The sequence below is a fragment of the Pituophis catenifer genome, unplaced genomic scaffold, assembly GCF_029215685.1.
Source record: "Pituophis catenifer annectens isolate HBS135680 unplaced genomic scaffold, rPitCat1.0.hap2 SCAF_7, whole genome shotgun sequence".
Lineage (NCBI taxonomy): Eukaryota > Metazoa > Chordata > Lepidosauria > Squamata > Colubridae > Pituophis > Pituophis catenifer.
This window is the reverse complement of record NW_027256887.1, coordinates 31,257,266-32,352,198: the sequence shown is the minus strand read 5'-3', so window position 1 is coordinate 32,352,198 and position 1,094,933 is coordinate 31,257,266. Positions and strand designations below refer to the sequence as shown.

Genomic DNA, 1,094,933 nt, shown 5'->3' with positions numbered 1-1,094,933 from the left:
TATATTTTTGGCCCATGCTAACATCGGTTCTTTAACTACTTCCTCTGCCATATCGTTCTCCAATAAGTAATTATATAATTTAGCTAGAATTTCGTCATCCGTACCCATCCATATCTTGTCAAATCCATTTATGCTCGTCTCAATGCCAAATTCCTCCTTATCTTTTTTATATCTGGATTTAATTTGGTTATATGGCCACCAGTCTATAGAAGTACCTTGTTCCATCAATTCTTCCCTTGTTTTAAGATTCCCTTCCCCATCTAATAATTCATTGTATCTGACCGTTTTACCCATTTCTAATACATTTGGATATATTATAGCCTCCATGGTGGAAAGCCATCTCGGAATTTTCTTATAGTGCTTCTGTCTCATCTCTCCCCATATTTGTATCAAGATCTCCCTTATTTTATGCCTATGAAAATAAGTTTTCGTTTTCTTCCCAGTATCCCAGAGATATGCATGCCAGCCCTTCTGGAGATCATGCCCTTCTAAAGTTAACAATCTTTTATTTCTCAGGGTTGCCCAATCTTTCAGCCATACTAGGTTTGCAGCTTTTTGATATAACTCCCATTTAGGTAATCCGAAACCACCTCTTTCCTTCTTGTCCTGTAAATTCCTAATTGCTATTCTTGGTTTCTTTTCCTCCCAAATAAATTTTCTAATGATGCTATTGAGCTCCAAAAAAAATTTTTTATCTAATTTAACAGGGACCATTTGGAATAGATACAATAACTTGGGTAATATGCTCATTTTTATTGCCGCAATTCTACCTAATAATGATATCTGTAGTCTTCCCCACTTTTCTAGATCCTGTTTAATATTTCTAATCAATGGTAAATAATTATCCTCTCTGAGGGCCGAGCACCTTGATGAGATCCACACCCCCAGGTATTTTACCTTCTTGGCGGTTTGGATCTCCATTGATTCTTCCAGTGCTTTTTTTCTTACTCCATCATATTTTTTGTTAATAATTTAGTTTTGGATTTATTAATTTAAGTCCTGTTACCTCTCCATAATTGCCCAATTCTTCCAAAATTTTAGTGCCTGATTCTAATGGTTCTTCCATAATTAATACCACATCATCTGCGAATGCCTGTGTCTTATATATCTCTTTTCTGATTGTTAAACCCTTTATTTCATTATTGTTCCTAATCTTTTTCAAAAGTACTTCTAGTGCTAAAATAAATAAAAGTGGGGATAGAGGGCACCCTTGTCGGACCCCTTTTCTAATTTGAAAAGCCTTAGTTAATTCTCCATTCAGTAATATGTTAGCCTTTTGTTTTTGATAGATTGTGGATATCATATTGACAAAATTTGATCCGAATTCCATTTGGATAATTTGTTGTTTCATAAATTGCCAATTAAGATTGTCGAATGCCTTTTGGGCGTCAACAAAGACCAATGCCATTTCTTTGTTCGGGTGTTCCTCATAGTATTCCAATATGTCTATTATCATCCTTGTATTATTCCTGATTTGCCTTCCAGGGAGGAATCCATTTTGATCACTGTGTATTAATTTATTCAGAATTATTTTTAGCCTTTCTGCTAATATGCCCATATAAATTTTGTAGTCCGTATTCAGGAGAGAGATCGGTCTATAATTTTTAATTAATTTTGGATCCTCTCCTTCTTTTTGGAGGAGAGTAATATACGCCTCTCTCCATGATTCTGGAATTTTGGATTCTGTTAGGGCCTCATTATAAATTTCTAACAGCTTTGGTAATAAAATTTCCTCCAAATCCGAATTTTTATAGAATTCCCCTGGAAATTCATCTGGGCCTGGGGATTTATTCTTTTTAAGTTTTGATATTACCATCCTTAATTCTGTCATCGTTATTTCTTTATTAAGTATTTCTTTATCCTCTTCCCCAATCTTTGAGAGACTTTCTTTTGACAAGTATTGGACCACCTTTTCGTTGGGAATTTGTTCTTCCGCATACAGAGCCGCATAATACTCTTGGGCAATCTCCAATTTATCTTCCTGTTTATTGTTAAGTTGGCCTTCCGGGTCTTCCAATTGATGAATTATGCCTTTCTCTTTTTCCTTTTTTAACCTGTAGGACAGCCACCTGCCCGGTTTGTTTGCATTTTCAAAATAATATTGTTTGGTTCGTTTCATTTTGTACGCCAATTCCTCTTGATCGATAATATTTAATTTGTGCTGTATAACCATCCAATTTTCTTTAACAACCTTATTATCTGGTTTTTGTTGTAGTTTCCTCTCAGCTTTCCCTAATTCTAGCAGTGCCTTCTGCCTCTCTCTTCTTTCCTTATTTCTATGTGCACTATACGATATTGCTAGTCCTCTTATGTACGCTTTCATTGTATCCCATATGATACCTCGAGATGTTACTTCCTTTTCATTTACTTCAAAAAATAGATTTAATTCTTTTTTTACTTTCTCAACATTTTGCTTGTCCTTTAGAAATTGATTATTTAATCTCCATCTTGTATTTCTTCTCTTGTGCGTACATTCCCATTTAACCTCTAATGGATTATGGTCTGCCCAAATGTTGGGCATAATTTCTGTTGACTTGATATCTAACCCTATATCTCTGCTTACCCACATCATATCAATCCTGGACCAAGATTTTTTAGGATTAGAATAATATGTATACTGCCTCTTATGTGGGTGCAGAACCCGCCAAATATCCACTAGATTACGTTCTTCTACCATATCAAAGAATGGTTTTGGTAAATTTTTCCTCTTTTTCTTTTTACCTTTGGTCCCCTTATAGTCTCTATTCGAATCTATTACCCCATTAAAATCCCCAATTATGCAAATCTTGCTCTTATCCATCATGCTTAATCTCTCTCCTAATTTTTTATAGAAGTCTCCTAAGTTTTCATTCAGAGCATAAATTGCTGTTAATAAAATTGGATAATTGCCTCTCTTAACTTCCACCATTAATATCCTTCCCTTTGGGTCTGCGTATTTTAGTTCGGCTTTTATTTCCTTCTTGATGTACAATGCTACTCCCCTCTTCTTTTTGTCAGTTAGAGATGTATAAAGATTCCCCAATTTTTTATATTCCAAATATTTTTGATTTTCCTTTTTAATATGAACCTCTTGAAGACACACTATATCCATATTTTGTTTAGCTAATTTTGTAAAAAAAAAAAATTACTCTTTTTGTTATCATTCAGGCCATTTACGTTGATCGATATCAATTTCCAATCATCCATCTCTTAATTCTTGTATACTAACCTAATACTTCTTGACGCGTGTAACTCTGTGGTCTTCGGTCTTTCTTTGTCTCTTTACTATCCTTATCTTCCTCCTCCTTCTCCTTTGATGTCTCTTCTTTCTCTCTTTTCTGCTGGGTTGCTTCTTCTTCAGATGTTATCACCTCTAACTCCTCTTTACTGCTTTGGTCCTCTTCAGACGCTCGTAATTGATCCAAGAACTCTTGAGCTGCTACTAAGCTATCTATCTTAACTTTATTCCCTTGCCACGTGATCCACATGCCTTCCGGTAAAATCCACCTAAAGAGGATATTCCTTTTGTTTAATTGAGTAGCCAAAAACCTATAATCTCTCCTTATCTCCCTTACCCGCCTTGGAATTTGTTTCAATATAATCACCTCCTTTCCCGTGTACATGACTGGTTCATCTCTTGCCATACTATAGAAGATATCCTTTACCTTCTTCCTTGCGAATCTTATATGCACCTCCCTTGGCAATTTATTTCTTCGTGCATAATTTGTCTGGACCCTATATGCCTCATCAATTTCCTTTATAATATCCAATTTATCTTGTTGCAGCACCTCAGCAATTAATTCCGCCATCACCTGGCCCAGATCTTCTTCCTTATCTTCCGCAATGTTTTGGAAACGGAGATAGAAGGAGGCTCGATCCATTTCCAATTGGGTAATTGAGTCTGCCAATTCCCTATTCTGTGCCATCAGTTTTTGGTCAACCGTATCTAAACTTTTTTCCTGTTGTTCCATTTTAACTTCCATCTTTTTAATCTTCTGTGTATTGGTTTGTATCGATTCCTGTATACCAATCATTTTTTGATCTAATGCCCTAATACCTGTCTTCAATTCAGTATGGTTACTAGACATTTTTTCTTGCATCATAATCATCGTGTCCTGTATTGCTGTCAGTGTTGATTGCATTGCTTGCATTGTGGGTATCATTCCTGATTTCTCCATTTTAGAGAGACCTTCAGTCGATTTCTGTATAGCAGGTGATACAATAATTCAGATTTTTATCCGTTGCACAAATCTATCTTGTAATGTCACTTATTAATCAATTAATATTTAAACTAATTTGAACTAAGATAACCTTCTCACCTGCTATCACTACTTAAGCAAATGAGCTTTACCTATCCTTATTTAACACTTAGGCACTGATGACTTTCTAATATATCTTAAGCAATCTAAGTACACATATAAATAGTTAATTAATTAATTATGCAATCTCAATATTCAATATTTCAAGTTATAAAAAGCTAATCAAAATTAAGAATCAATAATTGAAAGAAGAAGAAAGGAGGAGAAGAAAAGAAAAAATCCAATTATAGAACATATAAGATTATAGAGTGTATAAATTCAATAAAAAAAATCTAAAAAGTACTTAATAAATTCTAAATAAGTTCACAATTAATTTAAATTATCTGAAATGGAATATGTAATATATATAATATTGATATAGATATATAATTGTAAATATATAAATTTTCTAATGTTTTTTTTTGTTGTTATTTGCCCAACTCATTAATTAATTGATTGCTCAATAACTTCTCTCAATCATAAAAGAGCAAAAGGGAGAAGCAACCAAAAATATAAAAAAGTTCTTTTACAGTGGTGCAGTAGGCACGCTTTGCTGTATAATCTGCTTCGTGTTGCTCTTAAGTTCAATCACTCTCCATTTGCATTGTCATTCAGATTTCATCAGCCACGTTGTCTTCCCCAAGGGCTCCTTCTCACTCTCTCAGCTCAAGACAGTCTTATTGTTAGTCCTGACAATTGCTGCACTTCCGAAGTCCAGTTTCCTTTATTCAAATAGTCTATTCCACACTTTCAGCTTTCGAAGTTTATTTGCTCAAAACAAAATATCAATCCAATCCCCTGGAAGCGCCGTCTCCCATTCTAAAAGTATCCTCAGTCTCACCGGCTCATCTGCGATCTCGCCTCCCACCGATCTCCTCCAGCCTCACAATCTCCGCCAATTCCTTCCAGGATCCTTCTTATCCGACGCAGCCAGCACAATCTGATTAAACTCACTCCAAGCGTGTTCAGGGGAGAGTAGGTACGAATGATAATAGGCACCAACTTCACCGAAATCTTCTTGCTTCCTGTCTTTTGTTGGCTATCACAGCTTCAAGTCTGCCATTTAAGGCAGACGTGCCGCGTTAGTTTGACAGCCGCAGTCAGTCCAGCAGAGAGTACTTGCTCCTCACCGCTCTGCCTGCTGACACCCCGCTATCGTCCGCGGAGCTCTCCAAGCTCCCACGCCTCGAAGAGACCCCAAAACACGATGAAAAAGTGGCGCTGCAAGCAGCAATCGCTGTCACAGCGCCATATCTCTGGGATTCACCAACCGGAAGTCAAAAAACAGCAAGAATTTCATTATTATGTAAAAATGGAAGAAAGAGAGTCAAGATTTGAACCCCAACATGGATTGCTAGGTTCTGCAATAGCTGATTATCTTTCTACTAAGAGTGTCTAGTGTTAGTAATAAAAGACACTTTCTATCCAAGCCTTAACTTTGACTCCTCTACTACTAGCTCTAGAGTGCTGCTTGAGTTTCTAGAGAACAATTTATTGTTGTGCCCTGAGTGTCCTATGAGCTTGACTCATAGGAGATTACCCAATTACTTGTGACTCTTAGTAAGTTGCCATTCTTGCAACAATGGAGAGAAAGACAAACACTAGCAATTTTCTCTCTTCATTCCTTCATTTAAACTAAGCATTTTTCTGGGTAAAGGATTAAGTTTAAAGAACTGTGCCTTTTAGCCTTAAAGTTTCACAGAAACTTTATGCTTGAAGAGCATAAAAATATTCTACATTTGAAGAACTAAAATACAGATATATATTTTTCAGGCGTATACACCAACCAACCAGGATTAATGATAAAAAATCTGAATTAATGGTTAACATTACAGATAGGTCTGCTGCCATCCATCAAAGCCTTTGTAAGAATGGCACCTACAACATAATGCTGTATTTGTATTTTTTTTAAAGTTTTTTATTTTTTATTTTATAACATAAAAATTCCAATTTCAATTGAACAGTGTGTTGTCTGGGTACAAGTAGTTGTAGGAAATAATAGTCAAAGTGTATAGTCAATACAAATTCATTACATTAATATCAATAATAATAATAAGAACAACAACAACAGTGAAATTTGTTTAACCAATTTAACATATCATGTTTCCCCAAAAATAAGACCCTGTCTTATATTTTTTTGAACCCTGAAATAAGCGCTTGACCTTATTGCCATGCGCTCAAAAGCCAGATTGTGCTTATTATCAGGGGATGTCTTATTTTAGGGGAAACAGGGTACTTTCCTTATATCACTGATACTTCCATATATTTCCCTGTTTCTAGCTCCTGTTTTTGTCAGCTAACCATTGATAAAATAAGTCCCAAGTCAAAAAATATTCAGTTTCTTTCTTTTCCTTAATTATAATTAATTATAAGTGTTAGTCTATCCATTTCTTCACATTCTAGTATTTTTTAAACACATTTTCATCTGTTGGGATCTTTTCACCTTTCCATTGTTGTGCAAATGCAATTCTAGGTGCAGTCAGTACGTGTAAAATCAAATATATTCCCTTTATTGTACTTACCTGGTAAAATGCCCAATAAAAATGTCTTTGGTTTCAAATCAGTATGCTATTTTATCATTTTTCAATCCATGTATGTATTTTTATCCAATATTTTTCGCTTTTTGACATGTCCACCACTTATGATAGTACGAACCAGATGTCTGATGGCATTTTCAACATTTTGCAGACTTATCCTTAAATATCTTTGCTAACCTTGAGGGTGGAAAATGCCATCTATAAAACATTTTATAAAGATTTTCTTTATATGCAGTAGACATTGTTAATTTATAATTTCTATCCTATAGTTTCTGCCATTTATCTAACTCAATCACATAACCAAAAATTTTAGTCCATACTATCATTGTCTCTTTTATTTGTTCATCTTCCATCTTAATACTTAACAAATAGCTATATGTTTTATTTATTAACATTTCATCTGTCCCTGTTAATATCGGATTAATTCTGTTAATTCTTTATAGAAATCATACATTTTAACATCCTTCTCATATCTAGATTGTATCTGCACATATGACCACCATGTTATCTCAATCCCTTGATCACTCAATTCCTGCTTAGTTTTAAGTTCCGCCTTTTATTTAAAATATCTTTATATCTGGTAACATTCTCTATATCAATAACATTTGGATAAATCATGCTTCCATTGTGGAGAGCCAGACCGGTATTTTCAAATAGTGTTGTTCTTTAATTTTCTCCCATACTAATAATAATGCATTCCTAATACAATGTCTTTGGAAATAGCTATGTATTTTGTTTTTTCCACATCATAAAAAAGCATGCCAACCTACTTGGAGATCATGTCCCTCCAAGGTAAATAGTCTTTTATTCCTCAAACCAATCCATTCTTTCACCCAAGTAAGTATCAAAGCCTGGTAGTACAATCTGGTAGCCCAAAACCACCTCCATTTTAAAATCTTGCAACATTTTCAAACTTATCCTTGCTTTTTTCTTTTTTTATATATTGCCAAATATATTTTAATATTGTTTTATTTAATGCTTCAAAGTATTTTTTTCCCCAATTTTATCAGTATTGTTTAAAATAAATATAGTAATCTTGGCAAAATATTCATTTTTATAGTGGCTATTTTTCCCATCAATGACAATTGTAGATTTTTCCACTTCTCCAGGTCTGTTTTAATTTGTTACACCAATTTATAATAATTATCTTCTTTAATCATTACACACCTTGCCATTACCGTATTTTCCGGTGTATAAGACGACTGGGCGTATAAGACGACCCCCTACTTTTCCTGTTAAAATATAGGGTTTGGGCTATACTCGCCGTATAAAACTACCCCTCTTCCAACGCACACCAAATAAAAATTAAAAAATATCAGATTTGATTTCAATATGGTATTTCGTACCAGGTTTTTTCCCTGTCACCCTGTCCTGTCACCCATGCAGCCTTGATGAGATCGGCACAGCTTCCCCTCAATGTTGTTGGCACTCCCGTAGCATCATCGGTCAGCGCCGGCAACTCAGATTTGGGAAGCTGTGCCGATCTCGTCAAGGCTGCATGCCGCTGAATGCTGGGCCCATCTGGTTGCTGAGCGGAGCTTCCCCCAGGCATCCAGGTAGATATTACCGACGCTCTGACTTCCCCAGCTGACCCCCAGTGATGGCGAGTCCCAGCTGTCTGGGGAAATGTCCACCTTTGAGTGATTTTTTAAAAAACTTGTTTCCCCCTAGCTTTAAATTAGGATACTAGATGGACCGGCTTTGGGTTGGAAATTATGTCCATTTTTTGGTAGTATGTTTACATATTGTTGGTCTTTTATCTTGTGAAGAGACCCAACATTCTGGTCTAGGGTACATATAATAGATTTTTGCAATTGAGTTCCCTATAAATGAGAGGATCAGTGGAAATAAGGTTAGTTTTATTTAATAGGTAACAAAGGCTAATAAAGAGCATTCTAAATATAGTTTATTATTATCTAAACTAGGTTGTTTTATTTCACTGCAATGAAGAAGGTGAAACTAGTTTGCTGGGTTGAACATGTACTGTTTAATGTTGTGCTGGCTGGGGATTGTATGAATTGAAATCAAAACACACCTGGAGGATTCAAGTTTGGAACATGCAATTGTAGAAAGTTACTCTCAGTGAAGGTCATCCCTAACTCTAGAAATGTGCATTTGAACGGCTTGTTTTGGAGCTACAATGCCTTTTTTCTCTTGCGAGATGGGCAAAGTTTTACCGAGTGCCTTATTTGGCGATGTGCTATATGAGCAATTGGATAATGTTCTCCATACGGTCCTTTTTTTAAAGTACAGCGAGGTAGGCTGGAAGAGCCGAGGAGGACTTGCATGCATGATCGCCTCCCCAAAGTGCCCCACAGCAAGAAGGTCGAAACTGAAGCGAGGCATTTATCTGCTTTCGGTGAAGGCGCTTAGAACCGCTTCTGATGTGGAAGTTTGGAAGCTGGTTCCTTCAACCGATTTTGTTCCCCAATGTATTTCCCCAAGAAATTCTCAGCCTCCAGCCGAAGGGGGGGGGGAATTGACTTTGAAACTGGATCCTCTCCCGTGTCTTCGCTTCTGCATTGGCCGATGCTGTGGCGAACTTAAAAGAGGCTTAATGAACTATGGCCAAGTCATGGCCTTCCCTTTTGACAGGGGATTTTTTTCGGGGGGGGGGAGAGTGGGAAGAAGCAGCTCCCTGAATAAAACAGATCTGCAGCGTCGACAAGCCTGCAGAGAAGTTTGCACCAGAGTGGCAGAGCACCGGGTTAGTTGCCCTTTGCCGAAAGGGAATTGTGCCAGAATGTGACCAAAGAAGAGGCCCTGCAACCGATGAAAAACCCAGGCAAGCCCCCGTGGGAGAATAACTTTTCCCTTGCCGCTGGGCTAGTTGGCGGGCAGACGCCGGTCCGGCTCCTTTGCACATCCAACCCTGCAGGTTTCAGTAGAGGCTGCGAATAGGCGCGCGAGGGGCTAGGCAGGAAGCTCATCCTCCCTTCCCCCCTCCCTCCCACAGCCCCGCTCCTTTCTTCCCGCGGCTCCGGGTCTGCTGCCTGCTGTCACGAAGAGCCAGACTAGCTGCAGCCGGGCAGCCAGGCAGCCAGGCAAGCCCCCGCGGGAGAATAACTTTTCTTCCCTCGCCGCTGGGCCAGTTGGTGGGCAGAGGCCGGTCCGGCTCCTTTGCACATCCGACCCTGCAGGTTTCAGTAGAGGCTGCGAATAGGCGCGCGAGGGGCTGGGCAGGAAGCTCATCCTCCCTTCCCCCCTCCCTCCCGTGGCCCTGCTCCTTTCTTCCCGTGGCTCTGGGTCTGCTGCCTGCTGTCACGAAGAGCCAGACTAGCTGCAGCCGGGCAGCAGCCGGGGAGGGACGGGAGGGGGCAGAGGAACCGGGAGCAGCAGACGCAGCCTCCGCGCACAGGAGACAGACTGAAGGGAGGAGGAGGCGGAGGCAGCTGCTCTGCGAAAGGCAGCCCTCCGCCCTGGGGCGGGTGAGATGGAGGGGCTTTCGGAGGGAAGGTGAGTGCGGACAGCCTGGCAGGCTTTTTCCTTCTCCAGCCTTTGCCTGGCAGCGGGATGCGGCTGTCGCTCCCCGCCAAGGCAGACAGGAGTTGCTACTCCAGGACGACGACCTAGACAGCTAGCAACTAAGTGTCGGGCAAACCGATGACACTATGGGAATGCCAACAACATTAAGGGGAAGCTGTGCCGATTTCGTCAAGGCTGCATGCAGCTGAATGCTGGACCCAGCTGGTTGCTGCGCGGAGCTTCCCCCACCGTCCCAGGCATCCTGGGATATTACCGACGCTCTGGCTTCCCCAGCTGACCCCCAGTGATGGCAAGCCCCAGCTGTGTGGGGAAGTCGGAGCGCCGGTAATATCCACCTGGATGCCTGGGGGAAGCTCCACTCAGCAACCAGCTGGGTCAAGCATTCAGTGGCATGCAGCCTTGACGAGATCGGCACAGCTTCCCCTCAAAGTTGTTGGCGCTCCCGTAGCGTCATCGGTCAGCGACGGCAACTCAGATTCGGGTTAGAAATCTCTAGCAATGACTAGAGATGGTAGTAGCTGCTCTTACCGCTTCCATCAGTCTGTCAAGGTAGATATCGTAGGCTTATACCCGGTGTATAAGACGACCCCCGACTTTTAAGAAGATTTTCCTGTGTTAAAAAGTCGTCTTATACGCTGGAAAATACAGTAGTTGAATTCCTAAATATTTAACTTTATTGACTATCTGTATCCCTATTTTCCTCATTATTTCTTTTTTCTGTTCGTCTGTAACATTTTTAACTTATTATTTTGAATGAATGAATGAATAAAAACTTTATTACGGTCATCGACCAGCAATAGACATACAATAAATTAAAAATAATACTGACATTAATCATGAATAATAACATCCCTGTTATGAAAATACATAATCTCAAACCGTTAGGGTCACTCCCTAATTTACATGAGTGGAGAGCCAATAAGTATGTGAGTAAATGTATTTTTCCAATAATTGTTATAGATATCTCCAAAAAAATGGCACCAGTTGACATATATAATTCTGTAACCAGTTTTTTTCTTGTGGACATTGCAGTGACACAGAATTTTGCCAGTGCCCGCATAGTAGCCAGTTTGAGTCTTGGAGGAGAAAGCCTACATAAAAGTCATCTGTACTCCCTGGCAATCTCTCTAGTAAGGGGAGAATATACACTGCTCAAAAAAATAAAGGGAACACAAGCAGAAGACATCCGAGATCTGAATGAATGAAATAGCTTTATTAAATTCTTTGTTCATTACATACAACAAACAAGTTACAGTATTTAATAAGGCTATTTCATTCATTCAGATCTCGGATGTCTTCTGCTTGTGTTCCCTTTATTTTTTTGAGCAGTATATATTGACCTACATACTCTGTATAACTCACAGTACAATAAAACATGTGAGATATCTTCGACTTCTCCTTTTCCACATATGCATACCACTTCTGCTATTGGTGTTCTCTTGTACCTACCCTGGAGAAGTGCTGAGGGGAGAATATTAAATCTGGCTCTGAAGAAAGCTATTCTTTGTTTTGGGAAGATCAGATCATTTAGATATCTTGCTGATTCCCATGCACCCTGCTTGATTCTGTCCCTACTGTGGAGAGCAACCTATTTAGTTCTTCTTGGAACTCCATGTCCTTCATTCTATCAACTACCACTTGCTTTACTTTGTCAAAGCCGAGGGACATTAAGAATACCGATAACAGCCCATAAGAGCCCAGCTTGTGAACTATTGCCTGTTTCCAGGGGGAGGGGAAGTTGTCATTCCGCACTAGCGGGGACAGTCCCTCTGGAAAGAAATTTTTAGCCAATAAATGATCATCATCTTCCAGGCTCTTACCTGAATTTGAGGCATACTTGTCTCATTTCTTAGCTGGGCATTTGGAGTTCCTTTGGGTGCAGCTAAGATGACTTGCAGGAATTTGGTTTGTATAGTTTCTAGCAAGTTTTTCTTTGCAAGGATTCTGGTTTGTGCCCCATAAAGATTTTATGCCAATGTTTTGGCCTCAAAAAGTTTTAAGGCAGCAGGTACTAATTGACCTCTGCTTGTATAAAAGAAGTGTTTAATTGCATTTGAGGACCTATTGGCTGCTTGCAATGCCTGCTCCAGGTGTGCCTTCCGTGTCCCTTGCAAGTGGAAGACCACCCCAAGATATCTAAATGTCCTAATCCGTTCCAATTTGTGCCCTTCAATTTTCCAGGAGTATTGTCTGGGTCTTTTAGCAAAAACTAAAATTTTTGATTTATCAAAGTTAAGGACCAACTTGTTCTGTCTACAGAAGCCAAGTGTTGTCCTAATTGCTCTCTTCAGTCCTATGGGAGTTTGTGAAATAATAGCAGCATCGTTGGTATATAGGAGAATCGGGATTTTGCATTGTGCTATGTTAGGAGGATGTAGATCAGGTTTCTGTAAGAAATCAATCAGGGGGTTAATATAGAAGTTAAAAAGGGAGGGGGACAGGATGCAGCCCTCCGGTACCCCTTTTTGAATCCTTACTGGGCCGGTTAAAGTCCCTTGAGGATTACACCTCACTTTCAAGGTGGAATTGGCATACAATTTTTGTATGAGGAAAAGGAGGCGTTTATCGATTGTCGTGCATTTTAATTTCTCCCATAGGGTATTCCTGGATATTGAATCAAAGGCCTGCTTAAAATCAAGGAAGGCCACGTAGAGAGAGGATTTTTTTTTGTACGTATATTTTTGCACCAGATGGTGAAATATCAGGATATGATCCACCGTAGATCTTCCTTCTCTAAAGGCAGCTTGTTCATCTCTGATTATCCCCCCTGAAATTAGCCAGTCCTGGAGTTTATAGTTTAGCATACAATTTACTAATAACACTCAGAAGACTAATGGGTCTATAATTTCCTGGATCATTTCTATTACTCTCTTTATAGATTGGTATAATAATTTCTAATCCCCATTCTCTTGGCATACGGCCCGTTTTATCTATAAATGTAAACAGCGATGCTAAAAGTGGGGCCCACTAACTGGTGTTCTTTTTGATTATTTCTGGGAGGACATTATCAGCACCAGGTGCCTTATTAGCCTTGAGGGCTCCGATCAAACGGGATATCTCTTCTGGTGTAACGGGGTCAGTAAGCAGTTTGGTCCAAATTAATTTGGCTCTCCTTATTTACATAGTCAGGGTCTGTATATAACTCTCTAAAATATTCTTCCCAGGCCTGAATCGGTACCTGATTAGTTGGGGGTAGGGGGATTTCCCCAATCCTCTGGTGATGTACCAAAAAAGGGATGTATTTTTTGTCCTGATTGATGTAATTAATCTCTGCCAAGATTCTTTCAAAGCCACACTTTTCTTTTCTTTTAGGAGAGTCTTATACCGTGCCTTCAACTGTTTTAAGAAGTGAGTGTGATCCTCAGAAGGTCATTTTTACTTCTTCTGTACTCCTTATTATATATCCTGTTAAGTTGGGTGAATGAGGACACAGCAAGCCAGGCAGTGAGTGACAACAGCTCTTTATTGTAGGGTGAGAACCCAGTGACTGACTAGGGGAAACAGTTCCCTTTATATACCTTGCAGCTGTGGTGGTCAGCCAATCAGCTGACGGTCAGTTAATTCAAACTGCCTGCCCAAAATCTACATACATAAACACTCCTCCCCTCCCAGAAGTCACTTGGGGTGAACATTAACATACATAGTCTCTCAGGTGACCAGGGTGTGTCCGCACCCTAGTTGACCTGCGCAGTTCAGTCAGAGGTGTGGCGTCGAGCAGGTCAGAGGAACTCCCTGTTTCTCCCTGCTCTGCCAATGGAACCTCCGAGAATTCATTGTGGGCAGCGACTTCTTTGGCTGGTTGATCTTCCACGATGGGGTGGCGCTGGATCTCGGGGCCGACAGCTAAGTCCTCCGCTTCACTTGGGCTTGAGTTAGGTCTAGAGTTCGGTTGGTAGTTAGGGAGCAGTTCATCGAAACTGTCTTTTGTGTTGGCGGCTAAATGCTTTCGTAGTTGATCAATGTGCCACCGCCAAATCCTCCCATCTCCCATGTCTACCCTATAAGACTTGGGCCCAGTGACCTCCGTGATTGTCCCGGTTTCCCAGAGGGGCCCGTTCCTGTAATTTCTAGCGAACACTGGCGTCCCTATTGTGAACTCCCTAAGCTTTTTCTCTGCTCCTCTGAAATTGTCAGGGGAATAACTGGGGTGTAGCCTGTCTAGGACTCCTCTGAGCTTTCTCTCCATTAGAAGTTCCGCCGGGCTGCTGCCTATGGCGGTGCATGGCGTGGCGTGTTGGGCCATTAAGAATTTGTCTATCCGTTCTTGCCAGTCCCCGGGGCCCAGGCATGAGATGGCTTCCTTAGCCGTTCTCACAAATTTCTCCGCCAATCCATTGCTAGCCGGATGAAACGGAGCGGAGAGTACGTGTCTGATCCCCAACTCTGCTAGGTACCCCTCAAACTGTGTGGCTGTGAACTGGGGCCCGTTGTCTGAGACTAAGGTGTCCGGTAGGCCATGGGTGGCGAACAACTGCCTTAGCTCCCTAATGACGGCATTGGTGGTAGTGGTTTTCATGAGTCTGATCTCCAACCACTTGGAGAAAGCGTCCACGACGATCATGAATACCTGCCCATGGAATGGGCCCGTGAAATCTATGTGTATCCTGGACCAGGGACCCTGGGGCCATTCCCATTCCCTGACTGATGCTGTGGGGGGGTCTGGCCTAGACTCCTGGAAGGGCTGGCATTTCCCCACCCACTCAGTGATGTCCTTATCCATTAAGGGCCACCAAACGTAACTCCTAGCTAACCCCTTCATCCTTACGATCCCGGGGTGCCCCTCATGCAACAGATTCAAAACTTTTTCCCTTAGGCACAAGGGAACAATGACCCGATCGCCCCACAATAGACAACCCCCTTGCATAGTCAGTTCGCCCTTTTTGTTAGCGAAATGTTTGAATTCCCCGCCCTCAGTCTTTTCCGGCCACCCCCTCGTGACCCAACTCGTGACTGTCCTAATCACGTGGTCTCTGGTTGACGCCCTCACCACCTCTGCTGAAGTGATGGGTCCCGAGTCCAAGATGTCAATCAGCAGGACTAAAACTCCGGGTGTGGGGTCCTCTATCTTGTCCAGTAACGGGAAACGGCTGAGGGCGTTGGCATTGCCCATGCTCACTCCTGGTCGATGTACCAGGCGATAGGAGTATGCTGCCAGGAAGATGGCTCAGTGTGTCATCCTGGGAGATAGGGCTGCCGGGGTGGGTTGGTCCCCTGCTATGAGACCCAGGAGGGGGCGATGGTCTGTGATGAGTTCGAAGTCTCTGCCGAACAGGTATTCATGGAACTTCTTGACTCCTGAGACAGCTGCTTGACTCCTTGTCAAGTTGACTGTAGTTCCATTCGGCACTCAAAAGAGTCAGGGAGTAGTAGGGTGTCTCTAGACCGTTTTGTAGTCTATGGCTCAGGAAGGCCCACACGCCGAAGGGGGATGCGTCACAGACTAGCACTAGGGGAAGCGTAGAGTTGTACTGAATTAGAAAACTCTCGGCCGACAGGAGTTTCTTTATGGCAGCAAACACGGTAGCCTCAGCCTTCCCCCAAATCCATTTGGACTTCTTGGCCAACAGTCTGTGCAGGGACTCCGCTACTGTTGCCTTGTCCCTTAGAAAAATTGTGTAAAAGTTCAATAGTCCCAGGAACGCTTGTAGTTCTGCCTTATCTTTGGGGGGAGCCCTCTTGGATCACCCTAATCTTGCTCTCGGTAGGGTGCATGCTGGTCCCGTCTACCCGATACCCCAAGAACTCCACAGAAGGGACTGTGATCATGCACTTGTTGCATTTGACCCTGAGTCCTGCACTTCTGAACTTCTCTAGTATGTGTCTCAGCCTCTCCCCTTGTTGCTGTTCATCTTCTGCGGTGACGAGCACATCATCAAAATACGGGACTACCCTGGGGATCCCCTGTAACAGTCACTCCATGGTGCTCTGGAACAGTCCTGGAGCTATGCTGACTCCGAATTGGAGTCTGGTACACTTGAAGGCACCTCTATGTGTTACTATAGTCTGTGCCTCTGCGGTAGCGCCATCTACCGGCAACTGCTGATACGCCTGTGCAAGATCGAGTTTAGCAAAGATCTTGCCTGGCCCTAGGGAATGCAGCAGATGGTGTACGATCGGAACCAGGTAAGCGCTCTGTTGCAGGGCCTTATTGATTGTACACTTATAGTCTGCGCAGATGTGCACAGACCCGTCTGGTTTAACGGGGTCACAATTGGGGTCTCCCATTGGGCATGATCAACTGGCACTAACACCCCCTGCTTGATTAATTTATCCAGTTCCACATCGATCTTGGGCTTTAGGGCGAAAGGTACCCTCCTGGGTTTCAGCTGGATGGGGGCAAGATTGGGGTCGAGGTTGAATGAAATAGGGGTCCCCACATACTTGCTGAGCCGCTCGTCAAACACGTCCTGTAACTCCTGCATCAGGTCGTCCTTCAGGGTGCTTCACACGTTGTGGACTCCGGTGAATCTATGGCTCTGAACCAGTCCATGCCCAGGAGGCTTGGGAGCTTTCCACTGACCATGGTGAGGGGAAGCTTCTCCCGGAATTCCCCGTAATCCACCTGGGACTCACCAATTCCTTCCACGGGGATACGGTTCCCTTGGTAGTCGCACAGTCCCAGCCGCTGGAACCATAGTTACTGTCTCTGGATGCTGGGGACGGCCTTCTTTAGCTTGTCCCAGGACATGATGGTAATTGGGGATCTGGTGTCGATCTCCATTACGCACTCATGCCCCTCAATGTCGACCATCGTGTAGGTCTTCTCCCCAGGGGATGTGCAGGTCCGGCCAATTCAAATGGTGCAGGCCTCGAGATTCTCGGATTTCGCACTCTTCCTGTAGCCGCCTTTCGGATTGGTTCTCGTCCACTGCGCCGTCTCTGATTGGCTAGCGTTGCTCTGCGGCTTGTAATGGGGGTTCTGCTTGGCTCTGCAGACCCTCGCGATATGCCCCTTCCGCTCGCATTGCCTGCAAATAGCATCTCGGAACTTGCAGGTCTGGCATGGATGGGGTCCCCCACAACTCACACAGGGATCTCGGTGGCCTCGCCGGTCCTGCCGGTCCTGTTCGGTCGGGCAGACTTCCTCGTCCGACTCTTCCTCGCTCCCCGTGCCTATGGTTTCCTGGTGAACCGGGGCTGGCTTCTGTGTCGTTCTGCTCTGCGTCGTTCCCTGTAGTCTCTTGGCTGCCTTGGAGGAGGATTCGTGAGCCCTCGCCTCGTCCAGTGCGATGTGTAGCATGAGATTTGTCTTCGCAAGCAACCTTCTCTGCAAGCGAATATCTCTCACTCCGCAGATTAGTTGCTCTAGCAGCATCTCATCGAGGTCTCAGTACTCGCACTGGTTTGCGGCCTTGCGCAGGGCAGCAACGTACTCGTTGATCGATTCTCCCTCATGCTGCAGGCATTGCCGGAAGTCGAACTGCTGCACGTACTTCGATGGCATTGGGGCATACTGGTCCTTCAGCAGTGTCTGAAGCGTTTGCCATGAGATGGTGTGGACCGAGTTCGGTTCCGACAGGGCCTCGGCCATATCAAACACCTTGGGTCCACAACGGCTCAGGAACAGGGCTTTCTTCCGTACGTCGGGTAGCCCCTGTAGGTCGCTGGCCACCAGGAAGCACCTTCGAAGCAGGACATGTAGGATCCCCACTTCTCCTCCGTTGGGTTGAAAGGCGCTGGCGGTACGTAGGCAGACATCATTGGTAGATTCTCCAAGTACTCCGCTCGCTCGCCTGGCTGGATTCGGGTTTTCAGGTCTCTTGTCGGCTCATGGCTTCAGCTCTTTCCGTGGCTTCTGGCCTCAAAATCCCATCCTCGTCGCCAATGTTAAATTGGGTGAATGAGGACGCAGCAAGCCAGGCAGTGAGTGACAACAGCTCTTTATTGTAGGGTGAGAACCCAGCGACTGACCAGGGGAAACAGCTCCCTTTATATACCTTGCAGCTGTGGTGGTCAGCCAATCAGCTGACGGTCAGTTAATTCAAACTGCCCGCCCAAAATCTACATACATAACATACCCTTTTTAATTGCACGTAATCTCTATCAAACCATTTTTTGTTCTTTAAAACCACCTTTTTGGAGTGAGCTAGTATTCTGTTAGATAATTAACGTTTCAAACTCCTCTAAGTATGGTCCTTCAAACTTATTTCTTAGTAGAGATGTATGTAATTCTATGGTTTCTGGAACTAACATCCATTTAGTAACTTCCTTTGCATTTTTCTTGGTCCATTTAATTTTTATCTGGGTATTTTGGCTCTCTAATCTGGGTAGATAGATTGAGCCAACCCTTAGTAATTTCTGGTGTAATGTAAGAGTAAGGATAAGTGAATCGTGATCGCTTTCCACATGCGAGTCTACCTCCATCTTTTGCAAGAACTTCAGGAGGTTGTATGATATTATCCAGTAATCAACTGTGGATTTTCTTCCTGTTCCCCGATAAGTATAGTCTGCTGGGTAGTCACCCCAAGTGTAACCATTCAGGGTACAAAGGTCCAAGAGTGCAGTCATCTGTCTTACACACAGTCCTGTCCGATTTGCCTTAGTGTCTTTAAATTGTCTGGGATGCAGGGGTTCTCCTGGTACCTTCTCATCATAATGGATCTTAAATTGATTAAATAATGCTTGATCATTTGGGCCCATCCTAGCATTTAAGTCCCCCCCCAATAATTATTGCTCCTGTAGGGTATTTATTTAAGCAGCCCAGGATAAAATCTTCTATGCCGTCCCAAATCTTATTGATCAAATTATTCTTATTGAGTGGGGGAATGTAGATTTATTTATTTTATTTTATTATTTATTTTGTTGCATTTCTATGCCACTCAACTCCCAAGTGACTCTGGGCGGCTTACAACAAAGAATAAAACAATGCGAACAATCCCATAAAAAATGTTAAAAAGAAAAACATTAAAACATTAAAAACTTTAAAAACGTTAAAACACATGCACTCCAATTTGTGGCCAGGTCTCGCAAGATCATTATAACGAGATCAACGGCCCCAGGCCTGCCGGAAGGTCTTCACCACTTTGTGGAAGGCCAATAGGGTGGGGGCAGTCCGGACCTTGGGAGGTAATTGGATCCAGAGAGCCGGGGCAGCCATAGAGAAGGCCCTCCCCCACGGGCCTGCCAGCCGACATTGTTTAGCTGATGGGACCCGGAGGAGACCAACTCTGTGGGATCTTACCAGTCGCTGGGAGCTATGTGGTAGAAGGCGGTCTCAAAGATAGCCTGGCCCTGAGCCATATAGGGCTTTAAAGGTAATGACCAACAACTTGAATTGCACCCAGAGACCAATAGGGAGCCAGTGCAGCTCGCGGAGAATTGGTGTAATGTGGGTGTATCTAGGCACACCCACTATAACTCGCGCGGCTGCACTCTGGACCAACTGTAGTCTCTGAACACTTTTCAAGGGTAGCCCCATGTAGAGCATGTTGCAATAATCCAACCGTGAGGTGACAAGGGAATGAGTGACTGTGAGGAGAGCAAAAAAGCAAAATCTCCACTTGTTTAAATAAGAGTAAGGTAGTCACAACCCATGGCTGCAAAGGTGGCAGTGATACACATTTAATTTGCAAAGATGTATTCACTAATGTCACAATACCCCCTTTAGCTCTCCCCCCCACCCTACTTGGGACAGTTGGGATAGAGTTAACCCAATAATCATCTAATTGTATCTCTGCGGAGGCCCAGGTTTCCTGTAAGAAGAGAATGTCAAATTCTGATATATAGTCAAAAAAAAGTTGGTCTTTTGATGGAACAGTCCAACCCGCTATATTCCAGGTTATGATGGAGAGGGGATTCTCTTTTGCAGCTCATCAGGAAATTTGATTTATACAAAGGGAAGTTGTATGATTGTTGCAATGGCTTGAGGTGTCGTCACGCATGAAATTGGTCTTTTCTCTAAAAGGAGGGATGCCCCATCTAAATTCTGTGTCAAAATTGTTCAGGGTAAGAGGATTTAGCACCAGCTAACAAGGCTTGCCATTCCGGTGCCTCTTTTCTAGGTGTAGAGCAGGGGGTTATTCAGTTGTGCTCCATTTGGCTTTGAGTTGATGGCACTGACATGGGTCCTCTCTCGATTTCTTGATGTGGTGCTAAAGGTATCATAGGATAATCACATAAGGATGCTAACATCTCCTCTACTGGGGCCTCTAATGGCCCCTGTGTGTCTTGGCTTCTATTTTCCATGCTCTCATATTCATTCAAATTCTTGCCCCCTGGGGGAGAAGTAAGAGGCTCAATTATAGGGGAAACCAGATCAATAAGCGGTTCAGCTGTGTCGATTATGTCCAATAAGGATTTCTTTAAATTTTCTAACTTGAATAGTATATTATCTTGTTCTTTCATTGGGAGAGTGCCAAAAGCATTAATGAGACCAGTTTCTGTACTGTTAAGTATATCTTTGCTGGACAAGGCTTGCTTACTCCCACTTTCTTCCTCTCTCTTTTCCAAGGTTGAGAATGCAGAAGAGACAGCAACTTTGGGAGCTCGCATGTTAACAATTAAGGGTTTAACCCTTTCCTCATAGAAAACTCTGACGGGAAAGATTTGAAAGGAAGCTAGATGTGTCTTCATCTTGAATAGCATCAGTGGTATGGTCAGCTGTTTGAAAGACAGAAGTATCTGCTTCCAATTTGGGGCCTCAGGAAGCTACTCCGCAGCATGGAGATCAATCTGGCAGTGAAGAAGCTGGCTTAGGAAATTTAGTATAGCGCTCTTGGTAATCCAGCATCCATGATTAATTCTGTTCATATGGATTCATACAAACCTGATGTGTTTGTAGTGAGCGATGTGATTGCTGTAATTGTAGGGGAGATGCTTTACTGTCTTCCAATGAAACTTCTCTATTAATACTTCTATTAATACCTCATCCTCTTGATGCCTTGTGTGGAGAAGGACTGTTTTTCCGAGTGGGCTGCCACTTTTTGGCAGGCTCCTTAACTATTTCCCTGGGTCTTTGCTCTTTTTCCTTTTCCTTATCCTGAGTATGGGATTTACCCAAGTTTGCTGTACGGACTTTAGTGGGGGTGCCTGTAGCCTGATGTTGTGCTTGCAGAAAAACAGCTATATCTTTTTTCAGTGTCTCTACTTCATGTTAAATGGTTATTAGTTGCTCAAATATTGAAACAACCATTTGTGCTGTAAGAAGGCATTGCTTTGCCATAAATTCTGTTGTACGGTAACTCTCCACACTCTGTATTAGTTTGTTGTTAAACTTTTTAGACTTTATCTTGGTCTCCATACAGGCTGTAGCTGGACTCGTTAGTGAAAACAGCTGGCTGCCATTTTGCTTCCCTCCCCCCAAATCGGGAAAGTCTAGTATCTGTTGTTTTGTCAAATCTCTTTGCCGGTCCCATTCTAACCTCTCCAGATTGTTGGAAATGAAGCGGGGGGGGGGGGTATTTTTACTTACAAATCTCTTGTCAGCAAAGTGCTTGTCAATTTTTGGTTGTTTTGCATTCTTCATTGGTGGGAGAGATCCCGGGCTGGTGCCATGGCGCTTCTTTCTTTTCCCGATGCCTTATTAGTCCTTATAAACCAAAATTTTGTCTGTGTTGTGGTCTACTCTGTTATCGTCTCCGAAAAATATTATTTAAATAAAAAGGCTCCAATGGGTATACTAAAAATTGATAAAATAAAATAAAACCAAGAGGAGCTGCTGCAAACACGCTCCGGCAGCAGCAGCAGCCCTGCCTTAACTATTATTTTGGTTTTTTCTTTATTTATTTTCAGTCCTGCAACTTCATCATGTTTTTCTATTTTTCTAATTAATTTAAGTCTATTTTCTTGTGGGTCTTCCAAAATAAAAACCAAATCATCTGCGAATGCCTGTATCTTGTATTGTTCCTTTTTTATTTTCATATCTTTAATTTCTATATCTTGTCTAATATTTCTATTTAACACTTCCAATGTCAATATAAATAGTAAAGGAGATAGTGGACATCCTTGTCTTGTGCCTTTTTTTATATTAAAATTCTCTGTCGTATCTCCATTTACCATCACCTTTGCCGTTTGTTATAGTATGTTGCCTTTATCATGTTAATAAATCTCTCACCAAAGTCCATAGTTTCTCCTGAAAGCTCCCAGGAGGGTCCACGAATGGGTTAATTTATCTGTTCCTGTTGAGACTGAGCTGTCAATTTCTTTTGGGCCACACCCCCGTCCAATTCCTCTCTGCCCCAGTTTCGGCTTGGTCTTAACCTGAAGAGACGTTTCAATGCATTCCTTGGACATTGCTAGGACTTCAGCATCAGATCGTGAGTTGGAGCATTATTTCAAGCGGTGGCTCGCTTTACAGCAGCAGCTTGCCACCACGTGTTTTGGCGATTGGGATTGCCATTTTAAATCGGGGCAACTGCGGGCTCACAGTTACCACGGCTGATTGCAGCATGCTCTGGGAACCGACAGGATCATCGGCCTTCTCTCCCTTGCAGCTTTGAGCCTCAATTTAGTGGTGGCACATTGCAGCACCTGCCATGGAGCCAGTGGGATCGTTGGCTCCTCATTCTTGCTCAGCTGGGTCACGCGAGTCATTCATGGCTCCAACTAGCCATTTGCCCAAAGCAAGAAAGAATCCCTGCCTAGTTTCAGCTAGGCATACTCAGTGCAGGAGGCCTCTGGAGAGGCGTGGTGTCCCTGCCTAGTTGCGGCTAGGTATACCCGCTAGCCACTGCCTCAGTGGAGGCCAGGATTTAAATGGAGTCCCTGGCTAGTTTCGGCTAGGCTTACCCATATTTCGCCCCTGATAGCCTGGGAAGGCTTAAAGTCCCTGCCCAGTCTCGGCTAGGTTTACTGATATTGCAGGCAGGCACCAGAAGGCAGTTGCAGCAATGATGGTTTTCCGGAGAACATGGCCGCCACGCTGGGGTGAGCTCCATTTCGGGCTGTAGCATCCTGCGAGGAATATGGGGGATTTAGGGTTTTTTTCTACCTTGACCCCGCCGGGACTGCTGTAGGAGGTACCAATGAGTCTAGGGGCACTGGGTAGACCTCCAAAGGTTTGCAAGGGATGAAGTTCGGCAACATAGACTGGCGCCATAGACCGGCACGTGAGGCAGCATCCTTCGGTACGCTGAGCATTTTCGCCATGGTTTTGGCCGCTAGGCTGTTGAATGAGCCAGGAAGAGAGCTGGAGGTGTGGTCGAGTGGACATGGCAGTGGAAGACGACTCTGTGGCTGCAACGGCTGCAACGACAAGGGGGGCTGTGGACGGCGGTTCGTCTGAATTATTGACGAGCGGCCAGGAGACTATGGGCAGCGTGGTGACCCAGGGTCCACCTTTGGGGCAGCTTAGCTTGGTGTGAGAGATGCCAAGCCGGGAGGACCAGGGGGAGCTGCATTTCTGCGTTTTCACAGTTGCTTCCCTTTCCCCTCTTAGACTATTGCCCCCCCCCCTCCAGCCTGCAGTGAACGTGGCTGCTGGACTGGCCGTGGAGTGGGGAGGAAGCCTGGTGCTGGGCCTTTCATTTTGGGCTGTTGCGGCTGGCTTTCCTCTGTCCCCCCCCATGCAATTAACTTCTGGTGGGATTCCAGAGACCCCTATTAACTGAGCTGAATGCGCAGGCTGGAGGAGGACCTGGGCGATTCTGGGCCTGACGTGGCCCTGGATTTGGAGATCAATACCCATGTGTTCTGGGATTGTTTGCTACACCTGCACAGTCTGGATCTGTCATCTAATGCCTTGGATTCCTACTGGCAGTCCCAGATTGGTCGATCCTGAGGTTGTTGCCCGCCGCCGTGAGAGGGCGGCTGTGGACCTTTTTTTCCCCATCAGGACCGGGCCATGTGGCGGTGAGAGGGTCACATTGGCTGATGGTTCTATCTTGGGAGAGCGCCCTCTGGACTCAGGAACCTTGCTGCGGTGAGAGGGCGGCAAGGACCAGCACCTGCCTTTATTCCCTTCATCATGGGAGGACGCTTGGGCTTGGAGGCTCCTGTTCCAGGGGTGGACCATCCGTTTCCCCATTTACTTTTGGACGTACCCCTTCCATCTTTGAGGATGCTTATTACATACTCCAGCACGGACTTAGTGGCTTTGAGGAATGCCCCCATTCCTGGGAGTGGCCTGTTGGCCTAGCAAAGGCCTACCTTAATGACGGGTCTTGGGACCCCAAGAGGTGGCATACAGGCTTTAAGGGTTTTTTAAGGGGACACTGTATTTTTTTTAACTAATTTTTTAAGGGGACTGGGGAGAGGGGAGGGATATTGCCGGCAGGTGACTGCGGGGGCTCCGTCAGGCCAGTGGCAGTCCAGGCTTTGGGGGGAGAATGGTGGAGGGGGGGTGGGATGGGGGCCTCTGGGTGCCCTAAGGGAAAGGGTGGGAGCTCATATTCCGATTGGGAATATGGGAATGGAGATTGGGAATGGAGGCAGGTGGATGAACGGAGGGCCGTATCAAAACTCGGGAGCTCACCTCCGCTGTCTTCGAGCAGTGGCATGCTCCGACCCTCCTGGTTCTATCCGACTTCCTGGGGGTTTGAGAGATGAGGACACTGGGCTCCAGTTGGTCTATTTTAATGCCAGGTCTGTGGTTCACAAAGCTCCCCTCATTCGGGATTTGAGGAGGAAAACGCAGACCTGGCTTGCATTACGGAAACCTGGTTGGGTTCAGAGGGAGGTGTCCCTCTGACTGAACTTTGCCCACCAGGTTTCCGGGTGCTGCACCAACCGAGGGCCCAGGGAAGGGGAGGTGGGGTGGTGGTTGTTATCAGGGAAGCCCTTAGTCTGCGGGAGGTCACTGTTCTGCAGATAGACGGATGTGAAACCCTCCTCATGAGATGGGGTCCACAGGGTCAGTTGGGCCTGCTGATCACGTACCTATCTCCCAGCTGCATGACAGCGGCCCTGCCTGGCCTACTCGACGCCCTGTCGGGGTTGGTGGTGGAGCTCCCCAGACTTATGGTGCTGGGGGACTTCAACCTGCCTTCCCTGGGCGGGGGGGGCGGGGGTGGCTCGGGAGTTCATGGCATCCATGGACCTGACTCAGATTATTCAGGGACCAACTCATGAGGGAGGGCACACACCGGATCTTGTTTTTATCTCGGAGCAGTGGCGTGTTATGCTCGGTGAGGGAGTATTTGTCGTTTCCCCCTGTCATGGACCAACCATCATCTCCTCTGGTTGGACTTCCAGAATGCCGCCCCACCTTGCTGGGATGCGGAACCGACCATCTGGTTCTGCCCCAGGTGCCTGATGGACCCGGAGAGGTTCCAGACGGAGCTTGGGATGATCCCTCTCTCTCTCTCCCACGCCCCGGTCGAGACCATGGTGGAGGTCTGGGATAGGGGCTCTCGACCGTGTCATGCCTTTGAGGCCTCTGACCCAGCGCAGACCCTGGCTTGCTCCTTGGTATACTGAGGAGCTCCGGGGGATGAAGCTCAGGAGGAGAGGCCCAGAGAGCTGTTGGAGGACTAGTCATTCCGAATCTGACTGAGCCCAGCTAAGATCGTTCACACAGTCTTACCTGGAGGCAATGGCGGCGGCGAAGCATACATACTTCTCTGTCCTCATTGTGTCCGCAGATAATCACCCGGCTGCCCTGTTTAGGGTATCCTGCTCCCTCCTGTATCAGAGGGCAAGGGAGGACCCTTTGTGGGGGCAAGCCAAGGAGTTTAGCCAACATCTGCGGGACAAGATCGCTCAGATTCGGGACAGCTTGGACTCTTGACTGGGCAGGGTCGGATGGTGGGGAGGCGGCAGGTCTTGTTGTCTGGGAAGAGTTCGATCCTGTTACCCTGGAGGAAGTGGACAGGATCATGAGGAAACTGAGTGCGACCACTTGCATACTGGACCCGTGTCCCTCCTGGCTGGTTTATGCAGCTTCGAGGTGACACAAAGTTGGATCCAGACAGTGATAACAGCATCCTTGGATGGAGGGAGTTTTCCCGCCGCCTTGAAGGAGGGGGTGGTTAGACCCCTCCTTAAGAAACCTGCCTTAGGAGGCTTCCGGTTCTGGTCGCTGTCATCGCCAGACGGTCTTTTATGACCGCCAGCCCTGCTGCCCGTAAAGAGCCACCTCCACAGCTGAGAGGCAGCTCAAAAAAACTCCGCTTCTTTGAAGAAGCATGAGGAGAGCCGGCGAGAGCAGGTAGAGCCCCTGCGAAGTCCCCAGAGTGTCTTTTTTGCCTCTGGGGAGGAAGCAGGATGAGGCTCCCTATCCAGCTCGCCGAGGCTCCAGACGATGGGGGAACTCTGCTTATTGCAGAGCCAGACGGCGCGACCAACGTAATTAGTAAAAGTTAAAGGATTAAAATAAACAGAGTGAAATCCGGATTTGGAATCTAAAACTGCACTTATATATATTACCCTGTGATTGGATTTAAGATTGAAGAAAGAATGAAGGTTTAAAATGGCGCCCGGCTTTAGCTGCTTGAAAGAAAAAAAAAAAGCTGAAAGCGAAAGTGGACTTGCCTGATTGTTCCAGTATGCTATAAAGTATCTAAAATAACAGCGCTGATTAGAAGAGAAGGAAAAAGTTTTTTTTTCCAAACTGTTTTTATGTTCTATCTCCCTTAGAGACTTGATTAATTCTGAGAGGATTTTGTGCTGGTGAGAAGGGAGAGAAGATTTCCTTCTTAAAAAAGAGTCTGTCTGCGTGGCAGAATGGCTTTAAAGACAGATAACAAAACTGTATGGGGGGGGTTCCCCTACTCATAAGTTACAAGAGCAGTTTTTAAGCACTGATTTTAAAGACTTGAAGGAATTTATTATTGTGCTTATGGACCAGAAGTTTGAGAAATTTCAACAGGAAACTAAGAAACTGGTGCAAGAAAGGTATGATAAAATGAAGCGAGATTTTTTGACAGTTCTGACTGGCTTCTCAGAAATAATTCTTCAGATTGATAAAAAAATCGAAGAAACCAACTTAGAAGTAGAGTCTAAAATGAAGGAAGCTGATTATAAGATCTATAATGTGGATAATAAAATGCAAAGGATTGAAAATGAAGTGACAATGATGCAATTTAAATTTATGGAATTTGCTGTAAGACTGAGGGGGATTAAAGGAAAATAATAGAGATTTTAGAAGGATCTGTGCTGATGCTTTGGCTGTGATGTTAAAGGTTAGCCCTGAAGAGGTTCTCCTATAGTCGGGCACGGCAGTCACGATGCAGTCAGGATGGGAGGAGACTTGGTTGAGTATTGATTGGACCGGGTCTGCAGAGTCAAAGAAGTCCCTCCTCCTGGCTGTAGCTGTCAGTTTTTCGACTCGGTCGAGTCAGGACCAGTCATGTCTAGAGACAGCTCTTCGAATCTCTCTCTCAAAAAAAAAAAAAAGGAGCCCCTTTGAATTGCAGTTTGAATTACAGCCCGTTCCAGCAAGGGAAGCTTTTTAACTCCGCTGAAGACCGCTCGGAGGTGGGATTGCCGGCTGGCAATCACTTCGGCCACGCGCACGAGTTCGCTCCGTCGCCTTCGGCCTCGGGAGCTCTGGCAGCGGCATGAGGCGAGCGGACGGCGAATCTGTTGACGGCGGCTTCTACGCGCCTCGATCGAGCGGGCGGCGAATTTACTGATGGCGGCTTCTACGCGCCTCGACCGCGCCGCTTCCTCTTCAGTGTCCACGCCGGCTGGTTGGCACTTCGCCGGAGAGCCCCTCGGCGATCGTATTGGCCTCCATATTGCCACGTGGCCCAGCTCCATCGATTGGCTGCTTCTCAGCGCGTTGAGGATTCAGCGCTTTTTTTCTGTAGTGCTTTGACCAGCTGGCAAGCACTCGCTGGGATCATTCCAGCCCGTTTCAAGTGTTTCCTCATAAACAGTGAGTTACCGCCCTCGCGGGCCAACAGTGGGCCTCTTCTTGATCGGGAAGTTTAGCAGCCATTTTATAGCCCTCTCAAAATGGCGGACACCAGGGCTCATAGTACTTCCACCAAAGGCAAACGTTCCCACAAGCAGCGGGGCCTAGAAGGGGAATCCTTCTCGAGCAGTCATAGTAAAAATCCTAGGATTCAGACCTCCCATAAGGCCCCAATGTCTAGAGATGAGGAGAGGCGGCACAAGGCCATAGAAAAGGCCTGTAACAAAGCTGCATCCTCATCCAAAGTTCATGCTGGCCCTTCAACTGACCAGCGCCTATAGTGGACCCTATTCCTGAGGAGGCCGAGCCTTCATCTATCCTGGCTCCTAATCTATCACCTGATATTTCGGTCACAGAGGAGTCTATTACTCCTGATAGAGCGGCTGTATTCTCATCTGGGGTTTCTCCAGCCAACCTTCCACAACCGGTCCAGCAATCAGGAACGGTTCCCAGACTTCCAGGGATATCGTGAACCAGGCCTCTCAAGGCCACAATTTAAAATTACTCCAGCCTTAGCCCAATTAATTGCAGAGTCCATTAAACAGGGCATTGCACAGGGATTACAGGAGAAGGCATCCTCCAAGGTGTCGGACTATTTGAGTCGCCATACCCCTTCAGTCAACTCTCAGCCCTTACAGGCCTCCACCCAGAACCCAGAGCGAGCAGTTTCTCCCTCTAGAGACAATCAGGGATCCCTTTCAGGTGACGAGGAACAGGCTATTATTGATCAGGATTTGTCTAAGGATGAGGGCCTGGAACCCAATCAACCCTCATTCGTGGGCTTGTTCCGCCCGCAAATGTTTCGCTCATTATTGCATAAAGCGCAAATCACAACTGGGTTGGGCCTTCCAGCGGCTAAATCCCAACCTCAGTCTGAGGCACCTGTTACTTCTTCTTCCCTATTTGAGGAACCTACAGTCCAAGTTGAAATAGTTCCGGCCCCGAAACTGTTTGCAGATGTGTTACAGAGGCAATGGAAAAATCCCAGTACGGGCCCAATTCTGAATAGTTTGGATAGACGCTTATATAATTTAGCGGCGGAGTATGTTTCTCTCTTACAGATCCCAGTAATGGATGCCCCGGTGGCTGCTCTCTCCTCGCCCTCTCCCTCTTCAGGACCGGCGGAGGAATCGCTTCGCCCAGAGGAACGTAAGACCGAGCGGACCCTCATCAAGGGCCACCAGGCTGCGGCCTGGTCAGTCCAGGCGGCGTCAGCAGCTTCCTTTTTTAACCACGCTTCAATTCTTTGGTTAAAACAATTACAAGGTCGCATTCCTCCTTCTGATGTGCGAGCGCATCAGGATATAAATAAGATATTAGCAGCGGTGGAATTTTCAGCTGACGCCACCTTGAATGCCGCTAGATTTTCCGCTAAGGCCATTGGTTCCGCAGTTACAGCTCGTCGGTTGCTTTGGCTAAAATCTTGGCAGGCTGACGTTCGCAATAAGTGGCACCTGGCTTCATCACCATTTGTGGGGGACAAGCTGTTTGGGGCATCCCTGGAACCCCTTCTTATCGAGACCAGAGACCATCAGAAGATTTTACCTGCAATGTCTCGTCGATCGGACAACCAATCATCTGGTTCCTTTCGGCCTCAGTCCTTTCAAGGTTCCGACTCAGGCTATTATCCGCAGAGATCGCAACGTTCCTACCAGCACAGGGGACCTTTCCATCAAGACAACCAGGTCAGAGAGGCCTCTAGATTCCCCCCCAGGAGGGCTCCCCACGGGGGTAGGGGGCGCCCCTTCTGGAGGGCCTGCTAGGGGTCAGGTTCCCTCATGGCTCGGGGGCCGTTTGGCGCTTTTCTGCCCTACATGGGAGGCCACGGTGACTGATGCTTGGGTAAAGAATACTATTAGATATGGTCTTTCACTAGAATTTGTTTCCACCCCTCCTTGTAGATTTTTATGTTGTCCAGTCTCCCTTAACAGACTTAAGCGGGCCCAGGTGGAAGCGGCCATCCACCACTTATTATCTATTCGGGCCATTCAGCCAGTACCTTCTAACGAACTGGGCCAGGGGTTTTATTCTCGCCTTTTTCTTGTACCAAAAGCTTCTGGAGGCTGGCGCCCGATCCTTGATTTGAAATCCTTGAACCGGTACATAACATACCGCCGGTTCAAGATGCATTCCCTGCAAACTATTTTACTTTGTATTTGAGAAGGGGATTTTTTGTCATCTGTGGACTTAACAGAAGTTTACCTCCATGTCCCCATCCTTCCCGAACATCGTAGGTTTCTCCGCTTCTGTTATAATAATAAACATTATCAGTACAGGGCCCTTCCCTTTGGCTTGTCCTCGGCCCCTAGAGTCTTTACTAAAATAATGGCGGCCCTTATGGGCTATATCTCCTCCATTCCAGTCAGGATTTCCTTCTATTTAAATGATGTTCTCATATTATCCCAATCACTACAGCAGGCACAGTCAGATATAGCTACTACCCTACAGGTCCTCCAGGAGCATGGGTTCTCAATTAATTGGAATAAAAGCCACTTAACCCCTACTACCCGCATTCATCACCTCGGGACGGTAATTGATACTCTGTAATCAGAGGTTTTCCTATCTCCTGACCGAATTGACAACCTGAGGAACCTAACGACCCGTTTACGTGGGCAGAGGTCATCTTCTCTCTTTTCATTGTCTCGCCTTCTTGGCAAAATGGTTTCGACCTTTGGTGTAGTCCCTTGGGCGCGTTTACACTGCCGGGACTTACAATGGCTACTACTTCCTTTTCAACGCTCGCATAGGGACACGTCGGCCACAAGATTGGTTCTTCCTCGTCCAGTGCTCCAATCTCTCTCCTGGTGAACATCGGCGGCACTTCTCAAGGGCACCAGGTTTCGGGAACCTCAGCCCCTCCTCCTCACGACAGATGCCAGTTTGTCGGGCTGGGGAGCTCATCTGGGCCCGCACCTAGCGCAGGGTCTTTGGTCCCCCCAGGAACAACAGGTGAATATCAATGTGCTAGAACTACGAGCTATCTTCCTTGCTCTGAAGGCCTTCAGAGCTCACGTCCTCCACTGAGATGTCCTTGTGCTAACCGACAATGTAACTGCCAAAGCGCATGTAAACAGGCTCGGGGGCACCCGTTCCAGGGTTCTGATGCGGGAAGCACAACGCCTAGGTTACTGGGCAGAGAGGCATTTGGCAACAGTAGACCTTTTCGCCAGCACTTCCAACCACCAACTCCCACGCTTCTTTACCAGGTTCCCGTGTCCGGGAGCAGAGGCAGTGAATGCTCTGCGGACTCCTTGGCTGTCCAATCAGCTTCTGTACACCTTCCCTCCAGTCAACCTCATACCCAAGGTATTGCAGAAGCTGCTACAGGAATGAGCAGAAGTGATACTAATTGCTCCTTCCTGGAATCGACATCCTTGGTTTGCCGACCTCAAGTCTCTCTCGGTGCAGGCCCCGTGGCGAATACCAGACGATCAAATTGTTCTTCTTCAGGGACAGCTAGAACACCCGGACCCGCACTGGTTCCAGCTCGCCGCGTGGAGGTTGAGCGGGGCCTCTTGACCATTCTTCCCCTCTCCATGGGAGCCATTTCCATGATTCAGGCATCTAGGCGGGCTTCAACTACCCGTATTTATGAGGCTACCTGGCGGGCTTTTTCGTTGTGGTGTGGAAGGCGTCACCAATCTCCTACATCTGCCTCTGTCATGCTGGTTATCGAATTCCTTCAGGACGGATTTGTCTCTGGTCTATCGCCCAATACGTTACAGCGTCAGGTGGCGTCTCTTTCCACCATCTTATCTGGCTCTTCGACGGACCCGATCTCCAGGAATCCACTCATTCGCCAGTTTCTACTTGGAGCCGCCAACATCCGACCTCCTACCATTCACAGATACCCTTCGTGGGACCTGCCAATGGTACTGACGGCACTCACCGGTCCTCCTTTCGAGCCACTACGTGAGGTTTCCCTGAGGCATCTTTCCTTTAAGGTGGCCTTCCTAGTAGCGGTTACGTCCGTCCGACGAATTTCGGAAATGGCTGCTCTCTCCATTCGTAAAGAACTCTGCCTATTCCACCAAGATAGAGTGGTGTTGAGACTGGACCCCTCCTTCATCCCGAAGGTTAATTCGATTTTCCACCGAGCCCAAGAAGTGGTGCTTCCAAATTTCTGCCCTTCCCCCCGCCACCCCCTTGAAAGACGTTGGCATACCCTCGATGTCCAACGGGCCATTAAAGTGTATATCTCCCGCACAACATCCTTCAGATGTTCTGATGCACTGTTCGTGTCTTTCCTGCCGGTGTCTTTGGGATCAAAGATTTTGTCGCCCACTTTGGGACGGTGGATTAGAGCCTGCATTTCGACGGCCTACGAGACTCACTCTCTTCCAGTCCCACGCAACGTCACCGCCCACTCCACACAGAGCGCGGCCACATCGACGGCTTGGTCCATCCGGGCATCCATTGACGAGATCTGCAGGGCTGCGACCTGGGCTTCTCCGACGCCCTTTATCCGCCACTACCACTTGGACAAATTCGCGTCGGCGGATGCAGCGTTTGGACGACGGGTCCTACAACAGGTCCAAGCTGCCTCCTAATCCCGGGGCTGGCCTGCTCCCTCCCGACTGGACACCTGGCTTTGGTATGTCCCATCCTGACTGCCGTGCCCGACTATAGGAGAATGGGCATTGGTACTTACCTGATACGCCTCTTCTCTGACTGTCGGGCACGGCAGTCAGCCCCACCCTACATGGGGCCGGCCTTGGCGTAGTTGATTCCAGGGAGGGGCAGGAGTTCTAATGTTCTTTCTTTATCGTCCTAGACACGTCTTCTGCAGCTACTCCCTCATCTCAAAACTGACAGCTACAGCCAGGAGGAGGGACTTCTTTGACTCTGCAGACCCGGTCCAATCAATACTCAACCAAGTCTCCTCCCATCCTGACTGCATCCTGACTGCCGTGCCCGACAGTCAGAGAAGAGGCGTATCAGGTAAGTACCAACGCCCATTTCGTCCAAAATTGATAAGATTTACAGAGTGAATTCTTGGGTAGCAAGACAAAGGCAATTGCCCAGAGATGTAGTGATATATTTTACAGATAAAAGAATAAAAAATGACATCTTGCAAAAGTCTTTTGTTTCTACCCTACAAGTGGATGGAAGGCAGATTGGGATTTACAAAGAGTTGCCGCCTAAGATGTTAAAAGACAGAAAAGATTTTGGATTTTTGGTGATTGAACTAAAGAAACAACAGATTCCATACAGATGGGATGTCCCAGTTGGCATAAGATTGACGTATCAAGGAGAAAGATATCAATTAAATACTGTTGAAAAAGCGGAAGAATTTTATCACAATGTTTTTAAAATTGGCCCAACATCTCCACGTATATTGTCAGCGTCAGGAATACAGGAGGGAGATAAAGAAAAGCAAATTGAACAAAAGACTAAAGTCCAGTGGAAGCAGATGGAGGTGGAGCCAATGGAAATACAAGGAACTACAGGGGGCTCTTTGGATGACTCACGCTTGGATTATCCTTTAAAGGTTTTAGATGGACCACTTAAAAAAACAAGAGAAGCGGCTATGGATCTTGATCTAATGTCCTCCACAGTTAAAGATCAGCATACAACTCAAATAGCATATAAACAAATTCCAGAAAAGCAACAACAGCAGAGCTTCAAGCCACCACAAGGCAAGAAAAAAAGCAGGTTCCACAAAACTAGAAAGTTTTAGACCAATATTTCTTTTGACTATGGATTATAAATTTTTGTAAAACTATTATCCAACATATCAATGCCAGTTATTTAAGAATCGATTTATGTTTATGTAGGACTTATAGAAGGCAGATATATGAAAGATAATGTGAGGCAAATTATAGGCTTATTGGACTATCTTGAGAAGAATAAACAGATCCCTGCAGTGCTGGTGTTTAAGCATGTGGAGAAGGCCTATAATTGAGTGAATTGGAACTTTCTATTATAGAGTTTAAGAAAGATGGATTATGTGTACGTTGAAGGGAATAATTATGAGGCAAGAGGACTATGGAACAAGGGCATTTGCAGTTGATCTGGTTGTTACCCTAACACGATTGATGGAATTAATAATCTAGATGGAAGACTTTGCAGAAGATATTATATGGAATATAAATATAAAGTCACTCGGGGTTTTTTATACATAAAAGTATTTCTTAACGATGTGGGCAGATGGCAACTAAAGACACTAAATACTCTGTTGGAAGAAGGATCTGATGTGATTGTTTAGATTTTATAAATAATTATATATGGCGGACCTGCGGGAAAGTGGGTGAAACAAAACTGATAGGGTATATGGTGATAGACTAGATTATACTGGAAAAGGGATGTTATTGAAGAATGGACTCTGAAGCTGGCTAGTCTTGTAGAAATGGTGAAGTTATCAGCATATATAAAAGACCGGACACAAGAGATTTATGTAAGGGAGTGTAGAATAAATACTAAACTAAGAAGTATTAGATAATTTTTAGATGAATGTTGTCTAGAAATGAATAGTTTACAGGGGATAGTATACTAGAATGTCAGGAAGAAATGTATAATTGGATTTCATTCTGGGGAAGCCATGGGGGGAGGGTAGGGTAAGGGAGGGTTAGGGAGGGAAAGGGGGGGAAAGGGGGAAAAATTGTATTTGTAAAACTTTTTCAATAAAAAAAAGAAACCTGCCTTAGATCCAACCATTTTGGGCAACTTTCGTCTGGTCTCCAACCTTCGCTTTTTGGCGAAGGTTGTTGAGACCGTGGTGGCATGTCAGTTTCCGGTGGCCCTGGATGAAGCAGATTACCTAGATCCATGCCAATTGGGTTACAGGCCCAGTTACAGCATGGAGACGGCATTGGTCGCGCTGGTGGATGCTCTCTGGAAGGCTCGGGACAGGGGTCATTCCTCGGTCCTGGTCCTATTAGATCTCTCGGCGGCTTTTGATACCATCAACCAAGGTATCATGCTGCGATGCCACAAGGGGTTGGGATTCGGTGGCACCATTTTACGGTGGTTCGCCTCCTACCCCTCAGGTCATATGCAAGCGGTGTTGGCAGGGGGGCAGAGGTCAGCCATGAGGCCCCTCACTTGGGTGCCCCAGAGGTCGGTCCTCTTGCCCCTTCTGTTCAACATTTACATGAAGCCACTGGGAGAGATCATCCGTGGTTTTGGGGTGGGGTATCATTAGTGCGCTGATGATACCCAGCTTTTTATATTCACCTCGAACCAGTCCAGTGATGCCCTCGACGTGATGTCCCGGAGCCTGGAAGTGGTATGGATCTGGATAGGGAGTAACAAGCTTCGACTCAACCCAGCCAAGACCAAGTGGCTGTGGATACCGGCATCTTGGGCCAAGCAAGAAGTTCCAATGCTGTCTATTGGGGGTGAGGTGTTGCCCCCCCTGTAGACAGGGCGCGCAACTTGGGCGTCCTCTTGGATTCACGGCTGAGTTTGGAGGGTCATATCACGGCCGTGACCAGGGGGGCGTTTGCCCAGGTTCGTCTGGTGCGCCAGTTGTGCCTATACTTGGACTGAGATGCCCTACACACAGTCACTCATGCGCTAGTCATCTCCCGGATTGACTACTGCAATGCTCTCTACCTGGGGCTGCCCGTGAAGACCACCCGGAGGCTTCAGCTGGTACAGAATGCGGCCATGCGGGTTGTTGTGGGAGGGACCCGATACTCCCATATTGCACCACTCCTGCACAGCTTGCATTGGTTGCCAGTTGCCCTCCAGGTGAGATTCAAGATGCTGGTGTTAACCTATAAAGCCCTTCATGGCTTAGGCCCAGGCTATTTGTCGGACCACCTGCAACCAGCGTCAACTTCCCATCGCCCGGTGCACTCTCACAGAGAGGGCCTACTCAGGGTGCCGTCGGCTAGACAATGTCGGCTGGCAACCCCCAGGGGTAGAGCTTTCTCTGTGAGTGCCCCCACCCTCTGGAATCAACTTCCCTTGGGGCTCCGGTTGGCTCCTGACCCTCGCACCTTCCGCCATGAATTGAAAACCTGGCTATTTATGTCCCCCAGCCTGGACTGATGGGGTAGTATTTTTTAATTTTTTAAAAAACTTTTTTATTCTTTTGTGCATATTTGTTCTTTTTAACAGTCTCTTGGTCAATTGTTGTTGTGAGCCACCCTGAGTCCTCGGAGATAGGGCAGCATACAAATTTTATAAATAAATAAATAAATAATAAATAAATAAATAAATAAATAAATAAATAAATAAATAAATGTCAATGAAGTTTGAAAAACAAAATGGCGGGAAGAGCTGCTGGGCATAGATCGATGAAGCAGTTCTCAAGCAGTTCTCCCCTGGAAGGGGAAGCTGCTCTCAGAAAGAAGGCCACATCTAAATCTGGGTCCAGGGTAAGCAGAAGCATTCTAAGGCTTCTGAAAAAGATGCCAACAGAAGGCACAAAGATCTAGAGAAGCAAATTCACAGAGCTGAGAAGGAACAGTCACAGCAAGCCTTTAATCGGGCTGCTGCAGAAAGTTCCCGCCCTTTTCTATCTGAGACGTTGCTGCCTCCAGAGCCTGCAATTACACAGGCCTGGTAACCAGAGGGAGCAAGAGGGCATTCCTTTAATTTGTCTCCTCATGCTGATATTGCAATTGAAATAGATTCCCCTTTCTGCCCAGCAACAACTGCTGCATCACAGCATTTCACCACCAGAAAGGAAATTTCTGAAACATTTACACCTACAGCCACAGGTTTGTGGCAAGGTGAAAACCATACCTCTGATTTGCCTGCTGATCTTAAATCACTGATAGCACAGGCCATCGCTCAGGACATTGTAGATAGATTGCAGAGCATCCCTGCCCGAGCAGCCCTGCCCGCAAAACCTTCTACCAGTCTTCCACAGGGCATACAATCAGCAAGGGACCAGTCCTACTGGCAGGAGTCCCAATCACCCGATGGCTCCTCTGATGGAGAGGACTCACTAATGCAGGAGGGGAGTCAAGGAGAAGCAGAATTGTCGGAGGATGAGGGTTTAACACCCGATGTGCTGGCCTTCACCGGCCTTTTCCCTCCTGCCATCTTTAAATCAATTTTGCACAAGGAATGGGTGACATCAGGGATGGGATTAGATCCCAACCCAGGATCCGTGGGACCCACTACCCCCAGTGACCATCTGTTTTCTAAGCCAGCCATGGTACAGGAGGACTTACCTGCCCCTCAGTTATGTATAAATGTGGTGCAGCAACAATGGGTGCAGCCAGGGTCATTCCCAACTCCAAGCGGGCTTGACCACCAGTTTTACAATCTGGCACCGAAGTTGGAAGAACCACTGCAATTGTCAAAGGTAGATGGCCCAGTGGCTTCTCTGGTCTCACCCTCATTTGTCTCAGGCGACATAGTGGAAGGGCTGAAACCAGACAATAAAAAGGTTGAATTGCAACTTTATCCGCGGCCAAATATGCTTCCAGATCCCTTGCCTCCTCCATCACATCGAGGAGGATGCTTTGGCTCCGAAATAGGCAAGCAGATGCCAAATCCAAATGGAGGCTCACCTTTGATTCTTATACAGAGGGCAACCTCTTTGGGGAGGCTCTGGAATCAGTCCTTATCGAAAAAAAGGAGAAGCGAAAGGTCCTTCATCATCCTTTAAACGGGCTGATCGATGTACCACACCATACTACCGCAGGTCTTCATTTAGACCTGACTCGAGTCCTTCTCAACAACAACAATAACACTTCTTACCTCAGAGGGCAGAGCGACAACCGGTGGGGTTTCGCAACCAGCCTAGGCAAAACCTCCAGAACAAATGGCCCTTTCGAGGGGCAGGAGGGGCATGGCCTTTCATAGACCATGATGACTACCCAACCAACCCTCCTATTGGCGGCAGATTGGCACTTTTTGCATCCCGATGGGAGATGATCACAAGGGACCTCTGGTTCCTCAATACAGTGAGGCTCGGCCTCAGCCTAGACTTTCTCTCCACTCCCCTGAACTACTTTATTTGTTGCCCTGTCCCGAAGAACAACGAAAAGGAAGGCCTCATGGAGACTGTCATCCAGCATCTGCTTAAGATTCAAGCCATCGAGGCGGTCCTGGAGAGCCAAAAAGGATGGGGGTTTTACTCCAGGCTTTTCATTGTTCCAAAGTCTTTGGGGGGAGGGGGCGGAGAGCAATTCTAAATCTAAAAAAATTAAATTTGTATCTGGTCTACAAAAGGTTCAAAATGAACTCCCTCACATCCATCCTAGAGGGAGTTCAGGAGGGTGAGTTCCTGGCACCTATCGACCTTACGGAGGCTTACCTCCATGTGCCAATCCTCCCGGCACATTGTCAGTATCTACGCTTCTGCTACAAACAGACCCACTATCAATACAGGGCATTGCCCTTCGGCCTGGTGTCGGCGCCCCAAGCCTTCACCAAGGTTCTGGCAGCGCTGGTGGCTTACCTCCAGTCAATACCAATCTGCCTACAATGCTATTTAGATGACATCCTTGTGGAAGTGTCTTCATTCGACGAGGCAACAGAGGCATTACAGACTATGATCACAGTTTTACAAGATCACAGCTTCTCCGTCAATTTCCCAAAGAGTCATCTGGTTCCAGCCACGAGGCTCTTGCATCTGGGGACGGAAATAGACACCAGGCTGAGATAGGTCTTCCTATCCCAAGACCTCAAGGACAACCTGATTTCCCTGATCTGGCAGGTAAAATCAGAACGCATGGTTCCAATTGCCCTGCTAGCTCGACTATTAGGGATGTTCGTGTCGTGCATTTCAATAGTGCCCTGGGCAAGACTGCATGCCAGGACCCTTCACTGGTCTTCCTCCCATATCAACGGACAGGCAGCAGTAACTAATGCACCAGAGAATGAGTTCCCCTGGATGTGTTAAAGCCCCTCCACTGGTAGATGTCCCCAGCTTTAGACAAGGGCTGTATCTTCAAGGAGCCCAGCTGCATCATGATTACATTGGATGCCAGCCTCTTTGGCTGGGGGGCCCATCTATAGGCCCACATGGCTAAGGGCTGTTGGACTCCAGCGGATCTGACCCACAACATAAATTGACTGGAGCTTCGGGTGGCACACTTAGCCCTTCACCAATTCAGGGACATGATCCAGGGACAACATGTCCTAATTCTCACTGACAACCAAGGCTCACATAAACCGTCACTACCGGGGCCTCATGATGGAAGCAGAGCGCTTGGGAAGGTGGGCAGAGAAGCACTTGCTGAGAGTGGAGCACATCATGAGGACAGCAAACACAGAGGCAGACTGCCTCAGCAGGTTCACAATAGACAATATGGAATGGAGGTTGCATCCCAATCTCTTTCAGGAACTGACTGAGAGGTCCGGTCATCCAGTGGTGGACCTGTTTGCCTCCCCACTGAATGCTCAACTACCAAGGTATTTCACCAGGTTTCCGTTGCTGGGGGCAGAGGGGACCAACACCCTCCGCAGCCCTTGGCCCAGGGGACTGCTTTATGCCTTTCCGCCTCTTCCCCTCATTCCAGGGGTCATCCGGAAGATTTATTAGTTCGATTTATATACCGCCCTTTTCCGGAGACTCAGGGTGGCTTACAATGCGTTAAGCAATAGCCTTCATACTTTTGTATATACTTGCTTAGTAGGGCTTTCGGGGGGCCCCTAAGCAGTGTTCTTTTTTATACAAAGTCAGCTTATTACCCCCACAAACCGGATCCTCATTTTACCTACCTCAAAAGGATGGAAGGCTGAGTCAATCTTGAGCCTGGTGAGATTTGAACTTGCAGTAATTGTAGGCAGCTGGTGTTACTTAACAGTGCTTTAGTCTGCTGCGCCACTAAGGCTCGTAAGATATTACTGGAGCAGGTGGAAGTCCTCCTCATAGCCCCCCACTGGCCTAGGCGCCCTTGGTTTGCGAACCTGCTAGGACTTTCAATTTTTCGGTCCTGGAAGATCCCTCAGGAGAGGATCTCCCTCAGCCAGGGGGTCTTGAACCATCAGGAGCCACAGTGGCTCCACTTGATCATCTGGCACTTGAAAGGAGACCCCTGAGGAGGGACAAGTCCTCCTCCAGGGTCATTCAGACTATTCAGGCTTCACGACGATCATCTACGAATCACATTTACAATTCAACATGGACAGCCTTTACCAACTGGTGTATGGTCAGGAACATTGAACCCACCTCAGCATCGGTGCCCCAAGTCCTGGACTTTTTACAGGACGGTCTGGACAGGGGTCTGTCACACAACAACCTCCTTTGACAGGTCCACTCTCCATGGTATTGAGGTGTGGGAAAAGAACATCCCTGTTTCATCATCCAGACTTTCGGAGATTTCTCAAGGGGGCAACCCATAGGTACCCAACTTAGGACTTGGGACTTGTCTAAAGTACTCCAGGCCCTGACATCAGCACCCTTCGAGCCCTTGCAGACTGTGAGCTTACGCTTTCTGACCTTTAAGGTCATGTTTTTGGTGGCTATCACCTCAGCCAGAAGCATTTTGGAACTGGCAGCTCTTTCACTCTGAAAGGATTTATGTGTATTCCATCCTAACAGGGTGGTCCTCTGAATGGACCCCTCCTTCATTCCCAAGGTGAACTCCTCGTTCCATAGGGCCCAGGAGGTCATTTTGCCGGATTTCTAGCCAGGGCCTACCCTTGCCCTGGAAAGGAAATGGCATACCTTGGATGTAAGGATGGCTCTCCGGATTTACATCAAAAGGACATCCCCTATTAGGAGGATGGAGGCACTATTCATGTCATTCCATCCCTCCTTGAGAGGTACCAAGGTGACCTCTTCAACCATAGGCCGTTGGCTGCAGGCTTGTAAAGCAATGGTTTACCAAATTCAGGCCTTACTAACCCCTCCGGGGGGGTGACGGCCTATTCTACATGCAGTGCTGTCACCACCGCAGCATGGGCGACGCAGGCATCCATTGAGGATATCTGCAGAGCCGCCACTTGGGCCTCCCCTTCACCCTTCATATGTCATTATAAAGTTGACGTTTACGCTTCTGCAGAGGCGTCCTTTGGTCGGAGGGTATTACAAAGAGTACATATGGATGCCGAGGATTCTGGCGAAGTGGTTACCCACCCGTAGATGGTGTAAGGATCGCCTCTCCTTCTAATTTAAGAAAGTGAGAACTCTTGAAACGTGGTTGTTCAAAAAGTTTTCTTTTATTAAGCAGACAGCCATCCAGTTAAAGCAAGATCTGAATACCCTTAGGCAAGGCAGTAGGATTAAAGTGGTAGAGACTCCTCCCTTTAAGTCAGAATACAGATTTTAGCCAATACACAAGTGTGAAGATGTTTTCTTTACTAGTTTCTCTGAGAACCCAAACACACATGCATTCCCACCATTATCCTTTAAAGTGAAACAACCCACATGGCTATCATAAAAATTTCTGCAGGTAAAGGGGATCTCAGGGCTCTTTGGTGCCAGGATATAGGTTGTAAAATATCTGTTGACACAGGCAATGCTAGTGAATCGAATCCAAGTGTCCCCCCTCCTCCGATTGAATGGCAGTATCACTTTTAGGGATCTGACAGATGGGTTGGCTTTGGTAAGTCCCATTCTTGGACACTCCTGGGAGCTTTCAGGAGAATGGGCGTTGGTCCTACCTGACATGCCCCTTCTCTGAGTAGTCCCAAGAGTGTCCAAGCCCCACCCTAGCAACTGCTTGGTCTGTGGTCCGGGATCTACTGCTTACCTTTCCTGAGCTTGTCTTCACAGTTATGTCCTCCCTGAAACTGGGGCAGAGAGGAATAGGATGGGGCCGTAGCCCAAAAGAAATTGACAGCTTGGTCTCAACAGGAACAGACAAATTAACCCATTCTTGGACACTCCTAGGACTACTCAAAAAAGGGGCTTGTCAGGTAGGAGCAACGCCCATTTTAATTGTAACAACATAAATTTCCAGTTTACGTTGTCAAATGCTTTCTGTGCATCTAAGAAGATCAACACCATTTGTTTTCCAGGATGTGCTTCATAATATTCCAATGTGTTTAAAATCATTCTCATATTGTTTTTAATCTCTCTCTTAGCCAGGAAGCCATTTTGGTCAGGATGTATGAATTCATTTAAACCTTTTTTAGCCTCTGTGGTATTATTTATTGAAAAAGTTTTACAAACATCAATTCCCCCCCCTTTTCCCCCCCCCATCCCTCCCCACTCCCCATGACTTCCCCAAGGTGAAATCCATCCACATTATATTATATCACATTTTACCAGCCCTCCATTCTCCCCCCTGTGTAGTGTACAATTCTACATAACAATAAGCTATTTTGCCCCCTATAAACTATACTTTTTTCCATGGCGATGCTACACAATTCATCAATGGGATTCTATCATTCTTCAGATATAGGGACTGAGGGAGTACTGTGCCTTTAAATTCCTCTTGTGGCCACTCCCCTCTAGTTCTGTTGCCTCCTCAGTTATTTCTCTCAGTCTTCGTGTAGGGACATGAGTTTAGCTTTCTCTCGTTGTGAGGGTTTTCTCTTTTCAATTCTTGTGCCTTAGCGTTTGTTTGTAGGTAGTGTAGATAGTTTTGTATATAGTGTAAATTTTTTGTATAGGTAAAGGGAGCGTTTATAAATTACAAAAAAAAAAAAAAAAGTAAGTTCCAAACGGTGTGCGGCTGCCGCGGAGGTGGCTAGCCATTGGCTGCTGGTGTGGACGTCGCTGGGTAAGCTATCTTGACTGTCCATTGCCCCCTTTTAGCAGCGAGTGGCCTTTCCTTGAATCGGAGAGTCCATACAGCCTGAAGGCTGTAATTCCAGGCCGCTGGCGAGCGGAGTGGAGTGGCTGGTCCGCTGGCTATTCCCCCACCGCCATTTCGCTCCCTGGTTAGTGGCGGCTGCAGAGTACCTGCTCGGGGACCTGAGTTCAAACTCTGCATTTACTGTCTTTGCCTCACGGCGCTCTAGGGATCGTCCATTGTCCTGCGCCTTCTCTGCCACCTCATTCCAGGCCGTTACTTTGAAGGAGAGCCGTTTGGATTTTCGCGCGCTTTTCGCCGCCATTTTCTTACTCCTTCTAGCGAGGTGGCGCTTTAGGGGACGCTCAGTCTCTAGCGCTTGTACAGCTGGGCCATCTTTGGTGACTGCCTACTTGTGAGTAGGGAGATCCAACGCTGTCTTCTGGTTTGTGAGTATTGCCAATTATTCGTGGACCTTTGGCCATTTGGGTGCAATTGGGAGCTGGCAGCCATTTTAAGGGCATTTTCGTTCATTGTGGGCCTGATTTACTGACAGTGGGTTCCCTTTTCTTTCCTCTAGTATTTCTGCTACCACCTGGTCTCTGATAACACTATGGCTGACCAGGAATTTTCCTCAGATCCTGAACAGGCTCCAATTATTCCAAGACCAAAAAAGGTCTCCAAGAAGAGGTCCAGGGCCCATTCAGGTAGCAATACTTCTCATTCAGCCCAGTCTTCGACTGCCTCATCTACCAGAGGCAGGGAAGAGCAGAGGAGGCATAAAGCCCTTGAGAGGCAATTTACAAAAGCCCAAAAGCAAGCTCAAGTCAGGGGTGAAGTGATTTATTTATTTATTTATTTATTTGTTTAAATTTCTATACCGCCCTTCTCCAATATAGGACTCAGGGCGGTGAACAGCCAAAGTAAAAACAAGACATACATACAAAACATACAAAATCTAAAAAACTGATTAAAATAATTAAATATCTTGGCCATAATTAAAACTGTTCCAATTTAAAATTACTTTAAAATTTGACTCAAGCCAGCCCAGCTAGTTGAAATAAATGGGTTTTCAGGGCCCGACGAAAAATCCGGAGATCTGTTATTGTACGTAACTCTGGGGGGAGGTTGTTCCAGAGGGTGGGCACCACCACAGAGAAGGCTCTCCCCCTGGGGGTCGCCAGCCGACATTGTCTGGCGGACGGCACCCTGAGGAGGCCTGCTCTGTGTGAGCGTACTGGCCGGTGGGAGGCTATTGGTGGCAGAAGGCGGTCTCGTAAGTACCCCGGCCCTAAGCCATGGAGCGCTTTAAAGGTGGTCACCAACACCTTGAAGCGCACCCGGAAGACCACCGGGAGCCAGTGCAGCTTGCGCAGGAGAGGTGTCACATGGGAGCGCCTCGTCGCCCCCATAATCCCCCGCGCGGCCGCATTCTGGACCAGCTGGAGCCTCCGGGTGCACCCCAGGGGGAGCCCCATGTAGAGAGTGTTGCAGTAGTCCAGGCGGGAAGTGACGAGTGCCTGAGTGACTGTGCGTAGGGAGTCCCGATCTAGAAAGGGACGCAACTGGCGTATCAGGCGAACCTGATAGAAAGCCCCCCTGGCCACGGCCGCCAAATGATCTTCTAAAGACAGCCGTGCGTCCAGGAGGACGCCCAAGTTACGAGCCCTCTCCGTGGGGGTGAGTAATTCACCCCCAATAGCCAGCGATGGCATCAGCTGGCTATATCGGGACGCCGGAAGCCACAGCCACTCGGTCTTGGAGGGGTTGAGTCGGAGCCTGTTTCTCCCCATCCAGGCCCGCATGGCCTCCAGGCACTGGGACATCACTTCAAGGGCATCATTGGGGTGGCCTGGGGTGGAGATGTACAGCTGGGTGTCATCAGCTTACTGATGGAACTCCACCCCGAAGCCACGGATGATCTCACCCAGCGGCTTTACATAAATGTTGAACAGAAGGGGCGAGAGGACCGACCCTTGTGGCACCCCACAAACAAGGTGCCTCGGGGTCGACCGCTGCCCCCCTGTCAACACAGATTGCGACCGGTCAGAGAGGTAGGAGGAGAACCACCGCAAAACGGTGCCTCCCACCCCCAACCCAGCCAACCGGTGCAACATGATACCATGGTCGATGGTATCAAAAGCCGCTGAGAGGTCTAACAGGACCAGGATAGAGGAGCAACCCCTATTCCGGGCCCTCCAGAGATCATCCACCAATGCGACCAATGCCATTTCCGTGCTGTACCCAGGCCGGAAGCCGGACTGGAGCGGGTCTAGATAGACAGCTTCATCCAGGTACCGGGGAAGCTGTTGCGCCACCACACTCTCAACAACCTTCGCAACAAAGCGAAGGTTGGAGACTGGACGATAGTTAGCCAAAACAGCCAGATCCAGAGAGGGCTTCTTGAGGAGGGGATTGAGGAGATCCCTTCTACTCAGCAGCCTGGGAGCAATCATGACTCTGATATTCATCCTCATACTGTTCCTGTTGCAGATCCGGTTCAAGGGGGGGACAGTCCTGCTGCCCCTCAAGAAACCATTTCCCCTGGTAGACCGGGGCCTTTGGTGACCTTTACGCCCACGGCAGCTGGCCTACACCCGCAGGAGGGGATGGGTTGGCCTCCTCATCTTGACTTTCAGTCTCTCTTTACAGATGCCCTAGCCAAGGCTATCACCTCAGGCCTACAACAAGGGATTCCGCCTTGGCAGATGTCTTTGCCCCAGACTGTGGTTCAGCCTCCTGTACCACCTCAATTGCAACCACCTACTGTCATTCCAGCCCCGTTACCTCAGGCGCCCTTGGAGACTGCACCTAGTAAGGAGGCAGAGTCAGGTGAAGGGGATCAGCTAGACCCTGAGTTCTCTGATGATGATGAGGTGATTCCTGATAGGCCAGCCTTTACCACGCTTTTTAGACCGGCTGTATTCAAAACCTTATTTAGAAAGGCAAAGGCTGCTACGAATATGGGCACGATTGTTAACCCAAATGCTCCAGGTGCATCTGTTGCCCAGCCACATGGCGAACTGTTCGCTGTGCTGGCTCCAGACCAAGATTTCATTCCGTGTCCTGAGCTTTTCCAGGATGTCATTAAGAGACAATGGGAGGCCCCAGGTGTTCTGTTGGCCCCAAGTGGCCATGACAAAAAACTCTATTGTGCTGACCCGGTCTTGGAAAATTTGCTTGGTTTGCCATCTGTAGATCCTCCAGTTGTGTCTCTCTCGTCCTCTGCGGTGTTGTCCACGGACACTGTGGAAGTCTTAAAATCTGACGAACGTAAAGCGGAGGTTTCTTTCAGGAAGACGTATCAAGCAGCTGCCTGGGCTGTGAAAGCTGCAACATCTGCATCCTTCTTTAATAGGGCTACGTTAATTTGGCTTCGCCAGTTGCAAGACCGGTTACCCCCAGAGGACACCAGACTTAATCAGGACATTAATAAATTGGTGGCTGCAACAGAGGACTCTGCTGACGCCTCCCTAGATGCAGCTAGGTTTGCTGCCAGAGCAATGGCGTCCTCTGTCACATCACGCAGGCTCCTTTGGCTCAAACCCTGGAAGGCTGATTCCAAATCAAAGTGGAAGCTAGCTTCCGCCCCTTACCAGGGTTCTTCACTTTTTGGAGCGGCTCTAGATCCTATTTTGGTGGAGGGGAAAGATAAGCAAAAGGTTTTGCCGATCACATACAATAGGCAGGAGCGTAGATATGCTCCTTATGCCCAGCGGCAGCCCTTTCGGACTGAGCCGGGACCCAGGGGGTCCTACTACAACAGGTCCTTTTCCCAGGGATACGACCGTTTCCCAAGCAGACAGGGCAACAGTGACAGGGGGCGTTTCCAACCATCTTCCAGGTGCCCCTATAGGGGTTCGGCCTCCCGCTCAGCTAGACAGGGCAAATGACTCTCTTCCCCCTGTTCCCATAGGGGGGCGGCTTCTTCACTTCGTGCCCCAGTGGGAGACCACCATGTCCGACCCCTGGATCCATCGCACGGTGGGTCTGGGCCTGTCGTTGGAATTTCAAACTCTACCCAAAAATTTTTTCATTCAATCTCCAGTATCCACCAACAAGGTCAGGAGGGACAACCTCTGTGCAGAGATTCAACATCTATTGACCATAGGAGCTATAGAACCGATACCACCTTCTCATCAAGGGAAAGGGGTATATTCAATTTTGTTTCTGGTTCCCAAGTCCTCTGGGGCCTGGAGAGCCATCTTGAATCTCAAGCACCTCAACAGATTTATCAGGTACAAGAGATTCAAGATGCAATCTCTCAAAACCATCTTGAGTTGTGTTCGGAAAGGGGACGTGATGACGTCAATCGACCTTCAGGAGGCCTACCTCCATGTCCCGATCCACCCCCAACATCGCAAGTTTCTTCGCTTTGTTTTCGCCGGACGGCATTACCAGTACCGTGCGATGCCGTTCGGCCTCTCGTCTGCCCCGAGGGTCTTCACCAAACTGTTGGCGGCCGTGGCGGCCTCCATTCGTCTAATTCCTATCTGCATTTTGTGTTACCTAGACGACATTTTGATTTTGTCCAGTTCCCACACCCAAGCGCAGCAGGACATGTTGACAGTGTGTCGGGTCATGGAGCTCCACGGCTTCTCTATCAATCGTCGGAAGAGCCATCTTCTCCCTTCCACATCCATCATCCACCTGGGAGCTCGAATCAACTCGGTGAAGTTGCAGGTCTTCCTTTCGGAGGAGCGTCATCAGAACATCAAAGACCTGGTTCTGCATGTCCTGCCCTTAAGGCGAGTGTCTCTCATAACTTTGTCTCGATTGCTTGGCAAATTTATCTCATGTTTAGGAATCGTTCCGTGGGCACGGCGCCACTCAAGACCACTCCAGTGGTTTCTCCTGCCGTTTCAGAGACTGGGCCAGGGGTCATCCAGGACCACAGTGTCGCTTCCACTGCAGGTACGTGTATCCCTCCGGTGGTGGGTGTCGGGGACCCTGGCACAGGGTTGCCATTTTCACGAACCATCCAGGATAGTCCTCACCACAGACGCGAGCCTCTCCGGTTGGGGGGGTCACCTGGAGACTCAGGTAATCCAGGGACTTTGGACTCAGTTGGACTCTCGGGACAATATCAATGTACTGGAATTGAGAGCGGTGCGTCTTGCCCTAGTCCATTTTCAGCAGTGGGTGCATCACTGCCATGTCCTGGTCCTCACAGACAACATGTCGGCGAAAGCTCACATAAATCGGGAAGGGGGCACCCAATCTCAGGCTCTCATGCGGGAGTCGGAGACATTGTTGGACTGGGTGGAACTTCATCTTTTGTCCCTGAGGGCGGAACATATCTCCGGGTCTGCAAATGTAACAGCGGACTGGCTCAGCAGAAAACATCTGGATCCGTCAGAGTCGAAATTGAACCCGGATCTGTTTCGGGAGCTGACTCGACGGTTCGGCCAACCGCTGGTAGACCTGTTCGCCCATCGGGACAGCGCACAGCTTCCCAGGTTTGTGACTCATTTTCCTTGTCCGGGAGCCGAGAACGTCAATGCCCTACGGTGTCCGTGGCCCCCGGGGCTACTTTATGCTTTTCCCCCCATCCCTCTGATCCCGGGGGTGATCCGCAAGCTGCTATGGGAACGCGCAGAGATCCTTCTGGTGGCACCACACTGGCCCCGACGCACCTGGTTCGCGGACCTCGTGACCCTCTCCATTCAACCCCCATGGCGCATTCCTCAGGACAAAATATCGCTCAGCCAGGGGACCGTACTCCATCCAAATCCCCAGTGGCTGCAATTAGCCGTGTGGCGCTTGAGCGGGTCCGCCTGAGGAAAGACAATATATCAGGGGAAGCCATCCGCATCATCCAGGCTGCTAGGCGGCTGTCAACCGTAAGGATTTACGATGCCTCTTGGAAAGCATTCTGTCAGTGGTGTGCCACTCGTCACGTTGATCCTACTTCTGCATCAGTGCCGGAGGTTATAGACTTTCTTCAAGCAGGGTTTGCTAAAGGGCTAGCCCCCTCCACTCTTAGGCATCAGGTAGTTGCCTTAGCAACAGTCCTGGGATCTGGTGACGCTAGGTCCCTGACCCTCGAACCACGCATTAGAAGTTTTTTGCGAGGGGCTACTAATCTCCGTCCTCCTCCCATTCATAGATATCCCTCGTGGGACTTGTCCCTAGTTTTGAGGGCTCTCACGGCCGCTCCTTTCGAGCCTCTGGCTTCTGTCAGCCTTAGATTTTTGACCCTGAAAGTGGCATTCCTTCTTGCCATTACATCGGCACAGAGGGTTTCTGAACTTGCTGCCCTTTCAATCCGTGGTGACCTTTGTATTTTTAAGCCCAACGTAGTTGTTCTCAGACTTGACCCTTCCTTTGTGCCCAAAGTTAATTCCGTTTTTCACAGACAACAAGAGATTATTTTACCTGATTTTTGCCCCCTACCTCATCATCCTCTAGAGACTCAGTGGCACACACTAGATGTCAGACAGGCCTTGCGCCGCTACATTGCCAGAACTTCATGCTTTCGCAAAACTGAGGCACTTTTAGTTTCATTCCATCCGGCATCCATGGGCCAGAAGGTTTCTTTGCAAACTGTAGCTAGATGGATTAAGGCCTGCATCGCCTCTGCTTATAGCTCTCAGGGCAGATCTTCTCCCGGGAGGATCTTGGCTCACTCAACCCGCAGCGCTGCCACGTCGGCTGCTTGGTTAACTCAAGCATCCATCCTGGACGTTTGTCGCGCTGCTACGTGGATGTTGTTTTCTCCATTCGTCCGCCATTACAAGATCGACTCCATGGCTTCAGCAGAAGCTTCCTTTGGCCGACGGGTGCTGCAGTCTGTCCACTCCCCTGGGATCCATGAGCCCAGCCAGCCTCCCTCCCAGTAGTTGGGTGCTTGGGCATATCCCACTGATGAATTGCGTAGCATCGCCATGGAAAAAGAACGTTGACTTACCTGAACATTCATTTTCGTGGCGATGCGGAGCAATTCATCCCACCTCTCAGGCTGTCTGGGATGGGGAGGTGGTTTCTGGTGTTTTCCTCTCTTTTCAGGTTACGTCTCACGTGGAATTCCTTCGAGAAATAACTGAGGAGGCAACAGAACTAGAGGGGAGTGGCCACAAGAGGAATTTAAAGGCACAGTACTCCCTCAGTCCCTATATCTGAAGAATGATAGAATCCCATTGATGAATTGTTCCACATTGCCATGAAAATGAACGTTCAGGTAAGCAACGTTCTTTCTACACAACATTTAGCTAAAAGCTATCTGATACTTCCTAGTTTGATATGTATTCTGCACATAATCTTTCCATTTCTTCCACTCCCACGCATAAGTCTCTTGAGTCCGGTCCTTTAAGTATGCTGATATCTTCGCCATCTCTGCAAAACTGGCCATCTTCAAAGTCCATTCTTGAATTGTAGGCATGTCATCCCTTTTCCAATATTGACCAATCAATAACTTAGCTGCTGTCACCATATACAATATCAATTTTGTTTCACCCACTGAAAAACCATTAACTATACCCAATAAAAACAATTGAGGAGAAAATTGAATTTTTTTCTTCAAAACATTTTGCATAACCCACCAAATTTTTCTTGCATGTCCACCATATATGATAATATGTAGCATCTAAACAATCACATCTCCAACATTTCGGTTGAGCATTAGGATACATACATGATAATTTCTTAGGATCTAAATGCCACCTATAAAACATTTTATAAAAATTTTCCCTCAAATTCTGCGACTGTGTGAATTTAACATTCTGAACCCATATTTTTTTCCCAAGTTTCCATCATAACTGGTTCTCCAAAATTTCGCACCCATTTTATCATACAATCTTTAACCAATTCATTTTCTGAGTCTCTTTCTAACAAAACATTATAAACCCTCTTAATATGCATTGGGCCTTTCTCTTTTATCTGTCTAACCAATTCTTCTTCATGCAACATTAGGCCAGTTTTTTGATCTTCTCTCCATCTCAGTTGAAGTTGATTATACTGTAACCAAGTTAAGTTAATCCCTTCTTCCAACAATGTATTCAATGTCTTTAATTGCCATCTGCCCCCATCATTAAAAAGTACTTCTTTGTATAAACCCCCCCCCGAGTTACTTTATATTTATATTCTGAATAATGTGACCAAGATCCAACCACAACGGTATTTTATAATCCCACTTGAGTCGGTGCTTCTTCCATACTCTCATCAAGGAGCTTCTAAGTATATGGCTGTTAAATACTTTATCCGCCTTGTTTTCATAAAATAAATATGCATGCCAACCAAATTCAAGATCATAACTCTCAATATTCAATATTCCAGTCTTTGTCCTGCCAAACCAATCACTTGTTTGTGTAAACACTGCTGCTTCATAATACAATCTCAGGTTTGGAAGTTTAAGACCACCCCTTTCACGAACATCTTGCATAATTTTCAATTTAACTCTTGGCTTTTTCTCATTCCAAACAAACTTATTCACTCCTTTTTGCCATTCCGTCAACTGTTTATCACTTTTAAGCACCGGAATCATTTGAAACAAGAATAAAAATCTAGGTAGAACATTCATTTTAACTGCTGCTATTCTTCCAAGTATAGACAGCTGCAGTTTTTTCCAGGTTTCCATATCCTTTTGTACCTTTCGCCACAACACCTCATAATTATTTTGAAACAGTTTTATATTTGAGTCTGCAACTTGAACTCCTAGATATCTCACCTTTGATACTATTTCAAAGCCTGCCTTCCTTTCCAGTTCCTTCTTTTAATCAACTGTCATATTTTTAACTATCATCTTGGTTTTTTTCTGGTTCAGTCTAAATCCTGATATCATACCATATTCTTCTATAATGTCTTTCATCTGAATTGTTGATTCCATCGGCTGTGTTAGGGTAACAACCAGATCATCTGCAAATGCCCTTGTTCTGTAATCCTCTTGCCTTGTCACTATTCCCTTCAAAGTGCTCGAATCCTGTATTGTATTCAACAAGACTTCTAAAGTTAGAATAAACAACAACGGGGATAACGGACAACCTTGTCTTGTGCCTTTTTCTATACTAAAATTAGTAGTTAAACTTCCATTAATAATAATTTGTGCTGTTTGCTCTTGATAAATTGCTGAGACCGCCTGTACAAACTGATCCCCAAAGTCCATCTTTTTTAAAGTCTTTAATAGAAAATTAAATAGAAAATAGAAAAGGCTATTGCTTAACGCATTGTAAGCCGCCCTGAGTCTCCAGAGAAGGGCAGCATATAAATCAAATTAAAAAAAAAAATTCCAATTCACTCGATCAAAGGCCTTCTCCGCATCCAAGAATACCAGCACTGCAGAGATCTGTTTATTCTTCTCAAGATATTCCAATAAGTCTATAATTTGCCTAACATTATCCTTCATATATCTGCCTTCTATAAATCTTGCTTGATCATGATGAATCACCTCTTGAATAACTGGCATTAATCTGTTGGCTAATACTTTCGCAAAAATTTTATAATCCGTATTCAGGAGAGATATTGGTCTGAAGTTTTCCGGTTTTGTAGAACCTGCCTCCTCTTTCGGTATCAAAGAAACAAAAGCTGCTTTCCATGAAGGGGGTATTTTTCCCCCTTGTTGTATGCTACAAAATAAATCTTTAAGATGTTCAATCATTTCTGCTTGTAAAGCTTTATAATACACCGCAGTTAAGCCATCCGTTCCTGGAGCTTTAGCTGTTTTCAGTTGTTTAATAGCAACTGTAATCTCCTCGGCTGTTATTGGTAAACTCGTTCTTTCCTTTTGATCATTAGAAATTTTTATAACTCTTTTCTTCTAGGTATTTATTTATAAGTTCATTCTGTATATCATCTTTGGCATATAATTTAGTATAATAATCTAAAAAGGCTTCTTTGATTAGTCTTTGTTGAAATACTTCCTTCCCTCTATACTCAATGCTACCAATAGTCCGAGTACACTGCTGTTTCCTCAATGTGTAAGCCAACCATCTGCCCGGTTCATTAGCATTGCAAAATGTATTGTGTTTCGCAAATTGTAAATTAGTTGCTGCTTGTTCCGCTGTAAGCATGTGGAATTGATCTTTCAAAAGTTTTATAATTCCTTGTAATTTTTCATCCGTTGGATTTTTTATAAGCAACTGCTCTTTTTTCTTTATCTCCCCTTCCAATTCTAAGCTTTTTCTTTGTCGATTTGATTTATGTTTAGAGTTCATATAAATCAGTACCCCCCGCATATAGGGGTACCCTTATTCAAGTTCATTTCAAAAAAGTCCTTCATTTTTTTTAAGTTCATTTACATTTTTTTCATATCTAAACAAATTTTCATTTACTCTCCAAGATCTTCTCTCTTTCTTTCCATTTCTATTTCTATCCATACTGGGCTGTGGTCAGATAAAGTCCTCGGAAATATCTTTGTTTTCTTTGTTTTTAAAAGCAAGTCAGCTGTAAGTAAAATAAAATCAATCCTAGAGAAGGATCTGTGTCTATCTGAAAAAAAAGTAAAGTCCAATTCTTTTGGGTTATGCACTCTCCATATATCTTTCAGTTCCAAGTCTTCTTTCAAATAAAAAAAAAACTGTGGTAGTTTGACACATGATTTTGCCAAGCTCTTCTTATCTATTTTAGGATCTATTACTCCATTCCAATCTCCCATAAGTAGGATAGATCTATAGTCCCATTGTAGTATTTTAGAATGCAGTAATTTATAAAAGTTTTCTTGTTGCTAACTAGGTGCATAAATTCCAATCACCAAAATTGGACCGTTATCTGTAAGAAGTTCTATTGCTATATATCTTCCACAATCATCTGCTTCTATAATTTTTGTTGGCAGTCTTTTGTTTATATAAATCACTACACCATTCTTTTTCTCCAAATTTGAAGCTATAAACTGTGTTCCTAATCTAGAATTTATCAAATATTTTTGATCTTGTGTTCTAATATGAGTTTCCTGTAAACAAATAACATCGTTGTTAAATTGTCTCAAATAATGAAATATCTTCCTCCTTTTCTGTGGTGAGTTCAATCCGTTCACATTCCAAGATAAAAACTTAATTGTCATTTGTAGTCTCCTGAAGCGATAAGAACATTTGCTGAAGTTGCTGTTCCAGACTAGTAGTCTTTGGCTTAGCTCCCCCCATGGCTTCAGATTTTTGTGCTTTACCATTGACTCCCTGTTTATCTTGTGGTAGCTTAGAGCTCTGGTGTTGTTGTTTCTCTAGAAGTTGTTTGTAAACTGCTCGAGTTATACGCTGATCTTTAGCACTGTGCAACATCAAATCAAGATCCACTGCCACTTCTCTTGTATTTTTAGGTGGATCAGCTAAGGACTCTAAGGGAAGATCCAGCAAAGGTTTATCTAAAAAACCTCCTGTCGCTCCTTGAGTCTCCAATGCCTCCATCTCAGTCTGTTTCCTCTGCTCTTCAAGCTCTTGTTCAAATTGCTTCTCTTTCTCACCTTCCACTACGGCTAACACCGAGGAAGTATGTGGAGATGCTGCACCAGGTTTAAAAACACTGAAATAAAATTCTTCCGCTTTTTCAACAGTATTTAATCGATATCTCTCTCCTTGATACCTCAATATTATGCCAACTGGAGTGTCCCATCTAAATGGAATTTGTTGTTTCTTTAATTCAGTCACCAAAAATCCAAAATCTTTTCTATCTTTCAGCATCTTAGGTGGGTAAATCCCAATCTCTCTTCCATCCACTTGAATAGTAGAAACAAAAGACTTTTGTAAGTTATCATTTCTTATTCTTCTATCTGTAAAATAGATCACCACATCTCTGGGCAGTTGCCTTTGTCTTGCCACCCAGGAATTCACTCTATAAACCTTATCAATTTTGCAAAAAATCTCCTCAGGGTCAACCTTTAGCATTACAGCCAGAGCATCAGCACAAACCCTTCTCAAGTCTTCTCTATTGTTCTCTTTTATGCCTCTGAGTCTTACAGCAAACTCCATAAATCTAAATTGCATCATTGTCACTTCATTTTCAAGCCTTTGCGTTTTATTATCAACATTAGAAATTTTTTGATCAGCTTCCTTCATTTTAGATTCTACTTCTGAGCTAAGATGTTCCACTTTCTTATCAATCTGGACCACTACTTCTGATAAACCAGTCATGACTGTCAATATGTCCCGTTTCATTTTGTCATACTTTTCTTGAATCACCTCCTTAAATTCCTGCTGTGATTTTTCAAATTTCTGGTCTAAAGCTTCATTTTGATTCCTCAAAGCCCCAGCAATAAATTCCTTCAAATCATTAAATCCAGATTCTTGTGTTTGAGTCTGTGTTTGCAAGCTCAAAGGCTGCTCTTGTGGTTTATGAGTGGGGGAGCCCCCCCCCGCAGCTTTAGCTGGCTTTGTTTGCTTTGAAGCCATTCTTCCACGCAGCCTGACTCTTTCTTAAAAAGATGACCTCTCTCCCTTTCCACCACAAAAACCTTTCAGAAATTTCCCCAGCTTTAGTCAAGTCCCAAAGAAGAGGAAACAAATCAAGTCAGTTTAAAAAGAACTCTTCCTTTTTCTTCTGGCCAGCGCTGTTACTTTTCGTTACTTTGTAGCGCAATGAGCTCAAACAATTCCACTTTCACTTTCAGCATTCCTTATTGCTAAAGCCGGGCGCCATTTTAAAAGAACTTTTACTTCTTCTCAATTACTGAATTCATTCACAGGGCTAATGAAAATACTTGCGGTTTGAATTTCAAGTCCAGATTCCACCCTGCTTATTTTTAAAAATTTTCTTAGCTTTCACTCGTTTCGTTGGACGCGTCGCCTGGCTCTGCTAATTGCAGAGTTGTCCCCGGAGTCCGGAGCTTCAGCGCGCTGTAAAGGGAGCCTCACCCTGCTTCCTCCCCAGAAGCCAAAAAACACTCTGGGGACTTTGAAGGGGGCTCTACCTCATCGCGCTGGCTCTTCTCCCGAATCCTACGGATCGAAGAGTTTTTCAAGCCGCCTCTCAGCTGTAGAGGTGGCTCTTTACGGGCAGTGGGGCTGGCGGTCTTAAAAAGACCATCTAACGACGACAACGGCTCCAACTGGAAGTGTGGTATTATTGATGTGTATATTTTAGTAAGGATATGGGCCTATATTTTATATCTGCATTAAATCTGAGTCTTCTTGCAGAATAAGGGCAACATTTTCTTCCATCCACGAATTTGGTACCTTCGCATCAATCAATACTTCATTAAAACTTTGATGAACATTGATGGGCCTAAAACAGGGGTGTCAAACTTGATTTCATTGAGGGCCGCATCAGGGTTGAAACTGAAATCAATGAAACTTGATTTTATAGAGGGCCGCATCTTGGGGGCCAGAGTGGGGATGCCCTGGGTGTGCCCCGCTTGACATCACTTGTGTTGGAAGCGTCTGTGGTGGCCTGAGTGCTCTGCCAGCAAAAACAGGCTTCCAAGCTCCATTTTCAGCCGTGACAGCCTCCTGCCGCCCTCTGCCAGTAAAAATGGAGCTCAAGCTCCATTTTCACTGGCAAAGGACAGCAGGAGGCCAGTCCTTTGCTGTTTCTAGGGTGGCCCCACGGGCCAGATCTAAGCATCCCACAGGCCAGATCTGGCCCATGGGCCTTGAGTTTGACACCCCTGGCTTAGAGTATCTTGTAAATATAAAATTCTGCCAGTAGCCCGTTTTATTGCTTTTTTGTCTCTTAATCACTTCTGACAATTCCATCATTGATATTCATTCATTTAACATAGCTATCACTGTTTCTGGTACTTTAAGTAATTCCGCTTTTTCCAAATATTGTTTAATTTTCTCTTCTGAAACTTTCTCTTCCTCATACAGCTTTTCATAATAGTTTTGAATTATTATTATTTTTGTTCTCATTTTGGCAATGTAGAGCTCCTTTCTCTCTTTGTTTAAAATCTTTTTTATTGAACGGTTTTCTTCATTTTATACCACATTTTCAATCTTTACCGTGCTCCAGTACCAGTATCACTCATAAGTACATATCAGTTATTTTCATTGTTCTTCCTTACCATTTAAATACATATCTATTCTATATATTGTGTCATTATTTGTAACTATATATATTTTATCTTAAAAATACCTCTTAAATTATATTTATGTTCTTATTCTTTACTTCTATTCTCTAACCAATTATACCATGTGTCCCAAATCAAATAATATTCCTTTTCTCCTCTTTCTTTTATTTCCATTGTTAGCCAGTCCATCTCCACACATTCTAGCACCTTTTTTATCACCATTCCATCAGAAGGAGTGCTCTTGTTTTTCCAATTTTGCGCATAGATGATTCTGGCCACAGTTATTATGTGCAGTATAATATATTGAATTTTCTTACAATAATTTCCTCTTACTAAACCTAATAAAAATAATTCTGGTTTTAACTCAATTTGTTGTTTTGTAATTTCCTCTAGCCATCTTCTTATTTTAGCCCAATATTTCCTGGCTTCTGGACATGTCCACCAGATATGAAAAAATGTACCTTGCTTATGCTTGCATTTCCAGCATTCCACTGATCTATTTGGGAACATTTTCACCAATCTTGCTGGGGGGTAAATGCCAATGATAAAACATTTTATATAAATTTTCTTTATATGTTGCCGACATTGTTAGATTATAATTTTTTCCCCACAATTTTTCCCAATATTCTAATTCAATAGTATACCCAAAATTCTTTGCCCAAATTATCAGTTTCTTTGACCGTTTCTTCTTCCATTTGGAATCTCAAGAAATAGTTGTACACTTTCATAATCATTTTTCCTCCATCTCCTGTACTATTTTATAGAACTCTTATTGTTCCTTATAAAAGCCGTACTTTTCTAGATCTTTTTTATATCTTGCCTGAATTTGCAAATACGGCCACCAATCTATGTCTATTCCTTGATGTCTTAATTCTTGATTTATTTTTAATTTCCCTTGATCATCCAATAGATCTTTAGATACAAATAAATCTTTGTATCTTACTATTTTATCTAAATCCAGAGTATATCCATTGATAGAGTATATCAATGCCTCCATGGTTAATAGCCAAATTGGTATTTTAGTATATTGATTTTTCTTTATTTTCCCCCATACATATAGCAGGACTTCTCTAACTTGGTGTCTCTGAAAATAAGTATGTGTTTTATTTTTTCCCTCCCAAATAAATGCATGCCAGCCTAACTGTAAATCATCAATATTGACGATTGTCAATATCCTTTTATTTTTTAGATTTATCCAATCCTTTATCCACATCACTGCCACTGCTTGATGATATAGTTCCCAATCAGGGAGTCCAAAACTGCCCTTGTTTCTGCTGTCTTGTAATAGTTTTAGTTTTATTTGGGGGGTTTTCCCTAGCCAAATAAATTTTGTTGTTACTTTAACTCTTGAAAAAATTTCTTTCCTAATTTTATTAGTATTGTTTGAAATAGAAATAAATTTTTTGGTAATATATTCATTTTGATTGTGGCTATTTTTCCAATTAATAATAATTGTACTTTTCCTCAATTATCCAAATCTTTTTTTACTTGTTGGAGTAGTTTATTGTAATTGTCCTCTTTAATTGATCAACGTTTTGCTGTCAGCCAGATTCCCAGATATTTAAATTTCTTGGTTGTCTGTATTTCCAGTTTCCTCTCTAGTTCCCTTTTCTGGCTATTGATAAGATTTTTGGTTACCACCATTTGATTCCATTGAGGACCTCATGATAAGTCAGAGTGGGGGGCCCATGACCATCCTAGTGGAACTAAAGGTACCATCTACTGGAGCCCAAGGGAAGATGCTAGCCCTTCTAGATTCAGGGTTCACAAGGTGTGTCATCAGCCCTGAGGTCGTGGAAAAGATGGGTCTAAAACTAAGAACGATGAAAAGGCCCATCACATTCTGTCAGTTACACAGATGGGTAGCTGAGGGGGCCCAGCCCATTTTGTAACCGAACCAGTTGAGATGTGGATGGGGATCACCAAGAAACTCTGAGCTTTATTGTGGCCCTTGGCATGGAACGACCCCTTCTACCTGGCTCCAAAGATGGAACCCGCGTGTAAATTGGAGGACTGGTATGTTGCGCATCCGCTCTAGCCAGCAAGGGAAGAGCGGGGGGAGCCCCTATTGCGTGGCCAAAATGGTGAGTGAGTTGGCAGCAGCTGCAAAAGAATGCCTTGTGGGGGAGGAAAAGATCCCAAAAGAGTACTGGGACCTCCGGGAGGTATTTAGTGAGATGGCATCAGATGTGCTGCCCCCCCCATTGGCCTACAGACTGTAGTATAGAAATCCTCCCAGGGGTGAAACTCCCTAAACCAAAAATCTACCTCATGACCCTGCGGGAGCTGGGGAAGCTACGAGACTTTATTGATAAAAACCTAAAACACGGCTTCATCCAATCAGCTAGGCCACGAGTAGTCGCCCCGGTGCTATTCTGGGAGAAGGATGAGTCTCTTCACCTTTGTGTTGACTATAAGAACCTCAATGCCATTTGTGTGGAAAATGTTTACCCACTGCCCCTCATAAAAGACATGCTAGCCCACTTGGCCAAGAGGAAGATTTTTACTAAGCTGGACTTATGGGAGGCTTATTACAGAGTTTGGATTAAGGAAGGTGATGAATGGAAAACTGCTTTCAATTGCCCGCTGGGTTGTTTCCAGGATGTTTAGGGTGTTCCCTTTCGGATTACAAGGGGCCCCAGCAGTATTCATGCAACTGATCAATGAGGTACTATATGAGCACCTCTACAAGAGGGTCCTGGTCTACCTGGATGATATTCTTATTTACACTGAGACCATGGGACCCGCAAGCAACTACAAAGCTTCCTGGGCTTTGCTAACTTCTATCGACAGTTCATCCCCTCGTTCGCAAATATTGCCTTACTGATTACTAACCTCCTGTAAACAAAGGAGGAGGCGAAGCCAAAATCTTCCTGGCCTCTCGAGTGGACTATGGAAGGCCAGGCGACTTTTGAAAAACTGAAACGACTGTTTGCCGCCGAACTGGTCCTTAAACACCCTGACATGGATGCTCCGTTTGTCATCTAGGCTGACGCCAGTGATGTGGCTGTCAGGGCAGTGTTACTTCAAGCCAATGCTGAGGGAAATTTGCATGTGCCTATACCTCTCGGAAATTATTTGAAACCAAGAGGAGATGGGCTATCTGAGAGAAGGAGGCTTTTGCTGTTCGCTGGGCGCTGCTAACATGGAGGCACTTCCTGGAAGGGGTGAAGCACCCTTTTGAGGTGTGGACTGATCACAAAAACTTAGAGGCCCTAAAAACGCCCTGGAAGTTGTCACCTAAGCAAATCCGCTGGGCCCAACATTTTAACCGATCTAATTTCTCTCTGCGCTACCTTCCTGGGGAAAAGAACTTTATGGCGGATGCTCTCTCGAGACTACCTCAATACAATAGTGCTCGGGCGGAAGTGATTCACCCGGTTATCCCCTCGAAACAGCTGGCTGCTCCAGTAGTTAGTTCACCAGCTCAAATGTCTAAATTGCAGTCTCTCTCTGCCCCAACAGAACCACAAATATTAACATTTGAAATGTTGCAGGAAGCCCTTAAAACACAAGCCTCTGTTACAGAGAAAAAATTACTTCTGTTTTTGAAGATAAAATTCGAGATGTCGCTGATGAGATGGCTGAAATTAAAGAGTTTATTCAAATTCGAAATCAGGAAATTAGAGAAGATACTGTCATGGTAGTTCAAGATCCGGCAAGCCATATTGAATTATTAGATGAAAAAGTGGAAGAAATTAAGCAGTCTAATGTGAATTTGGAAAATAAAATGGGAGAGGTTCAGAATAAGATGGAAAGAGCAGAGGCTGATGTAACAATGATACAATATAGAGGCATGGAATTTGCTTTGAAAATAAGAGGTCTGAAGGAAAATAAGCAAGAGAATTTGAGAGAGATTTTTGCAGAAGCATTTGCACAGAACAAAAAGCAAATTCTGAATGGCAAATTGATAAAATCTATCATGTCAATTCATGGGTTGCCAGACAGAAATATTTACCAAGAGACATTGTATCCTACAAGGAGGATACGCAATGAAATTTTACAAGCCACTTTTAAAAATAAACTTCAAGTGGAGGGGCAGGAGGTTTTAATATTGAAAGAAATCCCCTCCCAAAATGTTGAGAGCCAGAAGGGATTATGCTTTTCTGGTGGAAGAACTGAGAAACCGTCAGATACAGCACAGATGGAAGGTTCCAGCTGGACTAGTGGTGAACTATTCAGGAGAAAGATATCGTCTTAATTCAGTGTGGAAGTGTTAGGGAATGGGGTTGAGGGGTACCCCGGACCATGAACCAGCTCATGAGTAAACACACTGAGACTGAAATAATTCTGACAGAGGCGTCTTGTGTAAAAATATAATTTACTTTAAAACATTTAAAAAGCACTATGTCTTTAAGAAAGCACATTAAAAACAAAGTCTTATCTGGGTATGTGAAGCAAGGCTATCTCCCTAGATCCCTCTCCACAATACCGAAACAGTTCACAAGAGAATAAAGCTAGCATGAAGGTAAGCAGCTTCGGCGTCGATACATCATCAAGGCAATCCAAGTGGGGGCAGCACAAACTTCACAGCTGAAAGTCACCTGAAGTAAAAACAGTTCAAACAGCAAACATTGCTTGAAGCTTGTGGGAGGAAAAAGGTCCAGCAGCAGTCCCGATGATAGCTTGCGTGCTTCAAAACAGCAAAAGGCAAGCATCCATGGGAGTTTCTCTGCAACGGCGTCTGGAGTCCTTATCTGCATTCTTCTCCCATCTGCGGCGTTGCATTGAGCTTCCTGCAGGAGCTGTGCATTTAGGCCTAAACCAGGAGTCTAGGCCCAAGTAGCAAGCAAAAGGTCCTTGCTTATATGGGGAGTTAACCTGCAATTAACTAGGGCGGTGAAGGCTTGTAGGTAATTACAAACAGGAGATGGCTTGATTGAAACCATACTGTTTGTGAGTAGGCAAATAGCCACAGCAATCCTGGAAACACTCGTGACAAGAAGGCAAGAGATCTTTACACCAATGTACTAAAGGCTGGATGCCCACAGTTCCCAGAAGCTAGAAGGAAGACGGAAGCAGAGGGGACAAGAAAGGGGGAGAAGGAAGAATCGTTGGCACAGGCCCAAAGGGAAGCTTTGATTATTCAAGAAGATTTAATACAACTTTTGACTACTGCTCAAGCTTTGGATGTATCTGAAAAAAATAGAAGAACCTAAGGATCAAAGACAGACCCGAGCAGCAGCCAAGCGTAAAGAAGAATTAAGAGTGCAGCAACTCCAGATGATAACACAAGAAACTACAAAAACAGAAGCAGTGGGAGGAGCAAGGCCAAAAAGCAAAATGCATGAAGATTTCCAGCAGATGCTCCAGAAGCTTCAGGGCGCCAAGAATGGCAACTAGATTTCTGACTTGGAATGTTAATGGCCTAAATTCACCACAAAAGAGGAGGAAAATATTTCATTATCTGAAACAGTTTAAAAATGAAGTAATCTGTCTACAAGAGACTCATATTAGAAGGGAAGATCAAAAATATTTAATAAATGCAAGGCTAGGTACACATTTTGTTGCATCTGCTCCAGAGAAGAAGAATAGTATAGTTATATGCCTAAAAAAAGACTTAATTGCTAAACTAATTGAAGCAGATGATCAAGGAAGATTCATAGCAATTGAACTTTTAATAAAAGGGGAAAAATAATTTTAATTGGAATATATGCACCGAATCAACAACAGGAAAAATTTTACAAGCTTTTACATTCCAAGTTACTACAATGGGATTATAAATCATGCATTTTATTGGGTGATTGGAATGGAGTTTTGGACACCTAAAAAGATAAGAAGGGGCTCTTGGAAAATATCTCAACACGTGCCAGATTGCCAAAATCGTTTTTTGAAATGATGGATGACATGGAGTTGAGAGACATCTGGCGAGAGAAGAACGCTGAAGAAAAAGATTTTACCTTTTTTTCTGATAGACACCAATCTTTTTCTAGGATTGATTCATATTAATTACCAATGATCTTTTTTCTAGGGTGAAGAAGACGAAGATATGTCCAAGAGTTTTAATGGATCATAGTCCAGTTTGGATGGAATTGGAGTATGGCAAGGGATTTAAGAGGTCTTGGAGGTTAAATGAAAATCTGATTAGATATGAGGGAAATGTAAAAGAATGTAAAAATTTTATGAAAGAATTTTTCATTATGAATATGCATAAGGGTACATCTTTGGAAATGGTCTGGGACACAAGTAAAACATATATGAGAGGTATTTTGATATATCTGAATAATAAACATAGACATAAGCAGGAAAAAAAAGGAAGGATTTAGAAGAAGAAATTAAAAAAAAGAACAAGCTTTGATATTGAATCCAGCAGACAAGAAAACAAAAGAGGCAATTAACTTACTGCGAGGGCAATTTAATATGTTAATGGCAGATCTGGTTGCAACTAACTTGCACTATACTAAACACAATACTTTTTGCAATGCTAACAAACCAGGCAGATGGTTAGCATATCTGTTAAGGAAAAAACAAAAGTTACGGACTATAGAGAAAATAGAATATAAAGGTAAAGAGGTTTATCAGCAAAATATGATTAAAAAAGCATTTTTAGAATTTTATACGAGGTTGTATGCTAGTGATAAAATTCAAAGTATAGATATAGATAGATATTTACAGAAAGAGAATATCTCTATAATTACAAAAGAGCAAAGGGAGGGTTTAAATCAACCGATAACTTCTGAGGAAATTATGTTTGCAATTAAGCAGTTGAAAGTGGGTAAAGCCGCTGGGACGGATGGTTTGACAGCCGCTTATTACAAATACTTGCAGTTAGAAATGGTGGGACCACTTAAGGAATTATTTACTAATATACAATCTGGAGGAGATGTTTCCCCATTCTGGAGGACAGCTTTTATTTCTCTGATTCCAAAGGAGGACCAAGACCACACCCAGCCAAAAAATTACAGGCCTATATCACTTTTAAATACAGATTATAAGATTTTTGCTAAAATACTAGCAAATAGGTTAATGACAGTCATCTAACAAATGATTCATAATGATCAAACTGGCATTTGATCGATTGAACTGGCATTTCTTATTGAAAATAATAGACAAGATGCAGTTTGGAGAACATTTTACACAATCTATTAAGGCAATATATCAGAAACAAATGGCAAATAATAATTAATGGTAGTTTAACAGATACTTTTAATATAGAAAAAGGAACAAGACAAGGATGTCCCTTGTCTCCATTATTGTTTATTTTGACCTTGGAATTTTTATTGAGTAAAATACGTGGGTCGGATAAAATAAAGGGAATTAAAATTAGGCAGTATGATTACAGATTATGAGCATTTGCAGACGACTTGGTTGTTACTTTAACCCAATCATTACAGTCTGTTATAGGTTTAATGGATATAATTAATCAATATGGACAAGTATCTGGATTTAAAATAAATGCAGGGAAAATGAAGATAATAACTAAAAACATGACTACAAATAAAAAAGAATTAGAAAGACTAACAGGATTTGAAATAGTAAAAAAAGTTAAGTATTTAGGGGTTTATATTATGACATCAAATGTGAAATTATTTAAGCAGAATTATGATCCGTTGTGGCAAAAAATACAGAGAGAGATGGAAAATTGGAAAAAATTACAATTGTCTTTGTTGGGTAGAATAGCAGCAGTAAAAATGAATGTTTTGCCTAAGTTTTTATTTCTTTTTCAAATGATACCAATACTTAAAAAAGATGAAAATTTGAAGATATGGCAGAAGGGTATTAATAATTTTGTCTGGGCAGGAAAGAGACTGAGAATAAAGCAAAAAATAATGCAGGATATACGTGAAAGAGGAGGTCTCAAAATGCCCAATCAATTGCATGAACACAGCAGGGGCTCCCTGTAGTCCAAACGGGAGCACTCTAAACTGGAAACATCCAAGTGGGCAATTAAATGCTGTCTTCCATTCATTCACTCTTTAATTCTCACTCGGTAGTATGCCTCCCGTAAGTCAAGTTTGGTGAAGACTTTTCCCTTACCTAAGTGAGACAGCATGTCCTTCATGAGTGATAGGGGTAAACATTTTCCACGCAAATAGTGTTAAGATTTCTATAATCAACTACCAAGCGAAAGGAGCCATCCTTCTTTTCTTGGAACAATACCAGTGCCGCCACCCTTGGTCTGGCTGGTTGGATAAAACCCCGTTCTAGATTTTTATCAATGAAGTTTCACAATTCCCCTAGTTCACGAGGGGTCATGGGGTAGATTTTTGGCTTAGGGAGCTTCACCCTAGGGTGTCAGGTTTCGATGTCATCTCAAATAAATAGCACTCCCAAACAATCTTTGCTGAAATATTCCATTTATTGAGTATGACAGATCTGGCCCCGACTTCGTCGTAGCCGATACTAACCCTCTGACCCCCAAACTCTTCCCTTTCCGTTCCCCAATTCTCATCTTCTCATTGGCCATCTTCCAAGTCAGTCTCCCCAGCTTCTGACCTCAGCCCACAGGAATGTCCCCCCTCACATCCCATCTCCTAGGGGATATTATTTACAGAGAAAATAAGTAGGTGAAAAGTCAAGCCTCATCTCCTCCTTTTTATGGCAGCATCAGAATGTTGACATCCGGCCCCTCTCCCTTCATTTTTCCAGGGAGGCCTGTTTCAAGAAAAAAAAAAACAAATTAAGTACCATTACCCCATCCGAGGGTGTGTCCCACCCCCTCCCGCCTTGCCCGGGTGATCTGCATGGAATTTGGCTATAAGGCGATCAGCTTGGATATTTGTGCTCTTCACCCAGGAAGCCTCCGACAAGGGGTAGCCCTTCCACTTAATTAAGTATTGGAGGCGGCCCCTGTGCCATCTTGAATCAAGAATTCGCTGTACTTCATAATGAGTGTGGCCCCCAACAACCAGGGGCTCGGGGGGGTCATGTGGCACCGGCCTTAAAGTTGACCCCACCACAGGCTTCAGGAGGCTGCTGTGGAAAATGGGGTGTATCTTCCCTAGTAGCCGGGGCAATCGCAGTTGTACTGTAACTGGGTTGATTATCTTTTCTATAGGGAAAGGTCCTATAAATTTCGGGCCCAATTTCTTGCTCGGGAGTCTAAGTCTCAAATACTTGGTGGAGAGATAAACCTTCTCCCCCACTCGAAATGGTCTTTGGGGAGTTCGGTGCTTGTCTGCTTGTTTCTTATAGGATTGTGCCGCCTTGGCCAATGCCCTCTTAATGTTCTCCCAGGTTTCCCTCAACATATCCATCCAATCAGTCAAGCATGGGGACGAAATCCATACCACTCACTATTTTAAACGGGGTTAATCCCGTGCTACTGTGGACAGCGTTATTATACGCCACCTCCGCAAACGATAGGAGATCTGCCCAATTGGACTGTTGGTAGTTGACATAGCATCTTAAATACTGCTCTGTCATGGCATTCAGTCTCTCCACCCCCCCATTGGTGCTCAGGTGAAACGCTGAGCTGAGGCCTTGGGATGAACCTATGGATCGTAGGAATTCCCTCCAGAACTTTGCTGTGAACTGGACCCCTCGGTCGGAGATGATTCTCCTGGGGACTCCATGCAGGCGGTAGATGTGTTTCAGGAACAGTTTGGATAACTGACGGGCTGAGGGCAGTCCGCTACAAGGAATGAAGTGTGCCTGTTTGGAGAATAAGTCTATTACAGTCCAGATCACTGTATTTCCACTGCTCCTCAGTAGGTCTACTATGAAGTCCATCGCAATGTCCTCCCTTGGTCTTGTCGGCTCAGCTACTGGTTGCAACAGTCCAGGCGGGCACCCTGGTCTTGTCTTCATCATGGCACAAATGGTGCAGCTTTTTAGATAACTGTCTACGTCCTTTCTCATGTGGGGCCACCAGAACTGCCTTCGTACTAGGTGCAGAGTCTTTAGGAACCCGAAGTGTCCCGCTGGTTTAACATCGTGGCTCCTCTTGAGAATCAGGGTGTGTAAAGTCTGTGGGACATAGAGCTTTGTCCCCTTCCATGCTAGGTCATCTCTTTTTGTCAAGAGATGTTGATTGTCTCGGAACCAGGGGTCTGTCAGTGTTTCATTTTTTAATTTTGCAGTTAAGTTACTTGCAAGTTGGCCCTGCTGGTCACGTTGTTGCTGTTTTTGGCTGTTCTTTTGGAGTAACACGGCTCCTACTGCCACATCACTTGCATCTGCTTGGATGACAAAAGGCTGTTCAGGATCAGGGTGTTTTAAGACAGGTTCTTTCGCAAACATTCCTTTTAGCGTCTCGAATGCCTGTTGGCAGGTCAGGTCCCACCCTGTCCCGGGCAGGGTTTCGTCGCTGGGCTTCCTATCTTTAGGAGGTCCGTCAAAGGTTTGGCAATTTTCGCCAGCGAGGGGATGAATTGTCTGTAAAAGTTCGCGAAGCCTAGGAAGCTTTGCAGTTGTCTATGGGTGCGAGGGAGCTGCCATTGTAGAACTGATTGGACCTTGTCTGGGTCCATTTCTATCCCCTCATTTGATACTCGGTAGCCTAGGTAGTCTAGCCGTGATTGGTGGAAATCGCATTTTGACAGTTTGACATACAGATTTGCCCTCAGCAATTTTTTCAGTACTTGGCGGACGAGGGGTATATGTTCGTCTATGGTCTCCGTGTAGATGAGAATATCATCTAGGTAGACGAGGACCCCACTGCTGGGGCTCCTTGCAATCCAAAGGGCATTACCTTGAACTGGAAACTACCCAGGGGGCAGTTGAATGCTGTTTTCCATTCATCTCCTGCCTTGATGCGTACTCGGTAATAAGCTAGTTTGGTGAAAACTTTTCCTTTAGCTAGGTGGGCTAGCATGTCCTTCATGGGGGGGGTATAAATTGTGTATGCAAACGGCGTTGATACTTCGAAAATCGACCACCAGTCTCATAGAGCCGTCCTTTTTCTCTTTAAACAGGACCGGCGCCACTACCCTTGGTTTTACTGGCTCAATAAATCCCCTTCGTAAGTTCTTGTCTATGTAGTCCCGCATTTCCTGCATTTCACGGGGCGTCATGGCATACATTTTAGGTTTGGGTAGTTTCACCCCCAGGATAATCTCGATGGCACAATCGGTCTCGCGGTGGGGGGGGTAGAATGTCACACTCGGCCTCGCTGAATACTTCTGCAAGGTCTTGGTACTCCCCTGGGATCTGATCTGCATTACAAGCGCTGGCGGGTGCGGCTGCCAATTGCTTCGGTGTACCTTCTGGGAGGGACCCTTGTGTTGGTGGTGTTTCCTTCTGCAGTGGCGGGCGGCTTTAGGGTCTCAGCGTGGGAGGGAATTCTTCTGGTCGGGGCGGCAGGGGTTGGGGGCCCTTTGCTATCCTCAGCCTGCGGGTCCCCTCTTGCCACCAAATGATTGGGCCCCATTTGTCCAACCACGAGAGTCCCAATATGACTGGGTCTGTCATCTTGGGGGCTATTATGAAGCGGATCGTTTCCCAGTGATTTGCTAGTTCCAGTCTCACGGGTTCAGTCAAGTGTGTTGCGTACGCTCCCCCTACTAGGGACCCATCAACTTGCTCAAAGCGAATTGGTTGTTTGAGCTTTTTAGCTCGGATCCCCAATTTTAGAACTGTGGGTAGGTTAATTAGGCACCTTGTGCTACCAGAGTCTATTAGGGCTTGGAAAGTCCCTTGGGCCCCTGTTTTGGGAGCTGTTAGGCGTATGGGGAAAAGAAAAGGATGGACGGGTCCACTCACCATCAGATCGTCCTTGCCTTCGTCCTCCATGTCATAGGGTTCGGGGGACTGATCTCCCTCATCTGGGATTCCTCTGGTTTCGGTCAGATGAGCGGAAAACTCCGGGATTTGGGGAGCTTTCTGTGGTACGTGGGTGACGCGCTTGGGCCCTCGTTCCGGTCGTGCTTTGGGCAGTGGAACTGGTCCCGGTCTAGGGGTTCCACATCTTGCTGCTATGTGGCCACTCGCCCCACATCTGTAGCATTTCAGTGGGTTCTGTGGGGCAGTTGGCCTCTGGGTGGGCTGTGATGTTGGGGTTTCTCATCTGTTGAGTGGCCCCTGGTCCGGTCGGCCTCTCTCCTTTCCATCTGGTGGTTTCGACATGACGTTCTCCCGCAGCCCTCTGTCGACTTTTATCGCTACCCGGAACTATTCGGAGAGTCGGTTTGGGATGTCCCGATAGGCAGTCACTTGGGAAATTCTCTTATCTAGGCTTGTTCTAAAAAAATACACCAGCAATCGCTCTGGTAGGGGAGGCAGTGTCCCAATGACTCTCCTGAATTCACGGATATGCTCTCTGATAGGCTTCCCCTTCTGCATTAGGTTTCTTAGCTCGTCTTCCACATAGGGGTCCTCCTCCTCCTCATAATGGGCTCTCAATAGTTGCAAGAACCCATCCACATCTTGCAGCTGGGGGGCCCTGTTTTTGTAGAGGGATGCTTACCACCTCTTTGCTTCTCCCTCCAGCCCTTCCGAGATAGCATTCACTAGGGCTCTGGGGAAAGGGTAGAGGTGTCCAAAACGCTCTATGTATATCTCAGCTGAATCGAGGAATTGGGCGAGATTGTCTGGGTCACCATCGAACTTCCCTCTGAACTGGGGTGGTTCCTCTCTCTCTGCCCTCTCCTCTCTGTGCTGAGCTCTGTAGGGCCAGCCTTGGTGTTGATAGTCCTCTGCCTCGTCTCTCATCCTGGGGTAGGGAGGTGATGCCTCATCTAGGCTTCGCTGCTTGCTGGGAGAGGGGGACCCATGGATGCGTCGTTGGGCTTCTCCTCCTCCTGCTGTGGAGGGGGGAAGGGCAGCGCTTTGGCCTACGGCCTCTTGGATCAGCAGCCCAGACTGGTTCTCTCTTTTCTTTGGGTCTGCAAGATGACCCCTCCCCCTGAAGGGTGGCACGGTCAAATTTCTCTTTCAACTCATCTATGGGGCTTTCGAGTGGCTTCCTTAGAATTTCTTGGTGCTTAGTTTGTTTTCTAGCTTGCTCCCATTCCCATAGCCAGTTCTCCCTTCCCAATTCACTTTAGGGTTTCCCTTTATCTTTCACGTTTGGAAAGGGAAATTCAGCCTCGGAGGCTTTTGGCACAGTCCCCGGGTACTTATCTGGCTCACGTTTCTTGGCTTGAAGTTCTGCCGAGTGGGAAGGCGGGGAGAGTTGAGCCTTCGTACTTTCCAAGCTGGCTGGGATCATGGCCGGTTCTCCTCCTCCCGTTGCTTGAAGCAGGCTTTCCTCTGAGAGCTTGGCTTCAGACATAGTGTCTGGAGATAACCTCCAGTCCGACCACACATCTGGGAGGGAGCGGGATGATTTAAAATCAGGCAGCCTGGCTTTGGAGGAGTTTTGGCTGTCTGTCACGTTTCGTTGCTATCTTAAATAAACTTCATTCTCAAATGTAAGGTCTCTAATGAATCTTTTTTTTTATTTAAAAATAGGAGAACGACATCCCTGAACTCTTTGTGCAGCCAAAACTGGCCCCTCCTTTCAAACCCCTCCCTTTCTGTTCTTCAACCCCAATGTCTCATTAGCCATCGTGCAGATCCATCTCTTCGTCCCAAGCACTTTCTTTTCACAGGAATTTCCCCCCTCCCTCTGTCACCCAGGTAACGCTATCTACTAAGGAGCAGGGAACTAGGTAAAAGTACATCTCAGCATTAAAGCAAAGCTTCTCCCTCTTTCATTCATGTCAGCGCTGGAGGAGAACATAATTTGGAACGTTGACAGTGTGCCTGTTTGGAGAATAAGTCTATTACAGTCCAGATCACTGTGTTGCCACCACTTCTTGGCAGTTCTACTATGAAATCCATCGCAAACTCCTCCCATGGTCTCGTTGGTTCAGCTACTGGTTGCAGCAGCCCGGGAGGGCATCCTGGTCGTCTCTTTATCGTGGCGCACATGGTACAACTTTTTACGTAACTGTATACGTCCTTTCTCATGTGGGCCACCAGAACTGTCTCCGTGCTAAGTGCAGAGTCTTTAGGAAGCCAAAATGTCCCGCTGGTTTAACATCGTGGCTCCTCTTGAGGATCAGGGTGCATAGAGTATGTGGGACATAGAGTTTTGTCCCCTTACATGCTAGGTCATCCCTTTTTGTCAAGAGGTGTTGATTGTCTCGAGACCAGGGGTCCACTGCTGCTTCAATTTTTAGTCTTGTTGTTAAGTCACTTGCAGGTTGGCCCTGCTGGTCACGTTGTTGCCATCTGGTGACCACCTGACCCACTGCTTGGGTGGAGGGGATGATGGCATTCACTACCTGCTCCCGCTCACTGTTGTATTGGAGCATCCGAGAGAGGGCATCAGCCAGAAAGTTCTTCCCCCCTGGGATGTGCTTGAGCTCGAAGTTGAAGCGATTGAAGTATTGAGCCCACCGGACCTGCCTGGGCGACAATTTCCGTGGGGTTCTGAGGGCCTTCAGATTCTTATGATCAGTCCAAACTTCGAACGGTTTCTGGCCTCCCTCTAGTAGGTGCCGCCAGGTCAACAACGCCCATCTCACCGCGAATGCTTCTTTTTCCCACGCCGCCCATCGCCTCTCTGTGTCGGTGAACTTGCGGGAGGTGTAGGCGCAGGGTTGTAGATTACCTTGGCTGTTCTTTTGTAGCAGCACGGCCCCCACTGCCACATCGCTTGCATCTGTTTGGATGACAAAGGGCTGTTCAGGGTCAGGATGCTTTAAGACAGGTTCTTTTGCGGACATCTCTTTTAGTGTCTCGAATGCCCATTGGAAGGTCAGGTCCCACTGTAGGGGTTGTCCCGGGCGGGGTTTTGTCGCCGGGCTCCCTGTCTTTAGGAGGTCCATCAGAGGTTTGGCAATTCCTGCGAATGAGGGGATGAATTGTCTGTAGAAGTTCGTGACCCCTAGGAAGCTTTGCAGTTGTCTGCGGGTGCGAGGGGGCTGCCACTGTAGAACTGATTGGACTTTGGCTGGGTCCATCTCTATTCCTTCGGTTGATACTCGGTAGCCTAGGTAGTCTAGTGTGATTGGTGGAACTCGCATTTTGACAGTTTGACATACAGGTTCACCCTCAGCAGTTTTTCCAGCACTTGGCGGACGAGGTGTATGTGTTCGTCTATGGTCTCCGTGTAAATGAGAATATTGTCCAGGTAGATGAGGACCCCTTTGTAAAGGTGCTCATGTAGGACTTCATTTATCAGCTGCATAAACACCGCCGGGGCTCCTTGCAGTCCAAAGGGCATTACCTTGAACTGGAAACTCCCCAGGGGGCAGTTGAATGCCATTTTCCACTCATCTCCTTCCCTGATGCATATTCGGTAGTAAGCTTCCCGAAAGTCTAGTTTGGTGAAAACTTTCCCTTTGGCCCGGTGGGCTAGCATGTTGTTCATGAGGGGAAGGGGATATAAGTTGTGTATGCAGACAGCATTGATAGTGTGAAAATCAACCACCAGGCGCATAGAGCCATCTTTCTTCTCTTTGAAAAGGACCGGTGCCGCGACCCGTGGTTTAGCTGGCTCAATGAATCCTCTTTGTAAGTTCTTGTCTATGTAGTTCCACATTTCCTGCATTTCACGGGGCGTCATGGCATGCAGTTTAGGTTTAGGCAGTTTTGCTCCAGGGATGATCTCGATAGCACAATCGTTTTCGCGGTGGGGGGGGTTGAACGTCACACTCGGCCTCGCTGAATACCTCTGCAAGGTTTTGGTACTCCCTGGGATCTGATCTGTGTCATAAGAGCTGTCAGATGCGGCTTACAGTTGCTCCGCTGTACCCTCAGGGAGGGGCCCTTGTGTTGGCAGTGTCTTCTTTTGCTGAGGTGGGAGGGATTGGGGTCCCTGCGTGGGGGGCATCTCCCCTGGTTGGGGCGGCAGGGGTTGGAGGTCCTTTGATATCCTCAACCTGTGGGTCCCCTCTTGCCACCAGATGATTGGACCCCATTTGTCCAGCCACGAGAGTCCCAGTATGACTGGGTCTGTCATCTTAGGGGCTATTATGAACCAAATCATTTCCCAGTGATCTGCTAGCTCCAGCCTCACTGGCTCAGTCAAGTGTGTGGCATAAGTGCCCCCTACTAAGGATCCATCAACTTGCTCAAATTGAATTGGGTGTTTGAGCTTTTTAGCTCGGATCCCCAATTTTAGGACTCTGGGTAGGTTGATCAGGCACCTCATGCTGCCAGAGTCTATTAGGGATTGGAATGTCCCTTGGGTCCCTTTTTTCGGGGCTGTTAGGCGTATGGGGAAAAGAAAAGGATGGACGGGTCCACTTACCATCGGGTCATTTTCACCCTCATCCTCGCTGTCATAAGATTCGGGGAATTGATCTCCCTCATCTGGGATTTCTCTTGTTTCAGTCAGGTGAGCAAAGACCTCCTGGGGAGCTTTCCGTGGCACGTGGGTGGCGCGTTTGGGCCCTCGTTCCAGTTGTGCCTTGGGCGGTGTAGGGGTCTGGTCTCGGTCTAGGGGTTCCACACATTGCTGCCAGGTGACCAATCCTCCCGCATCTGTAGCACCTCAGCGGGCTCCATGGGACGACTGGCCAATGAGTGGGCTGTGGTACTGCAGCTCCTTGTCTACTGGGTGGACCCTGGTCTGGTTGGCCTCTCTCCTTGCTCTCCGGAACCATTCGGAGAGTCAGTTTGGGATGTCTCGATAAGCGGTCACTTGGGCAATTCTCTTATCTAGGCTTGTCCTAAAGAAGTACACCAGCAGTCACTCTGGTAGAGGAGGCAGGGTCCCAATGACTCTCCTGAATTCATGGATATGCTCTCTGATGGGCTTCCCCTTCTGCATTAGGTTTCTGAGCTCGTCCTCCACATAGGGGTCCTCCTTTGCATCCTCGAACTGGGCTCGTAGTAGTTGTAAGAACCCATCTGCCTCTTGCAGTTGGGGGGCCCTGTTCTTGTAGAGGGCTGCTGACCGCCTCCTTGCTTCTCCCTCCATCCCTTCTGAAATGGCACTCACTAGGGCTCTGGGGAATGGGTAGAGATGTCCATAACGCTCTATGTAGATCTCAGCGGTATCAAGGAATTGGGCTAGGTGGTCTGGGTCACCATTGAACTTCCCTCTGAACGGGGTGGCTCCTCCCTTGCTGCCCTCTCCTCCCAGTGCGGGCTCTGTAAGTCTGGCCTCAGTGCTGATGGTCCTCTTCCTCATCTCTCATTCTAGGGTAGGGAGGTGCTGTCCCATCTAGGCTGCTCTGCTTTCTGGGCCAGGGGGGAACCCATGGATGCATTTTTGGGCTCCTTCTCCTTCTGCTAAGGAGAGGGGAAGGGCTGTGGATCAGCCTACGGCCTCTCGGTTCAGCAACCCAAACTGGTTCTCTCGTTTCCTTTGGTCTGCATGATGGCCCCTCCTCCCGAAGGATGGCACGGTCAAATTTCTCCTTCAATTCATCTATAGGGCTATCGAGTGGCTTCCTTGAAATTTCTTGGTGCCTGGCTTGCTGCCAGTCCCATAGCCAGTCTGCCCTCCCCAATTCACTTAGGGGTTTCCCTTTCTCCTGCACGTTCAGGAAGGGAAACTCAACCTCTGTGGCTTTTGGCAAAACCCCCGAGTACTTATCTGCCTTCTTCTTGGCTTGCAGCATGATCGTCTGACCTTGGCTATCTTGCAACTTTGCCAGGGGAGACGGGCAGGGTTGAGAGCTGGCTGGAATCAAGCTGGCTGGAATCAAGGCTGGTTCTTTTCCAGTTGCCTGAATTAAACTTTCTTCATCCATGGCATCAGTTGAATATCTCCATTCACTCTGTATGTCTGGGAGGGAACTGGTGGATTGGAGGTCAGCCAGCTTGGCTTGGAAAGGAGTATCGGCTATCTGTCAGGTTTCGATGTCATCTCAAATAAATTGCACTCCCAAACAATTAATCTTTGCTGAAATATTCCATTTATTGAGTACGATAGATCTGGCCCTGACTTCGTCGTAGCCGATACTAACCCTCTGACCCCCAAACCCTTCCCTTTCCGTTCCCCAATTCTCATCTTCTCATTGGCCTTCTTCCAAGTCAGTCTCCCCAGCTTCTGACCTCAGCCCACAGGAATGTACCCCTCCCATCCCATCTCCTAGGGGATATTATCTACAGAGAAAATAAATAGGTGAAAAGTCAAGCCTTGTCTCCTCCTTTTTATGGCAGCATCAGAATGCTGACACAGGGAGTATTTCAATGGTACAGTCCGTAGCTCTGTGGGGAGGCAGCACATCCGAGGCCCTTTCACTAAAAACTTCACGGAGATCCCAATACTCTTTTGGAATCTTCTCCTCTCCTTCAGTGTGGCCTACTGCCATTTCCGCTCTTTCGGGCTCTTTACCTTCCTCAAGGGGGGTTTCTTCCCTTTCTAGTGTCGGTTTTCCGGTACGAATACGCAGGACCCCCATGGGTTCCATCTACAGAGCCAGGGCAGTCCAGGTATTAGGGGTCGTTCCATGCCAGGGGCCACAATAAATCTGAGGCTCTCTACGTGATCTCCTAATTGCATTTCAATAGGTTCGGTCACAAAGCTGGCCGGCCCCCCTCCTGCAATCGATCCGTCCAACTGACAGAACGCAATGGGCCTTTTTAACGTTTTTAGTCTCAGGCTCAGTTTCTCCACCACTTTCGGGCTGACTATGCACCTGGTGCACCCAGAGTCCAACAGGGCTAACATCTGCGCATGTTTCCCTGTGGATGGCACCCTTATTTCTATGGGGACGAGCATGGGGTCTTCTGTGTGACTCACCAGATCATCGGAGTTGGAGTTGGAGTCTGTCCCGCTGTCATCTGCGGTGGTCGGAGTTCCCAACTCACCCTGGTTTCGGGGAGCAAACTCAACAACTTCTCCTTTCAGGGCAGTGTCGCGGCCTTTTGCAGGCGCTTTGTCAGCCTTCTTGGGCCCCGAGACGTTAGATTTTGGCACTGGCTTGGAGAAACATTCTGCAGCCCGATGGCCTTCCTTTCCACATTTGTAGCAGGTGAAGGGCTTCGATTTGGGTTTGAATTCCGCTCTCCCCACGGCCGCCCTTGGCGCTCCTTTGTGGTAGAAGGAGGATGACGGATCTCCTGCACGGCCTCCTCGGAGTCGGCTTCAGGCCAGCTCGATCTCCACATCCTCAGCTACTATGTACCAACTCTGCAAGTCTTCGGGGGCCCCCCGCCCTCTACAGTCCTTGTATATTTCTTCATTCAGCCCATCTTTGAAACTCTCCAGTAGAGCCACTTCTGACCACCCTGTCATGTAGTGTGCCAGCTCGCGAAATTCTTGGGTGTATTTTGCCACTGATCTCCGGCCCTGCTGGATGCCCTTCATTCTAAGTCTCGCCTTCCGTTCAGCTAGGTGGTCTTCAAACTGCCTCCTAAGAGTCCCCATGAACTGGTGGTAGTTCCTCAGCAAGGGGGAGTTATAATTGTGGAGGACCACCATCCATTCAGTGGCTACTCCCTCTAGGACGTTCGTGACGCATCTCACTCGAGCTGCATCTGATAAGTAGTCCTCCCTCCAGTCCTGCATGTGATTCCACACTTGGGTCAAGAAAAGCCCCAATGTCTTCAGATTCCCATCATATTTTCCGGTTAGGGGGGGAATTTTTGGTTTTTTACGCCTGTGGGGTGGGGCCTGCAAGGCTGGGGGTCCCTGAGCTGCTGCATCCCCCACTTGAGCTCCAGAAGCCTGAGATGTTCCTTCCCCAGCTTCCTCTTCTTCTCCCCCACAGGCTGTCTCTTCTGGATCCCCCCTGGGGCAGTCTCCTCCCTTCTCCACAGGGAACCCATAAGACTCACAGCTTTTTCAGCTTTCTTTGATATCACGGAGGAGTTGCAACGCTTGCTCCATCATGAGGTTTTCCTTTTGCTCTTGCAGCCACACTGCCTCTCTCTTACGGGGTCTGGAGCTGGTTACTCCCTGGGGGGTCCTCCGCAGGTCCGGCAGCCTTCCTACTCCTCTCGGCCATCTAGCTTCTTCAGGCTCCTCTCTCAGCCAAAGTTTTTCCATCCATTCTGCAGCCTCTTTCTCTGCTTGAAATGACGTTATCGTAGAACCAGATGCTCCCGTCTGGTCTTCTTCACCCTCCTGGTCTGACATAATTTTTTATCAGCCCCCTCGGTGGTTATCCGGGATGGCTGGAGATGAATTTCAGCTTAATGTCAGGTGTGCTTCCTTCAAAGTCCAGGAAAGAATGACCCAAACTCCATGATTTATAGAGAAAGATACTTTTACTAGAAGATGAAGTGAACGCAACCAAAGGAAAGCTGAAATTAAAGCAATAGGCGCGAAAAGTGCATTTAGAAAGCATCCCCTCCTACTGTCCATCATAAATCATCCAATCCAAAGGTCTTCCAGGGTCAGGTGGAAGCACGTCTGGCAGCGTAATCAATCAGGAATGCCACGACGGTTGACCCGATAGCAACTTCAAGGATTCAGTTTCGTTTCTCCAGCACGCTTCCCCTCCCAGGCCCCCTAGCTCTCCCCCTCCCCAGTTTCTATGGCAGCCAAAGCAGTAAAAGCGGAGGCTGACATTAAGATTATATTATGAGGCAGCTGCCCTATCAGCAATTAGTGACTGGATGAATTCAACAGAAGAAAGAATACTGAATATTGAGGGATATGATTTGGTTTACAGTTGGCAAATTTATTTATTATATGACAAGAAAGTAGATAAGACTTTTAAGACTTTTAAAAGTCACATACTAAGGAATGCTTTATTGCGTTTCTGGAAAAAGTATAAGTATAAATTAAACGATAAGTTACCAATGTGGACAATACCCAGACACGTGATAGAGAATATAAGTGTAGAGCAAAAACAAGATGTGATTACTTATAAAGAGCTTCTTAATAAGGAAAGAGGTATACTACAATTAAAATCTTTGAATCAATTAAGAGAAGAAAGGATAATTCAAACATGGTTTCAGTATGGACAGCTGCAAGCTAGATGGAGAGAAGATCAGAAAATTGGTATCTCATAAAATTAGGAGAACTTGGTAAAACAAATTAGAGACCAAAGTCAAATGCATATAAAAAGGTTGTATAATGCATTGGTAGAAATAGATTCAGAAACGGAGCTAGTTAAGGACTGTATGATAAAATGGGCACAAATATTGAAGAACTAATAATGATGGAAACGTGGAAAAAAATATGGGTTAGAAATGTAAAGTTTATGCAAGCCCAAAATTTAAGAGAGAACTTTTATAAAATGTTTTATAGATGGCATCTAGATCCTAAAAAGTTAGCCTGTATGTATCCAAGTTTGCAACCTAAGTGTTGGAGATGTGAATGTGATGATGCCACGTATTATCATATATGGTGGACATGTAAAAAAATTAAGACATTTTAGATAAAAATATGGTGGATTATTCAAAATATTCTCAAGAAGAAGATAAAATTTACTCCACAGTTCTTTTTGTTGGGTATAATTACAGATTGTACGGTTATAGAAACCAAATTGATTTTAAATTTAATAACAGCAGCCAGACTTTTAGTGGCGCAGTATTGGAAGAAGGAAGACTTACCTACTATTGAAGAATGGACATTAAAAGTAGTGAATTTAGCAGAGATGGCAAAAATTTCAGCATACTTGAAGGACCATTCAAATGAAAGATATATATCAGAATGGAGAAGATGGATTGACTATATTCAAAACAAGTATCGGATAAAAAAGTTTCAAATAGTTTATGAATGAAAAAAAACAGAATTATTTTTTCTTTTTGAATTATGTTTTGTTAGTTGAAAGGGGAGTTAAAGAGCAAGAGGGAGTTTGGAGTCTATAGAAAGTTAGCATATTTTAGTTTATGTTTGTTAAATGCTATACCCTGTATTTGCTCTGGGAAGTCCGGGGTGGCAGGAGGGGGGTTGGGGGGAGGGGGGAGGAGGGAGGGGGGCGGGCAGAGGAGGGATGGGGGGGAGGAGAGATGGGAAAAATGGTTGTAATATTTGATAAAACTTTTTAATAAAAAAAAGGAAATAGTAAAGAAAACATCTTCACACTTGTGTATTGGCTAAAATCTGGGGTCTCTACCACTTTAATCCTACTGCTTTGCCTAAGGGCATTCAGATTGTGCTTTAGCTGGATGGCTGTCACTTCTGCTTAATAAAAGAATCCTTTTGAAAATTATTACAGAAAGCACAATCTGCAAAATGGTCAACCCAGAGAAGCAATCTTCGCTCTACTGAGGGGACCTTGCAAACCATGTCTGAACGAAGCAGAGAGCTGGGAGAAACCGATTGCTGGGGAGAGACAGCAACTGCCACCCAGTCGGATGCCTGTTTCGTGCACCCCATCGGAGAGGATGAGGTAACCCTGGAGAATCCTGAAAAGCCCCGCTGGTCAATTGGCATCGGGAAGAAACATAGCTGGGATGAGAGAACCAGGGGAGTCACCCTAAACCGTGGCAACCAAAAACCGGGGTGGAAACTGGAACTAGAAGCCCTTGTTGACCAAGGGGGACTGACCAAAGCACCACTGAGGGAGGATTATCTGAAGAGGCATATAACCCAATTGGTGATGGAGACTTTGGAAAATCTCAACATCCGAAGGGAGCCAGGACAACAACCAAAGGGCGCAGAAGGGGCAACCATTGCAGAGGATGCCGCAGGAGGCACCCTCCTTATGGAGCCTGCCTATCGAGCAGATGGTGCAGCAGCAGTGGGAGAAGATCCAGCAAACCCTCCCCCCCCAGGCAGCACGCACACCGGCACCCATTCTCAACCAGCCCTGGGTCCCGCAACTGGAAAGAGAAACTCCCCCCCTTGGGGTGAAGTTTGATGGGAATCCGCAACAATTAGGATTCTTTGTGGCACATGTGCTAACCTACATGCAAGAATATGGGCGTGATTTCCAAACTCAAGAATCCGGAGTGTGAGTTGTGACCCTAGCCCTCGAGTGTGCCGCAGCCAGATGGATGGTGACCCTACATAACGCCAACGCACCAGAACTGTGGAATTTCAACTGTTTCATGATGGCCCTGTGACGTCGGTTCGAGGACCCACTGGCAGATCGCAAAGCACGCGACCACATTAAGGTGGTGAAGCAGGGGCGACGGCCAGTAGCAGAGTATACTGAAGAATTCCGGGACCTCGCATGTCATGTGCACTGGCCGGAAGATATTTTGGTGAGCTGTTTCAAGGACAGGCTGAGTGATGATCTATACAATGCCTGTATGGCCCGAGGGGCACCGAATGACCTACATGAATAGTATGTCACCGCCGAAGAAGCTGAGATCGATATGGCCAGAAACCAGTATCGAGCGGGGTGAGCATGGAAAAAATCCCCCCCCCAATGGAAGCAAGAGCCCATCAAATCTCAAACTGCATTCTCCCCGAGATCTTCAGCCTGTTTCAAGTGTGGAAAAGAGGGGCACCGAGCTGCAGAGTGTTGCTTGCAAACAGCTGGCCGGAACCACCCACCGGGGGAGAACCCGACAAAACCAGTTCGGCGTGGGAAGGAGACTGCCCTGAGGAGCAGGCAGACCACAGAGATTCCATCCCCTCCCCCCTTTGGGGAGGAAACCCTGGCATCTGAACATGAGGAATCACACTCATTCGGAAGCGATCCAGATGATGAGCCACCGGTAAGCAAATTAAGAATATTTATCCCAAAGCAGGACAGGGAGATAAATATCTCCACTCTAGTGGATTCAGGGTGCACCCGTTGTTTGATCAGCCCAACCATAGTAGGGAAGTTAGGGATTAACATAAGAAAACTGAAAACCCCCATTGCTTTCTGCCAACTAGATGGGTCAATAGCAGGAGGGGAGCCAGCTTCTTTTGCCACTGAGCCTCTACATATAGGCATCGGAAGCCACGAGGAAAGGCTTACCTTTATAGTGGCACCTGGCATGAAATGGCCGTTAGTTCTGGGCCTTGCATGGCTGAAAAAATGGAACCCAAAAATCAATTGGAAACAAGGCATCATAAATTTCCAGAGGAATGTGACTTTTGCTATGAATCCACATAAAGGCACTTTATCTGGAGGCCGTGCAGGCCTGGATGGGGAGAAACAGGCTCCGACTCAACCCTTCCAAGACTGAGTGGCTGTGGCTTCCGGCGTCCCAATATAGCCAGCTGGTGCCATCGCTGGCTATTGGGGGCGAATCACTGGCCCCCACAGAGAGGGCTCACAACTTAGGTGTCCTCCTGGATGCATGGCTGTCTTTAGAAGAGCACATGACGGCCATGGCCAGGGGGACTTTTTATCAGGTTCGCCTGATACGCCAGTTGCGCCCCTTTCTGGATCGGGACTCGCTACGCATGGTCACTCAAGCACTCGTCACTTCCCGCCTGGACTACTGCAATGCTCTCTACATGGGGCTCTCCTTGGGGTGCACCTGGAGGCTGCAGTTAGTCCAGAATGCGGCCGCGCGGGGGATTATGGGAATGACAGGCGCTCACATATGACACCTCTCCTGCGCGAGCTGCACTTGCTTCCTGTGGTCTTCCGGGTGCGCTTCAAGGTGTTGGTGACCACCTTTAAAGCGCTCCATGGCTTAGGGCTGGGGTATCTGCGAGACTGCCTTCTGCTGCCAATAACCTCCCACCGACCGGTTCGCTCGCACAGAGAGGGCATCCTCAGGGTGCCATCAGCCAGACAGTGCCGGCTGGCAACCCCCAGGGCAAGAGCCTTCTCTGTGGCAGCACCTGCCCTCTGGAATGACCTACCCCTTGAGATACACACGATATCAGACCTCCGGACTTTTTGTCGGGCCCTGAAAACACACTTATTCCATCTAGCCGGGCTGGCTTGATCCCATCCTCTCAGTTTTAATTGAATTCGGTTTTAATTGGGTTGTTTTAAATTTTGGGCCGAAATTATTTAATTGTTTTTTAAACTGTTTTTAAATTTTCTATGCAATGTTTTATCTTGGCTGTACACCGCTCTGAGTCCCGCAGGAGAAGGGCAGTATAGAAATAAAATAAATAAATAAATAAATGAATAAATAAATAAATAAATAAAGGAATGGAGGGGGCAGAGAATTGAGAAATAGCTATGTCTGGTCACACCGTACCAACTGAGGGCATACCCATAGAATACAAGGATTTAGCTGAGGTTTTTAGCGAAAAAGCCTCAGATGAGCTCCCCCCCACCGCACCACTTACTGTGCAATAGAAATCTTACCTGATGCGAAACTCCCTAAACCCAAGATGTACAGCATGTCACCAAGAGAGTTGGAAGAGCTGAGAACATTTATTGAGAAAAACCTAGCAAGGGTTTTTCCCTAGCATCGAGCCAGCACGACCAAAAATCGCAGCTCCAGTGCTATTTAGAGAGAAAAAAGATGGCTCCAAACGTCTCTGTGTTGATTTTCGTAATTTGAATACTATCAGTGTGGAGAACATGTATCCCCTCCCCCTTATGAAAGATATGTTAGCACACCTTGCCAAAGGGAAAATTTTTTCAAAGCTGGACTTAAGGTAGGCTTACTACCGTGTCAGAATTAAGGAAGGGGATGAATGGAAAACGGCATTTAACACCCCCCTCGGCTGCTACCAATTCAAGGTGCTCCCCTTTGGGTTGCAAGTGTTTATGCAGTTAATAAATGAAGTGCTGCATCAGCATTTATATAAGGGGGTCCTGGTCTACTTGGATGACATTTTAATCTATATCGAGACCAAAGCAGAACATGTAAAACTAGTCAGGGCAGTTTTAAGCAAACTCCACTCTGCCAAACTTTACGCCAAACTTTCCAAATGTGAATTCCACCAGGAGAAGATTAACTATTTGGGATACCGCATTTCACACCAGGGAGTTGAGATGGATCCTCTAAAAGTGCAGGCTGTACTTGATTGGGACCCTCCACGCACACGTAAACAATTACAGAGCTTCCTAGGGTTTGCCAACTTTTACTGCCAGTTTATCCCTGCTTTCGCTCAGATTGCCCTCCCCATCACCAAGCTCTTAAAAACAAAGGGGGAGGACAATCCTAAAGCAAAGCAGCCGTTGAACTGGACTATGGAATGCCAGGCGGCATTTGAAAAACTTAAATGACTTTTCTCAGCAGAACCAATTCTAAAACACCCAGAAATGGAGAAACCATTTGTCATACAAGCAGATGCCAGTGACGTGGCAATAGGAGTGGTCCTGCTTCAGAAGAATGAGCAAGACCAACTACAACCCTGCGCTTACACATCCAAAAAGTTGAATGAGACTGAGCAAAGGTGGGCATTTGGGAGAAAGAGGCTTATGCAGTTCGTTGGGCATTGTTAACCTGGAGGCACTTCCTAGAAGGTAGTAAGACTCGTTTTGAAGTCTGGACTGATCATAAAAATCTAGAAGCCCTAAAGACCCCAAGGAAACTCTCCCCAAAACAAGTACGATGGGCTCAGTATTTTAAATGGTTTGATTTTACTCTAAAATATCTCCCGGGGAGAAAAAACTTTCTGGCAGATGCGCTATCCAGAAAACCGCAACACCATAGTGCAAAGTCAGATGTAATCAAAGTACATAGTACAAAACAATCAACTAGCCACTAAAGTAGTCACCAGATCCCAGGCAATACAAGAGACATTGACGGGCAATGACACCACCCAAAATTTTAAACAAGCATTGGCCACTGATGAATGGTTTTTGTCAAGTATTTGCAAGCCATTGGCACATATATCATACAGACACTAGTGGAGGCAGAAAGTGCCCCCACCCCTATGTGGAGAGGAGGGGCTTACACTGAGTATAAAACCCCCTCTAATCTTTCCACCATGCTCTCTTTTACGTTTGTTCTCCATGAGACATGATCTTTGATAGGGGTAGTCACACACGCTGTGTGCCCCCTATCCTAATGGATATTAAGACAGCCTTTGTATATTAGTTAATATGTTTTGTTATATGAATAAATACATTTATCACATTTATTCATGCATCTGCCTTTGGACTCTTCTATGCTCCTGGGTGTTTCTACGATCCCAATTTCCACAGAATGGTAGCAGAGGGAATGGTAGCAGAACTCCACTCCAGGAGCTGCTGAAAAGGCAAGATGCCCTCCAAAATAACCTGTGAGAGAAGCTCTCCTGTTGTGACCAGAGGCCTTCAACGGAGGAGAACTTCACAGCAGCCCCAGTCTGAATCAACGATGGAAAACATTGAAGGGGGTTTCCATCCAGCTACACCCTGGCAGCCAGAGGCCACCCAGATGCAGCAAGAGATCCCAGGGGCTGAGCCAAGCGATGCTGGAGAAGGCTTCTTCAGCACTGACGAAGAGGGGGCAGAAGGACCAGATGAAAGCCTGGACAGGCAAGTGGCTGAGATGTCAGAAGAGGAGTGCCGAGCAGCACTCGCCTCCCTCCTGAAGACAAGGGCAGCAGCCAGAAAGAGGCCTGAGGAGGCAGCACCAGAGATGCCTGCCATCCCGGTAAGGACTCCCCTGCCTGATCTCTCCAAGATGGCGCCTGCCGCCAGAGAGACTGCCCCCCCACCCAGTTTCCCGCCAAACAAAATGGCTGCCAGGCCACTTCCGGAGGCAACTTCCTCCAAGATGGCTGCTCCCCTGGGCACTTTGCCAGAACCACGAGCCAGGCCATCCCCAGCTCCACAGCCCAGGCCTACAACGCCAGCCAGTCAGTTCAGCCTTCCAGCGGCCCAAAGGACCACTCCGAACCCACAAGCCCCTTGCCAGGCCCCGCCTGCCAAGGCAAACATCGAAGAGGCCATAGAGGCCCTGGTCGCTGCCCTGGAACTTAGGGAGCAACCACCCACCGGCCGCCCCGAGGCCCCAGACCCAGCTGCCCACTCAAGGAGGGCCCCAAATCCAACCTCCCACCCCCGGAGGAACCCAGATGGACCTGCAGCCTCCCACCCCCCACTGCAGAGGTGCTCACCATTCCCTGAATGCTTCACGGAGGCCCAGGCTGAGGCCTCCGCACCTTTCCGGTCCTGCTGGGATGATCCGGAGCTGCAATCCTGCTCCTCTGATGGAGAAGAGGAGATCCAGAGACATTTCCAGGCCTACCCAGCCCATGGACCTCATCTGATGGGCCTCTAGTCTCCAGAAAGATCTCCAGGCCTTCTTCCCACTCCTCCAAGTTTTCCCCGCCACATCGCTGATGTCCGGGCCTATACTGAGGCTCCAGCCAGACCTGACTTCAGAGCTCAGAGAGGGAGATCGGAGCTCCAACAAGAAAAGGCTTTGGAGCATGCTCCATTTCCTGCACGTGCCCAGTTGCTTCAAACTACAGAAGGACTACAAAAAGGAGCCAGACCTAAGCAATCGATCCCAGGCTTAGGGATCCCAATGCCATTCACAACAGGCTCTTTTCAGCCATTTGAACAACTCCCCATGCAGTTTAATGGCAATAATTTTGTAACTTTGCCAAATAATTTTGAAAAATTACATTTAAGTGGTCAGAATTTTAAAAAATGGTGTAAAGAGATTCAGATAATTCTCTTAAGAGAAAATACTCTGGACATAATCAAAAGACCACCCCCTTTACCTTGGAGCCCTGAAATTGAGTTCCTGCATAAAAGAGCTTACACAACCCTGTTAAGTTCTATAGACACAGCTCTGTATGCCAGTCTTTCAGATGGCCTCACAGCTCAGGAAGTTTGGACTGTCCTATATAATTTGTTCCATAGTGACAATATGGCTGCAACCAGCAGATTGTCAAGAATTTTCCACAACTATAAACTCAAACCTGGTGTCAAAATGGGGGAACATTTGGCAACGCTTAAAGCCATGAGGGATGAGCTTATACAGAGGGGGGAGCCTGTTTCTGAATCCACTTTAATTAGTGTGATGTTGAACTCCCTAGACAAATCCTGGAGTCCCTTTATTATTTCTCTAGAAGGGGTTTCTAGGGAACAAAGAAATATAGAATACTTTTCTGGCCGCTTTATTGAGGAAGATTTAAGATGCAGAGATGAGGAACAACAAGAAATGAAGGAGGCATGTCACAGACCTAGGCCTCAGAGGAGGCGCCAGGACACAAGTGAAAGGATTAATACCCTTCCCACCTGCTTTGACTGTGGCATACAAGGTCACTTTAAAAGGGAGTGCCCTCGCTCTAGGGCCAACACGGCTGGACTTAAGTACAATAAAAATAAAAGAGGCCGTGGAAGAGGGGGAGGTGGTCATAAAGGATACCAATTCTGTAGTGTCACTAGTGACAATCACACCTCCCAGGTAAAGGATGCTGAGGGGCTGTGGCTTCTTGATTCAGTTGCATCAACGCATATAGCCAACACAAAGCAACGATTTAAGGTTTTACACCCACTCAAGTCCTCAGTAAAAGTTGCCACTGGGGACAAGGCAGAGGTAACTGGGGAAGGTGTGATCAATGTGCCTGGTATAGGAGATGTCACAGGGGCACTGTATGTTCCCTCAATCAAGAACAACCTTTTAAGCATCTTAAAATTGACTGAGGATAAAAATGTAAAACTGGTTTTTGAGAAGGGTGGAGGTTATGTTTTCGAAAATGGGGGTGTTGTTGGCGATATTGTAAAAATCAACAATTTGTCTTATTTTCCCCCCAAAAGCACAGGTCAAAAGGCACAAGAAACCTAACAAGAGGGCTCAGGGAGCTAACGCCCAGATAGAGCAGAAAGCTTCTATGCCAGCCCCCAGGTTGTCCAAACTCAAGGACCCTGGACCTAAAACCAATGAAGCTTTTAAACCAGCTCCTAGGACATCCAAAGCCATTAAGGCTGAGCCCATTAAGGTCACAACTCCTCAGCCAACCCTGAGGAACTCTAAGGTGACCATTAATCCAGTGCCTACTCTCATTACTGAACAGACCAAGGCTTGTAATAGTAAGATACATAAGGTTGACAAAGTATGCATGGGTAAACCTTTACATTTGGATTGTGCTCATATATTACACCGCAGGCTCGGCCATGCCAGCTTCCCGGTTATTAAGAAAATGCAAGATTTTTCTGATGGGCTTAAGATAAAGAATTGTAATACCTATTTGGAATGTGCCATCTGTAAGGCAGCAAAATCTAAAACTGCTGCTATACCTAAGGTCTCTTCCCGTCGTGCAAGGTACCCTTATCAGCTGGTACACATGGATTTGGTTGGTCCTTTTAGACCCTCGCTTGGTAGGGGGCGTTATTTTTTAACGGTAGTAGATGATTACTCTCGTTATGGCCATGTATTTATTTTAAAGGACAAAACTGAAGTCTTTACCAACTTCAAATATCTTTACAACCAGATCCAAACGCAACACAAGGTGTGCATCGCTCAGGTGCAGAGTGATAGGGGGACTGAGTTTACATCCAAGATTTTTGAAAAGTGGATGAAGGAGAGAGGTATCCTCCATTTTAAATCATCCCCTCGAACTCCGTCCGAGAATGGCATTGTAGAAAGGAGAAATGGAGTGCTGCAGAATGTCATGAACTGCCTACTTGCAGATGCTGACATGAGCCAAGTTTTTTGGGCAGAAGCGGTCAAAATGGCTAATTATCTAGTCAACAGGACGTGGAGTAGTGCCATTAACCAAACCCCATACTTCCTGGTCCATGGAAGGAAACCTAGCCTCTCACACCTGAGAATTTTTGGTTCCTATGCCTGGGTCCATATTCCCAAGCACCTCAGAAGAAAGGGGGGGCAAGGCATCAAGGAGGCTCAGATTTATAGGTTATGCAACCGGCAGCAAGGCCTCTAGGTTTGTAGACAAAAATAACCTTGTCATTGTCTCTAGATCAGCTTCCTTTGAGGAGGGGTCAAATTGGTCAAAAATTCATTCCAATGAACCCGGTTATCCCCCTATTAGAAGCGACACTGAACAAGCAGCACCACCTGAAGAGGATGAACCAACAAACTCCAAGCAACTGACCAGCGAAGATCCAGATGGTGATGAATCCCTACCTGACTCTGACGATTCACACAAGGAATCCCTGGGTGACTTCACACCTCCTGCCTCACCTAAACGACCATATCTTCGCAGTACCTGGGACAGAGGCCCGCCCCATTTTGATTGGAAAGATACCTCCGGCAGCTCCAATTCTGACACCGATGCTCCGGATGACAATGATGATGGTGAGTGGCAATTTCCCAGACGATCAAAACGCTCCAATAAAGGGGTGCCACCCAAAAGGTTGGACATTGGCTGTGTTGCCTCGGTCAACAGCGTTACCATGGCCCCTAAAACGTACTCAGATGTCCTTCAGCTTCCCGAGGAAGAACAGCGCAGGTGGAGGGTGGCAATGGAGCGGGAAATGGACAGTCTCAAAAAATTGAAAGTCTTCATCCCCATGGAAGTCCCCAAAAAGAGGAAAGCAAGTGGCACCCGTTGGGTCTACAAGGTCAAGCCAATGCCCAACAACAAACTCCTCTATAAGGCCCGGCTGGTAGCACAAGGCTACGCACAGCGCTACTTGCAGGACTTTGATGAAACATACTTCCCCACCGTGAGAGCGGAAAGTGTGAGGGCTGCTTTGGTCACTGCAGCAGCACATGGGGAACACATTTTTCAATTTGATGTGCAAACTGCTTATTTACACGCACATCTAAAACAAGAAATTTACGTCAGAGGTGCCCCTGGATTTCAACGGCAGGAAGGCCACACCTGGCTTCTGAAGAAAAGTTTGTATGGCCTCAAACAATCAGGCAGACTGTGGTACAAATGCCTGACTAAAACTCTCAAATCACTGGGTTTCCATCCATCTCCAGCTGATAAATGTACCTTCACAAGGGATACAAAAGGGGGGCTGGAGAAAGTCCTAGTGTATGTCGATGACCTTTTATATATAGGGCCTGACAAGGGGGGATGTATTATATTTGCCAGGACCAAAAAAAGTTCACTCTAAAGTCTTTAGGATATGTGGACAAGTACCTAGGCGTACAAATCATCACTACACCAAAAGGTTTTGCTCTCTCCCAAAAGGAAAAGATAGAGGAACTCTTGGTGAAATGTAAAATGGAAGATAGCAAGCCAACGGCTATCCCAATGCAGACCAACTATTATGGATTGGCACACAAGGATAGCCCAGAGTTCCAAAATAATACTCTATTTAGGTCAGTGATCGGCTCATTACTATATATAAGTAACTGGAGCCGTCCAGATATTGCCCTGGCCGTAAACCTGCTATCTAGACAAGTGGAACATCCTACCCAGTTCCACTGGTTGGCCATTAAAAAGCTATTAAGGTATCTCAAGACCACAGCAGATTACGTGCTTCGCTTGGAACCTGAGAATAGAGACAAGGCCCAATTAAAATGCTTCGCGGATGCGGACTGGGCCGGAGATACCAAGACACGCAGGAGTACTTCGGGCTTCTTGGTACTATTAAATGAGGCACCCATCCATTGGCATGTGGGGCAACATAAATTTTTTTCGTGCTCCACCACTGAGGCCGAATATGCATGCTTATCAGAGGCAGGGAACGATCTGATATGGTTTGATGCCTTAATTTCTAGCATCTGGACACCACCGACTTTGCCCATCCAAATTATAGAAGACAACACCGGGGCCATAGGCATTGCCAAAGCCTATGCGGTGGGAAAAAGGTCCAGACATATTGATATCCGCTATCAAAATGTTAGGCAACTAGTAGAGATGGGGTTTATATCTTTATCACATTGTCAGACCAAATATCAAACAGCTGATATTTTCACAAAACCTCTACCAGCAGATAGGCACAAAGATCTGTGTAAAAAGTTATGTCTCACAGGGTAAAATTTGTTGTGCATTGCATTTGTATGTTTGCATGCCATTGGCTCGCAAGGAGGGGAACTGTCAAGTATTTGCAAGCCATTGGCACATATATCATACAGACACTAGTGGAGGCAGAAAGTGCCCCCACCCCTATGTGGAGAGGAGGGGCTTACACTGAGTATAAAACCCCCTCTAACCTTTCCACCATGCTCTCTTTTACGTTTGTTCTCCATGAGACATGATCTTTGATAGGGGTAGTCACACACGCTGTGTGCCCCCTATCCTAATGGATATTAAGACAGCCTTTGTATATAGTTAATATGTTTTGTTATATGAATAAATACATTTATCACATTTATTCATGCATCTTTGGACTCTTCTATGCTCCTGGGTGTTTCTACGATCCCAATTTCCACAGTTTTTGAACAACAAATCCAGCTGTCTGATGAAAGAAAACTTGGCTTGGGTGGGGGAGAAGTTGTATGTTCCTGCCAGCCAAAGACTATGCTTAATGGTAAGGTGCCACAACTCCAAATTAGCTGGACATTTTGGGTTTGTGAAAACTTTACACTTGATTAAAAAACAATTTTGGTGGCCATCACTAAAAAAGGACATAGAAAGCTATGTAGCTAGCTGCCCCATTTGTGCAGCAGCAAAAAGACGCCAGGGAAAATCCCTCGGTCTATTGCAGAAGGTAGCTGAACTTTCAGCGCCTTGGAGAGAGATTGCTATGGATTTCATTGTGGAATTGCCAAACAGTGAGGGAAATACTGTTATTTGGGTTGTGACAGACCTATTTTCAAAACAGGCACATTTTATACCCTGCCAAAAGATCCCAACTGCTAAAAGTTTAGCCAAGCACTGGTTTTACCCCCTTTAGAGTAGCAACAGGCCAGGATTTCAGTCCCATGCCTGAACTACCCACGGAAGAACCCACCATCCCCTCACTTAAGGAGTGGATGGATAATTTGCAAAACACGTGGCCAGTGGTTAGATTAGCCTTACAGGAAGCTAGAGAAGCTTTTAAGATTCAAGCTGACAAGAAAAGGATGGAACCCAAATCTTTTTGTGTTGGAGACAGAGTATACTTATCTACAAAATTCCTGAAATCATTACAGCCATCGAAAAAACTAGGGCCAAAGTTCATTGGACCTTTCTCCATCACTAGAATCATCAATCCAGTAGCAGTTGAACTACTCCTTCCAAAGACACTCAGGCAAGTCCACCCAGTATTCCATATCAGTTTACTCAAGCGAGAAGTAATCTCATCCCTCAGACCAGCTGCATCTACACCACCTGTTCCCATCATGATTGAAGGTGAACAACACTTTGAAATCAAGGAAATCCTTGACTCTAGGATCCACAGAGGGAAAATCCAATACTTAGTTGCTTGGAAACATTTACCATCAGCACACAATGAATGGGTCGCTAAACACCATGTTAGGGCTCCAATCTTACTGAGAAAATTTCACTCCCAATACCCTAACAAACCTTGTTGATATACTATCATGAAATCTTGAAATCTTGTGTATATTGGTTTTTTTTATAGGTGGACCCTTTTGTTTTCTAAGGAGGGTAGCATGTCAGATCCCTAAAAGTGATACTGCCATTCAAGTGGAGGAAGGGGGAGACTTGGATTTGAGTTACTAGCATGGCCTGTGTCATCAGATATTTTACAACCTATATCCTGGCGCCAAGGAGGCCTGAGATTCCCTTTACCTGCAGGAATTTATATGATAGCCATGTGGGTTGTCTCACTTTAAAGGGTAGTGTGGGAATGCATGTTTGTTCGGATTCTCAAAGGAAATAGTAAAGAAAACATCTTCACACTTGTGTATTGGCTAAAATCTGCATTCTGACTTAAAGGGAGGGGTCTCTACCACTTTAATCCTACTGCTTTGCCTAAGGGCATTCAGATTGTGCTTTAGCTGGATGGCTGTCACTTCTGCTTAATAAAAGAATCCTTTTGAACAACCACATTTCAAGAGTTCGTACTTTCTTAAATTGGAAGGAGAGGCGATCCTTACAGACGGGACGCCAAGCAAGTTAGCTTATTTCCTCAGCAGGGTCTGGGCTCATGTGGATCAGTATGAAGACCAATACGAATCAAAACAGGACTTAGTGTCGGCAATTTCAGATGGGATGAATGAGGAGGAGGCTTCTGAATGGATAGCCCAGCTGCATAATGAGGGCGCTGCAGAACTGGATGATGACAATGGGTTTATCGCACTGCTCCAATCCCGATTTGAGGACCCTGACCACATAAATGAAAGTGAAGCCACGCTAAAAGTCATGAAGCAAGGTAATCGACCTATAAAAGACTTTGTATGGGACTTTAGACGAGTCGCAGGAAATCTAGGCCATTGGCCTGACCGCATACTCCTACACTACTTTAAAGAAGCTATTGATCCAGAAGTCAAAAAAGCCTGTGGGATCCGGGGAGTGCCTGAGCATCTCCATGACTGGTATACCATGTCCATTGCTCTAGCAGAGAAGTCCACCCCCATGGCCAAACCCAGCAGAGCAGCCACCTTGGAGAGCGTTATCTAGAAGGCCCATTTCAAAGGCTACAAATTTCACCCCCTCCCCTCAACCAGGGGGAGGCAATTAATTGCTATCAGTGTGGACAAACAGGACATCGAGCTTCTGAGTGCCTGGCCCCTGCCCCAGTTCCACAACAACGCCCCGCCCCAGCTGCACGAAGCAGGAGGGCTCCAAGGAACGCCCCGGACACCAGCTGATTTTCCAGACAAGCCATGTGTCAGCTGTGCTTCCTTCAAAGTCCAGGAAAGAATGAGCCAAACTCCATATTTTATAGAGTAATGTACTTTTACTGGAAGATGAAATGAACGCAAGCAAGGAAAGCTGAAACTAAATCAATAGGCGCGAAAGTTGCATATAGAAAGCATCCCCTCCCACTGTCCATCATCAATCACCCAATCCAAAGGTCTCTCAGAGGTCAGGTGGACACACGTCTGGCATCATTATCAATCAGGAACACGATGACAGTTGACCCGATAGCCACTTCGGTGCTTAGGTTTCGTTTCTTCAAAAATCCACCAGCTTGCTTCCCTCCCCCCATGCTCTTCCCTCCCCCCCTCCGTTTCTTATGGCAGCCAAAGCAGAAAGTCGGAGGCTGACATTCGGCCCCTTCAGAGAAAAGGCGTTAGTCCTAAATAGGGAATAAGAAGGAAAGGGAGAAAAAAAAATTGCAATATAGACATTAAGGCTTATCAGGATATTTGTTATGAAACAACTGTACTTTCTTTGGTGCTCGGACATCATGTTTGTTCACCCACTCAGTTTGAGACAACGGGAAATGTTTCCAAACCACCAAATATTGCACCCTACCATGGTGTTTCCTAGAGTCTAGAATTTCTTTGACGTCGAAATGTTGCTCCCCTTCTATCAGTATGGGAACAGGAGGGGAATCTTGTTCCGATCGTAAAGGTGACAAGTGTTCTGGTTTCAACAAACTAACATGAAACACAGGGTGTATCCGTCTCAACGTTTTTGGCAATTCTAATTCAACTGTGACTGGATTAATAAGTCTACTGACCAGGAAAAGACCCACATACTTGGGTCCAAGCTTTTTGGATTTCTGTGAAGTTTGTAAGTATTTGGTGGAAAGATAAACCCTGTCACCCACTTTATACACATGTGCTGGGGACCGTTTTTTGTCTGCTTGTGTCTTATGCGCTTGATGTGCATCATCTAAGGCTTTTCGAGTTACAGTCCAAGTGCTCCTTAACTGTTCGATCCACTCAGCTAATGATGGGTTTTGTGGGGTGTCTTGTGGTAACTCGGGAATTGGCACAAAATCCTGACCAGACGCTACCTTAAACGGAGTGAACCCGGTGCTGCTATGGATAGAATTGTTGTATGCCACCTCCGCAAATGGCAATAAGTCCACCCAGTTGTCTTGCTGGTAATTTACATAATATCTCAGGTACTGTTCTAACACAGCATTGGTTCTCTCACAGGCCCCATTAGTCTGGGGGTGGTGGGCGGAGCTTAGTCCTTGGGCGGAGCCTATTAACTCCTTCCAAAATTTGGAAGTAAATTGTACACCCCTGTCTGAAATTATACGTTTTGGAGCTCCATGTAATCTGTAAATATGACGAATAAATAGTTTTGCAAGAGTTTTTGCTGAAGGGATTTTAGAGCAGGGGATGAAATGCACTTGTTTGGAAAACAAATCCGTTACTGCCCAAATGACTGTGCACCCTTCACTTTCTGGTAAGTCCACAATAAAATCCATGGATATTTCTTTCCAAGGGGAATCCGGTCTTGCCACACTCTGCAGCAACCCAGGTGGCTTCCCGGAGGTTTTTTAGCCGAGGCACACACCGGACAACTAGCCACGTATGCTTCTATGTCCTTTTTGAGGGCAGGCCACCAAAACTGTCTTTTAACAAGATGTAGAGTTTTAACAAATCCAAAGTGTCCGTCTGCCTTGGCATCATGAGCGTATTGTAATACTGTTAGTCTTAAACTTTTGGGGACATACAATTTAGCCCCTATCCAAGCCAGACCATCACGGAGAGTACATTCATTTGAATGGGTTTTAAACCATTCATCGGTTTTTAAGGCTTCTTGTAATTTCTGTAGCAGGTTGTCCGACAAGGCTGGATCAGCCCTCACCTGAGCTCTGGTAGTCATGGGCGCTGCCAGTTGTGTGGAAGGGATGATGGGTTGAACCACTTCTTTCTTGATACTGTTGTATTGAGGCATTCTGGAGAGTGCATCCGCCATGAAATTCTTTCCACCAGGAATGTAGCATAGGGTGAAATTAAAACGGTTGAAATGCTGGGCCCAATGAGCTTGCTTTGGTGATAGTTTACGTGGTGTTTTCAATGCCTCCAGATTTTTGTGATCAGTCCAAACTTCAAATGGGTGCTTTGCTCCTTCCAGAAATTGTCTCCACGTTAACAATGCCCATCGCACCGCAAAAGCCTCTTTTTCCCATATGGCCCATCTCCTCTCGGTTTCTGATAATTTATGGGACGTTTAAGCACAGGGTTGTAATTCCCCTTCTGCATTCCTTTGCAAAAGTACTGCTTCCACAGCCACGTTGCTCACGTCTGCTTGTACTACAAAAGGCTCTTCCATGTCTGGATGTTTGAGGACCGGCTCAGCAGCAAACAGTCGTTTCAACTTTTCAAAAGCTGCTTGACAGTCCATAGTCCATTCAAGAGGTCATGAGGGCCTTGGTTTTGCCTCACCCTTAGTTTTCAGAAGATTTGTTATAGGCAGAGCTATTTTTGCAAATGAGGGGATAAACTGTCTATAGAAATTCGCAAAACCCAGGAAACTTTGTAACTGTTTGCGGGTGTGTGGGGCGGCCCATTCCAATACCGCCTGAACCTTCCCAGGGTCCATCTCTATCCCCTCATGTGATATGCGATATCCAAGATAGTCAATTTTGCTTTGATGGAACTCACACTTAGAAAGTTTGGCATATAGTTCAGCGGCCCTGAGTTTTTTCAGGACTGTTTGCACTAATTTCACATGGTCGTCCATGTTCTCTGAGTAGATAAGAATGTTGTCCAAGTAGACCAGAACCCCCTTAAACAGGTGCTCATGCAGCACTTCGTTAATCAATTGCATGAACACAGCAGGGGCTCCCTGTATTCCAAACGGGAGTACTTTAAACTGGAAACATCCAAGTGGGCAGCTAAATGCTGTTTTCCATTCATCTCCCTTCTTAATTCTCACTCGGTAGTAAGCTTCCCGTACGTCAAGTTTGGTGAAAATTTTCCCCTTTCCTAAGTGAGATAGCATGTCCTTCATCAGTGGTAGGGGGTAAACGATCTCCACACAAATTGCATTTAGGTTCCTATAATCAACTACCAAGCGAAAGGAACCATCCTTCTTTTCTCAGAAGAATACTGGTGCCGCCACCTTTGGTTTGGCAGGTTTAATAAACCCCCGTTCTAGATTTTTATCAATAAAGTTTCGCAGTTCCCCTAATTCTTGAGGGGTCATGGGGTAGATTTTCGGCTTAGGGAGTTTAACACCTGGGAGTATTTCAATGGTACAGTCTGTAGACCTGTGGGGAGGCAGTACATCCAAGGCCTTTTCACTAAAAACTTCATGGAGATCCCAATACTCTTTTGGAATCTTCTCCTCCCCTTCAATATGGCCTACTGCCATTTCCACAGTTTCGGGTCCTGACCTGTCGTCTGGGGGGGGGGTTCCCTCTCTAATCTCGGTTTTCCGGTGCGAATGCGCAAAACCCCAGTTTTCCAATTAACTCGTGGGTTCCATCTACGAAGCCAGGGCAGTCCAAGTATGAGGGGTCGTTCCATGCCAGGGGCCACAATGAATCTGAGACTTTCTACGTGGTCCCCCAGCTGCATTTCAATGAGTTCAGTCACAAAACTAGCTGGGCCCCCTCCTGCAATAGATCCGTCCAACTGACAGAACGCAATAGGTCTTTTTAGCGTTTTTAATCTCAGGCCCATCTTTTCCACTACTTTCGGGCTGATTATGCATCTGGTGCACCCAGAGTCTAGTAGGGCTAATAACTGCGCTTGTGTCCCTGTGGATGGCACCCTTATTTCTACAGGGATGAGCATGGGGTCCTCTGTGTGACTCACCAGATCGTTGGAGTCCGTCCCGCTGTCGTTGTCGGTCGGAGTTCCCAACTCATCCTGGTTTCGGGGAGCAAACTCAACGACTTCTCCTTTCAGGGTGGTGCCGTGGGTTTTTGCGGGTGTTTTGTCAGCCTTCTTTGGTTCCAAACCGGTGGTCTTAGGTACTGGTTTGGAGAAACATTCGGCAGCGCAATGTCCTTCCTTTCCACATTTGAAACAGGTGAAAGGCTTTGACCTTGGTTTGAATTCCGCCTTCTTTTCAGCCATCTTAGGTGCTCCTTTACGGTAGAAAGAGGAGGATGGGTCTCCAGCACGTCCCCCTCGGAGTCAGTTTTGGGCCAGCTCGATCTCCACATCCTCAGCTGCTATATACCAACTCTGCAAATCTTCGGGGACCCCCCGCCCTCTACAATCCTTGTATATCTCTTCCTTCAGCCCATCTTTGAAACTCTCCAGGAGAGCCGCTTCTGACTACCCTGTCATATAGGGTGCCAGCTCGCAGAATTCTTGGGTGTATTCTGCCACTGATCTCCGGCCTTGCTGAATGCTTTTCATTCTAAGTCTTGCTTTCCGTTCAGCTAGGTGGTCTTCAAAACGTCTCCTAAGAGCTCCCATGAATTGGTTGTAGTTTCTTAGCAAAGGGGAGTCATTATTGTGGAGGACCACCATCCATTCAGCTGCGGCTCCCTCCAATACGCTCGTGACACATCTCACTCGAGCAGCATCTGACAAATAGTCTTCCCCCCAATCTTGCATGTGGTTCCATATTTGAGTCAAAAAATAACCCAAGGTCTTCAGATTCCCATCATATTTCCCGGTTAGGGGGGGGGATTTTTGGTTTTTTACGTCTGTGGGGAGGGGCCTGCAAGGCTGGGGGTCTCTGACCTGTTGCATCCCTCACTCGAGCCTCCGAAGTCTGAGATGTTCTTTCTTCAGTTTCCTCATCTTCTCCCACACAAGCTGTTTCTTCCGACTTCCCCCTGGGGCTGTCTCCTCCCTTCTCCACAGGGAACCCATAAAACTCACGGTTTTTCTGGCTTTCTTCAACATCACGGAGGAGTTGCGCTGCTTGTGCCAGCATGAGTTTTTCCTTTTCTTCTTGCAGCCACACTGCCTCCCCCTTACATGGTCTGGAGCTGGTCACACCCTGGGGGGGTCCCTCCCCAGTCCGGCAGCCTTCCTACTCCTTTCGACCATCTGGTTTCCTCAGTCTCCTCTGAGAGCCAGAGTTTTCTCAACCATTCGGCAGTTTCTTCCTCTGTTTGAAATGGAGGCATCGCTGAGCCTGATGCTCCCATTTGTGCCTCTTCAGTTCCCTGATCTGACATGATCTGGATCACAGTCCCCTCGGTGGTTATCCGGGATGACTGAAGTGAGTTTCAGCTTAATGTCAGCTGTGCTTCCTTCAAAGTCCAGGAAAGAATGAGCCAAACTCCATATTTTATAGAGTAATGTACTTTTACTGGAAGATGAAATGAACGCAAGCAAGGAAAGCTGAAACTAAATCAATAGGCGCGAAAGTTGCATATAGAAAGCATCCCCTCCCACTGTCCATCATCAATCACCCAATCCAAAGGTCTCTCAGAGGTCAGGTGGACACACACCTGGCATCGTCATCAATCAGGAACGCGATGACGGTTGACCCGATAGCCACTTCGGTGCTTAGGTTTCGTTTCTTCAAAAATCCACCAGCTTGCTTCCCTCCCCCCATGCTCTCCCCCCCCCCGTTTCTTATGGCAGCCAAAGCAGAAAGTCGGAGGCTGACACCATGGAAATTCCCCTCCCCACTGAAGAGAGGGATGACCCTCTGGTTAAAGAAGCCTCTCCCAGCATGGCTAATGGGGATGAAGACCGATGGTGAGTGCACCCATCCCCCCCTTCTCAATTAAAGTAAAACTGGTGCTGCCAGACACAGGAAAACAAGCAGAACTGCCAGCAATAATAGATACTGGCTGCACCAGATGTTTAATCGGGCTTAAAGTGGTGGAACAATTGGGGATAAATACAACACCCTTAAAACACCCAATTAAATTTCACCAGGTGGATGAAACGTTAATTGGGGGAGTCCCTGCCACCCATATTACTGAACTGATTAAATTAGAGATGGGGAAACATCATAAACTTATACAATTTATAGTAACCTCAAAAATGTCTATCTATCATACTGGGCCTGACGGCTGGACAAATGGGACCCTACCATCACATGGGATGATGGATACCGAAAAATCAGAATAGCGATTGACCCATCACCCCCTATCCCTCCTCCTAAACAGCAACCTACCCATAATGGCCAGTGGCCAGAGACAGCAGCAGCTTGTTCAGACAGGCCTCCAGGCAAACACCAGATCCCTAAAGTGTATGCAGACTTAGCCGAAGTGAGGAAGAATGTAACCTCCTCCCCCCTCATTGGCCCACAGACTGTGCCATTGAATTACAACCAGGGCCCAAATTGCCAAAACCTAGAATGTACTCCATGACACCTGCTGAGATGAACGAGTTGAGGAAATACATTGACACCAACCTAGCCAGAGGGTTCATCGAGCCTGCAAAATCCAGTATGGCCACCCCAGTACTGTTTAAAGAAAAAAAAGATGGTACCCTAGGATTATGCATTGATTTTAGGTCCATGAACACCATTTGCATACAAAATACCTACCCCCTCCCACTGATGAAGGACTTGCTGAACCACCTATCAAAAGGAAAAATTTTCACCAAGCTAGATCTAAGAGAAGCCTACTACCAAGTTCGCATAAAGGAGGGAGATGAATGGAAGACTGCTTTTAACTGCCCCTTGGGCAGCTTCCAATTCTGGGTCATGCCTTTTGGACTCCAGGGGCCCCCCGTGGTCATCATGCAACTGATCAACAAAATTTTGCATGAGCATTTATTTCAGAGGGTTCTTATTTATCTCGATGACATTCTTATATTCAGCGAAAATATGGAAGACCACGTCAGATTGGTCAGGCAAGTGCTGAAAAAGCTCCTAGCAGCCAAACTTTATGTAAAGTTGTCCAAATGCGAGTTCCATAAGGAGGCCTTGGACTACCTGGGATACAGGGTGTCGAGTCAGGGGATCAAAATGGACCAAGGGAAGGTGAGGGCAGTGCTGGACTGGCAGCCCCCACGCGCCCGTAAGCAACTCCAGAGCTCCAAACTTTTACAGACAATTCATCCCTTCCTTTGCTGAGGTCGCACTCCCTTTGACAGAATTGCTAAAAACCGGCCCATCTCCCACCAAGCCAAAACCTAAGCAGCCCTTAGCTTGAACAATGGACTGACAAAAATCCTTTGAACGGTTAAAATGCCTATTTGCGGTGGAGCCAATCCTACAGCATCCTGACCCTAATAAGCCCTTGGTGGTTCAGGCAGATGCAAGTGACATGGCAGTGGCTGCTGTTCTACTGCAAAGGGACTCCCGAAACAATCTAATGCCGTGTGCTTATGTATCAAGAAAGTTAACGGACACTGGGTCTTCCGGTTTCCTTGTCTTCGGCGACGGCGGTGCCTTTTGAAGCTCCGCCAGCCCCGCCGCCTGTAGAGCCGCTTCGCGACCCAGAAGCGGCTCGAAAACTTCAAAATCCTCAGGATTGTTGAAGCAGAGATCGTAGGGCACAGGTCGAGCCCCTGTAACCCCCCAGGGAATTGTTTCTGGGGAGAGAACAGGTGCGGCTCCCTCCCAACCTGCTGAAACTCCGGGCGACGTGGGACGATTCTGCCTTTGCAGAACAAGCCGGCTGCAGGAAACTCAAAGCGAAAAGAACCAGCCTTAATAAACAGCGAAATTACCTGAACCCTGAAACTTGGAAACGCAAGTATCAGCGCTTTGTTGACTTTTTAATCTGAGAAAAATGTGAATGAGTGAAAGTGCTTTGAAAAAACATGGCGCTCAGCCTTAGAGTTAACGAGCCAGCGAGTGTGGATTGGTGAAGTTATCTTGCTTTGTTACAAAGTTTCCAAGTTGCTACAAAGTTGCCTTGTTTGTAATAAGAGAAACAAGCGAAAAATTTCTCCTTTTTCAATACTTGACTTTGCTTTACTTCAGCTTTTATCTGATCAAATCTGGGGGACTTTTTTAGAAGTCTTTGTGCAGGAGGGAAAGGAAAAGGAACTTCCCTCTTTAGAAAAACTAGATTATGTGGCAGGATGGCTTCAAAGAAGCAGGAAGGGAAGGCAACAGGGGGGGGATCCCCCACACACAAACATGAAACGCAGCTTCCCCCTGCTCAACAGCTACAGACTCAGAAAAAAGAATTTGATGTGGGAGATTTAAAAGAATTTATTTCTAAAACTTTGGATGATAAATTTCAAAAATCTCAACAGGAGATAGATGATAAACTTCAAAAATCACATCAGGAATTTATGCAGGAAATTAATGAAGTTAAAGATATGGTGAAACAGAACCAAAACAAGGTGACCAAAAAAATATCAGAAGTGGCATCTGGCCTGGCAGAATTTATTGGGAAAGTTGATTTTAAAGTTGAAGAACTTAAATCAGAAGTTAATGTTAAGATGAAAGACAATGATTATAAAATTGCTGATGTTGACAATAAAATGCAAAGAGTTGAAAACGAGATTGTCATGATACAATTCAGGGCAATGGAGTTTGCTATACGGCTTCGAGGAATTCGAGAGGAGGAAAGACAGGATTTGAGACAAGTTTGTTCTGAGGCCCTGGCCAAGATTATACAAGTCAATCCTGATGTGGTTTTTCACAAAATAGACAAAATTTACAGAGTGAATTCCTGGGTGGCCAGACAAAGACAATTACCTAGAGATGTGGTCATATATTTTACAGATAGAGAAATAAGAAACGATATCCTGCAAAAATCCTTTTACACTTCTGTGCAAGTGGGGGGCTCACGAATTGGAATTTATAAAGAATTACCTCCTAAAATGCTGAAAGCTAGAAAAGAATTTGGCTTTCTTGTTAAGGAATTGCAAAATTTACAGATACCTTTCCGGTGGGACGCACCAGTTGGTATAATTTTCAGATATAAGGGAGAAAGATATCGTTTGAATACCGTGGAGAAGGCACAGCACTTTTACACTACTATTCTCAAGGAAAGAACACCATCTCCACGTACATCTACAGTTTTGGAGATTAAAGAGAGTGAAGAGAAGCAACCTCAACGAGAATTGCAAGAACAGTCTAAGCAGGAATTAGAGGAAATGCAAGGCGCAGAAGGAGGTTTTCTAGATGAGCCTTTGCTGGAATCTTCTCCAATCTTGGACCCGGTTCGGATGATTGAAGTTAAGGATCAACGTATAACTCGAGCTCAATCTAAGTTACTTAAACAAAAGCAACAACAACAACAGGAAAGACAAGACAAGGAGGCAGTTAAGAGTACTGCACAAGAGACTGGAGCCATGGGGGGAGCGAGATCGAAGCTTTCGGATGACCTTCAATTATTCTGCTCTTTGCTCCAAAAAGAGGGAGATGATGTTTAAGTGTTTATCTTGGAATGTTAATGGGTTGAATTCAGCACAGAAAAGGAAGAAATTATTTACATATTTGAAACAATTTAATAACGATATAATTTGTTTACAAGAAACGCATATCACAACTCAAGATCAAAAATATTTGATAAACTCCAAACTAGGAACACATTTTATATTTTCAACTTTGCAAAAAAAGAATGGTGTGGTTATTTATGTAAATAAAAAGTTAACAGCTAAAGTTATAGAAGCAGATGAAGATGGTAGGTTTGTAGCAATTGAATTGCTTACAGCAAATGGCCAAATTCTTTTGATTGGAATTTATGCTCCCAATCAACAACAGGACCATTTCTATAAGATGTTACATACTAAAATACTGCAATGGGATTACAGATCTATTTTAATTATGAGAGACTGGAATGGAGTAATTGATTCTAAATTAGATAAAAAGAGTTTGGCAAAGTCTAGGATCAGATTACCACAGACCTTTTTTGACATGAAAGAAGATATGGAACTAAAAGATGTTTGGAGAATACATAATTCAAAAGAATTGGACTATACTTTTTTTTCTGACAGACACAGATCCTTCTCTAGGATTGACTTCATTTTGTTGACAGACGACTTACTTGTTAAGACAAAAAGAACAAAGATTTTTCCAAGAACTTTGACTGACCATAGCCCAGTATGGATAGAAATTGAGATGGATAAGGTTGAGAGACGTTCTTGGAGATTAAATGAGAATTTGTTTAGATATGAAAAAAATACAACAGAACTTAAAAAGCATTTGAAAGAATTTTTTGAAATAAATTTGAATAAAGGTACCCCAATTGAAATTGTGTGGGACGCAAGTAAAGCTTATATGAGAGGGGTACTTATCTACATGAACTCTAAACATAGACTGTTCCGACAAAAGAAAAGATCTGAACTGGAAATAGAAATAAAGAATAAAGAGCAGTTACTTATTAAAAATCCAACAGATGAAAGAATACGTAGTGCTATAAAACTTTTGAAAGACCAATTCCAAATGCTTATGGCGGAACAAGTTGCAACAAACTTACAATATGCGAAGCATAACACATTTTGTAACGCTAATAAACCGGGCAGATGGTTGGCTTACACATTGAGGAAAAAACAAAGTATACGGACTATTGATAGTATTGATATTGGAGGGAAAGAAATTTTTCAACAAAAATTAATTAAAGAACCTTTGTGGACTATTATACCAAACTATATGCCAAAGAGGAGGTGCAGAATGGACTTATAGAAAAATATTTAAATGATAAAAGAGTTACAAAAATTACTGATCAACAAAAGGAAAGAATGAATTATCCTATAACAGAGGAGGAGATAATAGTAGCAATTAAACAGTTAAAAAAAGCCAAAGCTCCTGGCACGGATGGTTTGACTGCAGTGTATTATAAAACTTTGCAAGCTGAAATGGTGGGACAACTCAGAGATTTATTTTGTAATATTCAACAAGGGGGTAAAATACCCCCATCATGGACAACTGCTTATATATCCTTGATACCAAAAGAACAAGTCGGTCCTAAAAAACCAGAGAATTATAGACCAATATCTCTTTTGAATACAGATTATAAAATCTACGCGAAAGTATTAGCCAACAGGTTGATGCCAGTAATCCAAAAGGTGATTCATGATGATCAAGCGGGATTTATCGAGGGCAGACATATGAAGGATAATGTAAGGCAAGTAATAGATTTATTGGAATATCTTGAGAAGAATAAACAGATTCCTGCAGTGCTGGTCTTTCTGGATGCAGAGAAGGCCTTTGATAGAGCGGATTGGAATTTTCTATTAAAGACTTTAAAAAGGTGGATTTTGGGGATCAATTTATACAGGCGATTTCAGCAATTTACCAAGAGCAAAAGGCACAGATCATCATTAATGGAAGTTTGACAACAGAGTTCAAAATTGAAAAAGGAACAAGACAGGGATGTCCGTTGTCCCCACTTTTATTTATTCTAACACTAGAAGTCTTGCTAAACACAATACGGGACTCTAATATCTTGAAAGGTATAATGATTAGGCAAGAGGATTACAGAATAAAGGCATTTGCAGATGATCTGGTTGTTACCCTATCACAACCAATGGAATCAATAATCCTGATGAAGGACATTATACAAGACTATGGTAAAGTTTCAGGTTTTAGACTGAATCCAAAAAAGACTAAAATGATAGCTAAAAACATGACACAAGATCGTAAACATGAGCTTGAAAGGAGGGCAGGTTTTGAGACTGTACCTAAGGTAAAATATCTAGGAGTTCAGGTTGCAGAATCAAACATGAAATTGTTTCAAAATAACTATGAGGTGTTGTGGCGAGAGGTGTAGAAAGACATGGAGACTTGGAAAAAACTGCAGCTGTCTCTACTTGGAAGAATAGCAGCAGTTAAGATGAACATTTTGCCAAGATTTCTTTTTTTGTTTCAAATGATTCCGGTGCTTAAAAGTGATAAACAATTGAAAGTCTGGCAAACTGGACTCAATAAGTTTGTCTGGAACGAGAAAAAGCCGAGAGTGAAATTGAAAATTATGCAAGATGTTCCAGAAAGAGGAGGTCTTAAACTTCCAAACCTACAGTTATATTATGATGCAGCAGCTTTAACTTTAACAAGTGATTGGTTTCGAAGTAAAAAGGCTGGAATATTGAATGCAGAAAGTTTTGATCTTGAATTTGGATGGCATGCTTACTTATTTTATGATGACAAAGTTGATAAAGTATTTAAAAGTCATATACTTAGAGACTCTTTGATGAGAGTTTGGAAGAAGCACCGACTCAAATGGGATTATAAAATACCGCTATGCCTGGATCTTGGTCATACTTTGAGGAATACAAATATAATGTCACTCGGGGGGGTTTTATATAAAGAGGTTCTTTTTACAGATGCGGGCAGATGGCAGCTGAAGACATTGCAGACACTGTTGGACGAAGGGATTAATCTAACATGGTTACAATATAATCAATTACAATTGAGATGGAAAGAGGACCAAAAAACTGGTATTATGTTGCATGAGGAAGAATTGGTTAGACATATAAAAGAGAAAGGTCCAATGCATATCAAAAGGCTTTATAATGTTTTGCTAGAAAGGGACTCAGAAACTGAATTAGTTAAAGACTGTATGATTAAGTGGGCACAAAATTTTGAAGAACCAGTGATGTTGGAAACATGGGAAAAAATTTGGGTTCAGAATGTTAAATTTACACAGTCGCAGAACCTGAGGGAAAATTTCTATAAAATGTTTTATAGATGGCATTTAGATCCCAAAAAGTTGTCATGTATGTACCCTAATGTTCAGCCAAAATGTTGGAGATGTGAATGTTTGGATGCTACGTATTATCATGTTTGGTGGACCTGTAGGAAAGTTAAGGCTTTTTGGATAAAAATTTGGTGGGTCATGCAGAATGTTTTGAAGAAAAAAATTCAATTTTCTCCACAACTGTTTTTATTGGGTATAGTTAAGGGTTTTACATTGGGTGAAACAAAATTGATATTGTATATGATAACAGCAGCAAGATTGTTGATAGGTAAATACTGGAAGAATGAAGTTTTGCCCACTATTGAGGAATGGACTTTGAAGATGGCCAGTTTTGCAGAGATGGCGAAGATTTCAGCATATTTAAAAGATTGTTCACAAGAGACTTATGAATGGGAATGGAAAAGGTGGATAGAATATGTTCAGAACAAATATCAAACTAGAAAGTATCAAATAGCTTTTATTTGAAAATAATGTATTAGAAATATTTTAATGTAATGAGGTAAAGAGAAAAAATTATACAGGGGAGGGAGGGGTTCAAGTCTACATATAAGTGTTATATTAAGGGTTCTTTATGAGTATGAGTATATTATAGGGAAGTCTGGGGGGAGGGGAGGGTTAGGGAGGGTTAGGGAGGTTGGGAAGTTTGGGGGGGAGGTGGGGGGGGAAAAAGGGGTGAAAATGTAATTGTAAAATTTTTGCATTAAAAAAAAAAAGAAAGTTAACGGACACTGAACGCAGATGGGCAGTATGGGAAAAAGAGGCGTTTTGCGATGCGATGGGCTCTCCTGTCCTGGAGACACTTTCTGGAGAGGGTGGATGAGCCTTTTGAGGTTTGGACTGACCACAATAATCTTGAGGCGCTGAAGACCCCGAGGAAACTTTCTCCCAAGCAGGTTCATTGGGCTCAATATTTCAAACGCTTTAACTTTAACCTGAAATACATCTCGGGGTAAAAACCTTCTGGCTGACGCTCTCTCCCATAAGCCCCAGTTTGACAGCTGACAGGAAGAGATAATTCATGCCATGATCTCAGAGACTCAGCCAGCCGCCCAAGCCTGCACCAGAGTGCAAATGCGCCAGGGTTCCAATCTCCCCAAAGACAAGTTGACAGTGGAGCTAAAAGCGGCGCTCTCCACTGGTTCAAAGAAAACCAGGCGGACCTAACCCTAAGGGATGGGTTAGCATGGAAAGGGAGTAAACTTTACATGCCCCACAGCCTGCGGCTCCTGTTGCTAAAGAGAAGTCATGATTCTCAACTAGGGGGCCACTTTGGGTTTTTAAAAACCCTCCATTTGACTAAGAGACAATTCTGGTGGCCAAAGATGAAAGCTGATGTGGAAGACTATGTGAGGAGTTGTGCCACCATGAAATCCCGACCAGGGAAGCCCCCTGGATTTCTCCAGGCTGTGGCCGAACCCACCAAAGCTCTTGGAGGAGATTGCAATGGACTTCATAGTTGAGCTCCCTGACAGTGGGGGTAACCGGGTTATTTGGACGGTCATTGATTTATTCTCCAAGCAAGCACACTTTACTGCCTGCAGCGGACTACCATCGGCCAAGCTGGTGAAGCTGTTTGTGAAACACATCTACAGGCTACATGGAGTCCCTAAGAGAATAATATCGGACTACAGAGTCCAGTTTACCGCTAAGTTCTGGAGGGAGTTTCTGTCATGCATTGGGTTGTCCCAGGGACTTAGCTCAGCTTTTCACCGGTCGACTAACGGATTGGCTGAAAAATTGAACTCAATGGTGGAGCAATGGTGGAGGTGTTATGTAAATTATCATCAGGAGAACTGGGCGGACTTGCTACCATTCACAGAAGTGGCTTATAATAATGCAGTACACACCAGTACTGGGTTGACTCCTTTTCAGATAACTACGGGCATGGATTTTGTGCCGATGCCTGAGTTGCCTAGAGAGCCGCCTACTTCTATGTCCCTAACGGAGTGGATGACCTCATTGAGAAAGGGTTGGGAGAATACAAAAAAAGTTTTGGCAGAGTCACCATTTCGAATAGGCGATAAGTTGTATTTGTCAACCAAGTACCTGAGATTGAGGGTACCCAGCAAGAAGTTTGGACCCAAATTCATAGGTCCCTTCCCTATAGTAAAAGTTATTAACCCAGTGACTGTCCAACTTAGACTCCCTCGCATCTTAGGGAAAGTACACCCTGTTTTCCACAGTAGCTTTTTGAGACCAGTCAGAGAATCTACCCTAAGACCCTTGCCAGCTGCTCCACCCCCTCCTTTGCTAGTGGAAGAAGAGACTCATTATGAGGTGAAGAAAATCCTGGACTCTAGACTCTACAGAGGTCACTTACAATATTTGGTGCATTGGAAAGGCTACCCTTTAGCTGAAGCTACTTGGGTTAAGAGTTGGGATGTAAATGCTGATGCGCTCGTGAAACATTTTCATGACAAATTTCCTGACAAACCAAAAGGTCCTCCTTGGGGGGGGGGTTAAAGGGATTGGTGCTAGGCGTTAACCCTTTCTTTTGTGTTTTGTCTGGAGGAGATGGTTCTTTTTGCAGGGGGGGACACCAACTTTGGAAGCCATATTAGGCCCGAAGCTCCAATGCTGCCACCTTCTCATGTGTGGGAAAGTAGGAGATGGGGTTGGTAAACATAATAGCATTTTTCCTGTCAGTCAAGGTCAGGGCGATCCCGCATCTGGAGAAGGAGTGGTCAGGGGGCTGGATCGGGATGGAACAGACATTGATGTGACCGACTGGGTGGAAAAGGGGATGGTTTGGGGAGCTTTGACTTACTGAAGGAAAACCCGGGCTTTTCAGATTCGGGTTTCCCCAGATGTGCCAGTTTGCCTATTCTTGTAAAGAGGACTTTGGAAAATGCTTGCTTCCACATCTTTACTTGGAGTGGGGGGTTTTCTGGAACGCTGACAATATGTTTCTGATTTGTTGATATTTCGATCAGTAATATTCTTCCATCCTTGTCTACATAGATTTGCTTAGGTTTTAGTTAATATACACCGCTATTCCTCTCTTCTTTTGCTGTGCAAGAGATAAATACAATTTCCCCATTTTGGGACGTTCTAGTATACTACCATATTGCTTTTTGATATGTACTTCCTGTAGGCAAACAAACTGTTTGCCTGTTTTTGTAATCTTACTAGTGTTTGTTTCTTTTTTGCTGGTGAGTTCATTCCATTGATGTTGATTGAAATCATCTTGATTTCCTCCTCCATCTTATTGTTTGTATATGGGTCTCAGTCCTCTATTTGTCCTTGTTCCTCTCTGCACTCTTGTTCTCACACCTTCTCTTTCGAGTTGTTCCATTTCCATCCATCTCCTTTTGTCTTGGTCTGCCTCTTTCTCTATTATTTGCTGTTCTTCTTGACTCTTGCTCTCTATCTCTTTCCTACCATCTTGCTCTTCATTGTAGCCAAATAATGATCATAAAATTCCTACACTTTATCCAAGATGTCAATTTTGAATTTCTTATCCTGCCACAAAATCAGCATTCCTTCTGGGATGAGCCATCTGAACATCACCTTATATTTGATCAATTGTGAAGTTAAGAATTGGTGGTGTCTTCTCTGTTCCCTGACCCTTCTTGGAATTTGTTTTAGGGTTTGAATTTCTTTTCCTTTATAGATCAATGGTTCATCTCTTGTCCTCTTGTATATTTCGTCTCTCGTTTTCCTAGAGCAGTGATGGCTAACCTTTTTGCCATTGAGTGCCAAAAGTGGGAGGAGCGTGGGGGGGTTGTGTGTGAGTGTGCCCATACCCATAATTCAATACACCCTGCCCCCCCCGGGCATGCATGAGCGACCCCCCTGCGCTCCCCCCACTTTTGGCAAGTGATGGCACGGTGGGCCCAGTAGGCCCATTTTTCGCCCTCCCCAGGCTTAAAGAAAGCCTCTGGAGGCCAGAAATGGCCCATTTGCCGATTTCTGGTGGGACCGGAAGTTCCATTTTTTGCCCTCCCCGGGCTCCAGAGGCTTTCTAGGAGCCTGGGGAGGGCAAAAACGGGCCTTCCCCACCCACCCAGAGGCCGGAAATGGCCTGTTTGCCAACTTCCAGTGGGCCCGGAAAGTTTGAAAATCAGATGCATGTGGCAGAGCTGAGCTAGGACAACGCTCGCGTGCCCACTGATATGGCTCTGTGTGCCATCTGTGGCACACGTGCCATAGGTTAACCATCACGGTGCTAGAGAATGTCACATGGACCTCCCTTGGTAATTTATATCCTCATGCACAGTTGGTTTGTATTCTATACATCTCGTCTATATCACTCTGGATCTCCTGTTTATTTTTCTGTAAGGTATCTGCTAATAATTCTGTCATAATCTTTAGTATTTCTTCTTCCTTATTTTCCACTACATTTTGAAATCTCAAGAAGGCGGCTACTTTTTCCATTTCTAGATGGACAATTGCCTCTTCCAGATCTCTGTTTGCTGAAGTCAGTTTCTGTTCCATTGTTTCTAATTTATTTTCTGTTTGTTCTGCTTTTGTTTCCACCATTTATATTTTCTATTCATTCTTAGATATTGCCAGTTATATTGTCCATATTTTATAATCCCATTTACGAATATCTCCCTTCACCTCTCCCATCTTGGTTTTTATTTCCTCATGATTTCTGACTATTGATTGTTGTGTTTTTGTCATCGTTACCTGGATCATAAGAAGGGTCATCTGCATGGTCTGCATATTCAATGTAGAACCTGTTGTGTCACCACTCAACATACTCTCGATTGAGCATTGACCCAATGGGGATGATACCGTGGATGTTGGGTTTGACGTCGTTTTCTTCCCTATTTTTGTAATAGTCATTTTGCTTGTCATTTTCACAACCCTGAAGAAATTCTTCCACAATAACATATATCGACTACTATCCACCTATAAAGTTTCCCACCTTTCCTGTATAAAATTCTTCAAGTTTGTATACAAATTGCTATTCAGTATTAAATACTTTTATAGTTATATAATCCTATAATATATATTCCTATTAATGGGTCAATAAAAATAGCAATAATAACAATAATATAATATAGATAATAATATAGATAGATGTCTGGATCAGACTATATACACAAGTATATACACAAGTCTTTTAAATCGAAATTTTAATCTGTTTTAAATTATTGGGATTTTTTAATTGTCTCGGGCTAAATTATTTAATCTGGTTTTAATTATGTCTTTTAACTTTTGTATCTATGTATTTTATTTTGTGCCTATTCACCGCCTTGAGTCCTTCGGGAGTAGGGCGGTATATAAATCTAATAAAACATAAAACATAAAACAAGTAAGTAAAAGGTTAAATATAAGTTATTTGATCTAATATAAATATATATGCACTATTGTATTCTATTTATGAAATAGATAAATATATAAATGTATAAGTATATATAAAGTGCTATGAACTAGTCTCTTCTAGGTTTAATATTTATAAACAGTAGATTCCACAGTTATTTGTAACCACTTCTCTGTCCAATATTCTGGCTGTTGCATCAGACGCTGTTCATCTACTTGCCTCTAGATGGCCCTCTCCATCTATTTAGCACAGTCTTTAATCCACACGTTGTTGCAATCTTCTTATAGAGCTCTATAAATTTCAAGGTTCTATAAGTTCTATATTCCAGCACAGTCCCTGATCCAAATGTCTACTATATCTTTAAAAGCTTTGTTAAAAACCAATATAAGGCTTCTCCTCACTCTTTTTCTCTCAGTCCTGGTAGCCACCATTCCCACCACCAAATTGCTGCTATGTCCTAGGGGCCATTTCTTCCCTCGCCTTGGAGACTCACTTTTATCACTGACCATATTCACAGGCCACACTTTTATTGGGCACTAAATCCACCGAATCCTCACCTATACCTTCACGCTGCTTTTTCCTTCTTTCTTCCTAATCCAGGTCTGGCAGTCGTGGCTCTGGATCCGCCATTTCTTTCTTGTAAGATTTGAGGGGGTTCCTCTGTCGTAACGGGAGATCGCTCCTCTCCTCATTACCCCCTGAGCTTCCCCTCTATTTTGTTCATCCCTCCAGGATTAACTCGCCTTTGCAGGTCTCTGGACAGGAAAAATTCAAGCGAAGGGAACGGAGACCCATTCCTTTGCTCCCCACTCCGCCATGACGTCACCACCGGAAGTTCCTGTCCTTTCTCATCTACCAGTCTATGTATCAATTTCTTCTCTTTCTCTGTTTTCAATTTATATGCCAACCATCTTCCTGGTTTATTTACATTTTTAAGGAAATTATGTTTAGCATTTTTATTTTTTTGTGCCAGTTCTTCTTTATCTAGTAGATTTATTTTATGTTTTATTAGTTCCATTTGATTTTTAAAAATCTTTTTGTTTGGTTCTTTCTGTAATTCTAATTCCAGTCTCTTGTGTTCTTCTACTAATGTCTTTTGATTTTATTTCTTTTTCTTGTTTTTCCCCCTGTATACGGTATAGCTAATTCCCAAATATATGCCTTAGCAGTGTCCCATACATTTTGAAATGAGGTTTCTTCTTTCCTATTCTCTTTGAAAAAAAAGTCCATTTCTTTTTCCATATTTTGTATAAATTCCTTATCTTTTAACATTGATTAATTCAATGTCCATCTTCATTTTCTCTTTTGTCCTTTCCACTTAACTCTAACTGGGTTATGATCTGCCCAAGCACTTGCTTGTATTTCTTTATCTTGCACATTTGACTTTAACTCCAGTGACATCCATATCATATGTATTCTTTACCAAGACATATGTCTATTTGAATAAAATTAGTATTGATTTCTTTTAGCATTTATATCTCTCCATACATCTTGAATACCTATTTCTTCCACCATTTTTAAAAAAAGTTTTTGGAAGCATTTTTCTAGCTTTTTTACTTGCTTTACTGCTTTTATAATAAAATTCTGTGTCTACAATTGCGTTAAAATCTCCTACCACACAAATACTTTCATATTCCAATTCTCTAATTTTCTTATGTAATTTTTCATTAAAAAATTATTGTTTATTATTTGGTGCATATATTGCTACCAAAAGTATTTGCTTATAGTTCATTGTTACCTCCACCATCAAAATTCTCCCCTCTTCATCTGCAAAAAATTATCTTGCTTTTATTGTTTCTTTAATATATAAGGCCACACCTCTTTTCTTTTGCTGTGCTAATGAGTATAATTTCCCAATTTTAGGATATTCCAAAAATTTATTATGTTGTTGCTTGATGTGGAGCTCTTGGAGACAAATTAAATCTAATTTTAGCTTTCGTAGTATATTAAAAGTCCTTTTCCTTTTCATAGGAGAATTCAGTCCATTTATATTGATTGACAGCAGTTTTATTTCCTCTTCCATAGTTTTACTTGTAAATAGGTCTTGTTGTTTTTCTAGTCGCTCTTATTTGTCTCTGTTCTTTTATCTTTGCACCTTCTTGTTCTGCTTTCCTTTAATTCTGTTTCATCTTCTTTTTGTTATGCGTTTCCTCCTCCTGATGCTTCTTGTTTTTTTGTCATCCATTTCCTCTCTTTTTCTTTTTTTTCCTCATATGATCCAAATTGTCATAAAATTGTTCTGTTTCTCTATAGTATCCAATCTATGTCTTTGATATATCCAGGTCACCAGTATTCCCTCAGCCATCTGAAATTTACTTCATACTTAATTAATTGGTATTGTTTTCTCATCTCGCTTACTCTTCTAGGGATCTATTTCAGAACTGTTATTTCTCTTCCTTTGTATTTCATTGGGTCATCTCTTCTTTTTGAAGTATCTCCGTTCTTATTGCCTGTTTAGTAGATCTCACACTTCCTCTCTAGGAAGTTTATTTCTTGACGCATAGCTTGTATATCCTCTAAATATTTCATCCATCCCAGCAAGCATCTCCTGCTTGTCTACCTCCAAGGACCCGCCATCAATTCTGCCATTATCTCTGCTAGGTTTTCCCCTTTTTCTTCCTCAATATTTTGGAACCTCAAGAAATATTCAGCTTTATCCATCTCCAGCGTGATTACTGTTCTGTCAAGATTTTTGTCTGCCTGTGTAAATCTATTATCCATCTCTTCCACTTTCTTCTCTGTTTGTTCTGATTTCTCTTCTATTTTCTGAATCCGTTGTCCATTTTTAGTTATTATTTGTTGAATGTTCTTTATTTTATCATCCACCTTTTCCATTCTTTCCTCCATGTCTTCAAAAATTTTTGTTGTGGCTTCTTGAAGTGTTTGGAGCATTAATTTCAATTTTGCTTGCATTGTATTCATTGTACTATTTTTTCCTGCTGCAACATGCTATCCAGAGATCTTTGACTTGGTGGACTGGATGCTGCTGCTGCATCCAGCAGATGTATTTTTCCTCCTAATTTACTTAAATTTGAAACACTAGTCATTTTGGATATTCTTAAAATCTTCAAGAAATTTGAAAAAGATAATCAGTAATAACACAAATATTATTCTAGTAATTCCTCAATCCCCCACTAATTTCCCACTTAGAAAATATTTTCACAAATTAAACCACCACCAGATTCTCCAAATAGTTTCACACTTTCTATTGTTGTAATCCAAAAAGAGAGAAAAAGAAAAATAGGTTGCTTTTTGTTCTTCAGGTTCTTCAAACACTAATCTTTTTCTCTCTTAATATATTTGTAATCCACCTAGGCCCACCAAGCCCCAAAGTTCAACCTCACAGACTCATAAGTCACCAAAAGGAAAGTTCAAAAAGGAAGGAAAAATAAAATAGTTCCTTGCTGTTTCCCAGCTTCTATTTACTTTATCTGTTTAGTTTTCATATAAATTCAAAGGTTACACTGTTTACAGTGTTTCACTCTCTGTCTCTGCTACCCCGTATAAACAATTTGCTAGAGCAGGTATTATTGTAAGCTTATCTTCAATAGACATTCAAGGTCATGCTTTCACTACTTTCACTTCTCTGCAGTTTAGTCCAGTAGAGTGTAGTAATAGAGTGTTGCTCTATTACTCTCCTTTCTCTCTCATTATCTTAAATATACCATCTGATCCAAAGCTTTGAATTGGCAGAGCATTGCCTATCTAACACCTATTTCATTTACAAAGGACAAAGATATAAACAAATGCAAGGGGCACCAATGGGATCACCGCTCTCCCCAGTTATTGCCAATCTGTTCATGGAGGGATTAGAAATTAAGGCGTTGGAACAAACTACTTATAAAATTATGGCTCAGATATGTAGATGATACGTTTGTGATCTGGCCCCATGGAAAAGACAAGCTAGACAATTTTCTAGCACATTTGAATAACATGCATCCGAAGATACAGTTCACTATGGAAATGGAGATTGAAAATCAACTCCCATTTTTAGATGTATTAATATATAAGAGAACTGATGGCACCCTAGGACATAGTGTCTACCAAAAGAAGACACACACAAATAGATACCTAAACGCACACTCACACCATCATCCCTCACAAATAAATTCAGTAGCAAAAACTTTAATCACTAGAACTAAACATCTAGCAGATGAGGCACATGTACAAACAGAGCTTCAGATTCTCATAGAGGTATTAATAGCAAATGGGTTCCACGAAAATAAAATTAAAAGTATAATTCGACAAGGGACATCAGGACAGAGAGAAACCCAAGAAACTCAGTGAGTCGGGCTGGCTTACGTTTTAATTGATTAATTTTATGGGTAAGGGGTTTTAAAACTGGAAAGCCAAATTGGATTTAATTATTTTTTAAATTATTTTAAGTTTCATACTGTATGTATTTTAACCCTGGCTGTTCACCGCCCTAAGTCCTTCGGGAGAAGGGCGGTATAAAAATTTAATAAATAAAACAAAATAAAAAGGATAAAATTGAGCTGGAAAATTAAGGAATATATGAAATATCATGTACCTCCTGTCAGTCATCTTATATTGGACAGACGAATAGACGAATAAGTGTGCGTTTAGAAGAACATAAAAATTCAGTGAAAAAGGAAGAGCAAACTTCTTCTTTGGTACAATACATGAAGGCCACGGGACATAATATAGATTTCAACAAGGCTAGAACAGTAGTAAAAGAGGAACATCTTAATAAGAGAATAATTAGGGAGGCTATCAAAATTGAAAAGAGGCCACACAATATGAATAGACTAGATGACGCCTCTAGGTTATCAAGTATTTGGAAACCTGCACTGAGGGAAACTCGAATTTTAAAATCAGAGGATAGGCAGAGATCAGTGGTGTTGTAATGCATACAAGAACCCTTTCCTCTTTGCAGTTGATAGCTAGCAATAGGGAGAGAGAGAGAACCAAGCCAGAAGATATGCTAAGATCTCAACAGGCAACCAGTGGTGCTGTGATGCCTACTAGAATTCTTACCTCTTTGCAGTTGACAGTTGGTAATAGGGAGCCAGAGAAAACTGGACCGTTAACACGCATTCAGGCTGCAGCTAATATAATAAAGCATGACCCTCAGCTTCTAAACTGATAATAAAGGCCCGAAGATGACAAGGTAGAGAGCTTGTCGAAACGTTGCCTAACCTTTAGTTTAGTTTAGTTTAGTTTAGTTTAGTTTAGTTTAGTTTAGTTTAGTTTAGTTTAGTTTAGTTTAGTTTTTATTATATTTGTATAATAAAAGGAGGAAGGACTCAGGCGGTGAACAGCCATGATAAAACAACATACAAGACAAAATTTTAAAAACATATTAAAACAATTCAATCTTTGGCCAAAATTAAAACTTCCAATTAAAACCGTATTAAACCACTTTAAAACCCAATTTAAAATCATTTATCCCATCAGAAAAATGCCATCAGTTAAATAATCATTTAATCCCCTGGCCACGGCTGTCATATGATCGTCTAAAGACAGTCGTGAATCCAGGAGGATGCCCAAGTTGCGAGATCTCTCTGAGGGGGGTAAGATCTCATCCCCAATAGCCAACGATGGTGTTAGCTGGCTATATCGGGACGTCAGTAACCACAGCCACTCAGTCTTGGAGGGGTTGAGTCTGAGCCTGTTCCTCCCCATCCAGATCTGCATGGCCTCCAGGCAACGGGACATCACGTCAAGGGCCTCATTGGCCTGGGGTTGAAATATACAACTGCATGTTATCGGCATACAGTTGACACTTCACTCCAAAGCCACGGATGATCTCACCCAGCAGCTTCACATAAATGTTAAACAGGAGGGGCGAGAGGACTGACCCTTGTGGCACCCCACAAGTGAGGAACCTCGGGGTCGACCTCTGCCGCCCGCCAACACAGACTGCGTACGGTCAGAGAGGAAGGAGGAGAACCACCGTAACACAGTGCCCCCCACTCCCACCCCCTCTAGCTGACGCAGCATGATACCATGATCCATGGTATCAAAAGCCACTGAGAGATCTAGGAAGACCAGGACAGAGGAACAACTCCTGTATGCGATCAATGCCATTTCCATGCTGTAACCCGTTCTGAAGCCTGACTGGCACGGATCTAGATAGACAGCTTCATCCAGGAACTGAGGAAGCTGTCTCGCCATCACACTCTCAACAACCTTCGCCGCGAAGAGGAGGTTGGAGACAGGATGATAATTAGCTAATACAGCCGGGTCCAGGAAAGGCTTCTTGAGGAGGGGCCTCACCACCGCCTCTTTCAGGGTGGATGGGAAGACACCCTCACTCAAGGAAGCGTTGATAATCTCCTGAAACCAGCCTTGTGTAACCTCCCGGGAGGCCAGCACCAGCCAGGAGGGACACGGGTCCAATAAACATGTGGTAGCGTTAAGCCTCCCCAGAATCCTGTCCACGTCCTCAGGAGTCACAGGGTCAAACTCCTCCGAGATAACATTTTCAAGACTCACCTCCATCATCCCGTCCGAGGCTACCCAGTTGGAGTCCAGGCCGCCCCGAATCTGAGCGCTTTTATCATGCAGATATTGCACAAAATCCTCAGCTCTACCCTGCTGTGTTGGTTAGGATTTCAGCCAAAGTTTTTGAAAGACCTTTAAAAGGTTTTTGTTTGGGAATTTAGAGGTTCTGAGCTGGGATCTTAGCCAGGATTTTAAACATTTTAACTAACAAACTTATAAACACCCGAGATTTTAACTTTGTTAAGGATATTGTTGTTGTGTTACCAACCAGCAGAGTGTAGACCACAGAGAAACGTTGCTGAGAGCAATGAATAAGAGATGTGAAAACTGGTTTATCAAAAGTTTACTTTATAGTGAAAAAAACAATCTCATAGTCTTTAAACAAATCCAAGTCTTTGCCAGTTAAATCAGTCCAGTAATACAAAGATCTTCTTACCACACAAACAGTAGTTGGTTAGAATAACAAACTCACTCTGGTAATAAACCACGATGGTAGCAGATCCATCCAACAATGATAGCACAATGATTGCAACTCCACACACTATGGTAGCTTATCATCAACTGGATACGTTACAGTACCTTTCTTAAATATGTTCACAACCCAGTGATTATCTAATTACAGCATGACTCAGCATTACAATGAATCAGCAGTAAAACTTTAAAGCCACACAATACATATTCATATTAAAGTCACAGAACACATATATTGCCTGGACAACTTGTTAGGCTCAAACCATATCCTAACATTCTCCCCTTTGGACAGGTCAATTTATACAGTTTAGATTCTTAATCCATAGCTTTCACAACACATTTTATGTTTGATAGCATCTTGCGCTTTGGTAAAATTATCAGCAATATTGTCTTCCGACATACAATATTCCAACTTAACCATGTTGCTTTGGATACACTGACGAACATTCAGATAACTTAGATCTAGTTTTAACTGCTAAATTTGTTGCCATTTTTATAGCAGCTTGGTTGTCCTCATGTATTACAATTGAATAATCCATCTTTAAATCAATATCCATCATTAATTGTTTGTAATAAATTAGATCAGTACAAACCAGTGACAAACATGAGAATTCTGCCTCCATAGTAGATAGATTAATATGTTTTTGACGAATTGATTTCCAGCCAATCAAACAATTGTCTAACATGATAGGTATACCCGATGTGGACTTTCTGGTGGTCAAATCAGTAGCAAAACTGGCATCAGCATATGCGCTCAATACTAAATCATTGTTAGGTTCTAGATACAATGCATAATGCATCGTCATTTTCAGATATCTTAATATACGCTTTGCAGCCTGCCAATGCCTATCAGTTGGCTCTGCATTATATCTCGCTAATTGGTTTATTCCAAATGAAATATCAGGTCTAGACCAATTGCTTATATAAGATAGACTACCTATAAGAGACTGGTAGATCTCCTTACTAAATTTAGGACTTTGGATTTCTCCTTGTTGAAAATCCTGTGCCATAGGCGTTTTAGCTGACTTACATAGTTCCATGCCGTAACGTTTCAACATTTGGCTTATTTTGCTACATTGAGATATTTTATAACCTCTAGCTGTTTGATTGATATCTAGACCCAAATAATGCCTAATATTTCCTAAATTTCTGATTTTAAATTTGGTTTGTAACTGTTTAACAATATCTATGGCTTCCTTGTCAGTTTTAGTTATTATGGCTATATCATCTGTAAACAATAACAAAAATGATACTACACCATTATTCTCTCTTTTAAAGAGACACTTATCCACTATTTCTTCATGAAAACCGATCTTATTTAGCTCTTTAACTATACATTGGTTCCACTCAAACCCTGATTGTCTCAAACCATAAAGGCTTTTATTTAACTTCCAACAATCAGTGTGGTTTTGTGTTTCAACTCCTAAAGGCTTCCTCATATAGATGGTGTGTCTCAATGGAGCATGCAAGTATGCTGTCTCTACATCTATATGGTTAATACTATATTTATACTTAGCCGCCCACACTAGCATTGTTCTTAAAGTACTAGCACGTAAACTAGGAGCAAAAACCTCATCGAAATCTTTTTCGGTCTGAGAAAAACCTTGAGCTACAAGGCGAGCTTTATGGGTTACTGTCCCATCTATGCTTTTCTTAATTTTGTAAACCCATCTACAACCTATTAATTTTTTACTAGGTGGCAATTTCACAGTTTCGTAAACACCTAACTGAGTTAAAGAATTAATTTCCTTACTCATTGCCTCCTTCCAAGCATTCTGCTCCTTTTCAGGATAAAGCCTGATATCCTCATAACTTGAAGGTTCAATGTTAACCTGGCAAACTACGGTTGCTTTATATCAATCAGGTGGATGCCTTTCCCTAGTAGATCTCCTAGGTAATACAGGACTTACTGCAGATGGTTCATCTGACTCCTCCCCTAAAACTACCTCCTTTAAACCTACTTCCTGTTCTTCATCCTTGATAGAGGATTCTACATCATCTAAATCCTCAGGAATATCATCAGAAATATGATGCTCTATACTAACAGTATTATTATCATGTCTATAATCTGCATGCTCTAGTTCAGTGATGGCAAACCTTTTTGGCATTGCGTGCCAAAAATCTGAGCTGGCGAGTGCTGTTGTGCTCCCGCGTGCCGGAACCCATAATGCAATGCACGCTCCCATTTACGCATGCGTGCACGACACCCTCCACACTCCCTCTACACATGCGCCCACACTGAGCATGCGTGCCCCCCCATGTCCCCCCCCCCACTTTTTCCAAGTGGGCTGGCATACCTCTTACCAGAGGACAACTAGGTACCGGCCCCATTCCCTGGTGAGACAGCTGTTCCCCACCTGGTGCATGGCGCTGCCAAGATGGCTGGGCCGAGACTGCCCCCCGAGGAAGCTCCAAACGCGAGGCTTGCCTGGGCTCCTTCCCACTGGGAGCTGCAGGTCGAGCAGGTGGTGGACGGGGGACAGGCTGCACCTATCGCCACCTACGTGGAAAGCCCAAAGATGCATATGCTGCCCTCAGCGCTTCCCCGACACCTACCCCAACACCTACCTGCCGCCACAGCCACCACGCCTTGCCTGTTTCCCCAGCTCCTTTTCTCTAAATGAGCACTTGACAGCTGGGAAAAACAGGAGCCGCCACATTCGCTCTGCCCCACAATTCTGCTCAGCTCAAGTTCATGGAAATCATGTGGTGGCCCTTGAAACTTTAGGAGGGAACTGGCTCTGAGATTAGGAGGCAGCCTTTGGCGGAGCCAGCCCGATGGGAAACTGAAAAGAGAGGGACTTTTCCCTTCTTCCGCCTCGCTCATGGGCTGTGGGGTTTGGGATGGCTCTAGAGCCGAAATTCTGATGAGCTTGGCTGATGATCAGGCAATACCAGAGCTTCCTGCTACACGTGTTCATTTTCTTGCCTGTCTTCTTTCCCTGTTTAAAAGAGCCGCACATGTAGGGGGGAGAGATCTGACTCAAGAGCTGTGCTTTAGCTGTGCTAAAGAGCTGCCTCCTGCCTTCCACGATCTCCAAAGTTCCTCCCCCATCGAATCCTACTTTTCTCCTGCCTTCCAGATCTCCAAAGTTCCTCCCCCATCGAATCCTACTTTTCTCCTGCCTTCCACGATCTCCAAAGTTCCTCCCCCATCGAATCCTACTTTTCTCCTGCCTTGATGATCTCCAAAGTTCCTCCCCATCGAATCCTACTTTTCTCCTGCCTTCCACGATCTCCAAAGTTCCTCCCCCATCGAATCCTACTTTTCTCCTGCCTTCCACGATCTCCAAAGTTCCTCCCCCATTGAGTGTCTCCTGCCTTCCAGTGCTCCTCAGATCTTTGCAGTTTCTCCCCCCATCGCGTGTTAGCTTTCTCCTGCTTTCCTGCAGAGGCATCTGCAGAGGGTAGAACCTGCAGAGATCAAGGAACGCTCTGCTTCCGTGCATGCGCGGCAGAGAACAGAAGACCAGCTGGCTGATGGGAGGTGCGCACATGTGCGGTGGACCTGGGCTGGGGCGACAGCTGGCGTGCCGGCAGAAAGGGCTCTGCGTGCCACCTGTGGCACACGTGCCATAGGTTCACCATCACGGCTCTAGTTTATCCCATCCTTCGTGCTCTAGAAATGTAGCACTTGCACTACAGTAAACACTAGTAGTTCCCTGTGCCCAAAATCTAAAAGACCTATGATTTGATTCATAGCCAACGAAAAACATTTTTCTGGCTCTCTGTTGATCCTTTCTCCAAAACGCAGCCAGTTGTTAATATGCTGGAATGTTTCAATTTTTGTTTTCATAAGATAACAGAAGCCGTATCTTAAATAATGGTCTACTATGCTCAGAATATAGCAGGCACCTCCTATGCTGGGTTTTTTGGGTCCAATTAGGTCTACAAACACTACCTCTAATGGCTTTTTGGTTTTAAAACCATTAACATGGTTTGCTGGTGTTACCCTACTTTTTTGCTGATTACAGGCATTGCAATTCAGATATTTACTACATGCTTGTAGTTTTATCCCTTCAGATAACTGAACTGTTTTCTTTAACGTCCTGAAATTTAAATGCCCAAGTCTCCGGTGTAACAGATGAATACAAACTGGTTTATCAAAAGTTTACTTTATAGTGAAAAAAAACAATCTCATAGTCTTTAAACAAATCCAAGTCTTTGCCAGTTAAATCAGTCCAGTAATACAAAGATCTTCTTACCACACAAACAGTAGTTGGTTAGAATAACAAACTCACTCTGGTAATAAACCACGATGGTAGCAGATCCATCCAACAATGATAGCACAATGATTGCAACTCTACACACTATGGTAGCTTATCATCAACTGAATATGTTACAGTACCTTTCTTAAATACGTTCACAACCCAGTGATTATCTAATTACAGCATGACTCAGCATTACAATGAATCAGCAGTAAAACTTTAAAGCCACACAATACATATTCATATTTTTTTTAATTGAAAAGTTTTATGAAAAATACAAACATTTTCACCCCCCCACCCTTCCCCCCTCAGCCCCCCCTCCCCTTCCCACCCTCCCTTCCCCTCCCTCCCCCCACCCCCCTCCCTAGACTTCCCAGAACGAGCACAGGGTATAGCATTCACAAACCAAGAGCTAAAATGTGCTAACAAATTATTACATTTCATATTCTCCCTAGGTCCTTAACTCCTTATAACTCAGAAAAAACAAACATAAACTACTTAATATTATTTCATTCATAAGCTATATGAATCTTCTTATTCGGATACTTCTTCTGTATGTAATCAATCCATTTTCTCCATTCCGATATATATCTCTCATTTGAATGGTCTTTAAGGTATGATGAAATTTTTGCCATTTCCGCCAAATGCACAACTTTTAATGTCCATTCCTCAATAGTAGGTGGATCTTCCTTCTTCCAGTACTGTGCCACCAGTAACCTGGCAGCTGTTATTAAGTTCAAAACCAGCTTAGTCTCTATTACAGTACAATCCGTAACTATTCCCAACAGAAAAAACTGTGGTGTAAATTTAATTTTTTTCTTCAAAATATTTTGAATAATCCACCATATTTTTATCCAAAAAGCCTTAATCTTTTTACATGTCCACCATATATGAAAATATGTAGCATCTTCACACTCACATCGCCAACACTTGGGTTGTAAATTTGGATACATACAAGCTAGTTTTTTTGGGTCTAAATGCCATCTATAAAACATTTTGTAAAAATTCTCCCTTAAATTTTGTGCTTGTGTAAATCTTACATTTCTAACCCATATCTTTTCCCATGTTTCCATCATTATTGGTTCACCTACATTTTGTGCCCATTTTATCATACAATCCTTGACTAAGTCTGTTTCTGAATCTATTTCCAATAATGCATTGTACAACCTTTTTATGTGCATTTGACCTTCATCTCTTATTTGCTTTATCAGATTCTCATCCTGCTGCAAAATACCAATTTTTTGATCTTCTCTCCATCTGGCCAGCAGCTGTCCATATTGAAACCAAGTCTTAATAATCCCTTCTTCTTTTAATTGTTCCATGGATTTTAACTGTAGTCTGACTCCTTCCTTATAAAGGAGTTCCTTATATGTAATCTTATCTTGCTTTTGCTCTAAATTTATGTTCTCTATCGCGTGTCTGGGTACTGTCCATATTGGTAACCTATCATTTAGTTTATATTTATACTTTTTCCAGACACGCAATAGAGCATTTCTTAATATATGACTTTTAAAAGTCTTATCTACTTTCTTATCATACACTAAGTAAGCATGCCAGCCATAAACCATATCCTTCAATATTCAATATCTTTTCCTCCGTTAAGTTTATCCAATCTGTGATTGCTGAGAGGGCAGCAGCTTCATAATACAATCTTAAATTGGGCATCTTAAGACCACCTCTTTCTCTAGTATCTTGCAATATCTTTTGTTTGACTTGTGGTTTCTTCCCTGCCCACACAAATTTATTTATGCCCTTCTGCCATTCCTTTAAGTTCTCATCTTTTTTAAGTATAGGTATCATTTGAAAAAGAAATAGAAATTTTGGTAAAATATTCAGTTTTACAGCAGCTATCCTTCCCAGCAAAGACAGTTGTAGTTTTTTCCAGTTGTCCAACTCTTTCTGTATTTTATGCCATAATGGTTCATAGTTATACTGATATAATTTCGTATTTGCAGTCATAATATAGACCCCCAGATATTTAACCTTCTTAACTACTTCAAATCCTGTTAACCTTTCTATCTCTTCTTTTTGGCTCCTAACCATATTTTTAGCTATTATTTTTGTTTTAGCTGCATTTATTTTAAAACCAGATACTTGTCCATATAAGCAGGTTATATCCATCAAGGCTGTAATCGATTGTACCGGTTGGGTTAAGGTAACAACCAGGTCATCCGCAAACTATGGCCCCTACCAGGCTAGCGGAGGCTATTGCCAACCTTTTGGGAGCTTTTTAGCTCTCCGGAGTGCTTCCTGGCCAGAGGGAGTCGGGTGTTGCAGAGGAGGCGTTTGGGGGCGTTGTCGGCCCGGATGGCTGTGGCGGCGGCCTTTGCGATCAGCTGGCGGTCGCCTGAGCAGCGGGGAGACGGCGGCAGCGCAGCGCTCCCGGCGGACCCCTCGTCGGAGCCTCGTCGGAGTCCTGGGTGCCCAGGAGGTGTTGGCGGGGCTTGGGGAAGACGAGGAGGATGGCGGAGAGGCTGGCAGCTGTTGTGGCGTCAGCCAGGGAGGAGGCTGTGATGGCGGCTGCTGGCTGGCGGTGGAGGCGGCAGCGGCAGCCTGAAGGCTGCGAGGGAGATGGCAGGAACTAATTCCGGCGTGACCATCTTGGACTGACCTGGGCGGCTGTGAGGTGTGTGGCCGTTTGTGACCAGCTCACTGACGCCCAGAGGCCCCACAGTGAACTGATGGAGGCTGAACTGGGTGAGCGTTGTGACCGGGAAAGACCTAGGGGGCGATGTGGAGGACCGGAAGAGGACTATGGGGGTGTTCCCCCCCCTAAACGCTTTGTATTGCTCCCCCCCCCTTTTCTGCCGGGTTTAGCCCGTATGATGGTCCCACGCTATCCAGGCCATTTTCAGTCTCAGCTGGATACCACCATCATTTTCCATCTACTCTCCATTGGATCATCTCCTGATATGCCCACTGCACTAACTCTGTAAACCGACTTATACTTCTGGACCTATGGATTGGCATTGCTCTATCTGTCCTCCCTAACTGAAAGGAGAAGTTTACCTTAGGTATGAGTATTGAGGGAGTCAGCCTTGGCTATTATTTCCATCGTTTCTGGACTATTCTTGGACTCCTCCCACTGCCATGAAGGCAGTGGCGTTTTCCAATGTATACTACCTAAGACTTATATACTTTTCCGTTGGACTCTTAAATCATCATGGTTGATCCCCTGGTTATAAGCCATAACTACTCCCAGTAACAAATGTATTCGGTGTCGGAACTCCTCGCCCTGCGAGATTCTCCCCACTCGCAGGTTTGGCCCTCCACATTATCGAGGGCCTATCTCGATGACGGACTTTGGAGTCCAGAGAGATGGCATGGAGCAAGGAAGAATTTGTGGGGTTTTTTAGGGAATTTTTTTAAGATTTTAAGGGGTTCTGGGAGGGGGGTTTGTAATGATCTTTCTAGAGAAATTGGGAAGAAGACTCTGGGGGATGGGGGGGGAAATCCACCAGGGTCAGAGCCGAGCCCGGCACAGGGTAACGATTTGGGAGGTGTTGGTCGAGGGACTGGGAAAGGGATGGGGGACGATACCTATGAGGTTTGTACCATCAGCACGGTAGATGGGAGGGGCAGATATGGCGGGAGCAGGGGACCATATCATGTGTTGGGGGCTCGCACTCGCTGTTTGAGAGCAATTGCTTGCCCCGGTCCCCATGGCTCCTCTTGGAGACTAGGTGGCTTAGATACTCAGGATCTGGGCCTTCGGCTGATGTTATGCAATGCCAGGTCCATGGTTAATAAGGCCCCCCTCATTCACGATCTTATACAAGAGGGAGGAGCGGACCTGGCGGGTATTACGGAGACCTGGTTGGGCCCGGAGGGTGGCGTCCCTCTGGTTGAAATGTGCCCACCAGGCTTCAGAGCATTCCATCAGCCGAGGGCCCAGGGGAGGGGCGGGGGGGTGGCGGTTATTATTAACGAGGATCTGGATCCGAGGGAGACCACTGTGCCTCAGATAGCCGGATGTGAGTCCCTCCTTGTGAGGTGGGGCCGTGGGGTTCAGATGGGCTTGTTGCTTACGTACCTGGCTCCCTGCCGCGTGGCAACAGCCCTTCCTGAGCTACTCGACGTGATAGCCACGGTGGCAGTAGATACACCCAGGCTTTTAGTCATGGGTGATTTCAACTTGCCATCTGTCGGTGAAACGTCTGAGGTGGCTCGGGAGTTCATGGCTTCCATGACGGCCATGGACCTGACCCAGTTAGTTCATGGCCCTACTCACAGGGGAGGTCACACTCTGGATCTGATTTTTGTCTCTGGCCAGTGGTTGAGTGGTCTTGTTATAGGGGATATAGACATGGAACCCTTGTCATGGACTGACCACTCACTCCTTCGCCTAGATCTTCGAACCGTGACCCCTCGCCGCAGGGAGGCGGACCCAATTAGATGGATCCGCCCCAGGCGCCTGATGGATCCTGATAGGTTCCAGACGGAGCTTGGGCCATTTCCTGAGGATCTAGCACATGACTCGGCCGAGGACCTGGTAGCCGCCTGGGATCGGGCGGCTGGTGGGGCCTTGGACCGAGTTGTGCCTTTGCGGCCTCTGACCCGATGCCGATCCCGGGTGGCTCCTTGGTTTACTGAGGAGCTGAGGGAAATGAAGCGCCGGAAAAGACGCCTGGAGAGCGGTTGGAGGGCCAGTCTCGCTGAATCTGATCGAACACTGGTAAGGTCGCATATTAAGGCCTACCTAGTGGCGATAGAGACGGCAAAGTCTAACTACTTTTCCGCCTCTATTGCGTCATCAGGGAATCGTCCGGCCGCCCTGTTTAGGGTGACCCGCGCCCTGCTCCATCTGGGAGTGCGGGAGGATCCCTTAGAAGGCAGGGCGGAGGATTTCGGACAATACCTGTATGACAAAATCGCTCAGATCCGGGGGGATTTGGACTCTGACTGGGTAGATCAGGGCAGGGTGACGAGGAACAGTCTTGAGAATGTTATCTGGGAGGAGTTTGATGCTGTGACTCCCGATGATGTGGACAGGATTTTGGGGAGACTTAGTGCGGCCACATGTTTACTGGACCCGTGTCCCTCCTGGTTGGTACTGGCTTCCCGGGAGGTTACACGAGGCTGGCTCCAGGGCGTTATTAATGCTTCCTTGAGTGAGGGTCACTTCCCCGCTGCCCTGAAAGAGGCGGTGGTGAGGCCTCTCCTCAAGAAGCCGTCCCTGGATCCAGCAATATTGGCTAACTATCGTCCTGTCTCCAACCTTCGCTTCATTGCGAAGGTTGTTGAGAGTGTGGTCGCGCAACAGTTTCCACAATTCCTGGAGGAAACATCCTATCTGGATCCGTTCCAGTCAGGTTTCAGGTCTGGGCACAGCACGGAAACGGCATTGGTCGCGTTGGTCGATGATCTCTGGAGGGCTCGGGACAGGGGTTATTCCTCTGTTCTGGTCCTATTAGATCTCTCAGCGGCTTTTGATACCATCGACCATGGTATCATGCTGCACCGGCTGGAAGAGTTGGGGGTGGGAGGCACCGTGTTACGGTGGTTCTCCTCCTTTCTCTCCGACCGGTCGCAGTTTGTGTTGGCAGGGGGGCAGAGGTCGACCTCGAGGCCTCTCATTTGTGGAGTGCCGCAGGGATCGGTCCTCTCGCCCCTTCTGTTCAACATTTATGTGAAGCCACTGGGCGAGATCATCCGTGGCTTTGGGGTGAGATACCACCAGTACGCTGATGACACCCAGCTGTACATCTCCACCCCAGGCCACCCCAACGATGCCCTTGAAGTGATGTCCCAGTGCCTGGAGGCTGTGCGGATCTGGATGGGGAGGAACAGGCTCAGGCTCAACCCTTCCAAGACTGAGTGGCTGTGGCTCCCGGCATCCTGATATAGTCAGTTGACTCCATCACTGACTATTGGGGGCGAGTCTTTGGCCCCCACTGAAAGGGCTCGCAATCTGGGAGTCCTCCTGGATAGGCAGCTGTCTTTGGAGGAACATCTGACGGCTGTTACCAGGGGGACCTTTTATCAGGTTCGCCTGATTCGCCAGTTGCGGCCCTTTCTTGATCGGGATTACCTGTGCACAGTCACTCACGCCCTCGTCACCTCTCGCCTTGACTACTGTAACGCTCTCTACATGGGGCTCCCCTTAAAGAGCACCCGGAGGCTCCAGCTGGTCCAGAATGCAGCAGCGCGGGTAGTGATGGGAGCAACATGGCGCTCCCATGTAACACCACTCCTGCGCGAGCTGCACTGGCTCCCGGTGGTCTTCCGGGTGCGCTTCAAGGTGTTGGTTATCACCTTTAAAGCGCTCCATGGCATAGGGCCTAGCTATCTCCGAGACCGCCTGCTGCTACCGATGACCTCCCATCGACCCGTGCGCTCCCACAGAGAGGGCCTCCTCAGGGTGCCATCAGCCAAACAATGTAGGCTGGTGGCCCCCAGGGGGAGGGCTTTCTCTGTGGGGGCTCCCACCCTCTGGAATCAGTTGCCCACGGAGATAAGAAGAATCCAGGACCTCAATGCCTTCCGTCGTTCCCTGAAAACCTATCTTTTTCAGCAAGCCGGGTTGGCTTAAGAAGAAATTTTTAAAATTTTTAAATCCTTTTAATTAGTCTGCGATTTTAATTTTTTGGGCCAAATTTTATATATATTTTTAAATGTTTTAATATTTGTATTCTATGTTTTTTATCTTGGCTGTACACCGCCCTGAGTCCTCAGGGAGAAGGGCGGTATATAAATTCGAAATTAAATTAAATTAAATTAAATTAAATTAAATGCTCGTACCTTGTATTCATGCTGTCTAATTTTAATTCCCTTAATTGTATTCATCTCGCGTATCTTGTTTAATAAAATTTCCAGCGTCAAAATAAACAATAACTGGGACAAGGGACAGCCTTGCCTTGTTCCTTTTTCTATGTTAAAAACATCTGTTAAACCACCATTAACTATTATTTGCGCTGTTTGTTTTTGATATATTGCCTTAATAGATTATACAAAGTGTTCTCCAAATTGTATCCTTTCTATTAGTTTTAATAAAAATTGCCAATTCAATCTATCAAAGGCTTTCTCAGCATCCAAGAACACAAGCACTGCGGGGACCTGGTTGTTCCTTCCCAAATACTTTAATAAGTTAACAATTTGCCTTACATTACCCTTCATTTGTCTACCATTTATAAAACCAGTTTGATCATGGTGAATCATTTGCTGCATGACTGTCATTAATCTATTTGCCAAAATTTTTGCAAATATCTTATAGTCTGTATTTAATAATGAAATTGGCCTATAATTTTTAGGATCTGTATCGTCATGCCCTTCTTTTGGGATCAATGAAATAAATGCTGTCTTCCAAGTTGGAGGTACCTCTCCTCCCTGTTGTATATTGTTAAATAATTCTTTCAGCGGTTCTATCATTTCCTCCTGTAAGGTTTTATAGTAAATAGCCATCAAACCGTCCGTCCCAGGAGCTTTACCCACTTTCAACTGCTTAATTGCTAACGCAATTTCCTCAGAAGTTATTGATTGATTTAAACTATCCCTCTGCTCATTTGAAATTGTATAAATATTCTCTTTCTGCAAATATCTATCTATATCTATATCTTTAATTTTATCACCAGTATACAGCCTCGAATAAAACTCTAAAAAAGATTTTTTAATCAATTGTTGCTCATAAACCTCTTTACCCTTATATTTTATTCTCTCTATTGTCCTTGATTTTTGCTTTTTCCTTAACAAATATGCTAACCACCTGCCTGGTTTATTGGCATTGTAAAAAGTATTATGTTTTGCATATCTTAAATTAGTTGCCACTTGATCTGCTATTAACATATTAAATTGACCTTTCAATAAATTGATTGCCTCTTTAATTTTCTTATCTGTTGGATTAGCTACTAAAGCCCGTTCCTGTTTACTAATCTCATCTTCTAATTCTTTTCTTTTTGTCCCCTGTTTCTTTCTATATTTATTATTCAAATATATCAAAATTCCTCACATATATGCCTTACTTGCATCCCATACCATTTCCATCGATGTGCCCTTTTGCATATTCATAACAAAAAATTCTTTCATAAATTTTTTACACTCTTTTACATTTTCTTCGTACCTAAACAAATTATCATTTAACGTCCAGGACCTCCTAGGCCATTTCTCATACTCCAATTCCAGCCAAACTGGACTATGGTCTGTCAATGTTCTTGAGCAAATCTTCGTATTTTTCACCCTAGATAAAAGATTGTTAGTAATTAATATAAAATCAATCCTTGAAAAGGATTGATGTCTATCTGAAAAAAAAGTAAAATCTTTTTCTTCCAGGTTTCTTTCACGCCAGATATCTCTCAACTCCCAGTCATCCATCATTTCCCAAAACGCTTTGGGCAATTTTGCTCTTGTTGACACATTTTATTTAGGTCCCATCTTGTCTTTTTTAACATCCAAAACACCATTCCAATCGCCTAACAGGATACAAGTTTTATATGCCCAGTGTGTCAATTTTGAGTGTAGTAAATTATAAAAGTTTTCTTGTTGTTGATTCGGGGCATAAACTCCGATTACAAGTATTTTTTCTCCTTTTACTAAAAGTTCTATCACTAAAAATCTTCCTTGATCGTCTGCTTCAATTAATTTAGCAACTAAGTCTCTTTTCAAATATATAACTATACCATTTTTCTTTTCTGGTGCTGCTGCTACGTAAGATGTACCAAGTCTTGCATTAATCAGATATTTTTGATCTTGTATTCTTATATGAGTCTCTTGTAAGCAAATTACTTCATTCTTAAATTGCTTAAGATAGTGAAATATTTTTCTTCTTTTCTGTGGAGAATTCAAGCCATTAACGTTCCAAGTCAAAAATCTAGTTCCCATCTCTGGGCCTTTGGAGCCTCTGAAGCAAGTCCTGATGCTCTGATCTCATTTGAGTTTTAGGTCTTGCTCCCCCCACTGCTCCTGTTCTAGTAGTATCTTGAATCATTTCTTGAGTTGCCATCTGGGATTGTTGCTGTCTTAATTCTTCCTTGAGTCTAGCTGTCACCGATCTGGTCTGTCTTTGATCCTTTGGTAACTGCGAGAAATCAATCAGCGCCAACTCTTGAGTAGCTATTTGAATTTGAATTTCTTCTTGATCAGCCAAAGCTCCCCCCTGAACTACTGTCAAGAGCTCTTCTGTCTCAGCTTCCATTACTTCTTTCTTTCTTTTGCCTTCTGGTGATTTAGTTGATTTGGGTGTGCCAGCCTTTAATACATTAGTATGAAAATCTCTTGCTTTCCAAATTGTGTTAAGCCGATATCTCTCTCCTGAGTAAGTCACCACTAGTCCAGTTGGCACCTCCCATCTGTACTGTATCTAACGTTTTCTCAGTTCATCCACCAGAAAGGCATACTCCCTTCTAGCTCTCAGGATCTTAGGGGGGATTTCTTTCATTGTCATTACTTCCTGGCCTTCCACCCGAAGCTTGTTTTTAAAAGTAGCCTGTAAAATTTCGTTGCATACTCTCCTTGTAGTAAAATATATCACAATGTCTCTTGGTAGATGTTTCTGTCTAGCAATCCAGGAATTAACACGGTACAGCTTGTCCATCTGCCAGCCCAGATCATTTTTGGACTCCCCCACCAGCGGTGCCAATGCCTCAGACATCATTTCTCTCAAATTCTCTTGTTTATTCTCCTTCACCCCTCTGAATCTTAAAGCAAATTCCATATCTCTGTATTGTACCATTATTACATCGTCTTCAGCCCTTTGAATTCTGTTTTGAGCTTCTCCTATTTTACTATCCAAAATTTCAGAAGATTGTTTAATTTCCTCAACTCTGTCATCCACCATCTCAATATTGCCTGCCAGACACTTAAATGCCATTAATATATCATCCCTAATCCCCTGATTGCGAATTGCAATCTCATCTGACACAGCCTGTATCTTTTCATTAGTTTCCTTAATTTTTTCATTAGTTTCCTTAATTTTTTCATCAATTACATCAACAATTTTATTTTGGGTGATTTGGAGAGCTTGTTGCAACATTTCCAACGTTAAAGTCTGTGGATCCGCTGGAGGAGCAGAAACTTGCGATCTAGGAATATGAGCTGGGGAGCTACCAGCACTCCCAGTTCCTTTAGTAGAAACAGTTTTTACAGACTTTGAGGCCATTTCCAGTTTGAAATTAGTCTTTATATTTAATCAGAGTCAAAAAGAGGAGTTCCTCAAAAGATTTCCCAATGTTAATTAACGTTTAAAATCCTCCTTCTATCAGCACAAAAGCTTTTTTTTTTCCCAAGCGAAGGGCTGCCAGCAAAACGAAACTTTTCCTGTAACTTTCCATTTCCCCCGCCCTTTCAAGCTTCAATCGCCATATTGTTGCAAAGTACTAAGTGATTACTTCCGAAGGAGGCTCTAAGCATTGGAGTTAGGTAAAAAATACTTGCAGTCTGATTTCTCCTTGCTCGTTCCGCCTGCTGTTAGTTCAAGATGTTAATTCCCTCATTTCCATTCAGCAAGATTGGTCGCGGCTTCTAATTCTGCTAATTAGCTAATTAGCGGAGACGTCCCTGGTCTGGAGCGGCTTGACAGGCTTTTAGGGAGCGCGCACCCTTCGCGTCCCAGGATTTTTCCTAGGGCGTTCGGGGGGGTTCTACCTCCACCTGCCTGCTCTTCTCTCTCCCCTTTGCCCGGGGAGAGAATTTCAAGCCTCCAGACAGCGTTTGTCGGCTGCTCTGGGGCTTTAACGGAGCCAGGGAGCAGATGCTCTCAAAAGAACGTCTTTCGAGGCTCGCGGAGCCAGCGGAAGTCCAATACATATTCATATTAAAGTCACAGAACACATATATTGCCTGGACAACTTGTTAGGCTCAAACCATATCCTAACAAACTTTTTACATACACTCACCTGCAAAAACTTAAGAAGACATATATAATATATATATATATATATATATATATATATATGTGTGTGTGTGTGTGTGTGTGTGTGTGTGTGTGTGTGTGTGTGCATGTATGTATGTATGTATGTATGTATATATATATATATGTTTATGTAAGTTTTCACGGGTATGTATGTGTGTATAGTTAATATTTCGGGTTTCTTCCCGTGTAATTGTGGATATATCCCTAAAAGGGTAGAAGCGACGTTTCGGCAGAATCCCATCTGCCATCATCAGGCTTATGCCAGTAGTCATTTTGCACTAACTGACGTTGGAATTTCAAATCTGGTGTTGGTATTCTGGGATGGCTCCACCTTTTCATTCTAATTGGTTGGGAGTCCCAGTATGTGTTTATGGAGGAGCCATCCCAGAATACCAACACCAGATTTGAAATTCCAACGTCAGTTAGTGCAAAATGACTACTGGCATAAGCCTGATGATGGCAGATGGGATTCTGCCGAAACGTCGCTTCTACCCTTTTAGGGATATATCCACAATTACACGGGAAGAAACCTGAAATATTAACTATACACACACACACACACACACACACACACACACACACACACACACACACACACACACATATATATATATATATATATATATATATATATATATATATATATATATATATATATGCATATTCTTTCTAGCCAGGTTTTACCTACGTAAACTTAGTTGTTCTACAGCCCTAGGTTCTGTGAAATCTCATTCACAAGTTTCTGGGCCTTTTTTCTGCTGACAAACTGCAACTCTGTGTTGCTCTCTGGGAGACTCAGATAGCTATTTCTGCCTCTTAAGGCGTCATCAGTGAGCCACACCCACTTCTCAAATATCCTCCCTGTAAAGGTACAATGTATCTTTTTCTTTTTCGTAGGCTTTTATGTGCATATTCTTTCTAGCCAGGTTTTACCTATGTAAGCTAAGATGTTCCACAGCCCTAGTTCTGTGAAATCTCATTCACAAGTTTCTGGGCTTTTTGTATCTTGCTGACAAACAGCAACTCTGTGCTGCAATTTGGGAGACTCAAATAGCTATTTCTGCCTTGTAAGGCGTCATCAGTGAGCCACACCCTCTTCTCAAGTATCCTCCCTGTAAAGGTACAATTTTTCTTTTTCGTAGGCTTTTATGTGCATATTCTTTCTAGCCAGGTTTTACCTACATAAGCTAAGATGTTCCACAGCCCTAGTTCTGTGAAATCTCATTCATAAGCTATTTGAGTCTCCCAAATTGGTAAAACCTGGCCAGAAACTTGTGAATGAGATTCCACAGAACTAGGGCTGTGGAACATCTTAGCTTACATAGGTAAAACCTGGCTAGAAAGAATATGCACATAAAAGCCTAGGAAAAAGAAAAAGAAACATTGTACCTTTACAGGGAGGATACTTGAGAAGAGGGTGTGGCTCACTGATGACGCCTTACAAGGCAGAAATAGCTATTTGAGTCTCCCAAATTGCAGCACAGAGTTGCTGTTTGTCAGCAAGATACAAAAAGCCCAGAAACTTGTGCATGAGATTTCACAGAACTAGGGCTGTGGAACATCTTAGCTTACATAGGTAAAACCTGGCTAGAAAGAATATGCATATATATATATATATATAGTAAAGTAAGAAAAAATATTAATTTTATAAATAATTACTGTATAGTTAAATCACTGAGTTTGAAAGAGAGGAATGTTATAGAGTATAATGAATGAAGGAATAAGACATTAAGTGAATTATAGTAATATATAGAGGGGGGGGTGAAAGAGAAGAAGAAGAAAAACAAATTAAATAAATTGTACTGATTAAATATACAAGCTTCATTAGTTTTCCTTGATGCCCAAAAGGCATTCGATAATTTGAATTGGAAATTTTTAAGGGGGCAACTAAAATTTATGCAATTTGGGACAACATTTGAAAAAATGATAAGGGAGATCTATACAAAACAAACGGCAAGAGTTATTATGAATGATGACACCACAGAACAATTTGGCATAACAAAAGGGGTAAGGAAGGGATGTCTACTCTCCACTTTTGTATATATTAATGTTGGAGATCCTTTTGAAAAAGATCAGAGAAGATCAAGAAATTAAAGGTTTGAAGATAAAGAAAGAAGAATACAAGTTTCAGGCCTTTGCCAACGTCTTGGTGTTTATAGTAGAAGAACTGCTAGAATCAGGATCAAAATTACTTAAGAAATTAGAACAATTCAGATAAGTGGTGGGACTCAAGATTAATAAAAACAAATCAAAATTAATAGCTAAAAATCTTACAAAGGAACAGGAAAAAGATTTGGAAAATACACAAATTCAAGCAACTAAGAAAATAAAATATCTAGGGATTTGGCTAACGGCAAGGGGCTCATCAATCAAAGAAGACAATTATGACAAAATAGTAAAACAGATAAAGATTTGGACAATTGGAGAAATTTACAGATATCATTATTGGGAAGGATCACCACCATCAAAATGAATATTTTGCCAAAACTCTTTTTCCTATTTCAGGTCATACCAATAAAATTGGAAAAAAAAAGTTTTTTGAAACATTAAATAAAATAACATCCAAATTTAGCCAAGTTATGCTGGCATAACTTGGCTAAAAGAATGGATAGAACTAAAGGATAAAAGAATACTAACAATTGAAGGGCATGAGTTACAAGTGGGTTGGCATGCATTCCTTTGGGGTGGAAAATATAAAATAGTTACTTCAAAAGACATATATTAAGGAATGCACTATTACAAATTTGGTTGAAAATGTAAGGATCGCCTCTCCTTCCAACTTAAGAAAGTACGAACTCTTGAAACGTAGTTGTTCAAAAGGATTCTTTTATTAAGCAGAAGTGAAAACCATCCAGTTAAAGCACAATCTGAATGCCCTTAGGCAAAGCAGTAAGATTAAAGTGGTAGAGACCCCTCCCTTTAGGTCAGAATGCGGATTTCAGCCAATACACAAGTGTGAAGATGTTTTCTTTACTATTTCCTTTGAGAACCCGAACACACATGCATTCCCACCACTTCCCTTTAAAGTGAGACAACCCACATGGCTATCATATAAATTCCTGCAGGTAAAGGGAATCTCAGGCTTCCTTGGCGCCAGGATATAGGTTGTAAAATATCTGATGACACAGGCCATCCAAGTCCCCCCTTCCTTCACTTGAATGGCAGTATCACTTAGGGATCTGACATGCTACCCTCCTTAGAAAACAAAAGGGTCCACCTGTAAAAAAAAAAAACAAATATACACAAGATTTCAAGATTTCATGATAGTAGATCAACAAGGTTTGTTAGGGTATTGGGAGTGAAATTTTCTCAGTAAGATTGGAGCCCTAACGTGGTGTTTAGCGACCCATTCATTGTGTGCTGATGGTAAATGTTTCCAAGCAACTAAGTATTGGACTTTCCCTCTGTGGATCCTAGAATCAAGGATTTCCTTGATTTCAAAGTGTTGTTCACCTTCAATCATGATGGGAACAGATGGTGTAGATGCAGGTGGTCTGAGGGATGAGGTTACTTCTCGTTTGAGTAAACTGATATGGAATACTGGGTGGATCTGCCTGAGTGTCTTTGGAAGAAGTAGTTCAACTGCTACTGGATTTATGATTCTAGTGATGGGGAAAGGTCCAATGAACTTTGGTCCTAGTTTCTTTGATGGTTGTAATGATTTCAAGAATTTTGTAGATAAGTATACTCTGTCTCCAATATGAAAAGTTTTGGGTTCCATCCTGGCCTGTTGCTACTCTAAAAGGAGTAAAACCAGTGCTTGAATGTACAGCATTATTAAACGCAACTTCAGCAAAAGGCAAAAGTTCGGTCCAGTTATCCTGTTGAAAATTAATGAAACATCTTAAATATTGTTCTAGTACCGAGTTCAAAATTTCAGAATTGCCATTAGTACATGGATGAAAAGAGGTGCTCAACCCCTGGCCAGTACCAAGTAAGCCCAAAAACGCCCTCCAAAAGTTGGAGGTGAATTGAGCCCCTCTGTCGGATATGATCCTTTGTGGAGCACCATGAAGTCGATAAATGTGTATTAGGAATAATTTGGCTAAACTTTTAGCAGTTGGGATCTTTTGGCAGGGTATAAAATGTGCCTGTTTTGAAAATAGGTCTGTCGCAACCCAAATAACAGTATTTCCCTCACTGTTTGGCAATTCCACGATGAAATCCATAGCAATCTCTCTCCAAGGCGCTGCAGGTTCAGCTACCTTCTGCAATAGACCTGGGGATTTCCCCTGGCATCTTTTTGCTGCTGCACAAATGGGGCAGCTAGCTACATAGCTTTCTATGTCCTTTTTTAGTGATGGCCACCAAAATTGTCTTTTAATCAGGTGTAAAGTTTTCACAAACCCAAAATGTCCAGCTAATTGGAGTCATGGCACCGTACCATTAAGCATAGTCTTTGGCTTGCAGGGACATACAACTTCCCCCCCACCCAAGCCAAGTCTTCTTTCATCAGACAGCTGGATTTGTGGTTCAAAAACCATTCATCAGTGGCCAATGCTTGTTTAAAATTTTGGGTGATGTCATTGTCTGTCACTGTTTCTTGTTTTTTCTGGGATCTGGTGACTACTTTAGCGGCTAGTTGACTGTTTTGTACTATAGGTTTGATTACGTCTGACCTTGCACGAATGTATTGCGGTTTTCTGGATAGCGCATCCGCCAGAAAGTTTTTCCCCCCCGGGAGGTATTTTAGAGTAAAATCAAACCGTTTAAAGTACTGAGCCCATCGTACTTGTTTTGGGGAGAGTTTCCTTGGGGTCTTTAGGGCTTCTAGATTTTTATGATCAGTCCAGACTTCAAAAGGGGTCTTACTGCCTTCTAGGAAGTGCCGCCAGGTTAACAATGCCCAACGAACTGCATATGCCTCTTTCTCCCAAATAGCTCACCTTTGCTCAGTCTCATTCAACTTTTTGGATGTGTAAGCGCAGGGTTGTAGTTGGTCTTGCTCATTCTTCTGAAGCAGGACCGCTCCTATTGCCACATCGCTGGCATCTGCTTGTATGACAAATGGTTTCTCCGTGTCCGGGTGTTTTAGAATTGGTTCTGCTGAGAACAGCCGTTTAAGTTTTTCAAATGCTGCCTGGCATTCCATAGTCCAGTTCAATGGTTGCTTTGGTTTAGGGTTGTCCTCCCCCTTTGTTTATAAGAGCTTGGTGATGGGGAGAGCAATCTGAGCGAATGCAGGGATAAACTGGCGGTAAAAGTTAGCAAACCCCAGGAAGCTCTGTAACTGTTTACGTGTGCGTGGAGGGTCCCAATCAAGTACAGCCTGCACTTTTAGAGGATCCATCTCAACCCCCTGGTGTGAAATGCGGTATCCCAAATAGTCAATTTTCTCTTGATGGAATTCACATTTGGAAAGTTTGGCATAAAGTTTGGCAGCACGGGGTTTGTTTAAAACTGCCCTGACTAGTTTTACATGTTCTGCTTTGGTCTCGGTATAGATTAAAATGTCGTCCAAATAGACCAGAACCCCCTTATATAAATGCTGATGCAGCACTTCATTTATTAACTGCATAAACACTGCAGGGGCTCCTTGTAACCCAAAGGGGAGCACCTTGAATTGGTAGCAGCCGAGGGGGGTGTTAAATGCCGTTTTCCACTCATCCTCTTCCTTAATTCTGACACGGTAGTAAGCCTCCCTTAAGTCCAGCTTTGAAAAAATTTTCCCTTTAGCAAGGTGTGCTAACATATCTTTCATAAGGGGGAGAGGATACACGTTCTGCACACTGATAGTATTAATGTTCCGGTAGTCAACGCATAAGCGTTTTGAACCATCTTTTTTCTCTCTAAACAACACTGGGGCTGCAATTTTTGGTCGGGCTGGCTCGATGAAACCCCTCGCTAGGTTTTTCTCAATAAATGTTCTCAGCTCTTCCAACTCCCTCGATGACATGCTGTACATCTTGGGTTTAGGGAGTTTCGTGCCGGGTAAGATTTCTATTGCACAGTCAGTGGCACGGTGGCGGGGGAGCTCATCTGAGGCTTTTTCGCTAAAAACCTCAGCTAAATCCTTGTATTCTATGGGTATGCCCTCAGTTGGTGTGGCATGACCAGGCATGGCTGTTTCTCGATTCTCTGCCCCCTCAAGTCCTTTATGTGGATACTCACCTTCCTCTGAAATTTTATGATGCCTTGTTTCCAATTGATTTGTGGGTTCCATCTTTTTAGCCACGCAAGGCCCAGAACCAATGGCCATTCCATGCCAGGTGCCACTATAAAGGTAAGCCTTTCCTTGTGGCTTCCAATGCCTATATGTAGAGGCACGGTGGCCAGAGAAGCTGGCTCCCCTCCTGCTATTGACCCATCTAGTTGGCAGAAAGCAATGGGGGTTTTCAGCTTTCTTACGTTAATCCCTAACTTCCCTACTAAGGTTGGGCTGATCAAACAATGGGTGCACCCCGAATCCACTAGGGTGGGGATACTTATCTCCCTGTCCTGGTTTGGGATAAATAGTCTTAAGGGGAGGGTAAGCGGTTTAATTGGTTTGCTTACCAGTGGCTCATCATCTGGATCGCTTCCGAACGAGTGTGATTCCCCCTGTTCAGATGCCAGGGTTTCTTCCCCAAAGAGGGGAGAGGATGGGACTTCTATGGTCTCCCTGCTCCTCAGGGCAGTCTCCTTCCCACGCTGACCCGGTTTTCCAGGACCCTCCCCCGGTGGGTGGTTCCGGGCGGGTGTTTGCGAACGACACTCTGCAGCTCGGTGCCCTTCTTTTCCACACTTGAAACAGGCTGAAGATCTCGGGGAGAATGCGGTTTGTGGTTTGTGGGGCTCTTGCTTCCATTGGGGTGAGGATTTCTTCCATGCTCGCCCCGCTTGATACTGGTTTCTGGCCATATCGATCTCAGCTTCTTCGGCGGTGACATACCATTCATGTAGGTCATTCGGTGCCCCTCGGGCCACGCAGGCATTGTATAGATCATCACTCAGTCCATCCTTGAAACAGCTCACCAAAATATCTTCTGGCCAGTGCACACAACACGCGAGGTCCCAGAATTTTTCAGTATACTCTGCTACTGGCCGTCGCCCCTGCCTCACCACCTTAATGCGGTCACGTGCTTTGCGATCTGCCAGTGGGTCCTCGAACCGACGTCTCAGGGCCATCATGAAATGGTCGAAATTCCGCAGTTCTGGTTCGTTGGCATTATGTAGGGTCACCATCCATCTGGCTGCGGCACCCTCTAGGGCTAGGGTCACAACTCGCACTCGGGAGCCTTGGGTTTGGAAATCATGCCCATACTCTTGCATGTAGGTGAGCACATGTGCCACAAAGAATCCTAATTGTTGCGGATTTCCATCAAACTTCACCCCAAGAGGGGGAGTTTCTCTTTCCAGCTGAGGAGCCCAGGGTTGGTTGGGAATGGGCGCCCGTGTGCGTGCTGCCTGGGGGGGAGGGTTTGCTGGGTCTTCTCCCGTAGCTGCTGCACCATCTGCTGGCATCATCCATGACTGCTGCCCTTTCAGTGCTCTTTGGTTGTTGTCCTGGCTCCCTTCGGATGTTAAGATTTTCCAAAGTCTCCATCACCAATTGGGTTATATGCCTCTTCAGATAGTCCTCCCTCAGGGGTGCTTCGGTCAGCCCCCCCTGGTCAGTAAGGGCTTCTAGTTCCAGTTTCCACCCCGGTTTTCGGTTGCCACGGTTGAGGGTGACTCCTCTGGATCTCTCATCCCAGCCATCTTTCTTCCCAATGCCAATTGACCAGTGGGGCTTTTCAGGATTCTCCAGGGTTACCTCATCCTCTCCGATGGGTCGCACGAGGCAGGCATCTGACTGGGTGGCGGTTGCTGTCTCTCCCCAGCAATCGGTTTCTCCCAGCTCTCTGCTTTGTTCAGACATGGTTTGCAAGGTCCCCTCAGTAGAGCAAAGATTGCTTCTCTGGGTTGACCGTTTTGCAGATTGTGCTTTCTGTAAGGATCGCCTCTCCTTCCAACTTAAGAAAGTACGAACTCTTGAAACGTAGTTGTTCAAAAGGATTCTTTTATTAAGCAGAAGTGAAAACCATCCAGTTAAAGCACAATCTGAATGCCCTTAGGCAAAGCAGTAGGATTAAAGTGGTAGAGACCCCTCCCTTTAGGTCAGAATGCGGATTTCAGCCAATACACAAGTGTGAAGATGTTTTCTTTACTATTTCCTTTGAGAACCTGAACACACATGCATTCCCACCACTTCCCTTTAAAGTGAGACAACCCACATGGCTATCATATAAATTCCTGCAGGTAAAGGGAATCTCAGGCTTCCTTGGCGCCAGGATATAGGTTGTAAAATATCTGATGACACAGGCCATCCCAGTCCCCCCTTCCTTCACTTGAATGGCAGTATCACTTTTAGGGATCTGACAGAAAATTTTAAAAAAGCACTTGTCAGGTGTGCTTCCTTCAAAGTCCATGAAAGAATGACCCCAACTCCATGGTTTATAGAGAAAGGTACTTTCAATGAAAATTGAAGTGATTGCAACCAAAGAAAAGCAGAATCTGAGGCAAAAGCACGAAAATTAGAGATAGAAAGCATTCCTTCCCACTGTCCATCATAAATCATCCAATCCAAAGGTCTTCCGGAGGTCAGATGGGAGCACACTTCTGGCAATGTCATCAATCAGGAATGCCACGACCGTTGACCCGATAGCAGCTTCAAAGATGCAGCACAGTAGCTTAAGTCTCACTTTTGTTTCTTCTCTCCAGCACGCTCCTGCCCCCCATGCTAGCTCCCCCTCCCCCCCGTTACCATGGCAGCCAAAGCAGTAAAGGCAGAGGCTGACATTCGGCTCCCCTTCAGAAGAGATATTAGTCCTAAAGGGAAAAGAAAAGGGGAAAGGAGATAACAACACAACACATAAATTAAGGTTTACCAGGATATTTAGTATGAAACAACTGCACTTTCTTTGGCACCCGAACATCACGTTTATTTACCCATTCAGCTTTAGATAATGGAAAATATTTCCAGGCCACCAAATATTGCACCCTACCATGATGCTTTCGGGAATCTAAAATTTCCTTAACTTCAAAATGTTGCTCACCCTCAATCAGAATGGGGACGGGGGAGTGGTTCTTGGTCCGGACGTAAGGGGATGAATGTTCCGGTTTCCATAAGCTGACATGATGTGCTTCATCAAGAGCTTTTCGAGTTACTGCCCAAGTTCCTCGTACCTGTTCAATCCAATCAATCAGAGAGGGATTTTGTGGGTTGTCTTGAGGTAGCTCGGGAATTGGCACAAACTCTTGGCCTGAAGCCACCTTGAACGGAGTGAAACCTGTGCTGCTATGTATGGAGTTATTATACGCAACCTCTGCAAATGGCAATAGGTCCACCCAGTTATCTTGTTGATAATTTATGTAACATCTCAGATACTGTTCTAACACGGAATTGGTTCTCTCACAAGCCCCATTTGTCTGGGGATGGTGGGCGGAGCTTAACCCCTGAGCGGAGCCTATCAACATCAGGAACTCTTTCCAAAATTTGGAGGTAAATTGCACACCCCTGTCCAAAATTATACGTTTTGGAGCACCATGTAGCCTATATACATGTTGTATAAACATTTTTGCAAGTGTTTTTGCTAAAGGGATTTTTGAACATGGGATGAAATGCACTTGTTTGGAAAACAAATCCATGACAGCCCATATAACTGTGTTCCCCCCACTATCTGGCAGGTCTACAATAAAATCCATGGATATCTCTTTCCAAGGGGCATTAGGTCTGGCCACACTCTGAAGTAGACCAGATGGCTTTCCCGGAAGTCTCTTAGACGAGGCACACACTGGACAGCTGGCTAGGTATGCCTCTCATAAATCAAGCTTGGTGAAAATTTTCCCCTTGCCTAGGTGGGCTAGCATGTCTTTCATGAGTGGCAGGAGGTAGACATTTTCTATGCAAATGGCGTTTAAATTCCTATAATCAACTACCAAACGAAAGGAGCCATCATTCTTCTCCCGGAACAGCACTGGCGCTGCCACTCTTGGCCTGGCTGGTTGAATAAACCCCCATTCTAGGTTCTTGTAAATAAAGTTCCATAGTTCCCCCAGCTCCCAAGGGGTCATGGGGTAGATTTTTGGTTTAGGGAGTTTTACTCCAGGCAATATTTCAATGGTACAGTCTGTTGGTCTGTGGGAGGTAGCACATCTGAGGTCTTTTCGCTGAAGTGGCTGTGGTTTCCAATGTCCCGATATAGTCAGCTGGCGCCATCGCTGACTATTGGGGGCGAATCATTGGCCCCCACGGAAAGGGCTCGCAACTTGGGCGTCCTCCTGGATTCACGGCTGTCTTTAGAAGCGCATTTGACAGCCGTGACCAGGAGGATTTTTCATCAGGTCCGCCTGATCCGCCAGTTGCGTCCCTTTCTAGATCGGGACTCCCTACACACAGTCACTCATGCCCTCGTCACCTCTCGTCTGGACTATTGTAACGCTCTCTACATGGGGCTCCCCTTGAGGTGCACTTGGAGGCTCCAACTGGCGCAGAGTGCGGCCGCACGGGTGGTTATGGGAGCAACGTGGAGCTCCCATGTAACACCTCTCCTGCGCGAGCTGCACTGGCTCCCGGTGGTCTTCCGAGTGCGCTTCAAGGTTCTGGTTATCACCTTTAAAATGCTCCATGGCTTAGGACCTGGTTATCTATGGGACCGCCTGCTACCACCAATAGTCTCCCACCGGCCAGTACACTCCCATAGAGAGGGGCTCCTCCAGGTGCCGTCGGCCAAACAATGTCAACTGGCGGCCCCTAGGGGGAGAGCCTTCTCTGTGGGGGCACCTACAATCTGGAACGAGCTCCCCCTGGAGATACGGAGGATCCCGGATCTGCGCACCTTCCATCGCGTGCTTAAAACTTTTTTATTTCATCAAGCTGGCCTGGCCTAAATCTTCTCCCCTTTTAAATATAAATTTTAAATACAAATTTTAATCTGTTTTAAATTACGGGGTATTTTAAATTCAGCCAAATTATTTAATTCATTTTTAATCTATTTTAAATTTTTGTAGTTCTGTGTTTTATCTTGTGGCTGTTCACCGCCCTGAGTCCTTCGGGAGAAGGGCGGTATAGAAATTTAATAAAATAAATAAAAAAATAAATAAATAAGACCTCCCAAAGATCCCAATACTCTTTAGGAATCTTCTCCTCCCCCTCAATGTGTTCTACTGCCATTTCTGCTCCCTCGTTTTCTACACCGTCCTCCAGTGGGGGTTTCTTCCCTCTGTAGCCCTGGCTTCTCAGTGCGGATGCGCAAAACCCCGGTCCTCCAGTTAACCCGTGGATTTCATTTTCGGAGCCAAGGGAGTCCAAGTATGAGGGGTCGCTCCATGCCAGGGGCCACAATAAAACTGAGAGTCTCTAAATGATCCCCCAATTGCATCTCAATGGGTTCGGTCACAAAACTGGCTGGGCCCCCTCCTGCCATCGATCCATCTAACTGACAGAAGGCCATGGGCCTCTTTAAAGTTTTTAGCCTCAGGCCCATCTTTTCCACCACTTTTGGGCTGATTATGCATCTAGTGCACCCAGAGTTTAGAAGGGCTGGCATCTGCACGTGGGCCCCAGTGGCCGGCACTCTTAGTTCTATGGGGATGAGCATGGGTCCCCCTGTGTGACTCACCAGGTTGTCGTCATCAGAGTCGGTGTCAGTCTCGCTGTCGTCTGCGATGGTCGGAGTTCCCAACTCACCCTGGTTTCGGGGAGTGAACTCAATGACTTCTCCTTTCAGGGCGGCCTCGCGGGGTTTTGCAAGCGCTTTGTTGGTCCTCTTGGCTCCCAAGCCAGTGGCTTTCGGCACTGGCTTGGAGAAATGCTCCGCGGCCCGGTGCCCTTCCTTTCCACATTTGAAGCATGTGAAGGACTTTGGCTTGAGCTTGAACTCCGTCCTCCCCCCGGCTGTCTTTGGCACCTCTTTGCGGTAGTGGGAGGATGATGGATTTCCTGCGTGGGCCCCACGGAATCGGCTTCGGGCCAGATCGATCTCCACGTCTTCAGCTACTAAGTATCAGCTCTGCAGATCTTCGGGGACCCCCCGTGCTCTACAATCTTTGCAGATGTCTTCATTTAACCCAGTAGGGCCACCTCTGACCACCCTGCATTGAAAGGTGCCAGCTCACGAAACTCTTGTTTGTACTCTGCCACCGATCTCCGGCCCTGCTGAATCACCTTCATTTTGAGTCTCGCCTTCCATTTGGCTAGGTGGTCCTCAAACCGTCTTCTAAGAGCCCCCATGAATAGGTTGTAATTTCTCAGCAAGGGGGAGTTGTTATTGTGGAGGACCACCATCCATTCATCTGCCACTCCCTCTAGGGCATTCGTGATGCATCTCACTCGCGCCACATCCAACAAGTAGTCCTCCCCCCAGTCCTGCATGTGGTTCCACACCTGGTTCAGGAAAAGCCCCAGGGTTTTCGGATTTCCTCCATACTTGTCGGTTGGGGGGGGATTTTTGGTTTTTTGTGTCTTCGGGGTGGAGCCTGCAATGCTGGGGGCCCCTGGGCTGCTGCATCCCTCGCTTGGGTGCCAGAGGCTTGAGAGGTTTCTTCCCCAACTTCTTCTTCCTCTCCCCCACAAGCAGCCTCCTTTGAATCCACCCCGGGGTTGTCTCCTCCCTTCCCCACAGAGAATAAATACGATTCATGGCTTTTACGGTTTTCTTCGGCATCACGGAGGAGTTGCATAGCCTGAGCAATCATGAGGCTCTCCTTTTGCTCTTGTATCCACGCAGCCTCTCCCTTACGTGGTCTGGAGCTGGTTACTCCTTGGGGGGGTCCTCTCCAGGTCCGGCAACCTTCCTACTCCACTCGACCATCTGGCTTCCTCTGGCTCCTCTCTCAACCAATTTTTTTCCACCCACTCTGCAGCTTCTTTTTCTGCTTGAAGTGAAGTCATCGTAGAGCCAGAAGCACCCATCTGATCTCCATCACTCTCTTGATCAGACATTCTTTGGGTTCAGCCCCCTCAGTAGTTATCCAGGATGGCTGGAGAAATGAGATTCTGCTTAATGTCAGGTGTACTTCCTTCAAAGTCCAAGAAAGAATGACCCCAACTCCATGGTTTATAGAGAAAGGTACTTTTACTGAAAATTGAAGTGATTGCAACCAAAGAAAAGCAGAATCTGAGGCAAAAGCACGAAAATTAGAGATAGAAAGCATTCCTTCCCACTGTCCATCATAAATCATCCAATCCAAAAGTATCCCAGAGGTCAGGTGGGAGCACACGTCTGGCAGTGTCATCAATCAGGAATGCCACGACCGTTGACCCGATAGCAGCTTCAAAGATGCAGCACAGTAGCTTAAGTCTCACTTTTGTTTCTTCTCTCCAGCACACTCCCCCCCATGCTAGCTCCCCCTCCCCCCCATTACCATGGCAGCCAAAGCAGTAAAGGCGGGGGCTGACAGCACTATACAAAAATACCAATTTGGCTTTCACCGATAGAAGTAGTAAAACGCCCAAACTTAATAGAACTAAATAAAATAATAAGGTATAAAGATGTAATAGAACAAGGAAAATTGAAATCAAAACAAGAATTGGAATTGGACCTAAACAGAGATATTGATTGGTGGACGTACACACAAATCCAATCTAAATATAAGGAAGACATAAAACCATATGAAATACAAAGAGATCAACACGAACTATATTAGGGTCATATTAGAATCATATTAGGGTCCGATGAGAAGCTAATAAGTAAGATTTATAAATTTCTATTATGATATAAAATGGAGGAGGAGATAGTGAAAGACTCAGTGATCAAATGGGCACAAAACTTTAATTATACAATAGATTTGGAGAGATGGAAAACAATGTGGCAAGTAAATTCAAAATTAACATCTACAGCATATGCAGCATAAACCAGCTGAAGAAGTTTTATAGATGGCATCTTCCACTGACAAGACTTGCAAAGATGTTCCCAAATAATACCTCAACGTGTTGGAAGTGTAAGAAAACTCAAGGAACATATTACCATCTATGGTGGATGTGCCCAGCAGCAAAACAATTTTGGACAAATATAAAGAAGTAGATAGAAAAAATAATAGATCAACCAATTGAAAGAAAACTGGAAATAATAATAATAATAATAATATAATAATAATAATAATAATAATAATAATAATAATAATAATAATAATAATAATAATAATTTTATTTCTATACCGCCCTTCTCCCGAAGGACTCAGGGCGGTGTACAGCCTATTAAAAACACAAAACAACATCAGTTAAAATAGTTTAAAATTATTAAATAAATTCAGCTGAATTTTAAAACCCCAGAATTTTAAAACCCAATTTAAAATTGTTATGTTGATAGCCCGGCCTGGCGGAACAACAGGGTCTTGAGTGCACAATGAAATACCCAGAGGTTGGAGATCTTACGTATTTCCGGGGGCAGGGGCTCCCACAGAGAAGGCCCTCCCCCGGGTGTCGCCAGCCGACATAATTTGGCTGATGGAAACATTCTTGTTAGGAATACTCACGAGAACATACACCAAAGAAATAAAATATTTGATGTTACATATTATAACAGCTGCACGAATAACGTATGCAAAAAATTGGAAACAGGAAAGGACTCCAACAGACGAAGACGTGATAGAAAAAGTTTTAGAATGTGCTGAGATGGACAAATTAACAAAAGAAATTAAAGAAAAAGAAGAGATAGATTATTATATAATATGGAATAAATGGTATGAATGGCTTGAGTTGAGAAATAAAGACTAATAATCACAGGGAAGAAGTTAGAAGTATAATATATACCAAATATATATACCAAAAATATAGAAATGTATAAAATTAAGCTTATAATTAAAAGTATAAAAAATATATATAATAAGCGTATAGAAATGTATAAAATTAAGTTTATTAATGTAACCAAAGAAAAGGGGACAATGGAAAAAAAATGAAGCAATATGGGAGGAAAGATATAATGGAAAGAAGACCACAAAGAAACAATGTTTAAAAAAGAGGAGATATTGAGACTTCCGGCGGCGACCTCAGCGTGTTAGGGACGAAAGGGGCGAAGCTCCGTTCCTGGGTCCCTAACAATCCTGCATCTGGAGCCGAAACAGGTGCTATTGATCTCGTAGTGATCAATAGTTTAAAGGGGAACATCTTAGAACCTCAGAGGAGATCACAACTTCTCCGAAGGTACAAGATAAAGCCCTTAATCCAGAGTGAAGAAAAACCAGCCTTACGGGGCTGGCCGGAGGCACTGATAACTGTATAAGAGGGAAGCGAAGATCGAAAACTAAAAGAGGTCATCAACAGAAGACCATTATTTAGAAAAACCCAAAAAACTACCTGATAGTAAGAAGTAGCGCTGGTGGAAGAGAAATCCGAAAAAAGAAAGAGGATAAGCGGCGACGGAAGATTGATCGGAATGGAGCCATCTTGAAAGTAAAGTGACAGTGCAAAAATCTGAACAGCTGAGTGTACAGTGAGAGCGGAAGAGCGGAAGAAGGTAATTCTTATGAATACTGCAACAAGAATAGTGAATAATTTAAAAAGACTTGGATATTATTACTAGATCTTATAAGTGTGGACTGGATTGAGTGGAGAGAATTGGATAAAAAACAAAACAAGAACGGACCGTGCAACATCGGAGTGAGCGGAGAGAGTGTGTGCAGCGTGGAGTGCTGGAGATCGGAGGAGAGGAGAGGAACCTGGACGGACCTTTACAAACCGATCGTATTGGATTTTACTGACGTGGAGTTGCCAGAGTGGATTGAACTAGATAATTTGAGAAAGAAACAGCTTGTGGGAGAGTGCGGAGAGAGTTGGGACAAACTCCGGTAAAACCGATTGGAGTGGATTTATACAAACTACCTTTTAGTGATACTTCTTGTGAAGATCAGGATACAAAACTGATACAAAGTGTGAGAGATTTTGACTACTGGACTATTTGACTACTAGAGACTGAACTGTTTAGATTGAACAATTCAAATATTGACTAATAGCTGATTAACCAGACGATAAGGACTTAAATAGAGGATATAAGATATTGAACATTACACCCTTGGGGCCGGATGTGGATTCTACTAATAGGAACACAGAGGACTATAGATTAAATTGGATGGCAGAATAATCAAGGTGAACAGGGTGATCCAGACTTTTGGAACTGTATTTGGTTGAAAGAAGGATAAGTTTACATAATAACAAAAAAGATAAAAGACTATAGAGTCAAACTACAACAGAGAGTTAGTGGACAATATATATATGCTTGGTTCGATTTAAGCTTATTATACTATATATCATAAGATACTAGACCCGGAAAATAACCTCTAATAACTTATTAGTTTTTCTCTTAAGTAGTTTCTCTAATTTGTCTATTTGAAGTTAATTAAACAATTATAGCATATTATATTTAATTATATTTAATCAATTTATCCATATACAGCTAATTAATTTAAATAATCAGATAGAGCTATAATAATTAAACTGATATTGATTTTATTTTAGAACTATTATAATAAAATACATTTTATTATGTAAGTAATTGAAGAATAAGGTAATTAATGAATTGTTAGAAGTCTACATTTTCCCCGTTGTTTCCCCCTTTTCTTGCTCCCCCCCTGCTTTCCTTTTTGCTCCTTTCCAATATCGTATTATTGATTAGAAATATTCTGAAAAAAATTTGTAAAAATAATCCTACATCCAAGTTATAAACATTATACAGGTGAGAATTTTATGAAATTGTGGGCAAAAATAACAAGCATAATAGATATGGCAACCTCAAGCACATCAACTACTGTTAAATTAACCAAGAAAATATCTCCAACTCAAACACTATTGGTGGCTTCCCCGGCTCAGCAGAAGACAGGGGAAACAACAAATAAAGAAAAGACTAACATAGGTATGCAAAACATCCAAGCTGCCCTTGCAATGATCCAGGAGGGAATGAAAAGGATGGAAGATAAGATGACCCTCAATCATGATGAAACTAAAAGGAATCATGAACAAATGCGATTGGATGTAGGGGAAATCAAAGATGAGATTAGAAATATAGATGAGAAAATAGAGAAAATTCAACAAAATATTACCGAAAATGAATAGAGAATCCATAAAGTTGAGGAAAAGGTGGAAGCCACAGCTACCAGGTTGGAACAGATGGAGAATCAACAAGTGATAAGGAGTCAAGATACCGAAGATGCATTGACATTTCTTGAAATGGAAAAGGCATCTTTCTACTTAAGATTCCAAAATATAGAAGAACAGAGAGACGAAGACTTGGGCGAAATCATGGTTGGAATTTTGGCAGAGGCGACACACAAAGATAAAGATGAAATAAGAGGTGGTATCGATGAAATTTACAGGGCCTTCACAAATTATGCAAGAAGAAACAAACTCCCTAAAGAAGTACACATCAGATTTACGAAAAAAACAATGAAAGAAGAAATATACTGAAAGATGAGAGAGGAGACAATTATGTACAAAGGGAGGGAAGTTCTAACACTAAAACAAGTACCGAGAAGGGCCAGGGATAGGAGAAGAGAATATAACTTCTTAACCCGACAGTTAAATAAGCTCAAGATAAAATTTAGATGGCTTATACCAGAAGGAGTACTTATTTCATGGGAAGGAAGAAAATTTCAAATTGACACCATAGAAAAAGCCCAGGATTTCGCCGATCAACACTTAGGATATGAAGGAGAACAGGAGAGCAGAGGAGGCAGAGAAGATTCAAACCCCAGTGACCAAGAGGAGCAACCAACAAACAAGGAGGACAAGGAACAGAAGAGGGGAAAGTTGGGGAAGGAGGAAATGACGGGGATTACACAAAGAGTTACAAGAAACACAACAAAACTTAAAATAACAGACAAATAAACAACAGCAGGAATGGAAGAACTAAAACTCATCTCTATAAATATAAACGGTCTAAACTCACCAAGCAAAAGACATCAGACATTCACTAAACTGCAAAAATTAGGAGCAGATATAATCACAAGAGGTACACATAAAAAAACAACAGAAAAAATTACTCGAAAATAAAAAACTAGGAGTAATATACACATCCTTAGGCGACTGTAAAAAAAAGGGGAGTGGTAATATATGTTAGAGACCATAGAAAAAGAGTATCTACAAATGATAGAAAAGGAGATTAAGATATTTTTTCAAATTAACACAAAGGACCAAACGTCGTTACAAAATTTATGGGACACGACGAAAGCTTATATTAGGGGCTTAACCATTGCATATGTGGCAAAAAGAAAAAAAGAGAAATAAAGAATTAGGAACGACTTATTGGAAGAAATCAGGATAGAGGAAACTAAATTACAACATTACCCTAATAACAAGATAGCACAGCAAAAACTTAATTTGGCTAAACACAAATTGAATTTGACTACAAAAGTTGAATTGGCACAAAAAATAAAAATGGCAAAACAGACCAACTTTGAACATGCAAACAAAACTGGATGCTGGTTAGCTTACAAATTAAAAAAACAAACAGACAAAAGAATTATTCACCAACTCCAGGACGAATCAGGAACTTTAGTCCACACACACCTAGATAAGAAAAACATAGTCAAAACATTCTTTCAAAATCTCTATCGACAGGAAGATGTCCCGGAAGACCAAATTCAAAAATATCTTAGTAAAGTGAATATTACACAATTCGAAGAAGAGCATAGAGAGACCCTGAACCGCCCCATAACAATGACCGAACTGACCAAAGCTCGCAAAAAACAAAAGAACAATAAAACCCCAGGACCAGATGGAATTCCTACTGAATTTTATAAACACTCCCAACAAGAAATAGATGAAATATTGCTACAAGTCTTCAACGCAGCATTATTGACAGCTGAAATTCCAAAATCATGGACAGAAACCATTATTACGTTAATACACAAAGAAGACTTAGATCCGACCCAAGTTAGAAATTACAGACCCATTTCATTACTCAATGTGGACTACAAACTATTTATGTCAATACTAGCGCAGAGACTCAAAACAATAATTCATAAATATATACACGCAGACCAAAACAGCTTTATACCCAGGAGGCAGATTAAAAATAATTTGAGAACGATTATAGATATTCTGGAATATTACGATAAGAAGATAGACAAGGAAATAGCCTTCATATCTCTCGACGCCCAGAAGGCCTTTGACAACTTAAATTGGTCCTTTCTTACAATACAACTCGAGTCGATGAATTGCGGAGAGAAATTCCTTAAATTGATAAGAAAAATCTACTCCTGTCAAACAGCCAAAATTACAATAAATGGTGACATGACACAAACTTTTGACATTCAGAAAGGAGTACGACAAGGTTGCCCCATGTCACCTCTATTATTTATAATCGCATTGGAAGTTTTATTAATGGAAATCAGGAAGGAGGAAGACATTAAAGGCCTTAAGATCCGGGGAGAGGAGTATAAACTACTTGCCTTCACAGACGATGTGATTTTCATATTGGAAAACCCAATACTATCTGGAACCAGGTTGATGACAATGATAGAGGAATACAGGGAAGTTGCGGGTCTCAAAATAAATAAGCAGAAGACGAAAGTACTGACGAAAAATATGACCCAAACACAGAAGTTGAAATTAGAAGAAGAATTAGGAATTCAAATAGTAAAGAAAATAAAATACCTAGGTATTTGGTTGACAGCAAAAGCAACTACAATCAAAGAAGATAATTATACTAAACTGCTAAAACAAATAAAAAAAGACTTGGAAATTTGGAGTAGATTACAACTGTCATTGATGGGCAGAATTGCCTCAATAAAAATGAATATATTACCAAGATTATTATATCTATACCAAGTGATACCAATACACCCCGGAAGAGATTTATTTAAGAACCTCAACAAAACAACAATGAACTACATATGGCAGGGAAAGAAGGCCAGAATTAAAATCAAAGCTCTACAGGATTCACGAGACAAAGGAGGCCTAGCAATACCAGATTGGGAACTCTACTACAAGGCATCAGGACTGACCTGGATCAAAGAATGGATGAAACTGGACAACAAAAGAACTCTATATTTAGAAGGCTTTGACTTAATAAGAGGATGGCACGCTTTCCTATGGGACGGATCGGACAAACGACACATGTACTTCCAACGTCATATAATTCGAGCTTCACTATTCAAGATCTGGCAGGATATTAAGAGAACTCACTATACTAGAATACCAAAATGGTGGTCCCCGATCAAAGCATTGATATACCTGAATACTCTCGAAATAGGAAAGATGATGCGGTATCAAGACTTATTGAATCAGGAAGGCAAACTCATCTCAAGACAGCAACTCCAAAACTCTGGCATAAATATCGATTGGTGGCCCTATACTCAAATACACTCAAGACACACAGCAGACAAAAAGCAATATGGAATCTCGAATAATTTGAACGAATTGGACAAGATTTTACAAGGGCCAGGACAGAAGATGATAACCAAAATATATAACTATCTTCTTAGATATAAATTATTGGAAGAAACAGTAAAAGAAAACATGATAAGGTGGGCCAGGGACATAGGGCACAACATTCAATTGGCAAACTGGGAGAAATTGTGGAAACAGAACATCAAAATGACAAGAGCCATATCCTATAAAGAAAATCTCATAAAAATGTTTTACAGATGGTACTTAGCACCAGCCAGATTAGCCAAAATATACCCGAACACCTCCCCACACTGTTGGAAGTGCAAAACAAAAAAGGGGACGTACTACCATGCCTGGTGGAAATGTACAAAGGCCCAACAATATTGGAAGGACATAAAGGAAATTATTGAAGAAATAATAAATCAACAAGTAGAAAACACTCCAGAATTCTTTTTATTTGGAATGATAATAACACAGTACAACAAAGAGACAAACTATCTCATCATACACATTCTGACAGCAGCATGGCTACTGTTTGCGCAAAATTGGAAATCAGATCAACTCCCAACCAAAGACAAATTAATCTCAAAGATAACAGAGTGTGCCGAAATGGATAGATTGACGCTGGAACTCCAGGATAAAGAAGAAAGTGAATACTATCTTGTGTGGCACCAGTGGTATCAATCGCTGGAAAAGAAAATCAGTACAAATATAGATGACAGAAAATAGGGTAGAAAATTAAAAATTGGAAATGAATAAAGAGGAGATGCAAGATTATTTTTAATTTAAAACACTTGAATCGAGAATATATCATTCATTCATTAACTTACAAAGCAATATATATTCTGAGGATGACCAAAACATATATGTAAAATGTGGTGTGGGTATGTAGGTGGTGGGAACCTGTTTGTCTTTGTAATGTCTTTATATTTTTTGTATTGTCTTTATATCTTTGTTTAAAATCCAAAAAAAATAAAAATAAAAAAATAAAAAAGAGATATTTATGTTTTTTTTAATTTTTTTTAATTTTTATAGAAACATACATAAATAAAACCATCTTCAATTGCAAACAGTGTGTCGGTTAGTTACCAGTCTTTTGTGCATTTTCACCAAATTCATAGCTTACAATTTACAGTTTCCCTGAATTCTCATATAATTGACTTAATATATATCTATTATTATCCTCATTAATCATTTATTTAATTATGAATATTTCTTCCCTCATTATTATTCAAAATATTCTTAAATTTGAGTTAATTTTTATTATAACATTCATTTCATCCTCCTAAATCTATAAAGTACATCTTTTTATTTTATTTCACATAATTCTACAATTCTTGTATTGTGAAGATCTCTACCATATTTCATTTCCATATTTTTTTGTCTAACCATTGATAAAATAGGTCCCATATCTTATAGTATTGTTTATCTTCTTGTTCTCTAATTTCAAATGTCAATTTACTCATTTCAGCACATTCCATTATTTTCTTAATAACTTCATCCTGCGTTGGTATTTTCTCATTTTTCCAATTTTTAGCAAACACAATTCTAGCCGCTGTTAATACATTAACAATCAAATATCTCAAAAGTCTATTATATATTTCAGGTACAATCCCCAATAAAAAAAATATCTGGTTTAAAGTCTATGTGTTTTTTTGTCATTTTTTTCCAACTATGTGTGGATTCTAGTCCAGTATCTTTTAGCTTCTACACATATCCACCACATATGGTAATATGAACCTGGTATCTGATGGCATTTCCAATATTTTTCGGATTCATTCTTGAACATTCTGGCTATCCTCGTCAGGGGTAGATGCCACCTGTAAAGTATCTTATACAAATTTTCTTTTATGCAGTTGACATTGTCATTTTATAATTTTGCGACCATAATTTTTGCCATTTTTCTAAGTCAATTCCATGTCCAAAGTTTTTCCCCCAAGCAATCATTGTTTCTTTAACTTGTACTTCTTCCAGCTTGACCTCTAATAAATGTCCATATAGTTTTTTAATTATGTTTTCATCAGAACCTGTTAAAATTTTATCTAAATTAGTCAAATTATTATAAAAACCTTCTGTCTTAAATTCTTTATCATATCTTGACTCTATTTGCAAATATGAAAACCAATTCATCTTTATATCTTGTTCTTCTAATTCTTGCATAGATTTAAGTTCACCTTTTTCATTCAATAATTCACTATATCTAACAATTTGTTCCTTTCTAAACATTATTGAATATGAGAATGCTTCAATAGTTGATAACCAGACTGGAATTTTTAAATAATATTGTCTTTTGATCTTCTCCCAGTTTAGTAGCAAAGCCTCATGTATAAAATGTCGTCTAAAATACCCCTGTGTTTTTGTTCCCTTGTACCATAAAAAAGCATGCCATCCCAACAACAAATCATGTCCTTCTAAAGTCAATAATCTAGTATTTCTTAACATTATCCATTCCTTAATCCACATCAGACTTGTTGCTTGATAGTATAATTCCCAATTAGACAGGCCAAATCCACCTTGTATTCTAGTATCTTGCAACAGTTTTAGTTTTATCCTTGCTTTTTTGCCCTGCCAAATATATTTCAACACTATTTTGTTTAGATCTTCAAAATACTCTTTCCCCAATCTAACTGGAATTGTCTGGAACAAATTTAGAATCCTAGGTAATATATTCGTCTTAATCGTTGATATTCTCCCTATTAGTGATAGCTGTAAATTGTAGAGAGACATCTTCAGGAGAAACAAGATCATTACAACACTGAATTTTTGCCTTGGATAAAATTCTGAACTTTGAAAGGAATAACAGCAGTGAGAAAAAAACCTTGAACTTTGAAAGTGATAACAGCTGAACTAAGGAGGGTTTGTTTGTCTGCAAGCGGCTTGACTGATGATTAAAAAAGGAGGATTACAACGCAACTTTAAATTGGAATAATATTAACTCAGAAAGAACAAAATGGTGCAGGAACTTAAGGAAATGATGAAAATGATGTACTTATCACTGAAAATGGAAATAAGGGAAATGACTACAATGTTGCATGGAAAACAGAAATCTGATGATTCAAAAATTGAGTTAGAGCACAGTCAAATTGACAAGGAAATAACCAATGAGAAGCAAGAAAGAGAGACTGACAATAAAGAAGAAGACAAAGAGATTGACTATGGAAAATCAAATGATTATGTGGGTAGCAATAATAAAAAGGAGAACTTCAAAGATTACAATGGGATTAACAATGAAAAAAATAGAAAAGGGGGAAAGAGACAAAGAAGGAAAAGAGGGTGGAATAGAAAGAATATAAAAAACTTAAATGATTACATTGGGATTAACAGTGGGAATACAAGAAAGAGGGAAAAGGAATGGAAAATAACGGGAAATATAGGGCAAAATAGAAGAGTTTATGATTTTAAAATACAAAATGATTACATTGGGACTAACAATGGAAAGATAAGAAAAAGGGAAAAGAGATGGGAAATAATGGGAAATATAGGGCAAAATAGGAGAGTTCAGGATTTTAAAGCACAAAAGAAAAGAAGGGGAAAGAAAAAGAAAAGAAAAATAGAAAGGGAGAAAGGGAGAAAGAAATGAAAGAGGAATATGTTGTATACATTTTGAATTGAAATATAAATTGAAGTAAGATTTATAGATGAAATGAATGTTAGAAAAAAGATGAAATTGTGATACCAATTAAGTAATTTAAAGTAATGGAAAATTATATGGATGTATGAATGAAATGAAATAAGATTTAGAAATATGTTATACCTAAAATTAGAGAAATTGTAACAATTGGAATATTTTTAATTGTATTGTTGGAGTTTATAAAATGACAAGTTCTAAAAATATGAATAAATTTAATCAGGGAAATTGTAACAATTCGAATATTTTTAATTGCATATTTGAAATCTAATTAAAAAAAGAAAAGAAGGTATTATGAATTAATTAGACTGTGGTGAAAATAGAAACGAGATGTGGTTTGAAGAGTAAATATATATCTTTGACAAAGTATTTGAAAATTAGAGATAAAATTTAAGGAAGCAGCTTGGTTTATTATTATTATTATTATTATTATTATTATTATTATTATTATTATTATATAAAGAGAACTAAAACTGCTATATAATTAACTGGTTTTTATTAAGATGTTGGAGTGTATTATCTGGAATAAGACCTAAGGAAATGTATGGTATAAAATGTTTTGGTTTATTATTTTGATATGAAATGAATGATTGTAATATTAGGAATTATGTTAAATGAGATTTCAAATTTAAGCGGTTTAATATAGAGAGGAAGGGAAAAATGGAATTTGGTTAAGATTAGATATAGGATGAATGGGTAATATTGATTTTTTTTAAAAAAAGGAAAAAAAAGAAAATAGAGAGAATAAATATTGTGGCAAAAAGGGAATATATAAACTGTGTTGAAATGACTAAAATTTGTGAACCGGCCAATACTCTGTTCAGAAAAAATATATTGTATGTGTGTCTGTGTCTAAAAAAATAAAAAAAAACTTTTTTAAAAAATGTGGCGCACCTTTCAGGAGGCCCCCCCTTGAGGGGTGAGCAGAGGCAATCAGGGCTGCTCCCCCTCCTCCTCAGCAAGCCGAGCATGGAGGAGCGCAGAGAGTTGTGGGCCGAGTGCTGTTAGATCAGAAGGTGCACTCTGACATCGCCCCAACATGTGTTTCCAGCACGCGCTCCTCTGTCCCAAAGTGAGATTGAGTGGGGGGAAGGGGGAAGGGAGCAGGGGGAAGGGTAGGGGGCTTGGAGGAGAAGCCCGGCTGGCTTTCCTTTTGACATGGGGTGGGGGAAAGACCCAATAAAAATCCAATTTCTCCCAGTAAGTGGGGAAAATAAAGGCCTGGCGATCCAGAGTCCCAAAAGGGGGGGTGGGGTCTGGTCATTGGAGGATCTGAGAGGAAATCAGTCAAAATCTGGGCGGGAGCCTATTCAGAGAGGGATCTGCCTGGGTCTCTTCTTCCCTCCCCCTTAGATTTCCCCCCTCCTGGCTTTTTTCCCTAGCCTGGTTTTAAGGGGAGGGGGAAGCAAGGTGGGACAATAGTTGCTAAAAGGCTGCAGGGGGGGAGTGGATAGAGAACCCCCTCTGTGATATTGACTAGCTCTTTGCCTCCCCACCTGCTTTGGAGCATTTTCCTTTTTTTTTTTTTTTTTTTTTTTATGAAATTTTATTGAGTAAAGAATATATTACATTTCAAATTCTACGATTCGGCAACGTGTAGTCATCTTGTATATTTACATATATGGAATCTAATCAATTATCTAGGTATTATACAGTTTATACGTAAACCTTGTAAAATTGAACACATAATACAACAATAATTTATAGATTAATTAAAAATTATACATTGTCCTAATGAGAGTTAACTTTTGCATTTATTTTTCAACCACCTATACCACAGATCCCAGATCGTATAGAATTCTGAGTCTTCCTTTCCATTTAAAACATACGTTAATCTGCACATTTCTGCACAGTCCAATACTTTATTGACTATCTGTTCCTCAGTCGGGCATCCTTTCTCTTTCCAGCAACTGGCATAGGAGAGTCTGGCAGCTGTGACAATATGAATAATCAAATATTTCTTTTCCTTAACAAATTTCCGTTTTAGCACTCCCAGGAGATAGATTTCAGGTAGAAAATTAATATCCTCGTTTAATATTTCTTGGACCCATTTTTGTATTTTTTTCCAGAATTTCTTCGCTTCCGGACACGTCCACCACATATGGTAGAAGGTACCTTGATGGTGGCCGCATTTCCAGCATTTGGGGCTTGCATTCAGATAGATCTTTGCAATTCTAGATGGTGCTAAATGCCATCTATACAGCATTTTGTACTGATTCTCCTTATAGCTTATTGCTCTTGTCAATTTAAGATTGCTGTTCCATATTTCTTCCCAATCTTCTAAATTTATCTTTGAATCAATATTTTTTCCCCAAGCGATCATTTGGTCTTTGAGTATTTCTCCTTCTCTATCATATTCGAGCAGGTAGGAGTATAATTTAGCTAATAGTTTGTTCTCATTGCCCAGCCATATCTTATCAAAGCTATTTGTTCCCGCTTCTATTCCCTCTTCCTGTTTATCTTTCCTGTATCGGGATTTTATCTGTAAATAGGGCCACCAATCTATATGGATCCCTTGCTCTTTCAATGTCTCATTAGATTTGAGGTTGCCGCTGTTATCTAAAATGTCTTGGTACGTAAACATTTTCTCTCTGCTTATTGTGTTTGGGTGGATCATTGCCTCCATTGTAGAGATCCATTTTGGGATTTTAAAGTAATGTTTATGCCTAATTTCTTTCCATGTCTTCATTAATGTATCTCTAATTTTGTGTCGGTGGAAACATATCCCTGCCCCCTTTCCTTTATCCCAAAGGTAGGCATGCCAGCCTCATAGCAGATCATGCCCTTCCAATTGTAGAATTCTTTTGTTTCTTAATGTGGCCCACTCTCATAGCCATACTAAATTGGCAGCTCTGTGATATATCTCCCAAACTGGGAGCCCAAATCCACCTTTACTTCTTTTTTCTTGCAAAGAACGTAATGCAATTCTCGGTTTTTTCCCTCCCCAAATGAATTTCCTTACTGTCATGTTTAGATCCGAAAAGAATTTTTTGTCAATGCTAATTGGAGTGGTTTGGAACAAATATATTAATTTGGGGAGAATGCTCATCTTAATGGTGGCTATCCTACCTAGAAACGATATTTGTAGCTTCCCCCAACGATCCAAATCTTGCTTGATTTTTGTCAGTAGTGGTGTATAATTGTCCTCCTTCAAGGTCGAGCATCTAGCGGTAATCCATATCCCTAAATACTTTATCCTTTTAACTATTTGGATGCCCAATTTTTCTATTAATATTTCCTGTTCTCTTTTCAGGATATTTTTTGTTAACATTTTAGTTTTTGTCATATTTAATTTAAATCCAGATAACTTCCCGTACTCGTCTATCTCTTTCAATACCTTTGGCCCAGTCATTAACAGGTCCTCCATAATCAACGCTACATCGTCAGCGAAAGCTTGAATTTTGAAGGTTTCATTCCTAATTACCAGTCCGCGTATTTCGTTGTTTTGCCTAATATTCCTTAACAGTATCTCCAGAGCTAATATAAATAAGAGTGGAGAAAGTGGACAACCTTGCCTAACCCCTTTACTGATCCGAAAAGTTTTGGTCATATCTCCATTCAGTACAATATTTGCACTCTGCTTGTCATAAATTGTTTTTATCGCATTCTCAAAGCATTCCCCAAAATTCATTCTTTTAATCTGCTGGATCATAAATCCCCAATTTAGGTTATCGAACGCCTTCTGGGTGTCGAGAAAGACCAAGGCCAACTGTTTCTCGGAGTGTATTTCATAATACTCCAACACATCCATAACCACTCTCATATTAGTTCTGATCTGTCTTCCGGGAAGGAACCCGTTTTGGTCGGGGTGGATCCAATTATTTAGTATTATCTTCATCCTATCTGCTAATATTCCCATAAATATTTTATAGTCGGTGTTGAGTAAGGAAATCGGCCTGTAGTTCTTTATTTGTTTGGGGTCGGTACCTTCTTTTTCTACCAATGTGATGAACGCCTCCTTCCACGATTCTGGAATCCTGGAGCCTCTCAGGGCCTCGTTGCATATTGCCAGAAGTTTCGGTACAAGTATTTCTTCCAATTCCTGGTTTTTATACAATTCTCCTGGGAGGCCGTCAGGGCCAGGGGTTTTATTGCTCTTTAATTTGGATATTGCCCCCTTCAATTCCTCTATTGTAATTTCTCTATTTAACATTTCCCTTTCCTCCTCCTTTATCTGTGGTAGTTCCCCTTTGGCGAGATATTGATTAATAGTATCAATTGAGGTTTCCTCCTCTCTATATAATGTCTCATAATATTGTCTGACGAACTTGAGTTTCTCGTCCTCTTCCTCTAATATTTTGCCTTCCTAATTCTCCAAGCAATCTATAATCCCCTTCTCCTTCTCTTTTTTTAACTTATACGATAACCATCTCCCTGGCTTGTTTGCATTATCAAAATAATATTGTTTAGATTGTTTGCTTTTTTTTGCCAATTCTTCCTGTTCCAATAAGTTTAATTTATGTCTTATTGTCATCCATTGTTCTTTTTTTTCAGTATCACTGGGATCTCGTTGTAGTCTCTTCTCTGCTTCTTCCAGCTGGATTAGCAGATCCTTCTGAGCCTTTCTTTTTTCTTTATTGTTATATATATTATATGATATTACTAATCCCCTCAAATAAGCCTTCATTGTATCCCAAACGCATGTTGAGGGCGTTTCCTGGTTCTCATTCTCCTCAAAAAACAACTGTAAATCTCTCTGGAGCTTTTTAGTAAACCCTACATCTCTAAGAATATGGGTATTTAATCTCCATCTCCTTCGTTTACCCTGTTTGGGCTCTTCCACTTTATCTCTAATGGCTTGTGATCAGCCCACACATTTGGGGCGATTTCAACCGAGTTGATTTCTAACCCCAAGCTTCTACTGACCCATACCATGTCAATCCTTGAACAGGACTTCTGAGGGCTTGAGTAGTAGGTAAATTGCTTATCCTTCGGATGTAATACTCGCCAGAGATCTACTAGATTGTGCTCATCGACTAAGTCAAAAAAGGTTTTGGGGAGACTTTCCCTTTTGTTCTTTTTCGTTATCCCACTCTTATAATCCATTTCTGGGTTTACTACCCCATTAAAATCGCCAATAATGCAAATGTTTCTATGTCCCAATTCACCTATTTTGTGGCATAATTTCCTATAAAATTCTCCTAAATTCCTATTTGGAGCATAAATAGCTAATACGAAAATTGGAATACTGCCCCTCTTGATTCAATTGCCAATATCCTCCCTTTATCATCCGAATATTTAAATTCAGCAATAATTCCTTTCTTTACATATAACGCTACTCCCCCTTTTTTTTTCTCTGCTAGAGAGGTAAAGGTTTTGCCAAATTTCAAAAATTCCAAATATTTCCTCTCCTCTCTCCTTATATGGACTTCTTGGAGACATATTATTTCCGAATTGGATTTAACTAGTTTTGAGAATATTTGCTTCCGCTTCCCTCCATTGTTTAGACCGTTAACATTGACAGACAGCAATTTCCAACCTTCCATTTGTCCGACTAACTACCTAGTTCTTATTTGCCCTTACTGCTCTTTGTGGTCTTTGTCTCTTTCCTTTGGTTTCTTTGATTTCCTTCTCCTCTAGCTCCTTTTCCTCTGGTGTTCCTTCTTTGGATTTACTTAACTGTACGTTGATTTCTTCCTGGGAGGCTATATCTAATTCCTCCTTACTACCTTGGTCTTCCTCTGCACCCCTCAGCTGGTCCAAAAGTTTTTGTGTGGAGACAAGGCTATCGATCTTGATTCTTTTCCCTTGCCAGGTGATGAGCATCCCCTCCGGTAAGATCCATCTGAAGGGGATACTTCTCTTGTTTAGCTGAATCGCCAGGAACCTATAATCTCTTCTCATGTCTCGAACCCTCTTTGGAACTTCTTTCAATACTATTACCTCTTTACCTTTGAAACTTACAGGTTCTTCTCTTACTATGTTATATAACACATCTTTCACTTTCTTCCGGGCGAATCTGACATGGACTTCTCGAGGGAGCTTGTTCCTCCTGGCATAGTTGGTTTGGACCCTGTAAATTTCATCCAGCTCTTTTATAATATCGTCTTTGTCCTGTTGTAATATTCCAGCTATTAAGTCCACCATAACATTCCCCAAATCTTCATCCTTGTCCTATACCACATTTTGAAAACGAAGGTAAAAGGCTGCCCGGTCCATCTCAAGCTGGATAATAGAGTCCTCCAACTCCCTATTCTGGGCCATTAATTTCTGATCCATCGAGTCAAGGTTCCTTTCATTCTGCTCCACCCTTGTCTCAACCTTCTTTATCTTTTCCTCGTTGTGAATGGACTCCTGAATCTCACTCATTTTCTGATCGATGGAATGGATATCAGTTTTTAATTCTACATGGTTATTAGTCATCTTTTCTTGTAGCAAAAGCTAGTTTCTTGAATTGTTGATTGGGTCACCTGTATCGCTTGGATGGTTGGTAAAATTGCTGATTTGTCCGCTTTAGTTAGCGCTTCAGTGGATTTTTGTGGGGCCAGAGAGGACATTGTTAGTGCAGGATTAGATGATGTTTTCTTTCCGGCTTTGAATACTGCCGATGAAATGCTTGTCATTTCTTTTAAAATTATCTTCTGATTTGTCAGGATTGCCTCAATGTTCTTCCAAATTGTCATGCACTATTCTCACTCTAATAATAAGATTGACCTGATTCATCCAACTGTGGGTTTACTCAACTTCCCACTCAGCTCAGAGCTCAACTCACAACAGTTCATTCGGTTGTTATTAGTTAAGGTTATATATAAATATTAGCTAGATATTATACAGTAACAACTATCAATGAAATACAGTTATCCAATCCAGACCAGTATGTATTAATAAATTCTTAAACTCTTCAATAATCAATTTTCAATATTCACCCAATCGTGCTATTGCACACTTATTAAGTTCATTAAATCTAATCAATAATTTAATTTTATATATGTAAATATATTCTATATATTTTAATTCTATATAATCTAAGATAAATGTAAATATAGGTATCAATTTAATAGCAACAGGGAGCTATAGATAAAGATATAAATAAAGGGGTGATTATGGAATTATAGACTAATAAATAAGGTAATATTAGTAGTTATTAGTAATTAATATCAAGGCCTATCAATAATATTTCAATAATCAGTAATATATTTTTTTAAAAAATTGATTACTCTTATTATTTAATTGAGTACTACCACAATCAAAAAAATTCTTCCATGTGACAAAATAGTTCAGTTAATTAATTGCAAGGAAGTCTCCAACAGATCCAAGGGACAGTTAAATCTTAATAAACAGAATACTGTTCGAAGAAAAGCACCGCAGCTCAGAGCAACTCAAAATCGTTCCTGCTGTCAAGCTTCAAATGTGCGTTGTCATTTATGGCTGCACTTCCGGTTTCTCCCTTCGGGAGAGCCTGGGTAACAAAGAGTTAACAGCTGCAAAAATTTTGTTTTGATGTTTCCTCACGATGTTATATTCAACGTCCAGTCTGAGCTATTCTATCCACCTTCGCTGCAAAGTTAAGAAGAAAAATAAATACCAACAGCTTCTAAATTTGCCTTTCCCCGCCTCGGCAAGTTCTCCTTTCTCCTCGCAGTTTGTATCACTCTGTGATGTTGACTAGCTCTTTGCCTCCCCACCCGCTTTGGAGCATTTTCCATGAGGAAGCAAAGGGCCTTGGTTGGAGGCAACAGGCATAAAACGCAGCAGCTGCAGAACTCACCAAGTTCTCAGACCGGTAGCCCCCCCCCCACCCACCCCCTCTCTCTCCACTCCCCCAAGTCCAGAGGGGAGTCCCTCCCTGGGTTTCCTGGTTCACGTTTCTGAATCCTGTTTTTTTCTGGGTGGGGGAAGGAGACACACACACACACACACGTGTGTGTGTGTGTGTGTGTGTGTGTGTGTGTGTGTGTGTGTGCTCATGCGCACTAGCATTCCATGGACCAGTGTTGGTCCACAGATCGGAGGTCGGGGAACCTCTACCCTGATAGAGTATCATCAGACTCTTTTTTCCCAAGTTGCCTGGGTAAACATAAGCATCCCAAACATATATTCCAACAATTCCAGTAATATATCTTCTGTTGTTTTATCAAACTTTATCCAACAACACTTTGAAGTGTTGACTCATGCTTCTCCACTGCTTGGCTTACACTTTTCCTATTTTTTCACCACATTCACCACAGCCTATCCCAGTTAGGTGTTCTCCATATATCTTCAAAGCAATGTTCCCAGATAAAGCCTTTATGTCACTTTTAACTGAGACTATTTTTCCCTATAGGACACTTAATTCCTAAAGAAAGCGTTTCTTTTTTGGGTTTCTCCAAATATGTAATGTAGATAAAAGAAATAATGTGAATAAAATAGGAATCATACAGAGTCAGATATATGGGCTCTGGAGGACCCTCTCTATTCACATTGTTATAGGGGGAAGATGTGCTTGGATACATGAACTCTGAGAGAACCTCTCTATTCACATTATTATAAGAGAGGAAAGTGCTTGTTGGAGATTACATTAACAAACAATTAAACCTCATTAAGTGGTAATATATCTTCTGATGAAACCTAGATGTCATGAAAAGACAGCCATATAGAAAACATCTGAGTGACCTCACTGTGAATGACACAAAGACCTATATGTTACAAAGAGTTACTTAATCCAATAAATTTACCCAAGGACAGCAGTAACTCTCCCATTAACAACTACAAGCACTTAGGAAAAGTTGTGTGGCTAAGATAATTTTATAAACTAAAATTAATGGTTTAAGTAATTAGATGAATATATTATCCAATGTATGTAACCATATAGGGAAAATCGGATGTATGATCTCATGTTAACCATATATGGAAAATGTATGATCTCACTGAATCCTTTGTCTTAGAAATGTATAAAAACCGTTGTATCAGAGTTCTCTCCTGGTTCAAAGCTTCAGGTACAAAACTGGCTCTGAACCCTGCGCAATAAAACTGTCTCTGGCTGACCCGGGAATGTTGCTTGGTCCTTTCATTCCACAACATATGGACTGTAGTTTCTTCTTTACAGAAAGGAATAATAATATTTTCACAATTTTCTTCCAAGTTATTTTCAATGAAAAATCACCACCTACCCATTCTTCTTTCAGAAGGGGTAACCATGTTTATTTGTTTTTAAAAAATAAAGGTACCTTGGTTTCTGATCAAGTTGATTGAAATCTATGAAATTTTATGCTGTGATAAACATATTGACTAAGATGTCAGAAGAATCTTTGTGAGGTATTTTGCTATTTTTCTGGACATTCAGATGAACATATGCATTAATTATATTACAGGAGGGCTCCAGCAGAAATCAAAAAGCTCAGAAGACTAAATCTCTGGTCCCAGTGATTGACCCTGATTGGATCCTGCAACATTATCCTCAGACACATATGTCTTTACCTTCACTCGTTAATTATATTAATAATTAAGTATATTGAAAACCTGAATATTATTGTTATAAATGTTACATTTTCTTCCTTCGGGAATATGAATGAATATATATATATATGTTTCCTTGAAGGAAGAAAATAATCTGCACTATTATATCTATTGCATTATGTCAAACCAGCATGAGTCCACTTCCAAAAGTTTTTAAAGGTGAACTGAGGACTGGGAAACTGAGCCAGAATTATAGACAGGAGAAAGAGAGAAAATAAGGCATGAAGTTCTTATAAATGGAAATATAAAATGTTCTATTATCTAGAAAGTGCAAAGCAGGAGGAAATTAATAAGAGGTATAGTATAGTAGGTATACACACTTTAATCAGCATGTGGGTGAAATTCTGAAAGGACAAATGGCAATAAATGTACATCCCAACACACCCAGAAAAATTATGCTGTATCATTATAGAACATTGTAATTAAACTAATGTGGAATTATTGGATGGACATTTGTCCCCCAAGAACAGTCTATTGTAGACGAGCAGGAGGGCATTTTTTGTTCTCCACCTTCACTGCAGTCTCTCCAGGCAGCCATGACATATGCAGCCTTATTGTAATCTGTAGTCATAAAATGATTGCTTTTCACTCTTTAGGACAGGGGTGTCAAACTCACATCATCACAGCAGGGTCTTGTGATGTATTGGGACTTTTCCCCCCTTTGCTAAACTGGGTGTGGGTGTGGCCAGTGCATGATGCATCCGGCCCAAAAGCCAGGAGTTTGACAGCCCTGCTTTAGGACAATAATACAGTGCTGATTAGTCACAACTTTTGCACAGCAAACAGCACTGAGGAGACAAATATAATTAATTCATATTCCACGGTGAGAATCTGAGTGCAGCTGCTAGCATCATTAAAATGGGCTGAAGGATTGTTTTCCTTTACTTATTGTATACTATTGGGCCCCATTGTTTAGTCTGGAATTGCAGAGGCTTTGATTAATTAAGATACCCTGTTTTCCACAAAATAAGACATCCCCTGATAATAAGCCCAATTGGGCTTTTGAGCGCATGGCAATAAGGCCAAGCACTTATTTCAGGATTCAAAAAAATATAAGACAGGGTCTTATTATTGGGGTAACACAGTACTATATATGATATATTGGACAAGGCTCATCCACTGCCATTCAGTGAAAAGGCACCATTTGAAAATTTTGAAATCAATAATTCCTTCTCTGGAGTGTAGCTGAAATTTCTAGGCCCTGATCAGTGGTGAAATTCAAATTTTTTCCCTACTGATTCTGTGGCCGTGGCTTGGTGAGGGTATCCTGTGACTGAGTGGGTATGGCAAGCTCGACGTCACTCATAGCCACACCCATTCAGTCACATGACCCCCCCCCCAAGTAATGCCCACAGAACCCGGTAGGGAAAAAAAACAATTTCTATTCTACCTATTTTCCTTTTCTCATGAGATGCCTGCAGCCACCGTCTCTTTTTTTCAGTGCACCTGGAGGCGCTTCTTGCACCGAAAGATGCGGTGGCTGCAGGTTTCTTGCGGCAAAAATTACTGAAGCCACTCCACTTCTTGAACGTGCTGCCACCATCGCCGCCCTGTTCCATGCACCGGCCACACACATGCACACTGTTGCCTGCTGCTGCTGCTGAATGACAAATGAATAAATAAATGGTGTGTGCATGTGCGGCCGGCGCATGGAACAGGGTGGTGATGGCAGTGGCGCATTCAAGAAGCGGAGCAGCTCTGGTAATTTTTGCTGCAAGAAGCCTGCAGCCACTGCATCTTTTGGCACAAGAAGCGCCTTCTGGCGCACCAAAAAAAAGAGGTGGCGGCTGCAGGCATCTTGCGACAAGGGTGAGATGTGGGCTGGCAGGGAGCCCAGTGGTGACGGCTCAGCCCTGGCTTGCCTTCCCTGGCAGCCAGCAACGGGAGGAAGGTAAGGATACATTGCATGATGAAGGGAGAGCAGGCAGCAGGCGGTGAGCGAGTGGCGGCTCCAGAGCAAGGCCGGAGCTGGGGAATGGCTGGTGGAGGGAGGCAGCAGCTCTGGGGCCTTGGGAATCCCTGGGCTACAGCCCCCAACCCAAGGCAAAGGGTGAGCGGATGCCATTTGCTTACCTTTGGTGAGCTGAGCAGGCGAGGCGACTGGCGAGGTGATTAGCTGGGCCACATGGCAAAGGCAACATATATAGGGTGGGGGTGGATGGGTGGGGTGAATGGCCAGAAGAGGCAAGTGGCCAGAAGGGGTGAGCACATTTGGGTGACCGGGCAGGCGTAGGAGGGGCCAACCAGGGGTGATTTTTACCGGTTTGATGAACCAATTCAAATTGTCTCTACTGGTTTTCCTGATCCGGTCCAATCTGGTCAAATTTCACCCCTCATCCTGATTTAAGAAAAATACCAGATTTCTGACATTTTGATCATGGTAGTGGGCTGAACTATATTCCGTAATCACTTCCTTCTGCTGGGCTTTTTGATGCTCTAGTGGCAAGTAGTTATCAGGTAATTGAACTTTTCCCCATGTATCTCAAAGTTCTTAATAGCAATATTTATTGAAATGAAAGTAGGTGTCAGGCATGCCTCCTTTCAACACTCAAAAAAGAAAAACCCCGACTCCATTTTCATAGAGAAAGGTACTTTTACTGAGTGAGAACTGAATGCAACCAAAGAAAAGCAAGGTCTGAAGCATAGGCATGAAAATCACATATAGAAAGCATCCCCCCCAACTGTCCAGCGTAAATCATCTAATCCACAGGTTCTCCAGGGGTCATGTGGGTGCAAACGTCTGCAGTGTCATCCTCTTGCTATGCCACAACTGTTGACCTTGAGACGTTATCAGTTTCAAAGAAAACACTGCAGCAAAGGTTTTCTTTCCTTCTCCTCTAGCTCATTTCCCCCCTCCCAAGAATTCCAATAGCTCCCCCCTCCCCCTGTTTCATGGCAGCCGAGCAAGTAAGCAATGAAAGAGCGGAGGCTGACATTCGGCCCTCCTGCAGAAGAGGCATTATTTCTACAAGAAATCAAAATGACATAAAACAGATGATCACAGAAATAAAGCATGACATAAAAACAGATTAAGGTTTATCAGGATATTTGGAGTGAAACAAGTGTACTTTCCTTGGAGCTCGAACATCTCGTTTATTTACCCATTCAGCCTTAGATAATGAGAAATGTTTCCAGGCCACCAAATACTGCACCTTACCACAATGCTTTCTAGAGTCTAAGATTTCCTTGACCTCAAAATGCTGTTCCCCCTCAATTAGTATGGGGACAGGAAGAGGTTCTTGGTCTGGACGTAAAGGGGACAAATGCTCCGGTTTCAGCAAACTGACATGAAACACCGGATGAATTCGCTGCAAATTTTTTGGTAACTCCAATTGTGCTGTGACTGGGTTAATGATCCGAACTATCAGAAAAGGACCCACATACTTGGGACCAAGCTTTTTAGACTTTTGGGTAGTTTGCAAGTATTTGGTGGAAAGGTAAACCATATCACCAACTTTATAAGTCTGTCCTTGAACCCTCTTCTTATTGGCCTGGGCTTTATGAGCCCGATGTGCTTCATCCAGTGCCTTACGTGTTACTGACTAAGTGCCACGTAACTGTTTGATCCAATCAACCAAGGAGGGGATTTGTGGGTTTTCCTAAGGCAACTCTGGAATGGGCACAAAATCTTGGCCAGAGGCCACCTTGAAAGGGTTAAACCCCGTGCTGCTATGTATGGATTTATTATAGGCCACCTCTGCAAAGGCAGTAAATCTGCCCAGTTATCTTGCTGATAATTTATGTAACATCTCAGATATTGTTCTAACATGGAATTGGTTCTCTCACAAGCCCCATTAGCAGGGGTGAAATGCTCCCAGTTCGGACCGGCTCAGGCGAGTAGGTAGCGATGGCGGCTGGCAGTTCGGAGAACCGGTAGCAAAAATCCCTTCCCCCCGCCCAGCCTCCAGCTTGCTTACCTTCACACCACCTGCCTTGCTTTGCTTGCTGTAATCCCTGCAATCCATTGCATCAGCAAGCAACTGAATCTCCCTGCCTGCAATCAAGCTCATCGGTGAGCAGCTCTTTCTGCCTGCCTGCCTGCCTGCCTGCCTGCCTGTAAGTTTTTTTCCCCTTTGGGAGCTTTAAAAAAAATAGTTAATTGGTTTTTTTTTAGTTCTTTTTTTAGACCTAGCCATTTAAAGTTTAGGAAGTTTTAAATTTAGCTGCTTTTATATAAAAATAAAAATAAAAAAAAATAATATTTGTGCAGCTTTCTGAGATTTAGTGTGTTTCTGTAGTGTTTCACTCTAACTACACAAACACCCAAAATTTCACAAAGCTCTATGTGGAATTTTGTGTGTGTAAAGTATGAAAGTTGGTTTTTTTGACTTTTTGTGGCTGTGTGAGGTTCCTGCTTGTTGCAGGGGCCATTTTGGGTCTAGAACAGCTGCTTTTACATTGTGGGTGAACCAGTTGTGTTGTGTTGTGTTGTGTTGTGTTGTGTTGTGTTGTGTTGTGTTGTGTTGTGTTGTGTGTGTGTAAAGTGTGAAAGTTGGTTTTTTGGGCTTTTTTTTGCCTGTGTGAGGTTCTTGCTTGTTGCAGGGGCCATTTTGGGTCTAGCACAGCTGCTTTTACATTGTGGGTGAGCCAGTTGTGTTGTGTTGTGTTTAAAAAAGGTTAAAAAAGGGCAAAGAAGTGACATCAACTTGGCCACACCCACCTGACCGACAAGCCATACCCACCCAGTCACCTGACCACTAAGCCACACCCATTAATGCCCACAGAACCAGTAGCAAAAAATTTTAGATTTCACCCCTGCCCATTAGTCTGGGGGTGGTGGGCAGAGCTTAACCCTTGGGCAGAGCCTAACAACCCTAGGAACTCTTTCCAAAAATGGGAGGTAAATTGAACTTCTCTATCCGAAATTATCCACTCTGGAGCTCCATGTAACCTGTATGCATGTTGGACAAACATTTTTGCAAGTGTTTTTGCAGAAGGGAACTTGGGACATGGGATGAAATGCACTTGTTTAGAAAAACAAATCAGTAACCACCCAAATAATTGTGTTCCCCCCACTTTCGGGCAATTCTACAATAAAATCCATGGATATTTCCTTCCATGGGGCACCCGATCTGGCAACACTCTGAAGCAATCCAGGTGGCTTCCCAGGAGGTCTCTTGGCCAAAGCACACACGGGACAGCTGGCCACATATGCCTCTATGTCCTTTTCTAGTGTGGGCCATCAGAACTGCTGCTTAACTAGATATAATGTCTTCACGAACCCAAAATGCCCGGCAACTTTGTCATCATGGGTGTGCTGTAAAACTGTTGCTCTCAGACTGGCAGGAACATACAGCTTGGCTCCCACTCAAGCAAGTCCTTCCCGAAGTGTACACTCATTTGAATGGGCCATAAATCACTCGTCGGTCTTTAGAGCTTCTTGTAGCTGCTTAGTCAAGTCATCCGACAAAGTTGGATCTGTTTTTGCCTGGGCTCTAGTAACTACTGGTGCCGCCAGTTGTATTGAGGGGATAATTGGCTGAATCACCTCCTCTCTAACACTATTGTATTGTGGCAGTCTTGAAAGGGTATCTGCCATGAAGTTCTTCCCTCCAGGAAGGTAGCGCAGGGAGAAATTAAATCGTTTGAAGTGTTGAGCCCAGTGGATTTGTTTTGGGGACAGTTTTCGTGGCATTTTCAAAGCTTCTAAGTTTTTGTGGTCAGTCCACATCTCAAACGGGTGCTTAGCTCCTTCAAGGAATTGTCTCCATGTTAGCAGTGCCCAAGGAACTGCAAAAGCCTCCTTCTCCCATATGGCCCATCTCCTCTCAGTCTCTGATAGTTTACGAGAGGTATAGGCACAGGGTTGCAGCTTTCTTTCTGCATTCGCTTGTAGTAACACTGTTCCGATGGCTACGTCGCTGGCGTCAGCTTCCATGTCAGGATGTTTAAGGACCGGTTCAGCAGCAAACAGCCATTTTAGTTTCACAAATGCCGCCTGATAGTCCATAGTCCATTCGAGTGGCCAGGAGGGCTTTGGTCTCACTTCTCCTTTTGTTTTCAAAAGATTTGTAATTGGTAATGCGATTTTGGCGAACGAGGGGATGAACTGTCTATAGAAGTTAGCAAATCTCAGGAAGCTCTGTAGTTGTTTGCGGGTGCGGGGTGGGGCCCATTCCAAAACTGCCCGGACCTTTTCCAGATCCATCTCTATTCCCTCATGTGAGATGCAGTACCCCAGATAATCAATTGTGTTTGGTGAAATTCGCACTTCGATAGTTTGGCATACAGTTCAGCCCTAAGTTTTTTCAGGATGGTCCTCACCAACTTTACATGGTCGTCTATATTCTCGGTGTAGATAAGAATGTCATCCAAGTAGACCAGAACCCATTTGTGTTCATGCAGCACTTCGTTAATTAATTGCATGAACACAGCAGGGGCTCCTTGCAGTCCGAAAGGGAGCACCTGAAACTGGAAACATCCTAGCAGGCAGTTAAAAGCTATTTTCCATTCATCCCCTTCCTTAATCCGAACTCTATAATAGGCCTCCCGTAAGTCCAGTTTGGTGAAAATTTTCCCCTTGCCTAGGTAGGCTAGCATGTCCTTCATGAGCGGCAGGGGGTAGACATTTTCTATGCAAATGGCATTAAGGTTTTTGTAGTCAACCACCAAGTGAAACAACCCATCCTTCTTCTCCGGGAAAAGTACCGGCGCTGCCACCCACGGCCTAGCTGGTTGGATAAAACCCCATTTTAGGTTTTTGTCAATAAAGTCTTGTAGTTCCCCCAGCTCCGGGGGGGTCATGGGGTAGATTTTTGGCTTAGGGAGTTTTATTCCAGGAAGTATTTCAATGGTACAGTCAGTTGGCCGGTGGGGGGGCAGCACATCTGATGCCTTCTCGTTGAAAACCTCCCGGAGGTCCCAATACTCCTTTGGGATATTTTCCTTCCCTGTAATGTGGTCAGTTGCCATTGCCGCCCCCTCGTTTCTCACTCCGTCCATGAAGTGGGTTTCCTCCCCTTCCTTCCCTGCTTTTTTAGAGTGGATGTGCAAAACTCCCATTCTCCAGTTTATGTGCAGGTTCTATTTATGGAGCCAAGGCAGTCCAAGTATGAGGGGCCGTTCCACGCCCGGGGCCACAATAAAATTTTAATGTCATCTATCATATATTTTTAGATTGCTATTTTTGTAACTGTTTTATCTTTTTCCCTTTTTCTTTCCTGTTTTGTTTGAAAAGGCCTTCGGGCTATTCAATAAACTATACTATACATACTATTTATGAAGCCAAGGCAGTCCAAGTATGAGGGGCCGTTCCATGCCCGGGGCCACAATAAAACTAAGAGTCTCCAGGTGATCCCCCATTTGCATCTCGATTGGCTCAGTCATAAAATGGGCTGGGCCCCCTCCTGCCACCGATCTGTCTAGCTGACAGAATGCGATGGGCCTTTTCATCGCTTTTAGTCTTAGACCCATATGTTCAACCATGTCTGGGCTGATTACGCACCTGGTGCATCCAGAATCTAGGAGGGCTGGCATCTGGCCATGGGCCCCGGTGGATGGTACTCTTAGTTCTACTGGGATGGTCATGGGGCCCCCTTTCTGACTCATCAGGTTGTCGTCATTGGAATCGGTGTCGGTCTGTCGGAGTTCCCAACTCATCTTGTTTCAGGGGAGCGAACTCAACAACTTCTCCTTTCAGGGCCGTCTCGCGGGCTTTCGCGGGTGTTTTATCAGCCTTCTTTCCTTTGGTAGCAGTTGCCTTGGGCGCTGGCTTGGAGAAGCACTCAGCGACTTGGTGCCTCTCCTTCCCACATTTGAAACACATGGAGGATTTTGGCTTGGGCCCTGCCTTCCCCACTGCTGCCTTTGGTGCCCCCTTGTGGAATGAGGAGGGTGGCTGATCTCAAGTGCACCCACCATGGAGATGGCTTTGGGCCAGGTTGATCTCCACATCCACTGCCAACACGTACCAGTTCTGCAGGTCGTCAGGTGCCCCCCGTAAATGGCAATCTTTGTAGACGTCCTCATTCAACTCATCTTTGTAATTCTCTAGTAGGGCCACTTCTGACCACCTTCTCATGTAGGGTGCCAATTCGCGGAACTCCTGGGTGTACTCCACCACCAATCTCCGGCCCTGGTGAATGCCCTTCATTCTGATTCTCGCTTTTCACTCGGCTAAGAGGTCCTCAAACCACATTCTGAGGGCGTTATAAATTGATCATAATTTCCCAGCAAGAGGAAGTTATTATTGTGGAGCCCCACCATCCATTCAGCTGCTACCCCCTCTAGGGCCTTTGGTAATGCACCTCACGTGTGTGGCATCTGAGAGGTCCTCTCCCCAGTCCTGCATATGGGTCCACACTTGGGTCAGGAAAAATCCCAATTTCTTCAGGTCTCCTCCGAACTTTTCTGATATCGGGGGAAATTTTGCCTTTCTTTGCCTCTGGCAAAGTGCCTGTCTTGCCGGGGGCCCCTGGGCTGCTGCATCACCCACCTGAGTTCCAGAAGCTTGAGCTGTTCCTTCCCCAGCTTGCTCTCTCTCTCCCCCACAAGCAGCAGCCTCCGGTTCATCGCTGAGGCGTTCCCCCTCCTTCTCAGCAGGATAGGCATACTCCCACTCCCAGCGACCATCTGGCTTGCTCCGATTCTTCTTCCAGCCATAAATTAGCCAGTCTTCCAGTCTGAGGCTCCCCCCCCCCCAGGTGGTGTGACGAAGCTGCTGAGTTGACAGCTCCCATCTGGTCCTGGTCGCTGTCTTGATCAGACATTATTTGTTCAGCCCCCTTGGTAGTTTTCCGGGATGGCTGTTAAAACAAGACCTTGCTTATTGTCAGGCATAGTTATAAGTTGCAGAATACAAAGTTGATGGTACAGTATTTTCTCAGAGAGCCTTCTTTCATCTGATTCTCAGGCTTCATCTTAGCTATATTTCTGTTTGCATTATTCAAATATCTGTGTCAACTGTCCAACTAGTGAACCCAAAACAAGGAAACACTCTCAGGAGATTTGAATTCCCAAAAATAAAACTTTATTGGATGCACCATATTGGTACTAAAGAAACAAAACCAGCTCTGGTTTTTCTGCACAAATGCTTGCCAAGTTAAACAATAGCTTTCCTTTCTCCCCATCCCTGGGTGATCATATTGTCCAATCATGAGACGTACTTTTGTTATGGGAACACTTCATCTCTTTCTCAAGCACCTGCAGCAGTGACCTTGATAGTTTCCGTGTTCTCACCTTCTCTGCATTTCATTTCCCCCTTCCCTCCCCACAGTTCATTGGCAAGGTTGAAAGGTTAAGGTTTGAAAGAAGCAAAGCGATTCAATCTTGACAATGTTGTTGCTATAGTATAATTGGAGTTTTAATTGTCAGCAATAGGATATCCCAATAATAAACATATTGCATTATACTTTTATTCTTATACTTAGGTTTGCTTCAATTCAACTCATTCTTAATATATACCAATATATCCATACAATTTATTAATGGGACATTTCTCAAATTTCCTCCTGTTCCTAGCAACAATTATTGCTAACATTCTTACAGTATATTCTGCATGTGTGTGCAGATTAGATAGACAGATGGATGATATAGATATAAAGATGGAGATACAGATACAGATATATAAATATATAGATACATACATAGATATAGACTACAAGCACAGATAGGCTAAAATGGCTTTAGATGTTCTATTCTCAAATTAGTGTTTTCCTTTCATCCCACCTCAGGACCTTCCACTTGGACACTCTTAAGTGTGTGGAGAAAAAGGCTTGAAGAGACATGATCAGTGTGCAGCATCAGCAGCCAAAAAAGCCAGTGCAATCCTAAATTGCATTATCAGAGGGATACAATCAAGATAAGTGAGATACTAATTCCATTCTATAAAGCCATAGTAAGACCACACCTAGAGTATTGCATCCAGTTTTGATCACCACACTATAAAAAAGATGTTGAGACTCTAGAAAGAGTGCAGAGAAGAGCAACCAAGATTAGGGGACTGGAGGCTGAAACATACAATGAACGGTTGCAGGAACTGGGCATGACTAGTCTAGCGAAGAGAAGAACCAGGGGAGACATGATAGCAGTGTTCCAATATTTGAGGGGCTGCCACAGAGAGGAGGAGGTCAAACTATTTCCCAAAGTGCCTGAAGGCCAGACAAGGAATAATGGATGAAAACTGAACAAGAAGAGATTCAACCTAGAAATGAGGAGAAATTTTCTGACAGTGAAACAGCTTGCCTTCAGAAGTTGTGGGAGCTTCATCATTGGAAGCTTTCAAGAAGAGACTGGACTGCCACCTGTTAGAAATAGTGTAGGGTCTGCTTGGGTGGGGGTTTGGACTAGATGACCCTTCCAACTCTGTTAATCTGTTAAACTGTCCCACTCACAGTTTTTGAGCCAGATGTCACCTAATCTGTACTTGTACCTTAGGTGGTGGTGATGCTATCTATCCCAACTTTCCTAGCTTCCCAATAAGTGGGTTGTGTGGTCTACTTTGTCAAATGCCTTGCTAAAGTCTTAGTATACTATGTCCACAACATTTTGCTGATCTACTAATTTAGTCACTTTGTCAAAGAGTGAAATAAGATTGGTTTGGCATGATCTGTTCTTAACAAATCTGTGCTGGCTACTAGTTATAATTTTGTTTCTAGATGTTCACAAATCTGTTTTTAAATTATTTTTTCAGTATATTCCCAGGTATTGGTTTTAGGCTGATTGTTCTGTAGTTTCCTGGGTCTGTTTTCCCTCCTCCTCTCCCCATTTTCTTGCTCATTTTAATTTTTATTTCTAGTCTGTTTTTTACAGATATGTTTTTGGTAGGTTAGGCTATAGTTTCTTTTTGTGTGAAGACTGATGCAAAGAATGAGTTAAGTGGCTCTGCTTTCTCTCTACTGCCTGTTACTTGCCATCTTCTCTCTTTAGTGGACTGTTTCCTTGACATTTTTTCTTGTTATTTATATAGTATTGTGTTGCTTTTATGATCTTATTTTTCAGTGTTGTCCACACTTCTTGAGTTGTTTTCCCCTTTAAGAGTTTTATCCATGAAATTTTGTTTAAGCTGTCTCTGAGTTTGTTAAAATCAGCTGTTTTAAAGTTTAAGACACTGGTTGGATAATATTCTATTGCATCGGTTTCAGGGGTGAAATGCTCCCGGTTCGGCTCGGCTCGGGCGAGAACCGGTAGCAAAAATCCCTGTCCCCGCCCCCCCATGCCCAGCTGAGGCTTTTTTTCTTTTAAATGCCTCTGACGAGCCAAGCTCTGACGATCCCAGCTGAGTTGCCTGCCGATCAGGCAACTCAGCTGGGATTGTCAGAGCCATTTAAAAGAAAAAAAGTTTTTTTCTTTTAAATGGCTCTGACGATTCAAGCTCTGACGATCCAGCTGAGTTGCCTGATTGGCAGAGGGTTTTTTATAAACCCTCTGACAATCAGACAACTCAGCTGGGATCGTCAGAGCCTTTTGAAAGCATTTTTTTACATGGTTTTACATGTAAAAAATGGTTTTAAAAGTAAAAAAAAATGGCCACGCCCACCCAGTCACATTACCCCCACACACCAAGCCACGCCCACAGAACCGGTAGTAACAAATTTTAGATTTCACCACTGATTGGTTTCCATTATATTGAATTTCAATATTATATGGAACTCTCCCACAAGTTCAACTCCCTCTATCATTTCTTCTCTATTAGTAAGAATTAGGTCCAGTATAGTAGTGATCTTTATATTATATAAAGAATATATATAATGAAACTCTACCCCTTCTTTTGTTAAGTCTGTTTCTTTTGAACAGTTTGTATTGTTCCATCAGTACCTTCCAGTTTCATCCCACCAAGTTTCAGTAATGGCAACTATATCATATCTGCCTTCATGTACTAATACTTCAGGTTCACCCTGTTTTTTCCATAAATTTGAATGTTAGTGTATAGGCATTTGAGTCCTTTATGGGCCTTGAGTATGTTTCTTGTATCTCCTATTTTGTAACTGGGATTTCCATCCTTTCCATCACTCTCTACTTCATTATGTTTTTCTTTTTTATTTCTTCTTTCTCTTTACCTCCTCTTTATGTGATTATGGATACCTCCTCCTTATGGTTTTTTCTTGGAATTAGATTCTAAAGGTCGTGAAGATTCCCCCCCCCCCTCCCTCTGCAATTTTAGTTTAAAGCCTTTCTGATAAGATGAGCCAGTCATTTTCTGAATATATTTTTTCCAGTTCTTGTGAGGTGCGGTCCATCCCTTGCCAGTAGTCCTTCATCTAAGTAATGCAGACCATGGTCTAGGAAGCCGAAGTTTTGTGGATGACACCAGTTTTTAAGCCAGTGGTTCATTTCTAAATGAGTTGCTATGCTGGCTAGGGGCCTTAAATGGGCAGGGCAGCACAAGAGCTGGGCATTTTGTAGGTAGCCTGTCTTCTCTCACAAACCAACAGCAATTCTTGCCTCTTCTAATAGGAACTGGAATGCAAATTGTGTGTATAGAGTAGGGATCCCCAAACGTGGCAGCTTTGGGACTTGTGGACTTCAAATCGCAGAATTCTCCAGCCAGCATAACATAGCATAGCTGGCTGGAGAATTCTAGGAGTTGAGGTCCACAAGTCTTGAAACTGCCAAGTTTGAAGACCTCTGGTATAGAGTCTTAAATCCTTCTATCATCCTTACAATAACCAATAGATAATATATTTATTATTAAATAACAAATAAATAATACAATAACCAGGAAATAATAAGTTTTGGCCTTTGGGCATGATTGTGTTTGGGAACTCATTTCCCACTTACATGAACTCAATCTGATCAACCAAAGACTTCAAAGAGAGTCTAAAGGAGTCTAAAGGAGAACAAGACCCCCTGCTTCACTGTGCTTGCCACCTTTTTATCTTTACATTTGGAGAGAAGGGAGGAGAAGGCAAACGAAGGCAAACGAAGGAAGCAGTCAAAGCAACAACAATAACTAAGAGGAAATAACAAGCCAACCGAGCTATGGAGAGGAATTTGCAGTCTGGCTCCCTGAGCTTGGCTGCCCATGTTCCCCTGGGTCCTAGAGCCCTTTTCACCACCCAAGGTTGTTTGTTACCTCAGCTCCACCAGGCGGGCTGGCTGGCTGGGGCAGCTCAGGGAGGAAAGAAACCAACGGCCGGAACAACCGTAAGCCTGTAAATCCATAGATTAAGACCCTTAATCTATGGACAAGCTCAGTTATGGTTTATTTGAAGAATGAGTCAGCAACTTCAGGATTTGAAACATTACTAATCAAGCTGAAAGCTGAAAGCAGACGCAGAGAAACCCACTAAGTTAATTAGCATTCTTTGCAGTCGTTGAGCCCTTTCTGGGAAAACTTTCAGCCAAACTGACTTTAATTTTCACTTTCCATGTCGCTGGTAAAACAGACATCCAGGGCTAGAGACTCTCTTCGGAGAGAACCAGGATTTATTCCCTGTGCAATGTTCTTAAATAGAGCCAAGTCGTGGCTCCTTAGACTGTACTGGTGGAGAGAAAAGCAGGACTTCAACCAGGAGGAGCATTTGAAAGACAAATAACTGGGATACCTCAATACGTGGCTCCTCACAAACCATCTGCGGAGTCTCCAGAGCAGTTTTAGAGTTGTTTTAATTTTTTGTTTGAACTTACTTGACACCTTTCTGCTTGAGATATTAATTTTATTAATTTTACCTTGGGGAGGGTGCATGTGTGTGTATGTGTGAGTGTGTCGGGATGGATTGGATGGAAGGAGTGGGTTTGGAGTGGATGAATTTGGGGAGAATGAGGGAGCCAGGGGCAAGAATGGAGCCCCCTCTGCTAAGTGTGCAAACAGAAGCAGATGGGGGCTCAGATACGACCCCCGGCTCAGTGTGAGTGGGGTGCGTTGCCTGTCAGAGAGGAGGGGGGCCGTTGAGGTGGGGGAGGGGAGCTCTAGGGTATTAGAGAGCTGGAGCATTGCGGTTATGACAGGGAGAGGTAGATATGGTGGGAGCAGAGGGGTAGGCCACTCTCGGGGAACTAGGACTCGCTGTCTCAAAGCGATTACTTGTTCCGGCCCCTCTGGTTCTGGTTCACCAGGCTCGCCTCGTATACCTGGTGACTCTGGATGTCAGGGCCCTGGCCTCAGGCTGTTGCTGTTTAATGCCAGGTCTGTTGTCAACAAGCCCCCCCTCGTTGGAGACTTAATCCTGGAGGAGGGGACTGACCTGGCATGCATAACTGAGACCTGGCTGGGCCAGGAGGGAGGTGTGCCCCTCTCAGAGATGTGCCCAGACGGGTTCCAGATATTGCATCAGCCGCGACTAAAGGGAAGGGGTGGAGGAGTGGCAGCTATTGTCCGGAAAAGTCTTTACCCTCGCAGGATCCCTGCCCCTGAGATTGTTGGGTGTGAGTCTCTTCTCTTGAGGTTGGACTCAGGGGTTCAGTTGGGCTTGTTGCTGACGTACCTGCCTCCCAGCTGCATTACAACAGCCCTGCCTGTGCTGCTAGAGGCGGTAGCTGGGCTGGCGGTGGAGTTCTCCAGGCTTATGGTACTGGGGGACTTTAATTTGCCGTCACTTGGCGAATCCTCAGATGCGGCTCAGGAGTTCATGGCTTCCATGACAACCATGGACCTGACCCAAGTAATTCAGGATCCGACTCATAGGGGGGGACACACACTTGACCTGGTGTTTCTCTCGGGGCAGTGGAGATATGATCTGGAATTAAGGAGATGCTTCTCCCTTGTCGTGGTCAAATCATTTCCTGCTGAGGTTAAACTTCAGGACACTACTCCTCCATCGCAGGGAGGCGGAGCTGATTAAGTGGTTCTGCCCCAGGCACCTAATGGACCCTGAAGGTTCCAGAAGGAGCTTGGGGAGATACCTGACTCATTTGTCCACAGTCCGACTGAGTCTCTGGTTGCTGCCTGGAATAGGGCGGCATCTGGGGCACTGGACCGGATGGCGCCTTTGCGGCCTCTCCATGGCGGTGGATCCAGGAAAGCTCCCTGGTTTACTGAGGAGCTCCAGGAGATGAAGCGCCAGAAGAAACATCTAGAGCGACGCTGGAGGACCAGTAACTCCGAATTTGACTGAACACTCTTAAGAGCCTTTATTAGGACTTATTTAGTGGCGATATGGGCGGCAAAATGTTTGCATTGTTCCGCACTTATTGCATCCGCTGATTTGTGCCCAGCCACCCTATTTAGGATGACTCGCTCCCTCCTTAATGCAGGGGGAGTGGAGGAGCCCTTGCAGGGTAGAGCTGAGGAATTTGTGCAGTTTCTGTTGGATAAAGTCGCTCAGATTAGGATGGACCTGGACTCTGATTGGGCAATTATGACCGAGATGACGGGAGCAGGTCTTAGTCCTATTGTGTGGGATGAATTTGAGCCTGTGACTCCTGAGTCAAGGCTGTAGGAGCGATGAGTTCCTCCACTTGTTTGTTGGACCTGTGCCCCTCCTGGCTGGTTTTGGCCAGCAGGGAGGTGACATGAGGCTGGCTCCAGGCTTTAGTTAACGCGTCCTTGAGGGAAGGGGCCTTCCTGCAACCATTAAAGGAAGCGGTTGTAAGGCCCCTCCTCAAGAAGCCTTCTCTGGATCCAGCAGAATTAAAGAACTTTCTTTAATTCTGCTGGAGTCTCTTTCTCTACAACCTTTTTGGGAAAGGTTGTAGAGAAAGTGGTGGCACTTCATCTCCTGTGGTCATTGGAGGAAACGGATTATCTAGACTCTTTTCAGTCTGGCTTCAGGCCTGGCTACAGCACAAAAACTGCCTTGGTCACACTGATGGATGATCTCTGGTGAGGCCGAGATGGAGGTCATTGTTCCATCTTGGTGCTACTTGACCTCTCAGTGGCTTTCGATACCATTGACCATGGTATCCTTCTGGGACAACTAAGGGAGTTGGGAGTGGGAGGCACCGTGTTATGGTGGTTCTTCTCCTATCTCTCTGATCGGTCACAGTCGGTGTTGGTAGGAGGACAGAGGTCGACCCCTAGGCCCCTTGTTTGCAGGTGCCTCAGGGCTCGGTCCTCTCTCCCCTCCTATTTAACATCTACATGAAGCCGCTGGGTGAGATCATCCGACAATACGGGGTGAGGTATCAGCAATACGCTGATGATACCCAGCTGTATATCTCTACCCTGCGTCAATTCAGTGAGGCGGTGGATGTGATGTGCCGGTGCCTGGAGGCCATGAGGGTCTGGATGAGAGTCAACAGGTTCAGACTTAACCCAGACAAGACTGAGCGGCTCTGGGTATTGCCTCCTAAAGACTATGTTGATTGTCCATCCTTGGTTCGGGGGGGGGAGAAATTGTCCCCCTCAGAACGGGCTCACAATTTGGGTGTCCTCCTAGACTCACAGCTAAGATTAGAGCAACATCTGTCAGCTGTGGCTAGGAGGATCTTTGCACAGGTTCGCCTGGTGTACCAATTGCGACCCTACTTGGCTCAGGAGGCTCTCCTCACAGTCACTCATGCCCTTGTCACCTCACGGTTAGATTGTTGCAACGCGCTCTACATGGAGCTACCCTTGAAAAGTGTTTGGAGACTACAGTTGGTCCAGAACGCAACTGCACAAGCTGTTGTGGGTGCACCTAGGTACACCCACATTACACCAATTCTCCATGAGCTGCACTGGCTCCCTATTGGTCTCCGGTCTCCGGTCACAATTCAAGGTGTTGGTTATTACCTTTAAAGTCCTACATGGCTCAGGGCCAAGTTATCTTCGAGACTGCCTTCTACCGCATAGCTCCGAGTGACTGGTAAGATCCCACAGAGTTGGTCTCCTCGGGGTCCCGTCAGCTAAACAGTGCCGGCTGGCGGGCCCACGGGGGAGGGCCTTCTCTGGGGCAGAGAGCCAGCCGCCACAGCTCTCTGGAACCAGTTACCTCCTGAGATCCGGACCATCCCCACCTTATTGGCCTTCCAAAAAGCGGTGAAGACCTGGCTTTTCCGGCAGGCCTGGGGCCGTTGATCTCACTGTTGCAATCTGGCGAGATCCAGCCATGAATGGTGTGAATGGGTTTTAATTGTTTTTAATTTTTAATGTTTTTATATATGGTTTTTAAATGTACTGTAAGCCACCTTGAGTCTTCGGAGAAAGGCGGCATATAAGTTGAACAAATAAATAAATAAATAAATAAATAAATAAATAAATAAATAAATAAATAAATAAATAAAATCCTTTGCTCCCTTGTTGGATGTTGGCCTCTTGTTGAAAGTATAGATGAAACACCACTTGCGCTCCTAATTCTTTAACTTTCTTCCCTAGCTGTTCGTAATCTCTTATTGTTTTCAGATTCATTGTTAGGTACTCAGCTACTTCTTTGATTTTTGCTGCGATACTATGCAGAACAAGAAAAGAAAAGCATCATAGAATAAATCAACTCAGAATTTTCCATTGAGACACAAATGTACAGACTCAAAATATTCTATTCTGCACCCATTATGTGAACACCCAGCTCCCAGAAGAAGTCCATAGAGAATTGGAACTGCCAGCAGCAAGGTGAAGGGACTGAATTACAATGATGCTAGGTGAACTGTTGGATGACCTAAGTGCAAAATTGGGCACAAATCATCCTGGAGAAGAGTTATATGATAGCTAAGAAGCAATACAAACTTGATGGCACATAACCAATTACAGCTCCTATATTGATTGTCACAACAATCATGTTTTAAATTCATTTAATTGATATCGTTCAAGAAGCACCAGCAACGAATTAGCTTTATTTATAAGTTGGCTGCCATTGATCATCCATATGTGCCCCCAAGACATTTACTACAGGGTAAATGTTATTCAAAAGCTGTATTTTGAATTTTTTTTTAAAGCTTTGGATAACTGAAGTATTTTGAAAGCCATTTCTTTTTATACTATTACAAGTCTAATACAGGTAGTCCTCAACATACCACCATAAGTGAGCCCAAAATGTATTAAGTGAGTTTTGCCTCATTTTACAACTTTTCTTCCCACATTTGTTAAGTGAATCACTGCAGTTGTTAAATTAGTAACATGGTTGTTACTAACCATGGTTTGCCAGCCAGCTACAAATCCATCTGGTGGTGATTCCACATTTTTCTAGCTTACCAAGAAGTAGATTATGGTCTACTTTGTCAAGTAGACAAAAGGTTACAAAAGGTGATCACATGACCCCAGGACAATGCAAGCGTCATAAATGTGAGTCAGTTGTCAAGCATCCAAATGTAAATCACATGACCATGGGAATGCTGCAAAGGTCATAAGTGTGAAAAATGGTCATAACTCACTTTTTTCAGTGCTGTTGTAACTTTGAATGGTCACTAAGCGAACTGTTGTAATTCGAGGACTACCTGTATTTACTTAGTTACTATGTTTTCTGTTGTTTACCAAATTTTATGAATATATAACTCAAGATAACATTTCTTTCATATCATAAAATATATTTTTTAAAATTATTTACTGTTTAAATTATTAATTTAAGAAGTAATAATTAATTTAAGACGAAAGAGAAAAGGAAAGGGAATGATTTTAACATTCTTCATGTTATGATTTTTTCCTTGTTCCAAGTTCCTTGGTAAGTTCCTTCGGCAAGTGTAGATGGTTGCAGATGGGTCGACACGCACGCTTCCCAAAACTCAACTATATATTGTATGGAGATATGTGTCCTGCATGTTGATTGGTTGATCCAACTTCCTGCTTTATTGTTTGAGTGTCCCCTAAACATTATCATTTGCAGAAGTATAGGTGCAACAACTTTGCAACCATTTCCGAATGACACATATTGTATGTTCGCTCATGTGCAGTGACACAGAAGTCTAACACAGCCTTCAGCTGTCAATTTCTTCTTCCCAGGATTATTGTCATTTCATTGTTCTATATAACCAAATGATATTATGTTTGAAATATTCTCATCCAAATTGAATTATGCAGGTAATACTTCCTCATTCACAGAATGTCAGAAAGAGGAACTTTAAGAGATGAAATCATTTTTGCTGGTATTATTTCCGGTATCTATTACCAATAGATTTCTGATATCAATTCAAAGTGCCAGACATACATATAAATTTCTAAATACCATGGTAACCAATCATACCAAATGATACAGCCCCTGCTTAAGATTCCAGCCTGACATAAAGTGCATTTGAGGAAGCAGACCTTCTCAGTTGTACCCCGATGATATAGCATCCTGGTCCTCAGATGCTATATACATATATAGGTAGATTTTCAATTATTTCACTTAGTGACAATAGAAACTGACTACTTGATTTTATATGGTTTTCTTGTTGTTATTTATTACACTCTGAGTTTATTACCCAGAGTAATTTGACTAGGATATCATGAAAATGTTAATAAATAAGATAAATTTTGAATTGAACTGTGTTGGAGAGAGGGAACAAAAAAAGATATTAGGTTTTATCTTTGTTTCTTAAAATCATATATGAAGCCTAATCAAAAATAAGAGTCTATTTTAATTTCCTCACAAATTGATTTTAATGCACCACTTAGCAGAAAATAAAACTGGTCAATGAATTTCAATCAAATTTATTTTGTATTTATGGTTTCTCAACAACCAATATAATTATCTGTAAACAAACTACATTAAAATGTTTTGCTGCTAAGCAGATGTCAGTAATACGTGCACACGAGTAAAAATTTTGCTTCCTCTCAAGTATATTTTAAAAATGGACAAGCAGCAAATAATACTGATTCTATCTGAAGCACCAGGCAAACACAGATTTAATTCTAAATACAATATAGGAAGGGATCAAAGTAGATCTATTATCCAGTTTGTGACAGTTTATTTAAATTACAATATATTTTAAAAGCATAAAAATGTAGCTTATGATTCCAAAAATGTAGTTATGCAGACACAAAAAAATGTTATGATCAAGCAAATTCAGAAATCTCGGGCCTCAAAATCAGCAACCTACAAACCTAAATTTTATGCCCTTTTTCCAGTTGTAAACATTTTTGCTAAACATAGGTATTTCAACATATATTAATATATTTTTGACATTCAAAGTTGTAGAATCAATATGGCAGAATTATTGTTAAAAACACATATGTACAAATATTATTCCCTGTGTTCCTGTTCCCCCAATTACATAAAGTATTTGGCATAATTATAACAATCTTACTGCATAAACAACCATTTGCTTTCCTCCCCCATTGTACTTCTTATTAAAATTAACTAGTTATGTACAAAAATACTTGAACATTTATTATATAAAACTTCTATAGCTACCATTAATAGCATAAACCTGCTGAGAGTTTCTCATTGAGATAAAAAGGGGTCAATAATGTTCCAGTTAAACTATCAATAAGATAAACTGATAAAATCAATACAAGTTTCCCAACCAAACAGGGAGGTAACTTTAATGGTACAATTGAAAAGTACAGACTTCATGATATCAAACAAATACTACAAATAGTAAGTTTTTTTGGGGGAGGGGGAGAAATAAGAAATGGAAAAATTGCCTGTACACTTGTTTTTGTTTATACAATTATAGAACTAAATGTAAGCTTTCAAAAACACAGGAGTTTTCTAGCAAAATACCAGTTAGGGCTCCATCTGGGATGAGTAAGAGCACTTTTAGAGAAAACATTTTGCAGGATTGGGGCTGAAATCTGGATTACATTTAGTTGCCAAAAAGTTTTCAGTCTGTGCCCTAAAATCCTCTCACTTTCCACGATCTAAACCACTATCCCTTAAATTATTTTATCTACATTTTTGCAGTGGAATATAGAACAACAGAATGGAAGAACTTTCATTCAGAAACTTTATATATAACAATAAAAAGGCTGAATCTTGTCTTTAAAAATTTGCTGCTTCAATTAATTCTTCTTGTAAATAGCATTCTCGTGAACATTTGCTTGCACCCAATTGCTTTCAGCATTTTCATCTTAAGAGTCCGAGTGGTTTTTTTCTTGATTCACATTTAAAATGACTTATTCATTTTGGCTATTAAAATAATCTGAGAAGTTAGTTTCTGTATCTGAAATCAATGATCTTTTTTAAAAAATAACTGTACATATTGGCTATATTTTCTATAATACAACAATGATTAACGTTTATTATCTTTATGGAGCTGTAAATTGCACCTATCTAAAATAAAATAAAATAAAATGGGAGGGGGAAAATTCTACAAGCATGTAAACTAACCACTATTAGAATGCTAGAAAAAAGATATCTAAGAGACAAGTTCAAACAACATACAAATATTGAATAAAACGCAATAGCATGTCAATAGACATTTTGCTTTCTTCCTTCTCCTGCCGCAAAATGAAAGTGAACGGCAGCAGGGTTGCTTAGGGCAGGCGGACGTCTGCACTCTGCAGCCAGGCTGGATGGGAGGGTGGCGAGAGCGGCAGCGACGGCCCCTTCCACACGCAGTGCATGGAAGTGACGAAGGTGGGCGAGGTGGTCCCAGCGCACCTGTTGCTGCGGAGATGCGGCAATCGCCCAGCCAGGGAGGCCTCGGCTGGGACTGCATCCTGCTGCCCAGGCTGAAGGGAAAGCACCGTGGGCTCCGTGGTGGCACGGCCGGGCCTGGCGAAGGCAGGCAGCAGTGGCGGCGGTGGGGGCAGAGCTTGCTTGGGCTCTCCTGCCATCCTGGAACTGTGCCATGCCGGAGAGTTCTCTTGTGCGGCCACGTGTGACAGGGGCATGTGTGTATGTGTGTGAGAAAAAGAGGCGGTGGCGAACCCGGGAGAGGACCGTGGAGGGACACGTCACATGTCCGTTGCCCTTGCTGCTGCTACTTTTGCTGTCAGCTTCTCGGTGCTCTTAAAGTCGACAGCTCTTAAAGAGCTGAAAGATGTTTCCTTAGATCGCTGATGCTGCCAACAATGAGTTTGGCGGCGATCTAAGGAAACATGTTCCAGGCTCTTCAAGATCAACTTTAAGAGTGCCGTGAAGCCAACAGCAAAAGTAGTGGCAGCGGGAGCGACAGGAGCGTGTGTATATGTGTCCCTCCGCAAGGACTTGGAGGCAGACACCGCCCCTCTGAGGAAAAGAGGAGCTGGTGAAGCCCTGGCTGTCACCAGGGAGAGGAGGATCGTGGAGGGACGGACACATACATATACATGTCCCTGTCGCCCCCGCTGTCGCTACTTTTGCTGTCGGATTCTCGGCGCTCTTAAAGTCGATCTTGAAGAACTGGAACACGTTTCCTTAGATCGCTGACACTCCCAACAATGAGTTTAGCAGCATGGAAGGCAGGCAAGCATGGCAGGGCTGCGGGGAAGGGAGTTGTCTGCTAGCTTCCCTGAAGCCCTGCCATGCTTGCCTGCCTTCCACGTGGCCTTCAGCTTGCCTGCCTTTGCAAGCTGGCCACGGGAAGGCCGCATGGAAGGCAGGGAAGCATGGCAGGGCTGCGGGCCGTGGACCGGTTTGGGGGTGTGGCCAGCCAGCGATTGCCACTGGTTCAGCAAACCAGCCCCAATCTCCATTACCGGTCCTCCCGAACCGGTCTGTACCAGTAGCATTTCACCTCTGCTTCAAATCAAATTTTATTCTGTCAGAAAGTACACTGTTGCACTAATATAAGGCTTTCAAGGGAAAGTATGCTTTGATGTTGTTTGAACAGCTAGACTTCTAGTTCAAATTTATATGCAGAATCACATTTGCTGTATGCTATGCTAAAGATAGAATTTCAGTCTCATTGCCTCTAGGTTCTGGCTTTTTAAGCTAGCACTTAATTAAGTACTTAAAGTTAAGCAGTTTTTAAAAATCACCAGGAAGATTTGTGAAAAACATTAAAGTGCCTATATTAGATATGTTTTTCATTTAAGTCATTCAAAAAATGACTTTTTGACTTATATTTATAACTGAGAGACTTTTCGTGGAAGAGGCCTGGGTTGAGGCACCTGTTCTGTTCTCTTGCTGCTGTGCTCCAAATTGCTTGGTCTGGCCAACAAAGGTTTTGGGGGTAATGCTGGTGGATCTGTAGAAATGGGAATGGAAAGGCTGTGAAGTAGTGGGACAGAACGCCTCAGAGTTCGCTCATAAACACTATAAGGTGGAGGAATCTTGCTATCTTTTCTTATTGGCTCTTCGGAAATGTTGCAATTAGAAAGAGGAACTGGATGTTCATTGATATGAGTTTCAAAACCAAATGTTTCAGATGTGCTACATCGACTAAGTGAAGAAATGCCACTGCTGTAACTTCCAGACAAGACTGGAGAGTTGGAAATGAGCCCGGAAGAATGGTAGTCCATAGGAGATGATGAAAATGATTGCACAGAACCCTGAGTTTAGAAAAGAAAAAATTAGTCTGGAAATAGAAAGAAGAGTCTAGGAGGGTAAAAGAAGTAGAGGAACATGCCTTTATATTAGTTCTGAATCCCTGTTATTATTCATGTTATAACAATACTTATTGTTATAATGTAACAGTTTTGTAATCTGAGCATCAAAAACTGAATGGTGCTTATTCATTGATACTATAAAATCTTGAATTACTGTGGTTTGTATCTACTTTTAAATTACAATCACCCAATCTATATTTGTGTTATTTAGTATATCAGATCACAGAAAGTTAATATAGTAGATATGTGAACTAAGCAATACTGGTGGTACCTTCAAGCTAAATCAAATTCAACAACCTATGAATGTTGGGAGAAATCATAACCCAAATAACTTGAGTCTCCATTGCTCAACAAGGAGGATTTAATGTATCTTGAACATAATGTATCAGCAGTCATACATTGTGAATGCTCCTGGAATTGCATGGATATGTTATGTTATGTTATGTTATGTTATGTTATGTTATGTTATGTTATGTTATGTTATGTTATGTTATGTTATGTTATGTTATGTTATGTTATGTTATGTTATGTCATGTCATGTCATGTCATGTTATGTCATGTCATGTCATGTCATGTTATGTTATGTTGTACAGTGAGAGAAATTAAGATAAAGAAATTAATCTCTTTATATTCATTCCAATGTGTGACCACTATCTCCTGAATGTATTCAGCCTATTGTCTTTTATGGAACCTTACATGATTTGTTCATTTATCAGAACAGAAATGACTAAAAAGCTTAGTTCTTTATTCCCATCACACTACACAAATTGGGAAGGCATAAATACATATTTATGTTTTGAAGGTGAAAAGTCAGCCACAATTAATGTAAATTATGAGAAATAAATAATGTAGTTCTGCTTCTAAATGTATTGAAGAAAGAACAGTACCTTCATTGGAGATCTTCCAGCAGAAGGGGAAACTGAGGTTATGTGTCGAACTGGTGATGCTGTGGAGAAAATCATTTTCACATGAATTTAACATAGTTTAGAGTAAGTGAGGACTGTGATGGCTTGATAGAAACAAACAGCTTAGCCAAAATGAAGAAAAATGTATGTGAGAGAGGAGAGGGGAAGGAAAAAATGCACATGCAGTTTACACTCAGATTTATAAAACACATATCATATAATATGTTGATAAAGACGCAGATTGTAAAATTGCAACAGGATTAAAAACAGAGTCAGACATACAGACCTCAGATAGAAAACATAGAGCTTCCCATTAAACCAGTGACAGATAGCCAGAAGAAAATCTCCTGGACAAAATAAGCATGAAGCACTGAAACTGAAAATACTTTATATCAATAGAAATTTTATAAGAAGATAAACATGAACTGAGAGTATGCAGTAGAGGGAATATCACTATTGGGGGATCTTGGTTAACCACATGTTCGCTCCATTCACTTCTCTCTCATATAACTCTCAAGTAAGAAATAGTATAAAGTAATAAAATGAATTATCCGACTAGGCCAGGATCGGTTTGTATTAACCCCACAGTTAAAAAAAATATACCTGTGGAAACTACTGCAATATTTTAGAAGGTTGAAAAATAGTAATCGGGGGTTATATTTCCATCATATCATAAAGCCCAAAATACATATACCGTATTTTTCAGAGGATAAGATGCATCGGAGTATAAGACACATCTTAGTTTTTGGGGAGGAAAATAGGAAAAAAAAATTCTGCCTACCAGGTATTCATCTGGCTAGCGTCCTTAGTCTGGTCAACTTCAGCACATTAGTTTGCTGGTTTTGAGTGTGTGTGCACGCTTTTTATCCCCTCCTTGGGGATAAAAAACAGTTTCTAAAACACAGCTGAGAGGGAGCAGCAATGGGAAAAGCAGGCAAAGCACAGAGATCGCTTCACTCGCTAGCACCTTGTTAGGGCTGAAAAAAAGCTTCTAAAGCACAGCTGAGAGTTGGAGGGAGCAGGCAAAGTTCGGAAGATCACTTTACTCACAAGCGCCTCATTAGGACTGAAAAAAAGCTTCGAAAAAGCTACATTCAGAGTATAAGACGCACCCAAATTTTCAGCCTCTTAGGGGGGAAAAGTGTGTCTTATACTCCGAAAAATATGGTATTTGGTAACCACCAAAATGTCTTTCCTGCAGATGAGAAGCTGGTAACAGAACTAAAATTAAAAGGATCATTGGAAAATTAATCATTATAAGGTCTTCTCATTTCTCTAAAGAAGCTTGGACCATCAGGCCTATTAAAAATTAAATTGTACTGGCTTTCCCACCCACTTGCTCAGATTCACAGCAAAATAATAACATCTCAAAGCAGTCTTCTCAATCTCTTCTTCAGTTTACTCTTCATGACAGGCAAAGCCAAAAGTATAGCAAAAACAATATTTATTAGGAATGCCAAATCAACTATGTGGATGACATGGCAGTGGTGGGGCTTGTCCAGGATGACAATGAAGATTCTTTTGGGAAGAGATGAAGGCTCTGGTGGAGTGTTGCAATAAAAATAACCTGGTTTTTAACGTTAACAAAACAAAGGAGATCACTGTTGATTTTAGAAAGAGCCAGCATAATCATACTCCACTTGTTATCAAGGCTATAGCCGTGGAGATGGTTAATAGTATTAAGTATCGGGCAGTGGTGAAATCTAAATTTCTTTCCTACCGGTTCTGTGGGTGTGGCTTGGTGGGTGTGGCTTGGTGGGGGGGGTCATGTGACTGGGTGGGCGTGGCTATGTAAACATGTGACTGGAGATCAAAAGACAGAAACTCACTAACAATGTCCTGCTGGAGCAGGGTTTGATTAGATGACCTCCAGGTCCCTTTCAGCCCTGGATTATCCTCTGAAGCTGAATCTAGTGCCAGGTTTGTAGTCCTTCTTTCCTCTCCTTTTTCCCTCCCTCCCTCCCTGCATCCTTTCTCTCTCTCTCTCCGTCTTTCTCTCTCTCTCTCTTTCAAAAATGGACCCTCCCACCCGTTTTTTGCCTACACCCCCCATTTTTGGCCTAGCAGGCTTCAGGGAAGCCTGCTGGGAGCAAAAACAGACCCCCACCCCCCTGTTTTTGGCCTAGCAGGCTTCAGGGAGATCACTGTTGATTTTAGAAAGGGCCAGCATAGTCATGCTCCACTTTGTATCAAGGCTGTAGGCTTCAGGAAAGCCTGCTGGGAGCAAAAACGGAACCCCCCCCCACCCCCGTAAAAAAAAAGTTCTGACGATCGCACGCCACAGCTGTGATCATTGGAGCCTTTTTTAAACCTTTTAAAAGCATTATTTTACAACCTATTATAGGTTGTAAAAAAATGCTTTAAAAAGGTAAAAAAAAGGCTCTGATGATCACAGCTATGGTGTGCGATCGTCAGAGCCATTTTTTTACCTTTTAAAAGCAGGAAGTAACAACACCTGGACAGGTCGGCGGAGCCTCATGCCGCCATCGCTACCGGTTCTCCGAACCACCTGTAACAATCGCTACCAGATCGCCCAATCCAGTCCGAACCGGGAGCATTTCACCCCTGATCTAGGGGGTGCATATAATTAACAATCCTACTTGGACTCTTCATATGTTATCTTTAGTGAAACAGCAAACCAGCATTTGCATTTCCTGTGTCAGATGAGGAGAGCACATCTTTCTCTTTCTGTCCTGGCCACTTTTTACAGAGGCACAATTGAGAGCATTTTAACAAACTGCATCACTATTTGGTTTGGTAGCAGCAGGCCCCAGATAGAAGGTCCATACAGAGAATGGTAAGGGCAGCTGAGAAGATTATAATGGGAAGTAAGTAAACTTACTTCCCATTATTCAGAATACTGCATATAAACGCTATGTGCTTAGAGCTTGAAGCATTGTTAGAGACTCCACACACCCACTTCACGGTCTATTCTATAGTCTTGTAAACTCGTATTCTTTTTTCCCCCCATGTATATGTATACATTTGAATTAGACTGTGATGTTTCTCTGTGTCATATATGTGTATTTTTGTGGGTATATGCATAATGGTTATCCTTTGAGAGCTGAATGCAACAAAATTTCATTTTAATGTATGCTGATTAGTGATAAATTGGCAATAAAGATTATGTTCTGTTCTATTCTATTCTATTCCAAATAAAATTGTACAATCTAGGGTTCCCAAATCCTTTCAAAACCTCTTCCAGAGGTTATCACAAAACTATAATTTTTAAATGTGGCAGAAAAGAAAGATACTAAAAATCTGAAAAATAATTAAATTCATTGCACTTAATTACGTTTTGAATTTTGTTGTGATTGTTTCTATTCACTGTTCACTGTTTGATTGCAAGTCCCTCCAGTTTTGTTGACAAGTTTCTGGAAGTGGCTTGACATTGCCTGCTTCCTAGGGCTAAGATAAAGTGACTGGACCAACGTCTCCCAGCTGGCTTTGTGGTTAAGGCAAGACTAGAACTCAGTCTCCCAATTTCTAGCCTGGTATCTTAACCATTACACCAAACTATTAGGTTGCTCATAGGCATGCAGAAATGTGAACTAAGGACCATTACAGATAAAGCTTCACACCAAAAGCTGTGCCTTCTCTTTATTCCAGAATTTAGGAATGTAACTTTTCATGCAATGTTAGTTGCCCTCCTCAATGTTTGTTCCACTTGCGGCATTTTCTCCAAAATTAATTTTTCTTTTCTATGGTCCCTTCACCCTCCTGGCTGATTTACTGTTCCTGTTCTAAAATCATCTGGCTAAAATCACATCCAGGCAGGATCCAGCTTTAGGTACAACATGTGTAGAGTTAGTTGTATTAAAAAAGAAGACTAATGAAGTACAGACTTACCAGTGGGACGAGGTGGCACAGGAGGAGACATGAGCTTTCTACTCTCTGACATGTTTTTGGCTTCTTTCCCATTATCCAGGCTCCAACTGCTGGGAGCACTAGTTACAGCTGTTAAGCCATGGCAACACAAATATTAATTGTTAAAACTTTTGAGAATTAAAATAAATATCAGAAATATATCCAGCATATTTGACATCAGTTACATATGTTTGGTATTTGAGATACAATATCAACAAATACTGCTTTACATTTGTTTATTAACTGTCTTTTGTACTTTACAAAAATATATAGTAGAATATTAAAATAATGCTTACTTTTCTCAGGGGCAGACAAACTAGGGTCACTTCGAGGCAAAGCACCATCACCATTATGATTGAACACAATTCTCTAAAATTTCAAAATAGTGTGTTTTTATGATAGTGAATTTCAGTTACAGCTTTAGAAACAAGAAAAGATTAGCTATTTCAGCAGAAATGTCAGAAGCAAAAATATGAGAGGGTCCCATTAGACGTAGGAAATGAAATGCTTTAAGAGGACTGATATTCATTCAAGTTCAACCACAAGAATACAGAGACTTTAAGGTGGTACTGCTGGAAAAAATATCCTTTTTCTCTTTCTTCAAGAGGACTGAATCTGGATATATCCTGATTTACAAGCCATACATGATTCAAAATAAAATGAATGAAAACCTGATGTTTCCTTTGACAGTTTACAGCAAGACTCATACTGCAGTTAATTAATCTTACTACCTTCTTTTAAAATTGTTTCATAGACATATCTGAAAAACAAATTTAAGCCAATTACCAATTTAAGACAAGTGTATTAAGGAAACAAAAAATTTGGATGTGTTAAAAAATAAAATTTAGCAGAAAGAAGGAAGGAAGAACACTTAGAGTATTCAATACATTAATTGGTTGCATATGCTAAGCTACCCGCCTAGTACACTAACTATCAATGCAATTACTCAAGAGTTGCCAAATTATATGCAACATTCATAAGAATAAAATGTAACAGCTTTTCAGTGAGAAAATATATAAGACTCAGCCAAGGAACTGAAGTCACTGATAAAATGGTAGAAGCAAACCAACATGTAAAATTGTGAGCTATCTGAAGCAAGCAATATATTTAGAATAGAATAGAGCTGAGAGGATCTTGAAGGTCTTCTAGTCCAGCCCACTCCTCTGGCAGGAGACTATACCATTTCAGACAAGTGGCTGTCCAGTCTCTTCTTAAAAACCTCCAGTGATGAAGTGCCCACGATTTCTGAAAGCAATCTGTTTCACTGGTTAATTGTCCTCACTGTTAGAAAGTTTCTCCTTAATTCCAGGTTGCTTTTCTCTTTGATTATTTTCCAACCATTGTTTCTTATCCTGCCCTCTGGTGCTTTGGAGAACAATTTGACCCCTCTTCTTTATGGCAGTCCCTCAAATATTGGAATATTGCTATCATGTCACCCCTAGTTCTTATTTTCTTTAGACTTGCCAATCCCAAATCCTGCAACAATTCTTCATATATCCAGGGCCTTTAATCATGTTACATATTCTTCTATGAACTTTTTCCAAAGTCTCAACATCTTTTTTGTAGTGTGGTGATGAAAATTAGTCCCAGTATTCCAGGTGTGGACTTACTTGTACTTATAAATCAGTACAAATACTTCATGTGCTTTTGATTCTATGCCTCTGTTTATACAACCCAGGATTGTATTAACTTTTTTGGCTGCTGGCTCATATTCAAGTGATCATCCACTGGGACCCCAAGTCCCTCTCACAACTACTGTTTTTCAGCTAGGTCTCACTTAATTTTACTTATACCTTTGATTTTTCCTTCCAAAATGTAAAATTTTGGGGGGTTTTCCACACTAAAATTCATAACTGATCTAGGGCATTGATCCTGCCAGTTTAGTATCATCTGCAAATTTAGTAAGTTCCCTTTCTATTCCCTCATCTAAGTCATTTATTAAGATATTGAAGAGTACTAGGCCTAAGATGGAACCTTACTTACTTCCCTTCATCTAGATGTAGTACCATTAAGGACTACTCATTGAATATCCAGCTACAAATCCATCGGGTGGTGGTGATCTCTATTTCACATTTTTCTAATTTACAATGAAGTAGGTTGTGGTCTACTTTGTCAAATGCCTTATTGAAATCTAAGTATACAATGTCCATAGCATTTTGCTGGCCTACTAATTTAATTACTTTTATCAAAGAATGAAATAAAATTGGTTTGGCATGACTTGTTTTTGAGAAACTCGTGCTGGCTAGTAGTTATAACTTCATTTGTTTCTAGTTGTTTGCAGATCTATTTATGAGAAAGCAACATTTTTATATATTTATGAACACATGCTGTACTAAGGAGAGAGAAAAAGATGTGACAACTACACCAAAATGCATAATTTCACCACAAGAAGACATGCAGGGTTTCAGCATAGAGAATAAGTATAAGACAGATCTTGATGATTTAAATATCTTACTGTTTTAAAAAGTGTTAATTATGGTTGGTCACACAGTTAACCAGCTATTTAGACTGGATTTGGCATTTTTGTCTACCTATCCAGGCCTTCCCAAGGACATGTTATTGTTTGATAATATTAAAATATTGTCACAGGATGTAAGCTGTTTCAAGTGAAGTTTTTGCAACTGACTGATGGTAATGCTAATTCTGTTCAAGTAGTGTTCCAGATGTTTTGGAAGCAACTAATATTATTGGTACTACTTTTGCTTTCTTTTGCTACAGCTGTTCTACTTGCAGGTCTTTATATGTTGTGGGTTTTTTTTTTTTTCTACTTCTTTCTCTTCTGCCATCTCAAGATATTGCAATGTCCACTACCAAGACTTTTTTGTCTTTCTTATCAACGCTTTCCTTTCTATTCCCCCTTTTATCCTACATTTCCCCCCTTACCTTTTCCTACTTTCATTTTCTTTTGTATTTTATATCCTGATAAACTTTATAAAAATTTGCAAAAAAACCCTAAACTGTTGTTGTATGTTAATTTGAAACCTAAAGATCCACAGAACTTTAGCTCCTTCATTTTCTATTATTTTTCCTGTTTTGTGGGCCCACTAGTTCCTGTTTGCCAGAAAGACATATTTCTTGCAAATATTTCAGGACTCCATTGTTGCTACTTTGTCATGCTGTGGTTTGTAGTCAGTGATCTTTTACTAATTTGATGGTCCACTGTTCTTTCAGCTTGTTTGGGGAGATGACATTTGCTGTCTGGTGCTGTCTTCTCAGTTTTGGCTTTCTGTGTATTTCTTTTGTCTTTTGCAGCCAGAATTAGCCCTTCTCTTTTTCTTCAATTTTACTGTTCTTAGCCATTGCCAGATCTTGTTGTTCTCTCTGCTTGCTAATGTTTTTAATGTACTGGCCGTGCCTCTTTCCTATTCTTCATTTGGTGTTTCTTATATGCCAAAGTATTATTATTATGGTTGGTCACACCATCAGCCAACAATATCTGCCTATCCCAAGTCCTTTGGAAGGACTAAGTAGGTGCATATAAATGCCAAATCCAGTCTAAATATCTGGTTGACTGTGTGTGATGAACCATAATAAGAATAATAGTTTTCCTGATTAGCCATACTCAATAGAAACTAAATATAACATCCCAGTACATGAATTCAGAGCATAATTAAGTCACACAATATAATATATGGCATCTTGGCACTAAAGCCTATGCCATGATAGCCCACTTTAAATATTTACCCTTAACAAAAGCTGCGATGTGATTTGATCCTTTTTTTTGTGACATGGAAAGTACAACAATAAAAGATTAGTATGGAAAAGAATGAACAGAGTTTGATGGATATATTCCTGATCCAAACATAAAAAAGCTGACAGGACAGATCTGTGGCCAAGTCTTGCTCACCATTTTAACATTCTGGTAGGAATGATTTATCTATTTTTTTTTTCCTGCAGTGATGTAACCAATTGATCTAGTGCCAGAACTCTAAGAAAACTATATTTCCAACCAATATCTATGCCACCCCTGACAAAGATATATGCAATTTCAACAGTGTCCATACTGTATGATAACCCATTCAAGTGCTGTTTTTCAAGAAAGGGACTTCATCTAAATCATCCTCATCTCTTAGATTTATTTTAAGATAGTAAGGGAAAAATGAACCATTCAAGGCTTAATTCATAATGCTTGCATGAGAAAAATATTTTTTACTATTTATCCTGTGGGGGCTACTGGGGGTGATGACACATTGGGACATTTTTCCTGCTGAATGAGCCTGTGGAAGAGCAGTTTCTGGACCTACCTGCTCCTCAGGCTCTCTTGTTGAATCTCTGATGCATTGTAGAATGGAACCTTCATTCCACTTGGCAAAGAATTTGTAGGCTAGGAACAAAAATGGCACATACTTTGTGTGGCATGTCTTATAAGCCACCATATAGAAATTTTTCTGTGCTGTTTCCTGTTCTAGCTGAGGATGGTAGAAAAATTCAGAAAGAATTTGGAATTAGTATTTGCCAAGACATAACTGTTACTGAGCATTACTGTGACATGTCAAGACTTAAGTAATGATGTAATAAAGCCACAAAGCCAATTATAAACCAGTATTTTCTGTCTTGAAAAATGAATTGCCAATATTTAAATAGATATAAGAACAGTACATATTTTTTTTTAATTAAGATCCTCTGAAAGAGCAGTTTTATGTAAACTGACCTAGGAATCCAGTGATCAAGAGGAAATAGATCATATCTGATCCAAGTCTCAGCATCACAAATACATTGCTAATTATCTGATAAAATGTAAAGAACTGCATAGGTTTTAAACATGTATTAAATAAAAATAATTTATTTATTAAGTACTAAGTAATAATTTACTTAGAGATGAGATATATAAATGAAAAATGTCCATTCATGCCTTTACTTCATTCAGACTTTGCCTACTTTAAAATAAGAGGTGATTTTATTAACAAAAGGAACATCATTTTTATCTGACATTCTTAAAGAAATAGCTCAAAAGGTTGGTGTAGGTAAGCCAGAAGTAGACAACCTGGAGTTTTTCACTTTTTCTGAATAGCAATCAACAATCAGGGCATCTAAACCAAGTTTCCTGAAATTGTCACTTACTCTATCTGTAAATTCAAAAAGATTTTGAATGGATGTATGCATGTAGGGTTTTGGCAACAGTATGGAAATGGTTTGTCACTTCATTCTTCTGGAACGGTTTGTTTTTGTTGTTTTTGTTTTAAGTTCCCGCTGTAACCTGATACAGCCCCAGAAGTCTCCCAACCAAGCACTAATCAGGCCAGCCCCTCCTTATAAATTGAGATTATAGAAACTTTAAAATAACAAGAATCAATAAGGTGAACTAAAACATTTGTCTACCATGACAGTTCATTTTCAGGAATGTAGCTCTTTAACTGCACCCTGAGTAATGCCTACCTGTGAAGGTTCAGCAGGATTAGGGTAAATGGCACTACAGGGCCTCTCCCTTGGAGATAGGCAAGAGTTTTCTCTGGAATATTTAAGCTTGTCTGATAACAGAGGTGAGCCTAGAATACAAGACAAACCTAGAGAATCAATGCAATTCTTCAATCTGCAATATGGTGGATTATTTGGGTGGGGGGACACATATTGATAAAAAAATTTACAGAGGCCTATATCCCATGTAGAATTTCCATGTAATGTGATTTAGATCTAATAGTATAGTTTTGATCCATAAAGATTCCATAAGGATTGTTGTGTAATAAAACACTAACCTCTGGCACTGGATGGAGCAGAGCTGGTCACATTAGGGGAAGCAGAATGAGTAGAACTCAGACTTGAGGTAGATGGGCTTGGCTGGAAATACATAAAAGCCACAAACTCTCAGTATCATGCAACTTGGTGAAAAAAACAGCAGCAACATGTACTGACAGCAGCTCATTACAAAACCTCTTAGGCTTATGGAAAATGTAATATTTGAAGCAAAAATATGGTTGGATGATACATAAATGATTGAAGATGTAACCTGATGCTTGTCTACTGCCTACAAGAAAAATGGCACAGAGGAACTTGTTTATATGACTGCAACCTAAATCCAATTCAGATTATTCTATAATGACCAGCTCAGATTTTGTCTAATTTATTTCCTTTAGTAACCATTGATTGATTGTGCCAACATTTATAAAATAATTGTAGATTTTATAAAATAACAAGGTCTTTTCCTCTTGTTCTAGGATTCTTTAGCAATGTTCCTTCTTTGTAAGTCTTTCAGAAGAGAATTTTGTCTTCTATTTTCAATTACATTCTATCCCTAGCTATTAAAAATCTAGGGTAAAAAATAAAAATGTTTTATTTTGGAGGAATTGTAAGACAGAAGTACTCATGAGAAAGAATTCAAGAGAAACTAAAGATGCATTAATATTAATTCCAAAAATAAAACAATATATTTGAGTACTTGCAGATATTTGAATTTTGTTTCTTTCAAGAATAATTTTTGTCTTTGCTTGTTGTATGCATAACTAGAGCCAGTTAAATATCCTTTTTCTTAGATGCATACCCCAAATAATGCCTAATCAGATTTTTATTGAAAGAATTAAAAACTGAGAAGTACCAGCTTAGATAAAAAATAACTAAATGTTTACATTTGTCTTCTTATTCAAAATCCATGTGGTTGTCACAGTGGCTCTGGATTAATTATTCCAGTAAAGCAGGGGTTCCCAACCACCGGGCCATGATCCACTACCAGGCCATGGCCTATTCGCAACCAACCCGTAGGCTGGTAGACAAGTGCATGCAGCTTACCCTGTGCAAATGGCGGGCTGCCACGCGTACACATGCATGTGCAACTCCACTTGCAGTTCAGTTGCGTGTGCATGTGCGTGCACAGCAACCCTGCACTCAAGTGAGTCAAGCTGTGTGCACGGACATGTGCATTGCCCAGTTCCCCTCTCTTCCCCTCTCCTCCCCCCTATCAGTCTGGCCAAGCCAGAAAGGCTGGGGAACACTGCATTAGAGAAGCAAGCGTGAATCTCACAAACCACAGACTACAGTAGGAAAATGATTTTTTAATGTAATCCTATAATGAGGAATCCCAGGGTTAATATATTAAAACTTAGCACTTTATTGTGTTTGACTGATAATCTTATGTGTGATATATATACTTATCTGGACTTGGTTTTTCTCTTGTTAATACATCATTGAAGAATCCTGGCATCTTACTCATTTTAAAATTATTTCAAAAGATGCATATTTGTACATAAACAGGAATTTAAGCCTGGCAACTCAGGGCAAAATTCTACACTAGGTCTCCAGAGAAGCAGTCACATTCCAAAGGATTCTTGCCTTACATATCAACAAAATCTAAGTCTCATGTGGAAACTGGTCTATTTTACAATTCTTAGCAGTATAAAAATAAATAAGGCTTAACCATTTTCTTCTACCTTCATGGACATTTACCCATATCAAGAAATAATTATATAATAATTATACTGGTACAGAACCATATCACTTTTCACACAAGACTATGACTACATGTCAGGTTTCGTACAATAAAAACTGTATTTAAACTGGCATTAATAGTATTATGGCATCATATTTTAAAGTTTATAACTGTGAGTTTACTTAATACTCTAGGGAGAGTTAGGGCCAAGTCTCTCACCCATATCTGTGGAAACAGTTTTGTTCTAGTTTTTTTGGTGGCAAACATATTTGGTAGATGAGTTTTTGCCCTTTTTTAAAACTTATATTTTTGTTTGTTAGAGTTTTTGAAATTTTTGGTGGCAGAGTCACTGAATGTCACATATCAGTATACGTATATGATATACCATATTTTTCAGAGTATAAGACACACTCCCCCCACAAAAGAGACTGAAAATCTGGGTGCATCTTATACTCCGAATGTAGCTTTTTCAAAGCTTTTTTCCAGCCCTAATGAGGCACTAGTGAGTAAAGCGATCTCCGTGCTTTGCCTGCTTTTCTCATTGCTGCTCCCTCTCAGCTGTGCTTTAGAAGCTGTTTTTTATCCCCAAGGAGGGGATAAAAAGCATGCACGCACGCTCAAACCCAGCAAAATAATGTGCTGAAGTTGACCAGACTAAGGACGCTAGCCAGATGAATACCTGGTAGGCAGATTTTTTTTTTCCTATTTTTGTCCCCAAAAACTAAGCTGTGTCTTATACTCCGGTGCATCTTATACTCCAAAAAATACGGTAAGTATCAGTATATGAGCCGTGGTGGCACACTGGTGGCACTAATTCTGCTCACTGCCAGGCGTTCAATCCTTACCGGCTCAAGATTGACTCAGCCGTCTATCCTTTCGAGTTTGGTAAAATGAGGACCCAGATTGCTGGGGCAATATGCTGACTCTGTCTCTGTTAGAGAGTGTTGTAAAGCACTATGATGCAGTATATAAGTGCTATTGCTATAAGATATCACTGCTTCCTTTGTGGATATTTAAGAATAAGTATATAGCAAGTGCCTACAAGCCTACATGTTAAAAGTCAGGTTATTTAATAAAGCAACCATACACTAGATATGCTTGATAAAGATACATATTGTATCTTTGGGACTTTACCATAAAAAAGAAACCACTTTCCTCTGGGCTTAATGAAATCAAAATTAACTTCCCCCCTGATGTATTCATTAATAGCTTTTGGTTACTAGTACTATATTTGAAAGATGCATTGTTTTAAACAGAATGCTATTATATAATGACTTACAAGTTAATGGACACTTTACATTGTTTCAACTATCAGTAAATTCAAATCTTCACAGTCCTTTTTGGATTTGCTGCTTTCTCTCACAATTTCCCATCCTATAACAAGCCTTAGAAGGTGTACGTTTATCCATCTCAGATAAAGTATTATTTGGTACCTGCATGTTGAAAATTTCATCTGAGCTCTCGGATTGTCCAGTTATATTGCTGACCTCTGCAGATGCTTGAGAGGACAATGATGAGGAAGAGTATCTGTTGATAGCTGGGTAACTTAATGGACTATTGCAAGCAAAGAACAGAATAAATTTCATTAATCCTGGCTCTATTTTCAGTTTATCATGTCCTACTTTTAACAGCTTAATTCCACAGGATCCATGTATAAAATATACATCCACATACAGGTAGCCCTCAACTTACAACAGTTCATTTAGTGACCATTTGAAGTTAGAACGGCAGTGAAAGAAGTGAAATATGACTACTTTTCATACTTATGACTATTGCAGCATCTCCATGGTCATGTGATAAACATTCAGACACTTGGAAACTGACTTGTATTTATGACAACTGCAGTATCGCAGGGCCATGTGATCACCCTTTGCATCCTTCTGACAAGCAAAGTCAGTGGGGAAGCCAGATTCACTTAACAATTAATTTAAGAGCTGGAGTGATTCATTTAACAACTGTGGCAAGAAAGATCATAAAGGAGCAAAATTCACTTACAATTGTCTTGGTTACCAACAGAAATTTTGAGTTCAATAGTGGTTGAAAGTCAAGGGCTACCTGTATTGATATTTTTAAACTGATTGTGAAAGATTATGTATGAACGGGTAGTATTGATTCATTTCAGAATGTTTTCTGTCATGTCAAATTAACAGATTAACAGAGTTGGAAGGGACCATCTAGTCCAACCCCCTGCCCAAGCAGACCCTACACCATTTTTGACAGATGGCAGTCCAGTCTCTTCTTGAAAGTTTCCAGTGATGAAACTCCCACAGCTTCTGAAGGCAAGCTTTTTTATTGGTTGATTACTCTCACTGTCAGAAAATTTGTCCTTATCTCTAGGTTGAATCTCTCCTTGTTCAGTTTTCATCTATTATTCCTTGTCTGGCCTTCAGGTGCTTTGGGAAATAGATTGACCTCCTCCTCTCTGTGGAAGCCACTCAAATATTGGAACACTGCTATCATGTCTCCCCTGATCCTTCTCTTTGCTAGACTAGCCATGTCCAGTTCCTGCAACCATTCATTGTATGTTTTAGCCTCCAGTCCCCTAATCATCTTGGTTGCTCTTCTCTGCACGCTTTCTAGAGTCTCAACGTCTTTTTTATAGTGTGGTGACCAAAATTGGATGCAGTACTCTAGGTGTGGTTTTACTAAGGCATAAGAGTGGTATTAGTACCTCACTTGATCTTGATTGTATCCCTCTATTAATGCAATTTAGAATTGCATCAGCTTTTCTGGCAGCCGCCGCACACTATTAGCTCATATTTAATTGGTTGTTCACTAAGACTCCAATATCCCTCTCACAGTTACTGCTATTATGAGCTAAGGTGGCGCAGTGGTTAGAGTGCAGTACTGACTACTAGTTCAGCAGATCAGCGGATCAAATCTCACCAGCTCAAGGTTGACTCAGTCTTCCATCCTTCTGAGGTGGATAAAATGCCCCTGACTCAGATTGTCGGGGGCAATATGCTATTTAGTATACTGTCTTTGGTGTAAGCCGCCCAGAGTCCTCAGAGAGTGGGCGGCATAAAAATATGATTAATAAAAAAATAAAATAAATTAATAAAATAAATAAATAAATATTAAGCCTGGTGTCAGGTTTCGATGCTATCTCAAAATAAATGAATTTCCAAACTGCCAATCTTTGAGGAAATTTTCTCTTTATTGAGCATAGTGATCTGTCCCTGGCTCTTTCGCGGTTAGCACTGACCTTTGCCCCCCAAGCCCTCCCTTTCTGATCCCCAATTCTCTGCATCTCATTGGCTATCTTCCAAGCCACTCTCCTCATCCCATCTCCGTCAGATTACAGGAATGTCCCCCCTCCTCTCATCTCCGAGGAAACAGAATCTTCAAAGGAATTAAGTAGGCAAAAGTTCAAGCTTCTCCTCTCCTTTGATATGTCAGCGCTGGAACGCTGACATCTGGTTTCACCCAGTCTATATGTATACTTGTGGTTTTTCTTGCTTAAGTGTAAGACTTTACTTTTTTCTACATTGAATTTCATTTTGTTAGATCGGGCCCAGTGTTCAAGTCTGTCAAGATCCATCTGGATCTTGAGCCTATCATCTAGGGCCATGTGGTGAACCTATGGCACGCATGCCATCTGTGGCACGCGGAGCCATCTCTGTAAGCACATGAGCCAATGCTCAGGTCAGCTCCACCATGCATACCCACGCACCTCCTGGTAGCCAGCTGATTTTTGGGTCTCTGCCGGGAGACCCTGTGCCGTTTTTGATTCCAGGCGGCTTCAGGGAGGCCTGCTAGCACAAAAATGTGCACCCGCGGTGGGCGGGGGGAGTACGGAGGAGTCACGTGTGCATACACAGGGGCAGGGGGAGTGCAGGGGGGCGCACGCATGCACGGGGGGGGGCTGCCCTGTGGGAGGCATTGCATTATGGATGTTGCCATGTGCGTGCTTTCAGCACCCAAGGGAAAAAAGGTTCGCCATCACTGATCTAGGATGTTGGCTATTCCTGCCAGTTTAGTATCATCTACAAATTTGGTAAGTTCCCCTTCTATACCGTCATCTAAGTCATTTATGAAGATATTGAAGAGTACTGGGCCTAAGACGGAACCTTGTGGTACCCCACTGCTTACTTCCCTCCATGTAGATATAGTTCCATTAAGGACTACTCGTTGAGTACGGTTTGTCAGCCAATTACAAATCCATTTGATTTGACATCCATCTGATGTCAAAATAAAATAGTCTATTTCCAAATTCTGCAATACAATTTCTCTCCTACATTATCCCTTCCATCACAGTGATCTATCCAATCCTTTTGTGAATATTTCATAACTCTCTTAGCAGCTAAATACAATTATTTTAGAAGATCAGAACTGTCTTAATGTTTTGAATGCTACCCCATCCCTGTTATACACCTTATAAAAGATGTCCCTAAATTAGAAACACAGGAAGCTTTTTTAATTTATTTGTTTGTAGCTTTAACTTACCTGTGTCTAGAAATTCTGCCCACCTCTGGACTCATGGATATAGGGACTGAATTTCTAGAGACACGTGGGCTTCCATTTGGAAAGTAACCTGGACTAGCCTGGATGCATGCAGCAAATTCCTAAATTCAAATTTGACAATAAGAATTACTATTTTAAAGATATGTTTACATCTTAAATGAATATCTTATGGGAAAAGTGAAATATAGTAAACTAAAATTAGATGGTGTTTCTTAATTTTTAAAAAAATCTATTTCTCAGCTGAAGTCATAAACTTTTAAGAAAATCAATGCAGCCATGCAGCCATGCAGCCATAAGATGTCACTGTTTATTGCTTAATAAAAATGTTATTTCAGATGCAGACATTTCTATATTTGGTTTCAAATGTACCGTCTTTGGAAGACCACATACCTGTATGGAATGTGGAATATCACATACCTGTATTCCTAAACTAGATTTCATCATGAAAAACTGATCCACCAGTTTTTTATGTAAAGGTCTCATATCCTGGGGGACAAACTTCTCATGGACTGCTAAGCCGAATTCAAGAATCTGGGCCTTAGAACAAAATCCAAAACAAAATATTTGAACACACACAGAGAGAGGGGGGGAAAGTTCAATACTATAGTAATACAATTCAGGAATTTGTACTATTAATGCTATATACTCAGTTCATACTGAGACAATATGGGTGACTCATGATTTAGTGATGGGATTAAAAACCAATTAATGTCAGACATTCATTCATTAAATATTAGTACTTCATCTGACCCTTAATTATATTTTTCCTTCAAGAAGGGAGTACAAGGTTTTGATGAAACAAGCTAGCTTCCAATGCCAATTGCTAATCAAATCTTACTTCAAATATATGACAATTAAAATTAACAATAAAGCTTGCTTGATTTGGGCAAGACAATAAAATACAAATTAAACTGGATTCAGATTAGATTAACAGAGTTGGAAAGGACCCTCTAGGTCATCTAGTCCATCACCACCCTGCCCAAACAGGAGACCCTACACCATTTCTGACAGATGGCAGTCCACTCTCTTCTTGAAAGCTCCCAGTGATGAAGTTCCAACAACTTCTGAAGGTAAGATGTTCCATTGGTTGATTGTTCTTGCTGTCAGAAAATTTCTCCTTATGTCTAGGTTGAATCTCTCCTTGTTCAGTTTCCATCCATTATTCCTTGTCTGGCCTTTGGATGCCTTGGAAAATAGCTTGACCCCTTCCACTCTGTGGCAGCCCCTCAAATATTGAAACACTGCTATCATGTCTCCCCTGGTCCTTCTCTTCACTAGATTATCCATGCCCGGTTCCTGGAAACTTCCAATATCAGACTTTTTAATACATTAACTCTAATATAGGTAGGCCTCATTTAACAACAATCCGTTCAGTGATGGTTTAAAGTTACAATGATGCTGAATGAGTGATAGTTATGAACAGTCCTCAAAGTTATGGCCACTACATTGCCTCCCACAATCACATGATTAATATTTAGGCTCTTGACTGCCCACCTGCATTTACAACAGCTGCAGGCACTTCTACCCCACTTGCCTATCTTTCCCATCTCTGCTCTTTTGGTCTTCCTGCCCTCCCTGCCCTTGCACTCTGCTTACCTTAACTGCTTTCTTCCTCCTGCTGCTGAGAAAGTGTACCTGGCCTAGGCAGTTGCTGGCCTTCATTATGCCTCAGGGTGGTCTTGCACAGTGTCCTTGAAGCCGTCCAAGGCCACAGGAAGGACTAGGTGTGCTTCAGCAGCAGCAGGAACAAGACAACAAAAGTCAGCTGGAGTGGTGGGGAGTAGCAGGTGTAGATGGCAGTGGAGTACAGGGTAGCCAAAAGGGCAGGGGGTGGAAATAGCTGGGGGCGGGGGAGTTGAAACCAAAGTAAGCACTACAAGGAAACATGAGTTCCTTGTCTAATGATGAGATGGAATAGGACCTTTAGGCTCCCACTCTTGGCTGCACTTCTGTCGCCTTCAGCTACCCGCCTCAGCCCATTCACAGCCAGCTTTCCTCCTCTGCTGGCCCTCCCCCAGCGATTCTCCCTGGCCAATGGGCCTCTGGCCGTTTGCCCCTTGCCCTTCAGCTGGGCCCATTCGCCAAGACACTGTTTGTACCAGGAGTTTCACTTCACAGGACAAAAAGCCACCTGCCAATCGGGTGACAGGTGGCAAAGATAGGGATGGGAAGGGTGACTGAGGGGTCTGGAAGGGGGATGCAATTGGTGACAGGTTACCAAAGAGAGCAATGGGGGGCAGGCAGGCAAACGCTGCCTGCACGCCGCTCGTGCTGGTCCTCGGAGAGGGAAGCAGGGAAACACTGCCTGCGTATGGCTGGCGTTGGTGTTGGGAGGGAGGAGTAGGCAAATGCTGCCCGCGTGTGGCTCATGCTGGTGCTGGGAGGAGAAAGCAGGCAAAAACTGTGGCGTGTGTGTTGAAAGGTGGTGGCACATGGTGGGGGGGAAGCCAAACTGCCTATTCGGCAACAGGCAGGCAGGATCGGGGGCAGGGGGAGACTAGGTGCAGAGGCAATGGCGGGGGTGAAAGTGGTGCCACCGCAGGCAACAGGCAGGCAGCAGTGGGAGGGGGCTTCCCAATTTGAACTCTCACATCTGTTGCCTCTACACCTAGACTCTGGCTTAACACTGAACAGGCAATTCAGTTGCCGCCCTCCCCATTACACGCCATGCCATTTGACACCCCTCACACCGCCAGCAGCTGTGTTTACCACTAATACCTTGCTGCCACCATCCAGCGCCCCAGGAGCAGTGCGCAAGCAGCATTTGCTTGCGCCAGCACCAACACGAGCCGCACACAGGCAGCATTTGCCTGCGCCCTCCCACTCCCACCCCTTAGGAGCAGTGTGCAGGCAGTGTTTGCCTGTTTCCTCCTCCCAGCACCAGCACCAACTATATGCAGGCAGCATTTGCCTGTGCCCTTCCCAGCCCCCCAGGAGCAGTGCGCAAGCAGCATTTGCTTGCTTCCCCCTTCTAGCACCAGCATGAACCACGCACAGGAAGCATTTGCCTGCTTGCCTTGCTCTCTTCAGTAACCTGTCACCAATCACATCCACATTCCAGACCCCTCGGTCAGCCTTCCCAGTCCCATTGCTGCCTGCCACCTGATAGGCTGGTGGCTTTTTGTCCCATGGTGCGAAACTCCCAGGACAAACAGTGTCTTGGCGAATGGGCCAAGCCGAAGGGCAAGGGGCAAAGGACCAGAGGCCCATTGGCCAGGCAGAATCGCCGGGGAAGGGCCAGGGGAGGAGGAAAGCTGGCTGTGAGTGGGCTGAGGCAGGTGGCTTGAGGTGAAGGAGGCGTGCCCAAGGCTATTTCCTTGGGCTATCACGCACACGTGCTCACACCCATAATGCAATGCCCCCCCATGCACGCCCCGCCCCTCTGCGCATGCATGCACAATCTCTGTGCTGCCCCGCCCCCCTGCGCAGGTGGGGGGCCCCCCCGATGCCCCATTTTGGACCTAGCAGGCCTCCCTGAAGCCTCTGGAGGCCAGAAACGGCTCGTTTCTGGACTTCTGGTAGGCCTGTTTTTCACCCTCCCGGAGCCTCACACGAGCCCTGTACTTATCTGGCATCCAAAACAGGCCATGTGGGGACTCCTGGGAGGGGCATGGTGGCATGGGCATGCATGTGCAATTCCCGCATGTGTGGCAGAGTACCAAAAATCAGCAGGCTGGTGGGAGGCGCATGCGCATGCGCAGTGAAGTTGATCTAGGGTGACAGATCACGTGCCTGCAGAAATGGCTCCACGTGTCACCTGTGGCAGGCATGCCATAGGTTCACCATCACGGTCCTAGACCCTGATGAGAGGGTCCTGACCTAACAACCACAACTAGGAATACCAGAACTGCTGTTGCTAAGTAATGCAATCACATGTTTTTTCACCTAATGACCGCTTCACTTAGTGATGGAAATTCTTGTCCCAATTAGGGTCATTAAACAAGGACTAATTGTATTATGAGTGTTATCTATTTAGTTGCCTCTCTTTTGATAACAGTGTTCAAGGAGTTCTACTGGCTATTCTGAGCTCCATACAAAGAAAATGACCATGTGTGAAACCCAGCACAAATTAGCACATACAATAATAAATTCCAACAATTTTCTAGTTTAAATATTTTATTATCAATTTTAAAAGAAGAAAGAATTAAAATTGTAGGATAATATTGGGAATTACTTAAAATCACAACTTTATTTCTTCTTTCCTACCTGCACTAAGGCAGGTGGAATTTATTTGCTGTTTATTCATATTTCCTTACAATACATTTAGATTATTATTGCAGTAAGGCACATACAGTTATGGAGAGTAAAATCCTATCTGTTTAACCACCTCTTCTTAACATCAAAGAGATAGCCTTTTAAAATCATCTTATCAGTAACTCTTAGTTTGCTTCCCTGTCTAGTCCTTCTAAATACTTGAAAAATCCTCAATAGAATCTGAATGGAAAATTGCTATAATGTACAATTTTTTTCCCTAGGTATATGACAGTTCTGTTAAAATTGATTGAAAGCAGCTTGCTTGAATTTTCTTTTACCTGCTCAAGCATCAGTTCTCTTAAGCCTGTGATCTTTTCTCCATCCTCTGGATGGTTCAGAACATATTCCTTCACAAAGAATGCCTGAGAAGAACACAATCATTGCACAAAGTCATCCATGTTATTTCAAAGTTATGCATATAATATGTGTATTATAGAAAAATCCTATTTCTCTAACATTATCTTGATTACTATTTAAACCATCTATGGATGCACTAAATTCTATCAGGATCTGTTTAAATTACTTGATTTATACAAAAATCTGCAAAATTCTTATTAAATTACATGGAATCATGTTTTATTATCTATTTTGAAATCTAGGAAATATAGCTACAGGTCTCTTACATCAGTTATATGTCATGAATGTATACATTGATAAAATAGTAAACAAATATGGTAACCTGCATCAAAGGGGAAGACTTTCACATTTTGGAATTATCAAAATTAATGCACTTTTAAAATAACAGAATAACAGCGTTGGAAGGGATCTTGTAGGTCTACTAGTCCAACCTCATGCTAAAGCAAGAAACCCTATACATTTCGGTTGTCCAATCTCTTCTTAAAAACCTCTAGTGCTGAAGTACCTACAACTTCTGGAGGCAAATCATTCCACTGATTAATTGTTTTGTCAGGAAATTTCTCCTTAGTTCTAGGTTGGTTCTCTTTTGAATTAGTTTCCATGCATTGCTTATTGTCTTTAGGTTGATTCTCCCTTCTTTATGACAGCCCCTTAAATATTGGAACACCGCTATCATGTCATCCCTAGTCGTTGTTTTCATTAGACACACCCAGTTCATGCAATCGTTCTTCGTATGTTTTAACTTCCAGTCCTGAATCATCTTTGTTGCTCTTCTCTGCACTCTTTCATTCAATAGTATGGGAACTGCAAATTCATGGGCCCATATCCATAGCAGAAATTAATATTTATCTACCAGAAGATGAGAGCTCTACTTTGTCCTCCAGTTTATCTTCCCTCACCCTGACATTTGATTTTGTCCTAAGCAGCATGGTTAATAAAAATTAAAGACAGTTGGGTGACTTTGGGCCAGTATTGTCTCTCAACCCAACCCACCTCACAGGGTTGTTGTTGTGCGGAAAATGGGAGGTGTTTAATATGGTCATTACATTGATTCAACTTCTGGTTGATGTTGCAGTGGTATCAGACACAGGGAACGAGACTCTGCGTTCCCTGTGCTGAAATCTCCCTGTTTGTGGGTTCCAAGAGGAGCCATTGCAGGGGCAGTGAAGCAAAGAGGGGCACCCTATGAGGTCGTGGAGAGTCGCAGCTATCCTGTCTGACCCAAGATTTATTTTCCCTCTCAGCCACGACTAAAGATGGCTGCCACAAAGCTGGGACAACCGAAGAACAACTAAGACTGGTGCTGGAGCGAAGTAGGTGAACTGTGACTGGAACTGGGGGAGAGGATTTCATTTAGCCTTAAACTTAACCCCAAGGAATAATTTAGAACTATTGGTTCAGAACTATTTGTTAAAGCGGCATCTAAGCATTCTGAGAAAATACCAGACCAGAAGTGAAAGGCGTTAGAGAGAAAAATAATAATTTTTGAAATATACAGAAAAATAGACTCTTAAACTGGGAAGACGTGGTACTGGGAAGGCATTTTAAAATGCTGGAATAATTTATTTACAAAACTTATTCTGCTTTTATAATGGATTTGTAAATAAAATGATAATTGACTATTGGCAATACTGAAATTTAAGTTGAGAGTGCCACCTGCTGACAAAAGGAAAAATTACAAGTTTGGAAATACCTACATGAAGGACTGTGAAAATATTTACTGGATTATCCTTAACTCTATCCCATGACTACTGGAGACTCAAATACAAAAATAAGGAAGCTATCTAATTAAAGGGACCACTGAATGTTATGCTAGAAGATTGAACCTGTAAAAGGGATGTAAAGAGGCTTTGGATAAACTCTGGGATTATTTAAATGGAATTGATTGCATACCTAAGGGATATAAAGAGCTGTAATTAGTACACTCCTTGAAGGGCAATTTAAGGACTGAATAAATAGTTCTTGGACTGCTGGACAAAAGTTGAATTGTTTAAAACAAAATAAATTTCTTCCTTTATAAGGAAGAAATGAGTGGAACTTTGAAGGAGATGGCGTTACTTTTTCAAAACACAAAGGAAAATGGAGAAAGGATTTAAGGAAATTACGGAAAAAATGGAAAATACTATACAAGGGATGATGAGTAAAGACCAAAATGCCCAGGAAAGGGAGGACCCAGCAGAAGAAATGGCGGAAAATATTGAGCTGAAGAATCAAAGAATAAAAGAAGATGACAAAGAGGGGATAACAATGAAAATAACAGTGACTGATGAATTAAATGAGGGGGGAAACATATTAAGAGAGCTGAAAAGAGAATTGGAGATACAGGAAGATACTCTTGAAAGGGAAATGGGGCCTGGGTAGAAATTTTGGAAGCTAGGCAGTGGAAGAGGGTAGAGGTGGGAGAAATATCTAGATTGAACAGCCAAGAAGTAGATGTAGATAGGGATAAAGATCCAAGAGAGGAATATGGGAGGCAAGTCAAAAAAAGCATAGCAATTAAAATATTGAAGCGGGCAAGAGACGATGGATAGATTATTTCTCCTTTTTGTTGTTGTTCTGACTTGCTTTTCTTTTTCTCTCTCTTTCTTTGCTTTTTTTAATAAAATAAAAGCAATAACAAGAAAACAAGGAATAATTGGATAATGACAGACTGCAACGTAATATAAATGTGTATTATTAATAGAAATATATACTGTTGATTGAAGGTAATAACTATGATTAATTCTTGTTTTAGTTCTATTAGAATGTATGACACCCAGGTGCCACACTGTTCACGCATTGATATATTTGTAAAAAAAAAAAAAAACATATTTAAAAAATATGTTCATTACATTGAGTAATTTGTAAAAATAATAAATATGCAACATACTACATTGCATGATAACATAGCAAAAATGTATTCTCACAATGTTATTTTACACACAGAAAAAACTAAAACAATAGTAACAAAAGAATAGTGTAATAATCAGAATACTATACTAGATAGAAAAATATTCAAATCTGAGTATATATAGAAATTCATAACTTCCTCAGTCTAATGCTCTCAGAGTTGTTTTGATAATAATCATGGGGAAACAAAAGCATAATATAGTGTACTTGTTTTGAGCCTCTTAAAGAAAGAATTTAAAAGCATAAAGGTAATTCTCATTTAATGATGAGTCAAATTAACAACAACTTTGAAAAGTGTGCTCTGTGGCCTATAAAGCACTTCTAAGCATTGCAAAACATTGCACCCCCCCCCAAGTGTAGACCAATTGCCGGGTGCTCGGCGATTGGTCTACACTTACAATATTGCCAAGCCTTCACCAAGCCTCCCCCACAATGATCTGTGATCACCATTTGCAATGTTCTCTGCTGACTTCCTCAAAAAGTCAATGGGGAAGTCAGCAGGAATGTTGCAGCAGAGGGTATGGAACAGGGGTGAAATGCTCCCTGTTTGGACCGGATCGCCCAATCCGGTAGCGATGGTGGTGCGTGGTTCGGAGAACCGGTAGCAAAAATCCCTGCTTTTAAAAGTAAAAAAAAAGTTGGCCACACCCACCCAGTCACATTCCCCCACCACCACCAACCCATGCCCACAGAACTGGTAGTAACAAATTTTACATTTCACCACTGGTATGGAAGTGAGTTGAAATCTTTTGAAGGGTTACAGGAATGGAACTAAAATCTTCAGAATTTCAGCTCTGTTCTGACTGTCCCACAAAAGATTTCCATGCATAGGCAGGGGGGGAAATACTTTGGTGGGCTGCAGGAATGTTTGAGAGCAAAAGGCTATTTCCTAGGAACTGAAATCCCCAGCAGGCAGACCTTTCACTCTCAGAGCTGTGTCCAAAGAGGATTTCAGCTTTGTGTATAGTTGAAATGTTTTAGCAGGCAGCACTTTCCTGACCAAGAAGATCACTTAATAACTTCAATCAGGAGTGCCAGGATTGCAATCATTGAGCAAAGCAGTCACATGGACACAGTGGTGAAATCCAATTTTTTTTACTACCGGTTCTGTGGGTGTGGCTTGGTGGGCATAGTGTGGCTTGGTGGGCGTGGCAGGGGGAAAATACTGCAAAATCTCCATTCCCACCCCACTCCAGGAGAAGGATACTGCAAAATCCCCTTTCCCTCCCCACTTCTGGGGGAAGGATATTGCAAAATCTCCATTTCCACCCCACTCTGGGGCCAGCCAGAGGTGGTATTTGCCAGTTCTCCAAACTACTCAAAATTTCCGCTACTGAACTGCTCAAAATTTCTGTTACTGGTTCTCCAGAACCTGTCAGAACCTGCTGGATTTCACCCCTACATGGACATCTCACTTAATGACTGCTTCACTCAATGAATGAGATTCCAACCTCTGTTAGGATTGTTAAACAAAGGCTACCTGTATAATAAATATTGCAGATTTGAAAATCAATTGAAATATTAGCCATTCAGATTTTAATTATTTGTAGTTAATATAACAATAAATGTAAATAAAACATTAGCATTTATCTAAATTAGGTTTAGTGAATTGGGAGAATAGAGAATTACAAGAAATATTGGCAAGGATGAAGACACATATAATACTTAATAATATAGTGTTCTGTAGAATCTAATGGACAACTGAAAGCTCAAGCTATAAAGCTACAACAGTTTTCTACTATTGCTCCTTAGCAACTAGTATTTGGGATACTGAAAAAAGAATGCAATCTAACCCCAACACATACGGAATGACACTTACTTCTTGATACCTGGCAATTCCCCCATTAACTGCTGCATCAATTACACCATTCAAACACATTGTAAGTGGATTGATATTCTGCATCTGTCGAGTCTGACACTGACTGATCAATGTCCTTAACTGCTGGTTTTTATTTTCCAATACTTCAATAGCATTCTCCAATGGGCTCATTTCCACCTAGACATCGTTAACAAAAATGGCAAAAATAAAACAAGGAAGGCTGATTTGCACCTGAAAGTCACAACAATATATGCTGATTTTCACACTATTTCATAGTCTGTCATTCTGAGATTTTCATGTTGAATGAAAATCTCTAAATTCTGGCATTCTTTATGGTTTTTATAATTACGGATGTAATTTATGATTACCAATTGGTAAGTTCTTAAAACAATATTTGGAGGGATTACAATGTTTTTTTCCTTTTCTGAATAAATTGTTCACAAGTCAGTTCCAATGATATCAATAAATTTTAAGTGGTAGCATATAAATCCAATTTTGGAAAACTTGGCACTTTAGCTTCTACTGTATGTGTAAGCAGATGAAAGTTACAGAGAACTAGAAATGGGAAGATAGTTTTGAAATCCTAACTGCATAACTGATAACTATATCACAGGAAGCACACAGTTCATTTTAATCTCATTTGATGAACAAGTCATTTATTAATTTGTATTTTTATTTATAACATTTGGCTGATTTATTTATTTACTGTACTTACTTACTAGATTTATAAAACCATCCAACTCAAACAAGCGACTCTGGGCAACATACCGTATCAAAAAAATAAATAATAAATTAAATCCCATTCCACCCCACATTTAACATACACAAAATATAAATGTGAAGTGCAGAATATCAAATGGTGACCAAACACCATCATAAAAACAACCAAAAGGGAATTCCATTCAATCAGCTCCAAATACTTAAGGGAAAAGTAAAATCTAAACTCTCAAACAAGGTTGAGGCTGTTTAGGTCTGGTGGCACATATGAACCCCTAACCACAAACTAAAGAATTGTTAGAGAAACCTTTCTCCAAATAAGTTATTCACAACTCTCATCATTATAACCATATGGCCATGTTAAAATACAGAAGTGTCTACTGTTGAACATTTAACTGTAGCCAAAATTTATAAAATAACTCTGACATTTTAATTATATAGAACCTCCAGATGTTATGAATATATTTTGTTATTTATTCACATAATTTGTTTCAATAGCTTCTCATAACCATTCAATGAGCCATACTAAAAAAATATAATTATATCAGTCCTAATTACATAGGTACAATTCAAGTACCAATTCATCACACTTTTAAATGAGTGATTATTATTAAATGTTGTTGTTGTTAGTTGAGAAGTCATGTCCAACCTATCGCGACCCCATGGACAACATTCCTCCAGGCCTTCCTGTCCTCTACCATCCTCTGGAGTCCATTTAAGCTCACGCCTACTGCTTCAGTGACTCCATCCAGCCACCTCATTCTCTGACGTCCCATTCTTCTTTTGCCCTCAATCTTTCCCAGTATTAGGCTCTTCTCCAGTGAGTCCTTCCTTCTCATTAGGTGGCCAAAGTATTTGAGTTTCATCTTCAGGATCTGGCCTTCTAAAGAGCAGTGAGGGTTTATCTCCTCTAGGATTGACCGGTTTGATCACCTTGCAGTCCAAGGGACTCACAGAAGTCTTCTCCAGCACCATAGTTCAAAGGCCTCAATTCTTTGGCGCTCAGCCTTTCTTATGTTCCAACTTTCACAGCCATACATTGCAACTGTGAAAACCATAGCCTTGACTATACCGGGGGTGAAAATTTGACCGATTCGGACTGGATCACACAGTAGCGACAATTGTAAATGGTTTGCCGAACCAGTAAAAACTGGTAAAAACCACCCTGGTTGGCCCCACGCACCCCGCGTGCTCACTGTCCATTCTCCCTTCGCCACGCGATGTGTCCTTATGTTGGCGAAACAGCCGGAAACTGGAGGAAAGGTGCATGAAGAGTGAGCACACTTCCAGGAGACTGAAAGGGAAACCTACCCCCAACAGTATCTCCTTTCAGAGGATTTGAAGTTAGGACTCGGAGGTGAAGAATTTGCTGACGTTCCAAATAGGGTCTGTCCAACTTCCTATGCTCTCAAGTAAAGTCAAACAAAGCGGGAGGTGGGGGGGGGCTACCAAAAATCCCCAGAAAGAGCCAAACTGGAACCCACCCCTGCTTCTCTGGAGTAGCCACTGGGAACCGGACTGCTTTTATGTAGACGAGGAAAGAGGAAGGAGAAAACCACATATCCTCAGCACTTTGGAGCGTAGGGCTTGCGCTGAAAAAGAGACAGCAGCTGCAGGCTTCTTGCAGTGAAAATAACTGGAGCTGCTCCATGGCACCACCTTGAACCATGCGCCGGCCATGCAAGTGCACACCGTTGCCTGATGCGCCGTTCTGCTTGGACTTGCCCAGGCAAGTCCCTCCGATGCAGCAGGAGCAGTCAACAATATGCATGTGCGCTATGAAGGGCGATATGCAGGGCGGCAGCAGTGCATTCAAGAAGCGGAGCAGCTCCGGTAATTTTCACTGCAATGTGACTGAGTGGGCATGGCCATGAGTGATGTGGAGTTGGCCACACCCACTCAGTCACAGGACACCCACCCCGCAAGCATGCCCACAGAACTGGTAGGAAAAAATTTTGAATTTCACCCCTGGACTATACACACTTTTGTTGGCAGGGTGATGTCTCTGCTTTTTAGTATGTTGTCTAGATTTGCCATAGCTTTCCTCCCCAGGAGCAAGTGTCTTTTAATTTCTTGGCTGCAAGATCATCTGCGGTGATCTTGGAGCCCAGTCAAATAAAATATGTCACTACCTCCATTTCTTCCCCATCTATTTCCCAAGAATTGAGAGGGCCGGATGCCATTATCTTAGTTTTCGTAATGTTGAGATTCAAGCCAACTTTTGCACTCTCCTTCTTCACCCACATCAAGAGGCTCTTTAGTTCCTTTTTGCTTTCTGCCATTAGAGTGGTATCATCTGCACATCTGAGGTTGTTGATATTTCTCCTGGCAATCTTAATTCCAACTTTTGATTCATCTAGCCTCGCCTTTCTCATGATGTGCTCTGCATATAAGTTAAATAGGCAGGGTGACAGTATACAGCCTTGCCGGACTCCTTTCCCAATTTTGAACCAATCAGTGCTTCCGTGTCCAGTTCTCACTGTTGTTTCTTGACCCGCATATAGGTTTCTCAAGAGACAAATAAGATAGTCTGGTACTCCCATCTATTTAAGAACTTGCCACAATTTGTTGTGATCCACACAATCAAAGGCTTTAACATAGTCAATGAAGCAGAAGTAGATGTTTTTCTGGAATTCCCTAGCTTTCTCCATGATCCAGTGTATGTTGGCAATTTGATCTCTAGTTTTTCTGCCTCTTTGAAATCCTGCCTGTACTTCTGGTAGTTCTCGATCCACATACTGCTGGAGCCTAGCTTGTACGATTTTGAGCATTTATTTTATTATTTATTAATCAAATTTCTATACCGCCCTACTCCCGAAGGACTCAGGGCGGTGAACAGCCAAGATAAAATACAGATAATACAAATATTAAAAAATCCCTTAAAATTATTAACTATTTCGGCCGAAACACAGATTAAAACACCCAATTTATAAAATCACAAATTAAAAAATTTAAAAAATTTAAAAGATGGGATAACTTTAAAAGATGGCATAACTTTACTAGCATGTGAAATGAGTGCAATGATGCGATAGTTTGAATGTTCTTTGGCATTGCCTTTCTTTGGAATTGGATTGTAAACTGACCTTTTCCAATCCTGTGGCCACTATTGAGTTTTCCAAATTTGCTGGCAAATTGTGTGTAGCACTTTTACTGTATCGTCTTTTAAGATTTTGAATAGCTCAGCTGGAATACTGTCTCCTCCACTAGCTTTGTTGTTGCTCAGATTTCCTAAGGCCCATTTGATTTCACATTCTAGGATGTCTGGCTCGAGGTCAGTGACCACCCCATCATGGTTATCAGGGACGTTAAGCTCATTCTTGTATAGTTCTTCTGTGTAATTTTGCCACCTCTTCTTAATCTCTTCTGCCTCTGTTAGGTCCCTGCCATTTTGGTCCTTTATCATGCCCATCTTTGCATGAAATGTTCCCTTCATATCTCCAATTTTCTTGAAGAGATCTCTGGTCCTCTCTCTTCTATTGTTTTCTTCTATTTCTTTGCACTGTTCATTTAAGAGAGCATTTTATCTCTTCTAGCTATTCTCTGGAATTCTGCATTCAATTGGCTCTTTCTCCCTTGCCTTTCCCTTCCCTTCTTTCCTCGTCTATTTGCAAAGCTTCCTCAGACAACCATTTTGCTTTCTTGCCTTTCTTTTTCTTTGAGATGGTTTTAGTTGCTACTTCTTGTACAATGTTGTGAACTTCCATCCATAGTTCTTCAGGCACTCTGTCTATCGGATCTAATTCCTTAAATCTATTTGTCACTTCTACTGTATATTCATCAGGGATATGATTTAGTTCATACCTGAGTGGCCTGATGCTTTTCCCTACTTTCTTCAATTTAAGCCTAAATTTTACAATGAGAAGCTCATGATCTGAGCGACAATCACTCCTGGTCTTGTTTTTATTGACTACATAGAGCTTCTCCATCTTTGGCTGCAGAGCACACAGTCAATCTGATTTCTGTGTTGACCATCTGGTGATGTCCATGTGTAGAGTCATCTCTTGGGTTGTTGGAAAAGAGTGTTTGCTATGATCATCGTATTCTCTTGACAAAATTCTATCAGTCTGTGCCCTGCTTCATTTTCAAGGCCAAACTTGCCTGTTATTCCGGTTATCTTTTGGCTTCCTACTTTAGCATTCCAATCCCCCATGATGATGATAAGGACATCATTTTTTTGTGTTAATTCTATAAGGTGCTTCATAGAACCAGTCAATTTCATCGTCTTCAGCACCAGTAGTTGGGGCATAGACTTGGACTACTGTGATATTGAATGGTTTGCCTTGGATTTGACGTGAGATCATTCTATCATTTTGAGGATTGTATCCCAGTATTGCTTTTTCTACTCTTTTATTGACTATGAAGACTACTCCATTTCTTCTGAGGGAATCTTGCCCGCAGTAGTATACCTGATGGTCATCTGAATTAAATTCACCCATTCCTGTCTATTTTAGTTCGCTGATTCCTAAGTTGTTGATGTTCAGTCTTGTCATCTCCTGTTTGACCACGTCCAGCTTGCATTCCAGGTTTCTATGGAGTATAGCTCTTTACAGCATCGGACTTTCCTTTCACCACCAGATACATCCACGGCTGAGAATCCTTTTGGCTTTTGCCTAGTTGCTTCACTCTTTCTGGTGCTACTAGTACTAGCCCTCTGCTCTCCCCCAGTAGCATATTGGACACCTTCCGACCTGAGGGGCTCATCTTCCGGTGTCATATCTTTTTTCCTTTTGGTACTGTCCATGGGGTTTTCATGGCAAAGATACTGGAGTGGGTTGCTATTTCCTTCTCCAATGGATCACATTTTGTCAGAGCTCTCTGCTTTGTCCGTCTTGGGTGGCCCTGCACGGCATAGCTCAAAGCTTCATTGAGCTATGCAAGCCCCTTCGCCACGACAAGGCAGTAGCTTCTCATAACCATTCAATGAGCCATACTAAAAAAATATAATTATATCAGTTCTAATTATATAGTTACAACTCAAGTACCAATTCATCATACTTCTAAATGAGTGATTTTTATCAAATAAATGCCTTAAATAGGAATTCCAAAGACCAGAAAATTCTGTAAGAATAATGTACTTATTCTATGATTAAGGATGAGTCTGAAAAAAGTTACTGGACAACATTAGCACTGGAGCTAGTATGAGAATATTTTGGTATTCAGATATTAGAGCAACATATTCAATATACCATCTCATATTGTATTATTTATTAAGCAACATAATAAAGGAGTTCAATATCATATTGTACTATAGAACATCACATATTTAAATTTATTTCTCTTAGCCATAGCTCTTCATATTCAAGTAATAAAACTGTAATTATCAATTCATCAATTTATCAAGTTTTAAAGCACTAATAATTCTATAAACAAATTTCTTCCTTTCCTTTTCTCTCTGACTTCTTAGAACAGATTCCAAATCAGACTTGAGCTTTATTGTTATTTGCTATTTTTTATTCTAATATAAGCAATTTAAAGCATGGATGCAAAATATATTTGACATCTAATATTCTATGGTAATAATGGAGGGTCATCTATTTTTCCCAGCTTGTACTCACAATTTCACGTTTCTCCACTTCAAACCATCGGGAAATTCCTGGCAAACTCTGCACCAAGATCAGTGTTGTTCTCTCTACCCACAAACTCTGAAATAAAAAATAAAATGCCAATTACATAATCTATTTTTGGAGTGAGGCATCATAAAGTTGAGTCCTGGAACATGTATCTACAATAATTTATGTATTTAATTTTGAATGATAAAAAGGTAGAGGGAATATTTATCAGTTTATTTAAATAAAATGGGATAGTAACTTTCTTGGCAGTAACTCAAAAGTGATTTGGCACAGCTTTTTTCTGAATTTTTTTTTCAACATCTCAATATAACCTACAGTATTAGCAAATGAACCCCCAGCCAAGTACTAACCAGCCCAAACACTGCTTAAATTCCAAGCCCATTCAAAGTTCTTCAAGTGCTGCCTTCTAACATAGACAATAGAAATAGAAATTTAAAAGATCTTGATAAGTTAAAAAAAACATCTAAAATAACAGAATTCAAAGAATGGCAAAGATGTTGGAGACTCATTCTTTGATGAAAGCTTGAAGGAACTGGAAGTGCTTAGCATAATAAAGACTCAACAAGTGATGAAAATTCTTGATCTCAGAAAACTCATAATCTACTTTCTTCTAACCGTGGCAAAGTTCATTTGCTTAAGTTTTAGACAACACGTACTCAGGTCTCTAGATCAGAGGTCCCCAATCCCCGGTCCATGGACTGGCACCAGTCCTGTGGCATGCCAGAAATTGGGCTGTGCAAACAAGAGAAGCCCCATCCATGAGATGAAAGCAGCACATGAAACCACATCCCCTCCAGTCTGTGGAAAATCCTCTCTCCACAGAACCGGTCCCTGGTGCAAAAAGGATGGGGGCCATTGCTCTAAATGATTCTGCCGCTAGTCAGTTTGACAGAACTGTGTCCCTCTGGCCTCTGTTTGATAATTTAGCTTTAAGCTTTTCATCTTTGCTGGGTACCTAGGTTCCTTTTTTTTTCCTAATCAGTACTATCAGTCCTCATCACTATCTCTTGTTTCCATATAAGTTTCAGTAGAAAAATAGGGATTGGGAAGATAAGCAGATTGGGAAAAGAGGCATTTTTGGCTAAAGAACTGCAAATCAGAGTTTGGAGTTTTGAAGCTGGGGGTTTATTTTTTCTTTAAGACTATTTTGGATTGCAGAGGAAATTAAAGAGATAAATTGGACAAAGGAAAAGACGAGAAGGGAGTGACTTTGGGATGTTTTGGAAACTGGCAAGTGGATTTTGATAAGAAGTGGTCTAGTGACTTTGTAATAGAAGGGGGAAGATATATAAGAAAAAAAGAAGAAGAAGAAGGAAAGCTGTTTGTTGTTTCCTTTCGTTTGATGAGGCTATAAATTTTGGAAGATTTTGGAATAGTGGTACTTTGGAATATTATTTTTTCTTTCTGGTTTTTCTCTTTTTGTGCCTTTTCCTCTTTCTTTTTTCTTGTAGAAATTCCCTCTTCCTGGATTTAAAAGAGTTCATTGGCAGGGTTTTTGTTTTTGTTTTTTTTAAAAGTTTTTTGGGGGGAGATATATACATTTTTTTTCATCTTTTTATCGCCTAGTTGGATATTTTGGGCAAATACCTGAGTTTTGGACTAGTGAATTTTTATTTCTTTTTTTGCGCTGATCTGGTTCTGTCTTCTCTCCCCCCCCATCTTTTTAATTTTTTTTCTCTTCATTTTTGCCCTTTTGGGCTGTTTGATTGTTCTTGGCTTTTTGTATAGTTTATGGATTAAATCTATGTGGATTAGGGTATCAGGAACCTGAAGAATCTGATTGGGCATTTTGAATTTAAAGAAATTGAATATTTGGATTATAAAACTGGGTAGTAAAATTTGAAAAATATTTTTTCTCTTTTGCTTTTCTTTTTCCTTCTTTTTTCTTTCTTTCTTTCTTTCTTTCTTTCTTTCTTTCTTTCTTTCTTTCTTTCTTTCTTTCTTTCTTTTTGCCTTTTTGGGGCATCTTGGCTGTTTTTGATTTTTCATTGTTTTTGGTGTTGTTTTTTCAGTTACAGTCTTTCTACCTTTTTTTTTTATCCTATATGGATTAAATCTATGTGGATTAGGGTAGCAAGAACCTGAAGAGTCTGAGTGGGCAGTTTGAATTTGTAGAAATCAAATATTTGCATTATAAATTGGGCAGTAAGATTTGAAAAACAACAACAACAACAAGATGAAGAAAACAACACAACATTCATCATCACCATCAATATCTGCAGCATCTGGTACTATTGGGCAAAAAAACAACAGAACCCATGCCACAGCAAGAGAAAATAAACATAGAATTAAAAAATATGCTACAGACTACATATGAAGATCTTAAGATTAGACAAGGTAGATGGGAGAATGAAAAAAATGGAAGGAGAATTGAAAGAAGTTAAAGAAATGATAGGGAAAAATGAACAACGATTGCAGCAAATGGAAGGAAAAGCAAAAGCAATGGAGAAAAAAGTTGAAGAGATGGACTGTAGACTTACAATTACTGATAAAAATCAGGAAAAAACAATTATAACCCTAGAAATGGATAAAGCTGATTTTTATCTAAAATAAAACATTGAAGAAGAAAAGGGAGATACTAGCAGAAGCAATGGAAGAAAGTAAGGAAGGGATATTAAGTGGAATCGATGAGATATAGAGAGTGCACACAAGATATGCAATATAATCTACTTAGAGAAATTCATGTCAGATTCACCAAGAAAACACTGAGAACAGTGATATTGCAATTGATGAGAAACACAACGATAAAACATAAAAGGAGAGAAGTACTGGCACTGAAACAAATTCCAAGAAGAGATTTGAGAAAAGAATATCAATTTCTCACGAAATGTTTGATAAAGAGAGGAATAAATTTTAGATGGTTGATTCCAGAAGGAATATTGGTGAACTGGGAAGAACAAAGATACAGACTAGATTCAGTAGAGAAAGCAGAGTTATTTTATAAACAATACATAGATGTCCAAGAGGAAGGAAGGTTGAGGGAAGAAAAAGGGGATGAACAACAGGAGGAGAAGAAAGAACAGCCAAGAGAGACAACAAAAGAACAAGAAGAGAGAGTGTTAAGAGAAGGAGCAAGGGCGAAAGAAGTTAAGGAACTAAGGGAGATAAGAATGACTAGATCAACAAAGCAAATAAATAAGAAATGGAAGAAGAAATTAAAATAATATCATTGAATATAAATGGATTAAACTCAGCGATAAAGAGAAGAAAAATATTTAATAAATTAGAGAAGTTAAAATTAGAAATTATATGTTTACAAGAAGTGCATATTAGAAAGCAACATAATTTTTTTTTGGAGCAAATAAAACTAGGGACATTGTATACAACTTTGGCTGGTCAAAGCAAAAGAGGAGTAGCATTTTACATCAAACAGACAATACAATCCAAACAAATATATGAGGATGAGGAAGGAAGAGTATTAATGGTAGAAATTGTAATGAACTATAAAAAAATATTAATTGTGGGTATATATGCTCCAAATGAAAATCAAGAAGAATTTTATGCAAAATTACACCAGAAAATATTAGAATATGAATATGAAGATATTTGCATAATTGGAGATTTTAATGCGATTGTTGATAATGAGTTAGATTATAAATCTACAAAAATGAATAAAAAACCAAGAAAGACACTCCCGAAAACATTCTATACAATGGTAGATGAATTAAGTTTACAGGATGCTTGGAGGGAAAGAAATTTAAAGGAAAAACAATATACATTCTATTCAAACAGACATATGTCATGGTCAAGAATAGATATGGTGTGGATGTCCATAGACTTAATATCCAAGATAGAAATGATTGATATAGAAGCAAATATATGGGCATCCAATAATGATGATATGGAAAGGACAAAAAAAAAGAATGAGATGGACATTAAATCAAAGCCTATTAAATGAGAAAGATTTTACACAATATATGGAAAAAGAATTGACTTTTTTCTTCAAAGAAAATAGAAAAGAAGATACATCACTGCAAAATGTATGGGACACTAGCAAAGCATATATAAGGGGTTTGGCAATGACATATGCAGGAAAAACAAACAAACAGGACAAACTCAAAAGAAGTTGGAGCAGGAATATAAGAAGTTAGAGAAGGAATTGCAAAAAAATCCACAAGACAAAAAAAAACTAAAAACCTAATGGAATTGGGGAGACATAATTGGATTTAATAGAAAATGAAGAATTGGCAAGGAAAATAAAAGCATCAAAGCAAAACTTTTTTGAAAATGCAAATAAACTAGGAAGGTGGCTGGCATACAAGATGAAGAAGGAAAAAGAAAGGAAACTGATAACTCAATTATTAGATCAAGGGGGAAAGATATGTTACCGAAATGAGGAAAAGAAAAAGATAATTGAGAAATATTATAAGAAATTATATCAACAAAAGCAGATACCAGAAGAAAGGATAGAACAATATTTGGAAAAGGTAATGACCCCTAAAATACCAGAACAATTTAAAAAAGCATTAGAAGAAAGAATAACAATGATGGAATTGATGGAGGGAATTAAAAGGCAGAAGAATGGAAAAACCCCAGGACCAGATGGGCTACCAGCAGAAGTATATAAAAAGTTGCAAGATGTACTAAGTAATATATTGTTACAAGTATGTAATGATTTGTTAATAGAAGCCAAGGCACCGAACTCATGGATGGAGGCATATATAACTCTTATACCAAAAGAAGAAACAGATTTACAACAAATAAAGAATTATAGACCAATTTCACTATTAAATACAGATTATAAAATATTTGCATCAATTATGGCAGAAAGATTGAAGAGGCTTTTAAATGAATTTATACACCCAGACCAAAATGGTTTTTTGCCTAAAAGACAAATTAGGGACCATATAAGAATTATTTTGGATACATTGGAAGGCATGAGGCACATTCAGAGAAACAAATGGCATTGTTATTTTTAGATGCGCAGAAAGCATTTGATAATGTGAATTGGCAATTTATGATTTTACAATTACAAAAGATGGATTTTGGGGACAGATTTATCAATATGGTTAAGACCATATATAAAGACCAATCGGCTAAAGTAATAATAAACAGTTAAATAACAGAAAAAGTAGATATAAGAAAAGGAACCAGACAAGGATGTCCATTATCTCCACTATTATTTATTCTGACCCTAGAAATTTTAAACAGGAAAATAAGACAAGACAAAGAAATAAAAGGGATGAGAATTAAAAAAGAAGAGTATAAACTACAAGCATTTGCGGATGATTTAGTATTCATTATGGAAGAACCAATAAAAATGGGTCCAAAGTTAATTGAGCAAATAGAGGAATATGGAAAAGTAGCTGGATTGAAAATAAATAAAGATAAAACAAAAATTATAGTTAAAAATATGAGAGAAAAACAAAAGAAGCAATTAATGGAGAAGTTAGATATTCAAATAGTGAAGAAAGTGAAATATTTGGGTATCCAATTAACCTCAAGATGTATTACAGTGAAGGAAGATAACTATCATAAATTAAGAAATCAAATTGAAACAGATTTGGAAAAATGGAAAAATTTACAATTATCTTTAATGGGGAGAATAGTGTTAATCAAAATGAATGTATTGCCAAGATTGTTGTTTCTTTTTCAAACAATTCCGATAAAGTTGGAGAAAAAATACTTTGAAAGTTTGAATAAAATGATGTGGAAATACATATGGCAAGGGAAAAAGCGAAAATTAACCTTAAATTGCTTCAACACTCCAGGTTTAGAGGAGGATTTGGTCTACCAAATTGGGAATTGTATCATCAAGTGGCGATGTTAACTTGGATTAAAGAATGGATCTTATTGAGAAATATAAGACTATTGACTTTGGAAGGACATGACCTACAACTAGAATGGCATGCTTTCTTATGGTATGGAAAAAATCAGATTCACGGATATTTCCAGAGACATTGTGTAAGGAATGGCTTGTTGGTAGTATGGAAAAGAGTGAAAGAAAAACATAATATGGAAGTACCAATGTAGTTTTCAACAATAGAAGCGTTAACACATCCAAATATGATTAACATGGACAAGATTGTAAGATATAAAGACATTTTAACAGATAAGGGAGAATTAAAACAGAAACAAGACTTAGAAAAACAAGGGATTGAGACTGATTGGTATACAGGGCTGCAGATACAATCAAGATATGATAAAGACAAGTATTTGTACTAGCCCTGTGATTGAATCTAAGGAATGGAGAAAGAGTGAAAGTTTGTTAAAATGGCGTCCGGCTTCAGCGGTAGGAAAAGCTGAAAGCGAAAGTGGATTTGCATGATTGTTTCAATATGCTACAAAGTACTTAAAGTAACAGCGCTGGCTAGAAGAAAACGGAAAAGTCTTTTTTAAAGAGATCTTGATCTATTCCTTCTCCCTTAATTGATTAAAGTTGGGGAAATTTTTGAGAGGACTTTGTGGTGGTGAAAAGGGAGGGAAGACTTCCTTTTTTAGAAAAAGTTAGACTACGTGGCAGAATGGCTTCAAAGCAAACAAAGCCAGACACTAAAGCTGTGGGGGGGGGAGCTCCCTCACTTATAAGTCACAAGAGCAGCCTTCCAGCTTGCAGACACAGAGCCAGATAAAGGAGACTGGTTTTGAAGATTTGAAGGAATTTATTGTTGCGGCTCTGATGAAACAAGATGAAATTATGGATCAGAAGTTTAAAAAATCTCAACAGGAAATTAAGGAGGTGGTTCAAGAAAAGTATGACAAGGTGAAGCAAGATATACTGACAGTTTTGACTGGCTTCTCAGAAGCAGTTGTCCAGATTGATAAAAAAGTGGAAGAACTTAGTTCAGAAGTAGAATCCAAAATGAAGGAAGTTGATTATAAAATTTCTAATGTGGACAATAAAATGCAAAGGATTGAAAATGAAGTGACAATGATGTAATTTAGATTTATGGAGTTTGCTGTAAGATTGAGAGGCATAAAGGAAAATAACAGAGAGGATTTGAGAAGGGTCTGTGCTGATGCCTTGGCTGTGATGCTAAAGGTTAGCCCTGAAGAGATTTTGTGCAAGATTGACAAGGTTTACAGAGTGAATTCATGGGTGGCAAGGGAAAGGCAATTGCCTAGAGATGTGGTGATCTACTTTATAGATAGAAGAATAAGAAATGACATCTTGCAAAAGTCTTTTGTCTCTACCTTACAAGTGGATGGAAGGCAGATTGGGATTTATAAAGAGCTTCCGCCTAAGATGTTAAGAGACAGAAAGGATTTTGGATTTTTGGTGACTGAATTAAAGAAACGACAAATTCCATTTAGATGGGATGCTCCAGTTGGCATAATATTGAGGTATCAAGGAGAGAGATATCGACTAAATACTGTGGAAAAAGCAGAAGAATTTTACCTCAATGTTTTAAAAATTGGCCTAACATCTCCACGTACATCTTCAGTGTTAGGAATACAGAAGGGTGATAAAGAAAAGCAATTTGAACAAGAGATTGAACTGCAGTGGAAGCAGTTGGAGATGGAGGCAATGGAAACACAAGGAGCCACAGGGGGCTATAAAGCTAAAGATCAGCGTATAACTCTTTCAGCCTACAAACAACAACAACAGCAGAGGTCTAAGCCACTATACAAGAAGGGAGTCAAGGGTAAAACACAAAAACTCGAAGCCATGGGAGGAGCCAAGCCGAATATAACAAGGGGGTAAAATACCCCCTTAAGAGGAAGCAGGTTCTACAAAATCAGAAAATTTTAGACCAGTATCTCTCTGGAATACGGATCATAAAATTTTGCAAAAGTATTAGCCAACAGATTAATGCCAGTTATCTAAGAGGTGATTCATTATGATTAAGCAGGACTTATAGAAGGCAGATATATGAAAGATAATGTGAGGCAAATTACAGATTTATTGGACTATTTTGAGAGGAATAAACGGATCCCTGCAATGCTGGTGTTTTTGGATGCGGAGAAGGCCTGTGATTGAGTGAATTGAAACTTTCTATTACAAACTTTGAGAAAGATGGATTATGAGTGCGTTGAAGGGAATAGCTATAAGGCAAGAGGAATACAGAACAAGGGCATTTGCAGACGATCTGGTTGTTACCCTAACACGATTGATGGAATTAACAATTCAGATGTAAGACATTATAGAAGAAAAAACAAAGACGACCGTTGTGGTTGGATTTTGGTTATATCATATGGAATATAAATATAAAGTCACTTGGGGGGGGGGTTTATATATAGAAGTATTCTTCAATGATGGGGGCAGATGGTAATTAAAGACATTAAATATACTGTTGGAAGAAGGGATTAATCTGAGGTGATTGTTTGGATGTTACATATTATCATATATACCTGCAAGAAAGTGACGGCTTTTTGGATAAAAATTTGGTGGGTTATGTAAAATGTTTTGAGGAAAAAACTCCAATTTTCTCCTCAATTGTTTTTATTGGGTATAGTTAAGGATTTTTCACTGGGTGAAATAAAATTGATATTTTATATGGTGATAGCAGCTAGGTTATTGATTGGTTAATATTGGGAAAGGGATGTTATGTTTACTATCGAAGAATGGGCTCTGAAGGTGGCCAGTTTTTTGGCGAAGATTTCAGCATATTTAAAAGACCGGACCCAAGAGATCTATGTACGGGAGTGGAGAAATGGATGGATTATGCAGAATAAATATTAAATCAGGAAGTATCAGATAACTTTTAGCTGAACGTTGTGTAGAAATGTATAGTATATATGAGGTAGAATAGTTGTATGTTAGGAAGAAATGTATAGTACACAGGGGGTAGAGTAGATGGGCGGTAAAGTATTATATAATGTGATTTGGATTTGGATTTCACCCTGGGGAAGTCATGGGGGTAGGGGAGGGTAAGGGAGGGTTAGGGAGGGAAAGAGGGGGGAAAGGGGGAAAAATCTGTATTTGTAAAACTTTTTCAATAAAAAAAAAAGGTATGATAAAGACTTGAAACAATACGGTTTTAATTTGGGGGAAACAGAGTTGGATCAGATAATGATTGGAAAAGATGAAAAAATGATTAAAAGACTGTATAATTATTTGTTGCAAATTAGATTGGAAGATGAGCAGGGGTGAAATGCTCCCGGTTTGGACCGGATTGCCCGATCCAGTGGTGATGGCGGCGGGTGGTTCAGAGAACCGGTAGCAAAAATTCCTGCACTCCCACCCCCCATCATGCCCAGCTGGGCCGCACGATCATCAGAGGCTTTTTTTTTTTACTTTTAAAAGCATTTTTTCTACATATTTGAAAGACCAATCACAAGAAAGATATATTGTGGACTGGAGAAGATGGATTGATTATATTCAAAACAAATATGGGACTAAAAAGTTTCAAATAGTATATGAATGAATATTTGGATTTAAAAAGATATGTTATTGCTTAGCTATGTAAATAGAGAGTTAAAGTGAAAAAGGGATGAAAAGAGTTTATAGATAGTTAGCATATGTTAGATTAAGATTGCTAAATGAAATACCCTGTATTTCGCTCTGGGAAGCCAGGGGGGGAGAAGGGGGAGGGGAGGGAGGGATAATGAGGAGGGAGGTGGGGCTCAAAATTTGGTTAAAATGTTTGTAAAAACTTTTCAATAAAAAAAAAGTTAAAAAAAAAGCCTCTGATGATCACACGGCTCAGCTGGGATCATCAGAGGCTTTTCAAAGCATTTTTTTCTGCAACCTCTTGGACGAAGAGGTGGTAAAAAAAAATGCTTTGAAAAGTCTCTGGCAACTCCCAGCTGAGTTGTCTGATCGGCAGAGTGGTATTTTTTAAAATGCCTCTCTGATGATCCCAGCTGAGTTCCCTGATCGGCAGAGAGGTATTTTTTAAAATGCCTCTCTGACAATCCCAGCTGAGTTGCCTGATTGGCAGAGGCATTTCAAAGCATTAGAAAAAATGCTTTGAAAAGTTAAAAAAAAAAAAGTTGGCCACGCCTACCCATTAAACCCCCCCAAGCCACACCCACAGAACCGGTAGCAACAAATTTTACATTTCACCCCTGATGAAGCGGTAAAAGAGACAATGATAACATGGGCGAAAAATTTTGGATATGCAATAGAATTAGAGAAATGGCAACAACTATGGGAAAGGAATTATAAATTGACAATGGCAACTGCATATAAAGAAAATCTATATAAAATGTTTTATAGGTGGCATATGCCACCAGAAAGATTAGCAAAGATGTTTAAGAATAAATCAGCCAAATGTTGGAAATGTTTGCATTTGCCGGGATTATACTATCATATCTGGTGGTCATGTTTAGAAGCAAAAATTATTGGTCTAGAATACAGAAATGGTTGAAGAAATATTACATAAATCTATAGAATTAAAACCAGAGGTTTTTTTATTGGGTATTCTCCCAGAGAGATATAGTAAATAAGATGTGTATTTAACTATACATATAACAGCAGCAAGAATTGTGTTTGCACAAAATTGGAAGACAGAAAAAATTCCATCAGAAGGTGAAGTAATAAAAAAGATTTTAGACTCTGCGGAAATGTATAGATTAACTTTAAGAATAAGAGATAAAGAGGAATCAGTGTATTTCAAGACATGGGAAAGATTTTATATATGGTTAGAAAAGAAATATGAAGATAAGAGGATAGATAAATAATTTAGATAATAGAAAGTTAAACAAGGGAGAGGATACCTTTCAAAGGTAGGTGAAATGAGGACCCAGATTGTGGGGGCAATAAGATGACTTTGTATAAATATACAAAAGTATGAAGGCTATTGCTTAACGCATTGTAAGCCGCCCTGAGTCTTTGAAGGGCGGAATATAAATTAAAGCAAAAAAAAAAAAAAGAAAAGAAAAGAAAGAAATAGAAACCCAGATGACACCACAGTAAATGAAAAAGGGGGATGGGAGGAGAGGAAAAAAAAGAAGAATAAGAATAAGTGTACAATTATGATGATAATACTGAGAATAAATCTGAAAAGAAATTGAAAGAAAGTATATACTATTAGAATACAGGAGTTGTTCGGATACCAAACAAGGAGAATATTCCACAGCAAAGAAGATAGAAAGGAGAGAGGAATAGAGGGTAGGAAGAGGAGAGGGAGGGAGAGGAATGGAAGAAAGGGAAAAGGAGAGGAAGGAAGGGTAGAAGTAGGAGAGAAGATGAGTAGGGGGAAAAGAAGAGGGGAGTGGGGGAAAGGAAGGGGAAGTAAGATGAGGTAGGAGAGGAGGGAAGAGAAAGTAGGAGAAAGGAGGGAGGGAAGGGAAAGAGGAGGAGAAGAAGAAGGGTTGTTGCGAAATGAGGGAAGAAAGGGTAGAAGAGCAACTCCGAATGTAATTAAAATGCCTTATTTTAATGCTTTCTTTAAGGAAAACATGTATATGTAGGATTAATTATGAATAAGAAAATATACATTTTATATTATGTGTATAAGAAATAAAACTGAAAAACTTTTTTTTTTTAAAAAAGGAAACTAAAAATATGTATTTAACATATAACAAACCCCGGTGAGTCATTTAGTTTTACTTTTCATTTCTATGAATTCTTCTAGGAAACCATGAAATGAATCAAATATTTGCTAATGAGAATTGGAATGATAATATACCTTGAATTCATTATCTTTGTCTTTGGTCCCTTTGTGAAATGGCCTGTCATATCGGAATCGCCAAATATGATTTACTTTATAAAAACTTTTGATATTATCTGGAATGCCTTCTCTTCGCAATACATCCTGGCTTTCAGGAATTGGTGTCACAGCATAGATTTGCAGATCTATATATAAAATGTTAAGTACTAAGTAAACAGAAGGGGATGCATTTGCTAGATGAAAGAAAGCAAGGTAAAACGCATAACAGTTAAAAAAGCAATACTTCTTTTCTGATTTGGAATTTGCCAGAGCAGAGTATCTGGAAAACAAAAATATGAGTTTGCCTAATATTTTAGTCCCACTGTTCTCTTGTACCGTGAAAGAAAGAACTACTATTACTAAACCCCCGACCACAAACTAAGATCTTGAGAAGGGAACCTGCCAGACACATTATCCTATGTCGCTCCTTCATCTTAAGAGTTCTATGCAAACTGTTTTCTTTCTGTTTTAGAATATCCATTAGGACAATATTCAATCATTAGACAAACATTTAAAGTTCAATGATATGATTACTTTTTTGTATATACTCCATTTTTTTATTTTGTAAAGTGTAAGCTACCTTGAGTTTTCATTTTAATCAAAAGGAAACATGTAATTCAACTAAATCTTTTTGTTGCTATTATTTTCTCTCTTTTCTTTTAGTCCATTTTTCTGTTAGCATGATCGTGCTGATCAATGATTATGTCCCATCAAGTAATTTTCATCTCCTAGATACCACATAGATACTCTGCATGACAATCTATCCCTAACCTGCTCTTTTAGGTTTGGTCATCCACTATTGCATCCATTGCTTCTGTAAGTCTAGTCACCTTGCTGCTAGTCATTCTCTTCTTCTCTTTCTTTCCTTGCATTATAGCCCTTTTCTGAAAAACCATGCTGATACTATATCACTATTCATGTATCTCCATTTTTTAAAAAAATATTTTTAATTCAATATTTTTCACCTTTAAAATCACAATTACACTTTTACAGCTTTCCATTATCGGAATGTTTCCTTAATTTCAACTTATATTTTGGCTTATTATATACATGTACATTCTTATTTCTTAAGTACTTATTTATATAATATATACAACATATACATATCTACTACATACTAAATATATATTTTTTCATTATATTATCATCTCTTAACATTCACTATACGTTGATTTTAGACTTCTTTTCCAGTCAATTATACCACCCATTCCATGTCTCATAGTATACTGTTTCCTCTCTGTCCCTTAATTCCATTGTTAATTTGTCCATTTCTGCGCATTCTAGCACCTTTTTTATAATCATTGTGTTTGATGGAGTATGTTGTTGTTTCCAATTTTGGGCAAATGTAATTCTGGCTGTGGTGAGTTTATGGAGCATGAGGTATTGAATTTCTTTACTCATGCCCAATTTCTTTTATTATGCCCCAAAGGAATAGCTCTGGTTTTATGTCAATTTTTTGTTCAATAATTTCCTCCAACCACTTTTTAATTTTTAACCAATAATCTCTGGCTTTGGGACATATCCACCACATGTGGTAGTATGTCCCTTGTTGGTGGTTTCATTTCCAGCAGTTTGGTGGGCTATTAGAAAACATTTTGGCCAATCTCGCCAGGGGTAAATGCCATCTATAAAACATGTATCTCCATTTTCTTTGTAACATCATGACACAGCTTTTGCAACTGCTATCAGTATATTTAATTTCCTTTTTCCATTACTACTTTTAAAGTAAATCCAGATCTGTACAGTGGATTTTAAATGTGGATTTTACACACACTGCTCCATTTAAAGTTAAACTAGTAGACATTAACATGCATGGCTTTAAAACAATAATAGGGATACACTGTGCCTCTGCTTGAAAGATGGTTTCATCCGGTTGATTGGCATGTTGCATAGCAATGGCATGTGGAAACTCATTTAACATCCGCTGTTGAAAAGCCTCCAAACGTTCATAATCATGTCCTCTGCAAACAAATTCTTTGTTCTGCATAATGAAAGAAAATAAAGCTCTTTCTATAAATAAATGTGGACAGTTTCCTCTTGTTCTAAGATTCTTTAGCAATATTCCTCCTTTGTAAATCTTTCAGAGAAGAATTTTGTCTTCTATTTTCAATTACACTCCATCCCTAGCTATTAAAAATGCAGGGTAAAAAATGCCCCACCCTTTTATTTTGGAGGAGTTCTAAGAAGTACTCTTGAAAACGAATTCAGGAGAAACTAAAGATGCATTAATATTAATTCCAAAAATAAAACAATATATTAGAGTACTTGCAGTTATTTGAATTTTGTTTCTTTCAAGAATAATTTTGATCTTTGTTTGTTGTATGCATAACTAGAGCCAGTTAAATATCCTTTTTGTTAGATGCATACCCCAAACAATATTTAATCAGATTTTTATTGAAAAAATTAAAAACCGAAAAGTACCAGTTTAGATGGAAAAGAACTAAATGTTTACATTTGTCTTCATATTCAAAATCCATGTGGTTGCCACAATGGCTCCCAATTAGTCATTCCATAAGAGAAGCAAACATGAATCTCACAAAACACAGACTACAATAGCAAAATGATTTTTAAGTGTAATCCTATAATGAGGAATCCCAGGTTAATATATAAACTTTGCACTTTTTTGTGTTTGACTGATAAAATCAGTGGGAAAAATAGAACACACACAGATAGTTTTTGCTTTCTGATCAAGAATGGGACTTCTGTCACTAAGCAACACAGTAGTTAAGTGGGATGCATCCAATTTTATGATATTTTTCACCCTGGTCTTTAAGGGAATCCCACTTCCCCCATAGATTTTGCTTGTCAAAAGCCCCTGAGAAGGCAATCAGGAAATTCCAGGCTGCTATAACCATCATAAATACATGCCAGTTATCAAATGCCCCAATTCTGATACATGACTGCTAGGATGCTGCAATTGTTATGAATCACTCTTTTCACACTGACATAACTTTGAATAGTCATTAAATGAATGGTTATAAATCGAGGCAACCTGTAGTCTGTTTTCAGCTGTTTTCACACCAGCTCATATGAAAAAACATAACTATGATCTGAAAGAGATATTTTATTTACATTAAAATTGAGAAAGTAAATCGATTAGTAAAGCATAATTAATCATATAAAGAAATTACTCTCAAGTGATTTTTACTTATGGCCATTTACAAGAATATTCTGATGTTGCTAAATCCCACTTTTATTCCAATGCCCATTTATGAGTTCTTTTTTTTAAAAAAAATCCAATAATATATGCTTCACTTGAAGTGTGATTTTTTATTTACCTTTTCTGCTACTGTAGGAACATAAAGTTGTGCAGTTATAAATAAGATTTCCACATCTTTGATGTATTGTATTTATTAAATTGTCACTGTCTGGTTATCAACCATCATGAAATCATAAAGAAAAATACTATACTTGCATGAGGAGAGTAGTTGTGATGGAAGAAAGTGTGCAAGGAAATACCAATAGCACATATTATTTAGATACACTGAACATAAAAAGAAAATATTATATATATAGAAATTATAAAGTGTTTGTGTAAATCTTTATTGAACACAGAATGAAAATAAGTTTCTTAGCATATAGAGGTATGCTAGTCCTTAGCAACTGCCTTGGATAGTGACTGTTCATAGTTAAAACGATAATGAAAAAGTAACTTTACAAGCAATCCTGGTATTGACAACACTGTCTGTAAAGCAAAGGAAAACTGAAGTAAGATATTAGCAGAAACAGTTTCACTTAGCTACTGCTTCACTTAATGATTGAATTGCCAGTCCCAATTGCAGTTATTAAACAAAGACTACCTGTCAAGTTTCCGAAAGATGCCCTAATTAATTCATGAGCCATGATCCAAACTTCAAAGGAAATATAGTGATTTATTTGGAGCACCATTCCGGCAATACTCGGATGCAGTCAGGACTGACCCCACATAGATTTACGTTCCCCTATGACCCTGTCTCTCCCCTCCCCCCTGGCCATGTCATAAATCACATTCTCCAATTAACCACTTTGGCTGGCTGTGAAACCTAACACCCTCCTTCTGATTGCGATCAGAAAAATGTATGGAATTCACTTCAGGTCTCCCTCCCTCCTGCTCATGGCAACTTGAAAGCTTTGCAAGTTGACATTCGGCTCCCCTCACTTCCCGAGGGCAACCTGCACAAAGCGAAACAATTTGAGTACAGATGTAGACTTTAGGGATGTGACCCCCCACCAGGCTTGTTTGGATTTTCTGCATGAAATTTGGCTATAAGGCGATCAGCCTGGATGTTTCGACTCTTTACCCAAGATGCCTCTGATAAGGGGTAACCCTTCCACTTGATTAAATATTGGAATTGCCTCCTGTGCCACCTCGAATTGAGGATTTGCTGCACCTCATAATGGGCCTGGCCCCCTATGACCCCGGGGCCTGGGGGCTCATGGGCTAGTGGCCTCAGGGTCGATCCGATCACGGGTTTTAAGAGGCTACTATGGAATACCGGGTGTATCTTCCCTAGCAATCAGGGCAACTTCAATTGCACTCTGACTGGGTTGATTATCTTTACTATGGGGAATGGTCCTATAAATTTTGGTCCCAATTTCTTGCTAGGAAGTTTTAACCTCAAATATTTTGTGGAGAGGTAAACTTTCTCCCCCAATTGAAAAGGCCTTTGGGGAGCTCGGTATTTGTCTGCCTGTTTCTTATAGGTTTGTGCTGCCTTAGCTAGCACTTTTTTGACATTCTCCCAGGTTGCTTTCAGTGTCGCCATCCAATCAGTCAAGCTGACTGAGGAGGGATGCTCCCTTGGGTACTCAGGCACTGGGACAAAGTCCATGCCGCTCACTATCTTAAACGGGGTTAGCCCCGTGCTACTGTGAACAGCATTATTATACGCAATCTCAGCGAAAGACAGGAGATCTGCCCAATTGGACTGCTGATAGTTCACGTAGCACCTCAGGTACTGCTCTATCATGGCATTCAGTCTCTCCATCCCCCCCCCATTGGTGCTAGGGTGAAATGCTGAGCTGAGGCCTTGGGATGACCCTATGGACCGTAGGAATTCTCTCCAGAATTTTGCTGTGAACTGGACACCTCAATCGGAGATGATTCTTCTGGGTACTCCATGCAGGCGGTAGATGTGTTTTAGGAACAGTTTGGACAACTGGCGGGCTGAGGGTAGCCTGCTGCAGGGTATGAAATGTGCCTGTTTGGAGAATAAGTCTATTACAGTCCAGATCACTGTGTTTCCACCACTCCTCGGTAGTTCTACTATAAAGTCCATTGCAATCTCCTCCCATGGCCTTGTCAGTTCAGCTACTGGCTGCAGCAGCCCGGGAGGTCTTCCCGGTTGTTTTTTCGTCATGGCACAGATGGTACAACTTTTCACATAACTGTCTACGTCTTTTCTCATGTGGGGCCACCAAAACTTTCTTCATACTAAGTGCAGAGTCTTTAGGAAGCCAAAATGTCCCACTGGTTTAATGTCGTGGCTTCTCTTGAGGATCAGGGTGCTTAGAGTCTCTGGGACATAGAGTTTTGTTCCCTTCCATGCTAGGTCATCCCTTTTTGTTAAGAGATGTTGGTTGTCTCGGAACCAGGGGTCCGCCGATGTTTCAGTTTTGAGTCTTGTCGTTAAGTCATTTGCAGGTTGGCCTTGCTGGTCACAACGTTGCTGTCTGGTGATTACTTGACCTACTCCATGGGCAGAGGGGATGATGGCATTCACTCACTGCTCCTGCTCACTGTTGTATTGAGGCATTCAGGAGAGGGCATCAGCCAGAAAGTTTCCCCCCCCCCCCAGGATGTGTTTCAGCTCGAAGTTGAAACGATTGAAGTATTGGGCCCACAGTACTTGCCTGGGCGACAACTTCCATGGGGTCCTGAGGGCCTCCAGGTTCTTATGGTCAGTCCAAACTTCGAACGGTTTCTGGCCTCCTTCTAGCAGGTGTCGCCAGGTCAACAGTGCCCATCTCAATGCGAATGCTTCCTTTTCCCACGCCGCCCATCGTCTTTCTGTGTCGGTGAGTTTGCGGGATGTGTAGGCACAAGGTTGTAGATTCCCTTGGCTATTCTTTTGGAGTAGTACGGCCCCCACTGCCACATCACTGGCATCTGCTTGGATGACGAAGGGTTGTTCGGGGTCAGGATGCTTTAAGACCGGTTCTTTTGCAAACATTTCTTTTAGTGTTTCGAATGCTTGTTGGCAGGTCAGGTCCCACTGTAGAGGTTGTCCTAGGCGGGGTTTTGTTGCTGGACTCCCTGTTTTTAGGAGGTCTGTCAGAGGTTTAGCAATTCTTGCAAAAGAGGGAATGAATTGTCTGTAGAAGTTCGCGAACCCCAGGAAGCTTTGCAGTTGTCTGCGGGTGCGAGGGGGTTGCCAGTTTAGGAGTGATTGTACTTTGGCTGGGTCCATTTCTATCCCCTCGTTTGACACTCGGTAGCCTAAGTAGTCTAGCCATGACTGGTGGAACTCGCATTTTTATAGCTTGACATATACGTTCGCCCCCAGTAGTTTTTCCAGCACTTGGCGGACGAGGGGTATGTGTTCGTCTATGGTTTCCATGTAAATGAGAATGTCATCTAGGTAGACGAGGACCCCCTTATAGAGGTGCTCATGCAGAACCTCATTTATCAATTGGATGAACACCGCCGGGGCTCCCTGCAGTCCAAATGGCATCACTTTAAATTGGAAACTCCCTTGGGGGCAGTTGAATGCTGTTTTCCACTCATCTCCTTTCCTGATGTGTATCCGGTAGTAGGCTTTGCGGAGGTCTAGTTTGGTGAAAACTTTCCCTTTGGCCAGGTGGGCTAGCATGTCTTTCATGAGGGGAAGGGGATATAAGTTGTGTATGCAGAGAGCATTAAAATCTCTAAAATCAACCACCAGACGCATAGAGCCATCTTTCTTCTCTTTGAAGAGGACCAGTGCTGCGACCCGTGGTTTGGCTGGCTCAATGAAACCCCTTTGTAGGTTCTTGTCTATGTAGTTCCGCATTTCTTGCATTTCACGAGGCGTCATGGCATACAATTTGGGTTTAGGTAGTTTCGCCCCAGGGATGATTTCGATGGCGCAATCTGCCTCGCGGTGGGGAGGCAGGACGTTGCACTCGGCCTCGCTGAATACTTCTGCATATTCCTTTGGGATCTGTTCGGTCTCTGGGGTTTTGTCGGATGTGGCTGCCAGTTGTTCTGGTGTGCTCTTTTGGAGGGTTTCCTGCATGGGCGGTATTTCTGCTTGCTGGTGTAGGAGGGGTTGGGGCCCCTTTGCTATTCTCAGTCTGTGGGTACCCCCTTGCCACCAGATGGTCGGTCCCCACTTGTCTAGCCACGAGAGTCCCAGTATGACTGGATCTGTCATTTTGGGGGCTATTACGAATCGAATTACTTCCCAGTGATCCACTAGCTCTAGCCTCACTGGTTCAGTCAGGTGAGTGGCATAGGCTCCCCCCATCAGGGACCCATCAACCTGTTCGAACCGGATTGAGTGGGTCAGTCTTTTTGCTCTGATCCCCAGTTTCAGGACTGTGGTTAAGTTGATCAAGCATCTAGTGCAGCCTGAGTCTATCAGGGCTTGAAAGGCCCCCTGGGTCCCTGTTTTTGGGGCTGTGAGGCATATTGGGAAAACGAAAGGGTGGACTGGTTCCCTCACCATTGGGTCGTTTTCACCCTCGTTCTCGCTATCATAGGATTCTGGCAACTGGTCATTGTTGCCTGGTGTTCCCTCCCCTTCGGCTGGGTGGGAAGGGACCTCTTCAGCCCGGAGGGCTCTCCGGGACCTGTTGGTGGCTCATTTGGAGCCTTGTTCCAGCTGTGCCCTGGGTGGTGGCTCTGGTCTAGGCCTTGGGGCTGGGGTCATGCACACAGATACCATGCGGCCCTTCCCCCCACATCTGTAGCACTTCAGCAGGCTTCGAGGGAGGGCTGGTTTCAGGTCGGGTTGCTCCCTGTCTTTCGTGTCTGGTTGCTCTTTCATGTTGTTGGCGCGCAATCCACTGTCGACTTCTATTGCTACTCGGAACCACTCAGAGAGCTGGTTTGGGATGTCCAAGTAAGCGGTTACCTGGGCAATTTGATTGTTCAGGCTTGTTCTGAAAAAGTGCACTAGCAACCGCTCTGGCAAAGGGGGTAGCCTCCCAACAACTCTCCTAAATCCGTGGATGTGTTCTTTAATGGGGCAGCCCCTCTGCTTTAGATAGCTGAGCTCATCCTCTGCATACAGGTCTTCCTCTGCCTCCTCGAATCTGGCCTCTAGCAGTCGTAGGAAGTCATCTACATCTTGCAGTTGGGGGGCTCTCTTCTTATGGAGGGCTGCTAGTCATTCCCTTGCTTCCCCCTCTAGCCCCTCTGCGATGGTATTGCTCTGGGGGATGGGTAGAAGTGTCCATAACATTCTAGGTGGATCTCAGCTGAGTCAAGGAATAGAGCTAGCTGGTCTGAGTCCCCATCGAACTTTCCTCTGAACTGGGGCAGTTCACTCAGCACTGCTCCTCTCTCCCCCTGTTGGCCTCTGTATGCTTGCATTTGATGTAACTGGCCCTCTTCCTCAGTTCTAGTTTGGAGGGAGAGAGGGGTTTGTCTGCCCTGGGCAGCCTGCCTGCTGCGTGGGAAAGACACTGGTTGCGGCTTCTTTCTGATGGGTGGAGAAGGGGGGCTGTGCTCCTGTCTGCTTCTCCTCACTTCAAAGGGATCCACTGCTCCTCCCCTCTCCTTTGGCCTGCATGACGGCCCCTCATCGGGAAGGGTGGCTTGGTCAAATTCCTTCCTTGGCTGCTCTCTGGAACTCCCCAGGGGCTTGGCTTGTTTCCAGTCCAACCTCCATTCCACTCTTTCCAGCACGCTCAAGGACTTCCCCTTTTTCAGGGCATTGGGGTGGGGAAACTCAAATTCAGCTGCCTTAGAGATTAACTCCCCCCCAATACTCATCTTTTCTTGCTTCCGTCGCTGAAGCAGGCATCTCAGCTTTGATGTCCGAGGGAGGCTGCATTCCAGCTGCAATTAGGCTCTCTCCAGATAGCTCGTCTCCGGCCATGGTTGCCTGATTTTCCCTCCCAGCACCCGAGACATCGGGGAGCTGTTGGAGAGTCCAGGATTCAGGAAACCTGGTAATCTTTACAGATTTTTAAAAGGAGTCCTGACTGTCTGTCAAGTTTCCGAAAGATGCCCTAATTAATTCATGAGCCATGATCCAAACTTCAAAGGAAATATAGTGATTTATTTGGAGCACCATTCCGGCAATACTCGGATGCAGTCAGGACTAACCCCTCGTAGATTTACGTTCCCCTATGACCCTGTCTCTCCCCTCCCCCCTGGCCATGTCATAAATCACATTCTCCAATTAACCACTTTGGCTGGCTGTGAAACCTAACACCCTCCTTCTGATTGCGATCAGAAAAATGTATGGAATTCACTTCAGGTCTCCCTCCCTCCTGCTCATGGCAACTTGAAAGCTTTGCAAGTTGACATTACCATTGTAGATGCCAACATAGCTATAGTTTTCAAATCTGCCATAGTAGGAATGTCACAAGTAAAAGGCAGATGGACTGAAACTCCATGAATCAGTTTATCATCAGTTTAATTATAGGTAGTCCTTGACATACAACCACAATTGAGTATAAAACATTTGTTGCTAAGTGAAACAGTTGTAGAGTGAATTTTATCTTATTTTGTAACCTTTCTTGCCACAGTTGTTAAGTGAATCATTGCAGTTGTTAGTAACACCATTGTTCAATGATTCTGGTTTCCACATTGACTGCTTTGCCTGAAGGTGGCAAAAAGTGATCATATGACCCCAAGACACTGCAACCGTCATGACTATGAGTTACTTGCCAGATGTCTGAATTTTGATCATGTGACCATGAAGTTACTGCAACGGTTGTAAGCATGAAAAATGGTGATAAGTCACTTTCTTCAGTGCTGTTGTAACTTTGAATAGTCATTTTGAACAGGAAAATTCCTTGCCCGTGTTGTTCAGTTCTGCAGACACTTTTGTGTGGTCTACAAGGTCAAAACTGTTTTCATAATATTTTAACTCATTTGCCTTTTTCATTCTCATTTTCTAATAAATATACGTTGAAGTTTCCAGAGGCTACATGATATGTGAAATATTTTCTAAGTTTTACAATGTTATTTAAAACATTTTACAATTTAATATTAAATGTTATTATATTAAGTTGTTGTATTGCATGAGCCATGGTGGTGCAGTGGTAGAATGCAATACTGCAAGTTCTGCTGACTGCTGGCTGCCTGCAATTTGGCAGTTCGAATCTCACCTGCTTCAAGGTTGACTCAGCTTTCCATCCTCCCGAGGTCAGTAAAATGAGGACCCAGATTATTGGGGGCAATATGCTGACTCTGTAAATCGCTTAGAGAGGGCTGTAAAGCACTGCGAAGCAGTATATAAGTCTACATGCTATTGCTATTTGTTGGAGAAGTACACACAAAAGCTGCACAATTCATATGGATGAAAAGATTATAAAAGAAATTATGGCAGAACTATTTGGAACGATTCAGTAACTCAGTGAATTAAAAATTTAGCTGCAAACATGGAGACAGATCAGTGGTGGGATTCAATTTTTTTAACAACTGGTTCTGTGGGCGTGGCTTAGTTGGGGGTGTGGCTTGGTGATCATGTGACTGGGTGGGCGTGGCTATCTGGTCATGTGACTGGGCAGGTGTGGCTAGCTAGTCATGTGATCGGTGGGCGTGGCTATCTGCATAGGGACTATAGAGGGCTGAAAAAAGTCATTTCTGACTGGGCCTCGCACTTTTGACCGGTCCTCGCACTTATGACCATCCTCACATTTATGCCCATTGTAGCATTCTTAACAACTGTGTCACTCATTTCACAACTGCTTCTCTTCACCATGGTGACAAAATACGGCAAAAACATAAAATGTGAGGACAGTCGTAAGTTTGAGGACTGGTCAAAAGTGTGAGGACCAGTCAAAAATAACTTTTTCAGCCCTCTGAGTAGTCCATATGCACAAAAGGACTACCCAGAGGGCTGGAAAAAGTAATTTCTGACAGGTCCTCGCACTTTTGACCTGTCTTCGTACTTATGACTGGTCATCATTTATGCCCATTGTAGCATTCTTAACAACCGTGTCACTCATTTCACAACTGCTTCTCTTCACCCTGGTGACAAGATAGGGCAAAAACGTAAAATGTGAGGACAGACGTAAGTTCGAGGACTGGTCAAAAGTGCTGGTCTGAGGACCAGTCAGAAATAACTTTTTCAGTCCTCTGAGTAGTTCATATGCATAAAAGGATACAGCAATAGAGAGGGATGAAGGAAGAGAAGGGAAATTAGAGTAGGAGTGAGGGTAAGAGAGGGAGGAAGAGAGGAGGAGAAGGAGAAAGGAAGAGGAAGTAGGGAGGAGAAGAAGAGGGGGAGGAAGAGAAAGTAAGAAGGAAAGAAAAGAGAGAGGTGGTAGGTTTGAGGAGAAAGATTGCTGTACAATTTTTTTTTTTTTTTAATTTGATTTATATGCCGCCCTTCTCCGAAGACTCAGGGCGGCTTACAACGTGCTCAGCAATAGCCTTCATCCTTTTGTATATTTATACAAAGTCAGCTTATTGCCCCCACAACTGGGTCCTCATTTCACCTACCTTAGAAAGGATGGAAGGCTGAGTCAACCTTGAGCCTTGGCGAGATTTGAACCCTGCAGTAATTGCAGGCAGCTGGTTTTAATAACCAGCTTAATAACAGGGTGCCTTAAACCCCTGTACTACCAAGGCCCTGTACAATAAAAAAGATGAAAGGGAAGAAAGCCAACCCCAAACAAATATAAAGATATTAAGATAAAGAATGAATTGTTAAACTTTAAAGAATAAAAGAGAATATGAATAAATAACAATAATTAGAAACACACATACAAACATACAATTTATTTTCTTTGAACAGAGTATTTGGCCAGTTCACAAATTTAAACAGTGTTTAGTCATTTCAATTAAATTTACAATTTCTATATTTCCTTTTTGCCATATTTATTCCTCATCTATTTTTGTAAGAAAACCAATATTACCCTTCATCCTCATCTCTAATCTTAATCAGATTCAATTTTTTCCTTCTATTCTATATTATACCCCTTCCCATTGTCATCTATTTTTATATCCATCCTCACATTGGTTAATTATGTAATATTACAGTTGTTTAATATAAATTCAACATTTTAATATAAATCAATTAGTTATATAACTACCTTTTTTGTATATTAATCAATATGAACATGAATATTCCAATTATTTCCATGCAATCCAATTTCTTACAAATCAATTAATTATATTTACCAATAATAATAAACCAAATAATTTCCCCCATATATTCCTCCAAACTACAACTTAACCATTTCTGCTTTTAACACAATATATAATTAATAGTATCTCAATTATTACAATTCCCTAGTTAAATAGAGCTTTTTTTCTTTTGTGTTTTAAAATCTTGAACTCTCCTCTTTTTCCCTAAATTTCCCATTGTTTGCACCTACCTTTTTTGGTGAGGAAAAAGAAAAGAAATCTGCCTGCCTAATTTTCCAACGTTGCAGCAACAGCAAAGCCAACAGCCTGCTTTACTTTGTTTCGTTTTTCAGCATAGCTAGGGGGGAAAAAAATCTGCTCCAGCAAGCAGCAGAGCCCTGAGCAAAACAGCTGAGAGCAAATCAGCTGAGAGTCAGGAGCCGATCTAAACAAGGGCTAATTAGCCTATGCTGAAGCTCCGCGGGCCAATAAAATTACAAAAAAACACCGAACCATTTGTTAAATTGCTGGCTCGCCCACCCCTCGCCCACCACTATTTATTGGCAATAAATAGTGGTGCGGAGGGGCGGGGCAAGGGGTGGGGCGAGCCAGCAATTTAACAAATGGTTCGGCCGAACTCCCTAGAACCGGCAGAATCCCACCACTGAGACAGATTGAATATCTTGTCTGCAGAGTTATATTTGTGCCTTACAACTAAATGAATCTATAGATTTTGATGGACTTGCTGTTTTGCTCATATTCATCTGGTATCAGCAGCAACTAATCATAGATGATCTTATTTTATTGCATGGCAACAAAAACAACTGGTTTTGAAGTATACAAAGTGTTGAATAGCTTTTTTGAACCTCATGGTTCATCTGGAACAATTGTGTTGACATTTGCACTAATAGTGCAAAACTAACTATGGATAAAAGTTCTGGCACATTAGCACAAGTCAAGACAATAGCACCAAACAGTACTAGTAGTTATTGCATTTCTCCATAGTGGGTGGAGACAGCAGCCAGGATGGGTGGTGCCCAGTTGCTCATGATTGGTGGACTGAGTCTGCCATAGTTGTTAAGTCCCGCCTATGTTGCCTAGGATACCCAGCTTTTGACTCAGTCAGTCAAGGTGGTTAGGCGTGTGGATAGTCTTCTCTCCCTGTTATTTCCCTTTCTGCTTGAAATTCTGGTTTTTGATTCTGACTGTCTTTGAGTTCTCTTTTGCCTCTGGTCCACGAAGGTATTGGTTTTTTGAATTTAAGGGGGGGCGGATTGCCTTCCTTCCCCTTTCTTTTAATTTGACAAGCCTCTCTTTCTCGTGGTGGCTGCGTCCGCTTCTCCTTCCCTTTGATCAGTTCACGCGACTAACAGCTGTTGTGGGCGGCGTGTCATCTGCCGATTACCTCCTCGCCATTGTGGCTGGGGAGGTTTTTTGCTTTCAGCCGTCATTCTCCTGGCTTCTTCTTTTGGACTGCATGTCGGTGGCCATCTTGGTTACCGCGCATGTGTCTTTTTGAGTGGCGTGTTGGCCGCTGTCTTTTATTACTTGAGTGACGGGCTTTTTTGCAGCTTGCCAATGCCTATCAGTAGGCTCTGAACTATATCGTCCTAGTTGATTAACACTAAAAGCTATATCAGACCGTGTCCAGTTGCTCAAATACGAGAAACTGCCTATTAATGATTGATACAGTTCTTTACTAAACTGTGGACTCTGCAAACTATCCTGCTGGAATTCTTGTGTCATAGGAGTCTTGGCAGGTTTACATAATTCCATCCCATATTTTTTCAACAATTTGCAGATTTTATTAGATTGTGAAATTTTAAATCCTCTAGATGTTTTCAGGATGTCCAGCCCTAGATAATGCCGTATATGTCCTAGATTTCTAAGTTTAAATTTTGTTTGCAACTGACCGATAATCTCTCTGGCCTCAGCGTCAGTTCTGGTAATTATGGCAATGTCGTCTGTAAAGAGTAACAAGAATGAAACACATCCATCCTGTTCTTTTTTAAACAGACATTTATCTGCTACGCCCTCATAGAACCCAATGTTATGTAATTCCTGCACTATACATTGGTTCCACTCATAACCTGATTGCCTTAAACCATATAGGCTTTTTTGTAGCCTCCAACACTCAGTGCTATCCTGTGTATCATAACCAGGAGGTTTCTTCATATATATTGTATGCCTCAACGGAGCGTTCAAGTAAGCTGTCTCGACATCTATATGAGTAATAGAGCATTTATTTTAGCTGCCCAAACCAGCATCGTTCTCAAAGTGCTCGCTCGTAAACTTGGAGCAAAAACCTCATCATAGTCTCTATCTGTCTGTGAGAACCCTTGTGCAACAAGCCGAGCTTTATGGGTTACTACCCCATCTACACTTTTCTTTACCTTGTAGACCCACCTACAGCCTATAAGTTTCTCATTTGGTGGTATTCTTACAACTTCATAGACACCAAGCCTCTTCAATGAATCAATTTCTCTATCCATTGCCTCTTGCCAGGCTTTTTGCTCCTTTTCTGGATATAATTTTATATCATGATAACTGGATGGTTTGATATCTACTTGGCAAACCACTGTGGCTTTATAGCGATCTGGTGGATGCCGGTCCCTGGAAGATCGTCTAGGCATAACAGGACTAACATCAGGTATATTGGGTTCATCCTCCCCTAACCCTGATTCCTGTTCCTGTTCTTCAACCTTAATAGATGGTTTATCATCCATCTCAGATGAACTATTATCAGGAATATGGTCTACCTTAACATCCACATCTGTAAAACCATAGTCTGCTTTTTCTAACCTGTCCCAGCCTTCATGTTCTAGGAATTTAGCACTAGCGCTACACAAAACTTTTGTTGTTCCTTTTTCCCAGAACCTATAGGACCTATGGTTAGCCTCATAGCCAACAAATATCATTTTCTTTGCTCTCTGTTGGTCCTTCCTTCTCTGACTAACCGGTATATGCAGCCAGGCTGGTGCACCAAAAGTATGTATATAATTTAAATCAGGCTTCCTCCCGTGCCATAAAGTAAAAGGAATTTTTCCTGTAGAGGAATGCACCACATTATTTAAAATATGATTGGCACATAGTATTGCTTCTCCCCACAATTTATCAGGTAAACAAGCATCAGCCAGCATAGTCCTAGTCATAGCTTGTAGGGTCTGGCCTCTTCGTTCTATATATGCATTATGTTCCGGCCGAAAAGGGGCAGAACGTTTATGCTGTATCCCAGCATCCTTCAAAAACTTAGCCAACTGATGGTTAGTAAACTCAGTTCCATTGTCAGTAACAATGCATTTCACCTTAAACCTCTGCTTCCTTTCTACAAAACGAAGCCAGTTTGTGATACATTGGAACGTATCACTTTTGGACTTCATAAGGTAGCAAAAACCATATCTGGTAAAGTGATCAACTATACTCAAAATATAGCATGCTCCCCCTAAACTGGGTTTCTTTGGCCCTATTAAGTCTAAAAAGACTACCTCCAAAGGTTTAGTTGTTTTAAACCCATTGCAGCGGTTTGCAGGTGTAACTTTACTTTTATGCTGGTTACAAGTATTACAGTTCAGGTATTTGCTGCAAGCCCTTAACTTAATGCCTTTAGACTGCTTAACAGTCGAATGCAACAACCTGAAATTCAGATGACCAAGCCTTCTATGTAGTAAATGTACGCATTCATCATGCGGCTTTACATTTCCAAATTTAGCTTTTGACTGAACTAACAGTAATGACTTATCCCTAATGACAAATAAGTCGTTTTCTAATTCTGCAGTAACTACAGTGCCTTCACATTCCAGCAAACATTTGTTGTTTTTAAAAGTTACTGTAAACCCAGAATGTAGTAATGACTTTACAGATAAAAGGTTATATTTCAAACTAGGGATATAAAGCATGGGTAAAGGGTGCTTACTAATAGAACATTGAACAAGTCCCTCCCCAGCTACAGTCACATTCCAGCCATTAGCTAATTTGACCTTTTTAGTACTTTTCTTCATGTTTAGAAACAGTTTTCTGTTTTTTGTTATGGATTGAGAGGCACCGCTATCAATCACCCACCAATCATCTCTTATATTATTAGATGAACTGGTTGCTAAATTACACCCTTTCCTGGGTTTAGCAGAGTTTCTAGCAGACACTTTATTTTTACAATATTTTGCAATGTGCCCCTGAGCCCCACATGCATGACAGCGTTTAACAATATTGACATTCTCATATACAGCTTCCACTTTTGGTTGCTGTTGCATCCTTAACTGGTCTCGTTCTTGCCTACGTTTGGCCTCATCCAGTAACCTACCAGTTATACTGGCCAATGTTAGTTCATCTCTAGACAATACTTCTAATGATGAAACAAAAGAGTCATAACTGTCATCCAACGATGAAAGAATAATATAAACTTGCTGCAGTTCAGTAAACACAAGGTCTTTCTCATGTAGCTCCTGGAAAAGCCCTGTCATGGAGTCCAGGTGAGCCATCATGTCTCCTCCTTTCTGAAGATGTAAGCGAAATAATTTCCATGTCAGATAGATATGGACACCCACAGAGTCACGAACGTAGAGCTTCTTTAGCTTTGTCCAACACCTCGCAGCAGACTCTTCGCCCCGGAAATGGACAAGTTGCTGGTCTCCCAATGTCAGGCCAATGATGCATAAAGCACGCTCGTTGTCCCTGTGAAACTTCGCTATCTTTTTGGCATCTTCTTCGTCAGCAGCATTCAATGCAGTTATGTCCGGTGGATTATTAACCATGTCCCACAGTCCTTCTTTTCGCAAAAGTAGACAGCATTTTGTGGCCCAGGTAACATAGTTTGTACCATCCAACCGGGTTATGGTAGAATAACTTGTACCTTGCTCAAAAGCCATCATCTTGACTACTACACCCACTGCCTGCACTTCTCACTTCCGCAAAAACAAATTAAAGAGCCCTGGAACGTTCTGGGCCCATAACCAATGTTAGGGTGTGTGTAAAAAGTATTTGTTGCTTGTGCAACGAGCAGAGCAGAAACACACAGGGAAGGAGATAAACGTGCGGCTCATGTGAGAAAAATACTTTATATACAAGATAATAAGCAGTCTCGGTGTAGGTAAAACAGTCCAAGGTCATAAACGGTAATATCAGTCCAGTAAGTATCTTCCCTTACCAAAGCAAACAGACTTTAGTAACTCTCGGTATACAGTACCATATAACAATCCAGTCTAACACCAATCAGCAGAAAGACGCAGGAAGCAACAGGAACAGGAACAATCAGGAACAAAGAACGCTTCTCTGCACTGCTTATTTATGCACTGTAGCCTAATTACAGGGTTCAGCAAACCCTGATTACGTGGCTCATCTGTTAAAGAAACAGATATATTGCCTGACCAACAAGTTAGGAGTAAGCTACAAGCTGAACCTAACAAGTTTGTTGCTACAATTTGGAGCCAGTGAGCGATTCTTCGGGCGGAGTATCAGCCGCCAGTTTGTCCTTCATCGCTGAGGCAGTTCGAGCGGACTATCGGCCGCCATTTTGTTTGAGGTTCGGGCGGCGAGTCGGCCGCCATTTTTGTAGACACCGAGAATGTATTTCACCTCTGCAGCCTAAGCACTGCCCAGACACGCCCTTTAGCTGTCAGTTTTGAGTGTGGGGTCTCGCGCCCCACCCAACCTTCATAAATAAAATAAAATAAAATAAGTGGGATCTTGCGCCCCCCCTTCCCCCATTAGTCCCGATAGAGGGGCTGGGGTGCCCTATTTGAGGGGTTCTTATGCCCCCAAGATCGGCTCTCTGGCTTCTGGTTTTTGAAACCACTCGTCTTAACGGTCCCTTCTGGGTTCCGGATGTCAAGGTGATGCAGGAAGGGGTTCTGGTGGGGTCTTGCGCCCCCTTCTTTGACGTGAATGGCTCTACGCCTCGACGGCTGCCCCTTTCTCACCATTGTTCTTGCTAGGTGGGCACTGAGCAGGCGTGTCGCGCCCCCCTCTCTCACTGGTTTTTGGCCGCGGCCCAACCTTTGCTCTAGACTTCGCCTGGACTGTCCCTGTGGCCTCCAGACTTTGGTCTGCACCCCTCACCATATTTGACAGTTAGCAGAGTTAAAGAGAACATCCCTTTTTTCCGGCAACGGCACCATGCCTAAGGCCGTAAGTCCAAGCATGGGTGGAGAATCAGTTTGGCCGTGGGCAGCACGTCCTGATCGGTCACTGTGGAGGGAACTCATCCTCCCTCGGATCTCACTACTGGTGACCAACCTTTGGAGCTCCGTCGTGGGCCTTCCAAGCACTTTGCTTCCATGCGGGCCAAGATGCCCAGGGACAGGACCCTTAAGAAGCTTTGTGAGCGGGCTGCCAAACCCTCGCAAGTAGCACCAGTAGCCTTAGCGGTTCCATCTTCTGAGAGCCCAGGCCCCCAAGGTCGGCGCATCCTTCGGACCACTTGTCCTTGTTGGATGGTCAGTTGATCATACAGCCGGACAGCTTGATGCAACCGGTTCCGACTGGTCCTCCCCGGTCTTCCTCTCCTCACCAGCTCACAGTGGTACCTCCATGATCAGGGCCAGCACTTCCGGACGCTCCAATCCTCCTCTCTCCATACCAACTGCAGACTATCATTGCATCGGCCTTACAACAGTCTTTGGCCCAGCTTCGACCTCCTCATAATGAGCATTCGGTGCATTCTGACTGTTCTGCCATCTCACATGAGGCAGACTGTGATGATGCTCTCTCCATAGCCACTCCTGACTTGCCTATTTCTTCGGCAGATAGTCATATTTCTTCTCGAGGCGGCATTGACCCGCTGAAGCGTGAGCTCTCGGAGGATGAGGGACTGCCTCCAGAACAGCCAGCTTTCACCAGCCTGTTTCCCCAAACATGGTTCAAGTCCCTGCTCTTTAAAGCCATCAATACAGTGGGGCTTGCTTCCTCCCTGCCTGCGCCGGTGCCATCTTCCTCCACACCTCCAGGGGACCTGGATCCCCTCTTCACGGAGCTTCCAAAGACTGTGGACCGATCCCCACTCCACCTCTGTTTTTGGAGGTCGTCAGAAAGCAGTGGGTTTCGCCTGGCACGACGGTTACCCCTTCAACTACAGAACGGAGAAATTTCAACGTGTCCTCCGATCTAGCTACTCTACTTCAAATTCCATCGGTGGACGCACCAGTGGCAGCATTGCCCCCCAATGCGACCATGCTAGGAGATCGGCCGAGGGTCTCCGCCCTGAGGAGAGGAGAGCAGACCAGGTTTTACAGCACGCCTTCCAGGGGGCATCTTGGGCCATCTGCTCTGCTTCCATGGTGTCTTTCTTTAATAGGACCACTCTCCTCTGGTTACGCCAACTTCAGGAGTCCTTGGCCTCTGACGATAGCCGCGTACGGCAGGATTTAAACAAGATCATTGCGGCCGTACAATTCTCAGCGGATGCCACATTGAACGCGGCTTGTTTTGCGGCAAAATCCCTGGCTTCTGTGGTAGCTGCCCGTCGGCTGGTCTGGCTTCGTCACTGGCAGGCGGATGCCAGGCACAAATGGCGGTTGGCGTCTATTCCGTTTGCGGGTTCCAAGCTGTTTGGGAACGGTTTGGACGCATTTCTTATGGAGACTAAAGACAAATGGAGGGTTCTTCCGACTGTTTACCATAGGGGCGAACCTTGCTTTCATCCTTATCCTTGTTTCCTTGTCGGTCGCCTCTCCTTGGCGCATCCCTCAGGCGGAGGACATCCTGACACAAGGGACCCTGCGGCACCCGGACACTCTGTGGCTCAATTTGACCGCCTGGAGATTGAGCGGCGCTCTCTGAGGAGCGTCAACCTTCCAGCGGAAGTTATCCAGACGATTCAGGCTTCCCGGCGGCCTTCCACCGACCGGATCTATTCGGTGACCTGGCAGTCTTTCTTCATGTGGTGTACTCAGCACGGAGTTCAACCTCTTCATGCCTCCATTGTCAACATCCTCATCTTTCTCCAGGAGGGTCTTGCCAAGGGTCTGTCTCCTAATACACTGCACCGACAAGTGGCGGCCATCTCCTCAGTCCTTGCCTGTGGATCTCTGGACTCCTTGGCTTAACATCTGCTGCTCCGCCGTTTCCTGCAGGGAGCCTCTAATTTGTGTCTACCCACCTTGCATAGGTACCCTACCTGGGACCTATCGCTGGTCTTGAGCTCACTTACGGGTCCCCCATACGAGCCTTTGTGGACTGCAAGCCTCAGGTTGCTGTCTTGTAAGGTCACCTTTTTGGTGGCCATCACCTCAGCTCGCCACATTTCCGAGCTGGCCACTCTCTCCACTCGGAGTGACCTTTGTATTTTCCATGCGGACAGTGTTGTCCTCCGGCTGGATCCTACTTTCGTGCCCAAGGTGAACAAACGTTTTCATTGCATGCAAGAACTTACCTTGCCCAATTTCTGCCCGCGAACTACACATCCTACGTTGGCGTACCTTGGACGTCCGTAGAGCATTGAAGATCTACATTGCGCGGACAGCCTCTTTCCACAGGTCTGAATCTCTCTTCATGTCATTTCTGCTGGGGTTGCTTGGTTCCAAGGTCTCATCTTCTACCATCAGGCGTTGGATACATCACACTATCGCTACTGCCTACGATCTGCGTTCCCTGCCGCGTCCTCCTCAGTTAACGGCACACTCCACCCGCAGTGCAGCGACGTCAGCGGCCTGGGCTACTCAGGCCTCCTTGTTGGAGATCTGCTGGGCAGCTACGTGGACTTCTCCGTCACTGTTCATTCGCCACTACAAGATTGACAAATTCGCTTCGGCGGACGCCGCCTTTGGACATCGGGTGCTGCAGGGGGTTCTTTCGGGGGAGGGTCCCTCGGTCCAGCCTGGCCCCGCCCGTTAATTGGGGCTGTGAACTTGGGTATGTCCCATCCTGGCTGCTGTCTCCACCCACTATGGAGAAGGGGCGTTGGTCCTACCTGAGACGCTCCTTCTCGTAGGGTGGAGACAGCAGCCAGACCCTCCCTGCGCCAGTCTGGTCTCTGTCCTTTCTCTCCTTACCTTTCCTTGGTCTTCCACACGCCGAGTCTGTTGTTTCCTGCCTTCACCAAAAGCTGGGTATCCTAGGCAATATAGGCGGGACTTAACAACTATGGCAGACTCAGTCCACCAATCATGAGCAACTGAGCACCACCCATCCTGGCTGCTGTCTCCACCCTACTAGAAGGAGCATCTCAGGTAGGACCAACGCCCCATTTCATTGACATACTTTTTCAGTAAAAGAAAAATGCCAGATTCACTTAACAATGTTCTTGATGAAATAAAAATATGAATTTTACTAAATCTTATTAAACCTTTGATTTCATGTATTTTTATTATTTTGCATGATGGAGAAGGAAGAACTCATAAAACACTACTGCTACATATCAAAGTGCAACAATTATCCTGAGAGACGGCACTTGTGTCTTACTGCTTGAATTGTGAACTGAGCAAGCTGCTTTCTCTATAGGACACCATTTTATTTGAAATAATACACAAACAATTATGGTTATTTAGAGTTGGGAACTTTCAAGTAAAAACTAGAAGTTTGGAAAAACTGTATCTACTGCCATGAGCTGGACTGCTTCCCAATACTTAAATACTTTTTCTTTATTACAGTCACAGACCAGCACAAAGGTTAAATATTAAAACAAATACATTATCTAAAAATGATTGGAAAATAACAAAGCAAAGTAGTAATATGAATAAGGTGTTTTTTCTTATTACCATTGCAGCAGCACAACATTTTGTTACTGCACGAGTGATGGCTGGATTTGAATCTTGAAGGAGATGGATGATTCATGTAAAAATCATCTGATCTCCCTAGAAATCACTCTAATAGAGGGAGAATATACATTAATCTGATGTCCCTGTAGAACTTGCAGCGCAGTAGGACATATGAGATATCTTCTCTTTCCCCATTGCCACATGTACACATTCAATCAGCTATTGGGGTTTTATCATACCTGACCTGCAGGAGTGCTGAAGAGTGGTTCTAAAAAAGTCAAGTCTTTCAGATACTTTGTTGATTCTCACACATTCCAGTTAATCCAGTTTCTACTGTGGAGGGATATCCTGTTAAGTTCTAGTTGGAACTCCATGTCTCTTATTCTGTTTGTAACCACTTGCTTGGGATATTAAAAACAGTGGGGGAAGTCCATAGAAGGCAGGGGTGAAATCCTACCGGTTCGGACCAGTTCGGCCGAACCAGTAGCGATGGCGGTGGGTGGTTTGGAGAACCGGTAGCGACGGCAGCGTGAGGCTCCGCCCACCCACCCGGTCGTCAAACAGGAAGTAACCTTTTTTACCCTCTGACCATGCACAGAAGGATTTGCGCATGCACAGAGGGTCCATGTGTGTGCATGTCACATGCACTTTCGAACCAGTAGGGAAGGTAAGTAGATTTCACCCCTGATAGAAGGCCAGCTTATGCTTTCCAGGGAGAGGAAAAGTTGTCTATCAGGACTAAAGGAGTCAAGCCCTCTGAGAAGAATTGAATTTTCAACCAGTAAATTATTATCATCTTCCAAGCTCTTACCTGAATTTGAGGCATTCCTGTCTCAATTCTCAACTTGATGTCCTTCTAGGTGCAGCTAAAATGGATTTCAGGAATTTTGTTTGCATGGTTTCTAAAGACATTTTTTTTAAAAAAAATTCTGTTTGTGTCCTGTAGAGAATTTGTGTCAGTGTTTTAGCCTCAAAGAGTTTTAAGGCTGTGGGGACTAATTGTCACAGACTTTGCCTGTGTAATTGATGATCTAAGGATTGATTGCATCATGTGATTCAGGTGTGCCTTCCAAAACCATCCTAAGGTATTTGAATGTTCTAGACCTGTTCTAGATTGTGTCCTTCTATTCTCCAAGAGTATGTTATGACTCCGACCCCTGAGCCCGTCTTATCGGAGGGAGAAGACTCTAAAAGTGAAGGAGAGGAGTTGGCAAGGCCTCCCTCTCCAGGACCCTCCTCTCTAGCTATGCCTCAGGTGTCTTCCGCAGGAGAAGAGATAGGCCAGGAGCCAGGCATTTCCGAGCAGCCACAGTTAGACAGCGATGGAGGTAAGTCTTGGCTGGATCCTCGACAGTATCAGCGCATGCAGCAGAGAAGGAGGCGTGCCAGAGATTAAGCTGAGTCACTGGACCACACCCCACAGGGGATAAAAGGGGGTGTGGTGGCCATTCAGGCTTTGTGACAGACAAAACTGAAAGCTAGCAAGTCATTCTGTATTTCTGGAACTCTGTTATATGCTCTGCTTGGACTGATTTTTTGGACTGGACTTGACTATTCTTTGGCTTTTGTGGACTTTGATGTTTTCAGTCGAAAGAGATAAACCTCCCTTTGTAAGTAAAAACTATTGGCAAACAGCCACTGGGTTGCTGCCAATTCTGTTATCAAAGGAAATTCTTGTCTGTTGGTTTATTTTAACTCTTGGTCAACTGCTGGTGTGTGTGTGTGAGATGGGGACAGAACAGAGTATTGAATAGCTCTTTTAGGAAAAACTAGGATTTTTGATTTATTGAAATTGAGGATTATATTATTTTGTCTACAGTATTTTAATGTTGCTGAAATAGCTCTCTTGAGTCCAATAGGGGTTTGTGAAATAATAGCGGTATTGTCAGCATAAAGAAGTATCAGTATTTTGTGTTATACTAAATTGGGAGGATGGAAGTCTAGGTTATGCAGAAGATCAATCAGGGAATTAATATACAGATTGAAAAGGGAATGGACCAAGATACATCCCTGGCATACTCCTCTTTATATACTTACTGAGCCAGATAAAGTCTCTTGTGGGTTACACCATACTTATGGTGGGGTTAGAATATAGTTTTTGTTTGAGATAGAGGAGGCTTTATCAATATTAGTACTTTTTAGTTTATCTCAGAGGGTATGTCTGGATATCGAATCAAACATCTGTTTAAAGTCAAGGAAGGCCACAAAAAGAGAGGATTTCTTTTTATATGTATATTTTTATACACTGTGGTGAATTATCAAAATATAGTCAACTGTTGATCTCCCTTCCCTTAATCCAGTTTGTTTGTCTTTAATTATGCCCTCTGAGATTATCCAATCTTTATCGTTTAGGCACTTAGCATACAACTCGCTAACAATGCTCAGTAGACTAATGAACCTGTAGTTACAGTACATAGACCATTTTTATTGCCCTTTTTATAGATTGGTACAATAATTAACATTCCCCAATCTCTTGGCATACATCCAGTCAGATCTATAAATGTAAAGAGAGATGCTAAAAGGGGTGTCCATCAGCTAAGGTTCTTTTTAATTATTTCTGGGAGAATACAATCAGACTGGGAGTCTTATTAACTTTAAGGGATCTGATCAACTGGTATAACTCTTGTGGTGTAACTGGAGGTCAGTAAGGGGCTGGATCCAAATTAATCTGGCTCTCATTCATTTCATGGGCAGGGTCCATATACAACTCTCTAAAGCAGGGGTGTCAAACTCAAGGCCCGGGTGCCAGATCCGGCCTGCAATGTGGTTGGAACTGGGCTGCGGGGCTGTCCTGGTCTATCCAATGGGAAGAGGAAAGATCTGACCAGCATGGCTTTGGCCCAGTCTACCCAATGCAAAAAGGAAACATGCCAGTAGTTTGGGGAATGGCATCAAGCTGCCCACGCCCACCCAGTCGGCCACACCCACCCAGTCAGCCATGACCACCCAGTTCCTCAAGGTCAACCACAGCCCTGATGTGGCCCTCAATGAAATTGAGTTTGACACCCCTGCTCTAAAGTATTCTTCCCAGGAATGAGTTGGTACTTAGTTACCAAGTGGGGAAGGGAGTGATTTTCCTAGTTCTCTAGTGATACCCCAAACTGATTTGATTAATTTACGCCAGGATTCCTTCAATGCCTTCTCTTTTCCTTAAAAAGGCCTTATATTGAGCCTTCAAATATCTTAGGTAGTGAGTTTGATTCTCAGAAGAGTTTTTACTTTTTCTGTACTCCTTATTATATGTCCTCTTTAATTGTACACAATTCTGATCAAACCATTTTCTATTCTTTATAACCCACTTTCTGGAATGAGGCAGTGTTCCATTGATGAGAACTGATTTTAGATTAAGGTTTCAAACCTATCTAAATATGATCCTTGAAATTTACTTCCTAGCAGATGTGCATACAATTCTAGAGTTTCTGAGGCTTGCATCCATTTGATGATTTCAATTGCATTTTTCTCAGTCCATTTAATTCTCACCTGGGTATTATAGTTATCAAGCCTTAGTGGATAGATTGACTTAGCTCTTAGAAATTTCCAGTGGGGAGATAAAGAAGAAAGAGAAAGTACTTATTTTGAACCCAACTGATAAGAAAGTGAAAGATACAATAAACCTCTTGAAAGGGCAGTTTAATATGTTGATGGCAGACCAGGTGGCAATTAATTTACGATATGCCAAACTTAATACTTTTTATAATAATAATAAACCAGATAGATGGTTATCTTATATGTTAAAGAAAAAACAAAAATCACGTACTATAGAGAAAATGGAGCATAAAGGAAAAGAGGTGTATCAGCAAGATATTATTAAAAAGGTATTCGCAGAATTTTATTCAAAGTTATATGCTAGTGATACAATTCAAGGTTTAGATATACTGTAGATAGATACTTACAAGAAGCGAATATTCCTATACTTACACAGGAACAAAGGGATGGAATGAATTATCCAATAACTTCTGAGGAAATTATCTTAGCAATTAAACAATTAAAAGTGGGTAAAGCACTAGGTACAGATGGTTTGACAGCTACTTATTATAATAGCCTACAGGTTGAAATGTTGGAACCGTTAAAGGAGTTATTTAGAATAATTCAGATGGGAGGAGAAGTGCCTCCATCATGGAGGACAGCCTTTATATCACTGATTCCAAAGGAAGATCAAGATCTTCAACCAAAAAATTATAGATCAATCTCTCTTTTAAATATTGATTATAAGATATTTGCCAAAATATTAGCAAATAGATTAATGCAGGTTATGCAACAAATAATTCATAACGACCAATCAGGATTCATAAGCGGAAGACAAATGAAATATAATGTAAGACAGATTGTAAATTTACTGGAGTATTTGGAAAGAAATAACCAAGTTCCTGCAGCGCTGATATTTTTGGATCCTGAGAAAGCATTTGACCAACTGAATTGGCAATTTTTATTAAAAGTATTAGAGAAGATGGAATTCAGGGATCATTTTTTACGATCTATTAGGGCAATATATCAGGAACAAACAGCCCAAATAATAATTAATGGTAGTTTAAAGGAAATTTGTAAAATTGAAAAGGGAACAAGACAGGGTTGTCCCCTGTCACCATTATTGTTCGTTTTAACATTGGAAATATTACTGATTAAAATATGTGATTCAAGCAAAATTAAGGGGATTAAAATAAGACATCAAGATTATAAATTAAGAGTGTTTGCAGATGACTTGGTTATTACATTGAGCCAACCAACCAAATCGGTTTTAGAGTTAACGGATATAATAATACAGTATGGGCGAGTGTTAAGATAAACAAGCAGAAAACTAAAATAATAGTAAAAAATATGACTACAAGACAAAAAGAAGTGCTAGAAAGATTAACGGGATTTGAAATAGTTAAAAAGGTTAAATATTTGGGAGTATGTATTACAGCTTCAAATGTGAAATTATATTAAAATAATTATGAATTGTTGGGGTAAAAGGTACAAAAAGAGATTGAAAGATGGAATAAATTACAGTTGTCCCTGCTGGGAAGAATTGCAGCGGTGAAAATGAACATCCTGCCAAAATTTTTATTCTTGTTTCAAATGATACCAATACTTAAGAAAGATGTGAACTTGAACGAATGGCAGAAAGGTATTAATAAATTTATTTGGGCAGGGAAAAGACCAAGAGTAAAGCTTAAGATAATGCAAGATGTACGTGAAAGAGGAGGTTTTAAAATGCCTAATTTGAGATTATATTATGATGCAGCTGTTTTATCAACAATTAGTGACTGGTTTAATTTAACGGAAGATAGAATATTGAATATTGAGGGATATGATTTATAATATGGATGGCATGCGTATCTGTTGTATGATAAAAAGGCGGATTATGTTTTTAAGACTCACATATTAAGGAATGCTCTCTTGCGTGTCTGGAGAAAATAACAATATAAATTAAATCACAAGATACCTATATGGGCAATACCCAGACATGCGATAGAAAATATAAGTGTGGAACAGAAACAAGACAGGACCACATATTTATTTATTTATTTATTTATTTATTTATTATATTTCTATACCGCCTTTCTCCCGTAGGACTCAAGGCGGTGTACAGTCAAGAAAAATATAGACACACAAACATCATAAAATTGCTAATTTAATATAAGGAACTTCTTATAATGGAAGGGAATACATTGTAATTAAAGTCTTTAAATATATTAAGAGAAAAACTTGGTTTCAGTTTGGACAGTTACATGCGAGATGGAAAGGAGATCAGAAAATTGATATCATAATAACTGATGAAAATTTGGTAAAACAAATTAGAGATCAAGGTCAATCACACATAAAAAGGTTATATAATGCATTGATAGAAATAGATTCAGAAACTGAACTAGTTAAAGATTGTATGATAAAATGGGCACAGGATATCCAGGAACCAATAATGATGGAAACTTGGGAAAAAATTTGGGTTAGAAATGTGAAATTTACACAAGCACAAAATTTAAGAGAATTTTTTTATAAAATGCTTTACAGATGGCATCTAGATCCTAAAAAATTAGCATGTATGTATCCGAACCAACAACCTAAATGTTGGAGATGTGATTGTGATGATGCAACTTATTATCATATATGGTGGACGTGTAAAAAAGTTAAAGCTTTCTGGATAAACATATGGTGGATTATCCAGAAAATTTTTAAGAAAAAGATAAGTTTCACCCTACAGTTATTTTTGCTGGGTATTATCTCAGACTGTACTGTTATTGAAACTAATTTGATGTTAAATTTAATAACGGTAGCAAGACTGTTAGTGGCACAATATTGGAAGAAAGAAGATCTACCTACTATTTATTTATTTATTTATTTATTTATTTGTTTAAATTTCTATACCGCCCTTCTCCAATATAGGACTCAGGGCGGTGAACAGCCAAAGTAAAAACAAGACATACAAAATCTAAAAACTGTTTAAAATAATTAAATATTTTGGCCGTAATTAAAACAATTCCAATTTAAAATCAGTTTAAAATTTGACTCAAGCCAGCCCAGCTAGTTGAAATAAATAGGTTTTCAGGGCCCGACGAAAAATCTGGAGGCCTGTTATTGTACGTATCTCTGGGGGGAGGTTGTTCCAGATGGTGGGCGCCGCCACAGAGAAGGCTCTCCCCCTGGGGGTCGCCAGCCGACATTGTCTGGCGGACGGCACCCTGAGGAGGCCCACTCTGTGTGAGCATACTGGCCGGTGGGAGGCTATTGGTGGCAGAAGGCGGTCTCGTAAATACCCCGGCCCTGAGCCATGGAGCGCTTTAAAGGTGGTCACCAACACCTTGAAGCGCACCCGGAAGACCACCGGGAGCCAGTGCAGCTCATGCAGGAGAGGTGTCACATGGGAGCGCCTCGTCGCCCCCATAATCCCCCGCGCGGCCGCGTTCTGGACCAGCTGGAGCCTCCAAGTGCACCCCTGGCCACGGCCGTCAAATGATCTTCTAAAGATAGCTGTGCGTCCAGGAGGACGCCCAAGTTACGAGCCCTCTCCGTGGGGGCGAGTGATTCACCCCCAATAGCCAGCAATGGCATCAGCTGGCTATATCGGGACGCCGGAAGCCACAGCCACTCGGTCTTGGAGGGGTTGAGTCGGAGCCTGTTTCTCCCCATCCAGGCCCGCACGGCCTCCAGGCACTGGGACATCACTTCAAGAGCATCATTGGGGTGGCCTGGGGTGGAGATGTACAGCTGGGTGTCATCAGCGTACTGGTGGAACTCCACCCCGAAGCCACGGATGATCTCACCCAGCGGCTTTACATAAATGTTGAATAGAAGGGGCGAGAGGACCGACCCTTGTGGCACCCCACAAACAAGGTGCCTCGGGGTCGACCGCTGCCCCCCTGTCAACACAGATTGCGACCGGTCAGAGAGGTAGGAGGAGAACCACCGCACAACGGTCCCTCCCACCCCCAACCCCGCCAACCGGTGCAACATGATACCATGGTCGATGGTATCAAAAGCCGCTGAGAGGTCTAACAGGACCAGGATACAGGAGCAACCCCTATCCCGGGGCCTCCAGAGATCATCCACCAATGCGACCAATGCCATTTCTGTGCTGTGCCCAGGCCGGAAGCCGGACTGGAGCGGGTCTAGATAGACAGCTTCATCCAGGAACCGGGGAAGCTGTTGTGCCACCACACTCTCAACAACCTTCGCAACGAAGCGAAGGTTGGAGACTGGACGATAGTTAGCCAAAACAGCCGGATCCAGAGAGGGCTTCTTGAGGAGGGGCCTCACAACCGCTTCTTTCAAAGCGGCCGGCAGGACCCTCTCACTCAAAGAAGCGTTAACAATCTTCTGGAGCCAGCCTCGTGTCACCTCCCGGGAAGCCAGTACCAACCAGGAGGGACACGGGTCCAATAAACATGTGGTCGCGTTCAGCCGTCCCAGGACCCTGTCCATGTCCTCGGGAGCCACAGGATTGAACTCCCCCCAGATAACACTCTCAAGACCTGCCTCAGTCATCCCGTCCGGACATACCCAGTCAGAGGCCAGCCCTTCCCGAATCTGAGCGATTTTGTCATACAGATACTGCACAAAATCCTCAGCTCGGCCCTGCAAGGGGTCATCCCGCACTTCCAGATGGAGGAGGGAGCGGGTCACCCTAAACAGGGCGGCCGGGCGATTATCTGATGACGCGATAAGAGTGGCAAAATAGCTAGTTTTCGCCGCTTTTTTTTTTTTTTTTTTTTAATTTGATTTATATGCCGCCCTTCTCCGGAGACTCAGGGCGGCTTACAGTGCGTTAAGCAATAGCCTTCATACTTTTGTATATTTATACAAAGTCAGCTTATTGCCCCCACAAACTGGGTCCTCATTTAACCTACCTTAGAAAGGATGGAAGGCTGAGTCAACCTTGAGCCTTGGAGAGATTCGAACCAGCAGTAAATTGCAGGCAGCTGTGTTAATAACAGGGTGCTTTAAACCACTGTAGTACCAAGGCTCTTCTTTTATCGCCACTAGGTAGGTCTTAATATGAGACCTCACCAGTGTTCGGTCAGATTCGGAGCGGCTGGTCCTCCAACTACTCTCCAGGCGTCTTTTCCAGCGCTTCATCTCCCTAAGCTCCTCGGAGAAGCAAGGAGCTAGGTGAGTTCGGTGCCGGGTCAGAGGCCGCAAAGGCACGACTCGGTCCAAGGCCCCGGCAGCCACACTATCCCAGGCGGCCACCAGGTCTTCAGCCGAGTCATGAGCCAGAATCTCAGGAAATGGCCCAAGCTCCATCTGGAACCTATCAGGGTCCATTAGGCGCCTGGGGCGGAACCACCTGGTCAGTCCTGCCTCTCTGCGGCAGGATGCAGCGGTTAGAAAGTCCAGTCGAAGGAGCGAGTGGTCAGACCATGACAAGGGTTCGATGGCTATATCCCCTATATCAAGGCCACTCAACCACTGACCAGAGACAAAAACTAAGTCCAGAGTGTGTCCCCCTGTGTGAGTGGGGTCGTGAATTAACTGAGTAAGGTCCATGGCCGTCATGGAAGCCATGAACTCTCGAGCCACTTCAGACATTTCACCGATAGATGGCTATACTATAGAAGAATGGACACTAAAAGTATTGAACTTAGCAGAAATGACGAAAATCTCAGCATATTTGAAAGACCAATCACAAGAAAGATATATTGTGGATTGGAGAAGATGGATTGATTATATTCAAAACAAATATGGGACTAAAAAGTTTCAAATAGTATATGAATGAATATTTGGATTTAAGAAGATATACTTAGCTATGTAAATAGGGAGTTAAAGTGAAAAAGGGATGAAAAGAGTTTATAGATAGTTAGCATATGTTAGATTAAGATTGCTAAATGAAATACCCTGTATTTCGCTCTGGGAAGTCGGGGGGGGAGAAGAGGAAGGGGAGGGAGGGGTAATAGGTAGGGAGGTGGGGTTCAAAACTTGGTTAAAATGTTTGTAAAAACTTTTCAATAAAAAAAAAAGAAAAAAAAAGAAATTTCCAGTGAGATATCAGAATTAGAAGTACTTGATAGTACTTTCCAGTCATGAGTCTACTTCCATCTTCTGTACAAAATTCAAAAGGTCACACGATAAAAGGTCACACGATAAAAGGTCACTTGCGAACCAGTCTGAACCAGGGGCAACCCACCACTGGTGTACAGATAGTCCTCGATTTATGACCACAATTGAGCCCAACATTTATGTTGCTAAGTGAGACAATTAAGTGAGTTTTGTCCCATTTTAGACCTTTCTTGCCACAATTAAGTGAGTCATTGCAGTTAAGTTAGTAACACAATTGTTAAGTGAATCTGGTTTATCCATTGACTATGCTTGTTAGAAGGTCACAAAAGGTGATCACATGATCCTGGGACACTGCAATTATCATAAATGTGAGACAGTTGCCAAAAGTCTGAAATTTGATTGCGAGACCATGGGGATACTGCAATGGTCGTAAGTTTGAAAAATGGTCATAAGTCACATTTTTCAGTGCTGTTGTAACTTTGAACAATCACTAAACGAACTGTTGTAAGTCGAGGACTACCTGTATTCTGGTGGGTGATCCCACTTATGGAACCGTTAAGGATACAAAGGTCTAGATATGCAATTATCTGCCTTCCACATAGACCTGCCCTGTTAACTTTTAGGTCTTTAAATTCTCTAGAACCGTGATGGTGAACCTATGGCATGTGTGCCACAGGGGGCACATGTAGCCATATCAGTGGGCACGCCAGCTCAGCTCTGGGGCACATGTGCGCGCCGGCCAGCTGATTTTCGGGCCTTCTGGGCCCACCAGAAGTGGGGAAACAGGCTGTTTCCTGCTTCTGGAGGGGCAGGGGTGGAGAAGGCCCGTTTTTCTTTCTTACCTGGCTCCAGATCCTCTCTATGCATCTGCGGAGGGAGAAAACAGCCTTTCCTACTCCCTCGGAGGCCCTCCAAAGGCCTGAAAGGACCCATTTCCCAACTCCCGGTGGGACAGGAAGTGACGTTTTTTGCTGTCCCCAGCCTCCAGAGACTCCTAGAGAGGCTCTGGAGGCTGGGGACAGCAAAAAACGTCACTTCCTGTCCCACCGGGAGTTGGGAAATGGGCCCTTTCAGGTTTCTGAGGGAGTGGGAAAGGCTGTTTTCGCCCTTCCCAAATGCATAGAGAGGATCTGGAGCCAGGTAAGAAAGAAAAATGGGCCTACCAGGCCATCGCATGCCAGGAGCGGGGTCGGGGGCGTGGGTGTTGCATGCGCATGTGCAGGGCAGGACACATAGAATTATGGGTGTGGCCACGCATGCGTGTGAACCTCCCCCACCTCCCCCCTTTCTTGGCATGCGATGGCAAAAAGGTTAGCCATCACTGCTCTAGAATATAAGGATTTCTCTATAAAGGTTTCTCCTCATAATGAATCTTAAATTGGTTAAATAGTGTATGATCATTTGGTCCCATCCTAGCATTTAAATCCCCACCTATAATTATTGCAGCTGTGGGATATTTGTCTAAACAACTAGAGATAACATTTTCTATGTGCTCCCAAATATTGTTGACCAGATTGTTCTTATTAGGAGGGGGAATATAAATATTTAAAAGCAAAATCTCCCCCTGTTTGGCTCCACCTGCAAGGTAGTCACAAAAAAGTAGTCACAAAAAATGGTTGTAAAGAGGACAGTGAGACACATTTAAATTGCAGAACTGTGCTAACTAGGGTCACTATACCACCTTTAGATCTCCCACCTGCCTTGCTCGGGGCACCTGGGATAGAGTTAACCCAGTAGACATTTAACCCCACCTCTGAAGAGACTCAGGTTTCCTGTAGGAGGAAGACATCAAATTGTGATATATATAGTCAAAAAAGTTGGTCTTTTGATGGGACTGACCAGGCAACTATATTCCAAGTTAAAAGTGGGGAAAGATAGCCATTTGAGGCCCATCAGGAGATATGGTTTTGACAAGAAGCTGTGAGGTTATCATATTAGCCTGGGAGGTCATCAGCAGCCATTATGGCCTCCTCCAAGGGATGACTTGACTCATATACATCCTGCATCAGCTCTTGGAAGTGTTTTTTTGGAGTGGATGACATTGGCAGCATTTAACAACACTTGCCTTGTGAGGGACTTGTGAAGAGGTGTCGGGCAAAGAAATGTTAAATCATGCTGCCTCTGGCTCTATGTCATGGAAGTTGGCAAGGATACTGCCCATTCCCTGATGGAGTTCCCATGGAATTTCCCAATGAAAGTAATGACTGCTCCTCAACTGCAGGACCCTCTTTTAGCCCAAGAGGATTCAGACTTCTATTTTTTATAGGGCCATTTTTAGGTAATTTGCTGAGGGGAAAGTGAGAGTTCAAAGTTTGGAGATACAAAGTCTGTAAGTGGCTCAGCTGTGGTGATTGTGACCAACAAGATTTTCTTCAGATTTTCTAGTTTAAACAGTATATTGTCTTGTTCTTTTCATGGTAGGAACCAAAAACATTAATAACTCCAGCTTCTGTGCTGAGAACATCTTCATCAAGTAAGGCTGACTGACTCTATTCTTGCTCTCTCAAGGTTGAGAGTGAAGAAGCAGCGACTTTGGGAGATAGCATATTAGCTATTAAAGACTAATCACATAAGACTCTGGTAGGAAAAAGTTGAAAGGAAGCTAAATGACTTAGATGAGGGAATAGAAGGGGAACTCATCAAATTTGCAAATGATATTAAACTGGCAGGAATAGCCAATACCCCAGAAGACAAACTCAGGATCCAAAAAGATCTTGACAAACTTGAACAATGGGCACTAGCCAACAAAATGAATTTTAATGTGGAGAAAAGCAAAGCTTTACATTTAAGGCAGGAAAAATCAAAGGTATAAGTACAGTTTAGGCGAGACCTGGCTCAAAAACAGTAACTGTGAAAAGGACCTTGGAGTTCTAGTGGATGATCATTTGAATATGAGCCAGCAATGTGCAGCAGCAGCCAAAAAAAGCTAATACAATCCTGGGTTGTATAAACAGAGGCATAGAATCAAGTGTCAGCCCTGGAACCATTTCCCCCCTTGGCACTTCAGGGTTGCCACAGCGAAGAAAGTCGTGCTGTGGGAACGGGAGGGGGAAGGAAGAGATAACTGAGGGATTGTAGCCATAATAAAATTCTTTCTCCTGAGAACCAAGAGTTTCCCCACCAGGTGCAAGGAGGTGGGGTCTGAGACTGAGTGACCATTGGACTGTGATCTGATTGGACTATGTGATGAACTGCATGGCAGGGGGGTGGGGACTTTACTTTTCATTAGGGGGAAACCCAAAGGGAGCTCAGAGTTGGGTTTCCCCAGATGTGCCAATATGACGTGCCTAATAAATCTATACTTTGAGGAACGTGTCTGCCTTGGAGTTTTGATTCCATTGGGTCCATTACTTGGAACCCTGACATCAAGATCACATGAAGTATTAGTGCTGCTTTACAGAACCCTTAGTACCATAATACAAAAAAGATGTTGAGACTTTGGTAAAAGTTCAGAGAAGAGCAACTAAGATGATCAAAGGCCTGGAGACTAAACCATATGAAGAACGGCTGCAGATTTTGGGTCTGACTAGTCTAAAGAAAAGAAAAATTAGGGGTGACATGATAGCAGTATTTCAGTATTTGAGGGGCTGCCACAAAGAAGAGGGGGTCAAATTATTCTCCAAAGCACCAGAGGTTGGAAACTGATCAAAGAGAGATGCAACCTGGAATTAAGGAGAAACTTCCTAACATTGAGGACAATTAATCAGTGGAACAGCTTGCCTTCAGAAATCGTGGGTGCTCCATCACTGGATGTTTTTAAGAAGAGACTGGACAGTCACTCGTTTGAGATTGTATAGGTTCTCCTGCTTGAGCAGGAGACTAGAAGGTCCTTTCCAGCTCTATTCTATTCTAATTCTAGATACGCTCTCATCTTGAATAGCATCAAAGGGATGGTAGGCTGTTTAAAGGACAGGCATATCTGCTTCCAATTTGGGACATCTGGGAGCCAATCGACAGCACACAGATCAATCTACACACCTTGGTAGTGAAGAAGCCGACCTAAGGAAGCTAGGATTGCTTTCCTGGTATTCCAATGTCCCACATTAAGTCCCTTCATGCAAATTCTGAGAGAGATCTGTTGTGTTTGCAATGAACAATTTAATTTGGTGGAGGAGACTTTTCTGGCTTCCAAGGAATCTTTAATGTTTGTAAGTTCCCCTCTCTTTGCTTTATCAGAAGATAGTGTGTTACTCTTAGAAAGTTGTGGCTTTTTGACAAGTTCTTTAGCGATTACTTTTGCTCTTGCTTCTTATTAGCATACTTGCCCAGAGTGGGAGATTTGACTATGTCTGTTACAAAGGCTTTTGTAGGAGTAGAGGGTCCTTGCTTTTGAAGAAAAACAGCTAGATTCAATGTCTTCAATTCATGTTTTACGGCTGTAAGCTGCTCAAATATTTGCACTATGAGGAGGCATTGTTTTGCCATAAACTCAGTTGAATTTTCCCATGATAGCCTCTCTATGTTCTGATCTTTCTTATTATTTTTGGGCTTCATTTCAACTCTCCTGGAACAAATACCTGGGTTGGTTTCTTGTAATGGTGACTGGCTACCATTTTGCTCTTCCACAAGAAACGAGGAATATCTAATAGTTTGCCCCCTGTTTGGTAGTCCCATTCTAGTGCTTCAAATTTGTTAGAGATGGGTGGAGAATTTATTTTACTTACAGTTCTCTTTCATGAGAAGTGCTCCTCAATTCTTGGTTGTTTTGCAGAGTTCAAAGGAGGGAGATGTCCCAGGCTAGCACCATGGCGTTTCTTTCTTTTCCCCATAACTATCAGTTCCAGGCAAAATCCGTTATCTGTGTATTTGTCTTCACTATCATTTCATCCAAACAAATTTAGTTAAGTAAAAAAATGTCCAGTAAAACTATTAAAAAGTTAATTATATAATAAAATAATAAAACTGGGCAGAGCTGCTGTAAATGTGTGTTACTGGGCTGACAGCTCTTTCTGATAAGTGATATAAACAAACATGATTTTTGGATGCTGAATAGTGAAAAATCAACCTTTTGAAGTCCTTCATAACCAATATTTTCCAAATGACTAACACAGGATGTTAAAAAATCATGCATAGGTAAAAAAAAAAAAAACATTCAAAGTGTACAATAGACGGATGGATTTTAATTTGATGGAGTGTTAAAGTTCATTTATTTCAGGCTTTGCATTGCATTTAAGAAACTATCACTTGCTGAATTTTCAAAGCCTATCCACAATTGACTGAAAAGGCTATTAAAATGCTCTTCCTTTTCCAACCATATAATGAGGTAAGGCTGGTCAGAATCTGCTGAATATCACCTCTGCTGTAGTTCATATATTAGAGTTTGCCTGCTGAGGCTGGCTAGACCTAAAAGGCCTAGTATGAATTGAAGGGAAACAATAAAAAGAATATAATAAATAATACTAGGATATGATATACTGGTATACTAGATCCTGTAACCATTAGGTTCTTGTAATACACATATGCCTTTGTATTTGTATCACATATATTATGCCTTTATATTTGTATCTCCTGTAACAAACATATTCTGTTATTAGGCATGGCATGTATCTGGTATTTGTCAAACATATGTTCCTGCCATTTGACCTGAACCCATATCAATCTTCTCCCTGTTTTTTTCTTGTACCATCTAAGAGAATGGTACGTATCTCAGTCTTAATTTATGTTGATCTGGATAGACTCCTACTTTCCAGGGCCAGGGTATTTTGTTTTTGGCCATAAATAAAATCTGTTTTTTTTTTGCAAGCCTCGTCTTGAGTCTCTCTCTTTGGCATTCTGGTGACTCAAGTGTATTTTGGGACCTTACCTTTCTGGCACCCGAACAGGGACTTGAAGGCAAAGTTTCTTCAAGGTGGCTGCATTCAGCTTCCCACAAACTGAGCCGCTCTGAGGCTTGGTGGCCTTCATTAAAGGCAGACGGAAGAAACCAGCTTGGACCAGTACCGAAGTCAAGAGCGCTCCTGGAAAAATTTATCCAGTGACTTTGATCTGGTCATTTGCTGGCAGGCTCCGATCCTGCCTGTCCTGAACGCCTAACAAAGAGGCTTGCACTGTGGGGGGTTATGGAACTGAACTCTTCTGGGTGAGTATAATTTTTTTTTCTCTTGGGAAGGGGAGTGTTGCTTTGTGAGTGTGTGAATGAGACGAGGGAAATTCCTCAGAGGTTTGCCCTCGAAGCGATGTGCGGAGATCCAATCTGCGTTTCTGATTATCCGAGAGGAGATCAGCCAGAGACGATCGCTTTGAAAGGAGTGTGACTGTTGGAATAAGAATCTGTAGTGCAGCAAATTATCATTAATGGAAGCTTAACTACAAACTTCAGTATAGAAAAAGGCACAAGACAAGGTTGTCCGTTATCCCCGCTGTTGTTTATTCTAACTCTAGAAGTCTTGTTGAATACAATAAGGGACTCGAGTACTTTGAATGGAATAGTTATAAGGCAAGAGGACTACAGAACAAGGGCATTTGCAGATGATTTGGTTGTTACCCTAACACGGCCGATGGAATCAATAATTCAGATGAAAGACATTATAGAAGAATATGGTATGGTATCAGGATTTAGACTGAATCAGAAAAAAACCAAGATGATAGTTAAAAACATGACAGTTGATCAAAAGAAAGAACTTGAAAGGAAGGCAGGCTTTGAAATAGTATCAAAGGTGAGATATCTAGGAGTTCAAGTTGCAGATTCAAATATAAAACTGTTCCAAAACAATTATGAGGTGTTGTGGCAAAAGGTACAAAAGGATATGGACACTTGGAAAAAACTGCATCTGTCTTTACTTGGAAGAATAGCAGCAGTTAAAATGAATGTTCTACCTAGATTTCTATTTTTGTTTCAAATGATTCCGGTGCTTAAAAGTGATAAACAGTTGATGGAATGGCAAAAAGGAGTGAATAAGTTTGTTTGGAATGAGAAAAAGCCAAGAGTGAAATTGAAAATTATGCAAGATGTTTGTGAAAGGGGTGGTCTTAAACTTCCAAACCTGCGACTGTACTATGAAGCAGCAGCGTTAACACAAGTAAGCGATTGGTTTGGAAGGACAAAGACTGGAATATTGAATATAGAGAGTTATGATCTTGAATTTGGTTGGCATGCATATTTATTCCACGAAAATAAAGTGGATAAAGTATTCAACAGCCATATGCTTAGAAACTCCTTGATGAGAGTATGGAAGAAGCACCAGTTCAAATGGGATTACAAAATACCGTTGTGGTTGGATCTTGGTCATATCATACGGAATATAAATATAAAGTCACTCAGGGGGTTTTTATACAAAGAAGCACTTTTTAATGATGGGGGCAGATGGCAACTAAAGACATTGAATACACTGTTGGAAGAAGGGATTAATTTAACTTGGTTACAGTATAATCAACTTCAACTGAGATGGAGAGAAGATCAAAAAACTGGTTTAATGTTGCATGAAGAAGAATTGGTTAGACAGATAAAAGAGAAAGGCCCAATGCATATCAAGAGGGTTTATAATGTTTTGTTAGAAAGAGACTCAGAAAATGAACTGGTTAAAGATTGTATGATAAAATGGGCACAAAATTTTGCAGAACCAGTTATGATGGAAACGTGGGAAAAAATATGGGTTCAGAATGTTAAATTTACGCAGTCACAGAACTTGAGGGAAAATTTTTATAAAATGTTTTATAGGTGGCATTTAGATCCTAAGAAATTGTCATGCATGTATCCTAATGTTCAACCAAAATGTTGGAGATGTGATTGTTTGGATGCTACATATTATCATATATGGTGGACTTGCAAGAAAGTGAAGGCTTTCTGGATAAAAATTTGGTGGGTTATGCAAAATGTTCTGAAGAAAAAACTCCAATTTTCTCCTCAATTGTTTTTATTGGGTATAGTTAAGGGTTTTTCAATGGGTGAAACAAAATTGATATTGTACATGGTGACAGCAGCTAGGTTACTGATTGGTCAATATTGGAAAAGGGATGTTTTGCCTACTATTGAAGAATGGACTTTGAAGGTGGCCAGTTTTGCAGAAATGGCGAAGATATCAGCATACTTAAAAGACCAGACTCAAGAGACTTATGCATGGGAGTGGAAGAAATGGGTAGATTATGTGCAGAATAAATACCAAACTAGGAAGTATCAGATAGCTTTTAGTTGAATGTTGTGTAGAAATGTATAGTATATAGGGGGTAGAATAGTTCAATGTCATGTAGAAATGTATAGTACACAGGGGGGAGATAGAAGGGTGGTAAAGTATAATATAATATGATGTGGATTTGGATTCCACCTTGGGGAAGTCATGGGAGGAGGGGAGGGCTAGGGAGGGTTAGGGAGGGAAAGGGGGGGGGAAATGGGAAAATTTGTACTTGTAAAACTTTTTCAATTAAAAAAAAAAGAATCTGTAGTGCAGGAGAGGGCTCTGACCAAACTTCGGACCCGCAGGGGAGGTCTGGGAAATCTCTTAGGGAAAAAGAGAGGGTTTGGTTAGACTTCGCACCGACGGAAAGGTGTGGGAAATCTCCTCAGGAAGAAAGAGAGTCTAGTCAGGCTTCGAGCTGACAGAAAGGAATCCCCTGGGAAAAATGGGCAACCATGCTGGTAGCCTGTTTGGAACAAATAACTAGTAACAAGAATTGGGCCGTGTTCTCCATTTGGCTATGTTAGCCCACTGGAACACATTACAAACAAGTTGTGAAAAAACAAAACAAAAAAAGCGTATAAAAAAAATGAATGAAAAATGTTGATTGCCGTACAAATGTGAATGTGTGTGTGAGAGAGATGTCCAGAAGCTCATAAGGAGTGATAAAGTGAAGTGATCCTGAGACCTGTGAATGCCTGTGTGTTGAGGTTAGAGAGAAATGCAGAGGGTTGTTTTGTTGAAAGGATGCTGAGAGGTGAAAGGAGGTGAGAATTCTATGTAATTTAAACATTTTTTCTCCCTGTATTTCCTTTCCCCCCCCTCCCTTGGAGGAGAGAAGCAGGAAAAAGGGGGGCTGTGGGCTGGTTCTCTGCTGAAACAGCCTGAGAAAGGCGGGGTAAAGGGTGATATCTGACACCTACCTTACAGTTTCACTGTTTTTGGCTCGGAATGCAATTTTGACAAGGTGCTCTATCCTATCCGTTTGTTTATTTGTTTGTTTGTTTGCTTGCTTGCTTGCTTGTTAGCAACACAAGTTGCTGCCTTTTTAGGAATTGTTACAGAGATGAGTTATGTTTAATGTTAGGTGAGAAGTACTAGTTAAAGAAAATGTGAGCAGTAGAAAGAGAAGGGAGAGCTACTTTAGTGTGAGACCATTTAAATGCATTTGAGTTGATTTCATTAGACTAATTTAAGTGGGGAGACTTAGATATTTATTGGTGATAGTGGGTCACTTGACTGGATGGGTTGAGGCTTATCCAGCCATGAGAGCCACTCAGCAGTAGTCACCAAAATTAACAGATAATACCTAAATATGGGATAGTAGAAGCTATAGACAGTAACCAAGAGACTCATTTTATTGCAAAAGTGCTTCAATTAATAATGGAGGCAGTGGGAATGTCATGTTCCATGGAATGCAAAATCATCTCTGCTGTGAACCAAATCTTTACCCTTGCCTTGCCAAATGATGTTTGGATTACCATGTTTGGACAGAATAGGGGAAATTCCACAAATGAAACTAAAGACATGTTTGTAAAGAACTGTATACGTGGCCTCTATTCTTCTTTATTTTACCTCAGAATCAAAGGACTCCTAGCTCAAACCCTACCTCTTGATTTTGCTGTTCATAAGTTCCAGCCTGGTGATTGGGTCCTGATAAAACCTGATGTGAGGACAAACTTAGCCAAGCCTGGGACAGGTCCTACCAAGTCCTGCTGACTACTGAAACAGCAGTCCAACCTAAAGACAAAGGGTGGACCACTACACCCATGTAAAAGGACCAGTGGAAGAACTTAAAGAGTGGCAAGTGATTCCTGAAGAAGACCTGCTGAGAATAAACTTTTCCAAAAACTGGTGTGGTCATTGTGGTATGAATGGGTTTTGTTTGTGATTTTTCTTGTTGCAGGAGTAGCAACTTTTTGGACTTTCCAGCCTGAGTGGTGGCCTCTCTTATTCCATCTGAAGATCCCAACAGCAGCTGTGCAACTTCACACTCTCCAGATTGTGTTGGTCCCGTGATTGTAACTGTATCACTGAATGTTATTGTTATTCTTGTTGTAATTGTGAATTTATATACACCTGTGGGGAATAATGGGACACTGTGCTTGTGTAAATGTGCAAGGGATTGCTCCCCATAGAAACTCTATTCCTATGTATATATCTGTCCTACACTGGAGAATTGAGACATTGAATCAGGTCAATCTGACTTGAACACAGTAGTCCTAGGAGATAGTGATATCATGATCCCTGAAGATATAGAATGGTTCAATTCTATATTTGATTTAATGCAATGGTTCAATATTTGGGACTAATTTTCTTATGCATAGGACTAATATGAGGAGAATATAATGCAATGATCAGTGTGAAAAATCATTTTACACGTAAGGGTGTTTTCTTTGCTTATTGTTACTTTTTAGTCTGGAATTAACCTGACACAACCTAGTAACCTATTTGAAAATATACCTAGACTGAGTGGGTTATGGATGGATGTGGTAACTCTTAATTGGCATGCTCCAGATGGCTTATATTGGATAAATGGAAAATTTGCCTATGTGCAATTGCCTAGCCGATGGTATGAAGCATGTGTATTAGGAACTGTGAAATCTATTTTTCTTCCTTTTTCTACTGACAATACAACAAGATGAAAAACTGGGTATACCTATTTATGTGGATGTAGGCCATAGAAAGATGAGTGGCCTCCAGAAATAATAGTTCAGGTATATGGACCAGCCACCTGGGCAGAAGATGGTACAGAACTCCCTTTATATGCTGAATAGAATTGTAAGGTTACATCCAATGATTGCAATGATACCTAATACAACTGCTAGTGCTCTAAATTTCTTAGTTAAACAGCACTCTCTGTTTAAAACAGCACTCTCTGTTAAAAACAGCAATATCCCAGAATAGACTTGCTGTACACTATTTGTTAGCAAAAGTAGGTGTGTATAGAAAAATTATTTCCACAAATTTTGTTTGCAAAATTGATGATTGTTAACCCTTGGAGGTTTCCTTCTTCTCCCTTGTCTCATTCCTTTAATCCAAAGAATAGTTACATGATTCCCGTGACGGAAAGCATTTGACTCCTACTTTCCAGGGCCAGGGGGCCTAAGTGGCCAATTGAGTAAACAAAGAAATGCTCAAGATGACTAATTGGGAAGTTTCTATTCCCCCTTGCAGGGCAACAAGGAATGCACGGACCTGGAGTGGGAGGCCAGAGTTGGGTACTAAGCTGACGTCTCTGAGGGTATAAAAGGATGCCATACCTTCCCCAAGGTGTGGCTATCTCCTCGCATGCATTGTATCTGTATGTTCTGGATATAGTTCCACCCAGTATTTTGTTTTTGGCCATAAATAAAATCTGTTTTTTTTGCAAGCCTCGTCTTGAGTCTCTCTCTTTGGCATTCTGGTGACTCAAGTGTATTTTGGGACCTTACAGAATTGTATAGTGGAAATTTTTCCTAATGGGAATAACTACCTCATCCCGTGTACTACTAGGTGTTCTTTACTATCCAACCTCTTCAAATCACAGAACTGTGGAATTAGAAGAGACCACAAGGATTATCTACTTCTATCCTCATCAATGTACAGGAAAATAGATTAAACTGAATATGTGCCATCAAATCATTTTCAGCTCTTAGGGAGCACATAGATAGCTTTTCTCCAAGATGATTTGACCCTAACTTGTTTTTTCAAGCCCCTTAGCAATGCACATAAGAGATCCACCTTGCTACTAGTCATCCTCTTCTCTTTTTTCTTTTCTTTCAACTTTCCCAGAAAGTTGGGAATTTGAGCCTGGCTATTTGTACCTTAAGTGGGAATTCTGGGTTGATTTGTTTGATGACCCATTGGCTTGTTTTCTGATCCATGGTATCTGCAGGAATCTTCTCCAACACCAATGAACTCAAGATGTCAATACAGTGTACAGGAAAATCAATTAAACTAACTTCTTTTCTGGAAATGGGAGAACAACAACCTACCTAGGCAGACTTTTCCATGATTTTACAGATGTTACCATCAGCATGTTTTTCATTATTATCTCACCAGCAACTTTTTCTCAATGGGGGGCGGGGGGGGGCTAGTCTCTGTGACAATGGAAAATAGTTCCTAGCCATCTTTTTGTCATTCATGAAAAGACTGCATGAAACAGAATTAATCTTGATAAGGAGCAACATAAAGCAGAATACTATAAGCAACAGAATACCAGAAGACAGATGAAAATTTCTAAGTATGTTTAAATGTTTATTTATTTATTTATTTATTTATTTATTAATAATATTTGTATACCGCCCTACTCCCGAAGGACTCAGGGCGGTGAACAGCCAAGATAAAATACAAAGACATACAAAAGTTAAAAAACTATTAAAAACAGATTAAATAATTTAGGCTCAAAAAACAAATGTAAGACATCCAATTTATCTAAAAAACATTTTAAAACCCAATTTAAAAGGGAGAGTTAGGCCAGACCAGCCTGTTGGAATAAGAACGTTTTTAGGGCGCGGCGGAAGATGCGTAAGTCTTGAATCCTCCGTATCTCCGGGGGGAGCTCGTTCCAGATGGCAGGTGCCCCCACAGAGAAGGCTCTCCCCCTGGGGGCCACCAATCGACATTGTTTGGCCGACGGCACCCTGAGGAGCCCCTCTCTATGGGAGCGAACTGGTCGGTGAGAGGCTACTGGTGGCAGAAGGCAGTCTCGTAAGTACCCTCGTCCTGAGCCATGGAGCGCTCTAAAGGTGGTAACCAAAACCTTGAAGCGCACCCGGAAGACCACTGGGAGCCAGTGCAGCTCACGCAGGAGGGGGGTCACATGGGAGTGCCACATCGCTCCCATCACCACCCGCGCGGCCGCATTCTGGACCAGTTGGAGCCTCCGGGTGCTCCTCAAGGGGAGCCCCATGTAGAGAGCATTGCAATAGTCCAGGCGTGAGGTGACAAGGGCGTGAGTGACCGTGTGTAATGAGTCCCGATCCAGAAAGGGACGCAACTGACGAATCAGGCGAACCTGATAAAAAGTCCTCCTGGCCACGGCTGCCATATGTTCTTCTAAAGACAGCCGTGAGTCCAGGAGGATGCCCAAGTTGCGAACCCCATCTGTGGGGGCCAACGACTCGCCCCCAATAGTCAGAGATGGCGCCAACTGACTATATCAGGACATCGGAAACCACAGCCACTCGGTCTTGGATGGGTTGAGCCTGAGTCTGTTCCTCCCCATCCAGATCCGTACGGCCTCCAGGCACCGGGACATCACCTCGAGGGCATCATTGGGGTGGTCTGGGATGGAGATTACAGCTGGGTGTCATCAGCGTACTGATGGTACTTCACCCCAAAACCACGGATGATCTCACCCAGCGGCTTCACATAAATGTTGAACAGGAGAGGCGAGAGGACCGAACCTTGCATACCAAGGAGCCAGGTGAGACTGGCGCCGGGTCAGAGGCCGCAAAGGCACGACTCGGTCCAAAGCCCCAGCAGCCGCCCTATCCCAGGCGGCTACTAAGTCCTCAGCCGAGTCGTGTGCCAGAACCTCAGGAAATGGCCCAAGCTCCATCTGGAACCTATCAGGATCCATCAGGCGCCTGGGGCGGAACCACCTGGTCAGTTCCGCCTCCCTGCGGCGGGGAGTGTCGGTTCGAAGGTCCAGGCGAAGGAGGGAGTGATCTGACCATGACAAGGGTTCAATCGCTATATCCCCTATCTCAAGATCACTCACCCACTGTCCAGAGACAAAAACCAGGTCCAGTGTGTGTCTCCCCATGTGAGTAGGGCCATAAATTAACTGGGTCAGGTCCATGGCTGTCATGGAAGCCATGAACTCCCGAGCCGCCTCAGACGTCTCGCCAACTGATGGCAGGTTAAAATCCCCCATGACCATAAGCCTGGGGGTGTCAACCACCATCGCGGCTATAACGTCGAGCAGCTCGGGCAGGGCTGCTGCCACATGGCAGGGAGCCAGGTACGTGACTAGCAAGCCCAACTGCACCCTATGACCCCACTTCACAAGGAGGGACTCACATCCAGCTGTCTGAGGAACAGTGGCCTCCCTCGGTCCAAGACCCTTGTTAATGATACCCGCCACACCTCCACCCCTCCCCTGTGACCTTGGCTGATGGAATGCACGGAAACCGGGTGGGCACATATCAACAAGGGGGGCTCCCCCCTCCTGGCCCAACCAGGTCTCCGTGATACCCGCCAGGTCCGCACCCCCCTCCTGAATAAGGTCACAAATGAGGGGGGCTTTATTTACCACGGACCTGACATTGCACAGCATCAGTCGAAGGTCTGGGGCCCAAGGTTCCGTACAACCTGGGGAACGAGAAGAGCTTTGGGGGCCGGAGTGTGCCACCGCTTGCAACCAGCGAGGACACACTCCCACAAAATGATGTGGCCCCCTGCTCCCGCCATATCTGCCCCTCCCACCTACAGTATCGATGTCATGGCCATCTGCATCATAAGCTCTAACCCCCTCCTTGACCTCTGAGTCTGCACCTCCCATGCCGTGCCCCTCAGCTGGCTCAGATACCCTCCCCCACGGGTTTTCCCCCAAACCCACGTAACCTACCCCCCTCCCAGAATCCCTTAAAATGTTATTAAAAAATTTCCCTAAAAAACCCCATAACCCTCTTTTTGCTGTATGCCATCTCTCCGGACTCCAAATTCCATCATCGAGATAGGGCCTCGGTAAAGCAGAGGGCCAGACCTGCGAGAGGGGGGAATCTCACAGTTTGAGGAGTTCTTCCAACGAGTACATTTTGTAGCTAGATAGTCCATAGCTGGTGGGGATGTCCTAGCTATCCAGGGTCCCGTGGAGAGAGTATCAATCAGAGGTACAAGTCATTTTAGTCCCACTGACCTCTCACATCAGTGGTAGAAAACTTAAGCCATTTTGAACTCAGATGTAAACATCGGCCACCCTCTCACGGCAACCAGATATAGAGGAGAGAAACAGCAGCTTTAGTCCGGTTCTTTCAATGTTGTATCTAGGCACAGATGGAATAGCCAATCCTTGAGTTCAGAGACACGGATAGTCTGTGGGAAATATGTAGTAGGCGAATCCAGGGAGACTCAGATGACATAAAAGTAGGGAAACTCTCATCCTGACACACAGGAAACAACAAACCTGGATAGCAAATGATCACAAAAGGCCGAATATCCGGCCACAAAAGGGGCACGTGAGATGAAAAATACAGGAGGGGGGGAGGTGGAGTAAGGCAGTGACATACCAGAGCAAAGCCCCCATGGTAGACACCACAGTCCCCTTCCCATCTCCTTAGCCACCTTCAGATCTTCCATGCATAAAGTACCTCTGGTTTAACCCCCCCCCACATAGAAAAAAGAGGGGGGAGGCCTCTGGGAGATGGTCCAGGGCTGGCCTGACAATGAATGGGTCAGCTTCCCTCCGTCGCCCAGGAGTTTCCGCTGAAAATAATCAGGCAGGTCCCTGCTCTCCCGCTTGTGGCCTCTTTGGTCTCTGCCGCTCCCACTACCGCCGCCGGTAACCGCCATTTCGGGCGCCGTTGTCACTGCCGCCATCACCATCGGCCTCCTCCGCGCCGACTCCGCCCGTCGCTGGCCTCCGCAGGCAGCTCCTGCCGTCACCAGGGTCCAGCGGAGTCTCGCCAAGGGTGCCAAATGGCCACCACCGCCGTGCACCGCCATCCCTCCGGCAGCCTCCGACGGATGCAGGGTCAGCTGTCACGGAGCTCCAGGCCTATCTCGCCATCTTACACCCCACCAGCACCGCCCGTCTCACTTCAAGCTGTTCCGGAGAGCCAAGCCATAAACTGCTCTCCCAAAGGATCTTCCGGAGCCAAAATGCTCCCAACAAATCGGCGAATCAGCCCTCTCACCACGCCATGGGCCATAGATGGACAATCTGCCCCTAAGGACCCCCTAACCGCCAGGGCATCACCCCCGCAAAACCGGAGCTTCCCTCAGGAGTCGCCATCTTGGGCATGCGCAATTCAGAATTATGTTACACATAATTTTATTAAAGTGCTGTACATACTGTAGTTTTTAATCTGTAAATGTTCTAATAGTATTAGCCTAACATTGTCATGCATGTTAACATTTGTATTTAAAAAATCCAAACTCACCCGTAAGAAAAATGGAAACTTCTTCCCATAAAATCCAACTCTGAAAAACTCAGGCTCCAAACGTTGCTGATCCATAATTTTATCGTATAAAGAAGCTTCCATCAACTGTGTGGATTTAGATAAATAAACAAATGAGAAAGAAGGACATTTTGTGTACTTTTTGTGTACTAAACAAAAAAGAAAAACAAGAAATATCATTCAACTGTGATCTATAGATATCAAAAAATGATTTCAATCCAATGGTTATATAAAATGGTACTAGACAGAGTTTTGGATTTATCAAAAGAAATAGCACTTGTTTGGCTCCTCCTTCATTCTTATCTATTTTGATTTGTATTCTTTTTCAATCGTACACTTACTATGGTCTTGTGGGGATTCAAAAGTTCAACTGAAGTACTCCTTCAAAGCTATTTCACAAAGTACTATGGTATAGCACTTCATGATGCAAAATGTTACATCATGTTACTTCAATTTTGTTCTGCTTTGCACAGCTACAGGAAAAAAAGGAGGGGCTGCTGATCTACTCCAGACTGTTTGCCAAAAGGTTTAGTGAATCGCCTAGAAGCAAATGAGTGTTGCAATGGTGCCATCAGTGAAATTTTTGGCAAGTGTTACAGAGCTCCAGGCTGTTTATGCAGAAACTTTCAACAAGTATTGCAGAAGATGTGCCATTTACCTTTTCCAAATCATTAACTGAAATTAAATTACTTTGGCGAGCATTATAGAAGACATAGCGCACACCTCCTCCTACATAGTTTGCATTAATATTTAGGAAGCTGTACCAGAAAACACATTAGTCTGCCTTTTCTGGCTTGTGTTTTGCAATGCCTGCAAAAAAAAAACCTGTCTTCTATTTTTGGCAAATGACAGATAGGATGTGATGAGCAACTTTTTAATCAAAGTAAACTGATTTTGTGACTGTGGTCTAGAGTTCAGATTTCCTGGCTCTACAGCTATCAGATCACTTGTGTATAAAGACAGGAGCCCAGTCAGTCGCTGCTCAATTGCCTGTAGATTGTATAGCAAACCATCTTGCTCTGAAGATGCCAGCCATATTTGTTGGTGAAACATCAGAAACTCTGTTATCTAGACCACGGTTGCTAAATCCTGAAGCCCAACATTGCCCAACAGATATCAGCCATGAAAGCCTACACTCATGTGACCCTAGATTCACTTGCACAATCCTAGTTTGTTTATTCATTACATTTTAAAAACTACCCAATAGCTGAAACTCATACAATAAATAGTCATTGATACTATACCTTAAAACAAAAGTCACTATTACACTTACATTCTTAGTTTCACCCACAGAAGATGAATAAATTTTGTATCTCTGTTTGATTATCAAGTATCTGATTCAGCTGGAACTGACAACCCAAAATTAATAAGGGCATCATTAGGCATCACACAATGTTTGTCTTTTTTAGGTTATTAGGTTATTTATTTATTTTTGTTTTTATCTACTTTTGCTTCAAGGGATGATCTTAAATTCAGGGCTGTCCTCACTGTGGATAAAAATGGTAGTCTAATTGTGAAAGACTGTACTGTACTGTGTGAATAATATTTATATTTAAAAAATTCAATCTTATTACCCGCATCTTGCTGAGATTTCTGTAGTCATAATAGCTTTCATATTGCTCAGCAATCTTCCTGCATAAAATAATACCATTTTCCCAGCACTGTAGACAAATAAGAAAGAGAAATTTTCACCAGAGAGAAGAATCTGAAGGTTTTTATCTGTTCCCAACAAATTTTCAAGTATCTCCTGTTAGCAGTTCAATCTCTCCCTTAACAATTACTAATATTATTGAAAAGGAAGAGAACAGCTGCTTATGAAAATTGTCAATACATTAAATATAATTAAATTTCATTCACAGATGTTCAGAATAACTGACTTGCCAGGTTCCTAGACTGGCATTCATATACTACTGAATACCATTGGCAAAACTGTATGCATAACCTTATTCAAATATTTGGTATATGTAGCATAGAGGAGAGTCAGAAGGTACCCCTAATGCTGGTTTAAATCACTTTGCTTCTTGAAACAGAGCTTATATATTGGCTTTCCTCCCTACTAGGGTCAAAATTGTAATACACTTTGCTTGATTAGTGTTTGCAACATGCTGTGTCAACAATTCTGTCTACATTAGGTTGATTAAAATATACACATTTAAGCAGGGGAGCATAGGCTAGGTCCATATGATCAATATTTCTCACAAGACATAATTCACTGCAAGGGCATAGAGTAGTTCAATTCTCCTCCACATATAGTTTTTTTTAAGATATTCATTTTAAAGCACCCCAAATAGAGTTTAATGTAAAAAAAAAGTTTTATTTTTCTAAAGAGCATACCACCATTAAAGAGGAACCACTTCTAAAGTACAAAGATTCTCAAGATCCATCTCATTCTCTATGCATCACTGTGACTGTTAGGGAAGCATTTACATAAAACTGCACAATGATCCATAAACTAGGAACTGCTGAAACAGAAGACTGAGTTTTAGCAGGAAATGGGCAGGGAAAAGGGCATATGACATTTCATGCATAATGACATAATTATATACTTGAGCAGGGGTGTCAAACTGATGGCCCACAGGCCAGATGCATCACACGCAGGCCACGCCCACCCCAGCTCCGCAGTCAAAAAAGTGACAATATGTCATGATACGTCACGTGATGTAATCGAGTTTGACACCCATATACTTGAGTCATGTGATGCAAGTCTGTAACTCATTTATCTGCAAAATGGTTTCATGTGGATATCATTGAGGTTTCTACCAGATCCCTATGCATGGAAAACTATATATGAAACTGGTATTCATTTATCAAGATATTTTAATAAAGGCTCTACTTCTCTACATCTTCCAGGTGAAGAGGGAGGAAGGAAAACAAAGTCAAAGATATGGTCCCACAGTTCTTTCTTATCCTTTACACTGAAAGAGGCCACTGCATAAATTTTATAAAACAAAACTAGACCCCAAGAAGAGTTACAAAAGGGGTAGGAATACCCACAGGGCTTTTCAAACAATCTTACTGTCAGATCCCTAAAAGTAATACTGCCATTCAATTGGGAGAAGGGGAGGGGGGGCTGGATTCGATTTATTAGCATTGCCTGTGTCAACGGATATTTTACAACCTATATCCTGGCGCCAAAGCGCCCTGAGATCTCCTTACCTTTGGGAAATGTTTATGATGGCCATGTTGGTTGTTTCACTTTAAAGGATAACGGAGGATAGCAATGGGAATGCATGCTTATCGGGTTCTCAGGGCAGCTGGTAAAGAAAAAATCTTCACATTTGTGTATTGGCTAAAATCTGCATTCTGGCTAATGGGAGGGGTCTCTACTGCTTTAATTCTACTTGTCTTGCCTAAGGGTATTCAGACTTGCTTTGAATCCATTGCTGTCATTTCTGCTTAATAAAAGGTCCCTTTTGAAATACTCTGTTTCAAGAGTTTTCACTTTCTTAAGCTAGAGGGAGTGGCAATCCTTACAGAAAGCAACATCTGCAAAAAGGTCAACCCAGAGAAGCAATATTCGCTCTATTGAGGGGATCCTGCAAACCATGTCCAAACAAAACAGGGAACAGGGAGAAGCCGAATGCTGGGGGGAGATATCAACCTAGCCCGATGCCTGCTTCTTGCACCCCATCGGAGAGGATGAGGTAACCCAAGAGGATTCCGAAAAGCCCTGCTGGTCAATTGGCATCAGGAAGAAAGACAGCTGGGATGGGAGAACCAGAAGAGTCACCCTCAGCCATGGTAACCGAAACCCGGGTGGAAACTGGAGCTAGAAGCCCTCTCTGACTAGGGGGAACTAACCGAAGCACTGCTGAGAGAGGATCGTCTGAAGAGGCATATAACTCAATTGGTGATGGAAACTTTGGAAAATCTCAACATCCGAGGGGAGCCAGGACAACAGCCAAGGAGCACTGAAAGGGCAGCAGCTGCGGATAATGCCGGGGGGGGGCACCATCCCTCTGGAGCCCATCAATCGAGCAGATGGCGCAACAGCGGTGCCAGAGGACCTAGCAAACCCTCCCCCCTGGGCAGCATGTGCACTGGCGCCCATTCCCAACCAGCCCCAAGCCCCGCAGCTGGAAAGAAAAACTCCCTCCCTTGGGATGATGTTTGATGGGGATCCACAACAATTAGGATTCTTTGTGGCACACATGCTCACCTATATGCAAGAGCACGGGTGTGATATCCAAACCCAAGGATCCCGAGTAAAAGCTGTTACCCTAGCCCTGGAGGGAGCCGCTGCCAGATGGATGGTGACCCTGCATAATGCCGACGCACCAGAACTGCGGGACTTCAATCATTCCATGATGGCCCTGCGACAACGTTTCGAGGACCCCCTCACAGATCGGAAAGCACGCGACCGCATTAAGGTGGTGAAGCAGGGGCGACAGCCAGTGGCAGAGTATACTGAAGAATTCTGTGACCTCACATGTTGTGTGAACTGGCCACAACACACCAGTTGTGGCGTGTTGAGGACATTTTGATAAGCTGTTTCAAGGATGGGCTGAGTGATGATCTATACAATGCCTGTGTGGGCTGAGGCACACCAAATCACCTACAGGAGTGGTACCTCACCACTGAAGAAGCCAAGATTGATATGGCCAGAAACTAGTACCGAGCGGGGTGAGCATGGTAGAAATCCCCACCCCAATGGAAGCAAGAGCCCTTCAAACCGTAAACCACATTTTCTCCAAAATCCTCAGCCTGTTTCAAGCGTGGAAAGGAGGGGCACTGAGCTGCAGAGTATTGTTCTCAAACGCCCACCCAGAAACCAGAATGCCCACCAGGGGGGAAACTTGCAAAACCTGGCCAGTGCAGGAAGGAGACTGCCTGAGGAGCAGGGAGATCGTAGAGTTTCCATCCCCCTCCCACCTCTTTGGGGAGGAAACTCCAGCATCTCAGCAGGAGGAATCGCACTCATTCGGAAGCAATCCAGAGGATGCAAACCAATTAAACCATTTAACCTCCCCTTAAGACTATTTATCCCAAACCGGGACAGGGAGATAAATATCTCTGCTTTAGTGGACTCAGGGTGCACCCACTGCTTGATCAGCCCAACCTTAGTAGGGAATTTGAGGATTAATGTAAGAAAGCTGAGAGGACGAACTTGGTGCTAGAACAATATCTAAGATGTTTTATTAATTTTCAACAGGATAATTGGACTGAACTTTTACCTTTTGCTGGTTGCATTTAATAACTCTGTACACTCAAGTACTGGTTTTACCCCTTTTAGAGTAGCAATAGGCCAGAATTTCAGCCCCATGCCTGAATTACCCACAGAAGAACCCACTATCCCCTCACTTAAGGAGTGAATGGCTACTTTACAAAACACATGACCAGTAGTTAGATTAGCTTTAAAGAAGCTAGAGAGGCTTTTAAAATGCAAGCTGACAAGAAAAGAATGGAACCTAAACCTTTCCATGTTGGAGATAGAGTATACTTATCTACAAAATTCCTGAAATTATTATAGCCATCAAAGAAACTAGGGCCAAATTTCATTGGACCTTTCCCTATCATTAGGGTCATCAATCCAGTAACAGTTGAACTACTCCTTCCAAAGACATTCAGGCAAGTCCACCCAGTATTTCACATTAGTTTACTCAAACGAGAGTTAATCTCATCACTCAGGCCACCTGCATCTACACCACCTGTTCCCATCATGATAGAAGGTGAACAATACTTTGAAATCAAGGAAATCCTTGACTCTAGGATCCACAGAGGAAAAATCCTATACTTAATTGCTTGGAAACATTTACTCTCATCCCAAAATGAATGGGTCACTAAACACCATGTTAGGGCTCCTATCTTACTGAGAAAATTTCACTCCCAAAACCCTAACAAACCTTGTTAATATATTATAAAGGATTTTTTTTGTTTATATCTTTTTACAGGTGGAGCCTTTCTTTTTCTAAGGAAGGCAGCATGTCAGATCCCTAAAAGTGATACTGCCATTCAATTGGGAGAAGGGGGAGGGCTGGATTCGATTTATAGCATTGCCTGTGTCAACGGATATTTTACAACCTAGATCCTGGCGTGTCAGGACACAAAGTGTCCTGAGACCTCCTTACCATTGGGGAATGTTTATGACAGCCATGTTGTGGTCCGCCAGTGGCCTTTGGAGCTGGCAACAGAGTCAAACAGTGAGGAGGCTGGGGAGGAACATGGGTCAGTCCTGGAGTCTGGGGCAGGCTTGGACAAGGGCTCTGCATCAGAGGCAGAGATGGGGCCAGGGCCATTTGGGACTTATGTGTGGACTCCGGAGCCTCCAGAGTCGGACATCAGTGAGGCAGAGGAATAGGGGGAGCCTGTTCCCAGTGTGCATATGCCCAGAGCTGCCAGAAAACAAGAACAGTTAAAAAAAAAATGACGACTTGGGAGTAGGTTTTGGAGATGATTGGCCCCTCCCATAAGACATAAAGAAGGAGCAAAGGCACATGGGCCTTTGCAGGAAGCAGCGTTGTTTGTGCTGACCGGTTTTACTTCTGCAGCTCCATTTTAACTCTGTGTTCCGTGTGGCCTTGCAAACTTAATTGCCAATTAGGTCTTGGCAGTGTGTCAAGGGAGATAAAGGTGGGTGCTTATCAGCCTTATCCTGAAGGACTATGGCAGACTTCTGTCGGACTCTTTACAATTGAGTCCATCTGTGAATGAACAGAATTCACAGCCGTTGAAATAAAAAGAGGGTTTTTGGGACTCATTGTGTACTTTTACTGTATCAGGAAACCTAGGTCAGAACAGGCCATGTAGGTTGTTTCACTTTAAAGGATAATGGAGGATAGCAATGGGAATGCATGCTTATCTGGTTCTCAGGGCAGCTGGTAAAGAAAACATCTTCACACTTGTGTATTGGCTAAAATCTGCATTCTGGCTAATGGGAGGGGTCTCTACTCCTTTAATTCTATTTGTCTTGCCTAAGGGTATTGCTTTGAATCCATTGTTGTCACTTCTACTTAATAAAAGATTCCTTTCGAAATACTCCATTTCAAGAGTTTTCACTTTCTTAAGATAGGGGGAGAGACAATCCTTACACTTATTATGAATTGCTTCTATAAGACTGTTTAATTTCCAAAGTAATTCCAAATAAAATTGCACATACTGGCATCAGTTTTGCTCATCAAGAAACAAAAAGCCCAAACCCCTTGCAGAAATAATGTGTGATTCCTTCTATCCCAAATCATCAGGAGCTTAGAATACATCAGAAATTAAACAACCAATAGAAATATATTAAATCCATAATCAAAACTTCATATTTTAGCATTACAATTGAGTCCATAATTTTTTTAGCTAAAATAATCAAATCTGAAATATACTTGGTTTTTATTGATGTAGACCCTGTCATTTTAAGAACATCATAGAATTTAAAAATACACAATACAGCTCATAATCATCAATACAACAGGGCACAGTAGGTATAAATGTTGGATCAAAGATGAATCATCCTTGTTTTAAAAAAACATTATCACAATTTGAACTACTTGAACCTATCTGAAAGATATATATTAAATGAAATATGGGTATGGGGTACAGGTTGAAATTTTCCCTAAACAGCCAACTTCAGAATTCATATGAGTATGTGCAATTTGCATATCAATTATGCTGTATCTCAAATAATAGATGGCAAGCAATATTAATAATTAATTGTTCAAAAGAAGGCAGTAGCAAATAAGAAAAATAGCAGCCAAAACTTTCTTACTTTTCCTCTGTCAAAATTCTGGATTATCGTGAGATGAAGACATTCTTTACGCTGCCATTCTGTCTGCATAGGATAGCTTAGGAATTCCCGCAATGGTCTGTCTGACCATTCCAACAGTTCATCATACAGCAAAAGTGTATAGGCAGCTTCTATCAAGTTTTACAAATAAACATGAAACAATTTTAATGTATCCACAGTCACAGAAAAAATGCATTCCATAAATAATTGATACGTTACTAGATAATTTGCTCCTTGATGTTAAGACTGCAACAGCATTAGATGTTAGGATAAAGTAAAGAGAATGAAACAAGTTTTGCCTATTCAGGTTTCTCTCCTTTTCTTCTTTTCTGCAGGAGACCAGATGCTTTTGCTTCTGATTTTATTTAACTGTTATTTAGTTAAATAAAAAACAAACACCAAACTATCATTAAACTTGACACTGGATTATAGAAGGAGAACAGTTTCATTAACTGTTTTAAGACAGCTTGTTTCAGATAGACTACAGTTAAGCTTAGCCATATTTTGCAGAGCTTGGGTCAATCAAAAATAGATACAAACATTTCTGAACTACTCAAAATAGGGATAACAGGAAGAGAGAAGAAATGGGTGAGGGAGATGGGCAGTTAAAAAGTTTGATATATAAATAAATAAAAAAAATGTAACATGTTAAATGCAGATGGAGGATAGTATAATGGAATATAGGCCAGCAAGCAAAGAGACAAATGTAGAAAGGTGAACTCTTCCTAACATTACACAAGGTATATCTGGTAGTTATGCATATAGATGCTTTAGTTTGGCAAGGTTTCTTTCTATAGGCAAGCAACAATAAGGAAACTACTCAGAAGCAACTCCTTATGTCATTCTTGGTTCCATGGGCCTAACAGGTAGGCGAATCCCCCCCCCCAAAATTATTCTTTTCTGAGATAATTGAATGCAACATTCATATTTACATATTTATTTGCAGTAAGGATTCTTAAAAGTAATGTTATAGCCATCTTTTACACAACATTTATGCTTCTGGGATGGCACTACATGGCCTCCACAGTATAGGTAGGTCAAGGAGCACAGCAAAGAACCAGAGATCACGTTTGGGAAGGAGAACTGGCCACTTTGGCACCATCCAAGAAGTGGATGTTATTTCTGAACAGCCACAATTCATTGCAACTGCTTCCAAAATTGGCACTCACTTCAGAATAGTGCCACATGGCCTCTGTGTAAGAAGGCCTTGCAGTAGAAAGGTTGCTTCTCGAAAGAGATCTATTGAAAAGGTAAGTGATCAGGTGAGCTGGGGAGGTGCTACAAGTGCAGGCCTGAGCCAGAACAAGGCCTTCTAAGGTTTCCCCCTCTCTGTTGCACCCATGCTCTGCTTAACAACCACAATGTGGAGAAGAGGGATTGGGGTTATTAAGCAAGGCTATCACTATCATAAGTTGCAACCATAATGGGCAGGCTACATTACAGTCATAAGTCAACCTGTATCATAATGATCAACAGCAGGGATGTCAAACTGGTGGCCTGTGGGCCAGATGCATCACATGCAGGCCACATCCACCCCAGCTCTGTGAAGGGACAAAACATCACAAAATGTCATGTGACGGCAAATGATGCTGCAAGTTTGACATCCGTGATCTACAGTATCCATTGGTTGGTCTTATCTAACCAAGTTATTTTGGTACCTGAAGAATAAAATGTGCTTCTCCCATTTCCTGAGATTAATAATAGAATAATACATTATCACCCAATTTTTCTAATAACAGAGAAGATCTAGGTTCCCCCCAAAATAAGACCAGATCTTATATTAATTTTTGCTCCAAAAGATGCATTAGAGCTTATTTTCTGGTTAGGTCTTATTTTGGGGAAAATATGGTACTAAATGCATCCATCTGGCTGACAATCTTAACTGGGGCTTATTTTGGGGATAGGGCTTATATTACAAGCATCCTGAAAAATCATGCTAGGACTTATTTTCCAGTTGGGTCTTATTTTTGGGGAAACAGGGTATACAGTTAGAATATTTCCAAAAATATTTTGTCCAGGTTATGTGAAAAAAATATTTACCTGTAAAGTTTTGTGCTTTTAGGTGCAGATCATATAGTTTATGTATGTACCTAATGTACATCTCTTCTTTATTCAGTTCTGTTTTATAGAAATTCTGGAACCAAAGCAAATTACAAAATATCATTACAACAGATAATATAACTATATTCTACAAATCACTCAGCTTAATTTTGCTGCTCTCTGTCCTGAAAAGGATGTGAATGTTTTGTTCACAAATCTTAAGCAATTATTTTATATTTTAAAAATATAAGCCTGGTGGCTCAGCAGACTGATAGCATTGTGATTAACACCAGCTGTCTGCAATTACTGTAAGTTCGAATCTCACCAGGCTCAAGGTTGACTCAGCCTTCCATCCTTTCTAAGGTAGGTAAATTGAGGACCCAGTTTGTGGGGGCAATAAGCTTTGTATAAATATACAAAAGTATGAAGGCTATTGCTTAACACATTGTAAACTGCCCTGAGTCTCCGGAGAAGGGTGGCATATAAATCAAATTAAAAGAAGAAGAAGAAGAAGAAGAAGAAGAAGAAGAAGAAGAAGAAGAAGAAGAAGAAGAAGAAGAAGAAGAAGAAGAAGAAGAAGAAGAAGAAGAAGAAGAAGAAGAAGAAGAAGAAGAAGAAGAAGAAGAAGAAGAAGAAGAAGAAGAGCAAAGAACCAGAGATCACATTTGGGAAGGAGAGCTGGCCACTCCACCCCCTCAGGTTCTCTATATAACAGCAGCCCTTTGGCACCATCCAAGAAGTGGATTCTATTTCTGAACAGCCACAATTCATTGCAATTGCTTCCAAAACTGGCACTCACTTCCAGAATAGTGCCACATGGCCTCTGTGTAAGAAAGGAATACATTGTATGACTGACATATGTACATAACATATATTAAACTCAGAAAGTGAATAAAAATACATGTTTAAAAATTTCAGAAGTTTTATCCAAATCCTAATTGATAGGCTACTTTCCTAAACTTAGGCATTACAACCTCACAACATACTCCCACAAATTAGAATCACGCTAATGATATTATCAGAGGTAGTGGAGTTTTTTGTTGGTTTTTCTTCCTTGCTTTTCAGCATTTTTAAAGTGTAGAAATGGGAACAGAATAGCCTAAGGAAGGAAGGAAAGAAAAAAAAACCCTCTCTTTCAAAATCATGCCACCTAAATTCAGGAGCAGAATGGCTATTTGAATGAGAGGCGGACAGATTGTCAGATGCCTACCACTCCCTTGACCATCTTTTTAAAAGCAAAAATGTGCCAAATGTGATATTCATGATTGAGAATTCAGGGGACAATGCTTTGTCCTTTGTGACAATTTTACTGCAGTTCTGGACTAAAGCTAATGTTCCAGCTTTAAGCAAATTGAATGCTCTTGCAATAGACAACCTATATAGATTTTTTGGAAATTTATGTTAATTATTTGAATAACGAAGCATATGTTACATGTATGCGACATAGAAAGTTCAGATAATGACTATACCTACCAAAAGAATTTCTCCATTGTGGCGGGGAAGATCATCCAGGAATGGAAGATCATCCAGGAATGGGTAGAACTCTGTTTCTCTGCTTGGAGACCGACTAATTTTTTTTTTTTTTGTCCACGCCTCCCCTGCCAACCCAGGCAGGGTTCGACTTGTCCCCAGTTCGACTCGGTCTTCTACGAGATGAGACTGAGAAAATGAGGCTCACCCATTCCTAATTACTTCAATGATGACATGGAATTTCTTATCGAGCAAGGCTCGGAGATCACTGGGCAGCGATCCAGGAGATTTGCCGGTCCACTGGTAAAGCTCCCTACCAGCCTGACAAGCGGCTGAGGTCCCTGCCAATCCCGCGTTCAGCGGAGGGGTTTTTGCCTTGGTAAGGGCTACCCCTGGCTATGTTCTGCATCTGCAGAGAGGGACTCAGTCCCTGCCCGGCTTCGTCCAGGCATACTGATAGCGGCAAGTGCGTTTGACGCCTCAAGAGCCGTGGCAGGAGTGCTCATGATGAGCCAGTCTGCCAGATTTGTACTTGGAAAGCGGCTGGCGCCTTCGGCGCCCCATAGCCGTGGCAGGAGTGCTCTTCGCCAGCTGGTCTGCCCGTTTCTAGACAAAGTGGAGGCCTTCCTTACAGCTCGTTGAGCATGGGAGCAACCAGCGCACTCACAGCCTCAGCAGGAACACTTGGTTCAGGCCAGCCTGCTTTTCCTGCCTAGAATGGCAATGTCAGCGCTCAGCGCTATTGCGGCCGCAGCAGGAGAGTTCTGGCGAGACGAGCTGCCTATATTGCAAGGTAACAGGTCGGCAGCATCAGCTGCATCGCCCCAGAGGCAGGAGTGCTCGCTTCGAGCCAGACTGCCTTCTACTATGAGGTAACATCACCGGCGTCGAGCACCATGAGAGCGGTGGCTGGAGTGCTCCCTCAGAGCTGGTCTGCCTAGTCTCGGGAGCTATTCCCAGAGACGCCAACCACAACGCAGCCGCTAATGGAGAGCTCTTTTCGGGCCTGTCTCCTTGAATTTATGTTCAATTGTGAATGTCAGACGCTGCGGCAGCTGAGGCAGGAATGCACCTACGAGCCAGCCTGCATTGTGTGAGAGATCATGTGAGCGGGAACGCCAGAAGCTAAGGTTGTTTCGGCAGCAGAGCTCTCTTCGAGCCAGTCTGCCCCCCCCATTTTATCTCGAGATCTAATTGGTGGCGGAGTCAACTGAGGCGGCCGCAGTGGGGGGCCTCATTCAGTCAACATCGGCTTTACAGCCTGAGGTGAAGGGGTGATCGGCTTCACGCCATAACAATTGCAGCCGGGGAAGTTCCCCCGAGCTAGCCCGCCCGCTCCCACATGTATTAAGCGAGGAAGGTGCCTTGCACGACAGGAGTCAAGAGTGACAAACTCAGGCACCCTGCAGATAAACGGTGGGTGTTATTTTTGGCGCCCTTTTTCACCACTTCGGTGCCGGCACCAAGCTAGCTGTTTCACCAAGGGATCCATATGGGGGGCGGATGTCCCACCAAATTGGCTTAGGAGGCAGTGGCTCATCATGAGCTGATTTGCCTGGCAACAGCTGGAGAGGGCAAGAGCCGCCACCTTGTGCAGTGGGTTGCCGGAATAGGAGCAACAATCGCTCAGGGTAGGAAGTAATCCCTGGCACTGCCTAGCCTACCTGGGTCTCGGAGGCCAGTGGGCGGCAACTTCTGCCAACAGTCAGCGCTCCCTTATTATGTCAGGAGCTCGTAGGGGCAGCTATCAGCTCTCAAATTTCTCAAACACCAGTGTTTCGCCACCAGCTGGCACCAAGTAGGTCGTTATCTTCAGAACGCAATATTTGACAGCTCTGGTCTTCCTTCTCTACAGGTCTCAGTTTGTTCATGCCTGAAGCAGAAGCCCTGCTCCCTTCAGGGAGACCTGGTGCCACCTGCCGTAAGCCGATGGGTCTGTTCCAGGGACGGAGCACCACTGGGATGGATCAGGCATGCTAGCCTGTTGATTCTGCCGGCTACCGCCCATGGCTCTTTTATAAGGCTGCAGCACACTACCACCACCACCACCAACAACAACAACAACAATAATAATAATAGAAAGAAAAAAAACACCCTCCGAGGGTTAGGAGAAATTACATGAGCTGATCTGGCTAGCCACATGGCTTCCTATACTTGGTTTCAAGTTGGCGAGCTGTCTAATATGACAACGCCCACGTTCTCATGTTATTCAAGGTGACAACAAGGCCTTGGCACCACCGCCAGGTCTGGGCCATGGCCAGCCTGGGTTCGGATCCAGTCTCCCAGTCCCCTTTCCGGGGTTCCATGGCCTCTGCAGTTATGCAGATCGGCATAGATGGCTCACAGGGGTTTCCTGGGTCATGTGCCTTCGTTCGAAACCTAGGGAACAATCCAGGGATGACCTCCCATCCCCTGGTACTGGGGGCAGCCCACATGCTGTACCCTCTGATCTCACGGTGGTACAATACCGGCGCTGTTACCTATTGAGTTGACTGTTAACGCAATATGAGGTGGTATTTCAGTCTGACCTGGAGATAGACACCAAGACAACAAGGGGTTGTCTTGTACTCAACCCCTTTTTGTGGCCAGACACCAGGGACAATTCCCCCATGGACCTTAGCAGGGCAGCGGTACCTCTCAGTGTCGCAGGGGCCAGAAGGACACATTGCATGCTGCCTAGGCCCGTTGTCGGACGTTCAACCCGACGGGGCTCATTATAGACCCAGCTTCAGTTCTTCAGGGTCTGTCAAAGTAGAACCCCAATGGTTGAGGGTACTATACTGACTCTGTACAATGTTTACAGATACCAGTCAAGCATGTGTTATTCCCATTGTGGGACTTCAGCCGAGGTCGCTTTCGAGAAAGCACACCTGACGGCCTTATCAATCGTCCCCTCAGTGGCGACAGTCCTCTGCACTGGCTGCATCAAAAGCTGGCATTGGTGGAGGTAATTTGATGTCAACCAGGCACCCTGCTTGGGGTTACCATCACCTCAGGGTATGCTTCACCCAGTCCTCAATGACAGGCTGTGATGAGGCCCCGCCTGAATAGTACAGATGGCACTGTTGGTGCTTCCCTCTCTCTTCTCATAAGGCTCCTTCGGAGTCAGGTACCTTCTTGTCTGGTGAAATTCAGACCGCCGGTAGGCTGGGCCCACCACAGGGGAGGATGTCAGTTCTGGGCGGGGCACGCGCTCCAACCTCTTCGCACAATGGGGTGGGGCCACAGCCATAGCCCTTGGGGCCACTGATAGTACTTACATCATTCCTCCTTCTCCCAGTTCTCAGACTCTGGGGAGGCGCTTGCACTGGTCTGGACTCCACAAACTCGCCTTCACTCAGCTTGCCCCTGTGGTTTCCCGCAAGTGGACCTTGTCCCTTTCTCTGACACCCATTCGTCCTATGGAGTCCGCCAATTTCATATGATGGCAGGATAGTGACCTCTCATCGTTAGCCCGGCTGTTCGTGTGCAGGGTTGTAACCTCCCTTACTTACCTTGGAGGTAGCCACTAAGGCGTCGGTACTATGAGGGTCAGTTTATTCCAGCTGTTCTCTGTCCTCCGGCCTAGACAGGGTTTGTAATCACCATTACCGGTGTTCCATGCCCAGACCCTCTCACACTGCATGGAGGCTTGCCAGTATTCTCCCATGCGGTGGCTTACTTCGGGGTACTGGGGAACCCGCACGGGGGGTGGTATAGCTATGTTCCATGGATGGACCCTGGACTCCTGCATTGCGGCACTCTTTAGTCTGGTCCGCTGCATGGGCCCTCCTGATAGGCCTTAGTCGGGCTCGGCGGGTCTCCCCCCCTGGTTGGGATCCCACCACGGGGGGACTCTGGTCCTGCGCATGCGGTTCCCGGCCTTTTTTCAGGAAGTGGGTCATCACTAGAGGCCATTGGGCCCGACGTTCCCTTTGGGTTGCCATCTGCTGCCCTACCAGGAAAGGGCAGTAGTCTTATGACATGGAACCAACTCGCTGGGAAGGAGCTATGTGCCGGCCTCTTCTGACTGCAGGGAATCCGGGACAATGTGTAGCCCAGGACATCCTTGTTTGTCCCAGGTTGTCTATCTGCAACCCGTATGAACCACATAGCATGTTTCACACTAGGCCCCTCAGGATGGGAACCCCCCCAGGACCTTGGGGTAGTGGGGCCTTCTCAGCCTTCCGGGATGGACTGGTCGGGTGAGAGCTCCTCTCACTGCCACCGTGGAGTGGTGACTGACCACCTTTCTGGCTACAACACCTGGTGCCTAATTCGCTGATGCCGAAAGAAAGGGTATCACATAGGCGGGACACACCTAGGTGAGGCAAGCACATTCCACCATTCATGGCCTGGCCGGGGAAGGGGCATCCTTCCCATCTTGCCCAACTCATCCTGGTCCACCTGGGACCACAATCTAGGTCCACTTGCTTGCAGTTACCAGAGTCCCTTGCCGGGTTTAAACACCCTTGGGGTACTTTCCCTTGTCACGGGCCCTGGCAAGCCATCACTCGGCCGGGCACCAACGGGAAGTTAGGGCGGTCTTCACCTGGGAGTACGATGTGGGCATTGGGCTTCACACTGTTTCTGCCCTTTACCATTTTAGTGGTTCTCCAGGCTCTGGGTTTTGACCAGGCACCTGGTGGGCCGACCTAGGTGGACAGAGGTCACCTATCCTCTATACGGCCAGCTTGGCTTGGACTCACCTTCCCAGCATTGTTGTGTTTGGCTCCCCGGGGTTGAAGCTGCCATGCGGTCTCAGGGGGCCTGCAGCTGCATGGCGGGTTCCCGACGGGGATCAGATGATTCTGGTCCTCGTGTTGACCACAGGCTCTTGTTCTGGTGACCCCTCCGGAGGGCCGATACCATGGGCTGTCCCATACGCCTACATCTGGCCACATGGGCAATTGCCTTATGTTTGAGGTGCTTTCCAGGGACAGCTGTACCGCTTACTCGGTTCTCTCCGCGGCTTCAGCTGCGACCCAGCCCGGACCTGCAGCTGGCTTTGGCTGCCTTGGCCGCTCAGAGCTTCGACTCATTGGCTTCTCGGGGTCTTTCCCCATTGGGGGGGGGGAATGGAGTTTCTTTGTTCCTTCCAGTTTTCCTCTCGCTGCATCTCGGTCAACCCATCACTTATGGGACGGGGAGCCGGGCTGGCATGGTCCGATGGAGAGCTTCCGGAATGTCCACTACTTCAAATGCCATGGCATCTCTTCCGGGGAGGTCACGCCGGTGGCGTGGGTCACACATTTGGGAAATCGTTCCAGTCTCTTGTTATGCCCATTTGGTTGGCGCTGCAAGGGGCAGGTGAGTTCTACAGGGGATCGTGCGGAGCGGGGGACTTGGAACCAGACTGCTTCCCTCCCTTATGATTAACCGGTTTTGGTAAGTCCCATTCCTGGATGATCTTCCCCATCACACTGGAGAAGGGGCGTTGGTCCTACCTGATATGCGCTCCTTCTCAGGGTGCGGGGAAGATCATCCAGCCCCACCCTGGCGACCGTCTGGTCCATAGTCCGGGAGGGTTACTGTTTTCACAGGTTGCGAGCCTCATCATCATTGCTGTGCCTTCGTCAAACTGGGGAGGACCCAGGCAGGGGAGGCATGGCCAAAAAAAAATTACTTGGTCTCCAAGCAGAGAAGCAGAGTTCCACCCATTCCTGAATGATCTTCCATTCCTGGATGATCTTCCCCGCACCCTGAGAAAGAGCATATCAGGTAGGACCAACGCCCCTTTTGTTGATCTTAGAAACAGGTATGTGTTATGAAATGGGGTTGAGGGGTACCCCGGACCGTGAACCAGCTCATGAGTAAACACACTGAGACTGAAATAATTCTGACAGAGGCGTCTTGTGTAAAAATATAATTTACTTTAAAACATTTAAAAAGCACTATGTCTTTAAGAAAGCACATTAAAAACAAAGTCTTATCTGGGTATGTGAAGCAAGGCTATCTCCCTAGATTCCTCTCCACAATACCGAAACAGTTCACAAGAGAATAAAGCTAGCATGAAGGTAAGCAGCTTCGGCGTCGATACATCATCAAGGCAATCAAAATGGGGGCAGCACAAACATCACAGCTAAAAGTCACCTGAAGTAAAAACAGTTCAAACACCAAACATTGCTTGAAGCTTGTGGGAGGAAAAAGGTCCAGCAACAGCAGTCCCGATGATAGCTTGCGTGCTACAAAACAGCAAAAGGCAAGCATCCGTGGGAGTTTCTCTGCAACGGCGTCTGGAGTCCTTATCTGCATTCTTCTCCCATCTGCAGCATTGCACTAAGCTTCCTGCAGGAGCTGTGCATTTAGGCCTAAACCTGAAGTCTAGGCCCGAGTAGCAAGCAAAAGGTCCTTGCTTATATGGGGAGTTAACCTGCAATTAACTAGGGTGGGGAAGGCTTGCAGGTAATTGCAAACGGGAGATGGCTTGATTGAAACCATACTGTTTGTGAGTAGGCAGGTAGCCACAGCAATCCTGGAAACACTCGTGACAATCCCCTTCTCTGCGGCTATTTGACTCGTTAACAAACATACATTCTACATTGGGTACATATATACATCAATGGTAAGTACATTCACATAGCCATCGACATTTTACCCAGAAGATAGAGGTGTTGGTCATGGGGCAGCGGTTTGGTAAACACATCCGCTACCTGTTCCTTAGTTTCACAATACATAGTCTTAATGAAACCTGTTTTCACCAATTGCCTGACATGTTTGTTTTGTATATCAATATGGCGCGATCTCTGGCCTGCAGCATCGGCTTCCGATATGTTAATGGCAGCCATGTTGTCCTCATAGACTTTTATAGGTTGCATGGGCTGCCTCCATAAGCTTACCAGAAGATCGTCAAACCAAACTAGGTTATTGGAAGCTTTGGACAAACTCACATATTCAGCTTCTGCTGTGGAAGTTGCAATTAACTTCTGCTTCCCAGAGTACCAATACACGGGGCTACTATTTAGGTATACAATGTACCCCGAGGTACTTTTTCTAGATCTAACATCCCCTGCCCAATCGGCATCCGAAAAACAACTCAATCTTAATTCTCTAGTTGCTTCTGGTTCCAATAACAATGAATAGTTCACAGTACCTTTTAAATATTTCAGGAGTCGTTTGATTCCGCTCCAATGGTACTGTGTGGGATGTTCCGAATGTCTAGATAACACATTTACACTTAGACTGATGTCCGGTCTAGTCCAATTTGCAATGTACAACAACGACCCAATCACGGACTTGTAAAGGGTCTTATCCTCAAACTCCGTGCTCTCAGTGCTTTCCAATCCTGGAAACACTCGTGACAGTATGCCATCACCATACCACATGATGATGGATTTATTTCCATCTCTCTGCTAGGTATAACTTTTATTTTTGTCCTAGTAAGGAGATGGATTTTTCAAATAAGAGTCATATTGTAACTAGGATGATGTCAGATCCATGTATCTGCCATTCTTCAGTGGAAGAAGGGGAGGGGGATTTGGATTTGTCACATTTAGTTCTCTTTCCTATGTATCCTAAGTATCCTATTTCTTGTATAACCTTTAACCAGATTTATAACCATTGCCTGGCACCTATAATGCCTGGAGAATTCTCACCTCTTGGGGAATGAGAGGGGAGGGAGGGCCATGTGGATTGCAATGCTGGAAGATGGCCCTGAGAAACTCTCCTTATCTGTTTCTCAGAGAGGCTAGTACAGTAACATCTTCACACCTGCGGATTGGTGGGAATCCACATCGGATGGTGGGGAGGGGTTCCTACTTTCCTTTATCATGGATTGTATACCTTGAGGGACCTCATAGTCTGCTTTGAATTTTAACTTGCTTTCATCCCTTTTCAATAAAAGGTTCCTTTTGAAATACAAAGTTTTCAAGAGTCTATACTTTCTTTTTTTTTTTTTTTAATTTGATTTATATGCCACCCTTCTCCGGAGACTCAGGGCGGCTTACAATGTGCTCAGCAATAGCCTTCATACTTTTGTATATTTTTATACAAAGTCAGCTTATTGCCCCCACAAACTGGGTCCTCATTTAACCTACCTTAGAAAGGATGGAAGGCTGAGTCAACCTTGAGCCTTGGAGAGATTCGAACCAGCAGTAAATTGCAGGCAGCTGTGTTAATAACAGGGTGCTTTAAACCACTGTAGTACCAAGGCTCTTGAAGGGGAGGAGAGGCTGGTCCTTACAGATGAACTCTCCTGCTTGTGGATTTTTCTACTACTATTTCCTTTGTTTGTTTTGCATTCTGGATTAGAAGTGCATTTATAACTAATTCACATATGCATGAATACCAGCTAACAACTGAAATCTATGTTTGTTCTATCCTCACTTAATGACTGCCTAACAATGATTTGCATATATTAATGAGGCATCACAGAAAAACATATTTCTAAACAAAGTGCTACCCATAACTAAATTAAAACTTTGAGCATTATAGCCTTGACTCAATTTCTGTCTATTACAAATAGCTGTTTTAAATAATAATGCTATTTTTAGATATGGAATTGTGCTAAAATTATATTTAAAAAACTCTTGAAACAAAACTTTGTCTTTTTGAACTAAGCTATATAAAGAAGGAAATGTAAAAATGTAATTATAAAAGTGGACCATAAGATTTAAAGTCAAATAGAATTGTGCATTGATATGTTATTTGTCCCTGTGATCATTCCAAAGATATTATTCTGATTTTCCCATCTCTTCAGCCTGTAATATTTACAGAAAATCCACTTTCATGCAGGATCTGTGGGCGTTGCTGCAATGTATCAAATATATTCTTGCTGATAGTCAGAAAAGAGTACATTACATATTGTTAAGTAAAATAGAATTGCAGAACAATATTGCAAGCTAAAGCTAGCACTTTTTCCTTTTAATCTCATGAGCTGAAATACTGGAATTGTCTTGCAAGGGGATAAACAGGATTGTAAGTCGTGCCTATGTTCTTCTACATCAGAAAAATCTAATCAAAGGTATCTGAGATTGAAGGTAAAGTATTTACCAAACGCTGAAAAGAATAATGAAAGAAAACGGCAGTTGGAGTCCATGCCTTAGATGAAAAAATACCCTACAATTAAAATGTCACCAAGGATTGAGACTCTGGCAAGCTCTTGCTGTTGACAACTATTTGGCTCTTGAAATAAATGGCACAAATTTGGATGTTTCTAGCCTCTTCTTGCTTTTTTATTTTTTATGAACAAAGGCATTCCAGTTTAGCCACAGCATTTATGGGCCTCCAGCAATCGAATAGCTCTTAGCATAGGTTGTTCACATTGGTGAACATTGGTAGAACAATGGATGTTTTATATGTTTAGATGAGGTTTGGCTAATAGAATAATCTCTGTTCTCATTTTCATCCTTTAGAAACGTCTAGTAGAATATGCTAAGCTCTCACATATCCCTTTATTCCTGGATTTGCACTTTTTGCCCCGCATACTTCCAAAAACATTGACTAGGTAACTAGCAATATATATTCAATGTAGCATAAATATTTTATTCTTTTAAAATAGGCTTTGAATTCACTGCTGTACATTACTTATGCAATAGAATTTGTACTTTTAATCTGTCTGGAAAGCAGGCTGTTAAAAAATATTCTTCTCAACTAAGCTTTGATATTTTAAATATGAAATAGCAAGATATCCAGAATCAAAGAGATACACACCAACAAGCTGACAGTACATCCAATCTTTTTGCCATCCACTTCTCCCATTTTCATGCAGTCCCTGGACAAGGGAAAAAACTTTTGAATGAAATATTATGCAGAAAATATATTTATGCACATCAGATTAAATAATCTATCAAAATAATTTTTTATTAAGAGATTCATACACACTACAGATTTAAGTATATGTTAATACCATAAAATACAAAATGAATTTAAAAACTAAAGGAATATGTAGCTACATTCTTTCATCATGCATTCTTTCCTTATATATTCCAACTTTCATTCTCTCCCTTTCTTTTGCTATTTTCTTGTCCATTTGTACACTGTACATTGTACATCAAAGCAGTAATATGCTATTTTATATAAAGCAATATAAAGCAAATAAGGTGAACATTCATCATCCTCTAAATTCAGAGAACTGTTGGCCACAAAGTAATAAACATATTAAAATATTTTAATATAAAGCAATCAAGATAGGTCCCTTCATCGACTTCCGGTTTTTCTGGCTCCGGTGAAGACGGTGCCTTTTTTAAGGTCCGCCAGCCCCGCCGTTTGTAGAGCCGCTTCGATCGTGAGAAGCGGCTTGAAAACTCCAGAATCTGTAGGATTTGAAGGAGAGAGTTGGCAAAGCGCAGGTTGAGCCCCTGTGAGCCCCCAGAAGTCTACTACTGGGGAGGAAACAGGCGCGGCTCCCTTTCAACTTGCGAAGACTCCGGACGGCGTGGGACGACTCTGCTTTCTGCAGAGCAAGCCGGCAGCAGCAAACAAATCGATTGAATTTAACCCTACCAACTAACGGGGAAAAAAAGCCTGAACCCTGAAACCAAGGAATTGCAAGTATTTTCCTTTCTTCGTGACTTCTTGATCTGATTAAAAATTTAAGTGAGTGGAAGCGGCTTGAAAAAATGGCGCCGCTCCAGCGCTAACAAGTTAACAAGCTGAAAGGGAAAGGGAAAGTGACTTTCTAAAGCCATTCTAATAACTTACATTGTAGCGCTGTTTGTTACGAGCACAGGAGAAGAGGGGTGAAAAAATCCCTTTCTAAAATAAGCTGACTTCATACAAGTTTACTTCTAATTTGACTAAAGCTGAGGGATTTTTTTAGAGGACTTTGTGGTGCTGGAAGAAGAAAAAGGATTTCTCTTTTTAGAAAATCTAACTCACGTGGCAAAATGGCTTCTAAAAAGCAGGAAGGCAAGGCAACAGGGGGGGGATCTCCCACACATAAGCCTGAAGAGCAGTTAGATTTTGAAAGTTTAAAAAAATTTATCACGCAGGCTTTGGATGATAAATTTCAAAAATATCAACAGGAAATTAAGCAGGAAATTACTGAAATGAAAAATTTGGTGAAAGAGAATTATGACAAGGTGACTGATAAATTATCAAACGCAGTTTCTGGCCTGTCAGAAATTATTATCAAAGTGGATTCCAAATTGGAAGAATTTAAATCAGAAGTGAATGTCAAAATAAAGGATACTGATTTTAAAATTTCTGATGTGGATAATAAAATGCAGAGAGTTGAAGACGAAATCACGATGATGAAATTCCGGTCTATGGAATTTGCCATAAGAATTAGAGGGATTAAAGAGAGTGACCAGCAAGATTTGAGACAGGTTTGCGCTGATGCCTTGGCTGTGTTGTTAAAAATTAATCCTGATGAGATCTTTTACAAAATAGATAAAATTTACAGAGTGAACTCATGGGTGGCCAGACAAAGACAACTACCAAGAGATGTGGTGATATATTTCACAGATAGAAGAATGAGAAATGATATTCTGCAAAAATCTTTCCTTTCCTCTGTGCAAGTTGAGGGAACTCAGGTTGGAATTTATAAAGAACTACCACCAAAGATGCTGAAAGATAGAAAAGATTTTGGTTTTTTAGTAAAGGAATTAAACAAATTAGAGATTCCATTCAGGTGGGATGCTCCAACGGGCATAATTTTGAAGTATCAGGGGGAAAGACATCGACTGAATACTGTTGAAAAAGCGGTATATTTTTATTATAATGTTTTCAAGGAGAGATCACCATCTCCACGTTCATCTACTGTATTGGAGATAAAGGAGAGTGAGAAGGAGAAGCAACCCCAGCAAGAGTTGGAAGTGCAGCTTAAGCAGATTGAATTAGACCCAACAGAAGCACAGGGTGCTGTAGGAGGTTTTCTGGAGGAGCCCCTGTTAGAATCTTCTCCAATTCTGACTACAAGAGATGTGGCATTGGACCTAGAGCGTATGGCTGAAGCTAAAGACCAGCGAATAACTCGTGCAGTTTCAAAACAACTTAAAGAAAAACAATTGCAAGAAAGAGCTACGGCACAACAATATAAAAAAGGAGCTAAGAGTACTACAGAACAAAGGGAAGCCATGGGGAGAGCAAAGTCGGCGGCCTCGGAAGACATCCAGCAATCTTGCTCGTTGCTTCAAAAAGGTATGCATGATGGTTAAGTTTTTGTCTTGGAACGTGAATGGACTGAACTCACCACAGAAAAGGAAGAAAATATTTACATATTTACAACAATTTAATAATGATATAATTTGTTTACAAGAAACTCATATTAGAACGCAAGATCAAAAATATTTGATAAACTTAAAGTTAGGAATACATTTCATAGCCTCAAATTTGGAAAAAAAGAATGGCGTGGTTATTTATATAAATAAAAGTTTATCAGCTAAAATTATAGAAGCAGATGAAGGTGGTAGGTTTGTAGCAATTGAACTGTGTACTGCATATGGCCAAATTCTTGTGATTGGGATTTATGCTCCTAACCAACAGCAGGATCACTTTTATAAAATTTTGCATACTAAAATATTGCAATGGGACTATAGATCAATTTTGATTATGGGAGATTGGAATGGAGTAATTGATTCCAAACTAGACAAAAAAAGTCTGGCGAAGTCAAAGATTAGACTACCACAAACTTTTTTTGAAATGAAAGAAGATTTGGAACTAAAGGATGTTTGGAGAATACATAACTTAAAAGACTTGGACTATACTTTCTTTTCTGATAGATACAGATCTTTTTCAAGGATTGATTTTATTTTAGTATCAAATGATTTACTTGTTAAAACAAAAAGGACTAAAATCTTTCCAAGAACTTTATCTGATCATAGTCCAGTATGGATAGAAATCGAGACTGCAAAAATTGAGAGAAGATCATGGAGATTAAATGAAAATCTGTTTAGATATGAAAAAAATATAACAGAACTTAAGAAGCAGATGAAAGAATTTTTTGATATTAATTTGAACAAGGGTACCCCTATTGAAATTGTGTGGGACGCGAGTAAAGCATATATGAGAGGGGTACTCATTCATATGAACTCTAAACATAAACTGAATAGACAAAAGAAAAGATCTGAAATTGAAGTAGAAATAAAGAAAAAAGAACAGTTACTTATTAAAAATCCAACAGATGAAAGAACACGTAGTGCTATAAAACTTTTGAAAGACCAATTCCAAATGCTTATGGCGGACCAAGTTATAACAAATTTACAATATGCAAAGCATAATACATTTTGTAATGCTAATAAACCGGGCAGATGGCTGGCTTACATTTTAAGGAAGAAGCAGAGTATGCGGACCATCGACTGTATTGATATTGGAGGGACAGAAATTTATCAACAAAAATTAATTAAAGAAGTTTTTGTAGACTACTATACTAAACTATATGCTAAAGAAGACATACAGAATGGACTTATAGAAAAATATCTAGAAAATAAAAGAGTTACAAAAGCTACTAATCAACAAAAGGAAAGACTGAATCATCCTATAACAGCTGAGGAGATAATTGCAGCAATAAAACAACTGAAAACTGCCAAAGCTCCGGGAACAGATGGCTTGACTGCAGTGTATTATAAAACTTTGCAAGCAGAAATGGTGGAACAACTTAGAGACTTATTTTGTAATATACAACAAGGGGGTAAAATACCCCCATCATGGAAAACAGCTTATATCTCTTTGATACCAAAAGAGCAAGCAGGTCCTAAAAAACCGGAAAATTATAGGCCAATATCTCTTCTGAATAATGATTACAAAATTTATGCAAAAGTATTAGCCAACAGGTTGATGCCAGTAATTAAAGAGGTGATTCATGATGATCAAGTGGGATTTATAGAGGGTAGATATATGAAGGACAATGTAAAGCAAGTGATAGATTTATTGGAATATCTTGAGAAGAATAAACAGATCCCTTCAGTGCTGGCTTTTTTGGATGCGGAGAAAGCCTTTGATAGAGTGGATTGGAATTTTCTATTAAAGACTTTGGAAAAAATGGACTTTGGGGATCAATTTATATTGGCGGTTTCAGCAATTTACCAAGAGCAAAAGGCACAGATTATTATTAATGGAAGTTTGACAACAGACTTTAAAATTGAAAAAGGTACAAGACAAGGCTGTCCGTTATCCCCTTTGCTATTTATTTTAACATTAGAAGTCTTGTTGAATATAATAAGGGATTCGACTAGCTTGAAAGGTATAGTGATAAGGCAAGAAGACTACAGAATAAGGGCATTTGCAGATGATCTGGTTGTTACCCTAACACAGCCGGTGGAATCAATAATCCTGATGAAAGACATTATAAAAGATTATGGTACAGTATCAGGATTTAGACTGAACCAGAAAAAAACTAAGATGATAGTCAAAAATATGACACAAGATCGACAACATGAACTTGAAAAGAGGGCAGGTTTTGAGATTGTTTCAAAGGTTAAATATTTAGGAGTTCAGGTTGCAGAATCTAATATGAAACTGATTCAAAATAATTATGAGGTGTTGTGGCGAGAGGTACAAAAGGACATGGAGACATGGAAAAAACTGCAGCTTTCTTTACTTGGAAGAATAGCAGCAGTGAAGATGAACATTTTGCCAAGATTTCTTTTTTTGTTCCAAATGATTCCGGTGCTTAAAAGTGATAAACAATTGAAAGAGTGGCAAACTGGAGTGAATAAGTTTGTCTGGAACGAGAAAAAACCGAGAGTGAAATTGAAAATTATGCAAGATGTTCCGGAAAGGGGAGGTCTTAAACTTCCAAACCTACAGTTATATTATGAAGCAGCAGCTTTGACTCAAGCAAGCGATTGGTTTGAAAGGAAAAAGATTGGAATATTGAATATAGAAAGTTTTGATCTCGAATTTGGTTGGCACGCTTACTTGTTTTATGAAAACAAAGTGGATAAAGTATTTAAAAGTCATATATTTAGAGATTCTCTGATGAGAGTATGGAAGAAGCACCGATTCAAATGGGATTATAAAATACCGCTATGGCTGGATCTTGGTCATATTATGTGGAATACAAATATAATGTCACTCAGGGGGGTTTTATACAAAGAGGTTCTTTTTACAGATGCGGGCAGATGGCAGTTGAAGACATTACAGACACTGTTGGATGAAGGGATTAACTTAACTTGGTTTCAATACAATCAACTACAATTGAGATGGAAAGAGGACCAAAAAACTGGTATTATGTTGCATGAGGAAGAATTGGTTAGACATATAAAAGAGAAAGGTCCAATGCATATCAAAAGGCTATATAATGTTTTGTTAGAAAGGGACTCAGAAACTGAATTGGTTAAAGATTGCATGATTAAATGGGCACAGAATTTTGAAGAACCAGTAATGTTGGAAACATGGGAGAAAATATGGGTTCAGAATGTTAAATTTACGTAATCGCAAAATTTGAGGGAAAATTTTTATAAGATGTTTTACAGATGGCATTTAGATCCCAAGAAATTATCCTGTATGTATCCTAATGTTCAGCCAAAATGTTGGAGATGTGATTGTTTAGATGCTACATATTATCATGTTTGGTGGAATTGTAAGAAAGTTAAGGCTTTTTGGATAAAAATATGGTGGGTTATGCAGAATGTTTTGAGGAAAAAAATTCCATTTTCTCCACAATTGTTTTTATTGGGTATAGTAAAGGGTTTTACACTGGATGAAATCAAGTTGATATTGTACATGATAACTGCAGCGAGATTATTGATAGGTAAATATTGGAAAAATGAAGCTTTACCCACTATCAAAGAATGGACTTTGAAGATGGCCAGTTTTGCGGAGATGGCGAAGATCTCAGCATATTTAAAAGATCGCTCACAAGAGACTTATGAATGGGAATGGAAAAAATGGATAGATTATGTGCAGAACAAATATCAAGTTAGAAAGTACCAAGTAGTTTTTCATTGAAAGTATTATATAAAAATAGAAATGTATGAAAACTGTGAAGATAAAAAATTTTTTAAGGGGGTCTGAGGGGTTCAAGTTTTATAAAAAGGGGATTTTGATGGGATTATATTTTGTGGAAGTCAGGGGTTAGGGGGGGTTAGGGTGGGGTGTGGGGGGTGGGATAGGGGGGAAAATGGGGTGAAAATGTAATTGTAAAACTTTTGCAATAAAAAAAAAAAGATAGGTCCCTTCATCTATGCGTTGACTATTGCAGGCTAAACACTGTTTGTGTTGAAAATATCTACCCACTGCTGATGAAGGATATTGTAAGATCTGTGTATCTGCCATTCTTCGTGGAAAAAGGGGGAGATTTGGATTTGTCACATTTAGTTCTCTTTTCTATGTATCCTAAGTATCCTATTTCCTGCCTGGTCCTCTTTGTATAAACTTTAACATAAGCTAGTTCTTAGGACGGCTGTTGCAACAACATCTTCACACCTGTGGATTGGCTGAATCCACATCTGACTGGAGGAGGGGTTTCTAATGCCTTATTTCTAACTGTATTGCCTGAGGGGATTTAGAGTCTTTTACTTTACTTTACTTTATTTTGGATTTATATACCGCCCTACTCCCGAAGGACTCAGGGCGGTGAACAGCCAAAGGATAAAACACACATAATCCAAAATTTAAAAAAACAATATGAAAACACATTAAATAATTTGTCCCACACAGATTAAAACATCTCCATTTTTTTAAAACAAATTTAAAATTAACAATTAAAAGGAAGTTAGGCCAGGCCAGCCTGTTGAAATAAAAAGATCTTGAGGGAGTCTGCTTTGCCTTTGTTCTGCTATCACTTTCTACTCAATAAAAATCCTTTTGAAATACACTGTTTCAAGAGTTCTACTTTATTGAGCGGGAAAGAGAGGTAGGACCTTACAGGCGTATTATTGAGTTAGAGTCAAGGAAGGCAATGAGTGAAAAACAGCTTTTAATTAGCCCTTCGGTAATGTTTCCAATTCCCTTTAGACTGCAGGATGCCCCTTGTATATTTATGCAGCTGATAAATGAAGTGCTGCATGAGCACCTGTACAAAGAGGTTCTGGTCTAAATCAGGTTCTGGTCTAACTCAAGGCTTGAGGCCAGATCCAGCCCATAGGGTGCTTAGATCTGGCCCATGGGGCTGTTCTGGAAACAGCAAAAGACTGGCCTGCAATGGCTCTGCCAGCAAAAATGGAGCTTGGGAGGGCTGCGAGCTGGCCATGGCCACCTTGGCCATGGCCACCTGCCCCCCCCGCCCAAACACAATCCTGATGTGGCCCTCAATGAAATTGAGTTTGATACCCCTGGTCTAAATGGATGATATTTTAATCCATATCGAATCTATGGCAGAACATGTAAAATTAGTCAGGGCTGTGCTCAAAAAGCTCAGAGAAGCCCAATTGTATGCTAAACTGTCTAAATGAGAATTCCACCAAAATAGAATTGACTATCTGGGGTATCACATTTCCCATGAAGGAATAGAAATCGACCCTCAGCAACTACAAACGTTCCTTTATTGTCAATTCACCCCATCATTTTCCCAGATAGCCCTCCCCATCACCAACCTAGTAAAGACAAAAGGGAAAGGGAACCCCAAGTCTAACCAGCCGCTGAAATGGACAATGGAATGCCAAGCAGCATTTGAAAACCTCAAGTGCCTGTTCACAGCAGAACCGGTGCTGAAACACCCAGACACCAATGATACCTTTGTCATTCAAGCAGATGCTAGTGATATGGCAGTGGGAGCAATGCTTCTGGAGAAAAATAAGTAGGGGTCCTGCAGTCCTTTGCCTGTATCTCCCAAAAGCTTATCAAAACTGAACATAGGTCAGGGGTTTCTGAAAAGGAAGTGTATGTAGTGCGCTGGGTGCTTTTAACCTGGAGACACTCCTTGGAAAGGGGAAAAACCTCTTTTGAGATATAGACTGACAAAAAAACTTAGAAGCCTTAAAGACTACCGCAAATTATCATCCAAGCAAGTATGCTGGGCTCAGTACTTTAACTGATTCAATGTCATACTGTGATATCTCCCAGCGGGGAGGGGAGAACTTCCTAGCAGATGCCCTATTCAAAGCTGGAGGTAATTAGACCAGTTATCCCATTCCGGCAATTAGCTGTTCCAGTCACAGCCAGAGGGCAAGCTAAGCTAAAAGTCCAGGTAGCTGAGGACCTAAGGGATACCCCAAAAAGGGCATTAGAGAAGGACAAGTGGTTCCAAACCCATAAGGGTGAATGTACGATGCAGGATGTCTTAGCTTGGGTGGGAATAAATTATACATTCCTGAAAGTCAATGATTAATGGTTTAACAGAAAAGTCATGATTCAAAAGTAGTGGGACATTTAGGCTTTGTCAAAATCTTGCACTTCGTCAAGCGCCAGTTTTGGTAGCTGTCACTAAAGAAGGACATAGAAAATTATGTTGCCAGCTACCCTATTTGTATCTCTGCCAAAAGGCGGCAAGGAAAAATGCCAGGACTTCTCCAGCTTGTGGCAGAGCCACCTGGGAGGGCTGGGAATGAGGGGGGAAATCTGTAACTTTTTTGTGCAGGAAATTTAGTTCTAGCCTGACTTTATTGCAGCCAGCAGCTTTTAGTAAAAGAGCCTATCACTTCAATCAAATGGAGTCTAGGGTCTTTCTTTCCTAAGAGACCTGACTGAGGCAGTCAGAATCTCTATGCTTAGAACTCTAACAGAGCCAGAGTATGGCATGTACATTGTTGCCAAATAACATAGCCTAGCAATAAAGATACTGAATTAGTAAATTTCAGCTTTGGATCTTGCCTCTGCCATGAAGTTGATCATCAGGAAATCATCTATTCAGTATCACCACCCACATTTACAATAGGAATATTTTTGTGACATATTACATGGTTTTTTAAATCATAGCCCATTATAATATTAACACCACTGGTAATGCAAATTAAATTCATTATCTGTTGTTAAATGTGGACCTTTCAGTGATGCCCAATAACAATTTGGAATCTCTTTTAAAAGATTATTGGTAGCAATGAAGCACAGTTCACAACAGAAAGTTGTAAGAACATAAAAATATTCCTGTTCTTAAGATTCAGATTCATTCCTATTAGTTGCATGAAGAGATAAAATTCAGCGCCCTTGCAAGAACAAATGGAAGCCAATAGCTTTTAGAGGTCAGTGAAGATCTTCTGCTATGCCCAGAATTTAGAGCAATCTTCTCCTTACAGGGTGTCTTTATATATGTGGTACAATGGCTTGTCCTGTTACTCATTTTAGAAAGCATAGTTCAGGGTAACTGGAGAGCATCAGGCAGGTATAGAGTCTAAGATGATTCATTCTCTATTTATAGTTCTGCCAGTTGTAGAACCTCATACAGCAAAAATAAAGACAACATTGAATGCTTTCTTTATGTGATAAAGAAGCTATCTGACACTGAATTCATTCTTGACATAGTATAGCAAGGACAATCAAGGACGGGGGAAACCATTTTCTTGTATAAGGTAGAAGAGAAAATATCACCTCATTCCCACTCCCTGCCAATTTCATGTTAATATCTAATGCCAATCAACTTATTTTGTCATCATCGGCAGAACATTGCACAGACATTCTTCCCCTAACACTAAAATATAATAATAATATATTAAATCACTATTTTTCTGGCCTTTCATGAGATCCCAAATTTTACCCATGATTTTAATGGTACTAAAAGCAAGTCTAGCTTTGATTGAAATGCAACCGGTATCAAACTCATCTACAGATTTTTCATTACTATAAAGCTTCTAATTAAAACTGGTTATATATTATGAATAATTAGATTCCATAAATATTTCCTGATTATGCCACCCCAAAATTGGAGGGAAGGGAAGAACTTCCTGGGCACAGAAAGATTGCATGTCATTCTGATTCTGTTATAAGTTTTCTCTGTGACATGCAAAGTTTCAACAGATAAGGAGTCTAAGATGTGGGGCACTGTTGAAATATAAGTTCATCTTTTGCGTATTACATGCAGGACGACCTATTTTGTAATGTACAAGATCTAGTATTTGTAATGTACAATCTGACAACTTGATGACTGATATGTGTCTGTTTATATTATTCCCAAAATGATTCATTTCGGAAGAATGCAGACAATACAATATTTCTTGCTGAAAAGCATGCATCCATTGCTCACCTGTAGTCCAGCAGCCTCTCCATAAGACGGGTTACAGTGGCGATTAATGAAACACCACTTTCTCTCCATGTTTCACGTTCAATTTTCTTCAGCAGGCTAGAAGGAATGAACCCAGGGCAAAATATCAGCATTTATTTTTACCAGTCTCCATAACAACCAATTTATACTCAAAGGTACCTAAAATGTCTTAGCAATATCTGTTCATTTTAATATTTGTTATTTTATACAAAACACAACTGCAAATATTGTCTTACCTGGGATAAGGACCAAAAAGTGGAATTCTACTCCAGGAAGCATTGACAAGGCAAATTGATTTTTTAAGGTTAGCCAACTCCAACTCAACATAGACAGAAATATGTTTATATATATGTGTGTGCCTTTGTGTGCGTTTGCATGCAAATGTGCATATACAGACTCACACATACAGAAAAAACCACAAATATCATCTATCTACCTATCATCTGTCTATCTATCTATCTATCTATCTATCTATCTATCTATCTATCTATCATCTGCAGAGAAAGAGAGAGGAAGAGATTATATTCAAAAGAGCCAGGATTTTATTATATACCAATCTACTGTACTTCATTAAACTTGCATTTTGACATCAAGGGAAAAATGAAAATTTTGTTACCTAGAAGACAGCATTTCCCATCTCACTGCTCCTGTTCGATGAGATTTCAAATCTTCTCAATGTAAGATCCCCCCCACCCATATTTCAACCAACAGTAGTTCTGCACCCACTCAATTTACTGCATTGTAACTGCCACAGGAAAAGGCTTTTCCTGGGATTTTTAAAAATATACTTCCTTGGTGTTATTTCTGCATGTTAATTTCATTTATTTAACCATTAAATAAATGATAAATTCCAGAACAAAGAATGAATACAAAAGTCAGTAGAGCCATAACCAATACACACACCTTTATTCAATAATTAAATAATAGATATCAGAATACTCTTTCCCCAAATGCTTATTCCCAAATCCATATGCATGCATGTTTACCTACTGTACAGCTTGAGATAAGTACCTTCTGCATATATCTTCTTGATTATTGCTTTCCATATTACATGATAGAGCTCTACATTTTTAAATTATCAGATAAAACATGTTTTTAAGCATGAAACAGGGTCATTGACTCAATCAACTACACTTTTTGAAGAAGTTGTGTGAAAAAGCTTTAAAATATTATACTAATAGGTGTATGTTTTGTACAAAAAAAAACCTAGTATACTAGATCAGGGAGAAATGTTCATTGTCATGCTCATCTCAAGTTATATAGGTAATAAAAAAAATCATCCAACTTTCAGTTCAATTATTATAAGGCTTATATTTATCCAGTAGGTTCCTTTTAAGTAGTGATAATGGTAAAAGGAGGCAAAAATTCCAGACTCAATTGCAGGGTATAGTAGGAAAAAAATCACCAAGGAAACAACAAAGCATAGGTAGCAATGGATAAATGTCTATAGCAAAGTAGCATGGCATGGCAAACTAGTAGAAATAAAGTATTCTTTTCTTCAGGTCAAAATGGTAATAGATGACAAAAGACATATGGAACTAACACCACATAAGTGCTACTCATGCAAACGAAATGATTGCAAGTGGAATCATACAAAGTTCACCAATGCATGAAAAGTCAGCTATACATAACAATTGCTACTTGTGTATTATAACTTCCATCACTATATGCTAATATACTGTAATATATTACAGTATATATTATCCAGAAGCTGCCAAATAGCTTTCAGATGATCCAAGGCTATCTTGGGTTTTGTTGTACCCTGAAGTACCAACAACCAGAAACCTAACTTAATTCTAATCTAGTAAAACCAAAAGTCTGCTCCTGTGAATGAATTTCACAGTTATATGCTAAATAAAAGAGTGAAAATATTTAGGTGCTGAGCAGTAGATTTACTGTTTCCCTTCCTGTAGCTAAACAAGTCTGTTTCCTGTAAGAGAGGAATTAAAGACTGCACAGTTGACTGAATTCCAGGATTGTTTAAAGAATGAAGTAGGACTATTGGAAGTTGTTTCACATTTTATATTTCAGATTATTTTCCAGGTCCCTGTTTCTTTGAAGCTTGAGCTATTGAGTAATTTCTTAGGCCCAGGAGCACATTTAGACTATTGAGATTATGTCATAGGTGCTCCCATGAGATTGTTATGGAGCATATCTTAAATATGAAAGAAAGCTGTAAATTTGTTCTTTTTGTAATATTATATACATCATCCTCTGGTCTCAGAATTGACAAGCCCTAATTATCTTTTTTTTCTTTATCTTAACAAGTTGACACTATAATCATCCATTATCTTTATTTTCAAAAAAATGCCTGAGATCATCTTCAATAGGAATAGTAATAACACTTAGATTTATATACTACTTCATAGTGCTTGTTGTGACTCCGATCCCCGAGCCTGTCTTATCGGAGGGAGAAGACTCCGAAAATGAAGGAGAGGAGTTGGCAAGGCCTCCCTCTCCAGGACCCTCCTCTCTGCAATGCCTCAGGTGTCTTCCGAAGGCCAAGAGATAGGCCAGGAGCCAGGCACTTCTGAGCAGCCGCAGTTAGACAGCGACGGAGATAAGTCTTGGCTGGATCCCCGACAGTGTCGGAAAGACAAGTGTGCGCAGCAGAGAAGGAGGCATGCCAGAGATTAAGCTGAGTCACTGGACCACACCTCACAGGGGATAAAAGGGGGTGTGGTGGCCATTCAGGCTTTGTGATAGACAAAACTGAAAGCTAGCAAGTCATTCTGCATTTCTGGAACTTTGTTATATGCTCTGCTTGGATTGATTTTTGGACTGGATTTGACTATTCTTTGGCTTTTGTGGACTTACTTTGATGTTTCGGTCGAAGGAGATAAACCTCCCTTTGTAAGTAAAAACTTTTGGCAAGCAGCCACTGGGTTGCTGCCAATTCTGTTATCAAAAGAAATTCTTGTCTGCTGGTTTATTTTAACTCTTGGTTGACTGCTGGTGTGCGTGTGTGAGACGGGAACAGAACAGTGCTTTACAACACTCTCTAACCAGTTTACAGTGTCATCATATTATCCCAACAATCTGATCCTCGTTTTACTGACCTTGGAAGGATGGAAGGCTAAGTCAACCTTGAGCTGTCAAGATCAAACTCCTGACAGCGGGCAGGCGCCTGCAATACTGCATTCTAACCACTGTACCACTACAGCTGTAGATCTTATGGCTTGTTTTGTAGTATGCCTTCTTTTCTTTAAAGATTATTTTTTTAAAAAAACTGGGGAAAGGAAAGCCAAGAGTTCTATGCAAATACTATTGCTCTTGGGTACTGTTTATTTGCATCTGGTTCAGCCTAATTCCGTTGTACCATGTGCAATGACAATAAAGTAAAGTAAACTAAACTAAAAATATTTGAAGGCCTATAGATTAGGAAAAATCATGAAATAAATCCCAGGAAATTTATTCTCTGGTATTTATAAATCTGCCTGGGGAACTTCAGAAAATACATATGGGCCACAAAACATGGATATAAGGCACTTCACTTTTTGTGGAAATGATAAGGAATTAGGAAATTACCATAAAAATATTTTCAGATCTGAAAATTTCTCTATGACCAAACATTAAAAATTGCTCAAAGTGAGAGAGCATCTTGAAAGAGGTGGTTATAATCATATTAATTATAGCCTTACCTCATGAGGAAGGGAGGGAGAGAGAGAAAGAGAGAGAGAGAGAGAGAAAGAAAAGAAAAGAGAGAGAGAGAGAGAGAGAAAGAAAAAGAAAGAAAAAGAAAGAAAGATAGATGGATAGATAGATGGTAGATAGATAGATAGATAGATAGATAGATAGATAGATAGATAGATAGATAGATAGATAGATAGATAGATTTGGTGGATGAGTGAGTACATTTCCAAGAATTCATTCAAGGCATTGGCATTCATACAGCAACCTTTCAAAGATAATACTTAAAGTAAATATTCATAACAAAAGATCTTCTCAAACACAAGACTTAGTTACCTCAGGAAATAGCTAGACAGGTCAGAGAATGGCATATTTCAGCTTTTTTAGCATTCTGCCATGCATATCATGAGGGAAAAACTCCATCACATGTTTCATTATAATATGGGTTATTCTATATTCCTCTAAACCTGTTTCTGAAAATAGTTTGCTTTCTAAATACCATTCCTTGCCTTTAGCACTAATCCTTAGCATTCACAGAGCACACACACAGCATATTGTACAAAAAACCTAGTTTGAACAATTGTGTTTATTATCATGTTGGTTAGAGAAACCAAAGGATGGTTGAGTGCATGACTTTTTATTTCCCTGCTTTTAAATACATACAAATAGTAAAAAGGATGAATATTTAAGCCCTTTGTATTTTAACAAGAAAATTGATATCTAATTGTACCACTATTTGCTTGGATGTAAGTTTCTGATGCTGGGTTTTGTCTTTTTCTTCTTAAACTCTGTCTTCTTTGATAGTACTTTGGGGTTCACCTATGGGGTACTGTACTTGCTAAGGCCTTTATGTGAGCATATAATTTTGAGTCTTTTCATGCTGCTTCTCAAACAAAAAAGAGCTTCATTTGAACAATTTACCAGAAGTCAACAATTCAACACCAATATATATTTAACATTTTTACTCAGAAAATATTACCTATCAAAGCCTGTATTTAGTACCAATTGAAGGACACATTGTTTGATACTTCATCAGATGTATCTGATGACTTTCCAGGCTTGTTGACAATTATTCAGCACTTTATGAAACTATCATTTTAGAGCACATAATTTGACCATTACCTTAATTTACAACACAGTATTATAGATGTTTATCTAAATAAATTCCAAGTTGGCTATTCACAAAGATAGTGTGATAGCAGGTATTATGGGGTATGTTCCAACAGAAGAACATATCAGTGGATTCAGGGACAAACTGTGGAGTTCTTGGTGCCCTTGGTTATTTACTTACAGGTGTTTCATTAACCAACTAGGTAATGTAGGAAATAAACCCATCCCTCTCCTAGAAAATGAAATATTTTAGGAAATATTAAAAAGACAGAATATTACATTTCCCTGGATGAGAAATGGAGAAACATGTTTTAAAGACAAAGGAGTTCCCTGCAGCTCCCTGTCCCACACCTTTGTCAATGGGCCATTATCTGCAACACAAAAAACATAATAGGACCCATCTAGCAACAAAAACTCACCACATGGCAAGGAAGCAAGCCTGGGAGACAACCTACAAAGTTAGCTAAGATCTCCGCCCCCTGGGAGTTTGACAACCAATCAGGATGCATTTCTTACACAGGAACTGGAAACACTAAGGTGGGGCCGAATAGAGGGCATAAAACCAAGGCACTCCCAGCATCTCCTCCCCTTTTCTACTCAGGAACTCAACTCATGTGATTCTGTCCACCATTAAACCACCTTTCCAAGCAGTCTCCATGCTTCCAGTGTCTTTTTCCCCACTTGGAACTGAACCAAGAAGGATATTTCTTCCAACAATTTGGCACTCCAGAGATGGGATTCCAAGCTAACCTAAACAATGGACCTTGCCCAAGTAAGCTTCCCTTGCTAGCAGCATATCCATTGAATCTGTGGGTAAGTTTTCTTGGGCCTTGGCCATTTGGGACTAGGTTTTAAAGGGGTTTTGAGTGTTGAGCTCAAAGGCTGCTTGGAAAGAAGGTGAGTACTTCTAAATTTTAATTTTAAAGCATGGAAAAGCATGGGAAACGTGTGTATGTTTGCATGTGTGTGAGTAAGAGGACCCTTCTCCCAAATTGACCCACACTCTGTCAAGGACCTAGGAGTACTCATTTCAAAAGATCTAAGCCCCAGAGCTCACTGTAACATCATTGCAAAAAAGGCATTAAGAGTTGTCAATCTTATTTTACAGAGTTTTCTCTCTGGTAACACTATACTTCAAACTAGGGCATACAAAACTTTTGCCAGACCTATACTTGAATACTGCTCACCTGCCTCGAACCCTCACTATATTTCAGACATCAATACATTAGAGTCCAGAGATATTTTACTAGAAGAATACTCGAATCCTCTGCTCGAAATAAAATTCCCTATACCACCAGGCTTGAAATTTTAGGCCTCGATAGCCTCGAACTATGCCGTCTATGTTCCGACCTAAGCTTGGTTCATAAAATTATTTACCAAAATGTCCTACCTATAAATGAGAACTTTAATTTCAACCGCAATAACACAAGGGCTATCAGTAGATTCAAACTCAATGTAATTCGCTCTAATCTTGTAGGAAGTATGACTTCTGCAATAGAGTAGTAAATGTCTGGAACACTCTACCTGGTCCTGTTGTTATTTATTTATTTATATTTATTTATTTTAGCATGTGTTTATGGCTATGTTTTGCTTATTTCCTTTTATATGTGTCCATCTCTATGTCTATACTGTTACTTGTTTCCTTGGACTTGTTGACTAACAAACAAACAAACAAACAAATAAATAAATTGTAGCTTGATCTTACTTCCTCTATGCATTTCCTAACCACAGAAAGACTAACAAGTCTGGAGAGCATGGGGGTTTTGCCAGAGCACAAGATCTTTTGTTAGGGAAGGAGGAAGAGTGTGTGTGCATGTGTGAGTGACTTCACCCTTGGACAGCAGCTGGATCTCATTTCTCTGTTTGGCCTCTAGCTGCACCCCTGCCTATTGCTAGCTCCTCCGAGCCATGACCGACAGAACAGGGAAAGCAGGGGGGCCCATCAAAGTGTGGGACCTTCTGTATATAAGAGGGAAAGCCGAGCGGGCTGTAATTGAAGGGTGGGAAGGGGGTTAATGTATTCTTAATAGGCGCCTTGGATTAGTTGTAACCCTGGAGGACCTATCCAATGAGACCAAAGGGGAGGGAATGAGGCATCACATTAGGGTGTATAAAATGCCTTGCTTTTGAATTCAGGGGTGTGGCTTAGAACTTTCTGTTGAAGTTTCCCGCCAAGACCCACTGCACTTTGCAAACTGCCTTTTTTATTTTATTTTGGGTAAATAAACTTCTTTTCTTACCGATCCAAGTTTTTTGTGGGGAATCATTTCCAACAGTAATATCATCAATTTCATTACCCAACTTGCACTGATGATGTTATCTAGTTAGGTAATGAAATGCTTGATGGCAAACAACCAAGAGCTCCACACTATTATATGTGCTTCTTGTTTTTGCTTGATTAATCTGTATATAATATACATTCTAATAAACCTGTTAGTTTTGTTTGCTGAGGCTTTTCAAATGTTCCTTAATTCCACCCATCTTAAAATTTTGAAAACACATTATTACAAGTTTGCTTTTTGTTCCAAATATTAGAGGTTTAAAATCCAGACGTTTGTTGCATGACAATCATTGTGGGAATTACTACAATGCAGAGATTGTAAACCTACAAATATGACACCCTTTCAATCAAAAATTAAAATGATATATTAATATATTTTATTAATATTTCTGTAAATTCTATTCCGATTATTTTACTATTAAAGATGAGTTCTGTTAATCTAAACCATCACAAATGAGCAGATAAATGTACATGCTTAACTCCCATGAAATCAATTTTGAATTGAATTTTTACCTGTTTTAGTTTTTAGGCAGATTGAATACACATATTGCCCTATAAGTGTCCAACAGAAATAAATGAATTTAATTTGATCTCATTGGCTGATTTAATTTTGTATAGCATTTGTTTTGCATTGGCATGCTAATACTTTTTAAATGTAAGTAACAAAAAAATCCATAAAAACTGATAGTGTTTGTAACTATTCCACTGAGAAAACTTATAAAAAATGCTGTCTAGAAAATAGGCATTTCACTTTAAAATATTAGTAATTATTTAGGATCTTAAAAAGTACTGTATATTCTAGTTCTAACAACTAAATAAATACCAGAATTACTGATTTAAATAGAAAGAAATTCCTTTCTCTCCCACAACGTAAACATTATATACAGAGGGAGTATATTTCTTTACCCATTTAGACAAATATTATTTGATAAAAGAAACTAAATCAAAGAATTTTTAAAATACATTTATTACTCACATACTGTTGAAGAGCTCTCTGTAAGTTTCATCACCTTTTCCTTCTGACATCAAGCTATCCAATTTGTCAATCAGTTTTGCTTCCACCTGTAATAAACAACAACAACAACAAAAAAATTAGAGGTTTTAAACCAAACTCAAGATAAAATCTACAGAGGAACAAGTATTTTCTAGAACTATCTTCCTTTCATAATGGTTAGATTAAGAGTTTTAAAGAGTCTCGCAGGCCTGGCCCTTCACGTTATCGAGGGCCTACCTTGATGACGGGTCTTGGAACCCAGAGAGGTGGCATGCTGCGAAGAGGTGGTTGAGGGGTTTTTTTACACAAATTTTTAGCCAAACTTTTAAGGGGTTCCGGGGGGGAGGGTCAGATTAGAATTCGGGCTGTGGATATGGCGGATAATCCACTAAGGGGAGGGTCAGGTCTGGCTGTGAAGCGCAGCATGGTGGGTGGGGGACCCGGGGTCGAGGGGGGGTTAGAGCTTATCCAGATGGTGTTTCTAACATCAATACTGTGGGTGGGAGGGGCAGATACGGCGGGAGCAGGGGGCCATATCGTGTCAGGGGAGCGCGCGCTCGCTGTTTACGAGCGATGGCGCACTCCGGCCCCCAAGGCTGCACTCGTTCCCCAGGTTGCACAGACCCTCAGGGCCCGGGCCTTCGGCTGATGTTGTGCAATGCCAGGTCTGTAGTAAATAAAGCCCCCCTCATTTGTGATCTTGTTTAGGAGGGGGGAGCGGACCTGGAAGGTATTACAGAGACCTGGTTGGGCCAGGAGGGGGAGTTCCCCTTATTGAAATGTGCCCACCAGGTTTCCACGCATTCCATCAGCCGAGGTCACAAGGGAGGGCGGGGGGGTAGTGGTTATTATTAAAGAAGGTCTTAGACCGAGGGAGGCCACTATTCCTCAGACGGCCGACTGTGAGTCCCTCCTTGTGAAGTGGGGTCATGGGGTACAGATGGGTTTGCTGATCACGTACCTGGCTCCCTGCCACATGGCAGCAGCCCTGCCCAAGCTCCTCAACGTTATCGCAGCAATGGCGGTTGACACCCCTAGACTTATGGTCATGGGGGATTTCAACCTGCCGTCCGTGGGTGAGATGTCTGAGATGGCTCGGGAGTTCATGGCTTCCATGACAGCTATGGACCTGACCCAGCTAATTCATGGCCCTACCCACATGGGGGGAAACACGCTGGACAGTGGTTGAGTGATCTTGAGATATGGGATATAGTCACCAAGCCCTTGTCATGGTCGGATCACTCTCTCCTTCGTCTTGACCTTCAAACCGCTGCACCTCACCACAGGGAGGCAGAGCCAGTAAGATGGTTCCGCCCCAGGCTCCTGATGGAGCCTGATAGGTTCCAGATGGAGCTTGGGCCATTCCCTGAGGCTCTGGCTCACGCCTCGACTGGAGACCTAGTGGCCGCCTGGGATAGGGCGGCTGCTGGAGCTCTGGATCAGGTCATGCCTTTGCGGCCTCTGACCCGGCGCCGATCTCATCTGGCTCCTTGGTTTACTGAGGAGCTAAGGGAGATGAAGCGCCGGAAAAGACACCTAGAGAGCAGTTGGAGGGCCAGCCTTTCTGAATCTGACCAGACACTGGTAAGATCTCATATTAAGAATTACATAGTGGCAAAGTGTAATTATTTTGCTGCTCTGATTGCGTCATCAGATAACCACCCGGCCGCCCTGTTTAGGGTGACCCGCTCCTTGCTCCACCAGGGAGTGCGGGAGGACCCCTTGGAGGGTAGAGCTGAGGACATTGTACAGTATCTGCATGACAAAATCACTCAGATTTGGGAAGACCTGGACTCCGACTGGGTAGTTTCAGGGGGGATGACTGAGGCAGGTCTTGAGAATGTTATCTGGGATGAGTTTGATCCTGTGGCTCCTGATGATGTGGACAGGATTCCACAGGTAGACTGAATGCGACCACATGTTTGTTGGACCCCTGTCCCTCCTGGTTAGTGCTGGCTTCCCGGGAGGTGACGCGAGGCTGGCTCCAGGAGATTATAAATGCTTCATTGGGTGAGGGTGACTTCCTCGCCGCCTTGAAAGAGGCAGTGGTGAGGCCTCTCCTCAAGAAGCCTTCCCTGGACCCGGCAGTGTTGTCAAATTATCATCCGGTCTCCGACCTTCGCTTTGTGGCGAAGGTTGTTGAGAGTGTGGTTGCGCGACAGCTCCCCCAGCACCTGGATGAAACGATGTATCTGGATCCATTCCAGTCAGGCTTCAGGCCTGGGTACAGCACGGAAACAGCATTGGTCGCATTGGTGGATGATCTCTGGAGGGCTCGGGACAAAGGTTGCTCCTCTGTCCTGGTCCTATTAGATCTCTCAATGGCTTTTGATACCATCGACCATGGTATCATGCTGCACCGGTTGGAAGAGTTAGGGGTGGGGGGCACTGTGTTGCGGTGATTCTCCTCCTTTCTCTCTGACCGGTTGCAGTCTGTGTTGGCAGGGGGGCAGAGGTCGACCCCGAGGCGCCTCATATGTGGGGTGCCACAAGGGTCGGTCCTCTCGCCCCTTCTGTTCAACATTTATGTAAAGCCGTTGGGCGAGATCATCGTGATTTCGGGGTGGAGTACCATCAGTACGCTGATGACACTCAGCTGTACATCTCCACCCCGGACCACCCCAATAATGCCCTTGAAATGATGTCCCGGTGCCTGGAGGCCGTGCGGATCTGGATGGGGAGAAACAGGCTCAGGCTCAACCCATCCAAGACCGAGTGGCTGTGGTTTCCGACGTCCCGATATAGACAGTTGGTGCCATCACTAACTCTTGGGGGTGAATCGCGGGCCCCCACGGAGAGGGCTCGCAACTTGGGCGTCCTCCTGGATTCACGGCTGTCTTTAGAAGAGCACTTGACGTCCATGACCGGGAGGATTTTTCATCAGGTTCGCCTGATTTGCCAGTTGCGTCCCTTTCTGGATCAGGACACCTTACGCACGATCACTCATGCCCTCGTCACTTCCCGCCTGGACTACTGTAATGCTCTCTACATGGGGCTCCCCTTGAGGAGCACCCAGAGGCTCCAACTGGCGCAGAGTGCGGCCGCGTGGGTGATTATGGGAGCGACATGGCGTTCGCATGTAACACCTCTCCTGCGCGAGCTGCACTGGTTCTTCCATGTGCACTTCAAGGTTTTGGTTACCACCTTTAGAGCGCTCCATGGCTTAGGACCTGGTTACGGGACCGCCTGCTACCACCAGTAGCCTCACACCAGCCGGTACGTTCTCATAGAGAGGGGCTCCTCCGGGTGCCGTCAGCCAAACAATGTCAATTGGTGGCCCCCAGGGGGAGAGCCTTCTCTGTGAGGGCACCTACCATCTGGAATGAGCTCCCCCCGGAGATACGGAGGATCCCGGATCTGTGCACCTTCCGCCGTGCTCTCAAGACCTTTTTATTCCATCAGGCTGGCCTGGCCTAATTTTCCCTTTTTTCCCTTTTAAAATGTAAATTTTAATCTGTTCTTAATTATTGGGGTGTTTTAAATCTGTCTTGGGCCAAATTGTTTAATTCGGTTTTATTTTGCTTTTAAATTTTGTATTTATGTGTTTTATCTTGTGGCTGTTCACCGCCCTGAGTCCTTCGGGAGTAGGGCGGTATATAAATCAAATAAAACCTAAAAGCTAAAAGCTAAAAGCTAAGGGAATACATTACAACATTATTTTGTCTCTTTGTAGAATTGAAATAATTTCATAGTAATAATCATATATTTAATACATATAATATAAATAATATAAGCTGGCTGTAAAATGTTGGCATTTCCAATTCTTGAGATAGCTATTCATGCAAACAAACAAACAAACAAACAAACACTACCTAAGCTCCCTGCTTGGAATCCTCCCCACTACTAATAAAAAGACTCATTGTATATGCCTCAGCATAAAAACTTTTTCAATCGCTCCGATCATTCTTTCGCATTATTATAACCTGTATTTCTTTCTATACTATTTAACAGTCTGATACTATAATCTAACCCTATTCTCCAAAAAGCTTGGTGAGAATAATAAAACAACAGAATAACAGAGTTGAAGGAACCTTGGAGGACTTCTAGTTCAACCCCCTGCTCAGGCAGGAAACCCTATATATTGTTTTAGTTGTCCAATCTCTTCTTAAAAACCTCCAGTGTCGGACGGAATGGGACCTTCAGGTTCCCACCCTTGGCCACGCTTCCTTCACCTCCAGTCTCCTGCCTCAGCCCATTTATAGCCAGCTTTCTTCCTCCACTGGCCCTCCACCTTGCTCCCTTTGGCCTGGCCCATTCACTGAGACACTATTTGTTCCGGGCCTTTGGCCACATGGAACAATTAGCTGCCACCCAATCGGAAGCCTACTGCCTGCCAGCGTGTGATGGGCTGTGGGGCTATGGGAGAGATGCAGCAGTCAAATGGCAGAGTGTCAGGGTAATGATGATTTAAAGCTGACCAGCCACTGTAAGGCTGTGGATCAGGATGAGTCAGCAGGGTTATTGCCGCTTTAAGAAGCTGTCTATATAAGGGAGGCCATTAGAGGGCGTCTTTCTCTCTCCTCGTGTATCTCTCTCCTCGTCATGGTCTATCTGCATTGTAGCTCTCCGTGTAGAATTGAAGATTGATTGATTGCCTGGTATGTGCCTACCATGTGTATGTCTGTATATAGAAGTCTTGTATATACTGTTTGTAATGACAAAACTTCTGTGTCCTGTATTTTGCTCCTGGGTTGTCTAAGAATAGTAGTCATGCTGTAAACACTCTGACAGGTTATGGGTCCAGTCCAGAGAGAAGGCCAGAGTGACTAGAGAGACCAGAGAGAAGAGAAACCCAGTGAGAGCTTGCACCAGAGCCAGAGGGATTGTGCAACATGGTCTGATAGTGATTAGTGAAAGGAAGCAGGCAGCATGGCCTCCGTCGGTATAATGGTTTCATGGTGTCTCGGCTGAATGAGACAAACTACCTGTCCTGGAATGTAAAGATGGAGATTGAAATGTTGTGCATGAGAACACAGACAAGGAGCCAGACTTCCAGCAGCAACGTTTATTTAAGATAAGGATTCATTATAAACCAACATGCAGTTCCCTGCTGACAGCCCCTTTTTATAGGAAATTGTCAGCTTTTAACTAATAACTTTAAAATATGTCCCGCATTTGCACTGCCGAAGGAAAAGCCTCTGCTCGCGCCTGCGTGGACATAACAGAGATGTACCCGTGGAGAGAGGAGTTGTGGATGATTGTTTCTAATCCACCAGCAGTCCTGGATGATGGGGACCAGAGAAGAAATGAAAAGGCATTAGCCAGCATAATTCTGGCTTTAGAGGACAGTCAGCTGATACACATGAGGGATAGCCAGTCTGTGAAAGAGTGCTGGGAGGCTTTGAGCAGTGTGTATGTTAGAGAGACTGTGGGCAGTAAAGTGTTGCTGACAAGGAGACTGTATAAAGCATAACTGAAGCTGGGGGACAACATGTCCACACATCTGCAGGCTATGAGAAAGACATTCCTTGAGTTAGAGAAAAGAGGAAGGACATTTACTGAGGCACACAAGGTGTATGTGGTGCTCAGTTCCTTAGACAGTTCATGGGACGTTCTTGTGACTAGTATAGAGTCCATGCAAGAACGGGGTTTAACCATGGCATATTTGACTGGTCGATTGTTGGAGGAGGAGCAAAAATGGCTGGAGAGGTGACCAGGAAAGGGAGGAGAGAACGCTCAGCACAGATCAGCATCTGCAACAGTCCAGGATGCTGGCACAGGAGCTAAGACAGTTTATGCAGTGAAGAGATGCTACACGTGTGGTTCTACAGACTATCTCCAGAGACCCTGCCTTGAGAGGAGAAACAGAGGAGCAGCGAGACACATGAGGAATGGTTCTCCAGCATCGTTTTCCCTGGCAGCAACAGTGTCTGAAAACACCAAGAACACTTGGTAATTGGACAGTGGGGTGAGCCAGCATATTGCTAATAATCCACAAGCTTTTTCTGGTTTGAAACCAGCTATGCAAACATGGGTTAGTCTGGCCAATGGTCAAAGAGTTGCTGTAAAAGGGGAAGGTTAACGTTTATGTATTGGAGATAGGAGAAACTTTGTACAATGTCCTATATGTACCTGTATTAGAACATAATCTGTTAAGTGCATCCAAGTTAGACAGGCAGGGTTATGAAATACTATTTGCAGGAGGGCAATATTCCATGAGGAAAGATAGAAGGATACATGCACGAGGGTTTAAGAAGGATGGCCTGTACGTTCTAGGAAGGCAGTAGAATAGTTGTGCACGTGCACTTACGAATGCTCCTACATATGACACTCGTGTACATTTTTTGCGTAGGGGAGTGGAGCATGTGAGTTTCAGAGAGCCGCAGAAGATGCCAGACCTAATTAGGGGGCATAAGCCACAGAAAAAGCCAAAGCAGTGCAAGATGTATGTAGAGTGCCCTGCTTGTAAGGAGGAAAAATACAGGCTGTATCCTGTGAGAAAAACCCAAGGCAAACTGAGGCAAACAAAGAGGTATATCTAGGAGACCTGAAGGGTATAATAAAGGTTTACTTCCAGAGAGGTTCAAAGCTAGTGGGGTTAGAATAGGTGGTATTCTTAATGAACCCTGTACGTACCAAGAGATATGGTCATGGTCATTGCCTAAGGAACAATGAGATAAATGGAGGAAGCCAGAGTTAAAGAGAATGACAGGCAGGTAGATAAACCAAAGTGAGGAAACCAAGCTAGTGAAAAGAGAAAGTAACAGTAACAGCCAAGGAATGGTAAACAGGATGTAATGGAGAATAATGAGAATAATGTACAGAGTCAGTAGATTCTGACTGTAGGAGTAGTTCTAGCAGCTATAGTAGTAATGGTACTAGTAGCATGTGTAGGAATGAGAGCAGGAACTGAAGCAGGAGGCAAGGACATAATAGAAATAGAAAGCATCATGAATATGTTAAAGCATTCAGCTGTTCAGCTTTAAATGGGAGGAGTATCAGGGTAATGATGATTTAAAACTGACCAGCCACTGTAAGGCTGTGGACCAGGATGAGTCAGCAGGGTTATTGCTGCTTTAAGAAGCTGTCTATATAGGATTCTACCAGAAGTGTGCGACAAGACAGACAGGGAATAGCGGGCTCTGATGAGCCTTGCGAAACCCCGGGCTGACAAACCGCTGTCAAGGAGTCTTCAGACCAGATCTGTCCTGTAGGGACGGAGAAGAAGGAGAGGCACCTCGGACGACCAAGAGGAACAGGCAAGTTCCTCGGAGGTCGGAGGAAACTCTTCGACTTGGAGCGGGGGCGGTGGCCATTTTGGCCGTCTATCTCTATCTCTCCCCAGTGTTCTTGGTGCTCGCCCGCCTCCCATCCATCCATCCATCCATCCATCCATCCCCCTTGCCTGCAAACTCCTGCCCCACTTGCAAGAGAGCAGCTGCCCAGCACCTCTTGCCACGTAGTGCCCACCCAGTTGACAACGCCCCCTCCAGCTGGGCAGAGCGCCACTCACTGAACGGTAAGAGGCCACTCGGGCCAGCTGCCTGCTGCTGAGTCTTCCAGGAGCCGGGGCAGAGAGTCTTCTGGCAGCAGCCACTCTGGAAGTGTGCTTCCCGCTCTATGGTTCCACCTCCATGTGGGGCTGCACCTCCCTTCGCCTTTCACTGCCTCTCTGCCCTGGCTGCCAGAAGACACGGCAACAAGCAGACGGCCCGACCGGCCTCTTCTCCACTTCCAATGGCTTCCAGCTGGGGTTTATGTCTTGCGGCCTGCCCCTCCCCATTCCCCCAAATTGCACCTCACCACGAGACATGCATCTTACCAGACACTGACTGCTCCGTTGCTTCTCTTGGCCAGTCTGTGCAGGGAAACACCTTGCACAGAAAAGAAAAACTTCTCATGAGTGCAAGCAATTAATAACTTCTCAAACTCATGAGAATTTTTTCTTTACCGTGCAAGGTGTTTCCCTGCACAGACTGGCTGAGAGATGCGACGGACCTGCCAGTCTCCAGCAAAATGCGTGTCTCGTGGACCGCCCTGCCCCACCTGCCACCCCCTAATTGCATCCCACTGCGAGATTCGCGTCTTACCGGAGACTGGCAGCTCTGTCGCATTCCTTGCTGTTGTGTCCAGGGAAACACATTGTAAAAAAAAAATCTTCTCGCGAGTTCGAGAAGTTTGATTGAACTTACGAGAAGGTTTTTTTTACAACGTGTTTCCCTGGACAGAACGGCAAGGAATGTGACGGAGCTGGAAAGATAAGATGCACATCTTCCTTCTTGCCCACCCCACCTGCCAGAAATGAGTCTTTGTGAGACTCATGGAGCAGGACTCTACAAGGCTTGTTGTGCCATTGCATGGAAAAATGGCAGCACTGTCATGAGGTTCGACATACTGGTGCAGCCGTGAGCAGGATGCCAGCTGTGCCGGTATGATGAACTCACAGCGGTGCTGCCATTCATGCGTGCAATGGCACAACAAGCCTTGCAGAGTCCTGCTTTACGAGGTGGCGGTGGGATATGCCAGGGCAGCGCTGGCCAGCTGCTTGGATGGTGTGAAGAACAGGGAGGGGAGGCGATGGCGGCGACAGGACATCCAGTCCCAAACTCGCCGCCTCCTGCACCTCCAAAATAATAAGACACCCCCCAAACCTGATAATAAGGCCACACCCTTATTTTGGGGGGGGGTCAAATTTCTGGGAAACATGGTATTTAAGTGATTGTCCACTAGGACTCCAAGATCCCTTTTGCAGTTACAACTATTGAGCCAGGTGCCACCTATTCTATACCTGTGGTTTTGGTTTTTCTTGTCTAAATGTAGAATCTTACTTTTTTTTCTCCATTGAATCTCATTGAATTGAATTGGAGACCATTATCTTGAGATCTCCTTGTGAAAAGCAACTGTCTGGAAAACTTTTTAGTGATCTCCAATTCTTTCCTTCTCTGGAGAGGAATCCAACGAGCCAGTCCATTCACCACCTCTATCTACACTCACCAGCTTCCGACCACAGCAGAGCTACCTCCAGTTTGCTATCAAACTGAAGATAACAAACTGAGATAACTATGACCTGAATGACTGAGAATCTCCATAAAGACTTCAGTTTGCTATTTCTTCCCCAGAAGTACTTTTCTAATCACTTTTGAGAATTGCTTCTTAATTGCTTTTCAGTTAATATGAACCTTTGGAATGACAGATTTTACAGCACTAGCTAAGTCTCTTTCCATCCTACACAAAAGAAAATTTAAATACACTTTTAAGGATTTTAAAAAAAAAAATAAACAGAAAAGAGTAATTATCATTGATTTTGGAAAATTACAAAATGCCCAGGTTAATTTGAAATAGGATTTTGAAATTATAACTAATTAATTGTAGAACTCTTCCTATAGAAAAATGCTGTTGTTTTGAATTCTTAAAAAACTGATAGAATGGGACTTTGAAGATTGGACACTAGAGGCAATCTAAACAAAATAAAGATTGCAGTTAAAGGAAAAGAACACTTAAATTTGACTTACTAATGCAGAAAGGAGCAAAATGCATTAATATTGGCCATATTGAAGAATATTTATGAACCATGGGAAGTTAATTTTAAGAGTGTCTGTCATGTATTTTAAAAATGTTGTAGAAGAGGGAACATCTTTTACCAGACAAGAGTGAGACTGATGTGAAAGTAGACTTAAAAATGACAGGTTACATGTCTTATGTGGAATAAGATGTTAAACTGGATATTTAAATGAAACTAACTGATATATTAATAATGACAAGGAATATACAAATAACAAACCAAAAGAGCAACATAGGTAACTTTTTTTATTGGGTTATAAAATAGACTTGCTAAAGTTTTGAAGAATTTTGTGAGAAGGAACAAGATATTTGTTGTGATGAAGAGGAGAGTAATTTATATATTTCTTTTCTTTTCCTTTGCTATAGTCTTATTTTTCTTTTCTATTTTTCTTTTTCTTTTATATTCTTCAGTTTATCAGTTTACTTTATTGATTAGCCCTTTGATTACTTTATTTATTTATTTATTTGATTTACTTTATTGATTAGCTACTAGTACCATTACTACTATAGCTGCTAGAACTACTCCTACAGTCAGAATCTACTGACTCTGTACATTATTCTCATTATTCTCCATTACATCCTGTATCAAAGTATCAAAGTGCAGAGTTCCAGACACAAATTATTACTAAAATCTGATAAAAACAATTTAAAATGGAATTGGATAAAATACAATTTAAAATGAAATTGGAATAAAATACAATTTAAAATGAAATTGGAATAAAATACAGTAATTTAATATATATATATAAATAAACTACCATAAAATTATATTTCTGTATCACTTTTATATTATTGTCCTGCACTTTCTATTATTTCTTTTTAATCTTTTATTTTTCTTAGTTTGTATTAGTTTTTATCTTTCTGATTATAATGTTTAATAAAATTACTATAAAAAAGGAAAATAAATGATAGCCGAAACCTTTAAATGGTAATTTATGCAGAGAGAAATCAGAAAGTATGAATACTACATATACGTAAAATAATCCATATAAAATAACTCTGAATCTACTTGTACTTACTGCTGTATATACTTAGCCCTATTAAAATAACAATGAATCTACAGAATCTACTAATATTGCATATTCGTATGGATATGAACCCTTTCTCCTCCCCCCCCCCAGGTATTTTTGCAAATTCAACTCCTTTAATTCTGCTATTTCACTTCAATAATTAAGTGCTTTTGCTTTGTTACATTTGAAACAGCAGGAAAGGGAACATGCAGAATACCTTCATGCTACACCAAGAAATAGACTACAAATTGCAATAGCAGATGGCACATTTAGTACTTCCTTGCTTGGCATCTCAAAGAGAGCTTAAGTAGGAAAAATGAATTAGATTATGGTACAATTTGGCAAACTATAAGGAAAGATTTCAGATTTGGAATTATGAATATTGTAGCATATTATGATAGATTCATACCAAAACACTATATTTCAAACAATACGTTACTCAAGGAGTATTTCTTATATCCCAAGTAATCCTGAAATAGAATATTTCTTTATATATATGTGTGTGTGTGTATAATTTTTTTAAAAAAACAAACATACACACAAACATTACATTTTTTTCTGAATAGAGTATTGACCGAGTCAAAATTTATACAGCTTATTTCCCCCAAATTTAATTTATATATTTCAATTTCTGCCATATTATTCCTTTTCTACTTTTTGTTTTTATCTCTATTTAATATTTAGTATATAATCAATATTGCCATCCGCCCTAACCCCCTAATATTAATCTTAATTCATTTCGTTCTTTTATTTCTCCCTTTATCACATATATTTCTCAATGTTCCTTTTTTCTATTGAAACCCTTTAATTTAAACACAATCATGTTTTAATTAAGCTATTTTCCAGCCAATCTTGCTGCGATGCTTCTGGTTCTCTCTGAAATAAGATATTTCTGTACAATTATTTTCTTTAATCAAAACAGTATTTATTCAATAAGAGTCAAATATTTATCTCAGGTTAACTCTTTAGTTGCAGATATAATTCCTTGGTATTTACTGCTATTTGAAAGTCATTATATGCTGTGAGCATATTTTCAGGAAGGAAGGGAAGAAGGAACTTCCAACCAATAATGTGAGAAAAGGTTTTGAGACCAGACAAGACCATTGTCAGAGGACTATATAGTATCCAGGGCTTAAAAAGCAAGTAGCAGAAGGTTTATCCAGTTGTAAAATTCAACTGTTTTGTATAGATCTGTCTTGAAAAGAAGGAGCAAAGAAGGTTGCACTTGTGGAAAAGGGGGTTATTTAGCAATGAGATGTCCATTATGTGGAAATTATAATTTCAAAGGATACAATGAAAGAAATCCAATAAATTAACTGTAAGTGACCAAGGAAATGATCATGAAAAAGGCATCCAGTAGTCATTTATTTATTTTATTTATTTATTTGTTTCCATTTCTATACCGCCCTTCTCCAAATAGGACTCAGGGCAGTGAACAGCGAAAGTAAAAAACAGAGCATACAAAATTTAAAAAACAGTATTAAAATAATTAAATATTTTGGCCGTAAATTAAAACAACCCAATTTAAAATCAATTTAAAATTTAACTCAAGCCAGCCCAGCTAGTTGAAATAAATAGGTTTTCAGGGCCCGAGAAAAATCCGGAGGTCTATTATTGTACGTAACTCTGGGGGGAGGTTGTTCCAGAGGGTGGGCGCCATCACAGAGAAGGCTCTCCCCCTGGGGGTCGCCAGCTGACATTGTCTGGCGGACGGCACCCTGAGGAGGCCCACTCTGTGCGAACGTACTGGCCGGTGGAAGGCTATTGGTGGCAGAAGGCAGTCTCGTAAGTACCCCGGCCCTAAGCCATGGAGTGCTTTAAAGGTGGTCATCAACACCTTGAAGCGCACCCGGAAGACCACCGGGAGCCAGTGCAGCTCGCGCAGGAGAGGTGTCACATGGGAGCGTCTCGCCGCCCCCATAATCCCCCGCGCGGCCGCGTTCTGGACCAGCTGGAGCCTCCAAGTGCACCCCAGGGGGAGCCCCATGTAGAGAGCGTTGCAGTAGTCCAGGCAGGAAGTGACTAGTGTCTGAGTGACTGTGCGTAGAGAGTCCCGATCTAGAAAGGGGCGCAGCTGGCGTATCAGGCGAACCTGATAAAAAGCCCCCCTGGCCACGGCCGTCAAATGATCTTCTAAAGACAGCTGTGCATCCAGGAGGACGCCCAAGTTACGAGCCCTCTCCGTGGGGGCGAGTGATTCACCCCCAATAGCCAGCGATGGCGTCAGCTGGCTATATCGGGACGCTGGAAGCCACAGCCACTCGGTCTTGGAGGGGTTGAGTCGGAGTCTGTTTCTCCCCATCCAGGCCCGCACGGCCTCCAGGCACTGGGACATCACTTCAAGGGCATCGTTGGGGTGGCCTGGGGTGGAGATGTACAGCTGGGTGTCATCAGCGTACTGATGGAACTCCACCCCGAAGCCACGGATGATCTCACCCAGCGGCTTTACATAAATGTTGAACAGAAGGGGCGAGAGGACCGACCCTTGTGGCACCCCATAAGCAAGGTGCCTCGGGGTCGACCGCTGCCCCCCTGCCAACACAGATTGCGACCGGTCAGAGAGGTAGGAGGAGAACCACCGCAGAACAGTGCCCCCCAACCCCAACCCCGCCAACCGGTGCAACATGATACCATGGTCAATGGTATCAAAAGCCGCTGAGAGATCTAACAGGACCAAGACAGAGGAGCAACCCCTATCCCGAGCCCTCCAGAGATCATCCACCAACGCGACCAATGCCGTTTCCGTGCTGTGCCCAGGCCGGAAGCCAGACTGGAGCGGGTCTAGATAGACAGCTTCATCCAGGTATCGGGGAAGCTGTTGCGCTACCACACTCTCAACCATCTTTGCAACGAAGCGAAGGTTGGAGACTGGACGATAGTTAGCCAATACAGCCGGATCCAGAGAGGGCTTCTTGAGGAGGGGCCTCACAACCGTTTCTTTCAAAGCAGCCGACAGGACCCCCTCACTCAAAGAAGCATTAACAATCTTCTGGAGCCAGCCTCGTGTCACCTCCCGGGAAGCCAGTACCAACCAGGAGGGACACGGGTCCAATAAACATGCGGTCGCGTTCAGCCGTCCCAGGACCCTGTCCATGTCCTCGGGAGCCACAGGATCAAACTCCCCCCAGATAACACTCTCAAGACCTGCCTCAGTCATCCCGTCCAGACATACCCAGTCAGAGGCCAGCCCTTCCCGAATCTGAGCGATTTTGTCATACAGATACTGCACAAAGTCCTCAGCTCGGCCCTGCAAGGGGTCATCCCGCACTTCCAGATGGAGGAGGGAGCGGGTCACCCTAAACAGGGCGGCCGGACGATTATCTGGTGACGCGATAAGAGCGGCAAAATAGCTAGATTTTGCCGCTTTTATCGCCACTAGGTAGGTCTTAATATGAGACCTCACCAGTGTTCGGTCGGATTCGGAGCGGCTGGTCCTCCAACTACTCTCCAGGCATCTTTTCCGGCGCTTCATCTCCCTAAGCTCCTCGGAGAAGCAAGGAGCTAGGTGAGTTCAGTGCCGGGTCAGAGGCCGCAAAGGCACAACACGGTCCAAGGCCCTGGCAGCCGCACTATCCCAGGCGGCCACCAGGTCCTCAGCCGAGTCATGAGCCAGAGTCTCAGGAAATGGCCCAAGCTCCATCTGGAACCTATCAGGGTCCATCAGGCGCCTAGGGCGGAACCACCTGGTCAGTCCCGCCTCCCTGTGGCAGGGTGCAGCGGTTAGAAAGTCCAGTCGAAGGAGTCATTAGGACAGACCTGGGCATTTTACAGTCATAGGCCACATCTGGCCCTTTAGCTGTCCCTGTCCAGCCCGCATGATGTCAATTGGAAATAAGAAGTCAAATGTAAATAAGATGAAGTCAAGCTGGGTCTACTCTGTGAGTACTATGTACTCCTTCAGTCAGCTGGTGGCCATGGGAGGGTGATGAGAGAAAGTACTTTTCTGCATCTATGCAGCACTTGTCCCTTTCCTGGAGTACCCTGGGAGCAGTGTTGGGATTCAGCCAGTTCACACCGGTTCCATATCCCCTTTGTGAGTGGAAGACCCCCCCCCCTTCACCTGCTTCTCTGATAGGGAGACCTACTTTCCCCAGAGACGGGCACTACCCCCGGGGCTCAACGGGTCATATCCCATGAGGGCCAGGGGGGAAGGCCTCTGGCTCTGACCACCTCTGCCTCCCACTCAACACCCCAGGATTGGGAGCGGAAACGAGACCGCCCTCCTGGTGCCCAAGGAACAGCACTGCTGATGCGGCGGCTCTACTCCATAGCTGACTTCTCCACACAGGGCTGGTGTAAGGATGCTGCCGAGGGACAAATGGCCAACAAACGGATCACCCAGCCTTCACTCAAAGGGAACTTTTCCCTCCGAGCTGATTCTAATGAAGGGTAATCCCCACAGACCAGGGGTGAAATGTTCCCGGTTCGAACCGGGTTGGGCAAGTAGGTAGCGATGGTGGCGGGCAGTTCGGAGAACCGGTAGCAAAAATCCCTGCCCCCGCCCCCCATGCCCAGCTGAGCCACGCGATCATCAGAGCCTTTTTTTTCTTTTAAATGGCTCTGACCAGCCAAGCTCTGACAATCCCAGCTGAGTTGCTTGCTAATCAGGCAACTCAGCTTGGCTCACCAGAGCCATGTAAAAGAAAAAAACTTTTTTCCTTTTAAATGGCTCATAGCAAAAATCCCTCCCCCTCCCCTCAGTTTGCTTACCTTAGCTGCTGATCGCAACACCTTGCTGTAATCCCATTGCAAATCCATTGCATCAGCAAGCAACTGAATCTCCCTGCCTGCAATCAAGCAGGCAGGGAGTTGTGGACTTCAACTCCCAGAATTCCTCAGCCAGCAAAGCAAAGCTGGCTGAGGAATTCTGGGAGTTGAAGTCCACAAGTCTTAAAGTTGCCAAGGTTGGAGACCCCTGTTCTATTGGGTAAGTTTTTTTCTCCTTTGGGAGCTTTAAAAATAGTTAATTGGGTGGTTTTTTTTGTTGTTCTTTTTTTAGACCTAGCCATTTAAAGTTTAGGAAGTTTTAAATTTAGTTGCTTTTATATAAAAATAAAAATAAATTAAAATAAAATAATATTTGTGCAGCTTTCTGAGATTTAGTGTGTTTCTGTAGTGTTTCACTCTAACTACACAAACACACAAAATCTCACAAAGCTGTATGTGGAATTTTGTGTGTGTAAAGTGTGAAAGTTGGTTTTTTGGGTTTTTTGTGGCTGTGTGAGGTTCTTACTTGTTGCAGGGGCCATTTTGGGTCTAGCACAGCTGCTTTTACATTGTGGGTGAGCCAGTTGTGTTGTGTTGTGTGTGTGTAAAGTGTGAAAGTTGGTTTTGGGGGCTTTTTGTGGCTGTGTGAGGTTCCTACTTGTTGCAGGGGTCATTTTGGGTCTAGCACAGCTGCTTTTATATTGTGGGTGAGCCAGTTGTGTTGTGTTGTGTTTTGTAGGTAAAAAAAGGGCAAAGAAGTGACATTGACTTGGCCACGCCCACCTGACCAACAAGCCACGTCCTCCCAGTCACCTTACCACCAAGCCCTGCCCACTAATTAAGCCACGCCCACAGAACCGGTAGCAAAAATATTTAGATTTCACCCCGTCACAGACACATTATTTTATCCGCTCAGGGGTCTGCCAAAGGCCATCCTGCAAATAAAATGACCTTTTACTACACTTCCCCTTTGAGCAGAGAAGCTCAGTGAGAGCAAAAAACCACTATCTCCAGTTCTTCTCAAGCAAGCTGGCTACATCATGCATTGCATCGGCAGAAAGCTCTATTCCGATTGGAGATCGGGGCTGGGAAGAAAAAGATGCTGTTGCAACTGAACTGCACTATTCTCTCAAAAGCCGCCTTATAACTTGCAAAGTCACTGATCCACCTATCTGGCGGCTGCCTAATTTATACTGGTCTCCAGTATATTCTGGGACCTTATGGTTGTGAAAGATGTGTGCTATCTACCAGCCAACAACATGATCTCTGTAACCCTGGCGCAGCATACCATTCGTAAAACACCACCAATACCATCCCCAAAGTAGTATAATTGTTCAAATTTCTGTTATAAAGAAAAAATGCATGTGGAAGTCGGCTTCTTTTAAAAGCGCTACCCGATCTACTCTATAACGCAGGAGTTCCAATGAATTTAATGGAGTGGGTTTAGAAATGTGTAATGTGTGTGCATCTTCAGGTTCCTTTGTATGTGTGTGGAATAAGAATATTTACCTTTGTAAAACTGGGAAAGCATCCTGTGCACTGATAAAGATATAAGAATGATAATCGAGATTTAAAGAGAATCTGGACACTTATTAGAGATGGTAGAAGTATTGCACTGCCTTGTTGAAGAACTCAAGAGTTGAAGAATTATAAACCCACTAGGAGCATCTTATTGGACCAAATGGGTGCATAGTTAAATTTGCATATATCTCACAATGCTATGCCAATCAAATTATAGTACTCTGTGTTTCAATTCCAAAATATGACAACTCCATGCATATTATAAGAGGTAACCTACCAAGTACTAGATGTACAAAGCTGGTATGTTAATTAAGCCTTTATTAGGAAGATGACCTATTATGGTCTATTAAATAATAGCAGTGCAATTTTCACTGTGCAAGTTATTCAGTACTCCTAATTTTCCACCAGTACAGCTAATTTTAATCCTAAATTTATTAGTTTTATAGAGTCAAGTTATTTTAATTGGGAAGCCTACTTTGTAAGTAAAAGTTCACTTCCTCCATTCCACAATCCCAAATTTCCCAGTTGTGCTATACTGAACATTTCCCTTCCTAAGGTGATAGGAATATTAGGAAGAAAGCAGGATAAGTTTTTATATCTCACTTTATATCAATTTTTCAACCTCAGAAACTATAAAATGTTTGAACTTCAACTCCCAGAATTCTCCACTGGCATTTCCTGGTTTGGATCTGTTAGATCGTGGGCGATTGAAGGAAGACTCGACACAATGTAACTGGAAACTCTTTATTTAACTCCGGAAACAGCAATGGCTATTCTAGCCCGGGCAGCCCTTTATATAGGCTGGAGCTGTCCGCGGCTACAGCCACTGACGTGCCTCCAAATTTCCCGCTCTCAGGACTGATTCCTGATAGGCTTATTTAAACTGTTACTTGATATCCAACAATCCTCCCCCCTAGTTCAGCGTCCGCCAGTTCGGTGTCTCCTAGGCTACGTAGTCGCGTAAGTAGGCGAGTCGTTTGGAGGTTCGACCGGACCTGCGCAGTTCAGTCGTCCCGGTGCCTTCGGGTTGAGAGATTGAGGTCCGGTGCTCTCTCTGTGTGGGCTCCGGAACTCTCTCGAACTCGGTTTCCGGCCTGGATTCGCCTCCTTCTCCTGCTTCACTTGGCTGTCCCCTCCAGCTCCTTCCGGCACTTGTCACCTCCTCCGTGGCCTCAGGTACATGTTCGCTGTTATCTTCTTCTGGGCTGGTGTTTGGCATGTCCAGTCCTGGCGTTTGTGGACTGGCCCGCTCTGCTGCTGTTTGTTTGTCTTTTCCTTCCCCCTGGTTGTTGTGTTGGAGTTCACTCTCGGCCCTCATTAATCTTCCTCTGATCTGGTCGATGTGCCTTTTCCAGTGCTGGCCGTCTGTTGTTTGGACCTGGTAGGACAGGGGACCCATCACCTGAGTTATTGTCGCCGGTACCCAGAGTGGGTTTCCGCTCAGGTTTTTTGCGTATATGCTGTCCCCTGGCTGGAACTCCCGGATCCTGCTCGTGGAGTCGTACAGCTTCTCTGTGCTGTACTGCAGGTGCAGTCTGTCCAGAGAGGATCTCAGTTTACGGCCCATTAATAATTCCGCTGGGCTTCAGTGGGTCGTGGCGCTTGGTGTAATGTTCTGGATGGCCAATAGTTTATCTAATTTGGCCTGAATGTCCCCTGGGCCTAGTCTCATCAGCGTCTCCTTTGTAGATCACACCATCCGTTCCGCAAGACCGTTCGTCGGTGGCTTTTTCGGGGCGGACAACGCGTGCCTTATTCCTTGGTCAGCGAGGAACATCTCGAACGCATTTGATGTGAATGGTGGTCCGTTGTCGGAGACTATGAGATCGGGAATTCCATGTGTGGCGAACAGGCGTCTCAAAACTTTAATCACTGCGTCTGCCGTGGTTGTTGTCATGAGCACTACTTCGAGCCACTTCGAGTACGCGTCCCCAATGACTAGGAACGTATTCCCTTTGCATGGCCCTGCAAAATCGATGTGTAATCTGGCCCATGGTGTTCCCGGGTTTTCCCAATCGTGGACGGGGCTGAGTTTGGAGCTGTCCTAGACTCTTGGCAGTTCGCGCAGGAGGACACCCACGTCTCAATTTCTTTGTCCATCCCTGGCCACCACACGTAGCTTCTGGCCAGAGCTTTCATCCTCACGATCCCCGGGTGCCCGTCGTGGAGTAATCTGAGTGTCTGTTGTCTTAATGTGTTTGGAACAACGACTCTATCTCCCCACAACATGCACCCCCTTAGTCCTGACAGTTCATTTTGCCTCCGTCTATATGGCAGGAAATCTGGGCTTATGTCCTTTTCTTCCAGCCACCCCTTCCAAATCCAATTTAAAACTCGCGCCAGTATCTTGTCCTTCGAGATGGCCCTTGCGATGTCGGCTGCAGATATTCGGGCTTCCTCCATTGTCTCTATTAGCAGCGTGGTCATCGCTAGCACTGGATCCTCCCCCGTTTCTGGAAGTGGGCACCTACTGAGGGCGTCTGCATGGTCGATTGATTTCCCAGGGTGATGGAGCAGTGTGTAATTGTAGGCCGCCAGGAATTCCACCCATCTTAGCATTCTGGGCGACAAAACGGGGGGTGTTGGTTTGTCCCCTGCTATGATGCCTAAAAGCTGCTTGTGGTCGGTTATCAGTTCGAAGCTCCGACCGTAGAGATACTCATGGAACCTTTTTATTCCGGCTACTGCGGCTAGCACTTCTTTGTTCAATTGGCTATAGTTCCGTTCGGGTTTTGACAGAGTCCGGGAGAAAAATGCGATGGGGGCTTCTGTTCCGTTTGGCATCTTGTGGCTCAATACAGCTCCGATGCCGAAGGGGGATGCATCGCAAGTTAGCCTTATTGGTAATGTCCCGCTGTATTGCACCAAAATTCTGTCTGAAGTTAAGAGGTTCTTTATGTCTTTGAACGCTTTCCTCTCTCGCTCCCCCCATCTCCATTCTGCCTTCTTGTCCAGCAGCCGGTGAAGTGGTTCAACAGTGGTGGCTTTCTGCGGCAGGAAGATATTATAAAAGTTAAGCAACCCCAAAAATGCCTGCAGTTCGGTTTTATTTTTTGGGGTGGGTGCTTCTTTGATCGCTCTCAGCTTTCCGGGGGTGGGTCTAATTCCTGACTCGTCTATCAAGTATCCCAGGAACTTGACCTGGGTCTCTGCTAGTTGGCACTTGTCCCTTTTTACTTTGAGCCCCACTTCCTGGAACCTTGTCAACACCTCCCTCAGTCGCTGCTCCAATTGGGTCGTGTCCCTTGCTGATATTAAAACATTGTCGAAATAAGGGACGACCCCTTCGATTCCCTGTAGGAGCCATTCCATCAGGCTTTGGAATAGTCCGGGCGCTACGCTCACCCTGAATTGCAGTCTCTTACATTTGAACGCGCCCCTGTGTGTAACGATGGTTTGTGCTTCCACGGTGGCTTCATCTATGGGTAGCTGTTGGTACGCTTGTGCTAGGTCCAATTTTGCGAAGATTCTTCCCCTCCCCAGGGAATGCAAAAGGTGCTGGACTACTGGCACGGGATATGCGCTTTGTTGAAGTGCCTTATTTAATGTACTTTTATAGTCTCCGCACAAGCGTACTGACCCGTCAGGTTTAATCGGTGTCACAATGGGGGTTTCCCATCTTGCGTAGTCTATTGGCTCTAAGACTCCCTGCGCGACCAGTTTATCTATTTGTTCATCTATTTTTGGCCGTAGTGCAAAGGGGACTCTCCGGGGTTGATTCGGATTGGGGCTACCTGGGGGTCTAAATTGAATGAGATTGGGGACCCTTTGTACTTGCCTAGCTTGTTGTTAAATACTTCCGCGAACTTCCTCATCAGGTCCTCCTCCCAGGTGTCGTTTCTGATGTGATCGATGGCGGTGATGGCTAGCCCCAGTGGCTCGAACCACTCCATGCCCAGCAGGCTGGGCCTGTCTCTGTCCACAATTGTGAGGGGTAGTGTGGCTTTGAATGTCTTGTAGGCGACGTTGAATCTGCCAATGCCTACCACAGGAATCCGGTTCCCTTGGTAGTCGATGAGCGTGAGGCGCTGTCGTTTGAGGTCACGGGCTGTGATGTGTGGCAGCAGCTTCTTGATTGTTGTCCAGGATACCATCGATAGGCTGGATCCTGAGTCCACCTCCATTTTGCCGGGTCTCCCCTCGATCAAGACTGTCGCCGCCATCTTGTTCGCTCTCCCCACGCTGGTGTGGCCGATCACGATGGTTTGATGGGTTTCACCTTGATCCGCCAGGTGGTCATCGTTTCTTTGTCCTCGCCCAAACGGTTGTCTCTTTCCACTTGTTTGGAACTTTCTTGTTTGGATTGTTGGCAATCGGGGGGGTCTGGTCCTTCTGGAGGCTGGCTGGGATGCCCTGCAAACCCTTGCTATGTGCCCTTTCTTTTCGCATCTTTGGCAAATAGCGTCCCGGAATCTGCATTCGGCTCTTGGGTGGTTTCCTTCGCATCCCAAGCACCAGGCCTCTCTCTTCCCCTGTTGTCTCTCCTTACGATCAGCTCGAAGGTGATGGACTTCATCCTCCTCGTACTCTTCCTCCGAACCCGATTCCACTCTTTCATAGTGCACGGCCACCTCCTCCTTTAAGGGTGGCCTGCTTTTCATCTTCTTCATAGCCGCCGCCGATTTCTGGGATGCTTCGGTTGTGGATGCTTCTTCCAAGGCCTCCTTGAATGTGATTTGAGGCCGGGCCAGCAACCTACTCTGTAACGTGAGGTCTCTCAGTCTCAGTACTAGACAGTCCCTCATAGCCTCTTCCAGGTTTAGGAAATCGCATGCGGCAGCTATTTCTCGCAAGGTCGCCACAAACGCACTGATCGTCTCTCCCTCTCTTTGGTCCCTCCGGTAAAACTCATGCCGTCTTACCAGGGATGATGCTTGTGGTGTGTAGTGTGCCTTGAGTAGCTCCTGCAACGTTGTCCAGGTCATGGTCTTCAGATCGGCTGGGGTGGCGAGTTACTTGATATCCAACAGGATCCAGACTCTGCATGTTTTATTGTGAGTGATTAAAAAGGTAGGAATACAGTACCATAGTTGCCTACTACAGTAAATAATTACTTTCTTTCAAATTATTCCTTGACTGAAAAGAACAGATTTGAGCCATACCATAATCATGATGCAGATAAATATCAATTTCTTTAAGAAAAGGGATGCCCCCAGCTGGTTGACCAAGATTATTACCTGTTTTTAAATTATAAAGGATATTAAGTAACACTTCTGTGATGAGCTGATGCTCCCTAGAGTTCCCCAAGACCTTTTATAGCTGCTGCAGCATTGGCTACTTCTTGTTTCTTCCTGGGGGGGAAAAGGTACAGGATGAGATAATGATGCAGCTTGATCATACAGGCCCTGAATTTAATGCATGTGTGGTCCAACCAGCTATATTGCTTTTGTTGTGAAGCACCCAATTTAGAACATAGAAACATAGAATAATAGAGTTGGAAGGGACCTCAGAGGTATTTTAGTCCAACTCCCTGCTCGAGCAGGAGACCCTATGTCTGTGATGGTGAACCTTTTCGGCACTGAGTGCTGAAAAGGTCATGCGGAAACGTCGCACACGCTCTCTTGTCAGGGCCATGCTCTGGAAAAGCCGAACTTCCAGGTTCTAGCACACATGCACGTCCGATGATCAGCTGGCCAGCGTGCATTCGCAGGCCAGTTTTTGGCACTGCCGCGTGTGCAAAGGGATCATGTGCCAGAAAAGCTGAACTTCTGGGTTCTGACGTGCATGTGCAACTGACAATGAGCTGGCTGCTGCGCATGCACTCACCAATTTTTGACACTGCCGCACGCACGAAGGACAGTTGATTGTGGTGCGCACATGCATGCCAGAAACCTGAGAAACAAACAGGCAAGGCCATGCGTGTCAGGCGACATGGCCATGTGTGCCAGTTTGGGCACATGTGCCATAGGTTCGCCATCACGGCCCTATGTCATTTCAGAAAAATAGTTGTCCCATCTCTTTTTGAAAGCCTCTAGTGTTGGAGCACCCACAACTTCTGAAGGCAAGCTATTCCATTGGTTGATTGCTCTCACACTTAGGAAATTTCTCCTTAGTCCTAGGTTGCTCCTCTCTTTGGTTAGTTTCCATCCATTGTTTCTTGTCTTGCCTTTTGGTGTTTTGGAAAATAGATTGATCCCTTCATTTTTGTAGGAGCCCCTCAAATATTGGAACATTATTTTATTGTGCCATTTTATTGTGAGTTGTGAGTGCTATTTTATTGTGAGTTGGGGAGATGTTTGGCAAAATTGATTAAATGGAAAAAAGGGCATGGTGGAATTTGCTTTTTAAATCCTGTCGGTACTTCTCTAGATAAAAAGTGAAAGATCATTAAAAAGATCACCAGTATTGTAGAGCTGAGGCAATCTTTGTGCTGTCAGTTTGAAACAATCTCAAAATTTCCAATGGAAAAAGCATATAAAAGAGGCATGGATGACTTTCCTACCTTTCTGTAATTGACTAGGTTGTGCCAGTTTAATGAAAGGTGGATGTCTCAGCTCTCTTCTCCCTGAGATCCTCTGCTTTTTGCACTCTGGTGCTTCCACTTTTCTGTCTTAATGTAGCTGCTTAGTGATTTTTGCTGCCATTGCCTATCAGTCACATGGATGGGTTTACCTGAAGCTTTCCCACATAAGCCTGGCATGTGAGACAGGTAAGAATTTCACAGGCTATGCCATCATTGATGAATAAACAAAAAGTAGAAAAAAATAAAGTGGATAAAAATGAAATAAATGCAGTAATGTAAGGCATGTAACAAGGCAGTCCTTCTTCTTTAGAAGGACATCATTCTCACAAATGATTTATTTATTTTGTTTGATGTTTATCCTGTCTTTATCTATAAATATAGATCTATATATATATAAAAGTGAAAACCACTCACGCATTAATCATGAAATTTCCAGAACCGTAAAGCCTACAAACTTGAGATTTGCCATGTTCCTCTTGGCTTCTAGGTGCTCACTAAGAAAGGATTTTTTGAAATGACAATCAGAGCATTAGTATTTCCTATATTATTATAACACACTCTGATGCTAATTAGTTGGATGTTCTATTCTCCCTCCCAACCTGAAAATAACTCTGGAGATCTATGGGGCCAGCCTGAGGGAGAGAAGGGGATAGAGAGGAGAGGTTTCTGTGGGGCAAGCCTGAGGGAGAGGAGAGGAGAGGCTTCTCTGGGGCCAGCCTGAGGAAGAGAAGGAGAGAAGAGACCAATCCTAACTACTCATTAATTTTCAAACTCTAAGTGTCGATTTATCAAGCCTGATCATATAGTTTCGTAGCGGAGCACAGGTATTCAGCTAGTTACTTTATAAGGAACTCAAGATGGAGAACTTATTTAATATTCTTTCCTCCTCTTAGTTTCCCCACAACCACAATCTAAGAAGTGGTTTGGGCTGGGAGAGAGTGACTGGTCACTGAGTCATTTTTTCAAGTCTAAAATGGGCCTAGAACTCAGAGTCTCTTGGTTTCTAGGCCAGCACTTTAACCACTACTTTGTTTAAAAGGATGAAGGAATGTCAAAATAACTTGTAAGAATTGCATGTGAAAACAGCGTTGGAGGAAACAAACTTGTAAAGCTACAAACATCAAAGATAACATTTCAGAATAATCTCCCATAGAATGATGCAAAAGACAAGAGAGGTTGTAGCAAATTACAATCTGAGATGGGCCTGCTAGTAGGAAAGGAGACTAGAGTGAGCAGTAATACTTTCCAAGATGCATCAAACCTGAAGTCAAGATGTTTGTCATTTATTTGCACAAGGCAAGCATTTTTTTATTTGAAAACTACTCATTCCAGCTAGGCGAGCAGCCGGGTGTGACAAGGAGTGGCTGGGAGGGGAGGGGTGAGGCATGGCTGGGTTTGGTGAGGAGAGGCCAGGCAAGGTGAGGTGCCCCTCAATGTGAATGAAGTTGAGTTGGCCACACCCACCCAGTCACATGACCACCCAGCCGTACCTATCCAGTTGGTCATTAGGGCAGAGAACCGGTTGCTAAATTATTTGAATCCCACCACTGTCTGGGAGGCAGCAGCAACCCAGGCTCAGCCAGCCACCACTGCCTCTGCTGAAACACAGCCTTGCAGGTGAGTGGGCAGAGGGCAGCCAGGAGTTACTGAGTAAGCAGATGCACTGTGGTGGCAGCAGAGCTGTACTAGGCCAAGCCAGTCTGAAGCGAGGTAAAGCAAGGCTCTGCACTCCCTCCTCTCTCAACACTGACAACCATGTCACCAAGAAGGAGCTCAACTCCAACCACAATGGGGCCAATGAAATCTCTGACAAAGTGCAACAGGAAGCAATTAACTTATTGATGAAGTACAGTATGAAATAGACAGACTGAATGAACAAGCCATTGAGGAAATTTTGAAAGTAGAACTGAAACACAACAAACTCCTCCAACCATTCTTCTAGAATAAGTCAGAACTGATCATCAAAATTCCCAACTTTTAGATAACAGCACTTGTCATACACTCACAAGTATCTGTACTGCTGAGAGAGGAAGATGAAGAAGCATTGCATTATTTGATCAGAAATGGGGTAATGGAGTTTGAGGACATCAACTCAGGTTATTGAGAACTTCTGGTTGGCGCCGCGGGGTTACAGACAGGGAAATGGCGAGCTCCATGGAGCTCTGCCAAAATCCGTCTGCCAAGCTGCCGCCGACAGGTCTTCGGACCTCCCCTGTCTTGAAGGGACAGGGGGACAAGAAGGGACCTCTTGGGTGGCTGAGAGGAACGGGCAGGTTCCCCGGGGCCGGAGGCTTCCCCTTCACGCTGGCGGCAGTGAAACGACAGCTATGGCGGCTGTCCCAAAACTGCGGCATCCGGGAACAAAGATCATGCTGGAGGAGAGGAGGAGAAGTGGAGAAGAACAGGGAGCTTGTATGCCAGGTGAGTTTAACAATTGCCCAGGCGGGAGCTGCCCTCAGATGTGGATTGCAACAAGTGAGCCCCTGTTTTAATAGTGGCTAACAACTACAGGGGCTAAAAGATAAAGGACCTGTTTGATGGAAAGCACTTATTATGACTGTGTGGAAATGGCTTAGTTACAATTTTTTAAACTATTTTTATTTATTTTTTTTTCGTGTGAATAAATGAGGCTAGACTGATTTTGTAGAGTGAGACTGGATTATATCTGGGAGAAAGGAAGGAGAAGAGGAAACAACTATGTTTTAAAATGATAGAGATTTAGAATGGTGTTTATAGTTTAGAATGTTGGGCAAAATAATTGAATGATAAATGTTTAGAATAAGATTTTTTTTTCTTTTTTTAAAAAAAGATGTAATTGGATAAAAATGGGAACAAAATTGATTGTGGGAATCTTAATAATTGTACTTACTATATGACGGAACAAGCACCTGCTCTAAAAAGATGTATTTTATGTTTTGTGTTTTGAAAAATAACAAAAAATTTTGGAAAAAAAATCAGGTTATTGTACCATACATTGTACGTTATACTGTACATTTCAAGGATTCAGCCCTCAAAATCACTCCCAGTTTCTCATGTGGCCTCTTCGGAAGATGAATTGATCACCTCTGAATTAGGAAAACAGGTACAGGAGAAACTTTTGCTAAACCAAGGGAACCAACTGCAAGCCTTATTAGACTCTAGCGATACTGGCAGCTTCACTACACACAAATATGCCTTGCCTACTCAATCATTTAATTTCAATGAAGGCACTTAAGCTTTAAGCTTATTTCAAAACATATAGATTTCCTCCTACTTACCATCTGCAAACATCAAGAATCACTGTAACTGACATGGGAATGGACTGGTTTCAAATTCATAACTAATCTCAGTGTGCATAAAATTTCCAGCCATGCAAAATTCATTGTCTGCAAGACATCAATCTTTCTACCTTCGCTCTCACATCATAGCATTGCAGCAACTACCCACATCTTATGGAACAAGTATTACACACATTCATTTGAGAAAGAGAGAAATAAACCACTGCAATCATGGTTCTGAGGCTTATATACGTTCATTTCAGGTCTGGATAGAACTTGTCTACCTAAATGAGTTTATTGATGACAACCTGCAAAATTCTATCTGCTCCCACATTTTTTTGCCCAAAAGGATAATTCATAATCACAGATTTTTGCACTCTATAACCATTAGTAGATTACTACCCTCAACTCTTCATTCCAAATGCTTAGAACATGCATCTGTACATCTGCTGTTAATTGTTCTATTCTAGTCAGGGACCATAATAAATTAAAAATCTGCATTTTTACTTAACTGGATAGTGAATATTTAATAGCCTCTAAAGTCTATTATGGGTGGTCTGAATAAGATAATGCTGTATATCATTCTACCTTTGCCCCTAATTCTGGGGGAGATATATTAATTTCTAGACTGCTGATTTTTAAAATGGTAAACAATTTAACAGATTAACAGAGTTGGAAGGGACCTTGTAGGTCATCTAGTCCAAGCAGGAGACCCTACACCTGTGATGGTGAACCTGTGGTATGTGTGCCATAGGTGGCACACAGAGCCCTCTCTGTGGGCATGTGAGCCGTCGCCCCAGCTCAGCTCCGCTATGCATGCACACGTGCCTCCTGCCAGGCAGCTGGTTTTGGGACTCTGCCGTGCATGTGCAGGGGGCATGTGGGAGATGTGTGCGCATGCGTGGGGACGGGGCACATATGGGGGGTCACACGCATGCATTATGGGTGTGCGTGCACGCACACACGATTTCACATGCACATGCTTTTGGCACTCAGTGCCGAAAAGGTTAATCATCACTGCCCTACACCATTTCTGACAAATGGCAGTAAATGACAAATGATGTTTCCGACAGACACATCTTCCTCCAGTGTCTGGTTAAATCCCCTTCCCCAGCCATTTCTTGTGAAGAGGGACAGGGCTATATTACATCATATTCTAGCAAATAAAGAGTTCTCCTTATGTAGAAATTACCTCAAATTACCTATTGACCAGGATTGTGTGTATATGAGTTAGTGATTGTAAGATGGACCTGGGAGCATATTTAATATAGGCAGCAACTAAGGCTGTGGCTGAGCTGCCTATCTGATCTAAAGAGGAAAAAAAATGTTCTGGAATTTCACCAGTCTACCAGGTCCCTGGGTGAGCTTCTTGTAAAGGTCCCTTCTTCTGTTAGGAAGAGATAATTCCAGTGATCTGAAATCAAATCACATTCAACCAAACTGTCAGGGCATTTATTAATCCCATGTTTGGCTCTGGGACTAATTACCCTGGTTTAGAGGAGATGGGTCGTGGCTTAATCCAAGTTGTCAATAATCTGAAAAGAAACGCGAAGGAAGGTTTCTAATAAAACTCATTTATTTGTTATAAAGAAAATAAAACACCTCACTAACTAAGAAAAGTTAATTGTTACATTTTTGAAAGTAATTCTCCTGCCGGTCCAAAGACGGACCTTGCTGGCAGGAGAACAAAGGAAAGAAAAATGTGAAGCAAGTGAAGGAATGTGGGTGGATGCGGAAACACGTAGCTTACTGATAACAATTCTTGGCAAGCTACGGAGGGTCAGATAGTCCAGAAATAATTGGCTCAGCTGGTAAATAAAATAACGCAGTGACATTCCCCTTCTTTGCCAGTTGAGCGAATATCAGTTCATCATCAAATAAGGCACATCTTCTCACGCAGATACTCGTGTTGAGCTGCTGGAAGTGGTTTGTTGAGCATATCAGCAATTTGATCATGTGTAGATACATATTGCATTTTGACAAAACCTTTTTTCACTAAATGCTTTATGTTTTGGTAACGAATGTCAATGTGTCTGGACCTAGAACCTGTGAAATGAGATTCAGAAATATAAACCACCGATTCATTGTCTTCCATCACGGTGATTGGTCGGATCGGGTGTGTCCAGATATCTGTGACTAAAGCATCAAACCAAGTTAGGGAATTACATGCATCTGAAACACAAGCATATTCAGCTTCAGTAGATGAACAGGAAACAAAATTCTGTTTACGTACTTGCCAATAAACAGGACATCCATTTAAGAACATCATATAACCTGAAGTACTTTTACGTGATTTCTTATCACTTGCCCAATCAGAATCTGCATAACAACATAATTCTGCATAATCAGTATGTGTTGGTTCTAACAATAACTTCATGTGTTTAGTATATTTTAGGTATCTCAATAATTTCTTAATACATGTCCAGTGAAACTGTTTTGCTTTACCTACGTGTCGAGATAAGAGATTAACACTAAGTGCAATGTCGGGTCTGGTCCAACTACTAATGTATAACAGTGACCCAATGACTGAACGATAAAGTGTTTGATCCTCGAACTCAGGACTTTCTTCTTGTGTCAAGTTATGAAAATCTGTTTGCATGGGTGTCTTTGTTGTGTTAGCATCTTTCATGTTGCAATGATGCAAAACTTGTTCAATTTTATCTTCTTGTGAAAGACTAAACCCCTTCTGTGTTTTTTCAATCTGAACACCTAAATAAGTGCTAATGTGACCTAATGATTTCAATGTGAAGTATCTCTGCAAAGCTTTGGCAAAAATTTCACTCATTTGCTTATTTGGACCAATATAAACAATATCATCAACATAAACAAGAACTATCTCATATGCATTGTTAGATCTTTTTGTGAACACGCACTCATCAGTTTCGGACTTAATAAAGCCCATTGAATTTAGTTTGTCAGTAAGACATAAATACCACATTAAACCAGATTGTTTCAGACCATAGAGACTTTTGCTTAGGAACCAGGTATCCCCTTCTTGCTGTCGGAATCCTGGAGGACTTCTCACGTAGATCTCTTCGTCTAGGTCTGCATGTAGATAAGCCGTGTCAACATCAAACTGGAAAACTTCTAAACCAAGGATAGTTGCAGTTGCTAAAGCAATTTTTACACTCTCAGTTCTGACTGTCGGTGAGTAAGTATTTGTGTAGTCCTCAGGATAACGTTGAGCGAAACCCTGAGCTACAAGTCTGGCTTTGTACAGTGACTCACCATTTGGTTTCTTTTTGATTCTGTAGACCCATCGTGTGCCAATGACCTTTTTGTTTGCTGGAGGTTTTGCAGGTGTAAATACTTTAAGTTTCTTTAGACTGTCCATTTCAGCCTGCATTGCATCATACCATTTGTCTTGCTCTGAATCAGGGAGCTGCTTGATTTGTGTGAAATTATCAGGTGGAAGTGTGACATTGCAAATCAAAGGCAAGGGTGCTTTTGTCAGTTGCCAAGAATATCGTTGTGGAGGGATTCCTTTTGTGGCCCTCTTGGAACGTCTCGGAACAACTGTCCAATCTTCTTCTTTGTCCTCGTCCTCACTTTCGTCGCTAGCGTCAGCATCCGCGGCTTGCGAAGACGGAACATCGGGTTGAGAAGAATCAGTGGAATCTTGATCATCAATCTGCGTGGCATCAGCAGTATCATCTCTGGGAAAATAAACTCCAGGATCATTGGAATGAATCCTGGACCAGTCAATATCTTCCTCAAAATTAGCAGATTGGGAAATCACAATTACATGTTTAGAGTCAATAAATTTGCTCCATTTTGAATTATCATCAATACCCATAAATCTCAGTCTCTTTGCTGCTGGACCTCCTTTTCTTCTTTGAGCTAAGGGAATGTTCACCATAGCATATGAACCAAAAATATGGATGTTTTTAAGATCAGGCTTGTAGCCATACAACATGAAGAAAGGAGTCTGATTTGTTACACTGCTCCAAGTACGATTGACAATGTAATTTGCATACTTGATAGCTTCACCCCAGTATATCATATCAAGATTGGCATCTTCTAGGAGACAACGCATCATGGTTTGCAGTACCTCTCCATTGTGAGCCGATGTGTCAGGGGCCGAAGTCTGATGAATAATTCCATTCTTACGCATCCAGTCCTGGAAACGCTGAGACATGAACTCGGCACCACGATCACTCTGAATTCTGGCGATGCGAACTTGGTGTTGGGTAGAAACAAGGGTTGCAAAGTCTTTAAAGATCTGAAAAGTCTCTGATTTTTCTTTCATAGGATATACATATCCATATCTAGAGTAATTATCAACAATTGTTAGAAAATATTTTCTACCACCAAATGATGGTGGGAATGGACCAACTATGTCAATGTGAACCAAATCAAAAATGCGTGTTGACAGGCGTGTAGCGCGTTTGGGAATGGCTGCTGCTTTGGATTTGGCCTTCTTGCATACAGCACAATCCAAAAACACCTTACACCCCTTTAGATCCAAACCTTTTGCGAACTCCGGCATCTTCCTAAGAACACGGAAACTGGCATGCCCCAATCTTCTATGCCATTTATGGATACACCTGGAATGCAAAGGTTTACCTGTTAGTGAATTCTCAACATTGACATTTTTATGCGGAACCTCAGGCTTGCTCTGAGCAACCTGTTTACCAATTCTAGACAAGTGACACTGACTAAGCAAATTACTGGTTGCTGTTGGTATGTAATAAACATCAGGAATGAATGCATCGAGCTCTTCAACATAAACAGTTCCTTTTCCTTTGACCTGACAAGGATGATTTGAAAAAGAATAAAGTTCACGTAGTTCTGGTTCAGGCTCGTGCATTTCTGTGAAAAGTTCCTTTCTATAGGTAACATGCAATGCTGCACCACTGTCCAAAGTCCACAGGAGTCGTCTGTCGTACTCTGGTTGAGGTTGTGGATCATTGGTTAAAGCCAATGTGGCGAGTGGAGTTTGTGGATCATGCCGGGGACCACGACGACCTTGTCTACCGCCTCTGCCTCTGCCTCTGGAATCTGTTCCTCTGGGCTGGTATGTGACGGGAGCTGGAACTCGTTGGGGACAATCCCGGGTGGCATGTCCCACACGATTACAGGTGTAGCATCTTGGCATCCTTGGAGCGTAGGTTCTTCCTCGGAAGGGGCGCCTAGCTGGAGCTTTTGATGCGGGTGGTCCTCTCAAGTGTGGAGTAGCTAGCATGAATGCCTCTTCTTCAATTAAAAGTCTACAGACATTGTCCACTGTGCGTTGAGCAATAGGGACTTGGTTAATTTTTGTAACAGCATCTTTCCATTCATAATTCAAAGAGTTAATAATGATGCTGATCATTTGAATATCTTCAATGTTATGGCCTCTTTCTCTCAATTCTGTTCTCAGACCTTTCAGTTTGGTCAAATGTCCTCCAATTTGTTCACCAGGTTTCAATCTCGAACCGTGGAGTTCAGACATGAGTAAACATGAAGATTCAATTGAGATAGGCCTGTAGCAATTTTCCAATTCAGCCCAAATTTGTCGGGCTGTTGTATTTGGTGGAAAAGTGACCTGCAGTTCAGTATCCATGGACATCAATAATGTTGTGCGAGCCCTTATCTCTAAATCTCTTATTGCATAGTCCCATGGTTGTGCAGGAGGGTTAAATACCATAAAATGCGTGCCTTCTCTAAGAAGCAATAGTGTAATCTCACTGACCCAGGCTTTGTAATTATGTCCTGACATTTTTAGTTTTGACTCACCAGTTAGTGGAGAGACAGAAAATGCCTGGTGAGGAGCCTGCACTTGGTATGCTGGCTGTGCTGGCAGGAATGCCTGTGGTATTTGCTGTGCCTGTTGTGGACCTAAAAATGGTCTTGGTTGTGCCATTGGAGGCGGGCCAGGAGGTGGCCCTATTTGCACTTGTGGCTGGGGCACATATGCAGGCATTTGTAGCTGCTGTGGCTGATGCACTGGAATCTGCTGTGTTCCAGTTGCCATTTGTGCTTGATCTGCAATATTGGCATGACCTGCTGGAGATGCAGTCATTTGCCTTTGCTGTGTTCCATCTAAAAGGACACCAACACCGCCAGGGGGTGTTTGAGTTTGGGCTTGTGGAAACACTTGTGGCATTTCAGCTTCCTGTAGTAAATTACTTTCGCCAGCAGATGGTGCTGCACCTTTAGGCAGCTTTGCAGACGTGGCATGTTTATATGTAACTTGATCAGGGAGACTTTCATGTGACGTGTTCAGTGCTCTTTGCCTTAATTGGCCTGACACAGGATCCACCAGGGGGAGTGTCTTTGGCTCTGGAGAAGAAGGCAATATGGCGCTTTTTGAAAAGTTTAAGTCACGGGATTCTTCCTTATCATGCTCAAGCATAAACAAATCTCTCTTAAATCGAGACAGTTCATTTTCATAATATTTTACATGCTCACGATAGGATTTGATGGCCATCTCACGCTGGGTGAGCTCAGGGCTTTGAGAAGAGTAATGAATTACTTCTCTCTCTGCGTGGGGGTGAAAAAGCTTTGCCGTTTGTGGAAACTTTCTTGGCCTGGCACCAAGCACATCGTAATCTGTGGGCTCTGGTAGAATAGATTCATAGCATGCAAATTGAGAAGAAAAAGCTACCGACCTCAGTCGCAGTTCATTATCTTCAAAAGCAGCTGTTCTGATATCTGTCCTTTGATGTGTTTCCGAAAGCATTTTCAGATCTTCTTCACCCATGGCACCTTCTTGTTCCAATTGCGTAGCCGTAGCAAGAGGCTGGAATCTTGAGGGCGTTACTATCTCCTGTTCTTCTTCCAAAGAGGATAAAGCTCTGTGCTTCATTTTTCCTTTTTTTCTTCTGTTTCGGCATCTTAGCAATATAATTAGCGTACCTCAGTAGCTAAAAACTAATTGCCTATGCGCTCTTATCAGAAGTAACAAAACAAGGAAAAAAGCCATAAATCAGACCATCCTCGTGCTATCAGTTGTCAGGGCATTTATTAATCCCATGTTTGGCTCTGGGACTAATTACCCTGGTTTAGAGGAGATGGGTCGTGGCTTAATCCAAGTTGTCAATAATCTGAAAAGAAACGCGAAGGAAGGTTTCTAATAAAACTCATTTATTTGTTATAAAAAAAATAAAACACCTCACTAACTAAGAAAAGTTAATTGTTACATTTTTGAAAGTAATTCTCCTGCCGGTCCAAAGACGGACCTTGCTGGCAGGAGAACAAAGGAAAGAAAAATGTGAAGCAAGTGAAGGAATGTGGGTGGATGCGGAAACACGTAGCTTACTGATAACAATTCTTGGCAAGCTACAGAGGGTCAGATAGTCCAGAAATAATTGGCTCAGCTGGTAAATAAAATAACGCAGTGACACAAACATTGAGGCAAAGTGAATGTAAAATAACCACAAAACGTTACTGGTTACAATGCACATTTGCTCTTTTTCACATATGCACACATATTCATCCTCACTTACCCACATCCTTTTTAACTTGGCTGTCAGCCACTGTCCAAAGGGATGGAAGTCACCAAGTCTGGATTAAAAGATGACTCCAAGAGTGGGCAGGCTTTAAGACCCCTTTTATCTCCAGAAGTCCTTGCTTGGTTGATTTCCAGGAATGACAACTACTCTTGCCTTGTTGTTTTTCAAGTCTGGTAGATATTGGTGCAACTTGGAGAGGGATTTCCAAAGTGCTCAGCCCCAACTTCTTTTGTCTGGTCAGATAACATTTATTTCCTTAACTGCCTTTTTAACTGCTTCCCCTAAGGGATCTTTTAGATACGATTCCTAGTTTTTGTCCACCCTTCTTATGTGCCAGCTTCATCTTTTTTTTCTTTTTTCTATTTTAAATACAAATAATGCAAACATACACATACATCTAAATACAAAAAAAGGGGAAAAATACAAATATTACAGTGCACCCCCCCCCCCGGAGACCATTCCCCCCCCCCATATATTTCTTCTTCTATAACAATTTGCGAGACTGCCTTCTGCCGCCGATTGCCTCCCACCGACCAGTACGCTCCCACAGAGAGGGACTCCTCAGGTGCCGTTAGCCAGGCAATGTCGGCTGGCGACCCCCAGGGGGAGGGCCTTCTCTGTGGCAGCACCTGCCCTCTGGAACGATTTGCCCCCAGAGATACGAAGGATACCAGATCTCCGGGCCTTTTGCCGTGCCCTAAAAACTTTTCTTTTCCATCAAGCAGTGCTGGCGTGAACACCCCCCCCCCTTTTAGCTCTTTTTAGCTTTTTAGCTTTTTAAGTGTAAATTGGGTTTTAATTGGATTGTTTTAAATTGTGGGCCAAAGCTGTATAATTCTTTTAATTGATTTTAAATTGATTTTGTATTGGTATGTTTTTATCCTTGGCTGTGCACCGCCCTGAGTCCAATAGGAGAAGGGTGGTATATAAATTGAAATAATAATAATAATAATAATAATAATAATAATAATAATAATAATAATAATAATAATAATAACTACAAGATATACAATATATTCCAATTGTGCCCTTATCCCCCCCAAAACAACATATATTCTTGAGTAGGTTTATTCTCTTTGCCTTCCACCAACACTGATTTTATAAAATCCCCCCATATTTCATTATAATTGCTTTGATCATCCCTTTTTAAAATTTAATTTCTGTTGTTAATTTATCATTTGTTGCCATACTCCGAATTTCATTATACCACTCATTTCTTTGAATATCCCAATTTCATCCCCAATATTTAGCCATCCCTAATCTAATCAAATTTACAATCAATTCCTTTTTTGTTTCATTTATATGCTGTTTTTCCACCAGCAACAGTAATGCAATTCTCGGTGACATATCTAAATTTACATTCAAAAGTGCGCTAATTTCTCTAAACACCATGTCCCATATTTTTTGTGCACTATCACAATCCCACCACATATGTTTATATATTCCAACCTCTTTCTTGCATCTCCAACAAATATTTGTATATTTATCATCTATTTGATTTAATTTACGTGGTGTTAGCTACCACCTCCATATCACTTTATATCCATTTTCCTTAACTCTAACTGACATATTCTTATATATTCTCCTATTCCAAATATTTTTCCAATCGTTATCATGTATTTCCCTTAAATCTGATTCCCAAATTAATTTTAAACCTTTTGCCTGCTCTTCTAATTCAGTTAATATTCTATATATTTTCCCAATTCTTCCTTTACCTTTATTTCTTCATTCACCTCACATTCTTTTATAATCATTTCAAATTTTGTTAACTGTCTATCTTTCTCCTCGAATCTTTCTTCCACTTTTATCCATTTTTCTAATTGTATTGAATTCAACCAATTCAATTTAATATCTGCTAAAACGTTCTTTAGTTGTGTTATATTCTTTATCTTGTTCTTCCAGTCTTCCCATTTATATATCTGATTTTCTTTTCGTTTACTAACCCATTCTTTCAATCAGTGGTGGGATTCAGCCAGTTCGCACCACTTCTGGAGAATAGGTTGTTAACTTTCTGAGCAGTTTGGAGAACTGGTTGTTGGAAGAAATCATTAAGGCAGAGAACTGGTTGTTAAATTATTTGAATCCCACCACTGCTTTCAATTCAATCCAGGGGTGGGTTCTACTTACCTTTATTACCGGTTTACAATGGGGCCGCAACCCTAACCCTAACCTCCTTCTCTCCCTCAGGCTAGCCCCATAGATCCTCTCCTATCCCCTTCTCTCACTCAGGCTTGCCCCATAGATCCTCTCCTATCTCAAGTTTGTAGGCTTTACAGTTCTGGAGATTTTGTGATTAATGTGTGAGTGGTTTTCACTTTTATATATATAATCTTCATCTTCAGCACCAATAGTTCTTTAAAATTTTTATAATATTCTACACCTAATCCATCTAACCCTGGTGCCTTACCTATTTTCAATTTATTAATAACTTCCATTATTTCCTTTTCTTCTATTTGTGATTCCATTATTTCTTTATCGTATTCTTGAATTTTACAATTTATATTATTTTCTATTATATGCCTGACTTTCCTTCACATTTATGTCATTTCCCTTATATACTGTAGCTTTTCGAAGAACTTCTGAAATATCAACAATTTTTCTCTCATCATATTACATCTTTCCCCCTTATCATTTTTTATTACTCCAATCAGGATTTTTGCCTTTTTTTGTGGCTCTAGCCAGCATTCTAGAATTTTTATTACTATTTTCATAAAATTTCCTGTTTATTAGATTTCTTTGAACCTGTTCTATTTCAATATTTTGCAACTCTTTTCTTTTAGCTGATAGTTCTAACATAATCCTATTCTCTCTACTTTTTATATATATTTACTCTCTAGTTCCCTAATTTCCTCCTCCAACCATTGTATATATTTCTCTTTTTGTTTTTTTATATTATAAGAGTTGTTGTTGTTAGTTGCGAAGTTGTGTCCGACCCATTGCGACCCTATGGACAACGTTCCTCCAGGCCTTCCTGTCCTCTACCATCCTCTGGAGTCCATTTAAGCTCACGCCTACTGCTTCAGTGACTCCATCTAGCCACCTCATTCTCTGATGTCCCGTTCTTCTTTTGCCCTCAATCTTTCCCAGCATTAGGCTCTTCTCCAGTGAGTCTTTCCTTCTCATTAGGTGGCCAAAATATTTGAGTTTCATCTTCAGGATCTTGATCACCTTGCATTGCAGGGACTCGCAGGAGTCTTCTCCACCACCAGAGTTCTTTTTTTTTTAATCAAGTTTTATTGGGTTTTTTTCCCCCCACATTCACCCACATCTTTTTTGAACAGAGTATTGGCCATATTTTATCTTATACAATTTATCAAATTCAAATACATTTTACAATTTTTGCCACAATTTTCTTTTTTCCCTTTTTAAAATTTCATTCAATTTTACATTTCAATTTCAATTCCCATCTTAATTTCAATTAATTATTTTGTTGCTTTTATTTCTCTCCACTTAGTGCTTCCTCCAACATCAAAAACAATTCTTTTTTTTCCACATTTCATCTACTGATCTATTTTACATTAAACAGTATTTTCACATATAATTTCTACAACTAACATCCTTCTCTTTATTAACATATTAATATTTTCACTGACTCTTAACCATTTTCTTTTAAACTCTCCACAATCCCATTTCTTAATGCTTTCCTCCCTTTCTCCCATTCCCTTACCTTCTTCTTCTTTCTTTTCTTATATCTCCCTTTCTGCCTCTTTTCTTTAATTTTCACTCTGTTAATTTTCCCTCTCAATATTTCTCCATTTATTTCTCTTCTTTTCAGTTTTGAGATGTATTCTCTCTTATCCATTTTTATTCTATCACTGTAAGTCCCAGTGTAATCATCTTTATCTTTATTTTCATTTATTTCCTTTTCAATATTTTCTCCTTGTTTCTCTTGCTTCTCATTCATCTTTTCTCTTTCTTTTTTCTTGCATTCTAACCAATCCCCTGCTTCCTTATTTCCCTTAAATGTTTCTCTTATTTTTTCAAACATCTCCCTTAATATCTCACATACATCCTCCCAATTCTCCATATTGTCATTTTAGAAGGCTAGAATTTTACAATTAATTATTTTCATTTACTTATACTTCTAGTTTCAAAATCCATGCGATATCTCCTTTTTCTTTCCAGATAGTGTCCAATTCAAATGTTCACTTGAGCCATCACAATCTCAGTCCTCGTCCTCTCTGCTTCTCTTAATCTTTTCAGCTGTATACTCCTACGGTTCTTTCCCACAATCTCTTCTCCAGCAGATGTCTCTCTTCAATTCACAACTCTTTCGGCAACAAAGTATTCATTTTATAATGCCTGTTTCCTCTCTTCCGAGTTAAATCTTTTTATTATTTAAAAAATGTTCCTCTGTCTCCTTTTCCCTTGTCTTGTTTTTATTTCTTTCAAAATCCAATTTTAAATCCAGGTGGAAGATTCCTTTTAGGGCTTTCGTTTTAACATTTTTAAAGTTCCTCTTTTTTTTCTTCCTCCGCTTAAATTCCCAAGGGCAAATTAGCCGCTAATTGCTCGTTGGGACTTCTTTCAAGCTTTTAAAAGTTTTTTCTTCTTACCTGAGAGTTGGCCAATCACTCATCCGGTAACAATATTCTGTTCAATTGCCACTCCTGCACTTCCTCTTTCTGATCGTGGCCACTCCGGCTTTTGACAGCTCCATGGCTGCCTTCCTTTGCCGATGGGTCGAAGACTAATGCCGGCACTTCAGGGAACTTGCTCTTTCTCTATCCGTGCCAGCCTGTGTCTTCTTTCTTCACTGTCCCTACAAGACAGTTATGATCCCTAGGGATCCCCAAAATTGGCTGGGATATCGGTGTTCTTCTGGAGCTCTAGAATCTATACTGTATGCCGGCCACGTCCTCTCCCCACCACCAGAGTTCAAAGGCCTGAATTCTTTGGTGCGCAACCTTTCTTATGGTCCAACTTTCACAGCTATACATTGCAACTGGGAAAACCATAGCCTTGACTATATGCACTTTTGTTGGCAGGGTAATTAGAAGAAGCACACAGAGATCTGTTGGATAGGCCAATTACAATAACAGATGTAATAGAGGCAAGAAAGAAACAGAAAACAAATAAAACCCCGAGCCCAGACGGAATACCTGCAGAGTTCTATAAAAACTGCCAACACGCAATAGACGAAATCCTACTTGGAGTATTCAACGATGCAATACTGGAAGCCACAATTCCTAACTCCTGGACTGCGGCCATCATTACATTGATACCAAAAGAAGAGACCGACCACACACATATTAAAAATTATAGACCGATATCACTCTTAAATGTGGATTATAAATTATTTACATCAATTATCACAGGAAGAATCAAGACAATAATTAGCAAATACATTCATTCAGACCAAAATGGTTTTATCCCAAAGAGACAGATAAGAAACAATATGAGACTAATAATCGACATACTAGAATACTATGAAATGAATGTAGATAAACAATCGCCTTAATTCTTTTAGATGCACAAAAGGCCTTCGATAACTTAAATTGAAAATTTCTCATACTTCATCTGGAAGCAATGAAATTCGGTGATAAATTTATAAATATGATAAAAAAAATCTATTCTTCACAAACAGCAAAAATAGCAATGAATGGTGATTTGACAGAACAATTTCAAATATCAAAAGGGTTGAGACAGGGGTGCCCTCTGTCCCCCCTATTACTTATACTAGCTCTGGAAACCCTCCTGAAAGAAATTAGAAGAGATAACAAAATAAAAGGCCTAAAAATTAAGAGGGAAGAGTACAAACTACAGGCTTTTGCCGATGATATCATATTCATTACAGAACAACCAATAACAACTGGCATTAAACTATTAGATCAAGTAGAAAAATATGGGAGGGTAGCCAGACTTAAAATCAATAAACAAAAAACAAAGATACTAACCAAAAACCTTACCAGCGAACAAGAAAAGGATCTAGAAGACGAATTAGGCATACAGACGACAAAGAAAGTAAAATATTTAGGAATATGGCTTACCAATAAAAGTTCATCAATTAGAGAAGATAACTATGACAAATTAACAAGACAGATTAAAAAAGATTTAGAAACTTGGAAAAAACTACAATTGTCATTCTTGGGAAAGATCGCCTCAATTAAAATGAATGTCCTACCCCAAATTCTATACTTAGTCCAAGTAATTCCAATAAAACCGGGGAAGAATTTTTTCAAGGACTTTAATAAATTAATATCGGATTATATTTGGCAAGGCAAGAAAGCAAGAATTAAAACAAAACATTTACAGGATACTCAAGAGAAAGAGGAGGACTGGCGCTACCGGATTGGGAATCCTATTATAAAGCATCAGCATTAATTTGGATCAAAGACTGGATGGAACTTAAAAATAAAAGATTATTGAATTTGGAAGGATATGACCTAGAACGAGGATGGCATGCATTTTTATGGGAGGGCACTGACAGACGACATGGATACTTTCAGAGACACATGATTAGGCATGCATTATATCAAACCTGGCAGAGTATCAAAAAAACACACTATAATAAAATTCCGGAATGGTTGTCGACCATGGAAGCTCAGATTTACCCAAACGCCATGGACAACACCAAAATGAAAACATACAAAGACTCGCTCAACAATCAAGGGGAACTAAGAACGAGGCAAGAATTGAAGGACATGGGTACAGACATTGACTGGTGGCCATACTTACAAATTAAATCGAGGTATAAAAAAGATTTGGCACAATTTGGATTCCAAAAAGGCCAATACGAATTAGATAAAATCCTACAAGGACCACAAGATAAATTGATTTTAAAAGTTTATAATTTTCTATGAGGATACAAATTAGAAGAAGAAATAGTCAAGGAAAATATGATAACATGGGCAAAGAATTTCAGCTACAACATTGAATTAGACAAGTGGGAAAAATTATGGACAATAAACTATAAATTAACAATGTCTGTACCCTATAAAGAGAACCTATACAAAATGTTCTATAGGTGGCACCTTCCACCGGCTAGACTGGCAAGAATGTTCCCCAATACGCCCTCAACATGCTGGAAATGTAAACGCCACAAAGGGACTTATTACCATATGTGGTGGACCTGCCCACTGGCAAAGCAATATTGGCTAACAATCAGAAAACAAATAGAAGAAATAATTCAGCAAAGAATAGAAATGAGACCAGAAATCTTTCTACTAGGCATAATAAATGGACAATATGAAAAGGAAATCAAATACTTAATTATTCATATAACGACAGCAGCGTGAATAATTTTTGCACACAATTGGAAAGGAAATGACATACCAATCGAAGAAAAAGTAATTAACAAAATCATGGATTGTGCAGAAATTGATAGACTCACAAAGGAGCTACAAAATAGAGAAGAACACGATTACTATTTATGTAATCGTGTGGGAAAAGTGGTACACCTGGTTGGAAGGCAGAAAAGGGAAAAATTAGCATGTAAGCGAAGTAACTTAATAGAGTAATATGAATATAAACTTACGAACATGGTTTAACAATGAACCAACAAAATAGATATAAGAGAAACACCAATAACAGTAAGAAGTCAAAAACACAAATAAGAACATACAGTACAGTTACGATAAACTTGATATATATTTGAATTCTTGTTTATATGTTTACATGTTTTGTATGTTTTGTCGTGATTTGTTTTGTGTAGTTTGTATTTTCAAATAAACTTTTATAAAAAAAAGAGGAAAACTATTATAAATTAAAACAACAAATTGAAAAAGATTTGGAAAAATGGAAGAATCTTCAACTATCTCTTATGGGACAGATTGCATTGATAAAGATGAACATATTACCAAGACTGCTATTTTTATTCCAAACTGTGCCAATAAAAATTGAAAAGACTTACTTTCAATATCTTAATAAGATAATAAGTAAATTTATATGGCAAGGGAAAAAAGTAAGAATAAGTATAAAAATGCTGCAAGACACGAGATTGCGCGGGGGATTTGGGAATTATACTATCAAGCAGCAACATTGACATGGTTGAAGGAATGAATTGAATTAAGAAATACAAGGTTTTTAACATTGGAAGGGCATGATTTACAACTGGGATGGCATCAGGGGTGAAATGCTCCCAGTTCGGACCGGATTGCCCGATGTGGTAGTGATGGCGGCAGGTGGTTTGGAGAACCGGTAGCAAAAATCCCTGCGCCCCACCCCACACCATGCCCAGCTGAGCTGCACAATCATCAGAGGCTTTTTTTTTACTTTTAAAAACATTTTTTCTACAACCTCTTCCGAAGAAAAAATGCTTTTAAAAGTTAAAAAAAAAAAAGCCTCTGATGATCGTGCCGCTCAGCTGGGATCATCAGAGGCTTTTCAAAGCATTTTTTTCTGCAACCTCTTGGCCGAAGAGGTGGTAAAAAAAATGCTTTGAAAAGTCTCTGGCAACTCCCAGCTGAGTTGCCTGATCAGCAGAGAGGTATTTTTTAAAATGCCTCTCTGATGATCCCAGCTGAGTTGCCTGATTGGCAGAGGCTTTTCAAAGCATTAGAAAAAATGCTTTGAAAAGTTTTTTTTTAAAGAAGTTGGCCACACCTATCCAGTCACATTAACCTCCCCCCCACAAAGCCATGCCCACAGAACCGGTAGTAACAAATTTTACATTTCACTCCTGGATGGCATGCTTTTTTATGATATGGTAGAAATAAGATACATACATATTTTCATAAACACTATATAAGAAATGCATTGTTATTGGTATGGGAGAAGGTTAGAGATAAATATTATGTGAAAATACCAACATGACTATCAACAATGGAAGCTTTAATACACCCAAATATTTTTAACTTTGGAAATATTGTTAGATATAAGGATTTATTAACGGATAAGGGGGAATTGAAAGAGAAATGAGAACTGGAAGAACAGGGGATTGAGACAGATTGGTATATGTATACGCAGATACGAACAAGATATGAAAAAGATGCTAAACTATATGGCTTTTATTTGGAAAAGACTGAGTTGGATAGGATACTCACAGGAACAGAGGGAAATTTAATAATTTTTTTTTTATAATTTCTTGTTGTACATTGAATTAGAGGAGGAGCAAGTAAAAGAAACAATGATAGTTTGGGGAAGAAATTTTGGACATTCAATTGATCTTGAAAAATGGCAACAACTATGGGAAAGGAACTATAAAATTAATGATGTCCACCACATATAAGGAAAATCAATATAAAATGTTTTATAGATGGCATATGCCACCAGAGAAGTTAGGAAAAATGTTTAAAGATAAATCAGCTAAATGTTGGAAATGTTATCAATTACCCGGATCCTATTACCATATGTGATGGACATGTCCTGAAGCTAAAAATTATTGGAATAAAATTAAGACTTGGTTGGAAGAAATGACACAGCAACGTATTGAATTCAAACCAGAGTTGCTTCTACTGGATATCCTCTCTGAAAAAATTAGCAAGGAAAATGTTTATTTGATTATACATGTAATAACAGCTGCAAGAATTGTTTATGCTCAAAATTGGAAAGTAGAGAAAATACCTTCGGAAGAAGAAGTAATAAAATTTTTTTTAGATTGTGCAGAAATGAATAGATTAACTTTGATGATTAAGGATAGGGAAGAGTCAGAATATTTTAAGATATGGAATTATTTTTATCATTGGTTGGAAAAGAGATATAAATGATTAACTTTATAATTATGTATAAAAACTCGATGACTAGAATATTGTTTTAGCAATGAATTGTTATAATGGTTTAGATAAAGATCAAGATAGAAGAAACTCATAGAAGAAGAAGAAGAACTTTGGAAGATAACACCGAGATGTCACAGGGAAGGGATGACTGATGTATTAAATGTTTGTTTGTCTAAAAAATAAAATAAATAAATAAATAAAAGATGCTTGGCGAGAAACGCACCCTGAAAAAAGTCAATATACATTTTACTCAAATAGACACATGTCTTGGTCCAGAATAGACATGATTTGGATATCAGCCGAATTAATACCTAATATACAAGGGATAAACATTGAAATAAATTCTTGGGTGAACTATGACCCCATAGATGCTATATGGAAGAGACAAAAGAGGAAAGTAAGGTGGACAATGAATCAAACAATTTTAAAAGCTCGAAAGAAATTAGAAGAGTTAGAGATGGAATTACAAAAAGAGCCACAAAAAAAGAATTTAAAAAAATCAAATGGACTTAAAAAAGTATAAGTTGAATTTAATAGACAAAGAAGATCTAGCACAAAAAATTAGAAGCTCTAAACAAAAAATTTTTGAGACGCAAACAAACCAGGAAGATGTTTGGCATATAGACTGAAGAAGGAGAAAAAAAAATTGATCAACCAATTAACAGATGATGAAGGGACTTCATATTATAGAAATGATGATAAAAAGAAAATAATTCATGATTATTATGAAAAATTATATGATCAAGAAAAAATCCCAGAAGGGAAAATAATACAATACTTAGAAAAAGCAAAACTACTTACAATATCAGAAACAGCTAAAATAGCACTAGAAGAATAACAATGATGGAATTAATAGAAGAAATTAAATGACAAAAGATGGGCTATCAGCAGAACTATATAAAACACTACAAAATACTATAGGTAACCTGATGTTGGAAGTATTTAATGAATTATTATTAGAGGCGAAAGTACCAAACTCTTGGATGGAAGCATATATTACCCTCATACTGAAAGAAGACTCAGATTTGCAACAGATAAAAAATTATAGGCCGATATCCCTATTGAATGAGGACAAATAAATTATAGTAAACTATATTTACTTCAATAATGGCAGAAAGATTGAAGAGACTTTTAAATCAATTTATACATACAGACCAAAATTGTTTTTTACCTAAGAAACAAATCAAAGACAATATGAGAATAATTTTGAATACACTGGAATACTGTGAAGTACACTTGGAGAAGCAAGTGGCGGTGATTTTCCTAGATGCACAGAAGGCGTTTGATAATGTGAATTGGCAGTTTATGATGTTACAACTAAAAGTTATGGACTTTGGGGAGAGATTTATTAATATGATTAAGACAATATATTATAAGCAAACTGCAAAGGTGATGGTAAATGGAGATATGACTGAAAAGGTTAACATTATGAAAGGCACAAGACAGGGATGTCCTCTGTCTCCATTATTATTTATATTGATGTTGGAAGTATTAAATAGAAATATAAGACAAGACAAGGAGATAAAGAGCATGGAAATAAAAAGGAAGAATACAAACAGTCATTTGCAGATGATTTGGTTTTTATTTTAGAAGATCCGTAAGAAACAGGACCAAAATTGTTAAAAGAAATAGAAGAGTATGGTGAAGTGGCAGGATTGAAAATAAATAAGGAAAAAACTAAGATTTTAGTGAAAAATATTACTGAGAAAAGAGAGTTAATGTAGATATTAGATAGATTGCAAAGAAAGTAAAGTATTTAGGGATCCAATTGACAGCAAGATGTGTGACGATTAAGGAGGATAATTACTACAGGCTAATTCAACAAATTAAGATTGATTTGGAAAAATGGGAAAAAATGCAACTATTGTTAATAGGAAGAATAGCCACAATTAAGATGAACATATTACCGAGGTTATTGTATTTGTTCCAAACAATTTTGATAAAATTGGAGAAAAATTATTCTGAAGATCTTAATAAAATACCGTATTTTTCGGAGTATAAGACACAGCGGAGTATAAGACGTACCTACCTTTTTTGGTGAGGAAAAGAAGAAATAGAAATCTCCCTCTGCCTCTGAGCAATTTTGCCTTGTTGCAGCAAACAGCAAACAGCCTGCTTTACTTTCATTTTCATTTTCAGCATAGCTTGATTAGCACAAGGGGAAAAAAAATCTGCTCCAGCAATTTATCTTTTTGCAGCAAGCAGCAGAGCCCTGCACAAAACAGCTGAGAGCAAATCAGCTGAGAGTCAGGAGGCTGATCCAATCAACTTGTGCTAATTAGGCTTTGCTGAAGCTGAAAGGAGCTGTTTTTTCTTGCTGTTTGCTTGCAAGGAGGGTAACTGCTGCGAGGCAGAGGCCAAAGGGTGGAGGCCAGTGGGTGGGCGGGGCTACATTTGGTGTATAAGACGCACCTAAATTTTCACCCCCTTTTAGGGGGGAAAAAGGTGCGTCTTATACTCTGAAAAATACGGTAATAGTGAAATATCTTTGGCAGGAGAAAAAAAGCAAGAATTAATTTTAAAATGTTACAAGATGCAAGAGCTAGAGGAGGTTTTGGACTACTTAATTGGGAACTGTATTATCAGGCAGCAGTGTTAACATGGATGAAAGAATGGATTGTACTTAGAAATACAAGGCTATTGACATTGGAGGGATATGACTTGCAATTGGGCTGGCATGCCTTCTTGTGGTACAGGAAAAACAAGATACATGGTTACTTTCAAAGACACTATAAAATAAATGCTTTTATAGAACAACATTACTTGAAGATACCGGTTTGGCTTTTGATGATGGAAGCACTTATACATCCAAATATTATTAATATGGGAAGTATTGTTAGATATAAAGATATTTTGACTGAAAAGGATGAGCTCAAAACTAAACAAGAATTGAAAAAACAAAGGATTGATATGGTTTGGTATACGCAACTGCAAGTACAATCTAGATATCAAAAAGATGCAAAATGATATGGTTTTTATATGGAATTGACAAAATTGGATAAGATATTAATAGGAATAGATGAGAGCGTGATAAAAAATTGTATAGTTATTTACTGTGTATTAAACTAGAAGAAGAACAAGTGAAGGAAACAATGATAGCATGGGCAAAAATTTTTGGTTATACAATAGAATGGCAGCAATTATGGGATAGAAACTATAAGTTAGCAATGTTGACTGCATATAAAAAGAATTTGTATAAGATGTTTTACAGATGGCATTTTCCACCGGCAAGTTTGGCAAAGATGTTTAAAGATAAATCAGCGAAATATTGGAAATGCCACCAGACACCGAGGTCGTATTATCATATGTGGTGGACATGCGCAAAAGCCAAAAAATATTGGATAAAAATATGTATATGGTTGAAGGAGTTGATACAACAGCATACTGATCTGAAACCTGAATTATTTTTGTTGGGGATTTTACCAGAAACTTACAGTAAAGAAAATGTATATTTGATAATTCACATAATAACTGCATCTAGGATTATATTTGCACAAAATTGGAAAAATGAAAAGATCCCTATGGATGAGAATGTGATTAGGAAAATATTAGAATGTGCAGAAATGAATAGGTTAACACTTGAAATTAAAGAGAAGGAACAATTTGATTACTATAACATATGGGAATTATTTTATCAATGGTTAAAAAATAAATGTGAAAAGTGGAAAAAGCAGAGGAGTGAAATAGAGAAAATGTTTTAATAAACTTTAAGTTAAGAAGACGACTGTTATAGTATTAGGTATGGTATATATTAATATTAGTATTAAATTAAGAATAGATAAAATAATAAACATGACTGTAAATTTTAATTATTATTGTATAAAATATTTGCACAAAATATTTGTACCCAGATGACATACTGTTTAATGGAAGATGATGTTTGAATCAAAATAAAATAAAAAAATTGTAAAAAGATTATTGGAGGGACTGTCTAACTCCTATAGTTTCTGATCAGTCGGTATATAATGGCAGAAGTCTCTTCAATTAAACAATGTCACATGTTGGGAGCCAGGAAGTGTGCCTTCTCTGTGTGGTGGAACGAAACTAAATGCAGATTAGTCCACACTAACGTGTTTCCTATAGCTACTTATAATTGCTAAAATTGAACCATGAAAAAACTAGAAGGAAAATCAACTTATTCAAGCTGTTGTGCTGCACATTCTATAGACAGCCAAGGTAACACACAAGCAAGTTCTGGAATATCTGGACCCGTACCAGTCAGGCTTCAGGCAGGGGTACAGCACTGAAACGGCATTTGGTCACGTTGGTGGATGATCTCTGGAGGGCTCAGGACAGGGGTTGCTCCTCTGTCCTGGTCCTGTTAGATCTCTCAGCGGCTTTTGATACCATCGATCATGGTATCATGCTGCAGCGGTTGAGGAGGTTAGGAATAGGGGGCACCATTTTGCGGTGGTTCTCCTCCTTCCTCTCTGACCGCTCACAGTTCGTGTTGACAGGGGGGCAGAGGTCGACTTCAAGGCACTTTGCATGAGGAGTGCCGCAGAAGTCGGTCCTCTCGCCCCTTCTGTTCAACATTTATGTGAAACCGCTGGGTGAGATCATTCGTGGGTTTGGGGTGAGAGTCCATCTGTATGCTGATGATACTCAGTTGTACATCTCCACCCCAGACCACCCCAACGATGCCCTTGATGTGATGTCTCGCTGCCTGGAGGCCATGCGGGTCTGGATGGGGAGAAATAGGCTCAGACTCAACCCCTCCAAGACTGAGTGGCTGTGGTTCCCGGCATCGCGATATAGTCAGCTGGTGCCATCGCTGACTATTGGGGGTGAGTCTTTGCCCCCCACAGAGAGGGCTCGCAATCTGGGTGTCCTCCTGGACGCACGGCTGTCTTTAGAAGAACATATGACGGCCGTGGCCAGGGGGGCTTTTTATCAGGTTCGCCTGATCCACCAGTTGCAGCCCTTTCTGGATCGCGACACCTTGCACACAGTCACTCACGCCCTTGTCACCTCCCGACTGGACTACTGCAATGCCCTCTACATGGGGCTCCCCTTGAAAAGCACCCAGAGGCTCCAACTGGTCCAGAATGTGGCTGCGCAGGTGGTTATGGGCGCAACTCGTTGTGCCCACATGACACCCTCCTGCGCAAGCTGCACTGGCTCCCAGTGGTCTTCTGGATGCGATTCAAGGTGTTGGTTACCACCTTTAAAGTGCTCCATGGCATTGGACCTGGATACCTTCGAGACCGTCTTCTGCCACCAGTAGCCTCCCACCGGCCAGTCCACTCCCACAGAGAGGGTCTCCTCAGGGTGCCATTGGCCAAATTATGTTGGCTGGCGACACTCAGAGGGAGGGCCTTCTCTATGGGAGCCCCTGCCCTTTGGAATGAACTGTCCCCAGAAATTCGTAAAATCTCTGATCTCCTTGTATTTCGCTATGCCCTCAAAACCTTGTTGTTCCACCAGGCTGGGCTATCAAGGTAAAGATTTTAATTGGTTTTAAAAATGAGATTTCAAATTTGGGGTTTTAAATTGAGCCTATCATTTAATAATTTTAATTATTTTTAAATTTTGTCTGTCTTTGTGCTTTTAATCAGGCTGTACACCATCCTGAGCCCTTCGGGAGAAGGGCGGTATAGAAATAAAATAAATAAATAAATAAATAAATAAATAAATAAATAAATAAATAAATAAATAAAACCAGACACATCACATTTCAGTTGTATCTGAAATGGGCAGCAGTAAAAGGAAATGAGGCCACCAGAAAACATGGTGTCTAGACACCATCAAAGCCAACAACCAGCCAGAACATAAAACAATTGAAATAAGATATACAAGATAAGAAAATCTAGGGATACAGTACTTGGTCCATAGAATCACTGAAAATCAGATACAATTGAATGGATACATTATCATTATTGGGTGCATAACTAACAAAAAGTAGATAAATTCAAACTGTATTTAACAGTCGTATTGATATTGTGATATAGGCTATTCTTGAGTGTAGGGTAGGACAGGACAGGACAGGACAGGACAGGACAGGACAGGATGTCCTCAACTTATGACCATTCACTTAGTGCCTATTGGTGCAATAAAGCTCAATATGGTACATAATAATAATAATAATAATAATAATAATAATAATAATAATAATAATAATAATAATTATTATTATTATTATTATTATTATTATTATTATTATTATTATTATTATTATTATTATTATTATTTTATTTCTATACCGCCCTTCTCCCGAAGGACTCAGGGCGGTGTACAGCCTATTTAAAAACACAGACAAAACAATAATATAAAATTTAAAATAATTAAATAAGTGGCTCAAATTTAAAACCCCAATAAATTTAAATACCCCAATTTAAAACTATTGTGTTGATAGTCCGGCCTGGCGGAACAACAGGGTCTTCAATGCGCAGCGAAACACCCGGAGGTCGGAGATCTTACGAATTTCCGGGGGCAGTTCGTTCCACAGGGCTGGGGCTCCCACAGAGAAGGCCCTCCCCCTGGGCGTCGCCAGCCGACATAACTTGGCTGATGGCACCCTGAGGAGACCCTCTCTGTGGGAACGAACTGGTCGGTGGGAGGCTATTGGTGGCAGAAGACGGTCTCGGAGGTACCCGGGTCCTATGCCATGGAGCGCTTTAAAGGTGGTAACCAACACCTTGAATCGCACCCGGAAGACCACCGGGAGCCAGTGCAGCTCGCGCAGGAGGGGTGTCACATGGGCATAACGGGTTGCGCCCATAACCACCCGCGCGGCCGCATTCTGGACCAGTTGGAGCCTCCGAGTGCTCTTCAAGGGGAGCCCCATGTAGAGAGCATTACAATACTCCAACCGGGAAGTAACAAGGGCATGAGTGACCGTGCGCATGGCGTCCCGATCCAGAAAGGGCTGCAACTGTCGAATCAGGCGAACCTGATAAAAGGCCCCCCTGGCCACGGCCATCATATGCTCTTCTAAAGACAGCCGCGCATCCAGGAGGACACCCAGATTGCAAGCCCTCTCCGTGGGGGGCAAAGATTCACCCCCAATAGTCAGCGATGGCACCTGCTGACTATATCGGGGCGCCGGAAGCCACAGCCACTCGGTCTTGGAGGGGTTGAGTCTGAGCCTGTTCCTCCCCATCCAGACCCGCACAGCCTCCAGGCAGTGGGACATCACATCAAGGGCATCGTTGGGGTGGTCTGGGTTGGAGATGTACAGCTGAGTATCATCAGCATACAGATGGCACTTCACCCCAAAACCACGGATGATCTCACCCAGCGGCTTCACATAAATGTTGAACAGGAGGGGCAAGAGGACCGACCCTTGTGGCACTCCCCATGTGAGACGCCTCAAGGTCGACCTCTGTCCCCCTGCCAACACGAACTGCGAGCGGTCGGAGAGGAAGGAGGAGAACCACCGCAAAACGGTGCCCCCTATTCCTAACCCCCTCAGCCGCTGCAGCATGATACCATGATCGATGGTATCAAAAGCCGCTGAGAGATCTAATAGGACTAGGACAGAGGAACAACCCCTGTCCCGAGCCCTCCAGAGATCATCCACCAACGCGACCAATGCCGTTTCTGTGCTGTACCCCTGACTGAAGCCCGACTGGTACGGGTCTAGATAGATAGCTTCATCCAGGTGCCGGGGAAGTTGTCGTGCCACCACGCTCTCAACAACCTTCGCCACAAAACGAAGGTTGGAGACTGGACGATAGTTGGCTAATTCAGCCGGGTCCAGGGAAGGCTTCTTGAGGAGGGGCCTCACTACCGCCTCTTTCAAGGCAGCAGGAAAGGCACCCTCACCCAGAGAAGCACCTATAATCCCCTGGAGCCAGCCTCGTGTAACCTCCCGGGAGGCCAGTACCAACCAGGAGGGACACGGGTCCAATAAACACGTGGCGGCACTAATCTTACCCAGAACCCTGTCCACATCCTTGGGAGTCACAGGATCAAACTCCTCCCAGATAACATTCTCAAGACCTGCCCCGGTCTCCTCCCGTGGACTCATCCAATCGGAGTCCAAGCCATCCCGAATCCGAGCGACTTTATCGTGCAGGAATTGCACAAAATCCTCAGCACGACCCTGCAAGGGATCTTCCCGCACTCCCCCCCCGAAGAAGGGAGTGGGTCACCCTAAACAGGGCGGCTGGGCGGTTCTCTGCAGATGCGATAAGAGCGGAAAAATGGTTAGATTTTGCCGCTTTTATCGCCACTAGGTAGGTCTTGATATAAGACCTCACCTGTGTCCGGTCGGAATCGGATTGACTAGTCCTCCAAATGCTCTCTAGGCGTCTTTTCCAACACTTCATCTCTCTCAGCTCCTCAGAGAACCAAGGAGCTAATTGAGATCGGCATCGGGTCAGAGGCCGCAAAGGCACGACATGGTCCAAAGCTCCAGCGGCCGCCCTTTCCCAGGCGGCCACCAGCTCTTCAGTCAAGTCGTGTGTTAGAGTCTCAGGAAACGGCCCAAGCTCCGTCAGGAACCTTTCGGGATCCATCAGGCGCCTGGGACGGAACCATCTGGTCGGTTCCGTCTCCCTGCGGTGGGGGCAGGCGGTAGGAAAGTCTAGTTGAAGGAGTGAATGATCTGTCCATGACAAGGGTTTAATATCTAGGTCCCCTCTACCAAGATCATTCAACCACTGACCAGAGATAAAAATCAGGTCCAGAGTGTGTCCCACTATGTGAGTGGGGCCTTGAACTAACTGGGTCAGGTCCAAGGCCGTCATGGAAGCCATGAACTCCCGAGCCACCTCTGACGCCTCACCTGCAGATGGGAGGTTGAAATCCCCCATGACAATAAGTCTGGGGGTATCAACCGCCACCCCGGCAATGACATCGAGTAGCTCGGGCAGGGTCGCTGCCATGTGGCAGGGAGCCAGGTACGTAGTCAGCAAACCCATCTGCACCGCACGGCCCCACTTCACACAAAGGGACTCACATCCGGCTATCTGAGGAACAGTGGTCTCCCTCGGACAAAGACTCTCCCTAATGATCACCGCCACTCCCCCACCCCTCCCCTGGGCCCTTGGCTGATGAAATGCACGGAAACCTGGCGGGCACATCTCTACGAGGGGGATCCCCCCCTCTTGGCCCAACCAGGTCTCCGTAATACCTGCCAGGTCTGCACCCCCCTCCAAAATAAGATCACAGATGAGGGGGGCCTTATTAACCACCGACCTGGCATTACATAACATCAGCCGCGGACCCTGGGCCTGAGGCTCTACACAATCCAGGACACGAGTCACGCATTGGGGGCCGGAGTGCGCAATCGCTCGGAGACAGCGCGTGCGCACCCCCGACACTTGATATGACCCCCTGCGCCCGTCATACCTGCCCCTCCCACTCATGATTTCAATTACACAGCCCTTTCTATTGTCCCCCTGCCCCCCAGTTAAATTTCCTTTCACGGCCCCTCTGCTGCAGCTAACCAACCCATCATCCCGCACAGTCGCTATCTGGACCCCCCCAGGTCCACTTTTACAACCCCCACCCGTCCTCCCGGGTCCCCTTAAAATTTTCCTTAAAAATTTAGCTAAAAAACCCCTCAGCCCCCTCTTTGCTGCATGCCATCTCTTGGGGTCCCAAAGCCCGTCATCAAGATAGGCCCTCGATAACGTGGAGGGCCAGGCCTGCGAGAGGGGGGAGTCTCGCAGCGCAAGGAGGTCGGTTTTTTGGAGCATCAACCGAACCAAAGATGGGAAAAGAAAAGCCAGTCCGGGAATCTGTCATAGTCCAAGGGATAACTGAGCATAAAGGTCACAAAATATCCATTTATAGGGCTGGACTCCACTGTCCTCTCACGACAGGGAGAGGGTCCAATGTTCTTTTTCTCCAACAGAGGCTAATGGCCAACCATCCTCTCACGACGGCCGGTCCCGTTACAAAGTTGACGGGAGCAATGTTCTATCCTCTCTGTTGGGATGTGGAAAATCCCTCAGCTCTCTCAAATGGTGCACAGTCTCTCCTACCAGCGAGGGCATGAGTGGAGCATAATAAGGGTCCAAAGTGTCCAAAGTGTAGATGTTAATAACGATGGTAATAATAAAGATGTTAATAAAGATGATAATAGACCCACGGGCACAAGATCTTCCTTGAGGATTACAACCTGGATTTGAAGTTCCAATGACTGTCCTCCCGCTGCAAGTCTCATGATTGTATTTTGAGTGCTCAGCAACTGATCCACATTTATGGCTGCTTGCAGCATCCTGTGGTCATTTGGCCATGATTTACAAAAAAAAGTTACAATTTTTGCCAGACATTTACTTTGTAGCAAAAAAACTACCCATTGCAAATAATGGGTTCCCTTAACAACCACAGCGTTCACTTAATTACCATGGATATGCTTAATGAGTTTACTTAATAACTACAGCCAAGTCTGGGAGGCTAGTAAAGCATTTATGAGGGGTTACTTTATACAATATAATCATCTAGAGAAGAAAAAATCTCTGGAAAAGATGCAAAAGATATTGGACAGAATCAGACCGAAAGAAATCAAATTGCAAAAGGCACCTATGAACTCTAAATTTTTTGCATCAAATCAATTTATTACGCTAACAGTTCAAGAAATAGAAGTAAAACTGAATTATGTGAAGCAAAGACATTTTGAGTTTGCAAATAAACCAGGAAGATAGTTGGCATGTAGACTAAAAAAAGGAAAGAGAGAAGAGAATGTTTGAAAAAATTTGTGAAGGCAATCATGTAATAACTGAGCAAATTAAAACAATGTTTCATAACTTTTATTCTAACTTGTATAAAATACAGGAGTTAGATAAGATGAGTATTTGTTAGGACAACACTTGCCGAACCTTTCACAAAATCAGAGACAACTTATGAATGACCCAATAACTATCTTTGAAATATCAGAAGCTGTAAGAAAAATGAAAACAGGTAAAGCTCCTGGCCCAGATGGGCTTACAAGTCAATATTATAAATGTTTTGAAAACAAACTTCTTCAGCCATTAAAGGATATAATGAATTATATTTTACAGGGGGGAAGGATACCCCCAACCTGGAAAGACGCTAATATTGTGTTGCTCCCGAAGGAGGGTCAGGATGTCATGATAAAGAATTATAGACTGATTTCACTATTAAATAAGGATTATAAATTATTTGCTGCAATTTTGGCAGAAAGATTAAAAAAAGTTTTATAGGTATATTCATGATGATCAGTCTGGATTTCTGCCAAAAAGACAGTTAAGGAATAACAAGAGAACTGTCTTGAATATTATAGAATACTTATGGTATCATAATGAACAACAATGAATAATGAACAACAGGCAGCTTTAATATTCTTAGATGCAGAGAAGGCTTTTGATAAGTTAAATTGGGCCTTTATGTTTAAAGTCCTGGATGTTATATTAAAAATGATCAAGCCAAACAACTCCATATGATTAGAATCAGTATATATGTTTTATTTTATAACTAAACTAATAAGTCAATCCTTAAATATTCTATCTCAGTACATTACACCACTGAAACACAGACGAGAGTGAGGGAAAAGAGAAGGTGAGTACATTTTATATCAGGTGGGAGGGGGGAGTGGAACATTGCATTATGGGTCATCTAGTTTAAATAGAACATGTTATATTGATGATGTTTCTCCGGATTAAAACACTCTGGTATTTCATTTCAACAATACCCCTTCAAATACCAGATTGGTTTAATCGAAATAAATGTTGGATATTTATCCTACAGTTGGGTAGGTAATATATAGAAAAACTATGTTTGTGACTTTAAATGATATAAGAAGAATGATTGGCTGTGCTATTATCAGGCAGCCATAAAAGTAGACAGGAAGCCCGGGAGCTCCTGCTCCTGCTATTTGATGATTGATCTCCTGAAGAGGGACTGTGTGTGACTGAAGAGAACTGTAAGCAAATTATGTTTTGTGTTGGAGAGAGATTATTCGAAGACATGTTATCATTGTTTTGAGAAACCAAGTTTGTTTTTTCACTAATAATAATAATAATAATAATAATAATAATAATAATAATAATAATAATTTTATTTCTATACCGCCCTTCTCCCGAAGGACTCAGGGCGGTGTCCAGCCTATTTAAAAACACAAGACAAAACAGCGATTAAAATTTAAAATAATTAAATAGATTTGGCTCAAATTTAAAATCCCAGAATTTTAAATACCCCAATTTAAAACTATTGTGTTGATAGCTCGGCCTGGCAGAACAACAGGGTCTTCAGTGCGCAGCGAAACACCCAGAGGTCGGAGATCTTACGTATTTCCGGGGACAGTTCGTTCCACAGGGCTGGGGCTCCCACAGAGAAGGCCCTCCCCCTGGGTGTCGCCAGCCGACATAACTTGGCCGATGGCACCCGCAGGAGACCCTCTCTGTGGAAGCGAACTGGTCGGTGGGAGGCTATTGGTAGCAGAAGACGGTCTCGAAGGTACCCAGGTCCTATGCCATGGAGCGCTTTAAAGGTAGTAACCAGCACCTTGAATCGCACCCGGAAGACCACTGGAAGCCAGTGCAGCTCGCGCAGGAGGGGTGTCACGTGGGCGCAATGAGTTGCGCCCATAACCACCCACGCGGCCGCATTCTGGACCAGTTGGAGCCTCCGAGTGCTCTTCAAGGGGAGCCCCATGTAGAGAGCATTACAATAGTCCAACCGGGGAGTAACAAGGGCATGAGTGACCGTGCGCAGGGTGTCCCGGTCCAGAAAGGACTGCAACTGTCGAATCAGGCGAACCTGATAAAAGGAACCTCTGGCCACGGCCGTCATATGCTCTTCTAAAGACAGCCGTGCGTCCAGGAGAACACCCAGATTGCGAGCCCTCTCCGTGGGGGGCAAAGATTCACCCCCAATAGTCAGCGATGGCACCTGCTGACTATATCGGGGCGCCGGAAGCCACAGCCACTCGGTCTTGGAGGGGTTGAGTCTGAGCCTGTTCCTCCCCATCCAGACCCGCACGGCCTCCAGGCAACGAGATCAAGGGCATCGTTGGGGTGGTCTGGGGTGGAGATGTACAGCTGAGTATCATCTCTTTACTAAGAGTAAAGATTGTTTTTTTCACCGTTCAGAGTCTGTGAGTATTTTAACCAGCAACATATCTCTTTGCTGTCCGGTCCATTGCCCACTATGCAGAGGGAAGTTTTACCTCAACACTGGTTATGGGCCCAGTTTGTATGTACCGGTTACAGCAATAAGGGAGTTGAAACACACATTACTCCTCCAGGCATTCTGATATATTTCATATCCTGATGAGGATGGCACAAGGTCAAGCTCCAAATTTATCGCTGGTTACCCGGCTGGATGGCACCAACTACAAATCCTGGTCCAAGTGCAGTTTACTGTTGTGCAAAGAAGGGCTATGGGATGTAGTGCAAAACCCACCAGATGTGACCTCCTGGAATGCTGATGATGCCGAGGATGCCAGGAAGATAGCGGAGTTCCAGAGGAAAAATGAGAGTGCATTGTGCATAATTGGTTTGACTTTAGACAATACCCAGCTTGTTCACATTGAGGGTGAACAGTCTGCTGCAAGATGCTGGGGTAATTTGAGACGGCTTTATGTGCGTGACACTGTGGGGGCACAAATTAACATTACACGAAAGTTATTTCGCACACGACTCCTTAAGGGTGGTGACATGTTAACACACCTGAATTACATGAAAGACGTTTTTCGAGAGCTACATCAGAAGGAGGTGGTTTTTTTCTGAGCAGCAACAGGTTTATATACTGTTATCATCGCTGGATGAGAACTATGACGACGTAGTAACATCATTTGAAGTCCTCACACAGCAAGAACTAACTTTGGCCAATGTAACCTCACGACTACTAGAAGAGGCCAGAAGGAGAGAAGAAAGAAAACAGCTGAGAGAAGAACCTGGGTCAACTAATGTAAATGCAAATGCAAATAACCATGTATATGCTGTGAAACATTGTTTTAATTGTGGCAAGAAGGGTCATATAGCCAAGTTTTGTAGAAGGCTGAAACTAACAACCATGGTTAAAGATAGGAAACAATGTAATGTAGCTATGTCTGATAAGGCACTGGTTAACCACGAATCGTGGGTTATTGATAGCGGAGCGTCGCTGTACATTATCAGAACTAGAAACTATTTTGTAAAAATGTTGCCCAGTAACAATAAGATTTCTTTAGCAAACGGGTGGAAGCTAAAGGCATGTGGTGAGGGAACGGCGATATGTCCATATGTAAAAGAAAAAATGCATATGTTATATGTTCCAAATCTAAACTTTAATTTATTATCGGTTAGAGTATTGTTTAAGCTAGGATATACAGTAACTTTTAGGGATAATGATTGTTTAATTGAAAAGGGTAGAACGAAGATTACTGGAAAATTGAAAGATGGTTTGTATGTATTATCTAATAATCATATTACAAATGCTGTATACTCGAATGTCAAACCGCATGAAGAATGTGTTCACTTGCTTCACAGAAGAATGGGGCATATCAGTTTTAAGATGCTGCAGAGAACTGTTAAATTAGTTGATGGGTTGAAGGTTAAGTCATGTAACCAGTATTTAAATTGCAATATTTGTAATCAGCAAAAGAGCAGAACACTCCCTGCCAATAGGTTTGACGGATTTAAAACGAAGAGACCACTGGAAGTGGTATTCGCTGATCTAATAGGGCCAATGAAAGCTAGTCTAGGGGGTGCCTGTTATGTCCTAAGCATAGTTGACCATTACTCCAGGTATGGTTTTTGCTACCTATTGAGGAATAAGACAGATACATTTCGGTATTTTGTTCAGTGGATCAAGTTTGTCAAGAGAAAAACAAAGCAAAAAATAGTTACCATTGTAACTGATAACAGTACTGAGTTTGTAAACATGAGGTTTAAATCAATGTTGGACAATGCTGGTATAAAACATAAATGTTCAGCTCCATATAGACCACAACGTAACTCATATGTTGAAAGGAGAGGACAAACTTTACAAGCAATGATGAGAACAATGTTAGCTGATGCAGGTTTACCGGCCAATCTATGGGGAGAAGCCATAATGTGTGCAAATACACTCTTGAACAATGTCATAAATACAACCACTAAGAAAATTCCCCATACTGTATGGCATGGAAAGAAGCCAGATTTGAGTTATATTCACACATTTGGGTCACCTGCATGGATACATATTCCATCACAGTTAAGACGTAAGGGCCAGAGTAGGCCACAACAATTAATATTTGTTGGTTATAATTCAAACCACAGGTCCTACAGATTTTGGCTAAAAGGAACAACAACAGTAGTTAACAGTGTGAATGCAAAGTTTATGGAGCATGTAGGGTGGAATAAATTGGGGACTGAGAATGAGGTTATCATTGAAACTCAGATTGAAGCTACTAATGAAATGCCAGAAATCTAGAACAAAGAGGTAGAGGAGGACGTAGTACAGGAACAGGTGAAGGTGGAGAGACCATCTGTAAGTCCTGATCTTCCAAGAAGGTTGAATAGAGTAACAAGACCACCTGATAGGTATCAGGCAACAATGGTTTATCAAATAAACAAAGTTCCTACAACATATAATGAGTTAACCACGTTTCCACCTGAAGACCAGGAAATGTGGAGATCTGCGATGACTAAAGAACTAAAATCTTTGCAGAATTTAAATGTTTAGGAAACTGTAAAAATACCACAAGGTAGAACTATACTCTGTAGTAAGTGGATATATAAATTAAAGACTGGTATAAAGGGTGAATCAATATATAAGGCTAGGCTGGTAGCTCAAGAATTTAATCAATCTCCTGAAGATTATGATGAGGTATTCGCTCCAAGTTTAAAAGCCATTACGCTGAGAGCAGCGTTGGTATGGGCAGCTAGATATAAATATATAGTTAATCATTTGGACGTAGAGACAGCATACCTACATACACCACTACAGCACGAAATCTATTTAAAGAAACACTCAGGATTAGAGGAGAATGGGACAACTGACTGTTGGTTATTAAGGAAAAGCCTTTAGGGGTTAAAACAGTCAGGGTACGAATGGAACCAGTGTATTGTAAGAACATTAGAGAAGATTGGATTCAAAGCAGGATTAGCAGATCCATGTTTATTTAGAATGGAGAGGGATGGTAAAGTGTCGTTATTACTTCTTTTTACTGACGACGTAACTTTGATTACCGAAAATGAACAAGAGACCAGCAGGATTGTTGATCAATTAAAAATTCATTTCAGAATTAAAAATCACTTCCAGTTGGCACCGCAGGCTCCATGGACGGTCATTTATGACCGCCAGCCCTGTGTCTCTGTAAAAGCCGCTTTGACAGCGCAAATCGGCTGTCTAGCGGCTGAAAAACTCTCCTTCGGGAAAAGAAGGAGAGGAGAGCCGGTGGGCAAGAGTAGAGCTCCCTGAAAGCCCTCTGGAACATTTCCAGAGGCTTGGAGGGTGAGAGGTCCCCAGCCAGCCCGCCAAGAAGCTCCGAAGCCAGGACGACTCTGCGAAAGCAGAGAAGCCGCGATCCGATCCTGCTTTCAAAAGTGAGTTTGAGTGACTACAAGTGCAGGCAGAGCGGAAAACAGGAGAACAAGCCTTAAAAGTACAGTGCTTAACTCCAAAGTTACTTTGTTTCAATTTGAATCTTGAGCTGGAGGCGGAAGATGGCGTCTTTGTTATGGTTTTGAAAGTGAAAGCCAGAAACGAAAGTGCTTGAGAACTTTGCGCTGGGAGAGTGGATTAGCTGCCTATTAACTGCTGGGAACTGAGAGTTTGTGGAGGAAAGAGGGGAAAAAAAACTACTCTGCCTGGCAAATTAGAGACTATAAATTACAAACATCTTTAAAGACTTTGTGGCTTTTAAAGAAAAGAGGGGGGGGATGAAAAAATGGCTTCTAGACAAGTGAAACCAGTAGCTGTTAAAGGAGAGGGAGGTTCTCCAGTTGTGTCAGTGGTGACACAGAAAGCACAACTTCCGGCTGACTCACAGAGCCAGATTCATACTCAAGATGCAGCACTTAATGATTTTAAGGAAGTTATGAAAGAAGCCATGAATAATCAAGCAACAGCAATGAGAGAATAATTTAACATTACTTGTTGAAGGGAAAAGGAACACGATAAAATAAGAGATGATATTGTTTTTGCTGTATCAGGACTCTCAAATCTTGTTATCCAGCTTGATGGGAAAGTTGAAGAAATTAATGAAGCCAACTTAAATCTGGAAAGCAAAATGGGTGATGTCATGACCAGAACAGAGAAAGTGGATGATAAATTGGTAATGTTACAATACAGATCTATGGAGTTTGCTCTGAGATTGAGAGGCCTGAAGGAAAATAGCAAAGAAAATTTAAAAGACATTTGTGCTGATGCTATTGCGGAGATAATTAAAGGAAGACCAGAAGATGTGGCAATCCAAATTGATGAAATTTACAGGGTTAATTCCTGGTTGGCAAAACAGACAGCTGCCAAGAGATGTGGTGATTTATTTTACAACTAGGAGGATCAGAAATGAAATTTTACAAGCTTCTTACAAGAATAAAGTTCAGGTGGCTGGGCAAGAGGTGGTGGTTTTGAAAGAGATTCCTCCAAAGATGTTGAGAAGTAGAAAAGACTTTGGCTTCCTGGTAAATGAATTGAGAAATCAACAAGTGGCATACAGATGGGACGTTCCAATTGGTCTAATAGTGACTTACAATGGAGAAAGATACCGGTTAAACACAGTTTGGAAGGCAAAAGATTTTTATGTAAATGTTTTACAGGCTGGATACCCACCCTCACTGGGGGGGGGAGGAAGAAAATGGAGATGTTACAACAAGAAAAAGATGGAAAACAGATACAAACCTATGCTGAAGCTGCAGCTGGAGGGATTATCATGGAAGAAGATTTGGATCTTGGGGGTTTACCCCCAATTTTGGAACCACCTAAGAAGGGAGAGCCGAAAGCACAATGACTGACCCGATCAATTTATAAAATACAATAACAACAATCAAAAAGGCAACAATCCCAAGATTTATCTCAAGGAGTCCAAAAAACAGAAGCAGTGGGGGGGGGGGGGTAGGCCGAAGAGTAAGGTGGAGGAGGAGCTTCAGTTGATGCTCACAAGGCTAAAGATGAAAGTGTTTAAGGGTCATGTACTTAGAAATGCATTGTTGAGGGTTTGGAAAAAGTATTAATATAAGCTGAACTATAAGATACCTATATGGGCAAACCCCAGACATGCAATAGAAAATATAAGTATAGAGCAAAAAATAGAGGTGATTACTTATAAAGAGCTTCTTCTTTTGGAAAGGGGTAAATTGCAACTGAATCTTTAGATGAATTAAAAGAAGAAGGGATAATTTATACTTGGTTTCAGTATGGTCAGCTTCAAGCTAGATGGAGGGAAGATCAAAAAATTGGTGTTTGCAAAATGAGGAAAATCTTGTAAAACAGATTAGAGATCAAAGTCAGATGCATATTAAAAGGTTGTATAAATGCCTTATTGGAAATAGATTCAGAAACGGAATTGGTTAAGGATTGTATGATAAAATGGGCACAAAACTTTCAGGAACCAGTGATGATGGAAACGTGGGAAAAGATTTGGGTCAGAAATGTTAAATTTACGCAAGCACAAAATTTGAGAGAGAATTTTTATAAAATGTTTTATAGATGGCACTTAGATCCTAAAAAATTATCATGTATGTACTCAAATTTGCAAGCTAAATGTTGGAGATGTGAATGTACTGATGCAACATATTATCATATATGGTGGACTTGTAAGAAAATCAAGGCATTTTGGATAAAAATTTGGTGGGTGATGCAGAACATTTTGAAAAGAAGGTTGAAATTTACTCCTCAATTGTTTCTATTGGGCATAACTACGGACTGTACAGTATCAGAGACTAAATTGATTTTGAACTTAATATCAGCAGCTAGGCTGTTGGTAGCTCAGTATTGGAAGAAGGACTCTTTGCCTACTATTGAAGAGTGGATATTGAAAGTAACAAACCTAGTAGAAATGGCGAAAATCTCAGCGTATTTGAAGGACCACACGCAAGAAAGATACGTATCGGAATGGATCAAATAGCTTATGAATGAATGTTAGTATTAGGTTATGTATAGTGGAGTTAAGGTTTCAGGGGGGGAGTCAGTACTTTGAGGATAAGTAGGTTAATTTAGTTTATGATTGATTAAATGAAATACCTTGTAGTTTGCTCTGGGAAGTCTGGGGGGGAGGGTGGGATGAGGGGGGAAAGGGTGGGGGGAACATGGGGGGGGAAATTTCTGTATTTTTTTTTTGTAAAACTTTTCAATAAAAAAAAAAAGAATTAAAAATCTAGGGGAGATACAACAATACCTGGGTTTACAAATTGAAAAAACCAGGGGAGGATTTAAATTATCCCAAACTGATAAAATCAATAATTTATTAAAACAATTTAGGATGGAGTTATGTAAACCATCAAAGACACCTATGGTTCAAGACTATTGTAACACTGATGTAAACAGTCTGTTGTTTGATAAAGGGATTTACCAATCGCTGGTTGGCAGCTTATCATATATCAGTAATTGGTCTAGGCCCGATATATCTTATAGTGTTAACCAATTGGCTAGGTTTAACAAGGAACCTACAGAAAGACACTGGCAGGGAGCAAAACTTATCCTAAGGTATTTGAAATATACCATGCATCATGCATTGTATCTACAACCATCAGAAGATTTACCCGTAATAGCTTATGCGGATGCTAGTTTCTCAACAGATGTGAATACAAGGAAATCAACCTCAGGAATCGCTATATTTCTGGGAAAGTCTTTAATATGGTGGCATTCAATTAGACAGAAGCATTTGAGTATGTCTACAATGGAGGCAGAATTTTCTTGTTTATCTTTATTATGTACTGATCTGATTAGTATTAAGCAACTGATGCTAGATATAGGAATAAATATAAGAGATCCTATAACAGTATACAAAGATAATCAGGCAGCGATTATCAAATGGCGATGAATATAGCTGTAAAAACTAGAACGAAGCATACAGATCTTCGGTATCTAAATGTAAGAGAGTGTATAATGAACAAGATGATAGAACTTGTATATTGTGCATCGGAAGACAATGTGGCTGATCATTTCACAAAAGCACAAGGAAGTAGGAAACATAAAGATACATGTGAACAATATGGTTTGAGATTGTAAATATATTACGCTACCCAAAGGGGAGAATGTTGGATATTTATCCTATGGTTGGGTAGGTAATATATAGAAAAACTATGTTTGTGACTTTAAATGATATAAGAAGAATGATTGCCTGTGTTATTATCAGGCAGCCATAAAAGTAGACAGGAAGCCCGGGAGCTCCTGCTCCTGCTATTTGATGATTGATCTCCTGAAGAGAGACTGTGTGTGACTGAAGAGAACTGTAAGCAAACTATGTTTTGTGTCGGAGAGTGATTATTCGAAGATGTGTTATCATTGTTTTGAGAAAGTTTGTTTTTTCACTAAGAGTAAAGATTGTTTTTTTTTTCCATTGTTCAGAGTCTGTGAGTATTTGTGTGTTTAACCAGCAACATATATCTTTGCTGTCCGGTCCGTTGCCTACTATGCAGAGGGAAGTTTTACCCTCAACAATAATTACAAGTACTGTAACTATAATATACTATTTATATATTTACACATAGTCTCTTTGTTAAATAAATATGCTGATTTGATGGGAGTGGTTTAGTTAATATATCTGTGGTTTGTTCTTTTGTTTTACAATATACCGCCTTTATAAATCCCATTTCTGATAACTGTCTCACATGTTTATATTTAATGTCTATATGTCTGGATCTTTGACCAATTGTGTCAGCTTTAGATACGTCAATGGCAGCGTTGTTGTCTTCCCGTATGATTATTGGATATGCAGGCTCTTTCCAAATGTCTATCATTAAATCATCGAACCATATTAAATTGTTTGCCGCTTTTGACAAACATACGAACTCTGCCTCTGTAGTTGAGGTTGATACAAGCTTTTGTTTACCCGTGTACCAATGTATTGGGTTTTCATTTACATATATGACATAACCTGAGGTGCTTTTTCTTGTTTTAATGTCACTAGCCCAGTCAGCATCTGCATAACATGAGAGTATTGGTGACTTGGATATGTTTGGAGTGAGTGTTAATGTGGCGTTCATTGTATGTTTCAGATACTTTAGCAATCTTTTAACATCTTTCCAGTGATATATCTTCAGGTTATTTACATGTCTAGATAGTAAATTGACAGGGAGAGATATATTGGGTCTGGTCCAATTAGCTATATAGAGCAATGAACCAATTGTTGATCAATATAGTGTATTTTCATTAAAAGTTTCATCATCATTATACATATTTCTTATAAAATCAGCCTGCATAGGCATATCAGATGGTTTAGCATTGGTCATGTTGCATTTTAATAACAATTCTAAAAAATTTTCTTTTTGTGATAGTATGAAACCATTCTCTGTTTTGGTAATTTGAACTCCCAGGTATTTATCAATCTTTCCCAATGATTTTAGTGAAAAATGTTCATTGGGTTTTTGAGCAAATTGATCAGACTTGGATTTACTTTTACCGATGTATAAAATATCATCAACATATACTAATACCTTTTCATAGGAACCCTGATCTCTCCTGACAAACACACATTTGTCAGCTGATGTGGCGGTGAAACTTATCAGCCCAAGTGTTTCAGAAAGACAATCATACCAACGCTTACCCGATTGTTGCAGACCATAGAGACTTTTCTTTAATAACCATGTTTTGCCCTCATCTTGGTCAATTCCTGGTGGTGCTCTGACATAAGTTTCTTTATCTAGTTGTGAGTGTAAGTATGCTGTCTGTACATCAAATTGAAACACATGTTCATTTAGAATTGATGCAATGACTAGTGCGGTTTTTACACTTTCTGGCCTGACAGTAGGAGAATAGGTATCTATGTAATCATCTGGAAATCTTTGAGAAAATCCTTGTGATACAATCCTTGCCTTATATAAATTTTTGTTATCTTCTAAATGTTTTATCTTGAATACCCATCTTGTTCCAATTGTTTTTTTGTGTTTGGGGACTCTAGCTGGTGTATATACTTTTAGTGCCCTTAAACTATCCATCTCTTTTTGCATAGCATTTTTCCACTTTATTTGTTCCTCCTTGGGAAGAGCCAAAATGTCCTCATAGTTTTTTGGCGTAGTGACATCACAATTAATGGACATCACAGAGTCCTTTAAGATTTTAGGCGTGTTCCCTTTGTTTGATCTAGGTGATCTTCTGATGTTTTTTTCTGTGTTATTAGTATTTTCAGATGATTCGTTGGTGTTCTCTTCATCAATGTCTCGTGTATTAATGATGTGGTGGCCTTCTTTCCAATTCTTAATAGCTACTTTATGTTTGATTGATTTGTTGATGTGTATGTGAGGTTCTGATTGTGTTTGATTATCTTTATATGTGTGTTTATCTAATATGATTTCATTTGAATGTATTTTGTTCCAATTAGCATTTTCATCAAAATTCGCTGATCCTGAAATTATTATTTTATGATTGTTGTCCATAAATCTATATGCTTTGGTTTTGGACTCATAACCTATGAATCTTAGCCTTTTTGAAATTTTGTCCCCCTTTCTTCTAAATTGTTTGGGAATATGTACGTTGGCCATTACCCCAAAGACATGAAGGTGAGATAATTTGACTTGGCAGTTATACATGATTTCATATGGGGTTTTTTGAATTACGCTAGACCATAATCTATTCAATGTATAATTTGAATATAGAACGGCCCCTCCCCAGTATGAAAAACTTAATCCTGCATCTTCCAAAACACACCTAACCATAGTCTGTAAAACACCATTTCTGCGTTCAACTACGCCATTTTCATATGGCGAAAATGGCAAAGTTTTGTAATGTATCAAACCATTTTTGTTAATCCAATTACTAAATTCTTTGCACATGAATTCAGAACCTCGGTCTGTCATTATCTGTTTGATTTTGATATTATGTTGAGTTTCGACTCTCTTATAAAATTCTTTGAATTTTGCAAATGTTTCGCTTTTGTGTTTGAGAGTGTACACGAAACCGTATCTACAATGGTCGTCAACAATTGAAAAGAAGAAATGTTTGTTGCCAATTGAAGGCTTCAATGGGTCAACTAAATCCATGTGCACCAGTTGAAAAATGTGTGTAGTGCTCCTTATAGATTTCTTTGGTCGGGGTCTGTTTTTTAATTTTGAGCTTTTACAAATAGAACACTCTAAATAATTATCACAGTTGTTTACTTTAAGACCTTTAGAACAGTTTAACATCTTTTTTATAATAGGGAAACCAATGTGTCCCAATCTTCGGTGTAATAGATGGGTGCAATTATCATGTATAGGTTTATGATAGAAATACATTTGTTATTGATTGGTTCAGATTTTTTTCCATATTTCGAATATTGTAGAACCATTGGGTATAATGTAGTAAATAGCTGGTTCAAGTGCTTTATGGTGGACGCCATAAACAGAATGCTTTATGGTGGACGCAATCCACTTCTAATGACCACGGTTTTTCAGGTGGATTCAATATGAGGAAAAGTGCGTTTTCTCTCATTAAAGCGATTTGAAATTGTTGGGCCCATTCTATTAAATTATTACCTGTGGTGCATAATTTAGGGAAACCGTTTGGCAGAATGTTAAGTTGTGTACCACTGTTATTCACAAATTGTTGTTGAAGGTGACCCTGAACGTGAGAATATTGACAGAAGGGTATGGGTATACATGTAGTAAGGTTTGAAAATTCTGTTGGTTTTCTTTCTTGACAGGTGATCAAATTTTGTTGAAGTAAACAATGATTTATCTTGTGTTGATCGCTGATTGGAGATGCTCTCTGTGTGGTTGCTGTCAGATGTGGAATTTCAGAAGATTGTTGAACGTTTGGATTCTCACCTTTCAAATTCAGTAGAAAAGGATTGTTGCCTGAAGATTGACTTTGTTTAGCAGGGTAGAATCCTTGCATATAATAATTGCCCTGTTGATGTTGTAGATTGGATGACATCATGGGTACAGTATTGTTCGGTACGCTTCCATGAATGGTTTGATCTCCTAAAGTAGTTGCAGTCATTGCTTGAGGTTTTGTTGAAAAAATGTGATAAAACTGAGAGATATCTTCAGTAAACATTGTATTCATCCCGAGAACCTCAGTTGAAGCTGGATCGTTGTTTACAATGTTGATTTTCGAAGATGTTTCTGTCTGAGTTTTCTTTAAAAACCTGGCTGCTTCTTCTGTCTTCTGAGCTGTTGTTAGTGAGGTACCTGAATAGCGATCTGCTTCAGTGTTTTTAAAGATCGGGAAGTTTAAAATGCTGCCAAATGCAGCTTCTAAAGTCTCTATTGCCTTCACAATTTCTGTATCTGAAGGTAAGCTTTTGTCTTTGATTTTTTGGAGTTCGGTTGTCTGTATTAAACTTTTGGAGTGCCTTTGGGTTGTTTGAGATGCATTCGTTGTTATTGGTTGTTGGGCGGCCATTTTGATTGATTGAGTTTGAAAAGTCTGTTGCTCTGAAAATGGCGCCTTAGCTTCATTATCAGGTTCCGACAACATCAAATTGTCTCCTGAGGGGCTCGTTGGGTCAGCATCATTAGCTTTGATATAATCTTCTAAAAACGATTTTATTTCCGCTTTTGAATTTTTACTTCTTTTAGATATATTAATTATTTTAGTTATAGTAGAATCTATATCGTTACCTTTAAAAGGTGTTTCATCTTGTTTCTCAATTTCTTCAGTGGATGTATTTATATTTTCTTCATCCGGAACAGCTCCTTTACGGGAGTCAATTGAGCCGCTATTTTGTGGGTGAAGGCTCTCGTGTTAATTCTTCTTTTTTCTTCTTTTTCTTTTTTCTGATTTTGACATCTTTTTTTTAAAGTAAGTTAAGTTTGGCTAACCATCCTCTTGCTACCAAATTGTTATATTAAAAATGATCAAGCCAAACAACTTCATATGATTAGAATCAGTATATATGTTTTATTTTATAACTAAACTAATAAGTCAATCCTTAAATATTCTATCTCAGTACATTACACCACTGAAACACAGACGAGAGTAAGGGAAAAGAGAAGGTGAGTACATTTTATATCAGGTGGGAGGGGGGAGTGGAACATTGCATTATGGGACATCTAGTTTAAATAGAACATGTTATATTGATGATGTTTATACCAGATTAAAACACTCTGGTATTTCATCTCAACACTGGAAATAATGGATTTTGGTGAGAATTTTATCCAAGGGGTCAAAGCTGTCATCACAGCTTGCCTCACAGCATCACAGCAAGCAAAAATTGTTATTAATGATGACTTAACTAACACATGCGAAATCTGAAAGAGAACAAGACAGGATGTTCTTTGTCTCCTTTGCTGTTTATCCTGGTGTTGGAAGTTTTGAATAGAGATATCAGGCAAGATGAGAAAATAAGAGGTATAAATATTAAGAAGGAAGTTTATAAGCTGAGGGCTTTTGCTGATGACTTGGTGATATTTCTGCAAGACCCAAAAAACAACATAGAATATTTATTGAGGAAATTAAAGGAGCTTGGGTCTTTAGCAGGTTTCAAAATAAATAAGCAGAAAACATCAATGCTGATTAAGAATATGACCACACAGGATGGGGATATATTGAGTAAAAAGTCTGGTTTTAGGGTTGAGAAAAAGGTGAAATATTTGGGGGTTATGTTGACAAACACACATCTGTTCCAAAACAATTATGTACTTCTCTGGAATGACATTAAAAAAGATCTAGTAAGATGGGATAAATTGCACTTATCACTATTGGGCAGAATCTCTGTAATTAAGATGAATGTCTTATCACGGACTTCCGGTGGCACCGCAGGCGCTGGCAGACGTTCCTTTCAGATCGTCAGCCCCGTGATCTCGTAAAAGCCACTAAAATAGCACAAATCAGCTATCTAGCGGTTTGGAAACCTTCCCCTTGGGAGAAGAGAGGAAGGTGAGAAGCTGAATGAAGGTAGAGCTCCCCAAAAGCCCTGGGAATAATTCTGGGGCTTGAAGGGTGGGAGCTCCCTGGTAGCCCAACAGAGCTCCGGATCCGGGACTTTTCTGCTTCCAAGCAGAACAAGACGCTGCGACCACACCTGCAATCAACATTCAGTTTTAAATTAATCCCAAAGCAGGCAGAACAAAAACAGGAGTCCTAGTAACTGCAAGTACTGAACTTTAACTCTGTATCCATATTTCTTCCTTCTATGTTCATTTTAAAAAAAGGAAAGGAAAAATGGTGCCTGGACTGTAACAGGGTGTGGAAAAGTGAAAGTTATAGTGAAAGTGTTGTTAACATTGTTAGCGCTCTTAAGGCTGTTCAAGATTATTGGATTCTATATTAAAGAAAGAAAGATTTAAAGTGGAAAGATTATAGTATGGACTTTAAATAAATTACAATATTTACAAAAGATTCAAAAACAATTGGACTTATTGATTTGGTTGCTGAAAGAAGTATAAATTGAAAGCTAAAAATGGCTTCTAAGCAAACAAAACCCGGCTCTTTTAAAAGTGCTGGAGGATCACCAGCACAACCATCTAAACTACAGTTTTTGTCTATTCCAAATCCACAAATATTGACTTTGGAAGCTCTACAAGAGTCTTTACAGGAGGCTTTTAAGCAGCAAACCTCTGTTTTAGAGGGAAAAATTAAGGGAGTGTCTGAAGAGATGGCTGAAATTAAGGAGGCTATCCAAACTCGGAATAAGGAAATAAGAGAAGATATTGTAATGGCATTTCAGGGTCTGGCTGAAGGAGAGATTTCGCTTATTGAAGAAGATTTATTGCAACTTTTTGGTACTGTTCAACCTTTGGAATTAGTAGAAAAAAGAGAAGAACCAAAAGATCAAAGACAGACGCGAGCTGCAGCCAAATGAAGAGGACAAGACCTAAAGATACAGCAAACCCAAATGAAAGTTCAAGAAACTACAAAAACAGAAGCAGTGGGAGGAGCAAGGCTGAAGAGAAAGGTGCAGGAGGATTTCCAGCTGGCGCTCCAGAAGCTTCAAGGTGCCAAGAATGGCAATTAAATTTTGACCTGGAATGTTAATGGCTTAAATTCACCACAAAAGAGGAAGAAAATATTTCACTATTTGAAACAGTTTAAAAATGATGTAATTTGTCTGCAAGAAACACATATTAGAGTGACAGATCAAAAATATTTGATAAATTCAAGATTGGGAACACATTTTGTTGCATCTGCTCCAGGGAAGAAAAACGGTATAGTTATATACCTAAAGACAGATTTTACAGCCAAACTAACTGAGGCAGATGTTCAAGGAAGATACATCGCAATTGAACTTTTAATAGAAAGGAAGAAAACACTCTTAATTGGAGTATATCAACAGCAAGAAAAATCAACAGCAAGAAAAATTTTATAAGCTTTTGCACACCAAAATAATACAATGGGATTACAAATCGTGTATATTAATGGGTGACTGAAATGGAGTATTGGATACTCAAAAGAACAAAAAAGGATTATTTCAAAATACCCAAAATCGTGCTAGACTGCCTAAATCTTTTTTTGATATGATGGATGATATGGAGCTGAGAGATATCTGGCGAGAATGAAATGTTGAAGAAAAGGACTTTACTTTTTTTTCTGATAGACATCAATCTTTTTCCAGGATTGATTTTATATTAATCACTAATGATTTTTTTTCTAGGGTGAATAAGACGAAGATATGTTCAAGAACTTTAACTGATCATAGCCCGGTGTGGATGGAATTGGAGCAGGAAAAGGAATCTAGAAGGTCTTGGAGGATAAATGAAAATTTGTTTAGATATGAGGAAAATGTGAAAGAATGTAAAAAACAAATGAAAGAATTTTTTGTTATGAATATGCACAAGGGTACACCTATGGAAATGGTTTGGGATGCAAGTAAAGCATATATGAGAGGAATTTTAATACATTTGAATAATAAATATAGATGTAGACAAGAAAAGAAATGGAGGGATTTAGAAGAGGAAATAAAAAAGAAAGAGCAGGCACTTATATTGAATCCAACAGATAAGAAAATAAAGGAAACAATAAATTTGTTGCGAGGGCAGTTTAATATGCTGATGGCAGACCAAGTGGCAACTAATTTACAATATGCTAAACACAATACTTTCTGTAATACGAATAAACCAGGTAGATGGTTAGCTTATTTGTTAAGGAAAAAACAAAAGCTACGTACTATAGAAAAAATAGAATACAAACGTAAAGGGGTATATCAACAAAATATGATTAAAAAAGCTTTTTTAGAATTTTAGACAAAGTTATATGCTAGTGATACAATTCAAGGTAAAGACATAGATATTTACAGGAGGAGAATATTCCTGTAGTTACACCAGAGCAAAGGGAAGGATTGAACCAACCAATAACTTCGGAGGAAATTATTTTAGCAATTAAACAGTTAAAAGGGGGTAAAGCTCCAGGCACAGATGGACTGACAGCTGTTTATTATAAAAATTTGCAGTTAGAAATGGTGGAACCACTTAAGGAACTATTTAGCAAAATTCAAGCTGGAGGAGATGTACCCCCATCCTGGGGAACAGCTTTTATTTCATTGATCCCAAAGGAGGATCAAGATCATAGTCAACCCAAAAATTATAGGCCAATATCGCTTTTAAATATTGATTATAAGATTTTTGCTAAAATATTAGCAAATAGGCTAATGATAATTATGCAACAAATGATTCATAATGATCAATCTGGATTTATAAGTGGGAGACAAATGAAATGTAATGTAAGACAAATTGTAAACTTATTGGAATATTTGGAAAGAAACAACCAAGTCCCTGCAGTGCTTATTTTTTTGGATGCGGAGAAGACATTTGATCGATTGACTTGGCAATTTTTATTGAAAATAATAGAAAAGATGCAGTTTGGAGAGTATTTTACACAATCTATTAGGGCAATATACTAGAGACAAACAGCACAAATAATAATGAATGGTGGTTTAACAGAAACTTTTAAAATTGAAAAAGGAACAAGACAGGGATGTCCTTTGTCACCCTTATTATTTTAACTCTGGAACTTTTATTGAATAAAATACGAGGGTCAAATAAAATAAAGGGAATTAAAATTAGACATCATGATTATAGACTAAGAGCATTCGCAGATGACTTGGTTGTTACTTTAACTCAACCAGTACAATCAGTTATAGGAGATACTGGATCAATTATCTACCAAAATGGTAAAGAAAAGTAAGAGGCAGAGATCTTACTCTCTCTCCCCAAAATCTATGACAGTGTTTAACTACTCCAAGCCTCTTAAACATCTTAAATTGGATGACTTTATGGAGAGGTGTAATCCAGAACCTCCCACTGCTTCTGTTTTTGTAGTTTCTTGAACTTTCATTTGGGTTTGCTGTATCTTTAGGTCTTGTTCTCTTCATTTGGCTGCAGCTCGCGTCTGTCTTTGATCTTTTGGTTCTTCTCTTTTTTCTACTAATTCCAAAGGTTGAACAGTACCAAAAAGTTGCAATAAATCTTCTTCAATAAGCGAAATCTCTCCTTCAGCTTGTGGCTGTTTACCTTCCTTTTGTCCCTGTATTGCCAGTTCTTCTTTTCTTCTCCTCATTTCCGGAGATGATGGGCATCCAGCCTTTAATACATTAGTGTAAAAATATTTTGCCTTTCAAATTGTGTTATACCTTTCTCCCAAGTAATTCACCACTAGTCCAGCTGGAACATCCCATCTAAACTGGATTTGTCGATTTCTAAGTTCATCCACCAAAAAAGCAAACTCTTTTCTGCTTCTCAACATTTTTGGAGGGATTTCTTTCAGTATTAAAACCTCTTGTCCTGCCAGTTGGAGTTTATTTTTATAGAAGGCTTGTAAAATTTCATTTCGGATCCTCCTGGTTGTAAAATAAATCACAATATCTCTTGGCAATTGTTTCTGTCTGGCAAACCAGGAATTAACACAATATATTTTGTCAGTTTGCAATAAAAGATCTGCTTGTTGCTCTCCAGTTATCTTTGCAAAAGCCTCTGCAAAGATCTCTCTCAAATTCTCTCGATTGTGCTCTCTCAAACCTCTTACTCTCAGAGCAAACTCCATCGCTCTATATTGTAACATCATCACTTCATCGTCTACCCTATCCATCTTGATCTGAACTTCATCCATTTTATTTTCCAAGTTCACATTAGACTGATTAATTTCTTCTACCCTTTCATCCAACAATTCAATGTGTTTTGCCAGACCCTGAAATGCCATTACAATATCTTCTCTTATTTCCTTATTCCGAGTTTGGATAGCCTCCTTAATTTCAGCCATCTCTTCAGACACTCCCTTAATTTTTCCCTCTAAAACAGAGGTTTGCTGCTTAAAAGCCTCCTGTAAAGACTCTTGTAGAGCTTCCAAAGACAATATTTGTGGATTTGGAATAGACAAAAACTGTAGTTTAGATGGTTGTGCTGGTGATCCTCCAGCACTTTTAAAAGAGCCGGGTTTTGTTTGCTTAGAAGTCATTTTTAACTTTCAATTTATACTTCTTTCAGCAACCAAATCAATAAGTCCAATTGTTTTTGAATCTTTTGTAAATATTGTAATTTATTTAAAGTCCATACTATAATCTTTCCACTTTAAATCTTTCTTTCTTTAATATAGAATCCAATAATCTTGAACAGCCTTAAGAGCGCTAACAATGTTAACATTAAGATTAATTAATTAACTGATTGATTAGATGTATTCGCCAACAGAACTTCTTATTCTGCGAGACTCCCCCCTCTCGCAGGTGTGGCCCTCCACTTTATCAAGGGCCTACCTTTATGACGGGCTTTGGCACCCCGAGAGGTGGCATGCTGCAAAAAGGGGATTGAGGGGTTTTTTAGGGAAACTTTTTGATAGATTTTTAAGGGATTTTAAGGGGTGGGAGGGTTGTGTGGGTTTGGGGGTTAACCCACAGGGGGAGGGGTCCGGCCCAGCTCTTAGGGGGGCCACGGAGGGTGCGGATTCCGGGGGTAAGGGGGACATTAGAGTCCATTCTGTCGAGGGCTTTTCTATCAATGTGTTGAGTGGGAGGGGCAGATATGGCGGGAGCAGGGGGCCGCATCATGTGGTGGGGGCGCGCACTCGCTATCTTCGAGCGGTGGCGCGCCCCGGCCCCCATAGCCCTTCTCGTATCCCAGGCTGTTCAGACTCTCAGGGCCCGAGCCTTCGGCTGCTGTCGTGCAATGCCAGGTCCGTGGTAAATAAAGCCCCCCTCATTTGCGATCTTATTCAGGAGGGGGGAGCGGACCTGGCAGGTATTACGGAGACCTGGTTGGGCCATGAGGGGGGGTTCCCCTCGTGGATATGTGCCCACCAGGTTTCCGAGCATTCCATCAGCCGAGAGCTCAGGGCAGGGGTGGGGGGGGTGGCGGTTATTATAAAGGAAAGTCTTGATCCGAGGGAGACCACTGTTCCACAGATAGCCGGATGTGAGTCCCTTTTTGTGAGATGGGGTCGTGGAGTACAGATGGGCTTGTTGATCACGTACCTGGCTCCCTGCCGCGTGGCAACGGCCCTGCTCGAGCTGCTCAACGTCATAGCTGAGGTGGCAGTTGGTACCCCCAGACTTCTAGTCATGGGGGATTTCAACCTGCCATCTGTCGGCGAAACGTCTGAGGTGGCTCGGGAGTTCATGGCTTCCATGACGGCCATGGACCTTACTCAGTTAATTCATGACCCCACTCACATGGGTGGACACACTCTGGACTTAGTTTTTGTCTCTGGTCAGTGGTCGAGTGGCCTTGATACAGGGGATATAGTCATCGAACCCTTGTCATGGTCTGACCACTCGCTCCTTCGACTGGACTTTCTAACCGCTGCACCCCGCCGCAGGGAGGCGGGACTGACCAGGTGGTTCCGCCCCAGGCGCCTGATGGACCCTGATAGGTTCCAGATGGAGCTTGGGCCATTTCCTGAGACTCTGGCTCATGACTCGGCTGAGGACCTGGTGGCCGCCTGGGATAGTGCGGCTGCCAGGGCCTTGGACCGTGTCGTGCCTTTGCGGCCTCTGACCCGGCACCGAACTCACCTACCTCCTTGGTTCTCCGAGGAGCTTAGGGAGATGAAGCGCCGGAAAAGACGCCTGGAGAGTAGTTGGAGGACCAGCCGCTCCGAATCCGACCGAACACTGGTGAGGTCTCATATTAAGACCTACCTAGTGGCAATAAAAGCGGCAAAATCTAGCTATTTTGCCGCTCTTATCGCGTCATCAGATAATCGCCCGGCCGCCCTGTTTAGGGTGACCCGCTCCCTCCTCCATCTGGAAGCGCGGGATGACCCCTTGCAGGGCCGAGCTGAGGACTTTGTGCAGTATCTGTATGACAAAATCGCTCAGATTCGGGAAGGGCTGGCCTCTGACTGGGTATGTCCGGACGGGATGACTGAGGCAGGTCTTGAGAGTGTTATCTAGGGGGAGTTCGATCCTGTGGCTCCTGAGGACATGGACAGGGTCCTGGGACGGCTGAACGCGACCACATGTTTATTGGACCCGTGTCCCTCCTGGTTGGTACTGGCTTCCCGGGAGGTGACACGAGGCTGGCTCCAGAAGATTGTTAACGCTTCTTTGAGTGAGGGGGTCCTGCCGGCCGCTTTGAAAGAAGCGGTTGTGAGGCCCCTCCTCAAGAAGCCCTCTCTGGATCCGGCTGTTTTGGCTAACTATCATCCAGTCTCCAACCTTCGCTTCGTTGCAAAGGTTGTTGAGAGTGTGGTAGCGCAACAGCTTCCCCGGTACCTGGATGAAACTGTCTATCTAGACCCGCTCCAGTCCAGCTTCCGGCCTGGGCACAGCACGGAAACGGCATTGGTCGCGTTGGTGGATGATCTCTGGAGGGCTCGGGATAGGGGTTGCTCCTCTATCCTGGTCCTGTTAGACCTCTCAGCGGCTTTTGATACCATCGACCATGGTATCATGCTGCACTGGCTGGAAGAGTTAGGGGTGGGAGGCACTGTTTTATGGTGGTTTTCCTCCTACCTCTCGGGTCGCTTTCAGTTTGTATGGGTGGGAGGGCAGAGATCCACCCTGAGGCCCCTTAATTGTGGGGTGCCTCAGGGATCGGTTCTCTCCCCCCTGCTCTTTAACATCTATATGAAGCCACTGGGTGAGATCATCTGTGGCTTCAGGGTGGAGTTCCATCAGTACGCTGATGACACCCAGCTGTACATCTCCACCCCAGGCCACCCCAACGATGCCCTTGAAGTGATGTCCCAGTGCCTGGAGGCCGTGCGGGCCTGGATGGGGAGAAACAGGCTCCGACTCAACCCCTCCAAAACCGAGTGGCTGTGGCTTCCAGCGTCCCGATATAGCCAGCTGATGCCATCGCTGGCTATTGGGGGCGAATCACTTGCCCCCACGGAGAGGGCTCGCAACTTGGGCGTCCTCCTGGACGCACGGCTGTCTCTAGAAGACCATTTGACGGCCGTGGCCAGGGGGGCTTTTTATCAGGTTCGCCTGATACGCCAGTTGCGCCCCTTTCTAGATCGGGACTCTCTACGCACAGTCACTCAGGCACTAGTCACTTCCCGCCTGGACTACTGCAACGCTCTCTACATGGGGCTCCCCCTGGGGTGCACCCGGAGGCTCCAGCTGGTCCAGAATGCGGCCGCGCGGGGGATTATGGGGGAGACGAGGCGCTCCCATGTGACACCTCTCCTGCGCGAGCTGCACTGGCTACCGGTGGTCTTCCGGGTGCACTTCAAGGTGTTGGTGACCACCTTTAAAGCGCTCCATGGCTTAGGGCCGGGGTATTTACGAGACCGCCTACTGCCACCAATAGCCTCCCACCGGCCAGTACGCTCGCACAGAGTGGGCCTCCTCAGGGTGCCGTCCGCCAGACAATGTCGGCTGGCGACCCCCAGGGGGAGAGCCTTCTCTGTGATGGCGCCCACCCTCTGGAATAACCTTCCCCCAGAGTTACGTATAATAACAGACCTCCGGATTTTTCGTCAGGCCCTGAAAACCTATTTATTTCAACTAGCTGGGCTGGCTTGAGCTAAATTTTAAATTGATTTTAAATTGGGTTGTTTTAATTTACGGCCAGAATATTTAATTATTTTAATACTGTTTTTTAAATTTTGTATGCTTTGTTTTTACTTAGGCTGTGCACCGCCCTGAGTCCTATTTGGAGAAGGGCGGTATAGAAATTTAAATAAATAAATAAATAAATAAATAAATAAATAAATAAATAAATAAATAAATAAACAACACTTTCACTATAACTTTCACTTTTCCACACCCTGTTACAGTCCAGGCGCCATTTTTCCTTTCCTTTTTTTAAAATGAACATAGAAGGAAGAAATATGGATACAGAGTTAAAGTTCAGTACTTGCAGTTACTAGGACTCCTGTTTTTGTTCTGCCTGCTTTGGGATTAATTTAAAACTGAATGTTGATTGCAGGTGTGGTCACAGCGTCTTGTTCTGCTTGGAAGCAGAAAAGTCCCGGATCCGGAGCTCTGTTGGGCTACCAGGGAGCTCTCACCCTTCAAGCCCCAGAATTATTCCCAGGGCTTTTGGGGAGCTCTACCTTCATCCAGCTTCTCACCTTCCTCTCTTCTCCCAAGGGGAAGGTTTCCAAACCGCTAGATAGCTGATTTGTGCTATTTTAGCGGCTTTTACGAGATCACGGGGCTGACGATCTGAAAGGAACGTCTGCCAGCGCCTGCGGTGCCACCGGAAGTCCGTGATAAGACATTCATCTTAATTACAGAGATTCTGCCCAATAGTGATAAGTGCAATTTATCCCATCTTACTAGATCTTTTTTAATGTCATTCCAGAGAAGTACATAATTGTTTTGGAACAGATGTGTGTTTGTCAACATAACCCCCAAATATTTCACCTTTTTCTCAACCCTAAAACCAGACTTTTTACTCAATATATCCCCATCCTGTGTGGTCATATTCTTAATCAGCATTGATGTTTTCTGCTTATTTATTTTGAAACCTGCTAAAGACCCAAGCTCCTTTAATTTCCTCAATAAATATTCTATGTTGTTTTTTGGGTCTTGCAGAAATATCACCAAGTCATCAGCAAAAGCCCTCAGCTTATAAACTTCCTTCTTAATATTTATACCTCTTATTTTCTCATCTTGCCTGATATCTCTATTCAAAACTTCCAACACCAGGATAAACAGCAAAGGAGACAAAGAACATCCTGTCTTGTTCTCTTTCAGATTTCGCATGTGTTAGTTAAGTCATCATTAATAACAATTTTTGCTTGCTGTGATGCTGTGAGGCAAGCTGTGATGACAGCTTTGACCCCTTGGATAAAATTCTCACCAAAATCCATTATTTCCAGTGTTGAGATGAAATACCAGAGTGTTTTAATCTGGTATAAACATCATCAATATAACATGTTCTATTTAAACTAGATGTCCCATAATGCAATGTTCCACTCCCCCCTCCCACCTGATATAAAATGTACTCACCTTCTCTTTTCCCTTACTCTCGTCTGTGTTTCAGTGGTGTAATGTACTGAGATAGAATATTTAAGGATTGACTTATTAGTTTAGTTATAAAATAAAACATATATACTGATTCTAATCATATGAAGTTGTTTGGCTTGATCATTTTTAATATAACAATTTGGTAGCAAGAGGATGGTTAGCCAAACTTAACTTACTTTAAAAAAAAGATGTCAAAATCAGAAAAAAGAAAAAGAAGAAAAAAGAAGAATTAACACGAGAGCCTTCACCCACAAAATAGCGGCTCAATTGACTCCCGTAAAGGAGCTGTTCCGGATGAAGAAAATATAAATACATCCACTGAAGAAATTGAGAAACAAGATGAAACACCTTTTAAAGGTAACGATATAGATTCTACTATAACTAAAATAATTAATATATCTAAAAGAAGTAAAAATTCAAAAGCGGAAATAAAATCGTTTTTAGAAGATTATATCAAAGCTAATGATGCTGACCCAACGAGCCCCTCAGGAGACAATTTGATGTTGTCGGAACCTGATAATGAAGCTAAGGCGCCATTTTCAGAGCAACAGACTTTTCAAACTCAATCAATCAAAATGGCCGCCCAACAACCAATAACAACGAATGCATCTCAAACAACCCAAAGGCACTCCAAAAGTTTAATACAGACAACCGAACTCCAAAAAATCAAAGACAAAAGCTTACCTTCAGATACAGAAATTGTGAAGGCAATAGAGACTTTAGAAGCTGCATTTGGCAGCATTTTAAACTTCCCGATCTTTAAAAACACTGAAGCAGATCGCTATTCAGGTACCTCACTAACAACAGCTCAGAAGACAGAAGAAGCAGCCAGGTTTTTAAAGAAAACTCAGACAGAAACATCTTCGAAAATCAACATTGTAAACAACGATCCAGCTTCAACTGAGGTTCTCGGGATGAATACAATGTTTACTGAAGATATCTCTCAGTTTTATCACATTTTTTCAACAAAACCTCAAGCAATGACTGCAACTACTTTAGGAGATCAAACCATTCATGGAAGCGTACCGAACAATACTGTACCCATGATGTCATCCAATCTACAACATCAACAGGGCAATTATTATATGCAAGGATTCTACCCTGCTAAACAAAGTCAATCTTCAGGCAACAATCCTTTTCTACTGAATTTGAAAGGTGAGAATCCAAACGTTCAACAACAAGCCAGACAAACAAGCAGCGGGGGGGGGGGGGGTTCCCCCATTTACAAACTATGTGAACAAGTTTCGAACTTGCAGACTCAGAAGAATGGCTTTAACCTAAAAGAATTTGTTCTGGAGGAGATGGCAAGACATGACGAGATTGTGAACCAGAATCTTGAAAAATTTAGGCAGGAAATTAAAGAATTGATACAACTAAAATATGATAATTTGCAACGAAAGATTGTAACAGTGACTAATGCTTTTTCAGAAATAGTTATAAAGATGGATAAAAATATCAAGTTATTAGAGTCTAAAATGGAGGAAGTTGATGATAAGATTTATAATTTGGATAATAAAATACAAAGAATTGAAAATGATTTGATAAATATTCAAGATAATAGCTCAGAAGTAAAGTCTAAAAAGGAAGCTGATCACGAGACTTACAATGCAGAAAATATAAAACAAGGGATTGAAAAGGAAGTTACAATGATGCAACACAGGCTCACGGAATTTGCGGTTAGAATGAGAGGCTTACAGGAAAATAATAGAGATGATTTAAGAAAAATATCTGCTGAAGTTCTGGCCGGGATTTTAAAGGTTCATCCTGAGGAGGTATCTTGTAAGATTGACAAGGCCTATAGAATAAATTCTTGGATTGCAAAGCAAAGGCAATTGCCTAGAGATGTGGTGATTTACTTTACAGATAAAGGAATAAGAAATGATATTGTGCAAAAATCCAACTGAATGGAAGAAAGATCTGGATATATAAAGAGTTGCCGCTCAAGATGTTAAAAGACAGAAAGAAATTTGGATTTTTGGTGACTGAGCTAAAGAAACAAAACATCTCATTCAGGTGGGATGCTCCAGTTGGTATAATTTTGAGATATCAAGGAGAAAGATATCAACTAAATACTGTTGAAAAAGCGGAAGAATTTTACTATAAGATTCTCAAAATGGGTTCAACATCTCCATGTATAATACATGAGTGGAATAAAGAAAAGCAAAATCAACAAGAGATAGAAATTCAGGATAAGCAGATGGAGGTGGAAGTAATGGAAAAACAACAAGTTACAGAGGTCTTTGTAGATGAGCCGCTTCTGGATTCTCCTTCAGAGGTCTCAGCTGGACTATTTTTAAATACAAGAGAGACAGCTTTTGGATTCTAATGTGATGACTTATCAAGTTACAGACCAGCATGGAAATCAATCAGTTGATATACAACTCATAGAAAAGAAACCAGAATGGAGATTTAAGCCACAAAAGCAAAACCAACAAGATCAAGTTATAGATCAGCATGGAAACCAAACAGTTGATATACAACTTACAGAAAGGAAACCAGGATGGAGATCTAACCTACAAAAAGTCAAGAAAAGAAGAAGCAGGTCCTACAAAAATAAAAACTTTTAGACTAAACAACAGTGTAATGCCAGTTATCTAAGAGATGATTGAATACATGAAAATATAGCTGAGGCAAAGTATTGGTTTATATTATCTTGAGGAGAGTGACAGACCTCTGCGGAAACCAAACATCAAAAATTGTATCCAGGAACCACTTTGCTACCTCCAGGGTCTTTCGTCTAGAATCCGGAGAAACTATGGACACAGACCAGACCAGGGAGGTCCCACATATGAAGGCAAGTACCGATAAGCCCGAGGATGTTATAATCAGCGAATTTGTCTCCTTGTCTCCAAAGGAGCAAAGGTCAATGTTAATTGAATTTGACTTGTTAAGATCTTCACTAGTAGAAGCCTGCAGTTTAACGAGAAGGCTGTCCAAGTTGGAAGAACGGGGAAAGCATGATCAGACAAGGCCTAAAGTTGTTAAGTCCGTCCAGCGGGATAGAAGGGAAGGCAAAAGACTTTTCAAAGAAACAAAGACAATGAACGTAACGGCAAAAGTTCACCCTCCCCCAAGTGTGCAACTGCCCTCACCTGTCTTGTTTCCCTTAAGAATGGGTGAGACACTTCCGCAACAACCAGAGGCCACTTTTGACTCCTTTGGCACTCCAGAGAAGGCGGTGGTAGTAATTCCGGGCCCTCCTCCAGAAGGGTGGAGGGAGAGACACAAGGAGTCGTGCCTCAGGGTGATTGACTAGACAACAAATGGTCAATAACTAGGGCATCATATATCCCTAGCCTTTCCCTCCTGTCCTGGAATATAGCTGGCTGGAAAGGCACTGCAAACGGGATGGATCTTATAAAACTGATTTCAACACATCATCTCATCCTCTTTCAAGAAACCTGGCTGACTACTAATGATCTACAGATCAGCTTACCGGACTTTGCCTCATGGCATAAACCGGCAGGCAAAGTCAATTTAAGAGGGAGGGCAATTGGGGGCCTAACCACGATGGTCAAAAGGGATACAGGATGGAAGGGTGAAGAAATTTCTTTAGACCCTCAATTCCAATATTTTCTGCCTATTAGATTTTTGTTCAGGGAGATGGACTTAATCTTAATTAATGTATATATTGCTCCTTTTTTACTCCACCTTCTAGGAAGGGATTTGTGGGATGAATTAGATTCAGTATTAGCTACTTTAAAAGGACGCTTTCCCCAAGCAAAAATTATATTAGCTGGAGATACTAATGCAAGACTAGGCCCCTCAATGAAGAGCTATGCTAAGCAAGGCCTGGTACCAACTGGATACTTTTATAATGAGTTCACCTGGTCCTCAATGGACAAGAGGGCCAATAAATATGCCTAGAAGTTAATTTCTCTGCTGTTTATGAATGATATGCAAGTACTTAGTGGCCTGAGTGAGGGGTATATATATATATATATCCCTATACTTTCTCGTCCAACAAAACATCAACCTCTATTGATTATATTTGCACTTCCTCTAGTTTAGTACACAATTTTTCAAATGTAAGAGCTATATTTAGAGAGGAAAGTGACCACTTTCCCATCACGGCTCTGGTTTCACTCTCTTCAGAAGTTAAGCCTCATTTAAGAGAGGAAACTGACACCTTAGTAAATGCCCGGGTTTATAACTACAAAAGGTTATATTGGCACAGACTTGATGTTGAATCTGTGACCACTTATCTGGGCTCAGACAAAGCCAGATAGCTAGCAAGGGAAATTTCCCAATCTAAGCCCGGAGACAACACCCCAGTACCAGCTTATATAGAGCTAACTTCTACTCTTAAGAACTTAATGATCCAGAATGATAGCAAAGTAGATGGGATCTCTAGAAAGTGGTTTGATGAAGATTGCCATAGGTTGAGGGCAAATCTAAGAGCCGCAGATAGGAAAGTTAACTGGTCCAGACAGGATGGTGATTATTCAAATATGGTTCAACTCAGGAGAGCATACAAATCCCTCCTGAAAAACAAGAAAAGTAGCTATAACACCAGGATATGGAAAGAGGTAGAAATGGCAGCGAAATCCCAATTCCCTACGATCTTTTGGCACAAGATAGCCGGTATATTAAAATAACGTTCCCCATTCATGGACACTGATATATCAGCTGTAAAATAGGAAAAGCACTATCTTGCTTTATTTGACGGTAACAATACAACGAATGTCTTGCAACTGGATATTCTCCAGCAGGAATTAAGGAAATGTCCGGAATGGACACCAGTTACCTCTACTGAAGTTAAACATATAATACAATCCTTAATGGCCGGGAAGGCCCCCGGAGAGGATTTGCTGCCACCCAAACTCTTTAGGTCCAACATTGATTTCTGGGTACCGGTGCTGGTAGCATTGTTTACTTATATCGATAAAGTAGGGATAATCCCTGAAAGGTGGAGGTTAGCTATAGTTTTTCCAATTTTCAAGAAAGGTGACAGAGCCGCCCCATCTAACTATCGACCCATCAGCCTTCTCAATATAATTTCAAAAATGTATACGAAGCATCTGCTAAATAAAATAGAGGACTGGTGCTTGGATAAGGAAATTCTGGCAAATGAGCAGGCAGGTTTTAGATCGGGTAGGTCTACCATTGACAATTGTTTTGTCCTTTCCCACTTAATTAATAAATACAAGACCCAAAGCTATATACCGCCTTTATTGACCTTACCGCTGCTTTTGATTCTATAGATAGGAACCATCTGTGGAGGAAACTACAAGCCATGGGGATGGACCCCAGACTTATTTTGTTGATCAGGACTCTCTATACTAATACGGCAATTAGAGTCAGATATGCAGCAAATGGGGCCTCAACAAACAGCATACCGACAACTAGAGGAGTAAGGCAGGGCTGCCTGCTGGGCCCTACTCTTTTTAACCTTTATATAAATGATATCCCAGCGCAGATGGAAGATCTTCTGATGCATAGCCCCTAAATAGGCTCAAGATTTATTAATGTATTAATGTACGCCGATGACTTAGTGCCGTTTTCTAGAACCCAAATAGGGATGAGGAGACTTCTCGCCAAGCTCTCACGTTATTGTACTACAAACCATTTGACTATAAATGTAGCTAAATCAAAAGTTTTAGTCTTTGGTGATAAGAATAAAAAGCATAATTGGCATATTAATGACACAAAGATTGAACAAGTTACCCAATATACCTATCTTGGAATTGTTTTTTCCAGTGCAGGTGGTTGGACTCCACACTATCAATACCTTTCTCAAAAGATCAGAGCTGGGGCAAGCCTCCAAATTAAGTAAACATATTCAACCAACCTTGATTTTACCAATTCGTAAAGCCTTTCAGGCTAACCTTGTTCAGATTATGCTCTACAGTGCCAAAATCTGGGGTCTTACAGAGGCCCCCATATTGGAGAGAACTCAAAATAATTTGTTAAGGAGGATGCTGGGGGTAAACAATTCCACTTCGGCGGCAGCCATCAGAGCTAAATTGGGACATTTTTCACTGCACACCTACACAATTTTAGGGCAGTAGCCTATTGGCTAAAAATGACTCAGATGGAAGCCAGCAGACTTCCCAAAATCTGCCTAGAGGAACAGCAGATTTCAAATCCCCAAAGGTATTCCTGGCTAACTCGGCTGTCAGAAATATTGAATCGATATGGCGTAGGGTTCCCGTTGTGTGACACACTGAAGCAAGTTAAACAACGGATTAAAGATATACATGGGCAAATGGACATGGCAATTCTTTCAACTAATCACTCCCTTAAGCTTCTGACAGCAGTTAAAACAGCTTTTACCCTGGAAAAATATTTACATCTAGAAATGCCATCAGTGGAGAGAGAGCTATTTGTCAAGTTTAGATTTGAACTTTTAGATATCAACGTCAAATTCGGCCGTTACCGGAAAATCCCGTATGATGAAAGAACATTTATATGTGGGGCAAACGTCATGGAGGATACGGCGCATATAATATTTGAATGTAAGTTGTATGAGGAAGTAAGAAAACAATATCTGTCCCCAATTATAAATAAATTTCCCACTGGAATGTAAGGCATAAATTATCATTTCTATTGAAGGCAGACTCTCCTCCCCTGATAAGGGCTATCACTCGCTATCTTAAAAGGATGACAGCAATACGAGCCAGTTATATCGAAAAGAATTTCATTGATTGTAAGAAAGATGAACTGAGTTAGAGAGGAGCTATCTTATTTGGGTTATCTAGTTTTGGAAATCTAGTTATTGAACTTCGATATTGTTAAATTTTAAATGTCATAAATCATATATTTTTAGACTGTTATTTCTGTAACTGTTTGTTTTATCTTTTTCTTTTTCTTTTTTTTTTTTTTTTGAAAAGGCCTTCAGGCTATTCAATAAAAGAACTACCAATTATAGGTTTAATGGACATAATTAGCCAATATGGACAAGTGACTGGATTCAAAATAAACAAACAAAAAACAAAGATAATAACTAAAAATATGATGGTGAAGCAAAAAGAAGAACTAGAAAGATTAACGGGATTTGAAATAGTAAAAATGGTTAAATATTTAGGGGTATATATTACAGCTTCAAGAATAGCAGCAATAAAAATGAATGTTTTACCCAGGTTTTTATTTTTGTTCCAAATGATACCAATACTCAAAAAAGATGTTGTGAATATGCATACGCGAAGATGGCGGCGGCCGGGTAGCTCCCGAGAGAGACGGGGTGGTTTTGGGCCATGCCGAGTAGTCTAGGGGTCGTTAGAGACATCTACGACCCTAGCCCCGGTGAGAAGAGCTCCTGCCCAGCCTGGGGAGGGCTTTTACGCCCTCCGGAGCATCGCGGCTGGAGCGGGAGCCGGCGTTTGGAGAGGCGCATTTGGAGAGGCGCGTGGAAGCGCCGTGTGAAGGAGAGGACGGCAGTCGACCATGCCGAGGGGTTTAAGGGCCGGTAAAACATCTACGGTCCCAGCCCCCGGGGTGGTTTTGGGCCATGCCGAGTGGTCTAGGGGTCGTTAGAGACATCTACGACCCTAGCCCCGGTGAGAAGAGCTCCTGCCCAGCCTGGGGAGGGCTTTTACGCCCCCCAGAACATCACGGTTGGTGCAGGCGGGCGGTGTTCGAGAGGCGTGTGGAAGTGCCATGCGAGGGAGAATGGTGGCGAGGATGGCAGCAGTCGGGGAGTTTAGTTTGTTTGAAACTGCTCCCCCTGATATTCGGGCTGCTCCCCCTGACATTCGGGTTGTGGAGGCCTCTCCCTCTCCCATGTGAAGGAGAAGGAGTGACGGAGACGATGGAGCCAGGAGGTGGGTGGCTGGGACATTGGATGATGGCCCCCCTTCCCCCCCGCCACTGGAGGTGGCGGATCCGAGGCAGTAGCAGCGGATGACCGTAGCCAAGATATGACAGCATGATGGTGGCCAAGATTAACTACATGGCGGAGGAGGTGATGTTGTTATCCTCCTCTGGGGATATTGCTCTCCCCCTCCCCCCGCCCCCCCTGCAGGACTGCTTCCAGAATAATCACACGGGACCTCCCCCTTATTCTTCATTTCACCTACGCCTTAGCCGGATAGAGAGACTATGGGAGAGCTGAGGGATCCATTTCTACTCCAGCGAAGGAGCTGTAGTAACACCCCTGGTATGACTATCTCCAGTGAAACCAGCCAGCGTGAGAGGGTGGCTTGATCATTGCCCCATTGGAGTGGAAAGGACATTGGACCTTCTTCCTGTCGTGAGAGGACAGTGGAGTCCAGCTCTATGAAATTCTATGAAATTCTATGAAATTCTATGAAATCCATCTGTACCCTGAAGGGTCTCTCTGGACTATGAACCCTGGACTGGCCCTCTTTTCCACCTTGGACTCGGACGTACAATGACATACAAGAAAGCCGACCTGCTAGCATTGTGAGACTCCCCCCTCTCGCAAGTTTGGCCCTCCACTTTATCGAGGGCCCACCTCGATGACAGGCTTTGGAACCCCGAGAGGTGGCATGCAAAAACTAGAGGGTTGAGGGGTTTTATATCAAAATTTTTTGTAAATTTTTTAAGGGGTTCTAGGGAGGGGGAGGGTTTAATTGGAATGCGGGTCGTGGGTATGGGGGATAGCCCACAAAGGGGAGGGGCGGGCCTGGCAAGGAAGCATGGTGTGGGAGGTGGGGATCTCGGGGTCGAGGGGGGAGTCATAGTTTGTCCAGATAGTGTTCTGAATATCATTACAGTGAGTGGAAGGGGTAAGTATGGCGGGAGCAGGGGGCCATATCGAGTCAAGGGAGCATGTACCCGCTGTTTACAAGCGGTGACATGCTCCGGCCCCCAAGGCTCCACCCGTTCCCCAGGTTGCACAGACCCTCAGGACCTGACCCTTCGCTGATGCTGTGCAATGCCAGGTCCGTAGTAAATAAAGCCCCCCTCATTTGTGATCTTATTTGTGAGGGGGGAGCGGACCTGGTGGGTATTATGGAGACCTGGTTGGGCCAGGAGGGAGGGTCCCCCTTGTCGAGATAGGTTCCAGATGGAGCTTGGGCCATTTCCCGAGGCTCTGGCACACGCCTCGACTGGAGACCTAGTGGCCGCCTGGGATAGGGCAGCCGCTGGAGCTCTGGATCGGGTCGTGCCTTTGCGGCCTCTGACCTGGTGCCGATCCCATTTGGCTCCTTGGTTCACTGAGGAGCTGAGGGAGTTGAAGCACCAGAAAAGACGCTTAGAGAGTAGTTGGAGGGCCAGTCTTTCTGAATCGGACCGGACATTGGTAAGATCCCATATTAGGAATTACCTAGTGGCGATAAAAGCAGCGAAATGTAGTTATTTTGCTGCTCTTATTGCATCATCAGATAACCGCCTGGCCACCCTGTTTAGGGTGACCCGCTCCCTGCTCCACCAGGAAGGGTGGGAGGACCCCTTGGAGGGTAGAGCCAAGGATTTTGTTCAGTATCTGTATGACAAAATCACTCAGATTCGGGAAGATTTGGACTCCGACTGGGTAGTCTCAGGGGGAGGAACTGGGGCAGGTCTTGAGAATGTTATCTGGGATGAGTTTGATCCTGTGACCCCTGAGGACATGGACAGGATTCTGGGCAGACTGAATGCGACCAGTTGTTTATTGGACCCGTGTCCTTCCTGGTTAGTGCTGACTTCCAGGGAGGTGACGCGAGGCTGGCTCCAGGAGATTATAAATGCTTCATTGGGTGAGGGTGACTTCCCCGCTGCCTTGAAAGAGGCGGTGGTGAGGCCTCTCCTCAAGAAGCCTTCCCTGGACCCGGCAATGTTGTTTAATTATCATCCGGTCTCCAACCTTCGTTTTGTGGCGAAGGTGTCGAGAGTGTGGTTGCGCAACAGCTTCCCCAGCACCTGGATGAGACGACGTATCTGGATCCGTTCCAGTCGGGTTTCTTTTTTTTTTTATATATATACACTTTATTGATTTTTTTTTTTAAGACAAATAAAATATAATAACAATTTTGTTTGACATCGGATTCGCAGTGTTTGTTCCAGTCGGGTTTCAGACCTGGGTACAGCATGGAAACGGCATTGGTCGCGTTGGTTGATGATCTCTGGAGGGCTCGGGACAGGGGGTGCTCCTCTGTCCTGGTCCTGTTAGACCTCTCAGCGGCTTTTGATACCATCGACCATGGTATCATGCTGCACCGGTTGGAAGAGTTAGGGGTGGGAGGCACTGTACTATGGTGGTTCTCCTCCTTTCTCTCCGGCCGGTTGCAGTCTGTGTTGGCAGGGGGGCAGAGATCGACCCCGAGGCCCCTCATATGTGGGGTGCCACAAGGGTCGGTCCTCTCGCCCCTTTTGTTCAACATTTATGTATAGCTGCTGGGTGAGATCATCCGTGGTTTTGGGGTGAAGTACCACCAGTACGCTGATGACACCCAGCTGTACATCTCCACCCCGGACCACCCCAACGATGCCCTTGAAGTGATGTCTCAGTGTCTGGAGGCCGTGCGGATCTGGATGGGGAGGAACAGGCTCAGGCTCAACCCATCCAAGACCGAGTGGCTGTGGTTTCCGACGTCCCGATATAGTCAGTTGATGCCATCGCTGACTATTGGGGGCGAATTGCTGGCCCCCACGGAGAGGGTTGGCAACTTGGGCGTCCTCCTGGATTCACGGCTGTCTTTAGAAGAGCACTTGATGGCCGTGACCGGGAGGATCTTTCATCAGGTCCACCTGATTCGCCAGTTGCGTCCCTTTCTGGATCGGGACTCCCTACACACAGTCACTCATGCCCTCGTTACCTCCCGCCTGGACTATTGTAACACTCTCTACATGGGGCTCCCCTTGAGGAGCACCCGGAGGCTCCAACTGGCGCAGAGTGCGGCCGCGCGGGTGGTTATGGGAACAACATGGCGCTCCCGTGTGACACCTCTCCTGCGCGAGCTGCACTGGCTCCCGGTGGTCTTCTGGGTGCGCTTCAAGGTTTTGGTTACCACCTTTAGAGCGCTCCATGGCTTAGGACCTGGCTACTTACAGGACCGCCTACTACCACAAACAGCCTCCCACTGGCCAATACATTCTCATAGAGAGGGGCTCCTCCAGGTGCCGTCAGCCAAACAATGTCGACTGGCGGCCCCTAGGGGGAGGGCCTTCTCTGTGGGGGCACCTACTATCTGGAACGAGCTCCCCCCAGAGATACGGAGGATCCCGGATCTGCGCACTTTCCACCGTGCTTTGAAGACACTCCTATTCCAGCAGGCCGGCCTGGCCTAATTTTTTTCCCCTTCTTTTAAATCTTTAAACTCAAATTTTAATTCGTTTTAAATTATTGGGAGTTCTAAATTGTCTCGGGCAAAAATTATTTAATTGGGTTTTAATCATGTTTTAACTTTTGTATTTATATGTTTTATTTCGTGCCTGTTCACCGCCCTGAGTCCTTCGGGAGAAGGGCGGTATACAAATTTAATAAAATGAAATAAAATGAAAAAATGAAATGTAAATTTGAGGGAATGGCAGAAGGGTATTAATAACTTTGTTTGGGCAGGGAGATGACCGAGAATAAAGTTAAAAATAATGCAAGATATACATGAAAGAGAGGTCTTAAAATGCCTAATTTAAGATTATACTATGAAGCAGCTGTCCTATCAATAATCAGTGACTGGATTAATTCAACAGAAGAAAGAATATTGAATATTGAAGGATATGATTTGTTATATGGTTGGCATGCTTATTTATTATATGATAAGAAGGTGGATAAGACCTTTAAAAGCCATATACTAAGGAATGCCTTGTTATGAGTTTGGAAAAAGTATCAATATAAATTAAATTATAAGACACCTATATGGGCAATACCCAGACATGCGATAGAGAATATAAGTGTAGAACAAAAGCAAGAGGTGATTACCTATAAAGAGCTTCTTAAAATGGAAGGGGGTATATTGCAGTTAAAGTCCTTAAATGTGTTGTGGCTCCGTTACCTGAGCCTGTGTCATCAGCAGGAGAGGACTAATACATTTTTATACAAAACGTATTAAAAGAAGAAAGGATAATCCAAACTTGGTTTCAGTATGGACAGCTGCAAGCTAGATGGAAAGAAGATCAGAGAATCGGTATCATGTGGAACGAGGAAAATTTGGTAAAACAAATTAGAGACCAAAGCCAAATGCATATTTTATTTTATTTTTTATTTTATTTCGAATTTATATACTGCACCTTCTCCCGAGGGACTCAGGGCGGTGTACAACCAGATAAAAACATACAATACAAACATTAAAAACAATTAATTTGGCCCCAATTTAAGATAACAAACTAATTAAAAATTTTAAAATTATATTTAAAAATATGTTAAGCCAGCCCGGCTTGCTGAAAAAAGAAAGTTTTAAGGGCATGGCGGAAGGCACCGAGGTCTTGGATTCTCCTTATCTCTGGGGGCAGCTGATTCCAGAGGGTAGGTGCCCCCACAGAGAAGGCCCTCCCCCTGGGGGTTACCAGCCTACACTGTTTGGCTGATGGCACCCCGAGGAGGCTCTCTCTGTGGGAGCGCACAGTTCAGTGGGAGGTCATGGTAGCAGCAGGCGGTCTCGAAGATAACTAGATCCTATGCCATGGAGCGCTTTAAAGGTGGTAACCAACACCTTGAAGCGCACCCGGAAGACCATTGGGAGCCAGTGCAGTTCACGCAGGAGTGGTGTTATGTGGGAGCGCCAGGCGGCTCCCGTGATTACCCACGCGGCCACATTCTGGACCAGTTGGAGCTTCCAGGTGCTCCTCAAGGGGAGCCCCATGTAGAGAGCGTTGCAGCAGTATACGAGGGCATGAGTGACTGTGCTCAGGGAATCCCGATCAAGAAAGGGCCACAACTGGCGGATCAGGCGAACCTGACAGAAGGTCCCCCTGGCTACAGCTGTCAGATGTTCCTCCAAGGACAGCTGCGTATCCAGGAGGACTCCCAGATTGCGCGCCCTCTCTGCGGGGGCCAAAGACTCGCCCCCGATAGTCAGTGATGGAGTCAACTGACTCTATCAGGATGCCGGGAACCACAGCCATTCAGTCTTGGAAGGGTTGAGCTTGAGCCTATTCCTCCCCATCCAGATCCGCACAGCCTCCAGGCACTGGAACATCACTTCAAGGGCATCGTTGGGGTGGCCTGGGGTGGAGATGTACAGCTGGGTGTCATCAGCATACTGATGGTACTTCACCCCAAAGCCACGGATGATCTCACCCAGCGGCTTCACATAAATGTTGAACAAAAGGGGTGAGAGGAACGACCCCTGAGGCACTCCACAAATGAGAGGCCTCGAGGTCGACCTCTGCCCCCCTGCCAACACAAACTGCGACCGGTCTGAGAGAAAGGAGGAGAACCACTGTAACACAATGCCCCCATCCCCAACTCTTCCAACCGGTGCAGCATGATACCATGGTTGATGGTATCAAAAGCCGCTGAGAGGTCTAACAGGGCCAGAACAGAGGAACAACCCCTGTCCCGAGCCCTCCAGAGATCATCTACCAGCGCGACCAATGCCATTTCCGTGCTGTGCCCAGACCTGAAACCCGACTGGAACGGATCTAGATAAGATGTTTCCTCCAGGAATTGTGGAAACTGTCGCGCGACCACACTCTCAACAACCTTCACCACAAAGCAAAGGTTGGAGACAGCATGATAGTTGGCTAATACTGCCGGGTCCAGGGAAGGCTTCTTGAGGAGAGGCCTCACCACTGCCTCTTTCAAGGCAGCAGGGAAGTGACCCTCACTCAATGAAGCGTTGATAATTCCCTGGAGCCAGCCTCATGTAACCTCCCGGGAAGCCAGTACTAACCAGGAGGGACACGGGTCCAGTAAACATGTGGCCTCACTAAGTCTCCCCAAAATCCTGTCCACATCATCAGGAGTCACAGAGTCAAACTCTTCCCAGATAATATTCTCAAGACTATTCCTCATCACCCTGCCCGAATCTACCCAGTCAGAGTCCAAATCCCCCCGGATCTGAGCGATTTTGTCATACAGGTATTGTCCGAAATCCTCGGCCCTGCCTTCCAGGGGGTCCTCCTGCACTCCAGGATGGAGCAGGGAGTGGGTCACCCTAAACAGGGTGGCCAGATGATTCTCTGATGACGCAATAAGAGCGGAAAAGTAGTTACACTTTGCCACTTTTATCGCCACTAGGTAGGTCTTAATATGCGACCTTACCAGTGTTCGGTCAGATTCAGCGAGACTGGCGCTCCAACCACTCTCCAGGCATCTTTTCCGGCGCTTCATCTCCCTCAGTTCCTCGGTAAACCAAGGAGCCACGAGGGATCGGCACCGGGTCAGAGGCCACAAAGGCACGATCCAAGGCCCCACCAGCCGCCAGATCCCAGGCAGCCACCAGGTCCTCAGCCGAGTCATGTGCCAGATCCTCAGGAAGTGGCCCAAGCTCCATCTGGAACCTATCAGGATCCATCAGGCGCCTGGGGCGGACCCATCTTGTTGGCTCCACCTCCCTGCGGCAGAGTGTAGTGCTTCAAAGGCGAAGGAGTGAGTGATCTGACCATGACAAGGGTTCCATATCTATATCCCCTATAACAAGACCACTCAACCACTGGCAGAGACAAAAATCAAGTCCAGAGTGTGACCCCCCCCTGTGGGTGGGGCCATGAACTAACTGGGTCAGGTCCATGGCCGTCATGGAAGCCATGAACTTCCGAGCCATCTCAGATGTTTCACCAATGGATGGCAAGTTGAAATCACCCATGACCATAAGCCTGGGTGTATCAACTGGCCACTGCCAATATGAAAAGATTATATAATATATTGATAGAAATAGATTCAGAAATAGAATTAATTAAGGATTGTATGATAAGCGCTCCATGGCTTAGGGCCAGGATACTTACGGGACCGCCTTCTGCCACCAATAGCCTCCCACCGGCCGGTTTGCTCCCACAGAGAGGGCCTCCTCAGGGTGCCGTCGGCCAGACAATGCCGGCTGGCGACCCCCAGGAGGAGAGCCTTCTCTGTGGTGGCATCTACCCTATGGAACAATCTACCCCCAGAGATACGAGTGATCTCCGACCTCCTGAGTTTTTGTCGGGCCCTAAAAACTTATTTTTTTCAGTTAGCCAGTCTGTCTTGATTTTAGGGTTAGTTTTAAAATTTTAATATTGATTTTAAATTGATAAGTTTTAAATTACGGGCCAAATTTATAAATTATTTTAACTCTATTTTTTAACTGTAATGTTATGTATAGATGTTTTTATTTTGGCTGTTCACCGCCCTGAGTCCGAAAGGAGAAGGGCGGTATAGAAATTTGAATAATAAATAAATAAATAATAAATAAAATGGGCACAAAATATTCAGGAACCAATAATGTTGGAAACTTGGGAAAAAATACAGGTTAGAAATGTGAAATTTACGCAAGTGCAAAATTTAAGAGAAAATTTTTATAAAATGTTTTACAGATGGCATTTAGACCCTAAAAAGCTAGCCTGTATGAATCCGAATTTGCAATCTAAGTGTTGGAGATGTGATTGTGATGATGCCACTTATTATCATATACGGTGGACTTGTAAAAAAATTAAAGCATTTTGGATAAAAATATGGTGGATTATCCAAAATATTCTTAAAAAGAAGATAAGGTTTACTCCACAGTTGTTTTTGTTGGGTATAATTACAGATTGTACGGTTATAGAGACTAAATTGATTTTGAATTAAATAACTGCAGCTAGACTTTTGGTGGCGCAATATTGGAAGAAGGAAGATTTGCCTACTATTGAAGAATGGACATTAAAAGTAGCGAATTTAGCAGAAATGGCAAAAATTTCAGCATATTTGAAAGACTATTCACAAGAAAGATATATATCGGAATGGAGAAGATGGATTGATTATATTCAAAACAAATATCGGACTAAAAAGTATCAAATAGCTTATGAATGAATAGAAAAATTAAGAGTATTCATATTTAGTTAAGTAAAAGGGGAGTTAAAGTGTGAAGTGGGGGATAGGAGTCCATAGATAGCTAGCTTATCTTAGTATATGATTGTTAATTGTTATACCCTGTATTTTGTTCTGGGAAGTTCGGGGGTGGGGTCGGGTGGGAGGGTAAGGAAGGAAGGGGGGGGATGGGGAAATATTTGTAAAAAATTTTGTAAAACTCTTTAATAATAAAAAAAAAAGATGAATGCTTTTTTTGTTTCAGATAATACCAATACTTGCAACTGATATTCCATTTAAACAATGGCAGAGGGATATCTCAAAGTTTATATGGCAAGGGAAAAAAACCAAGAATTAGATACAGATTTTTGCAAGATGCTAAAGAAAGAGGGGGTCTGGATCTACCAGATTTGAAATTGTATTTTGATGCCTGCTGTTTGGTCTGGTTAAAAAAATGGGTGAACCTTCAGAATTAAAAGATACTGGACTTAGAAGGCCATGAATTAAGATTTGGTTGGCACGGTTATCTATGGTGTGATAAAGTTAAAGTAAATGTTGATTTCAGCAATCATTTTGTCAGATGTGCTATTTGAGAGTTTGGAATAAATATAAAACATGGTTTTCCACGAAGGTGCCTCTTTGGGTTTCCCCACAGGAAGCTTTGTTTAGAAAGGAAATGGTGACAAGGCTAAACTGGTAGACTTATGGTAAAATAATATCTTTTAACTTAGGGGACCCTACCCTCAAATCTAAGGAGGAGCTAGAATCAGAAGGTCATGTTTGTCATTGTTTTACACATTTACAATGGAAAGAAAGATTTAAATTAGATAAAAAGAATCATGAGTTTAACTTTGTTAAAAATGAATTAGAAACTCTACTGTGTGGTAGTGATGAACATATTATTGTTAAAGTTTATAAAGTGTTATTGAATTTAAATCTGGAAAATGAACAAGTAAAACATTGTATAATTCAGTGGGCAAGGAATTTTGGATATAATGTAATGCTTGAACAGTGGGAGAATATGTGGAATAAAGATTTAAAGTTTACATTAAACTATAATTTAAAAGAAAATTTCTATAACATGATGTATCATTGGTATTTAACTACAGATAAATTGTCAAGAATGTATAAAGGCACTTCAAATGAATGTTGGAAATGTAAATGAAAAGAAGGGACTTTTCATCATTTATGGTGGACGTGTGATAAAGCAAAGTAATATCGGAGTAGGATTCATATCTTAATACAGAAATTCTTAAAGTGAATATAGGAAGAAAACCAGAAACTTTTCTTTGGGGTTTAACAAAATAAGACTTGGGAAAAAAATTCGGAACTCTGATGTTATATATGTTGACAGCAGCAAGACTACTTTACGAACAGAAATGGAAGGTTACCTCGATCCCCACAATGGATGAATGGCTGCAAAAACTGATGGAGTTAGCAGAAATGGCTAAATTGACTGTTTTAATTAAATTAAAGAAAAAAACCACAAATACCTTTATTTCTACTTGGAAACCTCTTCTGGACTTTGTGCTTGAGGTGGAAAAAAATGAAACTTTGATTTTGGGTTTTACCGATTAGATTTGTTGCTATAGAAATGGCTAGTTTATTATATTATTATTAAAAAGTAAAAAATTGAGAGTAGATATTAATGCCTTATTTTACTGCACCAAAGGAGTTGGAAGCCAATGCCTTTTTTTTTTCTTTTTCCCTTGCTTTCCCCCCCTATCCACTTCCCTTTTTCCTTCCCTAATTTCCCTAATATTTCTTCTGTATTCTCTTTGTATATCATATAATAGATTAATAAAAAACTATATTAAAACAAACAAATAAACAAACAAAACAACTACAGCCAAAAAGTCATAAAATTGGATAGGTCACATGATGATCCTTTTAATGACTGGCACAACATTACAGTTGTAATTTCAGGCTTGGTTACATTCATAACTCAAAGACTATTTGTAAAATGAACTGAGGCCAGGGCAAACATTTATAAAATCCACAAACAACTAGGCCATTTTGTAAATCCATAAATCTAGTGCTGGTAGTAAATAACTTTATCTATTTGTCAAATTCACACACTTTTTTTCCTTTTTACCATTTGTAAAACTAGCATATACTAACTCAGGAGAATAATTGATTAGATTATAATTTTAATTGAAACAAGTAAACAAGCATAACATAATGATATAATGTTGTCTAAGAATGATTAACTTGAAAAATTAATTTATCTTCCCCTAAAGAATTGACAAAAATACCTGTTTAAAGTTGCCACTACGTCTTTGCTCCCAGTCCATCATATCATGAAAAATAGGAATGACAACATTCCGCAGATCAGGCTGAGGTATCAATGTCACTTCTAAGAAAGGGCCGATCAGTGCTGGGATGAAGTAGATTTTGTGTTCTCCTAAAAGGTAAGAGGATACATTGAGTGGAACTATTCTCAAGAACAAAATACTAGAGGAAAGAACTCTAGTTTTATGAAGATTTATGTTTGGAATTGGACTAAGAATGTACAGCCTGTTTTGTTCAGTAGTTTTTCCAATACAGTTTTTTTCGATAAATACAAATAAAGCAAACAAATAAATAAATAGAAAAGATGCACATTAGCTCAATTTACATAATTACAATAGAAAATGAAAAGTAAAGATTATTCTGTCCATATAATTTCTAGTACTTTTTGAAATTTCAACTGAACGCATTGCATTAATGTGAAATCTAACTACAGTAGTGACCAAAATTGCGGAAACCTTTTGGGAAAGGTGCATTTTTGAGGTTTGATGGCTATAATAACACCACAAATTCTATATAAATGGAAAGATAATTTAATCAAGAATGTAATGCAAAAACGTTTGTTCAATTATCTGTATTCTATGAAAAGTTATAGCCAAATAACCAGAAAAAGGAAGGACAACTTGCTTAGGTTGATATCAGGTAGCTTTCCTTCATCTGAGTGTAGCCAATGAGCATGAGTGTTTAAAAAGCCAATCAAGTGTCATCTTGTTTTGGCAATGAGCCAATCAGATCACAGTAGGATTCAGTTATTGATGTCATGTATAAGACATCATGTATAAGCTAAGAGGAGGACATTTTCAGTGAGTTATGTGATCGCTATCTAGTTGGTTGGGATTTTTTGTGTTCTTTCATTTAGTGAGCTTGTAAAACATAATAAAATTAAATTAATGGTGCAAAGAGTTGACTGGTCACCCAGAGAGCGATGTAAAATAGTATTATTAAGTGAACAAGGCTACAGTTATAAAGCAATTAGAAGAAAAATTGGTGGAAGTTTAACCAAAGGTGGCATTTCTAAATTTTTGAAGAGGTATAAGGAGACTCAGTCACTACAAGACTAGGAAAGGCAAGAAAAGGTGCACAACAGCAAGTGATGATATAAAAATTAAAAGACTGTGCCTACATGACAGAAGAAAATCATCTGGGTGTATACAAGATGAAATGGCGCAATGCAATGTGAAGTTAAGTGCAAAGACTGTTCGGTACAGATTGCAGGAATTTGGCCTAAAATCTAGAACTCCACGAAAAAAGGCACTTTTATCTCTCAAACAAAGATTGAAAAGCATTACATTCTTGATTAAATTATCTTTCCATTGATATATAATGTTATGGTACTACTCAAAAAAAAAAAAGTGGTGTTATTAGCCATCAAACCTTAAAAATACACTTTCCCCAAAGGGTTTCCACAATTTTGGCCATTACTGTACCTAACACCATCCCTTCCCCAAAATGCATTTCTGTTCTCTTTGGGGAGCATAGGAAGTTGGGAGATGGAATCTGGGAGAGATCCTGCTCAATAATGCTTAGGGGCTGTGGGACAAACAGAGAAGTAGGACAAAACTGCTGGAACATTTTTGGAAGAGCTACAATGTATTTCTAAAATCAGGCTTTTGGGGAGCATACACAGTATTAGTCAGCAAGAGCAATTTGACTTATTGGCACTAACATAAATAAAATATATTTTACAGTTTCAGTAATATTAATCTAATATTGAGCAAATATCACCAATCAAATAATTCCTTCTTTCATATAGATCAAAAACTATGTAAATAACACCAATTTATATTTCCTGAAATACATATAAGTTTCTTCATTCATAGTACACCTATACCATCACAACCTGGTATCTATACATACATAAGACAATACCAGTCTACCTTCATTCAGATCTATTACACTTGATTCTTTCTTTTAGTTTTACAAACAGGCAAAATATCTATTTTTCTTTCTTTCATTTCATTCATTAATGCATATATACTCCTCATATATTATACATGCCATGGTTGCCATACATGATAATCCACCTCCCATTACAAGGTTTTCATGTAATACTTGTAATAACAAGTGTAAAAAATATATTATTAAAGTATGTTATTAAAGAAAGAACAAGCTTGGTTATCAGCCTTTATTATGCAATATGCCACATTCCCACGTAAGCACACAATACCAATCAGTTTTGGCACATTTTGGCCACTATGCCTTAAGAATCACTAAAGCCTAGTTGTAGGAGAGAGACTGCCTGAGCCAGAGGAAGGATTCAAAGGAGGAATTAGTTTAGAGTCTTTAAATGGGCACAAGTGGGTGAAGTCCAACCTTCTTTGAATGCTGTTGAACTTTATCTAGTTTTACCTAGGTGCAAAACCTCAGACTGAGGAAATTCTTGTATATAGGCTTGAGCAATAAAATGGCTAATCAAACTCTTCACTATTTACACCTGACCATTATATGTCAAACTACTGAAATTATTGCATGTATTTCTAATTCAAAGGCTGCCTTGCCCACATCCCATGAACTAGGTGACATGCAGGAGTACTGACCATTTCTGGATAGAGAATGAACATTTTTGCATAAAACATTTTCTAAACACACATACTGAAAGTCAAACATTTATACAAATTTAAAACCTAAGCCATATAATTAATCTTACCTAAATTTTGCCACATGCTGAAGATTTCACATCCCATTGTCACCCGCATATCACCATACCTGTTACATTTTAAAAAAATCAGATCAGATAATTAATACTCACTTTCTCATGAAACTTACTTTTTGTATGTCTGCAGCAAGTAAGAGATTTGTTATTATAGAAGGGAAAAAGCCAAGAGTTTTCACAAAATACTTATTAAAACAGGAAATGAAAAGCAGCTAGAAAATCACAACACATCACAGAAAGAATACTTCTGAACTATTCAAACACTGTGCCTGCATCCAATAACGGACAAGCATTTGTGGAAGACAACTGCAGATATTATTACAGACGGTTTGATGTTGCTCATGTTCTTACTGCTGAAGAATCAAAGTGGTTGTCAGTCTCTATGTTGTTTGCTTGCTATCAGCTGCCATAGTAATGGGGAGGGGTGGTATTTGGGATACAGGTATTTGGGAGGGGGAAGTGAGCTGGTGGAGATGTCTCATGAAAGGGGGGAATTTTCTCATCATCTTCGGCACAGCTGAATGGAGTTGGTGATAGTCCGTCAAGGTCAACCGTTCTGGCATACCAGAGGGATGGGACCATCTGAAGATGCACCTCACATGTTGCCTTGGGGGGGCTAGGGATTGGACATTCAGCCAGGGTCCTTGGGGGGAAGGATTTGGGAACAGTTTCAATAGGTAATTTTCGTGCCTATTGCCTCAGATCTTGTTTTCAGATCCCTATAAGTGATACTGCCATTCAGTTGGGAGAAGTGGGGGGGGGGGGGCTTGGATTTGATTTATTAGCATTGCCTGTGTCAATAGGTATTTTACAACCTATATCCTGGCACCAAAGCACCCTGAGATCCTCTTAACTTTGGGGAATGTTTATGACAGCCATGTGGATTGTTTCACTTTAAAGGATAATGGAGGATAGCAATGGGACTATATACTTATCCGGTTCTCAGGGCAGAGAACATCTTCACACTTGTATATTGGCTAAAATCTACATTCTGGCTAAAGGGAGGGGTCTCTACTGCTTTAATCCTACTTGTCTTGCCTAAGCGTATTCAGACGTTGCTTTGAATCCATTGCTGTCACTTCTGCTTAATAAAAGGTTCCTTTTGAAATACTATGTTTCAAGAGTTTTTACTTTCTTAAATTGGAAGGAGAGGCAGTCCTTACACTTGATTTCCTTTTGTTGCATTCAGTTCATGCTCAGTAAAAGTACCTTTCTCTACAAACATGGAGTTGGGGTTTTTCGTTCTTGAGTTTTGAACAGAGGCACTTTTGACATTAAGCAAGATCTGCTTTAACAGCCATCCTGGAGAAAACTCTACCGTGGGGGCTGAGCAAAGAATGTCTAACCAAGCCAGTGACCAGGAGGACATGGGAGCTACTGCGTCCACTCCCCCCCAGTTTTGCTGCAGCTGGGAAACATTGGAGTGGATGTCTGAATTACAGCTTGAAGAAAAGCTGGTTAGAGCCAAATAGTCGCTGGGCATGGGAAGGATGGAGGCTCCAGAAGAGATCCTTCCTGGGGTGACAGCTACCAGACACTGGCATGGTAGCTGTCTGGAGGAAGAGGATAAAGAAGACCTCCTGCTGACCCAGGCTCTGCATAAGCTTTTGAAAGTCGGAAAGCATGTGAAAGGTATGCATTGCCTGCATGGGGGGGGGGCTGAACACCCAGGGGGGGAAGCAGAAGCAGAAGCCGCTGCATGCCCAGAAGAGATGCCTAGAGCATGGCCAGAGCTAGCGCAAGCTGCTGGAACTCAAGTGGCAGCTGCAGTCCAGCCCCCCCCATGGGGGGGGTAGCCCCCCGGAGGCATCGAATTCCAAAGGTTCCTCAGCTAGCAGTAAAATATGGAGGAGATCTCAAGGCTTTGGGATTCTTCCTAACCCACATGTGGAACCATATGCAAGAATATGGAGGGGATTTCACACAGCTCACATAGCATCAAAGTCTGACAGTGCGTCACCATGGCCCTGGAGGGGACAGCAGCTGATTGGATGGTGGGTCTCCATAACAAGGATTCCCCCCACTGAGGAATTACAACCAGTTTATGACAGCCCTCCAAGTGTGCTTCGAGAACCTATTAGCTGAGCGAAAGGCTAGAATCAGGATGAAGTCTATAAATCAGGGGCGGACATCGGTGGCAAAATACACCCAGGAGTTTCGTGAGCTGGTACACCACATGAGGGGGTGGTCCCAGGAGGCCCTGATGGAATTTATAAGGATGGCCTCAATGAAGACGTCTACAAAGACTGCTGCTCTTGAGCTCCCCCCCCCCAAGACCTGCAATGCTGATATGTGTTGGCAGCCGACGTGGAAATTGACCTGGCAAGAGATTGCTACCATGGGGGCCGTGCCTGGAACAAGCCTTCCTCCTCTTCCCAGAAAGAGGCTTCCAGAGTTGCCAGAGGGGGTTCAGCTCCTAAGACTAAATCCAAAGTGTGGTTCAGATGTGGGAAGGGGACACCGGGCTGTGGATTGTTTCTCCAGACCTGGCTCCAAGCCGACTCCTGCTGGAGGGAAGAGAGCCTACAAGTCACCAGCAAAGAACCATGAAACAGCCCTAAAGGGGGTGGAAGTCATTTAGGCCACTCCCCCAGGCCTGGGGGAGTTGGGAGCTCCGATCACTGCAGGGGACATCAAAACCAAAACTGACACCAACAATGACTCCCTGGTAAGTCAGCATGGGGGCCCCATGACCATCCTGGTAGAAATAAGGATATAATCATCTGGTGCCCAGGGGAAGATGCTAGCCCTTTTAGACTCTGGGTGTACTAGGTGTGTCATCAGCCCAAAGGTGGTGGAAAAAATGAGTCTGAGACTAAAGAGAATGAAAATGTCCATTGCGTTTTGCCAGTTGGATGGGTCAGTAGCTGGGGGGGCAGCCCACTTTGTGACAGAACTGATTGAAATATGGATGGGGGACCACCGAGAGGTCTTGAGTTTTATCATGGCCCCAGGCATGGAACGACCCCTCTTGCTTGGACTGCCCTGGCTCCGAAAATGGAATCTGCAGGTGAATTGGAGGAAAGGCATCCGCTCCACCCACCAGGGGAAGGAAGGGGGAAAACCTTTCTGCATGGCCAAAGCCATGAAGGAGTTGGCAGTGGCAGTGAGCGAATGCATTGCTGGGGAGGAGAAAATCCCTAAGGAATATTGGGACCTCATGGAGGCTTTTAGCGAGAGGGTGTCAGGTGTGCTCCCACCTCACCGGCCCACGGACTGCACCATAGAAATCCTCCCAGGGGTGAAGCTCCCAAAACCAAAGATCTACTCCATGACCCCTCTTGAACTAAAGGACCTGTGGACCTTTATTGATAAAAACTTAAAATGCGGCTTCATCCAACCAGTTAGGCCACTAGTGGCTGCCCCGATACTGTTCCGGGAGAAAAAATGATGGCTCTCTTCGCTTATGTGTTGACTATAAAAATCTGAACGCCATTTGCATCACAAACATTTACCCACTGGCCCTTATGAAGGACATGTTAGCTCACCTGAGCAAGGGGAAGATTTTCACTAAGCTGGACTTGAGAAAGGCTTACTACAGAGTTCAAATTAAGGAAGGGTACAATGGAAAACTGCCTTCAATTGCCCCCTGGGTTGTTTCCAGTTTAGGGTGCTCCCCTTTGGACTGCAAGGGGCCCCGGTGGTGTTCATGCAATTGATTAATGAGGTACTACATGGGGGTCCTGGTCTACCTAGATGACATTCTTATTTACACTGAGACCATGGACGAACATGTGAAAATAGTGCAGTCAGTACTGAAAAAACTCAGGGTGGCTGAGCTATATGCTAAATTGTCGAAGTGTGAGTTCCATCAGAGTAAGATTGACTATTTGGGTTACCACATATCAAATGAGGGGATAGAAATGAATCCAGAGAAAGTCCGAGGAGTCCTGGAGTGGGCGCGTCCAGGGACCCGCAAGCAGCTGCATAGCTTTTTGGGTTTTGCTTACTTTTATTGACAATTCATCCCCTCGTTTGCAAAAAATGCATTACCAATTACCAATCTCCTAAAAACAAAGGGGGAGGCTAAGCCAAAGCCTAGCCGGCCACTAGACCACACTAGCCTGGTGTGCCAGGCGGCTTTTGAGAAACTGAAACGACTGTTTGCAGCTGAGCCTGTCCTCAAACACCCTGGCATGGAGGTCCCTTTCGTAATCCAAGCCAACGCCAGCGATGTGGCCGTGCAGGTGGTGTTACTTCAAGTGAATGCTGATGGAACTTTACAACCTTGCATCTACACTTCCCGGAACCTGACTGAGACTGAAAGGAGATGGGCAATCTGGGAGAAGGAGGCTTTTGCAGTCCGCTGGCACTCCTGTAAGTGGTATCAGTTATAAATAACTTTTGTCTATAACCTTAGGAATCATCAATGCAAGCAAAGCAAAGATTTAATTACATACATCGTCATTTCTAATAAGTTGCCAGATCCCTTTCGTGATACTGCCATTCCTGTGCATTTATTAGCTTATTGTCCTCTTCCTGTTTCCTATACATCCTGTATTCCCTTAGTTTATAAAGTAACCTTTACCCTGGAACCTATGTGCCTTATGCTTGATTTACCTTTGAGGAATGTAATAAGGGGGGAGGGCCATCTGTTTTGTCTCAGTTCTGCAGGCTCCTGCAAGAAGCACCTCAGAATTGCTTCTTATCTCTTTCTCAGGCCTGCCATTCTCTCAACATCTTCGCATTTGTGGATGGCTCATTCAACATCGGAGTGAGGGGAGGGGTTTCTAACTGCTTTAGCCTAACTGAATTGCCTGGGGAGGGGAATTTAGATCCTGCTTTCCTTTGTCTTGCAATCACTTGCTTTCAATAAAAGTTTCCTTTTGAAATGCTTTCTTGAATGGGGAGGAGAGACTGGACCTTATACAAGTGCACTCTTCTTAGGGTTTGAATATATATTTTCCTGCAAGTTATTTCCATTAATTTCAGTGAGCTTTAATCATTGAATCAAAGTACTGTAAACCAGATATTCAAATTCAGTTTATTCAATGTTGTCAGGTACATCCCACTAAAACATACTTAAGAAATCAAATGTACTTCAAATAATTCTGCCTTGAAAAACAAAATTCTGTCTCTCAGTAATAATCAACAGCAAATCTCACATAGTTTTGACAATTTTCAATCCTAATAATATTTTGTACAGAAAAAAATAAATGCCACAGACACTGATTTTCTCTATTTTTTTAAAAAAGCCCAACAATTATACTTACTTTTCTAGTACTTTTTTTTTCTTAGAAGGTGTGAACATTTCTAACTGTAGGCAGAACTGATTTATAAATATGACAGCGAGGTAAAAATAAGAATCCCAAATCTGCAAATAGACAATAATTTGATCATTGCATTTCTTTTAAAGATACTATTAGTGTAGCTCAGGGGTGTAAAACTCAAGGCCCGCGGGCCGGATTTGGCCTGCAAAGTAGTTGAATCTGGCCTGCTGGGACATTGTGGAAAATGCAAGGGACCGGCCCACGTTGCATCGGCCCACCCCATCCCAGCAGGTGCGCGTACACATGCTTCACTCTTCCACCAACATCTGAAGCTTGTCTGCCTCGCCACACCTGGGCCCCCAAAGCACACTATGCTCTAAGGCTTTGTGGAAAATGTCTGGAAGTCAATGGAGGGGTGCTTTGGTCTCTCTCCCAAAGGACAGACCCTAGGGATCTAACCAGCATTGCCTGCTAATGCTAAACTTTGGATGGATATTTCAAGCATTTTGAACTCTATTTCTGGGCTTTTTGGATGTTGGAGAGAAATATTTGCTTTTGTCACATAATTCTATTTATGCAATCCAATAATTTCTCCCAAACTTAATAAAGCATTAGTAAAGAATTGTAAATACATGTGTTTTAAAGAAGCATTATCCTTGTTACATCTCCAATGGATTGCTGTAAATACCTAGAAACAGTGATTTTAAACTGGAGAGAAAAGGCTGGAGAAACTCCTCCTGGTATAAATGCTTACAACTGAATCTCTATTCAATTGTGGTACCTAGGATGTGTGGATAGAGTATCACTGCCTGTTTGACATCATTAGCTATAAATCAGGGGTGAAATGCACCCAGTTTGGACTGGATCGGGCGGTCCGGTAGCGATTGTGGCAGGTGGTTCGGATAACCGGTAGCAATGGCAGTGCGAGGCTCCACCCACCCGCCTGGGTATCATTACTTCCTGCTTTTAAAAGGTATAAAAAAGGCTCTGACAATCGCGCGCAACAGCTGTGATCATAAGAGCCTTTTTTTTCCTTTTAAAAGCATTTTTACAACCTATTCACCCAAATAGGTTGTAAAAAAATGCTTTAAAAAAGTAAAAAAAAAGTTGGCCACACCCACCCAGTCACATTATCCCCCCACCAAGCCACGCCCACAGAACCAGTAGTAACAAATTTTACATTTCACCACTGCCATAAATATATAAAGATCAGAAGCCATATTTCATTAAGGCACTTGGCCTGTGCAGAGTTGCCCTGAAACTGCCTTAATGAAGGATTCCATCTAAAGATGAATTGCTTTGTTTGTGTTATCAAGCTGATGTACCTAGATTGGAAGTTGCTCTCTGTTGTGGTAGAAAACTTAAAGGGATGCCAATAATTGCAAAGTTTCAAATAATCATTGTATCATTTCCAAAGTTAACAGGTTTTAGTGAGTCACTAATCTCTTGTACCCAAATAAACCAGGAGCAGGATTCCCAAAATTTATATTTATAATTTTATTAGAAACTACACAAATACAAATAAAAGCATGAGGGAAGGCTGCCCCAACAAGCTAGCAGTTTGGGGAGGTGAGGAGCTTGTAGGGCACCAAATTGTCCCCACATCAAGTTAGCCAGTATGACTTGTTCGGTCCCGAGTCAGCCACGCCCAGTGAGTGGCATTAAGCTGGCCACCCAGTTGGCCATGCCCACCCAGCCAGCCATGCCCAGTGAGCAGTGTCAAGCTGGCCACGCCCACCCAGTCAGCCACACCAACCCAGTCGGCCACACCCACCCGGCCATCTGAGGTCAACCATAACCCTGATGTGGCCCTCCATGAAATTGAGTTTGACACCCCTGGTGTAGCTACATGACACAGATCTTACATGCCTAAGTTCATTTATAAGTTAAAAGATAGAATCTAACAGAATTCAAATACCTACCACAAAATAATTCAAATATTTGTTTTGACTTATCTATAAATTAGTTAAATATGATTCATCAAGTGATGTCAGGCACAACCACCAGTTCCCCACATGTAGAGTTTGTTCTAACTATTTTTTTTATGTTTTGCCTATAATTCCAAAATTTCCCCAATCTGACTGCCAACTTCTTTGAACAGTCCTGTGTCTGTAGAATTGTTTTAAAATACAAGTTCAAATCAAATCAATTCTAATTCATCACCACTCAAATATGAAATATTAAATGCAAAGCCCATTTTAATTAAATGTTACATACATGGAGATATTTTCTCATCTCTGGTGCAAAATAGCTGCCACTGCTGACACATACACTGGGGTAAGATGATTAAATTGGAGAAACAATTTAAAAAAACATTTGACAGAAAGAGCTTGGTTGTAAGCTACCTAGAGTTTAGTTTAATATGGGAGGCTACACAAATGCTTTAAATAAAAACATGCATAACATAATCCAAACCAAGTGCTGGCTTACCTTGTAATCAAAATTTTCATTTAAGAAGTTTTTGCGAAGGGCATCAGAAAGATATAACACTGTTGTAATAATAACACTATTAGAAAAACAAAAGATGGATTATATATTTAATTGTTCACATAGCAATATACATATTATTTTATATCTTTGTTCTTATTGTTTTATTAATACAAGATACCATTTACAGAAAAAATGATATACAAATATAAATCTTTAAAATGGTCTGAAATAGGAGTCTATAAGTCTATACAGACTTTGAACCTCATCCTGTGAAGACTGAAATATTCTCAATACAGTAGTGGCCAAAATTGTGGAAACCTTTTGGGAAAAGTGTGTTTTTGAGGTTTTTTTAAAAAAGTTTTTTTTTTATTTTTTAAAACAAACAAACAAACAAACAAACAAACATACAATGCAACTTTTCTGAACAGAATATTGGCCCAGTTTTAAATTTGTACAGATTTTTGTAAATCTTTTAACACAATTTTATATATTCAATTTTTCTTTTATTTTCTCTAAATTTAAAAAATCAATATTACCCTTCATCTTGATGTCTCATGCTAGTATAATTCCTTTTTTCTTTTTCCTCCTTAAAATTTGAACCCCTAAATTTAAATTCACATAACATAATACAATCCCCAATTATTTCCTTAAATTCTCTTATTCTACTCACCAATAATTCTTTTATCTTTTATAAATGGAAGACAAATGAAAAGTAATGTAAGGCAAATTGTTAACTTATTAGAGTATTTGGGAAGGAACAACCAGGTCCCCACAGTGCTAGTTTTTCTAGATGCTGAAAAAGCCTTTGACAGATTGAATTGGCAATTCTTATTAAAACTAATAGAAAGGATGCAATTTGGAGAACATTTTATACAATCTATTAAGGCAATATATCAAAAACAAACAGCGCAAATAATAATCAATGGTGGTTTAACAGATAATTTTAATATAGAAAAAGGAACAAGGCAAGGCTGTCCCTTGTCTCCGTTATTGTTTATTTTGACGCTGGAAATTTTATTAAATAAAATACGTGGGAATGATATAATAAAGGGAATCAGAATTAGACGGCATGAATATAAGCTACGAGCATTTGCGGATGACCTGGTGGTTACCTTAGCCCAACCGGTACAATCGATTACAGCCTTGATGGATATAATCTGCTCATATGGACAAGTATCTGGTTTTAAAATAAATACAGCTAAAACAAAGATAATAGCTAAAAACATGGACAGAAGCCAGAAAGAAGAGATAGAAAGGTTAACAGGATTTGAAATAGCTAAGAAGGTTAAATATTTAGGGGTTTATATTATGACTGCAAATATGAAATTATATCAACATAATTATGAACCGTTATGGCAAAAAATACAGAAAGAGATGGAAAATTGGAAGAAATTGCAACTGTCTTTGCTGGGTAGGATAGCCACTGTAAAAATGAATATCTTACCAAGATTCTTATTTCTTTTTCAAATGATACCTATACTTAAAAAAGATGAAAATTTGAAGGAATGACAGAAGGGTATAAACAAGTTTGTGTGGGCAGGGAAGAAACCACGAGTTAATCAAAAGATAATGCAAGACACCTGAGAAAGAGGTGGTCTTAAAATGCCCAATTTAAGATTGTATTATGAAGCTGCTACCCTCTCAGCAATTACAGATTGGATAAATTTAACGGAGGAAAAGATACTGAATATTGAAGGATATGGTCTGTTCTCCGGCTGGCATGCTTATCTATTGTATGACAAGAAAGTAGATAAGACTTTTAAAAGTCACATATTAAGAAATGCTCTACTGCGTGTCTGGAAAAAGTATAAATATAAATTAAATGATAAGTTACCAATATGGACAGTACCCAGACATGCGATAGAGAATATAAATTTGGAGCAAAAGCAAGATAAGTTTACATATAAGGAACTCCTTTATAAGGAAGGAGTTAGATTACAATTAAAATCTATGGAGCAATTAAGAGAAGAAGGAATCTTTAAGACTTGGTTTCAGTATGGTCAGTTGCAGGCCAGATGGAGAGAGGATCAAAAAACTGGTATTTTGCAGTAGGATGAGAATTTGATAAAGCAAATAAGAGATAAAGGTCAAATGCATATTAAAAGGTTATATAATGTATTAGTGGAAATAGATTCGGAAACAGAGCTAGTCAAGGATTGTATGATAAAATGGGCACAAAACATAGGTGAACCAATAATGTTGGATACATGGGAAAAGATATGGGTTAGAAATGTAAAATTCACACAAGCTCAAAACTTAAGAGAGAACTTTTACAAAATGTTTTATAGATGGCATTTAGACCCAAAAAAACTAGCCTGCATGTATCCAAATTTACAACCTAAGTGTTGGCGATGTGAGTGTGAAGATGCAACATATTTTCATATATGGTGGACATGTAAAAAAATTAAGGCTTTTTGGATTAAAATATGGTGGATTATTCAAAATATTTTAAGGAAAAAAATTAAATTTACACCACAGTTTTTTTCGTTGGGAATAGTCACGGATTGTACTGTTATAGAGACTAAGTTGGTTTTGAATTTAATAACAGCTGCCAGGTTACTGGTGGCACAGTAATGGAAGAAGGAAGATCCACCTACCATTGAGGAGTGGACATTAAAAGTTGTGCATCTGGCTGAGATGGCAAAAATTTCATCATATCTTAAAGATCATTCAAATGAAAGATACATATCAGAATGGAGAAGATGGATTGACTATATACAAAAAAAGTATCCGAACAAGAAGATTCATATAGCTTATGAATGAAATATTTTTAAGTAGTTTATGTTTATAGTTTTTTTAAGCTAAAAGGAGTTAAAGACTTAGGGAGAATATGAATGCAATAAGTTGTTAGCATATTTTAGCTTTATGTTTGTGAATGCTATAACCTGTGCCTATTCTGGAAGTCTAGGGAGGGGGGTGGGGGGGAAGGGGGGAGGGGGAAAGGGTGGGGGAAAAATGTTTGTATTTCTTATAAAACTTTTCAATAAAAAAAAATTCTTTTATCAACTATTCCAAATAATACATTTCAACAGTTAAACATATTCAATAAAGAAAAAAAATCAATTAAATATCAATCTTACTTTAATACCCCTATATTTAAATTCATATAACATAATACAATTCCCAATTATTTTCTTAAATTCTCTTATTCCAATCTCAAATAGTTTTTTCTTTACTAATTATTCCAAATAGTACATTTTGACATTTTTATCAAGCCCAATTAAATATATCTAAGTAATTCATAATCCAATATCATTTCAACTTTCTTTTCTTATTTAGTTAAGTTCCAAATATATAATTAAAAATATTCCATTTGTTATAGTACCCTTCATTAATTAAAAATATTCCAATTCTTACATTCATCATACATCCATATATTTTATACTCATTTCCGTAAAGTTCATTTCTTCATATTAACTTAAATGGTTTATTATTTACCATTCTATTACTTTAACAATTATTTATATTTTTGTCTCTTAAACTCCAGACATCATAGTTTCACTAATTAGTTAAAGAATCAATTTAATATCAATCTTACTCCAATGCCCCTAATTTTAAATTCAAATAACATAATAAAATTCCCAACTATTTTCTTAAATTCTCTTATTCCAATCTCAAATAGTTTTTTCTTTATCAACTGTTTTTGAGGTTTGACGGCTAATAACACCACTTTTTTTGAGTAGTACCATAAAATTATATATCAATGGAAATATAATTTAATCAAGAATGTAATGCTTTTCAATCTTTGTTTGAGAGATAAAAGTGCCTTTTTTCGTAGAATTCTGATTTTAGGCCAAATTCCTGCAGTCTGCGCCGAACAGCCCTTGCACTCAACTTCACATTGCATTGCACCATTTCATCTTGTACACACCCAGATGATTTTCTTCTGTCACGTAGGCACAGTCTTTTAATTTTTATATCATCACTTGCTGTTGTGCACCTTTTCCTGCCTTTCCTAGTGTGGTCTTGTAGTGACTGAGTCTCCTTATACCTCTCCAAAAACTTAGAAATGCCACCTTTGGTTAAGTTTCCACCAATTTTTCTTCTAATTTCTTTATAACTGTCGCCTTGTTCACTTAATAATACTATTTTACATCACTTTCTGAATGACCAGTCAACTCTTTGCACCATTACTTTAATTTTATTACATTTTACAAGCTCACTAAATGAAACCCAACCAACTTTTTTTTTAATTGAAAAGTTTTATAGGAAATACAAACATTTTCTCCCCCCCTTCCCCCCCCTCCCTAGACTTCCCAGAACAAGAACAGGGTATAACATTCACAAACATAAAGCTAAAATATGCTAACTGTCAGACTTCGATGCTATCTCAAAATAAATGAATTTCCAAACTGCCAATCTTTAAGGAAATTTTCTCTTTATTTGAGTACAGCAACCGGATCATGATTCGATGTGGACAAGACTGACCTTTTGCCCCCCAATCCCTCCCTTTCTGATCCCGAATTCTCTGCTTCTCATTGGCTATCTTCCAAGTCACTCTCCTGACTTCTTGTCTCGTCATTTCACAGGAATGTTCCCCCCTCCTCATTTCCACAGAGACCGAGGTTCAAAGGGATTTAGCAGGCAAAAGTTCAGGGCTTATCTCCCTTTTCTATGTCAGCGCTGAGACGCTGACACTAACAAATTATTGCATTCATATTCTCCCTAAGTTTTTAACTCCTTATAACTCAAAAAAAAAAAAAAACTATAAACATAAACTACTTAAAAGTTATTTCATTCATAAGCTGTATCTTCTTGTTCGGATACTTTTTTTGTATATAGTCAATCCATCTTCTCCATTCCGATATATATCTTTCATTTGAATGGTCTTTAAAGTATGATGAAATTTTTCTGCCAAATGCACAACTTTTAGTGTCCATTCCTCAATAGTGGGTGGATCTTCCTTCTTCCAATACTGTGCCACCAGTAACCTGGCAGCTGTTATTAAATTCAAAACCAACTTAGTCTTTATTGCAGTTCAATCCGTAACTATCCCCAGCTGAAAAAACTGTGGTGTAAATTTAATTTTTTTCCTTAAAATATTTTGAATAATCCACCATATTTTAATCCAAAAAGCCTTAATTTTTTTACATGTCCACCATATATGAAAATATGTCGCATCTTTACACTCACATCGCCAACACTTAGGTTGTAGATTTGGATACATACAGACTAGTTTTTTTGGGTCTAAATGCCATCTATAAAACATTTTATAAAAGTTCTCTCTTAAATTTTGAGCTTGTGTGAATCTTACATTTCTAACCCATATCTTTTCCCATGTTTCCATCATTATTGGTTCACCTATGTTTTGTGCCCATTTTATCATACAATCCTTGACTAGCTCTGTTTCTGAATCTATTTCCACTAATACATTATACAATCTTTTAATATGCATTTGACCTTTATCTCTTATTTGCTTTATCAAATTCTCATCCTGCTTCAAAATACCAATTTTTTGATCTTCTCTCCATCTGGCCTGCAGCTGCCCATACTGAAACCAAGTCCTAATAATTCCTTCTTCTCTTAATTGCTCCAAAGATTTTAATTGTAATCTGACTCCTTCCTTATAAAGGAGTTCCTTATATGTAATCTTATCTTGCTTTTGCTCCAAATTTATATTCTCTATCGCATGTCTGGGTACTGTCCATATTGGTAACTTATCATTTAATTTATATTTATACTTTTTCCAGACACGCAATAGAGCATTTCTTAATATATGACTTTTAAAAGTCTTATCTACTTTCTTGTCATACAATAGATAAGCATGCCAGCCGGAGAACAGACCATATCCTTCAATATTCAGTATCTTTTCCTCCGTTAAATTTATCCTTGGTACTACAGTGGTTTAAAGCACCCTGTTATTAACACAGCTGCCTGCAATTTACTGCTGGTTCGAATCTCTCCAAGGCTCAAGGTCGACTCAGCCTTCCATCCTTTCTAAGGTAGGTTAAATGAGGACCCAGTTTGTGGGGGCAATAAGCTGACTTTGTATAAATATACAAAAGGATGAAGGCTATTGCTTAACGCACTGTAAGCCGCCCTGAGTCTCCGGAGAAGGGCGGCATATAAATCAAATTAAAATAAAAAAAATAAAATAAAATAAATCCAATCTGTAATTGCTGAGAGGGCAGCGGCTTCATAATACAATCTTAAATTAGGCATTTTAAGACCACCTCTTTCTCAGGTGTCTTGCATTATCTTTTGATTAACTCATGGTTTCTTCCCTGCCCACACAAACTTCTTTATGCCCTTCTGCCATTCCTTCAAATTTTCATCTTTTTTAAGTATAGGTATCATTTGAAAAAGAAATAAAAATTTTGGTAAGATATTCATTTTTACAGCGGCTATCCTACCCAGCAAAGACAGTTGTAATTTTTTCCAATTTTCCATCTCTTTCTGTATTTTTTGCCATAAATCCAACCAACTTGATAGCAATTACATAACACACTGACAAATGTCCTCCTCTCAGCTTCAATACATGACATCAATAACTGAATCCTACTGTGATCTGATTGGCTCAGTTCCAAAACAAGATGACATCAGATTCGCTCTCTAAACACTCATGCTCATTGGCTACACTCAGATAAAGGAAAGCTCCCTGATATCAACCTAAGTAAATTATGCTTCCTTTTTCTAGTTATTTGGCTATAACTTTTCATAGAATACAGATAATTGAACAAACTTTGTTGCATTACATTCTTGATTAAATTATCTTTCCATTGATATATAATTTTATGGTACTACTCCATAAAAAGTGGTGTTATTAGCCATCAAACCTCAAAAAAATTTTTTTTTAACATTTGTATTATATGTATTTTATTTGGCTGTTCGCTGCCCTGAGTCCTTTGGAAGTAGGGTGGTATACAAATTCAAATAAATAAATAAATAAATAAATAAATAAATAAATAAATAAATTTATAAATTTATAAATTTATAAATTTATAAATTTATAAATTTATAAATAAATAAATAAAAATACACTTTTCTCAAAAGGTTTCCACAATTTTGGCTACTACTGTATATTTCTTACTCACAAAATGTATTATTGAGAATGGAACAGAATTAGTTAATACATTAGTGTATTGCTAGGTTCGTTTGTCCCAATTGTTTTTTTCTTTTTTGGCATGAAATTTAAATTTAAGGACTTAAGGTCTTACTAATGCAGAACCATCCCTTTTGTTCAAAATCAATGCCTGCTGTTAATATCATCAGGGCTTTTCCATCATTGAATTAAAGGCTTAAATACCCAGGCATTCTCAGGCAAATCTATTATTTGCAAAGAATCTTTCTTGTGTTTACCCAAATATTAACTCTATCTTGCTTCCTGAACTGGATTATTCTGCAGATAACTACATGATCAAAATACCGTAGGATTTGGGGAGATGGACTCTGCTGAAGAAATGAATAGCTGAACGTGTTTAGGCATTTCCCCACCCCATCTCAACTTCTTTTTAAATTATAACAAGATCTTGATTTGAATTTGGATGTCACCTAGATTGCACCTCTTTCATCTTGAGTGTTTTTTGCAATCACACTTTTTGTTCGTTTGTTATGTTATATTTTCATAGAAGAGTTAGGCAACTGTATTAAAAAAAGAATCTAGTTTGTTGAGAACCCTGGGGAAACAGACAGGCATTTTATTCTGCCTAATAGTCAATATTTAAAGTTTTGTTCATAAGAATGCTGCCAACTTGTAACTTATTGATGAGACTGTTTTATACTGATCTTAAAAATATTTTCAATTTAATGCATGCCTTTGTTATTCACTAGAGGATGGGAAATATTTAAGGTTTAACTGGAATAAAATAAGTGTCTCATTGATAATCTCATTAACTACCAATCATAAACATCATAGATGATAGACAGACAGACAGACAGACAGACAGACAGACAGACAGACAGACAGACAATAAAATAGTTATATTCAAATAAAATCATAAGGTTAAAAAAAGCTGTGAAATTCCTTGGCTTGCATTATAAGGAAATGAAATTTGTTGGCATTTTATAAACAAAAAGTAATAAGCACACAATCTCAATATAGATAGACCCATATTATGATTATATTTGTATTTAAGAAATCTTACTTGTTAGCAACTAAACGCATCACTGTCCAATCTTTTGGAAACATTTCTGGCTGTATTAATATTCGAAAAACAGTAAATATCTGTAACAAGAAATTCTAAGAGAAACAAAAAACCTAAATTATTTTTTACGATAAGAAAAATATACTTTTAGCAAATTTCTTTAGCAAATACATTAGAAAAAATTCAAATCAAGAGAAAATTATATTCTAAAGCGAAAAAAGACAATTTTTTTCCCAAAAAAATTTCAAATAATATCATAGTAATTTAGCTGCTTATAATTAGATGGACAATGGAGAAAAAGAAACAAACTTTGATTCGAAGTTTTATTTAAAAAATATTTAAATTCACGATAACAGATAGATTGGTCTTAAGTCCTACTACCATTGTGGCTTTTTTCACAAATTGTAAGTATAAATGGTTTTAAAAGTCAATGAGGATAATTTCTATTGGATTTCCTTGCCTATTAGGATTCTCGTCAAATTACACCACTGTGAAATTCTGCATTATAGATTCATATGAGAATAAGCTGTATCTGATATCATTTGAGTAATCATCACCTCCACTTAAGTGGTTTGCATTTTAAGTAGCATGTTCATTCAAATCCAGAATGTACGGTACTCTATTTTTTCCCTAAGTACAGTATTGAAAATTGTTTCAGAACTGAAGAAGCTTCTTGGATGAGAAGTGAAATGTCTTCAAGCAAAAACAAGGAAAGTCTAGTTGCCTTGTCAATTCATATGAATGCTTCAACATCTGAGACACGCTTCAGCATTAAGATAAGACATTCAAGGAAAAATTCCCTTTCTTTCTTTCTTTTTTTAAACAAGTTTTATTAAATTTTTCTTTCACATACATATTTTACGAACAGAGTACTGACCGGGTCACATCTTATACTTCTTATAACATAGTTATATATTGATTTTTATAATCTATTCCAATCTTCCTTTTTGTTTTTTCCAAGTACAATTTAAATATCTCAATTTCAGCCTTAATATTCTTTTTCCCTACTTCTTTATCTTATCTTAATCTCTTCTTAATACATAATATATAAACAGTATCACCATCCACCCTTCAGTTCCTAATTCCTTAGCGTAACATCAATTAATTATCTTATTTCTCCATTTATAAAATATATTTCTTAGAATCCCTATCACACTTTTTGGCTATGAACAATGTACTTCATCATATTCAATTCTTACATTGAAACCCTTTAACTTAATTGACCTTCCACATCTAATCTTAATCTCTTCTTAATACATGATAAGCATGTTTTAAGGGCCTGGTGGCTCAGCAGGCTAAAAGCATTGTGATTAACACCAGCTGTCTGCAATTACTTTAAGTTCGATTCTCACCAGGCTCAAGGTTGACTCAGCCTTCCATCCTTTCTAAGGTAGGTAAAATGAGGACCCAGTTTGTGGGGGCAATAAGCTGACTTTGTATAAATATACAAAAGTAAGAAGGCTATTGCTTAACGCATTGTAAGCCGCCCTGAGTCTCTGGAGAAGGGAGGCATATAAATAAAATTTAAAAAAAAAATCACTATCCCCCCTTAATTCCTGATTTCTTACTATAGCCTCAATTAATTATTTTATTTCATCATTTACAACATATTTTTTCAAAATCCCCTTCACACTTTTTAATGTTTCAGTTTTGTCTCTTGATTTCAGTTATTTTCATAATTGAACCAAATTGCCACTTCATATTTCATCTGCTGTTCTATTTTACAATAAACAATATACATCATCATATTCACTTCTTACATTCACAATTAATAATATTAATACAGTTCCCTTAGATCTACTAATATATACCTTATTTCCCTTCCTCCTTTCCACTATTCTTTCCCTTTTAACCATTTTCTCTTGGTTGCTCCAAAATTCCACCTCTTAATAATTTTCTTCTTTCATCCCATTCTCCTAACTTCTTCTTCTTCTTCTTTTTTATTTTTATATTTATTGTATCTTTTCTCCTGAATCCTTTTTCTAACCTTTGAGTCTATTACTCACATAATTCTCCTCAAGCTTTTTCCTAATCTTTTTCCATTTCCTTCTCTTCCCTTTGATTGCTTCTTTTTTGGGGGATATTCCCTCCATCCACTCTTTTTTTGCCACTGTAAATCCCAGTGTAATCATCTAACTTTTTACATTCAATACCTTTTCCTTCAACAGGAATTGCTTCTCATTTATATTCTCTTTTTCCTGTTTTGTGTGTTCTAGCAAAATTTCTGACTTTTTGTTGCCCTTAATGATTCACGCATGTTTTTAAACATCTCAATTAATTCCTCACACATCCAAGACTCCCCTATTTTAAAAATTGTTAATATTTTAACTTATATTTAATTAAGATTTTAAAGTCTATACAGTCTCTTTTTTATTTCCAGATAATATCCAGTTCAAATATTTGTCCAATCCTCTCCAATTTAAAGTTTTCCACCTTGAAATTCGAGACCAAGCAATTTTTAAAAAACCAAATACTCCTTAATAGTTCTCACAGTTTCTTTTAGTAGTCAAGGTCACTGCTATTATTTTCTTCAATTTTCAGGCCAGTCTTTTAGTGCTTTCTTTCCACCAGCACATATCTCTCTCCAATCCACAACGTTCTCAGAACAACAAAGTATCAAGCTTACAAAAGTATTTTAAATCCACATAGAAAATACTTTCCCTTGGATTTCTTTTCCGTTTAATATTTTTAGTTTCTCCAAATTCAGTTTTAAGTCCAGTTATAAAATTTCCTTTTTTGGCTTTTAATATTTTAACCTCCTCTTTGTTCTTCCTTCAAGTGTCAAAGCTGTCAAAGATATTTCAGATCCTCATAAAAAGTACTTTCCCTTGGGTTCCTTTTTCTTGTATTAATTTTAATTTCTCCAAATCCAATTTTAAATCCAGTTATAAAGTTTTCTTTCTTGGGCTTTGGTATTCCCAAGTGCCAATGAACCGCTGATTTCCGCTCCGGGGCACCTTTGAAGTTGTTGTTTTTTTAACTCCTTTTTTATCTGTGAGCTGGCCAATCACTCACCTGGTACCAGCACTCCGTTCAAACACCGTTCTTGCACAAAAATATTATTCCGGTTGCCCCAGCTTCAGAGCGGTCATTTTTTAATGGACTCCACCCCCGCCGCTGGTTCGAAGAACAGCCTCCGACTTTCGAGGAACTTGCCTGTTCCTCTTGGTCATCTGAGGCACCTCTTCTTCTTCACCATCCCTACAGGATGGTTCCGGTCCGAAGACCCCCCAACAGCGGTTTGTCTGGCTGGATTTTTGTGGAGCTCATTGGAGCCCACTATTTTTCCAGCTGGTCTTGCTGCGACGCTTCCGGTTTCTCCTCCTTTTTTTTTTTATAAGCTACATGATTACTACTTTTCCTACAGCATTCGTCCATTTTTTAAAAAATGTGGATTTTTAAAAATATTGGTAAAAAGAAACTGATGAATGTAAAAAATGATATTGGATTCTAAATCCCATGAAAGTTTGGTAATCAATCATCTAGCAATATTAATTCCACTTTGTAAAATAAAAGCAAGAATGCTTTACTTTAAATAGTTTTTGAAAAAAAGAAAATAAATTGTACCATAGTACTGAGTACTATTTACTCTTCAGATTGTATTTATTTGGTTTCCATTAAGCATTTCTTGTGACCATATATTACATTTATCTGAATTTATATTATGTTTGTCCTGAATTTAAGATTTCATTCTCACAAGATAGATATAAAGAAATTTCTATATAGACCAAAATGCCATATAAGGCCTAAAGTTCCCAAATCAAGTTGAAATCAGTCCTGAAGACTTTCTTTTCTCTAAATATATATAGGTCCCAACTTATGATTATATTGGAGGCCAAAATTTCTGCTGCTAGGCAAGGCTCTTGTTAAATGAGTTGTGCCCTATTTTACAATCATTTTTTGCCACAGTTGTTAAGCGAATCACTACAGTTGTTAAGTGATTCATGTGGTGGTTAAATGAATCTGGCTTCCCCCATTAACTTTGCTTGTTTGGACACCAGCTGGAAAGGTTGCAAATGGTAATGACATGATCCCAGACCCCAGGACATTGCAACAATCATAAATAGATACCAGTTTTCAAACACCCAATTTTTGATCACATGACCATAGAGATGCTGCAATTATCTGTTGTGACCAAGGCCCAAGTAGTGATTACCAAACACAATTCAGTCCTCATTTTATTAAAACAGCTGAGAATTAATTCATTCTCAGCTTAGTCCAAAACAAAATTCTTAATAACCAGTCCGCCGGCCTTATCACCAACCTTTGATGTCTTTGGCAACTGGCCAAATGCTTTTCTTGGCAAAACTCCCACAAAGTTTAAGAGACGCTGACAAGAAGCACGGGAATCAACGTTGCTTTTCTACAAAGAACCCAATGGCTCGTTGCTGCTCTTTTAAGCCTTATGGGAGTGGCCAATCATCTTCTGGCCTTACTCCTGAGTTGTCTTTTTTTCTTCAGCTGCTCTTGCCTTCTGGCAGCTCTTCACATGCATGCACTAGGAACAGGCTCCTCCTGTTCCTCTGTCTCTCCTCTGTCCGCCTCTGGAGGCTCCAGAGTCCGCGCATCGCTCCCAGATGGCCCTGGCCCCATCTTTGCCTCCGATGCAGAGCCCTCGTCCAGGCCTTCCCCTGACTCCAGGACTGACCCATTGTCCTCTCTAGCCTCCTCACTGTCTGACTCCATTGCTAGGTCCGCAGGCTACTGGTGGACCACACTATCATACATGTGAAAAACGGTCATAAGTCACTTTTTCAGTGCCATTGTAACTTCAAACAATCACTAAACAAATGGTTGTAAGTTGAGAACCACCAGCATGGATGTTACATTCGTATATTGATACACACACACACACATACACAAATACATATACAAACACATTCTTGTCAAAAGGTCCATGCCAAAAAAGAGCAAAAGCAGAACAAAAACAAAGGAAAAAAAAGGTATACTGCCTGTAAAATAAGGCAATCCACTTGATGTCAGCATCCCAGCACTGATATATAAATAAAGGGAGGAGAAGCCTGAACTTTTGCCTGCTAAATCCCTTTGAAGATTCTGTCTCCTCGGAGATGGGGAGGGGGGAGACATTCCTGTGATATGATGAAGAAGGAATCAGGAAAGTGACTTGGAAGATAGCCAATGAGAAGCAGAGAATTGGGGATCGGAAAGGGAGGGATTGGGGGGTAAAGGTCAGTATTGACTGCAAAAGAGTCAGGATCAGATTGCTGTGCTCGAATAAAGAGAAAATTTCCTTACAGATCGACAGTTTGGAAATTCATTTATTTTGAGATAGCATCGAAACCTGACACTTACAACTGTGATTGGCATATGTCAGCCACCTTATACAGAAACAATAAACCATTCCCAGAAGTACAGAAAAACTCTTCTCCCCTTTCCCAGCAGATACAGCAGAGAAGAAAGGGACAAGGAACAGGATGGAGATGGGGAAGAAGGAGCTGAAAGGAGCAAACCTGGATGGATGTGATGAATGGGAAAGAAATCAGAGAATAGGACAAGACAGAAAAGAAAAAGAAGACCTGTTCAGGCATTTAAAAGATATAATTCAGCAGACAAGTAATCATTTCTATGACAATTCATCTTCAATAGGATTCACTTGAAGTAGCTTTGGCATATTTTCATTTTTTTAAAAATGGATCCCAAATCACAAATTATTTAGAAGCAAAATATTTTCCTATCAGAAGAATGTGGTAGTCAACTTGTTCTTCTAAATTAAAAATGGAGTTATTAATTACTCTTTCTACCTAGAGCATGGGTGCCAAACTTGCTGCGTCAAGGTGCCATCACGTGACATTTTGCAATGTTTCCCCATTCGTGGAGCTGGGGTGGGTGTGGCCTGCACATGATGCATCTGGCCCGCGGGGAACCAGTTTGATACCCCAGACCTAGACAGAGAAGCACTAAAAAAAAGTTAATTTTGCAGCGTATGCTGGAGAATAATGTTATTCATTTTCCACTACACCTAGTTACTGTACAGGCTTAACACTGCCTTAGCATATGTAGACATAGCTGTTGCTCTATTGAATGCCTGTAGAAAATAGATAAAGTTGCATTAAACATGCATATTTTCTGGTGTCACATTGTTTTATATTAAAGGCAAAACAATATAACAGTTCAGGTAGTTCTTGACTTATGACCACAACTGAGCCCAACATTTCTGTTGCTAAGCAGGTAGTTGTTAGCAAGGCACATGAGTTGTGCTTCATTTTACTACCTCTTTTGCTACAGTTGTCAAATGATTCACTGCAATCATTAAGTGACTCACATGTCATTAAGTGACTCTGACTTCCCCTATTGACTTTGCTTGTCAGAAGCTGGCTGGGAAGATTGCAAATGGTGATTACATGTTCCTAGAACAATGCAACTGTCAGTTGCCAATCACCTGAATTTTGATCATGTGACCATGGGACTGCTGCAACAGTTATAAGTATGAGAGTAAGTTATGTCACTTTTTTCACTTTTTTCACTGCCGTTCTAACTTCGAAAGGAATGAATAATTATACTATAAATGAATAGTTATACGTTGAGGACTACCTGAGTGAAATAACTAGCAATAAAAAGTTATTTAATAAAATGTGAATAGTTTTTTTTATAAATTTTGTTTCTATCTTCTACTCTTTTCTGCCTGCTTTATTTCATCTGCTCTTTCTTGCTAATGATCTCTGCATGGAGCAGAGTTGTGCAATTTTGTGGCCTGCAAATAGGCCATGCATACTAATTGAAATTAATGCTCAAGATAAAATATATTTAGTGAAGGGAGACAGGCAGACACACATGGTGCTTAACACTTAAGCATCCAGGAGGTTTCATTTACATTGCACAGTAAATTGAGATATATTTTATGGTTATCCACATTAATTTATACCCAAAGGATTCCTAGTTATGGAACATACGTGTCATTAAGGACAAAGAAATTGACATTTAGTATATGATCATGAACTGAAAATGTGGCACAACATGAATGACTATGAATGACGACTCCTGTGGACTTTGGACAGTGGTGCAGCATTGTTTGTTACCTACAGAAAGGAACTTTTCACAGAGATGCACGAGCCTGAACCTGAACTACGTGAACTTTATTCTTTTTCCAATCATCCTTGTCAGGTCAAAGGAAAAGGAACTGTTTATTTTGGAGAGCTTGATGCATTCATTCCTGATGTTTATTATATACCAACAGCAACTAGTAATTTGCTTAGTCAGAGTCATTTGTCTAGAGCATTAAAGTTCCAGGCTCACCACCTTGAAAAAGCAAGTTACATAGTTAAAATGGAGATATTGTTGCTGAAACCATGTTAATTGGTGGTGTTTATTACTTAAAGCCAAAGCCTAAATCACAAACACAGGCAAGTATACAAACTCCAAAAAGGGAGAGCACAGGCCCAGAGAGAGATGCTCCAGAGAGAGATCCTGTTGCTACTCCAAAGGCTCCTAAAGCCAACAAAAAGAAAATAAGGAAACAGGTTGCTCAGAGCAAGCCTGAGGTTCCTCATAAAACTGTTAATGTTGAGAATTCACTAACTGGTAAACCTTTGCATTCCAGGTGTATCCATAAATGGCATAGAAGATTGGGGCATGCCAGTTTCCGTGTTCTTAGGAAGATGCCGGAGTTCGCAAAAGGTTTGGATCTAAAGGGGTGTAAGGTGTTTTTGGATTGTGCTGTCTGCAAGAAAGCCAAATCCAAAGCAGCAGCCATTCCCAAACGCGCTACACGCCTGTCAACACGCATTTTTGATTTGGTTCACACTGACATAGTTGGTCCTTTTCCGCCAACACTTGGTGGTAGAAAATATTTTCTAACAATTGTTGATAATTATTCTAGATATGGATATGTATATCCTATGAAAGAAAAATCTGAGACTTTTCAGATCTTTAAAGACTTTGCAGCTCTTGTTTCTACCCAACACCAAGCTCGCATCGCCAGAATCCAGAGTGATCGTGATGTTGAATTCATGTCTCAGCGTTTCCAGGACTGGTTGCGTAAGAATGGAATTCTTCATCAGACGTCGGCTCCCTACACACTGGCTCATAACGGAGTTATAGAACGACGACAAGGGGTCCTGCAAACCATGATGTGCTGTTTCCTAGAAGACGCCAACCTTAGTATGCCATACTGGGGTGAAGCTATCAAATAAGCAAATTACATTGTCAACCGTACTTGGAGCAGTGTAATAAATCAGACTCCTTTCTTCATGTTGTATGGGTACAAGCCCGATCTCAAAAACATCCATATTTTTGGTTCATATGCTATAGTGAACATTCCCTTAGCTCAAAGAAGAAAAGGAGTTCCAGCAGCAAAGAGATTGAGATTGATGGGTATTGATGACAACTCAAAATGGAGCAAATTTATTGACTCTAAACATGTAATTGTGATTTCCCAATCTGCTAATTTTGAGGAAGATGTTGACTGGTCCAGGATTCATTCCAATGATCTTGGAGTTTATTTTCCTAGAGATGATACTACTAATGCCACACAGCCTGATGATCAAGATTCACGGGCAGATGTTCCGTCCACTGGTTCTTCTCAACGTGATGTTCCATCTTCACAAGCCGCGGATGCTGACGCTAGCGACGAATGTGAGGATGAGGACGAAGCAGAAGAAGAATGGACTGCTGTTCCGAGACGTTCCAAGAGGGCCACAAAAGGAATCCCTCCACAACGATATTCTTGGCAACTGGCCAAAGCACCCTTGCCTTTGATTTGCAATGTTACAAAGAAATTGACATTTAGTATATGATCATGAACTGAAAATGCGGCACAACATGAATGATTATTGAAATAATGCAATTTTGAGGTAGCAAGCCATAACAAAATTATGACATCATAATTATGACATCATAATAAAATCAGTTTCTGGTTTGTGTTAGGCAGTAGCGGTTATGCTGTGCTTCCCTGAAAATATGACCTAACCCAAAAACAAGCCCTAGTCCGATTTTTACACCTGCACCAATGTAAGCCCTACCCCCAAAATAAGCCCTAGTTAAGCCTTGCCCATGTCTGGCTGGGGCAAGACATAATTGTAAAAATAAAGCTATGGTAGGGGTGGCGGAGTGAAGGTTCCCCATGTGCCCCACACCTGCTTACCTTGTCGTGCTGTTGGAGCAGTTCATGGCTGAATGCTACGAGGCTTGTCTCACCAGGGGAGCTGCTTGTGGAGCTGCTTGCAGCAGAATACTACGAAGCTCCTCTTGCCAGTGGAGCTGCTCATGGCAGAATGCTCTGGTGGAGCTGCTTGCGGTATTGTGGCATCGCGCACACGAGCGGCAGCACCAGTGAGACATTGGCGGCATTATGGAGAGATTTATAAATACCATAAAAACAATCTACGATAGACAATTTGCTAAGATAATGATGAATGGAGAAATGACGGAAAAAATAAATATAATGAAAGGGACTAGACAAGGTTGTTCATGTCACTGCGTTTTTGTATTTACCAGAAGAGCTCTTATTTTTGAACTTTCAGACTTACCGTAGCTTGCCAAGTTCTTATCAGTAGCTAACTGCGCATGTCCACATTCCTTCATTTTCTTCTATCTTTCTTTTGTTCTCCGGCCAAGAGAGGTGGCCGGGAAAGCTGCCAAGATGTAACTAATTAGATTAATAAGATGTTTTATTTTCTTTATAACAAATAAATGAGTTTTTCTTAGAAAATATATCTTCGGGTTTATTTTCTTAAAGTATACTTCAAGGGAAGGTCACGATCCATTCTCTAATCAAGGTGCAATTACCCAAAAGCAGAATGGGATTAATTGCCACCCTGACACCTGGTAGCAGGACGATGGTTGATTTTTGGTTCTTTCCTTGCTTGTTACTTTTGATGATAAGCGCATAGGCAATTAGTTTTTAGTTACTGAGGTACGCTAATTATTTTTTACAAATATGCCGAAAATGCCAAATGGTGAGTCATTGTACAAGGCCAGACTTGTAGCTCAGGGTTTCGCTCAACGTTATCCTGAGGACTACACAAATACCTACTCACTGACAGTCCGAACTGAGAATGTAAAAATTGCTTTAGCAACAGCAACTATTCTTGGTTTAGAAGTTTTCCAGTTTGATGTTGACACAGCTTATCTACATGCAGACCTAGATGAAGAGATCTACATGAGAGGCCCTCCAGGATTCCGACAGCAAGAAGGGGATACCTGGTTTCTAAACAAAAGTCTTTATGGTCTGAAACAGTCTGCTTTAATGTGGTACTTATGTCTTACTGACAAACTAAATTCAATGGGCTTTATTAAGTCTGAAACTGATGAGTACGTGTTCACAAAAAGATCTAACAATGCATATGAGATAGTTCTTGTTTATGTTGATGATATTGTTTATATTGGTCCAAATAAGAAAATGAGTGAAATTTTTGCCAAAGCTTTGCAGAGATACTTCACATTGAAATCATTGGGTCATATTAGCACTTATTTAGGTGTTCAGATTGACAAAACACAGAAGGGGTTTAGTCTTTCATAAGAGGATAAAACTGAACAAATTTTGCATCATTGCAACATGAAGGATGCTAACACAACAAAGACACCCATGCAAACAGATTTTCACAACTTAACACATGAAGCAAGTCCTGAGTTTGAGGATCAAACACTTTATCGTTCAGTTATTGTGTCACTGTTGTACATTAGTAGTTGGACCAGACCCAACATTGCACTTAGTGTTAATCTCTTATCTCGACACGTAGGTAAGGCAAAACAGTTTCATTGGTCATGTGTTAAGAAATTATTGAAATACCTAAAACACACTAAACATATGAAGTTATTGTTAGAACCAACACATACTGATTATGCAGAATTATGTTGTTATGCAGATTCTGATTGGGCGAGTGATAAGAAATCACATAAAAGTACTTCAGGTTATATGATGTTCTTAAATGGATGTCCTGTTTATTGGCAAGTGCGTAAGCAGAATTTTGTTTCTTGTTCATCTACCAAAGCTGAATATGCTTGTGTTTCAGATGCAGGCAATTCTCTAACGTGGTTTGATGCTTTGGTCACAGATATCTGGGCACGTCCAATCTGACCAATCACCGTGATGGAAGACAAGGAATCGGTGGTTTATATTTCTGAATCACATTTCACAGGTTCTAGGTCCAGTCACATTGACATCCGTTATCAAAACATAAAACAATTAGTGAAAAAAGGTTTTGTAAAATTGCAGTATGTATCTACACATGATCAAATTGCTGATATGCTCAACAAACCGCTTCCAGCAGCTCAACACGAGTATCTGCGTAAGAAGAGGTGCCTTATTTGATGGTGTCCTGATATTCGCTCAACTGACAAAGAAGGGGTTGTCACTGTGTTTTTGTATTTACCAGATGAGCTCTTATTTTTGAACTTTCAGACTTACTGTAGCTTGCCAAGTTCTTATCAGTAGCTAACTGCGCATGTCCACATTCCTTCACTTTCTTCTATCTTTCTTTTGTTCTCTGGCCAAGAGAGGTGGCCGGGAAAGCTGCCAAGATGTAACTAATTAGATTAGCAAGATGTTTTATTTTCTTTATAACAAATAAATGAGTTTTTCTTAGAAAATATATCTTCAGGTTTATTTTCTTAAAGTATACTTCAAGGGAAGGTCACGATCCATTCTCTAATCAAGGTGCAATTACCCAAAAGCAGAATGGGATTAATTGCCACCCTGACAATCCACTATCACCACTATTGTTTATTCTGACTCTAGAAATCCTAAACAGAAATATTAGATGAAATGATGAGATAAAAGGGATAAAAATTAAAAGAGGAGTATAAATTACAAGCGTTTGCAGATGATTTGGTATTCATTATAGAAGAACCGCAAATAACAGGCCCTAAACTATTAGAACACATAGAAAGATATGGAAAAGTCTTGTTTGAAAATAAACAAAGACAAAACAAAAATCTTGATGAAAAATACAACAGAAAAACAAAACAGAGAGATAAAAGAAAAGTTAGATATACAAGTTGTGAAGAAAGTTAAATATTTGGGAGTACATTTAACTTCAAAATGTGCAACAATAAAGGAAGAAAACTATTATAAATTAAAACAACAAATTGAAAAAGATTTGGAAAAATGGAAGAATCTTCAACTATCACTTATGGGACGGATTGCATTGATAAAGAACATATTACCAAGATTGTTATTTATATTCCAGATGGTGCCAATAAAAAATGAAAAGACATACTTTCATCATCTGAATAAAATAATGAGGAAATTTATATGGCAAGGGAAAAAAGCAAGAATAAGTTTGAAAATGCTACAAGACACGAGCTTGCGAGGGGGATTTGGTTTACCAAATTGGGAATTATATTACCAAGCAGCAACATTGACATGGCTGAAAGAATGGATTGAACTAAGAAATATAAGGCTGTTAACACTGGAAGGACATGATTTGCAACTGGGCTGGCATGCCTTTTTGTGATATGGTAGAAATAAGATACATACATACTTTCATAGACATTATATAAGAAATGCATTTCTTATATAATGTCTATGAAAGTATGTATGTATCTTATTTCTACCATATCACAAAAAAGCATGCAACCCAGTTGCAAATCATGCCCTTCCAGTGTTGGTTTGGGAGAAGGTTAGAGATAAATACTATGTGAAAATACCAATATGGTTATCAACGATGGAAGCTTTAATACACCCAAATGTTTTTAATTTTGGAAATATTGTTAGATATAAGGATTTATTAACGGATAAGGGGGAATTGAAAGAGAAACAAGAATTGGAAGAACAGGGAATTGAGACAGATTGGTATATGTATATGCAGATAACAACTAGATATGAAAAAGACACTTAGTTACATGGTTTTTATTTGGAAAAGACTGAGTTGGATAGGATACTCACAGGAATGGAAGAAAATTTAATAAATTTTTTTTATAATTTTTTGCTATATATTGAATTGGAGGAGGACAGGTAAAAGAAACAATGATAGCTTAGGGAAGAAATTTTGGACATTCAATTAAACTTGAAAAATGGCAACAACAATAGGAAAGGAACTATGAATTAAAGATGTTCACCGCATATAAGGAAAACCAATATAAAATGTTTTATAGATGGCATATGCCACTGGAGAAGTTAGCAAAAATGTTTAAAGACAAATCAGTGAACTGTTGGAAATGTCACCAACTACCACACCAACTACCAGGATCCTATTATCATATGTGGTGGACATGCCCTGAAGCAAAAAACTATTGGAATAAAATTAAAACCTGGTTGGAAGAAATGATACAGCTACATATTGAACTTAAACCAGAGTTGTTCCTATTTGGTATCCTTTCTGAAAAAGTTAGTAAGGAAAATATTTACTTGATTATACATGTAATAACAGCTGCAAGAATTGTTTATGCTCAAAATTGGAAAGCAGAGAAAATACCTTTGGAAGAACAAGTAATAAAAAAATTTTTAGACTGTGTAGAAATGAATAGATTAACTTTGATGATTAAGGATAGGGAAGAATCAGAATACTTTAGAATATGGAATTATTTTTATTGTTGGTTGGAAAAGATATAAATGATTAATTTTATAACTATGTGTAAAAATTTGATGGCAAGAATATGGTTATAGGAATGAACTTTTATAGTGGTTTGGATGACGATTAAGATAGAAGAAACTGTTGGAAGAAGAAGAATAAAAAGAACTGAAGAAGTCAATACTGAGATGTCACAGGGGAGGGATGATTGATGTATTAAATGTTTGTTTGTCTTAAAAAATAAAAAACTCTTTAAAAAAAGATTTGCGGCGTTGTGCCGTGAGTGACTCCACCGGCAAAATGAGCCTTGTGGTGTTCTGCAAGTGGCTCCACAGGTGCAAGAAGCCTCACAGCATTGTGCCACGAGCAGCTCCACTGACACGATGAGTCTCATTGGGCAGGTGGAGTCGTTCGTAGCACGCTGCAAGGCTCGTAGCGTCGATGAAGCTGCTCAGGGCTGAACGCTGCGAGGCTGATAGAGCAGGTGGAGCTGCTCACAGGAGAAAGCTGCTCATAGCAGAACTTTTTGCCCAGATGGACAAATGACAGAGATTCAAAGTTTCATGTGTTTACAAAGGGGACGGTTTGAAATGATGGTTTGCAAGCAGACAAAGCGTTGTTTCCCTCTGGGCAAAAAGTGTTTGGGTACCTACCACTGGCCCTGCCCTCTCCGTCCCACAGACAGAGGCCAAGCTTTTGGCATGCTCCAGCCTCCAACCACCCTGTCAGAAGGGCAAAGTGCCCCTGCAAGGCCCCCCAGCCGAGAAGTATTCCAGCAGAAGCTGGGGCAGCAGGCAGAGCTGGTGGAGGCCAGGGCATGCTGAGAACTTGGTTCGTTGCAACTGCAGGCAAGCAGACAGTGGGACAGAGAAGGCGATGCCAGCAGTAGCTGTGCTCCCACTCCCATCAGCCCCCGCACTCACTGCCTCCTGCACTTAACAAAAATAAGACCTCCCTGAAAATAAGCCTGAGTGCTTATTTTCAAGCCCAAAAGAAAATGAGACTGGGTCTTATTTTCAGGGAAAAGCGGTATATACCCATTGTGCATACAGGGTTTTATTGATTGATAACTATGATTTATAAGGTTGCTTGAAATACAAATAAAACTGCAGATATGAGTATTTATCTATCAATCTGCTATCAAAGTTCATCGTATTAATCATCTTTGATTAACATAGAATATTCAATAATATTACACATTTGACATGATAGATATGTTTTTATACTATTAGAAATGTGTTTGGGTTCTTAGTTGAGGTGAGAAATAGACCAGAGAAACCAGTGCTGAATTCTTCCAATGCCTGTTCCTTTATTCTGGAAAGATAATTTCTGTTCCTTTAAATGCATATCTAAATGTCTATGGAGATTCTCAGTCATCCATGTCATGGTTGTCCCAAAGATGCTTTTTTCAAGAGGCAACTGGACTTCTTTTGTTTTTCCTTGAAGATGTTTCGCTTCTCATCCAAGAAGCTTCTTCAGAACTTTATATAGATAAAACTAGTATATTATTGTTTATTATTCTTAAAGGGATTTTCTAAACATGTTATCTGCTTCTACTAATTATTTTGACCATTATATCAAAGCTGTGCTGGTTGATACATTATATCACTGACCCTATGTCAAGAGATCACACAAATTATAAAATAAATAAATAAATAATCAATCCTGGGGAGAAAAAGACTTACTCTCAGCATGTCTCTTGTCTTGAATCTGTCAAGGAGTTGCTGGTAATGTCTGTCAGTCATTTGTCGCAATAATGACAAAAGACATGAAACAAACTCCCCCTAAAAGAAATAAAAAAAGAAAAGTTTTACAGTCTTGAAGGGATGAAAAAAGAATTGTTTTTCAATTACCATTATATATATATAATGGATAAGTAGAAGAAATCCCCTTTTGAAAGATTCTGCTTAATCCAAAATATTTTGATGTTCTTAGGCTACATTTCTAAACTGACATATTTATCAGTAGGCACATTAAAGAAATACTTTGATTTCCTGGGCACAACTTCTTGTTGAAGGTATATTCATGTGTTCTTATATTCAATATTTTAAAATGAGATTAGTTTGACATATATACTAATACTATGACATATATAATAGTAGCTGGAAAAAAAGCAACTGAAAATAGCCTAGCAATTATAGAAATTATTCCAGTGAGGAAAGAAACAGTAGTTCACAAGACAGAAGGAGTCATTATATTAACATATATCAGATACTTCCAAGGCCATGAAGAGAATGTTCAAATACCTTTTGACACAGAAAGACAGGAGGAAAAATTCTAGAATTTTAATTAAGAAACCCAGACCTTTATAAGGTCTTTAATTTCTATATGCTTTGCTGAGGACAAATGCATAACTTCAGTCCTGCCTGCAATAAAAATAATACTCTTGTGCAGGGTGAAATCTAAAAATTTTCCCTACTGGTTCTGTGGGTGTGGCTTGGTGGGGGGGGGTGTCCTGTGACTGAGTGGGCATGGTCAACTCAATGTCACTCACAGCCATGCCCACATGACCCACCCCCCCCACCAAGCCATGGCCACAGAACATGGTAGGAAAACTTTTTAAATTTCTATTCTGCCTTTTCCCTTTTTGTGAGATGCCTGCAGCTGCATCCTCTCTTTTTTTCAGTGTGCCTGGAGGCGCTTCTTGCACGGAAAGATGCAGTGGCTGCAGGCTTCTTGCAAGCGAAAGTTACCGGAGCTGCTCCCCTTCTTGAACATGGCCTTTCCCCAGAGCCGCTGCCCGCTCGCCACCAGCTTTCCCTTCGCTTTGGGTCGGGGGCTGGGGCCCAGGGACATGCCATTCTCTGGGGCTCTGGAGCCACTGCCTGCTTGCCTCCTGCTTCAACCAGGTTGGGAAATGCACCATTCCCCAACTCTGGTCTTGCCCCAGAGCCTCCGCTCGCACTCCCTTTGCCACACAGTGTGTCCTTACCTTCCTCCCACGGCTGGCTGCCAGGAAAGGCAAGCGCTGAAATATGCAGCGGCTGCAGGCTTCTTGCAAGTGAAAGTTACCGGAGCCACTCCCCTTCTTGAATATGCCACCATCATCGCCGCCAGTTCCATGCCCCGGCCCCCAATCCAGAAGAAGGTTGGGGCAGAGGCATGGGGGAGGCAGAGGCGATCCCAATGCACCAGCCCCTTCGTCCCACTGACCCTTGGCTTGCCTGAAGCTGCACCGAATAAGCACCAGCAGAGGGCCTGCCTCCCCCATGCCGGTGCTGCTGCGCAAGCCTCAAGAGGGAAAAAGCAAAGCAGCTGACCACGGAGCTGCCGGCTTCAGGGAAGTGGCCCAACAAGCAGAAGTGCTGCGCCAAGAAAGAGAAGAACAAGAGGGGCCAGTGGGCTGCAGAGGCGAAGGCAAGCTCTGGGACGGCAGCTCCGGGAGAGAGGGCAGATGTCCCGGGGTTACACATGCAGTGCCACCACCACCTAGTTGGGAATATCTCATTAAGATGTATTTTAGACCAATTGGCCTGTTCATGAAATACAGCTGTTCTAGAAATTATGAATCTGTTGTTATTATCAATAAATCTGTACCCTTTTGTGCCTGTTTCGTATCCCAGGAATCTAAGTCTTCTGGATACGTTTTCTCCTTTACGCCTCAGTTGTTTTGGTATGTGTACATCCGCTGTGACTCCAAAAATGTGCATGTGTGTTATTTTGGGTTTTCTATTATACATTAGTTCATATGGCGTTTTGTTTACGATGCTGGACCAAGTTCTGTTTTGAGTATAATTGGAATATAGTAATGCTTCTGACCAGAATTGTTTTCCTAAGCCAGCATCTTCTAATGTACATCTAATCATGGTTTGTAGTGTCGAATTCTTTCTTTCTACCACTCCATTTTGGAATGCAGAGAAAGGGCTAGATGTGAAGTGTAGCATTCCTTTGTTTTTTAGCCATTGGGAGAATTCTTTTGACATGAATTCAGATCCCCTGTCTGTCATGATTTGTTTTATTTTAATATTATGTTGTGTTTCTACACGTTTGTAAAACTCTTTAAATTTTTGAAATGTTTCATCTTTGTGTTTCAAAGTATAGACAAATCCATAACGACTATAGTCATCTACAATAGTTAGAAAATATCGTTTTCTATATGTGATTGATGGGGTTAATGGACCAACTAGATCCATATGTACCAGATCAAAAATTTGATTAGTTGATCTTGTTGCCTTTTTTGGCTTGGGATTAGTTCTGAGTTTTGAGGATTTACATACTGAGCATTCCAGATAATTTTTACAATTTTTTATTTTAACACCTTCAGCATGTTCAATCATTTTTTGTACTACAGGAAAACTAGCATGTCCCAACTTTCTATGTAATATGTGTGCACATTCATCGTGGATTGGTTTTCCAATCGTAGGTTTTTTGTTATTGGATGTGTCATTAATAGATGTGCTTCTGTGATTGTGATTTGTTTCATGTTCCTCATTATCACTATTGCTATTGTCTTCATTCTCTATGTTAGTGTCATCTTCCATGTTTGAATCAATATTGTGTAGCCATTTTTCTTCTGTGACTAAATATGGTAGACCCCCTTTGATAACCACACTACCCAAATTTGTTTTGTTTTTCTCTAGTGTTGCTTTTCCTTTTGAGAATACTATATTTATGTCAGAATCTCTACTTAGTTTTATTGCACTAAGTATGTTATGAGGTATTTCTGGTATTAATAATACCCCCTCTATTTTCCCTAGACCGGGTAAGTTTACATTTCCTCTTCCAATAACTTGGACCTTTTCTTGATTGGCTACCATTCAAAATTTTGTGCGGGACCGTTAGTCTTCCTTTTCATTATATTCTTATCTATAGGCAATTCGCTCACCATTTTTAGTTCTTTAGATTCATCTGTTATGATGTGTTTTTCTCTCGCTGCTCCGCTGTTTTTTATGATGTCTTGGAGGTTCGCGATGAGATTTTCGTCATCTTTTTGGCTTTTCAATAGTCTCAGTATCTCTGATCTGAGTTCGTTGTTTTCTATCTCGTTTTCTTCTTGGTCATCAGTTTCATCGATTATCTCTTAGTTGTCTGTAGCGCAGTCTTCAGATTCTTTTGTTATTATAGTTGTGGATTCATCGATCATTTCTTGATCCGTTTCCATCTCTTTATTATGTGCCCTGGTGTTGGGTCTTTCTCTTTTGTTTCTGGAGTTTTCTCTCTTAGGCATATCTAATTTTTATTGAGTCAGTCCAACCATCCTCTGCTACCAGATTGTTGCTTATTTTTGAGGATCAGACTCAATAATGATTCAGGAACAAAGTATTTAAACAAAGCACTATTTATTTACATTAAGCATTCTATATTCTCTGAATGATTGTAGATAGAAGCAAGGAAGGAGGTGCATACATCCCCTTTTATATCAATGAGGCGGAGTAAAGGATGGGAGTGGTTACATATGAAGATATTAAGGAAGGAATAATAAATTAACCCCTGATACCCTGTGTATGTACATTTTCCCCATTTGAGAATAAGGCATTTACTTGTGACAGAACCCACCCCTGCTCAAAGGTGAGAGATCTTGTCACGTCCAGCCAGTGGAAAATGGAAGGAGGGACACACTGCCCTTCAGATAACTACAACCAGAAAGCAGTTTTTGTGTGAGGGGGTGCACGCTTGCGTGCACACACAGATGCACTGGTATAGAAAAACACCTCCACAAACACCTCCAGAAAGGGGGAAGAGGGTAAAAAGGTGGTGTAAGAAATGAAACTGGGAGACCGGAAGTTGACATCACGGCGAGACGCACGGGGTTTTTGGAAGCTCCTGAAACCCCGCCAAAACTCAGCCGCTGGACGGTCCGATCTGGACCCCACAGTCTCGATTTGATTGTGGTAGCAGAGGGCACATTCTGAGGACTCCAGGGACATTGTTTAGTCCCTGGATGAGCCAGAAAAGCCCTTTTTCCAGCGGCTGAGCGGCAGCCATAGGCTGCGGAGGCTGGGACAACTCCAGGAAGGCAGAGCGGAACGACAGTGAATAGATCGGTGAGAAATTTTTTCTTTTCTTTTCAATATATTAAGAACACCCTTATTGATAATGGAGATAGTGATGGAGAGTGAATGAAGAGGAGCGGCGAATCTTTCTTTGGACTAATTTTTTATCATACCCAATACCGAGTTTGAAAGACGTAAAATTGCTTAATTGATTCACTTCCTTTTTGGATTACCTGACTGGACTGAAAATAGCATTGGGACATATTTGAAACTTGGAAATTTGCTGGTATTAGATTTGTTTGAACTGCTGAGTTGGAACATCTGAACTGGTATTTTTTTTTCTTTCTCTTTTGAAATATTTAAAAGAAAGATCCTTTCTTTTTACTTTTTTTCCCCTTTTCTTCTTCTTCCTTTAAAAAATAGGAGAGCCAGGGGAATGTACAGTGCTACCACCCACTGGAAGAGAAACTTTGTTTCTATTTTTATCTAAGTAGTAGAAGAAAAGAAATACTGTAGCCAAAACAAAGATTGAAGAGCTACTGAACTGAACTGTTGTTTATACAGGTGCTCTTTATTTAAATTGACAAAGCCTGGGAACACACTAGAAGGCTTTGATTTTTTTTCTCTTTTTTTTTTCTAAGAGTAAATATCTTATTCCCAGCCTGAGGGGGTGGCTTGGAAGGCTAAGGAAAAATCATGCCCTGCAGGCTCTCTGGATATAAAAGGGTTTGAAGGACTATTAAATTCTTCTTTGCTCTTTTTTTTCTTTTTCTTTTTTTAATTTTTTTTATTCCTGTTGTCTTTTTTTTCTGTTCCTATTTCTATTTTGGAGTTGGGACATCTATCTATTTAATTGGATTAAGGCATTCAAGAGCCTGAAGATTTATTGATTTTTTTTCTTCTTCTTTTTTTTTTTTTTGAGTGTGTGTGGTTTGTTTTTTTTTTCTCTCCTTCCCTTTGGATTAGGGTTTCAGAGAAACCTGAAGAATTTGAGGAACTACTGCTTTTCCCCCCCTTCTTCTTCTTCTTTTTTTTAACATTCCCTTCCCTCCCCTCCCTTTCTATTGTTTAGGTGGATCGTAACTATTGAACAAAATGAGTAAAAAAGTAGCGACGGTGGGAGCTGCTGTGACCACACCATCCTCCTCACCATCTGGAGGCCAATGTTCCATACAGACAATGTTACAGCAAGAGAAAGATAAAGAAGAAGTGACACAAACAATCCTACAAACACTTCAAAGAATGGAACAGCAACAAAAAAGGATGGAGCAGCAACAACAAAGGATGGAACAGCAACAACAATGGATGGAGCAGCAACTATTACAAACAGATGAAAAGGTGATCAATCTACAACAAACAATGACAAAATATGAAGAGAGATTGGTTAAACTAGAAGAAAAAGAAGGTCAAAAAGAAGAAAAAATGAAGGAATTTGAGAACAGGCTGGGAGAGGTAGAGCAAGGAACATCTGGCTTAATTGGCTGGGAAATGGACAAAGCAGAATTTTTCTTAAGATTCCAAAATGTCATGGAAGAAAAAGGGGAGGATCTAGCGGAGATTATGAATATGATTCTAGCTGAGGCCCTAGAAGTAACTAAAGAAAAGATGATGGAAGGAATTGATGAAATTTATCGAGTCTATACTGGATATGCGATGCGTAATAAGCTTCCAAGAGAAATACATATAAGATTCACTAAGAAATCAATCAAGACACAAATTCTGCAGGCTGCTCGTGATAAGGTTTTGAAATACAAAGAGAAAGAAGTGATAGTTCTGAGACAAATTCCAAGGAAAGTGAGAGAGTTAAGAAGAAGATACCAATTCCTGACTAAAGTTTTATTGCAAAAAGGGATTAATTACAGATGGTTGTTTCCAGAAGGAGTAGGCTTAACATGGCAATTTCAAAGATACAGGCTGAACACGATAAGGCAAGAGCGTTATATGAAGAAGTTCTCAAAGAGAAAGAGGTAGATATGGAAACCGAAACAGAAGCAACATCAGCTTCAATAAAACCCGTTGAAGAGGAATTGATCACGCTGGAAGCAACAGAAGGAGCGGTTGGAGGAGTTATGGAACATAAGGAACAACGTGAAGCCAGAACGACTAGAGCAACAAAACCCATTTATAAAGTATGAATATGGAAGAAAGGAAATTAATTTCAATAAACATAAATGGACTTAACTCGGCCTGTAAAAGAAGAATAGTATTTCATAAACTGGAAAAACTAAAATTTGATATAATTTGCCTACAGAAAGTGCATATTAAAAAGCAACACGAACAACTATTGATCCAACCAAAACTTAGAAAAACTTTTTTATCATTGTCACAAAGCAAAAAAAGAGGAGTTGCTCTGTATATTAGAAATGTACTAATGGCAGAACAGAAATATGCTGATCCAGAAGGTAGAATTTTGATGGTGGAATTAATTGACAACAATACAAAATTACTTTTAGTTGCAATTTGTGCCCCAAATAACAATCAAAGTGACATCATCTACATCATCTATAATCATAGAAAACTACATAATAAGATAATTGAAATAGACTATGAAAATGTCTGTATCATGAGAGATTTTAATGGAATTGTGGATGAAAAATTGGACTACAAAACACATAAAACAACAAAACATAGTAGAAAGTGTTGGATCCTTATCCTACGGTTGGGTAGATAATATGTACTGTAACTTTAACTGCTACAAGATGACTAATTGATTAAGTGGTTAAAACAGAAATAAAAGGAAGGCAGGAAGCTCATTCACTCCTTCTCACTCCTGCTCATGATATTACTGCTAGAGATACTGTGTCGGTGTTACGGAACTAGAACTGTAAGCAAACTTTGTTTTGTATTGAAAGTGTTATCTTTGTTTATGAGAAGCCAGGTTTGTTTGTTTTACAACAAGTAAAGACTATTTATTTTTCTAACAACGTTCAGAGTCTGAGAGTATCTGTGTTGCAACGCTGTCTGGTCTGTCGCTCTACTCTGCAGAGGGCAGTTTACCCTCAACACTGCTTATGGGCCCAGTGCCAGAGTGTGTGTACCAGTTAAAGCAATAAGAGAGTTGTGACACACATTATTGCTCCAGACATTCTGATACATATTTAAATATCCTGGTGAGGATGGCACAAGGTCAAGCTCCCAACTTATCGCTGGTTACCCGGCTGGATGGCACCAACTACAAATCCTGGTCCACCAAGTGCAGTCTCCTGTTGCGCAAAGAAGGGCTATGGGATGTAGTGCAGAATCCACCAGATGTGACCTCCTGGAATGCTGACGATGCTGAGGATGCCAGTCTAAGGTAGATACTTTTCGGTATTTTGTTCAATGGATTAAGTTTGTGGAGAGAAAAACAAATCAAAAAATAGTTACCATTGTAACTGACAATGGTACTGAGTTTGTCAACACAAGGTTTAAATCAATGTTAGCTAATGCTGGTATAAAGCACAAACGTTCAGCCCCATATCGACCACAGCATAACTCGTATGTTGAAAGGAGAGGACAAACTCTACAAGCAATGATGAGATCAATGTTAGCTGATGCAGGTTTACCGGCTAATTTATGGGGAGAAGCCATTATGTGTGCAAATACACTCTTAAGCAGCACCATAAATACAACCACTAACAAAATTCCATATACCGTATGGCATGGAAGGAAGCCAGATTTGAGCTACATACACACAGTTGGATCACCTGCATGGGTACATACTCCAGCACAGTTAAGGCATAAGGGCCAGAGTAGGGCACAACAATTAATATTTGTTGGTTATAATTCAAACCACAGGTCCTACAGATTTTGGGTAAAAGGAACAGCAATGGTAGTTAACAGTGCAAATGCCAGGTTTATGGAGCATGTAGGGTGGAATAAATTAGGTACTGAAAATGAGGTTATCATTGAAACGCAGACTGAAGCTACAAATGAAATGCCAGATAGCCAGAGCGAAGAGGTAGAGAAAGACATAGTACAGGAAGAGGTTAAGGTGGAGAGGCAATCTGTAAGTCCTGAACTCCCAAGAAGGTCGAGTAGAGTAACAAGACCACCTGATAGGTATCAGGCAACTACAGTCTATCAAGTAAATAAAGTCCCTACTACATTTAATGAGTTGACCACATTTCCACCTGAAGACCAGAAAGTGTGAAGATGTGCAATGACTAAAGAACTACAATCTTTGCAGAATCTGAAAGTGTATGAGTCTGTAACAATTCCAAAAGGGAAAACTATACTTGGTAGTAAGTGGGTATATAAATTAAAGACTGGGATAGATGGGATACCAATATATAAAGCTAGGCTAGTAGCTCAAGGATTTAATCAGTCTCCTAATGATTACGATGAAGTATTCGCTCCAAGCTTAAAAGCCATTACATTACGAGCAGCGTTGGTATGGGCAGCTAGAAATAAATATACAGTCAACCATTTAGATGTAGAGACCGCATATCTGCATGCACCATTACAGCATGAAATTTATTTAAAGAAACCCTCAGGATTTGAAGAAAATGGGAAGGCTGACTGTTGGTTATTAAAGAAAAGTCTGTATGGGTTAAAACAGTCAAGTTATGAATGGAACCAGTGCATTGTAAAAACATTGAAGAATATTGGATTTAAAGCAGGATTAGCAGATCCATCTTTATTCAAAATGGAAAGGGATGGTATAGTATCATTATTACTTCTTTTTACGGACGATATAGCTCTGATTACAAAGAATGAGCAAGAGGCCAACAGGATTGTTGATGAATTAAAAGCTCATGTCAGGATTAAAAATCTAGGGGAGATACAACAATACCTAGGTGTAAGGATCGAAAAAACTAGGGGAGGATTTAAATTATCCCAAACTGATAAAATTAATAATCTATTAAAACAGTTCAGAATGGAATTGTGTAAACCATCAAAGACACCTATGGTTCAGGATTATTGCAACACTGATGTGCAAAGTCCGTTGTTTGATAAAGGAATATACCAATCATTGATTGGCAGTTTATCATACATTAGCAATTGGTCTAGACCCGATATTTCTTATAGTGTGAACCAATTAGCTAGATTCAACATGGAACCTACAGAAAGACACTGGCAAGGAGCAAAACGTATTCTTCGATATCTGAAACATACCATGCATCATGCATTGTATCTACAACCATCAGAAGAATTGCATGTAACCGCTTATGCAGATAAATAAATAAATAAATAAATAAATAATTTTATTTCTATACCGCCCTTCTCCCGAAGGACTCAGGGCGGTGTACAGCCAATTTAAAAACACAACACACAACAATAATTAAAAATTAAAATAATTACATAGATTTGGCCGATTTAAAACCCCAAACATTTAAAATACCCCAATTAAAATTATTAAGTTGATAGCCCTGCCTGGCGGAATAACAGGGTCTTCAGTGCGCAACGAAACACTCGGAGGTCGGAGATCTTGCGTATTTCCGGGGGCAGTTCATTCCACAGGGCTGGGGCTCCCACAGAAAAGGCCCTCCCCCTGGGCGTCGCCAGCCGACATAACTTGGCTGATGGCACCCTGAGGAGACCCTCTCTGTGGGAGCGGACTGGTCGGTGGGAGGCTATTGGTGGCAGAAGACGGTCTCGAAGGTACCCGGGTCCTATGCCATGGAGCGCTTTAAAGGTGGTAACCAACACCTTGAATCGCACCCGGAAGACCACTGGGAGCCAGTGCAGCTCGCGCAGGAGGGGTGTCACGCGGGCACAACGAGTTGCGCCCATAACCACCCGCGCGGCCGCATTCTGGACCAGTTGGAGCCTCCGAGTGCTCTTCAAGGGGAGCCCCATGTAGAGAGCATTACAATAGTCCAGCCGGGAGGTGACAAGGGCATGAGTGACCGATGCTAGTTTCGCAACAGATGTGAATACAAGAAAGTCAACCTCAGGAATCACTGTATTTCTGGGAAAATCTTTGACATGGTGGCGTTCAATAAGACAGAAGCATTTAAGTATGTCTACAATGGAAGCAGAGTTTTCTTGTTTATCTTTGTTATGTACGGATTTGATCAGTATTAAGCAGCTGATGCTAGATTTAGGAATAGATATACAAGATCCTATAATAGTATACGAAGATAATCAGACAGCGATAAAAATGGCGACAAATATAGCTGTAAAGACTAGAACAAACCATACAGATCTTCGGTATCTCAATGTAAGGGAATGTATAATGAACAAGATGATAGAATTGATATATTGTGCATCAGAAAACAATGTAGCCGATCATTTCACAAAAGCACAGGGAAGTAGGAAACATATAGATACATGTGAACAGTATGGTTTAAGATTGTAAATATATTAGTCTACCCAAAGGGGAGAATGTTGAATCCTTATCCTACGGTTGGGTAGATAATATGTACTGTAACTTTAACTGCTACAAGATGACTAATTGATTAAGTGGTTAAAACAGAAATAAAAAGAAGGCAGGAAGCTCATTCACTCCTTCTCACTCCTGCTCATGATATTACTGCTAGAGATACTGTGTCGGTGTTATGGAACTAGAACTGTAAGCAAACTTTGTTTTGTATTGAAAGTGTTATCTTTGTTTATGAGAAGCCAGGTTTGTTTGTTTTACAACAAGTAAAAACTATTTATTTTTCTAACAACGTTCAGAGTCTGAGAGTATCTGTGTTGCAACGCTGTCTGGTCCGTCGCTCTACTCTGCAGAGGGCAGTTTACCCTCAACAGAAAGGTACTGCCGAGAACTTTTTTTTAAATGATAGAGGAAATAAACTTGAAAGATATATGGAGGGAGAGAAATGGGGAAGATAAACAATACACTTTCTACTCTGATAGATATTTATCTTGGTCCAGATTAGACATGATATGGACAACAATGGAATTGACTTTAAATATTGAACAAGTGAAAATAGATACTAACCTATGGGCGGACCATAACCCGGTGATTGCTATCTGGAAAGGACGAAAAGATAGATCTAGATGGACTTTAAATAACACAATATTAAAAGAGAAAGACTTCATATAGAAAATGAAGCAAGAATTGGATTTCTTTTTCAAGGAAAACAAGAAAGAAACATCGACACAAAATCGCTGGGACACAATGAAGGCCTTTGCCAGAGGACTAATTATTGATTATACAAAGAAAAGAAACCTGAAGAAAAGAAAAACCCTTAAAATATTGACAGATGATCATGAAAGACTTGAAAAGGAATTCCAGAAAGATCCAAATAAGAAAGATGTAAAAATTAAAATGGATATTATAAAGCACAAAATGGATTTACTGGAGAAGGAAGAATTAGCTCAAAAAATAAGAGCTGCCAAACAGAATTATTTTGAAAATGCAAATAAACCCGGCAGATGGTTAGCATATAAATTGAAAAAAGAAAGAGAATTGAGAAAAATAATACAATTAATTGATCATCAAGGACTGAGTAGATTTGGAAATAAAGAGATGGGGGAAATAATACAGGAATACTATACAAAATTGTACAAAAAAGACATAATAGAGGAGGATAAAGTGGCAAGGTATTTACAAAAAGCTAAACTACCACAAATCCCCAAAGACATTGAGGAGCTGTTGGATGGAAACATAACGATGATGGAATTGACTGAGGCAATTAAGAAACAGAAAAATGGAAAGGCACCAGGACCAGATGGTCTACCAGCTGAATATTATAGGATGCTACAAGAATCCTTATCGATCCCAATGCCGGAGGTGATGAATGAAGTAATGACAAAAAGAGAAATACCCCAAACATGGATTGAGGCTTATATTATATTGATTCACAAAGAAGAGACAGACACACAATTAATCAAAAACTATAGACCTATATTCCTGCTAAATGCAGATTATAAAATCTTTGCTACAATATTGGCAGAAAGGCTTAAGAGATATTTGAATAATTTTATACACTCTGATCAAAATGAATTTCTGCTTAACGCACTGTAAGCCGCCCTGAGTCTCCGGAGAAGGGCGGCATATAAATCAAATTAAAAAAAAAAAAAAGACAAATTAGAGATAAGAATAATTTTGAATACTTTAGAATATTACGAAGCAGATGGCTTTGATATTTTTAGATGCACAAAAAGCCTTTGACAATGTGAACTGGCGGTTTATGATGTTACAAATGGAGGAGATGGGCTTCGGAAAGAAATTTTTACAGGCAATTGAAGCTATATATTCCAAACAAAAGACCAAGGTCATGATAAATGGCGAATTGACAGACTTTATTGAAATAGAAAAAGGCACTAGACAATGATGTCCACTGTCCCCACTATTGTTTGTACTGAAACTGGAAGTTTTAAATAGAAATATTAGAGAAGAAAAAGAGATAAAAGGTATGAAAATTCGGGAAGAAGAATATAAGTTGCAAGCTTTTGCAGATGACCTGGTTTTTATTATTGAAGAACCATTAATATCAATAAATAAATTGTTAGAAAACATTGGAGAGTTTGGGGAAGTAGCTGGTTTGAAAATTAATAAGACTCCCTTCTGCGCATGTGCGAAGATGGCAGCATCCAGCTAGCTCCCGTCTGACGATGGGACTGTTTTGGCCTTTTTCGGGGGCGTAGGGGCCGTTAATACTTTTTATGGCCCTAGCCCTGGCGAGGAGAACCCCCACCCAACCTGGGGAGGGCTTTATGCTCCCCGGAACATCTCGGCTGGAGCTGGGGAGCCGGCGGTTGATGGGGCCCTACGGAGTGCCGCTGCGGAGTGCCGTGGAGATAAGGGCAGCAGCGGCAGCGGCAGTGAGGGAGGCGATGCCTTAACTCAGCTGCAGCGACTTTCCTGGCTGCAGCTTGATGCTAACAGAGACAAGGGGTTTGGAGGGGGATGGCGACTCTGGTGGCAACGCGAGGAGTCGTGGGGAGGTGTCCCCACCTCCCCCCCTTCAAAGTGGCAGAGCGGTGGTGGCGGCGATGAAGGAGGCAACGCCCTAACTCGGCGGCAGCAACTTTTCTGGCTGCAGCTTGATGTCAACAGAGACGCGGGGCGACCCCCCCTCCCCCCCACTTGAAGCGGCATTAGCTGAGATGTGAGGGAGGAATGAGGAGGTGAGGGCGGCCAGTGAGGGTGAGTGAGGGTGCCTTTCCCGCTGCCTTGAAAGAGGCGGTAGTGAGGCCCCTCCTCAAGAAGCCTTCCCTGGAGCCGGCTGAATTAGCCAACTACCGTCCGGTCTCCAACTTTCGTTTTGTGGCGAAGGTTGTTGAGAGTGTGGTGGCACGACAACTGCCCGGGCACCTGGATGAAGCTATCTATCTGGACCTGTACCAGTCGGGCTTCAGGCAGGGGTACAGCACAGAAACGGCATTGGTCGCATTGGTGGATGATCTCTGGAGGGCTCGGGACAGGGGTTGCTCCTCTGTCCTGGTCCTATTAGATCTCTCAGCGGCTTTTGATACCATTGATCATGGTATCATGCTGCAGCAGTTGAGGGGGTTAGGAATAGGGGGAACCGTTTTGCGGTGGTTCTCCTCCTTCCTCTCCGACCGCTCACAGTTTGTGTTGACAGAGGGGCAGAGGTCGACTGCGAGGCGCCTTGCATGGGGAGTGCCGCAGGGGTCGGTCCTCTCGCCCCTTCTGTTCAACATTTATGTGAAGCCGCTGGGTGAGATCATCCGTGGTTTTGGGGTGAGAGTCCATCTGTACGCTGATGATACTCAGCTGTACATCTCCACCCCAGACCACCCCAACGATGCCCTTGATGTGATGTCTCGCTGCCTGGAGGCCGTGCGGGTCTGGATGGGGAGAAATAGGCTCAGACTCAACCCCTCCAAGACCGAGTGGTTGTGGTTCCCGGCGTCACGATATAGTCAGCTGGTGCCATCGCTGACTATTGGGGGTGAGTCTTTACCCCGCACAGAGAGGGCTCGCAATCTGGGTGTCCTCCTGGACGCACGGCTGTCTTTAGAAGAGCATATGACGGCCGTGGCCAGGGGGGCTTTTTATCAGGTTCACCTGATCCGCCAGTTGAGGCCCTTTCTGGACTGCGACGCCTTGCACACAGTCACTCACGCCCTTGTCACCTCCTGACTGGACTACTGCCATGCTCTCTTCATGGGGCTCCCCTTGAAAAGCACCCGGAGGCTCCAACTGGTCCAGAATGTGGCCGCACGGGTGGTTATGGGCGCAACTCATTGTGCCCACATGACACCCCTCCTGCGTGAGCTGCACTGGCTCCCAGTGGTCTTCCGGGTGTGATTCAAGGTGTTGGTTACCACCTTTAAAGTGCTCCATGGCATTGGACCTGGATACCTTCAAGACCGTCTTCTGCCACCAGTAGCCTCCCACCGGCCAGTTCGCTCCCACAGAGAGGGTCTCCTCAGGGTGCCATCGGCCAAATTATGGCAGCTGGCGACACCCAGGGGGGGAGCCTTCTCTGTGGGAGCCCCTGCCCTTTGGAATGATCTGCCCCCAGAAATTCGTAAAATCTCTGATCTCCGTGTGTTTCGCTGTGCCCTCAAAACCATGTTGTTCCACCAGGCTGGGCTATCAATGTAAAGATTTTAATTGGTTTTAAATGGGATTTTAAATTTGGGGTTTTATAAATTGGGCCTATTATTTAATAATTTTAATTATTTTTAAATTTTGTCTGTCTTTGTGTTTTTAATTAGGCTGTACACCGCCCTGGGTCCTTTGGGAGAAGGGCGGTATAGAAATAAAATAAAATAATAAAATAAAATAAAATAAAATAAAATAAAATAAAATAAAATAAAATAAAATAAAATAAAATAAAATAAAATAAAATAAAATAAAATAAAATAAAATAAAATAAAATAAAATAAAATAAAATAAAATAAAATAAAATAAAATAAAATAAAATAAAATAAAATAAAATAAATAAATAAATATAAAGAAAAGACAAAGATAATGACTAAAAATATGTTGAAAAAACAGAGAGAAGAATTGATGGAGATTTCAAATATGCAGGTCACGAATAAGGTAAAATATTTGGGGATACAACTGACAACAAGGTGTAGTTGTTTTAAGGAAAATAATTACAACAAGGTTAAACGACAGATAGGACAAGATTTGGAAAAATGGGGAAACTTACAACTATCTTTAATTGGGAGAATTGCAACCATTAAGATGAATATTTTGCCTAGAATGTTGTATTTGCTTCAGACAATTCTGATAAAGTTGGACAAGGATTTTTTTACAGATTTGAATAAAATGATATTGAAATATATTTGGCAAGGGAAAAAGGCAAGAATAAAAATTAAGTTGTTACAAGATGCTAAAGTGAGGGGCGGTTTTGGCTTACCTAACTTTGAATTATACTACCAAGCAGCTAGTTTAATGTGGATTAAAGAATGGGTAACATTGAAAAATACTAGATTATTAAATTTGGAGGGACATGATTTGTTGATGGGGTGGCATGCCCTTTTATGGTACAAAGGAACTAAAATACAGGGGTATTTTAGAAGACGTCAGATACGTGAAGCTTTGCTTTTTAATTGGGAGAGGATTAAAAAGTATCATTATTTGAAGATTCCAGTCTGGGTATCTACAATTGAAGCTTTCTCATATCCAGTGATATTTAAAAGGAAACAAATTGTTAGATATAGTGAATTTTTGGATGAAAAGGGTGAACTTAAACTAAAGCAAGACTTATAAGATCAGGGACTTAAAATGGATTGGTTTTCATATATGCAAATATTTTCTAGATATCGAAAAGATCTCAAACAAGAAGGTTTTTATAATGTTTTGACTACTTTAGATAAGATATTGATGGGCTCTGATGACCATGTAATTAAAAAGTTGTATGGACACTTGCTAGAGGCAAAACTGGAAGAAGAACAAGTTAAAGAAACAATGATAGCAGGGCGGCAAAATTTTGGTTATGGTATTGATCTAGATAAATGGCAAAAATTGTGGTCATGTAATTATAAAATGACAATGTCTACGGCATATAAGGAAAATTTGTATAAGATGTTTTACAGGTGGCATTTACCCCCGACGAGGATAGCCAGAATGTTCAAGAACAAATCGGAGAAGTGCTGGAAATGCCATCAGACACCAGGATCTTATTACCATATGTAGTGGACATGCGTAGAAGCAAGGAGATATTGGACTAAGATACACACATGGTTGGAAAAAATGACAAAGAAACATATTGATTTTAAACCAGAGATATTTTTATTAGGGATCTTACCAGAGACATTTAACAAAGAATTACAATATTTAATTGTGAATATTTTAACAGCGGCTAGAATTGTATTTACAAAAAACTGGAAAGGAGAGAAGATGATTACTGATGAAGAAATTATTAAGAAAATGTTGGACTGTGCCGAAATGAGTAGATTGACATTTGAAATAAGAGAACAGGAAGATAAACAATATTATTTGATATGGGAGCTATTTTATCAATGGATAGATAATAAAGCATAGAGATGAAATATTATATATGAAATGAAATTTGGATAAAATGTTTAAGCACTTGTTTTTTATTAGAGGTAAGAATATCTGTCATATAATGAGAGTTTGAAAATTTTGAGAGCACGAAATGATTTTCACCGATCAAAATACTGTCTGTAAGTGTTTGGAAGGTTGATGTTTTTGTTGTTTTTGTTTAAAAAATAAAAAACTTTTTGCAAAAAAGAAAGAAAGAAATGAAACTGGTGATTTTCAGACTAGAGAAAATCATTAACACTGAAGAAGTGCCTTCCAAGGAACTCAAGATAATGAGAAAGACAATGAAAAGGTAGGAGGAAAAAACCTTAGAACTGAAGTGCAGGAGCACTTATATAAGAGTTTTGATTTTTTTTTTAACTCATTCATTTACCTTAAATGTACAATGTCTGCAATAAAGAGGCTAACAAAGCCAATTTGTGTTTATGAGTAACCCAACTCCTGAAAATAGATTTTGTGTCTGGATTTTGCACCTATGTGAAGCCTGATATCTACACATTTTAGGTTCTTTATAGTTGTATAATGTATATAGCTGTATTTTTTTAGCCTTTAATTAAAATAAAATTTTTATATGATTAAAATAAGTATTTCTCCTATTTGAAACCCCTCATATAAATGAAAGCTTATGTGGAAAGAATGCTCATTTCATTACATGCTTTAACTGTCATGTTGATATCACTAGAAATTATAACACTGTTTATTGAATGATTTTGGCAGTAATTGGCTAAATACTTGAACTACAATTTGCTTCTCAGTATACAACTTATATCTGTGTTGTTTTCATTGAATATGTGATATAAAGTATGTTTAAGAGAGAAGCATTGTGCAACTGAAGATTATAGAAACTTGTTTCTTAGGCTTCATTCTATATCATTAGTTTCTGAACTTTGGATGGAAAGTTATAATTTCTGTATACATCCACCTACATGTCCTTTAAGAGACTTATTTCACATTTTAACAAACTCAGAAAGGTTTCCTGAAAACACACCAAGACTGAACCTGCCACCTACATTCAAACTGAGTGGCATCGTTTTTTTCACAAATAATTCAAAAGCATTTGGCTCAGTATGTTGCCATAAGCAACTATAGTACTGCATACTTGCTACATAACAGTGTATACATGTCTTATGCTGTGCAATGAGTCATATAAAAATTAAGTATTCAATGTGGTAATTGAAACTTTGCCATACAAGGACTTATATAATATTGTGCAAGGACCCCCAAGAACCTATTCTTCTACACCGAAAATAATGTAGACCTTTATGCAATTTTGTAGAAAGTGCAAACTGGGTTTCTCAAAAGGAGATTTCATTAAAATGAAAAATGTTCGATTTAAAACTCTACTTAATTGTCCAAGTTTTATTTAGAAACACCTTAGGATGTGTATTATTAAGAGCTGTGGTGGTGCAGTGGTTAGAATGCAGTATTGCAGGGTAATTCTGCTGACTCCCAGCAGTTCAATTCTTACAGGCCCAAGGTTAATTCAGCCTTCTATCCTTCCGAGGTCAGTAAAATGAGGACCTAGATTGTTGGAGGCAATATGCTGACTCTATAAACTGTTTAGAAAGAGTTGCAAAATACTATGAAGTGGTATATAAGTGTAAGTGCTATTATTATGCCTACTACTAAACTAATGTCAACAGTCTTTTTGGGTGAATTTTTAAAATGTGTTGCTCAAATCTATCAGCATTACAAGTTGTCAGGTCTCATAGATTCCTATAGGGATGCTGTCATTCTGGAGGCTTTGGGGGAATCTCCGTATGAGGTTTCTGTTTCTATTCCTTGCTTTGCTTTGCTGTAACTTTCAGGACCTTGGGAGGGGGAATGGAATGTGCCTTGAGCCAACTGCCTTATCTTGTCTCCGGAGAAGAGCAGCAGCGTTGCCTTGGAGACTGGCGTTTATCACCTTCTTGGCCTGAGTTTCCCATAACATCTTCAGACACCGGGATTGGCTTGATGATGTATTGGACTTTGGGAGAGGCTCTGTCTGCAATTTTTTAATCTACTGTTTTGAGCACGCAAACTTAATTCCTGCCTAGATCTCTTTCTATCACAATCTTTCAATAAAAGTTTCATTTTGAAATGGCTTTCATCTCAAGCTTTCTTGAGAAGACTGATGAGACAGGACTTTACATTAGGCAAGAATTGCAAACTGGTCAACCTGGAGAGGCAACAGCCCTACCGTGGGAATCGCACATGCAGGGAACCCAGGGCATCAACGAAGAAGATGCCAAATGCTGAGAAGAAACCTCTACCAAAACCCAGCAGGAGGAAATCCTCAGTACCTGGGTCGAGGAGAACATTGCCTCAAGCAGCTCTGCAAAACTGAGTTGGTCCTTCAGTGTCAGGAAGAAGGGCAACTGGGATGGCAGAACCAAGGGAGACACCTTCACCCGTAGGAGCCACTGGCAGGGCTGGAAGTGCGAGTTGAAGAACCTCTATGACGATGATGAAGTGGAGGAAGCTGGTCCAAGCAACCCCTGAGGGAAGCCATGAACCTTATGAGAGAAGCCATCCATGGCATGCAGATCTAGAGCACCCCGCCCTGCGCTGTGGGCAAGGACAAGGCATGAGAGTATCAGCTTTGGAAGCCATATTAGCACCGGAAGCTTCCACCTTCTTGCGTGTGGGAAAGGAGGAGGGGGGATTTAGTAGAGGGAGTGTACTAAAACAAAATAGCATTCTTCTTTTGGTCAAGGTCAGGACAATCTTGCATCTGGAGAAGGAGTGGTTGGATTGATGTCTCAAGATGGGACGGATGGTGATTGGACCATGTGATGGAATGATAAGTGAGGGGATGGTTTTGGGGGTTTTGATTTTCTGAGGGAAAACCTGGAACTCTCAGATTCGGGTTTTTCCCGGATGTGCCAGTATACCTACTCTAATAAATGGAACTCTGAGAAAATGCTTGCTTCGGAGTTTTTAATTGGAGTTGGGTTTTTCTGGAATGCTGACATTGAGGAGGTTACCGGCGAGCAGGAGGACTCCCTGCCCCCGGGGACGTCTGATGGTGCAGGAGCCACTGGCAAGTCCACTGTCACCCCGGAAAACCTGCCCCAGAGAGACATGGGGCATGGCCTGTGGCTTGGCGGGAGGAGGCTTCCCCCTCTAGAGCGAAAGGCACTCCCTGGGTGTCAAGTTTGACGAGGAACCCCATCAACTGAGATTTTTCCTTGCGCACGTGCTAACCTATATGCAGGAGTATGAGAGGGACCTCCCCACAGGAGAAGCCAAATCAGGGTTGTTACCCTGGCCCTAGAAGGGGCGGCTGCCTGCTGAATCGTGACCCTCCACAACTCAGACACTCCAGAGCTCCAAAACTTCAATGGCTTCATAATTTGAGGGCTCCCTAGCTGACAGAGAGGCTAGAGACCACATCAGGCACATGCACTGGCCATTGGCCAAATACATTGAAGAATTCTGAGATCTGGCTGCCGCATGGATTGGCCAGAGGAAATACTGGTGAGCTGGTTCAAGGATGGGCTTAATGATGACCTGAGCAATGCCTGCATAGCCAGCGGAGCCCTAATCTGCCTGCATGATTGGTATGTTTTGACTGAGGAAGCTGAAATTGACCAAGCCCAGAACAGGTACCATGTGAGTTGCACCTGGAGGAGATCCCTACCCAAATGGAGAAGGGAGACGGCCAAATCTTGCTCTGCCCTGCCACGCTCAACCGCCTGCTTCAACTGCAGAAAAGAAGGCCACCATGCAGCTGATTGTCATGGAAAGATCCCTGCCCGAAAAGGAGAGAAGCAAGCCATGGGGAGGTCCACGAAGCCACCACAGAGTCCCAGGGACACCGCTTTGAAGAGCCGCACCGTCGTGGAGTTCCTGCCAGAGTTGCCTCTGGTGCCAGGAACTCCGACCCCTCCTGCAGAAGAATCTGACAATTCAGGGAGTGGCTGCAAAGACCCGTTGGCAAGTGGGACTGTCAAACCCCTTACAATCCCCATAGAACTATTAATCCTACTAACAGGGAGAAAAGTGAGACTTAAAGCATTGTTGGATTCGGGGTGCACAGAAAGAGACTGAAGTTTGTAATAGCCTTAGTTGGATCCCCAGTTTTCCGATTAAAGTTGGGCTTATTAAGGCTATTAAAAACTCCAGTCTCTTTCTGTCAACTCAGTGGGTCCATTGCGGGAGGCACCATAGCCATATTTGCCACTGAACTGCTGGAGCTCATTATGGCAAACCACTCTGAAACCATTGCTTTCATCGTAATGCCGAGGATGGAATGGCCTCTAGTTTTGGGGCTAACCTGGCTATAGAAATAGAATCTGAAGGTGGATTGGACAGAGGGAATACTCCAATTTCCTAATGGTGAACTGGCCCAGAGGGAGGAGCCTTAGAAGGTGGGAATGCTGCATAGTGAGGAAGTAGCTGCTTCTGTGACAAGTGGACCCCTACCGGGTATCCCCAGGGAGTACCGAGACTTAGTTGATGTGTTTAGCAAAGCAGCTTCAGATGAACTCCCTCCTCATAGAACTACAGACTGTGCCATTGAGGTTCTACTGGTGGCCAAACTACCTAAGCCAACAATGTACGTCGCTATGACCACCCGGGAGCTGGATGAACTGTGCCAATTCATAGACAAAAACCTTGAGCATGTTTTCATCGAACCTGCTGGACCCAAGGTGCTGCCCCAGTACTGTTCTGAGAGAAAAAGGATGGCTCGTTAGGTCTATCTGTTGACTATAGAAATTTGAATGCCATTTGCAAGGAAAACCTGTACCCCCTACCTCTGATGAAGGACATGCTAGCCCAGTGTTGGCAAACTTTTTCGGCACCAAGTGCCAAAACAGGAGCATGTGCGCACACGGGGAAGCACCAGAAGCTAGGAAAGCAGCTCTCTGATGTGTACGTGCAGAAGCGCTGGAAACTAGAAGAGCAGTTCCCCAGTGTGCTGGTCACCTGGTCTTCCGGTTTCTGGCATGCATACGCACATGAAAACCAGCTGGCTGGTGCACATGCACACACCAGAAACCAGAAGCTCAGTGTGCACATGTGCACCAGGGAGCTGCTCTTCTGGTTTCTGGCGCTCCCATGCATGTGAAGACTAGCTGGCCAATGAGCATGTGCGCGCCTGGACTCGGAAGAGCAACGGGCAATGGCTGGCATGCCCAGAGAGATGGCTCTGCGTGCCACTTCTGGAATGCGTGCCATAGGTTTGCCATCACTGTGCTAGTCCATTTGGCAAAGGGAGGATTTTTTCCAAATCCAAATCCAGATTTAAGAGAGCTTATTACTAGATCTGAATTCAGGAGGGGGATGAATGGAAATCAGCGTTTAACTGCCCATTGGGCTGTTTTCAATTCAAAGTTTTGCCATTCAGACACCTGCTGTTTTCATGCAGCTGATTAATGAACTGCTACATGAGCACTTGTACAAGGAGGTTTTGGTTTATATTGATTTACATTGAAACTAAGACTTGACATGTTAAGTTAGTACAAGAGGTCTTGAAAAAGCTAAGAGCAACTGTTGTGGCCCACCAGCAGCCAGCGGAGCTAGCCACAGACTCAGACGATGAGGAGATTGGGAAGGAACTTGGGCCAGTGCTGGAGTCTGGGGAAGGCTCTGATGGATGCTCTTCATTGGACGCAGAGATAAAGCTAGGGCAGTCCAACATTTCCCAGTCACCGGAGAGGCAGCTGCCTTTGGAGGCTTATATGAGTGAGCAGGAAGAACAGCTGGGGCATGTTCAGATGCACGTATGCGCAGAGCAGTTAGGAGAGGTTAACAACGGAGAACAAGAAGTCGACTCAGGAAGCAAAGCACACGTGGACGCTGAATGGCCCCTCCCTGGCTGGGGAATAAATAGAAGGAAAGAGGAGTGATTGTTGTAGGAGACTACAGTTCGTATTTCTGAAGATTTTGCTCATTGTGTTTTGTGCCACAAAGACTGCTTGCCAGAACTTAATTTGCAGCCTTTCAACTGGGAACTCACGGCCTTGCAATATCACCAGGAACTGATAAGGTCTGCTACTGGAATTAACTCCTTGAAGCAGGGGTGAAATGCTCCAAGTTCGGACCTGATTGGGCAATCCAGTAGCGATCGTCGCAGTTGGTTTGGCGATCCGGTAGTGATGGCAGAATGAAGCTCTGCCCACCCTTCCAAGTGTAGTTACTTCCTGGTTTTAACCAGGAAGTAATGTGTTTTTTACCTTCTGCGCATGCGCAGAAGGTTTTGTGCATCCGCAGAAGATTTTGCGCATCCGCAGAATGTCTGCTAGTGAAGAAGCGAAGCGAGAGGCGTGGAAGCCGCCAGTGGGGAGAAGGCCAGGCCCAGCCACACCACCACAGAGCCTGTGGCATTTTCCCTTTCACCTGGCTGGCAGCGCTTACCTGAGCAGGCCAGTGCGGGTAGCCTTCATTTTGACGAAGACCAGGTCGCCGCACTTGTAGTTGCACGGCCAGCCAGAGCGGGACATGGCACGGGCAGAGAGGCCAATGCAGCCCATGCCGAGGCTGCCCTGGCAGAGCCATCGTTGCGCCTTCCCAGCAACAGGTGCGCCGGGGCTGCCTTGCCTGCCACCTCCGTGCGCTTGGAGCTTGGCTTCTCCTACCCTAAAATGAAAGCGAACACCGGAGGAAAGAGGGCACAGTGCATGGAGGTGGCAGGCAAGGCTGGGGAGGCGCAATGATCGCTTGGCCAGGGCAGCCTTGCCATTCGCTTTCTTCCTTCTCCCACCGTGAAACACAGGACATGGCGAGACTCGCTCGCCCTTTGGGTCTTGCACGCTCAGCTTCCACGTGGCCTTTGGGTGACTGCCACCCACTTGCCTTCCCTGCTGCCTGCATCCATCCCATGACGGGGGATGCGCCACTTCTGGGCCGGGCTGCCCGCCCTCCCAAAGCACTTTCTTCCTTCTCCCGCAGCAGCCACTGGAGCCGAGACTGCTGCCCTGCTGGGGTGTGCATGGGCAGGCCTGGGAGGGTGGGCAGATGTAAGGCCAATGCTGGCAGTTGGGAAGGGAGACCCACTGCACTGGCTGAAGAAGAGCCACCTTGGGGGAACATGGTGAGGCTCGCTCACCTTTTGGATCTGGCGCGCTTGGCTTCCACAGGTTCTTTGGTTGCCTTTCCCTCCGCCTTGGGTCCCATTGCCTGCATCCAGCCAAAGACAGGGGACGCGCCCGGCATGTCCCACCTCACTACTCCCCTCTGACTCCCCCCCCAGCCATGCAACCAGCACACAACTCCAGCTGCACCTCGTCTGGGCTAGCAAGCCTTAATTAATCCTGTGCTGCCTGGGCTATCAAGCCCTGATTACTCCTGGGCAAGCTCTGAGTAATCCTGGGCAGCCTGGGCAGCGATGTTGCTCCCAATCAGGGTTGGGGCCTCTGCACAGGCATGGAAGCAGCCAGTGCCAGCCCAAATGCCCATTGTTTCCTGTACACCTCTCAGCTGAGAGGTCTTAGCAGGCTGGCAGTGATGAGGAGATCTGAGGTCACGGCAGCGGTCACGGAAGCAGCAAGCAGGAGAGGGAGCCACCAGTGAGTGACAGGAGGCAGGGTTAGCAAGTGGAGGCAGGCTGAGACTTCCCAGGTGGCTGGAATGTGGGGTGATTGGCTCCATCGGCTGCCGTCCCCGCCAGAATGACAACCCGGCACAGCGGGGCTGACAAGAGAGAGAGAGAAGAAAGAAAGAGAAACCAAGGAAGGGAGAGAGAGAGAAGAAAGAAAGAGTGATGTGAGTGATGTCATGTTGGCCCCACCCACGCAGTCATACAACCACCAAGCCACGCCCACTAAGCCATGCCCACAGAACCGGTGGCAAAAAAATTAGATTTCACCCCTACCTTGAAGGACTATTGCCTGGACTTTTCGGTGGGTAAATGCAATTAATTCACAAGAGGTAAATAAAGAGAGTTTTTTTGTGAGAAAGAGTCTGTTTCTTGCTTCTGCTAAGGTTGGGTCAGAACAGCAGCTAAGTTGTTTGCCAAACTTTCCAAGTGTGAATTCCACCAAGACAAAATAGATTACTTGGGATACTGAATCTCCCACCATGGAGTGGAAATGGATCCCGCAAAAATCAGGGCGGTGCTGGAGTGGGACACCCCTCACACCTGCAAGCAATTGAAGAACTTCCCGGGTTTTGGCAACTTCTATTGGCAATTCATCCCCTCTTTTGCCCAGATAATGCTTCCAATTACTAATTTGTTGAAAACCAAAGGGATAGATAAGCTGAAACCCAGTCAGCCACTAAAATGGTCTATGGAATGCCAAGCAGCTTTCTAAAAATTGAAAAGGCTTTTCTCGGCCCAACTGAAAACACCTGGATCCGAAGAAACCATTTGTAATTCAAGCCGACACCAATGATGTGGCAGTCGGAGCAGTTCTACTCCAAGAAAATGAAGAAGGCAAATTGCAACCATGTGCGAACACCTCTAAAAAATTAACTGAAACTGAACAAAGGTGGACGATATGGGAAAAAGAGGCTTTTGCAGATAGGTCAGCACTCCTAACTTGGAGACATTTCCTGGAGGGGGCTAAAATACTCTTCCAGGTGAGGACCAACTACAAGAATTTAGAAGCTCTCAAAACCCGGAAGAAAATGCCTCCAAAACAGATCCGGTGGGCACAGTATTTCCAATGGTTTAATTTTACTTTGAGGTATTTACCAGGGGGGAAAAACTTTCTGACAGACGCCCTGTCCCCAATACAACAGTGCTAAAAATAGAAATGGTTAAGCCTATGCTCCGGGCTTCCCAGCTGGCAGCCAAAATTGTCACACACTCCCAGGCAAAGAAGGATCCCTCCACTTTAGACAATGCCACCATCATGGAGTTCAAAGAAGCATTGGAAACAAACTACTAGTTTTGTGCTCACAAATACATCTGCACAATAAAGGATGGGTTAGCTTGGATGGAAGACAAACTTTATGTCCCAGCTAATGAAAAACTGAAAGCTGTGCAAGCCTGTCACAACTCTAGATTAGCCAGTCATTTTGGTTTTGTGAAAACTTTACACTTACTAAAATGGCAACTCTGGTGGCCTTTGTTGAAGAAGGATGTGGAAAACTATGTAGCAAGCTGTCCCATTTGGGCTACAGCTAAGTGCAGGCAAGGGAAGACCCTCAGTCTACTACAGCCGGTGGCAGACCCTTCAACACCCCGGAGAGAGATCTCCAGGGATTTTACTGTAGAATTGCCCGACAATTCCAGAAATACAATAATCTGGGTTGTCACTGATCTCTTTTTGAAGCAGGTCCATTTATACCATTCCAAAAGATTCCTACAGCAAAAGCCCTAGCTAAGCTATTTTTACTACACATATATCGCTTGCATGAGAAAATTGCAGATATATTAGCAGAAGCAATGGAAGAAAGTAAGGAAAGGATATTAAATGGGATCAACGAGCTATATAGATAAGATAAAAAAGAAATAGAAACTCAGATGACACCAGAGTAAATGGAAAAGGGGGATGGGGGGGAAGAAAGAAGATTATAAATATAAATGTACAATTATGACATGATAGATTGGGTAAAATGGGAAATAAATTGAAAAGAAAGTATATATTATTAGAAAATTGGAGTTGCTTGGATACCAGATAAGGGAAATATTGCACAACAAAGAAGAAAGAAAGGAAAGAGGAGGAGAGGGAGAGAGGAGGAGAGGGAGAGAGAGGAATGGAAGAAAGGGGAGAGGAAGAAAGGATAGGGGACAAGAGCAGGAGAGAAGGTGGGTTTCCGGTTTGGCTTCCGTCATCGCTAGACGGTCTTTTGGGACCGCCACCCCCCGCCGCCCGTAAAGATCCACCTTTACAGCTGAGAGGCGGCTCGAAAAACTCGGTTTCCTTAAGGAAATGTGAGGAGAGCCGGCGAGAGCAGGTAGAGCCCTCTGCGAAGTCCCCAGAGTTTTTTTTTTACTCTTGGGGAGGAAGCAGGATGAGGCTCCTATCCAGCTCGCTGCTGCTCCAGGCTTCGGGAGAACTCTGCACTTTGCAGAGCTAGACGATGTGACCAACCTAATCAGCGAAAACTAACAGATTGCTTGAATAAGCAGGACGAAATCCAGATTTGGGACTCTAAATCACAAGTATTTGTAACAACCCTATGATTGATTTTAAGAATGAAGAAAGAGTGAAAGGGAAAAAAAAGGTTTAAAATGGTGGCTGGCTGAGGCTTGAGAAGAAAACTGAAAGCGAAAGTCTTTCCGTTTGAATGGCTTAATATGTTACAAAGTATTTGGAGCAATAGCGCTCGCTACAAGAGAAGAGAAAAATTTCTGTTTCATGCTTCTTCCTTCTTAGAGACTTGATATTGATATTGTGTGGAGAGAAGACTTTTTCTTTAAAAAGAGTCTGTTTGCGTGGCAGGATGGCGTTAAAACTGACAAAGCCAGACAACCAAGCTGTGGGGGGGGGGGGCTCCCCCATTTATAAATCACAAGAGCAATTTTTGAGCTTGCAGATGCAGAAGAAAGGTTTTAAAGATTTAAAGGAATGTGTTGTGGAGGAGTTGGCAAGACATGATGAGATTATGAACCAGAATCTTGAAAAATTTAGACAGGAAATTAAAGAGTTGGTTCAACAAAAGTATGATAACCTGAAGCGCTATATTGTAACAGCTTTGAAAAGCTTTTCAGAAGTAATTCTAAAGATGGATAAAGACATCAATTTTGAAATAGAGTCTAAAATGAAGGAAGCTGATTATAAGATTCATAATCTGGATAATAAAATACAAAGAATTGAAAATGATTTGACAATGATTCAAGAAAATAGCTCAGAAGTAGAGTCTAAAATGAAGGAAGCTGATCACAAGATTTACAATGTAGATAATATAAAGCAAAGGATTGAAAAAGAAGTTACAATGATGCAATTCAGATCCATGGAATTTGCGATCAGAATGAGAGGAATACAGGAAAATAACAGAGAGGACTTGAGAAAGATGTCTGCTGAAGTTCTGGCTGTGATTTTAAAGGTCAGCTCTGAAGAAGTATTCTGTAAGATTGATAAGGTCTACAGAGTAAATTCTTGGGTGGCAAAGCAAAGACAATTGCCTAGAGATGTGGTGATTTATTTTACTGATAAAGGAATAAGAAATGATATTGTGCAAAAGTCTTTTAACTCCACTCTAGAAATGAAAGGAATGAAGATCTGGATATATAAAGAGCTGCCATCCAAGATGTTAAACGATAGAAAGGACTTTGGATTTTTGGTGACTGAATTAAAGAAACAAAACATCCCATTTAGGTGGGATGCTCCAGTTGGTATAATATTGAGATATCAAGGAGAAAGATATCAATTAAACACTGTTGAAAAAGCGGAAGAATTTTACTACAAGGTTTTTAAAATGGGCCCAACATCTCCACATATGTCATCAGTGTCAGGAATACAGGAGGAGGATAAAGAAAAGCAAAATGAACAAGAGAATGAAACTCAGGCCAAGCAGATGGAGATGGAGGTAATGGAAAAACGACAAGTTATAGAGGGCTTTTTGGATGAGCCGCTTTTGGATTCTCCTTCAGAGGCTATAGCTGGATCACCTATAAATACAAGAGAGGCGGCTTTGGATCTCAATTTGATGTCTTATCAAGTTAAAGACCAGCATGTAATTCAATCAGCTGATATACAAGTCCTAGAAAGGCAACTAGGGTGGAGATCTAAACCACAACAAGTTAGAAAAGAAGAAGCAGGTTCTACAAAACTAAAAAAATTTAAACTACAATTCTTTTTTAGCCAACAGATTAATGCCAGTTATTTAAGAGACAATTAAATATAATAAGCGGGATTTATAGAAGGCTGATACATGAAAATATAGCTGAGGCAAATTACAGACTTATACTATTTTGAGAAGAATAACAGATCTCTGCAATGCGGGTGTTTTTGGGATGTGGAAGATGGCCTGTGATTGAGCTGATTGGAACTTTCTATTTTGGATTCTTTGAAAAATGGATTACGTATATGTTGAGCTATAAGGCAAGAGAACTATGGAATTGGGGCATGCAGATGATCTGGCTGTTACCCTAACGTGGTTGTTGGAATTAATAATCTAGACAAAAGACATTACAGAAGATACCATATGGAATATAAATATAAAGTCACTCGGGTTTTTTTTTATATATATACAGACATACTTATTAATGATGGGGGCAGATGGTAATTGAAGATACTGAATATACTGTTGGAAGCAGGACTTGATGTTACCCTAACATGGTTGATGGAATTAACAATCTAGTTGAAAGACATTACAGAAGATACTATATGGAATACAAATTTAAAGTCATTTGAGGGTTTTATTTATATATGGAAATATCTTTTAGTGATACGGGCAGAAGAATAAAGATATTAAATATATTATGTATGGTAGACCTGTAGGAAAGTGGGTGAAACAAAATTGATATGTTACAAGGTGATAGGTAATGTTACTGATTGCTTAGTTTAGGAAAAGGGATGTTATGTTTAGATATTAATATACTTAAAAGATTTGAATTAAGAGATATACGTATGGGGGTGGAGGAAATGAGCAGATTATGAGTAGAATAAATGCCAAATTAGGATCTATTATATAGTTTTATAGCCGAATGCTGTTTTGAAATGTATAGTATACGGGGGACATAATAATAATGTTAGAAAGAAATGTTTAACACATAGGGGATGGTGTAAAAGGGTGGCAAAGTATTATATAATGTGATATTAATTTGGATTTCATCTTGCAGAAGTCATGGGGGGAAGGGAGGGGGAGGGGGAGGGGGGAAAGGGGGAAAAATTTGTATTTGAAAAACTTTTTCAATAAAAAAAAGAGCAGGAGAGAAGGTGAGAAAGGGGGGAAAGAGGGGAGGAGTGGGGGAGAGGAAGGGGAGGAGGGGAGGAGAGGAGAGGAGGAGGAAGAAAGTAGAAGAGAAGAGGAGGGAGGGAGGGAGGGGAAAGAAAGAAGAAGGAGAAGAAGGTTTGTTGTGAAAAGAAGGAAAAGAGAGGGTAGAAGAGCAACCCCAAATGTAATTAAAATGTCTTATTTTTATGCTTTCGTTAGAAAAAAATATGTATATATATATATATATATATATATATGATCAGTTATGGATAAGAGAATGTACATTTACAATATGTGTATAAGAAATAAAAATAAAAAACTTTATGTGTGTGTGTGTGTGTGTGTGTGTGTGTGTGTGTGTGTGTGTGTGTGTGTTTTCTTTTCTTTTCGCAGGCCTTTATGTGTTTTTCTCTTTAGCCAGGTTCTTCCTATGTAAATCAAGATTTTTATGCAGCCCTAGTTCAGTGAAATCCCAATCCACTAGTTTCTAGGCTTTTTTTCTCCAGCAGCCAGCAACCTCCCTGCTGCCCAATGGGCTTTCTGGCTGCTGGAGAAAAAAAGCCTAGAAACTAGTGGATTGGGATTTCACTGAACTAGGGCTGCATAAAAATCTTGGTTTACGTAGGAAGAACCTGGCTAAAAAGAAATACATACATACATACATACTTACATACATACATACATACATACATACATACGTAAAAGGTTAAAATCTTGGGTGTTTTCCCACGTCATTAAAAGTCTGTTAGTTAAAATGCTTAAAATCCTGGCTAAAATCCCATCTTAAAATCCTCCAAAATCCCAACAAAACACTTTGTAAGGTCTTTTGAAACTCTGGCTAAAATCCTAACCTTTTTGGTAACGTTTCGACACAAGATTTTTCTGCAGCCCTAGTTCAGTGAAATCCCAATCCACTAGGGCTGCAGAAAAATCTTGGTTTACGTAGGAAGAACCTGGCTAAAGAGAAATACACATAAAGACCTACAAAAAGAAAAGAGAACAAATATATATATATATATATACATACATACATACATACATACATACATACATACATACATACAGTGCTTGCATGATGCCCCTCAATGGATTATTTCAGATAGAGGGGTCCAGTTTACCTCCAAGTTTTGGAAAGGCTTCTTGAACCTTCTCAGAACAGAACAGGGGCTTAGTTCTAGTCATCTTCTGCAAACAAATGGGGGCGACGGAATGAACTAACTTGGTTCTAGAGCAGTGGTTCTCAACCTTCCTAATACCGTGACCCATTAATACAGTTCCTCATGTTGTGGTGACCCCCAACCAGGGGTGGGTTCTAAAATTTTTTACTATCAGTTCTGTGGGCGTGGCTTATTTTGTGGGTGTGGCTTGGCGATCATTTGACTGGGTAGGCATGGCTAGCTGGTCATATGACCGGGTGGCCATGGCTATGTGTATAGGGACTACTCAGAGGGCTGAAAAAAGTCATTTCTGACAGATCCTCGCACTTTTGACTGGTCCTCACACTTATGACCATCCTCACATTTATGCCTGTGCAGCATCCTTAACAATCATGTCACTCATTTCACAACTGCTTCTCTTCACCATGGTGATAAGATAGGGCAAAAAACGTAAAATGTGAGGACAGTCGTAAGTTCGAGGACTGGTCAAAAGTGCGAGGACCAGTCAAAAATAACTTTTTCAGCCCTCTGAGTTGTCCATATGCATAAAAGGATACAGCAATAGAGACGGATGAAGAAAGGGAAGGGAAATTAGAGTAGGAGTGAGGGTAAGAGAGGGAGGAAAAGAGGAGGAGAAGGAGAAAGGAAGAGGAAGTAGGGAAGAGAAGAGGGGGGAAGAGAAAGTAAGAAGGAAAGAAAAGAGAGAGGTGGTAGGTTTGAGGAGAAAGATTGCTGTACAATAAAAAAGATGAAAGGGAAGAAAACCAACCCCAAACAAATATAAAGATATTAAGATAAAGAATGAATTGTTAAACTTTAAAGAATAAAAGAGAACAAAGATGAATAAATAATTAGAAACACACATACAAACATACAATGTATTTTCTTTGAACAGAGTATTTGGTCAGGTCACAAATTTAAACAGTGAACAGTGTTTAGTCATTTCAATTAAATTTACAATTTCTATATTTTCTTTTTGCCATATTTATTCCTCATCTATTTTTTAAAAAACCAATATTACCCTTCATCCTCATCTCTAATCTTAATCAAATTCAATTTTTCCCTTCTATTCTATATTATACCCCTTCCCATTGTCATCTATTTTTATATCCATCCTCACATTGGTTAATTATGTAATTATGTAATACAGTTGTTTAATACAAATTCAACATTTTAATATAAATCAATTAGTCATATAACTATCTTTTTTGTATATCAATCAATATGAACATGAATATTCCAATTATTTCCATGCAATCCAATTTCTTACAAATCAACTAATTATATTTACCAATAATAAACCAAATAATTTCCCCCATATATTCCTCCAAACCACAACTTAACCATTTCTGCTTTCAACACAATATACAATTAATAGTATCTCAATTATTACAATTCCCTAGTTAAATAGAGCCTTTTTTCTTTTGTGTTTTAAAATCTTGAACCTCCTCTTTTGCCCTAAATTTCCCATTGTTTGCAGTTTTGCACCTACCTTTTTTGGTGAGGAAAAAGAAAAAGAAATCTCTCTCTGCCTCATTTTGTCACGTTGCAGCAAAGACCCAGCTTTACTTTCAGTTTCATTTTTTCAGCAAAGCTAGGGGGGAAAAATCTGCTCCTCTCTTTGCAGCTAGCAACAGAGCGCTCCACAAAACAGCTGAGAGCAAATCAGCTGAGAGTCTGGAGGCTGATCAAATCAATTTATGGTCATTAACCTATGCTGAAGCTGAAAGGGGCTGTTTTTTTCTATTTTTGCAGGCACCGGTCTTCTCATTTGTTTTCTTTTAACACTGATCAGCTGTAGGGCGGCCCTTTGAAGCCCCGTGGCAAGAAATTAAACGGATTGTTTCCCTCTAGCCATCAGCTGGGACTCAGCAATAGATTGGGTGTGGGCGGGGTAAGCGACTGGCAACCGGCGATCCAACAGAGGCAGAGGGTGAGGGTGAGTGAAGGCATGGGGGGGCAAGAGAGGGCTTTGGCGACCCCTGTGAAATGGTTGTTCGACCCCCAAAGGGGTCGCGACCCCCAGGTTGAGAACTGCTGTTCTAGAGCAATACCTGCATTGTTTTATTCATTATCAACAGGGCAACTGGACCGAGCTACTGCCTTTTGCAGAAGTTGCTTATAACAATGCTGCACATACTAGCACAGGATTCACCCCTTTTAGAGTAGCCATAGAGCGAGAATTTAACGCCATTCCAGAATTGCCTTCAAATGAACCAGAAATTCCCTCTTTAAAACAGTGGATAAATCACCTGCAAACCACCTGGCCAGTTGTCTGCAAGGTTCTGGATGAAGCCAGGTTGCCTATAAGGCTCAAGCAGACAAGAAAAGAATAGAACCTAAACCTTACAAGGTGGGTGACATAGTTTACCTCTCCACCAGGTTTTTAAAATCCTTGCAACCGTCCAAAAAGTTAGGACCTGAGTACATTGGCCCTTTTCCCATCATTCACATTATTAATTCAGTCACGGTGGAACTGCAACTTATGTCGTTACAGCAAGTCCACCCCATTTTTTTTTTTAATTTGATTTTTATTATAACATATAGTGATACATTCGGTACATTTTCGGTTCATTGGTGCAATTATATACATATATACATCTACATGCATTATTGCTTGTCTTTTATTTGATATTGTTTCTTAAAGCTAGATTTAATTTCAAAACACTTAAAGATAATAGTGCTCAACTCTCTAAGACTAAATATAATACTATTCATATAGATTTTGTTAATTAATTAATATTTAATCTCTATTTCCTTCTTTATTTCTTTTCCCCATCCATTCGTACCACATGTCCCACACGCTATAAAATTCCGAATCTTCTCTGTCATTAATTTCTGACGTCAATTTGTTCATCTCGGCGCACTCCAATATTTTTCCAATAACATGTTCTTGAGGTGGTATTTGTTTTTCTTTCCAATACTGGGCAAAGGAAATTCTAGCGGCTGTCAGAATATGTATAATGTTCTTGAGGTGGTATTTGTTTTTCTTTCCAATACTGGGCAAAGGAAATTCTAGCGGCTGTCAGAATATGTATAATTAAATACTTTTTCTTTTTTGCATATTCAGTTTTCAAAATTCCCAGGAGAAAGGCTTTTGGGTCTAAATCAAAATTTTCTTTTATTATTTCTCTAATCCACATCCATATCATCCTCCAGAATTTTTCTGCCTGATTACATGTCCACCAGCAATGATAAAAAGTACCCTGATGATGGTCACATTTCCAACATTTAGGGCTCGAATTGGGGTAGATCTTCGCTATCCTAGCTGGGGCCATATGCCATCTGTAAAACAGCTTGTATTGGTTTTCCTTGTAAGCCGTCACCTTTGTCATTTTAAGATTATTATTCCATATTGAATCCCATTCGTTCAGATTTATATTCTGTCCTATATTTTTGGCCCATGCTAACATCGGTTCTTTAACTACTTCCTCTGCCATATCGTACTCCAATAAGTAATTATATAATTTAGCTAGAATTTTGTCGTCCGTACCCATCCATATCTTGTCAAATCCATTTATGCTCGTTTCAATGCCAAATTCCTCCTTATCTTTTTTATATCTAGATTTAATTTGGTTATATGGCCACCAGTCTATAGAAATACCTTGTTCCATCAATTCTTCCCTTGTTTTAAGGTTCCCTCCCCCATCTAATAATTCATTGTATCTGACCGTTTTACCCATTTCTAATATATTTGGATATATTATAGCCTCCATAGTGGAAAGCCATCTCGGAATTTTCCTATAGTGCTTCTGTCTCATCTCTCCCCATATTTGTATCAATATCTCCCTTATTTTATGTCTATGGAAATAAGTTTTTATCTTCTTCCCAGTATCCCAGAGAAATGCATGCCAACCCTTCTGGAGATCATACCCTTCTAAAGTTAACAGTCTTTTATTTCTCAGGGTTGCCCATTCTTTCAGCCATACTAGGTTTGCAGCTTTTTGATATAACTCCCATTTAGGTAATCCGAAACCCCCTCTTTCCTTCTTGTCCTGTAAATTCCTAATTGCTATCCTTTGTTTCTTTCCCTCCCAAATAAATTTCCTGATGATGCTATTGAGCTCCGAAAATTTTTTTTTATCTAATTTAACAGGGACCGTTCGGAATAGATACAATAACTTGGGTAATATGCTCATTTTTATTGCCGCAATTCTGCCTAATAATGATATCTGTAGTCTTCCCCACTTTTCCAGATCCTGTTTAATATTTCTAATCAATGGTAAATAATTATCCTCTCTGAGGGCCGAGCACCTTGATGAAATCCAGACCCCCAGGTACTTTACCTTCTTGGCGGTTTGGATCTCCATTGATTCTTCCAGTACTTTTTTCCTTACCTCCGTCATATTTTTTGTTAATAATTTAGTTTTGGATTTATTTAATTTAAGGCCTGCTACCTCCCCGTACTTGCCCAATTCTTCCAGAATTTTAGTGCCTGATTCTAATGGTTCTTCCATGATTAATACCACATCATCTGCAAATGCCTGTGTCTTATATATCTCTTTTCTGATTGTCAAACCTTTTATTTCATTATTGTTCCTAATCTTTCTCAAGAGTACTTCTAGTGCTAAAATAAATAGAAGTGGGGATAGAGGGCACCCTTGTCGGACCCCTTTTCTAATTTGAAAAGCCTTAGTTAATTCTCCATTCAATAATATGTTAGCCTTTTGTTTTTGATAAATTGTGGATATCGTATTGACAAAATTTGATCCGAATTCCATTTGGATAATTTGTTGTTTCATAAATTGCCAATTAAGATTGTCGAATGCCTTTTGGGCATCGACAAAGACCAATGCCATTTCTTTGTTTGGGTGTTCCTCATAGTATTCCAATATGTCTATTATCATCCTTGTATTATTCCTGATTTGCCTCCCAGGGAGGAATCCATTTTGATCACTGTGTATTAATTTATTCAAAATTATTTTTAGCCTTCCTGCTAAGATACCCATATAGATTTTGTAGTCCGTATTTAGGAGGGAGATCGGTCTGTAATTTTTAATTAATTTTGGGTCTTCTCCTTCTTTTTGGAGGAGAGTAATATACGCCTCTCTCCATGATTCTGGAATTTTGGATTCTGTTAGGGCCTCATTATAAATTTCTAACAACTTTGGTAACAAAATTTCCTCCAAATCCGAATTTTTGTAAAATTCCCCTGGAAGTCCATCTGGGCCTGGGGATTTGTTCTTTTTAAGTTTTGATATTACCATCCTTAATTCTGTCATCGTTATTTCTTTATTAAGTATTTCTTTATCCTCTTCCCCGATTTTTGGAAGACTTTCTTTTGACAAGTATTGGACCACCTTTTCATTAGGAATTTGTTCTTCCGCATACAGAGCCGCATAATACTCTCAGGCAATCTCCAATTTATCTTCCTGTTTATTGTTAAGGTGGCCTTCCGGATCTTCCAATTGATGAATTATGCCTTTCTCTTTTTCTTTTTTTAACCTATAGGACAGCTACCTGCCCAATTTGTTTGCATTTTCAAAATAATATTGTTTGGTTCGTTTCATTTTGTACGCCAATTCCTCTTGATCTATAACGTTTAATTTGTGCCGTATAACCATCCAATTTTCTTTAACAACCTTATTATCTGGTTTATGTTGTAGTTCCCTCTCAGCTTTCCCTAATTCTTCTATCAGTGCCTTCTGCCTCTCTCTTCTTTCCTTATTCCTATGTGCACTATACGATATTGCTAGTCCTCTTATGTACGCTTTCATTGTATCCCATATGATACCTCGAGATGTTACTTCCTTTTCATTTACTTCAAAAAATATATTTAATTCTTTTTTTACTTTCTCAACATTTTGCTTGTCCTTTAGAAATTGATTATTTAATCTCCATCTTGTATTTCTTCTCTTGTGCGTACATTCCCATTTAACCTCTAATGGATTATGGTCTGCCCAAATGTTGGGCATGATTTCTGTTGACTTAATATCTAACCCTATATCTCTGCTTATCCACATCATATCAATCCTAGACCAAGATTTCTTAGGATTAGAATAATATGTATACTGCCTCTGATATGGGTGCAGAACCCGCCAAATATCCACTAGATTGAGTTCTTCTACCATATCAAAAAATGGTTTTGGTAAATTTTTCCTCTTTTTCTTTTTACCTTTGGTCCCCTTATAATCTCTATTCAAATCTATTACCCCATTAAAATCGCCAATTATGCAAATCTTAACCATCATGCTTAATCTCTCTCCTAATTTTTTATAAAAGTCTCCTAGGTTTTCATTCGGGGCATAAATTGCTGTTAATAAAATTGGATAGTTGCCTCTTTTAACTTCCACCATTAATACCCTTCCCTTCGGGTCTGCATATTTTAGTTTGGCTTTTATTTCCTTCTTAATGTACAATGCTACTCCCCTTTTCTTTTTGTCAGCTAGGGATGCATAAAGATTCCCCAATTTCTTATATTCCAAATATTTTTGATTTTACTTTTTAATATGAACCTCTTGAAGGCACACTATATCCATATTTTGTTTAGCTAATTTTGTAAAAAAAAAATTCCTCTTTTTGTTATCGTTTAGGCCATTTACGTTAACCGATATCAATTTCCAATCATCCATCTCTTAATTTTTGTATACTATCCTAATACTTCTTGGCGCGTGTGACTCTTTGTGGACTTTGGTCTTTCTTTGTCTCCTTACTATCCTTATCTTCCTCCTCCTTTTCCTTCGATGTCCCTTCTTTCTCTCTTTTCTGCTGGGTTGCTTCTTCTTTCAATGTTTCCGCCTCTAACTCCTCTTTACTGCTTTGATCCTCTTCAGACGCTCGTAATTGATCCAAGAACTCTTGAGCTGCTACTAAGCTATCTATCTTAACTTTATTCCCTTGCCACGTGATCCACATGCCTTCCGGTAAGATCCACCTGAAGAGAATATTCCTTTTGTTTAATTGAGTAGCCAAAAACCTATAATCTCTCCTTATCTCCCTTACTCTCCTTGGAATTTGTTTCAATATAATTACCTCCTTTCCCTTATATATGACTGGATCATCTATTGCCATACTATAGAGAATATCCTTTACCTTCTTCCTTGCGAATCTTATATGTACCTCCCTTGGCAATTTATTTCTTCGTGCATAATTTGTCTGGACTCTATAGGCCTCGTCAATTTCCTTTATAATATCCAATTTATCTTGTTGCAACACCTCAGCAATTAATTCTGCCATCACCTGGCACAGATCTTCTTCCTTATCTTCTGCAATGTTTTGGAAACGGAGATAGAAGGAGGCTCGATCCATTTCCAATTGGGTAATTGAGTCTGCCAATTCCCTGTTCTGTTCCATCAGTTTTTGGTCAACCGTATCTAAATTTTTTTCCTGTTGTTCCATTTTAACTTCCATCTTTTTAATCTTCTGTGTATTAGTTTGTATCGATTCCTGTATACCAATCATTTTTTGATCTAATGCCCTAATATCTGTCTTCAATTCAGTATGGTTACTAGACATTTTTTCTTGCAACATAAGTGTCCTGTATTGCTGTCGTGTCCTGTATTGCTGTCAATGTTGATTGCATTGCTTGCATTGTGGGTAGCATTCCTGATTTCTCCATTTTAGAGAAACCTTCAGTCAATTTCTGTGTAGCAGGTGATGTCGTTGTGATCGTGGGATTTGAGGGTGTTTTCTTTCCTGTTTTTGTCACCGTGGATGAGAAGCTCGTCATCTCCTTTTTCTGTTTTCTTGTTATATTTTCAATGTTTTTCCAGATTGTCATCCACCAATATTTAACTGCCTCTATCAAATGAATTTATATTAAATCGTTCCCTTCCGTTCCACTATTCAATATTGTTTAATAATACAATAATTCAATAATTCAAATTTTTATCTGTTGCACAAATCTATCTTGTAATAAGTCACTTATTAATCAATTAATAGTTAAATTAATTTGAACTAAGATAACCTTCTCACCTGCTACCACTACTTAAGCAAATTATCTTTACCTATCCTTATTTAACACTTAAGCACTGATGACTTTCTAATATATCTTGAGCAATCTAAGTACACATATAGATAATTAATTATGCAATCTCAATATTCAATATTTTAAGTTATAAAAAGCTAATCAAAATTAAGAATCAATAATTGAAAGAAGAAGAAAGGAGAAGAAGAAAAGGAAAAATCCAATTATAGAATATATAAGATTATAGCGTATATAAATTCCTTAATAAAAAAATCTAAAAAGTACTTAATAAATTTTCAATAAGTTCACAATTAATTTAGATCATCTAAAATGGAATATGTAATGTATATAATATTAATATAGATATATACTTGTAGATATATAAATTTTCTAATGTTTTCTTTTGTTGTTGTTATTTGCCCAACTCGTTGATTGATTAATTGCTCAATAACTTCTCTCAGTCATAAAAGAGCAAAAGGGAAAAGCAACCAAAAATATAAAAAAGTCTTTTACAATGATGCAGCAGGCACGCTTTGCTGTATGATCTGCTTCGCGTTGCTCTTAAGTTCAATCACTCTCCATTTGCATTGTCATTCAGATTTCATCAGCCATGTTATCTTCCCCAAGTGCTCCTTCTCAGTCTCTCAGCTCAAGACAGTCTTATTATTAGTCCTGACAACTACCGCACTTCCAAAATCCAGTTCCTTTATTCAATTAGTCTATTCCACACTCTTAACTTTCGAAGTTTGTTTGCTCAAAACAAAGTATCAATCCAATCCACTGAAGGCTCCGTCTCCCTTTCTAAAAGTGTCCTCAATCTCACCGGCACGTCTGCGATTTCGCCTCCCACCAATCTCCTCCAACCTCACAATCGCCGCCAATTCCTTCCAGGATCCTTCTTATCCGACGCAGCCAGCACAATCCAATTGAACTCACTCCGAGCGTGTTCAAGGGAGAGTAGTACGAATGATCATAGGCACCAACTTCACCGAAATCTTCTTGCTTCCTGTCTTTTGTTGGCTATCACAGCTTCAAGTCTGCCATTTAAAGCAGACGCGCCGTGTTAGTTTGACAGCGGTAGTCGGTCCAGTAGAGAGTGCTTGCTCCTCACCGCTCTGCCTGCTGACACCCCGCTATCGTCCGCGGAGCTCTCCGAGCTCCCACGCCTCGAAGGGACCCCAAAACGCAACAAAAAAGTGGCGCTGCAAGCAGCGATCGCTGTCACAGCGCCATATCGCTGGGATTCACCAACCGGAAGTCCGTCCACCCCATTTTTCATTGTAGTTTGCTGAAGCCTGAAATCACCCCTGACTTCCATCCCGCTCCTTCCCGTGTTCCACCACCTATTATGGTTGAAGGTGAACAACATTTTGAGATTAAGGAGATTCTGGATTCTAGGAAATTCCATTGAGCCTGGTGGCATGGAAGCACCTCCCTTCCTCACAAAATGAACGGGTTCACAAGAAACATGTAAATGCTCCTAGATTGATACATTTGTTTCATCAATTGTACTCAGACAAGCCGCACTGATTGTATATTTTGCTGTCTCCCCTTCCCTATTTCTATTTCCTTCAGGTGGACTTCCCATTTTTCTAGGGGGAGTGGCATGTCAGGTCCCATACATTCCTTTGGGATGCTGTCATTCTGATGGGAGGGGGGAGGCTTCTTGGGAATCTGTATGAGGTTTCTGTTTCTATTTCTTGCTTTGCTTTGCGGTAACTTTTGGGACCTTGGGAGGGGGAATGGAATGTGCCTTGAGCCAGCTGCCTTATCTCATCTCCAAAGAACAGCATCCGGGTTGCCTTGGAGACCGATGTTTATCACCTTCTCCGCCTGAATTTTCTATAACATCTTCAGACACCGGGATTGGCTTGATGATGTATTGGACTTTGGGAGGGGCTCTGTCTGCAATGTTTTAATCTAATGTTTCGAGTTGGAAAACTTAATTCGTGGCTAGATCTCTTGCTATCACAATTTCCAATAAAAAGTTTCTTTTTGAAATGGCTTTCATTTCAAGAGTTCTGCTTTCTTGAGAAGTCTGGTGAGGCAGGACATTACACAAATAATCCTTCAAAGAGTTGAAGATTAAGGAATATTACAATTGTATCTTTGAGGTAGAGAAAAATAATTTACATATAGTCTATATTTCTATAATACTTATTGCTGGTAGAAAATGATATAATTGAGACGTAGGTCTATAAAATATTTGCTGTCATACTAATGTTCAGAATAGACTGCAGGAATCCATCTTCCATTATAAATTACAATAAAACCTCTGAAAGTTGACCACCCAAGGGACTGAACAAAAGTGGTCAACATACAGAGGTGGTCAACATATGGAACTATACTGATATGTACAGAAACACACATGGTGAAAATATAGGAAAACCATTCATACAATACTGTATCATACAAAATCAATACATTTGTCGGATCCCTAAAAGTGATACTGCCATTCAAGTGGAGGAAGGGGGGGGACTTGGATTCGATTTACTAGCATGGCCTGTGTCATCAGATATTTTACAACCTATATCCTGGTGCCAAGGAGGCCTGAGATTCCCTTTACCTGCAGGAATTTATATGATAGCCATGTGGGTTGTCTCACTTTAAAGGATAGTGGTGGGAATGCATGTTTATTCGGGTTCTCAAAGGAAATAGTAAAGAAAACATCTTCACACTTGTGTATTGGCTAAAATCTGCATTCTGACTTAAAGGGAGGGGTCTCTACCACTTTAATCCTACTGCTTTGCCTAAGGGCATTCAGATTGTGCTTTAGCTGGATGGCTGTCACTTCTGCTTAATAAAAGAATCCTTTTCAACAATCACGTTTCATCGGAGAGGATGAGGTAACCCTGGAGAATCCTGAAAAGCCCCGCTGGTCAATTGGCATCGGGAAGAAAGACAGTTGAGATGAGAGAACCAGGGGAGTCACCCTCAACCGTGGCAACTGAAAACCAGGGTGGAAACTGGAACTAGAAGCCCTTGCTGACCAAGGGGGACTGACCGAAGCACCACTGAGGGAGGATTATCTGAAGAGGCATATAATCCAATTGGTGATGGAAACTTTGGAAAATCTCAACATCCGAAGGGAGCCAGGACAACAACCAAAGGGCGCGGAAGGGGCAGCCGTTGTGGAGGATGCCACAGGAGGCACCCCCCTTCTGGAGCCTGCCTATCAAGCAGAGGGCACAGCAGCAGTGAGAGAAGACCCAGCAAACCCTCCCCCAGGCAGCACGCACACCGGTGCCCATTCTCAACCAGCCCCGGGTCCCGCAACTGGAAAGAGAAACTCCCCCCCTTGGGGTGAAGTTTAATAATAATAATAATAATAATAATAATAATAATAATAATAATAATAATAATAATAATAATAATAATAATAATAATAATAATAATTTTATTTCTATACCGCCCTTCTCCCGAAGGACTCAGGGCGGTGTACAGCCTATTTAAAAACACAGATAAAACAACAATATAAAATTTAAAATAATTAAATAAATTGGCTCAGATTTAAAACCCCAATAAATTTAAATACCCCAATTTAAAACTATTGTGTTGATAGTCCGGCCTGGCGGAACAACAGGGTCTTCAATGCGCAGCGAAACACCCGGAGGTCGGAGATCTTACGAATTTCCGGGGGCAGTTCGTTCCATAGGGCTGGGGCTCCCACAGAGAAGGCCCTCCCCCTGGGCGTCGCCAGCCGACATAACTTGGCTGATGGCACCCTGAGGAGACCCTCTCTGTGGGAACGGACTGGTCGGTGGGAGGCTATTGGTGGCAGAAGACGGTCTCGGAGGTACCCGGGTCCTATGCCATGGAGCGCTTTAAAAGTGGTAACCAACACCTTGAATCGCACCCGGAAGACCACTGGGAGCCAGTGCAGCTCACGCAGGAGGGGTGTCACATGGGCACAACGGGTTGCGCCCATAACCACCTGCGCGGCCGCATTCTGGACCAGTTGGAGCCTCCGAGTGCTCTTCAAGGGGAGCCCCATGTAGAGAGCATTACAATAGTCCAACCGGGAAGTAACAAGGGCATGAGTGACCGTGCGCAGGGCGTCCCGATCCAGAAAGGGCTGCAACTGGCGAATCAGGCGAACCTGATAAAAGGCCCCCCTGGCCACGGCCGTCATATGCTCTTCTAAAGACAGCCGCGCATCCAGGAGGACACCCAGATTGCGAGCCCTCTCCGTGGGGGGCAAAGATTCACCCCCAATAGTCAGCGATGGCACCTGCTGACTATATCGGGGCGCCGGAAGCCACAGCCACTCGGTCTTGGAGGGGTTGAGTCTGAGCCTGTTCCTCCCCATCCAGACCCGCACGGCCTCCAGGCAGCGAGACATCACATCAAGGGCATCGTTGGGGTGGTCTGGGGTGGAGATGTACAGCTGAGTATCATCAGCGTACAGATGGCACTTCACCCCAAAACCACGGATGATCTCACCCAGCGGCTTCACATAAATGTTGAACAGGAGCGGCGAGAGGACCGACCCTTGCGGCACTCCCCATGCGAGACGCCTCGAGGTCGACCTCTGTCCCCCTGCCAACACGAACTGCGAGCGGTCGGAGAGGAAGGAGGAGAACCACTGCAAAACGGTGCCCCCTATTCCTAACCCCCTCAACCGCTGCAGCATGATACCATGGTCGATGGTATCAAAAGCCGCTGAGAGATCTAATAGGACTAGGACAGAGGAGCAACCCCTGTCCCGAGCCCTCCAGAGATCATCCACCAACGCGACCAATGCCGTTTCTGTGCTGTACCCCTGCCTGAAGCCCGACTGGTACGGGTCTAGATAGATAGCTTCATCCAGGTGCCGGGGAAGTTGTCGTGCCACACGCTCTCAACAACCTTCGCCACAAAACGAAGGTTGGAGACTGGACGATACTTGGCTAATTCAGCCGGGTCCAGGGAAGGCTTCTTGAGGAGGGGCCTCACTACCGCCTCTTTCAAGGCGGCAGGAAAAGCACCCTCACTCAAAGAAGCACCTATAATCCCCTGGAGCCAGCCTCGTGTAACCTCCCGGGAGGCCAGTACCAACCAGGAGGGACACGGGTCCAATAAACACGTGGTGGCACTAATCTTACCATCTGGTCGGTTCCGTCTTCCTGCGGCGAGGGCAGGCGGTAGGAAAGTCTAGTTGAAGGAGTGAATGATCTGTCCATGACAAGGGTTTAATATCTAGGTCCCCTCTACCAAGATCATTCAACCACTGACCAGAGATAAAAATCAGGTCCAGAGTGTGTCCCCCTATGTGAGTGGGGCCTTGAACTAACTGGGTCAGGTCCAAGGCCGTCATGGAAGCCATGAACTCCCGAGCCACCTCTGACGCCTCACCTGCGGATGGGAGGTTGAAATCCCCCATGACAATAAGTCTGGGGGTATCGACCACCACCCCGGCAATGACGTCGAGTAGCTCGGGCAGGGTCGCTGCCACGTGGCAGGGAGCCAGGTACGTAGTCAGCAAACCCATCTGCACCTCACGGCCCCACTTCACACAAAGGGACTCACATCCGGCTATCTGAGGAACAGTGGTCTCCCTCGGACAAAGACTCTCCCTAATGATCACCGCCACTCCCCCACCCCTCCCCTGGGCCCTTGGCTGATGAAATGGGGATCCGCAACAATTAGGATTCTTTGTGGCACATGTGCTAACCTACATGCAAGAATATGGGCGTGATTTCCAAATCCAAGGATCCCAAGTGCGAGTTGTGACCCTAGCCCTCAAAGGTGCCGCAGCCAGATGGATGGTGATCCTACATAATGCCTACGCACCAGAACTGCGGAATTTTGACCATTTCATGATGGCCCTGCGACGTTGGTTCGAGGACCTACTGGCAGATCGCAAAGCACGTGACTGCATTAAGGTGGTGAAGCAGGGGCGACGGCCAGTAGCAGAGTATACTGAAGAATTCTGGGATCTCGCATGTCATGTGCACTGGCCGGAAGATATTTTGGTGAGCTGTTTCAAGGACGGGCTGAGTGATGATCTATACAATGCCTACGTGGCCCAAGGGGCACCGAATGACCTACATGAATGGTATGTCACTGCCGAAGAAGCTGAGATCGATATGGCCAGAAACCAGTATAGAGTGGGGCGAGCATGGAAGAAATCCCCCCCCCCAATGGAAGCAAGAGCCCATCAAATCACAAACCGCATTCTCCCCGAGATCTTCAGCCTGTTTCAAGTGTGGAAAAGAGGGGCACCGAGCTGCAGAGTGTCGCTCGCAAACACCCGGCCGGAACCACCCACTGGGGGAGAACCTGGCAAAACCGGGTCGGCGTGGGAAGGAGACTGTCCTGAGGAGCAGGCAGACCACAGAGATTCCATCCCCTCCCCCCTTTGGGGAGGAAACCCTGGCATCTGAATATAAGGAATCACACTCATTCGGAAGTGATCCAGATGATGAGTCACTGGTACGCAAACCAATTAAACCGCTTATCCTCCCCTTAAGTCTATTTATCCCAAACCAGGACAGGGAGATAAGTATCTCCACTCTAGTGGATTCAGGGTGCACCTGTTATTTGATCAGCCCAACTCTAGTAGGGAAGTTAGGGATTAACATAAGAAAGCTGAAAATCCCCATTGCTTTCTGCCAACTAGATGGGTCAATAGCAGGAGGGGAGCCAGCTTCTTTTGCCACTAAGCCTCTACATATAGGCATCGGAAGCCACGAGGAAAGGCTTACATTTATAGTGGCACCTGGCATGGAATGGCCGTTAGTTCTGGGCCTTGCATGGCTGAAAAAATGGAACCCCAAAATCAATTGGAAACAAGGCATCATAAATTTCCAGAGGAATGTAACTTTTGCTGAGAATCCACATAAAGGAACGGAGGGGGCAGAGAATCGAGAAACAGCCATGTCTGGTCACACCATACTAACTGAGGGCATACCCATAGAATACAAGGATTTAGCTGAGGTTTTTAGTGAAAAAGCCTCAGATGAGCTCCCCCCACCACTGCGCCACTGATTGTGCAATAGAAATCTTACCCGGCGTGAAACTCCCTAAACCCAAGATGTACATCATGTCACCGAGGGAGTTGGAAGAGCTGAGAACATTTATTGAGAAAAACCTAGCAAGGGGTTTCATCGAGCCAGCCCGACCAAAAATCACAGCGCCAGTGCTATTTAGAGAGAAAAAAGATGGCTCCAAATGTCTCTGTGTTGATTTTCGTAATTTGAATACTATCAGTGTAGAGAACATGTATCCCCTCCCCCTTATGAAAGATATGTTAGCAAACCTCGCTAAAGGGAAAATTTTTTCAAAGCTGGACTTAAGGGAGGCTTACTACCGTGTCAGAATTAAGGAAGGGGATGAGTGGGAAATGGCATTTAACACCCCCCTCGGCTGCTACCAATTCAAGGTGCTCCCCTTTGGGTTGCAAGGAGCTCCTGCAGTGTTTATGCAGTTAATAAATGAAGTGCTGCATCAGCATTTATATAAGGGGGTCCTGGTCTACTTGGACATTTTAATCTATACCGAGACCAAAGCAGAACATGTAAAACTAATCAGAGCAGTTTTAAACAAAGTCCGCTCTGCCAAACTTTACGCCAAACTTTCCAAATGTGAATTCCACCAGGAGAAGATTGACTATTTGGGATACCGCATTTAACACCAGGGAGTTGAGATGGATCCTCTAAAAGTGCAGGCTGTACTTGATTGGGACCCTCCACGCACACATAAACAGTTACAGAGCTTCCTGGGGTTTGCCAACTTTTACCGCCAGTTTATCCCTTCTTTTGCTCAGATTGCCCTCCCCATCACCAAGCTCTTAAAAACGAAGGGGGAGGACCAAAGCAGCTGTTAAACTGGACTATGGAATGCCAGGCGGCATTTGAAAAACTTAAATGACTGTTCTCAGCAGAACCAATTCTAATACACCCAGAAACGGAGAAACCATTTGTCATACAAGCAGATGCCAGCAATGTGGCAATAGGAGCGGTCCTGCTTCAGAAGAATGAGCAAGACCAACTACAACCCTGCACTTACACATCCAAAAAGTTGAATGAGACTGAGCAAAGGTGGGCCATTTGGGAGAAAGAGGTTTATGCAGTTCGTTGGGCATTGTTAACCTGGAGGCACTTCCTAGAAGGTAGTAAGACTCCTTTTGAAGTCTGGACTGATCATAAAAATCTAGAAGCCCTAAAGACCCCAAGGAAACTCTCCCCAAAACAAGTACGATGGGCTCAGTACTTTAGATGGTTTGATTTTACTCTAAAATATCTCCCGGGGGGAAAAAACTTTCTGGCGGATGCGCTATCCAGAAAATCGCAATACCATAGTGCAAAGTCAGACGTAATGAAACCCATAGTACAAAACAATCAGCTAGCTGCTAAAGTAGTCACCAGATCCCAGGCAATACAAGAGACATTGATGGGCAATGACACCACCCAAAATTTTAAACAAGCATTGGCCACTGATGAATGGTTTTTGAACAACAAATCCAGCTGTCTGATGAAAGAAGACTTGGCTTGGGTGGGTGGGAAGTTGTATGTTCCTGCAAGCCAAAGCTATGCTTAATGGTAAGGTGCAACGACTCCAAATTAGCTGGACATTTTGGGTTTGTGAAAACTTTACACTTGATTAAAAGACAATTTTGGTGGCCATCACTAAAAAAGGATATAGAAAGCTATGTAGCTAGCTGCCCCATTTGTGCAGCAGCAAAAAGACGCCAGGGGAAATCCTCAGGTCTATTGCAGAAGGTAGCTAAACCTTCAGCGCCTTGGAGAGAGATTGCTATGGATTTCATTGTGGAATTGCCAAACAGTGAGGGAAATACTGTTACTTGGGTTGTGACAGACCTATTTTCAAAACAGGCACATTTTATACCCTGCCAAAAGATCCCAACTGCTAAAAGTTTAGCCAAATTATTCCTAATACACATTTATCAACTTCAAAGGATCATCTCCGAAAGAGGGGCTCAATTCACCTCCAACTTTTGGAGGGCGTTTTTGGGCTTACTTGGTACTGGCCAGGGGTTGAGCACATCCTTTCATCCTTGTACTAATGGTAATTCTGAAATTTTGAACTCGGTGCTAGAACAATATATAAGATGTTTCATTAATTTTCAACAGGATAACTGGACCGAACTTTTGCCTTTTGCTGAAGTTGCATTTAATAATGCTGTACATTCAAGCACTGGTTTTACCCCTTTTAGAGTAGCAACAGGCTAGGATTTCAGTCTCATGCCTGAACTACCCATGGAAGAACCTACCAGCCCCTCACTTAAGGAATGGATGGATAATTTGCAAAACACGTGGCCAGTGGTTAGATTAGCCTTACAGAAAGCTAGAGAAGCTTTTAAAATTCAAGTTGACAAGAAAAGGATGGAACCCAAACCTTTTTGTGTTGGAGACAGAATATACTTATCTACAAAATTTCTGAAATCATTACAACCATTGAAAAAACTAGGGCCAAAGTTCATTGAACCTTTCCCCATCACTAGAATCATCAATCCAGTAGCAGTTGAACTACTCCTGCCAAAGACACTCAGGCAAGTCCACCCAGTATTCCATATCAGTTTACTCAAAGTAGAAATAATCTCATCCTTCAGACCACCTGCATCTACACCACCTGTTCCCATCATGATTGAAGGTGAACAACACTTTGAAATCAAGAAAATCCTTGACTCTAGGATCCACAGAGGGAAAGTCCAATACTTAGTTGCTTGGAAACATTTACCATCAGCACACAATGAATGGGTCGCTAAACACCATGTTAGGGCTCCAATATTACTGAGAAAATTTCACTCCCAATACCCTAACAAACCTTGTTGATATACTATCATGAAATCATGAAATCTTGTGTATATTTGTTTTTTTTACAGGTGGACCCTTTTGTTTTCTAAGGAGGATAGCATGTCAGATCCCTAAAAGTGATACTGCCATTCAAGTAGAGGAAGGGGGGACTTGGATTCAATTTACTAGCATGGCCGGTGTCATCAGATATTTTACAACCTATATCCTGGTGCCAAGGAGGCCTGAGATTCCCTTTACCTGCAGGAATTTATATGATAGCCATGTGGGTTGTCTCACTTTAAAGGGTAGTGGTGGGAATGCATGTTTGTTCGGGTTCTCAAAGGAAATAGTAAAGAAAACATCTTCACACTTGTGTATTGGCTAAAATCTGCATTCTGATTTAAAGGGAGGGGTCTCTACCACTTTAATCCTACTGCTTTGCCTAAGGGCATTCAGATTGTGCTTTAGCTGGATGGCTGTCACTTCTGCTTAATAAAAGAATCGTTTTATTTATTTATTATTTTTTATTAATTTAATTTGTATACCGCCCTTCTCCCAGAGGGGACTCAGGGCGGTGAACAGCCAAAATTAAAAAACATACAAATACAAAAATTAAGATAATTAAAAAAGAATTAAATCATTAGCTTCCCAATTTAAAACCCCCAAATCCATAAAATTTAAAATCCCAATTAAAAACCATTTAGGCTAGGCCGGCTTGGTGGAATAAAAACGTCTTCAGGGCTTTACGGAAGGTACGGAGGTCCGAGATCAATCGTATTCCAGGAGGCAGCTCATTCCACAGGGCGGGTGCCCCCACAGAGAAGGCTCTCCCCCTGGGAGCCAGCAGCCAACATTGCCTGACCGACGGCACTCTGAGGAGGCCCTCTCTGTGAAAGCGTATTGGCCGGTGGGAGGTTATCGGTAGCAGCAGGCAGTCTCGCAAATATCCTGGCCCTAAGCCATGGAGCACTTTAAAGATGAGAACCAACACCTTAAAGCGCACCCGGAAGACCACCGGAAGCCAATGCAGCTCGCGCAGGAGAGGTGTTACGTGGGAGCGCCACATTGCTCCCATAATCGCCCGCGCGGCCGCATTCTGCACCAGCTGGAGCCTCCGGGTGCTCCTCAGGGGGAGCCCCATGTAGAGAGCGTTGCAGTAGTCCAGGCGTGACGTGACCAGGGCATGAGTGACCGTGCACAAGGAGTCCCGATCCAGAAAGGGGCGCAACTGGCATATCAGGCGAACCTGATAAAAAGCACCCCTGGCCACAGCCGTCATATGCTCTTCTAAAGACAGCCATGTGTCCAGGAGGACATCCAAGTTGCGAGCCCCCTCTGTGGGGGTCAGTGACTCGCCCCCATAGCCAGCGATGGCACCAGCTGGCTATATCGGGACACCGGCATCCACAGCCACTTGGTCTTGGAAGGGTTGAGTCGAAGCCTGTTCCTCCCCATCCAGACCCGCATGGCCTCCAGACACTGGGACATCACTTCGAGGGCACCATTGGGGTGGTCTGGGGTGGAGATGTACAGCTGAGTGTCATCAGCGTACAGATGGCATCGCACCCCAAAACCACGGATGATCTCACCCAGCGGCTTCACATAAATGTTGAACAGGAGCGGCGAGAGGACCGACCCTTGTGGCACCCCGCAAGCAAGGCGCCTCGAGGTCGACCTCTGCCCCCCTGCCAACACAGACTGCGACCGGTCAGAGAGATAGGAGGAGAACCACCGCAACTAGGTGCCTCCCACCCCCAATCCCTCCAGCCGGTGCAGCATGATACCATGGTCGATGGTATCAAAAGCCGCTGAGAGGTCTAACAGGACCAGAACAGAGGAACAACCCTTGTCCCGAGCCCTCCAGAGATCATCCACCAATGCGACTAATGCGGTCTCCGTGCTGTACCCAGGCCTGAAGCCGGACTGGCATGGATCTAGATAGAACAACGTGGTTTTGAACAACCATGTTTCAAGAGTTCGTACTTTCTTAAGTTGGAAGGAGAGGCGATCCTTACAACATTTACGTATTATTTTTTTTCTTGTGGTTTAATGATTCTTTCTGAAAAAGAGAGTCAATTTCAGACTGTTTCTTATTCTTTTTTTAATTTTAAAAATATAAACTTTATTAAAACACATATAAAACACATATAAAAACATTTATACAACAAACAACGTATAAGTAAGTTAAACTTTTGAAGCATTTGTTTCGTATTAGCTTTCCAATTAATACAGTTGTAGTTATTCCCCTTAATCTTACTCTAATAATTATCTTTTCCATTCCCCCCTCCATTTTCATCCCCTAAGAATTCCCCCCTTATTAATATATACAGTACATAATGAGATTATATCTTTCTCTTTAAATTTCCCTCTATAAATTTATCCGCCCATGTGGAGTTAGTTGTATATATATTTACATTTCTATTCTATCTTTCTTCTAATTGTATTTCTTCAATAGTGACGTTATATTGGTACCATTTATCCCATATTTTATAGTACTCTGTCTCTTCTTTTTCCTTTAGCTCTTTTGTTAACCTATGCATTTCAGCGCATTGAATAATTTTATTCATTACTTCTTCTTTTGTTGGGGTCTTTTCCTGTTTCCAATTTTTGGCATAGGTTATCCATGCTGCAGTTAGAATATATATCAACAAATATTTAATATCTTTAGGATATGTTTTTGTAAATATTCCCAACAAAAAGGTTTCTTATCTATTTGGAGATTAGTAATTTGTTCCAGCCATTTCTTGATATTGGACCAAAATTTCTTTGCCGCTGGGCACGTCCACCATAGATGATAAAAAGTACCTTGTGAGTTTTTACATTTCCAACATAGTGGACTGTTTTTCGGATGAATTTTAGCCAATCTTGTGGGCGACATATGCCACCTGTAAAACACCTTCAGCTGATTTTCCTTGTATGCCACCACTAATGTTACTTTCCTATTCAATTGCCAAAGCTCTTCCCATTTCTCCAAGTCTATTGCATATGTAAAATTTTGCATCCATTTAATCATTGTATTCTTAACTTTCCCCCTCCATCTTATACCTCAACAAGAATTTATAAATTTTACTAATCAATTTCTCTTCTGAGTCTAATATAATTTTGTCTAATTCTTGTTTTTCTTTGTAGATTTCATATGTTTTTATATATTCCTTATGTTTGGATTGAATCTGTGAGAAGGACCACCAATCAATTTCTCTGTTTAGGTCTGCTTCCAATTGTTGTTTAGTTTTCAGTTTCCCTTGATGGTCAATTAAGTCTTTGTATCTAATTATATTTTTAGCTTCTGTTAAATTTGGGTGTCTTATCGCTTCTGATGGTGAGAGCCAGATCGGTATTTTTGTGTACTGTTGCTTTTTAATTTTGAGCCAGATTAATAATAATGGATTCCTAATTGTATGTCTCTTAAAATAGATATGGGTTCTATATTTTTTATCCCATAGAAAGGAGTGCCAGCCAACTTGTAGGTCATGCCCTTCAATTGTTAGTATTCTGCTGTTTTCCAGCTCCATCCAGTCTTTGACCCATAATAGTGCCGCCGCGTGATAATAGAGTTCCCAATCTGGGAGTGCTGTTCCTCCCCTCTCCTTAGTGTCCTGAAGTAGTTTAAGTTTTATTCGTGGGCGTTTCCCCTGCCAAATGAATTTGGAAGTCATCTTATTTAAAGTTTCAGAGAAGTTTTTCTCTAATTTTATTGGGACAACCTGAAACAGATACAGCAGCTTTGGTAAGACATTCATTTTAATAGTGGAGATTCTTCCCAGTAATGATATTTGTAGGTTTTTCCAATTATCCAAATCTTTTTTTATCTGTATTATTAATTTATCATAGTTATTTTCTTTTATTGACGAGATTCTTGGTGACAGCCAGATCCCTAAATATTTTATTTTCTTCGTTGTTTGGATTTGTATATTGTTCTCCAATTCTGTCTCCGGAATTTTCGTAAGATTTTTAACTATTAATTTCGATTTATTTCTATTTATTTTTAGACCGGCCAACTCTCCAAATTCCTGTATTTTCTTAAACAATTTTGGCGCTACTTCCAATGGCTCTTCAGTTATAAATACAAGGTCATCGGCAAAAGCCTGAACCTTGTATTCCTCTCTTTTTATTTTTAACCCCTTAATTTCTTGATCTTCTCTGATTTTTTTTAGCAAAATCTCCAATGTTAAAATATACAATAGTGGAGAAAGTGGACAGCCCTGCCCCCTTTTGTTATATCGAATTGATCTGTCATGTCGTCATTTAGTATTACTTTTGCTGTTTGCTTTGTGTATATTTGTCCTATAATTTTTTCAAGGTTTGATCCAAATTGCATAGTCTCTAATTGCCCTTTAAAAAATTTCCAATTTAAGTTGTTGAATGCTTTTTGGGCACCGAGGAAAATCAGCGAAGCTTGTTTCTCTGGGTGTGCTTCATAGTACTCGAGTGCATTTATTATTACTCTCATATTATTCTTGATTTGACGGCCCAGCAGAAATCCATTTTGGTCCCGGTGAATGTAAACATTTAGTACTTTTTTTATTCTTTCTGCCATAATTATTGCAAATACTTTATAATCCGTGTTCAATAGAGATATTGGTCCATAGTTTTGAATTAATTGGTGGTCAGTGTCGTCTTTGGGTATAATTGTAATTATTGCTTCCATCCAGGATAGTGGGATTTTTGTCTTCTCTAGTGCTTTGTTGTATAACTCCAGCATGGTCTCTCCTATTATTTCTTGTACCATTTTATATAATTCCACCAGAAGGCCATCTGGGCCTGGCGTTTTGTTATTTTTTTGCTTTTTCAATGCAGCATCCAATTCCATCTCAGTTACTGGCCTGTTTAACATTTCTCTTTGTTCATTTGTAATTACAGGTATGTCTGACCTTTTTATATATTGTTTTATCTTTTCATCTTCTATTTCTTCTTGTCTATACAGATTTGCATAAAATGTCCGAATAATTTTTTTTTTCGCTTTCCTACTATAGTGGATTTCCCCATTTTCATCTTTAAGCTGATATATCATTCTTTTGTCTCTGTCTTTTTTTAGTCTATAGGCCAGCCATCTACCTGGTTTGTTCGCCAACTCAAACTAATTTTGTTTGGCCATTTTTATTTTCTGTGCTAGTTCTTTTTGGTTCATCAAATTTATGTTATGTTTAGCTAACTTCCATTCTTCTTTTATTTTTTTATTATGGGGATATTGTTGAAGTTTATATTCTATATTTTTAAGTTCCTCCTGTAGTTTATCTAGGTGTTGTTTCCTTTCTCTATTTTTTTCCCCTATATATCCAATAGTCAGGCCCCTTATATATGCTTTTGCTGTATCCCAAGTATTCTGTAGAGAAGTATCTTCTTTTTTATTTATTTTAAAGAATAATTCTAATTCCTTTTCTAACATATGTTTAAATTCTTTTTGTTTACAAATTCTTTGATTCATCGTCCATCTCCTAAATGTTTTTTCTCCTTTCCAGTTTACAAGAATTGGATTATGGTCTGCCCATTGATTTGCTTCTATCTCTATTTTATCAACCCCATTTCTAATATTCGCAATCATCCAGGCCATGTCAATCCTGGACCAGGATTGATGGGGATGAGAGTAAAAGGTGAACTAGTTCTGATCTTCATGGGTTTCCCTCCAAACATCTCTCAAATTTATTTCCCAGGCCATATTAAAGAATTCTTTTGGAAGTATTTCTTCTTTTTTCTTATTCTTTTTACTCGTTTTGTAATCTTTTTTCACATCTGCTATCGCATTATAGTCCCCAATTAAACAGATATCTTCATAGTCCAATTCTACCATTTTATTATGTAAACCCTTAAAAAATTCCTGTTGGTTTTGATTAGGGGCATAAATTACTACTAATAGTATTTTCCTTTTTTCCAATACTAACTCGACCATCACCGTTCTACCATCCTCATTTGCATGTATTAATTTCGAATAAATCCTATCCTTGACGTACACCGCTACTCCTCTTTTCTTTATTTGGGACAGGGATACATATAGTTTCCCCAATTTTGAATTTTCTAAAATTTTCTGGTGTCCTTTTTTAATGTGTACCTCCTGGAGGCAAATCACAAATGCTTCTAATTTTTGTAATTTTATAAATGTCTGGGATCTTTTCTTTGGTGCATTCAAACCATTTATATTTACAGAAAAAAGTTTCATTGCCTCTTCCATTATCTAATGTAGTTGTTTTTTAGTATGTCTAGTTTCCATCCGAGATTTTGTTCTTGCGCCTTCTCTTTCCTCCCTTTCTTTCTCTTGAGTTCTCCTTACTTACTTCTCTCGCACCACCTCTATTTGCTCTTCTTCCTGGCTTCTACTGTCTGTTTCTTCTTTACTTTCCTGTTCTTCTTCCTGGTTGAACTGTGCGGTGTAGAATTCCTTTGCTTTTTCTAATGTGTCTATTTTGTACTTTTTGTCTTCCCACATGGCTAGGATGCCGTCTGGAGTTAGCCATCTAAAAGGTATTTTATATCTGTTCAGCTGATTTGTTAGAAACTGGTATTGTTGGCGCTGATTCCTGATTCTTCTGGGTATTTGTTTTAATACTGTAATTTCTTTTCCTTTATATGTCAACATCCCTTCTCTAGATTTTCTGTATACCTCATCTCTAATTAGTCTTTTTGAGAATCTAACGTGTACTTCTCTTGCCAATCTGTGTCTTCTTATATAATTTGTGTGTACACGATCAGTTTCGTCCAAAAGTCCTTTTATTTCCAATTTATCTTTTTGTATAATTTTAGCCATTATCTCTGACATTTTTTCACCCAGGTCCTCATCTTTTTCTTCTGGTATATTTTGGAATCAGAGGAAATATGAGACTTTCTCCATCTCAAGCATTGCTAATGAGTTAGACAGTTCTTTGTTTAGTTGGGAGTTTTTCTGATCTATTGCCTCTACTTTTGTCTCTACTAATTCTATTTTTGTTTCTACTTGTCTAATTCTTTGTTCATTTTCTGATATAGATTGTTGAATATCTCCAATTTTATCGTTCATGTTTTTAATATCCTCCCTCACTTCTCCAATTTCATTTTTAATCTCTGTATGGAGTGTTCTCATTTCTTAATGGTTCTCTGCTATTTTTTTCTGTGTTTTTAATAATGTTTCCTGAATCATTGAAAACATACTTTGCATGGCATTCAAAGTCAATTCTGGTTTTTCTTTCTCCTTCTCTTTTCCCACCATGCTATCCAACGTTTTTTGTTGTAATGGTGATGCCACCGTTGCTGTAGTGCTTACAGCTGGTTTTTTCCCAGTTTTCGTTATAGTAGATATTGTTGACATTCTCAGTGCTTGTGAGAGATTTTCCCAAACTAACATATATTTCTTATTCATTGAGAATTCTATACCTTTAGATTCTTCACCTCTTTTTTACCTCTTTTTACTTTTATACATATAAATTATCAACACTATAATCACACTATTATTATAATCACACTCTTATTAATTACTATTCAATCAATCAATATTCTACAAATTTTCACTTCTTATTTTACAGTCTTTCCAATCAATCCAATTCTGTTATAGTTCATTCGCCTTCCCCTTTTTCAAATTAGTATGTTTCCTATTCCCCCCTTTTAATTCCAATTATTTTACTGACTGTACAATCCATATAATATATACCTTATGTAAGTGCTATTAACGAAAAGAGCAAAAGAAAGTATTCCCCCCCCCCTTCTTTGGTAGTACTTAACATATCTAGTCCGTTCTCGTTGATGGCTGTGAGTATGGCTCTTTCCTGCTGTCGATTCGTATCCGTATTTCTCCCTCGCGATCTTAGTCTTTTTCTCTGCAGTGACTGATGTCGTCGATTCTATTGTTAAGTCCCCCCGGCAGTTCGAAAGTCCTTTCAAGTCTCTTTAGCCTTCCAAATTGTTAGAGTTGTTAAATTGCTATATTGTCTTCTCCAGCTTCCTGCTTCTCCACCACAATCTCGGGACCTTAGGGTTATCAGTCCTCCAATTCTGCTTAGTCACTCCGTGGGTTTCTTCTTCCTCGCGCTGTTGTTTTTGCATCTAAAAGCGCTTCTATCTAGATCGCTGCCACTAGTAATCCATCAAATTTTGTGCCCCTCTCAGTCCATGCTTCTCTGTACCGTTCCACAGTTCTGGGGTTTATTCGTTCAACCGCTCGAAACTGCTATCCACTTTTGGCTTCACTCTGGGCGGCCGCCATCACTCCTGCCTGCCTTAAAGGCCGACTTTCTCTCCACCAGATTAAAGGCGTTCGTCTTGTATCCCCACCAATGCTAGCGCTACGTCCGGGGGCTTCAAGACTTCCCCTTTTATTTCTTGAACTCTACGGGATCGGGAATGCTCGCACAGAGCTTCTAACAGAGAGTATTTGGGTTCCAGAGACGGGAGACCTGTTTCCTCATCCCGCTCACGATGTCGTCACCGCCGGAAGTCTGTTTCTTATTCTTATTATGAAGGTAAGTGGAGAAAACATTCCCAACACTGGCTATACCACTCAGCATACTGGGCATTTTTCCACAGCAAATGACTTTAACTGCATCATAAAATGCATCATCAAATGACTGAAATCCTCTTCTTTCGGAATATCTGCAATTTCTGTGTTCTCCTCATTTAATTCTTCTGCTTCATCAGTTGCTTCCAGCATTTTTCTGCTAGGCTGTACCTTGGTCAGTACTGATTGGAAAATTGCTTCTGGGTCAGGATTAGGGTGAGGATTTTACTTCTGCAGACAGACCATAGGTTTGCATTTTAGGAATAACCCACTGCAAAAGCTGGGCTCGGAAGTGCATTTTGAATGTTTTGATTATGCCTTGGTTGAGAGGTTGAATTTTTGATGTAGTGTTTGGAGGCAAAAATTTCAGTTTCACATTTGTAAGATGAGTCACTTGGGTATGGCCATGACAGTTGTCCACTACAAGCAGAATGGATCATTTCTTCTTCTTCTTCATTTCTTTGTCAATACCTCTTATCCACTCCTCAAATAGAATACCAGTCATCCATGCAGATTTGTTAGATTTCCAGGTGACGGGAAGGTCTTTGGATTGCAGGTGCTTGAATGAGCATAGCTTTGTCAATTTACCAATCACCAAATTTTAATTTCTCTCCAGTTAAGCTAGTGCACAGCAGAACTGTGAAATGGTCTTTAAAAAGTTGTTCACTCTTAAATTTGTCACCCCTCATAATGTCCTGTCAGGCATTGTGTTGAAAAAGAGTCCACACTGTAATTGTTTGGAATGATGATGGTTTTATGTTTTGTTTTTGTTTTAAAATGAAAAAAAAAAATTTTTTTAAAAAGAAAGAATCCACACTCATCAGTGTAAAGATGTAATCATCTTTTCTGCCTAATCAAGTAAAAAATATTGTATTCTTTTATATTCTTCTTGAAAGAAATTCATTGCTACCAATTCTGCATTTCACTTTTCTTGGCCTTGGTGCAGACTGGACTCAACTGATCAAGTTATGGAGAGTAGATTAATACTGTGTGTCAAGCTCCATGTGGTCAAGATACAACTTACATAGGTGGACTTTCTATTGTGTACATATAGTGTATGTCTGGTGTACAAAAATTAGATCAATTTAGGGAGGTAGACAATGTAGGAAGATGGTCAACTATGGAGGTTTTACTATGTATATTAAAAAATGGGAAGAGTCAGACTAATAAGATAGCACATCAAAGAATGAATGTTCCAAGTATTTCACTACATCAACTGCCCTTTTGAAGTGCTTATACGCTTCATTCATTCTAGAAAGCAAATATGACAAACAGCTTGAAAATAAAGTATAACTAATAAAAGATAATGTAATGAAATGTAAGCTCATAGAACACCTTCTTTTTTTCCTCAATTTTAATCATACCAACCATTTCAGCATTTTAAGAACACAAAAGATCGCAATACCTCTACTTTTGTTGCCTACATAAATGCATTGCCTCTATGGAGGGTTGAAACAAGAACAACATTTCTGAAAACAGTATTTGTCAGATCCACCAGCTTTAGCTTGGTGCCTTGCTGGCATTCTGCTATCAATTGGGAAGGAGAGGGGGGAAGAATGGGAAATAAAGATGTATATGATGGGAAATTGTAAGGGGGGAATTGGCAGCTGAGGAAGAACAGAGCACTTTGGAAACTTGTTTGTGTTGGTGCGCTGGCATCTTCAAGGCTGTTTATCCTGAGAGTGGAATTTTACTAGCCCAAACCCCTTAGCGTTTTTCAAAATATCTTGGCAGTGCCAGATTGGCTACATACAGATGGACAATGGGTGGAGGTATAAAGGGAAACCAAGGGTTTAGTTCTGTATTGGTGCACAGGAATTTTAGATTCCACTTGACTTTACTGCATCCAGTATCTCTGTCTCCATGCAGTTGAGAAATGAAGTGCACCTCTAAAAGGGTGTGTTTGTCTATCTGAATGACATATTGATTTACACTGAGACTATGACAGAGCATGTGAAACTGGTTAGAGCAGTCCTTTAAAAACTCATGGCTGCTCAACTGTATGCTAAACTTTCAAAATATGAGTTCCACCAGAATATAATTGACTTCTTGGGCTACTGCATCTCCCATTAGGGAATAGAGACGGACCCTGAGAAAGTTAGAGTGGTGCTAGAGTGGGCTCCACTCCACACCAGAAAGCAGTTGCAAAGCTTTTGGAGGTTCATGAACTTTTACTGCCAATTTATCCTATCATTCACCCAGACTACCTCCATAACCAATTTGCTAAAGACAAAAGGGGAGGGGAAACCCAAACCAAGCCAGCCACTGAAGTGGATAATGCAATGCCAGGCAGCATTTGAAAAACTCAAACAGTTGTTTGCTGCCGAACCAATGCTAAAACACCCAGACCCTAATGCCACATTTATTATTTAGGCAGGTGCTAGTGATACACCCATGAGAGCTGTACTTTTACTAAGGAACAGCAGGGTGCCCTACAATCATGTGCATACACCTCCAGGAAACCGACTGACACTGAGCGGTGATGGGTGGTTTGGGAAAAGGAGTTTATGTAGTATGTTGGGCACTCTTAATGTGGAGATATTTCCTGGAGGTGAGCAAGACCCCTTTTGAGGTGAGGACTGATCATAGAAACTTAGAAGCCCTAAAAACATCCAGGAGATTATCGACCAAGCAAGTTTGGTGGGCTCAGTATTTTAACCAATTTAATTTCAGTCTACACTAACTCCCGGGGGAGGGGGGATTCTTGGATGATGCACTATCCAGGATGCCTCAATACAACAATGCTAAACAGGAAAGTTAGACCAGTTATTCTGTCCCATCAGCTTGTACACAACCCGAGTACAGGCGAGAGTGAAACCTCAAATTGGGGAGATAAGTGGTTCCAAGCTCACAAAAATGAATGTACAATACAAGAGGGTCTAAATTGGGAGGGGAAATTGGCAGCTGAGGAAGAACAGAGTGCTTTGGAATCCGGTTCGGGTTGGTGCACTGGCATCTTCAAAGCCGTTTACCCTGAGCATGGAATTTTATCAGCCCAAACATCTCAGCGTTTCTCAAAACATTTTGGTAGTGTCAGATTGGCTACACATGGACAGGGGGAGGGCAAAGGGGAACCAAGGGTTTAGTTCTGTATTGGCACATGGGAATTTTAGATTCTGCTTGACTGTACTGCATCCAGCATCTCTTAGTAAAAGTACCTTTTCACTTCAACCAAATGGAGTTGAGTTTTACTTCCCTAGGGGATCAGATTGGGGCAGATCTGACATTGTTGCATATTTTCTGCAATTCTTTTTTTTTTCAAAAAGGGCTTCCAAACTTTGTGGAAACCTTTATAACCCAGCAGTCCTAACACTAACATAAAACCATAGACTGCACATTCTTGACAAGATAGTAACAGATTTATAATTTGAAAAAAAAAACCAAATGTATGTTTATTTGCATCTAATATGACAAGTTAGCAATACACTGTACTCTTTTTGGAATACTTACTATCAGTCCTTTAGTCAGTGAAAATACTACGTACTGGTATTGTAAATACCCTAACAGTTCAGTTCAGAATAATCATATACCAACTGAACTTTGTTTCTGATCAATCTGCAAATTCAGATGTGGGTTCTTCCAACATTTTAATCTAAAATGAGCAAATGCTCCAGCTTGCGAACTGGAGCAACTTGTGTATACATGCACACATTTTAGACCAAAAATTTGTTTCTTTATAAAAAAATAATACATAGTAGTTCAACATTCATGATAAGTATTTCTGTTGTAATACTTACTGTAATATCCTGAAACTGAAGCCGCATGGTAGAACCTGCTGCTTGTGGGCAGCTTGTGACCTCCAAGATGGTTCTGAGTAATACATCTAGTAGACTGTTCACAATTACATCTATTTCTTCCAATACTGACTTATCCTTTTATTTTTTTGAAAAAGAAAAACAAGATATACACTTTGGTGTACTGAAAATAAATCTAATAATTCCATTTTGTTGTAAAACAAGTCATATTATTAATGGGAACAATTAGATACTGCATGCTAGATGTGCCAATTTAAGAGATATTTATTTAAACCTTTCCTATGCAAATACTTTCATGGAGAAAATCTACATGATTGCCAGGCATCAAATTCAACTGGATAATCAATCAATCAATCAATCAATGTAAGGGTGGTGTAACTGGTTCCAAAATATTTAGAGATTTTTATGTTTTAGGAAAAACACTAAACATTGGTAATTATTTGGCAGTCAGTGAGTTGCTTCAATACAGTGAGGATGTAAGGCTGATATCTAATACCAAAGACTAGATACTGCATTCCATGCTAGCATTAGCTTCTGAGCCAAACAAGAGTAGTTCCACATAAACCATGTTGCAGTAACAAAAGCAGATTGAAATTTAATAGAGAACTATGTAAAGTTCTTTACTTATAAAAAAAAAAATCAGATTCTCAGGAATGGATGGGAGGTAAATGGTTTGGTAATAATATGATTGAAAAAGATATTGTACTGTAATTGATCAAAAAATAAATGTAATAATACATAGCAGCTATAAAAGTGAAAGAGCTAATAGGTTACATGCAAGGAAAATATATTTTCAAATTATCAAAAATAATATCTTCATAATACTTGATATTGGTCAGACTTAACTTCAAATATTATAGGAGAACCACATTAATCTACAGTGGCAAAAAATCAAGAGGAGTCTGGTATCATGTTTTCTGACTATTAATTTTACTAAAAGGCATTTAAGTTTTTATGAATTTCTTCTCACTTCAACAGACATCTCTGATAATATGCCCAGTATTATGAAGTGAGCTGAAATCAGTTGATAAACTGAAGCTGAAGCAAACTGATAAAATAAATATATTTTAAATTAATAATTTATTCTCCTTCTTTCAAAAATATTAAGCATTTTTAATATTTCTGAACCATAATCTTTTTGAAAAATCAATGCTATTTTATTTTTTCAAACAGTTGATGAGATACCTAAGCAAGTATCAACTCCCAAAAGTATAACTTTCTAATAAAATAACATTTCTACAAGTACTGTTCATGCACAGATACATTATAAATAACAATGAAACATACTAAAGGAGCATCTTAATAATAAACTTTAGTCTTACTTCCCTTTGAAATAGACTTCTTAACAATTAAAAGCCCATTTTCTGTGATGTTCCTTCTACTTACAGAACTATTTTTCTTAACGAAGGAAAATATGTTGCTAAGGATATGTGCACACATGATCAGATCCTTTTGCTCTTCCAGATGCATATAAAGGTGATGCAGAACTACTGGTAGCAAAACATACCGAGACTCTGGAAGACAAAATATATACTATGGATACTGTCTTTCTATGATCCAGTGTTCCTGGATGAGTACATTCTTCATGTGACTTACAAGAGAAATTTGACTATTGTTTATTGTCTTTGGGCTTTACTATGGAATATGCTCAGAATCTTCAAAAAAAAAAAAAGTACATTTAAAAACATTAAAAACATTTATAAACATTTGAGTTTGAGCATGAAGTAAATCCAGTGAAAGCTAATGAACAGCCATAAATCAATTTTGGCAGCAGGGCAAAGTTAATTGCCACAGAACATCAAATACTCTATGTGTCTCTACACTTCTGGCAAAGAAAACCCCAAAACATGTTCCCCCTCCCCTTCAATGCTATACAAGTCTGACTAGCAGATAAATAGCTTTAGAACAGAAAGATATTTTTTCCTTTAAAATTTTTTGATCAGTTTACAAATGTACTCATCCACACGTATGCATACATATTGCTTCTACATTTATGTTTCTGAACTCTGTATTGAGTCTGCATCCCTGAGATGAGCACTTGGAAGGCTATCTATGCTCCACTTTAGGTCTTATGAACAGAAAGGAGGAAAGCAGCTCAGAAGTTGGCAGCATTTTGAGATTTGGTCCATTAGGGCTGCACAGAGAAAAAAAAATCCTGTACTTTTTTTATCCATAGTACCTGGCCAAACTGGACCCTTTTTTTTTTTTTTATTGCAAAAGTTTTACAATTAGATTTTCACCCCTTTTTTCACCCCCCCACCTCCCTCCCCAAACCCTCCCTAACCCTCCCTAACCCTCCCCCCCCAGACTTCCCTATTATATACTCATAACTAATAACACTAATAAACAAGCTTAAACCCATCCCTCCCCCTGTATAATTTTTCCTCTTTATCTCTTTACATTAAAATATTTCTAATACATTAAAATATTTCTAATACATTATTTTCAAATAAAAGCTATTTGATACTTTCTAGTTTGGTATTTGTTCTGAACATATTCTATCCACCTTTTCCATTCCCATTCATAAGTCTCTTGTGAACAGTCTTTTAAATATGCTGAGATCTTCGCCATCTCAGCAAAACTGGCCATCTTCAAAGTCCATTCCTCGATAGTGGGTAAAGCTTCATTCTTCCAATATTTACCTATCAACAATCTCGCTGCTGTTATCATATACAATATCAGTTTTATCTCACCCCGTGTAAAACCCTTAACTATACCCAATAAAAACAACTGTGGAGAAAATTGAATTTTTTTCCTCAAAACATTCTGCATGACCCACCAAATTTTTATCCAAAAAGCCTTAACTTTCCTACAGGTCCACCAAACATGATAATACGTGGCATCTAAACATTCACATCTCCAACATTTTGGCTGAACATTAGGGTACATACATGACAACTTTTTGGGATCTAAATGCCATCTATAAAACATTTTATAAAAATTTTCTCTCAGGTTTTGCGACTGTGTAAATTTAACATTCTGAACCCAAATTTTTTCCCATGTTTCCAGCATCACTGGTTCTTCAAAATTCTGTGCCCACTTAATCATACAGTCTTTAACTAATTCAGTTTCTGAATCTCTTTCTAGCAAAACATTATAAAGCCTTTTAATATGCATTGGACCTTTCTCTCTTATATGTCTAACCAATTCTTCCTCATGCAACATAATACCAGTTTTTTGGTCCTCTTTCCATCTCAGTTGTAATTGATTATATTGTAACCAAGTTAGATTAAGCCCTTCATCCAACAGTGTCTGTAATGTCTTCAGCTGCCATCTGCCCGCATCTGTAAAAAGAACCTCTTTGTATAAAAACCCCCCGAGTGACATTATATTTGTATTCCACAAAGTATGACCAAGATCCAGCCATAGCGGTATTTTGTAATCCCATTTGAGTCGGTGCTTCTTCCAAACTCTCATCAAAGAGTCTCTAAGTATATGACTTTTAAATACTTTATCAACTTTGTCATCGTAGAATAAGTAGGCATGCCATCCAAATTCAAGGTCAAAACTTTCTGCTTTCAATATTCCAGTCTTTTTACTTCCAAACCAATCACTTGTTAAAGTTAAAGCTGCTGCATCATAATATAACTGTAGGTTTGGGAGTTTAAGACCTCCTCTTTCTGGAACATCTTGCATAATTTTCAATTTCACTCTCGGCTTCTTCTCGTTCCAGACAAACTTGTTCACACCAGACTGCCAGACTTTCAGTTGTTTATCACTTTTAAGCACCGGAATCATTTGAAACAAAAACAGAAATCTTGGCAAAATGTTCATCTTAACTGCTGCTATTCTTCCAAGTAGAGACAGTTGCAGCTTTTTCCAAGTCTCCATATCCTTCTGAACCTCTCGCCACAACACCTCATAATTATTTTGAAACAATTTCATGTTTGATTCTGCAACCTGAACTCCAAGATATTTTACCTTAGGTACAATTTCAAAACCTGCCCTCCTTTCAAGCTCATGTTTACGATCTTGTGTCATATTTTTAACTATCATTTTAGTCTTTTTTGAATTCAGTCTAAAACCTGAAACTCTACCATAGTCTTGTATAATGTCGTTCATCAGGATTGTTGATTCCATTGGTTGTGATAGGGTAACGACCAGATCATCTGCAAATGCCTTTATTCTATAATCCTCTTGCCTTATCATTATGCCTTTCAAAATTTTAGAGTCCCGTATTGTATTTAACAAGACTTCCAATGTTAAAATAAATAAAAGTGGGGACAACGGACATCCCTGTCTTGTTCCTTTTTCAATTTTAAACTCTGTCGTCAAACTTCCATTAATAATAATCTGTGCTTTTTGCTCTTGATAAATTGCTGAGATCGCCTGTATAAATTGGTCCCCAAAGCCCATCTTTTTTAAAGTCTTTAGTAGAAAATTCCAATCCACTCTATCAAAGGCCTTCTCTGCATCCAAAAAAACCAGCACTGCAGGAATCTGTTTATTCTTATCAAGATATTCCAATAAGTCTATTACTTGCCTTACATTGTCCTTCATATGTCTACCCTCAATAAATCCCGCTTGGTCCTCATGAATCACCTTTTGGATTACTGGCATCAACCTGTTGGCTAATACCTTCGCATAAATTTTATAGTCTGTATTCAAAAGAGATATTGGTCTATAATTCTCTGGTTTTTTAGGACCAACTTGTTCTTTTGGTATCAAAGATATATAAGCAGTTGTCCAAGATGGGGGTATTTTACCCCCTTGTTGAATATTGCAAAATAAATCTCTAAGTTGTCCCACCATTTCAGCTTGTAAAGTTTTATAATACACTGCAGTCAAACCATCCGTGCCAGGAGCTTTGGCTGTTTTTAGCTGTTTAATTGCTGCTGTTATCTCCTCCTCTGTTATAGGATAATTCATTCTTTCCTTTTGTTGATCGGTAATTTTTGTAACTCTCTTATCATTTAAATATTTTTCTATAAGTCCATTCTGCACCTCTTCTTTGGCATATAATTTAGTATAATAGTCCACAAAAGCTTCTTTAATTAATTTTTGTTGAAAGATTTCTTTCCCTCCAATATCAATACAATCGATAATCCGTGCACTTTGTTTTTTCCTCAATGTGTAAGCCAACCATCTGCCCGGTTTATTAGCGTTGCAAAATGTGTTATGCTTCGCGTATTGTAGGCTTGTTGCAACTTGTTCCGCCATAAGCATTTGAAATTGATCTTTCAAAAGTTTTATAGCACTTCGTATTCTTTCATCTGATGGATTTTTAATAAGTAACTGTTCTTTATTCTTTATTTCCATTTCCAACTCAGATCTTTTCTTTTGTCGGAGCAGTCTATGTTTAGAATTCATATAGATAAGTACCCCTCTCATATAAGCTTTACTTGCGTCCCAAACAATTTCAATTGGGGTACCTTTATTCAAATTTATTTCAAAAAATTCTTTCAAATGCTTTTTAAGTTCTATTGTATTTTTTTCATATCTAAACAAGTTCTCATTTAATCTCCAAGAACGTCTCTCAACCTTATCCATCTCAATTTCTATCCATACAGGGCTATGGTCAGTCAAAGTTCTTGGAAAAATCTTTGTTCTTTTTGTCTTAACAAGTAGATCATTTGACAACAGAATAAAATCAATCCTAGAAAAGGATCTATGTCTATCAGAAAAGAAAGTGTAATCCAATTCATTTGGATTATGTATTCTCCAAACATCTTTTAATTCCATATCTTCTTTCATATCAAAAAAAGTCTGTGGTAGTCTAATTCTAGACTTTGCCAAGCTCTTTTTATCTAGTTTAGAATCAATTACTCCATTCCAGTCTCCCATAATTAAAATAGATCTATAGTCCCATTGCAATATTTTAGTATGTAACATCTTATAAAAATAGTCCTGTTGTTGGTTGGGAGCATAAATTCCAATCAAAAGAATTTGTCCATTTGCTGTAAGCAATTCAATTGCTACAAACCTACCATCTTGATCTGCTTCTATAACTTTCGCTGTTAATTTTTTATTTACATAAATAACCACACCATTCTTTTTCTGCGAAGTTGAAGATATATAATGTGCTCCTAGTTTTGGATTTATCAAATATTTTTGATCTTGAGTTGTGATATGTGTTTCTTGTAAACATATTATATCATTATTAAATTGTTTCAAATATGTAAATAATTTCTTCCTTTTCTGTGCTGAATTCAACCCATTAACATTCCAAGATAGACATTTAAAGGTCATCAGCCTCTTTCTGTAGCGCAGAGCAAAATATTTGAAGTTCATCCGAGAGCTTCGATCTCGCTCCTCCCATAGCGCCACTCTCTTGTACGGTACTCTTAACTGCCTTCTTGTCTTGTCTTTCCTGTTGTTGTTGTTGCTTTTGTTTAAGTAGCTTGGATTGAGCTCTAGTTATACGTTGATCTTTAACTTCAGTCAACTGAATCAAATCCAAAATTGGAGAAGAATCCAACAAGGGCTCACTCAGAAAACCTCCTTCTGCACCTTGCACTATTTCTAATTCCTGCTTAGACTGTTCTTTCAATTGCCTCTCTTCACTCTCCTTAATCTCCAAAACTGTAGATGTACGTGGAGATGGTGTTCTTTCCTTAAGAATAGTACTATAAAAGTGTTGTGCCTTCTCCACGGTATTCAACCGATATCCTTCTCCCTTATATCTAAAAATTATCCCAGCTGGTGCGTCCCACCGGAAGGGTATCTGTAAGTTTTTCAATTCCTTAACAAGAAAACCAAATTCTTTTCTAACTTTCAACATTTTAGGAGGTAATTCTTTAAAAATTTCAAGTCGTGAACCCCCCACTTGTACAGAAGTATGAAAAGATTTTTGCAGGATATCATTTCTAATTTCTCTGTCAGTAAAGTATATGACCACATCTCTGGGCAGTTGTCTTTGTCTGGCCACCCAAGAGTTCACTCTGTAAATTTTATCTATTTTATGAAATACCAAATCAGGATTAGCTTGTAAAATCTTAGCCAAGGCTTCAGAGCAAACTTGTCTCAAATCCTGTCTCTCCTCCTCTCGAATTCCCCGAAGCCGTATGGCAAATTCCATCGCCCGGAATTGTATCATAACAATCTCATCTTCAATTCTCTGCATTTTATTATCAACTTCATCAGTTTTATAATCATTGTCTTTCATCTTAACATTAACTTCTGATTTAAGTTCTTCAACTTTAAAATCAACTTTCCCAATAAATTCTGCCAGGCCAGACGCCACTTCTGATATTTTTTTGGTCACATTATTTTGATTCTGTTTCACCATGTCTTTAACTTCATTAATTTCCTGCATAAATTCCTAATGTGATTTTTGAAGTTTATCATCTATCTCCTGTTGAGATTTTTGAAATTTATCATCCAAAGTTTTAGAAATAAATTCTTTTAAATCTCCCATATCAAAATCTTTTTTCTGAGTCTGTGTCTGTTGTGCAGGGGGAGGTTGCGTTTTATGTGTGGGAGATCCACCTCCTGTTGCCTTCACTTCCTGCTTCTTTGAGGCCATCCTGTCACGTAGGCTAGTTTTACTAAAAAGGGAAGTTCTTCTTCCTTTCCCACCTCCACAAAGACTTCTAAAAAAGTCCCCCAGATTTAATCAAATAAGAACCAAAGTGAAGCAAAGTCCAGTATTGAAAAAGGAGAAATTTCTCTCTTATTTCTCTTGTTGCAAGCGAAGCAACTTCGTATCAGTTTAGAAACTTTGTAACGAAGCAAGATGAGTTCAGCAATCCACACTCGCCCGCTCGTTAAGTCTGAGGCTAAGCGCCATGTTTTTACAGTTCACTTTCACTCATCCGCATTTTTTCACTCAGATTAGAAAGCCAAGAAAACTCTAATACTTGCGATTCCGAGTTTCAGGGTTCAAGTAACAGTATGCTGCTTATTAAGGCTGGTTCCTTTTCTTTCAATTAAAAGTTTCCTGTAGCCGGCTTGTTCTGCAGAAGCAGACTTGTCCCACGCCGCCCGGAGTTCCAGCAGGTTGAATGGGAGCCGCTCCTGTTCCCTCCCCAGAAACTATTCCCTGGGGGGGTTGCAGGGGCTCAACCTGGACCCTGCGATCTCTCTTCAAAAATCCTGAAGATTTTTGAAGTTTTCGAGCCGCTTCTTCGTCGCGAAGCGGCTCTACAAGCGGCGGGGCTGGCGGAGCTTCAAAAGGCACCGCCGCCGCCGAAGACACAGAAACCGGAAGTCTGGACCCTTTTTTTTTTTTTTTTGTCCTGGCTTCTCCCACTATACCAAATTTGGTTCTTTTCTATTTGGAGAGTTATCTTTCTGACAGACAGCTAGGAAGACAGAGCCCCAATCCCATTGGGGATTGTTATGTGTGTTAGACCTGGTCTTTGGGTGTTAAGTGAATTTCGTTCTATGAGTATACTGTGTATACATGTACAATGACAATAAAGTTATTATTATTATTATTTATCTGCCTGTCTATTTATCCATCCGTCCATCTGTCTGTCCATCTGTCCATCCATCTGTCCACCCATTCATCCATCTACCTATCATATTTATATAGTTGCCATCTCACATGAAAGTAACTCTGGGCAGCATACAACACCTATATAATTGGACTGCTGGACTTCTGGTGTTGCAAAAAAATGATTCAAAGGCTTCAGGCAGATTCACCATACCTATTTTACTATAAAATCCAAATGTGATTAAATTTTATCTGCTTTATATACAATCAGAATGTGTCAGGAGCTATTTCAATATTAATTAGCAATGGTATTTGCTTTTCTACCTGGATTGGTGTATAATTGGCTTTCCACTGTTTTTCCAATGCACTGAAGTTTCACTGCTTGAAGAGAATCATCCGCATTTGTAATGATTGGCAAGCTCCCTAGAGTATCACACACCAAATTTGCTACTTCTCTCACATCAAAGAGCTTTAACAATTCTGAATATATAGCTGGGAAGGAACTGAGAAAGATTGCCTGGGAACAAACACAGAAAAAATTAAGTATATTACAAATGTTTAAACAGACAGAAAAAGAAATTTAAACTATTTGGATTTAATTTTTAAAATTATACCTTTTCTCTTTTCCAAGAAAAACAGATATTTGGAATTTGCTCTTAATAGTTTTAATTTGTTCCAAGGGAAAAAAAGAATATAAATAACATTATTATGAGTTATTTGCAGTTCTAAATGAATATGAGAAATCTAAAGACTATGGTGAAAATAGAGAAGGATTAGAATTAAAAAACAAAACCAAAAATAGCCAACTGCAAATGCTGCATCTGAATCATGGAAGACAACTGGAAACGAAACAATTCTATAGCTTGTTAATTTAGCCAAAAGCTTCATATAGAAAGACAGTACTATCAGATATTTGATCCAACTTTTGTTACCAATATGTGAATGAAATGAAATGTCATTATAGCTGAAAATAAATCAGAAGCATTAACATGTCACATTTAAACACTACTATGTTTTTATATATCAGTTACCATGCACAGAAACAATGTGAAAAACAGAAGAAACTGTGTAAGGCAGTATTTTTGCAGAACTTACTTGGGCCTGAGATAAAACATTGGTTCCTTTAGTTTCTTGGGAAAGGAAGAATCGTACTGACATCAAAAGCTCTTGAATACAACAGCAGAATTCCTCCTCATCTTGTCCACCAGTAGCAAGAGAGAATAGTTTCCGAGACTGAACTATATATTTAAATATATATTCTTGGGCCTATAAAATAAAAATGTGTGATTTTCTATCATTCCCCCTTATAATAATAACATTTTTCTAATAGCACGTTAGATAGCATATAGCCTAACATAGAAAATGAATAGCTCATATCACAAAAGGGCAACTTTCCATATTCACTCTTTGCTAAATTCATTGGGGTTTTTTTAATTTTTTTAATTTTTTTATTTTATTTTATTGAATTTTTATACCGCCCTTCTGCTGGACTCAGGGCGGTGCATAGCCTAAAATAAAAAACATCCCAATACAAAATTTTAAATTTTAAAAGAATTAAACAATTTTGGCTCAAAATTTAAAACCTCCCGACTAAAATCCATTTACAATTAAAAATATCTAAAGGGAGGGGGGGTTATGCCAGCCCAGCTTGATGAAATAGAAAAGTTTTGAGGGCACAGCGAAAAGGACGGAGATCTGGTATCTTACGTATCTCCGGGGGCAGGTCGTTCCAGAGGGCAGGTGCTGCCACAGAGAAGGCCCTCCCCCTGGGGGTTGCCAGCCGACATTGCCTTGCTGACGGTACCCTGAGGAGTCCCTCTCTGTGGGAGCGAACTGGCCGGTGGGAGGCTATCAGCTGCAGAAGGCAGTCCCGTAAGTACCCAGGCCCTATGCCATGGAGCGCTTTAAAGGTCATAACCAACACCTTGAAGTGCACCCGGAAGACCACAGGAAGCTAATGCAGCTCGTGCAGGAGGGATATCACATGGGACATGTCCAGTCTTTCTAAATTAAGGGGAATTGAAAGGCAGTGTCAGCCTGGTTATCTTTGCTTTATTTCAAGCTTGCTGCCAGCTGCCATGGAAACTATAGGGGGGAAGCAATGGGTATTTGGGAGTTGAGAAAAGTGCAGGAGGTAAAACTGGAATTTCTGAGAAGCGATGGGGAGGCCTGAACTCAAAGAGGTCAGTTTGAGTTCTTTAACTTCTTCAAGGCCAACTGTCCTGGGGTCAGCATGCACGAAGGAGGAGCAATGCACCTGGACCAGAGAAGTTCCCAAAGCATCTTCCTGGCTGATGATTGAACTTTGGTTGCCTGACTACTGAGGGGTGAGCTCTGAGGTTAGTTTCAATTAGTTTCTTTACGTTTTGCTTCAGACCTTGCCTGACTTTTGCTGCAATCAGTTCTTTCCTAGTAAAAGTACCTTTTCTCTGAATCAATGGAGTCAAGGGTTTTCTTTCCTAGGGATTGATCGGAGGCAGCCCTAACATTAGGCAAGGTCTGCTTTAACGGTCAACCTGGAGACTGCAGTCTACAGTGGGGACCAAACATCTAAATGTCCAGCCACGAGAGTGAACTGGAAGAGACCGGAGCTCTGGGTGGATCCCCTCCCAGACTGTGCCACATCCGAGATGAAGCAGAACAGCTGGAGGAGCTAGACATCGACAAGGAACCTATTGGGCCCAGATTGTCATTGGGCATGGGGTGAAAGGAAGACCCAGAGGAATGACTCTCGGGGGAAACTATCAACTCTTGAAATGACTCTAATGTCAGCGTTCCAGAAAAAACCCCACTCCAAGTAAAGACGCGGAAGCAAGCATTTTCCAAAGTCCTCTTTACTAGAATAGGCAAACTGGCACATCTGGGGAAACCCGAATCTGAAAAGCCTGGGTTTTCCTTCAGTAAGTCAAAGCTCCCAAAACCATCCCCTTTTTCACCCAGTCGGTCACATGCTCCAATCATAGTCTGTTCCATCCCGATCCAGCCCCCTGACCACTCCTTCTCCAGATGCAGGATCGTCCTGACCTTGACCAACAGGAAGAATGCTATTATGTCTACTAAACCCCTCTCCTACTTTCCCACACATGAGAAGGTGGCAGCATTGGAGCTTCCGGCCTAATATGGCTTCCAAAGCTGACATCTAGCTGAAGCCATATTTTTCTCTGCTTCATTTCTGAGTTGCCATGTGGGGGGGGGGGGAGGGGGACTTATGGAATGTAGAATGTTTTCCTCCAAAGTGCCAGACATAACAGCGATAAGGCTCGTGAGAACCAAGGCCAGCTCAACGTGCCCTAGCAATGGCAGGAGGGAGTGCTGAGAAGTTCATCACCAGCTTGGCTAACATGACCTGTGATACAAGGGAGGTGGCCGGTATCTGTTTTTTAATTATACCAAAGCATGGGAATTATTCAGAATTGATTTCACATTTGAATGTGCCAATATGATGTACCCAATAATAAACAGGATCTTTGAGAAAGTCATAGCCTTGACTTTCTTGAGTCTTGAACTGATTGGGAACATTACTCGGAACCAAGACAGTAACTTTTATGTGAGGAAGCAGAAGTTCCCACAGGCCGGAGTGGTGTCAGGGGGACAGAGACGAAGTCCTCCCTCTTGATGTGGACCTGGAAGATGCCATGCTGAGCATACCCTATATCTATTGCAAGAGATGATACAGAATCTGGGAATCTTTCACTGAGATGACCACTCAGGTTCCTCAAACTACCCCAAGCCAAGCCGTGGCAGAGCTGCGGTGGCAGCAGTTATGGCAACAGTTGCATCTGCTCTACCTGCACCGGCACCAATACCAGTGATGCCACCACCACCATTTGCTGCTGCACAAGCCCCTCCACCTGAAGGAACTGCCCCCTTGGAGATGCTGGGCCCCAAACGTTCCAGCCTTGGGAGTGAAGTACAGGGGTTCTTTGTGGCACAAGTCTGGAACTACATGCAGGAGTATGGGGATGAATAGGAGACAGAGGCGGTCTGAGTCAGGTGCATGACCATGGCTGTCAAGGGTGTAGCTCTACTGGACTCGAATTGCCCCAGGTGTGTGATTAACCCTCAGGTGGTGGAAAAGTTGGGACTGAGTCTCAAGCAGTTGAAGGTGCCAATAGCATTTTGCCAACTAGATGGCTGTGTGTGTGTGTGTGTGTGTGTGTCTAATTTTATAACTGAGCCAGTAGCAATGAGAATGGGAAAGTGTCAAGATTGAATCACTTTACTTCCTCTGAGTTTCTATCACTACTCAACTTGTCATTCAAGTGGGAAGAGGGAGGGGTGGAATGGAATGCTAAGATTTCGTCTACGGACCATGAGAGCCTGAACCCCTCTAATGTAATGTAATGTAATGTAAAATGAAGGTCATTACTACAGGTTTAGTTGGAGAAATGAACTATTCCCATAACAAATGGAAGTTTTATAATTGGACAATGTGAATACCCAGAGGTGGGAATCTATTGTTTAACTAAGTAGTCATTTACGCGGGAAACCCAGAGCTGGGTTTGCTTCTGTAGTTTTGATATGGTGTATCCAATAAAGCTTTACTTTTTAGAATTCAAAGCTCCCAAGAGTGTTTACTTTTTTTGGGTTCACTAGTCAGACAGTTGACATTAAACCAGCTCTCCACACAATTTAACAGATCCTACCAGAGAGCTGTAACATAATGATGTCTGGAACCAAGAAGCAAGCTGATGCTGTGGTGAAGCCTGGAGCTGCTCCTCTGCAGGAAGCACCAGCAATGGCCCATGCGGAGTCTGGGGCACAGGCGGTGGTGATGCAATCCAAGCTAAGGGCGGAGAAGGTGGAACAGCCACTGGTGTGGGATGAAGGAGCCATGGCAGGATCTCCTAACCCAGTGGTTCTCAACCTTCCTAATGCCGCAACCCTTTAATACAGTTCCTCATGTTGTGATGACCCCCAACCAGGGGTGGGTTCTAAATTTTTTTACTACCGGTTCTGTGGGTGTGGCTTATTTTGTGGGTGTGGCTTGAAGGTCATGTGACTGGGTGGACGTGGCTAGCTGGTCATGTGACCGGGTGGCCATGGCTATGTGTATAGGGACTACTCAGAGGGCTGAAAAAAGTCATTTCTGATACGTCCTCGCACTTTTGACTGGTCATCACACTTATGACCATCCTCACATTTATGCCCATGCAGCATTCTTAACAACCATATCACTCATTTCACAACTGCTTCTTTTCACCATGGTGATAAGATAGGGCAAAAAATGTAAAATGTGAGGACAGTTGTAAATTCGAGAACTGGTCAAAAGTGTGAGGACCAGTCAAAAATAACTTTTTCAGCGCTCTGAGTAGTCCATGTGCACAAAAGGACTACCCAGAGGGCTGAAAAAAGTCATTTCTGACAGGTCCTCGCACTTTTGACTGGTCTTCACACTTATGACTGGTCATCATTTATGCCCATTGTAGCATTCTTAACAACCGTGTCACTCATTTCACAACTGCTTCTCTTCACCATGGTGACAAGATAGGGCAAAAACGTAAAATGTGAGGACAGTCGTAAGTTCGAGGACTGGTCAAAAGTGCGAGGACCAGACAAAAATAACTTTTTCAGCCCTCTGAGTAGTCCATATGCATAAAAGGATACAGCAATAGAGAGGGATGAAGGAAGGGAAGGGAAATTAGAGTAGGAGTGAGGGTAAGAGAGCGAGGAAGAGAGGAGGAGAAGGAGAAAGGAAGAGGAAGTAGGGAAGAGAAGAGGGGGGAAGAGAAAGTAAGAAGGAAAGAAAAGAGAGAGGTGGTAGGTTTGAGGAGAAAGATTGCTGTAGAATAAAAAAAGATGAAAGGGAAGAAAACCAACCCCAAACAAATATGAAGATATTAAGATAAAGAATGAATTGTTAAACTTTAAAGAATAAAAGAGAACAAATATGAATAAATAGCAATAATTAGAAACACACATACAAACATAAAATTTATTTTCTTTGAACAGAGTATTTGGCCGAGTCACAAATTTAAACAGTGAACAGTGTTTAGTCATCTCAATTAAATTTACAATTTCTATATTTCCTTTTTGCCATATTTATTCCTCATCTATTTTTTAAAAAAATCAATATTACCCTTCATCCTCATCTCTAATCTTAATCAAATTCAATTTTTCCCTTCTATTCTATATTATACCCCTTCGCATTGTCATCTATTTTTATATCCATCCTCACATTGGTTAATTATGTAATACAGTTGTTTATTACAAATTCAACATTTTAATATAAATCAATTAGTTATATAACTATCTTTTTGTATATTAATCAATATGAACATGAATATTCCAATTATTTCCATGCAGTCCAATTTCTTACAAATCAACTAATTATATTTACCAATAATAATAAACCAAATAATTTCCCCCATATATTCCTCCAAACCACAACTTAACCATTTCTGCTTTCAACACAATATACAATTAATAGTATCTCAATTATTACAATTCCCTAGTTAAATAGACCTCTTTTTCTTTTGTGTTTTAAAATCTTGAACCTCCTTTTTTGCCCTAAATTTCCCATTGTTTGCAGTTTTGCACCTATCTTTTTTTGGTGAAGAAAAAGAAAAAGAAATCTCTCTCTGCCTCATTTTGTCACGTTGCAGCAAAGACCCTGCTTTACTTTCAGTTTTGCTTTTTCAGCATAGCTAGGGGAAAAAAAAGCTGCTCCAGATTTTTTTGCACCTAGCAACAGAGCCCTCCACAAAACAGCTGAGAGCAAATCAGCTGAGAGTCGAGGCTGATCTAATCAACTTGTGCTAATTAACCTATCCTGAAGCTGAAAGGGGCTGTTTTTTTCTATTTTTGCAGGCACCGGTCTACTCATCTGTTTTCTTTTAACACTGATCAGCTGTAGGGCAGCCCTTTGAAGCCCCGCGGCAATAATTTAAACAGTTTTTTTCCCTCTAGCCATCAGCTGGGACTCAGGAGGCAGCAATAGATTGGGAGTGGGTGGGATAAGCGAACGGCCAGCGATCCAACAGAGGCAGAGAGTGAGAGTGAGTGAAGGCGTGGGGGGGCGAGAGAGGGCTTTGGTGACCCCTGTGAAATGGCCGTTCGACCCCCAAAGGGGTCGCGACCCCCAGGTTGAGAACCGCTGTCCTAACCCAAAGACCTGATGGCTGGGAGGGGTGGGGAAGGCAGCCAAGGAGGAATTTCCCTTGATCCCGCCAGGGGTTGCCATGACTCGGGAAAGCAAATGGAAGGCCAGGAGAGCTGTGGAGTGGAAATTCCTGACCATATACCGCAGCCCTTTAGTAGAGCAACTGTGGGAGAGTTTCAGCAGGATGGGGATGCATGGAGTGGCATCAATGAAGTCATCAGTCCTGGGAGCAGGGCTTGAAATCAGCCAGGCATTGGCCATCTCATCCCCTTCTCTGCCCCAATTGGCAGGGTCAAGAAGTAAGGGGCAAGGAGCAGTGGGGCCTCTTTTGTGGTTGAAAAAGCGGAATCTGTTCAGTGGGAGGGCAACAAGTGACACCTGAGAAATAAAATGGGAAACCCACAGGGGATGGAGAAAATGCACAGAGTTGAGTGAGCACCATCAGTGGGGGAAGTGAAAGTGGAGCCAGCTAATGTATTAGTTGAGAGCGAGCAAGCAGAGCCAAGCATCCCCAAAGAATACCATGATTTAGCAGAAGTATTTAGCGAGCAGGAATTGGACTTACTCCCCCTGCACCACCCCACGGACTCTGCAACTGAAATACTGCCTGGGGCAAAACTTCCCAAACCAAAGATGTACTCAATGACCCCCAAGGAAGATGGAGGAACTCAGGGATTTCATGGATAAGAATTTGGCTAGGGGATTCATTCATGGTGGTCTTCAAAGAAAAGAAAGATGGCTTTTTGAAATTATACATTGATTTTTGAGAAATTAATGGGGTCTGCATGGAAAATATGTACCCACTCCCCATCATGAAAGACATACCAGGATATTATCCAAGGGGAAGGTGTTCACCAAGTTGGACTTGAGAGAAGTGTACTGCCAAGTGAGGATTAAGGAGAGAGATGAATAGAAGACAGCCTTCAATTTCCCCTTAAGGTGCTACCAATTCCAGGTGATGCCCTTTGGACTGCAGGAGGCACCCATGGTATTCATGCAGCTGATAAACGACGTGCTGCAGGAGCACCTATATAAGGGGGTACTGGTGTACCTGCTTGACATTCTCTTTTATTCTGAAACAATGGAAGATCATGTAAAGCTAGTGTAGGAAGTGCTGAGGAAGCTATTGGAAGCCAAGCTCTATGCCAAATGTCCAAGTGTAATTTCCATAAACCCAGCCTGGATTATTTGGGGTACTGAGTGTCCAGTGTAGGAGTGGAGATAGACTTTGGAAAGGTGAAAGTAATATTAGAGTGAGAAACCCCCGAACCAGAAGGCAACTGCAGAGCTTCTTGGGTTTTGCCAACTTTTACCAACAGTTCATCCCCTTATAGCCCTGCCTATCACCAAGCTACTAAAGAAGGGAGGAGGGGGAGTGAAACCCAAACTGAGCCAGTTGTTTAACTGGACTATGGAATGTCAAGCAGTTTTCAAAAAGCTCAAACGGCTCTTTGTGGGCGAACCAACCCTTAAACACCCAAACCCAGAGGAGCCCTTCATAATACAAACTGATGCTAGCGATGTAGAGGTGTGGGCCATCCTGCTCCAAAGAAATGCAAAGGGAGCATTCCAGCCCTGCACCTACACTTCCCAAAAGCTGACAGACACTGAAAGATGTTGGGCAGTGTGAGAAAAAGAGGCTTATGACATTTGTTGAGCACTGATGACCTGGAGGCAGTTTCTGGAAGGCAGAAAAATCCCTTTTGAAGTGTGGACAGACCACAAGAACTTGGGGGCCCTGAAAACCCCCTGGAAACTGTCTCTCAAACAAGAACGATGGGCTCAGTACTTTAATTGGTTCAATTTCACCCTTCAGTACTTGCCAGGGTGGAAGAATTTTATCGCGGATGCACTTTTCCAAATGCCCCAATATAAAAGCACTTGGGAGGAAATAGTTAACTCCATCATCCCCTCTCAGCAATTGGCAGCAACAGCCGCTAGGTACTCCTCAACTGGCTGATAATGCTTTGACCCAACAGCTGAGGGAAGCCATGAAGGAAAATGAGTGGTTCAGAGACCACAAGAAAGAGCTGTTAATAAGGGAGGACCTGACATGGAAGGAAGACAAACTGTATGTTCCAGCCAACCAAAGGACCCAGAACCTGCAGAGAAGCCATGATGTAAAGCCGGCAGGCCACTTTGGGTTTGTAAAAACCTTTCACTTGCCAGGGAGGCAATTCTGGTGGCCTAAGATGAAGAAAGACATCAAAAGATATGTGACAAGCTGTCCAGTGTGCATGTCCATGAAATGGTTGCCTGTGAAGATTCCTGGGCTGCTCCAGCTGGTGGCTAACCCTAACTGACCATGGGAAGAGATCGCCATGAACTATATTGTGGAATTGCCTGAGAGTGCCGGGAACACAGTGATTTGGACGGTGGTGGACCTGTTTTTGAAGCAAGCGCACTTCATTGCTAATCCAAAACTTCCTTCAGCCCGGAGCCTGGCCAAGATGTTTGTGCAACATGTTTATCAGCTGCATGGAATTCCAAAATGCATCATTTCAGACAGGGGTGGTGGTGCAGTTTACAACAAAGTTCTGGAAGGAGTTCACAAAGTTAATAGGTTCCTCCCAAGGGCTTAGTTCAAGATTCCATCTGAGTTCTAATGGGGGAGGTGGAAGGGACCAATGCAACAGTAGAACAATGTAGAATAGAATGAGCTGGAAGGGACCTTGGAGGTCTTCTAGTCCAGCCCCCTCCTCAAGCAGGAAAATCCATACCATTTCAGATAAGTGACTGTCTAGTGTCTTCTTAAAAACATCCAGTGATGGACTACCCACAATTTCTGAAGATAAGCTGTTCCACTAATTGTCCGGTTAGGAAGTTTCTCCTTAATTCCAGATTGCTTCTCTCTTTGATTAGTTTCCAACCATTGTTTCTTCTCTTGCCCTCTGGTGCTTTGAAGAATAATTTGATCCCCTCTTCTTTGTGGCAGCCTCAAATACTGGAATACTGCAATCATGTCACCCCTAATTCTTCTTTTTTTTAGACTAGCCAAACCCAAATCCTGTATCCGTTCTTCATATGTTTTAGTCTTCAGGCCTTTGATCATCATAGTTGCTCTTCTCTGATCTTTTTCTAAAGTCTCAACATCTTTTTTGTAGTATGGTGACCAAAACTGGTTGCAGTATTCCAGGTGTGGTCTTACTAGGGTTTTGTAAAGTGGCACTAATACTTCACATATTCTTGATTCTATGCCTTTGTTTATACAACCAGGATTGTATTAGCTTTTTTGGTGGCTGCTGCACACTGCTGGCTCATATTCAAGTGAACATCCACTAGGACTCCAAGGTCCCTCTCACAGTTACTGTTTTTGATCCAGGTCTTGTATAATCTGTACTTATACCTTTGATTTTTCCTGCCTAAGTATAAAACCTTGCTTGCTTTTTTTTTTATTTATATGCCGCCCTTCTCCGGAGCCTCAGGGCGGCTTACAATGCATTAAGCAATAGCCTTCATACTTTTGCATATTTTATACAAAGTCAGCTTATTGCCCCCACAAACTGGGTCCTCATTTTACCTACCTTAGAAAAGATGAAAGGCTGAGTCAACCTTTTCTCTACATTAAAATTAATTTTGTTGGATAGGGCCCATTGTTCAAGTTTGTCAAGATCTTTTTGGATCCTGAGCTTGTCTTCTGGGGTGTTCATTGTTCTTGCCAGTTTAATGTCATCTGCAAATTTGATGAGTTCCACTTCTATTCCCTCATCTAAGTCATTAATGAAGATATTAAAGAGTACTGGGTCTAAGACAGAGCCTTGTGGTACCCCACTGCTTACTTCTCTCCATGTGGATGCAGTACCATTAAGGACTACTCATTGAGTACGGTTTGTCAGCCAGCTACAAACCCATCTGATGAATGTTGTCTGTTCCATATTTTTCTAGCTTACCATGAAGTAGGTTGCGGTCTACTTTGTCAAATGCCATACTGAAATCTAAGTATACTATGTCCACAGCATTTCACTGGTCTGCTAATTTAGTCACTTTATCAAAGAATGAAATAAGATTGGTTTGGCATGATCTACTTTTAACAAACCCATTCTGACTACTAGTTATAACTTTATTTGCTTCTAGTTGTTCGCAGATTTGTTTTTTTTTCCCCCAGGATCTTCCCAGGTATTGATATTAGACTGATTGGTCTGCAGTTTCTTGGGTCTGGTTTTTTTCCCCCCTTTCTTGAAGATGGGAACCACATCAGCCCCTTTCCAATCCTCAGTCACTTCCCCAATGCAGGATTTTTGGAAGACATGATACCATGGTTCTATGATAAGACCTGCCAGCTCCTTCATAACTCTGGGATGTAATCTGTCAGGTCCTGGTGATTTATATTCATCAAGGTCAGATAGGTGTTCTCTTACCATTTTCTTGCTTATTTTAATTTTTATTTCTAGTTTCTCTTTTACAGTAGATTTTTTGGTATGTTGGCCTACAATTTCAATACTTCAATGTATAATAGTAATACTTACATTGCTATGTAAACTATCAGCAGACGAATTGGGTGGAGCTCCTGCCTTTTGCAGAAGTAGCTTTTAATAACTTGGTACATAGTACCAAGTTCACTCCATTTAAGGTAGCCACAGGTGTTGAGTTCGTACCGATGCCAGAATTTCTGAGGGAGCCCCCCCCCCCCCTTCGATAACACTAGGTGAATGGATGGACACCCTAAAATTTGCCTGGGGGAATGTGCAAAAGGCACTGAATAAAGCCAGAGAGTCGCAAAAGAAACAGGCTGACTGGAGAAAAGCCCTCCAGAACGAATTTAGGACTGGGAATAAAGTATATCTACTAAATACTTAAAGTTGAGGTAACTCTGTAAGAAACTGGGTCCCAAATACATAGGGCCTTTTCCAATAGTTAGGATTATAAACCCAGTCATGGTAGAATTGCGGTTGCCAAAGGTACTTAGGCGAGTCCATCCAGTGTTCCACTGTAGTTTGATAAAATCCTTTCACAGTACTAAGTTGAGACAAAGGTGAAGGGGTGCCTCCACCTGCTGTTATAGTGGGAGGTCAGGAACACTATGAAATCAAAATCTGTGTATTTGCCATTCTTTAGTGGAAGAGGGGAGTGGGAGTTTGGTTTTGATACATTTAGTTCTTTTTCCTTTCTATGTAGCTTAGGTATCCTATTTCTTGCCTTGTCTTTTTGTATAACCTTTCACCTGATTTATAACCACTGCCTGGCATCTCTGATGCCTGGAAAATTCTCACCTCTTGGGGAATGTAAGGGGAGGGAGGGCCATGTGGGTTGCAGTGCCAGAAAATGGCCCTGAGAAACAGTTCTAATCTGTTTCTCAGAGAGGCCAGTACAAAAACATCTTCACACCTGTGGTGGAATCCACATTGGACTGTTGGGAGGGATTCCTAATTTCCTTTATCCTGGTTGTATGCCCTGAGGGACCTCAGAGCCTCCTTTGAATTTTGACTTGCTTTCACTTCTTTTCAATAAAATGTTCCTTTTGAACTGCAAAGTTTTCAAGAGTCTATACTTTCTTGAAGGGGGGAGAGGCTGGTCCTTACATAAAGTAGGCTGTCAGTGTCCCAGCACTGACATATATAAAGAGAGGAGAAGCTTGAACTTTTGCCTACTAAATCCCTTTGAAGATTCTGTCTTTTCGGAGATGGGGGGGGGAGACATTCCTGTGATCTGACAAAAAAGAGATGAGGAAAGTGGCTTGGAAAATAGCCAATGAGAAGCAGAGAATTGGGGATCGGAAAGGGAGGGATTGTGGGGTAAAGGTCAGTACTGACAGCGAAAGAGCCAGGATCGGATGGCTGTACTCAATAAAGAGAAAATTTCCTCAAAGATCGGCAGTTTGGAAATTCATTTATTTTGAGATAGCATCGAAACCTGACAGACTGTTTCAGGTTTCGATGCTATCTCAAAATAAATGAATATGACCCGAAACCAGTACTGCAGTGGCAGAGCTTGGAGAAGATCCCCACCCCAGGGGAAGTGGGAGCCATTCAAACCCCAAACCACCATGGCACCAAGGCCATTAGGTTGCTTCAAGTGTGGGAAGGAAGGCACCATGCAGCAGAGTACCATTCAAAAGCCCCTGCCAGAAATCCTGATTGCATGTCAGGGGGCAAACCTGCAAACTCCCCACCGGGGAAAAGAAACCGGGCTGAGAAGCCAAGAGGCCATGGAGTTCCGTTCCTCTCAAAACCCAGAGGAAGGAACTCCGGCACCCCGAGAAGACTTGAGCCAGTCTGAAAGCGATCCGGAAGACAACCCACTGGTAAGCGACTCAATTGAACTGCTCACCCTGCCCCTAAGACTTTTTATCCCCAGCTGAGGGAAAGAGAAGGAAGTAGCAGCATTACTGGACTTGGGGTAAACCCAATGCCTAATCAGCCCAACCCTGGTAGGGAGATTGGGAATTTACCTAAGGAGAATGAAACCCCCCATCGCCTTCTGCCAGCTAGATGAGACAGTAGCAGTGGGGAGCCAGACATTTTTGCCACAGAACAATTACAAATAAAACTGGGGATCCATAGCGAGACCCTCATTTTCATAGTTGCCCCAGGAATGGAATGGCCACTAGTCCTAGGGCTCACATGGCTACAGAAGTGGAACCCTAAAATAAATTGGAAGAGAGGAATTGTAAAATTCTAGGGCCACATCATTTTCGCGAACATCCCAGAGGAAGGAGAGAAAGGAAAAGAGAACAGGGAAAGGGCCATTGCTGGCCACCCTGCTGAGCCCACTAGCATTCCCAAAGAATACCAGGATTTGGCTGAAGTGTTTAGTGAGGAGGCATCTGATGAACTCCCAGCTCATCGCGCCATGGACTGTGCCATTGAGATTCTGCTGGGGGCTAAACTTCTGAAACTGAAAATGCACTGCATGTCCCCCATAGAATTAGATAAACTCAGAACGTTTATCGACAAAAATAAAAAAAGGGGATTTATCGAACCCACATGAGCAAAAATAGCAGCCCCAGTATTATTCTGCGAAAAGAAAGATGGCACCTTATGCCTTTGTGTGGACTATTGAAATTTAAACATAGTCAACATGGAAAATATATACCCACTACCCCTTATGAAGGACATGCTGTCCCACCTCTCTAAAGGAAAACTCTTTTCAAAGCTAGATTTATGAGAGGCATACTACCTGGGTATATAAAATATCCCACGAGGGAATAGAGTGGATCCACAAAAAGTAAAAGCCATCATCGATTGGGAGCCACCCCAAACCTGCAAACAACTACAAAGTTTCCTGGAATTCACAAACTTCTACCGTCAGTTAATTCTGGCTTTTGCAAAAATTGTCTTCCCTATTATAAACTTGTTAAAAACAAAAAGGGAGGGGGAAACCAAAACCAAGGCTGGACCATGGAATGCCAAACGGCATTTGAAAAACGTAAACAACTATTCTCAACCGAACCAATCCTAAAACACCCAGACCCAGAACAACTATTTGTTACCGAAGCAGACACCAGTGATGTGGCAGTAGGAGTGGTCAATTGCAACCATGTGTATACACATCCAAGAAACCAAACAAAAATGGGCCATATGGGAAAAAGAGGCATATGCCATACAAAGGGCCCTCCTCCACATTTCCTAGAAGGGAACAAAATCCCTTTCAAAGTCTGGACTGATCATAAAAATTTAGAAGTTCTGAAAACTCCACGAAAACTCTCCCCCAAACAAGTGCATTAGGCGTAATACTTTAAACGTTTTAATTTCATTCTCAAGTATCTCCCAGGAGGGAAAAACTTTTTAGCTGATGTCCTGTCCAGAAAACCCCAATACAACAGCAAAAAGACTGAAATTGTTAAACCTATCCTTCAGACACCCCAGCTAGCAGCCAAAGTAATCACCCAAGCACAAGCCAAAAAAGATCCGATTTCTGACAATGTGACGGATTCCAAATTTAAGGTGGCACTGCTTAAGGATGACTGGTTCCAAGCTCACACAAATATTTGCTTACTTAAAGACGGTTTAGCCTGGGTAGAGAGCAAACTGTCAGCCAAAGACTGGACCTCATGAAACAATGCCACGACTCCAAATAGCCAGACATTTTGGATTTGTAAAAACTCTACACCTCATCAAAAGACAATTCTGGTGGCCATCCCTTAAAAAAAAATATTGAGAGTTACTGTGCTAGCTACCCCACCTGCAGAGTTGCAAAACAACGACAAGGAAAATCCCCAGGACTTTTACAAACTGTAGCAAAACCTTCAGCACCCTGGAGAGAGATTTCCATGGATTTTATAATGGAACTGCCTGAAAGCGCAGAAAACACAGTTATTTGGATTGTAACGGACCTTTTTTCAAAACAGGTCCATTTTATACCCTGCCAGAAAATCCCAACGGCCAAGGCATTAGCAAAAATGTTTTTACTACACATTTATCACCTCCATAGATCTCCCCAACGAATTATCTCAGACAGGGGTGTTCAATAAAAGGTTCCTTTTGAACTGCAAATTTTTCAAGAGTCTATACTTTCTTGAAGGGGGGGAGAGGCTGGTCCTTACAACTGGACTCAAATTGTTTTAAAGGGGGATTACAATACTTAGTTCAGTGGAAAGGATACCTCTCAACTGATGCTGAGTGGGTTGCTGCCCATAATGTTAGAACTAGTCAGAAGTTTCCGTGTTAAATAACCACAATGTCCAAAGGGACAATTGAGAGCTAAAGATTCCTGAGTAAAAATGTTAATCTGTGTTTGATATTTTTCTAGGTCTAACCTTCCTCCAGGGGGTCGGTATGCCAAAATTGAATTGCTTTACTTCCTCTGAGTTTATATTGCTATTCAACTTGTCATTCAAGCGGGAAGATGGAGGGGTGGAATGGAATGCTAAGATTTTGTCTATGGACTGTGAGAGCCTGAACCCCATCAAGGTCATTACAGCAGGTGTTAGACAGAGAAATGAATTGTTCCCATAACAAAAGGAAGTTTTATAAATGGACAATGTGAACACCTAGGGGTGGGGGAAAAGGGAATCTATTGTTTAACTAAGCCAGGGGTCCTCAAACTTTTTGAACAGGGGGCCACTTCAGGGTCCCTCAGACTACTGGGGGGCGGACCGGCTAGGTGGGTGTGGCTGGGCCCCCCATGTGACTGGGTGGGCATGGCTTGGTGACCATGTGACTGGGTGGGCGTGGCTAGGTGGCCATGTGACTGGGTGGGCGTGGCTAGGTAGTCATGTGACTGGGTGGCCATGGCTGGGTGGGCGTGGCCAATTTAGCAGTCCATTTTGCCAATTTAGCAGTGCATTAAATAATACACACAAATGAAACTTTAATTTGTTTTCCTCCTGGGAATGTTTTATTTGCTTTTGTTTGACTTTTCTTTTTACTAGATCATTTTTTAAGCTGTTTACAAGTCTAGTGGTCCACTTCAGAAAACTCAGTTTTGCAGCAATTCTTCTCAGCTCCAAGGAGGTTACAATCAACATTCATCCATCTCTCTTTCTCCCTCTCCCTCTCCCTCCCTCTCTCCTAGAAGAGCAAATGGGGGTGGGGAAGACAAACCTTGCTGAATCCCATTCCATTCCATTCACTCTCTCCCTCCCATCTCTCTATCAAGAAAGAAACGTCTCCTACAAGAGCAAATGGGGGTGGGGAAGAGAAACCTTGTTCCATTCCATTCAGTGGTGGGATTCAATTTTTTTAACAACCGGTTCTGTGGGCGTGGCTTAGTTGGGGGTGTGGCTTGGTGGTCATGTGACCGGGTGGGCGTAGCTAGCTGGTCATGTGACCGGGTGGGCATGGCTATGTGCATAGGGACTACTCAGAGGGCTGAAAAAAGTCATTTCTGACTGGTCATTGCACTTTTGACCGGTCCTCGCACTTATGACCATCCTCACATTTATGCCCGTTGCAGCATTCTTAACAACCGTGTCACTCATTTCATAACTACTTCTCTTCACCATGGTGATAAGATAGGGCGCAAAACGTAAAATGTGAGGACAGTCATAAGTGCAAGGACTGGTCAAAAGTGCAAGGACTGGTCAAAAATAACCTTTTCAGCCCTCTGAGTAGTCCATATGCACATAGGGACTACCCAGAGGGCTGAAAAAAGTGATTTCTGATAGGTCTTCACACTTTTGACTGGTCATTATTTATGCCAATTGCAGCACTTAATTAAATTAATTAAATAAAAATGACCTACTGGAGTGGTCGGAGGCAGTCTGAGTGGGCGTTCGGGCAAGCTGCAGGGCAAGGTGATAGAACCGGGGTAGGTAGGCCGCTGCTGCCCAGGTGGGAGGTGGGCGCAGGCCTATAGGGCTGGCTGCAGGGTGAAGCGATCGGATGGGATAGGTCAGGGATTTGCAACTTTAAACACTCAACCTTAAACACATGTAAACACTTAAACACAACCTTAAACCTGGGTGGGCATTGCCAACTCCATATCACTTACTCCCACCCAGATTTTCTTTTGAACAAGTATCTCTGTGTGTCTCTTTCATCTCTCTCATCTCTCTCTTTCTCCCCCCATTTCCCTCCTTCATCTCTCTTTCTCTCCATCTATTTCTCCCCCCCTTTCTCTCCTTCATCTCTCTTTCTCTCCTTCATTTCTCTTTCTCCTCTCCCGCCCGGGCAGTGGCGGCGGCAGCACACCTACCGCACCATCGGGTCACGATGGGTGGGCATGGCCAACTTTTTTTTTTACTTTTAAAAGCATTTTTTCTACAACCTTAAGAGGTTGCAGGGAAAAAATGCTTCTAGAAGCCTCTGCCGATCAGGCAACTCAGCTGGGATTGCCAGAGGCTTTTAAAGGCATTTTTTCCCTACAACCTCTTCGGCCGAAATTCAGCCATGCTAGGAGTGGGTGGGGGTGGTGGGGTGGGGGGCAGGGCAGGGGGCGGGGCTGAATCCCACCACTGTGTGGGCCAGATACATTGTGTCAGCGGGCCGTACCCAGCCCGCAGGCCGTAGTTTGAGGACCCCTGAACTAAGCGGTTATTTATGCGGGAAACTCAGAGCCGGTTTTGCTTCTGCAGTTCCAAGATGGTGTATCCAATAAAGTTTTATTTTTGGAAATTCTTAGCTCCTGAAAGTGTTTACTTTTTTTGCGTTCGCTAGTCAGACAGTTGACACAAAGCACAAAGAAACTCTGAGTTTTATAGTCATACCAGGGATGGAGAGATCCCTCCTGCTTGGACTGTCTTGGCTCCAGAAATGGAAACCTTATGTGAACTGGAAAAGAGGGCTCTTAAAAATCTGGCATAAGGTCATCAAAAAAGGGGAAGAAATTCCACACCCAGAGGCAAGAAAACCAAAGAACCAAGGGAGCTAGGGGCAGTCATGCAGGAGCACCTGAAAAGTGAGCCCAGAATCCCCAAGGAGTACTGGGATCTATGGGATGTCATTCAACTGGCTAGATCATGGGTGGCAGGCCCAGTATTGCTCCGGGAGAAAAAGGATGGAACTCTGCACTAGACTATAGAGGGCTAAATGCAGTGTGCATGGAAAATGTCTATCTATTGCCCCTGATGAAAAACATGCTTGCACATCTAGCCAAAGGCAAAATCTTCACTAAATTAGATCTGTGGAAGGCTTATTACTGGGTTCAAATCAAGGAGGGCAATGAATGGAAAACTGCCATTCTGGGATGTTTTCAATTCCGAGTACTCCCCTTTGGGCCCCAGCTGCAGAGGGCCCCAGCTATGTTCATATAACTGATTAATGAGGTGTTGCATGACTACTTGTATAAGGGGGTGTTGGTGTATTTGAATGATATTTTAATATATACTGAGACTATACTTAGACTGGAAGAGCATGTGAAATTGGTGTGGATGGTCCTAAAAAGACTCTGAGCAGCCAAATTGTATGTGAAGCTTTCTAAATGTAAATTACCTGGGTTACTGTATATCTAATGAAGGAGTAGAAATGGACCCAGAAAAGGTGCTGGCAGTGTTAAATTGCCCCCTGCAACACTAGGAAGCAATTACAAAGTTTCCTACGTTTTGCCAATTTCTACTGGCAATTCATCACTTCATTCACCAAAATTGCATTATCAATCACCAACCTTTTAAAAACTAAGGCGAGGGCAAGCCGAAGCCAGAGTCAGTTACTTATGTGGACTATGGAGTGCCAAGTGGCATTCAAAAAACTCAAACAGCTGTTTGTGGCGGAGCCCATGCTAAAGCACCCTGATCCAACTTCTCCTTTTGTAATTCAGGCAGACACAAGTAATGTAGCCGTGGGGGCTGCACTATTACAAAAGAATGACCAAGGCCTGCTACAATCCTGCACGTACACCTCTAAAAGTCTTATGGAAACTCAAAGTGTGAGAGAGGACTAATTCGGTCCTGTTACAGTAGTTTGGTGCTACATCAACAAGACAATTGGACTGATCTTTTACCATTTGCAGAGGCAGCATAGAATAATTCAATGCATAGTAGCACAGAGTTTATCCCATTTAAGGTAGGCTCTGGTTAGGATTTTGTAGCTATGCCAGAGCTGCTTCAAGAGAAACCTCAAATGACTTCCTTGGCAGACTGGATAGTGCAACTCAAAAACACCTGGCCAATAGGGGCTTGGCCCCATAGATCCTCTCCTCTCTCCTTCTCTCCCTCAGGCTGGCCCCACAAAAGACTCTCCTCTCCCCTTCTCTCCCTCAGCCTTGCCCCACAGAAACGTCTCCTATTCTATCCCCTTCTCTCCCTCAGGCTTTCTAGCTCCTTCTTTCCATGAGGTTTGCCCCACAGAAGCTTGTCCTATGCTATCCCATTCTCTCCAGAGTTATTTTCAAGTTGGGAGGGGAAGTAGATCATCTAACTAATTAGCATCAGAGCGTGTTATAATAATATAGGAAATAATAATGCTCTGATGGTCATTTCGAAAAGTCCTTTCTTAGTGAGCACCTAGAAGCCAAGGGGAACATACGTTTCAAGTTTCAAGTTTGTAGGCTTTATGGTCCTGGAGATATTGTGATTAATGCGTCAGTAGTTTTCGCTTGTATATATATATAGAGAGAGAGATCTATCATGCACCCATACAGTTCTTTCCACAGTTGCAATCTCTCACTCACACAAGTTTCAGGGTGAATCAATGGGATGAGAGGTTTGAGAATAGCTAATAAAAATAATCTTGCACAGGAAAATGCAATTGACTCTATTCCAGATACAAGCTATGGTAACTTCATTTGTTATGAATTAGCATTTTTACTTTTATATACAAAAAATATTAACAATCATATTAAATCAGCTTCTGCAACCTGCTTCTAGTCAGATGTGTCAGATAAATGCAGCAACCCTAACTGGAAATTACAGGAACTGTAATCTAGTAAAAGCCTCTGAATAGAAGCAGGTTAGAAAAAGCTAGCTAAGATTACACCATTTGTTTCAGGTTTATTACCTTTAATACTTCCTGGTTGTGTGCTTGTCTTTCTGCTTCAGTAAATCGATCAACATGCCACTTCAATACCTTTATGAGATCTCTAAAATATAAAACAAAACTTAGTTCTACATTGAAGTCTTAATTCATTGTTAAGTAGACTAATAATCTGCATGAATAATAATTCATAATTTAATCAGTACATATATCTACTGAAAATTAAGCCTCAATAAACTATTCCTAGGGAAGTAAGCAATACTGCAGAACAATTCCAATAAAATGTAATTGAAAACAAAACTATTCAGTGGATAATCTTCTATATTTAAATTGCTGAATTATGAATATAGAGAATAGTACATTATTATTGGTATACATATTAACAAATATAATATAGTTTGATTGCTTTTAAGATAGTAATATACCTTGCTTTCTAGGTGGGAAGGAAAGTTCATTAGCCAACTTCATTGTAGTATGTGCAAGGTCACTGAATTCTTCTAAATAATGAGACACCACCACTGAATGAAATTTTGTTTGAGTCTGGCATGATTCATAAACATTGTTTTGGCTTTCATCTCCAAATGTTAGGAACTCAAACATTCTCAATAATTTTTGCTCTCACAGTCTGAATAGGACGATTCTCCTCACTCAGTATTTTCAGTAATATAATATAATGTAGTGCATTGCATTGCATTGCATTGCATTGCATTGCATTGCATTGCATTGCATTGCATTGCATTGCATTGCATTGCAGTGCAGTGCAGTGCAGTGCAGTGCAATGCAATACAATACAATACAATACAATACAATACAATACAATACAATACAATACAATACAATACAATACAATACAATACAATGCATAATTTGTCCTTGAACCAGAGGCAAATGTTAGAATAGCTATATGTACCACTCATATAAAATAATACTCTATCCTGAAGCAATGTGGGCCTATAGTCTGATTTGGTATATAATAGATATTTGTTTAATGAATATGCTCCATTAGCTATGAAACTTTGTACACATTCCTAGAGAGAACATTTCAATCAATACAATGTTGGGCTCAATAAAAAATGTTACATGAAAATAAAGGGAGAGATTCTCAAAATCCTTGAGTACAGCACATATCATTTATTCTGAAGGAGGCGAATTAAACCAAATAAAGCAGACCAAGTTAGGACTTGGAGTATATATTGTTTTGTGAGAATAATAAGTCCATGACTGCTTTCTATATGGAGAAGAAAGATATATTTCATGTCCCAGGTTAGGTATACAAGTAGTCCTTGACTTATGAACATAATGGAGACTTCCAATTGTGGTTCTAAATTGCAACTGTTGTAAAGAAGGTCATCATGTGACTGATCCAATTTTATGATCTTTTTTGTGGCAGTCATAAAGCAGATATGGCAGTCATTAAACAAATCCATTGTTTTCTATGAGGTATTTTTGCCAAGTATACAAAATATGATCACATGAATGCAGGTTGTGCATTCATAGGAACTTCATTTCTGGGTCCTAAGTGCTTTGGGAAGAGATCTGTTATAAAATGATTACAAAACGACAAACTGTAAGTCAAGCACTACATGTAACAATCGTGGCCCATTGAAATGTACCATAAGACCATAAATGGTCAGGTATCTCATTAGTGCAGCACAGCAGTTCAAGGGCAAAAATGTCCTGCATCACACATGAAATACAAATCTGGTTCCTTTCTACAACTCCTTAAAAGCAGCCACAACTTTTTCTAGCTTCAAATAGGTATTTTCCACAGTTGCTGTATGATGCCAACCTAAATCCAAGCCTCCAAATTCAAAATGTTACACTGACCTAGTAACTAAATTCTTTCCTTAATCCTTCATCATTCTTTTTGTAGTCTCAGATTTGATTGTGCTCTAATTTACTCATTCATATTCAAACCATGTGGTTTAAGGGGCTATTAATAAATCCTTTGAGAATTAGGGGGAAACTACTTAGAATCCTAAAAACATAAGCCCAGAAAGGATTTTGGAGATCTAGTCCAACCTCCTGCCCAAGACCTTATATCATCCCAAACAAATGGCTGTCCAATCTTTTCTTGAAAACTTCTACTGTACTGATTCATTGTTCTGTCACGACATTTCTCCTTAAAAGGTCTCTTTTGAACAACCACGTTTCAAGAGTTTTTACTTTCTTAGGTTAGAAGGAGAGACAATCATTACAGGATCTCTCTTTAACAAGCTTCCACCCATTGCTTTTTGATGTGCCCTCAGGTGCTTTGGAGAATAAATCTACCCTCTCTATGAGTTTGAATTTGGTTTAATATTAAGCATTTTCCCAACTCAGAAAACAGTTAAAGACACATACAGTATGAACTTAGGTTTATATAAAAGCAAAAGAATTATATGTCAGATGATTGATTTAGTATCGATAACCAAATGTAAAAGCTCAGATAAATTTTTACAACAAAGTATAATTAGTTTAATATATCAGTTTATTACACTTTGGTTTTAACCATGGAGACTGCAACACATTTGAACTAAAGATGCTGTCAACTGCCAATCATCTGATTGCATCTATATTCAAAGCATTGAAACCTTTCTACCTGTAAGCAAGAGCTCCTGCAAAATGACTTTGAATGTAGGTATCCATAACTGGCCTAAAATGATGAAACTTGTTGTCCTGCAGCAAATTAATTATGTGAACCTAAGGGAAAAAATGTATATTAGTTTATTGTAGCCAATTTCAAAAATCAAAACAAATACAATGAATAATAAAATATGCCTTACCAAACAGTCAAATACTTGAGAGCCATACTTTTGAGAATTTTCATCTAAAATCCCAAATAAAGTGTCTAGCGTATCTTGAAGAAACTAAGTGAAGGAAGACAAATTTAAGAATTATATCCTTTGGAAATGTTATTCTTATATTTTATCTCAGTGAGAAAAATAAACAGTGCCAATTGTATTCACCTTCACTATTTCAGAACCATCAATTTCTTTCAGTTTTGAGAGGCAACCTGCAATTTTTTCTGGGTGAGCTCGCCATTTAAGAAGGTCAAGCATATTTCCTGCAAAATAAAGTTTAGCAAAAATACAATTGTAAGCAAACAATTTATTATACATACATTAATTTTAGAAATAGCCAAAAGGAAAAGGTTATACTGTATATCTCCCCTAAATGAAGCCCATGTTTTAAGCTGCATATCTGTATATGCTATTAAAAAAATTGTGACACATGAAATATAACATTCATTTTATTCACTCACAAGTAATCCCCTAAAAATTAATGCATTTTACTTCTGAGTAGAGAAATAGAATTGCACTGTTCAACATGAAACTACATTTTTGCTCCATTTATTTAAATCTGTGTCATGCATTATATTCAATGCCAAAAATTTTAATAATATTCCTCAGAAGTCCTCATATTTCTCACAATATTTTATCATTTTGGGCAATAAACACAGTAAGGGCATTTTTTTTTAATCTGAAAGCATTGAATGGTAATTAAAAAAAACAATCTATAGATGTGCTACTTAAAAAATATTGTCACATTAAAACTGCTGCATTTTTAGTCTGCTTACAAACAGGTCAACAGATAATTTATTCATGTATTGAGCTAATCAATAGTCTATTAAATATGTTTAGCATCAATATTACTAATATTGAATTATAAAACATATTTGTAATACTGTATTATGCCTGCGAATAAGCTTATCCATCAATAAGACAACCCTCAAATTTTTAACCAAAATATGAAAATTGTGCAACCTATGGATAAGCTGACTCAGTTCATGTATCTTTGTTTAAAATGTGATGGTCTGCTTCACCACAAATGGGTGAAGCAGACCATCACATATATATTTCTAATTCCCATACATAAGTATGTCTGGGAATTAGAAATAGTAAGACAGTGTTGCTGTTTATACCATGGACAAGTGCATTTGTGGATAAGTGGAACCTGATTTGGGGCTTTTGGCACTTAAAATTCTTGGCTTATCAACAACTATATACAATATACTTATATTAATAAGCTCATCTATTATACTGTATTATGCATTATACTTTACCATTTTGTGTGAGTTTAGTTGAACACAGAAAAGATGTAATCCAGAAAGTTTCCTTAGTAGATTTTATTGCTTGGTGGTTGTTTGCAAGAAGATGCCCTTTTGAAAAGGGAAATTTGAGGTAGCGACTAGAATCCTGAAGATTTGTATTTTCTTCACACTGAGAGAACAATTAAAATTGCATTTTAACTCACTATGCCTAATTAAATAAAATGCAGCATAGAACTGTCAAATCTAAAGCCATTAGAAAAACCATTTGTACTGCTAATCAACTGTATTTTCTAACATTTTCTTCCTATGTACTTTCTAGGTATATCCATGGTTTGCTATGCTTTCAGGATACTTATCTACTGATAATATTTTATATTTATATCCACTTCCTATGCTTAAAATTTCCACATCCCTCATGTCCCAAGTTTGATATGTTCAAAACTGATATTCACCTTTTTCCTCATGTGTGAGAGAGCTAAATTCATCTATACCCATGTATACATGTGTAATATAAAGAATCAGCAACATAAATTGGAAAGGGTATGATGATAGGACATGTTACACAATGACAAATCTAGCATTCTTCTGACAGTTGAATCAATCTAGGATTTTTTTACTGAATAAGCTATGTTTTTTCTGGCTTCTTTTTGAAAATACCTTGTGCACAATGAGCTCATGAATTCCGTCTGGCAGGGTCCTTCCATTTTCCTGCATCAGAGGGACGAAAGAAAAACCAAACATCTTCTTCTCTCCCTTCTCTTTTGCTGAAACACACATACACATTAAAAATACACCATATTCTAAGCTGGAATGAAAGTTCATAAATGAAAATAAAATAAAATTGCACATATATTTGCAACTAAACTCAAGAGTGTCATGTAATCAATTGAATGTACAGATATATTAATCACACAAGGCAATTAAGAGATGATTCATTTGATTTCCATCGACTTCAATTAAATTCAGGACTTCTACCATCAGCATGAGAACCAGATTGGTGTAGCCAGTTGGAGGACCTTAGGCCAGCCACTTTCTATCTCATCCCTATCAAGAAAAAGGTGAGGGCAAACCAATTTTAAAAATCTTGCTACAAAAATTGCATGCATTTGTCAAAGCTGGAAGGATATATATCCGGATCACACAATTATACTTATAATTTAATGAATAGCAATAGCACTTAAACTTGTATAACACTTCACAGTGCCTTATAACCCTCTCTAAGTGTCCTCATTTTACCAACCTTGGAAAGATGGAAGACTGAGTCAACCTTGAGCCGGTGAGAATCGAACTGCTAAACTGCAGGCAGCCAGCAGTCAACAAAATTAGCCTGCAATACTGCATTCTTCAAGATAACTTCAGAATAACTTATTTTTATTTTAGAATATCATATTTTTCAGAGTATAAGACGCACATTAGTTTTTGGGGAGGAACACAAGAAAAAAAATTCTGCCTCTGCCTACCAGCATCAATCAGTATTCATCTGGATAGGGTCCTTGCAGCAAACAGCCTGGTCAGCTTCAGCACATTATCGCAGCCTGATTCAGTATGAGCAGCTGATTGGCGGTTGGATTGGCATCCCGGAATACCACCAATCAGCTGTTCCAGGCTGTGGGGATCGCTACAGCCCATTGCTGCCTCCATGCGTCATGTTTTTGGCCTCTGTGCGTCATGTTTTTTGTTAGAAAAGTTTTTAGTTTAGGTTGTAGAGGTCAATAAGACCTTGGAATGTCCCAGCAGCTACAATTAAGCCAGATTTCAAAATTTTATCAATTTGGATTGCCACATCTTCTGGTCTTCCTTTAATTATCTCCGCAATAGCATCAGCACAAATGTCTTTTAAATTTTCTTTGCTATTTTCCTTCAGGCCTCTCAATCTCAGAGCAAACTCCATGGATCTGTATTGTAACATTACCAATTCATCATCCACTTTCTCTGTTCTAGTCATGAGATCACCCATTTTGCTTTCCAAATTTAAGTTGGCTTTATTAATTTCTTCAACTTTCCCATCAAGCTGGATAACAAGATTTGAGAGTCCTGATACAGCAAAAACAATATCATCTCTTATTTTATCATGTTCCTTTGCGACTGCTCCCTTGATCGAGCTTATGTCCTCCTCAATTTTCTTAAATTTCCCTTCAACAAGTAGTGTTAAATTGTTCATTGCTTCTCTCATTGCTGTTGCTTGATTATTCATGGCTTCTTTCATAGCTTCCTTAAAATCATTAAGTGCTGCATCTTGACTCTGGGTCTGGCTCTGTGAATCAGCTGAAAGTTGTGCTTTCTGTGTCACCACTGACACAACTGGAGAACCTCCCCCTCCTTTAACAGCTCCTGGTTTCACTTGTCTAGAAGCCATTTTTTTTCCTTCCCCCCCCCTTTTCTTTAAAAGCAACAAAGTCTTTAAAGATGTTAATTTATAGTCTCTAATTTGCCAGACAGAGTAGTTTGTTTTTTTTTTATTCTCTTCCCTCCACAAACTCTCAGTTCCCAGCAGTTAATAGGCAGCTAATCCACTCTCCCAGTGCAAAGTTCTCAAGCACTTTCGTTTCTGGCTTTCACTTTCAAAACCATAACAAAGACGCCATCTGCCGCCTCCAGCTTAAGATTCAAATTGAAACAAAGTAACTTCGGAGTTAAGCTCTGTACTTTTAAGGCTTGTTCTCCTGTTTTCCGCTCTGCCTGCGCTTGAAATCAATCAAACTCACTTTTAAAAGCAGGATCGGATCGCGGCTTCTCGCTCTACTTTTGCAGAGTCGTCCTGGCTCCGGAGCTTCTTGGCGGGCTGGCTGAGGAGCTCTCACCCTCCAAGCCTCTGGAAATGATCCAGAGGACTTTTGGGGGTCTCTTCTCTCGCCCACCGGCTCTCCTCTCCTTCTTTTCCCGACGGAGAGTTTTTCAGCCGCTAGACAGCCGATTTGTGCTGTCAAGGCGGCTTTTACGGAGACGCAGGGCTGGCGGCCATAAATGACCGTCCATGGAGCCTGCGGTGCCAACCGGAAGTCTGTTTTGCAGTTTTCTTGATGCTGGCTAGCCATCTGAATCCTCCAGGCTCTGGTTAATACCGGGGATTCACGGGTCCAAGTAATTTTCTTTTTAGTGACCCCTTTTATTTTAGATGACATATGTGAGCTTGCTAAAGATCATTAGACCACAACCATCCTCTTGCTATCAATTCGTTAGAAAAGTTTTTAGTTTAGGTTGTAGAGGTCAATAAGATCTTGGAATGTCCCAGCAGCTACAATTAAGCCAGATTTCTTTTATCAAGAAAAACTTTGTTTATTTAAAATCAATAAACTATTTACATTTTAAATCACAGAACATTGTATCTTGGTCTTTATTTATTTCTGAGGTAAATGTGCCTAGAGCATAATCCCTTCCTCTCTCTTTTCTCCTGTGTGTCTCCCCTGTGTGTGTGGCTAAAGGGGGTAATATTTATAGGGTGGCTAAGCCACTCCCCCTTCAGTCCCTTAGACAAAATGGAGGGAAAGTATAAACACAAAATCATCCTTCCAGTATAGACAGTGTGGTTCAGTGGCACTGTTTCAGATCATTATCTGACATTTTTGGCCTCTGCACATTGCGTGTTCAGCCTCCACATGCTTTGTTTTAGACGCGTTCCAGGCTGCCGGGATTGCCCAGCACATCATCTGTGGAACCAGCTGAAAATGCAATGCACGGAGGCAGCAATGTGCTGTGGCGATCCCTGCATCCTGGAATGGGTCTAAAATAGAGCATGTGGAGGCCGAAAACATGATATGTGGAGGCCGAAAATGGCCAGCGGGTGGGGGCTAGTGGGTGGGCGGGGCTTCGACAACATTTGGTGTATAAGACGCAGACATTTCCACCCACTTTTGGGGGGGAGTGCACCTTATACTCCAAAAAATACGGTACATAGGAAAAGCACACTGCTATTAAATTAAATATGTTAATATTTATATCCACAATTTTTTCATTAAAAAAATACATTAAAATTACAATGGCCAAAGAGAAATTACTTGAAATTTAGATATTGGATTCACTAAAATAATTAAATAATCCAAGAGGCTTAGGGGATTCTATGCAAACTCTTGTGACTTTAGGAAATAAAAGAGATTGAAAAGAAAAAGAAAGGTCAATCTCCAACTAAAATCAAAAGGAATTTTTTTGAAGAAAATAAGCCTTTATCATCTAACAACTCATTTTGCATCATCCTTTTGGCAACATTTTTCTCTGTTCTGAATTAAACTGGCAAGAGATTCTAATCCCATATCAGCTACTCTTCCATTTCTCTTTCAATCTACAACCAGCTGTAAGTGTGAACTGGTTGCCAAGCATCCTTCATGTGACTGCCAGGAGAGATGCATCATTTTACAACAGATAGAAGCACTCTTTCCCAGGCCATTTTACCTTCCAACAGTCATTAAATAACCAGTCGTTGTTGGATCATTGGTGTTTAAAAGCATAATTAATCTTCAGTTACAGGCAACCATAAATTTATTTTTGCGGAATATTCTAATGCAAAACTGCTGTTTTAGTGCATACGGGGTTTTTTATTTCATTGTGATGCCCATATGACAGCCTTTCCTCAACCAGCAGGTATGAAGAACATTTGTTTAAAAAATGTAGATGGTAATTTAAAATCACTACCACTTCTGAATAGGTCTTACTGGAACAGTGGCGGAATTCAAACCGAAGGTGTGCTCCCCTGAATTTATCCACTGGAATAGGTAGTTTCAGCAGCTCAGCCCACCTGGGACTGTTGTTATGATACAACACAAGAGAATGGAATTCAGAGGCTGGTGGCTCTCCAGAGCCAAAGGAGATAAAATCCTTAAAAAGAAAGCATTTTAAAAAAAACCCAAATTACTTCAGTTGTATAACCAATGGTCAGTATCCTGAAAGATCTACAGTAAACAGAACATAACATTTTGTTTTCCATGGACTTTTGAAAGGCACAAGCAGGGGCAAAGACAGAGAGTGAGGTAAATTTAATTTAAATACCAGTAAGGGCAGAAAAAATGCTTATTGTTCACTCAGTAAGAAAGCATGAAGGGAATCCTTTATCACGGTCCATGGTATTATCACATTCATCAACTACCATGCCCAAATGTCTATGGAGATTCTCAGTCATCTAGGTCATGGCTGTCCTAAAGGTGTTTTTTCAAGAAGCAACTGGACTTTCTGGTTTTCTTTGAAGACATTTCACTTCTCATCGAAGAAGTTTCTTCCACTCTCTTCAGCTGAAGAGGCTTCTTGGATGAAAAGCAAAAGATTTTCAAAGAAAAACCAGAAAGTCCAATTGCCTCTTGAAAAAGCACCTTTGGGACTACTGTGCCAATATTTCCTTCGGGCATGGGCCTGTATTATATAATTTTCAGTGTTTCTCATTTTACATTTATTTTGCTTTAACTTATTTTGTCTGCAGCTTTAATATTAGATTTATTGCAACTTACTGCATAACTATATTTTATATGCATTTTGTATGCAAATGAATTCTGTAAAAATGTTATATCAGGTTTTCCAATTGGCATGGGGAAGCATATTCATTCATTCATTCATTCATTCATTCATTCATTCATTCATTCATTCAATCAATCAATCAATCAATCAATATACATAACCACCCACCTTACACATTCACTCTGATGATTCTGGGTATTTCTCTGAAATTCACTATACCACAATAAGTCTTTTTTTCCCATTTATTCAAAATACCAATGATGCAAATTCAAGAAACCAGCAATACTTTGTGTGTGCATGAGAGAGTGTAATTTGTCTAATATAATTGCTTTTCAACTATGTGGAACAGTTACTTAATGGTTCATTTCAGATTTCATTTAAATGCTATTCTTCTCTTTGAAAAAATCCAGAGGTAGGGAAAACTTCTTGTGGCTAATAAAGACAAAACTGGAGGAAATAATGTGATCATCTAAACCAGTTTTGGTTCTTTTGGAATAGTCCTTGACTTACAACAGTTTATTAAGTGACAGTTCAAAGTTACAACAGCCCTGATAAAGTGACACAACTATTTTTCACAATTACAACCCTTGCAACACCAGTGGTGGGTTTCAAAAATTTTCGCTACCGGTTCAGTGACCATGGCTAGGTGAGGGCGGCATGTGACTGAGTGGGCATGGCCAACTTGACATCACTCATACCCACACCCACTCAGTCACATGACCCCCCCACTTAGCCACGCCCACAAGAAAAGGTAGGAAAATTTTTGGAATTTCCACCTATCTACCCCTGCCCTCCCTTCGCCAGTCACCACCGTTTCCCCTCCTTTAGTGGCCCCGGCCCTAGCCCCGCTTCCCCCACCACCACGGCCTCTTTGTTCCTGCTGCTTACTTTCTGTGGCTCCCAGTCCGCCACCGCTGCTGGAAAGCACTGGCAAAGAGTACCAGAAAAGTACTGGAGTTCACGGAAAAAGCTGCTGCCGTTGCCGCCATGTTCTTCGCGCATGCATATCCCATTGGACTTGCAAGGCAATGTGATGTGCGTGTGTGAAGAACATGGCGGTGATGAACATGGTGGGTGGGGTGAGTGAGTGGCAACTGGGGGACCGGTTCAGGGGCATGGCCAGCTGGCCATCGCTACTGGTTCAGTGACCTTGGCCAAATTTTTGCCAACGGTTCGTGCGAACCGGTGCAAACTGGCTGAATACCATCTCTGTGCAGCACCCCAATGGTCACATGAATAAAATTGAGATGCTTGGCAACTGACTCATATTTATGATGGTTGCAGTGTCTAGGGGTAATGTGATTACCTTTTGTGACCTTCTGACAAGCAAAGTCAGTTGGGAATCCAGATTCACTTAACTGTGTTACTAACTTAACAACTGTAGCAAGGGTGAAATGCTCCCGGTTCGGACCGGATCGTCCGATCCGGTAGCGATGGCGGTGGGTGGTTCGGAGAACCGGTAGCAAAAATCCCTGCGCCCCCCCCCACCATGCCCAGCTGAGCCGCACGATCATCAGAGGCTTTTTTTTAACTTTTGAAAGCATTTTTTCTACAACCTCTTCCGAAGAAAAAATGCTTTTAAAAGTAAAAAATGATGATCACGTGGCTGATGATCACATGGCTCAACTGGGATCATCAGAGGCTTTTCAAAGCATTTTTTTCTTCAACCTCTTGGCTGAAGAGGTGGTAAAAAAATGCTTTGAAAAGTCTCTGGCAACTCCCAGCTAAGTTGCCTGATCGGCAGAGAGGTATTTTTTAAAATGCCTCTCTAACGATCCCAGCTGAGTTGCCTTGGCCGAGGCTTGGCTGAGTTGATTGGCAGAGGTTTTTCAAAGCATTAGAAAAAATGCTTTGAAAAGTTAAAAAAAAATGGCCACGCCCACCCAGTCACATTACCCCCCCTTACCAAGCCACACCCACAGAACCGGTAATAACGGATTTTACATTTCATCCCTGAACTGTAGTAATTCACTTAGTAACTGTTTCAAGAAAGGTTATATAATGGGGAAAAACTCACTTTTAACTCTTTCATTTAGCAACAGAAATTGTGGTTGTAAATCAAGGACTGCCTGCATTTATTATTCTTCAAAAATCCATTTTAGGAGAATGTTGCTCTAAGACAGTGGTTGGATGTAGGCAGAATTAGACCTGTGTGCTGTGGAAAGTGGAGTACACTTTGGGCATGCATGAGGGATTTGTGCACAAGTCCACTGAGTGAACATGATCACAGACTTCTTCATTAGCTGATAAGACTGCCAGCTCCAAAGATGTACCTGGATAATATTATGGCAATGAGGAAGGTCACTCTCAAGGTAACAGATTTACATTCACTTGGTTGATAAATTTGAACGGATGATTTGTAACATTTTCAGAATCAGGTGAAAACTTTAGATGGGGACATTATAGGAGAAGGTCCTCCAGCAGCATGTATATCTTGATTTATGGGCATTGAGAAGCATAATCCCTCAGAGTGTTTTGGGTTATACATTATTGGCTTGACTGGAAAAAAGTATCTCAGGAACAGGGACCACTAGCCTAATTTCCTTCTTCCTTTTCAAGGAAAAAGCATAGGTGATATCTTAAATTTGTCTGTCAGTGTTCCATGGGAAGCTAAGATGATCTGCATAGAAATTACATTGTAATCTGTATTGCACAAGTCTTGGTACCTAATATGTATTTACCAGACATGTAAATATAACCTGTTTAGATCTGATGTGACATTATGTTCCCTGGGGGAGACAGTCCACTCTAACTGCATGGCTCATGGTAAATCAATGGACAAATGCACTAACTCAGAATGCTAGAATCTTCTGGAACACAGGTGTCAAACTTGATCATGTCACATGACGTATCACAGCATATTGTGACATTTTTTGCCTTTGCAGAGCCAGGGTGGGCGTGGCCTGCATGTAATGCATCTGGTTTGATACCCCTGTCTGGAAGCATCAGCATGTTTTCTGCCTCTTCATCTCTGCCTTTTGTACTAGTCAAATTTAAAAAAGGAAATGAAAACATTGAGCTATTTGGTATTCTGAGGCCATTATATTCACCATCCAGATTGATTATTTTGTTCTCAAAATAATCAAAATTGTTCTCGTAGCCTAAGATGAACTTTAATTTCTCCAAGAAAAACTGATAGTATTGTCATGTCAATTTAGCCACTTAAAATTCAGGATGTTCTCCAATCCCTATTCTTTTTAGGCATTATGAAGAAAATTTAATGCACCTAAAAGATTGTCAGCCAATGGCACTATTTCTATGGCTTTCTCAGCTAGGAATTGATCACTGGGTTTCAAGATTTCATTTTGTGCTTTGGCCTTCATGGAAGATAGAAGGAACAAAAAAACTCAAAAATTTAAACTTGGATCCTAGATAGGTCACTTGTCTTACTTTATCTTTTTTATTTTTTTATTTATTTTTTGCTTTAATTTATATGCTGCCCTTCTCCGGAGACTCAGGGCGGCTTACGATGCGTTAAGCAATAGCCTTCATACTTTTGTATATTTATACAAAGTCAGCTTATTGCCCCCACAATCTGGGTCCTCATTTCACCTACCTTTGAAAGGATGGAAGGCTGAGTCAACCTTGAGCCTGGTGAGATTTGAACTTGCAGTAATTGCAAGCAGCAGATGTTAATAACAGTGCTTTAGTCCACTGTACTACAGGCTTGACCAGAGCCTTGGGTAGGGCCCAAAATATCTATCATTTGTGAAGGCACTGGAGGCTAGTATTGAGGTGGACGGCGTCTATGTTCCACGTAATGATCCAAAAATATATGGCTGCCTAGGCAGATCTGGCCAAAAACTTTAATTAATTTAGGCTAGAAGCAGCCATGAAGGCCTTATATTTGCCAGTTGGTTAATGTTCTGGAACAGTTGATTAAGACTGGGAATCATAATATCAGTCTTTAGACATTAGGGATGTACTGGCATTCTTTTGCCATGTTAAAGAGAATGTCATTAAGTTTGTTACTAGGAAATTTGAGTATATCATCCCCACCTTTAAAGATTGCACTTGGAAACTAGGGAGATTACTAGAATTTCAATCAATGGTTTGTACCTTGGATACAGTTTACATTGACTGCAACAGACAGATCCTCAGAATAGAACGTCTGAGCATCTTTCACTAAGAAGCTGATAATTGCAATTCAAGCTATTGGGAAGAGTTCAGACAGATCCAGCAGCAATTTAACAGGTCCAGTCCAATATCAGCATAATTCATGATCTCTTTTCAGTTTCATTACATTAATTATGCAGGCCTAACAACAGATTGTTTGAAACTAATGTAATGGTATGTCAGTACCTAACATATAGATTTCTCTTTAGCAGAATTGGCAAAGCTTAACTCAGACATTAAAAAATCCTACTGTTAGTCATCTAGGAGCATAATCTCTGGGTTGTTCCCCATTATAAAAGTTGTAATTTGAAATAATATTTATAATTTAAAAAAGAAGTTAAACAGAAATTACATTCAAAATTTGTCCACCGCTGTCCACAATGTACATTGTGACTTCCACATTTCTGGCCACACTTTTCCCTCCTTTTTCAAATTCTCCTCTTTCTATTGTGATATATAGATCATTTCTCATTTCACCTACAGGAGAAAAAAATAAAGCAAGTTAACCAAAACAAAAATATCACCTCAGCATATCTTTAAAAAGATAATAATAATAACAACAATAACAACAATAACAACAATAACAACAACAACAACAACAATAATACCTAATTGTAATAACAACTGACATGGTTGAAAAACAAGTAAAGAAGGTCAAGAACTGGAGCACAACTGACCTGGACGAACTGCATGGATACTGGCTAAAACACCTGACCAACCTCCATCATCGCATAGCCACTCAATTTGATCAAATGCTTCAAAATGCAGCAAGTGAAGAATGGGTAACAGCTGGTCAAAATATTTGATAATGAAAGATCCAGAAAAAGGGCACAGAGACAAGCAACTATCGCCCAATTTCTTGTCTGCCAACAACGTTCAAACTTTTTATAAGAATACTGGAAAATTCAGTATTCAATCATCTGATGGAAAACAGTTCGTATCCAGTAGAACAAAAAGGAAATTATAAAAAATCAAGAGGATCAGCTACTCATTGACAAAATGGTACTAAAAAATGCAAAACGAAGAAAAACGAATTTAAATATGGCATGGATTGAATACAAGAAGGCACTTGACTCATTACCCCACAGCTGAATTAACACCTGTCTGGAAAACTTTGGAATCAGCATAAATATTTGTACATTTTTGAAAGCAAATATGCAAAAATGGAAAACAGTTCTAATAGCAAATGGGGAGACCATTGGTGAAGTCTGTCAACTTGCAAAGCTTTCCAGACCAGCTTTCAAGTTGCCATAAGCAGGAGGGGGAGAACTGATGAAGCTGCTCAGCTGCCCCAATGGAAAATACATTCCACACATGCTTTGTCAAAGATTGTATCCTAGGTTACTGGGGTCAGCAGGAGGGGTGGGGGTTTTCAGCCTGCCAACGTGGTCCATTGGAGAACGTGATTTATGACATGCCCAGGGAGGAAGGCAGGAACAGGGTCATAGGGGCCTGCAAATCACATGAGGGGATTAGCGCTGACTCCATTTGAGTAATTGCTGGAATGGTGCTCCTAATAAATGACTGGATTTCTTTTGAAACTTGGCTTAAGGCTCATGATTTAATTAGGGCATCTTTCGGAGACTTCACAGAGAGTCAACTCTACTAAATCAAGTGAGATTGCCGGGCTACCTGAATCCCGGACTCCCAAATCACTCCCCGATATCTGGGAGGCTTGGAGAGAAAATCAGGCAACCATGGCAGAGGGCAGGCTGTCCAAAGAAAGCCTGCTACAAGCAACTGGAAAATAGGCAATTCCAGGCTCCAGCAGCCCGACTGCAACTGGTGTGCAGCCTCCCCCAGACATCAAAGCTGAGATGCCCGTTGTAGCAGCCGAAGCAAGAAGGGATGAGTACTGGTGGAGATTAACACCTAAAGCAGCTGAGGTTGAGATCCCTCATCCCAATGTCCAGAAAAAGGGGAAGCCCCTGAGTGAACTGGGAAGAGTGGATTGGATGTGGGACTGGGAACAAGCCAGGCTCTCAAAGGTCCTGAGGGAGCCCCTGGGGAGCTCCATAGAGCAACTGAGGAAGGAATTTGACCGTATCACCATTCGGGAGAAGGGGTCATCATGCTGGCCAAAGGAGAGGGGAGGGAAAGCTGATCCTTTTGAAGTGAGGAGCCGCAGACTGGAACGCAGCCCCCCTTCTCCGCCTGTCAGAAGGAGAAAAAGCCCAGGACTGCATCCAGTGCCCCTCACGCAGCAAGCAGGCCAACCTGGGCAGACAACCCCTGCCTTCTCTCCAAACTAGAGCTGAGGAAGAGAGCCAGCTGCATTGAGCGCAGGCTTACAGGGGCCCACAGGAGGAGGGAGGAGCAGTGCTGAATGAACCACCTCAATTCAAGGGAAAGTTTGATGGCAACTCAGACCAGCTAGCTCTATTCCTTGACTCGGCCGAGATCCATCTAGAATGCTATGGGCATCTCTACCCATCCCTCAGAACCATAGTGAATGCCATCGCAGAAGGGCTAGAGGGAGAAGCAAGGGAATGGCTAGCAGGCCTCCAGAAGAGGAGAGCCCCCTAACTGCAAGATGCAGATGACTTCTTACAACTGCTAGAGGCCAGATTTGAGGAGGTAGAGGAGAACCCATATGCAGAAGATGAGCTCAGAAACCTAATGCAAAGAGGGCAACCCATCAGGGAACACATCCATGAATTCAGGAGAGTCATTGGGAAGCTACCTCCTTTACCAGAGCAGCTGTTGGTGCACTTCTTCAGAACAAGCCTGGACAAGAAAAGCGCCCAGGTAACTGCTTACCAGGACATCCCGAACTAACTCTCCGAGTGGTTCCGAGTGGCCATAAAAGTTGACAGTGGGCTGTGCACTAACGACATGAGAAAGCAACCAAACACCAAAGAGAGAGGTCAACCAGACCAGAGACCACCCAGACAACAGGGAACCACAGCACCACAGCCTGCCCCAAGACCAGCTCTCCCACGAAGCCTGCTGAAATGCTACAGATGCAGTGGGATTGGCCATATAGCAGCAGCATGTGCAACCCCAGCCCTGAAACCAAGGCCAGAGCCACCACCCAGGGCACAACCGGAACGAAGCCCCAAGCGTGCCACCAACACATCCCAGAAGGCCCTCCTGGCTGCTCCCCACCCAGCCGAAGGGGGGGGAACCCCACCCAGCCGAAGGGGGGGGGAACCCCAGGCAACGACGACCAATAGCTGGAACCCTATGACAGTTAGGAAGATGGCGAAAACGACCCAATGGTGAGTGAACCAGTTCACCCTTTCATTTTCCCAATATGCCTAACGCCCCCAAAAATGGGAACCCGGGGGACTTTTCAGGCCCTAATAGACTCAGGCTGCACTGGGAATCAGAGCAAAACGACTGGCCCACCCGATCCAGTTTGAACAAGTTGATGGATCCCTAATGGGGGGAGCCTATGCCACCCACCTGACTGAACCAGTGAGGCTAGAGCTAGCGGATCACTGGAAAGTAATTTGATTCATAATAGCCCCCAAAATGACAGATCCAGTCATACTGGGACTCTCCTGGCTAGACAAATGGGGACCAACAATCTGGTGGAAAGGGGGTACCCACAGACTGAGGATAGCAAGCAGAGACACCGCCCATGCAGGGAACCCTTCAAGATTTTAGTTGTTGGGGTTTTTACATTTGGATGATTTTAGTTTTATTTATTGTTATATGTTTTTTATTCTGTTAGCCTCTCCAAGTCCTACGGGAGAAGGGCGGCATAGAAATCTAAGAAATAAAATAAAATAAAATAAAATAAAATAAATAAAATAAAATAAAATAAAATAAAATAAAATAAAAAAAAAATAAAATAAAATAAAATAAAATAAAATAATAAAATAATAAAATAAAATAAAATAAAATAAAATAAAATAAAATAAAATAAAATAAAATAAATAAATAAATAAGCCCACCAGAACAACTGGCAGCCACATCGGACAAAACCTCAGAGATTGAACAGATCCAGAGGCAATATCAGAACCTCACAGAAGTATTCAGTGAGGCCAAGTGTGACGTCCTGCCTCCCCACCTTGAAGCAGACTGCGCCATCGAAATCACCCCGGGGGCAAAACTACCCAAGCCCAAACTGTATGCCTTGACACCCCGGGAAATGCAAGAAATGTGCAATTACATAGACAAAAACCTAGAGAGAGGGTTCATTGAGCCAGCCAAGCCACGGGTCGCAGCACCAGTCCTTTTCAAAGAAAAAGAAGATTGATCTATGAGATTGTGTGTGGACTTTCAAGGAATAAATGCCGTGTGTGTACACAACCTATACCCACTCCCCCTCATGAAGGACATGCTATCTCACCTGGCCAAGGGAAAAGTCTTCACCAAATTAGACCTCAGAGAAGCATACTATGGAGTATGCATCAGGGAGGGAGATGAGTGGAAAACAGCATTCAACTGCTTGAATGGAGCTTCCAATTCAAAGTGATGCCTCTCGGATTGCAGGGAGCCCCAGCGGTGTTCATGCAATTAATAAACAAGGTGCTGCATGAGCACCTCTACAAGGGGGTTCTCATCTACCTAGATGATATTCTCATTTACACGGAGCCCATGGATGACCACATACCCCTTGTCCACCAAGTACTAGAAAAACATCTAGCAGCCAAACTGTATGTGAAGCTATCAAAATGCGAATTCCATCATGCACGGCTAGACTACCTGGGTTATCGAGTGTCAAGTGTGGGAATAGAGATGGATCAAGCCAAAGTGCAAGCTGTCCTAGGCTGGCAACGCCCTCGTATCTGCAGACAACTACAAAGCTTCCTAGGGTTCGCGAACTTTTACAGGCAATTCATCCCCTCCTTCGCAAAGGTTGCTAAACCCATGATGGACCTCCTGAAAAAAGAGGGAGCCCAGGAACGAAATCCCATTCGGACAACCTCTACAGTGGGACCTAACCTGCCAAGAGGCATTTGAAAACTAAAAAAAATGTTTGCAAAGGAACCAGTGCTGAAGCATCCTGACCCTGAACAACCCTTCGTTATTCAAGCAGATGCCAAAAACATGGCAGTGGGAGCAGTGCTACTCCAAAGAAACAGCCAAGGAAACCTACAGCCCTGCACCTACACCTCCCTCAAGCTCACAGACACAGAGAGATGATGGGCCGCATGGGGAAAAGGAGGCTTTCGCAGTGAGATGGGCACTGCTAACCTGGTGACACCTGCTGGAAGGAGGCCAGAAACCATTAAAAGTCTGGACTGACCACAAAAATCTGGAGGCCCTCAGTACCCCAAGAAAGCTATCACCCAAACAAGTCCATTGGCCTCAATACTTCAACCGTTTCGACTTCGTGCTAAAGCACATCCCAGAGGGGAGGAACTTTCTAGCTGATGACCTCTCCCTTATACCCTAGTACAAATGCGAGCAGAGCAGGTAGTGGACACAATCATTCCCCATACTCAAGTAGCTGCCAAGTGACCACCAGACAACAACACTGAGACCGACAAGATAAATCAGTGAGCAACCTAACTGCAAAATTCAAAATTGAACTGCTAGCAGACCCCTGGTTCCGAGACAATCAACACACTTTGACAAAAAGAGATGACCTCGCATGGACAGGGATGAAACTCTACATTCCAGAATCCCTACATACCCTAATCCTCCAGAGAAGCCACGGTGCTAAAACAGCAGGCCACTTTGGCTTCCTAAAGACTTTACATTTAGCACAAAGGCAATTCTGGTGGCTTGGCATAAATGCCTTATGTGAAAAGTTGCACCATCTGCACCACAATGAAGAAATGATCAGGTAAACCCTCCGGACTACTGCAACTGGTAGCAGAGCCAACGAGACCATGGGAGGAGATTGCAATAGAGTTGCCAAAAAGTGGGGGAAACACTGTGATCTGGGCTGTAATAGACCTATTTTCCAAACAGGCGCACTTCATACCCTGCAGTGGACTACCCTCAGCCCACCAGTTGGCCAGACAGTTCCTGAAGCACATCTACGACCTACATGGAGTACCAGAAAGAATTATCTCAGACAGAGGGATCCAATTCACCGCTAAGTTTTGGTGGGAGTTCCTGCAGTCCATTGGGTCATGCCAGGGCCTTAGCTCGTCTTTTTATCCGAACACCAATGTGGGGGCAGAGAGACTGAATACCATGGTACCATGGTACTACTCTACCATGGTAGAGTAGTACCTGAGATGCTACGTGAACTATCAGCAGTGCAATTGGGCAGACCTCCTGTCTTTCGCTGAGGTCGCGTACAATAATGCTGTTCACAGTAGCACAGGACTAACCCCGTTCAAGGTAGTGAATGGCATGGACCTCGTCCCAATGCCTGAGTACCCAAGGGATTCCCCCCTCCTCAGTCAGCTTGACTGAGTGGATGGCAACGCTGAAAGCGACCTAGAAGAATGTCATGAAAGCACTAGCTAAAGCGGCACAAACCTATATGAAACAGGCAGACAAACACTGAGCTCCCCAACGGCCATTCCAATTGGGGGAGAAGGTTTACCTCTCCACAAAATATTTGAGGTTAAAACTCCCTAGCAGGAATCTGGGCCAAAGTTCATGGGACCATTCCCCATAGTAAAGATAATCAACCCAGTCACAGTGCAATTGAAATTGCTCCGACTGCTAGGGAAGATACACCTGGTCTTCCACAGTAGCCTCTTAAGACCCGTAATCGGGTCGACCTTGAGGCCATTATCCTGTGAGCCCCCGGGCTCCATGGTCATAGGGGGACAAACCCATTATGAGGTGCGGCGAATCCTTGATTCAAGGTGGCACAGGAGACAACTCCAATATTTAATCAAGTTATCCCTTATCGGAGGCATCTTGAGTAAAGAGTCAAAACATCCAGGCTGATCACCTTATAGCCAAATTTCGTGCAGAAAATCCAAAAAAGCTTGGGGGGCCCGCATCCCTAAACTTTATACCTGCACTCAAATTATTTTTGCTTTGCACAAGTCACCTTCGGAAAGTGAGGGGAGCCGAATGTCAACTTGCAAAGCTTTCCAAACCAGCTTTCAAGTTGCCATAAGCAAGAGGGGGAGAACTGATGAAGCTGCTCAGCTGCCCCAATGGAAAATACATTCCATATATGCTTTGTCAAAGATTGTATCCTAGGTTACTGTGGTAAGCAGGAGGGGTGGAGTTTTCAGCCTGCCAATGTGGTCCATTGGAGAACATGATTTATGACATGCCCAGGGAGGAAGGGAGGAACAGGGTCATAGGGGCCTGCAAATACGTGGGAGGTTACGTGACTCCATTTGAGTAATTGCCAGAATGGTGCTCCTAATAAATAATTGGATTTCTTTTGAAACTTGGCTCGAGGCTCAGGATTTAATTAGGGCATCTTTCAGAAACTTCACAAAGTCAACATCAGATGAGGACTCTTCCATGGGGGCTCACTTTCACCACTACTGTTCAACATAGCATTAATTCCACTGACAATAATCCTACAAAACACAAAACTGGGAAACCAAATCTCAAGCCAACATGGCAAGATAAACCATCTACTATACATGAATGACTTAAAAATGTATGCAAAAAGCCCCACTGAACTTAAATCAATACTCAACACAGTTCAACTGTTCAGCAGTGACATCAAAATGAACTTTGGACTTGAAAAATGTGCTATATTATCCATGAAGCAAGGAAAAATGGAAAAAATAGAAGGAATAGAACTGGGAAATGGAAACATAATAAAAGCATTAGCAAAGGATGATGGTTACAAATACCTAGGCATATTGGAAACAGATAACATCTTAAATGGAAAAGTCAAAGAGTCAATGCAAAAGGAATACATCAGGAGGGTCCGCAAAATATTAAAATCAAAGCTGAATGCTGGGAACATAATTAAAGTCATTAATACGTGGGCAGTTCCAGTGGTACGCTACTCAGCTGGACTCATCAACTGGACTTTGGCTGAAGTGGAAAACATGGACCGGAAAACATGCACACTTTTGAATATGTACACGCTTTACAAAGTGACATCGACAGGTTGAATCTACAAAGAAAAATAGGGAGCAGAGGACTATTGCAAATCCATCAAACTGTAGAAGAAGAAAAACGAAGTTTGAATGATTATGTGAACCAAAGTACAGAAAAATTGCTGCAGGCTATGTAAACGGAGAACATTATAAAAACAACAGAAACAAAGGCAGAATATAAGGAAAAACAGCTGGATGACAGATTAATAGATGTAAAACCAAAGCTTTGCATGGACAGCACTTGAAAAACATTGAAGGAAAATGTGATGACAACTTTACATGGGCATGGATTAAGATGGGAACAATAAAAAAAGAAACAGAAGGCTTAATATTTGCTGCTCAAGAACAAGCACTACAAACTAACGCCATGAAAGCAAAGATACAAAAATCCACTGACAATCTAAACTGCTGACTTTGCAATGACAAAATTGAAACTGTTTCACACTTAATATGTGAGTGCAGCAAAATCACACAAACTGATTACAAAGCTAGATATGATTGAGTTGGTAAATTAGTCCACTGGTCACTATGTAAAAAATACAACATACCTGTATCCAAAAAGTCATGGGAGCACAAAGTGGAAAAAATTACAGAAAATGAGACAGTGAAGATCTTGTGGGACTTTCTAATTTTAAAAATTTATAAACTTTATTAAAACACGTATAAAACACATATAAAAACATTTACACAACAAATAAGATGTAAGTAAATTAATCTTTTGAAGCATTTGTTTCCTATTGGTCCTTCAGTTAGTACGGTTATACTTATTCCCCTTAATCTTAACCTAATAATTTCCTTTTTCCATTTCCCCCTCCCCACTCTTTTCCTCCCCTAAGAATTCTCCCCTTAGTAATCTATACTATATATTTGGATTATCCCTTTCTTTTTAAATTTCCCTCTACGGATTTATCTGCCCGTAGGAAGTTATTTATATACATATTTACATTTCTATTCTATCCTTCTTCTAATTGTGAATCTTTGTGAATTTCGTATGTTTTTATATATTCCTTATGTTTCGATTGAATCTGTGAGAAGGTCCACCAATCGATTTCTCTATTTAAATCTGTTTCCAATTGTTGTTTAGTTTTCAATTTCCCTTGATAGTCAGATAAGTCTTTGTATCTAATTATATTTTTAGGTTCTGTTACGTTTGGATGCCTTAACGCTTCTGATGGTGAAAGCCAAATCGGAATTTTTGTATAATGTTGTTTTTTAATTTTGAGCCAAATTATTAGTAATGTGTTCCTAATTGTATGTCTTTTAAAATAAGTGTGTGTTTTATATTTTTCATCCCATAGAAAGGAGTGCCAGCCCACTTGTAAATCATGACCTTCGATTGTTAATGTTCTGCTGTTTTTCAGTTCCATCCAGTCTTTAACCCATGATAACACCGCAGCTTGATAGTAAAGTTCCCAATCCGGGAGTGCTGTTCCTCCTCTATCTTTGGTATCCTGGAGTAACTTCAGTTTTATTCATGGTCGTTTCCTCTGCCATATGAATTTAGAAATCATCTTATTTAAAATTTCAAAGAATTTATTCTCTAATTTTATTGGCACAACCTGGAACAGGTATAGCAGTTTTAGTAAGATACTCATTTTAATAGTGGAAATTCTTCCCCTTAATGAGATCTGTAGGTTTTTCCAATTATCCAAATCTTTTTTTATCTATATTATTAATTTATCATAATTGTTTTCTCTTATTGACGAGATTCTTGGTGACAGCCAGATCTCTAAGTATTTTATTTTCTTCGTTGCTTGGATTTGTATCCTGTTCTCCAGTTCTGTCTCTTGGATTTTCGTAAGATTTTTTAGTATTAATTTCGATTTATTTCTATTTATTTTAAGGCCAGCCACCTCTCCAAATTCTTCTTTTTTCTTAAACAATTTTGGTACTGCTTCTAATGGCTCTTCTGCTATAAATACAAAGTCATCAGCAAAAGCCTGAGCCTTGTACTCCTCTCATCTTATTTTTAACCCTTTGATTTCTTGGTCTTCCCTAATTTTTTTTAGCAAGATCTCCAATGTTAAAATATACAGTAGTGGAGAAAGTGGACATCCTTGTCTAACCCCTTTTGTTATATCGAATTGATCAGTCATGTGGTCGTTCAAAATTACTTTTGCTGTTTGTTTCGTGTATATTTCTCCTATAATTTTTTCAAAGTTTGTTCCGAATTGCATACTCTCTAGTTGCTCTTTTAAAAATTTCCAATTTAAGTTGTCGAATGCTTTTTGGGCATCAAAGAAAACCATTGAAGCTTGTTTCTCCGGATGTGTTTCGTAATATTCAAGTGCATTTATTATTACTCTTATATTGTTCTTAATTTGGCGGCCCGGCAGAAATCCATTTTGGTCCAGATGAATATAATTATTCAGTACTTTTTTGATTCTTTCCGCTACAATTATTGCAAATACTTTATAATCTGTATGCAATAGAGATATTGGTCTAAAGTTTTGAATTAATTGGTGAACAGTATCCTCTTTGGGTATGATTGTAATTGTTGCTTCCGTCCAGGTTAGCGGGATTTTTGTCTTCTCTAAAGCCTCATTATATAGCTCCAGCATGGTCTCTCCTATTGTTTCTTGTACAGTTTTATATAATTCCACCGGTAGGCCGTTTGGTTCTGGAGTTTTATTATTTTTTTGCTTTTTCAGTTCAGCATCCAATTCCATCTTAGTTATTGGTCTGTTTAACATTTCTCTTTGTTCATCTGTAATTACTGGAACATCTGATCTTTCTATATATTGTTTTATCTTTTCCTCTTCTACTTCTTCTTGTTTATATAAATTTGCATAAAATGTCTGGATAATTTCTTTTTTCGCTTTCCTGCTGTAGTGGATTTCCCCATTTGCATCTCTAAATTGGTGTATCATTCTTTTGTCTTTATCTTTTTTCAGTCTGTAGGCCAGCCATCTACCCGTTTTGTTCGCAAACTCAAAATAATTCTGTTTGGCCATTTTTATCTGTGCTAGAAAATAAAATTTATCAAATTTAAATTATTTTATTATTTATTTATTTTATTTATTATTGAATTTCTATACCGACCTTCTCCCTGAGGACTCAGGGCGGTGTACAGCCAGAATTAAAAAACATGCAGTACAAATATTAAAAAACACTTAAAAGATATATAAATTTGGCTCAATTAAAACTCACTACCAATTAAAACATTTAAAACATTTAAAAATTTCTTCTTAAGCCAGCCCGGCTGGCTTGAAAAAATAGGTTTTAAGGGCACGACGGAAGGCACTGAGGTCTTGGATTCTCCTTATCTCTGGGGGCAGCTGATTCCAGAGGGTAGGTGCCCCCACAGAGAAGGCCCTCCCCCTGGGGGTCACAAGCCTGCACTGTTTGACTGATGGCACCCTGAGGAGGCCCTCTCTGTGGGAGCACATGGGTCGATGGGAGGTTGTCGGTAGTAGCAGGCAGTCTCGAAGATAGCTAGGCCCTATGCCATGGAGCGCTTTAAAGGTGATAACCAGCACCTTGAAGCGCACCCGGAAGACCACCGGGAGCCAGTGCAGCTCACGCAGGAGCGGTGTTACATGGGAGCGCCATGCTGCTCCCGTCACTACCCGCATTGCTGCGTTCTGGACCAGCTGGAGCCTCCGGGTGCTCCTCAAGGGGAGCCCCATGTAGAGAGCGTTGCAGTAGTCAAGGCGAGAGGTGACAAGGGCATGAGTGACTGTGCACAGGGAATCCCGATCAAGAAAGGGCTGCAACTAGCAAATCAGGCGAACCTGACAAAAGGTCCCCCTGGTTACAGCTGTCAGATGTTCCTCCAAAGACAGGTGCATATCCAGGAGGACTCCCAGATTGCGGGCCCTCTCTGTGGGGGCCAACAACTCGCCCCCAATAGTCAGTGATGGAGTCAACTGACTATATCGGGATGCCGAGAGCCACAGCCACTCAGTCTTGGAAGGGTTGAGTTGAGCCTGTTCCTCCCCATCCAGATCCGCACAGCCTCCAGGCATTGGGACATCACTTCAAGGGCATCGTTGGGGTGGCCTGGGGTGGAGATGTACAGCTGGGTGTCACCAGCGTACTGGTGGTATCTCACCCCAAAGCCACGGATGATCTCGCCCAGCGGCTTCACATAAATGTTGAACAGAAGGGGCGAGAGGACCGATCCCTGCGGCACTCCACAAATGAGAGGCCTCGAGGTCGACCTCTGCCCCCCTGCCAACACAAACTGCGACCGGTCGGAGAGAAAGGAGGAGAACCACCGTAACACGGTGCCTTCCACCCCCAACTCTTCCAGCCGGTGCAGCATGATACCATGGTCGATGGTATCAAAAGCCACTGAGAGGTCTAACAGGACTAGAACAGAGGAGCAACCCCTGTCCCGAGCCCTCCAGAGATCATCAACCAACGCGACCAATGCCGTTTCCATGCTGTGCCCAGACCTGAAACCCGACTGGAACAGATCTAGATAAGATGTTTTCTCCAGGAATTGCAGAAACTGTCGCGCGACCACACTCTCAACAACCTTCGCCATGAAGCGAAGGTTGGAGACAGGACGGTAGTTGGCCAATATTGCCTGATCCAGGGACGGCTTCTTGAGGAGAGGCCTCACCACCGCCTCTTTCAAGGCGGTGGGGAAGTAACCCTCACTCAACGAAGCGTTGATAACACCCTGGAGCCAGCCTCGTGTAACCTCCCAGGAAGCCAGTACCAGCCAGGAGGGACACAGGTCCAGTAAACATGTGGCCGCACTAAGTCTCCCAAAAATCCTGTCCACATCATCGGGAGTCACAGCATCAAACTCCTCCCAGATAACATTCTCAAGACTATTCCTTGTCACCCTGCCCTGATCTACCCAGTCAGAGTCCAAATCCCCCCGGATCTGAGCGATTTTGTCATACAGGTATTGTCCGAAATCCTCCGCCCTGCCTTCCAGGGGATCCTCCTGCACTCCCGGATGGAGCAGGGAGCGGGTTACCCTGAACAGGGTGGCCGGATGATTCCCTGATGACGCAATAGAGGCAGAAAAGTAATTAAACTTTGCCGTCTTTATCGCCACTAGGTAGGCCTTAATATGTGACCTTACCAGTGTTCAATCAGATTCAGCGAGACTGGCCCTCCAAGTGCTCTCCAGGCGTCTTTTCCGGTGCTTCATTTCCCTCAGCTCCTCAGTGAACCAAGGAGCCGCACGGGATTGGCACCAGGTCAGAGGCCGCAAAGGCATGACTCGGTCCAAGGTCCCACCAGCCGCCCGATCCCAGGCGGCTACCAAGTCCTCGGCCGAGTCATGTGCTAGAACCTCAGGAAATGGCCCAAGGTCCATCTGGAACCTCTCAGGATCCATCAGGCGCCTGGGGCGGATCCATCTAATTGGATCCGCCTCCCTGCGGCAGGGGGCAGCGGTTCGAAGATCCAGGCGAAGGAGTGAGTGGTCTGTCCATGACAAGGGTTCCACGTCTATATCCCCAATAACAAGACCACTCAAAAATTATGTTTGATTGTTTTCCATTCTTCTTTTATTTTTTTACTATGGGGATATTGTTGAAGTTTATATTCTATATTTTTTAATTCTTGATACAGTTTGTCTAATTGTTGTTTCTTTTCTTTATTCTTTTTTCCTATATATGCGATCGTCAAGCCCCTTATATATGCTTTTGCCGTATCCCAAGTATTCTGTAAAGAAGTGTCCTTTTTTTTGTTTATTTTAAAGAATAGTTCTAGTTCCTTTTCTAACATCTATTTAAATTCTTTTTGTTTACAAATTCTTTGATTCATTGTCCACCTCCTAAATCTTTTTTCTCCTTTCCAGTTTATCAGAATTGGGTTATGGTCTGCCCATTGATTTACTTCTATCTCTATTTTTTCAACCCCATTTCTAATATTTGTAGTTATCCAGGCCATGTCAAACCTGGAGCAGGATTGATGGGGATGAGAGTAAAAAGTGAACTGATTCTGATCATCATGGGTTTCCCTCCAAACATCTCTCAAATTTATTTCCATGGCCATATCGAAAAATTCTTTTGGGATTATTTCTTTTTTTCTCTTATTCTTTTTACTCATTTTATAATCTTTTTTCACATCTACTATCACATTGTAATCTACAATTAAACAAATATCTTCGTAATCCAATTCTACCATTTTGTTATGTAGTCCCTTAAAAAAGTCCTGTTGGTTTTGATTAGGGGCATATATTACTATGCCCCTAATCCTGTTTAGCCACTGTAAACCAACTCAGGCACCTACCATCACCAATGATAAGAAATCAACAAAATTCCATACCAGATCGGTCGTCGCCTGGGTCAACAAAGACCATGTCATATGCTATGGCTCCTGGACATCTTTCAAAAAATGGGCTACAGGGCTCAGTTGCTGCTGCTGGGGAACCAGGGCATGCAACTGTAAAGCGACTGGGACAAAAGCGCAAAACTTGGACAACCAAAGAAAATCAAGAAATCATCAAATGTTACTACCAGGCAGAACCAACAGCCAGGGGATTTCAAAAAAGAATGGTGCAACTGTGGAAGGAAAAACAACCAGAAAGCGACATAACTGAACAAAGATTAATGGATCAAAGACGTTTCATCATCTGTAATAAAGTTTTCACAGATGTGGAAATGCAACATCTAGAAACATTGGCTAGAAAGAAAACAACAAGTAATGAGGAACAGGCTGAAGAAACTGTTCCAACACCTGAACAAACTGACCAACCAGTGGAAGAAACCAACATACAGGATGAAGATCTTCCTGTGCAACAACTCGAAACTATAGAGTTAAGTGATCTAGCAAAAATGCTGAAAGAAAAGATTGAAAACCACATCAAAGAAAACACAAAAAGAAAAAGACTGCCTGCCATTCTCGAAGTACATAGCAAATAAGTGAAAGATCTACTAAATACCGTGAACAACATTTTAACTTCCATCCCATCCAGCACACTACGTGATACAAACCAACTAATGTACAGCACAGCTGCCATTATAACTGCACAATTGGGTTATAAAATGCCAAAAAAAAAAAAAAAACCCAACCCCACTGGAACATTAAAGTGGAAAATTCAACTTGAAAATAAAAAAAAAAAGAGGAGATGTCAGCAATTTGAAATACTTGAAAGAAGGAAAACTAAAGAATAAAAAGCTGAAAAACAGTTTACACAAAAAACTGGAGGAAAAAACAATAACAGAAATTATGGAAGAACTAAAACATCATGTAATAGCAACTGCAAAGAAAATTAAAAGATACAAAGGACGAATAAAATATCATGAAAATGCCAGTTTATAAGAAATCAACACCTCTTCTATCGGTCACTTGATGTAAGTTGAGATCATACTAATGTTCACTCATGTAAAGAAAAAACTTTGAACTTTTGGAAACAACTGTGGGAAAACCCAGTGGAACATGATAAAACTGCCTCCTGGATCAAAGATAGTCAAAAACAAGCAACACAAAACAAAATGGAGAATATTGTAATAACAACTGATACGGTTGCACAACAAATAAAGAAGGTCAAGAGCTGGAGCGCACCTGGCCTGGACGAATTGCATGGATACTGGTTAAAACACCTAACCAGCCTCCATCACCGCATGGCCACTCAATTTGATCAAATGCTTCAAAATGCAACAAGCAAAGAATGGTTATCAGCTGGCCGAACATACTTCTTAATGAAAAATCCAAAAAAGGGCACAGAACCAAGCAACTATCGCCCAATTACTTGTCTGCCAAAAACATTCAAACTTTTTACAAGAGTACTGGGAAATCCAGTATTCAATCATCTGATACCCAATAGAACAAAAAGGAAATTACAAAAAATAAAGCGGAATAAAAGATCAGCTGCTCATTGACAAAAATGGTACTAAAAAATGCAAAACAAAGAAGAACAAATTTAAATATGGCATGGATAGATTACAAGAAGCCATTTGACACATTGACACATTGCCCCACAGCTGGATTAACACCTGTCTGGAAAACGTTGGAATCAGCAAAAATATTTGTACATTTTTTAAAGCAAATATGCAAAAATGGAAAACAGTTCTAACAGCAAATGGGGAGAACATTGGTGAAGTCAACATCAGATGAGGAATCTTCCATGGGGGCTCACTTTCGCCACTAGTGTTTAGCATTGCATTAATTCCATTAGCAATAATCCTATGAAACACAAAACTGGGCTACAAAAACTCAAACCAACATGGCAAGATAAACCATCTACTATACATGGATGACTTAAAACTGTATGTGAAGAGCCCCACTGAACTTGAATCACAGTTCAACTGTTCAGCAGCGACATCAGAATGAACTTTCAACTTGAAAAATGTGCTATACTATCCATGTAGCGAGGAAAAATGGAAAAAATATAAAGAAATAGAAGTGGGAACTGGGTTCAGGCCTGGCTACAGCACGGAAACTGCTTTAGTCACACTGATGGATGATCTCTGGCGAGCCCGAGATGGGGGTCATTCCTCCATCTTGGTGCTACTTGACCTCTCAGCGGCTTTCAATACCATTGACCATGGTATCCTTCTGGACGACTAAGGGAGCTGGGAATGGGAGGCACCGTGTTACGGTGGTTCTCCTCCTATCTCTCTGGTCAGTCACAGTCGGTGTTGGTAGGAGGACAGAGATTGACCCCTAGGCCCCTCATTTGTGGGGTGCCTCAGGGCTCAGTCCTCTCTCCCTCCTATTTAACATCTACATGAAGCCATTGGGTGAGATCATCCAAAGATACAGGGCGAGTTATCAGCAGTACGCTGATGATACCCCCTTTGCCAGAGTGGTTGCTAGTGCACTTTTTCAGAACAAGCCTGAACAATCAAATTGCCCAGGTAACCACTTACTTGGACATCCCAAACCAGCTCTCTGAGTGGTTCCGAGTAGCAATAAAAGTCGACAGTGAATTGCGCGCCAACAACATAAGAGAGCAACCAGACACGAAAGACAGGGAGCAACCTGACCTGAAACCAGCCCTCCCTCAAAGCCTGCTGAAGTGCTACAGATGTGGGGGGGAAGGGCCACATGGTATCTGTGTGCACGACCCCAGCCCCAAGGCCTAGACCAGAGCCACCACCCAGGGCATAGCTGGAACAAGGCCCCAAACGAGCCACCAACAGGTCCCGGAGGGCCCTCCAGGCTGAAGAGGTCCCTTCCCACCCAGCCAAAGTGGGGGGAACACCAGGCAACGATGACCAGTTGCCAGAATCCTATAATAGCGAGGACGAGAGTGAAAATGACCCAATGGTGAGGGAACCAGTCCACCCTTTTGTTTTCCCAATACACCTCACAGCCCCAAAAACAGGGACCCAGGGGGCCTTTCAAGCCCTGATAGACTCAGGCTGCACTAGATGCTTGATCAACCTAACCACAGTCCTGAAACTGGGGATCAGAGCAAAAAGACTGACCCACCCAATCCGGTTCGAACAGGTTGATGGGTCCCTAATGGGGGGACCTATGCCACTCACCTAACTGAACCAGTGAGGCTAGAGCTAGCGGATCACTGGGAAGTAATTCGATTAGTAATAGCCCCCCAAATGACAGATCCAGTCATACTGGAACTCTCGTGGCTAGACAAGTGGGGACTGACCATTTGGTGGCAAGGGGGTACCCGCAGACTGAGAATAGCAAAGGGGCCCCAACCCCTCCCTCACCAGCAAGCAGAAATACCGCCCATGCAGGGAACCCTCCAAAAGAGCACACCAGAACATCTGGCAGCCACATCCGACAAAACAGCTTTATGCGTCTGGTGGTTGATTTTAGAGATTTTAATGCTCTCTGCATACACAACTTATATCCCCTTCCCCTCATGAAAGACATGCTAGCCCACCTGGCCAAAGGGAAAGTTTTCACCAAACTAGACCTCCGCAAAGCCTACTATCGGATACGCATCAGGGAAGGAGATTCATTCATTTTTTCATTTATTTGATGAGTGGAAAACAGCATTCAACTGCCCCCTAGGGAGTTTCCAATTTAAAGTGATGCAATTTGGACTGCAGGGAGCCCCGGCGGTGTTCATCCAATTGATAGATGAGGTTCTGCATGAGCACCTCTATAAGGGGGTCCTCGTCTACCTAGATGACATTCTCATTTACACAGAAACCATAGACGAACACATACCCCTCGTCCGCCAAGTGCTGGAAAAACTGCTGGGGGCGAACCTATATGTCAAGCTATCAAAATGCGAATTCCACCAGTCATGGCTAGACTACTTAGGCTACCGAGTGTCAAACGAGGGGATAGAAATGGACCCAGCCAAAGTACAATCAGTCCTAAACTGGCAACCCCCTCGCACCCACAGACAACTGCAAAGCTTCCTAGAGTTCGCAAACTTCTATAGACAATTCATTCCCTCTTTTGTAAGAATTGCTAAACCTCAGACGGACCTCTTAAAAACAGGAAGTCCTGCAACAAAACCCCACCCAGGACAACCTCTACAGTGGGACCTGACCTGCCAACAAGCATTCAAAACACTAAAAGAAATGTTTGCAAAAGAACCAGTCTTAAAGCATCCTGACCCCGAACAACCCTTCGTCATCCAAGCAGATGCCAGCGATGTGGCAGTGGGGGCCGTGCTACTCCAAAAGAATAGCCAAGGGAATCTACAACCTTGTGCCTACACATCCCACAAACTCACCAACACAGAAAGACGATGGGTGGCGTGGGAAAAGGAAGCGTTTGCAGTGAGATGGGCCCTGCTCACCTGGCGACACCTGCTAGAAGGAGGCCAGAAACCGTTCAAAGTTTGGACTGACCATAAGAATCTGGAGGCCCTCAGGACACCCAGGCAAGTACTGTCGGCCCAATACTTCAATCGTTTCAACTTCAAGCTGAAACACATCCCAGGGGGGAAAAACTTTCTGGCCCTCTCCCAAATGCCTCAATACAACAGTGAGTGGGAGCAGGTAGTGAATGCCATCATCCCCTCTGCCCAAGGAGTAGGTCAAGTAATCACCAGACGGCAACGTCGTGACCAGCAAGGCCAACCTGCAAGTGACTTAACGACAAGACTCAAAACTGAAACATCGGCAGACCCCTGGTTCCGAGACAATCAACATCTCTTGACGAAAAGGGATGACGTAGCATGGAAGGGGACAAAGCTCTATGTCCCACAGACTCTAGGCACTCTGATCCTCAAGAGGAGCCACGACGTTCAACCAGCGGGACATTTCGGTTTCCTAAAGACTCTGCACTTAGTACAAAGGCAGTTCTGGTGGCCCCACATGAGAAAGGACGTAGACAGTTATGTAAAAAGTTGCACCATTTGTGCCACAATGAAGAAAAGACCGGGATGCCCTCCTGGACTGTTGCAACCAGTAGCTGAACCCACAAGACCATGGGAGGAGATTGCAATGGACTTTATAGTAGAACTACCGAGGAGTGGTGGAAACACAGTGATCTGGACTGTAATAGACTTATTCTCCAAACAGGCACATTTCATACCCTGCAGCAGGCTACCCTCAGCCCGCCAGTTGTCCAAACTGTTCCTAAAACACATCTACCGCCTGCATGGAGTACCCAGAAGAATCATCTCCGATCGAGGTGTCCAGTTCACAGCAAAATTCTGGAGAGAATTCCTACGGTCCATAGGGTCATCCCAAGGCCTCAGCTCAGCGTTTCACCCAAGCACCAATGGGGGGGTAGAGAGACTGAATGCCATGGTAGAGCAGTACCTGAGGTGCTACGTGAACTATCAGCAGTCCAATTGGGCGGACCTCCTGTCTTTCGCTGAGGTTGCGTATAATAATGCTGTTCACAGTAGCACAGGGCTAACCCCGTTTAAGATAGTGAGCGGCATGGACTTTGTCCCAATGCCTGAGCACCTAAGGGAGCCTCCCTCCTCAGTCAGCTTGACCAATTGGATGGCGACACTGAAAGCAACCTGGGAGAATGTCAAGAAAGTGCTAGCTAAGGCAGCACAAACCTATAAGAAACAGGCAGACAAACACTGAGCTCTCCAAAGGCCTTTTCAATTGGGGGAGAAAGTTTACCTCTCCACAAAATATTTGAGGTTAAAACTTCCTAGCAAGAAATTGGGACCAAAATTTATAGGACCATTCCCCATAGTAAAGATAATCAACCCAGTCACAGTGCAATTGAAGTTGCCCCGATTGCTAGGGAAGATACACCCGGTATTCCATAGTAGCCTCTTAAAACCCGTGGTCGGATCGACCCTGAGGCCACTACCCCGTGAGTCCCCAGGCCCCGTGGTCATAGGGGGCCAGGCCCATTATGAGGTGCAGCAAATCCTCAATTTGAGATGGCACAGGAAGCAACTCCAATATTTAATCAAGTGGAAGGGTTACCCCTTATCAGAGGCATCTTGGGTAAAGAGTCGAAACATCCAGGCTGATCACCTTATAGCCAAATTTCATGCAGAAAATCCAAACAAGCCTGGTGGGGGCGTCACATCCCTAAACTCTACATCTGTACTCAAATTGTTTTGCTTTGCGCAGGTTGCCCTCAGGAAGTGAGGGGAGCTGAATGTCAACTTGCAAAGCTTTCAAGTTGTCATGAGCATGAGGGAGGGAGACCTGAAGTGAATTCCATACATTTTTCTGATTGCAATCAGAAGGAGGGTGTTAGGTTTCACAGCCAGCCAAAGTGGTTAATTGGAGAATGTGATTTATGACATGGCCAGTGGGGAGGGGAGAGACAGGGTCATAGGGGAACGTAAATCTACGTGGGGTCAGTCCTGACTGCATCCGAGTATTGCCGAAATGGTGCTCCAAATAAATCACTATATTTCCTTTGAAGTTTGGATCATGGCTCATGAATTAATTAGGGCATCTTTCGGAAACTTGACAGAGCGATCTTGTGAGATCTGGCCATGAAAGGTGTGAATGGGTTTTAATGTTTTAATTTTTAAATGGTTTTATAATAGTTTTTTTAAAATGCATTGTAAGCCACCTTGAGTCTCGGCATATAAATTGAACTAATAAATAAATAAATAATGATGGTTACAAATACCTACACATATTGGAAGCAGATAACATCTTGAATGGAAAAGTCAAAGAGTCAGTGCAAAAGGAATACATCAGGAGGGTCCGCAAAATATTAAAATCAAAACTGAATGCTGGAAATATAATTAAAGCCATTAATACATGGGCACAACTCAAATATCACAAGATTTCATTTGTTGAGAAGTTTATTTTTCCTCATGAAGACATTTCCCTGTAGATGGTACTCACATCCAGCATCTAAATTTGTCATGTTGATTAATAACACAAATTCCCAAGCAGCATGACACTGAGATATAAACATATATAATGAGCTGGAAACTGGTTTGAAAGTCTTGATATCCGAAATAATTCATTTCAATATTAATTGCTGTTGTGGCTCTGTCCTCCGAGCCTATCTTATCGGAGGAAGAAGGCTCCAAACATGAAGGAGAGGAGACGGCCAGGCCTCCCTCTCCAGGACCCTCCTCTCTGGCAATGCCTCAGGTGTCTCCCGAAGGAGAAGAGATTGGCCAGGAGCCAGGTGTTTCTGAGCCGTTGGATAGTGACAAAGAAACATTGTGGTTGGACCCCCGCCAGCGTCGGAGAGACAAGCGTGCGCAGCAGAAAGGAGGCATGCCAGAGATTAAGCTGAGTCACTGGACCACACCCCACAGGCTATAAAAGGGAGTGTGGTGGCCATTCAGACTCTGTGACGGACAAAGCTAATCTTTGACGAGTCACTTTGCACCTTTGGACACAACGCCTATTTGCTGTGGATTTAATTACAAACTGGACTATTCAAACTGTGTGTATTTTTGTCTGTGTTATTGGAGTAAAAGTTCTTGGCAGGCAGCGACAGAGTTGCTGCCAAGTTTCTTATCACTGACGTTGAGTGTTTGAAGAGTTTATTTAACCCTCGGCTGGCTGGTTGGGTGTGTGCGTGGTACGGGGACAGAACAATTGCATGGTAATTGTGTACATTGACACTTGAATCTGTGGTGTGGGCTTCAAATGTTTTCCGTATATTTTCTCTTTCTATTCAGATAAATAGACAGACACATGAACACACACTACTGCTCCTGGTCAATTGTGTATACATTTTATCTAAAGTCAAGAAAATTTCCCCTTTTTACACTTTTTGCTAGGAACAGGGAGACTGTGAGTTCTAGTCCTGACTTAGCCAGGAAAGCCAGCTGGATGACCTTAGGCTAGCTACTCTGTCTCACCTCACAAGCTCCACTCACCTCACAAGCTTGTTATTGTGAGGAAAATAGGAGGAGTGAGGAGTATTAGATATGTTCACCCCCTTGAGTTGTTTATAGTAATAACAAAGGCAGAAATAAATTAAATAAACAAAAATAAATTATTTTCTCAATAAAGCTAAATCCACTTTATATGCCCAAATATCTATTTCTTCCTTTCCATCATCTTGATCACAAACTAGGTATTGTATTGAAGGAGAGGTCTCAAATGTGCGTTGTATCCTCAATCCATTCCTTTATCATTTGCTTATAGAAAATTATTCAATACTTGAATCTCAAATAAATTATATGCCATGCTGCATATAGTCCCAGAAAATTATCAGTACCAACACCACCAACACCATCATCATCCTGTGATTGTTAGGAACCATACAGTCCCACTGTTTAAGGGCTATACTATACATTTATATTTCTTTTAATGATTTACCCTTTTAAAAACATGGTGAATCATAGTAAATTGATGTAGTATGCCACTGAACGTACTGGAGAGGGGGGAATTATTATTTATCTATATATATTAGATAAAAGCAAAAGCCACTGATGCATTAATCACGAAATCTCCAGAACCGTAAAGCCTACAAACTTGAAATTTGCCACGTATGTTCCTCTTAGCTTCTAGGTGCTCACTAAGAAAGGATTTTTCGAAATGACCATATAGTATAGTATAATATATAGTATTTCCTATATTATTATAATACGCTCTGATGCTAATTAGTTAGAGGTTCTATTCCCCCTCCCAACTTGAAAATAACTCTGGAGAGAATGGGATAGCATAGGACAGGCTTCTGTGGGGCAAGCCTCATGGAGAGAAGGGGCTAGAAAGACTGAGGGAGAGAAGGGGATAGGATAGGAGACATTTCTGTGGGGCAAGGCTGAGGGAGAGAAGGGGAGAGGAGAGTCTTCTGTGGGGCCAGCCTGAGGGAGAGAAGGGGAGAGGAGAGGATCTATGGGGCCAGCTTGAGGGAGAGAAGGGGAGAGGAGAGGATCTATGGGGCCAGCCTGAGGGAGAGGAGGGGGAGAGGAGGGGATCTATGGGGCAACCTGAGGGAGAGAAGGGGATAGAAGAGGATCTATGGGGCCAGCCTGAGGGAGAGAAGGGGAGAGGAGAGGATCTATGGGGCCAGCCTGAGGGAGAGGAGGGGGAGAGGAGGGGATCTATGGGGCAACCTGAGGGAGAGAAGGGGAGAGGAGAGGATCTATGGGGCAAGCCTGAGGGAGAGAAGGGGATAGAGAGGAGAGGTTTCTGTGGGGCAAGCCTGAGGGAGAGAAGGGGAGAGGAGAGGAAAGGCTTCTGTGGGGCTAACCTGAGGGAGAGAAGGGGAGAGGAGAGGCCGATTGTAACAACTCATTAATTTTCAAACTCTAAGTGTCGATTTATCAAGCCCGATCACATAGTTTCGTAGCAGAGCAAGGGTATTCAGCTAGTTAATCATATATTATTTTATGCTGTTTGTCAAACAAGTGTTTTACAAAACAATGTATAACAGTGCCTCATAATAAATGATATAAAAGAGCAATCATACATTGTTAGCAGTGTCAAAATACATATATTCTCCATACTAGTCCCTAAAAGTGTGCTAAAATCAACAGGATCTTGATCTGATTGGCATCCAACAGAAAAAAGCTTGTTTCAAAGTTTCTTCTTGCAGTCTTGGGAGGGGGAGATATTCTTAGCATAGTTGTGTTATAGTCACATTTTTTATTTATTTATTTATTTATTTATTTATTTATTTATTTATTTATTTATTATTTATTTATTTATTGGTTCGATTTATATGCCGTCCTTTTCCAGAGAGGCAGCTTACAATGTGTTAAGTAATAACCTTCATACTTTTGTATATACCTGCTTAGTAGGGCTTTCGCCCCGCCCCCCCCAGTGGTGTTCTTTTTTTATACAAAATCAGCTTATTGCCCCCACAAACCGGGTCCTCATTTTACCTACCTCGAAAGGATGGAAGGCTGAGTCAACCTTGAGCCTGGTGAGATTTGAACTTGCAGTAATTGCAGGCAGCTGGTGTTACTTAACAGTGCTTTAGTCTGCTGCGCCACCCAGGCTCATCCTACGCACATATCTACCAATAGGTAGTTTCTACTTTAAGTATGCAGTCAAATAGATATCCAGGTGATAAGCCATATGGGATATTGCAAGTTACTATTATATTCCTGAATTGTACCCAGAAAGAAACTGGTAACCAGTGCAACTCCCACAATACAGGTATTACATTAAAATACTTGGAATTTCTTATTATTAGATGGGCAGCTGTATCCTGTACCAGATGAAATTTTTATGAATGGTTTTCAAGGGCAGTCTGATATACATTGCACCACAGTAGTCCCTTCAAGAAGTGATAAGGGCATGTCTGAGTGTGGCTAATGCTTCCCATTCAAGGAACAGTCTTAACAGTTAGTTAACTGTTGTTAACCAAAGCTGGACAAAGATTCTCATGGTGACAGTTTCCACCTATTATTTTAGCAAGATCTGTGAGTCCAGAAAAGCCCCCAGTTTATGAAACCAGTTCTTTCTGGTGGAATATGGAATGCTACCATTGGAACAATCTGAGAATCAGGTGGTTTCTCATTTAACAGCCACTCGCATCTTGTTCAGGCAAAGTCTCAACTTGTTACTTCCAACCCAGAGCTTCCAAACATCCAGTCAAGATGTCTACTGTATCTCTATAGGGAGAATAAGGGAAATTATCTTGACAGAAATGAATAAGAAATGTTACCTAGGCAAAAAGGGCTGAAACATTCTTTAACTCATAGGAAACAAATTGGAAGTGGTTCATGCATATACCTCCCTAATTCATTAGGCTATAAGAAGGAGGATATTGCACAATCTGACATGTCAGATTCTGTTGTTATAGCCAATATCAATAAAGTATAATTTGTCTTCCTATGGAGTGGATTTTCTGATCTAACTAGTGGGACTTATATCATTCTAGAACCCTCTTTAGGGTTTCTAGAAAACTCCTTCCCAAAGTGAGACATTTACCATTGCTTGGATGTATCTCCTCTATGGCCATTTATAGAAGCTAGGTGGGTGTAGATCCAGTCCACCGATGATGGATTACAATGTACGAAGTCTATGTCTACTTCATCAGGAGTAAAAGGTTTACCCACTTTCCACATATCCTCACAAGTCATTCTTCTGTTCATCTTTTCAGACTAACTTCTAATTCCAAGCAATGGCAAGTCATTTTATCCATGAAGTGCTTTACTAACATGTTTTCATGGCCCTCTAACAAATCTTCTGACCCATTTTTCCCTTAAAGGGTCCTTAAAAGGGTCTAATTAAAAAAGACTATGGGTCACAGTTCCAAGTAATAGATCCATTGCAAGCAAAAACTCTGAGGGTCTGTACTAGGCCACTTTAACACTTAACCCTATGTTGTTGTTCAAACTTGACACACAGTCCCAAGTGGATTTGTTCTTCATCTTTGACAGTACAACTCCTGGTATTTCCTTTCCCAAAGATTATCAGGAAATCAATGAACACCCCTGCTCCAAGATCAGCCCATAGGGTCAGGCCATCTCAACAAAACTGCAATCTAAATTGCTAGGAAATTCCTCAAGTACTTCCTGAAGGATAATTGGAACCATGAGATGTCTGAGGCAGACTGTCAGACCTGCCCCAATCTGATCCCTTAGGAAAGAAAAACCCTTGACTCCATTTGGTTGATATTATTATATTATGATGGAAAAGTAAAAAGTTGTGGTTCGATGTTAATACTTAATTTTACTGCAGCAGAGGGAGTTGGAAGTCAACACATTTTTTTTCTTTTCTCTCTCCTCCTCTCACTTCTCTTGCCCCTACTCTCCTCCCCCCAACAGTGTCTTCCTATTTGCGTTTGTATTTTGTGTTATATCCATAATCTAATAAAATGTTTAAAGAAAGTTCTACAGTCACTGAGTTAATAATCCTTTTCATGGAGAAAGGTCCAACGTATTTCAGCCCCAATTTTTTTGATGGTTGTCTAGATTGTAAGAATTTGGTAGACATATACACCTTATCTCCCATTTTAAAGTCCTTTGGCTTAATGCACTTTTTATTGGCTTGTTTTTTATGTTTCCCTAGCTTCATCCAAAGTCTTTATCACCACTGGCAAGGTATTCTGGAACTGGGTGACCCACTCTTTTAGCGATCCAGTCGATGGAGTTGCCTGAGGCAATTCAGGGATGGATACAAAATCCTATCCTGTGGCCATTTTAAATGAAATGAACCTGGTGCTACTGTGTACTAAGTTTTTGTAGGCAACCTCCAATAGAAGAAGGTTCACCCAATTTTCTTGTTTGCTCCAAGACTCCATTCATACATTCACAGGTACCATTAGTAGCTGGATGATGTGAAGAGCTGAGCCCCTGAATGGTCCCCAAAACATAAAATGTATTGGACTCTGCGATCTGCAATTACCGTACTTTTTGGAGTATAAGACGTATGAAGTTGAAATAGTTGAAGTATTTATTTATTTATTTATTAATCAAATTTCTATACCGCCCTACTTCCGAAGGACTCAGGGCAGTGAACAGCCAAGATAAAATACAGATAATACAAATATTAAAAGTCCCTTAAAATTATTAAATATTTTGGCCGAAAGATCAAACGAATTAAAAATTTAAAAGAGGAGAGTTAGGCCAGGCCAGCCTGCTGAAATAAAAAAGTTTTGAGAGCACGACGAAATGTGTGCAGGTCCGGGATCCTCCGTATCTCTGGGGGGAGCTCGTTCCAGATGGTAGGTGCCCCCACAGAGAAGGCTCTCCCCCTGGGGGCCGCCAGCTGACACTGTTTGGCCGACGGCACCCTGAGAATCCCCTCTCTATGGGAGCGTACTGGTCGGTGAGAGGCTATTGGTAGCAGAAGGCGGTCTCGTAAATACCCCGGTCCGATGCCATGGAGCGCTCTAAAGGTGGTAACCAAAACCTTGAAGCGCACCCAGAAGACCACCGGGAGCCAGTGCAGCTCGCGGAGGAGGGAGGTCACATGGGAGCGCCATGTCGCTCCCATAACCACCCACGCGGTCACATTCTGGACCAGCTGGAGCCTCCGGGTGCTCCTCAAGGGGAGCCCCATGTAGAGAGCATTGCAGTAGTCCAGGCGGGAAGTAACGAGAGCATGAGTGACCGTATTTAATGAGTCCCGATCCAGAAAGGGACGCAACTGGCGAATCAGGCGGACCTGATAAAAAGTCCCACTGGCCACGGCCATCATGTGCTCTTTCAAAGACAGCCGTGAATCCAGGAGGACACCCAAGTTGCGAACCCTCTCCGTGGGGGCCAATGACTCGCCCCCAATAGTCAGTGATGGCACCAACTGACTATATCGGGATGTCGGAAACCACAGCCACTCGGTCTTGGATGGGTTGAGCCTGAGTCTGTTCCTCCCCATCCAGATCCGTACGGCCTCCAGGCACCAGGACATCACTTCAAGGGCATCGTTGAGGTGGTCTGGGGTGGAGATGTACAGCTGAGTGTTGTCAGCGTACTGATGGTACTTCACCCTGAAACCACGGATGATCTCACCCAGCGGCTTCACATAAATGTTGAACAGAAGGGGCGAGAGGACCGATCCTTGTGGCACCCCACATACAAGGGGCCTCGGGGTCGACCTCTGCCCCCCTGTCAACACAGACTGCGACCGGTCAGAGAGAAAGGAGGAGAACCACCATAGGATGGTGCCCCCCACCCCTAACTCCTCTAGCCGGTGCAGCATGATACCATGGTCGATGGTATCAAAAGCCGCTGAGAGGTCTAATAGGACCAGGACAGAGGAACAACCCCTGTCCTGAGCCCTCCAGAGATCATCAACCAACGCAACCAATGCCGTTTCCATGCTGTACCCAGGCCTGAAGCCCGACTGGAATGGATCCAGATATGACGATTCATCCAGGTACTGAGGGAGCTGTCGCGCTACCACACTCTCAAGAACCTTCGCAACTAAGCGAAGGTTGGAGACTGGACGATAATTTGCCAACACTGCCGGGTCCAGGGAAGGCTTCTTGAGGAGAGGCCTCACCACCGCCTCTTTCAAGGCGGCGGGGAAGACACCCTCACTCAGAGAAGCATTTATAATACCCTGGAGCCAGCCTCGTGTAAGGAGGGACCAGGAGGGACACGGGTCCAGTAAACATGTGGCTGCGCTCAGTCTGCCCAATATCCTGTCCAGTCAGAGTCCAGGTGTTCCCGAATCTGAGTGATTTTGTCATGCAGATACTGTACAAAATCCTTGGCTCTACCCTCCAAGGGGTCCTCCCGCACTTCCTGGTGGAGCAGGGAGCGGGTCACCCTAAACAGGGCGGCCGGGCGATTATCTGATGATGCAATAAGAGCGGCAAAATAGTTATACTTCGCCGCTTTTATCGCCACCAGGTAGGTCTTAATATGAGACCTTACCAGTGTTCGGTCAGATTCAGAATGGCTGGCCCTCCAACCACTCTCCAGGCATCTTTTCCGGCGCTTCATCTCCCTCAGCTCCTCGGTAAACCAAGGAGCCAGGCGAGATCGGCGCTGGGTCAGAGGCCGCAAAGGCATGACCCGATCCAAAGCTCCAGCGGCTGCCCTATCCCAGGCGGCCACCAGCTCCTCAGTTGAGCCGTGTGCCAGAGCCTCAGGAAATGGCCCAAGCTCCATCTGGAACCTATCTGGATCCATCAGGCGCCTGGGGCGGTATTACCTCAATGGTTCCGCCTCCCTGCGGCGGGGTGCGGCGGTTCAAAGGTCAAGGCGAAGGAGGGAGTTATCCGACCATGACAAGGGCTTGAGTACCACTCAACCACTGACCAGAGACAAAAACCAGGTCTAGCGTGTTTCCCCCCGTGTGAGTAGGGCCATGAACTAACTGGGTCAGGTCCATGGCCGTCATGGAAGCCATGAACTCCTGAGCCACCTCAGACGCCTCACCGACGGATGGCAGGTTAAAATCCCCCATGACCATAAGCCTGGGGGTGTCAATCGCCACCGTGGCTATAACGTTGAGCAGCTTGGGCAGGTCTGCTGCCACATGGCAGGAGCCAGGTACGTAACCAGCACGCCCATCTGCACCCCGTGACCCCACTTTACAAGGAGGGACTCACATCCAGCCGTCTGAGGAACAGTGGCCTCCCTCGGACCAAGACCTTCTCTAATGATAACCGCCACCCCCCCCGCCCCTCCCCTGTGTCCTCGGCTGATGGAATGCGTGGAAACCGGGCATTGAGTATTGAGTCCAACTGACTTGTTTGGGTGATAGTTTTCATGGGGTCCTGAGGGCCTCTAGGTTTTTGTGGTCCGTCCAGACTTTGAACGGTTTCTGGCCCCCTTCCAGCAGGTGTCGCCAGGTTAGCAGTGCCCATCTCACCATGAACACCTCCTTTTCCCACGCTGCCCATCGTCTCTCTGTGTCCATGAGCTTGCGGGAGGTGTAGGCACAGGGTTGTAGATTTCCTTGACTATTTTTTTTGGAATAGCACTGCTCCAACTGCTATGTTGCTGTCGCCTGCTTGAATGACGAAGGATTGTTTGCGGTCAGGATGCTTCAACACCAGTTTGTTCGCAAACATTTTTTTTAGTTTTCAAATGCCTCTTGGCAGGTTAGGTCCCACTGTAGAGTTGTCCCGGGTGGGGTTTTGTTCCTGGGCTCCCTGTCTTTAGGACATCCGTCATGGGTTTAGCAATCTTCACAAAGGAGGGGATGAATTACCTGTAGAAGTTTGCAAACCCTAGGAAGCTTTGTAGCTGTCTACGGGTGTGAGGGGGTTGCCAACCTAGGACAGCTTGCACTTTGGCTGGATCCATCTCTATTCCCTCATTTGACACTCGATAACCCGTGCACGATGGAATTAGCATTTTGATAGCTTCACATATCAAAATTTATTCCTCACCATCCAATCATGTCGTCACATCTATGATCATATAATAAATGATCTTGCATGTTTCAAGCCATATTGACCTGAAATAAATCCATGATTTCATTGCTACTTAAAAATCCTGACTCACTCCTGATCTCCTTGCAAGATCAGCAAATCAGTCAGCACTAAACGCCTGTGTGTATCAGTCACCATTTTCAAGGCAAGATCACACAACTCAACTATATATGCTGCTGTGGAATTAGGAATACAGTACAATGACAACATCCTAGATTTTTTCAGGGAGACACATAACTTTTTAAAGCAGAATAGTGGGGTTTATTTGGAAGAAAAGTATTTGAGGATATACTGATAAGGGAAAAATCAACAGCTGGGTTCTTCTAAATGTGTTTTTTAAAGAGTAAACAAATACATTACTAAAATCCACATGGTTATCTGATATTTCAGTTCTGATTATATTTAGAGTTTTTCCAGCATAAAATACAGTTCACTAAATTGCTACTGAACTTACAAATATATGAATATATGAATTACAAATATATATTATAAATATATAATATATTTATTTATTTTATTTATTTATTTATTGAATTTCTATACCGCCCTACTCCCGAAGGACTCAGGGCGGTGTACAGCCATAAAATAAAACACATAGATATACAAAATTTAAAATCAAATAAAATGAATTAAATAAAATGAATTAAATAAATAATATATGAATTAGATCCCTGCAAGTGAAATTACTCAAGTTTGAAGTCACTAAATGCAAATAATTTATCATTATATTGCTGCCTTATGGACATGGGATTACAACTAAACATTAAGAAAAAAAAAATTCTCGGGACTTCCGGCAGCTCCGTAGGATGTTGAGGACGCTCCCTGGGTGAGCGCTAGCCCCGCGACTTTGTTAGCTGCTAGAACAGCAAAGAATCAGCTGTCTAGCGGCGAAGAACCTTCCCCCCCAGGAGAAGAGAGGGAAGCGAGCAGCCAGGTGCAGGGTAGAGCTCCATAAGAGCCCTAGAATTAATCCTGGGGCTCGAAAGGTGTGAGCTCCCCAAGAACCTGGGAAAGCTCCAAAGCCGGGATGCCTCTGCCAGAAGGCAGAGCAAAACGCCACGTCCGCCCCTGCTACAAATTGATACAAAGTGAAAATTGAAGCAGGCAGAACAAAGACAGGAGACTACATAATTGCAAGTATTTATACTTTAATTCCTCTGAACATCGCTTCTTTTCGAGCCTCTAAGAGCGGAGCTGGAGTGGAAAGGGAGGGGAAGATGGCGCTGGCTCGTTAAGACAAAGAGACGAAAGTGAAAGTTAAGAAGAAAGTTCTTACAGACTTGTTAACTCATTAATGCCTATCAGTTAACAACTCCGCTTAAAACTTTTTGGATTTAACCTTATTTTTGGACTTTGGGAATTAAAATTTAAAGATTTTAAAGATTTTCTGATTTTTCCTCGCTGGCTATAAGAACTTTAAGAACTGTTTCTGAGACTGTGTGTTTTAAAATGGCTTCAAAGCAGACAAAATTGGTGCTGCCTAAAGCAGGGAGTGCGGGAAGCTCCCCAGCTCAAACTAGCAGGTTGCAAACTTTATTGCCTCCAGCAGATACACAAGCTCAATTACAACCACAATCACAACCACAAGCACAAATGTTAACACTTGAGATGTTTCAGGAAGCCATGAAAGAAATTAAAGAAGGTTTTAAAGAGGACATTGAATTTGCATTTAAAGGAGTCTCAGAACAAATGGAAGAAATGAAGGACATAATTAAGACAAGAAATCAACATATAAGGGAAGATATAGTTCTTGCACTCCAGGGACTGGCAAAACATGTTAGTCATGTAGAAGATAGAATTGATGAGGTTGTTCAAGCCAATGAGATTTTAGATGGTAAAGTTGAGGAATCACAAACTAAGATTGACAAAACAGAAGCTGAAATGTTGTTGACACAATACAAAATGATGGAATTTGCTGTGAGAATAAGAGGCTTGAAAGAAAATTCTAAGGAAAATTTGAAAGAGATTTTTGAAGATGCTCTGGCACAGTTTATAGGACAGCCCAGAGGTGAACTTGAATGGCAAATTGACTGGATCTATCGTGTTAATTCATGGGTAGCTAGACAAAGGAAACTACCAAGAGATGTTGTGATCTACTTTGTCACCAGAAGGATTAGAAATGAGATTTTACAAGCTGCTTATAAAAATAAGTTGCAAGTGGCAGGACAAGAAGTTGCAGTATTTAAAGAAATACCACCCAAAATGCTGAAATCCAAGAAAGAGTATGCTTTTCTGGCAGATGAGCTGAGGAATCGACAGATACAATACAGATGGGAAGTGCCAGTTGGATTATCGGTGGACTATGCAGGAGAGCGATATCGTCTCAATACAACATGCAAAGCAAGAGATTTTTATAGTAACATACTAAAGGCTGGACAACCACCAGTGCCGGGAGTTAAAAAAGCAAGAGAGGCGACAGAGGAGAGGAAAGAGGATCTGCAGAAGCAATTGGAAGGTGGAGCTATGAGTATGTAGGAGGAGGTACTGCAACTTTCAAGTGCTGTCCAAGCATGGGATATAGTTGAAAAACAAGAAGAAGGCAAAGATCAAAGACAAACCACAGCAGCTACTAAACGTAAAGTTGAAGAGTTAAAAAAAGTTACAAGAGCAGGCTTTATCACAAGAAGTGAATACTGGCGCAGAAGCTGTGGGAGGGGCGAGACCCAAAAGAAAATTCTAAGAGGATTATCAAGCGGTTCTCGCCAAGCTTCGAGAGTCTGAGGATGGCTTCTAGGTTTTTAACCTGGAATGTTAATGGTTTAAACTCACCACAAAAAAGGAAGAAAATATTTCACCACTTGAGACAATTTAAAAATGAAATAATATGCCTGCAGGAAACACATATAAGGACAACTGATCAAAAATATTTAATAAATACAAAATTGGGAACACATTTTGTTGCATCAGCCCCAGAAAAAAAGAATGGAATAGTGATCTACTTGAAAAGAGATTTGATGGCTAAACTAGTTGAGGCAGATCAACAAGGAAGATTTCTGGCAATTGAGATAATGATAGAAGGAAAGAAAATACTCTTATTGGGGATATATGCTCCTAACCAACAACAAGAGAAATTTTATAAGTTGATACATACAAAATTACTACATTGGGATTATAATTCATGTATATTGATGGGAGATTGGAACGGAGTAATAGACCCTAGTATTGATAAGAAAAGAATAGAATAGTACTATCTACTAAATTGCGATCCAGACTGCCTAAGACTTTTTTTGACATGATGGAGGATATGGAATTAAGAGACATTTGGCATGAACGGAATTATAGAGAACAAGATTTTACATTTTTTTCAGATAGACATCAATCCTTTTCAAGAATTGATTTTATATTAATTACAAATGATTTTTTTTCCAGAGTAAAGAAGATAAAGATTTGTCCCAGAATTTTAACTGATCATAGTCCAGTTTGGATGGAACTGGAGTGTGGGGAAAGATCTAGGAGATCTTGGCGGTTAAATGAAAACTTTTTCAGATATGAGAAAAATGTAATAAAATGTAAAAAACTAATGAAGGAATTTTTTGTTTTTAATATGAACAAGGGAACATCTATGGATATGGTATGGGATGCTAGTAAAGCATACATGAGAGGAGTTTTGATAAATATGAATAATGCATATAGGCATAGACAGGTGGAAAAAACAAGGGAATTAGAAGAAGAGATCAAGAAAAAAGCAAGGGTGTTAATTGATAACCCAGGGGATAAGAAAATCAAAGAAGAGATCAGTCTATTACGTGGGCAATTTAATATGATGCTTTCAGACCAAGTGGCAACCAATCTACAAGATGCTAAACATAATACTTTTTGTAATGCAAATAAACCAGGTAGATGGTTGGCATACATGCTGAGGAAAAAACAAAAATCCCGTACCATAGAGAAAATAGAGTACAAAGGTAAAGAGGTGTATCACCAAAATATGATTAAAAAGGCATTTTTAGAATTTTATGCAAGACTGTATACTGCAGATAAAATACAAGGTGCAGAGATAGAGACATATCTAGATAGACAGAATATTCCTATAGTTACAGAGGAACAAAGAGAACGGTTAACCAATTAATAACAGAGGAGGAGATCCTCTCAGCAATTAAACAGTTAAAAACTGGTAAGGCTCCTGGCACGGATGGATTAACAGCTGTGTATTATAAATATTTACAATTGGAGATGGTTGTACCTCTTAAAGAATTATTTAATAGAATTCAGCTGGGTGAAGGGGTACCACCTTCATGGAAAACAGCTTTTATTTCGTTAATTCCAAAAGAAGATCAAGATTTGACACATCCCAAAAACTATAGACCCAAATCATTATTGAATACAGATTATAAAATATTTGCTAAGATATTGGCAAATAGGTTAATGCTAGTAATGCAAAAAATGATTCATGCTGACCAAACTGGTTTTATACAAGGTAGACAAATGAAAAATAATGTAAGACAAATTGTTGACATATTGGAATATTTGGAAAGGAATAACCAAATCCCTGCGGTGCTTATATTTTTGGATGCGGAAAAAGCTTTTGATCGATTAGATTGGCAATTTTTATTGAGAGTGGTTAATAGGATGCAATTTGGGAATTGCTTTATGCAGTCCATAAAAGCAATATATCAGGAACAGACAGCTCAGATAATTATTAATGGCAGTTTGACAGAAACTTTTAAAATTGAAAAAGGTACGAGGCAGGGATGTCCCTTATCGCCATTATTATTTATATTAACTTTGGAATTGTTGCTAAACAAAATACGTAATATAGATGAGATAAAGGGAATCAAAGTTAGAGACTATGAATACAAGGTACGGGCATTTGCAGATGATTTGGTTATGACCTTAACTCATCCAGTGGAATCAGCAAAGGTTTTGATGGATATAATAAAACAGTATGGTCAAGTATCTGGGTTTAAGATAAACATTGGAAAAACAAAGATGATAGTTAAAAATATGACAACAAATCAAAAAGAGGAGTTACAAAGGGTAACAGGATGTGAAATAGTTAAAAAAGTTAAATACCTAGGAGTTTATATTGCATCTTCTAATGGTAAATTGTATAAGCATAATTATGAACTGATATGGCATAAAATACAAGCTGAAATGGATAAATAGAAAAAATTACAACTGTCCTTGTTGGGTAGAATAGCAGTTATAAAAATGAATGTTTTACCTAGGTTTTTATTCCTCTTTCAAATGATACCAATACTAAAAAAGGATGCCAACCTGGAAGAATGGCAGAAAGGTATTAATAAGTTCGTATGGCAAGGTAAGAAACCAAGGATAAAACTGAAAATAATGCAGGACATACGAGAAAGAGGAGGATTGAAAATGCCAAATTTAAAATTGTACTATGAAGCAGCTGTTTTATCAGCAATTAGTGATTGGATTAATCTAACAAATGGAAGGATATTGAATATTGAAGGGCATGACTTGGTCTATGGTTGGCATGCTTATTTAGAGTATGAAAAAAAGGTGGATAGAGCATTTAAGAGTCATATATTGAGAAATGCTTTATTGCGTGTCTGGAAGAAATATCAATACAAGTTAAATGAAAAGATACCTATATGGACAGCACCCAGGCACGCAATAGAGATACGAGTATAGAAAGTAGACAGGATGTATTTATTTATTTATTTATTTATTTATTAAATTTCTATAACGCCCTTCTCCAAATAGGACTCAGGGCGGTGCACAGCCCTGTTGAACTAGCTGCACTAGCCCAGCTAGTTGAAATAAATAGGTTTTCAGGGCCCGACGAAAAATCCGGAGGGCTGTTATTATACGTAACTCTGGGGGAAGGTTGTTCCAGAGGGTGGGCGCCGTCACAGAGAAGGCTCTCCCCCTGGGGGTCGCCAGCCGACATTGTCTGGCGGACGGCACCCTGAGGAGGCCCACTCTGTGCGAGCGTACTGGCCGGTGGGAGGCTATTGGTGGCAGAAGGCGGTCTCGTAAGTACCCCGGCCCTAAGCCATGGAGCGCTTTAAAGGTGGTCACCAACACCTTGAAGCGCACCCGGAAGACCACCGGGAGCCAGTGCAGCTCACGCAGAAGAGGTGTCACATGGGAGCGCCTCGTCGCCCCCATAATCCCCCGCGCGGCCGCGTTCTGGACCAGCTGGAGCCTCCGGGTGCACCCCAGGGGGAGCCCCATGTAGAGAGCATTGCAGTAGTCCAGGCGGGAAATGACTAGTGCCTGAGTGACTGTGCATAGAGAGTCCCGATCTAGAAAGGGGCGCAACTGGCGTATCAGGCGAACCTGATAAAAAGCCCCCCTGGCCACGGCTGTCAAATGATCTTCTAGAGACAGCCGTGCGTCCAGGAGGACGCCCAAGTTGCGAGCCCTCTCCGTGGGGGCGAGTGATTCACCCCCAATAGCCAGCGATGGCGTCAGCTGGCTATATCGGGACGCTGGAAGCCACAGCCACTCGGTCTTGGAGGGGTTGAGTCGGAGCCTGTTTCTCCCCATCCAGGCCCGCACGGCCTCCAGGCACTGGGACATCACTTCAAGGGTATCGTTGGGGTGGCCTGGGGTGGAGATGTACAGCTGGGTGTCATCAGCGTACTGATGGAACTCCACCCCGAAGCCACGGATGATCTCACCCAACGGCTTTACATAAATGTTGAACAGAAGGGGCGAGAGGACTGACCCTTGTGGCACCCCACAAGCAAGGTGCCTCGGGGTCGACCGCTGCCCCCCCGTCAACACAGATTGCGACTGGTCAGAGAGGTAGGAGGAGAACCACCGCAGAACGGTGCCCCCCACCCCCAACCCCGCCAACCGGTGCAACATGATACCATGGTCGATGGTATCAAAAGCCGCTGAGAGGTCTAACAGGACCAGGATAGAGGAGCAACCCCTATCCCGAGCCCTCCAGAGATCATCCACCAACGCGACCAATGCCGTTTCCATGCTGTGCCCAGGCCGGAAGCCGGACTGGAGCGGGTCTAGATAGACAGTTTCATCCAGGTACCGGGGAAGCTGTTGCGCTACCACACTCTCAACAACCTTCGCAACGAAGCGAAGGTTGGAGACTGGACGATAGTTAGCCAAAACAGCCGGATCCAGAGAGGGCTTCTTGAGGATGGGCCTCACCACCGCTTCTTTCAAAGCAGCCGGCAGGACCCCCTCACTCAAAGAAGCGTTAACAATCTTCTGGAGCCAGCCTCGTGTCACCTCCCGGGAAGCCAGTAACAACCAGGAGGACACGGGTCCAATAAACATGTGTTCGCGTTCAGCCGTCCCAGGAACCTGTCCATGTCCTTGGGAGCCACAGGATCGAACTCCCCCCAGATAACACTCTCAAGACCTGCCTCAGTCATCCCGTCCGGACATACCCAGTCAGAGGCCAGCCCTTCCCGAATCTGAGCAATTTTGTCATACAGATACTGCACAAAGTCTTCAGCTCGGCCCTGCAAGGGGTCATCCCACGCTTCCAGATGGAGGAGGGAGCGGGTCACCCTAAACAGGGCAGCCGGGCGATTATCTGATGATGCAATAAGAGCGGCAAAATAGCTAGATTTCGCCACTTTTATCGCCATTAGGTAGGTCTTAATATGAGACTTCACCAGTGTTCGGTCGGATTCGGAGCGGCTGGTCCTCCAACTACTCTCCAGGCGTCTTTTCCGGCGCTTCATCTCCCTAAGCTCCTTGGAGAACCAAGGAGCTAGGTGAGTTCGGTGCCGGGTCAGAGGCCGCAAAGGCACGACACGGTCCAAGGCCCCGGCAGCCGCACTATCCCAGGCGGCCACCAGGTCCACAGCCGAGTCATGAGCCAGAGTCTCAGGAAATGGCCCAAGCTCCATCTGGAACCTATCAGGGTCCATCAGGCGCCTGGGGCGGAACCACCTGGTCGGTCCCGCCTCCCTGCGGCAGGGTGCAGCGGTTAGAAAGTCCAGTCGAAGGAGCGAGTGGTCAGACCATGACAAGGGTTCGATGACTATATCCCCTGTATCAAGGCCACTCGACCACTGACCAGAGACAAAAACTAAGTCCAGAGTGTGTCCACCCGTGTGAGTGGGGTCATGAATTAACTGAATAAGGTCCATGGCCGTCATGGAAGCCATGAACTCCCGAGCCACCTCAGACGTTTCGCCGACAGATGGCATCCCCCATGACTAGAAGTCTGGGGGTACCAACCGCCACCTCAGCTATGACGTTGAGCAGCTCGAGCAGGGCCGTTGCCACGCGGCAGGGAGCCAGGTATGTGATCAACAAGCCCATCTGTACTCCACGACCCCACCTCACAAAAAGGGACTCACATCCGGCTATCTGTGGAACAGTGGTCTCCCTCGGATCAAGACTTTCCTTTATAATAACCGCCACCCCCCCCACCCCTGCCCTGAGCTCTCGGCTGATGGAATGCTCGGAAACCTGGTGGGCACATATCCACGAGGGGAACCCCCCCCATGGCCCAACCAGGTCTCCGTAATACCTGCCAGGTCTGCTCCCCCCTCCTGAATAAGATCGCAAATGAGGGGGGCTTTATTTACCACGGACCTGGCATTGCACGACAGCAGCCGAAGGCTCAGGCCCTGAGAGTCTGAACAGCCTGGGATATGAGAAGGGCTATGGGGACCGGGGCGTGCCACCGCTCCAAGATAGCGAGTGCGCGCCCCCACCACATGATGTGGCCCCCTGCTCCCGCCATATCTGCCCCTCCCACTCAACACATTGATAGAAAAGCCCTCGACAGAATGGACTCTAATGTCCCCCTTACCCCCGGAATCCGCACCTTCCGTGGCCCTACTAACAGCTGGGCCGGACCCCTCCCCCTGTGGGTTAACCCCCAAACCCACACAACCCTCCCACCCCTTAAAATCCCTTAAAAATCTATCAAAAAGTTTCCCTAAAAAAACCCTCAATCCCCTTTTTGCAGCATGCCACCTCTCGGGGTGCCAAAGCCCGTCATAAAGGTAGGCCCTTGATAAAGTGGAGGGCCACACCTGCGAGAGGGGGGAGTCTCGCAGAATAAGAAGTTCTGTTGGCGAATACATCTAATCAATCAGTTAATTAATTAATCTGGGGGAAGTCCACGGCTTCCCGTGGCTTATATGTAATTACATATAAAGATATAAAGATATGTAATTACATATAAAGATATTCTCATTATGGAGGGAGGTATATTAAAATCAAAACCTGTGAATGTGTTGAAAGAGGAGAAAATAATTCAAACTTGGTTTCAATATGTACAATTACAAGCCAGATGGAGAAAAGACCAGAAAACTGGTGTTATACAAAGTGATGAAAATTTAATTAAACAAATTAGAGACCAAAGCCCAATGCACATAAAAAGATTGTATAATATATTGATAGAGATGGAGTCGGAAACAGAGTTAGTTAAGGACTGTATGATAAAATGGGCGCAGAATTTTGAACAGCCAATAATGATGGAAACTTGGGAAAAAATATGGGTGACAAATGTGAAATTTACTAAAGCGCAAAATTTAAGGGAGAACTTTTATAAAATGTTTTATAGATGGCATCTAGACCCAAAAAAGTTATCTCGTATGTATCCGAATGTACAACCAAAATGTTGGAGATGTAATTGTGAGGATGCCACTTATTTTCACATTTGGTGGACATGTAAAAAGGTTAAAGCGTTTTGGATAAAAATTTGGTGGATTTTACAAAATATTCTTAAAAAGAGGTTGAAATTTACACCACAGCTGTTTCTGCTGGGTATAGTTACGGATTGTACAGTTATAGAGACTAAATTGATTTTGAATTTAATAACTGCAGCAAGACTGTTGGTGGCACAATATTGGAAGAAGCAAGATTTACCTACAATCCAAGAGTGGACAATGAAAGTTACAAACCTAGCGGAAATGGCAAAAATTTCGGCGTACTTGAAGGATCATTCAAATGAAAGATATTTAAGAGACTGGAGAAGATGGATAGATTATATTCAAAACAAGTACCGGAATAAGAAATTGCAGATAGGTTATGAATGACTATATAGATATTTGGTGTGTCTTTAAGTAATCAAGTTAGGCGGGTAATTAGGGAATTGAAGGAACAAGAGATGTGGAATGTTATAATTATTTAGACTAGGATTGATCATGATTGTTGAAGGTTATACCCTGTAATTTGTTCTGGGAAGAGGAGGGGGGGAGGGGGGAGGCTGGGGTAGGGAAGGGGGGGGGGGAAATATGTAAACTTTTTGTAAAACTTTTTAATTAAAAAAAAAAAGAAAAAAACATTCTCAGCTGATTATGTACAGTTTTATGTGCCAACTTTATATGGGGAGTGAGCTATTCCACAATAATTACATCAACTATAGGCTTCTAATATCTCACTTTCTTTTTTCTAAGTGAACAACTTGTCTAAAACTACCTGTAAATAAATGATTTTTCCTGGATAACTGAGGAATGATTGGTTATCAGGAATTGTATTATCAACCAGTTGTAGTATTAAAGTATATATGTTCAGGGATATATAAAGAATATTTTTTTTCATTGAAACTATAGATTATTTCTGAAATAATGTCAGACCTAAACTAAAGGGCAGTGTCCTCCAAGTTAGCATCTAAGAGGTATGGCACAATAAGGTAAATTAAACCAAAATACTTTTTTTGCTTTTTTATTTTCTATAATAGCTTATTAGCTTCATAATTATTAAGATAAGACTGTTCCAATCAGCACAAATTTCATTTATACCAATGGTAATAGACAAAGGTTGTACAGTATTCTAACAAAAGCATAAAGCCAATGAAATTTCACATTACAATTTATATGCAGAAAAAATTGGTGGCAGCTAACCCAAGTCCCTTAGTGATTTAATATTTTGCAATTGGGGGAGGAGTCAGCTGATGCCGCGGCAACACACACGGGGATTTCTGAGCTCCAGAAACCCCCGCCGACAGCCCCGATCCCAGACAGTCCCTTCGGGACCCCGCAATCTAGTTTTGACTGTGGTAGTGTAGAGCACTTCCCTGCGATCTCAGGGGTACCGCAAACCCCCTGATTAATCCAGGGAAAGCTCTTTTTCCCGTGTCGGGGTAGCAGCCATTAATGGCTGCCAAGGCTGGGGCAGCTTGAAGAGAGAGAGAAAGTGACAGCGTATCGGATCGGTGAGAGCTTTCAATTACTAAATAATACAGAGAACACCCTGAGGGCAAATGGTTTTGAAGATTGCATCTAAGATGAGATAAGCGGCGAAATTAAAGAAGGGGAAAAAAAATATTTTTACCCTATTTGGCTACTTAGCTAAAGGATTTAATTGTTTAATTGCTTCACTTTCACTATTGACTGAGACTGGGACTGAATTGAAAGAGAGAAGCTTAGCAGGACTGGTAATCTTTGTCTGTTTTTTTTTTTAAGAGAAGAACTGGTGGATATTGGCTGGAGTATTTGATTGGATTTGAAGTTTTTTCTTCTTGTTTTATTCCTTTTAAAAGTTTTAAAACTTATAAAACTTTTCTTTTTTGGTAATCTTTGTTAGTAGAAAGACAGGAGAGTGTACCTGCTGGAGAAACTTGTTTTTATGTTTATTCAAGTTGACAGCTAAGAGCTACAGTGTAGACAAAACAAAGAGGCTGTATGTGAAGTTGATAAGACCTGTGAACAGTTGGAGAATGTGGTTTATTTGCACTGTTTAAACAGGTGCTTTGGCTGGTTCTTATGGAAACAGAAGCCTTGAAATAAGATATAAGGTCACTGTGCTCTGTAGAGCTGCTACTTGCTATTTTTTTTTTCTGAACTATTGCTCTTAATATCGTGGCTTGACTAAAGTATCACTCTCTGAATGCTTTCTCTTTTTTCCCTTTGATTCTCATATTTTTGAGCTTTCTCTGTTCTTTTTTCTTTTTTTTTCTGCCCCTTCTCACAATTTGGATATAATTGTATTGGATTAAGGTAATCAAGTGCCTGAAGAACTTCTGGTTTTTGTTTTTGTTTTTTGTAATTGGTATCCTTATTTTTATTTTTTATCTTTTATCTTTTTGACTTTTTATGGTTTATTTTTCTTTTTTACCTCTTTTTGCTGGATCCCTTTTTTTTGCTTTTTCTATTCTTCTCTTTTTCTCTTTTCCTTTTTAATATCTAAAGGATTACAGCTTGGAAGAATCAGAAGAACTTGATTTGATCAATTTTTTGTCTTTTTTCTGTTCTTGATTTTTCCTCCTTTATTTTTTCTCCCTCTTTTTTGGATTTTTTTTTCTTTTTTCTTTTTCCTTTTTTTCTTCACTTGATTGGATTACAAAATGAGCAGAAAAGTAGCAACAGTGGGATCTGCTGCAATTACGCCTGCATCATCACCATCTGGTGGGCAAAGATCTATCTAGACAATGTTGCAACAAGAAAAAGACAAAGATAAAGAATCGCCAATACAAATAATTTTACAAACAGTACAAAGAACGGAACAACAACTGACTAAAGTGGAACAACAACTATCTAAGGCAGATGAAAAAGTTTAAAGGATGGAACAACAGCTACTTAAGACAGATGAAAAAGTGGATAATATTCAGCAAACAATGGTGAATAATGAAGAGAGACTGTCAAAACTAGAGAAGAAGGAAGACCAAAAGGAAGAGAAAATAAAAGAAATTGAGAATAGACTGGGAGACGTGGAATTAGAAGCAAGTGGATTAATCGGATGGGAAATAGAAAAAGCAGAATTTTATTTAAGATTTCAAAATGTGGAAGAAGAAAAAGGAGAAAACCTTCCAGATGTGATGATTGGGTTGCTGTTTGAAGCCTTAGAAACTACTAAAGAGAAGGTGATGGAAGGAGTTGATGAGATTTACTGAGTTTACACTAGATATGCAATACGTAATAAACTCCCAAGAGAGGTACATATAAGATTTACTAAGAAATTGATTAAAGCACAAATTCTTCAAGCAGCAAGAGAAAAAACCTTGAAATACAAAGAAAAAGAAGTGGTGGTTTTAAAACAAATACCAAGGAAAGTAAGAGAGCTGAGAAGAGAGTACCAGTTTTTGACGAAAATCTTAATGCAAAAAGGAATTAACTACAGATGGTTGACCCCAGAAGGACTAACTTTTGTATGGCAACTTCAAAGATACCGGCTGAACACAATTGATAAAGCAAGAGCTTTCTATAATCAATTTCTTAGAGAAAAAGAAAAGGAAATGCAATTTGAAATCCAACCTGTAGTCCCAATAAAATTTACAGAGGAAGAATTGGCAATACTTGAGTCGACAGAGGGAGCAGTTGGGGGAGCTATCTAACAAAAGGAACAACGTGAATTAAGATCTACTAGAGCAATAAAACCTACATATAAAATATGAATATGGAAGAAAGGAAATTAATTTCAATAAATATAAATGGATTTAATTCGGCTATTAAAAGAAAGAAAGTATTCCACAAATTAGAGAAACTAAAAGCTGATATAATTTGTTTACAAGAAGTACATATTAAAAAACAACACAAATACTTATTGACACAACCAAAACTTGGGAAAACCTTTTTATCCCTATCACAAAGTAAAAAAGAGGAGTCGTATTCTATATTAAAAATACAATAGTGGCAGAACAAAAATATTCAGACTTAGAAGGTAGAATTTTGATGGTTGAAATAATTGATAACAATATGAAAATTCTTTTAATAACAATATATGCTCCAAATGAAAATCAAAGTGACTTTTATAGAAGATTACATAATAAAATAATTGAAATGGAATACGATAATATATGTATGATGGGGGACTGCAATGGAATTGTGGATGAAAATTTGGATTACAAAACGAATAAGGCAACAAAACATACTAGAAAGATACTACCAAGATCCTTCTTTATGATGATGGAGGAAATAAATATGAAAGAAACAGAGAAAACAAACAATATACTTTCTACTCTGACAGACATTCATCTTGGTCCAGATTAGATATGATACGGACAACAATGGATTTGTTGCTGAATATAGACTATGTGGAAATAAAAACCAATTTATGGGTGGACCATAATCCTGTGATAATATGCCAGAGGAATAATTATAGACTACACAAGGAAAAGCAATGCAAAAAAAGGCTAATTTTGAAATTATTAACCAATAATTACAAAAGGTTCGAAAAGGAACTCCAGAAAGATCCATACAAGAAGGATATCAAAATCAAAATGGATACAATAAAGCATAAAATGGATCTACTGGAAAAAGAAGAATTAGCCCAAAAAATAAGAAGTGCCAAACAAACCTACTTCGAAAATGCAAATAAACCAGGCAGATGGTTAGCTTATAAATTGAAAAAGGAAAGAGAATCGAGGAAAATAACACACTTAGTCGATGCACAAGGGCAAAGTAAATTTGGAAATAAAGAGATGGGGAAGATAATACAAGAGTTTTATAGACAACTATATAAAAGAGAGACAATAGAGGAGGAAAAAGTGCTAAAGTATCTACAAGAAGCAAAACTACCTCGGATTTGTAAAGATGTGGAGGAGATGTTGGAAAGAAACATAACGATGATGGAGTTAACAGAAGCAATCAAGAAGCAAAAGAATGGGAAGGCGCCAGGGCCAGATGGTCTACCAGTTGAATACTACAGGACACTACAAGAATCTTTGACCCTTCCACTATTGAAGGTGATGAATGAAGTGATGACAAAGAAGCAAATACCTAAAACATGGACTGAGGCGTATATTACATTGATTCACAAAGAAGACACAGACCCACAACAAATCAAAAACTACAGACCTATATCCTTGCTTAATTCGGACTACAAAATTTTTGCTTCAATATTGGCAGAGAGACTTAAGAGATATTTGAACAATTTTATATATGCGGATCAAAATGGATTCCTACCAAAAAGACAAATTAGAGATAATATAAGAATAATTTTGGATACTTTAGAGTATTATGAAGCACATCCTTCAAATGCAGGTTACAAACAAAGTAAAATATTTGGGGATATATTTAACACCAAGGTGTAGTGTACTTAAAGAAAATAACTATAATAAGCTTAAACAACAGATAGGGCAAGACTTGATGAAATGGGGTAATCTGCAGTTATCTTTGATTGGTAGGATCTCAACTATTAAGATGAATATTCTGCCTAGAATTTTGTACCTATTTTAGACAATTCCAATCAAGTTGGGTAAGGAATTTTTTGTAGATTTAAACAAAATGATACTGAAATATATTTGGCAAGGAAAAAAGGCGAGAATAAAATCAAAACTGTTACAAGATGCTAAAGCCAGGGGGTGGTTTTCGTTTGCCTAATTTTGAATTGTATTATCAAGCAGCAAATTTAATGTGGACTAAAGAATGGATAACTTTGAGAAATTCTAGATTATTGAATTTGGAGGGACATGATCTGTTGATGGGGTGGCACGCTTTTTTATGGTACAAAGGCACAAAAATACAAGGGTATTTTAGAAGACATCAGATACGTGAAGCTTTATGGTTGAATTGGGAGAAGGTCAAAAAATATCATTTGAAGATTCCAACCTGGATATCTACAACTGAAGCTTTTTCATATCCAGTAATACTTAAAAGGGAACAAATTATTAGGTATAGTGAATTGTTGGATGAAAAGAGTGAACTTAAATTAAAGCAGGAATTAGAAGATCAGGGATATAAGATGGATTGGTTTTCATATATGCAAATATTTTCTAGATATCGAGAAGATCTCAAACAAGAAGGTTTTTATAATGTCTTGACTAATTTAGATAAGATTTTAATGGGCTCTGATGATCATATAATTAAAAAGTTGTATGGATATTTGTTAGAAGTAAAACTGGAAGAAGAACAAGTTAAAGAAACAATGATAGCGTGGGGGAAAAATTTTGGTTACGATATTGATTTAGAGAAATGGCAAAAATTGTGGTCACATAATTATGACAATGACAATGTCTACAGCTTATAAGGAGAATTTGTAGAAGATGTTTTACAGGTGGTATTTACCCCCGACGAGGATAGCCAGAATGTTCCAGAATAAATCGGAGAAGTGTTGGAAGTGTCATCAGACTCCAGGATCCTATTACCACATGTGGTGGACATGCGGAGATGGAAAGAGATATTGGACCAAGTACACACGTGGTTGGAAAAAGTGACTAAGAGACAGATTGATTTTAAACCAGAGATATTTTTATTAGGTATCTTGCCAGAGACATATAATAAAGAATTGCAATATTTAATTGTGAACCTTTTAACAGCAGCTAGAATTGTATTTGCAAAAAATTGGAAAGGAGAAAGGACACCTACTGATGAAGACATTATTAAGAAAATGATGGACTGTGCCGAAATGAGTAAATTGACATTTGAAATAAGAGAGCAGGAGGATAAACAATATTATTTGATATGGGATTTATTTTATCAATGGATGGACAATAAAAAATGGAGATAAACATAAAATATGTGGATGCTGAGATAAATGAAGTGAATTTCTTTTTTTTTTTTAATATGAAAATAACCTTGGGATGTATAGTGATATTTTGAAGAGAGGAGGGAGCACAGAAGGATACAAACCGATCAATATACTGTCTGTAACTCAATGGAATTATGATGTTTTTATGTTTTATTTTTGTTTAAAAATAAAAAAAATATTAAAAAAATATTTTTCAACTATAATTTGCATTTTCACAACATCACTGCACATCACTCTACCTCCTAATCTCCAAAGTCAAAAGAAGAAAATGCATATATAGGAGTCGGAGAAAAATGTGACAGTGGACAGGAGAGAGTTGTTGTATCATGCATCATAACAAAGAATGGGATGGAGCAAATGAGAATGTCTGACATTTAATAAAAATATTTAATAAAATAATTTAATATCAGTTTGCAATGTACATGATATTACCAGCTATATATACACAGAGTTTTGAAAAAAGTAACTGGTATACCAGCAAGATTAAGAAATGGGATGAACTGAGAGCCAATTTGATCTAGTGGTTAAGGTACCAAGCTACAAAGCAAAAGACTATGAGCTCAATTCCCACCTTAGCCATAAAAGTGGCTAAGTCAGTTGGGTGACTTTGGGTCAATCGTTTCATAGCTCAGTGTATATCACAGGGTTGTTGTGTGGGGAAATCAAAAAAGGAAGGTCTTACATTTGTTCACTGTCTTGAGTTATTTATAAAAATAATAAAGGCAAGATACAAATAAATAAATAAACTGACATTCATAATGTCATTCTATGCACATCCATTCAGAAATAAATCCACATGAAGTTCAATTGATTTTGTTTCTCAGTAAATAGGTATAAAACACTTTCAGGATGAGCACAATTATGATAGTAATACATTTTTATTAAAATAGTGATTGAGGATTATTGGTATGAAATGAAGTGAGTATTTTTGTGTCATTCTCATAATATTTCAGGTAGAATCAGAGCAACAAACAAAAGATTGCTATTGATCCTCTACTCCTATTTGTAATGGCATAACACCAAACAAGAAAGAATAGGAAAGAATCTATATAATTTATGAAAGGACTCATTCTTGGTTGTTGCAATTTTAAAAACAATCTATTTGCAAACAGCAATAGCAATAGCACTTAGACTTATATATTGCTCCATAGTACTTTACATAGTGCACTCTCTGAGCTGTTTACAATATCAGCATATTGCCCCCAACAATCTGGGTCTTCATTTTACCGACCTTGAATGGATAAAGGCTGAATCCTTGAGCCTGTCAGGATCAAACTCCAGGCTGTGGGCAGTTAGCCTGCAATACTGCATTCTAACCACTGTGCCACTTAATATCCAAATGCTTATCTTGTGGAAATAACTGGCTATTAACTATCCTCAATTTTTAAGTCCCATAGATAAAGAGGTCAGAATTCTAGAAAATACACATGTCAACTACTGTCAGTCTCTGAAACCAAAATGCTTTGATGCCAAATTTTTCTACTTCCTGACACAGTAATCTTTATTTCTTTACTTTGCCTTGCAATCATACAAATGTTTATTTAAGACATATTTACCAATATTAACATATTTAAAAATGGGAATACACGATCAGCAATTTGAGAAACAACCCCAGTGAACTGAAAATAATTTAGCTGAACTGAAAAAAAAAACAATTTAGTTGAACTGAAAAAAAACAATTTAGTTGAACTGAAAAAGATTTAGTTGATAAAGAAATTTATGAGCTATTTCTTTGCTGAAGATTATAAGGTCATATGCATTTTGGATTATTTAGTGGGCCAGTTAACTATTTTTTTCTTGGATAGTTGTTTTTGAGATCACTTAATTGAAATAGAATTTGCCCATTCCAAACATACCTATAGATAATATCTTATGATATTCCCCACCCTGCACAAAGTACAATGAAAAGAAACTTGGAAATGAGTATTTTCTGTAGGAGCTCCTATCTTTTGGAATGCCCTCCCATCAGAAATATCTTTGTTGCTGCTGTTTAAGATAATTTTTAACACCACACTACAAAGAGAATTTGGTTGCTGAAATGTTTGGTTGTGCGTTGGACAATAGCAGGCATTGGTAATACATATCAATATCTATATTGTCACAAGTAAATGCCTTATTCTCCAATATGTAAATAGTATATGAACGGGATATCAGGGGTTAATTTATTCTTCACTTCTTAATGTATTCATATTTCACCACTCCCATATCTAGCTCCACCCATTGTATATATAAGGAGCTGCACGCACTCATTCCTTGCTTCTATCTGTGAATATTCAGTGAATATAGAATGCCTCATGTAAATAAAGAGAGATATATTTGAACTCTTAATTCTTAAATGATTTATTGAGTCTGATCCTGAAAATATTGCAACAAGCTGGTAGCAGAGGATGGTTTAATTGACTCAATAAAAACTTAAATATGTCTAAGAGAGATAGGCCCAACACCAGGGCATACAGCAAAGAAATGGAAATGGATCAAGAAATAATCGATGAATCCGCAAATGCGATTTCGAGAGAATCTGAAGAATACACCACTGAAGACGAAGAAATAATAAATGAAAATGATGACCGAGAGGAAAACAAAATAGAAAACAACGAACTCAGGTCAGAGATATTAAAACTGTTAAAAAGTCAGAAGAACGATGAAAGCCTCATCGCGAACCTCCAAGATATGCTGAAAAACAGCGGAGCAGCGAGAGAGAAGCACATCGCTACTGAAAAGCCAAAAGATTCAAAAATAGTGAGTGATACGATTACAGACAAAAACGCTGTGAAGAAGAAGAACGGTGATCCCGCGCAAAATTTCGAATGGCAGCCATCTTGGTTTCAACAGACCTCCAGGGTGAGCGAAGCAGAGCCAATCAGAAAACTTGATTCAAAATTTCTGGCGCGAAAGACATTACTAGATAACGAAAATGAAAAAGAAAAGTCAAACACCTCAGAAGGATCAGGATCGGAAAGTGAAGGTGATTCAACAGACACACAAATAAAGTCAGCAATGAAAACGCTTTTTGCTGCATTTGGACCGAAACTAAAGATTACCAAAAAATCAACTAGAAAGCAAGCGAACAAGCCAATGCCTCAAAATCTACCCGCTCCCATCCTGACGACGAGAACACCGACGCCTGAACCCAGAGAGCCCTGCAGATACCGCCCCACACCGCAGATCGATGCGAGCACCAACGCTCTCAAAAGAAGAAAAAGAACAACCGCCATCGTCAGGACTCCCAAGATCGAGCCGGAGACCGATTCATCTGAGGAGGAGCAGAGCGAGCGAGCCGCAACGACGAGAACCTCTCACGACGACTCCAGGAATGAAATGAGCAACGCGCATGCGCAAGACCACGCAGACGGCCCAGGAAGACATGAGTTGCTGAAAGGATCGTGCAGACTCGTTGCGAGCATTCCCACGCCGTTTTGTAATTTCCAGCATTTACGAGACCACGGACTACCCCCGGTTGTAAGTAATGGACCCAATAATGTCGGAAACTTGCCCAGTGACTTCCCAAAGCTGAGAATAGATGGCATTAATTTACAAGAATGGTATCAGCAGCTCCAGGTTGTCTTTATGAAAGAAAACTTACTGTTTTTTATCACTAATCCCCCAAAAAGACCTTGGACTCTAAAGCTAGACTGCTTACACCATAGAGCATTTTTCTTATTAATTTCTAGTGTATCTCCAGCAATGTATCACAGCATTAAGCAAAATCTGACTGTCTCAGAAATTATTCAATGCATGTTCAATTTGTTTCACAGTGATAGTGTAGCTACTACCACAAGAATGTCTAAAGATTTCTTTTCTTCTAGGATAAAACCAGGGGTTTCCATAAGTGAACATTTAATATCTTTAAACAAAATTAGAGCTGAACTGCATTTAAGGGGGGAGGTGATTTCAGACCAAACGATGAAAAGTGTTATCATCAACTCACTTGACCCATCATGGGATAATTATATGTCACATTTAGACACAATCAATCTAGGATACTTATCCATAGAAAGTCTATCCAATAAGTTAATAGCTGAAGACAATTCAAGGAGGAGTCGCTCTAACAACCACATAGAACACAAACCATATAGAAAGGTAGCTTTTCAAGAAAGATATCATGAAACATTTAGATGCCACAACTATGGATCCAAGGAACACAATAGGAAAGATTGCCCCAAAATTTCAAAAGAAAGACATAGGTCAGAACACAGAAATAAATACAACTATAGACAGTCTTCCATTGATAGACATAGATATAGAAGCCCACCATATTATAAAGAGCATAGAGGGGGCAGAGATAATTCAAAGGATAGAAAATCTGGTTCACTGAATGGACTAAACAAACAAGACAACACTAACATACAACAAACTGAGAACAATAATTGGCTTATTGATTCTGGGGCAACTAATCATACCACTAATAATAAAAGTATATTATCTTCATTTGTAGAAGATAAATTTGTAATAAAGGTAGCTAACCAAGAAAAAGTCCAAGTAATAGGTAGAGGGAATGTAACCTTACCTGGCCTAGGAAAAATAGAGGGGGTATTACTAATACCTGAAATACCTCATAACATACTAAGTGCCATAAAACTAAGCAGAGATTCTGATATTAATATTGTGTTTTCAAAAGGAAAAGCGACTTTGGAGAAAAATAAAATAGATATAGGTACAGTAATGATTAAAGGAGGCCTACCTTATTTAATAACTAAGGAGAAATGGTTACACAACATTGATTCAAATATGGAAGATTGTATTGAACTAGATAATGGAAACATTAGTAACAGTGACAATGATGAATGTAAAGTAGCTCATAATCACAAGGATACTCATAATGAGAAAAAACCAAAAATAGGTAAGCCAATTCATGATGAGTGTGCTCATGTTTTACATAGGAAGTTAGGACATGCCAGTTTTCCTGTAGTACAAAAGATGACTGAACACGCAGAAGGTGTTAAAATAAAAAATTGTGAAAACTATTTGGAATGCTCAGTATGTAAGTCTACAAAACTAAAAACTAGTCCCAGGCCTAGAAAATCAACAAGGTCAACCAACAAAATTTTTGATTTAGTACACATGGACCTGGTTGGTCCACTAACTCCATCAATCACTTATAAAAAACGTTACTTCTTAACCATTGTAGACGATTATAGTCGTTATGGATTTGTTTACACATTAAAACATAAAGATGAAACTTTTCAGAAATTTAAAGAATTTTACAAACGCGTAGAAACACAACACAATATCAAAATAAAACAAATCATGACAGATAGGGGATGTGAATTCATGTCTAAGGAATTCTCCCAATGGCTGAAGGACAAAGGAATGTTACATTACACATCTAGCCCATTTTCTGCATTCCAGAACGGAGTTGTAGAGAGAAAGAACTCAACATTACAAACCATGATTAGATGCACATTGGAAGATGCTGGCTTAAGCAAACAATTCTGGTCAGAAGCCCTACAATATTCCAATTACACACAAAATAGAACTTGGTCCAGCATTGTAAATAAGACACCATATGAAGTGATGTATAATAGGAAACCAAAATTAGCACACATGCACATATTTGGAGTCACTGCAGACGTACACATACCTAAACAATTAAGAAGGAAAGGAGAAAATGTGTCTAGAAGACTTAGATTTATGGGATATGAGACAGATACAAAAGGATACAGATTCATTGATAATAATAACAAATTTATAGTTTCCAGAACAGCTGTGTTCCATGAACAGGCCAACTGGTCTAAAATACATCTTAATGAAATATTCCCAAGCAACAACACAGGTACAAAACCCCAAGAGAAAAGAACTATAGAAAAGCAAAATGACAACAAACATAGAAACAAAACCAAAACATGGACAAATAGTCAACACAAAATAAAGACAGATACATTAACAAAAAAGGAAGCAAGATATTTGCATGATAATAATAGTAAACCTGAAAAAACAATTAGAAATACCAGAAATCAAATGCCAAATAAGTACAAGGATTATATAATGCATATGAATGGAGAATCAATGACACCTAATACATATGAGGAAGTGTTAAAACTTCCTCCTAAAGAAAAAGAAAAATGGGAATCAGCAATGACAAAAGAGATGGAAAGTTTACAAGGATTAGATGTATTTACACCTGCAATTGCACCAAAGGACAAAACTATCATTGGCACTAGGTGGATATATAAAATTAAAAATTTAGAGGGAGGCAATACTCTATACAAGGCTAGATTAGTTGCACAAGGTTATGCACAGAAATATCCCGAGGATTATACTGACACATACTCCCCCACAGTAAGAACTGAGAGTGTCAAAACAGCTCTAGTTGTAGCATCAGCACTCAATCTCGATGTATTCCAATATGACATACAGACTGCGTATTTACACGCAAAATTAGATAAGGAAATATATGTAAGAGCACCTCACAGTCAATACACAAACAAGAATGAGACTTGGTTATTAAACAAAAGTTTATACGGGTTAAAACAATCTGGTAAACGATGGTATGATTGTTTAGTAAAAGTACTTAAAACTATGGATTTCAGTGCTACTACTGCTGATAACTGTTTCTTTGTTAAAAAGGGTGATGATTCCATAGAATTTGTATTGATCTATGTGGATGACATTTTGTACATAGGTAAACATAAAGAAAGAAGAGAAACATTTGTAACAAAGCTAAATGAACATTTTTCACTGAAATCTTTGGGCAAAGTAAATAAGTATCTTGGTGTTCAAATTAGTAAAACTAGAAGAGGATTCAAGCTTTCTCAGAGAGATAAGATCATAGAGCTCTTGAACAAATGTAATCTAAGCGATGCTAAACCCTGTGACACTCCTATGCAGACTGATTTTCTAAGGAATGCAGATGAATCATCCCCTGAGTTCAAAGATAACACATTCTATAGATCAATCATAGGTTCCCTTCTTTACATTTCCAATTGGACCAGACCTGATATCGCTTTACCCCTCAATTTATTGTCCAGACATGTCAGCAAACCAACAATGTACCATTGGGAAGCTGTCAAAAGGATATTAAGATATTTAAAGAATACCTTAGATTTTTGTTTGATATTAGAGCCTAATAATGTCAAGGAGCCAAACCTCACATGTTACGCAGATGCGGATTGGGCTGGAGACACTTCATGCAGAAAAAGTACATCTGGTTATATATTCCTCCTTAACGGTTGTCCAGTTTACTGGTACACTGGCAAACAAGATTTAGTGGCCACTTCAACAACAGAAGCAGAATATGTTTGTCTATCTAAAGCAGCAAATAACCTTGTATGGTTTAATGACTTAATTTCTGACATTTGGAAAAAACCCACCTTGCCTTTTATCATGCATGAAGATAATAAAGCGGCTATCGAAATATCTAGATCTGACGCCATTGGACAAAGGTCCAGACATATAGATATAAAATTTAAACATGTGAGACAGTTATCTCAGGATGGATTTATTAAAGCGGTGCATTGTGAGACATCAGAACAATTAGCTGACATATTAACAAAACCTTTGCCATCTAAACAACATAAATACCTGACTTCTAAGTTATATGTTTTGTATTGTTCTGAATCTGAATGTAATTGGTGTAGCATATCGAATCGGCATTTAGAGGGGGATTTGTCACAAGTAAATGCCTTATTCTCCAATATGTAAATAGTATATGAACGGGATATCAGGGGTTAATTTATTCTTCACTTCTTAATGTATTCATATTTCACCACTCCCATATCTAGCTCCACCCATTGTATATATAAGGAGCTGCACGCACTCATTCCTTGCTTCTATCTGTGAATATTCAGTGAATATAGAATGCCTCATGTAAATAAAGAGAGATATATTTGAACTCTTAATTCTTAAATGATTTATTGAGTCTGATCCTGAAAATATTGCAACATATATTATTATTACTAGGTTATTATTTTATACTTGTTTGGGGTTACTGCATGTTTGTACTCTCATTTTTCTGCTTGGAAACCACTTAAAGTTGCAAGTGAAGTGGCATCGAAGCCTTCATAAATAACCAAACAAAGTTACTCACACTTAAATATTCGTGTTAAGGTAGGATTTTCTTACAACATACCTGGCATAATAATATTGGAAAAGCCCAACTTCCTTGCTATTGATACTCCATGGGTAAACATGGATGTGTAGTCTCTCCTGATTTGTTCAATGTCTCCATGGAGTAGCTGAAGAGAGACAGCTAGACCTACAAACAAGAAGAGAAAAATAAATGACAGTAAGTAGGTTGTTTGAAATCGGCAAACTCGATTTCATTGTGGGCTGGATCAGCATTGTGGTTGTCCTCTGGGGGTCGGGGGGAGAGGCGTGGCCAGAGTAGTCATGGCTGACTGGGTGTGGCCTAGGGGCATGGCCATCTTGATGTTGCTCGCGTGAGTGATGCCTATGGGTGCCAGGCGGGGTTGGGGAGGGAATCCAGGGGCCTCCAGTGGGTGAGGGGTGGGAGGAAACAAAGAAAGAAGGAAAGCAGCTGAGTGAGAAGTGCCCCACTGGCCAGGCACTGAAGCACTGCCACTGCTGCCACAGTGAGACAAACAGAAAGTGAGTGAGAGAGAGAGAGAGAGCACACCACCACCAGCCTTGGTATAACTCTCCAAGGTTGAATTGGAGATCTCTCTCTCTCTCTTTGTCTGACACACACACAGAGGTTGGATTGGATCGCTCTCTTGCTCTCTCGCTCGCTGCAACAGCAGCAGCGGCGCTTCAGTGCCTGGCAGGTGGGGCACTTCTCACTCGGCCACTTTCCCTCTTTCTTCTCCCCTCTCCTCCTCCTCCTTCAGACAAAAGCTGTTAATATCTAACCCTATTAACATCTCTTTTTCGTCCTGCAGGTAAAGCTTTACTTGCTTTAGGCAGGCTTGGAAAGTTTGCCAGTGCTGTTCCTCATTTGGCAATGCTTAAGGAGAATTAGGGGCTAGAGACAGTTGATATTCTCATTTCTGCTACAGGTGAGGCTGTCAGAAAGACATTTTGGCAGGCATGCAATGTCTTCTCCTCAGCCTCTCTGGCATTAATGAGAGACACAACTCTACTGCCCAGGGGAAGCAAAGTCTCTCATTTTGTACACACAATCTGCTGCCGTTGGAAACGCATGTATGGGTGGCATGGTGGGTCCATCCTGGGCACTGATGTTCTGCCATTAGCCCGGCAGCCCACCTGAGCCATGGTTTAATATTTATTTGTTTGTTTGTTCAACTTGTATGCCGCCTTTCTCCGAAGACTCAAGGCGGCTTACAATGCATTTAAAAACCATATATAAAAACATTAAAAATTATAACATTAAAAACAATTAAAACCCATTCACACCATTCATGGCCGGATCTCGCCAGATCGCAACAGCGAGATCAACGGCCCCAGGCCTGCCGGAAAAGCCAGGTCTTCACCACTTTTCGGAAGGCCAATAGGGTGGGGATGGTCCGGATCTCAGGAGGTAACTGGTTCCAGAGAGCTGGGACAGCCACAGAGAAGGCCCTCCCCCATGGGCCCGCCAGCTGGCATTGTTTAGTTGACGGGACCCGGAGGAGACCAATTCTGTGGGATCTTACCGGTCGCTGGGAGCTATGCGGTAGAAGGTGGTTTCGAAGATAACCTGGCCCTGAGCCATGTAGGCTTTAAAGGTAATAACCAACACCTTGAATTGTGACCGGAGACAAATAGGGAGCCAGTGCAGCTCACGGAGAATTGGTGTAATGTGGGTGTACCTAGATGCACCCACGACAGCTCGCGCGGCTGTGTTCTGGACCAACTGTAGTCTCCGAACACTTTTCAAGGGTAGCCCCATGTAGAGCACGTTGCAATAATCTAACCGTGAAGTGACAAGGGCATGAGTGACTGTGAGGAGAGCCTCCTGACCCAAGTAGGGTTGCAATTGGTGCACCAGGCGAACCTGTGCAAAGATCCCCCTAGCCACAGCTGACAGATGTTGCTCTAATCTTAGCTGTGAGTCTAGGAGGACACCCAAATTGCGAGCCCGTTCTGAGGGGGACAATTTCTCCCCCCCCGAACCAATCAACATAGTGTTTAGGAGGCAATATCCACAGCCACTTGGTCTTGTCTGGGTTAAGTCTGAGCCTGTTGACTCCCATCCAGACCCTCACGGCCTCCAGGCACCGGCACATCACATCCACCGCCTCACTGAATTGACGCGGAGTAGAGATATACAGCTGGGTATCATCAGCGTATTGCTGATACCTCACCCCGTATCGTCGGATGATCTCCCCCAGCGGGTTCATGTAGATGTTAAATAGGATGGGAAAGAGGACTGAGCCCTGAGGCACCCCACAAACAAGGGGCCTAGGGGTTGACCTCTGTCCTACCAACACTGACTGTGACTGACCAGAGAGATAGGAGGAGAACCACTGTAACACGGTACCTCCCACTCCCAACTCCCTTAGTCATCCCAGAAGGATACCATGGTCAATGGTATCGAAAGCCGCTGAGAAGTCAAGTAGCACCAAGATGGAGGAATGAACCCCATCTCAGGCTCGAGATGGGGGTCATTCCTAATATTTTCCCCCCTTACTGGGGACTACTGAAATAGGAAGCACACCTCTGCCTGCATAACTAAGGGGAGACTCTCCGCCCTGTCAAAACCAATGGCTCAAAAGCGGCTCCTCTGCCACCCCCCTTCCCCCACTGCCTTCCCCAAACACCTCCCGCCCATTGCAAATGTGGCATGCCATATGGGTAGGAAATGCCTGGAATGCAATAAAGCCCACCTACTCATTTCCCACTGACAGGCTGGCTAATGGGGTGACAAGAGACGTGGTGTCAGCCTCATGATGCTTGCTTGCTTTCGGCTGCCATTGTAACGGGAGGGGGGAGGTATTGTAGGTATTTGGGGGGGAGGGAAGTGAGCTGGTGGAGATGTCTCAGAAAATGGAGGAAAATTCTGTCTTTTTAGCAGCTGCGCTGATAACTGTCAAGGTCAACCGTCCCAGCATACAAGATAGATGGGGCCACCTAAAGAAGTACCCCACATGACACCTTGGGGAGATGTGGATTGTACATTCAACCTGGGACTGTGGGGGAAGGGATTTGGGGGATGCTTTCAATATGTAATTTTCGCGCCTATTGCCTCAGATTTTGCTTTTCTTTCGCTGCATTCAGTTCATACTCAGTAAAAGTACCTCTACCAACATGGAGTCGGGGTTTTTCTTTCTTGAGTTTTGAATGGAGGCAAGCCTGACATTAAACAAAGTCTGCTTTAACAGCCATCCCGGAGAAAACTCTACTGTGGGGGCTGAGCCAAGAATGTCTGATCAAGACAGTGACCAAGAGGACATGGGAGCCGCTGGGTCCACCCCTCCCTTATCCAAGCGAGATAGGGAGGTTTCAGACTGGATGTCAGAGTTACAGCTTGAAGAAAAGCCAGCCAGAGCTAAGTGGTCGCTGGGCATGGGGAGGATGGATCCTTCAGAAGAAATTCCCTCAGGGGTGACAGTTACAAGACGCCAGCGGGGAGAGGCAGCTTGGCAGGAAGAGGACAGAGATGATCTCCTGCTGACTCAAGCCATGCAACTCCTGAAAGAGGCTTTTGAGAGTTGGAAAGCCCATGAAAGGTATGCATTGCCAGCCCGGAGGGAGACTGAATGCCCAGGGGGGAAGCAGAGGCTTCAGCAAGCACAAAAGAGATTCCCAGGGTTCAGCCAGAAAGAGAACAAGCTGCTGGGGCTCAAGCTGCGACTGCAGCCCAGGGCCCCCTATGACAGGGCAGGAACCAGGAGGCATCAAATTCCAAAGGTTCCTCCACTTAACGTAAAATACGGAGGATACCCCAAGGGTTTGGGATTCTTCCTATCCCAAGTGTGGAATCACATGGAGGAGTATGGAGAGGATTTCCCATTGGAAGCCGCCCATGTGAGATGCATCACTATGGCCCTGGAGGGGAAGGCTGCTGACTGGTGGGTGGGCCTCCATGATGAAAATTCTCCCCTGCTGAGGAATTATGACCAGTTCATGGTGGAACTCAGAGGGCGCTTCGAGGACCCCCTAGCTGAACGGAAGGCCAGAATCAGGATGAAGTCTATAAATCAAGGGCGGAGATCAGTGGCTGAATACACCAGGAGTTTCGCGAGCTGGTGCACCACATGAGGGGGTGGTTCCAGGAAGCCCTGATGGAATGTTATAAGGATGGCCTCAATGAGGATGTCTACAAGGATTGCTGCTCCCGTGGGGGCCCTCGAGACCTGCAACACTGGTACGTGATGGCAGCTGATGTGGAAATTGACCTGATCAGGGATCGCTTCCATGGGGGCCGAGTTTGGAACAAGACTTCCCTTGCCCCACAGAAAGAATGCCCTAGAGCATCCAAAGGGGGGTCAGCAATGAAGCCAAAATCTACAGTGTGCTTCCGATTTAGAAAGGAGGGCCACCGAGCTGCTGATTGTTTCTCCAAACTTAGCTCCAAGCCAACCCCTACTGATGGGAAGAAAGCTGACAAGCCTCCAGCAAAGAATTGCGAGATGGTCCTGAAGGAGGTGGAAGTCATTGAGTTTGCTTCCCCAGGCCTGGCGGAGTTGAGAACTCCGACCACCACAGATGACAGTGATACCAAAACTGATTCCGATGATGACCCCCTGGTAAGTCAGCGTGGGGGCCCCATGACCATCCCAGTAGAACTAAGGGTGCCTTCATCCAGTGCCCAGAGGAAGATGCTAGCCCTCTTAGACTCTGGATGCACCAGGTGTGTCATCAGCCCCGAGGTGGTGGACAAACTGGGACTGAGACTAAAAACCATGAAAGTGCCCATCGCATTTTGCCAGTTGGATGGATCAGTAGCTGGGGGGCGGGCAGCCCACTTTGTGATAGAACTGATTGAAATGCGGATGGGGGACCACCGAGAGGTCTTGAGCTTTATCGTGGCCCCAGGCATGGAATGACCCCTTTCGCTTGGACTGCCTTGGCTATGGAAATGGAACCCCCAGGTGAACTGGAAGATAGGGTAGTTGTGCATCCATTCCGCTGGTTCTAAAACACCCTCACATGGAAGCTCCTTTCATCGCCAAAACAAGTCTGATGGGAACAACACTTAAATTGCTTCAATTTCTCCTTGCGCTACCTACTGGGAGGAAAGATTTTTATGGCCAATGCCCTCTCACGACTGCCTCAATACAATGGCGCACGGCTGGAGGTGATCCACCCGGTTATCCCTTTGAAACAGTTGGCAGCTCCTGTTGTTACCAGAACCCAGGCGAGAAGAGGACTGGACTTACCCACTAGTTTAAGGGAACAGATAAAAGAAGCACTAAAAACTGATGACTGGTTCACCTCTCACGGCAACAAGTGTACTGTTCATGATGGTCTCGCATGGGTGGGCCAAGTTGTATATCCCGGCCAGTCTGAGGGACGCAGTGCTACAACAGTCCCATGATGCAAAAGTGGCTGGACATTTTGGGTTTGTTAAGACTCTAGATTTGGTCAAAAGACAATTTTGGTGGCCTCCCCTAAAGAAGGATATCAAGGCATATGTTGCTAGCTGCCCAGTATGTGCTTCAGCAAAGAGGCCACCTGGGAAGCCACCCAGGTTACTCCAGACTGTGGCCAGACCGGGGGCTCCTTGGAAGGAGATATCCATGGATTTTATTGTCGAACTACCTGAAAGTAATGGAAATACAGTCATTTGGGTGATTACGGACTTGTTCTCCAAACAAGTGCACTTTGTACCCTGTTCCAAGATTCCCTCAGCAAAGACATTGGCTAAACTGTTTATTCAACATGTCTATAGGTTACACGCGGTTCCAGAATGAATAATTTCCGTTAGAGGAGTTCAGTTCACCTCCCACTTCTGGAGGGAATTCTTGAGGTTGTTAGGCTCCTTCCAAGGGCTAAACTCTGCCCACCATCCTCAGACTAATGGGACTTGTGAAAGAACTAACTCGGTGTTGGAACAATACCTCAGGTGTTATGTAAATTACCAGCAAGATAACTGGGCAGATTTACTATCATTTGCAGAGGTGGCTTATAATAACTCCATACACAGCAGTACTGGGTTTACACCATTCAAAGTGGTGTCAGGTCAGGATTTTGTGCCTATCCCGGAGTTACCACAGGGAAAACCTCAAATTCCATCCTTGGTAGATTGGATTGAACAGCTTCAGGTTACCTGGCCTGTAGCTCGTAAGGCGTTAGACAAAGCTCATAGAGCCCATAAGAAACAGTCTGATAAGAAATGGGCTACGCCAAGGGATTACCAAGTAGGTGATGGGGTTTTCCTCTCCACTAAGTACTTACAAACTACCCAAAAGTCAAAAAAACTTGGGCCTAAATATGTTGGACCATTTCCCATTGTGTGAATCGTAAACCCGGTCACAGTATAGTTAGAGCTACCCAAAACCCTCCGGAGAGTCCACCCGGTGTTCCATGTAAGTTTGCTGAAAACTGTACCTGTCTCCTCGATTCGTCTGTACCCAACCCCCCCTCCGGTTCCACTTCTCATTGAAGAGGAACAACATTTTGAGGTCAAAGAAATCCTTGATTCCAGAAAACATAGAGGTAGAGTACAGTACTTGTTGGCTTGGAAACATTTCCCGTCCTCTCAATTGGAATGGGTGAATGAGCAAGATGTTAGAGCTCCGAAACCTTTATAGAGATTTCATAGTAAATACCCTGATAAGCCTTTAAAAGTTTGGGATTTATACATATTATATGTATGTTGGATTTTTTATCATTTGATTCTACTCCGTCTATTTCCATTGAGGGAAAGTGCATGTGCTATGGCATGCTGTGAACACCCCTTGCTGGCCCCTTTGCCTGGTTTCCCTTCTCCCACCATCTCCTTGGCGCCCACTCATGCACTCCCTCTCTCTCTCCAGTCTAGCTTGATGCAAGCAGCAGCTCACAATTTCCCTTTGCAAGCCCACTGTCAGTGAAGCTGGATGCCAGTGGGGCACTGCTGAACCAGGATGATAGGGCTTCTTTCCTTCACTGAAGTGAAGTGGATTCTTTGCCAAGCCAGGCTGGAGGCATGCATTGGGCAAACAGGATCAGTTGGCACTGGCGGTGGCAGCAGCAGCATGTCGCTCGGAGCAACAATTGGCAAAGTTGGCTTGAAGTGGGACAAGCGGCAGGTGGCAGCTACTTGGAGGGGCAGGGGGCAAAGTTGTGATGAGAAGAGTGGGGGGTGGAGGCAGGAGCCACAGGGAGGAAGGTAGGTAGTTGAGGTAGGTCCTTACATTAGGTGGAATCTCCAAATTGGTCAACCAGAGAGGCACCTTCCCTACCAAAGAGACCATGCAAACAATGTTAACCCAAGGCAGTGACCAAGAAGAAACCAAATACTGGGGCAATGCTTTGGTCAAACCTCAGATGACTGTAAGCTTGGATGGAGGGAGGGAGGAAGCTGCTAACCTGCAAAACTCAACCAAGCCTAGATGGTCCATAGGCATTGGGAAGAAAAATGACTGGGAAGGGAGAACAAAAGGAGTCACCCTCACCAGAGGCACTTGTCGGAAAGAATGGAGAGAGGAGTTGGCAATGCTGGAGGATGAGGAAGAAGAAGGGGATGAACCCGACTGTGCCAAGCCATGCAATTCACAATGGATGCTTTTCAAAATCTGAAAGCAAGACTTCCAGTGGTGATGTCATGACAAAGTGGAGCAAGAGAACGAGGCTCCATTCTCATTGATTGATTTTCCTTGCTTGGTGGCCTTAAAAGGCAGCGTTAATCCTGGAGGGATTGACAAAATAGAGGGTAAGATCCGGAGTCGATGAGGAAAAACACGAGCTCCTGTTTGGACGAGAGAAGACCCCTCAAATTCAGCAGGGAAGAGATCAGCCAATATGGTGGATCTGGAGCTGTGACAGCCAGGCGTAGATCGGGAAGAGAGAAGAGGGAAGCAGTGCGATGGTATCAGTGAGGATCCAGTTGATTTAAGGCTCAATAAAACGATTTGCCTACAAACACTACTAACAGCAAAAGTGGGACTCCAAAGAGAGGGGTAGGATTTTCCCTCCCAAGACGCAGTGGTGACTTAGTGATGGGAGCACTTGATACTATCAGACAGATATTGATAGACTGAGAAGGATAAGGGAGACAGGAGAAATACTGAAATAGCATTTATATTTTTAGGATATTTTTAGGATACACTATATGCGTATGTAGTGGGACTGTGATTGTGATTGCGATGGAATATAGAACTTCGTAGAAAATTTTAAAAGTGGTTGGAGAGACTGTGCTAAATAGAATGAGACTGCCATCTAGAGACACGAAGACACAAAGTAACTGATGCAATACCCTCAATAACATCAGTTAGAGGAGTGCTTTTTCCTTTTTCTTATCTTTGTTTTTGTGAAAAATTTGTGGACTGGAAAAAAGGCGGGGAAGAAAAATTATAAATTAGAATACTAAATACTAGAATATTAGGGGGGGAAAGGAGAAAGAAGTGTGTATAATTTCAAGATCGGATTAAGCGGTTGATAAAGTTATAATACATAGAGAAACCCCAATTGATCATTGTTAAAAGTTATGGTATATTTATATAATCTTGTACTTATAAACCTATGTACTTAAACTAATATATATTTATATATATTTATATATTTATTCAACATTTATTTATACATATAGCCATATTAACATATAATCATATTAATTGATATATATATCCCTATAGTACCATTATATTAGTACTATTTAATATTATATGGCCGTGATGGCGAACCTATGGCATGTGTGCCACAGGTGGCATGCGGAGCCATATTAGTGGGCACGCCAGCTTAGCTCTGGGGTGCATGCGAGCACCTGCCAGCTGATTTTCGGGCCTTCTGGGCCCACCAGAAGTAGGGAAACAGGCTGTTTCCTGCCTCTGGAGGGCCTGGGGGGGAGGGGAAGGCCCGTTTTTCTTTGATACCTGGCTCCAGATCCTCTCTATGCATCTGGGAAGGGCGAAAACAGCCTTTCCCACTCCTTTGGAGGCCTTACGGAGGCTGAAAGGTCCCATTTCCTGACTCCCGGTGGGACAGGAAATGACGTTTTTTCCTGTCCCCAGCTTCCAGAGACTCCTAGAGAGGCTCCTAGAGACTCCTAGAGAGGTTCTGGAGGCTGTGGACAGCAAAAAATGTCACTTCCTGTCCCACCGAGAGTTGGGAAATGGGCCCTTTCAGCCTCCATAGGGCCTCCAAGGGAGTGGGAAAGGCTGTTTTCGCCCTTCCCAGATGCATAGAGAGGATCTGGAACCAGGTAAGAAAGAAAAACAGGCCTACCAGGCCATCATGTGCCAAGAGCGGGGGTGGGTGGGGTTGCGTGCGCATGCGTGTGGGCACGTGCGCACACGACCTTCCCCTGCCCCCCCTTTCCTGGCACGCGATGGCAAAAAGGTTAGCCATCACTGTTATATGGAATAGTAAATTTTTCTATAGACTTGGAGAAATTACTGTAGGAAAAGGGGGAAGATTTAAAGGGGGATAGCAATTTATATATGTTATTTTGGAAGAATATTTTTCGGGCTGTGAAAATGACAAGCATAACGACTATTACTAAAATAGGAAAGAAGACATCATCAAATCCAGCATCCACAACATCATCCACATCAAGTCAACATTCAATAGACAGTACGCTCGGTGTGGAAAAAAATCAAGCTCCACACTGAACATGCAGACTATGCAGTCAACTCTCCTCATGATTCAGGAAATGATGATAAAAACGCAGGAGTCAACAACAAGAAACCATGAGGAGATAAAAAATGAGATGGGAAAAATGAAGGGAGATATCTGAAAAATGGACGAGAAAATAGGAACAATCCAACGAACAATGAACAGAAAATACAAATGGTGGAAATAAAAGCAGAACAAACAGAAAAGAAATTAGAAACAATGAAACAGAAACTTACTTTAGTGAATAAGGATCTGGAAGAGTTGATTGTATATTTAGAAATGGAAAAAGCAGCCTTTTATCTGAGATTTCAAAATATAGCCGAAAACAAGGAAGAAGACTTAGTGAAGATTATAACAGAATTACTAGTAGATAGTCTACAGAAAAATAAACATGAGATTCAAGGTAATATTGATGAGGTATATAGAATACATACAAATTATGCAAGATGGTATAAATTACCAAGAGAGGTCCACGTGAGGTTCACCACGAGAGATGAAATATACAAGAGAACAAGGGAGGAACCAATGATTTATAAAGGGAGAGAAATCCAAACTCTAAAGCAGATTCCTAGAAGAGTCAGGGAACAGAGAAAACATTATCAATTCCTAACTACGTAACTGATCAAATATAAGGTGATGTTTAGGTGGCTCATCCCAGAAAGAATCTTGATCACGTGGCAGTGTTGTGACCCAGGCCCAAGTAGTTAGTATTAAATACAAACAATTCAAAAACAAACAGACTTTATTAGAACAGCTGAGAATTAACTTGTTCTCAGCGTAGTCCAAACTAAATTAAAGCAAATTCTTCAAAACACCATTCCTCAGTTTATCACCGACCTTGATATAATTAGGCAAACTGCCAAAGGCTTTTCTTGGCAAAAGTTCAGAAGCAGAAGACGCCAATAAGAAATGGATACAGTGAAACAAGAAGTAAATCTTTCAACGTTTTCGGCAAAGAGGCCAAGAGCCGTTGCTGGTCTTTTAAGCCTTATGGGAGGGGCCAATCACCTCTTGGCCCTACTCCCAAGTCGTCCTCTCTGCTTTGTCTACTCCTGCCTTCTGGCATCTCTTCTCATACGTGCACTAGGAACAGGCTCCTCCTGTTCCTCTGCCTCTCTACTGTCAGCCTCTGGAGGCTCCAGTCCGCACATCACTCCCCGATGATCCTGGCCCCATCTCTGCCTCTGATGCAGTGCTCTCATCTGGGCCTTCCCCAGCCTCCAGGACTGGCCCATGTTCTTCTTCAGCCTCATCGCTGTCTGACTCCGCTGCCAGCTCCACAGGCTGCTGGCAGACTACAACAGGCAGGACAAGAAATTTAAGATTGATACTCTTGATAAAGCCCATGAATTTTTTGCGCATCATTTCACTACAGATGAGGAACAAGAAAGTAGGGAAGAAATAGAGAGCAAGAGTCAAGAAGAACAGCAATCAGAAGAAAAGGAGGCAGACCGAGAGGAAAGAATACAACTGGAAAAAGAACAAACTGAACGAGAAGGTGCAAGAACAAGAATACAGACAAGGACAACCAGAAGACCGAGACTATATTTAAATAACAAGATAGAGGAGGAAATTAAGATGATTTCAATTAATATTAATGAATTGAACTCCCCGGCAAAAAGAAAACAAACGTTGACAAAATTACAAAGACTAAACATGGACATAGTATGCCTACAAGTAGTTCATATTAAGAAACAATATGGCAACATACTAGAATACCCCAAAATAGGAAAGCTCTATGTATCCCTCACACAACAAAAGAAGAGAGGAATAGCCCTATATATCAAAGAATGGCTAAAACCTAAACAAATATATGCTGAAGAGGAAGGAAGAATATTAATGATGGAAATCATAACAAATCAGAAATGAATGTTGCTTGCTGCAATCAATGTGTCAAATAATAACCAGAAAGAATTCTATAGGAAATTACATGAAAAAATAATGGAGACTGATTATGAGAACATCTGCCTAATAGGTAACTTTAATGCAGTAGTAGATATCAAAAAAGATTATAGAATCAATAAAAGAAACCAAGAGAGAGAGTGGGGGGGAGGGAGAAGAACATTGCCAAACACATTTTTCGAGATGACACAAGAACTAAATTTACAAATCCAATAAATGAAATGAAAGATGTCTGGAGGGAATTAAATACAAAGAATAATCAATACACTTTTTATTCAAATACACACAAATCATGGTCAAGAATCAATATGGTATGGATGAACCCAGGACTGAGAGGAGATATAAATGAAGTAGACATAATGACAAACACATTGGCAGATCACAACCCCCTAAAAGTGATATGGAAAGGACAGAAGAAAAGGCAGAGATGGACAAACCAAACCATCTTGAAAGGAAAGGAATATACACAAATGATGGAAAAAGAAATGAAACTCTTTTTCAAAGAAAATAGGAAAGAAGAAACATCTCTGCAAAATTTGTGGGATACAACTTTTGTGGGATTCAAGTAATTTAGCAACCGGTTCTCTGCCCTAATGATTTCTTCCAACAACCAGTTTGCCAAACTGCTCAGAAAGTTAACAACCGGTTCTCCTGAAGTGGTGCAAACTGGCTGAATCCAACCACTGGATACAACTAAAGCGTACATTTGAAGCTTAACTATAGCATACATGGCAAGGAAGAATAAAAAAATAAAAAAAAGAAACAACAACAAAACACATTTACAGGACAAAGTTAAAAAGTTGGGAGTCAGAGCTACAAAAAGAACCCCCCAAAAATAAAAGAAAAGAAAAAAGGGACTTAATAAAACATAGATTAAATTTATTGGCACAAGAAGAAATAGCACAAAAAGTTAAAATGGTTAAACAAAATTTTTTTGAACATGCAAATAAACTAGGGAGATGGTTAGCATACAAAATAAAAAAGAGAAAGAGAAGAAACTAATACAACAACCGCAGGATGAGAAAGGAAGTGTACACTATCGGATGGAAGATAAAAAAACATAATTCAAAATTTTTAAGAGTTTGTACAGCCAGGAAAATATACTGGAAGATAGTATCAAACAATATTTAGACAAGAGGGGCATAACCAAAAAACTGGACACAAAGAGAATGATGTTAAACAACAAAATAACTATGATGGAAATAACTGAGGCAGTTAAGAAAATAATAATAATAATAAAACACCGGGACCTGATGGACTCTTTGCAGAATTGTATAAAACCATACAAGGACCACTAGAGGCATTAATGTTGGAGATATAAGACGAAGCATTAGCAGAAGCTAAGCTACCGAAATCACAGACAGAGGTATACATTATATTAATACCGAAAGAAAATACAGATCACCAACAGATAAAAAACTATAGGCCCATCTCATTATTAAATGTCTATTACAAAATATTTGCATCTATAATTGCAGAAAAATTAAAAAGATTATTAAATGAAATCATTCATTCAGATCAAAATGGGTTCCTACCAAAAAGACAGCTGAGGAACAACACTAGAATGATTATGAACGTCCTGGAGTACTATGAAGCCCATCCTGGGCTTCATAATATTCCAATTAGCACTGAACTTCCTAGATGCACAAAAAGTGTTTGCCAATTTAAATTGGCAGTTCATCATTCGACAACATGTACAACAAAATCCCATTTTAAACCAAATTAACTAATAAATAATAAATAATAAAACCCAGAATGAGAGTCAGCCTATTTGCTTGAACAGCCAAGTCTTCAGGTCCCGACGGAAGGAGCGGAGATCAGGAGCCATCCGGAGCTCAGTAGGCAACTCATTCCAGAGGGTGGGAGCACCCACAGAGAACGCCCTACCCCTGGGCGCCGCCAGACAACATTGACTCGCCGTCGGAACCCTGAGGAGAGCAGCCCTATGTGAGCGAACAGGACGGTGAGAGGCAGGCAGGAGAAGGTCCTGCAAATATCCCGGACCTAAGTCATGTAGGGCCTTATAGGTGAGAACCAGCACCTTGAAGCGGACCCGGAGAACCACTGGTAACCAGTGCAGCTCACGCAGGAGAGGTGTTATATGGGAGTAACGAGGGGCTCCCGTAACAACCCGTGTGGCTGCATTCTGGATCAGCTGGAGTCTCCGGGTGCATCTCAGGGGCAGGCCCATGTAGAGGGAATTGGAGTAATCCAAGCGGGAAGTAATCAGGGCATGAGTGACAGTGCGAAGGTCATCTCGGTCCAGGAAAGGGCGCAACTGGCGCACCAGGCGAACCTATGCGAAGGCCCCCCTGGTCACGGCCATCAGGTGATCTTCTAGGGACAGCCGAGCATCCAGGAGGACACCCAAGTTGCGAGCCCTATCAATGGGGGCAAGTTTTTCCCACCCGTCAAAAGTGATGGGGTCTCTGAAACCCGAGATGCCAGCATCCACAGCCATTCAGTCTTGGAGGGGTTGAGTCTGAGTCTGTTTCTACCCATCCAGGCCCGCACCACCTCCAGGCAATGGGATATCACGAAAAGGGCATCTCTGGGGTGGTCTGGTGTGGAGATGTATAACGGGGTATCATCAGCATATTGATGATATCTCACCCCAAAGCCACAAATGATCTCACCCAGCGGCTTCATATAGATGTTAAAGAGCAAGGGGGAGAGAACTGACCCCTGAGGCACCCCACAATTTAGGGGCCTCAGGGTGGACCTCTGCCCCCCCGCCCATACAAACTGCAAGCAACCTGAGAGGTAGGAGGAGAACCACTGTAAAACAGTGCCACCCACCCCCAACCCCACAAGTCGCTGCAGTAGGATACCATGGTCGATGGTATCAAAAGCCGCTGAGAGGTCAAGTAGGACCAGGATGGAGGAACAGCCACCATCCCGAGCCCACCAGAGACCATTCACCAGAGCGACCAATGCCGTTTCCGTGATGTGCCCGTGTCAGAAGCCTGATTGGTACGGGTCTAGGTATTCCATTTCCTCCAGGAACTGTGGGAGCTGTTGTGCCACCACAGTCTCAACAACCTTTGCAATGAAGTGAAGGTTAGAGACGGGACGATAGTTATTAAGTGAGTCTGGATCCAGGGAAGACTTTTTGAGGAGAGGTCGAACCACCGCCTCCTTAAGAGAGGTGGGGAAGACCCCCTCCTTCAACGAAGCATTGACAATTGCCTGGATCCAGTCTCTAGTCACCTCCCTGGCAGCCGAAACCAACCAGGAGGGACAAGGATCCAATAAGCAAGTGGAGGAACCAAGTTTACCCATAATCCTGTCCACTTCCTTGACAGAAACAGGGTCAAACTCAACCCAGATATTACTCTCAAGACCTACCCTAGTCTCCCCATTGGATTCTGCCCAGTCAGAGTCCAATCCGATCCGGATCTGAGCGATTTTATCATGCAGAAACTGTACAAAATCCTCAGCTCTGCCCTGTAAAGGGTCTTCCCTCGCTCCCTGATTAAGGAGGTAGCGGATCACACAAAACAGGGCCGCTGGGCAGTTTTCTGCAGATGCAATGAGGGCAGCGAAGTAATCTCGCTTCGCCGCTTCCATCGCCACTAGATAAGACCTAATATGGGTTCTTAACTGTGTTTGATCAGATTCAGATTGGGAGGACCTCCAACTCTCCTCTAGGCATCTTTTCGGACGTTTCATTTCCCGGAGCTCCATGGAAAACCAAGGAGCGAGTTCCGGTCGGCACCGCAGGCTCGGTGGATGGTCTTTTAAGACCGCCAGCCCTGTGTCTTCGTAAAAGCCGCTTTGACAGCACAAACCGGATGTCTGGCAGCTGAAAAACTCTCCTTCAGGAAAAAAAGGAGAGGAGAGCTGGTGGGCGAGAGTAGAGCTCCCCGAAAGCCCTCTGGAACATTTCCAGAGGCTTGGAGGGTGAGAGCTTCCCAGCCAGCCCACCAAGAAGCTCCGGAGTCAGGACAACTCTGTGAAAGCAAAGCGAGAAGCCGCGATCCGATCCTGCTTTCAAAAGTGAGTTTGACTGATTACAAGCGCAGGCAGAGCGGAAAACAGGAGAACAAGCTTTAAAAGTACAGAGCTTAACTCCGAATTACTTTGTTTCAAACTGAATTTCATTGAGCTGGAGGCTGAAGATGGCGTCTTTGTTATGGTTTTGAAAGTGAAAGCCAGAAACGAAAGTGCTTGAGAACTTTGCGCTGGGAGAGTGACTAGCTGCTTAGTAACTGCTGGGAAGTGAGAGTTTGTGGAAAACCAAAAAAAAAAAACAAAAAACCCTATCCTGCCTAATAAATTGGAGACTATAAGTTACAAACATTTTAAAGTTGTTTAAAAGACTTTGTGGCTTTCAAAGATCTTCTTAAAAGAGGGGGGGGGATGGCTTCTAGACAAGTGAAACCAGGAATTGTTAAAGGAGGGGGAGGTTCTCCAGTTGTGTCAGTGGTGACACAGAAAGCACAACTTCTGGCTGATCTACAGACTCAGACTCAGAGTCAGGAGGCTGCACTTAATGATTTTAAAGAATTTCTGAAAGAAGCCATGAATAATCAAGCAACATCAATGAGTGAAGCTATGAATAATCAAGCAATAGCAATGAAAGAAGCTATGAATAATCAAGCCACAGCAATGAATAATCTAACACTACTTGTGGAAGGGAAATTAAAGAAAGTTGAGGAGGATATCAGATCAATCAAGGAGGTGATTGCAGAAAAACACGATGAAATAAGAGATGATATTGTTTATGCTGTATCAGGATTGTCAAACCTTGTTATCCAGCTTGATGGGAAAGTTGAAGAAATTAATGAAGCCAACTTAAATTTGGAAAGCAAAATGGGTGATGTCATGACCAGAACAGAGAAAGTGGATGATGAATTGGTAATGTTACAATACAGATCCATGGAGTTTGTTTTGAGATTGAGAGGCCTGAAAGAAAATAACAAAGAAAAATTAAAAGATATTTGTGCTGATGCTATGGCAGAGTTAATTAAAGAAAGACCAGAAGATGTGGCAATTCAAATTGATAAAATTTACAGGGTTAATTCCTGGTTGGCGAAACAAAAACAGCTGCCCAGTATGGTCAGCTTCAAGCTAGATGGAGGGAAGATCAAAAATTTGGTGTTATGCAAAATGAGGAAAATTTGGTGAAACAGATTAGAGATCAAAGCCAGATGCATATTAAAAGGTTGTATAATGCATTACTGGAAATAGATTCAGAAACGGAATTGGTTAAGGATTGTATGATAAAATGGGCACAAAACTTTCAGGAACCAGTGATGATGGAAACGTGGGAAAAGATTTGGGTCAGAAATGTTAAATTTACGCAAGCACAAAATTTGAGAGAGAATTTTTATAAAATGTTTTTTTTATATGCACTTAGATCCTAAAAAATTATCATGTATGTATTCTAATTTGCAAACTAAATGTTGAAGATGTGAATGTAATGATGCAACCTATTATCATATATGGTGGACTTGTAAGAAAATCAAGGCATTTTGGATAAAAATTTGGTGGGTGATGCAGAATATTTTGAAAAGAAGGTTGAAATTTACTCCTCAATTGTTCCTATTGGGAACAACTATGGACTGTACAGTATCAGAGACTAAGTTGATTTTGACTCTAATATCAGCAGCTAGGCTGTTGGTAGCACAATATTGGAAGAAGGACTCTTTGCCTTCTATTGAAGAGTGGATATTGAAAGTAACGAACCTAGCAGAAATGGTGAAAATCTCAGCGTACTTGAAGGACTATACACAAGAAAGATATGTATCGGAATGGAGAAGATGGATTGACTATATTCAAAATAAGTATCAGACAAGAAAATATCAAATAGCTTATGAATGAATGTTAAGTATTAGAAGTATTTTGTTATCTATAGTGGAGTTATGGTTTCAGGGGGGGAGTTAGTAGTCCGAGGATAAGTAGCCTTGATAGTACAGGGGTTTAGTGCACCCTGTTATTAACACAGCTGCCTGCAATTTCTGCTGGTTCGAATCTCTCCAAGGCTCAAGGTTGACTTAGCCTTCCATCCTTTCTAAGGTAGGTGAAATGAGGACCCAGTTTGTGGGGGCAATAAGCTGACTTTGTATAAAATATACAAAAGAATGAAGGCTATTGCTTAACGCATTGTAAGCCGCCCTGAGTCTCCGGAGAAGGGCGGCATATAAATCAAATTAAAAAAAAAAAGTAGGTTAATCTAGTTTATGATTGTTAAATGAAACACCTTGTATTTTGCTCTGGGAAGTCTGGGGGGGAGGGTGGGATGAGGGGAGGGAAATTGTGGGGGGAATATGGGGGGGAGGAAAATTTTTGTTTTTTGTAAAACTTTTCAATAAAAAAAAAAGAGAAAAAGAAAACCAAGGAGTGACCTGGGATCTGCGTCGGGTCAGAGGCCGCAAAGGTGCAATTCGGTCCAAGGCGTCAGCAGCCGCCCATTCCCAGGATGCCACCAGAGCCTCAGCCGAATCGTAGGATTGAGAGGTGGGGAATGTCCCAAGCTCCATCAAGAACCTCTCTGGGTCCATCAGGCGCCTGGGGCGGAACCATTTAATGGGTCCCACCTCCCAGCGGCAAGGGTTGGTAGATTGAAAGTCCAGTCTAAGGAGGAAATGGTCAGTCCATGATAGGGGGGCGATGGAAAGTTCCCCCCACCATGACCATTTATCCACTTCCCAGAGAGAAAAACCAGGTCGAGTGTGTGTCCTCCCCTATGAGTTGGGCCCTGAATAACCTGAGTCAGGTCCATGGCTGCCATGGAGGCCATGAACTCCCAGACTGTCTCAGATGACTCGCCGATCAAAGGCAGATTGAAATCTCCCACAACCAAAAGGTTGGGGAGTTCAAGTGCCACTTCAGTCAAGACATCGAGCAGTGCGGGGCAGGGCTGTGGCAACGTAGCTGGGAGATAGGTATGTGAGCAACAAGCCCAACTGAACTCCAGGGTCCCACTTCAATAGAAGAGACTCACACCCGCCTATCTGAGGGACAGTGACCTCCTTAGGACTAAGACTTTCTCTAACAACCACCGCCACCCCTCCGCCCCTTCCCTGGTGTTGCGGCTGGTGCAGGACACGAAAGCCTGGGGGGCATAAATCAGAGAGAGGGATTTCCCCCTCCTGCCCCAACCAGGTCTCTGTGATACAGGCCAGGTCTGCACCCTCTTCATCAATAAGATCTCGTATGAGGGGGGCCTTATTCACCATGGACCTGGCATTCACATACACCAGACGGAGACCAGGGTCCCTCGCTCTCGCATCCCCAGGAAAGCAGAGTGAGCAGGAGGCATGGGAGCAAGTCACCACCCGAATGCATCTGGTGTGATGCTCCCGACCCCTACTTCCATTTCTTTTGCCCCATCCCATCATCACAGGTATAGAATGTCCCACCCCTCTCCGAACATCCTCTACGACTCCCAACCCCCCCAATCCACCGGGACCGTCAGAATGGCATGGCTGCTGATCCTTAAGAGACCCCCCCCAGTCTCATTTTTGTTGTTAAAAACCACCCTCCTCCCGTATCCCCTTAAAATTGGGTCTAAAAATCTATTTAAAAAACCCCAGATCCTCCGTTTTTTAGCGTACCACCTCTCGGGGTTCCAATTACCCGTCATCAAGGGTGGCCCTCGATAGTTGAGAGGGCCAAACCTGCAAAAGGGGGGAGTCTCGCAGTGCAAGGAATTCTGCAGCTGAGTACACCGTAAATAGAAGAATAGGATGGAGGGGATGAGAGACAATCTTCTGAAGGTGTTGGAGATGGTCATAGTAAAGGGGAAGAAGATGTTATGTAGAGCACCAACATACTAGAACAATAACCGCCCTCTCATAGTGATGAGAAATCTGAAAATTAGAATTCTGTCCAGGGGGAAATAAAGGTCTTAATGGCCGCCTTCTCATGATGATCAATCCAGAGTCCAAAAGGATTTAAGAGGAGATGGTCCATTCCCCTACAAAATAAACAGGGGGCAAATAAGGATTCACAGTGTCAGTGTCTTCATTCCCTTCGATATCCGTGGAAGCCGGGATGGAATTAAAGGGGTAGGATGGTATATCAAAGAGCGGAGTAAGTGCTGACGGAACAACAGCTGATGGGGTAACACAGCGAGGGAGAGATTTTCAGGTGGGGGTGTCAAAGCAGGGAATCATTAAAATTGAGCTGAGAGGCCATACTAGGCCTAGGCCTGATGGGGGGGAGAGGTTTATCGAAGGGGGAAATCAATCAACATCCCCTTCTTGTAGTCTTCTGCCCACTCAACCGTACTCCTCCAGACTTCTTTTTCAAAGGCCCTTCAGCCTTAGATGACTTCTAGTCCCCATGCAGATCAGAAAAAGGGGGTATCCAAATCACCCTAAACTTAGAGTGAATCCTGAGCCTTCTGCATCGCCGACTTCTTCTATGGCAGTCTCCAGATGTCTCCACCCTCCTCACTGCCACCACCATCATCATTATCCCTACAGACATTGAAAACGCTGCCGCAGCTGCTGCCACCTCCCAAGGCCCCAACCAGCTTCAGAGCAGCTTTCTCCAGCGATTCGAGCACCACAGCTGTTGTAACTGTCGATTAGAATGGGAGCCTTTAAATCTGTTAGGCAGCAGCAATCAGGCAAGCAGGCTCTGGCCTCACCATCACTGGCGTCCTCCACACCCCCTCCGTCCATAGATCGATTGGATGGGTGATGTTTCACTTTCCAGGAAAGGGGCCATTAGATGTTCTGTGGGCCCCCCAACACCTCAAAGGTACCTATCATATGCCTCCGCATTTCGGCGTTTAGCACGGAGCCGCCATTTTGGTCAGCTACCCGGAAGTTCATCCAAATATGTGGTGGACATGCCCAAAAGCAAGAAAATACTGGACGAAAATACACATGTGGCTGGAAAAAATGATTAAACAACATATAGATCTGAAACCAGAGATATTTTTGTTGGGCATTCTACCAGAAAAATATGATAAAAAGGCTACATACTTGATCTTGAATATACTAACAGCAACTAGAATTGTATTTGCGCAACAATGGAAAAATGATGAGGTCCTGTCTGAGGGGAATGTAATTAAGAAAATATTAGAATGTGCAGAAATGAATAGACTAACACTATTAAGGATAAAGAAGAAACTGAATATTTTTTGATATGGGAGATATTTTATCAATGGCTAGATAACAGAAACAAGTTAGAAAGGAGGAGATAGAAAAAGAGGAAATGGTAAAGTGGAGAGTTGTAAAAGAAGATGATGTTAAGTGTTATGTATTAATATTATTACATTATTATGTTATTATATTATCAATATGATGGTGATGAATATCACAACAAAGATGTGTAATATGACTATTTAAACATAACTGTACCCAGAACACACACTGTTTGATGAAAATTGAATGTTATATATAAATAAAACAAATAAAACATGAAAATAAATAAATAAAAGGCTTGGAGACCAGTGTTCATTCCCTCCCCCAACTGAGAGGAGAGAATTCCGACCCCACCAGAGAAGACCAGGGGCTGACCGACAGTGATTCAGAAGTTGCCCCATTGTCCCTGTAACTATGCCCATAGAATTAAAACTTCTTGGAACTGGACAGAAAGTCTCTTTAAAATCTCTTCTAGATTCTGGGTGCACTAGATGCCTAGTCAGCCCAGCTCTGGTGGAGAAACTGGGGATTTGCTTGAGGAGACTTAAAACTCTAATTGCTTCTTGCCAGTTGGATGGCTCAGCTGCAGGGGGTATTCCTGGTACGTTTGCTACTGAACATTGAGGGTGCAAATGGACTCCACTCATAATTGCCCTAGGGATGGAAAGACCCCTGATCCTGGGGCTAGCCTGGCTGAAGTGATGGGCTAACATCTGGTCCATCTCTGGATGGACTGGAGAAAGGGACTGTTAAAATTCCTACCACACAGAAAATCCAAACGCAGCCGTGAGCACCTAACTAAAGGAATTAGGCATTAGGAGGGAGGAGCTGCAGGGCAAGAGAGACCCCTACTGGCTGTCCCAAGGGAACATTTTACTAAGGGAGTTTTGTATCAAGAGGCAGAAACCGCGATACAAGGGAGACCTCTACTGGCCATTCCTAAAGAGTATTGGGACCTAAGGGAAGTTTTCAGTGAAAAGAAATCAGATGAGCTTCCTCCCTAGCTGCCCACAGATTGCACCATTGAAATTGTCCCAGGGGCTAAGCTACCGAAACCAAAGCTCTACTCGATGACTCTGAGAGAGCTAGACAAACTTCGTACATTCATCAATAAGAACTTGGCTCAGGGATTTATTCAACCAGCCAGACCCTGAGTGGCCACTTGTTAGAGTTTGCAGCAATCCAACCAGCACACAAGTAAATAATTCAGCAGGATTCATTTGTAGAAAAAACTTGTTTATATACAATAATATAAAGCATGATGAATGTATACAATACCCATGCAGCAGAACTCAGAATCCAGAAGCAAAGAATCACATACAGTATATCACAGAAGTGAGTACACCCGCTCACGTTTTGTAAATATTTAAGTATATCTTTTCATGTGACAACACTGAAGAAATGACACTTGGCTACAATGTAAAGTAGTGAGAATACAGCTTGTATAACAGTGTAAATGTGCTGTCCCCTCAAAATAATGCAACACACAGCCATTTAATGTCTAAACTGCTGGCAACAAAAGTGAGTACACCCCTAAGTGATAATGTCCAAATGGGGCCCAAAGTGTCAATATTTTGTGTGGCCACCATTATTTTCCAGCACTGCCTTAACCTTCTTGGGCATAGAATTCACCAGAGCTTCACAGGTTGCCACTGGAGTCCTCTTCCACTCTTCCATGACGACGTCACGGAGCTGGTGGATGTTAGAGACCTTGCGCACCTTCCATTTCAGGAGCCCCACAGATGCTCACTAGATGCTCTAGAGACATGCTTGTATGCAGTCCATCACCTTTACCCTCAGCTTCTTTAGCAAGGTCATGTTGAAATACTGCCCTGTGGCCCAGTCTCCAAAGGGAGGAGATCATGCTCTGCTTCAGTATGTCACAGTACATGTTGGCATTCATGGTTCCCACAATGAACTGTAATTCCCAAGTGCCAGAAGCACTCATGCAGCCCCAGACCATGACATTCCCACCACCATGCTTGACTGTAGGCAAGACACACTTGTCTTTGTACTCCTCACCTGGTTGCTGCCACACATGCTTGACACCATATGAACAAAATAAGTTTATCGTGGTCTCATTGGACTACAGGACATGGTTCCAAGAATCCATGTCTTAAGTCTGCTTGTCTGCAGCAAACCATTTGCGGGCTTTCTTTAGAAGAGGTTTCCTTCTGGGATGACAGCCCTGCAGACCAATTTGATGCAGCATGTGGCATAGGGTCTGAGCACTGACAGGCTGACCCCCCACCCCTTCAACCTCTGCAGCAATGCTGGCAGCATTCATACGTCTATTTCCCAAAGTCAACCTCTGGATATGACGCTGAGCACGGGCACTCAACTTCTTTGGTCGACCATGGTGAGGCCTGTTCTGAGTGGAACCTGTCCTGTTAAACTGCTGTATGGTTTTGGCCACCGTGCTGCAGCTCAGTTTCAAGGTCTTGGCAATCTTCTTATAGCCTAGGCCATTTTTATGTAGAGCAACAATTCATTTTTTCAGATCCTCAAAGAGTTCATTGCCATGAGGTGCCATGTTGAACTTCCAGTGACCACTATGACAGAGTGAGAGTGTTAACGCCAAATTTAACACACCTGCTCCCCCTTCACACCTAAGACCTTGTAATACTAATGCGTCACATGACAGTAGGGAGGTAAAACAGCTACTTGGACCCCATTTGGACCCATTATCACTTATGGGTGTACTCACATTTGTTGCCAGCAGGTTAGACATTAATGGCTGTGTATTGTGTTATTTTGAGGGGGCAGCACATTTACACTGTTATACAAGCTGTATACACACTACTTTACATTGTAGTCAAGTGTCATTTCTTCAGTGTTGTCACATGAAAATATATACTGTACTTTTTGGAGTATAATGTGCACTTCCCCCCCTAAATTGGGTGAAAATTGTGGTGCGTCTTATACACAGAATGTTGAAGCCCCGCCCACCCACCAGCCCCCACCCTTCAGCCATTTTTGGACTCCGTGCGTCGCATTTTTGGCCTCCGCATACCCCATTTTAGATCTGTTCCAGGCTGTGGGGATTGCCACAGCGTATCATCGCCAAATGTGGCCTCCACACGTCACATTTTTGGTCTCTGCACACCCTGTTTTTGGCCTCCGTGCATCACATTTTTGGCTGGTTCCAGGCGGTGGGGAGTGGCAGTTGCGTTCCCCACTGCCTGGAATCGGCCAAAAATGTGATGCTCAGAGGCAAAAAACGGGACATGCGGAGGCCAAAAACGCAATGTGCGGATATCATGACGTGTGGAGGCAACAATCGCCGGCGATGTGCTGTGGTGATCCCCGCAGCCTGGAATGTGTCTAAAATGGAGCATGTGAAGGCCAAAAACATGATGCGTGGAGGCCAAAAATGCCACCCACGGAGGCAGCGATGGACTCTGGCGATCCTCGCAGCCTATAATAAACAGTCCAGGTCAGACACAAGATAAAGCAGTAGATAGTAAATAATCCAATAACAAAGTCTTCTTACCAGTCATTGTAGTCATTCACATTAACAGTTGCAAACAGTAGCAAACACAGCAAAGAGCAGTAACGAGCACACAGCAAACAGCAAAGATCAAAGAGAAACAAAGAGAAACAAACCATGTTTCTAGCTCCCTCTTAAGGACATTGGCTACAGAGCTAACCAATCAGGACACAGTATGATGCAATACAGCATTCTTAAAGCTACAATGATGGTTGATATATTGCCAACCCAACAAGTTAGGTAAAATCATTTCCTAACACCTCTGAAAGAAGCTTCAGAAAAAAAGCCTCAGAAACAAAGCTTCAGGAAAAAAGCCTCTGAAAGGCTTTTATCTAAAATAATATGGCAAGCAACAAAAGCAGAATCAGTAAAGGTTCTAACCAAACTATGTTAACAAATCTGGAGAATGACACAATAACCAACAGATCGGAAGAGGTTAATCTACATACCAATACTAAAGAAAGGAGATTGAACAGAGTACAGATAGTCCTTTAGAATAAAAGCCTCTGAAAGAAGCTTCAGAAAAAAAGGCTTTTTCTGAAGCTCTGTTTCGGAGGCTTTCAGAGGCAGAAAAAAAAGCAAAAAAAAAAAAAAAAAAAAAGCAAGGCACAGAGCTCACAACCAAAAAACCTGTCGCTAAAATTCACCTCTAGAAACAGCTGATCGGGGGTATTCCGGGAGGCCGATCCACCCACCAATCAGCTTTTTACTTATTTTCCTTCCCAAAAACTAAGGTGCGTCTTATACTCCAAAAAATACAGTAAATATTTACAAAATGTGAGGGGGTGTACACACTTCTGTGACATACTGTATGCACGGAATCTATAGAAGCTATATAATACAGAGGCTATATTGTAAGGACAAAGCAACTCTTATATACAAATCAGTCAAGCTAAGCCACACCCAGGGTCTGAGTCATCTGAGTCACCAAACAGCCCCCATTGGCTGACCTGTTAACATGTCTATTCCAATTCATGAGGTCTTATACATTGACTCTCTTCCCTTCATGACTGGAATAGATATAAAACCGAATAACTTAATATTCTTCCCATGGTGCATTCCATCTGATGGCTTGGTTATTATATCTTCTGGATTGTCCTCTGATGAACAGTGAAGCAAGCTAATTAATTTACATTTGATGGCTTCTTTTACATTACAATATTTAACATCCACATGCTTGCTTCTATCCTTTACTCTGTCACCTGATGCCATTTTAATGCAAGCAGCATTATCCTCAAACACCATTACAGCTTCAGTTATTTTTACGTTTAAATCCTTTAACAGCTATATGTACCAAGTTACCTCCAAACGAAGTTCAGACAGAGCAATAAATTCTGCCTCTGCCGTAGAAATGGCTACAGTTGTTTGTTTTCTGGACTTCCAACCAATTAAAGCCCCTCCAAACAATACCACAATCCCAGAATTGGACTTTCTGGTTTTTACATCATTGGCATAATCATTGTCAACATAACATTTCAACTTCAATTCTTCAGAGACCTGTATTTGAAGTTCCCTTCAAATACCTGAGAATCCTTTTTATACCCATCCAATGCAATTGTGTTGGTGCAGCAGTAAAGTGACTTAAGATGCTTACTGCATAACCTATGCCTGGTCTAGACCACTGTGACAGATATAGCAAGCTCCCTATTGCTGACTGATATATCTCTTGATCACAGCCTTCACTTTTGTCCTCACCCAAATTGTTATGGAAATCTGTGCTCATAGGTGTTGGAGCAGAATTACAATCCTTCATGTTGTAGCTCTCCAACAGCTGTTCAATTTTCCTCCTTTGACTGAGAACATAACCACCTTTCTCAGTTTTTTGTATCGCTACACCAAGACAGTTTTGTATTTCTCCAAAAGCTTTTAATTAATTTTTTTCTCTAATTGATTAGCAAATTCTTTTACCTGTGACAGATCTTTTGCAATGAAACAAAGATTATCCACAAATGCTAATAATTGACAATCCCCACCTTTTAACTTTCCAGTATATATGCAACCATCAGCCTTGCAACTCTTGAAGCCAAGACCCTTCAATGCCATAGTTAAACAGATATTCCAATTCCTGGCTGACTGCTTCAGCCCATAAATGGCCTTGTTCAATTTATACAATGTTAGGCTTTTTACTTTCATACCCTGGTGCTTGAACCATGTAAATTTCTTCCTCTAATTCTGCATTGAGGAATGCTGTGGTTATATCAAAATGCCAAATTTTATGGCCACGTGCCACTGCCAAAGCTAATGCCAACCTTATGCTTTCACTCTTTACTGTTGGCGCGAATACCTCATCATAGTGCACATTTTTCCTTTGTGAAAAACTTTGTGCTTCATATTGTACCTCATTGTTGAGTAGTACTTTTTTTTGTACACCCATTTACATCCTATGGTTTTGCAACCCTGTGGCAAAGTCATAGATGTGAACACTTTATGTTCACCCATGGATTTCATTTCTTTGTCCATGGCTTATTTTCACTTTACTTGTTCAATTTTGGGTAATGCCAATACTTTATAGTTTCTTGGCATTACACCAAACATTACACAACTTTATTTCACTAGCAGAATACGTGTCAGGTAGAATTCCCTTGTTCCATTGCTCTGACCTGTGTGGCATTGACTGCTCTTGTGTTTCAACCCTCTCTTGTTTGATATCCTAGTCATCATCTTCTCCTGACCCCTTTTCTTGTTCTTTTTCAGTTTCTCCTCCCTGAACGCTGACACCGTCACTAAGTGAGTTACCATTACTAAGTGGGTCACTGTCACTAAGTGGATCATTCCAAAAATTGGCATCAATTCTTTTCCAATTTTGCTCTGCAAAGCTAGCAGACCTGAAAATCACTATTTTTTTGCTCCCATCACTAAAGTGATAGCTCTTTGAGCCAGGCTTTCTAAGCTTTGGTTGACCTTTTCTCCTGATTGCTTTTGGAATATGTATCTATGCATTGCTTCCAAACACCCTTAAATGTGCCAGAGATGACTTTCTCCCATATAACACTGCATATGGAGTATCATTAATTGAGGAACTTCACAGCCTATTGATCAAACAATTAGTCAATATGTCTTCACCCCAATACAACCTGCTAAGACCAGAATCCTCCAGTAGTGAGTCCTTCATTATTTGTAAGATACCATTCTGTCTCTTAACCATGCCATTCTCAGCTGCTGTGTATGGATTTGTGCATCTGTGTTTTATTCTTAACTGTCTCAACCACTGTTGAAAACTTGTTGACATGAATTCTGAACCTCTGTCAGTTTGCAGCTGACATACCTGTTGTTTATATCTCCTTTTTACAAAGCTTACCCATTGCTTAAATTTCTGTAGCATCTCTATTTTACTCTTAGTAAATAGCAAAAACAAAATCTGCTGTAGTAATCTACAATGACCAGCACATACTTTGCTCCTCCCAAACTGGCTTGCATTGGCTCCACCAAATCTGCATGTACCAGCTCTAGAGCTTTTGATGTCTGCCTTGTGCTACTCTTGCTTACTGGGAATGCCTTAGACTTTGATGATTTGCATACTGCACAGTCCAAGTATGCTTTACACCTTTTTAAGTTTAACCCTTTTCCAATCTGTTGCATCTTTTGCAAAACTCTGAAGCTGGCATGGCCAAGCTTTCTATGCAAGAGATGAACACATGAATCATGTTGTGCCACATTTTCAAATGTTTGGGCACATTGAACCTTTTGTCGCTGCAACACATAAAGATTATCCTGCTTTATTCCCATTTCATTTTATGAGAGTATTTAACACCAACAGCACCTTCTGAGATTCAGGGATCTGCATGCCACACTGTTCCAACTCAATAAATAAAGTTTGCATTTGCAGCAAATGCTTCTCCACATTCTCTTGTGGTAACAAGAGATAATTGTCTCGATAATTGCACAATATTACATGCTGACGCACTCACATGTACACTTCTTAATTTCAGCCAAACCTCCTTTGCAGTTTTTAAATTAGCTACATTCAAGAATTGTTCATCTTCTAAATTTAAGATATTGTAGGCCAGTGCCTTTGATCTGCTCCTGCTAATGGTGCCTGGGGTGGATTAATAACAATATCCCAGAGCTCCTTAGCCTTCAGGCTAATTCCATTTTTGCAGCCCAAATAATATAATTCTTCTGTCCCAACCGAGGCAGAGAGCTCTCCTTGAACTCAACAGCCATCCTGCAAACCTTCTCAGCCTTGTTCTCTTTTTATTATAATACAGGCTGTCTTTCAGCTTAATTATAGTTTAGTCTTACTGTGTGCTTGGTGTGCTCTGGGCCCATAATCTGTTAGAGTTTGCAGCAATCCAACAGCACACAAGTAAATAATTCAGCAGGAATCATTTATAGAAGAAACTTGTTTATATACAATAATATAAAGCAGGCTGCATGTATACACTACCCATGCAGCAGAACTCAGAATCCAGAAGCAAAGAATCACATATGCACAGAATCTATAGAAGCTATATAATACAGAGGCTATATTTTAAGGACAAAGCAACTCTTACATACAAATCAGTCAAGCTAAGCCATGCCCAGGCTCCGAGCTGTTTGAGTCACCAAACAGTCCCCATTGACTGACCTGTTACCATGTCTATTCCAATTTATGAACTCTTATACACTGACACCTCCCAGGTACTATTTATAGAAAAGAAAGATGTGTCCTTACATCTCTGCATAGATTATAGATCTCTCAACAGTTTGTGTGGAAAACATGTACCCCCTCCCACTCATGAAAGACACACTAGCCATCTGTTGAGGGGAGGATCTTCAACAAGATCCTTGGATTTGTGGGAGGCTTGTTATCGCATTAGGATCAGAGAAGGAGACAAGTGGGAAACTGCTTTCAACTCAGCTGCTTCCAGTTTGGGGTGCTCCTATTCCAGGGGTGAAATCTAAACATTTTCGCTACCGGTTCTGTGGGCATGGCTTAATTAGTGGCCGGAGTTTAGTGGTCAGGTGACTGGGTGGGTGTGGCTTGTTGGTCAGGTGGGTGTGGCCAAGTTGATATCACTTCTTTGCCCTTTTTTAACCTACAAAACACAACTGGCTCACCCACAATGTAAAAGCAGCTGTACTAGACCCAAAAAGGCCCCTGCAACAAGCAGGAACCTCACACAGCCCCAAAAAGCCCCAAAAACCAACTTTCACACTTTACACACACACACACAACACAAGACAACACAACTGGCTCACCCACAATATAAAAGCAGCTGTGCTAGACCCAAAATGGCCCCTGCAACAAGCAGGAACCTCACACAGCCCCAAAAAGCCCCCAAAACCAACTTTCACACTTTACACACACAAAATTCCACATACAGCTTTGTGAGATTTTGTGTGTTTGTGTAGTTAGAGTGAAATACTACAGAAACACACAAAATCTCAGAAAGCTGCACAAATATTATTTTATTTTATTTTATTTTTATATAAAAGCAGCTAAATTTAAAACTTCCTAAATTTTAAATGGATAGGTCTAAAAAAAGAACAACTAAAAAAAACCTCAATTAACTATTTTTTTAAAGCTCCCAAAGGGGAAAAAAACTTGCAGGCAGGCTGGCAGGCAGGCAGAAAGAGCTGCTCACCGATGCGCTTGATTGCAGGAGGGAGATTCAGTTGCTTGCTGATGCAATGGATTGCAGGGATTACAGCAAGCGAAGCAAGGCAGTCGTGCAAAGGTAAGCAAGCTGGAGGCTGGTGGGGAAGGGATTTTTGCTACCGGTTCTCCAAACTGCCCGCCACCATTGCTACCTACTCGCCCAAGGTGGTCCGAATTGGGAGCATTTCACCCCTGTCCTATTCGGCCTGCAGTCTTCATGCAACTGATAAGTAAGGTTTTGCATGAACACTTATACAAAGACATTCTGGTCTATTTGGATGACATTTTAATCTACTCCGAAACTAACGCTGAACATGTAAAACTGGTAGAGCAATCGTACAGAAACTCTGTGCACCTCAGTTGTATATCAAACTGTCCAAATGTGAATTCCATAAGGACAAAATTGACTTCTTGGGCACAGAATTTCCCATGAGGGATTGAGATGGACCCAGAGAAAGTCTGGGCACCGCCCCGAATCAGAAAGCAACTGCAGAGCTTTCTAGGGTTTGCTAATTTTTACTGGCAGTTCATTCCTTCGTTTGTGCAGATTGCCCTACCCATCACAAACTTGCTGGGGGAAAAAAAGGGGGGGATAAACCTAAATCCAACCAACCACTAAAATGCACTATAGAATGCCAGGCAGAAAACTTAAATGGCTCTTTTCTGCTGAACCAGTGCTAAAGCATCCAAACCCAAACAAGCTATTTGTCATCCAAGCTGATGCCGGTAACGTGGCAGTGGGGGCTGTATCGTTGCAAGAAAATGACCAAGGACAGTTACAGCCATGCGTGTACACTTAACTGAAGCAGAACAACATTGAGCTGTTTGGGAAAAGGAAGTCTATGCAGTCAGATGGGCACTCCTCAGAGGATTGACAATGACATATTTAGGAAAACAGAATAAGCAAAATAAACAAATGCATAAGAAATTAGGGGAGGAGTACAAGAAGTTAGAGATTGAGTTACAGAAAAATCCACAAGACAAAAAAATTAAGAATCTGATGGACTTGAAAAAACACAAATTGAATTTAATGGAAAATGAAGAGTTGGCAAACAAAATAAAATTTACAAAGCAAAACTTTTTTGAAAATGCAAATAAACCAGGACAGTGGTTAGCATATAAAATGAAAAAAGAGAAAGAAGCTAATAAGTCAATTATTAGTCAAGATGGAAATGTATGTTACAAAAATGAGGAAAAGAATAATTGAGAAATTATTATAATGGACTGTATAAACAAGAGATAGTTGCAGTGGAAAAGATAGAACAATACTTAGAAAAAGCTGAAATACCTAAGATTCCAGAAATTATTTTAAAAATGTTAGAAGAAAGAATATCAATGATGGAATTAGTAGAGGAATTAAAAAACAAAAGAATGAGAAAACACCAGATCCAGATGGATTACCAGCAGAGGTATATAAAACACTACAAGATGTTTTATATATTTATATTTAGCAATACAAGCCAGTTATATCGAAAAGAATTTCATTGATTGTAAGAAAGATGAGCTGAGTTAGAGAGGAGCTATCTTATTTGGGTTATCTAGTTTTGGAAATCTAGTTATTGAACTTCGATATTGTTAAATTTTAAATGTCATATATCCTATATTTATATACTGTTATTTCTGTAACTGTTTGTTTTATCTCTTTCTTTCTTTCTTTCTTTCTTTCTTTCTTTCTTTTTTTTTTTTTTTTTTTTGAAAAGGCCTTTGGGCTATTCAATAAAAAGAACTACCAACTTTATTAAGTAATGTGATGTTGCAGGTATTTAATGAATTACTATTGAAAGCCAAAATTCCAGACTCATGGATGGAGGCATATATAACCTTGATACCAAAAGAAGAGTCAGATTTACAACAAGTAAAGAATTTTAGGCCAATATCCCTATTAAATGCGGACTATAAAATTTTTGCATCAATTATGGCTGAAAGATTGAAAAAACTTTTAAATAAGTTTATACATGTGGACCAAATGGTTTTTTACCGAAAAGGCAGATTAGAGACAATATGCGGATTATATTAAACATCTTGGAATATTATGAAGCACATTCAGAGAAGCAAATAGCATTGCTGTTTTTAGATGCACAGAAAGTGTTTGATAACGTGAATTGGCAATTTATGACAATACAGTTAAAAATGATGGACTTTGGGAATAGATTTATAAATACGATTAAAACTATATACAAAGATCAATCGGCAAAGGTAAATGGCAAAATGACAGGAAAAGTGTATATTAGAAAAGGAACAAGACAAGGTTGCCCATCATCTCTGTTGTTATTCATCTTGACACTAGCAATTTTAAATAGAAAAGTGAGACAGGACAAGGATATAAAAGGAATGAAAATTTAAAAAGAGGAATATAAATTGCAAGCATTTGCGGATGATTTGGTGTTTATTATGGAAGATCCAGTAGAGACAGCTCCAAAGCTGCTTGAGCAAATAGAAGAATATGGAGAAGTAGCAGGCCTGAAAATTAATAAAGATAAGATAAAAATATTAGTAAAAAATATGAGAGAAAATTTTAAAAAAGGAAATAATGGAGAAACTGGACATTCAAATAGTGAAGAAAGTGAAGTATTTGGGTATTTATTTAACGTCAAGATGTATAACTATCAAGGAAGATAATTACTATAAATTGAAAAAGCAAATTGAAACAGACTTGGAGAAATGGAGGAATCTGCAACTATCATTAATGGGAAGAATAGCATTAATAAAGATGAGCATATTATCAAAACTGTTATTTCTCTTTCAAACGATATCAATAAAATTGGAGAAAAAGTATTTTGAAAATTTGAAGAGAATAATTGGAAAAATGTATGGCAAGGAAAAAGAGCAAGAATTAATATAAAAATGCTACAAGATGCAAGAATTAGAGGTGGGTTTGGACTACCGAATTGGGAACTATATTATCAAGCGGCAGCATTAACGTGGATTAAGGAATGGATTTTACTGAGAAACATAAGACTATTGACGTTGGAGGGACATGATTTACAACTAGATTGGCAAGCTTTCCTATGGTATGGGAAACAAAGGATACATGGATATTTCCGGAAACATTATGTAAGAAATGGTTTGTTATTAGTGTAGGAGAGAGTGAAAAAAAATCTTATTTTAATATACCAATGTGGCTTTCAAGCTTTGACATTATCCAAATATTGTAAATATGGGGAATATTGTTAGATATAAGGATATATTAACAGAACGGGGAGAATTGAAACAAAAAGAAGAGTTAGAAAAACAAGGGATTGAGACAGATTGGTATACAAGATTGCAAATACAATCAAGATTTGAAGCAGACCATAGACAGCATGGTTTTAATTTGGGGAAATCAGAATTGGATGAGATATTGACAGGAACAGATGAAAAAATGATTAAGAAATTATATAAATACTTATTGCTAATTGAATTAGAAGATGAAGAAGTTAAAGAAACAATGATAGCATTGTTGAGGGAGCACAATGATAGCATGGGCAAAAAACTTTGGTATACTATTGAATTGGAGAAATGGCAACAATTATGGGAGAGAAATTAAAAATTAACAATGGCAACAGCATATAAAGAAAATTTGTATAAGATGTTTTATAGATGGCATATGCCACCAGAAAGATTAGCCAAAATGTTCAAAGATAAATCAGCTAAATGTTGGAAATGTCATCAACTGCCGGGATCATATTACCATATGTGGTGGACGTGTAAAGATGCGAAGAATTATTGGGTTAAAATACAGATATGGTTAGAGGAAATGCTACAGCAACAAATAGAGCTAAGACCAAAGATATTCTTATTGGGAATAATACTGGAGAAATATAGCAAAGAAGATATATATTTGATCATTCACATAATAACAGCGGCTAGAATAGTATTTGCAAAAAACTGGAAAGCAGACAAAATCCCATCGGAAGGAGAAATAATAAAGAAAATTTTAGAATGTGCAGAAATGAATAGATTAACATTGAGAATAAAAGATAAAGAGGAATCGATGTATTTCAAGACATGGGGAAGTTTTTATGAATGGTTAGAAAAGAAATATAATTAAAGATAGAGAGAGGAAGTGAATAGGGAAAAGATAAATAAGAGAAAAGACAATAAAAAGAATAGAAACTCAGATGACACCTAGGTAAATGGAAAAGGGGGAAGGGGGGAAGAGGAAAAAAGCTACTCTAAAAGTGTACATGAATGATAAAACAGATGTAATTATATATATGTAATATATTAGATATATGTAAATAGAAAATCGGGGCTGCTCGAATACTATTCTAAATTAAGTTGAAAATGGATTCAACAAAGGAGTGGGAAAGGAGAGAGGAATAGAGAGAGGGAAGAAGGGGAGAAGAGAGGAAAGGAGAAAGAGGGATTGAACAGAGGGAGAAGGAGATGAAGAAAAGGGAGGGGAAAGAAGAGTAGGAGAGAAGGATAGAAAGGGAGGAAGAAAAGAAGAGTGGGGGAATGGGAGGGGAAGTAGAAGGGGAGGAGAGGAGGAATGAAGAAAGTAGAAAGGGACAGAAGAAGAAAGAGGAGGGAAGAAGAAGAGGAAAGGTTGTGGTAAAACAAAGAAGAGGAAATGGTAAAAGAGCAGCCCCGAACAAATAAAAATGAAAGTTAAAGGATAAGATGAATGATCAATGATTAATGATGGATAAGAGATTGTACACTTACCGTATTTTTCGGAGTATAAGATGCAGCTTTGTTTTTGGGGAGGAAAATAGGGGGAGAAGGGAATCTGCCTACCAAGTATTCATCTGGCTAGCATCCTTAGTCTGGTCAGCTTCAGCACATTAGTTTGCTGGTTTTTTATCCCCTGCTTGGGGATAAAAAACAGCTTCTAAGGCACAGCTGAGAGGAAGCAGCAATGAGAAAAGCAGGCAAAGCAGGGGTGGGGAGATCGCTTCACTCGGCTAGTACCTAGTTAGGGCTGAAAAAAAGCTTCTAAAGAACACCTGAGAATCGGAGGAAAGCATGGAGATTGCTTCACTCACTAGCGCCTCGTTAAAGCACAGCGGAGAGTTGAGGGAGCAGGCAAAGCTGGGAAGAGCGCTGGCTAGTGCTTCGTTAGCACCTTGTTAGGGCTGAAAAAAAGCTTTGAAAAAACTACATTCGGAGTGTAAGACACACCCAAATTTTCAGCCTCTTTTGGGGGAGAAAGGTGCGTCTTATACTATGAAAAATACGGTAAATATGTTTATGAGAAATAAAAATAAAAACATTTATGCAAAAAAAAAAGACCTTATTAAGGTTTCAACATAGCTAAAGGAGTAAGACAGGGATGCCCCTTATCTCCTCTGTTATTCATTCTCTTAGTGGAAATGTTACAAATTATAATTATAATTATAATTATAATTATAATTATAATTATAGAGGCAATGATACACCAAAATACCACAGATTTGAGTAAAATGGTGAGTTAGCTAATGTTACAAATTATATATAATAAAGGGATTGAAAATTAAAACACAGGAATACAAAGTTCAGGCCTTTGCGGATGATTTGGCATTTATTATAGAAGAACCTTTAGAATCTGGACAAAAATTACTACAAGATATAAACCAATTGGGCAAAGTGGCAGGGCTCAAAATAAATAAAGAGAAAACTAAAATATTGACTAAAAATCTAACCAATAGACAGAATGAAGAACTAAAGGAGAAATTGGGGATCTTGAGAGCCAAAAAAGTTAAATACTTGGGAATATGGTTATTGGCAAAGTGTATTACAATAAAAAAAGATAATTACAATAACCTACTGCAACAAATACAAAAATATTTGGAGAATTAGACTAAATTACAAATACCATTAATTGGCAGAATTTCAACAATTAAAATGAATATATTACCTAAATTACTCTATCTCTTTCAAACAGTGCTGGCAAAATTAGAAATTTTTTTTTGAACAATTAAATAAAACGATGTCGAAATTTATTTGGTCAGGGAAAAAACCACGTATTAAACTTAAACTACTACAAGATAGTAGAAATAAGGGTGGTTTCAGTCTCCAAGATTGGGAGCTTTATTATCAGGCGGCAGCTTTGACATGGATCAAGGATTAGATTCAAGTAAAAAATAAATGATTATTAATGATAGAAGGCCATGATTTCCAGTTTGGCTGGTATGGCTTCCTTTGGGAGGGAAAGAATAAATTCCACTCATACTTCCAGAGGCACATATTAAGAGATGCTCTGTTAAAATTAAAAAGAATCTTTATAGGAAAATCCCAATCTGGCTATCAATGATAGAGGCAATGATACACCAAAATACCACAGATTTGAGTAAAATGGTGAGTTATGCAGAATTATTAGATGAAAAAGGAGAACTAAAATCGGTTCAGGAGTTGAAAACGCAAGGAATAAATATGGAATGGTGGCTCTATTTACAAATCAAAACAAGATTTAAAAAAGACTGGGAACAATATGGTATCCATGAGGAACAACTGGAAAATTACTACAAGGAAATGGGAAAAAAATGATTACTAAAATTTACAACTTTCTTTTAAGATACAAAATGGAAGAAGAGACCGTAAAGGAGACAATGATTAGTTGGGTCAGAAATTTCAGACACAATATAGAATTAGAATGGAATAAATTATGGAAAAGAAATTAAAATTTATGATGGCAGTAGCCTATAAAGAAAATCTCTATAAAATGCCATCTATAAAAGATGGCATTTGCCCCCAGCGAGATTGGCCAAAATGTTTCCAAATTTATCTCCCAAATGTTGGAAATGTGGCCATAAATTAGGAACGTACTACCATATGTGGTGGACGTGCCCCAATACAAAAAAAATACTGGTGTAAAATTAAGAGATGGCTGGAAGAAATTGCACAACGAAAGATAGAACTTAAACAGGAGCTGTTCTTATTAAGAATATTAGACCCAAGAATGGAAAAATACTTGCAATATATAATACTACACATATTAATGGTGGCTAGGATTGCCCTCACACAAGATTGGAAACAGATTAATACGCCATCAGAGGAAAAAGTGATCAGAAAGATACTTGAATGTGCAGAAACGAACAAAATGACTATGGAAATAAAGGAAAGAGAAGATTCGGAGTACTACAAAGTATGGAATAGAATGTACAAGTGGCTAGAAAATAGAAAGCTAAATAAGAAATAGTTTTAAATAAATATTGATTAAATAATAATTAAAGTTATTAATTACGGTCAAAGTTAAATTACTGATTATGTAAGTATAATGTAAATATACGTAGTAAGTATGGTTATAATGGCTGTTATAGTTGTTATAAAGGATAGAAAGAAAGTAGAAGAGCTAATTACAAAAGCAGAATATACATGCCAACGCGGAAGTCTGTAAAAATACGATACATTGTTTTGTTTGTCTTGTTTTTTATTGTTTTTTCTGTTTTTAAAGGTGAAAAATGCTTAATAAAAACTATTTTTAAAAAATAAAAAATAAAAAGAATAAAGTTACAAAATTTTCAATTTTTTAAATCAGGAACAGTGATTTCCTAACCTATCCTAAATGTTCCCTAAACAGCTTCCAAGCTGAAAAGGAACCATATGTTTTGTAACACATGCAAAGCAAAGTGCTGTCTGCAAACAAAACCAGAAAATAGTCTCCAACCTTCGCTTTGTTGTGAAGGTTGTTGAGAGTGTGGTTGCGCGACAGCTTCCCCAGTACCTGGATGAAACGTCGTATCTAGATCCGTTCCAGTCGGGTTTCAGGCCTGGGTACAGCACGGAAACGGCATTGGTCACGTTGGTTGATGATCTCTGGAGGGCTTGGGACAGGGGTTGCTCCTCTGTCCTGGTCCTGTTAGATTTCTCAACGGCTTTTGATACCATCGACCATGGTATCATGTTGCACCGGTTGGAAGAGTTGGGGGTGGGAGGCAGCGTATTACGGTGGTTCTCCTCCTTCCTCTCCAACCGGTCGCAGTCTGTGTTGACAGGGGGAAAGAGGTCGACCCCGAGGCCCCTCATATGTGGGGTGCCACAGGTGTCGGTCCTCTCGCCCCTTTTGTTCAACATTTATATAAAGCCGCTGGGCGAGATCATCCGTGGTTTCAGGGTGAAGTACCATCAGTACGCTGACGAACACCCAGCTGTACATCTCCACCCCGGACCACCCCAACGATGCCCTTGAAGTGATGTCCCGGTGCCTGGAGGCCGTACGGATCTAGATGGGGAGAAACAGGCTCAGGCTCAACCCATCCAAGACTGAGTGGCTGTGATTTCCGACGTCCCGATATAGTCAGCTGGTGCCATCGCTGACTATTGGGGGTGAAGCATTAGCCCCCACGGAAAGGGCTCGCAACTTGGACGTCCTCCTGGATTCACGGCTGTCCTTAGAAGAGCACTTGACAGCCATGACCGGGAGGATTTTTCATCAGGTTCGCCTGATCCGCCAGTTGCATCCCTTTTTAGATCAGGACTCTCTACACACAGTCACTCATGCCCTCGTCACCTCTCGTCTGGACTATTGTAACACTCTCTACATGGGGCTCCCCTTGAGGTGCACTCGGAGGCTCCAACTGGCTCAGAGTGCAGCCGCGCGGGTGGTTATGGGAGCAACGTGGAGTTCCCATGTAACATCTCTCCTGCGCAAGCTGCACTGGCTCCCGGTGGTCTTCCAAGTGCGCTTCAAGGTTCTGGTTATCACCTTTAAAGCGCTCCATGGCTTAGGACCTGGTTATCTACGGGACCGCCTGCTACCACCAATAGCCTCCCACCGGCCAGTACGCTCCCATAGAGAGGGGCTCCTCCGGGTGCCGTCGGCCAAACAATGTCGACTGGCGGCCCCTAGGGGGAGAGCCTTCTCTGTGGGGGCACCTACGATCTGGAACGAGCTCTCCCCGGAGATACGGAGGATCCCGGATCTGCGCACCTTCCGTCGCACGCTTAAGACTTTCCTATTCCATCAAGCTGGCCTGGCCTAAATCTTCTCTCCTTTTTAAATGTAAATTTTAATTTGTTTTAAATTATGGGGTATTTTAAATTCAGCCAAATTATTTAATTCATTTTTAATTCATTTTAAATTTTTGTATTTATGTGTTTTATCTCGTAGCTGTTCACTGCCCTGAGTCCTTCAGGAGAAGGGCGGTATAGAAATTTAATAAAATAAAATAAAATAAATAAATAAAATAAAATAAAATATATTTACCAGCATTGGATCCTGTCAGGTTATAGCGTGCATTTAGTTTTTTTATGATGCTTTCATGAATTTGAAACCAGTCACTCTCTGTGTTACACCTGTAAAAAAAGTAACATTGTAAAACATTGCTCAAAAGTTTATGCTGTATCAACAGGAAAAGTAAAAATGTGAATGATCCAGTCAGCTCCAGATTGAAGGATATCCTGAGCAAACTTGCCCTTTGCAGTAGCTATTCAAGTAGTTACTTTCAGTAGTAACTTTAATCCACTCACCCATCATTTTACCAGATTAATCAACTGAGACAGCAGCACGTGTTCTATTGTCTGTTTACATAATATAAATATGTAATATGCATGCAATGTGAAACCTTGACAGAGCATTGTTTCATAACATTGTGTGCAATTCTAATTGGTAAATGAGTTATTGCTGCTATTAGGCAAGTTTGCACATGAGAACTCAGCCCTATATCAACTGCCAGTGGGATATGAATTTAGATTAAGTGAATATATCAGTAAGTCCAAGGTGTTTTAATTTGGATTTCTGCAAAGATCAGAAGTTGGACTTCGTGGCTTGACATGGTCCCTTCCAACTTCATGATTCTAGATCCTATTCTCTGCTTTAAAGAAAAGCTTAAAAATATATTCTCAATAGAAAACACAGTTGGAAAATAAAACTTCTCCACTGCTGATACGTTCAGCAGGGAACACTTCTAACTGAATTTTAACAAAAGTAAAAAGAATCCATTATACTATTAGCCCATTATATTGTTGTAAAGTCTTCCATTGCTTCCCACAGCTCTAATTTAGGATCCTGGGGACCCCAGCTCGAGAAAAGTTTCCCTTGAGACACATAATGAATCCTAATCCTAATTTTAAAAATAACAAACATTTTCAGAACGTGGCTGACAAATAAAAACCACAGAATAAGATCTCAAATTTTCCCTCATTTTGGTTGTCCCAAAATTCAAACCTGTAAATCAGTGGTGAAATCTAAATTTTTTTACTACCAGTTCTGTGGGCGTGGCTTGGTGGGCGTGGCTTGGTGGGTGTGGCAGGGGAAGGATACTGCAAAATCCCCATTCCCTCCCCACTCTGGGGCCAGCCAAAGGTGGTATTTGCCGGTTCTCCAAACTACTCAAAATTTCCACTACCAGTTTTCCGAACTGCTCAAAATTTCCACTATTGGTTCTCCAGAGTATGTCAGAACCTGCTGGATTTCACCCCGCTGTATATTACTACAATTTTTACCTCAAAACCATTTTGAAAAAGATAAACTATCTGTAAGAGATTGGTGTTGAATGCACGGATGAAGATGTCCTACTGTTTTTTCTGTACTGTTTTCTTAAAATTTTAATATAGGCATATGATTAATCAATACAATTTATTGTATTGTAGCAAATTGGCTAAGAATGAACTAGAGGGAAGAAGAGATTAAAGCCTTTCTCTAACCTTCTAGTGTCAAGATTTCAGATAGCTCTGAATCTTTACACCTCCAGAAATTGAACCACATTCAGGAACTAGACAAAAATACAAATTTCCCATTTTTTTTCTCAACTTTCGGAGTGGAATGCATATATTCTATTTCCACAGTTGTTCTGTCTGGCTGATAATCTTACTAGCCTCATCTCTTATATTCAATAAGCAAATCCTTGCTGCAGATGGTAGGGAATAGAAAGTGTTAAGTCTCTTAGTTGTTACCAAGATTGCTATTCTCTGTTAAAATTCAACTGATCCATGACCCCAGCTGATGGATATATATACTGATTATATATATATATATATGTAGGTCTTTGGTTATTCAGGTTTTCTCCCACGTAAAATTGGAAGTGTCTTGGCAAGACACTTCCAATTTTATGCGGGAGAAAACCCGAATAACCAAAGACCTACATACAAATACCCGCGAAAACCTCAGAATATATATATATGCTCTGATGAATGCAGGTGCCGACAGGAGTGGGAACGCTGCTATCACCAGCCCTGTCCTCCGTCCAACTGTCTACTTGCTTGTGGCTGCAACAGGCCAATCTCTTGGCGTGTTGCCTGCCCTGCCTGTTGGCCCTGCTGCTCCTGGGGCACTGGAGCTCGGGTCTTGCTCAGGCTGCTGCTATGATGAGGCAGAAGGTCATGCAGGCCATCAGGATTGGTCCTCCCCCTATGCCTCTGCCCAGCTGCTGGGCCTGCTGCACCTGCTGCTGCTAGCCTCATGGGGTCTCTTCACCATCCTGGCTGCACTGCTCTTGGCTGCCATGCTGGGCTGCTCCTGCCTAGCATGAGACAACTTGGCTCAGATCTACGACCTCTAGAGCGCCTAGTCTGCTGTCACCTTTGAGCTGCACCCCTACCCTAACCTGTGTGAGCTCTGTGGCAGCCCTGACTGCAGCGGGATGGAGAAGGGAGGGGGAGATTGCCCCTTCCTCCTTTGCACCCCAAAATCCCATCTTTCTGGCCGCCGAACCCCCGGCCTGCACGTCTGTGCTGGAAAGGTGAGAAGATATGCAATTCAATGCTACCGGTATGCCATGCAATGCAAGCCATGCAAAGCAACCTGTCTGACCCTCTTGGCTCTGGGGATGATCCCAAAGGGAGACAGCACAGGATCCCCGGTGGAGGCCTCCCGGTGCAACATTCTGCCGCAGTGCAAACCTCTGCCTTCCCTGCATATGATTGCAAGGCTGGAGGTCTCCACAGCCTCTGGAGGCTCCACTGGCAACTGCTGGCAAAGTGGCCATTGCAGGCCAACAGGAGCTGCCCAACCGAGAGCAGTGCAAGGTAGAGCAATGCCATCTCGCCTGCCATCACCTTCGGGCTGTACCCCTTCCCTGCCCTGTGCAAGCTCTGTAGTGGCCCTGCAGCAGGAGGGAGGGGGAGATCGCCCCTATTTCCTTTATGCCCCAAAGCCCCATCTTCCCTGGCCCCCAAGCCCCCAGCCTGCACCCCTTTTGCAGGAGCAAGACGCGCAACTCAATGTTACTTGCAGAGGCCTCCCGGTGCAATGATCTGCCACAGCTCTAGAGCAAACCTCTGCCTTCCCTGCACAGGATTGCAAGGCTGGAGACCTCCACAACCTCTGCTGACCAACCCCCAACCTGCCTGGACTGGCTTCGCAGCCAGGGAAGACAGGGTTGTGGGGCACAAAGGAGAAAGAGGCAATCTCCTCTCCCTTCTCCATCCATCTGTCCCACTGCAGGGCCACAAGGGAGCTCCTGCCCTCCGAAGCCATGCAGGACAGGGGAGGGGTGGAACCATGCTTCAGTGGGAGAGGGGTGGAGCAATTTTTCAGCATCCCCCCCATCCGGAATCATCCCTGGAGCCAAGACTGTTGGGGCAGTTTGCTTTGCATGGCTTGCATTGCACGGCATACCAGTAACATTGAGTTGCGTGTCTTGCTTGCCTTCTAGCGCAGGGGTGCAGGCTGGGGGCTTGGTGGACAGGGAAGACAGGGTTTTGAGGCACAAAGGAGGAAGGGGCAATCTCTCCCTCCCTTCTCCATCCCACTGCAGGGCCACCATGGAACTCCTGCCCACCAAAGCTGCGGGGTGGCCAAAAGCAGCATAGCCCGAAGGGCGAAGAGCTCCTGTAAGGCCAGCAGCAGCAGGTGCAGCAGGCCTAGCAGCCAGCCAGAAGCATGAGGGGGAGAAGCAGGCGATCCTGATGCACCACACAGCCTTTTGCCTCATCGTACAGTAGCAGCAGCCCGAGTAAGACCCAAGCTGGCAGAGTGCAAATCATGGTTGCCGCCTGCTCCAGAGCCACAAGGTGAGTTGCGGAAGAGAGGGGCACTCAGCTGGGAGATTGCCAGGTGCTGTGGGCAGGGTTGGGGCTGGTGAGAGTGTGCTGGAAACACCTCCAGGCGCCTGGAGAGACAGATTGAGAGGCAGCTCCTGGCCCTCACTGGCTCAGCTGATCCGCAGGGCAGCAATTAAGGGGCCGAGCTTCCATGAGGTGACCGGAGAAGGGAAGGAGCTGCTGTGCTAAGCACTGCCTCATGGATCGCTGACCATGTTTGTGAGGGGACAAACTGCCCTAGTGAAGGGGGTGGACATGGCTGCCTCCTGTGCTGGACATGCCCATCCCCTTCACTAGGGCTTATATTTGGGGTAGGGTTTATTTTCAGGGAAACATGGTATGTGTGTGTATAAGTATAAACTATACATACATACATACATACATACATACATACATACATACACACTGCTCAAAAAAATAAAGGGAACACAAGCAGAAGACATCCGAGATCTGAATGAATGAAATAGCCTTATTAAATACTTTGTTCGTTACATACAGTAGTTTTGTATTCCCTTTAGTTGTTTGAGCAGTGTATAAACTACTGTATGTAAAGAACAAAGTATTTAATAAGGCTATTTCATTCATTCAGATCTCGGATGTCTTCTGCTTGTGTTCCCTTTATTTTTTTGATATATGTATGTATGTATATATGTATATATGTATATATGTATATATGTATATATGTATATATGTATATATGTATATATGTATATATGTATATATGTATATATAAAGATAAAATCTCATTCATTTCATTTTATCCATAGAACTTGAAAGGAAAAATAGTCTACAGATTATATTTCATTGATAAAATGTGATTTAAATATTGTTGGAACATATAACAAATATATGTATTCTTACATATATACTTTTAAAATAAGGTCATCTTTTGTATCACCAGCCAGTAGATCTGCTATACTGAGGACCGCACAACCAAAAGGTCGCCGATATTGTATATTGCAAGCATTTTTCTTTTCACCTGCTCCCATTCGGCCTGTCAAAACAAAATGAAAGAAAAAAGTGAAAGAAAAAAACAAGAGACACTAAATAAATACATATCTGCTACCACCTGCAGTTAATTTAATAATTTTATTGGATGCTAACTGTGCCAACATTTAAGAGCACCTTCAATCTGTATCCTTCTGAATTGACCTAATTGTATAATAAGTAGACAAAATGCCTACATTAAACTATGTGAGCCAGCATTCTAAATTTGACTTTTCTTAGGAGCATTCACAGTTCACTATAAGCCTTGACATCAAGGTTGACTCCGCCTTCCATCCTTTCCAGATGGGTAAAATGAGGACCCAAATTGTTGGGGGTAATATGCTGACTCTGTAAACCACTTAGAGAGGGCTGCAAAGCACTGTAAAGCAGTATATGAGTCTAAGTGCTATTGCTATTGCTACCAAAGAGGAACCCACATTAAATTTCTTAAGCTCCAGCTGTATATAGTCACTAAATCTTTTATCAGGAAAAGAGGTTCTCTCAATCTCTGCCTTAAATACACATGAATTATATATTTAAATCATGAAGCAACAAAAGGCACATTCTTATTAACAAATCACATGCTTGATCATTATTGTCACATCTTTGTTTTAAAATAACTTGCACTTTTGCCATTAAATTTCATTGGAATGTTTGTAGTAAAATAAAAAAGAGAACAACAAACCTAGGATCTAGTCTTGACTTTGCAAGACATCATAGGCAACTGAATAGATGCAGGGGCAAGAAATCATAGGCAACTGAACAGATGCAGCTCAAATAGGAAATGAACTCAACAAAATATTAACAATTCCATTTATACTTGATAATCCACACATACACACACATATACATATACATATACATATACATATACATATACATATACATATACATATACATATACATATACATATATCTTCCAGAGTAGCTAGCTTAATTGAGACTTCAATCGTTTTTCTGCGCATATGAACATTTCAAAGTTTTAATAAGTAGTAATAACATAACAACATAATAACATAACAACAGTAGCAATAACTTGTCAATTCATGTGACTCTGCCCTATAGTTTAATAGGACAGAAAACTGTTAGTTTATATCTGGATATGAGACTGATATGTAATACATTTAATATAATGTATGTGGCTCCTTAACAACAATTGGTGTATAATTAAAAGTTTTCCGTCTTTATCAGCAGAAATTAGTATATGCATACCAATGCGTATAATGTGCACAGTAATGTAGATGTCCTTCCTAAGTTCACTGCTTCCCAAATCCTGTGAAGAATCAGAACAATCCAAAATTATCATATATTTTTTTTATGGATTATTGATATAAACAATTTAAAAATTTTAAGTGTACTTCTGCCTAGCATACTGAATAGCAGTAAAGAAAAAATAAAATATGGGATATTCAAATATATTTCATTAACACAACATTTGTACGTGTTCATGGTCCTGAGAAATATTAGTAAAAAAGTTAGTGATGTAACCATCTTTTTTTGGAGGTCTTCAATCCTCCAAATCTGCATTAAGTCAAGATTTCAAGTCAGAGAATTTGGAATGACTATCTCTAGGCTTCTAGCAGAAATAGGTCTCACTGTGCAGTTATGGTTGTAGTCCTGAGTATCAAAAGCTATCCAGTTGTAGTTTTATTATGGTGCTGCCATGATGTCAGCCAGCTTTTTGAAACTAGATGGAGTCCTAGTTGATTAGATATGAATAATCACAATGTAAGTGATATTATACCATAAATCTGATTCTATCCATCAAAATAAATCCCATTCAGATTATTCTTAAACCTAATTTAGAAACTTTCTCACAAAGTCCCACTGAAATGTTAAACACTATGTTTCATATTGGAAAACAAAAGACTCCTTTAATTCTGAACTAAAATATATCTCAGAAGCAACATCAAAGCTATCTTTGTGCCTATCATACATTTAAAAATAAAACTGCTCTACTTGTTATTGGCCAAATGGACAAGTTTATTATTATTATGTTGCTTTGTTCTTATTAATTTCTTAGATATTAGTGTGAAGCATCACTATTGCATACACTCTGGTCATTTATTTGGATTACCGAATAAGGAATAAAAAAACTCATTAAAATACAGCAAATAAGGACAAACATATATAAAGCAACTCACCACAAAAAGAGAGCAATATTTTTCTGGCTTCTCTGGACATTTTGGCAAACCATTCCGATTTAGTTTTAAAAAAAATCTCTCACTGTAAGATAAATATTATAATTGGAACAGATAAATTTATCTGTCACAGCAATGTGCAAAAAAACCCAAAACCCACCCCCTATTCAGTATTTGGATAAATAATATTTTTTATCACTGTTTTCAAAACAATCTTTTCTAAAATTCTAGAACAAGGTTGTAAAACAAGCCATTTTTTTTTTTTAAATTACCAAAGTAACTGATACTTTTGCTACAAAAGCCAGCTCACTCTAGGTCAAAATGCAGAATTCCATGAGGTTGAGTTAATTGCTAAAAGAGCTACTGATATGGAATCAAAGCCAGATGCCTCTTTAAAATAACTCATTGAATAAAGCAGCAACTCCTTAATTATATTTTTCATTATTAAGGAGTTGCTGCTTCAGTCAATGAATTATTTTAAATTCATTTCACAACTAATATGTTACTGAACTCAGTAACTGAACTAGAAATAATCTATCAGGACCAACAAAGGCTCATCCATTTATATAGTAAGGTTACCGGTAGAAAAATAGTGACAAACAATTGACAAAATCATCTTAGATAAAAATAATTTGCGATACTTGTTTGGATGTTCAAATTTTGTTTTAGCAAATAAAAAAGTGGAAGCTAAAAAGAATATTATTACTTGCTCTGGTTTTTTTAACCAAGAATTGCTATTCCCATTCCAGCTGATTTATCCAGATACAGGATAAAATTTGTGATGAAAATTTTCTTGCAGGATAAAAATAAAAAAGTCAAGAAGAGGAAAAAGTTTAAGATAAGTACATTATACTTCAGTATGACGTTTGTTTTCTTATATTTTATGAAAAAATGAACAAATTATAAGTGACTCAGTACTCAGTCATCAACTTTTCACTCAAGAATCTAAATTAGAAACTTAAAATGCAATTTTAAGATGCTATTAAAAGAAATACTAATCAAAAGAAACAATACTGAAGAGATTAAAATTAAATCCATAATTTGAGGAGGGGGCGTCCCTTTCTGTGCCTTCTAATCATCTTATTCCAAAGTTTTGCCATAAATAAAAGATTGCTCTGTGCATTATTTTTTAAATAAAGCTTTCTCAGCTGTTTCTTCAGCTCTTCTCAAGGGCAAGTAATTTGTCACCCATATGTTCTTTTCCATATACAACAGTAAAAATTGCAGCCAAAACATCTATTCCAGTCTTTTAAAAGGCAGAATAAAAGGCTAATATTAACAGCTGCATCTTGTACATTTTCCAAACCTTTCATAAGGTTGAACAGTCTTCAATGAAGATTCCATTCTTGTCACTTAAATTCAGATGAAATGCTTTAATTAGTTCAAATTCAATATTAGAAATTCATAGGTCTGAAATATTCTATTTTCTACATAGGTTCTAATTTTTGGTACCAAAATTCAGAGTCTCATGCGAAGTCAAAGTTTGCAGGAAAGATAAGTGATTTTCATATTGACAAGGACATATGAAAAATATTATCTGCTAAACTATTGTGCAAGAGTTAAATACTTCTTAAAAAATGACAAACCAAGGCAGTTAAGTAGACTAGACAGATGAATTATTTATTTTGAAAAAATATGGGGAGTGGAGAATTCTAGATTTAATAGTGTAGGGGATATTTTAAAAGTTATTATTATCAGAATAAAGACATACAGAGTTAATAGAGCCTGACCTAACAAGGGAATAAGTAAATATGGGATACAATATAATAAATTATAATTTTCCATAATGTAGATTATCATATTGCTTATGAAAGATATTATACAATTTATATAAGGTTTATTCTTTGTTCATTTGTCTAGAGTTAGTATTTTAAAATATAGACATACTATTATATATCTAGACCACAGCCATGTTTGTCCGATGTGTGAACCTTGGACATACACAACTTCTGGATTGAGATAAATACCAGGTACTGAGTTGTACAGAAAAACAAGATAAGGGAATACCAAAAAGATGAGAAATGAAGGGGCTGGGTGCTTAGCAACACAGGCCAAACTAAGTGTAAAGTTTAGGTAGAATAGCAGAGTATAGGTGGACTGTTAGCATGTGACTGACCTGGGCTTATCAGCTGGGTCTGGTAAGGAGGGACAAGTGGCCAGTGATAGAATTGTATAAAATAGGCTGACCTGAAATTTCACTAGCCTTTGCAAACACTTTTAATAAATCTTACTTCTGATTGACCCAAGTATTGTGTGAATTATGTTATGCACAATTTGGTGCCCAATGTGGGGCTCCAGAATGGCATCCAGGTAGCCTAGAGGTGGCCCTGGGGGGAAGAAGGCATGCTCTGCTGATTTCAGCAAGGGAAACGACGACAGATCCAGTGCCCATGAAGGAACCGAGACATTAAATAGAGGTCAACAAAGAAGTAAGAACCTCAACAGAAATCTTGAAGTGGACACAAACCCCTATCACAAAGATCCTCAATTCAAGATCATCCATCCAAATTCTTAATAAAAAATACTATTACACCAAGCATGTCTAAATTATTTGATGTTAATAATTATTAAACACTTTTGAGCAAACAGCAAATGTGAGCTTTTATCTTCAAAACTTTGCATAGTACCATAGATGTAACTTACACTGTATGCACAATTATTAGGCAGGTGAGTGTTTTGACCATATCATCATTTTTATATATATTTTCCACCTCCAAGCTGTATAAATCTGAATGCTTAGTGGATATAAGCATATCAGGTGATGTGTATTTGTGTAATGAGGAAAAGTGTGGCCTAAGGAGATCAACACCCTGTATTAAGGTATGCATAATTATTAGGCAGCTTCTTTTCCTCAGGCAAAATGGGTCAAAAAAGAGATTTACCTGAGTCTGAAAAGTCAAAATTGTAAAAAGTCTTTCAGAGGGATGTAACATCCTTGAAATTGTTAAGATATTGGGGCATGATCACAGAACCATCAAACATTTTGTTGCAAATAATCAACAGAGTTGCAAGAAAGGTGTTGAGAAAAAAAAAGATGCACATTAACTGCCAAAGATTTGAGAAGAATAAAATGTGAAGCTACCAAGAATCCATTATCCTCCAGTGCTGTCATATTCCAGAACTGCAACCTACCTGGAGTGCCCAGAAGCACAAGGTGTTCAGTACTCAGAGGCATGGCCAAATAACGAACGCTGAAACCTGACCACCACTGAACAAGACAAGTTGAAAAAGCAAGACTGGGCCAAAAAATATCTGAAGACAGATTTTTCAAAGGTTTTATGGATCAGATTCGACTCAGAGGCCAGCAAGGTAGAGGTGGGGTAGTGGTATGGGCTGGTATTATCAAAGATGAGCTAGTTGGATCTTTTCATGTTGAAGATGGGCTCAAAATCAATCCCCAAACCTACTGCCAGTTTTTAGAAGACACTTTCTTCAAGCAGTAGTACAGGAAAAAGTCTGCATCTTTCAAGAAGACCATGATTTTTGTTATGTCCATGCAGGTGTGAGCAGAGAATTTTCTTCTGCCACGCAGGTGCGGGACATATTTTAATGTTATTGGTTAAAGGCTGATAGGTTTCCTTTAAAAGGGGTTATCAGCTAGAAATTGCATGTTGGTTTTACTGAGTCATTATCTGCAATAAACATTGCTGCTGGAAGTTTGGCTTCTTGTCTGTGTTCCCACTCCCACACATTCCATTGGCGACGAAGGAGGAATTGCTGGGCCCTGAGCCAATGTAGAGATAAAAGAGGCACACGTGAGTGGAGACTGTTTGTTTTGGAAAAACAATGGCTAACTCACCACAGTTTGTTCCGTTTGATCCTGAAACACAGACGTGGGATTCTTATCTAATCTTTTTTGACTGTATATTGGAAGCTAATGACTATACAAATATCACAGACAATCGTATACAAGCACTTTTTTTAAGCATTTGTGGAAAATAAGTGTTTGAGATGGCGAGGGCCCTCATTGCACCCCAACCCCTGCAGACAGTTCCTTGGGACATATTATTAAGCAAATGAGGGAACATTATGCTCCTTTACCATATTGCATAGCTAGAAGACATGCTTTTTACCATAGGGAGCAGGCAGCGGGTGAGTCTATCAGTTGTTATATGGTGGCCCTCAGGAAAACAGCTATCTATTGGGAATTTAGCAACTTAGATGAAGCCCTTTGGTCTGTGGGGTTCGGTTTACAGAGACGATTATTGGTGAAACCAACGTTAACGCTACAGACAGCAGTAGAGGAGGCGCAAGCCGCCGAATCATCGATCGACGGAAGAGATACAGAAGTCGGGCAGCCCCCTGGCGGCTAGAAGGGGGGAAACCGTCCATTCGGGAGAGGTGGAATTATGGGAGGACACTGAAGATGAGGGAGATAATCATGATGATGTCCATCAGTTGAGAGCAACCAGCAAGGATCGCAGAGTGACAGAGGATTGAAAGTTGTTCTCCTCATATATAGGGTGCGGCGGAAACCATCTGAGAGCTATGTGTTGCCATAAAAACACCATTTGTAGACAGTGTGGGAAGAAGGATCACCTAGCACAAGTTTGCCATGACACATTGCCTGCCCCCCCCAACTGGACAGACTTCAATTTGTAATAGGGGGAAGCATCGCCCACTGAGGCTAAGAACCCCAGAGGATGAATGTTTTACTATTAACACGGATGCCTGTTGTTCAGAGAGGGTGAGCAATCAAATCGGGATTCCAGGAAGTAGTAAAATTTACATTACTGTCCTTATTGTGGGATCTCCCTGCTGGATAGAAGTGGATACGGGGTCAGCAACAACAATTGTATCCTGGCAGACTCTACAGAAATTGGTGCAACACGAAGCTGAGTGGAAGCTTATGTGTAGTCATATTCGTTTGAGAGATTATAAAGGAAATAACATCCCCATCAAGGGTAGCGGAATGCTCCACGTAGAATATAAAGTCTTCTCTGGGACACCCAGAGCAGACAGCCTCCCCTCTCTACGAACTAGAGACAAGGAAGACGGCCAACCACAACATGTGCAGGCTTACAGGGGCCGACATGAGGAGGGCGGAGCAGTGCTGAACGAGCTGCACTGCTTCAGGGGGAAATTTGATGAGGATCAGCTGGCTCTATTCCTTGATTCGGCTGAGATCCACCTAGAGTGCTATGGACACCTCTACCCATCCCACAGAGCCCTGGTGAATACCATTGCCAAAGGGCTAGATGGAGAAGCAAGAGAATGGCTAGCAGCCCTCCACAAGAGGAGAGCCCCCCAACTGCAAGAAGTAGATTACTTCCTACAACAGCTAGAGGCCAGATTTGAGGAGGTGGAGGAGGAAGATGAGCTCAGAAACCTAAAGCAGAGGGGGCGACCCATTAAGGAACACATCCATGAGTTCAGGAAAGTCATGGCAAAGCTACCTCCTTTGCCAGAGCGGCTATTAGTTCATTTTTTCTGAACAAGCCTGGACAAGCATATTGCCCAGCTAACTGCCTATCAGGATGTCCTGAACTGACTCTCTGAGTGGTTCCAAGTAACCATAAAACGGATTTGACACGGATTGTGCATCAATGACATGAGAAAGCAACCAGACACCAAAGAGAAAGATCAACCAGACCAGAGACCACCCAGCCAACAGGGAGCCACAGCACCACAGCTGGCCCCAAAACCAACCCTCCCATGAAGCCCACTGAAATGCTACAGATGTGGGGGGATAGGCCACATGGCATCAGCATGTGCAACCCCAGCCCCGAAACCAAAGTCGGAGGTACAACCAGAACAAGGCCCCAGACATGCCATCAACACATCTCAAAAAGCCCTCCAGACTGCAGAGCGCCCTCCCCACCCAGCCGAAGGGATGGAACCCCAGCCAAAAATGACCAGTCACCAGATTCTGACAGCGAGGACGAAGGTGAAAATGACCCAATGGTAAGTGAACCGATCCACCCTTTCATTTTCCCAATATGCCTCACAGCCCCAAAAACAGGAACCCAGGGGACTTTTCAAGACCTAATAGACTCAGGCTGCACTAGATGCTTGATCAACCTAACCACAGTCCTGAAACTGGGGATTAGAGCAAAAAGGCTGGCCTACTGGATCAAGTTCGAACAGGTTGATGGGTCCCTATTGGGGGGAGCCCATGCCACTCACCTGACCAAACCAGTGAAGCTAGAGCTAGCAAATCACTGGGAAGTAATTTGATTCATAATAGCCCCCCAAAAGACAGACGCAGTCATACTGGGACTCTCCTGGCTAGACAAGTGGGGCCCAATCATCTGGTGGCAAAGGGGGAAGTCGAAGTTGAGGATAGCAAGGGGACCCTAACCCCCTCCACCTACTCAAGAACATATGCTGTTTTGGAGGGGATAAGGGCACAATTAGAATATATTGTATATTTTTAGCTGTTATAGAAGAAGAAATATAAGGGGGGGAAATGGTCTCCGGGTGTGGGAGCGCACTGTATTATTTGTATCTTTTTTTTCTTTTCTTTTTTTTGTATTTAGATTTGTATGTTCATATTGTTTGCATTACTTGTATTCAAAATAAATTAAAAAATTAAATATAACAAAACAAAACAAAACACATTCACCTCCAGGTGATGGGATTAACCGCATTTATTGAGAAAAGTGGAAACTATACAGGTCCATTAAGAAAGGCAGGCTAGAACAGAGGTCACCAACCTTTTGGCCCTCAGGGACCAGTAAATTCATAATTTTAAATCATGCAAATCACTAATATGATCTGCTTAATGACTAGCTGGGTGGGCATGGCTAAGTGGTCATGTGACTGGGAGGGTGTGGTCACTCATGCTGAGCCAACCTCTACTCGCCTCTCCCCTCCCAGCCCCTCCTCCCCTGCCTGCCCAGGCTCCTTAGTGCCCCAAAAGGAAGCAGTTGTTGGAGCTAAGCAACCACCATGAGAAAGAGTGAGCTCAGTTCAAATTGGATCTGACCAAGAAGGAGGTTCGCAGAAGCACCTCACTGAGGACTATGAGCATAGGCTTTCCAAGCAGAGGGAAGACCTGCGGGAGTGCAAGGCCAGGTACCAGCGCCTGGAGGCACAGCAGGCTGAAATGATCAGCCAATTCCAGGCCATGAGGCCCTCTGGCTCTTCGCCACCAGCGGCACTTCCATCCAGCCTTCGCCCTTCAGGAGGCTGAAGCAGATCCGAAGTCAGAATTTCTGCCCCACTCCGACCCACACAAAAAGACCGCAAAGGGGGAGACGCTCTGCAGCAACACAACCATTCATTGCACATATCTGGCTGAGGGGCTGTAGTTTGAGCACCCCTGATTTAGTGCAATATAAAAATGCAAATAATTTTTCTGCGGACCACCAAAATTTTCTCACGGACCACCATTGGTCCACGGAGCACCAGTTGGTGACTGCTGGGCTAGAGGCAATAGATAACAGGTTAAAATCAATTACACATGCCTGACAAGATTAGGACCAAGGAAGCTGATAATTAAGACCCATCACAAGGCTTTGTGAAACAAGTAAAACCAATCAAATAATAAAAGCACACAAAGCAAATCTCAAAATTACAAAATACTGTAAACTGTATAAAAATCCTTGCACTCATCAAGCTAATTTGTCAGCTATCCCAAAACTGCAAAAAACGGACCTTCTGTCCTAAGCAGCTAGCCTCCATTTTATTTACAGCACCTTTCTCCCAGCTTGGAACTGAACCAGATGGATTTTTCTTCCTACAAAACCTTTACCTCAGAGAAATACTACTGGCTCTTCAGGTTGCTTCTGGGCCCATAACCTGTCAGGGAATTATACAGCCAGTGTCCAGATGGAGTTAGAGAAACTGACATGAACTTGTTGTTTTATACAAATAAATATATTTACAATAAATAAGATAGACAAACAGGAGCATAGTCAGGTAAATCACAGAAAGCATTCAGGGCACACAGAGGAAAAAGGTGGGAAACAAGGAAACTTTCCCTTTACTCTCACAGCAACCAATTACAACTCAGATTCCCTCATGCAGTGGCCAGTTCTCTTTAACCAATTATAAGTGTGTGTTTTTACTCATTGTCCAACCCTTCATTGCTCCAGCTATTAAATTTTAAACACCTTAACACTAGTTCTATACCTTTGTACAAGATCTAATGTTAATGCTGGATGGATCTAACCCAATAACTTACAGGAGACAGTGGAATCTCTTCCATCAATTCTTTATTTTAGGCCTGGAGTGGTCCTAGGCCCATTCAGGGTAAAGGTCACTGACCTCTGTCTTGCCTTTGCAGGTACACTTCTGGAACTCACTAATCTATGTCTTTTCCCACCATTGCAAAATTTATCCAATTTCTTCTTTTTTTTTTTATTGAAAAAGTTTTTCAAATACAAATTTTTCCCCCTTTCCCCCCCTCCTCCCTAACCCCCCCTCACCATCCCCTCCCTCCTGTGGCTTCTTCATAATAAAACCCAAATTCATAACAGATTATATAATACTTTACCATCCCCTTACTCCATCCCCATATACTGACCCTTTCTTTCTAATTATATTATTATATCCCCCTTATATCATACATTTCAAAATGATATTCTTCTATAACATTATATAATAACTCCTAATTTAGCATAATAATATTATTATATCTCCCAGTTTAGCGATTTCTGCTCATAATCTACCCTTTTTCTACCCCCCCATACATATATCTCTTAAATCAAATCTTTTATGTATATTAATATAACATTTCAAAACAACCTTCCGCTATAAAAGTATAAAATAAATCCTAATTTAACATTTATTCAATTCATTTCCTTCACCCCCATCGTTATATCTCTTAACTCAAATCTTTTACATATATTCATATCTAAACATAATATCCCTTTTCTTAAACTAAACAATCAATAAACTAACCTGTCTCCACCCACTTTCCTACAAGACTACCATACTTAATAATTCGTAATATCTTTATTCTTCTGCCCACACCACTAAAAAATATTCCCTTATGTAAATAAAATCCTCTTAAAAAAGACTTTAAGCTTGTAACCCATATAATATCTTCTGTAATGTCTTTCAGCTGGATTGTAAACTCCATCACCCATGTTAGGGTAACATCACATCCTAATTCCAACAGTATGTTCGGTATCTTCAATTACCATCTGCCCCCATCAATAGCGAATGTCTTCGAAAAAAAAAACAAAAAACCAACAACCACCTGAGTGACTTTATATTTGTATTCCATATAGTGTCTATAGAGGTGTCTTTTATCCAAATAATTAATTCCAACCACCGTAATAGGGTAATAGCCAGATCATCTGCGTGCCCCAAATCCATAGCTCTCTTGCCTTGTAACTCAACATAAACATAGTATATTTATCCAAAAAGAAAAAAAAAGAAAGATAATTCCAATTTCAGTTTAAGGCCCTTTTCACATCCCAAAGTACAGCACTGCAGAAGTCTGTCACTCTCCTCAGGATAATATCAACCAATACTTTGCCTCAGCTATCTTTTCATGTATTCAATCATCTCTTAAATAACTGGCATTACACTGTTGTTTAAATTTTGTGTGTGTGAGTGTGACCTGCTTCTTCTTTTCTTGACTTTTTGTGGGTTATGTGTATCAACTGTTTGATTTTCATGCTGATCTATAACTTGATCTTGTTGGTTTTGCTTTTGTGGTTTAAATCTCCATTCTGGTTCTGTGAGTTTTATATCAACTGATTGATTTCCGTGCTGGTCTATAACTTGGTAAGTCATCACTTTAGAATCCAGAGCCGCCCCTCTTGTATTTATAAATGATCCAGCTGAGACCTCTAAAGAAGAATCCGGAAGCAGCTCATCTACAAGAACCTCTGTAACTTGTTGTTTTTCCATTTCTTCCACCTCCTTTTGCTTATCTTGAATTTCTATCTCTTGTTGGTTTTGCTTTTGGAGAACCTTGTAGTAAAATTCTTCCGCTTTTTCAACAGTATTTAGCTGATATCTTTCTCCTTGATATCTCAATATTATACCAACTGGAACGTCCCACCTAAATGAAATATTTTGTTTCTTTAACTCAAAAATCCAAAAATCCAAATTTCTTTCTATCTTGTAGAATCTTAGGCGGCAACTCTTTATATATACAGATCTTTCTTCCATACAGTTGTGGAGTAGAATTGAAAGATTTTTGCACAATATCATTTCTTATTTCTTTATCTGTGAAATAAATCACCACATCTCTAGGCAGTTGCCTTTGCTTTGCAATCCAAGAATTTACTCTATAAGCCTTGTCAATCTTGCAAGATACCTCCTCAGGATGAACCTTTAAAATCCCGGCCAGAACTTGAGCAGATATTTTTCTTAAATCATCTCTATTATTTTCCTGTAACCCTCTCATTCTGACCGCAAATTCCGTGAGCCTGTATTGCATCATTGTAATTTCTTTTTCAATTTCTTGCTTTATATCTTCTGCATTGTAAGTCTCATGACCAACTTCCTTTTTAAACTTTACTTCTAAACTTTTGTCTTGAATATTTATCAAATCATTTTCAATTGCTTGTATTTTATTGTCCAAAGTATAAATCTTGTTATCAACTTCCTCCATTTTAGACTCTAATAACTTGATATTTGTATCCATCTTTATAACAATTTCTGAAAAAGCATTAGTCACTGTTACAATCTTTCGTTGCAAATTATCATACTTTAGTTGTATCATTTCTTTAATTTCTTGCCTAAATTTTTCAAGTTTCTGGTTCACAGTCTCGTGATATCTTGCCATTTCCTCCTGGAGAAATTCTTTTAAATTAAAGCCATTCTGCTGAGTCTGTAAGCTCAGAGCTTGTTCACATAATTGCAAATGGGGGAACACCCCCCCCACTGCTTGTTTGTCAGGCTTTATTAGTTTTAACGCCATCCTGCCACACAAACTCTTTTTTAAAAAAGGAAAACTTTTCCCCAAACAAGATCAAGTACAAATCTCCAAGAAAAAAGAAACTTAAAATAGATATTTTTCTTCCAGATTCTAACCAGCACTATTTATTCCGCTACTTTGTAGCTTATTACGGAAGGACTCTCACTTTCGGCTTTCTTCTACTTCCCAAGCCTCAGCAGTCGCCATTTTAAAGTTTTTTTCTCCTTCACTCTAAAATGCTTGTAAAATCATTAAAAATACTTGCGATTTAGGGTCCCAAGTCCAAATCTCATCTTTTTTAATTAATCCATCTGTTAGTTTCGTTGATTGATCCGGTTCCAGCGCCTAGCTCTGCAAAAAGGCAGAGTTCTCCCGAAGCCCGGAGCAGCAGCGAGCGGAAATAGGGAGCCACAACCTGCTCGTCCCCAAGAGTAAAGAAAAACTCTGGGGACTTCGCAGAGGGCTCTACCTGCCCTCGCCTGCTCTGACTCACATTTCCATCAGGAACTGGAGTTTTTCGAGCCGCCTTTCAGGTGTAAAGGTGGCTCTTTACAGGCATCGGGGCTGGCGGTCTCAAAGGACCGTCTGGCGGCAGCGGAAGCCAGACCGGAAGCCCTATCCAATTTCTTCTGATATCCTTCAATATCTTTCTCTGTCAAGTTTAACGGTAACATCTCAAATAAAAAATTAAACTTTGGCAACAACATCATCTTACACATTGCAATTCTACCAAACCAAGACAACTTTATCATTTTATATTTATCTATCTTTTTCTCAATTTCATTCATCACCACGTCATAATTTAGTTTTTTCATTTCTTTAACTTTGAGTGAAAGTGTTATGCCCAAATATTTCAATGTATTTTTAATCCTTATCCCAAGTTGTTCTTGCATATTCTCCCACTCCTTACCATTATTATTCATTAATAGTTCAGATTTTGACCAGTTTATTTTCAAACCTGTCATTTCCTCAAATTCTTCCAAATGCTTATGTATCTTTTTCAAATCTTTCTCTATATCTTTCAAAATAATCAAAGTATCATCCGCATACAGATTTATCTTATATCCCTTATACCCTTCCAATTCTTCATCTTTTTCTATCATTTTAGTCAAAATTTCCATAACTAATAAAAATAATGTTGGAGACAGGGGACATCCTTGTCTCGTACCCGCTTCCAATCTTATCTCTTCTGTCAACCTTCCGTTCACCTTCACTCTTGCACTACTTTTTTGATACAGTTTTGAAATAACATGTATAAACTTATTACCAAAACCTAGTACCTCAACAATTGTTTTAATAGTTTCCCATTGTACAGAGTCAAAAGCTTTAAAAATATCTAATGATACTATACCTATTTTATCAGCATTATATTCAGCAACATCTATAATATTTAATACTCTTCTGACTCAAGTATCTACCCTTCACAAAGCCTACTTGGTTATAACTTATATATCTATCTATAAATCTACTTAATCTATTACTTATAATGGCGGTAAATATCTTTGCATCTTGATTAATTAAAGAGATGGGCCGATAGGACTCAATCCTTTCTAAGTCTTTATCTGGTTTAGGGATCATAGATATCACCGTTCTATTCCATGACAACGGAACTTCTCCACCATGTAAAATTCCATTAAATAATTTTTGCAATTTTGGTATTATTATTTCCTTAAATTCTTTATAAAACTCAGCAGGTAATCCATCTTCACCTGGAGCTTTCCCTAATTTTATTTTTTGTATTACTCCATTAATCTCGTCTTGTGTTATATCTTCTTCCATCAAGTCTTTATATGTTTGGTCAATTTTCACAACATGTTTTTCTAAATAACAGTTTTTCCCGATCAATTAATTTTTTCGAATATAAATTTTGAAAAAAGTTCCTGACCATTTCACATTTTTCTAATTTTTTATAGCATCTTATACCCTTATCATCTATCAAGGCTCCAATTTCTCTCTTCTCTCTTTTATTTTTCGCCATCCTTGCCAATAATTTAGAGTTTTATTACTAAATTCAAAAAAATTCCTGTTTAAATATCTCATATTCTTTTTTACCAATTCTATATCTCTTCTATCAATTTATTTTTTAGCAAATTAAGTTCCTCCCAAAAAAATTTTTCTTTAGTAAGCAAAAATTGATTCTCCAATTCCTTAATCTGGCTTTTATCTTTTTCAATTTTATTTTTATAATTTTTATATTTTCTACTTGATAACTTGATACTTTCCCCTCTAAACACTGCTTTCATCGCATCCCAAACAGTTTCAAATTTAACCTCTCCATTATCGTTCAATCTCCAACATTCTTCCCATTTTTTAAATATCCATTTTTTATCCTCCTCATTTTTATACAGTTTTTCATCATATCTCCAACTACTTCCTTTTTTCTCAAAATTAAAATCTATTTCCATCGTAACTTCTGCATGATCAGAATCCTTAAAAATTCCCACATCTATCTTATCCACATTATTCAACAAATCTTTAGAAACTAAGATATAGTCAATTCTTGAATATGTATTATGTATCTTAGAGTAAAAAGTGTACACTCTTTCAGTTCCTTTCACTTCTCTCTAGGCATCCACCACGCCGTTTCGAAACATCCATTTATTTAAGGTCCCCATTTTATTTGCTCCTCCACAACGAGTGGGGTTAGTACTATCTATTTTATCTCTAATTAAATTAAAGTCCCCAGCCACAATTACTTTCCCTACACTTTCAATTTCCAAAATTTTAGTTATTTTTTCAAGAAATTCTTTTTGCTTCTCATTCGGTAGATATAAATTAACCAGTGTCACTTTTTCCTCATTAATATTTCCCACAATTATTACATATCTTCCTTCATCATCCACGATAACTTGTTGTTTTTCAAAATATACCCTATCTGATATCAATGTTGCAACTCCTCTAGCTTTTGAAGTTCCAAAAGATTTTTCATAAATTTGCATACCCTTTATATACATTTTATTTGAGCCTTCAGATTTCTGATGGGTTTCTTGCAAAAATAATATATCTGGTAAATCTCTTTTAATTTTAAGTTCCAATCGTCTTCTCTTGATCTGGTTCCCTGTACCCTTCACATTCCATGTCATTATTTTTATTAAACCCATTTAAACTATAACTTTTTTAATCCTTTCCCCTCCTCTTCCTTTCTGTGCCCAAATCCCAGCACCAATCTCCCACATTCCAAACAACATTCAACATAAAAGAAAAAAAAGGAAAAAAATAAAAAAAGACAAAAGACACATCAAACATTAAATAACAAACAATCTTCGTCCCCCACATCCTCAATTGGTTTCCGCCTCTATAAAGAGAGTGGGGGAGAGGGGACGTGCTAATGGTCGGGTCACTTCTTTCGGGTAGTCTATTTAAATTCATCTCTCAGAGAAAAGGATGGTAACTTTTCCCCGCGCTCAGCTTCTTGCAATTCTTTTTCAAGATCCTTCAATTTCTTATCTGCTCCATCTCCCATTATATCATCACGACTTTTCTTTTGCTCAACCATCGCAGGTGAGATTTCCTTCCGCTTTAATCCTTTAGGGTCTTGTCCTCCAGCAGCCCCTTTTTCTTCTGGTGTTGATGTTTTTGCATATGTTCCACCCATCTTAAGCATTTGATTTTTTATCTCTGTTATGTCCTCATACTTTACAATCAATCCAAGTTCATGTAAGTATGACACTGCATCTGTTTCCAAAGTAATTATTTGCATTCTTCCTTTATAAAAAAATTTTAGTTGCTGTGGTGGCCTCCAGTTATATTTAATTCCGTTGTCTCTCAGAACCTTTGTAATTGGCTTCAAAAAAATCTCCACGCTCTTTCTTCTCTTGATATATCCGGAAAGACTTGAATAATTTACTCCTCAAATTTCAAAGCTTCACCCATCTCTCTCACTTTCACCATCACTTCCAGTTTGTCACTAAGATTTGCAAATCTGACAAGTACATTTCTATTTAAGCCATTTTGTCTTTTATACCCAATTCTAAAAACATTTGCCAGATTTGTTGCTGTAAATGTGATTTGTGTATCCAGGTCATTGAACCATTTTAAAACTCGTTGTTTCAAATTGTCCACTTTTTCTTCTTGAATTCCTCGAATAATCAAATTATATTTCCTCGCTTCTTCTTCCAAAAGACAAATTTTTTTATCTTGTTGTTCATTTTTAAAAAAGATTTCTCCAATTTGCCGATCTATCTTTACATCATGTTCATGAATCTGCTCAATTTCATCTTTAATTGTTGTCATTTCTACTGTTTGCTTTGCAAAATTTTCATTCATTTCTTGCTTCATTCTTTTAATTTCCAATGTCATATTATCCATACTATCTAACAGTTCTGATATCTTTTCACTAATTTTAGTTAAGGCCACAGCAACTTGTTGCATTCCTAAAGATTGTTGGGTCGCCATTTTTTAATAAGTTTTTAATTGTCCACTTTTGCCGAGAGGGTCTTTAATGAAGATTAAGGGACAGCAATTCCCAATTGAAGCTGAGACAGCTTATTATTGCACTCAAAAGGGCCAACAATAAAAGTTTATAGTTCTCAATTCAGCTTGCATAATTTCCTTTAAAAAAAAACCCTAACATCCGTTGGAAGGCACTGCCCAGAAACGTTTTGCTGCTTCGACTCAGGCACTTTCACAAACAAAAGATCAACTTAAAATTCACATATTCTTCCAAAAAAAACCCTTTCCACCGGTCTTTTGATGTTCCGTGCCTTTGCCCCACAGCAAAAACAAACACAGATCGCGATAATAATGAGAACAAAAGGCAGCTATTTGCTCCAAATACACAATCGCGACTGCCTATCTGGTCACCCCTCACTCCTTCCACTTTCCCATGCTATGAAAGGCTTCAAAATTCGAGTGGTTCAGGGTGACCTACCAATTCCAAAGTCAGTCTGCTGGGCCAGTAGCTCTTCCGATACAATTTATAAAATTTTGGCTTTTATCGGTGCATTTCAAACACTTTAATCCACATTTGTCTTCCGTAAAATGCCCTGCGAAGTGGAGAAAACGTCCTCACACTACCACGGCCATAACCATGCCCCCTGTCTTTGATATTTCTATAGCCGCCTTATTGTCTTCATGTATGACTATGGGGTATGTTGGCTCGGCCCAGATATCAGTAAGTAAATCATCGAACCACACTTGGTTATTTGCCGCTTTTGATAAACAGACGAATTCGGCTTCGGTGGTAGAAGTGGCCACCAGCTTCTGTTTTCCCATATACCAATGTATAGGGCTATTGTTTAAGAAGACTACGTACCCGGAAGTGCTTTTTCTACTTTTGGCATCCCCTGCCCGTCTGCATAACAGGTTAACTTGGGTTTCACAGACAGATCTGGTTCGAGGCACAGCTGGGTGTTGACACTGTGTTTCAGGTACCTGAGCAGCCTTTTTATGGCATCCCAATGCAGGACAGTGGGCTTGCTCACGTGTCTGGACAGTAGATTGACAGTTAGAGCGATGTCAGGCCTCGTCCAGTTGGCGATGTAGAGTAGCGAGCCTATTGTTGACCTGTCAACGAAGGGTTGAGCTTCATTGTGCATGCTCCTTATGAAGTCCGGTTGCATGGGTGTCTCATAGGGTTTTGCCTCTGACATGTTGCATTTGGATAACAGTTCCATGATTTTCTCTCTTCGTGAGATCCGGAAGCCTTTGTCAGTCTTAATTACTTGCACCCCTAGGTATTTGTCTATCTTCCCTAGTGACTTCAGAGAGAAATGATTTCCTAACTCGGTGGCAAATTTATCGCATTTGGTCCTTTGCTTCCCTATGTACAATATATCATCCACATACACAAGAATGCCTTCAAATGCTCCTCCCTCTCTCTTTGTGAAAAAACATTTGTCTGCAGAGGTGGCTTTGAAGCCCATGGTGTTGAGAGCTTTGGCTAGACAGTCGTACCACCTCTTGCCAGACTGTTTGAGTCCATATAAACTTTTGTTCAGAAGCCATGTGTTGTCCTTCCCTTCGTTGTATCCTGGTGGGGCCTTAACATAGATTTCCTTATCCAATTCTGCGTGTAGATATGCGATTTGCACATCAAATTGGAATACTTCCAGCCCTAGGATGGTGGCAATTACTAGAGCGCTCTTGACACTCTCGGCCCTGATTGTGGGGGAGTAGGTGTCCAGTAGTCTTCCGGGTACCTTTGGGCGAAGCATGGCGCGACCAACCTTGCTTTGTAGAGCGCTTTGTTGTCTTCGAGTGTTTTGACCTTAAACACCCACTTGGTCCCAATTGGCTTTTTGTTCTCAGGTACTTGAGCTGGTGAGTATACCTGTAGGTCTTGGAGGCTCTCCATCTCCTTTTCCATGGCTTGTCTCCACTTTTCTTTCTCTTCCTGGGGGAGGCCAAGTATCTCTTCATAGGAACTGGGTGTGAGATGCTCTGTGTGTATGGACATGACATAGTCCTCTTTGGTAATTTGTTCCTACTGGATTTAGCTGGTCTGTCAGGTCTGTCAGGAGGTGTGTCTGCTTCATGCAGGCATTCGGCTTCTTTTTCAGTGAGGCTATCTAGGTTCAGTGTGGGGTGTCCTTCTTTCCATTCCTCGGCTCTCAGTTCTTGGTGTTTGGGCCTGTTTGTTTCAGTTTCCTCTGGCCCTCTGGTGGTCAGTTCTTTGTCACTTTGGTTGTGTGGGTGCATGTCTCTGCCAAGGAAAATGTCATTGCAATAGAGCCTTGACCAATTCGAGTGCTCATGGAATTCCGCAGACCTGGATACAATGGATTTGTTATTGCAGTCCACAAATCTGAAACCCTTTGTGCCAGGCTCATAGCCCACGAACCTTAGTCTTTTTGACACCTTTTCTCCTTTCTTCCTTAGCTGTCGGGGAATGTGGGCGTCAGCTGGGGCACCAAATATGTGTAGGTGGGCTAGGTTGGGTTTTCTTTTGTACATTAGTTCATATGGGGTTTTATTGATTGAACTTGACCACAACCTGTTTAGCGTGTATTTGGAATAGTGTAATGCCTCTGACCAGAATGATTGGTTCATTCCAGTGTCCTCCAATATACACCTCATCATCGTTTGGAGTATGCCGTTTTTTCATTCTGAGACCCCATTCTGAAATGGGGAAAAAGGGGTGGAGCTAAAATGCAATATGCCCCTCTCCCTTAACCATTTTGCAAAGTCCTTGGCCATGAATTCTGTACCCCGGTCAGTCATTATCTGTTTGATTTTCACCCCATGTTGCAGTTCCACCTTTTTATAAAAGTCTTTGAACCTTTGGAATGTCTCATTTTTATGCTTGAGAGAGTATACATAGCCATACCTGCTGTAGTCGTCTACTATGGTTAGGAAAAACCTTTTCCTGTGTCCCACTAAATCCATGTGTACTAGCTGAAATGGATGGTCAGTTGTGCGCTCTGACCTTTTGGGCTTCGCTTTGACCTTAATTTTCGAAGATTTACACACTGAACACTCCAAATAATTTTTGCAGTCTTTTACTTTCAAACCCTCTGTACATTCTAGCATTTTTTCTACAACCGGGAAGCTGATATGTCCTAGCCTTCTGTGAAGGAGGTGGGCACAATTGTCGTGGATGGGTTTTCCCATGGATACCTTGTTTTTGCCTGGTGACACAGTGTTTGTTTCCCTCTGGGGTCCCCCTCTTGTTTCAGTGTTTCCCTCCTGCTCATGAGTGATGCTTGTGTTTATACTTCCCTTGCTGCTCTCACTGGGTGTAAAGTATGGTAGTCCATCATGTGTGGTTACCTTGCCAACCCTTTTTCCTTGGTTGAGTAACTGTACCCTGTCTTCCTTGAATGTTACCTCTGTGTATGTGTCTGTTGTGAGCTTTGCAATGGCTAAGACATTGTGAGGTATCTCTGGTACGTATAGTACTCCTTCTATTTTCCCAACCCCTGGTATATGTACATTCCCTCTCCCTATGACCTTGGCTGTGCTCTGGTTAGCCATCCTGATCTTGAAGTCTGTCTCTATGAGGGAGGTGAATAGATTGGGGTTGTGGGTTGTGTGGTTAGTGGCTCCTGAATCCAGAAGCCACATGTTCTCATTTGTCCCTTGCTTGGGGTCCGCTTTACCATGTCTGAAGCCGTACATGGTCCCTGGGTTGCTATCCCTGGAAGCATCCCTGTGTTCATTGTTTTAACAACTGTGGCAAAAAGGTGATAAAATGGGGCAAAATTAACAAATGTTTCACTCAGCAACAAAAATTTTGGGCTCAATTGTGGTCATAAGTCAAGGACTACCTGTATAACCATTTCAGTTGTTCATCGTTTTATAGGTTTTCTAAAATAATATTGATTTAATATGGCACCTACCAGCAAGTATAAACAAGTTGTTCTGAACTAGTGACAAACAAGATCTTCCTCTCAAAATGTAGGAGTATCTCAATTCACGTAGAAGCAGTATTGTAACACTCTGTAGCTCAGTCTAAAACAAGAACTGTAATAGTTTAATGTTAATTATCTCCAAAATTAGGGTTTTATTTCCATTTAAAAGTAACATATGCTTCAAACATATTGTGATAACCCGGGGCATGGCACAGAGGTAACACAGGCAGCTGGCAGTTCAAACTGCTCCTTTATTGCTCAAATTTCCCCAAACGCTTCCATGTTTCTGGCAAGTCCCAGAGTAAAGTGATGACACACACCTCAAGCAGCGTCTGGCTGCAAATAGTCTAGCCCAACACTGTGAGTACCATGGCTGCAAAGCAAGAAATCCGGCATGGCAAGTTGAGGAGTCCAGAAAGCAAAGGAGCAAGGCAAGTAATCCAGAAATCCAGAAAGAATCAAGGAATCCAGGGAAGTTCAAATGTCAGCACTCAACACTCCATGAATTCAGCATTTGTTCCCAACAAATCAGGGGTGGGTTCTAACCGGCTTTACTACCAGTTCTCTTTGTGTGTGCGCTTCGCGCGCGATTGCCTCTTCGGTCGCGCGCTTTGCGCGCAATCGCCACACACATGCTCAGTTCACTCGCAGGACACCAAACTTGCGCTTCACGCAAGCACGCTGCTAATCTGCCCAGCTAAGGTGTGGCAATCCGCTCTGCCGTACCTCTCAGCTGGGTGAAAAAAGCAGCCATATAAGGTCAAAATAACGCAGGGGCGGGCGGGAGGGCCCAGCTCCTGAAGAAAGAGAACCGGTTCGGTGACGTAATAGTGTCACCGCTATTGGCTCTCGTGAACTGGGCCGAACCGGGAAGAACCCACCACTGCAATAAATGCCCCCCCCCCCAGCATCTCCTTAAGTAACTCGGGAGGAGAGCACCTGCCCCTCTCTTCACAAGGCAAGAGGGGCAGGTGCTCTCCTCCCGAGTAGTCGGGTCAGTTTGCGCTGTTTTTGCCTTCTCTCCACTCTCCGTGCTCGAGGATCAGGAGGGGGTAATCCTTGCTCATCGCCTGAACTCTGTCTCTCCTGTTCACTGCTTAGCCTCTCTTGGTCATCCTGTCCCCCTTCCTAGGCCTACAAGCCTTCCCAATCCTGAAAGGCCCTGGCCTGACTGGGCCTACTCCACCCCATTTTTCTCCCAAGCTAACAAAGCTGCCCACTTGATCTCCATCGGCTCCAGTTCCGGCTCATCTTCTTCCGTAGATTCAAGCTCCGATGGGGACATGACACATATGTTACTTATGCATTACACCCATTATACAATTGCCTTTTAATGACTGAAGTGTGGCTATAAAGGGGAGGAGGAACCTAAATTGTATCAGCCAGCCATTACAGGAAATACCATCATCACCAAAGAATGTCTTTTCCAAGCTTTCAGTGTTGAAGAGCTGGACATTTTCAAGCAAGCAAAGCTCTACCCAAAACTAAGTTATCTTTGTTTTTGCTTTCTACATTGGACCTGGGCAGCAACAATTAAGATGATGGGTATCTCAAGCTCCTGGTCCTACGAGAATCTCTGTTATAATACTTTTGAAATGCAACAATATTAGGTTTTCAAACCACTTTACCAAAATAAAAATACTGGTCTCTATCCAGATCAGAGCTTCTAAAAAAACTTAGTACTACTTAAAACATATTCAGTCCACTTTAAGTTAAAAAGGATAATGGCTTAAGTTAAAGTACCAATAGCAGGATAGATTCAGCTGTATAACCTGAAAGAAATAATACACAAAAGATAGAAATGAGGAGGAATGAGAGAAAACAAAATTCATACTCTAGTTCAAAAAGCATCATGGAACAACTACTGGCAAATGGACAACTGAGAAGATCAGAAACCAGCTGGCATATCTTCAAAGATGACTCAATAGCCCTGTCTCTTTTTCTTCAATCTGTTGAAATGTCTGTCACAAACTGTATCCTAACTCTTGAATACTATTTTTAACAATGTGAGAATAATACAAATTTCTTTTCCTTATCATGCATGGTTTTATTTCAATCATGTCTGTTCCCAACTACTTTTATTCTAAGCCAAAAGAATGTAGTCTTTTCTCATGGTGGAATTGCCATGAGCAATTCCACCATGGAGTCCAGCCTGGACCCCAAAGGGGGAGGCATCACAGGTGAGGGTGACCAGAAGCATCTCAGAATACTGAATCTCAGAAGACTGCACACTGTCAGATGATAAAAGTTTTTTAACAACCACCAGGGCCGGATTTTCCTATAGGCTAACTAGGCTTCAGCCTAGGGCCTCAAGATCAAGAGGGGCCTACATTCAAATTGTTAGCAAAATTAAAATTACACTTTCACTATAGGTGAAAGGGCCTCATAAGTGGAATAGCCTAGGGCCTCTTTTCATCTAAATCCGGCCCTGACAACCACAAATGCCTTCGGCTCCAGGTTCATTTAGCGTTTTTATCCAGAAGCCAGTGTAATGGCTCGGCCACTGTTGCCTTCTGTGGCAGAAACACACAGCAGCCTGGAATGCCTGGAGCTCTGTTTGGTTTCTGGGGGTGAGGGAATCTTGTATGGCTCTGACCTTGTCTTCAGTGGGGTGTAGTTCTGAGCCATCTATTAAATAACCCAAAAATTTGACCCGGGGTACCACTATCTGACATTTCTCTTTCTTAACCTTTAGTTCAACCTCTTGGAACCTACTAAGGACAAAAGGCGGTCAAGTAGTTCCTTATTGTTGTTAGCGGATATTAAGATGTCATCAAAATACAGTATTACTCCTGGAATGCCTTGCAGAAGGCGTTCCATGAGGCTTTGGAATAGCCCCAGTGCCACACTTATGCCAAATTGCAGTCTGCAGCATTTAAAGGCTCCCCGGTAGGTCACAATATCGTGTTTCCCTGAAAATAAGACATGTCTTCAAAATAAGGCCAATCGGGCTTTTCAGCACATGTGATAATATAAGCCATCCCCACAAAATAAGCCCCCTCACCAACTACTTACACACGTGCAACCGGTCCCATATTTCCTCTGGTTGCTTGCAGCGCAAACAACACAAGGTGAGGTAGTGAGGCCAGTGTGTGGGGGGGAGGGGGACATGCCCCACACACCCCACATGCCCTTAACGTGCAAAAAGTGCCATGCCCCGTGCTCCACTCCTTAGCACCAAGCTGATGGCTGCCGCAAAAAGAGTGGCAAGCCAGCACCATGTCTCACGCCCCACTCCTTACCACCAAGCTGATGGCTGCTGCAAAAAGAACGGCAAGCCAGTGCAGTGTCTCGCACTCCACTCCTTAGTGGCACCTACCACCGCCTCCAGCAAAAATGAGAGAGAGAATGGGGAGAGAGAAAGGAAAGAAGGGGGGGAGAGGATGAGAGAGAGGAAAAAGAGAGAGAAAGGAAAAGAGAGAGGGGGAGAGGATGAGAGAGGAAAAAAAGACAGAAAGGAAAGAAGACAGAGAGGAAAAGAAAGGAAGAGGAAGAGAGAATGGGGAGAGAGAAAGGAAGGAAAAGAAAGGAAAGGAAAAGATGAGAAGAAAAAGAGAGAATAGGGAGAAAGGAAAGGAGAGAGAGCAGGGAGGATGAGAGGGGAAAAAGAGAGAATGGGGAGAGAGAAAGGAAAGGAGAGAGGGGGAGGATGAGAGGAAACAGAAAGGAAGGAAAAGAAAGAAAGAAAAGGAAAGGATGAAAGGTGAAAAAGAGAGAGAATGGGGAGAGAGAAAGGAAGGAAAAGAAAGAAAAGGAAAGGAAGAGGGAGAGGAAAAAGAGAATGGGGAGAGAGAAATGAAAGAAGAGGGGGGAAAGCATGAGAGAAGAAAAAAAGAATGGGGAGAGAGAAAGGTAAGAAGACAGGGGGGAGGATGAGAGAGAGGAAAAAGAGAAAGGAAAGAAGAGGTGGGGGAGAGGATGAGAGGTAAAAAAGAGCGAGAAACAGAAATGAGAAGAAGGGAAGGAGGGAAAGAGAGATCCATTTCCCACACATACATGGAAACCACAGTTGCAAACCCTAAACCCACACACAGGGAAACCACAATGCCAAATCCCAACCACCACATCCCCAGGGTTTTGGATTAATGGATTTAATGATCTAAAATGACTTTTATTTTGACCCCCAAACAAGATGAGTTCAAAAAGAAAGAGCTACTTTGTGGAATTCAAGAAAGGAATTGTGGAGGATTCTCAGGGCAAAAATCTGGCAACTTTCTGCAAAGCGAAGATGTTGGATCTACATATTGTCCGAAAATGGAGAGTAGAGTATGATAACCTCAGTCAACAGGTGCAGGAGGGAAATGGCAAGAAGCGCAAGTATGGATCAGGTTGGCAACCATTATTTCCTGAACTTGAAGACACTATCTGTGAATGGATTGCTGACAGGAGAGCAAGGGCTTTAGGTGTAAGCAGGGCTGATATTCAAGCATTTGCCCTTGAAATAGCACCACAGTTGGAAATAACCCAGGAACAATTCAAAGCCCCTCAATACTGGCTGGATAGCTTCCTTCAGCAACATGAATTGTCTCTGAGGAGATCCACCTTGCTGTTCAAGCTAAAAGATGATGAAATTGTCAAACGGGCACTTGCATTCAAGTTGTTTGTTGATGGCATTGACTTTGCCAAGTATCAGCTATCGAACATTCTAGCTATGGACGAAACAGCAGTCTTCATGGGCCAAGGGGCTCAAACCACCATTGACCAGAGGGATGCCACATCAATTTATATTCCCTCAATGGGATATGAAAGCATACATGTGATGTGCATATTGGCTATATGGATGGATGGAACCAAAGTCACACCACTAATAATAAGCAAGGGAAAGAAGGACAAAATCGAAAGGGTTTCAGGGATTTACGTCCTTGAAATCGAAAAGGCCTGGTGTGCCCAAGCAGCTATCAGGAAGTGGATGGAGCTAATGCTCCCACTTGTTGCGAGGTGGCCAAAGAGGCATGGTGGTGTGGGATTCAGCCAGTACTCACCGTGCCAAGGACATGGAAAAATTTCTGGCTCAACGCAGGATCGTTCAAATCATGATTCCTGCGGAAATGACTGGCTACCTGCAGATATTGGATATTGGTATAAATAAGCCATTTAAAGATCATCTCAACTTGGAAATTAATCAATATATAGAATACTGAATGATACGGAACAAGAACGGTAATTTTGTGAAGCCTGGGCTGCTGGAACTTGTCAACTGGGTGAAAAATGCCTGGGGAAAAATAACTGAGGAATGTGTTGCGAATGCAATCAGAGCATGATATATGGACAAGAGGTATTCCTTTAAGGATACCTCTATTGCCAAGCATGAAAGACTGGGACCTATGTTGTTGAGCCAAATGGACTTACCATTAAGTGAAAACCAGGATGAAATTCAGGATGTGGACAGTTTCGAGTGTGTGGAAGATGATGATATGACTACCATATTGGAATTGTTCAGTTTGAAAAAATTGTTGAATTTTAGAATATTGTTGATTTTGAATACATTAAATTGTTGAATTTTAATAAATTTATTATTGAACCATACAGGAGTATTGTGGTTTCCATGTATGTGTGGGTTTAGGATTTGCAGTTGTGGTTTCCTTATGTGTGGAAAATGAATCTCTCTTTCCCTCCCTCCCTCCTTCTCAATTCTGTTTCTCTCTCTTTTTCCCCTCTCATCCTCCCCACTCTCTCTCCTTTCCTTTCTCTCTCCCCATTCTCTCTCTTTTTCCTCTCATCCTTTCCTTTCCTTTTCTTTCTTTTCTTTCCTTTCTCTCTCCCCATTCTCTGTCTCATTTGTTTTGAGTCTCACAAAGACTCATTTCTGGCAAGTAGGGTGGGGAGAAACAAGATGTGTGGAGCTCCCCTTCCTGTCACTTCTCTCCCCCACCCCCGCATGACAGGGCTCCTGCCCTCGCTTAGCCACCCACCCCCTTTAGGGATGTAATTTGGGGGTGGCAGGTGGGGAGGGTGAGAATCAGGATGCGCGTCTTACCTGTCCAGCATCATCATGTTCCTCACCTCTGTGTTCAGGGAAACACATAAAAGAAAACTTCTCACGAGTTCTAACTCCCAACCAGACAAACTGCTGTCGGGGGGGCAGGGGTGTCTTTGCACTGGAACCGTCTTGTAGGGATGGTGAAAAAGGAGAGGTGCCTCAGATAACCAAGAAGAACAGGTAAGTTCCTTGAAGGGTCAGAGGCAGCTCTTTGAACTGGCGGCGGGGGTGGCAGCCCTTAAAATGACTGCTCTGAAGCTGGGGCAACCGAACTAAGATTTGTGCAGGAGCGATGTTTGAATGGAGTATTGGAACCGGGTGAGTGATTGGCCAACTCACAGGTAAAAAAGGAATTTTTAAAAATCTTAAAAGAGGTCCCAGCACAGAAATAAGCAGCTAATTGGCACTTAGGAATTTTAATTGGAGGGAGAAGAACAAAGAGGAAGTTAAAGGTCTAAAGACTAAAAAAGAAAACTTTCTATCCGGACTTAAAATTGGACTTGGAAAAATTAAAAATAATACAGGAAAAAGAAAACCAAGGGAAAGCACTCTTTAATGAAGATTTGAATTATTTGTGATAGTTTTGATATTGGAAGGAAGAACAAAGAGGAAGCTAAAATATCAAAGTACAAGAAAGGGAATTTTACAATTGGATTTAAAATGGAATTTAGAGAAATGAAAAACAATAAAAGGAAAAGAAATTGAAGAGAAAGTATTTTTTATGTGGATTTAAAACATTTTTGTAAATGTGTTACTTTGTTGTCTTGAGATTTCTGGATTGGAGAGAGACATCTGCTGGTGAAAAGAAGCAAATGATTGCTTTGAAAATTGAAGGAACAGCAATGAACTTGACTACTGTGAGACTTTAAAGAGTATTTGTTTCTTTTTAAACAACTGGGTCTTGACTTTGAAAGGAGGTGAAAAACAATAAAGCTTCAAATTGGAGTGGACTAGATAAATATTTGAACTGGATATTATTTGGAAATTAAAAAAAGAGACTACATGACTTGAATCTTAATTAGACATAAATGAAAATATATATTAATTTTTTTTTGAATTGACAATATGGAGCATTGGGAGTATGAGGAATTAATGGAGATGTTTAAAAATGTGCGTGAAGCATTCAAGGGTAATAAAGAAGCAGAAGCCTGGTTAGAATACACAAAAAAGGAAAAAGAGAATATAAATGAGAAGCAAGAATACAATGTTGAAGGGAAAATAATTGAAGATAAAAAGATAGATAATTACACTGGGATTGACAGTGACAAAAAAAGAATGGATGGGGGAAATATCTCCCAAAAAAGAAGGGAAGAGAAGGAAATGGGAAAAGAGTGGGTAAAAACAGTGGGAGAATTATGAGAGTAACAGTCTTAAAAGTTAGAGAAAGGGTTCAGGGGAAAAGATACAATAAATAGAAGAAGAAGAAGAAGAAGAAGAAGAAGAAGAAGAAGAAGAAGAAGAAGGAGGAGGAGGAGGAGGAGGAGGAGGAGGAGGAGGAGGAGGAGGAGGAGGAGGAGGAGGAGGAGGAGGAGGAGGAGGAGGAGGAGGAGGAGGAGGAGGAGGAGGAGAAGGAGAAGAAGAAGAAGAAGAAGAAGAAGAAGAAGAAGAAGAAGAAGAAGAAGAAGAAGAAGAAGAAGAAGAAGAAGAAGAAGAAGAAGAAGAAGAATTATTTTGGAAAGACCAAAAGAAAATGGTTAAAAGGGGAAGAATAATGGAGAGAAGGTAGGGAAATAAAGCATATCTCGGCTTTCCCCAGGGAATAGTTATCGATTGGTGGCCATACTGTCAAATAAAGTCAAGATATATAGCAGACTGGACACAATATGGATTTCAGACCGAACTGAATGAACTAGACAAGATATTAAAAAGTACAGAGGAGAAAATGATAACCAAAATTTACAGATATTTAATAAATTATAAATTGGAGGAGGAAATGGTGAAAGAAAATATAATAACATGGGCAAAAAATATAGGCCACAACATAGAATTGGAAAAGTAGGACAAATTATGGGCAGAAAATCTTAAACTGACAATGTCGATACCATATAAAGAAAACCTTTACAAAATGTTTTACACATGGCATCTTCCACCGACACATTTGGCGAAAATGTTTCCAAATGTGTCACCAATGTGTTGGAAATGCAAGTCACAAAAGGGGTCATATTACCATCTCTGGTGGTCTTGTAGAAGAGCACAACATTACTGGCAAGAAAGCAAGATAATGATAGAAGAAATAACGAAACAGAAGGTCAATATGAAACTGGAATTTTTCTTATTCGGAATGACCACACCACAACAGACTAAAGAGATAAAATATCTCATTATCCATATCCTAACAGCAGCATGCATAGTATACGCTCAAAATTGGAAATCAGAACTATTACCAACAGAAGAAAAAATAATCGCAAAAATAACAGAATGTGCAGAAATGGACAGAGTCACAAAAGAGCTACAAGAGAAAGAGGACACTGATTATTATGCAGTCTGGCAAAGATGGTATTCCTGGCTAGAGGGAAAGATAGGATTGATAAAATAATACTTATGCAAAACCTAACCAAGAAACATAGACAATCACAGAGGAGGAAGACCGCATGACTGTATGTATAAATAGTTAGAACGGTTATTAGAAGGATATATAGAAGTAATAGATACTTACACATAGAGGAAAATTTAAAAATAGAGTATAAAGTTAAGTCTTGGACGTGTAAAAAAATAAAAACAAGTAAGCACATAAAATAGATCTGTAATAGAGAAATAGAGGTGAAACAGAAAATAATCACCAATGCAACAGTTTTCTAGAAGTCAGCCGATAGGCTGAAACAATGTTAGTTGTTAGTTAGTTAGTATGTTTTTCCTTTTTTTATTTTTTTCTCTTTTTTTGTATTGTTTTTATGTATACATGTTTGTAAGTATTTTTGTCTGTTTAATAAAAAAAAAAAGCATATCTCGGCTTTCCAATCCACGATTATGCGAACGAACGCTGGAGCAATCAAAGCCAGTCCACTGGGTGGGTTGATCAGTACTTGTTTAATTCGCTATACACGGAGATCAGGAAAAGACGAGTACGAATAGTCTAAAGTCAGCGCTGAGAGCAACTGCCGCTCAGCATCGTTTAAATAAGCCACGCCGCCCGCGTCCCACCCCGACGGCGCATCTCAGTTGTTTAGTATTTTGGCAGCCACTTCCTGCTTGCTCTAGCTGGGATTACACTGCTCCTGAAGCCACGATGCTGCTACTCCGTCATCTTGTGGTACATTCTCAACTTGTCTTCATATGTGGTACCATCACCATCAGTAACACCTAGTGAACCGCCTCTCGGCCAGTCCACCCAACTGCACTGGAAACAAGCCAACACCAGTATGGAATAAAGCAGTTGCAATCCTTTAATTAGGTTCAGCACAGCAAACACAGGCAGGAGAAAGGCACAAGCCAGAAACAAGGTTTAAAGTTAGTGCTACACGTAATCGCAGTGTAGTGCCTTTTATATATGCAGCAATAAATCAAGTGGCAATTAAACAGTTAACATCACCCCTCCTTCCTCTAGTAGGCCTGTAGGAGGAGCACAATAAATCAATTAGCAATCAAACAGTCAACATCATCCCTCCTTCCCCTAGCTGGCCTGTAGGAGGAGTGCGCCTCTGTTACATCACAAGGCAGCGTCATCTGCAAACTCCATGCCCCCCCTATCTCCGATGAAAGAGTTTGCTTCGTTTTGTGCGCGAGTGGTAAAGACTTCTCAAACAGCTGATGACACGCCCCCGGAGAGTCCAGCAGCTTGCCCCCTCCTCCTCGTCCTCCCCAGTGATGGCGAGACCCAACCGAGGCTCGACAGGCGGCTCCTCTCTACCAGGAGTCCACCTGCAGGAATAAAATAAAGATGTTAGCATAGCAACCGTTCTACCCACTGGGACCTGGTTTATTTAGATATTTACGATGATACCGACGGAGCAACCGGTTGGCATGAACGTCTGGAGCTGCCACCCAAGATGCTTGTGCTAGTGGATAACCCTTCCACCGTAGAAGTACTGTAACCTGCCTCTACGTAGACATGAATCCAATACTTTATCTATCTCATATTGATCTGAATGACTCGGTCCCGGGGAAACAGGCTGATGTGTGGGCCTTTCCTCTTTGACAGGTTTAAGGAGGCTGCTATGAAAAACAGTATGTATTTTTCCTAACAGTGAAGGTAGCTTAAGCATGACAGTGACAGGGTTGATCACACGTGTTATAGGAAAAGGACCTATGTATTTGGGACCTAGTTTCCTACTAGGTAATCGTAATTTCAAGTATTTTGTAGATAGATACACGTGATCCCCTACAGAAAACGGTTTTGGGTCAGCTCTTTTTTTATCAACATAAAGTTTGTATTCATTTGCTGCTTTTTGAAGCGCCGTTTTTACCGCTGGCCACGTTTGTCGGATCTTGTCGGCCCAACCGGAATACGTAGATACCCCTGTAGCTGGAGGTTCTACCTCAGGTATGGCAGGGAATTCTCTTCCATAGATGATTTGGAAAGGAGAAAATCCCGTGCTACGGTGGCTGATATTGTTGTACGCGACTTCAGCGAACGGGAGTAAGGCAGACCAATCAGTTTGCTGATACGAAACGTAGCAACGTAGATATCGTTCCACAGCGGCATTAGCTCGTTCGGCTGCTCCATTTGTACTGGGATGGAAGGCTGAACTTAATCCTTGAGTAGACCCTATCCTATGAACGAAAGACCTCCAAAACTGGGCGGTGAACTGGACACCCCGATCTGATATAATACGTTTCGGGACCCCGTGAAGGCGGTAGATATGTTGTATAAACATGTCTGTCAATCGTCGGGCAGATGGTAAACCCTGACAGGGTATAAAATGCGCCTGCTTTGAAAATAGGTCTATCACTGTCCAAATAACAGTATGTCCATTGCTGGGCAGAAGGTCCACTATAAAATCCATCGCCACCTCCTCCCACGGACGACTAGGATCAGCCACTGATTGTAATCGACTGAGTGGTTTCCCTGACCATGGTTTTGCTGCCGCGCATGTTGGGCACGTTTTTACGTAACGTTCAATTTCACCATGCATTCGTGGCCACCAAAATTGACGTCTAATCAGGTGAAGTGTTTTAAGGAAACCATAGTGACCTGCTGGTTTGGCATCATGGCACTGTCTTAAAACTGTAGCTCGAAGCGGTTCTGGAATGTATAAACGATCCCCATTCCACCCTAATCCATCTCGTAGGATTACTGACGTTTGGTTTTGATTTACCCACGTATCCTGGCTGACAGCTATCCGAAGATTCTTTAAGAAAGACGCTTCTTTCCATAACACTGCCGCAACCGCATGCCCACTCTCAATAGGTGGTATAAGAGATTCCACTACTTCCTCGCGCTTACTGTTATATTGTGGCATACGAGAAAGTGCATCGGCGAGGAAGTTCTTTCCTGCTGGCACATATTTGAGTCTGAAATTGAATCTTCGAAAATATTGTGCCCAGCGTAGTTGCTTTGGGGACAGACATCTAGGCGTTTGTAATGCCTCTAAATTTTTATGGTCTGTCCATACCTCAAACGGGATAGTAGCCCCTTCCAGGATGTGACGCCACGTAAGTAGAGCCCAACGGACAGCGAAGGCCTCCTTTTCCCAGATTGCCCACCCTCGCTCTGTGGTGTTTAATTTGCGTGAGGTATAAGCACAAGGGCGTATTCTATCCTGTTTATCTTTTTGCAGCAACACACCTCCCACAGCAACGTCACTAGCATCGGCTTGAACGATGAATTCACGAGACAGATCAGGGTGTTTAAGTACCGGTTCTCTGGTGAAAAGATATTTCAACTGTTCAAACGCACTTTGACATTGAGCTGTCCATTGCAATAACTGGTTTGGTCTTGGTTTTATCACAGGGGATTTAGTGCGTAACAGGTCTGTTAACGGCAGTGCTATAGCGGCAAATGCAGGGACGAATTGGCGATAGAAATTCGCGAAACCAAGGAAACTTTGGAGTTGTTTCCTGGTTTTCGGTGCTTGCCACTCAACTATAGCTTGGACTTTACGTGGATCCATTTCTATCCCATCGCTTGAGATCCTGTACCCGAGGTAATCTATTTTTGACTTATGGAACTCACATTTCGAAAGTTTTATAAACAGTTTAGCAGCTAACAACTTCTCCAAAACCTGATGGACTAACACAACGTGTTCTTCCAATGTGCACGTATATATTAGAATGTCGTCTAAATAAACAAGAACTCCTCTATACAAATGTTCATGCAAAACTTCGTTGATAAGCTGCATGAACACCGCTGGAACGCCTTGAAGTCCAAACGGCATAACTCTATATTGGTAGCTACCAAGAGGGCAGTTGAAAGTGGTCTTCCATTCATCGCCCTGTTTGATAGTACTCGATAGTACGCTTCCCGTAAATCGAGTTTTGTAAATACCCGTCCTGTAGATTACGCAGCTAACAAATCCTTCATAAGCGGAAGGGGGTATAGATGTTCTATACATACTCCATTCAAACCTCGTAAGTCAACACATAACTGAACCCCACCGTCCTTCTTCTCCCTGAAGAAGACTGGGCAGCCATCCTAGATCTACTAGGGACGATGAAACCTCTAGCTAAATTTTTGTCGATATATTGTCGTAACTCAGATAATTCTTGTTGGGTCATGGAATACATTCAAGGTTTCGGTAACGTAGCCCCAGGCACCAACTCGATAGCGCAATCCGTAGTCCGATGGGGGGGTAGTACTTCACATTCCTCTTCACTAAACACGGCTGAAAGGTCTTGGTAAACAATAGGAAAGTCCGGTGTAAGCAACACCTCTGTGGAGGCACAGCTATTGTCCTGTCCCTCACTCGACTGTCCCACTGAAGAAGCAGGGGACGGGACAGCAGGTCCCAAAGGGATTCTACGTTTACGATAACCTCCCTCCCACCAGATGTGAGGTTGCCATTTATCTAACCATGTGAGACCCAGAATAACTGGCTCTATCATTTTTTCAACCACAATAAACTGGATGGACTCTTGATGTTCACCTATTGCCAACACTTGTTCAGTTACGTGGTTAGCAGGCGCCCCCCCCCCCCCAATAATGACCCGTCCATCTGTTCGCACTTCACAGGAACTTTTATCTTTTTTATCTGTAGGCCCAGAGCATCCACCACACTTCTCCGCACCAGACAACGGGTACATCCAGTGTCTATTAAAGCACCATACTGAAAACCTGTTGTGCTTCGGGGATTCCTCAGCACCACAGGTATGACAAAAGGGAACACAGTTTTGCTCACCATAGGGTCCTTCAGCTCGTCGTCATCACTGTCCCCCGACACCACCGGGAATCTTCCCGGTGTAATATCATGAGCCTGATGGTCTACGATGGACTTTGGTCCTTGAAGTGCATGGGTACGTTCTTGTGGCTGCCATGGTCGGCCTCTGGTCGCTACCCCCGTAGCCGGCTTTTGGGCCTGTACTCGTAATGGAGGTACAGGGCATTCAGCCACTCTGTGTCCTATCTGATTGCAGCGAAAACAACGAAACGCCAGTCGCTGAGACCTTTCAGGTGGGACGCTGCTGGGCAGAGGTACTTGAACCCACGTGGTTGACGGCTTTTCTGAGGCCCTCTCCGTAGGAACCCGTCTCTGTCCCACATCAACTTCCGACCAAGGCCTAAACTCCCGGAGTGTAATGTCCAGTTCAATAGCGGCTTTAAACCAAACAGCCAGGTGCGGAGCCAGGCCTCGGTACGCACAGGTTTGATGTAACTCACAATCCAGCCCCATCCGAAATTGCTGGACTAGCATCCATTCTGGCCAGTCCCTTAAGCGACTAGCAATTTTCCGGAAATCACGTACATAGTCCTTTGCAGGAACACCCCGCTGTTTGAGGGCTACAAGATCTCCTTCCGCGATTTGTACACTGGAGTCATCCTCAAAAGCAGACCGGAGAGCTTCCAAGAACCTACACACGTCCACCAGTTCTCTAGCATGGTTGCGATGTAATCCCGCCACCCAGTCTGCTGCATCGCCGGTTAACACAGCCGTAATGGCTACCACCATGGCCCATTGTGATGGATACCAGCGACCATACTGGTCTAGATGACTAACCACCTGGCTTAAGAACAACGCCACACGGTCTGGGCTCCCGTCAAAGGTGGCTTGCAGTGCAGGAGGGCCCCAGATTGGAGGTGGTGCCCACATCCCAGGAACCGGGATCCATGCTGGGGGTGGTACAGGCAGTCTGTTCTTCCCATCTCTCCTCAGGTCTCCAACGGGCCTCCGTTCCCCCACAGGACGTTGTGCCCACCTTCCAGCTCCTACCTCTCTTCTGGTCAATGGTTGTTCGGAGCCCCTGGTGCTATCCTCCCTCTTAGGCAGGTGGTAGTCCCGGTCTTCGATTTGGCCCTTTCCTTTTCCTGTTTCCTATTCCCTTCGGAATTTGGGGCTAGCGATGCGAAACCGAGCCTCTGGCCTGGAAAGGCCCTCATCCTGCCAAGACGTGCCTTGTAATGGCTCCGCCCCAGTGGCCCAGGGTTACCAAGACGGGGTGTCCCGGAAACTCCCTTCTCCAAACCGATCTCTTATGGCATCCATAGTACTGGGTTCAGGCCCTGTAGTATCATAGCCTCAATCCGCCTCTTCGTCTGTCCAACGTCTTTCCCGCCAACCTCTAAATGACGGACCCAATGGGGGGGTAGATGGCCATTGGGGCCCGGTATGAGTAGAACTAGGCCACCAGCCCCCACCGGAAATCTGTCCCGAAGGGTCTAGCCCTTGACTCTGCGCACCAGCCGTCTCCACACAGTCCTCCTCACGTGGTTGGCGCAGCTTGGGTCTGACCACCGGTTGGTGAGGGGTTGCTGTTTGTAGCTTCTCCTCTTCCACAACCACCTCCTCCACATCAGCCTCTAGAGGGACCTCCAACTCCGAATCACCTAGCGCTGTCCCTTCTGCCATCACTGACAGCCTTTCTCACCGGACCGCAGCTAGGGAACGTAGGCAGTTGAAATTGGTGGGTGGGGGAGCGCTAACTTTCTCTCGGCCAGTCCACCCAACTGCACTGGAAAGAAGCCAACACCAGTATGGAATAAAGCAGTTGCAATCCTTTAATTAGGTTCAGCATAGCAAACACAGGCAGGAGAAAGGCACAAGCCGGAAACAAGGTTTAAAGTTAGCGCTACACGCAATCGCAGTGTAGCGCCTTTTATATACGCAGCAATAAATCAAGTGGCAATTAAACAGTTAACATCATCCCTCCTTCCCCTAGCTGGCCTGTAGGAGGAGTGCGCCTCTGTTACATCACAAGGCAGCGTCATCTGCAAACTCCATGCCCCCCTATCTCCGATGAAAGAGTTTGCTTCGTTTTGTGCGCGAGTGGTAAAGACTTCTCAAACAGCTGATGACACGCCCCCGGAGAGTCCAGCAGCTTGCCCCCTCCTCGTCGTCCTCCCCAGTGATGGTGAGACCCAACCGAGGCTCGACACCGCCATCACCATAATTGAAGCCTAGCCACCCGGTGCCCATTCCCCCCCTGGAATCATTGCATGATTGTCGTGTTTGTGTGGCGAGCCATGGCTGGGCTCAACAGGTGGCCTCCTCTACCAGGAGTCCATCTGCAAGGAACAAACAGAAAACCAATATTAGTCATCAGGGGTTATCCTTGGTTTATGTGGGTATGTTCTATGGAATTATCGGATCAACCGTGGGGCTTGGACATCGTCCCTGTCAACCCATGATGCCTCTTCACACGTGTGCCCTTTCCATTTTACCAGATATTTTAACCATCCCCTTGCCATTTTATAATCTAGTATCTATTCTATCTTATATTCATTTCCATTAACAGATCCAGGAGGATCTGTGAACATTACTTGTCCTATGGGTTTCAATAAACTGCTATGAAAGACTGGATGTATCCTTTTCAGCAAAGAAGGGAGTTTTAGCATTACAGTGACAAGATTAATGACTTTGGTGATCATGAACGGCCCCATATACTTCAGCCCCAGTTTTTTACATGGGATTCTGAGCTTAATATATTTGGTGGATAAGAATACTCGGTCACTCCTAGTCTTACAAATAAGGTAGGAGTGGAGGAAAGCATCATACTGGAGAACAGTTAAGGCAAAACTGGGAACCAGTTAAAAATAAAAATAAGAGTTAGGAGTGGAGGAAAGCATGGGCTGGAAAATAGCTAAAGTAACGGTATGAACCAGCCATTAGAGTTAGGAGTGGAGGAAAGCATACGCTAGGTGCTTAAAGCAAAACTGTGAACTAGCCAAAAAATAAAAAATTAGGAGCGGAGGAAAATATACCTGGAGACCAACTGAAATACAGTTGTGAACCAGTTAAAAATAGAGGTTGGAGAAGAGGAAAGCATTGCTGGGGAGCAACTAATTGAGTTGCGAACCAGGTTCATAATAGATTTAGGAGGATTGAAGGAGATAATGTTGGTATGCAGTTAAAATTATACTGTGAACCAGCTCAAATAAGTAAGGTTAGGAGTGGAGGAAAGCATTGCTGGAAAGCAACTGATTAAGATGCGAACCAGCCAAAAAATAAACTCAGGAGGAAGTGGAGGAGACAATACTGGAGAATAGTTAAGCCAAACTGTGAAACAGTTAAATAAATAGAGATAGAAGTGGCGGAAAACACTGTTGGGAAATAGCTATTTAAATTATGAATCCATTAAATATTAGACTTTAAAATAAAGTATTTTGGGAGTGACAAATTTTAGATAGAAATGTTGATTGATTTAGAAACAATTAAGAGAGGAGGAAAATATTCTTTGTCAAGATTATGGATACTAGTTGCCATTTAAAAGAGGTACAATATAGACTTGATGTAACGGGTCTTAGAAATGAGGAATATATATGAAATATTGATTGTTAAAATGACAAAGATTTGGAATGATGTCTATTTGGAAATAATTGTTTAGAATTTAGGGTGACATAGTAGAATATCTAAAATCTAAATGTTTAGAATAAGATTTTTTTTCTTTCTTTTTTTTTAAAGATGTAAATGGATAAAATTTGGAACAAAATTGGTTGAGGGATTGTGAGTATTTGTATTTACTTTATACTGGATCAAATCCTTGCTCTAAAAAGATGTATTTTATGTTTTATGTTTTAAAAAATAAAAAAAACTTTTCAAAAAAAAAAAAAGAATACTCGGTCACCTATGTGAAACAGCTTATTTTCTGTCTTCCTTTTGTCAGCCTGCAACTTACATTCATCCGCAACCTTCATCAAAGATTGTTTTACCTGTGGCCAGACCTCCCGGATTTTATCAGCCCAGTCTGCAGGAGACAGTTGACTTGGAGTGTGTGTCTCTAACTCAGGTATTGCAGGGAAATCCTTTCCTGTCACTACATGGAACGGAGTAAGGCCAGTACTCTGATGTACAGCGTTGTTGTTCGCCACTTCAGCAAACGGTAGGAGACTAGACCAGTCCACTTGCTGATATGACACGTAGATTTTCAAGTAATGTTCCACCATAGCATTGGTTCGTTCCACTGCACCGTTAGTGCTAGGGTGGAATGCTGAGCTCAGCCCTTGAGATGACCCTATCATATGGATGAAATCCCTCCAAAACCAGGCAGTAAACTGCACTTCCCTATCATATATATAATATGGGGTATAATTCTATGGGGTTTGCCATGTAGACGGTAAATGTGTTGAATGAACATCTTTGCTAGCCTTCTTGCTGAGGGAAGCCCTTTACATGGTATGAATTGTGCCTGTTTGGAAAACCGGTCTATCACAGTCCATACCATCATATTGCCATTGCTTTCTGGGAAGTCTACTATGAAATTCATAGCGATTTCATCCCATGGCCTCCTAGGATTGGCTACCAACTGTAATAGGCCAAAAGGTTTTCCAGGGCGTGGTTTTGTTGTAGCACAAATTCTACATTTCCGTGTGTATTCCTCTACGTCTTTACACATCCATGGCCACCAAAATTGATGTATGGCCAGGTTTAAAGTTTTGAGAAACCCAAAATGACCAGCAGGCTTAACGTCATGACATTTACCGAGCACTGCGAGTTGAAGGGTTGGTGGAATATATAATTTATCACCTTTCCAGGCAAGACCATCCCTCATTGTCACTAAAAGTCTATTCCCACCTAACCAAGGGTCTGTCCCTAAAGCCTTCTTCACCTCATCGTACCAGGGATTTACCATCCTGGTATTATCAATCTGTCCTACCGATTGGTGGAAAGGTATCATCGCCTGTACCACCTCCTCCCTTTTGCTGTTGCATGCGTGATAGTGCATCTGCTAAGAAGTTGTTGCCGGTGGGCACATACTTCAGGGTGAAATCGAATCTCTGAAAGTATAGTGCCCATCTAACCTGCTTAGGGGACAGTTTCCTGGGCGTTTGTAAGGCTTCCAAGTTTTTGTGGTCCGTCCCCACCTCAAACGGAGTCCCCGCCCCCTCAAGCAGATGCTGCCAGGTGAGCAGGGCGCACCTCACCGTGAAAGCCTCCTTTTTCCATATGGCTCACCTCCTCTCTGTAATCATGAGTTTTCTCAAGGTATATGCACAGGGTTGTAGTTTTCCATAGTTATTCCTTTGGAGCAGAACAGCTCCTACAGCCACATCACTTGCGTCTGCTTGTATGATAAACGGCTTTGTTGGATCAAGGTGTTGTAAGACTGGCTCACAAGCAAACAGTCCCTTTAGCATCTCAAACCCCGTGTGACACTCAGGTATCCATGCAATCAACTGTCCTGGTCATGGTTTTGTGGTGCTAGGTTTTGTGCGTAATAAATCCATTAAAGGCAAGGCCAATTGTGCAAATGATGGAATAAACTGCCAATAAAAATTGGCAAATCCGAAGAAACTTTGTAACCGTTTCCTCGTTTTAGGAGCCTGCCAGTCTAATATGGCTTGTACTTTCTTAGGATCCATTTCAACCCCCTTCTCTGATATATGATAACCCAAATAATCTATGGCCGTTTGATGGAACTCATTTTGACAATTTTATGTACAATTTAGCCGCCAATAACTTCTCCAAAATCTGATGAACCAACTGGGTGTGTTCTTCCATTGTTTTTGTGTATATCAGTATATCGTCCAAATATACAAGGACTCCCCGATAGAAATGTTCATGCAGTACTCCATTTATCACCTGCATAAACATATCCGGGGCGCCCTGTAAACCGAACGGCATTATCTGGAATTGGTAACTTCCCAGGGAACAGTTAAAGGTTGTTTTCCACTCATCCCCTGGTCTAATGCGCATCTGGTAGTAGGCTTCTCACAAGTCTAGTTTCTGCCAGATGCTAAGGTAGATAATAGATCTTTCATCAGCGGAAGAGGATACAAATGCTCTACGCACACTGCATTAAATCCACAAAAGTCAACACATAGACAGAGACTGCCATCTTTCTTTTCTCAAAAAAGAACTAGCGCCACCATGTAAGACTTCTGGGTCTTATGAATCCTCTGGCTAGGTTTTTATCGATATAACACCTAAGTTCTCGAGTTCCTTCGGGGTCATTGAATACATGCGAGGTTTAGGAAATCTAGCCCCTGATATCAATTCTATAGCGCAATCAGTAGGCCAGTGTGGAGGCAACACCTCATATTTCTTTTCACTAAACACCTCCTCCAAATCCTCGTACATCTCTGGAAACCTTCCTCCCGCACCAGTACTAAGCACCTCATGTGATGTCTCCACTTTTGCCTGGTCCTTCAGTGGTTCAGGACCAAGGGTCAGTCTCAGCTTCCTAAACCCATTTTCCCACCATATAGTTGGCTGCCATTTGTCTAACCACGTGAGACCCAGGATGAGGGGCTCAACCATTTTTTTTTTGTAAATATTTTTTTTATTTTTTTATTTTCATGTTACACAGATTTATCACACCATACCTCCCTCTATTATTTGGTTATTATCCAACGTATTCTGTTTGGCTGATTCCCAGCATATTCTTCTCCAGAGCACCAACTATTTTTGGCTAATTTCAATATAATCTCCTCCAAGCCTACCACCATTATTGGCTGATTTCCAGCATATTTTGTTTGGCTGATTTCCAGCATAGTCTCCTCCAATTCTCCTCCTGTTTGTTTGGCTGATTTCCAGCATTTTATTGGCTGATTTCCAGCATATTATGTTTGGCTGATTTCCCGCATAGTCCCCTCCAGGGCTCCCACTCTTGTTTGGCTGATTTCCAGCATAGTCTCCTCCAACTCTCCTGTAAGTGTTTGGCTGATTTCCAGCATTTTAACTAGTTTCTAACATATTTCCTCCGAGTCTCAAACTCTTATCTAGTTGGTATCCATCCCTCTTATTTTAACTTCCCCTTAACATATAATTATCTATTTTATGTCAGTTTCCAGCATAGTCTTTCAAATTAATTCTCAATATATTTCATAGTAATCATCATTTCCATCATATATTAAATTAAAACACAATTTGTCACTAATATCTGTGTGTCTGATACTTTGTTCAATAAAACCTTAATCCAGCATAATTATCAATCTAACATTTGTTTGCAAATTAAAATTAAAACATGTTACATCAAGCAGTAAATTTTTCTTAAAGTTGTCTCACAGTAATATATACTCTTCTTTATTGTTTTAACCACCTATATATCATCCTCTATTTTAATTGCCATCTCTTATTTTCTATTTTTATTACTCCAGAAGCCTTTCTGTTTTTATCCAAAAAACGTGTATACCTTTAGGCTTTTAATCTTTACATTTCAGTTTAGTTACATTTAAAATTTATTACTTTATTTCCTCCTTTTCTTCCTTTTTCTCTCTGTCCATAAATGTTCCATTTCAAAGTTCATCTGTTCAAATTAAAAAATTCTGTATGTTCCTTTAATGCTTTTATAATGTCTGTTCCATGTGTGATGCATCAACTTCCTGTCTTTTTTTCCTGTGCCACACCTAATTTTTTTTTTTTGCTAAGCTTGTTAATTTCCATTGTCAAATGTCTAAAATATTCCTTCTTTCTTCTTAAAATCATCTGGGACAGAATAGAAATCTCCAAAGTCAATATATCTAAAGTTAATTTCAAAGTAATCCAAAGTAAAAAGCCATTTAAAATGTTTCTTTTTCAAATGGAAAGAAAAACACTTCAATCCACTTTCCTGCTTAGTCACCGCAGACTCCATGGCAATTTTGTAGCCATCTGTCTTTCTGTCTTCATTAGCTTCGTTAACTTTCAAAAGTGTAAATTCCCAATTTGGGAACATTTCTCCAATCCATTCCAAATAAAAGCAAAGTCAATTTACTGAGTTGTTAAAAGCTAATTAAGCCAAATTTAATAAAACAAAGTCTATTTCGGGTCTTCATTTCCATTTTTTTTCTTTTTCAATCTTCAAGCCCCACGGCTCTGTAGCCGCTATTTGAAGTTTGGGGTCTTTTTTTTTTTTAAATCCAAATATATTTGTTATTTTGCCTGGGTTGGTGTCACTCATCCGGTTTCGAGATACTCGCTCTCTATTCTTCTCCGCTTCTTCTTCTCTCCTCCAGCACGATCTTTGTTCCTGGTTGCTGCAGTTTCAGGACAGCCACCATGGCTGTCGTTCCACTGCTGCCAGCATGAAGGGAAAGCCTCCAGCCCCAAGGAACCTGCCCGTTCCTCTCGGCTGCCCAAGGGGTCCCTTCTTGTCCCCCTGTCCCTACAAGACAGGGGAGGTCCGCAGACCTGTTGGTGGCAGCTTAGCAGACGGGGTTTTGGCAAAGTTCTGTGGAGCTTGCCATATCCCTGTCTGTGTCGCTGCGGCACCAACCGGAAGTTCCAGGGGCTCGACCATTTTATCCACAACTTGAACTGTATATGCTCCCAGTGGTCTCCTATCTCTAATTGGACAAGGTCAGTTACATGGGTAGACAGTTGACCCCCCAGCACCGAACCATCCATCTACTCAAATTTGATTGGTGTATGTAGTTTCCTGACTTGTACAGCTAACTCATCCACCACAGACCTACGGATCAGACACTGGATAAATCCCGAATGAATTAATGCTCCTTGTTCACATCCCACTGCTGTGCGGGTGTTCTGTATCATTACCGGGATCACAAAGGGCCGAACAGGTCTGCTCACCATCGTTCGATGCGTCCTCATCACTCTCCTCAGCTACCAATGGTAATTGTCCAACCTCCACCTCGGATGGTCCTCCAACATCCTTCCCTGGCATAACAATCTTCATGGGTATGGTTTGAGATGCAAGTCATGTTCGTTCAGACGTCGGTCAATTACGGTCTCTTGGTTTGTCTCCTATCACAGGGGTTTGTAATCCTGGCAATCCCGGTGGCGGTAAGGGGCACTCAGCCATGCTATGGCCCTCCTGATTACATCGGAAACATTGGAAAACCAGCCGACGAGCCGAATGCCCTCCCCTTGTCTTGGATACTGTCTCTTTTAGGGGGTGTTCTGTCCGCTGTCCATCGTGGATATGCCATCCTGGCCTCGCCTCGGTCTCTAAACTCTTGAAGTCCCATATCCATATCTATGGCGGCCTTGAACAGTCAGCAAGATGTGGCAGCAATCCCCGATAGACACATGCCTGCCTCAAGTCCCAATCCAGCCCCATATGGAATTGATGAATCAGTAAGTGTTTGGGCCAGGTTCTCAGTCTCCCTGCAATTTTCCTGAACTCTCTAACATATTCCTTAGCGGACCGGCCACATTGTTTAATCGCTACTATCTCACCCTCAGCAAATTGGGCCCTGGTTTCATCCTCGAATTGGACCCTGAGACCCTCCAGAAACATGCCCAGATTTGTTAGCTCCCAGGCATGCTCACTGTGGAGGTCGGCTACCCAATCTGCTGCCTCCCCCTTCAGTGCTGTTGTGACGGCTACCACATCACCCATTGCGAGGGGTAGAATCTACCATAGAGGTCGAAATGGCTAATGACTTGACTGAGAAACAATGCTACTCTATCAGGACTCCCATCGAAGGAGGCTTGGATGGGTGGCGGGCCCCAGAAAGGTGGTTGTTGAAGCCATGAACCAACAGGCCAAACTGGCACCTGTTCACGCCCTCTGATGTTATCCCCACTTCCACCAACTGGCCGGTGGGATTCCGACCGTGTCCTTGCAGGTGGGGGTCTGGTGTCAAGTACCTCATAACTTCCGCTAGACCCGACCAGGCCCACATACTGCCTCCCCAGTAGCTGGTAACAAGACTCCAGTAGGTTGTTCTGTACCCCTAAACCATCGGGGATCCTGCTCTCTTCGCAATTTAGGGCTGATGAGGCGGAAATGCAAATCAGAACCAGACCCGCTGCCAGTCCCTCTCCAGGTGTTTGAGGGGTCCAATCCCATTTCCCAGGGCTGCCATGAAGGCGCATCCCAAAAACTAGCCTCCCCGAAGCATTCTCTAAGCACCTTCATAGTGGTGGCCCCAGAACCCGTGGAATAACTGCAGTCCCGGTCATCCTCTTCTGTCCACTGTCTCTCCCTCCATCTTTGAAATGCTGCTGGCCCAACAGGTGGTGGGGTTCTGTCCCGAGCCTCCCCAGGATCTGTTATTGCAGAGCTGTGCCACCAATTCCCTGAGGTGGATTGCGTTATCTCCTTCTCCATCTCTCCCTGATGTTCTACCGGACGGTCCTCACTCGGGACTTTCCTCTCCTTTGGCAGCACCACCAAGACCTCACTTTCCTTGGGTGTCACAGCTACAACCACCGCCTCTTCTCCTTCAGCCTCCATGGCATCAGGCACAGCCGGAGACGTCCCCTCAGCCATAGCGTTACTCACGGTTGCAAACAGCAGGTTGAGTATAGCCAGTGCCGACTTTCTCTCGGGTTTCCAATCCACGAATATGCAAACGAACACTGAAGCAATCAAAGCCAGTTCACCGGGTGGGTTGATCAGTGCTTGTTTAATTCGCTATACACGGAGATCAGGAAAAGACGAGTATGAATAGTCTAAAGTCAGCGCTGAGAGCAACCGCCTCTCAGCATCATTTAAATAAGCCGTGCCGCCCGCGACCCACCCCGGCAGTGCGTCTCAGCTGTTTAGTATTTTGGTGGCCACTTCCTGCTTGCTCTAGCCGAGATTACGCTGCTCCTGAAGCCACGATGCTGCTTCTCTGTCATCTTGTGGTACATTCCCAACTTGTCTTCATATGTGGTACCACCACCATCAGTAACACCTAGTGAACCACCATCACCACAACTGAAGCCTAGCCACCTGGTGCCCATTCCCCCCTGGAATCATTGCATGATCATCGTGTTTGTGTGGCAAGCCATGGCTGGGCTCGACAGCATATATTAGTTGATTTAAGGGAAATGTGTTAATAGTAGAAATTGTATGTAAGAAGCAAACAAGATGTATATTGCTTATTGTAAAATGGATCAGCAGATGTAATATGAAATGTAATCTGGTTTAACTATGAAAATAACTGAAATTAAGGTATAAAATTGAAATGTTAAAAAGCGTGATGGGGACTTTGAAAAAATATGTTGTAAATGATGAAATAAAATAATTAATTGATGTTAGAATAAGAAATTAGGAATTAAGGAAAATAAGAGGTGGAAGGTTAATTAGGTTTCAATGTAAGAATGGAATAAGATCAAATACATTGTTAATAACCAAAAAATGTGATGGGAATTTTGAGAAACATATTCAATAAATGGAGAAAAAATCGGGGTTGCTTGGATACCATTCTGGAAAATATTGAATTGAAAAATACAACAATGGAGAGAGAATGGAAAGAGGAGTAGAGGGATAGAAAGGAGGGGAGAAGAGAGGAAGGAGGGAGAAGAATAGAAGAAAGGTAAAAGGAAAGGAAGAAAGGGAGGGGAAACAAGAGTAGGAGAGAAAGTTAGAAAGGGAGGAAGAAAGGAGGAGTGGGGGAAAGGAAGGGGAAGGAGAGGAGGGGAAGCAGAGGAGGAAAGAAGAAAGTAGAAACGGATAGAAGGAGAGAGGGAAGGGAAAGAGAGGAGAAGGAGAAGGATTGTTGTAAAATAAGGGAGATGGAATGGTAGAAGAGCAACCCTGAATATACTCAAACTTATCAGGATGAAGAATGAATTAATATGAAAGTTAAAAGAGAATATGTATGATTAACAATGGATAAGATAATTAATTGAAATAATGTTAAGAAATTAGGATTGGATGGGCAGATGGTGATACTGTTTATATAATAAGTATAGAAGATATTAAGACAAGATAAAAATGTAGGGAAAAGAATACTTTGACAGAAATTGAAATATGTAAATTGTATTTGGATGTGACAAGTTGTATAAGATATGATTTGGTCAACACTCAGTTCATAAAATATGTATGTGGAAAAAAAATCAATAAAACTTGTTTTTTAAAAAAAAGGTCTTTGGCTTAGAAACGGAGATAAGCACCGCCCCTTAGAGTCAGGAACGACTAGCACGTATGTGCAAAGGGAACCTTTACCTTTACTAATTGTTATTTGGAAAAATAAATTGAGTATATTCTGTCTTATAACATGAACATGCATGGATACCAAGTTTATACACATATGACGTAGAATCTCCACCTGCTATAATTTATAATTGCTAATGTTTATGCAATTATTCCTCTTCTTGTGCCATGTCTGCCATCGGACATTGGCGATCATGTTGGCAATTCTATTTTTGTCAACAGCTGTATGAAAAAGTGCTGCTGAGTTTTGTCCAAACCACTCCCTTAGGTTTTGAAGCCATGATGTTCTTCTTCTGCCTGGACCTCGTTTGCCTTTGATCTTTCCCTGGACAATTAAGTGAAAGATGCTGTATTTTTCTGGGTGTCACATCACATGTCCAAAATACTCTAACTTTCGCTTTTTAATGGCTTTGATTATTTCCCTTTGCTTTCCCAGACGGCTTATCATCTCCTCATTTGTGATTTTGTTAACCCAGCTTATACGTAACAGCTGTCTGTAAATCCACATTTCAAATGCTTCTAGTTTCTTCAAGTGGTTTTCTGTCAGAGACCAACTCTCTACTCCATAGAGCAGGATAGAAAAGATGTAACATTTGATAAGCCTGATTTTCAGTCTTAGGCTTATGTTGTGACTGCAGAAGACCTTTTACATTTTGAAGAATGCCGTTCGAGCTTTCTTCAAAATGGGAAGAAATTTGACTCTGGGGAATGGGGCGGGTGGGCGGAGCCGCATGGTGAAGGGCGAGTGGCAGCGGCTCCGCAGCAAGGCCGGCATCGGGGAATGGTGCATTCCCCGACTCCTACTGCTCACCTTTCTCCCGCGGCTGGCTGTCAGGGAAGGCAAGCGCCCAAAAGGTACCGGAGTCGCTCACTCTCCTTCTTGAATGAGCCACTCTGGTCCACACGCCGGCTGCGCAAGCGCACACCCAACCTGCCACTGATGAGTGAATTAAATAAAAGGTGTGTGCTTGCGCAGCTGGCGCGTGGACCAGAGCGGCTCATTCAAGAAGGAGAGTGAGTGACTCAGGTACCTGTTGTGGCCCCGCCCTCTGAGCCTATCCCATCGGAGGAAGAAAGCTCCAAGCATGAGGAAGAGGAGTCAGCCAGGCCTCCCTCTCCAGGCCCCTCCCCTCTGGCACTGTCTCAGGTGCCGGCCGAGGGAGAGGAGATTAGCAGGGAGACAGGTGTCTTGGATGAGAGTGAAGGAGAGACATCATTCCTGGACGCACGCCTCCGAAGGCGTGATAAACGATTGCAGCAGCTCAGGAGGCGTGCTAGGGATTAGAACTGAGTCACTGGACCACACCCCAGAGACTATATAATAGAGGGTGGTGGCCAGTGATCCCTGTGACGAACAAAAATAAACCTTGGATAGTCACTAAAGCCTCGTCCGAAACTGCTGAGAGGAATATTTATTTTTATTGGACTCTTGTACGCTGAGTATATTATCTTTCTGTTTCTGTGGAAATAAAGCACGTGCAGACGGTGGGTATATCGCTGCCAAGTTGGAGATAAAGACCTGGGTGTGTGCCAAGTGCTTCCTTAACCCTCGGCTGGCTGTGTTTGTGTGTGTGTGTGGACGGGGACAGATCAGTACCTTTCGGGTGCTTGTCTTCCCTGATAGCCAGCTGCGGGAGAAAGGTAGGCAGTAGGAGTCGGGGAATGGGGCGGGTGGGCGGAGCTGTGGGAGAAAGGTAAGGACACGCCGGCAGAATAGAAATTTAAAAAGTTTTCCTACTGGGTTCTGTGGGCGTGGCTTGGTGGGAAAGGGTCTTGTGACTGAGTGGGCGTGGCTGTGAGTGACTTTGAGTTGGCCATGCCCACTCAGTCACAGGACACCACCCCATCAAGCCACGTCCAAAGAACCGGTAGGGAAAAATTTTAGATTTCACCCCTGAATGTAATGTAATGTAATGTAATGTAATGTAATGTAATGTAATGTAATGTAATGTAATGTAATGTAATGTAAAGTAATGTAATGTAATGTAATGTAATGTAATGTAATGTAATGTAATGTAATGTAAAGTAATGTAATTCTCAATCTTTTCTTTACAAGGGACCTCCTTTAAATACCTTTTGTGGCCACAGACTCCCAAGACTTAATATTTAAAACATAACATTTCTTCAAATCTTTGCGGACTTCCTGTAACATTGCCCACTCTCCCCCATTGGTCCACTGACCACAAGTTCAGAACCACTGGTATAATGAAATGGTCAGATCCCTAAAAGTGATACTGCCAATTAATTGGCAATTAATCTGTTGCCTGTGTCAACAGATATTTTACAACCTATATCCTGGCACCAAAGAGCCCTGAGATCCTCTTAACATGGAGGAATGTTTATGATAGCCATGTGGGTTGTTTCACTTTAAAGGATAACGATGTGAATACATGTTTGTTCGGGTTCTCAGGGAAACTAGTAAAGAAAACATATTCACACTTGTGTATTGGCTAAAATCTGCATTCTGATTTAAAGGGAGTGGTCTCTACTGCTTTAATCCCACTTGTCTTGACTAAGGGTATTCAGATCTTGCTTTAACTTGGTTGCTATCACTTCTGCTTAATAAAAGGATCCTTTTGTACTACCACGTTTCAAGAGTCTTTACTTTCTTATGTTGAAAGGAGAGGCAATCCTTACAGAAACTTCCATTGCTCTAATAAAGATGAGATTAGGATCATGTACCTGAGGTTTTCTATTCTATCTTACAAACCATGTAAATCTAAGCACTGAGTAGTTCTATGACTAGAAAAATGAACCTTACTCTAATATTTTAGCATTGGGTATTCCTCTTTCAGAAAATTATTTATTATAACTGAAAAATTCTGCCTTTCTTTTCCCAAATCACATAAACATATATCCATCATAAACAGATCTGGTAAATAAAAGGCTCAGTAGGTAGCAGGTGTAATGCTGCTTAAAGCCTTATTAATGGCTTTTAATAAGTGCAAAGGAAAGACAGGATGTCAGATTCCATAGATCTCTTTTTTTAAAAAATAATTTTTTATTACAACATATACAATATTTCACCCTGTGCTATTTTATTTGAGCCTTCAGATTTCTGATGGGTTTCTTGCAAAAATAATATATCTGGTAAATCTCTTTTAATTTTAAGTTCCAATCGTCTTCTCTTGATCTGGTTCCCTGTACCCTTCACATTCCATGTCATTATTTTTATTAAACCCATTTAAACTGTAACTTTTTTAATCCTTTCCCCTCCTCTTCCTTTCTGTGCCCAGATCCCAGCACCAATCTCCCACATTCCAAACAACATTCAACATAGAAGAAAAAAAATTAAAAAAAAAATAAAAAGGGACAAAAGACACATCAAACATTAAATAACAAACAATCTTCATCCCCCACATCCTCAATTGGTTTCCGCCTCTATAAAGAGAGTGGGGGAGAGGGGACGTGCTAATGGTCGGGTCACTTCTTTCGGGTAGTCTACTTAAATTCATCTCTCAGAGAAAAGGGTGGTAACTTCTCCCCGCACTCAGCTTCCTGCAATTCTTTTTCAAGATCCTTCAATTTCTTATCCGCTCCATCTCCCATTATATCATCACGACTTTTCTTTTGTTCAACCATCACAGGTGAGATTTCCTTCCGCTTTAATCCTTTAGGATCTTGTCCTCCAGCAGCCCCTTTTTCTTCTGGTGTTGATGTTTTTGCATATGTTCCACCCATCTTGAGCATTTGATCTTTTATCTCTGTTATGTCCTCATACTTTACAATCAATCCAAGTTCATGTAAGTATGACACTGAATCTGTTTCCAAAGTAATTATTCGCATTCTTCCTTTATAAAAAAATTTTAGTTGCTGTGGTGGCCTCCAATTATATTTAATTCCATTGTCTCTCAGAACCTTTGTAATTGGCTTCAAAAAAAATCTCCACGCCCTTTCTTCTCTAGATATATCCGGAAAGACTTGAATAATTTTCTCCTCAAATTTCAAAGCTTCACCCATCTCTCTCACTTTCACCATCACTTCCAGTTTGTCACTAAGATATGCAAATCTGACAAGTACATTTCTATTTAAGCCGTTTTGTCTTTTAAACCCAATTCTAAAAACACTTGCCAGATTTGTTGCTGTAAATGTGATTTGTGTATCCAGGTCATTGAGCCATTTTAAAACTCGTTGTTTCAAATTGTCCACTTTTTCTTCTTGAATTCCTCGAATAACCAGATTATATTTCCTCGCTTCTTCTTCCAAAAGACAAATTTTTTTATCTTGTTGTTCATTTTTAAAAAAGATTTCTCCAATTTGCCGATCTATCTTTGCATCATGTGTATGAATCTGCTCAATTTCATCTTTAATTATTGTCATTTCTACTGTTTGCTTTGCAAAATTTTCATTCATTTCTTGCTTCATTCTTTTAATTTCCAATATCATATTATCCATACTATCTGACAGTCCTGATATCTTTTCACCAATTTTAGTTAAGGCCACAGCAACTTGTTGCATTTCTAAAGATTGTTGGGTTGCCATTTTTTAATAAGTTTTAATTATCCACTTTTGCCAAGAGGGTCTGTAATGAAGATTAAGGGACAGCAATCCACAATTGAAGCTGAGACAGCTTATTATTGCACTCAAAAGGACCAGCAATAAAAGTTTATAGTTCTCAATTCAGCTTACGTAATTTCCCTAAAAAAAAAAAAAAAAAAAAGCTAACATCTGTTGGAAGGCACTGCCCAGAAATGCGTTTTGCCGCTTCGGCTCAGGCACTTTCACAAACAAAAGATCAACTTAAGATTCACTTATTCTTCCAAGAAAAAAAAAACAAAACCCTTTCCACTGGTCTTTTGATGTTCCGTGCCTTTATCCCCCAGCAAAAACAAACACAGATCCCGGTAATAATGAGAACAAAGGCAGCTATTTGCTCCAAATACGCAATCGCGACTGCCTATCTGGTCACCCCTCGCTCCTTCCACTTTCCCACGCTATGAAAAGCTTCAAAATTCGAGTCGTTCAGGGTGACCTACCGATTCCAAAGTCAGTCTACTGGGCCAGTAGCTCTTCCGATACAATTTATAAAATTTTGGTCCTTATCAGTGCATTTCAAACACTTTAATCCACATTTATCTTCCGTAAAATGCCCTGCGAAGTGGAGAAAATGTCCTCACACCACCATGGCCATAACCACGCCCCAGGTTCCATAGATCTCTATCAGGACCTTGCCATTCTGGTAGGAGGGGGAAGGATTTGGGTTACGCTTGAGTGTGATTTTCCTTTGTTCCTTTTCTCTGCTTGTATCTTTGGGATGTTGGGAGGGGGGAAAGAATGTTCCTTGGGCCATCTATTTTGTGTCAACACCGGAGTTGCGAGATCGTGGAGCCTAGGAACTGCCTGTTATCACCTTCTCAGCCTGAAGTTCTCACAACATCTTCGCACCTTTGGATTGATTCAAAGATGAACTGGACATTGGGAGGGGCCTCAAAAGGAGGGGTTTAAACTAACACTCCAGCACGTGAAAATGTTGTGGCCCATCAGCGGCCTGTGCGGATTGTAGCTGATTCTGACAACAAGGAGGCTGGTGTGGTGCTGCGCCAGCAGCCTGTGCAGCTGGCACTCAAGTCAGACAATGAGGAGGCTGGAGAAGATGTGGTGCCAGAGGCAGGGATTCAGCCAGGGCCTTCAGAACCTCCAGAAGGAGGAGGAGGTCTCCTCGAGAGTAAGGCTTGGGGCTAATTGGCCACTCCCTTAGCCTATTTAAGGAGGAACGCCGACTGAAGCAAGTTGTAGGGAACAACTTTAGTTCACTCTCCTTCGCATCTGGATTCTCTGCAAATTGCTTCTGGGCTTTCTGCCAACCTTAGTAAGATTGTGATTACTTTATCTTTGGTTTCTTATAGGCTGTTAAGAAAGTTTATTAACAGCATTTATTTTGAAAAAGACTGAGTTATTTTAGTAAATTAAGTTTTGTACAAACTTTGTGTATGCTGTGTTCTTTGGGGTCTGTAGCTGGGGCAGAACAGAAATTCAGATTCTGCCTAAACTCTCTCTGCTATCACTGTCTTCCAATAAAAGTTCCTTTTGAAATGCCATTTGTTTCAAGAGTTCTGCTTTCTTGAGAATGCTGGTGAGGCAGGACCTCACAGAGGAAAACAGTGGATTCCCTTCCATTAGGAAATAACCTGTGCATCATGCAGCAAATAATCTGCATCTTTTCTCTTATCACCATTACATGTAATGCAAAGTTAATAACTGCTTTACACCTCTGAGAAAAATTATAACTTGTCAATAAATAAAAATATATTATGCTTCATAGTATCAAATAAGATTATGCAAAGCGTTCAAATCAATCAGACTGTAAAGGTTGGAAGCAATTTAGAGATCACACAGTCCAATTATATACACCAAGTCCAGTTCAAGAATCTATTGCTACAGCATCTCCATAGACAAACATCCTGCCTCTGTTTAAATGTCTCCAGTGAAGGAGAATCTGCTATCTCTGTGCCACAGCTGAACAGTTCTTACTGTTCTTTTTAAGTTTTTCTTTCCAAGACCTTTATCTCTGGATATGCTCCAGTTTGTCAGGATCCCACTTAAATTGCAAGATCCAGAAGTGGACACATTTTAGATGTCATTAGGCCAATGCATAATAAGGAGGAAACAGAGCTTCCTTAGACTATCAAGTATCTTTGCTTTTTGCAAAAAAGCAGGGTTGTCTTTTTTCCAGGGAAAAAATAAAGTGGCTTTCCATAGCAAAGATAGCTAGACACAGCTTTCTAACTAGCCATATGAGTCTTCCAAATGTGCTGCTGTCCCTCCACTGTCTGTAAAAGTGAAGGTATAGCAATAGCACTTATATACCGCTTCACAGTGCTTTATAGCCCTCTCTAAGTGGGCTACAGAGTCAGCATATTGCCCCCAACAATCTGAGTCCTCATTTTACTGGCCTTGGAAGGATGAAAGGCTGAGTCATAGTAGCCAAAAAGAAAGAAGACTTGCAAGGAAAGGCTAGCCAAGTCTATATTTTGTGTGACTGCATCCTACAATATGTTTTCTAGGACCCAGATTCATTGGTTCTTAATATAAATTAACTTAATCTGTTTTGGGGAATTTCACATACCCAAATATATATAACATTGCAATAGCCTTCCATTTATGGCCTATTATTAACCACTTTCATCCTTGTGGTTGCTATTATTCCAGAAGTTAGGGTGTAAAAACTACAATGTTTGACGCTACTCAAAATTGCTTCTCTTATTTTCTTACCATTCATTAATTTTTTAAAAAATATGACCGTTTCTAGAAAATAATCAAAAAGACATGAGTCAAAATGGAAACAATCATGTGAACGTAGGAAGAAAAATGTATATTATTGTCAGTAATATCACTGGCAATATTTAATCAGATATAACCATTTTATTTATAGCAAAAATATGTTCCACAGAAACTATAGTGTGTGCTTATTATACTAGGTTTCTCTATCCATGATACAGTTGAAATCATACATCACACTAAGCCATTGTTAATTTTAACCATTGTTTAAGATAAAATAATGCATCATTATTAGAATCCCAGGGCACAAACCATTGTCTATTATAAGTCGCAATATTGTGCTCATTCTAAATAAAAACCAAGCAAAATACATAATGGCTTAACACGCTATTTGAGCATCCCTATCTTTATGAACTCTATTAGTTTATTAGATACATTAGCTAACACTTTTATGATCTCGAGTATAGTGAGTAAGAATTTTCTGTATCCACATATCAGTTGAACCCACATGTCGTGTGACTTAGTGCCAGATTAAAAGCATTCAATAGCAACAACAACATGAAATACACGTGGGACTATATTTATGGACTTCAAGATTCAGTGTTAAAAAGTCAAAATGACTTTGTTATCCAGGTAAACGCCAGAACTGATAAAGCTGTATATTTCTTCATTCATTATTAAAAAGGAGGTGCTACCTGATTGGTCGATTCTCTTTACTATCAAAAAGTGAGAAGATAACTTCTAGTTCTTCTCCTAGATTAGAACACATCAAACTCTTCATCTGCACAAAGAGATGGTGGCTGCTTGCTGGGATTGGTGTGTCTTTTTTGCGATGACGATGTTCCATCTAGAGTGCCAAACAAAGATCAAACCAGTTTATGCTTATTTTAATTCATGAAATATAAACATATAGAAAGGCATTTTTTGCTCATCACTTTATTTTTGTTAACCACTTGTGATTGTTTAAATCAAACATTTGAATTGTTCATCTGTTTCTTGTGAGACAATACTAGACAACATCTTGTTTTTAGATTCATTAGCCAATCATTATTTCAGATAAACACAAAGGTCACTTTTTCACATATCCATTACATTTTTAGCACTCTTTCCCAGAAACCTCAGGATAGATTTAATGATTTTCCTTCTGCATGACAATCTTGGAGAGGGGGGGAGGGGGAGGGAGGGAGGGGGAGGGGGAGAGCGCACAACACAGCAGCATTCACCCATAAATAAAATGAGTTATTTGCTTACCAATTGGTACAACTCTGTAATACTGATTTCCTCTGGATCCACCATTGCATATTCCTTTCTTGGAACCAAATCTAACCCTAGCTGTCTGCAAATGTGTACAAAGTCTAATTAGAAGGACAATTTAAAATCCTTAGTTAAAATTTATAGAAAACATACAGAGTTTAAATCTGAAGCAATCTATCATTCTTATTACCATTATCCCTGCACACTTAACAGGAAAAATATGCAATGTACAATCTATGATTATTGCAAATTACAGATAATAAAAAGCAATATTAATAGAACACATTTCTGCCATTTCTATTGCATGGTTTTATTCTTTATTCACTCTCTACCTATTATCTAACTTTAAAAATTATGTACTAAAACACTAAGGGATTAATAGCAAATAACTCACATTTTTGACAACACAGTCCAGGAAAATAACAACTTAGGAAAGCAAAATAGAAAGGCTATGTTTTTATCCTGAAATCAATGTAAAAGTTAGAATTAAAATAAAGAGCTGCTTTTAACTAAAGCTAGCACCTCGTCAGTTTCCAATATTCATAAGGGCTGTTAAAGTTAAAAAACAGCTAGTTTGCAACAACTGCTATTTGGGAACAACTGCATCTTCCTATCATCCATCTTTCTTTCTTTCTTTCTTTCTTTCTTTCTTTCTTTCTTTCTTTCTCTTTCTTTCTTTCTTTCTTTTCTTTCTTCCATCCATCCATCCATCCATCCATCTATCTATATATATATCTATCTATCTATCCAAATATATCTGGAAGGTATATTTATATTTTCTATACATCTATCTACATCTTTCATATATATACCTATATGAAAAAGGGAAACAAATCAGCTGTGTACAAATACACATTTGGGACAGAGAGATCTGGAAGAAGATGCAGTTGTTTCCAAATATTTGTGTGTATGTGTGTTTGTACACATATGTATGTGTACACAGCTGCTTTGTTTCCTTTTTTCTTAGATAGTTTTCTTTGGCTGGTCTCAAATAGGTAAACAGGTTAGAATATTGAGTGCAAGATCATCAGATAATCCCAGGGCTAGACTGCAAAATTAAAAAAATAAAAATCTTAGACATCAGTGATAATATTTCTGGATTGCATACTTCTGAAATAGAAATTTATCCATATGACATGGTTCATTTTCTAAGGTCTGTCTATTTATCTGTCAGGAAACATACATCAAAGAGACATAAAAAAAAGTCCTAATATACTTGGAATTTTTGAAGAATGAGCCAAAAGAGCTGTACATCCACCACCTTACTATTGGAATGTAGCTGTTAAAAGGAAATGGAAGCACCAAAATGTTTTCTAGACAGCTCTTCTTCCAAATATTATCAACTATAAGAAACCCACTGTTTTTATTCTTTCTGACAAGCTTCATCTCTATTCTATAGATGCTCTAATTAGTCTTTCAAATTCAGCAAGATAATGTCAAGATCAGCATGAGCTATGCCTGGCAGCATTCAAAATATATCCAACAAAATATTGTTCTATGAATTCTTCACTTTCCAAGCATTATGTATTCAGTAATAAGCAAAGTGAAAGACTTTGATATGGTATGCATTTAGTAAGCATAAACACATGAAGAAATACCTGTCTATCATAAAAATTCTAACAGTGGGTTGATTTACTCAAGGTTTTCAAGCAAATATTCAGGTAACAGCAAAGATTTCTTGAATGCTTTAAGCCAGTGGGTACTTTTTTTACTTTGTAACCTTTTCTGACTCTATCCAAATAGAAATTCATCTCACTCAGTGCAGCAGAACAAATCAAATTTAGATGCAATATCAGCCAAAAGCAATAGAAGCACTAACAATATTTATTTTTGAAAATTAAATAGCAAATCTTTGAGGCAGCTCTAATAAAGTGTTCCTCTTCACCTAGGGACATATAAGGAATATTTGCTCTTGGCACAATCCCATACTATAGGTCTGTAATGGCGAACCTATGGCACATGTGCCAGAAGTGGCACGGAGAGCCACCTCTCTGGGCACGCCAGCCATCGCCCATTGCTCTTCCGGATTCCAGCGCACACCTGTGCACCGGCCAACTGGTCTTCACACGTGCATGTGCACCAGAAACTGGAAGACCAGGTGACCGGCACTCATGCGCACGCCAGAAACCAGCAGCTCAGCTGTTCAGCTGCTCTTCCAGTTTCTGGCGCTCCTGCACGGGCACATCAGGGAGCTGCTCTTCCAGTTTCTGGCACTCCCCCCCACGTGCGCACGCTCCCATTTCGGCATTCTGCTGAAAAGGTTTGACAACACTGCTATAAGTAGTCCTCCACTTACAAATACAATTGGGACCAGAATCTTGGGTGTTGAGCGAAGTGATCATTAAATGAGATGTGACTCAGTGACTGTAATCCTGGTTGTGGCCATTAAGCAGACAGAATAAAATGCTGAGTTCAGCTCTCCTCCATGCACAGAAGGAAACTGTTTTATTAGGCATAAAGATCAGAGCTTGGATCTTCAGGATCTCAACTTAATTTCTCCACTCCCCAGGAGGAATTTGTCTCCCCTCAATGCATTGAAAAGAACTGCTCTGGTGGATTGCAAGAATAGAGGTTGGATCTTCAGAATATAAGCTCCATTTCTTCACCCTGGTGGAGGAATTCAGCTCCTCTCAATAAGCAAGTCTCTCAGCCAGCTCCCAGAGACAAGAGAGAGTCATTTCAGCAGGGCACAGCAATTTGCAAACTTCCATCCTTACCTCCCCACTGATTTTCTGGAGAAGCCAAAAGGTGGTGGCTGCAAATGGTCATCACATGATGAGCATCCAGATCGCAATTATGTGATGGGGAGAGGGGACACAATACATTTTCTGATGGCTGGGCAGGAGTGCTTTATGGACCATAAAGTACATTTCAGAGTCACTGTAATTTTGAATGGTTGTTAAACATTCCATTGTTAAGTCAAGGACATATATTCTCACACTATTTTATAGGACAGATATGATGATCTTTCAGGGATTCCTTGTATAGTATTAATGTGATGGGAAAGATCTACATGGTCAGCTCCTACTATCTGTCTGGAACTTCCAAATCAAAATACAGTGCCATCCTATGTTACTGAACAAAGAAGGGTATAAATTCAGGCAATTGGCAGCATTCAAAGAACTACAGGGCTCTTCTTAACATTTCTCTTACCTGCAGCCTTCACAATTTAAGAAAAACTTCTTCTGATCAAATAGACAGAAGACTTTGGCAAGAAAAGAACTGTCTTCCATTTAAACAAGAGGTTTTACTAGAAATTGTCTGTTTATTGAGTATAAACAGCCTAAGGACATCAATAAAGGTTTTTTAAACCTTCTTACTGAAAAGCTGCTTATTCTTTATGTCACAGCCCACTTGCAACAAGCTATCAGCACACAGCAAAATCCATTGCCTTTTTGTCATCTTGCCATAAACATTAAAATAGCAATGAATGGCAACCAATGTAACAGTTTTATCAATTGACTCTTACTCACTCATTGCCCCAGTCCAAGCGAGCAGTAATGTGCCTTTTTACATCCTTCATCCGATCATGGGTCAGATGACCCACCAGTACCTGACGTCGCAGATCTAGGATTTCATTCATTATGTGCCACAGTCGGTGAAATAGATCACCTTCATTTCTCTGTCAAATACAGAAGTTAATTTTCAGATTATCAAAATCATGTCTCTTATTCAAATTTGTTGCTGTTCCAGAAGCATAATCCAGGAAAAGAGGGAAAACCATGCTTATTGAGATGGAAATAGTCAAACTAAATTAATCTTTTCTTTTAAAAAATCCTCCTTTGTTTAAATACACATTTATGGATGTGTAGTTTGCTTTGGTAGTGAGTTTCTTCTTATTTGTATGCAAATACAAATACAGAGAAGAGCAACCAGGATGATTAGGAGGCTAAAACATAGAATGTGTAAGGATCAGCCTCTCCCCCCTTCCAAGAAAGTACGAACTCTTGAAAACCTTGTATTTCAAAAGAAACCTTTTATTGAAAAGGGATGAAAGCAAAGCAACATTCAAAGCAGTTTCTGAGGTCCCTCAGGGCATGCAGTCCAGAATAAAGGGAATTAGAAATACAGGGGTATTTTCAGTTACAGGAAGCCTTATGGCTGAACTGGGAGGTGGTTAAAAAACATCACTATTTGAAGATTCCAGTCTGGGTATCTACAACTGAAGCTTTTTCATCTCCAGTGACATTTAGGAGAGAACAAATTGTTAGATATAGGGAATTATTGGATGAAAAAGGTGAACTCAAATTAAAGCAGGAAATAGAAGAGCAGGGATGTAAGATGGACTGGTTTTCATATATGCAAATACTTTCTAGCTATCGAGAAGATCTCAAACAAGAAGGTTTTTATAATGTTTTGACTAATCTGGATAAGATTTTATTGGGTTCTGATGACCATGTAATTAAAAAGTTATATGGATATTTGTTAGAGGTAAAATTGGAAGATGAACAAGTTAAAGAATCAATGATAGCGTGGGGGAAGAATTTTGGGTATGGTATTGATTTAGAGAAATGGCAAAAATTGTGCTCACATAATTATAAAATGACAATGTCTGCAGCATATAAGGAGAATTTGTAGAAGATGTTTTACAGGTGGCATCTATCCCCAACGAGGATAGCCAGGATGTTCCAGAATAAATCAGAGAAGTGTTGGAAATGTCACCAGACTCCAGGATCTTATTACCACATGTGGTGGACATGCGCAGAAGCAAAGAGATATTGACTAAGATACACACATGGTTGGAAAAAATGACAGAGACATATTGACTTGAAACCAGAGATATTTTTATTAGGGATCTTACCAGAGACATATAACAAAGATTTGCAATATTTAATTGTGAACCTTTTAACAGCGGCTAGAATTGTATTTGCCAAAAACTGGAAAGGAGAAAAGATACCTATTGATGAAGAAATCATTAAGAAAATGATGGAATGTGCTGAAATGAGCAAATTGACATTAAAAATAAGAGAACAGGAAGATAAACAATATTTATTTTATCAATTGGATTTATTTTATCAATGGATGGACAATAAAACCTGGAGATAATTATGAAACTAGTTGAGATAAGATAAAATAAGTAAAAAAATGTATACGGAAATAAGTTGAGATGTTTAGTGATAAGGTGAAAAGAGGAGCAACACAAAAAATGTCACCAATCGACACACTATCTATAATTGTTTGAAATGATAATGTTTTTATGTTTTGTTTTTGTTTTTTAAAAAATAAATAAGTTGATTTAAAAAAAAACAAAAAAACATTCAAAGCAGGCTCTGAGGTCCCTCAGGGCATGCAGTCCAGAATAAAGGAAATTAGGAACCCCTCCCCACAATCCAATGTGGATTCCCACCAATTCGCCGGTGTGAAGATGATATCATACCAGCCTCTCTGAGAAGCAGATAAGTAGAGCTTCTCAGGGCCATCTTGCAATCCATATATCCCCCCTTCCCCTCTCATTTCCCAGGAGATGAGAATTCTCCAGGTATTTCTGGTGCCAGGCAATGGTTATAAATCAGGTTAAAGTTTATACAAAGAGGACCAGGTAGGAAATATGATACTTAGGATACATAGGAAAGAGAACTAAATGTGACAAATCCAAATCCCCCTCAGAAAAATGGAAAATCCACCTAGAAAGACATAAAATATATAATACATTCACATTTACGATGGTTTGTGAGGGTATTTCAGGTGGAATTTCCTTAACAATGTGGGGGTTTTTTACATGTTTTTCATTCTGAGAGGATGGTAGGTGTTTTTGATGTTAAGTGTCCATTTTAGCGCTTGAGATATGATAGAACCTAGAAATTTGAAGGTCTCTACTGTTTGATAAGAGCCGAGGTGGCGCAGTGGTTAGAGTGCAGTACTGCAGCTACTTCAGCTGACTAGCTAGTTCAGCAGATCAGCGGATCAAATCTCACTGGCTGAAGGTTGACTCAGCCTTCCATCCTTCTGAGGTGAGTAAAATGAGGACCCAGATTGTTGGGGGCAATATGCTATTTAGTATGCTATCTTTGGTGTAAGCCGCCCAGAGTCCTTACAAGTGTGTTCAGGTTCCGCTAACTGATTTAGTTTAGTTAGAAAAATGTCCGGTATGATGGTATTGAATGCTGAACTAAAGTCTACAAAGAGGACCCTTGCATAGGTCTTTGGAGATTCAAGATGTTGTAGGATGTAGTGCAGAGCCACATTAACAGCATCATCTGTCGATCTATTTGCTCAGTATGCAAATTGCAGGGGGTCTAACAGCAGATCTGTGATGGTTTTCAGGTGGGACATCACTAGCCTTTCAAAGGTTTTCATAACTACAGATGTTAGAGCAACTGGTCTGTAGTCATTCAGTTCCTTGATGGAGGGCTTCTTCGGCACTGGGATGATAGTGGAGCATTTGAAGCAAGAAGGTACATGGCACATCTCTAGTGATTTATTGAAGATTCAGGTGAAGATGGGGGCCAATTGGTCAGCACAGACTTTTAAGCAAGAAAGAGTTATCGTGTCTGGGCCTGGTGCTTTTCCTGGCACTTCCTTTTCTGTGATCACCAGGGGTTGTGACCCCAATGGGATGGAGTCAGTTGTAGGAGGTTTGGCTGTTGTTGGTGTGTCTGAGATGGGGTCAGTTGCAGGAGGTTTGGCTGTTGTTGGTGTGTTTCAAGAAGAGATTGGATTGTCATTTGTCAAAAATGGTGTAGGGCAGTGATGGCTAACCTTTTTACCGTCGCTTGCCAAAAGCGGAGGAAGCGCGGGGGGGGGGGGTTGCGCACATGCATGCCCACATCCATTCTGTAAGGAATGTGTGTATATATATAGAGTTGTCTTTATAGATATCTATCTTTCTTTGGATTCAGGCCTGAATTTAGAATCTTTGAATAAAGCAGTCAAAACACGCTTGCTGACAAAAACAACATTCTGATTTTAAAAGTTATAATGTATTCATTTATTGATTCCTTCCACATTTAAGAAGAGTGGGAGAACCAGAGTGGAGCTGTATATTCTACCCAATGTTACTACTGAAGCAAGAAAACCAGTAAACCCAATATCACAAATATGTAACACATGAATAAATGTTTTAGTTATACCCTAAGAAATTTATCTTGCATATGTCTCCCTAAAAATTCCTAGACGAGGCATACATAATCTTTTCTAAAATAATTTTTTTAAATGGATTTTTTAAAGTTGGAACATTAAAGAATCAAGGAGAAATCTCTGATATTTAATTATAGTTATTGATCACTACATATGCCATGGGGATTTCAGCCTTTTCTTCCAACACCTGAATCTAAAATGTATTTTACTGTATCTGAAAGTTCTTTAAAAGATCTTATAATGCTTGCCCATTGCCATTGTTATGCTTTCTTTTGATATTATATGTTTCTCTTTCAACACAGTGTATGTTAGCATATGTTTCTCTTTCAACACAGGTAAGATTACATTGTTTTCTTCTGTTGCATGTTCTGTTTTGAAGGATTGTGAACATATTGTCAAAAAGCAGTACTGTATACACAAATACAGTATATTGTCTATTGAAAAATAATGATTTATTTACCACATAAAGCTGTTTCCACATTGTCCCCCAGTCTCTTAAAGTGGAAGTCATCTCTGTAATAACAGAATCTTCTGCTGGAATAATAATTTCAAACTGCCTATTAAAATCAGAAGAAAAAACTGTCAAATAAAAATCCAAAGTGGCATTACTTTTCAACTAAAAAAAAAGTTGCTTTGGTAATTGAGTGTGGCTAGTCAAAACCAGCTAAGATTACGTACAGACCAAAATAAACTCAAGATACTCCAAAGACCATGTAGCAGAGTCACTCATACACTCTGTACAAAGCTGATTCCAGATGTGCTGGAATTGAACCAATTCAATAAGTCTTGTAACAGGAAGTCCTCAATCTATGACCACTCGCTTAGTGACCATTCCAAGTTATAACCTATGGGGGGGAGGTAACCAACTGTATGTCCCAGTTCTGAAGTTCCAGCTGTCAAGGCCATAGCAAACCAGGGTTTTGGTTTAACAATGGTGATGTTTGTTTAACCATGGTGGGATTTGCTTAGTGACTGCCGCAACAACGGTCATAAAATGGTTGGATGGTCCTGTTTGACAACTGTCTCGCTATGTGACCATCATAGGAAGGTTGTGTGAAGGATATATGATCTTCCGTACAGTGCAATCTTAGGTACGGATATACGACATCTGTCAAGATTGGCCATGATGGTCGTAAGTCAAGGACTGCCATCAAATTGGAAAACAGTACAGGTAATCCTCGAATTACAACAGTTCATACTCTGACCATTCAAAGTTACAAGGCCGCTGATGACCATTTTTCACACTTACGACCATTGCATTATCCCAACGGTCACATGATTTACAATCAGTTGCTTAGCAACTGACTTGCATTTAAGATGGTCACAATGTCCTGGTGTCATGTGATTCCTCTTTTTATTTTATTTATTTATTTTATGCAATTTGTATGCCGCCCTATCTCCGAGAACTCAGGGCGGCTCACAGCGGTAAAATGCATAATTCCTGCCAATATAAAATTAAAATCCCAATTTAAAACAATTTAAAAATTAATTACCCTCCCTCCCCCATCAGTCCAGGCTGCGGAACAACTAGGTCTTCAAGTCGCGGCGGAACGAGCAAAGGTCAGGGGCCATCCGGAGGTCCAAAGGAAGCTGGTTCCAGAGGGTGGGTGTGCCCACAGAGAAAGCTCCCCCCTGGGGGTCGTCAGCCGACACTGTCTGGCCGACGGCATCCTGAGGAGGCCCTGTCTGTGGGAATGCACCGGGCAATTGGGGATTGTCACTGGCTGCAGGGGGTCTGACAAATATCCTGGGCCTAGGCCATGAAGGGCTTTGTAGGTAATAACCAGCACCTTGAACCTCACCTGAAGGGCAACCGGTAACCAATGCAAGTTGCGCAGGAGGTGTGTAACATGGGAGTGTCAGGACGCTCCCATTACAACCCACGCGGCCGCATTCTGCACCAGCTGAAGCCTTCGAGTGGTTTTCAAAAGCAGCCCTAGGTAGAGAACGTTGCAGTAGTCAAGACGGGAGGTGACCAGCGCATGAGTAAGGCATCTTGGTCCAAGTAAGGGCGCAACTGGCGTACAAGGCGAACCTGGGCAAATGTCCCCCTGGCCACTGTCGTTACATGATCTTCCAGAGACAACCGTGAATCCAGGAGGACACCCAAGTTGCGAGCCCTATCCACAGGGGGTAACACCTCACCCCGATGGTCAACGATGGAAGATCTCAATCGGACCAAGATGCCGGTACCCACAGCCACTTGGTCTTGGCAGGGTTGAGTCGGAGCCTGTTCCTCCCCATCCTGGTCCATACCGTTTCCAGGCAATGGGACATCACGTCAAGGGCATCACTGGGCTGGTTTGGGGTGGATATAAAAAGCTGGATATCATCAGTGTACTGATGATACCACACCCCAAAACCACGGATTTTGTGACCATCTGACAAGCAAAGTCACTGGGGGAGCCGGCTTCACTTAAAGACTGCCTGACTGACTTGACAATGATTCATTTAACAGCGGTAACAAGAAAACTCGTAAAATGGGTCCAAGCTCACTGAACAGCTGTCTTGCTTAGCAACGGAGATTTGGGGAAGCCAAATCTCTGACCACAATGACCATGTGACTGATTTAACACCTGCAGCGATTTCCTTCACAAACATGGCGAGAGAAGTCAGAAAATGGGACAAATTCGCTTTGTAAATTGTTCATTTCACAATGTAAAGCTCAGTCTCAATTTGTGGTCATAAATAGAAGGGAGGGAAAGGCTGGAGGGAAAGGCTGAATTGGATTGATTTGGGATCTGGCCAAGCGGCCATCCGAAGCATGTGGCATAAATAGAATTAATCCCATCTGATCAAGGCCAGCTGAACTCAGTACATGCTCAGAGGTGGGGAAGAGAGATGTACAGCAGCGCCAGGTGGAAAATCTCCTTTCGTTATTAAGATGTTGGGTTTTTGAGAGAGCGGAGAAGGTGGAAGGATGGTCAACCATCCAACAGGATGCCGATCCGGCATTCAAACAGAATAGAGGGAGTCCTCCAACTTACGATCACCATTCAAAGTAAAATCTCCTCTTCCCCAGATTGTATCTCGGATTCCCCAGATTGTATCTTGGATTTAGCCCAATGGTTAGGAAATTAGACTTCAGTACAGCTGATCCTCACCTTACGACCACAATGGAGGCTCAAATTTATCTGGCTAAAGGCTCTTCCAAGCTGCAATTTCATTTCTTTTATAGGTAGTTCTTGACACAACCACACTTGAGTCACTACACTCATTGCTAAGTGAGACGTTGCTTGAGTTTTGCCTCCTTTGATGAGCTTTCTTGCTACTGTTGTTAAGAGAATCAATGCAGTTGTTAAATTAGAGCAGGGTTGTTAAGCGAATCCAGATTCCCCATTTGACTTTGCTTGGCAGAAGGTCGCAAAAGGGGATCCCATGATTCTGGGATGCTGTGACTGTCATAAATATGAGTCAGTTGCCAAAAGTCTGAATTGTGATCACGTGACCACAGGGATGAAGCGACAGTCATAAGTGTGAAAACCAGTTTTAAGTCATTTTCTTCGTTGTACCTTTCAATGGTCACTAAATGAACTGAATGATAATCCTCAATTTACAACTATTTACTTAGTGACCATTGGTCACTAAGCACCAAAAAAAGGACTTAGGACCCTATTCCACACTTATGACCATCGCAGCATCCCCGTAGTCACAGAATAAAAAAATCAAACGCTTGGCACCTGATATTTATGAGGTCATAGAGCCCTTTTGTGACCTTCCGACAAGCAGGAAGCCAGGGTTCACTTAACAACCATGTAACTAAGTTAACACTGGCAGGGATTCACTTAATGATGGCGGCAAGACAGGTCGTGACATGGGGCCAAACTCACTTAATAAGTGTGTCGCTTAGAGACAGAAATGTTGGGCTCAATTATGGTTGTAAATCAAGGAATACTGCCCGGAAGACCCTTTAGCAACATAAATTTGGGGTTCCACTGCAGTCGTAAGTTGAGGACAAGCTGAAATTTCTTTACCTGTCTTTATGGCGAACGTCATAAATATAACCCTGCTCGAGCAGGGGGTTGGACTAGATGACCTCCAATGTCCCTTCCAACTTTGTTATTCCATGACTTTTCAAGGGTCTCCTGCTCAACTTTATGACTGCAATTGAGTCTGACATTTGCCGTTGCTGAGACAGCAGTTCGGTGCATTTTTCCCCATTTCCCTGCCACCTGCCTGGCACCAACTGCCCGCTCGGGGTCAGGCAGGCAGGATCAGGTACAGGGGACCTTGGCAGCAGCTGGATCTTGACATGTAGAGTTTATTCCAAAAGAAAATAAGAAAGACTGAAAAAAAGAAAAATAAATCACCACAAAAAGCTGCAAGAGGGGCAGTGAGGGAGAAGACATTCAGGCAGGCCGTGTGGCCAAAGGGTGTCTCGGTGAATGGGCTGGGCCAAAGAGCATGGGCCAGAGGGCCAGAGGCCCATTGGCCAGGGCAAATGGCTGGGGGAGGCCTAGCAGAGGAGGAAAGCTGGCTGTAAATGGGCTGAGATGGGAGGCTGGAGGTGAAGGAGGCACGGCCAAGGGTAGGAGCCTGAAGGTCCCATTCTTGACCAGCATACACAAAAAAGTAATTGGGTCAGCTTAAAAAGAGTTAAATTAAATAAAGTATAATGAAGTAATTTAATTAAATACAGATATTTCCATATGCTTAATTATTTGTCACATTAAATATATTGCCACTACATTAGGAATGCTATAAGATACCAAAGTCTTTTCCTTGTCTTTTGCTAAAATTCAGGGTTTTCGAATTTCCACTTACCCTTTGTTCTTAACACATACATTTTTCAAGTGAACAAAGCTGGATGGGAAGATACCCTGAAAAAGAAATTAAATAAACGCAATAAACCACCAAGAGTGATATAAACATGTATTTTTAAAAAGTCAATAATTTCTAGACAGAAACATTGTGTATCTTTATATATTCAGACAGTCAATGATATATGAAATGTGCCTGGATAAACAACATTTTAAAAGCAATTTATACATTTGATTTTGGTTGCTGTTTTAGGAAAGGAACAAATGATGTCTGAGAATGTGATCAATCAAAATTTGAAGCTTAACTTTGAAGCAACAGCAACTCTTAAGCACCTCAGAACAGAAATTCACATTTGCAACTTAAGCTCATAAAGCTGAAATTGAGGATTACACATTGAGTACGATTGGTCAGCCAGTTATGAATCCATCTGGTGGTGATGCTGTCTAACCCACATTTTTCTACTTTATCTAGTAGTAGGTTATGGTCTACTTTCTCAAATGCCTTACTGAAGTCCAAGTAAATTATATTGACAGCATTCCTCTGGTCCACTAATTTTGTCACTTTGTCAAAGAATGCAATAAGATTAGTCTGTCATGATCTCTTTTTGACAAACGCATGTTGGCTTTTGGTTATTTCTTTGTTTGCTTCTAGGTGTCTGCTGATTCGTTGCTTGATTATCTTTTCCAGAATCTTCCCTGGTTAGGTTAGGTTGATAGGTCTATAGCAGGGCCGGATTTAGATGAATAGAGGCCCTAGGCTATTCCACTTATGAGGCCCTTTCACCAGTGGTGGGATTCAATTTTTTTAACAACAGGTTCTGTGGGCGTGGCTTAGTTGGGGGTGTGGCTTGGCAATCATGTGACTAGGTGGGCGTGGCTAGCTGGTCACGTGACTGTGTAGGCGTGGGTAGCTCGTCATGTGACCGGGTGGGCGTGGCTATGTGCATAGGGACTACTCAGAGGGCTGAAAAAAGTCATTTCTGACTGGGCCTCGCACTTTTGACCAGTCCTCACACTTATGACCATCCTCACATTTATGCCCGTGCAGCTTTCTTAACAACCATGTCACTCATTTCACAACTGCTTCTCTTCACCATGGTGACAAGATAGGGCAAAAACATAAAATGTGAGGACAGTCGTAAGTTCGAGGACTGGTCAAAAGTGCGAGGATCAGTCAAAAATAACTTTTTCAGCCCTCTGAGTAGTCCATATGCATAAAAGGATACAGCAATAGAGAGGGATGAAGGAAGGGAAGGGAAATTAGAGTAGGAGTGAGGGTAAGAGAGGTAGGAAGAGAGGAGGAGAAGGAGAAAGGAAGAGGAAGTAGGGAGGAGAAGAAGAGGGGGAGGAAGAGAAAGTAAGAAGGAAAGAAAAGAGAGAGGTGGTAGGTTTGAGGAGAAAGATTGCTGTACAATAAAAAAGATGAAAGGGAAGAAAGCCAACCCCAAACAAATATAAAGATATTAAGATAAAGAATTAATTGTTAAACTTTAAAGAATAAAAGAGAACAAATATGAATAAATAACAATAATTAGAAACACACATACAAACATACAATGTATTTTCTTTGAACAGAGTATTTGGCTGGTTCACAAATTTAAACAGTGTTTAGTCATTTCAATTAAATTTACAATTTCTATATTTCCTTTTTGCCATATTTATTCCTCATCTATTTTTGTAAAAAACTAATATTACCCTTCATCCTCATCTCTAATCTTAATCAAATTCAATTTTTCCCTTCTATTCTATATTATACCCCTTCCCATTGTCATCTATTTTTATATCCATCCTCACATTGGTTAATTATGTAATATTAGTTGTTTAATATAAATTCAACATTTTAATATAAATCAATTAGTTATATAACTACCTTTTTTGTATATTAATCAATATGAACATGAATATTCCAATTATTTCCATGCAATCCAATTTGTTACAAATCAATTAATTATATTTACCAATAATAATAAACCAAATAATTTCCCCCATATATTCCTCCAAACCACAACTTAACCATTTCTGCTTTCAGAAATATACAATTAATAGTATCTCAATTATTACAATTCCCTAGTTAAATAGAGCTTTTTTCTTTTGTGTTTTAAAATCCTGAACTCTCCTCTTTTTCCCTAAATTTCCCATTGTTTGCACCTACCTTTTTTGGTGAAGAAAAAGAAAAGAATTCTGCCTGCCTAATTTTCCAACCTTGCAGCAACAGCAAAGCAGTTTCAGTTTTGTTTCTCAGTGTAGCTAGGGGGAAAAAAATCAGCACTCTTTGCAAGGAAGCAGAAGAGCCCTGAGCAAAACAGCTGAGACAAATCAGCTGAGAGCCGGGAGGCCAATTAGCCTATGCTGAAGCTCCGTGGGCCAATAAAATTACAAAAAAAACACCGAACCCTTTGTTAAATTGCTAGCTCCCCCGCCCCTCGCCCACCACTATTTATTGGCAATAAATAGTGGTGCGGAGGGGCGGGGCAAGCCAGCAATTTAACAAAGGGTTCGGCTGCACCACTGGCTCTAGGGCGGCCCTTTGAAGCCCCGCGGCAAGAATTTGAAGTTTTTTTTTTCCTCTAGCCATCGGAGGCAGCAATAGATGGGGAGTGGGCGGGGTAAGCGAACGGCCGGCGATCCAACAGAGCAGAGAGTGAGAGTGAGTGAAGGCGTGGAAGCTGCTTTCTCCATCCTGCTCTCTTGCGTCCGGAGCCCACGTGGATCCCAGGCAGCGGAACTCAGGCTAGGGAAGGGGTGGGCAATTGTGGCTCTTTTACAACCTGTGGCCTTCAATTCCCAGAATTCCTGAGACAGCCAAGCTGTCTCAGGAATTCTGGAAGTTGAAGTCCACAGGTTGTAAAAGAGCCACAATTGCCTACCCCTGGCTACGGTAGGCTGGCGCCGCGCGGATGGGAGGCGAGGGGCGGGCGAGCCAGCAATTTAACAAAGGGTTCGGCTGAACCCCCTAGAACCCCCAGAATCCCACCACTGTGTAGTCCCCTCTTGATCTTGAGGCCCTAGGCTGAAGCCTAGTTAGCCTATAGGAAAATCCGGCCCTGGTCTATAGTTTCCTGGATCTAATTTTTTTTCCTTTTTTGAAGATGGGAACTGCATTAGTTTTTTTCCAGTCCTCTGGCAGTTCCCCGGTGCTCCAGGATCTTTGAAAGATATTGTACAGTGGTTCTGAGATCTCATCTGCCCATTCCTTCAGAACCTTTGAGTGTAATCCATCTGGTCCTAGTGATTTGAACTTGTCTAGGTAGACAGGTATTCACTTACCATTTTCTTCCCTATTTTAACTTGGGTTCCTAATCTGTTTTTTGTGTTGCTGTTTTTGATAGGTTTGTCAGAGTATGAATATTCATGGACTGGAATAGATCAGCCAATGGGGACTGAATGGAGACATGGTAATAAGGTCAGCCAATGAATTGGCATGGTAACAGACTAAGCAAATGAAGGCTGTTTATAAATAGAAACTTAAGCTAGAAGTCTACGCATGGTTTAGGCAACTGAGTCTGTGCAGAAGCTTAACTGATCTGTATAGAGGAGGCTCTCTTTGTATTAAGCTCTGTGCTCAGTTCTGAAATGAAACAAGCCTGAACTAGCCTGCTGAAATGAAACTAACTGTTCTCTCCTGCCTTGTGTTTTGCTTGTAACTGCTACCACGTTGAAGAAGAATTCATGTATTATTATGTATATAAAGAAATTAATGAATCCTGCTGCATCAGTCTGCCTGTGTGTACTTTCTGGATTTAATTTCTACAACAAACTCTGACAAGGTTGGACTGTTTTTTCCCTCGGTGTAAAGACAGATGCAAAAAACAAGTTAAGTAGTTCTGCTTTCTCCCTGTTGCTTGTCACCTTCTTTCTCCTAACAATGGACCAATTGTTTCCTTGACTTTTTTCTTGTTTTTAACATGTTGGAAGAAGCTTTTTTCTGTTATTTTTTACATTCGTCGCAAGCCTTTGTTGATTGTGAGCCTTAGCTTTCCTCACTTTATCTTTATAGGCTCGGGCTATTTGCTGTTATTCTGCCTTAGTTATTTGCCCCTCTTTCCACTTTTTATACTTGTCCTTTTTGTCAGAGAGTTCTTTATGCAGCCATGCTGGTTACTTTTGAGAGCTGTTATTTTTCTTCTTCATTGATATTGTGCTAGATTGGGTTTTTATAATCTCACTTTTCAAAATTTCCCAAGCTTCTTGAGTTGTTTTCCCCTTGAGCAAGGGTCTGCAATCTTAAACACACAAAGAGCCATTTGGACCCATTTCCCACAGAAAAGAAAACACCGGGAGTCACAAAACCCTTCCCGTGCCTGACTATTTCTTGAGCGGCCACAAAACTAGCAAATGTAGTTGGAATTAAATGTTCTGTTTTCTTCTGAAACTTTTCTTTTCTTGGATTTATCTATAGTTGGCCTACCGGGGGTTGAAGAGCTCAATAAATCGTGTGCCAGGCAGGTGTCGCACATTGGCGGTTGTGACGCATATTTTGAGTGACAGGGAGCCGCAGTAGAGGGGTGAAAGAGCTACATGCGGTTCCAGAGCCACAGGTTGCTGACCCCTGCCCTTGAGGATTCTCATCCATGGAATCCTTCCCAAGCTCTCTCTAAGTTTATTAAAATTAGTTCTCTTAAAGTCAAAGACTCTAGTTTGACACTTTGTTCTACTACTTGTGCTTGCATAACGTTGAATTCCAATATTGCATGATCACTTGCCCCAAGGTTCCTGTAGCTTCAACACCTTTTATCATTTCATCTCTGTTAGTGAGAATTAAGTCCAATATGGCTGATCCCCTTGTTCCCTTCTCTACTTTTTGGGAAACAAAGTTGTTTGCTAGGTTTGTTAGCAACCTGTTGGATCTTCCACTTGGTGCAGAATTTGTCTCCCAGTTGATAACTGTGTAGTTAAAATCCCCCATTATTATTGTGATGTGCTTCCTACATATCTTAGTTAGCTGACTAGCAAAAAGTTCATCTATTTCCTCTCTTTGGTTGGGTGGCCTATAGTATAGACCTATGGCAATTGTTACAGTGGTTAGAACCGCTATTAAAACCGGTGAGAGGCTCCCCCCACTGACACGGACGTCATCATAGATGGGACCAGAAGTTGGCAAATGGGGCATTTTCGGCCTCCGGAGGACCTCCGGGGGACAGGGTGTGGGGAAGGCTGTTTTTGCCCTCCCCAGACTCCTAGAGAGGCTCTGGAGGCTGGGGACAGCAAAAAACAGGCCTTCTGGTCCCACTGGAAGTTGGCAAACAGGCCGTTTCTGCCCTCTGGAGAGCCTCTGAGAGGGGGGAGGGCCATTTTCACCTTCCCCAGATTCCTAGAAAGGCTCTGGAGCCAGGTAAGAGAAAAACAGGCCTTCCCCACCACCACCACCCCCGAGGCTCTTGGTTTTGCTTGACAGCAAGGTTGATAATCTTACCTGCACAAACATCTATGTTACATGCACTGATCACTCTATTAATTTTAGATTGTTGGAGACAGAACTGTTCTATATCAATTAATTCTCTGTCCCCGCTGTTCAGTTTAAATGTTTATCCAGAAAATCTGTGAATTTAATGCCAAGTAATTCAGTCCCTTTCTTTGATGGATGCAAACCATCTCTTTTGTACAGTTTTTCATTGGACCAGCTGCAGACATCATGACTAATAAAACCAAAGCCTTCCCTTTTATACCACTCCTTTAGCCACACATTAAACTCCGCTACATGCTGGCCTTTCCCTTTTTGTTCCTTATACAGGTGAAACTCGAAAAATTAGAATATCGTGCAAAAGTTCATTTATTTCAGTAATGCAACTTAAAAGGTGAAACTAATATATGAGATAGACTCATTACATGCAAAGCGAGATAGTTCAAGCCTTGATTTGTCATAATTTTGATGATTAGGGCTTACAGCTCATGAAAACCCCAAATTCACAATCTCAGAAAATTAGAATATTACATGAAATCAATAAAACAAGGATTGTACATAGAACAATATTGGACCTCTGAAAAGTATAAGCGTGCATATGTACTCAGTACTTGGTTTGGGCCCCTTTTGCATCAATTACTGCCTCAATACGGTGTGGCATGGATGCTATCAGCCTGTGGCACTGCTGAGGTGTTATGGAAGACCAGGATGCTTCAATAGAGGCCTTCAGCTCTTCTGCATTGTTCAGTTCTCATGTCTCTGATCTTTCTCTTGGCAATGCCCCATAGATTCTCTATGGGGTTCAGGTCAGGCGAGTTTGCTGGCCAATCAAGCACAGTAATCCCATGGTCATTGAACCAGGTTTTGGTACTTTTGGCAGTGTGGGCAGGTGCCAAGTCCTGCTGGAAAATGAAGTCAGCATCCCCATAAAGCTTGTCTGTGAAGGAAGCATGAAGTGCTCCAAAATCTCCTGGTAGATGGCTGCATTGACCCTGGACTTAATGAAGCACAGTGGATCAACACCAGCAGATGACATGGCTCCCCAAATCAACACAGACTGTGGAAACTTCACACTGGACTTCAAGCATCTTGCAGTGTGTGCCTCTCCATTCTTCCTCCAGACTCTGGGTCCTTGGTTTCCAAATGAGATGCAAAAGTTGCTCTCATCAGAAAAGAGGACTTTGGACCACTGAGCAACAGACCAGTTCTTTTTGTCTTTAGCCCAGGTAAGACACTTCTGACGTTGTTTGTTGTTCAGGAGCGGCTTGACAAGAGGAATAAGACATTTGAAGCCCATGTCCAGGATCCGTCTCTGTGTGGTGGCTCTTGATGCACCAACTCCAGCCTCAGTCCACTCCTTGTGAAAGTCCCCAACACTTTTTAATGGCCTTTTCCTGACAATCCAGCCTTTTCCTGACTCCAGGCTGCAGTCATTCCTGCTGTTGTGCACCTTTTTCTTACACACTTTTCCCTTCCACATAACTTTCTATTAATGTGCTTTGATACAGCACTTTGGGAACATACAACTTCTTTTCCAATTACCTTTTGAGCTTTCCCTCCTTATGGAGGGTGTCAATGATGGTTTTCTGCACATCTGTCAGGTCAGCAGTCTTTCCCATGATTGTGATTCCTACTGAACCAGACTGAGAGACCATTTAAAGGCTCAGGAACCCTTTGCAGGTGTTATGGCTTAATTAGCTGATTAGAGTGGGACACTTAGAGCCTAGAGTATTGAACCTTTTCACAATATTCTAATTTTCTGAGATGGTGAATTTGGGGTTTTCATGAGCTGTAAGCCATAATCATCAAAATTATGACAAATCAAGGCTTGAACTATCTCGCTTTGCATGTAATGAGTCTATCTCATATATTAGTTTCACCTTTTAAGTTGCATTACTGAAATAAATGAACTTTTGCACGATATTCTAATTTTTCGAGTTTCACCTGTATACTGGTAAAACCTCTGAAAAGCTAAGCCTACAACCTATACTACTAAATTCATACCCCAAGCTCTGGAGATCATTCTGCACAGAAAGTACATCTTTTTGGGACAGATCATTTGTGCCAAGATGTATAATACCATCAACATCATATTCCTTACTGGCATTCTTGACTATTTTAAGAATATGCCTCTTGTCTCTGCTGGCAGTAGCACCTGGCAGACACCAGACCTCTTTCAAACCTCCATATCCTTTCCTACATTTACATCCCTTACAATTGAATCACCAATCAGAAGGTAGTGTCTCTTTTTGGATAGCTTGCTCTTCTTGTGTGACTGATGTGTAATACCTGATTCACACTTTCCCCTTTCCAAAATAAGTTCTTCATCTTGGACCACAATCCCCTGCTTATTTGAGTTATCATTATCACAACTACCTTGACCTGTCACTTTAGTGTCCCTATTAAGGCCAGCTAGGGCACTGTATCTGTTATGCTGGGACACAGCAGAAGTTTTGTGTTTTTGATTCACAATACTCACCCTGCCAGATCCCATGTTGTCCATACTGCCCTTCTCCTCCTATATCTTTGTGGTAGAGGGGGCTGATAGTGCAGCAGCTCAATAGAGTGAAATGGCTGAATTGGGCACCTAATTTCTTCTTGGAGAGCACAGATTAGAGATTCTAGATAGGTAATCTGTCCATGTAGACTAGTAATTTGTTTTCAAAGAGGACAGTACCCAAATTTGAAAAGATTACTGCGAAAGACAGCTGCAAAACAAGTATTGCACTGAACTAAGCCGGTCATTTTGAAATAAAATAAAATCAAAATTTCAAGTGCACTAACCCTGAATGTTATATTGCTATTTTTGGTTTTTAGTTATATGATTCTTTACTCCCTCTCAGTCTCCCCACTTTCAGCTAGCAGCTCCTCCCAGCAGCCTCCGGGAAGTTAAAATGAAATGGAGGCAGGCTCACTCTATCTTTGTCCTCTGTATTCCCTCCCAGTCTCCCCACTTACAGCCAGCAGCTCCTCCCGGCAGCCTCTGGGAAGTTAGTGATCACTTTTAGTGATACCTTGAGTGCTATGACATCCATTTTAGGGTATATCACCAACCCCTTTAATTTAAGGCAAGATAACAGATGAGTGTCAAGATTGAACTACTTTGCTTCTTTCAAACCTTAATGCTTTTCAAATTGACAATGAACTGGGCGGGGGAGGGAAGGGGGAAATAGAATGTTGAGAATGTGTGCATGGACCGTGAGAGCCTGGCAACCATCAAGGTCACCACTGCAGGTACTTGAGAAAGAAATGGACTGTTCCCATCACAAAAGGAGATCTCATAATTCGACAATGTGATCACTCGGGGTGGGGAGAAAGAGAAGTTATTTATAACTAAGCAAGCATTTGCGCGGGAAAACCAGAGTTGGTTTTGATTCTTCAGTACCAAAATGGTGTATCCAATAGAGTTTTACTTTTGGGAATTCAAAATGGAATGTGGAGAATGTATGCAGAGATTGTGAGAGCATGGAGAGCAGCAAGGTCCCCGCAGCAGGTGCTTGAGAAAAAGACGGACCGTGCTCATAACAAAAGACCATCTCATAATTGGATAATGTGATCAACCAGGGGTGGGGAGAAGGAGAAAGTATTGTTTAACAGGGCAAGCATTTGCACAGGAAACCAGAGTTGGTTTTGTTTCTTCAGTACCAACATGGTGTATCCAATAAAATTTTACTTTTGGGAATTCAATTCTCCTGAGACTGTTCCTTGTTTTGGGTTTGCTAATTGGGCAGTTGACAGACAATTGACATTAAACCAGCTCTCTTTAACTTAACACAGCCTACTTGGATGCCTCCGAGAGAGCTGCGATCTAACGATGTCCAGGACAGAGTGGAAAGTTGATGCTGCAGTGAAGCTTCAATTGGTCCTTCCATGGGAGGCACCAGCAGCAGCCCATACTGACTCCAGGACACAGATGATGGTGACCCGATCCAAGGTGAGGGCAGAGAAGGCTGAGCAGCCACTGGTGCGTGATGAAGAAACCGTGGCAGGATCCACTTGCCTTGAACCGAAGACATGATGGCCAAGCAGAATGGGGAAGGCAGCCAAAGCAGAATTCCCCTTGATCCTGCCTGGAATGGCCATGACTTGAGGGAGCAAAGGGAAGGCCAGGAGAGCTGCAGACTGGGAAGAACCAGTGAAGCATGCCATAGCTTTTCAGTGGAGCAGCAGAAAGATCTGTTGGAATGGAGATGTGGAGCAGCAACATTGATGAATTATGTCAGTTTGTTGCAAAAAACAAATCCAGAAACAAACACAGATAAACTGATGCAGCAGGATTCATTAACTTCTTTATATTCACAATAATACATGAAGTAAATTTACAATACCAACAGCAGATTCAGAGTTTCATTTCAGCTCAGATCAGACAGTATGCAGACTGCTTGGTTTGAGTTTCAATACTCTGCACAGAATCAGAAGCTGCAGACTAAGACATGCCCTGGTTCCAGTCTGTCTCAGCTCCCAATTGGCTGACTTAGTTGCTATGCCTATTCATTGGTTGACCTTGTTATCATGTCTTCCCAGTCATGACTATTCTGACAAAATAGTCGGTCCTGGGAGCAGGACTTGGGACTGGTCAAGCGTCAACAACCGCATCCCCATCTCCACCCCAACTGACGAGGCTGGGAAGCATGGGACAAGGAGCTGAGGTCCCCCCAGGAGGGTTATCATCCCTCCCTTGGCTGCGGGACAAGCCCAGGAGGATCCTGCAGCAGCAGGAGCTCAGGCTCAAGTGAGGCTAATTGAGTTCAGGAAGACTGAGAACCCTCATCTCTGAAGGTCCTGTTTATTGGGTGGCCAGAGAAGCTAGCCTATTTCCTGAACCAGATCTGAAACTACTTGCAGAGATATGGAGCAATGTCCCAGACGAAGTTCCCTCTGTGAACGCAATTACTTTGAAACTAGAAGCAGAGAAGGCAGACTGGGTGATGTTCCTCCATGACGAAGGTGCCCTGGAGTTGTGGGATGTGGATGCCTTCCTGGATGAGCTTTAGGCTAGATTTGGAGACCCTGCACAAGCCTAGTGAGTGGAATCTAGGATCTGTGCCATAAGGCAAGGGAGTAGGCTTGTAGCCAAATACATTCAGGAGTTCCGCAGCCTGGCTGGGAAGCTGAGGGGGGTAGCCAGAATGCTTCCTGGTCTACCACTTCTGAGACAGATTAAACAAGGAACTGTACCAAAACTACCTGCCCCGGGGAATTCCGGACCTCCGGGCATGGTACCAGCTGGCGACCACAATGAAGCTAGACCTGTTGGAGTACCAGCAAAACACAGCACAAGGGTCATCCCTGACGAATCCAAGAGAGATGACTGTCAGTGTGCAAGGGGCTGATAGTCCCACCCTCAACTCCAAAGGAGAGTCTGTGATGCCCTCCTGGAGCTTGCTTCCGATGTGGGGAAGAGGGCCATTGGGCTGCCAATGGCCCAGTCCATGTCAGTGCCGAGGGTTCAGAGTAAACTGAAGGCCAAGAAGGTGCCGAGGAAGATGAAGGAGAAGACACAGGTGGTGCAACAGGTCATGGAGGTCTCTTCCCCCTCCAGCAAAGGGGAGGGAACTCTGAACCCCAGCAAGCCTAACCTGGTCTTCTACGAGAGTGACAGCGAGGGGAACGACGACCTGATGGTAAGTGGAACCATCACCCCTTTGACCACCCAGGTGATGTTAGTGCCTCACTCAGGAGCAAGAGGGGTCTTCACTGCCCTGGTCGACTTGGATTACACCCGCTTCTTGGTTAGCCAATGGACTGTGGAAAAGATGAGACTGAGACTTAAAAAATTGAAGCAGCCTATGAAGTTTGAACAAGTTGATGGCTCCCTCACTGGAGGGTTGCCTGCCACATGCCTAACCAAGCCAGTAACCCTGAAGGCAGGGAGCCATGAGGACACTATTCAATTTATAATAGCCCCCTAAATGGCAGAGACTATGATATTGGGGTTGGCAAGGCTAAAGAAAGGGAATCCAGCAGTCAACTAGAAGAACAACAGATGACATGGGAATGGGAAAGATAGTGTTCTGACCTAGGCTTCCTGAGTCATTAAAACAATGAGTAGTCCCAAAAACCTCTTTTATTTGCAACATCTGTGAATTCTGTTCATTCACAGATGAGTCCAAATTAGTTATAAAGAGTCCTTTGGGAGAAGTCCTTCGGGATAATCACCCACCTTTATCTCCCTTGACACGCTGCCAAAGACCTAATTGACAAAGCCACACAGAGTCCAGAATCAAACAGAGCTTCAGGCTTTAAACTGAACCAAATGAACAAACATTGCTTCCTGCAAAGGCCCACATGCCTTTGCTCCTCTTTTAAGTCTTATGGGAGCAGCCAATCATCTCCCAGCCCTACTCCTGAGTCGTCCCTTTTGTTTTAGCTGTTCTTGCCTTCTGGCAGTTCTGCACATGTGCGCACTGGGAACAGGCTCCCCCTGTTCCTCTGCCTCACTGAGGTCCGACTCTGGAGGCAGCACGTACCTCCCAGATGGCCCTTTCTCTGCCTCCGACATAGAGCCCTCATCCGAGCCTTCCCCAGACTCCAGGACTGGCCCATGGTCCTCCTCAACCTCCTCACTGTCCAACTCTGCTGCCAGCTCCGCAGGCTGCTGGCGGACCACAACAGATAGAACCTGTGAATGCACTAGCTTAGAGTGGCCAAAAGGGGCTGAAGTATTTCACAAACGGGTATCATATGTATTCCCTCCCCATCACCCCACTGAATGTGCCATTGAAATACTGCCTGGGGCAAAATTACCCAAAGCAAAGATGTACTCAATGTCCTCAACAGAGATGGAGGAACTTAGAAGCTTCATGGATAAAATTTAGCTAGGGGCTTTACCCACCCAGCAAAATCTAGGATGGCAGCTCCAGTGCTCTTCAAAGAAAAGAAAGATGGGTCTTGGACTGTGAGAGCCTGGCAATCATCAAGGTCACCACTGCAGGTGTTTGAGAAAGAGATGGACTGTTCCTATAACAAAATGATGTCTCATAATTGGATAATATGATCATCCAGGGGTGGGAGGAAAGGGAAGTTATTGTTTAACTAAGCAAGCATTTGCAGGGGAAAACCAGAGCTGGTTTTGATTATTCAGTTCCAAAATGGTGTATCCAATAAAGATTTATTTTTGGGAATTCAAAGCTCCCAAGAGTTTTTCCTTATTTTGGGTTCACTAGTTGAGAGCCCCAACTGGAGCCCCAACTTTATAAAATCAGAATTCCAAACAAGGGAATGATGGAGGTGTAGTGACCTTACCAATAATAAAAAGGATGACATTTTCTATTTTGAGTGGGGAAGGCAGATTATTCAAAATATGTACTTTAAGACTTAATGACTTAACCTTATTTGAGCTTTATTTTGTAAAGCACAGACAACATTAAAAATTGCACTATAGAATTAAGCATTCATGGCTAAAATCAACAGGATCCTGGGGTGTGGGGTTTCTAAGTATTGCAACAATGGCATTGGGAGACACATGCAGAGTTATCTTTTTCTTAGTGCATTTTAGCATAATCCCATAGCAAATTATAGTTTCCCTTTAGCTCTTATCAAATAATTAACCCAGAATTAAAAATTATTCCCACTTGGCACACATTTTGCATGACTGCTCAAATAAACTATGTACTTTTACTTTTATATGAATACCTCAAGTTTTCACACACATTTTAATTTAGAAGCAAAAATTAATTTACCTTGAGATTTGGGTTTTTTAAGGCAAATCCTCTGTACCAGCCTGAAAAGAAATATTTTATATTTCATTTTACTTTATTTATAGAGTGCCTGACTTCCAAATATCTCTGGACAGTTTCCAACTAAAAATCAGTTTATCAAAAGAAAAGTACAACAGAAATACAACTGTAAGAATTTATAGTTCAACTTCCATATATATTTAATATGAAAATTTACCTGTATGTATCTTCCCCAAATAACAAAAATATACAAGGATATTTATAGAATACTACTATTGTATCATCAGTTATAAGCAGATCAGATTCATACCATTCAATAGCATTTCTATGTAAAGATCAATGCAGGTTTAAGAAGTGACACAGTTGCTTTAATAGTTTGAAAACTCTTTTAAACCCTTTTAATCTCTTTAATTCCATGTTTAACAGTTATAGAAAGAAAATTTGCTCAAATTTAGTGGCTAGGACTAAGGAAATCCAGATTTAAAAACTGTTCTAATTAATCTTGGGGTAATCATTTACACATGATTACACACTTGCATATCTCCTTCAGAAGCTGCTCCTAGCTGTCTTTGCATGCATGTGACAAAGACTTAGCAAAATCTTACAAAAGAACTCCAGAGTATTGCAGTATTTCTACAGTGCTCTATTTTCTACCCTATATCTCAGTGGTGTCAAACTCAATTTCATTGAGAGTTGCATCAGGGTTGTATTTGACCACAGGGGACCAAGGAGGCATGTCCAGGGAGGGCGTGGCCAGTTCAATGTCACTCATCAAGGCTCCGTTTTCAGCCACAACGGCCTCCTGCAGCCCTCTGCCAGCGAAAATGGAAGTGGCAAATGGAGCCTGGGAGGGCTTCGCGCAACCTTGTTGAGCTCCATTTTCGCTGGCAGAGGCACAGTGGACCTGTCCTTCGCTGTCCCCAGGTCAGGCGCGCAAGCCAGATCTAAGCACCCTGCAGGCCGAATCCAGCTCACGGGCCTTGGGTTTGACACCCCTGCTATATCTCATTACATCATATAAATATATGTACCTTCATACAGAAACACACAATCTAACACAATCTTATGAATTTAATTCAAAATACATAAACTAATTTTTTTGAGGAAAGAGTTTAACAGTTCATTATAAAGAAGTAATGTATACTCCAATCAGATTTTATTCTATAGTTATTGCTAGAAAAAAAAATGTTACTATATTCAGAATAATTATTTCCTTGCAATTAGAGTTATCTTTTTACAGCAACAAACTGGATAGATTATTTTGAGACATTTCAGACTGGATAAATTTTACTGTTATTAATACATCTATTATTTCAATAAACTTTTGTTCATACAAAATTAAATTTGGCTATTAGTCTTATTAAATAGGTTTTCAACTTTAGCAAACATTTATATTTGCTTTAGCATAATTAGGTGAGTTGATTTTTAAGTCTCTTGACAAGTGACAGTTTCTTGCCTTTTCAACACTTACCATCACATTTTTCTAGTATTTGAACAGTGTCTCCAATCTCCAATGATAAACCATGAGGGATTGTTCCTCGAAAACTTGCAATTACTAGAAAAGATATTAAATTCTATTGAACCATATTTTTAAGAAAAGAAAAACCACATGTTTGATATTTAGCAGTGTGCTATTGAAAGCAAAAGCAGTTAGTGAAATCTTCCCACCTCAATTTGCACTGAAATTTCACATCACTGGATTTATAGATATAGTAACAGCCTTCTTTTAAAATCCCCTTTTTATATAAAAATGGACAGTTTGTTTAATAGCATGGGGGGGGGGGAGAATTCAGCAAGAAAATAATTTATGGTTCACAAAAAATATTTTTTAATTATATTGCATAATTTTATGCAATAATAAATTTAAAAATAAAATGAAAAATGAATACAAATGAAAAAATGAAAAACATACATAAAAACATTATGAACAGGAATTTTGATGTTACTTTTCTCTCCTTCCCTTCCATTCTTTTTCCCCAATCACTAACCACTACTGAAATATTTATGGTGCAGTTTTAATACTTAATATTAAATATTGGAGATTTTTGCCTACTTCTTCCAGAACTATTCAAAGTGATAAAGGCCTACATAATTTTAATGTTAATTTTAAAGGGGTGCTTCTTCTACATCATCCCACTTGTTTGAGTCATTCCATCTAATTGCCAGTAAGCTGTCTAGTGATAAGCCACTTGAAGTCATTGGTACTCTTATCTTTAATTGGCATTCATCTGAATTTAGATTGAATAACTCTTCAGATAGAAGTGTGCTTTCTGATAGCCAAGGCCTTTAGATAGAGAGCTGGAAGCTACCTATCAGTAGTCAACATAAAGGTAGCAAAATGAGCAGGCAGATAGGAATATATTGATAGAATACATGGCTGCAGTTGTAGCCAATTCCAAAAGCTCAAACAAGGTAGTGTAGTATAGAGAGGGTAATCAGTCTTGAAGACTCCTGGCTATCTTTTGCTATGTACTCTTTTAAATTAGTTCAGTTTCAACATGATTTCTTTTAATTTGAATTAAGTAACATGTGGCTTCATCTGTGATTTGAACAACATACAAATCTTATTACACTTGTGAAAGGAAACTAACAAAAATTTATGCACATTCAGACATTATATTTGTGCTGAACTCTGTGAGCAAGCTAAGCAAATTACATGATAAACTGGCATTTTTCAGCATACCTGGAAGGCAACAGATTAGTTTTGAAGAAGTTAGACAATCTGTATGTGGTAACAACTGTACTCTCCAGCATGAGGAAAAAACTAGAGTGCTGGACTTAATGTCTTCCTATATCAATTATCCAAGGTGATTTCTCACTCATCATGGTAGTGTAGGAAGCCCACCCCCACTCCTAGAAGAATGAAGTATTTTGGGAAATATTACAAAGACAGGATAAAATATTTCCCCTAAAGGAGAAATAAAAAAATCTTAAGGGAGGCAGAAATGACTCCCCGTTTCCCTGCTCCAAGCAGAAACTGAGGAGGCCACCTTTTAGAAATGCAGATTTGGTAACCCATTCAAAACAAGATATTTTGAAACAAAGGCAGAATGGTAGGATTAGAAGCAGCCCTCACCCAAGATCCATTAGGCACAATAGAAATTACCCACCACTCCTTCAGAATGAAAGCCCCTTCATTGCACCATCCCAGAGCAGTCCAAACTTCACCTGGGAGCTCAGACAAACAATAAGACAGAGGTTGACCAGATTAGCTCAGATAAACACCTAGGATTTGCATTTCCTCTTTTGCCTATAGAGCCAGCTATGACCCCTACATAACCCCTATATTATGTAGGAATCTGACAACAGCCAGATAGAATATTAAAGGACATGTTCTTGCACAGGAACAGGAAGCTCAAATACAATTTATTTATTTATTTATTTATTTATTTATTTATTTATTTATTTATTAATTAATTAATTAATTATATTTCTATACCGCCTTTCTCCCGTAGGACTCAAGGCAGTGTACAGTCAAGAAAAATATAGACACACAAACATCATAAAATTGCTAATTACAATAAATTAAATACAATGTCCAAAGAAGGTATTAAAACTCTCAACTCCATTTTATCAGCTGCCCAGAATCACATGTGGTTCTGCTTCATCAATAAACCATCTTTCCAATCAGCCTCCATGTCCCCAGTGTTTTTCTCCCAGCTTGGAACGGAACCAGATAGATATTCCTTCTAACAGTAGGCACTCCTGGATAAAATTCCAAATTTTAAGGGGAGGGGAAGTAGTCCAATTCTCTCTTTCTTTACACAAATCAATATACCACACTGAATTAACATGCATGGTTTAATGATTGGGAAAGGAAATGATAAAAATGTGAAAATATATTTAATTGGTAAATAAGACAATAAATTCACTAACATTTAGATAAAAGTTTATAGTCTATTCCATAAACCCAATGTAGAGAAAAGGACAGAAACTGAGTAAAAGTAAAATGTTCAACTAAACAAGTCCATGGGTGAGAAAGAATGAAAAACCATTAAATTTACACGAGAAAGCAAGATTCTGATAAGGAGGAAGCAGCTATGGAACTTCAGATGTACATGGAGAATTATCAACCCAATCAAGGAACAGCAATGATATTTCAAGATTCAGCTACATGACAAATTGCCTTTAGAAAACCAGCTGTTCTCTCACAATGGAAAATGGAGTGCATGCAAGATCAATGACAGTCTTAAAAATCCTGAAGGTGGTTCCTCTCAGTTATGAGATGAACAAAATAAATACAATATATTTATAGAACCCTTCCCCCCCAACAACCCCCCATAACATCACCCACTTCTGATATAAGTAAGATTTTTTTATTTTTTATTTTCAGTTAACAGTCTTTCAATCAAACATTTCCATGTGGTGAAAAAAGTGAATGCAAAAAAAGTATTTCAAGACACTTGCTGTTAATAAATATGTTTCCTCTCTTCCATCGAATAAGCAGATTCACAGATAATATCAAGAAATCTCTATTGATAAAACTTGAGTATAATACCACCACTTGAGACTGAAGGCTTATTAATAAAAGAACCTGCTGTTAAGAATGAAACTGCAAAAATACAGAAAGACAATAGTGGTGACAATTTATGATAAATAAAGAAAGAAAATGTATAGTGGCCAAGTTTTCAGTGTTCTACTTATCTTTACCACAACAAGAGTGACAGAGGCAGCACAACTTTATAAAAAGTTAAAATATAAATGGAAATAATGACTTCAAAATGAACACGTATGTCACCTGTTTGTAATTATTGATACTCTAAGCCTAAGCCTCAAGTTGTTCAGAGAAATTAAGGCACACTTTCTGTTTGACTATTCTAATTGGGATTAATTAGAATACACGTTCCTAACTATTTGAAAAACATTAGGCTATGATGTTTTTCATAACCATTGTTGTATGTGTGGTTGAAGCAGTGACCTTTCTTTCTTCCCACACATTGCAATCTCCTAGATCAGTGATGGCTAACCTTTTTGCCATCACATGCCAGGACCGGGGTGGGGGTGTCACACACGCACATGCCCACACCCATAATTCTATGTACCCCACCCCGTGCATGCGTGCACGACCCCCCCCGCTTCCCCCGCTCCTGGCATATGATGGCAATAGGCCCATTTTTTCTTTCCTCAGGCTCTGGAGCCTTTCTAGGAGTCTGGAGAGGGTGAAAATGGCCTTCCCCACCCCCGGAGGCTCTCTGGAGGCTGAAAACAGCCCATTTGCCAACTTCTGATGAGACCAGAAGGCGTGTTTTTTGCTCTCCCCAGCTTCCAGAGCCTTTCTAGGAGTCTGGGGAGGGTGAAAACAGCCTTCCCCACCCACCCACCTGGAGGCCCTCCGGAGGCCAGAAACAGCCCGTTTGCCAACTTCCGGTGGGACCGGAAGGCCTGTTTTTTGCTCTCCCCAGCCTCCAGAACCTTTCTAGGAGTCTGGGGAGGGTGAAAACAGCCTTCCCCACCCACCCACCCCGGAGGTCCTCCAGAGGCCAGAAACGGACTGTTTGCCAACTTCCAGTGGGACCGGTCCACTGAGATTGCGTACCCACCGATATGGCTATGCATGCCACCTGTGGCACACATGCCATAGGTTCACCATCATGGTCCTAGATTGTGTTCTAGAAAACAAGATAACCTCTATGTCATACTTCCTATTGTAGAAACATCATTTTCACTGTTAATTTAACTTTCAAGTAGCAGGACAATCTCCCTGCATTACTTCACCTTCCCTTAAGCTCAGTGGTGGGATTCAAATAATTTAACAACTGGTTCTCTGCCCTAATCATTTCTTCCAACAACCAGTTCACCAAATTGCTCAGAAAGTTAACAACCAGTTCTCCTGAAGTGGTGTGAACTGGCTGAATCCCACCACTGCTTAAGCTACACAAAGAACAGAACAGAACAGAACAGAATTCTTTATTGGTCAAGTGTGACTGGACACATATAAGGAATTTGTCTCTGGTGCATAAGCACTCAGTGTACATACAAGCAACATCAGACCCGCTCGGTGCTAAGGACCTTGGAGAGTGGGGCAGCTTCTGAGGCACTGACATCTCTTAAATATGCAGAGCTATCAGCGGCTGGGCCAATCAGGATGTGCCCATTTCCCGCCGGCTGGTAGCCATCGATTGGACCAATCAGCTGCTTGTCATGTTTGTGGCCTCTGGATGCAACATCCCTCTCTCCTTGGATGGTGCATGCGTAGTTGGCGAGGTAAGCTGGGTGTCTCCGGCTCCTCCCAGAACGGCGCAGGCCAATACTTTCAGTCGGGTTAGGCAGACTTATCTTCAGCACCTCCGGAACTCCTTGCAACTGTTCTGTTACTTCAACAAGAGGATCAACTGATGGTGTGGGCCCAGGAATGACTGGTAAGACCGCTGCCTGCTGCGTCCTGGTTTGAGGGGTAGAGGTTGACGGTTGTTCAGTAGCCTCAGATCTGACAGGGCCGAGTTGGGCCTGGCTAGTGCCTGTGTCTAATGGAGGCAAGTGACGGCACCGGGTTGGTCCACATGCCTACGGCCATCCTCCAGCAGGACCTTGTAAGAGTGAGGCCCTGTTACTGCAATTACTTTGCCTGGCAGCCAACAAGGATCCCCCCCATAATTTTGTGCATACACCCTGTCTCCTTCGGTGAAGACGCAGGTGCCGCCACTGGAGTCAGGGGCCTTCTCGGGGCAGTAGTCAGGATGCAGACGGTCCAGGTCTATCCGCAGCCGACATCCCATCAATAGTTCGGCTGGGCTTCTGTTGGTCGTTGGACATGGGGTTGCATGTTGGGCTAGCAAATAGGTGGCTAGTTTATTTTGCCAGTCCCCTGGCCCTAGTTTGGTGAGGACTTCCTTGACGGATCTCACGGCGCGTTTAGCCAGGCCATTACTGGCTGGATGGTAAGGAGCCACAGTGACATGCCTAATCCCATGCCTTGCCAAATATGTTTGGAAGGCGGCTGACATTAGCTGAGGGCTATTGTCTGTTACCACCACATCGGGCAACCCATGGGTTGCAAATAGCCACCGCAGGGCCTGAACTACAGTGTCAGCTGTGGTTGAGACCATTGATGTCACCTCAACCCACTTTGAGTAAGTGTCTACAGTTACCATGAAAGTATGTTCTTGGAACGGCCCCGCGAAATCTACATGTAATCAGGACCAGGGACCCGTTGGCTCCTCCCACTCCCTCAATGGTGCTCGGGGGGAGAGCTGTACTATTAAGCTGGCACTGTTGGCACTCCGCGACCCGTACAGTGATGGCTCCATCTAACTTGGGCCACCATAAGTAACTGCGGGCCAAGGCCTTCATTCAGGCAATGCCCGGATGGCCAATATGCCAGGAGTCCAGCACTTGGTGCCTCAGACCTGTAGGGATTATTACTCTGGAACCCCACAAAAGGCAGCCTCTCAGACTGGACAGTTCCTGCTGTCTGAGTTTGTATGGCTGGAATTCAGCAATCACTTGCCCCTGGGGCCATCCCCTCCTCACCCAGCCCAGCACCTGGCGCAGGGTTGTATCTCTTACAGTGTATCTGGCAACGTGTAAAGCCAACATTGGGCTTACCTAGTCATCTATCTGGAGGATCGATGGAAGCGGGGCAGGGTCGTCTACCTGAGCAGGCAAGGAACACCTGCTTAGCACATCAGCGTTCCCCAAATCTTTACCCAGGCGATGAGCCAGGTGGTAGTTGTAGGCGTTCAGGAACACAAGCCATCTGGTCATCCTCAGGGATAGGATTGGTGGGGTCTGGCAATCGCCAGCCAAGATGCCTAAAAGTGGCTTGTGATCTGTAAAGATGTGAAAGAAACGGCCATATAAGTAATCATTGAAATGCTTAACGCCAGCCACTATGGTCAGTGCCTCTTTGTCTATGTGGCCGTAGTTCTGTTTGGTGGCAGACAGGGTCCTCGAGAAATAGGCGATAGGGGCTTCGGTTCCATTGGGCATCCAATGGCTTAGAACATCCCCTACCCTATACGGAGATGCATCACAAGTCAGCGTTAAAGGAAGAGTGTTGTCGTACTGCACCAAAATGGAGTCAGAGGTGAGCAGGTCTTTGACCGCCTGAAAAGCAGCAGCTTCTCGACGTCCCCACTTCCAAGGGGCCTGTTTGTCAAGGAGATGGTGAAGAGGTTCGGCAACCATCACCTTGTGGTGCAGGAATGAGTTGTAAAAGTTCAAGAGCCCCAGGAAGGACTGTAGGTCAGATTTATTGGTCGGTGTAGGGGCATTATGTATAGTTTGAACCTTGGCTGAAGCAGGTTGAAGGTTGGCGGCATCAACGAGATAGCCGAGAAACTCCACCTGCGGCACACCTAATTTGCACTTGGCAGGCTTGAGTTTGAGTCCAGTTTGACGGAAACGGTGGAGAACTGCGCAGATTTGTCATTGGCAGAGACAAGTATGTCGTTGAAATAAGGAGTTACATCCGGCAAGTCATGCAGAAGTCTTTCCATGAGGGATTGAAAAATGCCAGGGGCTACACAGACTCTGAACTGCAATCGGCAGCAATGGAAGGCGCCCCGGTGGGTGACGATTGTCTGCGCCTCCGCAGTGGCATCATCAACTTCCAGTTGTTGATAAGCTTGAGCCATATCTAGTTTGGAGAAAATTGAGACTTCCGGTTGGTGATCCGCGGCGATATGGCGTTGAGTGAGTGACTGCTGCTCCTCAACCCTTTTAATCACTGTGTTTTGGGGATCCCTTCGGGGGCGCGGAGCCCGAAGAGCCCCGCGGACAAGAGAGCGAGCCGGGTGAGCGTGAAAGCTGATCGCAACGCTGATCGCAAGACCGGGCAGCTCTGTCGACTCAGCATGCGCGTGTCAGCCAGTTAATGGCCGACCTGAAGCTGCAGCAACCAACAACCAAATAGGAAGCAACGGAGATCGGAGGCTGCAGTGTGAGACAGATCAACATGACTTCCCTGTCTTGGTGAAATTGGCATCAGAAGAAGGAGCCGGTGGAGTCGGGAGAGAAGAGCTCGGAGAGGAAAAGAGCGGCGATTGCAAGTAGAGAGCTGATCGGAAAGATAAAGTGCCCGACAAGCCGGCAAGGAACCATAAAGAGTCGATGTGGCGAAAACACATGTGCAAAGAGAAGATCGGTGAGAAGAACTAGGAACTTAGGAAATACTTTTTTCCTTTTGTGGATTAGAGCACCAGATCGATCGGAGGCTGAAGATAGGTGGATTGTGAATTGTGTTTGACCAACTCAGAGACCGGAAGCGCAGCCATTGTAGAGACTTGCTTGAAGAACAATTGAAACAGCTGACTCATTGACAGTCCAGTACTAAGAAATACCATAGAGCTCAGGCTTTGACAAGTAGTCTTCGTGAAAAGGAAAAAAAAAATAGCAGCAAATCTCTTGGTCCAGATTGAAAAAAGTTATCGTATGTACTAGCACACTGCTATTTGGTTCATGCTTAACATTCTTAATGAACGAGATATTTTGGTGCTCCTATTTATATTAATTTATAGTATATATACATAATATATAGTATCGATATTTTTAAATAGATACTGATTTTTTACACTTAATATATTAATTGTTTGTGCTTGCATGTGATTATCCTGTTAGGAACTAATTAAGAAAGTTAATTCAGTATAACATTTAAATATATTCTTCTGTGAACTCTTACAGTAGGCATTTAATTATATTGAAATTATTATATTTATTTAAGTAACTAATAGATTTAGTTTTGGATTAAGTAAATCTTCAATATTTAAAGGTATAAGTTGATAATACAAGATTAGAGAAAAGAGATTGTTTGTTGGAAGTGTCAAAACTATTAAGGGACATAGTTCCATCATATTAATTGTGTAACCAATATATTAACTATATTTTATTAAGAGATCATTGGGAATAAATAAAGGAGGTTAACGATAGGATTTAAGGAAAAGTCCCTGAACAAATAGTGGCAAGTGCCACTGGATGATTATCTGGAGAAATATAGAGAAAATAATAAGAGACAAAAAGTTGACTTTGAAAGAAATGGCAAGTTTGACCTCAACAATTGCAAAAACTGGTAAAAAAGTGCCATCCAACCTTACGCTAGCAATGTCATCCCCAGCTACTCAGAAGTCATTAGAAGGTCTGCAGAAAATAGATAAACCCCCAGTAACCCCAACACTGCAAACGGTACAACCCTCCCTGTTATCAGTCCAAGAAACCATGTTAGCGATGCAAGAGAAATTACTGAACAGTCATTCCGAATTAAAGATGGATATTCACGCACTAGACTCAAAAATGAATGAGATTCAAGTCTCTATTGCCAACAATGAAAACAGAATCCAAAAAGTGGAACAAAGGATTGAGAAAAACGAGAAGAAATTGAATATAGTAGACCAAACTTTTTTGGTGCAGAATAAGGAAACGGAAGACTCCTTGATACAACTCGAGATGGATAAGGCCTCATTTTATCTCCGCTTTCAAAATATCTTAGAAGACAAAGAAGAGGACCTGGGGCACAAGATGGCTGAGTTGATCGCGGAGGCCCTCCAACAAGATAAGCAGGAAATAATCAGAGAGATTGATGAGGTATATAGAGTACAAACAAATTACGTGAGAAGAAACAGGCTCCCTAGGGAGGTCCACGTACGGTTCGCCAGAAAAAGGGTGAGAGATATCTTGTATAATATAGCCCGGGAGGAACAAATTATGTATAGAGGAAAAGAGGTGAATATTCTAAAACAGGTCCCAAGAAGAGTGAGGGAAAGGAGGAAAAACTATAGATTTCTGACAAGTCAATTATATAGGAGAAACATAATATTTAGATGGCTCTTGCCAGAAGGGATGTTAATATCATGGCAGGGAAGAAAAATCAAAATCGACAGTTTAAGTGCAGCCCAAGATTTTCTTGATCAGCTAAGGGGAGGAGAAGAGGAACAAACTAGCAAGGAGGAAATTGAAATGGTAAACACGGAAGAAGAAACGTCTCAAGAACAAAGTACAAGGGAAGAGATAGAAGAGGAGAAGAAAAAGGAAGACACAGAAGAAAAAGGGAAAAAAACTAGACCAGTAAGAGCAGTAACCTTAAAAACAAATAAGAATTAGGGACTAGATACCAACACTAGGAATGAACGGTACAAAAATCCTATCGTTAAATGTTAATGGTTTAAATGAATACAAAAAGAGGAAGTTAATATTGTCAAAATTGGCTAAACAAAATCCGGATATAATCTGTATCCAGGAGGTTCATATAAAAAAAGATGAAGCCAACTACTTAGAATATACCAAATTTGGCAAAGTATTTGTGTCACTATCCGAGAAAAGAAAAAGGGGGGTCGCTATATATGTTAAGAAAGGAATAGAAGCAGAATGTAAATATAAGGATGAAAAAGGGAGAATACTAATAGTAGAAATAATGAGAGGTAACTCCAAAATGTTATTGGTAGGGGTCTATGCCCCAAATAAAAAAACAAAGGAAATTTTATCGGAAATTGCATGAACAGCTTGCAAAATGGGCACATAATGAAATATGTATGTTAGGGGATTTTAACGGAATTGTTGACCCAAACAGAGACTATAAAAGTGGTAAAATAAAAAAAAATAAAAGATCTCCCTTGCCAAAAAGCTTCTTTGACTTGGTGGATGAAATAAATTTAATAGATATGTGGCGTACATTGCATCCCTAGGACAGACAATATACATTTTACTTGATTCCGCAGAACTCCTGGTCCAGAATAGATATGGTATGGGCCACTAGGAAATTAGGATTGGAAATCAAAAAGGTTGATATGTGTACAAATGCCTGGGTAGACCATAAGATCCTTGAAGTAAACTGGCACTATGTGACGAAGAGAAAACAACAGAGATGGAGTCTATTTTTTTTTTTAATTCATTTTATATTTTAAATTACTAACATTACAAACAACATATACAATATTTCACCCTGTGCTATACATAAGAAAGGAAGATTTGGTTCTTCGGATATATCCTCATGATCGCCAAAATCCACGTTCTCGGGGTACAGGTACCGAAGCATCCAATTTTCCCAGCGCATAGTCCACAAATGGTTTCCAAATTTTCCAGAAAATATCTTCTTTATAGTCACCATTTCTAATTTTAATATCACATGTCATTTTATCATTTAAAGCTAATTTCCACATTTCACAATACCATTCTTCTATTCTAAAATTCACATCTAATTTCCAATATCTGGCTATTATAATTCTACCCATTATAATCATAATTCTAATCAATTCTTTCTCATATTTTGTTGGTTCTATTTCCTTAATTATCAACAGTAATATAGTTTCTGGTCTCAATATTATTGCTTTCCCCATCATTTCAAATATCATTTCCTCCAATTGTTGCCAAAACTTTTTAACTTTATCACATTTGTACCACATATGTTCATAAGTCCCTAATTCCATGTCACATCTCCAACATTGTTTACTAATTTTTTTATCCATCAATGACAATCTTAATGGAGTCAAATACCATTTCCAAACAACCTTATAATTATGCTCTTTAATCCTTACAGATAAAGTCTTCATAATTCTACTCTTCCAATTCACGTTCCAATCTAAATCTGATATTTTAATATTAAGTTCTTTTTCCCAATTCATCTTCATCACCCTTTGTGGTTTTCCATCAAAATTTATAATCTTATATATCTTACTAACGAGTCCCTTTAGCCCAATTTCATCTTTCATAATTTGGAATACTAAATATTCAAATTCGGTTTTACTTCTACTTATCGAACAATTGTCCCTTACCTTCTTAGTCCATTTTTCTATCTGTATTTTTTCAAACCAGCCTAAACCCAATTTTTCAATGATTTCTTTTTTCCTCCTTTCATTTTCTGAAGTTTTTAACCAATCTATTATAGTTTGTATATTTTCATCTTCCATTACCCTATCACGACTTATATTAGTTTTAATCGGCCAATTTTCAATTGTCTTCCCTAAGAAAATTATATCTCGAATTAAAATTTTAACAAATTTGTTCCAAATTTTACTCAGTCCCTTTAACCAATAGCTATTAATTACACATTTTGATTTTGCTTTATCTAAAAACCATATTGAGCCAAATCTCTTAATGTCCTTTAATTCTAAATCTCTCCAATGACTATCTTCACCTTTAAATATTTTTACCATAGTCTGAATAGCATAAGCCCAATAATAATTGAGTAGTTTGGGGATTCCTAATCCACCTTCCTTTTGATTTTGATACCACATTTTCTTCACTAATCTAGGTCTTTTCCCACCATTGCAAAATTTATCCAATTTCTTCTGATATCCTTCAATATCTTTCTCTGTCAAGTTTAACGGTAACATCTCAAATAAAAAATTAAATTTTGGCAACAACATCATCTTACACATTGCAATTCTACCAAACCAAGACAACTTTATCATTTTATATTTATCTATCTTTTTCTCAATTTCATTCATCACCACATCATAATTTAATTTTTTCATTTCTTTAACTTTGAGTGAAAGTGTTATGCCCAAATATTTCAATGTTTTTTTAATCCTTATCCCAAGTTGTTCTTGCATATTCTCCCACTCCTTACCATTATTATTCATTAATAATTCAGATTTTGACCAATTTATTTTCAAACCTGTCATTTCCTCAAATTCTTCCAAATGCTTATGTATCTTTTTCAAATCTTTCTCTATATCTTTCAAAATAATCAAAGTATCATCCGCATACAGATTTATCTTATATCCCTTATACCCTTCCAATTCTTCATCTTTTTCTATCATTTTAGTCAAAATTTCCATAACCAATAAAAATAATGTTGGAGACAGGGGACATCCTTGTCTTGTACCCGCTTCCAATCTTATCTCTTCTGTCAGCCTTATTTATTTATTTATTTATTTATTTATTTATTTATTTATTTATTTATCAAATTTCTATACCGCCCTACTCCCGAAGGACTCAGGGCGGTGAACAGCCAAGATAAAATACAGATAATACAAATATTAAAAAAATCCCTTAAAATTATTAAATATTTCGGCCGAAACACAGATTAAAACACCCAATTTATAAAATCACAAATTTAAAAATTTAAAAAATTTAAAAGATGGGAGTTAGGCCAGGCCAGCTTGCTGAAATAGAAAAGTTTTGAGAGCACGGCGAAACGTGCGCAGGTCCGGGATCTTCCGTATCTCTGGGGGGAGCTCGTTCCAGATGGTAGGTGCCCCCACAGAGAAGGCTCTCCCCCTGGGGGCCGCCAGTCGACACTGTTTGGCCGACAGCACCCTGAGGAGCCCCTCTCTATGGGAGCGTACTGGTCGGTGAGAGGCTATTGGTAGCAGAAGGCGGTCTCGTAGATACCCCGGTCCGATGCCATGGAGCGCTCTAAAGGTGGTAACCAAAACCTTGAAGCGCACCTGGAAGACCACCGGGAGCCAGTGCAGCTCGCACAGGAGGGGGGTCACATGGGAGCGCCACGTCGCTCCCATAACCACCCGCGCGGTCGCATTCTGGACCAGCTGGAGCCTCCGGGTGCTCCTCAAGGGGAGCCCCTGTAGAGAGCATTGCAGTAGTCCAAGCGGGAAGTAACGAGAGCATGAGTGACCATATTTAACGAGTCCCGATCCAGAAAGGGACGCAACTGGCGGATCAGGCGGACCTGATAAAAAGTCCCCCTGGCCACGGCCATCATGTGCTCTTCTAAAGACAGCCGTGAGTCCAGGAGGACACCCAAGTTGCGAACCCTCTCCGTGGGGGCCAGTGACTCACCCCCAATAGTCAGTGATGGCACCAACTGACTATATCGGGATGTCGGAAACCACAGCCACTCGGTCTTGGATGGGTTGAGCCTGAGTCTGTTTCTCCCCATCCAGATCCGCATGGCCTCCAGGCACCGGGACATCACTTCAAGGGCATCATTGGGGTGGTCCGGGGTGGAGATGTACAGCTGAGTATCATCAGCGTACTGGTGGTACTTCACCCCGAAACCACGGATGATCTCACCCAGCGGCTTCACATAAATGTTGAACAGAAGGGGCGAGAGGACCGACCCTTGTGGCACCCCACATACAAGGGGCCTCGGGGTCGACCTCTGCCCCCCTGTCAACACAGACTGCGACCGGTCAGAGAGAAAGGAGGAGAACCACCGTAGGATGGTGCCCCCCACCCCTAACTCCTCTAGCCGGTGCAGCATGATACCATGGTCGATGGTATCAAAAGCCGCTGAGAGGTCTAATAGGACCAGGACAGAGGAACAGCCCCTGTCCCGAGCCCTCCAGAGATCATCAACCAACGCGACCAATGCCGTTTCCATGCTGTACCCAGGCCTGAAGCCCGACTGGAACGGATCCAGATACGACGATTCATTCAGGTACTGGGGGAGCTGTCGCGCTACCACACTCTCAACAACCTTCGCAACAAAGCGAAGGTTGGAGACTGGATGATAATTTGCCAACACTGCCGGGTCCAGGGAAGGTTTCTTGAGGAGAGGCCTCACCACCGCCTCTTTCAAGGCGGCAGGGAAGACACCCTCACTCAAGGAAGCATTTATAATCCCCTGGAGCCAGCCTCGTGTAACCTCCCGAGAGGCCAGCACCAACCAGGAGGGACACGGATGCAGTAAACATGTGGCTGCGCTCAGTCTGCCCAGTATCCTGTCCACGTCTTCGGGCGTCACAGAATCAAACTCTTCCCAGATAATACTCACAAGACCTGCCTCTGTCCTCCCCGCTGAATCTACCCAGTCAGAGTCCAGATGTTCCCGAATCTGAGCGATTTTGTCATACAGATACTGTACAAAATCCTCGGCTCTACCCTCCAAGGGGTCCTCCCGCGCTTCCTGGTGGAGCAGGGAGCGGGTCACCCTAAACAGGGCGGCCAGGCGATTATCTGATGACGCAATAAGAGTGGCAAAATAGTTATACTTCGCCACTTTTATCGCCACCAGGTAGGTCTTAATATGAGACCTTACCAGTGTTCGGTCAGATTCAGAATGGCTGGCCCTCCAACCACTCTCCAGGCGTCTTTTCCGGCGCTTCATCTCCCTCAGCTCCTCGGTGAACCAAGGAGCCAGGCAAGATCAACGCCGGGTCAGAGGCCGCAAAGGCACGACCCGATCCAAAGCTCCAGCGGCCGCCCTATCCCAGGCGGCCACCAGCTCCTCAGTCGAGCCGTGTGCCAGAGCCTCAGGAAATGGCCCAAGCTCCGTCTGGAACCTATCAGGATCCATCAGGCACCTGGGGCCTCAATGGTTCCGCCTCCCTGCGGCGGGGTGCGGCGGTTCAAAGGTCAAAGCGAAGGAGGGAGTGATCTGACCATGACAAGGGCTTGATCACTATATCCTCTATCTCAAGATCACTCAACCACTGACCAGAGACAAAAACCAGGTCTAGCGTGTTTCCCCCCATGTGAGTAGGGCCATGAACTAACTGGGTCAGGTCCATGGCTGTCATGGAAGCCATGAACTCCCGAGCCACCTCAGACGCCTCACCGACGGATGGCAGGTTAAAATCCCCCATGACCATAAGCCTGGGGGTGTCAACCGCCACCGCGGCTATAACGTTGAGCAGCTCGGGCAGGGCTGCCGTCACGTGGCAGGGAGCCAGGTACGTAACCAGCACACCCATCTGCACCCCATGACCCCACTTCACAAGGAGGGACTCACAACCACCCCTCTGAGGAACAGTGACCTCCCTCAGACCAAGACCTTCTCTAATGACAACCGCCACCCCCCGCCCCTCCCCTGTGTCCTCGGCTGATGGAATGTGCGGAAACCGGGTGGGCACATCTCAACGAGGGGGACCCCCCCTCCTGGCCCAACCAGGTCTCCGTAATACCCGCCAGGTCCGCTCCCCCCTCCTGAACAAGATCACAAATGAGGGGGGCTTTATTTACCACAGACCGGGCATTGCACAGCATCAGCCGAAGGCCCAGGGCCTGAGGGTCTGTGCAACCTGGGGAACGAGGGGAGCATTGGAGGCCGGAGCGTGCCACCGCTTGGAGCCAGCGGGCGTGCGCTCCCACAACCTGATGTGGCCCCCTGCTCCCGCCATATCTGCCCCTCCCACCCACAGTACTGATGTAATAACCATCCATAACACAAGCTCTAACCCCCTCCTTGACCCCGGTTCCCGCATCTCTAGTGCCGTGCTCTTCAGCCGGCTCTGGCCTCCTCCCCGACAGGTTCTCCCCCAAACCCACAGAACCCACCCCCTCCCAGAAACCTTTAAAACCTTATCTAAAAATTTCCCCAAAAAACCCCACAACCCCCTCCTCGCCGCATGCCACCTCTCGGGATTCCAAAATCCGTCATCAAGGTAGGCCCTCGATAGTGAGGAGGGCCAAACCTGCGAGAGGGGGGAGTCTCGCAGTGCAAGCAGGTCAGCAGCCGTAAACATCGCACAAAACAGAGATGGAGAGTCAACTGGTCAGGGCTTCACCAGATCGTCCAATAATACTGGGTCAAAGTAGATCTTCATATCAGGAGCTGGTTCACTGCCCTCTCACGACAGTGAAAGGGGCCAGTGACATCCCCCCACATCTGGAGGATAATTATCCCAGTCACCCTCTCACAGTGACTGGGGCAGATGACACCGACAATAAAGTCACAATAGCCCATCCTTTCATCTAGCGGATGACAAACAGCCTTCCATTCGCCTTCACTCTTGCACTACTTTTTTGATACAGTTTTGAAATAACATGTATAAACTTATTACCAAAACCTAGTACCTCAACAATTGTTTTAATAGTTTCCCATTGTACAGAGTCAAAAGCTTTAAAAATATCTAATGATATTATACCTATTTTATCAGCATTATATTCAGCAACATCTATAATATTTAATACTCTTCTGACAATATCACTCATGTATCTACCCTTCACAAAATCTACTTGGTTATAACTTATATATCTATCTATAAATCTACTTAATCTATTACTTATAATGGCAGTAAATATCTTTGCATCTTGATTAATTAAAGAGATGGGCCAATAGGACTCAATCCTTTCTAAGTCTTTATCTGGTTTAGGGATTATAGATATCACCGTTCTGTTCCATGACAACGGAACTTCTCCACCATGTAAAATTCCGTTAAATAGTTTTTGCAATTTTGGTATTATTATTTCCTTAAATTCTTTATAAAACTCAGCAGGTAATCCATCTTCACCTGGAGCTTTCCCTAATTTTATTTTTTGTATTACTCCATTAATCTCGTCTTGTGTTATATCTTCTTCCATTAAATCTTTATATGTTTGGTCAATTTTCACAACATGTTTTTCGAAATAGCTTCTCAGTTTTCCCCGATCAATTAATTTTTTCGAATATAAATTTTGAAAAAAATTCCTGACCACTTCACATTTTTCTAATTTTTTATAGCGTCTTATACCCTTATCATCTATCAAGGCTCCAATTTCTCTCTTCTCTCTTTTATTTTTCGCCATCCTTGCCAATAACTTGGCAAGTTTTTATTGCTAAATTCAAAAATAATCCTATTTAAATATCTCATATTCTTTTTTACCAATTCTATATCTTCTTCTATCAATTTATTTTTTAGCAAATTTAATTTCTCCAAAAAAAATTTTTCTTTAGTAAGCAAAAATTGATTTTCCAATTCCTTAATCTGGCTTTTATCTTTTTCAATTTTATTTTTATAATTTTTATATTTTCTGCTTGATAACTTGATACTTTCCCCTCTAAACACTGCTTTCATCGCATCCCAAACAATTTCAAATTTAACCTCTCCATTATCATTCAATCTCCAACATTCTTCCCATTTTTTAAATATCCATTTTTTATCCTCCTCATTTTTATACAGTTTTTCATCATATCTCCAACTACTTCCTTTTTTCTCAAAATTAAAATCTATTTCCATCGTAACTTCTGCATGATCAGAATCCTTAAAAATTCCCACATCTATCTTATCCACATTATTCAACAAATCTTTAGAAACTAAGATATAGTCAATTCTTGAATATGTATTATGTATCTTAGAGTAAAAAGTGTACACTCTTTCAGTTCCTTTCACTTCTCTCCAGACATCCACCACACCGTTTTGAAACATCCATTTATTTAAGGTCTCCATTTTATTTGCTCCTCCACAACGAGTGGGGTTAGTACTATCTATTTTATCTCTAATTAAATTAAAATCCCCAGCCACAATTACTTTCCCTACACTTTCGATTTCCAAAATTTTAGTTATTTTTTCAAGAAATTCTTTTTGCTTCTCATTTGGTAAATATAAATTAACCAGTGTCACTTTTTCCTCGTTAATATTTCCCACAATTATTACATATCTTCCTTCTTCATCCACAATTACTTGTTCTTTTTCAAAATATACCCTATCTGATATCAATGTAGCAACTCCTCTAGCTTTTGAAGTTCAAAAAGATTTTTCATAAATTTGCATACCCTTTATATACATTTTATTTGAGTCTTCAGATTTCTGATGGGTTTCTTGCAAAAGTAATATATCTGGTAAATCTCTTTTAATTTTAAGTTCCAATCGTCTTCTCTTGATCTGATTCCCTGTACCCTTCACATTCCATGTCATTATTTTTATTAAACCCATTTAAACTGTAACTTTTTTAATCCTTTCCCCTCCTCTTCCTTTCTGTGCCCAGATCCCAACACCAATCTCCCACATTCCAAACAACATTCAACATAGAAGAAAAAAAACAATTAAAAAAAACAAAAAAGGACAAAAAAACACATCAAACATTGAATAACAAACAATCTTCGTCCCCCACATCCTCAATTGGTTTCCACCTCTATAAAGAGAGTGGGGGAGAGGGGACGTGCCAATGGTTGCTGTGGCCTTAACCAAAATTAGTGAAAAGATATCAGGACTGTCAGATAGTATGGATAATATGACATTGGAAATTAAAAGAATGAAGCAAGAAATGAATGAAAATTTTGCAAAGCAAACAGTAGAAATGACAATAATTAAAGATGAAATTGAGCAGATTCATACACATGATGCAAAGATAGATCGGCAAATTGGAGAAATCTTTTTTAAAAATGAACAAGATAAAAAAAATTGTCTTTTGGAAGAAGAAGCGAGGAAATATAATCTGATTATTCGTGGAATTCAAGAAGAAAAAGTGGACAATTTGAAACAACGAGTTTTAAAATGGCTCAATGACTTGGATACACAAATCACATTTACAGCAACAAATCTGGCAAGTGTTTTTAAAATTGGGTTTAAAAGACAAAACGGCTTAAATAGAAATGTACTTGTCAGATTTGCAAATCTTAGTGACAAATTGGAAGTGATGGTGAAAGTGAGAGAGATGGGTGAAGCTTTGAAATTTGAGGAGAAAATTATTCAAGTCTTTCCGGATATATCAAGAGAAGAAAGGGCGTGGAGATTTTTTTTGAAACCAATCACAAAGGTTCTGAGAGACAATGGAATTAAATATAACTGGAGACCACCACAGCAACTAAAAATTTTTTATAAAGGAAGAATGCAAATAATTACTTTGGAAACAGATGCAGTGTTATACTTACATGAACTTGGATTGATTGTAAAGTATGAGGACGTAACAGAGATAAAAGATCAAATGCTCAAGATGGGTGGAACATATGCAAAAACATCAACACCAGAAGAAAAAGGGGCTGCTGGAGGACAAGATCCTAAAGGACTAAAGCGGAAGGAAATCTCACCTGCGGTGGTTGAACAAAAGAAAAGTCATGATGATATAATGGGAGCTGGAGCGGATAAGAAATTCAAGGATCTTGAAAAAGAATTGCAGGAAGCTGAGTGCGGGGAGAAGTTACCACCCTTTTCTCTGAGAGATGAATTTAAGTAGACTACCCGAAAGAAGTGACCCGACCAGAGATGGAGTCTAAGGACGAACCTGCTAAATGATAAAGAGTTTCTACTGAAACTGAATGAAGAAGTAAAGCGATTCTTCATAGAAAACGGGAAACAAGATATGGCCAAAGAAATCGTTTGGGACACCATGAAGGCTTATGTGAGAGGGGTAGCCATTTCATACATGGCATTTAAAAACAAAGAAAAAAGGAAGGCTAGGTAAGATTATATTAAAAAATTAGTAGAAACTGAAAACGAACTACAGCAACTTCCGGGGGACGAGGCGGTAAAACAAAAGTGGTCGATGGCGAGACACAGACTGAATATGTTGGACCAGGAGAGATGGTGCAAAAAATAAAAAGATCTAAACATTATTGCTTTGAAAACGCTAATAAGTCAGGAAGATGGCTTGCCTATAAATTAAAAAAAGAGAAGGAAAAAAATCAAATATTGGTACTAGAAGACTCCAAGGGTAATCTTTTGACGAAGGAAGAGGATAAACTAGAAAGCATAAGAGAATTTTATGAAACCCTATACAAAGACAAAGGAATTGAGCCAAACAAGGTGGAACAATATTTGATGGAAGCTGGTCTACCCCAAATTACAGAAGAAGAAAGGGAAATGTTGAATAAAAAAATCACAATAGAGGAACTAAAAATTGCCCTTTCTAAAATAAAAAAAAATAAAACTCCAGGCCCAGATGGTCTCCCCGGGAAAATATATATAAAACTCGATGAAACATTGAAATTAGAATTATTAGAAATCTTTAATGAGGCTCTGGTTGGCACAACAATTCCGGATACTTGGAGGGAAGCGTACTTGACACTCATATTGAAAGAAGGTGCTGACCTGAAACAGATATCAAATTACAGACCCATCTCCTTACTAAATTCAGATTATAAACTGTTCATGAGTATAATAGCGGAGAGGGTCAAAAAAAATTTAAATTCTTGGATTCACAAAGATCAGAATGGATTCCTTCCAGGGAGACAAATTAGGGATAATTTGAGAACAGTGCTAAACATTATAGAGTACTATGAACAACATCCCGAAAAGCAGCTGGCGCTAATGTTTGTTGATGCCCAAAAGGCATTTGATAACCTGAATTGGAGCTTTATGATCAATCAAATTAATCTAATGGGAATTGGGACAAATTTTAGGAAAATGATCGAGAACATCTATCATAAACAGAGGGCGAACATATTAATGAATGGGGATAAGACTCAAATATTCCAGATTCAAAAAGGAGTGAGGCAGGGATGTCCCCTATCCCCCTTACTCTTTATCTTGGCGCTAGAGGTGCTACTTAGAAAGATCAGAGTCAATAAAGGAATCAAAGGATTAAAGATCAGGAAGGAAATATTTAAAACGCAAGCCTTCGCAGATGACGTAGCCCTCATAATAGAAGATCCATTAGAAACTGGCCCAAAATTATTACAGGAAATACAGAATTATGGAGAAGTGGCTGGCCTCAAACTTAATAGGAAAAAAACCAAAATAATAGTGAAAAATGTGACAGATACACAAAAAAAGGAAGTGGAAGACTTATTAGGCCTCCAGGTAGTCAAGAAAATAAAATACCTAGGAATATGGATCACCGCGAGATTCTCATCATTAAAAGAAGACAATTATATCCCATTACTGCAAAAAATACATCAGGATTTAGAAAGATGGAAAAAGCTAAAATAGTCTCTGATTGGAAAAATAGCAGCAATCAAAATGAACATCCTACCTAAAATTTTATTCCTGTTTCAAAATATTCCGATGACTTTAGATAAAAAATTCTTTCTGGATTTGAACAAATATATTAGAAACTTTTTATGGGAGGGAAAGAAATCGAGGATCTCATTTAAGATACTACAAGGAAAAAGAAATATTGGTGGATTTGGACTCCCTGATTGGAAAGCATACCAAAAGGCAGCGAAATTAATTTGGATTAAGGAGTGGGTTACACTACGAAATAGGAGAATCCTGACTTTAGAAGGACACGATCTACAAGAAGGGTGGCATGCCCACCTGTGGGACCCAAGGAACAAGAAAAAATCCTATTTCCACAAACATAAAATTAGGGAGACACTTATACAAACGTGGGAGGAAATTAGGCAGAGGATTTATGTTAAAGTACCAAATTGGCTTTCCATTATGGAGGTTTTGGCCACCCCAAATAGAAGAGATAATTATAAATTTGGCACATATAAAGATATTTTAGACGAAAAGGGGAAGCTCAAATCTCTGGACATATTGAGAGACCATGGTTTCAACCTAGATTGGTGGAATTACTTGCAGATAAATTCAAGATATCAGAAAGATAGAGACCAATATGGCATAGAAGTAAAGTATGGAAATTTTGATAAAATCATATGGGGAGTGGATAAGAAAATGCTAGCAAAAATATACAACCTTCTATTAGATGAGGATACGGCAGAGGTCATAGCAAAAAACCAGTTAAGTATCTGGGAAAAATTTTTTGGATACAGACTAAATTTTAATGATTGGGAGGAGCCTGGAATAGGAACTATAAAATGACGAAATCAGCAACATTCAGGGAAAATCACTATAAAATGCTACACAGGTGGCACCTAGCGCCAGCTAGATTAGCGAAAATGTTTCCTAATCTCTCAGCTATGTGTTGGAAGTGTGGTAAAGAGGTCGGCACCTTCTATCATATGTGGTGGACGTGCCCAGAGACAAAAAGATTTTGGTCTAAAATTCGATACTGGCTATGTGAAATAATGGGACAGGATGTAGTCTTATCTCCAGAAATATTTCTCTTGGGTATAATTGGAGACAGCTTCAACAACAACAAAACCCAATTTATAATCCAGATAACAACAGTGGCTAGACTAGTCTTCGCAAAATCCTGGAAAAATAAAACCACACCACCAGAAGGAATGTTAATAAATAAAATCTTAGAGTGCACAGAAATGGCAAAACTGATGAGTGAATTAAATAATGATGAGGAATCTAAATATTATGAAGTATGGGGAAAATGGTATAAATGGTTAAAGAATAGGATAAAAGCATGATTTTAGGACATGATTAGTTTACGTATCTAAAGGGTGAAATACACCGGACACATAACTTGTAAATATAATCTTGAATAGCTAAGGATGAAGAATATTCGATGTATGACTTCTTAATACATCTCTGAAGGTTGTAGAGATTATATATTTTTTTTTGTAATGGAAAAATTTAATAAAGTATATTTAAAAAAAAAATAGTTTGGCGAAAATTTTGCCACGGCCCTGATCTGTCCCCACACACACACAAACACAGCCAGCCGAGGGTTAAGGAAACACTTTGGCACACACCCAGGTCTTATCTCCAACTTGGCAGCGATTTACACACCGTCTGCCAAGTGCGTTTATTTCCACAAAACAGAAAGATAAGATACTTAGCGTACAAAAAGTCCACTCAGAATAATATTTCTCTCAGCAGTTCCGGATGAGGCTTTAGTGACTATCCAAGGTTTACTTTTGTTCGTCACAAGGATCACCACCCTCTATTATATAGTCTCTGGGGTGTGGTCCAGTGACTCAGTTCTAATCCCTAGCATGCCTCCTGAGCTGCTGCAATCGTTTATCACGCCTTCGGAGGCGTGCGTCCAGGAATGATGTTTCTCCTCCGCTCTCATCCGAGCCACCTGTCTCCCTGTTAATCTCCTCTCCCTCGGCCGGCACCTGAGACAGTGCCAGAGGGGAGGGGCCTGGAGAGGGAGGCCTGGCTGACTCCTCTTCCTCATGCTCGGAGCTTTCTTCCTCCGATGGGACAGGCTCAGAGGGCGGGGCCACAACAGGCCCAAAGAATGAAGCAGCTGTTGTACTACAGGGACAGGATAGGAGTTTGCCTGTAAAGCCCTATTGATTGTCACCTTGTAATCCATGCAGATGCAGATGGATCCATTGGCCTTGAGAGGGATGACAATTGGTGTCTCCCAACGGGCATGATCGACCTGTTCTAAGATGCCCTGAGCTACTAATTTATCAATTTCTCTATCCACTTGGGGACGGAAGGCAAATGGCACTCTACGAGGCTTAAGCTTCACAGGAGCGACTGTAGGATCCAAATTAAAGGAAATTGGTGTGCCAGTGTATTTGCCTAGCCCTTTGCTAAACACGTCTGAGAATTCACAGAACAATCCAGAGAATCTTGCAGACGTAGTACTGTGAATTCCTGTCACATTTAAACCTAAGGTGTCAAACCAGTCCAATCCTAGTAAACTTGGGATTGTGCCATCAACATAATTTTACAGAATATGCGATAAGACTGAGAGGTTTGCAGGAAAATAATAGAGATGATTTAAGGAAAATATCTTCTGAAATTCTAGCTGGGATTTTAAAGGTTCAACCTGACGAAGTGTTTTGTAGGATTGACAGAGTTTTTAGAATAAATTCCTGGATTGCTAAGCAAAGGCAACTGCCTAGAGATGTGGTGATTTATTTTACGGACAAGGAAATTAGGAATAATATTGTGCAAAATTCCTTTAATTCTAATTTGCAATTGTATGGAAGAAAAATATGGATCTACAAGGAACTCCCACCTAAGATATTAGCAGAAAGGAAGAAATTTGGTTTTCTGGTGTCTGAGTTAAAAAAGAGAAATATCTCATATAGGTGGAATGCCCCAGTTGGTATTATACTGAGACATCAAGGAGAAAGATATCAGTTAGATACTATTGAAAGAGCGGAAGAATTTTATCAAAATAGGTTGAACATGAATTTAACATCTTCAGGAATGATACAGGATAAGCAGAAGGAGCTGGAAATAAAGGGAAAATATCGAATTACAGAGACTGTACCAGATAAATTGCCTTTGGATTTACCGGACACCCCAGCTGGATTATCTACAAATTTGAGAGAAGTGCCATCTGATTTTAATGTGATGACTTATCAAGGCAAGCATGGAAACCAATTAGGGGATATACAAGGGATAAAAAAGAAACATGAGACACCAAAACAAAATCAACACGACCAATCTACAAAGCAGAATGAAAACCGACCAGTTGACACACAATCTGTAGAAAGGAAACCAGGATGGAAGTCAAACCCACAAAAAGAAAACAAAAAAAGAAATAGGTTGTATAAAAATAGAAATTTCTAACTCAAGCAACAGTGAAGCCAGTGACTTTAAAATATGAATAATTATGTGAAAACATAGAGGAGGCGACATATTGGTCAATATCATCCTGAGGATAGTGGCAGATCTCTGCATTGCCGTAATTTTGGGACGTGGAAAGAGCCTCAAACTGATGGATTTGAATTATCTACTTTGAAATTTCTTTTTGTGTTGATAAATATATTATAATTATCTTGAATCATAAGGCAAGAGAATCATGCTGGGGCATGCAGAAGATCCGGTTGTTACCCACTACGATGATGGAAATCAATAATCCTGATGAAACCCACAATTATTATTATATGGAATATAATTATAATGTCACTCGGGTGGTTGTTTTTACTTTTATACATATAAGAAGATATTTATTACTGATGGGGGCAGATATGATTGAAGATCTTGAATAAACTGTTGCATCAGTAAGCTATGTTACCCTATTATGGATGTTGGTTTTAACAATCCAGTGGAAAGACCTCAAAGAAGATATTATATGGACTATAAATTTAAAGTTATTGTCTTTTCTTTTTTTTTATTTAGATATAATGGAATATATATATATATATATTTAAGTAGTGTGGGCAGTGAATTAAAGATATTAAGAATTGTTGTGTATGGTAAATTTGCAGGACAGTGGGTGAATAAGCTAACTACAGATTGATTAGTTTAAGAAAAGGGATTTTTAAGTGATATATTTAGGGGAGTGGAGGAAATGGATAGAGTGGAATAAATGTTAAATTAGATTTTAAGGGGAGGCCGCTTTGAAATGTTATAGTAATATATATAGAAGATTAAATATTAAAGTAGGATTTATCGTATAGTTTTAAAGTGGAAGGTGGTTTTGAATTGTTGTAATAATATATAGATATAAAATACTATTATGTTAAATTAGAAGTTATTTTATAATAGTTATAGTATAATGTTTTTTTCTTTTTTTTTTTGTTCTCTTCTTTTCTGAAATGTATGGATAAAGGGGGATGTTATGATATTTATAATATTTTTAGTAAGTAAAGGTCAGTATTTTGAGGAGGGAGTAAGTAATCTGTTATGAATTAGGGGTTTTTTTTGTTACGAAGAAGTCACAGGGGGGGATGGGTGGGGAGGGGGGGTTAGGGAGGGGGAGGGAGAGGGGGGGGAAAGGGGGGAAAAAATTGTATTTGAAAACTTTTTCAATAAAAAAAAAAACAATAATTAGTTTGAGGCGGCTGCAGAATCCATGGTATTTGATTTAAAATTTTCCAGAGCCCATGACTGGAATGTGATTGTCCTGGTAATCCCGCAAGCGAAAATGACAAGAGGATAAACGCCTCTTTGACATGGATGGCACCAATCGTTTAATAGTGCTCCACGAAACAAGGGATATGGAAGATCCTGTATCTAGTTCCATTTTACAGGGTTGCCCCTCAATGAGAACTGTGAGGAAAATTTTTTTCCTCAAGTTCACACTGGCCTGACCTATGATGGTTTCGGGGTGACACAACCCCCTGTAAATAGTGAAACACCCTTCCTCTATTCTACTCTGTCTGTTTCGGGGCCGGTATTCTAGACTGGATCTAGATAAATTATTAGGAGCTGGCTGGCTTGCCTTACAGACCCGTGTGACGTGGCCCTTTCTCCCATATCTCCTGAAGTCCGCATTTTTAAACCTGCATGCAGAACGGGGATGATTCCCTCCACAACCTATGCATGGGTCTTGAATCTTTTTCTTTTCTGTGCCCCAGCTGTTCTTTTGAGACATTTGGAGGCGACTCACATCCTCCTCATGTTCTGACAACTGATCTGGGTCGACCTCGTCCTGGTGCACCGAGGAAGCTTCCCAGTTACCAGGCGGGCTGCTGTTAAGGTTCTTCCTTATCTCAGTGGCTGATTTTGAGGATAATTCAGCAGCTCTAGCCTCATCTATTGCAGTTTACAGCATAATATCCGTTCTAGCTAATAACCTACCCTGCAATCGGATATCCCTGACCTTACAAATCAGCTGGTCCAGGAGGAGATCTTCTAAGTAATCCCTGAAGTCGCAATACAAGGCAGCGGCTCTTAATGCTGCCATGTATTGGCTGATAGTTTCCCCCTCAGCCTGGATTCATAGCCTGAACGCATAGCATCTGGCAACTCTATATGGTAAGGGTGCGTAGTGCCCCTTCAAAGTGGCTAACTAAGTTTCCCATGGCACATCTTGGATGGTCTGAGATGCCAGGAATGCCCGGGCTGTCTCAAACATGTCATGTCCGCAAACACTTAAGAACACAGCTAATTTCCTGTCCCCTGGCAAATCTTTATAATCATTGGCAGTCAGGAAATATTGGAAACGATCTAAGAATGAGTCCCAGGTTTCTGCTGCTTGATTGAAAGATGTGAACGTCGAGAGGGTGGCCATATTCGTGATCCCTCATCTGTCTGTCAGTTTCTTTCATTTGTAGCTGTGACCAGCTCAATATCTCAGCCCTTTGGTGTCTGCCACTCAACCTGCCTCCTCACAGAAATCCCATCCTTCATTGCCAAATTGTTCTGTACTGAGAACATTGTATGAGAGCGGAGGCAAGGCGAATTAATAATAACTTTTATTAACAACTACACCTAACATCAGACCCACTCAGTGCTGAGGACCATGGAGAGCGGGGCAGCTTCTGAGGCACTGACAGCTCTTTTTTTTTTTGAATTTTTTTTTTTTAAACAAAACTTAAAACATAAAACAATTGTCATCCATTACAATTACAGAAAGTGTATTGATCGGTTACGAATCTTTTGTGCTTAATCCTCTATCCCACATTTTCTTATTTAACAGTTTATTACATTATTATTCTCCTTTACCAATTATTTAACAGTAAATTATCCTCTATAAGGGGGGAAAAAAACCTTTTATATATTTTATTATCTTATCCAGTTCATTTCATATTTCATTTCCATTCTTTCTTGTCTAACCATTGATAAAATAAATCCCATATCAAATAATATTGTTTATCTTCTTGTTCCCTAATTTCAAATGTCAATTTACTCATTTCAGCACACTCCAAAATTTTCTTGATAACGTCGTCATCCGTGGGTATCTTCTCACCTTTCCAGTTTCTAGCAAATACAATTCTAGCTGCCGTTAAAACATTCACAATTAAATATCTCATTTCTCTATTATATATATCTGGTAAAATCCCCAATAAAAATATCTCTGGTTTAAAGTCAATATGTTTGTCATTTTTTCCAACCACCTGTGGATTTTAGTCCAATATCTTTTAGCTTTTGCACATGTCCACCACATATGGTAATATGAGCCCGGGGACTGATGACACTTCCAACATTTCTCCGATTTGTTCTTGTACATTCTGGCTATTCTCGCCGGGGGTAGATGCCACCTGTAAAACATCTTATACAAGTTTTCCTTATATGCTGTTGACATTGTCATTTTATAATTCTGTGACCATAATTTTTCCCATTTCTCTAAGTCAATCCCATGACCCACATTTTCCCCCCATGCAATCATTGTTTCTTTAACTTGTTCTTCTGCCAATTTTACTTCTAATAAATGGCTATACAATTTTTTAATCACATGGTGATTAGAACCTATTAAAATTTTATCTAAGTTTGTCAAGGTGCTATAAAAACCCTCCTTTTTAGAATCTTCATCATATCTAGACTGTATTTGCATATATGAAAACCAATCCATTTCAAGCTCTTGTTCTTCTAATTCTTGCTTCGATTTAAGTTCATCCCTTTCATTTAATAATTCACCATATCTAACAATTTGTTCCTTCCTAAACATTACTGTGTGTGAGACTGCTTCAATAGATGATAGCCAGACTGGAATTTTTAAGTAGTAACATTGTTTGATCTTCTCCCAGTTTAATAACAAAGACTCTCGTATCATTTGTCTTCTAAAATAACCCTGTATTTTTGTACTTTTATACCACATAAAAGCGTGCCAACCCAACAATAAGTCATGTCCTTCTACGGTCAACAATCTAATATTCCTTAGTGTTATCCATTCTTTAATCCACATCAAATTACAATCTTGATAATACAATTCCCAATCCAGCAAATCAAAACCTCCTCTTAATCTAACATCTTGCATCAATTTTAATTTTATCCTTGCCTTTTTGCCCTGCCATATATATTTTTACACCATTTTATTTAAATCTTCAAAATATTTTTTCCCCAACTTAATTGGAATTGTCTGAAACAAGTATAGAAGTCTGGGCAGTATATTCATTTTAATAGTTGATATTCTCCCTATCAATGATAACTGCAAATTCTCCCATTTTGTTAGGTCTGTTGCTATCTGTTGTTTAAGCTTATCATAATTATTCTCCTTAAGAGTACCACATCTTGCTGTCAAGTGTATTCCCAAATATTTAACCTTATTCGTGACCTGCATCCTTGATACTTCCGCCAATTCTTCTGTTTTTTTAACATATTTTTTGTCAACATCTTCGTTTTGTCTTTATTTTCAACCCAGCCACTTTCCCAAAATCTCCTATTTTATCTATCAATTTGTTTACAGATTGAAGTGGTTCTTCCAAGATAAGCACCACGTCATTGGCAAATGCTTGCAATTTATATTCTTGATTTTGAATTTTCATTCCTTTTATTCCTTTTTCTTCTCTAATATTTCTATTTAGTTCTTCTAGTGTTAACACAAACAACAATGGTGACAATGGACATCCTTGTCTCGTTCCTTTTTGTATTTCAATAGATTCTGTCATCTCTCCATTCATCATTATTTTGGCTGTTTGTTTATAATATATAGCTTCCATAGCTTGAACAAATTTCTCTCCAAAGCCCATCTGTTTCAATTGTAATATCATAAATCGCCAGTTCACATTGTCAAAGGCTTTTTGTGCATCTAAAAACATCAAAGCCATTTGCTTTTCTGGGTGTGCATTGTAATATTCCAATGTATCCAAAATTATCCTCAAATTTCTGTAATCTGCCTTTTTGGCAGAAATCCATTTTGGTCTGGGTGTATAAAATGATTTAGATATCTTTTAAGTCTTTCTGCTAGTATTGTAGCAAAGATTTTATAGTCTGAGTTTAACAAGGATATTGGCCTATAGTTTTTGACTTGTTGTAGATCAGTATCTTCTTTTGGAATAAGTGTAATATATGCTTCTAACCATGAGTTGGGTATTTTCTTCTGTAACATTGCTTCATTCATAATTTCTAGTAATGGGAGACTCAGTGGTTCCTGCAAAGTCTTATAATATTCCGCCGGTAATCCATCTGGACCTGGTGCTTTCCCACTTTTTTGTTTTTTAATAGCCTCTGTCAACTCCATCATTGTTATATTCCCTTCTAACATCATCTCAACATCTTTTGGGATCTGAGGTAAGTTCGCCTTATGTAAAAATTGTTTAATATTTTCCTCTTCTATCTTTTCCTTTTCATATAATTTTTTGTAATAGTCTTGTACAATGTTCTTCTTTTCCTCATTTCCAAATCTAATTTGTCCTTGATCATCTGTTAGCTGAGTTATTTTCCTTGAGCTTCTTTCTTTTTTCAATTTATACGCTAGCCATCTGCCTGGTTTATTAGCATCTTCAAAATATTTCTGTTTAGCATTCCTGATTTTTTGTGCTAACTCTTCTTTCTCTAATAATCCCATTTTATGTTTAATCGTATCCATTTTCATTTTAATGTCTTTTTTTGTGGGAACTTCTGGAGTTCTTTTTCTAATGTCTTATAATCATCCTCTAAAGTTTTATATGCTTGTCTTTTCTTAATATTTCTTTTCCTTATATAGTCTATAATCAGGCCTCTGTCCCATTGATTCTGCAGTGATATATCCTCTTTTCTATTTTCTTTTTTTTAAAAAAGCTAATTCTTTCTCCATCTTCTGTAGGAAATCCTTTTCTTTTAAAATTGTAGTGTTTAAAGTCCATCTGGACCTTCTCCTTTGTCCTTTCCAACTCATCATCATTGGATTATGATCTGCCCAGGTATTAGCCTCTATGGCTATTTCTTCTATATTCGAGGTCAAGTCCATTGTCAACCATATCATATCTATTCTAGACCATGATAAATGTCTATTGGAGTAAAAAGTATATTGTCTATTTTCTGCATTTCTTTCTCTCCGTATATCTTTTAAGTTTATTTCCTCTATCATCTTAAAAAAAGATTTCGGCAAAGTTTTCCTACTTTGTTTTGTTGCCTTTTGTGTATTATAATCCATTTTCTCATCTACTATTTGACTGAAGTCTCCCATCATACAGATGTTTTCGTAGTCCAGCTCTATTAATTTCAAATGTAATTTTCTATAAAAGTTTTCTTGATTGTCACTAGGAGCACTGACAGCTCTTAAATATGCAGAACTATCAGCAGCTGGGCCAATCAGGACGCACCCATTTCCCGCCAGCTGGTAGCCATCGATTGGGCCAATTGGCTGCTCTGCCCTTGTGCAGCCTCCAGATGCAACAGGCTGCCTCCTGTGCTGGCCACACCCACTCCTTCACTAGTGCTTATTTTTGGGGAAGGCTTGGCCTTATTTTCAGGACATGTCATATTTTCGGGAAAACGCAGTAGTACCATAATTCCCTTTGCCTCATTGATATCCTGTTTATAATAAGTAAAAAAAAAAAATCTTATTTTCCACAACACCATTTAATGTCTCACAGAAATGAACTGAAATGCCCAGGGCACAATCTCCTAATTACACAGTATTCATTGCTAGTTGTCACATGTTCTGATATTAGCACTGGAACCTTTGATTTCATCCAAATTTACAATTAAAAAGGGAAAAATGAAATATTAATGAAAAATTATAAAATAATTGATTTGATATAGATTGTTTAATTTATCTGTGATATATATTTTTAACAGTGGGAATTGGATGATAACTAGTGTTAGCTATTTTATTGTTCCCAAGGAGAAATAGTAGTTTTCCTGAACTGAGCAATAAGCTAATTATGGAATTTATATTTGTGCAATATAAAGTGAATGGTCCTTTTGTGATATATAGCACAACAAACAAATCAGTCAGGATGCTTAAGATAATATTTTATGTTTCTGTATCTAATACATATCTCTGAAGGCATCTGCTATCACTTGATTCAAGTTAAAATGTAGAGTTTCTCCACTCCTGAACAGAGCACAATTAAAGCTTCAAACACCTAAAACACTCTGGATGAAGCAAAAATTAATAAAGCCTGGTTAGACTTTTACAAAACGAACTTGTATCACACTGTACATTTGTTTCTATCCTGCAAGTCATTTGAACATAATTTATTCTGCTTCCCAAATGTCTTTTGGATAATAGAACAGAATCTGCTCATAAACGACTCAATTCTCATTCATTTCTGAGATGAATAAATAATTCATTTTCCAAATATTTCTCTTTTGTTCTTTTTTTTTCAAAACTATAACCAACTAATCACTTAATATTCAGCTAATATTTTATATTATTATTTGATGTAATACTACATTTGAAGGAAGTCAAGTTCAGCAATTTAGTATGAATAGTCTAAATAATTAATCGCCTGCAAACAATTAAATCCCAAAGTGATGGCAATTCAAATATTTGGAAGATAAAAACAATATTCTTGATTTAAATTTTATATCTTAAATACACTTGAAGGGTCCAATTCTTAAAAACAAAAATAAAAAAGCACCAAAACAATTGCAAGTATTGTTTATTCCAGATCTAAATTATAAAATGTTTCTGTTTGAGCATCAATAAATTATTTCTACCTGATTATATTCCAACTCTGGTTTTCTAGATACGTAACAAAAATATGACTTAAGGAAAAGCCATTTTACTTTATTATTTCAATGTTTTAGTGAGTACACTAAAATAACTAATTTTCCCTAACAGCTCCATGCAAAATCACTGGAAGGAAGGCAGAGATAAAATAGAATTCCCTAAGACTATCCAGAGAAGTTCATTCATGAGTAAGAAAAATCCCAGTCCACATGTATAAAAACACTTACACAAAAAGACTTTACATAGCTCAAACTGTTACATTGAAGCCTATATTTTGCAATTGAAATACATGTTATTGATTTAAAAAGGTATTTGCATACAAATAGGTGCATTTTTGCGAACTCTAAGCTGGACCATGAAAAACACTTTGCCTTATTAAACTGGAATGAGTTTAAAATACTTACATAAATATTTTTAAGTAGTACCATTTCTTAACAATTTCAATAAATTTTAAGAAGAGTATTTTTACATTTTGTATAGCAATCTGTTTTTACGCAAACCATTTCCCATTATTTACTAGATCCCATATGGTATGGTGATCCCTGTACATAGATATTTTGCTCTGCTGAAGGAATCTACAAATAGTATTTAGTGGGATCAATAATATTTTCAGGCACCAGTCTCTACTGAATAATGATTTAATTTCAGTGATCCCTTCTAGGTGTTCTGCAGGTATCCTGGCAGTCATAAACATCCCACTGTTGATCCCTTATGACTACAAAGGTTTGTTTGCAATCAAACACCTAACCTATGAATTGTATTTATAAATATAAATATTACTTTGGTATAAGTATTGTCTTCCCATTGGAAGATAGCACATACTATTAGGAATTTGAAAAGTATTTCTGTTGGTTAGAAATATAAATATTTTCCCAGATTCTTCTCTAGACATCTCTTTCTAATATACATTAGCAGCATAAGGTTGCATGTTTTTCCAAAGCACAACATTTAACGTATATAATATATATATGGCCATATTTTGCAATGGACCATTTCTCTACATTCTAAATTTTTGACACTGGTTTTCATGATTATTTCATTTTTAATGATGGATGAAAATATCTCTTAACATTTTATACATATAAAATAGCCTGATATTATCAGAAATATGCCAATTATACACTTCAATGCTTCTTCCTAATTCTGTCAAGCCATAAAAATAATAAGATCATTTCTCCAGCTACCATTCTATAAAGTAGGAGATATAAGAAAGATATCGAAGACCAATAAAGGACTCAAATGGTTATATATTAACACTCAAAGTTTAGGGAACAAACATGAAGTGTTAGTACATGAAGGCAGATATGATATAGTTGCCTTTACTGAAACTTGGTGGGATGAAATTCATGACTGGAATGTACAGATAGAAGGATACAAACTATTCAAAAGAAAGAGACCTAACAAAAGAGGGGGTGGAGTTTCATTATATAGCACTACTTCTCTACAGAAATACATAAAACCAAAGATGAAAACCTCCTAGAATCCATATGAGTCAATACAAAAGGGGAGAAAAATGACATTGCTATAGGAGTATTCTACAGGCCACCCAACCAAGCAGAAGAAATAGATGAACTCTTTGCTAATCAATGAATGTATGTAGAAATGCATGTAGAAAACATACCACAATACTAATGAAAGACTTTAACTACCCTGATATCAACTGGGAGACAAAACTGCAGAAGTGGGAGATTGAACAAATTCCTAACCAACTTTGCTGACAACTTTGTCATCCAAAAGGTAGAGGAGGGAACTAGAGGAAAAACGATCCCTTTTGGGACGCTGCCATTCTGGCAGGGAGGAGACCCTCAATGCTCCTTTACAACTTCTTTCCTGTTTTTAGACTTCCTGTCACTTTAATGTAACTGCTTGGGAAAGTTAGGGGGAGGAATTGGCATGGGGCCATCTGTTTTGTCTCAGCTCCAAAGGAACAGGCAGAGCGGCACCTGAGAACAGCTTATCACCTTCTCAGCTCGGATTCTCACAACAACTGCACACCTGCAGATTGGCTGCGGATTGACTCAACTCGGACTGGACCTAGGGGTGGGGGTTTTCTGCAACGTTTAACCTAATGGTTCTGAGTGGGAATTTCTGATCCTGCCTTGTTTTACTTGCTATCACTTTCTCTCAATAAAGGTTTCCTTTTGAAATAATGCCTGTTTCAAGAGTTCTGCTTTCTTGAAGAGAGAGGAAAGGCAAGTCCTTACATGGACTTACTTCTAATTCTTACTAATAGAGAAGTAGGGATAAAAGGAGTTAAAGTTGCTGGAACCTTGCACGAGAGTGACCACATCATACTGGAATTCAATATAATACAAACACAAGCAATAGAATATAATCCAGTCAACTTTTTAAATTTTAGAAGAGCTGATTTTAACAAACTCAGAGAGACCCTAAGCAAAATCTCATGGATAAAAATCCTAAAGGGGAAAACAACTCAAGAAGCATGGGAAGCACTGAAAAATATGATCATAAAAGCCCAGTCCAACACAATACCACTAAAAAAGAAAAACAAGAAATCCAAAAAGAAACCAGCATGGTTGCATAAAGATCTCTCTGATAAACTGAAAGACAAAAAGGATAAGTACAAAAAATGGAAAGAGGGACACATAATTAAGTCAGAATGTCAGCAGATAGCCCAAATCTGCAAAGATGAACTCAGGAAAGCAAAGGCTCAAAATGAACAAAGACTCGCAACAAAAGTCAAAGATAATAAAGAAGTTTCTTTCAACATATAAATAAAAAGAAAAAGTCAAGGAAACAGTCCATCCACTAGCGAGAGAAGATAGCAAGGAAATCACAGGCAGTAGAGAGAAAGCAGAGCTCCTTAACTCATTCTTTGCATCAGTCTTCACACAAAAGGAAACTATTGCCCAACCTACCAAAAACGTAACTGTAAAAGACAGACTAGAAATAAAAATTAAACTAAGCAAGAAAATGGTAAGAGAACAGCTGTCTGACCTTGATGAATATAAATTACCAGGATGTGATGGATTACATCCTAGAGTTCTGAAAGAGCTGCCAGATGTTATATCAGAACCATTGTATCATATCTTTTAAAAATCTTGGAGCACTGGGAAACTACCAGAGGATTGGAAAAGAGCTGATGTGGTTCCCATCTTCCAAAAAAAAAAAAAAAAAAAAAAAAAAAAAAGAAAAGAAAAAAAGAAAAGAAAAGAAAAAACAGATCCAGGAAACTACAGACCAATCAGCCTAACATCAATACCTAGGAAGATACTGGAAAAAATAATTTAAAAAAACCAGATCTGTAAACATCTAAAAACAAAGTTATAACTAGTAGCCAGCATGGGTTTGTTAAAAACAGATCATGCCAAACCAATCTTATTTCATTCTTTTACAAAGTGACTAAATTAGTAGACCAGCAAAATGCTGTGGACATAGTATATGTAAACTTCAGCAAGGCATTTGACAAAGAAGACCACAACCTACTTCTTGCTAAACTAGAGAAATGTGGGATAGACAGTATCACCACCCAATGGATTTGTAACTGGCTGACAAACCATACTCAATGAGTAGTCCTTAATAGTACCACATCCACATGGAGGGAAGTAAGCAGTGGGGTACCACAAGGTTCTGTCTTATTCCCAGTACTATTCAAAATCTTCATAAAGCACTTAGATGAGGGAAAAGAAGGAGAACTCATCAAATTTGCAGATGATACTTATCAGAGTTTGTTGCAAAATCAAATCCAGAAAGCACACACAGATAACTGATTCAGCAGGATTCATTAACTTCTTTATATACATAATAACACATGAATAAATGTACAATACCAAGAGTGGTTCTTCCAGCGTGGTAGAGAGGAGAGATCAGTTTCAATTCTCAGCACACAGACTAGACCAGACTTGTTTGCTAAGCCACACCCAGGCTCCCAACTGGTTTCAGCTCCCATTGGCTGATTTAGTTGCTATGCTATGGCTGACCTTGTTACCATGTTTTCCCAGTCATGAATATTCTGACAATACTAAATTGGCAGGAGTAGCCAACACCCCAGAAGACAAGTTCAGGATCCAAAAAGATCTTGAACAATGGGCCCTATCCAATAAAATGAAATTTAATGTGGAGAAAAACAAACATCTGGGCCGAAAAACCCAAAGGTACAAGTACAGATTAGGCAAAACCTGGCTCCAAAACAGTAACTGTGAGAGGGACCTTGGAGTCTTAGTGGATGATCATTTATACATGAGTCAGCAGTGTGCAGCCAAAAAAGCGAATACAATCCTTGGTTGTATAAACAGAGGCATAGAATCAAAATCACATGAAATATTAGTACCTCTTTATAAAGCTTTAGTAAGGCCACACCTGGAATACTGCATTCAGTTTTGGTCACCACATTACAAAAAAGATGTTGAGACTTTGGGGGAAAGTGCAAAGATGAGCAACTAAGATGATTAAAGACCTGGAAGCTAAAATATATGAAGAACGGCTGGAGGATTTGGGTTTGGCTAGTCTATAGAGAAAAGAAGGACTAGAGAGGACGATAGCAGTATTCCAGTATTTGAGAGGCTGCCACAAAGAAGAGGGGGTCAATTTATTTTCCAAAGCACCAGAGGGTGGGACAAGAAACAATGGATGGAAACTAATCAAGGAGAGAAGCAACCTGGAATTGAGGAGAAACTTCCTAACAGTGAGGACAATTAACCAATGGAACAGCTTGCCTTCATGTGGGTGCTTCATCACTGGAGGTTTTTAAGAAGAGACTGAACAGTCACTTATCTGAAATGGTACAAGACAGGGGTCTGCAACCTTAAACATCCAAAGAGTCATTTGGACCCATTTTCCACAGAAAAGAAAACACTGGGAGCCACAAAACCCTTCCCGTGCCTGACTATTTCTTGAGCGGCCACAAAACAGCATATGTAGTTGAATCTGTTTTCTTCTGAATTGGATTTATCCATGGTTGGCCTACCGGGGGTTGAAAAGCTCAATAAATCACGTGCCAATGGATGTCGCACATTGGTGGTTGTGACGCATATTTTGACTGACAGGGAGCTGCAGCAGAGGGGTGAAAGAGCCACATGTGGCTCCAGAGCCACAGGGTGCTGACCCCTGGTATAGGATCTCCTGCTTGAGCAGGGGGTTGGAATAAAAGACCTCCAAGGTCCCTTCCAGCTCTATTCTGATTCTGATTCTGATTCTTTATCAAGCTGGCTATCCATAAGAACATGTCAGCTGTACACACACAGGTGAATTCAGCAGTACATTTTCTCCCACTAAAAGATGCAGATGCAGATGCAGCTGAAATAAACTTATTCTTTCTGCCTATCCTTTTTAATGTCTTTTAGTTTAATAATGCTGTTGTCTTCTTTCCCACTTTCCTGATTGATTGATTGATTGATCTGATTGACATTTTTGAGAAACATTAAAAATACAAAGAAAATATTAATCTTAAATCAAGTAACAGTAAAGAAGGGAAAGCAATAAAGAGGTTACCAAGTATGAAAATTCAGAAGGATATACCCTAGTATTACTCTTTGCATTTCATGTTTAAGATCCCCATATCCACAAAAATAATAGCTTTTAACTTGCCTAGACTTGCCTAGACTCAAATATCAACTGAACTATTTCTCCTCTTAACATTTCTCTCTGCTATTATGACCTAAGTCATCTGGACATCTGCATATTTTAATTGCAATGTGCCTCTTTCCATAATAAGAAGCTCTTTGTAAGTAATCACATCTTGTTTTTGTTCTACACTTATATTCTCTATCGCATGTCTGGGTATTGCCCATATAGGTATTTTATTGTTTAGTTTATATTGATACTTTTTCCAGACATGTAATAACGCATTCCTTAATATATGACTTTTAAAATTCTTATCCACCTTTTTATCATATAATAAATATGCATGCCAGCCATATACCAAATCATATCCCTCTATATTCAATTTTCTCTCTTCTGTTAAGTTAATCCAATTGCTAATTGCTGAAAGGGCAGCTGCCTCATAATACAATCTTAAATTGGGCATTTTGAGACCTCCTCTCTCACGTATATCTTGCATTATTTTTTGCTTTATTCTCGGTTTCTTCCCTGCCCAAACAAAGTTACTGATACCCTTCTGCCATTCCTTCAGATTTGCATCTTTTTGAAGTATTGGTATCATTTGAAAAAGAAATAAAAACTTTGGTAAAACATTCATTTTTACTGCTGCTATTCTTCCCAACAAGGACAGTTGTAGTTTTTTCCAATTTTCCATCTCTTTCTGTATTTTTTGCCACAATGGTTCGTAATTATACTTGTATAATTTTGCATTCGAAGTCACAATATAAACCCCTAAATATTTAACCTTCTTTATTATTTCAAATCCTGTTATTCTTTCTATTTCTTCTTTTTGATTTATAGTCATATTTTTAGTTATTATCTTTGTTTTCCCTGCATTTATTTTAAATCCAGATACTTGTCCATATTGATTAACTATATCCATTAAACCTATAACTGATTGCACTGGTTGGGTTAAAGTAACAACTAAGTCATCTGCAAATGCTCGTAATCTATAATCATAATGTCTAATTTTAATTCCCTTTATTTTATCTGAACCACGTATTTTATTCAGCAAAAATTCCAAAGTCAAAATAAACAGTAATGGAGACAAAGGACATCCTTGTCTTGTTCTTTTTTCAATATTAAAAGTTTCTGTTAAACTACCATTAATTATTATTTGTGCTGTTTGTTTCTGATATATTGCTTTAATAGATTGTGTAAAATACTCTCCAAACTGCATCTTTTCTATTATTTTCAATAAAAAATTCCAATTCAATTGATCAAATGCCTTCTCCGTATCCAAAAATATAAGCGCCGCAGGGACTTGGTTGTTCTTCCCCAAATATTCCAATATGTTAACTATTTGCCTTACGTTACTTTTCATTTGTCTCCCATTTATAAAACTAGTTTGATCATTATGAATCGTTTGTTGCATAACTAGCATTAACCTATTTGCTAATATTTTAGCAAAAATCTTGTAATCTGTATTTAAAAGCGATATAGGCCTATAGTTCTTTGGCTGACTATGGTCTTGATCCTCTTTTGGAATCAAAGAAATAAATGCTGTTCTCCAAGATGAGGGTACATCTCCTCCAGATTGTATTTTAATAAATAATTCCTTAAGTGGTTCCACCATTTCTAACTGCAAATTTTTGTAATAAACAGCTGTCAATCCATCTGTCCCAGGAGCTTTACCCACTTTCAACTGTTTAATTGCAAGACAATTTCTTCCGAGGTTATCGGTTGATTCAAACCTTCCCTTTGCTCTTCTGTAACTATAGAAATATTCTCCTTCTGTAGATATTTATCTATATCTATACCTTGAGTTTTATCACCAGCATACAACCTCGTGTAAAATTCTAAAAATGCTTTTTTAATCATGTTTTGCTGATACACCTCTTTACCTTTATATTCTATTTTCTCTATATACGTAGCTTTTATTTTTTCCTTAACAAATATGCTAACCATCTGCCTGGTTTGTTAGCATTACAGAAAGTATTATGTTTAGCATATTGCAGACTAGTTGCAGCCTGATCTGCCATCAACATATTAAATTGCCCTCGCAATAAATTAATTGCTTCTTTTGTTTTCTTATCTGCTGGGTTCAATGTTAATACTTGCTCTCTCTTTTTTATTTCCTCTTCTAAATCAATCCAGTTTTTTTCCTGTCTATGTCTGTGTTTATTATTCAAATATATTAAAATACCTCTCATATATGCTTTGTTTGCATCCCATACCACTTCCATAGATGTACCTTTATGCCTATTCATAACAAAAAAAATATTTCAAAAATTTTTTACATTCTTTCACATTTTCTTCATATCTAAACAAATTTTCATTCAACCTCCAGGACCTCCTGGGTCCCTTTTCATGTTCCAGTTCCACCTAAACCGGGCTATGATCTGTTAATGTTCTTGGACATATCTTCGTCTTCTTCACCCTAGAAAGAAAGTCATTAGTAATTAATATAAAATCAATCCTAGAAAGGGATTGGTGTCTATCAGAAAAAAAAGTAAAGTCTTTTTCTTCAACATGCCATTCTCACCAGATATCTCTCAACTCCATATCTTCCATCATATCAAAGAAAGATTTAGGCAATCTAGCACGCATTTGAATATTTTGCGAAGGTCCTTTTTTGTCTTTTTTAGTATCCAAAACTCCATTTCAATCACCCAATAATATACACGATTTGTAATCCCATTGTATTAATTTGGTATGTAAAAGCTTGTAAAATTTTTCTTGTTGTTGGTTAGGTGCATACACTCCAATTAAAAGTATTTTCCCCCTCTATTAAAATTTCAATTGCTATATATCTTCCTTGATCATCTGCTTCAATTAGTCTAGCTATTAAGTCTTTTTTTAAATATATAACTATACCATTTTTCTTTTCTGGTGCAGATGCTACAAAATGTGTTCCCAATCTTGCGTTTATCAAATATTTTTGGTCTTTCATTCTAATATGTGTCTCTTGCAAACAAATTACTTCATTTTTGTACTGTTTCAGATAATGAAATATTTTCCTCCTCTTTTGCAGTGAATTTAAACCATTGACATTCCAAGTTAAGAATCTAGTTGCCATTCTTGGCTCCTTGAAGCTTTTGGAGCATCAGCTGAAAATCTTCCTGCATTTTCCTCTTCGGCCTTGCTCCTCCCACTGCTTCTGTTTTTGTGATTTCTTGAGTTTTCGTCTGAATTTGCTGCACCTTTAATTCTTCTCTGCACTTAGTTGCTGCTCGGGTCTGTCTCTGATCCTTTGGTTCCTCTATTTTTTCCAATAACACCGGAGCTTGAACAGTGCCCAAGAGTTGTATTAAGTCTTCTTGAATAATCAGAACCCCTCCTTGGACCTGTGCCTGCATTTCTTCTTTCTCCCCCTTTCTTGCCTCCTCTGCTTCCTTTCTTCTTCTAACTTCTGGGGACGGTGGGCATCCAACCTTTAATACATTTGTATAAAAGTCTCTTGCCTTCCAAACTGTATTGAGACGATACCTTTCTCCTGAGTAATTCACCACTAATCCAACTGGAACCTCCCATCTGTACTGTATCTGGCGATTTCTAAGTTCTTCCACCAAAAAGGCATAGTCCTTTCTGGTACTCAGTATTTTGGGGGAAATTTCTTTCAATATTAAAACCTCCTGCCCTGCCACTTGAAGTTTATTTTTGTAGGAAGCTTGTAAAATTTCATTTCGTATCCTCCTTGTTGTAAAGTAGACTACAATATCTCTTGGTAAATGTTTCTGTCTGGCAACCCATGAGTTAACACGATAAATTTTGTCAATTTGTCATTCAAGATCTGCCTTTTGTTCTCCAATTATCTGTGCAAGGGCTTCTGCAAAGATCTCTCACAAATTCTCTTGATTATTTTCTCTCAGGCCTCTTACTCTCAGGGCAAACTCCATCGCCCTATATTGTATCATTGTCACTTCTAAGTCTGCCCTCTCTATCTTTGTCTGGACCTTGCCCATTTTATTTTCCAAATCCACACTGGATTGATTAATTTCTTCCACTCTTTCCTCCAGCCCTTCAATATGGCTTGCCAGACCCTGAAATGCCAAAACAATATCTTCTCTGATTTCCTTATTTCGAATTTGAATCACCTCTTTAATTTCTGTCATCTCTTCAGCCACATCCCACATTTTTTCTTCAAAGACAGAAGTAATTTTTTCCTCTAAAACAGAGGCTTGTATCTTTAAAGCTTCCTGCAAAACTTCCAGTGTTAGTATTTGTGGTTCCGTTGGAGCTGACAAAGATTGTAATTTAGGTAGTGGGCTGGTGATCCCCCAGCACTTTTAGCCGCAACAGTTTTTATTTGCCTTGAAGCCATTTTCTAATTTTCAATTTTAATTTTAAACTTTTGCAACAGCCAAAACAATAAATCCACTAAATCAAGTTAATTTCCAGTCCTCGGTAAATTTTTGATTCGTCTAAAGTCAATTTTAAATCTTCATTCTTTTAAAGTAAAATCCAATAATTTTAAACAGGGGCTGTCAGCGCTAGACAATACTTTGCTCTTAACTTTCACTTTCATGCCCCATTAAAGCTCCAGCGCCATTTCCTTTCTCTTTCTTCCCTTAATAATCCAGAAGGAAGTATATAATACACATTCAGAGTTACAGTTTGGTACTTGCAATTATTATCACTCCTGCCTTTGCTCTGGCTGCTTTTGTATCCAGTATTTTGAAAGATTGTTGCAGGGGTGGTCGTGGCGTCTTGTTCTGCTTAAAGCAGAAGCATCCCGGATCCAAAGCTCTGTCGGGCTTCCAGGGAGCTCTCACCCTGCAAGCCCCAGAATTACTCCTGGGGCTCTTGGGGAGCTCTACCCACACCCGGCTGCTCTCTTTCCCCCCTTTTCCAAGGGGAAAGTTTTCAAGCCGCTAAACAGCTGATTTTCGCTAGCAGCTTTAACGCGATCGCGGGGCTAGCACTCCAAAGGGAGAGACCATCAACGCCTATGGTGCCACCGGAAGTCGCCAAGACTGAAAACATCTTCATGCCAACAAACATTGGAAAGAAAGCAGATTAGATAAATGCAACTTTGGGAAAAGAACGCTGATGGAACGACGAACACTAGTTATGTTAAGGTAACTCTGTTTGCATCCCTGGGGATACTTTTTCATCTTTTTCGCCTCAGAGACTGTATATTCATCGGCCATCGAAAGGAGGGGGAGAGCCTCGAGCCCTCCGAAGCTAAAAAGATTATAAATTTTGAATCTGAGACTCTTGGTTTCTAACCTGAGTCATGGAGTTATGGAGACAAATCTGCAATCTGGCTCCCGGCTGCCTGTGCTCCCCTGTGTCCTAGAGCCCTTCCCACCATCTAAGATTGTTTGCTGCCTCGTCCTCAGCTCTACCAGGGCGGGCTAGCTAGGGCAGCTCAGGGAGGAAGAAGCCAACGTCCGGAACAACCGGCCAAGCTGTGGCTCCTTGGACTGTCCTGGTGGAGAGGAAGGCGGGACTTTGACCAGGAGGACCATCTGAAGAGGGAACCGGGGGCCTCTGTGAGGTGCACTGGGCCTCCCAAGGCAGGATGGTGGAGTGGCCGTCGGTTTGTGATAGTGATTGGACGGGACTGGGGCTCAGCGACTGGGCGGCATTCGTTGTTGCTGGGATGCCTCAGTGTGTGGCTCCTCACAGGCCATCAGTGGAGTCTCTGGAACACTCTCAGACTTGCTTCAATTTCATTCGACACCCTTTGAAGCTTAGACCATCTTTTACTGCTGTTCAAGGTATTGGTTTTATCTTGGGAGGGTGCGTATGTGTGTATGTGTGAGCGTGTTTGGGATGGATTGAGACTTAAATTATTTTGGAATAGAAGGAGTGGGTTTGGAGTGGCTGGAATTAGGGAGAATGAGGGAGCCGGGGGCAAGGAATAGAGTCCCCTCTGCTGAGTGTGCAAGCAGAAGCAGATGGGAGCTTTGATATGACCCCCGGTTCGATATGAGTGGGGTGCCTTGCCTGCCGGGGAGGTGGGGGGGCACTGAGGTGGGGAGGGGGATCTCTGGGGGGATGGAGAGCTGGAATATTGTGGTTATGACTGGGAGAGGTAGATATGGCGGGAGCCAAGGGGTAGGCCGCTCTCGGGGAATTAGGACTCACTGCCTCAAAGCGATTACTGAAGGCCAGTAGGGTGGGGATGGTCCAGACTTCAGGAGGTAACTGGTTCCAGAGAGCTGGGGCAGCCACAGAGAAGGCCCTCCCCCGTGGGCCCACCAGCTGGCATTGTTTAGCTGATGGGACCTGGAGGAGACCAACTCTGTGGGATCTTACCAGTCACTGGGAGCTATGTGGTAGAAGGCGGTCTCAAAGATAACCTGGCCCTGAGCCATGTAGGGCTTTAAAGGTAATAACCAACACCTTGAATTGTGACCAGAGACCAATAGGGAGCCAGTGCAGCTCACGGAGAATTGGTGTAATGTGGGTGTATCTAGGTGCACCCACAACAGCTCGCACGGCTGCATTCTGGACCAGCTGCAGTCTCCGAACACTTTTCAAGGGTAGTCCCATGTAGAGCGCATTGCAATAATCTAACCGTGAGGTGACAAGGGCATGAGTGACTGTGAGGAGCGCCTCCTGATCCAAGTAGGGTCGCAATTGGTGCACCAAGCGAACCTGTGCAAAGCAGAAGCAGATGGGGGCTTAGATATGACCCCTGGTTCTCATTTAATATTTTTTTTATCTGTTCCGTCATAATATTCATCAATATTTTATAATCCGAATTTAACAGTGAGATTGGTCTATAATTCTTAATTTGTTGTTGTCAGTGCCTTCTTTAGGAATCAGGGTAATATATGCCTCTTTCCATGATTCCGGTAGCTTTGCATCCCTCAAGACTTCATTATATATTTCCAATAGTAATAATTCTATCGAATCTCCTATGTGATTATAAATTTCCCTTGGCAACCCATCTGGTCCCAGGGTCTTATTACTTTTTTGTTTCCAAATTGCTTCTTTAAGTTCAGATAATGTTATTTCCTTATTTAGTACTTCCCTTTCTTCATCTATCAATGAAAGCGCAGTTTCTTCCTTCAAATAATCACTTATTTTCCCCTGTATTATTTCTTCCTGTCTATAAAGCCTTTCAAAAAATTCTTGTGTAATTTTCTTTTTCTTCTCCATATTACTTTCCACAGTTCCATTTTCATCCTGTAGCTGATGTATTATCCTTTTTCTCTTTCCTTTTTTAATTGATAGGTCAGCCACCTCCCTAGTTTATTAGCATATTCAAAGTAATTTTGTTTTGCAAATTTTAAATTTCTTGCCAATTCTTTTTGGTACAAAATATTCAATTTATGTTTAACTCGGGCCATTTTATTTTTAGTTTGTTCGTCTCCAGGATCTGTTTGTAGTTGATTTTCTAACTTTTTAAATTTCCTCGGACAGTATGTTATAATCTCTCCACGTATCTTTATTTCTTTTTGCAATATATGCTATTGTAATCCCCCTTAAATATGCTTTCGTAGTATCCCAGAGGTTTTGTAATGAGATGTGGTGTTTCTTGTTGTCTTTAAAAAATGATTCCAATTCTTTTAAAATCTTTGGGATATATTCTTTTTCTTTTAAAATTTGTGGATTCAATGTCCATCTACCTTTCTTCCTTTTTTGTCCTTTCCATATTATTTTGAGAGGATTGTGGTCAGCCCATGTATTTGTTATAATCTCTACTGTTTCAACATCTTTAACTAAGTCACCATTTATCCAGGCCATGTCAATTCTTGACTAGGATCTGTGGGGATTAGAATAGAAGGTGAATTTTATTTCTTCTGGGTTTCGAATTCTCCATATGTCTAATAGGTTTAATTCTTCTGCCATTTGAAAAAAATCTTTTGGTAAGGTACTCCTTTTTATTTTTGTTTTTTGGTTATTTTCATAGTCCTTTTTAATGTCCACTATTTCATTGTAGTCACCAATCAAACAAATATTATCATTCCCTATTTCTATTATCTTATCATACACATTTTTATAAAAGTCCCTTTGGTTCTTAATGGGCGCATATATAACCACTAGCAAAATATTTTTTGACCCATTAATATTTCAATTATTAACATTCTTCCTCTTGTGTCTGTATATATATGTTTAGCTATTATCCCCTCTTTGATGTATACCGCCACCCCTCCTTTTTTTTTCTTCTGCTAATGTTGAATAAAGTTTCCCCAGTTTATTATATTGTAAATATTTTTGTCTTGTTTTTTAATGTGCATCTCCTGGAGGCACACAATATCTACCTTTTGTTTAACTAATTTTGAGAATATCTGTCTTCTTTTGGACAGTGAGTTTAAGCCATTCACGTTTAGCGATATTAATTTCAGTTCCTCTTCCATTCTCAATTTTGTGCCACTCACTGCCTTCTTTGAATCCTTGTTCTTCTCCCGTCTTCTTCTCGGTGTTCCTTCTCCTCTTTACTTCTCCTGTCATTGTTCACCTTGGCTGGCTGATTCCAATTCCTCCCTGCTACTATATTTTTCCTCTGAGCCAACTAGCTGGTCATAAAGTTCTTGGGCTTTCCCCATACTGTCAATTTTAATCTTTTTGTCATTCCAGGAGACTAACATTCCCTCTGGGGTAGTCCATCGGAACTGTATATTCCTTTAATTGGGTCACTAAGTATATTCCTTTAATTGGGTCACTAAGAAGCAGTAATCCTTCCATTGTTTGCGAACCCTCCTAGGGATTTGTTTCAAAGTGATAATTTCTTTTCCTTTGTACATCATCAGTTCATCCCTTGTAATCTTATATATAATGTCTCTCACTTTCTTATGGGCAAATCTTATGTGAACTTCCCTAGGGAGTTTGTGGCGTCTAGTGTAACTTGTATAGACCCTATACCAGGGGTGGGTTCTAAATTTTTTTACTACCAGTTCTGTGGGCGTGGGTTATTTTGTGGGTGTGGCTTAGAGGTCATGTGACTAGATGGGCATGGCTAGCTGGTCAGAGTCATTTCTGGAAGGTCCTCGCACTTATGACCAGTCCTCGCACTTAGGACCTGACTCATTTGTTTGCTTTTAACACTGATCAGCTGTAGGACAGCCCTTTGCAGCCCCGCGGCAAGAGTTTAAACAGTTTTTTCCCTCTAGTCATCAGCTGGGACTCAGGAGGCAGCAATAGATTGGGGGTGGGACCAAATAAAAGGTAAGAATAATGTGGAGGGGTGGGGGGGGTGGGAAGGTGGGGGGGAGAACCGGTTCAGTGATGTCATATCGTCACCACTACCGGCTCGGCCGAACTGGACCGAACCGGGAGGAACCCACCACTGCCCTATACACATTGTCCAATTCATATATGATCTCTTGCTTTTCCCTTTGAAAGGCTTCTGCACTTAGATCTGCCATCAGCATCCCTAGATCTTCTTCCTTTGTCTCCATAACATTCTGGAACCTCAGGAAAAAGGAGGCCCAGTCCATCTCTAAATGTATCAGAGACTCTTCTAACTCCTTATTCAGCCCAATCATTTTCCAATTTACCATTTCTAGCTTTTTCTCAGTTTGCTCTGTTCTATTTTCAATAGTTTTTATTCTTTCCTCATTTTTCTGAATCGCTTCTTGGATTGAGCCCATTCTATCATTCAATTTGTGTATCTCAGTCTTCATCTCATCCATTTCTAACTTTAGTTCTGATTGAATTTCTCTATGGTTTTTTGTCATATCTTCCTGGAGTTTTGCCATCGTTTCTTGTATTGTCAATAGCGTAGATTGCATTGACTGCATGTTTGGAGTGGTGTTCGATTTTTCAGTGGTGAGCATTCCTTCAATTAATCTTTGATTTGATGGAGATGGAGTCGATGTTGGGACTGATGGTATGGCCTTTTTTCCTGTTTTCAGGATTGTAATAGTGGTCATCTCTCTTATAATTTTATGTTGTTCATCTAGAATTTTATATATATTCTCCCAAATTACCATCCAGTTTTGTTGATCTGGTTTGTATTATATATGTTATATATTCCTATGTATTAAATTAATTTCCTTCTAGTATATATGATTCTATCCCTATGGATAAATATTAGTAAATATTATTAAATATCCATAAATAATACTAGTAATAGATAGAAATTACAATAAGTATTAAGTATTAAATACAATAAATACAATAAGTAGGAAAATACAATAACTATTCATAAATCTAATGGAAAGAAACAAAATTATTAATAAGTCTAATTAACAAAGTTAATAAATACAATAAATACAATTAGTATTGTGTACACACAGTCAATAAGTCCAAATGTCTAGCTACTTCTAGGTAGTTTTAAATAATTTATCTATATTTTAACTTTAATAGGTGGGAATTTGTAGTTTCTGATATTGAGTCTTAAATAGGTATATATAAAAAATGTGGATACAAAAAATATGAATATAAGTTTATATATCTATCACTACAGCTCTATATTATTTATTTGCTAAGTTTCTTGCATAAATATGATCTTTATCAGAGTGATTAAATATATATATTTCTTAATAGGTCTATATTCTATAATATAAATAGCCAGTTCTAAGAATACCAAGAAATAGAAGGAGGATATAGATATAGGGGAATATAAAAATATAGAAATATAAAGAGATGGGTATTTAAATATTATTGGTCCCGTTCTTCTCACTGTTGCATCAGCTTCCATCTCGCAATGGCAGTCTTACCCTATCTGCATAGTCACTCTTTCGCAATCTTTACTTCCCAACTGTCAGCCTTTCATTTCACCGTTGGCACTCAGATCTTTAAATTTTGAGACACAGTTCCGTGTTTAGTCTCAGAGAGCGAAATACCGCTTCTTTCGCCCTTTAACTGGCTATTGTTCTCTTCTACTCGCTATTCTGCTCCCAATGTCAAAATGCCGCCAGTATTCCAGGATAGTCCTTCTCTGTTTGTAGACTCACTCTGTTTCCTTAATAGCTCCTCTAGTTACTTCTTCGCCGGTCTTCCAAACTCGGCTAAATCCACTACTCACGGTACGGCTGTTGTGCTGTTTTCACTCCTCGCTTCCTTCTTCTTTGGTCAGCATGTCACGCCTCCAGGTCTGCCATTAAGGCAGGCTTCTTCCACGTCGGGTTGAGGCTCTCTTCCTAGTGCAGCGGGAAACCACACCTTTCCACACTGCCTCTCTTCCTCCTTCTACTGTTTATCCCTCCAGGACAAGACTTCGCCTTTCAATTTTTGTTTTTATTGTAATTTTCTTTTTCAAAACTCTAATACATAACCAAGCAGACAGTGTCATTTTTTTTTAAAAAAAAAAGTTGGATTAACAGTTCATATGAAATCTACATTATTGTTCTGCCCCAGCTATGGACCCTAAAGAACACAGCAAACACAAAGTCCGTTCAAACCTTAGTTTACTAGATAAACCAGTTTTTTACAACAATGGCTGTTAATTAACTGCATTAACAGCCACCAAGAATTCAAAGAATAATACTGAAAGCTTACTGCGGTTGGCAGAATGCCCAGAAGCAATTTGTAGGAAGCTGATAAGATAAGCAAGACAAGACACAAAGGTATGTGAACGAAGTTGTTCCCTACAAATTTCTTCAGTCGGCGTTCCTCCTTAAATAGGCTAAGGGAGTGGCCAATTAGCCCCAAGCCTTACTCTCGAGGAGACCTCCTCCTGAGGAGCCACTCCTCCTTTTGGCAGCTCTGCGTGCCCGTTCATTGAGAAGAGGTTCCTCCTCTTCGTCCTCTTCACTTAAGGGAGCTTCTGGAGGTTCTGAAGGCCTCTGGCACCACATCTTCTCCAGCCTCCTCATTGTCTGACTCGAGTGCCAGCTGCACAGGCTACTGGCACAGCACACCAGCCTCCTCACTGTCAGAATCAGCTACTAGCTGCACAGGCCGCTGACGGGCCACAACAATTATGTATATATATATATATATATCTTCAACTTCCTTATAAACATTACCTATTTTTATTTCTATTATCTAACCACCCATACCATTTATCCTACACCGCATAGTATTCTGTATTTTTTAATACAGTATAAAGTATTTTTTATCATACTTGGTTTTTAGTATACCCAGGAGAAATTTTCCGGAATTAACTTTATTTGGCAGTTTGTTAAATCTTGTCACCAGGGTGTTTTTTTGCTCCAATACTTCTTCGCTTCGGGACATAGGAAAGAAGGTACCCTGATGGTACCTTTTACACTTCCAACACTTGGGACTTAGGTTCGGGTATATTTTAGCCAGTCTTGCTGTTGCTGGGTGCCAACGATATAGCATTTTATATTGATTTTCCTTATATGCTGCCAATTTTGTTAACGTATAATTTTTATTCCAAATCGTTTCCCATTCATCTAAGTTTATATTGTGCCCTATATTTTTGGCCCATACGATCATTGGTTCTTTTACCACCTCCTCCACTCTATCAAATTCCAATATGTAATTATATAATCTAGATATTAATTTTCTTTTGAGGCCCATCAGCAATTTATCTAATTGGTTTAGTTCTATATCAATACCAAATTCTTCCATATCTTTCTTATATCTGGACTGTATTTGTAAATAGGGCCATCAATCAATGAGCATTCCCTGTTCTTTTAGTACCTGGTTACTTTTAAGTTTTCCTTGTTTGTCTAAAATTTCTTTGTATCTAAGCATTTTACTGATATCTACTGTGTTGGGGTGGATCATAGCTTCCATGGTTGATAGCCAGCCCGGAATTTTCATATAATGCTTCCTCCTTACTTCTTCCCAAACTCGTATCAATGCATCTCTAATTTTATGTCTAAAAAAATATGATTGTGTCCTGTTCCTTTTGTCATAAAAGCATGCCACCCCTTTTGTAGGTCATGTCCTTCCAGAGTTAAAATTCTTCTATTCCTTAAATTGACCCAATCTCTTATCCAAACTAAAGTAGCTGCTTTATGATATATTTCCCACGCCGGGAGACCAAAACCACCTGTACATCTACTATCTTGAAGCGATTGTAATTTTATCCTTGCCTTTTTCCCGGACCAGACGAATTTGGTGATAATTTTATTAAGTTCTGTAAAGAATTTTTTTATCTAATGGGATGGGTATCGTTTGAAATATATATAGTAGTTTAGGTAGATTATTCATCTTAATAGACGCTATCCTACTTAAAAGCGATATATGTAATTTTTTCCACTTTTCCAAATCTTTTTTTTATTTTTTGGACCAAAGCCACATAATTATCTTCTTTTAGGGATGAGCATCTTGCTGTTAACCATATCCCTAGGTATTTAATTTTTTTAACAATTTGTAAATTCAATTCCTTTTCTAGTTCTTTTTTCTGGGTTATTGTTAAATTCTTAATCAACATTTTGGTTTTCCCTTTGTTGATTTTAAGTCCAGATACTTTCCCATACCTTCCTATTTCTTGCAATAAAACTGGGCCAGATTCGAGAGGTTCTTCAATGATAAACACCACATCATCTGCAAAGGCCTGTGCCTTGTATTCTTCTCTTTTTATTTCCATTCCCTTTACCTCACCATTTGCTCTAATTCTGTTTAATAGGATTTCTAATGTTAGAATAAATAGCAATGGTGACAATGGGCATCCTTGTCATAGCCCTTTGTTTATCTAGAATATATTTGTAGTATCCCCATTCACTATTACCTTTGCCCTTTGTAATTTATATATTATCTCTATCATATTCTCAAATTTAGTTCCAAATTTCATTAATTTAATTTGCTGAATCATAAATTGCCAGTTCAAGTTATCAAAGGCTTTTTGGGCATCCAGAAAAACAAGAGCCACTTGTTTCTCTGGATGAGCTTCCAGGATGTCTACAATTATTCTCTTATTGTCTCTTATTTGTCTATTGGGGAGAAAACCATTTTGATCAGGATGTATAGTGACGTTTAGTATTTTTTTCAACCTTTCTGCAATAATGTTCATAAATATTTTATAATCTGTATTTAAAAGGGATATTGGTCTATAATTTCTAATTTGACTCTTATCTGTATCTTCTTTCAGAAGTAGAGTGATGTTTGCTTCCCTTCGCGATTCTGGTATCTTCACTTCATATAATGCTTCATTGCAAATTTCCAATAATATTGGTTCTATAATTTCATCTAATTTTGTATAGATTTCTCCTGGGAGATCATCTGGTCCTGGTGTCTTGTTATTCTTGAGTCTTAAAATTGCCACTCTCAGTTCTTTTGATGTTATTTCTTTATTCAACAGTTCCCTTTTTTCCTTCCCTAATGGTATAATCTCTTCTTCCATTAGATAATTATCAATCTTCTCCATTGGTATTTCTTCTTTTTTGTACAGATCTGCATAATAATCTTATGCTATTTTCTTTTTCTCTTCTTCATTATTCTGAATAGTCCCCATCACATCATCCAGTTGTTGGATAATCTGACCTTCTCTCTCTTTTTTCAATTTTTAGGCCAACCACCTTCTGGTTTTGTTAGCATGTTCAAAATAAAATTATTTAGAATGTTTTAAGTTTTTTGCAATTTCCTCTTGCTCTAATAAATTTAGCTTATGTCTCACAAGGGTCAAATTCTCTTTAGTTGATTCATCTCCTGGTTTTATTTGGAGTCGCTTCTCCAGATTTCCAATTTCTTCCAATAGAGTATTGTGCATCTTCCATTTTTCTTTATTTTTCTTTGCATTGTAGGCTATTGTTATCCCCCTTATGTAGGCTTTCATAGTATCCTATAAATTTGTTAGGGAGGTGTGTTGTTTTTTATTTTCTTTAAAAAATAATCTCAGTTCCTTCATTATCCTTTCTATATACTCCTTTTCTTTTAATATTTGAGTATGTTGAGTATGTTGAGTATGTTTCCATGTTACCTCAAGGGGGTTATGATCTGCCCACATATTAGGGGAAATCTCAGTTTTTTCTATTCCTAATCCTAGTTCCCTATTCATCCACAGCATATCAATTCTGGACCAAGATGCATGAGGATTGGAGTAAAAGGTATATTTATTTTTCTTTGGGTGAAGAATTCTCCACATGTCTATTAAATTTAGTTCATCTACCATACCATTGACTTCCAGTTGGAGATTTGTGGCAAGATGGTGGAAGGAGAGTGACCCCCCACTCTTCAAGCCCAGATTTCTTCATGTTTTGGGAACCCTTAGAGGCACAAGAGCCTGGAGGGCATTGAGAACCAGAGAGGGAGTCTGGAGAGCAGCAAAGCGTGGGGTGAGTGCTTGCCGCTCGAATGGGTGCCTCTGTTAACCCAGCACGAATGTGTCTGTCATTTTGAAATGGCAGACTCGAGGCTGTGATAAGCTGACAAATAGATGGGGAGAGAAGAAGATCAGAGCAGATGGTGTTAGTAGTAGATATTGGCCAGAAGACTGTAAAGGTGCAAGAATTTGGAGAAGTGAGATCGGTCATGTCAGAACAGAAGACTCACGGAAGGAGATCAAGCGGCGATTGGGCAGATGGAGAATGAATCAGCAGAATAATTTCAACTGACAAGACGACATCGAAGAGAAACAATACTTTTGGTACAGCAGAGGCACAGAGAGGAAAAGTTGGTGAATAGCAAATAGGAGGGAGTGCTGGTATTGCAGAGAGACTGGGGCCAAAAGAGATAAGACTGGGGCCGGAAAAAAAGGAAGTAGAAAGAGCCGCCATTGTAGATCATAAATAGAGAAAGAGGATTGACTAATAGACTAATAGAACTGTAAAAGAAAAAAAGGACTATTATAAGATATCTGGACTCATACCTGAACTAATATTTGAACGGAAAATCACGAGGACAGTATGGTGACAGAAGAAGAACATTGATAATAATTTAAAAAGACAGTAGAACTTTAAGTATTAATAGCTGGAACAGCACAAGGATCTGAAGACGTATGAAAAGGTTGTTGTATGAATGTTAAAAAGAGCTTTATTATAATAGTGTGGAATAACTTCTGAATAGTGTTTTGCTATATATCTGTCAATATAATTACTCCTTATTTTGTTATTCTCTTACCACCCCTCCCTCTCTTCTATACTATTGTTGAGTGATTAATTAATTAATTAATTTGTGAATACTTGAGAAGTAAGCTAATTGCTAATTATTAACTAAGTATAATTTACTAAATATTAATCCTATAATCTATTAGAATATTAATTGAAAGATAGACTTTGATATTGATTTAATCTATTTTTATATGTTTAAATATAGACTTTACTGTATAGAAATTTAAGATTACATTTAAGACTACTTTGACTAATTTAATTAGAGAATATATGTATTAATAGAAGAGATAAGAAAGCACAAAACATAAGCTAAAAGATATAAGTCTCTATTGATTAAAATACTGGGAGATCATTAGTGGGATACTATAGACTAATACGAGAAAAGAAAAGAAGGACAAGAATAAGACAAACAGGTAATAATAGTGGATGATAGCTTGGAAAAATATATATAGGATTTTGGGAGATCAGAGAAGGATACTGAAAGAAATGACTAGTCTTTCCACAACAACTTTAAAGGCGGGAAAGAAAACTACATCAAACCCAACAATTACCACGGCATCCCCTTCAACTCAACGGTCAACAGAAGGACAGACGAAGATGGAAAAATCCATTGTAATTCCAACAATGCAGGCCATGAAAACCACCTTAACATTAATACAGGAGACGATGGTCAAGATGCAGGAGAAAATGTCCAGTAATCACAATGAAATGAAAACCGATATTCAGATCTTGGAAGGCAAAATAAATCCCATACAGGATTCAATCTATAAAAATGAACAAAAAATAAAGAATGTAGAAATTAAAATGGAACAAAATGAAAGGAAACTGGAACAGGTAGACCAAAAATTGATGGCCCAGAATAGAGAACTTGAAGACTCCATTATACAACTGGAAATGGACCTATCTGAGATTTCAGAATGTAACTGAAGGAAAAGAGGAAGATTTGGGACAGGTAATGGCAGAAATGATTGCAGAGGCCCTACAGAGGGACAAGCAAGAAATAATAACAGAATTGGACAAGGTAAACCGAGTCCAAACAAATTATGCTAGAAGACATCAGTTACCAAGAGAGGTCCACATTAGATTTACCAGGAAAAAAGACTGTGATATCCTATATAATATAACCAGAGAAGAACCGATGATGTATAAGGGTAAAAAAGTTATAACTTCTTTTCTTCTTCTTATCCTTACCACTGGCATAGTTTTTTTTTTGGTGTCTACTATCCTGTTATAGTCACCCACAATACAAATGTTCCTATGACCTGTCATAATTATCTTTTCATGTAATTTCTTATAATAGTCCCCAATTTTTATTAGGTGCATAAATAACTACTAAGAAAATTGAAGTATACCCTCTCTTTATTTCCACCATTAATGTTCTTCCTTTTGAGTCTGCATAGATTTGTTTAGCTATTATTCCTCCTTTAATATATATCACAACCCCTTTCTTTTTCTTCTTATTACTTATTTATTAATCCTGCCTTTATTACTTTATAAGTAATTGAATAAGATAAGCATACCTAACACTCCTTCCACCTCCTATTTTCCCCACAACAACTCTGTGAGGTGAGTTGGGCTTTCATAGCTAAGGTGGAACTAGAATTTACAGTCTCCTAGTTTCTAGGCCAGCACCTTAAGCAATGAATGTATGTAAGTTACTCTCTAAAGTCTGATGACAACCAACTTAGGTAACCCTGTGTAAGTAAAAAATGACAAAACAACAACAACAACACAAACCATGTATGTTTATACTGTTTAGATAAGGATTGGCTATGATCATATCAATACAATGGAAAAGCAATCATATCTGTACATATCTGACTGCAAAGAGTTAATCCCATGAAAACAGTGCTCTTATTTAAATTAACCAGTAGTGATTGCTTAAAAAATACTCAAAAGCCACTTATTATATCCCAACCTAGCAAACACAAGTGCAACAACTGAATTATCCCAAATGAAGACTATTAAAAAGAAACACTCTGCTAAGATGTAGGGCAGAATTCTAGGTCAGTGTGCCAAGAGGAGAGAAGAAAGTTATAGGCGAGACAACAGCGGTACTGTAATATCACTGTTTGCCAGTGGGTGTTGCTATAGTTACAGAGCTCATTAAACAATAAGATAGGAAAGCAGGTCTTTCAACAAGTGGATAGTGCACTGATAGAACAATGCAATCTATCCATGTGGGATTTATTAGGAACAGCTAGGAAATTATCAGATTCTGTCAGTGACTGAAACAAAATGGGAAAAAAAACCTCCACCTCTCTTTCACACCACCATTTCACTTTAAACCTATTCCTTTTTCTTCCCATAACAATAGCAGCTTCATTAATAGTCATTTCAAGCTTTAACCTTACATTTCAATTGCATGTGTCAGGCAGGAAGGAAGAATGGAAATTTTTTTCTGGACAAAAAAAAACCCATTCAGTTCCTAGATCTGTAGATCTACTATGAGAAAGAATTTGTTGCTTAACCTTCTACCAGGCTATACATTTTTTACTCTGTGCACTGTTTTAACTATCAAATTTTCCCCCAATGCTCACAACTCAGAATCAGTTCCCAGTAACGGCACAAATGTAAATGTAAAAAATAGGAGGAGGAGAGCAAGATGGTCACTGTGTGACAGCTTTTAGTGAGTTCAGTTGAGATGAAATACCAGAGTGTTTTAATCTGGTATAAACATCATCAATATAACATTTTCTATTTAAACTAGATGTCCCATAATGCAATGTTCCACTCCCCCTCCCACCTGATATAAAAGGTACTCACCTTCTCTTTTCCCTTACTCTCGTCTGTGTTTCAGTGATGTAATGTACTGAGATAGAATATTTAAGGATTGACTTATTAGTTTAGTTATAAAATAAAACATATATACTGATTCTAATCATATGGAGTTGTTTGGCTTGATCATTTTTAATATAACAATTTGGTAGCAAGAGGATGGTTAGCCAAACTTAACTCACTTAAAAAAAAAAAGATGTCAAAATCAGAAAAAATAAGAATTAACACGAGAGCCTTCACCCACAAAATAGCGGCTCAATTGACTCCCGTAAAGACAATAACAGGAGCTGTTCTGGATGAAGAAAATATAAATACATCCACTGAAGAAATTGAGAAACAAGATGAAACACCTTTTAAAGGTAACGATATAGATTCTACTATAACTAAAATAATTAATATATCTAAAAGAAGTAAAAATTCAAAAGCGGAAATAAAATCGCTTTTAGAAGATTATATCAAAGCTAATGATGCTGACCCAACGAGCCCCTCAGGAGACAATTTGATGTTGTCAGAACCTGATAACGAAGCCAAGGCGCCATTTTCAGAGCAACAGACTTTTCAAACTCAATCAATCAAAATGGCCGCCCAAAGACCAATAACAACGAATGCATCTCAAACAACCCAAAGGCACTCCAGAAATTTAATACAGACAACCAAACTCCAAAAAATCAAAGACAAAAGCTTACCTTCAGATACAGAAATTGCGAAGGCAATAGAGACTTTAGAAGCCGCATTTGGCAGCATTTTAAACCTCCCGATCTTTAAAAACACTGAAGCAGATCGCTATTCAGGTACCTTACTAACAACAGCTCAGAAGACAGAAGAAGCAGCCAGGTTTTTAAAGAAAACTCAGACAGAAACGTCTTCGAAAATCAACATTGTAAACAACGACCCAGCTTCAACTGAGGTTCTCGGGATGAATACAATGTTTACTGAAGATATCTCTCAGTTTTATCACATTTTTTCAACAAAACCTCAAGAAATGACTGCAACTACTTCAGGAGATCAAACCATTTATGGAAGCATACCTAACAATACTGTACCCATGATGTCATTCAATCTACAACATCAACAGGGCGATTATTATACGCAAGGATTCTACCCTGCTAAACAAAGTCAATCTTCAGGCAACAATCCTTTTCTACTGAATTTGAAAGGTGAGAATCCAAACATTCAACAATCTTCTGAAATGCCACATCTGACAGCAACCACACAGAGAGCATCTCCAATCAGCGATCAACACAAGATAAATCATTGTTTACTTCAACAAATTCAATCACCTTTCAAGAAAGAAGACCAACAGAATTTTCAAACCTTACTACATGTATACTCATACCCTTCTGTCAATATTTTCACGTTCAGGGTCACCTTCAACAACAATTTGTGAATAACAGTGGTACACAACCTAACATTCTGCCAAATGGTTTCCCTAAATTATGCGCCACAGGTAATAATTTAATAGAATAGGCCCAACAATTTCAAATCGCTTTAATGAGAGAAAATGCACTTTTCCTCATATTGAGTCCACCCAAAAAACCATGGTCATTAGAAGTGGATTGTGTCCACCATAAAGCATTCTGTTTATTGCTAAGCTCACTTGAACCACCTATTTACTACATTATACCCAATATTCTACAATATTCGAAATATGGAAAAAAATCTGTAATCTTTTCCATAGCAAAAACAGAAGTACTACCTCTAGAATTTCTAGAGAATTTCACTCTGTCAGATTAAAGCCAGCTATGAGCATGAGTGAACATTTGCTTAAATTAAATGCTATGAGATCTCAATTATTACAAAGGGGAGAAATTATACCTGAAAAGAGTTTTATTAGCATTATTATCAGTTCCCTCGATTCATCCTGGGACAATTTTCTTAATCAGTTAGATAACCCAGAATACAGAAATTTATCTCTTGAAAGTCTATCTGGAATATTAATAGCTAAGGATAATCTCACAAGGGATAGAGCATTAATGCTTAGGGAAAACAGAAATACAAGGAGGGTGGATTTTGATGAGCAAGTAAATGTCCTACAAGGGTGCTATACATGTGGTTCAAAGGATCATTTTAAGAAAGATTGCCCAAGAAATTTTAGAGAAAGACCAATTAATGAATATGTCCGAACACACAATATCAATGCCCATAGAAAGAGATCTAATTCCAGGCAGAGATATTATGACAGGACTCATAATAATCAAAGAATAAGTATTAACTCAAGGGGCAAAAAATCACCTAGTCCAAGAAGGGGTAGAGTATCCGAAAGAGAAAAAGATAGGAACAATAGTGAATATGTAAACGAATTCAGGGATATTGATCCCATCCTTAACAGGGGTAAGAAAGGAAATTACTGGTTATTAGACTCTGGGGCTACGTCACATACTTCATGTGTCAAAGAATTGTTTACCTCCTTCGCCAAAATGTCATTCAACATTAAAGTGGCCAATCAAAAACTCGTAAAAGTTGATGGGAAGGAAAATGTTCATATTTCAGGTATTGGCAATGTAAGCAATGTTCTTTTCATACCAGAAATACCTTACGATGTTCTTGCTAAGGTAAAGTTGAGTAAAGAAACAAAAATAGAAGTATTATTCAGAGATGGTAATGTATTGTTAACTAACAATGGAAAAGAAGTAGGAATCGTAGTTATATCAGGAGGACTACCTTACTATATACCATCTCATGAATCTATTGAACAGATAAGTGCTAGCTTTAGTAACAAAGATGATGATAGTGATGGTGTAGAGAAAAAAGAAGGGGAAAAGAACATAGATGACGATTGTAATACTGATGACTATGGAAAAGAAGGGGAAGAGAATATAGATGATGATTGTAATACTAATGAATATAATACAGAAGGGGAAAATAGTAACAATGTTAATAACGTTAATATTGAACATATTGTAACTGAACCAATTAATAACAAATGTATTTCTATCGGTAAACCTATGCATGATAATTGTGCTCACCTATTACACCGAAGATTGGGACACATTGGTTTCCCGATTATAAAAAAGATGTTAAACTGTTCTAAAGGTCTTAAAGTAAACAACTGTGATAATTATTTAGAGTGTTCTATTTGTAAAAGCTCAAAATTAAAAAACAGACCCTGACTAAAGAAATCTATAAGGAGCACCACACACATTTTTCAACTGGTGCATATGGATTTAGTTGGCCCATTGAAGCCTTCAATTGGCAACAAACATTTCTTCTTTTCGATTGTTGACGACCATAGTAGATACGGTTTCATGTACACTCTCAAACACAAAAGTGAAACATTTGCAAAATTCAAAGAATTTTATAAGAGAGTCAAAACTCAACATAATATCAAAGTCAAACAGATAATGACAGACCGAGGTTCTGAATTCATGTGCAAAGAATTTAGTAATTGGATTAACAAAAATGGTTTGATACATTACAAAACTTCACTGTTTTCGCCATATCAAAATGGCATAATTGAACACAGAAATGGTGTTTTACAGACTATGGTTAGGTGTGTTTTGGAAGATGCAGGATTAAGTTTTTCATACTGGGGAGAGGCCGTTCTATATTCAAATTATACATTGAATAGATTATGGTCTAGCGTAATTTAAAAAACCCTATATGAAATCATGTATAACTGCCAACCCAAATTATCTCACCTTCATGTCTTTGGGGTAATGGCCAACGTACATATTCCCAAACAATTTAGAAGAAAGGGGGACAAAATTTCAAAAAGGCTAAGATTCATAGGTTATGAGTCCAAAACCAAAGCATATAGATTTATGGACAACAATCATAAAATAATAATTTCAGGATCGGCGAATTTTGATGAAAATGCTAATTGGAACAAAATACATTCAAATGAAATCATATTAGATATAAACACACATATAAAGATAATCAAACACAATCAAAACCTCACATACACATCAACAAATCAATCAAACATAAAGTAGCTATTAAGAATTGGAAAGAAGGCCACCACATCATTAATACACGAGACATTGATGAAGAGAACACCAACGAATCATCTGAAAATACTAATAAAGCAGAAAAAAACATCAGAAGATCACCTAGATCAAACAAAGGGAACACGCCTAAAATCTTAAAGGACTATGTGATGTCCATTAATTGCGATGTCACTACGCCAAAAAACTATGAGGACATTTTGGCTCTTCCCAAGAAGGAACAAATAAAGTGGGAAAATGCTATGCAAAAAGAGATGGATAGTTTAAGGGCACTAAAAGTATATACACCAGCTAGAGTCCCCAAACACACACACACACAAAAAAACAATTGGAACGAGATGGGTATTCAAGATAAAACATTTAGAAGATAACAACAATTTATATAAGGCAAGAATTGTAGCACAAGGATTTTCTCAAAGATTTCCAGATGATTACACAGATACCTATTCTCCTACTGTCAGGCCAGAAAGTGTAAAAACCGCACTAGTCATTGCATCAATTCTAAACGAACATGTGTTTCAATTTGATGTACAGACAGCGTACTTACATGCACAACTAGATAAAGAAATTTATGTCAGAGCACCACCAGGAATTGACCAAGATGAGGGCAAAACATGGTTATTAAACAAAAGTCTCTATGGTCTGCGACAATCGGGTAAGCGTTGGTATGATTGCCTTTCTGAAACACATCAGCTGACAAATGTGTGTTTGTCAGGAGAGATCAGGGTTCCTATGAAAAGGTATTAGTATATGTTGACGATATTTTATACATCGGTAAAAGTAAATCCAAATCTGATCAATTTGCTCAAAAACTCAATGAACATTTTTCACTAAAATCATTGGGAAAGATTGATAAATACCTGGGAGTTCAAATTACCAAAACTGAGAATGGTTTCATACTATCACAAAAAGAAAAATTTTTAGAATTGTTATTAAAATGCAACATGACCAATGCTAAACCATCTGATACGCCTATGCAGGCTGATTTTATAAGAAATATGTATAATGATGATGAAACTTTTAATGAAAATACACTATATCGATCAACAATCGGTTCATTGCTCTATATAGCTAATTGGACCAGACCCGATATATCTCTCCCTGTCAATTTACTATCTAGACATGTAAATAACCCGAAGATATATCACTGGAAAGCTGTTAAAAGATTGCTAAAGTATCTGAAACATACAATGAACGCCACATTAACACTCACTCCAAACATATCCAAGTCACCAATACTCTCATGTTATGCAGATGCTTACTGGCTAGTGACATTAAAACAAGAAAAAGCACCTCAGGTTATGTCATGTATTTAAATGAAAGCTCAATACATTGGTACACGGGTAAACAAAAGCTTGTATCAACCTCAACTACAGAGGCAGAGTTCGTATGTTTGTCAAAAGCGGCAAACAATTTAATATGATGATGATTTAATGATAGACATTTGGAAAGAGCCTGCATATCCAATAATCATACAGGAAAACAACAACGCCGCCATTGACATATCTAAAGCTGACGCAATTGGTCAAAGATCCAGACATATAGACATTAAATATAAACATGTGAGACAGTTATCAGAAATGGGATTTATAAAGGCGGTATATTGTAAAACAAAAGAACAAAAGAACAAACCGCAGATATATTAACTAAACCACTCCCATCAAATCAGCATATTTATTTAACAAATAGACTATGTGTAAATATATAAATGGTATATTATAATTACAGTACTTGTAATTATTTCGATTAAACCAATCTGGTATTAGAAGGGGTATTGTTGAGATGAAATACCAGTGTTTTAATCTGGTATAAACATCATCAATATAACATGTTCTATTTAAACTAGATGTCCCATAATGCAATGTTCCACTCCCCCCTCCCACCTGATATAAAAGGTACTCACCTTCTCTTTTCCCTCACTCTCGTCTGTGTTTCAGTGATGTAATGTACTGAGATAGAATATTTAAGGATTGACTTATTAGTTTAGTTATAAAATAAAACATATATACTGATTCTAATCATATGGAGTTGTTTGGCTTGATCATTTTTAATATAACAAGCTCCTTATCCTCTTATTTTAGTTACCTTTGTAAGGCCAAGGTGGGCGGCGAGTGGGTGGACCTCTGGGGCAAGGACGGAGCCGGAAAACAGAGGTGCATTCCCTGACCTGGCTGTGGCAGGCGGCGGCTCTGGGGCCTTGGAGAATGGCGCATCCCTGGGACCCCAGCCCCCAACCCAAGGCAAAGGGTGAGCGGGCGGCATGCATTGCTTACCTTTGGTGACTTGAGCGGGCATCGGCGAGGCGACTTGTGAGGCAATTAGCTGGGCTGTGAGGTGAAGGCAACATATATAGGGCGGGGTGGGCAGGGTGAGCAGCCGGAAGGGGCGAGCGGCAAGTGGCAACTGGGAGGGCGTGGGCTGGGCCAGCCAGAGGTGGTATTTACCAGTTCGGCAAGCCAGCTAAAATTTCCGCTACAGGTTCACCCGAACCTGTATTCGAACCGGTCGAATACCACCTCTGCATTGCACACATAATCACTCACTACATTAAATAAGCACACAAAATGTCCAGAGGCACAATGTAGATCTACAACAACCAATTCTTTCAAACTTTTTTTAATGCTCATTAGGAAAGGCATTTATTCACACACACTAAGGTATGGAGTACCTCAATCTGGAAGGAGTATTTGTGAATTGAACAATCAGCAAACAAGTTGAATTCTATAGCTTTGCACATGTGCAGAGGGTGCAAGTGTGCACATAATGCACATGCGCACTGAGCACACACTTCCAAACTGGTAGGGAAGGTAAGTAGATTTCACCCTTGTATGTGAGACACATAACATGAACCATCTCCTATTTCATTCCTACTACACATTTCTATAGCCCTCTATTGATTGTATTTTTACACTATCTATCTCACTTAAGTGATATTGGGCAGTTTGCAATAAAAACATACCGTAGTATAAAAAACATAAATAAAAACAGAGTTAAAGCAATCATATATAAGAACAAAGTTAAAGTTCTCCAACAATTTTTTTAACAACAATAATTGGGGAGCTTCTACAAGTAAGAAAGCTCCTTGGTACATACATTACATTTGTGCTCACAAAAAGAACACTACAAGTGAGTAGGAAGTATTAGGAAGCTAATACTTTACCCATCACACACTGCAAATAAGTGGGGAGGTACAAAAATCATTGAACATGATTGCCTAAAAAGTAAATTGTTGCCATTAAGCAAAGGTTTGTGCATTCTCTTATACAGCCACTTGGTTTGAATATAGCTGGAAGTGCGTCTGGATACAACTATGCAGAATTAAACTGTGGAATTGGGATCGTAGAAACACCCAGGAGCATAGAAGAGTTCAGAGGCAGATGCATAAATAAATGTCTTAAATGTATTTATTCATATGATAAATCATATTAACTATGTACAACAGAGATCAAGTCTCATGAGGAACAAACACAAGAAGTGTGTGTGTGTGTGTGTGTGTGTGTGTGTGTGTGTGTGTGAGAGAGAGAGAGAGAGAGAGAGAGAGAGAGAGAGAGAGAGAGAGAGAGAGAGAGAGAGAGAGAGAGAGCGAGATGGAAAAGGTTGGAGGGGGGTTTATACTCAGGATAAGCCCCTCCTTTCCACATAGGGGTGGAGACACTCTCTGCCTCCACTGGTGTCTATATGACACATGTGCCAATGGCTTGCAAATACTTGACAGTTCCCCTCCTTGCGAACCAATGGCATGCAAACACACTAATGCAATGCACAACAGATTTTATCCTGTGAGACATAACTTTCTTTGTGCCTATCCAGGTTTTGTGAAAATGTTTGATGTTTGGTCTGACAGTTTGTTAAAGAAATAAACCCCATCTCTACTAGTTGTCTAACATTTTGATAACGGATATCAATATGTCTGGACCTTTTCCCCACCGCATAGGCTTTGGCAATGCCTATGGCCCCGGTGTTGTCTTCTATAATTTGGTTGGGCAAAATTGGTGGTGTCCAGATGCTAGAGATTAAGGCATCAACCATATCAGATCGTTCCCTGCCTCTGATAGGCATGCAAATTCGGCCTCAGCGGTGGAGCACAAAACAAATTTCTGTTGCCCCACATGCCAATGAATGGGTGAACCTTTTTTGTAGGGTCCTGGCAAATATATTACATCCCCCCTTGTCAGGCCCTATATATAAAAGGTCATCGACATACACTAGGACTTTCTCCAGCCCCCCTTTGGTATCCCTTGTGAAGGTACATTTATCAGCTGGAGATGGATGGAAACCCAGTGATTTGAGTGTTGTAGTCAGGCATTTGTACCACATTCTGCCTGATTGTTTGAGGCCATACAAACTTTTCTTCAGAAGCCAGGTGTGGCCTTCCTGCTGCTGGAATCCGGGGGCACCTCTGACGTAAATTTTTTGTTTTAGATGTGCATGTAAATAAGCAGTTTGCACGTCGAATTGAAAAATGTGTTCCCCATGTGCTGCTGCGGTGACCAAAGCAGCCCTCACACTTTCTGCTCTCACGGTGGGGGAGTAGGTTTCATCAAAGTCCTGTAAGTAGCACTGTGCGTAGCCTTGTGCTACTAGCCAGGCCTTATAAAGGAGTTTGTTGTTGGTCATTGGCTTGACTTTGTAGACCCAACGGGTGCCAATTGCCTTCCTCTGTTTGGGGACTTCCACAGGGATGAAGACTTTCAATTTTTTGAGACTGTCCATTTCTTGCTCCATTGCCACCCTCCACCTGCTGTTCTTCCTTGGGAAGCTGGAGGACATCTGTGTATGTTTTAAGGGCCATGGTAACGCTGTTGACCGAGGCCATACAGCCAATGTCCAACCTTTTGGGTGGCACCCCTTTATTGGAGAATTTTGACCGTCTGGGGAATTGCCACTCACCATCATCACTGTCATCCGGAGCATTGGTGTCAGAATTGGAGCTGCCGGATACATCTTCCCAATCGAAATGACGCAGGCCTCTGTCCCAGGTGCTGCGAAGATTTGGACGTTTTGGTGAGGCGGGAGGTGTGAAGTCACCCAGAGATTGCTTCTCCAAATCGTCAGAGTCAGATAGGGATTCATCACCATCGTCTCTTCGCTGGTCTGTAGTTTGGAGTATGTTGGTTCATCCTCTATAGGTGGTGCTGATAGTTCAGTGTCATTTCTAATAGGGGAATAACCGGGTTCATTGGAATGAATTCTTGACCAATTTGACCCCTCCTCAAAGGAAGCTGATCTTGAGACAATGACAAGGTTATTTTTGTCTACAAATCTAGAGGCCTTTCTGCCAGTTGCATAACCTATAAATCTGAGCCTCCTCGATGCCTTGCCCCCCTTTCTTCTGAGATGCTTGGGAATATGGACCCAGGCATAGGAACCAAAAATTCTCAGGTGTGAGAGGCTAGGTTTCCTTCCATGGACCAGGAAGTATGGGGTTTGGTTAATGGCACTACTCCATGTCCTGTTGACTAGATAATTAGCCATTTTGACCGCTTCTGCCCAAAAACCTTGGCTCATGTCAGCATCTGCAAGTAAGCAGTTCATGACATTCTGCAGCACGCCATTTCTCCTTTCTACAATGCCATTCTCCGAAGGTGTTTGAGGTGATGATTTAAAATGGAGGATACCTCTCTCCTTCATCCACTTTGCAAAAGTCCTGGAGGAAAACTCAGTTCCCCTATTGCTCTGCACCTGAGTGATGCACACCTTGTGTTGTGTTTGGATCTGGTTGTAAAGATATTTGAAGTTGGTAAAGACTTCAGTTTTGTCCTTTAAAATAAATACATGGCCATAACAAGAGTAATCATCGACTACTGTTAAAAAATAACGCCCCTTGCCAATGGAGGGTCTAAAACAGCGGTTCTCAACCTGGGGGTCGCGACCCCTTTGGGGGTCGAACGGCCATTTCACAGGGGTCGCCAAAGCCCTCTCTCGCCCCCCCACGCCTTCACTCACCCTCACTCTCTGCTCTGTTGGATCACCAGCCATTCGCTTACCCCGCCCACTCCCAATCTATTGCTGCCTCCTGAGTCCCAGCTGATGGCTAGAGGAAAAAAAACTGTTTAAATTCTTGCCGCGGGGCTTTGTTAAATTGCTGGCTTGCCCCACCCCTCCGCACCACTATTTATTGCCAATAAATAGTGGTGGGCGAGGGGCGGGCGAGCCAGCAATTTAACAAATGGTTCGGTGTTTTTTTGTAATTTTATTGGCCCGCGGAGCTTCAGCGTAGGCTAATTACCCCTTGATTAGATCGGCTCCCAACTCGCAGCTGATTTGCTCTCAGCTGTTTTGCTCAGGGCTCTGCAGCTTGCTAAATTGCTGCAGCAGATTTTTTTTCCTCCTTGTGCAAACCAAGCTCAAAACGAAACTGAAAGTAAAACAGGCTGTTGGCTTTGCTGTTTGCTGCAACATTGGAAAATCAGGCAGCAGATTTCTTTTTCCTCACCATAAAAGGTAGGTGCAAACAATGGGAAATTTAGGGCAAAAGAGGAGTTCAAGATTTTAAAACACAAAAGAAAAAAAGCTCTATTTAACTAAAGAATTGTAATAATTGAGATACTATTAATTGTATATTGTGTTGAAAGCAGAAATTGTTAAGTTGTGGTTTGGAGGAATATATGGGGGAAATTATTTGGTTTATTATTATTGGTAAATATAATTAATTGATTTGTAAGAAATTGGATTGCATGGAAATAATTGGAATATTCATGTTCATATTGATTAATATACAAAAAAGGTAGTTATATAACTAATTGATTTATATTAAAATGTTGAATTTATATTAAACAACTATAATATTACATAATTAACCAATGTGAGGATGGATATAAAAATAGATGACAATGGGAAGGGGTATAATATAGAATAAAAGGGAAAAATTGAATTTGATTAAGATTAGAGATGAGAATGAAGGATAATATTGTTTTTTTACAAAAATAGATGAGGAATAAATATGGCAAAAAGGAAATATAGAAATTGTAAATTTAATTGAAATGACTAAACACTGTTTAAATACTCGGCCAAATACTCTGTTCAAAGAAAATACATTGTATGTTTGTATGTGTGTTTCTAATTATTGTTATTTATTCATATTTTTTTCTTTTTTTATTCTTTAAAGTTTAACAATTCATTCTTTATCTTAATATCTTTATATTTGTTTGGGGTTGGCTTTCTTCCCTTTCATCTTTTTTATTGTACAGCAATCTTTCTCCTCAAACCTACCACCTCTCTCTTTTCTTTCCTTCTTACTTTCTCTTCCTCCCCCTCTTCTTCTCCTCCCTACTTCCTCTTCCTTTCTCCTTCTCCTCCTCTCTTCCTCCCTCTCTTACCCTCACTCCTACTCTAATTTCCCTTCCCTTCCTTCATCCCTCTCTATTGCTGTATCCTTTTATGCATATGGACTACTCAGAGGGCTGAAAAAGTTATTTTTGACTGGTCCTCGCACTTTTGACCAATCCTCGAACTTACGACTGTCCTCACATTTTACGTTTTTGCCCTACCTTGTCACCATGGTGAAGAGAAGCAGTTGTGAAATGAGTGACACGGTTGTTAAGAATGCTACAATGGGCATAAATGATGACCAGTCATAAGTGCGAAGACCGGTCAAAAGTGCGAGGACCTGTCAGAAATCTCTTTTTTCAGCCCTCTGGGTAGTCCTTTTGTGCACATGGACTACTCAGAGGGCTGAAAAAGTTATTTTTGACTGGTCCTCGCACTTTTGACCAGATCTCGAATTTACGACTATCCTCACATTTTACGTTTTTTGCCCTATCTTATCACCATGGTGAAAAGAAGCAGTTGTGAAATGAGTGACATGGTTGTTAAGAATGCTGCACGGGCATAAATGTGAGGATGGTCATAAGTGTGAGGACCAGTCAAAAGTGTGAGGACCTGTCAGAAATGACTTTTTTCAGCCCTCTGAGTAGTCCCTATACACATAGCCATGGCCACCCGGTCACATGACCAGCTAGCCACGCCCACCTAGTCACATGACCTCCAAGCCACGCCCACAAAATAAGCCATGCCCACAGAACCGGTAGTAAAAAAATTTAGAACCCACCCCTGGTTGGGGGTCACCACAACATAAGGAACTGTATTAAAGGGTCGCGGCATTAGAAGGTTGAGAACCACTGGTCTAAAAGGACCAACCAAATCCATGTGTAGCAGCTGATAAGGGTACTTTGCACGTCGGGAAGAAACCTTAGGTAAAGCAGCAGTTTTTGATTTGGCTGCCTTACAGATGGCACATTCCAAATAGGTATTACAATTCTTTATCTTAAGCCCATAGGAAAAATCTTGCATTTTCCTAATAACCGGGAAGCTGGCATGGCCTAGCCTGCGGTGTAAAATATGTGCACAATCCAAATGTAAAGGTTTACCCATGCACACTTTGTCAACCTTATGTATCTTATCATTACCAGTCTGTGCAGTAATGACAGTAGGCACAGGATTAATGGTCACCTTAGACTTCCTCAGGGTTGGCGGAGGAGTTGTGATGTTAATGGGCTCAGCCTTAATGGCTTTGGATGTCCTAGGAGCCGGTTTAGGAGCTTCATTGGTATTAGGGCCAGCATCCTTGAGTTTGGACAACCTGGGGGCTAGCACAGGAGCTTTCTGCTCTATCTGGGTGCTAGCCCCCTGTGCCCTCTTATTAGGTGTCTTGTGCCTTTTGACCTTTGCTTTCGGGGAAGAATAAGGCAAATTGTTGATTTTTACAATATCGCCAACAACATCCCCACTTTCGAAAATATAACCTCCACCCTTCTCAAATACCAGTTTTACATTTTTATCCTCAGTCAATTTTAAAATACTTAAAAGGTTGTTCTTGATTGAGGGAACATACAGTGCCCCAGTAACATCACCTATACCAGGCACATTGATCACGCCTTCCCCAGTTACCTCTGCCTTGTCCCCAGTGGCAACTTTTACTGAGGACTTGAGTGGGTGTAAAATCTTAAATTGTTGCTTCTTGTTAGCTATATGTGTTGATGCACCTGAATCAAGAAGCCACAGCCCCTCAGCATCCTGTACCTGGGAGGTGGGATTGTCACCTGTGACACTACAGAATTGGTATCCTTTATGACCACCTCCCCCTCTTCCACGGCCTCTTTTATTTTTATTATGCTTAGGTCCAGCTGTGTTGGCCCTAGAGCAAGGGCACTCCCTTTTAAAGTAACCTTGCATGCCACAGTCAAAGCAGGTGGGAAGGGTATTAATCCTTTCACTTGTGTCCTGGCGTCTCCTCTGAGGCCTAGGCCTGTGATATGCCTCCTTCATTTCTTGTTGTTCCTCATCTCTGCGCCTTAAATCTTCCTCAATAAAGCGACCAGAAAAGTATTCTATATTTCTTTGTTCCCTAGAAACCCCTTCTAGAGAAATAATGAAGGGACTCCAGGATTTGTCTAGGGAGTTTAACATTACACTAATTAAAGTGAATTCAGGAACAGGCTCCCCCCTCTGTATAAGCTCATGCCTCATGGCTTTAAGCGTTGCCAAATGTTCCCCCATCTTGACACCAGGTTTGAGTTTATAATTGTGAAAAATTCTTAACAATCTGCTGATTGCAGCCATATTGTCACTATGGAACAAATTATATAGGGTAGTCCAAATTTTCTGAGCTGTGAGACCGTCTGAAAGACTGGCATAAAGAACTGTGTCTATAGAACTTAACAGAATTGTGTAAGCTCTTTTATGCAGGAACTCGATTTCAGGGCTCCAAGGTAAAGGAGGTGGTCTTTTGATCATGTCCAGGGTATTTTCTCTTAAGAGAATTATCTGAATCTCTTTACACCATTTTTTTAAAATTCTGACCACTTAAATGTAATTTTTCAAAATTATTTGGCAAAGTTACAAAACTATTACCATTAAACTGCATGGGGAGTTGTTCAAAGGGCTGAAAAGAATGTTGTGAATGGCATTGGGATCCCTAAGCCTGGGATTGATTGCTTAGGTCTGGCTCCTTCTTGTAGTCTTTCTGTAGTTTGAAGCAACTGGGCACATGCAGGAAATGGAGCATGCTCCAAAGCCTTTTCTTGTTGGAGCTCTGATCTTCCTCTCTGGGTTCTGAAGTCAGGCCTGGCTGAAGGCTCAGCATAGGCCCGAAAATCAGTTGTGTGGCAGGGAAACCTTGGAGGAGCTGGAAGAAGGCCTGGACATCTTTCAGGAGACTGGAGGCACATCAGATGAGGTGGATCTGGGACCTCGGGGTGGCTGGTAGGAGGTTGCTCCCTAATTTCCAGGGCGGTGATCAGGGTCTCTATGGCTTCTTTGATGCTTGCCGTGGTAGGCGCGGCCTGGCAAGGGGCTTGTAGGTTCGGAATGGTTCTCTTGGCCGCTGGAGTGCTGAACTGACTGGCTGGCGTTGTAGGCTTGGACCGTGGAGCTGGGGTAGGCCTGGCTCGTGGTTCTGGCAAAGTGCCCGGGGAACTGCCATCTTGGGGGAAGTTGGCTCCAGAAGGGAGCTGGCGGCCATTTTGTTTGGCGGGAAACTGTGTGAGGGGAGAGTCTCTCTGGCGGCAGGCGCCATCTTGGAGAGATCAGGCAGGGGAGTCCTTACCGGGATGGCAGGCATCTCTGGTGCTGCCTTCTCAGGCCTCTTTCTGGCTGCTGCCCTTGTCTTCAGGAGGGAGGCGAGCGCTGCTCGACACTCCTCTTCTGACATCTCAGCCACTTGCCTGTCCAGACTTTCATCTTGTCCTTCTGCCCCCTCGTCGTCAGTGCTGAAGAAGCCGTCTCCAGCATCGCTTGGCTCAGCCCCTGGGATCTCTTGCTGCATCTGGGTGGCCTCTGGCAGCCAGGTTGTAGCTGGATGGAAACCCCCTTCGATGTTTTCCATCGGCGATTCAGATTGGGGCTGATGTGAAGTTCTCCTCCGTTGAAGGCCTCTGGTCACAACAGGAGAGCTTCTCTCACAGGTTATTTTGGAGGGCATCTTGCCTTTTCAACAGCTCCTGGAGTGGAGTTCTGCTACCATTCTGTGGAATTGGGATCGTAGAAACACCCAGGAGCATAGAAGAGTTCAGAGGCAGATGCATAAATAAATGTCTTAAACATATTTATTCATATGATAAATCATATTAACAATGTACAACAGAGATCAAGTCTCATGAGGAACAAGCACAAGAAGTGTGTGTGTGTGTGTGTGTGTGAGAGAGAGAGAGAGAGAGAGAGAGAGAGAGAGAGAGAGAGAGAGAGAGAGAGAGAGAGAGAGAGAGAGAGAGGTAGAAAAGGTTGGAGGGGGTTTTATACTCAGGGTAAGCCCCTCCTTTCCACATAGGGGTGGAGACACTCTCTGCCTCCACTGGTGTCTATATGACACATGTGCCAATGGCTTGCAAATACTTGACATAAACAACTCAGAAACTACTTAAATTATCCCTTGAAAAGGACAATAGAATATACCACTAGTATGAGGACCTCCTGACTTTGCAAATGCCCAATCCTGAAGTTCTAATGTCGCTTCAAAATGAGATGGGCGGCAAATAAGTTTAATAAATAAATAATAAATAAATAATAATATAAAACAAAATCACCTATCAAAGACTAACTAAAGCACTGAAAACAAGGAGATAACCCCACTGGGATTGGCCACTACCATTCATGCTGGCAAAGGAGGCATGTTGCGGGTCCTATCAACCCGATTATTCCAGCTGACAGAGTCCAGGAGAAGGGCCTTCTCTGCTGTTGGTCCTGCTCTCTGTAACATCTTGCCCCCTGATATGAGGTTGGCTCCAACCCTCTTATCTTTTCATAAGGGCCTAAAGACGTGGTTTTGCCAGTCGGCTTGGGGCCCCAGTGAGAGAACAGCACAATAGAGGTGGTTGATTGATCCCACTTCACACACACACACACACACACACACACACACACACACACACACTGTGCCCCAGCCCTCCCCATGTCTTTGATTTTAATTTTGTATGTTTTAGCTTAGATGTAACTGTAAGCTGCCCAGGGTTACCTTAAGAATTACTGTAAGATGGATGTCCAATAAATGTTACAAATAAATAAATAAATACAATTAACCCACTTTAAACCTACTGCCTATCTTTTGTTAGGGTTAGAAGCATAAGAAATCAACTTTCTTCAGAGACCATCAACATCAGTATTATTTCTGATTCCCAGATCCAAATCTAAAACTGTCCTGGCCTGCAATAACAATTAAATAGGATATCCCTTGTCTGCAAAGCTGCTTCTTTTTTTCCCACTTGAATCCGAAGCCACCAATTCATCTCCTGTATGATGATGAGCTTTCCAGCTGGGTTTCCCTAGTGAATCATCACTTCTCCTCTACTTTCCAGGCAGAACAGCAAAGACAGATTGGTAATAAATCTCTCTCTTTTTTCTTCACTTTTCCTTTTCTCTATTACCCTTCTAACCCTTTCTCTCAGAAGGCCATTGCCTTAACTACTACAATTATTTTTTTAATATGTTTATCTCATTAAGTAAATTGTATATGTTAGGTCATAACATATACTGTATTGTAAAATACAATAACACTAAAATAGTAGGTTTATAAAATAAAGTAATAAATCTTGTAGATAATAGATATAATTTCATCTTTGTTTTCTTCTTGAGTTCTTTCAGTTCTTTCTGTTACCTAGCCCAAGCAGTCAAAATATTACAACAATTGCATCTTGGCTGATGAGCACTTCTAGTTGCTGTAAAATATGCCCAATTTATGATGCAGCAAGGGACTTGGGAGGGGGGCAGTAGAGATGGGCTGTCTGCTAAACTGAAACAAGGTTATGGCATGCACTTGAAAGAAAACTGGGATGCCTGTAATTGTGGAGTCTGACTGGCAAGAACAAAGAATGTTTATTCACAGAGAATATGTATATGTAACACTTGTATCAATTCTAGTTGTTTTTTTCTATTCTAGGACTGATAACAGTAACAAAGAGTTAGACATCTTGCATACCTCAGCTAGAAGTTAGAGATATCAGATATGGATGGCCTGGAGCAAATAGAATGTGTATTAGATAACTCCTGGAACATTCATTATCCAAGGCTTAGGAATAGGGATGGCTAGAGACCAATAGGACAATTATTAGGTCATTACTAAAATGTTTATTAGATTATTTGTTTTATATACCTTATAAACGTGCCTTATCCCACGTTCCACATTCTGCTTTCTTAATTCTATTGTTCAAGGTTCCTTGGCATTTTCTAGCCAGGACCCCTTTTCTCAGAGTGCTTCAATAAAAGCAAACAAAACTTGCATCTAGTGTTGGTTTTCTTCATTGGCTTTGGCACCAGGCTCAGACCTCAGGTTAACGTTTTGTGAAAATAAAACATAGAACTGATGCCTGTAACTCAAGTTGAAGAGAATTAAGAATCTAAAACTATATGTATGAAAATATGTTTCAGATATCTGAGGAGCTTTTATGGCTTCTGATGAGATTCATGATGGACTAGACTCCCTGAAGGCAATGCAACAGAGATCAGTGGCCAAATGGTAAATTCTGGCCAGAGAAAATTCTCAGAAAAAAAGAACGATAGTGAGATCATCCCCTCTGCACTCCTTATAAGTAAAGTGCAGGTTACAAGATTTTTACTGTGATTTGTGAGTTGAGAGGCAAGGAATCAAGGGATTTCAACTAAGCTCATCACTGTAAGGCAGCCTATTTAGACACAAAGTGAGTTCAAGCCTGATCCTTAAATACTTTTGGATGTAATTAATTTATAACTAAAGAGTGATCTTCTGAGTGCCATGATAAGAGACTTCCAATTAGTGTATCAATATTATTTCTTGATTAAAAAATAAAAAGGGGGTTCCAAACAATTAAAAACTTTTGGCAAAGGCATAGGTATAAGAAAGTTTAAAATGGATATTTTAAACTATTTGATACCATCGACCATGGTATCATGCTGCGCCGGTTGGAAGAGCTGGGGATGGGGGGCACTGTATTACGGTGGTTCTCCTCTTTTCTCTCGGACCTGTCGCAGTTCGTGTTGGCAGGGGGGCAGAGGTCGACCTTGAGGTGCCTCATATGTGGGGTGCCTCAGGGGTCGGTTCTCTCGCCCCTTCTGTTCAACTTTTATGTGAAGCCGCTGGGTGAGATCATCCGTGGCTTCGGGATGAAGTACCACCAGTACGCTGACGACACCCAGCTGTACATCTCCACCCCGGGCCACCCCAATGATGCCCTTGAAGTGATGTCCCGGTGCCTGGAGGCCGTGCGGATCTGGATGGGGAGGAACAGGCTCAGGCTCAACCCATCCAAGACTGAGTGGCTGTGGTTCCTGGCATCCCGATAGAGTCAGTTGACCCCATCACTGACTATTGGAGGTGAGTCGTTGGCCCCCACGGAGATGGCTCGCAACTTGGGCATCCTCCTGGATATACAGCTGTCCTTGGAGGAACATCTGACGGCTGTGGCCAGGGGGACTTTTTATCAGGTTCGCCTGATCCGCCAGTTGCGGCCCTTCCTAGATCATGATTCCTTGTGCACAGTCACTCATACCCTCATCACCTCTCGCCTGGACTACAGCAATGCTCTCTACATAAGACTCCCCTTGAAGAGCACCCAGAGATTTCAGCTGGTCCAGAATGCGGTCGCGTGGGTAGTGACGGGAGCTGCATGGCGCTCCCACATAACACCTCTCCTGCGTGAGCTGCACTGGCTCCCAGTGGTCTTCCGGGTGCACTTCAAGGTGTTGGTTATCACCTTTAAAGCGCTCCATGGCATAGGACCTGAATACCTTCGAGACCGTCTGCTGCCACCACCGACCTCCCACCGACCGGTGCGCTCCCACAGAGAGGGCCTCCTCAGTGTGCCATAGGCCAAGCAATGTAGACTGGTGGCCCCCAGGGGAAGGCCTTCTCTGTGGAGGCACCTGCTCTCTGGAATCAACTGCCCCCAGAGATACGAAGAATTCAAGACCTCGGTGCCTTCTGCCGTGCCCTGAAGACCTTCCTTTTTCAGCAAGCCGGGCTGGCTTAATGCTTTTTAAATGTTTTTAATATGTTTTGTTACTGCTTTTTAACTTTGGGGCCAAATTTATATATATCTTTTAAAATTGTTTTTAATGTTTGTATCTATGTTTTTTATTTTGGCTGTACACTGCCCTGAGTCCTTCGGGAGAAGAGCACTCTATAAATTTGAAAATAAATAAATAAATAAATATACATTTTGAAATATTATTTTTGGTGAAAGTGCTTTTGAACAAATTGAATTAATATAGACAAAGAAAACAGATCTCAGTGGGAATATTTTTTGGATTAATAAAGCGTACAGAAAATTGGTGAACATTATAAAAGAAAAGCTTGTTTACAATTACATTTCCAGGATACTTCTGAAGTCTTGCTTTGTGCAGCTGATATGGAAAAATGACAAATTAATCCACCCAGAGTTCTGAACAACAATTTGAAGCAGTTACTTCATTGCACATAATGGAAAATAGACAAACCAGCTCATAAAATATGCTGATCTCTGGACCTTACCCTGTAACAGTTTACAGATGTCTAAATTCATTTGCTTTCCTTGCATCAATACCCTAATAATGCAAGGCATCAAGGCAGTCAGTTCTTCTGGACAATAACTCCTAATCATGTTCAGATAATCTTGCCAACAAAGACCAAAATCAACATCCCAAAGGGAAATAACTACTACTGTCTTCTGGAGCAAGCACAAAACCAATACATCTTGCTTGTCCTCAGAGTGAAACACTGCATGAAGTGGCTATGGCAGCTGCTTGACCACACAATCCCTCAATTTGATGAGTAGGTTCAGTGAAGGGTGAACTGCTGCATCAGAAACAGATGAAAGACAGGAATTAGAGGCCATTTTGCTGCTTCAGGGAATCCTTTTGGGCTATCTTTGGAAAGGAAGGGATGTCCTCAATGATGGTATATGGTAGTTACTGTGTGTGGAAAATACAGTCCCTAACCATAAGTTTCAGCAGCCCTAGCTGTATGGCCAGGAGAAAGTTAAAATTACCAGGTGTAGTTCTTCAGTATTTTGGAAAATCACATGTTCATTCTTCTATAGCTACCTATTGTATTGCATATTTATAGTCAGTGGAAGGACACAAAAATATCCCTAAAATATGCTTGATGTTGGCAATAAGTGAGCATATAATACATAAGACCAGAATTCAAAGTCATTGACTACTTTTACATTCAAGATTTTCCATTCCTTATTACCTTTCCCTCTCTTCTCTGTCCAACAGACTGTCCAAAAGTTTCTTTCCTCCAGCCTATCATATGAGAGCCTGAAACCATCAAGCAAATGTGACTCAGTTCCTCCTATGATCATAACACTTCATATTAGTTAATGTGATACAGGGTGTGACCAAGCTACCTTCCTGATGAGGGGAACTCAATTCATAGCTTAGTGCTCCATTAGATGTGTTGCTTTTATTCTTTCTTTTTGTTTTAAACAGCAAAAAAGGGGACAATTCATTTCCCCAGGTGATACCTGATGGAAAAGATTCAGTTCATCTCTCCGCACACATACAGGTAGTCGTCAATTTACAATTGTTTGTTTACTGATCATTCGAATTTACAAAAAAATTGAAATTGCACTGAAAAAATTGACTTATGACCATTTTTTGCACATGACTATTGCAGCATCCCCATTATCACATGATTTACAATTAGATGCTTAACAACTGGTTCATATTTATGATGGTTACAGTGTCCTGTGATGCCCTTTTGTGACATTCTGATAAGCAAAGTCAATTGGGAATCCAGATTCACTTAACTGTGTTACTAATTTAACAACTGCAGTGATTCGCTTAACAAATGTAGCAAGAAAAGTGGGAACCCGGAAGCATCGTGGTGAGACTGGTTGGGAAAACAACAGGCTCTAACAAGCCTGGCAAAAACGCAGCCAGACGAACTGCTGTTGGGGGGTCTTTGGACCAGAAATGTCCTGTAGGGACAGTGAAGAAGGAGAGGCATCTCAGTTGGCTAAAGAGGAACAGGCAAGTTCCTTGAAAAGCCAGAGAAAACTCTTTGATCCTACGACGGAGGACAGCGGACATTGCGAACCGCCATGAAGCTGGGGCATCAGGAATAAGAATTGTGCAGGAGTGAAGATTTGAGCGGAGTTTTGGTACCAGGTGAGTGACTGGCCAACTCACAGGTAATAAAAGAAAAAAAATGGAAAATTTTAAAGTTACCCCAGTGTGGAAACAGCAGCTAAATAGCATTGGGGGGAGATAATTGATAGAGAAGAGAGAAAGCGGAAGTGAAAGCACTAAAGCCCAAAATGGAACTGGATACTTAAATTTTAAATGTGGATATAAAATTTGGAGAGACTAAATTGACTATAAGAAAAGAAACCCAAAAGAAAATACCTTTGGAACAGGACAGGATATAAACTGTTTAGAAAATTTTGAACTTTAAAAGAAAATTAAAGAATGAAGAAAAGCCTGTAATAGAAAAGCCCAGCTAAAGACTTTAAATTGAACTTGAACTGGAATGTAAAGTTGGAATTTGGACTTGGTAAATTCAGATTGGACTATAAACTGATTTGGTGCATATAAAGAAAAAAGGAGAAAAAATTAAACTAGTAAATATTGTTAAAGTAGATTTCAAACAAAATGGATACTTATTATCAATGGATAATAATGGATAATTATTGATTGGAATTGTGGATTGTAGAGAGACATCTTCAGGAGAAACAAGATCATTACAACATTAAATTTTTGCTCTGGAAAAAACTCTGAACTTTGAAAGGAAGAACAACAGTGAGGGAACCTTGAACTTTGAAAGCAATAACAGCTGGACTAAGGAGGGTCTGTTTGTCTGTAAACAGCTTGACTTTGATGATTAAAAAAGGAGGATTACAAAGCAACTTTAAATTGGAATAATATTAATTCAGAAAGAACAAAATGGTGCAGGAATTTAAGGAAATGATGAAAATGATGTTCTTATCACCAAAAATGGAAATAAGGGAAATGACTACGATGTTGCATGGTAAACAGAAATCTGATGATTCAAAAACTGAGTTAGAACACATACAAGTTGACAAGGAAATAACCAATGAGAAGCAAGAAAGAGAAACTGACAATAAAGAAGAAGACAAAGACAAAGAGATTGACTATGGAAAATCAAATGACGATGTGGGTAGCAATAATAAAAAGGAGAACTTTTGTGGAGATGGTGTTATCTCAGTTGCCGGCAAACCGCACTGGGTAAACAACATTACCATATGTCCTAATCTTCTTAGAAATGTAAAACATGATGTCTGGAAGACCTTATCTCAGACATACCAGGCATGAGGGCCCAACACGTAGGCAATTGTCTGTTACAGGAAATAACATGAGGGAAACACCAGGGATCCATATGGACTTCATGAGCTTTCTGTAGCCAAGTATACGTTGATTGATGTTTTTCCATGATAGTTGTAAAATGACAATAAAAGGAAGCTGTTTGGATGGAATCAGGGTGCCTTGATCAAGGTGCCTTCCACCCGAGGGGCCTTCCCGTGAACCATCATCCTGCCTACGCGTCTTTCTTCATCGAAACAACATCTGGTGACCCCGACGTGATTCCTCCTATGCTTACTCGGCCGGACGAGCCCAGGTGCACCTCAGTGAACTTCGCTCCCAATATTTCGTAAGTATGGGGATGGAAATCTCAATTCCGCAGAAGCTTCATGCACAAGAATTGAGAAAAATACTTAAAAGTAATGGAATGGCAGGAATTAAGTTAAGAGAGTTAGAACAATTAATACATGAAATAGGTTGCCAATGCCCATGGTATCCAGAAGATGGAATCTTGGACTTGCAGGATTGGATTAAAATTGGAACTCACTTACACTCACCACCATGAGCAGAAATAAAGCATTTGTTGCTGTGGCAAAAATGTAAGGAAGCAGTAGAGGTTATGGGGACTCATAAACTCAAGGCACCGTCTCCATCTCTTTCTCTGTCTTCTGATCAGGGGTCTGCTCTCTCTCCTTCTCATTTCAGCTAACTTTACCGGCTACAACTACATTGCAGCCAGAAGAAATTAGTTCCCCGACAGCTCCCTTATTGGTTCCTCCTTTACAGGAGACACTTTCAGCTGTCAGAGCAGGGTTTCAGGAAGAGCAACAAAAAGCAACTCTCACTGGGGTAGAAATAACAGAGGGTCTCCAAGCTTTTCCTGTCATAAAGACGGTTAATCCCCTGGGGCAAGGTCAATATCAGTGGAATCCTTTGCCATATCAAATTCTGAGAGAGCTGAGGAAAGGCATCACAGAGACAGGTTTGCATTCCACCTATACTACTGGGATGATGGAAGGTATTTCTAATGGTTACAATTTAGTTCCACAAGATTGGAAGGATTTGTTTCATAAAGCAGTCTTCACAAAACTTAATGAAGCATTGAAATTGGTTTGGGTAGATAGATGTCAAGAAAATCTTCCTTTGTGGGCTTCCGGTTTGCTCTTCGTAGCCACCAGACGGTCTCTCGGGACCGCCAGCCCCTTCGCCTGTAAAGAGCCGCCTGTACAGCGCAAAGGCGGCTCGAAAAAACCCCATTTCCAGGAGGAAATGTGGGATAGAGCAGGTGAGTGTAGGTAGAGCTCTCCGTAGCCCCCAGGGGTTTTTTTTTTTACTCCTGGGAGCGGGCGGAGGAAGCTCCCTATAGCACTCGCCGTCCGCTCCGGGCGTTGGGAGACTTCTGCCTTTTTGCAGAACAAGGCTACGAAGACAAGCTTTTTAAGATATTTAACAGATTAACTAAAGATGATGAGATTTGGATCTGGACCTGTGACCCTAAATTGCAAGTATTAATACTTATTTCGCAAAGGATATTCAACAAAGTAAAAAAGACCTTTTAAAATGGCGATTGCCGAAACTGGAGCAGGGAAGCTGAAAAGAGAAAGTCCTTCCGTTTCTTATTAAGCTACAAAGTAGCAGAATAAATGCTCCTGGCTACATTTGAAGAGATATGAGCTGGACCTGTGACCCTGAATTGCAAGTATCTTACTTATTTCATAATAATTATTGAAGAAGGAAAAGGAAAAGGAAAAAAAGAATCTTTAAAAAGGGCGATTGCCGAGGCTTGAGAAGGGGCTGAAAGGGAGAGTCCTTCCGTTTCCTATTGAGATACAAAGTAGCTGAATAAATATTTGCTACACTTGAAAATAAAGCTCTACTTTTGTGTTTTTTCTCTTCCTGGAGATCTGATATTGATCTTGGTTGGAAAGAAGTTTTTTTTTTCTCTGCTGCTTCTCTTCTCTTTAAAAAATAGTTTGTCTGTGTTGAAATATGGCATTAAAGCCGGACAAACAAGCAAGGGGGGGGGATTCCCCCATTAACAAATTACGTGATCAAGTTTTAAAGCTCCAGTCTCAGAAAACTGATTTTAATATAATTGAATTTCTTTTGGAGGAGATTGTAAGAAGGGATGAGATTGTGAATCAGAACTTTGAAAAATTTAAGCAGGAAATTAAAGAATTAGTGCAATTAACGCTTGATATTCTGGATCGAAAGATTATAAAAATGGCTAATGGCTTTGCAGAATTTATGATTAAGTTGGGTGAAAATACTAACTTATTAGAGTCTAAAGTGGAAGAAATTGAGGACAATTTGGATAATAAAATACAAAAAATTGAAAATGATTTGACAAACATTCAAGACAATAGCTCAGAAGAAAAACCTAAAATGAAGGTTGAACAAAAGTTTTGTAATGCAGAAAATTTACAACAACGGATTGAAAGAGAGGTCTTAATGGTGCATTACAATTTTACAGAATATGCGATCAGACTCAGAGGTTTGCAGGAAAATAACAGAGATGATTTAAGGAAAATATCTTCTGAAATTCTGGCTGGGATTTTAAAGGTTCAACCTGAAGAAGTGTTTTTTGTAGGATTGACAGAGTCTACAGAATAAACTCCTGGATTGCAAAGCAAAGGCAATTGCCTAGAGATGTGGTGATTTATTTTACAGATAAAGAAATTAGGAATAATATCGTGCAAAATTCCTTCAATTCTACTTTGCAATTGTATGGAAGAAAGATATGGATCTACAAAGAGCTCCCCCCCAAGATGTTAATGGATAGGAAGAAATTTGGTTTTCTGGTGACTGAGCTAAAATACAGAAATATTCCATTTAGGTGGGATGCCCCAGTTGGCATAATATTGAGATATCAAGGAGAAAGATACCAATTAGATACGGTTGAAAAAGCGGAAGAATTTTATCAAAAAATTTTGAAAATGAACTTAACATCTATAGGCACAATACAGGATAAGCAGAAGGAGTTGGAAATAAAGGGAAAACATCGAATTACAGAGGTTGCGGTAGACAAATTGCCTTTGGACTCTCTCGATACCCCAGCTGGATTACCTACAAATATGAGAGAAGCGGCATCTGATTTCAACGTGATGATTCACCAAGTTAAAGATAAGTATGGAAATCAATTAGCTGATATACAATTGGCAAAAAAGAAATATGAGATACAAAAACAAAACCAACAAGATCAACTTATAAAGCAGAATGAAAACCGATCAGTTGATATACAACTTGTAGAAAGGAAAACAGGATGGAAATTAAACCCACAAAAAGAAAAGAAAAAAAGAAATAGGTCTCATAAAAACAGAAATTTCTAAATTAAGCAACGGTGAAGCCAGTGATTTTAAAAAAATGAATGAATATGTGAAAAGATAGTGGAGGCGAAGTATTGGTTAATATCATCCTGAGGACAGTGACAGACCTCTGCAATGCCGTAATTTTGGGATGTGAAAAGAGCCTTAAACTGTTGGATTTGAATTATCTATTTTGGATTTCTTTCTTGTATTGATAAATATATTATAACTATTCTGAGCTACAAGGCAAGAGAGCTACGTTGGGGCATGCAGAAGATCTGGTTGTTACCCATTAGGATGATGGGAATTAATAATCCTGATGAAAGCCACAATTACAACTATATGGAATATAATCATAATGTCACTTGGGTGGTTGTTTTTACTTTTATATATATATGAGGATATTCATTACTGATGGGGGCAGATGATGACTGAAGACTTTGAACAAACTGTTGCACCAGGATGCTACGTTACCCAATTATGGATGAGGGACTCAACAATCCAGTGGAAAGACATCAAAGAAGATATTATATGGATTATAAATTTAAAGTTATTGTCTTTTTTTTTTTTTAAATAACGGAATTTATACATATATATATATATATATATATATATATATATATTCTAGCAGAGTGGGCAGTGGATTAAAGATATCAAGAATTGTTGTGCATGGTAATTTTGTAGGAAAGTGGGTGGAAATATGTTAGTCTACTGATTGATTAGTTTAAGAAAAGGGATGTTTAAGTGATATATTTAGGGCAGTGGAGGAAATGGATAGAGTTGAATAAATGTTAAATTAGGATTTATGGGGAAGGCTGCTTTGAAAGGTTATATTAATATACATAAAGAATAAATGTTAAAGTAGGATTTATTATATAGTCTTAAAGTGGAAGGTTGCTTTGAAATGTTGTAATAATATATAGATATAAGTTTTGGGGAGGACAAAAAGGGCAGATTATTGCTAAATTGGGAGTTATAATAATATTATGCTAAACTAGAAGTTATCATACAATGTTATAGCAGACTGCTTTTTTTTTCTGAAAAGTATGGTAAAAGGGGAAAGTAACAATACTAATAATATATTTAGTAAGTAAGGGTCAGTGTATAGAGGAGGGAGTAAGGCGATGGTAAAATATTATGTAATCTGTTATGAATTAGGTTTTTGGTGTGAAGAAGTCACGGGGGGATGGGTGGCGAGGGGGGGTTAGGGAGGAGGGGGGAAGGAAAAAAGGGGGAAAAATTTGTATTTGAAAACTTTTTCAATAAAAAAAAAAAAAAGAAAATCTTCCTTTGTCAATGATTATTATTCCAACCGCAAAACAACCTACAGCAGTATTAGCTCAGGAATTCCAACAACAAAATAAGCCTAAGCCTTCCTTGTTAATAATTGAATGGCTATATCTTTCACATAGCCCTGGTCATACTATTAGTGGGCCAGCACAAATGCATGCAGAGTTGATTTTTAAAGGAAGGGAATGCTGTAAGGTCCTCCTAGGTCTCGATCTTGTTAATATTGTAGTTCCATTGCCATTAAAAGATTGGGAGCGTATGGTTAGCCTCTCCTCTTCTTTGCAAGCAGCACTGACTGATTACGTTGGGAAAATCTCTTATCATATTCCTGCAGATCCATGCCTGCTTGCTTTTAATCAGATAGAAATCATAGTTCAGAATGGTATCTCGTTAAAACCTTTGGTGAATGCCCTCACAGTCTTCACTGATGGGGGGGCAAAGTGGGGTGCAGTTGCCTGGCTTGAGAATGGAAAATGGGTTACTAAAATAACACCCTCACAAAAATCTGCTCAGCGTGCAGAAGTTGCAGCGGTAATTTTGGCTTTGCAAACCTTTCCAACTCAAGACCTTAATATTATTTCAGATAGTCAGTATGTTTGTCAAATTGTCACCTCCCTCCCTGGTGCATATGTTACACCATCTTTGGATGAGGATCTCTTGTCCCTCTTTTTAACGTTGCAACAGCTTTTGCACTTCAGAAAGAATCAAATTTATATTGCACATATTAGGAGTCATCAGTCTTTCCCAGGTATGTTATCAGAAGGAAATACTGTTGCAGACACTGCAACGAAGCAACATGTTTTATCTGTTACTCCATGGGAAAGTCATTCTATGTTTCATCAAAATGTCAAGGCTTTAGCAAAACAATTTCACATTCCTCTAGATCATGCTAGAGCCATCATACAACAATGTCCTCAATGTTCTCAAATTACCCCATCTCCTTCCATTGGGGTGAATCCAAGAGGGCTTAAAGCAAACGAACTTTGGCAAATGGATGTAACTCGATATCCCTCTTTCGCTCCTTGGAAATATCTTCATGTAACCATTGATACCTTTTCTCATTTTATTTGGGCTACCCCTCAGAAAGGAGAAGCTACTAAACATGTTATTAATCATTGTATTTGAACATTTGCTGTCATGGGTCTGCCTTCTACGTTAAAAGCAGATAATGGCCCTGCATATTGTAGTCGCTCCTTTGCTGAATTTTGTGGCACATGGCAAATTAAACATCTTTTTGGCATACCCTTTAATTCTACAGGGCAAGCCGTAGTGGAATGAGCCAATTATACATTAAAGTCTGCTTTAGACAAACATAAACAAACGGGGGGAATTCCTATAGGTCTCCCTGGTAAACAGGAATGGTTAAATAAAGTTCTGCTTACTCTGAATCATCTTAATATCACAAATTTATCAACTCCAGTAGATGATCATTTTGGAAGTAGAATAAGTCATCCCCAGCCACAAGTAATGTATAGGTTATTGCCTAACCCTGAATGGCATGGACCTGTTCCCTTATTGACATGGGGAAGGGGATATGCTGCTGTGCTTACACATACAGGTCCGGTGTGGATCCCTGTTCGGTGTGTGAAACCGTGGAAGGATGGTGTGGCACCAAGGACTGAAGAACCCAATCCCAAACTTCTCACTCAGCCTGCAAAACCCTCAGCAGGATCAGGATCGAGCACCTCGCCAGGCTCATCAAGTGACCTGGGGACAGATTAAAGCTCTCTCTGCTCAATCTACAAAACTGCTACAGGAAAAGGACATACCGCAAACACCAGAGAACTTTTTAGTAGCAGATTTTGCTTGTTTAAATGCTAATTCTGTAACCATTATAATGTGTATTATTCTTATGTGTATTTTCCCTTCTTGTGTGGCTACAATGACTTTGCAACATGGAATTCCAGAGCAAGGACTTTGGGATCAAAATTCCTATATATGGAATGTGCAGAATATCTCTCGATTAATAGGTAAAACTGATTGCTGGATCTGCATGCACGTTCCCCCACATGCCAAAGGAGGACTTTTAATACATGCTGTTCCTTTTAATGACACGAGATGGAAGACTTTCACTTGGAAGGATGGAGGCGTTAGAGGCATTGCGACAACTGGCAAGAACAATATTCTAGCCATTGGAAGCAGGTTTCAAGAAACAGCTACATACTGTTCGGAATTTAACAATAATACTAGACATGCATCAGTGGACGTTGGAAAGTATCCTTATTGTAACACAACATTTGTTCTTAGCACCACTATGAAGAGAAACAATCCTTTTTATAATAGTACCATATATGAACATTTACACAATTTCACTCACTATGGATGTACATACCAGATATTAGGGTGTCCTACAACACGCCCATGTCCAGGACCAACAGATGTTTTAAAATGCATTGGATTGTTTCTTTGTAATGCAGTGGAGTCTATGGTCCAGCAGACCCAGTCACCAGATAATTTAGCAATTCCACTTTTAAATAATATTTGGATGCTGTGTGGTAGAAGGGCATATAAACATATTCCTGCATGGTGGTCTGGTCGTTGTACTCTGGGATACATTGCTCCCTCTGTAGTGATATCTGATCATTTACTTAAAGGACGATTAAGGAATCGTCGAAACATAGATGTTCAAAATCCCATTAATTATTACACTGCAACCATGTTAGCAAGGGGTGTTCTTCCTCCTTTAGGAGTAATGATGAATTATAGAGATTTGCATATTTTATCAAATTGGACAACTGCATTATTTAAGGCTACTGTTTACTCCCTAAAATTGATCAATGAAGAGATGTCACAAATTAGAGATATAGTGTTACAAAATCGTTATGCTTTAGATATTATTTTAGCAGCCAAGGGTGGTGTATGAACTTTGATTCATTCACATTGTTGTATGTATGTTACTGATTATAAAGCAAACATTTCAGCTACAATTGAGCACATGGAAAACATGATTGCAGATAATCCAATTGGCTCCACTATTCCACAATCTCCATGGGAATCGTTATGGTCTTGGCTCCCAGATTTTGGATGGGTGCGACAAATAGTATCCATCATTATAATAGTCATCATTGCCTTAATTTGTTGTTGTTGCTTACAATGTTTGCCTGGGTTATTAGCGATATTTCGTCCAAGAATTCGGCCCTCCAAATCTGAAATTATGTATGCTTGCAAAATATTAAACAATAAAAAATAAAATAAAAAAGGAGGATATGTGGAGATGGTGTTATCTCAGTTGCCGGCAAACCGCACTGGGTAAACAACATTACCATATGTCCTAATCTTCTTAGAAATTAAAACAGGATGTCTGGAAGACCTTATCTCAGACATACCAGGCATGAGGACCCAACATGTAGGCAATTGTCTGTTACAGGAAATAACATGAGGGAAACACGAGGGATCCATATGGACTTCACGAGCTTTCTGTAGCCAATCAGGACAAGTATACGTTGATTGATGTTTTGCCATGATAGTTGTAAAATGACAATAAAAGGAAGCCGTTTGGATGGAATCGGGGTGCCTTGATCAAGGTGCCTTCCACCCGAGGGGCCTTCCCGTGAACCATCATCCTGCCTACGCATCTTTCTTCATCGAAACAACAAACTTTAAAGATTACATTGGGATTAACAATGGAAAAAATAGAAAAGGGAGAAAGAGACAAAGAAGGAAAAGAGTTGGAAATGGAAAGAATATAAAACATTTAAATGATTACACTGGGATTAACAGTGGAAATACAAGGAAGAAGGAAAAGGGATATGGGAAATATAGGGCAAAATAGAACAGTTTATGACTTTAAAATACAAAATGATTACATTGGGATTAACAATGGAAATATAAGAAAAAGGGAAAAGAGATGGGAAATAATGGGAAATATAGGACAAAATAGGACAAAATAGGAGAGTTCAGGAGCACAAAAGAAAAGAAAAAGAAAATAAAAATAGAAAGGGAGAAAAGGAGAAAGGGAGAAAGAAATGAAAGAGGAATATGCTGTATACATTTTGAATTGAAATATGAATTGAAGTAAAATTTATAGATGAAATAAATGTTAGAAAAAAGATAAAATTATGATACTAATCAAGTAATTTAAAATAATGTAAAATTATATGGATGTACGAATGAATGAAATAAGATTTAGAAATATGTTTTACTTAAAATTAGAGAAATTGTAATGATTGGAATATTTTTAACTGTATTGTTGGAGCTTATAAATATTTTTAATTGCATATTTGAATTAATTAGACTGAGGTGAAAAGAGAAATAATTAAGATGTGGTTTGAAGAGTAAATATATACTTTTGACAAAGTATTTAAAAATTAGAGATAAGATTTAAGGAAGCAGCTTGGTTTATTATTATTATACAAAGAGAAAAAAACTGTTATATAATTAACTGATTTTTATTAAGATGTTGGAGTATATTATGTGGAATAAGATCTAAGGAATGTATGGTATAAAATGTCTTGATTTATTATTTTGATATGAAATGAATGATTGTAATATTAGGAACTATGTTAAAGGAGATTTCAAATGTAAGGGGTTTAATATAGAGAGGAAGGGAAAAATGGGATTTGGTTAAGATTAGAGATAGGATGAATGGGTAATATGATTTTTTAAAAAAGAGAGAAAAGAAAGGGGGGAAGAAAAATAGAGAGAATAAATACTATGGCAAAAAGGGAATATATAAATTGTGTTGAAATTAAAAATGGTTTAAATTTGTGAACCAACCAATACTCTGCTCAGAAAAAATATATTGTATGTGTGTGTCTGTCTGTGTGTTTAAAAAAATAAAAAAAAACTTTAAAAAAAACAAATGTAGCAAGAAAAGTTGTAAAATGAGGCAAAACTCATTTAACAAATTTCTCACTGTAGGATATGAGAAAATTCAAAAATAAAACAGTATGTAGGTATATAGGTTAGAAATGCATATAAGTGAAGATTCAATTTTGCTCAGGCATGGGGTTGGACTGGATGACCTGCAGCGTCCCTTCCAACTCTGTTAGTCTGGTAAATTTGTTAGATATTATTCTGCTTTAAGATAGTTGGAGAATATGCTGAAAGCATACCAATGTGTAACAATGTTGTGTTAGAATAGATCTTCTTTTGTTTGACGCCCGTTAGAAAGAGGCCCACTCTTTAATGCCAAGGCAATAAAGATAAGAAAGAGCCATGCTTGCAAAATATTTGATGTGTAGTTATAGGGAGGTGTTGATGAACATGTAATTAGAGAAAGAGATGATGTTCTCTCTAAAAAGCGCTTCGGATTAGCCGTGATCGGTCACTGGATGCGATGTAGGAGGGGCATGGGGGGGGCGTCGAGATAGGGAACTATAAAATGTAATGCTTTTGAAATTTCAGGTGTGGCTTCCTGGCTCAAACTCCTTGTTGAGGTCTGCTGGGATACCACCCTATTTTGCAAAATTGTTTTTATTATTTTCTTTTAATAAAGTCTCTTTGTTTTCATTGACCCATGCTTGTTGGTTGAATTCATTTCCAACAAATTGGTGGAGGATGCGGGCAATCTTTTTTTTTCTTCTGGTGTCCTGGGCAGTGGGGTCGAGTAAAGAAGGCATGCCCCGTTGATTTCAACGGTCTGCAGTCGACTTGGCTGTTCAGGAGTGCAGGAAAAAACATGGACCCCTGTTTTAAATAGTGGCCGATTGAAACGGAAAGAGAGGGAAGGTACCAGGTTTTTGGAAGTGCCGGAATAGACCGGGCAGACTTTGTGCACAAACCTAGGGGTAAGTAGTTCTGGTAAAATAAGAATGCACTCCCTAGGCGGTTGGTGGGTTGGGTAGGACTGTGAGAATCTGAGACTTATGTGAGAAGTGTGTGGATGAGAAATCACTAGTGGTCTTTGGCCGTAGTAAAGGACGAAACGATAGAGGAGTGGTGATCCGCGCCTGAAAGGTGTTGTAATAAAGGTCTCACTAGATCAAATTGGTAAGGATGTCTCAAGTCTGGTAACCAGGCAAGGGAAATTCAGGACTGTGAAAATCTGAGACTTGTGGAGTAGTCCCTAGAGGTCTTCGGGCTGTGTTAAAGGACTGATCAAGTTGGTAAGGATTATTCCAGTCTGGTAACTAATCCATGGGACACTCAGGTGGCCCCAAGGGAAATGTCCTCTCTGGACTGTGCTAGCCCACCCAGGGACATGTTAAAACTGTTACAGCAGTAAAAGTTGTTTTAAAAAAAGAGAGCGAGAGAGAGAAAAGAAAAGAAAAGAAAAGTGGAGTTCAAACTTGCTCATGAGAGCCCTGGCCAGGTGCAAATGATGTGTGAACAAAAGTCTCTATACATTTTGGATCTTTAAAAATAGGCCAGCGCCTGCTGGGAGATCTAAAATAGATGGAGAAGAGTTTGGATCTTTAAAAATCCACCAGTGTCTGCTGGGAGACCCAAGCTAGAAAGAGCTAGACAGAACATCCCCAGGGCAGAGACAATCCAGTGCTTGAGGAGATAGAACAATGGGTGTAACTTTGAGTAAAAGTGAGAAGTTCACTAAAACAATTAGGAAGAATCCCAAACTGTAAATAGCCCTGACTAGTCCTTTAGGGAAAAATACTTAGAAGTTGGGAAGCCCCACCATACAGTAAGATGATTCAGATCTTGGGGCTGACCAAAGAAGATATGGTTAGTTTATGCTGTTATGTGTGGTAGGAGGACCCCAAAGTAGGAGAAAAGAAATACTGCAGTGTTATAAAGATTTTGATAATTTACCATTCTTAAAAGAGCTAGAGAACTCTGAAAGAACTAAAAATAGAGAAGAAATTGTTTATTGTTCTTCCCACTCGGGGTTTATCAGGTAATAAAAAGGTAAAGCCTGTCTAAATGGGAAGAATCAGATAATTTGAATTGATTAATTTGATGTGATTTCTGTTAAAAATTATTTTGTTGATTTGCATCTATAATGATAGTGTGTAGAATTGAATGGGATTGAATTGATTATGATATGTTTGGCCGGCCAGCAAATTAAGTAAACTTGGGCTTGAAGCTGTGGGAAACAGGCAGAGGTTAGGGCCCAAAATCACATTTGTGATTAAAACTACTTCCTGAGTTTTCCCACTGTTTGAAGAATGAGCTACAGATTGACCAAGGAAAGAAAAAGTGGAGGGAGCTGGATGGAGGATGAAATCCTCTAATAATAGTACACAAAATTATTTAGAAAATGGAGCTCATTGGCTTGTGAAAAAAGCTCCCTGAAATATTTGTAATGATTGATTTACATGAAATGGGATTTTTGCATGTGAAATTGGTGTACATAAGCAGTTTGATTGCAGTGCAAACGTGAGTATGTTGAGGGTAAAAGTTGGTGTGAATGTACTTTGATTCCCTTTCGTATAAAGAAACAGTAAGTTGCAAGGTTTTGTTGTTGTTGGTGTTGTTGTTGTTGTTGTTGTGAAGTAAGTAGAAATTTGTGGAAAATGTCTGCGAGTTGTTGAGGCTAGAGAGAAATGCAGAGAGTGTTGTTTTGTTGAAAGAATGCTGAGTGGAGTGTGGAGTGAGGCTTTTCTGCTCGTTTTAACCATTTTTTCCTGTTTCTCTTACCCCCCTCTTTCTGCTGAGCCTGTCTGAGAAAGGAGGGGAAAATGGGTGACCTGCTCATGCAGCCTTACCTTTCACTGTATTGGTCTCTTTCATCTGCATATAAAAGCTATGCAGATATATTTTCTTTTCTGCTCTGAATACAATTTTGATTTTATTTTTTTTCTGGAAATTTTTGAGGTTTAAAATGCTTAATTAAACCTATATTTTAAAAAAATGACTTTGAAAGATTTTCTGAATCTGACTCACATGTTACTAAAGGCAGAGAATTGACACTAAAGTTTGATCCAAATATATTTCAGAGCATTGATCCAAAATACTTCATTTATATTGTTTGTTTTATTTTTGAAGCTGTTCTTCTTACCTCCATTTTTTTAAAAAAAATGTCTTTATGTCTGTGTGCATTTTGAATGCTTAGGTGCTCTATCCTATGGCATTATTTGTTTGTTAGCAGCATAAGTTGTTGCCCTTTTAGAAATTGTTACAGAGATGGGTTATAATATGTAGAAAGAGAGATAAAATACTTAGGACATTTGATTAATGAAAGCAGTAACATTATTGTGTTGGGGTAGTTGTATTATAGTCTAGGGTTAAACTTGATTTAATGGATGTTCCTTTGGAAGAAAGAGCTAATTTGTTTATAGATGGATATACAATAGTAGAAGGGAGAGAGGAAGTTTTAGTGGAAGCCAGAAAGTTGTCTTTAAGTTGGTCTGCACAGACTTGTGCTGACTTGGAAGCAGGATGGCAGTGGTAGGAGGAATTGAATGTTTAGTGTTATAAGAAGAAGTAGTTAGAGACTTCTGGTTGGCGCCGCGGGGACACAGACAGGGGAAATGGCGAGCTCCACGGAGCTCTGCCAAAACCCCATCTGCCAAGCTGCCGCTGACAGGTCTTCGGACCTCCCCTGTCTTGAAGGGACAGGTGGACAAGAGGGGACCCCTTGGGCGGCTGAGAGGAATGGGCAGGTTCCTTGGGGCTGGAGGCTTTCCCTTCACGCTGGCGGCAGTGGAACGACAGCCATGGTGGCTGTCCTGAAACCGCGGCAACTAGGAACAAAGATCGTGCTGGAGGAGAGGAGGAGAAGCGGAGAAGAACAGGGAGCTTGTATGCCGGGTGAGTTTAACAATTACCCAGGCGGGAGCTGCCCTCAGATGTGGATTGCAACAAGTATGCCCCTGTTTTAATAGCGGCTAAGAACTACAGGGGCTAAAAGACAAAGGTCCTGTTTGATAGAAAGCACTTATTATGACTGTGTGGAAATGGCTTAGTTACAATTTTTTAAACTATTTTTTTCCCCCCTGTGGATAAATGAGGCTAGACTGATTTTGTGGAGTGAGACTGGATTATATCTGGGAGAGAGGAAGGAGAAAAGGAAACAACTATGTTTTAAGGACAAACGGTGATGGATAAAATGGCTGCTAGCTCTGAAGGGAAAGTATGAATCACAGACTATTTGTTAATTGAAAAGAGAAACTATGTTGCTTGTTACTTGTACTGAATTGATACTGAGAAAAGACTTAGAGACCTTGGTTTCTGATACATAATCTGTTCACTGGAGGACTTATGGAAGATTTGAAAGAAGAAATTAAATGGAATAATGGAAACAGAACTAAATAAAAATGATTATAAGAGAAAGGCGTGGCAACAAAAGGAAGACATGATGATACCATATATGGAATAGTTCCAGAATTAACTTTGCAGAACTTATAATTTTGATGACACTGAAAGGGAAAAGAAATACATTTGGACAGATTGGATAAAAATAAACAAACAATGGAATAAATCAAGTAACAAAATAACAAAATATCACATTTTGATTCAAATGGATGTAATTGTTATTGGGTGAATGATTAATGTTAGGAGATACTTTTCTTTCTTTTCTATGCTTTCTTTTTATTTCTTATCTTTCTTTTTTCTCTTTGTTTTATTATTTTCTCATTTGCTTTTTTTTCCTTCCCTCTCTATTTTCTCTCTTTTTTCTCTCTAATATAATTCCTTAATTCTTTTTTTTGTTATTTTTAAACTCCCTTTTCCCTTTTTACTGATGTCTCTATTACTTCCTTATTTTTTTTATTGTAATTACTATTGTTATTATTTTCCTTGTTATTACTATCACCACCTTGTTTTAAAATATATATAAATACACAAATAATTTGGTTAAGAAATAAGAGCACAAATGATTTAAGAAAAATATGATCTCTGGAGGCTTTAACTTTTTCTTAAACTTTGAATTTTTCGTAGATTCAACAACTTAGAAGAAAAGGTTTTTTTAAGATATTGGAAGATATTTGTTAAAATATATATTTATTTTAAATTAGAAATATGAAGGAGAATAAATGGAAAAACAATATGGGTAATACATTGTGAAGTAATTTGAAGCTAACAGATTGAATAAGAGACTAGGAGTGGAGGAAGGTATTATTTTAGAAAACAGTTGAAACAAAGCTTGGAATTAGTTAAAAATTAAAATAAGAGTTAGGAGTGGAGGAAAACATGAGCTGGAAAACAGTTAAAGCAACGCTGTGGACCAGCCAATAAACAGAGTAAGGAGTGGAGGAAAGGATACGCTGGGTAACAGTTTATATGAACTGTGAACCAGTTAAAAGTAAAAAGGTAGGAGTGGAGGAGACTATACCTGGGGATCAATTGAAATATAATTGTGAACCAGTTAAAAATAGGGGTAGGAGCGGAGGAAAATATGCGCTAGAAGACAGTTAAAGTAAAGCTGCGAACCAATTAATATATAGATTAGGAGTGGAGGAAAGCATATACTGGGTAACAGCTAAAGCTAAACTGTGAACTAGCCAAAAAATATAAAGTTAGGAGTGAAGGAGACTATACCTGGAGAATAATTGAAATATAGTTGTGAACCAGTTAAAAATAAAGGTGGGAGCGGAGGAAAGCACTGCTGGAAAACAACTATTTAAGTTGTAAACCAGTTATAAAATAAATATAGGAGTAGTAAAGGAGATAAGGTTGGTGTGTAGTTAAAATCATACTGGGTAACAGCCAAAACAATTCAAGGTCAGGAGTGGAGGTAAGCCTTGCTGGAAAGCAGCAGATCAAGATGTGAACCAGCTAAAAAATAAAATTAGGAGGAAGTGGAAGAAACTTTACAGGAGAATAATAATATAACTGTGAACCAGTTAAATAATCAGATTGGAGATATATAAACTACTAAGAGAAAAGGGAAATAAATTTTTGATAACATTTGGATATTAGTTGTGATCAAGAAGAGGTGAAATATAGATTTGGTGTAATGGGTCTTAAATTGAGAAATGTATATGAAATATTGTTAAAATGATAGAGATTTAGAATGGTGTTTATAGTCTAGAATGTTGGGCGAAATAACTAAATGATAAATGTTTAGAATAAGATTTTTTTTCTTTTTTCTTTTTTCTTTTTTTTTTAAAAAAAGATGTAATTGGATAAAAATGGGAACAAAATTGTGGGAATCTTAATAATTGTACTTATTATATGATGGGACAAGCACCTGCTCTAAAAAGATGTATTTTATGTTTTGTGTTTTGAAAAATAAAAATTTTGGAAAAAAAAAGAAGAAGGAGTTAGAGAAAATAGAACCTGATGGAAGGGAGAAGGTATGTGATTTGTTTTTGGATCATAGGGAACCTTCGGACAGGGAAGGAAGAAAGGAATGCGAGGGTGGAACCAAGTGATAATGGGTAGAAGAACTGGTGGTACGGGCAGGGAAGACAGAGTTAAAGACTGCCCAATCCAAAGAAGGGAGGCATAAGTGTACAATATGATGGCAGAAGATGAAAGTCAGTATTAGTGGTGTTGCGTGATTCCTTTTTGAGTTCCACAGAGAGCCCTTGATAAATTTAGTAGTGGGACCTAAGGAAGAGGAAGTGGTGTTTTTAATTGACAAGAGATCAGATTAAGTGGACAAAGCATTAGAATACACTTAATTCGTGAAGGGAGTAGGAAAATCACTCCTGATAGAAGGGGTGGCATCTCAGCCTCTACCTAAAAACAAGAAAGAACTAAGGAAATTCTTAGGTTTGGTTGGATACTGCAGACTCTGGATTGATCAGTATGCTGATCGTACGAAATGCCTGTATGCAAAATTAATTGAATCTGAACCTTGGAATTTGAGATGGGTGGGAGACCACCAGCTTTAAGACCATTTCAATGTATTCAAGTGGATTTTACAGAATTACCAAAAGTGGGGAGAGTAAAATATTTATTGGTCATTAATGGACCACCTCACAGGGTGGGTTGAAGCTTTTCCCTGCAGTAATGCTACAGCAACAGTAGTGTCAAGAGTTTAGTTAGACTGAACCTAGAAAGAATATTGGATTATTATCATATGAATTGTTGTTTGAAGTAGTTTTCACTCCAGGAAGCATATGCATTGATTCCCTGGAAACCAGAGACAAAGTGTTGAAACAATATGCGTATAAATTGTCCAGATATTTTGAAGTTCTTAGTAAACAGGACTATTAGCCCAAACACCACCTTTGGAGTTTCCAGTCGACAAATTCCACCACGATGATTGGGTGTTGATCCAGAGCTGGAAGGAGAAGTTAAACCCCAAGTGAAAGGGCCCGTGCCAGCCCCAAAGGAGTGGAAGGTGGAATCTCACCAAGGAGATCCATTGAAGTTGACAATCCAAAGAACCCAATGGACTGGTGAGCAGTAATGTTACCAGTGGGAATAGCGTTCTTCATCATCTGGGCTATTTTTGTATTTTTCTTTCTTAGGACTGAGTGGTTGCCTATGCTGTTTCCCCAATTGAAGAGGACTACAACTGAGCAGATTCAATTGTGCGTGCTCCCAGATGTGTTGGTTTTGTAACTGTGCTTGTGGGTGCTGCTATTGTTCTCACTGCATTGATTGTGTTCTGTGTACTGGGTGCAAGATAGAGTGTGACATTAAAATCATTGAAGATTATTGGGGGACATTTTTATTATACTCTTAAATGCAGCCCAACCATTACAAGAGTGTAGGCAATGTATAAGAATAACAAAGAGGGAGGGGAAGATTGAGAACACACTAATTTAGAAACCACCAAAGTAAAACCAGTACACAAAAGTATATTTTGGTCATACTATCAGGAGTTTGAAAAATTAGAATTGCCTGAATTCCCTAAGAAAGCAATAAACATGTCCATGCAATTGGCTGAAGAAACTCTAAAATTTACAAAAGGAAAAGAGGGTATTTGGGCGTTAACAATGAATTTGGTAAGAAAAGTGTGCTATGAGAGAAAGAAGAAAAAGAAGGGAGTTAGAAAGATTTGCTTAACTGTATGGACTAACAACAGTTGGTGGGAAGAAAGTGGAACCTCGAAAGAGGAAACATGAAGTAAAATAATGGAGATGGCTTACTTGAAGGATCCTGAAAGTCACACCCTGGACTGGGAAGCTCTGGAAGGTATGTATTGGATATGTGGAAAATATGCCTATGGATATCTATCCAAGGGGTGGTATGGATCTTGTATATTGGAAATAATTAAACCAGATTTTTTCCTTCTTCCCATGAAGCAAAAACAACTGTTGGGACTGATTGTGCATGATAGTTTAGCAAATAATGTTAGAGCAAAAAGATTGGTACAACCCAGTGATATAAAAATTGGGCAGCTGATGGAATGTACTACTTAAAGAGGGAGGCGTCTTTGGTAAATTTAATTTAACTAACTGTTGCCTAGAAATTGATACAGGAGAAGTAATTAGACAAATCACAGATAGATGAGAAAAATAGCTCATGTTCCAGTACAAAAATGGACAGGGATTCTGGATGGTGAAGGATTTTTTTTTTGGGGGGGGGATTTTTAATAATTGGAAGCAAGTTTTATTTATGGCAGGTATGGTTATGTTGGATTAATCTGTTTACCATGTCTTATACCCCTTATAAAGAATGTAGTTCAAAGTACTATTGAAGGTATGATAACTGCCACACAAAATAAAGAGAAACATATGATGCTGATGCTGAATGATGTAAATAGAATGTACTGCTATGATGAAATTTGAAAATGTTGAAGAAATTAGAGAAAGTTTAAGAGAATTCCGGAAGTAATATTTTATTTTATGAAATGTGTAAAAAATAGAATGGGTGGATTGTAGGATATGAGAAAATTCAAAAATAAAATAGTATGTAGGTATATAGGTTAGAAATGCATATAAGTGAAGATTCAATTTTGCTCAGGCATGGAGTTGGACTGAATGACCTGCAGCGTCCCTTCCAACTCTGCTACTCTGGTAAATTTGTTAGATTTTATTTTGCTTTAAGATAGTTGGAGAACATGCTGAAAGCATACCAATGTGTAACAATGTTGTGTTAGAATAGATCTTCTTTTGTTTGAGGCCCGTTAGAAAGAGGCCCACTCTTTAATGCCAAGGCAATAAAGATAAGAAAGAGCCATGCTTGCAAAATATTTGATGTGTAGTTATAGGGAGGTGTTGATGAACATGTAATTAGCGAAAAAGATGATGTTCTCTCTAAAAAGCGCTTCAGATTAGCCGTGATCGGTCACTGGATGCGATGTAGGAGGGGCATGGGGGGGGCGTCGGGATAGGGAACTATAAAATGTAATGCTTTTGAAATTTCAGGTGTGGCTTCCTGGCTCAAACTCCTTGTTGAGGTCTGCTGGGATACCACCCTATTTTGCAAAATTGTTTTTATTATTTTCTTTTAATAAAGTCTCTTTCTTTTCATCGACCTATGCTTGTTGGTTGAATTCATTTCCAACATCACTTAGCAACATAAATTCTGGGCTCAATTGTGGTCATATGTCAAAGAGTACCTCTACTATACCCCGTCATAATGTTACTGAGGGACTAGACCTCCAGTAGCATATTTGTCCATCTGTTATTATTTTAATGGCCCACTGTGTGTTGATTATTTACTCTTACATTTGGTCTACTTGCCTATATGACAGGAGATATTTAATTCTCTGATGGTAAATATTACCTAAGTATAGTTTTAGATAAACAGATGTGTCAGAATTCTGTACAGAATTCTGCAAAAACTCAACGCATGGTTATCCTACATAATTTACTTCAGTTTCTTCAAAAAACTACAAAACCCCCAATATCTTCAATTATGCCAATTGACTCTTTGTCAGAAAACTAATGCATATTTCAAAAAATTATTAGCCAATTATTTCTGCTTATTCCTGACAAGACAAATAGATAAATGTTCTTAAAAATCATACTTCATTTTTAAAAAAGGAAGAACTGAAAACACTGACAAATTCTGTAGTTTAAACTCTTCCACAACTTAAAGGCAAAAAATAATTACTAATTGGAACCAGAACTTACGAAAGCTTCCTCTGATTACTCAACATCCACTATTTGTAGTTCAGAAAAGTTTCTTTTTTTAAAAAAACTTGGTCAGTCAAATCAGCCTTCATGTAATTTTTTTCTATCAAAAACTGCTTGGCTCAGCATCACTACATAAAGATACTAACTCCACTCCGAACTACCTCAAAATATGCTCGAAAGATATATTAAAACTAATATGTAATGAAATGGAAACACAGTTCTTCACAGGGCATGATAAAAATATTTTGAACACATGTGCACCCTACTCATGTACTATAAACTTCTGCAGGTCACAGTTAGACTGTCCACAATTATCTATATTTAAAGTTTTTTTTTCATCCTGCATATTTTCAAGATTGCATAAAACATTGGTTAATTAGGCTTCAACAGACATGAAGTATGTGAATGTACTACAAAACCCTGTTAAAAAGAAATTGCCTGTTCATTGCCTGTTCTCTTTTGAGACATTCTAGTAAGAATTAAAAATCTAAAAGCAACACTTCATTTACCCATCAGACACCCATCTTAATATTACTGTGTTGCAATTTCAAAACAAAATATACAGTCTCCTGATGTGGTTTATGGAAATATGTATTGTTACCAGAAAAACAGATACAGTAAATATACTATTCAGCCAAAAAATTCTAAACAGTGTCCAATTCATGTTTTCTTCTTTTTCTGCAAAGAACTATAGTTATTAAATATGGGCTGAGAACTGAACATATAGTTTCCAGGAGTTGATTTTGATTCAAAGAATTTTGAATCCACAGTGTGTCCGCAGGTGGCTGGTAAGGCCTATACAGGCACGGAATGTTCTGCCCCATGTCAAGCAGACATATGTAGGCAGCACTATTGCAGCATTGGCAGCTCTGGCTTTATGGAGTGCTTGCTTTTCTTGTGCTACGGTTGTCTTTCTGTCTTCAAATGTCTGGCAGCCTTGGTGGATCAATGTGCGCCATGTCGGTCTACCTTGTGCCAGGGTTTCCCAGGAGATGGTATCGATATCTAGGGGACTCAAGAAAGGCTTTCAGCATGTCTTTTTATCACTTCCTTTGTCCCCCATGCAATCACTTTCCTTGAGACAGCTCACCATAAAGGAGCTTTTTGGGGATGCGGTGGTCTGGCATTCTTGCAACATGACCTGCCCAGTGTGTCTTGGCTTTAATCAGCAGGATGTAAACTGATGGCAGGACTGCTCTGGAGAGGACTTTTGGGTCTGGTACCTTGTCCTGCCACCGGAATCTCAGAAGTCTGCGGAGGCAGATCATGTGGAAATGTTTCAGTCGCCTAGCATGCCTCCTGTATACAGTCCAAGTCTCACTGGCATACATCAGGGTAGTTAGCACTACTGCTCGGTAGACTTTGAGCTTTGTAGCAAGGCTTATTCCACAGTGATCCACACATTGGTCAGTAGTCTGCCAAATGCGATTCTGCAGTTGACCTCAGTGTCAATTGTCACTGCACAGGAGTGGGTGTTACCAAGGTATGTAAATTGGTCCACTGCTTGCAGCTTTTGTCCCTTCACTGTAATGATGGGCTCTTGGTGTTGGGCATTCAGAGCTGGCTGGTGCATCACTTTGGTCTTCTTTGTGTTGATGAGGAGGCCAAAGTTGCCGCATGCTGCTGTGAATTTATCTACGCTGGCTTGCATTTCCTGCTCTGAACCAGCATTCAGGGCACAGTTGTCAGCAAAAAGGAGGTCTCATAGCACAGTCTCCTTTATCTTGGTGACAGCCTGGAGTCTTCACAGGTTGAACAGTCTCCCATCGGTCCTGTATCTCAGGCTGACACCCAAGGAACTGTTCTCAAAGGCATCTGACAGCATGGCTGAAAACATTATGCTGAACAGGGTCAGTGCGAGCATGCACCCTTGCTTGACAGTGTTTGTGATGGGAAAGGCCTCTGAAGCATCTCCGTTGTCCAGAACACGAGCTGTCGTGCTATTGTGGAACTGACATACCATCAGGATTAATCTATCAGGGCACCTAAACTTCGACATAATGCCACAGACCTTTGCAATTGATAGCATCTCACCTTGGTGAGATCCACGAAAATGGTGTACAATTCACGATTCTGCTCTTGACACTTTTCTTGGAGCCATCGGGTTGTGAAGATCATGTCCACCGTGCCACGTTCTTTGCGGAAACCGCACTGTGTCTAAACCCTTTCCAGGTGGTCAGTCAGGTGGTTCAGCAACACTCATGCAAGGATCTTGCCTGTGATGGAAAGCAGTGATATTCCTCTATGATTATCACAGACTTGTCAATTCCCTTTCCTCTTGTAGAGGTGTACGGTGGATGCATCTTTCAGTCCCTAATGAATGGATCCTTGATTCCAGAAGGACTGGAATAGCTGAGTAAGTGTGTCAACAAGCATTGCACCACCATCCTTATAGACTTCCCTGGGATCACACCAGATTCTGGGGCTTTGCCACTGGACAGTTGGCTGATGGCCTGTAGGGTTTCACTCTTTGATGGTGGGGCACCCAGGCTGTCATTGATATCTGCCTGAGGCATTCTGTCAATCACCTCATTGATGATGGAAGATGGGCGGTTCAGTATGGATTGGAAGTGCTCAGCCCAATGCTGTAAAATCAGAGTCTTCTCAGTAATGAGAGTTTCACCATCTGAATCCAGTAGAGGGGAGCTCCCTGAGGGCAGAGGTCTGTACAAGGATCTGAGGGCTTCGTAGAACAGTTTAGAATCATTTCTATCAGCAAACTTCTGAATTTCATCTGCTTTGGCACTCAACCAGGAGTCCTGCATCTTGTGAAGCTTGCTCTATACCAGTGGTTCTCAACCTTCCTAATGCCGCGACCCTTTAATACAGTTCCTCATGTTGTGGTGACCCCCAACCAGGGGTGGGTTCTAATTTTTTTTACTACCAGTTCTGTGGGCATGGCTTATTTTGTGGGCGTGGCTTGGAGGTCATGTGACTGGGTGGGCGTGGCTAGTTGGTCATGTGACTGGGTGGCCATGGCTATGTGTATAGGGACTACTCAGAGGGCTGAAAAAAAGTCATTTCTGACAGGTCCTCGCACTTTTGACTGGTCCTCACACTTATGACCATCCTCACATTTATGCCCGTGCAGCATTCTTAACAACCATGTCACTCATTTCACAACTGCTTCTTTTCACCATGGTGATAAGATAGGGCAAAAAACGTAAAATGTGAGGATAGTCGTAAATTCGAGATCTGGTCAAAAGTGCGAGGACCAGTCAAAAATAACTTTTTCAGCCCTCTGAGTAGTCCATGTGCACAAAAGGACTACCCAGAGGGCTGAAAAAAGAGATTTCTGACAGGTCCTCGCACTTTTGACCAGTCTTCGCACTTATGACTGGTCATCATTTATGCCCATTATAGCATTCTTAACAACCGTGTCACTCATTTCACAACTGCTTCTCTTCACCATGGTGACAAGATAGGGCAAAAACGTAAAATGTGAGGACAGTTGTAAGTTCGAGGACTGGTCAAAAGTGCGAGGACCAGTCAAAAATAACTTTTTCAGCCCTCTGAGTAGTCCATATGCATAAAAGGATACAGCAATAGAGAGGGATGAAAGAAGGGAAGGGAAATTAGAGTAGGAGGGAGGGTAAGAGAGGGAGGAAGAGAGGAGGAGAAGAAGAAAGGAAGAGGAAGTAGGAAGGAGAAGGCGCGGAGAGAAAGTAAGAAGGAAAGAAAAGAGAGAGGTGGTAGGTTTGAGGAGAAAGATTGCTGTACAATAAAAAAAGATGAAAGGGAAGAAAACCAACCCCAAACAAATATGAAGATATTAAGATAAAGAATGAATTGTTAAACTTTAAAGAATAAAAGAGAACAAATATGAATAAATAGCAATAATTAGAAACATACATAAAAACATACAATTTATTTTCTTTGAACAGAGTATTTGGCCGGTTCACAAATTTAAACAGTGTTTAGTCATTTCAATTAAATTTACAATTTCTATATTTTCTTTTTGCCATATTTATTCCTCATCTATTTTTTAAAAAAACCAATATTACCCTTCATCCTCATCTCTAATTTTAATCAAATTCAATTTTTCCCTTCTATTCTATATTATACCCCTTCGCATTGTCATCTATTTTTATATCCATCCTCACATTGGTTAATTATGTAATTATGTAATACAGTTGGTTAATACAAATTCAACATTTTAATATAAATCAATTAGTTATATAACTATCTTTTTTGTATATTAATCAATATGAACATGAATATTCCAATTATTTCCATGCAATCCAATTTCTTACAAATTAATTAATTATATTTACCAATAATAATAAACCAAATAGTTTCCCCCATATATTCCTCCAAACCACAACTTAACCATTTCTGCTTTCAACACAATATACAATTAATAGTATCTCAATTATTACAATTCCCTAGTTAAATAGAGCTTTTTTTCTTTTGTGTTTTAAAATCTTGAACCTCCTTTTTTGCCCTAAATTTCCCATTGTTTGCAGTTTTGCACCTACCTTTTTTTGGTGAAGAAAAAGAAAAAGAAATCTCTCTCTGCCTCATTTTGTCACGTTGCAGCAAAGACCCTGCTTTACTTTCAGTTTTGTTTTTTCAGCATAGCTAGGGGGAAAAAAAGCTGCTCCAGATTTTTTTGCACCTAGCAACAGAGCCCTCCGCAAAACAGCTGAGAGCAAATCAGCTGAGAGTCGAGGCTGATCTAATCAACTTGTGCTAATTAACCTATCCTGAAGCTGAAAGGGGCTGTTTTTTCTATTTTTGCAGGCACCAGTCTACTCATTTGTTTTCTTTTAACACTGATCAGCTGTAGGGCGGCCCTTTGAAGCCCCGCGGCAAGAATTTAAACAGTTTTTTTTTCCCTCTAGCCATCAACTGGGACTCAGGAGGCAGCAATAGATTGGGAGTGGGCGGGGTAAGCAAACGGCCGGCAATCCAACAGAGGCAGAGAGTGAGGGTGAGTGAAGGCAAGGGGGGGTGAGAGAGGGCTTTGGCGATCCCTGTGAAATGGCCGTTCGACCCCCAAAGGGGTCGCGACCCCCAGGTTGAGAACTGCTGCTTTATACGGTCCTGCAAGTATTGTTGAAGGCATTTTTCTTCATGATGGGTCATTCTGATGAGCACAGTGAAGGCGGTGCTTTTCAGCAAGTATTTTATTTTATTTTATTTTATTTTATTTTATTTTATTTTATTATTTTATTTTATTTTATTTTATTTTATTTTTTTATTTTATTTTATTTTATTATTTTATTTTATTTTATTTTATTTTATTATTTTATTTTATTATTTTATTATTTTATTTTATTTTATTTTATTTTATTTTATTTTATTTTATTTTTTTATTTTATTTTATTTTATTTTATTTTATTTTATTTTATTATTTTATTTTATTTTATTTTATTTTATTTTATTTTATTTTATTTTATTTTATTTTATTTATTTTATTTTATTTATTTTATGAATCTATTTATTTTATTTTATTTTAAGCAAATTATAACTACTTAACACATCATAACATGACTCAAGCAAAAATTCAGAAAAGAGTTCCATGAATAAAAAAAAAAGATCTTCACTGAAAAGATCTTTTCATCCAGAAAATATAAAGCAGATGCCAAGTTAGTTTTTTGGTGAACTATTACTAAGGACTCAAAATAATTTTTCCATTTAGTTTTAGTAAATGAGGAAACTTAACAGAAGAGTCTTCAGTGATAAACTTAATAGTTTGAGTAGTAATATGTAGAAAGTCAGAGTTTGCAACCTCTTTTAAATGAAACAAGTAAAATTCATGTATTTATATAAAACATGTGCATTTATTGTGATGAATTCTAAAATATGTAAAAACAGGATTACAGCATAGCTAGCCTGCTAGTCAAATCAATATTAAAACCTCAAGACTTTTCTTTAAATTATCTATAGTGCCAAGCATAGAGCTGTTACGGAATAAAAACCTTTCCATCCAGAAATCCTAAGATTATCATGGCTATCACATTAAATCTATTCATTGAATGAAGTATGATTGGCTGGTTTTGCACACTATATTGAGCCACTGTTCATTATCTACAAAGACTAAGTTAACACAACATATTATACTAAATATAAAATAAACTATTTACAGCACAGCCTTGTTTAGCAAGACACAGATAGCCTACTTATATCTTCTCCAGCTGGGTGATGGGTTGAAAGAAGCTTTCCATTCACAGTTTTGCTGTTGTTGATATATGAGTTGTACTGCCATTAGGCAGACTGAAGTAACCATTTAGAACTGGTTTGAAAAACTAAGGGAAACAGGTGGGAAGGAAGAATTCAGTGGATGCAAGAAAAGGCAGCATTGTTTAAAGGTGGGTATCATGGGGGAGTGTCAAATTGGCTTGCTATAAGTCTTTCTTAGTTTTAGGGTTTTCAAGACACGGTATTTTTATTCTGACTAGCATAAATGAAGTTTTTCTTTTTTAAAATCGGTGTACTTCTTGCTTCTTGAGCTTGCTATATGAAGTATGAAATCTGCTCTGCAACCTCTTCTTTATTTCATAAATTGTAACTGATTAGATGTTTTGTGAGTGAAGGAGTAATATTCCACTGCCAATAATCAGTTTTCTACATATTAAGAGCTTGCTCATCTCAGAAAACTGACTCAGAACCATTAACAAACAGCTCTTAAGTTATCTGAATGTGAACCAAGCCTACCTAGCAGGCTTTAGCCCCTTTAAGCCTCGTTAGCTACTGGAATTAAAAGTTCCCAGGAAATGTTACAAAGCTCTCAACCAATTTGCTTGTTTATTGTATTAATCCATTCCCAGGGGCTCTAAGTGGTTAACAATAACAATTTTCACACAAATACATATAAAATACACTATTTTAGAAATGAACCATGTAAAATATACTATTTTAGAAATGAACCATGTTACAATAGACCCTACCTGAATATTATAAAGGATTATATTTCTGTGCAGACAGAACTGTTTTAACAAGTATCCCAAAACATTTGTGGGGGGTGGGGGTGGGAATGAAGCAGACTGAAGCTCCTCTGGAAAGGGAGAACCTGATGGGAAAAGCCCATCTATGACCATTCTCCAGAGGGGGAATTGGAGATAGCTTAAAATAATTTAGAACTTAGAATAACTTTATTGTCACTTTGAATGTACACTAATCAGCATACATTAAAATGAAATTTCATTGCATACAGCTCTCAATGGGTCTCCACCTCCAATATACACTACATAAACATTATAAAATAACTAAATAAATACAAAATTATGCATATACCCACATATATCATATGACACAGAGAAACAACAGTCTAGTTCAGATGTATATATGTACATGGCTAGAAAAACTAATCTTGCGCATTTACCAGATGGATGGCATAGGGAACAAAGCTGTTACAGAATCTGGTAGTCCTGCTAGAAATACTGCGAAACTTCCTCCCAGAGGAGAGCAATAGAAACAGACCATGAAGTGGGTGTGTGGGGTCTCGAACAATGCTTTGAGTTCTAAGCATATAGCACTTATAAGCAGTATCCTGTATAACGGGAAGTGAGCTTCCTATAACCTTTCAGCTGTACTTACTACTCTTGTATGGACCTTCTATCTGAGGCACTGCAGCCACAAAACTAAACAGTGGTGCAGTTTGTTAAAATGCTCTCAATTGTGCCTCTGTAAAAAGTGGCCAGAACAGAAGAAAAAAGATGTGCTCTCCTCATCTGATGCAGGAAATGCAGACACTGGTTTGCACGCTTCACTGATGACGTGTGGAGAGACCAGTTCAGATTGTTAGTTGTCTGCACCCCCAGATACTTAAGACTGTTGACCACCTCTACAGCTGCATCCTTGTACTTATTTAAGTTTTTTATTTTTAAATGTATATAAGTATTAAATACATGAACAGTATGGTTTCTGGGTGTTAATTTTGATACCAAATAATAATAATAAAATTGACAATTTTGATCACCTTACATTAACCATACTCACATCTTTCTAGTAACTTTATACATAATACAGTCATCTTTCAACTTATCCTTTCATCTACCTGCTGATTTTAACATGTTATATAACAATATTTATTGTACTATTTCCCCCTTTCTAATTTCTACCTCTATTTCATAGATAATGCCAATCTTATGTAAGTATTATATTTCTATCCTTCATCTCTTATCCATTTTAATTATATTAATTACATTAGTCATACTCATATTATCATAACATTATAAATATGCAATTAAAGTTGATAACGTAATATTTGCCCCACCTTGTATTGTATCACTCATCATTTAATTGTTTGATATTATATATTATTCAATGTTAATAACCATGATAACCTTAATAATATTGTTTAAAGGTATATAATACAATCATCTTTCAGCTTCTGATCCTTCCCTCTACATATTAACTTTAAAACATTATATAGTAGTATACATAACAATATAACAATATGGAAAACACTGTCAGCATCATCGTCAGCAGCTGGACAGAAGACCTTGGATGCTTTATTACAACAAGAGAAAGCAAACACAATGCAGATAGAATTGAAGGAATGATCCAAGCATTGCATGATGATGCAGGCTTGTGTTTCGTTTGATGCTTCAACATAGAAATGCCCAGACGCAGATCAGAAAAGTTGAGGGATGATTTCAAAGAAGTCAAAGAAAAAATTGAGAAAGTAGAAGACAAGCTAGAGAATGTTCAACAAATGATGGCAAGTAATGAACAACATATACAGAAAGTAGAAGAAAAAGTTGAACAAGCAGAGAAAAAAGTGGATGAAGTTGATAATAGATTTACATTGGTAGACAAAAATAAAGAGAATAATAATCTCTCTGGAAATGGACAGGGCTGACTATTATTTGTGGTTCCAGAATATGGAGGAAGAAAAAGGAGAAAATATAGCAGAAATAATGGCAGAGTTATTGGCAGATGCCCTAGAAGTGGACAAAGAAAAAATTCTGGCAGATATTGATGAGATACTTAGAGTCAACACTAGATATGCGGCGAGACATAAACTTCCCAGAGAGGTCCATGTGAGATTCACAAAAAAAGCAATGAAGGCAGAAATTCTACAAAGAGCGAGTGATGAGCCTTCAAAATACAAGAAGGAAATCGTAGTACTAAAACAGGTCCCAAGGAGAGTAAGAGAAATAAGGAGAGAATACTAATTCTTAACAAGACAATTAATGAAGCATGAAGTAAACTTTAGATGGTTAATTCCAGAGGGAATACTGGTGACCTGGATGGAGCAAAGACACAGATTGGACTCTATAGAAAAAGAAGAACAATTTTATGAGCAATATTTTGGATCACAGGGGATCCACAGGGGATCACAGAGGAAATGAGAATAAGTGATAAAGAAGAGCCAAAACAATGAGAAGGAGCGATGGAAGAGAGGAGCATACAAAAAAAAAAAAAAAAAAAAGATGAAAGAGACTGGGAGGAAATAGTGATAAGAGAGGGGGCAAGAGCAAAAGAACCAAGAGAGATAAGAATGACTAGAACGACAAAACCTATCTACAAATAACTATGGAAGAAGAATTTAAATTAATGTCAATCAATATAAATGGACTGAATTCGGTAATAAAAAGTAAAATAATTTTTAATAGATTAGAAAAATCAAAATCAGGACTTCCGGTTGACGTCACGGCATCTTTCAGACACAGGAGAATGGAGCTCCGTCGCCTGTGCTGAATTCTTCCTGTTGGTGGGCTCCATGAGGGGCCAAAGCCACCCTGGAGGGGTGGTGAAGCAAAAAGGGGCACTCTGTGAGGTCAAGGAGAGTCGCAGGTCTCCTTGAAACCTAGGGTTCACTTTTCCTCTCAGCCACGGCAAGAAGAAGAGGCAACTAAAGATGGCTGCCACAAAGCTGTGACAACTGATGACCACCTTAGACTGGTGCTGGAGCAAAGCAGGTGAACAGTGGCTGGATCTGGGGGGAGAGGATTTTCTTTAAATTTAACCCTAAGGAACAATTTAGAACTATTGGCTCAGAACTATTTGTAAAAGCGGTGTCCAAGCATTCTGAGAAACTACCAGACTGGAAGTGAGGGGCATGGGAGAGAAAAATAATAAATCTTGAAATATACAGAAAATTGGACTCTTAAATTGGGAAGAAGTGGTATTGGGAAGGCATTCTGAAATGCTGGAATCATGTACTTACCAAACTTATTCTGCTTTCATGATCATTCTATAACCAAAAGAACATTTGACTAGTGACATTACTGAAGCTGAGAGTACCACCAGCTGACGAAAGGCAAAATTACAAGCCTGGAGGACCTGCAGGAAAATACCTATTGGATTATTTTTAATTACTCTATGATTACTGGACACCTTGATATGATAATAAGGAAGTTTTCTTTCAACTAAAGGGACCCCTGAATGATAGGCTAGAAGATTGAACTTGTAAAGGGGACACAAAGAGGTTTTGGATAACTTGTGGGTTTATTTAAATGTAACTGATTGTTTATCTACTGAATATAAAGAACTGAGGCTAGTGTACTCCCTGAAGGACAACTTAAGAACTGAATAAATAGTTCTTGGACTGTTGGACAAAAGTTGAATTTGAAAAAAAGAAAAGAAAACAAGATACTTTATAAGGCAAAAACAAGTGGAATTTCAAAGGAGATGGTGTTACTTTTTCAAAGCACAAAAGACACCATGGAGATCATGGAAAAAATGGAAAATACCATACAAGAGATGATGAGTAAAGAACAAGACACCCAGGAAAGGGAGGAATCAGCAGAAGAAATGAAGGAAAAAGAAGACAAAGAGGAGATAGCAATTGAAATAATAGTGATTGATGAATTAAACCAGGGGGGAAATGTATTAAGAGAGTTGGAAGATATGTTTAAAAAGGAGACAGGGACCTGGGCAGAAATTTTGGAAATTAGACATTGGAAGAAGGTAAAGGTGAGAGAAGTACTGAGACTGAATAGCCATGAAGCAGATTTTGATACAAAAAAAGAGCCAAGAGAGGAATCTGGGAGGCAAGTTAAAAAAAAGCATAGCAACTAGAGTGTTGAAGTGGGTAAGAAATGATGGATAGATGAGTCTTTGTTGTTGTTGTTCTGATTTGCCTCTCCCTTTCTCTCTCTCTTTTAAAGCATAGCAATTAAAGTACTGATGTGGGCAAGAGACAATGGATAGATGATTTCTCCTTTTTGTTCTGATTTGTTTTTCCTTCTCTTTCATTTCTTTTTTTCTTTTAGGTGGGTGACATGCTTAGAAATTAGATAAGATAGAAAGGAAAAGTTTTTTTATAAAGAGTGACAGGATTAAAAGCTAGAATAAGTGATAGAAATAAGAGGAGAGGGACTACTAGTGTATACTAGCGCCCTGGTGGCGCAGCAGACTAAAGCACTGTTATTAACATCAGCTGCCTGCAATTACTGCAAGTTCAAATCTCACCAGGCTCAAGGCTGACTCAGCCTTTCATCCTTTCTAAGGTAGGTAAAATGAGGATCTGGATTGTGGGGGCAATAAGCTGACTTTGTATAAATATATAAAAGTATGAAGGCTATTGCTTAACGCATTGTAAGTCTCCTGAGTCTCCGGAGAAGTGCGGCATATAAATTATATATATATATATATATATATAAATAAATAAAAGTATCAACAAGAGGAAAGATGGAACAATTGAATAACGATAGGTTGCAACATACTATAAATGTGCATTAAAATGAGATAAAATAAAATAAATATAAGTTGATTGAAGGTAATAATTATGATTAATTTTATTAGTTTTGCTTGTAATAGAATGTAAGACACCCAGGTGCCACACTGTTCATGCATTGATTTGATATATTTCTAAAAAGATAAAAAATAAAAAACTTGGGGGAAAAAGAAAAGAAAAATCAAAATCAGATATAATTTGTTTGCAAGAAGTTCACATTAAAAAAAACATATGAAAGTATTGGAATATCTTAAAATTGGGAAGTTATATACTTCTTTATCACAACAAAAGGGGAATAGCCCTATATATAAAAAAGACAATAAATGCTAAACAATTTTTTACAGATGAGGAAGGGAGAATTTTGATGGTGGAAATAATGATGAATAACAAACTGATACTTTTGGTAGCAATATATGCACCAAATGTTAACCAAGAGGACTTTTATAGAAAACATCATAAAAAAATAACAGAATTGGAATATGAAAATATCTGTATCCTGGAAGATTTTAATGCAATTGTGGATGCGGAAATGGACTATAAAACTAGAAAGGTAAGTAAAAAAGCAAGGAAAACACTTCCTAAGGCTTTCTCTAGAATGTCGGAAGAACTAGCCATTCAATATGTTTGGCGAGAAATGCATCCCAAAGAAAATCAATATTCATTTTATTTATTTATTTATTATTTATTATTTATTTATTTTTTATTATTTATTTATTTATTTATTTATTTATTTATTTATTTATTCATTTGATTTTTATACCGCCCCCTCTCCCGAAGGATTGGGGCGGTGAACAGCCAAAATTAAAAACATACAATATAAACAATTAAAATACATTTAAAACAGAATTAAATCTAAAATGGCTCCCCAATTTAAAACGCCTTACCCATACCCCTATAAATAAGACGAATTTAAAATTTAAAAATTTAAAATTTCCACATTTAAAAAGGGGGAAGATTTAGGCTAGGCCAGCTTGATAAAATAGAAAAGTCTTAAGCGCGCGGCGGAAGGTGCGCAGATCCGGGATCCTCCGTATCTCCGGGGGGAGCTCGTTCCAAATCGTAGGTGCCCCCACAGAGAAGGCTCTCCCCCTAGGGGCCGACAGCTGACATTGTTTGGCCGACGGCACCCGGAGGAGCCCCTCTCTATGGGAGCGTACTGGCCGGTGGGAGGCTATTGGTGGTAGCAGGCGGTCCCGTAAATAACCAGGTCCTAAGCCATGGAGCGCTTTAAAGGTGATAACCAGAACCTTGAAGTGCACTCGGAAGACCACCGGGAGCCAGTGCAGCTCGCGCAGGAGAGGTGTCACATGGGAACTCCATGTCGCTCCCATCACCACCCGCGCGGCCGCACTCTGCGCCAGTTGGAGCCTCCGAGTGCACCTCAAGGGGCGCCCCATGTAGAGAGCGTTGCAGTAGTCCAGACGAGAAGTAACGAGGGCATGAGTGACTGTGTGTAGGGAGTCCCGATCTAGATAGGGACGCAACTGGCGGATCAGGCGAACCTGATGAAAAATCCTCCCGGACACGGCCGTCATATGCTCTTCTAACGACAGCCGTGAATCCAGGAGGACACCCAAGTTGCGAGCCCTATCCGTGGGGGCAATGATTCGCCCCCAATAGTCAGCGATGGCACTAGCTGACTATATCGGGACGTCGGAAACCACAGCCACTCGGTCTTGGATGGGTTGAGCCTGAGCCTGTTCCTCCCCATCCAGATCCGTACGGCCTCCAGGCACTGGGACATCACTTCAAGGGCATCGTTGGGGTGGTCCGGGGTGGAGATGTACAGCTGGGTGTCATCCGCGTACTGATGGTACTTCACCCCAAAACCACGGATGATCTCGCCCAGCGGCTTTACATAAATGTTGAACAAAAGGGGCGAGAGGACCGATCCCTGCGGCACCCCACATATGAGGGGCCTTGGGGTCGACCTCTGCCCCCCTGTCAACACAGACTGCGACCAGTCGGAGAGAAAGGAGGAGAACCACCTTAGTACGGTGCCTCCCACCCCCAACTCTTCCAACCGGTGCAGCATGATACCATGGTCGATGGTATCAAAAGCCGCTGAGAGGTCTAACAGGACCAGGACAGAGGAGCAGCCCCTGTCCCGAGCCCTCCAGAGATCATCAACCAACGCGACCAATGCCATTTCCGTGCTGTATCCAGGCCTGAAACCTGACTGGAACGGATCCAGATACGACGCTTCATCCAGGTACTGGGGAAGCTGTCCCGCAACCACACTCTCAACAACCTTCGCCACAAAACGAAGGTTGGAGACTGGACGATAATTAGCCAATATTGCCGGGTCCAGGGAAGGCTTCTTGAGGAGGGGCCTCACCACCGTCTATTTTACTCAAATAGACACATGTCCTGGTCAAGAATAGATATGATATGGATGACAGCAGAATTGAAAGATAATGTACAATAAATAAGCATAGAAATAAGCAATTGGGCAGATCATAATACAATAAAAGAACATTGAGATGGACATTGAACCAAGAAATACTAAAAGAAAAGAAAAGAGAATTAGATTTTTTCTTTAAAGAGAACAGAAAAGAAGAAACATCATTACAAAATGTATGGGATACAGCCAAGGCATATATTAGAGGATTAGCTATAACATACAGAAGAAAACAGAACAGAAAGAAGAAACAAAATCAAAGGATATTAAAAGAAGAATATAAGAGATTAGAGACAGAATTAAAAAAGATCCACAAAAAAAGGAAATAAAGAACCAAATAGACTTAAATGAAACACAAATTGAGCTTAATGAATAAAGAAGAACTAGCATAGAAAATTAGAAGTGTTAAACAAAACATTTTTGAAAATGCAAATAAACCAGGAAGATGGCTGGCGTATAAGTTAAAAATAGAGGGGGGAGACCTTCCGGTTTCCTTGTCTTCGGCGACGGCGGCGCTCTTTGAAGCTCCGCCAGCCCCGCCGCCCGTAGAGCCGCTTCGAAACGAAGAAGCGGCTCGAAAACTTCTAAATCCTAAAGGATTGAAGAAGAGAGATCGCAGGGCACAGGTTGAGCCCCTGTAACCCCCCAGGGAAGTTTCTGGGGAGAGAACAGGCGTGGCTCCCTTCCAGCCTGCTGAAACTCCGAGCGACGTGGGACGATTCTGCTTTTGCAGAACAAGCCGGCTGCAGGAAACTTAAAGTGAAAGAACCGGATTTAATAAACAGCGAAACTACCTGAATCCTGAAATTTGGAAACGCAAGTATCAGCACTTTATTGACTTTCAATTTGAGAAATGCGAGTGAGTGAAAGTGCTTTGAAAAAACATGGCGCCTAGCCTCAGAGTTAATGAGCCAGCGAATGTGGATTGGTGAAGTTATCTTGTTTTGTTACAAAGTTTCCAAGTTGCTACAAAGTTGCCTTGCTTGTTATAAGAGAAACAACAATTTCTCCCCTTTTAATACTGGACTTTGCTTTATTTTAACCCTTATTTGATTAAATCTGGGGGACTTTTTTAGAAGTCTTTGTGCAGGAGGGAAAGGAAAAGGAACTTCCCTCTTTAGAAAAACCAGATCACGAGCCAGGATGGCTTCAAAGAAGCAGGAAGGGAAGGCATCAGGGGGGGGATCCCCCACACACAAACATGAAACGCAACTTCCCCCTGCTCAACAGCTACAAACTCAGAAAAAAGAATTTGATGTGGGAGATTTAAAAGAATTTATTTCTAAAACTTTGGATGATAAATTTCAAAAATCTCAACAGGAGATAGATGATAAACTTCAAAAATCACATCAGGAATTTATGCAGGAAATTAATGAAGTTAAAGACATGGTGAATCAGAATCAAAAAAAGGTGACCAAAAAAATATCAGAAGTGGCGTCTGGCCTGGTAGGATTTATTGGGAAAGTTGATTTTAAAGTTGAAGAATTTAAATCAGAAGTTAATGTTAAGATGAAAGACAATGATTATAAAATTGATGAAGTTGACAATAAAATGCAGAGAATTGAAGATGAGATTGTTATGATACAATTCCGGGCGATGGAATTCGCCATACGGCTTCGGGGAATTCGAGAGGAGGAGAGACAGGATTTGAGACAAGTTTGCTCTGAAGCCTTGGCTAAGATTTTACAAGCTAATCCTGATTTGGTATTTCATAAAATAGATAAAATTTACAGAGTGAACTCTTGGGTGGCCAGACAAAGACAACTGCCCAGAGATGTGGTCATATATTTTACTGATAGAGAAATTAGAAATGATATCCTGCAAAAATCTTTTCATACTTCTGTACAAGTGGGGGGTTCACGACTTGAAATTTTTAAAGAATTACCTCCTAAAATGCTGAAAGCCAGAAAAGAATTTGGTTTTCTTGTTAAGGAATTGAAAAACTTACAGATACCCTTCCGGTGGGACGCACCAGCTGGGATAATTTTTAGATATAAGGGAGAAGGATATCGGTTGAATACCGTGGAGAAGGCACAACACTTTTATAGTACTATTCTTAAGGAAAGAACACCATCTCCACGTACATCTACGGTTTTGGAGATTAAGGAGAGTGAAGAGAGGCAACTGAAAGAACAGTCTAAGCAGGAATTAGAAACAGTGCAAGGTGCAGAAGGAGGTTTTCTGAGTGAGCCCTTGCTGGACTCTTCTCCAATTTTGGATTTGATTCAGTTGGCTGAAGTTAAAGATCAACGTATAACTAGAGCTCAATCCAAGCTACTTAAACAAAAGCAACAACAACAACAGGAAAGACAAGACAAGAAGGCAGTTAAGAGTACCGTACAAGAGAGTGGCGCTATGGGAGGAGCGAGATCGAAGCTCTCGGATGAACTTCAAATATTTTGCTCTGCGCTCCAGAAAGAGGCTGATGACCTTTAAGTGTTTATCTTGGAATGTCAATGGGTTGAATTCAGCACAGAAAAGGAAGAAATTATTTACATATTTGAAACAATTTCATAATGATATAATATGTTTACAAGAAACGCATATCACAACTCAAGATCAAAAATATTTGATAAATTCAAAACTAGGAGCACATTTTATATCTTCAACTTCGCAGAAAAAGAATGGTGTGGTTATTTATGTAAATAAAAAATTAACAGCGAAAGTTATAGAAGTAGATCAAGATGGTAGGTTTGTAGCAATTGAATTGCTTACAGCAAATGGCCAAATTCTTCTGATTGGAATTTATGCTCCCAACCAACAACAGGACTATTTTTATAAGATGTTACATACTAAAATATTGCAATGGGACTATAGATCTATTTTAATTATGGGAGATTGGAATGGAGTAATTGATTCTAAACTAGACAAAAAGAGCTTGGCAAAGTCTAGAATTAGACTACCACAGACTTTTTTTGATATGAAAGAAGATATGGAACTAAAAGATGTTTGGAGAATACATAATTTAAATGAATTGGATTACACTTTTTTCTCTGATAGACATAGATCCTTTTCTAGGATTGATTTTATCCTGTTGTCAAATGATCTACTTGTCAAGACAAAAAGAACAAAGATTTTTCCAAGAACTTTGACTGACCATAGCCCTGTATGGATAGAAATTGAGATGGACAAGGTTGAGAGACGCTCTTGGAGATTAAATGAGAACTTGTTTAGATATGAAAAAAATATAATAGAACTTAAAAAGCATTTGAAAGAATTTTTTGAAATAAATTTGAATAAAGGTACTCCAATTGAAATTGTTTGGGACGCAAGTAAAGCTTATATGAGAGGGGTACTTATCTATATGAATTCTAAACATAGACTGTTCCGACAAAAGAAAAGACTTGAGTTGGAAATGGAGATAAAGAATAAAGAACAGTTACTTATTAAAAACCCAACAGATGAAAGAATTCGAAGTGCTATAAAACTTTTGAAAGACCAATTTCAAATGCTTATGGCGGAACAAGTTGCAACAAGTCTACAATATGCGAAGCATAATACATTTTGCAACGCTAACAAACCGGGCAGATGGTTGGCTTACACATTGAGGAAAAAACAAAGTATACGGACTATCGATAGTATTGATATTGGAGGGAAAGAAATCTTTCAACAAAAATTAATTAAAGAAGCTTTTGTGGACTATTATATTAAACTATATGCTAAAGAAGAGGTGCAGAATGGACTTATAGAAAAATATTTAAATGATAAGAGAGTTATAAAAATTACTGATCAACAAAAGGAAAGAATGAATTATCCTATAACAGAGGAGGAGATAACAGCAGCAATTAAACAGTTAAAAACAGCCAAAGCTCCTGGCACGGATGGTTTGACTGCAGTGTATTACAAAACTTTACAAGCTGAAATGGTGGGACAACTTAGAGACTTATTTTGTAATATTCAACAAGGGGGTAAAATACCCCCATCTTGGACAACTGCTTATATATCTTTGATACCAAAAGAACAAGTTGGTCCTAAAAAACCAGAGAATTATAGACCAATATCTCTTTTGAACACAGACTATAAAATTTATGCGAAGGTATTAGCCAACAGGTTGATGCCAGTAATCCAAAAGGTGATTCATGAGGACCAAGCGGGATTTATTGAAGGCAGATATATGAAGGACAATGTAAGGCAAGTAATAGATTTTTTGGAATATCTTGATAAGAATAAACAGATTCCTGCAGTGCTGGCTTTTTTGGATGCAGAGAAGGCCTTTGATAGAGTGGATTGGAATTTTCTACTAAAGACTTTAAAAAAGATGGACTTTGGGGACCAATTTATACAGGCGATCTCAGCAATTTATCAAGAGCAAAAGGCACAGATTATTATTAATGGAAGTTTGACGACAGAGTTTAAAATTGAAAAAGGAACAAGACAGGGATGTCCGTTGTCCCCACTTTTATTTATTTTAACATTGGAAGTCTTGCTAAATACAATACGGGACTCTAAAATTTTGAAAGGCATAATGATAAGGCAAGAGGATTACAGAATAAAGGCATTTGCAGATGATCTGGTTGTTACCCTATCACAACCAATGGAATCAATAATCTTGATGAACGACATTATACAAGACTATGGTAGAGTTTCAGGCTTTAGACTGAATTCAAAAAAGACTAAAATGATAGTAAAAAATATGACACAAGATCGTAAACATGAGCTTGAAAGGAGGGCAGGTTTTGAAATTGTACCTAAGGTAAAATATCTTGGAGTTCAGGTTGCAGAATCAAATATGAAATTGTTTCAAAATAATTATGAGGTGTTGTGGCGAGAGGTCCAGAAAGATATGGAGACTTGGAAAAAGCTGCAACTGTCTTTACTTGGAAGAATAGCAGCAGTTAAGATGAACATTTTGCCAAGATTTCTGTTTTTGTTTCAAATGATTCCGGTGCTTAAAAGTGATAAACAACTGAAAGTTTGGCAGTCTGGTGTGAATAAGTTTGTCTGGAACGAGAAGAAGCCGAGAGTGAAACTGAAAATTATGCAAGATGTTCCAGAAAGAGGAGGCCTTAAACTCCCAAACCTACAGTTATATTATGATGCAGCAGCTTTAACTTTAACAAGTGATTGGTTTGGAAGTAAAAAGACTGGAATACTGAATGCAGAAAGTTTTGATCTTGAATTTGGATGGCATGCTTATTTATTTTATGACGACAAAGCAGATAAAGTATTTAAAAGTCATATACTTAGAGAATCTTTGATGAGAGTTTGGAAGAAGCACCGACTCAAATGGGATTATAAAATACCGTTATGGCTGGATCTTGGTCATACTATGTGGAATACAAATATAATGTCACTCGGGGGGTTTTTATATAAAGAGGTTCTTTTTACAGATGCGGGCAGATGGCAGCTGAAGACATTACAGACACTGTTGGATGAAGGAATTAACTTAACTTGGTTACAATATAATCAACTACAATTGAGATGGAAAGAGGACCAAAAAACTGGTATTATGTTGCATGAGGAAGAATTGGTTAGACATATAAGAGAGAAAGGTCCAATGCATATTAAAAGGCTTTATAATGTTTTGTTAGAAAGGGACTCAGAAACTGAATTAGTTAAAGATTGTATGATTAAGTGGGCACAAAATTTTGAAGAACCAGTGATGTTGGAAACATGGGAAAAAATTTGGGTTCAGAATGTTAAATTTACACAGTCGCAGAACCTGAGGGAAAATTTTTATAAAATGTTTTATAGATGGCATTTAGATCCCAAAAAGTTGTCATGTATGTACCCTAATGTTCAGCCAAAATGTTGGAGATGTGAATGTTTGGATGCTACGTATTATCATGTTTGGTGGACCTGTAGGAAAGTTAAGGCTTTTTGGATAAAAATTTGGTGGGTCATGCAGAATGTTTTGAAGAAAAAAATTCAATTTTCTCCACAATTGTTTTTATTGGGTATAGTTAAGGGTTTTACACGGGGTGAAATAAAACTAATATTGTATATGATAACAGCAGCAAGATTGCTGATAGGTAAATATTGGAAGAATGAAGCTTTGCCTACTATCGAGGAATGGACTTTGAAGATGGCTAGTTTTGCAGAGATGGCGAAGATTTCGGCGTATTTAAAAGATTGTTCACAAGAGACTTATGAATGGGAATGGAAAAGGTGGATAGAATATGTTCAGAACAAATACCAAACTAGAAAGTATCAAATAGCTTTTATTTGAAAATAATGTATTAGAAATATTTTAATGTAAAGAGACAAAGAGGAAAAATTATATAGGGGGAGGGATGGGTTCAGGTTTATATATTAGTGTTATTAGTTATGAGTATGTAATAGGGAAGTCTGGGGGGGGGAGGGCTAGGGAGGATGGGAAGTTTGGGGAGGGAGGTGGGGGGATGAAAAAAGGGGTGAAAATGTAATTGTAAAACTTTTGCAATAAAAAAAAAATAGAGGGGGGAAATTGATAGATAAACTAATGGATAATGAAGGGAAAATTTACTATCAAAACGAAGATAAAAAGAAAGTGATTCAAAACTATTATAAGAAGTTATGTGATCAAGAGTTAATATCAGAAGAGAAAATAAAATAATACTTAGAAAAAGCGGAGCATTGTTAGATGAACATGTATCTATGATGGAGATAACAGAAGCAATTAAGAAGCAAAAGAATGGGAAGACACCAGGACCTGATGGTCTGCCAGCAGAAGTATATAAAGAATTGCAAGGAACTTTGAGTAAACCAATGTTGGAAGTTATTTAATGAATTTCTGTTAGAGACAAAGGTACCGAATTCATGAATGGAAGCATATATTACCCTTATACCGAAAGAAGATGCAGACTTACAATAAATAAAAAACTAAAGACCAATATCCTTATTGAATGCGGATTATAAAATATTTGCAGAAAGACTAAAACAATTTTTAAATCAATTCATACATCCAGATCAACATTGTTTTTTTACCCAAGAGACAAATTAAAGATAATATGAGAATAATTTTAAATATTTTTGAGTATTATGAAGCATATCCAGAGAAGCAAATGGCGTTGATTTTTTTAGATGGACAAAGCGTTTGACAATATGAGCTGGCAATTTATGCTAGCACAGATAAAAAAAATGGACTTTGGGGAGAGATTTGTTAAAATGATTAAGATGATATACCATAAGCAAATTGCAAAAATGATGGTAAATGAAGATATGACTGAGAAAGTTAGCATTAAGAAAGGTACCTGTCTCCATTATTGTTTATATTGACATTGGAAGTATTAAATAGAAACATTAGACAAGATACAGAGATAAAAGGCATGGAGTTTAAAAGGGAACAGTATAAATTACAGGCGTAATTTACCTAGCTTTTATCTTGGAAGATCCACTAATAACAGGGCCTAAATTAATTTAAAAAATTAGAAGAATATAGAGAAGTGGCAAGTCTGAAAATAAATAAAGGGAAAACTAAAATTTTAGTTAAAAATCTCACGGATAAGCAAAAAAAAAAAAGAATTAATAAAGAGAGAAGATATTCAGATTGTAAAGAAAGTTAATTTTTTAGGGATTCAGCTGACAGCAAGATGTGTAACAATTAAGGAAGATAATTATTATAAGTTGCTGAAACAAGTTCAAATAGATCTGGAAAAGTGGAAGAATCTGCAGTTATCACTGGTAGGAAGAGTAGCAACAATTAAAATGAACATATGGCCAAGATTATTGTACATATTCCAAACAATTCCAATAAAATTAGAAAAAATATTTTGAGGAACTTAAGAAAATAATTGGTTTGAAAATGCAAGATATAAGAAGTAGAGGAGGCTTTGGACTACCAAACCGGGAATTGTACTATCAGGCTGCTGTACTACCATGGATGAAAGAATGGATTGAATTGAGGAATACAAGATTCCTGACTTTGGAAGGACATGATTTACAATTGGGGTGCCACACTTTCCTATGGCATGTCCATAGCTCTGGACATGGATATTTTCAGAGACATTATATAAGGAATGCATTAATGTTGGTGTGGGAGAAAACTAAAGAACAACACTATTTGAGGATACCAGTTTGGCTTTTAACAATGGAAGCATTGATTCACCCAAACATTATTAATGTGGGAAATATTGTTAGATATAAAGACATTTTGAATGAAGAGGGGGAACTTAAAATAAAAGAAGAAATGAGTGAGCAAGAGATCGATATAACGTGGTATTCACAAGTGCAGATACAGTCTAAATATGAGAAAGATGCTAAACTACAGGGTTTTTACAAAGAATTAACAGAGTTAGATAAAATCTTAACAGGAACAGAAGAAAGATTAATAAAGAGACTGTATAGTTACTTACTGGGTATAAAGTTGGAAGAGGAACAGTAAAGGAAACAATGAGAGCATGGGCAAAAAATTTGGTTATACAATAGAATTAGATAAATGGCAGAAATTGTGGGACAGGAATTATAAATTAATGATGTCAACTGAATATAAAGAGAATTTGTATAAGAAGTTCTATAGATGGCATCTTGCACCGGCGAGGTTGGTAAATATGTTTAAAGATAAATCAGGTAAATGCTGGAAGTAGTCCAGTCCTGCCTGTACTACTGTAATGCTCTCTACATGGGGCTCCCCTTGAGGAACACCTGGAGCTCCAGCTGGTCCAGAATGCAGCCGTGCGGGTGGTTATGGGAGCGACGTGGCGCTCCCATGTGACTCCCCTCCTGCGCGAGCTGCACTGGCTCCCAGTGGTCTTCCGGGTGCGCTTCAAGGTTTTGGTTACCACTTTTAGAGCGCTCCATGGCTTAGGACCAGGGTATCTACAAGACCGCTTTCTGCCACCAGTAGCCTCTCACCGACCAGTACGCTCCCATAGAGAGGGGCTTCTCAGGGTGCCGTCGGTCAAACAGTGTCGACTGGCGGCCCCCAGGGGGAGAGCCTTCTCTGTGGGGGCACCTGCCATCTGGAACGAGCTCCTCCTGGAGATATGGAGGATCCCGGATCTGCACACTTTCTGCCATGTCCTCAAAACATTCCTATTCCAGCAGGCTGGTCTGGCCTAACTTCCCTTTTAAATTGCTATTTTTAAATTTGTCTTATAAATTGGGGTGTTTTAAATTTGTTTTGGGCCAAAGTATTTAATGTATTTTAAATGGTTTTTAATGTTTGTACTATGTGTATTTTATCTTTTGGCTGTTCACTGCCCTGAGTCCTTTGGGAGTAGGGCAGTATATAAATTTAATAAATAAATAAATAAATAAATAAATAAATAAATAAATAAATAAATAAATAAATAATAATTGTCACCAGATACCTGGATCTTACTATCACATGTGGTGGAAATCAGTGGTGGGTTCCTCCTGGTTCGGCCCACTTCGGCCGAGCCGGTAACAGTGACGATATGATGTCACCGAACCAGTTCTCTTTGTTCAGGAGCTGCCTGCCCCCGCATTATTCTTTTTTTATTATTATTATTATTAAAGAGTTTTTTATTTTAAACACATTAAAACAAACACAAAACAGACAACACTTATATACATATCATTTTTCTGTTGTTAACAGCTCATTTAAGGTGATCCTTTCTTACTATTTACATATATTCTAACTATCTTAATCTACTTAAATAATCTAATTTCCTTTATATCGACTTCTCTTTACTTTGATCTTCAACACATTCAAGCAACATTATCACAGAAATAAACATTGAAGTATTATTTCACTTCCCCCTTTTTTCCTTTATTTCTTTTTTCCATTTTTCCTTTTCTCCCACCAATCATGCCATCTCTACCATACTCTATAATAATCTGTGTTCTCTCTTTCCTTAAGTTCCTTTGTAAGCTTGTTCTCTGCACATTTGAGGATTTTTTTAAAATTAAGTCCTCTTCTCTTGGTGGGCATTCCTTCTTCCAGAATATTATGCAAGCTGCTGTTAATATATGTAGTGTAATTTTATTTGGCCCCATCCCCAATCTATTCGCTGCCTCCCGAGTCCCAGCTGATTGGCTAGAAGGAAAAAAACTGTTTAAACTTTTGCCGCAGGGCTTCAAAGGGCTGCCCTACAGCTGATCAGTGTTAAAAGGTAGACCGATGCACTCCAAAAAGAAATGGGTAGACCGGTGCACTCCAAAAACAAATGGGTAGACCAGTGCCTCCAAAAACAAATGGGTAGATCAGAACGCTCCAAGAGCAAATGGGTAGACCAGTACAGCTCTGCAAGCAGTTAAAAGCCTGGTAGACCAGTACCTCTGCTAAATCCTAAAGAATTGTCACATGACCATTAAAACATGTCCACAAAATAAGCCATGCCCACAGAACCAGTAGTAAAAAATTTTAGAACTCACCCCTGGTGGACATGTGGAGAAGCAAAGAAGTATTGGATAAAAATTGACATGGTTGGAAGAGATGATACAACAACTGAAACCAGAATTATTTCTGCTAGGGATTTTACCTGAAATTTATAATAAAGAATGCATATTTAATTATTCATGTATTAACCACAGCTAGAATTGTATTTGCACAACACTGGAAAAGTGAAAAGATTCCCAATGATGAGAAGGTGATTAGGAAAATATTAGAATGTGCAGAAATGAACAAATTAACATTAGCAATTAATGAGAAAGAATAAACTGATGTTATATGATATGGGAAGTATTTTATCAATGGATAGAGAATAAAAAAGGAGCTTGGAAATGAAGAAGACTAAGGAATAATAGAAAATATATTAAGATAGAGATATAAACAGTGGTGGGATTCTGCCAGTTCTAGGCAGTTCGGCCGAACCGTTTGTTAAATTGCTGGCTCGCCCCGCCCCTTGCCTCACCCCTTCGCACCACTATTTATTGCCAATAAATAGTGGTGGGCGAGGGGCGGGTGAGCCAGCAATTTAACAAACAGTTCGGTGTTTTATTGGTCCGCAGAGCTTCAGCATAGGCTAATTAGCCCATTGGTTAGATCGGCCTCCTGACTCTCAGCTGATTTGCTCTCAGCTGTTTTGCGAAGGGCTCTGCTGCTTGCTTGCAAAGAGTGCTGGAGCAGATTTTTTCCCCCCTAGCTATGCTGAAAAACAAAACTGAAAGTAAAGCAGGCTGTTGGCTTTGCTGTTGCTGCAACGTTGGAAAATTAGGCAGGCAGATTTTTCTTTTTCCTCACCAAAAAAGGTAGGTGCAAACAATGGGAAATTTAGGGAAAAAGAGGAGAGTTCAAGATTTTAGTTCAAGATTAGCACAAATTGATTAGATCAGCCTCGACTCTCAGCTGATTTGCTCTCAGCTGTTTTGCGGAGGGCTCTGTTGCTAGGTGCAAAAAAATCTGGAGCAGCTTTTTTTCCCCCTAGCTATGCTGAAAAAACAAAACTGAAAGTAAAGCAGGGTCTTTGCTGCAACGTGACAAAATGAGGCAGAGAGAGATTTCTTTTTCTTTTTCTTCACCAAAAAAAGGTAGGTGCAAAACTGCAAACAATGGGAAATTTAGGGCAAAAAAGGAGGTTCAAGATTTTAAAACACAAAAGAAAAAAAGCTCTATTTAACTAGGGAATTGTAATAATTGAGATACTATTAATTGTATATTGTGTTGAAAGCAGAAATGGTTAAGTTGTGGTTTGGAGGAATATATGGGGGGAAATTATTTGGTTTATTATTATTGGTAAATATAATCAATTAATTTGTAAGAAATTGGATTGCATGGAAATAATTGGAATATTCATGTTCATATTGATTAATATAAAAACAAGATAGTTATATAACTAATTAATTTATATTAAAATGTTGAATTTATATTAAACAACTGTAATATTACATAATTAACCAATGTGAGGATGGATATAAAAATAGATGACAAAGGGAAGGGGTATAATATAGAATAAAAGGGAAAAATTGAATTTGATTAAGATTAGAGATGAGGATAAAGGGTAATATTGGTTTTTTAAAAAAATAGATAAGGAATAAATATAGCAAAAAGGAAATATAGAAATTGTAAATTTAATTGAAATGACTAAACACTGTTTAAATTTGTGAACTGGCCAAATACTCTGTTCAAAGAAAATAAATTGTATGTTTGTATGTGTGTTTCTAATTATTGCTATTTATTCATATTTGTTCTCTTTTCTTCTTTAAAATTTAACAATTCATTCTTTATCTTAATATCTTTATATTTGTTTAGGGTTGCCTTTCTTCCATTTCATCTTTTTTACTGTACAGCAATCTTTCTCCTCAAACCTACCACCTTTCTTTTTTCTTCCTTCTTACTTTCTTCCCCTCCCCCCGCTTATTCTCCTCTCTACTTCCTCTTCCTTTCTCCTTCTCCACCTCTCTTCCTTCCTCTCTTACCCTCACTCCTACTCTAATTTCCCTTCCCTTCCTTCCTTCCTCCCTTCTCTTCCTTCCCTCTCTCTCCTTCTTTCTTCCCTCTCTCTTCTCCTTCCTTCTCTATTGCTGTATCCTTTTGTGCATATCGATTACTCAGAGGGCTGAAAAAGATATTTTTGACTGGTCCTCGCACTTTTGACCAGTTCTCGAACTCACGACTGTCCTCACATTTTACGTTTTACGCCCTATCTTGTCACCATGGTGAAGAGAAGTAGTGGTGAAATAACTGACACGGTTGTTAAGAATGCCGCAACAGGCATAAATGTGAGGATGGTCATAAGTGCGAAGGCCAGTCAGAAATGACTTTTTTCAGCCCTCTGAGTAATCCCTATGAACATAGCCATGCCCACCCGATCACATGACCGGCTAGCCACGCCCACCCAGTCACATGACCACCAAGCCACACCCCCAACTAAGCCACGCCCACAGAACCAGTTGTTAAAAAAATGGAATCCCACCACTGGATATAAATAACATGAAAATTGTTAGTACACATAAAAATGAGAATAGTGATGTTTCATGTTAATATGGTATTATCACTAGAAGACATTAAGAAGAAAATGAAGAGCTTTACAATGTTTAATTGTTTAATATATTATAATTTTAAGTTTAGAGAAAAAATATTAATGTGAATGTGAATGATGTTGCAAATGGTGAAGGATGTTGCACAGAGATACTTATACCCAGACAACATACTGCTTAAGGAAAGATGGAATATGTGTATTCTTGAATTTTTTTTTTTTTTTTTAATTTGATTTATATGCCGCCCTTCTCCGGAGACTCAGGGCGGCTTACAATGCGTTAAGCAATAGCCTTCATTCTTTTGTATATTTTATACAAAGTCAGCTTATTGCCCCCACAAACTGGGTCCTCATTTCACCTACCTTAGAAAGGATGGAAGGCTGAGTCAACCTTGAGCCTTGGAGAGATTCGAACCAGCAGAAATTGCAGGCAGCTGTGTTAATAACAGGGTGCACTAAACCCTTGTACTATCAAGGCTCTTTGAATTGAAAAATAAAAAACTTTTTTATTTTTTTAAAAAAAGATAATGAGGAGTGGAATTGTAATGGTGACAGCCAGCTCTTGAAATTCAACTGAATATATTAATGGAATCCAGACTGCTGCATTCTATACTAGGTAATAACAAAAGATAATGAGAAATCAGATAATTTCCAATTTATATTATTAACACTCATATAATCACTATTTTGACATAAACAGGAGAAATTTTATACAGTATAGAATAAATAGTAAATTTGGAACCAGTTGAAATGTTCCAAATGATCACAAAGAAATATTTTAGGGGCAGGGAAAGGGGATTTTGAAATGTTAAGAATATGCTTGCTTTTTATTCTTTTTACACAAGATTTTCTGAGCAATTGTAGCAAGATCTTTCTTGTGTTCAGATGGTATAAGAAAAAAACTTTAAAGAAATCCTACAAATCTTTCAATACTCCCAAGTACCAGTGGTGAAATCTAATTTTTTGCCACCGGTTCTGTCGGCAAGGCTTGGTGGTTGTGGCTTGGTGGTGGTCATGTGACTGGGTGGCCATGCCCAACCTTTTTAAAAACTTTTTAAAGCATTTTTAACTAGTAAAAAATGCTTTAAAAAGTAAAAAAAAAGGTTCAGAGATTCAACCGGAAGCATTACAGCGAGACAGACGGGAATAGTGGGCTCTGATGAGCCTTGCAAAATCCCAGGCTGACAAACCGCTGTCGAGGGGTCTTCGGACCAGATGTGTCCTGTAGGGACGGAGAAGAAGGAGAAGAAGGAGAGGCACCTTGGATGACCAAGAGGAACAGGCAGGTCAGAGGACCAAGAGGAACAGGAGGTCGGAGGAAACTCTTCGACTTGGCAGCAGGGGCAGCAGCCATTGCAGCCATCATAAAGCTGGGGCAACCAGACCAAGTTTTGAGCAGGTGCGGTGATTTGGACGGAGTACTGATGCTGGGTGAGTGACTGCCAGCTCATAGACAAAAAAGAAATATTTTAAAATTGTTAAAAGGTGCCCCAGTGAAATAACAGCAGTGGGGGAAATGAAGGAAGAAGAATAAAGCGGAAGTTTAAAGTGGCAAAGCCCAAAACAAAATTTGATTTTTGGATTAAAATTTGTGGAGATAATTAAAAAATTAGAAGAAAAAAGCCCATAATAGGTGTGAAGAGGATTGGAAAGAATTTGAAAAGATTTCTTTTTGACTGTTGAAGAAAGAACAAAGGGAAATTTAAAATTAAAGCCCTGTAATAGAAGATTTTTTAAAAAAATGGATTTGGAATTTGGATTTGGATTCTAAATTGACTTGAGGAAATATAAAATTAAGAAAAAGATAAAAATTGGTAAAGATTGGTAACATGGATTTTAAAGAAAATGGAGACTTTCTTAGGCTGTTGATTGGAATTGTAGATTGTAGAGAGACATCTGCAGGCAAAAAAAGAACATTACAATATTGAACTTTTATTTTGGGGGAAAAAATTTTAAAGTGATAAAAGCAGTGGGAATTTTTGAGGATTTGTTTATCTGCAAGCTGTTTGACCTTGGCAATTAAAGAAGGTGGATTATAACAAACCTAAAATTGGAATAACAACAACCCAGAAATAATACAATGGCAAAAAGATGCATATATCACTGAAAACGGAACTAAATTAAATGATTATAATGATGCATGGGAACCCTAAATCTGATGAACCAGAAACTATGTTAGAATATACTCAAGTGGATAAAGAAACTACGAACGAGAAGCAAGAAAGTGATACTGAAGATAAAGATAGTGATTATGAAAAATTAAATGATTATGTGGGAAGCAATAATGAAAAGGAGAGGAGAACTGGGAGAAAAGGGATAAGTTTAATAATAAAGGTGAACTTTAAAGATTACATTAAGATTATCAATGATAAAAATAGAGAGGGTGGAAAGAGACATGGAGAGAAAAAAGGGGAAATATAAAAATATAAAAAACTTAAATGATTACACTGGGATTAACAGTGGGAAAATAAGAAAGAGGAAAAGGGGATGGAGACTAATTGGAAATACAGGGCAAAATAGAAGAATTCAGGATTTTAAAATGGAGGAACAAAAAGGGGGAAAGAAGAAAATAAAAAAATGGGAGAAAGGGAGAAAGAAGTAATTGATGGAAAGGGAAAAGAGAAATATGTTGTATACATTTAGAACTAAAAATGAATTGACGTAAGACTTATAGATATAAATGAATTTTAGAAAACTCAATAGTTGAGATTATAATACATGGAATGTCTTTAATTGTAATAATGAAACTAACTAAAACAATTGAAATTAAGATGAAAACTAATTCTGTTTAAACTATGTACAAAGTAATGAATAATTACTTTGAATTATAAATGAATTTAAATAAGATTTATAAATACAAATAATTTCAATACATGAGATTGTAATATTTGGAATATTTTTAATTGTAACAATGGGATTTAATGAAAACGTTGGAAATTATATTCTATTATGAAAATTAGGTTTATTGTTCAATAAGACGAGATTAAGATATTATTGAAAAGGTTTAGAAAATATATATATTTGAGAAAGTATAAAGTAAGATTTATAGATATAAATTAAAACTAATTCTGTTTAAATTGAAATAAGATTTATAAATACAAATAAGTTCAATATATGAGATTGTACTATTTGGAATATTTTTAATTGTAACTATGGAATTTAACCAAAAAATTGGAAATTATATTGTATTATGAAAATTAATTAGGTTTATTGTTGAAGATATTGTTGAAGAGGTATAGAAAAATATATCTGAAAAAACAATTGAAAATTGGAAGATTTATATGAGATTGTAAGATTTAGAATACTTTTAACTAGGGAATTCAGTCAAAGCATGGGAAATTGTATGGTGCAAAGTAATTTGGTTTATTGCTTAATAAGAAGAGATTACATGTATATTTGAAAAAGCAATGGAAAAGAAATGACTGATTGTAATGTTATATATTTAAGTGACTTTTAGTAAGATATTGGATTGTAATATTTGGATAAGTTGACAAAGAAAAATATTTGTGATTGGAATAAGGGAATTTAGGGAAATACTGGAAATTATGCTGTGAAAATTTTAAGAGTTTTAACTTGGAGAAAGTAAGGGAAAAATTAAATTTGATTAAGATTAGAGATTAGGGCGAATGGTAACATTGGTTATTAGAAAAAATAAAGAAAAAAATAAAAATTAGAAAGAAAGATTATTATGGCAAAAAGTGAAATATATAAACTGTGTTGGAGACAGCTAAAAATTGTATAAATTTGTGACTCGCCCAATACTCTGTTCAGAAAAAATGCATTGTTTCTTTCTTTCTTTCTTTCTTTGTGTAAAAAATAAAAAAAAACTTTTACAAATAAAAAGTAAAAAAAGATTCCGATGATCAGTACCTGACCAGCCTGACCCCCCTCGCCAAGTCAGATCCAATGTTTCCTAGCCCCAAAGATTGCAAGCCTTTCCGCCTTGTTCACCCAGTCTGGGAGATGACGGGGGGGGGGGGGAGAGAAACAAAGCACTCGGCTGCTCCCCCTTTTCACTCACCAAGAGCTTCCTGCTGCAGATTTTCATGCCTTGCATCACGTGCCTGGGATTATTGCCCTCATCTTCTTCTTCCTCCTTAACAATATTTTAAAGCCATGTAAAAAAATCTGTGGATAATGCTATCTCCAGCATTTCTAGAACTTTTCCAGATTAAAACATAGAAAACTAGTGTGTGAGGTTCTCATCTAGCATTGAACCTGACACATTACTGATTAGGATTTTTCATCTCACAAAAAAACATTTCAAGGATATAACAGAAGTACATATCAGTGGGTGAAATTTTAATTTGTTACTACTGGTTCTGTGGGCGTGGCTTGTTGTTGGTGGTAATATGACTGAGTGGGCGTGGTCAACTTTTTTTTTAACCATTTTTTCTACAACCTCTTTGGCTGAAGAGGTTTTTTAAAAAATGCCTTTAAAGCATCTGATGATCCCAGCTGACTTGCCTGATCGCCAGAGGCTTTTTTTTTCCTTTTAAAAACACTTTTTTTATAACCTCTTCAGCTGAAAAGGTTGTAGAAAAAATGCTTTTAAAAGCTTCTGATGATCCTAGCTGAGCCGTGCGATCATCACAGGCTTTTTTTTACTTTTAAAAGCATTTTTTTGGCCAAAGAGGTTGTAGAAAAAATGCTTTTAAAAATAAAAAAAAAGCCTCTAATGATTGCGCGGCTCAGCTGGGCAATGGAGGGGGGCAAGGATTTTTGCTACCAGTTCTCAGAACCACCTGCCTCCATCGCTACCAGATCGGGCGATCCAGTCCGAAATGGGAGCATTTCACCCCTGGTACATATGTGTGTACATGCACACAGTCCCAAAATCCAAATCAACAATGGATAATCTAAGAATTTAAGTAAGTAAGTTAAGTAACCCAGTTTTTAGCATTTTACCTTATACATTCTTTTAGGGTCATAACTGTACCTGATATTCAGTAGTTCATAGAAGGCATGTGAAGGCGTCCGGGAACTCCCAGGAAATTTTCCTGCGCGGCTTTTGCCGTGGCAGGCATCAGTGGTGGCATTGGCGGCAGAGGGGCATCCTGGAACTCCCGGGAGGTTTTCCCACGTGGCTTTTGCCGCGGCAGGCATCAGCAGCGGCGGAGGGGCATCCTGGAAATCCTGGGCAGTTTTCCCTCTCAGCCCCAGCGAAGCGGCTCCATCTCCCCAAAGGGCCACCCGCCCACCAGCTGACTAGGCCAGGCCTGAAGCGTTGCATCTCCCATCATGGATTTGATCTGTGACCCGACCTCAGAAGGCAAAGATGTGGTGGACCGCCAGGAAGGCCGCATGGAAGGCAGGCAAGCATGGCAGGACCACGGTGGAGTAGGCTGCTAGCTCTCTTCCCCACGGCTGGGCAGCCCTGGCATGCTTGCCTGCCTTCCACATGGCCTTCTCGGCGGTCCCCATGGCCAGGCCCACTTGCCTGCCTTCCTCCCCCACTACCGCCTCGTTAGGCTGCTTAACTTTTGTGGCTGGTCCACAGTCTGGAAGGCAAGGTGACTGTACTTTTTGGCAGCCCACAGCCAGCTGCAGCTGCTGGAAAGCGGCTGGCAAAAAAGCCTCTGAAAAGGCTTCTTTGCCAGCCACTTTCTCTGTTGGCCACCAAAACATACCGGCGGAAAAAGCTGCTGCTGTTGCCGCCATGTTTTTTGTGCATGTGCATCCCATTGGACTTGCAAGGCAATGGGATACGCGTGCGTGAAGAACATTGTGGCGATGAACATGGCGGCCGGGGCAAGCGACTGGCGACCGGGGGAACCGGTTCGGGGGTGTGGTCAGCTGGCCACCATTACCGGTTCTGCGACCTTGGCCAAATTTCCGCCAACGGTTTGCATGACCGTTCGCATGACCCATCACTGGTTACATTTTTAAATATAAAGTTTGACATCTGCATAAATACAGGTCAAAAAAAAAAAAAAGGACTGATCCATTATGATAAACCTTTTCCAAAATCTCCTGATATTTGTGTACTAAAGTGTCAGGCTTTTTTTCTTTTTTCTAATACGTTGGTTCACTCAAAATTCAACTATGTCATTAAACATGCCAGAAAACCTTTTTCTATTTAGAACCTACACAAGACTTTTGCCAAGCACAACAGATTTTTAAAAATAGTATTCTCCACACCCATAAGATAAAGTAACTTAAATGAATATTGTACAACACAGTTGATCTGTGTCAGAGCTGGTATTTTGAGACAAAGAACATCTTCATCTTGCCAGAGATTTCATTCCTTAAAACCTACTGTGGGAAGCGCCCCCCCCAGAATGAAATATTTTGGGAAATATTTAAAAAAGCAGAATATTATATTTCCCTAAAGGAGAAATGGAGAAACATGTTTTTAGAGGCAGAAAGCAGCCTCCAGTCTTTCTTAATAGCCCACAGCGGATGCCAGCACCTGAGATAGAGCTTATTGAAAGAGGAAGCCAGCTATCTAGATGGCTCCATTCATAAGCAAAGCAAATACTGCCAGCAGAAGCCCATTCAAGACAGGTTATTTCGAAACTCCTTGAAGCAAAGTTTAACAGCTAACAAAAGCAGAGATAAGGATTATAACAAGCAGCCCCTCACCCAAAATCCAGCATAGGACATAAGCCATCAACCACAATGGGAATTGCCTAACACCCTCTTTAGAAACACAAAGCCCTTATTACACAAATCCCAAACTTCAAAAACACAGAACCATATAAGAACCCTTCCTCTCACTCAGGTAGTTGTTGAGCTGACCCAGAATGGCACATTGTCTTTGTGTGGTTCTGTTCATCAATAAACTTTCTTTCCAATCAGCCTCCTTGTTGTTTCCAGCATCTTTCTCCCAGCTTGGAACTGAACCAGATGAATTTTTTCTTCCAACATTACATAACATCACAAAAGATGTTTGGCTATGGGCACATTCACTGATAGGAGTAAACATGCCATTCTACATAAAGATTTTTTTTTAATTCTATATAATTTTAATTATCAACTCACAGTAATCCATTTGCCAAGAGTCTTCACAAAAACCAATTTAAAATAAATGTTTTGCTTAGGTTTATGACAAAGCAAAGGATCTGCACTACCCAATATGAATTGATGTTAAATTTACACTATATAGTAAGCCATAATGTTTTTTATTTCGGTCTTGCTTAATATGATAAGTGAAAAGTTCTTAGGAGTTATAAAGCTCGATTTATGGCTTAGAGCAGGCCATCAGGTTCCCGATTGAATCCAATCCAATCCTTTATTTGCTTGCACCTGATTTACAGAATCTTGCCAAACTAAACCTATAATCTTTAAATGTACTAGATATATCCTGAGAGATTCTAGGGTGTGGCTACTCTGCACCTCCTCCAGTTCAAGACTGTGCAAGTCTCTTAATCCAGGCTTCTCTTTATGAAAGCTTTGGGTTGCCAAAACTCTCCTCCACTGCTCCTCCAGGTCCTCATTTCAGCAGAGTACCTCCTCCTAACCTTTTGCCTTCCAAAAGGTTATACTTAGGGTTGCCAGGTCTGCTTCCAAAAAATAGCGGACAAGCGGGGGGGGGGGGGGGGGGTTAAGTAGTAAAAAAATAAAAAAAATTATAATTAAATTATATATTTTCTTACAAACATTTTAACATGTATTAAAATAATCACTTCAAAACTTTACTTAAAATTCAAAACATCAAATATATTATAATAATATGTAAAATATTAAATTACATTTTACTTTGCTGTCGTGTGTATTTTTTATTTGACTGCGCAGCTTTGATCAATTCTTTGTGTTTAAGGAATAATTCTTTCAGTACAACATTGAGAAATATTAAAAAATATACAAAGTTCATTTCGAACTGATGGTACAAGCAGTCGGTTACGTTCGTCAGTCCACAAATTTCCCATGACGCTGAAAATTCGTTCAACGTTTGCATTTGATACCAGAATTGATGCACAATACTGGAACAGTTTCAGTAATCTCGGAGCTGGCTCTTTCTTGAAAAAGTACGTGCACTTATCAAGGGATGAATCGCCCTGCAGATGAACATAAACTTCTGCTAAGGCAGAAATTTCATCGAAGAGAGTGTTGGGTGGAAGTTCTTCTTGCCATGGTAATAATAACCAGATGTTCATCATTTCTTCTAAAGTTGGAGGATTATTGCGATCAATTAGATTGAAACAATTTAGCGTCTCATATATTGAATCGGTGAAATTATACCACTTTTCTAGGTACGCAATGGCTCTTTGATACACGTTGATGGCTTCTTTCTTGAACTTTTGCATGGCATTCTCAGGCAAATGTTTTTTACGTAAGGCAAATAAAACTTTCATTCCAAAAAACTGCTCAGCTGAATAAAAAAAATGTCCACTATTTTGTGAAAAAAAAATAGTGAACATAATGTGAAAAAAGCGGACTGTCCGCTCAAATAGTGGACACCTGGCAAGGGTAGTTATACTGCATATTAAAATTATGCAAATTTGTGCAAGGAAATTGATGCATATATACCATATCACTATGAGATCACATTGTCAGGGTTTTTTTAAATTATAGAATAGTATCTAATGGAAACTAAATGCTGTATTCATTTGGTTTTTAGCTATCCTTCTTCTCCAAATAAAATAATTTATATCAATTGATTTTATCAACATAAAATGAAATCCCCAGATGTTACAGGTAGTCCTCAATTTACAACCATAACTGGGACCAGAATCTTGGTTGTTGAGCAAAACGGTCATTAAATTAGGCATCCTCAGGAATGCTTCATGACTATAATCCTGGCTCTTCCAATTGCAGTCATTATGTGACCATGCATTTCATTAAGCAGATGGAGTGAAGGAATTGACTGCCAAAGAAGGTTAGATTGAGTTACATTAAGATATGAAGCAGAGATCGCAAAGATCCAAGCTTTGTTTCTGTAGCCCAATAAAAGATTTCTACCCTGTACAAGATAGCCTCCTTAAGCCTCACAAAAGTATATTGATGTTACCTGAGCCTAAAAAGAAGGATGACTTTCCCCATTATGTGGATATTAAAAAGGAGGGGTGTCAACCCTGAAGCTAACCTGACCAAAGCCATTTTGAAGCTTCAGTGTTGCCACACTGGAGCTGAGGAATAGGGAGGGGGAAATAGAGATAGCTGGGGTTTTGTAACCTAAGCAAAATACTTTCTCCTGGGAACCAAGGACATTCTCGCACCTGGTCAGAGGGAGAGGAGGAGTGACGTTATCAGGCAACCAGATAGCACCTTGATTGGACCATGTGACTGATTGTTTGGGGAAGAGGAGAAACTTTTACTTTTAATTAGGTGAAAACCGTGGGAACCTTCAGAGTCAGAACTGTGCCAATATAATATATCCAATAAAACTATTCTTTGAGAAATCTACCTGCCCCGGAGTTTTGCTTACTATGGGTGTATTACTTGGAACCCTGACATTAAACCGACTCTCCTAATTCTCTTCTCCAACCAGAGCAGCTTCCGGGGTCCTGAGCCCTGGCTGCTACCCAGTCTACCCCGGGAGCAGAAAGACTCAGGGAAGACAAAATGGAGAAGAAATGGGACGAGACCACAGGCGCCTGCAGAGGGAGCCTGGGAATCCACCAGGACTCCTCGGAGACCCAGAGGGAGGCAGAGACGGTGGTGAAGATTGTGTGCCAGGTGGGCGCCCAGCCCAAAGTCCACACTGAATGGCCTGTTTCCGGAGATTTGTATCAGGCGCAAGAGGACCTCTTATATATACAGCCTCTTAAAGTGATAAGTTAAATAACCCTGCTGACTCATTCTCATTGCATTATCGTTTCAGTATTACAGCCTTACAGCAGCTGTTCAGCTATTAAATCATTACCTTAACACTCCTCCCATTTAAAATTAAACATCTGAATGGTTTAATATATTCATGATGCTTTCTATCTCTATTATGTCTATGCCTCCTGCTTCGGTTTCTACTCTCACTGCTACAAACACTACTAGTACCATTACTACTGCTGCTGCTGCTGCTGGAACTGTTCCTAATTTCATTTTCTAATGACTCTGTACACTCTGTCTCATTATTTCTCCATTGTGGCGGGGAAGATCATCCAGGATTGGGTAATGCTCTTGCTTCTCTGCTTGGAGAAGCGAGTTAATTTTTCTTAGCCATGCCTACCCTGCCTGGGTGCTCCCCAGTTCAACTCGGTCTTCCAGCAAATTGAGACTGAGAAAAAAGAGGCTCGCACATTTCTGGAATTTCTTCACATTGATCGACGGAATGTCCTTAATTTCCTTACTGAGCGAGGCTCGGTGATTGCTAGGGAGCGATCTGGGAGTTACCGATCCGCCAGTATTCCTCCCTGCCGGCTTGAGGATCAGCTGAGGCCCCTGCCGGTCCTGTGCTTAGCGGAGGGGGTCTTGTCTGTCATGGGCACCCCTGGCAATCGTCTGCAAAGGCAGAAAGGGGCTCAGTCACTGTCTGGTTCATCCAGTCACACTGATTGTGGCGAGTGCTGATTGTGCCAGAAGGGCTGCGGCAGGAGTGCTCATGAGAGCCAGGCTGCCTGATTTACAAGTGGAAAGTGGCTGTCGAGTTCAGCGTCATCTTAGCCATGGCAGGAGTGCTCTTGCAGAGCCGGGCTGCCTAGTTCCACTGCAGGATGGCAGCAAAAGCGTTCGGCTACATTGCAACCACTATGGAAAAGCCTCCCTCACCCTCATGGAGCATGGGAGAGCTCAGCACTTGATGTAGCAGGAGTGCTCTTTGAGCCAGTCTGCCTCAACCGCCGAAGTTACAGTGGCAACAGCACTCAGCATTAAAGTGACTGAGGCAGGAGAGCTCTGATGAGCCAGTCTACTCATTTCATGAGATAAGGGGCTGATATGCCCAGCGACGTCGAAGCTGTTCCAGGAGAGCTCCTTATGAGCCAGACTGCCTCCTCCTGAGGTGCGACGCAACGGAAGCCCCCTGTGCCCGTACAGTCATGGCGAGAGAGCTCCTTATGAGCCAGTCCGCCTTACAACTCTGTTTTATGTTAAGCCAGGCCACCTTACAACCTGTGACTTGTGAGCCAGGCGGCCACCTATAGGAGTGCAACACGGCGAAAGCGACTGGCATTCTTACAGCCGCAGCAGGAGAGCTCTTTACAAGACAGTCCACTTCTAAATCAGCATTGTCACCTATTGCAGGACAGCTCCTTGCGAGCCAGGTGGCCTTCTACTGGTGCACAATGCGGCTGAAGCACCCTGCGCCATTACAGCTGCGGCGGGAGAGAGCTCTTTATGAGCCAGGCCGCTTTTCAACTCAGTGCTAGGTCACCTGGGGCAGGAGACCTCCTTGCGAGCCAGGCTCCCTTCTACTGAAGCGCAGTGTGGCGGAAGCGCCCTGCACCCTTACAGCCACGATGGGAGAGCTCTTCATGAGCCAGTCCATCTTATAGCTCAGCGCTATGTCAGCTGTGGCAGAAGGGCTCCTTGCAGTCCAGACTGCCTTCTGCTGGAGTGCAACGTGGCTGAAGCACCCTGCGCCCTTACAGCTGCGGTGGTAGAGCTCTTTATGAGTCAGTCTGCCTTATAAATCACCGCTATGTCACCTGTGGCAGGAGAGCTCCTTACGAGCCAGGCTGCCTCTTATGGAAGCGCAATGTGGCAGAAGCACCATGCGCCATTACAGCCGCGGTGAGAGAGCTCCTTTCAAGCCAGTCCGCCCTGTAACAGAATGTAGACGGCTGACGCTCTCTGCGCTATGTCATCTGCGGCAGCTGAGCTCCTTGCAGGCCGGGCTGCCCTTTACTGGAGCGCAACGGGCGGAAACGCCATGTATCCATGACAGCCGCAGCGGCAGCGCTCCCTCAGAGCCAGTCTGCCTTGTAACCTAAAAGTATGCAGCTGACGTGCCCTGCGCTATGCTAATTGTTACGGCAGAGCTCCTTGCAGGCCAGTCTGCCTTTATATAGGAATGCAACGTGGTGTAAATGCCCTGCACCACTGAAAGCTGCGGTGGGAGAGCTCTCTTAGGGCCAGTATGCCTTGTAACACAAGTGAGGCAGCCTTTACTGTAGCGCAACACGGCAAAATATCCCTGCACAATCACAGTCATGGCGGGAGAGCTCCCTCGGAGCCAGTCCCCTTTATATCTAAGGGTACCCACCTGCTGTGCCCAGCGTTATGATAATAGTGATGGGAAGACTTCCGGTTGGCTCCGCAGGCTTTGTGGACGGTCTCCTTAGACCGCCAGCCCCATGACTTTGTAAAAGCCGCTTTGACAGCGCAAATCAGCTGTCTGGCAGCTGAAAAACCTCCCCTTCTGGAAAAGAAGGAGAGGAGAGCCGGTGGGTGAGAGTAGAGCTCCCCGAAAGTCCTCTGGAATAATTCCAGAGGCTTGGAGGGTGAGAGCTCTCCAGTCAGCCCGCCAAGAAGCTCCGAAGCCAGGATGACTCTGTGTAAGCAGAGCTAGAAGCTGCGATCCGATCCTGCTGTCAAAAAGTGAGTCTGATTGATTACAAGCGCAGGCAGAGTGGAAACAGGAGAACAAGCCTTAAAAGTAACAGAGCTTAACTCCGGACTTACTTTGTTTCAAACTGAATTTCTTTGAGCTGGAGGCTGAAGATGGCGTCTTTGTTATGGTTTTGAAAGTGAAAGTCAGAAACGAAAGTGCTTATTGAGAATTTTGTGCTGGGAGAGTGGATTAAAGCTGCTGGGAAGTGAGAGCTTGTGGATAAAAGACTATTTTGCCTGATAAATTAGAGACTATAAATTACAAGCATTTTAAAGTTGTTCAAGGGACTTTGTGGCTTTGAAAAAAAGATATTTTTAAAAGGATAATCAAGCAATAGCAATGAAAGAAGCTATGAATAATCAAGCCACAGCAATGAATAGCTTAACAGTACTTGTGGAAGGGAAATTAAAGAAAGTTGAGGAGGATATAAAGTCAATTAAAGAAGTGATTGCAATAAAACACGATGAAATAAGAGATGATATTGTTTATGCTGTATCAGGATTGTCAAAACTTGTTATGTCATGACCAAAACAGAGAAAGTGGATGATGAATTGGTAATGTTACAATACAGGTCCATGGAGTTTGCTTTGAGATTGAGAGGCCTGAAAGAAAACAGCAAAGAAAATTTAAAGGATATTTGTGCTGATGCTATTGCAGAGATAATTAAAGAAAGACCAGAAGATGTGGCAAGCCAAATTGATAAAATCTACAGGGTTAACTCCTGGCTGGCAAGACAAAAACAGCTGCCAAGAGATGTGGTGATTTATTTTACAGCCAGGAGGATCAGAAATGATATTTTACAAGCTTCCTACAAGAATAAAGTTCAGGTGGCTGGGCAAGAAGTGGTGGTTTTGAAAGAGATCCCTTCAAAGATGTTGAGAAGTAGAAAAAACTTTGGCTTTTTGGTAAATGAGCTGAGAAATCAACAAGTGGCAAGTCTAGAAGGCAAAAGATTTTTATGTCAATGTTTTAAAGGCTGGATACCCACCCTCACCGGGGGGGGGGGGGGCGTAGGAAGAAAATGGAGATGTATTAAAAGGGATAATTTATACTTGGTTTCAGTATGGTCAGCTTCAAGCTAGATGGAGGGAAGATCAAAAAATTGGTGTTTGCAAAATGAGGAAAATCTTGTAAAACAGATTAGAGATCAAAGTCAGATGCATATTAAAAGGTTGTATAAATGCCTTATTGGAAATAGATTCAGAAACGGAATTGGTTAAGGATTGTATGATAAAATGGGCACAAAACTTTCAGGAACCAGTGATGATGGAAACGTGGGAAAAGATTTGGGTCAGAAATGTTAAATTTACGCAAGCACAAAATTTGAGAGAGAATTTTTATAAAATGTTTTATAGATGGCACTTAGATCCTAAAAAATTATCATGTATGTACTCGAATTTGCAAGCTAAATGTTGGAGATGTGAATGTGATGATGCAACCTATTATCATATATGGTGGACCTGTAAGAAAATTAAGGCATTTTGGATAAAAATTTGTTGGGTGATGCAGAACATTTTGAAAAGAAGGTTGAAATTTACTCCTCAATTGTTCCTACTGGGTATAACGACGGATTGTACAGTATTAGAGACTAAATTAATTTTGAATTTAATATCAGCAGCTAGGCTGTTGGTAGCGCAATATTGGAAGAAGGACTCTTTGCCTACTATTGAAGAGTGGATACTGAAAGTAACAAACTTAGCAGAAATGGCGAAAATTTCAGCATATCTGAAGGACTATACACAAGAAAGATATGTATCGGAATGGAGAAGATGGATTGATTATATTCAAAATAAGTATCAGACAAGAAAATATCAAATAGCTTATGAATGAACGTTAAGAATTAGAAGTATTATGTTATCTATAGTGGAGTTAAGGTTTCAGGGGGGGAGTTAGTAGTCTGAGGATAGGTAGGTTAATTTAGCTTATGATTGTTAACTGAAATACCTTGTATTTTGCTCTGGGAAGTCTGGGGGGGAGGGTGGGATGAGGGGAGTGAAAGGGTGGGGGGAATATTGGGGGGGGAAATTCTTTTTTTCTGTAAAACTTTTCAATTAAAAAAAATAGTGATGGGGAGCTCCTTTAAACCAGGCTGCCTGTTTTCCTCAGCTGTAACGCGGTGGCGCCGACTTGTGCCATTAGAGCCTCCCATTCAGAACACAGAGCTAGCCAGCCTTTCTCACTTCAAAAGTGAAAAGGCAGGGTGTGGCGCCGCGAACGCCGATGGCAGCTCCTTTTGGAGCTCCAGCCCCAAGATTTCGTTAGCCGCTAGAACAGCAAAAAACAGCTGTCTAGCGGCTCAAAACTCTCCCCCTGGGGAAAAAGGGGAGAGAAGAGCAGAAGGGTTTGGGTAGAGCTCCCCTAGATCCCCAGGCTTTCTTTTTTTTTTAAGCCTGGGGGCTGCAGGGTGAGAGCTCCCTGGAACCCTTCAGTGCTCTGGATCCGGGACGTATCTGCCTCAGGCAGAACGGGGCGTCGTGACCACACCAGCAGCAAAAGATTAAAGATTTAAAGATTTCTTCCTTGAGATTTAAAGACACTTTAATTCTGGATGCTGGCAGAGCAGAATCAGGAGAGCAGAACATGCAAGTATAAAAGCTTTAACTCCATTCAAAAAGGGGGGGGGAGAAATGGCGCTGAAGAAAATGAAACTTATCAGTGAAAGTGCTTGTTAACGCCTGCAACATTGTTAAAGGTATTGGATTATATAGAGAAGAAAAAGAAAAAGATTTAAAGTGGAAGTGGAATGGAAAAGACTATGGTATGGACCTCAATTAATGTACATTGTTAAAGTGTGTGGAAAATAATTGGACTTACCGATCTAATAGCTGAATAAATATAAAGTTAAAACTGAAATATGGCTGCCATTAAGGAAGGAGGATATGAGTCAGCAAATTCACAAGTTCTGACTGTAAAGGTTTTACAAGAACTTTTAAATGATTTTACTTCTGATATACTGGATTCAGCTAAAAGGATTATTCAAGATTGTAAATTGGAGTATTACAATGATTTGCTGGCTGGAAAAGAGGAAGAAATCAATCAGGCTAATGTGATTTTGGAGGACAAAGAAGAGGCTGACAGGATTAAGATGGAGTTTAGCACACTGGAAACAGAGGTTTTGGTGGAGGCTTCCACACAAATAACTGAAAAGTATCAAGGAGATTTATCACTGCAGATTGAAAAGTATTTTGACAATTTTTGGCTTTACAGACAGAGTCAATACTTAAAGAATGAAGTGACTGATTATACAAGCAGGAAGAGCAGAGATGGGGGCTCCAAAGTGAAAGAAATAATTTTGAAAGGAGAACGAATTTCTAAGACACATCAACTACAAATCCAATTTCAAAAATTTTTGAAAATAAAAGCAGGGGGACGAGCAACATTGAAGAAGAAAGTGTTAATGAAGAAGGACTGGAAAAAATACAGAAAGAAAGGAAGAATGGGAGGTTAACTTTTTGAAGGAATATTTGGAAGACTATTGATGCCTAATTAAAACGTTTAACTAAAAATGGATAGCTCTTTAAGAGTTACTGAGGTATTAAAAGGGTCAATCAAAAATTTAAGGGGTAGCTTTTTGAAAGTTTTGGAATCTATGTAATACTTTTAGGGACATCTTTGAACAATGCTTTATTGAAACAAAAGGTTTAATTAAAGTTGGATAGCTTTTTGAAATGTATTGCAGTTTTAAAGTGGTTAACCTAAAACTTAATGGATAGTTTTTTCTTTTTCAAAAGTCTGGAAATTTAGATCATGAAGAATGTTTTACTGAAACATGAAGAAGTATTAAGATATTTTAAAATATTTAATTTGAGATTATAGAACTTTTAAAAGGCATATATAATTAAATGTTTATGTTTGATGTTACTTAACTTAATGGTTAAAAATGCTACTCTAAAGATATGTTTTAAAGAAAGTTCTACAATGTTTAATTGTTTAATTAGAAAAAAATTTTTTTTTCAGAAAGTGGCAAGTGGTTTATGAAGGATTAAAGAGGATAAATGTTTAATTTAGAATTTTATTAGGGAGGAATGCTGAAAAAGAAGGCATGGAAAGGATTTTAGTAATAAATGTAAAATGTGAAGAGAATTTATAGAAGGAATATTGAAGAATTTTAAAAGGGGAGTTAAAGAGTGGGAAGGATTTTTGAATTTAGTAGTAAGTTAGTATATGTTAGCTTAGGTTTGCTAAATGTTATATCCTGTTTTTGCCCTGGGAAGTCAGGGGTAGGTGAAGGGAGGGGGGTTGAGGGATGCTGGGGATAAAATTGTTTTATGATTTTTAATAAAATAAAAAGAAAGGCAAATGTATTAATAGAGAAATAATAAGAAGAAGATATATAAGATATATTAGATGATATATTCAATGACTGATTATGTATTGTTTGTATGTTTGATTATAAAAATAAAAAACTTTTGTATTAAAAAAAAGTGAAAAGGCGGGAATATTGGCGTCCTTTTTTTGTAACTGCTCCATTGGCTATATTTTGTTAGCTAATCTGCCCGGTGATAACATGGTGGGCGGTTCTGACGCTGTGGGAAATAGGCGGGCGGTTGTTCTTTATGAGCCAGTCTGCCTCACAGCAGCTGCAGAGGGATGTTTCCCGTGCTTTCAGAGCTGGGGAGACAGGATATGAGTGGGAGTGCTTCATGGAAACAAGAGCCTTGGTAGTACAGTGGTCTAAGGCACCCTGTTATTAAGCTGGTTATTAAGACCAGATGCCTGCAATTACTGCAGGTTCGAATCTCGCCAGGCTCAAGGTTGACTCAGCCTTCCATCCTTTCTAAGTGTTCTGTCCCCGTCTCCACACACACACACACACACACAGCCAGCCGAGGGTTAAAGGAAGCACTTGGCATGCACAGTTTGTTATCAAAAACTTGGCAGCAATACGAGCACCGACTGCCAAGTGCTTTTTACTTAATATCCCTTCACCAGATAAACAGAAATACACACATTTGTAAATAGTCCAGTTCCAAACAAGAAACCTTCGGCAGCTTTAAGCGTTGTTCAAGTGACTAGCCAGAGTTAGTTTTTGTCCGTCACAGAGTCTTAAATGGCCACCACACTCTCTTATATAGTCTCTGGGGTGTGATCCAGTGACTCAGTTATAATCCCTGGCACACCTCCTTAACTGCTGCAACCATTTATCACGCCTTCGTTGGCGTGGATCCAGGAACGACAGATCACCTCCCTCGCTCTCATCGGAGACACCTGGCTCCTGGCTAATCTCCTCTTCCTCGGCCGGCACTTGAGGCAGTGCCAGAGGGGAGGGGCCTGGAGAGGGAGGCCTGGCCGACTCCTCTTCTTCATGTTTGGAGCCTTCTTCCTCCGATGAGATAGGCTCGGAGGGCGGGGCCACAACACTAAGGTAGGTAAATTGAGGACCCAGTTGTGGGGGCAATAAGCTGACTTTGTATAAATATACAAAAGAATGAAGGCTATTGCTTAGCGCATTGTAAACCGCCCTGAGTCTCCAGAGAAGGGTGGCATATAAATCAAATTTAAAAAAAAAAAGTTGATCTGGTTTAAGCATAGCCCTCTACCAGCATCAGCGCTCCACTCTTCCTCAAGTTTTTCATTCTGCTGTTCCCTCGGCTGACATGGCAGCTTGAGCTGCAGGGCTCTCTTGTTAAGATGGTGAATTCTAGTCCCGCCTAAACAGCAGTTGAGGGGATAAGGCCTTGAGTGGGCAATCACCTTCCCCTCAGGATCCAGGTGTTCCCCCTAATTACCCTAGCTCAGGCCTCTAGGTGGCGACAGGCAGCATAGGCAGCCAGACTTTCACATATGTTCTTGCTTTGACAGATCGGGCTCCACCCTTAACTACAGATAAAACAGTGCCTATGAATTTCAGGGAGATCTTGTCACTCCTGCCTTTTTTTGCCCTTCCTCCCTTGTGGGATAAGGGCCAGTGGTAGAACAGGTTTAGCAGGTTTCCAAGTTTAATTACTTACTCGATCTCACGGAGGAATCCTACAAAGCTGCAACATAGTAGTCCTGACAGCTAGACGTAGGGTCAAAGGTTTTTACTAAATTAACCTCATCATACGATCCGGTGGAGACTTACATACTCTTCCATCACACATCGTCTCCTCCAGTCAGTGAGTATCTCCTCCCTTGGTGACGATCCAGTTCCCCATATTCTGCAGTACTGCCAGGGTCTTAGTTCCATCAACTTCGGGCCTTTGTCTTGTCCTGGTTCAGTCCATTCCCTTCAGGATCTGGGCCATGGCCTGCCTGCACTCCCACTCTGAACCAGGACAAGACGTTCCTGGCCAGGGAACTGTGTTACATTCAGTAGTCAGGGTCTCCACTGCGATCCTACAGGCAGAGGACAGTCACTGCAGACAGGTGGGCAATTGCTCATTCATCTGGGCACACAGCCAGTCACTTGGCCTGTTGCACCCTCTCTGTCAACACCGCCTTTCCCCTCCCTTACTGTGACCCTCTTGGGGGGGCTACACCTTTTGGGGGAGGTTTCACAGCAGTTAGTTAGCGTTCTTAAATGTGCAGCTAGTGCTTGGCTGCGACCGCTCTCAGGTTGCAAATGTGTGGATTTTCCACCCGATTCCTTCACAACCCTTCCTGGGCCTCGTTTACCTTGGCTGGCGATGGTTACTGGCGAGTGACATTTGGCCTGGGGAACTCTTCAGGATTCTACCATTTGGTAAGTGTTTGCCACAGCTGACTGTCATTGTCCACGGGGGTGAGACCAGCCGATGAAATTCAGACTGCTCTCTTGCCCCCTCTCACCTTTTCTGGAAGAAGGGTATTCCGGACCTGAGCTGGAGTTGGATTTCAGTCCACCTTTAGGTGCCCCTTCTGGCAAGAACAGTGATTGACCTTCACAAGGATCACATGGGGGCGGTCAATTTGGCCGTGGGAGGTCTTACCCTTCCTTACACATTCACCCATAGGAGAACGCTATTAAGGCTGACATTACCTCATTCCGAGGTTGTGCTATTCGGCCTCTTGTCGGCGCCCACACTCCCCATTTGATTGAAGGTATCCTTCCTCTTTATCTAAGTAAGCGTGTCTCCAGGACACCAGCAGTGTCTGGTTACTGACAAGTTCCAGTCATTCTCTGGCCTTTGGCATGCCACGGCTTGCATGCCATGGCTTGCATCACCAGATAGTGTATTCCTTGATCTGGTCCCTTCACAATGCTTTGCAGACAGTCAAATTATTTTACAGGCTAGGCCCCCTCCTGCAATGATGGGAATCCAAAGACCTTGGGTTATTTTTTGACTCAAGTATGGAACCACACGCAAGATTGGGGGGAAGACTATTTGTCAGATGCTGCTCGAGTGAGATGCGTCATCCATTTGAAGTTTGGACTGCTCACAAAAATCTGGAGGCATTGAAAACACCACGTAAACTGTCACCTAAGCAAGCTCATTGGGCCCAGCATTTCAACAGTTTTAATTTTACCCTACGCTACATTCCTGGTGGAAAGAATTTCATGGCGGCTGCTCTATCCAGAATGCCTCAATACAACAGTACCAAGAAAGAAATGGTTCAACCCATCATCCCTTCCACACAACTGGCAGCGCCCATGACTACCAGAGCTCAGGCGAGGGCCGATCCAGCCTTGTCGGACGACCTGCTAAAGAAATTACAAGAAGCCTTAAAAACTGACAAATGGTTTAACACCCATTCAAATGAATGTACTCTCCATGATGGTCTGGCTTGGATAGGGGCTAAATTGTATGTCCCCGAGAGTTTAAGACTAACAGTATTACAATACGCTCATGATGCCAAGGCAGCCGGACACTTTGGATTTGTTAAAACTCTACATCTTGTTAAAAGACAGTGTTGGTGGCCTGCCCTCAAAAAGGACATAGAAGCATACGGGGCTAGTTGTCCGGTGTGTGCCTCGGCTAAAAGACCTCCGGGGAAGCCACCTGGCTTGCTGCAGAGTGTGGCAAGACCAGATGCCCCTTGGAAGGAAATATCCATGGATTTTATTGTGGACTTACCAGAAAGTGAAGGGTGCACAATCATTTGGGCAGTAATGGATTTGTTTTCCAAACAAGTGCATTTCATCCCCTGCTCTAAAATCCCTTCAGCAAAAACTCTTGCAAAACTCTTTATTCGTCATATTTACAGATTACATGGAGCTCCAAAATGTATAATTTCGGACAGGGGTGTACAATTTACTTCCAACTTTTGGAAGGAGTTTTTAAAGTTAATAGGCTCCGCCCAAGGACTACGCTCCGCCCACCACTCCCAGACTAATGGGGCCTGTGAGAGAACCAATGCTGTGTTAGAACAGTACCTGAGATGTTATGTAACATCTTACATAACATCTTACATGTTATGTAAGACAATTGGGTGGACTTATTGCCATTTGCGGAGGTGGCATACAACAATTCTATCTATAGCAGCACCGGGTTCACTCCGTTTAAGGTAGCGTCTGGTCAGGATTTTGTGCCAATTCCCGAGTTACCACAAGACACTCCACAAAACCCATCATTAGCTGAGTGGATCAAACAGTTACGGAGCACTTGGACTGTAACTCGAAAAGCTTTAGATGATGCACACCGAGCGCATAAGACACAAGCAGATAAAAAATGGTCCCGGGCACATGTATATAAAGTGGGTGACAGGGTTTATCTTTCCACCAAATACTTACAGACTTCACAGAAATCAAAAAAGCTTGGACCTAAGTATGTGGGTCCTTTCCTGGTCACTAGACTTATTAATCCAGTCACAGTTGAATTAGAATTGCCAAAAACGTTGAGACAGATACACCCTGTGTTTCATGTTAGTTTGTTGAAACCAGAACACTTGTCACCTTTACGACCGGAACAAGATTCCTCTCCTGTTCCCATACTGATAGAAGGGGAGCAACATTTCGAAGTCAAAGAAATTTTAGACTCTAGGAAATGGGTAGGGTGCAATATTTGGTGGCTTGGAAACATTTCCCGTTGTCTCAAGCTGAGTGGGTGAACAAGCGTGATGTCCGAGCACCAAAGAAAGTACAGTTGCTTCATAACAAATATTCTGATAAGCCTTAATGTCTATATTGCAATTTTTTCCCCTCCCTTTCCTTCATATTCCCTATCTAGGACTAACGTCTTTTCTCTGGAGGGGCCGAATGTCAGCCTCTGACTTTCTGCTTTGGCTGCCATAAGAAACGGGGGCGGGAAGAGCGTGGGGGGGAGGGAAGCAAGCTGGTGGATTTTTGAAGAAACGAAAACTAAGCACCGAAGTGGCTATCGGGTCAACCGTCATCACGTTCCTGATTGATGATGATGCCAGATGTGTGTCCACCTGACCTCTGAGAGACCTTTGGATTGGGTGATTGATAATGGACAGTGGGAGGGGATGCTTTCTATATGCAACTTTCGCACCTATTACTTTAGTTTCAGCTTTCCTTGCTTGTGTTCATTTCATCTTCCAGTAAAAGTACATTACTCTATAAAATATGGAGTTTGGCTCATTCTTTCCTGGACTTTGAAGGAAGCACAGCTGACATCGTGTCTCTCAGCACGGCCTCCTGTGCCACGGCCACGCCTTGGATGCGGGCGCACGTTTTTCTCTCAGAAAGATAAGGGGAGTCTTTGGTCTCCCTATCCCCAGCTCCTGCTGTTACACCTGGCGGCTCACCGGAAGAGTCCTCCGGAGCATTTGAATGCAACATGGGACTTGGGCCCAGACGGCTTCCCTCCTGTACGACTAATCGGCTTTGGTAAGTCCCAATCCTGGATGATCTTCCCCACCACAATGGAGAAGGGGCATTGGTCCTACCTGACACGCTCCTTCTCAGGGTGCGGGGAAGATCATCCAGCCCCACCCTGGTGACCGTCTAGTCCATAGTCTGGGAGGGGCTTATGTTTTTGCAGATTGTGAGCCTCATCATCATCATCGTCATCTTTGCTGCACCTCATCGAACTGAGGAGCACTCAGGCAGAGTAGGTGTGGCTAAGAAAAATTAACTCAGTCTCCAAACAGCAAAGCAAGAGCACTACCCAATCCTGAATGATCTTCCCCGCACCCCGAGAAGGAGCGTGTCAGGTAGGACCAACACCCCTTTTCTTTACATCCTGTTCACCATCTCTTGGCTGAATACCTTCATTTTCTCTTTTCACTAGCTCAGTTTCCTCAGTTTGGTTTATCTGTCTGCCTGACACTCTCTTTACCTTCCTCCATTTATCTTGTTCTTCCTTAGGCAATGACCACATCTCTTGGTACTTACTGGGTTTATTACGAATACTACCTACTCTAACCCCATTTGCAGTGAACCGTGCAGGAGGTATTCAATTATTAAACCTTTCAGGTCTCCTAGGTATGACTCTGTTTGTTTGCCTTGAGTTTTTCTTACTTACAGGATACACCCTGGACTTTGATGCCTTACAAACAGCACAATCTAAATACACATTGCATTTCTATATCCCAAGTCCCTCAGCTAGGTCTGGCATCTTCTGCAGTACTCTAAAATTTACATGCTCCAATCTCCTATGCAATAAATGTACACAATTGTCATGTCTGGGAGTGTTTGTAAGTGTTCGTACACAACTATTCTCTTGCCTTCCTAGTATGTACAGACCATCCTGCTTAACTCCTCATGCATGAATTCTTCCACCCTTCCTTATAGTGTATTGTCCTCTAGCAAACAGTATTTCATACCCATGGCTATCTAACCTGGAAACATTCAACAGATTATGATCTAATTCAGGTACTTATAAGACATTGTATAATGTTTCTCCTATCTCAGGTACTTTACCTTCCCCTTTAACAGTAGATCATTGACCATTGGCCAAACTAACCAATTTTTGTTTAGCTGGTCTCAAGCCAGAAAACGTTTGTGGATTATTAGCAATATGCTGACTCGCCCCACTGTCCAACAACCAAATGTTTCTAGTGTTTTCAGATGATGTTGCTGCCAAGGAAAACATCAACGATGAAGAACCACTCCTCATCTGTTGAGTAGTCCTACACCCTTGTCTCACTGCTCCTCCATTTCTCCTCTCAGGGCAGAATCTCTGGAGATGCTCTGTAGAACTACATGTGTAGCACCGCTTCACTGTGTAAACAGTCTCAGCTGCTCTGCTGGCATCCTGGGTTGTTGCATTTGTTGGCCTGTGCTCAGCATTATCTCCTCCCCTTCCTAGTTGCCTCTCCAGCCATTTCTGTTCTTCCCCCAACAATTGATCAATCAAATATGTCATGGTTAGGTCCCTCTCTTGCATAGATTCTAGGCTAGTCACAAGAACATCCCATGAAGTATCTAACGAACTGAGCACCACATACACCTTGTGTGCCTCAGTAAACGTCATTCCTCTTTCCTCTAATTCCAGGAATGTCTTTCTCATAGCCTACAGATGTGTGGACATGCTCTCCCCGTTTTAGTTGTGCTTTATACAGTCTCCTTGTCAGCAACACTTTACTGCCCGCAGTCTCTCTAATATACACACTGCGCAATGCCTCACAGCACTCTTTTGCAGACTGGAGACCCCTCACATGTATCAGCTGACTGTCCTCTAAAGCCAGAATTATGCTGGCTAATGCCTTTTCATTTCTTCTCCCGTCCCCATCATCCAGGACTGCTGGTGGATCAGTAACTATCATTCACAACTCCTCCCTTCATAGGTACATCTCCATCTTTATATTCCAGGAGAGGTAGTTTGTCTCATTCAACTGAGATAACACAAAACCTCCTCCCATTATGCCAACGGAAGCCAGGTTGCTTGTTTCCGTTACAAGCACCAACCACTAACAAACCATGATGCACAACCCCTCTGACTCTGGTGCAAACTCTCACTGGGTTTCTCTTCTCTCTGGTTTCTCTAATCACTCCAGCCTTTGCTCTGGACTGGGCCCATAACCTGTCAGAGTGCACACAGTGTGACTATTTTTAGACAACCCAGGAGCAAAATATAGTAAACAGAGGTTTCTTTTTCAAATAGAGTCGATGAGGCTCTGTGTGGATTTTAGAGATATTAATGCCATATGTGTGGAAAACACATACCCATTCCCCCTCATAAAAGACATGCTGGCACACCTAGACCTATAAGAGGCATACTACTGGGTGTGAATTAAGGAAGGAGACAAGTGGAAAACCACCTTCAACTGTCCCTTGGGAAGCTTTCAATTCAAAGTGATGCCCTTTGAGTTCCAGGGAGTCTGCAGTCTTTATGCAACTGATAAATGAAGTGCTACATAAACATCTGTATAAAGGAGTCCTTGTGTACCTAAACGACATTCTCATTTTCACTGAGACTCTAGAAGAGCATGTTAAATTGGTGTGCCAAGTGCTGAAAAAACTCTTTGCTGCTAAGTTATAGGTAAAGTTGTCAAAATGCAAATTCCATAAGACTAGCCTAGGCTACCGAGTGTCAAACGAAGGCATAGAGATGGACCCAGCTAAAGTTAAAGCGGTATTATACTGACAGCCCCCTCACATGCAAAAACAGCTGCAGAGCTTCTTGGGGATTGCTAACTTCTATAGGCAATTCATTCCCTCCTTTGCTGAAATTGCCCTGCCCATCACCAAGCTATTAAAAATGGTGATGGGGGGCAGCAATTATGGCCAAACCAACCCTAAACTGGACTTTAGAATGCCAGCGGGCATTTAAGGCACTGAAAGCTCTATTAGCCAAGGAGCCAATCCTCAGGCACCCTAACCCAGAACAGCCCTTCAAAGTCCAAGCCGACGCCAGTGATGTGTTCGTCGAAGCAGTTCTCCTTTGGAAGAATGCTGATGGCAACTTACAACCCTGCACATACACCTCCAAAAAATTAACTGAGACTGAAAGAAGGTGGGAGGTATGGGAGAAGGAAGCTTATGCAGTCCAATGGGCCCTAATGAACTGGCGACACTTTCTTGAGGGAAGCCACGTTCCGTTTGAAGTGTGGACTTATCACAAGAACCTAGAGGCACTCAAGATTCCACAAAAACTTCCCCCAAAGCAGGTTCATTCCAGTACTTCAACCAGTTCAACTTCGAGTTAGAATACATCCCTGAGGGAAAAAACCTCCTGGCAGATGCCCTATCACGCAAGCCACAGTACAATAGTAAATGTGAAGAGGTGGTTCATGCTATGATTCCCTCCTCCAAACCTGCCTTGCAAGCCACTATCAGAGCACAGGCCACAGATGGAGGGGGTTGACCCAAAAACTAAGGGACAAACTGCCAGCCGAAAATAAAGAGGCACTGACCCTGAGAGATGGACTAGTCTGGGAAGGCTCAAAATTGTATGTGCCTAGTAGCCTGCAACTTCAAGTACTCCAGCAGAGTCACAATTCTAAGCAGGCGGGACACTTTGGCTATTTGAAGACCCTGCACTTGGCCAGAAGGCACTTTTGGTGGCCAAAGATGAAAAAAGACATTGAGGACTATGTCAAAACTGTGCCACTTGTGAAGTCATGAAAAAAAAGGCCAGGGAAACCCTCAGGGCTGCTTCAGCAGGTGGCAGACCCATCCAGATTCTAGGAAGAGATTGCCATGGATTTAATTGTTGAGCTCCCTGAGGGTGGAGGAAATATGGTCATTTGGACTGTAATAGATTTGTTCTTGAAGCAAGCCCATTTCATAGCTTGCCCAGGGCTTCCGCCAGCAAAAAAACTGTCCAGGCTGTTTATAAGGCATATTTATAGGTTGCACAGTGTTGTGGCCCCGCCCTCCGAGCCTATCTCATCGGAGGAAAAAGGCTCTGAACATGAAGAAGAGGAGTCGGCCAGGTCTCCCTCTCCAGGCCCCTCCCCTCTGGCACTGCCTCAAGTGCTGGCCGAGGAAGAGGAGATTAGCCAGGAGCCAGGTGTCTCCGATGAGAGCGAGGGAGGTGATCTGTCGTTCCTGGATCCACACCAACGAAGGCGTGATAAACGGTTGCAGCAGTTAAGGAGGCGTGCCAGGGATTATAACTGAGTCACTGGACTACACCCCAGAGACTATATAAGAGAGTGTGGTGGCCATTTAAGACTCTGTGACGAACAAAAACTAACTCTGGCTAGTCACTTGAACAACGCTTAAAGCTGCCGAAAGGTTTCTTGTTTGGAACTGGACTATTTATAAAATGTGTGTATTTCTGTTTATCTGGTGAAGGGATATTCCGTTTATTGAACTAAAAGCACTTGGCAGTCGGTGCTCGTATTGCTGCCAAGTTTCTGATAACAACCTGTGTGCATGCCAAGTGCTTTCTTAACCCTCGGCTGGCTGTGTTTGTGTGTGTGTGTGGAGACGGGGGCAGAACACACAGTGTCCCCCACAGAATCATCTCTCCAATTCATCGCTAAGTTCTGGATGGAGTTCACTAGGTCCACTGGGTCCTCACAGGGGTTTAGTTCAGCATTCCATCCAAGTACCAATGGGGCCACAGAACATGTGAACGCCAGGGTGGAGCAGTACTTGAGGTGTTATGTCAACTATCAGCAGTCTAATTGGGCAGAGTTGCAGCCATTCACTGATGGAGCCTACAATAATGCAGTGCACAGCAGCACCAGCTTGACCCCTTTCCAGGTCACCAGTGGCATGGAATTCATCCCCATGCCTGAACTTCCCAGGGAGCCCCCCTCATCCATGTCACTAAATGAATGGAGTCACTGAAGCAGGGGTGGGAAAATACCAAGCAGGCTTTACAGGAAATGGCAAAAAACCATAAAACGCAAGCCGACAAATGCTGCAGCCCTCAAGTGCCATTCCGAGTCGGGAGCAAAGTCTATCTCTCAATGAAGTACCTAAAGTTAAAACTCCCTTGCAAAAAACTAGGACCAAAGTTTATAGGGCCTTTCCCTATAGTGAAAATAATCAGCTGTTATGGTACAGCTTAAACTCCCTCGCTTTTTAGGGAAAGTGCATCCAGTCTTTCACAGCAGCTTGTTAAAGCCGGCAGTAGGCTCCCAGATCAGACCAGCAGCCCCAAAACCAATAGTAGTGCAAGGGGAAACACATTGCAAGGTGAAGAAGATCCTGGATTCTAATTTGCACAGGGGCCAGTTGCAGTACCTTGTGCAGTAGAAGGGATACTCACGCTCTGAGGCCATCTGGGTCAAGAGTTGGGATGTGAAAGCAGATAGGTTGGTCAAACAGTTTCATGATGACTACCCCCAGAATCCTAAGGGGTCTCCAGGGGGAGGAAGGGGAGGTTAGACTGAACTTTGAGTAACCTCTCTGTGCTTTCTTTCTTTTTTTTTTTTTTTGGTAGGAAGTTTTTCTTTGTAGGAAGTCAAGAGCCTTGATAGTACAGTGGTCTAAGCACCCTGTTATTAACACAGCAGTCTGCAATTACTGCTGGTTTGAATCTCTCCAAGGCTCAAGGTTGACTCAGCCTTCCATCCTTTCTAAGGTAGGTGAAATGAGGACCCAGTTTGTGGGGGCAATAAGCTGACTTTGTATAAATATACAAAAGTATGAAGGCTATTGCTTGATGCATTGTAAGCCGCCCTGAGTCTCTGGAGAAGGGCGGCATATAAATCAAAATTAAAAAAAATGTCCTTTTCAATTAAGGAGGGCCATCTGTCAATCCTGAAGCTGACTTGACCGAAGCCATTTTGAAGCTTCAATGTTGCCATACTGGAGCTGAGGAATAGGGAGGGGGGAATAGAGATAGCTGTGGTTTTGTACCCTAAACAAAATACTTTCTCCTGGGAACCAAGGACATTGTTGCACCTGGTCAGAGAGAGAAATAGAATGATGATACCAGGCAACCGGATGGCACCTTGATTGGACAATGTGACTGATTGCTTGGGGAAGAGGAAAAACTTTTACTTTTAATTAGGTGAAAACTTCAGAGTTCGTTTTCACCAGAACTGTGCTGATATATCAAATAAAACTTTTCTTTGAGGAATCTACCTGCCTCAGAGTTTTGCTTGCTCTGGGTGTATTACTTGGAACCCCGGCAAGGGGAAAATACAATATATCAGACTCAGAGCCCCTTGCAAAGGAAGGACATCCAACTCAATCCCTTTCTCCCTACCAACACCGAGCAGATCCACCCCCCCCAAAAAAGTATGAGAACCACCATAACATAGTACCTCCAACTCCCAAACCTTGCAGTCAATCCAAAAGAATGCAATGACTGACAATATCAAAAACAGCTAAGTGATCAGGGGTTGAGCCAGCTGTCAAGGAAGAAAGCTGTGTAAAGGGGCTCTCCAGTCTAGAGAGTCGCTTTTTCAGCAACTTCCAACTGAGCGGTGGACTTTTTGGAGTCCCAGATCCCTCGGAGGGGAATCAGAAGAAAGAGCACCCTGCGGTGTGGCTCTTGACAGCAGTTGAGATAGCGGGTGGCAGGAAAGTTGAACAGAGGCTATTTTGAATTCAAACACTTTAATACAAATATTGTGAGCATTCCTAAAGGTTATGTTCATTACTAAATGAAGCAGGTTTATAATACCGTGTTTCCCTGAAAATAGGACATGTCCCAAAAATAAGGCCAGGCCTGATTTTTGGGGCGGGCATAAATATACACCCTCCCCCGAAAATAAGCCCTAGTGAAGGGGTGGGCGTGGCCAGCACAGGAGGCAGCCCTTCCCTTCCCTGGTCACCTCCTGGAGGTTCAGCCCCTTAATTGCTGCCCGCTGATCAGCTGAGCCAGTGAGGGCTGTGAAACTCAGCCCAGATCTCCAGAGCACCTCCCCAGCTGCCGGCCTCCTCCTCCTTTTCCTGCTGATCTTTCTTTACTTGGGATTGCAGCACAGACACACATCCCCAAAATGCTCCATCCAAAGCCTTCAGCCTTGTAATCCTGGAAGGGCCATCAGTGCTATGATACCAAAGAAAGAATGATGTGTGTGTGTGTGAGAGAGAGAGAGAGAGAGAAAGAAAGAGAAAGATCTGATCCAACCTCGGAGAGTTATCCAGGGCTGGCAGCAACGTTCTCTCTGTTCCCCTCCCCCTCTCTACACAACAAACACAGTGGTCCCTCACCCCCCCAAACCTTCCATGACAGCCACATCCCTTCACTAACCTGCGATACGATACCAGATCGTATTGCACCACCTGCAAAAATACAAAAATTTCCAAATGTAGCCCTGCCTTCTAACAGCCCCCCTGATGTTCAACTGTTGTTTCTCAAGGAGGATACTTGGCCATCTTCATGCTTGAAAGGATTCTACAGTGTAACAGCAGATGTCTCCCACCTTGGCAGCTTTAAGACTTGTGGACTTCAACTCCCAGAATTCTCCACAATTCCCCAGAATGGGCTAGGCGGGAGTTGAAGTCCACAGGTTGTAAAAGAGTCACAATTGCCCAGCCCTGGGCTAGGGTAGGCTGACGCCGCGCGGGTGGGAGGCGGGGCAAGGCGAGGGGCGGATGAGCCAGCAAATTAACAAATGGTTCGGTGTGCTGCGAGGCCAATAAATTGCAAAAAAACACCGAACCGTTTGTTAAATTACTGGCTCGCCGACCCCTCGCCCCGCTCCACCTCCACTATTTATTGGCAAGGGGCGGGGCGAGCCAGCAATTTAACAAACAGTTTGGCCAAACCACCTAGAACTGGCAGAATCCCACCACTGGTTTGTTTCCCTCTAGCCATCAGCTGGGACTCAGGAGGCAGCAATAGATTGGGAGTGGGCGGGGTAAGCGAACAGCGACTGGCGATCCAACAGAGGCAGAGGGTGAGGGTGAGTGAAGGCGTGGAGGGGGAGAGAGAGCTTTGGCGAACCCAAGGGGTCACGACCCCCAGGTTGAGAACCGCTGCTGTAGAAGTTTGTGACCCCTAGGAAGCTTTACAGTTGTCTGCGGGTGCGAGGGGGCTGCCACTGTAGAACTGATTGGACTTTGGCTGGGTCCATCTCTATTCCTTCGGTTGATACTCGGTAGCCTAGGTAGTCTAGTTGTGATTGGTGGAACTCGCATTTTGACAGTTTGACATACAAGTTTGCCCTCAGCAGTTTTTCCAGCACTTGGCGGACGAGACGTATGTGTTCGTCTATGGTTTCCGTGTAAATGAGAATATCGTCCAGGTAGATGAGGACCCCTTTGTAAAGGTGCTCATGTAGGTCTTCATTTATCAGCTGCATAAACACCGGCGGGGCTCCTTGCAGTCCAAAGGGCACTACCTTGAACTGGAAACTCCCCAGGGGGCAGTTGAATGCCGTTTTCCACTTATCTCCTTCCCTGATGCGTATTCGGTAGTAAGCTTCCCGAAGGTCTAGTTTGGTGAAAACTTTTCCTTTGGCCAGGTGGGCTAGCATGTTGTTCATGAGGGGAAGGGGATATAAGTTGTGTACGCAGACAGCATTGATAGTGCGAAAATCAACTACCAGGCGCATAGAGCCGTCTTTCTTCTCTTTGAAAAGGACCGGTGCCGTGACCCGTGGTTTGGCTGGCTCAATGGAACCCCTTTGTAAATTCTTGTCTATGTAGTTCCGCATTTCCCACATTTCATGGGGTGTCATGGCATACAGTTTAGGTTTAGGCAGTTTCGCTCCAGGGATGATCTTGATAGCACAATTGGCCTTGCAGTGTGTGGGGGGGGGGTAGAACGTCACACTCTGCCTCGCTGAATACCTCTGCAAGGTCTTGGTACTTCCCTGGGATCTGATCTGTGTCATAAGAGCTGTCGGATGTGGCCGACAGTTGCCCCGCTATACCCTCAGGGAGGGGCCCTTGCATTGGCGGTGTCTTCTTTTGCTGAGGTGGGAGGGATTGGGGTCCCTGCATGGGGGGCATCTCCCCTGGTTGGGGCGGCAGGGATTGGGGGCCCTTTGATATCCTCAACCTGCGTGTTCCCTTGCCACCAGATGATTGGACCCCATTTGTCCAGCCACGAGAGTCCCAGTATGACTGGATCTGTCATTTTGGGGGCTATTATGAACCAAATTGTTTCCCAGTGATCTGCTAGCTCACTGGTTCGGTCAGGTGTGTGGCGTAAGTTCCCCCCACTAGAGATCCATCAACTTGTTCAAATCGTATTGGGTGGTTGAGCTTTTTGACTCGAATCCTCAATTTTAGGACTGTGGGTAGGTTAATCAGGCACCTCGTGCAGCCCGAATCTATTAGGGCTTGGAAAGTCCCTTGGGTCCCTGTTTTCGGGGCCGTTAGGCATATAGGGAAGAGAAAAGGGTGGATGGGTCCACTCACCATTGGGTCGTCTTCACCCTCGTCCTCGCTGTCATATGATTTGGGGGATTGATTTCCATCATCTGGGATCCCCCTTGTTTCGGTTAGGTGGGCGAAGACCTCTGGACCCTGGGGGATTTTCCGTGGCGTGTTGGTGGCGCGCTTGGGCCCTCGTTCCGGTCGTGCCTTGGGCGGTGGGTCTGACCGCGGCCTCAGGGTTCCACACGCTGTTGCCAGGTGACCAATCCCCCCCCACCTGTAGCACCTCAGCAGGCTCCGTGGGGCGACTGGCCTCTGGGTAGGCTGTGGTGCTGTGGTTTCTCGTCTACTGGGTGGTCCCTGGTCCAGTTGGCCTCTCTGCTTTCCATCTGGTTGCTTTGACGTGTCGTTGGCCCGCAACCCTCTGTCGACTTTTATCGCTACTCGGAACCATTCGGAGAGTCGGTTTGGGATGTCCCAATAAGCGGTCACTTGGGCGATTCGCTTGCCTAGGCTTGTTCTAAAGAAATACACTAGTAGTCGCTCTGGTAAGGGAGGTAAGGTCCCAATGACTCTCCTGAATTCACGGATATGCTCTCTGATGGTCTTCCCCTTCTGCATTAGGTTCCTGAGCTCGTCCTCCACATGGGGTCTTCCTCTGCCTCCTCGAACCAGGCTCGTAGTAGTTGTAAGAACCCATCTGCGTTTTGCAGTTGGGGGGCCCTGTTCTTGTAGAGGACTGCTGACCATCTCCTTGCTTCTCCCTCCAACCCTTCTGAAATGGCACTCACTAGGGCTCTGGGAAATGGGTAGAGGTGCCATAGCACTCGATGTAGATCTCAGCTGTGTCGAGGAATTGCGCTAGCTGGTCTGGATCGCCATCGAACTTCCCTCTGAAATGGGGTGGCTCCTCCCTCTCTGCCCTCTCCTCCCACTGCGGGACTCTGTAAACTTGCCCTCTGTGCCACTTCCTCATCTCTCCTTCTAGGGTAGGGAGGTGATGTCCTATCTAGGCTGCTCTGCTTGCTGTGTAAGGGGGGAACCCATGGATGCATATTTGGGCTTCCTCTCCTTCTGCTATGGGAGTGGGGAGGGCTGTGCTTCAGTCTACGGCCTCTCGGTTCAGCAGACCAAACTGGCTCTCCCTTCTCCTCTGGCCTGCATGATGGCCCCTCCTCCTGAATGATGGCACGGTCAAATTTCTCCTTCAATTCGTCTATGGGGCTCTCGAGTGGCTTCCCTGAAGCTTTTTGGTGCCTGGCCTACTGCCAATCCCATAGCCAGTCTGCCCCCCCCAATTCACTCAGGGGTTTCCCCTTCCCTTGCGCGTTCAGGAAGGGAAACTCAGCTTCTGCAGATTTTGGCAAAGCCCACCAATATTCATCTTTTTTTTTTCTTGGTTTGTGGCACGATCGTCTGACCTTGGCTGTCTTGCAGCTTCGCTGGAGGAGGGAGGGGTTGAGGGTCCGTAGCATCCAAACTGGCTGGGATCAAGATTGGCTCTTTTCCAGTTGCCTGAATTAAACTCTCTTTGGACAGTTTGCTTTCCGCCATGACGTCCGGACTTCTTCTCCACTCACTCCATACATCTGGCAGGGAGCTGGAGATCTGGAGGTCAGCCAGTTTGGCTTGGAAAGGAGTGTTGGCTTTCTGTCAGGTTTCGAGGTCGTCTCAAATAAATTGCATTTCAAACAAAGTCTTTGAAGGAAAACTCCTATTGATTAAGCTCGACATTCTAAAATCCAACTCCATTGAAGCCAACACTGACTTCCAGACCCCAAACCCTCCCTTTCCATTCCCCACTCCCCTGCACTCATTGGCCATCTTCCAAGTCATTCTACCCCTAATCTACTGCTCCAGCTCAAAGGAATTTCCCCCTCCCATCCCATCTCCTATGGGATATTATCTCCAGGGAAAATAAGTAGGTGAAAAGTCAAACGTCCCTTTCCAGACACCTCCCTTCTCCTTCTTATGTCAGCACTAGAGTAAATGCAGCTTGAAGTGCTGACATCAATATTTAAATATGTAAAGGCAAGTTCAAAAATACTGTATTTGTTTTTCATTAAAATGCATGTCGGGCTTCAATATTAGATGGATAATAGTTTAGTAAAATTGATATTCTTCCATAGTAAATATAATTATATCTAGAGAAGGAGCAACATACTGAATATATAGTGCATTCAGAAAGTATTCAGCTCTCCTTCACTTTTGTCAATTTTGCTATGCTGCAGCCTGCTTCTACAGTTATTATAATTCATTTTTTTCTCATTAATCTACACTCAATACCCCATAATGATAAAGTGAAAACAAAATTTTAGAAATGTCTGTTAATTTATTAAAAAGAAAAAAACTGAAATATCACATTAGCATAACTATTCAGACCCTTCACTCAGTACTTTGTTGAAGCATCTTTGGCAGCAATTACAGCCTAGAGAAGTGATGGCTAACCTTTTTGCCATTGCGTGCCAGGAGGGGGGGGGTGGGGGGTCCCACTGGAATTTGGCAAACGGGCCGTTTCTGGCTTCTGGAGGACCTCTGGGGGGGCAGGGAAGGCCATTTTCACCTTCCTGAGACTCCTAGAAAGGCTCTGGAGCCAGGTGAGAGAGAAAAACGGGCCTTCCCCACCACCCCCGAGACCCTCTGAAGGCAGGAAACAGCCTGTTTCCCTACTTCTGGTGGGCCCAGAAGGCCCGAAAATCAGCTGGCCGGCACGCGCATGCACCCCAGAACTGAGCTCGTGTGCCCACTGATATGGCCACAGGTGGCACGCATGCCATAAGTTCGCCATCATGGGCCTACAGTCTTTTTGGATATGATGCAACAAGCTTTGTACACCTGGATTGGGGGAATTTCTGCCATTCTTCCGTGCAAACCCTCTCAAACTCAATCAGGTTAGATGGCAACCATCAGTGGACAGCCATTTTCAGGTCCCTCCAGAGATGTTCAATAGGGTTCAAATCAGGGCTCTGTCTGGGCCACTCCAGGACATTCACAGAGTTGTCCCTAAGCCATTCCTGTGTTGTCTTGGCTGTGTGCTTAGGATCCCTGTCATGTTGGAAAGTGAACCTTTGGCCCGGTCTGAGATCCTGAACGTTGTGGAACAGGTTTTCATTGAGGATATCCCTGTACTTTACTCCATTCAGCTTTCCCTCAATTATAACCACTCTCCCAGTCTCTGCTGCTGAAAAACACCCCCACAGCATGATGCTGCCCTGCACCATGCTTCACTGTTGGGAGGATATTGAGCAGGTGATGAGCGGTGCCTGGTTTCCTCCAGACATAATGTTTAGAATTGAGGCCAAACAGTTCAATCTTGGTTCATCAGACCAGAGAATCTTGTTTCTCACAATCTGAGAGTTCTTCAGGTGCTTTTTTGCAAATTCCAAGTGGGGTTTCATGTGTTTTGCACTGAGGAGAGGCTTCTGTCTAGCCACTCTGCCATAAAGCCCAGATCGGTGGAGGGCTGCAGTGTTGCCCTTCTGAAATTCTGTCTCACTTCCGTACAGGATCTCTAGAGCTCAGCCAGAGTGACCATTGGGTTCTTGGTCACTTGTCTTACTAAGGCTCTTCTTCTCCAACTGCTCAGTTAGACCAGGTGACTAGCTCTTGGAAGAGTCCTGGTTGTGCCAAACTTCTTCCGTTTGAGAATTATGAAGGCCACTGTGCTTTTAGGACTCTTCAGTGCAGCAGAAATTTTATTGTACCTTTCCCCAGATCTGTGCCTTGCTATAATTGTGTCTCTGAACTCTGCAGGCAGTTCCTTTGACCTCATGGCTTTTGCTCTGCTATAGTATGCATTGTCAGTTGTGAGGCCTTTTATAATGTGTGTGTGCCTTTCCAAATCGTGTCCAATCAATTTAATTTACCACAGGTTGATTCCAATCAAGGTGTAGAAACCTGTCAGTGAGGATCAAGAGAAATGGGAGGCACATGAGCTAAATTTCAAATGTTGTTGCAAAGGAACTGAATACTTATACCAATGAGATATTTTATTTTTTTCTTTTTAATAAATTTACAGGCATTTCTAAAATTCTGTTTTCACTTTGTCATTATGGGGTACAAGATATAGATTAATGAGAAAAAAATGAATTTCAACAACTGTGGAATCAGGCTGAATATATATACACACAGAAACACATACATATACATAGTCAATCAGATTAATTTTGTAGTTATTGTTCAGCATGTTACTTTTCCTTTCCATGCAGCTAAAATAACCTTCTAATAAAAATGTTATTTGATATTTTTGTCTTTATTTTCCCTTAAAAAAAGCAAGGTTTTTATAACTTGAAATATTTGACCAGCAATATTACACATGCTGTTCCATTATATACTAGAATGGTTTTGAAAAATCTATACATTGTTGCAGTAATCATAATCAATATCTAGACAGAAATCAAGAAAATCTATTAATGAACTTTGTAAATTAATATTTGGATCAGAAACAACATCTGGGATCAATTTTAAGAATGTTAATTGTGCGGAACCTGTATTTCCTCCTACTATTTATTAAGCATGTGATATCATATAGGGAAGTATTTGCATTTTTGTTTTAATTGTTTTGTCCAATACACTATTCAACAGTGTGGCATATCTCTAATTTCTAACATTTTTGTCATGCCTTTCACTAGCTATTTTGTGCAAATATTGATATCTTTGTTTTTCAGAAGACTTTAAAAACAAGAAGCATTATTCTAATTCAATCCTATATATGTTTATCAAGAAGCTAATTTTTCTAGTAGGGTTTACTTCCATGTAAATAGTTTGGGATTCATTACTTTGCTTATCAGCCGAAAAGTATCTGCACTCCAGCTCCAAGCCAGAAATAGAAAATTAATCTAGCAAAAAAAAACAAAACAAAAAAAAACCAGTTTATGAATTAAAGTTTATGCTCTTGGTCTTTCAATTATTTTTTATCTGAATAAAAAATACATGGTAGAAAGTGTTATCACAGGTTCCCAGATTTAAAAAAGCTTAGTTACATGATTGTATTATTATTTTTTGACAGTTTCAGAATCAGTATCAGATAACTACCCTGTTTTCCCCAAAATAAGACATCCCCTGATAATAAGCCCAATCGGGTTTTTGAGCGCATGGCAATAAGGTCAAGCGCTTATTTCAGGGTTCAGAAAATATAAGACAGGATCTTATTTTCGAGGAAACCCGGTATCAGAATAGAAAAAGAATAAAAGGAGTAAGTGGTTTTAAGTATTCAGCAGATGGGTGAACAGAGAAGGATGTGAAATTCCACATCCATCAGTCAACATCTAATGTTCTCTGTTGTTCATCTTTTGAACAACAAAAGACGATATAAACAGCTTTTTTATGCTCTGCCCTGTAACTTCCTTGACAATGCCCAGTCTGTTTTCTTGTGTAAGGCAAACACTTTTGTATTAAAAAAAAGCAGAACAAAAACATCACCAGCATTAGAAGTAGGCTACTATCCGATTTCAAACTAAACACACACCACATTCAACCGTACGTTGGTGCTGTTTACGATTTACAAAGGAGGTGGCAGTTTTAAGTTGCAATGACACTCGACAACCAAAGCTACAGATTTTTAACAGCATCCCGGCATTGCTTAGACTGCTTTTTCTGGACGCGGATTCAGTGGACCTTTGAAAGATGCGGTTAAATCGGACGCTCGGTTAAAAGCATCTTCCAATACAGTATTCCAAAAAGCAATTAGTCTCTCCCCACGACAAATAGTAACCACTACTGCAATTGAATAAATTATCTCTCCTCTTTTTTCTTTATTCTACATTTTTAAAACCAAAAGCTGTCCATACGACACTTCGGGGACAGGGGAGGCAAAAAGCAGGAAGGGGAAACTGCGAGAAAGCGGCGACGACGAAACCAATACAGTACACACTCTTTCTCTCGAAACCTTAAACGTCTTTTTGGACAGCACAGTAGAAAAATACATAATTGCTCTGATCAAAGCTAGGAACCAGTGCGGGAGTAAAGGATAGAGTGTACGAACGGAGATTCCTCCCTGGTCTATTTTCCGAGCCCCACAGAACAGCCCCGGGGATGGCAGAGAGGACAGAGAGGCATCAAATGCCGAAGGGAGATGTCACTCACCGACTCCGTATTTCTCGTGCTCTGTAGGAATCCACATGAGTGTGCCTTTTGGTCCTCTTTTTGCAAACAATACCAGAAACAGCTGCAGATCCTCTCCAGCTCAAAAAAACAGCAGCAGCTGCTGCCGTTGCCAATAACTCTCTCCTCCTCGCCCAGCGGCCAGCGGTAATACAGGCGTGATTGGTTTTGCGCGCGGCTCAGCTTCGCTCCACAGCCTTCAGCGGAGAAGTCATTGTTCTGATTGACTAAACCACCTCGAGCTCTGAGACAGTGACAGCGAGCTCCGTCTCCACCCCACCGAATCTTCAGGGCCCCTCTGCATGCTGGGAAACGGAGTATTTTGCTCACCAGCCACCCCGAAAGACACGCCTATCCTTCTTGCAGCTCTTCTTCGCGGAGCCCGCTGGTGAACCAAAAGACGGCCGCTCCCGACATACTTTGGGCCAGGGAAGAAGGAGGAGTTCGGGGAAGGGAGACGCCTTACCGCTTCCTATTGGTATAGGCGCCAATCCAAGACTGGAAGGCGGCGCTTTGGGGAGAAATTGCTGTACCTACATCCCTGACGAGATGGCTTGTTCGCGGGACTGGGCGGCTGAGGAGGGGAAGGGTAAGTCGGATATCTTCTTCCCGGCGCTTTTCCCTGTTAAGGGGAAGAAGCGTGCCTCGAGTGTCAAGATTCCCGGGACTTTGTTTAGAAGCTCAAAAATGAGACGCTGGGCAAAGATGGAGGACGGGGTTAAAGGTTTAAAAGAGAATCTGGTTCGTTTTCCGCAAGGCAGCGAGAAGTCCTTCAGTGTATATGTAATTCCGTAAAAATGGCCCCTTGAAAGAAGCATGAAGGAATTGGGTTTCAATTTTTTAAATGTTATTAAAGGGCAGCGTGGCATTTTTGGGAGGAAGAACAGCCATTAAAAGTGGCTTGAAATGAGTCCTTGAGTTGAAACTTCCCACCCTTCGTTATTCCTGTAGATCATGAATACTGAAGGCCAAATATGGCTTTTTTGGGCTCGTACCTTGGCATGCATATTTTCCAAAGAGACAAACCGGGACAGGAAGTTCATTTTATTATTGCTGTGATGTCCCGTTGCCTGGAGGCCGTGCGGATCTGGATGGGGAGAAACAAGCTCAGACTCAACCCCTCCAAGACCGAGTGGCTGTGGCTTCCGGTGTCCCGGTATAGTCAGCTAGTACCATCATTGACAATAGGGGATGAGATCTTGCTCCCCACAGAGAGGGCCCGCAACTTGGGTGTCCTCCTGGATTCACGGTTATCTTTAGAAGATCATTTGACGGCCGTGGCCAGGGGTGCCTTTTATCAGGTTCGCCTGATCCGCCAGTTGCGTCCCTTTCTGGATCGGGACGCCTTGCGCACGGTCACTCATGCCCTAGTTACCTCCCGTATGGACTACTGTAATGCTCTCTACATGGGGCTACCCTTGAAAAGCACCCGGAGGCTCCAACTGGTCCAGAACGTAGCCGCGCGGGTGATTATGGGCGCAGCTCGTTACGCCCATGTAACACCTCCTACGCGAGCTGCACTGGCTCCCGGTGGTCTTCCGGGTGCGATTCAAGGTGTTAGTTATCCCCTTTAAAGCGCTCCATGGCTTAGGACCTGGGTACCTACGAGACCGTCTTTTGCCACCAATAGCCTCCCACCGACCAGTTCGTTCTCACAGGGAGGGACTACTCAGGGTACCGTCAGTCAAATTATGTCGACTGGCGACTCCCAGGGGGAGGGCCTTCTCTGTGGGGGCTCCAACCCTTTGGAATGAACTGCCCCCAGAGATACGGAATATCCCTGATCTCCGTGCTTTCCGCCGTGCCCTCAAGACCCTGATGTTCCAACAGGCAGGGCTAAACATACGAACATATGAATGATTTTTTAAATGTTATCTAATTCTGGGTTTTATTTGATTAACCAAACTAAGTAATAATTTTAATTAGCAGTTTTATGATGTTTGTGTGTCTATATTTTTCTTGACTGTACACCGCCTTGAGTCCTACGGGAGAAAGGCGGTATAGAAATATAATAAATAAATAAATAATAAATATTACAATTTATCAGAATATTCAGACAAAAGGGATTCCTATTTATTTATTTATTTATTTATTTATTTATTTATTTATTTATTTATTTATTTATTTATTTTATTTGTTTTAATTTGTATACCGCCCTTCTCCAACAGGACTCAGGGCGGTGAACAGCCAGAACAAAACAGAACATACAAAATTTAAAAAACAATTTTAAAATAATTAAATATTTTTGGCCGCAATTTAAAACAAATCCAATTAAAATCAATTTAAAATTAACCAAAACTATGGGGTCAAGCCAGCCTGGCTAGGTGAAATAAATAAGTTTTTAGGGCCCGACGAAAAGTCCGGAGGTCTGGTATTGTACGTATCTCTGGGTGGAGGTTGTTCCAGAGGGTGGGCACTGCCACAGAGAAGGCTCTCCCCCTGGGGGTCGCCAGCCGACACTGTTTGGCGGACGGCACCCTGAGGAGGCCCTCTCTGTGCGAGCGTACTGGCCGGTGGGAGGCTATTGGTGGCAGAAGGCGGTCTCGTAAATACCCCGGCCCTAAGCCACGGAGCGCTTTAAAGGTGGTCACCAACACCTTGAAGCGCACCCAGAAGACCACCAGGAGCCAGTGCAGCTCGCGCAGGAGAGGTGTCACATGGGAGCGCCCCATCGCTCCCATAATCCTCCGCGCGGCCGCATTCTGGACCAGCTGGAGCCTCTGGGTGCACCCCAGGGGGAGCCCCATGTAGAGAGCATTGCAGTAGTCCAGGCGGGAGGTGACGAGTGCCTGAGTGATCGTCCGTAGGGAGTCCCGATCTAGAAAGGGACGCAACTGGCGTATCAGGTGAACCTGATAAAAAGCCCCCCTGGCCACGGCCGTCATATGCTCTTCTAAAGACAGCCGTGCATCCAGGAGGACGCCCAAGTTGCGAGCCCTCTCCGTGGGGGCCAATGATTCGCCCCCAATAGCCAGCGATGGCACTAGCTGGCTATATCGGGATGCCGGAAGCACACAGCCTGTTTCTCCCCATCCAGGCCCGCACAGCCTCCAGGCACTGGGACATCACTTCAAGGGCATCGTTGGGGTGGCCTGGGGTGGAGATGTACAGCTGGGTGTCGTCAACGTACTGATGGAACTCCACCCCGAAGCCACGGATGATCTCGCCCAGTGGCTTTACATAAATGTTGAACAGAAGGGGCGAGAGGACCGACCCTTGTGGCACCCCACAAGCAAGGCGCCTCGGGGTCGACCGCTGCCCCCATGTCAACACAGATTGCGACCAGTCAGAGAGGTAGGAGGAGAACCACCGCAGAACGGTGCCCCCCACCCCCAGCCCCTTCAACCAGTGCAACATGATACCATGGTCGATGGTATCAAAAGCCGCTGAGAGATCTAACAGGACCAGGATAGAGGAGCAACCCCTATCCCAAGCCCTCCAGAGATCATCCACCAATGTGACCAATGCCGTTTCCGTGCTGTACCCAGGTCGGAAACCGGACTGGAGCGGGTCTAGATAGATAGCTTCATCCAGGTACCGGGGAAGCTGCTGCGCTACCACACTCTCAACAACCTTCGCAACGAAGCAAAGGTTGGAGACTGGACGATAGTTAGCCAAAACAGCTGGATCCAGAGAGGGGCCTCACAACCGCTGCTTTCAAAGTGGCCGGCAGGACCCCCTCACTCAGAGAAGCGTTAACAATCCTCTGGAGCCAGCCTCGTGTAACCTCCTGGGAAGCCAGTACCAACCAGGAGGGACACGGGTCCAATGAACATGTGGTCACGTTCAGCTGTCCCAGGATCTTGTCCATGTCCTCGGGAGCCACAGGATCGAACTCCTCCCAGATAACGCTCTCAAGACCTGCCTCAGTCATCCTGTCCAGACATACCCAGTCAGAGGCCGGCCCTTCCCGAATCTGAGCGATCTTGTCATGTAGATACTGCACAAAATCCTCAGCTCGACCCTGCAAGGGGTCATCCTGCGCTTCCAGATGGAGGAGGGAGAGGGTCACCCTAAATAGGGCGGCTGGGCGATTATCTGATGACGCAATAAGAGCGGCAAAATAGCTGGATTTCGCCGCTTTTATCGCCACTAGGTAGGTCTTAATATGAGACCTCACCAGTGTTCGGTCGAATTCGGAGTGGCTGGTCCTCCAACTGCTCTCTAGGCGTCTTTTCCGGCGCTTCATCTCCCTCAGCTCCTCGGAGAACCAAGGAGCTAGGTGAGTTCAGTGCCGGGTCAGAGGCCGCAAAGGCACGATGCGGTCCAAGGCCCCAGTGGCCGTACTATCCCAGGCAGCCATCAGGTCTTCAGCCGAGTCATGAGCCAGAGTCTCAGGGAATGGCCCAAGCTCCATCTGGAACCTATCAGGATCCATCAGGCGCCTGGGGCGAAACCACCTGGTCGGTCCTCCAGTCGAAGGAGCGAGTGGTCAGACCATGACAAGGGTTCAATGACTATATCCCCTGTATCAAGGCCACTCAACCACTGACCAGAGACAAAAACTAAGTCCAGAGTGTGTCCACCCGTGTGAGTGGGGTCATGAATTAACTGAGTAAGGTCCAAGGCCATCATGGAAGCCATGAACTCTCGAGCCACCTCAGACGTTTCGCTGACAGATGGCAGGTTGAAATCCCCCATGACTACAAGTCGGGGGGTATCAACTGCCACCTTGGCTATGACGTTGAGCAGCTCAGGCAGGGCCATTGCCATGTGGCAGGGAGCCAGGTACGTGATCAACAAGCCCATCTGTACTCCATGGCCCCACTTCACAAAAAGGGACTTACATCTGGCTATCTGTGGAACAGTGGTCTCCCTCGGATCCAGACCTTCCTTTATGATAACCGCCACCCCCCCCCGCCCCTACCCTGAGCCCTCGGCTGATGAAATGCACGGAAGCCTGGTGGGCACATATCCACGAGGGGAACTCCCCCCTCCTGGCCCAACCAGGTCTCCGTAATGCCTGCTAGGGAATCCCAATCTTTAGCTTTTATCCTGTTTTATAGTTAACATAACAAAGAACTCTGAAAGAGGAAAATTGATTGGACAGGATAATAGCATACATGCTCATTAAAATGAGGTCTGAGGTCTGAAGGGTTATAAATTGTAAGGAAAAAGGTTGTTTAGATCTCACAAAAGAGATAAGCCAGATCCCAAGTTGTACTGACAAACTTTACTTATCTGGAGTTAGTCTCCAGCTTGTTCATCAATTTAGAAATGTTAAAAGCTAATCTGAACATCACTTTAAAAGAGAGAAAATCAGATTAAAATCCACCACAGAGAAGGCCCTTCTTCTGGGTCCCACCAGATGTATCTCCCTCAGGGATGGGACCCGCAGCATTCCCTGCCTCCCCGCTCTGATGGGTTGGGTAGATGTGACTGGCAAGAGACAGACCCTCAGATAATCTGGTCCCAAGCCATGAAGGGCTTTAAAGGTGACAACCAGCACCTTGAATTGCACCCGGAAGCAAATCAGCAGCCAATGCAGCTCCTGCAGGAGAGGTGATACATGTGCACACTGGGGTCTGCACAAAACCATGCAGGCTGCTGCATTTTGCACCAACTGGAGTTTCTGGATGCTTTTCTAGGGCAGCCCCATGTAAAGCGTGTTGTAATAGTCAAGACGGGAAATAACAGGCATGAGTGACTGTTGGTACGGATTGCAGGTGCAGGAAAGGGCGTAACTGGCGCACAACTTGCACGAAGGCCCTCCAGGCCGCGACCTGCTCTGCAATATTTCTTCATATTTAATCTAACTACCTTTGGCTATAATTAAACCTTTTTCCTGCTACAGGGCTCCATGGGAATGTACAACACCAAAGGCATATTTGCTATCCAAGAAAATATTGATCATTTTCCCTTTTGCCAATTTCAAAGCAGATTTAAAGCAACGAGTTCTGCCTTTTGAGCTGATGTATTAATAGGCAGTGCTTCCTGCCTATTAAAAAAAAGAGTGACAACAGCATACCCAGTTCTTTGCTGGCCATCCAAAACATAACTACTGCCATCAATGAACAGTTCCAATTCAGCATTTTGTAAAGGTTGATCTGTCAAATCTGGTCTACTGGAATAGACCACATCAAGAACTTGCAAACAATCATGAGGAAAATCGTCAGATAAATCATCTGCAAGCATCAAAGAAGATGGATTAAGTTTATTAACAGTCACAAGTCTGACATTTGTAGAGGCAGAAAAAATAGCTTGTTATTTTGTTAAACAGTTGGTGGTGAGCCAATGGCTGCATTTAATCTGTAAAAGCTCTTTAACTGCGCGTATCATTCTCACTTCTAAGTCCTTTCTAAAAGTGAGCTTCTCTGACTCAACAATTAGCAGTGCTATAGCAGCAGCAGCCCTCAGACAGGCTGGCCATCCAAGAGCGACACGATCTAATTGTTTAGAAAAATATGCCACAGGTCACTCCCAGCTGCCTAATTTCTGAGTTAAAACGCCAGTTGCGATCTCCTTTTCCCCTGTCTACTGAAAGGTAAAACAGTTTAACTTTGGCAAGCCTAAAGCTGGTGCAAATATTAAGGCTTGTTTAAGTTGATGAAATGCATGATCATATTGAGAGATCCACTTAAAAAAATCGCTATCTTCTCCTTTTGTGGCTTCATAAAGAGGTTTGGATAAAACACCAAAATTTGGGATCCAAATACAACAAAATCTTGCCATCCTCAAAAATTCCCTGAGTTGACGACAGGTTTTAGGGGGTGGAATTCTGCAGACAGCTTCAATACCTTGGGAGGTAAGCTGACACTGTCCTTGAGAGATTTTGAATCCCAAGTAGAAAACAGAAGTTTGAACTAACTGAGCCTTTGGTAAAGAAACTTTATAGCCACATTCACCCAGAAAATTTAAAAGACTAATAGTGTTTTGTTCACATTCTACCTCAGAGAGAGCTCCCAGTAATAAATCATCCACATATTGCACCATTGTGCTTTTCGTTCCTGGTAGGAGGTCCATCTAAGTAAATCAGACCCAAGAGCTTCTCCAAAAATAGTTGGACTACTTTTAAATCCTTGGGGTGTAAGAGTCCAATATGTCTGAGTGCCCTGCGTGTGTTCATTTTCAGACCATTGAAAAGCAAACAATTTCTGGCTATCCACTTGAAGAGGAATACAAAAGAAAGCGTCCTTTAAATCCAATACAGTGAACCATGCAAAATCAGGTGAAATCAGAGACATCAGTATATAAGGGTTTGGCACAGTGGGGTGAATGGTTACTGTAAGTGAATTAATAAAAGCAGAGATCAATAACCAAACAAAAGGATCCATCAGGCTTTTTATCAGGTAGGATGGGACTATTATAAGGAGACTTCCCCTTTTTGAGAAGACCATACTCAATAATTGGCTTCAATCCTGCCTTAGCCTCCTGAGATACTATTTAATGTGCATAGGTTCAGCCTCCAGTTTTAGAGTAATCTCCATAGGAATATATTTTGCTTGCCCTGGGAAACCTGATGCCTACACCCATGGCTTAACTGCATGTAAGATAGATTTCCTTGGATGTGGAGGCTCTTATATATAAATAGTTTCCAAGAGAGGCAAAACAAGTTTCCAGGATTCATGTTTAGGTAGAAACATGGTGACTTTCCCTTGGTCAAAAGAAATAGTGGCTTGTAATTTTGAAAGTCATGTCCCAAACGAGGAATAGGACAGTCAGGCATGTACAAAAAGCTATATATCAACTTTTTCCTTCCAACTGCCATTTCCAAGGGTTGTAAAAAGGAGTTACTTGGGCTTGTCCAGAAGTTCCAAAAACTGATATAACTCCTGATTTAGGAGTAAGTGTGTAATGCCAGTGTCCACAAGAAAAGAAACATGTTTGCCTCCCACTGTAACAGGTACCAAGGCCCAGGAGACGCTAGGTCGTGTGAAGACCCTGCCCCTGGCTGCCTCTTTCTTGTTCTCCCAGCATAAGAAGATTCGGTGTTCTGGTTATCTCCAGATGGAACAAATTTATGTTTTGCATACAGTGGGCATGCCCCTCACCAATGCCCTATTTTCCTACAAAGAGCACATTCATTTCTCTTAAGAGGTGCTCTGTTTCCTTGTCCTGGAAATACATTATCTCTTACCCTTCCTAACCCTCTCATTCCACTCCCTCCTCGGGCCTCTCTTCCTGGAGAAATACTGGCCCTACCACTGCCTTGCAAAGCCTGTGCCAAAAACACAGCATTCTGTCTTGCACATACATTTTCCTGCTTCTCTTTCTCTTTCTCCCTATTCACAAATACTTTATAAGCATTTACCACAAGCTGGCTGACTGGAAGAGCTGCTGCTCCCTCCAACTTCTGTAACTTTTTTTTTTATGATATATTTTTATTATGGTTTTCTTTTTCAAAATTCCAATACATAATCGAACTGACTGTCATTTTCCCAAAAAACAGGTTGGATTAATTGTTCATGCAAATTTTACATTATATATATATAACTTTCTTCTAATCATTATTTATTTTTATTTTGGTTATCAATCCACCTGTACCATTTATCCCACACCGCATAGTATTCTGAATGCTGTTTTCCTTTTAGTTCTAAAGTTAATTTCTTCATTTCAGCACATTTGAATATTTTTTGAATAATTAATCCCTCTGGTGGTACATTATTTCCTTTCCAATGTTGCACATAAGCAATTCTTGCTGCTGTAAGTATGTGTAAAATCAGATACCTTTTTTGTGTGTGTGTGTTTAGTTTTTAGTATGCCCAGGAGAAATGTTTCTCGAATTAGTTCAATTTTACTGTTGATTAGTTCTTGTAACCAATGTTGTATTTTGCTCCAATACCTCTTCGCCTCGGGACATAGCCACCACATATGAAAGAAGGTACCTTGGTGGTGGTTACACTTCCAGTACTTGGGGCTTAAATTTGGATATATCTTCGCCAATCTTGCAGGCGCTAGATGCCATCGATATAGCATTTTATATTGATTTTCCTTGTATGCTACCGATTTTGTTAATTTGTAATTTTTATTCCAAATAAATTCCCATTCATCTAAATTTATATTATGTCCTATATTTTTGGTTCTTTTACCAAAAGATATCATTGGTTCTTTTATCACCTCTCCGCTCTATCGAATTCTAATAAATAATTATATAGTCTAGATATTGATTTTCTTTCTGGACCCATCAACAACTTATCTAATTCATTTAATTCTACCTCAATGCCAAATTCTTCCATATCTTTCTTATATCTGGACTGTATTTGTAAATATGGCCACCAATCGATAGATATTCCCTGCTCTTTTAAAGCCTGATTGCTTTTAAGTTTTCCATGATTATCTAAAATTTCTTTATATCTAATCATTTTACTAATTTATACTGTATTGGGGTAGATCATGGCTTCCATAGTTGATAACCAGCTCGGAATTTTCATATACTGCTTCCTCCTTACTTCTTCCCATACTCAAATTAGTGCTTCTCTAATCTTATGTCTAAAGAAATATATTTGTGTCTTTTTCTTTTTATCCCACATAAAAGCATGCTACCCTCTTTGTAGGCCATGTCCTTCCAAGGTTAAAATTCTTTTATCTCTTAAGTTGACCCATTCTCTTATCCAGACTAGAGTGGCAGCTTTATGGTATATTTCCCATGCCGGAAGACCAAAACCACCCCTACTTCTGCTATACTGTAACAATCGCAATTTTATCCTTGCTTTTTTCCCAGCCCAGACAAATTTAGTGGTAATTTTATTAAGTTCTGCAAAAAAAAAAAATAAAAAAAAATAAAAAAAAATAATGGAATAGGTATCATTTGAAATGATTCAAATGCATCATTGTAAGCCGCCCTGAGTCTCTGGAGAAGGGCGGCATATAAATTAAAGCAAATATGTTTTTCTTTTAGCCAGGTTTTTCCTATGTAGCCAAGATTTTTCTACAGCCCTAGCTGTAGAATATATATATATCTGTCTTCTTAAGTTTTCGCGGGTGTGTATATGTTGTAAGGCCTGCCAGAATTCTTCCTTCTTTGCAGAGGGTGGCTAGAAATAGGGAGAGAGAGAGGATCAAGCCAGAAGACAGACTGAGATCTCAACTAACAATCAAGGGTACTGTGATGCCTACCAGAATCCTTTCCCCTCTACAGCAGACAGATAATAATAGAGAACCTGAGAAAGTTAGGCCTGTAACTCGCAGCCAAACAGCCAGGATGAGGAAGTAGGAAGAAAAACTGCTGTCCTCCAATCACAACATAGAGTTACAGACTAACCAGCATACGTCAGCAGCAGCAAACATAGAAAAGCGACAGCTCCGACAACACACCCACAGCTTTTAAACTAGATAAGAGCCTGAAGATGACAGGGTTGTGAGCCTGTCGAAACGTTGCTATAAGAAAGACTTTTAAAGTTACTGGTAGGATTTTAGCTAAGGTTTTAAAGGACCTTGCAGAGTGCTCTGTAATGATTTTTAGAAGATTTTAAGCTAGGATTTTAAGTTAATACAGTTAATATCTCGGGTTTCTTCCCGTGTAATGGCAAACATATCCCTAGAAGGGTAGCAGCGACGTTTCGACAAAATAACATTTGCCATCTTCTGGCTGAAGTTCTTGGTTTGGTTCTTATGGGCAAACTGTGTGATTGTAACTGACGTTTTTCTATGAAAAGATATATTTTATATATATATATATATATATATATATATATATATATATATATATATGATATATTTTTATTATGGTTTTCTTTTTCAAAATTCCAATACATAATCGAACTGACTGTCATTTTCCCAAAAAACAAAGGTGTATTCACAGGCATTGTGATGAATCTTTGATCTATGGTTTATATTTTGTGTTAAGATTCGTCTGTCTATGAGAGCAGGTTTCCAAATAGTAGGCAGATAGGAGGTGTCATCACGTTTATTCATACAATATGGTCTTTTCTCTATTTCAATGGCCTCTCTGATTATTCTGCCATTGAGATGTTCTATTTTTGCAACTGTTTTTGTGTTATTAAAATTAATATTATGTCCTGTGGCATTTATGTGTTGTACTAATGATGATGTGTGTTCTTTCTTTTGTACTGAATTTTTATGTTCCTCAATGCGCACACTCATTCTTCTGTTGGTCTGTCCAATATATGTTGGGGGCAGGAAGCACACGGGATTTCGTATATGCCTTGATTTTCTAATTCTATTTTGTCTTTAGGGTTTCTCAGAATAGACTATATCTTTTTATCTGTGCAAAATATGGTTTTGATGTTGTGTCTATGTAGTATTTTGCTAATTTTATCTGTTGTTCCTTTTATATAGGGCAAGATGGCTTTCCCATTGTTTTGTTCCTCTTGTTGATTTCTCTTCTGTTTGGGTGTTACATGCTGGATCATACTGATGATTTTGTTTCTACAGAACCCATTTGATGTCAGTATGTTAGTTAATGTATGTAATTCTGTTTGTAAATGTGCTTCATCAGCCAGACGTTTAGTTCTTGTGGTTAATGTTTTGGCAACAGAGTTTATTTGTGCTGGATGGTGATGTGATTTAGCGTTGAGATAGCGGTTTGTATGTGTCTTCTTTTGATAGATGGTATGTCCTAGGGTGCCATCAGATTTTTTATAAATTAATACATCAAGGAAAGGCAACTGATTTTCTGATTCTATCTCCATGGTGAACTTTATTTTGGGATGGAGGCTGTTCAAATATACTAAGAAGTTTTCCAGTTTATCTCTTCCATGTGGCCAGATCACAAAAGTGTCATCAACATATCTAAGCCACAATTTTGGCTTGTTAACAGTTTTTTCTAAGGCATTGGTTTCGAATTCTTCCATGAAAAGATTAGCGATAACCGGTGATAAAGGTGATCCCATTGATGCACCTTCTATTTGTTTGTATCTCTGTCCTCTGTGTATGAAATATGTGTTGGATAAACAATGTTCTGTTAAATCTGTGATATGTTTCAGTAGTTGATATTTGTTTTTAATTGATGACAGGGCTTCTTTGACAGGTATTTGCGTGAATAGTGATACAACATCGAAGCTTACAAGTAAGTCATTTTCTTTTATGTGTTGCTTTTTCATTATTTGTATGAAATGGTATGAGTTCTCCAAATGGCAAGCTGTTTTATTTTGTCCCATAATATGGGGTGAATAATATTGCTTATCTTCAAGTATAAAGTTAATAGATCTTTATTTAAACAATTATCCCCAGAGAAAAATCATCAAAATGTCCAAAACTGTATGGCCTCCCAAAAATACACAAAGATGGAATACCTCTTAGACCCATAGTAAGTTCCATAGGCTCACCGTTACAAAATCTAGCCAAATACCTAGCAAAACATCTACAACCTTGTGCAGAATCTGCTGCTTCATATGTACAGAACTCATACCATAACCCCCCCACTCAAAAAGAAAACCGCTTGTATATATTTTTCTCTATATATATACCCTTGGTCTGCGACCCGTCTCCAGATTTATTATGGGCGATTCAGAGCTCTCATCAGATCTTGAACAGGCACAAAGTCCTCCCAAGGTCCAGTCTTCTAAACTTCTTCAAAGAAGGAGACAAAGAAGCGCTCCAAAACCTCCTCCTGTTCTACTAAATCTTCTACATCTAAGTCTCACAAGTCATCTAATGCGGAGGATAAGGTCGCTAAGCGGAGACATGATGCCCTGGAGCATCGTTTTGACCAGGCACAGCGCAAGGCTCAGGCGCATACTGCACTGGTTGCCCCTCCCACAGTGGTGCCCGCGTCTCCTCATCTGTGGGACCCGCTACTGGCTCCGGCCTCTCTTCAAGGGGATTCGGCTGGGTTCATCGTTGTGCCACAAGTGAACGTTTTGCGTCAGCAGGCCGACTTGACTGCTTTACCTCCAACCGCAGCGGCCGTTCCTCTGTCCCAGCCTCCCCCACCACGTCGTCCGCCAGACGTCACCTTTACTCCTACGGCGGCGGGGCTCCGCCCACCTGATGGTCCTCAACCTGGTTATTAAGATATTCAGGCTATGATCTCGGCTACTCTCTCCAGGATGATGGCGGCGGGTTTTCCTCATGGCATCCCACCCCAAGGGCCTCAAATCCAAGGTCCATCACAGGCCTGTACATCTCAAGCCTGTCACCCTGAAGCTTCCAGGCAGGTCGTCCATCATGCCGAGGTCGACCCCAGTGAATATTCCTTGCAGAAGTCGGCCCACAGTGATGACTCCCAATTTGAGTATGACGACATCAGGGATATGGAGTTTTTGGACGATGAACATGAGTTGCCTGAGAAACCAACCTTTACGGGTCTGTTCTGGCCCTCTCTGTTCAAGGCCTTACTCCACAAGGCCATTGCTATCACACAGTTGGCCGCTTCCAAGGCTCTCCCTGAACGCCAGGATGATTCCAATCCCCATGACGCTCTTTTTGCCATCCCACAGCCGGACCAGGAATTCATTCCTTGCCTGCAGCTCTTCTCTGAAGTGGTCCAGTGTCCCTGGTCTCAGCCCGGGGCTCTTGCGGCACTGAATGGCATCGACAAAAAGCTGTTCTGCTCTGCTCCCACCCTGCAAGGTCTGCTCGCACTATCAACAGTGGATGCTCCTATCGCCGCCTTGACTTCCTCCGCGGTCCTGTTCACTGACATTGCAGATGGGTTACGATCCGAGGACAGAAGGGCCGAGCTCATATTTCGCAAAGCCCACCAGACGGCGGCCTGGGCTATACGGGCCGCCACGTCTGCCTCGTTCTTCAACAGGGCTTCACTCATCTGGCTTCGCCAGCTTCAGGAGCGGCTCCCACCTGACGATCGGCACCTTCACCAGGATGTTAACAAGTTGGTGGCTGCCACCGAATATTCCGCCGATGCGGCCCTGGCAGCGGCCAAATTCGCCTCCCGCTCGCTGGCATCCACCGTCACCTCACACCGCCTTTTGTGGCTCCATAATTGGCGGGCTGATGTAAAGTCTAAATGGAGACTCGCCTTGGCTCCATATAAAGGTTCCCGGCTTTTCGGAGAGGCGCTGGACCCTATCCTCATAGAGGATAAGGACAAATGGAAAATCATGCCATCCTCTTATCACAGAGCAGATCGCCGCTATTTTCCTTACAATCAGCAGCAGTCCTTTCGGTCCGAGCCTGGAACCAGCAGCTCTGCCAATTACCGGCCGTCATCTTTCTCCTATGATCGTCCCTCCGACCAGTCTGCCTTTCGTGACCGTGCTAGACGTCAGCAGCCCGCCAAATGTCCATTTCGTGGTGCGGGTTCACGATCCTTCAGACGAGGGAATTGACTGCACCGAGCCCTACCCCATCGGCGGTCGTCTTGGTTACTTCTTTCATCAGTGGGCCCTTTCGACAACGGACGAATGGGTCCTCCAAACTATTCATCTCAGTCTGACACTGGAGTTCTCCTCCTGCCCTCCCAATCGATTCATCCAATGTCCAGTCTCCACCAACCCCGAGAAGAGGTGCCTGATGTCCATGGAAATTCAACATCTTCTGGACATTTGCGCTATAGAGCCGGTTCATTTCATTTCATTTTCATTTTATTAAATTTGTATACCGCCCTACTCCCGAAGGACTCAGGGCGGTGAACAGCCATAAAATAAAACAGATAGATACAAAATTTAAAATAGAGATAAAACTAATTAAATAAATTTGGCTGAAATTTTGGTTCGCAGAGAACATCGTGGAACCGGTTTCTACTCAATATTTTTCCTTGTCCCAAAGAATTCCGGGGGCTGGAGGGGGATATTGGATCTAAAAGAGCTGAACAAACTGATCACTTATCATCAATTCAAAATGCAGTCCCTTCACTCGATCTTGGGCTGCATCAGGCGATTGGACATGATGACTTCTATCGACCTCAAGGAGGCCTACCTCCACATACCAGTCAGACCATCCCACGGGTGTTTTCTTCATTTTTCCTACACCAACCAGGACTTCCAGTACATGGCCATGCTGTTCGGCCTCTCGTCAGCACCCCAAAATTTTACGAAAATCCTAGCAGCAGTTGCCGCTTCTCTCCGGCTCATTCCCATCAGGGTCCTCTGCTACTTGGACGACTTCCTTGTCCTCTCAGCCTCTCATCAGAGGGCCCTCAATGACCTGGAGGTTGTATGAGACACCTTGCAATGGCACGGGGTTTCTCTGAATTTGGAGAAAAACCACCTGCAGCCCACCACTCGTATTTTGCATCTTGGAACAATCATCGACTCGACTTCTGGTCACGTCTTCCTGGCACCAGAGCGTCGTCTGAGCATCACAACTTCGATTTCGCAGGTTCGCTCCTCTTGGAAAGTTTTCATCTTACAGCTGTCTCAACTGCTCGGGCAACTTATCTCGTGTATCAACATCGTTCCTTGGGCTCGTCTCCACTCCCGCCCCCTTCAATGGTACCTACTACCTTATCAGAAGTCTCTGGGCAGCAACTCCAGGGCACGAATCAGTCTTCCCAGTTCGATCAAATGGTCCCTCTGTTGGTGGACCTCTGCCGCAATTACGAGGGAGTGCCTGTTTCAGGAACCGCATAGAGTAACTGTGACCACGGACGCGAGCCTCCTGGGTTGGGGTGCCCATCTCTCTACCAGGATGACACAAGGCCGTTGGTCGACGACGGACTTACAACACGATATAAATTGGCTGGAGTTGCGTGGGATCCACCTGGCTCTGCGACACTTCCAGCCCGAGATAGAGGGACAACATGTGCTAGTCCTAACGGACAACACCACAGCCAAGGCACATGTCAATCGGGAGGGCGGCACTCACTCCAAACCTCTGTTGGACCAGGCCATATCCCTTCTTTCGTGGGCGGAGAAGCACATACTTTCTATCTCGGCGCAACACATCTCAGGGACGGACAACATCCAGGCGGACTGGCTGAGCCGTTCCCAGATCGATCATGCAGAGTGGCGCTTGGACCCGGGGATCTTCCGGGAACTATCAACCCGGTTTGGGGTTCCCATTCTGGACTTGTTTGCGAGCCCCTGCAACGCACAGCTTCCTCGGTTTTTCTCCTGGTTTCCCAGTCCAACGTCCGAGGGAACGGATGCTCTCCGCTGTCCCTGTCCCCCCCCCCGGCCTGTTGTACGCCTTCCCACCTCTTCCACTCATCCCAAGAGTGGTGCGCAAGATTCTGTCGGAGGGTGCGGAGGTCCTTCTTGTCACCCTGCACTGGCCGCGTCAGCCATGGTATGCGGATCTACTGGACCTGTCAGCCGTCCCTGGAGGATCCCCCAGGACCAGATATCTCTCAGCCAGGGGCCCATCCAACACCCGGAGCCGGGATGGCTCCAGTTGGCCGTCTGGTATTTGAGAGGGCCCTCCTGAGGAAGGACAACCTGTCAGGGTGAGTTATTTCCACCATGCAAGCATCCCGCCGGGCTTCTACTACTCGAATATACGAAGACACCTGGCGTGCTTTTCGACGCTGGTGCACCACGAATGCCATCGATCCTATCGGGGCCTCCGTATCTGTTCTACTCGAATTTCTTCAGGATGGTCTTGAGAAAGGCCTCGCACCGAACACACTCCGCCAGCAGGTGTCGGCCTTGAGCTCGGTCTTACCAGGCGCATCCGATTGTCCATTGTTGATGAACCTGAAGATTCAAACCTTCCTTCGAGGGGCTACTAATCTCCGCCCCCCGGTAGTCCACCAGTATCCCACATGGGATCTTGCTCTGGTCCTCCAGGCACTGATGTCACCGCCCTTTGAGCCCTTGTCTTCCTCCACTCTTTGTTTCCTGACTCTGAAAGTCACGTTCCTCGTGGCGATTACCTCGGCCAGGAGAGTCTCTGAACTTGCGGCTCTATCCCTCTGTCCCGACCTCTGTATCTTCCACACAAACAGAGTGGTGCTTCGGATGGACCCTTCTTTTTTGCCGAAAATCAATTCGCTCTACCACCGTTCTCAAGAACTGATCCTGCCGGATTTTTGTCTGCAGCCCCAACATCACAGAGAGGTTATGTGGCATACCCTCGACATCTGGCGTGCACTCCGTTATTACATCAAACGGACTGCTCAGTTTCAAAAATCGGAAGCACTCTTCATCTCCTTTTTGCCTGCGTCAATGGGACACAAAGTTTCTTCAGCAACAATTGGTCGCTGGCTCAAGGCGTGTATCGCCACAGCTTACGCCCTTAGGAATAAAGCGCCGCCTGGGCGCATTCTGCCGCACTCAACTAGAAGCGCCTCAATGACGGCAGCTTGGGCCACACAGGCATCCATCCTAGACATTTGCCGTGCAGCATCCTGGACTTCACTTACCCCTTTCATACGACATTATAAGGTTGACTCCTTCGCCTCGGCTGAGGCGTCCTTTGGACGATGTGTCCTACAATCTGTTATCTCTGCTCCAGCCACCCAGGAGCACTCAGCCTCCCCCCCCAGTCTAATACTTGCTTGGGTACATCCCACGCTCTTGGATTCTCCAAGCAGCGCGCCAGAGAATGGGACGTTGCTCGCCTGAACGTCCCTTCTGAGTGCGCTGTTGGAGAATCCAACCCACCCTGACCGACTACTGCTCTGGGGTTCCGGATGACTTTTCGACTTGTGCTTTTCTTTGTGAAAGAAACTGAGCCTCAGTCGGTCCTGGGGGTGGAGTCAACGATCTTATTAAAGACATATACACTCAGTATCAGGCAAGCTGAGGGGAAACTACCCACGCTCTTGGATTCTCCAGCAGCGCGCCCAGAAGGGACGTTCAGGCGAGCAGCGTCCCATTCCAAAGGCCTTTAAAATTCCTTTTATGCTTTTGCTAGCTTACCTCTAGCTCACAAAGGAAAGTAATTAACTAAGAAGCTACTTTACATCACATACAGGAAAAAGGGAATTGGAGGCTTCTTAGAAAAAATAAAATCAAGACTCTGTCCTGGGAAGGATGGATGGCTGCTTTGTTCCCTCCCAAATCTCTACCATTCAATGGCATTCTTTTTTTAAAAAAAGCACCTTTGAGGCAATGTGTCCAGTCAAAGACAAAAGAAAGGCCCTGAAAAAATTCCAGGGCCACCTGCCTATTCCTTACCTTTGACTGGAAACTATTGGTCTGAGGCAAAATTTCTGCTGGCTGGCCATTTGCCAAATAGAAGCCAAATATGGCTTTTTCAGACTTGTGCCTCGGCATGGATATTTAGAGTCCATGAAAGAGTTAGGCCAGGGGGAGGGTGGCCTGATGCCAGCGTAGTAACATCTCCAATGTCTCGCTCCGGCATAGTAAAGTGAAAGCGATGAAGAACCTGAAATAGCACGGTAAAAGAAAAGCTGAGAAGTTTAAAAGTGAGCAGAGAGCGTTCTGATTTTAAGGATTGGTTTGGATTGCGTCTCGGTTCCCGGAAACCCTGCAAACTCTCCAGGGGGCTCAACCACCTGGAGGGGAGTGGGGGAAGGTGATTGAGATAAACGCATAACTGGCAGTCTGAAGACATTAAAAAGGCGATAACGATAGTTTTAAGCCAAGGGGATCAGTCCTGCGGAGTTGCAGAGTTTGTAACACTCGAGGAGTAAGTAAAGTTTGGAATTATATCAAGCACTCCAATTGTGGTTGTTAAAACGCTCAGGGAAAAAAAAAAGAAAGGACGAAGACTTAAATAAGGAACTTTTGAAACTTTGCTCAGTAAATAAAATTCCTCTGACTGGATAAAAGTAGAAAGGAAAGATTAGGTGGAAGAAGGGAAGATAAATTGTTGAAATTTATTATTTATACAATGACTTGCAAGTAAAAATGGCGATAAAGTTAAAAGTGAAGGCGGATGATAGTATGTTGTAATAAGCTGATTGTGATTGGATACACAATCAGTGGATTGTGGATGCTGCCATCGGATGGTTGAACAGAAATATTACACGACTGGGGAATTAAAAACAAGATAAAAATTTCTTTTTTTGTAAAGATTGTGGTAAAAGTGGATGAAAGTGATTTGGAATCTCAGATTTTCTTTTTCCAATTTTTAAGCTGTCTCAGACTTTTTATACGAAATTGGAAAGCAGCACATGGTCCCTTGTTAGATCCTCTAAGCAAATAAAATTTGATTACTGACTATTGATTATTGATTATTGATCATATGAGTATAAAATCTTCAGCCCAGATGACAACTGATATGGCACAAATAGTATTGGCTCTCAATTAAATTACTGAAAGATTTAATACAATGGATCAAGGTTTAAATAAAAGAATGGAGGAGGAAAAAAAAGAAAGAGCTGAACAATTGGAACAGATTAAAGCTCAAAATGTAGAAACATAAAAAATTTATGGGTGAGATTAATGATAATTTTGCAAAATATGCAGCAGAGACAGCTATGATAAAAGATGACATTGATCAATTGCAAATACATACTAAAAAAATGGATGGATAAATCGGGGATCTCGTTTATAAATATTGTCAACAAGATAAGAGATTATGCCTATTGGAGGAAGGAGTAAGGAAAGCCAATCTGGTCTTCTGAAGAATTTCTGAACAAACTGTAGATAATATACGAAAGAGAGTACTGGACTGGCTAAACTCAATTGGAATGGACAAAATGATGACGGTGGAGGATTTAATAAGTGTCTTCAGAATTGGAATGAGACATAATAAAGGAAAGAAGAGAAACGTTCTGGTTAAATTTGCAAGTATAAACGATAAATTGAAAGTGATGTCAAAAATTAGAGAGGATGGAGATAAGATTCTTCAAATAGAAGGGGACAAGATAGAGGTTTACCAGGATATTTCTTGGGAGGAACGTATATGGAGGCACACTTTAAAGCCAATTACAAAATTATTGAGAAATAAAGGCATTAAATATAATTGGAGATTCCCACAACAATTAAAAAATTTTTATAATAGAAGAATGCATACAATTGATACTAAAATTGATCCTGTTGATTATTTGCATAAACTTGGGCTGATTGAGAAAGAAGATGATGTTATTAGTATGAAAGCTGAGTTGCTTCAGATGGGTGGATATGGAGTGAGGAAGGAATTAAATCTGGATAAGGAACAAGGAGGGCCCAGAACTTAAAGTTAAACCACAACGTAAAAGAAAACCAACAAAAGAGCAGTTGGATTTTCAAAAAAAAAAAAAAAAAAGTAGAGAAAATGGAGGAGAAAATGTTGGTGAAGAAAGTGAGATGGAAGATCAACTTGGTTCTGGGCCCGACTCAAGTGATGGATCTGAGTTGGAAAAGAAGTAATAGAGTAATAGAAAGAAAAGAAGCATAAGAACAATGCCTGGAGCTAGAGATGGCTGGATTGACAGACACATTCCCTCTCCCCCATTTTTGGAAGACAAGGCAGCTGGAATTGAATGAAGGCGATGGGGGAAGAAGAAGAAAAAAAAATTTTTTTTAATTTGTTATTGGTGGTGGGTTGGGGAAAGATTCACAGTAGGGAGAAGGAGGAAGAAATGGAAAATATTGAATATAATGATGGGTGTGATTAAAATTATGTCATGGAATGTTAAAGGCACTGGGAATCAAATTAAAAGAAAACGCTTAGAATTAAAAATGGGAAGGGAGCCACCTGATACAATCTTTTTGCAAGAGACTCATCAAAAGTCCGAGGACTCAAATAAGTTGTATATAAAAGGAATACAGTTCTATGAGAAATCATTTGGAATCTCAAAATCGAGAGGGGTCGCAACTTTAATTTCAAGTAAGAGTTCAGTTTGAAAAATTAAAAAGTGTAGCGAACTCTGAAGGTAGATATTTGATAATTGTTGGTAATATTAACGAAGAAACTGTAACATTGGTTAATATTTACGCACCTAATGAAAAACAAAATGAATTCCTGATGAGAATATCAAAAATACTGTGGAAAGAAAGTAAGGGTAGACTGATTGTGGTGGATAACTTCAATCTTATTCGAAGTAAATATGATACTACTAATGTAGCCCGGTATGGTGATAATGTTCAAATGAGTATATTAGATAATTAGATGATAGAAAATGGAATATTTGATACATGGCGGGAAATTAAAGGTCAAGAAAGGGTTTATACTTTCTATTCTAAGGTATATAATACATATTCAAGGATTGATTATATTATGGTGTCAAGAGATTTACTTAATAGAGTTGGAAAAGTTGATGTAGGGATATTTAAAGAATCAGATCATGCAAATGTAATTATGGAGTTGAATCTATATACTGAGAAAAAAGAATAATTGGAGGTATGATGCTAAATTGTATAAAAATGAAGAAGACAAAAGAATGATTGAAATTTGGGAGAAAAATTGGAAATGGAATGATAATGATGAAGTGAATTATAATGTGGTATGGGATACAATGAAGGCGATTTTTTGGGGTGAAAGTATAAAATTGTCATGTAAAAGATATAAAGATTATAAAAAAATAGAAATGGAAGGGAAAAGAATACAAGAATTAGAAAATGAATTTTCAAGAACTAAAAATAAAAAAATTGGGGAAGAATTGAGACAATTAAAAGATAAGCAGATAATTGAAGATATTGAAGTTGTTAAAAAGAATTTAATGTATTTGAAAAGAGAATTTTTTGAATTTGGTAATAAGAACTCTAAATTATTGACAAGGATGGCTAAAGATAAGAAATGTAGAAGAGAAATTGGAATATTAATAGATGAAAAAGGTAAAAGATGTAATAAGAAAAAAGATAAATGTAAGATTGTTAGAATTTTTTTTCAAAAGCTTTCCTCTAAAAAGGAAATAGATAGTAAGAAATTGAAGGACTTTTTGAAAAAAATATGAACATAGAAAAATAGAAATGGAACAAAAGGAAAAAATGGAGGGAAGTATAACCCAGCAAGAAATTATAGAAACGATCCAAAAATTAAAATTGGGGAAGGCACCAGGTGAGGATGGGTTGCCGGCAGAATTTTATAAGGAATTTAAAGGCATAATAGTGCCAAAATTAGAAAAATTGTATAACAAAATTTTGCATGGTGCGGATATTCCAGCGTCTTGGAATAGATCATCTTTGATTCCCAAACCAGGAAAAGATTTAGAATTTGTAGAATCTTATAGACCTATTTCCCTAATAAATCAGGATGCAAAAATATTTACAGCTATTTTAGTGAATAGATTAAATAGCTTTATAGACAAATATATAAATGGTAATGAAGTAGGTTTTGTGAAAGGTAAGATATATGTCAGACATAGTTAGGAGAGTTTTGAATATTATAAATATTGCAGAATATAATGATAGAATAGGAATATTAGCGTTGGATATATTTAAAGCATTTGATTCAATTCAATGGGAAACGATTATAGAATTGATTAAGTCTTATGGATTTGGAGATAAATTTACTCAAGTTATTTCAAAATTATATCAAAAGGGGGTTGCCAGAGTAAAAGTGAATGGGATTTTAACAAAATAGATAATTCTGGAAGCGGGTACAAGACAAGGGTGTCCTTTATCCCCAGTATTGATTTTACTAGCTATGGAGATCTTAGCAGTAAAAATAGAAGAAGACGAAGATATTATTGGATATAAAGGTGTTAAAATTAATTTGTATGCTGATGACACCCTGATTGTAATGAAAAATCCAGAAAAAGATATTGAAAAGATTAAGATGCACTTAGAGGAATTTAAAGAGTTTACTGGATTATCTATAAATTGGGCTAAATCAGAAATGTTATTAAATTGGGATATAAAAAAAAGGAAAAGAGAAATTTAAAAATCAATTCGGAATAAAAGTTAAAGAAAATATAAGATATTTAGGAATAATATTATCAACAAAGATAAATGAAATGAAAAAGTTGAATTATGACAAACTGATAAGAGAAATTGATGAGAAAATTGGGAAGTACAAGAAATTAAATTTCTCTTGGTTTGGGAGAGTGGCATTAAGTAAAATGATGTTATTACCAAAATTCAATTTCCTATTTGAAATGCTCCCAATATATATCACTGAAAAGAATATGGAATTATATCAAAAGAAAATCGACAAATTTTGTAATGGTGATAAAAGGTCTAGGATAGTTAAAAAATTATGGTATCAAAATCAAAAGGAAGGAGGTCTTGGGATACCTAAATTGATTAATTATTATAGATCCTTTCAAGTGAGGACTGTAGTTAAAATAAGTGTTAGTCGAAACGAATTATGGGGAAAATTTGAGTTGGGAGAAATTGAAAAATGGGGAAGAATATATTTTATGGAGAATATAGCGGAAAAAATTAAAGTTAGAAATGATTTGTTAAATAGTTTGTTGAAAACTTGGAATAAATTTGACAGAAAATTGATTCCAGATAGATTACAATTGGGGAATTTGGAAGTTGGGGATTTTCCCATAAATTTAAATAGGGAGAGGAAACAGGTGTTAAAGAAAATTTGGAAGGAATAAAAGAATGGATAAATGTGGTAAGAGATGATTTTAAAAAAGAGGAAATATATGAAAAGTGGAAATTGAATTGGTGAGAGAAAATACAGGTTAACAATTGGAATAAGAAATATAAGGATAAAACGAGGGCAGAAAGGTTAAAAACGGAATTTGAAGAAATAGTATCCCAATTAGGAATGGAAGAAATTGGAATTAAGGGATTGGTTAGTAAGGTATATAAAATTATTAATTTGGATAGTAATTTACAAATGGTGATGAAAGATAATTGGGTAAAAGATTTAGAAACATATTACAGAACAGGAATGGATTTTGAATTGGAATAGTAGAATAATGAGGACCTTATCAATAAGAATAAAGGAGCATAGTTATAAAGTTATCTGGAAATGGTACCTGTTCCCAATAAGATTATATAAAATGAATAAAAGTGCTAGCAAGTTATGTTGGAGATGTAAAGTGGAGAATGGGACATACGAACACATGTGGTATGGATGTCGTAAAGTGAAGAATTTTTGGTTACGAATAGAAGAAGAATCTAGTAAAATAATTAAAAAGAAGGTAAGGTTGGGAGTAGATACCATCCTCATATTAAAGTTGAATGACAAGGTGTTAACAATTGATGAAAGAGAGCTTGTAAGGATATTGGTCATTATGGGACGAATTGTGATTGCAAGATCCTGGAAATTGAATATTGAATACAAAATAAATGAATGGTTCAGAGAAGTTTGGAAAATTGCTCTTAATGATAAGTTAACGTGTGATATAAAATTCAAAAAAGGACTATTGAAAGAAAATATATTTTGGAGGATATGGCAACCATTTGTGGACTACGCAATCGGGAACTTGGAAGAAATAATGCCAGTGCCAATGCATTTTGGAAGACCTGAAGATGAAGAAAAAATTCCTCTGTTTCTCCCTATTTTGTATTATACACTGGGTGTGGTTTTGTGTTTTGTCTTTAATTAAAAATTTAATAATAAATAAATAAAAAACTGCAGCAGATGCTTGGAAAGATCAATATGTGGAGGCAAAGAAACGGCTCTGCTAGATAATATACTTTTTTCAGAAAGACATAAGTATTTTTCAAGGATTGGTATGATATGCACTTCTAAAAATCTTGCAAATAAAATTCTAAAAGTTGACATTTGATCTAAATCTTTTTCTGATCACAACCCAGTTCTTTTGGTACATAGAAAAAAGAGTTTGATTTATAGATGGAGATTAAATGAATCTATCTTGCAAAAGGAGACAATCAGAAAGGACTGTAAAAAGAAATTAAATGAATATTTTTATAATCTAGGTAGAGACAAATTTAATGACTCTTTGGGATGTTAGTAAAGCAGTTGTAAGGGGTTATTTTATAGAATATAATCACCTAGAGAAGAAAAAAATCCCAAGAAATATATTGGAAGAAATTAGACAGAAAGAAATTGAATTGCAAAAAACACCTATAGATTCTAAAATTTTACATCAAATTAAATTGTTACAGCAACAACTGTCTATGGCTAGCCATCGTGAGAGGATGGCCTGGAGAGAGCACCTTCTGAGTTTTGTTGAAAAGGCACGAGACTTCTTCCACTGTCGTGAGAGGACAGTGGAGCCCGGTTTTTCCCATGTCTTGAGTTGCTGCCTCTCCATGCCCTAGGACGATTAGACTATTCTATGGAACCTCAGCCAGAGGATGCTTCACCCTTCCCGGTTCTTGATGCACTCGGCCACCGAACTCCTTGCACTGCGAGACTCCCCCCCTCGCAGGCCTGGCCCTCCATGCTATCGAGGGCCTATCTTGATGACGGATTTTGGAATCCTGAGAGATGGCATGCTGCGAAGAGGGGGTTGAAGGGTTTTTTATTTAAATTTTTAAAGAAAATTTTAAGGGGACCCGGGAGGAAGGGAGGGGGTTGTGAAAGTGGACCTGGGGGGGGTCCAGATAGCTACTGAGCGGGGTGACAGGCTGATTGGCTGCAGCAGAGGGGTCAGGAAAGAAAATTTATCCGGGGAGCAGGGGGATAACAAGAAGGACAATATAATTGAAATAATGAGTGGGAGGGGCAGGTATGACGGGCGCAAGGGACCATATCATGTGCCGGGGGTGCGCATACGCTGTTTATGAGCAATTGCACACTCCAGTCCCCAATGCGCGCCTCGTGGCCTGGGTTGTGCAGAGTCTCAGGCCCAGGGTCCACGGCTGATGTTATGTAATGCCAGGTCGGTTGTCAATAAAGCCCCCCTCATCTGTGATCTTATATTGGAGGGGGGTGCGGACCTGGCAGGTATTACGGAGACCTGGTTGGGCCAAGAGGGGGGGGTCCCCCTCGTTGAAATGTGCCCACCAGGTTTTCGTGCATTTCATCAGCCAAGGTCCCAGGGGAGGGGTGGAGTAGTGGCGGTGATTATTAGGGAGAGTCTTTGTCCGAGGGAGACCACTGTTCCTCAGATAGCCGGATGTGAGTCCCTCTTTGTGAAGTGGGGCCGTGGGGTGCAGATGGGTTTGCTGACTGCGTACCTGGCTCCCTGCCACGTGGCAGCGACCCTACCCGAGCTACTCAACATCATCGCCGGGGTGGCGGTGGATACCCCCAGACTTGTCATGGGGGATTTCAACCTTCCATCCGCGGGTGAGGCGTCAGAGGTGGCTCGGGAGTTCATGGCTTCCATGACGGCCATGGACCTGACCCAGTTAGTTCAAGGCCCCACTCACATAGGAAGACACACTCTGGACTTGATTTTCACCTCTGGTCAGTGGTTGAATGATCTTGGTAGAGGGGACTTAGACATTAAACCCTTGTCATGGACAGATCATTCGCACCTTCACTTGGACTTTCCTACCGCTTCCCCCTGCCGCAGGGAGACGGAACCGACTAAATGGTTCCGTCCCAGGCGCCTGATGGATCCAGAAAGGTTCCTGACGGAGCTTGGGCCGTTTCCTGAGACTCTGACACACGACTCGACTGAAGAGCTGGTGGCCGCCTGGGAGAGCGCGGCCGCCGGAGCTTTGGATCGTGTCGTGCCTTTGCGGCCTCTGACCCGATGCCGATCTCAATTGGCTCCTTGGTTCTCTGAGGAGCCGAGAGAGATGAAGCGTCTGAAAAGACGCCTAGAGAGCATTTGGAGGACTAGTCATTCTGCTTCCGACCGGACACAGGTGAGGTCTTATATCAAGACCTACCTAGTGGCGATAAAAGCGGCAAAATCTAACCATTTTTCCACTCTTATCGCATCTGCAGAGAACCGCCCAGCCGCCCTATTTAGGGTGACCCACTCCCTTCTTCGGGGGGGAGTGCGGGAGGATCCCTTGCAGGGTCGAGCTGAGGATTTTGTGCAATTCCTGCATGATAAAGTCGCTCGGATTCGGGAAGGCTTGGACTCCGACTGGGTGAGTCCGGGGGAGGAGACGAGGGTAGGTCTTGAGAATATTATCTGGGAGGAGTTTGATCCTGTGGCTCCCGAGGATGTGGACAGGGTTCTGGGTAGGATTAGTGCCGCCACATGTTTATTGGACCCGTGTCCCTCCTGGTTGGTACTGGCCTCCCGGGAAGTTACACGAGGCTGGCTCCAGGGGATTATAACTGCTTCTCTGAGTGAGGGTGCCTTTCCCGCCGCCTTGAAAGAGGCGGTGGTGAGGCCCCTCCTCAAGAAGCCTTCCCTGGACCCGGCTGAATTAGTTAACTATCGTCCGGTCTCCAACCTTCGTTTTGTGGCGAAGGTTGTTGAGAGTGTGGTGGCACGACAACTGCCCAGGCACCTGGATGAAGCTATCTATCTAGACCCGTACCAGTCGGGCTTCAGGCAGGGGCACAGCACAAAAACGGCATTGGTCGCGTTGGTGGATGATCTCTGGAGGGCCCGGGACAGGGGTTGCTCCTCTGTCCTAGTCCTATTAGATCTCTCAGCGGCTTTTGATACCATTGACCATGGTATCATGCTGCAGCGGTTGAGGGGTTAGGAGTAGGGGGCACCGTTTTGCGGTGGTTCTCTTCTTTCCTCTCTGGCTGCTCGCAGTTTGTGTTGGCAGGGGGGCAGAGGTCGACCTCGAGGCATCTCGCATGGGGAGTGCCACAAGGGTCGGTCCTCTCGCCTCTTCTGTTCAACATTTATGTGAAGCCGCTGGGTGAGATCATCCGTGGTTTTGGGGTGAAGTGTCATCTGTACACTGATGATACTCAGCTGTACATCTCCACCCCAGACCACCCCAAAGATGCCCTTGATGTGATGTCTCGCTGCCTGGAGGCCGTGCGGGTCTGGATGGGGAGGAACAGGCTCAGACTCAACCCTTCCAAGACCGAGTGGCTGTGGCTACCGGCGTCCCGATATAGTCAGCAGGTGCCATCGCTGACTATTGGGGGTGAATCTTTGCCCCCCCACAGAGAGGGCTCGCAATCTGGGTGTCCTACTGGACGCACGGCTGTCTTTAGAAGAGCATATGACGGCCGTGGCCAGGGGGGCCTTTTATCAGGTTCGCCTGATCCGCCAGTTGCAGCCCTTTCTGGACCGGGACGCCTTGCGCATGGTCACTCATGCCCTTGTCACCTCCCGGCTGGACTATTGTAATGCTCTCTACATGGAGCTCCCCTTGAAGAGCACTCGGAGGCTCCAGCTGGTCCAGAATGCGGCCGCGCGGGTGGTTATGGGCGCACCTCGTTGTGCCCGCGTGACACCCCTCCTGCGCGAGCTGCACTGGCTCCCAGTGGTCTTCCGGGTGCGATTCAAGGTGTTGGTTACCACCTTTAAAGCGCTCCATGGCACAGGACCCGGGTACCTTCGAGACCGTCTTCTGCCACCAATAGCCTCCCACCGACCAGTCCGTTCCCACAGAGAGGGTCTCCTCAGGGTGCCATCAGCCAAGTTATGTCAGCTGGCGACACCCAGGGGGAGGGCCTTCTCTGTGGGAGCCCCAACCCTGTGGAATGAACTGCCCCCGGAAATACGTAAGATCTCCGACCTCCGGGTATTTCGCTGTGCACTGAAGACCCTGTTGTTCCGCCAGGCCGGGCTATCGACATGATAATTTTAAATTGGGGTATTTTAAATTTCTGGGGTTTTAAATGGAGCCAAATTTATTTAATAATTTTAAATTTATGTTTGTCTTTTGTTTTTAAATAGGCTGTAAACCGCCCTGAGTCCTTCGGGAGAAGGGCGGTATAGAAATAAAATTATTATTATTATTATTATTATTATTATTATTATTATTATTATTATTATTATTATTATTATTATTGTTGTTGTTGTTGTTGTTGTTGTTGTTATTGTTATTGTTATTGTTATTGTTATTGTTAATAGTTCAAGAAATAGAAATAAAATTAAATTATGTGAAGCAAAGAGTTCGTAAATAAACCAGAAAGATGGCTGGCATATAAACTAAGAAAGGAAAGGGAAAAGAAATTAGAGAAAATTTATGAAAGCAACAATGTAATAACATAACAAGCGTATTAAAAAGTCTTTTTTATTCCAATTTGTATAAAAAGCAGGAGTTAGTTATGGCTAAAACATGAATATTTGTTAAGACAGTGGTTCCCTAAATTCTCACAAACTCAGAGATAACTTATGAATGACCCAATAATTACTTTGAAATATCAGAAGCTATTTAAAAAAATGAAATCAGATAAAGCTCCACGTCCAGATGGCGTTACAAGCCAATATTATAAATGCTTCAAAGATGAATTTCTTCACTAAAGCAGACACTAAAGCCTTGGTGGTGCAGCGGATTAAAACTGCTGTTAAAGTAGCACTTAGCTGCCAGCTGCCTGCAATTACTGCGAGTTCAAATCTCACCAGGCTCAAGGTTGACTCAGCCTTCCATCCTTTCGAGGTAAGTAAAATGAGGACCCGGTTTGTGGGGGCAATAAGCTGATTTTGTATAAAATAGAACACTGCTCAGGGGGCCCCAAAAAGCCCTACTAAGCAGGTATATACAAAAGTGTGAAGGCTATTGCTCGGTGGCCAAGCCTCGCAGCTCGTGAGTGTTTCCTTTTCACCCGGATCGCATGGGAAAGCCATGGCCATCGGCAGTATGGCCACTGGCAGCACTACCAACATCTCCCCTTCCCCTCATCCCTTCCTGGGTGCGGAGGGAGAAGTAATTGCTTACAGCCATGGGTGAGGGGGAAGCTGTAGAGACTAAAGAAGACTACTTTGATAGAGATAAGCCAGATTCCTTCTTAGAGCTCTGAGGTAAGAAGAATGGTTGAAGTCCAAAGCAATCTGATGTGAGGAGGAAACAGCTCAGATAGACGTCCCCTTAGTTGCCAGGAGAATCGGTGGGTGGAGAGTTGCAGGTTCCATTCTTAGAGCTGATAAATGTTCTCCAGCGCGCTGCTTGGAGAATCCAAAGCATGGGTTAATCACTGTCTATTAGCCAGAGACTGAGTGTGTATTCCTTTAAATTTCTTGGTCACGCCTCCTATGCTCGGCTGTAGTTCAGTTTATTCACTCAGTCAAGCTGAAGAGACTGTTTTTTAGGTTTGCTCTGGCAAATAGACCTTTCCACGCTTTGGATTCTTCAATCTACATTCTGGAGCACTCTTGTTTCGTTACGTTTGAGGAGGTGTTTATTGTCTGGGATATTGTGGTCCTTTGATCTTTATCTCCAGTGATGGATTGTATCATCCTCTGCTGCTGGCGGTGGATAAGTCGTTCCTGAGGCCTCAGGCTGGCTCCCCCCCGCCTAGGATTGCTTGAGGGAGCCTTCATTTTTGGAGCTCTGTCCCTTTCGGGCCATCTCTGTTCCCTTCGATTGCCGCTGGTGTGTGCACTGGTTCCCTGGCTTGCTGGCACAACTGCCACCACCATTCAGCTCCCATTCTCTCTCTTTTTTTTTTTTAAATAATTTTTATTATTAAAATAACATTACAAACAACATATACAATACTTCACCCTGTGCTATACATAAGAAAGGAAGATTTGGTTCTTCGGATATATCCTCATGATCGCCAAAATCCACATTCTCGGGGTACAGGTACTGAAGCATCCAATTTTCCCAGCGCATAGTCCACGAATGGTTTCCAAATTTTCCAGAAAATATCTTCTTTATAGTCACCATTTCTAATTTTAATATCGCATGTCATTTTATCGTTTAAAACTAATTTCCACATTTCACAATACCATTCTTCTATTCTAAAATTCACACCTAATTTCCAATATCTGGCTATTATAATTCTACCCGTTATAATCATAATTTTCCACTGTGCTGCTCCTCCAATCCATGGACGGGTAGCTTCTCCTTAGTTGCTGGGCCGAACTGAGTGCTGATCTCCTTCCTGTAAACTGGCCACGCCCACGCTGTCCAATCAGCTCCAGTCTTTCTCACTCAGTTGCTGTGAGAACTAGCAATTCTGAGTGCTCCATAGTATAGATTCTAATTTTTCCTTGTTTATTATTTTTGTCTCCTTCCTTTTGTGTTTCAATACTTAGTTCTTTAAAGTGAATCTCGGGGCTGCTGAGACACGCGCGAGCTTGGGGCTCCAAGTCGCAGTCTCTGCTGCCTGCATAGGCTAGCAGCCTTCCGGATCCGACCCGGCCGGGCGGATCCGTGTATAATCGTTGCTGGCCGTCGCTTGGAGACTGATCGGACGGCCTGAGGCAGCGTGGGCGCGTGCGAGCTTGGGGATCCAAGCCGCAGTCCCTGCCGGCCAGATTCAGCTAGGAACCTTCCGGATCCGACCCGGCTGGGCAGATCCGTGGGAAGCTGTAGATCACCGTCGCCAGGGCCATCGAGACGGTAGGACTGACATCGCCGCAGCGTCAGGGACGCTAACGGCTCCGTTTCTTCAGCCGGCGGAAGTAAAAACAGCTGGGAAGCGCTAGGAGCGCCGTGGGCAATTTTAAACTCCCGCCGAAGCCGCGTTTGAATTGACGGCCGCCAATTTAGGAGGAGGAGGCTGTGAGGCGCTAGCAGTGCCTTTGGCTTTATTGTTTTCCCGCCAGAGCCGTGTTTGAAGTGACGGCCGCCATTTTAGAAGCAGGCGGCCATTTTGTGGCACCATACCAAAGGCCCCAAGATTGTTTTGTCGGACTGGCTATTGTTTAAGGGCTTGAGCTCAGCGGTTTCTGAGCCTTTGACCCACATTCTCAGGGGGCAAATTTAAGGAGGAACATCCTATTGGCTGTGCCCCGTGTAACACCTTGGCTGGCATTTGAGCTCAGCGTCTTCTGAGCCTGTTAAATTTTATAATAAAGGGCGCATTCCCCATTTGAAAGCCGCTGACCAATAAGTCACCTGTCAACGTGCACTTTTCACTTCTCTGCTTTCCAGTCAAAGATGGCGGATATCCCACTATCTTCGGACTCGGAGTTGGACTGTTCTCCCCCGCGCACTCAACAACCGGCTCGGGCAAAAAAGACCAAGACCAAAGACCGGCGGCATCATGCTCAGCCAAAGTCTAATAAAGCAGAGCAACGTAGACACCAGGTTTTAGAAAGACAATTTGAGAAGGCCCGCCAACAGTCATCAATTCCTGGTCAGTCCTCGGTGGCGGATGATAGGGCAGGCCCGTCCAGAGCCTTCCAATTGGGATCATCTTCGGGCGGGCAGGATTTGCACGCCTCTTCTAATCTTCGCCAGTCTAAAGGCGTTTCTATGTCACTACCAGATGTGTCAGGCCAATCTGTTCCAGAATGTTCTGCTCAGAGGCGTTTACCCGAAGCGACCTTTACACCGACTGCTGCTGGCCTTCGGCATGAGTTACCGGATAATTCTGTTAATTTTCAAGCTGCCTTGTCAGATGCGCTAGCTAAGATTCTGGCGGCGGGGATTCAGCAAGGTGCGGTGGGTTCCGCTCCTCCTTCCATTGATCCAACGATACCAGTTCGGGCTGAACCTAGACCAACGCAGCCTGCCACTCGCCAGACTGACGAAGTATCGTCGGATGAATTCGAATCCGGCGAGATTTGCCCTGAGGACGTAGAATTTTCGGAGGACGAAGGCCTCCCACCGGACAGACCTGTTTTTACTAGCCTTTTCCGTCCGTCTGTTTTTAAATCACTCCTACACAAAGCCAAGCTTACCACAAAGTTTGGCGTTTCGGATGTTCAATCAGACAGTAATTCTCAAGCACCGCACGATGCTCTTTTTCAGGTCTCGAAACCGGAGCAAGACGTCATTCCTTGTCCCCCGTTGTTCTCAAATGTCATCAATTCGGCCTTTGGTCAACCAGGCTCTTTGTCCTCACCAAGTGGCATTGATAAACGTCTCTACGCTTCAGCTAAAGAACTGGAGAATGCACTGGCCATACCTTCTGTTGACCCTCCCGTGGCTAGTTTATCTACGTCTTCGTTACTGACATCAGACGTTGCAGATGGCCTAAAAGCTGAGGACCGAAAGATGGAACTTGGGTTTCGGAAAGCGCACCAGGCGGCAGCTTGGGCAATAAAGGCGGCCACAGCAACCTCATTTTTCAATCGCGCCGCTCTAATCTGGCTCAGACAACTGCAGGAGAGATTACCACCTGATGACACACGGCTACATCAGGACATTAATAAGTTAGTGGCCGCAACTGAATATTCTGCCGACGCATCTCTCACGGCAGCCAAGTTTGCTTCCAGGTCTATGGCAGCGTCTGTAACAAATCGTCGTTTGTTCTGGCTCCGTAATTGGAGGGCGGATGCCAGAGCTAAGTGGAAGTTAGCGTCCGCTCCATATTCAGCTCCATCTCTCTTTGGTGCCGCTCTGGAACCGATTTTAATAGAGGACAAGGACAAGCGCAAAGTCCTCCCATCCTCCTTTCGTCGATCTGAGAGGAGATACACACCTTATTCTCAGCGGCTGCCCTTTCGCTCCTACTCAGGGTCAGGCGGACCCTACTTTCCTCGTTCATACTCCCAGTCTTCGGACAGGACCATGGACAGACAACCTTTTCGGGACCGCTCATGGGGCCAGTCCCAGTCGAAACGCCCCTTCCGAGACTCCAGTTACCGTCCAGCTCGCAGGGGCAAGTGATGCCCCCGAGTCAGGTCCTATTGGGGGTCGACTACAGCACTTCCGCCTCCAGTGGGACCTATCGACAACAGATGCTTGGATCCGCCATACAATTCAACAGGGCCTTCACATCGAATTCCACTCCACACCGCCCAACAGATTTCGCAGCTGTCCTGTTCCTCTGTGTTCCCTGAAAAGACGGCTCATGGATGCAGAAATATCGCATCTTCTTTTGATCAAGGCGATAGAACCGGTGCCCCAGGGACAGGAATGCACCGGATTTTACGCTACCTTGTTTCTGGTGCCCAAGTCATCGGGCGGTCATAGAGCAATCTTGAATCTGAAGAGTCTCAACCGATACGTTCGGTATCGCAGGTTCAAGATGCACTCCCTTCGGTCGATTCTGGCGGCGGTCAGACCCAACGACCTTCTGCAATCTGTGGACCTGCGCGAAGCCTACTTACATGTCCCAGTGCATCCTCTCCACCGTCGTTACCTGAGGTTCGCCTACAACAACAACCACTATCAATATTGTGCGATGCCCTTCGGGTTGTCATCGGCACCCAGGACTTTTACCAAGCTGGTGGAGGTAGTGGCAGCGGCTGTCAGAGCACACACAATCCGATTAATGTGTTATCTGGACGATATTATCGTCATGTCGACGTCGCATGCTCAAGCTATGAGGGACATGGAGTTGGTGTTACAGATTTTCCAGGCCCACGGCTTTTCTATCAACCGTCAAAAGAGCCACTTCTGCCCAACAACCCGTTTACATCATCTGGGAGCAGTGATAGATTCACAACTGGGCCAGGTATTCTTGTCCCCGGCTCGCATTCAGGACCTCAGGGCAATGGTGACCCAAGTGCTAGGTCAGAGGAAAGTGCCACTTCTACTACTATCTCAACTGTTAGGGAAGATGGTGTCCTGCATATCCATCGTGCCGTGGGCTCGCAGGCATGCCCGTCCCCTACAGTGGCTGCTACTTCCCTTCCAGAAGCAGGGCCGCGGCACTTCCAGATATCCAATTGTCTTGCCTCCTCAGGTTCGTCTATCGCTTCGGTGGTGGAGGACTTCTGCAATTCAGAAGGGGTGTCTGTTTCTCGAACCCAACCGACTGGTCCTGACATCCGACGCAAGTCTACACGGTTGGGGGGCTCACCTGCAGGACGCGGTGGTGCAAGGTCAGTAGTCTCCGGCGGAGCGGACGAACAGCATCAATTGGCTGGAATTGAGGGCTGTTCGTCTCGCGTTACGCCACTTCCATCACATCCTCGAAGGTCAACATGTGCTGGTCCGAACGGACAACATCACCACCAAGGCACACATAAATCGGGAAGGGGGCACCCGCTCCAAAGCCTTGATGATGGAGTCCGAGAGACTGTTAGCCTGGGCGGAACTCCACACAGCGTCTCTGGTGGCAGACCACATTTCGGGACAGGCCAATGTGATGGCAGACTGGCTCAGCAGGGAGCACATCGACCCTGCGGAGTGGAGCCTGAACCATGCCGTCTTCGAGCAGCTGACACACAGATTCGGCCAACCTCAGGTGGACTTGTTTGCCACTGTTCAGAACGCCCAACTACCCCGCTTCTACTCCCGCTATCCATGCGCAAGATCAGAGGGCACCGATGCGCTACGTTGCCCGTGGCCCACCGGACTTCTTTATGCCTTCCCCCCGATTCCTTTAATCCCTCGCTTGCTTCGGAAACTGATCCGGGAGGGTGCAGAGCTGTTGCTGATAGCCCCACTATGGCCTCGGAGACCCTGGTATGCAGATCTGCTGGAGCTCTCCATCGTTCCACCCTGGACGCTACCGGTCCGGACAGACTTGCTAACTCAAGGGGTCGTCGTCCACCCAGACCCGCAATGGCTCCGATTAACCGCCTGGCGTTTGAGCGGCTCCAGTTACAGAAGGACAGACTGTCTGTTGGGGTCATCTCTGTGATTCAATCTGCCAGGCGTCCCTCCACGACACGAATTTACGAGGCTTCGTGGCGTGCCTTTACATCTTGGTGCCTATCACACCACGTGGATCCGACTTCTCCGGATATCCCAGATGTCTTGGACTTTTTACATGACGGCCTCACCAAAGGCCTCGCCCCAGCGACATTGAGACGCCAGGTGGCAGCTCTATCCACTGTCATCTTCTGTGAGCGCCACCACACTCTCTCATCGAATCCCAGAATTCGGGCCTTTTTACATGGTGCCACCAACATCTCACCACCAGTGGTACATAGGTTCCCGTCGTGGGATCTCCCATTGGTTCTTAAAGCTCTAACTTCAACACCGTTTGAGCCTTTAGCATCTACGTCTCTAAAATTTCTTACCATCAAAGTCACCTTTCTATTGGCGATTACATCCGCCCGGCGGGTGTCAGAACTCACCGCTCTATCCATACGCAAGGAGCTCTGTATCTTTCACAGTGACAGGGTCGTCCTGAGGTTAGACCCAACGTTTGTACCGAAGATTAATTCATTGTTTCACAGAACCCAGGAGGTGATAATACCTGATTTTTGTCCGAACCCTCGCCATCCGTCAGAAACTTTATGGCACACTCTAGATGTGCGTCGCGCACTTCGTCGCTATACCAGGCGTACAGAATCTTTCAGACAAACCGAGGCATTGTTCGTTTCCTTTCATCCTTCATCAATGGGGAAGAAGGTGTCGACAGCTACAGTTGCAAGATGGATCAAGAACTGCATAGCGACGGCCTACGACATCCAAGGCCGGCCTCGTCCTTCACATATTTCTGCTCATTCTACCAGGAGTGCAGCCGCCACGGCGGCTTGGTCTACGCAGGCTTCAGTTCTGGAGATTTGCCGTGCGGCTTTATGGTCCTCCGCTTCGTCGTTTATTCGACATTATAAAATTGATTCATATGCTTCAGCTGAAGCTTCCTTTGGTCGCAGGGTTTTACAACAGGTGGCCACAGCCCAGGACTCTGAGAGCAGACAGCCCCCTCCCTGAGCAGTGAACTTGGGTACATCCCGTCCATGGATTGGAGGAGCAGCACAGTGGAAAAATGACGTTGTCTCACCTGAACGTCCATTTTCGATGTGCTGCGACTCCAATCCATACCCACCCTTGGGCTTCTGCTAAGTTTGGACTTGTGACAGTTGTGTTTGTTATTCCAGTTGAGTTTTTTCCAGTTTGAGTTCTGGCGCCTTCGTGAGGAAAGACTGAAGCTGATTGGACAGCGTGGGCGTGGCCAGTTTACAGGAAGGAGATCATCACTCAGTTCTGCCCAGCAACTAAGGAGAAGCTACCCGTCCATGGATTGGAGTCGCAGCACATCGAAAATGGACGTTCAGGTGAGACAACGTCCTTTCTAATCAATTCTTTCTCATATTTTGTTGGTTCTATTTCCTTAATTATCAACAGTAATATAGTTTCTGGTCTCAATATTATTGCTTTCCCCATCATTTCAAATATCATTTTCCCCAATTGTTGCCAAAACTTTTTAACTTTATTACATTTGTACCACATATGTTCATAAGTCCCTAATTCCATATCACATCTCCAACATTGTTTACTAATTTTGTTATCCATCAATGACAATCTTAATGGAGTCAAATACCATTTCCAAACAACCTTATAATTATGCTCTTTAATCCTTACAGATAAAGTCTTCATAATTCTACTCTTCCAATTCACATTCCAATCTAAATCTGATATTTCAATATTAAGTTCTTTTTCCCAATTCGTCTTCATCATCACCCTTTGTGGTTTTCCATCAAAATTTATAATCTTATATATCTTACTAACGAGTCCCTTTAGCCTAATTTCATCTTTCATAATTTGGAATACTAAATGTTCAAATTCAGTTTTACTTCTACTTATCGAACAATTGTCCCTTACTTTCTTAGTCTATTTTTCTATCTGTATTTTTTCAAACCAGCCTAAACCCAATTTTTCAATGATTTCTTTTTTCCTCCTTTCATTTTCTGAAGTTTTTAACCAATCTATTATAATTTGTATATTTTCATCTTCCATTACCCTATCACGACTTATATTAGTTTTAATTGGCCAATTTTCAATTATCTTCCCTAAGAAAATTATATCTGGAATTAAAATTTTAACAAATTTATTCCAAATTTTACTCAGTCCCTTTAACTAATAGCTATTAATTACACATTTTGATTTGGCTTTATCTAAAAACCATGTTGAGCCAAATCTCTTGATGTCTTTTAATTCTAAATCTCTCCAATGGCTATCTTCACCTTTAAATATTTTTACCACAGTCCGAATAGCATAAACTCAATAATAATTGAGTAGTTTAGGGATTCCTAATCCACCTTCCTTTTGATTTTGATACCACATTTTCTTCACTAATCTAGGTCTTTTCCCACCGTTGCAAAATTTATCCAATTTCTTCTGATATCCTTCAATATCTTTCTCTGTCAAGTTTAACGGTAACATCTCAAATAAAAAATTAAACTTTGGCAACAACATCATCTTACACATTGCAATTCTACCAAACCAAGACAACTTTATCATTTTATATTTATCTATCTTTTTCTTAATTTCATTCATCACCACGTCATAATTTAGTTTTTTCATTTCTTTAACTTTGAGTGAAAGTGTTATGCCCAAATATTTCAATGTATTTTTAATCCTTATCCCAAGTTGTTCTTGCATATTCTCCCACTCCTTACCATTATTATTCATTAATAGTTCAGATTTTGACCAGTTTATTTTCAAACCTGTCATTTCCTCAAATTCTTCCAAATGCTTATGTATCTTTTTCAAATCTTTATATCTTTCAAAATAATCAAAGTATCATCCGCATACAGATTTATCTTATATCCCTTATACCCTTCCAATTCTTCATCTTTTTCTATCATTTTAGTCAAAATTTCCATAACTAATAAAAATAATGTTGGAGACAGGGGACATCCTTGTCTCGTACCCGCTTCCAATCTTATCTCTTCTGTCAACCTTCCGTTCACCTTCACTCTTGCACTACTTTTTTGATACAGTTTTGAAATAACATGTATAAACTTATTACCAAAACCTAGTACCTCAACGATTGTTTTAATAGTTTCCCATTGTACAGAGTCAAAAGCTTTAAAAATATCTAATGATACTATACCTATTTTATCAGCATTATATTCAGCAACATCTATAATATTTAGTACTCTTCTGACAATATCACTCATGTATCTACCCTTCACAAAGCCTACTTGGTTATAACTTATATATCGATCTATAAATCTACTTAATCTATTACTTATAATGGCAGTAAATATCTTTGCATCTTGATTAATTAAAGAGATGGGCCGATAGGACTCAATCCTTTCTAAGTCTTTATCTGGTTTAGGGATTATAGATATCACCGTTCTATTCCATGACAACGGAACTTCTCCACCATGTAAAATTCCATTAAATAATTTTTGCAATTTTGGTATTATTATTTCCTTAAATTCTTTATAAAACTCAGCAGGTAATCCATCTTCACCTGGAGCTTTCCCTAATTTTATTTTTTGTATTACTCCATTAATCTCGTCTTGTGTTATATCTTCTTCCATCAAGTTTTTATATGTTTGGTCAATTTTCACAACATGTTTTTCTAAATAACAGTTTTTCCCGATCAATTAATTTTTTCGAATATAAATTTTGAAAAAAGTTCCTGACCACTTCGCATTTTTCTAATTTTTTATAGCATCTTATACTCTTATCATCTATCAAGGCTCCAATTTCTCTCTTCTCTCTTTTATTTTTCGCCATCCTTGCCAATAATTTAGAGTTTTATTACTAAATTCAAAAAAATTCCTGTTTAAATATCTCATATTCTTTTTTACCAATTCTATATCTCTTCTATCAATTTATTTTTTACCAAATTAAGTTCCTCCAAAAAATTTTTTTCTTTAGTAAGCAAAAATTGATTCTCCAATTCCTTAATCTGGCTTTTATCTTTTTCAATTTTATTTTTATAATTTTTATATTTTCTACTTGATAACTTGATACTTTCCCCTCTAAACACTGCTTTCATCGCATCCCAAACAGTTTCAAATTTAACCTCTCCATTATCTCCAACATTCTTCCCATTTTTTAAATATCCATTTTTTATCCTCCTCATTTTTATACAGTTTTTCATCATACACTTTTTACTCTAAGATACATAATACATATTCAAGAATTGACTATATCTTAGTTTCTAAAGATTTGTTGAATAATGTGGATAAGATAGATGTGGGAATTTTTAAGGATTCTGATCATGCAGAAGTTACGATGAAAATAGATTTTAATTTTGAGAAAAAAGGAAGTTGTTGGAGATATGATGAAAAATCAGCTCCCATTCTCTCATGGGCGGCTCCAGAGTCACTGCCAGCACACAGGGCATACTCTGAGGATTATTTCTGGCTTCGCTGCGCTGGGAGCATTTTGAAAGTGTTCGCGCACCCTGGCTCAACCGCAAAGGTACTAGAGAACAATATCTCACTCTCACACCAGATTGAGTTGTTTCGGCTGACAACGAAGGCGCTGCAGAACGGTTTCCTGCTTGCATGCCATTTTGATTCTTCAAGGTTGGTGGTGGAGGTGCTGAGGAGCAAAGCATTTTCCCGCCTATATTATGGTAGACTCGTCGAGCCGCAGTGACAGAGTGGACAGATTGGGTTCCTGTCACCTCCTTGGGAGGCATTAGCGAAGCGGCGCGCGGGGGATAGTTTTCTATTCCAGTGCCTTTGTCAGCCAGTGTGTCAGCATTCCAGCGCTGACATATGAAAAAAGAGGAAAAGCTTGAACTTTTGCCTACTTAATTCCTTTCAAGATTCTGTTTCCTTGGAGATGGGAGGAGGGGGGACATTCCTGTGATCTGATGGAGATGGGATGAGGAGAGTGGCTTGGAAGATAGCCAATGAGACATAGAGAATTGGGGATCGGAAAGGGAGGGCTTGGGGGGCAAAGCTCAGTGCTGACCTCAAAAGAGCCAGGGACAGATCACTATGCTCAATAAAGAGAAAATTTCCTCAAAGATCAGCAGTTTGGAAATTCTTTTATTTTGAGATAGCATCGAAACCTGACAGACAATCAGGACTCAGAACTTTCCAAGCCAAACTGGCAAACCTCCAACCCTCCAGCTCCCTGCCAGATGTTTGGACGGAGTGGCGCCAGGGTTCCAAAGCCATGGCAGAAAGCCAACTCTCTACTGAAAGCTTACTTCAAGTGGCTGCGAACCAGCCCCCCCTCCCTACTCCAGCCAGCTTGGATGTAATGGGGCCTCAACACCCCCCCTCCTCCAGCAAAGCTGCAACCCCCCCTTCCTCCACCACTGCCGCAGAATTACCAAGGTCAGATGATTGTGCTCCAAGCCAAGAGAAGAAAAAATGATGAACCTTGGTGGACTTTGCCAAAATCTGCAGAAGTTGAGTTCCCCTTTCCTGATGCAAAAGGTAAGGGGAAGCCTCTGTCTGAGTGAATTGGGAAGGGCGGACTGGTTATGGGACTGGCAACAAGCCAGACAGCAAAAAGCTTCAAAGCTGCCACTCGAGAGCCCCATGGAGAAATTGAAGGAAGATTTTGACCGTGCCGTCCGACTGGGGGAGGGACCACCCTGCAGGCCCAAGGAGAGGGGGAGGCCAGCTGAGCCTGTTGAACTGAGTCACCATAGACGGGAGCGCAGCCTCCCCCCTCCCACACCAGAAGGAAAGAAAGTCCCAGTGTACATCCATGGGTTCCCCCTCTGCCCAGCAAGCACACCAGCCTAAGCAGGACATCGCCCCCCCCACCCCCGAATGAGAGATGAGGAAGTCCAACAGCACCCTAGGCAGGCTCACAGAGCCCCGCAATGGGAGGAGGGGCCACCGAGGGCTGAGCCACCCCGGTTCAGAGGGAAGTTCGATGGGGATCCAGACCAGGTAGCGCAGTTCCTCGACGCAGCTGAGATCTACATCGAGCGCTATGGACACCTCTATCCATTCCCCAGAGCCCTAGTCAGTGCCATTTCAGAAGGGCTGGAGGGAGAAGCAAGGAGCTGGTCAGCAGCCCTCTACAAGAATAGGGCCCCCCAACTGCAAGATGCAGATGTTTCTTGCAACTACTACGGGCTAGGTTCGAGGAGGCAAGGGAGGACCCCTATGTGGAAGACGAACACAGAAACCTAATGCAGAAAGGGAAGCCCATCAAGGAGCACATTCGTGAATTCAGAAGAGTCGTTGGCACCTTACCTCCCCTACCAGAGTGACTACTGGTGTATTTCTTCAGAACAAGCCTAAATAAGCGAATCGCCCAAGTGACCGCTTATTGGGACATCCCGAACCGACTCCCCGAATGGTTCCGGGTGGTGATGTAAATTGAGAGGGGGCTGCACGCCAACAATATGCTAAAGTAACCAGAGGTCAAGAAGAGATACCAATCGGACCCGAGACCACATACCAGATGAGGCACTACGGCCTACGGCCCTTTGTTCCGCGGAACCTATTGAGGTGCTACAGATGTGGGGGAACAGGCCATCTGGCAGCAGCGTGTGGAACCTCGGGGCTGAGGCCAAACCCACGGCTAAAGGCACGACCGGAATGGGATCCCAAGCACGCCACCGATGCGCCACGAAATCTCCCCCAGGCACAGAGGTCTTTGCCCACCTGACCGAAGCAAGGAGAGTCCCAGATGATGGAGATCAATCTCCCGACTCGTATGACAGTGAGGATGATGGTGAAGACGACCCAATGGTGAGTGGACCCATCCACCCTTTCCTTTTCCCCATACGCCTAACAGCCCCAAAAACAAGGACCCAAGGGACTTTCCAAGCCCTGATAGATTCGGGCTGCACTAGGTGCCTGATTAATCTACCCACAGTCCTAAAATTGGGGATCCGAGCTAAGAAGCTCAACCACCCAATTCGATTTGAGCAAGTTGATGGGACCCTAGTAGGCGGGGCTTATGCCACGCACCTGACCGAGCCAGTGAAGCTGGAGCTAGGGGATCACTGGGAGACAATTCGGTTCATAATAGCCCCCAAGATGACCGATCCAGTCATACTGGGACTTTCCTGGCTAGACAAGTGGGCCCAATCATCTGGTGGCAAGAGGGAACCTACAGATTGAGGATAGTAAAGGGGCCCCAACCTCTGCTGCTCCAACCAGGAGAGACGCCCCCCCCACACACGAGCCCCAACTTTTCCCACCTGAACAAAAGAAGATGACGCCGACACAAGGGCCCCTCCCAAAGGGTATTGCGAAGCACCTGGGGCCCACATCCAACAGCTCCCATGAAGAAGAACAGATCCCAAAAGACTACCAAGACCTTGCAGAGGTGTTTAGCGAGGCCGAGTGTGACGTCCTACCCCCCACCGCGATGCCGACTGCACCATCGAAATCATCCCTGGGGCGAAATATCTAAACCTAAATTGTATGCCATGACGCCCTGTGAAATGCAAGAAATGCGAAACTACATAGACAAGAACCTACAAAGGGGTTTCATTTAGCCAGCCAAACCGCGAGTCGCAGCACTGGTCCTTTTCAAAGAGAAGAAAGACGGCTCTATGCACCTAGTAGTTGATTTTAGGGGTATCAACGCTGTCTGCGTACACAACTTATATCCCTCCCCCAATGAAAGACATGCTAGCCCACCTGGCCAAAGGGAAAGTTTTCACCAAACTAGACCTTCGCGAAGCCTACTACCGAATACGCATCAGGGAAGGGGACGAGTGGAAGACAGCATTCAACTGCCAACTAGGGAGTTTCCAATTTAAGGTGATGCCATTTGGGCTACAGGGGGCCCCAGCGGTGTTCATGCAATTCATAAATGAGGTCCTACACGACCACCTCTATAAGGGAGTCCTCGTCTACCTAGATGACATTCTCATTTACACAGAAACCATAGAAGAACACATATCCCTCGTCCGCAAAGTGCTGGAAAAACTGAAGGCGAACCTCTATGTCAAACTATCAAAATGCGAGTTCCACCAGTTGCGGCTAGACTACTTAGGTTACCGAGTGTCAAGCGAGGGGATAGAAATGGCCCCAGCCAAAGTACAATCAGTCCTAGACTGGCGACCCCCTTGCACCCAAAGACAACTGCAAAGCTTCCTGGGGTTCGCGAACTTCTACAGGCAATTCATCCTCTCCTTTGCAAGAATTGCCAAACCTCTGATGGACCTCCTAAAAACAGGGACTCCGGCAACAAAACCCCACCCGGGACAGCCTCTACAGTGGGACCTGGCCTGCCAACAGGCATTCGAGACACTAAAAGAAATGTTTGCAAAAGAACCAGTCCTGAAGCACCCTGACCCCGAGCAACCCTTCGTCATCCAAGCAGATGCCAGTGACGTGGGGGCTGTCCTACTCCAAAAGAATAGCCAAGGGGACCTACATCCCTGTGCCTACACATCCGTAAACTCACCGACACAGACGATGGGTGGCGTGGGAAAAGGAAGCGTTCGCAGTGAGGTGGGAGCTGTTGACCTGGCGACATCTGCTAGAAGGAGGCCAGAGACCATTTGAGGTTTGGACTGACCATAAAAACCTGGAGGCCCTTAGGACCCCACAGAAGTTATCGCCCAGGCAAGTCCGGTGGGCCCAATACTTCAGTCGTTTCAACTTCGAGCTGAAGCACATCCCAGGGGGGAAGAACTTTCTGGCCGATGCTCTCTCCCGAATGCTCCAATACAACAGTGAACGGGAGCAGATGGTGAATGCCATCATCCCCTCTCCTCAAGGAGTGGGTCAGGTAACCACCAGACGCCAGCATCGCGACCAGCAGAGCCAACCAGCAAGTGACCTGATGACAAGGCTCAAAGCAGAAACATTGGCGGACCCCTGGTTCCGAGACAATCAACATCTCTTGACAAAAAGGGACGACCTAGCATGGAAAGGGATGAAACTTTATGTCCCAGAGACTCTACGCACCCTGGTCCTAAAGAGGAGTCACGACGTTAAACCAGCGGGGCATTTCAGTTTCCTAAAGACTCTGCATTTAGCACGGAGACAGTTTTGGTGGCCCTACATGAGAAAAGACGTAGACAGCTATGTAAAAAGTTGTACCATCTGTGCCACAATGAAAACCCGACCAGGAAAACCTCCCAGGCTGCTTCAGCCAGTGGCTGAACCGTTAAGGCCATGGGAGGAGATTGCTGTGGGCTTCATAGTAGAGCTGCCAAGGAGTGGCGGAAACACAGTGATCTGGACTGTAACAGACTTATTCTCCAAAAAGCACATTTCGTACCCTGCAGCGGACTACCCTCAGCCTGCCAGTTGGCCAAACTGTTCGTGAAACACATCTACTGCCTGCACGAAGTACCCAGAAGAATCATCTCCGATCGAGGTGTCCAGTTTACAGCGAAATTTTGGAGGGAATTCTTCCGATCCATAGGATCATCCCAAGGCCTCAGCTCAGCGTTTCACCCGAGCACCAATGGGGGGGGGGCGGAGAGATTGAATGCCATGATAGAGCGGTACCTGAGGTGCTACGTTGACTACCAACAATCGAACTGGGCGGACCTCCTATCCTTTGTGGAGGTCGCATATAACAATGCTGTCCACAGTAGCACAGGATTAACCCCATTTAAGATAGTGAGGGGTATGGATTTCGTCCCCATGCCAGAGTACCCAAGGGAACCCCCTTCTTCAGTTAGCTTTACCGATTGGATGGCAACGCTGAGAGAAACCTGGGAGAACGTCAAGAAGGCATTAGGCAAGGCGGCACAGTCTTATAAGAAACAAGCAGATAAGCACCGAGCCCCCCAAAGACCGTTCCGAGTAGGAGAGAAAGTCTACCTCTCCACCAAGTATTTAAGACTCAGGCTCCCGACCAGGAAGCTGGGCCCGAAATTTATAGGACCATTTCCTATAGTAAAAATAATCAACCCGGTCATAGTACAATTGCAGTTGCCCCGGTTACTAGGAAAGATACACCCCATTTTTCACAGTAGTCTCCTGAAGCCTGTGGTGGGCTCAACTTTAAGGTCGGTCCCACATGATCCCCCGGGGCCCTTGATCATTGGGGGCCACACTCAGTATGAAGTACAGCGAATTCTTGATTCGAGGTGGCACAGAGGGCGCCTCCAATACTTAATTTAGTGGAAGGGTTACCCCTTGTCAGAAGCTTCCTGGGTGAAGAGCACGAACATCCAAGCTGACCGCCTGACACACCCTCAGACGGGGTAATGGTACTAAACTTGTTGTTTGTCTCGTGCAGGCCTCACTGGGAAAATGAAGGGGGAGGGGCCGGATGTCAGCGTTCCAGCGCTGATATATGAAAAGAGAGGAGAAGCTTGAACTTTTGACTACTTAATTCCTTTGAAGATTCTGTTTCCTCGGAGATGGGAGGAGGGGAGACATTCCTGTGATCTGATGGAGATGGGATGAGGAGAGTGGCTTGGAAGATAGCCAATGAGACGTAGAGAATTGGGGATCGGAAAGGGAGGGCTTGAGGGGCAAAGCTCAGTGCTGACCATGAAAGAGCCAGGGACAGATCACTATGCTCAATAAAGAGAAAATTTCCTCAAAGATCGGCAGTTTGGAAATTCATTTATTTTGAGATAGCATCGAAACCTGACACAGCGTTTTCGACCACGGACTTTCCTTGCCTCTTCTATTGTCAGGCAGACATTTTATAGCAGCCCAACTTACCTGTCGTCAGATCCAGGCACTGTGCATTGGGGATTTAGATTGGAGTCTGAGCTGAAGACATAATTACTTGCACACACACCCCACCTGTCCTAAAAAAAAAAATCATGCCATTTACTTGCCTTTCCAGCTTCCCTTACTGGCCTGACTGGCCTGTGTTATTGTCTAAATGGCTTCATACCATGGCTGACTCGGAGCTGTCATCAGACTTGGAACAAACCTGCAGCCCCCGCAAGCCCATTGTGCATGCGAAGCCTGCACCCAAAGGGAGTAAGACACACACTAAGCATGCTTCTAGCAGGTCTGAGCCGTCTACTTCCCGGGCCTCCAAACATTTGTCGGCCAATGAGAAGGATACACAGCGGAGAAATAGGGCCTTGGAAAGGCAATTCTCCTTGGCTCAGCATAAGGCCCAGACCTCTGGCCATCAACCATCAGCCACATCTGAAGCAGTGGCCTAGGGTTCCACCTCAGGCCCTCAGATCTCGTCAGATGAATCCCCAGGGTCGAAATTCTGAAGTGGCCGTGTCACAGTGTGATGTGGTTGCATGCTCCCACGCAGACCCAGTGTCTAGACAGGTTCGTTCTGGGGCTTCAGCTTCCTCCCAACTGTTTGTTGGACGCGCTGCTCCAGAAGCTATATTTACCCCCACTGCTGCAAGGCTCCGCACGGGGGATGGGATACAGCCGAGTCTGCCTTTTGATATCCAGACTCTGGTTACAGAGACAATCTCTAAATTTATAGCGGCTGGAGCTCATCATGGCACTCACCCTTCTGCCTTGCAGACAGCTTCTTATTCGCATGCCCTGATACATGTGGACCGCCATCCAGATTACACTGCCATCCAGGATTCTGTCCATAGCAAGGATTCCTTGTGGGATGAGGAGGACCACCGGGAGATGGAGTTCTTAGATGACAAGGGCCTCTTACCGGACAGATCACCTCTTACACAGCTCTTCTGTGCATCCCTTTTTAAGTCCTTATTGCATAAGGCCAAGGTAACGACTAATCTGGTGTCCTCGGAAGGTCAGTCTGACACGTAAGATGCTTCTCGCCTGCATGATGAGCTGTTTACAGTGCCAAAAGCAGAGCAGGAGTTTATTCTCTGTCCGCAACTTTTCTCTGAGGTCGTCCAACATCCGTGGGGCATTCCAGGCTCCCTAGCTGCATCGAACGGTCTGGACAAGAAGCTTTACTGTTCAGCCCCCAATCTTCAGGACTTACTTCAACTGCCTTTAGTGGATGTCCCGGTTTTGTATTTGACATCGTCCACCTTGTTATCCAATGACATCACTGATGGCCTATGTACGGAGGACAGAAAGGCGGAACTCACTTTCTGCAAAACACACCAAGCAGCAGCTTGGGCTATTAAAGCAGCTACATCGATGTCCTTCTTCAATCGTGCCTCGTTAATTTGGCTACGCCAGCTGCAGGACCGTATTCCTCCCAAGGATACATGGCTCCATCAGGACATTAATAAATTGGTGGTGGCCACGGAATACTCTGCTGACGCATCTTTGGACACTGCAAAGTTTGCTTCCCGAGCCCTAACTTCAACGGTAACTTCTCGCTACCTCCTTTGGTTGTGCCCTTGGAGGGCGGATATTAAATCCAAGTGGAAGCTGGCATCGGCTCCATACAAGGGATCCAATCTGTTTGGCAAAGCTTTAGACCCAATATTGGTGAAGGACAAAGATAAACGAAAAGTAATGCCTTCTTCATACAGATGGGCTGATCGTCGGTACACGCCTTATACTCCACGGCAGCCCTTTCGGACTGAGACCGGACCCAGTGGGTCCTATACTAGCCGACCCTATGCCCAGGGGTTCATCAGACCCTCCGACAGGTCTACCTTTCGAGACAGAGGTAGGCGCCAGCCCCCAGCCAAGCGCCCGTTCAGAGGATCAGGCAATAAGCCCTTCAGAAGAGGCAAGTGACTGCCTATCTATTTCTCCCATTAGCGGTCGACTCCGGCATTTCCAAAGCCAATGGGAATTGTCCACGACGGACGCCTGTGTCCTCCAAACAGTGAGGCTGGGACTCACCTTAGAATTCCGCTCCAGCCCTCCCAACCGATTCATTCAATGCCCGGTTTCGGCCAACCCAGAGAAGAGGAGGTTGATGAACGCAGAAATCCAACACTTCCTGGACATCTGTGCCATAGAGCCGGTTCCCACAGAACAACAAGGGACCGGCTTCCACTCCATCTTTTTCCTGGTGACCAAAAGTTCAGGGGACTGGTGAGGGATCTTAGACCTCAAGGAACTGAACAAACTTATTGTGTACCACCAATTCAAAATGCAATCCCGCAAGTTGATATTGGGTTGCATAAGACACGGGGGATCTGATGACTTCAATAGACCTCAAAGAGACCTATCTTCACATTCCAATTCGGACATCACACCAAAGGTTCCTGCATTTTGCGTATGCCAATCGGCATTTCCAATACAATCGGCATTTCCAATACGACGACAGGCCATTCAGCCTGTCATCGGCCCCCAGGACCTTCACAAAATTACTGGCAACAGTGGTGGCCTCCCTCAGGCAGATTCCCATCAGAGTGCTCTGTTACTTGGATGACATTCTAATCTTGTCATCCTTTATTGACCAAGCCTTGCGGGATCTTGTCATGGTGCGCCAGACCGTGCAACTACACTGCTTTTCCCTGAACCTGGAGAAAAGCCAGCTTCATCCAACCATTCGCATACTCCACCTGGGTGCAGTGATAGATTCTGTTCAGGGCAAGGTTTTTTTGTCTCCGGATCGCCACCTCAGCATCAATTCCTTGGTGCTCCAGGTTCTCTCGCTCTGGACTGTGCCACTGATCCTCCTGTCGCAGTTGCTTGGGAAAATGATCTCGTGCATCACTATCATCCCTTGGGTGAGATTTCATTCCCGTCTGTTGCAGTGGTACCTTCTACCGTACCAGAGAACAGCAGCAACTCCAGGGCGCGGATTCAGCTCCCGGCGACTGTACTTCTGTCCCTTCACTGGTGGACCTCAAGGGCCATGCACAACGGATGTCTGTTTCAAGACCCTTAATGCGTGACTCTCAATGGATGCGAGCCTGCTCGGGTGGGCCGCCCATCTTCACTCCTGAGTAACCCAGGGTCGTTGGTCTCCGACGGAGTTGCTCAATGACATCAACTGTCTGGAGCTACGGGCAATCCAGCTTGCCCTAAACCACTTCTGCTCCTCCGTAGCAGGCCAACACATGCTAGTCCTAATGGACAACACGACCACAAAAGCACACATGAACTGTGAAGGCGGCACTCGGTCCATGCCACTCATGGAGTAGTCAACCAAACTGCTAACCTGGGCAGAGCACACGATCTCTCTGACGGCGGAACACATCTCCGGGTCCACCAATATCCAAGCAGATTGGTTGAGCAGGACGCAGATAGATCACGCAGAGTGGCATCTTCATCCTTTGCTCTTCCGCGAGTTGTCCTGCTGATTTGGATGCCCGGTTTGTGCACCCGACCAACACTCAATTACCTTGATTCTTTGCCCGTTTTCCGTGCCCCGGGGCCGAGGGTTGCAATGCTCTCTGCTGTCCCTGGCCTCAGGGCCTGCTCTACGCCTTTCCACCCCTTCCGCTTATCCCACAGGTAATTCGCAAGATGTTAGCGGAGAGAGCAGAGGTCCTGCTAGTCGTCCCACACTGGCCTCGCTGGCCCTGGTACACGGATCTGGTGAGCCTGTCTGTTGCCCGTCCCTGGAGGATTCCCAGGGACAGGATCTTTCTCAGCCAGGGGGTCATACTGCACCCAGAGCCACAGTGGCTCCAGTTGACCATCTGGCACTTGAGAGGATCCTCCTAAGGAAGGACAATCTCTCAGGGTGGGTGATTTCCACTATTCAAGCTTCTAGACGTGTTTAATCATTTAAACAATGACAGATAGATATTTCTCAGTATATATGGCAAGGGAAAAAATCCAAGAATTAGATATAAACCATCACAAGATAATAAGGAAAAAGGGGGGAATGGGTTTACCAGATTGGAAATTGTATTTTGATGCAAGTTGTTTGGTCCGTTTAAAAGAGTGGGTGAACCTCAGAATAAGAGGCTACTTGATCTAGAAGGTCATGAATTAAGATTTTATGGTATGACAAGGTTAAAGTAAATGTTGATTTTAACAACCACAATGTTAGAGGTGCCATTCTAAGAGTTTGGAATAGATATGAAACAAGGTTTTTTACGAAGATGCCTCCTTGGATTTGGTTTTCCAGATTGGGTTTTACCAGATTTTCTTTTAAATTGTAATTTGGGTTTACCAAATTACAATTTAAAAGAAAAATGTTATAAGATGATGTATCGCTGGTATTTAACACCAGACAGGTTGTCAAGAATGTATAAAGGTATTTCAAATGGATGTTGGAACTAAAATGTAAAAAGGGACTTTTTATCATTTATAGTGAACCTGTGATAAAGCAAAGAAATATTCGAGTAGGATTCATATCCTAATGAAAAACAGAAAGTTCTTAAAGTGTATAGATAAAGATAAAACAAGAAACTTTTCTTTTGGGTTTAATGAAAAAGGACTTGGGGGAAAATGGGATATATATAAATTTGATATAATATACAGTGCATTCAGAAAGTATTCGGACCCCCTTCAGTTTTGTCAATTTTGGAATGATGCATCCTGATTCTACAGTTATTGAAGTTTTTTTTTTTCTCATTAATCTACACTCACTACTCCATATCACTAAAGTGAAAACAGAATTTTAGAAATGTCTGTAAATTTATTAAAAAGAAAAAAATTGAAATATCACATTAGCATAACTATTCAGACCCTTCACTCAGTTCTTTGTACCTTCAGCAGCAATTATAGCCTCGAGTCTTTTTGGATATGATGCGACAAGCTTTGCACACCTGGATTGGGGGATTTTCTGCCATTCTTCCTTGCTCTCCTCTCAAACACAGTCAGGTTGGATGACAACCATCAGTGGGCAGCCATTTTCAGGTCCCTGCAGAGATGTTCAATAGGGTTCAAGTCAGGGCTCTGTCTGGGCCACTCCAGGACATTCACAGAGTTGTCCCTAAGCCATTCCTGTCTTGTCTTGGTTGTGTGCTTAGGTTCATTGTCGTGTTGGATAGTCTGAGGTCCTGAGCACTATGGAACAAGTTTCAATTGACAATATCCCTGTACTTTGCTTCTGTCATGCCCCTGTTGGAGTCTGAATCTGCAGGGGAAGTTGAGCTGGAACAGGAATGGCAGAGATTGAGAGGCCAGTTCCGTTGGCCTTGGAGGAAACGGGGGAAGGGCAGAGTCAGTCCAGGCAAGGCTTTTCTGAATTAGTAAGGCCTACAGACAGGGAGAGCTCAGGAGAAAAGCAAGGACTACCTCCTCCTGATCTGTGAGCAAGGAGGGAAGAGAAATGGCAGATTGAGCCGGCTACGAGGGAAGAGAGTGCCCCACCCCCTTTTGCAAGGCACACCTGGGAACTGAGATGTAAGGAGGTGTCAGTGGGAGGGGCATTTATCGGGAACAAGCGTTGAATCTGTGGAGCCTCGTGTGCACTTTCCAAAGCCTGGAGATTGCTGTACTCTGTATTGTGGGGCTTGCCAGTTTGCTTGCTTCGCTGAACTTCTTGCTCTGGCTACTGTTTAGCTAACTTATTGGACTGCTGGCCCTTGTTAATATTTGGGCTAGCCTGGCTTATTGGACTGCTGGCCCTGGTTGCTCTTTGGTTAACCTGGCTTACTGGACTACTTGCAGCCAGAGGCTTCTGAAGGTGCATGTGAGAGCTTTGCACCAGGACTTGTATTGAATGTTTGGAGGCACAGTTGGAGCTATAAAGGGGAATTAGACCTGTTCCCTGGTTGTTTTGCTTTCATGCCACGCCCCAGGTCATCACAGCTCCATTTAGCTTTCCCTCAATCCTGACCAGTCTCCCAGTCTCTGCTGCTGAAAAGCACCCCCACAGCATGATGCTTCACTGTTGGGAGGATATTGGGCAAGTGATGAGTGGTGCCTGGTTTCCTCCAGACATAATGTTTAGAATTGAGGCCAAACAGTTCAATCTTGGTTTCAACAGACCAGATAATCTTCTTTCTCACAGTCTGAGAGTCCTTCAGGTGCTTTCTTTGCAAAGTCCAAGGGGGCTTTCTGTGTTTTGCACTGAAGAGAGGCTTCCTTTGACCTCATGGCTTTTGCTCTGCTACAGTATGCATTGAGGCCTTCTATAGAGGCCAAATCATGTCCAATCAATTTAATTTTACCACAGTTTCTAACACCTTGACTCCAATCAAGATGTAGAAACATGTCAGCAAGGATCAAGAGAAGTGGGAGGTGCTGAGCTAAATTTCAAGTGTTCTTGCAAAGGATCTGACTACTTATGCCAATGTGATGTTTCAGTTTTTCCTTTTTAATAAATTTACAGACATTTCTAAAATTCTGTTTTCACTTTGTCATCATGGGGTACTTTGTCATCATGGGGTACTGAGTGTAGATTAATGAGAAAAATGAATTTCAACTACTGTTGAATCAGGCTGCAGCATAACAAAATTGACAAAAGTGAAGGGGGTCTGAATACTATCTGAATGCACTGTATGTTGATGGCAGCAAGATTACTTTATGCAGAAAAATGGAATGACACTTTGATTCCTACAATGGTACATTGTACAACAAAAGTTGGTGGAGTTAGCAGAGATAGCTAAATTGACTAAATTGACAATTGCCATATTTCAATCTGCACTTTGTCTTAGGTCCCTATCCATTACCTTATTATAAATAGACACAGGAAACAGGCTGTACTTATCAGGAATCAACACAATTGGATTTAACATGAATTTAGTTGTCTTTTTTTTATAACAATGAAAGAGCATAGTTGTTGTCTTCTTGTCCCATAATCAAATCTAACACAGATTTAGGTAGTCTGGATAGCGGTGGATAGAATGATGTGTACAGTTAGTGAGTCTTGGCACACATTAGATTGATAAAGGATTTTTTTTGATTTCTTGGGAATATGGAGTTGTTGTTTTTTGAAACTGTTAAGAGCCTGTTAAGCCTACATGTGTGAGGGGGAGGGGGTATGTGGTGTGTGGGGGATATTTTTCTTCTCAAAAAATAGAGAAACTGCCACCAATGTTTGACATTTGTGGTAGGGAAGAGATTCTAGAACCACTGAGAATTTACATATTTCTAGAGGCAAAGATAAGGTCTTTGCCAGTCTTGGAAGGTCTTTGTCAGTCTTGGAAGCCATATTAGGCCGGAAGCTTCAATGCTGCCATCTCCTCGTGTGTGGGAAAGTAGGAGGGGGGATTTAGGAGAGGAGAATTAGTAGACATAAGTCAAGGTCAGGGGCTGAGTCGAGGTGGAATGGACGTTGATTGGAGCATGTGGCCGACTGGGGAGAAATGGGATGGTTTTGGGAGCTTTGAATTACTGAAGGAAAGCCCGGGCTTTTCAGATTTGGGATTTCCCAGATGTGCCAGTTTGCCTATTCTAGTAAAGAGGACTTTAGAAAATGCTTGCTTCCGTGTCTTTACTTGGAGAGGGGTTTTTTGCTGGAATGCTGACACCATGCATTGTTACCATACTTCTCCAATAAACCCTGCACATAGTTGCTTAGCCATATTTATGTATTCTCTAGTTCTAATTCTCTTAAGTTAACTTAAGTTATAAATATTATGTGCTATCACTATAATGTAAAAATAATCAGATCTTAAAAATATTTGGTTTATAGAATATATATTTGGCATTTTGTAGACTTAGAAAGCAGATGGAGACTAACGGAAGGGATTCTAATTTCATAATGGTAGTCTTTTCAGGATCATGGAAACGTAATAAAGCCACTCATTAAAAACTATCATAGAAATCATCTAATATTTATTCCATCCCCTTGCTAGCAAATTTTCCTGATTGACATTATTTCTTCTTTTCTAATATACTTGATTAAAAAAAAGGATTTTTTTTTGGCAGATAAATACTAGAGAAACCATTTCTCCCCTTTTTGTTATACACATCTTTTTAATATATGAGTTTCAGAATTACTGAAAGCATCCTTCTTCTTATACTGATTAGTTTTCTTTGCTGTTTATTACTTCTTAATACATTTCTTTTTGTTCCTTGTTTTGGGAATTGTTGTCAAGTTCAACTAATCTCTTGTATTAGCTAGCTGTATGAATGAGATAATAAAGCAGGCTTGTTGCTAATGAATTTATTAATTCAACTGCTGGCTTTGATTAGAAAAACAATAATGCAGTAGATGTACTTATTTTGTTTTGGTACAATTATTTCAACATGGTGAGCTGACAAACACATCAATACCCATATTTATATATCATATTCTTAAAAGATCAACCAAAACTTTTTATAACACAAAGTCTACAATATATCACTATAATCTTCATCTATATCTCCAGTGTTTGTGAACAATAAAATCTAGATTTCAATTTGGTTTTTTACTTTTGGTTTCGGGTTTCTACAAAAGACTAAAGTTAATATCCAAGGTGGTCTAATTAATTTTTTTTTTTATTGTAAAAGTTTTACAATTACATTTTCACCCCATTTTCACCCCCCTAACCCAGCCCAGACTCCCCAACCCCCCCTCCCTAACCCCCCCTAACCCTCCCCTCCCCCCCGGACTTCCATAGAATATACCCCATCATTATCCCTTTATATAAAAACCTTGAGCCCCGCCAACCCCCATATCATTTTTCATCTTCACATAGTTCAAATATTTCTATCTTAATATAATATAATACTCTCAATGAAAAGCTATTTGATACTTCCTAGTTTGATATTTGTTCTGCACATAATCTATCCACTTTTTCCATTCACATTCATAAGTCTCTTGTGAGCGATCTTTTAAATATGCTGAAATCTTCGCCATCTCAGCGAAACTGGCCATCTTCAAAGTCCATTCTTCTACAGTGGGCAAAGCTTCATTTTTCCAATATTTGCCTATCAACAATCTCGCTGCTGTAATCATATACAAAATCAACTTTGTTTCATCCACTGTAAAACCCTTAGCTATACCCAATAGAAACAATTGTGGAGAAAATTGAATTTTTTTCTTTAAAACATTCTGCATGACCCACCAAATTTTTATCCAAAAAACCTTAACTTTCTTACAGGTCCACCAGATATGATAATATGTAGCATCTGTACAATCACACCTCCAACATTTTGGCTGAACATTAGGGTACATACACGACAATTTCTTAGGATCTAAATGCCATCTATAAAACATTTTGTAAAAGTTTTCCCTCAAATTCTGCGACTGTGTAAATTTAACATTCTGAACCCAAATTTTTTCCCATGTTTCCAACATCACTGGTTCTTCAAAATTTTGTGCCCACTTAATCATACAGTCTTTAACTAATTCAGTTTCCGAATCCCTTTCTTTTTTTTTTTTTATTGCAAAAGTTTTACAATTACATTTTCACCCCTTTTTTCACCCCCCCACCTCCCTCCCCAAACCCTCCCTAACCCTCCCTAACCCTCCCCCCCCAGACTTCCCTATTATGTACTTATAACTAGTAACACTAATATATAAGCTTGAACCCATCCCTCCCCCTGTATAATTTTTCCTCTTTGTCTCTTTACATTAAAATATTTCTAATACATTATTTTCAAATAAAAGCTATTTGATACTTTCTAGTTTGGTATTTGTTCTGAACATATTCTATCCACCTTTTCCATTCCCATTCATAAGTCTCTTGTGAACAGTCTTTTAAATATGCTGAAATCTTCGCCATCTCTGCAAAACTAGCCATCTTCAAAGTCCATTCCTCGATAGTGGGTAAAGCTTCATTCTTCCAATATTTACCTATCAACAATCTTGCTGCTGTTATCATATATAATATCAGTTTTATCTCACCCCGTGTAAAACCCTTAACTATACCCAATAAAAACAACTGTGGAGAAAATTGAATTTTTTTCCTCAAAACATTCTGCATGACCCACCAAATTTTTATCCAAAAAGCCTTAACTTTCCTGCAGGTCCACCAAACATGATAATACGTAGCATCTAAACATTCACATCTCCAACATTTTGGCTGAACATTAGGGTACATACATGACAACTTTTTAGGATCTAAATGCCATCTATAAAACATTTTATAAAAATTTTCTCTCAGGTTTTGCGACTGTGTAAATTTAACATTCTGAACCCAAATTTTTTCCCAAGTTTCCAGCATCACTGGTTCTTCAAAATTCTGTGCCCACTTAATCATACAATCTTTAACTAATTCCGTTTCTGAATCTCTTTCTAACAATACATTATAAAGCCTTTTAATATGCATTGGACCTTTCTCTCTTATATGTCTAACCAATTCTTCCTCATGCAACATAATACCAGTTTTTTGGTCCTCTTTCCATCTCAATTGTAATTGATTATATTGTAACCAAGTTAAATTAAACCCTTCATCCAACAGTGTCTGTAATGTCTTCAGCTGCCATCTGCCCGCATCTGTAAAAAGAACCTCTTTATATAAAACCCCCCCGAGTGACATTATATTTGTATTCCACAAAGTATGACCAAGATCCAGCCATAGCGGTATTTTATAATCCCATTTGAATCGGTGCTTCTTCCAAACTCTCATCAAAGAGTCTCTAAGTATATGGCTTTTGAATACTTTATCCACTTTATTGTCATAAAATAAGTAAGCATGCCATCCAAATTCAAGATCAAAACTTTCGATATTCAGTATTCCAGTCTTTTTCCTTCCAAACCAATCACTTGCTAAGGTCAAAGCTGCTGCTTCATAATATACAGGTGAAACTCGAAAAATTAGAATATCGTGCAAAAGTTTATTTATTTCAGTAATGCAACTTAAAAGGTGAAACTAATATATGAGATAGACTCATTACATGCAAAGCGAGATAGTTCAAGCCTTGATTTGTCATAATTTTGATGATTATGGCTTACAGCTCATGAAAACCCCAAATTCACAATCTCAGAAAATTAGAATATTGTGAAAAGGTTCAATATTCTAGGCTCAAAGTGTCCCACTCTAATCAGCTAATTAAGCCATAACACCTGCAAAGGGTTCATGAGCCTTTAAATGGTCTCTCAGTCTGGTTCAGTAGGAATCACAATCATGGGAAAGACTGCTGACCTGACAGTTGTGCAGAAAACCATCAGTGACACCCTCCATAAGGAGGGAAAGCTTCAAAAGGTAATTGCAAAAGAAGTTGGATGTTCCCAAAGTGCTGTATCAAAGCACATTAATAGAAAGTTATGTGGAAGGGAAAAGTGTGGAAGAAAAAGGTGCACAAGCAGCATGGATGACCGCAGCCTGAAGAGGATTGTCAGGAAAAGGCCATTCAAAAGTGTTGGGGACTTTCACAAGGAGTGGACTGAGGCTGGAGTCAGTGCATCAAGAGCCATCACACACAGATGGATCTGGACATCGGCTTCAGATATCATATTCCTCTTGTTAAGCCACTCCTGAACAACAAACAATGTCAGAAGCATCTTACCTGGGCTAAAGACAAAAAGAACTGGTCTGTTGCTCAGTGGTCCAAAGTCCTCTTTTCTGATGAGAGTAACTTTTGCATCTCATTTGGAAACCAAGGACCCAGAGTCTGGAGGAAGAATGGAGAGGCACACACTGCAAGATGCTTGAAGTCCAGTGTGAAGTTTCCACAGTCTGTGTTGATTTGGGGAGCCATGTCATCTGCTGGTGTTGGTCCACTGTGGTTCATTAAGTCCAGGGTCAACACAGCCATCTACCAGGAGATTTTGGAGCACTTCATGCTTCCTTCCGCAGACGAGCTTTATGGGGATGCTGACTTCATTTTCCAGCAGGACTTGGCACCTGCCCACACTGCCAAAAGTACCAAAACCTGGTTCAATGACCATGGGATTACTGTGCTTGATTGGCCAGCAAACTCACTTGACCTGAACCCCATAGAGAATCTATGGGGCATTGCCAAGAGAAAGATGAGAGACATGAGACCGAACAATGCAGAAGAGCTGAAGGCCGCTATTGAAGCATCCTGGTCTTCCATAACACCTCAGCAGTGCCACAGGCTGATAGCATTCATGCCACGCCGCATTGAGGCAGTAATTGATGCAAAAGGGGCCCAAACCAAGTACTGAGTACATATGCATACTTATACTTTTCAGAGGTCTGATATTGTTCTATGTACAATCCTTCTTTTATTGATTTCATGTAATATTCTAATTTTCTGAGATTGTGAATTTGGGGTTTTCATGAGCTGTAAGCCATAATCATCAAAATTATGACAAATCAAGGCTTGAACTATCTCGCTTTGCATGTAATGAGTCTATCTCATATATTAGCTTCACCTTTTAAGTTGCATTACTGAAATAAATGAACTTTTGCACAATATTCTAATTTTTCGAGTTTCACCTGTAACTATAGGTTTGGAAGTTTAAGACCTCCCCTTTCTGGAACATCTTGCATAATTTTCAATTTCACTCTCGGTTTTTTCTCATTCCAGACAAACTTATTCACTCCAGTTTGCCACTCTTTCAGTTGTTTATCACTTTTAAGCACCGGAATCATTTGAAACAAAAAAAGAAATCTTGGCAAAATGTTCATCTTAACTGCTGCTATTCTCCCAAGTAAAGACAGCTGCAGTTTTTTCCACGTCTCCATATCTTTCTGTACAACTCGCCACAGTACTTCATAATTATTTTGAAACAATTTAATATTTGATTCTGCAACCTGAACTCCTAGATATTTAACCTTTGGTACTATCTCAAAACCTGCCTTGTTTTCAAGTTTATGTCGTGGATCTTGTGTCATATTTTTAACTATCATCTTAGTTTTTTTCTGATTCAATCTAAAACCTGATACTGTACCATAATCTTGTATAATGTCTTTCATCTGGATTATTGATTCCATCGGCTGTGTTAGGGTAACAACCAGATCATCTGCAAATGCCCTTATTCTGTAATCCTCTTCCCTTATCACTATACCTTTCAAGTTATTCGAATCCCGTATTGTGTTCAACAAGACTTCTAGTGTTAAAATAAATAACAATGGGGATAACGGACAGCCTTGTCTGGTCCCTTTTTCAATATTAAACTCTGATGTCAAACTTCCGTTAATAATAATCTGTGCCTTTTGCTCTTGGTAAATTGCTGAGACCGCCTGTATAAATTGGTCTCCAAATCCCATTTTTCTTAAAGTCTTTAGTAGAAAATTCCAGTCCACTCTATCAAAGGCCTTCTCCGCATCCAAGAAAACCAGCACTGCAGAGATCTGTTTATTCTTCTCAAGATATTCCAATAAATCTATAACTTGCCTTACATTGTCCTTCATGTATCTGCCCTCTATAAATCCCGCTTGGTCCTCATGAATCACCTCTTGATGCATTACTGGCATCAATCTGTTGGCTAATACTTTTGCATAAATTTTATAGTCATTATTTAAAAGAGATATTGGTCTGTAATTTTCCGGTTTTTTAGGACCTACTTGTTCTTTTGGTATCAAAGTAATATATGCTGATTTCCATGATGGGGGTATTTTACCCCCTTGTTGTATATTACAAAATAGATCTCTAAGTTGTTCCACCATTTCTGCTTGTAAAGTTTTATAATACACTGCAGTCAGTCCATCTGTTCCAGGAGCTTTAGCTGTTTTCAATTGTTTAATTGCTGCGATTATTTCCTCGAGTGTTGACAAAATTAAAGAAGGTTCTAACAGGGATTCCTCCATAAGGCCTCCTCCTCCTACAGCACCCTGCATTTCCACTAGTTCCATCTGCTTGGACTGTTGTTCCTTCTCATGCTGAGATTGCTTTTCCTTATCACTTTTTATCTCCAACATTGTAGATGTACGTGGGGATGATGATCTTTCTTTAAGGATATTATAATAAAAATATTCCGCCTTCTGAAAAGTATTCAATCGGTGCCTCTCTCCATTATATTTCAAAATTATACCAGTTGGGGCATCCCACCGGAATGGTATTTCTTGCTTTTGTAATTCATTCACTAAGAACCTATACTCTTTTCGATCTTTTAACATCTTAGGTGGTAATTCCTTGTAGACTCCAATTTGGGCTCCCTCCACTTGCACAGAGGAAAGAAAGGATCTTTGCAAAATATCATTTCTTATTTTTCTATCAGTAAAGTATATCACCACATCTCTGGGCAATTTTCTTTGTCTAGCCACCCATGAGTTCACTCTGTAAATTTTGTCTATTTTATAGACCACATCTGCTGGATCAATCTTTAACAATACAGCCAGGGCATCAGAACAAATCTGTCTCAAATCTTGCCTGTCATTCTCTTTTATCCCTCGAAGCCTAATAGCGAATTCCATGGATCGAAACTGTATCATTGTAATTTCATTTTCAACTCTCTGCACTTTATTATCCACATCAGCAATTTTAAAATCAGTATCCTTCATTTTAACATTAACTTCTGATTTGAATTCTTCCAATTTGGAATCCACTTTAGTAATGGTTTCTGCCAAATCAGAAACCACATTTGACAATTTATCAGACACCTTGTCATAGTTCTCTTTCATTGCCTCTTTAAATTCATTAATTTCCTTCTTCATTTCCTGTTGTGATTTTTGAAATTTATCATCCAGAGCCTGGGTAATAAAATCTTTTAAACTTTGAACATCAAAATCCTTTCCCTCATTCTGCTGGCTGGGAGGGGGCTGCTGTTCCGGTTTGTGAGTGGGAGATCCCTCCCCTGCAGCCTTTCCTTCCTGTTTCTTTGAAGCCATTCTGCCACGTAAATTAACTTTTCTGAAAAAAGGAAGTCTTTTTTTTTTCCTTTGCACCTCCACAAAGTCCTTTGAAAAAGTCCCCCAGATTTAATCAAATTAGAAATTGAATAAGCTGAAGCAAGCTCAGGTTTATTTTAAAAGGAATTTTTTCTTCCACACTTCTCTGTTCGCTTGCTACAAGCAGTGCTACAATGTAACTTATTGAGATAACTTTGCAAAATCACTCTCCCTTTCAGCTCGTTAACGCTGGAACGGCGCCATTTTTTTTCAAGCCGTTTCCGCTCACTCTAGCCTTTTCCCAAATCAGAAGTTCAAAAACAAAGAAATACTTGCAGTTTCTTGGTTTAGGGGTTGAGGTTGTTTTATAGCAAAGTTATTTTTCCATCAATTTAAATGTTTGCTGCAGCCGGCTTGCTCTGACAGGCAGAGTCGTCCCACGCCGTCCGGAGTCTCCGCAAGTTGAAGCAGACTTCTGGGGGTTCACAGGGGCTCGACCTGCCTCTTGCTTCACTCTTCTCCTCAAATCCTCAGGATTTAGGAGTTTTCAAGCCGCTCCCCTCACTCGGAGCGGCTCTACAGGCGGCGGGGCTGGCGGTCCTTCAAAAGCGACCGTCTTCGCCGGTGGCAGACAAACCCCATTAATTTTTCTTGCTGCACTTAATCAAATGTAGTATCTGCTAAACTCATGGGTGTGTCCAGATTAATAGGAATTAATGAGAGGATCACAAAAAATGTGTCATGCCTAATTTTGTTTAATGAGATAGTTCTGAGAATTTCTGGCATTCTTCAGGAGCAGGGATGTGCCATTTCCATCTGTTTGAGTGTTAAACCAGACATTGTACAGGATATCAAGAATTATACATGGAGGTGGCCATGATCCAAGATGAACCTAAGGGATACGGGAAGTTAGGAATTGTTAAAGGATTATATTTCTAGTATTTTAAAACACAAAAAAACCCTCAACAGTCTTTGTTCTCCTCACTTGGAGAGGCAAAAGAAATTCTGACAAACATGTCTTTTGCAATTCTACTGGATGGAGAATCTGAAAGAACATACATAAATGTGCCTTGTTCTAAATCAGACTAGCTAATTCATTCACTAATTTGCAGACAGGTTCATTTCTACCTGAGGATGCCAGGGATCAAAACATAGCCCCTAGTATGTGAAGCTTGCTTAGCGATAAACCATCCAAAAAACTGACATTTTGGTGCACGTGCAAGGAAGAATAAATATTTTATAAGATATCATTTTAATTATATATGAACCTTATGGATGGATGTGGATGTGACATATGCTATGCTGGATTCCACTATTTATTCAAGTGAATTGAGATTCCTGTATTCAGGTAGTCCTTGATTTACAACCATGCATTTAATGACTGTTCAAAGTTACAGTGGTGCTGAAGAAAGTGACTTATGAACATTCCTCATATTTGTCCCAGTAGTCACATGATCAGAATTCAGGCCCTTGGCAATCAACATGTATTTAAAACTGTTGCAGCATCTTGGAGACATATGATCTCCATTTGTGACTTTTCCAGGGGGCTTCCAACAAGCAAAATCAATAAAGGAAGGTGGATTTGCTTAATGATAGTGGCAAAAAATCCCATGAAATCAAGTGCAAAAGTATTTGTCTGTTTGTGATCATAAATCAAAGACTATAAGTACACTTGCCTGCTTGCTTGTTAGTAAGTAGTTCCTTAGGCTTTTGGGGAAAAAATTATATAAAGAACATGTTTCTTTGGCCAAACTGATGGAAATTATAGGAAAGGTCGATCTGAAACAATAGTTAGGGTTTGTGCTAAAAGTGAATTAGACACCCTTGCTTTGAAACACATTTTTTCAGACAACCCCATCTCCTCAATTTATTGACACTTTCTTTCTCTTTCGTCTAAGAATATGTTTGGAAGGAGGTGATGTAGTTATTCCCAGAGGCCTGAATTTATCCTTCATAGATAATTTCTCAAATTAGACTGAGGATTAGTTGACTAATTTCTTATTTTCCTTTGATTTAGACTGATATCTGTCATATTAGAGAGTAAAGTATCCAGTTCCTTAGCAGTAGCTTCCAGAAGTGCTATTGTGGCTCAATAATAAGAATTTAATATTTTGTTAGAAAATGTGTTTTTCTTCCTTGTTAAACAGTAAGGATTTGCAAAAGAATGGTTTGAGCTGCATCAAATGATTTACTCAAAGCAGTATGTATTTCATGAGTTTTGTTTCAATATGAACAAAACTTGCTGGCATGTTTGAATATGGAACAAACCACAGCCATTTTAAATGGAATTGCATCAAATGTTTTATGCTATTTTGAAAATGATGTAATTATAATTTGTCTTGTGTTTTGCAATGGAAGTATTGTTTGCCTTTTCCTCTCTGGGCTTTGACAACAGGAAGCAACAAGTTGTGTCCCCATTGCTTATAGTTTAGACTGGGCAAGCAAGGTGAGTTGGGGGTTGAATTTTGGAGCAGAATGGCAGACATTTAAGGAATACATTTCATGATGACAAAGGTATTCTGATTCTGTTTTCCCATTCATGCCAGTCCTTGGGCACTAGAATGAAAACCATTACTTGATTGTTTAAAATAGTTTCTTGTATATATGAGTTTATGCAAAAATGCATATATGAATTATTGATTATACTTCAGAAAAAATGCAGATAGAATGTAAGTGCAAAAAAGTATATTTGTACATATGTATTAATTCTGATCCTGATATTCTCTTTAGACCACCAAGACTATATTTTGGAACCACTTTCCCTGCCAGAAAGTCCAGGTGGCATTTCTGCTGAAGAAGAATCTTCATATGTGCCTTGTCTATTCTGTGAAGAATATTATCCAATATCAGAACAAAATCAAAATCTGAAACACATGATCATAAAACACAAACTTGTCATAGCAGATGTCAAGCTGATTGCAGATTTTAGAAGGTATGTTTCCTTGAAATTAAGTAATGGATCTTAGCACAGAGATACCATGATCTAATTCTAATACATCAACCATTGTTTATTCTGGTAAATACTGCAAATGGAAGAAGATGATTAATGAAGATCAGTGAAGATTTTAATGATTGGTTTAAATAAGAGAAATAATAACAGATAATAAATAATAGATATGCAAACAACAAATTTACATTTTTTCGTAGTTTTAGAATTGTAGATGTGAAAGTCCATCCTGGAAACTATAGATACAGGATTAGAATTACCCATGGTGAAGAATACAGTGGGGCAAAAAAGTATTTAATCAGCCACCAATTGTGCAAGTTCTCCCACTTAAAAAGATGAGAGAGGCCTGAAATTTTCATCATAGGTAGACCTCAACTATGAGAGACAAAGTGAGAAAACAAATCCAAACAATCACGTCTGATTTGGAAAGAATTTATTTGCAAATTATGGTGGAAAATAAGTATTTGGTCATCTACAAACAAGCAAGATTTCTGGCTCTCACAGACCTGTAACTACTTCTTTAAGAGGCTCCTCTGTCCTCCACTCATTACCTGTATTAATGGCACCTGTTTGAACTTGTTATCAGTATAAAAGACACCTGTCCACAACCTCAGACAGTCACACTTCAAACTCCACTATGGTGAAGACCAAAGAGCTGTCGAAGGACACCAGAAACAAAATTGTAGACCTGCACCAGGCTGGGAAGACTGAATCTGCAATAGGCAAGCAGCTTGGTGTGAAGAAATCAACTGTGGGAGCAATAATTAGAAAATGGAAGACATACAAGACCACTGATAATCTCCCTCGATCTGGGGCTCCACGCAAGATCTCACCCCGTGGGGTCAAAATGATCACAAGAACGGTGAGCAAAAATCCCAGAACCACACGGGGGGACCTACTGAATGACCTGCAGAGAACTGGGACCAACGTAACAAAGGCTACCATCAGTAACACACTATGCCGCCAGGGATTCAGATCCTGCAGTGCCAGACGTGTCCCCCTGCTTAAGCCAGTACATGTCCGGGCCCGTCTGAAGTTTGCTAGAGAGCATTTGGATGATCCAGAAGAGGGTTGGGAGAATGTCATATGGTCAGATGAAACCAAAGTAGAACTGTTTGGTAGAAACACAACTCGTCGTGTTTGGAGGAGAGAGAATGCTGAGTTGCATCCAAAGAACACCATACCTACTGTGAAGCATAGGAGTGGCAACATCATGCTTTGGGGCTGTTTCTCTGCAAAGGGACCAGGACGACTGATCCGTGTACAGGAAACAATGAATGGGGCATGTATCGTGAGATTTTGAGTGCAAACCTCCTTCCATCAGCAAGAGCATTGAAGATGAAATGTGGCTGGGTCTTTCAGCATGACAATGATCTCAAACACACCGCCCGGGCAACGAAGCATTTCAAGGTCCTGGAGTGGCCTAGCCAGTCTCCAGATCTCAACCACATAGAAAACCTTTGGAGGGAGTTGAAAGTCCGTGTTGCCCAGCAACAGCCCCAAAACATCACTGCTCTAGAGGAGATCTGCATGGAGGAATGCGCCAACATATCAGCAACAGTGTGTGCCAACCTTGTGAAGACTTACAGAAAACGTTTGACCTCTGTCATTGCCAACAAAGGATATATAACAAAGTATTGAGATGAACTTTTGATATTGACCAAATACTTATTTTCCACCATAATTTGCAAATAAATTCTTTCCAAATCAGACAATGTGATTGTCTGGATTTTTTTTCTCATTTTGTCTCTCATAGTTGAGGTCTACCTATGATGACAATTACAGGCCTCTCTCATCTTTTTAAGTGGGAGAACTTGCGCAATTTGTGGCTGACTAAATACTTTTTTGCCCCACTGTATATGTGCCAAATAGTTCTAGTTATGAAAAAGTGGAGAGTTAGATCATTATACAAATGTAGACCTCATTTTGGAATTTTAAACATAAAATTTCCAAACTTAAAACTGAACACCCTGAAGAGAAACATATCATCTCCTGTGCACTGCTTGGAGAGTCGAAGCATGGGTTTATTTCAGTCTGTTGTGACGTCACTGAGTTGGAATTTTATATATATATATATAAGAGCCTCTTTAAAATTCGGCTTGGGTGGCTTGCAGACAGAGCACAGAGAGCGAGTTAGCGCTGGGCACCCTGTGAGGCAGCGTTTTGATTGCTGTGGCGGTGGCCATTGCCACGTGGATGGGATAGCCACTCCGATTGTTGGGAAAGGCACCGGAGGCCTTCAGGAGCTCCGAGGCTTCGGAATCCTCCTCTTTTTGTTGTCGGAGAGCTGTGGATCGCAGGGAGAAGGAGCGCTGACTATGCAGCCGATAGCTGCCATTTTGTTGGGGCTATACAACGCAGCAAAATACTTTACATGAGTGCAGCTGGGCGATGATTGGGCCTGATCTACTAATTGGAAGCCGGAGCAGCTACTTTCCACGCAAGTACACCTCTGTACTGGTCTATTTTTACTGTGTTTGGTGGCTTTAACATCCTTGATAAAAGCCTTACAACCTTTTTATTCCTGGAGTGCCCTGATTATAGCTGCTGCTGCATATTATACTCACAAATAAACCGTGTTGTCGGTTTAGAGTAAATTGAGCCCTGAACTGCGCAGTGAGTAACCTTTATTTTATTGTCTTAATTTTCTTGGTTTGAAATTGTGAAATGTGTCTATTATGGGCAATAGCAGTGATTCTGAGGGGTCTTCACCACCTCACCTCAGCCAGAATGCTCTAGCATTAACAAATCAAGATTGAGATCCAGTAAGCCTTCTGTTAGCACCCAAGCTAAGCAGACTAAATCTTCCTCTGTAGCAGCTGAAAAGGATGCCCTGAGAAGGCAAAAAGCCTTGGAAAAGCATTTTGCAAAGGCTCAGCAACAGGCTGCAGCTCCTAAATCCCCTGTGGGTTCAAGGGATCAGGGTGAGGCTTCTAATATTTTTCCCACTGTTTTACAAACTCAGGAAGTACAAGAGGAGCAACCTAACTGGTCTCCCACTATTATTCAGGAACAACATGGGTTTTAAGCAGTTCCTTTTCAGGAGAGTTATGTATTGCCCACGGTTCAGCCTCCTCCTGATTCTTCTCAGGTGCCAGGCAGACAGCGCACTGTGCCTTCTGCCACCTTTACGCCCACAGCGGGTCTCCACCCTCAGGAGCCAGTACAACAAACTTTATCCTCAGAATTACATTATGCCATTGTGCAAACCATTACCCAGGACATTGATGAGGTGCTGGCCCAGAGGGGTATTTTGGCTCCTTCCCATCCAGGGCCTTCCAGGGCAGATCCTGTGCCTCATCAGTCACATAGGCATAGGGATTACAGGGAAGAATCCTATCATGACACTCAATCCCTTCACAGTGAGGCTTCGCTGGAAGGTGAGGAGGAATTAGGTGAATTTGAGATGTCGGTATGAGGGCATTGCTCATGATAAGCGAGCATACTCTGGTTTGTTCTGCCCTCATCTTTTCAGAACCTTATTACTTAAGGCTAAAATGACTGCTAATGTGGGCCAGGTGGACAAATCTGCTTCAGCTCCTAAGGATTCCCAGGATCTTTGTGCTAGCCTGTTTTCAGAACAGGTCACTACCCAGGAGGTTATCCCCTCTCCACAGTTTTTTGTCGATACAATCAAAAGGCAATGGGAACATCCTATATCTGTTTCACCGCCTAGTGGCATGGACAAAAAGATGTATTCAGTGGAGAAGGAACTTGAAGAACTTCTCCAAATTCCTACAGTGGATTCTCCCTTAACTAATTTAGCTTCTGCTGCTACTCACCCTTCTGATAACGCAGAAGGGTTGAAGTCAGAGGATAGGAAGGCAGATTTGGCCGCACATAAGACTCACGAGGCTGCTGCTTGGGCGATTAGATCTGCTACAGCGGCTTCCTTTATGTCCAGAACATCGCTCCTATGGTTCAAGCAGCATCAGGCCAGAGTTTCCCCAGAGGATCTCCGCCTCCAGCAAGATCTTAGCAAACTGATTGCAGCAACGGAATACATGGCAGATGCATCTATTATTGCTGCAAAATTTGCCTCTAGGGTTCTAGCGTCTAATGTGGCCTCCAGACGCTTGTTATGACTGCGCCAATGGCAGGCGGATGTCAGGTCCAAAGGGTGTCTGGCTGCTGCACCCTTTAAAGGACAGCAGCTGTTTGGAGATGTGTTAGATCCCATCCTGGTGGAAGGGAAAGATGAGGAAGGTGCTACCTCAACTGAATAGGAGATATGATAGGAGACCAACTCCTTATTACCGTAGGCAGCCCTTTCGGAATACGGAGGTGGGATTCCCCGCCTCCCAGTCTCAGAGACCATATTTCCATTGAGACAGATCTCAGGACAGGTCAGGATTCCGAGAGATCTCGGCAGTCACAGTCCAGGCGCCCCTACAGTGCTTCAGGGGGATGCCCCTACTGCCGTTCCAAGTGATTCCTGGGCCCACATCCCTATTGGCAGGTTAAAGATGTTTGCCGACCAGTGGAGGGATACCACCACGGACGTGCGGGCCTTACAAACTGTAACTCTCGAACTAACTTTAGAATTTTGTTCCAGACCCCCTCATCGTTTCATTCAGTGTCCAATGCCCAGGGAGGCCACCAAGAGGGCCATGATGGAGACCAAAATTCAGCACTTGCTGGATATCACAGCCATAGAACCGGTACCGATTGGTCAAAGGGGTTTGGGGTTTTACTCTGTACTCTTTCTAGTTCCCAAGTGTTTGGGGAGCCAAAGGGCAATATTGAATTTGAAAAACCTCAATATTCATATAAAGTACAAAAGGTTCAAAATGCACTCACTGCATTCAATCCTGGGGGGCCTCAGGCAAGGAGATTTCTTAACATTGATAGATCTCAAAGAGGCCTACCTCCATGTGCCCATAAGGATTTCCCACAGGAGATTTCTCAGGTTTGCCTTTGCGGGCCGCCACTGGCAATACCGGGCCCTTCCCTTTGGCCTGTCATCAGCACCACGCACCTTCACCAAATTACTGGACATGGTGGCGGCATGTTTGCAGGCTCATCCAGTCGGTCTACAGTGCTACCTAGACGATGTGCTGATCCAGTCATCGTCCTTCAGTCAGGCAGAGTGGGACCTACGACTCACCATCCAGACTCTACAGTATCATGACTTCTCAGTAAACTGGGAGAAAAGCCATCTGATTCCATCTACCAGACTGATCCATTTGGGGGCGGTAATAGACACCCAATTATCCCAGGTGTTTCTGTCTCAGGAACGCAGGGATAGTATAAGACAGCTGATAAGGCAGGTTCAGGCATCAGGTTCAGTGTCTCTTCTTCTTCTTTCCCAACTGTTGGGGAAAATGATTTCTTGCCTAGCCATAGTTCCCTGGGCTCGATTGCACACCAGAGCCTTACAGTGGCTCCTCCTCCCCAGTCAGAAGTCAGGGCACAGCAACTCACTGGGCAGAATCAGGGTTCCTCAACAGGTGCTTCACTCCTTGGATTGGTGGCTGTCAAAGGCTTTAGAGAAAGGATGTCTGTTTTGGGATCCTCCCAGACTGGTGCTAACATCGGACGCTAGCCTCTTCGGCTGGGGGGCGCATCTGGGGTCCACTATGACACAAGGACGCTGGTCTCAGGAGGATCTCAACAATATCAACTGGCTGGAGCTGAGGGCTGCATACCTGGCGCTTCGACAATTTCAAGCCGAGCTGTCAGATCGACATGTTCTTCTGTTAACGGACAATGTCATGGCCAAGGCGCATGTCAACCGCTAAGGGGGCACTCATTCGAAAGCCCTCATGTGCGAAGTGAGGAAACTGTGTTTCTGGGCGGAGCGACATCTTCGGTCCTTGAGGGCAGAACATATCGCTGGGACGTCCAACTCAACAGCGGACTGGTTGAGCTGGACAACTATAGACCAATCTGAATGGCACCTTCACCCAGATTTGTTTCATTACAGTTTATTTCGGGCCTCCGACTCTGGACTTGTTCGCTATCCTGCAGACTACTCAATTGCCTCGGTTTTTCACCAGATTTTGGACTCCAACGGCCGAAGGGGTCAATGCCCTTCGTTGCCCGTGGCCGACCGAGTTGCTGTATGCCTTCCCTCCTATTCCGTTGCTTCAGAAGGTGATCAGAAGGATCCTGGAGGAGCAGGCAGAGGTGGTACTAGTAGCACCATATTGGCCGAGACGTCCATGGTTTGCAGACCTCATGTCGCTGTCGACACAGCACCCCTGGATATTACCACCGCACCGGGTCTCCCTCAGTCAGGGCGCTCTTCAACATCCAGATCCTCAGTGGCTCAAGTTAGCTGCCTGGCGATTGAGCGGGAAGCTCTCTGGAAGGAACACTATCCCTCTGAGATAATTTCCACCATTCTAGCTTCTAGGAAACAGTCAACAGTTCCCATTTATCAGGCCACCTGGGCGGCGTTTTGTCGATGGTGCGCTAGAGGGAATTTGGTGCTGACAGCCGCGATGGTCCCACAAGTCCTAGCCTTTCTCCAGCAAGGTCTGAAAAAGAAACTGTCAACTAATACGCTGCGTCGACAGGTTGTAGGTTTGGCGACAGTTTTGCCAGGTGAGGGACCTATTCCACTTTCACACCATCCTAAGGTTCGCAGCTTTTTGAAAGGAGCTGCCAATTTGTTACCTCCTGTTGTTCATCGCTACCCGACCTGGGACCTATCACTGGTCTTGCAGGCGCTCACCTCGCCTTCTTTTGAGCCGTTGCGGACTACCACACTCAGACTCTTCACCTTCAAAGTTGTTTTTTTAGTGGCTATTCTGCACGTAGAATTTCTGAACTGGCGGTGCTTTCCGTGTGCCAGGATTTATGCATCTTTCACCCGGACTGTGTCATTCTTCGCTTGGACCCTACATTTGTGCCAAAAGTTAATTCTTGGTTCCACAGGGTGCAGGAACTTATTTTACCGGACTTTTGCCTGAATCCCAGAAATCAGACGGAGAAGCACTGGCATACGCTGGATGTGCGCAGGACTTTGAGGCGTTATGTCAAGCGGACGGCATCCTTTCGATGGACGGAGGCCTTGTTCGGGTTGTTACAGCCCACATCAATGGGAAAAAAGGTATCACCATCTACCATTGGACGTTGGCTCAAGGCATGTATTGCCTTAGCTTATGAACAACAAGTCGTCCAGTGCCTCGTCGCATCACGGCACACCGTACTCAAAGTGCTGCCACTTCGGCTGCCTGGGCTACGCAAGCATCCATTTTTGACATCTGTAGAGCCTTGGACTTCCCCTTCACCGTTCGTGAGGCACTACAAGCTGGACCAGTTCGCATCAGCTGAGGCAGCATTTGGGAGGTGTGTCTTACAGAGAGTCCTACCAGCCGAGGGGATCCTGGACCAATCTGCTTCCCACCCTACATCATCTTAGCTTGGGTATATCCCATGCTTGGACTCTCCAAGCAGTGTACAGGAGATTGAACCTTGGGCTTACCTTGAATGTTCCATCTATGTGCGCTGCTAGAGAGTCCAAATCCCACCTTGGCTTGTACTGGTCCGGGGTCCAGGAGTGGTTGGTTCTTCCAACTGATGGCGTCTCCCCTGGTTCCAGTTTCGTTGAAAAAACAGGCTCGGCCGGAAAGAGGAAGATGTGGCCAAAGAAATTCCAACTCAGTGACGTCACAACAGACTGAAATAAACCCACACTTGGACTCTCTAGCAGTGCACATAGATGGAACGTTCAAGGTAAGCCCAACGTTCATTTCAAGTTATTCTATGAATTAGCATCAATTCTACATAGTGGAACAAAACATATTTGGTTCTGATTTCTTTCTGACTTTCTGCCATTTTATATTTAAATTTCGTCCTGTTAAAAGATGGATATTCAAATGTAAGTATTTTACAGAAGATTTTAAACACAAATACAAATAATTTAATAAGAAAACCTAAAAAATAACCATAGTAAATAAATTGTCAGTTATCTGCCTATACCAACAGCTCTTTTTCAAGCACCATTCTCACAGAATGTCTTTAGCAAGATTTATTGAAAGGCAAAAGGGAATATTTGAGGAATTATATCAACTGAATTATTCCTCATCTAATAAAGCAGGATTTACCTAAATACAGGTAGTCCTTGACCTGTAGCCACAATTGAGCCCAAAATTTATTTGGCTAAGTGAGACATCTGTTAAGTAAGTTTTACCCCATTTTATGACCTTTCTTGCCATAGTTGTTAAGTGAATCACTGAAGTTATTAAGTTAATAATACGGTTGTTAAGCGAATCTGGCTTCCCTATTGACTTTGCTTGTCAAAAGGTTACAAAAGTGATAACATGACCCCAGGACACTGCAACCATCACAAATATGAGTTAGTTGCCAAATGTCTTAATTTTGATCACATGACCATGGGGATGTAATGGTGTGTAAAATGGTCATGTCACATTTTTCAATGCCATTGTAACTTTGAACAGTCACTAAATGAATGTTGTAAGTCAAGGACTCTTTACACTACAGCAGGACTTTCTTTAACATATTACTGCTTTTAAGTGAACCACAAAGTGGTAGGTCTCTTTACTGTAAGTTTCCATCTGGTTGTTTACCAAACTATGTCTGAAATTTGTTAGACATACCATGTTTCCCCAAAAATATAAGACTGGGTCTTATTTTGGGGAGCTTCAAAATAAGTACTAGGGTTTATTTTGGGGAAAACATGATTCCAGGGCAATCAGTCCAGCTGGTGTCCCGCACCTTGGCATGCGCACAAGAGGCAGCAATCGTGCGGGGACCGCCGGTATCCAGCAGCAGCTGCAGCCTGCCAGTCCTTTGGTTGGGGCACGCAGGCTGTGCAGCCAACACAGCACAGGTGAGTTGATGCCCTGTCCAAGCAGCAGACAGAGGCAGAGGTGCACAGGGGAAGCAGGCAAACTGGATGTGCCACCAGAAAGCCGAGAGTCTGTGGGTTGGGGCAGCTGGTTGCCGGAGGGTTGTTTTTTGCGCGGTGGCACCAGCAGCAGATGGAGTCAGAGGCACGGGGCAAAGGACAGGCAATCTCATTGCGCTACACGGGCCACAGGAAAGCTGAGAGATGACTCACCAACTCTCTGCTTTTCCACAGCTCATGCGGTGTGTCCGGATCGCCTGCATTTTCCCCCACTCTGCCTCTGCCTGCTGCTTGGACAGGTAATCAACTCACCTGCGTGGGCTCAGCTGTCAGGGTTCCAAGTAACAGCCCATATGAAATACAAACTACAAGGCAGGGTTCCTCAATTGATTTATTAGGCATGTCATATTGGCATAGCTGGTGAAAACTCGAATCGGAAGTCCCCTGGGTTTTCCCCACCCAGTTCAAAATCCAAAGTTTTTCCCTGCCATCACACATAACCATCACATGCCCCAATCAGGTCTCTATCTCCATCCTGGATGCCTCACCTCCAGGTGCTGGTGAGAGTGTCCTTGGTTCCCAGAAGAATGAATGTTATTTTGGCTACATATTCCCGTAGCTATCTCTACTCCCTCCTCCCATTCCCACAGCTCCATCCAGCCTTGAAGACCCTCAAAAATGGCTCCAGGGTTGACAGTGGCTGCCTCTGTGCTCACCATCTCCTGTGCTGGCCATCCCCACCACCCTTCACTAGGGCTTATTTTTGTGGTTGGCCTTCCATTAGGTGCACTCTTAAAAATCAGGCTAGGGCTTTATTTCCAGGGAAACACGGTAGCACTTATCTTTGTATAAGGAAAATACAGCAAAACAAAAGTGGCATATTAGATTTATTCCCAAATAATATAAATGCTCCTTATCAGATTTGCTTATAGTATATGTCCATTTGAAAGGTATATACAGCACGGAAAGCTAAAAACAAAAAAGGAACAAGACAAGTGAAATTTACATCTAGAAAAGAAAAGGAGCTTTGGGTATATGTTTTATTGAAAACAAGAATGGATGCAGTATGGATGGAGTTGGAATATTATATTAGTAAACTCCACATGGACCATCCAAAAGCCAGAGTCTTACTAGGGGAAGACTTCAATGCTAGATTGGGACAAGATGATTATACACTATATACGAAATACCATCATTATCCACCATCAGAGGTTTACATAAGAACCAGCTCCTCCCTCACACAACTCTCTAAAGACAAGAGAGCAAATTTCACTGGCCTCTGTCTTGCAAAGATGGTGAATAAATTCAACCTTTATCCAACAGCTCTTGGGCTGGCAACTCCTGGTGAGATTACATTTATGGAAAGGTCCAAAACCAGCACCATTGATTATATCCTAACTTCTATGGACTTATTACATTACGTAGAAAATTTTGAAGTCCTACCTTACCTGGAAAGCGATCATCTACCTTTATGTATATTCATGAAGCCCTTCATCCGGCAGATGCCCTTCGGGGACCAATTTATTCCTGCAATTTCTCCAGCAGCCCAAACAAGATATAGGGTGAAATGGTCCCAACAACTTGACCAGAAGGTGAGAAGAGCTCTATCAGAGGACAATCTTCAAAAACTTCGCTCAGCCTTTATTACAGCCAACCCTTCCCAAGATTTACTAGAACAATATAAAAACATAGTTCATAAGCTACAAGCAATACTAGTACATGACCGGAATTTTTCAGCTAAGAATCCCTGTATCGCTTCCAAACCATGGTTTGACAAGGATTGTGTAGAAACCAAGAAAGCTGTTACCTTGGCCTATAAGATGTATAAAAGCAAGACTGGGAATGGTGATAAAACAAGTCTTAAACATCTTATTACTCTCAAAAAACAATATAAGCAACTGATTGCTCTTAAGAAGAGACAAGACACAAGGTCCTCCTGGGAACAGCTAAATTGTGGCAGCAAAGCAAAAGAACTCTACTCTATTCTGGTGTCTAATAGCTAGTCATTCTGACAGAATTCATACCCCATTAGACATCCACATACCTCCTACAACCTGGGAACTTTACTTTTGGAGAATGTACAAAGACCTGTGAGAGTATAAGGTATACAATGAAGGACTTACTTGAATGGCCCCCAGTTTCAGAGTCCGAAATCAAATCGCTCATTGGCCAACTGGGAAGGCGCCAGTATAGTTAGACCATGTATAATTGACACTGGATTTTATTATAGATTTTATTATTTATTTATTTATTTATTCATTCATTCATTCATTCATTCATTCATTCATTCAATTTATATCCCGCCCTTCTCCAAGTGGACTCAGGGCGGTGCACAGCCAGAACTAAAACACATATCAATACAAAATTTAAAATTATTAAAAGAATTAAATAACTGTGGCCCCAAAATTTAAAACATTGAAAACTAAAACCCATTTGACAATTTTAAAAGCTAAAAAGACTAAAAAAAGGGGGGGGGTTCACGCCAGCCCTGCTTGATGAAAAGAAAAGTTTTTAGGGCACGGCGAAAAACCCGGAGATCCGATATCCTTCGTATCTCCGGGGGTAAATCGTTCCAGAGGGCAGGAGCTGCCACAGAGAAGGCCCTCCCCCTGGGGGTCGCCAGCAGACATTGCCTGGCTGACAACACCCTGAGGAGTCCCTCTCTGTGGGAGCGTACTGGTCGGTGGGAGGCTATCGGCGGCAGAAGGCGGTCCTGCAAATACACATTTTAATTGTTACTTATTATTTTATACCTGAATTCTTAAGTGTATATATACTGAGTGCTTTTATTTGTTCTGGTTTAAGACTGTGATAATAAATTGTACTTGTAACAGATTATCTTAAGGCAGGGGTCGGCAATCTTAAATACTCAAAGAGCCACTTGGACCTGTTTCCTACAGAAAAAAACACACACCAGGAGCCACAAAACCTGGGTGGGCGTGGCCAACTCTATGTCACTCACTCCCACCTAGCCACGCTTACCCAGCCACAAAACTATTCTCTATGTCTCTCTCCCCCTCCCCCCTGTGTCTCTCCCTCTCTCCCCCTCTCTCACCCCCTTTCTGTGTATCACTCTGTATGTCTCTCTCTATGTCTCTCTCTCTCTCTCTCTCTCTCTCTGTATGTGTGTGTGTGTTCCCCCTCCCTTTGGGCAACCGTCCTCCTCCTCCTTCCCCCCTCCTCTTGTAACTCCCTGGCCAGCTGTGTCTGAGCCAGGGGCGTTCGCACACGCAGGGAGACTCCAGCCTGAAGTGGCAGGAAGCGAAGGCTGCCTTATGTGCAAATGTGGCACGACGGCAGGTACAGGGCAGCTTGCTCCTGCATTCTCCAGTGACCCTCTTCCCCCTCCTCCTCTCAGGATGCCCGGGACAGCTGTGGCTGAGCCGGGAACTGCGCACGGGTGGGGAGACACTCCTCAAGTGAGCGCCAAAGCTCAGGAAAGGTGTGTGCAGGGCTGGCAGCTGCTTGCTTAAGGAGGGTTTCTCCACACGTGTGCACTCCCAGTTCAGCCACAGCCAGTCGGGGTTACAAGAGGAGGAGGGGAGGAGGAGAGTGCAGGAGCAAAGCTGCCCTGTACTTGCTTTCATGCCACATTTGTATGTAAGGCAGCCTTCGCTTCCTGCCGTTTCGGGCTGGAGTCCCCCCAAAAAATAAGAGGGGCGGGGCAAACCAGTGATGGGACAGGGAGCCGTGGCAGAGGGCCCAAAGAGCCGCTTGTGGAGCCGCGGGTTGCCGACCCCTGTCTTAAGGAGATAGGGAAGAGGGAAGAAACAGACTGCTTATTAACATATACATATAAACGCATTTATTCAGTTTTATTATCATTGTAAAGGGTTAACTTTAGTCTCAGTTCTATGCAGTGATGCATATATCAAAATATGAAAGTTAATGAATACTTCCTAAAGTTTTTGTTGATGATATGAACTTGGACATACAGAAGTTAATGCTGTACAAACTTTTTTTAAAAAAAAAATCATTTGTAGTCAGAATGACCTATAAGCCCAGTAAATAAATAAAACATTTCAGTTTTGCACTAGTCTCAGCATTATGTATTAATTATGAGAAATTAGAATTATTGAATGTTCATAAATTTACCAGGGATTTTGTCGAAACTAGTGAATATTCCTCAAACTTAAAAAATTAAGAATATACAAAATTTTAAATATTTTTTTAGAAGAAAACATTATTCTAGTGTGGAAAGATTGCAGAAGGATTAGACTTGATGGGAGAAATGTTCATTTATACAAAGGATAAAATAACTGGAATTCAACAGATACAATATGTTTTGTGCATTGTAAATTGGCATGAGCAAATAGAACTGCCTACTTTCACTTCACTTAAAATACAAATTATAATTTTCAAGTTTTCTAACAAAGATTTTTGTATATGTTTTATAAAGGTCTACTAAGAATATTTGATTCATTTTTCCTTTTCTTGGCATATTGTATTTCTATTATACATACATCCAGAAATTGACTTCTTAGATAGAATGGCCATATGGTAGCACATGGTATTGTGGCATATACTGTAGCTGGCTCCTGCAGAACTTTTCAATATTTATTTTGTTGGATAATTAAACTGCTAAGTAAGGCTCAGCATTCATAACAGCATACATTTTTCAAAGGCTTGAAACCAAGCTTGCACAAAGAATCCATTTATTTCTTATGCAATATCAAGACTTAAAGCAAAATATCGTGTTAGGGGAGGGCGCACTCGCTGTCTGCGGGCGATTGCGTGCTCCGGCCCTCAATGCTCGTCTTGCACCCTGGGTTGTTCAGACCCTCAGGCCCGGGGCCTTCGGTTGATGTTGTGCAATGCCAGGTCCGTGGTAAATAAAGCCCCCCTCATTTGTGATCTGGTTCAGGAGGGGGGTGCGGATCTGGTAGGTATTACGGAGACCTGGTTGGGCCAGGAGGGGGGTGTCCCCCTCGTCGAGATGTGCCCTCCAGGCTTTTACGCATTTCATCAGCCGAGGTCCCAGGAGAGGGTTGGGGAGTGGCGGTTCTGGTAAAGGAAGGTATCACCCCAAGGGAGGCCACTGTACCTTAGATAGCCGGATGTGAGTCCCTCCTTGTGAAGTGGGGACAAGGGAGGCAGATGGGCTTGCTGATTATGTACCTGGCTCCCTGCCATGTGTCGGCGGCCCTGCCCGAGCTCCTCAACGTGATTGCCGAGGTGGCGGTGGAGACCGCCAGGCTTATGGTCATAGGGGACTTTAACTTGCCATCTGTTGGCGAAGCATCTGAGGTGGCTCGGGAGTTCATGGCTTCTATGACGGCCATGAACCTGACCCAATTAATTCATGGACCCACGCACACGGGAGGACACACTCTGGACTTGATTTTTGTCTCTGGACAGTGGATGAATGATCTTGAGATAGGGGAGTTAGTGACTGAGCCCTTGTCATGGTCGGATCATTCCCTTCTTAGGCTTGACTTTCTAACTGCCACACCCCACCGCAGGGAGGCGGAACAGACCAGATGGTTCCGCCCCAGGTGCCTGATGGATCCTGATAGGTTCCAGATGGAGCTTGGGCCATTTCCTGAGGCTCTGACTCATGGCTCGGCTGAGGAGTTGGTGGCCGCCTGGGATAGGGCGGCTGCTGACACTTTGGACCGAGTTGTGCCTGTGCGGCCTCTGACCTGTCGCCGAGTCTACCTGGCTCCTTAGTTCTCCGAGGAGCTGAGAGAGATGAAGCGCCAGAAAAGACACCTAGAGAGCAGTTGGAGATCTAGTCGCTCCGAACCCGACCGAACACTGATAAGATCTCATATTAAGACTTACCTAGTAGTGATAAAAGTGGCAAAATGTAACTATTTTTCCGCTCTTATCGCATCAGCAGATAATCGCCCGGCCGCCCTGTTTAGGGTGACCCGCTCCCTCCTCCATCTGGGAGTGCGGGAGGATCCCTTGCAGAGTCGTGCTGAGGATTTTGTTCAGTATCTGCACGATAAAATCACTCAGATTCGGGAAGGCTTAGTCTCTGACTGGGTAGGTACAAACGGGATGATGGGTGCCGGTCTTGAGACTGTCATTTGGGAGGAGTTCGATCCTGTTGCTCCCGAGGACGTGGACAGGATACTCAGGCGGCTGAACGCGACCACATGTTTATTGGACCCGTGTCCCTCCTGGTTGGTGCTGGCCTCCCGGGAGGTTACGCGAGGCTGGCTCCAGGGGATTATCAACGCTTCCTTGAGTGAGGGTGTCTTGCCATCCGCCTTGAAAGAGGCGGTGGTGAGGCCCCTCCTCAAGAAGCCTGCTCTGGATCTGGCTGTTTTGGCTAACTATTGTCCAGTCTCCAACCTTCCCTTCTTGGCGAAGATTGTTGAGAGTGTAGTGGCACGACAGCTTCCTGGGTACCTGGATGAAGCTGTCTATCTGGATCCGCTCCAGTCCGGCTTCAGGCCTGGGCACAGCACGGAAACGGCATTGGTCGCGTTGGTGGATGATCTCTGGAGGACTCGGGATAGGGGTTGTTCCTCTATCCTGGTCCTGTTAGATCTCTCAGCGGCTTTTGATACCATCGACCATGGTATCCTGCTGCGCCGGTTGGGGGGGTTGGGAGTGGGGGGCACCGTCTTGCGGTGGTTCTCCTCCTATTTCTCCGACCAGTCGCAGTTGGTGTTGGCAGGGGGGCAGAGGTCAACCCCGAGGCGCCTTGTTTGTGGGGTGCCTCGGGTCGGTCCTCTCGCCCCTTCTGTTCAACATTTATGTGAAGCCGCTGGGTGAGATCATCCGTGGCTTTGGGGTGGAGTTCCATCAGTACGCTGATGACACTCAGCTGTACATCTCCACCCCAGGTCATCCCAACGATGCCCTTGAAGTGATGTCCTGGTGCCTGGAGGCTGTGCGGATCTGGATGGGGAGTAACAGGCTTCGTCTCAACCCATCCAAGACCGAGTGGCTGTGGCTTCCGGCGTCCCGATATAGCCAGCTGGTGCCATCGCTGGCTATTGGGGGTGAATCACTGGCCCCCACGGATAGGGCTCGCAACTTGGGTGTCCTCCTGGATGCACGGCTGTCTTTAGAAGAGCATATGACGGCCGTGGCCAGGGGGGTTTTCATCAGGTCCGCCTGATTCGCCAGTTGCGTCCCTTTCTGGATCGGGACTCCTTACGCACAGTCATTCAGGCAGTTGTCACTTCCCGCCTGGACTACTGCAATGCTCGCACCCGGAGGCTCCAACTGGTGCAGAATGCGGCCGCACGGGGGATTATGGGAGCCAGGGGGCGCTCCCATGTGACACCTCTCCTGCGTGAGCTGCATTGGCTTCCAGTTGTCTTCCGGGTGCGGTTCAAGGTGTTAGTTACCACCTTTAAAGCGCTCCATGGCATAGGACCTGGGTATTTGCAGGACCGCCTTCTGCCGCCGATAGCCTCCCACCGACCAGTACGCGCCCACAGAGAGGGACTCCTCAGGGTGCCGTCAGCCAGGCAATGTCAGCTGGCGACCCCCAGGGGGAGGGCCTTCTCTGTGGCAGCTCCTGCCCTCTGGAACGATTTGCCCCCGGAGATACGAAGGATATCGGATCTCCGGGTCTTTTGCCGTGCCCTGAAAACTTTTCTTTTCCATCAAGCAGGGCTGGCGTGAACCCTCTCCCCCTTTTTTAGTTTTTTTAGTTTTTTAGTTTTAAATTGTCATGAGGTTTTAAATTGAACTGTTTCAAATTGGGCCAGTTATATAATTCTTTTAACAATTTTAAATTTTGTATCTGCATGTGTTTTAGCTCTGGCTGTTCACCGCCCTGAGTCCACTAGGAGAAGGGTGGTATACAAATTGAAATAAATAAATAAATAATAAATAAAATAATAGAAAGAAAGAATGTAGAGCAAATAAAATCCTTAAATAGTTGGGTTATTCAATACATTAAGCTTCCCATGTTTAAAAACAAATTCCAGTCATAATGTCTGGGTTCTGTGTGTAAGCTGTTCATCTGAAAAATGTTTAACAAAGGATTCTCAATTTGTATCTTATCCATATGTTGGGTATATTATTATGGCTAAATAGAAGTGTTTGAAGAAATGCCTTCATAGAAGATTAGAAGTACTAATGAAGTTTCCAAATACTGCAAGAATTGTTTATTTAAATGTTAATAGAATTAATTAATTGTATAGTAAGACAATTATAGAGTTGTCTATAATTTTTCTTATTTTTCTCCTCTGAAGGTATGTATTGTACTGGAAGAAAAGATTCACAGAACAGCCTATTGCTGACTTCTGTTGTATAATAAAAACAAACTCTGAAACAGCTTTAGGTAAGTGAGTTTTGTAATAGAAGTTTTGTAGACCTGGTGTGAAAGATCTCTGTTTTTACTAATCACCAAGTTTTTACTTTGTACTTAATTATCTTACATGCAAAAACACCTGTTTGAGGATTTATGTTCCATAAATGCTTTGATTTAGTTTGTGGCTGTGAAATACTGTAAAGTTAAAGATATAGGGATAGGACTGGGCAACCCTAAATCACATTTTATTGCGATTCCCAAAATACTTTAGGAATTGAAATGCAGCAGAAAATAGTCAAATTTGGGACCATATCTTCTCACCAATTTCTATTTGAAAATCAAATAATTAAGATGAGTTAAGTCTTTGATTAGATTTTGCACTTTAAGTTGAAAAGAAGGACCCATGGAGAAAAATAAAATCAAAATGTTCAGAACTGAAGAAGCTTCTTGGATGAGAAGTGAAACGTTTTCAATGAAAAATAAGAAAGTCCAGCTGTCTATTGAAAAAGCACCTTTTGAGACAACCATGACCTGGAGACTGGGAATCTCCATAGACAAACAGAATTGTAAAATGTATGTTGTCTGAGGTAGGCAGTTGCAAATGCATAACCATCGAGCTGTACTGATCTATAATAGGGAATAGGCCAATAAACCTTGAAACTTATTTCTTGGATAGATTGGAGAAAAGTAAAAAAACTTTATGGATAGATAAACTATATCCCCCACAGCAATCTTAGTGTCTTCTTCCATATGTATATGTACCTGCTATATGTTTATGCACAGCTTTAGCCAAATCTGACTGTTATATTAAAAGGAACTATGCCATCTATGTCTTAGAGGAAATCACGAGTTATGGAACCATAGAGACAAAATTTTTAAGCACAGAGGATTGTTTCCATAAACTGCTTGATGGTCCATAAACTGTTTGAAAGGGAACCATTGAGAAGTGCAGAGAGTGCAAATGACAAGAAATCAACCTAATTGTCCCATTGATAAGAAACTGTCAGAAGTTCAAGGTAGACCAGGTCAGGAAACAGGCATTGCCAGGAATATAGGAATGCTACTTCATTGTTGTAAGCTATAATAATAAAACGTTGAAGGCCTGCCAGAACTTCTCTCTGCTTCCTTTTATACCAAACATAATTATTGTGGGATTATTTGGGGTTCTCAGAGTTTTTACTTTCCCAGAACTGAGTTGTCATTTTTCTTAATAACTAATACATTCCTTCATCAAGATTATCTCCAAACATATCTTTATAGAAACTAACAATGCAAAAATGGCTTCAACATTTAGTCTTCTCTAATTTCCTGTTTGACTGGGAGATGAGATAGTGACAAATGAATGTAAATAACCAGTATGCGACAGAGGACTTCCCAAAATCTGGCTGCAGATTTCCAGTTACACGTCGCAGCGAGGTTGGCGCAGGGGAGCGTTGTTCCGTATCCCCACGCCAAATTCTCTTTGTCAGAGGGTCCCCCAGGGGCCTAAAGTCACTCTGTAGGAGTGACATATAAAGGAGGAGCTCCGTAAGGATCAGCTTCTTCCCCCCTTCCAAGAAAGTACAAACTCTTCAGAACTTTGGATTTCAAAAGGAGAAAGCAAGTCAAAACACAGGCTCTGGGGACCTTCAGGGTATGTAGTTCAGGATAAAGGAAATTAGGAACCCCCTCCCCACCGTCCAATGTGGATTCTGACCAATCCACCGGTGTGAAGATGAACTGTACCAGTCTCTCTGAGAAACAGATAAGAAAAACTTCTCAGTGTCACCTTGCAATCCACTCATTCCCCCCTCCCCTTTCATTTCCCAAGGTGTGAGAATTCTCTAGGCATTCCTGGCACCAGGCAACGGTTATAAATCAGGTTTAAGTTTATACAAAGAGGACCAGGCACGAAATAGGATACTTAGGAAACATAGGAAAAAGAACTAAATGTGACAACTCCAAATCCCCCCCCTTCTTCCATGACAAATGGCAGATACACGGATCTGTCATACTGTCCTCCTCAGAAAAATGGAAAATCCAGCTAGATAGACATAAAACATATTAAGATTTAGGATGGTTTGCGTGGGTATTTCAGGTGGAATTTCCTTAACAGTATGGGGGCTTCTACATGTTTTTTGGCTACCCATTCGTTCTGAGAGGATGGTAGGTGTTTCCATGCCACTAAAATATTGTGTGGAGCCGTGGTGAGTGCGGGAAATCTTTGATTTCAAAATATTGTTTTTTTTCCCACCATAATAGGGGTTGGAGGTGTGGGCAAAGGGGGTCTGACTTTTGAAGTGATTTCTGGCTTGAGTAGGCTGCAGTGAAACACTGGATGAACCTGCCTAAGTGTCTTACGAAGGAGGAGTTCTACCATGACAGGGTTTATGATTCTGGTGATGGGAAATGGGCCAATGAATTTCTTAGATGGTTGTAAGGATTGTAGAAACTTTGTGGATAGATATACGCGATCCCCAACCTTGAATGGTTTGGGTTCACAGCATTTCTTGTCAGTTTGAATTTTAAAAGTTGCTCTAGTCTCTTGTATAGCTAGTCTGACCACTGGCCAAGTGGTTTGTAGATGTTTATCCACTCCTTAAGGGAGGGGATATCAGGTTCCTTAGCTGGTAGCTCTGGCATGGGGTTAAATTCTTGTTCTGTGGCTACCTGAAATGGGGTGAAACCAGTGCTACTGTGTACAGAATTGGTGTAAGCTACTTCAGCAAAAGGTAACAGGTCACTCCAATTGTCCTTTTGGTAGTTAATAAAACATCTTAAATATTGTTCCAATATACCATTGGTTTTCTCTGCCCCCCTTGTTCGTTTGGGGGTGGTGTGAAGAGGACAGCCCCTGGGCGGAGCCTAATAGATTTAAGAAAGCCTGCCAAAATTTGGAGGTGAATTGGACACCCCTGTCTGATATAATCCTTGGGGAGCTCCATGGAGGCGATAAATGTGGACTAAAAACATTTTTGCTAATGCCTTGGCTGTTGGGATCTTCTGGCAGGGTATGAAATGGACCTGTTTTGCAAAGAGGTCCGTTACAACCCAAATAACTGTGTTTCCCAAGCTTTCAGGCAGCTCCACTATAAAATCCATAGAAATCTCTCTCCAAGGTGCTGAAGGATCTGCTACAGTTTGTAAGAGCCCGGGGGGCTTTCCTTGTCATGTTTTTGCAGCTGCGCAGGTGGGGCAGCTAGCCACATAGCTCTCAATGTCTTTTTTAAGGGATGGCCTCCGGAATTGCCTTTTGATTAGGTGTAGCATTTCCACAAATCCAAAATGTATAGCTATCTTGGAGTTGTGGCATCGTTTCATAAGTTCCAATCTTTGGCTAGAAGGGACCTAAAGTTTGTTTTCAACCCAGGCTAAATCGCCTGACCAAACAAATGTTTTTGTGTGCTTGGAACCAGTCATCCTTAAATAGTGCCTGCTTAAATTTTGAGACTGTGGAATTGTCAGCAAATGGTTCTTCTTTGACTTGTGTTCAGGTAATTACTTTGGCAGCTAGCTGGGGTTTTTGGAGCATAAGTTTAACCATTTCAGTCTTTTTACTGTTGTATTGGGGTTTTCTGGACAGGGCATCAGCTAAGAAGTTTTTTCTACCTGGGAGATATTTGAGGGCAAAATTAAAATGTTTAAAGTATTGCGCCCAACATACTTGTTTGGTGGAGAGTTTTTGTGGGGTCTTCAGAGCTTTTAAGTTTTTATGATCAGTCCAGACTTCAAAAAGGATTTTGTTCCCTTCTAAGAATTGTCTCCATGTGAAGGCCCATTGTACAGCATAAGCTTTTTCTCCCATATGGCCCATCTTTGCTCAGTTTCTGTCAGTTTCTTGGATGTGTATGTACATGGTTGCAATTGTCCCTGTTCATTGTTTTGAAGTAGAACCGCTCCTACTGCCATGTCATTGGCGTCTGCTTCGATGACAAATGGTTGCTCTGGGTCTGGGTGTTTTAGGACTGGTTCAGCTGAGAATAGTTATTTGAGTTTTTCAAATGCCGCTTAGCATTCCATGGTCCAATTAAGGGGTTGCCTTGGTTTTGGTTCCCCCCCCCTTTCGTCTTTAGCAAGTTTGTAATGGGGAGGGCGATTTTCGCAAAGGCTGAAATGAATTGATGGCAAAAGTTAGCAAAACCAAGGAAACTTAGTAGTAGTTTATGGGTTCGGAGTGGCTCCCAATTGATGACGGCTTTTACTTTTAGTCGATCCATCTCTATTCCCTTGTGGGATATTCTGTATCCCAGGTAGTCAATTCTTTCTTGGTGGAACTCACATTTAGAGTGTTTTGCAGCTTGGAGTTTAGCAAGAACTGCTCGGACTAGTTTTATGTGTTCTGCTTTTGTTTCGGTGTAAATTAGGATGTCATCAAGATAAACTGGGACCCCTTTGTGTAAATGTTCATTGAACATCTTGTTAATTAATTGCATAAACACGGCAGGGGCCCCTTGTAATCCGAAAGGGAGTACTTTAAATTGGTCGCACCCCAGTGAGGTGTTAAAAGCAGTCTTCCACTCATCCCCTTTCCTAATTCTGATGCAGTAGTACGCCTCTCGTAAATCAAGCTTTGAAAAGATTTTTCCTTTAGAGCAGGGGTCACCAATCTTTTGGACCTCAGGGACCACTAAATTCATAATTTTAAATCCTGCGGACCACTAATTTAATCTGCCTAATGACCGGCTGGGGAGACGTGGCTAGGTGGTCATGTGATGGAGTGGGCATGGCCAACTCGATGTCACTCACGTCAAGGGGTGTCTCGCCAGCCTCTACTCACCCCTCCCCTCCCAGCCACTCCTTGCCTCCCCGCCCGGGCTCCTTAGGGCCCCAACAGGAAGCAGTTGTTGGAGCTAAGCAGCCACCATGAGAAAGCAGAGGGAAGACCTGCTAGAGTGCAAGGCTAGGTACAGGCGCCTGGAGGCTCAGCGGACTGAGATGGTCAGCCAGTTCCAGGCCATGATCCAGTCCCACTGGAACAAGGCCCTCCAATTCTTCGCCACCAGCAGCACTTCACTCCAGCCTTCACCCAAAGCCTCGCACCAGGAGTCTAAAGCAGACCACAAGTTAGAATTTCTGCCCCCCTCCAATCCACACAAAATGACCCCGAAGAGGGAGACTCTCTGTAGCAACACCAACGTTCATGGCACATATCTGTCCCAGGGGCTGTAGTTTGAGGATCCCTGAGATTTAGTGCAATATAAAAAGTGCATTTAATTTTTCTGCGGACCACCAAAATTTTCTTGCGGACCACCAGTGGTCCACAGACCACCAGTTGGTGACTGCTGCTTTAGAGAGGTGAGCCAACATGTCCTTCATGAGGGGGAGTGGGTACATATTTTCCACGCTGATTGTGTTCAGGTTGTCAACGCAGAGGCGTAAAGAGCCATCTTTCTTTTCACGGAATAACACTGGGGCTGCTCTTTCTGGTCGAGTGGGTTCGATGAAAACCCTTTTTAGGTTTTTGTCGAGAAACGCTCTGAGTTCGTCTAGTTCTCTGGGGGACATGCAGTACATTTTCGGTTTTGGAAATTCAGCCCCTGGTAGGATCTCAATGGCACAGTCCACGGCGCGATGGGGTGGAAGTTCATCGGACACCTCTTCACTAAATACCTCAGCCAAATCCTGGTGTTCTTTGGGGATCCTAGTGGGTTCAGCAGGGTGGCCCATCATTGCCGTTTCCCTGTTTTCCTTTCCTTCCTCTTTCACGTTCATGAAAGTTACATGCCCCTGGAATTTTACGGTTCATCTCTTCCAGTTTATTTTAGGGTTCCACTTCAGCAGCCATGTTAGCTCTAGGACTAGTGGCCATTCCATTCCTGGGGCTACTATGAACATGAGGGTCTTGCTATGATCCCCCAGCTTAATTTGCAGTGGTTCTGTGGCAAAAATGGCTGCCCCCCTTCCCGCCCCCCCGCTACAGTTCCGGCTAGCTGGCAAATAGCAATGGGTTTTTCATCTTCCTTAAGTGAATTCCCAATCTCCCTGCCAGGGCTGGGCTAATTAGGCATCAGGTGCATCCCGAGTCCAGCAATGCTGCTACTTCCTCCCCTTTTCCTTGGCTGGGGATAAAAAGTCTTAGCGGTATGGTGAGTGGTTAGATTAGGTTGCTTACCAGCAGGTCGTCTTCTGGATTGCTTTCAGAGTGGGTCAGGTCCTCTCAGAGCACTGGAGATCCTTCCTCTGATTTTGGAGGGGAACAGAATTCCACGGTCTCTCGGCTTCTCAGCGCAATTTCTTTTCCTCGGGGGGTGGGTGGGTTTGCAGACTTCCCCCCTGACAGACTATCAGGCTTTCCGGCGGGGGTTTTCGACCAGCATTCTGCTGCGCAGTGCCCCTCCTTCCCACACTTAAAGCAACCTCATGGCCTCAGTGCCATGGCAGTTTGGGGTTTGAATGACTCCCGCTTCCCCTGGGGTAGGGATCTTCTCCAAGCCCTGCTGGTGCGGTACTGGCTTCGGGTCATGTCGATCTCTGCCTCCTCTGCCATCAGATACCATTCATGCAGGCGGTTAGGGGCACCATGGGCCAGGCGGGCAATGTACAGGTCATCGTTGAGTCTATCTTTGAACCAGCAGACTAGGATATCTTCTGGCCAGTCGACTCGGCCAGCCAGGTCCCGGAATCCTTCGGTGTATTCAGCTACAGGACAGCGGCCTTGCTTTATGACTCTAATGCGGTCACAGGCTTTGTGATCAGCAAGTGGGTCTTTGAAGCGGTGGCGCAGTGCTGTCATGAATCGATCAAAGTTTCATAGCTCTGGAGCATCGGAGTTGTGGAAGCTCACCATCCACCTGGCTGCTGCCCCTTCTAGGGCTAGGGTAACGTCTTGCACTCATGCCCCCTGGGTTAGGAAATTCCGCCTGTACTCTTGCATGTAGGTGAGGACTTGAGCCAGGAAAAACCCCAACTTTTGGGGGTCTCTGTCAAATTTTACCCCCAAGGGAGGGGCCTTCATCTCTGGCTGCGGCTCCCTGGGTTGGCCAAGGACGATCGCCTGGGCTGGGACAGCAGGAAATTGGGTACCTGTTGTGACTGCTGCTCCATCGGCTTGATCGTCTCCTTGGTCAACCATGGCTGGGTCAGGAGGGATGGCTCGAGCTTCCTCAGCTGCTGATCTGCCCGCTCTCCTTCACTGGCGACCCTGTTTGCCTTGAACGTTGAGATTTTCCAGGGCTTCCATCAGAATACGGTTGATGTACTGCTTCAATCGATCATCCACCAGTGGTTCCTCGGTCAGCTCTTCCTGATCAAAGTGGGTCTCCAGCTCCCTTTTCCACCCGGGTTTACAGCTGCCGCAGGTGAGGGTCACCCCCTTGGCTCTTCCATCTCAGTTGTCTTTCTTACGCTAATCAACCATCGGGGCTTCATGGAGCTTTCAAAGACAGCTTCGATGACCTCAATGGGACATATGTCTGGCTGGGTAGTTGTTGAGGTTTCTCCCCACCATTTGGCTTCCCCTTGCTCACTGCTTCGTTCGGACATTGTTGTAGGGTCCCCTCGGTAGAGTGGAAATTAAGGGGGGAAAAATTCCTCTCTGAGTTGACCACTATTGCAGAGCCTGCTTTATGTAAGGACCAGCTTCTCTCCCACCCACCCCCTTCCAAGAAAGTACGAACTCTTGAGAACTTTGTATTTCAAAAGGAGCCTTTTATTGAAAGGGATGAAAGGAAGTCAAAACTCAAAGCAGGCTCTGAGGTCCCTCAGGGTATGCAGTTCAGGATAAAGGAAATTAGGAACCCCCTCCCCACCGTCCAATATGGATTCCGACCAATCCGCCGGTGTGAAGATGAATTGTACCAGCTTCTCTGAGAAACAGATAAGAAGAGCTTCTCAGGGTCATCTTGCAATCCACTCATTCCTCCTTCCCCTTTCATTTCCCAAGGTGTGAGAATTCTCCAGGCATTCCTGACACCAGGCAACGGTTATAAATCAGGTTAAAGTTTATACTAAGAGGACCAGGCAGGAAATAGGACACATAGGAAAAAGAACTAAATGTGACAACTCCAAATCCTCCCCCCCCCCCACTTCTTCCACAAAGAATAGCAGATACACAGATCTGACAAGCTGCCTGTAGGCGGCAGAGAGTGGCAACTCTTTTGCTTGACACAGGGTTTCCTCTTTACCAAAGATGAGGACGAGGCAGCCAAAATAGCTACCATGGATATTTGACTGTTTATGGAACAATTGAATATTTGTTTTGAATCAATCTGGAAATAATTAACTGGAAGAAGAGTCTTAATGTTGAATTTTAAACGGATGGCACCCTCTATTGGTGAATGTTTACTTCTAGAATAACAAAATAACCCTGAAAAATTCTGATAAGAAAAATGTACATTTGGAGGTCTGTTGTATTATCTACTACTATATACTTTTCTAATATATAGTTATTAGAGGATTAACCTTGGAAACCTGGAGGATATCTAAGGGAATAACTTTTGAATATTGGAATTAACTAGCAATTTAAAGAGTGGACTTAAGGAATTACTTGGAAAAACCCCTGGACTGCATAAATAGAACCAACTGACTAATTGTGGGATATAAAAAATAATTTTAAAAAATATATAACTATTGTATTTCCTGATGAACAATATTAAGCAGTTTGCTGACAATGGGAAGTGAAAAAGGAAGATAACGTTTGAGCAGTGGCAATTGACTGAATATTTAGTGATATCTGGACTTTTTAAAACAAGACAAGAAGGCTCATTAGGAAGAATTGGGGGCACTCCAACAAGAAATTGTGTGGATGATCCAAAATATTTACACCACTATGATGAGAAATTCCAGGGTGATAAAAGATTTATTACACGTCATTATTGGGAAGACCAAAGATTCACAACAAGGAATAATGAATCAAGAAAATAAAATCCAGGAACCAAGGGGTATAATGGGAAGTGTAGAGGGTATAGAACAGTCTACACAATAAATAGAACAAGAAAATAAAACCCAGGAATCAAGGGGGACAATTGGAAGTTTAGAAGGTATAGAACAGGCCACACAACAAACAAAACAAGAAGAAAAGAAGGAGGAGATAACAAAGCTGGGTGATATAAAATTGGGAGAATTTATATTAAGAGTTAGAAAAATGGAATTGAGTAAACCGAAAGATATCTCTGGGGAAAAGATGGAGGGTTTGGCAAACCCAGGAGAGAATTGGCAGCAAAAAATATGGAAATGGAAACAATCGTTGGACGGAATATGAAAGATGTAGATGAGGACTTAAGGGAGGAATATGGAAGGCAGGTTGAAAAGGGAAAAAGTGTAACTCCTAAGAGGGTGAGAGATGATGGTTAGGAAGGATTCTTTTTGTTAATAATCAAGATTGGCTGTATTAAGAATTAGAATAGATAGAGATTAGGAATAGGGGGAATATTATTATACATATTCTTATCTATACATACTTAGAGTGAAAAATAGAGGTTAAGATTAGACTTACGTTATCTGGTATGCTCAACAAAATCTTGCTGCAAATTAACAACCCTAATTCAGGATTATATATTTGACTAAACCTCTGCACTGAAAAACATGCTCTGGAGCAAATTGACCAACTTAGTATTACAGCTCTGACTCAAAGACAGATATGGCATCTTTAACATCTGTTCTTACTCTAGACAAAGTTCCAGAATATCTAGATGTTTTGAGATGCAGTTGAAATGAAAAGAGGGTCAATACCCAAAAGATGCCTTCTTCTAGAATAGACTATTTAAATTGGCATTCCATTTTTCAGAAGTTGAATTAATGGCCTAGTGTTCTCTATACAGAGATTAATATTTTGTAAAATGTTGGCAAATTCCAAAATTGGAAACCACACATTGGAAGCCTGAACATTTGAATGTTCTACCTGCATACCTTCCATAAAAATCCAATCAACCAGATCATTTAATTGAGGAAGATCAAAGTCACATGTTTCCAAATTACCATGCAGTTTGTTTTGGGATGTGTATTGAACACATTCCTGACACGAACAAGAATGTAGAGAATAGTCTTGGGAAAAAAATCAAAATGTCATGTAGATGAATGACTATATTCTTACCCAAAATATCAGAATATCTCATTCACTACATAGGTACGGCATCATCCAGCAGACAGCTCTTAGAGCAAATCCTTCCAGTGGCAACTCTTTGAGAGTGAACCGGGGTCCTGGCAGCACAGAATCATGGATTGCTTTTTGAGTCCTTTTGAGTGCTTTTGAGTCCAACTCCATGAAGAGATTGCTTTGTGAACGACAACCAGCTGATCCACCCATCAGCCTTTTATACAGTACAAGGCCATCTGATGATGTCCTGGAAGCAGGAGCTATTTCAGAATGGCCAAAATGAATCCCAAACTGGGGCCTGCTTCAGAGGCCACATGGCCTCTGTGTAGTTTGTGGTTAGGACATTGCAACTCAATCTTGACAATCTTGAAAGCCTGACAAGCTCTCCTCTATTTCAACTTCTACCTAGCCCATCAAGGAACAGTTGTTTTGAATTCCTTTGTTTTGCTTTCTAATTTTCCAGGATTTAAATATATTTTTGGTTACAGCTTCCTCTTCTGCTCTATCTATATAGGAGATTAGGATGAGTAACCATTTCATCTTTTCATATTTGCATAATTTGACATCTCAATGCAATGTGCCATTTAAGAAGTATCTTAGTATACTAACAAAAGTTACACAATTTGCTTTGACACTTATGTTTACTTTGTAACAGAGGATCAGGACAATTATTTTCTTTTATGTGATGCCTTACCTGAAGACAGAGAACTAAGGGAGGAACTTCAACAACAAAGACTGGTAAGATATTATTTTGTTTAAATATATTGATATTGTGCTCTCCAGATGTCTTTTAGATTCAGTTCTTGCACCATGTCAAAAAAAGTGGTTGGTAGTATCCTCTTCTGCTTTTTATTTTTCTTCCCAGATCCATAATCTTATTTTGTATCTATGACCGCATTAAAGTCCCCAATAAATAAATATTTTCAGTTTCCAATTCCACTATTTTTTTTATGTAATTTGTAATAAAATTCCTCCGTCTAATGTTCGGTGCATAGATAGCCACCAATAACATTTTTTTTTTGTCTTATTATCTCAGTTAGTAAAATTCTACCTTCCTCATCTGCATAAATTTGTTTTGATTGTAGCCAATCTTTAATATATAAAACTACTCCTCTCTTTGTGGTGCAAGAGCTGAGTATAGTTTTCCTAATTTAGGGTCTTCTAATAGATGTCCTTGTTGCTTTTTAATATGGGTTTCTTGTAACTGTGTGATGTCTGAATTGTGTTTTTGTAATTTGGATAGAATCTGTCTCCTTTTAGTTGGGGAGTTTAAACCATTTATATAAATCAAAATTAATTTAATTTCTTCTTCCATTTTACCTTTTACTGACAGCCCTGGTTCCTTTCCTTAATCTCGTTTCTGTTTGTGTCCTTGACCTTGTCCTTGTTCTTTCCCGCTGTTCTCTTTCAATCCTCTCCTATAATTCCAATTCCGACTCCTTCCCTTCTTCCTGACTCTTATCTTCTGTCTCGTCCCCACTTTCCCTCTCTTCATCTATTGCTATACACTGATCGTAAAATTCCTGAGCCTTCTCTGATGTATCCAACCTAATTTTTTTGTCTTACCAGGTCACTAGTAAACTTTCTGGAATAAACCACCGGAACATTATTTTATATTTGATAAGTTGGGAGGAGAAGAAGTGGTAGCTCCGCCTTTGCTCCCTTACCCTCCTGGGTATTTGTTTGAGAGTCAGAATCTCGTTCCCTTTGTATGTCATCATTGTATCTCGCATTCACCTATAGATTTCATCTTTAATTGTTTTTTTAGTAAATCGTATGTGTAACTCACGTGGCAATTCATTTCGCTGTGCATAATTAGTATGCACCCTATACAATTCGTCAATACCATTTTGCAACTCACTCTTACTTATCTTCAGGTTGTCCGCCAACAACTCTATCATAATATTCAGGAGGTCTTCTTCCATGTTCTCCATTGCGCTGCTTAGAGAGTGCATTGAATGGGTTGTCCTCATGTCATTGGCCAGAGACTGAGTTAAGATTTGTTTAAACACACCTCCTTTTCTGGTGTGGCTCCAGTTCATTAACTCAGTCCAGCCTTAGGGACCCTTTTAGCCTCAGCTCATTCTTTTTTTTTTTAATTTTTAAACTTTTATTAATTTAAGAAACCACATAATACATTTATAAATGCAAATAAAACAATTTACAACAAGCATCATCTTAATGACATCTACCCTATAATATCTGAATTGTTACAATATCAATATCCTATATTCTTCAGTATATATTATTTCTCTCACCTTATATAATGATATTATTTTATTGATATCTGGTGTCTCTTTCTTAAATTTCATTTGATGTAAAAAATTATTTTACTCTATTGATATCTTTTCCTTTATTTAATTTTTCTTTCTTTCTTCTTCTCTTTTTTTTCACTTACCGCTAACCATTTATACCACTTTTGCCAGACCAGATAATATTCAGATTCTTCCTTTCCTTGGATCTCCTTGGTGAGTCTATCCATCTCAGCACATTCCATAATTTTGGATATTAATTTCTCTTGAGTCAGGACCTCTTCTTGTTTCCAATTTTTTGCGTATATGATTCTTGCTGCAGTCAAAATGTGTGTTATTAAATATATTATTTCTTTTTCATATTTGCTTGTAGGTATTCCTAATAAATAAATTTCTGGTTTTAATGGTACCTTTTGGGTTATTATTTGTTCCAGTTGCATTTTTATATTGTTCCAGAATTTTTTAGTTTTGGGACATGACCACCATATATGATAGTATGTCCCTTTATGCGCTTTACATTTCCAACAGAGTGGAGATGTACTGGGAAACATTTTAGAAATTCGTGCCGGTGGTAAATGCCACCTATAGAACAATTTATAAGCATTTTCTTTGTATGGTACAGATAATGTTAATTTATTAATACTTTTCCACAATTTTTCCCACTTATTTAATTCTATTGCATACCCAAAATTCGTCGCCCATGTAATCATATTCTCTTTAACTACTTCCTCTGCTAGTTTATATTCCAATAGAAAATTATAAATTTTGGTTATTAATTTCTCATTGGGGCCTAATAAAATTTTATCCAACTGATTTGATTCCATTTGAATTCCAGTTTTTTCCATATCGGATTTATATCTGGATTTTAATTGCAAATATGACCACCACTCTATTTCCACATTTTGCATTCTCAATTCTTCTCTTGTTTTTAGTTTTCCTTCTTCATTTAAGATGTCCTGATATGTTTTTAATTTATTTGTATCTATTGTATTTGGATAAATATGTGCTTCCATTATGGAAGTCCACTTAGGAATCTTATCATAGTGATATTTTCTGATATCATTCCATATTTTAAGCAAATTGTCTCTTACAATGTGTCTGCGAAATTGTTCTTGTTTTGTAATTTTCTCTCCCCAAAGATATGCATGCCATCCCTTTGTCATGTCAAAACCTTCCAATATTAATGTTCTTATGTTTTTGAGTTCGATCCAATCTTTTATCCATGTTAACGCTGAGGCTTTGTAATAACTCTGCCAATCAGGGAGTCCCATTCCCTCTCTCTCGCTTTTGTCTTGTAGATGTTTTAATTTGATTCTTGCTTTTTTCCCCTGCCAAATAAATTTTAATATCATTCTGTCTAAATCTTTAAAATATGTTCTTCCTGGGTTTACTGGTATCACCCTAAATAAGTATAACACTCTTGGCAGAATATTCATTTTAATGGTAGCAATTTTTTTTTTTAATTTGATTTATATGCCGCCCTTCTCCGGAGACTCAGGGCGGCTTACAATGCGTTAAGCAATAACCTTCATTCTTTTGTATATTTTATACAAAGTCAGCTTATTGCCCCCACAAACTGGGTCCTCATTTCACCTACCTTAGAAAGGATGGAAGGCTGAGTCAACCTTGAGCCTTGGAGAGATTCGAACCAGCAGAAATTGCAGGCAGCTGTGTTAATGACAGGGTACACTAAACCACTATACTATCAAAGAGACAATTGGAGTTTTGGCCATCTTTCCAAATCCTTTTCTATTTGTTTAGCCAGTTTAATATAATTGTCTTCCTTCAACGTTGATATTTTGTTTGTAATCCATACTCCTAAGTATTTAACTTTCTTTGCTGTTTGTATCCCTAATATATTTTCCAATTCTTCTTCTTGATACCTGTTAAGGTTCTTTATTAAAATTTTAGTTTTTTGTTTATTAATTTTCAATCCCGCTACTTCTCCATATTGTTGTACTTTTATCATTAATTTTGGTCCAGATTGTATGGGTTTATCTATATCATCCGCAAAGGCTTGCAGTTTATATTCTTGATTTTTTATTTTTAGTCCAGTTATTTCTGTATCTTTCCTGATTTCTTCTAGTAATATTTCCAATGTTAATATAAACAATATAGGAGATAATGGTCATCCTTGTCTCACTCCTTTCTTTATATCAAATTGTTCAGTTGTATCTCCATTAATTTGTATTTTTGCTGTTTGGGTGTTGTATATCTTTTTAATCATTTTTATAAATCTTTCTCCAAATTTCATCTTTTCTAATTGTGCTATTAGAAATGTCCAGTTGAGATTATCAAACGCTTTTTGCTCATCTAGGAAAATTAGAGCTAACTGGTTTTCCGATCTTTGCTCATAGAATTCCAGAATGTCAATAATTGTTCTTGTATTGTTATGAATTTGTCTTCCAGGAATAAAACCATTTTGATCAGGATGTATATAGTATTTGATTATTGATTTTCAATCTCTGTGTTATAATTGATGTGAATAGTTTATAATCTACGTTGAGAAGAGAAATTGGTCTATAATTTTTAATTTCCGTGGGATCCGAATCGTGTTTTGGTATTAATGTGATTATTGTCTCATTCCATGACTGCGGAATTTCAGCTTCTATTATTGCATCATTGAAAACTTGTATTAATATATCATCTAATGGTTGTTGGAATGTCTTATAAAACTCTGCCGGTATACCGTCTGTTCCCGGTGTCTTGTTATTTTTTCGTTTCTTCCTCGCTTCTATTAATTCTAACATTGAGATTGGTCTGTTCAATAATTCTATATGTTCTTCTTCTAATTCTTGAATCTTTATTTTATTTAAATATTCTATGATATTTTCTTCTTTAATCTCTTCCTTTGCGTATAAGTTTTTGAAAAATTCCTTTGCAATTTGTTTTTTGTCTTCAGTATTCTGGTATAAACAACCATCTACATCTTTTAACTGTATTATAATATTCCTCTGTTTTTCTATTTTCAATTTATATGCTAACCATCGTCCGGTTTTGTTTGCATGTTCAAATTGGTTTTGTTTAGCGATTTTTATTTTTCTTGCTATTTCTGTTGTTGTGATCAAATTTAATTTATGCCTTGTTAAATTTATTTTCTCCTTAATTTTTTGGTTATGTGGCTGTTTCTGTAGATCTAATTCATATTGATGTAATATTGTCTGTAAATGTTTTATTTGTTGTTGTTGTTGTTGTTTTTTTGTGCAGTATAGGCAATTGTTAAGCCTCTGATATAAGGCTCAGCTCATTGTAATGGACTTTCTGACTAGCATTTTTGGAAGAATTTTAACTTTTTTTATTGTGGCTGTTTCCTTGCTGGATTCTTGCTGAACTTGCGGTAGCAGGGGGGACCTCATGTTTGGCCGAGCGCCGCTCAGCTGAGCTGCGGCTTGCCACTGGTGTTGTGGATTCCACTCTCCGGGCATTGCCATTTTCACCAATCCCTGCCAATTTCATCACCTCGCGGAGAGCGCAACCTAACAGTGAGTGGATTGGAAGTGCGAGGGAAGCCATGGTGTCGCCTTGGCGCTGCAGGGATCAAGAGGAGCTCCGTGTTCTCGGAGCTGAACTCTCCCTGCGTGGCCCATCGCCTTGCCATTCGCAGAGCTGTTTTGTCGGCTCCTGTCATTTTGTTTCACTTGCTTGTTTTCTTGCCGAGAGGGAGCTGTTCTGACGGCTCAGCGCCATTTTGTTTCACTTGCAAGGGCACTAGATGAGCCGTGTTGTCGGCTCTAAGCCATTTTGTATCTGCTGGTGTGGATGCCTGAGCTGTTCTGTCAGCTCCACGCCATTTTCTATCTGATTAGAGGTGCTGTGGAACTGTGTTGCTGGCTCCGCGCCATTTCTCTCAGCCCTCCCCAAGGAGTTTTGGGATCATCCTATCAGCTCCGTGCCTAACCCTCGCCTTTAATTGATCCTGCTCAGGGCCCTGTGGAGCTGTGTTGTTGGCTCCCTACCATTTCTGGCAGCTCTCCTCTGGTAATTAGCTGTTCCATCAGTTCTGCGCCACCTTAGGAGGGCTTTTACTACCTTGTTTGCAGATCCACTGAATTTGACCGGCTTGCCTGGAGGGAGACTCATTATACAATGGCGGATTGCAGCCGCTCTCCCTCACGTCGATCTAGATCTCTTCCCCTTCCTACTACACAGAGGGGCAGATCAAAATCCAAAGCCCATTCAACCAGGGCTAAATCTTCTGCCACTGCATCCTCGTCTTCTGCAGAGAAAGATGTCAAACGCAGACACCTTGTCTTAAGCAAGCAGTTTGACAAGGCCCAAAAGAAGGCAGCAACCAACAGCGCCACTGCTTCTTCTGAACCTGGGGGGACCCCATCTTAGCTCAAAAACAGGAGCCCTCACCTCAAATATCTCAGGACCATTCTACCTGGTTTCCCAATCTCTCTGTTGAAACACAAGATAACCAGGCGGTAATCAGAGAAGTTTTCTCTCAAGGATCTGCTTCCATCATGGAACCGCCTAGACCCCCAGGCTGACAAAGCCGTCTGCAACCTTTACTCCTACTGCAGCGGGGCTCCGTCCAGTGGAAGGCCACGTTTCTGTCATGCCACAGGAAATGTGCGATTTCATTATTCATACTGTGACCAGAGGAATCGATGCAGCTCTCACACAAAGGGGCATTTTAGCTCCATTGTCAGTTCTGGTTCAGGCACCCAGACCTGTCCAACCGTCGAGCCACATGGACACTGACTCTTCGCAAGCTACTCATTCACCTTCTCCGTCCCACCATAGCGATCCGTCGCTGATGGGTGACGATGATATTTTTGATTACAATCTCTCTGGTGAGGAAGAAGAATTTGCCTCTGACAGACCCCATACCACCAGTCACTTCCGCCATGAGATGTTTAAGACGCTGCTGCATAAGGTGACGGTTACTGCTAATATGTGTGTTACAGTTGCGCGTCAAGAGGGCTCTTTGGACCCTCAAGATTCCACCAACCTTCTTTTCACTGAGGCACTCACAGAGCATGAAACCATCCCATTGCCCAAGCTCTTTATTGACATAGTCCAATGGCAATGGGTTCAGCTGGGGTCCATTCCGACTTCAAGTGGACTAGACAAAAAATTGTACACCGTGGACCAGGAGCTCGAGGATCGACGTCCCCTTGGCACATCTGACCTCGCCTAGCATTCTGCCTTCTGATGCTGCTGAGGGTCTTCGAACTGAAGACAGAAGGGCTGAAATTTCAACCCGTAAGACACACCAGGCTGCTGCATGGGCCATCAGATCTGCCATGGCGGCGTCCTTTGTCAGGATGTCTCTCATCTGGCTACATCAGATGCACTCCAGGATTTCCCCAGAGGACTCTCGTCTGCATCAGGATGTTAATAAATTGATCGCTGCCGCTGAGTTTTCTGCTGACTCAACTCAGCAAAATTTGCGTCACGAGCACTGGCATCCAATATCACATCCAGATGCCACCTCTGGCTGCGCCATTGGCAGGTGGACATGAGGATCAAATGGCGGTTAGCCGCAGCAGCATTTAAAGGGGGCTCCCTCTTCAGGGAAGCCTTAGATCCGGTCCTCGTAGAAGGTAGGGACAAGAAGAAGGTCCTTCCCTATGTCTCCAGATGGTCCAATCGGCGATCCGCCTTTCCTTACTGAAGGCATTCCTTTTGTCCTTCGGATCCCGGGTTCCAATCCCCGGCCTACCAGCGGCCCTTCAACCACCCCACTGATAGAGCCCAGGGCAGACAACCCTTCAGAGAGTGATCCCAGCAACCTCACTCTCAACGACCCTTTCGGGGCTCCAACTTCCACCCTACCGCAGAAATAAGTAACTACTCAGATCTCGAGTCCATTGCGGTCGGCTTGCCAAATTTGTAACCACCTGGCGCCATACGACCACCGATGCCTGGGCTCTTCAGACAGTTTCCCTCAGGGTCACCCTCGAATTTATTTCCGATCCCCCACGGAGATTCATTTGATGTTCCAGGTCCACGGATCCCTCCAAGAGAGCTCTGATGGAAGCCAAAATTCAACACCTTCTGGCCATTCAAACCATTGAGCCAGTGCTCCCAGATCATTGGGGTTCTGGCTCCTATTCGATTCTCTTCTTGGTTCAAAAGAAGTCGAGGGGAAGCAGGGCCATGCTAGATCTGAAGCGCTTGAATTTACATATACGGTACAGGCACTTCAAGATGCAATCTCTGCATAGTATCCTGGGCAGCATCAGACGCGGAGATTTTTTGGCATCCATTGATCTCCAGGAGGCTTATCTCCATGTTCTCCTCAGACCAGCTCACCAGAGATTCCTTAGATTCTGCTACAATGGGGCCCATTTCCAGTATAGGACTTTGCCATTCGGGCTCTCGTCTGCCCCCCGCACCTTCATCATGCTCCTGGACGTGGTGGCTGCTCATTTACGAGCAACGCCTATCAGACTGCTATGTTATCTAGATGATATTTTAATTCTCTCTTACTCACCCCAACAGGCGGAACTCGACCTCCAGGTAACAATGAGGATGCTCCAGGAACATGGGTTCACCGTGAACTGGGAGAAGAGTCATCTCACTCCCTCTATCGACCTTGTCCACCTCAGTGCACAAATCAACATCTTATCCAGCCTAGTCTTCCTTTCTCAGGAACACCTGGTCATCATCCGGAATGTGGTGAGACGTGTGCAGTCTCTCAAGATGGTTCCTCTGCTGTTGCTTTCTCAATTATTGGGTCAGATGATTTCCTGTTTGGCTATCATCCCTTGGGCAAGATTACAGTCACATCCCCTTCAGTTGGTCCTCTTGCCCAGCCAAAAGTCTGGCACCAGCAACACCAATGCCTGGATCAAGGTTTCTCACAGGGTGCTCACATCACTATGCTGGTGGAGAAAGGCTGCTCCTTCCAAGAACCACAGTGTCTGGTTCTCACCACGGACGCAAGTCTCTTCAGGTGGGGTGCCCACTTTCAGAACCACATGACTCAGGGTCGATGGTCCCACAGGGACCTGCGGAACGACATCAACTGGTTGGAGTTGCACGCCACCTACCTGGCACTCCGACACTTCCAGAAACAACTGTCGGACCATCACGTGCTTCTACAAACAGGCAATGTGACGGCGAAGGCCCACATGAATAGGCAAGGGGGCACTCGTTCCAAGGCCCTGATGCATGAGGCCACATCACTAGGTCTATGGGGGGAGAGACATCTGCTTTCTCTTCACGCAGAGCACATCTACAGCATCTCAAACACGCAAGCGGACTGGCTGAGCAGGGCTACCTCAATCAAGCAGAGTGGCAGCTGCACCCCGATCTCTTTCTGCAAATCACGACCATTTTCGGTCGCCCTCAAGTAGATCTCTTCGCCAGCCTGAGAAATGCACAGCTTCCATGCTTCTCCACCTGGTTTTGGACACCAGGAGCCAAGGGGACCGATGCCCTCCATTGTCAGTGGCCTCCAACCATCCTCTATACATTCCCACCGATCCCTCTGATGCCCAGGGTTATCAGGAAGATCTTGACGGAGGGAATGGACGTCATCCTCATGACTCCATATTGGCCCTGGAGGACCTGGTTTGCAGACCTCATGAGCCTCTCGCTAACTCCTCCCTGGAGAATTCCTCCAGATCAGATCTCCCTCCATCATGGGGCCATCCACCATCCAGATCTTCAGTGGTTCCAACTGGCCGCCTGGCACTTAAAAGGGAGATCCTGAAGAGGGACCCTTTCTCACCTAGTGTGATATGCACTTCTCGCTGCTTGTCGACAGTCTACGACATGCATCTACGAAGCAACTTGGTCTTCGTTCCGTTGCTGGTGTTCCAAGACTGGTACTGTTCCCACTTCGGCATCCATTCCCCGGGTTTTGGACTTCTTTCAAGAGGGGTTGGAAGCCGGCCTCGCCGTCAGTACTCTCCACCAGCAGGTCGCTGCCCTAGCAACTGTGATTCAATGCAAAGGGGCCTCCACGTTGTCCTGGCATCTCTATGTTCGTTGTTTCTGCAGGGTGCGTCCAACCTTCGCCCGCCTCCAGTCCACAGATATCCCTCCTGGGACCTCAGTCTTGTCCTACAGGCCCTGACCGCGTCTCCCTTCAAACCACTGGATACTGCCTCTCTGAATCTTCTGACCTTCAAGATCGCCTTTCTTGTAATCACTTCTGCTCGTCGGATTTCGGAGCTGGCGGCCCTTTCCACTCGCGACGACTTGTGCATCTTTTATTCCAACTGTGTCGTCCTATGGCTGGATCCCACCTTTCTCCCTAAAATCAATACCTGGTTCCACAGGGCTCAGGAGGTGGTTTTACCCAATTTTTGCCCCAATCCCAAACATCCCAGCGAATGATGATTGCATTCCCTGGACATCCACAGGGCTCTACGTAAGTATACTTACCGGATGGCCCCATTCCGGAAGTCAGAATCATTATTCATTTCCTTTCAACCCAGCTCTCTGGGCAACAGAATGTCATCTTCTACCATTGCTCGTTGGCTCAAAGCTTGCATTGCCATGGCATACGACCAGCAACGCAAACCTTGACCTCGCCACATTACGGCTCATTCAACGTGGAGCGCAGCTACCTCCGCCACCTGGGCCACGCAGGCTGCTCTTCTCGAGATCTGCAGGGTGGCCACTTGGGCCTCACCCACTCCTTTTATATGTAACTACAAGCTGGACAAGTTTGCATCGACCGAGGCGGCCTTTGGTTGCAGGGTGCTCCAATAGGTTCTTTCCGCTGACACTCCACCTGGCTTTCCTTAGTCCCACCCTAGGGATATTTAGGTTGGGTATATCCCATTCAATGGACTCTCTAAGCAGCGCAATGGAGAAGGAACGTTGGACTTACTTGAACATTCATTCTCGTTGCACTGGTGAGAGTCCATACCCTCCCTTTTTTTCTGCGGGGGTTCCGGATTTTGGTTGCTTGTTTTCTGTTTGAGTTTCAGTGTTCTTCAGATCTGGACCTTCGTTAACGAACGAGCCACACCGGAAGAGGTGTGTTTAAAAAATCTTAACTCAATCTCTGGCCAATGACATGAGGACAACCCATTCAATGGACTCTCACGCAGCATAACGAGAACGAACGTTCAAGTAAGTCCAACGTTCCTTTTCTGGTATATTCTAAACCTTAAGTAAAACACGTCCTTGTCCATTTCAAGAAACGTTATTGCCTCTTTGAGTTCTCGATTTGTTGCCATCAATTTCATTTCTGTCTCCTCCAATTTTTTTTCTGTCTGTCCCGTTCTGTCTTCCACTATCTTTATCCTCTGTTCGTTCTTAACAATTGTCTCTTGTATTTCTCCCATTCTGTCATCTAGTTTCCTTATGTCGCCTTTCACTTCGTCAATGTGATTCTTCAATTCTTCATGGTTCTTTCCAATAGATTCCTGGGTCTTAAGAAGCACCTCCTGAATCATATTCAGAGTTGTCTGCATACTTTGTACATTCATTTCAGCTCCTGCCTTTTCTCCTCCCAACATATCTCCTATCAATTTTTGTCCTGCTGGAGAGGCATTTGTATAACTTGTTTTGCAGTTTTAGTTACTGATGTTGTACTTGTCATATCCACTTTCCCAAAGATTTTCTTCCACAAGACCATAAAGAATCTGTTTCTTTTCTCTCTGAAGTCTTTCCTAATTTCTTTTGGTTGTTAAATGCTCCTTTCTTTTATGGTCTTACCTACTTAATTTTCCATCAATTTTGTTTTTTAGAGTTCATTAAATGTAGTACTCAAATAAGTAATTAATATAATTGATTCTATTTTCCCCTAATCTTAATAACTATTATCACTCTTAGGTTAATTATCACTATTAAGTTAACAATACCTAAACAAACAAAAATATATTACCTCAGTATAAAGAAAGAGTATATAGATAGAAAAGCCAGACAGTTTATTACAGTCCTTCCTCTTAGATAATATATTAACTAATTCCTTAAATTAATAAGTTTATCTGTTTATATACAATATCTTATATTATCTCAATATTTTCAAGAGTCAATTAAATAATAGATATCAACAATAAAAAAATAGAGAAAATCTATGGCTATACCATATTATTTGCTTCTAAATATAAATATACAATATACACAATTTCCTACTAATTTCTTCCAGTCTCCTTCCTTGCACTGTCCCAATCTCTTCCGTTCGCTACTTTCCAAGTCCTTCCTCCAAGCTGTCTGCTCCTATTAGTATGCACTGTCACTGTAGCTATCAATCCACACTCCAATCCTCATTGTTGCAATTATTATATCTGCACACTCTGATCTTTCACTTCAGTCCCAGTACATTCAGTCACAGTCTTTACCGCAGTTTCCAACTTTCTTCCTCTCTTTTCCTTTCAACTCCTCCAAACTCCTTCTTTTCTCTTTTCAACCTCCTTCTCGCTGCTTCGCTCCATGGCCACCGCGCCGCTTTTCCTCTCTTCGGAGACTTCCTTGTCACACCTTTTAATTTCCACCAAATTAGGAAATTAACCCAGTAACTCATTCTGTCCTGTCTCTGTTCACCGATGCATCTAGCTGTTTTTTCACTTCTTGCTTGCTTCACTATTCACATGGGCCATCACTCCTCCGGATCCGACCATTACAGCTGGTCTCTTCCACGCTGAAATTTAAGAGGCTCTTCCTTCCGTAACGGGGAATTGCGCAGCTCCCTGTTACCCAGAGAATTTCCCCTCTACCAAATTGATGTCTCGCGGGTCAGCTCTCGCCGGTACCGGCTTCCAAATGCGAAAATTTGGTCCAAGATGGCAGAGCTCCGTTTCTTGGACCGCAACACCATGATATCATCCCGGAAATCCACAAAAAAACCAATACACTTTTTATTCTAACCCACATTGTTCATGGTCCAGAATAGATGTGATTTTGACAGATTTGGAATCAAGTAAAAATATAGATGAAATAGAAATAGCAAATAATATATGGGTGGATCATAGCCCATTGATATTAAAATGGAAAGGAAGATCTAAATCGAGAAGGAGATGGACCATGAATCAAGGAGTTATAAAAGAAAAAAGTATATAGAATGGATGGAAAAAGAGTTCAATTTCTTCTTGAAAGAAAATACAAATGAGGATACGACCCTACAGAACCTTTGAGATACAACCAAGGCTTATATCAGAGGCCTAACAATAGCATACTGGGAGAAGAGAAATAGAGAAAAAAGAAAACAGCAATTGGAATTACAAGAGAAATTAGAGGAATTAGGATATAAGGTGCAGGAATCCCCGGATAAAAAAAATTAGAGAGGAAAGGGATCTGATTAAACATAAAATAAATCTGCTTTCCCAGGAGGAAATGGCGCAAAAACTTAAGGCAACAAAGGAGATATATAGAACAAAAAAAAAAGAGAATAGCCCAAAATTATTTTGAAACATTCTATAGCCAGGAGAAGGTGGAGGAGGAAGATATAAAAAATATTTGAAAGATAGGAATCTTCCGATAATATCAGAGGAAATGAAAGAAATTTTAAACAGCAGGCTTACTATGACAGAAATGAAGGCGGCTATTCAAAAACAAAAAAATAATAAAACACCAGGACCTGATGGTATCCCCTCTGAGTTTTATAAAAAGATACAGGGACCTCTGGAAGTGTTATTGCTGAATCTATATAATGAAGCCTTAGGGCAATCGAAATTACCACAGACATGGAGAGAGGCATTGATATCACTCATCCCAAAGGATTCTACAAACACACAGCAGGTCAAGAACTATCAGCCAATCTCGCTGCTTAACGTGGACTATAAAATTTTTTGTAACAATAATAGCTGAAAGGGCCAAAAAAAATTTAAGTGAAATTATTGATTCAGATCAAAATGAATTTCTTCCAAATAGATATATACTGTAAGAAATAATACACGGATGATTCTGGATACATTAGAATACCATGAGGCCCATCCGGATAAGCAGCTGGCATTGATGTTTGTAGACACCCAGAAAGCATTTGATAATTTAAACTGGAACTTTCTGATTAACCAATAGGAAATTATGAAATTTGGGGAGAAATTTACAGATTTAATAAGAGCAATTTATTTGAAACAATTGGCCAGAATAATAATGAATGGGGAAACGGCAGAGAGGATTGATATAGCTAAGGGGGTAAGACAGGGATGTCCCTTGTCACCTCTCTTATTTATATTATTCTTGGAGATACTATTAATACAAATTAGGAAAAATCAAGCAATTAAAGGTTGGTTAATTTGGTTTGGTAGTCAGATGTCTTCATAACCACCGTGGCGTTTCCCTTGTCTGCTGGTAGGATTATTATGCTAGTGTCTTCTTTCAGGTTAAGTAGTGCTGTCTGTTCCTCTTTGGGTAAGTTGCTTTTGGGTGGCTTGCTGGTGCAGAGGATGTTGGTGATTTCGAGTCTGATTCTGTTAGCGTCGTGAAGTTCACACAAAAAGATTCCCCCTAGACCGAATCAACAAAGATCTCCTCACACTTCACCTCAAACTCAGCAACAAGATCCACCCTACACTTTGGGACAAATCCAAACAACTCGCTGTCTGGAGAGCCGAAACACAGACCACCCTCAAGATAGACACACACACTAACAAACTCCGAAGACTACAAGAACACCAGAAACAAACCCCTCCCCCCTCACAGCCACACATGAAACAAACAGTGCATAACATCTCAGATAGGATCCTCACCAAAGCCGAAACCAATGTCCTTTACAAAGGATTCAACTTTGCAGTCGCTCCCAAACACATCCCCACTGAAACCATTATATGCAGAGTTGAAACCAGCCTGACCAAAGTCAACCCCGACGACGCTAACAGAATCAGACTCAAAATCACCAACATCCTCTGCACCAGCAAGCCACCCAAAAGCAACTTACCCAAAGAGGAACAGACAGCACTACTTAACCTGAAAGAAGACACTAGCATAATAATCCTACCAGCAGACAAGGGAAACGCCACGGTGGTTATGAACACATCTGACTACCAAACCAAATTAACCAACCTACTCCAAGACTCCACATACAAACCCCTAAACACAGATACCACCACTTACCTGGAAAAAACCACTAGATCCAAAATAAAAGCCTCTCCCATCAGCAAAGAGATCCAGCAAAGAATCATTCCCAGAGAGAAATCATCCAAATGCCCTAAGCTCTATGGTCTCCCCAAGATACACAAAGAAGGAACCCCACTTAGACCCATAGTCAGCTCCATAGGCTCACCTCTGCAAAACCTAGCCAAATTTCTCGCCAAACAACTACAGCCCTATGCAGAATCCATCAACTCACATGTAAAAAACTCATTCCAGTTCATAGAGATCATAAAGAAACAAAACTTACAGCCCAGCGACCTACTCGTGAGCTTCGATGTCATATCCCTCTTCACCCAAGTGCCAATCAGAGAAGCCTTGACAGCTATCCAAAACAAATATAACCCCCCCAAGCACATCCTAGATCTGACCAACCACTGCCTATCCAACACAAACTTCATCTATAACGGACAAAAATACAAACAAATAGAAGGAGCACCCATGGGATCACCCCTCTCACCTGTCATTGCTAACCTCTACATGGAACACTTTGAAACCCAAGCTCTAGAAAAATCGGATCACAAACCCAAACTCTGGCTCAGATACGTAGACGACACCTTCATAATCTGGCCACATGGGAAAGAAAAACTGGACAACTTCCTCACACACCTCAACAGCCTACACCCCAAAATACAGTTCACCATGGAAACAGAAGCGAACAACCAACTTCCCTTCCTGAATGTCTTAGTCTACAAAAAATCCAATGGCTCCCTAGGACACACCATCTACCAGAAAAAAACACACACAAACCGCTATCTGCATGCACTCTTACACCACCACCCAGCACAGATCAACTCCGTAGCCAAGACACTCATCTCCAGAACAAAACGCTTAGCTGACGAACAACACCTAAAAACCGAACTACACACTCTCACTAACGTACTAATATCCAATGGATTCCAAAGAAATAAGATTACCAACCTAATCCAAAAAGAAACCCCCACTAAAATCCTAGACAGAGAACAAGAAAACGGCAAAGCCCTCCTCCCATACATAAAAGGCACCACAGACAGAATCAGCAAGATCCTCCACAAACACAACATCAAAACAGCATTCTGCACAAACCGAAAAATATCTACTATCCTAAGAAACCCCAAAGACAAAATTGAGTTAGAAAATCAAGGAGTATATGAAATCCCATGTACCGCCTGCCCCACCACATACATCGGACAAACCAACAGAAGAATAAGTGCACACATTGAAGAACACAAGAATTCAGTCAGAAAAGAGGAACCAACTTCTTCCCTGGTCCAACACTTCAAAGCCACAGGACATGATATTGACTTTAAAAAGATCAGAACTATCGCCAAAAATGAACACTTTAACAACAGAATAATCAGAGAAGCCATCGAGATAGAAAAACGTCCACACAGCATGAATAAATGAGATGATACCTCCCGCCTACCAGCCATTTGGAAACCCGCCCTTATTGACAAACGAGTCCCTAACACAAAGAATGACACCAGACCCACACTCATGAGAGCCACACAGGATGTAACCACCATACATTCACGCAGAATGCAGACTCAAACCCACACTGATGATGAGGCACGACCACGGAGCAGAAGCCAGACCACAGCTGCATCATTAGCCACTTTAAACCCCTCCAATCCATACATGAAGCAGACTGACACCCACCATGAAGAGGTCGCACGGCCACGAACACGAAGCCAAACAACAGCAACACAGCTCACCAGCTCAAATCCCCCTGCTACTCAGACAACCCGAGCACAACCAAGCCCCCACCTAAACAGAACACACACCCAGCCAATCAGAGCACAGCCAACCCCCATCCAATCAGAGCACAGCCAAACCCCCAACCAATCAGAACACACCTCCACCCAATCAGAACACAGCCAAGCTCCCACCCAATCAGTTCACACCCCCACTGGCAGTTAAAAGGAAGAAACAGCTGCGATCACACACATTGCTCCTAGAAGCACGAAGCCGAAGACACCAGCCTGAAGATGACGAATGAGACTTCGTCAAAACGTTGCCAAGAAACCTCCAATTTTACGCGGGAGAAAACCCGAATAACCAAAGACCTACATACAAACACCCGCGAAAACCTCAGAGAATAAATATATATATATATATATATATATATATATATATATATATATATATATATATATATATATATATATATATAGTGAAATTATTTACACAGATAAAATGGAAGTCAACAACTCCTAGATCTTCTCTTTGAATAGTACATTGCAGACTGACCATAACAATTTAATAAAGGAAACTTTAGCCCAGTAGAAACTTCTGGTTTATAAGTATATTGAGGATTACTGGAGAAATTCAAGTAAGAAATGTCTTATAGAAGATATATATGTCAAGGTCTTCTTCAATTAAAAAAAGAGGAAACCCTCATCTGAAGAACTTACTCGATGACTTAAAGATAGGATTGGACAGGCTTTTTGGCGTCACTATGATTTGGGTTCTTTTTTTAATGTTTATAGATATATTAGTGTGAACGAAATGTATATATTTCTTATATCAAAATATCATAGCCATATGATATTTTAGTCTATATATATTCAGGATAAGAAAAAGCTGAAATCTGACAAGGTGAGCGCCAAGCACTGTGAAGTGCCCTCAACAATGAAAAGTGAAAAATAAATAGCAAAAATTCCATTACCATATGATGACAGTTATGAGACATAAGGTTTAAACCACAGCACTTACATATAAAGTTGGATCTTATATTTAAAGTTAGTTTCCTTGCTCATTGTTTGAGCATCTTTTGTATTTGTGATAACGTATCTGAACTTTATCCTTGAATCTTCTGTGGTTAAATTCATGGGGGTAAGGGTTGCACTTCTAGAGGAAGATGCATTGTTTTGCCAAGGGTGAGGTTCTGATGATATAGGAGTATGGATTCCAGGAAATGGGAATTCTAGAAATCCTAAGAAAAGAAAAGCCAAGAATTGATCACATGTCCTGGTGTTAACTTCCAATCTCCAGTGTCCTTTTGCAAAATAGTAATTTACCAACTGAGAATTTACTGAAATAGTTGAAACTGCTTATTAATACTAGCCACTTAATTACCAAACCATCAAGCGCTGTAGGAAGCAGTACAAATGTCAAGCTCTTGAAGTGGGAGACCCAACCTAGATGAAGCTTTAGAAAGATTTCTGCTCCCTTAGTCTTGTTTGAACTGATTTGTGCATGTGTTTGTGTTTTACCATTTAATGATTCATTGAATGGAAAGGCTGCCATTCAGGCAGAGTAAAAGAACAGAACTCAACTTTGTGAATCTTTCAAAAAAAGAGGACTTCCAGTGGCTCTGCGGACGACGAGGACGGTCTCCATAGACCGCCAGCCACCCGATCTGTAAAAACTGCCCTGACAGCGCTAAACAGCTGTCCGGCGGTTTGAAAAAACTCTCCTTCGGGCAAAGAAGGAGAGGAGAGTCGGAGGGGGTGGGTAGAGCTCCCCGAAAGTCACTGGATTAATTCCAGGGACTCGGAGGGTGAGAGCTCCCCAGTTCACCCCTCCCATTGCTCCAGATCGCTGGTGCCTCTGTTAATCAGAGCAAGACGTCTGCGTCCAATTCTGCCGGCAAACAGTGAGTTTTAATGATTTCTAACAAGGCAGACAGAGCGGAAGCAAGAGTGCAAGCTTTCTAAAAGAAACAGAACTTAACTCCGTGAACACATTGTTGCAAACGGAGCTCTCTTGAGCTGGAGGCTGGAGAGGAAGCCTTTGTTATGGGCGGAAGGGAAAGTGAAAGTTAAAGGGAAACTGCTTGTTAAGAGCCCTCTGCCTGAAGAGTAAACTGCTGGGGATTGAGTATAGCTTGAAGAGAGGATTGTTTATTTTGGAAAAACTTTGAAATATACTTTGTAAGACTGTTTATAAGATTCTGTGGCTGTAAAAGGAAAAAACTCTTTTTAAACTAAAATGGCTGCTAAACAACTAAAGCCACCAACTTCTAAAGGGGGAGGAGGTTCCCCTGTAGTGACTCAAAAACAACAACTTCCGGCTGATACACAATCACAAGACCTTAAAGAATTTATAATGGGTGCCCTGAACAATCAGACAGAAATGATGAAAGAATTTTCAGAGGAGCTAAAGAAACTTACAAGTGTGGTGGAGGAAAAACATGATGAAATAAGAGATGACATTGTTTATGCAGTTTCAGGACTGGCTACTCATATGTTAAAGATTGAGGAGAGAGTACGGGAAATTGATGATGCTAACTTGGAGCTTGCAACTAAAGTAGGAGAGGTTATGATACAAACAGAGAAAGTGGATGACGAAATGGTTATGTTACAATACAGATCAATGGAATTTGCCCTGAGGCTGAGAGGTTTGAAAGAAAAGAGTGGTGAAAATTTAAAAGATGTTTGCTCCAATGCTTTAGCAGAGCTGATCTCAGAAAGGCCAGAAGATGTGGCAATTCAAATGGACAAAATTTACAGGGTCAATTCCTGGCTGGCAAAACAAAAGCAGCTACCAAGAGATGTGGTGATTTATTTTACAACAAGGAGAGTTAGAAATGACATTTTGCAAGCTTCTTACAGAAACAAGACTAAAGTGGAGGGACAAGAGCTGGTGGTCCTGAAAGAGCTTCCTCCTAAAATGTTAAGAGACAGAAAGCAGTTTGGTTTTTTGGTGAATGAACTAAGAAACCAGCAGCTCCAGTACAGATGGGATGTCCCATTTGGGATAATAGTGATATACGCTGGGCAAAGACATCGTTTAAACACAGTTGGAAAGGCAAAAGATTTTTATGCCAATGTTTTAAAGGCTGGAAGGCCACCCTCACCAGGGGGTGCTAGAAAGCAATTGGAAATTACACAACAAGAGAAAGATGGAGGGCAACCACAAACTTATGCTCAAGCACTAGCTGGAGGAGCCAATCTGGAAGAAGATCCACTATTGAGTGGGGGTCCACCACCAACCCTTGAGTCATTAACGATGATACAGCTGCCAAAAGATCAACGATTGACAAGAGCTACTTACAAACAACATCTGCACAACAGCCTCAAGATTCAACCCAACAAGCCCAAAAAACACAAGCAATGGGAGGAGCTAGGCCGAAGTCTAAAATGGCGGAGGAGGTTCAGCTGATGCTCTCAAAGCTTGGAGCGCCCAGAGATGGCACATAAATTTTTATCTTGGAATGTTAACCGTTTAAATTCTCCACAAAAAAGAAAGAAAATATTTCACTATTTGAAGCAATTTCAGAACGATGTCATTTGTTTGCAAGAAACGCATATTAAATCCTCAGATCAAAAGTACTTGATAAATTCGAAATTAGGTACACATTTTGTGGCATCAGCACCAGAAAAGAAAAATGGCCTAGTTATATACGTTAAAAGAGGCTTAGTGGCCAATTTAATTGAGGCTGACACTCAAGGTAGATATATTGCAATCGAATTAACAACACAGAATGGGAAGCTGCTTGTAATTGGAGTATACGCACCTAATCAACAACAAGATAAATTTTACAAACTTTTACATACCAAAATATTACAATGGGATTATTGATCTTTACTTCTAATGGGTGATTGGAATGGGGTATTAAATACCCAGAAAGATAAAAAAAAGTCTTTCCAAGATTTCCATGCATGCTAAGTTGCCTAAATCCTTTTTTGATATCTTGGAGGATATGAAGCTCAGAGACATTTGGAGAGAAAGGAACGTATTGGAGAGTGATTTTACTTTTTTTTCAGATAGGCATCAATCTTTTTCTAGGATTGATTTTATATTAACTACAAATGATCTTTTTTCTAGGGTGAAGAGTACGAAGATATGTCCAAGAACTTTAACTGATCACAGCCCGGTTTGGGTGGAACTAGAGCAGGAAAGAGGGGAAAGGAGGTCTTGGAGGTTAAATGAGAATTTATTTAGATATGAAGATAACTTGTGTGAGCTTAAAAAACAAATGAAAGAATTTTTTATTAACAATATGAATAAAGGAACTTCGATGGAGATGGTATGGGATGCGTGTAAGGCATATATGAGAGGAACATTAATTTTTTTGAATAATAAATATAGATTAAAACAACAAAACAGACGGAAAGAGATAGAGGAGGAAATTAAAAAGAAAGAACAATTGCTTATAATTAACCCGGGAGATAAAAAGGCAAAAGATATGATTAATATTTTAAGAGAGCAATTTAATATGTTAATGGCTGGGCAAGTAGCAACCAGCATACAATATGCCAGACATAATACATTTTGTAATGCTAATAAACCTGGGAGATGGTTGGCTTACACGATGAGGAAAAAACAGAAATCACGTGTTATAGACAAGATAGAATTTAGAGGTAAAGAGATTTATCAACAGAATTTAATAAAAAAGGCTTTTTTGGAGTTCTATACAAAGTTATACGCTAAAGATGCAATTCAAGATGTTGATATTGATAGATATTTAAAGATGGAGATTCCTGAATTAACGCTGGAACAGAGAGAGAGATTGAATCAGCCAATAACTTCCGAGGAAATTGTTGGGGCAATTAAACAATTAAAAATAGGTAAGGCTCCGGGAACAGATGGACTAACAGCTGTTTATTATAAACATTTACAATCTGAAATGTTAGAACCACTCAAAATTTTATTTAATAAAATACAAGTAGGAGGAGGAGTACCACCTTCTTGGAAAACAGCCTTTGTCTCACTAATTCCAAAGGAGGACCAAAATTCCATTAAACCTGAGAATTTCAGGCCAATTTCACTTCTGAATACTGATTATAAGATTTTTGCTAAAATATTAGCTAATAGATTAATGCCAGTTATGCAACAAATAATTCACAATGATCAATCAGGGTTTATAAAAGGGAGACAAATGAGATATAATGTTAGACAAATTGTAAACTTACTGGAATATTTGGAAAAAAATAATCAAGTCCCTGCAGCGTTTATATTTTTGGATGCAGAGAAGGCATTTGATCGTTTGAACTGGCAATTTTTGTTCAAAATAATAGAGAAAATGACTTTGGGGAATATTTTACACAATCAATTAGAGCGATATACCAGTAGCAAACAGCACAAATTATAGTTAATGGAGGTTTAACAGAGGCTTTTAAAATTGAGAAAGGAACAAGGCAGGGGTGTCCTCTGTCCCCACTATTATTTATTTTGACTTTGGAGGTACTATTGAACAAGATACGTGATTCAGAAAAATTGAAGGGTATTGTAATTAGACAACAAGATTATAGATTAAGAGCATTTGCAGATGACTTGGTTATTACTTTATCCCAACCTATAGAGTCGGCTCCATATATATTGGATATAATTGATCAATACGGGAAAGTATCAGGATTTAAAGTTAATTCACATAAGACAAAGATGATAGTTAAAAATATGACTATACTTGAAAGAGATAAACTAGCAAGATTAACAGATTTTGAAATAGTTAAAAAGGTTAAATATCTAGGGGTATACATAGCAGCTTCAAATACAAAATTATACAAAAACAATTATGAGGTACTTTGGCAGAAGGTACAGAAGGATATGGAAAATTGGAAAAAATTACAGTTGTCTTTATTGGGAAGAATTGCAGCAATTAAAATGAATGTTTTACCTAGATTTTTATTTTTGTTCCAAATGATACCTGTGCTTAAGAAAGATGAAAATCTGAGAGAATGGCAGAAAGGTGTTAATACTTTTATTTGGGCTGGGAAAAAACCCAGAATAAAAATGAAAATTATACAAGATACACGTGAAAGAGGGGGTCTTAAAATGCCTAATTTAAGATTATATTATGAAGCAGCGGTTTTATCACAAATTAGTGATTGGTTTAATTTAACTGAGGGGAGAATTTTGAATTTAGAAGGTTATGATTTGTTATATGGATGGCATGCCTATTTTGTTATATGACAAAAAAGTGGATAAAGTATTTAAGGTTCATATATTAAGAAATGCTTTGTTAAGGGTTTGGAAAAAATATCAATATAAGTTAAATTATAAGATACCTTTATGGGCAAATCCTAGACATGCAATAGAAAATATAAGTATAGAACAAAAACAGGAGGTGATTACCTATAAAGAGCTTCTTATTATGGAAAGGTGGGTAATGTATTTGAAATCTTTAGATATACTGAGAGAAGAAGGTATAATTTATACATGGTTTCAGTACGGTCAACTTCAAGCTAGATGGAAGGAAGATCAAAAAACTGGCTTTGTGCAAAATGAGGAGAATTTGGTAAAACAAATTAGAGATCAAAAACAAATGCATATTAAAAGGTTGTATAATGTTTTATTGGAAATAGATTCTGAGACGGAATTGGTTAAAGACTGTATGATTAAATGGGCACAAAATTTTCAAGAGCCAGTAATGATGGAGACTTGGGAAAAGATTTGGATTAGAAATGTGAAATTTACACAAGCACAAAATTTAAGAGAAAATTTTTATAAAATGTCTTATAGATGGCATTTAGATCCTAAAAAATTATCATGTATGTATTCTAATGTGCAAGCTAAAAGTTGGAGATGTGACTGTGATGATGCAACTTATTATCATATATGGTGGACTTGTAGAAAAATCAAAGCATTTTGGATAAAGATTTGGTGGGTGATGCAGAATATTCTTAAAAAGAGACTGAAATTTACTCCACAGTTGTTCTTACTGGGTATAACTACGGACTGTACAGTTGCAGAGACTAAATTGATTTTGAACTTGATAACAGCAGCAAGATTGTTGGTAGCACAACACTGGAAGAAGGACTTTTTGCCTACTATTGATGACTGGATATTGAAAGTAACTAATTTAGCTGAAATGGCTAAAATTTCAGCATATCTGAAGGATCACACACATGAAAGGTACATACAGGACTGGAGAAGATGGATTGATTATATACAAAATAAGTATCAGACCAAAAAATATCAAATAGTTTATGAATGATTTCTTTTATTTGTATAAGCGTTATATAAGTGATATTAGAAATATTATGTTTAAGAAATAGGATTTTATATATGGGGGGTTAAGAAATTTTTTTTTAGGGGTGTTAGTTTAATGATTGGTTATGCAATTGAGTTTATTGTTAAAGGTCAATAGAAATACCTTGTGTTCTGCTCTGGGAAGTTGGGGAGGGGGAGGGGGGGGTTGGGAGGGGGGGCTGTGGGGAAATTGTGTTTGTTTTTAAAACTTTTTCAATTAAAAAAAAAAAAACCACTCTCAGAATGGTGCTTTTCAGCTCATTGCATGATCTGTTCCTGATGAAATAGCAGTGGAATTGTTTGTGTGAAGGAACAAATGGTGTGGAATTTTCACATTAATGAATCTTTGTTTGTGCAGCCATTGAGAACTGGGCATGCATATGTAAAATTAGTTTTCAATGGTGTTCTACCCAGTCATCCTCTTCCTTTGTAAATAAACAGAAGCTGCAAGAATGAAAGGTAAAGGCTAGTAGGACATTAGAGGAGACAAACTTTGGTACATGGAAGCAGATTAAACCTTTGCAAACAACATGAATAAACTTGAATTATTTCTATTCCCATTATCAAAGTGGTCAAAGGCAATGTGGAGATGAATAAATAGGAGTCTTACAGATATATTATGGTCAGTTTGATGGCTTTGGATTTTTCTTTTGGGATAGAGCAGGGACGGGTTTCAAAACCCGTCACTACCGGTTTGCTCATGGGCGCGTGCGCACACATTTGCACATGCGCAGAAGCATCTGGGCAGCTGGGCAGAGCCTCCCGCCACCACCACTACCGGTTCAGCCAACCCAGGGTAGCAACCCACCACTGGGATAGAGGTTTATTTGTAAAGCATTTTAATCTCAAGTGCCCTACAGTCTTTATATAGACCTAAATATCTTCAACACTCCCAGTTCCCCATCTCTTGATCATTTCCTATTACCAAAATATAAACAATTTATTCCTTTGGTTTTACATGGCAAAAAAATACCTTGATTCTCTCACACTCAGTTTGTTGTCCAAAACAACATGTACTCAGAGTACTGAGCAGTAAAATCCAGTAAAAGCAGTAAAAAAATAAAAGCAGGAATAGAAGTACTAAAAAAAGTGGGATGCTTTTTTGCTTTTAAACATATTTTTAAAAGTATAAAATTTATTTATGTTTGTGCACGTGAACACACTAGGACATTTTTTTTACTTCGCATTGACATGCAGTGATATCTAAAACAATACAAAACATACTTTTTCTCCATACAATCCCTCTGTGGTAAATAGAGAGAGGTTCAAAGACACCCTACTTTATTCACAGCAATCCGCCTGCTTCTCAAGCTGCCATTGACTAACTAACTTGTTTTGTAGACTAAATCCATCAAGTCATATTTGTCTAACAGATCTAACTATTTTTAGGATTTCACGGAGCTGGAGAGTTGGGATGGTTACAGTTTCGTCACTTTGCATTCAAAATGCCTAGTTTGATCAGTCTTCATTTGTTTCTGTTATTGCAACTTTACGCTATGGGAATACATTAATTTAATAAATAACAGCAAAATGTTTTTTCCAATGGTCAAATGATATTGCACCACATATTATACAATATATTACAAGAATATGTTGTATATAGTTCAGCACAGTGCAATATGATATTATAATGGAAGAAAACTTATTTTTTCTAGGAATAATTTGCAACAGGTTCTTATTAAAGATATGATGGAATATTTTGTTTTTCAATCAATAGAAAGATATTCTGGATCAACAGCAGCAAGAAAGATATGATGCAGATTTTCATGGCATATGCATGTTTTGTGACCAGCTTTTTTTGGGTAACAGGTTAGTACCGAATATTTTACAGTATGTTTTTATGTTCATGAACATCCTGATGCTGTATAATTGGGGAAAGTTCAGATGGGGTTTCACAGAACAGTTTTCAGACATTGTTATTATATTATGCTTACAGTTTAGGGTAGTTGCCTATAGCAAAAGTGTGAACCACATAACTCAACAGCTATTGGCTTTTGTTGATCCTTAGCCATTGACTTTACCCAATAGGTTAATTGTAATCAGTGGTGAAATGTAAAATTCGTTACTACCAGTTCTGTGGGCGTGTCTTGGTGGGGGTAATGTGACTGGCCAACTTTTTTACTTTTTTAAAGCATTTTTTACAACCTATTCAGGCGAATAGGTTGTAAAAAAATGCTTTTAAAAGGTTAAAAAAAAAAAAAGGGTCTGAGAACCGCACGCCGCAGCTGTCAGACTGGTTCCTCTCTGCTGTTCTCACCAAACTCCAAAAAACCAAGATTTTTCAAACAGCCTTCTTCCAATTGGATTTCATATTGTCATCTTTTATTTTATTTCTATTCTTGCAGTGTTGCTGTGTTTTTATTTATGTACGGGATTGTTTGATATCAGGTTTTTTTCTACGTATGCGAGCCACTAAGAGTCATTTTTATGAGGCTGCATAAAATATGTTTAATAGTATTTTATAAACATATGTTTACTATTTAAATAAATAGTAACTATATTACTATTATATATTATTACATTATATATATGTGTGTGTGTGTGTGTGTGTATGTGTACAGTTAATATCTCGGGTTTCTTCCCGTGTAATTGTAAACATATCCTTAAAAGGGTAGTAGCGATGTTTCGACGAAATCGCATTCATCATCTTCTGGCTGATGTTCTCAGTTTGGTGCTTATGGGCAAACTGTGTGATCGTAACTGACGTTTTTCTATGAAAAGAGGCAAAGGTGTATTCTGATTGGTCGACAGTGTTGTTGTATTCTGATCGGCTGATGACGTAACTATATTTTGATTGGGTGGAAGCACTGTTGCTTGGTTGTGGGTCAATGGATAAGTTATGCTGGAACTGGTGGCAACACAGGCCGCCTTTGATCTATGGTTTATATTTTGTGTTAAGATTCGTCTGTCTATGAGAGCAGGTTTCCAAATAGTAGGCAGACGGGAAGTGTCATCACTTTATTCATACAATATGGTCTTTTCTCTATTTCAATGGCCTCTCTGATTATTCTGCCATTGAGATGTTCTATTTTTGCAACTGTTTTTGTGTTATTAAAATTAATATTATGTCCTGTGGCATTTATGTGTTGTACTAATGATAATGTGTATTCTTTCTTTTGTACTGAGTTTTTATGTTCCTCGATGCGCACACTCATTCTTCTGTTGGTCTGTCCAATATATGTTGAGGGGCAGGAAGCACACGGGATCTCGTATATGCCTTGATCTTCTAATTCTATTTTGTCTTTAGGGTTTCTCAGAATAGACAATATCTTTCTATCTGTGCAAAATATGGTTTTGATGTTGTGTCTATGCAGTACTTTGCTAATTTTATCCGTTGTCTGACAGGCCTGAAAGTGATGATTGGAGATTTCATCCCACCATGGCCAATTAACATCTTTTATCAACATAGGAAAAACCCTGATTACAAAAATATCACACATTTATACCTATGAATTAAAAGGAATAAATATTTGACCTTTACAGGGAGGAGTCATAAAATATGGGTGTGTCTGGCTGAAGAGGTTCAAAAAAACCGAAATAGTGCTATCCCAGTCTCCCATAAGTCTCAGAATAAACAACATAAAATGTCTGACAGGCCTGAAAGTGATGATTGGAGATTTCATCCCACCATGGCCAATTAACATCTTTTATCAACATAGGACAAACCCTGATTACAAAAATATCACACATTTATACCTATGAATTAAAAGGAATAAATATTTGACCTTTACAGGGAGGAGTCATAAAATATGGGTGTGTCTGGCTGAAGAGGTTCAAAAAAACCGAAATAGTGCTATCCCAGTCTCCCATAAATCTCAGAATAAACAACATAAAATGTCTGACAGGCCTGAAAGTGATGATTGGAGATTTCATCCCACCATGGCCAATTAACATCTTTTATCAACATAGGAAAAACCCTGATTACAAAAATATCACACATTTATACCTATGAATTAAGAGGAGTAAATATTTGACCTTTACAGGGAGGAGTCATAAAATATGGGTGTGTCTGGCTGAAGAGGTTCAAAAAAACCGAAATAGTGCTATCCCAGTCTCCCATAAGTCTCAGAATATACAACATAAAATGTCTGACAGGCCTGAAAGTGATGATTGGAGATTTCATCCCACCATGGCCAATTAACATCTTTTATCAACATAGGAAAAACCCTGATTACAAAAATATCACACATTTATACCTATGAATTAAAAGGAATATATATATATATATATATATATATATATATATATATATATATATATAATATAATTATATATTATTATAGTGGGACGCAGTGACTCAGTGGCTAAGACGCTGAGCTTGTTGATTGAAAGGTCGGCAGTTCAGTTCGAATCCCTAGTGCCGCGTAACAGGGTGAGCTCCCGTTACTTGTCCCAGCTTCTACCAACTTAGCAGTTCGAAAGCACATAAAAAATGCAAATAGAAAAATAGGGACACCTTTGGTGGGAAGGTAACAGTGTTCCGTGCGCCTTTGGCGTTTAGTCATGCTGGCCACATGACCACAGAGATTTCTTTGGACAGCACTGGCTCCTCGGTTTGAAATGGAGATGAGCACCGCTCCCTAGAGTCGGGAACGACTTAGCACGTATGTGTGAGGGGAACCTTTACCTTTACCTTTTTTAACTATATTATATTTTAAATTATTTCTATTATTTTTAGTTAACAAAAGTTCAAAGTTTCAACATACTGAAACTTAACAAAGCAGAAAGTTTTGAATCCTGGAATCTCAAAATGATAGGTAGGCTGTGCCCTGCTCACCCTGAATATCATTCTGGTTCTCTATATTATTCTATTTTTGATACAACTATTCAGCCCAGCAAATAGTATGATATGAACATGGGAATGAGCCAGGATGTGTGGGCTCCACTCTCTGAACTTCAAACAGCATTTAACCAAGACAGGAATTACTGAACTGAGACTTGAGAGGGGAGGGGAGGCAATATGTTTGGTTTGCTGTATCTAAATAATCAATGAATTACAGTAGTACTACTTTGTGAGTGGAATCTACATAGTGAGTGATTATCGCTCCAAGTAATAAAATTGATTTCTGTATTATCTTTGTATAGTCTTTGCTTTAAATAAATATATGTGCTTCTGTTTGTTTGCCACCAGTGTTTCCATTCTAATGAGGTATGAAATATATTGCCCACCCTCCTCTGTTGAAATCATTTGTCTTTTCTGCTGCAGTCTGAAATGCATAATTACCATATTGATCAAAATCAGTAATTGATTTTGGTTTTAAAGATGCAGATGATGTTGTGATATGCTGATATGAGAAGGAAATAACTTGCAAATATATGCGTCAAAAATCTTTGCTGCTAGAAAGTTATTCAATAATAGTTTTATTGGTCTGAAATTCACATTTTTCTTTGGTTAAGCACAAATTCTATCAGTAAAAGAATCACTACAGTTATTTAGTCACTCGTTGAACGTATTTCAAGTAGCATTTGTGAATTTCTGAATATTAAGAGTTGCTTTGAATATTATTCATCTCTGCATGCTGTTTACAGTGAAATTGGAAGTCTAAGCAAAAGGATAAACTACCTTCATTCTAGCAGCACTGCTTAATTCCAAGCATTATGGTTTTCATTTGAGTATATTTAATGGTGCCCTAAAATGTAGGTAGAAGAAGAAAAAGATACACCTGTATTTTGTTTCTTTTATTTTGTAGGTCAGTCCTTGTCAATCACATGGCAAAAGATCATGCATTCAATATTGGATTGCCAGATAACATTGTGAACTGTAAGGAGTTTTTGGATGTTCTTCAGAAAAAAATTGACAGGTACCTATTTGTATATGGCCAAGAATTAAAACCTGGGTAAATTGTCTGGCTTCTCAAACCTGGGTAAATTGTCCAAAATTGGGAAAAAGTGACACAGGAAAGGATAGCGCAAGCACAGCCAGTGTCAACCCTGAAGCTGGCCTGACTGAGACCATTTTAAGACTTCAGCGCTGAGACACTGGAGAAGAGGTATAGGGAGGAGGGAATAGAGATAGTTGGGGTTTATAGTCAAAACAAAATACTTTCTCTTGGGAACCAAAGACGTTCTTGCAGCTGCTCGGAAGGAGAGGACTGGAGTCACCTAGCAACTGGACAGTATCCTGATTGGACCATGTGAATGATTGTTCTGAGAAAGTGAAAAACTTTTAATTAGGTGAAAACCGCAGGAATAGGCAAAGTCAGTTTTCACCAGCCTGTGCCAATATGACTTATCCAATAAACTTATTCTTTGAGGAATTTACCTACCTCAGAGTTTTGTTTGCTATGCGTATGTTACTTGGAACCCTGACAGCCAGGACATTTCAATTAATTTAAAGTGGTTTATTACCGTATTTTTTGGACTATAAGATGCACCGGTATATAAGACGCACCAAGATTTTGAAGAGGTAAGCAAGAAAAAAAAGTTTTTGCCCTCCCCGTCCCCCAGAAGCACTCTACAGGCCTCCCAAACCCTCTGTGTGTCCCGTTTTTGCGAAAAACAGGCCCGTTTCTTGAAAATATGTGATGCGCCGGGGGTGGCTTCAGGAAGCCAAAAATGGCTGTGTTCGGTGTATAAGACACACCAACATTTCCACCCTCTTTGGGGGGGGGAGTGTGTCTTATACTTCAAAAAGTACAGTAATATTGGGTAAAAAGGATCTTCTGATAGAAAAGTTTGAGAATGAAGGACAAAGTCTGGGAAGCACTGAATTAAAGTATCTGCATAAGTGGTATGTGATATTAGTTTTGTCTATGGAGATTCTCAGTCATTCAGTCACAATTGTCCCAAAGGTACTTTTTCAAGAGTCAATCGTTTTTCTTTGAAGACTTTTCACTTCTCACCCAAGAAGCTTCTTCAGCTCTGACTGAATGGGGAATAGAAGGATTTATGCTCCTTGGAAAAAGTTGGTCATTTGCATTCTTTTAGCGAGTCGTCGAGGCCACATGGAGGTTTATCTGTTGTCAGGGTCACCTGATTAGTGCAAATGGGAATGGAGCCTTCTTGGAACTGTTGAAAGGACTGTGTTGTAGACTGGAAATAGATAATGTCATATCCGTCCCCCTCTGTTGAGAGAGGGCTGTTCAATTTTGACATAGATGGCACAGGAAGGGTTCACCAAACATATCAACTCTGTGGACAAATACATCAATTTCACATGGGAAAGTGTTAAGGAAAATAGTCTAGCCTTCCTGGACTGTTCAGTACACATCAAAGAATACAGAAGCCTGTAAACATTGAAGTTTACAGAAAACCCCTATACACAGATCAATAATTACATTTTGATTCCCACCACCCACTGGAGCATAAAATGGGAGTCATCAGAATCCTACACAACCGAGCTGAAGGCCTGCCTATGAGCAAAAATGGGAAAGACAAAGAACTAAAACATATCAAGGAAGCCCTCAGAACGTGTGGCTATCCCAAATGGGCCTTCATCAAATCTCAAAAAAGACCCTACAGGAGCTCCTCCATAGCAGACAACAAAGAATACAATAATTGAAGCAACATTATCATTCCATACGTTGCAGGAATATCGGAGAAGCTTAGGAGGATTTTCAGCCAACACAACATACTTCAAACCCAAGAATACCCTAAGGCAGAAACTTGTCCACCCCAAGGATAAAACACCCAGACACAAACTAAGCAATGTGGTACGTGCAGTAAAAGGCAATGAGCCATATCTCTCATATAATAATGCATATCTCTGCATTAGGGAAACAAAACAACCATTTCATAAACACATGGCACAACATAGGAGAACAAACCCATCAGGACTAGATTCAGCAGTCCATCTGCATTTGAAAGACAAAGGCCACTCTTTTGAAGACAGCAAAGCCCACATTTTGGACAGAGAGGACCACTGGTTTGAAAGATGGGTCAAAGAGGCTATCTATGTCAAAATTGAACAGCCTTCTCTAAACTAGAGTGGGCGGGATATGACATCATCTATCTCCAGTCTATAACACAGTCCTTTCAACAGTCCCAAGAAGGATCCACACCAGTGATGGGTTTCTAGTGGTCTGCCCTGGTTCGGGTGAACCAGTAGTGGCGGCGACGGGAGGCTCCGCCCACCCGCCCAGACATCATCACGGTCACTCTGCGCATGCACAGAATGTTCTGCGCAGAAGCGCCCTGCGTGCGCACTCCTGATTCCGAACCGATAGCAAAGGTAAGTGGAACCCACTACTGCTCCACACCCATTTGCACTAATCAAGTTTGACCCTGATGACACAGATAAACCTCCAGGTGGCCTTAACAACTCACTGAAAGAATGCAAATGACCAGCTTTCTGTAAGGAGTATAAATCCTTCCATTCCCCACCATCCAGTCAGAGGTGAAGAAGCTTCTTGGATAAGAAGCTAAACATCTTCAAAGAAAAACCAGAAAGTCTAATTGCCTCTTGAAAAAGCACCCTTATGTTATTAGTTTTGTTTTATAATGGTAGCTCCACATTCTGTTTTAAATTTATATATTTACTTTCTCTTTTTTCTTCTCTTTTTTAATAAATAAAAAGTTGAATTACCACTGTTCTGAATGTTTTATCTTTTCTGAAACTGTCTATTACTGATTTACCTGACATCTATTTAATCATGGAAGGATTTGGGAGGCTTTTAACATTGCTGTGAGTTAATTATAAAATAAGTCATATTGTTGTGGGTTAGTTATAAAATAAGTGATATTTGAGCCTAGATTCCGGGCACTTTAATTTTTATTTTTAGATTTTTTTATTCTGTCTTTTTTTCATATGCAGTTCATGGCACAAAAATACCAATATTCTTTCCTTCTGTTTTCCCTCTATAACGACCCATAAGGTGAGTTGGGATAAGAGAGAGAGAATGATTGGCTCAAAGTCACCCAGCTGGTTTTTCATACCTAAAGTGGGATTAGAATTCACAGTCTCCTGGTTTATAGGCTAACACCTTAACCATTACATTAAACTGCCTCTCCAGTTTAACAATTGAACAGAGTTGATTTTGGATGCTGCAGAGGTTGCTTGAATAATTTATTAACAAAAGTTTTCTTAAATATCTTTCTGATGCCTATAAAGAGAGTCTTACATATTTAAAAATGAACCAGTTTGGTTAGCATCACAAGTAATTTTGCTAATTGATAGTATTATAATAATTTCATTTTTCTTTTGCTAACTCCTAGTTTCCAATGTTTATACTGTGAAAAAACATTTGGGGATAAGAACAAACTCAAGGACCACATGAGGAAGAAGCAACATCGTAAAATCAATGCTAAAAACCAAGAATATGACAGATTTTATATTATTAATTATTTGGTAAGCTGTATGTATACATATATATATTTAATTTATATTTCCTTTTAATTATATTGAATTAATACCAAGTTGCATTTTAGATCAACAATAAAATACCAACTATTAATGTGCTTCATGCACAGACGGGTGATCATTTAACTGGGTTCAGTCAAATGACTGTTTCAGTTTTTGAACAACTAAAAGTGGCTATTATTGGCTGTTAATTTGGGGCTACAGAATCAATTGTAAGGTTACAAAATCAACTGTAACAGTTGATATAATTTAAGTTGGTATAATTTAAGAACAGCCTGTGCCTTTAAATTGTAAAGGAAATAGCTACAAAACTGTAGTAATAACATAGACCATAAAAGCTACTGTGAAGCAATTATGGAACTCAGAACTCTATTATAATGCTATAAAATCATATCATTACAATTTTAGATTTTAAAAAAATAAGTTTATCAATTTTAAAATAACTATATAGTATAGTAAAAATAAGATATAAGTGAATCTGTGTTATCTGTAATACACCATAACTGTTGGGGATTGAGAATTTTACAGGCAATTCTGTCTCTTTGTTTGGGTTATTCAGAATTAAAGCACTTTTTCCTTGTTGGCAGTTATCTTCTTGTTGTCAACCTTTACCTTAGAATTTGTCAAGAAATCCTTCCAACTTAATAGTTAGTTGATTAATTGCTTGGCAGCCTTAAGTGGTTGAGATACACTTACAGTACATAAAGACTCTCAGGTTGCAAACCTTCATTAGTTAATGCAATGTATTACAATTCTTAATTTCAGAATTCTTGCAAATAATTAAGCAATATTTTAAATTGTTTAGAAAAAATATAGTAGGCACACAAAACATGTGCTGTGTTCCAATCCTCATGGTAATTTGGGAGTTTTAGATCCTCTGGACATTTCTGAACTCATGAAATGAAGAGGTAATTGGATTGAATATAAATACTTTGTCATTTCACAATTTTAGGCAATACAGATACCTCCTGCGTTAAATCGCATGTTTTAAATTGGCAATAAAAGGCCAAGCTCTTGTCACAATGTCCAAAGATCACATAGTAGCTATGTACTGATTTATTTTTGTTGGATCACTTGCAGTACCCAGAGAAATCCAAGTAAAAATCACCAGTGATAAAACTGAAAGTCAAGAAAGTTAACCTATATCACCAAATTATTTGTATCTTGTTCATTCTGAAGAACAGGTAATCCTCGAGTTACGACAGTTCATTTTGTGGCTGTTCGAAGTTACGCAATAACTCCCCCAAGTGTCCCCCAAAAAGTCCCGAAATTACGAATGTTGAAGCACCACAGCAGTCATTTGCCCTTACAAACAACCGCAGAGGCATTGCAACATTCAACCTATTCCCCCCTGCTTGCCAAAACTGATTCCCCTCCTCCCATCCTACTGCACCAGACTCACCTTGCAAAGAACTGTCTCCGCTCTGCTGTGGTTTCTTTGCCTTGAGGTTTTTGAAAGCTCCCCGCACAAAATTGATAGCTTGCTCCATCATCCAGTCAGCTTGGCCCTGTTCTCTGCCCGCCTCTTCCTCCTCCTCCTCCAGTTTTTCCAGCTCTATTCTCTGTTCCACTGGGGACTGCCACAGTTTCCGCAGGTGAAAGTCACCTCCAAGGGCTTCTCTTCCCAGTCCTTCCTTCCAATGCCCAGGGACCACCATTCAGAGAGATCCAGCCAGGAAAGGGGCCTGGATGAAGCCTCCCCCCAGCATTCGGTCTCCTGGTCACTCGCTTGAGCTGACATTGTGTGCACGGTCCCCACGTTAGAAGTGATGTCCTTTCCAGGCTGATCACAATTGCAGATTCTGCTTAATGTCAGACCTGCCCCAGTTTAATCCCTTAAGGAAATAAAACTCTTGACTCCATTTGAAGTGAAAGGCACTTTTACTAAGGAATACTGATTGCAGTAGAATCAAGTGGAATCTGAAATTCCCACTCAGCAATACAGAACTAAAACCCCAGTTTCCCTAGACCTCCCCCCGTAGTCCATAGCATAGCCAATCCAGCATCACTGTGATATTATGATAAACTCTGAGATGTTTGGGTTGGTGAAATTCCACACTCAGGGCAAACGAACTTGAGGATGCCAGGGCACCAGCACAAATTGGATTCCAGGCTGCTCTGTTCTTCTTCAACTGTCAATTCCCCCTCCCAATTTCCAATCATAAAAGTGTGCAGCAATCTCATCATTTCCCCCCCTTATTAAAAAAAACTTCATTGTCACTTTAAATGTACACTAATTGGTGTACATTAAAATGAAAATTTGTTACATACAGCTCTCAAAGGGTCACCATCTCCAATATACACTACATAAACATGACAAAGAAAGAAAGAAAAATTATGTATATACCCACATATATTATATGATACAGAGAAACAACATAGTCTAATTCGCATGTATAGATGTACATGATGAGAAAAACGAATCTTGAGAGTTTACCAGAAGGATGGCATAGGGAACAAAGCTGTTACAGAATCGGGTAGTCCTGCTAGAAATACTGCAAAACCTCCTCCCAAAGGGAAGCAACAGAAACAGACCGTAAAGTGGGTCTGTGGCAGGTATGGGTTTCACTTACCTTTGCTACTGGTTCACTCGCGTGAAGCTTCTGTGCGTGCAAAGCTTCTGCATATTTGATGACGTTGGGTGGATGGGCTGAGCCTCCCGCCACCGCTGCTACTGGTTCACCTGAACCGGGGCGAACCGGTAGGAACCCACCACTGGTGTATGGGGTCTCTAACAATGCTTTGAGCTCTAAGCACAGGCGCTTTTAAGCAATATCCTAAATAATGGGAAGCGAGCTTCCTATAATCTTCTCAGCTGTCCTTACCACTCTCTGTACGGACCTTCTAGCTGAGGCACTGCTACCATCAAACCAAACAGTGATGCAGCTTGTTAAAATGCTCTCAATCATTCCTCTGTAAAAAGTGGCCAGGACAGAAGGAGAAAGATGTACTCTCCTCATCCAACACAGGAAATGCAGATGCTGGTTTGCACACTTCACTAAGGATGACATGTGGAGAGACCAATTCAGATTGTTAATTATCTGCACCCCCAGATACTTAATACGGTTGACCATCTCTACAGCTCTACAGCTGCATCCTTGATACTGAGTGGAGTATGACCATGATGGCTTTTTCTAAAATCTATGATGATCTCCTTTGTTTTATTAACATTTAGAACCAGGTTACTTTTATTGCATCAGTCCACCAGAGTCTTCACCTCTTCCTTATAAGCATCTTCGTTATTGTTCTGGATAAGGCCCACCATTGCCGTGTCATCTGCATACTTCACAAAATGATTTGTAGCAGATTTGGCACAGCAGTCATAGGTCATCAAGGTGAACAATAGCACACTCAAGACACAGCCCTGTGGGGAACCTGTACTCAAGGAGATGGAGTTGGAAACTTTTCTTCCAACTTGCAGAAACTGGGGTCTATCAATAAGGAAATCAAGTATCCAGTTACATAAAGGAATATTAAAACTTAATAGGCCCAGTTTGTTCACCAAATGCTGAGGAATGATTGTCTTGAATGCTGAACTAAAATCAACTCATCTGCACATAAATATTCTCCTCCTCCAGGTGCGCCAAGCTAAGATGAAGCACACAGGAAGTGCATCATCTATAGAGTGGTACTTCTGGTAAAGGATTATATGGTTTCATGCCTTCTCCCTACATTTGACTCATTACAGTCAAATGTAGGGAGAAGGCATGAAACTATATAATCCTTTACCAATCTCTCAAAACACTTCATCATAATGGAAGTGAGTGCAACTGGACGGTAATCATTAAAGCATGTATTGGTTTTTTGAGCACTGGTACAATGATTGCAGTCTTAAAACATGACGGAATCATGGCCTGATGCAATGAGAGATTGAAGATGTCTGTGAGAACAGTGGCCAACTGGTCAGCACACTCCTTAAGTACTTGCCCAGGGGTATTATCAGGACCTATAGCTTTTTTCTTTTTTTTTTGTAAACAAGTTTTATTAACATTTTTTCCTTCATCACACATATTTTATGAACAGAGTGTTGTCCAGGTCACATCTTATACATCTTATATATATTAATTTTTATAATCTATTCCAATCTTCCCACTTTTTCCATATTCATCCCTTTTATATAATTCTTTATCACAAATTCATCATTTTTCACCATATCTTGTTATTTCATCTCTTCTTTCTCCCCCCCCCCCAAATACATTTTATATATTTCCAATTTCGGCCACAATATTCTTTTTCCATATTTCTTTATCTGATCTTAATCTCTTCTTAATACATAATACATAAACAGTATCACTATCCGCCCTTTAATTCCTAATTTCTTACGCTAACATCAATTAATTATCTTATTTCTCCTTTTGCAGAATATATTTCTCAAAATCCCCATCCCACTTTTTAACATTTCAATTTTGTCTCTTAATTTAACTTGTCTTCATAATTAAATCCAATTGCCATTTTATACTTCATTTGCTATTCTGTTTTGCTATAAGCAATATACATCATCATATTCACTTCTTACATTAAAACCCTTTAACTTAATTGACAGTCTACAATTAATAATATTAATAGAGTTCCCTTAAATCTACTAATAACCTTATTTCCCTTCCTCCTTTCCACTATTTTTTCCCTCTTTAACCATTTTCTCTTGGTCTCTCCAAAATTCCACTTCTTAATAATTTCCTCCTTTTATCCCATTCTTTTAACTACTTCTTTTTCTTTTTTTCTGTTTGTATTTATTATAGCTTTTCTCCTGAATCCTTTTTCTCACTTTTAAATATATTACTCAAGTAATTCTCCCCAAGCCTTTCCACTATTTCCTTCTTTTCCTTTTGATTGATTCTTTTGGGGAGAATATTCCCCCCCATCCACTCTTTTTTTGCCATTGTTAATCCCAGTGAAATCATCTAACTGCTTTTTGCATTCAATTCCTTTTCCTTCAATATTATTTTCTTGCTCCTCATTTATGCTCATTTTTTCCTGTTCTGTGTGTTCCAGCAAAATTTCTGACTTTTTATTACCCTTTAGTGATCCACACGTTTTTAAACATCTCAATTAATTCCTCACACATCCAAGACTCCATATTGTCAATTTAAAAAATTGTTAAAGGTTTTGATTTATATTTAATTAAAATTTTAAAGTCCATATAGTCTCTTTTTAGTTCCAAATAGTATCCAGTTCAAATATTTATCCAATCCACTCCAAGTTAAAGCTTTGTTATCTTCCACAACTGTTGAGAGTTGAAACCAAGCAGTTCAGAAAAACAGATATTCCTTAAAAGTTCTCACAGTTTCAGGATTATCTTTTATTAGTCAAGGTCACAGCTGTTATTTTCTCTTCTATCTTCCAACCAATATTGCAGTAGTCTCTTTCTGCCAGCAGATGTCACTCTCAAATCCACAATATTCTCAGATCAACTAAGTATCAAAGCTGTCAAAATATTTTAAATCCACATAAAGAGTGCTTTTCCTCGGGTTTCTTTTATTATTTTTAGTTTCTCCAGGTCCAATTTTAAATCCAGTTTCTTTTTTTACCTGTGAGTTGGCCAATCACTTACCCGGTACCAGCACTCCGTTCAGACACCGCTCCTGCACAAAAAACCTAGTCCGGTTATCCCAGCTTCAGAGCAGTCATTTTTCTTTTCTTTTTTTCTAATTTTTTTATTATAGACAAACATACACATACAGACATAGACGTTTAAACAAACTAAACATAAACTAACTATACAATGAAATCAAGTCATAAAGCTTGAACTTTGAAAATAGAGCTACTTCGGTAATTATATATAATTATAAGGGTGGTATTCCCTTATTTCGTGTCTTTTTTATCTAGCCAGTTGTACCATTTTTGCCAAATTAAGTAAAAGTCTGAATCTTCTTTTCCCTGTATTTCTTTGGTCAGTTTATCCATTTCCGCACATTCCATTGTTTTTTTGTATTATTTTTTCTTCTGGTGGCGTGTCTTCCAATTTCCACATTTGTGCGAAAACGATCCTAGCTGCGGTTAGGATGTGTATTATCAAGTATTGTGTCTCTTTTTTATAGTCCTTTGTCAGTATTCCTAATAAGTATGTTTCGGGTCTGAGGGGCACTTTTTGGGTGGTGATTTCTTCCAGCTGACTTTGAATTGTTTTCCAAAATTTTTTGACTTTTGGGCATGACCACCACATGTGGTAGTAGGTCCTCTTCTGTATTTTACACTTCCAACAATTCTGATTGGTATTGGGAAACATCCTTGCCAACCGTGCAGGGGGGAGATGCCACCTATAAAACATCTTGTATGTATTTTCTTTGTAGGGCACGAACATTGTCAGCTTAGTATTTACTTTCCACATTTTTTCCCAATTTTCTAGGTTGATATTATATCCAAAATTTTTAGCCCAGAGCAGTCATTTTTCAATGGCCATTCAAGGAACTTGCCTGTTCCTCTTGGTCATCCAAGGCACCTCTCCTTCTTCACCATTCCTACAGGACAGTTCCGGTCCGAAGACTCCCCCAACAGCGGTTTGTCCGGCTGGATTTTCATGGAGGTTGTCAGAGCCCGCTATTTTTCCAGCCGGTCTCACCACGACGCTTCCGGTTTCTTCAGAACCCATAGCTTTTTGAATGTTGACTTTCCACAGGACCTTCCAAACAGCAGTTGTATCAAACCTGTTCATCAGGAAGGGGGACAGCCTTCCTTCCTGGAATGTTGTTTGCAGCCTCCAAACTGTCCAAAAAACATGTTTAGCTTGTTTAAAAAATCTATGTCACTCTTACATGTCAGGGAAGATGCCTTATAGTCGGTAATAACTCGAATACTTTGTTTTATGTTTGTTTGTTTGTTTGTTTGTTTGTTTGTTTTATTAAATTTGTATACCGCCCTACTCCCGAAGGACTCAGGGTGGTGAACAGGCACAAGATAAAATACAGAAATACAAAAGTTAAAAACAATTTAAAACCAAATTAAATAATATTGGCCCACGACAATTAAAATCCCAATAAATTTAAAACAAATTAAAATTTCAATTTAAAATTTAAAATTTAAAAGAAAGGGGAGAAAAATTAGGCCAGGCCGGCTTGCTGGATTAAAAGGGTCTTAAGAGCACGGCGGAAGGTGTGCAGATCCGGGATCCTCCGTATCTCCGGAGGGAGCTCATTCCAGATAGTGGGTGCCCCCACAGAGAAGGCCCTCCCCCTGGGGGCCGCCAGTCGACACTGCTTGGCTGATGGCACCCGGAGGAGACCCTCTCTATGAGAGCGTACCGGCCGGTGGGAGGCTATTTGTGGTAGTAGGCGGTCCCGTAAATAACCAGGTCCTAAGCAATGGAGCGCTTTAAAGGTGGTAACCAAAACCTTGAAGCGCACACGGAAGACCACCGGGAGCCAGTGCAGCTCGCGCAGGAGAGGTGTTACACGGGAGCGCCATGTTGCTCCCATAACCACCCACGCAGCTGCACTCTGCGCCAGTTGAAGCCTCCGCGTGCTCCTCAAGGGGAGCCCCATGTAGAGAGCATTACAATAGTCCAGTCGGGAGGTGACGAGGGCATGAGTGACTGTGTGTAGGGAGTCCCGATCCAGAAAGGGACGCAACTGGCGGATCAGGCGAACCTGATGAAAAATCCTCCCGGTCACGGCCGTCAAGTGCTCTTCTAAAGACAGCCGTGAATCCAGGAGGACACCCAAGTTGCGAGTCCTCTCCATGGGGGCCAGCGATTCGCCCCCAATAATCAGCGATGGCGTCAACTGACTATATCGGGACGTCGGAAACCACAGCCAGTCGGTCTTGGATGGGTTGAGCCTGAGCCTGTTCCTCCCCATCCAGATCCGCATGGCCTCCAGACACCGGGACATCAATTCAAGGGCATCGTTGGGGTGGTCCGGGGTGGAGATGTACAGCTGGGTGTCATCAGCGTACTGATGGAACTTCACCCCGAAACCACGGATGATCTCGCCCAGCAGCTTCACATAAATGTTGAACAGAAGGGTCGAGAGGACCGACCCCTGTGGCACCCCACATACGAGGGGCCTCGGGGACAACCTCTGCCCCCCTGCCAACACAAACTGCAACCGGTCAGAGAGAAAGGAGGAGAACCACCATAGAACAGTGCCCCCCACCCCTAACTCTTCCAGCCGGTGCAGCATGATACCATGGTCGATGGTATCAAAAGCCGCTGAGAGATCTAATAGGACCAGGACAGAGGAGCAGCCCCTGTCCCGAGCCCTCCAGAGATCATCAACCAACGCAACCAATGCCGTTTCCGTGCTGTACCCAGGCCTGAAGCCCGACTGGAACGGATCCAGATACGTCGCTTCATCCAGGTACTGGGGGAGCTGTCGCACAACCACACTCTCAACAACCTTCGCCACAAAACGAAGGTTGGAGACCGGACGATAATTAGCCAACGCTGCTGGGTCCAGGGAAGGCTTCTTGAGGAGAGGCCTCACCACCGCCTCTTTCAAGGCGGCGGGGAAGTCACCCTCACCCAACGAAGCATTTATAATCCCCTGGAGCCAGCCTCGCGTCACCTCCCGGGAAGCCAGCACTAACCAGGAGGGGCACGGGTCCAATAAACAAGTGGTCACGTTCAGTCTACCCAGAATCCTGTCCACGTCCTCAGGGGTCACAGGATCAAACTCATCCCAGATAACATTCTCAAGACCTGCCCCAGTCCCTCCCCCTGAGACTACCCAGTTGGAGTCCAAATCTTCCCGGATCTGAGTGATTTTGTCATGCAGATACTGAACAAAATCCTCGGCTCTACCCTCCAAGGGGTCCTCCCGCGCTTCCTGGTGGAGCAGGGAGCGGGTCACCCTAAACAGGGCAGCCGGGCGGTTATCTGATGATGCAATAAGAGCAGCAAAATAGCTACATTTCACTGCTTTTATCGCCACTAGGTAATTCCTAATATGAGATCTTACCAGTGTCCAGTCTGATTCTGAAAGACTGGCCCTCCAACTACTCTCTAGGCGTCTTTTCTGGCGCTTTAACTCCCTTAGCTCCTCAGTAAACCAAGGAGCCAAATGAGATCGGCGCCGGGTCAGAGGCCGCAAAGGCATGACCTGGTCCAGAGCTCCAGCGGCCGCCCTATCCCAGGCGGCCACTAGGTCTCCAGCCGAGGCGTGTGCCTCAGGAAATGACCCAAGCTCCGTCTGAAACCTATCAGGTTCCATCAGGCGCCTGGGGCGGAACCATCTTACCGGCTCCGCCTCCCTGCGGCAGGGTGCAGCGGTTCGGAGGTCAAGACAAAGGAGAGAGTGATCTGACCATGACAAGGGCTCGGCAACTATATCCCCTATCTCAAGATCACTCAACCACTGTCCAGAGACAAAAACCAGATCCAGCATGTTTCCCCCCGTGTGGGTAGGGCCATGAATTAACTGGGTCAGGTCCATGGCTGCCATGGAAGCAATGAACTCCCGAGCCACCTCAGATGCCTCACCAACGGACGGCAAGTTGAAATCCCCCATGATCATAAGCCTAGGGGTCTCAACCACCACCGAGGCGAAGACGCTGAGTAGTTCGGGCAGGGCTGCTGCCACATGGCAGGGAGCCAGGTACGTGATCAGCAAACCCATCTGAACCCCGTGACCCCATTTCACAAGGAGGGATTCACAGCCGGCCGTCTGAGGAACAGTGGCCTCCCTCGGTCTCAGACCTTCGTTAATAATAACCGCTACCCCCCCCCGCCCCTACCCTGCAACCTCGGCTGATGGAATGCGCGGAAACCTGGTGAGCACATTTCAACGAGAGGGACCCCCCTCTTGGCCCAACTAGGTTTCCGTAATACCTGCCAGGTCCGCTCCCCCCTCCTGAACAAGATCACAAATGAGGGGGGCTTTATTTACTACAGACCTGGCATTGCATAACATCAGACGGAGGCCAGGGCCCTGAGGATCTGCGCCACCTGGAGAACGAGTGGAGCTTTGGGGGCCGGAGCGCGCCACCGCTCGAAGACAGCGGGCGCGCGCTCCCCTAACACGATATGGTCCCCTGCTCCCACCATATCTACCCCTCCCACCCACAGTACTGATGGTAAAAACTTTATCTGGATGAACTTTAGCCCCCCCTTCACCCCAGGCCCCCCACCCCCCGTGCCGTGCTCCACAGCCATACCTGGCCCTCCCCTTAGTGGGTTATCCCCCATACCCACGGCCTTACTTCTGATCCAACCCTCCCCCCCGGAACCCCCTCTTCGCGACATGCCACCTCTCTGGGTTCCAAAGCCCTTCATCGAGGTAGGCCTTCGATAACGTGGAAGGCCAGGCTTGCGAGAGGGGGGAGTCTCGCAAGGCAAAGAGCTCAGCCGGTGAATACATTCCTGCAAGTCCGCCTGGGGAAATGGAATAAGGCTAAGGATTCAATGATGGTACATTTAAAGGTCCAGGATAGACAGTTCACCATTTTGGCGCGGATCAAAACCGGGACTCCACTGTCCTCTCACAGCAGTGGAGAGGAGTCTCAAGCCGATGCCCCGAAAAGCAATGACCAAGCCACCCTCTCACGGCGGCTGGTATCGACAGGTCTAATTCAGTGGCAATAACAGCAAGGTGACTCCCTCGGTGACCACACCCAGGCTTAAGCCTCTCCTCACAGCAAGGCATTATAAATGTGACTGGGACTGATGATATAGCCGGAAAACCGGGGGTCAATTATAGTCAGGTCAGGTCAGGGGTCCAATAAGTCCAATGCAGTCCAGTGCCGGTGCAGATAAGGTCCAGATCAAATGGCCACAGCCCCAACCACGCCCATAACCAGGCCGCGGCGGGGAGGGGAAAATGGATAGAGGCCAGGGGGAGGCAGGCCAGTCATCCAACTTTGCCAAACCCCCAGTCTCCATTAGGTCTTCTAATCCCCTTTAAGTCCCCGGTCTTCAGGAGTCTTCAGGAGTCAGCAACCGGTCAGACTGCGTTCTTCCCTTCCTCCCTCCGCAGTAAATAACCGACCCTGGTAGAAAGGTCTAAAGTCGGTCTGAAAACAGCCAGGGTAGCGCCGTTCCACCCAGCACCGCCCCAGCGGCCGTCGTCTCATCCCCAGCCGCCGCAGCCGCCGCTCCAACCGTCGCGGCCGCTGCTGACAGCTGGAAACCATGTCGGGGTGCTTTTCTGGGGAGGGGTCCAGCGACGCTCCAACGAGCTGCTGTCTCCCCACACCCCTCCCTGCTCCGGCCGCCGCTGGGGGGGGCGCCAAGGCAACCTGGCGCCACCCTGACCCTGTTCCAGCCTCCCGTTCACCGCCGCCATAGCGGCAGGGAGCCAGGTACGTGATCAGCAAACCCATCTGAACCCCGTGACCCCATTTCAAAAAAAGGGATTCACAGTCTGAGGAACAGTGGCCTCCCTCCGTCTCAGACCTTCTTTAATAATAACCGCTACCCCCCTGCCCCTCCCCTGTGACAATTAATTGGAATGCAACAACTGGACTTTTTTTTGCAAACTGATTGAGTTAACTCTTTGCTCTATGAACTGACTGATTATATAAGCAAGAAGAGTCGATATGGGGGCTCCAAATCAGAGGAAATGGTTCCAAGAAAGGGACAAGTTTTAAAGATACATCAACCCCCAATTGAAATTCAAAACCTCCTCAAAATAAAAATAAGAGGGAGGAAGAAAGACTGGAAAAAATACAGAAAGAAAGGAAGAATGGAAGATTAACTTTCTTTGGTCTAATAATTGATGTATTAATGATTAACTACAATGATTAAGTAAATGAATTAAGAATTCAATTAATGATTAATTAAGGCTTAAGAAAAAATATTTGAATTTTGAGAATAAAAGTAGGAGGGAGAGTAAAATGATTAAGTAAATGAACTAAGAATATCTTACAGATGTATCACGAGATGTTTAGGCTTTGAATGATCTATTAGTGTTTGTTAATGTTTTTTAAAACTCTTAGGTTTAAAGGATTATATGTTATTTTGAGTTTAAAGGGAGGTTGATGAATAATCTGTAGAAGGGGAGTTAAGGGGTCTAGGGAGTTTTAAGTCTTGCATTAATTTAGCATATTTTAGCGTATGTTTGCTAAAATTTATACCCTGTTTTTCTTCTGGGAAGTCGGGGGAGGGGGGGTGGGAAGGGGGGATGGAAGGTTGGGTTTATAAATGTTTAAAAAGACAAGTGAAAATGTTATTTGTTTGATTATAAAAAAAAATAATAAAAACTTTTTCTAAAAAAAAAAGAAGAAGAAGAGACTCCTCCTCTTCTTCCTCTTCACTTATGGGAGCTTCTGGGGGTTCTGAAGGCCCTGGCTGAATTCCCGCCTCTGGCACCACATCTTCTCCAGCCTCCTCATTGTCTGACTCGAGTGCCAGCTGGCACAGCACCACATCAGCCTCCTCGCTGTTGGAATCAGCTACTAGCTGCACAGACTGCTGATGGGCCACAACACCTTCACAGCTGGAGGGGGGGAGAACTCTATGACCTGGCATGCTACTCGTGATTTCTTCCCCTGTTTGGGCGACTTTCTCGGTTTCGCTGGGCTCATAGCAGTGATGAAATCTGAACTGGTTTACTACTGGTTCCCTGGCTGCGCATACGTGCTGTGTACCAAATGCACGCTGCATGCACGCATTCCCAAGCTGTGCTTGGGAAGGTAAGAATAACCTGTTTGGGCGACTTTCTCGGTTTTGTGGGAACCTTTTTAAAAACTTCTTAAAAGCATTTTTTACTACTGGCTCAGGCAAATAAGTAGTAAAAAACACTGTTAAAAAGGTTCCCACGATCGTGCAGCACAGCTGTGATCGTTGGAGCCTTTTTTTTACTTTTTAAAAGCATTTTTATACTATTTATTCACCCGAACCGGTAGTAAAAAAAATGCCTAAAAAAAAAAAGTTCCGACAATCGTGCGTTGCTCAGCACGATTCAAAAGTTCATAAGAACTTTTTTTTTTTACATTTTTTACTACTGGTTCGGGGCGAACCGGCCCGAACCGGTAGCATTTCACCCCTGGCTCATAGCCCTCGGGATCGATGGGCACCGGTACGAGCAGGCTGTCATTCTGTCCCTCTTGGCCACATCAGAAGCATAAACTCGGTCTGTGCCTCGGGGGTTCAGGAGGGGCAGAGGTCCTTGCAGTGGGTTTTCTCTGCCCCAGTGAGTGTTACTCTTTGAGCAGCCTTCTGTTCCTCCATGCTGTTTGTATTCCATTAGGTCCAGCTCCATGCTTGTTGCCACCTGGCACCAGTTGTGGATCAGCTCGAGTATTCCTTGAGGTAGACACATATGGTACAACTCCCGGTTCAGGCCATTTCGGAAGTAGTGAACCAGGAGCCACTCAGTTTCCCTGCCAGTCTTCAGAACTCATAAATGTATTCAATCACCGGTCTGCTGCCTTGCTTGATGGCATGGATGTCAGATTCCCCCCGCTGGACTTTCATGGTATCTCCGAATTGGGCTCTGAGCTCCCCCAAGAAGTCATTGGGATACCCCAACTCGGGAGCCCTTTCGTCATGGAGGCCTGTCACCCATTCTGCTGCCTCTCCCTCTATGTTTGCCACAATGGCGTTCACGCAAGCCACATCATCAAAGTAGACTGGCCCATATTGATCCAGGTGAGCCCACATCTGATTCAGGAAGAACGCCAGCTTCTCCAGATTCCCATCTAACGTAGCCTTGATCTGCAGGGGCTCGATAGTACCTGGGGCACCCCAGTATCCCTGTGGTCATCCCACCCCATGGGAAAAGGGCCAGGGCTGTGCGCCAACCACTGCCAGTTGCACTTGAGGCTGCCCAGCAATCCTGTGCAGTTGGACTGCCGCCTGTTGGGGTCTAGTGGCGCCTTGCCGTGAAGCCAGGGGGATGGCAGTCCATGGGCCTTGGCTGCTCCCAAAACTACGGCTCCCCCTGTCCTCAGCCAGGATTGAGACAATGGAAGTGGGAGAGTTGCAGAGAGTTGACTGGATCCTGCTCCGGAAGTTTGGACTATCTGCCATGCCGGTTCTTCCTGCAACTCATTCTGATGAATCTTTCTCAGCTGTTTGACTGATGGGCTGTGGCAGGCTGCCAGGTACCTCCACTCCACTCTTCCCACTCCGCTGCTCTTTTCTCTCTCCATCTTTTGCCTCGGGTGAATGCAGCTCCAGGAGGAAGCAGAGGGAACTCAGCTTTGGAAGCTTTTTGCACCACACCTTGCCATAGCTCCTTGCTTGCCTGACAGAGTCCCCCAACTACCATGGCTGTTGGCTGTTCGGTTTTCTCCGCTCATCCCTTCAAACAAGTGACCATCATTTGGGTGCTGAAATCCACTTGGCCTGCAGTCAGAGTCTCTATTGCCACGCCCATCCCAGGCTTGGCCGTCAGCTTTCTTTTACATTCTACCCTGGACATCTCCTGGGTCTTCACAGCTCTTCAAGAGGTAGCCGGACAGGCTGCAGGAACCCAGGACTCCTTTGTCATTTTTAATTTTGGTAGATCTGGTTTAATGTCAACATTCTGACTGATGAACCCAATCAAAGCAAGCACGGCCGAGATGATCCAATCTCTTAATGCAAAACTCTATTGAATACATCATTTCGGCACAGATGAGGGCAAAACCAGATCTAGCTAATTCCTGCGTAATCCCACATAATTAAAGTATAGCTTCTCTCTCCCTCTATTAGACCAGGTCATACTATCCAATTAAGTCTCATTGTATTGTTATGGGGAAAAGTGTTTGGCTCTGGCTCCTGCCGAAATGTCCTTGGTTCTCACAGCTGTCTTCTTGATTTCTGGAGACTACATTCTATCTCCCTCTCCCTCCCCCCAGTTCATTGGCAAGCTGAGAAGCGATAATGGTTGCAAAGGTGCACTTCGAAATTTGACAACATCCTTCAAGCACTTTAAACCAGGGGTCACCAACCTTTCAGACCCCAGGGACCACTAAATTCATAATTTTAAATCCTACAGACGACTAATATGATCTGCCTAATGAATGGCTGGGTGTTCATGTGACTGGGTTGGCATGGCCAACTCGATGTCACTCACATCAAGGGGCACCTTGCCAGCATCTACTCACCACTCCTCGCCTGCCCGCCCTGGCTCCTTAGGGCGCCAACAGGAAGCAGTTGCTGGAGCTAAGCAATTACCATGAGAAAGAGTTGGCAAAGCAGCTGGCTCAGTTCAAATTGGATCTGACCAAGAAAGAGACTCAGCAGAAGCACCTCACTGAGGACTACAAGCATAGGCTTTCCAAGCAGAAGAAAGACCTGCAGGCCAGGTGCCAGCGCCTGGAGGCTAAGCGGGCTGAGATGGTCAGCCAGTTCCAGACCATGATGCAGTCCTTCTGGAACAAGGCCCTTTGGCTCTTCGCACCAGCGGCACTTCCAGGCTTCACCCAAAGCCCCGCACCAGGAGTCTAAAGCAGACCCCAAGTCGGAATTTCTGCCCCCCTCCGACCTGCACAAAAAGAACCAGAAGGGGGAGACTCTGCAGCAACACAAACATTCATTGTATGTATCCAGCCTAGGGGCTGTAGTTTGAGGGGTCCTCAAATAATTTTTCTGTGGACCACCACTGGTCCATGGACCACCGGTTGGTGACCACTGCTTTGAACCATAAGAAACTTCTTTATTTCCCCAAAAATTTACAGTACTGGAAGATTAAAATAAAATTACTCTTATCTATGGCAGTCTGAGCCCAGGAAGATCTACAAACCATAGATCAGTTCCTGTAAGGGAATGGGGACCCATCATGCATAGGTAAATGGTTTCATTGTACAGGATAGCACATTAAAGAAATCCATCCTAAAACTAGACTTTATGTCAATGCAGAGAAACAAATATAGTGCCTTGTATTTCACTATCTTTTAGTAATGCTCAGTCTTATTTCAATCCAATGTATTGGTATTCTCAGGTAGCTAATACTCTTTATCAGTATACTAACGTAGGAACTCAGACATTTTCCTGAAAATGAAAGACTTCTTTTTAATCTATCTGTCATTTATTCAAAGAGGGCTTATCTTGCTCCATAGAGCTTTCCACTAGACTAGTACTTTCCACAACAATGCAGAAAAGTACATAAAAATAGTTAAATACATTGGATGATTTCCATATCCTATAATTTATTTATTTATTTTATTTATTTATTATAGTTCTATACCGCCTTTCTCCCGTAGGACTCAAGGCGGTGTACAGTCAAGAAAAATATAGACACACAAACATCATAAAATTGCTAATTAAAATTATTACTTAGTTTGGTCAATTAAATAAAACCCAGAATTAGATAACATTTAAAAAATCATTCACATGTTTGTATGTTTAGCCCTGCCTGTTGGAACATCAGGGTCTTGAGGGCACGGCGGAAAGCACGGAGATCAGGGATATTCCGTATCTCCGGGGGCAGTTCATTCCAAAGGGTTGGAGCCCCCACAGAGAAGGCCCTCCTCCTGGGAGTCGCCAGTCGACATAATTTGACTGACGGTAACCTGAGTAGTCCCTCCCTGTGAGAACGAACTGGTCGGTGGGAGGCTATTGGTGGCAAAAGACGGTCTCGTAGGTACCCAGGTCCTAAGCCATGGAGCGCTTTAAAGGTGATAACTAACAATGATGATAACTAACTAATAATGAGCATGCCATCAGTACTTAATTGTTAGGACCTTTTTTTGAATCACACACATTTATCATATGAGTCAGGAATACAATCATTACAAAATCCAGAAAACCTAAGAAATGAACATGATTTGGGTTCCATAATAAAACTGTGATACGGGTCAAAATTCAGTTCCTGTAAGGGATTGTCATGCTTGCTATGGACTCTTGATGAAATCCCATATTTCCTTGCATTTGAGTTATTTTCACAAGGAGAAATACATTTCCAACTGAGTGAATTAATATTTTACATAAAAAACTATAAAATTACTTTATCTTAAATACCCCATCAGATAAGGTACAGCCAAAACTTAGATGAGATAAAGGTGAGCCAGTGACTCTCCAGGTGTTACTAAGCTGCAGCATTCAAGTTCTTCAGTGGATATCATCAAGGGGAAGAATTGCTGAGAGTTTCCATTTCTAATTTAGGAATGTCTGCTTTTTCTGAATAAATCTAAAACTTTTAGTTTGCTTAACACATTTTTATTTTTTTCAGGAATTTGGGAAGTCCTGGGAACAGATTCAGTCAGAAGATGATCAAGAATTGTTCCACAATCAAGAAGAGTATTTGGAATTTTTGTTTCATATTTAAGGGCTAGTAACATGGGCTTCTTTAGGCTTGATGACATGATAATGATAGACAAAACAGCAGTCACTGAAAAAATTAAAAATGAGATTTTCAACATTTTCAAGTATGATTAGTAATTATGGGGAATGGAAGTGAATTGGGATAGTCAGATTAAAAAAGGATAATTTAATACCTTTCATTTTATTTTTTAAATTATATCAGTTCTGTCCTCACTATCCGTTAGTCTGGGTGCAGCTCAACATGTAGCTAAATCTACCTATCCACCAATAAAACAAACTGTGTGCATAGATCTAGATGCTTTATTGAAAGAACAAGATATGGTGAAACTGGAGAAGATAGAAATACATACAATGAGAACCAAATACAAGATAGGCAGGATTGAGTTACTGCTGAACATAACAATTAATAAATACAAGCAATCTAAATCTTACCAGTGATGCTCTGTGTCTGGGATGTGGATTTGTCCTTGGATGAACATGTGCCACAGATTAAGATGGATTCTTCTTTGTGCTTCTGTCTCCTCCAAATGCTAAAGAAAAATGAAGTCTGGCTTCCCAGCGTGCACTTGTTTTGAGAGTGCACTTGTTTTGAGAGTGCAGGCTGCTGGGTAAAGGGATTGGGTCAACTTCAAAACAATATAATTGGTATTTGTCTGTCCGGCCACTAGATGGGGATAGAGAGCAACAATAGTATATAAAGATTATAAATTGGCATGACAATATCCCACCTCAAATTTACTTTTGCACCCTAAGGAAAAAATGTTAGTGTAATGATTGCCTCTCCTGCCAACTTAAGAAAGTAAAGACTCTTGAAACGTGGTCGTTCAAAAGGAACCTTTTATTAAGCAGAAGTGAAAGCAACCAAGTTAAAGCAAGATCTGAATACCCTTAGGCAAGATAAGTAGGATTAAAGCAGTAGAGACTCCTCCCTTTAAATCAGAATGCAGATTTTAGCCAATACACAAGTGTGAAGATGTTTTCTTTACTAGTTTCCCTGAGAACCCAAACAAACATGTATTCACACTGTTATCCTTTAAAGTGAAACAATCCACAGGGCTATCATAAACATTCCTCCACGTTAAGAGGATCTCAGGGCTCTTTGGTGCCTGGATATAGGTTGTAAAATATCTGTTGACACAAGCAATGCTATTAAATCACAATGGAGTCAGAATATTATGGTGGCATCATTGCAGTACATGGAAAAGAGATAGCGGGGAGGTGTTGGTTTTTAGCGGGATAAAACTACACTTAAGCTTAAAAACATGGCATCTACTTTGTTTTGCTGCTAAAAATTAACCACTTAAATTTTGGTAACTGCAAAAAAAACCCCATTCTGGGATATGTTATTTTTTTCTTTCTTTGACATAAGCAGCATCCAGTCATAAGTACCTTTGACCCATTTGGGTGATGTATGTTGTTACAATTTATAACAGTTAATAGATGGAATAGTTATCTCCTCAAAATATTAAGACCAAGAATAAGAAGAAAATAGCAGCATGCTTGGGAATTGCAAAACTTGCAATGCTACAAAAATAATATGTGGGAAAAAGTATATATGACAAAACAACGTAGAGTGGATTAAACCTGCTCAGTGATAACAGAAAACTGAGTATCTTCAGGGGTAGGAAGGAGGAACTAAAAGCCAATGGGGACAGGTATGGAAGAGAAAATAGTTTAAGATTGCAGCTGACTGATGAGAGCAGAATTACACCTTTCTGCTTTTTGCAGGAATAGATGAGTTAAAACAGATTTTGTTTCCATGCCTACAGTTTTTCTAATAATTCCAAAATGCCAGTTACAGATGGTTCTTTGCATTGTTTTTTTTTATAGGGACTGGTCTGATTGGGAAGAACATCCTGTTTGTGCTGTCTGTCTCTTCTGTGAAAAGCAAACTGACACCACAGAAAAACTCTATGTTCACATGGAGGTAAGAAGAATGTAGTAATGTATAATTTTAGATTATACATTGTAAATTACATATTGTGGGTTTGTTAGGAAGGTATTTGTTTTAGCAGGTTCTTTATTATGAATTTCTTTATTCCATTTAGATCCAATTTTCCCCCAAGAGCTCAGAGGAACTTTCATGAGGTTCCCCTTCATTTTATCTACAATAAACCTGTAAAAAAAAGTTGGGCAGAGAGATGAACCAGTGAATTTCCCTGACTAAGGGTAGACTTACATCTCCCCAGTCCTTAACACCTTAGCCATTATAATACACCAGTTGTTTGTTATTTTTTTCTTTGTTGTTGTTAGTTGCGAAGTTGTGTCTGACCCCATGGACAACGTTCCTCCAGGCCTTCCTGTCTTCTACCATCCTCTGGAATCCATTTAAGCTCATGCCGACTGTTTCAGTGACTCCATCCAGCCACCTCATTCCCTGTCGTCCCCTTCTTCTTTTGCCCTCGATTTTTCCCAGCATTAGGCTCTTCTCCAGCCAGTCTTCCTTCTCATTAGGTGGCCAAAGTATTTGAGTTTCATCTTCAGAATCTGGTCTTCTAAAGAGCAGTCAGGGTTGATCTCCTCTAAGACTGACCGGTTTGATCGCCTTGCAGTCCAAGGGACTCGCAGGAGTCTTCTCCATCACCATAGTTCAAAGGCCTCAATTCTTTGGCGCTCTGCCTTTCTTATGATCCAACTTTCACAGCCATACATTGCAACTGGGAAAACCATAGCCTTGATTATATGCACTTTTGTTGGCAGGGTGATGTCTCTGCTTTTTAGTATGCTGTCTAGATTTGCCATAGCTTTCCTCCCCAGGAGCAAGCGTCTTTTAATTTCTTTGTTAGTATTCATTAATTTTAATGGAATTATAGCCTTGGATAGATAGATTAGATGCAGAGCTACTCATGTTGGAGAAAGGAGGAACATCTTGACTCAGAAGTTTCAGGAAATCTATTTTAAATCCTTTAGGGGTTTAGATAAATGCATGGTGGGCTTCAGATTTAGTAGAGAATGATGTATAGACACTGATCTTGCTCTTAAAGGGCAGCTATGCTTTCCATGAATGTAATGTAGCACTTTTGTTTGCGGTCTAGGATTCCATTTAATTAACATTCTAGATGTGTGGACAGGATACATGGTGCAAAGAATACAAGTACACCTCTCCATAAAACCTCCAGTATCAACACATGAGGTTTGTAAAAGAGAATCCAAAGAATCAGAATAGAGCTGGAAGGCACCTTGAGGGTCTTCTAGTCCAACCCCCTGCTCAAGAAGGAGACCCTATACCATTTTAGATAGGTGGCTGTCCAGTCTTTTCTTAAAAACCTCCAGTGATGACGCACCTACAACTTCTGAAGGCAAACTGTTCCACTAGTTCAGGGATCGGCAACCCACGGCTCCAGAGCCACAAGCGGTTCTTTGGGCCCTCTGCCACGGCTCCCTGTCCCATCACTGGTTTGCCCCGCCCCTCTTATTTCTTTTTTGGACTCCAGCCCAAAGTAGTAGGAAGCGAAGGCTGCTTTATGCTCAAATGTGGCATGAAGGCAGGTACAGGGCAGCTTTGCTCCTGCACTCTCCTCCCCCCCTCCTCTCTTAACCCCATGGCCTGCTGTGGATGAGCCGGGAGTGTGCGCACGTGCGAAGAGACCCTCAAGCGAGCCGCTGCCCGCCCCGTGCGCGCCTTTCCTGAGCTTTGGTGCTCACTTGAGGAGGGTCTCCCCACATGTGTGCACGCTCCCAGCTCAGCCACAGCTGGCCTGGGCGTCCTGAGAGGAGGAGGGGGAAGAGGGTCGCCGGAGAGTGCAGGAGCGAAGCTGCCCTGTATCTGCTTTTGCGCCACATTTGCACATAAGGCAGCCTTCGCTTCCTGCCACTTCAGGCTAGAGTCCCAAAAAGAAATAAGAGGGGCGGGGCCAACCAGTGATGGGACAGGAATGGAAACTCCTCACTTTGAAATGGCAATACAAATCTCCAAGGTAATTACTATTAGTGTTGTATAAGAGAGAGAGTAACATATTGCTTTAGCAATTCATATGACTTCCTAATATGCAACTATTACACATCCACATGAACTTTTCAGTTGCCTCAACAGAGTTAAAGTTACGCCCTCAGGAAAGACACATGCATGTTCTCTCTCTCTCTCTCTCCCTCCGCGCTCCCTTCGGCCAATGGGCAATGACATGGCAAGGCGATGGCTGGAGCATTAGTGCAAGAGAGAAGCCGTGTCCTGTTAAGACCCTCTTAAGTGAGCGGCCACCCACCCCACGCATGCCTTTACTGTGTTTTGGCGCTCACTTGAGGAGGGTCTCCATGCGCGTGCGAACGCTTCTGGCTCAGCCCCAGCTGGCCAGGGAGTTACGAAAAGAGGGGGGAGGAGGAGGACGGTCGCCCGAAGGGAGGTGGGAGAGAGACATACACACACATACAGAGAGAGAGAGAGAATGATACATAGAGAGGGGGGAAGAGAGGGAGAGAGAGTGATACAGAGGGAGAGAGACACAAGAGGGGGGAAGATAGGGAGAGGGTCAGACACAGAGATACAGAAAGAGGGGGGAGCGGGGGAGATAGGGAGAGGGGGAGAGAGACATAGAGAATAGTTTTGTAGCTGGGTAGGCATGGCTAGGTGGTCATGTGACTGGGTGGGAGTAAGTGACATTGAGTTGGCCATGCCCACCCAGATTTTGTGGCTCCAGGTGAGGGTTTTTTTTCTGTAGGAAATGGGTCCAAGTGGCTCTTTGAATGTTTAAGGTTGCTGACCCCTGCACTAGTTAATTGTTTTCACTGTCAGGAAGTTTCTCCTTCATTCCTGGTTGCTTCTTTCCAGGGGTGGTATTCTCTTACCCTCGCTACTGGTTCACAAATGTGAGCACGTGCATGCAGGTCCTTCCGTGCATGCGCAGAGCGTCAAAAACTGGATGTGATGACATCCAGGTTGGTGGGCAGAGCCTTCCGCAGCTGCCACTACCAGTTCACCCAAACCAGATAGAATCAGCTGAATACCACCACTGTTTCACTTCTTGATTAGTTTCCATCCGTTGTTTCTTGTCTTACTTTCTGATGCTTTGGAGAATAAGTTGACCCCCTCTTCTTTGTGGCAGCCCCTCAAATACTGGAATACTGTCATCATATCACCCCTAGTCCTTCTTTTCTCTAGACTGGTCCCACCCAATTCCTGCAACTGTTCTTCATATATTTTTGTCTCCATGCCCTTAATCATCTTAATTGCTCTTCTTTGCACTTTTTCCCAAGTCTCAACATCTTTTTTGTAATGTGGTGACCAAAACTGGATGCAATATTCCAGATGTGGTCTTACTAAGGATTTATAAAGCGTTACTTCACATGATTTTAATTCTATGCCTCTATTTATACAGCCAATGATTATATTAGCTTTTTTGGCTGTTGCTGCATACTGCTGGCTCATGTTTAAGTGATCATCCACTAGAACCCCAAGGTCCCTCACACAGTTATTGAGCCAGGTTTCACTTAATTTGTACTTGTATCCTTGGTTTTTCCTGCCTAGGTGTAAAACCTTGCTTTTCTCCACATTAAATTTCATGTTGTTGGATAGGGCCCATTCAAGTCTGTCAAGATCTTATTGGATCCTGAGCTTGTCTTCTGGATGTTGGCTATTCCTGCCAATTTAGTATCATCTGCAAATTTGATGACTTCCCTTCTATTCCCTCATCTAAGTCATTTATGAAGATATTGAAGAATACTGGACCTAAGACAGAAACTTGTGGTACCCCACTGCTTACTTCCCTCCATGTAGATGTAGTACCATTAAGGACTACTCATTGAGTATGGTTTGTCAGCCAGCTACAAATCCATCTGGTGGTGATACTGTCTATCCCATATTTCTCTAGTTTACCAAGAAGTAGTTGTGGTCTACTTTGTCGAATGCCTTGCTGAAGTCTAAGTATACTATGTCCACAGTATTTTGCTGGTCTACTAATTTAGTCACTCTGTCAAAGAATGAAATAAGATGGTCTGTTTTTAACAAACCCATGCTGGCTACTATTTGTTTCTAGATGTTCACAGGTCTGTTTTTTAATTATTTTTTCTAGTATCTTTCCAGGTATTGATATTAGGCTGATTGGTCTGTAGTTTCCTGGGTTTGGTTCCCCACCCCACCCCTTTTTTTTAAAGATGGGAACCACATCAGCTCTTTTCCAAACCTCTGGTAGTTCCCCAATGCTCCAGGATTTTTTAAAGATATGGTACAATAATTCTGAAATAACATCTGCCAGCTCCTTCAGAACTCTGAGATATAATCCATCAAGTCCCAATGATTTATATTTATCAAGATCAGACAGGTGTTCTCTTACCATTTTCCTGCTTATTTTAATTTTTATTTCTAATCTGTCTTTTACAATTATACTTTTGGTAGGTTGGGATATAGTTTCTTTTTGCATGAAGACTGATGCAAAGAATGAATTAAACAACTCTGCTTTCTCTCTACTGCCTGTGACTTCCTTGCCATCTTCTCTCTGTAGTGGATGGATTGTTTCCTTTTTTCTTGTTATTTATATGTTGAAAGAAACTTTTTTTTAAATTGTTTTTGACTTTTGTTGCAAGTCCTTGTTTATTCTGAGCCTTTGCTTTCCTGACTTAATCTTTGCAGATTTGGGCTATCTGCTGATATTCTGCCTTGGTTATGTGTCCCTCTTTCCATTTTTTGTACTTGTCCTTTTTGTCTTTCAGTTTATCAGAGGCATATTTGTGCAACCATGTTGGTTTCTTCTTGAATTTCTTGTTTTTCTTTTTCAATGGTGTTGTGTTGGACTGGACTTTTATGATCATATTTTCCAGAATTTCCCACGCTTCTTGAGTTATTTTAATTTTTTTTAAAAAAAAGTTTTTTATTTTTTTTAGACAAACAAACATTTAGGACACCATTCATTTCTTCCATGTGACATCTCGGTGTTATCTCCAAAAACTTCTTCTTTTCTACTATCTTCGTTCTCGCCAAGTCCATTACAAACATTTCTCACTGATCTAATGTTCTAGTTGTAACATGCTATATCTATCTCTATTAAAGCTTATTTATATCTTTTTTTTTAAAATTGATTCCATATCTTAAAATATTCTGAGTCTTCTCTTTCTTTTATCTTCATAGTTAATCTATTCATTTCTGCACAATCTAAATTTTTTTTAATTTCTTCTCCCTCCGATGGTATATTCTCTGCTTTCCAATTTTGTGCATAGGCAATCCTCGCAGCTATTACTACATGTATAATCAAATATATATTGTTTTTACTAATTTTCTCTGGTAAGATACCCAATAGGAACAGCTCTGGTTTTAAATCCATATGTTGTTGTATCATTTCCTCTAACCATAATTTAATTTTATTCCAATAGTTCTTTGCTTCAGGCCATGTCCACCACGTATGGTAATATGAACCTGGTAACTGGTGACATTTCCAACATTTAGCTGATTTGTCTTTAAACATTTTTGCCAATTTCTCAGGGGGCATATACCATCTGTAAAACATTTTATATTGATTCTCCTTATATGCAGTGGACGTTGTTAGTTTGTAATTCCTTTCCCATAACTGTTGCCATTTATCTAAGTCAATTGAATATCCAATTTTTTTTGCCCAAACTATCATTGTTTCCTTTACTTGTTCTTCCTCTAATTCAATACTCAATAAAAAGTTATAACATTTTTTTATTAATTTATCCTCTGATCCTGTGAGTATCTTATCCAGCTCAGTCTTTTCTAAGTAAAAACCATGTAATTTAGCATCTTTTTCATATCTTGTTTGTATTTGCAAATACATATACCAATCCATTTCAATCCCCTGTTCTTCCAATTCTCGTTTCCCTTTCAATTCCGCTTTACCTATTAATAAATCCTTATATCTAACAATATATGTTAGTATAAGGATAATTAATTTCCAAAATGAAAAACATCCGGTTGTATTAAAGCTTCCATTGTTGATAACCATATTGGTATTTTCACATAATATTTATCTCTAACTTTTTCCCATACCAATAACAATGCATTTCTTGGACTTCCGGCGGTGACGTCAACTTATTTGGAACTAGAGAATGGAGCTCCGTTCTTGAAATTCCAATATTCCCGTTTTAGGCACTATTGATCCCGGAGAGATCAATAGAAATTGATCTCGGGGGGAAAGCAAGCATCCCAAAGGTTCAGGAGAAACCTCTTAATTCCGGAGGGGAAAAAAACAGCCATTTTGGCTGGCCTGAAGCACTGACAGCAGGAAAGAAAGTAGGAAGACAGTAGGAAGCGAAAATTGAAACAATAGATTGGAACGGTACGAGAAACAAGGAAAAATGTATATTGAGTGAGGTACAGTTATACAGTGGAAAAAGAGAGCAGAGAGATCGGGACTCCAAAGCAAGCGGCAGAACGGTGACAAAAAGATGAGAGGAGCTGAAGAAGAAACTTTGACAAGTAGTGACTGCGTGAAAAAGAAAGAGCAGTGGGAATGAGGAAACGCCAATGGATCTACTCTGACTTTGACTGGAAAGAGGTGTGGATTATAAAACAAAGTGAATAGAGGAAGGTGATTGGGACTGCATTTGTGAGCTGGACAAAAACATCTAGAGATCAGAGGAGATAACGAGCGACGGAAGAAAGAAGGAACTTTGACAGGTGGTGAATGCATGAAAGGTGAGAGAGCGGTGGAGACGAGGAAGAAAACTAACAGATACATTTGGACATTGACTTGAAAGGGGGGATTACAAAACAAACAGAATTGCAGGAAGATGGCATTTAGGATTAAGGACTGTGAGACGGACGGAAGTCATTAAAGATAAGAGAAAGAGAGCGAGCGGTGGAAACAGAACAGTGACTGGAGAAGTGGTGACTTTAAAAGAGTGATAGACAGATTTGGCGTGGAAAACAACGAACTTTGATCTTGCTACCCAAAAGTGCTGAATTTAGACATTTGGATATTTGGACATTTCTGGTGAGAGACATTAAAATTTATACTTCAAGACAGTGTGGAAAAAGAACTGTACAGATGACTGAGCAGAAAATGATGCAAGAGTGAAAAAGGATTGTATGATAGGAAAATAATGAACCATATATAAAATTGATTAATTTGAGTAGAATCATATACCACTTATTAATAACAATTAATAATTGTTGACTGCTGACTATTAATTGGTAATTAGTGCTTATTGATATTAATTTTAATAACATCTAGTTTTATTTATTTATCGTTATAGATTGATTATATATATTATGTTAACTATATCAAGAACAAATTGATGAATTGTTAGAATCTTAAATTTTTCCCCTCACTTCCCTCCCCTTATTTTCCTTCTCCTTTAACATAAGTGTACATATAAGTTAGAATTTACAAATCTTGAATAAGTATATAAAAGATATAGTGTACTATATACTGCCTGATAGAGTGGTTAAGTGGTTAAGTACTTATTAGAGTGATAAGAATATTTATATAGATAAATTTACAACACTATAAATATAGATTGCCATTTAAGTAAAAATGACAAGCACAGGCACAACAACGATAACCAAAATAAATAAGAAAATAACCTCAAACCAAACATCTCTCACAGCATCCCCTGCACAGCAAAGATCGATAGAAACCATGCTAGGAGCAGATAAAGAAAAGGCAGGCTCTACTTCCAGTATACAAAATATTCAATCAGTATTGGTAGTGATCCAGGAAGCAATGAATAAGTCACAAGAATCTATCGCAAATAACCATGAGGATCTGAAATCTGATGTGGGAGAAATAAAAAACAATATAAAGAAAATGGATGACAAAATAGAAAAGATACAACAGAATATTGCTAAAAATGAACAAAGGATCCAAATGGTGGAATAAAAAATGGAACAAACGGACAAGAAGATAGAAACGTGAGAACAAAAACAGATGTCAACTAACAGAGAATTGGAAGAATCAATCACATATCTGGAAATGGAGAAGACATCCTTTTATCTTAGGTTCCAGAACATAGCGGAAAGTAAAGAGGAAGATTTAGGAGAGATAATGGTGGAGATCCTGGCAGAAACAACACAGAGGGATAAAGAGGACATACAAAGGGACATTGACGAGGTTTATAGAGTGCATACAAATTACGCACGCAGGCACAAGTTGCCAAAGGAAGTACACGTTAGATTCACCAAAAAAACGATAAAGAAAGAAATCTATTAAAAAATGAGAGACAAGGTAATTTTGTATAAAGGGAAGGAGATAATAACACTCAAACTGATTCCAAGATGAGTAAGGGACCAGAGGAAAAATTACAATTTTCTTACATCACAATTAAACAAATATAAAGTGATGTTCCATTGGCTAATCCTAGAGGGCATTCTAATCTCTTGGCAAGAGAAGAAATTTAGGATAGACAGTTTGGAAAAAGCCCAGGAGTTTTTTGAACAACATTCCGTTCTAGAGGAAGATCAAGAAACCAGAGAAGAACTGGAAAATAAAAGCCAAGAAGAACACTCCACAGAAGAAACAGGAGGAAAGGAGAAGATTGCAAAGAGAAAAAATGGAGAGAGAGGGAGTGAGGGGAAAAACACAAATAGTAACAAGAAAAACAAGAAGACTAAGGACAACAAATAGATAAGAATAAAAATGGAACAGGAAATAAAAATGATTTCAATCAATATAAACGCATTAAATGTGCCAGCCAAAAGAAACCAGATATTTACAAAGTTACAAAAATTGGAGATGGACATTATAAATCTACAGGAAGTCCATATTAAAAAACAACACCAAAAGATGTTACAGAATCCAAGACTAGGGAATCTATATACTTCATTAGCAGAACACAAAAAGAGAGGCATCGCAGTTTACATCAAAAAACACCTGAAAACAAAACAAATATACACAGACGAAGGCGGAAGGGTTTTGATGATCGAGATACAAACAGAACTAAAAACAATATTACTGATTTTGATCTATGCACCAAATGGGAATCAAAATGAATTTTTCAAAAATATACATGATAAAGTAAAAGATTTGGAATATGAGAATATTTGTATTATAGGTGATTTTAATGCAATTACAGATACAGAAAAAGATTACCAGAGTAATAAGAAAAATAAAACCAAGAAAAAGACACTTCCAGATACCTTCAAGGAGATGATACAAGAATTATGTCTTCAAGATGCATGGAGAGAGGTAAATAGAGAGGAAAAACACACCAATCATGGTCTAGAATAGACATGGTTTGGATGACGACAGAACTCAGGAAAGACGTAGAAATAGTGGCAAATACCTGGGCAGACCACAACCTGGTAAAAATAATATGGAAAGGATATCGGAGAAAGAAAGATGGATGATGAATAAGGAAATACTAAAAAATAAAGATTATACACAGATGATGGAAAAAGAAATGAATATATTCTTTAAGATAAACACAAAGGAGCAAACCTCTCTTCAGAATCTTTGGGATATGGCAAAAGCCTATGTAAGAGGCCTGACAATTGCATACATGGTGAAGAAAAACAAAGATAAACAACAAACAAGAGATAATTTGTTAAAGGACCTTAAAAAATATGAATTTGAGTTACAGAAGAAACCTCAAAACCAAATGATTAAAGGAAAAATAAACTTGACAAAACAAAAAATTAATTTGATCACACAAACAGAAATAGCAAGGAAAATTAAATTAGCAAAACAAAACCATTTTGAACATGCAAATAAAACAGGACATTGACTGGTATATAAATTGAAAAAAGAAAAAGAGAAAAGGATGATACACCAACTACAAGATGATACAGGAGAGATATACCATAGGAATGAGGACAAAAAGAATATAGCAAAAACATTTTTCCAAAAACTATATGAGCAAGAAGAGATTTTGGAAGAGGATATTAAACAATATTTAAATAAAACAGATGTCAAAGGATTAGAAGAAACACATAAAGAATTACTGAACAGGCCAATCACTATGACAGAATTAATAGAGGCAAGAAAAAAGCAGAAAAATAATAAAACCCCAGGACCAGTTGGTATACCGTCAGAATTCTACAAGACATGTCAGCACTCAATGGATAAAATATTACTTGGAATCTTTAACGATGCACTTGTGGAAGCCACAATCCCTAAATCCTGGACTGAAGCCATTATTACACTTATTCCAAAAGAAGAGACAGATCAAACACAAATCAAAAATTACAGACCAATATCATTACTAAATATAGATTATAAATTATTTACACTGATTATCAAAGAAAGACTTTAAAAAGTAATAAATGAATACATTCACCCGGATCAGAACGGCTTTCTTCCAAAAAGACAAATAAAAAATAATATGAGATTAATAATCGATGTACTGGAATACTATGAAATAAATTCAGATAAACAGAAGGCATTTGACAACGTAAATTGGAAATTTCTCATACTACAATTGGAAAACATGAAATTCGGTGATAAATTTATAAGCATGATAAAGAAAATTTACTCCTCCCAAACCGCAAAAATAACAATAAATGGAAACATGACAGAACAATTCTCAATATCAAAAGGAGTGAGACAGGGGTGCCCTGCCCTCTATCCCCCCTGTTATTCATACTATCCCTAGAAACATTACTAAATGAAATTAGAAGAGACAAAGGAATAAAAGGATTAAAAGTAAAAAAAGAAGAGTACAAACTTCAAGCTTTCGTCAATGACATCGTTTTTATTATAGAACAGCCAATATTAACAGGAACTAAACTCATTTTTATTTCCACCATCAAAATCCTACCTTTTTCATCTTCAAAGTGTAATTTAGGTTCTAGTTGTTCTTTAATATATAATACCACTCCTCTTTTATACTGTTGTATCAATAATGTAAATAAAACTCCTAATTTAGGATTGTAATAATTTTACATGTTGTTTTCTAATATGTACTTCTTGTAAACATATAATGTCCATCTTCAAATGGTTTAATTTGGTTAAAGTTCTGTTTCTTTTTATCGCCGCATTTAGTCCATTTACATTTAGTGATATTGCTTTGATTTCTTCTTCCATTTCTTCTTCTTGTTACTAGACCGCCAAACCACCCCAACGATGCCCTTGATGTGATGTCTCGCTGCCTGGAGGCCGTGCGGGTCTGGATGGGGAGGAACAGGCTCAGACTCAACCCCTCCAAGACCGAGTGGCTGTGGCTTCCGGCGCCCCGATATAGTCAGCAGGTGCCATTGCTGACTATTGGGGGTGAATCTTTGCCCCCCACGGAGGGGGCTTGCAATCTGGGTGTCCTCCTGGACACGCGGCTGTCTTTAGAAGAGCATATGACGGCCATGGCCAGGGGGGCCTTTTATCAGGTTCGCCTGATTCGCCAGTTGCAGCCCTTTCTGGATCGGGACGCCCTGTGCACGGTCACTCATGCCCTTGTTACTTCCCGGTTGGACTATTGTAATGCTCTCTACATGGGGCTCCCCTTGAAGAGCACTCGGAGGCTCCAACTGGTCCAGAATGCGGCCGCGCGGGTGGTTATGGGCGCAACTCGTTGTGCCCATGTGACACCCCTCCTGCGCGAGCTGCACTGGCTCCCAGTGGTCTTCCGGGTGCGATTCAAGGTGTTGGTTACCACCTTTAAAGTGCTCCATGGCATAGGACCCAGGTACCTCCGAGACCATCTTCTGCCACCAATAGCCTCCCACCGACCAGTTCGCTCCCACAGAGAGGGTCTCCTCCGGGTGCCATCGGCCAAGTTATGTCGGCTGGCGACACCCAGGGGGAGGGCCTTCTCTGTGGGAGCCCCAGCCCTGTGGAACGAACTGCCCCCGGAAATACGTAAGATCTCCGACCTCCGGGTGTTTCGCTGCGCACTGAAGACCCTGTTGTTCCGCCAGGCCGGACTATCAACATAATAGTTTTAAATTGGGGTATTTAAATTTTTTGGGGTTTTAAATCTGAGCCAATTTATTTAATTATTTTAAATTTTAAATTGCTGTTTTGTTTGTGTTTTTAAATAGGCTGTACACCTGAGTCCTTCGGGAGAAGGGCGGTATAGAAATAAAATTATTATTATTATTATTATTATTATTATTATTATTATTATTACTACTACTACTACTACTACTACTACTACTAGTAGTAGTAGTAGTTTTTAACTTCATCGCCCTTGTCTCTCTTTGTTCCATTGAATCTTTGGATCTCACCCCTTCCCTTAACGCTTTTTCTTCTTTTGTTTTTTCATCTTTATCTTTCTCTTCATTTCTCTGTTTTGTCTCTCCTACTGCTCCCAATAGTTTTTTTATAAACTATTAAACTTTTATTACATTAAAAACATAAAAAATTATTTCACTCAACAACAGCTAATTGTGGTGTTTTTCTTGTGACAATAATTCGTTCATTATTTACAAAAATTAAATTGTGCATATTTACATTCTTATTTTATCTATTACTTGTACTTAATAACTATCTATCTTCAATCTATCTCTGTTCTATCCAGTTATACCACTGTTCCCACACATTGTAAAATATTGATGTCTCTTTATCTTTTAAACTCAGTGTTAATTTGTCCATTTCTGCGTAATTCATGATCTTTTGTATGACCAGTTTCTCTGCGGGTGTACATGGCTGTTTCCAACATTGAGCGTAGGCAATCCTGGCAACGGTTAATATGTGTAGTACTAGATATTTTGTGCCCTTCACATTTTTTTTTTTTTGAAGATCCTCCATAGGAAGAGTTCCAGTTCTAAGTCTAATTGTTCATTAGTAATTTCCTGTAGCCAATCTTTAATTTTTAGCCAATATTTTCGAGCCTCAGGACAGGACCACCACATATGGTAGTATGTTCCCTCTTTCTTTTTACATTTCCAACATATGGGGCTCATTTTAGGGTACATTTTCACTAAACTCGAAGGGGGTAAGTGCCACCTGTAGAACATTTTATATGCGTTTTCTTTATATGCTGCTGATTTTGTTAGTTTATGGTTTCTGTTCCATATGTTCTCCCAATCTGATAGTTTTATGTTGTGTCCAATATTTTGACCCCATGCAATCATGCATCCTTTCACTACTTCTTCCTCCAATTCTATTTCCAAAAGGTATTTGTAAATTTTAGTAATATTTTTTTGTCTGGTCCTAATAAAATTTTGTTTAGTTGTTGTGGTTTAAGATATATTCCATAATCTTTTATATCTTGTTTATATCAGTTTTGTAATTGGAGATAAGCCCACCAGTCAACTCGTAGCCCTTGTTCTTGGAGGTCCTGTATGGTCCATGGTTATCTAATAGGTCTTTATATTTTAACATTTTATTCAAATCTAAATTGTTTGGATGGGTCATCGCTTCCATTGTGGAAGATTTTGGGATTTTTATGTAGTCTTTATTTTTAACTTTAATCCAATTATTTATTAGCGAATCTCTAATCAGGTGTCTGTGGAAGTATTGTTGTTTTGTACATCCTGTTTCCCACAGAAAGATATGCCATCCTCTCTGCAGGTCGTGACCTTCTATAGCTAGTACTCTTTTATTCTTCAAATTGATCCAACCTTTTAACCAAACTAATGTTGCTACACTATAGTATAATTCCCAGTTTGGCAATCCAAATCCTCCTCTGCTCTTCATATCTTGTAGTAATTTCATTTTTATTCTGGGTTTTTTCCCCTGCCAGATAAATTTTGCTATTGTTTTATTGAGGTCATTAAAAAAGGTCTTTTCTAATTTAACTGGAACAAGTATTGAAATTTTGGTAATATAGACATTTTTATGGCTGCTATTCTTCCTAAAAGTGACAGTTGCATGTTAATCCATAGTTTTAAATCTTTTTTTGTTTGTTGTAATAGTTTGTTATAGTTATTCTTCTTTATCGATTTGCAATGTGCTGTTAACCATATACCTAAGTATTTAATTTTTCTTGTTGTTTGGAGTCCAAGTGTTCTTTCCAATTCTGTTATTTGTAGTTCTGTTAAATTTTTTGCTAGAAGTTATGTTTTCTGTCTATTGATTTTCAGTCCTGCTACAGCTCCATATCTTTCTAATTCCTTAATTAGTATTTGTCCTTTCTCTATTGGTTTTTCGATAATAAAAGCCAAATCGTCTGCAAATGCTTGCAATTTATATTCTTCATTTCTGGTTTTCAATCCTTTTATTTCTGAATTTTGTCTGATTCGTTCTAATAATACTTCTAGTGACAGTATGAAGAGCAGAGGAGATAGAGGACAACCTTGTTGAACTCCTTTCTCTATATTTAAAGTTTGGGTGTTTTCTCCATTAATTATAATTTTTGCTTTTTGTATCAAATATATTGCTGTTATAATATTCTCAAATTTAGTGCCCAAATTCATATCATAAACTTGTTGAATCATAAATTGCCAATTGAGGTTATCAAATGCCTTTTGGGCGTCCAAGAAGACAAAGGCTACTTGTTTCTCCGGGTGGGCTTCGTAATATTCTAAACTGTCCATTATTATTCTTAAATTATTCCTGATTTGTCTATTTGGAAGAAATCCATTTTGATCTAAGTGTGTATATAGTCGTTTAAAATTTTCTTTAATCTGTTGGTAATAATAGTAGCATATATTTAAAATCTACGTTTAACAAAGAGATTGGTCTATAGTTTTGTATCAGTCTGGCATCTGTATCCCCCTTCCTGATTAGCGAAATTAATGCTTTCCTCCATGTATCCGGCATTTTAGCTGATGTTAATACCTCATTGTATAGATCAACCATTATTGGTCCTACTTGTTCTTCTATTACCTTATAAAATTCTGATGGAAAACCATTGGGGCCCGGTGTTTTGTTATTTTTCTGGGATCTAATTGCTTGATTTAATTCCATCATAGTTATATCCTTAGTCAGGGTTTCTTTCAGTTCATCTTTTATTTCTCGGGTTCTTTTTTCTTTTAGATACTCTCTAATCTGATCCTCATCTACTCTTTCTTTCTTATAGAGATCCTCAAGATATTTATGTGCAATCTCTTTTTTCTTTTCTATTGTGTGTTGGTAATCTCCATTTTCATCTTGTAGTTGGTAGATGGTTCTTTTCTCTCTCTCTCTTTTAAGTTTATAAGATAGCCATCTTCCTGGCTTATTTGCTTGTTTGAAGTATACTTGTTTGCTTGCCTTCAAGTTTCTAACCAATTCTTCCTGATCAATTAAATTGAGTTTGTGTTTATGAAAAATCAATTGTTCTTGTAATTGGGAATTTTGTGGGCTGTTCTGTAATTTAGTCTCTAATTTTTTGATTGCTTGAAGTAGATTCTTCTTCTAATGGTCCACAAAATTGTTGATAAAATAGTTTTGCTTTTTCAATAGAATCAAGTCTATGTTTTTGTTCTTGCCATGTCACCATAATTCCTTCAGGTATTAACCATCTAAAACTCACTCCTTTAAATATTAAGAATTTTGTTAAGAATTGATATTCTCTCAAGTCCCTAACTCTTCTGGGTATTTGTCGTAAAACCACAAGTTCTTTATTTTTATGTTTCAGTGCTATAATTCTTGCTACTTGTAGTATCTCTGCTTTCACTGCCTTCTTTGTAAATCTTACATGTACTTCTCTTGGTAGTTTATTCCTCATTGCATATCTTGAAACTCTAAATGCTTCATCAATCTCATTTAAAATCTTTTCCTTGGATTGTTCCAAAACTTCTGACAAAATCTCAGCAATCACCTCAGGTAAATTTTCTCTTTTTTTCTTCTTTTATATTTTGAAATCTTAAGTAGAATTCAGAACGCTCTATTTCCAGCATGATAATTATTCTTTCTTGTAATTTATCAGTTGACACCAATTTTTCTTTTAATTCCTCAACTTTCTTCTCTGTCATTTCTGCCTTTTCTTCTACTTTCTGGGTTCTCTCTTCATTTTTCCCCATCATATCTTTCATTTCTTTTTTTTTTTAATTTTCATTGAAATTTATTATAATACAATACAGTACAATCAGTCAGTGTTATTTTTCTACACAGGTTACATTGATTCTTCTTTTACTTTTCATCGTAATATAACGTAATTTACATATGCATCTTAAAATTTATATTAACTTTTATCTATTCTTTATTCTATTATCAATCCACCTGTACCAATCATCCCACACCGTATAATATTCTTCATTCTCATTTAATACTAACGTTAATTTGTTCATTTCGGCACATTCTAGAAGCTTCTGAATAATATGTTCCTCTGGTGGTATGTCCTTTCCTTTCCAATATTGGGCGTATGCTATTCTTGGTGCAGTGAGTATATGTATGATTAGATATCTTTTTTTTCCCCGATATTTCATCTTTAGTATTCCCAGGAGGAATGTTTCAGGTATCAATTTGATTTTTTCATTGGTTGATTCTTGTAGCCAATTTTGAATTTTTCCAATACCTCATCACTTCGGGACAGGACCACCACATGTGAAACAAGGTATCTTGGTGTCATCCACATTTCCAACATTTGGGGCTTACATTTGGATAGATTTTGGCTAATCTCGCGGGTGCTAGGTGCCATCTGTATAGCATTTTATATTGGTTTTCTTTGTATGTTGCCGCTTTTGTTAATTTATAGTTACTATTCCAAATAATCTCCCATTCGTCCAAATTTATATTATGTCCAATATTTTTGGCCCATGCTATCATTGGCTCTTTTACTACCTCTTCTGCCCTATCGAATTCTAATAAATAATTGTATAATCTAGATAGTACTTTTTTTCTGGGCCTATTAGTAATTTGTCTAATGTGTTTGTTTCCATCTCAATGCCAAATTCTTCCTTATCTTTTTTGTACCTAGATTGAATCTGTAGGTATAGCCACCAGTCAATATGTATTCCCTGTTCATCTACCGATTGATTACTTATACAATTTCCTTGATTATCTAGAAGCTCTTTGTAACTAATCATTTTATTAATCTCTAATGTATTTGGGTATATCATGGCTTCCATCGTCAATAGCCAATTCGGGATTTTCATGTATTGTTTTCTTCTAATTTCCTCCCATACTTGGTCTTTTTCTTTTTGTCCCACAAGAAGGCGTGCCACCCTTTTTGTAGATTGTGCCCTTCCAAAATTAGGATTCTTTTGTTTCTTAAATTAACCCATTCCCTTATCCATACTAGGATGGCCACTTTATAATATACGAGTCCGAAATCTCTTGTTTTTTTCCCGGCCCAAATGAATTTCCTAATAATTTTGATTTCTGTGAAAAAAAAATTTGTCTAAAATAACGGGTATCGTTTGGAATAGGTATTCCAAAACTTGGGCAGGATATGGTATCGTTTGGAATAGGTATTCCAAAACTTGGGCAGGATATTCATCTTTATCGATGCTATCCTGCCCAAGAGTGGTAATTGCACTTTCTCCCATTTTTCCAAATCCTGTTTTATTCTTTTAACCAGAGGTGTGTAGTTATCTTTCATTTCTTTTAATTCCTGTTTTATATCATCATGAAGCGATTGCATAAAATTTCTTAGTCCCATCATCTCTGAAGTTTTCTGTGTTTCTGCTGCTGAAGGGCTTGATGCTGGATGCAAATGGGCTGTAAATTTCTTCATTTCTATAATTTGTAATCCACTTGTGGTTTAATTATAATCCAAATATCTAATCCACTCAATGGTTGAATTAGCAAAAAGAAAAAAAGAGGGGGGGGGAAATCCCAATAAACCACCTTCCTCCAAAAATTTAAGATTCCAAATCTCCCATAAAGAAATTTAAAAAACAAGAGGAGAGAAAAGAGAAGGAAAAAAAGAAAAGCTAATTCAGCTGCCCAAAAGGTAAAAAAATTCAAAATCAAAATCCAAACAAGAATAACCAAAAAAAAGATTTTTTTAAAAAAAGATTTTTTTTCTGACTCTTCAGGTCATAATCCAAACTTTGATAGTCCAATTCTATTAAATTCAGTAAAAAAGCATCTGGGTAAAAAACAAATCAAGAATATAGACTTTTCACTTTTCACTTTCCCACCAGCAAGTCTCAAAACAAAATACTTCAAAAAGAACTAGTCACCCCAGGAGAAAAAAAAAAAAAAAAGATTAAATGCCAAAAAGAAAAAAAAAGTTCAAAAACAAGTTCAAAGTCTAGTCTTCTCTCTTCCACAGCTGTTCTATTATCATTCAGCCAAAATGTCAAGGTCAATTTATTTGGATTTCTTCAAAGTAAAGATCTATTTTTTTTCTTCTGCCACTAAATGACACTGCAGGTTAACTTTTAGCATTAACACAGTACATTCACTTCTTTAAGCTTTGTTGTTTCAAAATTTTCTTCTAGCAATCACCACCATTCTGTAACATTTCATTCAAATCTTCCATTAAATTCATTATCCAAATTTTTATTGTCAAGTTTTATAAAAGTTAAAAGTTCCCCAAATCCTTTTCCCCCCCCCCTTCAATAGCAATATAGTAAAAACTTCCGATTGCGCTTTCCTCGCCATCAAATTACTAGATGTGAGAGCGAATACACACCCGCTCTCACTCCTCGCTCTCAGCTAGTCTTTTCCACTCTATGGATCTTTCAGATGGATTTGAAGAGAAACTCTCAAAAAAAAAAAAAAACCAAGTCACTCTCACCTCAATGTCACATGCTGTCTCTTTTCTTCCTCTTTTGTTGCGGCCGCCCCAGCTTCCTAGCGACTTCTAGGTCGCTTTCTGTGCTGTCCAGTTTGAGGAGCTTCTTCCGATTCTGCCAGGGAGTTTACGATCTCCCTGTGCTGACTGGTATGTGCTCCTCTTGTTCGTCGTTCCTACAGGACAACTTAGATCACTGAGGATCTCTGGACAGCGGAGATATCGACGGGTCCTTGAGAGCCCTCAAAGTGACCGTCATACCGCCGTGACCATTGTCAGGGCATTGATTAATCCCATATTTGGCTCTGGGACAAATCACCCTGGTTTAATTAGAGGATGGATCGTGGCTTATTTCTTGTTGCAATATTCTGAAAAAGAAAACGCGAAGAAAAGTTCTCTAATAAAACTCATTTATTTGTTATAAAGAAAATAAAACACCTCACTAACTAAGAAAAGTAATTGCTACATTTTGAAATAGCTTTTGCTGGCTATTTCTCAGCCGGACCTTTCTGGCAAGAGAACAAAGGAAAGAGTGTGTGAAGCAAGTGAAGGAATATGGACATGCGTAGTAAAATACTGATAAGGAACTTGGCAAACTACAGTAAGTCTATTAGTTCAAAAATAATGAAGCTCAGCTGGGAAATAAAAAACGCAGTGACATTCCCCTTCTTTGCCAGTTGAGCGAAATATCAGTACATCATCAAATAAGGCACATCTTCTCACGCAGATACTCGTGTTGAGCTGCTGGAAGTGGTTTGTTGAGCATATCAGCAATTTGCTCATGTGTAGATACATATTGCATTTTAACAAAACCTTTTTTCACTAAATGTTTTATGTTTTGGTAACGAATGTCAATGTGTCTGGACCTAGAACCTGTGAAATGTGATTCAGAAATATAAACCACCGATTCATTGTCTTCCACCACGGTGATCGGTCGGATCGGGTGTGTCCAGATATCTGTGACTAAAGCATCAAACCAAGTTAGAGAATTACATGCATCTGAAACACAAGCATATTCAGCTTCAGTAGATGAACAAGAAACAAAATTCTGTTTACGCACTTGCCAATAAACAGGACATCCATTTAAGAACATCATATAACCTGAAGTACTTTTACGTGATTTCTTATCACTTGCCCAATCAGAATCTGCATAACAACATAATTCTGCATAATCAGTATGTGTTGGTTCTAACAATAACTTCATGTGTTTAGTGTATTTTAGGTATCTCAATAATTTCTTAATACATGTCCAATGAAACTGTTTTGCCTTACCTACGTGTCGAGATAAGAGATTAACACTAAGTGCAATGTCGGGTCTGGTCCAACTACTAATGTATAACAGTGACCCAATGACTGAACGATAAAGTGTTTGATCCTCAAACTCAGGACTTTCTTCTTGTGTCAAGTTATGAAAATCTGTTTGCATGGGTGTCTTTGTTGTGTTAGCATCTTTCATGTTGCAATGATGCAAAACTTGTTCAATTTTATCCTCTTGTGAAAGACTAAACCGCTTCTGTGTTTTTTCAATCTGAACACCTAAATAAGTGCTAATATGACCTAATGATTTCAGTGTGAAGTATCTCTGCCAAGCTTTGGCAAAAATTTCACTCATTTGCTTATTTGGACCAATATAAACAATATCATCAACATAAACAAGAACTATCTCATATGCATTGTTAGATCTTTTTGTGAACACGCACTCATCAGTTTCGGACTTAATAAAGCCCATTGAATTTAGTTTGTCAGTAAGACATAAATACCACATTAAACCAGATTGTTTCAGACCATAAAGACTTTTGTTTAGGAACCAGGTATCCCCTTCTTGCTGTCAGAATCCTGGAGGACTTTTCACGTAGATCTCTTCATCTAGGTCTGCATGTAGATAAGCGGTGTCAACATCAAACTGGAAAATTTCTAAACCAAGGATAGTTGCAGTTGCTAAAGCAATTTTTACACTTTCAGTTCGAACTGTCGGTGAGTAAGTATTTGTGTAGTCCTCAGGATAACGTTGAGCGAAACCCTGAGCTACAAGTCTGGCTTTGTACAATGACTCACCATTTGGTTTCTTTTGATTCTGTAGACCCATCGAGTGCCAATGACCTTTTTGTTTGCTGGAGGTTTTGCAGGTGTAAACACTTTGAGTTTCTTTAGACTGTCCATTTCAACCTGCATTGCTTCATACCATTTGTCTTGCTCTGAATCAGGGAGCTGCTTGATTTGTGTGAAATTATCAGGTGGAAGTGTAACATTGCAAATCAAAGGTAAGGGTGCTTTTGTCAGTTGCCAAGAATATCGTTGTGGAGGGATTCCTTTCGTGGCCCTCTTGGAACGTCTCGGAACAACTGTCCTGTCTTCTTCTGCTTTGTCCTCGTCCTCACTTTCGTCGCTAGCGTCAGCATCCGCGGCTTGCGAAGACGGAACATCGGGTTGAGAAGAACCAGTGGAATCTTGATCATCAATCTGCGTGGCATCAGCAGTATCATCTCTGGGAAAATAAACTCTAGGATCTTTGGAATGAATCCTGGACCAGTCAATATCTTCTTCAAAATTAGCAGATTGGGAAATCACAATTGCATGTTTAGAGTCAATAAATCTGCTCCATTTTGAGTTATCATCAATACCCATAAATCTCAGTCTCTTTGCTGCTGGACCTCCTTTTCTTCTTTGAGCTAAGGGAATGTTCACCATAGCGTATGAACCAAAAATATGGATGTTTTTAAGATCGGGCTTGTAGCCATACAACATGAAGAAAGGAGTCTGATTTGTTACACTGCTCCAAGTACGGTTGACAATGTAATTTGCATATTTTATAGCTTCACCCCAGTATACCTTATCAAGGTTGGCGTCTTCTAGGAGACAACGCATCATGGTTTGCAGTACCTCTCCGTTGTGAGCCAATGTGTCAGGGGCCGAAATCTGATGAATAATTCCATTCTTACACATCCAGTCCTGGAAATGCTGAGACATGAATTCGGCACCACGATCACTCTGGATTCTGGCGATACGAACTTGGTGTTGGGTAGAAACAAGGGCTGCAAAGTCTTTAAAGATCTGAAAGGTCTCTGATTTTTCTTTCATAGGATATACATATCCATATCTAGAGTAATTATCAACAATTGTTAGAAAATATTTTCTACCACCAAATGATGGCGGGAAAGGACCGACTATGTCAATGTGAACCAAATTAAAAATGCGTGTTGACAGGCGTGTAGCGCGTTTGGGAATGGCTGCTGCTTTGGATTTGGCCTTTTTGCAGACAGCACAATCCAAAAACACCTTACACCCCTTTAGATCCAAACCTTTTGCGAACTTCAGCATCTTCCTAAGAACACGGAAACTGGCATGCCCCAATCTTCTATGCCATTTATGGATACACCTGGAATGCAAAGGTTTACCTGTTAGTGAATTCTCAACATGAACAGTTTTATGAGGAACTTCAGGCTTGCTCTGAGCAACCTGTTTACCAATTCTCTTTTTGTTGGCTTTAGGAGCCTTAAGGGTAGCAACAGGATCTCTCTCTGGAGCATCTCTCTCTGGGCCTGCGCTCTCCCTTTTTGGAGTTTGTATACTTGCCTGTGTTTGTGTTTTAGGCTTTGGCTTTAAGTAATAAACACCACCAATTAATATGGTTCCAGCAACAATATCTCCATCTTTAACAATGTAACTTGCATTTTCAAGGTGGTGAACCTGGAATTTTAACATTCTAGACAAGTGACACTGACTAAGCAAATTACTGGTTGCTGTTGGTTTTAAACCGGCCAAATCTATTTAATTATTTTAATTTTAATCATTGTTTTGTCTTGTGTTTTTAAATTGGCTGTACACCGCCCTGAGTCCTTCGGGAGAAGGGCGGTATAGAAATAAAATAATAATAATAATAATAATAATAATAATAATAATAATAATAATAATAATAATAATAATAATAATAATATACACTGCTCAAAAAAATAAAGGGAACACAAGCAGAAGACATCCAAGATCTGAATGAATGAAATAGCCTTATTAAATACTTTGTTCGTTACATACAGTAGTTTTGTGTTCCCTTTAGTTGTTTGGGCAGTGTATAAACTACTGTATGTAAAGAACAAAGTATTTAATAAGGCTATTTCATTCATTCAGATCTCGGATGTCTTCTGCTTGTGTTCCCTTTATTTTTTTGAGCAGTATAATATTGTACAGTACAATTATACTATTTCTAGTTTTCACAAAATTAGCATTCAGCAAATATAACTAATTCAAAATCTTTCAAAATCTTTTTTTCTTTCCAAACCTAGGAGGCTCATGGATTTAACTTGCTAAAAATTAAATCTGAGCATGGTAAGTAATCCATACTTTGTATTAAAGAAATTGCTCCTCATAAAAAATGGAGGGGGGTGTTAGAATATAAATCAATCTATACAATTCAAGGTTTTTTTTAATTACCTGGACTTTTACTGCAATTTTCCTTTCTTAAATGTTAATATTGTTTTTTTAATGGTTCTCAAGAAATCGACATATAAATGAGCTGCATGATTTCTTAATAGCTGCTCAGGTTTCAGCACTCAAGTAGTAAATAACAAGTAGTGGCATGGCACTATTTGCTTTATTTCTCCTTAAGCAATATACAATAGATGTCAGAATCTGTCATACCTTTCTATTTCAAATGATCAAAAGATATGCAGAACTTTAACTTATTTAAGAATAATAAATGTAGATTAAATACTAGAAACACAAGATTAATTTGATCCAAGAATCTTATTTAGATATATCTACTTCTTCCCTAAAACCTATTTTTTGTTTACTAGATCTGAATTTCTATCAACAAGTAAAACTAATGAATTTCATCAGAAGACAGGTGCACCAATGTCAGTGTTTTAAGTGTGAGAAAAAATTCCATTTGAAAAAAGAGTTAATATGTCATTTGGAAGATAGCAAACATATAGCAGTTCTACCTGAAAGATCTGTTTGGGATCAACCACAGTAAGTTATGTATGCGTGTTCCATCAATATTGTAGACAGTGTATTATAAGACTTAATTTGACAGTCAAGGTTTGTATTCTCTTAATCTGTGCAGGCTACAAACCAGCCAATCATTCAGAATGCTCTCTGATCTACACACTTTCAAACTAAAAGCACTAATACAATTTGCTAGGTATTTTTGCTAGATTTAAAAGGAAAGGATAGAATATTTTCATTAGACAGGGCATGTCACTTAACAAGTGACAAATAGAGAACAGTAAGTTTTCTATTACAAACTATTCAATGTGTTTAAAAATGCAAGATGATTTAAAGTTTACAGAAAGTAGGAAAACAGAATTAATTAACTACAGACTTGAAATTCAAAAACAAGCACCACCACATTGTTGGTTTGTACCTTCAAGAATCTGTAGTGACTGAAAATATTGATTATATGAATATATATGCATGTGAACATATTCATTATGTGCACATATCATAAATTGTGAAGCAGTTTCCCAGTGATGCTTCCCATTTCATTGGGAACTGTGTTAAGAATTGGAATTGGGGAATAGGATCCAATTATATGTGTTCTTTATTTGGTGTTACCTACATGCAGTAGCAGTTATTGCTGCCTTGCCATTCTTCCATTAGCACTGAAATAGTAATAGATCTATAGTGCACTGCATAGCATTTCAGTCCACCCTAACCAGTATCACACAAACTACAGCAGTAGCAAGAGATAGCCGCAACTATTGCCAATTTCTGCTTATATGACAGGCTATTGCTGTTTATGTGGTTGCAGTAGCCATGTCCATTTCAGTAATGTTAGGTTCAGTCATAATGCTATAAGTGGTGTGGGCAAAGAAAACATTAATTAGATATATTACTTTTTTTTGTTCTGTTTAGGTACTATTTTCCTACCTATGAAAATGATACTCTTCTCTGCTCACTTTCTGACAATGAGGATGAACTGGCAGCTGAAAAACGAACAGATAACATACCTGTCATTAGTGAAGATGTTTACAACGTAGAGGCTTTGAAACAGAGCAGTGTATTAAATGAGCTTCTTCATGAGGAGTTAAATAACATAGAAACATGATTACAATGAAAAAAATCTTAATAACTGGTTTTTAAATTTTAAAAGAGGTAAAATATTTGGATATTACTATGTCGAACATGAATGGTATGTTATTTTAACATAATTATATTACAGTATGGAATGAAATTAAGATCTATTAAGATGGGGAAAGATGAAATTTATTCTTTCTTGGAGAAATTTCTGGGATAAAAATAAAAATGTTACCTAGAGTGTTGTTTTTATTTCAAACAATACCAATTTTGAAAAATGGTTTGCCTTTTAAACAATGGCCAAGTTATTATCTAGATTTCTATGGCAGAGAAAGAAACCAAAGATTAAATATAAATTCTGCAGGATACAAAAGACTGATTAGGATTACCTGATTTAAAATTGTATTCTACATTATTTTGTTTGGGTTGGATGAAAGAATGGGACCTGCTGAGAAATAAAATAATGAAGTTTGTCAGACATGAGCTTTTTTATGATACAATAAAGTTAATATTAATGTAGATTTTAAAAATCATTATGTGAAAAGTGCTATATTGAAATATAAACCCAGGAGTCCAAATATATCTTTTATCAACCTCCATATAGGAAGCATTCTATAGAAGAGTAACCGCTGATAGAAATAAATAGTTAGCATACAAAGATTTAGTGTCATTTAGTGTACAAGAGGATGGAAAAATTGAGATAAAGTCAAGAGAACAATTAACTGTAGAAGGACATTGTTTCTGATTATATGCACAGTTAAATGAAAGATACAATATGAATAAAAAATACAATATGAATAAAAAGTCAATTTGAATTGAAAATTACAAAACATAATTTGAAATTGAACTATAATGTGTACAAATTATGAACATAATAGCAAAAATTAATAAAATTTTATTAATATTTGAAACAGAAGAACATGTTAAAATGGGCATGACAAAATGGGCTAATAATTTGAGGTAAAACATAGAGATTTGAGAAAGAATGTGGGAAACTGGTATTAAATTTAGATTAATAATTTATGAGAAAAATTGTAAAGTGATGTATCATTGGTCTATGACACCAAATAAATTATCAAAAATGTACAAATGTTGAAAATATGAAAACATAAGGGGCATTTTATTATGCTGGTGGATTTGCACAAAAATTAAGAAATTTTGGATATAAATTTATACGAAGGATTTTAAAGATTATTATTGTAAAGAAAATAGAATTTTTCTTATTGGGACTCAGAGATAATTAATTAAGAAAAAATGGGAGATTGATTTTTTATGATATAATAGAATGAGCTGGAAGGGACCTTGGAGGTCTTATAGTCCAGCCCTCTGCTCAATCAGGAGAACCTATACCATTTCAGATAAGTGAATAACAACTAATAGGTTTAAGATTTTAGCTTATGCTAAATGTACTCAATTAGGCATGATAGGAAAATACATTTAGTGTTACAGCCATAATTCTCAATATAAAAGTAATTAAAACATTTCCTACATATCTACTGGTATGGTTCCTTTTGTGTGAATGTTTTCTCCAAAACAATGCCATGGCTATCAATACAATTAGCACAGGGGCCCCACAATTAGCATAGGGGCCCCATAAGGCTGTGTGCTCTCTCCACTTCTCTTCTCTCTATATACCAATGACTGCATCTCAAACGATCCATCTGTTAAACTACTGAAGTTTGCAGATGACACAACAGTGATCGGTCTCATTCGAGACTGATGAATCCGCATACAGACAGAAGGTTGAACAACTAGCCTCGTGGTGCAACCAGAACAATCTGGAACTGAACACACTCAAAACCGTAGAAATGTTGGTGGACTTTAGGAGAAACTCTCCCATACTACCACCGGTTACAATACTAGACAACACAGTATCAATACTAGAGACCTTCAAATTTCTAGGTTCTACCATATCTGCCCAAAGAGCTGCTGATAAAGTTCTACAGAGGAATTATTGAGTCTGTCATCTGCACCTCTATAACTTGTCTGGTTTGGTTCTGCAACCCAACAAGACAAACACAGACTTCAAAGGGCAATTAGAACTGCAGAAAAAACAATTACTACCAACTTGCCTTCCATTGAGGACCTGTATACTGCACGAATCAAAAAATGGGCTGTGAAAATATTTACAGACCCCTCACATCCTGGACATAAACTGTTTCAACTCCTACCCTCAAAACGACGCTATAGAGCACTGCACACCAGAACAACTAGACACGAGAACAGTTTTTTCCCGCATGCCATCACCCTGCTAAGCAAATAATTTCCTCAACACTGTCAATCTAGTTACTAAGTCTGCATTACTATTAATCTTCTCATCGTTCCTATCACCCAGCTCCTCCCACTTATGACTGTATGACTGTAACCTTGTTGCTGGTATCCTTAAGATTTATATTGACTGTTTCCCTATGACTATCATTAAGTGTTGTACCTTATGATTCTTGACGAATGTATCTTTTCTTTTATGTACTCTGAGAGCGTATGCACCAAGACAAATTCCTTGTGTGTCCAATCACGCTTGGCCAATAAAGAGTTCTATTCTATTCTATAGCATAAGTATCTGCAGTCAGATGTAACAAGTGATGATAACTTTATGTGCGTATATACTGTTTGGGAGTTGGATTCTCTGCCTTCAACATCAATTCTTATCAGCATCATAAGACTGTATTGAATATGGAATGAAATGCTCCTGAAATCAATTCAAGCATTTAAAAGAATATTGGTTCCTTGTAGTTGTTCTATGTGAATGCAAAAATTATAGAGGCAGTGCCAGTGAAGTGGTACAAAATAATAAAACAAGTTCAATAGTAAAACCATTCTCAGAACAATAAAACATTATTGTTATTATTATTATTATTATTATTATTATTATTATTATTATTATTATTATTATTATTAAAACAATTGAAAATAATTTTAAAATATCTATGTTATCTGTATTAATCTAAATACCACAAAGCATTTGAATGACTGGAGCCATATGTTTGTGTCTCCAATGCTGAACAGTCTTTGGATTGCGAGTACATTTTCTTTATTCAGAAGTCAAACCCTATGTGATTGAGATAGAACAGTGGTTCCCAAAGTGGGCGGCACCGCCCCCGGGGGGGGATGCCCTGGGTGATTAGGCAAGGGGGGCGGTAGGGGGGCGCTAGAGGCAAAAAGGGGCGGCAGGGGGGTGCTAAGTGGCAAGAGGGGTGGCCCCCACTCTTTGGCCTGTGCCTCGGAGCAGTTACCTCCTTTCAAGCAAACAGCAAGAAAAAACAGCTCCTTTCAGCTTCAGCAGAGGCTAATTAACCTGTTGATTAGATCGGCCTCTCGACTCTCCGCTGATTTGCTCTCAGCTGTTTTGCGCAGGGCTCTGCTGCTTGCTGCAAAGAGCTAAATTGCTGGAGCAGATTTTTTTTTCTCCTTGTGCTAATCAAGCTGAAAACAAAACAAAGTAAAGCAGGCTGTTGGCTGTTTGCTGCAACGTTGGAAAATTAGGCAGAGGCAGATTTCTTTTTCTTCTTTTTCCTCACCAAAAAAGGTAGGTGCAAACAATGGGAAATTTAGGGCAAAAGAGGAACACAAAAGAAAAAAAGGAGAAAGAAAAAGGCAAAAATGGGAAGGGAGAAAAAGAAAAAGAAATGAAAGAGAAAGATGTTATACATATTTAGAATTGAAATATGAATAGTAATAAGAAATAAATGGGAAATCATGATTGTTAAAAATGAAATGAATAATAATTGGAATATTTGTCTTTGTATTTTTGAAATCTAGACAATGATAAGTTTATATTTTATTTTTTTTGAAATATGAATAAATATAAATTAACAATTGAAATACCTTTAATGGTATATGGTGGTGAAAGTAAAAAGGATTAAGTTGTAGCTTGGATAACAGCTAGAACATTTTTAAATTTAATTAGGGAAATTGTAACGATTGAAATATTTTTAATTATATATTGTGATGAAAGTGGAAATAATTAAGTTGTGATTTGGAGGATTATATGGGCAAAACTATTTGGGTTATTGGGAGAGTTTAAGATGTGAAAATGAGTAACAAGGGGAAAGCTATTTAACTAGGGAATTGTAATAATTGAGATACTATTAATTTATATTGTGTTGAAAGCAGAAATGGTTAAGTTGTGATTTGGAGGAATATATGGGGGAAATTATTTGGTTTATTATTATTGGTAAATATAATTAATTGATTTGTAAGAAATTGGATTGCATGGAAATAATTAGAATATTCATGTTCATATTGATTAATATACAAAAAAGATAGTTATATAATTAATTGATTTATATTATTATTATTATTATTATTATTAATAATAATAATAATAATAATAATAATAATAATAATAATAATAATTTTATTCCTATACCGCCCTTCTCCCGAAGGACTCAGGGCGGTGTACAGCCTATTAAAAAGACAAAAATATACAGACATCAATTAAAAATAATTAAAATTATTAAATAATTTTGGCCCAAATTAAAACCCAAAAATTTAAAACACCCAATTTAAAATCATTTACATTGATAGCCCGGCCTGGCGGAACAGCAGGGTCTTGAGGGCACAGCGAAATACATGGAGGTCGGAGATCTTTCGCAATTCCGGGGGCAGTTCATTCCACAGGGCAGGAGCTCCCACAGAGAAGGCCCTCCCCTGGGTGTCACCAGCCGACATACCTTGGCCGATGGCACCCTGAGGAGCCCCTCTCTGTGGAAGCGAACTGGCCAGTGGGAGGCTACTGGTGGCAGAAGTCGGTCTCGAAGATACCCGGGTCCTAAGCCATGGAGCGCTTTAAAGGTGGTGTTGTGACTCTGACCCCCGAGCCCGTCGTATCAGAGGGAGAAGACGTTGAAAGTGAAGGAGAGGAGTTGGCAAGGCCTCCCTCTCCAGGACCCTCCTCTCTGGCAATGCCTCAGATGTCCTCCGAAGGCCAAGAGATAGGCCAGGAGCCAGGCACTTCCAAGCAGCCGCAGTTAGACAGCGATGGAGATGAGTCTTGGCTGGATCCCCGACAGCGTTGGAAAGATAAGTGCGTGCAGCAGAGAAAGAGGTGTGCCAGAGATTAAGCTGAGTCACTGGACCACACCCCACAGGGGATAAAATGGGGTGTGGTGGCCATTCAAGCCTTGTGACGGACAAAACTGAAAAGCTAGCAAGTCATACTGCGTTTCTGGAACTTCGTTATATGCCCTCCTTGGATTTATTACGGACTGGACTTGGCTTTGTGGACTTATTTTGGTGTATCGGACGGAGGAGAAAAACCTCCCTTTGTGAATAAAGTCTTTGGCAGGCAGCTACTGGGTTGCTGCCAATTCTGTTATCTCAAAGGAATTCCTGACTGCTGGTTTTATTAACTCGCAGCTGACTCTTTGTGTGTGTGTGTGTGAGAGAGACGGGGATAGAACAGGGGGTGACCAACACCTTGAATTGCACTCAGAAGACCACTGGGAGCCAGTGCAGCTCGCACAGGAGTGATGTCACGTGGGCACGAGTCGCGCCCATAACCACCCGCACGGCCGCATTCTGGACCAGTTGGAGCCTCCGAGTGCTCTTCAAGGGGAGCCCCATGTAGAGAGCATTACAGTAGTCCAGCCAGGAGGTGATCAGGGCATGAGTGACTGTGTGCAAGGCATCCCGGTCCAGAAAGGGCCACAACTGGCGAATCAGGCGAACCTGATAAAAAGCCCCCCTGGCCACGGCTGTCATATGCTCTTCTAAAGACAGCCTTGTGTCCAGGAGGACACCCAGATTACGAGCCCTCTCTGTAGGGGGCAAAGATTCACCTCCAATAGTCAGCAATGGCACCAGCTGACTATATCGGACACCGGGAGCCACAGCCACTCGGTCTTGGCAGGGTTGAGTCTGAGCCTATTTCTCCCCATCCAGACCCGCATGGCCTCCAGGCAGCGAGACATCACATCAAGAGCATCATTGGGGTGGTCTGGGGTGGAGATGTACAGCTGAGTATCATCAGCGTACTGATGGACTCTCACCCCAAAACCACGGATGATCTCACCCAGCGGCTTTACATAAATGTTGAACAGAAGGGGCGAGAGGACCGACCCTTGCGGCACTCCCCAAGCGAGGCACTGCGAGGTCGACCTCTGCCCCCCTGCCAACACAAACTGCAAGTGGTCAGAGAGGAAGGAAGAGAACTACCGCAGCAAGGTGCCCCCTATTCCTAACCCCCTCAACCGCTGTAGCATGATACCATGGTTGATGGTATCAAAAGCCGCTGAGAGATCTAATAGGACCAGGACAGAGGAACAACCCCTGTCCCGAGCCCTCCAGAGATCATCCACCAATGCGACCAATGCCATTTCTGTGCTGTACCCCTGCCTGAAGCCTGACTGGTACGGGTCCAGATAGATAGCTTCATCCAGGTACATATATTAAAATGTTGAATTTGTATTAAACAACTGTAATATTACATAATTAACCAATGTGAGGATGGATATAAAAATAGATGACAATGGGAAGGGGTATAATATAGAATAAAAGGGAAAAATTGAATTTGATTAAGATTAGAGATGAGGATGAAGGGTAATATTGTTTTTTTAAAAAAAAAAATAGATGAGGAATAAATATGGCAAAAAGGAAATATAGAAATTGTAAATTTAATTGAAATGATTAAACACTGTTTAAATTTGTGAACCGGCCAAATACTCTGTTCAAAGAAAATACATTGTGTTTGTATGTGTGTTTCTAATTATTGCTATTTATTCATATTTGTTCTCTTTTATTCTTTAAAGTTTAACAATTCACTCTTTATCTTAATATCTTTATATTTGTTTGGGGTTGCCTTTCTTCCATTTCATCTTTTTTATTGTATAGCAATCTTTCTCCTCAAACCTACCACCTCTCTCTTTTCTTTTCTTTTCTTTTCTTTTCTTTCCTTCTTACTTTCTCTCCCCCCCTCTTCTTCTCTTCCCTACTTCCCCTTCCTTTCTCCTTCTCCTCCTCTCTTCCTCCCTCTCTTACCCTCACTCCTACTCTAATTTCCCTTCCTTCCTCCCTTCTCTTCCTTCCCTCTCTCTCCTTCCTTCTTCCATCTCTCTTCTCCTTCCTTCATCCCTCTCTATTGCTGTATTCATTTTCAATTTTATATTTTCCACTATGGAGTCCAGGCAACTCTGGTCTTTCTTTCATTTATCAAGTATATTTCTCAAAATTTCCCCTCATCTTTTTAATTATTAGCAGTATATTTCATCTTATTCCATTTTTAAAAAAATCTTTACTCAAACAATCTTCCAATCCTTAGACTTTTTACTTTTAACAATATATTTTTACTTTACTTCTTACAAGTATATCATTTGAATCATTTTTTGCATTTCAATTTCATTCAGTTTTACATTTAATTTCCATATTCCATCTTATTCAATTAATTCTTATATTATAATTTATTCTCTCCTTTTAGTGCTTCTTCCAATATCATTCTTTCTTTCACATTACATTGTTCTATTTTTCATTTAACAGCATTTTCACATATAATTTCTACAACTAGCATCCTTCTCTTTATTAACAAATTAACGTTTTCACTGACTCTTAACCACTTTCTCTTAGTCTCTCCACAGTTCTCTTTCTTGATGTTTTCCTCCTTTTTTCCCATTTCTTTACCTTCTTCTTTCTCCTGTTCTTATATCTCCCCTTCAGCCTTTTTCCTTTAATTTTAACTCTATTACTTTTCATTCTCAATCTTACCCCATTTATTTCTCTTTTCGTCATATTTGGGATGTATTTTCCCATATCCATTTTTATTCTATCATTATTGAACCCAGTGTAATCATCTTTATCTTGTTTTTCAATTATTTCCTTTTCAATATTATCTCCTTTTTTCTCTTGCTTCTCATTCATCTTTTCTCTTTCTTTTTTGCAAGCTAACCAATTTTCTGCTTCTTTATTTCCCTTAAATGCCTCCCTTACCTTTTGAAACATCTCTCTTAGTGTCTCATATTCATCCTCCCAATTCTCCATATTTTCAATTTTAAAGGGCTAGGATTTTTAAGCTTATTCTTTTCATTTACATATGTGGGGGGGGATGCTTTTCAAGGAGCCACAAGGGGGGCTGAGGGCAGAGTCATTCTGACAGTGTCTTTTAAAATTGCTTGGAAGACCCATTTTTCCCTAACAATAATGGTGTGTATACATTGGAATAAAACATCTACCTGGAAAAAGTACTTGCAAAACTTGAACAGAAGGAAAAGAAAGGCAGGGCTGGACTCATTATCAGTAGCTAGTAGTTCATTGTTATCAGTGACTCCCACTGATTCTAAACTCATTTTAAAACTGGGATTGGTGATTACTGAAATTTAAGTATTCAACATTGGTCTCAGAAATCTTTGAACTATCAAATCTCTGATTTGAACTATCAAATCTTTGATTTGAACTTTGATTTGAACTATGGCAAGAAAAATCGTAAAATGGGGCAAAGCTCACTTAACCATAATAATTTCTAGATATTTGAAGTGTAGAGAATTCAAGTGTTGAGAATGACCCATTATTTCGTCTCTTTTTCCACACTAGGTACCACTATTTGATTTCTTTTCATTTTATTCAAATAACAGAAAACCCAATACAGTTCAGTATGAATTGGCTTTCCAGTCCTTCCTTGATGCACTTTTTCACATTGGCTATCTAGTTTAAATGCCAAAGAAAAAACAATGATATATTTTTCATACCTTTGGAGGATCACACTGTCAATTGTTCACACTGCTCAAACAAAACTAACAGATGTGAATTAAGTTTTAGCTAAAAAATTGAGCTTTAATTCCAGAAGTCCATTCTTTAAACTTGGACTTCTGGAATTAAATGGTACTCCAGACAAAAGATAGAGAAGAGTATCTTACTTTTAGACATGATAATAGCTGTCTAGAAAGGTGAGTTATGAGCTATTTTTACATCATCAGAAATTTAATTTATTACCTGTTAAAAATGCAAAGACAAAGAGTACAAGGAGCAAATAAAAGACCTTTATGTTGGGGTTGGTTCTGGACCAAATCTTACTTGTGAGACAGAAACCAGCTCTCAGCCCTCTTTGTGACTTCTTGAAAAGCATCCCCCCCACCACACGCTCCACCGCCTGAGGAGGCAGGGGAGGGCTGCAGGTTGATCCCAAGGGGTCTGGGAATGGGTGTGAATTCATCCCACAGCCCTCTCCATCCCCTCCTCTGTGAAATAGCTTTCTCCCACTCGCTGGTGGTCAGCAAATTCAAAAGGAACCCCCAGCTGAGAATCACTGCTCTAGATTGGTTGATTCAGGGGATTTCTGTAGTGTTAACTAATAATGTTAGCAATTTTTGTTACAGGGATAGATTTGTATTGGAGCAGCCTGCAGGCCTCCCAAAGGCTCTGCGCACCCTGTTTTTGCGAAAAACGGGCCCGTTTTTCACAAAAATGGGACATGCTGGGCAAGGCTTCAGGAAGCCAAAAATGGCTGTATTCCATGTATTTTACTGTTACTATCTTCCTTAGTGGGTCGTGCAAACCGCTATTCCGAACAATGCTATTTATAGGGGGGGCAGTGGTGGGTTGCCCCGGTTCTCACCAGTTCTATAGAACCAATAGTAAAACTGGCAGGAGGCCCCGCCCACCGACCCCGACATCACCAAAACGCTTCTGCATATGTGCAGAAGAGTGCGTGCATGTGCGAATGCGCGGCCCCGCTGCAAACCGGTAGTAAAGGTAAGTAGAACCCACCCCTGGGTGGGGGGCACTGAGGATGAGTTTGTAGTACCAAGGGGGCGGTGGACTGAAAAAGTTTGGGAACCACTAAGATAGAATATCTAAAAATATTCAAAGTTAAGGTTAAGAAGAAACTTTCTTCCTACAGAAATGGAACAATATTTTAAACATTAGTTTCACTGCATGCGCAAAAACAAATACAAAAAGGTCATTTCTAAAATATTGTTTCTTCTTGAAAAGTTGTGTTCTAAAAATCTGAATTTTTTGAAGTGGGTTTTTTAAAAAAATATATTAAATAACGCAAAAACAAACTGAGCATTTTAGTAACCCCTGTTTTTTTCTAGCCCTCCTATTCCCTCCCCCTGCCACTAAATGCTACTTACATGTTTTTTATAATTTACTTTGGATGTGCGAGAACATGAGCAAGTGGTTAGAAGAGACCGAAACTAATTGGTAGCCTCAAATTGCAATGAACAAGGACATACATTCAGTTCCATAGCTTTAAGATTGTTGGCTGAGCAGGGCAAAAATAGGAAGCCAGGGTGACAGTATGCAGCCTTGCCGGACTCCTTTCTCAATTTTGAACCAATCAGTGGTTCAGTGTCCAGTTCTCAGTGTTGCTTCTTGATCCGCATATAGGTTTCTCAAGAGACAAATAAGATGGTCTGGTACTTCCATCTCTTTGAGAATTTGCCACAATTTGTTGTGATCCACAAAATCAAAGACTTTAGCATAGTCAATGAGGTAGAAGTAGATGTTTTTCTGGAACTCCCTAGCTTTCTCCATGATCCAGCATATGTTGGCAATTTCATCTCTAGTTTATCTGCCTCTTGGAAATCCTACCTGCACTTCTGGTAGTTCTCGGTCCACATACTGCTGGACCCTAACTTGTAGGATTTTGAGTATAACATTGCTAGCATGTGAAATGAGTGCAATGGTGCAGTAGTTTGAGCATTCTTTGGGATTGCCCTTCTTTGGAATTGGAATGTAAACTGACCTTTTCCAATTCTGTGGCCACTGTTGACTTTTCCAAATTTGCTGGCATATTGAGTAGCACTTTTACTGCATTGTTTTTTAAGATTTTGAATAGCTCAGCTGGAATAATGTTGCCTCCACTAGCTTTGTTGTTGCTCAGACTTCCTAAGGCCCATTTGACTTCGCATTCCAGGATGTCTACCTCGAAGTCAGTGTTTATCAAGGATGTTAAGCTTCTTCTATAGTTCTGTGTAAATTTGCCACCTCTCCTTAATCTCTTCTGCCTCTGTTAGGTCCCTGCCATTTTGGTCTTTTATCATACCCATCTTTCCATGAAATACTCCCTTCATATTTCCAATTTTCTTGAAGAGATCTCTGGTTTGGAAAAGAAACACATTCATGTTGATATTGGCCCATTCCATATTGAGATCATATTGAGGGAAAGCTAACATGTCAATATGAAGCAGTTTTTTGACTTTCCAGACCCTGGTGAAGATGAATATGTGTTTCTTTTCCAAATCTGAGCTCTGTGTCAAAGGGGAAGCTTTCTAGCTGAATTGAGTCCTACCCCAATTCTGATTGGGCTTTCCTCAGGGAAAGCTTGGATCTCAAAATAGAGTAGTGTGTTGGCTTTCCACAGCCTGCTGAACTTGAATATATGTTTCTTTCCCAAATCTGAGCTCTGTGTCAAAACTGATGTTTTCTTGCTTAATTGAGCCCTACTAACAATTGGGCTAACTCTCAGGGGAAGTTCACATCTCAAAATGGAGCGGGTTTTTGGCTTTCCAGACCTTGGGGAACATAAATATGTTTATTTTCCAAATTTGACCTCTGTGTCAAAAGTGACAGAGAGTTATGCCCCCAATTCTTAGATACCCATTGGGCTAACTCACCAAGGGATACTCTTGACTCAATGTGGAGTGGATTATCGCTTTTCCAGACCCAGTTCAACATGAATATGTGTTTCTTTTCCACATCCGAGCTCTGTCTCAAGTGGCTTTTTTTGACTGAATTGATTCCTACCGCCAACTCTGAGATCCCCCTTGGCTAAATCCTCAAGAAAAGCTTGGATCTCAAAACAGAGTGGTGTTTTGGTTTTCCACACCCTGCTGAACTTGAACGTGTGTTTCTTTTCCAAATCTGGCTTTGTGTCAAAACTGACATTTTCTGGCTGAATTAAGTCCTGCCGATAATTCTCAATCCCCCTTGGGCTAACTTCTCAGGGAGAGATGGAACTCAAAATGGAGTGGTTTTTCGACTTTCCACACACTGCACAACTTAAACTGTGTTTCTTTTCCAAAACTGAGCTCTGTGTCAAAAGTGAAGTTTTCTTCCCTAATTGAGTCCTACCAACAATTCTGAGTTATGCCTTGAGCTAACTCTCAAGGAAAGTTCACATCTCAAAATGGAGCAGGTTTTTGCCTTTCCAGACCTTAGGGAACATAAATATGTTTATTTTCCAAATCTGAGCTCTGTGTCAAAGGTGACAGAGAATTGTGCCCCCAATTCTTAGATACCCATTGGGCTAACTCACCAGGGAACGCTCGTGTCTCAATGTGGAGTGGGTTATCGGCTTTTCAGACCCAGTTTCCTGTCTGAGGAGTCCTACACCAATGATCTGTCCCCGTACCCACACACACACAAACACAGCCAGCCGAGGGTTAAGGAAACACTTTGGAATGCACCCAGGCCTTATCTCCCACTTGGCAGCGATAGACACACCGTCTGCCAAATGCCTTTATTTTCACAAACAGAAAGATAAGGTACTTAACGTGCAAAAAGTCCAAGCAGAAATAATATTTCTCTCCGCAGTTCCGGATGAGGCTTTAGTGACTATCCAAGATTTACTTTTGTTCGTCACAAGGATCACTGACCACTACCCTCTATTATATAGTCTCTGGGGTGTGGTCCAGTGACTCAGTTCTAATCCCTAGCACGCCTCCTAAACGGCTGCAAACGTTTATCACGCCTTTGGAGGCGTGCCTCCAGGAATGATGTTTCTTCGTCACTCTGATCCGAGCCAGCTGTCTCCCTACTGATCTCCTCTCCCTCGGCCGGCACCTGAGACAATGCCAGAGGGGAGGGGCCTGGAGAGGGAGGCCTGGCTGACTCCTCTTCCTCATGCTCGGAGCTTTCTTCCTCCGATGGGACAGGCTCAGAGGGCGGGGCCACAACAACCAAATTCTGAGATACCCCTTGGGCTAACTCCTCAGGGAGAGCTCAGATCTCAAAAAGGACAGGGTTTTTTTGGATTTCCATATCCTTGGTAAGATGAATATGTGTTTCTTTTTCAAATCTGAGCTCTGTGTCAAAAGTTGTCAGGCTGAATTGAGTCCTACCGTCAATTTTATGCTTGGTCAAACTCCTCCTGGAAAGATTAGATTTGTAAATTGGTTTTCCAGACCCAAGGGAACATGAATATGAGTCTCCTTTCCAAATCTGAGCTCTGTGTCAAAAGTGAAGTTGTCTGACGGAATTGAGTCCTACCACCAATTCTGACACTTGACTTGGGCTAACTCCTTGCAGAAAGCTCACATGTCAATATGAAGCGGTTTTCCAGCCCTCCAGACCCTGGTGAAGATTAACATGTGTTTCTTTTCCAAATCTGAGCTCTGTGTCAAAAGTGAAGTTTTCTAGCTGAAATGAGTCCTACAGCCAATTCTCAGATCCCCCTTCGACTAAATCCTCAGGGAAAGTTCACATCTGAAAATGGACAGGTTTTGGGGATTTCCATCCCATTCAGAACTTCAATATATGTTTCATTTCCAAATCTCACTTCTGTGTCAAAAGTGAACTTTTCTTCCTTAACTGAGTCCCATCATCAATTCTGACACATGACTTGGGTTAACTCCTTGCAGAAAGCTCACGTCAATATGAAGCGGTTATCCAGCCCTCCAGACCCTGGTGAAGATTAACATGTGTTTCTTTTCCAAATCTGAGCTCTGTGTCAAAAGTGAAGTTTTCTAGCTGAAATGAGTCCTACAGCCAATTCTCAGATCCCCCTTCGACTAAATCCTCAGGGAAAGTTCACATCTGAAAATGGACAGGTTTTGGGGATTTCCATCCCATTCAGAACTTCAATATATGTTTCATTTCCAAATCTCACTTCTGTGTCAAAAGTGAACTTTTCTTCCTTAACTGAGTCCCATCATCAATTCTGACACATGACTTGGGTTAACTCCTTGCAGAAAGCTCACGTCAATATGAAGCGGTTATCCAGCCTTCCAGACCCAGGTGAAGATGAATATGTTTCTTTTCCAAATCTGAGCTCTCTGTCAAAAGTGACGTTTTCTGGCTGAATTGATTACTACCGCCAATTCTGAGATCCCCTTTGGCTAACTCCTCAAGGAAAGCTCGGATCTCAAAATGAAGTGGTTGTTTCGCTTTCCCCACCCTGCTGAACTTGAATGTCTGTTTCTTTTCCAAATCTGAGCTCTGTGTCAAAACTGATGTTTTCTGGTGAAATTCAGTTGCCGATAATTCTCAGATCCCGCTTGGGCTAACTCCTTACGGAGAGCTGGAACTTAAAATTGAGTGGTTTTTTGACTTTCCACACACTGCACAACTTAAATATTTGTTTCTTTTCCAAATCTGAGCTCTGTGTCAAATGTGAAGTTTTCTTCCTTAATTGAGTCCTACTAACAATTCTGAGTTGGGCTAACTCTCAGGGAAAGTTCACATCTCAAAATGGAGCGGGTTTTTGGCTTTCTAGACCTTAGGGAACATAAATATGTTTATTTTCCAAATCTGAACTCTGTGTCAAAAGTGACAGAGAGTTGTACCCCCAATTCTTAAATACCCATTGGGCTAACTCACCAAGGGATGCTCGTGTCTCAATGTGGAGTGGATTATCGTTTTTCCAGACCCAGTTCAACATGAATATGTGTTTCTTTTCCAAATCCGAGCTCTGTGTCAAGTGACTTTTTCTGACTGAATTGATTCCTACCGCCAATTCTGAGATCCCCTTTAGCTAACTCCTCAAGAAAAGCTCGGATCTCAAAATGGAGTGGTGTTTTGGCTTTCCACACACTGCTGAACTGCTGAATGTGTATTTCTTTTCCAAATCTGGAAAAAATCTGAGCCTGGTGGCTCAGCAGACTGATAGCATTGTGATTAACACCAGCTGTCTGCAATTACTGTAACTTCAAATCTCACCAGGCTCAAGGTTGACTCAGCCTTCCATCGTTTCTAAGGTAGGTAAATTGAGGACCCAGTTTGTGGGGGCAATAAGCTGACTTTGTATAAATATACAAAAGTATGAAGGCATTGTATTAACGCATTGTAAGCCGCCCTGAGTCTCTGGAGAAGGGTGGCATATAAATCAAATTTAAAAAAAAATCTCTGTGTCAAAGGTGAAATTTTTTAGCTGTATTGAACTTCTGAGACATGACTTGGGCTAATTACTCAGGGAAAGCTCACATGTCAAAATGGAGTAGTGTTTCTACAGCCTGCTGAACTTGACTATATGTTTTTTTCCAAAATCTTGAGTATTTCAAAAGTGAAGTTTTCTTGCTTAATTGAGTGCTGCACCAAAATCGGATACGCCTTGGGCTAACTCCTCAGGGAAATGTGATGTCTCAAAATGGAGTGATTTCTTGGCTTTCCACACCCTGTGCAACTTGATTGTGTGTTTCTTTTTCAAATCCGAGCTCTGTGTCAAAAGCGAAATTTTCTGGCTGGGGAGTCCTACACCAAATTCTCAAATACCCCTTGGGCTAACTCCTCAGGGAGAGCTCACATCTCAAAATGGACAGGGTTTTTTTGATTTCCATATCCCTGATAAGATGAATATGTGTTTCTTTTCCAAATCTGAACTCTGTCAAAAGTGACCTTTTCTGGCTAAATTGATTCCTACCACCAATTCTGAGATCCCCTTTGGCTAACTCCTCAAGGAAAGCTCGGATCTCAAAATGGAGTGGTGTTTTGGCTTTCCACACCCTGCTGAACTTGAACGTGTGTTTCTTTTCCAAATCTGGCTTTGTGTCAAAACTGATGTTTTCTGGCTGAATTGAGTCCTGCCGATTATTCTCAATCTCCCTTGGGCTAACTTCTTAGGGAGTGCTGGAACTCAAAATGGAGTGGTTTTTCGACTTTCCACACACTGCACAACTTAAACTGTGTTTCTTTTCCAAATCTGAGCTCTGTGGCAAAACTGAAGTTTTCTTCCTTAATTGAGTCCTACCAACAATTCTGAGTTATGCCTTGAGCTAACTCTCAGGGAAAGTTCACATCTCAAATTGGAGCGGGTTTTTGGCTTTCCAGACCTTGGGGAACATAAATATGTTTATTTTCCAAACCAGTAAGGTTTTCTGGTTGAAATGAGTCCTACCGCCAATTCTCAGATCCCCTTTCGGGTAACACCTCAGGGAAAGCTCACATCTCAAAATGGACAGGGTTTTGTTTTATTTCCATACCATTCAGAATTTGAATATGTGTTTCGTTTCCAAATCTCAGTTCTGTGTCAAAAGTGAACTTTTCTTCCTTATCTGAGTCTTACCACCAATTCTGACACGACTTGGGCTAACTCCTTGCAGAAAGTTCACATATCATGAAGCGGTCTCCCTGCCCTCCAGACCCTGGTGAAGATGAACATGTGTTTCTCTTCAAAATCTAAGACCTGTGTCAAAAGTTACGTTTTCAGGCTGAATTGAGCCCTACTGCCAATTCTGAGATACACTTTGGTCTAACTCCTCAGAGAAAGCTCGTACTTGAAAATTGAATGTGTTTTTGCGCTTTTCAGACCGTGGGGAACATGAATATGTGTTTCTTCTGCAAATCAGGATTCTGTGTTATTAGTTACGTTTTTTGGCTGAATTGAGTCCTGCTGACAATTCTGAGATACACTTTGGTCTAACTCCTCAGGGAAAGCTCGTTCTTGAAAATTGAATGTGTTGTTGCGCTTTTCAGACCATAGGGAACATGAATATGTGTTTCTTCTGCAAATCAGAATTCTGTGTCAAAAGTTTCATTTTCTGGCTGAATTGATCCGTACTGCCAATTCTGAGATACACTTTGGTCTAACTCATTAGGGAAAGCTCGTACTTGAAAATTGAATGTGTTTTGCGCTTTTCAGACTGTGGGGAACATGAATATGTGTTTCTTCTGAAAATCGGAGCTCTGAGTTAAAAGTTACATTTTCTGTCTGAATTGATCCGTACTGCCAATTCTGAGATACACTTTGGTCAAACTCCTCAGGGAAAGCTCGTACTTGAAAATTGAATGTGTTTTTGCGCTTTTCAGACCATAGGGAACATGAATAGGTGTTTCTTCTGCAAATCAGAATTCTGTGTCAAAAGTTACTGTCAGCCTCAGCTTTGCCTGCTTCCACTGCCATAAGAAACGGGGGAGGGATTAGTTATGGGGGTGAAGGGTGGGAAGATGCAGGAGGTGTTGTTTTTTTTTCTTGTAGGACGTGTCTTCCTAGGAAACGAAAGTGAATCTTCAAAGGAGAAGGCTGACCAACTGCCCTACATTCCTGATGAATGACGCTGCCAGACGTGATGCCACCTGACCTTTGGGAGACCTTTGGATTGGCTGATGATCAATGGACACGGCGGGGGGGAGAAGCTTAGTAGATGCATTTCCCGCGTTTTGCTCACTTCCAGCTTTACCTGGGTTGCGATCATTTCGTATTCAGTAAAAGTACTAATCTCTTCAAAATGATTGAGTTTGGGTTTTCCTTTCCTGGATATTGAAGGAAGCATACCTGACATTAAGCTGGAAGTCCCATCCAGTCATCCCGGACAAAAACCGAGGGGACTGTAAATCCAAAATATGTCAGATCGAGGGAGTGATGAAGAAGAGCAAATGGGGGCAGCGAGTTCAACGGCAGCCGCCCTCCAAGCGGAGAAAGAAAATGAAGAATGGTTGGAAAGACTCCGTTTAGAGCCGGAGGAAGCTAGATGGTCGAAAGGAGTGGGGAGGCTGCCGGACTGGGGAGAGGACCCCCGGGGGGTGACGATTTCCAGACCCCGTAAAAAGGAGGCAGTGTGGATGCAAAAGCAAAAGGAACGTCTCATGATGGAACAAGCCTTGCAGCTTATTCGTGATGTAGAAGAAAGCAGAAAAAACCGTGAGTCTTTGGGAATTCCTGTGGAGAAGGGGGGAGCAAGCCCCAGGGGGGAGCCAGAAGAGACAGCCTGCAGGGGAGAGGAAGAGTTTGAGGAAGAAAGCTCCCAGGTTTCGGCAGCTCGAGGGAGAGATGCAGCTGGCCAGAGAACCCCAGCCCTGCAGGCCCCCCCACGCAGACGTAAAAAGCCAAAAATCCCCCCCGCTTCCTGGGAAGTATGATGGAAATCCTAAAACATTGGGATTTTTCCTGACCCATGTGTGGAACCACATGCAGGAGTGGGGGGAGGACTATAAATCAGAGGCTGCTAAAGTGAGAAGCGTCGCGAACGCCCTAGAGGGAGCAGCTGCTGAGTGGATGGTGGTTCTCCACAATAACTACTCCCTCTTGCTGAGAAATTACAGCCAGTTCATGGGGGCCCTTAGGAAGCGTTTTGAAGACCATTTAGCTGAACGAAAGGCGAGACTCAGAATGTAGAGCATTCAGCAGGGCCGGAGACCGGTGGCAGAGTATATCCAAGAGTTTCGTGAGCTGGCACCCTATATGACAGGCTGGTCAGAAATGGCTCTTTTGTAGAGTTTCAAGGATGGGTTGAATGAAGAGATATATCGAGATTGTAGAAGCATGGGGTCCCCGAAGATTTGCATAGATGGTACATAGTAGCTGAGGATGTGGAGATCGAGCTGAGACGGAGCGAACTCCGAGGAAGGCGTATGGGGGACCAGTCATCCTCTTTCCACCGTAAAGGGGCACCAAAGATGACTGGGGGGAAGGCCGAATTCAAACCCAAGTCAAAGCCCTTCACCTGTTTCAAATGTGGGAAAGAAGGTCACCGGGCTGCCAAATGCTTCTCCAAGCCACCGCCAAAAGCTACCGGGGCTGGCCCGAAGAAAGGCAACAAAATACCCGCCAAAGCCCGCGGCACCGCCCTGAAAGGAGAAGTCGTTGAGTTCACTCTCTGAAACCAGGGTGAGTTGGGAACTCCGACCAACGATGACGACAGCGAGACGGACTCCGACTCCGACACCGACGATCGGGTGAGTCACACGGAAGAACCATTACTCATCCCCGTAGAAATAAGGGTGCCCTCCACAGGGGCTCACGCGCAATTATTAGCACTGTTGGACTCGGGGTGCACTAGGTGCATAATTAGCCCCAAAGTAGTGGAGGAAATGGGACTGAGACTAAAAACTTTAAAAAGACCCATTGCATTTTGTCAATTAGATGGGTCGATTGCAGGAGGGGGCCCAGCTAGCTTTATGACCGAACCCCTTGAACTGCAAATGGGGAATCATGTAGAGAAGATCAGATTTATTGTAGCACCTGGTATGGAAAGACCCCTCATTCTAGGACTGCCCTGGCTTCGAAAATGGAACCCACGGGTAAATTGGAAGACGGGGGTCCTGCGCATCCACACGGCAAAACCAACTCCGGAAAAGGAAGGCCCCTCCCTGAGAGACTACATAAAACCAGAAAGGGTGGCAGTAGCCATTAACTATATTGAGGGAGAAGAGAAAATTCCAAAGGAATATTGGGATCTCAAGGAAGTTTTTAGCGAAAAGGCATCGGATGCTCTGCCTCCCCACAGGGCCACCGACTGCACCATTGAAATACTCCCTGGGGTGAAGCTTCCCAAACCAAAAATTTACCCCTTGACACCTCGAGAGTTGGAGGAATTGCAAAATTTTATTGAGAACAACTTAGAACGAGGATTCATCGAATGAGCCAAACCCAAGGTGGCGGCACCAGTAATGTTCCGCGAAAAGAAAGATGGATCCTTTCGTTTAGTAGTTGATTATAGAAATATGAACGCGATTTGCGTAGAAAATGTCTACCCCCTCCCACTCATGAAGGACATGTTAGCTCATTTAGGGAAGGGTAAAATTTTCACCAAACTTGATTTAAGAGAGGCCTACTACCGAGTGAGAATAAAAGAGGGGGATGAATGGAAGACAGCATTTAATTGCCCACTGGGATGTTTCCAATTTAGAGTACTCCCTTTTGGACTACAGGGAGCCCCGGCTGTATTCATGCAGTTGATCAATGAAGTATTGCATGAGCACCTGTACAAGGGGGTGTTGGTCTATTTGGATGACATTCTGATCTATTCTGACAACATGGCCGACCATGTAAAGTTGGTTCGAACGGTCTTGAAGAAACTCAGAGCAGCTGAACTCTATGCTAAACTTTCTAAATGTGAATTTCACCAAGACAAAATCGACCATCTTGGATATCGTATATCGCATGAGGGAATAGAAATGGACCCTGAAAAGGTCCGGGCAGTGCTGGAATGGGCCGCACCGCGCACCCGTAAACAATTACAGAGTTTCTTAGGGTTTGCTAACTTCTATAGACAATTTATCCCCTCTTTCACGAAAATCGCACTACCAATTACAGACTTGTTAAAAACCAAAGGGGAAGTAAAGCCCAAACCCTCGAAACCACTAGAATGGACTATGGACTGTCAAGCCGCTTTCGAAAATTGAAACGGCTGTTTGCGGCTGAACCTGTGCTCAAACACCCCGACATGGAACAACCTTTTGTAGTACAAGCTGACGCCAGCGATGTAGCTGTAGGAGCAATACTCTTGCAAAAGAATGAAAACGGGATATTACAACCCTGTGCTTACACGTCCCGTAAACTATCAGATACGGAAAGGAGATGGGCCATATGGGAGAAAGAGGCGTTTGCAGTTAGATGGGCGCTGTTAACATGGAGACAATTTTTAGAAGGGGCGAAACACCCTTTCGAGGTGTGGACTGATCATAAGAATCTAGAAGCATTAAAAACATCACACAAACTATCACCAAAACAGGCTCGTTGGGCCCAACATTTCAAGCGTTTCCATTTCACTTTACGTTACCTTCCTGGTGGGAAAAATTTCATGACGGACGCACTTTCCAGATTGCCACAGTACAACAGCATCAAGAAGGAAGTGGTTCAACCAATGATCCCCTTGACACAATTGGCAACACCTGTCACTACCAGAGCGCAGAATAAAACCGAACCAGAACTCTTGGGGGATTTACTCGAAAAATTACGGGAAGCACTGAAAACTGACGAGTGGTTTAAGAACCACTCGAATGAATGCACACTTCGTGACGGACTAGCTTGGGTTGGATCGAAAGTGTATGTTCCAACCACATTAAGGACAACCGTACTAAAATATGCTCATGATGCCAAGGCCGCAGGACACTTTGCATTTGTCAAGACTCTACATCTTGTTAAGAGACAATTTTGGTGGCCTGCACTTAAAAAGGACATAGAGGCATATGTGGCTAGCTGTCCAGTATGTGCCTCGGCTAAAAGACCTCCAGGAAAATCCCCTGGATTACTGCAAAGTGTGTCTAGACTGAACGCCCCATGGAAGGAAATATCTATGGACTTTATTGTGGACTTACCAGAGAGTGAGGGCTGCACTGTCATTTGGGTAGTGACTGATTTGTTTTCCAAACAAGTACATTTCATCCCTTGCTCAAAGATCCCTTCTGCAAAAGCCCTCGCAAAACTGTTTATTCGGCAGATTTACCGACTACATGGATCTCCGAAAAGAATAATTTCTGACAGGGGTGTACAATTTACCTCCAGCTTCTGGAAGGAGTTTTTGAAGTTGATAGGCTCCGCACAGGGGCTAAGTTCCAGTCACCACCCTCAGACAAATGGGGCCTGTGAAAGAACCAATGGGGTGCTAGAACAATACCTGAGGTGTTACGTAAATTACCAGCAAGACAATTGGGTAGACTTGTTGCCATTTGCAGAAGTGGCATATAATAATTCCGTACACAGTAGCACCGGATTCACTCCTTTTAAGGTTGCGTCGGGCCAGGATTTCGTACCCATTCCCGAGCTACCACAAGATGATCCTCAAAATCCCTCCTTGATGGATTGGATTGAACAATTAAAGAGCACATGGGCAGTGACTCGGAAGGCATTAGATGAGGCACACTGGGCCCATAAGGTGCAAGCCGATAAGAAAAGGTCCCCAGCTCACATTTATAAAGTGGGTGATAAAGTCTATTATCTACTAAATACTTACAGACTACCCAGAAGTCCAAAAAGCTAGGGCCTAAGTATGTGGGACCATTTCGTGTGGTTAGACTAATTAATCCAGTAACAGTTGAGTTGGAATTGCCAAAAACGTTGAGACGTATACATCCTGTATTTCATGTTAGTTTATTGAAACCTGAACACTCATCTCCCCTAAGAGCTGACCAAAGCACCCCTCCAATTCCCATTCTCATAGAGGGGGAGCAACATTTTGAAGTTAAAGAAATCTTGGACTCTAGGAAACACCATGGTAAAGTCCAATATCTGATTGCCTGGAAACATTTCCCTTTGTCTCAGGCTGAATGGGTGAATAAACGGGATGTTCAAGCTCCCAAGAAAGTACAGCAATTCTATACCAAATACCCAGATAAACCATAATTATTGTATATATTCTGTTTCTCTCTCTTTTCTTTCCTTTTATTTAGGAATAACGTCTCTTCTGCAAGAGGGGCCGAAGGTCAGCATCAGCTTTGCCTGCTTCAGCAGCCATAAGAAATGGGGGAGGGATTAGTTATGGGGGCGAAGAGTGGGAAGATGCAGGAGGTGCTTTTTTTTCTTGTAGGACGTGTCTTCCTAGGAAACGAAAGTGAATCTTCAAAGGAGAAGGCTGACCAACTGCCCTACATTCCTGATGAATGACGCTGCCAGACGTGATGCCACCTGACCTTTGGGAGACCTTTGGATTGGCTGATGATCAATGGACACGGGGGGGGAGAAGCTTAGTAGATGCATTTCCCGCGTTTTGCTCACTTCCAGCTTTACCTGGGTTGCGATCATTTCGTATTCAGTAAAAGTACTAATCTCTTCAAAATGATTGAGTTTGGGTTTTCCTTTCCTGGATATTGAAGGAAGCATACCTGACAGTTACGTTTTATGGCTGAATTGATCCGTACTGCCAATTCTGAGATACACTTTGGGCAAACTCCTCAGGGACAGCTCGTACTTGACAATTGAATGTTTTTTTGCGCTTTTCAGACCATAGGGAACATGACTATGTGTTTCTTCTGCAAATCTGAGCTCTGAGTCAAAAGTTCCATTTTGTTTCTAAATTGAGTTCTGCTGACAATTCTGAGATACACTTTGGTCTAACTCTGCAGGGAAAGCTCGTACTTGAAAATTGAATGTGCTTTTGCGCTTTTCAGACCATAGGGAACATGAATATGTGTTTCTTCTGCAAATCAGAATTCTGTGTCAAAAGTTTCTTTTTCTGGCTGTATTGATCCGTACTGCCAATTCTGAGATACACTTTGGTCAAACTCCTCAGGGAAAGCTCGTACTTGAAAATTGAATGTGTTTTGTGCTTTTCAGACCATGGGGAACATGAATATGGGTTTCTTCTGAAAATTTAGCTCAGTGTCAAAAGTTACGTTTTCTGTCTGAATTGATCCGTACTACCAGTTCTGAGACACACTTTGGTAGAACTCATCAGGGAAAGCTCGTACTTGAAAATTGAATGTGTTTAGTGCTTTTCAGACCATAGGGAACATGACTATGTGTTTCTTCTGCAAATCTGAGCTCTGTGTCAAAAGTTACATTTTCTGGCTGAATTGATCCGTACTGCCAATTCTGAGATACACTTTGGTCAAACTCCTCAGGGAAAGCTCGTACTTGAAAATTGAATGTGTTTTGCGCTTTTCAGACCGTGGGGAACATGAATATTTGTTTCTTCTGCAAATCGGAGCTCTGTGTTAAAAGTTACGTTTTCTGGCTGAATTGATCCGTACTGCCAATTCTGAGATACACTTTGGTCAAACTCCTCAGGGAAAGCTCCTACTTGAAAATTGAATGTGTTTTGACTTCCGGCGGCGACCTCAGCGCCTTAGGGACGAAAGGGACGGTGCTCCGTTCCTGAGTCTCTAACAATCCCACATCTGGAGCCGAAATAGGCGCTATCGATCTCGGAGGGATTGATAGTTTAAAGGGGAACGTCTTAGGACCTCGGAGGAGATCGCAACTACCTCGAAGGTACAAGACAAGCCCTTAATCCAGAGTGAGGAAAAAACAGGCTTTCGAGACTGGCCGGAGGCGCTGACAACTGCGTGAGTGGGAAGCGAAGATTGTAAAAAGAAAAGAAGTCATCAACAGAGGACTTTAACCTAAAAAACCCAAAAAGCATTTGATGAAGAAGCAGACGCTGGTGGCAGAGATACCGGGAAAGGACATTTGACAAGCGGCGACAGAAGGATCGGGCAGATTGAAGCCATTTTGAATAGGTATGACAGCGCAAAAACTTTGAACAGCCGAGAGAAAAGAGAGAGCGACGAGAATTGCGGAGGATTTAACTCCAATATAACAGGATTTTATTGGGGTGGACTGGATCGAGAGGACTAAATTGAGAATAAGAATAAGAACAGATATTGCGAGATTGAAGGAAATAAAGAGAGACCGAGGAGAGTGGTGTGCCGGAGATCGGAAGGAGGATTCTGGACGGATTTCTATAAACTGATTGCATTGGACTCTATTGGCTTTGCCCAGGCAGATTGGACTAAATTGGAAAACCGAGTGTGAAATAGACTGAGGAGAGCGGTGTGCCGGAGATCGGAAGGACGATTGAAGGAAAGAAAGAGAGAGTGAGGAGAGCGGTGTGTCGGAGATCGGAAGGAGGATTCTGGACAGATTCCTATAAACTGACTGCATTGGACTCTATTGGCTTCGGCTGGGCAGATTGGACTAAATTGGAAAACCGAGTGTGAAATAGACTGAAGGAGAGTGTGGACATTGTATTGACAGAGACGAAACAAACTTTGATATAATGTATTTTGAGCGGACGTCTAGAAGCTACCAATATTTCCACTATTTCTACTGGCACTCTTCCAAAAAACTGGGATATATAACGATCTAATTGTTAAATATTGAACTATTTAACTATTGAACCACTGAAACAACTGATGAACAAACGGACGATATAGCTATTAATGGTCTGGCTTAATCTTATTATAACATACTAGAACGCAATAGAATGAGCGTTGGTACCTACCTGATACGCTCCTTCTCGGGCTGGTGGTCACGGCAGTCAGGATGGGAGGCGACACGGGTGCGAGTTGTTTAGGACCGAGTCTGCAGAGGAAACGAAGCCCCGCCTCCCTGCTCTACGCGTCAGTTTTGAGACGAGGAATTCTGTGCAGACTGGCGTGTCTAGAGGAAAAAAACATGAAGAGAGGTAAGTAAACCCTCCCCCCCCGCAGCCTTCCCTGTAGAGATTACTGCCAGCCCGGGACGGCCAAAGGGAGGGGCTGACTGCCGTGACCACCAGCCCGAGAAGGAGCGTATCAGGTAGGTACCAACGCTCATTCTCCAGTCCGGGTGGTCACAGCAGTCAGGATGGGACATACCCAAGTCCTGTGTCCTGTCGGGAGGGAGACGGCCGGCCCCGGTCCTAGGATGCCTGATGGACCTGCTGGAGCACTCTCCTGCCAAAGGCTGCATCCGAAGAGGCATAAGCATCCAGACGATAGTGTCTGATGAAGGCGTTAGGAGAGGCCCACGTGGCCGCCCGGCAGATCTCCTCTACCGGGGCCCTGGTCGACCAGGCTGCCGAAGTTGCGGCGCTTCTCGTTGAGTGGGCCGTAATGCCCCGGGGAACCGGCAGAGAAAGTGAAATGTAGGCTGTAGAGATGCATGCCCGAATCCATCGGCCCAAGGTCGCTGATGAGATCTTGGTCCCCAATGAAGAAGGAAGAAAGGAAACGAAGAAAGCATCCGTCCGTCTGATTGATGACGTACGAGCCAGATAGACCTTGACAGCACGGCGAACATCTAACTTATGCCAGTTTTCTTCCAAACGATGACGCGGATGGGGACAAAAGTTTGGTAAGACTAACTCTTGGGACCTGTGGAACAAGGAGTTTACCTTCGGGACGAAGGAAGGGTCCAGCCTGAGGACCACCCTGTCCGGGTAGAGGATACAGAGTTCTTTACGGACCGATAGGGAAGTCATCTCAGAGATTCTTCGAGCGGAGGTGACCGCCACTAGAAAGGCCACCTTCAGAGAGAGAAGTCGAAGGGATACCTCCCTCAAGGGCTCGAAGGGAGCTTTCGTCAGGGCTGAAAGGACTCGAGGAAGGTCCCATGTAGGGAAACGACGTACCGGAGGTGGGCGGACATTGGTGGCACCTCGTAAGAACTGGCGAACGAGCGGGTGACGAGATATTGGGTGCGTCGAGCCACAGGAAAGGACCGAAGAAAGTGCCGCCACTTGACGTCGTAGGGTGTTAGGTGAGAGTTCCGCTAGAAACCCTTCATGAAGAAACTCTAAGACATGTTCCACTGAGGCTGAAGGAGGTAATATTTGACGCTTTTGACACCATGTAGAGAAAGACCGCCAGGTAGCCTCGTAAATCCTGGTAGTCGAGCCCCTCCTAGAAGCTTGTATGAGGTCGATGACCCCCGACGAAAGGGGAAAGTCCCTCATAATGAGCCGCTCAGTCTCCACGCGGTTAAGTGAAGCCAGTGTGGATCCGGATGAGACAGGGATCCCTGCAGGAGAACCATGCGATCGTCTGGAATCTGCCAAGGTGGTTGAACCGAGAGAGCTCGTAGATCTGCGAACCAAGGTCGACGGCTCCAAAAGGGTGCAATCAGGACGAGCTCCGCCCGGTCCTGAAGGAGCTTCCTGATGACTAGAGGAATGAGGGGAAGCGGAGGAAATGCATACAGGAGGAGATTCGACGGCCAAGTGCAGCGGAGAGCGTCTATTGCTTCCGCTCCTGGAGTTGGGAACCTGGAGAAGAACCGAGGTGTTTGATGGTTGGCCCCCGAGGCAAATAGGTCGATGGCCGGAAGACCGAATCGAACCACCAGTTCCTGAAAGAGATCCGGGTGGAGACTCCACTCCGCTGGGTCGATCGTAGACCGGCTGAGGGCATCCGCTGTCCGATTCTCGATCCCGGAGATGTGAGCTGCTTTGATGGAAGACAGATTGGTTTCCGACCAGGAGCCCAGCCTGTGAGCTTCGAGCATGAGAGCTCGGGACCGCGTCCCCCCTTGCCTGTTGACATGGGCTTTCGCCGAGACGTTGTCCGTTAGGACGAGGACGTCCCGGCCCTGAACTAGGGTCTGGAAATGTTGCAGAGCGAGGAAGATGGCCCGAAGCTCCAGGACGTTGATGCTCAACTCCGACTCCTGGGAGGACCACAGTCCTTGAGTCAGGTGACTCCCCAGATGAGCGCCCCAACCGGTTAAGCTGGCGTCCGTTGTGACGAGTAAGCATTGAGGCTCGCGGAAGGAGCTTCCCTTGGTGATGTTGTCAGAGATCCACCAATCCAGAGACTGCAGCACGTGCTGGGGAACTATCACTCGTACGGGGGATGAAGCCCTGCGGGTCCGCTGGAACGGCAGCAGGAACCACTGGAGGTCCCTGCTGTGTAGTCTGGACCAAGGGACGATCCCAAACGAAGACACCATTTTGCCGAGGAGACAAGACAAGGTGAGGAGAGAGGTTGAGCGTTGTCGCTGTACCTTGGCTGCCAGAGATCTCAAACTCAAGATACGGTCCGGAGAAAGGAAAACCTCCGAGGAGACCGTGTCTATAATAGCTCCCAGGTGTTGGAGCCTAGTGGCAGGGACTAAGTGGCTCTTCCTCCAATTAATGGAAAAGCCGTGTTCTTGTAAAATCCTAAGGGTCAAGGCTAAATCTCGATGTGCCTGCTCAGAGGAACGAGATAAAACTAAAATATCATCGAGATAAAAGAGAACCCTCACAGGGAGGTTAGAGACAAAGGCCATGAGGGCAGCCATAATCTTGGTGAAAACCCTGGGGGCTGAGGAAAGGCCAAAGGGAAGGGCACGGTATTGATAATGTTTCCCATTATAACAAAAACGAAGGTACCTACGGTGCTCGGGGAGGATAGGGACATGAAGGTAGGCCTCTGTCAAGTCAATAGATGACATGAAATCTCCAACTTGCAGGGAAAGCAAAATCGTCTGAAGGGATTGCATCTTGAACCGGTGATATGTTATATGCCGGTTCAAGGCCTTAAGGTCGAGAATGGGGCGCCAATCCCCGGAGGACTTTTGAACAAGAAATAAACGGGAATAAAACCCCTTACCAAATTCCGAGGACGGAACGGGCTGAATGGACCTGGAAGCCAGCAGATGTTTAATGGCGGCCTCCACCCGGGCTCTTTTAGCCCCAATAAGGGAAACAGGGCAACGCAAAAACAACTGAGGAGGGGTAGACCTAAACTCTAGGGGAAGGCCGAATTTAACCACATTCTTGACCCAATTGTCTGAGACTGTGGACTCCCATTTGGAGGCAAAAAGGGCTAAACGACCTCCGATCCCCGAGGTCTGGGGCCAGTTAACGAGGTCTGCGAAAGGGCCTGCCACGCCCCCCACGTTGGTTTCGCCTGGAGGGGAATCGGGGCCCCTGTCTGACCTGGTGATCCTGGAAAGGAGCTCCCCTGGCCTGGAAAGGACGTTGGTAACGCTGGTAGGAAGGAGTGGAATCCGAGGAACGAAAGGAGGACAGACGAAAGGAATTCGTCTGACGATACTCAGATCTACGCGAAAGGGCTGGTAGCGCCTTGCGATGGTCTCGGGTTTCAATAAGAAGTGGTTCCAGAGGAGCCCCGAACAAGCTCGAGCCAGCATAGGGAGAGGACGCCAGGCGCCATTTGTGGCGGATGTCGGCCTGCCAATTTTTCAACCAAAGCAACCTTCTGGAAGTAATCGTCGAACCAATGGATTTGGCCGAAAAGCGTGAGGCGTTCAAGGTGGCGTCGGCCGAGAATTCAACCGCCGCCAGAATCTTGGTTATGTCCTGGTGCGAGCGGACATCCGAGCTAGGAATGCGTTTTTGCAACTGCTTCAGCCAGAGGATAGAGGCTCTATTAAAAAAAGAAGCCGCCGAGGAGGCTTGAGCAGACCAGGCCGCTGACTGATGGGCTTTAATCAAAGACCTTTCCGCTTTCCGATCCTCTGGTCGCAGAGATTCCTCCGAGGGACCTGACAAGGGGGTTGGAGAAGCAAGAGCGACTATTGGAGGGTCCACTGTCGGGACCTGTAACAAATCCGCATATTCTGACGCTAGATGGTAAAATCTTCGATCCAAAGAATTAGGAGCAGGACCCGAGCTCGGGAATTTCCATTGCCATTGTAAGACGTCCGAGAACAACTTGGGAGCCGGTATAGTCTCAGTCATAACCGATGGCTCTTCAAACAAGGCCGAGGCAGGATCAGAAGACAAAGCTTGACCGGAAGACTTAGCTCCGGGAATGCCCAAGCGGGTGGTAGTCTGGGCCTTAAACAAAAGAGACCGGAACATCTGTGGTCTGAAGAGACCCACAAAGGAGGGTTGGTCGGGTTCCAAACCCTCGTCTTCAGATAAGTCTTGGTCGACCAAAATTTCACCCTCTTCTTCCTCAGACATGGAACCTTGACTGATCTTGGAAGGTGACCCTGCCCGTTCCGGAGGAGGATGGCTTGTGTTCATGGGAACTGAGCGCAGGGAAAGGGCCTGCTCATCCAAATAGTCAGATACACGAGACGAGGCTCTCTCTTGCAGACCTTGGGCAATGCCTTGTCTTATGGAAAGAGCTATCAAATTTGCCAAATCAGGAGAAATATTCTGCCCTTGGGTAGTAATAGCTGAGGCCGGAGGAATAGATTGACCTTGAGGCAAAGAGTCCTCGGCCTGAGGAGAGGGATCAGGGCCTGAGGTTCCAGAAGACACCCCATGATCCCCTTGGAAAACGGCCACTGCCTCAGAAATGGAGACATTGTCCTCCTGGTTAGAATGATCAGGGGAGAGAGGAGGAGGAGGAGGAGGAGGATGATGATGAGGAGGGGCCTCAGGAGCGGGAGGCGAGAGCCCAGCCGGGCGAATCTCCCTCGACGCCGAAGTTGCTGGAGGACCCTTGTCCTGGGCCACTGAGAAAGAGGAGGCCCTGTTAAAGGCCTTCTCTATAGCCTTATGACGACGCTCCTCATCCTTAGTAGATCTTGAGGAAGATGAGGAGCGGATCCCTGATGGCCGAGGGGTATCCTGGTGCTTACTCTTCTTGGCCCTGTGGCCCCCGGAGGTCCCCTCCCCTGGATCGGGCTCATGGGCCCGCTTTCCCCTGCCCTTCTTCTGGCGCGAAGTCGCGCTCAAAGTGGCGTCCGCCATCTTGGATTTAGTCCAAAGGCGCGCGGGAACTCAAATGAGGGCAAAAACCGACCTTAGAAGGGCAGATGGGTTCCCAGTGCCGAAATCGGCGATCCGGTGGTGAAGGGGAGGTTGGAACGTCGCGTCGGTCCAAGGAGGCCAGGAAGGTGGCGCGGAATGGGCGTCGCGCTTATCAGCTGCAGGGCTGAGCCCGAGTCGCAGCTACCGTCAAATGAGGAAAAGGGCCGAAAATGCTGCCGCGCGGCAGAGCAGAAACGCTCGTGCGCGCCGAAGGGTCTGTCAGCCGACAGCCCTACCGACAAGCGGTCTTCAGCGGAATCCCTCCGTTCACGCTGGGATTGAGTTTAGCAAGGCCGGGCCTACAGAGGAAACACGAAACACGCCTGTCCTACTCTACCGAGTCGAAAAAACTGACGCGTAGAGCAGGGAGGCGGGGCTTCGTTTCCTCTGCAGACTCGGTCCTAAACAACTCGCACCCGTGTCGCCTCCCATCCTGACTGCCGTGACCACCCGGACTGGAGAATTGAAAAGAATATTTAATAATTTAGTACTTTTTCTTTCTTCTTTTTTCTGTTTGTGACTATATAAGAATAAGTTGATTATAACAATAACAAGTTGATCATTCAAACAACTATAGAGTACTATATGTGTGATAAATATTGATTGAAAGCTAATTAATTTAAACAATTTAATACAGTTATAACAATTAAGATAATTAGAAATATAAATTGATATAGAATTGATTTTAGAATTACTATAAATACTGCTAGTGAAATAGATCTCTTAATTTGCAATTAATTTAAGAATAAGGTAATTTATGAATTGCTAGAAACGTGCCCTTTCCCCGCTGTTTCCCCCATTTCTACCTTCCCTCCCCCTGCTTTTCTCTTCTTTCTATATATATTATTATTATATTGCTGATTGCTGATTAGAAGTATTTCCACTAATATTAATTCCAACAATAACGTTTCATTTAAGCCACTAACATAAAATAGGCAATACATAATTATATGAAACTGTGGACAGGACTAACACGTACAATAGACATGGCTACTTCAAGTATATCAACTACCATTAAAACAACCAAAAAGGTACCCCAAACCCAAACACTACTAGTGACCTCCCCAGTACAGCAAAAGACGGGAGAAGAAAAGACTAATACTATCATAGGCATGCAGAATATACAGGCTGCCCTCGCAATGATACAAGAAGGAATGAAAAGGATGGAAGATAAGATGACGCTAAACCACGATGAAACTAGAAAAAACCATGAACAATTGCGACTGGATGTAGGGGAAATTAAAGATGATATTAGAAACATAGATGAGAAGATAGTGAAAATCCAGCAAAATATCATAGAAAATGAACAGAGAATACATAAAGTGGAGGAAAAAACGGAAGCTACAGCCTCGAGGCTGGAGAGGATGGAGAACCAACAAACGATGAGGAGCTGAGACACCGAAGATGCACTCACATTTCTTGAAATGGAGAAGGCATCCTTCTACCTTAGATTCCAAAATATAGAAGAACAGAGAGATGAAGACCTGGGCGAGATTATGATCGAAATACTGGCAAAGGCAACGTACAAAGATAAGGACGAAATTAGAAATGGAATTGATGAAATTTATAGATCCTTTACAAATTATGCAAGGAGAAACAAACTCCCCAAAGAAGTCCATATTAGATTTACAAAAAAAAACAATGAGAGAAGAAATATATAGAAGAATGAGAGAGGAGACAGTCATGTACAAAGGGAGGGAAGTTCTAACATTGAAACAAGTACCGAGAAGAGCCAGAGACAGGAGAAGAGACTACAATTTCTTAAGTAGACAACTGAATAAACTCAAGATAAAATTTAGATGCTCATACTGGAAGGCCTACTTATTTCATGGGAAGGAAGGAAAATCAGAATAGATACAATAGAAAAAGCTAAAGACTTTATTGACCAACATCTAGGAAATGAAGGAGAACAGGAAAGCAGATAGTAGAGAAGAACATAACCCAAGTGACCAAGAGATACAAATGACAAACAAGGAAGACAAAGAACAAAAGAAGGGAAGGTTGGAGAGAGAGGAAACAGCGGGGATCTCACAAAGAGTTACAAGAAACACAACAAAACTCAAAATAACAGACAAATAAACACTAGCGGAAATGGAAGAATAAATAAAGCTCATTTCCATAAATATAAATGGTTTAAACTAACCAAGCAAAAGACATCAGATGTTTACAAGGTTGCAAAAATTAGAGGCAGACATAATCACATTACAAGAAGTACACATAAGAAAACAACAGAAAAAACTACTTGAAAACAAAAAATTAGGAGTAATATACACATCTTTAGGAGATTGTAAAAAAAGGGGAGTGGTAACATATATTAGAGATCACATAAGATCTAAACTGATTTACACTGATAAAGAAGGCCGAGTCTTAATGGTAGAACTAAAATTGGAAATAAAAACAATATTGTTAGTAGCTATTTACGCTCCAAATGGAAACCAATTAGATTTTTACAAAAAATTACATGACAAACTAAAGGAGTTGGAATACGAAAATGTATGCATTGTCAGCGACTTTAACGCGATAGTAAACTTACGAGAAGATTACCACAGCACTAGGAAGAATAAAATTAAAAGGAAGACATTGCCACAAACATTCAAAGATTTAGTACAAGAAATGAGCCTACACGACACCTGGCGAGAACTAAATACCAAAACAAAACAATATACATATTTCTCAGGCCCACATCAATCGTGGTCCAGGCTGGATATGGCTTGGATGACACCTCAACTAAGTAAAGAAACACACAAAGTAGAAATTATGTCTAGTATATGGGCCGATCACAATCCTATTAAAATAGTCTGGAAAGGTTTCCGAAAACAGAAGAGATGGAAAATGGACACAAGTATAATAAAGGAAAAAGAATATCAGCAAATGATAGAAAAGGAAATCAAGATATTTCTACAAATAAATACAAAAGATACAAAATCGTTACAAAACCTATGGGATACCACGAAAGCCTATATTAGAGGCCTAACTATTGCATAGTTAGAAAAAGAAAAAGGAGAAACAAAGAATTAGAAATGAATTATTGGAAGAAATTAAGACAGAAGAAATTAAATTACAACAACAGCCCAACAACACGATTGTGCTACAAAAGCTAAATTTGGCCAAACACAAACTGAATCTAACCACAAAAACCGAATTGGCACAGAAAATAAGAATGGTAAAACAAAATAATTTTGAACATGCTAACAAAACTGGACGCTGGTTAGCATATAAGCTAAAAAAGCAAACAGAAAAAAGAATTATACACCAACTCCAAGACGAATCAGGAACTCTTTACCACACACATCTGGAGAAGAAAAACATAGCTAAAAATTTTTTTCAAAAACTTTATCGCCAGGAAGAGGCCCCGGAAGACCAAATCAAAAAACACCTCCAAAAAACCAATCTCACGCACTTCACAGAAGATCACAGAGAGATGTTAAACCGGCCCATAACAATGCTGGAACTAATGGAAGCCCGCAAAAAACAAAAGAACAATAAGACTCCAGGACTGAATGGAATTCCTACTGAATTCTATAAACTTTGTCAACAATCGATAGACCAAATACTGTTACAAGTTTTTAACGAAGCATTATTGATAGCAGAAATCCCAAAATCTTGGACAGAAACTATTATTACATTAATACATAAAGAAGAATCAGATCCGATGCAAATTAAAAATTACAGACCAATTTCATTACTCAATGTGGACTATAAGCTATTCATGTCAATACTAGCTCAGAGACTCAAAACAATAATACATAACTATATACACCCAGACCAAAACGGTTTCATATCTAAAAGACAAATTAAGAATAATTTGAGAATGATTATAAATATTCTGGAATACTATGATCAGAAGATAGACAGAGAAATGGCCATAATCTCCCTTGATGCCCAGAAGGCCTTCGACAATTTAAATTGGTCTTTTTTCATAAAACAACTCGAACTAATGAACTGTGGAGAGAAATTTCATAAACCTGATTAAAAAAAATTATTCCCAACAAACAGCAAAAATCTCAATAAACGGCGACATGACACAAATTTTTGATATTCAGAAAGGAGTACGACAAGGATGTCCCATGTCACCGCTAATATTTATAATAGCATTGGAGGTATTATTAAACGAAATAAGGAACGAGGAAGAAATCAAAGGACTCAAGATCCGGGGAGAGGAGTACAAATTGCTCGCCTTTGCAGACGACGTAATTTTCAACTTGGAAAAACCAAGACGATCTGGACCCAGACTGATGTCGATGATAGAACAATACGGGGAAGTTGCAGGCCTCAAAATAAACAAACAAAAACCAAAAATAATGACGAAAAATATGACCCAGACTCAGAGATCGGAATTAGAAGAAGAATTAGGAATCCAATTAGTAAAGAAGATAAAATATTTAGGTATTTGGCTGACTGCAAAAGCAACCACAATCAAAGAAGACAATTACACGAAA

General features: G+C 41.5%; 2 protein-coding genes across 2 annotated transcripts; one reads left to right on the top strand and one right to left on the bottom strand.

Moving 5' to 3' along the window:
• Nucleotides 1–187,640: 187,640 nt before the first annotated feature.
• Nucleotides 187,641–893,547, bottom strand: DOCK4 (dedicator of cytokinesis 4). Its single transcript, XM_070948091.1, has 54 exons — nt 893,262–893,547; nt 731,171–731,254; nt 729,703–729,743; nt 716,624–716,679; nt 712,320–712,416; nt 708,256–708,404; nt 704,780–704,864; nt 704,224–704,375; nt 651,883–651,964; nt 650,951–651,011; nt 649,613–649,745; nt 644,976–645,064; nt 606,260–606,385; nt 552,258–552,382; nt 546,997–547,159; nt 543,008–543,114; nt 542,363–542,519; nt 541,266–541,363; nt 541,083–541,166; nt 540,899–540,999; nt 538,342–538,423; nt 519,022–519,192; nt 518,251–518,443; nt 510,936–511,063; nt 509,532–509,666; nt 449,169–449,267; nt 434,015–434,109; nt 425,931–426,006; nt 423,504–423,604; nt 418,285–418,343; nt 415,604–415,752; nt 318,664–318,749; nt 310,903–310,929; nt 310,649–310,744; nt 300,301–300,361; nt 289,201–289,294; nt 287,143–287,291; nt 281,024–281,110; nt 279,432–279,536; nt 233,699–233,840; nt 231,839–232,005; nt 220,308–220,394; nt 214,036–214,212; nt 209,249–209,332; nt 205,134–205,253; nt 204,699–204,817; nt 201,686–201,806; nt 198,589–198,670; nt 198,272–198,381; nt 193,192–193,264; nt 192,878–192,985; nt 192,397–192,402; nt 189,011–189,069; nt 187,641–188,066 (listed from the first exon to the last, which is right to left on the bottom strand). The coding sequence occupies exons 1-54, from the start codon at nt 893,296–893,298 to the stop codon at nt 187,641–187,643; spliced, it is 5,901 nt and encodes a 1,966-aa protein (XP_070804192.1). The 5' UTR covers nt 893,299–893,547.
• A 249-nt stretch (nt 893,548–893,796) lies between these two features.
• On the top strand, nt 893,797–1,060,730 carry ZNF277 (zinc finger protein 277). Its single transcript, XM_070947134.1, has 12 exons — nt 893,797–893,868; nt 956,337–956,538; nt 973,537–973,625; nt 984,263–984,345; nt 1,009,477–1,009,568; nt 1,013,450–1,013,560; nt 1,016,913–1,017,045; nt 1,034,088–1,034,155; nt 1,036,010–1,036,106; nt 1,058,827–1,058,869; nt 1,059,337–1,059,511; nt 1,060,397–1,060,730. Exons 1-12 carry the CDS (start codon nt 893,829–893,831, stop codon nt 1,060,587–1,060,589), a joined length of 1,326 nt encoding a protein of 441 aa, XP_070803235.1. The 5' UTR covers nt 893,797–893,828; the 3' UTR covers nt 1,060,590–1,060,730.
• Nucleotides 1,060,731–1,094,933: the final 34,203 nt, after the last annotated feature.

Excerpts from the sequence above, each read along its gene's own strand:
- DOCK4 (XM_070948091.1), bottom strand. The coding sequence starts at position 893,298 with ATGTGGATTCCTACAGAGCACGAGAAATACGGAGTCG. Across the intron at positions 418,344-423,503 it reads AAAAAAAAAGTACTAGAAAA|GTATGGTGATATGCGGGTGA; the intron begins GTAAGTATAATT and ends AAAATGTAACAG. Across the intron at positions 220,395-231,838 it reads ACAAAGATAATGAATTCAAG|AGTTTGTGGGTAGAGAGAAC; the intron begins GTATATTATCAT and ends TTTTTATTTCAG.
- ZNF277 (XM_070947134.1), top strand. The coding sequence starts at position 893,829 with ATGGCTTGTTCGCGGGACTGGGCGGCTGAGGAGGGGAAGG. Across the intron at positions 893,869-956,336 it reads GGCGGCTGAGGAGGGGAAGG|ACCACCAAGACTATATTTTG; the intron begins GTAAGTCGGATA and ends TATTCTCTTTAG. Across the intron at positions 1,059,512-1,060,396 it reads TCTGTTTGGGATCAACCACA|GTACTATTTTCCTACCTATG; the intron begins GTAAGTTATGTA and ends TGTTCTGTTTAG.